Consider the following 933,674-nt stretch of genomic DNA (forward strand, 5'->3'; position numbering starts at 1 on the left):
TATATTTTTATCCTCTATGTCTGGGGTTTTTCGTATTGGGAGTTCCTCTGTGTTTGATGTGTGCAAATTAACCTCTATGAACTGGTCATGATTCAGTCAATCGTTAAAGTCCAGACCGGACAATGGACTGAATCTATTGTGGGTCGGGATACTGTAAGAGTTACCTGGTGCCGCAGCAACTTTGCGCCATTGAACATCTCTATGCTCATAAGGAGGCATTGTAGACAGGTAAGGATGAGTTGATAAGTGTGAGTGAATTTGGCCCTGGTGCCACTGTACAGGACCATTCGGGTAAGTAAATTTAGGGTTCTGGTGAAAGAAAGGAGAATTACTTTCAGATGACAAGTATTGATCATGAAAGGGAGTAATCCGATTGGTTGCCATGATAGAATGGGTAGTGATCAAGTGTCTATAAAAATAACCCAGAGGGAGAAGGGTGGTATTGAATTCCCAAATGGAGGGGGGGGGGCCCTGGCCAGAGTTTTTTCAGCCCATTGCGGGTTTTTGAAGTTGACAGTTATACAATCCCCCTCGAATTTTTTCTTCAAATGACCTATCCATCCTACCCTGGGTATGAATAATCTCTCCTGAACATTCCATTGGGAAATTGCAGTTAGCTATTAACCAATGTAAGGTCTTATTTTTTAATGAGGAGGAGGTTTCATCTTGATCATACCTTAGTTTCGGGACATTAACCAAAACCAACACGTAGGCCCCACACTCAGGTGGCAGACTAATACGAGGAGGAATCTGCCTTGAGTTGTAAGGTGGATCGTGAGCCGTCCTCGGCCTTTAGGAAATTGGCGCCGTGTTGCTAGTTTGGTTAGGTGTCTTTCTTCCGCTTTGGGATATTGTGTGCGTCTTCCCTGTCTGCGTGTTTGAGGTGTGAGTGCTTATGTCTGTATTAGAAGTAGAGCTACTGGTTGGTGTAGGTTTATTTGTAGCAACTTCTTTGGGCAAAGAAATGGTAGGATTTGGTTTTGTCACAGTATCTGAGACTGAGGTGATCTTCATTTTGGAAGGTGTTGGTTTACTAATACTTGTCTTCAAGCCTACATTAGTTTTTGGGGCAGCACTAAAAGCTTTTTTATTATAGACTGTGAGTTCTTCTAGCTGTTTTTCAATACGGGCAAGCCTGGATTCGATTGGCGACATAAAGATGCTTAGAAGGTCACCAAATCTTTCAAGTAGTTGATCGTTTGCTATACTTGCATCAGACTTGTCCGCATGTACATGGGGGATCCCCTGAGAGTCCTCACTTAGTATCTCTATTGATGGAGTTGTTTCATTAGCATTTAAGTGCTTACTTATGCCTTTCCTGTGTTGTACTTTTTTTACATTGCGTTTTCTAGCAGCAGGGGTAATGGATTGGGTCGTTTGTTTTGTTTGCTTTCGAATTGCACCCTCGTGCCTACCTCTTGAATGTGTTTCATTGTTTTCCAGTACTTTTTCTGGTGTAAAATCAATATTTAGTTCTGGAGTCCTTTCCAGTTCTCTACTTGAATCTGGATCGGAGTCGATTAGAGGGTTTGATGCCGATAGGTTAACCTCATTTGGTATAGTGTGGAGATCGACTCGAGTTTCGCGGGTACAACCTGTGTGTGAATTTTTGGAGCTGACTGGGGTTCTTGCTGATATAATGCTCCCGAGGGAAGATCGTTTCGCATTTTCTAGGTCTTGCGAGACTCTACGCTCAAGGAGCGAGATGCTGAGTTCGATTGCATCATTAGTCCTTGTTATGAAGTTATCTATCGGTCCAATCACAGATGCCCCTCCAGCAGCTGTCTTACTTCTGCTTCCTCTGGTAGACATAATGGGATAGGTGTAATTATCTTAGTTGGAATAAATCTAACAGGGACCCGGTATCCACAGAACAATGTAGTACTGGGCCAGCAGTCTTCAAGAATACCGCAAAAAAATAGAAATCAAACCACATAAAGATAAGAAGCCCTGAAAGGTGGAGAGATACAGTCGTTATGGGAGTGCACCCGACCCGACCTCTTCGTCCTCTTAGGGCCTCAGAGGGCCCGCCCTTTGCCCGGGCTTCGCCCGGCGCTCCCGCTCTGCGGGGGCTTCTGTCAGTTATGTAGTGAGCGCGGTGGGCGGGTCCGAGCTGGGGAACACTGACCAGGTGTTACAGGTCACGCAGGGACTCCTGGATGTTGGAGTCCCTGCAGCGCTCACAGTCGCCGGCTCTGCCCCCTTCCGCAGCCCACAGCACAGCGCCTGGACTCCCAAAGCTTCCCCCGGTGTCTTAGCTTCTGAAGCGGCACCCGCGCAGCTGGTGCGGCGAAGTGTTGGCTCAGTCCCTTTAAAATCCTTCGGCGAAGACCTTCTCACTCAAGGGTCCACGACAGTCAAAAGGTGCAACAGATTCCCACAAGAGTTCAGGGAGCACCTGGTTTTCAGCAGCGCGGTGGGCGGGTCCGAGCTGGGGAACGCTGACCAGGTGTTACAGGTCACGCATGGACTCCTGGATGTTGGAGTCCCTGCAGCGCTCACAGTCGCCGGCTCTGCCCCCTTCCGCATCCCACAGCACAGCGCCGGGACTCCCAAAGCTTCCCCCGGTGTCTTAGCTTCTGAAGCGGCACCAGCGCAGCGGGTGCGGCGAAGTGTGGGCTCAGTCCCTTTAAAATCCTTCGGCGAAGACCTCCTCACTCAAGGGTCCACGACAGTCAAAAGGTGCAACAGACTCCCCATAACATTGAGTTAAAAATGGCTAAGTATTTTTTTTTTAAGTATAATAAATCAGTAGACAATAAAAAAATCCTCGTAATTCCTTAATGAACCAAAAATTTCCTTTTATGCATACATGCACACAGAAACGATGCTACTGCATAACAGACAAACTGGTGATTTAAAAAAATATAATGCAACCCGGCATGGTCGAACGTTGTGTCTCTTTAACCCGTTTACTGCTTCGAACGTTCATCGCCAGTGCTGAACGTTCGAAGAAACGGGTGCGGTCGCGTCGGCCGTTGGACGTGCGCAACACCAGGGAGGTAGCTCGCGCGACGTCCAACAGCCGACGGCAGCAGCGATAGGGTTAAAATTGGTATGATAAATTTCTTTCTTTCCTGAGCATGCATGCTACAGAAAAGTACCAAGTGCAAATCGTTTTGTGGTGAGTTAAGACCACAAGGGCACAAGGCTAAATCAGAGTGCCTAAATCTTCTGGTCGGATACCCCATCACCAATGGGTTCAGATTTAGCCAAAATCACAGAAGGATAAACTTGTGGTTAAGTATGGTCCGAAAATTCGTTCCGCTTGCTTGCGAATTTCACAATCACGGCCAAATCCGCGAACGGGACGAATTTTGTTCAGGAAGCACTTACAGGGTTACAGCAGGTGCCCAAGTTGAAGTACATTTCTTTGTAACCATTTACAAAAGGGTTACAAAGAAATTAACTTCAACTTGGGCACCTGCTGTAACCCTGTAAGTGCTTCCTGAGCGGCGCCTCGTTGCCTACTTGGAACTATTCACTGACCCTGCTCTGACCCTCGAAGCAGGGTCAGAGAATAGTTACAATTAGGCAACGAGGCTCCTGTCACAAAAATTAAACTTCAGCAGGAAGCACTTACAGATATAAATAAAGCAGGTGCCCGAGTTGAAGCTCAAATTCAGTAATGCATTATTAGTCAGCCCAAGAATCTAGTGAGCACGGTCGGTGCTAGGCAGGTGTGCTTTCTCCCCAAATCTACAGTCTACAAATAGATGTAATCCGTGATGGAGGTCTATGCATCCATGAGTTTCTCGAGCCCAATCCCCCTGTACTTCCAGTGACCAGGAGGCTGCTTTCTCCTCATCTGCTGCGCTGATCGGTCTCTGACCTTTATAAACAAGAGGAATGTGAACTCGCACAGAAGCCCAGCCCCACACACACTAGGGTATGCAACCTCTTCCCGCCCTTTCCCCCACTGTGATGAACAGCTCGCTCGAGGGACCTCGGCGCCTATGGGCGCGGTGGCAAAGTTACAGACACACAGGGTCACTGGAGACAACTCTTCTGGGCCTTTGCGCAGCTGTAGTGTAGGGAAAGCACAATACATTTACCCAACGAGGTAGCACTTACTGCTTTCTCCTCATCTGCTGCTCTGATCGGTCTCTGACCCTTTATAAACAAGAGGCATGTGAACTCGCACAGAAGCCCGGCCCCACACACACTAGGCTATGCAACCTCTTCCCGCCCTTTCCCCCACTGTGATGGACAACTCACTCGAGGGACCTCGGCGCCTATGGGCACGGTGGCAAAGTTACAGACACACGGGGTCACTGGAGACAACTCTTCTGGGCCTTTATGCAGCTGTAGTGTAGGAAAAGCACAATACATTTACCCAACGAGGTAGCACTTACTGATTAGCTAGTAGAAATTACTCCAGTTGAGTATAGTGCAATTGCCAACAAATCTGCGATTTGGCAGGGAAATCTCCGAATTCAAGTATTTTTTTATGAATTTGCGAACCGCCAATTCACCAAATTCGCCCATACTTACTTGAGGTGTGAGAGTGGGACCTCTGCTAAGTAAAAAAACTTACCCTCAACTAATGGGGGTGTTAGTTGGTACACCCAGACCATCTGCGCACCGCGATTCTTCTCTTTGCGGTCCTCAGCTTAAAAATGTCAGCCAACCTCACCTTAGGAAAATTCTGGCATGTCGTCAGTTCCTTGAAAAGATGCCGTAGACCTAAGGCACTAAGGGGCATATAAGCAAGAACCTCATTAAAATTATTGCAGTGTTAGCGGCAGGAAATTGCCGCTAAAAACGACGATAATGGGTTTGCTAATATGCGTTATAGAACTCCAATAGAAGCTCACGTTAGATGTCCTGCACATCTAACCTGGGCTTTTATTGGAATCCTCTGCTGGCTAAAAATACTCCGCCGCCATCAGGCTAGCGGGATTGCGTGGAGCAATTTAGATTTTACAGTTGTGATGGCGGTGTCCTGGTGGCGGATTGCTGATGAAGTGATTCCGTCATGGGGCGCATTCAACATTGTACAATTCCTGTGGCTTTTGGATGGATGCCAGCATTACATATCTGATGTGTTTTGACTAAATGTTTTCATTTGCATACTAAACCATAAAACACACTCCATTTCAGACCATGATCCCTTGCCGTTCCAGTGCAGCAGAACGTTGTTCCTGAGCACTTTTTCAGTGCAGTCAGGTGTTTATTTGCTTTCTCTGTTTCTCGTTCATTTTCTCTCTTTTTTAAGATATCATGTAGGTTATTCAATTCATCAAAGCTTATTATCTCATAATGGCGGGGAGGAGAAATCCAAGTTCTTCTGAGGAAGAATTGTCAGTCATGGTGGATGAAATTATTAGAGCAGAGCCACAATTATTTCGACCCCAAGTACAAAATACAACTATAACTCAGACAAAGCAAATGTGGGCAAGAAAAGTTGACAGAGAGAGTGCTGTAGCAAACAACCTGTGCACACAGGAGGAAATAAGGAAGAGGTGGAACGCCCTGCGAGGGACAGTGCTTTAACTGGCCTTCAAGTGTCACCTGGTTCTCCCAGCCCCCATTACAACTGTATCCCTAGGAAGAGAAGTCCTTGCAGATCCTACATCCTAAAGACTTGACAGGAATCCCTGGTGGAGCGGAGACTCGAAAGCTATACTTTTGAAAATGCAGTGCTAGGCCAGGTCAGCAGTCAGTGGGTACTTATCAGTATAGGACAGCAGCTCCTCGGAACCATTATCCCCTGTAGCGTGGCACTCCTCCTGGTACAGCAGCCTGTACTCTAGCAGCGAGCTCTCACTGGCCCTGTGGACAGGGGAGGGGTGCAGATGGGCTCAGGGGCCAGCACACAGGGCAATGTGGTGGCACCCCCAAGCAGCAGGTCCCCTCTCTCTCAAGTCCACGCTCTGACTGAGCACATGGTGGCACAGCCCCCCTACTTATATGTCCCTCATCGCCTCCTACCAGACAGTACCAGAAGTTTCTAGAAGCCTCTGGGGAAACTGGTTCTAACTGGCTCATGGGGAGGAGTAGAGCACCTTGGGTGCCAGGCTTTCCCTCCAAAAGCTGGGATGGCTGGGAATCGAACAACTAGACTGCTAACCCACCACAGTCAGGTGGCACCACACACAGCCATTGCATCCATTTTAAAAGCAACATTTTACCAGGGCACATTCTTATAATGGGGGAATTACAGGTGCGTATACCATTGCATCACATTTAACATGGCATCTCACACCACACATGGCCTATACATTTCTCTACCATGGGGGAGACATCCTCAAACAGGGGGCTGAAAAGCGAAACATTTCTGGAAAAAGGGCCAAGTCCAACATGACTCCCCCCCCAGCCAAAAGCCAGGGCAGACCGATCAATGCCTTGATGGGCTTCCCGGCTTGGGGCGAGAAAACGTGGATGCAGGCCCGCAACTACAGGAGCACCCGCAGGTTCTCCTCCACTCTGGAACCCGATGGTTCCCTCTCTCAAACCTCCCTTGACCAATTAAGCCACCCCACTGGTGCTCTCTAGCTGGTTGTGGCCAGAACTGGCCCCTAGGTCAGATGTCTCTGGCCCTTGCTCTCTCACAAAGTGGGGGGCGTTAGCCCCAGGCCCGTAGTACCTGTTGACCACTCTCCTTCTCCTCGTTGCAGTTCCAAACTGCCACCGGTCCTCCCACCTGGGGTCCGCAAACTCAGGCTGACCAACCATCAGGGGTAAGGCTCTCCTCCCCCTAACTCTCCTTCTGGGGTTCCGCCCTCTCCTCCTATGCGGGGGCTCCCTCAGACCACCACTCTCTCACTCATCCAGTGCTCCACCAGCCCAGGGTCTAACCCCTTTAGCTGACCCGGTGCCAGGGGCGAGTCCTCCCTCTCCCTGTACCCCCTCCCAGAGTTCCACACCCTCCTAACTCGAGTAATACCCCTGGAAGACAATTCTGGGGGGACACTACTTACAGACATCCCACCCTCCAGGTCCGGCAGTACCTGTCCCTGGCCTCCCAACCCTGGATCTATGCCCTGTGGCTGAGCCGGTGCCAGAGGCGAGACCTTCCTCCCTCTGCACCCAATTCCAGAGTTCCACACCCTCCCACCTGGAGAAGGACCCCTGGAAGTCAAACCCGTAGGGACCTTGATTTCAAGTGCCCCTCCCTCCAGGTCAGGCAACCCCTGAAACTGGCACCCAACCCCAGGATCTAAACCCTGCAACTGAGCAGACCCCTGAACCACGAGAGTTCTGATTATAGATGACCCGGGTTCTCCTGACACTAGGGGCATCCCTTCAATGGATGGCCTATCAGGACAGCCTAGGCTCCCAAACCGGGGGTTTCCCTTGTGACACTCTCCAGGCCCTGAGACTGTGGTTGGGGCACCTCAGGACACCTTCCCGTCACACTCCGTCCAGTAGATAGGACGTGAGGCCCTACAACCCTCTCACTTCCCTGGGACCTAGCTGGGCTATCCTGCACCTCTCCCGCCTCGCTGGGTTGGAAGATCCCTGCACCATTCCCTTCAGGATCACTCCGCAATGTTTTCTCAGACTCTCTGGCACTCACCTAAAAGTCTGCCTCCCGTGCAAGTTCCCTGGGGTCAGAGAACCCACACTGTGACAGGTGGTGACGCAACCTTGGGAAGTAATTCATCAGCATGTGTTCCCTGATAACTACTTGGAACAGCCCTTCCCCATCATCCACTGCGCTACTCACCACCCAATCCTCCAATGCAGTCCAACACACGTCCACATACTCCCCCCAGGACTGGTGGGACAGTTTTCCCCTGCCCCTGAACTCCAACCTGTCCCCCTCCCGGGAATCAGGCACAGTCTCCCTGGCTTTGGGAATGGGACTCCCTGCACTGGATTCACTCTCGCTGCCACCATTAGACCCCACCCCCACCGGTAAATCTAGACCACAAAACCCACTCTCAGGGGACAACCTACCCCCCTGAGCTAGTCTCTCCGTGGCAAAGGCCGTCTCCGCCTCCACCATCCACTCCTACGCTAGGACCTTCTCGGTCTCTAGCCTCTTCTCCTCTACCTCAGCTGCGCTAACTCCTTTGCATGTTTCAACCTAAGCTTCTTCAACACCTGCTGATGTTCCCTTTCTTCCCTCCTATCTACCCACTCTTCTGGGGACAAGGCAAGGGGTGGGGCAGTGCCCCCGGGACTGGACCCAGCACAGGACTCGATGTCTATGGTGTCCTCATTAGCTACTGGCGTCTCCGCCCTATCAACTTCTTCCTCCTCATCAGAGTCACCCCCCTCCAGGGTTATGGACTGGGACCCCTCACTCTCAGAGTCCTCCTCTTGGTCTCCACCAAATCCCCCCTCTAAATATGCGTAGGGGTAATCGGAAGCGTTCCCCCCTCTTGAGGGCCTCATGGAGAAACAACTTCCTGTGCATGTTGCCTACTAGAGGTATCCCTCTCTCTCGGCAGAAGCCCATCACCTCCTGCTCAGTGTACTCAATAAGGTAATCCTCATTGTAGGTTAACCCCATCCTGGCGAGGTACACCTGGGACACACCACCCATAGCGCAACAGGGGGACACAGTTCAAAACAACACTTTCAGGAGGAAACAATAATCAGAAAAACAATAATCTCCATAAGAAACCTGTGATTACCTTAACACTTTAACTGCTCAGTTTGCAGTGCAACCCGTTGTCGCTGTGGTACTGCGCAAACACAAGTCCTATCCCACCGCTCGCCAACAATGTTAGAAATGGGGTAGCATGGTGCAGAGCGGGCAGGCCAAACTCCAGAGGACATGTGCAAAGCATCCACACAGTACACACAGACGACACACAAGCCACACTTCGAAAAGAGTCCACACCAGTTTGGGTGAAAAACAGTAGGTGTATTATCAAATCAACACATTAGCATGGAATCACAGTTGCATGTAAACGGTGCCAACCAGCACTGGGTAACCTTTTACTCGGGGACTATTTACAGAGCAGCGCCCGCTTAGTTTTCGAAACGGCACTTCTCCTCATTGCGGCTCGGCCGCGGCGGTGATTCACGGCGGTAATGAGAGGTAGGCTCCCTCCTACTCAGAAGTGGACGGCGGGGTTGGCACCCGCCGCAGTGTGAAATTAGACAGTTCTCCCGGGCTGCGGCAGTGATCTTGAGCAGCCCGGGCTCCTCAGCGCGGAGGGGAGCACAGCAGGGGCGCACCAACACAGCGCCAGCAGGCACACAGATCCTCGTGAGGCAGCGCTGGTTTCAGGTGGCAAGGTCCTCCAATGTAGCACTTCAGGGGCACAGCACCAGCAGGAGGGCAGCAGACACTTTCGGTCTAGCACTTAGGCAGGCCGGCGCTATTAGCAGGTGGCAATTATTTTCAGTCCTGAGCAAGCAGCGCTTAGAGCACAGCTCTGGCAGCAACAGTTCTTCCCAGATCTGGGCAAAATAGCGCTCAGGAGACTACAGCGCTTTAGTAACACCACGCAGGGGGAGCACAGTTCTTTCAGTACAGCGCTTGTGATGTGTTCACTCCCACCAGGGACTTCAGGGACAACAGGTATCGCTCCTCACCTTCTTCTGGGCCCATCAAAGGTACTCCTCTGCAGTCAGCTAAAGCGCTCTTCTTTTCCCGGTGCTAGGGAGCAGTCAGCAGGCACAGGTGTAGCGCTCACGAGGGGAGCGGCAGGTAGTGCTAGGCCAGGTCAGCAGTCAGTGGGTACTCATCAGTACAGGACAGCAGCTCCTCGGAACCATCATCCCTGTAGAGTGGCACTCCTCCTGGTACAGCAGCCTGTACTCTAGCAGCAGGCTCTCACTGGCCCTGTGGACAGAGGAGGGGTGCAGATGGGCTCAGGGGCCAGCACACAGACCCATGTGGCAGCAGGTCCCATCTCTCTCATGTCCATGCTCAGACTGTACACATGGTGGCACAGCCCCCCCTACCGCCTGTGACCGCCTGGACCCTCATTCAGTCCGGTTGCTCCCCCACGCTCCAGCTGACCTACTCGCTGGTATCGCTCTGCTTCCCTGCATCTCAGCTCCTAACGCTGCATTGTCCTTCATTTATTTAATTATTTGCGCTGCACTGTCGATGGTATTTGTACTTTCTGAATTGCGCTGCACTGTCGCTTTAATTATTCGATCCAGCTGACCTACACGCTGGTATCGTTCTGCTTTCCTGCATCTCAGCTCCTAACGCTGCATTGTCCTTCATTTATTTAATTGTTTGCGCTGCACTGTCGATAGTATTTGTACTTTCTCAATTGCGCTGCACTGTCGCTTTAATTTAATTATTTGATTGTGCTGCACTGTCGCCTTATTTACTTAAATAACAGCGCGACGTCGCTGAGGCAGTAACTCAGACTTTACAGCTGATTTGTGCATGTAAGGCTCTTTTCACGCTGTGCTTTTGCTGCCCCTGGCTGTGCTCGCATTTGACCCTCCATTTTGGGTTGTTGTTTTTCCCTGGTCCGCCCCTCCTCCCGCCACCGCCTCCTCCCAGCTGCTGCCCCTCCCACCCACGAGTAATACCCTTCCTCGCTCCCGAGCTCCCTGTGACCGCCTGGACCCTCATTCAGTCCGGTTGCTCCCCCACGCTCCAGCTGACCTACTCGCTGGTATCGTTCTGCTTTCCTGCATCTCAGCTCCTAACGCTGCATTGTCCTTCATTTATTTAATTATTTGCGCTGCACTGTCGATTGTATTTGTACTTTCCGAATTGCGCTGCACTGTCGCTTTAATTATTCGATCCAGCTGACCTACACGCTGGTATCGTTCTGCTTTCCTGCATCTCAGCTCCTAACGCTGCATTGTCCTTCATTTATTTAATTGTTTGCGCTGCACTGTCGATAGTATTTGTACTTTCTCAATTGCGCTGCACTGTCGCTTTAATTTAATTATTTGATTGTGCTGCACTGTCGCCTTATTTACTTAAATAACAGCGCGACGTCGCTGAGGCAGTAACTCAGACTTTACAGCTGATTTGTGCGTGTAAGGCTCTTTTCACGCTGTGCTTTTGCTGCCCATGGCTGTGCTCGCCTTTGACCCTCCATTTTGTGTTGTTGTTTTTCCCCTGGTCCACCCCTCCTCCCGCCACCGCCTCCTCCCAGCTGCTGCCCCTCCCACGCTCCGCCCCCTCCACCATCCATTTATGACCAATGCCCTAACGTGCAGCGTTCACGCGCAGCGATCGCGCCCCAGTCGCACCGAAGGTGCGCCAAAGGTAAGCCCGTCTACGCCCGTCCGCGCCTGGACCGCGCCCAGCGCCAGACCCCCTGGTCCTCGTAATGCCCACCCCTCCCGCACTACTTACGATGCCACCACCCTCCTAGCCCTTAACCCTGGCCGCTCCCCCATCTGCGTCCAAGCCGCTCCTGGACACACCCATGGACCCTCTTCCTGCTATTCCTGCAAGTTCGACGGCACCAAGAACAACTCCTCATCTACGAACACAAAACAGATACCCGATCCCAACCACCTACAATGCATCCTGCTCAACACCCGCTCGGTCCACAGACACGCCATTGACCTCTGGAATCTACTCGACACCATCTCTCCGGACGTCGCCTTCCTAACAGAAACATGGATGAATGCCTCTTCAGCCCCAGACATCACCATTGCCATCCCGGAAGGCTATAAGATCATTCGCAAGGACCGTACCGGCCACACAGGAGGAGGCATCGCTATCGTCCATAAGAAATCCATCCGCATCTCAACCAGCTCAGACATCAATCTCGCCAACTCTGAACACCTTCACTTCCAGATCCACATCGACCCCAAGACCACACTCAGAGGCACCCTCCTTTACAGGCCACCAGGACCCCGCGCACAATTTAGTGAAGACATCACAGACTTCATCACTCCACACGCTCTCCCCTCCGAGGACTACATCCTTTTGGGAGACCTCAACTTTCACCTTGAAAAGAACAACGACCGCAACACCACCACCCTTTTGGACAACCTCGCAAACCTCGGACTTAAACAACTTGTCACTACCCCCACCCACATCGCAGGTCACACACTCGACCCTATCTTCACCTCCAGCAAACATGTTTCCTTCAGCCACACCACAGCTCTCCTTTGGACTGACCACAGCTGCGTTCACTTCACCTACAACAAGCCCACATCCAACAACCACCCCCAACCCACTCTGCAAAGAAACTGGAACAAAATCACCATCGACCAGATCTCCTCATCGCTTCTTCAAAAGCCCCCTGCCCACTCCTCAAACCCAGACCAAGCAGCCACCAACCTCACCCAATGGTTATCCAACAGCGCCGACATCCTAGCACCACTGAAAAAACGACAAATCAAACTAGGCAGCAAGAAGGCCTCCGGGTTCAACAATGACCTTAAGAAATCCAAGAAACTCTGTCGCTCCCTCGAGAAGGCCTGGAAAAAAGACCCAACCACCAGCACCAAGGACGCCTTCAAAAACGCCACCCGCATACACCACCAACTAATCCGAAACGCCAAGAAAGCAGCCTTCAAGGACCGTCTAGATAACAACGCCCACAACAGCAAGGAATTATTCAACATCGTCAAGGAATTTACCAACCCCTCAGCCAACTCCAACGACATCACCCCCTCTCAAGCCCTCTGCGACTCCCTAGCCTCATTCTTCCACAACAAAATTGCAGACATCCACAACAGCTTCGACAACCAACCCGGAGACCAACCCACCCAATCCCCTGCAGGACCCCAACCCCCCCTGAACATCCTCAATGACTGGAAGCCAATCTCCACTGAGGACACCATCCGTCTGATGAACTCTATCCACTCAGGATCCCCCACAGACCCTTGTCCTCACCACATCTTTAACAAAGCAGACTCCATTATTGCACCGCACCTCCGAGACGTCATCAACTGCTCCCTCAACTCCGCAACCTTCCCGGAAAGCTGGAAACATGCCGAACTCAGCGCCCTCCTGAAGTAACCCACAGCTGACCCCACCGAACTCAAAAACTATCGCCCTATCTCACTCCTTCCATTCCCGGCCAAAGTCATCGAGAAAGCTGTCAACAACCAGCTCGCCGCATTCCTCGAAACCAACAAATCCCTCGACTCCTCACAGTCCGGCTTCCGAGCCAAGCACAGCACCGAAAGCGCCCTCATCGCAGCAACAGACGACATTCGAACTCTACTGGACAATGGAGACACAGTCGCCCTCATCCTCCTCGACCTCTCCGCAGCCTTCGACACAGTCTGCCACAGCACCCTTCTACAGCGCCTCAAAAACATCGGAATCCAAGGAAAAGCACTGGAATGGATCACCTCGTTCCTCTCCGGAAGAACCCAGAGAGTCCGCCTTCCACCATTCAAATCAGAGGCCACTGAAGTCATCTGCGGCATACCTCAAGGGTCCTCACTCAGTCCCACCCTCTTCAACGTTTACAGGAGCCCCCTCGCTGCCATCGCACGCCAACATAACTTCAACATCATCTCCTACGCCGACGACACTCAACTGATCCTATCACTCACCAGAGACCCTAACACGGCCAAAACCAACCTACACGAAGGAATGAAAGAAGTAGCCGAATGGATGAAGCACAGCCGTCTGAAACTGAACTCAGACAAAACAGAAGTCCTCATCTTAGGTACCTCCCCCTCCGCCTGGGACGACTCTTGGTGGCCAGAGGCCCTTGGAAAAGCACCCATCCCGACGGACCACGCACGGAACCTGGGCGTCATCCTGGATTCCTCACTCTCGATGAACAGACAAGCCAACGCCGTCTCTTCATCTTGCTTCAACATTCTTCGCATGCTCAAAAAAACATTTCGCTGGATCCCTACCGAAACTAGAAAAACAGTCACCCACGCTCTGGTCACGAGCCGACTGGACTACGGAAACACCCTCTACGCCGGCACCACCGCAAAACTCCAGAAAAAACTACAACGCATCCAGAACGCCTCAGCCAGGCTCATATTAGACATCCCACGTAAAGAACACATCTCTGATCACCTGAAAAACCTCCACTGGCTCCCCGTCAATAAGAGGATCACTTTCCGGCTCCTAACCCACGCACCCAAAGCACTCTATGAAATCGGACCCGAATGCCTCAACACACGACTATCCTTCTACACCCCCTCCCGCCAGCTACGATCCTCCAACCAAGCCCTTGCCACTGTACCTCGCATCAACAAAACCACCATGGGAGGTAGATCCTTCTCCTACCTAGCAGCTAAAACTTGGAACTCACTTCCCACTCACCTTCGCCTTACTCAGAACCACCTAGCATTCAGAAAGCAACTCAATATTCGACAAGTAACTCCCCACCCTTCTTCAAGTGCCTTGAGACCCTCTGGGTATGTAGCGCGCTATATAAATCTTTTGACTTGACTTGACTTGACTACTTATACGCCCCTCACCCCCTCCTACCAGACAGAGCCAGAAACTTCTAGAAACCTCTGGGGACACTGGTTTGAACTGGCTCAGAGGGAGGAGTAGAGCACCGTGGGGGCCAGGGCTTTCCCTCCAAAAGCTGGGATGGCTGGGAATCGAACAACTAGACTGCTAACCCACCACAGTCAGGTGGCACCACAGACAGCCATGGCATCCATTTTAAAAGCGACATTTTACCAGGTACATTCTTATAATGTGGGAATTACAGGTGCGTACACCATTGTATCACATTTAACATGGCATCTCACACCACACATGGCCTATACATTTCTCTACCATGGGGGAGACATCCTGAAACAGGGGGGGTGAAAAGCGAAAAAAATCTGGAAAAAGGGCTAAGTCCAACTTGTAGTTGGTGGTAAATAACGAATCCTTAACCCCTTCCATGCTCATGACGAGCTCAGCTCGTCATGAGGCACAGTTGAGCTGTGTTGATGACGAGCTGAGCTCATCATGAAAGCAGCAGAATAGCAATTTCCAGCACAGGGGAAAAATAACCACAGCAGCGATGTGGTTAAAGCAAAAAGGCACTTACTTGAGTGCTACCTACATAGGTCTTAAGGATTCGGTAAACTACCGACTCTTTAAAATAAGGAATCAGTATTTTACCGATTCCTTAAAATAAGGAATCGGTAAATTACTGAATCCTTAAAACCAGCATCCTACATTAGAAAGGGCTAAATACCGGTCGGTAACGGGAAAATCACCGATTTTCGTCCGTTACCGACTGGTATTTAGCTACCTACATCTGGCCCATAATCCCATATATAAACATTTGTCTCTCCATATTTTTGGGAAACTTATAGCATTATTGTTTTTTCTCTTGTCTTACTAATTGCCACTATGTGTGGTCAATGTGTGTGGTTTTCTTCATGTTAAAATATTATTGTTTTCCTTGTTTCTTTGTTTGGCTGAATGCATTTGCTTGTACTTAAGATTACTGGTTTAAATCTCCATTTAAACTCACATTATGTTATGTGCTTGTAAGTGTTTTTTCACCTAATAACATATTTCATATATGTGTTTTATACTGTCAAATGTCTGTTCATGTTCACTGCATATATTTTGCTATGTATGTTCAACTTACACTTTTGCAAGTGTTGTTAATGTTTAATTGAAATGACTACAAGTACCATGATGCCTTGTGTTGTGTTATGTGAAAATAATATTGCAATGTTATTTAGGTTATTCTCTCTTTTCTTTCATATTTTTACATATGTTAAAGTTTTACACATTTATCAATTTCTATTTTATGTAATGTTTTAAAATGCTATTTCTTTTTTAATCTTGTATGTCGTCACTTTCTTGTAATTTTATTGAATTTATGTTGTTTCACAAATCAAACTATGTTGACTCAATAATTGTAATGTGTGTCACATGCTGAATATAAGTTGTTTTGATAATAAATGTACTTTGCAATGTTTATATGATGACTAATGCTATTTATCATTCTAAGTTGTTAATTTGCATTTCTCCTCTCTACTGTGTTTTTGTTGAATGGTTGCTAAACTTTATGTATGCTTCCTAATTATTTGTTCCATTTCAAGACATCATTTTACCTGCTTTTTAGAAGTAGTTTTATCTGTAATTTAAACCGCTTACTAAAATGTATCATAATACTACTGAAAGGTATAGTCATCATAATAAATCACTTTTTTCCTTTTGATTGCTTCATTTTTTCCTAAAAACTCATTTGATTAATCATCCAGATACTTTTTGTTCTAATTTATAATAGGGCCCCGACCTATGTGAACACCCATCTGTCACTGCTACTGATGGTACCAACAATCCAGACCATGAAAATAATCCTTCAGTGAGGATTACACTCCAGCAGCCTGGATGATGAGGAGCAGGCTGGTGCATCTGGTCTGCCTGGGCAGACAACTAGAGTAAGTCTCACTTGTCCGACTCCTACACCTCTCACCCCAGCTGTAACCACACCTCAGCCTCTGAATATCCCCAGTTTGTGTCCATAGGAAAATCACCCTAATCTTGTGCCCCTAGTCCTGGCTCCTGTTGATCCAACTCTACCACCACCTCAAGTTTAGCCAGGAACCAGTGGGATGGGGCACACTCGGTCAAGGGCAGAGGGTAGTGGGGTTAGGGTAGTGGGGTTATGGTCATGCAAGGGATTCTGGGGGCCAGTAAAGTGGGGCCACTGGGTGTATTGTCACCCAGGCCACGATCGACAAAGTCTTAGGATGCCTTAACCAGTCCCAAGACAAGATGGGCCCAGTCCTTAGAGAGCTCTGGGAGATGCAGCCGTTGCGGAGGGAGCACAATGTTCAGATTGACAATCTAAACTCAATTTTGGGATCCCTGACTTGGGTTCCGCATCATTGTTTTACCCATATGTTCAGTGGAGATTCTTGAGGTTTCTTCAAAAGAGCGCATTTGGAGAGATCTTGAAACTTTTCACTTAAGAGAAGGTGAAATCGCATTGGTCGAGATTTTTCTGGAAGCATAAGGAATTCTTAGTTTGAGGGGTTCTATCGTTTTCTTTTTTGTGAAGCAGACAGGTTGTTTTATGTTGTTTGTTTGTTAAAGACTTTGTAAAGACTACAATGACTATAAAGAGTTGGTCAGTCGCAGGAGTTAAATTCATGTCACTAGGTACAGCGCTGGTATTGGTTAGTCGGTAAGAGATTGTCATCAGGTGCCACGCTGGTATTGGTTGATGGTGTGGAGCCGCGCTGGTATTGGACAGTGTGATCAGTTTTGATTAGTGGCAGAAAATCATAATACGGAAAATAAATTCTTGAAAAATTTCTTTGTAAAGATTTGACTTTTAGCGCAGAGTATAATGGAAAGGGGCGACCTCTCGGTCCCCCCGAACGTATGGTTGGGTGCCCCGATCCTCCCGGGAAGCCATTTTGGGCGGGGCGCGGGGCTCGGCTGGTATGCCCGAAGCGGCGTAGCCGGGGCGTGCCTTTTCCCGCCCAAGAGGGGTTGTCCTAGGCACCTACACCGAAGACCACGCCCAGTAGGCGTACCGGAGGAGGGTACACGCCCTCCCGCAGAGGAATAAATAGAGCGGAAATCCGAAGAAGCGTCCTCTTGTTCCTGTGCTCTGAAGGCTGCACCCACTCGTTGCTCGTGAGCCCTCGACGGAACAAGCAGCAATTTTGAGAACTTGTAATCTTGTTGTTTCTCTTTCAGTTATTTGGAGTTCGAAGAGTCCAGGACCTCGTTGATCGACTAGGAGCAGAATACTCGAAACCATGGCTGGCAAGAAAGTGGGAAAGGGTTCCGAGACGGATAAGGTGTTACGCCTATTGTCGAACCGGATGGCTTGCATGGACCGAAAACTCGGACAAGTCCAATCGATCGGTAGAGGTTTGGCGGAGGTCAAAAAACAGCTGGCTGCACTGAGCAACCCGGGTCATCCTAAGAAGGTAATAGGCCCGGCCTTGCCGGGAGTCATCCCCGAGGGTAGAGGGAAACGGGTCAAGAAGAGGGTGGTTTCGGGGGAGGTCCCAGTTCCAGAGGTACCCCCAGTCGCCCCCTCATGCCGGCAGACAACCCGGTACCAAACCCAGATATGGGTCAGCCGATCCCGGTTGTGATTACTCCTGCTAATGATGAGGAAATGCCTCCCGAATTGGCCATCCAGTTGGCAGCATGGCTCAAGAAAAAGGCAGGGGGCGCAGTGGCCCCTGGAGACCCGGCCGAAGAGGCCAGACTACTAATCGAGCAATTGCGGCAGTCGAGAGATGTCGCAAAGGCAAATGTTCCTCTTTTTTCCCCACAGGTGGCACCGGTAGGACCTGCAGTTGGTCACGAGAAGACGGCGGGAACAACGGCCGAACCGGGTAAGCTCGCATTGCCAATGGCGGGGGAGGGTTCAATACCCTCGAGGCGGGAGAAGGTGGCACAGCACATCCCTATGGCCACGAAAGAGTTAATATGGGGAGACAAATATGTTAACATGTTTTCATTATTAACTGACCATCGCGAGATGGAATATGCTAAAACCCAGAAGGATTTGTGGCACCCGAGCGTCTGGCGCGCCAAGATGGCGGAATTCAGGGTGGATGAGACAGTAACGAACTGGGTTAAGGCCTTTTCTATATTTACTGCAGTTATGGGGGAACGTAAACCCGAGGTGATGACTGAGTTGACTTGCTATCAAAATCGTAATATGGATTTTTATTCAATGTATGAGGGGGAGGAATGGAAAGGTTATGACATGAAATTCCGGAAAGCAAAAGAATATGATGCTACTTTGACTTGGGATTGCCTGGACTCGGTGTCATGGCACAAGCAGCTCCTGCCAGGGGCGGCAGATACGTCCTCGCCAGGCGGGAGTGGGTCAGGGGTCGTCCGCCAAAAGCCCGCGGTGCCCTTTCGAGCGGGCGCCGGTGGGGATTACCAACCTAAGACCGGCGGGAATGGCGGCAAGCGGGGGGTCTGTTGGGGCTTCAATCGAGGCAACTGTAACAGACCGCAGGGAACATGTAGGTTCAAGCATGTGTGTGCGGGCTGTGGGAATTCCTCACACCCGGAGAGTTCATGTAGATCTAAAAATAGCGGGACGGGAGGAAAAGGAGGGTCTAAGCAGGAGTGAGGTAGAACGTTGTGACCGATTGCCTACACCCGTTGATCTCATGGCTATGACTCCTTGGTTGAACAAATACCCTGATCATGTATCCGCTGGGGTGTTGAGGAAGGGATTCTTACATGGCTTCCACATCCCGGCGGGGGATTTTCGGGAGGACTCCTTTTGTAAAAAACAGTTATCGGTACAGCACAACCCAAGCGTGGCAGAGAAGAAAATAGCAAAAGAAGTCAGCTTAGGGCGAGTGGCAGGGCCTTTTCATCGCCCGCCGGTGGCGGAGTTCATCTGTTCCCCGTTAGGGGTTGTCCCGAAGAAAGACCCAGGGGAGTTTAGACTTATTCATAACCTATCTGCTCCAAGGGGTTCCTCGGTGAACGAGGCCATTGACCCAGAAGTTTGTTCAGTGCGGTACGCATCGTTCGATGATGCCGTGGCCATGTTAAATCGCCTGGGCCCAGGGGCGCTGTAAAGATTTGACTTTTAGCGCAGAGTATAATGAAGTTTTTCACATTGACAAAAACCTGGTTTAGTAAAGTTGAGCCGCTACCAATTAGAGGAGGAGTTCCTGTGGCTCCAGAAGGAACCCCTGCTTCGTTTATATCATTGGAGACAGGATATCACACGTTTATGTGGTTGGAGAACTGGATGAAATATACTGAGCAAGATGATAGTTTAGCATTTCCAGAGAATAGGACTTTTAATACTAGAATTTTAAGGAATCAAATGAAAAGCGTGAGACCAAATCCTACATCTATGCAGTATGAAGCTCTAGAAGAGTGGGAACATGATGCATATAAAAGACAAAGAGAAAAGCAACAGAGTAGGTACAGGAATACTGTGAGTCGATACGGTGAGGCAAAGTTGGATGTACAGAAGAAAATGTGGAGGAAGGATATAGCTGAGGGGTAACAAATGTTTCCAGATCATTGTAGCTGAGACCAGTGAAGGAGAGAAATATAAAGAAAAGAAGAAACATGTTGAGGATTTGAAGTCTATAAGTTCTGATTTAATTGTTGAGGAAGCTGAATATATAGATAATGATTTCCTGAATGAATTATTATTGAATAGAACTCCACCTTATTATAAAGAGCAGAACTAGGTGGACTCAAGACCCCTTGGGTTACAACCAAATGCCCCAATAGTGTATGCAGATACAGAACATGAGAAGACATCATTAGTACAGAATCAGACTCCAATTAGAGAAGAGTTGCTAAAAATGAGGACATCAATTAATCCAGATGCCTTATCGGTCCCAGTATCTATAGGTCATATTGTTCCACTATATAATAATGAACAAGGAGTTTTGTAAGTTCATACTTTAACAGTTCCAAATGGAAATATGAATGGAGTTCACACTGTCTTGGAAAAAACAGGTTTGAGGAATCAGGGAATGACAGATAGGAATGGGACAAATGAGGATAATGGAGCAAATGCTATTACAGAAGAAGGGTTATAGTCTTTGGTTTGTATTTCAGACAAAACAGTTGAAACTCCAAAAAGAGGTTCACAGATAGATCTGAAAAGGATGTTACAGCTGGAGAGGTAAATGACATCGTCATCAGGAGGGTGAAAGACTGGTGGAGTTAGAGAAGAAATTCAAACATCAGGACAAGGTACATCTGTAGGACCTTCCCTAGAAGAGTTGGATGAGTGGATAAAAGAGATTGCACCCGGTTGCAGAATACAGAATAATTGTTCTTCCCGAGAGTTGAGCATAGATGTGATCAAATTAAAGGTGGAAATAGAAGAAATGATACTAGGAACAATTGGTCCAGAGAGGCGAGCTAATTATCATGATGAAGAATTATTTTTTATGTGTAAGTATATTTTACAAAAGTATTGAGATGACATAGAGAAGTCAAAAGCATTAAAAAAATGTACTGATTGGGTTTTAGTGAAAAGGATTTAGAGAGTTTGAATGTTTCAGTAAAACGTTTGCAGATAATGGAGTTGATTAACACTCTAAAGCGTTGGGGTGAAGTGGATCGCTGGGAAGGCAGATAAGCAAAATGGAAAGAAGACATGGCAGTAAAAACTTAAGCTGGCCAGCATTACTCATAAGGCTCTATACTCCAATTCGCCCAGAAACTTGTGATATCCGGAGGAGCCAGAAACTCCCGGTCTGCCAGAGACCTTTTGCTCAAACCAGCTCGCTTCAGAAAAAAAAAAACTACAACCGGGTCTTCTCTGGGACTGCTCCAAGAATATGGAACTCTCTCCGGCCCACCATCTGAACACTTTCGTCTTTGGCACACTTTAAAAAGGAGACCAACATTTTCTTAATGGGCAAATTCCTCGCCTAACGATCACATTACACTCACCTTGTTCCACCCACCATTATGGCAATATCCATGGCTTTTCCAGATGATGCCTTCCCGGCCCTTCTGGGCATACCACCTGGTAGTTGAGACTGCTTATTTTCTTGTATAATGAATCTACCTGTTTTTATCCCAAATGTATCCGGGATGTGAGACTGTGAGCCCGATTCACAGAACTAACTTAAGGCAAAATCCTAAACTTTCTACCATTTTGGTATTCACAGAAGGCACTTACTCATTTCGGTATTCACAGAAGTTAGGAGTCCTAACTTTAGGACTCCTAAATGCCTTCTGTGAATACCGAAAGTCTTAAAGTTAGGATTTTTCTCAGTTTAGGAGTAGTAAAGTTAGGACTCCTAACTTTAGGACTCATAAACTGATAAAAATCCTAACTTTCAGACTTTCGCTATTCACAGAAGGCATTTAGGTGTCCTAAAGTTAGGACTCCTAACTTCTGTGAGAACCGAAATGAGTAAGTGCCTTCTGTGAATACCAAAATGAGGAAGGGCCTTCTGTGAATACCAAAATGGTAGTAAGTTTAGAATTTTGTATTAAGTTAGTTCTGTGAATCGGGCCATGTGAGTTTTTCTGGTATGTTGTATCTACCACTTTGTATCCCAATGATATCCTCCCCTCCTAAGTCTTTTGAATACCACCAGTCAATACTGTAAAGTGCTCTGATATCCTCACAGGTCGAGTTCTCGCTTTATTAAACTTTAAAATTAATAAATAAATAAATAAACTTTGCCTCTGTATCCTGTGAGGGGGGCAGAAACTGGAGAAGTGAATGCAACAGTCTTTCCTATGAGAGAGGTACCAGAAGGTGGGTTTGTTCATGTACCTTGGTCCAAGCAGGATATATTATCATTCACAAATGATTTCCTTAGGTTGAGAGAGAAGCCAGTAGAGTGGTACAAACAAGTGGAGAGGTGTTTTAAGGTTTCTAAAGTCTTGTGAAAAGATTTGGATGCATTGTTCGATATTGTAGTTCCAACTGATTTGTGGATTGAATACACAATTGCTAAAGACTGGCCAAAAGAAGAATATCCGAGAGATCCAAAAAGAGGAGCTTCAGCAGAAGAAGTTATGCAAAAATGTAATCAGGTTATTACTTATTTGAAAGGCAATATTTCTCCAAAAGAAACAAATTGGGTTAAAATAGACAGTACTACTCAGTAGTTGAAGGAGTCAGTTCATGCATATTATGAAAGGCTCTTGCAAGCATTTAAACCGTTTAGTGGTATCGAGAATGTCTCTGAGAAAGATATGTGACATTTTATATATATCGGTGTGTGTATGGTTTGAGGCCAGAATTAAGTGCAATGATTCAACAGCATCTGATTTTTGGGAAAGCAAGTCGATTAACGAAATTCTTCGCTTTACAAAATATTGTGGAGATGATATTGATTCCCGTCACAAAAAATTAAAATTGCTGTTGGCTCAGACGAAAACAACAAAGAATGGAGGCTTCATGAATATGAATACGGATTTTACGGGGAAATGTTCAGACTACTACTTGAATGAAAAGTGTAGTGAAAAATACTGTGCCGAGTTTGATACCGCAAGGGAGTGGTCAAGGTGGAAATTTGGAGGAAATGAAGAAGTTTCTTTGTCCTGGGTGTGGCAAATTTGGGCATTTGAAATGCGAATATAGAAATATTCAGTCAAATACAGGTGGATGATAGACACAGGAGTAGATGGAATGAGAAAGATGCAAATGAATAATGATATAATGAATCAACAGAATCAGAATCAACAGATGTCAGTTGACAGAGGGCAGAGTCAGAGAAGGCCCCAAGCTCCTATGCAAAATTTGGTCAAGTGCAAAGGTGCAATATGAATATGGGTTTCCATACCAATGATCAATTGAATTCAAATATGCAGGTGTCTTCACTAAGGGTGGGCGGAGAACTCCGCTCCGCTGGCATAGCTTGCGAAGTTTGCCCACTCCGCACTTCGCTTTAGAGCATGTAATTCAGTGCAATACTCCACCTCCCACCACCGCAAAGTGGAGTTTTCTGACACCGGCCCACCCTTACATTATAACAAGAATGTTTCAGCCAGTGTTCATAAAAGTCTCAAGCGCTACAAGTGAACCCACCATTGATGTGTGCTCGGCGCAGCTCAGGGCCGATCTTTAGATGTGTGATCCTGTGACCAGTGACTGCCAGATAAAAACAAGCACACTGACAGCCCAGTTCCAAATCATTCCACAGGAAAGTTCTGGGGTGCAGAACCAAACACGACTCCAGCGGCAAAACATAGTACACTTATATGTCGCAGGGTGTGTTTTATGCATAAATCACAGAATGCCTTTCTTCCATCACACACTTGACTGTTGTCAGGCTGAATATTTCTCGAAACATATAAGGTCAAAGGTACCCCTTAAAAATTAGTGTGCGTGGTCTGGGAGAAAAGAGGATATCAAAATGCAATAATATATAAAGGACCTCCCACTCGACCAACAATTATTTTCTCAATGGCTAATGTTAGCTCATGCGGGCTCTTCCTCTGTATTGCTGTTGCCTATGAGCAGGCGGGTTGGGAGCCATACGGACACGAGGAGCCATAGAAGACAAGAACTAAGATTAATGAAAGTCTACTGACTACATATCAAACTACTGGCTCACTATCTCAAGAGCGGACAGTACTTAAAGAACAGGGAATTTTTGGCACTAGCACAGCGATTGCAATCCTTACGAGAAATTACTCCAGTGGGAATACATACAACGTACGTGAATACGCTTAAAATTCATGAATAATACCAGAGTTGCCCGTATCGGACACGAGGTCCCGACACCAGGCAAATGCAATCGACTGATTTACACCCTATTGAACCCCCTTTCACAACCTCAGCTGCTCTAACCTACATGAAAGTGAGTGGTCCTGATGAAGGTGGATATAAGTTTAATAATCCACTGAAACGTGCATAGACCCGATTTCTTTCCAGCTGGCGCCAAAATCGAGGATAATAAGGAAGGATTCTCACCATGAGTTCATTTGTGAAAGCCATTTAAGTTGGTATTGTATGATTGGGATCTGTGAATGTGTATGTTTTGGATGAGGTGACTGTTTGTGAGGTTAGTTCACTTATGACAATATAAGGGGTTGAATTCAAACATGATCAATTGTATGTTTAACACTGCATAATTATGTAGCAACTGTACATTTTAGAAAATTAGTTTATTTTTGTTGAACTATGTATGATTTACACTGTATATAAAAACACCAAAAAATGATTTTGACTTTTAAAATTCCCCCAAAAATTATAAAATGGAAAGAATTGTTTATCTAAATGAAATTACATCAAAAGATTTAATAAGACAAACAAAACATATGAATTAATAAATTGTTGTTGTATTTAGCCATTGCCAATACAAAGGGAGAGCCAGCATGAGCTAACATTAGCCATTGAGAAAATAATTGTTTGTCGAGTGGGAGGTCCGTTATATATTATTGTATTTCTCGAAACATTTCACGACCGGTTTTTCTCCTCATCACGGAGAATTAACACTTTGGGCAGACACACAAGCATGAGCTGGTCTGTGTTGAGAGGGAAGCACTTGGCATTAGTAGTCACCTACTACATGCTACTTAACATCGCGTCACCGAGCAGTGGCTGGTAGGAACTTCGCCGTTTTCTCTTGAGAAAATTAAATTTGAGATACTTTTGTTAACACATTGTTCCTGTGCAATGCTAATTCATGGCAATATTACTATTTTTGGTCTCAGAATCACAATTACTAAAAAGTGGCATAAGAGCAAAAAATGCCATGTCTAAATACCGCTTCCTACGTATACCCACACAGCAATTCCTGAAAATCAGCTCTGCTCTGTGCCAAAATCAGTGCTTATTGTCACGTGAAAAATACAATGACCCCGATTTCAACTGGTCATAAATCGCTTTTCACGTGCATGCAAAATTCCAGTTTCCCCAAAACAGAACTACAAAATTAGCATCAATTGAGCACAAGACAGAAGTTTGCCTGGGTTACCTGCTGCAAACTGCAGTGCAAACTATAAGCAGCTCGCACTTGCAGATCCCTGGACCCGGTGAAATCTTTCACACAATTCCCCATCAGGGATGTGAGTGGCCATTATGCAATTCACAATTGTTAAATTGGAACCTGATAATTACTGCACCCAGTAATATCAGTATTTTGCACTTTGCACCCACGATTTGCACATGTCCCGTAATCAGGGCCAGTCACATGTAAAGCTCTCAAAACCTATATATGCTTGTGCTAGTTTAGGTGAGGGTCTGCACCAGGAAGCCATCATGGCCTGGGCGTCCCATTTTGCCCTAAAACAATGGAAGGAATGCCCCCGGGCACACCTGCTTTCTGACAGCATTGCCGTCCATCACACACCCCAAAGTGCCTCAGAGGTGCGTGCCAGCATTTCTCCCTCAGCAGCGCACACCAGCTGCCGGTGCTTACACTGTGGTTGCAATGCATACATTAATGTGGGCTGTCTGCATCTGCTCGTCAATGATGCTGTGGCCCACTTACCTTACATGTGTAATTTTTTAGGATCAATCTGCTGAGTTGTCCATGAAATACATGGTGATGAATTTGCAACTAACTGAAGGTGCTCCTTGGGCTCCCTACTTGCAGATGAGCATGCACAAATTGCTAGCTGCACTGCTCAGGTTTTTCCAAGCTTCAATGTTGACGTAATTTCCGTGTGCCACGTCCCCGGTCACCGCACACCCTGCTCTGCCCCCAGTGCTTGAGCTTGAGCCACCACCGCAGCTTTAGGTAACTGTCATGGGACCCACAACACTGACAGACATGGAAGCCTCTCCCTCCTGTACACCCACCCCATGGGCCAGGTCTAGCCCGGATAGGTTGTGAGCTGGAGCGGCCCATCTGCAAGGAAAACTGCGCAAACACGGCTGCAGGGGAAGCGTTTGAGATTGGTCTCTAAGCTAAGGTTCAGTGCTCTGCTTTTTTTAATGAAATGCTTTGACACTGCACTTCATGCACCAACAGTTGAACTCCCTGAGTCACTTGGAAATGCTGGTACAAATTTCACACTCAGTCACTTTTTAAAGATGGTAGAAACTGGTGGTGGGGTGGAGCAGAGCAGAATTCCACTGAGTTTTTTCCCAACTCCACAGTATTCCGCATATTGCAACTCCGCGAGTTCCGCCCACCGTTAGTCTTCACAGTACTTGATGCAGGTGAATGAGAGTGATTCAGATACATCTCAATGACAGTGCCTGAGGGGGAGGAGTAATGCGTGCTTGGCGCTAGACTTGAGAGGTTCCTTTTTGGATGGCGAGCTTGATGGAAAGTCTATTACATTCCTCGTAGACACTGTTGCTACCCGTTTCACTGTGAGAACTGAGGAAATTCCCAAACTACCCCTATCTGGAGAAAGTATCCAAGTAGTAGGAGTTTCGGACAAATTGATTAGAACCTCAGTGACCAAACGTATAAAAGTACAAATTGGAGGTTTTGAAGATTTACACAAATTTGTGGTGTGTGACACTAGTCCAGTTAACCTGTTAGGTAGAGACCTATTGAGCAAAATTAACTGTTCCATTCATTGTACACAATATGGAACAGCATTTCATATGAAAGATGAGGATGTGGTGTTTAAAATGGCACAACAGGAAATGAAAGTGAGTAGTCTCTATGCTTTATTTACAGCAAATGATTTGCCAGTTGAATTGAAAGATACAGCGATGGCTGATGTGTGGGATTTTTCAGGAAAAGATATTGGACTGATGAAAGGAGTAGCTCAAATTCGGATTACTGTAAAACCAAACGCAGAGTTCCAGAGAACACCAGCTTACAAAATGAGTGCTGAGACAATTGCAAGAGTACCTCCTGTGATTGAGATGATGATTGAACAAGGTATTCTGAAATAGATGTTAGGAAGTTCATGCAATTCACCTATCATGGGAATTTGCAAACCTACTGGAAAGTATAATATAGTTCATGACCTTTAAAGAATAAATCAGATTGTGATACCTTGTTGTCCAATAGTGCCAAACCCAGCTGTGATTCTGTACCAAATTCCATGTGAAGCAGAATGGTTTTCAGTGATTTACTTGTGTCAAGCATTTTTCTCAACACCCTTGCATCCGGATAACCAATATTTATTTGCGTTCCAGTTCGGAAACCATGTCTTGGCATGGTGCCGAGTTCCACAACAGTATATGGAAAGCCCCTCCATCTTTAATCAGATTTTGAAAAAAAGTTTGGAGTCATTGATAATGCCTAATAACTCAGTATTAGTGCAATATATTGATAAATTGTTGGTTGCATCACAAACCAAAGAGGATTGCATTTCTGATGCAATTGCTCTACTGAACCATTTGGCAGTAGATGGGCATAATGTGTCATCAGCAAAGATACATTTTTGTCAAAAAGAGGTCCTTTATTTGGGACATAACATTGAGAAAGTGTCTCAAGATCGGATCAATGCAATTTTGAAAATGAATCCACAAGTACACAAAAAGACACAATGCTCGGATATTGCAGGCAGTGGATCCCAAAATTTTCACTGATAGCCAAGCCATGGAAAAGCTTGGCACACAAAGATGTGTCAGACCCTTTTAATCTGGATGAAAAATCCATGAGTTAATTTTTCAAACTAAGAGACAATTTGTGTTGAGCACCAGCATTGGGAATGCCCAACTTCAACAAGGATGTTGCACTGTTTTGCAGTAAACGTGATGGTTGTGCCCTTTCAGTTCTGAAGCAAATGCACAGAACAGAACGCCGCCCAGTGGCATATTTTTCAGCCACATTGGATCATGTAGCTGCTGACTTACCGGGTTGTTTGAAAGCAGTTGCTGCTACATTTGTGAACTTGGAACAGAGTGAAACGATTGTGATGGGACATCCATTGAAAGTGCAAGTGCCATATTCGATTGAGATTTGGTTAACGCGAATTCATACACAGCATCTTACAAGCAGTCGCTTAACAAAATATGAACAGATGATTTTGGGTGCGGAAAATGTGTCTGTGACAAGATGAACAACTTTGAATTCAGCTACTTTGTTGCCACTTCCCAGTTGTGAAGTGGTGGTGGATGAAGGGGATCGTGATTGTCTTGATGTGATTGAGTTGAGTACAAAACCAAGTCCTGATATACAGGACACTCCATTAACTGAACACGATCATGTGTTGTTTGTGGATGGATCATGCTTGAGAGACATTGAAGTTACCTTACGAGCTGCAAATGCAATTTGTACAGTGATGGGTGTTGTTGAAGCATCATTGTTGAAAGAAGTGAGTTCAGCACAAGTGGCAGAATTGATTTCACTCACTAGGGCATGTTGCATTACAGAACAAATGTGAGTTACAATATTTACAGACAGTCAATATGGTTTTGGAGTGGTGCATGATTTTGAGCAATTGAGGTTACAATGTGGGTTTATGACCGCTTCAGGTTCACCATTACAAAATGTAGAGTGTGTTAAAAGCCTATTGATGGCAATATAACTGCCTGCCCAAATTGTCGGGGTAAATGTTCAGCTCATAAATCTGGTCGTGACTGTGTCTCAATTGGCAATAGATATGCTGATGAAATTGGGTGCTATTGTGTTCTAAATTCACATGAAATAAATGGGGAATCATTGGAAAAACAATCTGACGAATCTGAATACAGACTAATGTTTTCAATTGTTGAAACATGGGAAGAAGTTGGAGAATTACAAGATTCAGTTGGTGAGGCAGAAAAGAAGGGTGAATTAAAGCAGGATACACACGCAGACCAGGAGACGAGGTGTGAGTTTACACAGATGGGAGACCTGTGTTGCCAGATAGTTTGATGTCACCAATGGCAAGAGTCTGTCATGGTCCAACTCATGTAGGTAGAGATGCTATGATGAGACTTTTTAAACAGACATAGTAAAATGCCAAGTTCAGAGGCATTGCAGAGAGTCTGTGCCAAAGATGTGTAACATGTCAGCACCAAAATGCAGGAAGAAAAACAGTTGTTAATTTGGATCAAATTGGAAGGGCAGGTGGTCCATTTACTTGTAGGCAGATGGACGTCATAGGAATGCCTCCTTGTAATGGATAAAAAATATGTCCCTATGATTGCATGCTTGTTCTCAAGTTGGGTTGAGGCATGCCCCATGCAACGAAATGGCAGCTTAACTGTTGCTAAACTTCTACTTAGAGAGTTAATACCGATATTTGGATTTCCAGTCTTGTTGGAATCAGATAGAGGAATGCACTTTAATAATGAAGTAGTGCAGATGCTTTGTGCAGCTTTACAAATTGAGCAGAAATTGCATTATGCTTATCAACCAGAAGCATCAGGTGTGGTCGAACAGGTAAGTGGCACAATAAAATCATGATTAGCAAAGGTTTGTGCGTCCACGTCACTGAAATGGCCTGATGCATTACGATTGGTGTTGATGAGTTTGAGAAGTGTACCAGAAAGAAGAGCAGGACTGTCCCCACATGAAATTATTATGGGGAAGGCTATGAGACAGCCTACAATCAAAGCAAATCAGCAAATATCTGATGATTTACTGCTCAATTACTGTGAAGGATTGGCTGATGTAGTGCATTCTGTGTCTCACCAGATTGGAGAAGTTGTCTGTTCAACAGGAGCGAACACACAACTTGAGCCCAGGTGACTGGATGCTTGTAAAGAAACATGTGAGAAAATCCTGTTTAGATCCTTGTTGGCATGGGCCATACCAAGCAATTTTTGTTTTAAAAACTGCACCTAAATGAGGTGGTCTACCTAATTGGGCGCATGCAGCACACACTCGTCGAGTCCCATGTCTACTTGAAAGTACAGAGTCAGTTGAAGGTGAACAAAGTCAGCTCCAAGGGACTGAGCATCAAGTAAAGTGGGTGCCAGCTACTGGGTCTCGTAACACTGTTGAAAATTAAATAGAGTTAATCGCTGAAGAAGCGGAGCACAGTTTTGAGACAAATGAAATAGACAGTGTACCAGAAAAACAAGTGCAAAGAGGTGACCAATGGCCCATAAAAACTGAACAGTTGAAAAATACTTTGGTTAAAAGAATCACAAACACTGTAGACAAATTCTCCAGTCAATTAGAACAAAGTGATACAGAAAGAGAAGATATTACAGTGCGCAGAACAAAAAGAGCACAAGTTCCAAGCAAGAGGTACTTAGCACATGATTGAACATATCTGGCTGCTACAAGTGACTGAGAAAAAGTATTCATTGCGTTTTGTTTCTTAGACAACTCATCATACGAACTACCCTAAGCAAACTGTGCACGAGAAAAAGGGTACTTAACAAAAAAAAGAGAGGAAGTTGAAGAAATAAGTTTCAGGAAAGCAACAGCATTGTAACCATATCTGGGAGTGGTTGCTATTGCAAGCGGTTCTCTCTTCAGCTCCCTCTGTAGTTCATCTGGAATCGGTTTGTGTGAGCCATCTCAAAGGCCATGAGAAGTGCAGACCTCTATGTCATCCTCGATGATTTTTGAAAAGACAGCCTCAATCTTTGCCTCCATTCTCTCAGCCTTCCACAGCTCCAAACATATCTTCGGTCATTTCGGATTGTCACCAGCTGGTTAACACAACCTCTGTCCTTCCTGGGCTGTGGCACCTAGTGCTGAGATCGTATTGGCTCACTTTACTCAGATTCTGGTGAGTAATTAAATATCTTATTCTTTGATGTTTCTTTGCATGCATTTTGTCTTCACCACTTGTAACGTTATCTCGCAACTTGTGATTATTAATAGCTGCTCTTTGAAAATCTGGTTGTACCTGACTTCAGCATCCCCGCCAAGATTACATATGATTGTATCTTGTATAGCGGCGCAGCACCCTTATGTACGGTCTGACCAGCAGTTCCCCAGTCACCGATATGTACATTTCTTTGCAATGCTTTCATTGTTTTCAATTTCTTTACAGTGACTGGAGTTACACTTTGACTCCACATGCATCATGTATTGATTATGTACTTCAACTGCAACACACATTGTACACATGAGCAATTTGCTAGGACCACTGCAAACTCCCTGGGAGGGCACTATCGATCTTCTGGGGCCGTATGTATCAAGCACTAATGCGTTCGCAAATGCTGAAATTCTCAGAATTTCGGCATTTGCGAACGCATTAGTGCTAAGTGGTAAGTATGAAAGAAAACTGCGTGCAAAATAAGGAATCGCAAAATTTGTGTTTCCTTATTTTGCAATTGCATTTAAGGAATCGCAAATTTAGCGATTCTTTATTTTGCGATTGCATTTAAGGAATCGCAAATTTAGCGATTCCTTAAACGTAATGTAAGAAGCAAAAAAATGCTAATTGGCCTAATCGCAAATTACCACCAACTTCAAGTTGGTGGTAATTTGCGAATTCTTTGAAAAATGCTCTTTTTTGCATTTTTCAAAGTGCAATGTGAAGCACATACATGCCCTTAGGGCATGTATGTGCGACACATGTGCACGCATGCTAATTTCAGGGGTGCAACAGTGTGTCCTTTGGACACCCCTGCACCCTTCAAATGATTCTCAATTTGCGATTCTCAAATTGAGAATCGCAAATTGAGAATAACTTACCATTCATTCCTATGGGCCTCCTGGCCCATAGAAATAATTGGGAAAGTATTCCTTAATTGCGATTCGCAATTTGCTAATCGCAATTAAGGAATACTAAAAAATCGCTAAAAAATTGCGATTTTGTACATACATCCCTATTTGCGATTCTCAAATAGCGATTTCTAAAAAATCGCTATTTGAGAATCGCAAATCAGGTTGTTGATACATATGGCCCTTAGTTACTTATTCCCTATGTCTTCGCCACTTGTAGCATCTTCCCCAGGCAGGATACCGCCAATGACTACACCACACACGGAGTGTAACTGCGAACTCAACATTCTAAACCAGCCTTCAATGCATTTCGCTCTAACAGTTAAGATGCCACATTTCTACGGAGTCCCTCATTAGCCAAAAGGGATTCTATCATTTCTAACTCTCAATACAGTATACAGTCAACCATCCAATATTCGACCCCACATTCTATGCCACACACGATTCCATAACAAAACATAATATTTAGTTTAGTTAATTCTTCCTGAAAAAAAACACTAACGTTAGATGGGAGTTGTTAGAAATGGGATTTCTGGTTGACTAGGGCAAGTGCCTTAGCCAGGCAGAAACCACTACTCTAGTCAGGGCAAGCGAGTTACACGCTGAAGATAACCCCTGCTTACCCCCTTGGTAGCTTGGCAGAGCAGTCAGGTTTATCCCTGAGACAATGTGTAAAGCGTTTGTGCAACACACACACAGCAGAGACGCTCGAGGCACACCACAAAAGAAACTCCACACAAGGTTATGTAAAAATAGCTTTTGTATTACTCATAAAACACATTAGAACATAATCATATATGTACACCGTGCCAACTGGCACTAGGTATGACTTTACAGGGATTTTATACACTTACAGGGCCAATCTGGCCTCTGTGATCACCATCAGAAACTCACAGGTAGTGAAAACAACCAGTAACTACTGGTAGACACTGTATGTAGCATAAACACAGGATGCATAAATCATATGAGTATGAGTGTCATCACAGTAGCATAAAATATTGTGATTTCAGATATTAGGCATACATCCAAGGTAGCAACAGTGCAACATTTCTAAAACACATCATGGTCCACATAGGCATAATCATAACTGCACAGCATGCCACCAATGGTCCTCAGTGCACCTTAGTACACACTTATCCAAGTGCAATCTTGGCTGTGTAACCCCAAGGTCTAATCACATCATGGCATACACCCCATAATGGTCTCTAACACATTGCATTATGCAATTATGTTAGCCATCCTCAATAAGCCCTTGTAGGGGGTGTACACATCATGGCCATAAGCAAACATCAAAAAGCCCCCACTCCCCCCAATGGTGGTCACAACCGTCAGCTGCTGCAATCCTTCCTGGGGCAGCTGCTGGCAGAAAATGTGCAGGAGACCTCTCACAATGCCCTTGTTGGCAAGGGGACCTCACTTGGTCCCTCGCGTCTGCCAATGGTCTCCCCCGGGGCAGAGAACAACAGTGCGGCCTGCTTCCTGAACAGGGACACCCCTGGACCACGGCACTACAGTCCGCAGACACCCCAAGGGTATTGAATGTCGGGAGTGGCCCACCAACTCGCAGTACCGTCCTTGCTGCACACCTTCCTTCTGCAGGGGTAGACTCCGGTCAGGTCTCGCCGGCCGAGGGCCAAGTGCAGAGCGTAGTTTCTACCCCTTGCGCTGGCCCGGGAATAGAAGTGACGCAGCTTACTCCTGTCTGGAGCACACACAGAGCTAAGCCTCCATCGACCCTTGCTCCTCTCTGCGTTGTGGGTCCCGCCCACAATCAGGCATAGACATGCCTGACTTCCGGCAGCCTCACTTGTTGCTCAGAAACACTTCGGGATTTCCTTGCGCTGGCTTCGCTTACGAGCGACCGCGCTGGGGAAAAACAAATTACCCTAGGTTCTAATGCTTTTCCAGGAGTGGGGCCTCGTCCAGAATTCCGCGGCATGATTACCATTCCCTGGGGACTCCGGGGAGCGAAACGCACCAAGGAGCGGTGAAAAAGCAGAGCACCCTCACCAGGGCTTCCCCAAATAAAAGGGGAGGCACACCCCCTGAATCCAGCACTCCTTCAGCGCTAATCTTTGTAAGTCCTGCAGGACGGGGCCCCAAGCCTGAGCGATTACTGAGGCAAAGTACAGAGCCCAGGCAGGCCAGCACCCCGGGTCCTCCAGCAGGCGCTCTGGCCCCAGACGCACCACAGCGGGTAGTAGCCAGGATTGTGGACGACAGGCACAGTCCTATTCAGGCCCAGGTGCTACTCCTCCCGCCACTCCAAATGCAGATTGGCCTATTCCGCCTAGAGATGACTCACCCAGCCCCTCTGGGGCCACTGCACCTTCCCTGCCCTTGTCACTCCAGAGCCAGACATGCAACACACAACAGGCAGGCACAAATACACATAGCACACAGAAATGCCCACTTCTAAAAGTGGTATTTCTAAAATAGTGATAATAAATCTGTTAACTCCATTATGCAGCATATTACCACTATTCCAAACATACCAAACTTGATGACGCTACTCCTCTCCTACTAGGAATTACCACAGAAACACATATCAGGGAATCCCCAATGCGTTCCTATGAGAGGGCAGCCTCACAGTATTGAGAAACGAAAATGGCTGTTTGTCACAACCAGGACATGCCACCCAGTTAAGGTACATGTCCTACCTTTTACCTACAGAACACCCTGCCCATAGGGCTAGCTATGGCCTATCTCAGGGGTGACTGATGTTACGAAGTCACCCACCTGTTCTCTGGGTTGTTTCTTCTTTGATGCTGCTAGGCCCCAACTCCCTCCAGGATCGACCAGGGTAGCAAGGAGATTCACACCTGCCACTCCAAGCGACCCTCGAGGGAAAGGGGAGTGGGAATGAGAAACAAAGAAACACAGGATTCAGCTTTCTTGTCTGCTGGAGAATTCGTGTGGATGTTACTCAGTGGCTGAAGTGTCGCTGGGCCTGGTTAATATATCTAGAATCGAAATATCCCATCAAGTCAAAACTTATTTCAACTTTTGTTCCTAAATTTAAACTTACAAAACTTCTATCAATCCTTAACCTACTCAAGTCTGGGAAGCCCATAGAATCACTTCTTTTAGGAAATATAGCAGTTGTCTCTTTTCAATGTAGTACTTTTCATACACGAAATAATGTTTTAGCTTTTGCAATTAGATCAACTTTAGCACATGATTAGTTTGTTAGTTCTCTCTAGTTAGATATTAGTCTTTTCTAATCAATAAACATACCTTAACTTACTACAAATGCTTTCCCAAAGGATTCGAATAACTAAAATAAAAAATAATAAGAAAACAAGGAAGAAATAGTAAAGACAACTGTGCACTGATAGTAACACTTTTGTATTTGCACAATATCTTTTGATTAATTACTAACGATTAATCGTTTTGTATCACTAGAGATCTTTCCAACTTTAAGTCTCTAATCATCTGGTAAACAACAATAGACTAAAAGTCTGTTGAGTCTCAGATCTATTGCTGCTGATTTGTTTTTAATAATGATCCTTGCATCAGTTCTTGCATCAGTTTTTATGTCAAAAGATTAAAGGTCTTACCGCAACGTTCTTTAAAAAAAATTCTCTATTAATTGCATTTACCGTCTTTTCATTTCTTTGCTAAGTAACCCTTTTTTTTGCTTTCCTGCAAGAAACCGGAAATGAGCTTGCCCGGAGGACGATCCACGCTGGAATTCAAGAAACAGGAAAAAGCGCCGGAACAGAAGCGGACTGGAGAACGATCCCCGAAGTCGCGCCATGAAATCCAGGACTCGAAACGATGCTGCGCCAAGACGGACCGGTGAGTGCTGGAACTTGAAGCGAAGCACCGGGAAAGAGACGGTGGGGTTTTATAGGGACTGTGCAAGCATTGGCCAACACAAGATCTGCCCACCCAATTATCGCGATGATCTCAATATATAAATGGTCAGATGCAATTGAAATGCAACATGGTTAGAATAAACACAGCACAATCTGTTGCATTAGGAACGCGCAATCAAAGCTGATTGCAGTTTTCTCTTAACAACTGATATGTAGTAAAAGGGGAGTTACAGACGTGGCACCCACTTTATGTGCCACATCACAGCTGCAGTAAACTGCGTGAAATATTTACAAAAAGGGGTGGTGAGGGACAGAGTCTCTGAATTAAGCAGAAAGCTCTCACCCAGTCAAAAGATCAGGGCTAGATCCAACACCGTTTTTTAGCTCACTGCACCATCCCAGTTTCAGAACCTGGCTGTATGCAAATTAGTCTGTTCCTGTCCCAGTGCATGATGGGAACAGGACAAACCAAACTACAGAAGCCAATTCTTACACTGGGAAGGAAACAAGCTCCCGGCCCTGATCTTTGGACTGGGTAAGAGTGGTCTGTTTAACTCAGACACTCTGTTCATCACCACCCCCTTTTCTAAATCGTTTTTGGCCACTATAGGTGTGGCAGGGTATACTCAGACATGAGTCCCTTTCTCACTGCTCCATCAGGATTCAAGCAAGTCGGGCCGAAGAAGGCTGAAATGCCAGAAACCGGTCCCCGGTAGCTTGTCTCCTTTCTGGTGAAGAATTGGCTTGGTAGTTTAGTCTGCCCTGTTCCCATGATGCACTGGGCCAGGGACAGACTGATTTGCATATAGCCAGGTTCTGAGCTGGGATGGGGCAGTGAGATAAATAACGGTGATGGATCAAGCCCTGATCTTTGGACTGGGTAAGAGTGGTCTGTTTAACTCAGACACTCTGTTCATCACCACCCCCTTTTCTAAATCGTTTTTGGCCACTATAGGTGTGGCAGGGTATACTCAGACATGAGTCCCTTTCTCACTGCTCCATCAGGATTCAAGCAAGCCGGGCCGAAGAAGGCTGAAATGCCAGAAACCGGTCCCCGGTAGCTTGTCTCCTTTCTGGTGAAGAATTGGCTTGGTAGTTTAGTCTGCCCTGTTCCCATGATGCACTGGGCCAGGGACAGACTGATTTGCATATAGCCAGGTTCTGAGCTGGGATGGGGCAGTGAGATAAATAACGGTGATGGATCAAGCCCTGATCTTTGGACTGGGTAAGAGTGGTCTGTTTAACTCAGACACTCTGTTCATCACCACCCCCTTTTCTAAATCGTTTTTGGCCACTATAGGTGTGGCAGGGTATACTCAGACATGAGTCCCTTTCTCACTGCTCCATCAGGATTCAAGCAAGCCGGGCCGAAGAAGGCTGAAATGCCAGAAACCGGTCCCCGGTAGCTTGTCTCCTTTCTGGTGAAGAATTGGCTTGGTAGTTTAGTCTGCCCTGTTCCCATGATGCACTGGGCCAGGGACAGACTGATTTGCATATAGCCAGGTTCTGAGCTGGGATGGGGCAGTGAGATAAATAACGGTGATGGATCAAGCCCTGATCTTTGGACTGGGTAAGAGTGGTCTGTTTAACTCAGACACTCTGTTCATCACCACCCCCTTTTCTAAATCGTTTTTGGCCACTATAGGTGTGGCAGGGTATACTCAGACATGAGTCCCTTTCTCACTGCTCCATCAGGATTCAAGCAAGCCGGGCCGAAGAAGGCTGAAATGCCAGAAACCGGTCCCCGGTAGCTTGTCTCCTTTCTGGTGAAGAATTGGCTTGGTAGTTTAGTCTGCCCTGTTCCCATGATGCACTGGGCCAGGGACAGACTGATTTGCATATAGCCAGGTTCTGAGCTGGGATGGGGCAGTGAGATAAATAACGGTGATGGATCAAGCCCTGATCTTTGGACTGGGTAAGAGTGGTCTGTTTAACTCAGACACTCTGTTCATCACCACCCCCTTTTCTAAATCGTTTTTGGCCACTATAGGTGTGGCAGGGTATACTCAGACATGAGTCCCTTTCTCACTGCTCCATCAGGATTCAAGCAAGCCGGGCCGAAGAAGGCTGAAATGCCAGAAACCGGTCCCCGGTAGCTTGTCTCCTTTCTGGTGAAGAATTGGCTTGGTAGTTTAGTCTGCCCTGTTCCCATGATGCACTGGGCCAGGGACAGACTGATTTGCATATAGCCAGGTTCTGAGCTGGGATGGGGCAGTGAGATAAATAACGGTGATGGATCAAGCCCTGATCTTTGGACTGGGTAAGAGTGGTCTATTTAACTCAGACACTCTGTTCATCACCACCCCCTTTTCTAAATCGTTTTTGGCCACTATAGGTGTGGCAGGGTATACTCAGACATGAGTCCCTTTCTCACTGCTCCATCAGGATTCAAGCAAGCCGGGCCGAAGAAGGCTGAAATGCCAGAAACCGGTCCCCGGTAGCTTGTCTCCTTTCTGGTGAAGAATTGGCTTGGTAGTTTAGTCTGCCCTGTTCCCATGATGCACTGGGCCAGGGACAGACTGATTTGCATATAGCCAGGTTCTGAGCTGGGATGGGGCAGTGAGATAAATAACGGTGATGGATCAAGCCCTGATCTTTGGACTGGGTAAGAGTGGTCTGTTTAACTCAGACACTCTGTTCATCACCACCCCCTTTTCTAAATCGTTTTTGGCCACTATAGGTGTGGCAGGGTATACTCAGACATGAGTCCCTTTCTCACTGCTCCATCAGGATTCAAGCAAGCCGGGCCGAAGAAGGCTGAAATGCCAGAAACCGGTCCCCGGTAGCTTGTCTCCTTTCTGGTGAAGAATTGGCTTGGTAGTTTAGTCTGCCCTGTTCCCATGATGCACTGGGCCAGGGACAGACTGATTTGCATATAGCCAGGTTCTGAGCTGGGATGGGGCAGTGAGATAAATAACGGTGATGGATCAAGCCCTGATCTTTGGACTGGGTAAGAGTGGTCTGTTTAACTCAGACACTCTGTTCATCACCACCCCCTTTTCTAAATCGTTTTTGGCCACTATAGGTGTGGCAGGGTATACTCAGACATGAGTCCCTTTCTCACTGCTCCATCAGGATTCAAGCAAGCCGGGCCGAAGAAGGCTGAAATGCCAGAAACCGGTCCCCGGTAGCTTGTCTCCTTTCTGGTGAAGAATTGGCTTGGTAGTTTAGTCTGCCCTGTTCCCATGATGCACTGGGCCAGGGACAGACTGATTTGCATATAGCCAGGTTCTGAGCTGGGATGGGGCAGTGAGATAAATAACGGTGATGGATCAAGCCCTGATCTTTGGACTGGGTAAGAGTGGTCTATTTAACTCAGACACTCTGTTCATCACCACCCCCTTTTCTAAATCGTTTTTGGCCACTATAGGTGTGGCAGGGTATACTCAGACATGAGTCCCTTTCTCACTGCTCCATCAGGATTCAAGCAAGCCGGGCCGAAGAAGGCTGAAATGCCAGAAACCGGTCCCCGGTAGCTTGTCTCCTTTCTGGTGAAGAATTGGCTTGGTAGTTTAGTCTGCCCTGTTCCCATGATGCACTGGGCCAGGGACAGACTGATTTGCATATAGCCAGGTTCTGAGCTGGGATGGGGCAGTGAGATAAATAACGGTGATGGATCAAGCCCTGATCTTTGGACTGGGTAAGAGTGGTCTGTTTAACTCAGACACTCTGTTCATCACCACCCCCTTTTCTAAATCGTTTTTGGCCACTATAGGTGTGGCAGGGTATACTCAGACATGAGTCCCTTTCTCACTGCTCCATCAGGATTCAAGCAAGCCGGGCCGAAGAAGGCTGAAATGCCAGAAACCGGTCCCCGGTAGCTTGTCTCCTTTCTGGTGAAGAATTGGCTTGGTAGTTTAGTCTGCCCTGTTCCCATGATGCACTGGGCCAGGGACAGACTGATTTGCATATAGCCAGGTTCTGAGCTGGGATGGGGCAGTGAGATAAATAACGGTGATGGATCAAGCCCTGATCTTTGGACTGGGTAAGAGTGGTCTGTTTAACTCAGACACTCTGTTCATCACCACCCCCTTTTCTAAATCGTTTTTGGCCACTATAGGTGTGGCAGGGTATACTCAGACATGAGTCCCTTTCTCACTGCTCCATCAGGATTCAAGCAAGCCGGGCCGAAGAAGGCTGAAATGCCAGAAACCGGTCCCCGGTAGCTTGTCTCCTTTCTGGTGAAGAATTGGCTTGGTAGTTTAGTCTGCCCTGTTCCCATGATGCACTGGGCCAGGGACAGACTGATTTGCATATAGCCAGGTTCTGAGCTGGGATGGGGCAGTGAGATAAATAACGGTGATGGATCAAGCCCTGATCTTTGGACTGGGTAAGAGTGGTCTGTTTAACTCAGACACTCTGTTCATCACCACCCCCTTTTCTAAATCGCAGTAAACTGCGTGAGCAGGCCCACAATGGCAGAGGCCTGAGATAGGTTTGAAAGGCTACTTTGGTGGGTGGCACAATCAGTGATGTAAGCCCACCAGTAGCATTTAATTTACTGGCCCTGGGTATATCAGATACCGCATTATAAGAGACTGATAGGTATATTAAATACATCAAACAGGTGTAGGCCAATCTTACCATGTTTACCATAGAGAGCACCAGCACTTTATACTGGACAGCAGTGATAAAGTGCCCAGAGTCCTAAAACCACCAACATGAGGTCAGAAAAAAATTCCAGGAGGAAGGGAAAAAGTTGTGGGATGACCCTGCAAAAAGGGCCAAATCCAATAGGAGTCAAGTTTGACTAATAGGTTGGCAGAGGCTATGCTAGAAAATCTACAAAGAAATTCCAATAAACATTTAAGGTATGCTCTCATATGTAATAGTTCAGTGCTTTTCAAGTGAAACAGCAACATAAAGTCAGTGTTTACCTTCACACCTCCCTTTTATATCCCCTTTCGTCTTACGAATACGATTGGACACTCTCATGTTCTCGTTCTTAAATGTCAACAACTACTTTCTTTGGCTTCACATGTTTTATGGATCATTTAAATGTGTTTACAGACTCAGGGTGTAATATTGCATACACTGTGGTACATGTGATTTTACACTTGAAATTTAACAAAACATTTCATGACGTTAGTCTTTATAAATCTCTAATGGGCCTGATTACAAGTCTGGAGGTGCAGCACCAGGTACGCCCAGCTGCCGAAATGCCAAACCTGTGGTTGGACCACTGCCAGATGACAAGTGTTTCTCGTGTCTGCTGATAATTTTTTTTTTTATGTTGCCAGGGCGGTGCCCTGAAAATGGGCACTGCAATGGGAACGCCAAAAACAGTTCCTGCACGGCATGGACTAGAAAATACATGTGTGTAGGAACTAGGGTGCATGCACACAGGGGGGACCATGTTGTGCCTCTCTTGACATGCCCGCCATGGTGCAGAGGCACAAGAGCGCCCTGTAGGGACCCCTTTGTTTCCTCTCTGCCACTGTTTCATGGAGGAGGAACTGCCATAAAAACCGTTGCAGATAGGAAACTTGTATTATGCTTGGCAGGACCACAGCTGTCCCACCAAGCATACTGGTACCTCTACAACGCTGCACCACCACCAGGGGGTTACCTGGCGTCTGTGGCGGGTCATTGGCGGTCTGACTGCCCTAATTGCAATAGGGTAGTTGGAAGACCGCCATTGCCGCGCCCCTGTGAGTTTGGCAGTTCGTGGACCGCCAGGCTCATAATTGAGCCCTAAATGTTTGCAAACATTGATTGATGTGCCAGTCCTGACCAGTGTTGCGGTTATGAAAAATATGTTATTTGAAATGGAATCAGGTGTGTCAGTAAGTGTTCGTAAAGATTGTAATGACTCATACACCACATAATGGCAATTGACCACTGATAAACAATGTTCTTAGAAGGAAGCGTTTTATTTTGTCATTTAAAATATGCCGATTAGTCACATGCTATATGTAAGTCAACAAGGGTACATTTATTTAGTAGGGTGCTAAAACTAAGTATTTTTACTTTTTCGAACAATTTCTGATAATGTACTCTGCTACGTCCTTAATGTATTGGATTTTGGATGACTCCAGCATGTTTTTGGACCAACAGTCTGCAAAAAGGAGAAGTTTGAAGACCAATCTTTGAGTTGATTGTGTTGCGATAGAATGATTTGCGTTTCGGGGTACAAAGGGGTGTGTTGTTGTGACTACATTTTGGAAAAATTGAGTCTGCTCCTTTCTTCTCGGATATACTTCGTGTTACAAAATATTAGCTGACCTCTACACTGCATGCATCTTATATCCCAAATCCCACTTTGTCCCGTCCCAAATTGTACAACGTCAGAAATGTTTGTTCAGCACCAAAGATAGCTCCAGAACTGAGGTGCTCTGTAAATAGCCAGTTAGGCTGTGACCAAAAACTGATGCTCAGCACTGAGTCAAAAAGGAAAGTACTGTAAATGTTATAGTGCATGCTTATTGACTCTAAAATGACTTGTGTGGGCTTATCGGGAATAATATTTCTGCGTCCATGAACAGACAATCAGGATGTAGGCCATCATTTGTATTAGGAAGAGACCTGAATTGGTGAAGATGTAGCACGTGCTACTGGAAGTTAATTTAGCATGCTTGTGCCGGGTCGACATTTCTGGAAGTCAAGTACTATAAAAGTTCAGTGTTGCCACTAGCTCAGTGCCTAGCAGCATCTCTCAGGGGGTTTGTCTACCTTTGCCTTTGTTGGTTTACTCACTTGGCTATTGCACACCCTATCTTTTGTTGTTTTGTGCCATATCAGTTCCTGGCCCCCTTCTGGACTCTTAACCTTAGTCTTCGTTCTGTTTGTTTGCCTCTTTCCATTCTGTATCTCTCCCTTTCTTCTGGTACCTTCTCCTTGCAAAGGGCCACCATACTGCTTCCTAGTAGCTTCCCAGAGCTGTTTACACCATGATCTGGTAGTCCCTCCATCTCCTGGCTGCTTCGGAGACTCTCCTTGGCTATATGGCTCCAGCCCTGATTCCAGGTAAAACTGGGGTTGTTCATATCAATTCTGTACTGAGAGAGAGCTAATCATAAGAAAGCCATTGGTAGTGTCATCTTAAGGATTTCCGGGGCTCTGTACAAGAAATATTTTGAAGGAACCGGTTTGGAACAAAATAATTTTCTGCTTAACAACATTGAATGATAAAGATTCAAATACAGACATACACACAAGTAAGGCAGAGAGAATATTCATTTTTCGAAGGGGGCACCTTTGCCCATGACTTAAAAAGTCTCTGTACCGAATATCACAAAGTTATGTGAGTTCTGAATGCTAAACGTCCTGCAGTGTCTGTATCTTGTTTGTTTAAGATATCCGAGCAGTGGTTCAGAGAGGATTGTCAGATGTTGTGGGAAATATTTCCAACCTTGTGTCTTTCCCATCCCCCATTTTTCGCAGGTTCCTAAGTCCCAGGGGCCTCATTTATGAGGCTGTGCGTCACTTTTACACCGCCGTCACTTTTTGTGATGTACCAGTGGCGTAAAAAATGTGCTGTGTTGCGCTATATTTACAAAGTGACGCATCTAGGTAGATGCGTCACTTTGTAAACCCCTGCACCACATTATACCTGCACCAGGTATAATGTATGTAAGGGGGGCGTTTTGACGCAAGAAAGGGTCATGGAAGTGAGGCAGTGAAATGTATAAGATTTCACTGCGCCATTTCTTGGCCGCTAATGCTTCAAAATCTTATGCCTGCTTCATGGCAGGCGTAAGACTGACACAGGCACTAACAACATGGGACTTGCCCATGTGAAAGTACACATTGCTGGAGTTGCGTCACTTTTGTGACACACTCCAGCAATGCGTCACTTTTGTGTCTACAGATACGTCAGAAATACTGACGTATCTGTAACTCCTTGCGCCATGATTCATCATATTATAAATATGATGCATCAATCATGATGCAAGGAACGCGCACTGAGAAGTGACGCATCGCTGCTTTCACGCAGCGATGCGTCATTTCTCATAAATGAGGCCCCAGGTTCCTAACCTACCTATCACTATTGAGTACCTGGGTTGGAACATGTGGACGATTGGGATTGTCGGCTACACTTCTGTTGGGGCCATCTTTCTACCTTTCAAAATCCTAGAGGAGTTGAAAAATAATATCAACTTTTAAGGCATATCCTTAGTTAAGAGGCTTATTGTTCCTCTGTACCGTAAACTCAATAAAGTAATGTTGCTAAATGAATTCTGCTTGTATTTTTTCTTTTCCCTACAAAGGTTTCCAGTCCACATTGAAAACATCGTTTATTTACTGTGTATTAAATCTAAGTGATGTAAAATAGATGTCGAAAGTGTGACTTTTTTCTAAACTTGCCGCTGTAAACTGCTATGTATTATGTTTCAACGCTTTATCTTACCTTTTTTTTTAAAGATATGTGTGTTAGCTGAATATTATATTTTACGGCTCGTTCAAAGGGAAACTTACTAGGGTCGCGTCTGTCACAGGAAGGCATCTTACGCATCGTTATCCCTGTCAGTCTTAGCCAACGCATAAGAGGCTGATATTATCTGGAAGCTGACAAAGTCAAATAGCTCTTACAGTCCTTGTATGCTAAATATTAGCTGAAGTGGGTTTAATTAGTTTTGTTGATGTTCTGAAAATAACATGGATGGTTTTTACCCCTAATTTTGTACTCTGCATCCAACTGTAGGCACAGCTAAGCCAACTCGGCCGGATTATATTGCACAGTGGTTCAACGTGGTGATTGTGAGGCTGGTGATGAGCAGAAGAGAACACCTTTGGTGCTGCTCATGCGCCTTTGGTGTGCTGAAAACCTGGAGCACCTGCCATTGGCAGAGTGGGCCTGGTGGCTGTGGGCCTGGCATGTTTACCAGCTGATACTAGATGTGGAACAGTGACCGTCGAATCAGTGATGGGTAGCAAACGTGGCCGTGTCTTAAGGTAAGGGAAGCCGTCCAAGTCGTAGCATATGGGCACTGATACCATACTCCGCCTTCACCAGGGCAGCAGCGTTGGAAGCTTTGCTAAGGAATAGTGATGTTCCCCTGCCCTGCAGGGATCTCGAAATATGCACCCCGGCCAAATGCAACGCACAGTGGGCCAGTGTGTTTTGGAAAGTAATCACCGACTGACACCTTTAGCCATACCTGGCTTTTAGACATGAGCACATTGCATTCTGGTAAACAGAGTAGTGAACTTGCCTTGACTATTCTGCAGAACTGTTGCACTGTTAAGGTCATTTCTACACATTAAAATGCACAAAGGAGGCATTTCATGCATTCATCTCATCAAATGAACATACATGCTCGTTTTTTCACTCAGTGTTACACATAATACCTTCAAAATCCCACATAGGAACACTGACAACTTGCTAATATCATGCGCAAGCAAAATGAAAAACTTGACAGCTATGAATATGGTGATCAGTTCCACATGGGCAGTAGAGTGAATACATCTGCTGCCCTACCTGGCCGATGTACCGGCTCCTGAACTCTAAACCTCTTCAAACCTCCCACATAAAGATCAAAATTAGCCTTCCCTCGAATTTCTGCATGTCACACATTTCCTCGAAGTGAACACATATAATGAAAATGACACATTGTATTCTGAGATTAGGTAACAATAACATCTCTTTAATATCTCGGCCTTGTACATTTTCCATATTCAGGATATCTGAAATATGAGGGCGCGTTTAATAATTAACATCATTACCTGAATCATTTAGCTGATTGAATCAAAAGGAGTGCAGTGAATAAATAATCCGCTAGAGGGCAGAATTGGATTGAAATTCGTTGACAACCGATTATATCTTGCAATTTCAAAACGCAGAAAAATTTCAATATTTTTAAAATGTACAACACAATTAAATGATGTGTAAAATTCAATGCATGAACACATTTTTAGTTAAATATTTATATATACATTGATCCATCATATATATTTGCGCAAGAACATTCGACGAATAAGCTAATTCTTTAATCTAGTGTACAGTAATTATATAAGGAAACAGGGTAGTCAAGAAGGTCCAAGTAATAAAATATTAATATTCAAAAAGTTTGAAACAGTAAACTAGTATTGAAGAGTCTCCCACGATAAACAATGAAAAAGTTTCCTTATATTGATGACCTCATCGCAACGCATTCTAATAATTACAATAGACAGACAGCTGATGGAGCCTCTATTTTAAGATTTGGATTTCCGATTTCGAAGCATTGGTACTGGAACAATTTTTAGAGTGGAGGCGCTGACATCAATATCATAGAGATTGTGAAAAGTTCAAGGGTCACACAAAAATAATGATAGCAAAGGAGTCATGCAGCATTAGTGGTCAGACTGTGGTGCATAGCCTGCAGTGTATTTTGGAGAATACTGTCACAAATATTTTACTAAGGCCTGGTGTGGCAGCTCACTGTCATTTACAAACAACACATTTTCCATTGAATGGCCACACGCTTCCTACTGACACACTGTTTTACTTCTAAAACTGTAGCGCATAAAAAATAATGTGTGAAAATCGGGTTTCAGCAAATATTTATCATTTACGGTACATCGGCACATCACCAAGTGTATGTGTATGTAAATGTATTGGCATTTATATAGCGCACTACTTACCCATAGGGTCCCAAGGTGTTCGACCGCTGCGAAACCCTTCCTGGCTTCCCTGAGAGATGGTCCCTTAATGGGTATCTCCAGGGTGAGACCAGGCATCCCCGGCGGTCTGGTGGGGCCGTTAGTGAAGATGAGGCAAGCTAATGCCCAGAGTTGCCGAGTGTGATCGCTGATCAGAGTGGGCACCGAGGCGAGAGAATTATCGAGTCCGCTGTCCCTGGTCCAGAAACCTGCCGCGCCGGGAATCGAACCCTGGTCCCGGGCCGTCCTCTGCTCTCGGGTCTGCCGCCTCTAACCAGTGAGCCACACTACTTCACTGTCTTGATTTATTCTAGTCCTATTCAAAACTTTGATTCCACCCTAGTTCAGAATTACAAAACAAATGGGGTTCATTTGTGCTTTCTTAACTGCTTATATATTTTGACATATTTGTACAGTTCATTTACAGGTATTTAAATGTTGTTAGTAAAAAACGGATGTCCTACAGACTTTCCTTTCACATTTCCATGTACCCCAGCAAAACTGTCAAAAAGTCTTCTTACAAAAGTTCTAAATCTGCAGTCAGAGAAAGAATAGTAAACACCAATTGCCATGTTAAAAGAATAAGCAGCAATGTCAGAACTTGTCAGAAGACATGGCCTGACATTTGACTTCCGTCTTTGAATGCACTGCAAATGTGTCAAAATAAAAACAAAATGTAAAGGCACCTTCATTGCTTATTCCTCTTTTTGAACTCCAGCACTTTATTATGGGGGTGCTGCAGCATCCCATGCACTCCTACTTCCAGCACCTATGAATCAAAGAAAAAGTTGATTTCCAAAGATTATCTCCCTGACAGTCAAGGATTTTTGATGCCTCGTGAGATAGCTTCATCCGCTGCCCTTGTGTGAGGACATTTTACCATCCAGTTTCAAGTGAGGGTCTATGCTTATGAAGATAGCGAACATGAGGATAGTGCCTGCACAAAGCAGTTTACTGCCTCATTTGTCCTGGTGCTTTTCAGGGCTGGACTGGCCATAGCGGGCAATCCCCCGGTGCGCCGCATGGGTGGGGGACGGTTTTGGGCCCCTTGGGGGCTGTTTTTGCAGCATAGCTGCAAAATCTGCCCTGTACCAAAATCGGCCGTAAACCGGCCCCGGCAAAGAGCTCGGCTGCACCTCCTCCCCCCCACCCCCCACTCCCCCCAGAGAGTGGGGAGGGGGGCCGGCCGAGTACTTTGCCAGGGCTGGTTGTGGTTCCCAGTCCAGCCCTGGTGCCTTTGGATACAGACAAATAGAATCTGTTGGAATGGGAATGTCCTCGGTGTGGTAAAGCTCAACTGCACATCAAACTAGTATACCGTCTTTATCAGTCTAACTTGAAACAACATGTCTCTGCGGACTAATGTTAGCAATTCTTTACAATATACATAGAATGAGCCTTGGATCCCCCTACAGGCGAATGAAACGTTCTATTGGCTGTTTGGTTCATCTTTCCACCTTCTAATAAATACATCCGTTGAATGGCAAGAAGGACTATTTGTGACTAAGAGGTGTGCCAGAACAAATAAGAATATTTGTAGTCTATTAGGAATTAAATCCTTTTATTGAATCCAGTGTTAGTTGTGAAGGAGACTCTTTGACTCTCAGAGTCTTTCAAGACAAAATAAAAATAGAAACAAAAGGTTTGTGGCACAGCCAACACGTGTTTCGCCTTCTATAAATATCTTATCAGCCTGGGGCTTCATCAGGATTAAGAGAAACAAGGGTTCAAAATAGGACAATCGGTCCAAGAGATAGTAAACTAATTTTAAATGAACATCAATTCAGTTTCATATTTCATACGGTAATCTTTTAGCAAATATAGGGCTGGACCCATATAAATATTGTGAGTCAAAAGAAGTATTTTACTATACTCCGAAATATATAGATTCGGTGCTCACAAGTAAGTGAAGAAAGGGTGTGCTGTGGTGAATAAAAGAAGAAATTTAAAAGCATACATCGCATTGGCAACATAATAACAATTCCTTTTATACGATTTACATTAGTTAGGAGTTTTGTTGTACAGTGGTTGATGACATTTCAATCTCAATTATTGGAGAATATCATCAGGACTGGTATATGAGCACCTGATATCTAAAAAGTAAATAATAAAGATTCAGAAAAATAGTACCGAGAAAAATTGGCATTTGTGGTCTGTGACGTAATAATGTATACAATATAGTATAGATTTGTAGGAGGCAAGCCATAATAGCTAAAGAATGATTCAGAGGTTCAAGATGAACCTATCGACAAGTAAGGAAGTGATTTTTTTTTTAAAAAAGGAGATTATCATCAATTGAACAATCAATAAGAAGACAGGAATAAATCAAATATAGAGTGCCTGCTGAGTACCTACAGTGAATTACTAGTGATGCGACTAGTTGTGGGTGAATCATTCCAAGGCACCTACAAAGTCATGCCTATAACGTGAAGTGTACTTACTCTACATGTCTGTGGATTGGCGAACTGGTTGGTTGCACGTTGTTTGGTTGGCTGTGATGCCCTGAAGAAGCGTTTCCTTTTGGACCACTAGGTGAGATTAGAAAATGTACGTGGCGCGCGTATAAATGCCACAGGTGAGGTCAAAGTATAATCACTTCCTAAAAGGTATCCAATACTGATCAGGTGTATTAGGGTCTAGTGGTGGGAAGCCTGGCAAGTGGGCCAAGGGGAGTAAAGCCCCAATGCATTTGATTACTAATACAGCCACTGCACAGTCTGTGGGCAGCCAGGATTTTTTAAAAGAAAAAACAACAAGTGCGGGTCTGGTTGGACGTCAATTATTCGCGTTGAGATAGGGATGGGGTACAGAGGAGGAACTTACTTCACTTAGAGTACAGCATGAGTTGGTAGGTGATGGGAGGGGCGGACGCTCCGACGACGTATGAAGGATGGTTGCTAATGGGGCTTGAGCGGACCCCCTTCAAACAGGAAGTAGAGAGTAGGGCCAGCGACTAGACTGCCGACTCAGAGACACGGGTCTGCACGTGCACGCAATTATGTGCATGCAGTTCCCTCGAGTGAAATGTTTTATATTATTTATGATCAATTAGAGTGAAACAGTGCTCATAAAATAATGTGGTTTATGTGATTATGTGCAGGAAACGCAATAGAGATAATTCAGAACGGGTCAATCCAAATGTGATCTTGTAATTTAACAAAGTAGGGGTACTGAATACCAAATAATCATGAATAGAGGAAGAGGAAAGAGATAATGAAATCACGGAAAAAATACATTCAAGCTCAAATGAGGAAAAACATAAGGCATATGGGAGGCATATTGTGAAGTGCAAAGAAAACGTAATATATGCCAATCCTGCGTTGTCCAATTTGTGACTGTGTAACATTAAGCAACATGAGGGCATGTTCTCAAATATTCAAAGGATTGGCATAGATTCATCAACCAAAATTGCGATCGTAATAGTTGCTAAACAGCTATTGCGATCGCAATTTATGTTCCCGCAATTCATGATTGAAAAATCAACCAAATTGCGAATTCGCAACAAATATTTTACGAGATCGCAATTAAAATCGCAGAATCAACGTGGACCCCCCTTTGCGATTCTGTAATAGCGATGTTCCACTGATTCTGCGAAATTATTTGCGAACTCACAAAATAATCGCAAATCCAATTCATCAAAAATCGCAATTAGCAAAAAAAAACAAAATCGCTATTAGCAAGGCTCATTTTAAGGAGAAGTCAAACCAGGTCGTAACCATAAAGTTCAATTGGAAAAAAAGAAAAAAAAATCAAAATGCAAAAATGGGCGGGGCTAAACAAACACACTTAAGAAGACACAGTAGAGGACATTCACAATGCCAGGTCTATACATCGTGGCAATGCAGCTGAGGCTCCAGCGTGCAGCCCGGAACCAACGCAGGATTCAGGAGTGCATCTTCCAGCTGCGGATAACACTACTGGGCCAGACTGATGAGGAGATCTACTCCAAATACAGGCTGAATGGGGCAATGATTAAGAAGCTCATCGATGACCTTGACCCCCTGATGCAGCACCCAACACGGAGGACCAATGCCGTGCCCACCCATGTCCAGGTCCTGTGCTGCCTGCACCTCCTGGCCTCTGGAAGCTTCCAGGGGATAGTTACATATGCAGGGGGATCTCCCAGAGCACACTGTCCCGCTGCCTATGGAGTTTCCTGGACGCCATGCTGACCTGGATACACCATTACATAACCTTCCCAAACAACCAACAGGACTTAAGTCAAACAAAGCTTCAATTCTACAACATTGCGCAATTTCCCCATGTAATTGGATGCATTGACTGTACCCACATCCACATCTGCCCACCCACTGAGACAGAGTACATGTACCAGAACCGCAAGTCCTACCACTCACTGAACATCCAGATGGTCTGCAATGCAAAGACAATCATCACTGACATAGTGGCCCAATACCCGGGGAGCACGCATGATTCCTTCATCTTCCGGCACAGTGGCATACACACCCACTTGGCCAGGGGTGACTATGGCGAAGGACACCACCTAGGTAAGTACACATGCCCACATACAGTACGTCAAGACCATGTAGCTGCGCATAACAGGCACTGACCCTCTACTCCTTTCATTCAGGTGACAGCGCCTACGGCCTCTGTGAGTACCTCCTCGACCCATACCTCAACCCCGCGACACCACAGCAATGGCATTACAATGCTGCACACATTCGCACTAGAAATTGCATTGAACGGACATTTGGGCTGTTAAAGAGCTGATTCCGCATCCTACATCAGACTGGTGGGGCCCTCAAATACCAGCCTGAGGTCTGCTGCCGCATCGGGCTGTGTGTGCCATACTCCACAATATTGCTACCAAGCGGAGGATACCTGTGGAGATCTCTGGCAGTGAGTTGGAGGGGGACAACCGCCCACCTGCACATGTGCTTCATGCACGCTAGGAGAATCCTGCAGAAGGACACAGGCGCCGCAACCAAATCACAATGAATTATTTCTAGTGCACCCATACCCCTCACACAACACTGCACTCATGCATGCCAAATGAAATAATGACATGAGTCTGATTTACGTTGGAAATAAATTCTAATTGTTTTTTGCACAATAATATTTCTTTAAAATCTTTTTTCACAATTCATGACAACTTTATTTCCTCATGCAGCCCCATGATAGCGAAGCAGGCGTGCTTGTCTTATCAGCATGGCACTGCTGCTAGAGTGCATAGAGTCACTGGCGCCTCCGGCCAGACGCACCCAGTCGCCTCTCCATGTCCCGTGATGCTGCACTGGGCCTGGTGCTGCGGTGGCGTACGGTTACCTCCGGCACGGACCGGCTGCTGAGACTTGATGTGCCCTCACTGGCATCATCCCCCCCCCCCCCCTTGCTTGGCCATGGCCACACGCCTGCTGATTCTGGACAGCTGTTGTGACCTGTTCCAAGGCCCTGGTGACGTCCTGGCAGCATTGAACCATCGGAATTTGCATCGCCAGGGACCGGCGCGAAAGTTGGGAGGTCGCATTACCAATCAGATGGTTGGATCTGATGTATGCTGACAGGCGGCTCAGCAGCTGGCGGTGGCGGGTGATGTCCTGCAGTGACACCATGATCTGGCTGTTCTCAGCCGTCTGCACCTACACGCTTTCCGTGAGCTGGCTCACGATGCGCGCTGTCTTATAAAGCTGCAGCTGCATGGCTGCCATGTGCTGTGCCTGGTTTTGGTGGACAGCAAGCATCCAGCGTTCTATGCCCATCCCAGGATCTCGGACATGTTCCCCCCTGCCAGCGTGTGTTGACACGTTGCGCTGCTGCCTCATCAGTCCGCGGACTGCAAACGCACAGTGGGTGTGCGCCGTGTCTGCCTCCTGGGTGGTGGTGTGGCCTGTGCCACTGCCATGGGTGTCACATGGGGTGGTTGCTGTCCTCCTGTGGCTGCAGGGGTGGCCCTGTCAACATGGGGAGGTGGTGGTACTGGTGCTGGTGGTTGTGATGGTCCAGGTCGTGGGGCAGGATGGCCCTCTCCCTCGATATCCTCAGGCTTCTCCTCAATCTGGAGTGCCTCGCTGTCTGTGCTGGGTTGTTCTGACGCACCTGTGATGTAAATTGGTGCATGATTAATTATATGTATCTTGCACATGGGATGTTGCAACATGCATGCAGGCTTCCATTCCCTGACTGGCTTTAGGGAGTGGCTGTGTGGGGGTATCCGGGAAATATTGTCACACTACAGGTCCCACAATGCAGTATGGCATTTCAGGTGTGCATGGTCTGCATTCCTGGGGTTTTCATATGGCTAGCTCTGGAGGCATGGGCATTGTTAGGGGACGGGGTCACAGTTGCATGGCACTTACCTTGGGATTGTTGGGTGGGTCGGGAGGTCACCAGCCGGGGGAATCCCACGCAGGCTGCAGGGTTGAGTGTGTCCTCCACCAGGTCTTCAAGTGGAGTGTTGCCGCAACTGTGGGGTCTCCTCCTCCGGTGGCTTGTTGCTCCCCCAGCCTATCAGCAATGCGTTCTTTGGCACGACCTCTGAGGTCGTACCACCTCTTTTTCAGCTCATCAATGGAGCTCTGGGTCACTCCAACAGAGTTCACCCTGGACCGGATGCGCTGCCAAATACGCCTCTTGTCGGCCTCAGGCACCTTCCGGGATTCCTTACCAAACAGCCTCTCCTGGTCCCTACTTACACCCTCGATGAGGAACTCCAACTCCTGTTCAAAAAAATTTATTTTTCATTTTCTGCCAGGTGCACTGCTTCCTGCTGCTTCCTGGGACATTCTGTTTTGGTGTGTGTGTCCTGTTGTGGTGCTGCAGGATGTGTCTTGTGAGCTCTGGGTTGTGCTTCTTCCACTCTCAGGCTCTGTGTTCTGAATGAGTGAGGGAACTGCCTACTTCCTGGTTGTGATGTCATCATTGTGCTCGAAATTAGACTTCCCGTTTTTGCGGTCTCGCAATTAGCGAGATCGCAATTTGCGATTTCGGTAATTGCGAGATCGCAATTTCAACATGGGAAACGGGCGATTCTGCAATTTTTGTGCGATTTAGCGAAAATCGCAATCGGCAATTGCGGCCGACTGCGATTCGCTTTTTTTTTGCTTTTCTTGATGAATCCCATTCTGCGAATTCTAAATTGCGATTCGGTATTTTTCACAATTTAAAATTCGCAGAATCTGGCCTTGATGCATCTGGGGGTAAGTTCCATTCCTCCTGTGTGTTTAGTCCGTGGGTGATAGTTTGGCAAGTAAACTCCATTTGCATTCCAGTCTATTTAAGATTTCTTGGTTGTTGATGTACAATGTCAATGACTTGCCAGGAGAAGTCATTTTCCAAAAGTTCTTTCTCCATAGTGGCTGTAATGACGTTACAGCGGATCCTGCTCTTATGTTGTGAGATTCTTACCTTGCTCTTCTGTGTGGTTTGGCCTATGTTTAGCAAGTTACAAGGGCAATGAATACAGTAAATCACAATACATGATTTGCAATTGGAAAAAAAACAGGGCGTGGAAATTTCATAAATGTGGGGTCCTCTAATGATTCGAAAATTTGAAGTTGTGGACCTTCTTGCTTCCTCATATCGGAATGGTTCTGTGTTCACTGTCTGGGAAAATCTTCAGTCGGCACAGGCCTATATAAGAAGGACTATTTTACATCTGAAAAGAGCACTGAATCATTGTACACTTTGTTACATTCAGTTATTTTCCTCCTATATGTATTGTATACAGAAATTGAGCTTGTTTGCTACTTTTTTCACAGTACTGGCAATATCAATAGTTCTGCACTAAGGCCAGGTAAAATTAACAAAGCCACTGGAGTCAAGCTATCCTGGCTGAAGATGGCTGATAGCCAGAAACCTGTCCTAGGATGCTTGATTCCGGTCCAGGGAAGACATGGCTTGGCAGTTCGGGCTGGGCTGTTCCCATGAGGCACAGGGACAAAACTGATTTGCATATGGCCATGTCTGAACTGGGGTGGCTTGGTGAGCAAAATAACAATGGATGAAACTGAGGTCTGTGACTGGGGGTGAATGTTTAGCCATTGTGCAACATTCCGTCCATCATCTTGTGTGTTTTGCTTTTAATCAGAATCAGCAGTTGGTACATCCCCACTGTCCTAAACTCATGTGTCATGTTTTCCTTAACACATTGAAAAGCACAAAGTATTGGGGAATCTGGGAAGTCTGTGTACAATCTCAATGAGTACTGGATTTAGGGGCTCACTAAGAGGTTGGTGGAGAGGGTACTCCATCGCAATGGAGTACCCTCTCTACCAAACTTGATCCGTCCGCCTTATTTAAAGTGGGGGGGTGAACTGCAAGGTTTACGCTGACACAGTAAAATAATCTAACTCTGTACAGCATAAATTCCAACAATTTGGTGGCATTTCAACAGTACTAAGTTTAGGAACATGGTAAATCTAAGAACATAAGGGCTCCAATTGGAGAAGCTGGACATTGGCCATTGCATCAATGACCCAGGCAGTTATCATGAACATCAATGGCTACAATCTGTGATAAGACTCAATGGCCATTCAGGGTAAATGCACGGTAACCCTTCACAATATATGATTCAATGGCTACAGATTCTAAAGTGCATTAGAGACCCTAGATGGTAAAGCAAAACAATCACCCTAAGCATTAATGAGCATCAGTGGCCCCAGATCTAAATATGCACCAATGGCCTGAGGCATTAACTTACTTACATCGCCCCAGGCATAGAATAGTTAGGTAAAAATGTCAGTTAAAAGGTAATGTTTTAAACTGAAAAAAACACTGAAACTCACCAGTTATATTTAACTTAAGTAACTATACCCCACTCCCCTGCCATGCACAGGGTTGTCATCAATGATGTAATTTCAGATGTTATCATTGATGTTATTAATGATGTCACTGAACATGTCATGAGTGATGTAGTAGTGCATGGCCATGGGGTGAGTTATGGTTATTTCAGTTAACTATATCTGGTGAATTTCAGTGTTTTATTTTATTTTAAAACGTTACGTCTTGGCTGACATTATCACCTAACTATAGCATCAGGTTGACCTTTGTTTCTTTTAGTGAATTTCTAAGGTTTTGTTTAATGTAAAATATGATATTATTACCAGACCCAACTATAACATCACTTCTTTCTCAAAGGGTCAGAACACCAAATTATAAATGGCTGGCCTATTGGCTTTAGCCAGGGATCAGCACATCAATCTATAAAACGCAGACCTATTGACTTTGTCAAAAGTCCTCATAATAATTTATCAATAACTATATTCCAAAATTATCCTTATAAATACACACATAGCAAAGCATAATAATGATTGTCACTAAAATATTATATATATATATATATATATATATATATATATATATATATATATATATATATATATATATATACATATATATATATATATATATATATATATAATTCCAAACAACAATACATGTGTGTTGGAGTCTTCTTTTAACACTCGTCAGGTCACGAAATGCAGCCATAAAACCAACCACAAGGGGTCCCCACACTTTAGCTGAAAAGCATACAGCTCCAGCTCAGAGTGCTTTAAAAATAATGATGTGTTTAAGAAAGACAAGGGAACCCAGAAGGTATGCCATAGGGACGTATCATGTTTCAAAAAACAGTGGTCCCTACTCGTGGACACAATGATATACTAAACTGATAATCACACACCTGATAGTGGGAACCCCACTATCTGCCACAGCGCTGTTGACTTCTGCATATCGAGCTATTACGCTCCCGTTCCAGACGACTCTCTTCGCTGGACAAGGTAGTACCGATTCCTCCATTGTTCGCGGTATCCGCTGATCCGATGCATTGCCTGTTGTAATACGCAATTGCGTTAAAAGGCAGTGTAATATGTGTATAATCTTGTCCTGATGATGATGCCCCTCATTTAACTTAAGGCATCGAAACGTCGTCGACGAAAAACTCCCTTATGCAATATGACATTTAAAATATGGTGAAATGCAATGGTGTGGTTATAACAATCTTTGTCTGTAACACTGACTACAAGTACACAGACATATTTTTGCTTTGCTCCTTTTACCATTCTGTTCGTTGTTTTGTCTGAATATTGTGGGTCACAGCTGTGCCCACTTGTTATTAATGTACTCATTCTGTTTTATTAAGAGAACTGTTAATAAATTCCTTGTCCGGCTGGACAAAAGACATAACACTTATCAGGTGTGTGATTATCAGTTTAGTATACCATTGTGTCCACGAGTAGGGACCACTGCTTTTTGAAACATTAAAAATAATGATGATCTACCCTGGGACATCCATTCAATGACCCAGGAGACAAACATTTTTTAAAAACATTCCAGGGGGGGCTGCTATTTACCTTGCAGCCCCCACAACAGTTTTGTAACTTGTTAGTGGAGCCTCTGCCTCTCCTTGGTGCACCATAACAACTAGAACATGTAAAAATAAATCCCATGCAGGGCATTATGGGGCGTTTCTGGGAGTGAGCAGTGAAAATAGAATCAGAGGCTTTGCTACTTTAATAGAGAACCAGCTAGGCTGTAACTGTTTTTGATTTGTAGTTGAGTGTCTGGGACCCAACCAGGGCACCCCCAGCATATCTTTTTTTCAACAATGGCAGTGTTGGGGGCCACTTCCATGCTGCCGTAGCCATTTAATTAAAAGTGTTTTACTTTTTAGTGGGTGGACCTATCCTATGCATCACCTACAATATACACAACCATTGGGGGGCTGTGAAAGCAGACATAGGGCCTCTGTGACCCCACTGGTTCCCTGGTCAGCCACCATCCTAGATGAAAGAGGGATCCAGCTGGCTCTTCGACGGACCAGCTCTTTGACTGACCAGAGCTGCACCCCGCTCCTACAGCGCCTTGAGACCCTCACGAGTGAATAGTGTCCTTCAAAATATCCTGATAGATTGATTGGCCCGTACTGCTTCACTCCCATCTGGCCGGTGCAACTTTTGTTACTGCTCCTGCTGGGTGGGAGCAAACCTATGTTTCCGGGAGAGTGCGGGCAGGAAGTTGACTTTGTGTTTCCTGCCTGAGCTCCCCTGGGCAGGGAAAACAACTATATCCTGGAGGATGGGGTCCCCATGACACTGGCTGACATTGATCCCCATTATATGGGGTCCCTGGGGCCATTGTATGGCCCAGAGAGGGTCCAAATCCCCTTCCCCAAAGACGACATTGGGCCCCAGGGGATGGGGTCTCTGGGGCCCTTAGATGGCTCAGGAAAGCGGGTTCACATGCCCCCTCCCCAAATAAATAACACATCAGGCCCCAAGGATATTAAATAGCTCAGGGAAGGAGGGCTATACACCCACCTCCCCATAAAAATACCAATGTACCAACCCATCAGGCCCTGGCCCACCCCAGGGGGATTTTCATTGAAAAGGGCGGCCTCTGCCTGTTTTTGTAAACATGTTAACTGCAGTACTACTGTGGTACCACAGTAACGAAGAAAATTAGATTTTGGCCCCAGGGTCCCACTGATACACCTCCACAAGGCCTAGAGGGTCAGGGTAATCCTTCCCTGCCCCATATATATTTTTTAATTTTGTATTAGGACACTGTTTGAGGAAAGTAGGATATTATTTGGTGTGGTTGTGCAATCTCACCATGTAATAATGGCACAAATACTCTATCAGTCCAGTCGGTTTCGTTTGTGAAACCTTAGCTCAGTTCTGATACCTGTGGCTCCGAGCAGTCCGGCTTTATCAACAGAACAAGTGTAAAGCATTTAGATGTGTCTCTGCGCCGGGATGCTCCTTCGCTGGAGTCGCTGTGCGCATAATAAATTGTTATAACATAACATAACATAACAATAGTTGATTTAGAAAAAAACACAACTCAATAAAAATCCCACATCAATTTACGAAAATAGGTTGCATTTTTATCTTTAAATAGACACCTCAACACCAAAAACCCACTAGAGGGTTCCATAGATATGAATTTTTAAAGAATTGTGAAAGAAGCAATAAACCACAGCTTTTCACTCAATGCAATAAATCATGTGTATCTACTATGACTCGCTGCCTAGGGTTATTAACTTGAAAAAGTCTATAAAGGGACTCTTGTGGGGTTCAACTCCGGTAGGGAGGCAGTCAAAGGGTCCAGTCAGGGTCAGTTGAACAGTTACAGCGAATTTTAAGCAGTCTCCAGTCCAGATCCAAGTTCTATGGGCTAACCACCAAGGAGGTCAATGGAGTGGTCCTGATTCAAGGGATACAGAATGCTGAAGATGCACAAAGATGTTGAGGATGCTGAGCCAGTGTTGCGGGCTTCCTGTGGCCAACCCTTGTTCCATGATCATGGATAGGGGACTTTGGCCTCAGGGGTTGAAGGTCTACAAAGTGTGGGTGAAGTCCAGCACAACCCTGTTGCTAGTGGGCTACTGGTCTCTGGTTACTGTTCTCCAATTACAGCAAAAACAGTGGCTTCCTTTAACTTGAAGTATCTTCTGTGCTGCCCAACCAAACTGCACTCAGATGACTTTTCCGGGTCCAGCAGACTCAGGTGCAACTTTTTACAGTCAGGGCTTGGTCTCCCAGGCGCACCTCGGCACTCAGGGGTGGGCAGGCTTTTTGGCGCTGGGCTCTCAAGGCTGCAGGCTTCACAGATTGTATCCTCCTGTGGCTGTAACAGGGAGCCAGCCAACTGACTCTTGCAGTCACCTTCTCTGCCTGAAACTCAGGGATGACATTTCCTCAAGAAGGACACATCCTTTCTTTGATAGCCCATGATGCAGCAGGTGCAGTCCAGTCTTTGGTGCAGCCTCTCTTTGCTGGGTCCAGTGAATAGCAGGGCAGTCCTTCTTTAGTCCTTTCTTTAGTCCAGATGTGATCTGAGGTCTGTGTGCCAGGGGTGCCCCGTTTATTCCCACTATGAGCCTAGGGGGATGTGGCAACTAACTAAATGGGCTACCAGGTCCCCTCCCACCTGATGACTGACTTTTAATTGTGACATCTAGATAGCCCAGAATGCACTATTCAGCCCACTTCCAACATGGCAGAACCCTTCTCTTGGTGCATGGAGCTTCCTAGGCCAACACAGAGGTGTTGCTACCTGGGGGCTACACGCCCTCAGAAAAAAACAGTTTGACAGCAACTTCTCACCCTCTGCCCCAGATGCCCGCCTGTCTGCTGAAACAAAAGAGCTGCCCATTCCAAGAGTGATCATCATTGCCATTTAAAGGTGATGCTAACTATCCTGTGAGGAGGAAGTCATACCTCTACTGTCAGCAGATCCTTTATTCTTCTTCCTGAGAGTCGTTCACACCTCACTCCAGAAAAGGCAGAAGGCTGTCTTGGGGACAGCATATTGTGTGCAGCCAAAAAAAGACAGCTGGAACTTTGAGCAACAAAGTGGTAACTTTCTAAAGTTGCCATTTGTGCAAAAGTTACATTATATGCGACTTGGGCAACAAGTCGAGTTTAATGTAATGATTAGTTTGATACATTGGAGTACCATATTTAGTAGTCTCATTTAGCACTGCTGAGTTGTCTGAGTCTAACTCTATACTCGCCAACAGGGCTACTAACCTTTCCACAGTAAAAACAAAACTGCTGGGTTTTCACTGTCAGGACATATAAAGTTAGTAAAACACATGTTCTTCTTTTTAATAGAATGCACTCTGCCCTTAGGGCTCAGTAAGCCTGCCATAGGGGTTACTTATAAATATAACAAGCATTTGCAATGCAATGGTCTCGGCATCATTAAAGGTAGAGCTATTGGCATTGCTCATGACATTTCTTTTTTTTTCTTTAAATCAAAAATAAATGGCCATTGTCATTAACATTGCCAATACACAGCACTCTGCACTCAACAGCACACAATGCTCTGCACACTTGCTCTGCACTCACTGCTCTGCACACTCACTCTGCACACTCACCACTCTGCACTCACTGCTCTGCACACTCACTCTGCACACTCACTCTGCACACTCGCCACTCTGCACACTCGCCACTCTGCACACTCGCCACTCTGCACACTCGCCACTCTGCACACTCGCCACTCTGCACACTCGCCACTCTGCACTCGCCACTCTGCACTCTGCACTCGCCACTCTGCACTCGCCACTCTGCACTCGCCACTCTGCACTCGCCACTCTGCACTCGCCACTCTGCACTCACCACTCTGCACTCACCACTCTGCACTCACCACTCTGCACTCACCACTCTGCACTCTGCACTCACCACTCTGCACTCACCACTCTGCACTCACCACTCTGCACTCCCCACTCTGCACTCACCACTCTGCACTCACCACTCTGCACTCACCACTCTGCACTCACCACTCTGCACTCACCACTCTGCACTCTGCACTCACCACTCACCACTCTGCACTCACCACTCTGCACTCACCACTCTGCACTCACCACTCTGCACTCACCACTCACCACTCTGCACTCACCACTCTGCACTCACCACTCTGCACTCACCACTCTGCACTCACCACTCACCACTCTGCACTCTGCACTCACCACTCTGCACTCACCACTCTGCACTCACCACTCTGCACTCACCACTCACCACTCTGCACTCACCACTCTGCACTCACCACTCTGCACTCTGCACTCACCACTCTGCACTCACCACTCTGCACTCACCACTCTGCACTCACCACTCTGCACTCACCACTCTGCACTCACCACTCTGCACTCACCACTCTGCACTCTGCACTCACCACTCTGCACTCACCACTCTGCACTCTGCACTCACCACTCACCACTCTGCACTCTGCACTCACCACTCTGCACTCACCACTCTGCACTCACCACTCTGCACTCACCACTCTGCACTCACCACTCACCACTCTGCACTCTGCACTCACCACTCTGCACTCTGCACTCACCACTCACCACTCTGCACTCTGCACTCACCACTCACCACTCTGCACTCTGCACTCACCACTCTGCACTCACCACTCTGCACTCACCACTCTGCACTCACCACTCTGCACTCACCACTCTGCACTCACCACTCTGCACTCACCACTCTGCACTCTGCACTCTGCACTCACCACTCTGCACTCACCACTCTGCACTCACCACTCTGCACTCACCACTCTGCACTCTGCACTCTGCACTCTGCACTCTGCACTCTGCACTCACCACTCTGCACTCTGCACTCTGCACTCACCACTCTGCACTCACCACTCTGCACTCACCACTCTGCACTCACCACTCACCACTCTGCACTCTGCACTCACCACTCTGCACTCTGCACTCACCACTCACCACTCTGCACTCTGCACTCACCACTCTGCACTCACCACTCACCATTCTGCACTCTGCACTCACCACTCTGCACTCTGCACTCACCACTCTGCACTCTGCACTCACCACTCACCACTCTGCACTCACCACTCTGCACTCACCACTCTGCACTCACCACTCTGCACTCTGCACTCACCACTCACCACTCTGCACTCACCACTCTGCACTCTGCACTCACCACTCACCACTCTGCACTCACCACTCACCACTCTGCACTCTGCACTCACCACTCTGCACTCACCACTCTGCACTATGCACTCACCACTCTGCACTCTGCACTCACCACTCACCACTCTGCACTCACCACTCACCACTCTGCACTCTGCACTCTGCACTCTGCACTCACCACTCTGCACTCACCACTCTGCACTCACCACTCTGCACTCACCACTCTGCACTCACCACTCTGCACTCTGCACTCTGCACTCTGCACTCTGCACTCACCACTCTGCACTCTGCACTCTGCACTCACCACTCACCACTCTGCACTCTGCACTCTGCACTCACCACTCACCACTCTGCACTCACCACTCTGCACTCACCACTCTGCACTCACCACTCACCACTCTGCACTCTGCACTCACCACTCTGCACTCTGCACTCACCACTCACCACTCTGCACTCTGCACTCACCACTCTGCACTCTGCACTCTGCACTCACCACTCTGCACTCTGCACTCACCACTCTGCACTCACCACTCTGCACTCACCACTCACCACTCTGCACTCACCACTCTGCACTCACCACTCTGCACTAACCACTCTCCACTCTGCACTCACCACTCTGCACTCACCACTCTGCACTCACCACTCTGCACTCACCACTCTGCACTCTGCACTCACCACTCACCACTCTGCACTCACCACTCTGCACTCACCACTCTGCACTCTGCACTCACCACTCACCACTCTGCACTCACCACTCACCACTCTGCACTCTGCACTCATCACTCTGCACTCTGCACTCACCACTCTGCACTCACCACTCTGCACTCACCACTCACCACTCTGCACTCACCACTCTGCACTCACCACTCTGCACTCACCACTCTGCACTCACCACTCTGCACTCTGCACTCACCACTCACCACTCTGCACTCACCACTCTGCACTCTGCACTCACCACTCACCACTCTGCACTCACCACTCACCACTCTGCACTCTGCACTCACCACTCTGCACTCTGCACTCACCACTCTGCACTCTGCACTCACCACTCTGCACTCTGCACTCACCACTCACCACTCTGCACTCACCGCTCTGCACTCACCACTCTGCACTCACCACTCTGCACTCACCACTCACCACTCTGCACTCACCACTCTGCACTCTGCACTCACCACTCTGCACTCTGCACTCACCACTCACCACTCTGCACGCTGCACTCACCACTCTGCACTCACCACTCTGCACTCACCACTCTGCACTCACCACTCTGCACTCACCACTCTGCACTCTGCACTCACCACTCTGCACTCACCACTCTGCACTCACCACTCTGCACTCACCACTCTGCACTCACCACTCTGCACTCACCACTCTGCACTCACCACTCTGCACTCACCACTCACCACTCTGCACTCTGCACTCACCACTCTGCACTCACCACTCTGCACTCACCACTCTGCACTCACCACTCTGCACTCACCACTCTGCACTCTGCACTCACCACTCTGCACTCACCACTCTGCACTCACCACTCACCACTCTGCACTCACCACTCTGCACTCACCACTCACCACTCTGCACTCACCACTCTGCACTCTGCACTCACCACTCTGCACTCACCACTCTGCACTCACCACTCTGCACTCACCACTCTGCACTCACCACTCTGCACTCTGCACTCACCACTCTGCACTCACCACTCTGCACTCACCACTCACCACTCTGCACTCACCACTCTGCACTCACCACTCTGCACTCACCACTCTGCACTCACCACTCTGCACTCACCACTCACCACTCTGCACTCACCACTCTGCACTCTGCACTCACCACTCTGCACTCTGCACTCACCACTCACCACTCTGCACTCTGCACTCACCACTCTGCACTCACCACTCTGCACTCACCACTCTGCACTCACCACTCTGCACTCACCACTCTGCACTCTGCACTCACCACTCACCACTCTGCACTCACCACTCTGCACTTACCACTCTGCACTCACCACTCTGCACTCACCACTCTGCACTCACCACTCTGCACTCTGCACTCTGCACTCACCACTCTGCACTCACCACTCTGCACTCTGCACTCACCACTCACCACTCTGCACTCTGCACTCACCACTCTGCACTCACCACTCTGCACTCACCACTCTGCACTCACCACTCTGCACTCACCACTCTGCACTCACCACTCACCACTCTGCACTCACCACTCTGCACTCACCACTCACCACTCTGCACTCACCACTCTGCACTCTGCACTCACCACTCTGCACTCACCACTCTGCACTCACCACTCTGCACTCACCACTCTGCACTCACCACTCTGCACTCTGCACTCACCACTCTGCACTCACCACTCTGCACTCACCACTCACCACTCTGCACTCACCACTCTGCACTCACCACTCTGCACTCACCACTCTGCACTCACCACTCTGCACTCACCACTCTGCACTCTGCACTCACCACTCTGCACTCACCACTCTGCACTCACCACTCTGCACTCACCACTCTGCACTCACCACTCACCACTCTGCACTCACCACTCTGCACTCACCACTCACCACTCTGCACTCACCACTCTGCACTCACCACTCTGCACTCACCACTCTGCACTCACCACTCTGCACTCTGCACTCTGCACTCACCACTCTGCACTCACCACTCTGCACTCACCACTCTGCACTCTGCACTCACCACTCTGCACTCACCACTCTGCACTCACCACTCTGCACTCACCACTCTGCACTCACCACTCTGCACTCACCACTCACCACTCTGCCCTCACCACTCACCACTAAAAATACAGAAAGCGGACACCTCCCTGTTAGAATCCGAGGGAAGCGAAGACGCGAATGTCATAAAACAGAAACGGTGGATAGTTCAGACAGCGCCATCCTCAGGGAAAATAAGTTTTTGTATACAAACCTGCACTAAGACTTCCAGAGGGCTTAGCTGCAGTTCCATATCTAAATGAGGAGCCGCCTGTGGTGTTGCTTCCAAAGGCAGAGCTACTTCCAAATCCTAGTGGAACAGTAGTAGAAAGACATGCAACAAAAGATAAACAACTAGTATGTTAAAAAAAAACAAGAAAAATAACATTGCATGACCGATCTAAAGCCACCTACATTTCTGCTCTTGCTACTGTAGGTACTGTTATGCTAGTGAAGGTTTTTTTCCGCATTCCAGAATTTTCACAGACTACAGAAAGGACAATAAAGGCAGTGCCAGTGCAAACATTGAGTGGCAAGTTCCACGCTTAATCAGAGATTTCGAGGGCGAGGATCATGCCCAGTGGATGTAGGTAGCAAAAATATGCACACAGAGAAATCAGCTGTTCGACAAACAGGAATCCATTTAACTTTCCATTTTTGAGCATGTGCAATATAAAAGCAACGTAAAATGCTTAATAAAAGTAGGTACTCCGACACGAAGGCCAAGGCAGTGAGAGGTCACTGTCTTTATGTGAGCTGCAACAGAGCTCCCTATCAGCGAAACCAGGCCACTTGGAAGGTATTTGAGCCTACTTGCTAACATAGCGGAGCACAGAACTCTTCAGAGATTTGTGAGGGATATATTATGCAACAAACATTTAAAGCATCATTAAAGTTAGCATAACTTGAAGGTCAAAACACGTTTGTAAGAAACAGTAAAAATATGTATTTTCTGAATAATACGCAAGGATTACAAAATATGCACTGGTAAAGCCAATAGATCTGTCATTTTGTTAGGGTACGTTTTTGGAAATAGTTGGGCAGTTGTATGTATGTTTGCCCCCAGAGGATTAGGATGAAAATCCAAAGATGAAGTGGCCCGCATCGCTATTGTTTAGGCACGTATCGCGGCCGCCCCGGAAGTCAGGCACGGTCGCCAGTGACGGGGGCGGGGCCACGTTCAGACCGGAACTGAAGAGGAGGCAGGCGGAGTCGTTGCGTCTCGCGGCCCGGGGCTCCTGTGAGCGGTGTAGAGCCCCGGGGCCGCGCCAGCAGGAGGTTGGGCGCCGCGTGCTGAGGTAAGGTAAGTTCCTAAAGGCTGGAGCGGGATTGGTGCACGTGTGTGTATGCTCGTGTGTGTGTGTATGCTCGTGTGTGTGTATGTATGTATGTGTGCGACGGTGACGGCGAGGGGGAGAGGGGGCCTCCGTGCACTTGTGTGTGTGCGCGCGTGTGTGTATGAGTCAGGGGTGGTGTCTCTGTATGTATGTATGTATGTGCGTGCGTGCATGGGCGCGTGTGTGTGTGTATGCGCATGCGTGTGTGGTGCTTGCGCTTCCCAGGAGACAGCGCCTGGCCACAGCGCGCGTTCCAGTTACAAATCGCCTGGAAGGATGCGCGTGGCCAGGAGTGTCTCCTGGGAAGCACGCTCGGTGACATAAGATCTCGGCGGAGACGCGCTTCCGCGCGTCTTTAGCCGAGACCTAAAAAGGAAGGTTTGGGCTTTACCATTGAATTTAATAACAAAGTCGAGTTAGCAGTTTAAAACTGCCCTGCCAGCCTGCAATGGCAGACTGAAAATCATGCTTTGCTTTGACACACTTGTGGTGGCACAGTAAGTGCTGCGTTCCACAAGAGAGGCCCTAGGTACCCCTGGTACCATATACTACAGACTTAAAGGTAGGTTAACTTATGCCAATTGTGGATTAAAGAATGAGACATACATGTTTTAATGTTGAGACCTTCACAGCCAAAAAAACAGCAGCATCAATCCAAACATTTGGGGGTGATCATGCAAAAAGAGGCATTTCCTTGTCCCTGAGTCCTGCAATGGCTGCCAAACATCCTTGTTGATGTGAGATACCCAGTCAGCTCTTATCTTTTGATCTGCTGGTCCCGCAGTACTACAGCAGCCTGACATATCTATACCTTTTTAACCTTAATCTCTCAAAAAAGATTGGACTTATTTGCCCCAAATCAAATCAAACATTGACAAAGACAAAAGTTCTCGCCAATGCAAAAGCTATTGCCCTTGTCAATGTACTTTAGCCCTGTTGTACAGCAGCACAGCCGAGATGCAGCATGGTTAAAAAAAATTTTTAAAGATGAAAAAAGCGCTATGACGCTGCTGCTTTACTTCCCTATGGTGGGTGGGAGTGGGCAACAGGGACAATGGGAGTAGGTGGTAGGTAAGGGGCAACATGAACAACTGCAGGTAGGATGGGAGGGAACGGGCAACGGGAGAGTTAAAACTGTTCTATGACATGATCAGCTGGCCGCGTCATAGCGCTTTTTAGGTCTCGCCTGAGGGATGGGAAGGAGAAGAAGCAACACAAAGAATAAATAGACAAAAAAATATCAGTGGATGGACAGAAATCAAGCTGAAGCAATCCTTACTTGGGCCATGCTCCAGCTGAAGAAGAGGCGTGACACCGGCACAATCTGTCCATTTACAAGGCAGCGAATAAGAGTGTCAAAGAAGCCAATGAATGTTAATCAATAGGCATGCTACAAGCCTTTTATTATACACGTCTCACTAGCGAGAGTGCATGCATAAGCAGCACATGCACTGGCGCAGGGGAAAACAAAAAATCATGCTTTCTGGGTAAAGATATAGCTTTCTCCAAAATGTGGTGTTATTCCGTTCATCCGTTTTGGCTGTAGCGCTGTTCAAGTATCCCTATGAAAATTGCATTTTGGGAAACCCTTTTTCTCTTCCCCCGCTTGACGAATCACCCCCACATTTTCCAAGGAGCCAAGGTGGATGTATAATTTTTGGAAAGTTTCATGAAAATTCCTCAAATGACACCAACGTATTAGCAAACAAGAAAATCAATTTTCTATGGTAACTAGTTCCTAATTTGAACCTCACAGTGGCGAATAAAATTCAAGATTTTTTTTAATGCCTTAGAAACATCCACCAGCATTCAAAACACCTATCCACCCAAACCCACTCTAGGCAGTTCCTGGATTGTGCAGCAAACCGACATAGATGTACTTGCTATGGTAGGAGATTCCAAACAGAAAGTATCTTCTGCAACTGAGCAACAAAATACTGTGCAAGGGTGGACATCTACAGTTAGAGGTCTCATCCACCAATATTGTGTAATTATTTCTAAACATGAGCCTCAGAACTCTGTGCCTTTCTATTGTATCTTGCTTTATTTATTGCACTCCTCTTTCATGCTGTTAACGCTGCAGAATCCTTCTCTTTGACCTTACGCATGATGTCCCAATCTTCACTTACTACAGAGGTCCTGACTCCCACTATAATGTGTTACCAAGTAGGATCATCCAGTATCAGAAACCAGTGCTGTGGATAGCTGCACCCTCCCAGGGAATACAGTAGCTGATGGATAGGGTAGACAACACATCACAGTGGGAGGGGGCAGAATGTGAAGGAGGGAGTGGGCCGGTTAGCTCTCGATGGAATGTGCCTCAAAACATTACAGGGGAGTGGTGGGGTGACCTGGGCAGAAATGACCTAGGGTGGACTGGGTGGATTCGTTTTTTTTTGGATGGCAGTGACTGAACACAAAATACATGCCGGAAGGGTGAATGTGTTCAGAGCGCAGAATCGGGTGGATCAACGACTAGAAGTACATGGCCTCCCCTTGCCTTACGCATCTTTTCATTGTTGAACCATGCCGAGTGCATAACTAGCAATACTATTAAATTAATCAGGCGGACCAGTGAGTCGTCGGGCTTTGCAACTTTGCTCACCCCTACCAAAAAATCATACTTTGGACCCATCCATCGTTGGAAGTAGCCTGAGGAGTGACGTCAGTCAGTCTACTGCGCATGCCCAATACTCGACGAGCTGCTCTCCGCGTGCCCTCTTTGCATCCGTGTGGGTAAATGGCACGTCTTTTTGTGGTAGCCTCGCACGTGCTCGTCACGCCCCATCAGCATTTGTTTTCCAGCTGTATCTCTCTCGGGCCTTTCACAATGCTGCTGCATGCTTTTTACAACCTTCTATGCCTGTTACTGAAAGATCTTGACATCCCCAAAAATGGAAGATAATATGTTTCTGCAAAACACTTAAGCTTGTCTGTTACATTTCCCCGCGTTGACAATACACTAACCTGCATTGACCTTTTGTAATAGAATTGTAGATGAGTAACAGGAGCAGATACATGGTGCATGGAAAACAGCGATGCCTCCTGACACTGTACGGAGCCTAATGCGATCCACTCTGCATGTTGGTTGATTAACAAGTCATTAAATACAGGAGCACAACTAATTTCAACATCGCCATGTGGTAATGTGAATTTATGTCGTTACCGATATATTCATCAAAAATGATGCGAATATGATACCAAACTAATTCAATGAAAACAGTCAATACAATTGAAATGCTGTGGCATTCACACTTCCAGCTCCGGGATTCTGCGATCCATCGGCGAGCTGCAAATGAAGCCGGAAACACATTGGTAACTGCGAGGCCAAACCTTTGTCCGAATGTGTACTATAAATGAGTGACATATCACAACATTGCACACAATGGGTTTTGGGTCCTGCAGTGTGTAATATAAAAGAAGCACGCCAAAGGTGTGCACAAGAGCCATTTGCAAGGTTGAACTAGCGAACGAGTACATTTTGTGCTATAAGTGACTTTGACATGTAGATTTCCTTTGAGACTCGGAGTTAGAGGCAGAGGGTGTCCCTGTGTGGAGCTCCCAGCAGTGGTAGAGCACGCACAAACGTGCGCTTTGTAGGTATTCACATACTCCTTGCTGGTAGTTTCCCACCATGGAAATTCCTCTAAATGCACAGTTTACTTAAAGATTCACCAGCCTGCCAAGTCAGTCCTTCCTCCCTTTGCAGAAGACCCACCACCATCCTTGGTAATACCTCCAGGGAGGGCGCCAGTCTCTGTGCTGCCAGCAGAGCCCATGCTTGCCTGCCACGTTGATTGTGTCTGCTCAGTAAAGTTTTTTGATTTTTAAAACAAACACCTCAAACAGGAGTTTGTTACAGAAAAATATAAAAAGTGACTGGTACTCATGAACTGGGAGTTTTTTCCTAGCATGTATGGGGTCATTTCTTTAGTTTCCTATTCAGGACAACCAGGCGTTCCCTGGCAGTCTGTAATGAGACAAATGTCTGTTGGAAGATCACCCTAAATACAGCGGTTGACTTATGTACCTCAATGTCCGGTTGGCAGATGAGTCTTTGGTCAGAGGTTTCCACCAGCGGAGCCAGCAGAGGCTTTACCATTAGAAACAAGGGGCCTCATTTATGAGGCCTTGCGTCAGTTTTGCGCTGCTGATGCGTCACTTTTTGTGACGCACCGGCAGCGTAAAACATGCGCCTTGTTGCGCCATATTTAAAAAGTGACGCATCTAGGTAGATGCGTCACTTTTTATACCCCTGCGCCACATTATACCTGCACCAGGTATAATGTATGCAAGGGGGGCGTATTGACGCAAGGAAGGGTCGTAGAAGTGGCACTTTTTGGATGCCGTTGCGTAAAAATCTTGCGCCTGCCTCACAGCAGGCGTAAGACTGACACAGGCCCTTTCACATGGGGCTTTCCCCATGTGAAAGGATGCATTGCTGGAGTTGCGTCACTTTTGTGACACACTCCAGCAATGCGTCACTTTTGCACTTACAGATACGTCAAAAATAATGACGTATCTGTAACTCCTTGCGACATGATGCATCATACATTAAATATGACGCATCAGGAATGTCGCAAGGAGTGCGCACTGAGAAGTGACGCATCGCTGCTTTCACGCAGCGATGCGTCATTTCTCATAAATGAGGCCCAAGTCTCCTCTCTTCAATGTAACTAGAGTGGGGATCTGAAAGTTTGGAGGATGGAACATTCACTACTTTCTGGAAAATACCCCACAACCACCAAACAAACCCTAAATGAGCCTTAAAGTGTATTTCCTGCCATTGAATGGGAGAGGAACACCAACAGCGGGAAGGGTTTCTCAGCAGTTAAGATATTTTACCTACTGAGAAATGAAAATTAAATAAATAAATGCACAGTGTCTGCACATTTATATTTCAGGATTTTCTACCTGGCAAGAGTACTTATTGCCTACATTGTATGTTGATGCCTTATATAGATGTACATGAGTAGTACTGGGATCACTGGTGAATCCCACAGAAAACTGAAATGTAAAGATCTCATCCCACCCGATAAAATAACTGATAATCCAACAGAGAATAGCTTGTCTTAACAAATTAGACTGTTTAGTTAACAAAAGAACATTGCGTAACTGCTAAACATACCAATCAGGATCTAAAGTGGTGTGTATTAGAGTCCATTAAAATGAATACGAGAGGAGGAGATATAACAACAAAACGCAAAAGGCGAGAACAATTCTTTATGTCCAAATTTAACTCGGTGCGAAAAGGACTAAACAGTAAAGAGGATTGGGAGAGGATAATATAAAAATTATAATCCTCTGAGCTTTGAGTACAACAAACTCTGCCATGAATACGGTCCAGATACTATCTTATTAATGTCCATCAACCCCACCTCGGTAACACATAAACTCTGAAAAGAACTTTATTCTATTTTAGCATAGCGAGTTCAGAATCCCTTGACAGTAACAGGAATGGATACAGGTAAGAACTTATAACCACCCTTAGAATAACAGGTAGGACTGTAGGTAAAAACCCACAGTTGTATGATTTTACTACATTTAACACGAACATGTAGTCATCCCACTAAAAACTTAATATTAAATAGGTGTTGGATCGTAATTGACAAACTAAGTATTTAGTCTTGAACCATACAGTTTTTTTTAAAAAATCGAGACATACCATATATATAAATTTCAATTTATTTAATCAATTTTTTTGTGTACTAATTAATCACATAATCCCTGTATAGAGGAATAAAACATGCTTGATCGCCGACGAATGCATGAGATAGCACCCTGCCGGTCAACATGAGATAATAAATATAGAGAATACTCTTTAATTATATTTTCGCAAAATTTGATTCAAGCGGTTAGACACCGTCGCCACCGAATGACCACTAAAAGTGAAACATAACAAACAGTGAGATGATCCACGATAATTTAAGCAACTATCTCTGCTCACACAGGATCCAACAAATATCGTGCATATATATATAGCACGGATGACTGGAACCCATTACAAGATGGCGTATCTGTTTACCACATACTAGTATACATAATGATCGTAACGGGATACATCGTATCCAGTGCATTATACGAGAATCCCGTAACATAATATAACATAAATATCAGTCAAATGAGCGATTACCAAACTCTTAAATTTAATATTCTGTATAATAATGCGTTTAGTTACTTAGGTCCAAATTAAGTACTCTGATCAGGTACTTGATAATAGGAAGTGTAAATCACCCAAAAAAACATGTTTCAACATGGCCGATCTACACCATGTGACCAGAACCACGGGAGTAGTATCACGTGAGCACGAAATCTAATGCGTAAGTTCGCGCGCTACGGTCCGATATAAACAGTAGAACCGGAAGACAGGCTACACGAGTAATCGGTTGTACCAGGATCCGGTGACAGGGAGGCCGCTGTTTTCCGCGAAGGTATGTGAGACATAACCTCTAATACTCAGAACCGCCGCGGGGTATTTGTTTATATCCAGTTTGCGTTATCCTTTTAGAGGAACACTCTGCATTTTAGACTTTTGTTCCCGCAAAGGAGCCTTGGCGGAATATTCTGCACGGGTTTAAACTCGATACACGTTTAAACTTAACCCACGATATCGAGTATCTCTCATCGGGTCCATGTATAGGAAGTATTCAACTACAGACCCCCTAAAAGGAGACCTAGTCTAATTTAGCCGCATTGTGGGATTGGTAATGGGAAACTACATCATCAAAGTCTCTACGTAATATGTAGATAATAGTAGACTTCGCAACATATAAACAAGACCCAGACACTATGGTGTATAACTAGAACAAAATGTCTTAGATTAAAAATGTGCAATCTAGTAAACTAAGCCGCATTGTGTGTTAGATAATGTCAAATTTACTCCGTCAAAACCTCTATGTAATATATAGAAAAGAGAGGGCTTTGCTACTTACAAATAAAACTCAGACATCAAGGTCTATAATTATAAAAAAAACGCTCTAGATTAGAAGTGCGCTATTTAGTAACACAACAAGAGTAATTCTTTTTAAAATACATTTCTGTCTCTCTACGATTAGAATCTATTATTCAAAAAACGGAAAAAATCCAGAATATAGAAGGAAGCAAGTTTAAAGATCCTTCTAACACGCAACGACACATCAGTCTCAAGTTGCCTTGCATCTTCATATACAAGAAGGTATTTAAATTGCAGTCTTTTTTGACTTTGACTATTAGACTCATGCTTATTGAAGTACTGAGTGGGTAACAATATATTAAAACAAAACACCATGTATTTCTGTCCATTTGTAGAAAAATTGTATTCGATCCACACATACGGTGGTCATCCCTGGTACAGCCAAACATTGAATGTATATAAGAGTTTCCGATCAGGTAGGAATTTTATTTGAATTATATACGATCTAGGAAGAGGGATATTGAATACATAACCAATGGGGGACCAAATGAACTACATCATAAAATTTGTTCTTCAGGTGGAATAATTGTCAAAAAATTCCCTTGTGAAAAAATAACAAGATATGCAGCCCAATGAATGAAAAGCTGTATTACCAAGATATCACTTTTGGTTTGAACCCCTCAAAACTTTGAGGTACGTTTGCAAAATCTTTTTGTATAAATGTGGTTACCGTGAATTAAATGAGGAAAACTAGACTGGCCAAGGACAGGCGGTACGAATGTATGAAAATGATGTTTAGTAAAATATCCAAAGATATTTATGATCTGAAGTCATCAGATATTTGAGGGATGCTTGTTACACTGATAGGTATATATGCGATTATCGCCATCCCTATGATCAAAATCAGGTGGACCAATGATAGGCCAAATGTATGTATCAGCATGATGCTTATCGAAACACAAATGGATCTTGTGACATAGAATACCATGACAGGGACCCACCTTGGTATCAAATCCTGATTTTATAATATAAACCATAATTAAGGGAGAATTCCTAATGTAGGGATAATACAACTGCTTGGTACATATGACCAGATAATGAGAATGTGATATTCATGTTTTTGCTAGCGTCAGTATATATTAGGCCTCTGTTGATTGTAATTATGATATTTTATTTTTCTAGTGATTTAAAAAAAAGATATATAAAAAAAAAAAACGTCCTGAAGAAGGTGTTGTCATCAAAACAAGACACCGAAACGCCGCGTCGACTTTTGGTTTTTTATTTGTTACAGATTGTATTTTTATGCATTGCTAGATTTGATGATGTTATTAATTATGAACAATAAATTGATGATTTTAAATATTGGTGCATGTTAGTTAGAGTGTTTTAAAAGATTGTTGAATTTCATTTACAGTATTTGTTGTTTACAGAGTTCCTATACTGACTGCTAGCCACTGTTAGACGGACCGGGAGGGTCGGCCGAGGATAAGGGGAGAGGTCTCCGGGGAGAGCCGTCTCCAGCGATCGTACAGACAAGTAACTTCCCCCCCACAGACGGACACCACACAAGGTTAAAGTTCAACGAGACTTTATAGGCAATTCTTTAGGTTTACGATGGAATGGTACAAGGAGGTCTGGACTCAGGGGTCCCCTCGATTCTAGTCTCTGGTTTGGGAAAAGGGTAGCGGGACAGTCTTGTTACCAAAAAGATGAAAATAGCTCTCAATCCTCGAGCTCGGCGTTCTAGATGATCGGGCCGCGGCGGAGCCAGCAGGTCCCGAGATGGACGAAGGAAACGACGGTCCGCGGCGGAGCCTGCAGGTCCCGATGAAGATGATGGTTACAAACGGTCCGCGGCCACGCCAGCAGGTCCCGACGACGATGAAGGATATGAAGGTTACGAAGGTTGCGGCAGCACCAGCAGGCCAGACGATGGTGCACAAGACAGAGCTACGGCAGCGCCAGTAGTCCGTCAAGGATGAGTTCTTCTTTGCGTCTCTCGACTCCAAGATACAACTGCCTTCCTGCTCTGGAGCTGCCCCAGTTATAGGGCTGGTGTGCTTTGATGTCCGGACCTTCGCACTTGGCGGTCGGGAGGTCCGGGATGAGGGAGTCCAGACACCCAGCAGGGGGGTGGAGCCGGCGCCCGGGGAGGCGATGGGCGAGCGGCACTTGGCGGGGGAGAGCCATCGACACCTCTTTCTCCCATTGACTTGCCAAGTAGCCCGCTCACCTCCTGGGTGGATGGTGGTGCCGGGATGTCTGAGGCCGGGCCAGGCCCAGGGTTGAGGTCGATCGGGGGCCAGGCGGCCTCGTGGTAGATGGTTCAAGATGGCGCCCCAGGCTGGGCGCGAGGGCCGGCAGTGGATCGGACCCACGAGGTTGACATGCTCGAGGGCAGGGGTCTCTGAGGGGACAGAGGACGTGCAATGGTGGTGTGTGGTACTTGTGGGCCTGGACTCGGGCCTGGTTGGGCCGGGGGAGAGCGGCCCTTCATGTGGCCTGTCCAACATGCGTCCCCCCCAGCTGAAGGCGGGGAGAGTTACCCATCTTCTTGGGGACTCTCCTCGTCGAGGCGGAAGAATCGGGACAGGCCATCCGCGTTGGCGTGATCTGGCCCAGGCCGGTGTTCAACTGTGAAGTCCATACCCTGCAGGGAGATGGACCAGCGTAGTAACTTCGGGTTTTCCCCCCGCATCTGCATCAGCCACTGCAGGGGTCGGTGGTCGGTCTGCACCCGGAAGTGGGTACCAAAAAGGTAGGGCCGGAGTTTCTTGAGGGCCCAGACTACAGCGAAGGCCTCCCTCTCTATGGTGCTCCAGCGTTGTTCCCGTGGTAGGAGTCGCCGGCTGATGAAGGCCACTGGCTGATCAAGGCCTTCAGTGTTCAATTGCGACAGGACCGCCCCAATGCCGTGGTCGGAGGCATCCGTCTGGACGACGAACTCCCGGCTGTAGTCGGGGGCCTGGAGCACAGGGGCGGAACACATGGCGGCTTTCAATTGTTCAAATGCAGCTTGACACTCGGGGGTCCAGTTGACTTTCTTGGGCTGATTCTTTGACGTGAGTTCTGTGAGGGGCCCCACCATCGTACCATAGTCTTTCACGAACCTTCGGTAATAGCCCGTGAGGCCCAGGAAGGCTCGTACTTCGGTCTGGGTGATGGGGGGCTGCCAGGATTGGATGGCAGCAATTTTTAGCTGCAGAGGGGCCACCAGGCCGCTTCCCACCTGGTGCCCGAGGTAGGTTACAGACCCTTGCCCAATTTGACACTTGCTGGCCTTGATCGTGAGGCCAGCTCGCTGAAGGGCTTGCAGCACTGTTCGGAGGTGGTGGAGGTGTTCGGACCAATGGTGGCTGTATACAGCGATGTCGTCTAAGTAGGCGGCGCTGAATTCTTCGAGCCCCGCCAGGACCTGATTGATGAGCCGTTGGAATGTTGCTGGGGCATTCTTCATGCCGAAGGGCATGACTGTGAACTGGTAATGGCCATCGGGGGTGGAAAAGGCAGAGCGTTCTTGCGCCCGGGGTGTGAGGCCGATTTGCCAGTAGCCCGCCGTCAGGTCGAAGATACTGAGGTAGCGGGCAGCTCCCATGCGGTCGATTAGTTCATCTGCCCGGGGGATGGGATGTGCGTCTGTTCTGGTGACCGCATTCAAGCCCCGGTAGTCAACGCAGAACCGGAGTTCTGGTGTGGTGCCGGGGGCAGCTGCTTTGGGGACCAGTACTACAGGGCTGGCCCAGGGGCTGTCTGAGGGCTCGATGACCCCGAGCGCGAGCATCTTGGCTACTTCTTCCTGGATGCAGGCCCGTACCCGATCTGGCACGCGGTAGGCCCGGTGGCGGATAGGGGGGCTGTCCCCCGTGTCCACATCGTGCACACACCAGGAAGTGACACCTGGGGTGAGGGAGAACAGGCTGGCGAACTGTGACAGGAGGACTCGACACTCCTGGTGTTGCTCTCTGGTGAGGGCCTCCGAGAGTCGGACCCCATCCACGGAGCCGTCTTGCTCCCGAGTCCGTAGGAGGTCAGGGAGGGGCTCGGAGTCTTCTTCAGCCCCATTGTCTGTGGCCATCAGGAGGCTGAGTTCTGTACGCACAAAGTGGGGCTTCAGTCTGTTAGCGTGGAGGACCCGGAGGGGGTTCCGGGGCGATTCCATGTCGATGAGATAGGTGGCAGGGCCCTTGCGCTCGACTACTTTGAAGGGCCCCGTCCATTTGTCTTGCAGGGCGCATGGCTCGGTGGGGGACATCACCCATACCTGTTGGCCAGGTTCAAATTCAATGGAAGAGGCATTCCGGTCATACCACTTTTTCATGTCCTCTTGGCTGGCCTCTAGGTTAGCTTTCGCCAGCTCTCTGAACCGCCGGGTCTGGTTGCGGAGGGTTAGGAGGTACCGGAAGACATCTGGAGGGTTCTTTAGCGGGGGCATCTCCCAGCCTTCTTTGACTAGGCTGAGTGGTCCCCGCACTGGGTGTCCATATAGCAGTTCAAACGGGCTGAAGCCCAGGGATTTCTGAGGGACCTCCCGATAGGCGAAGAGGAGGCACGGTAGCAGCACATCCCACTGGCGACGGAGGGGTTCTTCCAACCCCCCGATCATCCCTTTTAGCGTGCGGTTGAACCGCTCAACGAGTCCGTTCCCTTGAGGGTGATAGGGGGTCGTGAATCGGTAGGTAACCCCGCACTGTTGCCAGAGGGATTTCATATATTTAGAAATAAAGTTCGTGCCTCTGTCGCTGACGACTTCTCGGGGGAAGCCCACCCGGGAGAAGATCCCCATCAGAGCCCGGCCGACTACCGGGGCTGTCACGGTCCGCAGGGGAACAGCCTCAGGGTAGCGGGTGGCGTGGTCCACTAGCACCAAGATGAATCGATGGCCTTGTTTGGTACGCGGGTCCAGGGGTCCCACGATGTCTATCCCGACCCTCTCGAACGGGGTGGTGACCACGGGAAAAGGTTGCAGGGGGGCCTTTAGTTTGCGGCCGCTCTTTCCACTGGCTTGGCACGTGGGGCAAGATCGGCAGTGCTGGTGTACATCGTTTCTCATTTTGGGCCAGAAGAAGTGGGTCACTAGGCGACTGTAGGTTTTATCTTGTCCCAGGTGTCCTGCTAGGGGGACATCGTGGGCCAGGTTTAGCAGAAAGTCTCTAAAACGGAGCGGCACCACTAGTACTCGGCTGGCCCCCAGTTCTGCGATTCTTTGCTCACTGTACAGCAGATCATTGTCCCAGTAGACCCAGTGAGTTCCGGAGGTATCCCCTGCGCTTTGGGCGAGCGCTTGCTGGCGGAGTCCCTCGAGGGAGGGACAGGTCTTCTGTTCCTGGCAAAATTGCTCTTGCGTGGGCCCCCCCTCTTGAGGCCACTGGTCGAGGTTAGCGAGGTCGGAAGGTTGAGCTGGTTCGGGGGGGACGTCATGGTCGGTGGTTTCGGCTGGGGCGACCGGAGGCGGTGGCGCCGGCCATTCGGGTTCTTCTGGGCGGTGGTTGGCACGGGCGGCCATGGACCGGGTGGTGACACACGCCCAGTCTGGGACGCCTAACATCCCCAGGTGTTCTCTTCGTTCTACGGCTGCCCACGGAGAGCTTTCAAGGTCATTCCCCAGGAGGCAGTCTACGGGGGCATCGTCTCGGACCGTTACCTTCAACATGCCGGAGACCCCTCCCCATTCGAAAGGGACGCAGGCCATCCGACACAGACTTTCTGAGTTATCGGCTGAACGTACCGGGCAGAGAATGTTCGGTAGATATTGTTCTGGGGTCACCAGGTGACAGCGGACGGCTGTTACACTGGCCCCGGTGTCACGAAGGGCTTCGGCCCGGCGTCCATTGATGCTCACCCATTGGCTGTACTTCTGGGTGTTAGCGGGTAGGGGGACCCGCGGACCATGTCTCTCCCCCCTAAGCAGGCTAGGGCCATGGCGGCTGGCTCCCATTCTTGATGCTCTTGTTCATATTCCTCTTGTTCCTCTGTGATCTGTTCCTCCCCTAGGGCAGCAGCAGCTACCTGGCGGGGCCTTGGGCTCTGGTACTGGGGGCAGTTTGGGTCGTTCGCATAGTGGCCGACTCGTTGGCATCGATGGCACGTAACATTGGCTCGGTAACCCGGTTGCGCCGGGGTGCTGCCCCGGTTGGCCGGGGGGGTGGTGCTGGTAGCGGGGGCGACCGGGGCGTTGTCTCTTCCTCGTCCTTGGCCCCCTCCTCCCCCTCGGGGACGGTGCTGACCATTGTTGTTCCGGTTCTGTTCGTAGGACCCATTCCGGCCCACTCTGGTGATCTCCCACCGGTCAGCTTCGGCTGCGAGCTGCCGGGGATCCGTTAACTTGCTGTCGAGGAGGTGCTGGCGGAGTTCAATGAAGCAATTGTTCGACAGGTGCTCCCAGACCATAAGATTGAACAGTTGTTCGTAGGTTGTGACGTTGCTTCCTTTGATCCAGCCCTCGAAGGCTCGGCTAAAGTAGTTTACATAGTCCACCCAAGTTGTACCCGGGATGCGGGTGCAGTCTCGGAACCTCTGACGGTACATTTCGGGTGTGAGGCCATAGCGGGTGAGGAGTGCAGCTTTCATATGGTCATAGGAGGTCATCTGGTGGTCCGGGAGCTGTAGCAGGGCATCGCGGCCCTCATTGAGGAACCTCCCCCATAGACCGGCTCCCCAATCGCTTCTATCGATCCGGTGTGCAGTCATAGCGATTTCATAGGCCTTAAACCATTGCTGGATGTCGTCCTCTCGGAAGTATTCTCGAACGACATCCTTGGGGATGTGTACCTTTTTCTCTGTTGCCCCTGGGGAGTGGGGTTGCTCGGGCACCCCTACTCCTTTATTCTGCTTGCGTAGGTTGATCTCAGCTAGGTTCCGCTCGTGTTCGTATGCTAGTTTCTTTTCCTCGAGCTCCCTTTGTCTCTGTTTCTCCTCTCTTTCTTCTCGGAGACGCAGGTGCTCTAAGTTGATTTTTTGTTCGGCCAACTTAAGTTCAATGTCCATTTTGAGTCGGGCCATTTCCAGCTCGTGTAGTCGGGTTTTTTCTCTTTCCTGGATCTCGTCTTGCGAGAGACCCGTTCTTTGCTCTTCAGGGGCCGTGGTGGTTTTTGCTGCGGTGCTCTGATCGGGGGTTCCGGCGGCCCCGGTTTCTGCCCAAGACTCTAGGGCATGCTTAAAATCGTCTTTGGTACTTAGTCCGGTGGTAGCGATACCTAGTTCGATGCAGAATTGTTTTAGTTCACGATGGCTGTACTCATCCAATTTCTCCATCTGGAACTTCTCGGTTGATCCGCTTTCTTTAGTTGTCATTGTGATTTCGTCGTGGGGTGAGCTACTCTCTGTACGTTTATGCGGTGATTCGGATCGCGCCGCTGGCCACCAAATGTTAGACGGACCGGGAGGGTCGGCCGAGGATAAGGGGAGAGGTCTCCGGGGAGAGCCGTCTCCAGCGATCGTACAGACAAGTAACTTCCCCCCCACAGACGGACACCACACAAGGTTAAAGTTCAACGAGACTTTATAGGCAATTCTTTAGGTTTACGATGGAATGGTACAAGGAGGTCTGGACTCAGGGGTCCCCTCGATTCTAGTCTCTGGTTTGGGAAAAGGGTAGCGGGACAGTCTTGTTACCAAAAAGATGAAAATAGCTCTCAATCCTCGAGCTCGGCGTTCTAGATGATCGGGCCGCGGCGGAGCCAGCAGGTCCCGAGATGGACGAAGGAAACGACGGTCCGCGGCGGAGCCTGCAGGTCCCGATGAAGATGATGGTTACAAACGGTCCGCGGCCACGCCAGCAGGTCCCGACGACGATGAAGGATATGAAGGTTACGAAGGTTGCGGCAGCACCAGCAGGCCAGACGATGGTGCACAAGACAGAGCTACGGCAGCGCCAGTAGTCCGTCAAGGATGAGTTCTTCTTTGCGTCTCTCGACTCCAAGATACAACTGCCTTCCTGCTCTGGAGCTGCCCCAGTTATAGGGCTGGTGTGCTTTGATGTCCGGACCTTCGCACTTGGCGGTCGGGAGGTCCGGGATGAGGGAGTCCAGACACCCAGCAGGGGGGTGGAGCCGGCGCCCGGGGAGGCGATGGGCGAGCGGCACTTGGCGGGGGAGAGCCATCGACACCTCTTTCTCCCATTGACTTGCCAAGTAGCCCGCTCACCTCCTGGGTGGATGGTGGTGCCGGGATGTCTGAGGCCGGGCCAGGCCCAGGGTTGAGGTCGATCGGGGGCCAGGCGGCCTCGTGGTAGATGGTTCAAGATGGCGCCCCAGGCTGGGCGCGAGGGCCGGCAGTGGATCGGACCCACGAGGTTGACATGCTCGAGGGCAGGGGTCTCTGAGGGGACAGAGGACGTGCAATGGTGGTGTGTGGTACTTGTGGGCCTGGACTCGGGCCTGGTTGGGCCGGGGGAGAGCGGCCCTTCATGTGGCCTGTCCAACAGCCACCATTTAGTGATAATCATAGTGTTTTTTGGGATTGTAGGGATACCTTTCCTTCTAGGTCCAACATAGCCCCCATAGACATCTTAGGGGGTCTATCTTACGACATAAGGTATATCCTTAAAGCTCAGGGACTTTCTCTTTTTGTATACTGTTCCACCCGGTCCCATATTGGTTCCAAGGGTAACTTCCTCCTCCTATCTTGAGTAGTTAACAAATTAGACTGTTTAGTTAATCAATGTAATTTGCATAGTTCTCTATGCAAATATGAAATATTGAAGCATGATGGTAAAACCTAGGAAAATACGACGCACACGACATGCTTCCTGCTCACCCGTAGTATTGTATTGTACCGTATGAACATTTATAAAGCGCTCTGTAACCTTACGGGTATCCTGGCGCTGTGATACACATAAATTACCTACGGGTTATACTATCGATCATAGTGAAAAGATTATACTCTGGGAAAAATTGTATGCAAGTATCACCTACATGATGCAAATATTTCAAAACAATGTAATCAAAAATGCTCAATACAATTTAAATGCTATCACATTCACACTTTCCACTGAAGATTCTGTGATCCATTCAATAGTTACAAATGAGGCCGGGAAAACAATTGGTTGCTGCGAGGCGAAACCAACGTCAGAATGTGCACTTTGTGCATATAAACATATAACATATCATAACAGCTCAGCTTTGACTAAATGTAGCCAGCTATATCACCTGAACACCTGAGAATGACAGGATAGTGTTGGTCAAATATTGCATCCTATGCGCTAAGAGTCTGTAAATTGATTTTTTTTAAATAAAAGTGATAAACAAGGCTGCGTACTAGCTCCGTTACTATTCAATCTCTACACTGCCGACTTACCTAAAGAACTGGCAGGCGCAGCCCTGGCTGCCCCAAAACTGGATGGGACACGTCTACAGACAATGCAATATGCCGATGATATTATTATTATGGACCACACGAAAATCGGACTGCAAAGATCGCTCACTGCTCTCAATAAGTACAATACAAAGAACCATCTTTTGATGAATGAATCCAAAACCAAAATCTTGATCTTTGGGAACTACAAAAAAAAGAAAAATCCTACTTGGAGAGAAGGGGGACTACAAATAGCGACCTGCACCAGTTATAACTACTTAGGAGTCCGGTTTAACGTTAGGGCAAACCAAGCAGCACACCTTAGACACTTAAGGCCTAAGGGTATGGGGGATCATTCACAGCCTGAGGTGCTTGAACCGTCACTTGCTCAGCCGAACCAATCCTAAAGGTGCTACGGGCCAAACTACTACCTGCAGTGACCTAAGGCCACCTGGCCTTCCCCGGAAAAATGGATGCATTTTTGGGAAATTTACAAATAAAAGCCTACAAGAAAATATTTTCCGTCCCGCAACACGCAAGGAGGTCAAGTCAAGTCAAGTCAGTCAGAGAATTTGTATAGCGCACTACATACCCAGAGGGTCTCAAGGCGCTTAGACAGGGGAGGAGGATTACTTGTCAAATATCCACGTTTTAAGTTGTTTTCTGAATGTTAGGTGGTTCTGGGTAAGGCGAAGGTAAGCGGGGAGTGAGTTCCATGTCTTAGCAGCCAGGTATGAGAAGGATCTGCCTCCCATGGTGGTCTTGTTGATGCGAGGTACAGTGGCGAGGGCTTGGTTGGAAGAACGTAGTTGGCGGGAGGGGGTGTAGAAGGACAGTCGTTAGTTGAGGCATTCTGGTCCGATGTCGTAGAGTGATTTGTGTGCGTGGGTTAGCAGTCGGAAAGTGATTCTTTTATTGACGGGTAGCCAGTGGAGGTCTTTAAGGTGACCAGAGATGTGTTCGTTGCGTGGGATGTCTAATATGATCCTGGCTGAGGCGTTTTGGATTCGTTGGAGTTTCTTCTGGAGTTTAACGGTAGTGCCTGCGTAGAGGGTGTTTCCGTAGTCCAGTCGGCTCGTGACCAGAGCATGGGTGACTGTTTTCCTTGTTTCGGTGGGGATCCAGCGAAATGTTTTTCTGAGCATGCGAAGAATGTTGAAGCAGGAAGAGGATACGGCGCTGACTTGTCTGTTCATTGAGAGTGAAGAATCCAGGATGACGCCTAGGTTCCGTGCGTGGTCTGTCGGGATGGGTGCTTTTCCAAGGGCTTGCGGCCACCAGGAGTCGTCCCATGCAGAGCGGGATGTCCCTAAGATGAGGACTTCTGTTTTGTCTGAGTTCAGTTTCAGACGGCTTTGTTTCATCCATTCGGCAACTTCTTTCATTCCTTCGTGTAGGTTAGTTTTGGCGGTGCTGGGGTCATTGGTGAGAGAAAGGATTAGTTGAGTGTCATCGGCGTAGGAGATGATGTTGAGGTTGTGTTGGCGGGTGATGGCCGCGAGGGGACTCATGTATACATTGAAGAGGGTGGGGCTGAGTGAGGATCCTTGTGGTACTCCACAGATGACTTCAGTGGCCTCGGACTTGAATGGTGGGAGGCGGACTCTCTGGGTTCTTCCGGAGAGGAACGAGGTGATCCATTCAAGTGCTTTTCCTTGGATTCCGATGTTATTGAGGCGTTGTAAAAGGGTGCTGTGGCAGACTGTGTCGAATGCTGCAGAGAGGTCGAGGAGGATGAGGGCGACTGTGTCTCCATTGTCTAGTAGAGTTCGAATGTCGTCTGTTGCTGCGATGAGGGCGGTCTCAGTGCTGTGTTTTGCTCGGAAGCCAGATTGTGAGGAGTCTAGGGATTCGTTGGCTTCGAGGAAGGCGGCGAGTTGGTTGTTGACAGCTTTCTCGATGACTTTGGCTGGGAATGGAAGGAGCGAGATGGGACGGTAATTTTTGAGTTCGGTGGGGTCCGCTGTGGGTTTTTTCAGAAGGGCCGTGAGTTCAGCGTGTTTCCAGTCTTCCGGGAAGGTGGCGGAGTTGAGGGAGCAGTTGATGACGTCACGGAGGTGCGGTGCTATGACGGAGTCTGCTTTGTTGAAGATGTGGTGAGGACATGGGTCTGTGGGGGATCCTGAGTGGATGGAGTTCATCAGGCGGATTGTGTCCTCAGTGGAGACTGGGTTCCAGGTGTTAAGGGTGTTCACGGGGGGAGAATGTTCGGCAAATGGTCGGGTGGGTTGATCTCCGGGTTGGTTGTCGAAGCTGTTGTGGATGTCTGCAATCTTGTTGTGGAAGAATGAGGCTAGGGAGTCGCAGAGGGCTTGAGAGGGGGTGATGTCGTTGGAGTTGGCTGAGGGATTGGTAAATTCCTTGACGATGTTGAAAAGTTCCTTGCTGTTGTGGGCGTTGTTGTCAAGTCGATCCTTGAATGCTGTTTTCTTGGCCTTTCGTATTAGTTGGTGGTGAGTGCGGGTGGCGTTTTTGAAGGCGTCCTTGGTGCTACTGGTTGGGTCTTTTTTCCAGGCCTTTTCAAGGGAGCGGCAGAGTTTCTTGGACTTCTTAAGATCATCGTTGAACCATGAGGCCTTTTTGCTGCCAGGTTTGCTTTGACGTTTTTTCAGTGGTGCTAAGGTGTCGGCGGTGTTGGATAACCATAGGGTGAGGTTGGCGGCGGCTTCGTTTGCGTTAGAAGAGTGGGCTGGGGTGTTTAGAAGGAGCGATGCGGAGATTTGGTCCGTGGTGATTTTGTTCCAGTTTCTTTGCAGAGTTGGTTGGAGATGGTTGGTGGGTTTCGGTTTGTTGTAGGTGAAGTGAACGCAGCTGTGGTCAGTCCAGAGGAGACCCGTAGTGTGGCTGAAGGAGACATGATTGCTGGAGGTGAAGATGGGGTTGAGTGTGTGACCTGCGATGTGGGTGGGGGAAGTGACTAGTTGTTTAAGTCCGAGGTTGGCGAGGTTGTCCAGCAGGGTGGTGGAGTTGCGGTCGTTGGTCTTTTCAAGGTGAAAGTTGAGGTCTCCCAGAAGGATGTAGTCTTTGGAGGGGAGCGCGTGTGGGGTGATGAAGTCCGTGATGTCTTCACTGAATTTTGCGCGGGGTCCTGGTGGTCTGTAGAGGAGGGTGCCTCTGAGTGTGGTTTTGGGGTCGATGTGGATCTGGAAGTGAAGGTGTTCGGAGTTGGCGAGGTTGGCGTCAGAGCTGGTTGAGATGCGGATGGATTTCTTATGAACGATAGCGATTCCTCCTCCTGTGTGGCTGGTACGGTCCTTGCGAATGATCTTATAGTCTTCAGGGATGGCAATGGTGATGTCTGGGGCGGAGGAAGCGTTCATCCAAGTTTCTGTTAGGAAGGCGACGTCTGGAGAGATGGTGTCTAGTAGATTCCATAGGTCGATGGCGTGCCTGTGGACCGAACGGGTGTTGAGCAGGATGCATTGTAGGTGGTTGGGGTCGGGAGTCAGTGGTGTGGTCGTAGCGGAGGTGTTGTCGGTGCCGCTGAATTTGCAGGAGTAGCAGGAGAAAGGTCCATGGGTGTGTCCAGGAGCGGCTTGGACACAGTTGGGGGCGCGTCCGGGGTTAAGGGCTAGGAGGGTGGCGGCATCGTAGGTAATGCGGGAGGGCTGGGCAGCGCGAGGGGCAGGGGGTCTGGCGCTGGGCGCGGTCCAGGCGCGGACGGGCGTAGACGGGCTTACCTTTGGCGCACCTTCGGCGTGTCCGTAGCGCGTGGACGCTGCGCGTGGATGCATTTGGCCATAAATGGATGGTGGGGGGGACGGAGCGTGGGAGGGGCTGCTGGGAGGCGGTCTCGGGGAGGCGTGTCAGGGGAAAGGACAACACACAAGATGGTGGTGGAGCCAAAATACGAAACTGATCTAACTATCCCAGCAAGCACAGCCAGGTAAGCGCTAACACTATAATCAATCTGCGCTCACAGAGCGCTCACAATACTGCACCGTTACAACTCGCTGCAAGCTCAATGCTAACAAAATGCTCAGCGCGCAGTTCCTAGCGCTACAATACCACTCTCGAGATGATTAATGCTGAAGAGTCACGCTTCCAAATAAGTTTCAGCTGAGGGCTCTGGTCGCTGCAATTAGCTCGAGTCAGGGAGCGTGAGGGGGGAGCGGCCGTTCAGGACGAGGTCCAGGCGGTCACAATCTGCCTTGGGAGGACGGGAACCCTCTGTTCGTGGGTGGGAGGGGCTGCTGGGAGGCGGTCTCGGGGAGGCGTGTCAGGGGAAAGGACAACACACAAGATGGTGGTGGAGCCAAAATACGAAACTGATCTAACTATCCCAGCAAGCACAGCCAGGTTAGCGCTAACACTATAATCAATCTGCGCTCACAGAGCGCTCACAATACTGCACCGTTACAACTCGCTGCAAGCTCAATCCTAACAAAATGCTCAGCGCGCAGTTCCTAGCGCTACAATACCACTCTCGAGATGATTAATGCCGAAGAGTCACGCTTCCAAATAAGTTTCAGCTGAGGGCTCTGGTCGCTGCAATTAGCTCGAGTCAGGGAGCGTGAGGGGGGAGCGGCCGTTCAGGACGAGGTCCAGGCGGTCACAATCTGCCTTGGGAGGACGGGAACCCTCTGTTCGTGGGTGGGAGGGGCTGCTGGGAGGCGGTCTCGGGGAGGCGTGTCAGGGGAAAGGACAACACACAAGATGGTGGTGGAGCCAAAATACGAAACTGATCTAACTATCCCAGCAAGCACAGCCAGGTTAGCGCTAACACTATAATCAATCTGCGCTCACAGAGCGCTCACAATACTGCACCGTTACAACTCGCTGCAAGCTCAATGCTAACAAAATGCTCAGCGCGCAGTTCCTAGCGCTACAATACCACTCTCGAGATGATTAATGCCGAAGAGTCACGCTTCCAAATAAGTTTCAGCTGAGGGCTCTGGTCGCTGCAATTAGCTCGAGTCAGGGAGCGTGAGGGGGGAGCGGCCGTTCAGGACGAGACTTGAGTTGGGCCTGACATGCGCAAACCTTTATTGCCTGGGAGACTTAATCAAATTTTACATTCACGGGGCGTGGCTTAGCCGGCGATAATGGCGGTCATCTAGATCCTGAGCTCCGACCAGCCTGAGTGAATCCTGTCCATATATCCTGGCCCTGGGCATCGGAAGCGGTCCCCTGCCACAGCAACTGCTGGCAGATATCGTGCGCTACACTCAATAGCAATTTCAGCCCAGTGGAGGCCTGGGAGACGGTGCAGCGGCCCGGCTACGTGGCGAGTCCCACCTGCTCCGGCGAGGACTAGGCGACAGGGACCTCGATTTTGGGCCTGCCGGACTTGGACGCTACTGCTGGAGCCGGAGAGGAGCGGAGAGCGGAGAGTGGCGCCGGTGCCTGAGACTGTGTGCAGATCCCTAGTGCCCGAGTATGAGCTGCGGCCCGGTGCAAGTGAACAAGTCGGGTGGTGCAGTTGTGGCAGTGGGGCCCGGTGAGGCCTGTGCCGCCGGGACCTAGATTTTGGTGGTACCCGGACCGGATTATGCCAGCCGGCGCCGAGGCGGAAGAGCCCAGGCGCCCATTCTGCCCAGAGGGTCCGAGTGCCTGGTGGGCCCATCCTGCGCCGCATTGCCCCTTCGCCCTTGGGACTGTAGTGGTGCCCAGCTGGGCAGTGTGCGAGGGTGTGCCTGGAGAGACCGCACTGAAAGAGGGCCGCCACTTTGAATCCTTTGGTGCCGGTGGAGGCGGCGACTGGCCGGACGATAGCTGCTGGAGCTAGGGGGTCATTGCCTGAAGTGAGAGAGCTGCCGTCCGGCCGTGCACATATAACACGAGTGGACCTGGACTGGGCATGGTGAAGGCGGCCCATGCTACGGCACGGACGGACCCCCGGAGGAACGTGAGGTGAGCTGCATAGGCTGTGGTGGCGTGGGGTACGTGCTCGGGGGCTGCATCGGGCCCCGGTGGAGCGGACCGGCAATACCTGGAAGAGACTCAGGGAAGTCCTAGGCGCTGCTAATCGGGGTGCCCCCGGTGGGGGTGCTGGGGCCCAACATTTAATAGCCCGGAAAGACGTGGAGTGAGCGCAGGCAACGTGCTGAGTGGGCCCTGCTGCTGGAGATCTACTGAGATTCCTGGACCGGACTATCCTGAAGCCTCTCTCCTTAACAATGGGGGAGTGGGGTGCATATCTGCTTATAGGATTCCTGACTACCGACGCGCCCCACAGTGCCATGACACGGGGTGGAGCCGGAGGGGGTCAGGGCAAGCAGGGGCCAATGGACAAATACACCGGATTGGCGGGCCCTGGGGGCTCCCAGACGTCGGCGCCCGACAATGCGGCACTACTCTCTGCAATCACGCAGTCAAGAGACATGTTGGACGCCAAAATAGGTGCGGTTGGGGCCGATGTTACCCTGCTGCGGCAGGACCTGCGTAACGCTGTTGAGCGCATCACTGGAGAAGAAACCCGCATCTCGGAGGTGGAGGACGATGTCGCGGTTCTTAAAAGGAAAGTGGCAGCTATGGAAAAGATTCAAAAGGGCCTAGCAATGAGAGTGGAAGATGCGGAAGGACGCGCTCGAAGAAATAACCTTCGCTTTGTTGGCTTTCCGGAGGGCTGTGAAGGGGACAAAGCTGAATCCTTCCTGAACTGATAGCTGGAGGACTGGATCCCGGGGGATGCACTGTCTTGCTGTTTCGTGGTTGAAAGGGTCCACCGGGCGCTAGTGCAGAAATCTCCAGCGGGCGCACGCCCGAGGCCGATCATAGCCACAATTTTGAATTACTCCGATCGGGACACCATCCTCAGGCAAGCAAGACTCAAGGGTGCGCTTTCATATGAGAACTCCACTATCCTCATATTCCCAGACTACACAAAGATGGTGCAACAACAGCGTCAGACATTCCAGGCGGCCAAGGCCCGACTCCGAGGCCTTAAGTTACAATATGCTCTGCTCTACCCGGCGTGGTTGTGGGTCATTTTTCAGTCCCGCACCATGTTCTTCGACACTCGTGAGGAAGTCTTCCAGTGGACGGACGAGACGATGAAGATTTTGCGAAAACACTACTAGAGATGGTGAATCAGACTCCTCCACTGGCAGCGCCGCAAGGGGGGGCCTCAGAAGCCAGAGCCGGCGTTGTAGGGGATCGCGCTCAGCCAGGGGCTCGCGCGCCGGCTTGGCTGCCCGCCATGAGGACCCCACACAGGAACCACAGATGGATGCCCCTTGACCGTGATGGGACACAGACTATGACTGTTTGTGGATCTTATATGTAGATGCTCAGGTGCTCTGATACGAGGGGCTGGGACCTTGCCCCAGTTTGGAGGAGCGGGAAGGGGGGATAGCCTAGTTCTTATGTGGTGTCACGGGGGGATCCATTGGAGGACGCGGCTCTGGTCTTCCCGTTGGAGATCGGTCCGAGCTCCGGCCGCGACAGGTGCTTCCATGTTTGGGAGATACGGGGAGGGGGGCGGCGGGGGGAAGTTGGGGGTTGGGACCGGGAGTTTGGGGAGTAGGATTGCGCAAGTTTGGGTGCAGAATCCTGGAGAGGGGAGGTTGGGTGGGAGGGGGAGGGGGGGTCAATTTCCATACACAGTGTTGCTGATCTTGTCTATCCGGTTGTGTGCTTGCCCTCGGGATACCTCATATGGCCAATTTGGATACTTGCGATTGAATGGCGGTTGAGGGTCAGGAATCTTGGGTGTCTAGGGCCTGCATGCGGGTGGTGAGCTGGAATGTGTGGGGTATGTTGGATAAGATCAAGAGAGGAGCGGTGCTGAGACTTGGGAAACAAGAGGGTGCGGATATTTTATTGCTGCATGAGACACATTTACTGGGCACCAAAGTGCTTAGCTTGAGAAGATATGGTTATGACCAGGTCTACCACGCTGGGTTTACACGGGGATCCCGGGGAGTGGCCATATTGGTGCATCGGAGGCTGTCCTTTGTTTACGACTCACAGTGGACTGACCCACAGGGTAGGTACTTGTTCATTAAAGGTACGATAGGTGCCATGCCCCTTTTTAGGCCACGCCCTTCTGCCCTCCCTCTTTCCCAGCATACTAAAATGTGCATTCACCGGAAGCGCAGCGGACGAGCGCAGCGGACGAGCGCAGCGGGAGCGCCTAGGGCAAGCCCGTCTGCGCCCGTCCGCGCTAAGAACGCGACAGGCGCAGGAAACTCTGGACAGGAACCCTCCATTGTAAGGTACCAGGCCAACTTTCTTCAAAGTTTACACATAAGAAACAGTTGTACTTGTAAGGTTGAGATGAATAACATCAAAGGACCGTATAGCTGTAAGCTTTGCAGGTGGACCTCCTCCTGGTCCCCGTCCAAGACAAAAGCTCCTCTAATCGACTTGGTCGATAATATTTCATACTTTAAAGGAGGGATGATTAACGCTCGCTCCATGTGTAACCACAGCCAAGATATAAAAGATCTCATCCTTGAATTAGACCTGGATTGCCTCCTCATAACCGAAACCTGGCTCACTGATAATAGTAACCCAGACCTAGCCATCGCCCTCCCACAAGGCTATACCATCTTTAGGCAGGACAGACCGAAGGGGAGAGGTGGAGGAGTAGCCCTGGTGTTAAGAAACCACTTCAAATGCCACACATTCAACTTAGACCCCCTCAAAGGAATAGAAGGCCTTGGTTTTTCCATCAAATTAACCGAGACCTCCTCCTTTTCAGGAGGACTAATCTACCGCCCCCCCGGGCAGTGCAATCAGATTCTTAGAAACTCTTAGTGACTCTTTAGGTCAGCTCCTCATCCGATACCTGCACTTTACCCTCCTGGGTGATTTTAATTTGCACCTCGAATCCAAAGCTGACTTACAGGCAATTAATTTTCATCAGACCTTGGAAATTTTTAACCTTCAACAAAGGGTCAAACAGCCCACACATCAAGCTGGACACATATTAGATGGGGTCTGTACGAACTTTCCCCTTCTAGAAACCCAATCGCCTGTCCCACAAATCTGGACAGATCACAGTCTGATCCCTTTTTGCATCAAAACCTCACGTCCCCAGAATTTAATTAAATCCAGTTCACACTCAGAGAACTATGTTAACTGGACAACGGTAGAGGAAAGTTTCAAGCTCAAGCCTATCATTCAGACACAGATCCCTAGTCTGACTGGTGACGTAGAACATGATTCAAAACGCTTCCATAGCTGGATGCAACATGAGATTAAAGCATGTGCTCCACCCAAACGTTCCCGAAGAACGGAGAAAAGAGGCAAGACAAATGCCCCCTGGTTCACCCCAGATTTAGCCAAAGCCCATCTACTATGTAAAAAAGGCGAACGCAATTGGCGTAAAACTTACCACCCTGCAGATAGAAGCTCATATATCCAGCTAAGGAAGGTATACCATTCCAGTATAAAAATTGCCAAGAAAGAATTCTAGATCAATGCCATCAAGGAAGCTAAACAAAAACAAAAAACTCTGTTTTCGATAGTTAAGACCTTCACTCACCCCAGAGCGCTACAGCCCGAAATACGTCCATCCCAAGAATTCTGCAATCAAATAGCTGACTTCTTTGAGGAGAAAATAGATTTAATACAGAAAGACTTTCCTATACACCAAGTCTCTCAGACTTCCACCCTCTCTGATCAGGGAGAAAACACAATTGGAAGTCTTAAAAGTTTTACACCGGTCAGTCTATCCCAAACACGTGAAGTAATCCTAGCCTGTAAATCAGGAGCACCCTCTGACTCCTGCCCCCCAAGAATTCTCCATCAGCTAATTGATGTGGTGAATCCCATCATAAATACGATTGTAAACTCCTCCCTCAATACAGGCATAGTCCCACGGGAATGGAAACAGGGAATTGTAAAACCATTGATGAAAAAGCTTAATAAATCCTCCTCAGACCTCACTAATCTACGCCCAATCTCACTCCTCCCAGTCTTGGGAAAAATCACTGAACAGATGGTCTACAAAGAAATAAAAAACCATATAGAAACATACAACGTCCTCCATCCCCAACAATCAGGGTTCCGTCCTCATCATTCTACGGAAACAGCATTGATTGAATTGACAGACTCCATAAAACTGCTGCAGGATCAAAGAAAGAACGCGGTGCTGATTCTATTGGACCTCACAGCGGCGTTCGATACCATCTCGCACTGTATACTGTTGGGCAGATTAAAAGATATTGGTATCTCAGATGTAGTTCTAGCGTGGATAACATCCTTTCTAACAGATAGATGCCAAACCATTGCACTGGGCCCTTTCCTCTCTAAAGAAAAAAAGGTTCGGTCTGGAGTCCCTCAGGGTTCCATTTTGAGCCCTCTACTTTTTAATGTTTATCTGATCCCACTTATCTCCCTGATTGAATCATTCGGCATACTCGTGACATCGTATGCCGATGACACTCAATTCATTGTGCCACTAGATGAAAATTCCACTAATGCTGAACAAAATCTTAAAAACTGCTTGAAGGACGTTTTCCACTGGATGGAAAAAAACCACCTTAAATGTAACGCCAGCAAGACAGAATTCCTCCCTATGGGAACAAATGTCTATTTCTGTCCCAGCCTATGGTGGCCAGAGGACTCCACCGCTCCCCCCCAGACCGTAGCGACAGCAAGAAATCTCGGAGTCCTGTTTGACACCGAGTTATCCTTTGACCAACATGTCAGGAATGTGAAAGAAGCTGCTTTGGTATTATAAAATCTCTTCTTACCCACTGACTCAAAAAAGGCGGTAGCAGTGGCTCTAATCCTTGCCCGCCTAGACTATTGCAATGGTCTGATGGCAGGAGTGAAAAAATCTACACTGAAAAACCTTCAAAGTGTACAACACTCAGCAGCCAGATTAGTACTAAAACTACCCAGGAAATCCTTAGTATCAGCTGCCTTCAAAACTCTTCATTGGCTGCCTCTGCATAAAAGGATACTTTTTAAGATTCTAATCATCGTCTTTCGAGAATTCAATTGCACAGGCCCTAAGTATCTTACCAGGCGTTACCCCCATTACAACCCTTCCAGGACGCTACGTTCCTCTAATGACCACCTGATAAAACTAGCTAAATTCAACCTCAAAACCAAAGGTGGAAAAACCCTGACCTATCTGTCCTCTAGAGCCTGGAATTCCATGCCCAAAAATCTCAGGTCCCAAACTCAAGAAACTCAGTTTTTAAGATTTTGTTCAGCATTAGTGGAATTTTCATCTAGTGGCACAATGAATTGAGTGTCATCGGCATACGATGTCACGAGTATGCCGAATGATTCAATCAGGGAGATAAGTGGGATCAGATAAACATTAAAAAACAACTAAAAACATGGATTTTCAATCTCCCAGACGAATATGTCATGGCCGCCATCTAATTCTGCTTCTGTAAATCTATGCATACTATCTAACCAGCGCCAGGATGCTCCTTCCGGAGCGATAGTTGCGCTTTACAAATACACAATACAAAATACAAATACAAATACAAATACAAGAGTGGGTGATTGGGAGCGTGTATGCTCCCCCTCCGCTGCAATGGGCGCTGATCGAAAGGCTGTATAAAGTGTGGTCCGAAATCCCTGAGAGCTTAGCGGTGATAGGGGGTGACTGGAACCATGTCATGCAGTGCCGGATGGACAGATACAGGCCAGGGGGTGGAACAGGGGTTGACGCACCTACTAAGCTGAGTGACGTGGCCCGCGGACTGGGATGGGTGGACGCTTGGCGCTGTCTCCACGCACTTAACCGGGAATATACCTATGTTTCGGCGGTGCATAAATCCTTCTCCAGACTGGACTATGTGTTCGTTCCTATTGCAGTGATAGGGAGAGTGGAATCAGCATCCATTTTGCCCCGGGGATTGTCGAATCACTCTCCAGTGGCGGTGACCCTTGCTCTGGGAATAGAGAGACGGCCATTCCGATGGCGCCTTTCAGCTTGGAACTTACAACAGTTTGACTACCAGGAGCCTATGGGGGGGGCCATTGCCCACTATTGGGACGAGAACTTGGGATCAGTGACGGATGCTCAAACGGTTTGGGAGGCCCTCAGGCCCAGGCTGCGTGGCGTAGACATTGATTGGTGCTCAACAGCCCGTAAGAAACGCAGGGAGGGATTGACTCAGGCTGCAGCGAAAGTAGAAGAGCTAGAATCCCGATGCGGCGCGGCTAGCGATGGTGAAGGGATGCAACAACTGCTCCTCGCTCAACAGTCCTATACATCTCTGCTACTTGATGAGACGCGCCAGGTGTGGCTAGCAACGAGGAGCAGGATCTATCAGTAGAGAGATAAATCGTGCACTATGCTGCACAGGCTCTGCCAGACCACATTTCACCCGCAGACACTGCCGAGTGTCACCGATGACACAGTAGCACAGATTTTGGCCCCAGGGTCTCTGGCCGACAGCTTTGCCAGATATTACGCGACTCAATACGCCCCGCGCGACTGCCTCTCCCCACTGGATATTGACAAATTCATTGCCGACCTCCCACCGTGAGCACTGCCTGAGGATGTAAGGGACCGCCTTGAGGTACCACTGTCAGCCGAGGAACTTGGTACGGCTTTGGGGGAACTTAACTCGGGCAAAGCCCCGGGACCCAATGGGTTCCCAAGTGAATTCTTTAAGAAATATCATCTTCAATTAGGACCTCACTATAAGAAAGCCCTGGAGGCGGCGAGAGAGAGTGGGCTCCTACCCGCAGATTGGAGGCATGCAGAAATTGTAGTATTTTGCTAGCCGGGTAGACCGCCTGATAAGCATGAATCGTACCGCCCAATCTCGCTGTTAAATGTTGAAGCCAAGATATTGGCCAAGGCACTTGCGAATCGACTGCTCCCGTACATAACGGAACTAATCCACCCAGATCAAGCCGGGTTTATGCCCCATAGGGCAACACGGCATAACATTAGGCGTGCGCATGTGGCGGTAGCATCGATTGGTGGCGCTAAGGTCCCGGTAGCGCTGCTCCTAGCTGATATTGATACAGCTTTTGATTCCCTTAGTTGGACCTACCTATTTGCTTTACTCCCACGGCTTAATTTAGGGCCGAATTTTTTGTCGTATGTGAAGCTCCCGTATACGGACCTGACGGCCTCGGTGAGAGTTGAGGGTGCCACGTCGGTGACCTTCCCCATCGGGCGGGGCACCAGGCAGGGGTGCCCCCTCTCGCCTGACCTCTTCGCGCTTGCCATGGAGCCGCTCGCGGCTTGGGTCAGGATGGATGATCAACTACGAGGCTTTGAGTGGGAGTCAGGGCCGTCGGATAGAATTGCTCTATATGTGGACGATGTCCTGTTCTTCCTCACTGAGGTCAATAAATCGGGACCTAGAGTTCTGGAGGTTAAGAGGATCTTTGGGGAGGTGTCGGGACTGTTTTTGAACCCACGGAAATCTACCATCTGGACGCTGGGAGAGCCCCTAGAATTGGGACAGTGGGCATCGCCCTTGCAGATAGCGGTTGGAGGCCTTAAATATCTAGGAGTGTTTCTGACACTCTCGCCTGATGTCTCCTGGGAACGCAACTTAGTGCCGGTATGGGACTGGGTTCAATTGGAAATGAAGTCATGGGCCCGCATGCCGCTCAATATATATGGTAGATCAGCGATCTTCAAAATGGTCGCCCTCCCTCCCGTACCAACTGCAGAATCATCCGTACTCAATCTCGCCGCGTTGGTTTCGGTAAGTGAACTCAGCATTGGGCCAGTTTCTGTGGGCGGGAGGGGCGGTGCGAGTCGCTCTCCGTACCTGCTTTCTATCCACGTATTGCGGTGGGTTGGCCACATCAGATGTGCTATCATACTACCAGGCGTCCCACCTCCTTATCCTGAACGAGTGGTGGTATGGGGATAGGGGAGACCCGACGTACGCCCTGGAGTGATACTTGATGGAACCATACTCAATCCACACTATTCTCTACTCGGCACAACTAAAGAAGGGATTACCGTGTGCTACACAGGTGGTCTTTCAGGTTTGGCGGCAAGCGCTGCGCCGCATGGGGTGGTGGGGCAAACTTACAGAAGAGACCCCGCTCTGGCGAAATGGCCAACTCCCGATGTTGGCGTCCATGCAGGGTTTCCGTGGCTGGGACGCTATTGGGATCTCGAACTTAGGACACGTGATGCAGGGTACGACCCTTAAATCGTTTCAGGAGTTCAGTCAGGAATACTGCATGCCCAAGACACAGTTTTTTAGATACCTACAGTTTCGCCACGCTATTGCACCCGCATTGGAGGGCTTGGACTCGCTACCTGAATTTAGCCCAATAGAGGCAAAGGTGTTAATGGGAGATTTAGAGGACAAAAAGATTTCCCGTATCTATCAGACCCTGGTTGTCCACTGCTCGTCGTCCTCGCTACATCTGCGGGAGGTGTGGACGGAGGATGTGGGAGACCTAGAGGAAGAAGATTGGCGGGAAGCCCTTGAGGCCCCAAGGGGAGCAGCTATTGCTGTTCGCCTACGCTTTATTCAATTCAAATACCTTCATAGGGCCTACTACACCAGGGAGAGACTGTGGAAGGCTGGGCTGATAGCTTCCCCCAAATGCCTGAGATGTGGCCATGCAGCTGGCACCTTCCTGCACACAGTGTGGAGTTGTGATAGATTGATGCAATGGTGGACGGGTGTCTGGGACTGCCTGTCGGAGGTGCTGGGTTGGGAACTGCCACGCACCCCCAAATTGGGGCTTCTTCACGTCCTTGAAGGGGTAGGGGGCAATACTTATAAGAGGCATTTGTTGCTGCTGGGTCTCACAATTGCAAAGAGGGACATAGCTAAAGCCTGGAAGGATCCTCGGGCTCCCAGAGTGACAGTATGGAAGCAGGGCCTTGACTTTTGTATGGGACTGGAGCGGCCTGCGTTCGAAGCCAGAGGTTGTCCCAAGAAGCACTACAAGATATGGAAAAGATGGGCAGACTACCGGGGGATGTGGTTGGAACCACGAGCAAAACTTAGAAACAATGCAGTGCCAGAGTGATGGTACCGAGGGGCGATATGGCACATGGAACTTTAATGTGTTCTTTGATTTTACACTGTACGGAGACAAGGGGATACTGTGTGGGGGGGAGGTTTGGGGGAGGGGGGAGTTAAGGTGGGGGGTTGGGTAGGTAGAGGGGTGCGTAGGGAGTTAAAAATTGTTTTAAGGAAATAATCTTTAAAAAAAAAAAACATTGACATTTTACATTCACACCTTACGAGCTTCAGGACAATCTGTGAAAGAACACCTACAGGCTGTGTTCAAGGAGGAACACTCCCCTTGGCACAAACAGTTGCATCTTGCCATTTCCACACTAAAGATTGAAGCCACCTCCTTTACTAATCCCTCTATCCCCCTGTCAATGTGGAAAAAAACAATAACAAACCAAATCACTTCAGTTTCATTCCAGACAGACGCTGCTGGGCTCTCTAAAAATGTACTCTTCACAGCTCTGAATGAATCATACATCAAGGGGAAACCTCAACCATATTTTAACCACTCCCTTAATCCCCAGACTCGCAATAAAATACTACACATGAGGCTGTTAACCCTACCAATGTTTGACTTAAATCCGCAGTGGGCCTGGTGGAATGAGCAGCCCACCTGCAGGCTTTGCAATTACATACACGAGTCCTGGCTCCACCTGTTATGCTGCTGCCCATTCTTTGCTACAGACCGACGTCGCCTACTGACTCCTGTTTTCCGGGAACAGCCACTGAGACATTGTAGGGAAGCATCAGCTTTGTGTTTTAACAACAATTCAGCCCAGGCCCTAGCAAGAGCTGGGAAGTTTGTTAATATTATTTTAATCGCACTGCATAATGCTCAGCATTAAGAATCTGACCACGATTTTAAACATCTTAAAATTTTACTCTATAATGTATTGTTATGCTTGTACATTACGGTTTTCATTAACTGTATAATAAAGTAAGTAAGTAGTGATACCATTTCTAAAGGCATATAATTCATGTTACTCGCCATAGGTCGGAGTGCAAAATGTATGTCACCCTTGAGAAAGAGGCGTGACCATGTTCTATTCAGAATCAATAAAATTCATCTTTTGGCTTTAGTTTGCAAAAACAGTTCTCCAGAATGTTTAGGTGATACAATATTAAGGCATCCCCACAAAACCCCACCAGCCAAACAAATTCACTATTATAGTTTAAAAATTGTCTTTGTCCTCCTGACATAGCCAGTATTTGGACATTGCAGTGCAGGAAGTTCAGTACAGCAGCTCCTTGCCATTGAACTTTCCACTCTAATTTCTCATTTCTTTATTTTTTTCACTTTGTACACAAGGGCTTCCTCACCTCCTCCGAAATGCACAATGAACCTTCTGCAAAAGGTTTGATCCAATTTGGAACCAAAAAGGTTTAAATGAGAGAATTTCAAAGATCTTGGATGTTTTCTTCTCCTGGTGGCGAGAGCTATTCACCAGAAGCATTTTTAGTGTGACTCCTGGCCGTAAAACTGAGATTTGCCCCCATCTGGTCCTTAGGGGGTGTAAGGGAACCAGTCTCACTTGGCCTTGAGAGATCTACTGGTTCTGGGGACAGCTATATGCAGAGTCCTTAGTCAGTTTGATTATATATTATGAAGAATGGGGAGGTATAAGAGTGGGAGGGTCTTATCTAATGAAAAATAAAGGTAAAAATACCTGGCTAAGTAGGGAAAATAATGTATTCTCACCTCTAGCTGGTATGGTTAAACAAGCATTGGAAATGCAATAGGGCTCGCATTAGGAAAGTTTGAGCTATTGGTCTTATAAATTAAATTTTTTTTATTTGTGTTATTTTTTAAAATAGCTAAATTAATAGCTTTGTCATTTACAATGCCAATAGTTCTAACTTTCGCAAACACCTATAGCATTTGTAATGCAACATGTTTTGTATTTACGTGACTTAGATGTATTGATATTACAAATAACAATGGTTTTTAATTTTTTTAAATAATTAATACTTAAATAAATTTATGTAATTTGTAATGGCAATAGCTTAAACTTTTGTAAATAACTTTTGTGAAGATTATGTTCAGTGTTTTTTATTGTGACGAAAATCCAAAAACAGAAGTGAAATATTAACATCTTTTTGTGATTTTTAATAAAGCAAGAAAGCTTGAAAACCGCTTGAAACATTGAAAGAACATATTTGAACCAGTGATGCTGTGGTTGCGCTGACTGATGCTGTGGTTGCGCTGAGTGATGCTGTGGTTGCGCTGGGTGATGCTGTGGTTGCGCTGAGTGGTGTGTGCATCAGTGGAGCTTAGTGGGTGCATTGGTGGGGCTGTGTGGTGGGTGCATTGGTGGAGCTTAGTTAGAGCATCGGTGGAGCTGTGTGGTGGGTGCATCAGTGGAGCTGTGTGGTGGGTGCCTCGGCGGAGCTGTGTGGTGGGTGCATCGGTGGAGCTGTGTAGGTGGAGCTGTGTGGTGGGTGCATCGGTGGAGCTGTGTGGTGGGTGCCTCGGTGGAGCTGTGTGGTGGGTGCATCGGTGGAGCTGTGTGGTGGGTGCCTCGGTGGAGCTGTATGGTGGGTGCCTCGGTGGAGCTGTGTGGTGGGTGCCTCGGTGGAGCTGTGTAGGTGGAGCTGTGTGGTGGGTGCATCTGTGGAGCTGTGTGGTGGGTGCATCTGTGGAGCTGTGTGGTGGGTGCACCTGTGGAGCTGTATGGTGGGTGCCTCGGTGGAGCTGTGTGGTGGGTGCATCAGTGCAGCTGGGTGGTGGGTGCCTTGGTGGAGCTGTATGGTGGGTGCCTCGGTGGAGCTGTGTGGTGAGTTCATCGGTGGAGCTGTGTCGGTGGAGGTGGGTGGTGGGTGCATCGGTGGTGGTGGGTGCATCAGTGGAGCTGTGTCCGTGGAGCTGTGTGGTGGCTGCATCGGGGAAACTGTGTGGTGGGTGCACCGGTGGAGCTGTGTGGTGGGTGCATCTGTGGAGCTGTGTGGTGGGTGCACCTGTGGAGCTGTATGGTGGGTGCCTCGGTGGAGCTGTGTGGTGGGTGCATCAGTGCAGCTAGGTGGTGGGTGCCTTGGTGGAGCTGTATGGTGGGTGCCTCGGTGGAGCTGTGTGGTGGGTGCATCGGTGGAGCTGTGTCGGTGGAGGTGGGTGGTGGGTGCATCGGTGGTGGTGGCTGCATCGGTGGAGCTGTGTCCGTGGAGCTGTGTGGTGGCTGCATCGGTGAAGCTGTGTGGTCGGTGCACCGGTGGAGCTGTGTGGTGGGTGCATCGGTGGAACTGTGTGGTGGGTGCATCGGTGGAGCTGTGTGGTGGGTGCATCGGTGGAGCTGTGTGGTGGGTGCATCGGTGGAGCTGTGTCGTTGGAGCTGTGTGCTGGGTGCATCGGTGGAGCTGGGTGGTGGGTGCATCGGTGGAGCTGTGTGGTGGGTGCATCGGTGGAGCTGTGTAGTGGGTGCCTCGGCGGAGCTGTGTGGTGGGTGCATCGGTGGAGCTGTGTGGTGGGTGCATCGGTGGAGCTATGTGGTGGGTGCCTCGGTGGAGCTGTGTGGTGGGTGCATCGGTGGAGCGGTGTGGTGGGTGCATCGGTGGAGCTGTATGGTGGGTGCCTCGGTGGAGCTGTGTGGTGGGTGCCTCGGTGGAGCTGTGTGGTGGGTGCATCGGTGGAGCTGTGTAGGTGGAGCTGTGTGGTGGGTGCACCTGTGGAGCTGTATGGTGGGTGCCTCGGTGGAGCTGTGTGGTGGGTGCATCAGTGCAGCTGGGTGGTGGGTGCCTTTGTGGAGCTGTATGGTGGGAGCCTCGGTGGAGCTGTGTGGTGGGTGCATCGGTGGAGCTGTGTCGGTGGAGGTGGATGGTGGGTGCATCGGTGGTGGTGGGTGCATCGGTGGAGCTGTGTCCGTGGAGCTGTGTGGTGGCTGCATCGGTGAAGCTGTGTGGTGGGTGCACCGGTGGAGCTGTGTGGTGGGTGCATCGGTGGAGCTGTGTGGTGGGTGCATCGGTGGAGCTGTGTGGTGGGTGCATCGGTGGAGCTGTGTGGTGGGTGCATCGGTGGAGCTGTGTGGTGGGTGCATCGGTGGAGCTGTGTCGTTGGAGCTGTGTGCTGGGTGCATCGGTGGAGCTGGGTGGTGGGTGCATCGGTGGAGCTGTGTGGTGGGTGCATCGGTGGAGCTGTGTAGGTGGAGCTGTGTGGTGGGTGCATCTGTTGAGCTGTGTGGTGGGAGCATCTGTGGAGCTGTGTGGTGGGAGCATCTGTGGAGCTGTGTGGTAGGTGCCTTGGTGGAGCTGTGTGGTAGGTGCCTCGGTGGAGCTGTGTGGTGGGTGCCTCGGTGGAGCTTTGTGGTGGGTGCATCGGTGGAGCTGTGTGGTGGGTGCATCAGTGGAGCTGTGTAGGTGGAGCTGTGTGGTGGGTGCATCGGTGGAGCTGTGTGGTGGGTGCATTGGTGGAGCTCTGTGGTGTGTGCATTGGTGGAGCTGTGTGGTGGGTGCATCGGGGAAGTTGTGTGGTGTGTGCCTCGGTGTAGCTCTGTGATGGGTGCATCTGTGAAGCTGTGTGTTGGGTGCATTGGTGGAGCTTAGTGGGTGCATTGGTGGAGCTGTGTGGTGGGTGCATTGCTGGAGCTTAGTTGGAGCATCGGTGGAGCTGTGTGGTGGGTGCATCGGTGGAGCTGTGTGGTGGGTGCATCAGTGGAGCTGTGTGGTGGGTGCATCGGTGGAGCTGGGTGGTGGGTGCATCGGTGGAGCTGTGTGGTGGGTGCATCGGTGGAGCTGTGTAGGTGGAGCTGTGTGGTGGGTGCATCTGTTGAGCTGTGTGGTGGGTGCATCTGTGGAGCTGTGTGGTGGGTGCCTCGGTGGAGCTGTGTGGTGGGTGCCTCGGTGGAGCTGTGTGGTGGGTGCCTCGGTGGAGCTGTGTGGTGGGTGCATCTGTGGAGCTGTGTGCTGGGTGCATCGGTGGAGCTGTGTGCATCGGTGGAGCTGGGTGGTGGGTGCATTGGTGGAGCTGTGTGGTGGGTGCATCGGTGGAGCTGTGTGGTGGGTGCATCTGTGAAGCTGTGTAGTGGGTGCATTGGTGGAGCTGTGTGGTGGGTGCATTGCTGGAGCTTAGTTGGAGCATCAGTGGAGCTGTGTGGTGGGTGCATCGGTGGAGCTGTGTGGTGGGTGCATCAGTGGAGCTGTGTGGTGGGTGCATCGGTGGAGCTGTGTCGTTGGAGCTGTGTGCTGGGTGCATCGGTGGAGCTGTGTGGTGGGTGCATCTGTTGAGCTGTGTGGTGGGTGCATCTGTGGAGCTGTGTGGTGGGTGCCTCGGTGGAGCTGTGTGGTGGGTGCATCTTTGGAGCTGTGTGGTGGGTGCATCTGTGGAGCTGGGTGCATCGGTGGAGCTGGGTGGTGGGTGCATTGGTGGAGCTGTGTGGTGGGTGCATCGGTGGAGATGTGTAGGTGGAGCTGTGTGGTGGGTGCATTTGTGAAGCTGTGTGGTGGGTGCATCGGTGGAGCTTAGTGGGTGCATTGGTGGAGCTGTGTGGTGGGTGCATTGCTGGAGCTTAATTGAGCATCGGTGGAGCTGTGTGGTGGGTGCATTGGTGGAGCTGTGTGGTGGGTGCATCAGTGGAGCTGTGTGGTGGGTGCATCTGTGGAGCTGTGTGCTGGGTGCATCTGTGGAGCTGTGTGGTGGGTACATCAGTGGAGCTGTGTGGTGGGTGCATCAGTGGAGCTGTGTAGGTGGAGCTGTGTGGTGGGTGCATCTGTTGAGCTGTGTGGTGGGAGCATCTGTGGAGCTGTGTGGTAGGTGCCTCGGTGGAGCTGTGTGGTGGGTCGTTCGGTGGAGCTGTGTGGTGGGTGCCTCGGTGGAGCTTTGTGGTGGGTGCATCGGTGGAGCTGTGTGGTGGGTGCATCAGTGGAGCTGTGTGGTGGGTGCATCGGTGGAGCTGCGTCGTTGGAGCTGTGTGCTGGGTGCATCGGTGGAGCTGTGTAGGTGGTGCATCTGTTGAGCTGTGTGGTGGGTGCATCTGTGGAGCTGTGTGGTGGGTGCCTCGGTGGAGCTGTGTGGTGGGTGCCTCGGTGGAGCTGTGTGGTGGGTGCATCTGTGGAGCTGTGTGCTGGGTGCATCGGTGGAGCTGGGTGGTGGGTGCATTGGTGGAGCTGTGTGGTGGGTGCATCGGTGGAGCTGTGTAGGTGGAGCTGTGTGGTGGGTGCATCTGTGAAGCTGTGTGGTGGGTGCATCGGTGGAGCTTAGTGGGTGCATTGGTGGAGCTGTGTGGTGGGTGCATTGCTGGAGCTTAGTTGGAGCATCGGTGGAGCTGTGTGGTGGGTGCATCGGTGGTGCTGTGTGGTGGGTGCATCAGTGGATCTGTGTGGTGGGTGCATCGGTGGAGCTGTGTCGTTGGAGCTGTGTGCTGGGTGTATCGGTGGAGCTGGGTGGTGGGTGCATCGGTGGAGCTGTGTGGTGGGTGCATCGGTGGAGCTGTGTAGGTGGAGCTGTGTGGTGGGTGCATCTGTTGAGCTGTGTGGTGGGTGCATCTGTGGAGCTGTGTGGTGGATGCCTCGGTGGAGCTGTGTGGTGGGTGCCTCGGTGGAGCTGTGTGGTGGGTGCCTCGGTGGAGCTGTGTGGTGGGTGCCTCGGTGGAGCTGTGTGCTGGGTGCATCTGTGGAGCTGGGTGGTGGGTGCATTGGTGGAGCTGTGTGGTGGGTGCATCGGTGGAGCTGTGTAGGTGGAGTTGTGTGGTGGGTGCATCGGTGGAGCTGGGTGGTGGGTGCATCATTGGAGCTGTGTGGTGGGTGCATCGTTGGAGCTGGTGGTGGGTGCCTCGGTGGAGCTGTGTGGTGGGTGCATCGGTGGAGCTGTATGATGGGTGCCTCGGTGGAGCTGGATTCAATGGTCTTATTACGAGGAGGCCCTGGTGTCAGAACACTCATGTTGTAATAAAACAACGGATAGTCCATTATCTAGAGATGTTTTTGAAATCAACTTCAAGAAATTTGTTTATCAATATTAGAATCTGAGTGCTTACTCACTCAGCATCAGAGTGGTTAAACTGCTGACCATGGAACGACTAGTTTCGTTCCAATTGTGCAGTACGGTACAAATAAATCTGTTTTGTGGCGTTCATTCAATTTCTTCATGCATGCCAGGTCACGTGCTTTAAACCACAGCCATATTACATAGGCCATGCATCTTAGAAAGGATTTCTAGTTACACTTTTTTTGGTCATGCCCTTTAGAGAACACACCTCAACTTTCACGAAAGTTACAGCATTGGCCATAGACACATTAACAATGAGAGCTGCATTAGTGAGCGCAGGACCCATGATCTTCAAATTGCACACAGTTCTCTACAACATGCACATTAACCCACTTAGCTATGACACCGCTCAGAAAAAAATGCCTTGATAGGGGAGGGTGACACAGAAATTGAGCTGCAGGTGTGCTTCGTGCAAATTATGATGCGATATGTTTGGGGAGCACACTCAACACACACAACTCTACTCCACACTCCGAGCTCGTGCTAAAACCCGAATCTCGAGGGAGTTGTGTGTCTGTGACATTGTAACCTGGTAGCTTTTCCATCTTCCTTCCTTGTGTGCAGATCTTTTCGGTGTGACGAACACGATGCAAATACACTCGTTCGAGAGATTGGAGCTGTCACTAAGGCGCTGGAGTCACAGCTGAGTTTCGAATGAAAGAGGCGGATGCGTGCACTCAGCATTCAAAGACCCTCGGATGCCTTAATGGCACATGGAAAACTTTACAGCCTTCTAATGGCAGGCGGCGGTTAATGACTGGGAAGAACAAACAGAAAGCACCAGAAACGAGGCGGAAATGCAAGACACATGGCAAGCTGGAGGTAAAACGTGCGGTATCGGCCTCTGCTTTTAAGGGATCTGAGATTTAATGAAAGGTTGGTGCATTTCAAAGGCATGGTGTTTGACATCTGTGCCCATTCACATGCGCGGGAAAGGCGGGAAGACATAGCCCTACTTGGCTTTCTCTGCCCTGCTCTCTACAGAGAAATCTCCCGAATAGCCCCTGCATTCTGTTGGTTAGAGATGCTGATTTATCAATTGTTAAGGCAGGTGGAAAATAGAAATGGAACTGTCCCCGGAATGGGTAATCAGCATGCATGAAAGTCTACAACCCCTAAATAAAACGCCTGTCTCTAATTTCTTTATACCTCAAAGAAACAAGTTAAACAGGTTTTAAAAGGAGACACGGCCTCCGGCCGTGAAACTGAAAGTACGGCCGGCCGGCCGTGAATAATTAGCGAGTTAGAAATGCGCTGGGAGGGCTGCCTTTGATGTGGTAATGCGAGGCAGGCAGGCAGGCGGCTGGTGGCATTGTGCACGCGCTTTTTAGGGCTTGCGCTTGCGCAATCACCTAAAAAGCACATGCACTCCATGCAATCGCCAGTGGAATCGCCAGTGGTGGTTAACCTCTGGATAAGCCACATTAGAGCTTCGCCAGCTATGCGCATGCCACAGCAGGCGAGCCCTAAAAAGGGGAAATTGAAAGACATCCGATTATGTACATGAATTTCAAAGGTCTGCATGTTTCAAGCTTTACCCCAGGGCTTTTCGTCTGGGCCACCTAATGATCCCTTGTGCCACTCCTATTGGAAAATGTCTCTTGTGCGAATGTCCTAAATGAGTAAAAATAGATACAATATACAATACCCAATTGGCAATGTTTCTTTTAGACTAGTCCTAGATAGTCCTTAGTCCATTAAGGCATCAGAGGGTTGTCCCTCCACATTCCTTCATGTTGCCATCCAATTCCATGTCCAACTCTTTCCCTACATTATGCAAGAGTTGTTAAATGGAGTTGGAAAGTTCTAAAAGCCAGGCACACCTAATCCTAGGGTGCAAAATAACCGTTCCACCCTTATCCCAGGCCTCCTTCAAAGCATGCTGGAACAATTCACAATGTGCCATCAAGATGTCTCTGTTCATATCTCCTCTGGGGCACTCTCACCATATCTTCAAAGGGAATCCCTCTCCTGTGTTTGCTCCAGTTGTCTTGGCTTCCTCCTCTGTTCAGTGACACAAAAAAATAAATATTGACCCTCACACCCAGGAAAAACTCCCCGGTGTGGTTTCATTAATTATTTGTATTTTAAAAACAAACTCCCACTTTGAGAGCTTGTTATTGAAAAACAAAACGGCTGGGTAAGTTTGGCGGGAGGACGACATATTGGATTATTGTATACCATTTACTAGTCTTCAGGGCTCAATACAAACACCAATGTTTTCCAACAGAGGCCTGCAAAAAGAGCTTGGTGCATCATTCCAACAGCATGCAAACTAGATGACACCCATGACTGTCTTAAATTGCACTCCCTCAAATCTATTCCATTGACAGAATTATCTCCCAAAGTATTCTCAAATGCACGAAGATAAGACCCTAAATTCTAAGCACTCATGACAATATTTACTTTACTCACTCTAAAAGCGAACAATAATTTAGATTACAATCATCAGCACTGCTGGCATTACTTATAAATCCGCTGCCTCTGGAAAATCTTTGGGTTTCGTTTTTGATTAAAAAACTACACGTCAAAAATCACATTTAAAGATTTAAAATGTACATTCTCTGCAGAAGAGCTGAAAAGTACCAGTGGAGGCTCTTGTAATATCCCATTTAGGGCCAGATTATGTCCCAGGCAGAATAGTATCCCCATGGGAGCTCTAGTATTCCGACACCTAGATTTTCAGAGTGCGGGACCACTATACCTGATGGTGAGGTAATCGCAAATGCTTAATATCCCACACCCCCAGTAAAGCAAATTGCGGTGTATTTTTTTGCACCTATTTTTGTACAAGACTCCAACTGATAACCTAAGACACAGCATGTAGGAGATGCCACATTTGTTTGCATCACCGTCACAGCTAAAAACACGCCTTAACTGTTCCTTGGATGTGTTTAGGTAGTAGCCATTTATAGGTGTAACCCAATTAAAACCTATGGTATGTAGTCATCATTGTACATTAAAGTATCCTTTGTAAAGATGGAAATTGCTCATTATTAGATTAGTAAGGCTGTGTCAGGATTCCAAGTCATGAACAAGTTGGGAAAGGGTTAGAGGGGCAAGTACACAGTAAAAGATCTGCTCATATGCAATCACAATAGCACCAGAGCCCTTCCCACTTCACTCATAGAATCTCATGATTTAGGCAGGGATGTGCCTGAAGACTATGAGGAACTAGGTAACGACATCTATGAAGCACTGGAAGTCTAATCACGGTGGGTGTGGGAACTTCCTGGGTCAGAGGTCATAGTCAATGACAGCAGAATCAGTGTTCAACAGCACTACCCACATCTCCCTGAATGGCAGAATGTTGTAGTTGTATTGTCTTTCCACTTTCGCTCAGCTCATTCACTAAACTTTGCGTCCATCAACTTTGCTGTCATCCTCCCTCCCTGTGACGTTTGGGTATTCTTCACACTTTCCCATGGGAGTTACTAGCTTGCCTTGTTTACATGTTGCTTGTCCAACTCCTCAACTGTTGTATTGGAGCTGCCCCTCCTTAGCATACTGGGGATAGGTGCTGCTATCCTGGAAAATGCCTGGCCTTATTACCATCAGCACTGCCTTGGATTAGAGTAGGCTACACTTTCCAATTATGGGTCTTTCCTCTCTGCACCAAATTCCTTCTTGGTCATTCTTGTTGATTGATCTGTTGTGTTATACTTTACTTATTCAGGACACCCTCCATCTACCGCCTGGGTGCAGAGGTGCAGATCTGTAACTGCTACTAGATGACAACGCAGCACTCAGCAAGGGCTTCTTTCTCATCTTTTCTCCTTCCCCATTTTCTCCTTTTTCCTAAGTTGATGTATTGAAGCTCTTGATACCTTGGGAGAGACTGGGATTCTCAATGGATGCCATCATCAGCCCAAGCTTGACAAGTTGTAACCTCATTTTAGAAATAAAACCAAAAACACCACAGAAGACAGAGTACTCCAGGCCAGTGGAACCCATTGTTGGAGAATTTCCAGATTGAAAAAACACAATTTTCCTCTAATTATTTAAGAAAATTCAACAGGAATTAGAGAAAGGATTGGAAAAATATAGGTGTACAAGTAAGGGCTATGGTATAATGTCATTATGCCTTATGGTATGTAATCTAGAGAGCACGGAAACCTGCACACTTGTAGCTAAATTGAAGAAGAGTTGCCATAAGATGTCTACATTAGCTAAGAAGGAGGGCGATTGTTAGAAATGGGGGTCTCTAGTTGGCAATGGTTTGCACCTTTGTCCGAATAGGGACCCTTGCTTTTAGTCAGGGAAAGGGGGATACACTCCTAAAATAACCCCTGCTCACCCCATGGTAGCTTGGCACGAGGAGACAGGCTTATCTCAGAGGCAGTGTGTAAAGCATTTGTGAACACATACAGTAATTCAATGAAAACACTACAAATGGACACCACAACAGTTTAGAAAAATAAGTAATCTTTATCTAGACTTAACACAAGACCAATTGACAAAAATACACAATACAGTATTCAGAAATATGACTTTCAGATGGTAGAAATAGATTAGTCCAATGTAGTTGGTAAATGCGATACTTTACTGCCAAAGTACCTTGGATGCGTAATGCAAAACAAACAAAAGGGTCGCAGGGAAGGCAATGGGTCTGTTCCATGCTTCAGGGAGGCGGCACACCTGTTCCTTACTGCAGCGCAGGCGAGGCGATGCATCTGTTCCTTACCGGAGAGGAGGCAAGGCGTCTGTTTCTTACTGTGATTCGGTGTGATGCGATAAAATGGCGCCTCGATGCAATGCAATGATCCGGTGCGATGCGACAAAATGTCGGCTTTGATGCGATGCAACAAGGTGGGTGTTAATCTGTGCATGCCCGGCAGCCGTGCAGCAAACTCGATGGTTTCTTAAGCCACGCCAGGCCCTGTGACATGCTTCTCCGGTGATGCGACGGCAACCTCTGCAGCGGCGACACGCCTCTCCGGTGATGTGACACGCTTCTTCGGCGATGCAATGGCGAACAGCTGCGACGGTGACACGCTTCCTCAGTGATGCAAAGGCAAAGGCACCATGCTTCTTCCTCGTTGCGTCGCATTTCCAGCTCCCAGAGAACGTGAAGACAACATTGTTGAAAGCAGACCTGGGCCAGAGAGCTGATAGGAAAACTCCTCCCCCTACTCTCTATTCTATGAACGCTCAGGCAAGTGAAAGGAAATCTCCTCCCCCTACTCTCTATTCAATGCAGGGACTATTCTGCCCAGCCCTGACTCATCAGACTGCCTGCGCCAAGGCCCTCTCCAGCCCCATGTCACTCACAAACGAGACATGGAATACACAAACCTAGCAGAGGCATACTGGATGGTTAGGCAAGAAAATACCTACTTTCTAAAAGTGGTATTTTCAAACACAAAATGTAAAAATAGCCCACACTAAAAGATGTATTTTAACATTCTGAGTTCAGGCATAGTTAATCTTGTTCGTAAGGTCAGTTAGGATTATTAGATGTTATAATCAAAACTGCTCATTCAGACCTTGCAAAAGATGTGCAGCAGCATTCGGAATATGTTGGAGATGCTATATTTGATGAAGAGGGAGGCCCAAACACAGTGCATTGCCATAGTTGATATGCAACACTATAATGGGCTCGAATAACCATGAACTGATTCTCAGGTGGAGGAAAATGAAGAATTTACTAGGAAGTTGAAGCAAGTGGAAGTTGCTAGTGGTTTGTGGAGAACATGACAGGTTAAATTCAATAATGCACCCAAAGTTGCTAACAGGCTGAGGACAGATGCCAAGATCAGAAAATCCGCAACTGGAGGACGAGACTGAGAGAGGTGTTCCTATGATTACTAACTCAGTTTTGTCAGTTTATACAGTTATAGTTTATCCATTTGACTATAAATTTGAGAAATCTGAGGGCTGTTCCATGAACTGATTTATGCAGTGCACAGAGCTTTGAAAGTGACCTACAGATGGATTTAAAGCCAGTTACATTGGCAAAGCTGAAGTTTTCCTTGACATTTATATCAATAACTTGAGGACAAATGTGGTGACCTCCATTACAGAACTCAAAGGCTTGGTCCCGAGCCCTGAAAAATATATTATAAAAACATAAAAGGAGGTAGGGTCCTTGAGTTCTGTAATGGTGGCTTCACCTTATAGACCATATGCTGCGGTAACTATAACTATAATTTGCACCTCGCTATGCAGTGTTGTCATCAATTATGTGCTCTCAGATATTGCAGTGATGTTATCAATGATGTCTTAGAACATGTCATGAGTGATGTAATATGAGAGGTTATTAGCAGTGTACAACGAGCGCAAGAGTTATAGTTAGTTTAGAGCAGGATTTATAGTTACTTGATATGGCTATAACTGGTGAAATTTCAGTGTTTTTTCAGGTGCAAATAGTATGTTTTAACTGATATTTTCACCTAACTGTAACGTCCCTTTAACCTTCGTTTTTTCAGTGAATTTCTATTGTTTAAAACAAATATACTGTAAGATATTATTACAATTCCTAATTATAACTCCACCTTATTCTTTGGTTTTTTTCAGTATATTTCTATGACTTTTTTAACATAAAGTAAGATGTTCATTACCATACATGACATTAGGCACAGGCCTGGCCTATGGCGAGGCCCTGCTTTCAAGCCCACAATGTGCACCCTAACCACTGCTATACGCAGACTTTGACTGTGCACAGCATGGTGTTGGGCACAGGGCTTGTACAAAAACCCCATGTATGTTCAGCCCCACCGTAGAGTACAGCTTGTAATGTTGCAGCCACCATTACAGAACTCAGGGACCCAGCCTCCATTTATGTTTAAAAAAAATATTTTTCAGGACTTTAGTGGACCGAGCCTCTGAGTTCTATAATGGCGGCCACAATATTTCTCCTCATGTTGCAGCCAACCTTTCACATCAATCATACCTGTAAGAGTCCTGTGGAACCAGCCAATCAGAATGCTTTATTTCCCACAAAGACTCCTGGGGCACTTGATATTGCCTTTTTTAGCTGTAGTTTCTCAAGAACATCTGAACAGATTTACACTAAATAACAAAAAACATGCTTTCTGAATAAAGATCTACCTTTCTGCAAAATATGGTGTATTTCTGTTCAGTCGTTTCTTTCTATATCATTGTCTAATTTTCCCTATGGAAATTGCATGGGGGAAAAATGTTTTGGGACCCCACTTTTTCTTGGCCTCCTCCTAATGGATCATTATTAACCTGAAGAAGCTGAGTTGGATTTTTTTTTTGAGGGAAAGTTTTGTCAAGGTTCATCAAACGACTCTAAAGTTACAAGCAAAACAAAACACGTTCTTCAAGTTGAAAATCTGACTTGTGTATAACTACGTAGCGGAGACTGCCACAATGCAATATTTCTATATTTTTGAGATTTAGATTGCATTTTGCTCTACACTTTTTAAAGGGTAAAGACACAGGCTGATGAAGCTCACTGTTAATATGGAGGGTCATGCAACCACCCACAAAAGAGTAAGTCCATTGCTATTCACAAACTGCACTTCTAAAATGTTATGGCAAGACCGGAGGCTCCTATTATGCTTACTAATCTTGCCTTTATTACCACAGCAGCCAAGATAAGTAATAAACCACAGTTCCCATGGGGCCAGGCGAAATACTGGACAATGGGAACGTGAAAAAACAATAATACAGTGACCAATCACAACATGGTATGGATGGTATGGAGCGCAGCTTCCTCTTTTCTTGCTGCTCGCAGTCAGATAAGTGCCTCTTATCTTTGCTCCCAGTTTTACTTAATTGCTGTTGTTTATTTATTGTGCATTTATTGAATTTCAGCTTGTTTATGCTTAGCGCTGCTTCGCGCTTTCTCCGATAGTGCTTTTCAGTGCGCTCTCGCCGCTCCTGGTGTTTCCTTGCAGTGCGTGGTCCCCCACGCCCCCCCTGCACTCACTGCTCTGGTGGTTTAGCCCGGACCTTCTGCCTCTCACGCTCCCTCAGGACTGTCCGGTGCCCATTTTTACACGCTTTGCAGACCGTTTTTGCCACGCTGCCATTTCCCTGCTCTGGCTTCCTCTGCCTTCGGTTTGAGCTCATTCTCCCACACCGAGCTCGGCCCTCCTCCTGACACGCCCCCAAGTGTTCTTTCTCCAGTCTCTGAACTATTAACCCCGACTGCCTGTGGCTGTACTCAGCATAATGGACCTGGATAGCTCTCCTGAAAGGGTCCCTTCTAATGAGGACGGTGAATCCTTCAAACAGGACCTGAATAACTTTATAAATTCCTCAGTTGAAAATGGAGTCGAATTGTCTATGAGGCGCATGTCAAAAACTGTGGAGAATTCCATGCTTAGCTTAATGTCCAAGGCTTTGGCCCAATCTGCGGGGAAAGCAGAAAACGTAAGGTGGTCCACTCTGCTCCAGTTTGTGCTTCCAAAAAAGCGTCAATTTTGACTTGCGAGTCTTCCTCGCATCTGATTGAGGACCAGGTGCCTCTCAGGTCTCCTGTCAAGGAGGGGTTTGTCGGTTCCAAGGGTCAAAGAAAACAAAAGTCAAAGCACGCAGAGTCACCAATTCAGAAATTGGTTATGTTCACCGTCTTGGACACTGATGATGACAAGCCTGACGCTGATGACTTGTTTGATGTTTTTGATATGGCTGATCACCCTTTCCCCCTTCCAAACAGGCCAAGTCCGCCTCTTTTACCTTTGAGCCAGTTTTTGATTCTGAGGGGCTCCCTATGTTTGACTCCTCGTCCATCCGTCACCCTAATTCCACTGAAAGGCTCCCTTCCCACCACGTTGGGGAATATATTTCAGCCAGGCTGCGCCTTCCCTTAGAGGCCGCGGTTCGGACTAGACTTAAGTCTGAATGCCCAAAACCTGCCTTACCTGATAAAATTACCCTGGTTCCTGCTATAGATCAACCCCTTCTCACCTTCTTTTCGAAATTTGGCAAGGACCCTCGCAGAGGGGTGGACAAGGTTTGGTCTACGTGCCAAGACAAATTACTTGACATAGTGGGTCCTCTTGCCCGTAACTTTGATATGGCGGAATCTGCCCGCCTGGAGGGTACTGACCTCTCAGCTGACGACGTCTCTATGTGGGCGCAACGTGCCTTCTGCCTGCTAGGAAATGCCAATTCGGCCATCACTCACGAACGGCGTAAAGGCCTCCTTATTAAGCTGGATCCCAAACTTGCCAATCTCGCTCATCTGGATCCCGGTTCCAAAGCAAATGAGCTCCTTTTCGGTGATAATCTGGTACGGGACCTTAGCAGATTTGTTTCTACTTTTGCCTCGGACAAGGCGCAACAATCTGTTAGCGAGCAAAAGGATACAAGCCAATGTCCACGGGAATGAAGAGGAATCCCCTACACCTCCAGGAAACAGAAACAAGAATGTGATAGTGAACACACTCCTGACAACTGTCCCCTAAAAGTATGGGTGAAAAACCCAAGGAGTGTCCACCACTCTCCCCATACGAGGGGTTAGGTAACAGGGCAGGTGTAGTTCGGTTGGTGTAGTCCAGGCTGTGAATATAAAGAACAGGGCAAGCACTGATATACTAAACACAATGTACTAGCTGTGAACAAAACGTTGACATGCGTTGTTATGCCCTACAGGTCACTTACCCCAGTGAAGTCCACAGGATAACTTATGATGAGTTCTTGCTTCAGGATATGGCCTGAGGGGGAATGGTACCAGGCCAGAACGACTTGAACTCATGAAAGGACACACAGGCAACACACACACCATACAATAACAATAACCAAGGGGGGGAAGGACTTGAGGTGCACTGGCCGGCTCATAAGGGGGATCAGGAGCGGAGCAGCTACACTCTCAAGAGGAGAGACACCTGGCCCGGGAAACAAATTTGGGCGGAGCGCTCTCTCTCAGCTAGGAAATTAACTGAATTGAGCCCCAAAATGAAAGGAAAAATAGAGTAGGAGCTCCGCTAAGGAAACTGCTTAAAAGAGCGGTTTTAAGGTTCGCGGTATGGGTTTACCAACACCCAGTCTCTGGTCGAGGAAAACGCCCTCCAGATGGAATGGAGTTTGCAGGGCGGGAAACCAGAGACCAAATTGGAAAGATAGTAACCCACCGGACGGGAGGATAGTACGATGAGGAGAGGTAATACTTGCGGTGCAGACGGGGGGCAGGGCACTACCAAAAAGGATTTACGGGAGCAGCAACAGAGAAACGCCAGGGACGAAGCAGCAAGTGCCGAGAAAGCGCGTCTCTCAGAACCAGGAAGTAGTAGGGGGGAGTGGTACCGGGACAGTAAACCAAGCAATGGCTACGTTCTGACGCACCGTTTTACGAGTCCCAGGGAGCGTCTACAAATTCCTATCTGCTGTGGAAATCCTGCTGTAGGGATCGTGGGTAAGGACAGAAGGGGAACCTAAGGGGTAAGAACACATGTCAATGTCTTGCAGTGTGTCTGAGCCTAGAATTCCTAACACAATCCATCAAAAAAGTCTTTGCCCCTCGGGTTTCTGGACGGGCCGGCAGAGGCAGGGGTCGCTCTTCCGGCCGTCCATACAACAATCAAGGCTCCAGAGGTTCCTACAATAACTCACAAGACTACAAACCCCAGTTCTACCCACAGCGAGGCCGCGGCTTCTGGGGTAGAGGTCAGAAGAACTACCGTAACTCCAACTCCAACCAACAAGGTAAGCCTCTCTCCTCCCCCTCCTGTAGGGGGTCGTCTAAAACTGTTTTTGGCAAAATGGCACACTATCAGTACAGACCCTTGTGTTCTAAACACCGTTCAGGGTTATCTTATAGAACTCTATTCTCCGCCTATCCAGACTTCTTTCCCTCCTCCTCTCGTTTTCTCCTCCGACATGGCCACTCTGATCTCAAACGAAATCAACTCTCTACTTCTAAAACAGGCCATTCAGGTTTCTCCCTTCGAATCCTCAGGCTTTCTCAGCTCTATTTTTCTGGTTCAAAAGAAAAACAAGAAGTTGCGTCCAGTAATCAACTTAAAATGGTTCAATCAATTTGTGGTGTACCGTCACTTCAAAATGGAGACGATTCTTCATTTACGGGACACTCTACGCCCCAACGATTGGATGGTCCGGTTAGACATTCAGGACGCCTACCTTATAGTTCCTATTCACCCCTCTCATTGGAAATTCCTGCAATTTCAATGGTCAGGAGTGACTTACAGTTTTACCTCTCTTCCCTTTGGTCTCTCTTCCGCACCATGGTGTTTCACAAAACTCTTGAAGCCGGTGGTAGCTTTTCTTCGTTCTCTCGGAATCAGACTCATCATCTAATTGGACGACATTCTGATCATGAATTCCGGCAGTCAGTGTCTGTTGTTTGATCTACAGATGACTCAATCTCTCCTCCTAGATGTAGGGTTCCTCCTCAATTTCGAGAAATCGTCTCTGACTCTGTCTCAGAACATGGAATTCTTGGGCTTCCTAGTGGACTCCATAGCTGCGTCTCTCCGTCTTCCTCTCGCAAAAGTTTCCAAGATCAAAGCGGAGATCGCTGCCTTCAGTCTTCTCTTCTTTCCCTCAGGTCACTGGCCAGAATTGTTGGCCTTCTCTCCTCTTCCATCCAAGCCATCTTCCCGGGTCCTCTCCACTACCGGGCCCTCCAGCGTTTAAAAATCAAGCATCTGAGCCAAGGTCTTGCCTACGCCGATCTTATCGCCCTAGACTTAGAATCGCGCATCGAACTTCAATGATGGATAGACCATTTAGATGCCTGGAACAGGCGCACTATCTTCGCTTCGGCCCCAGATCTTGTGTTAGAATCTGATGCCAGCCTGTCGGGTTGGGGCGCCCGATGTGGTCCAATCTCGACTGGAGGTTCATGGTCTCAAGAGGAGTCCAAATTGCACATCAACTGTTTAGAGACGCTTGCAGGTTCCTTTGCGATCCAAAGCCTTTCAAAAAACAGAGTCCGCTGTTCCATCCTGCTACGCATGGACAATGTTTCTGCGGTTCGTTATATCAATCACCTAGGCAAGACCAAATCCAAACCTGTGGCAGAACTGGAGAAAAGTCTGTGGGAATATTGTCTGTCACACCAACTTTCCTTAACAGCGGAATATCTTCCAGGAGATCTCAACTCAGAGGCAGATTAGCACTATAGGTTCCTCCAAGACTCCAGCGACTGGAAGCTGTGTCACTCCGTTTTCCTTTCTCTTTCTCGCAAATAGGGTCCCTTCTTTATCGATCTCTTCGCATACCGACTCAACTCTCAATTGCCCCGGTTCTTCAGTTGGCGACTGGATCCTTTGGCCCTGGCAACAGACGCCTTCCTTCAGGATTGGTCATGACATCTCAACTATGCCTTCCCTCCTTTTCTTATGATCAGCTGGGTGCTCTCTCAGATTTGTCGACAATCGACCTCCCTAGTACTGGTTGCTCCTTTTTGGCAGGCTCAAATTTGGTTTCCCTCTCTGCTGGAGATGACGATAGACTTCCCAGTTCTTCTGCCGTCCTTCGAAGATCTACTTCTGAATCCCCTAGGCGTACGTCACAGTCTCATCCTGGACAATTCCATGACTCTGTTGGCCTGGAAAGTTTCCGGCCTTCCTCTCCTAACGTCCTCATTTCACAAGAGGCTTCTCTCTTTATCAGCCAGGCCTGGGCCCCTGGAACTTCCAAAGCATACAAATCCGCCTAGTCTCTTTGGGCAAGCTGGTGTTTGGAAAGGAAAATCGATCCCCTTTCGGCCCCTCTGAATTTCATAGTCAATTTCTTGGCTTCTTAAGTCAGTTCCGGTAAGTCTTATCGTACAATCAATCTTCTGCTATTTCCTTCAATCATGTCCAGATCGATGACAAAGCGGTTGGCGCCCATCCTTTGATTTGTCGCCTGTTGAAAGGTGTCCGCTGCTCCAAACCTCCGTTGGCTAAGTATACCTCTTTATGGGATGTTTCAGTTGTACTCAAACTTTTTTCTGATTGGCCAGATAATTCTGCTCTTTCTCTCAAAATGTTATCTGCTAAACTTACAATGTTGGTGTGTTTAATCTCCATCAAAAGAGTATCTGATGTTAGAGCTTTAGATGTTTCTTCTCGTTAATTTTCCCCTACAGGTGTGGTGTTCCAGATTCGCAGGCGAACGAAGACTAATTTAGACTCTGTTTTTTATCCTTATTTCCCTGCTCACCCTAAACTTTGTGTGGGACGGTGTTTAAAAGTTTATGAACAAAGAACCTGTGATCTCAGAGCGCCCTCTCACTCCCAACTCCTTATTTCCTTCCGTAAGCCCCACCTTCCTGTCTCCTCCCCTACCCTCGCCCGGTGGGTCCGATGGGTTATGTCCCTTGCAGGCATTGATGTCTCTGTTTTCGGAGCTCATTCTGCCAGGGGAGCCATGGCCTCTAAGGCCTTTTGGACAGGCTCCAGTCTAGAGGACATTCTGAGATCAGCTGATTGGTCCAATTACAGTATTTTTCGTATGTTCTATTGTAAACCAATTCATACTGTGGCTTCTGATGTTGTTGATATGCTTTGAACAAGCATAATAGGAGCCTCCAGTCTTGCCATAAAATATAGATTTTCCTAGTTGTTATGACGGAAAGTCTTAATTTTATTAAAGACATGGAGGCGAGTATTATCCCACCTCTACACTTCTAACTTGTGTTCTCCCTCCCTACAGCGAATCCGGCATTGCCACCTGCATCGTCATAGGAGAACTTCTCTCCAGCTACTCCGTTCTTCACCTCTATGGACTGCTGCAACTTCGGTTCGTTTGGATCCTTCTTTGGAGGCTCACGTTGGACTTCTGCCCTGGATCCCTCTGGTTCAAGATTTCTGTTCCTGGACTTTGGCGTTCTCCTTAATTTTTGTTCTGGTTCCTTTGTTTTTGGATTTTATCTGACCAGCTCGTCAGCGAAAAGAGGAAGTTGCGCAGTCAGTACTGTTTCTTATCTCCATACCATGTTGTGATTGGTCACTGTATTACCATTTTTTTCACGTTCCCATTGTCCAGTATTTCGTCTGGCCCCCTGGGAACTGTGGTTTATTACTTATCTTGGATGCTGTGGTAATAAAGGCAAGATTAGTAAGCATAATACTCGCCTCCGTGTCTTTAATAAAATTAAGACTTTCCGTCATAACAACTAGGAAAATCTACATTAAGACTGGCAAAAAAGAAACTGAAAACAGCAGCTGTGAGCAGGAGTAAGTCTTGCACCACACACGGCCAACCACTGCTACCACAATAGTTTTATTCTGGTATTTACTTTTTTTTTTAGTTAAATAAACTGTTTTACTTTTCTCTATACTTTGCCGCAGGGAGAATCCACAGTCAGGATGGAGATCTCCCTATTGAAGGTAAAGGAGAAATTAAAAAACTTTAAACTTCACAATAAATGATGAAAAATATTTTGATGTTAAATATTAATGTAAAATAATGTAATTTAAATGGTGCACAAAATACAAAATGCTACAGCACTATTAACTTTAATTTTTAATTAAATCTTTCATTGATTTAATAAAAAATTAAATTCAAATAGTTTTCAGAATTTTAGGTTAAAAAATAAAGTCCCAGGGCGGTCTTGAAGCCCCGCGCTTCGACCTGTATTACTATGCGGCGCAGCTGCAGCCGGTGGCCAGATGGTTTGCCGATGTGGATGGATGGGAAACCCGGCTGCTAACCGGTAGAGCTACTGTCCCGGAGTTAAGGGTGGCGCTCATGCAGGGGAGTGGGGCACAGGTTACATTGCCCTATGTGGTATGGCACACGGCGGATGTGTGGCAACGATTCATAGAAAAAGTCCTACGGTCGGCGCCCTTTCATAGGGAACTCCCGATATGGATTTTGGCGACCATGAGAGAGATGGAGCGGCATGTGTCCTTTAGGGCATGGAGGGAGGGGGGATGTGAACTCCTGGCTGACTTATACCCCGCGGACACCTGCCTGATGTATGAACAGGCTGAGGAGTCCTTTGGTCTAGGAGGGGGACAATACTTGAATTATCAGGGCTTGCGTGACATGGTTCGGACGGTTTGGCCTCAGTGCCCAGCGGAACCCCAAAGGACTCACACCTTACATATCCTTTTGACATGTGGCCGGGGACATTGGCTGATTTCCCTGCTTTATGCGGCTATGAGATGCGACTCCACCCCGCCGGTCCCTCCGGCCTGGCCATCGTGGGAAACTGATATGAACTCGCCCCATGACCAGGGGCAGTGTAAACGAATAGGAGCGTTGACACGGCGGGTATCATGTAATGCACGCTTTAAACTGATTCATTTTAACTTCCTCCACCGTACCTATCTTACTCCAGCCAGGTTGAGTCGCTATTCCGAGAGTACATGGGACAGTTACCCCAGATGTGGTGTGGCGGGGGCGGGCTTCTTACACCTAGCCTGGGACTGCCCCTTGATTTGGTGATTTTGGGCGAGCGTGGTTGATCACATAAGGGCTACTACGGGGCTCCAGATTCAGCTGACACCTTTACATTGCCTGCTGGCGTTAGTACCTAGGCCGAGAAAGCGGAAACTCTCCTATAAACTGATGCAGCTGATGCTGGTGCTGGCCAGGCGTAGAGTAGCTATCATGTGGATGGGGCAGAAGGCCCCAGAGATCCCTACTTGGCTCAAGGATGTCAGGGAATGGACCCTTGTGGAAGAAACGCATATGCAGAGTACAAGGACAGATGGGAAATTGCAGGAGGACCTGATAGCTTGGAGGTCTATGTGCATTGCAGGGTTAACGGAGGGAGGCCAGACTCCACATTAATGCATTAATCATTATTAAAAGTGATGACTAAAACCAACTAAAATGTATTGCATTATATTTTATAACAAATGAATGCTACATTATTTTTTAATTCAAAAAGGCTGTTTAAATGTGTTATATTTCAAGAATAAAAACGGTTTCTTTATAGATACTTATAACAATTCATTATATTTATGTATATTCTTGACACTTTTAAATTATTAATTTAAATCTAACATCATTTCCTATGGGTTTTATTTTAAGTTCCTTGTAGTGCCAGTGGTTGGCCATGTGCGTTTCTGGACTCAACACTGTTTCTTTATGGTATTAGTAACATACACTTGTACATTTGGCTCTACCCCCTGTTTCAATGGGGTCGAGATGTATAAGTCTACACTTTTGAGTAACTTTACACTCAGATTTTATGAACAGCCAAAGTAGTGAAGTTACTCAAAAGTGTAAGAAAGACTAAGCATGTAAATTACTCACAAGTGTAAATTACTTTCCTTAATAGCTAAATAGCTCTGATTGTTTTCATTGTGCATAGAGAAGGGTTGACTTTATGCACATTGTAAAAAATCAGAGCCCTACTCTATGCACATTGAAAACAATCAGAGCTAATCTAAGAAACAAAGTGCTTTAGTCGCTAACCAGGCTTTTGCCTGGTTAGCGACCAAAGCCCTCTTATTTGGAATTCAAGGTAAGTAACCTATGAAACTTTCGGGACTCAAAACCAGTTTTCTTAGAGGTTGATGAGATCACATTATAGTAGTAAGTATGGAAGGCTAGTTTGGAGAAAACATGATTGCATACTTTGGACCTTCAAAAGGAAAGGTCAATAGCAACATAGTGTTTACCTGTAGAATTTGTAACTGGAGCCGACTGACTGATACAGTTATGGATCTTGATCACATTCCTTCTTCTTGAGGGAAGAAGAAGGTATAATGTTTCCTCCCTTGTGCCTGAATCTCAATTAGCTAGAAGGTCCTTTTAAGAGACCGAGGAATGAAAACAGCTCATCAGCACATTGCTGGGGCTGCCTGGTTTTGGAGCCTTGGGTGAGGCATATATACAGGAGAGCAGGAGAAATGTCATAAATCGGTGGTCCTCTGACCAAGTTCAGTAGCCCTTGTTCTCTTTAGAGAGAATCACTGGGTTTCTGACAGTGAAACCTGTGCTGATTCAGCCACCAGAAGCCTCTGTGTTTAACAGTGCATCTGCCACAGGGTCATCTATTCATAGTAATGGCTAACCCTCCTTAGTTAAGGCGTGGTGACTGTTAAAAAATGTCCCTCCAATGTCCCATGTGAGGCATGGCAGCCCCTGGCAGGGAAAATGCTCTGCACATTGGGGTCATTGATTATGATCTGGCTTTAAAGTGCAGCTGTCAGCAGACAATTATGTGAGAATCACCAGGAGAGGGTCTTTTGCTCCACCCACATGTGAGAGTCAAAAGTATATGTTTAGATTGGGCAGAGGTTGTGTGCTTCCACAATAAAGTCCTTTTCGTGCACACAGCTATGATCAGTTTGTTTATTTAACCAGCTGCCTAAGTTAGAATTTTGAGGGACACACACATGGCATTGTAATGTTATTAAAGTGTCTTAGATAACTAGGCAATTTATGGTGTCTTCCTCTGGCAGCAGCACAGAAGGAAGGAGGGTAGTCATAAACCTACATGGATTTTTAGCTGGCATGTCGTGCAAATGTCACCTGATCTTTTAACCTACACCAATATTATTTTTCAGCTCTTTATTTCAAAATAAATACATATCCATGTCCATGCTATCTACTTATAATGCCTCAGATTGCCATACAACATTCCTTTAAAGCCAGACTTATTGGCATTGCCAATGCTTGTCTGTTTCTTCTACAAAATAAAATCAAGGTTTGAGAGTTTATTCTATAAAATCAAAAACTATGCTGAGTGAGCGCATCAATTGTCTCACCCACGTGACAAAGTTTCACTGAGAGATCCCCACCTGATTGAAACCCATAAAAATGTGCGGGTGCAAGCAAAACATGCAACAAAAAGAAAATAACTTGATAAACTGTCACAAAAGATTTACCTGTAAAATATTCACACTCACATGAAATAATACTAATGTTAAAATGAAAATGTTGTTGAGATTTATTTGCTTGAAGTTGAACCACCATTGTATAATGATCTAGAGAACGAAATGTTAAGTAAGAAACTACTGTCACACAACAAAACATTAAACTGTTCTATATTTCACAGAATTAAGCTGCCAGGGGTACATACAGATCTAAAAAAACCGAATACAAAAGATGTTTTAGCAAATAATTGCTGTTAATTAGATTTAGGGATAACTGTCACAGTAGAGGAAAGAATTGATTTCAAAACAAATAATTTGCAACAGTAGTGAGTGTCTTTTACATATAGTTTAAAGTGGCCACAGGGCAAATAATACATTGGGCCTTCCATGAAACTAACATTTTCAAAATAATTCAATTGGGCCCACTTGAAAAAATATAAACTTTGCTGGCAAACAGCATTGATATATGTTGGTGTTGTATGTTATATTTATGTCTGTTGCTTGAATTCAATTTGACCTTTGGCTAAAACCATCTGATTTATACCAAAGGCTTGGATATAATCCCTTTGTTTGTAGTTTCCTTGTACATGGCATTTGCCATATTGTTTGTGTACTGTAAAGCTCTCATTCTAAGGGCTGTGGGATTTCTTCTCATTTGGCAGCAAACTTCTGTATACTCCTGAAACAGGATTCCAGATAGACAAAAAGGGCCACACACAGCAGATTTTCAAGGTAAACATATTTTTGCAGCTAAAACCTGCATTTTGAATTGTGCACCCCAGAACGGAGGAAAACATGCACTATTGGGGAAAACATGCACTATTTGGCAATACGGAGCAGCACATAACACATACTTGCTTTGTGTGTGAAAAAGGCCACTTTATTGATGACAGGTGCACATCACATATAATTCACTCTAGGCCTTCGCCTCACAAAACTAGACTGCAGTATACATTTCTTCACCTACTTCCCCATACCCCATTTCTAAATGTTCTGCCCCCCCCCATAACATCCCTATCTTGCAACTGTAACCTTTACCCTGGCACTGAACTGCCAACCTTTAGAATGATAACACTTTTACCTACATCTTTTATTGTCTAACTATCTAAGTATCCTAACTCTTAACTTTTCCTCCTTCCTCCAGGTTTCATTTTATTACTACCCCCTGCCCATTGTCCTGCTACCCCTATTTTCACAACCATCATCTTAATGTATAACCATGGCAACTGAACTGTCCACAGCCTGCACCTACTCCAAGCGACAACAAAAGTACAAAAACACCCTTTTGTGCACCTGAGTTCAACCAAAACCACCCAAACTGTATTCCACTGGACCACAACCTCCCCCCTAAAATAAACCTCAAAACTGTTACTGTGCAGGGGAGGGAGGGAGTGAGTGAGGGAAATAATGATTGCTACCTGCTACGTGCAGACACTGTCACCTACAAAATGGTGATTAGCCACATAAAATTGGTGTTTATCTTGAGGGCATGAAGCCCAACACAGCCAGCCCAAAAAGCATCAAAACGAAGCCTGAATGTAGCTCGGGCTGCACCATGTCTAAAACTCCCTGGGGGCACACCTCCCTGCGGTGGGCTGCTCCTCAAAGCCCATTACTGTGTTATCTCCCATCCTGCAGTAATGTTTCACCCAGTAAATATTGCATCCCACGATACTGGTGTTAACTTACCCTATAAACACCCGAAATACCATATTATGAGAATTTTTTTTACCCATGTGGGCTGTCACCACCACAAAAACCAAAGTTTATAACTTAGCTGAAATCCTCCAGCAGAAACAACTTTATTTCACTCAAAGTCCTGCTGTACCACACAGTGTCTGCCCCAATAAGCAGGCTGTTGCCCCGCATCTCGATCCTGCAGTGGTGCATTTCGCGACAGGCCGGTCTATGGACTATGGACTAAGGATCCAAGAAATCTTGGCACTTGCCTCTTGAACTCACCTGAGGGAATGCAAATAAAAGAGGGGATGTTTTCCATCAGTAATTTTGTCATTTTCATCACAGAGTGCCTTTGATGAAGAGTTTTGGCCCGAAACTCATCAGGCAGGAAATTTTTGGGTGAAAGGAATCCAATAAACCACTTTCTTCTGGAAAGTAACCGGCTGTGGGTGCATTTCTTCTGGGAGCAAGTTTTTTCTGAACATATATATGCTCCATTATTCACTTTTTTTACCTCTTTCTTGTGACTTGGATGCCAAGTCACAAGATGGTTGCCAACAGTTTCTGGTTTGAAGTGTTGGCAGCCAATCAAAAGTCAGCTCGTGCTTGGGAGGAGTTGTGACTCTTCCTCGGTGCTCAGATACATACATTTTTATTTTTTGAATTTCTCAGGAACTACTGAACGGATTTACACTATGTAAAATAAAGTTCATTTTCTGAACCAAGAGCTACTTTTTTGCCAAATTTGGTGTAATTGCGTTCAGCAGCCTATTCCAAAATTTCCTATGGAAATTAACATGGAGAAAACGCGTTTTGGGACCCCCTTTTTCTTGGCCCCCGCTTGATGAATCACCCCAAAACTTTTCAGACAGGAGCTGACTGGAGCGCCTCATTAATTTTGAAAATTTCGCGAAGATTCATCAAACGGCGCCAAAGATACTGGCAAAAGAAAAAACGCTATTTGCATAGAAATTAAGTCCTAACTATAACTACCTACTGGCGACTGCCAGTAGGTTATATATATATATTAATATTTTCTTGGCTCCCCCGCTCCCATCTAAACGTGACTATGGGGGGACGTGGCCAAGATGGCGGGGTGAGCGGACGCTTCTTCCCGCAGCTCCTCCGACCCGACTAGGCCCGAGCCCTTTTTCGTCAGCTTCTCTCCCCCCGCTGAAGCTCGGCGGTTGAGAGACGGGTGGCTGAGACCTTGGGGCACGCATTGATACTACTTTGGCCCCGATCGCTCCGGTGGAAGCACCTTAAAAGACTGTTTTCAGGACGGCTGAGCGCCTTGGAGGCGGAGCTGATCGGGGCGCTGTCCGGATACCCCGGCCGGGGCCTGGTGCTGATGTCTAGCGATCTGGTGTGGAGACCGCCCCGATGCTCGACGGGGATCGCCTGAGGGATATCGGCTGTGTGACTTCACTGCACGGGGACCCTGCCGTGTGAGCGAGGTGGTGCTTGGACTAGCGGTGGTGGCCTCCCAAGGGGTGCGAGCCCCGGCCCCGTGGCCGGTTGACGACAAGGCTTGGGATCGGAGCCAGATCTACTGTTTCTCCTTCCTTGCCCGACGGCCCTAGTTGGAACTTTTCCCCGTGGGCCTGGCTTCTGGAGTGCCCCCGGTGACATCGCCGGGCTTAGACGATCTTCCTGGCCCCGCCCAACCGCCATCTTGTCTTCACAGCGAAGGTGAGGCAGCCCTCCTTCAATGTCGCTTGAAGTCGCCTACTGCACCTCTGCTTTTGCACGGCTCTTCCTTCCTGCGGGACGCACCGGCCGGGGTTCCCCCAACGGGAGCCCCTGTTGAAATCTTGGCTGGGCACCGATCGGCTCTTTGTGACTGGACTGGCCCACCATTTTGTCATCTGTGGCGCAGGTCCCCTATCTGGCCGGGAGTTCCTTCTTGAGAGACTTTGTTGACCATTGGAAACTCCTCGAAGTGGCCGAAGCCTGTGTCCCTGCTTCAGTTGGTTGCAACAAGGTACGAGACACGAATGTCTGGAAAAGGAGGATCGAGGAAGGGGGATCGTACCCTCCCGGACATGATTAGCAGGGCCCAGCAACAGCGGGACAGGGCGCAACCGTCTCCGGGCTCTTCCCGGGCCACTGCGGACACGGGCGGGGGTGAACCCCCGTCACGAGATCCTTCATGGAGGACCTGTTCAGCTCGCTTAAAGCAGACTTCCAGACGCTGAAGCAGGAGGTGGCCAGCGAGGTACGCGAGGTCCGCAGGGAGGTGGAGGGCCTTGGTGAGCGGATAGAGACGGTGGAGACAGCTGCTCAACGCCGGGACGACGAGATTGTCCATCTGCAACAGGACGTTCTCCGTCTCAGGGAGCAGTGTGTTGAACTCCAGGCCCACACCGAGGATCTGGAGAACAGGTCGAGGCGGAATAATATACGGGTACGGGGTGTACCGTCTTCAGATGAGGGGACAGACCTGGTGGGCTATTTGCAGGACCTGTTCCGGGACATTCTAGGCGAGGCCGCGGACTTTCCGATTCGCATTGATAGGGCCCACAGAGTCGGCCGACAGCGACAGTCGGCGGCACCTCCGCCAGACATCTTGGCCTACCTTCCTGACTTTCCGATGAAGGAGCGCATCATGGCCGAGGCACGCAAGAAACAACCACTGATGTTTAGAGAGCGACCTGTGGCGCTGTATCAGGACCTGTTTGCCATCACGTTGCAGAAACGCAGGTCCTTCAAGATTGCGACCGATTTCCTGCGTGAGCACGAGACGCCGTACTCCTGGGGGCATCCCTTTCGTTTGATATTTCGTTGGAACGGGGTGCTGCACCAGCTGCGCTCCTTGCAGGATATTTGCGGAGTCTTGGGGCTAACGGCTACGGAAGAGGATGGAGCGACGCCGTCTTGGAGGCGCTCGGATAGAGGAGGACAACGGAGGTCGGCGAGAAGGAGATCGGCGACAAGCGCTGGGCGGCCTGACTCGCCTACCATCAGAGCAGACATGGCCAGTGCCCTGAGAGAAGCGGCCAGGGATTCAGCTGCCTTGAACGGTGTGGCCTTGACGGCCTAAACTCACTCCGGGGGGAGATGGACACAGCTTCTTCGGTGCCAGGTTCGGGGGTTGGAGGGAGGGTCGGGGGGGAGCGGGAGAAGCGAGTGGCCGGACGTCCACTTTTGGTACTTTCTGCAGACTTGTCCATTTTGGGACATGACTGGGACAATGGGTTGTTTGAGTTGGTATTTGGCTAGTTGCCATTAGTTCGTTTGGGGTGGGGTTGGGTGTTGTTCTGGGGTTGGGAATGAACCGTCCGATGTTTCCTGTGTACACACTTGGCCTAATTCTGCCTGTCCAGCGCTGCTGCCCTGCGCCCCTCCCCCTCCGGTTGCCTGCCCGCGACATAGCGTCTCCGGCCTCTGGGTGATATGTCGTCCCTGAAGGTGGTGACCCTTAATGTTAAGGGCCTGAATAACCCTGTTAAGCGTAGGGAGATTTTGTCTCTGCTAGAGGGGACGCAAGCTGATATATGCCTCCTGCAAGAAACCCATTTGCTGTCCCGCGACTGCCATTGAATGCGCTCTGCCAGGTTTCCCACCCAATTTTTCTCCTCTGCTGCGTCCAAAACTGCGGGGGTGGCTATTCTGTTAGCGAGCTCCTTTAAGGGGGAGGTGTTGTATAAATTTGCTGAACAAAAGGGGAGGCTTTTGGCATACCGCCTCCGCCTGGGGGGCATATCGTTCACTATTGGCTCCTTATATAGCCCCAATGACCATCAGGAACGCTTTTTGGATTCAGTGCTGGTGGATGTAACTGCTTCCCCCGATCGTCATGTCATACTAGGGGGTGACTTCAATATAGTCTTTGATTCTGCAGTAGACAGGTCGGCGCAGCAGTTCCCGCAGACTGGGGAACTTTCCCAGGCCGGGAAGGCCCGTATCACCGACATGGATGTGCATGACCTTTGGCGCACCCTCCACCCTACAGATAGGGATTACTCCTATTATTCGCATGCGCACCGGACCTACGCACGGTTGGACTACTTTTTAGTTAGTGGACTGATGCGTGCCGCTGCTACGGCGGCGGACATTGGGGTCCTGACACTGTCTGATCATGCGCCGGCCGTGGGTGAGTTTGCGTGGCCGACGTCCTCCCCCTCTCGGGGGGTGTGGCGCCTTAGGGACACCCTTCTGCACAAGAAGACAGTGGTAAAACACATTGAGGAGGCAATACGGGACTACCAGGCACACAACAGTAACTCAGACACCTCGTTGGCGACACAGTGGGCGGCGCTGAAGGCGGTCCTCAGGGGGGAATTTATCTCCATCTCCTCGGCAGAAAACAGGGAGCGGCAACGGAAGAGGGAGGAGCTGACTTCCCAGGTCAGGGAGCTTGAACAGGTCCACCGCCGTACGGGTGCTCCAAGGGTTTGGAGGCAGTTGAAGGCTGCCAGGAAGCTACTGTCGGCGCTGGACATGGACAGGGCGGAATACGCAGCGTTACGTTTGAAGCATGCATTTTACACAGGGGGGATAGGTGTGGCAAACTCTTGGCGCATAGGCTCCGAGTCGCGCAACAGCGAAACGTAGTGAAGGAACTCTTGGGTGCGGACGGGGTGGCCGTCTCGGGTGACGCGGAGGTGGCGGAAGCCTTCTGTGGTTTCTGTGAGGCGCTGTACACCGGGGAGCCCTCCTCACCGCGGGAAACCGTGGACTATCTGGAATCTGTGACCCTTCCGGCGCTAGAATCCGCTCAGGCGGAATATCTTGAGCGCGATATTCACGTTGAGGAGGTGATTTCCGCGATAGCCAGACTTAAACACGGGAAAGCCCCGGGCCCGGACGGTTACACGTCCCTGTTTTACAAAACCTTTTACCCGGTTGTGGCCCCTATCCTCGCTCGGCTGTTTAACTCCTTCTCCGAATCGGGAGCCATCCCACCGGATCTCCTGAGAGCGACGGTTTCGGTGATCCCGAAGCCTGGGAAGGATCGGGCCTTATGCGGCTCATATAGGCCCATCTCGCTCCTGAATGTCGACCTCAAGTTGTACACGGGGATTCTGGCGTCCAGGCTGGCCCTGCACCTCCCGGGTCTGGTTGAGGCCGACCAGGCCGGCTTTGTGCCCGGCAGACAAACTGTCGACAATACCAAGCGAGTGACGCACATTCTGGAGAAGGCTTCGCGGATCCCGGGCGAGCGGATGCTGCTGGAGGTGGATGCCGAGAAGGCCTTCGACAGGGTTCACTGGCCTTACCTCGAGCAGGTGCTCAAAAAACTGGGCATCGGTGATAGATTCTGCTCGATGGTTTTCAACTGCTACAGGCACCCTTCCGCGGTGGTGAGGGTCAATGGGTGTAGCTCCCGTAGTTTTGCAATCGAGCGCGGCACGAGGCAGGGGTGCCCCCTTTCCCCACTCCTCTTTGCTCTTTACATGGAGCCGTTTGCCAGAGGATCCGCCAAAACCCGGACGCAATCGGGATCAAGATGGGGCAGTATGTTCACGCGGTCAGCCTCTATGCGGACGATGTCCTGCTGACCCTGGATGACCCCAGGAGATCCCTTCCCGCCTGCATCCACGAGTTGGATGCTTTTTCACGTGTGGCCGGTTTCAAAATGAACATGGGCAAGTCGATGGCTTTAGACGTGTCTCTGACTGCGGACACCAGACGGGACCTTCAGCGGCTCTTCCCCATGCAGTGGTCATCGTCCCTGGTGCCATACTTGGGGATTCTGCTGGCGCCGACGCTGCCAGCGATGGTAACGACTAATTACGCCTCTCTCAGTAAGAAGATCAAGGAGGAACTTGGTCGCTGGGGCAAGGGCCTGTTGTCTTGGCTTGGCAGGATTGCGGCGGTCAAGATGACGGTTCTGCCCCAGATCCTATATCTTTTCCAAGCCTTGCCGCTCCAGCCTCCGGCGGGTTGGATCAGGCAGACGCAAGCTGACATCGCACGCTTTGTCTGGCAAGGCCGCAAGCCGCGGATAAAGAGAGTTCTCTCCACGCTTGCTCCGGAGGCGGGGGGCCTTGGTATTCCGGACCTCCGGAAATACTTTCAGGCGGCGCAGCTGCGATACCTTGTGGAGTGGAGCAGGTGGGAATCCGATAAGCACTGGCTCTTTCAGGACCAGGCGGTGGCAGGGCGCACCCTCCAGGAAGTTCCATTCTTGCGCCACGTTCACCGCCCCCCCAACCTTTACGCTTCCTTTGACACGAGGGTCCCCCTGAGGGTGTGGGACACGGTTTGCGAGACCCGGGACCTCACCGCGTTCCCCTCGCCGTTTACGCCCATAGTGGACAATCCCGATTTCTCCCCAGGGATGGAGCCGGGCGCTTTCTCCCATTGGCGGTTGGCGGGCTGCCGAGTCGGATCGACTGCGATATATGCAGGTCCGGCACTGGGCGCTTCAACCCCAGGTGCGGGACACCGCTGATCGTCAGATAACACCATATGAGCGGTGGCTGGTGACCCGCGCCTCGGGTGCTAAACTGATCACTGATCTTTACAAGTTCTTACAGCCCCCTCCGTTTCACTATTATAATCCAGGCAGGGAACGATGGCACAGGGAACTGGGGAGGACACTTAGCCCAAGGAGTGGGACCAGATTGCACACCGGGCGAGACATTCAGCGTATCACACTGGCCTCACTGAGACATTCACTAAGGTTTCCACGTACTGGTACTACACCCGAGAGAGACTGCACGAGATGAACAGGCATATTGAGAAGGAGTGCTGGAGAGGTTGTGGTCAGGTGGGGACCCTTTCGCACATTCTTTGGGATTGCCCCTTGTTGGCCGCATATTGGAAGGAGGTTCTTGATGAGGTGGATACGCATTTTGAAATTGAGTTACCGCGCTTTCCGGCGTATGTATTGCTGGGCCTTCCTAATGGTCTGATGTACCCGCTGAAGTCCCGTAGGGGCAGGCAAATCGCGATTGCGCTGGGCTCAGCGGTTCAGAACATCCTCATCCACTGGCGCACTACCACGGTCCCCTCCATCACTGGCTGGTTGCACAGGCTTTGGCATGTGCTAGGTATGGAAAAATTGTCACTCACGGTAGCGGGGGAGATAGACCAATTTGATGAGCTGTGGCAACCCTTTCGGGCACTGTTAACTACTGAATTTAGGGAACTCACCTGTCCGAGGTACCTCAGGCTCCTAAGGTTGACGCCACCGGTGATTCCAGCAGACTAAGGGGGTAGAGGGGCTGGGTTCCTGGAGGGGGGGGGGGGGTGCGGTGGGGGGCAGGTAGTGTTCCTAGCGGTACATTGGACGGGGGTGGTGGGGGGAGTTGGGGTGTTGGGGGGGGGTTCCAGAGGATGGTGGGTCGGGTTTCTTTGTGTTACTGCTTATTATTTTCAATGCTCTGACTGATGGTGTTGACTATGCTCGGAATGGAGGTACTGCTTATATTTAGCCTTTTTCACTCGCTGTTGCTTCCTTTTTTACAGCGGCCTAGTCCACCGTCGCACTCGTAATATCATGTTCATTTTCTTTGCTGTACTGTATGTAACCCTAACCTCTTGTTCCCTCTCCCTATGTTTTTGTCTTAATAAAATGCTTTAAACCTAAACGTGACTATGAATGTGACTTTAGCTCTCAAAAGGAGCTGTCTGGAGCTGCCTAGAGACCTGAGACCTAGACCAGGAGGAATCGTATTTTTACTCCTTGAGGCCTACAGTGGGCCTGCTAAGGGCCTTGGGGCAAGCTAGGTCCGCTCTCATTGGTATCACCTTGTGAAGCAGACCCCTAACATAGAGAGATATTGAGGAATCTTTTAATGTTATTTTAGCCAGGCTTTGTGATGCTTATAAAACAAGGGCTTATTATAGTGGTTATTGTCATGCTCCACGAATAGGAAGGGGGGGGGCTATTTTTCTTACTGAGATGGGTAGACGAAAAACTCCTTGGGTACTAGCAGCAACTGGCTCTACCCTAGACAGGTTCTTGCAAAAGGGGGTGGGTGCAATCAGCAAAGAAGTTAAATTGGCAGAAAGGAGATTATCATTAGCCCTTCCTTCACCCTCCAACTTGAACTTGACTAAGGATCAGACTAAGGATACGATGGAAAAAGCTGAGGCATGCCGACTTCCAGTCTCATTATCACCCACACTCCACAGTCATTATCAATACCTCTGAAAATGATCCCCAGGTGCATGTGTTGACTAATAATCAGCAAGATACAATCCAGGAAGCATCTACTATGACAAATGCGGTGGAAAAAGACGGGGCACAATCAGCACATTAGGAACTATATACCCAAGTTACTCAATATATATCTGATGTTTTAAAGCACATCCTTGCCCCTCTTGGGTCCATTGAAGGCCAACTTTTAATGTTGGCGAGCAGTACAAAAGAGAGTTGTAGCTGCATTCCAAGTGGAAAATTAAAGTAACATAAGTAAGGACACCATTGTGAATCCAGGCAACAGGTAACTGGTTCCGCAAATTGTGGGCAATGTGCATCAGGTCCCTGCAACTTATATGGCCTCTTCACTTAATACCATTGCATGTCATAGGCCTGGTAGCGGGGAAAATGGGGGTTCACAGAAGGATGGTAGTAAGGGGGTGGTAGATCGTACAGACTGGGATTCTTCTGGATGTAGCACCCAATATCCCAGGGAAAACCGAGAATTCATGCGCAACCAGCCAAACCACGTTCTACCTAGGGGCAAAGGACTGAACTTAGCTCCGGATAGCATCCCATACACCCTGAAATTAATGGGAGTGTCACCATTGCTTGAAGGTTCATATGAAGACTGTCGAGTCTGATCAACAAATCAGTACATTGGTGTAATGGTAATGCAAGCTGTCGCTTAGTCAGCCGAGAAAATATCATTATTGCATGCAGAGTTGGATGGACTGGTCACACAGTGAAGTGTGTGGAGGGGGGTATTGCATGGTTTTAAACTTTAAAGATCCCAGATGTGTGCGCTCCTTGCTAACACATCTCAGTATTTGGAGATTGGATAAGGGTAATATAAAGGCAAGCCCTTTAGGTTTTTTTTATCCCCTCCACCCCCATTGCGCTGTATCACTGACACTCGGCCAGCCCACATCCATCACCTGCAGAATAGTTTTCCATCCATGGTGCCCTTTGCCCAACCAAATTGATATGTTGTCCTATCAGGTTTAGCAGACAGTGATTGACATTCGGTCCGTGCTGTGTTGGAAAGAGGTCAAGGTGTAGTGGTAAGGTCAGGTTTGACAAACAACACACCACAGGAAGTCCACTTGACTGGGGGAGATAGGGAAAAGGCACCACCCACCTCCATTCTTAATCATAGCCTGAATAGAGGCTAGTGGGTGCACAGTTCTGTAAAATAGGAATACCTATTTCAGATGTGTCATGGAATATAGCGGGAACTATACAAATCAATCTATCAATACATACATTTGTAAAGCGCACTACATACCCATGAGAGTCTCAAGGAGCTGGGGGGGGGGGCCCTGCTACTGATCGAAGAGCCAGGTCTTGAGGAGTCTTCTGAAGGCCAGTAGGTCTTGGGTCTGCCGTTGGTTGGTGTTGAGGGAGTTCCAGATATCGGCGGCCTGCTTGGTCATGGAGAGGGTGGAGTTGAGGATGACTCCTAGGTTGCGTGCATGGTCCATGGGTGTCAAGGCTGTTCCTAGTGTTGTCGACCACCAGGAGTCGTCCTAGGCTGAAGGGGAGGAACTGAGGATGAGGACCTCCGTCTTGTCCGAATTCAGCTTCAGTCAGCTGTTCCTTATCTGGCCTTCATTCCTTCGTGGAGGTTGGCTTTGGCGGTGTGAGGGTCTTTGTGAGAGTGAGGATCAGCTGGGTGTCGTCGGCCTAAGAAATGATGTTGAGGTTGTGCTGTCGGGCGACATGGGCGAGGAGTGCCATGTAGATATTGATAGGGAGGAGCCCTCTGGTACGTCACAGATGATTTTGGTGGCATTGGATCGGAAGGGAGGGAGGCGGACGCTCTGAGTTCTGCCGGAGAGGAAGGATGTGGTCCAGTACAGGGCCTTCACTTGGATCCCGGCGTCGTGTGGGCATGTTCGTAGTGTGCGGTGGCAGACCGTGTCGAAGGCGGCTGACAGGTCCTGGAGAATGAGGGCCGCTGTTTCTCCATTATCAAGCAAGGTCCTGATGTCATCAGTGGCGGAAATGAGGGTGGTTTTGGTGCTGTGGTTGCTGCGGAACCCGGACTGGGATGGGTCCAGGATGCCGTTTTCCTCACGGTAGCGGGTCAGTTGTTTGTTGACGATTTTCTTGGTGACCTTCGCCGGGAATGGGAGCAGGGAGATGGGCAGGAAATTCATGAGGTCCTTGAGGTTCTCCTTGGGTTTCTTGAGTAAGGCGTTGATCTCGGCATGCTTCCAGCTCTCTGGGAAGGTTGCTGTCTCAAAGGAGATGTTGATTACTTTCCGGAGATGGGGTGCGATGGCTGTGCAGGCTTTGTTGAAGATGTGGTGAGGGCATGGGTCTAATGGAGATCCGAAGTGGATGGTGTTCATGATCGCGTTGGTGTCCCCGTCATTGATGCTGGTCCAGGAGAGCAGACGGGTGGTGCAGGTGGTGGTCGTGGGGGCGGTGGTTGTCATGGTGGTCGTGGCATTGAAGCTGTCGTGGATGTCGGCAATCTTGCGGTGGAAGAAGGAGGCCAGTGAGTCGCACAGATCTTGTGAGGGCGGGATGTCGTTGGTGTTATAGCTGGGGTTGGAGAGTTTTTTCTTGATATTGAAGAGCTCTTTGCTGTTGTGTGCTTTGTTATCCAGGCGGTCTTTGAATGAGGCCCTCCTGGCGGTTCTGATGAGTTGATGGTGTCTGCGGGTGGCGTTCTTGTGGGATGCGTAGCTGTCCGGTGTTTGTTCGTGGAGCCAGTTCTTCTCCAGTTTTCAGCATGTTCGTTTGGAGGCCTGGAGGTCTTCGGTGAACCAGGTGGCTTTCTTGCTGGTGTGGCTGTTGGAAGGTGTCATGAGTGGGGTGAGGGTGTTGGCGCAGTTGTTGATCCATTGTCTGAGGTTACGGGCGGCGTTGTCGGGTCGGTGGAGTTGGCGGGTGGGCTCTGGGCGAGGGTGGTGGTTAGATGGTCTTCGGTGATTTTGCTCTAGCAGCGTTGAGGCGTCTGTTGTGTGCGGTGGTAGTCGGTGGGCTTCCTGAAGGTGAAGTGGATGCAGTGGTGGTCGGTCCAGTGGGGTTCGGTTGTGTAGTTGAAGGAAACGTGGGGACTTGCGGTGAAGATGGGGAGTGTGGCCGGCGGCATGGGTGGGTGTTGTCACGAGTTGTCTGAGTCCGAGGTTGGCGAGGTTGTCGATCATGGTGGTGGAGTTGGTGTCGTTGTTGTTCTCGAGGTGGAAGTTCAGGTCCCCGAGGAGGATGTAGTCCATGGAAGCGAGGGCGTATTGTGTGCTGATGCTGATGAAGTCAACGATGGAGTCGCTGAACTGTGGTCGAGGTCCGGGAGGTCGGTAGATGAGGGTTCCTGTTGTACCTTGTACATGAAGACACTGGTAGCCAGGTTGTAAGTTTCTGAAGTCTTCTTTATTAATCCATGTCTTGCAGTATCAAATAAGGATCAGCCATGTACAACTCTTAACCCAGCTCTAGTAACTCCTATGCCAGCCCCACCAGGAGCAGCCTGCCTAGCGCTCAGCCCATCTCCAACTGTCACCCACTCATCCACCCAGGCATTCCATTCATCACAGGCACACCAACATTCCGTCCCCATCTCACTCTGGCTGAGCAGCTAGGAAGACCTAGGTTGATTCACATAGGAATGTAAATCTTAGGATATAACATTATCCCTTTTCTTTAAAAATGAAAACAAAACTTACAATCTTTAAAGAAAAGAACCATACACAAAAGGCGATAATGTTCATAACTAAGGGATTAAAATGAATCCAAAACATCACCAAAGAGAGAACAAAGCAAACAAGAAAAGATGGGGATAATACGACATATTAAAAACATGCATCAAAATCCCCCATCCTCCCTCGTGAACATTGTTAAGATACATTAGACATGAACCATCAGACAATATGAAATTGGGATGGAAAAACTGTAATATTACATTTCAAATCAGGAATAACCCCATCCTTTCCCAATAACACAAAAGAACAATTTAGTAGTGAAGAGTGCACACACCCCTCGACAAACACCCGAGGCCGGAAACCAACACGGGTGAACAAACACTACAAATACACGTGTACCACAATATGGACCACATAGAGGGTACACACACAGTGAGGCGCAGGGCGACTTACACACGACAACATCTGAAGCGCAGGACGACTTACACAGAACAACATGAGACGCGCAGGACGGCTTACACACGACAACACCTGAAGGGCAGGACGACTTAACAGGACAACACGTGAGGCGCAGGGCGACACACACACAACAACATCTGAAGTGCAGGGAGACTTACACAGGACAACATGTGAGGCGCAGGGAGACTTACACACATACAAACATATAAGACGTGCAGCGCAGGGCGACTTACCAACACAACACAAGAACATGGGAACCACCCACCAAGACCAGAACCACCCTCAACTAAGGGAGAACCTGTGATGTCCACCCACCAGGTGACTAAGCCGTCCCAAGCTATAGATAGAGTAAAACTGTGGCATCACATAACTATTCTGAAGATGAACAAAAAGACATGGAAAATTACACTTGTAATAATCTTAAAAATAAATCTCTCGCCGGTGAACGACCTCTCACCCGAGTTGTGCTACTCAGGACAAACACAGATACAGTGCAACTAATGTAAAACCTGTAAAAATATAGTAGATACATGTAATACATTTGCATCACAAAGAACACATGCCAGTGAGACAATGACTCCCAACATTCCCAAGTATGCACTATTCCATGGCACACCACTGATGTGATCTCTTCAGAACTCAAGTAAAGACGCAGATGTATACAACCGATTCATGTTGTACCTTAAGTAACAGAAATGTGTCACTGTTGATCAAAAACCTTCAGCATGTGAAAGCGTTGAAGGAAGACTCCAGGGCAGGTTATTGCCCCTCCAACAGTGCAGAAACACTCTGACATACATGAAACGGAGAACTTCACAAAACACTTCCCAGAATAAAGATTCCTGAGTTGCTTTGCCGAACTCGGAAATGAGGCAGAAGGTGATATAGAAGTCCCAACAATGTACATAGAATGCCTGTGGAACACACGTGGATTCTGGTGGTACAGAGAGAAGAAAGTACTTTTTTTTAAAAAAACTTAATTCATTGAAACGCTCCTCTGTGCCTCTAAAGCAAAATGAAATCACTGGTGGTAGACTTGAGAACAAGTACCTTCGCCCAATCCCACATAAAACCATACTAGATCTGGGCAGATTAACTTAATTTAGTCCCGGATTCCATTTGGCACAAGGAAAACTTTATAACAGAAACCAGTAACAATGTGGATGGCAAAGCGCAGAAATTGACCACAGCCGCCAAACACATGATGGCGGCACAACTTCACCATCGCTGCAGAGTGGCTCACGGTGCGTACATGCACCTCAGGATCCTAACAGTCGAGAAGCAGCATCAGATACGAAGCAGCCCTGCGCGTCAGAATGCAGATGACGCAGGGCACATCGCAGCAGAGAACGCACGTGATCCATCAGCTGGAAGAAGGTAGGCACGCGAGTTGCATGGCTCGTGCCGTATTTTTTAAAATAGGAGGCAGTTAAACAGTTATCGGTGCGAGGAGGCCTCAAAAGCAAGAGGAAAAAAAACAAAGACAGGAAAGCCCTCACGATCAATATCCTGCTTTTAGTTGACACTGCAGATTAAACGTGGCTAACTACACACGGTTTATGTAAATTTCCAAGCTCACCACAAAAGGAATCACGTGTCAATATATGCCACCACAAAGGAAACCAGAACCTTTACGCTCCTACACACACAGAGATGTAACATAAAACGTCTCTTATTACGCATAACGTAACACTCCTCTTCTTGTGCCTAAAATAACATCTCTCTTCTTATGCACACGTGTAGGGTTTGTGAAACACAACGTAGAAACACAAATAACATAGGGCCACCTCTGACACTGCGCTTGCTGAATTCATAAGAGCAGGTAGTCTTACTCAGATGTCAGATGTATGCGTAATGAAGATACCAAACATGGCAGAACCACTCCGCTCCTGTGAGGCACCTGTGAATTAGTTTCACTGAGTTAGTCCATAACTCACATCTTGAACAGCCATAGTTCCCTGGCATAGTGGGTACATCCATACAGCAGATTCCAAGGGAAGTGGTAGGGTGAAAGTCAGTCCATTCATACCCTAACATACAGACCATACCTGTGGTCATGTTCATTGAGCAAGTTCAGGCAGGACACAGGTTGGAGCCGTCCGATGACAGGACACTGGTGGGGCTGACTTGCCTTTTACTCCATACTGTTTCATGCCTTTTTCTTTCTATTTTTTTTCTTTATAGTTGCGCTGTGTTGGAACTGGGATTACCAGCTCCCCGAGGGTAGCATGGCAAGAGCGGGCAGGCATCCGAAAGCTTATGTGTAAAGCGAACATACAGCACACGCATCCACTGAGACAGTAAAATTGGGTACGCAATGAGTGACACCACTCCAGTTAGTTTGTATAAAAATTAGATAACTTTCATATAAACCAGAGTCAGGGTAATCAAAAATTACAGTATCAATTACTTATTCGTTTTCCTTCAGAATACATATGTTTCAACACTTTGTAATAAATACTCAGAGGAATAAATATTAAATATCAGATAAATATTGAATTTTAGATAATATTAACTATAGATATCCACAGGCCTCACCTTAACCTTGCTTCTTGTCAGCACCTGTAAGAAATACATTATAAAGGCAACCAAATGACATTGCATCTTATTAGTTCTGTAGGCATATTACCCACTCCTCACCAAACAAGGGTGAGCGTTCCACAGCAAAGAACATGTACATAAATAACTGTAGGCTTCCTGTAATACGACACTAAATGGGAGAAAACATTTCATTAAGGATTAACATCCCCTTGTGCAGGATTAACCATTTTAAGAATCACTCCCAGCAGGAATGAGCATTAAGCAGTTCCATAGTTGAAGTAGAACTTTTCATTAGTTATGCACCAACATTTCATCCAGGAAGTAACCACTTCTCTGAGCAGAAGTAAACATTTAATAATAGGTAAACCATGCATAAGGCCTAGGCTGAGCAGGACACTAGGCGAAATAGGGATAATCCCTGGGTTTGGGCCTAGCTCTCACTAATACTCTTCATCATGGTACTGTAGGCTTCCTAATACCACCTCTAGTCAGGGGTTAACCTTTTATGAATTGAGGCCTATAAACTGTGGTCCTTGGGACCTCTAAAACAGTCCAATACCAGGGTAAACACCCCCTTAATCTAGTAGGGACCTTTCATTAGGAAGTATCCTGTTCGCAGGTGAGAACAACATTTCATGTAGTGCCATTCATATTCTCATTAGCAATAACTTATTTCAATAAAGGTTAAAACGTTACATTACCCAGCACTAAACATTTCCTGGAGTTGTACTTAAGGAACATTGAACTTGGCATATAACCCTTCCCTATGCAGACACATTTTATTATATAAATGTAGGTGTTTCAGAGACCCTGGCATCAGGCAGGAGTAGAAAACACTTCCTTAAAGATCAGGCAACATGTCATTATGCAAAAACCCACATTTCATTAGGCCAGGATAACCTTTGCATTTAACTGGGGGTCAGCATTTCATTATGTGAGCAAAGGGAGCAAGTTATTAATCCCTGTAGCATCAATAACCAGTTCATCAGGAATAAACTTTACAGCAAGGAGATATTGCATCAAGAATAAACCTGGCATCAAAGATAACCATTGCATTAGCCAGCACTAACCCGGTATAAGGCCAAAATGAGCACTTAACTTTACTCCCAGGCCGGGGTTAACCTTAGTGGCCCAGCAGCCCCTTAACTTGTTAACCCTTCTCAGTGGCAATAATCACCAGGGCCATAATAGACCCCTAACCGGGGGTAAATTCTTAAATGGGACCAGGCCCAGTTCAGATGCTTTTATGGGCCTGATCAGGGCCAACAGGGCCCAACTACAGTTTCTCCTCATAGCACTCTACACTTCCACAGCGCTCGCACTGGCTGAGGTGTTCTGGGGCATAACAGCGCTCTTCCTCACAGTGCTCTCCACAGCCTCAGCGCTCACACTAGCGGCAATGATCTTGGGCACAGGGCGCTTTCTGACACAGTGCCAGGCAGCAAACTCAGGTCCTGGGACCACAGCGCCTCGCTAATGCAGCGCTTGAAATTAATGACAGATGCTGGATGTACAGCGCTTCACAGTACCTCAAGGGTCCCCAGGCAGCAGCAGAGCTCACAGGTTCACAATTCTTCGCAGTCACAGCGCTGGTAGTGGGTTTCAAGGATCAGGTACACAGTGCGACCCATTCACAGCGCTGGTAATGGATTTCTAGTGTCAGTTGTAGGGGAAGGGAATATGGCAGTCCTGGTGATAGCGCTTCTCTGGTACAGCGCTTCGCAGGGGCCCTTCCCATAGATAAGACAGTTCAGTCAGCACCGGCAGGACAGGTAGTCCAGGGTGCTAGCGCTAGGGAATAGGGGCGCTTAGCCAGCAGACAGTTCATTTAAGTTGGAATCAGATCAGCATGACCAACAGGACAGGCCACACAACAGTGGCAAACCAGCAAAAGGGGTCCCAGGTGGCGTCAGGGAGCGCGGGGAGCGACACAGCGCCAATACCTGGTTGATTTCTCAATAGTCCTGTGGTGGATTAGTTTCTTCTTGGCGCTTTATGTTTCTTGCGCCCTTGTAAATAGCAGTCTCTGTGGGTTCCTTGAAGGGGGGGGGGGGGTTGAGTTGTTGGCTGATATCAAATCTCCTCAGCCAGTTCCCTTCATGTGGTCCCTGGGTTCCCCTTCTGCCGGGCCAGATCAGGGGGCAAGTTCAGGATCCCTCAACACTTGGAAGGCAGCACCTAGGCCCTGTCACTCCCAGTGTCATAGGTCCCTGTCTAGGCCCCACTGCCTAGAACTCCTGCGTAGGTTCTCCCCCAGGTCAGTGTTCCCTCAATCTGACAGGAAAGTTTCCCTCCCTTTCCTTATATAGTGCCAGTTGACAGTTGGCAGTGGCAGTTGGTGTCACCTCACCTGTTCCAGAAGGTTCCAGGAGGTTCTAGGAGGTTCCACCATTATAGCGATGGGCAGGCTGGCAGGCTAGTATAGATACATTGTCTGAGGGTTCTAGCCAGCTCCTGGCTACTAGAATGCGCCCACAAAGACCGCGCTGCAGTAGCAGGGGTCAGTGGCAGCCATGTTAGGGGAAGGAAGCACCTGCACCTTAACATTAGTTTGACATTACACAGGGCTTTCTCCACTACACAAGGCCTATACCCTTTTATTACAATAGGGGGCACCCTAAATTAAAGGAATAAAAAGCAAAACATTTCTGGGAAAAGAGCCAAGTCCCACACGCTGATTACAATGTTTTCTTAGTAGTCTCTGGATTACTGTTCAGTCCTTAAGTACGCTTGGGTCCAGGTCCGCTCGTCGCCAAAAATATGTTGTACCTTGTACATGAAGACACTGGTAGCCAGGTTGCAAGTTTCTGAAGTCTTCTTTATTAATCCATGTCTTGCAGTATCAAATAAGGATCAGCCATGTACAACTTATAACTCAGCTCTAGTAACTCCTATACCAGTCCCACCAGGAGCAGCCTGCCTAGCTGCTCAGCCAATCTCCAACTGTCACCCACTCATCCACACAGTCACCCAGGCATTCCATTCATCACAGGCAGACCAACATTCCGTCACCATCTCTCACTCTGGCTGAGCAGCTAGGAAGACCTAGGCTGATTCACATAGGAATGTAAATCTTAGGATATAACAGTTCCTCTGAGGGTGGTGTTGGGATCGTGTGGATCTGGAAGTGCATGTGTTCAGAGGTGCTGAGGGTGTCGTCTGTGTTGGTCGAGACTCTGAGGAAGTTCCTGTGCACACTGGCGATTCCTCCTCCTACGCCGTTGGTACGGTCCCTGCGGGTGATCTTGTAGCCTTCCGGGATGACTATGGTCTCCGTCATGGGAGATAGAGTCGAGAAGGTCCAAGAGTTTGATATCGTGTTTGCGGGCGGAGCGGGTATTGAGGAGGATACATCTGAGGTAGTTGGGTTCTTTGGTTGGCGGTTTGGTGGGCCGGTGAAGCTGCATGGGTCCTTGGGTGCACTTCGGGGTGGCCCGGTAGCAGGTGTGTTCTCGTCTGGGTTTGAGTGCGTGGAGGGTGCTGGCATCGTAGCAGAGTCAGGCATTGTGGTGTTTGCAGGGCCAGGCGTTCTGGCACTGGGCGCAGACCAGGCGCGGACAGGCGCAGATGGGCTTGCCTTAGGCGCACCTTCGGCGCACCCACTGAGCTCGGCAGCACAGCAGCCGCCATAAGAAGGGGAGGTGGGAGGGGGGAACAACGAATTGGTGAGCAGGGGGCGGGGACACAGCGGCGGGAAGGCAGGAGGAAGGGACAACGAGGGGGAGAGAAGGCAAAAGGGCAGTAAGTAACAGGAAGGAAGGAGGCAAGACACAATGCAATGAAGCGGTAACAGAGGCAAATGCAATACTATAGGGACGGTCACAGAAGCAAGCACAGTACGGTAAAAACGGTCACAGAGCAGAATACAATTTGACACAAAGCAAACCTACAGCCTACCACTGGCCACCAGGGATGAGGCGTAGGTGGCAGCCTGCGCGAGGAGATGGGCCTCAAACTCCCTCAGCAGCAGCCGCAGAGACACGGGCGCAGTCAGGTGGAGCTGCGCGACGTGTGGAGAGACCTGCCTGGAGTCAGGGTCAAGGGTCGCTCTCACTGCCGCGCAGCGGCCGCTATAAGAAGGGGAGATGGCGGGGGAACGACGAATGGGCGAGCGGGGGGTGGGCCGCAGGGGACGCAGCGGCGGGAAAGCAGGAGGATGGGACGGCGAGGGGGAGAGAAGGCAAAAGGGCAGTAAGTAACAGGACGGAAGGAGGCAAGATACAATGCAATAAAGCGGTCACACAGGCAAATGCAATACAATAGAAACGGTTACAGAAGCAAGCACAGTACGGTTAAAACGGTCACAGAGCACAATACAATATGACACAAAGCAAACCTACGGCCTACCACTGGCCACTAGGGATGAGGTGCAGGTGGTAGCCTGCGGGTGGAGGTGGGCCTCGAACTCCCTCAGCAGCAGCGGCAGAGACACGGGCGCAGTCAGGTGGAGCTGCGCTGCGTAGGGAGCGACCTGCCTGGAGACAGGGTCAAGGGTCGCTCTCACTGGCGCGCAGCAGCCGCCATAAGAAGGGGAGTTGGGAGGGGGAACGACGAATGGGCGAGCGGGGGGGGCAGGCTGCAGGAGACGCAGCGGCGGGAAAGCAGGAGGAAGGGATGACGAGGGGGAGAGAAGGCAAAAGAGCAGTAAGTAACAGGAAGTAAGGAGGTAAGATACAATGCAATAAAGCGGTCACAGAGGCAAATGCAATACAATAGAAATGGTCACAGAAGCAAGAACAGTACGGTAAAAACGATCACAGAGCACAATACAATATGACACAAAGCAAACCTACGGCCTACCACTGGCCACCAGGGATGAGGCGCAGGTGGTAGCCTGCGGGTGGAGGTGGGCCTCGAACTCCCTCAGCAGCAGCCGCAGAGACACAGGCGCAGTCAGGTGGAGCTGTGCGGTGTGGGGAGCGACCTGCCTGGAGACAGGGTCAAGGGTCGCCAGGACTATGGAAACTCTTTGTATGTTGGCCTCCCGGAGAAGCTACTAACAAAACTCCAGGTAATCAGGAATGATGCTGCCAGACGGATTTTCAGGCTCCCAAGGCAGGCTCACACCACCCCACTACTGTAGCAGCTACACTGACTTCCGGTCAAGAAGAGAACCAGGTTCAAGGGCCTTTGCATAGCACACAAAGCCATCCATGGTCAGGACCCAGCATATATTAAGGAAAGCCTGGTAAATTATGTGCTAGGGCAGTCCCTCCGGTCATTGGATGCTGGTTCGCTGGCTTGACCCTGCTTTAATATCTCTTCCTGAGGGGGCAGAGCTCAGGGGCGTAGCTAGAGCTTGTGGCGCCCGGGGCTATCTTTCAGATTGCCGCCCCCCTCGGGGGGTGCTGGGAAAAAGGACGGCGAGCACCTGAAAGAGGTCCGAGAGACACGTAGTATCATCGCTAATAGTTACCTCGATCATGCAAGTTACATGCACATACATGGCACGGTCCAGGACTAGACAGCGCCCGTCCCCAACCAAAATAGTGCTACCTGGGGCAAACCGCTCCCACCTAACTACGCTGCTGAAGGAAAAGCAAACGGAAACCCAAAACTTACATCAGTTCTACATACCCATCACACCACCAAAGCTGACTCGAACCCGAGCTGCTTTGTCGGGTTGTAGACAGCAGGCACATTCTCTCTGTCTCCTTGGGAGTGCAAATTGAGGGTGCTGAGGCCAATCCTGACGCTGAGAGAGCAGCATATGGATTGGCGGCAGTGCAGTCTGGGAGCCTGTGCCTGTAGTAGAGGCAGAAGAGCAGTAATGGGGAGGGATTCAGGTACTTTAAAAAAATTGTATTGTTCCCCTCCTACCCTCTACTTTGCCCAGACACCAGCACCCGGCTAAGTGATTTGGACAGGCAGAGATTTGGGGGGTGGGGGTAGGGACAGGTATCGCTAGAGCAGTGCCTAATTTGTTAAACAAAGTCAGTAGCATGGCCCTTCACGGGGGCCCCTGCAGCTTGCACCACCCTTTGCCCCACCAGTGCTGCCAGTGACACTACCAGCAAAACAAATAATCCTCTCACTTCTACAAGCGTGAAAATTCTGTATATGCCAGGCCACCCAAAGGTATACGAATGGCACTAGTGGCAGACATTATCCATTTTTAATATATGTTCAACTATTAAACACGGTTTGCTTATCTCAAAATTTGATAAACAGCACCACCACTGTCAGAGCCGGTATTGAGAATAAAGTGTGCTGCAGTGCGCCGGAAATCTCCATCTCAAATTAAGCACTGTGGTAGACAAGAATGAATGACGAGCAGAGGAGAGAAACAGGGAGGGTGAGGTGGGGTGGAGGAGGAGGAGCAAACTGGCAGGGAAACAGGGAGAATAAGGCATACAGATATGGGGAGAGGGACAGAGTGAGATGGGGAGAGACAGATGGAGGTTGAAAGACAGACATTGGAAAAGACAAGCAAAGAGGGTGCAGACTGGCATGGAGAGGCAAACTGTGGAATCAGATAAAGTCGGATAGAGTTGAAAGATATATACCAGGGACATGTACAGATAAACTGAGAGGGAGAGGCAGGAGAGTAGATAAAGACAGACAGGTGGAAGACAGGTTTAAGTTCAAGTAGGGAGATAGAAAAAAAAGGCAGATAGAAAGACAAAAGAAGAACTCAGGCATAAACAGGGAGAGAAAAATAAAAAGTGTTAAAGAAAGTAAGACAGGCTGTAGAGGAGACACAGACAAAGAAAGGTAGAGAAAAGACAGTGAGGGATAGAGGCAGTCAGCTATGGGGAGAGATAGATGGAGGGAGAGAAACACGATGGTGCAGATGGCGCAACACATGCAGAAATGGAGAATGGTGGAGTGGACGGGCAGAAAGACAGGCAAAGAAGACTGAGAGTGCGAATGAGAATGAAAGACAGAAAGAGATAAACACATTTAGAGGAAAAGAGATGGACAGAAAGACAATTGGAGACAGTGACAGACAGAATTAGAGAGGGGGAGACAGGCAGGAAGGAAGTCAGAAACAAAGGGGCAGAAACAAAGGGGCAGAAACAAAGACAAATAGGGAGTCAGACAGGTAGAAAGTAAGCAGACAGAGGGAAAGAGATAGGCAGGTACTTATATCAGCGGAGATGGCAGACACAGGCAGTCAACAGTAGAAGAAGAAAGGCAACTAGGAAAAAATTACAAAGAGTGAGACAGAGATGAAAGATAGACAGAATGGGGGGAAACGGAGAAGCATAGAGGTGGGCTGGCATCAAGACAGAAAAAGATAGCTTGGGACAGATGTCAAGGGATAGGCAGGTGGGAAATGATGCTGTCAGGAGAGATACACATACTTGCCAACCATACTGATTTAGGAGGTATGCCACTGCCCTCAATTCAACTACAGCCTGCTTGCTTGTTGGAGCCATTTTATATAGCTTTTGGAGAATCTGTAAATTACACCCCACCGAAGGCGAAACAGGCTGCCAGTGCCAAGAAAAGAAAATGATTTGCAAGCTTCGGAATATAGGGCTTGGGAATGTAGGCAGAATGACCGGGGGTACTGATTGATAACATCACACACCACTTTGATATGCTTGTGAGTGATTTGTATTAATGAGATCAGTGTTGGCGCTGTTTTTTTAAAAAAAGCCAATCTTTTATTCCTCGTAATATTCTCTGGTCTAGATGACCGCACTGCCAGTCATGCTGATCGTGGTCCAGGATCACGTGATGATGTCATTTTGGGCCTACAATCTTATCAACATCATTAATACACCTCCATGGTCTTCGGAATCCAGTTTGCGCCTGCCCGCGCTCCTTTCACAGTCACACACACCCTACATTTTCCCCAGCTTTGACCTCCGGTTCCGACGTTCTGCTTCCTGCAGTGATCCCACCCCCTCTGTTTCCTGGAAGACAATAATGAAAGCCACAGCCTGTCAGGGCAATGCTTCAGATCATGATGGTATGCATGCGCGTCAATGTGACGTGTGGTGGTGCTGCTGCGCAGCGCAGCGCTTGCACTTCAAACTGGCGGGCGGCCGCGCTGCACTGATCTGTTGCTGCGGCCTTTATATTTTATTTGGGTACACTGACTGACAGTAGTGTCAGTGAGTGTCCCCAAATAAATTATAAAGTCCGCAGCAACGGGCTAGTGCAGCGCGGCCGCCGACCGCAACATCGTGCCGCCTATGATGAAGCATGACACCCTTCTGGGTGTGTGAGGCAACTACATTCAACATAATGGATGCCCTAGGGTGTCATTTAAACACCTTTGGTCACGCCAGCTAAACCTCCCTTGTCTGTCTACAGGAACAGTTCAGCAACCCCTCTATTGCGTCATCTGTACTAGATACGGACACATGCTGATACTGGACCTTCCACCATCCTGAGTGGTAATCAGTGTCCGTTGATCAAGAGATCAATTTTCCTCCCTCTTTTTTGATAAATAATATCAAAAAATGTCACAACTCTTGTGCAAGATTCAAACACAGCAAACTGTGCAAGTGAACATAACCCTCTTATAATGTGCCTTAATGTAAGTCCTAGGACAAAGCAATCTGAGGAACCTCCCATCCAGCACAATTAAAACATTTTTTAGCTTAATATTGTTTCTGGTAATTGTAAGCTGATAGTTATTTGCTTGGAGCAGAAAGGGTTCCTTCAGAACTAGTACGAGACTTTGAAGCACTTTGCTCAGCAATCTCTGTAGCCCTGGTAATAAAAAGGATCCCCCCCCCAAAAAAAAAATATACCACTGAAGCGATGGTTTAACAACAAATGTACAAAAGCCCACAAAGATCTAAAAGAGCCCTTACACACCGTTGCCCGGCATACATAGCGAGTAAAAACCTTCAGGAACACCTACAAATCCGTGATTGAACAGAGAAAAGGGGTATTGAGAAACAGGCGTGGAATGACTTATTGTTAGCAGGGTCCCTGAAAGATTCAAAACAATTCTCGAAAGTTATAAATCATCCGATGTTCGCTGAAGACTAGTCCCATGCAGATTCTCTGATCCCCAGTGACGTGTGGGAGGCTCATTTCTCCTGTATTTCTGACCCTCAAAACAGGGCAACAGTTCCAGGGACACAGGGGGTGGAGATGATCCATAATCCAAATCAAGCCCTCCAGTTAAGTATGTTAATTTCATTGGAAGAGGTAGAGGCTGCAATAGCACAGGGCACCAGTCTGAAAGCTCCAGGTACCAACGGAGTGCCCCTGGACCTGTTTAAGGGCAACCCCGTCTTGTGGGAAGCACTTTTAACTAAACAATTTAAAACGGCGATTATTGGCCCACTGTCTATGACATGGAAAGAGGCTGTGGTGGTCCCAGTCTTTAAAAAAAGGGGGACAGAAATTACCCAGCCTGCTATAGGCCAGTATCACTGATTGATGTCACAGTGAAGGTCCTAGGTAGGGTTCTTTTGGCACAACTAGAGGAGTGGTCAGCCGTAAATAGGATTCTTTCAAAAACATTATGCTATTTAGTAAAATCAAACCCTTACCTACGTACACTTCGCCCATAGCTACTTTCTTTTACCACAAGCGAAGGTCTATGAGCCATTCAGGAATAATCATAGTTGCCCTGCACTTGTGAAAAGGTGCAATATATGCAGAAACGTTGGGCACTTTTTTGGGGGTTGTTGTACGAATGCCAGGCCAATCGGAGTTAGCAATCACAAGTGATGAACAGGTGGTAAAGAGGGCTATTTTACATTTCATACTTTTACATTTCATATTTAATTGTAAGACTTGAGAAAGAAGCAGCTGTTGTAGCCACAAGTATAGGCAATGTTAAATTAAAAAATAATAAGAAATTCTAGATCACCTGTCACCAAGATTTCTGATTCCTCTTTAAACAAACTGTGGATAAGAAACAATTTGAAGCCCTCAGAAATTAAGGCAGTGGTCTATGGTGAGCACAAACATTACAAAATTAGGTTTTTAAGTAGTGCTTACAGTTTAAAGGCAGGAAAATATCTGTATAAAATCAATGCATCCGAGATTGAAAGAGACAGAATGGTAAGAGAAGACAAAGGTCGCTGAGGTATTGTTTGAAAGCTGGAAGTCACAAGTCTTATTATGTTAGCTGAAAGAATTGATAGTGATATCAGTGATATTTTAGGCAAACATAGCGAGGTCTTTGCTGAACAATTGGTTGTGTAAAACACTTTCAAAATAAAATTACTTGAAGAAAAATGTTGTATCCGTTGTTCTGTGAGGGGTGTACTAGTGAGGGACTGGTATGGTCTAAAAGTACTTCCATGTGGTATTTGTAAAAAGTTATCATCAAACCAGGAAAGGCTTCTGAATGAGTTGCTGCTGTGGCGATAGCGAAAAAGATAGGGGAGAAATCTGTGTATGTGGATCTTTATTCCCTAAATAAACCAGTAGTTATACTCTGCCACCAGTCAGTGAAAATTCAGGAAATTCAAGCATTAATGTGTGACGCTACATTTTTTACTACCATAGATTTAAAAGCAGCATATCACCAGTTTGCCTTGTAAATTGACTTGTAAATATTGGCAACTTTCATAACACTGAATGTCTTATTACTTACCGGTAATCTTCATTACCCCGATTAGGGTCCTCCCCGTCCCAGTCCTAACAACGGGAGGCAGTCCTGCCTCCACCCAGCCAATCACAACGCTAGTATTTCTATACTACATAAGCCCCGCCCACCTACCGCCATGCCTGTTATCAACAAGACTCCGACACAAACACAGCGGGAGGGTGGGAGGGAAGAGGACTGGGACGGGGAGGACCCTAATCGGGGTAATGAAGATTACCGGTAAGTAATAAGACATTACCCCCTCATGGGTCCTCCCCGTCCCAGTCCTAACAACGTGAGGAACTCACAAGCAGAGATCCAATAAAGAAAACACGCAGGACACCAGGGATCCATGCAGAGTACAAAACTTTAATCAATAAAAGATCAATGAACAACAGCGTTCAAGACGCCAACAGAAAAACTGTCAGCAGAGGCATGTAAAACATCAAGCCGATAATGTCGCACAAATGTGTGATGAGACTGCCAGGTGTCCGCCCTACAAATCTCCTGGATAGAGACCCCCGCCGCCTCAGCCCAGGAAGCAGACACAGAACGCGTCGACCGACCCTGTACGTGAGACGGAGGAGGGAAATCCAAAGACTTGTAAGATTGACAGACCGCTAAACGGACCCACCGACTGATCGTGGAAGTAGAAACCTTCTTCCCTTTAGCCACACCCCCACAGGAGACAAACAGGGCAGGAGAACTCCGGAACCCTAGGGAACGTTGGACGTAAATCTGGAGAGCCCTGCGAACATCCAAAGAAGGGGGAACAAGGGAATCCCCCTCAGCAGGCAAATCAGGAAGAATCACCTCCTGCTGCAAATGAAAACTCGAAGAAACCTTAGGCAGAAAAGCCGGATCAAGCCGCAAAATGACCCGATCCGGGAGGAACTGCAAATAGGGAAACGAAACGAGCAAGGCACCCAACTCACCCAACCTGCGAGCGGAGGTAATGGCCAACAGGAAAGCCACCTTAGCGGACAGCCACGATAAATCTGCCTCCATCAAAGGCTCAAAAGGGGGCAACAGTAGACCACGCAAAACAGTAGGCAAATCCCAAGAAGGAATGAGAACAGGAGAAACCGGCCGACAAAGCCGAAAGCTCCGAAGAAGCCGACTAACCAAAGGAGCAACACCCTCCAAGGAGGCCCCAGGACCCCGACAAGCACGAACCGCCGCCCACTGAGCAGACAACGTGGAAGGGGAAAGGCCTTTCAAAAAACCATCCCGGAGAAACTTCCAACACAGAAGTAGGAACCCCCAGTACAGGATCCACCCCATGAGAAGAACACCAAGAAACAAAAGAACCCCAATGGCGGCCATAGCACTTAAGGGTCGAAGGGCGGCGAGACAACTGGATGTCACGAGCCACCACCGATGAACAACCCAAAGACTCCAAAGTCAACCGCTCAAGAGCCAAGCCGTCAGCTGCAAACGACGAAGAAAAGGCAGAGACAGGAGTGGAAACTGAAGAGGAGATGGACACAAAGGAAGCCGGACAAACTGACCCTTCGCCAGCTTCAGCAGGAGAGGAAACCAAATGCGGCGAGGCCAGAAAGGAGCAATCAACAGGACCAAAACATTCTCCCTCCGAATCTTCTGCAGCACCCTCGGGAGGAGGGGAATGGGAGGGAATGCATACAGAAGGCCCGAAGGCCAGGGAATCGAAAGAGCATCCACCGCCCAAGCCTGAGGACACAGCACCTCCGAACAAAACCGGGGCAGGAGAGAGTTGTGAGGGGACGCAAAAAGATCGATCCAAGGAGTCCCGAACCGAAGGCAAAGGGACAGGAACAGAGGAAGAGAGAGATGGTACAGAACAGAAGATGGAAGGTTGCGGCTCAAAGCGTCCGCATGAAAATTCAACCGTCCCGGAATGTACACCGCCCTCAAGGCCAACAGATGAGATTCCGCCCAAGCACAAATCATGGAGGCCAACAAGTTCAGAGACGCGCACCTGGTCCCCCCCTGACGGTTCAAGTAACATCGAGCCACCTGGTTGTCGGTACGAACCAACAGATTCGCCCCCAGGAGAGGAACCTGAAAAAACTGCACCGCCTCCCAGACAGCCGCCAATTCCCGCCAGTTCGAGGAACGGGTGTTGTCTCCCTGAGACCACCGACCCTTGGCTTCCAAGGACCCCAAAGTGGCCCCCCAACCCCAGAGACTGGCATCCGTCGTCAACAAAAGGGGAGGAGGAAGACAAAACCGCACCCCCTTCTCCAGGTTGGGAGTGCAAAGCCACCAGTCCAAGTCCTGAATCAGAGCAGGAGAGAGAGGAATCAGAGTCTCGTAATCCGCCCGGGAGGGGTCCCACCGAGCCAACAGATGAGTCACCAAGGGCTTGAGATGGAGGCGAGCCCAAGGAACCACAGCAGTGGTCGCAGCCATCAACCCCTGGACCCGCAACCAAACACGAGCCGGGGCAGAGGGACGACTCAACAGATCCCGCAGCAGAGCCTGTAAGGAAAGGATCCGAACAGGAGGGAGAAACACCGCCCCCAGAGAGGTGTCGAACAGACCCCCGATGAACTGAAGTCTCTGAACAGGAACCAGATGAGACTTGGCCAAATTCACCTTGAACCCCAGCTCCTGGAACAGGGACAACGTAGCCTCCACCGCCAGAAGAGCCTGAGGGAAAGAGGAAGCAGAGACCAAACAATCATCAATATAGGGAAACACGGAGAAACCCTGATGTTGCAAAACCCCCACAGCAGGAGCCAATACCTTGGTAAAAGTCCTGGGAGCAGTGGGGAGGCCGAACGGCAGAACCTGAAACTGGAAATGCATCCCCTGGACCACAAACCTCAGGAACCGCTGACTGGCAGAATGGACCGGAACGTGAAAATAGGCGTCCTCCAAGTCCAGGGAAGCCAAAAAATCTCCCTCCTGGATGAGGGGAATGATGGACTGCAATGTGACCATCCGAAAATGATCCAGCCGCACCAACTTGTTCAGGGAACGGAGATTCAATATGGGGCGGAAGGAACCATCGGGCTTTGGAACCAGAAACAGACGGGAATAAAACCCCAGGCCCACTTCCTCCACTGGAACCGGCACCACCGCCCCCTTCTGGAACAACAAGTGGACGCCGGACAACATGGCAGACCGCCGCACAGGGTCTCTTGACAACGGGGTAACCAGAAGACAATCCAGAGGGGGAGGGCCCCGGAAGGGTATCCGGTAACCCCACCTGATGATATCCAAGACCCACTGATCGGAGATCAGAGCCGACCAACGGTCCAGAAACAAATGGAGACGAGCCCCCACAGCGGCATAGTCACTTTTGTCCAGCACCAGAGGGAGGCTGCGGCAGCTGCTGCTGCTGTTGCTGCTGAGGCCGGGATTTATAATGGAACGCGGCCCCCCGACCATGGGCCCGACCACGAAAGGGCTGAGAGGACAACACCCCCTGAAACCCCTGCTTCTGGAAAAAAGACCTCTTCTTAGGAGCAGGCTGAAAAGGCTTCAACAACTTCTTCTCCTCCGCCGAGCTCTGCACCATCGAATTCAAGGCATCCCCAAAGAGAGGAGGACCCTCAAAAGGCAGTTTATGGACCAAAGACTTCTGAGCAGCATCAAGACGCCACGGCTTTGTCCACAGAGACCTCCTCCCAGCCACCGCCGCCCCAGCAGCCGAGGAGAAAGCCCACAAGGAATCAAAAGTGACATCTGACAGGAATTGCGCCAAAACCTCCATTTGAGCCAACACAGGAGTAGGGTCCCCATGATCCTGAAGACAGTCAAACAGCCTCTCGAAATCCTTGAGCAGGACCTGCGACGCATAGGCTGCATAAGTGCTAGCACGCACCCCAAAGTGAGAAGCGGCGTAAGAACGCTTGAGAGCAGATTCCACCTTACGCTCCACCGGATCAGACAGGGAAGCCTCCTCCGAAGACAAAGAGGAAGAGGAGGAAGCCATAGCAGACAAAAGAGAATTAACCTTCGGAATCGCAGGAAACTGGGAATCAAAGTCCGCCAGGCGATATCGCTTCCCCAGGAATCGCGGAATACCCTGCTTATCCACCTCCAGCCATTCTTTCGTGATAATATCCTTCAGGACATCATGGAAGGGGAGGTCATCCACCACAGAGGAACTATACTGTGCGTAAAACCCCTCTTCAGACAGGGATTTAGGGTCAAACCCAAGCACCTCACGAATATGCACCAGCATGTCCGAAAAAACCTTGCCCTGGATGTACTTTCCCTTAGGGGAATTGTCCAGCTCTTCCTCATCATCCTTAGCCCGCTTAGCCGCAGGCTCCAGAAGCGCAGACTGGACCGCAGAATCAATCAAGTCACGCAAATCAGCCCTAGAAATCTGCAAGACGTCGTCCTCCTGCAGATCCTGAATGAAATGCTGCTTAGAAACAGCCTTAGCTGGCACAGGAGAAGAAGACCCCTCACTCATGGTGAAAAAACCCAGAAGAAATCAAACAGGAAATCACCACAACAAAGGAAGTGCCCAGCAACCTCCAATAAATACTGCCCCCAATCAACCAATCACGCAAAGGTGTGTAGGAGAATGAAATAAAAAGAGGGCAGCCCTGACGTCTCCACCCACAGCCACAGGTCAAAAGAGAATGGCCGCGGGGGCCGGACGCTGCGATAGTGCAGCAGCGCCGGAACGACCCGAGGCCAGGATACCATTAAAACTCCCCGCCCCAGCCCAGCACATGAGCGGGGAGCACACCTGACCTCAGAACAGGAGCCCGGCCGACCGGAAAACCGGAGCGGCCGAGCCGTGCATTTACAAGATGAAAACAACAGTTTAAATGCAAACACAGACGAAAAACTCATGGAACCGCCACCAAAGGAAACTGGATCCAGGGACCGGAACCGGGAGCACCAGCGTTCCGACAGCCGTCGGAGCAGAAAAAAAACAGGCATGGCGGTAGGTGGGCGGGGCTTATGTAGTATAGAAATACTAGCGTTGTGATTGGCTGGGTGGAGGCAGGACTGCCTCACGTTGTTAGGACTGGGACGGGGAGGACCCATGAGGGGGTAATGAAGCTTACATCAGCGACAACTTGCTGGACTAGCTTCAGGCACTAGATTTTTGTAAAGCTTATGCACCGCTTATTTTAGGCTGTTACTATGGTGCAGGCCTTTCAGAGTAACATTTTGAATTATGCAGTAAGTCATGAGGAACAAAATCGTACTTTGGAAAAAGTTTTATGTGTGTTGAAGGAACATGGAATGACTGTGAGCAAGAGTAAATATGAATTTATAATTGATTCTGTAGACTATATAGGGCATCGCATAAGCCATAGGATGATATAATAGAAGCAATTACAGAGGCATCTACACCACTGGACAAAGAGCAACTGAAATAATGTATTGTATTAAGTGACTACTATTCTAGATTCATTGAGACCCACAAGAAGAAGTTGAAAAAGGAGACGTTTATATAGACAGATGAAAAGCAGAAGCTTTTTGAGCAGATCAAGCTATTACTAGCTACGGTTCATGACATATATGCCATATATGGTTGTCTTTAAATATATAATACCTGTGGTAGGAATGGGTGCAGTCTTATATCAGCGAGTCCATATGGCAGAAAACACCATAGCATTTGTATCACTCACTCATAAAAAGCATTAAAATAGGTATAGCACCATTGAGCGTGAAGTATTAGCATGCTCATTGGGCGCTAGAAAATGTTAAACATAGGTTTGTGGCACTCATTTAATCGTATGTACCAACCACAAGCCTCTCACATACATATATGCATGGCAAGGTATGAACGGAAAATGCATCTGCCAGGTCGACCCGACTGCTTTTTCTAAGTTGCAAGAGTACAATTTTGATGTGAGGTGTATTTCCGGCAGCACAAATGTCTGTGCAGATTGTCTATCCTGAGTACATGTTTGCAGGAAGGACTGCATTAATTAGTGCAGTGATAAAAATGTGTCGTCGCTGCACTAGATATAAGGAATGTTGCAAGGAGACTATTAGCAAACAAGCATTTACAATGCAACGGTCTCGCCTTTGCAAAAGTTAGAGCTATTGGCTTTGTAAATGACAACACTTTTATTTATGTGTTGGTTTTGAAAACAGATAAGTAAATGGCATTGTCATTTACAATGCCAATAGCTTATTTTCTCGCAAATGCAAGACCTATTGCCAGCATTGTCTAGTGCCATGGGTTAAGTCAATGTTAAAATTGGGGCACGCTGTATTATACAGGCGCTAATTTCCCTATGCAAAACAATATACTCATTTTAATGAGCACGGTGTAATTAGCAGAAGCATAATCTTCTCAAAAGCGCAGCAGTTTTGCTGTGATAGAGAAAACATGCTTTTAGGCTCTGTGACAATTTATAAAGTTGCGGAATACCTAATTAGCACCTCTTCAGAACGGCCTGTAAACCCATTTTTAGCCAACATACTTAAATGCGATGTTTACACCACGTGGCATCATTTTTTCAAAAGAATGCTCCCAAAGATCACAGAGGGAGAAAGATTCCCGATGGGGAACCCCCTTGAACCCATGAGGAATGAGCCGGGTCCCTTTCCATGTTGCCCTCTGTGGAACAAGTTGCATATTTTATCCAGCGCCGGGTATGTCCGCAGGCTGCTTTCTTGTCCTGCACTGTGTGTAGCACACAAATAATTAAACAACCTGCATGTGGCGTGTACCACTGTTAACCAGTTCCATGAACCGCTGTAAGTAGTGCGGGCAATAGATGGACTCGGGCGCAGTGCGTGCAGTGGCACCGGGGTCCCTTGAAGCCAGATAACTGTTGTACATTGCTGCCAATGGGAGTCAAAGGGACCATTGACTTTCCTGCACCGGGGCCCATGACATCCTTGCTAGGCTACTGGCTGGATGGCCCTAGCCAGCCCTGAAAGCCTGAGGTAGAAATGGCTGCACACGGAAAAGGAGGAGGGTTTTTAGCGAGGATAGTTTACAGGTTGGTGGTCTAGGCTGGTGCAATGGAGATAGAAGAAATGTCAGTGTAAAGGTGATACATTGGATTCTATGCGACTAAACACACTATGTAAGTACTGAGGCGAGCAACTGAGTGAATAAACAAGTGAATATGTTATTTTTTATTAATAAATAGAAATTTACGAGGAAAGTAACCACATTTGATGTATTGTGAATCCTTAGCTCGAGCTCTGGCTGCAGATGTGGTAGTTACTGTTACTAAATGGAAAGGAGGACGAGTTTACCAAGAGAAAGGAATGAGATGGAATGGAGGAGATATCAGGGCCTAGTGAAGCCAAGCAGATCAGAAAACACCAAAATAAATTAACAACGAAGTAGTATTTACCTACATTCCACATTAAAGCTCTGTCGGGGCTGTTGTTTGTATGATTAAGGTAGACGGCCAACAGCATAATGTACACCTCTGCCAGCAAAGGGAATGTGATGCCCTGCTCCTGAAAGTGGTTCTGCCCTAGCCTGAAAAAACCCTTAATCTTCATCCGTCAGCGAAAAACATCAACAACCTCCCTCACTCTACAGCCCGCTAATGCCCTCATTTCCGTGGGTACTGAAGGGGCCATGAAGCTGCCTTCTGTGCTTACCACCGCTTGGAAAAAGTTTTAAAAAACCAGCCACATATACACAACTACGCAGACACAAAAACTACTCGCTGAATCAACATACATGCACCTACAGAACTATACAAACACAACTACATAGGTGCAAAACCTACACACGGGAATTAAGTCAACATACATACATGCACCTATACACACACGCCCAACTATACATACACAACTACGAAGACACGAAAACCACACGAGGAATCAACATACATGCACCTACACAACTATACACACACAACTACGCAAGTACGCATGCACAAAACTACACACGGGAATCAAAACCCGCACACTTGAATCAACATACATACACCTATACAACTATGCATACACACACAATTACGAACATTCACACACACGGGAACACAGACACTTACACAAACGCACAATACTACAGCCGGTTCAGAAGGCACAGATACTTCGAGGGGGGCATAAGACACATTGTAGACTTCCCCGACTGCTCCAGTGGGAACTCTGAGGCACAGAGGAGACGGTGCTTCTGTGGCAGCCACTCGCCTGGAGATTGTTGGTGCTACGACCTACGCGTTCCGAACATTAGAAGCAATAAAAGCGTCCCTGATGGATGACTTTCAGAGCCGCTGATGGCTATAAACGCCGAGTCCGAGATACTCAGCTCCAGCCGTCAGAGGCAGAATGAAAGATGGCCTTCCGGAGCACAATGCAGTGCACAGCACAGGCACCGGCAGGGCGGACCCACGGAGAGAAGGAGAGGGCAGAGGGGCGCCCCGCAAAAAAATAGAACCTACTGCCCGCTGAGAGGAAATGCGCAAAGAAACAGTGGCATATTATTTCACTACAATTACAAGTGTGACATACTGTGCTTGCTGCTGCAGCTTTTCCTACATCCGTGGTGCTGTAAATAACAGGTATTAAAACCAATACAACAGCAGCCGCTGTATGGTGCGCGAAAGGATGAAAAGCTTAGCCAGTCCCACCGGTTTAAATAAGTAGGTGGCCCAAAGAGTTCAGTGCTCAGCAAGAAAAACAGCCATCACTCTGGCTGTAATTCCCTCTGCCTCCAGCCGGCCCTCCTTCCCCTACACTGGTATATTTAAAAGAAGGTGGAATAGAGCCCGGCAGCACAGGCGACAATGAAGGGAGTCCTGCAGCTCGTCTTCGGGACAAAAAAAAAATGGCGGCCGCAAGCTTTCGGATTCGGGGGCGTGGTTTGTGGTTCTGAGTGACAGACTACGTCACTGTCTAAAGAACAGCAAAACTTACGCCCCCAAATCCGAAAAGACGGGGCTAAATCGGAGTGACGGCTCTCTCCTCAAATGGCTGGCCTCCATTTAGGAAGCCAGCCAATGGAGGAGAGACAAAAAGAGAGGCAGGATGTTGCTGCACTCTAAGTAACAATAATTCTCCGGACTTCCGGTCTTGGCCTACGGCCCGAGACCTAAAAATAGCGGATGGATAAACAAAGTTGGTACAACATTTTGAAGAAATCCTGTAAATAGGTAGTTGATGGTTGGCCTAGTTTGAGACTGTTGAAGAAAGAGGTACAAAGATTTTCTTAAGTGCCCTTTGAACTTTGTTTTGAATCTTGTATGTTACTAAGGAGTGATACGTTTGTAGCACATGTTGGGCTGAGAGAAATTGTAATCAAATTGGCGCACAGTAGCCATCTTTGTCGTACCATTTCATAGAATAGTCTACATATAACATTTTAGTGCCCAGGCATGCTAACGTTTTGTGAACAACTTGAAGGAATGTTTACTTTCAAACAAACATTGGAAAGTAAATGATACTCCTCCTCAAAATGTGGAAAGACAATTGTTAACACCAGCATGGATGGGCGAATATGTATCATTGATGAAAAGACCTGTTAACTTGGAAAATCTTGAGAAAAGGGTTCTGGACCAGTTGACCAAAATTAAAGTATATCACAATAAGAGGTTGAATACCAAAGAACGTGGTGTACGGGCCCATTTCTTGGGTTATTCTAAAGAGGATGAATGTGATAATATGTAAAACCTATTTTAGGTTTGATGGGTTCTTCCTCGTGAAAAGCAATTGTGTACAACTTGGAAGATAGTAGGTGGTGACCTCTCTATAATTTTGAAGTGATTACGGATAGCCAGAAGAGTATTATTAGTATTCAGCCGAGTGATCTTAGCATGAATGGTCATTTATTTGTCAATGGTCACCCAACTGCAATGGTGGCTGCTCCAATTTTGGGTTGGTGTGGGCAACACAGGGGAAGGAGGTGAGGGGAAAATATTGTTTCTTTGAACGTACCGGCTCCGGCGCCTGCCGCATCAGTGCTCCTATTCCGACGCTGGTCTTGCTGCACAGGCTCCCAGCAAGCAATCATAGCGCTGCTCTCATGCTGGTAAAACCAGCATGAGAGCAGCGCAATAATTGTTCTGGGGGGCTGCTTTGACTCTTGCTTAGGCCCAGGGAGCCTGGGGCTTTTCTCCAACCCGGCTGTTGCAACACAGCTGGGTTGGAGAAACATGAGTGTGCAAGTCTGTTTGGCCGGCCTGAGATGGCAGGCCAAACTGACATGTGCACTTACTAGTGCCCCGCACTCCTCCTGTAGTGTGCCACTCGAATGAATGGATGAATGAAATGAAATTTATACCGCGCAACTAAGCCCGAAGGCATCAAGGCGCCTAACCAAAGAAAATCATAAAAGGCAGATCCAGAGCATTTTTCTTTTCACCCTCTGAGGCGGAAGCCGGAGGTTCTCTCGCCCTGTCTTTTACCTGCATTGCTAGCAGACCTACGCTTGAGGGAAAAAAGCATTTTAGAATTGTTGTATTAGTGACTTTTGTAATTACTTTGAGCTTGATTTTAAAAAGCGTTAGAACTAGGATTCGACTCCTCCTACCTCCCTCTACCGCCTGGGCCACTCTCAGCTGAGTGTTGACGCTGAGAGTTGGTCCCGGGGAGGCGAGGGTGCGACAGTGGCCATATTGGGTGTGGGTCCGCCCTGACGCGCTCTAGCTGCCTACAAAAGGGGGCTTGTTGCTCGCGCGCTGAAATTTCTTTTCACCCTCTGAGGCGGAAGCCGGAGGTTCTCTCGCCCTGTCTTTTACCTGCATTGCTAGCAGACCTACGCTTGAGGGAAAAAAGCATTTTAGAATTGTTGTATTAGTGACTTTTGTAATTACTTTGCGCTTGATTTTAAAAAGCGTTAGACCTAGGATTCGACTCCTCCTACCTCCCTCTACCGCCTGGGCCACTCTCAGCTGAGTGTTGACGCTGAGAGTTGGTCCCGGGGAGGCGAGGGTGCGACAGTGGCCATATTGGGTGTGGGTCCGCCCTGACGCGCTCTAGCTGCCTACAAAAAGGGACAGGCTTCTCCGCGGATGCGTTTGCGGACACGCCGGTTGCTCGCCGGAGTCACGCCAGAGTCCAGCCCGTCTGCGCCCGTCCGCGCTGAGGATGGGCTGCAGGCCGGGCTGGACCCAGCTGATACTCCTTTCCCTCCTGATGAGATAACTGGGCTATACTCCAGGTCAGAAATCCTCGCACTAAGACCTGCATCCCAGCCTTGTCTTCATCGTTATTCTCCTGAAGGGATCTTACACTCTTATAGATGTTGGGCTTGTATGGCCCCCTTTGTATTCTCCTGTACTGGCGTAGTAAGATCACATCTCCCGCCTAAACAGCCTGATGCGCCCCAAAGATCTGGCTTCTTAATTAACGCTTGTTCGCTTATTAGGCATAACGTCGCCTTCCACGATTTCGTGGATGACCGACAGCCGGATTGGATGTTCATTACGGAGACCTGGGCCTCAGATACCTCAGGACACGATCTGATTATGGCCATTCCTGATGGCTACTCCCTCTACAGACAGGATAGACCCTTGCGTAGAGGAGGAGGCATCGCCATTCTTCTTAAATCTTCCTTTCCCTGTGTGATTAAATCATTATCGATGCCTCCAGATCGCTTTGAATCGCTATACTTCTGTATTACTCTTTCTCCATCGGTCTCCTTTACTGGGATTTTGGTATATAGGCCCCCCGGTCCTAGGGCCAGTTTTTCTTCAGAATTACTAACTATCCTGGAACCCTACTTCGGAAAAGCAGCCTTCACCATTTTGGGTGATTTTAATTTTCATCTGGATGAGGTCAATTCTAAGGACACAATATCATTGGTCGAGTCGCTAGGAGCATGTGACTTTGCCCAGCTTGTGAACAGTCCTACCCACAAGGCTGGGCATATACTTGACGGGGTATTTTCTAATGACACCAGGCTTTCTACTGGCCCCCCGTTACCGTTGGTCTGGACAGATCACTGTGCCGTGCCATTAGAATTCTCCGTTCCTGCCTCATGCTCTACTAACTTGGTAACCTCGCCATTCACCCTTAGGAGAAACCTTAGGAATATCTCTGATGAGGCTCTTGTCCCTCTAGTTTCCACCCCCGAATCTTTATCTTCAAAAGACGCAGCCGAGGCAGCTCAAGATCTGACGGACTCCATTTCTAATGCAGTGGAACAACTTGCCCCCTCATCTCTGCATTATGTAGCTCGCCGAAAGCCTACGGCACCTTGGTTTTCCGATCAGCTGAGACTCCTGAGACAGGGATGTAGGAGCAGTGAGAGAATCTGGAGGAAATCTTGGGACTCTAATGATCGAGAGGCTCACAAGTCTGCACTGCGGGAATACATACGGAGAGTGGTAACAGAGAATCAGGAGTACTTCTCCAATCTCACCAGCTCTCTCTCCTCTTCTAGGGAGCTCTTTAAAATCGCCGACACCTTATGCTCCCTGCAACTTCCAGACCCCGTAGTTAGTTCGCAAGAGCTTTGCAATAATATTTCTGACTTCTTTCATAATAAAATTCTTGACATACATGTCTCCTTGGAAGCCCAGTGCCATGCTCTGGATCAAAGCATCCCGCCTGTCATATCCAGTCTCGATTCTTTAGGTAAAGATCCTTCCCGCCTACTCATGGAATTTCCATCTTTATCCCTGGAAGGTTTGAACCTGTTACTTGACAGGACCAAATCTGCTTCCCCCCAGGACCCTCCACCTCTGAAAAAACTGAAAGAGTGTAGAAATAGCCTTCTTCCTCCTATGCTTGAGGTTATGAATAAGGCTATTACCCAGGGTTCTTTTCCTCCTGTATGGAAGAAGGCGATTGTGAAACCTCTTCTTAAGAAGCCGTCCCTCGATCCGGCCCTTTTGAAAAACTTTAGGCCGATCTCCCTTCTTCCCGCTCCCGTTAAGATGCTCGAGGCGCATCTGAATCTTCATTTGTCCTCCTTTCTTGATTCATCTGAATACCTTGATAACACGCAACATGGTTTCAGAAAACACCACAGCACTGAGTCCGCTCTCACTTGTGTGGTCGATAACATCCGACGCAAAGTGGACGCTGGCCAAACTACGGTTTTGGTTCTGTTAGACCTCACGGCCGCGTTCGACACCCTGTCCCCCGCCATTCTTACATCTCGGCTGAGGGAAGCTGGTGTTATGGGACCGGCCTTGAGCCTCCTTGTTAGACCTGTCTGACTTTTTGGCGAAGTCCCTCCTAATTTTTATTTATTTTGTCCCCTTTTTGCCCCTCATACCCTTATTAATTTTTGTGTCTACTGACTTTTTATAGGTGTTGGCCAGGGGGATAGGTGTTCCCTCTCCCCCTCATAGTTTTTTACCTCAGGTCCAGAGGCCTGTTCTGACAGGAAAGTTGGCACCACCTAAAATGGTGGCCACCAACTGCCCCAACTGTCACCAACAGAACTTGGCCATAGCCTAACATAGGGCATTCCAGAACCTTCTGGTCCATTCTGGACCACTGAAGGGCAGCCTATATAAGGCGGAATGCGGGGCAGCCATTTTGTCTACCTGTGGAAGTCAGCTGGAGGACAGGCTGTAGCCAAGGGTGGGAGAGGCTAGACATAGGGTTGACCTCCTAGATAGGGAAGCTGCCTTGGGTTGTCACCTCAAAATTCCCCTTTTGAGTTATTTGTCCTGACCCCGCTGTGTAGGATTACTGGAGACCCTGGGCGCCTAGCTTGCCCCTTGTCCAAACTGTACAGGGGAGGTTTGAGGAGAAGGAGACTGCAGTGCTGCGGTGCGCAGTCCTCTGCCCAGCAGAAAGAGACTCAGGAAGGATATCCTTCCTTAGTAAAATCCCAACCCCTTCTTCAAGTCAAGTGCTAAGAGGACTTTGTGAGGAGAACTGGGTACAGAATCAAGCTAGCGCTGTCCCTACCTTCCTGGGTGCTGGGGAAGGCTGGTGTCCTGAGGAGCCCTAGCTGGATCTACAGACAACTGGTCCCTGGAGTCCTTGGTGGAAGGCATCAAGCGTTCTGGTAAAGCGCTCAATCCCGGGATCCACTGAGCCTGGGAAGCTTGTCAGGGCTTCCCTTCGAAAGCGGGACCCCGGGGGCACCTTCCGCGCTCCAGTCGCGTTACCGAGTGGAGTCCCGGTTCACCAAGAAGAGCCTGGGCGAGACGCTTTGCTGAGGTGCACTCGCGCATGCCCAGTCGGCTGTAATACTCCCTCAGGAGGGGCCTAGGACCGAGCAGGCCCAGTGCAGTGTCGCTTCTCCCCCGCGCATGCGCAGGAGAGCCCGGGGGCGTGTGGAAGCGCCGACGCGACGCTGAGGAGAGCTGTCCGGAGGCGGTCTCGGCGAGTGGCAGAGATCGAGTGGGGCGCCGAGGGACAGATCCTGGACGGTGAGGAGCAGCCCTGTGGCGAGGCTGCATCACCGTGTCTGCGCTCCGTTTTCTGTGCGCAGAAGAGGTCTCTGCTCCTCTGAGAGGGAGCGAGGGGGCCGAGTAGCAGCGGTAAAGAGCCCTCGAGTCCAGAGGGTGAGCGGAGGACTCGACTGTTGCCTGCTCTTCCCAAGTAAGCGGTGAGGAGTGAGGGGAGGCGAGGGAGAGCTGGTTAGGCCTCCTTTTCGTCTGGGTTCCTTTCCCTGCTGGATGAGCCTGTAAAGAAGAGGGAGGGGGGAAGAGCCTGGAAAACGAGGGGCTTAACTGTGGAAACACTATTTATAACGAGGAGCCTGGTTAGCTGAGGGGTGTAAAGAAATAAGAGTCCCAGTCAACCCCTGGCTCTTGTTCATTAATGACAGTTGGCCCCCTCTGATGGAGTAGAGTGTTTGGAAGGCAAAACAGAAGCACCTTGCATCATTAACTGTCCTATGGACTTAGAAGGGTTTTCTACCAGACTTGGTTGTGGTGCACATTCAACTGAAATGCGCTATTGGAATTAATTATCAATCTGCATAGTAATTTAAGAGTGTTGTTGCTATTGCTGAGACCAGTTATAGAGTATAGGTCATCTTTAGAAACTATGCTTAATTAAGCGCTAGAAATGCTAAGAATGTACCACTGATGATTTAAGCTAACACCTTGATAGAATCTGTAACAAATTCCCTGACTAATAAGATTTGTGCTTTCATCTCATAAGGAAATCTGCTTGTATTTAGGTGTTGCTGGGGTTTTTCCTCCCAAGGTTCTAGCAGAAGGGATAAATAACCTGATTGATTCTAAGGTACAGTTTATCCTAATGTACAAGTGTAATAGGAGTCCAGGGATATAGCAACTGCTTTAAAGGCAACGTGTTAAACTGCTATTAATTTTCAAAAGTGTAACTGCTGATTCTAAAAGTGATCTGAAATGTTTTTGAGCTAATTACATGTGAGATACTTAAATTCGACAACAGAGAGAATATTATTTTTACATAAAGCAGTACGTATTTTCATATAATTTTGGTGTAGTGTTTTTCTTTTTGAGTGCTATTGCGTGAAGTTACTTTTGGGTGGTCTGCAACCTTTACACTGTGCCTCTAAATGTTAGTCTTGCCCTAGGCCAGGCTACCTAATTCCAACACTCCTCAATTCCTTTTTGTTGGAAAGGGAGCAGAGAGTGATGCTTGAGAACCACCTCTCCCCTGCTAAGTCACTGCAGTGTGGGGTGCCACAAGGGTCGGCCTTAAGTCCCACCCTGTTTAACATCTATGTGGCTCCCCTGGCAAGACTAGTTAGATCGCAGGGGATGGAGGTGGTGTCCTACGCGGATGACACCCAGATTATGGTGTCACTGGCTCACTCCTCTGTCAGGACATCCGCCGCCAGTTTCAGGGTATGCATGCAGTATGTGGCAGACTGGATGACTATAAATTCCCTCAAACTGAACGGCGAAAAGACGGAGGTGCTGATCTTTGGGAAGGACCAAGATGTTTGGTCGAGTGAGTGGTGGCCACTTTCTCTTGGCATCTGCCCCACTCCCTCCCAATCTGCCAGAAATCTTGGTGTAATATTTGACACCTCGCTTTCTCTGTCCCTACAAGTCAACAGGACCGTGGCCACCTGCTGGGGTGTGATCAGGATACTTAACAGAATCCGCGGGTATCTTTCCCCCCAGGCGCGTAAACAGGTTGCAGTCGCCCTGGTGGGCTCAAGGTTAGATTATTGCAACTCTCTGTATATGGAAGCCAACAAAAGCCTTATACACCGACTGCAGATTGTGCAGAATGCTGCAGCGCGCTTTGTCCTGGCCCTCCCAAAAACCTCTTCCGCCACTGCGGCCAGGAAAGACCTTCATTGGCTTCCTGTCCAGCACAGAATCTCTTTTAAAATTCTGTGTCTGGCTTACAGAGCATTGACAAAAGGTCCCTCAAGTGCTATGGGCTCTCTTCTCACGCGTTATGTCCCTACAAGAGGCCTTCGCTCTGCGGGACTCTGTCAACTTGTTGTGCCCCGTTTCAAACTTGCTAGATGGGGAGCCAGAGCTTTCTCCGTGGTTGCCCCTCAGATTTGGAATTCCATCCCAATTGAAATAAAAACTCTTCCTTCAATAGAGTCATTTAAAAAGGCTCTTAAAACTTGCTTCTTTAAGAGCGCTTACCAATGAGAGAATGCTGCAGAGGGGGCGTCTTAGCTTCTACATTTGATTTAGGCGCCTTGATGCCCATTGGGCTAAGTTTGCGCAATATAAGAACTGTTTCATTCATTCAAGGATAGGCTTTGGCAAATAGCCACGTCTTAAGAGCCTTCCTAAAGGCTTGCTTTGAAGGAAGGGATTTAATCTCAGTCGGCAGAGTGTTCCACAACCTTGGAGCCAAAGTTGAAAAGGCTCTGCCACCCCACTTAGCTCTACGAACACGGGGATTGATAGCAAGAATTTATTAGCAGAGAGCAAAGATCTGGAAGGGGTATAAGGAATCAACAGATCCCTCAGGCCTCTAGATCTGTTTGTGGCCAAAGCCCCATAGATAAGACAAAGGGACTTAAAAGAGATCCTGGCCTCAATCGGAAGCCAATGCAATGAGTTTCTGTCAGCCGCGGCAGAGGCCCGCCTAGGAAGATCCAGTACAAACTTCGCGGCGGCATTCTGCACCATTTGAAGTCGCATTATCAGACTCTTGTTAATGCCTAGATATAAGGCATTACAGTAGTCAAGACTTGAGCCTATTAATGCTATTACAATTTGCTTTCTGGCTTGAGGGGACAGGTAATGTTTTATCTTCCACAATATATTTATTATGCCCCAGCATGTGGAGATAGTCCTGTTTACTTGCTGACCCAACCCCAGAGTAGGGTCAATCATGACTCCTAAGTTCCTGGCCAGGGCAGTGGGTGTCGGGCACACACCCAGGGATGAAGGCCACCATTTCGCCGACCAAATGTCCTCCTTACCTCCGAACACCAGAATTTCTGTCTTCTCGCCATTGAGCTTCAATGAATTGCAGATCATCCATTGAGCCACTGCCTCCATGCAGTGTCTAAAATTGGAGGCAGCCGAGATGACAGGTTGGGCGAGAGACATCAATATCTGCGTGTCGTCGGCATAGGAGACTACCTCCATCCCGTAAGATCTAATAAGCCTGGCAAGTGGGGTCACATAGATGTTAAAAAGGGTCGGACTTAATGCCGACCCCTGAGGGACCCCACAATGCACAGGAAGGGATGGAGATAGGAACTCCCCCAGCTTGACTCTCTGTTCCCTCTGGCCGAGGAAAGAGGCCAGCAAACTAAGTGCGGGCCCCTCAACCCCTATCTCCCCCAGTCGAGATGTTAACACTGAGGGAGACAGGGTATCAAACGCAGCCGTGAGATCTAGCAGGATGAGGAGGGTAGTCTGGCCCTTATCCACTCTAGTGCGGATGTTGTCGAGCACAATGGTAAGGGCCGACTCCGTACTATGCTCTCTCCGAAATCCATGCTGCGAGTGATCTAAAAGGCCAGAAGTTTCCAGAAAGGCTGCAAGATGCTGGTTGAGATGGGTTTCCAGCATCTTTGCCAGGGCTGGGAGCAGCGAAATGTGGCGGAAGTTTTTAAGAACCCCTGGGTCAAATGTGGGCTTTTTTAACAATGGTTTAACCACCGCTCTTTTCCATTGTAGGGGAAATGTCCCATCCCTCATTGCCCTGTTCATGATCTCTAATAACAGAGGCAGGAGAGTCTCCTTGCATTGTTTAAGAAGTTTCAAGGGGCAAGGGTCTAGGGGAGACCCCGACCTAGTCTTGAGCAGGAGAACTTCAAGTTCCTGGAGGGAGAGGGGTGGAAAGCTGGACAAACACCCTGACGACACCTCCTCGGATGATGTTAGCGAGGGGACAGGAAAGCACAGAGAGGTAGATAGTGCTGACCTCTGAGATTCTAGAGCCGAATATATATCCACAATTTTAGATTGAAAGAATTGTGCAACATCATTGCAGAGCTGCTGTGAGCTAACAACAGGATCCGGCACCTTCAGTGATGTGAGCGTGTCTACGATCTTAAACAGCTCTTTCGGCGAGGAGAGTGAGGTGGTAAGAGAGGTAAAATACTCGTGTTTAGTCCTTATCACCTCCATCTTGTACTTCCTTAGGAGGGTTTTGTGACTATCCCTATCTCGCAAATTCCAACTTGTCCTCCAGAGGCGTTCCTGTCTTCGTACTCCCTGCCTAAGGAGTCTTAGTGATTCTGAGAACCACGGTGCCGATGGGCTTTTCCTCGCGGAGTAACACAGTGAGGCTGTGGCCAGGTCATCAATAGCTGTTTTGATGGCACTATCCATCCTCTCTACTGCATTACCTACGTCCTCCTCTGAGGAAATCACCCGACTGGGCAATCTGGGGGGTAGCATGTCATTGGTAATGCTTTTGAGGTTACGCCCCCTCCCTAATCTCGGTTGGGATTAATGAAAAATAAAATTACAATAAAGGAGGAGCTGCCCCTGCTCAATTGGTGGGAAGCAACCTATCAGCCACAGAAACAAGATTGACAGGGAGGCTGGTTATCATCCCAGTGACTGTGATGTACTCACGTCTGACATTTAGGAAGTGCATGGTGAGTGACTTGACACAATTTTTTGAGGGTCAATTGATATGTGTGATGGTGTACTGATTTTTAATTGTAAATATCTTTTAACAATTGTGCAGATGCTATCAACAATCAGTCTGAAGTGAGCACTAGGAATGGATGAACTTCTAAACAGTCACAAATCTTACAGGATTACATGCAGGGGTCTACAGACTTTTCTGTAATAAGAGCTAATTGCGTTCAGTGAAAATGCTCCTGAGCTACTAATATTATTAGAGATATCGTAGGAGCCACATCAGACATGATTGCATTAGAGGCCACCATGTGCAAGATTACTAGCAGTGATAACCTCCATATTTCAGGCACAGATGCCAGCAGTAATAAAAAGAAATATTATGTGAATGTGGAATGTCTCTTGTGTAATACATAAAGGCCATAGCAGCAAAGCCCAGGCACCAAGGTAATAGCATTAGTAATAGTCTCCCCAACAATGTTTGATTTTGAACTCTGAAATATCAGTTTTAAATACACTTTATAAATTCAACTGTTTTCTCCAAGTATCAGCCTATGTATTCTGAAAATGCACGCATTTTAGTTTCAAACACGTTTTTCAAATTTGGTATCAGAAGTGGCTGCTACTGACCAGGGGTGGTAGGGCGGCGGGTGAGGTGGGATAAGGGGTGGGCGGCTGTAATGGCACTTACCATTTTACAGCCGACCACCGCCTCTTCTTTCTCCGCCCTCCTCTTGGCAGGAAGCACACAGCCTCCCAGAATCCCCTGACCAATCACAAGGCTTCCTTAGCAGCATTGGCATTGGTCTGAGCCCCATGGTTTGGAACTCAGCCAGGGGCTGGCAGGCTGTGCATTTTCTCCACGCAGGCTGTAATACAGCCTTTGTGGAGAACATGTAGAATGTGCATTACGCTTTGCCCGGCAATGTGCACGTTAGGTGCTGCCCCCACATCCTCTCTCTGTGTTGCGGGGAACCCAACCCCGCCCACCTTGCTGCAAGCTGAATACAAAAAACAAAATGATAATAACAAACGTTATTATCATTTTCTTTTTTGTATTCAGCTTGCAGCTGAAGCAGTGGGGCGACGCTCCTCTGCCTTAGTGGAGGAGCCACCACTGTTTGGTATACATATATTAATTCAAATAAGCAAAAGCTTCTAATTTAGTTCACTGAGCTGCACACAGGAGAGCTACTTACAGGTAGCTGAAGAGCTACTAGTAGCTCATGAGCTAGTCGTTGGAGAAGCCTTCAATTACAGTCTTATCATAGGTTGTTTAGTTCCTGTAAGTAGGAAAAATGTGTTGCATCTTGTACCTTTCATGTTTTTCATTAATTCCTCCTACTGTTTCCTTGTGTGTTGCTTATTCTTTATTCACGTTGTATTGATTATATTACTATGCCTCAAGCTCGTTACTTATCATGAGTCTTGCTTGGCGTTCAGATTCCAGATCTCTCGGGCAATTGGAGCCTGGTGTCTGGATCAAGTCGAGGATCGGTGGGCTCCAACTTTGCACCATTAAAACTTTGTTACAACCTCTCAGTTGCCTGCTGTGTGGATTATTCCTGTACTACTCTCCACAAACTCCTAGAATGCATTAGGCTGCTAAACCAAACTCATAAGAGGACATTGTTGCTGACATAAAGGAATGTGGTACTCTTACAGGTAAGACATGTAGAGTTTTGACTCCCAGTTGAGGTTTCCACATGGCTAGTATTTTACCAGCCTAGTTGGGATTTTATGTAAAAGCTGGTAAAACCACGCATTGGCAATGACAACTGGCTTCGCTGAGCATTCAAGTGTGGCTCACTGGTTAGAGCAGGCAGACCCTGAAGCAGAGGTCAGACCCGGGACCAGGGTTCAATTCCCGACGCGGCAGGGTCTTGAGCTCAAATGTCCATAGACTCGATAATTCTCGCTTCGGTGCCTGACCTACTCATGGGTTCACACTCTTCAACTCTGGGCATTAAGCTTGCTTAATCTCCACAACGGCCCCCCGCGGCGGGATGCCTGGCTTTCACCTTGGGGATGCCCTGTAGGGGCTATCTCACAGGGAAAAACCAGGACGGGTTCCCAAGGCAAGCGCGGAGATACCCCTTCGGAGGTCGATTCTGGCGTTATATAAGAAATATAATAATAATAAGCGCGGTTGATTGGCATTGCCAATGCTTGTTTATAGTCAGCTTCAATGCCTGTCAAGATCGATGTTATATCTTCCACATTACTGTGCAGTTTTTCTAGTGACCACTTTGTCTCACTGAAATGCGGCACACTAGTGTAGCTTAAACCTGGCTATTTTCTTAGATTCAATGCTGCATTCGGAGCAGGATGAATAATGTATTTAACCAATCTCGAAAGGGTCAAACACAAAAAGGGAGGAAAGGAACCTATAAGAACAAGGCCTCTAAAATTGATAATCATAGCAAGCTATCTCATTTTGAGCAAGGATTGCCTTTGTAGTATACTGTATTAAGCGCTGCTGGCTGCTGGTAGTGAGACCACAAACAAAATTTAAAATCTGCGAAATCCAGTATTTTCCGTCTTTGAAGCAGAAAGTTTGAAACGTAACAAGAAGAAATCACTTAAAAAGCAACAAACTTATAGGGGCAGATTTACAAGCCACTTGAGCCTCTTTTGCGTCACTTTTCCCATGTTAAAAACGACGCAAAAGTGGCGCAAGTGCCTTGTAAATAAGCCCCATAGTTTCCAAGTAAAACATTTTTTTTTTCACATAAACCCTATTATTAAAATATTAAAAGTCTATTGGGCGTTCTCTAACTTATCAAAATGTAAACAAACGACCGATGTTTTTTCCTGAGAAAGTTTCGCACTCCTGTGTTTTTTTTTCAGCGCACCAAAAAAAAAAACCTTGGGCACCACGAGACATGCATGTGACTGAACAGTGAGAAATTACATACAGCACCATGTCACATGTGATGTTTAAGAATAACCCTGAACGTTATACGCACGTCACTCATTAGTGTTCCAGCACGTGCCACTGTATTGAATTTTCGTTTGCCATGATGTGCAAAGCGTGCATGCTGCCTGTCTAGGGTTGTACTTTGCTTTTATTTTGTCCTAGCTGAGACGCCGTACCCTGAGGGCGGAGCTTAGAGCCGGTTTGTTATGATTCTGCAGTCTGGAAATCTAGCTGTGTCCCGCGACTGTCAGTGAGGAGAAGGACCTGACCCGCACAGAGATGCTCCGCTGGCTGCTGGGAGCCCGCGAGGCGCAGGGGCACGCAGAGGTAAAAACAGAGACCTGCGGTCCCGCTTGCGTGTACGGCCCTGTATGAAGTGACGCTTCACTGCCATGGCAAACGAAAGGTTGCTCTTCCTGGTAGAAATCAGACTCTCCTAGTGAGATGTTGCAGAGCTTTCACCTGAAGATTGCTTGGCACTTTTTACTGTGCAGAAACCATTCTCCCGAAAGATTGAGCTACATCCTGCGAGTATTCAAACTTGTGTCTTGCATGTTAAATCCAGCAGTTTGCAGAGTGTTTGTAACTCGCCGAGCCTTTTTAACAGGAATGTAAATGGCATTTCTATAGCTAACAGCAAGCGGACTGATGTACTTGGCCAAAGTTACCAGGATGGTAAACGTATTGTGATGTGTTCTTTAAAGAGGAGAGTCTTCAACTCATTACTACATTGGGGCTGCGTTGGGGCGGTCCTGATGGATATTGAAATGTTGTTCTAGATCCTGGGTGCGTAGATGGAAAAGGCCTGCTGTTTCTCTCATTTTTTTCTTTCTTTTTCACTCTTATTTTGTAGTCTGGTGGTGTCCTGGCTGCGGGTGTGCCGGGATCCACCAAAGATGATGAGCTTGTCTGCAAGATAAGTGGAGTTGCGGGTCTATTAACTTTAGAAATGATGCAGTTCAGTTGGTAGATAAAGCTGACTGACAAGGGAAGCCAGTGTATTACCAATCATGTTACAATCAGTACTCTGCAGCAGGCACATTAACTCCCTGTGCTATTTTATAATTCTCACTCACACACTCACAAACACACACAAACAAAACCATAAATATCTGTTCAGCAACTGCATTTTCACTCAGGTAATATGCCTAAACATGCTTAGTATTCAGACATATCTGCAGCTGTTGCCATAACTCCATAAGCTGTCTTAAAGTGCAGTTATACAGCTTGGTTGTGATAGGCTAAGAAAGCCACAACAGGTCTGCTGTCATTTTTAGGGCTCGTCCTTTTCTATTACGCAGTAATAGGAAACGAGCCCTAATGCAGTCAAACCATTTCTTAGTTCAGAGGATTTTGGGAAGTGCACGCCGCCTCGTGCACGAGCTTGCCTGAGCCTTCTGCCCATCAGCCTGCCAGTTCTCCTCCCCTAAATATTCACTTCACTTGTGACTCCCCACATCAAAGCCTCAGCCTCCCTCCTTTTCCATTTGCTTCCTAACCAGCCTGCCTCGAGAGCCACTTTCACGGCCGTGCATTTCTCTCCCCCCGCTCCTCCTCGTGTCCACATCAAAGCAATCAGCCTCCCTCCCACAGGCTTCTGAAGCTTCACCCGTACTTTCACTTTCACGGCCGGGTCTCTCATTTCTCCTCCCCCCGCTTTATTTTCTTTCTCCAATCTCCCTTTTCGTCTAATTGCTCACAACCTAGCTCAGCCATTTAAAACCCAGGCTGTGGTTTTACCCTGGCCACATTCGGTACTTTTAACTGGCCTGTCGGGCTTTACGGTGGTCCCGTCAAACAGCACTTTCTTGCGGTGGCTCAGGGGAGACAGATATACATGTTGCTTAATCAGCTATAACGTGCCAGTGATCTGTGGTAGGGCCTGCCTGGACTCTCTGCCTACATCACGTCTGTCGCTCTATTTCCGTGACATTGTTTGCCTTCTCATTGGGCTCAGTGCAGCACGTTATTATCTTTCTCCCAGTGGTATTTACAGTAGATGACCTGCCTTTAACAGCACTGACAATAATCGTATGTAAATAAGCTGCAGCTATGAGAAGCCTGAGCGTGCTCTGGGTAGAGTAGCAACTTGTCTGCCTCTAAGCGCTGACAGTGCTTCTCTGCGCTATTATGAAAAGAGGAACTTGCTGCATGCTCCTTTTCATTAATTGGATCTGAGAGTTTCTCCTTACTTTGCCGAGTGAGGGGCGAGAATGGATTTCACCCACTAATCGGGTTCCTGAAATGCTTCTAATCGGTAAGAAAGGCGCACGCGGATTTTCATTTGAAGTTGGAGCTCACTCTACCCCCATTGCCATGTACAGCTCTTTGAACCCCTCTGGCAAAGCGCTTTATAATAACATTACTATCATTATGTTTTCGCTTTCTGAACAAGTTAAATATACGTTGCGGATTCGGTATAAATTGCCCCATGGTGTAAGGTGAATTGTATCAGGGTTGGACGATAATTATTGGTTGAAATCTGATGCCAACAAAGAGTTAACAAAAAAAGAATACATTGCATTAAATCAGTGTCCTCAAGGTTAAGATGTCACCGTCTGTATTTATCTAGCGATTTGATGTTAGTGTTGCCATGCCATTGGACAACTATATTTTCTTTCAACACACTTACTTATTTTTGCTGCAATTATTGATAATGCCATTATTTTTTATTTGTTTTTTTATTATTGTTTCTATGAATATTACAATTAATAACAAAATGCGGGACCATTGAAGCACGTTGCACATGATGCTTAAAGAGGGCGCAAACGCATTTGCCAACCCCTAGTACGGGTCTCACCACCTATACTTTTTCAGTGGGGTCCGACTGCTCCCGACTTTCATGTAGCCACATAACATAAGCTGCACTAATCTGAACTTGCGTGCTCTGTGGTCCAAGCGGAGGGGGAAAACGCCTAGTAGACCGGGGGAGGGACGTTCAGTATTTCAACATCCATTCATCTTCACCACAGCCCATAACCAACCGGCGCCAACCGTGTGCCCTCGGCCCAGACTGCGCACACTGCCAACCTTCCGAGACAGCTGGCTGGCTCTAGCAAACATATGTATACGCCGTCTCCACAGAGCACGTGCATCGTCCCAGAGTGAGTACACTCTTCAGGAAGAGTTTGCACCCTCCTCACACCGACTGTGCACTTTCTGCCGCATGAGCATCCTCCCAATAATGAATGCGCCCTCTCAAGTTCGCTTGAGCAGTCAGTCTGCTGAACATGGAAACCCTAAAGTCAGCCAGTGTCACCTACTTTTCAAAAGCTTTAAGAACGTCTAGTGTAGAAAAAGACTGCTCCAGATTTCATCTGTTTTAGAATGATGAAATCCCAAGTAGGCCCTGCCGCAATCGGAACCTGTTTTCTTCCTTCAGACTGTCTGCTGATCTTTGCATCAGCCAGCGATTAATACTGCATGTGTGGTTATTTAAAAGGGCGTTAGCCTTGCAAGCAAGCACTTGAAAGAGCAAACATATAAAACCATTCAAACCAAGATCAAGGCACGTAACTGCAGGTGAAAAGGCACCCCCTGCTGGTGATGGAGCATTATCAGCAGGAGTCCTCGGGCACAGAAATAGCTTTCTGCACTATTTTAAACTACACTTCCTCAGATCCAGGCACAGAGGCCCTTTAGTGGTTTTTCTGACACCACTATCAGAAGAACACGCTCCACTTGTGAACAGCATCCTGGCTTGTATTTTCTGTCATGGATCCGTAGGCAATAGAAAGCTGCACTTTCAGTTCTCCCTACCCACTAAAACAGAGTTTACACGCACTACATGCTTGGTAGCCAGTTTCGGGGATCTCTGCTTGTGGGCTACGCTTTGCTCATGTTCTTTAAAAAATGACTCTTCGACCTGCTACTGCGTTTGAAAGGGGAACGGTGGAACCCTTTTTGAGGAGAACGCATCATACATTATATTAGAAAAAAACCAAATAATCAGTCAGTCAAACTTCCCCTATCGGTATCTCAGGCATAAGTTAGGCAATCTGTTAGACACATGCAACTTCTGGGCTCACTCCTGCATATAAGGTCAATTAATTCATTTTACTTTTTGGTATTTGAATTAGTACATACCTGCCTCAAGAGGCAGCAGAGAGGCTGTCAGAGAATAATCTTACTGCATAAACATCACAAATCTAAGGTGCGCTAAACAGAACATGGGGGCAGATTTACAAGCCCCTTGCGCCACTTTTCCCATGTTAAATGTGACGCAGAAGTACCGCCAGGGGCTTGTAAATAAGCCCCATGGTGTTTATAAATCTTGTAGAAGTGTTTTCAGAAACTCAGATAAATTGTATTTTGCTATTTTGGCACCCCCTTTCGCTTAGGAACGAGGCGATTTTTAAACCTTTAGTTGTAATCAGGGCCTTCCCACCTTATCAACCATAAAATTAATGCTGTAATGCTTATTTGTATGCCCATTATGCTGCAATAACCTACTAGTTATCCGTTTCTTAGCATTTTATATGTAGCTTTTCTGTGGTGAGCCCTATAGTTTGCATTGTTAATAGCATTTTGTCTATAAAGTTGCCTCACCCTTCAGCTTTCGCTCTTTTTAAATACATCGAGACAGTCAATGTGGCGCGTCCAGCTAGCGCCATATTGGTGATTTATTTCCCTTTACTAGCGCTTCAGTAACATTTGTATATAAAGTTGCCTTTAACCCTTTTGCTCTATATGTTAGGAGCATGTTGTGCTAAATTGCTAGCACAGCATGCGTGTGGTATTAAAAAACACATGTGCGTAATGTGCACGCAGTTCATTTGCCGTATCACACCATATTAAAAAACACATGTGCGTAATGTGCACGCAGTTCATTTGCCGTTATCACACCATATTAAAAAACACGTGTGTAATGTGCACACAGTTCATTTGCCGTTACTAGTGCATTATAAAACCATGAAAATAAATGCCGTACTGCTTATTTGTATACCCAATATGACGCAATGATATACTAATCCAGCCCTGACGCTGAGCCACATTTCAAATTTGTTACCTTCGTGGTAACACGTCACGCACAATAATAGTTAGCCTGCGCCTATTGCTATAGAAGAAGTGCTTTTATGGCTCCACACCACCGCTCAACTCCTCACCACCGCTCAACTCCACACCACCGCTCAACTCCACACCACCGCTCAACTCCACACCACCGCTCCATCCATCCATCCCCCCTCCACCCATCCATCCCCGCACTCCATCCATCCATCCCCGCCCCACACTCCATCCCTCCCCGCCCCACACTCCATCCCTCCCCCGCCCCACACTCCATACCTTCCCTGCCCCAAACCCCATACCTTCGCTGCCCCAAACTCCATACCTCCCCTGCCCCAAACTCCATCCCTCGCCCACACTCCATCCCTCGCCCACACTCCATCCCTTGCCCTCTTGCCCTGCCTCTCTCTCGCCCTCCCTCTATCTATCTTTCGCCCTCCCTCTATCTATCTTTCACCCTCCCTCTATCTATCTTTCGCCTTCCCTCTATCTATCTTTCGCCCTCCCTCTATCTATCTATCTATCTATCGCCCTCACTATCCATCGCATCACCACAGTATCACTCAGGGGCACCACAATATCACTATGCGCTACCAGAGCATCACTGAACGCCACAGCATCACTCAGAGCCACCACAGCATCAATCTGTGCAACCATTCAACAACAACTGATTCAAATATGTTCTCTCAATGTTTCAAACTTTATTACAAATGTCACAAACATTTTTTAATATTTCACTTCTGTTCTTGTATTTTCATCACAATAAAATAAACTAAACATAATCTTCCAAAAAGTTATTTGCAAAAGTTTAAGCTATTGCCATTATAAATTACAATAACTTTTATTTAATTATTAAATATTGAAAAAAATACAACCCATTGTTATTTTTAATATTAATACATCTAAGTCATGTAAATACAACACATAGTGCATTACAAATGCTATAGGTGTCACGTTTGCAAAAGTTAACACTATTGGCATTGTAAATGACAAAGTTAATAATTTAGCTATTTTCAAAACAAAAACATAAATAAAAAATTTGTCATTTACAATACTAATACCTCTAACTTTACTAATGCGAGCCCTATTGCATTGCAAATGCTTGTTTTACATCTCGCCAATATTTTCGGGAACAGATTTAAATACATTCAGAGTCTGACTTTCATTGACTCTGTTGCATTTGACACCACAACTCATGAGACTACCCGTGTCCCAAATTGTGGGCACCTGAAGTATATTTATACATTTTGAGCACTGCCTGCACAATGATAGTTGCTTTCAGCATGCACATTGCCTGCTTCTCTGGGAGCCCCTTTCACCTAGGTTGTCTGCTACCAAGCTTTGTTGACCACTTCAGAGTAGAGGTTACAGGAGAGCAGGTTTGTAAGCTACGCAAGCTTGAACACAACATAGAAATTAAGCCCATTATTTGAGACACGTGACAGGAATGACAAACTGACATTTTGGGACACAATATGTCCGGTTTCTGCAAATGAAAAGTTGATATGTATTAACCAACGATTCCGTATGTCAAGTGGGTGTTTACATAACATTAGTTTATTTGCTGCAGATGTCAAGCAAATATTTTTGGAGAAATTCGTGCAAATGACAAACAACAGTTTTAACAACCTGTCTACAGTAGGAGGAAGTACTCGTTGATACATTTTGTGCGAGCACTGTTATGTAGCCCTATTGTGACACGGAGGTTTGTTTTATAGAGAACGTTTCTGTTTATTTTAGTTAAGCATGTGTTTTTCTTTACTACTTATTACAAGTTTATTATTAATTTTACTTTGTTTCTATTTATAATCTAAATATATTTTAGGGTCTTCTGGGTCTGCCCACTTTTTTCATTAGACGCTTATAAATTATTGAGAGTGGTGCATCAGTCCGTCTCTTTTTGGGCTTTCTTCTTGCCCCTCCAGCACTATCCATCTGGAGATCTTTCTCTGGATTCCAGTAGTCAAATGTTCAATTTTCAAGTCCTCCATTTCCAGGTTTTCTTCTCAATCTCCTCTCAGCATTGTTTCAGTTGCTATGTTCCCCACACAATCTGCACTTGTCTATAGCTCACTCTGTATTTGAGAACATTTGTAGTGAGTGCTGCTTTTTAATTGGCAGCGAAATTCGGAAACATTATCCCTCTATACTAGATCTTAACAACCATTCAATGTTCCAAAACGAAACGTATAGCTTTTCTCTCTATCTCCTTACAGGCATTTTCTTTTACCAGTTTTGTCATAGTGCAGGATTTTCTTTTGGGGTAGTAGTGCACTTCAGAAATCAGTTTTCATTTTTTCACTTGTATAGAAAATTATAGTTGCGGAAGGTGGGTTTCGCATGGCAACTGGTAGTAGGAGAGGAAAGATGCACTTAATATGAAAAAGTGGTAATGGTACTGTTAAGGTGGTGGTACGTGGAGTTTGTTAATGGCATCTCGTATTGGGAAGTTGGCATTTATTGAGGCTAACAGATATTAATAATGTAATGTCAGCGGGTACAGCTGACGTTTATATGGTAATATGTATTCAGCTTTGCCCCCAGTATCCTCTAGAGTTAGTCACCAATATTCAATTTACACAGTGTTGAAGGACTAATAAACACATTCAGAAAAAAATAAGAACTTCTCAACAAGGGTTAATCATAAAAACTGCACACCCGAAGAAAAGTGCTAAATATAAGATGGAGCCCCTTAAACAAGCGGACCTTAAACACAACCCACCCATACTTCTCATTTGAACACCCACGCCCTCACACATGCATGTGCTCTTGTGCACATTCACAGTATCCTCCCAACTATTCACAGGTTTTCCTATTAAACCTTAATGATTTAATCCTATCATATGTGCCTCCTAATGACACCCTCCACTACTTTGATTACCTGTACCTCCTTGCCACACATATCATCCGCCTTAGGTGCACACTCTACTGTCGGTTTGCTTCAACATAATCTCCAATATATATTTCTTTTTCACTACCTGGGGAAAGTTGTTCTCTGAAGTGCCTAACTGTATTTGTGTGACTATGACACAAGGTGTTTAGTTTGTCAGTACCAACATTTACTATCATCTAGCATGACAGGATTACAACACATCTCTACCACATGCCTTAGCATGAAAAACACATCCACGTTTTCCCTACTTTTACCCAGTGACAAACCTGTCAATTGCACTTTCTCACACCATGTCTCTTATTGTATTGCTCCTTATACCTTCTTTGATCACTCTCTTCTCCTTATAACCACTACACCCGGCTCGACCCCACCAGCACCCTCATCCATCAGGGCAAAATGTTGCATTGGGATATGTAAGAAAATGGGTTATTGACCTCAGGACACCCCCCACGCCGCACGGCTCGCCAGCGGCGCCCCCTCGCTGCTGCTCGCTCTCCCTGCTCCTCGCTCTCCCTGCTCCGCTTTGGCCTGATTTTCGTGCTCACTGTTTTTCCTGTGCTTGCTCTGTTTTAGCCCGATTTTCGTGCCCACTGTATTTCTGTTCCTGTACCTGTGTTTTGAACTTCTGCCTTTGTATTTACCTCGCTAATCCCTCTGGTGCCCCCACCCGCTCCCCGCCGCTGCTCCATCGCAGCCGCCCCCTTTTCCTTACTGTACCCGATTGGCCGCCCCGCTCCCCCCTCCCAGCTGCTCCGCCCTCCCACTTGGCCTCATATGGAACCCGCGCGGCGCTGGTGAGTGTGACCTGACCTCAGGACACCCCCCACGCCGCACGGCTCGCCAGCGGCGCCCCCTCGCTGCTGCTCGCTCTCCCTGCTCTGCTTTTGGCCCGATTTTCGTGCTCACTGTTTCTTCCTGTACTTGCTCCGTTTTAGCCCGATTTTCGTGCCCACCGTATTTCTGTTCCTGTACCTGTGTTTTGAACTTCTGCCTTTGTATTTACTTGTGTTTTGTTTAGCGAGCCTCGCTAAACCCTCTGGTGCCCCCACCCGCTCCCCGCTTCTCGCCGCTGCTCCATCGCGGCCCGCCCCCTTTTCCTTACTGTACCCGATTGGCCGCCCCGCTCCCGCCTCCCAGCTGCTAAGCCCTCCTACTTCGCCTCATATGGAGCCCGCGCGTACGCTCAGCGGTCACACGCAGCGGGCGCGCCGATTGTGCGCCAATGGCGAGCCAAAGGCAAGCCCGTCTGCGCCTGGATCGCGCCCAGCGCCAGGACCCCTGGCCCCCGAGGAGGCCAGCCCACGCGACGGACCTACGACGCCGCCACCCTCAATGCACTCAACCCCGGCCGGAACCCCGCCTGCTACCGAGCCACCCCGAAACGCACCCACGGACCCTTCACCTGCCAAGCCTGCAAGTTCACCTGCATCCGGACCTGCACCGCACCCGACAAGCCGAGCACCAGCAGCAACCACCTCAAGTGCATCCTGCTCAACACCCGCTCCGTCCACAGACACGCCGTTGAACTCTGGAACCTGCTCGACACAACATCACCAGACATCGCCTTCCTTACAGAAACCTGGATGAACGCCTCCTCAGCGCCTGACATCGCCATAGCCATCCCGGACGGATACAAGATCACCCGGAAGGACCGCGTCAACCAGACTGGAGGAGGCATCGCCATCGTACACAAGAACACCATCCACATCACGACCAACCCTGACGACACCTTCACCGCCGCCGAGCACCTCCACTTCCAGATACACACCGATCCCAAGACCACCCTCAGAGGCACCCTCTTCTACAGACCCCCCGGGACCATGCACACAATTCAGCGAAGACATCCCAGACTTCATCATCAGCCCGTACGTCCTCCCCTCCGACTACATCCTCCTAGGGGACCTCAACTTCCACCTGGAGAACAACAAGGACAGCAACACCACCACCCTACTGGACAACCTCGCCAACCTCGGACTCAAGCAACTGGTGAACACCCCCACCCACTACGCCGGCCACACGCTTGACCCCGTCTTCATCTCCAGCAAGTACATCTCCTTCAGCCACTCCACCGGACTCCACTGGACTGGCCACAGCTGCATCCACTTCAGCTTCAGAAGAACAACGACCCACCACCACCCGCAACAGATTCCTCGCGGAGCTGGAGCAAGATCACCACCAAGCAGCTCACCACCTCCCTCCGCCAGAACCCTCCCGCCAGCACAACAGACCCCAACGAAGCAGCCAGAAACCTCACACAGTGGCTCACCAACTGCGCAAATGATCTCGCACCACTGAAGAACCCTCCCAGCAGACCCAGCAGCAAGAAAGCCTCCTGGTTCACCGACGAACTCCAAGAAGAACTACCGCACCCTCGAGAAAGCCTGGCGCCACGACCAGACCACAGACAACATGACTGCCTTCAAGCATGCCACCCGCAAACACCACCAGCTGATCCGCAGCACCAAGAAGACCGCATTCACAGAACGACTGGACTACAACGCCCACAACAACAAGGAACTCTTCAGCATCGTCAAGGAGTTCTCCAACCCCAGCGCCGGAAACAATGACATCAACCCCTCGCAAGATCTCTGCGACTCACTCGCCTCATTCTTCCACCGCAAGATCGCCAATATACACAACCACTCCGGCGCACCTACCACGCACCCTACCACCGAACCAGCGCCCCCCACCACCACCCTCTGCGCCTGAACCCCGGTCAGCACCGAAGACACCACCCGCACGATGAACACCATCTACTCCGGATCACCAACCGACCCCTGCCCCCACCACATCTTCAACAAGGCCGACTTCACCATAGCACCCCAACTCCGGGACATCATCAACACCTCCTTCAACACCGCCACCTTCCCGGACATCTGGAAGCACGCTGAGCTCAGCGCCCTCCTGAAGAAACCAACAGCAAACCCCACCGACCTCAAGAACTACCGCCCCATCTAGCTCCTCCCTTTTCCTGCCAAAGTCATCGAGAAGACCGTCAACAGACAGCTTGCCGCCTTCCTCGAGACGAACGGATCCCTCGACCCCTCGCAGTCCGGGTTCCGAGCCAACCACAGCACCGAGACCGCCCTCATCGCAGCCACTGACGACATCAGATCCCTGCTCGACAACGGGGAAACAGCGACCCTCATCCTCCTGGACCTCTCTGCAGCGTTCGACACTGCACCCTAGTGCAGCGCCTCAGCAACATCAGAGTCCAAGAGAAGGCACTGGAGTGGATCATCTCGTTCCTCGCCGGAAGAACCCAGAGAGTCTGCCTCCCACCGTTCAGATCCGAAGCCACCAAAGTCATCTGCGGCGTACCACAAGGATCATCACTCAGCCCAACCCTCTTCAACGTCTGCATGAGCCCTCTCGCAGCCATCGCTCTCAAATACAACCTCAACATAATCTCCTACGCCGACGACACCCAGCTGATCCTCTCCCTCACCAACGACCCCGCCACCGCCAGAACCAGCCTGCACGAAGGGATGCAAGACGTCGCCGAGTGGATGAAGAACAGCCGCCTGAAACTGAACTCAGACAAGACGGAAGTCCTCATCCTAGGATCATCGCCCTCCGCCTGGGACGACTCCTGGTGGCCCCCTGCCCTGGGCACCACTCCCAAGCCAACGGACCACACACGCAACCTGGGCTTCATCCTGGACTCCTCCCTCTCGATGACCAGACAAGTCAACGCCGTCTCATCATCATTCTTCAACACCCTGCGCATGCTCCGTAAGATCTTCCGATGGATCCCCACCGAAACCAGGAAGACGGTCACCCAGGCACTTGCTAGCAGCCGACTGGACTACAGAAACACCCTCTACGCCGGAACCACAGCCAAACTTCAGAAAAGACTCCAGCGCATCCAGAATGCCTCCGCACGACTCGTCTTGGACGTCCTCCGACACAGCCACATCTCCGGCCACCTGAGAGACCTGCACTGGCTCCCCGTCAGCAAGAGGATCACGTTCAGGCTCCTCACCCACGCACACAAGGCCCTCCACGACCTGGGCCCCAAGCTCCTCATCAACCGCCTGACCTTCTACACGCCCACCCACCAGCTACGATCGACCAGCCTCATCCTCGCCGCCGTACCACGCATTCGCAAAGCAACCGCCGGGGGAAGATCCTCCTCCTACCTGGCAGCCAAGACATGGAACTCCCTCCCCATCCACCTATGGCTGACCCAGGATCACCTTTCCTTTAGGAAGCTCCTCAAGACCTGGCTCTTCGAGCAGTAGCGGGCCCCTCCCCCCCACCCCCCAGCGCCTTGAGACCCTACCGGGTGAGTAGCGCGCTATACAAATGTCCATGATTGATTGATTGAGCTGGATTTGGATACCACAGAAGTAGTGCAGTTTCAATAATTTAAATCTGGGATTAACACCTGGTAGCTATGGCACATAGCGGAATAGTTTAACTTAGGAAAATGTGTAAAGTATTTAGCAGCACTAAAACAGACAAAAAGTCAAAACAGAAAGAAAATCCCACAAACAAATTATGAAAAATTTAATAAGATAAGTTCCTCCAAAATAGATAGAATCTAATGATGGAGATATTTTAAAAAAATGGTAAAGTGCCAATCAGAAACCATTGTTCATAGTTGATTGAAACATTGGTGAAGTTTTAGGCTGACTGCGATGGAGTGAGCCGATGTCAGACATGTCAAGCGGGTCGTCTTGGTCAAAGTTTTTACCTTCTAACTTGGTCTTTTTTATGGAAGTTGAAATCTTCAAGCTGAAGCCATTGACTTTGGAGAATAAAGCTATGAGTTTTAATATTTAAATTTCACAGTTGCAAAAGTCCTCTAATCGGTTTTGCGCCTTTGCTTGATCAAGATTTCCTCCTTTGAATTTAGTATCTTTTTTGGAAATCAGTGGGGCAAGTCTGAATCTGTGTCTGACAAAGCCTTCTCAAAATGTGCACCTTTTGGCGCAAGGTCCCACTGAATCTCTTGAAGTCCAATAGGTTACAGAGTCCCAACTGTTCAGACTTCCTGCAACAGTTCCTCCACTTAAAACTCAGCAAAAATGCCATACATGCCCAACACCCAGGTAAGCCTAAAAAACTCTTTTACTGGCTACGAAAATTGGAGGCATGCATAGTGAGAACTATAGCTTTGATATGAGAAATCTTTATAAGTCTGTCCCAATCCTCAATCGCTTTTCCCCAAATGAAAATAGAAATACTTGTTACCCTTTGTACCTTAGGAACAGCCACTTTCTCGTAAAACCCTGAGGTACTCCCAACTATCTGGTGAATTCTTTGGGAAGATTTCTGTGGCACTGCACCTGAATTATCAAACCCCGCCTCACTCCCCTTGAACTTGTTCCTTACTATTATGATTGAAGTCTGAACCCCACTCTCCTTTGCTGTCTCCAAGCTACCACAGATTCCCTTTCCTTTCACATAATATAATTCCTTTCCATCATACCCTTGAATGTGAAAATATTAATGTATCCTAGCATAACCATGCAAAACAATTATATTTGTGGGGGTTCATGTCAGAAGAGTATTTACCAATGTGCATGGAATGGACTTTATAATAAAATACCTTTTTGTCCATAATGGAGTATGGGAAGGCAGAATCTTCCATTGCCTTTGTACTGGCTACCCAAATCTCTATCTTAACATTCTGGAAACTCACATTCATCATCCAACTACAAATTGTCACTGTTATTCCCACATTCCATTTCTTCAGCAACGTTTACATAGGCGTTGCTTTTCTCCAACATATATTCTCATTATTAATATTATTGATTGAACTTCAAAACATGACAACATTGGAGCACAACAGTCCCGATATGACAGTATTAGAAATTTTTCCAGGTCAAGCTATTTTCCTTTGTTCTAACAAGTCCAGTAACCTTCTTATATATAGGTATTGTTAACTCAATCCCACTTCAAACCTTACAGGTAGCCCCAATTTCAGCGACATATTGTCTAGGATACCATGCTACTACATCATTTCAAACATCTGCTTACATACAATAAGTGTTTATCAATAACCGCAAGGAAAGACTATTCACCAGCCTACATATTCTTATTGCTCAGCAGGAAAAATCTAAAGACTGGAGAGCGGTGGAGTAGGCCAGATTGTTATCTATTTTAAATCGGACAAGGGAACCCGCAAGTTAGAGTAGGACCTTGGGAATCAGTTAGTTACAAAAAACAAAGACACAATAAAGTAGCAATAAGTATAGACTAGAAGAGGCTGAGTGAAAATAACACTTGCAGCCTGATTTGTGATGATTGGTCCTCATGAGGCTTGTATAATACCTGTCCTGATGAAGCTCCTAGTATTAATAAAGGGATTGAAACGTCATCAACATGTTTAAACAGTATGCACGTTAAACCAATGTGTTAAAACAAGTACAGTAACTGTTTATTTGAAAGCTTGCCCTTATTATTTGTATTGTCCACAAGCTACTTTTGTTTTGCCTGAAATGTGTGTGTCCATTTGTAATTGTTTTGTGTTTTTGTAGGACGCAGGACTGTGTCCCACTCTATTACTGTGCTTCTATTTTGTTTAGAAATGGTTTTGATTCCTTAAATCGGTTGTCCGGCTGGACATAATTTTATTTATTAATTAATTTATTTATTTATTTTAGTGTTTTATAGAACGCAAACTTGACCCGTTAGGGTATCAGAGCACTTTACAGAGTCAAAGAGACATACAATAGGCAGGATATCACAAGAGAACTGAACATTAGTGGGGAGGGGGTGCTGGGTACCAGAGGGATGGAGGAATACAAGGATAACATTACAATTACAATTACTGAAGACTGACCCCCGATTTCTGGGTGGGGCGAGGTCGCAGGATGAGGGCAGTAGTCTCTGAGGTAGTTGTGGAAGGGATTTAGCCATGAGGAAGGATTTAGCCTCCTTTAATATAAGATTGTTACCAATGGCAGTGGTGTTAATGAGGCACCAGCAAGGGGGGATTAAACTGCTCAGTCTCAGCAGGCCCATGACTTACTCGTCACTTACTAGGAAGCTGAAGTCGTGTTACATGGTGAAATATCTGCAGTAGGTTCACTTCCATACTCCGCTATTGAGGACAGAATTGTGTCCTATGCGCCAGCTGACTCCAATTTACCTCTCCCTCTTTTAGCCTCTCGTAGCAGCAATATACTTACATAACCAGCCCATTTAGCTAACTCTTGTTTCCAATTTCTATAGCTCGGTCCTCTTGAGGACTTCAATTTCCCTGTTATCTGTCTTTTGTCTATCACCAAAGCCTGGTTTATATATTTTGTCGTGTTTTTACTCTTTAGGGTGGGAACATTCCCAAAATGCATGCCTCAGGGATGCCCTTCTTGCCTCTATCTGTAGCATAATTAAGAAAGTTAGGGACCCCTTTCCAATATACACTGATATCGGAAAATATTCACATCTTGTGATACAGATGTGCTCCCAGCCTTCCATATCTAAGACGTTTAGCTTGTGATTTCTGTAAATATTTGTCAATTCTGTTAAGTGTGAGGTAGGCACTATGGATATGGTAGAGGTGTATCGATTTGAATCATGTTACATGAGATTGTGGGAGTGTTCTCTAATGCTCTCATCCAGTCTGCTTCACCAATTGGTCTCTGTGTGCCCTCGGCCCATTTATCCCCAAGTAAATCCAAAGAAATATTGCTTTGACTTATCAGAGCATTTAAGTACAACATTATACCTTTTATAAATGCCCAAGGTAATGTATATTGTATGAGGTCCCTGATATATAGGAGGTTTCAACCTTCCAAGTATCTTAAATCATGGTACAACAAATCCATATACTAGGATCTGCTACATGAGTACATCAAAGTTATTCCTTATGTCTTCACATTTCAAGCACACCTCATCTCTAGATAAATCTCCATTCAACTCAGTCCCATAATCCATACATGCACTTAACCCAAGCCAACATCTTTAGTGGGACAGGGCATTCAGATAAATCAGCACTATATTTGGTGAGTACGCGAGTAGCAAACTTTGTTGAAAGTGACCTCCGCTGCATTTTCTTACTTTACAATTCTGTGTGCCTTTGGCTGCTTGTGTATTCAGTGGTTGGTGTTTGTGTGACAGGAGCAGGGAATGTGCATTCACTCTAGACAAATACTAGAGAGGTTGAGGTATGCCCTGCTATGCCTGGGTGACTCATCGCTGGGCTGAATAGACCTGGTCTACATTTAGATTGGTGGGAGGAGCTTCGCTTGCACCTGAATAAACTGTGTCTCTTTTTTTCACTATGCTGTCTCCCCCACCTGTTGTCATGCAGCATCAGGTAGGACAGGACTCGTTTGGACTGGGTTCAGAGACCCTTACAGCAAAGAGAACAATGACAAAATGGGGTATAAGTATTACACCTAACACCCCAAATTACTTCAAGGAACAATAGGCCCATGCCAAGAAGAAGAGTGGAAGGACTATGTCCGGAGTGCTGCCTTTTCTGTGTGAGGGGTGGATTGGCCTGCAGTTGCTGCTTCTGCATGTGGTGGAGGAAAAGGAATGACTCTGTTGACCCTGCTGTAGTATCCTGCTTGGGAAGAACCTCCAAGGACTTGCATGTGGTTGCCTCCTGTTGGAAGTCTCAGTGATACAAAAGACTTCAGGAGAAAGATCTGTTCTATATCTAAAAAGAATAACCTGCCTGGGAGGAAAGCTAGGAAAAGCTGTGAGAGGAGCGCTGCTCCTAACTGGTGTGGGGGTAGGACAGCATACAGTAGAAAAGGACTGGACGGTCCTGGTACCTTTCTGTTTGGAAGATAGGAAAGCACAAGAGGAGCACTTTGTTTTGCAGCCCAGCGCCTTCCAGCACAGCCAGTGGGAAAGCTTCCCCTGCTGCGCATGAGCGTGTTTGTTTGCACTGCAGCATATGCAGCACTGCACTGACCGTGGTGAAAGGATCGTGAGGAGTGTTTTTTCTTTAGTGGCTGAAAGAGCTGTTCTACTAATACGTAAGCAGATGGAGAGCACATTATTCTCCCAGTTGTTCTGCCTGGGTCAGTGCATGGTGAGTGCCTCACCTAGATTGAGCAATCCGCTCTCATTGGTGCCTGGGACCAACCAGTGTGACCTCCCACGTGCCCCTCCCCCTCTTTTTCAGGGGAACCATGATGAGCATCAGCAGGGCCGTGCAGCTCTGCCGGTGGCAACAAGGCCGCGTCTCAAGGCCCTCCTTGCTGCAGCCCTACAGACACCATTCCACAAGGGAAGCCAACGGGAGAAAGTGGAGTGATGTCAGCACCATCACCTAGGCACCAGGAGCGGCCTGGGAACTCCTCACATGTCTGACGACCCCTCCCCCAAGAGCCCTCGTAGAGTGAAGGTTGGCGCAGGCTCGAGACGGGAAGCTGCCTGCCCTGATCCATGGAGGCCGCCTTGCACCTGGAGTAAAAACGGGTTCCCTGAGACATGGGGACTGCTTTCCTGGCACCAGAATTATGGAGGGCCAGTGGGTTCTGGGAGACTACAGAAGATTATCCCCGCCCGACCTCCCGCCATGGGCCATCACCTGGCATTAGCTACCCAGCGCATATGCGAGTAGCAACTTTGCTTAAAAGGCACCCCGCTGCACCTCCTGAGTGCGGGCGACCTATTTTTGGCAGCAAGTAAATGGGCCATTTATGGGAGGTAACCACGCTGCTGATAGTAGCGTGCAGCCGTTCCTGCAGCCTTGGCTACCTGACTAAATTGACTTGGTTATCGACGTTGTAAATGGTAGGCATGCCTATTTTCTAAGGTGTTATGACAGACAACAGCCCTGAGCATTCATGCAATATAAAAATGTGTGTACTGTCTCGATGATGCTTCATAAATGTGGTGTTAAATGGTTTCACAATGGTTTTAGGACAAGTGCAGCCTAGGAGTATTTACCATAGTGCACTGTGATGTGTATGACCATTGCCTTATGGCAAGATGAATATTGGGATATGTGATCTGTGATTTATGTGCTTATGGTCTAATTTGATTTTCATAACACGCAAAGTGATTTATGGTCTCTATTTATGACAATTGCCTAGTGGCAAGGTGATTTATGATCCATTCATTTTCATTACATGTGCCTAGCGGCACAGTGATGTATTTGATTGTGGTCAAATGTGTTTGATGTATAAAACAAAGGATATTTTTATATAACCTTGTGTGAATGCTCTTTTTTGTCGTGTGCCTAGGGTGTCACTGGTGTGTGTGTTGTGCAAAAGCTTTACGCATTTCCTCTGGGATAAGCCTGACTGCTCCTCCACGCTACCAAGGGGGTGAGCAGGGGTTATCTTGTGTGTATAACTCCCTTACCCTGACTAGAGTGGTGGGTTCTGCCTTGCTTAGGTGCATACTCTAGCCAACCAGAAACCCAATTTCTAACACCACCATTCTTGTTATCCACTGCAACTGCGCAGAATAATACGTTTTAAAATCAGGAGCAGTAAGTTCTTCCCCCTTTAGTTGGGAGCTGCAACATAACTAACATAACTCAGTGCCTACGGAACTATATATTAACTCAGAGAACAAGGCATCTATGTCCCTGATGATATCCAGGGGACCAAGAAAGGTAAGGCAGAAAGATAACAAAAAAGACTGCGTAATGCAACCATGTTGGCAATCACTACTCTCCCTTCCACTAAGGACCTCCAGACGGGCATCCTGGCTCTCATAGCCATAACACTGACCCCTATATTTCCATCAATCAAATCTGCTTCTGACCTGTTCATTTGGACCCCTACATATTTTATAGATGCCAATTCCCATTTGAGCCCCTTAGTCAAAGGCACTACCGTATCCTCCCCATTAGTTACTGTTGCTGGAAAAGCTTTAGCCACTAGCATTATGGTAGCTGCCCCACAGCCCTGCTAGGTCCCCAAATGTGTTCAATACCTGAAAGACTTTTCCTGGGTCTGTCTGCTTGTTTTTAAGGATGATCAACATATCATCTACATATAGGAATATGTAGCATTTGTTATCCTGTTTAATTATTTTGTTATAGATATTCCCCTGTCATACCTTGCATAGTAGTAGCTCGAACGCCAAAGAGCAGTGGGGATAACAGGCACCAGTGTGTTTTCCCTCTTTCCTCTGCAAATGTATGAAAAATAACCCAGACAGTTTTCACCTGAGCTGGTTTTTTGATGTAGTATTTAAGTGTCTTGTACAATCCCAAAAGCCTTGTTTCATCCTATTTTGTATGTAACAACATGGGTATTCCCATTCCACAGTTGCAAGTGCTTTTTCAACATCTAACGCTAGTATTAAAGCATCATTTGGTGTATTTGTGGGTTTAGCTGCAGTGCCAATCATCATTATATATATATATATATATATATATATATATATATATATATATATATATATATATATATTCATTGCCATGTTTCTTCATGAGATTAACTCAGTTTGCTTAGGTTTTATGAGGCGTAACATATGAGGTAAGGGCCTCAAAGCAAGCACCCTCCATCGTATTTTAAAATCTGCGTTAAGTATATAGAGAGGTTTGTAGGCTGATACATCTACCTGGTCCCTACCTCGCTAAAACAATAGGATTATGAAAGCTTTCCTTTTTGGATGGGGAAGACCCAGACGTCTCTCGCCACTTAGAACATTTTTGCTAATTTCGGGGCCAGCTGATCTTTTTATATTTCATAAAACTCAGCCAGTAGGCCATCAGACCCGAGCCTTACCACGTGCCATCCCCTTTACTTTCGCTTTTATTTCAGTTATGGCGATTTTGTCTCCCAGATGTTTAGCTTCATTTTCTGAAAGCTTCTTTAATATTGATTTTCCCAGATATCTATATAAGCAGTGCTCAATTTGAGCTAGTGATTTCCGGTGCTCGGTACCGTCACGCTGTCAACACAGACTCTTATGTCAGTCTGCCACATGGTAGCACTGTTTGTTTAATTTAGAGATGAGCACAATAACAGTTGCTTAGCGATTCAATATACATTAGAAATGACTAGGGCCTGCCACTCAAACCATACTTGATGCTTTGGAGGCTTGGAATAGTATGAATTATCACACTTGTAGAAGTGCAATGGTTAGTATTTGTGATGAGTGGATGCAAGCTGCAGTGGCCTCCTCACGAGGGCCCTGGAACCTCTTTTTTTTTTTAACAAAGTAAGCGCTGTAATCTAGGTCTCCATCTGTTTCCTCCAACCTCTTTGTATTAAGCAGCCTATAAAAGTGAGTTAAAGTGTCATTGATTACCACTTGGCTGTTCATCTATCCACCCTAACCAGTCCTGAAACCTAATACTGGGGAATCGCTTTTTTGTGGATTCGTAAACCAAGACAGCAGTACCCCAGCTTGTCTTTTACATGTGCGCCCTGGCCATGTATTTTTTATAATCAAAACAGTGTAATCTTTCTACCAAACTGGCTAGTGTTTCATTTTCCTTTAATAGTTCATCCTGCTAATCTTGGCTCCTGTGTCGCCTCTTCCTTGCCTTTCTTAGGACATGCTCCTGGACCTAAACATCGTGGACTAGTGATGATCAAACTCCCTTTGAGCTGGCAATACATTGACCTAGAATCACTGTCCTAAAGGCCTCTCATTCGATCATTGCTGAGGAAGCTGTGCCCTCATTTTCTGCAAAATAATCCTGGATTGACTCACCTATGTTTTTTCAAAAGGCCTAATTGTCCTGCGATTTAAACTTTAACCGTCAATTGGGTATTGCAGGTCTACCTTTGTCCCACGCCATTGCCAAAAGACAGGAGTTATGATTGGACAGGGTTCAAGGAAGATATTCACTATGTATTACTTCAGTATAAATGTGGGGGGTACATAAGAATGTATGTAGCCTGACATTCAAATTTTTTTAGACCAGGGAAGAACGAGAAGTCCCTAGATGTAGGGTGAATTACTCTCAAGGAAACAGTCAGTCCCAAGTGTATTTGCCAGTTACTGAATTTCTTGGCTAGTTTAATGGAGGTTGGAGTTGGAAGGGCTGGGTGTGGTCTATCCAACATTTTTCCAGCTACACTAATAAAGTCACCCGCAGTATTCAAAGATTGTGGCTTGAAGGACATAATCAGTACAGAGATCATAGCCGGAAACCCTGCCTGTTCTGTAGTGTAAACATAAAAATTCACAGTAGTCATATCTTTATCATTTAAGCTCCCCCCCAATAATAATATATCAGCCTTCCTTGTCTTTTATTGCAGCAGTCATCATAGAGGGGACCTCAAATCTAACCCAAATAAGGACACTCCTTGCATAAGCGGAGTAGGCTGTGAAAAAGACTTGCTCCCACCATCGCTTCTGCAGCGCTCTGCCTTCTGGTTCAGTTAGATGGATTTCCTGTAACAGTGCAAACTGTACTCTCTGTTTCAAATTCAGCCTCCAGGTGACTGCCACAACAGTATGTTTTGCTAGTGGTTACCACACAGCGACTGTCCTCTTGGAGTGCTCCTTGCAGCAGCTGGGGCTAGAAAGCTGATGAGCAGAAAGAAAGTACTGCACACCTCACCAGGTAAATATCGCCAAAATGTCTAGTGTTTTGTGAAGTAGGTATTCAGATGAATCCGAGGATGGCCTCCGATGGATCAGGATGACCGAGAGACTCTCAGCCTGTTAATCCATCAGTGTTATGTCATGTTTTGTTTTGACACTGCCTTTGGTTACATATGAGATTGATCTATTTATTGCCACCACATCTACAAAGTTGGTTTATAACAGGACATTTGTTGGAATTCACCACATGGAATTAGGTTTTCAAACTTCTAACACTTCACTCAAACCTCTTTTTTTACTAATTTGTTCCCATTTACCTCAGTTTTGTTTTTCTCATGTTTATTACCACAGCCAATTTTTTTGTGTACCACTGCCAGTTTCCCCACGTCTTCCTTTATTGCATTCAGTAGACTATTTATCAAGCCCACCCGCTTAGCCACCATGATGGCTACCTATAAGATGGATTGCCTCTTTAGCCATAGCTATTCCTGTAGCACAGCATTGTTTGTATTTATAACAATATAGCAAACACAAGATGATGGACGGAGTGCTGAAACCTTTCAACCAGTCACCCTCAGTCAAGAGATCTGGGTTTAATCAATCGTTTTTTTTCCTCACAATGCCACCTCAGTTTAGACCAGGCCATATGCAAATCCTCATGAGAACTGTCCAGCTCGAAACTGCCAGGCCAGGTCCTCCCTGGACCGGAAACAAGCATCCTGCGATCGGTTTTCAGGGTATCACCCCTCATCAGCCAGGCTAGCTTGAATGAAGTGGCACAGCGAGCAAGGGACCCACATCTGGGCGTACCCTTGGCTACTTCGGGCAAACATAGCAAACACAACAAGATGATGGACGGAGAGCTGAAACTTTTCAACCACTCGCCCCCAGTCAAGATGAATTAAATACAGATCAGTGACTGAGGGCGAATGTTTGATAATATTCAGCATTTCGTCCATCATCTATTGGTGTCGCAATTTTGCCCTATGTGGGAATGGTATGCCCAGACGTGGGCCCCGTTCTCACTATGCCTCCGGTTTCAAGTTAGCCTGACTGTATAGGGGTGATACCCAGAAACCTATTCTAGAAGGCTTTTTTTCCTGTCCAGGGAAGACCTGACCTGGCAAGTCAGACTGGACTGTTCCCATGGGGGAGCAGGGTCAAGGCTGATTTGCATATGGCTGGGTCCAAACTAAAATGAGGCGGTAAGCAAAATAAGGACAGATTACACCCAGATCTGCAACTGGAGGTTAATTTTGGACAATATTCAGCATTCCGTCCATTATCTTTCTGTTTTGCAATTTTGCCCTACGTGGGACGGGTATGCCCAGGTGTGGCTTTAGGGCCTCAAATGCGAGCTAGCGGCTCCTCCACTAAGGCGGAGGACCATCAGCACACTGAGCAGGTCAGGAAAGGAAAAAATTAAATGATAACTCATTTTTATGACCATTCTATTTTTCCCCTTGCTCAGCTGGGTAGGGGCGGGGCTGCTCTGCTCGAAGAGCAGGGCAGAGGAGGAGCGGTTTGCCCACCCCAAGTGTGCTGGACGCTTTGGCCAGCCGTCTCGTGCTGGTCAAAGCGTCCTGCATACTTTACATGTTCTCCATGCAGGTTACATTACAGCCTACATGGAGAACATGCCCAGCTGCCCGTTCTCTGACTTAGTGTAATTCCACGGCCAGGCCAATCACAGCACTGCAGTGCAACATTGTGATTGGCTATCGGGAGTCTGGAAGCCGGTTGCTTCCTGCTTCTGCCCTGGTAGTGGGCGAAGAGGGAGAGGAGGAGGCAGTGTCGGCAAACAGGTGCTTATTTATTTTTCTTCATGCTCTCTTCCCCTCTCCCGCCCCCTAACCCCTTTACATACCAGCCGCCACTGCATTTTGTTTTTGCATGATCCCAGCCTATTCCTAAACGCACACAAAAGTTTGACAGGAAACCTACGAGGTGTCATGCTTCATCGTAGGATATCCCCACACTCTCCAAACACTTTGGTTTGATGGAGGTCAGGCTTACAACCTGAAATCAGGGAGGCACTTAATTGTAGCCTATGATCCATAAAATCAAAAACAATGTGACAAACCAGTCTGAATTCTACTATATGAAATGAAATTAAATGAATTTGTACTTGTAAAGCGCACTTATACCCCAACCGGGGTTTCCTGGCGCTGTACGCATACCGCTGTGGAACCCTTCCTCGCTTTTCCCTGTGAAATATCCACTCCTGGGCACCCCCAAGGAGAAGCCAGGCATCCCAGCGCTGTTGGGGCAGTTGTGGAGATTAAACAAGCTATTGCCCAGAGTTGCAGAGTGGGACCCATAATTAGAATAGGCACCGAGGCGAGAATTATCAGGTCCGAGGAAATTGAGCCCAAGACCCGACGAGGCGGGAATTGAACCCTGGTCCCAGGCCAGACCTCTGTATCAGGGTCTGCCGCTCTAACCATTGAGCCACACTTCTCCATATGCAGTACCACTTGGTATTAAAAATTATGTTTTGAGTATCGGGGAATCAGTACCCTAACCCCATTAGGATGTCAACATGTTTCTGCCTAGCGGCTCAACCGAGTACATAGCATTCATCAGGACGAATGTCAGATCCACTTTAAGCATAGGCCCTTTGTATATACTAATGTAATGAGGGCCTAACACTTGTCCCCAACCGAAGTTCAAAGGTCAAAACAGTTATTACATATGTGTGTTACAGATATATATACTGATTGATAAAGAAGGACCTGGATTCCTTCAATCTCATATTTGGAACATGGTATGAGGTGTAAATGTAACACTGGACTTGTGCATCACACACATACAATATTGTGCAGTGTCAAGTTGTAAGAACCAGCTCACACACTCCTACCATAATAGGGGGTCATCTGGGCCCCATAGAGAAACGCCTGAGGAAACCCCTGTAGTCACTCTCTGCATAGAAGATGAAAGGATTGTCGCCCATACTAGTCTAAAATCACAGTTGAAAGTATTACTTCCCAGCACAACCCACTTACTACACCAAGGTGCATTCCTCGCTGTCCACCTAGTTGTACTGGCTCTTCCTCCCGATGATCATGGGAGTCACTGTCCGTATACCTTAAATACTCTGATTGGGCCACACCTGTGATGGATAAGTACCACCCAACAATGTATCTGTTGAAGCTGCCTGTTATGAATACAACATTGCTACCATGCAGTGACCAATTCACGTAATGAACAGATTCTGGGCAGTGCAGTGCAGACGCACCACTTGCTGCGTGATGCCTCCAGAGTCTGGAACTGGAGTCCAGATGCCTTTTTCAACATGTGCTGAGAAAAAGGACATGGGCACGTCTCTGCACCCCCATTGCTACGGGCACAGTGTGTTTTTGTTTTGCTCTAAAATCAGTGCGTCATCATAAAGTGTCCAGAATTATATTCTGGCACATTTAATATGGTCACATAAATCACACGCCTTTCCTAAACAATTGATCTCTAGTGTTCAAGAACCCTCACCTGCATACGGTGGTGTATATTTAGGGATGCGGGGTTCTGGATGGCCTATATGGTTCATTCCCCACTGCAATTATAAAACAAGGTGTTAAATGAATAACTCTCAGTGAGTAGTTTGACATATGTATGTCTTAGGGTTCAGTGTAGTAAGAAGGGGAATCCTTAAAGTTGCAGCCATGGTGTTTCATCATTGACTTTTTTTTTTTAAACTGCCCCATGCCGCACTTTAATGGTGGCCATACCCCTTACCTCAGACAAGCTGCTTTTAAGGAAAAGAGTGTGGACACCATTGAAGTGAAACCGCGGCATGGGGCGCTTTTACAAAAAAAAGCATTTGTCAAGTTAACAAACAAATGCTTTTTTTGTCTAAGCGCCCCAAACCCCGCTTTGACTTTCATGGCAGCCTCTCCCCTTTCTTTAACCCGTTCCCAGAGTCGAACGTTCAGCACCCAGTGCTGAACGTTCGGAGAACGAATGCTGACCGGACGGCCAACGGTCGTGCGCAGCACTGGGGAGGTAGCGCTCGTGACGACTGTTGGCCGACGGCAGCAATTAAAGGGTTAAATACGGCTCATATAGGGAAAAGTTACGAGCGACATTAAAGTGAAAGGGCCGCATGGGCGCTTTTAGAACAAGCTTTTGCAATGCAATAGGTGTCGCATTTACGAGAGTTTCGTAAATGCAAGACCTATTGCATTGCAAATGCTTGTTGCTGTTGAAGTTAGTTAATGATTTTAATCTCCAGGATCTCCAGTTTTTATATCCACTTTCTTAGTCTGTGTGGTAAATGCACACGTCACACAGTTTCCGCATGGGAATTATCCCACTGGTCTTGTTTCTCCCACAGTGTACTTTGTTGTGGTACTGGGGTCTTTTGGACCTTGTTGTGTTCTGGCATATCATGTATACTTGTATTGTGTTTGTAAGCAAAATGATTAGAGGGACATTGTTTGGTACCCTGGTTCAGTGTCCTATGTTTGCAAACAACTTATGCACTTTGTTAGATATGGCGGTGTATGTAGTTACATGTCGATTCTCTCCATGACAGTTCTTGGTTTTGTTTCTAGTAGGTACTCCCTATTATTGCACTTGTCCCTTTTTAGGGCCCTTCGTACCGTTCTCCTAGGATAGTTTTGTGCAACCAATTTCTCGTCCAGGATAGTGTCTTGTTATTTAAAGGTCTCAAGAGAGGAGCAGTTGTATCTAACACTCCGATATTGGCCCACACTTTGCCCGTAGTAATGGGAGTGTGGAAACATGCTGATATCCTCGTTCTCAGTACATGCTGAAAACAGGCATCTGGACTTCAGGTCCAAACTCTGGAGGGATCGTGCAAAAACCAGAGTTGCACCTGAGCTACATTACCCAGAATCCTGGTTTTTAGTCTTTGCAGATTGAGCGTGCCACACCTAGAGGTGACTCACCCGCTTGACTACAAGCCTGTGATTTACAAGTATCCCCTCCTGGGAATACATGAATGAAACAGCTGCCTCTCATCGAGAGGGTACGCCCGCCTGAGGGTATAATCGCACTTGTGTGTTCACTATTAACATGCACCCGGTCCTCACACAGCTGAATTTCATTATTTGAATTGGTTACTGCTTGCTGGCAGTTTTGTATTTTTTACAGGCAGCTACTCTAGAAATGCTATTGGCTGTTACCAATCAAGCACAGGTGCGACCCCTTTAGGGTATTTAAGGTAAACAGACAGTGACATCCACAATCATCAGAAGTAAGAGCCATTATGACTAGTTGGATGGCGAGGAACACACCTTGGTGTAGTAAGTGGGTAGTGGTGGAAAGTAGTGCTTTTACCAGTGATTTTACACTATTATGGGTGAAAATCCTTTAGTCTCCCATGTAGAGAAATACTACAGGGGTTCCTCAGGCCTTTCTACTCGGGGCCCAGACAACCCTTTATCAGGGTAAGAGTGTTTGAGCTAGTTTTCACCGCATGACACTACAGAATAGTGTTTGGGTGTGATACACAAGTGCAGTGTCTCATGTAAACCGCATGCAATGTTCCTTCAATGAGATTGAATAAATCCAGGTCCTGCTTTATCAGTCAGTATATATATTTGTAACACACATATGTTATTACTGTTTTCTAGGTAAATAAGTGACCTATGAAATATGGATGGCGACAAGCGCTAGGCCCCCATTACATTAGTGTATATGAAGGTTATATGCTTAAAGCAGATCCTACATCTGTTCTGGTGAATGTCATGGATTCTGTTGAACCTCTTGGCAGTAGCATGTTGACATCATAGTGGGGTAGGGGTACTGATTCCTCAATACTACGCACCCAGTTTTTAATACCAAGTGGTCCCCTACATAGTAAAAACTATACTGGGTTATCACATTGGTTTTTAATCTATTTTACAGATTCTAGGCTTGAATTAGGTGCCTCCGTTATTTCATGGTGAAGGCCCACTCTCCCTCAAACCGAAGTTTTTGGAGAGCATGGGGATATCCTTTGATGAAGCATGATACCCGGTAAATGTGTGAGAACATCCCATCAAACTTTTGTGTGTGTTTAGGAATAGGCTGGTAATCATGGAATAACAAACTTTTGTAGAATTGTAAAATAACTTAATTTCACTTGGTTGGCATTTTGTGTCAGATGGGATAGAAAAGGTTTCTTCATGGTAATGAACGTGTACCCCTACCATGAGTGCCCAACTGTACTGATGTCCGGATTCCTAATGCATATTTCTGTTGACATAGGCAAACGCAGATTAAGTGTGCCTGCCTTGACATAGTCCTGTCTCATGGATTGCGGTCTTGTTAGAACGGGTGGGTTGCCCAAAGAGCTACCCTCACAGTGGTGGAAGGCTACTGCCTTCATCAGGAGGTAAGTAGAATGAGTGCATTGATGGCAACATACGGTGTAGCGATCAGTAGGAACAAACAGGTCCTTTTTAACTTGTTCCTTTGAAGTGAGGCCTACAAGCTCACTCATTTGTAAAGCTCTGCTGCTGTGTGATTAACTCACCTTTGGCCTACATCGGTTTGTTGTGAAGTGCTGCTCAGCGCAGGAGTGTTGTGTCTGTGCGGAGTGTATGTGTTCCTGGGAAAGGTACAATACAGAGATAATGCAGTATGGTTCAGTGCATGTATAGTCAGTGCATGTGCTAGGTGTATGTGTGCCTATAAGTGGTACAATACATGGAGAATGTTGGGATAATGCAGTATCGTGCAGTGCATGTATGGTAAATGCATGTGCTGTCTGTATGTGTGCCTATGAGTGGTACAGTACATGAAGGATGCAGTGCTGTGCAATACGTTCATGTTAAATGTATTTGCTGTATATATGTTTGCATATGAGTAATACACTACATGATGTATATAGCGCGTGCCAGTGTGTGTAGGTTGTATACATGCAATGGGTTTACATGGATGATGCAGTACATGGGGGGCTCTGGGGTCCATTTTGGGAGATCCATGTCTGCATGGCGAAACATGGAGAGGGGGTAGAGAAATCTCCCCAGACGGACTTGTAAACTGCTGCATTCCTGTAAGCTGGGTGGAAAACATACTGGTGAAGGGAGAGCCAGGCTTCCCGTGCACACTTCAAAGATGGCTCTTTGGTTCAATGAGAGATCTCAAGGAAGGGACCTGGGCGCACATCTCAGGAAGGAGAAGAGGGTGATTCATAATGAGTAGAGCTGGAGCTCTGGTCTAACCTTATTATACACATATCACTGTGGCTGACATCCAGGTGTGAACTCTGGTCACTCCCTGTATTTGGGGCTGTCAGCTTTGGAGTCACCCCTTCTGTGACAGAATGCTTTCAAGAGCCAAAGGATGGTAGAGGAATGGGCCTTCAAATGAATCAAACTCCCAACATAAACTTCAAAGACTCAGAGTCAAAATTACATTTGGTTCTGGACTTGGACTGTAAGAAGGTGAGCTTGCCATCAGCCAATCAGCCAAATTGGCTGTATGAGCAGGGGAAGTTCTGCAAGTCTTCTGCTTGTGACTAGAACTGGGGACCAATGCTACCAGATGAGTGAAGGGACATCAACCAGTGAATCCAAGACCACCAGCGCCTGCCTGCTAGCAGGGACCAGTGTCCTCTGTGAGGAAGAGGAGGGTGCTGGAGGAAACGAGCCCCAGTGGGGCCCCTGTTGAGTGCACTCCCTCTGCTAGTTGAGAGGAGACCACTGCAGCACTGATTGGGCTGTTGCCTGTGTGCAGAATGAAGTCGACGACCCCCATATGTCAGAGGAGGGCCCCGTGAATTGAGCCATGTACATCGCTACACCAATCAGGCCAGAGTCCATGTGTAGTGGGAGAGCAGTTACCACTTGTGTCAGAAGTGAGAAAACTGCTTTGCAATATGGACTGTTGCATGAGTGAGGTAGTGGGCCGTGACTTTGTATGCCAGGAGTCATCACCGGAAAGGACGTCACTGTGCTAATCGGGCCAGAGCCCATATACTTTGAGGATATGGTGACCTCTAATTTCAGAGGGTTTCACTGCAACAAGCAAGTTTTGTGACCTGGTCGGAGTTGTCGCCAAGAGGAGTGAGGCTGCTGTGGACACAGTGCACTTGCCCGGGACAAAGGATTTGCAACCGGAGCAACGTTTCATCACCCCATTGTGGGAGAAACCAGAGACTTACCCAGTGAAGAGGAGCCGCAAAGATCCCCCAGTTGCTGCAGAGGCGCACCTTGTGTGGAGACTCTGACCGCTGAGTGCAACCCGCTTTGGGGCGCGTGCAGCTAATTCCCCTGAATCGATTGCTGCCAGTCTGGCACCCGTGTAAAGGGTGCAATCAAACTCTGATCACTCCTATCCTGTGAGTTGCGGATAAGACTGATTTCTGGCCAGTTGGCCCTGTGGGAACTTGCTGCTAATTAGTTCTGCGGCGCTGGAACACTCTTGACGTTAAAAATAGAATCATAGTGGACTCTTGATACTCGGCCTACTATTGGGGCCTAACCTGAATGTTGCCAATAGTGCTAATTCGAGGAGGAAGTTGGACAGGGAACCGCAAAGGAAACTCTAGAACCCTGACCTCAGGGGAATTGTGTAGTTGTAAATGTTTTTTTGGTTTGTGTGGGCAGGTGTAGAAATAAAGTACTTTCGTGGAAAGCATCTGTTGTGCGTTAATGCAAAATTGGCGGGAATTCATAGAGGATGGCAAAGCTACTGTTAAATTTGTGAGTGGACGAGTGGTGCAATGTGGATGCTGTAAAGATAATTGGCATTGACCTTTGAAGGTACATTACAAACCGATTGTAAAGCAGAATTATTTACTTCGGTGGACTACTTACAAGTGGCTTCTATGCCTGGCAAGCTATTTTCCATTGCTGGGCAAGCTACATAGAATCAATATGAAGTCCGTTTATTCTCACTAATATCTATGTTGAGGCCAATATGTGTTACAGGGCTGCCATGGGAATCCTCCATCCCCCCCCCCCCCCGTTTCCCTTTGAATAAATTCACGGTTTACACATAATGCCCTTGAGTTCTTTCGGGTTCTCTTTTTTCTGTAGACAAGAGGACTTGCCAAATATATTTAGATATGCATATTTATGCCATGGCTTTGAAACTAAATGAAGGCCAATAACACGCTATTTAGAGAGTCTCTGCAAAGAAACACACATTTAAACAATTATTACTGCAACAGAAATGTCAAATTCCAGTTTGTTACCGGAGTAAAAGCAAATTTGACATGTTGACAACACTATTTACTACTTCACAGATTGCACAGCACTATTAGTTTACACATAGAAACAACTAACCTAATGGTTACAGGGCCTCTTTAAGGTGGCGTTACCTTGCTGCACAAATGTAACGACTTGCATCCTGGTTTTGGTTACATTTAAAAACAAAATAAACCTGAAAAGAATTATGTTACATAAACCATTTATTCATATGTGCAGAATGTGATACACTGTCTATTGCCATTTTTGCAGGAAAGAAGGGGCATCATGTGAAATCAAATACTCCTATGTTTTCAACTACTTGTAAAACCTATAACTTTTTAGCCAATTTGTTTAGGGAAATTATGTTGTAAAATACACCATTTTGACACCATTTCGTTTAGGGTTTGTTGGAAATGGTCAGACTTTCTTGGCATACCAAGAAAGTATTTAAATTGTTAGTGGCTCTTATAAACTGGATTTTTGCCTCTGTGTGTCTTTGTGCTGTAAAATGTGCAACTTGACTCCATCATTTTACTATCGTAAAAGGAATAACTACATCCTTCGCCAAACCTCCACCACCAAAGTTGAGCGTGCTAACTTTGGGTGGTTATTTGCCTCCCACTACTTTGAAGCTTCCCAGCCTTTAGTAGTGCATTAGTGCATTGTAAGACCTCTGTACATCTTTTAGTAGTGAAAAATGGGCCTGTTGCAGGTCAGAATAGCGTACCTAGTGAGAGCGCCTGACATTCTCATAACTGAATTACCCATGCGTGACGTAATACAAATTCGAAAACGATCCTGTGAGCCCTTTTAATTTTGAGATAGTGAGATGTCAGTGCATGGTAAAGGTCCATATACACTTGTGTCTGTGAACTATATGAATGACTTGAAACTGTGTAGACCAGTGCTTCCCAAACGTTTTAGAACCACACCCCACTTTTTAGCATGAAAAACCTTTGCAACCCACCTATCTTTAATGGGCACAAGGCAACCAATTTTTAAATGTAACTAAAGCGTGTGGTATTCCATTGAAAAGGCCAGTAAGTTGCACAGACATACAGTTTTAAGGATAAAACAATATTGCACACAAATGATGTGTGCAAATTTGGTTTTCAGTGAACACGTGTCCTTTGTGCATCACCAAGTAAAGTGTCATGAATGATTTGTTTCTTTGTTTCGATCACACTTCAGAATTACACAAAGATGTGCTTCATTTTTGCTTTCCGAACTACTGAATGTGTACAGTTAATTTACAGGTACTTACATTTTGTTGTGTGTCACAATATTTGCCATCCTATAGCCTTTCCTTTCACACACTCTGTACCCCTGCAAGACTGTCACATAATTCACTTTGCTTTTCTTTCTCTGACTACAAAGTAAGATGAGTTTGTGAACATCAATCTACATGTTTAAAAATAAACAGCAGTTTGTCAGAAGACACAGCCTGCATTTGAACTCTGTCACTGAAGCTGCAAATTTGACACAATAAATACAGTTTAAAACATCTTTATTTATTGCGTGGATTTGCCAACCCACTAAAAATCATCTTGTGACCCACAGTTTGACAAATACTGGTGTAAACAATATTCCAAGAGCATGCTCTTCCATGAGGCACACAGTGTATCAGATGGGCACTTCTTGTGTGTCATAAATCTATTAGCCTATGTGGATTAGTATTTTGTTAGGGGATTATAGTTTTCTAATATAAACAATTACGTGGTTTATGGCATTGAGAAATATAGCAACTAGGTACTGTGGCAGATTCTGCTGTATTGAAATAGTTCATTAGTTTCCATTCAGAACTACTTGCTACATGATGTGACCCGCCTGTAAAACATGACTCTAGCCAATATATTTAATACATTTTGGTACATTGGTGGATCTCTAGGCTAGCTTGCGACACTGGCTCACTGTGTTCAAAATGGGGTTGACATGTACCAGATTCTCTACTTTAGCAAGGTGTTGAACAACTTTATTTATTGTTACCACCCTCTCAAATATACTCCATGCATACCCAAACATGCTATGCGCATGCTTAACTGCATTCTGCTTATAGTTTGCTAGTTCCAGATGTACAAAGCCATTTAGTGGTCGCAAAGCCTTCAATTCACTGAATAGCCGGGTTTGTGGCAGCTAAGAGGCTTTTATGTATGTATTGAACCCATTTTTCGATTCAGTAGCTGGTTAGCGAATAGCAAAATGCTTTTAGAAATGCAAACGAATCACAATTTGGAAAGGGGTGTGTTTAGGACGTCCTTTTCATATCCCAATTCACATTGATATGTATACATTTTTTGCAACTGCAATTCCTGTAGCAAACTATTAATAGATTACTGTCTACTCAAAGAAGGTAGTCATAGTTTCACTATAGAGAAGGGGTCCCTATGGAACCCCTTCCCCTTTTTGAATGAAAAAGAGTTTCCTTTAAAAAGTACTTTTTTTTCCTAAATGCATTCTATTTTTCCTTAAGGAATACGGGCTGCATTAAAAAAAACGAAACAGTGTACTTTAGGTCTCGCACACCTGCGTTGCAGCGCGCATGCGTTGTTCGCTCTGCGAGTCGTCTTGTTTTCAAGCCTATTTCAGAAGGGAAGTCTAGGCTCTGCCCCTTCTTTCCATTGGCTTGCATCAACGTCGATGCTAAACGCTGGCTTTGGATTGTGAGTGAGGCTTTTTAGTCCCTCCTTGTAACCGCCCTGTCTCCTTTTGGCCCGCCTACTCGGACTGGATCTTTTACTTGCGGCAGTACACGCTGTCTTTTAGTTATCAATCAATCAGGAGTTTGTTAAAGCGCGACTACTCACCCGTAAGGGTCTCAAGGCGCTAGGGGTGGGGGGGTGGAGGGGGTGCAGGTTCCATTCTATCAAGGAGGGGGTAAGCACTTTTTTTTACCATACGTGTACTGGCTGTTTAACATTGCGGTAGCTTCAATACTCATAATGGCTGACCTGTTTATTTTTTATGTTTGGGTAACTTGTTTTTGTGTAAATGTGCTTTTGTATAATGTGTAGGCGTATCCTAATTCGTACGCATATGTTTGTTTAAACCAAGCATGCTTATTTGTGTGGCCAGATAGGAACGTAACGGAGCAAGGGAGATGTATAATAGACCTTTTTATTATTATATGAATGTGCGTTTTTAGGTCTCGACCTATCCCATTCCGCAGGAATGGGGTCAGAGGAGACTTATAGGGGCTAAACTAAGAGCTAAACTAAGCTCTTCAAAATGCGGATTTGTAGAAGTGCATGTGCTCGTGACCGTGCTTCTATCCATCTGCCTCGAGTCCACATCAACGCCATTAGCCTCCCTCCCACAGGCTTCCCCAGCGTGTGCAGTGCGCGCTGGCCTCCCTTCTCCTCCCCCCTAATTGCTTTTTTTCACGGCCCTCAGGCCGTGAGCTACATCAAAGGGTTCGGCTCCCCGCCCCCTGCTTCACTGACGCTTTCTGCTGCTTGTCTTCACTTTGGGATCAATTTGGACATTTTTTAATGCATGGTTCAGTAGAGGTGCCCTTAGAGCCAAGCAGTCTATCTTTGATGCTGAACCTTAACCTGCATTTTAATATAAACTGTATTTATTATGGGGAATGATTGGAAAATTGTCAGCTGGCTCTACAAGGCCATCCAAATCATGCTCAAACCTCCCTCCAGCCTCTTGGTGACACAAAGGAATCGGAGCTCCGTAGGGCGAAACATAACAAAGGACGGTCCATGGCTTTAGAATACCCGCATACAACGTTGTGTACATTTGCCACCCACCACCCCAGAAACCCGGAGTTGAGCTCCAAGTGGGACATTCCCTGCATCCAAAGAGAGGGGCGTCCTAGATGAATGCAGGGCTGTCTGACAGTCTCTGCTCCTGGCATGGGTAGTCTAGTCTGTACGTCCTCTTGGCCTTCGGATATATTCTATTTCAACCGCTTTCGAAATGTTGTTAGGCGGTGTAACAGGTCTTGGGTTACATATTAAAGCACCGTGTCTCGATAAAGAAGCCACACTGCGGTTCTACCTTATTGCATATTTTATAAAATAGAAAGTGAACGTGCCTGGTGCCTCGACATTCTGATGCTGAACGTGCACGGAGCAGTAAGTGCTTCTCTACGGGCAGCTTTGACCAACACTGACCTTTTTATCATGTAAATAGATGCCTGTTCATTGCATAAACAGCATCATTGAGTCATGGATGGATGCGGGATTATGAACTCACTTAAATGCTATGCAGTATCCCTGCCCACTTGAATAATTTTTAAAGTGTGATGATTTAATGGAGAGTGAAGCAATATTCAAATTAATTTCCTGACACAATGCACGATTCAAGTGAAGCCGCAGTGATGGCTGGCAGGATTGTGTGAATCAAAGAAAAGCTTGTGCCTTAGGGGCCCACATTCAGTACTGGGGGCCAAACAATGGAAAATAATTGTGAAAGAATGAATGGTAGGTCATGCATGCTTACAAATAAGACTCCAGGGAATTCGCCCACATTTCAAGACTGACTGCAGGTTTTGGCTGCTCCTCCTCTGTGTGTGTTCACTTGCTGAAACGCCAGCGTTGCAGCAAAGCACAGGTAATTTACGCTGGCAGACAAGTGTGCATGTTTTTTTTATTGTTTTTAGACATGAATTAAACGTCCGACAGTCGTGCGCAACAAGCGCCCACTTCAGTGAATACATTCCACGAGTATACAAGATCAATTTAGTAATGAACAGTCCATTTATCCAGGCATAAAAGTACACATAGCCAGCACATGAAAACATTACTACGGCTATTTTGAACAACCAATCCCCTCTCCCTTAAGCCCCCTGGGCGACAACTGTGCATGTTTGCACCTACCTGGCCCGGGACACCTGATTTGAAATTGTCTAACACTTGTTTATTTAAGCAAATAGCCCTGCGTTTCTAGCATTTTCATTTGTCTGTAGCACAGTGTGAAAAAGAAGAATGTTGACAAATATTGACGAAATAATGTTTAAATACACATTTAATTTTGCTACTGTCTGTGAACATGCATTGAAATATATTGCTGTTTTAAACTCAACTCGCAACTGGGAGTGTGTGTTAAATAAAGGTGCACACCGTACGCTTTGGGACTGAACTGTTTTCTTGTCTTAATGGGGCTACAGCAGTTGCTTGAAGTGTGCAACAATTAAGTCAATGCTTTCTTAGCTGCGAATTGGAGTTAAAACTCCGCCTTACCGTTGGACACGGAGATTTTTGGATGCATTCTGGTAAAATGTATCAGTTTCATGTTTTTACGCTGCCTCTACAGGCTACCATCGCCTATTCCTTACACTGATTATTTAATTAGAAAGCTGATGAGCTCATCGTTGACAGTAAAAAAATCCCTTTAGTATCTTTTAATGTACCAGCTTTTGTTTAATAAAATCTCATTCCACTGGTGTGCCGTCTCATTAGTGCATAGCGCACCACAGATTCCCCGTATTCACTTTCAAACACAGGCCTGCCTCCACAAAGAGGACGAGGAAGGTAATGTTAAAATGACATGGAGTGGTTGCGAATCCAAGCACTTTAATTGTTGTCATGCCGGATGATGTGGCTATAAATATAACAATATCCTCTGCGCAACACTGTTTTTAGTGCTTGCTTGCTTTTATTTTCATCTTTTGACAGAATGTCCTGGGTCCGTACTCTTTTTAAAATATAGGCAAACATTAACTATTTTTATTTCTTGACTACAACAAGGTAATAGCATTTTTAGTGCACTTTAAAGTATGCGAATGCGAAGGTGAAGTTGTCTTTTTTACTCCTTACTTCAGCAGTGACTTACAGTTTTTTTAGGAGCTTAGCATCCTCCTGTTAGTTGATTTGCATCTCACAGATGCTGGGAGCCAACTGATTACAATCTTTACTACAAGGCTTAAAGCACTTAATTATCCTGGTCTGGTTTCCTTTTCAACTGGTGAAAATGTGATGTTTCACACTATAGCAGACTTTCGGTCTGCGTTTTTGTCTGAACTAAATGGCAATGCATTACAATGTATTTTCCCAGTGTCAAAATAAACATGTGCGGAATTTATTTATCGGGAAATAGCTTAAAGCGTATTGCGTTAAACATTGTTTTTTGTTAAACCAAAACTACTTTTTTTCGTGCACGTTTACATACGTAGCTACAGTTGATTTTTTTTTATTAGTCGTTATTTTGTGAACAAAAAAAAGTGCCTGTGTTCACATTATTTGGAAGCTTAACGCAATGTATGCAGCTTCACGGATTCTCTTCCTTTTATCAGTTTATGGTATAGAGGGCACATAAAGTATACACAATGTGGCTTTAATCTAAAAAAAAAATATTGTTACAATATTGGCGGAAACTACAACTAAATACTGGCTTTGTTACATCTGCTAGCAGTGATCCTATTAAGAGCATGGGCATAGTTTAGAGTTCAGATTGAAGCGTATGGATTAGTGGCGCAGCAGGTGCAGTGACACCAAGGCACAAAGGACAGAGTGGCCTGCCAAACAGTGGACATATGCATTTTAAGTACCAGCCCAAAAGGCTACAGTCGAATTAGACTACTGCGCTCCTTGAAACGTGTTTTTAACAGATTTATTTATGCATTTTTATAAAGCGCAGACTTTACCCGAAGGTGTCAGAGCGCTGTCCTTTCCTAGGGCTTAATTTGTAACACATCTACTGCTAGTGCGCTTATTAATGAGCAGGTTTAAATAGTATACTTTTTTTAGGGGTAGTTTGCTTAATATTCAGCCCATAAACTGTACGAATGGGCAAGAGTTGTGCTTTAAAGGTTAAAATGTAGCTATTTATTGATTTAGTTACAATTGATTACTACCTTTTTTACAGCTGTGTTTACTGGACTTAATTTGTATTTTTAGTGCTGCTTACATTTATAGCCACAAGGTTTTCTTTAATGCTTTGTTTTAGCACAGTGCTTGTTTTCTATATCTTATAACTGGTTTGAAGGCTTGAAAATATGCACTGAAATGTTACCAGAGATCCTATTAAGAACATGGGCATGCTTTAGTGTTCAGATTTATGCGTATGGATTAGTGGTGCAGCAGGTGCAGTGACACCAACACACATAAGACAAAGGGGTCGGACAAACAGTGGTCATATGCATTTTAAGCACCAGCGCAACGGATCCAGATGAATTTAAATTGCTACACTCCCTGAAACGTTTTAATAATAGATACGTTCCTAATGCTTAATTTGTCACACATTTAATGGCAATAAAGGTGTTAGATCACTATTACTGCAGACATAGGTGTAAAATAGCTATCACTGCACTTATTGGTGTGATATCATCATCCCTGCAGATATTGGGGTGAGATCACTATCACTGCAGATATTGGGGTGAGATCACTATCAATGCAAATATTGGGGTGAGATCACTATCAATGCAAATATAGGTGTGAGATCACCATCACTGCAGATATAGGTGTGAGATCACCTATCTATCTATCTATCTATCTATCGCCCTCACTCTATCTATCGCCCTCACTCTACCTATCGCCCTCACGCTGTCTATCTATCACCCTCACTCTGTCTATCTATCGCCCTCACTCTATCTATCGCCCTCACCCTCACTCTATCTATCGCCCTCACTCTATCTATCGCCCTCACTCGCCCTCACTCTATCTATCGCCCACAGCATCACTCAGCGCAACCACAGCATCACTCAGCGTAACCACAGCATCACCACAGCATCACTCCGCGCAACTACAGCATCACTCAGCGCAACTACAGCATCACTTGTTCAAATATGTTCTCAATGTTTCACGCTTTATTACAAATGTCACAAAAAGATGTTAAATAATGCTATAGGTGTCACATTTGCAAATTCTCTAAATATTGGCATTTACAATAACAAAATTAATACATTTGCTATTATAAAAACATAAACATAACTTAAAAAATTATTAGATTTACAAGACCAATAGCTCCAACTTTTCTAATGCGAGACCTATTACATTTCCAATGCTTGTTTGGGATTTATGTTTCAAATGTATGTTTATTTCGGAGCCTTCTGTTTATTTATTTTCACTTTATTTCGGAGCACGGCCCCCGCTTTAGGGACACCGCACTCCGTTTATTTATTTATTTGTACTTTATTTCGGAGCACGGCGCCCGCTTTAGGGACCCCTCGCTCCGTTTATTAGGTCTCGGCTCAACGCGCGGAAGCGCGTCTCCGCCGAGATCTTTTGTCAGCGACTGTGCTTCCCAGGAGACAGTGTCGGCCACGCGCATCCTTGGAGGCGATTTGAAACGTGACCGCGCGCTGTGGCCAGGCGCTGTCTCCTGGGAAGCTCAAGCACCACACACGCATGCGCATACACACACACAAGCGCCCATGCACGCACGCATATACATACATACATACAGAGACACCCCCCTGACACATACACACACACGCGCACACACACAAGTGCACCGAGGCCCCCCTCCCCCGCCGTCACCGTAGCACACATACATACACACACACACACGAGCATACACACACACACACTTGCACCAATCCCGCTCCAGCCTTTTGGAACTTACCTTACCTCAGCACGCGGCGCCCAACCTCCTGCTGGCGCGGCCCCGGGGCTCTACACCGCTCACAGGAGCCCCGGGCCGCGAGACGCAACGACTCCGCCTGCCTCCTCTTCCGGTCTGAACGTGGCCCCGCCCCCGTCACAGGCGACAGTGCCTGACTTCCGGGGCGGCCGCAATACTAAGAGACTGCTGGGGACAAAGTGTGGTCTGTGGAGTTACAATGGCTGCAAGCAAGGGGTGAGTGTGAAAGTGCCGACCTTATTTATGTTTAATGATAAAAACAAGGTTAAACTTAAAAATCTGAGTATCTATCACACAGAGAAGATGGGATGGGCAGATCTACAGCACAAAACTCCTAAAATGCAAACGTGTTAAAGAAGACCCATAGAAAGCAACAGGCTGTTCACATACACTGAACATCTGCCTGTGATAAATGCAATATAAACTTTGATAAAACTGCATTGGCGACACCCCAATATGTTACATTGAAATATTAGGGATTAAATCCCAGTTGTCGCAGTGTGTTTAAGAAACATCTGTTAGTACAGTGTGTGGAAAGCTTTTTCAGAAACATCTGTTAGTACAGTGTGTGGAAAGCTTTTTCAGAAACTATGTAGGAGCGTGATTGGAGACCCACAACAGCAAATAACCCAATCACAAACACGCTGGTACATTGCACAGGCAGAATCTACTACATTAACTGATGCAAATGAAAAGCATCTTTGCTTCTACTTCAGGACGTACAACCAGTTTCAAAATATTAAATGACCTGATCCCCTCCCCAAGTTTGGAGGGAGATTTGTAGCAGCACTGTTACAAAAATATTTCTCAAGTTGATTTTTAATTTTTAGTGGCCTAAAGTTAAGCACTGTCTACTTTAAACAAGGGAACCAGGTTCGAGTCCTTGCCTCGACTTACCATCCTGTGATTATGACAAAATCACTTAATTTCCCTGTACCTAAAAATGAATGTATATGTAATGTAATCTGGTGCTTATATAAAACTGTTCCATTGCCTCTGGGTCGTGTTCGCACCATATAGACCTTCGAAAAAGACTCTGACATTTTAATAGAAGTCTACTTGAAATTAAAACGACTGCTCTTTCTGCTGCAACACTTCCAAGGTGCTCCAAGATGTATGTATGTCAAGCTTTGCATGCAGCCTGTACAAAAGTCCCTGCAGGTTTCAGATACAAAAGGCAGTGAGCGGGCTAGGGTGCTAGTATTATCTCTACCTGGTGGTGAGTGGTGAGTGCAGAGTGGTGAGTGCAGAGTGGTGAGTGCAGAGTGGTGAGTGCAGAGTGGTGAGTGCAGAGTGGTGAGTGCAGAGTGGTGAGTGCAGAGTGGTGAGTGCAGAGTGGTGAGTGCAGAGTGGTGAGTGCAGAGTGGTGAGTGCAGAGTGGTGGTGAGGGCAGAGTGGTGGTGAGGGCAGAGTGGTGGTGAGGGCAGAGTGGTGGTGAGTGCAGAGTGGTGGTGAGGGCAGAGTGGTGGTGAGTGCAGAGTGGTGGTGAGTGCAGAGTGGTGGTGAGTGCAGAGTGGTGGTGAGTGCAGAGTGGTGGTGAGTGCAGAGTGGTGGTGAGTGCAGAGTAGTGAGTGTGCAGAGTAGTGAGTGTGCAGAGTAGTGAGTGCAGAGCAAGTGTGCAGAGCATTGTGTGCTGTTGAGTGCAGAGTGCTGTGTATTGGCAATGTTAATGACAATGCCCATTTATTTTTGATTTAAAGAAAAAAAATGTCATGAGCAATGCCAATAGCTCTACCTTTAATGATGCCGAGACCATTGCATTGCAAATGCTTGTTTATTTTTACTTTAATCCGGAGCGCGTGCCCGCTTCAGGGACACCACGCTCTTTCTTTTTTACAATACAATAAGCACCACAAGTACTCTGTGTTCGCGAGGCCAGGCGCATGCTCCCCTCATCTTGCGCATGAGTCCGCCTCGCCCTCCTGGTCACATCCGGGTCCCTGGCATCAGGAGGGGCTGCAGCTGCTACTGGGCCCGGACGCTGGTACCTCCCGAGGCATTCCCTCCTCTCCCTGCAGGGTCTGTGGACATTGGGTGTCCTCGAGGCACTCCCTCCTCTGTCAGCAGGCTCTGTGAATGTCGGGGGTCATCTTGTTGTGTCTGTGTCAGAACCCACAAGTAAGCGTCCCTCTTTGTTTCATCTTGTGTTTCTTTGTCGCCACTGATGTGTCAGAGCAGCGCTCGTAATTCACCTCTGTCAGGTGCTTCGGAAGTCAGTGCTCTGAGGCCAAAACCTTCTATTTCATTTAGTCTTGGGAGTAAATGTCCCACAGATGGGTAAGTCTTAGGTGCGGGCTCCCGTTCGGTTTCCATGGGAGGCGGAGGGCTTTATCTGATTATAGACATGGACATTAGCTCTATCGAGCAGCACGGTTCGCTTAACTCACTGTATGACCACTGCGGGTATGTGACCATCCATGCAATGCAATAGTCCTCGCATTTGTGAAATTTTAAGCTATTGGTATTGTAAATGACAATGCCTTTTATTTATGTTTTCAAAATCAACACATATATATATAAAAGGTTTGTCATATACAATGCCTGTAGCTCAAAGTCTTGCAAATGCGAGACCTATTGCATTGCAAATGCTTGTTATTTAAAAGTGATCGCATGACACGGTGCTCTGCTGAGACCAGCAGGCCACCATTCCTGTGGAGGCATCCAGTTGGAGTGAGGTGGAATTTGTGACCCTCCTCATGAAAAATGATGAGGTAGATAGAATTGTGGCCCACTCTGAATGGTTATTTTGTGTACTGATCTATTATTAAATCGGGTGGTTTGCAAAATCTGCTTTCATTTGCAAAATGTTGATGAGCTACGCGTAACCACTTTTTGCAAATGAAAGGTTAGTACATCTGGCCGGAGGTTCCATGTACAATCAGCTAGGTTCATCTGCAGTTCAGAAGACAGATTGAGAACGTTTCTGACTTCATAAGTAACGTAGATACACATCAATGATATTTTTAGGCCTGTTTTGATTCCACTAGACTTACATTGGGGTGAAGGTACACTCAAGATACATGCCATCTTTGGATACAACAGACAGTACTCTCATGTACTTTTTCTTAACACTCCATGATGGAGTGGAGAGGAGGCATGGGATCTGGATTTGCACTCTTACTCTCTCCCCTGGCCATTGTGTGTAGGTGGCCCATGTTACTTAAACAGATTTGATCAAATGATTGGAGCTTGAATACTAATATGGTATTGTTTGACCAGCTCATTATATATTATAAATTGTATTACGAGCTTGGTGATGGTTATTGCCATCAATGACGTAATTGATGATGATCCCGTAGTCCTCTCAGGTGTGAATGAGTCTTAATAGACTGAGAGGTTGCTTAATAGCTTGATCAGATGATTAACAGATTGACAATATGGTAAAACATGCATAGAGGAAGGATGATCCTGAGAATCTGAGGACCAAAGCATATTATAGTTCCTGGCTGTTTTAGCTGGTGTGTGAGGGCATCCTAAGTGGTGTGGTCAAGTAAATGGAAGCAGATTCTGCAGCCTGGCAGCAACCAAGTTTATCTCTGTCTTGGGGAACAGTTTAGGCATAGGACCATTTGTTTCATGAGAGAAAATGACGTGCTCCAGACAAGCAGTGATGTTTGCTTGTCTTTCCACTCCTCTTTCCACACACTGCATACGTTTTGATCTGGAGTTGGTATTGTTTTATAACATGAGCCATGAGTTATTTGTATCTACTGAAGACAAGTGGGGATAGGGCAAATCCTGTGGTAGTACATATTTCAACTTTTTAATGCACAATCTTTTTGTGCTTTTATTCAGGCCTATTTGTTCTGTTCTATCTGGAAATCTCGAATTTACATTAGGGCTACACCTGAGATTCCCATTCAGTCAGCTGCAAACTTTGGAACTCCCTTCCTCTCGCCCTTTTGGCCCATTTCACTTCTTTTACCATTCAGAAAGGCTCTTAAGACCTGCCTTTTCTTGGCCTAGCATCTATCTGGGGTAATCTCTTTTTCAAGCCTCTTCTGGACGGCCGGTCTTTAGCGCCTTGGTGCCTTAGGGTGATTGTTGCTGTTTTCAAATTTGTAAATCAAATCAAGTCATGCAGCTGTTGTATCAGTTTTTAGCAATCTGTCATATTGTGTCCTGTAGATTTTGTATTCTGCCAGTAGAGTTAGTTAGATTTGGCATGTCAGTTGGTTCTCATCTAGAGTATTCTATAGATTGTGTCTGTTTTCTAGTAAGACCATTTTTCTCTGAGCAGGTGTACATGTTATCCATGTAGTAAGCTGTTATTTAAAGTAATCTCTGAAGTTGGTGGATGGCCTATGTTTCCTGGATATTACTTGGAAATGGGATATTTAGGATTGGCCTAAAGTTAGGCGAGTTTGTATGGTCTGCTGACTATGTTTTGAACAAAGGTGTCAAAATAGTATGTTCTGTGGAAGAAAAAGATGTTTGTGCTATCGGACCAAATCTTGCAGTAGTGATGTGTAGACTATGTTATACAAATAGCTAGCTGTTCAACTGGTGGTGTGATATTTTGATCCAGTTGGCTGTGCTCAACACCTTCTAGTTCATTGTTTTGAGAAACGATAGGCTGATATTGGGTAGGTTTATAATGAGTGAAAATAGAAAAACCGCTGGAGAGGGTGTTATTTAATAATTAGTTCTTTTGGGATCTTTATGATTTTTTAATTGCAGAAATTTAAGAGATGTTTACATAGTTTGACTGGCTAGTGTTTTCTTGAGGTCTGTTGATTGGCAAGCTACTGGTGACCTTTAACTTGGCCATATGTCGAGTACTTGTATTATAGTTTCATTGCTCTGATCCCCAGCATGATAGCTGTGTGTACTTTGGAGTCTACACTGATCCTTTTAACCCCTAACTCGGATTTTCTCCTTTTTCATTCTAATTTGAAGCCCTTGTGTTTCACGGTTGCCTTGTTCTATTTATACTGTATTTATTTGTCTTTTCTGCTTGTTTTCTTCTGTTGTCTGGTGGCTACTCACTTTCATTGAAATATTTTAATGTAGTAATGTACGAAAGTGCTTGATATTAGTTCAGATTTAGCCTCGGTGCTCTACCTATGTCATGTTTTTGTTGAAAAATACCAGGGGACCTTTATCTAAGCACCACACCACTGCTGCCTAGGGATTGTTTGGTAAATTTTCCTTCTGCTTTTATGTGTTCATGTAAAGATTGTTGATAGAGAGCCAAGTGTGGTCAGACCAATATTGGTATTTTGTTTTCAGCTTTCTCACAGTTCTGTTTTGAGAGTATGTAGCCTGGCTTTTACTCCAGTGAGTTCACGAATTGTTCGAAATATTGCATTTCTAGGACGATTGTTGCTTGTTTTTTCTGCTGAGGGCTTCAAAGATTATGATTTTGTTTCCTCTGGATTGTAATAGGTGGGCTAGGTGGAGGAATTATCAGTCTCTTTCTCTTGCACTTGTGGTTATGGGAACCTCTTAACAGGATGTATGTATGCATGTGTATGCTATTTCTATAGCTTGCACCTAGCCAAAAGGTAGCAGAGTGCTGCACATTGATGGGGTGTTGACAGTTAATGCACTGTAATGTAGTGTTCTTTAAAGAGGTGAGTCCAATTCTTTCCTAAATTGGAGTAGCCCGGAGGCAATCCTCATGTCCTCAAGAATACAGGGATGTTGTTCCAGATACTGGGTGTGTAGATGGAAAGGTCTGTTGACTTGTTTTTTTTATTTTATTTTTACACTTTTTAGTCTGCCGGTCTAATAGTGTTGTGGCTGCAGTGTGCCAAGTACCACCAGAAATTATGAACTTGTCTACACGATAAGCGGGGGTTCTGGTCGTGATGGTTTTGTAAATGATGCAGCTATTTTTGAAGATGTTGCAGGCCCGCAAAGGGAGCCAATGGATAGGCGTGCTGTTATAATATTTCTTCAGGCCCTGGATAAGACGTGCAATAGCATATAATATGCCCCTAAGCGGTACCAGTGTGGAGTCTTGTGGGCCATGGAATATGGGAAAAGGTTTGACTTTCTTTAGAAGAGAGAGTTGGTACTGGGCGTCTTTGGTTTTTTGGCAGTGTGTTGCTTGAGGGTGAGGTTGGTGTCCTGTGTGAATCCAAGTGACTCGGTGTTGGGTGAAAGTTGAGGTTTGAAGCCTTCAAGGTGCTTGTCATTGAGCTCGGTTTGTACAGTATTTTGTTTGTTGTTGTTGGTGAATAACTGGATGTCTGTCCTTGTTGAGTTGATGTTCAGGTAGGCATTGGACATCCAGGTCTTCAGGAGATGATGGTAAGCATTGATGTGATCTTGGAGTTGAAAATAGACCTCTTTTTCAATTATCTTGCTGATAAATGGTAGTTGGCAATGTTATCAGGGCTTAGCGTAAATTTCTTTAGGAGTGAGTAATACTTGACATTGGTAAGTTGGTAGGGTGAGAGAGGAGTTCAAGCGTCAGGTTGTCTATGGAGAAGTCTTTGAAAGATCTGAAGGTTTAGTCTCCTTTTTAGGTCGAGCTGACCTAGCTTTCAATGCGAAAGCATTGAAAGCTGTCAGCAAGACAACTAATGTTGCCCGTATTTGGGAATGTGGACACAGAGGGTGCACGAGCGCAGAGCTCGGATTTCACCTCGTGGGTGCGCATCAACTGTGAACAGCATGTCAGTTCTTACTGGTTCAGGGGCCGTGCAGCACACACTATTTTACAACACACACCATTCTTCAGCACACACCATTCTACAGCACACAACGCTCTGCGGCATACAGCACTCTACAATGTACAGCACTCTACAGCACACAGTATTCTACATCACATAGCACTGCACTCTACAGCGCCCCGCACTCTACAGCGCCCCGCAGCGCCCCGCACTCTACAGCGCCCCGCAGCGCCCCGCACTCTACAGCGCCCCGCAGCGCCCCGCACTCTACAGCGCCCCGCAGCGCCCCGCACTCTACAGCGCCCCGCACTCTACATAGCACTACAGCGCCCCGCACTCTACAGCACCCCGCACTCTACAGCACCCCGCACTCTACAGCACCCCGCTCGACAGCACTCTACAGCACCCCCCACTCTACAGCACCGCGCTCGACAGCGCCCCGCAGCACCCCGCACTCTACAGCGCCCCGCGCTCGACAGCGCCCCACACTCTACAGCGCCCCGCAGTGCCCTGCACTCTACAGCGCCCCGCAGTGCCCTGCACTCTACAACGCCCGCAGCGCCCCGCACTCTACAGCGCCCCGCACCTTACAGCGCCCCACAGCACCCCATACTCTACAGCGCCCGCACTCTACAGCGCCCACGCTCTACAGCGCAACACACTCTACAGCGCAACACAGCGCCCCGCGCTCTACAGCGCCCCGCGCTCTGCAGCGCCCCGCGCTCTGCAGCGCCCCGCGCTCTACAGCGCCCCGCGCTCTACAGAGCACCACGCTGTACAGAGCGCCATGCACTCTACAGCGCACCGCGCTCTCAGCGCCATGCACTCTACAGCGCCCCGCGCTCGACAGCGCCCCGCAGCACCCCGCAAACTACAGCGCCCAGCAGTGCCCTGCACGCTACAGCGCCCCGCACTCTACAGCGCCCCGCACTCTACAGCACACCACAGACCACAGCGCCCCGCGCTCGACAGCGCCCCGCAGTGCCCTGCACTCTACAGCGCCCGCACTCTACAGCGCCCCGCACTCTACCGCGCCCCGCACTCTACAGCGCCCCGCACTCTACAGCGCCCCGCACTCTGCACCACGCCCTACAGCGCCCCACGCTCTACAGCACCCCGCAGCGCCCCGCACTCTACAGCGCCCCACACTCTACAGCGCCCCATAATCTACAGCGCAACGCACTCTACAGCGCAACGCACTCTACAGCGCAATGCACTCTACAGCGCCCCGCAGCGCCCCGCACTCTACAGCGCCCCGCACTCTACAGCGCCCCGCACTCTACAGCGCCCCACGCACTCTACAGAGCATCACGCACCCTACAGCGTACCGCGCTCTCAGCGCCCCGCAGCGCCATGCACTCTACAGCGCCCCGCGCTCGACAGCGCCCCGCAGTGCCCTGCACTCTACAGCGCACCGCACTCTACAGCGCCCGCAGCGCCCTGCACTCTACAGCGCCCCGCAGCGCCCTGCACTCTACAGCGCACCACGCTCTACAGAGCACCGCAGCGCCCCGCACTCTACAGCGCCCGCAGTGCCCTGCACTCTACAGCGCCCCGCACTCTACAGCGCCCGCAGTGCCCTGCACTCTACAGCGCCCCGCGCTCAAAAGCGCCCCGCAGCGCTCCGCACTCTACAGCGCCCCGCAGCGCTCTGCACTCTACAGCGCCTCGCAGCGCCCCGCACTCTACAGCGCCCCGCCCCATACTCTACAGCGCACCGCCCCATACTCTACAGCGCACCGCCCCATACTCTACAGCGCAAAGCGCTCTACAGCGCAAAGCGCTTCACAGCGCACCGCACTCTACAGCGCCCCGCACTCTACAGCGCCCCGCACTCTACAGCGCCCCGCACTCTACAGCGCCCCGCAGTGCCCTGCACTCTACAGCGCCCCGCAGCGCCCTGCAATCTACAGCGCACCGCACTCTACAGCACACCACACTCTACAGCGCACAACACTCTACAGCGCACCACACTCTACAGCACCCCACAGCGCCCCGCACTCTACAGCGCCCCGCACTCTACAGCGCAACGCACTCTACAGCGCAACGCACTCTACAGCGCCCCGCAGCGCCCGCACTCTACAGAGCCCCACACTCTACAGCGCCCCATACTCTACAGCGCAACGCACTCTACAGCGCAACGCACTCTACAGCGCAATGCACTCTACAGCGCCCGCAGCGCCCCGCACTCTACAGCGCCCCGCACTCTACAGCGCCCCACGCACTCTACAGAGCATCACGCACTCTACAGCGTACCGCACTCTCAGCGCCCCGCAGCGCCATGCACTCTACAGCGCCCCGCGCTCGACAGCGCCCCGCAGTGCCCTGCACTCTACAGCGCACCGCACTCTACAGCGCCCGCAGCGCCCTGCACTCTACAGCGCCCCGCAGCGCCCTGCACTCTACAGCGCACCACGCTCTACAGAGCACCGCAGCGCCCCGCACTCTACAGCGCCCCGCACTCTACAGCGCCCGCAGTGCCCTGCACTCTACAGCGCCCCGCGCTCAAAAGCGCCCCGCAGCGCTCCGCACTCTACAGCGCCCCGCAGCGCTCCGCACTCTACAGCGCCTCGCAGCGCCCCGCAGCGCCCCGCACTCTACAGCGCCCCGCCCCATACTCTACAGCGCACCGCCCCATACTCTACAGCGCACCGCCCCATACTCTACAGCGCAAAGCGCTCTACAGCGCAAAGCGCTTCACAGCGCACCGCAGCGCCCCGCACTCTACAGAGCCCCGCACTCTACAGCGCCACGCACTCTACAGCGCCACGCACTCTACAGCGCCCCGCAGTGCCCTGCACTCTACAGCGCCCCGCAGCGCCCTGCAATCTACTGCGCACCGCACTCTCCAGCACACCACACTCTACAGCGCACAACACTCTACAGCGCACCACACTCTACAGCACCCCGCAGCGCCCCGCACTCTACAGCGCCCCGCACTCTACAGCGCAACGCACTCTACAGCGCAACACACTCTACAGCGCCCGCAGCGCCCCGCACTCTACAGCGCCCCGCACTCTACAGCGCCACGCACTCTACAGCGCCCCGCAGTGCCCTGCACTCTACAGCGCCCCGCAGCGCCCTGCAATCTACAGCGCACCGCACTCTACAGCACACCACACTCTACAGAGCACAACACTCTACAGCGCACCACACTCTACAGCACCCCGCAGCGCCCCGCACTCTACAGCGCCCCGCACTCTACAGCGCAACGCACTCTACAGCGCAACGCACTCTACAGCGCCCCGCAGCGCCCGCACTCTACAGCGCCCCGCACTCTACAGCGCCCCGCACTCTACAGCGCCCCGCAGTGCCCTGCACTCTACAGCGCCCTGCACTCCACAGCGCCCCGCAGCGCCCGCAATCTACAGCGCACCGCACTCTACAGCGCCCCACACTCTACAGCGCCCCGCAGTGCCCTGCACTCTACAGCGCCCCGCACTCTACAGCGCCCCGCACTCTACAGCGCCACGCACTCTACAGCGCCACGCACTCTACAGCGCCCCGCAGTGCCCTGCACTCTACAGCGCCCCGCAGCGCCCTGCAATCTACAGCGCACCGTACTCTACAGCACACCACACTCTACAGCGCACAACACTCTACAGCGCACCACACTCTACAGCACCCCGCAGCGCCCCGCACTCTACAGCGCAACGCACTCTACAGCGCCCCGCAGCGCCCGCACTCTACAGCGCCCCGCACTCTACAGCGCCCCGCACTCTACAGCGCCCCGCAGTGCCCTGCACTCTACAGCGCCCTGCACTCCACAGCGCCCCGCAGCGCCCGCAATCTACAGCGCACCGCACTCTACAGCGCCCCACACTCTACAGCGCCCCGCAGTTCCCTGCACTCTACAGCGCCCTGCACTCTACAGCGCCCCGCAGCCCCCTGCAATCTACAGCGCACCGCACTCTACAGCGCCCCACACTCTACAGCGCACCACACTCTACAGCACCCCGCAGCGCCCCGCACTCTACAGCGCCCCACACTCTACAGCGCCCCACACTCTACAGCGCAATGCACTCTACAGCGCAACGCACTCTACAGCGCAATGCACTCTACAGCGCCCCGCAGCGCCCCGCACTCTACAGCGCCCCGCACTCTACAGCGCCCCGCACTCTACAGCGCCCCGCACTCTACAGCGCCCCACGCACTCTACAGAGCATCACGCGCTCTACAGCGTACCGCGCTCTCAGCGCCCCGCAGCGCCATGCACTCTACAGCGCCCCGCGCTCGACAGCGCCCCGCAGTGCCCTGCACTCTACAGCGCACCGCACTCTACAGCGCCCGCAGCGCCCTGCACTCTACAGCGCCCCGCCGCGCCCTGCACTCTACAGCGCACCACGCTCTACAGAGCACCGCAGCGCCCCGCACTCTACAGCGCCCCGCACTCTACAGCGCCCGCAGTGCCCTGCACTCTACAGCGCCCCGCGCTCAAAAGCGCCCCGCAGCGCTCCGCACTCTACAGCGCCCCGCAGCGCTCCGCACTCTACAGCACCTCGCAGCGCCCCGCAGCGCCCCGCACTCTACAGCGCCCCGCCCCATACTCTACAGCGCACCGCCCCATACTCTACAGCGCACCGCCCCATACTCTACAGCGCAAAGCGCTCTACAGCGCAAAGCGCTTCACAGCGCACCGCAGCGCCCCGCACTCTACAGCGCCCCGCACTTTACAGCGCCCCGCACTCTACAGCGCCCCGCACTCTACAGCGCCACGCACTCTACAGCGCCACGCACTCTACAGCGCCCCGCAGCGCCCTGCACTCTACAGTGCCCTGCGCTCTACAGTGCCCTGCAGCACCGAGCACTCTACAGCGCACCGCACTCTACACCGCACTTTACAGCGCACCACACTCTACAGCGGCACCGCACTCTACAGCGCACCTACTTTACAGCGCACCTACTCTACAGCGCACCGCAGCGCCCTGCACTCTACAGTGCCCGGCACTCTACAGCTCCCTGAACTTTACAACACAAATATAAATAACATTGTTCACTATTACAATACTAACTAACAAATGCAGAAAAAAAAACATGACTATAAATATGTTTGACAGCATTGCTAGCTATTCAACAACAAGTAACAACTTCCAAATAATCATCAAACATCAATATAGACTATAACAAAGAATTTATGCAAAAGATTGTTATATACAATGCCAAAAACTCAAACTTTAATGCTGCGAGACCTATTGCATAGTAAATGCTTGTTTTGTGTTGACCTTCATTTGTTGGTAGGACACTGAGCAGGAAGATAGGAATGGCATAGTGACCTGTCCTTTCCAGGGGTATGTATGGTTTGCATTTGATTGTTGAGGAAGTTGAGAAGACAAGTGTCAAGGATGTGGCCTTTGTAGTGTCTTGGTTGTGTTACATGCTGTACCACACTGAACGTAATGATGAGGTTGAATTGGATGTTGCTTGAATTTCTTGAGCCTGTGTTATCTGGGAAGTTAAGCCACCATGTAAGATTTATGAGGAGATCTGAGGATTCATCCATGAAGACATTGTTCTGCCCGGAAGCAAAGTAGATGAGATGGAAGGTGGCTGTCTGAATTGCAGAGAGTAGGAAATGGCATGCCAGCAGTTCCATGGAACTGAGTTTTACTTGCTTGCCTTGGGTGTAGGGAGACTTCTGGATAATTGTGAGGCTTCATCCCTTGTTAGACCTGAGCGCCGCGTTCGACACGGTGTCTCATGACATTTTGCTGCGGCGTCTGGAGGAAGTGGGGATCGTAGGGAAGGCTCTTCAGTGGGTTCCGCTCATTCCTCTCGGACCGGTTTTTTAAAGTAGCCATTCCACCTGGTCAGTCCTCGTACCATTCTTTGGAACTGGGAGTCCCTCAGGGCTCTGCCCTTAGCCCCACATTATTTAACTTGTATGTGAAACCGCTGGCTGCCGTCGTCAGGCAATATGGCCTTACGATGACATCGTATGCCGACGACACGCAGCTGGCGGTGACACTCAGTGGGGTTCCTGAGGTGACTGCACCCAGATTCCGGGCAGGACTTATAGCTGTGGCTAGCTGGATGCGTAACAACTGCCTACAGCTTAATGCCAAGAAAACCGAGGTCCTGATTGTAGGGAAGCAGGCGGAACTCTGGGGAGACCAGTGGTGGCCTCTCGAATTGGGGGCGATGCCCATTCCTGTAGACGAAGTCAAAAATCTGGGGGTATGGCTGGATTCTAATCTTTCTTTTACCAGCCATACAAAAAAGACAGCAGCTACCTGCTATGGTATTCTGCGAGGACTCAGACCAGTCCTCAGATTTTTCGACCCGCCCACGCGTCAACTGGTGGTTCAGACCTCTATCCTCTCCCGGATAGATTACGGGAGTGCCTTGCTCCTTGGAGTCAACCAGGCTGAGGCGACTAGGCTTCAGAGGGTGCAGAACGCTGCTGCACGGGCCATTGTAGGTCTCCCGAAACGATGTTCTGTCTCTCCTGTTTTGGCCTCTCTGCACTGGCTTCCGGTCAGACAGAGAATCAAATTCAAGGCTCTCTGTCTGACATTCAAGATTCTTAAGCTTTCTTCTCCCCCGGCCTTGACAGGCCTTATTTCTTCTTATGTCCCCACGCGGTCCCTCAGATCCGAAGCTCAGCATCTGGTGAACAAGCCTAGGTTCAGGCTTAGCAGGATGGGAGGACGTTCCTTCCGTGTTCTGGCGGCGGATCTATGGAATTCCCTTCCTGTACACATTCGCGCCCTCAACAGCTTGACTCTTTTCAGACGGGCCATCAAAACCCACCTGTTCATCTCTGCTAGCTAATGTCCCCACTTCTCAGCTCTGATCTGTTGTGTTGTTGCATATGATCAGGCGCCAGGACGCCCCTTCGCTGGGGCAGCTGTTGCGCCTAATAAATGTTATTAACATAACATAACATAACATTATGTGCGTGGTCCACACAATGGATGCTGTTGCCTGTTGTAAGAAGAATATGTAGTATAAGCAAAAATGTGGCATGAATCATGTTACTGACGAGGGCATCAAGCTTGTGACAGGTGGTGAGTTCTAGAATGGCTGGTGCATGGAGTACTGCAGAGTGAAAGTTAATGAGCATTAGTTGGAATATGAGTTCTGTAGTTTGAGGGTGTGTAGTGGTTTGTGGTTTGTGTATGAAGTTGGGTCTATGTGTTGTCTGAGTACTGTGCCCAGGTGGTCTAAATCTGGGTATGAGGATTGGCAATGTGGGGTGCAGGATGATGCACATGATTTTATCTTGCCATGTAAGTTTCATTGGAACAGGAGATCTGGTCCTAACAGGATGAAACAGGCAATACAATGCCCTTGCCTGTTCTGCCCTTTGATGGGTACACCCGGGTGATGTCCGGAAGAGTTGACTGAAGTAGTGCGAAGGAAGGAAGTGATGTCATTTGCTGTGCAGATGGTTGATGGATGGCATTTTCTGTGCAGATGGATGATATTAAATTAAGAGGCACATGCATCAAACCATTTTGCGATCGCAATTAGTGCGAATCGCAAAATTCGACCAATTGCGATCGCAAAATGGCCTTTTGAGATGCATGTACCTTTTTTGCAATTCGCAATTAAGGAAATTACAATTTTTTGCGATTTTCTTAATTGTGAATGCAGTTAGGCAATCGCAAATTGCTTTTTCGCAATTTAGAATCGCAAATTACCATCTACTTCAAGTTGATGGTAATTTGCAATTCCTTTGAAAAATGCAAATACATGCATTTTTCAAAGTGAATTGTGGTGCACACACATCCCCTTCGGGCATGTGTTTGCACCACAAGTGCATACCTACCTTTTCTTGGGGGTGCATCAGGGTGGCCTTTTGGCCTTTTGGCCTTTTGGCCCCCCTTGCACCTCTCAAATTGGATGAGCAATTTGCGAGTACCTATTTGGTTCTCGCAAATTGTGCATGCAATCCCATTCATTCCTATGGGTCTAATGGGAAGCCATTCCTTAATTGCGAAACGCAATTTGCAGTTCCCAATTAAGGAATGTGTGGGAATTGCTAATATTTTAGCAAAACCTACATGCATAGGCAATTTCGATTCCTAAACTGCGATTCCTAAATTGCGATTCCTTAAAAATCTCAATTTAGGATTTGCAATTCCTTACTTTGATGCATGTGGCCCTTAGTCCTTTTGCTTGACTTCTTTTAAAGACCGTTTTGGTGGAAAACTCACCATGTCGCTTCCTGTGAAGATGGGTGATAGAAAATGAGGCTGATAATGGACGTTTACAAACCCAAAAACGTTTGTGAATGTTGTAGTTCGTAGAAAAAAAAAAGAAAAGGATCCTATTTACCATGTGCTAACATACGTGTGCATATTTGATCCAGTGACCAATTTACCATGTCACCAGATAAAATATTCACATGTATGGTTCTGCACTCTAAAGCCTGTACTAATTGTCCCAGCAGCCAAGACCTTGATAGAAAACAAATGTAACTACGAATAAAGATGGTATTGGAGTATTATGGTGGTTTTGTTTTGTATTGTATATGTGTCTTTATCGGCAAACTCCTTGTACCACCTTCTGCCTTCTTAAAGAGAGGTTTGCTTTGCAAGAGGAGGTACCCAGTTGGTTATGCGTGATCATGTTGGGTGGGTTGTGGTTGACCTAAGATTATTGGCTCAAATTTTAGTCACAGTGGGTTTTGCCACTGGGTGAAGATCTGGTAGGGTGAGCATGTTGTGGTGGGTGGTTACATTTATCTCCCTGGTAAGGGTTTCTGGGGGAGTTAAGTTTTCTATTTATTCTAACTTTCAGTGTTACTTCTGCTGATACTGTCAAGTTGGCTAGGTTGTGGGGTTTTGACCTCTTTCTGTTGAGATATTCTAATTGAACTGCTGGGCCACCATTGGGATTTGATTTTACCCAAACCAGATATCTTAGCATTAGGTTGCTTTTCTTTTCAAATCAATCCCAACCAACTGTTGCTCCATCTCATTCTGTAATGTCTGTGACAAAAATAGGGAGATATATAGCTTGGATGAGAGCATAGATGAAGTTTTTGGTGAGTTAAGTCTTTTGAGAAAGGTACAGATGAGCTGTCCAGGCCCATTCTTCTCCAAAAATAATATACAATGAGACCCAATCCAAATGGCGAGTAAATCTATCAGTGACATATGGGGGGGTCCAATACATCCCACTCCCCACTACTCTCTTATCCACATTATAATGAGAATATGCACTGTGCTCTGCCTTGTTTAAAATATCTGTTCTCCAAGACAACCCAACAGAGCAAAGCTCTCAGAGTGACCCCAATCTTGGTTGTTCACAACAGTCCACACCACACATTGGGCCTTATTCTAAATAGAGGAAAAATGTGCGAGAAGCAAGTGACCCCTCACGGAAACACCACCAAGCGGGGTAACTGGTATGCAATTTCCAGACAGGCCCCTGTCTCATCATCGGTGGTCACTCGCTCCTCGGGAAAATAAAGGTGATAGAAAAGAAGACGTGTCCAAAACAAACAACATATAAAGTGCTACAGTGAAGTGCAGAAAATTCTGCTAGTGGCAAACACACACAAACATAATGATAGAGTGCCTAAAACCACACACAACACACCAATCCCTTATCCACTTTTATTCGTAGGGTGGTGATTGCGTGCTCTTGAGTATTAAAAAGGCTGGTAGCTAGTCATGCATACCATTACCTACAGTGCCGACATGTTTCACTGCTGTATTTTTACCTACGTACCTGTTCTCCATTGACAGCACGTTACAGAACTGAGTGTCCAAAAAGAGTGAAGTGGCAGCACTTGAGTGCAGCCCTGATGAAACTGCTCTACGCTATACAGCAGTGAAACATGTCGGCACTGTAGGTAATGGTATGCATGACTAGCTACCAGCCTTTTTAATACTCAAGAGCACGCAATCACCACCCTACGAATAAAAGTGGATAAGGGATTGGTGTGTTGTGTGTGGTTTTAGGCACTCTATCATTATGTTTGTGTGTGTTTGCCACTAGCAGAATATTCTGCACTTCACTGTAGCACTTTATATGTTGTTTGTTTTGGACACGTCTTCTTTTCTATCACCTTTATTTTCCCGAGGAGCGAGTGACCACCGATGATGAGACAGGGGCCTGTCTGGAAATTGCATACCAGTTACCCCGCTTGGTGGTGTTTCCGTGAGGGGTCACTTGCTTCTCGCACATTTTTCCTCTATTTAGAATAAGGTCCAATGTGTGGTGTGGACTGTTGTGAACAACCAAGATTGGGGTCACTCTGAGAGCTTTGCTCTGTTGGGTTGTCTTGGAGAACAGATATTTTAAACAAGGCAGAGCACAGTGCATATTCTCATTATAATGTGGATAAGAGAGTAGTGGGGAGTGGGATGTATTGGACCCCCCATATGTCACTGATAGATTTACTCGCCATTTGGATTGGGTCTCATTGTATATTATTGACTGTGAGTGGAGGGCGACCCTTTCCGTATTCCCTCTAAGCTCCATTGTTTTCTGAGTCCATTCTTCTCCAAAGCCTTGGAAAGGCTTACCTTCAAATGTTTGCCTTATTTCTCACCTCTCAAAACCCTTTTGATTCCATATAGTTCAGCCTTAAAGTACTCCACTCTACCTAAACCTCCTTCTCTCATATCGCTAATGTTAGTTCCTTTGGTCGCCATGCTATGTCTTCATTCATTGGCACAGCCTCAGCTGGTTCATTCAAACAATCAGGGGTTTGTATAGCATGCTACTCACCCATGACGGTCTCAAGGCACTGGGGGAGAGAGCGGCTCCAGGTCAGTCGAAAAGCCAAGTCTTGAGGCCTTTCCTCTGTAGGGTCGGGGAGCGTCTGTTGTTGACAGGGAGCTTGTTCCAGGTCTTTGCTGCGGTGTGGAAGAAGGCTCTCCCTCCCGTTTTGTTTCTGTGGATGCAGGGGACCTCTGCCAGGGCGAGGTCGGCGGAGCAGAGGTTCCTCTTGGGTACATGGAAGGATACTCTCTTTTTGAGGTATTTGGGTCCGATGTTGTTGAGGGCTTTGTATGTGTGGGTGAGGAGCTTGAAGGTGACCCTCTTCTCGATGGGGAGACAGTGGAGGTCGCAAAGGTGTTTGGTCATGTGCTCGTGACGAGGAGTCCAGAGGACAAGTCTAGATACTGCGTTCTGGATGGTTTGGAATTTGTGTAGAAGAGTTCTGTTGATTCCAGCAAAGAGGGCGTTGCCGTAGTCGAGTCTGCTAGTTATGAGTGCGTGGGTGACGGTCTTTCTGCAGTCAGAGGGGATCAATTTGAAAGTCTTCCGGAGGATGTGGAGGCAGTTGTAGCTGGTGGAGGCGGCAGCATTGATGTGGCGGTTTATGGAGAGGAAGGAGTCGAAAGGATGATGCTGAGGTTCCGGGCTTGGTTTGTTGGGGTGGGTGGGCTCCAAAGGTGGTTGGTGGATCTCCTTCCCTTTCCCTCCCATGTCCATTGCCATTTTCTCTCTCTATGTTAGATCTCATGATAGCATTCCTCCTGTTGTTTCTAGTATCACCTGCATGCAGATAATCCTCAAATCATCCAACTTTTACTCCTGCCCTTCAAATTTAAGTATGCCACTGCCATGCTGAATGGCGCTTTTGCTGAACTCATCTGAAAGTGAAATTATCTATTTTGCTGGTAAACCTGCAGCTACTTGTATTATACAAGTCTCCCGACATTCTCATTCAGACACTATCAGTTAAAAAACTTGATGCATTGTTAACCATAAGAAGCATCTTCAGTCTTTAAAAACAGTTGCTTCTACGGTGCCTTGTACTTGATGTGCTTGGTAGATCTGGCAGTGGTGCTTCACTTGTTGCCTTTGTCACCTTCCTTGTGACTCTGTTTCCTTGAGCAGCAGCACAGCCTTAATGTTAGCTACAACTCCTCTGAGTGATAGTGACTGCCCAGCAGCTTGCTGAGCTCCTCGTCATTGCGGATAGCAAGCTGCAGGTGCCTGGGGATGATGCAGGTCTTCATGTTGTCCCGTGCCTCGTAGCCAGCTCCAAGATCTTAGGGGTCAGGCACTCCAGGATTGCAGCCAAATGGACTGTAGCACCATCCCGGACTCACTCAGAGTAGCTTCTCCTACTAAACAGCCAGTGCATACAGCCCACAGGGAACTAAAGACCAGCTTGGGAAGAGCAGGTCATGGCCTTAGCGCTAGCCTTCCCTCCTTACTTTTCATGCCCAGACATAGTGAGCAGCGGCAAAACTGTGACACAGAATAAAGGAAAAGTAATCAGTGGCTTTTTACCAACTACTGAGCATTCTAAAATCTGTCCTCATATACCCAACCATAGTGGCAAAACATTGCTCTCTGCACTGCATTTGTCCTTATTACGCTGGACTACTTCAACATCTTCTTAGTACTCCCCGCTGCTTTATCTTTGCCTTCTAGATAAGCTAGTAAATTTCACCACAGGACTATCTATAACCTCTCAAGACATATCCCTATGTCACGCTATTGTCATTAGTTTGAATGGATGTGTGCCAAAAACTAGGACTTGAGCAAACTACTTGTCCTGTAATTCCAACCAATTCCCTAGCAATCTAGCTAAAATCTTTGTCACCTATTTACCTTCCTGCCACATGGCAAATTATAGTGTTCTAGCTACTCCCAAACCTTCATGCACAGTGTCTACGTTTCAGTTTTTTCCTTGCTTGGACCTCATCACTGGAACTCACTCCCCACTGACTTCTCTCCACCCTCTCCCCCTCCACTATTCATATTGCTGTAAAAACACACATCTCAAAAAAGGAAGGATCAACTAATCCGTCATCACAATCCCATTTTTCATCCCTCCGTTCCCTCTGCTGTGTCTTTACTTCATCCACTGCTACACGTTTGTTTGTAACAACTTTGACTTGTAACTACGCTCTGTGAAACAGGTTGCTATTTACCACATTTCTGCCAAAACACCCATTCTGTTTTTTGTTGTTCATATAAATGAAATAAATGTACTACATCTCTGGTGGTATTAGTTGTAACCGTTTTCTTGTGGTCAGCAATTAAGGCCTTCCCTGTCTTTGTTCCAAGATATGCATGGTATTACTGAGATCAGAACGTTGTTGGTAGGATGTAGTGAGATATACTGTGGGTTGAGGAAGGCCATCGACCAAGGACTGCATGTATCAGCCCATTCACAAAAAAAGTTAGTTTCTGCGATGGAATGTACTGGCTTTAGAAAAGGCTTCCATCTTTTATCACTTCCATTCTTTATCACAAGGAATGTGTTCCAGCCAATGACCGGGACCTCTGACCAGTGGAATCAATAATTGTCTTCAGTTGCACAAATGTTATTTTCACTAACACAAACATTATTTCAACTGGCAGGAAGGTGAGAGATGACACTACCAACGGATAGGTGTATTTTTAAATTATTTCTGCAGTACTGGATAGCAGCCACTAGGCCCTTTGACGTCCTTTGAGAAACCTGTGAACTTCTAGTTCAGATCTCTCTGCTTTATGCATATAACCATTAATAGAAAAGGCCCCTTACTGCTAACATCCTTAGCCTCCACCATAGTCTCCTGGGAAACCTCTTAGATCTTCCTCTGCCCCTTTACTGAAGGTCCCTAGGATCCGAAGATCTCTGTGGGGTGGACGTTCCACCTCTTTTCTGGTGTCTAAACTTTGGAACACCCTACCTCTTGAACTCTGTCTACTGGAGCACAAACTTCCCTGCCGCAAAGCCTTGAAGACCTGGCTGTTCAGGGATTAATCCTCTTGCAGCTCCTGATCTGTGTCTGTTGCAGCACTGGGAGGCCTCCGGGTAGCCACGTGCTATATGAAAACTGCAGAATAGAATACCTCTGACCAAGCCCCCAAGGCAGTATTAAGTATAGTGCACACCGCCCTGCTCCATTGCGAGCTGCACTGGCGCCCAAAAAAATGGTCGCAAACACCCATTGCACTGTTTATCATATGGCCCCTGATTTCTCATCATTGCCAAGCAGTTAAACTTGGAGAAATATTGTTTCAATGGGCCTGGAACTGTAGGATAATTTTGTTGTATGTTTAGCGCTCTCTCTCTCTCTCTCACACATACATATCCATCTCATCTCTTTCTTGCTTTCTCCTCCTATTCTCTTGCACTCTCTCCTCTCTCGTTGTAGGTGTGTTGTAAAAATTGCTGGATTGAACGGCACGCCCACAAGCTGAAGAGTAAAAAGAGTGTTCACTGTAGGCATTTTGTGCTGTGGCAGCTTTAATGTCTGTGAAAAAAGATTTGGAGACATGATATATAGCTTTGACGAGAAAGGTACAGATGGAATGTCAAGGCGCCATTGGCATAACATTTGTGTTTTGATATGCGTTGTTAGAATTTTTCCTGTTTATTGTGCTCCATAACAAAAATTTGGAGCAAATTATTTAGTCATGCTATTGAAACAGTAGCCCCTAGAAAGGGCCACATATGTAGCCGTATTTTATGAATTATATAACTTTACTTGAGAGACTGCTAAAGCCCACTGTCCTAGCTTTCCCCTCGAGTATTTGCAAGTCAAGGACTTGGACTTCAGAGAACGTTGCTGTATATTATAGAAAGAAGGTAATATTTCTCCTCTCTCTTTCAGATTCACATTCACTCTCAGAATTTTTTTAATCAACTTTATTTATATTTTAAGTTGCACGAGATGATTACATTTTAATATTGCGTTATAAATGTAACCACAAACTAGTGCCACTAGATAACAGGCTGAAATACGTGGTTTATATCTCAGACAATCAATCTGGTCAACCTGCACCATGCTACTTGGATCCGTTTCTCTTTAGTCGTACCTTCAGTGAGAATTCACATTACCAACCACTTTTTCAGATATTCTAACTTGTTTTTAAATAGTCAATGATGTTGTTTTTTCAGGGAAAAAACGTAAACATTTAAGAGAACATGCCGCTTACAGTGATGACACTTACCTTGCTTACAGCCGTGCATATGGTTGGTAGAGTTAGAGGTATTTATTATTCTTTCAGTATTAGTCCAATTTTTCTTTGATCGATTAACTATGAAACTTCCAAAAACTGCATATGTTGTGGAGTTGTTACACCTTGCAGCAACCTTCAACACCCAGTTAGACATCCTGTTCACCCATCGTTTCTACACTTCCCATTCACTCCTATTGACTATGCTCTAACCCTCAACCAAAGTCATTTGGCCGATACAGCACAATCCATACACTTATTCCTAATGTCCCAGTTCTGTCTTTCATCACTATAGCTTTAAGCTTGGATCTACATATCAATGGGTGACGTCCAGCCTATAATCTGCATTTTGTGTATCCTCAGCACATCCCAACATGTCATACATCAATGGATGTGTTTGGACATTTTACAGCAAACACAAGGAGATGATGGACAGAGCATTGAAACTTTTCAGACACTCACCCCCAGTCACACATCTCAGTCAAATCCATCATTGTTCTTTAGCTCACTACGCCACCCCAAGTTCAGATCCAGCCATATTCAAATCAGTCTTGACCATGTGCCTCACGGTAGCAGTCCAGACCGAACTGCCAAGTCAGGTCTTCCCTGGACCAGAAACAAGCATCCTGGGACTGGTTTTGTGGGTAACACCCCTCATCAGCCAAGCTAGCTTGAATCCAGTGGCAAAGTGAGCAAGGGACCCACGTCTGGGCATACCCTGCCAACTAAGGGCTAACAAAGCAAACACAAGGAGGTGATGGATGGAGCGTTGAAACTTTTCAGACACTCAACCCCAGTCACAGATCTGGGTTGAATCCATCATCGTACATTTTATGGATCTACCGCATTCTGCCTTCCTCCAGTTTTAGAGTAGTTCTTGGCTCTGTGAACATAGAGAGAGTCAACAAAACCAGAAAACCTTTCACTTTTTTGTGATGTGATTTATCAACTGGATCTTGCTGTCACACAAATGTCATTGTTTACAAAAAGGGAGGGTTTTACCCATATAGTCGCGGGGACCTGGGCATAATATGGTACATATATAGGGGTGTCCCCGCAATGGAAGCGTATTGTAGAACTACATACACTGGAGAATTTCAGGATTTAAGAACCAGTGACAAAGTTATTTACGGTATTGTCATTTATTAATCAATACCAAAAGCAGTATACCAATTAACAATCACATAATATTGCCAGCCCCAAAGTGGGAAGGAAAGAGGGGGAGGGAGGTGAAGTGCTCATAGGAGTGCAAGGTCAAGAAAAATTACACAAAGTTCCAAGTAAATACTGATTACAGTGTTAGAAATAAAGTCATAGACATTATAATACACATAGCCAAAATAAAGGCATACATTGAGGAATAATAAACACTTGACATTCAACGGTCACATACAACATTCAAATGTTATCGGGGGCATGTGCCGGAAAGAAACCAACAGTCGACGTTTCGACCCCTATCTATAGGCTATGTTGAGTCCTTTGTCGGGGTCTTCATCAGGACATCTACACGGGGAAGGGGAAGCAGTGGGGCAATTCTTTCTGAAACAATTAAAAACAGGCATTGGCACTGTAATTTATAATAGGGGTGAGATTAATCTTAAATGGTAATATTAGATATCATGCATTACCATGGAGTAAAGGCCCAACTGGGCTCTAAACCGGGGAACAGGATCCGCCACGCAATTAGTCGTGGTCGATCTCAGATGTACAAATTCATATCTACAGAGGAGACAACATAGAATCAAAGGAACGCAAAAGTGGTGGGTTCACAGTGCTGTCTGACAGATATACTATTATTAACGACTATCTACTGAGACAAAAACTTAAAGCGTTGAGACAAATGGTAGTGATTAGTTAAACCACAGTCTACATTAAATCAGATACAAGTTATAGATAGGACACAATTCCTTACGTTCCTCAACGAAGAACATGTAAAATCCCCATTTGTGGTCTCAGCATCAGGGACCTTGTTACATTAAGACAATCCTAGACCACTTATATGTTAAGATGTTAAAAAACGGCAACCCTGAATTAAGTTGCGGACAGGTTGCAGACTATATCACTGTGGAATATAATACAAAAGTCAGTGTCAGTAGCGTGTTAATACAGCACTATTTAAAGGGGCACACTGCAAATACACCTCCGTTAAAGTAGTGAAATATCACCAATGAGGTGCAAGGAGGATCTCGGTAAAACGTGATCAAACTAGCATAAAAGCCATATCATAAGTCTAAAACATACCTCCGAGTTATCAACGGGAGGTTGTATTATATTCCACAGTGATATATTCTGCAACCTGTCCGCAACTTAATTCAGGGTTGCCGTTTTTTAACATCTTAACATATAAGTGGTCAAAACGTCGACTGTTGGTTTCTTTTTGGACCTCCGGCACATGCCCCCGATAACATTTGAATGTTGTATGTGACCGTTGAATGTCAAGTGTTTATTATTCCTCAATGTATGCCTTTATTTTGGCTATGTGTATTATAATGTCTATGACTTTATTTCTAACACTGAAATCAGTATTTACTTGGAGCTTTGTGCAATTTTTCTTCACCTTCACCCAGCGCCTTGAGACCCTACGGGTATGTAGCGCGCTCTATAAATGTCTTTGATTGATTGATTGACCTTGCACTCCTATGAGCACTTCACCTCCCTCCCCCTCTTTCCTTCCCACTTTGGGGCTGGCAATTTTATGTGATTGTTAATTGGTATACTGCTTTTGGTATTGATTAATAAATGACAATACCGTAAATAACTTTGTCACTGGTTCTTAAACACATATGTCATTGGCTTTGGACGGCCTGTTTGCGTTTTGGGATGGTTCTTCAGTGTCTTCTTAAGTGTACTAGGTCGATAATTGTCCGGGGACTGGATACTGTTGAAGAAGGATGTTTTTTGGTAAAACGTAACTCCATTGTTGAGGACCTACCTTTAATGTAAAATGCTGTAGTGAACTGTGACAACAAAATGTCATGGGTATGTAAAATATATTTTATTTTACTGTGTATTTCACTTCTCTCCTTCTAGAAATCACCAGTACTAAACACCGTAGAAGAGCAAACCCAAAATCCATACACAGAGCTTCTGGTGCTGAAAAGACATCATGACATAGTGCGATTTCTAGTGAAAATAGATGAATACAGGTAAGAATACTAAAGTGGTCCTGATGCTAGTTATCACTCCAATATCTTGTATCTTCTGATTGTATGCTATTCTGATATTTTATGTGATAAGTTAAGAGAATTTTGTGTTAAATGGAAGGATTTTAGGACAACAGTTAGACTGTCATTTGTTCTATTTGCAATGTATGCCGTGAATCATACTTGTACATTCCGACCTTTCATTGAGAACTCTTAATGTTTTCTTTACGAGTCCCTATCCTGAATTCTGTTGAATCAGACTCCCCTTTAACCTACTGAGCAAGTCCAAGGTGGAACGTCTGGTGTAGGTCTTGATCAGTCTATTGGGAATGCAGCTTCAGGGGTCACTGAGTAATCCATTAGTTAGGATTCTTAGAATCCATGCTAACCAGTGTACCAAATAAAATATCTACATTGGCCTGCACAAGCCTCCTTAACTACTCTATGGATTGAGATGGGCAAGCAGTCCAGACCTAACTCAATGCAAGTGTTGTTGATCGTATCTAGGTACAGTCCAACATATTTATTATAGTCACAATAATGTATAAATGTCCAGGCAGGGTTGTGTGTTACAGAACACATTTAATAATATCCTGTAATGCGTCAAATACATTTACTCAATAAACCGGAATCTGACAATCAAAAGTTGGCAAAAGAAAATGCACAATTGTAACGGAGACAACAAACAAGGAAATCGGTAATTCTGCCATTACAACAGTGACGTCCAGGGTGACCACCTCATTCTAGGTCATTACAAAATATAAATCCAGTCCTGACCTTTTTACCTAGAAATCATTGATTTGGGGTAGGTTAGTCTTATTAGTTCAGTGAAGGCAAAAAAGACTATAACATCCAAAATGGATTCTGATATCATACAAATGTCCAGGATTAGCAACAGTGCCCATAATGGCCTGGAGGGAAGTGGTCACCCTAGTAATCTCATGTAGAAACTGATAAATCGGTTAAAGCGGATTACAGTAGCACTGTGCAGCAATGAACCCACGACTGCTGGCTAAACCCACTACATATAAAATACACAAAAGGTGCTAAGAGGATGTTTGCAATAAGTCTACCACTGGCAATCGCTCGGGGTAGTATTCCAACCCATCATGCATATGACTGCACACCCAGTCATATGCAAATCAGTCCTGACCCTGCTCAAATAGGAACAGTCCAGCCCGAACTGCCAAACCAGGTCTCTCTGAACCGGAACACGCATAACTAAAGATCGGTTTCAACCTAATTTGGGCTGTTCGGATGGTGCAACTTGGTTCCAATGGCACAGTAAGCAAGTGACCCATGTCTGTACATACCCGTGGTTAATTAGTGTGGTACATAAAACACATAAAAGGTGATAGGAGGATGCTTGCAATAAGTCTAACCACTGTCAATCACTCTGGTAGCATTCCACCCCATCGTTCTTTTGCCCATTATGCCACATCAGATTAGACCCAGCCGTATGCAAATCAGTCTTGACCCTGCTCCAGTGGGAACAGTCCCGCCCGAACTGACAATCCACGTCCTCTTGGAATCGGGACACATGCAACCCATTATGAGAGAACTGGCCCTTATGTAATTATGAATCTGTTAAAATTCAATAGACTGGGAATCAGAAATTAACAGCTGAGCTAATTATTGCTTATTATGAGTTCACCCCATAAAAGAGGGCATAATATGCAGATGTTGGTGCCTTTTCATTTTTCATTAGTGTTTGCTACAAAAAAAGCAAGCGTGTGAGGTGCCACACATACAGGAATTTCATGAGTAGCTTGTAATATATGCCATAATGTTCATAAAGCTCAGAACACCTGTATAATATAGAAGCAATACAGTGCAGTGTACATGTGTAAATACGTTTGTACCAATAATTTTATTCATTAGAGGTTGTGTTAATTTGTGTTATTTTAAAAGTGGGTTCCCACTCCCTTGTCCAGTTCTGGAGAGGCCATAAACAGATTGCTGAAACATGTCGACTATATATTAAGAGGAGTCCACGTTGACGGTTTGAAAAGGTCTATTGATTTAAGTACTGCCGGCCTAACCCCATTGGATGTTCTGCATATAAACAATAGGCTATGGCTACAGTTAAGTGGACTATCTCTTGGCGCATCTGGCTCAAAAATATGCATTGGGCTGTCTATTTATATGCATACGGCGATATTGTGAGTGTTGGCTTAAAACTCTTAGAAGTATCCGTATAATAAATTGTTGATGCATAGTATCACTAAAGGATGTGTCTGAACTTAGAAGTTATGTTAATGCATTGTTTAAATGATGGTCGTCAATTGATCCTTTTTCCTAGACAAAATGTTACTGATACCTGGCTTCATAGAAGGGACACTCAGTGAGTGTTTATATGTGTTTGTGAGCTATTCCCCTGTCCAGGCATGGGGGTCCGTGAGGTTTTGTTTTCCGAATATTGTTTTGTAAAAAAGAGCTCCATTCTGGTTCAGCAAGATCAGCGTTATTTGCTGATCAGCTTCCTATATCTAAGTTATTAACAATCCTTCAAAATTCCTGTGAGTTCTTGCCTCTACATGCGTGGAGGAGATTAACCCAAAAACGGTCCAGCCGCTGTTTCTTTGCTAGTCGTAGCTCCTTTTTATATTTTTTCCTTAATGTTTGTGGGAGGTGATCACTTTCCAGTCTCTGGTCAATTTTCTAGTCAGTAATATGTTTTAAACAGGGATACACTTCGTGTGGAGTCATAATGTATAATGGTGTTTGACTTTAAAGATATAAAAGTGCTAACCACGGGTTGATCTTTAGGAAACCTGTCATTGAGTATTCTAATGCCTGCTGCATTCAGCAGACTCAAAATCGATTCACCAGGTTTATCACATCAATAGGTTTTTATTAGTATCCTGGAACGAAATGTTTAACAGTTGGTCTTGCAGAGAGGTTTGCTCATCTTCATGATGAAGGCAGAAGAGGTGAGAGCTAAAATATCCTGTTATTAGGAAGTGAGCATTAGTATATTCTTTTTGCTGGACCATTCTAATTTAGCTGCTATTCCATGCTTTATTGTAGAAGAGATGTAAATGGCTATAATCACCAAGAGGTGCTGCTTGGTGCATAACCAGTCCTCTACTTTAGCAACCAATGCCCACTTCCCTCCGATATCTATTGTTGTAACCTTCCACTGAACATCCGTAGAACCAAATATTGAAAATCTCCCTTTGGCTGACCTTGAACTTCCTATTTTGTCTGCACAATTTTGATAATCAACATATCCAATCAATGACTTGAGGATCGTGCTCTGTGTTTTTTCTATGCAATTGTAATTTGAAATTGATGCAGAAAACGAGTATATATTCTTCATTGGTCACATTAAGTAGACCATTCATGTTACATGAGTAAATATTTAATGAGTCCATGATCGGGCAAATAAATATAGTATGCCGAAGCTGAGACAAATTTCTATTCTTTTTTACGTTTATTAGCGTAGCAGGTAGTCCACTCCAGTCCTAAATTGTTCCGTTGAGACCTTCGGTTTCTAAGCACTATTGTGTGACCTTAAGTAAATTGTTAAATTTTGCAGGCATACAGATTTCAGAGGCAAGCCTTTTACCAAGTTGTAAGAGTCATCATGCCCTTGTGCTGACTTAAGATTTAATTTTAAATCTGGGATTTCAAATTCCTGCTTTGTCGAAGGCACAGCCAGCATGGAGGAATATATTTTATCTATATAATTTGTAAGTGTTTTTCCCCATTTTCTAAAGAATAACCTCTTTGAATAAATCAGATTTGTAATATCTTCATTAGCCCATGTCACCAAGTTGGTTCATTTGTAAAGGGGCCACTGGGGGAAGAAACGTAATGGCTTCTATATGGGTAGGAGTTATACTGAGCAGTTAATTATAGTAGCTGATTCTTAAGAGTCTTGGTTGGTAAATGTTTAATCACTTGATGAATATTTTTTCCTCAACATGCTTTTATTTATTTAAACTTGGTGACCTGCACATTTATTCGCTCCACTGTTCAATCATTGTAAACTCAGGACCTACTAGGATTAATCAAGCACGTCCTTGAGCTGTTGAAGGTGTTTGCTGGTTGTCTTGGGATGAGTTAAAGACTTGACAGACACATTTGTGCTTTAGAATTTAAACATGTCCTGCAGGGGCAGGGCTTGCAGCCTCTCCACCTCATGATTGTAGCAGAAAAGGCCTTCATTAAGTGGCTAGACTGTGATTCCATTAATACAGCTTTTATGAGGATTCCAAGCCAGTGGATAAGGAATGCATTAAAAACATCTGAATATTTGAAGGATGGCAGTATAACCGTGTACAAGTTAGTTCCATTCAGTGTCATTGAATACTATGACAATGTGGGCAAAAAATATGTTTGCTTCTACGCTATCAACTTCTCCAACAAGTTTTTGTAAAGTGCTATAATAAAACAAAACAAGCACTGACAAAGCCAAAAGGCTGATAGCCAATAGCAGATCTATTGGCTTCGCCAGTACTTTATTTCTTTTTGTGTTTTAAAGATGGCATAGGTTTACAGGACAGCTCTACTGACACCTTAACGTTTTCTAAAATCATTACCTTTTAATCACATTTGTATGAAGCTGAGCAGTGGGATTCAGCTGGATGAACACATTCAGTGGAACCTCACCACTGTTCCACAGCTGGACCCTCCTGTAGGTTACACCTGAGTGTTCTAAGGTTCTAAAGATGTAGTTTGTTTTGAAATAGTGACAGTTAAATGGGATTGTGGATTTGATGCAAAATAAAGGAGTTACTGGATCCATACCTACGTCTGATGTATTCCTCATGAGCCTTTTCATTTGTAAAGGAAAAAATGCGCTGTCTGCTGCATGACACATTGTTAGCTTACAGTGGCCTTAGAGGCCAACTATTGTCAATCTCATTTGCTTGCTTCTTATTCGTTAGCTTGTGTGAGCGTTCCTTCTTCCTCTTCTTCTGTTAGGCCCTCCCCTGGAGCATGGATATTACTCGTCCACTGCCCATTCTTCAAGTTATACTTTTTACTTTTAATTTAAGCACTCTATGAGTGTGCACAATGTTGTCGCCCTAGTGTGCTTCTCTTCCCCCCTTTGCGCTGTATGTGCTTTCTTTCCATAATTAAATTAACCTGATTACAAAGACAAGTTCCAAAGGGGCCTGAAAGACATAAGGAAAATAAATAAGAAGAAATAGACCTGCAAAGATTTTTTTCTATCGAGTGAGCCCAATAAATGAGTAATTAAGTGAATTGGGGCTTCTTGCATATTAAAATAAGAGAATCAGTAAGGATTTTCCACAGACGATACCCCAGCGTGCATTGAAAAGGACGAGTGACACTCAATCCACGGAAGGGTGATTTGAAAGTAGGCATAGTCTATCTGAGAATATCTGAACGGTTAATGAGAATCAGGAGGTAGTAATATAAAAAAAGATACCAATATATATGAAGAGAAATCCTGTGTAAGCGTGGATCCAATTAAATAAATAAAGGGACAGACGAAAAGTCCCGACTTTTGAGATAAATTTCTCTTTAAAATAAATTATATGTCCTAACGAAGGTGGAGCATATCATAATAAAAAAACACCGAAACACTGCGTGAACAACCTGTGGCAAAGATTTGAGTTTTTTTAATGAATTTATGATAACTGTTTTGTAAATTTGAAGCACATAGGGCCATTGTATCCATAACCATTAGTAGTAGATAATTATTTGGAGATGGATTTGTGATGTAATGTTATTTACAATAGCATGCGATTTACAAATGTGGACTTTTCATTTATGTAATGCTATTTAATAATACAAAAAAGCAATTTTGCTATATATATCAATGTGTAATAAATTGGACATATTTACAAAAGACAGTGGTCGGCGTTTAGAGAATGTGCAAATTATACTAATAGTCAAAAGAACAAATTGTTCCTGTTTTTATAGAAAAACAAGATAAATAGACATGAAATATGTGAATTGATGAATGTGTAAAACAAAAGGGATTTTTATTTGTTTTTATTAACTTTGTAACTCTGTCCCATTTGGATTAGAAGGGCTCCTCTCCCAATTTTGTGAAGTGTGCTTCTTTCCCGCAAGCTCTTGGTACTCACTCGTCTGTTTGCTTTCCCTGCTCCACGTTCCTCCCTCTCCTTGTTAGTTTGCTTCTTTCTCAACACCCTCCATGTTGCTTCTCCTGCACCCATGGTGTTGCTTCCACCTGACCCTGCCCTCTGAGATGCCTCTCCCATACCCCATGATTCAGATTCGTATTGCTTCCATCCCCAACTCCACATTGCCATCTGTCACCCGTGTTTTTCCCTATGTGCTGGACTCCTTGAAAAGGTGAGGATATTTATATCTGCTTCGCCAGGAGCAATTGACTGAATGGCTTTTGGATCAACATCCCCAGGAAACAAATACTGCCACGCCATTTCTAAAGGGTGTAGTAGCACCAAGAGCTCCGGTACCTACGCTCAGCCTGAGGTGTCACAGTGGAGAAGAGCATGCCCTCAGCTTTCTTTCATTGAATTTACAACATACATTTGACAACGAGGCTGGGGGTGTGGCCTTTAAGCCAAACAAAGGATCCCATCCTCGTGGCCATATTTATGTTGTAAAATTTCAATTACAAGACTCCTCCCTCTGACACGTAGCACCAACTGTGTTCCTGCTCTGCTATAGATGCTGGAGAGTGAGTGTTAAGCAGAGGAGCAGTCGGTCTTTCTTTCTGTTTTTGATTTGGCTAAAAAGGTTTTAGGTTTGACTTCTCAGTTTCACCTCACAAGTTTTTGTTTGTGTCTAAGAGACAGATTCTAGCCTACTGTAGGCTAGAGCCTATTGTGGACCACAGTACTTAAAGTGAGATAAAGAGGGTGGGGGCTAAAAAGGTTGTGGCTAAGTAATTAAGGGTGTGGCTTAAAACATGGAAACGACAATCCTGTGATGTGCCCAGCATCCTGCCTGACCATTTTTAGATGCCTCTTTGTGAGCTTTCTGCTATTGCAGCCTGACGTATGCACAACAAACTTTTGCCTAAAACAAGAAAGACTTATTGGCTTTGTGAGTGCTTGTTAGCAGTTTGATATAAGTGAATATCAAAAATGATATGTTGTAAAAAATTCGAATTTGCAATTACAAATGGTACAAATGTGACCATCACTATGTGCGCACTGGAGAGAGGCAAATATTGGATGAGCATGTAATCTGAACATTGTTATGGCTTCCTGAGTCACACTGCCTACAGCCTCAGGTCCTGGGCTCTTAATCATTATTAACACGCTCCCACAACCAGAACTCACCAGGACACTTAAGTGAGACTCGGCTCACATGCACCACACAAGCAATGGAAAGCATATCAACTCAGCCTTTTAGAGCCAAGACCAGTTGGCTTTGCCAATACTTAGTAAAGTCAGCTTCAATTACAATAGCAATTGCACTGAAGCAAGAAAAGTTTACAAATGTTAAAAAGTTCTAAGTCTTTGCTTGTGTAAAATATGTATAGTATATACTGTAGTTCATAGCTTAAACCATTGTTAATGCCTTTAGGTCTCAAAGGCGAGACCTATTGGCTTTTCTCGTGCTTGTTGAAAAACGTATGTGTACTCTTGCGAGTTCAGCATTGCCTCAAAATTTCTTAAAGCCATTAAAAATGAATAGACTGAGACATAAAAAATACTCCATCACCAGCAGAAACACTTGAGGGCCTTTGATGGAGAGCAGCTGACTAATTGAGACTGCCATTCTGGACAAATACTTTCTGACTCAAGAGTATGATCCGTGTGTGTCAAGGTACTTCCAAGACATCACTTTGCCTCGAGATAAAGCCAGTCCTGGTATAGAATAAAAGTGGAACACAGAAGTCTCTCTGTCCTAGAGAGTTTACCTTCTGTTATAGTGACTATCCAGAGCAAGGAAGTTCTTCTCTCTTCCTTTTTGTTGCTTGTGCTTGTATTCAAGATCCTCTTGATGCCTTTTTCCAGTAACCAATGATTTGCTGTGCTCATGGCCAGTATTGGCTTTATTATGCACCCACTGATGCCTACCCTACAATATGAGCACCGTTTTTCATAATGATCTACTACCTCTTGCCATATGCACCATTGAGGTTTACGCAGGCCTATCCTGTGTAGGCGTGGAGGTCGAGACGTCAGAATTATTATTATTATTATTATTTAAAATTTTATATAGCGCGCAGTTACCCTAGGGCATCCCAGCGCTTGAACAGGACTTCAACAAATAAAACAGTCAGTCAGGACCAATCACGCCGGAAGCAGATGTGTTTTAAGACATTTGCGAAAGCACAAAGTGCAGGTCTCGGCGCGCAATTTTAAAGGTAAGGAGTTCCAAAGCGTCGCTGTGTTTACCGAAAATCTTCTCCCGCCCGTGCCCGCCCTCTTTACTCTGGGGACAAGGAGGAGATGTTTCTGGTCGGAGCGCAGCGATCTGTTCGCTTTGTATGGCACTGCTTGATTTCTCAAAATAGGGGGTCCTGTGCCCTGGAGAATTTTGTGGGCTGTGCAAAGTGCCTTAAATTTTACTCTTTCGCGCACTGGAAGCCAGTGCAGTGCCTTAAGGGCAGGTCCAGCTGACTCTGTTCTGGGAATGCCCATGAGCAGTCTGGCCGCCGCATTTTGGACCTGCTGTAGTTTATTAAAAGTCGATTCAGGAGCACCCAAAAAGAGGGCATTGCTATAATAAAGTCGCAATGTTATAAGCCCCTGAATCAACAGCTTCCTCGATGGAAAGGGAAGAAACGGAAAGATTTTACGAGCTGAACGTAGCAGGGCGAAGCAAACTCCTGCCGTTTTTTTAGCTTGGGTCCTGAATGAAAGATCTTGTTCCAGCCAGACCCCCAAGCTCTTAATCTCCTCTTTCATACTGGGGAGCTCGCCCATACAGCTAGGCCAGCTAGTCAATGGCAATGAGGGGGCTTTATTCCCTAATAGCATTATCTCTGTCTTAGAGCCGTTCAGCTTGAGAGCTGATTCGTTCATCCAGGTATGAACTTCCACCAGGCATGAGTGCAGCAAATCGGGGTTATCTACCAGTTGAGGAAGGGCGACCACTAACTGAGTATCATCAGCATAGCTGATGATACTGATGTTATAAGGGGCCACCACATCCTCCAGGGGGGCCATGTAAACATTAAACTATGTCAGGCTAAGGGAGGAGCTCTGTGGCACACCCCACTGGAGGGGGATAGATGTAGTCCGTTTACTGCCTTCCCAAACCTGATAGGAGCGACCGTCAAGAAATGATCTAAGCCACTTCAAGGCGGCCCCTGCCACACCCACCTCTGACAGTCGCTGAATCAGCACCTGATGGTTAACGGTGTCAAACGCCGCACTAAGGTCCAGGAGGATCACTGCCACTGATCCTCCTGAGTCCATGATGCGTCTGGATTCTTCTACGACTGCCAGTAGGGCCGTGTCAGTACTCTGGCCTGGACGAAATCCGGTCTGCGAGTCTCGGAGCAGACCGTTCGACTCCAAGAAACTTGACAGTTGGTAATTTGCCAGCCTCTCAGCAATTTTACCGAGGCCTGGCAGCAGAGATATAGCCCTAAAATTCGACAATTCCGCCATGTCCAAGTTAGGCTTTTTTAATAGTGCCTTAACCACTGCTGTTTTCCAGCTTGGTGGCACCAAGCCCTGGGAAAAAGAAGCATTCATCAAATCAGTGATGGGAGTCACGATAGAGGTTGCTACTTGCTTTAAAAATTTGATAGGGACCGGATCCATAGGGGAGCCACTTTTCATGGATCCAAGGACTTTCAGTATTTCAGCCTCTGAAACTGGGCCGAAAGTGTCTAGAAAGGTAAATAGCTCTCTCGACAGGGTTGAGGAATTATTTTCCTGTGTTTGCTGAGGTCGTGTATTCTGAGGTAGGGAACTAAGTATCTTCTCTATTTTTGTGTGAAAGAAGTCTGCCAACTCCTTACACTTCTGATTGTCATGTGAAGCTACCGGTTCGGGAACTTTAAGGAGTTCTTGCACCACTTTAAAAGTTTCCCTAGAGGAATTTGATGCTGATCTTATGCGTTCCTCGAAAAATTGGGCTTTTGCCATTCGGAGGGCAGCTTTATAGCCCCTCATCGCTACACGATATTCCTCTCGCCTATTCGCCTCTAATTTCTTCCTCCAAGCTCTCTCCAATTTTTTGCATCCTTTCTTAAGCAGGCGAAGCGCAGCCGTGTACCATGGAGCGGAACCTATTCTTTTCTCCCTCTTTTGTACTCTTTTATTTGGAATGAGGGCATCCAGCGAAGCGCTCAACCATTGGTTGAAGTTCGCATCTCCTTTAATCGGGTCTGACGCGGGCGGGGGTAGCGAGTCTACCAATTTAGCGGACCAGTCTTTGATCGATAATCTGGACCAAGCTCTGTCCACCAAGAACGCTTGATGCGCAGGTGTTGGAGGTAGCTCAACTTGCCATTCCGCCGAAACCAAAAAGTGATCAGACCATGGTAGGGAATATGCTGGCCTGGCCGTGAGACGAGGGATATTAGAAAACATTGGGTCTAATAAGTGACCCTTCTCATGCGTGGCTCCTGTATTAATTAAAGGGAGCTCACATGCATTTAAGTCACCTTGAAGGTCTCTGGCTATAAAATCTGTAGTGTCATTAAAATGGAGATTAAGATCTCCCAACACGATAAAATTAGTTGTTGATGAGGCCAGCATCGTCACAGTTTCCATAACTGAACTTACGAAATTGCCCACACCACCTGGGGGCCGGTAAATCAATAAGCCTGACAGAGCCACTGTGGGAGATATCTGTAATGAGAAATGGCAGCTCTCACAGTTGGCAACCTTGTTTTTCTTTTATTGCACCACTGAATTAGTTATCTTGGTGTTTTTCAGGGGAACTTGGGTCTATAATGGTTATTGCTCCTTTAAAGGTCCATTTGGTCAGCACCCTCGTTTGTGGTGATAATGCCCTTTGAGCGTTTTTTGCTTATACACTGATTTTCCATCACAGGTCTGTGTCCGAATGCCAACTCTGGTCATGTAACCAGTCTGAGCTCAACAGTATCACAGTAAGGATGACTTATGCCAAGGTACATGGAAGTCTAGTGGTCATTGCTGCCAAGCAGCCGTGCGTTCTCATAGCTTAAAATCGGCGTTTGCGTGCCCACGGACTTGGGGCAGTCGGAACTTCCACCAACCCTTAGATGGGTGTTTACAGGCCAGTGCTTGTGCAGAACCTCGTGAATGTGTCGGGTATTTGGATGCCATTGTTAATGATCACGTAAAACAATGCTGTTTCAGACTGTCCCGTTAGTTTAAGCCCAGATGCTGGCTTGTAAAACATAAATCGTGCCATGAGATTGCAATCAGCAAGCAACATCTGCTCGTTGTCGATACAAACATGGTCTTGGATATGGACATATATCTTTCATGTATCAGTCTGCATTTCAATACGTTTTCATTGTTTAACTGCTTGTTGTTGTAATGCAGGGCCCAAGTAACATCCCGAGCCTTGTTCAACGATCAATAAAACCTTTGAGTGAAATACAATAGTCTGATATATATTCTGCCCGGCCTTTCACAAGACCAAAGGCCTAACAAAGTTTTTTCAGTCGGATTTCGTTCAAAGAATTGCACCACTAGCTGCAACCCTTTAACCATAATCTTCCTTTCACGTCAGATTTTTATGGGTCATCGAGTTCTTTTCAATTTATGACTGGCATCCTCCTTATCCTTGTCGACTGTTTCCTGGGGGTCAAGGTATGGCGAAATGAAAAGCAGAAAAATACATTTCTGAAGTCCTCGGGTGCCCCTTTGGAGTTTAATGGGTCAGATACTGGAGTATTGCAGGCCATTTTAGCAACTGGCAGTTTAAAGAGGCCTCTTGCTAAAGCTTAGCCTTTCTGTCATCCACCGGCATCAAGCTCTCACTTCTTGTCCAAAAAATGCCAAACGAAAGGAGAAAAGGTTGCTCCCTGTTAGCCTTAGACACGATTTATTTATTATTTTCAAAACCAATCTTTGAGGATTTTCCACTGGTTGCTTTCAGCTGAGTCACTGTGAGGAATGAAACTCCTCCTGCAAATCTATCTATAACATGATATTATCTGACTCTCTGGAGCATGGACCTGAGCTTACAGCAGAGAGAGGTGCACACACCGATGACATGGAATACTAGTTTTCGTGAAAGTGACTTCAAATAGAGCTTATAAAGCATATTAAATTAAGTTGATTTTTTTCAACAAAGAAAACCATGTAGACTGCATGCTGAATAGCATTAACTACACACGACTTTCATACATTTCCTTTGAAAACACATCGCTTAAAAAGTGCTAATTGATAAAAGATTAGCCTTTTATTGTATTTTATAGTTTTTGCGTGATGTAGGCCATATATTAAACTCCAGATGGATTGGTGATTTTGATATAAAAGTACATAACTTTGGATGAATGCGAATGAGTGAAAATTAAAAAAAATATATGGAAAAGTACTCTAATCTGCTGGCTTCAGGCCTGGTGACCTCTTTACCAGGTGCAATTTAGCAGCTTTGGCGAGCCGTGATTCCAGATGCAAATAGTTAAATATTGTATGAGGTATGTACCCTTTACTCCACAGTCATTACTTTGCATGACCTTTACACTGCATGTCCTTTATGCCGCAGTCTTTATCATGCAGTGAAGTACTTATAGTAATTAATTTTTACCTTTACCATTTAGTATTTTCCTCCGCTGGTAAGGGCATTTTTTTTAAAAATAACATTACAGAGGTAAGGGGACATTATTGTGGTTTTATGGTTTGAGGTTGGGTAGAGGTTAAAGGATATGTAGAGGTTAAGGGAGGTAAGGGTGATTTAGGGTTACAGTGTGGGTGGAGGTAAGATGATGAGGGGGATTTTGGGATTAAGGGGTGGGTAGAAGTCAAGGGAGGTAAGAGTGATTTTAGGGTGTATGGGTGGGTAGGGGTAAAAAGGGGGTAAGGGTGATATTAGGGTTTAAAACTAGCTAGAGGTAAAGGGTGATTTTAGGCTTTAGAGGTGGGTATAAGTGAAGGGGGTAGGGTTTCAGTGGTTTTGACATTTAAAACAGTCTGTTTTAAAACCGTCTGTTTTAACTGACTTTCACCTAACCATAACATCGCTTTAACCTTTGTTTTTTTCAGTGAATGTCTGTTTTTTTAATGTAAAGTAAAATGTCAATTGGAGTATGCAAAGTGGGGTTGGACCCTGCGCATGGCCTGGCTGCGGCCATGCCCTGCGCCCAACCCCACTCTGGAGCCCATCTCTCTGTTATGCAGACTATTCGGCGTGCAGGTGGATGGCCAGGCCTAGAGCCCATCTCCCCTTTGGCGGACAGCCATGCACAGAACACGGAGCAGCGGGGAGTTTTATGCACACTGCTGACTATGTGTCACAGTCAAAAGGATGTAATTTCAACAATTGTTCATGAAAAGGAGCTTTAAATCGGTGTTTGGTGTGCTCAATCAATTATTAAAATCACTAAAGATCCAGTCCACAAGCAAACTTCCTTGTTTGAAAGTTCTGTAATTTATTAGTCCGAATATAGATCGTTCCAACAAACTTCACAATTAAATCAGCCTACGCCTTTCGTCCACTCTTGGATGTCATCAGGGCTGAAATGTTTTTGAAATGATATACATATCAGTGTTGATGCCCTTGTATGCTATATACATTATTACCAATTTAATAGCGAACTACAACTGGTTGTGTACATGACTTAAATTAAACAATAACCAAATTCTGACACTACAAGGAAGCCTCCCTATATTCATACTACATAGCTTCCATTGGCTTTTAAAAACATAAACCGTCCATTTATCATGTTCTGAATTACATAGTCAGTTAACCAAAAGACCTTCTAATATTATTCGTAAAATGATTCCTCAGATGCTATATCAGTTCTTCCCCATGAACCTTATGTTTAAAAAAACATTATTTTAATTGCCCCAGGTCCCACTTCAATAATCGTTATTATTCTGTATAGTGAATCAACACATACCTCAATGTTACTTGCTCTCAATACTTTATCCAAAATGTTTGTCAATATTCTTTCTTCCACTCATTCGTTGCGAATATTTTCTAAATAAAATACAAATTTTTACAAAAGAGTTTTATCTTCAATGAGGGTGTACTACTATACTAAATCATCCAAAGAAAACTACCCATTATCTGCCCCATTGATGCTTCCAAACAATATAAAGCCCACCACTTCTGGACTTTCAAAGTCTCCTATTGTACATATTTTCTATATTTTACTCCCAGCCATTCGTGAAAATCCGTTACCCAGCTAATAACGCTGTGATCTCCCCATATAAGAATTCACATTACAATAATTCCTTTCACAAGATAGACTAATAACTTAGGTTGTTCCCCTAAATACTGAACTCTGCCCAATGCAAATTATCTAAAAGCATACTATCTGCAATCCCTCCTTCGCAGAACCATCCGCTCACCTCTGTTAGCCATGTTCAGCTATCTGCACCAGTACTCTGCAGCCAGTCCGATAAATCCCTCTATGAGCCTGTCTCCCTCCTTCAGCCCTTATTTGAATATATCATGGACCAATCACAATCAATTCTTTGGAAGCACCTAATTAAAATACCCTGTTCGTAGTTCTCACTCAGGTCCTCCACTATTTTCCAACAATCAGACCGACTCGCACATTCCCCACCCCATGAAGTGTACTTCATACTGTGATGGGTCAGGATGTAAACTGGGTGAGCCAATCTGCTCCCGGCCTGACCTGCCTGTAGTAGGCCTTGGCCCTGAATTCAAGGTATATGACTAGGACCAATCACAACTCTGCCCTTTGCTAACTTGGTCAAATTACCTCATTACCCCTGTCTTTTATTCGTAAAACCTAGTGGGGATGATACATTTCGAGCTCCCTTTATCTTAAATCCTTTGTGTACTACAGATCATTTCTCATATCTCTAAAACCCCTTTCCTGTATTCATTTGTGTCCAAATGCTGTACGGCAAGTTACATCTCATATTTCTGCTTGTCAAGCCCTTTTACTTTATTACCTTGTCTTCAAATGCTGAGCGTGTTTTTTTTATAGAATCATTCCTTCAAATAATCTCTATTTTTAGTACAATTTTTTAAGTTTCGTTCTGCTAACCGTAGCATTTTATCTATATTTATATTTTCAAACAAAGAAATAATTTATATCTCCTCTAGACTCGTAACAAACTTGTCCAGTGTTTGAACCTGCAAATGAAGACCATAGAACTTCCAATATAAATTCTATGTGTTCGCTTCTCCATGAGACAATCATACTCACTGGATTATTAAAACCCCTTACATATATATATTAATGTGCGGTACTAGCTCAAAAGATTCGTACTTATACATGCTCATATGTCTTCGAGTCCCAAAATGTATACCACTGCCTTCTATCGACACTTGTGGTCTTAAATCGACCCTTCTCATCTCAGCTTTGTCATAGGTAGGAACGGCATGCTCCCCTCCCCATCTCAACCCAATGGATAAAGCATCAACTAAACCTCCGTCAATTTGCCCTCCTTTGTTGGAAAATAGCGGAGGACCCGAGTGAGAACTACCAACAGGGTATGTTAATTAGGTGCTTCCAAAGAACTGAATGTGATTGGTCCATGATATATTCAAATAATGGCTAAAGGCGGGAGACAGGCTCACAGTGGGATTTATCGGACTGGCTGCAGCGTACTGGTGCAAATAGCTGAACATGGCTAACAGAGGTGAGTGGATGTTCTGTGAAGGAGGGATTGCCGATAGTATGCTTTTGGATGATTTGCATTGGGTAGAATTCAGAATTGAGGGGAACAACCTAAGTTGTTAGTCTATTTTGTGAAAGGAATTATTTAAATCTGAATTCTTAGATGGGGAGATCACAGCGTAGGTATGGGTATCGGGTACAGGTTTTCACGAATGGCGGAGTGTAAAATATTTAAAATATGTACAATAGGAGACTTTGAAAGTCCAGAAGTGTTGGGTTTTATATTGTTTGGAAGCATCAATGGGGCAGATAATGGGTAGTTTTGTTCGGATGATATGGTATAGTGGCACTCCTCCATTGAAGATGACGCTCTTCTGTAAAAACGTGTATTTTATTTAGAAATTATTTGCAACGAATGAGAGGAAGAAAGAGTACTGACGAATAGTTTGAATAAAGTATTGAGAGAAAATAACATTGAGGTATGTGTTGATTCACTATACAGAATAATAACGATTATTGAAGTGGGACCTGGGTCAATTAAAGTAATGGTTTTTTAAACATAAGGTTCATAGGTAAGAAATGGATATTCCATAGAGGAAACATTTGACGAGTGATATTGAAAGGTCCTTTGGTTAATTGACATGATAAATGGACGATTTATGTATTTGAAAGCCCAGGGAAACTATGTAGTATGTATATAGGCAGGCTTCCTTGTGGTGTCAGAATTTGGTTATTGTTTATTTAAGACATGTACACAATCGGTTGTAGTTGGCAATGAAATTGGTAATAATGTATATTGCATATAAGGGTAGCAGCACTGATATGTAGATCATTTCTCTTTTTTTTCAGCCCTGATGACGTCCAAAAGTGGGCGAAAAGCATAGGCTAATTTAATTGTGAAGTATGTTGGAACGATCTATATGTTGACTAATAAATTACAGAACTTTTTGAACAAGGAAGTTTGGTTGTGAACTGGATCTTTATTGATTTCAATAATTGATTGGGCACACCAAACACTGATTTACCGCTCCTTGTCATGATCAATTGTTTGTACAAAGATGGTGGCTTAACAGCGGTGGACCACGGGAAGTTGAACGTTGATTGAATAGTGATAAATTGGGATTAATTTGGAAGACTCAACAGTGCACACATGTGCTAAGACCTCACCGCCTTTTCTCAGGAATAGATATTGGATCTAATTTTAAGTAAGGAAACATACTGGCTTTGTCAAAAAGTGACCTATAACTATAATCAAATGTATATTACATAAATTCACGCATTGCAATTATTAATAAAGCTGATTCTTTTAAAATATTTTGAATAAAGCTTTTAAAAAACATTAGCATGTCTTCGAGTCTTTCTTTTAACATTTTTCAAGGCACAAAGTGTAACATTAGAACCATTAACAAGGGGTCTCTTCACTCCACCCAGCTCCAGCGCTATAAAAAAAAGAGAATGGTAAGTTCTCCTGGGGTCATAGATTCAATGACCCAGGAAATGTACAGATTTTTTAAGTTTCGCCTGTCGAAAGCTGCACAAGCCGCGTTTTCCGCAGGTGAAATCTTTAGTCTATAGTATGTGAGTGTAGTCCCGCCCCTCTGTTCCATTGGCTAGCTCCATAAATGGAGGCTAGCCATTGGAACAGAGATCTGTCCGTCAAAGCCGGAGCAGATTCGTGGGCGTTCCCGAGACTTTTAGGCTTTTGCCTACATCATGCGGCTGTGGGCGGTGCTTTTTTTTGGGGGGGGGGGGGGTTTGTTTTGGTCATTTCTCCTGGAAGGCACCGCAACGAGGGACGTCTGCCTGGCCTCGGCTAGCAGGTAAGTGGCATATTTTACATCCGTTCCGGCCCCCTCTCCCGCTGTCCGTGAGCCCGCCCCCCTCCCGCTGTCCGTGAGCCCGCCCCCCTCCCGCTGTCTGTGTGCCCCTCCCCCCTCCCGCTGTCCGTTAACCCATCCCCCCTCCCGCTCTCCGTGTGCCCGTCCCCCCTCCCGCTGTCCGTGAGCCCGTCCCCCCTCCCGCTGTCCGTGAGCCCGTCCCCCCGACATGCTTTTTTCTGTAATTAGAAGCCCCTACTTCCCGTACTTTGAGATCTCTGTACTTATGACTTCCATGCTTTTTTACTGCGACGAAGAACGCTGCGCTCTCAGCCGCTGCCTCTTCATGGCGTCATCTGTTTCTAGACACAAATCGATCCCGAAGAGCGTGGATCTCGTTCTAATCGTCCCGAGGCTCGGTCCCTTCATCAGTAGTCAAAAGGAAATGGGCCCATTACGGTAGCATCGAAATGTTGTTCAGTCACTTCCCATTGCGTTATAATTGAGATGTGGCACTTAGAAGTAATCCCTTTATTTATCCCGTTGCACTCCGGGCGGCAGGGTGAGGAGCTCCCGGGATACATCCGAGGCGCTCCGCATCCACCAGCTGTAGGGGGCCGCGCCCAGACCCAGCTGCTGCTCAGTTACCCGTGGAGGTAATGTGCTCATGCGACCACGAGCAGAGCCATTCTTGGGCACCCAGTGGCGCTTGGACGACTCAACCACAAGGGGTAGCTATGTCAAACTTTCCACTGAGTGTCTGGTTTCGAGAACCGTCGCCGGCCGGGAAAGGTAAAAAAAAGTTAATTTCATTTACTGCTCCTTGTTTGTACTTCTTGCCCGTGTGTTGTTAGTGGGGGCATGATGCGTGACTTAGGTTTGTAGGGAGGGATGCTGCAGCCCGTCCCCTCACCGGTCAAACTGTGCATTTTTGTTGGTCTCGTGGTTTCGCTTTCCCCCGTGCATGGGATCAGTGGCATCCGGTGTCCCTCTCTCCCTTGTAAACCTGCCTGCTGCTGGGATTGCCTCCTGTACAGCTGCCGGCTCCCGCAACCACCGCTCTGCACCTTGAAGCTGCCGGTTGTACCACCCTTCTCCCCCATGGGAGCCTGCCTGCCCTTCGCAGCATCCCTCTGTGTCCCTTGTAAAGTCTCCTGCACCCTCTTAGCCCCCCATTCCTGCTTGCGAATCCCCCCCTATAAAGGTGACTGCTGCCTGGAGCACCCCTCTGCCCGTCACAGCGGTCTACCCACGGAAAACTGTCTGCTCTTGGTAGCAGCTCCTCTGTCTGTCTGGTGCACGTTACCTACACATTTGAGCCCCCCTTTTGCTCTACGTATCTGCCTGATGAACACATGGCTATCTACAACTATTCCGCTGTGCAGCAGCTCACGGACACTCTTCAAAGGAATGGATTATAGGTAGCCCCCACTTTGGTGCTTTATTCATGGGGCCTGGCTGGCACACAACATAAAAGGGGCAGATGAGAGGCGAGGTGACACCCCCACAGACCCCAGACTGCGCCCATAAACTACACACCCGTGACCCGTCTGACTTTACCTAACCCGATACCACATCTTACTGTAGTGGTGCACTGCTGTGACACACAAATATTCACAAGCAAATTTCTAGCACTGTGACAGAGGTGGGTCAGCCAGCAAACTAACAGGGTGAGCCGAGCCATGGGTCTGGCTAAGCTCTACGAGCCTTGGCGCAAGCCGAGCCCTGAAAGTATTTGGCAATCGGCATGCACATTATAAAACATCTTGCAAAAATATGAGAACGTTTCTTCACATTAAAAAAGTATGTTTAAATGCATAAGCGTTTCGTCCTTTAACATCTGATCCTACCACTGCATCGACAGGCGTTTGTTAAAAGTGATCATATTTAACCATTCTTGGCACCCTGACAATGCCATCGGTAAATTAAGGAGCGAGTCACTGGTCATGTGTATGTGCTTAGATTCTTAGACAAAGCAGCATTCTAATATATTAAATCAAACCCAATAACTTTTCGTACAGCCACATCCTACTCTTGCATATTTAAAGGTGTTCTCATATGCAAAGATTAAAAAACGAGGTTCCGTAAAATAAAATACTTGCCAAGGATCACACTTTTATAAAGTAGGAAAGCTTGGCTTGACCGCAGATTTTCTAGTTCCTAAGTGCATAGTTTAACCCATAGAAGAGGACTTTGTCTTGCCCTTTTCGCATTGAAGGCTACTGGTTTGCACATCCTTCTTGGCGCATTAAGGTTGATGCTACATGAAAGCTCATCTTGCTTTAGACTTGAGGGTCGAAATGGACCTTGAACTGAGCATCAGGCTCGACCTTTCAGTGGCTCACCCACCTGTACTGTGACAACACTCAGCCCTGTCATCAATGCCCTGTGCTATTAAAGGACACTACTCCCATACCCCTTCCTAATTGGAACCGAGGGGCGCTAATAGTCATATCACCATGAAGATACTGGGTTGTGTATATGGCAAAACAACAGTACGTGACTGCAAACAGTGCCACCATAAGGGGCATCTAACTGCCCCTATAGGTATGAAATACGCCAGAACCTGGACTGTAAGGCAGGAAAAAGTCATCTCACCTGGTGCACTTTAAAACGCGTCATGCAAAGAGAAGTTTGGCTAAGAGAGCCAATATTCAAACTACCTTCAGTGCAGAGGGACTCCATTTTGCTGGCTTGGTGTACACAGACAGTACCGTTTATATCACTCCCACCCAACGCCCAAGGTAAAGGAGAACAGGTGTCAAGGAGGGTTAGACAAGTTCGTCATCAGCAGACAATACTCTGCTGCGGCCTCCCATCACTGCCTGGTGTGGTATAGTTTAAGCTGCTAATAGGGCAGCACTGGTCACATATAGACCGTAGCTCATTGTATTTAAATATAACTACCATGGGGCAGATAAACGAGTCAACATTGTGTGGCTGTTTTCCGCAATGTACTCTGTCCCAGTTGTTCATGCGCCTGTCTTAGCTGTAACGGAGAAATTATATGATGTGACCAGAATCACAGGCTGTAGACCCGGCGCCGAGACTCAAACCTGGCTCCACAGTTCTCAATAGCTTTATCGTAATGCCTCATCTTCTGCAGTTTTGTTTTCAATATCGGTGATAATTCTGCCTTTCAGGAACAGTGCAGTTGTGCTACTGTGTGCTTTGCCTGTGACCTGCCCTGCAGCCACACATCCAACACCACCACATCCACCAGATCCACATCTATGTGTGTGTGTGTGTGGCTCTGTGTGTGTGTGTGTGTCTCTGTGTGTGTGTGTGTGTGTGGTTGCAAATGCAATAGGTCTGGCATTTGCGAGAGATTAAGCTATTGGCATTGTAAATGACAATGCCATTTATTTATCTGTTTTCAAAACCAACACATAAATACAAATTTTATCATTTACAATGCCAATAGCTCTAACTTTTCCAAAGGCGAAACCATTGCATTGAAAATGCTGGTTTATGTTGCTGCAAGGCTGCTGCACTCCCTAGAGCCACCCACAACATACAAACAAGCATTTACAATGCAATGGTCTCGGCATTGTTAAAGTTAGAGCCATTGGCATTGCTCATGACATTTTTATTTATGTTTTTGTTTTGAAAACATAAATAAATGACATTGTCATTTACAATGCCAATAGCTTAATCGCTCGCAAATGCGAGACCTATTGCATTTGCACCCACACAGAGCCACCCACACAAAGCCACCCACACACACATACAGAGTCGCCCACACAGTCATTCACATAGAGCCACCCACACACACACAGAGCCACCTACACAGACAGAGCCACCCATGCACACACAGACAGACAGAGCCACCCACGCACACACAGACAGACAGAGCCACCCACGCACACACAGACAGACAGAGCCACCCACGCACACACAGACAGAGCCACCCACGCGCACACAGACAGAGACACCCATGCGCACACAGAGACACCCACGCGCACCCTATTTGCTTTTCACTGGACATCTATTGTGGTTATATATTGATAAATGTAAAGAGATCGCCTTAGGCAGAGAGCCAACAGGTAGCTTTGTATAGACAGCATTGCACAGACAGTCCTTCAAGCTGCCTCACACCATCAGCCCTAGTGACATTTGTGTGCAAATTTGGCCTTATGCACCAATGCTCGTGCAGCTCTAAGCCCTCTCTGCTATCCTTGCACACTTGTGGCAATAAAGACAACATTGCACTGTGCCAGTCAAGCAGACGACCAGCACTCGTTAATACCAGCCATGGCCCCTTTGCAATGCCGGCAGGTACAGAGCCTTCCAGTCACGCCATGAAAAGTTGACTGTGACAACGCTATACCAATTGTATTGCTCTCTATTCCTGCGCTTCCCATCAGGCCTTTAGGCAGCCTCATTCATGCCTGTTAGCCTAGCGCATTTCCAGTTCTGTGTTGTCTGTTCACTGTAAACCACGGCCATGACAGTTTTGAAAACATCTAAGCGCCTGCCTGCCCTGCAGACTTTATGAAAGCCCTGCACCTTGGGCATGTAAACAAACTGTGAGAAGAACGGCGGCTGAATAGCAGTATGACCTCTTGGCTTTCGAAACAATCGCGATTTGACCATACTTTTTTTTGCAGTTCTATTTATATAGCGTGAACTCGGCCTGAACACTTTACATGAGCAACAGTTACATTATATAAGGACACAGGAATATTTTTTAGAGGCACTGGAAGATGTAGTGATTTACCCATAATTTGCCACACAAAAATACATATCCCTGATAGCAGATTGGTATTGGCTATCGAAAAATAGCAGGAAGAGTATAAGGTGCTGCACATAACATGGGACCTGCGTAGGATCACAGCACATAGCGAATGAAGAGAACTTATTACGCAAGTGTTTTAGCAACATTTCCTTCTGCTATCATTCTGAAGCGCTATTATTTCTGCTGAAGAAGCAATTCACTTGAATGAGGGATGGATGTTGAAGAAATGCAGTGAGACAGTCACAAATAAAGAGGGAAGCAACAATGCAACTTTGAGCAGCTGCTGCGCAATGGGCGGTGAAGGTTTGGAAACATTCCTCTTCGCACCCAGACAGGGTTTGGCATTAGCACTAGAACGATGTCTGGGTGTCAGACTGCGCTCTTGTCTGTCTGGACATTGAATCAATCCCCAGACAATTACTTCCTCCTCAAGTGTGCTGGCGAAACGCATCCCAGGCCGCTTCGAGGCAGAGCTGCTTGGACTGCGGGAACGCCTGAAAAAAAATCTAGACAGTTTTGTAAAAATGTGTCATGTAAATTTCATTCTGTGTATTCGTCATTTTCTTACTTCTTCGTTATATCAGTCTTCGTTTTCACACAGATGGACTCGTGTCAAACAGTTCACGCACCAGGCAGTGTCCACGCCTTGCTCGACAGTGCACGTTTGTTAGCGAAAATCAAAAAGCACCATGGATACGCAGGTTACAGACAGTTGACTTTAAAAGAGTGCTGGTTATCATTACACCGGCCTCCTCGCCCATAAATACAAACAGACAAAACAAACCTGTCTCACCTTGTCACAAAGTGATTCCAAAGTCGATAGGAAGTATCTAATGACACGTAGTGGTACTCCCCTAAAAGAACCAGTACACAGTATATTTAGTATACACAACCACTTACGGATGGTAACCAGATAACAAGAGGGACGAGCCATGAGTTGTACCCAAGGTAATATGCACAATAAAACTACGGGTCTCACCTGGCACACAGATATATCCAGGGATGAGTTTTGAATCAGGAAGAAATAACTTGCAAAGGGCACAAATTCGGCTTCCGCTTTGCACAATGTAGGCTGTTCGACAACCTGAACAAATATACATAAATCTAAACGATCGGTTAAAAGTATGAAGAATATCAGGTATGGCCAAAAAGATACATAAAATATATTTAAATCGAATGTTAAACTCGAGCGTGAAATCCCCAGAGGCTACACTATGTACTGTCAAAGGGGAATTTTTATAAAACAAGAAATCAACACAAATTAGAATAACGTGACATTTTATGATGGTAATCGGTGACAACAAAGAATAACCAATACGGCCAAAAATGTATATGAGAATATAAAAATATAATTAGAAGGTTCTACTCGAGCACAAAGTCCCCAAGAAATTACATAAAATAGATGAATATGATCTGAGCGCTTAGACGCGGAATCTACACCATGCCCAAGCAGTATCAAGACACAAGAACAAATAGAATCTTGGTCCCGATCTTAGTACCGGTATAAACTGCAATAGCGTTCCCCTGACCCTGAAAAAACAATGCCAGACCCCAATGAGAACCCCGTAGGGAGGCTGGAAGTCAACCTACATGACACGAAAATAAACGTGGAGCAGTCCATGCTGTTTCTTACCTCAATACTCGGCGGCGACTCCCAACATAATAACGAGAAGGCGGCGATCGTAGAGTCCCGTAGTCGCCCATTATTTAAAGCCGGAAATTTCCCACGAGATAGACGAACTAAATAGAAACTTCATGAACGGGGGACGTATTCCAATTGCACCAAAAGAAACCAAGTAATAGAAAACGGGCATCTAGGCGAGCAATGGCTCATTTCCAAAACCTCTCCACCATACCATGGTGGCCATCTTGGAATAGGTAACCAAGGCTAAGGACACATGGGCCATACATCATCCAAAATGATTTGAAAAAAACTTCCTCAAATTAAATAAGAAATAACAGATAATCGGTAAAAAAATACCCGAAAATACGCTAACCCATCCGTGAATAGATCCTAAAATAAAATAGCCATACCAATTCATAAAGGAGACCCGTGAAGCTGTTGCAAACCGTTTAAAACTAACTTGCACTAATAACGAACAAATATCAAAGAACGAAGCCTTCGTGGTATGCACCTCTCCCCCCTACATTAGGAACAATATGTAAGTGGTGAGCCAGAGGCTTGCAGTGACTAACCAAGAGAGGGAAATCTCAGAGAAATGAAAAGCATCCCGGATGTAACCTAATATCGCCTAAGCTCATTGCTTCTTTCGTTTTTGTTTTTTAAACAGACAGGGCATAAAAGAAATGAATGCATGTTGTGAAACCTTTTTAAAGAACGATTTAGCTGCGCTGGTCTTTACCTACCTAAGCTAAACAAGTCAGGTCCCGGGCCGGCAGCCAATCACAGCGCGGCCCGGGACACACTGCAAAAAGGGGCGGGGCTTAAAAAAGAGAGCAAAACGCCCCGGAATCACGTCAAGGCGGGGCCTGAACTGAGTGACGCTCCTCTCCTCCAATGGCTGGCCAGCATTTAAGAGGCCAGCCAATGGAGAAGAGGGGTGTGTTCAAGCCCCCCTACTACAAACATAAGATTTCGGCTCCGCCCACTGCTTCGCAGTGGGACGGTAGCCTCAACCTAAAAAGGTTTGGTGGTGCCCTTGCCTCTTCTGAGGGCACCACAATCTGGAAAATATCTACTTAAAAAAAAGCCCTAGGGTATTAGTGGAGCTCCTTGCTTGGAGCAGTGGATAATAAACTAGCTTCTCGTGCTACTCATTTATTAAAATAGTGGCGGGGGATGGGACCCCAGGACCTTTAGAGCTTTGTGAGGGGTCATGCCACCCTCCTCCGAAATTAGAATTTGGACCCAAGGGGATGAGATCCCCAGGCCTGTCTGAGGCTCGGGGAGGGAGGGTCACACGCCCCCTCCCCTATCAAATTGAGTTATTTGCCCCCTGACAGCTCCCCACCCTGGGGATCAGGCCCACATCCGGCAGGTGTTTATGTTGACACACCGTCAATTTGTTTTATTTTACTGAGGAATCTTATCAATCAGCCCTTACCTTCAGATCTGTTGGCTCTGTAGATCCTCAGCAGCATGAAATATACAACATTTGGGGCCAGATGTAGGTAGGCATTTACCGGTCGGTAACGGCCGAATTCGGCCGTTACCGACCGGTAAATGCAATTTGAGATGTAGGGCCCTGTATTTTACAGAATCGGTAAATTTACCGATCGGTACATTTACCGATTCTGTAAAATACCGAATCGGTATTTTTTCCGATTCGGTAAAATTGATATGTAGGTGGGACTCTTCTGAGTCCCACAAGCATTACAGAATCGGTATTTTACCATCAAATACTATTTGATGGTAAAAAACCGATTCTGGTGTGCATGCACATGTGGGCATGCACACCTGTGCCATATGACAGGCAGACCTGCCCTTAGGGCAGGTATGCCTGCCACATGGCCCCCGAACCTTTTTTGGGGGTGCTAGAGGGTGTCAAAGTGACACCCCCTGCACCCTTGTCAGAATCGGTATTTACCGATTCGGTAAATACCGATCGGTAATGCCCCATTCATTCCCATGGGCTTCAAAGCCCATAGGAATGAATGGGGCATTACCGGTCGGTATTTACCGAATCGGTAAATACAGATATTTACCGATTCGGTAAAAGGAACATCTGGATGTTCCTACATATCCACCCCTCAGATTTACCGATTTTTAATTACCGAATCGGTAAAATTCGGTAATTAAAAATCGGTAAATCTCATTTACCTACATCTGGCCCTTGGAGCCTTAATTTCTCAACATTACTGAACAGATTTATGCCGGATCACTAAAAAATTGAGTTTCTGGACCAAGATCTAGGTTTCTATAAAATTTGGTGTAATTCTGTTTAGCAGTTTTTGTGGTATTTCTGTTCATGCTCACTGACAAACCAACTGGTGTTGACATTTTCGATAGGTAAATTGAATTTTGAAATATGAGCTCTTTACTAGAAGGTCTCAATCCACATTGTTCATACACTAGGGACACAACACAACCCACCTCGTGAATATTAATTAGACAGGTAACAATTTGCGACCCTCGTGACTGGATGCTGATGCAGGGGTGGAGAACATAAAGGCATAGCAGCTTCTTTCAATACATTTACAGAAACCATTTCTTTCAAAAGCTTCACATGTCTATCCATAACGGCAGGGATGCCGGTTTTATAAACAATGATTCATATTTGGGAAAACATCGGTGAGAAAGTAAGTGGTCTTCTGGACTACTGCCTGCTCCTGCAAGAGTGCCACCAGGATTCACAAAGGGGAAGGTGTACTAAGGGGGCACCTTGCCTATTGTGAATCAGTTACCACCCCATCTCCAGGGTTGGTAACTCCACAGTGGTTTGTGACCACAATTGCAGAACCAAACCATTGGTATATGCATTTCGAGTCAGTAGTAGGAGTGTAGTGCCCATTTCGCTCGTCCCTCCTAGTCTCAATTTAGAAAAGACAGTTTACAAGTCACAATTTTCCGTCTCGGGAACGAGCTTTTGTTTATTAAGACATGTCCTTTTGTAGTTGCAAACCCTGTCATTTTGTGAATCATCGATTTGGTGACTGGAAAAGAATGTTTGTATATCTAACCCTATGTCTTCTTACGCTTTTAAACTGTGCACTTTAAACTCATCAAGTGTCTGTGGTGAAATAGCAATTCAATTAAAATGATTTGGGAGTCATTTAAGAAAGTGCAACATTGGACAAGATAGTAGTATTCCATCCAGGGATAACAGAACTTTGCGATTGTTTTTAAAATTTTATTTGTAAAATATTTTTATTGACAACACGAAAAAGATAAAACATTTTAGCAGCATATACAGTAAGAAAAATAAACAATAAGATAATAACAAATCCATACAGAAATATAATTTTAGCCAAATCAGAAGAGTTCAATCAATCACAGAACAATATTAGCCAGAGGGAAATAAATACATTTACAACCATTACAATCTATAAGCCTTGACATTTATTAAGCGCAAATAAAAAGTGTAAAAATTAAATTAAGATTATAGAAAGGTTCCCCAGATTCTATCCAGTTTCATCCTTGATCGCACTCCCCTTGTTTTAGCTAATGCTGACTCCATAGTGTAAATTTGATTAACCAAAGACCACCATTCCATGATGTGCGGTGGTTTCGAAGAAACCCAAGCCCTAGCAATAGTCAATCTGGCACACGAAAGTAAAATAGTTATTAAATCTTTATGTGGACAGTTTGATGGTTGCATCCATACTAACATAATAAAGAGAGAGCCGAAACCTTTGAGGCGGGTAATCTCAGGAACCACAGCACCAATCATGACACCCAATACAGCATTGGAAAGGGCAGTTGCAGCAGAAGGACATAGGCTATGCAGACGCCCCCTATATACATTTAAAAGGTAAAAGAACCGTGCCAGCAAAGTAGTCCCTTGTGGGCATGTCTGCGTTGTGCTGTGGGCGTGTGCTGGGGGCGTGACAAACGCTGGGGGCGTTTGGCACATTCCGCCCTTCATGCCATGTCTCATATGGTGTGCTAATCCCACCCTGCTCCCTTTAAATACCCCTGTATCCCATAATCGTAACCCACCCTTACTCTTTAAAATACCCCAACACTCTTAAACACTAACCCATCTTAACCCTATAAATATATACCCTGTTCCCCAAAACCCAAACCAATCCCTAAACCCTAAAAATACCCCTGTACCCCAAAACCCAAACCTAGCCCTGAAACCTATAAATACCCCTGTACCCCAAAACCCAAACCTACCCCTGAACCCTAAAAATACCCCTGTACCCCAAAACCCAAACCTAGCCCTGAACCCTAAAAATACCACTGTACCCCAAAACCCAAACCTACCCCTAAATCCTAAAATACCCCTGTACCCCAAAACCCAAACCTAGCCCTGAACCCTTAAAATACACCTGTACCCCAAAACCCAAACCTACCCCTGAATCCTAAAAATACCCCTGTACCTGAAAACCCACACCTAGCCTTGAACCCTAAAAATAACCCTGTACCCCAAAACCCAAACCTAGCCTTGAACCCTAAAAATAACCCTGTACCCTAAAACCCAAACCTACCCCTGAACCCTAAAATACCGTTCTCCAAAACCCAAACCTAGCCCTGAACCCTAAAAATACCCCTGTACCCCAAAACCCAAACCTAGCCCTGAACCCTTAAAATACCCCTGTACCACAAAACCCAAACCTACCCCTGAACCCTAAAAATACTTCTATGCCCCAAAACCCAAACCTAGCCCTGAACCCTAAAAATACCCCTGTGCCCCAAAACCCATACCTATCCCTAAACCCTTAAACTACCCCTGTACCCCATAACCCAAAACTATATCTGAACCCTTAAAATACCCAAACACCCCAAAACATATACCTCAGTACCCCAAAACATATACCCCTTTACCCATACTTACCTTATCCAAACATTAAAAAAACATGCTTTTACCATTCATGCATTTACAACGAATTTCGTTGTAAATGTATGTGTGGTAAAAGCGTATATATATATGACGTAATTCCGCAAACATTTATACCGCATACCATGACTCCGCATTAAATACAACGCATGAGTCATTAGTCCGCAGTATCATCACTCCGCAATATTATACCCCGCATATAACTTTACCACGCATGCCTTTACAACGCAAAAGCATGTGTGGTGAAGTTACAAACTTATCAAATTAACTTACCATATATATATATATACTATATATGTATATATATATATATATATATATATATATATATTCACTGAAAAAACCATAGGTTATAGACCATATATAGTTAGGAATTAGCATTTACAAAACCTTGAAAATTCACTGAAAAAACCATAGGTTATAGACCATATATAGTTAGGAATTAGCATTTACAAAACCTTGAAAATTCACTGAAAAAACCATAGGTTATAGACCATATATAGTTAGGGATTAGCATTTACAAAACCTAATGTATCCACACAAAACCATTGAAATTCGCATATATAGTTAGTTGCACTAACTATATATCGCGCACCCGCAATCCACTGCTGATGATGTCACATATTACATCATTCATGACATGGTCAATGACATCACTGATGACATCACTGACGACATCATCCAGTGACTGTATGTTTCTGTACAGTTAAAATATGTCTTACATATTGAAGAATGAGTGGATGTGTAAGTGTCTGGATGAAGGATTTAGTAGATGCATGACTGACTGTATGAGAGAGCGATTAAATGTGTCTCACTGAGAGCATGGGTTAGTGACTAAACTGTCTTAATTTGTGCATCATTATGTCTGTTGTTCTGTAAACTGCTGCATGTGTTGATCAGTAGCTATATGATTAACTTTATGGGTTATTGATTGGTTGCCCAAGTATTTGTATGGGTGCGTGGATGTGTGTGTGGGTGGCTGGGAGGTGTGTGACTCTGTGCATACATGTGTGAACAGTTGATTCACTAGATGTATGCGTTCAAAACTGCATGTGGAAACAGCTGTATGGGTGGTTGACTGTGTGCATGAGTGTATTGGTGAGTGAATGGATATCTCAGTGCTACATGTCAAAGTAAGTACATATGTAAAACACAATACATGTGAGAGTTGACATATATAAATTACTGTGTATAAGAGCCAGTGAATGTGTGAGTGGCTGCATGGATCATTGAAAACTTGTATCAGTGATTGTATAAGAGAGTAAATATGTGTTAGAATATGTTTCAATAAGTAAGGTGTGTATAACTGTATAGTTGAGGAAATGGAGGTGTGATTGATTCTTTGCATGACTGACTAGGTGTATGAGTAACTCCATGGATGAGTGACAATCAGTGAGTGTCTGTTTACACTGAGTGTATCTAAGGTTATATTAGAGTCTGAAGAGGTTAATCGTATTATCACATGAATGATGTCATCAGTGATGTCAGTGATGTCATTTGAGTTGTCAACCGTGATGTCATCAGTGATGTCACTGACCATGTCATGAATGATGTAATATGTGACATCATCAGCAGTGGATTGCGGGTGCGCGATATATAGTTAGTGCAACTAACTATATATGCGAATTTCAATGGTTTTGTGTGAGTAAAATAAGGTTTTGTAAATGCTAATCCCTAACTATATATGGTCTATAACCTATGGTTTTTTCAGTGAATTTTCAAGGTTTTGTAAATAATAATTCCTAACTATATATGGTCTATAACCTATGTTTTTTTCAGTGAATTTCAATGGTTTTTTAATAGCAAATATCAAAAGCTGTAAAATGTATTCTTATTTTAATGGAAAAATATATTTTATATGTTTTTAATATAATTTTTTTATGTATATATTTTTTTTTATTATTTTTTTTTGTTTCGCTACCGGTCCGCGCACCGGGTAGCTTCCCGTTAGCTCAATTTGGTGCCGCGACCCGGTCCGCGAACCGGGAAACGTTCCGTTAGCGCAACTGCCGTGCTAGAAAACAACATCGTGACGCGTCGCGTAAACGCGACGTATCGCGTTGCCGCGTAATGCGTCTTATGACACGCCGCGTTAGCGCACCCGGAAGTGCTCCGGAGCGCAAACCGAGGCGCGAAGCGCAGCACCCCGGAAGCGCTCCGGGTGCGTAGCGGGACGCGTAACTTAAGCATAACAGGTCATGTGACTTGTTCATAAAACTTTTTATTGGTTCATTTTACTTTTGGTTTCCTAATGATGTAAGGCTAGGTCATGTGACCTGAAAATAACACTTTTCATTGGTTCATTACATTTTTTTTCACAAATGATGAAAGCCCCCACTTTTTTTCCTCACTCTGACTTTCATTTTTATGAGAGAAAGACCTACTTTCAAAATTTTGAAAAATGGCAAGTGTTGTAGCTGCAGCTGCTGGAGCCACTCCGCCACCACCACCACCACCACCAAAAAAGGATGGACCACCTCCTCAGGTTCTCCTTAATCAAGAGGAGGAAGAAGAGGAAGGGGAGCAAGTGAGCAGGCTGTTTTTGCCTGAAGAGCCAAGGAGGTCCCATGTGAAAATAAATTATATCTGGCAATTCTTCACATTTCCCCGGGGCCAAAAAAAAGTAAATGCCCGTTATGTCATATGTCTGATCTGTGACCAAGAACTATCGCGAGGGACAGAAAAAAAGTACAGCTTCGGGAATTACACCATGCATCGCCACATGGAGAGGTGGCACCCTATTAATTACAGTGCTGCACAGGTACGTGACCTGCAGGAAAACCCCCCTCCTGTGGCCAGTACATCAACCGAACAGGCAGTGACGGGACCAGAGGCGAGGGAGACGGTCCCAAACATACAGATGAACTTCGGGAACATGAAGCATACCTGTATTTCTTGCGGCAAATTAATTTCCTATGGGGAGAAAAGTATAACTCTAATCAACAGAGCTTATGAAAATCATAAATGTACAAAACGGCCCAGAAAGTAAATTATCTTTTTTTTTTTGTTGCTCCTGTTGAGCCCTTTATAATGACTGATTTTCGTTTCCCCCCCAAAAAAATCAAAAAAAATATAAAACCGTTCTTAAAATACAAAAAAAGTAAAAAAATGTTCATAAAAATAATAAAACAAATTTAAAACAACAAAAACAATAAAAAAAACAGTTCTTTTCAGAACTACCTTCCATTTATAAAAAATTGCTAGAATGTTTACCACTCTGGCAACCTCTTTTTCTTTTGATTCGCTTCCCGGTTCGCGCGCCGGTACGCGAACCGGAAGCGAAACAAACAAACAAAAAAAAGGAAGAGTGAGTATAAGGGAAGGAAACAGAGAGTAATGTTAAAAGAAAGACAGCTAGAGGGAGTAACACAGAGATACTGTTTAATAGATCTATTTTCCAAAGAAAAGATGTAAGAGGGTATAATTGAGAAAAACAAAATAGATAAGGAAGTGAAAGAAAAAAAGGAGAGTAGAAGAATAATAACAAGAGTTACTTGGAGAATGTGAGTGAATGTTCAAATTAAGAAGAAAAACAGTAAAGAATGTGGAATGAGAGGTAGGGATAGAACCGGACTAAAACAACAAGCGTGAGGGAAGGTGTTAAGAAAACAGTGAGCGAAAGTAAATAGGAATAAAACAAGATGTGTGACAGTGAATAAGGTTAAAACATATGGAATAACAGAGAGAAAAAACAGAAAGCAGAACGGAAGAAGTGACAGAAAAGGAATAATTGAAGCAACAAAGAAATGTAAATAACATAGTGTGCTACAACTACAGGGAGAAAGCATAATGAACAAGTAGTGAAAGAGTGAAGAGACAGAGACAGTGAGAGTAATAGAGACAGACTGAGTGAACAGGAGTGATGAACTATGAAAACAGAGGGACTGAGAAAAGGAGTGGAAGGAGTAGAATAAGTAAGTAATAGAAAAGGAATGAGGGAAGTAGCAAAGGCAGGAAACTGAGGGTTAAAGAAATGAAGCAGTGGAACTAATAGAAGTTAAATGTGATAGAGATGTAACGGAAAGAGTACTAAACACTTACCTTATAATTGTCGTTAACTTAGTCACTTGTTATTTTTATACTTTCAATCTGTGAAAGAAAGAACAACAATTTTAAAAATATTAAAACATGTATTTAAAAATTAGAAAAGACAAGGGAAAAGATTAAAAATCATCCAATTTTACAAAGAAATAAAGTTAGAGATAAACATGCAGAAAGAAAGAGAAAGAAACTGTGATAGACAGAGACAAAAAGAAATTGTAATACAGTAAATTACTAAGAGAAAAAAAGGAAGATAGTTTCATTGACAGAAAGGAAGGATGAAAGAGAAAACTAAATTGAAGATGTGTAAGATACTAAAAGAAAATGAGTAAGGTAAACTATATAAGGAAAGGGTGAATAAGGAAAAAAGTGTGAGGGAGAGAGCAGACAGAAGAAGTGAAGGAAAGACTGTCAGATACAGACTGAGTAAGGCAAGAAAGAAAAATAAGTAAGTGAGGGTGAGTTATACTAACTGATTGCACCAAAAAAGGAGAACCTAACATTTTTTAATTTAGAAAACAAAGGGAGGAAAGATGGAAAAGACAAGCGAAACAGAGGGTCTAAAAGCTGGAAAATGGTGCAAGGGAGAAAAGAAAAAAGCAGAGTTAGAATAGGGAAACAATGTTTGAAAGATAAGTGCAGTTAGAGAACAAGGGTGAAAGAGAATAAAACAAAAGGCAATGTGAGTATCTAAAGAGGATTGATAGAAGGTAGTAAAAGATGAGTGAGCATGAGACAAGATGAGTACATATTAAAAATCACAATTCAAAGTACAGAATTAATTATACATATTAAATGGTTTATTTTTGCTGTTCTCAGAATATATCAAATTTCACTAAAAACAGTGAGTTGAAGGTATTCATCATATAACAGCGGGGAAAAAAACACACAATCAAAATGATTGTGTTTAAAAAACCCATATAATATAACCAATCCGAACTCCTCAAAAGTAACTTACTTTCCATGACGTCAAAGGATGTCCTATGAACAGCTTATACTCTGTTGTGCTGTTATTATTTTCTGCCCGCCACTTTCTGAAAGAAAAGCTCCATCGTTTCAACAAAAATGTGACATACAATAAATGACTTCTCGCTCTCTACCGCACTTCTCCTCAAGGCCATTTATAACTCTTGGAATTCTTCTAAGCAAATCCCATCATTTTCTTTTTCCACAACTTTCATAAAGAAAACGTCCAAGATCAGTTTCACAATCCTGTACTAGTAATATCTCACCCTTCTTGCTCACTCATGTTCCACATTTCCTATAACACTGATACTGCTTACTATGAGGCACACTTACACTACCTCTATGACTACTACAATTATTTAATTCTCTTGAGCACTGTTAATCACAAAGCAATTTAACACCTTGGCTGCTAGGCGTTTTCCCCCTCCTGTGCTGAAAATTACCATTTTGCTGGTGTCATGACGAGCTCAGCTCGTCATCAGCACAGCTCAACTGTGCATCATGACGAGCTGAGCTCGTCATGAGCATCGAAAGGGTTAAAACAGCACACTAAATTATATCAACACCTAGAAATAAGCTGTGTAATATCCTGATGTTGTCAAAGGACAATCATGTCATATAATAACTGCAGTTACAAATGTTCTTCATGAATGTTTCCTGATACGCTATCCGGAACGCTACCCGGTTCGCGTACCGGGTAGCGCTTCTACTGCGAAAAAATCAAAACTTATTTTTTTGCCCCACGGGACCCTTTAATAGCCCCCACATCATTCCTAGTGTGTCAGGAGGGGTCTACCTTGCCCCCTTCCATTAATTTCCCCCTTCGTTTTTCTCCACCTCTTGTCTCTCGATCCTACCGAGAGACAAGATGGCGGCCGTTCCGGACTGTTTAGAATGTTGACAGACACCAAAGAGCCAATCAGCTTCACTTCGCAAAGTTCCGTTACGCGTCAGGTACGCGAACCGGGGCGCTAACCGGAGCGCTGTTACAGATATAGATATTTTTTTGAACGTTAATTTATCAAAATCCACTGGAGCGGGGAGGAGCTTCGCGGGCAAGCAAGATGGCCACGTAAGCTCGGAGCTCCGCGGACCCTCCGACCCTCCGCAAATATCCTGGAGGAAATCCTGTTACCCAGCTGTGGATTCCAATTGGCGAATGGTCACGGACGCGGGAACCGCTTTCCGCTTCCAAATCCGACATTTCTAGGCAAAGTTATGTCGTGTTGAACTTTGTGCCAAGGATGCGCCATTGTTCCTTGGGCAGCCGGTGATCGAGACGACACGAAGCATGACTGATATGCGAAGCGAGCATCTCCTGTTCCTGCTGGCGGAGTGTACGTAGCTGCGGAGTTGCCTATTGCTGACTTGGCCCTCGTGGAAGCTACACCTCGTGCCTACACAAGTGCCTACTGTGTCCTCGCTGTGTCGCCCTTTGTTCTCTCCGAACCCATCATGGCCGGCAGGGGTGACCCCGACAGAACGGCGAACCGGGCTAGCAGAAAGACAATCCAACCCCAGACAAATAAGATTGACCGATATGCCCAACAAAGGACCTCGCCTTCTGTAGTGGCTCAATCCAAGGACTCCGTACGCACGGGCTCGCCCGAAGGGTCGGAGCCCACTTTAAGGGACATCATGGGGGCCATCACAAGCATCAGGTCTGAGATGCATAAACAGCACGAGGTCCTGGCACATAAGGTGGACACCCTGGCCATCGACCTCAACCTGATCAGGGCCGACTTGGGCAAAACTAACGATCGAGTTAAATCCCTCGACATCAAGACCTCCAGTCTCACGACTGATGTCTCGGACCTGCAAGCGGAGGTCCGCACCTTGAGGTCGGTTAATGACCAGTTCTCGAGACGGCTGGAGGACTTGAAGGACGTGCCCAGGTGGCAGAACGTGCGCATTATCGGAATACCGGAGGGTGCGGAGGAAGCGGCTGTCAATCTCTTTGTGGAGGACTTGGTGAAGACCCATCTCGCACCAGCCGGACTCAGCCACTTTTTCTCGGGGGAACGGGCCCACAGAATACCTGGCGGCCCTCCGAAGACGGGTGTCGCGCCGAGACCCATCATCGCCCGACTATTCAATTTCAGGGATCGGGACGTGATTCTTCAGGCTTCGAGGCGACATGGGCCGCCTAAATTCCAGAATGCTGATGTGAACTTTTACCCGGACTTCACCAGGGCCGTTCAGAGACAGCGTCAAAGCTTTGCGGGGGTGAAACGGCGCCTCAGGGACTTGGGGCTCAAGTACTCCATGCTGTTCCCCGCTAAACTGCGAGTTGAGCGTGATGGCCGAGCCCTGTTCTTTGACATGCCTGAGTCTGTGAGTGACTGGCTGGACACTTTGCCACACCGCCGAGAAGAACATGAGGAACACTCCGAAGGCGCCTCTGGTGGCCCTGATCTTCAAGAATAGTGCTTCTCGCACTGTCTTTAGCGGTTGGTGTGCCCGTCGCTGTGACTGATAATGCCAAGCTTTTGCACTTTTGCTTATCCTATTTTATACATGGAGGGTGGCAGGGGGGGACTGCGGGAGTTGCTTACTCCTCTAGGGTCTTTTTTGTAGTTAGTTCATGGGGCGACAGGCACACTGCTGGTTGGGGGGGCTTTTTAGTCTGCTGCGGGGGTGCAGGGTGGGGGGTGGTGTTGGGGATGGTTACGTGTGTTCTCTTTGTTTTCTTCTTCTATCTCTTAGGCAATGGGTCGTATGCTCTGCTCTGTTTCACTTGTCGTTGAGGCTTTTGGGGGTTGGGTGGGACTTGGGACATGATGATGGGGGGTAGGACATTGCAAGTTCTTTGTTGGAATGTCAATGGCTTGGGTGATCGTATTAAAAGAGGGGTGGTATTGCAATTGCTTAAAAGACATATGCCGGATATTGTTCTCTTGCAGGAGACGCATTTAGTTGGGAACACGTGTAGGGAGCTCAATCAGAAGGGCTTTAAAATGGTGGCTCATTCGGGGTTCTCTTCGGGGTCCCGGGGGGCGGGTGTTATGGTGCCTACGTCCCTTCCTTTTGAGATTGACTCCACTATGGTTGACGAGAGGGGGCGGTACGCCGCTGTTGAGGGGCGTGCCCTGACATTGGTTTCGGTTTATGTTCCTCCGGGTTTGCAGAATAACACCTTCCAGGACCTTGGTAGCGCCATTTTGAATCTGCCCACAGGGTTGTTGATTATGGGGGGTGATTTTAACTCGGTTTGCTCCGGATCCTTGGATAGACATCCGCCTAGAGACCTCCGTGGCACTCAACTGTGGTTGCCCGCCTTTCTTGAGACACTGGGGTTGGTCGATTGTTGGAGACTCCTGCATCCCACCCAGAGCCAATATTCATTTCATTCCGGCGCTCACGGTAGCCTTTCCAGGATCGATTACGTCCTTACCCTGGCGGCTCACGCACCAGCGATCTCCAAGGCCCGCTTTTTGGCGAGGGGCATTTCAGACCATTCCCCTCTGTGGGTTTCATTTGACTTTAATATTGTCATGTCGGAGCGACCTGTGGTTGTCAATCCGTGGTATTTTCGGAACCCCAAGACTCGTGGTCTCCTGGCTAAGGCTATCGACCTTTATTTCACGGAGAATGTGGGGTCGGTTACATCGGCTGCCACTCTGTGGGAGGCTTTTAAAACTGTCTTGCGGGGTGCGGCCTTTACTCTTATAGCGGAGGCCCGTAGAATCAGAGATGCCGACATGGTGCGTATCGAGGCGGAGATCATGGAGTTAGACTCCCAATTGGAGGCGGGACCCGAGCCTGCCCTGTTGCATAGCCTCTCCCTTAAACAATCGGAGTACCGTGACCTGGCTACTGGCGCTGCCCTCGTCCTGGGTAGGGAACAGCAGGGTCGGATTTACGACGTGGGCGATAAGGCCGGGAAGTTGCTGGCCTGGCTTGATAAGAAAGAAAGGGCCAGCCGCGTCGTCCCTGAGATACTGGGAGAGGATGGAGTGTTAGTCACTGACCCGAGCGCCATTGCTGAATCCTTTTCAGATTACTTTCAGGGCGTTTATGCCTCTGTCTCAGATCGGTCTGAGGCCGATTCGGTTGCTTTCCTTTCTGACATCGATCTCCCGTGCTTATCGGACGCGGATCGAGACGATCTAGACAGGGACATATCCGTGGATGAGGTTGCACTTGCAATCCGCTCATTGAGGTCCGGCAAGGCGCCGGGTCCCAACGGCATTCCGGTAGAACTGTATAAGATTAAACCGGATGTGGTTTCCCCGCACTTGCGCAATATGTTCCTGGAGGCGTACTTCCCCCTGACCAGAGGTTGGCCACCATTGTGGTCATCCACAAGGAAGGGAAGCCGAGAGACTTGTGCCGATCTTATCGTCCTATCTCTCTTTTGAACGCGGAGCCTAAGATTCTTGCCAAAATGCTCGCCAACCGTTTGATTGGCGTCATCGGCGACTTAGTGCACCCGGACCAGTCGGGCTTTATTCCACACCGCAACACTGCTCTTAACTTACGTCGACTTCACGGTGCCCTGGCTAGGGCCCATACGCTTGAGGAGCCGGCTGTCCTGGCGTCACTAGATGCCACGATGGCTTTCGACTCCCTCGAGTGGAGTTACCTGTGGGCAGTGTTGGCGAAGCTCGGTTTTGGCCCGGAATTCGTGGGGTGGGTTAAACTCTTATATGTTGAACCGCTGGCTAACGTGGCTGTCAATGGCCGAGTTTCAGCGACTTTTGCTCTTCAGAGGGGCACCAGGCAGGGCTGCCCTTTGTCGCCCCTCCTGTTCGCACTCGCGCTCGAACCACTTGCGGCCCTGTTGCGGACTCATCCCGACCTACATGGTATCAGATGGGCCCCTGACTTCGAGGACAGAGTCTCTCTATACGCAGACGATATTCTCCTGTACCTCACCTCCCCCTGCAAATCCCTCATTTTGGCCTGTGACGTGTTGCGCCTTTTTGGTCGATACTCCGGCCTGGTCATCAACTGGACCAAGTCGCACTTATACGTTCTGAAAGGGGGAACGCCGCGCCTTCCAAGGGGTTGCGGCATACAGGTGGCGAGCCAGGGCTTTAGGTACCTGGGGATTTATATCTCCACTAATAAAAAATTGCGCTATGAGCACAATTTGCTTCCCCCTCTTCTCCGCCTCCGGCGTGACGTGGAGGGATGGCGCAAACTCCCGCTCTCCCTGCTTGGGCGCGCGGCGTTGTTTAAAATGATGTCCTTGCCCAGGTTCCTCTACGCCCTGCAAAATACCCAGGATCCGGTCCCAGCTCGATACTTCGGCGAGATCGAGAGCCTGCAACGCGCCCTACTCTGGGACGGCCGCCCTCGCATCGCTATCACGAAGCTTACCCTACAGTGGTACGATGGGGGGATAGCGCTACCTGATGTGCGAAGGTACTACTAGGCCTCCCAGTTAGCGGCTATCAACCACGGTCTGTACGGTCCGGAGAATAACCCAGGATACGCCATGGATCGGTGGCTCCTGGGCGGCGGGAACTACTACAGGGCGCTCTACTCGAGGTCTCTCGACAGGCGGATGTCTGGTCCAACGAAAACCGCGGTCCATATTTGGAGGGCAATCACCAAGGCCCAGGGATGGAAGGATAGACTGACTAAGTTGACCCCATTGTACGACTCGGACATCCTGGGCAAACTGTGGCATACCAAGGGCTTTGATAAGTGGGATTTGATTGGCATTTCCAGGGTGGAGGATATGTTGCTGCGTGGCGAGGTTAAGACTTTTGCCCAGTTACAAGCAGAATTCCAGCTGGGTGAGGCGGAATTCTTCCGGTATGCCCAGTTAAGGCACGCATTGCTGTCCGCCAAACCGGAGGAGGGGGCGATTTCTGACAGCTCCCCTTTGGAAGATAGGGTGCTGGACGGCCATATGCCGGACAGTGCCATTTCACTGTCTTATAAAAAACTCATCAATGTCCGTACCGACCTCCTCCTGGGTGTGAGGGACCAGTGGACACGGGATGGGTTAGAAATTGATGATGAAGATTGGCAGAGTGCGGTATCCTCCCCTAAGGAGGTTGCCATCTCTTCCCGTCTCCGTCTGGTGCAGCTCAAAATCTTGCACAGAGTTTATGTTACTGGTCCCAGACTTGTGCACATGGGCTACTCCGTTGATGGACTTTGTAGGCGTGCCTGTGGCGCCATTGCCACTTTCATGCACATCCTGTGGGAATGTCCCGCAATAGCCTCCTACTGGCGACGCGTGCACTCGATTATGTGTGAGGTGACTGGGGTAGCGGTGCATGCGGAAGCCAGGAGATGCCTCCTTAACATCTGGGGTCCGACAGATCACAACGTGGCCCAGACCCAATGGGTGACCCTTGGCAACATGGTAGCTAAACGAGACATCGCGCAGAAGTGGGGAGCTATGGCGGCTCCGTAGGTTGTACAGTGGAAGGCCAATATGGATTGGTGTATGTTTCGGGAAAAGACCGTGTATGTTGCCAGGGGTAAACCTAAAAAGTGGCAGAAACTGTGGGGGGCTTGGAATGCATACAGAGGGGACATTTGCGTACCCCCAGACCCCGCCCCGCGGGACGAACACCTGTCACCGTAGCTTGAGACACCAACTGTAATACTTTACGTTGTTATCCTGTGTTTTCCTCCCTTCCCATTCCTAGTAATCCATTCCGTTGGTCATACCTGTGCTCACTATGCCCTCCTGGCCCCCTCATAACGCCTCACTGTTTTTCACATTCCATTGCCTCTGTCTTTGTGCCAGGTTTGGCGCTCCTTTTCTTTTTCTCTACTTTTTCTATGTTTTCCTTATAAAAAATCTTAAAATCAACCTCAATCGTCCTGTTGTATCAATTCTTGCACTTTTGTTTCCCTGATTCGAAATGCTGCCTCGCCTCCGGGATGTCAGGCTGAATAGCTGTGTGCACTGTTCTTGAATAAAGGTTTTAAAATTTTTTTTTTTTTAAATCCACTGGAGCACATATATTGAGACATAGCAAAGGCACGTCGGGCAAACAATATCTACAATTTTGCCAAGTTTCTTGGAAATCCATTCAGCCGTTCGAGCTAAAAGTGAGTCCAACCGCCCTATGGAAAATTGCATGGGAAAAACGCGTTTTGGGACCCCCTTTTTTCTCGGCCCCCCCTTGACGAAACCCCCCCAAATTTTCATGAGCTGCTCAGGAACAAAATGTTCAATTTTCCTGAAAATTTCAGCCAATTCCGTTCACAAACGCCAAAATTATTCGACATAGGATTTTTTTCCTATGGGATTTCTGAAAATTCTAACTATATATACCTACTGGCGACCGCCAGTAGGTAATATATATATATATATATATATAAACTTTTTTCACCCTAAAAACTAATCCCACTCAAGTCCTTTAAAATACCCCAGCACCCCACAATACTAAGCCACCCTTACGCCTTAAAATACCCCAGCACCCTTAAACACTAACCCATCCTGACCCTAGAAATACCCCTGTACCCCAAACCTATCCCTGAACCCTAAATTACCCCTGTACCCTAAAAATACCCCTGTAACCCAAAACCCAAACCTATCCCTCAACCCTAGAAATACCCCTGTACCCTAAAACCCAAACCTACCCCTGAACCCTAAAATACCCCTGTACCCCAAAACCCAAACCTATCCCTCAATCCTAAAAAAACCCTGTACCCCAAAACCCAAACCTACCCCTGAACCCTAAAATACCCCTGTTCCCCAAAACCCAAACCTACCCTGAACCCTAAAATACCCCTGTACCACAAAACCCAAACCTATCCCTAAGCCCTAAAAATACCTTTGTACCCCAAACCCTAAAATACCCCTGTACCCCAAAACCCAAACCTATCCCTCAACCCTAAAAATACCCCTGTACCCCAAAACCCAAACCTAGCCCTGAACCCTAAAAATACCCCTGTACCTCAAATCCCAAACCTACCCATAAACCCTAAATTACCCCTGTACCCCATAACCCAAAACCCACCCTGAACCCTAATAAAACCCCCTTCACCCCAAAACCTAAACCTACCCCCTTAACCCTAAAAATACCCAAGCACCCCAAAAACCAAACCCACCCTTGAAATACCCCATAACCCCTAAAACATATAACCCAACAGCCCCAAACTAAAACCATATACTTACCTTAAACTTAAATTTAAAAAAAAACATATACTTTTACCATTCATGCTTTAACAACGAATTTCGTTGTAAAAGCATGTGTGATAAAAGCATATAAGATGTAATGGCATGCGTTTTGAAAGTATTGCGGAGTCATGGTACTATCGGTATGATATGCGGAGTAAAGGTATGCGTAAAGAAAATTTCGTTGTAATGGTGTTTTACCGGTAAAATCATATAAAATGTAATGCCATGCGTTATAATGGCATTGCGGAGTCATGGTACTTTCGTAATAAAAGTATGCGGAGTGATGGTATGCAGAAAGAAAGTTGCGGAATAATGGGTGTTTACCCTCCCCTGGTAAGTACATTGGTGGCACGGCGGCCCACATCTCCATCCAGCAACATACTCATATTTTTTCACCACCCATTTGAAAAATGCACAGGTCTCTCTCATTGATGGCCAACACCGACATACACTTTCAGACACACCTCCTGCCACAAGTTCTAGAATTGCGAACTTTAGAGCTGGGGAGCTAGATTTGAATCTGTGCATCAGCTCAACATCCTCTAATTCCAGGCAAATCGCTTTGTCTCCCTGTGCCTACCACAAATGAATGTGTTCTTCTGTAATGTAAATTGTGCTCATGCCATGTTGTCGAGTTCGCGCTATATAATATTGCAAGGAAAAATAAAGCAGGGAAACTAGAGTTCACACACCATTGCACTGTGAATCGGAGCGTTTCACAGGCCTGTCACAGATGAGAAATGCTATCAAAACAAAATCCTACAAAACAATATAATTCATACCCGGACAACGTCGGGACGGGCTGCTAGTACCTAATAAAACAGTGATTACTGAAAAAGGAGAAAAGGTGATCTGTTTCTGATTGAGAATATTTTCCAGTCCAGACCAAAACTCAGACAATGCCGGGCATACAAAGAACATATGCTCAAGGTCCGCCTCCGCTAGGTCGCATTTAGGACATTTGGAGCGATCACTTGGTGGGCTGTTTTGGGACCATTTTGATATTCTTTGCGGGGTATAATATAGGACACATATTGTTTTATAGTTGGAGCCTTAAACTAGAGGACTGTACTACATGATTGATGCTACAGAGTGAAGCAGAGATCTTATTAGAAGTTATAATAGTACCTAATCTTGTAGTCCATTTCCTAGCAAGTTTCACGCAGTCGTCAGCCTTGTAATAATTAAGGCATTTATAGCCCTCACTTATTAATGATTTTGTCTTTTCAGAGTAAAGACAAGTCCAAATGTCCGAGTCAGAGTCTTCAGTCAACTTCATCTTACGGATAAAGAAATCCCGAATTTCGTTGTATTTAAACCGCATCGAATCAGTCAGTTTATAGAGAAGTTTAAGTGTTGCGAAGTCAAAGAATCCATCAGGGCAATAAAAAAGTACCCATAAGTGTTGATACCGGAGCTGGCCATGTAGTCCCTGCTCCATCGCTAAAAATTCCGGGAAGTCCCGGGTTGCCCCACAGCGGTAGTTTAGAATGATAAAAAGAAGTCTTACCAATAGTCCGAATCAAGTTCCCTATTCTAACTGTCTCCCTAGCAGTCTTGAACTTAACCCTTTTAAAGTAGTTGGGGTTGTTTACTCTTGCTACGAACGGGTTGGAGTCTGTGCCCAACATGAATTGTTGAAAATAAAACTGATTGTTAGATTTGAGCAAGCTACGAAGGCGACCAAAAAAAGTTGCAAGAAAATATAGTCTAAGATCGGGGAAATTTAACCCCCCTTTATTAAATGGGAGCTTAAGCAAAACAATTGATCAACGGGCTTTTTTGTACCCCAAAATAAAACTACTAAAAATCCCATCTAGTTTTTTGAAGAAAAAATTGTTGACGCGTAGAGGAATTGATTTAAATAAATAAAGAAATGTTCGCAATACCTTAATTTTTATTAAATTGATCCGGCCAACAAGACTTAACGGAACCTTATGCCATTTTTTTTTAATAGAGCTGATACTTCGTTTAGTAGAGCATCGTAATTAAGTGTAATTATTTCCCTTAGTTTTGATGAGAGTTTAACCCCCAAGTATGTAGCGACCCTGCATATCCCTTGGACTGGGGCTTGAGGTTTATAGTTCGCTATAACCTGTGTTTTGTTTTTATTTAATTTATATCCAGAGATTGCCCCGAAGCTATAAGCTTCCTCTGTTATCCCTGATAAAGCTTCTACCACGTCAGTAGAGTATATGGCAATATGGTCTGCGTAAGCTTTAATTTTAAGAGAATTAGGGCTGTATTTAAAAGGAACAATACGAGATTGAGTCTGCAGTGCATTTATAAATGGTTCCATGGAAAGTGCAAACAACAAGGGTGACAAAGGGCACCCTTGCCGAGTGCCTCTAGATATTGTAAAATTAGAAGATGTCATACCAGCATAACTCATTTTCACAGTAGGATGATCATATAGTGCCTGTATCCACCTTAGATATTGACCCTTAAAGCCATAAACCTTCATTACAGACCAGAGATAGTCCCACCCCACTTGGTCGAAAGCTTTTTCAGCGTCCAGCAATACCATGCCGAATGGGGTGGAACTAATCGCCGCTACATCAAAGGCGGTTATCGCCATGTTTACATGGGCTGTCGTATCCCTACCCATAACGAATCCATGTTGTTGTGGATTGACTAATTTTGGCATAAGGGGAGCTAGTCTTATGGCAAGGACTTTCGCGAATGCTTTTGCATCCGCGTTAATGAGGGGGATGGGTCTGTATGACCCACACTCATTAGCAGGTTTGTTCCTTTTAGGAAAACACTATCTTAGCTGTATTCCACAAGTTAGGAGCTCTTCCAGTTTTACCAATCAAATTGATTACTAAACTGAAGAGAGGGAGTAATTTGTCAATACAGATTTTGTAAAGTTCCATGGGAAGCATATCCTCCCCCGCGGCCTTACCTGAGGGAAGAGAAACAATCACGAGTCTTAGCTCTGTAGTCATAACATTCTCAACCAATTGCCCCATTCCTTCTATTTCTCTATCATTAGTCAGATTGTTATTAATGTACGTTTGTATGCTATTCATGGTAGGATAGTTTTCAGGGGTATACAAATTACTATCATAATTAACAAATTGCTCCATTATCTGTGCAGGTTGGTTATAAATAGTATTATCCGGACCCTTAATTGACTTAATTAATGTAGTAGCCTTCTCGTCAGCAACTTTGTATGCCAAATTTTTCCCAATTTTGTCACCACTCTCATACTGAGACAGATGGTGTTTGTGAAGTTTAACACTACTTTTCTCTGTGACTGAGTTTTTCGTTGCAGACCGGAGACTCACTAGTTTAAGTCTTAATTCAGCGGTATTTTGTGAGCCTTGATGAAGAGCTTCTGCCAAATGATTTTCTAGTGACAAGATATTGGACGTCATAATTTTAATCTCTTTTCTACACTCTGAATTCTGTCTCCAAATAAACTGTTGTACAAAACACCTTAAAGTCAAAGGAATATCCCTGGATTAGCTCAAGGACAATAATACTCACTCTATTCTATCTTTCACCACATCACCTTCACACAGTATACTAGATTGGTGTGCTCATTAAACATGTAAATGTAAAATGTAAATTGATACTTGTATAGCGCACTACTCACCCGCCAGGATCTCAAGGCGCTTGTACGAATACCGCTGTGGAACCCATCCTGGCTTTCCCTGTGAGGCATCCACTCCTGGGCACCCCCAAGGTGGAGGCCAGGCATCCTTAGCGTTTTGGGGGCCGTTGTGGAAATTAAGCAAGCTATTGCCCAGAGTTGCAGAGTGGGACTCCATGATTGCAATGGGCACTGAGGCGAGAATTATCAGGTCCGTGGAATTTTGAGCCCAAGACCCGCCGAGGCAGGGAATTGAACCCTGGTCCCGGGCTAGACCTCTGCATCAGGGTCTGCCACTCTAATCATTGAGCCACATTTCTCCACAGACTAAAATGTAACGTTTACACTCTTTTATTTAAGAATTAAAAAATGTATTCTCCTTTGTGGGAGGAGACAAAATATTAGTTACATTTTCAGAAAGAAGATTTTTCTGAAGACATTTAATATTAGAACATTTCATACAGTACAATAAAATATAATAAAACAACTAATATTGCATCACAATTACACAACAAGTATGTCAAAAATAATCTAATCATCACATAGAATCACACAATATATTTTCAAGTAATTCAAGAAAGACAAACAAAAGAAAACCCCTATATTGGATAGCACAAGTGATGTTGCTACGGATTAATCAGATCCAAAAACCTGTGTGACTTCCAGTGTCCAAAATTGGGGTATATCTGGAGCCCCCTAGGCTTTACTTGGATTCTATGTTACGTAATGCGTCAACGCGTTTCTGTGTTTAAGGCCGTAGATATGGTCACACCTTCTTCAGGACAATTCACATGGGGTCATCACGCTCTTGTTACTGGTATCCTTCTGTATATTAGAAAGATATCCGTCAGTACATGCTTATATCTGTGCTTAATTGTCACAGTATAACATTTGGACTGACTATTTTGTTTATTACTTAGTTATATTTCTAACGTTGCTATGACAACAGTGGATCTCGTATTCATACCAACAGGGTACATTCCGTTAGTGTTCTCCTCTTTATTTTATACAAACGTTTTGACTATTCATCGTATACAGTTCATTACATATTTTACATCGATCAAGTAATCACGAAGGCCCTCCGTTACATTTTAGTGACATTTTAGTGAGCAACCATATGGGGTACATTTTACACACCACTCGATATTTCTATTTCTATTGCTCTACTCACTGTTATTGATATTGGATATCAGACATACCCTTTGGGGAGATGTGCTTTCCTTATTTGCCCACATTTACTGTAGCTCTCTTATCGGCAGATAGTTCATTATCTGGAGCCTTTAAGTTGGGTCTAAGAGATGGTTTAAAAGACAGCCATTGGAGCTTTTTCTAGGAGTTGTATAATTTTACTTACATCTTACTCATATATCGGCCGCTAATTACCTTTTTCTTATTTTATATATCGATCTTTTGTTTCCCTTTGATTCTTTGTGTGGCTGGTTTTCCCTCCGGCCTTGACTGACAGTGGTTATTCTTTTATGTTATCGGCCAAATTCTGTAAGAGTATAATAAAACTATTTATTTTCTGATCTTGTAGATGTTATCTCTTTCTCTAGTTATGTCTTTTGTGCCTCTTATCTTCTATCTTTAAGGGTATTTCATTCGCCGAAGTTAAAACATATGGTGCAGACTTTTAGATGAGTCCTTCAGCTGACTTAGGGAACTGGATATGTTCTACGAGAGAGATGACATACGCGATTTCAGTGATTTACACATGAGTTCTAACGTGTCACGTTTCCTGACTGTACTTAAGGTGTCTTACTGCTTGTTCTCTAATGAATATCCACTCTTTTTGTTTAAATGGAAAGTGCTCTGTTCCTTATTTAGTTATCGTGTAGACAATACCTCTTTGTAGCTCTCGCCTTAAATTGCTTTCCTTTTTACTCTGGCTATTCCTTCTCGTCAGACTGTGTTGTGGGCTTAACCTCAACATTTTACTAATCGCCTAACTCTGTTGCACTGGCATGATTTACGTTACTCCCATTCTATTGGTCTGTCACCATGTAGTTTCTATCCTGCCATCCCCGGTGATTACTTATATGGAACTGTGCTTAAGCCACCCTCTTATTTTATTCGCTACTACAGCATTCCCCCTCGCTGCCATTCTCCTACACTTCGTGAGGGTGCACCGTCTTTCACTTTACTTGTTCACTGAACCAATGTTCTCTGTACTTCCCGGTATACGGGTTTACCTCGTCTATCCTCCCTATATCTGTCACTCTCGGGTAGCGTTTCCCTCAGGAGTCTTATCTCTTCTTTTGTCGCCTCTGTTTCTACCTCGGGTACGTCTCGTCCTCTATCGTTTGAGTCCGAGCGCCCTTCTTCTTTTATTATGAGTGGCTAATTAATATCAGCTGGTATACCCGGCATACGTTCTCCCAACGCGCACGCGCAGTGCGTTTTCCGTGTTCCTGGCAGCCATCTTGGATCGGCTTTGTGATTTATTCCCTGTTGTATAGTTGGCTTATGGCCGATTCTCGATCCCTTTTACCTGTTAAGTATACAAACGCTATAAACACAGCCGCAATCTAATCAAGAGATGATATTCACCTACCTACCGTAGCTACCCCACATCCCTCAAGCACAAACATAGATCTCTCTCCATCTTACAACAACCACCCCACCCCTTCCACCTACACACCAGCCCTCATCCCCGTTCCTCTCATCCCCGTTCCTCTCACGCCTGATACCACAGCTCCCACCCGCAACCCGCCTAACCTAGATCAACATCAGACCGACACACACAAAGGCAAACCCCACCCTTTATCCCCCCCCATTCTCAGCCCCCACATCCTCCCATTAACTAATCACACAGAACACACCACCTCCATCAACTCAACTCCACCCCCTCAAAAAAGAACCATCTACAATCCCACTCCCCCCCCAGTCTCACCCCCCACTACCCTACCTCCACCCCCTTCACCACTAATAAACGCCCATCCTCCACCCTGCACTCTACGCCTACCACCAATACTCTCATCCACACCACCAACCTCTCCCCTATGTCATCCACGCCCGACCCTCCCATCCCCACCTCCAACACATTTCCCACAGTGGACCACATTACGGCCTCCCTCCTCCAGCTCAAAGAAGACATGCACATCATCAAACAACAACTACTCTGTCTATCACACTCCAGTCACCCCTCACCCAATACCCTCCATCAGATCAAACAAGACATTCACATCATCAAACAACTACTCAGCACACACCCCAGACACCACTCACGCGCCTCCACCATCACCTCCCCTCCCAACTGGTCCTCCACCCGGGCGGCGAACTCTCGCACTCGACTCCCACCGCACTGGACCTCAATCCCTGTTCACAATCGTGAAAACCGCCCCCATCGCTCCTGCAACCCTCTCTCGGACCTCGACACAATCACCCTCCTCCGCTCCTACGACTCAGCTCCCCATAGCAACACACCCGACACTCTCACTGCCATACCTACGATTCACTCCAATCCCCTTAGACCCCCCACACTGAACAACAGAATCGCTATCCATAGTAACCTGAGTAAAGTCCCCCTCGCTCTAGAACACCCTTCCACCCTCGACACACCCCGTCTCAAATGCACTCTCCTCAACTGCAGATCAGCCGCTAGACACTCCTCCGCTTTCGCCGATCTCATCCTAAAATTGGATCTTGACTTAATCATCATGACTGAAACATGGCTAACAGAATCTTCTACACCTATAATGGACATTCTGGTTCCCCCCAACTACCACGTCACTAGACTTGACAGGTCTGGCAATAAAAAAGGTGGCGGACTCGCATGTATACACAGGAGCAACCTCTCTGTCTTGAAAGTAACTTCCCCTTCCCTACCCTCCCCAACCTCCTGTGAATACATCTGCCTCGATATTATCAGTGAGGGCAAACCGATCTGCACTCTTCACGGCGTTTACCACCCACCCGGCGACAACCTTACCTTCTCCCAACAAATCATGGATATGATCTCAACCAACTCCGGGCGACAACTCACACAAATATACTTTGGTGACTTCAACCTCCACTGGAACGATCATAATGATGCAGTGGTAAAAGGTCTGAAGAATTTCCTTAACGCCCTTGACCTTACTCAAATTTGCAACAGTCCAACACACGAGAAAGGCTCTATCCTCGACCTTATTATCTCCAAAGAGGCCTCTATCCAACTCGAATCTATCCAACCCTGTGACTGGTCGGACCATCATATTATCATGTTCTTCATCAATAAAAAAGTTAAATTTAACCCTGTTCAATCCGCCAGGCCCAAAGTCTGGAAAAGAGACATGAAAAAACTAAACTCAAACTCTCTACCCCCCAACAGCTGCAATTCACTACTTCCTCCTGCTGGCGTTAAGGACGTCCAATCCTTGACTGATCACTATCTTAACACTATGACCTCAATAATTAATGAAGTCGCACCCTTGCAGCTAAAAAAAGCCTCCGCAAAAATCTCCAATCCCTGGTACGACGGGAGTCTCAATGACGATAGACGCGCCATGCGAATGGCAGAGCGCACCTGGAGATCAGCTCCCTCTGCACTGAACCTAAAAAACTTGAAGAAAAAGAGAAATGCCTACTTCAGGAAAATAGAACGATCAAAATCAGACTTCTTCAGCCGTCAGTTCGACCAAGCCAAAAATCGTCCGAGAAAGCTGTTTGAGCTTATCCGAACACAATCCAAAGAACAACCCCAACCTCTCAACACTATGGGGGTCATTAGGATGGAGGATTTTCCGCATCCTCCGGGCCGGCGGAAGCCACCGCCGGCCTGGAGGATGCGGAAAATCCTCTGCGGACCCACCAGGACCCACCGCCAAATTAGGATGGCTGGTGGGTCCTGGTTTAGGTCCGCAGCTTTTCCGCCGCGGCCGGCTTACAACCGCGGCGGAAAAGCCCTAAAATGGTGAAGGTGTCTCTTAGACACCGTCAGCCAGATTAGGATGCGCTTGGGAACATGCTTTTCCGCGGCGGCTTTTCCGCCGTGGAAAAGCATGTGTAACTGCACTGCAGGGGCCCATTCCGGGCCCCCTAGGTGTAGTGGGGGGTGGGGGGTGCACATGGGGGGTACCTATGGTACCCCCCTGCATTTGCGTGCACAATGCAGCAGGCACCGCGCGGTGCCTGCCGCTTTGTGCACGCAAATGCGGTGCTTGCATTTTTAACATTGCCGCGGGTGCAGCTTGAAGCTCCACCCGCAGCAATGTTAAAAATAGAGGATGTGACCGCCACCCTGGCGGTCACATCCTAATCTGCAAAGAGGGAACGCCGCAGCACATGCGGACGTTCCCTCATGCTCTGGGGTCGCGGACGGACTCAAGTCCGTCCGCGATCCTAATGACCCCCTTAGTGCGAAGCTCCCTCCTGCGAAGACTTCGCCTCTTTCTTTAACCAAAAAACTGACAACATAAAGAATGATCTCCTCATGGACGCAAGCCTCTATCCCAAACCCCACTGCATAGCACCCACTAAACCAAAAAACAATGCCACCTGGTCAACCTTTGTCACCTACATGGAAGAAGAAATTGTCAGACTGCTCAGCACTCTGAAACCATCCAATCACCTCACGGACCCCCTTCCTGCTAACGCTGTCAAAGTCCTTACCCCGTCGCTCCTTCCACTCTGGCCCCAAAATCATTAACAGCTCACTTCAACAAGGGATCCTTCCCGACTCCCTCAAAGTTGGACAAGTCACACCTTTGCTAAAGAAACCTACAGCTGACCCATCTGACCTAAACAACTACCGTCCCATTACCAACATTCCGACTCTTGCCAAACTGCTGGACAAATGCGCACAAATACAATTGACTAAACACGTTACTCAGTTTGATATCCTCAACTCTCATCAATCAGGCTTCCGAGCAAATCACAGTACTGAAACTGCTATGACTCACATAATCGACGACGCCCTCCAAATCCTAGATCATAACGATACCTGCCTCCTCATCCTCCTTGATCTCTCCTCCGCATTTGACACCGTCAAACATGAGAACTTACTCGAACTATTAAACGCAAGAATGGGCCTATCTGGAACTGTGCTCAAATGGTTCACGTCCTTTCTGCATAACAGGTCGCAGAAATTCAAGAGCAACAAATTGATGTCCGCGCCAAGACCTGTATCGCTAGTCGTACCACAAGGATCCTCCCTATCCCCAACTTTGTTCAACCTAGTTATGGAACCTCTCACCACCTTGCTGCAAGAATCCAATGTACACTTCCACATGTATGCTGATGACACCCAACTTTATCTCAAACTACAATCACCCAAAGACATCACGCTCTTGAACTCAACGATCAGAAGCACCCAATCTTGGTTGGCCGCTAATCATCTCAAACTCAATGTCCTTAAAACAGAGTTCCTTCTGATCTCACCTCCCGCGAAGATCACTACCGCACATGTGTGGCTTAAACACCTAACGGCACTCAATGTTCAACCCACCATCGTGGACTCAGCGAAATCTTTGGGCATAACACTTGACACCAATCTCAGCATGCAGGAACACATCAACAAAGCAACTAAGGGAGCGAACTACCAAATCAACACCCTTAGGAAACTTAAACCTTTCCTTCCAGCCAAAGATTTCCTAACTGCGGTACAATCACTAGTCATACCTCGAATAGAATACGGCAGCACCGCCCTCTGCGGTCTCCCCCTAGCTACTACGGCACCCATAAGAGCCTCTTTAAACGCCGCAGCGAGACTTATCACTGGATCAAAAAAACACTCACACATTTCCCCTGACTTCAAATCCCTGAACTGGCTGCCGTTTGAAGCCAGAATACACCTGAAAATCGCTTGTTTGACGCACAAGGCTGTCCACCTGAGCTCACCTAGATACCTCGCTCAGAAGCTGACGATTTCTGGAGGCTCCAGAATCACTAGAGGCACAAACAGTCTTTTGCTAAAGCCTAAAAGATTCCGCAAGGAACCTATAAACGCTCTTTCTCAGGAATGGCTCCCAGGATTTGGAACTCGCTCCCCCCTGAAACCAGGCTCATCCCCTCTACCATACTTTTCAAGAAAGAAGTAAAAGCGATCCTCATGGCTAAATACACTTGAACCACTACTGGGGAAAGACTACAAAGACTCAATACTCATCTGTACTACTTGTTCGAACCCTTTGTATTTCTATTTGACTTTGAAATTGACTTATTTGATTGTTTATGATATCACTTCACTGTACTTTTAACACGATTGATGTATCTGTGTACTTTTAACACGATTGATGTATCTGTGTATACATGCTCCTCTGCGAAGATCTTGTTCGCGCTATATAAAACTTTCAAAATAAATAAAATAAAATAAATTATCCTCCCCACGTTAAATGAAATTTATATATGGGTATTTAGACTGACTAAATTCTGTCAGTTAGTATATACGGTCCGATGCTCATTTTCATAGCACGCATGCGCTGTCTATGTTCCTGTTGTTGTAAACACCGCGGCCATTTTAGAGTGGCACTTTAGTTTTCTGTTAGCTTTCTATTTAGCGGAGAGTTTTAATGTACAAAACCCCTTATACAGGCCTTACAGGCATCCGTTTTTTATTTTTTTTAATGGATTTTTTCCCCATTTTGTGCAAGCAGAACAGAGCACATAAGATAACAGCAAAAAAAGAAAAATACCAAGGCATTTCATCACAAGAAACATGGGTCAGAAAAAAAAAAGCATCACAGGGTAACATTTGTTCGCAATCAGCAGCAAAGACTAGGAAAGAAAGAATACAGGGAGAACAAACAAAATACTAGCAGGATATTTAATATACCCCAAAGAATTAATCCAGCTCCCCTTGAATGCATTGCCGAACCGGTGCCCAGATCTTTTTGCCTAAAGCTCTTTTTTTCTGGCCCTTCGTTCTATATATAGCCGCTTCTATATTATAAGTGGCTAAGAGACAGGCTCGCCAAGTGTCAAAAGAAGGGGGGGCTGGAATAATCCATTCTTGCGTGATACATGCCCGTATCAATGACATACAAATGAATAATAGATTTTTTTCCCATCTGCGAGTGTATCAGAAGTTACACCAATTAGAACTAGTTCCCCTGTCAGAATAACTGTAGACCCAAACAATCCTGACAGAAATGTCTGGATAGCAGAGAAAAATAAAGATAACTGAGGGCACAGAAAAAACATATGCAATGCATCAGCTGCGAACTCCCCACATCTACTGCATGATGTACCTGTAGTAGTCCCCCATTTGAACATTTTTGAGGGCGTATAATATAGGTCAAATATGGCCATATAGTGCTCTGAGCGTGATTTGACAGTAATCAAAATACTGTTTGACAGAACAATAGAGTCCTCTAACTGAATAGGATCACTACCCAACTTTTCAGCCCATCTCCCTTGGTGAGCCTCTATATCGTCTAGGCATGGAGAGATAAGTAAATTATAATAATGTCCTATCGATTTTTTGCTAAACATGCTGTCAATAAAAGGAATCCTCCGCAAGCCAGAGCGTTCCTGTACGGACAGAGTGTTGAAGAAACTATGGACCTGCAGATACTTAAAGTAGTCATTACTTGTAAGATTATACTTAACTAGAAGCTCAGAAAAAGAGATGAGCTGATTATTCTGCCACAGATCACCCACACAATGAATTCTGCAGTTACGCCATCTAATCATAACATGGTCTTGAAAGACCGGGGGAAAATGAGTGGTGCTGAAAGAGGTGTGTACAGCAAGATTCTCTGAATCCCTAATTGGCGCTTAATTATTCTCCATGCCCCATACGCTGCTTTCAGGATCTTGAACTTTGTTTTTTTTAAATAACTAGGCTCTATGTTTTTAACCAGACATCCACGGCACTTATCTCTCAATGCAAACTCAGATATTGATGGTGAATGGCTCATTGGGATCCGTGCCTTTTCGCCAATTATCAGTGGACCAATAAACTGTATTACAGCTGCAAGATAATAATACAAAAAATGCCGGATACCCCACCCTCCCTTAACCTTAGGAAGCATCATCTTCTTATATGATCTACGTTGGCGTTTATAACCCCACAAAAATCTAGCTGCCATCCTTTCGAATTGTTTAAAGCAGCTAAGGGAGAATTCGAGAGGAATTGTTCGAAACATATATAAAAATTTGGGGAGTATCATCATTTTTAAATTGTTATTCCGGCCGTATAGGGATAAATGAAGATGATCAATGCACTCGAGGGAGTAATTTGTTTTTTTCAGAACCGTGTTTAGGTTTAACTCTGGAATAGCAGACACTGGAGATATAATTTTTATGCCCAGATATGTCGCTACTGCCACTGTTTTAATCTGTGAAGGCATATTCTGACCAACAAATAGAATTTGAGTTTTGGCTATATTCATAATATATCCAGAAAAGGCTCCAAACTGAATCGCCAAATCCTCTATTATTGGCAATGCCCTCTGAATGTCTGTTGTGGTTACTACTATATCATCCACGAAGGCGAGCGCTCTATAATTAGTCAGCGCCACTTGTACAGGTGGAATATCTTCCGCTTGATTCAGTTTATTTGAAAAAATATCGATATAAAGGGCAAACAAAAGTGGTGAAGACGGGCTTCCCTGGCGAGTACCACGTAAGATAGAAAAAGGGGCAGATTTTTTCCCTCCAAGTTTAATACATGACGTTGGAAAAATATAAAGAGCTTTTAACGCTAGAATCATCTGAGGACCAAAGCCCTTCAGTGAAAGCAAGTCCCAAAAATACGCCCAGGCTACCCTGTCGAATGCCTTCTCGGCATCCAACAGGGTAATACCGAGTGCCGAGCCTTACAGGCATCCCAAACAAAAATAGGTGAAGTAGAATTGAGGTTAATTTTTATAAATTCAGTAATATGTTCTTTGAAGTTGTGAGATAAATAATGATTCTAATAGTAAATATCTAGGAAATGAAAATAGCCTTGGACCCTGTTTCCTTGACGAAATGTTAAAAACAAGAAGGATAGGATTATGATCTGATGTGGCCCTTGGACATATCTCTATAGTACTAGAATCTAAGATCTTCTCTGAGACCCAGGCCATATCTATACGTGAGCATAGTGTATGAGGTGCAGAATAATAAGTGTACCCTGCTAAATTAGAATGTATAGTTCGCCAGGCATCCTTTATATTATGTAGGCGGCTTAGTTCCAATATAGCAGCTCGTGTCTTGGCATCCGTTGAAAGGCACCCCGCCTGGTAGTATCCAACTCATAGTTCATCACACAATTAAAGTCCCTCATGATTATAAGTTCTCCTTCCCAACCCAACAATTCGACATTTAACCAATCAAAAATAAAAGGATCATCAATATTGGGTCCATACACAACACAAAATACATATTTACAATTTTCCAAGTCTATTTGAACGATTGCCCATCTTCCCCCCTTATCAACAGCAATTTTGGTAGTTTCTAATCTTAATTGCTTATGTTTTAAAATAGCGACCCCTCTAATAGAGGCATTTAATGTAGAGCAGGCTATTAACTCATAACCTTATTGCCCAAGCAATTTCCTGTCTTTATAACCAATGTGAGTTTCTGATAGTAACACTAAATGAGGGTTATACATTTCAAGCTCTTCCTGGACTAAGCGCCTCTTGTTCTTGCTGTTAAGGCCTGCGATATTCCAGGCTAGACATCTTAATCGATCCATTTTATAGATGAGTTGGACCCCTCTGTTCTGAACCAAAATATGAATATTTCACCATAATCATCTTCAGAAGTACTCTTTCTCGTGTTGTCATTTTTAACATTTTTACCCCCAAAAGACCAACCACCCCTCCTACCAACCATCCTACCCCCCACTCACTTGTCCCTTAGGAAAAACACCCCTCTATTTCCTACAGCCGCTGGTAGGGCAGCCTTACAGATAGGCCGCATCGGAGTCCGCCCCCTACAGTCCCCTATTAACAAGAAAAAGAAAAAAAAAGGACAAAAAGGAGAGCATGAAAAAAAAAAGAAAGTTTCTCTAGTAACTTCAATCAATTGTAATTTATTCTAGTCAGAGAACTATGAACAAGGTAAAGGGTAACGGAGAAAAAGAAGAAAAAATGAATATTAATAAGAAAACAATAAGAAGACAAGCAGAATCCCCGAAACAGTGATACCGTGCGAGCCCACATTAACTAAGGGCTCCTAGCCAAATTCAAAAAACAGATTTCCAATATACTAACATCCAATTTCAAGTAAACACCATAATTTTTGATACGGGATTGGTATTCTTTTTCCATTAATGCTCTTTAACCAAATTTAGAAAGTGCTAACTCAGCTTCCCTGAAATCAGTGAAAGAGTAAGTGTGGCCACCCTTACCTACTTTGAGACGGGCCGGTTCCTGGAGGAACGCCTGTCCCCCCAGTGATTTAAAAGGATCAATAAGCTGGCGCAGTTTCCACCGTTTTTCCATTGTGGCCTTACTCAGATCAGATCTAACAAAAAAAGTAAGATTCTCTGTTGTAACAGGGGAATTAGGACTAGCTTTGAAAGATACAGCTAGCCTGAGTAAAAAATTCCCAAAATAAATCAGAAAACGACGGGGAAATTTGCTCTCTCTATTTCTATGAGTTATTGGTAGTCTATGTACTCTTTGAAGCTGTGAGTCCAAGTCCCAGTCTGTCAAATCTGGAAAGGCCTTCTGAAATTATTTGACAATATAAGCCCGTGGGTCTGATCCTTCAGGTATGCCAAAAAGTCTAAGATTTTGCCTCCATTGGCGATTCTCCATGTCTTCTAACTTATTCTGTAAATTCACAATCTGCATATCATGTTGATGAGTTAAAACCTCTGTGCGAGCAGATAGTTCTCAGACACCCTCCAAGCTTGTTGGTCACTTTTGATAGGGAATTTTGCATCTTACTATTATTCTTCCTCAACTGTAGGAAGTGCTGTTGTACTTCCTGTCGGCGATCCGTTAAAGTCTTTAAGATCAGATTAAGTGGGGAGAGGTTATCCTCTACGTTTTCTGTAGCAGTTGAAGCCGGCATGTCAGTGTCAGTGATGCTAACTACATTATCATCATTATCTACTACTGCAACAGTTGAGATTATGGACAGAGTGGCATGACCTGTTTCAATTGTAGTGACTGTTTTTGCTGTTGTTATTATTGTAGCGCTGCTGGATTCCGATAGGGTTTCAGTCTCGGCTGGTGGAGTAGATTTAGGACTTGTCTGTGTTAAAGAAGGTGTTAAAGAAGGTGCCGGTAGAATGGGTGGGAGTAGGTTATAACCAACAGTTATAGAGCAGTCTTTTTCGGATGTTCCCCCTCAGTGGGGCTGGTGCCTGATAAACGTAGTACCATGTTCTTAACCCCCCCCCCCCCCCGCCCCCCCCTTTGCCTGAATCCACTTTCGGAAATGGCTCTCATTGCTGATCGGCTTCCCTCGTGAATTCGAGGTAGAAGTTGAAATGGAGAGAATAGCAGCATTAGAGTTCTTCCCTTTCTTTAATTTATTCTTCGCTTTATATTTCCCCCTTTTGCCCCCTAATTGTTTGACCACATCTGCGGGGGAGCTTGTTAAGTCATCTTCTTCTACCAGCTCTTCGTAATCATCATTTGAACAATCCTCGTCCCCATTGGTTATGGCAGCGGCGCTATTCATCATACAATCCACGACATCCTACACCTTTTTAGCCACAGCACCCCCTGCCAATTTAACTGTCTCAGAATCAGCAGAAAGAATCAAGCTAAACGCCTCTGGGTTTAAATTAGAGTCTATAAAAGTCTCTGCTTGATCGACCCCTTGTGAGAGTATGGACACTGGTTTAGCATAATCGGACGGTCTAGTTGTATTTTCAGAAGTGCCAAGATTACATATCGTTGCTCCATCAATAGTCTCTAAATCTTTCTCAACATGCAGATTAAGGTCGTTGCTACTACTGGGCAGCCCTTTGGATGTTGAATCAGGGTTTGGGCTAAACCCAGACAGTTAAGCCAGCTTAACAGTATTAACCTTATTAATCATGTTATTATGAGCTCCATCTGCATTAGGAGATTGCACAACATCATTGCAATTGTTCTTAAAAAGGGCAACAGTATTTCCAGCGCACATGTTGTTCCCAGCGCTACCCTTAGCATTCAAGATTTTGTCTGAAACGGAAAACAGTGGGGCGCAGAGTAGTTGCTTACCCAGCTGAGGGTCAGGCTTCTCTCTGACTGCTAGCGGTGCGAAAATGAGCGAAACCCTCGGCCGCTGCCGCTGCTGTTCCAGGTGCGATGTCTCTCCCGTCTATAGAAGCTAGGATCTCCGACGGGGCACCCCTTCCAGTCCAAGTTGATCGAGGAGCATTTTTGGGTGCCATAGTGAGCGTTATCGAGGGAATCCGCACCTCGCCGGTCGTTGGAAACTCGAGGCACTCGGAACAGCTGAGGAAGCGGCTGACGGCGAAAGACCAGAGCAGCCGAGCCACGATCTAAAAGACTGTGGTGTCCTCGGAAGTCGAGCGGCCAGCAGCCTTCAACCGTACCGACCTTGGCAGAAACGCAGCATTCAGCAGCCTATCAAATGGGGTAGGTGAATTCAATTATTCGTTTCCAGGTTCTAAGTTAAATTCCCCGATTAGTTTTCCAATATTCTCCTTCATTAATAGTAGGGGAGCAGGGAGTCTCCAACAACGCTACCGCTCTGTGGCGTCTTCAACCCGCCATCTTACATTACTTTGCGATTATGTTATATTTTTATTTGTGCTCTGAAGCTGTCATATAACAGCATTATTGATATGCAAAAAAAAATGAAATAAATATTATCACAGATAAAAGCGCAAAAAGAAATATTTTTACCTTACGCAGTAGTAGTAGTAAAACTGTATTCAATTTTTCATGAAACCACAAAAGTGTACATAAAAAACGCCAAAAATACATAACACAGGAGTCATTAGCACTTGCATACCTCTATTACAAATAAAAAAATAAATGAAGGAAACAGAGCTTCTATGACCGGCAAAAAGATCACTGCATAAAACCAGCTAAAAAGGAAAAAACACTTGTTTAAAAAGAGAACAGATGCTAACTTCCCATTAATAACCCCAGAAAAAAAACGAGTTACATAAAAATCTAATGGTAGGTGGTTTTAACATTTACAGAAAGAGATAGGCTAGCCTAACTTGATTAAAATTAATTGGCAAGAGGAATGGGCTGATAAATTTAAACTTCAGATGGTTGAATCTAGGGCATATCATAAAAATATGGAGAGAGTCGGGGAGAGAAACATCACTACAATGGCAAGGCGGAAGATGTGAGACTTTGCACCAGGACCCGTTATGTAACAGAAGTTGATAAAACATATTAAACCTAAAATATGTCAGGTGTCTTCAATGATAATTAAACATCTTCAGCGCAAATAGGGCTCCTTTCCTAGTACAGTTTTCACCATAATAAAATGACGCATGGAGCGTTTGTGAAGAGCCACTACCTTGCGTTCGCAGCAGCTCTTTCATCAAATGCCTGTTTAAGCCATGGAATATCCCTCCTAACTAGTCTGTTTAAGCCATGGAATATCCCTCCTAACTATACCCTACGGATGAGTAAACAACTCAAGATGGCCCAGAGAATTAAAAGTTCTCCTTACATAAGCTAAAAGGGGAATGCTCAGCATACCAGTTCTCCTTACATAAGCTAAAAGGGGAATGCGCCTCAAACCATTCAGAGTCACACAGACGCAAATGATGTACCTATTAAGAGACAAATACACTTTCAACCAGACTGACAACTCTAAAATAACAGGGCAATAACATCAGTTATGTACCCTGATCCTACTTCCCTTGAAGCATCTCGGAGGGGATGCTTACAGGAACTTTGAGAAGACATCTCAAAAAAGCTTTTTCTGCAAACTGAAGCTGAGGGTAAGACATGTAACCCTGAATTTTACAGCCATATCTGACCAGCGAGACACACTTGGCCTTTAAAACTTTAAGCTGCACTTCTACATTGTTATGACCCATGTGCCTTGTCCAAAGACCAACCAACATTAATTGCCACTTTAAACCTCATGGTATTTTTCTTCATAAAGGGTTGCCAAGAGAATCTGGAATCCAAAAGGATCCCTAAATACGGAAAGTGCTCAACCCAGGAAATAGGTGACCATTGACCAAGTAACTTTTGGATCTAGTGTTCCTAGGTCCCACCAGCATTATATGGGATTTAATGGAAATTAGTAGTAAGATCGAGCCCATACATATAAATGCCAAAAAGATTTTAACAGCCACTGCAGACCCTTAGCTGTTCGAGACATGAGGATGGCATTGTCCACATATAAAAGAACAGACAGGCGGCGTGACCGCCTACCCTCAGGACATCCACTCCTGGATCCAACATGGCCATGTCTAGACTATTGATGTCAAGAGTGAAGAGAAAGGGGGCCAGGATGCACCCCTGGCACACCTCTCTCTTCAGCTCTAGGGGCAGTCATTCCCCCTCTGGACTATATCTAACCGATGCGGAAAGCCCATCATGTAGAGACTGTAAAAGGAGAGCAGGGCCCGTTTGAATCCCATGGACCTAAGCGCCGCCCAGAGCTTAGCTCTGTTGAGGCAGTCAAAGGCTGACCTTTGATCCAGGAAGGCCAAATGGATCCCCCTTTCCTTGCTCCAGTGTATTTAGCAGTCAACATAAATAGGTTCAGCATCTGAGCCACGGTGTCCCGTCTAGCCCGAAACCCATACTGGGATCAGAGAGGATGTTCTTGTCGGTCACCCACAAAGACAAGCTGTCCTCGGACACATACCATATGAATGAGGCCAGCAGGGGATTATAGTCACTCAAAGGGTGCATCATTACCTTAAAGTAGATTAAAGAGGCGAAAAGACAGGAAGAGGCTTAAATATAATGAATAAAAGAAAAACCTGACCCTCAGTTTGCTGAAGAAGGTCAAAAGTGTGCCTGAAATGGAGTGTAAGGGTGAGTCAACTATCTCCAGTTTACATATGAGCCAGATTCTGATTAAGGTGGCAAGCCTGCCTTTGGCCCTATGGTTTGAGGGCATGGCAGGAGAACAAAATGAGGCAAAGCCATTGAGAATGAGAGCACCCTCCATAAGCCACATCTCTTAAAGACATATACTTTCATTCAGACATAGAAAGTCAGTACACTCCTTGTCCCCAACTTCCCTCTGGTGCCAGCTATGTTCCAACTCAAAACCTTAAGTAAGTTTGGGTCAGTGGAGGGGGATTCGGGCAAAACTGGGAGAGTGAGGGGTGAGGGTTCGGATGATACGACACTGAGTCAGTCCTGTGTATCCAGATTGGTCAGTGGCTTAAAACAGTTACTTAAAACAAGGTTAGGAACCAAAGGAGGCAAGGCACTACACAGAGCCAGAGATTCCTGTAACAATAGGCTAGTCAACCCTGTCCTGTCGTGTCACCATCCCTGAGTGAGATAAAAGGTCTGCAGAAATAGACCAGGGGTAGCAGAAGTATATTTCCATCTTGCACAGTCCCACACCGGCATTGATCTAAGAGAACAACAGCCCACGAGCTGTTTAATAAATGAATTACTACATATTCCCCTGCAAAAGATTTAGGAGAATGTACCAAGCAACTCAATCTCCGCACCATGATAATATCGCTAGCGCAGAGATGGTGTGAAAATGCAACTTCTTAGATGAAATGAAGACACAGCATTGTAGATAAAACCATGTAAGGTTTATTAAGATCCAGAACTAGCGACCCCATCCAGCATCAACTCCTGCAACTGCCAGATGACATGTTGCTTACATTCTACTCCACATGACATTCCACATTCTACTTCAAACATCCTAGCAACAGTGAGAAAGTTCTTGTTCTAATACAAGAACACTACATCACCTCCCTTCTTTACAATGAAGAGAGAAAACAACATTAAGTACAACTTTGAGAAAAATATGTACAATGAATCAAAACAAAAATTAAACAAAGTCTAGTGAGATCTAACATCTTTCTTTTGGTTGAAATCAGCTCAGAAACACAAAACAGAATTAAACAGAGTCTTTGAATCTAGTAGGACGCTGAATAACCCTACAAGGTCTAACATTTTCTTGAGTTGAAATCAGATCAGAATCTCTTGTTATTTCACGGGGTTGACACTTTGCTACCCTGTTTACATTCCAGAACTTATGATTGCTAATTTTCACAGCATTCTTAAAAACTTTGATTACCCTATAGGGAATGCTAAATTTTGACTTGGATTTCCCCAAACGAGGCGATTTTATTTTAACCCAGTCTCCCACAGAGACGTGTGTGTGCTTAACAGCTTTCCTTTGATCATACCATTTCTTCCTTTTTTCCTTTATTAGAGACTCCTTTTCTTTCCATCCTGTCACACTATCAGCATTCACATCTACTAACAACCTCTTCGTAGAGACCCATGAAGGATAAACCTCAATATTAGCTAGTCTTTTCTCGAACAAGCGAAAAGGTGAAACACCCGTAGAGGAGTGAGGAGTGAATCTGTAATCCCTAACTTTTTTCAACATTGCTAACTCCCGGTCAGTACCACTTGCAACAGCTTGTTGTACAGCTTCTTTCAAGACTTTCACAAACCTTTCGACAACTCCATTGCTCTCAGGATGATAAAGAGCCACCTTCTTGTGTTTGATTCCCCTGGAGGCTAAATACTCTTCAACAACAAGAGAGGTGAACTGTACATCATTTTCAGAAAGTAAGGTCATAGGAAAACCTTCCATTTCAAACAGACTATCCAGAAATTCAATTACAATAGAAGACTCAATTGAATTTACCACTTTAATCTCAGGCCATCGTGAGTACATATCCAAACAAACTAGAACATATGTATCACGTGACTTTAATTTAATCGACCCTAGAATATCAATAGCAATGTCCAGCCAGGGACCATTGGACTGCTCTATCAAAAGCCATGGGTTGCATTCTACACTTCAAGACTCTATCACTGCAAGCACATTCTGAACAACTTCTGACTTCCCTTTCAATACAGACATGCATAGCAGGCCACCAATATGCCTCTCTTAACCTTTCCTTGGTTTTAACTATACCCATATGACTTGCATGAGCACTCTTCAGTAATTTATCCCATAAACTGCGTGGAGGAATTAATCTGCTACCTCTTAACACCTTTGACGCTCATGACGAGCTCAGCTCGTCATGAGGTACACCTCTCGTACACTCATGCCGAGCTGAGCTCGTCATGATTAGTAGGAATTACAGATTTTCAGCACAGGGGGGGAAAACCATAAGCGTCGATGGTGTTAAAAGAACACCATCCACAAATGACAAATCATTCTTGACCTGCCAAAAACCAATCAACTCATCATCACAATTTTTTTTCACACCAACCCTCTGATATCATTTTGATTACTTTCAGTAGAAGTTCATCTTCAACTAAAGCCTTTTTCCAATCATCCTCAGATACAATACCATCACTTACCAAGCAAACATCAATCTCTTCTTCAAATTCTTCACCACCAAACTGATCACATTCAAAAATGTCTTCACGTTCAGTACATAGTCTTGATAAATAATCTGCAATAGTGTTAGATACCCCTGGGAGATAGAAAACTACAAAGTCAAATTCCTGCAGAGCAACAACCCATTTACGTATTCGATTAGATACAAAATCAATTCCTTTTTTCGCAAAAATTTCATTCAAGGGTTGATCGTCTGTTAGAACTTGGAACTTGTTTGCCCAAAGAAATTTGCGTAGTTTTCGAATGGACCAATAGATGGCAAGAGCTTCCCTTTCTACAACAGAGTAGTTATACTCTGCTCCTCTCAAAGGCCTGGACATAAACAATACCACATTCTCTTTGTCCCCTGATTTTTGAAAAAGAACTACGCCCAATTCTTTGGAGCTTGCATCAGTCATTAAATAGGAATCCTTTTTTGGGTCAAAACCCGCAAGATCTTGAGCATGATTGAGACACTTCTTCAGATTTTCAAATTCTTCATTACAAACATTTGCCCATATGAAGTCACAACCTTTTTTCAAAAGGTCACGTAGGTGTCTAGTCACCCCTGCAAAATTTGGCTCAAACCTATGATAAAATTTGGCCCTACCCAAGAACTTTACAAGTTCTTCTTTGTTCTGAGGAGTCCTGAGTTTACAAATTGTATCTACTAAGGAGGCGTTTGGTTTAATTCCATTTCCTGAAACCAAATGACCTAAATATTCCATTTCAGGAACATCAAATTTGCATTTATCAGCTCGTAAAGTTAAACCAGCTTCCCTCAATTTTGTTAAGACTGCCCTCAGTATACCATCATGTTCTTCAGAATTCACCCCAAAGACAAGGACATCATCTTGGTAAATTTTTATCCCGTCGATGTCCTTCAAAACACGTTCTATAACCCTTTGAAACACCGAAGCGGCAGAAATTAATCCAAAGGGCATTCTCAAAAATTTAAATGTGCCATAGGGCGTGATAAATGTAGTCAAATTTTGAGAGGAAGGGTTGTAATCTGACCTGATGATAGGCCGAAGAGAGATCAAGAGATGAAAAATGCTTCCTCCCTCCAAGAGAACACAACATCTCACTAATATTTGGCAATGGATAATGATCTGTAATGACAGCTTTATTTAGTTCGGATGTATGACGTTACTCCGCATACCGTTACAACTACCTACCATTACAACGCGACCATTACAACGCATACCATTACAACGCATAGCGCTTTGGGGTGCTGGATAGTGGTAAGTATAATTTACTATTCTAACTCCAGTCCCCGTGGACCCTAGGGAAGGTGTTGGATAGTAAATTATACTTATTCCCTATCCTAGAGCGCCCCCCAGCGCAATGCGTTGTAATGGTATGCGTTGTAAAAGTCGCGTTGTAATGGTAGTGCGGAGTAAAAAATGCGTTGTAACAGGTGCATACCTTTAGTTCCCTCAAGTCAACACAAAGCTTGGCCTCGCCGTTGGCCTTGCGGGCCATGACTATGGAAGAAATCCACTCCATTGCTTCAACTTCTACTATTATCCCATTGACCATTAGTTTGTCCAGTTCAGCCTTCATACTCTCTTTGGCTAATAGGGGAACATTATGAACTTTTGCTACCTTAGGTAGTGAACCTGGTTTGATCTTTATCTCATGCATGTAATGCTTAAGACAGCCTAATTTTTTTTTTAAACATCAGGGAACTCTTTTACCCAATCTCTATACCCTGTCGCAACATGACAGACAGAAGGTAATTATTTTAGACACACAGATGGATTTTGATTGGGGTCCAGTAAAACATATAGATCACGTTGATGGAACTAACTCAAAAGTGAGTCACCCTTCATAGAAATATATATTTTCCCAGGCACAATCCTTCCTTTAAAATCAATTGTTCCCCAGAACCAACCAAGAAGATCAATGATTTCTCCACTGTAACCCCTAGGTCTTATATCAGGCTTCATTAAAGTGACCTTACCCAACAAATACTGATCAAATTTTTTTTGGGGGGGGGAATTAAAGTCACTTTTGCCCCAGAGTCAATTAGCATTTTGACTGGTGCATCATTTAAAAGAACAACATCTATGGGTCCTTCAGAACCTTTAATTTGGCAAATTTATTTTTCCCCAAGGTAAATCTCCAACACATATACTTCCCTAATTTTCTTTTGATCTTTTCATGACCTGCAACATCTTGTAAAGTGACCTTTACGACCATACAAATTACATGTGACCTTCCATCCAGGACAGTCCTTAAAGTTAGCTGCGTGTCCTGAGTTGCCACACCTGAAACATTTTAATTGAACATTTTTCGAACCACTAGATTGAGAATCATGTCTAACTGGTTGAAAACTCTTTGAACTAGTGTCCGAGACACCTTGCCCTTTAAACTTAGTTGCGTCATGTTTATTTTTATCTTTATCACTATCCACTTTCATTACTGAGTTATGTCCTTTTTCAAGAGAAGAATCTTTATCTTTTTGAATTGTTTGAAGACAAACTTTCGAATGTTCATACATCTTTGCAGTAGTGACTACCTCATGTAAAGAGGGATTATAGTTCTGCCATAAGTTGTCTCTAGCTTTATCAATGCTACATCCCAACATCATCTGGTCTCTGAGACGTTCTTCCAGAGAAGCGCCAAAGCTACATGTTGAAGCTAGTTTACGTAGTTCTGTACTGTGCTGTTCAACGGTTTCTTCGCTTTTTTGCATGCACCTTCCAAATTGGTATCTTTCAAGAACCGTACTTAGTTTGGGTAAATAGTGTAAATCCAGTTTCTTTATTGAGACTTCAAATTCATTGAGACCTGTTGAGTCACTATCTGATAAATCGGGAAGGTGTTCAAAAACTTCTTGTCCCTCTGGTCCTAAGCAATGCATCAAAAGAGAAGTTTTCCTCTCAGCACTGAGAGATGTTCCACACACACGGGCATAATGATTAAATACCTTTTTCCATTTCAACCAGGGTATAGTAGGTTCACCAGGGGTGGACAAGAAAAATGTGGGAGTAGGTGCATTTTGCATAGTGAATCTTATGAAAGATAATACAAGGAACACAAAATAAATGTAAGTGAGTACTTTGGATAAATGTGATTTATTTTAAATTGAATGAAGTGATGTATAGAAATTTTTAAATAGAACAGAAGGTAAGTCACTCTTCATTGAAATAAAAAAAATATATGTGGCAAAGTGGGTCATTCAATACAGTAAATAAAATATATAAACACATTGACAAAGAACATCTTTAAATGGAACAGACGGTAAGTCACCCTTCATTGAAATATATATATATTCACTGAAAAAACCATAGGTTATAGACCATATATAGTTAGGAATTAGCATTTACAAAACCTTGAAAATTCACTGAAAAAACCATAGGTTATAGACCATATATAGTTAGGAATTCGCATTTACAAAACCTTATTTTACTCACACAAAACCATTGAAATTCCATATATAGTTAGTTGCACTAACTATATATCGCGCACCCGCAATCCACTGCTGATGATGTCACATATTACATCATTCATGACATGGTCAGTGACATCACTGATGACATCAATGATGACATCTCAAATGACATCACTGATGACATCACTGATGACAACATCCAGTGACTGTATGTTTCTGTAAAGTTAAAATATGTCTTACATATTGAAGAATGAGTGGATGTATAAGTGTCTGGATGAAGGATTTAGTAGGTGCATGACTGACTGTATGAGTGAGTGATTAAATGTGTCTCACTGAGTGCATGGGTTAGTGACTAAACTGTCTTAATTTGTGCATCATTATGTCTGTTGTTCTGTAAACTGTTGCATGTGTTGATAAGTAGCTATATGAGTAACTATATGGGTTATTGATTGGTTGCCCAAGTATTTGTATGGGAGACTGAGTGTGTGTGTGGGTGGCTGAGAGGTGTATGACTCTGTGCATAGATGTGTGAGCAGTTGATTCACTAGATGTATGGTTTCAAAAGTGCATGTGGAAACAGCTGTATGGGCGGTTGACTGTGTGCATGAGTGTATTGGTGAGTGAATGGATATCTCAGTGCTACATGTCAAAGTAAGTACATATGTAAAACACAGTACATGTGAGAGTTGACATATATAAATAACTGTGCATAAGAGCCAGTGAATGTGTGAGTGGCTGTATGGATCATTGTGAACTTGTATCAGGGATTGTATAAGAGAGTAAATATGTGTTAGTATATGTTTGAATAAGTAAAGTTTGTATAACTGTATAGTTGAGGAAATGGAGGTGTGATTGATTCTTTGCATGACTGACTAGGTGTGTGAGTAACTCCATGGATGAGTGACAGTCTGTGAGTGTCTGTTTACACTGATTGTATCTAAGGTTATATTAGAGTCTGAAGAGGTTCATCGTATTATCACATGAATGATATCATCAGTGATGTGATCAGTAATGTCAAATGGGATGTCATCAGTGATGTCATCAGTGATGTCATTTGAGATGTCATCAGTGATGTCATTTGAGATGTCATCAGTGATGTCATCAGTGATGTCACTGACCATGTCATGAATGATGTAATATGTGACATCATCAGCAGTGGATTGCGGGTGCGCGATATATAGTTAGTGCAACTAACTATATATGGAATTTCAATGGTTTTGTGTGAGTAAAATAAGGTTTTGTAAATGCGAATTCCTAACTATATATGGTCTATAACCTATGGTTTTTTCAGTGAATTTTCAAGGTTTTGTAAATGCTAATTCCTAACTATATATGGTCTATAACCTATGGTTTTTTCAGTGAATTTTCAAGGTTTTGTAAATGCTAATTCCTAACTATATATGGTCTATAGCCTATGGTTTTTTCAGTGAATATATATATATATATATACATACATATATAAACATATATCATCTGCATATCTATATAAATACAAACATAAATGCATGCATACATATACTTATATGCATACAGATGCATGTTATTTACATGAAAGTTGAAAAAACACTAATAAAAGCAAAGCTAAAAAGCCACCTCATTACAAACAGAATGGCTTTAACTTAAACGAGGGTGAGATCTATTGCATTTTCAATGCTTGTTTACTTTGGTTCCATCAAGAAGGCATTCAGATGTGTCACACATTTGCCATAAATTCTGAATGTTAGCACTCTAGTTGCACATTAGATCACTGTAGTAAAGCTACTGGTCACCAGGGACGTCTGCTGCTGGTATTCAAAGTGCATGTTTCAGTCTGCATGTCAGTATTTTTTTAATGAAATAGAAGAGGATTTGAGAAGTCACTCAAAATGATCCCTAATTTTTCTTTCTGAAGCAGTAATCATACTTTCTATGGCAAAATTAACCCCCTCATGTTGTTCCTTTTTAAATTGAGTGTTTTCAGACTTACCACTTCATTCCAATCAAGATGGCTTCTGGTGTGCCATACTTTTTTCATAAGTAAGACTGTTAGCGCTCTAGTTGTTCTTTAGAACACTCTGGGACATTCTGTCATTGGGCTATACTTGGGGTACATCTGGGTGATATTTGGGCTACATTTAGGCTCTTTTGTCTCTGGTGGCCATCTTGGGAGACTGTATGTCAGAATTTTTTAATGAAATTGAAGAGGGTTTGAGAAGTCACTCAAAATGTGCCCTAATTTTTCTTTCTGCAGCACTAATCATAATTCATATGGCAAAATATACCCCCTCATTTTGTTCCTTTTTAAATTAAATGTTTTAAGAGTTACCACTTTATTCCAATCAAGATGGCTTCAGGTGTGCCATACCTTTGTAATAAGTAGGACTGTTAGCGCTCTAGTTGTTCTTTAGAACACTCTGGGACATTCTGTCATTGGGCTTTACTTGGGCTACATCTGGGTGATATTTGGGCTACATTTGGGCTCTTTTGTCTCTGGTGGCCATTTTGGGAGACTGCATGTCAGAATTTTTTAATGAAATAGAAGAGGATTTGAAAAGTCACTCAAAATGTGCCCTAATTTTTCTTTCTGCAGCACTAATAATACCTTCTATTGCATAATATACCCCCTCATTTTGTTCCTTTTTAAATTAAATGTTTTAGGAGTTACCACTTTATTCCCATCACGATGGCTCCAGGTGTGCTATACCTTTGTAATAAGTAGGACTGTTAGCGCTCTAGTTGTTCTTTAGAACACTCTGGGACATTCTGTCATTGGGCTATACTTGGGCTACATCTGGGTGATATTTGGGCTACATTTGGGCTCTTTTGTCTCTGGTGGCCATTTTGGGAGACTGCATGTCAGAATGTTTTAATGAAATAGAAAAGGATTTGAGAAGTCACTCAAAATGTGCCCTAATTTTTCATTTTGCAGCACTAATCATACTTTCTATGGCAAAATATACCCCCTCATGTTGTTTCTTTTTAAATAAATGTTTTAAGAGTTACCACTTTATTCCAATCAAGATGGCTTCAGGTGTGCCATATCTTTGTAATAAGTAGGACTGTTAGCGCTCTAGTTGTTCTTTAGAACACTCTGGGACATTCTGTCATTGGGCTATACTTGGGCTACATCTGGGTGATATTTGGGCTACATTTGGGCTCTTTTGTCTCTGGTGGCCATTTTGGGAGACTGCATGTCAGAATGTTTTAATGAAATAGAAAAGGATTTGAGAAGTCACTCAAAATGTGCCCTAATTTTTCATTCTGCAGCACTAATCATACTTTCTATGGCAAAATATACCCCCTAGTGTTGTTTCTTTTTAAATTAAATGTTTTAAGAGTTACCACTTTATTCCAATCAAGATGGCTTCAGGTGTGCCATACCTTTGTAATAAGTAGGACTGTTAGCGCTCTAGTTGTTCTTTAGAACACTCTAGGAGGCTGCAGTAGAACACAAAGGAATCAACTGACAGTCTCTGTCCTTGTTGGATGTACATGTTTTACTGAGAATGTCAGACTTCATTTTCACATGACTGAGAAAGATAATGTGAATTTACAGAAAATATGCTTTCAGTTTAGCTTATAGATCCCCTTCCAAACCACTGTGGGAAAATCATGAGATATTAGTTTTCTTTCAAACAATATTCATGATATCACAGCAGAAGGTTTTTTCACATGGTAAAATCACCTTAGAACCCACCACAATTCCTAAAACGAGTATGGTACCATCAACAAATGATTTATAATGTAACTAAAGTCCTAAAACCCTCTATTAACTACAATGCTTTTTAATGAGGTGCTATCATGTATATTGGTCCCAAGATGGCTGCCAACACTTCTTGGATGAAGTGCTGACAGCCAATCAGATCAGATGTGTGGTTAGGCTCCGCCCAGATATATATCTTTTTTTGAACCTAAATTACTCAAAATCCACTGGAGCACATATATTGAGACCTAGCAAAGGCACATCGGGCTAACAGTCCCTACAATTTTGCCAAGTTTCGTGCAAATCCATTCAGCCGTTCGAGCTAAAAGTGAGGCCAACCGCCCTATGGAAATTAACATGGGAAAAACGTGTTTTGGGACCCCCCTTTTTTCTCGGCCCCCCCTTGATGAAACCACCCCAAATTGTCAGGGTCTGCTCAGAAACAAAATGTTCCATTTTCCTGAAAATTTCAGCCAATTCCGTCCACAAACGCCAAAGTTATTAGACATAGAATTTTCAAAAATCCCATAGAGAAAAAATCCTAACTATATATACCTACTGGCGACCGCCAGTAGGTAATATATATGTAAATGTTGCAAACTGGTTCATTCAATACAGTAAATGAAATATATAAACACTTTTTGTAGTAGAGACTTTCCTTGAACTGTAGAGAAGATGCACTTTGTTAAAAGGATGTGCGCATCACCGATTAAGAAGTAGTAGAATACGGAGAAGTGCAACACGAAGAGAAAAACACTTCATTTAAGGTGTGCGCATCAAAGAGAAAAACACTTCATTTAAGGTGTGCACATCACCGTCTCAGCAATGTGCGTTACCACTGAGCTTTTCCTTAAATCTGAAGAAGCGCAACACGGAGAGAAAATAACTTCATTTAAAGTGTGCGCATCACCGTCTTAGCAATGCGCGTTACCATGGAAATATATTACACATTGAAAGCAACCAAATCCAAAATGGCTGCTACGTCGTGTCGTGACATAATTGCGCTGCGCTAGCAGAAGCGTTGGCGTAGCGTTGAGGGGTGAAAGCCTAATGATGAAGTCTCCGGATTCCAAGAAGACTTATCCGCGAGTCAATCGCGTGCGGAGAGCACAAGCAAGTCGCGTGAGGACACAGTAGATTTAAGTATTAACGGGGCATATAAATATTGTAAAAGTGCTCACGTTGGCCCCAGATAGACAAACCTTCGAGGGTCAAGCCAAGTGTAGCCAAATGTGAAAGTGCAACTTCTTAGATGAAATGAAGAAACAGCATTGCAGATAAAACCATGTAAGGTTTATTAAGATCCAGAACTAGCGACCCCATCCAGCATCAACTCCTGCAACTGCCAGATGACAAGTTGCTTACATTCTACTCCACATGACATTCCGCATTCTACTTCAAACATCCTAGCAACAGTGAGAAAGTTCTTGTTCTAATACAAGAACACTACAGATGGTCAATCTTAATCCTTTTAGAGAGCCAGTGCATAACTTTGTTTCTCAATTGTCGGTAGCTCTCTGTTGTTTTTATTTTTTAAAGGAGGAGTATTAGCCATAAGGACAACGTAGGGAGCTGCCGCTGGGGGAAGTTGAATTGTCACCTTACTGGGAGTGTAGCCCATATGTGAAGTAAAAGAATTCAATACAGCCTGCCCCTGTTGTGATTCGACAATTGTGGTGTCTGGATTGAGGGCCCGGAGGAGTAGAGTGGGGCTTAAAGTGGTTGGAATATTGGCAGTAGAATTACGGACCTGAAACCCCACTGACTAGACTGAGATTGTCTGACTTGGGAGGGTCAGAACAAAAACGAGGCAGTTCATGCCCATGTTCCGACCTCTCAGTTTCTTCTTGTGGAAGTACAAATTCAAGATTCTCGTGTTGGACCAGGTATTGTCTGCCCTGAATCCAGGAGACTGAATAGAACCATTGTACCTACAGGACGACTGTTTCCATGATCTCGTGCTGCAGACTCAAAGGTGCTGCTTTTGGTTCAAGATGGACCAGGAACATTTTCAGTTTGCCTTGCTTTCCTTAGGCTTCATTAGAACCCCTCTAGATTGCTCACAAAGTTGACGCCATACCCTCATAGACCGGGTACATCAGTCTTCCCCTACCTCGAGTACTGGCTGTTGAAGGTAAGTTTGTCGCAGTCAGTTGTGGACCACCTCCAGAAGATGGCAAACTTCCTGACATTGTTGAGGTTCACTATCAACATACCAAAGTCACACCTGACTACTTCGCAGGGGCTCCCTTTCAGTGGACGCATTGTCGGGCCTTTCCTCTGGATCAGGGAGTCCAGGACATTCAAGCAATTATGCTGATCTTACTGCCACTGCTCTGAGTCTCAGTGGTGGTGGCTTTGAATTGTTTGGCCTATTGACTGCCTCCATCCTTCCTGTTGACCATGCCAGATGGAATATGCTGGCTCTTCAGTGGGATTTGAAGTCTCAGTGGGCCCAGCACCAAGGGAACCTGTCAGAATCTGTTAGAATCCATTCAGGTATGAAGGAGACTGCAAAGGACCGGCAGTAGTAGCTGCTCGACTGCAGTTGGACAAGCGGCACACCCATCTCCCTACTCCACCCAAAGCTGACAGTGGTGACCAATGCAACACTTGTTGGCAAGGTCTTCTATGAGAGGTGGAGATAAGAGGACTATGGTCTCTTTCTCAGACTAGTCTCCAAATTATCATCCACGAGATCCAGTGAGGGAACAGCTAGGTACCGAGAGGGTGCAGAGCGTTGCGGGCGGTGTGCCATTTTCGCTCCCACCCCCCTCCTGAGTTCTATGGGGCGTGGTTCATTTGTTTACAAACTTCTAGGTTCCTCGTAACAGAGGTAAAACCCCAGACTTACAAGTTTGTATTTTTTATGCACCTTTTTCACACATAGTGCTATTTTAACTTTCACTGCCTTTGGCAGGGTGGGCCTTAGCGCGTCCAGACCTGTCAAGGTGACACTCGCAAACTGGTCCTGAAGAAAGCCCTGTAAATTCACACATAACATAGGCAGAAACATGTTGACCTTTCTATAAAAAGGGAAACACCAGTATACTTTATTTGGTTAGTTTCCCCACACATAGTTTTTAATATGTCAGGTTGACCAGCCAATAAATGATTTTTTGGTACAACCTTGGACATTTTTAAATTCACCACTTTTTTCACTCCCTACCCTCACAAAAACCTGCTCCGCAGTCTCCTGGCGTCGCAGCACACCTGGGAGGTATTCGATCTCTCCCGGTGGACCCGATGATGAAGCATGTCACCACTAGGGTGAGTGAGGGTTTCCTGAAAAAATCTTGCATTTTTTCTTGAAATTGGTCTTGCCATACGACCACTTACAACTGGCCTCAATCTCACGTGCTAAAATCATTCTGAACGCTTTTCTGACGGACACTCTTTCTTTGTTTATTTGCTATTGACTGGGGACCAAGAGTGCCCGAATCCCTTTCTCTCCTTTTGTTGATTGATAGTCTCCAAATTAACCAGTTGGCGTTTAAAGCCTTCCTGCTGGACAATACCACCACCTTGTGGTTTTGCAAAAAACAGGGCAGAGTTGGGAACTGGGCCATGTGCCAGGAGATCCCGAGTCTATGGAACTGGCTGACTCATCATTGCATTTCCTTCATCATGTAACATCTGGCAGAGTCTTTAAATTCCAAGATGGACTAACTCATGCGCACATAGCGGATCACGAATGGCAGTTCTATCCAGAGGTAGTGCAAGGTGTCTTAAGCAGTAGGGAGAACCTTGGCTCGTTCTCTTTGTCACAGCTGAGAATATTCATTGTCAGCACTTTAGCTTGCTGGAGTTCCAAGAAGGCTTTCTCTATGAGATCCATTCCACCTAGTGTTGAGCACAGGATTCCTGTATGCCTGACTGCTTCTACCTCTCCTGCCCAGAGTTTTGAAGCATATCAAGAAGACTGGTCCCAAGCCCCACTGTCTTTCTCATAGCTACAACTTCAGCTCATCTTTAAGTGAGCTTCAGGCTTGTCCATCCAGCCATCCAATGCCAGCTTCTTTGAAGACAAACTGGTCTAGTTTCTAAAAAGGTCCTAAATTTCAGATTTGCACACTGGCAGTTAGTTGGTTTTGGAAATCTGCGTCCGAGGGCATAGGATAGTATCCAGAAAAAAACTGGCGTGACCACGCTTGAATGCCACTTGTATGCGGCTTCAGCCATCACTTCCGGAGCTAAATGAGGTTGATGTGGAGCTGGTATCCAGAGGATATGCTGGAAAATCTTCTGGATCCATTCTGGCGTCAAATGATATTCTAAATGTGTGGAATCTGTGATTAGGTAAAGTACCGGAAAGAGTGTTACCAAAGGCAAGTAAGTTGTTCATATGAGCTGTTCACTCTTGGCATAGGACAAATTGACAGGTCCGGATAGACAGTTGTGTTTTTGCCAATATGTAGACTGGATTGGCCTCACAGTGCTTATTATGGGCAGGTATCACCATATATTTTATGGGCAGGCCTCATTTTGCTTTTGCTTTGTATGCCTGACAGTGGTGTTTGTGCCTCCTGGTGCTGCTTATGTGCAGACCTCACAGAAGGATTCGCTGTCCTCCTTATAGACGGGCCTCACAGGTTTATATATGTGCAGACCCTTTGATACTCTCAGTGGCGTTTGCTCATGAGATTTGCAGTGATGTTTATGTGCAGGCTTCATATCCACAAGGTTGCTCGTCTACAGGTCATGCAGAATGCTGTTTATTTCCATTTACGCATCTCACAGTGGTGTTTATTTGTAGGAATTATGCAGCAGTTTGTCTAGCATAACTGTCTAGTTTCGGCCGGTGTTGTTTGTGTCCAGACTCCATAGCTCTATTTACGTACGGGTCTCACAGAGCTGTTCTGTTGTTTCTGAACAGAGGCAGTTCTCTTCCTGTGCAGCTCTCACATTGCAGGTCATGCTTTGCTTAGCCTTCAATTGTTGTGTGTGTCTAACCTGACCTCACAGCGCCGATTATGTGCTGGTGTTGTTAATGAACAGTCTTGTTTTAATGTAGGCATCCCAATGCTGTTCAGGGGTATGATGTCAATTTGACTACCAGAAAACATGCTACAAAATCCATTTATGTGGGTTGCTGGAACAAATTCACACAGTCAGAAGGCTAGGCTTGAACCCCTTCAAATCATGCATTTCCGATGTTTTGTGTTGTGCTCTGTCTCTTGCACAGCAGGCGCTGACAGTGGCTGCAGGCTAATAATATCTGGCTGTCCGCTGGCTTTTATGAGTCCTTGCCCTGCTCTGCCATCATTATTTAAGTTGCCTTTAGTATGATAAGTTTGCTTTACGAGTTTCCTACCATTCCGTTTATTGTTTCTCAGTGGGATTTGAATACTGTATTGACTTTCTTGTTATCACCCCCCTTTCGAGCCTATGCTTAGTTGCTTAGTTGTCCTTTTCAACTCCTTACCGATACTCATCAAGTTGGTCCTCTGCTCCTGCCACCTTCTTGCCGAAGGTTGTTTTGATCTATAATATGACTTAGCCTATCACCTTTGTATCCTTCTTCCTCATCCCAGTAAGGAAGGTCTCTTACTATATCTGGGGCGCCCGGCTGGACATAGTGGCTGACTTGCTGTTTGTGAACTTTGCCGGAGCCAAGAATGACAAGACTGGCCACACGGACCATTTCACTCTCGCTCATCCTTTGTCTCAGTATCTGCCACACATTAGCCAAGACAGCTCCTCCCGAGGGCCCTCGTGCCCACTCCACTGGGGCATGGCTGTTTCCACGGTTCATGCCAGAGGCCTTCCGGTTGCTAATCACTGCCGAACTGCCCAATGCTCATCTGCTTACATATGACATCTTCACAGCTGAAGCTCTCAACGATGGACTCTGTGTCAGCGCAGCGATGCATGATTTTCTTGGTCAGCCGGCATCACTCGTTCTCACTTTCCTTTTGGTTTTCGTTGGAACTCATTCTTAAACTGAGGAATGTGCAGGAAAGTGTAACTTACCTACTTTCAGTGGCGATATTTCTGACAGATGCATAATCTTCTTGCAGATTCCTCGCCTGTACCCCTCCCCCCGGATGACTCCGTGCCATTGCCATGTATAATAAGATTCTTGGTATGTAAAACTGTTATGTGCTGGTGTTGATACTTTTTGGCTCCTCTCTGTACGCCGTGTAGAAATACGAAAAGACTTACCGAAACTGACGTCAGCGTGCAGGCTGTTGCCTATTATACACCAGTGTTTTAATGACTGGTGAGTGAAGTTGCTGCTGAAACCACATGCCGCCACCTGCTGGCACTGGAGGACTACTGCTAGGGAAGAACGTTTTCCAGATCAGTCTGATGCCTGGGAGCATATTCTTGTGGCGGAGAATCTACAGGAAAATTATAAATCCTGCAGAAATGTAGCTACTACTTGTTAGTAAGTTTTACTTTATCATCTCCTTTCTAATCAGCATGGAGAAGTTTGTGCCGCACCTTCTATATCTAGGTATGATCTTAAGTTAAATCAAACATATTTAATGTAATACAACTGAATTAAAAATGAATATCTAGTACAAATCATTTCTCAAAATTTAGTAATCAACCAAACAAGCTTCAGCAAAGCCTATAGGTCTGGCTTTCATTTTGTGTCCTGACTTAAGCATTAATAAAAAAAACACTGCTGCAGTGAAAAAAACCGAAGAAAAAAAAGATTTATTTACTATATTAAATGCACCGAAAATGATTTTTATATACTTTTGAGACTTGGCATACTCCCTCATATTCTACACTGCAAACACTCCTTGGGAGGTGCATTGATAGTCAAACAACAATAGCATGTGGTGAGCTTGTAATGCGTATCTGGGTGGAACCAAAGCCCACTCTATATATTTTAAAGAATTGGTAACAATAGGTAGGGCAGTGGCAGTAAGGGCAAGCAGGGCCTAAAAATGAGAAGCTAGAAAGAAATGCCTGAAAATAAGGCAACGTAAGCTAGAGCTGCTGAGTAACTAATGTAAGACTACATAATCTATGGGCTAGTAGGACTCTGCAGTGTGGGACTGAGGTTGGTGCATTGGTCTTAAATTGTTTCTCTCGGTGTAAAGAGTGAATGAGAGTATGCAGAGATCAGTGAGTGTATGATATATGTGTTCAGAGAGTGAATGTTTGCTGGATAAGTCCATAGGCGAGGATGTGCGCCAAGTAAGGCTGTGGAGAATCTGAATCGGTCTTCAGACATTCAGAGCCGGCTGGTGGCTTGAAAACAGTTGCTGAGAATGTGCACATCACTCCTGATAGTGTTGGGAGACTGGCTGAGTGAGTGCACATGGAAGCTGTGGGGAGCGCAGCTGCGCCTGTGCGGACTGTACTTGCAGATGTGGTGTACATTGGGAAAAGCTCAGTAATATCTGAGATCGATTTTCAGGCTCCTTAGTGTTATACTGTCTTGATGAACTGCGAGTGCAAGCCGCGTGGTGGTGTCCCAGTAAAAGGACCTTCAATTCTAACACCTGAATGGTACAGCCCAGAAAGATTTAAGGGTGCTAGCGTTTATCTTCATTTCTAACGTTGGAATAATGAAATGTAAGCAGGTCTGCAGGTTATGGTAATTACCCCCAAAAATCAAACATGCTAATTTGAGATAAATCTGCATATCTGTCGGACTTTTCAAAAACATGACTATTTTGCTACGCGTCAAGGTTCCATCTAGATTGAGAGCCACCCAAGCCACGAGTCGGGGGTACACGCGGGTGGACGGTGTCCACACACTATTACCACAGGGTGAACGCCGTCCACCCTGCCAAGAATTTGGGCCCCACTGAATAGTGTGCTGAACTCATTCCAGTGTAATTTCAAAACCCCAGGACACTATCCGCAGCATCTGCATGTAGTCTACTTTCCATCTTCAACAAGCAACAGCATGCAGGCAGGGACGGGGCTTTCTCATTTAAGACTCCTGCTGGGACCATAATAAAGGCTGAATTTGAGGGGTCATCAGGCCTCCTTTTGTTCAAGTCTCTTGGGGGGCAGCAGTCAGGAGCCTCACACCTGATGCAAATGAGGCAGAGGGGAATCAAAGGCTCACACCTTGTTAGCACTTCACACATACTTAAGAGAGGCAGCTCGGGCCCTTTTTAGGAGATATGCATGCACTGTAAAAATGTCAGATGTGTTGGTCTTTCCCAGTATTTACAGAAAGCAAATTGCATTTATATAGAGCTTACTGCACCTGAGGAGGCGTTGAAATAATTTAAGTACCCCAATTTTTTCTTGTACTCATCTCAATGCATAGTGTCAGAGCGCTTTACATCAACATGTGCATATTACATGTACAATAAATTATATACGTTTGTAAATGAGTATACAGGATGTGTTACTTAAAACTTGGGGACTGCAAGGTGTAGAAGTCACATATTATCTTCCATAGTTCACAGTGCTATTATCCTCACAATGCGTTCAAACTTACTCATGATGGACCTGCTAAACATATATGTGAGGGCTTTAGGTACGATATCACTTCTTGTGATGCCACTTCCTGCAAAGGCGTGGCTTGTGATGCCGCTTTCTATAATGTCAATTCCTGTGATGGCATGTGTGATGTCATGTGCCATGATGTTGTGCGTCGTGATGTCGCGCACCGTGATGTCACTTGCATACTGCCTAACTAGGTTAGTCCCCCCACTTCAATTTTTAGGACTTGTGCCCTGAAGCCACCTATTGTAACAAATAGAGCATTCTGGTCTACCTTTCAGCATTTATTTCCTGACTGGAGCAGGAAGCATGAATATGTGCTGTAAGGGAGTGTATGACGCATCATAATTCATACCTTCGGCTTGTGCTCAGAATAGCCTAGAACACACTACGACTCCTTGATCTAGCAGTGCAGTTGTTCAATGTTCAAGAAAAAATAGCATATGAAAATTAACCATTTGCAAGTGCTACAATATCCTTAGAATATATATGGCGCAGTGCTGGAGTAAAAAATTAGTTTCGAAGGTTCAGCACATGCATTATTGAATGTCCCACTTGCCTAGTTTACATGATTATTATTATTATTATTATTATAGAGGCTTTTGTAACGCGCTCTGTTACTAAATAGTATAGTATCCTGGCGCGGAAGAGAGGGGAGCAGATCGCAGTAAATGCAGAGGAGAGATGGTCATTATACAGTGGTGTTAAAGAGGTGGGTTTTTAGGCCTTTCCTGAATGCCATGATGGAAGGGGCTGTTCTCAACTGCAGAGGCAGGGTATTCCAAGCTCTCGCTGCTCTAACCGAGATGGATTGGCCTCCAAGCCTACTATATTTAAACCTTGGCACAGTCATTTGGTGAAGATTACTTGATCTAAGAGGGCGGTTGGGAGCATAGAGGGAAAATCTTTTTCTCAGATAGGTTGGACCTGTTAGATGGAGTGCTCGGTAAGCTAGCACAAGGATCTTAAATAAGATCCTTTGGGCAACTGGGAGCCAGTGAAGATCTCTGAGAGGTTGGCGGACACTAGATCTTCTGGGTATGTTAAACAGCAGCCGGACTGCAGCATTTTGAACGACTTGGAGGCGGTGGATCAGATAGGCTGGGAGTCCACAGTAGAGAGCATTCGCATAATCCAATCTGGATAATATCAGAGCGCGAATGACCGTCTCCTTGGCTGCTCTCGGAAGCAGAGGAAGAAATCTGCGCAAGGTTTTAAGGGTGGAGAAGCAGATTCCAGTAAGTTTTTTCAGGTGGTCCTCAAATCTGAGATTGTTGCTAAACCAAATTCCTAGGTTTTTTGCAGGTCCGCCAGTGGAATTGGGGCTAGGAAAGTCGGTGGGCCAGAGAGAGTTATTAAAGTTATCTGGAAAGGAGCCGTACAACAGGATTTCAGATTTGCTCTCATTACATTTAAGTTGGGCACAGGCCAGCCAGCGAAAAACCGATGATAAGCAAAATCGAACTCTCGATGTGTCCGAGTTGTTTTTAGGCCATGTAAACAGAAGCTGAGTATCATCGGCATAAGCCATAATTTTGGCACCTAGCTGTTCCGCAAGATAAATGAGGGGGGTCATATATACATTAAAAAGCAGAGGGCTTAAGGTGGAGCCCTGTGGTACACCAGTAGAAAGTTTTTTGGGAGAGGAGGAGAAAGGCGGCATCCATACTTGCTGTGACCTGCTGTCTAAAAAAGATGTTAACCAGCCGAGAGCTGGACCAGTTATGCCTATGGCTGCTAGTCTGGTAAGTAGGAGGGAGTGTGGGAGTGTGGGACCGTATCGAAGGCGGCAGAGAGTCACAATAATGATTGTGACTCATTAGTACTGTTTGTGTGATTTCCGTATGTTAAAACTGACTGCCCTTTGATTTTCCAGGTTCGCGTCAGCTGGAGATGATGGCATTGTCTTTATATGGGATGTTCAGGTAATCCATATTTTCTTTTTGTTGCTGCTTGTTATTTAACTTCTCCAGAATCTAAAACATAGAAATGCATGAAGTTGGTTTGGATGATGGTACAGATGGTTTGTGTAACATCCTCAGATATAGTTTTTCTCTCCCAATCAAAAATTAAGTCTGCGAATAAGTAATTTAAGTAATTCCATCATATGTGCCGCCACGCTTAAATGGCCCTAGTGTTTGTCACACAACTGTTTCCATCTTCCAGTGCTCCCCTCATACCGGCAACCTAGCAGAGTCCATAAGTAAAATTGATACCAGTATACATCAAAAAGCAGAATATGGAAATAGCTTTAAAAAATATCAGTTGTTAAGAAGTATCTCAAGGTCCTGTTACAAACTCTCATGTTTGCCGATTTAAAAAGTAATTTAGAGATAAACATCAGTATCTGGTCGTTTCAACCAGAAGAAATAAAGATGTATTTTTTTCTTGGTACCATTCATTCTCGGAAAATACGTATGGCGAGGGCCACGTTTAACAATTCCTTAGGTGAGATGGGCTTCCTTTTCTATAATTGATCTTTTGAGTTTTATATTTAACTTTTTTAATAAAACTTAAGTTATATTCTGGTGGTTATGTGTTTTGCAGTTGCTTACCTACAATTGTTCCTTTACTTTATATGTGTTAATATCTATTGATTTATTTTGCTTTTCAGACGGGTGAAACATTATTAGAACTACATGGACACACACAACAAGTTACAGCAATCGCAGTTCTCCCATCAGCTGAGATTTGTGACGAACAGATTGGTTTGATCTTGACAGCTTCTTCTGATAGAACAGTTATTGTATCCTTATGTCTTGAAATTGTTCTTTTTCAAAGTATGCACTGATATCCCCTCTCTTGTCTCAATTTACTCATCTGTTAGTAAGCCATGTGAATAATCCAGCCAGCAGAAGATAAATCAGTTCTTGCTTGTCCTTCAACAGGTAGTAGGTCTCCAAGCTGCTACATCTCTTTGTCATGGAAGAAGAACAGGTGATTCTATGCAATTAGTAGGTCGAGTCTGTAGTAGCCTCCCCACCTCAGGTTGCCACCAGTGTGACGTATGTCCGAGATTAATGCAAAAACAAAAGTTGATGGACAGAATGCAGAACAATGTCATACATTCACCCCAGTACAGAGATCTGGGTCTAAATCCATCGTTTTTTTGCACTCCACACCACCCCAGTTCAGACATGGCCATATGCAAATCTGCCTTGACCCTGTGCCTCATGGGAACAGTCCAGCCCAAACTGCCAAGCCATGTCTTTCCTGGACCGGAATCAGGCATCCTAGGACCGGTTTCTGGCTATCAGCCATCATCAGCCAGGATAGCTTGACTCCAGTGGTGTGGAGAGCATGGGACTCGCATCTGAGCATACCCATCCCACTCGGGGTGACAAATGCAAAAACAACAGTTGATGGACAGAATGCAGAACAATGCCATACATTCACTCCAGTATAGAGATCTGGGCCTAAATTCATCGTTTTTTTTGCATTCCACACCACCCCAGTTCAGAGATTGCCATTCAGTTGTCTTCGCAGAGATGGCAGGGTGCGGCCACACTCAACTGCATTGACTGCTTCCCAAGCCTGGATTGCAGGTGCCGTTCTAGGGTAAAAAGTCCATCTTCCCTGAATGAACTTAAACACTTAATGCTCCAAGGAAATGTCCAGATGGCCGAAAAAGGCAAATACACTTCATGACTGATACTTCCCGCACCGGAGGCTGTAGTGTGGGCTGTTGCAAATTTCAATGCCATATCCAACAAACAAAAGCTAAAGAACTCTGACCCATTGCCCCTCTTTGTATATATATGTTAATCACATACATTCACGCAGAGACAATAAAGCTGTCTCTATCCTTATCTAAATATATTCAAAAGGTGTGAAAAACAGAATCCTATTTAGATATCAGTAAAAATGTCAGACAAAGTTTTCAAAATAGCAGACAATGTGTAGCTGTTTAAAGAAATATTTCTAACATTTTAAAGATCCTCCTACTAACCCACATTATAGCTGAGGAATGAAAAATGTCCTAGCTAACGTGAAGCAAAGTTTAAATTTTATTAAGGACTCAGAGGCGAGGATTAGGCTATCTTTCTTAGTTTTAGTAAGTAGCAGCCATGTAAAAACACAACATCATAACAAAAAACGTAATTTTCCTTAAACCTAGGTAAACATGAAGATAAAAGTTCATTATCCAATGGGAATCCAGTATGTGTGCTCATCCACTTTAGTCCCTTCTCGCTTTTCCTCTTTCTTCCTGCGACAACAGCTGAAATTGGAAGATCCTACTCCTGTTTAGAAGAGTCTGAACCTGCAATAAATAACAGGTCAAGATTTAATCAACCAGTATGCACCAAGGCGGAAACAATACCAAGAACATCATTACATTGCAAATGAATAAAATGTTTTGTGTCCACAATTACAAGAGAATATACGTTAGAAAAACCATGTACATCACAAGCAGTAAACAGTTTACATACATCCCTTAAGCAGATCCACCATGCTGGAGTGGGCAATGATGCAACATTGGTGAGCTAATCCTCGCCTCCAAGTCCTTAATAAGATTGAAACTTTCCTTTATGTTACCTAGGAATTTTTTCATTCTATGTCAGGGCCTGGAGGCGAGGATTAGGCAAGTTTAAAGCTCATTTACCACTATGTCGCAATGGAGGGAGCTGTTTTGAAATAGAACCTGTTAAAGGTCCAATCCGAAGACCAGCCCCTATGTTCAAAATGTCTTCCAAGTGAGCCCCTCTGGTAATGAGTGCCCCAAATATCTTTGTCTCAATGCCTGCTTCCTGTATAGCCCATCAAACCCATTGTGTGATGGTGGGGGAAGAGACCGCCTTGAACAGTTTCCGAAGGGCAGTGAGCAGTTGTCGTTCAACATGGGGTCGAATATACTCAGTCAAAGCCTCATACACCTTGATACTTTGAACTACACACAATTTTGAGGAATCTAGAAAAGCTGAACAGGAAATAAAGCGCAAGTTACTCTTTGCTCACCTGGTGACATAAAAAGTGACCCCATCTGGGGTTAAGGTCCTCCCCATAATGTCTAAGACCATGTCTAAGACCCTCCTGCACGAGTTCAAGCATAAAAGACTGGCCAACTTGGCTGACAGTTACTTGTGTGATGGACATTTGCTGCTATGCCATCAGGGAAAAAAGTTCAAGACTTTATTTACGTCCCACTGACCGAGTAATGAGGCTCTGGCGGAAGAGACAAGGGGATGCCCCTAAGTAATTTCCTGACAAGGGAATGTTCCCCTACTGGGAACCTGCCCCCAAGGTGGGTCCAGCTGAAATCGTAGACCAAAAAGTATTGCTCAATCTATGCCATTCCCTCCGAGCCCAAAGCGGACCAGAAATTCAGGTTATTGACAACGTTTTTCCCCATGAGATCCAAATCCCGTTACTGGGACCAGCCCAACCATTGAGACCAAGCCGATTGATAGCGCTTGACCATACCCACTGCCCAAGTTCAAGAGTTTCACAGCACTCCTCGTAAGTCCCGGGACGTATCTTTGAGACCTGAAATCCTCTACGTTATAAGCTGGAGGGTCCCATTTATCACCCTATGATGGGGATTCCCAAAGGGTCACCACCACTAGATTAGCTGCCTGCCTGTGTGCTTGTGCTACCAGTCTCATTATCATGGCAGAGGGTGGGAAGGCAAAGCCCTTCACCCCTGACCAGTCCTGGATCCACTCCTCCTTCAGAAAACCCACCGCACACAAGCACGCATGCCGGCTTTCATGCAAAAACTGGAACAAAGTCTCCGAAGAACACCTCACCTCCACCCTCACCTGCACTCCACCACCAACTACGACAGATGGCAACACCGCGCCAAGCCACCTCCACCAATGGATTGCCAACTGCGCCAATACATTCCCTCCCCCCTTCCAGAAGATTACAGGACGACCCATCAAGAAAGCAAATTGGTTCACCACGGCACTCGTGGAATCCAAGCGCTCCTGCAGATGATTGGAAATGACGTGGAGAAACAGCAGAAATCTGGAAACACACACCGCCTACAAAACAGCCACCACGGCACACCACCAACTCATCAAATCCACAAAGAAGAATTTCCTCCAAGATCGAATGCTCTCCAATTCCCACAACTCCAAGGAACTCTTCTCCATTACAGAGGAATTTGCCAAACCCACCAGCGAGACAACAGAAGTTCCTCCCTCCCACGACCTCCCAGACTCTGCTCCTTCTCTCACCTCAAGCTCAAGACACTCTTCGATAACTTTGACAACCAAGACATCTGCGCTGCCTTAAACCCCACCCCCAGGGATGCCACCTGACAAACCCTACTCACTTGGACCCCCCTCACGACAGAAGACACCCTAAAGACTATAAAGAGCATTCACTCCTGATCACCTTCAGACCTCTGCCCTCCACACATCTTTTACAGGGCCACCACAGCCATTGCACCTGAGCTACTTCAAACCATCAACTGCCTCCTCGAGACCACCACATTTTCCGACAACTGGAACGCGCCTAAGTCAACCCCCTCCTAACCACCAGACTAGACGAACTTCAAGAACTTCAGGCCCATCTCGCTGCTTCCTTTCGCAACTAAGGCCATCGAAAAGGCCATCAACACCCAGCAAGCATACTTCATCGAAGCCAAGAACATCCTAGACCGCTCCCAATCCGGATTCCTGCAGCAATCACAGCACCAAGGTCACCCTCCTCACCGCCACAGACAACATCCGCGCCCTCCTCGAACAAGGCCAAATGGCACCCCTCATCCTCCTGGATCTTTCATTAGCCTTCGTCACCATCTCCCACCGCACATATCAACCACCATACTCCAAGACACCAGCATCCAAGGAAAGGCCCTAGACTGGATACCCTCATTCCTCACAGGCAGAACACAGAGAATAAGACCTCTCAAAACCGACAGAGACCAGGTGCGAAGTACCCCAAGGATCCTCCCTCAGCCCCGCCTTCTTCAGCTTCTACATGGCCTCCCTCGCAACCATCGTCAGAAACCATGGGCTCAACATTGTCTCCTAGGTCAATGAAACTCAACTCATCCTCAACCTCACCAAGGAACCCGAAGTCACCAGGCACAACTTCTAAGAAGGGATGACAGCCGTCGCAACCTATATGAAGAACACCTACCTGAAACTTAACTCAGAGAAAACAGAGGTCCTCATCCTCGACTCCACCCCATCTTCAAGGGACGACACCTGGTGGCCCCTGCCCTCAGAAAACCCACCCACCTCAACAGACAATGCACGTAACCTCAGTACCGTACTGCACTCATCATTATGAATCTCAAGAACAACGCTGTCTCCTCCGCATGCTGCAACACCTTCTGCATACTACACAAAGCATTCAATTGGATACCCCAGACTCCAGGTAAATAGTCACTCATGCGCTCATCACCAGCAATCTCGACTACACCAACGCCCTCTACGCCGGAATCAACAAAAAACTCCTCCATAAACTCCAGACCGTTCGGAACGCCGCAGCCAGACTAATCCTCGATATCCCACGGCACAACCACATCACCCAGCTCCTCCGCGACCTCCATATGGCTTACCATTGAAAGAAGAATAACTTTCAAGCTACTCAAGCACGCCTACAAGGCCCTCCACAACATCAGACCACAATACCTCAATAGCTGCCAAGAGAAACCTCTGCTCAACCGACCTCAACCTAGCCACTGTCCCATGCTTCTACTGGAAAAGAGCGGTTGGATGGTCTTTCGCTTACCTCACAGCCAAGACCTGGAACTATCTCCCCCTTCACCTCCGGCGAAGCCAGACTCTGCATCTATTCAGGAAAGACTTCAAGACCGGGTTCTTCAAATGACTCCAATGGAGTTGCACCCCCCACCCCAGAGCCTTGAGACCCTAATGGGTGAGTAGTGCGCTTTACAAATCCCTGATTGATTGATTGATTGTCGTCACCACAGCGTCCGAATACAGTCTGCAACTGAAGTACCATGGGAGATAGTGATCAAGTTTGGATGCAAAGAGGTATCAGAATCGGGCTTCATCAGTCCAAGAGAGCTAGGAATATGGTCTGAATCAACTTCCACAGACGTCTGTCTTGAAGATGACATGATTGCCAGTTCGCAACCTGGTTGTCCGACTCTGGGAAAAGGTCTGCTATCACCAAGATTTGATGTTCAAGGCAGTACTCCCAAAAATCCTTGGCCAGGTCTGAAAGGGCTTTGGACAAAGTACCCCCCAGGTGATTGATGTAACCAACTGCTCCTACATCGTCCATTTGTAGGAGAAAGCAACACTGCACCCGTTCCCTTGTCCAACAGTTCACCGCGAAGGAACCTGCCATCAATTGCAGGCAATTGATATGGAGGGACTATTCTGCAGTGTACCATCTTCTGCCTGTGGTAACTGCACCGCAGTGCGCGCCCCAGCCAGTGCTGCTGGCATTGATTCAATCACTAGATCCGGCTAGGAACCGAAAAATTACGTGCCCATTCCAGGCCTCGATGTGCATGAACAACCAGCGTAGTTCGTCCTTGGCCTTTTCGGATAGAGGGACAAATTGGGAATATGTGAGGCTGCGGCTCAAGTGTGAAGCCTTTAACCATTATAGGGTAGGGAAGTAAATGGGCCCTGGGAAGATTGCCAGGTTGGAAGATAAAAGCAGGCCAACCACTCTGACAATTTGCCGGAGGGAGGTTGTTGACTTGGAAAGGGTCCTGTGTGCTTTGTGCCAAGTTTTAGCCATCTTCCTGGATGGCAGGCCGAGAGTGGTCTCCACAGAGTATATCATGAAGCCTAAGATGGTAAGAGTTTGAGAAGGAATCGGGGCAGATTTTTTGTCATTGATTATGAATTCCAGGGTTTGTAGGAGATCCAGTGTCATTTCCAAGTGTGCAGAGAGTTCTTGCGGGCATTGATCCTTAAAGGGCATGTTGTTCCGGTACACGTTCGTATGAATCCCAGAAGCCCACTGGTGTTTAACCACAGATTTGAGGACCTGGGTGAAACACCAGAGGGCTGAGGAGAGGCTGAATGGAAGGGAGTTGAACTCAAAGGTCTGGCCTTGCCACTTGCATTGGAAGAACCATTGATGTGGTGGGAAGATTGGAACTGCCAGGTAAGCCTGCTTGAGATCCAGTCATACCAGCCAGTTGTTGGGCCTCAGGAGATAGCGATGTATACCCTCCATCTTGAAATTGTGGAAGATCAGCCATTCGTTAAATTTCCGGAGATTGATCACTGGACGTTAGCTTCCATCCCTCTTCTCCACCAGAAAAAGATTGCTTAGGAACCCTGAAGGGCGAGAATGGCCCCTTTGGAGCGGAGTTCCTGGATCTTTACCTGGATAAGAGCTACCTCTTGCTCCGAGAAGCGGAGGGGGTTAAATAGAGGCAGGTTGGAAGGGGGACCCATAGAACTCAATGTGCAAACCCTGGATGGTTTGGAGAACCCAGGTGTCTGATGTGAGGTCCTTCCCATTGTCTAAGAAGTGCACCAAACGCCCCCCAAAACATTTGTGTGAAAGGAGAGTTGGGCTCACCGTGGGTATTAGTGGAAGGGCACCACCTCGGAAACCGTTGTGAAAGCCTCTGCGTCATGGTTGACCTCTGTTTTGGTGCAAGTTCTCAAAGTGGGAGGAGTCCTGCCTCAGGCTTCTTTGCGAGGGTTGTCTCCTGTTGGAGGGGTAAGTGTTCGGCCCCGGGGAAAACCAGAGGGTTGAATATGCACTCAATGGACGATTGGGGTTTGTCTACCTAATTAAACATTGAAACAAATTTCCTGAGCTCCTTGACGAAAAGATCATCAAAGAGCCTGTCGTGCGCTACCTGTCCGCTTCCGAGTTTGCCAAATCCCCCAGTTTGGGGTCTAGCTTAATGAAGAGTGATCTACGTCTCTCAGTAGACATGGTGCAGTTTGTGTTGCGCAGGAAAATGATAGCACACTGGTCCCAGCCGGACAGAACTTGGTGGGAAATAAGTGCTTCTGATACTTGCTATCTTCTATCATATCCAAAATCTTTGTTAAGGGACTAGTCGCGTCCTGGAGTTTATCCTGGCATGACTTCTTTTGGTTCTCTGATGTATTTAGCCAGAAATGTGGGCATTCTGGCATCAATCTCAGGTGTGACAGCTACCTTGACATCCGAGTAAGGCTTGCGCATTCTGCCTGAAGGCCGTTCCATATTTATTTATAAAAGGGCTTACACAACCTCCCAGCCACATACATGGCTTCCTTGTTCCAGGGGACCATTCAGAGGAGTGAGGGTGCATCAGCTCCTCAAGGTCCAACATAGACTGCGGATCCCCTCCTTGATGGGACCCGTCCTCTCTGGGGGGGGTTAGTCACCAGCTGCTAGGATTGTTTGTGATCATAGTCTCAATCGGATCCAGTATTGGAACTGCTTGAAGCCAGGGGAAGGGGGAATGGCACCCTTGGGGTTTCCGAGGCTGTCCGGGGATGCGGATATCGCTTGAAGGAGATGGTACACGACTCAAGAACACATTTTTGTGCCTGGATAACGCATTCAGGTCCATCCCGGAGGCCTGAGGAGTTTGCAAAGTTACAAGGTGGGGGAAGTGTGGGGAGCACTAGAGGTAGGAGGGCTCCTTCTCTTCGGTGTAGCAGTTGTCGTATTTCTCCTTGAGGTAAGTATGGGACAGACTGCTCAAAGAGGGACACTCAGGTGGGTAACCTTAGGTTAAGAGCGCTAACATTTGCTGGGGGACCTAGGAACGTGTGGGTAGCGAAACGCTGCAATAGTGTTGTTGTGATCCATGTGATAACACAGGAGGCAGCCAGCCTCAGCAGACAGCAATTGCCTTCATGTGCTAAATAAAGGTCAGAATCACCACATGGGTAGTGAATCTCTGCTAAATCAGCATACTGACTCTGCAGATCTTCGTACTCCAAGCGGGCGGGGGCTCGCCAGACAACTAGCGGCTTACACTGCAGGCAGAGGCGCTCGGCAAGGACAGGAAAATGCTGACACGCACCCTGTTGCATGCGGGCTGTGAAGAGCATTTGTGCTGGAGCGTGCGACACGAGGGGAGTGCTCCCTCTGACAGCCAGAGGACCGCAGTGTGTGGTGTCGGGCCCCAGGCCCACATGATGTGAAAAATAGACGCCAGGTAGTATATTACAGTAACTGGCCACAAGCACGTGCACCCAAGCCCTTTTATTGGCAGGGCCACGTCACTCGTGACACCCATGATGGATGGGTGGGGGTGCAAGTGTGTCCAGCAGCCCTCAAGGGAGTGACTGGGAATACAGATACCTGCTAAACACTAGAACATGTCATGCAGGACACTACATTCCTCCCAAACTTTATTGAAGAACAAAAACAAAACATTAGTCCAACCTGTGGGGACAAGTAACAGTCAACTAAACACCACAGGGGCCATCCACCTTACGAGTCAGGTGGGGGGGGAAGACGTCAGGTATTGGCTGGTGACCCTGCCTGCAGGAGGACCATCTCGGCGAGATAGTTAAACCTGAGGGGTTCAGGACACGACTACTTGCTTGGATATGTCTTACAGTCCTACGTGGCTCCAATCTGCTAACATCGAGGATGGTCTGTGGTGAATTCTAACAGTTCATACAATGGGGATGCCTCATGAGCATGGATGGAGTCTATGGTTAGAGTTCACAGAGGTGTTGCCTGATCGATTGTCTCTGTTGAACTGCTTGGCTCTAACCGATAACCTGTTGGTGGGGAAATGTCTTTTCTCAAACTCCCGCCTGGGGAGGCCCGTTGTCGGGGTTGCTACGGGACTGCAGGAGGGCTCCGCTGGGGCTGCTTGTGTGCTGACTGGGGGCTGCTGCAAGACCACAGAGGAGCTGTTACTTAGTCGCACGCACAACCTTCAAGGGTGGATGAGTCTTGGCTAAGACATGCTCTCGCTGCCACAGTTCAGGTGTAGGCCAGGTTCGCCGATAGCCTCTAGTTTCTTTTGTCGGCTGGTGTGGCAACGGTGTAGGACTCCAGTCCATCTGTACTCGGGGAATGGTGTTGCTTGACGCATGTGATGAGGGCTGGCATGATGGCAGTTGCCAGCCATATGGTGAGTCGGAATAACCAGGTCGTGGTGACCTGCTGGGAGAGTTGGATGTCTGGAGGGACTTAGCAGCCATGTGTCTTCGCCTTGCTGAGGTTGATCTTCGGTGGCGGCACACCACGTGGAGTGCGCAACTCTCCTCTTGCCTGTCTTGGGGCCACTGGCAATCCATCTTGAGGCAGTGTGAGGAAGGACACTCTGTGCTGATCTTCACCCATGGCATCTGCAGTCAGGAGCAGGGATGCCGTTTGACTTAGACTGCCGACGCTGTGGGATGGACGGTCACCAGGGGAAGCGTTTGGGAGAGAGACGAGGTTTGTACTTGCTGCGGCTTATGTTCGGTTCTCCCATGAGGCTGTGTCCAGGGACGTCGGTCCGCCTTGGTGGATGTCTGGTGTGTCTGGATGTGCTCTTGGCTTGCTGTGTGAGTCCTCTGTTTCTCCCCTCGTTGGTCTTTTCAGCGCACCTGTGTTCATCCGGTTCTTCGGGGTGACAGGGTTGTCACTCTTCTTCCCTCCAGGGCGTTGCGCTTGGACTTCGAGGCGGCGCCATCATGGCGCCTGCTTCTGCCTTCTTTCCGGCATGCTTGGTGGAATTGGCCACTTCATGTAGCATGCTCCTTGCATGCTGTGCAAAGTGACGTCTGACCAAGTGTCGCCGGTTGTTGGATCACATGTTGCTGTGGCGGCCTGCCACGTAGAGTGTGCGACTCCTCTCTTGCCTGTCTTGGGTCACTGACGACTCAGTCTTGAGGCAGTGTGAGGGAGAACACTGTGTTGTCTTCGGCCCACTGCGGGGTTTTCTAGTGTAGCAGAGATGTAGGTGCTCTCCGTGCTGCGTTCAGCAGTGTTTCTTAATGGAGATGTATCGTATCTCCCGGGCTCCTGCCGCGCTGTCAGGTTCACTGGTGCAGCCTTCGGTGCACCTCTGACTTAGTGCACTCCGTCTTCTGCTTGGGCGCTTTCTTTTGGCAATTGGTGTGCCTGTGGTGTAGCTTGCGGTTGTGTTTGTTCACCAGTAGGAGCCAGTGATGCAATGTCCTCTCTAGCAGTGGCAGCCACTTGTGGTGCATTTTCTGCACCAGTCTTTCTTGTGCTTTTGGTGGGGATGGCTACCTTGAGACATATCTGTCTGGCTGATGTTCCACCCTTACTGGTGGTGGTTGTCTGTGGTGTTGCTGCTTGTGTTTGGCCAGTGCTTGCTGGGGCTGGAAAAGCTTCGGGCTTCTTTGTGCCCTTGATGACGAGCAACAGTCGTTCTCCTTTGAAATTCTAGGTAGCCCATTGGGGTGGCGCGCAAGGCACCCTGTCTTGTGCTTCCTGTGGGGCAGCTCTAGCCCCCTGGTAGCTCTTTGCACTGTCTGGGTTTGGAGTTTCTCCCCTTCAAACTGTCGTCAGCGCCCTCAGCTGCGCTAGGAACGGTGCTCCGTCTCTTCAGCTTGTCTTGCCTGGGAATGGGGGTTGTGGTCTCCTCTCCTGGATGCGGGTACAATCTCACTCAGTCTGTGGCTGGATTCTTGCAGTGTGTGTAACCTCTCTTCTGGCTGGAGCTGCATGTGGCTACCATACGATGCACTATGCACTTGCATCTGTCTCTATTTTTCCTTTCTTTTGTGGGTGACTGCAGTGCTGTATGGTTGCCCCGGAAGACAACAGCCGCTGTCATGGGCTCTGTGTGAATGGGTGCACATGACGGGAGGCACTATCTTGTTTCCCCTGTGTGTGGTTATTGGGGCTCTTCCTCCTGTCGGCAGCAGCGCCTGGACATGGATTCTGGAGATGCTTGGGTGCAGGCTCTGAGCAGTTAGGTGGAGCTGCAGCCACCTGTGTTGTGAGTCCACGACAGTCTCACTGATGCTGTGGGCTGTGCGGCGGTGCAGGCATGCGGCCACTGGGGGCGCTGCAAACAGGCCTCTGCAATGTTTCTCTTCCTGTGCGGCATCCAGATCATGTGGGTGCAGGACAGCCTCTGCGTTTCTGCAGTCTGGGGTTTCAGCAGATGGCTGACACAGTTGGTAAGGCGCCGTTTGGCAGGTCACTGCCACTTATCCAGTTATCCTTGATGCACCGTGAGGTGCACAGCAGGCAGGCTGGGCAGCTTGACTTTGATGCAACAGTGGGGCTGTGGTACCCACAGTTGACCGCTAGGCGGCACTGTCCAGTTGAACATAAACCTCAGCACCGTTCCTGACGCCACGGGCCTCGCGTTGTGGGCACTGAGTTTGCTGGGCCCACTCCTTTAGAGTTCCAGCGGCTGCCCAGATGCTGCTGGTTGCCCGGCCCCCATGAGCCTCACGGGAGCAGATGCAGAGGGGAAACGAAGGCTTGGCAGGCACAGCTTCCCGCTCACCGCCCGCTACAGGGTAAGTGTCATTAATGCATGGGATGGTGGTGCCAGCCACTGAAGGGAGTGGCTGGTAATACAGATACCTGCTAAACACTAGAACGTGTCCTGCAGGATACTACACAGTGTGCCCCTCCCTGCGCCCACTGCAAGGGGAGTCCGAACTTTGCAGCAAACAGTGAAAGCAGCCGCGAAAGAACCGGCAACGCGTTCCCACGGCTTCTGTTGCAAGGAAGAAGTACTGGCTCTGCTGAAAATATGAAGAAATCAGTTAGGGCAAAACCGAAATTACCCGAGGAAAATCTGAGGGACTGGGGTCCCGATTTTTAGCTTGTACGACAGGTGTGGAGCAGCGAAGAAAGAGGGGACTAAAGTGGATGAGCACACATACTGGATTCCCATTGGATAATGAACTTTTATCTTCATCTTTACCTAGGTTTATGGAAAATGACGTTTTTTGTTATTATGTTATGTTTTGACATGGCTGCTACTTAATAAAATGGAGAAAGATAAAGCCTAATCCTCTCTTCTGGGACCTGACAAATAATTTAACAGTTTATTTTTCAGGTGTTTTTAAAGCATTCAGGAAGGAGGAATGTCTTAACTTGAGTTTCCTTAATAAATATGAAACAGGCCTGGAATTCTGACAATGGTTCTCAGTACCAGAAAATATCAGACTTTTACGCTACTGTAAAGGTAAGTCCTCTGATTTATGCATGTTTTTCAGATTTGTAATAAAACGTACTTTTGAGAAAAATTGACTAAAAAATGTTTAACAACCTACTATTACATATATGCAAGTGATCACCGAGAAATGTAGGTGGTAGATCAAGCCTCTTGTCTGGCCATTAACTGTGGAAATGTAAGGGTCACTATTGTAATCCTAAGAGGAAACATTAGTCTCCGAGACTGGAATCTGCCAGTATGTGGGAGCTCAGGGCATGCCTAACCTGTGTGTAACGGACAAATTCAGAGTCAGTCAATGCAAATTGCTGTTGCAGTGTAGAGAATGGTTTAATATCTGTCTTGTTCCACAGGTCATCCATGCGTGAGAGGCCTATGAGGTCCCATTTGTCAAACCCCTTACATTTCCAAAAATTAACCAAACGTTATAAGTCCCATACTGGTGCCGCAAGCATAAGTCTGTGTTCCAAACCCAGGCCCTTGGAAGCTGTGTGCCAAACATGTACTGAGCGCTTGGTGGGGCCCGTGGTTGGAAAGCATTGCGGGTTAGAATAAAGGGCTCTATTATAATTCCCACCAGAGAGCTGCCATCTGTCCATGTTATAGCCTGGATCTCCGGGTCGGGCGTAGGTACCATGGTTGACGGAGGCCAAGTGAGCCGCCCAATAATACTTTTTATATTGGGGAGACTAATACCCCAATCGTACCAGTTCAGGGAGAGTTTACCAAGAGCGATACATGGCTTTCCCTCCCATAACAAATCTCGCTGCAGGCTCTCTACCTCCCTGAAGTAGGAGGCCGGGACCGGGTCTAAGGAATTTTGCAGGACATAAAAAAACCGGGGCAAAGACATCATTTTAAAAAAGGCCGCCTTTCCCAGCAGGGAAAGGGTAAGTGACTTCCAGTTATTTATGTCTTTCCGCAGCCGAATTAAGGGTGGGCGTAGGTTATGGGTGTAGCGAAGAGAAGGGTCCTAGGAAAGAAAGATTCCCAGATGTTTGAAGCCGTCAGTCCGTATCTGTATTGGACACTCCCGCTGTGGGACCAGCGGCTCCCCGCCACTACAAACAGTAGAGTTTTACTCCAGTTAACCGAGTATCCGGAAAATCTACCAAAAACAGTGAGAATATCTAAAACCACAATCAAGGATCGCCTCGGATACGTTAGATAAAGCAGAATATCGTCTGCGTAGAGGGAGATACGGTCTTCCCATTCCGGAGACCAACGCAGGCCACAAATCATTGGGTCCTTGCGTATCCAGGCCGCTTGTGGTTCCAGTGCCAGGGCAAACAGGAGGGGGATAACGGACATCCCTGTCGGGTCCCCAGGCTCAACTCAAAGGTTGCAGATGTTTTGTTATTGACTACTACTTGGGCAAGAGGCTGAACGTTTAAAAGTTGTACCCACTGAATATATTGCAGGCCAAACCCCATCTTCTCCAACACCGCCCAAAGATACAGCCATTCTAAGGTGTCGAAAGTCATAGTGGCATTGAATGAGACTATAATAGCCTGCTCTAGGATAGATGCTGCCTTGCCCAGAACTCCATGCACCCTATGCAGGTTAAGGGCTGTGTTTCGATCCGGAATGAAGCCTGAATGGTCTGGATGGACCAGTGTCTCGATCACAGTATTCAGCCGATTAGCCAGCAGTTTAGCCAGAATCTTGGGCTCCACATTTAAAAGGGATATAGGCCGGTACGACCCACACTCAGTTTTGGGCTTCCCTTCCTTGTGAATGGTGATTATGGTTGCCGTTCTCTGGCACCTCCTGACTCTGGCATATTCGTACATAGTTTTAAGATATGGGGCCAACCTGTCTGGTTTAAGTTTGTATAGTTAGATCGGCAATCCATTAGGACCAGTGGCTTTACCTGAATTGAGGGATCTAATGGCTGTTGCTACCTCATCATTAGATATGGCACTATCTAGGAAGTCGCGGTCAGTAACCGAAAGCTTGGGCAGCTTTATGTCAGTTAACAGCTGGTGGGAGTCCTCCACAGAATACGGAGTCACTGAGGTGTATACAGTTTCTAAATGAGCTGCAAACCTGTCCATGGTGTCTTGAGGATCCGTGAGGGTCCCACCCCCGGGCTAATGGAGCTCAGGCACCACCGGCTGGCCCACTCTTTCTTGTCTAGCCACGCCAGGTGTTTCCCGGCTTTGTCTCCCTCCTCGTATAGCTGCCCCTGTTGTGCTCTTCCCAGAGCTTTACCCTGTTCGGTAGCTAGCGCTCTAAATTCCTGCTGTGTAAGTGTAAGGCGGTGAAGGTTTTCGGGTGAGACATCTGAACTCACTAGTTGGCTAATCTCCCCCTTAATAGCCTCCATTTCCCTACGACGCTCTTTCTTATTTCTCAAGATTAAGGAGAGGACCAGACCCCAAATCACCGTTTTGATGGCCTCCTACAGGATCTGCGGGGATTCCACAGAGCACTCATTTTCGATAAAATAGTTATCTATGGCCGCAAGGAGTTCCTTGCGGATTTTTGGGTCACAGAAATACCATGGGTTGATGGGGGCCACCCTTCCCACCTGTCTATAGCTGGGGACCATGTGGAGCCAAACTGGCAAGTGGTCAGAGATGCCTCTAGCAAGATGCTTAATCTCAAGAACGTGGGCAACCTGGGACCACAAGGAGAAGTGATTTCTTCGCCATGATACCCACCTTTCGTGAGCTAGAGGTAAATCCTGCATGTGCCAGCAACATGTAACCCCTGCGATGTAGGGTCTTGCATACACTTCCGATAAGATGCTTTTCCTGAAGCAAAATAACATCCGGGGTACAACACTGCGTTTAATCTTGTCCCCTCCAACCCATTAACATTTCAGTTTAACAGTTTAATCCCGCTGTCACCTCGTGCAGCCATACCCACTTGAAATTTCTTTTCATCTCCTTTACGGAGAGTACAATGTGTGTGCCTACTACCCCTTCAAAGATTACAATAGACGTTGCTGAAATAATGAATCTAATAAGAACATAACAAAACACCCCCTCCCAACAACCCCCCACCCTGCTGCCCTGCACTCTGGGCCTAAATCTGCCCATTGAAAACTTGCAGAGTGCCTGTCGCTCTCGTAAGAAATCGAAGATGAAAAAAGAGGGAAATTAAAGTGCTCGGTGTCCCTACCCCCAACCATACCACATGGGGGTCCCCTTGAAGGCGAGCAACTTAAAACTATATAAGTTTACAGGCCTCCTCAATCAGAGACAAGAATCCACCCTCCCAGGCCCACCCCATTTCAGATCCCCGTTACTCAGTTCAAATGCCGCCGTCAGCCAAGTCTCTCTCTCAGGCATGTTGACTGTCCGCGCCCTCCCTTTCGCTGCGGTCGTTCGGGCTCCTCATCCAACGATGGTCAATCCATTCCGCCACTGCTTCAGGTTGTTCGAAGAACCACGCTCTGCCCTCCGCCTCGACCCGGAGCCGCGGCGGGAACAGCATCAAGTATTTCAGTACCCTCTCTCTGAGGTCGCTCTTTACAGAAAGGAATGGCCTCCTTTGCCTCTGCACTGTCTGCGTGAAGTCAGGGAAAAAGTAGATGTCGGCGATTTCGTAGTGAAGGGGTGCCCCCGATCTAGGTTTCTGGAGAAGAACATCTCTGTCCCGATAGTTTAAGACCCGAGCATACATGGGCCGCGGGGGAGCGCCTGGTCTGGGACGGCCACCCGGGACCCTGTGAGCTCACTCAATTACAAAGAACTTACTGAGGCCTTTGGGCTGCAGTTGTTTGAGAATGAGAACCTCAACAAAAAGGTCCTGGGATTGCCCCTCTGATTTCTCCGGAACACCCAAAATGCGGAGGTTATTGCGCCGGAGGCGGCCTTCTTAGTTGTCCAGCTTGAGGCCTGTGACTTTGCGAGATTCTTGGACCTCGCTGACGTCCCCCTGCAGCTGCGAGACATCACCAACAAGACTGGCAGCTGTTATTTCTACCTGTTTGACCTTTTCATTGAGCTTTCCCAGATCCGCTCTGATCAGGTTGATGTCAATCGCCATAATGTCCATTTTGTGCTGCAGGGAAGTTTTGACTCCGGTAATCGCCTCCATGACATCTTTCAGTGAGAGTTCCTGTTCCTCGTCCCCCAAGCTCCCCTGGCTGGCATCCCTAGACAATCTGTTCTGCTGTGCGTCTTTTGATACCGTGTGCCGGTCCAGCTTGTTTGTCTGCGTCAGCTTCGTCCCTCTGGACCCTGAGTCTTCAGAATGCTCTATTATGAATTCAAGTGTCTTCTCCCAACCAAGCCCAGGGCACCCAGGGCAGATGGACGTGCAGCCTCTCACAGCTCAGAACAGATGTGCCGGTCGGCAAGGGCCCCAATGGTCAGTTCTGGGCGCCGGGGGACCCAACACCGATTCTGGCACCCACTGGGGGAATGCTCCCCTCAGTTCAGTCCTCTGTGGCAGTGGTGGTGCCTGAGGCTAGACTGTCTCGCTGGTGACAGGTCTCAAGGGCATTGTGCACTATGATGCCCAGCTGTGCACCCCTTCACCGACCACCCGTGGGGTAGTCTTTCACTCTGTTGGCTTTAAACAGCTTTAGTTATTGGGTGTATCCCAGGCGGCCCATCACTTTCATACTGTACTTCCTAGGACCCCTGGGGTACTGGTCAACATCACATGGGAACAGCAGGTGGGCTCAGCAAGGTCAGTGGTGGTCTGTTGCTGCAGCTTCAATCTGCACCGAGAAGAGAAGTGGGGCAGAACATACCGCTGATTATGGGCGCTCCGCCCCCATTTACAAATTTGCAGCTGTTGCGCACCATGCCTGCTTCAGGAACTGTGTCCCTCTGCCTCACCAGTGTCTCCCCGCGGGCCTCTAGTCACCATGGGAATGCCAGGACCTTGGTCTCTGCTCCACCGCGGCGTTCAGTCGAAACCGCAGCGGCACCCTCAGGGTTCTGCGCCACCGCTGTAAGCCGTCAAGGCGATCGGTTCTTTCTCCCGGTTTCCCCGTTCACTGTGGGTCGTAAAAGCAGGCCTCACTGCTCCGGGGCCCATATCTCCAGTTTCCGACCTTCAGGGCAAGTCGGGAGAAGCAGGATGGTGACCGCTGCTACTCCGCCACACGGGGTCAGACGGGACGGATCATCAGCCAGGATAGACTTGGGGAAGGGACGTGTACCGGAGCCTCACTTGACGCGGCCATCTTCGATCGCCGCTTGGCCACACCCCCATCTTGGTAACTCTTAAATCAGCTTTTAACTACTGCAAGGCCCACCTCGTCCATAGGATAACACTGGGTTACCTTATTACATTTAATAAGTGATAACTTTAAATTGGGAGCGGGTAGGGAGGTCAAGTTTGGTGTCTAAAGAATTGTAATGTAAATTTCTCTTTAATGGTAAAGTCGCATTTTAAGTTAGAATTCTGAAAATTACCCTTTTAGAAAGCTGGCATTTTCTTCTAACCATTTGGTGCTTCCAGCCTGTGACGTCAGTCACATGACTAGGTGTAGCTGGCAGATCTTTGTGCATTCTTCCCATACGGTGCTGGGAGGATGGGCCTTCTCTGACTTGTTGAGGGAGAGGAGCTGTCGCCTACCACACTTGCACATCATAATGCCACTGCCGGAGCATCCTCACAGAGGGTTTGACACTAGTTTGTTTCTGCCCAGACAAGCTGGGGTCAGGGAAGGGAGGCAGGCAGGAAATTCCAAACACCTCTGGGGGTGGAAACCTCCAGAACCTTCTCCTACTTTACAGCTAACACCAAGTATAAATATTGGACCTTCAGACCCAGCTCTTCAGTACACATCTTGGCCAGTGGAAGGTCTTCTGTACTTCTCTGCTGAAAGAAGGACTGCTACTCTGCTGCCGTCCTGCTGCCTGAGTGAAAAGGACTGGACCTGCATCTGTAACCAAGGACCACCAGAGTGAATCCAAAGGCTAGTAGGCTGGCCTTCTAATCAGAGCCTCAGGGACAGAAAAGGCTCCAATCATCTTGAACCCAGCGCCTGTACTCTGCTTGCTGTGAGTCTTGCCCCCGAAGTGGTGCCACTCCAGTCTTGGACCCTTGGAGGTGGGCCTGAATGTTCTCTGCTAGCCCAGCTGTGGTCCAGGCAGAACCGACGCAGCGCAATGTATCGCCTTGCAGCTTCCCATCTGAACCACTGCTTCGCAACACCTCCTTGACGCAGGACTTTGCATCGCTGCCCTGCAGCTCATTGGAACCACCGCTACATGACTCATTCTTGATGTAGGACCTTGATACGCAGAGCTCCAACTCCTCACAAGACCTTAATGTAGGACCTCGTATCGCAGCCCCACAGCTTGCCGAAACCGCTGTTGCGCGATGCATCCTCAATGCAGGACCTTGTATCACAGCCTCTGAAGTGCGTATGCGTGACTCATCCTCCAGGCAGGATCTTTCCACAACCCAGATTTAAGGTGCTTTTTTCAGCAGGCCTAACTTGGTCTTTGTATCAGGCCTGCGCTCCATCGCGGTCAGCCTGAACTTCAAACCAGATAACCACGGTTGACGCTTGGTGCTTCTAGAAACTAATCTCACTTAAACCTTAATAATTGCATACCTCTAGTTCTTCTGATTGGATTTTTGTCATGTTCCTGAATCATTTTCAGTCCGAGCCTAGCGGCAGTGGGAATGCACTGCTAGCTCTGCAAGGCATGCTGTAGTATGGTATGCAGTGGAAGCCTCGTCCACTCTCCGCCCATATTTGTTATTGGCTTTGTATCATTGTCCTTCTGAAATGCTGGCTTCTGATTGGTAAATAGGCTTTGTTGTCCCTCCTTGGTACCACCATGTGTCCATTTGTCACCGCCCATAAGGACTGGATCTTTTACTGGTCATGCTAGACGGTCTGCTTTATCATGGCTAACAGCACTATTTTGTTTACTTTTTTACATTTGCAACGCGGTCCGCTTTCACTTTAGCGACCACGCTTGTTAATTTAATTAATTTGCAACGCAAGCCGCTTTCTCTTTTGTGGCTGCTCTGGTTTATTTAATACATTTGTAGCGCGGTCTGCTCACTTTAGCGGCGCACTTGGTTATTTAAATAATTTTCTGTTTTCTTCTGTGTGAGGGGCACATGCGGGGCTAGAGCCAGGGATGTCACACGTGGCTTGCTTCTGTTGTGGTGAAAGGCAGGCATTTGCAAATGACAATGACTTTTATTTGTTTTTTTGTTTTTAAAACATAAATATGTTGGTGTTCTTGGTGTTAGCTATCTAGTCTAATCAATGCAGCATCACTGTTCTCCCTAGTTACCATGGAGTTCCATTCTGAATTAGTACTGATGTTGATTGTGTGTACTTGAATGTAAGATCAGTTGTTGCTGTTGGTTGTAGGATGAGGTCTTATGAATTGGAGCTACATTAAACTCCTACCCTCAAACTCCACACCTACTTGTCTTACTTCTGCGTGGGATTGCAAACAAAACTGGTGATGGACCGAATGTGGATCAATGTCACACATTCAACCCAGTCAAAAGATCTGGGCCCAAATCCATCGTTTTTTTGCACTCCACACCACCCTGGGTTAGACAATGGCGATATGCAAATCAGCTCTGACCCTGTGCCCCATGGGAACAGTCCAGTCCGACTTCACATTGTCATTTACAATGCAAATAGCTTAAACTTGCATAAATGCGAGACCTGTTGCATTGCAAATGCTTGGTTTCTATGCTTTCAAGGACAAGGCAGAGCGAACTGTTGGGGTGTGTATATCTACTTCTATTTTTTATAACGCCGGGCGTGGAGTTCCGAATACACGCGTTAATGTGAAGTATTTTATTGTTTGTCATGCTGTAATAAAGACACATTGCTATTTGACTAAGCAGTGTGCCGTTTTCGTGTGTAAGTGTGATCCTGCCTCCTCAGGCCCCCCTGGGGCCATCTCCGCACCTCAGGAATTCTCGGGTTCCGAAGGCGGGATGATGGAAGACCAAGGCCACTTGTGGTCGAACAGCGCGTTGCGTGATAGCCCACGAGTTGACTGTGGATGGAGAAATTTCAAAACAACTGTGATGCCAGAATGTCACCAGACGCTTTCACCACGAGTAAAGCTTTCATCCCACGAGCTGCTTTGTGTACATATTACTCCTGGCTCTGCCAAGCCGGAATCTGCTAACGACTGTGTCACAGAGTGCAGTTCACACTCACCAGTAAAGAGCCAACGGTTTGGTGCCAGTCTCGTTAGCATGCTCCACATCGGTTCACGCGAACGAGTCTCGGTCGTGTATCGCTTCTTGCTACTCGGATGTATTCTAAGCGCTTCACAATTTAGCAGGTACGGGACCTAGCTCTGAGAGACAAAGTTGTCTAAGGCCACACAATGTGTTCAAACGAGGAGCCCGGGATTAGAACCATGGTGGAACGGGCAGAAAGTAGGCAGTTTGGACAGTTGACCATTTGGAACGACCTTGTACATCGGGCTGTGGGAGGTGTACCCCCACATCTTGAAGCATTGTCTCTGCGCCCAAGAGGAATGTTTTCAAAGCTGGTATATTTTATGTGAAGTGGACAGGTGATGGGAGGGACAGAGCTGTCTCTGGAATGCTTCGAAAACAACCAGCTGTGATGTCCACGTGCCACTCACTCAATGAGGCCTATTTTAGCCTGCGTGTGCCTCAGAATTTGGCGTACCTGTAGATTGGTCGGACGCTGTGTGTGGGGGGTGGGGCTCGGATACTGTTGGGCATCGGTTTGTTCAAGCATCTCTTCTGTGGTCAGTGGTGTGTTGCTGTTTGGCGTCCGTGGTGCTTGTGGAAGAACGGACCGGTGGCCAAACCAAGACATGTTGATGATTAGTCTGTGTTTAACCCACGGACCAAAGATTTTCGCACCCTTTCGTACGCCCACTCACACCAGAAACACTCACTTTTCTACTGCTTTGGGGGGTGAGGGGGTAGGGGCGAGAGCTCAGCTGAAAGTGCACGACCCTGTGCTCTGATGCCATTGAATATTTAAAACAACATGTAAAACTTTGGCAGCACAGAATCGAACAAAGGAAAGTGTGAAAGTTGGAGGTGAGGATGGGACACGGGGGTAGGGGAGACAAAAGGAGGGATAAGAACATCCTCTCTTTTAGTAGCTAAAGCAGGATTTTCCACTGGCCGGGTCTGATGGGCTGAATAAACTGGGGACACACTATTTACTCTGATTTGTTTTAGTTCTTTCCGCGCCTCCAACTCCACCCTCCACCCTCCAACTCCACTTCCACCCTCCACCCTCCAAATGCACCCTCCACCCTCCAACTTCACCCACCAACTCCACCCTCCAACTCCACCCTCCAACACTCAGGAACACCACCACATCACTCGGGGACACTACCACATCACTCGGGGACACTACCACATCACTCGGGGACACTACCACATCACTCGGGGACACCACCAAATCACTTGGGGACACCACTACATTACTCGGGGACACCACTACATTACTCAGGGACAGCACCACATCACTCTGGGGACACCACCACATCACTCTGGGGACACCACCATATGACTTTGGGAACACCACCACGTCACTCTGGGAACACCACCATGTCGCTCTGGGAACACCACCATGTCGCTCTGGGAACACCACCATGTCGCTCTGGGAACACCACCATGTCGCTCTGGGAACACCACCATGGCACTCTGGGAACACCACCACGTCACTCTGGGGACACCACCACGTCACTCTGGGGACACCACCACGTCACTCTGGGGACACCACCACGTCACTCTGGGGACACCACCAAGTCACTCGGGGACACCACCAGATTAATCGGGCACACCACCACATCACTCGGGGACACCACCATGGGAACACCACCACATCACTCGGGGACACCACCACATCACTCGGGGACACCACCACATCACTCGGGCACACCACCACATCACTCGGGCACACCACCACATCACTCGGGCACACCACCACATCACTCGGGGACACCACCACATCACTCGGGGACACCACCACATCATTCGGGGACACCACCACATCATTCGGGGATACCACCATATCATTCGGGGATAGCACCTCATCACTCGGGGACACCACCTCATCACTCGGGGACACCACCGCATCACTCGGGGACACCACCACATCACTTGGGGACACCACCACATCACTCGGGGACACCACCACATCACTGTAATACACCACCACATCACTCGGCCCAACCACATCATCAGTCAGCACCACAACAGCACTGTCCTTGCTTGCTACCAACAAGCATTGCCATAGCCAATAGGACTCGCATTAGGAAAGTGTAAGGTTCGAGGCATGTGGGCTGCTGAATTCATATCTGTGCATAGATCGCCGCCTAGTGTTGGGTCCGTATGATTGCACATTGTTGTCCTGGAAGAGTCTTCGAAGTATCACGAGATAGGTGGCTCCTCCCCTGGACTACAGTGCGCATGGGCAACCTCTCCATTCCCAGATTGTTTTTTTCCGCCATTGGGTTCGGATGTATATTTGTTAACTCAAGTGCGAAATCGATAGAAAACTTTATATTTGGCCAAAAGGCCTTTAGGTATCGTCGATATTGTCTTTGCGATCGGTGCCGAGTACTCGTTCCAGCTCAATTCTCGAGCCGGACGTCAAAAAGACCCGCGTGGCTATTCAGCTCCAAAGGCCCGGTCGATGCCAGAGGCCTTATCGACGATCGATGATGGAACGGGGCTCATTCAAGAGATGTCCCGTTTGCAACTCCAAGTATCCTCACATCGATGTCCACCCGGTGTGCAACAAGTGCCTGTCTCCGGATCACGATGAAGCCAGCTGTATGGCTTGTTCTCGGTTCCGGTCCAAGAAAACACTTCGCCTTCGACGCGCGGCGCGGAAGGAAGCCCAGCAGACAGCGCCTGACCCGGTAAACATCTTCGATGCTGAGGAAGATGAGGGGGTCGAGCAGGAGGTTTAAAAGAACCAGTCAGATCCTGCATCAGAGCTTGACTCCAGTTATGACGCAGAGGATGAGGAGATGGTCTAAGATGAAGACGTCGTCGACGAGGTAGGAGACGACGATGAGGCCTTTGGGGCCGTACAAGATAGCTCGAGCGAGGAGCTAGGCCCAACCGTTGGTATGGGGGCTGAGACTGAAACACTCAATAAGGCTCAGGTCGAGGGATCGCCACAAGGCCTTACCCAAGATCAAGCGCAAAGTTCTACAGCCTCGCTTCCAGGCCCGGCTACGGACAATTCAAAAGAGCCATCGGTTGATCGATCGAAATCGAAACAAAAAACCTCGGTAACCACACAACCGAAAGCATCGGAATCGAAACCGAAACCAAAAGTACAACTTACTTTGATCGGATCGAAGGCTTCTAAACCATTGGCTCCGACGAAACAAAAGAGTTCTATCGACCTGGAGAGGTAGCTAAAGGGTGTCGAGCCGAAGGCCGGGGCACCGAAGAAAAAGGTCAAGGACATCGACCCGAAGAAGTCGGCGCCGAAGACTGTAGACACAAACAAGGGACTCGAAACACAGAACGTTATCGATCCTAAGCGTCGACTCGACAAAGCAAAGGTCAGCAAAGACCTCGAGCCCAAAACAAACAGTGGCTCTAAGGACCCCGTCGAGTCGACACAATCATCCACCTATTTTTCAAAGCAGATGTCGGACTCGCTGCAGCGCATTAAGGAGAAAGCTATAGCTGTCGGACCGAAGGGCACTCCACCCCCAAAGACAGTCAGCAAGACTCCGAAGGCGTCAACACCGATTAAGTTTATACTGCCGCCGCCAGTGACACCTAAGGCGTTCGCCCCAAAGACGGGCATTGAAGCGGCCAAGAAGGAGTCCATGGGGCAAAAGCCTACAACTACTGATGAGGCCACAAAGCATCGACAGCCTCTGCGGGAAGATCAGTCGAGGCAATTCATCGACGCTGAGACTGGTAGACTTTCCATTTACAAGCGAAAGATAGTCCCAGAACAGCCTATGGAGTCGTATAAAATTCCATTAAAGAAAAAAAGGGATTCTGCAACATCACCTCTTCTTTTTGAACCTCTACAACAATATGGACAAGAACCTGCTCCTTTCTAACCCACACATTCAGATGTGGATGTAGGGGATAATGACAATGAAGACTACAATTATCCTGTAGACACTGATCCAGAAGACCACAGTGAGCCCTGGGCAGACACTGTTGACCCAGGTAAACCACAAAATGCCCCTGACAGTCATACCTATGCTGTTAAAACCTCACCTACAGAAGACACGGCTGCGTTTAACGCACTTAATGAGAGGGCAGCAAAAAATCACGATGTCCAACTCCATGCTGACCCTTTTGAAGAGGATTTTTTTTGACACCTTCTCAACCTCAGAGAGAACTGTCAAGACTCTACCCATGCTAAAAGGTGTCCTGAAACACGCTGGAGACATCTTTAAGGAGACCACAAGGGCAAGAGTGGTAAACCTCAGGATTGAAAAAAAATACAAACTAGCACCTGTGGATCCTACATATATCAGGGGACAGTTGCCATTGGACTCTCTAGTTGTTTCAAATGCTCGTAAGAGAGCGAACTCGCAGACCACGGGTGATGCTCCCCCCCCTGACAAGGAATCTAAAGTGCTAGAAGCCTCAGGGAAAAGGGTGGCAGCTCAAGCGGCCAATGTCTGGCGAATCTCCAACACACAGGCACTCTTAGCCAGATACGATAGGGCTCATTATGATACACTTGAGACCCTGTTACAACACCTGCCAGATGAGTACAAGGAGGCAGCAGAAATGCTTATACAAGAAGGGAAACTTATATCCAACACATCTATTAAGTGTGCGCTAGACGCAGCAGACACTGCAGCCAGGGCGATTAATACAAGCATTATGTTGTTACGAAGACACGCCTGGCTGAGAATCTCGGGCTTCAAGCCTGAGATACAAACCACCATACTCAATCAGCCAGTTAACCCTGATTACTTATTTGGCCCAGAAGTGTACACCACCTTAGAAAAAATTAAAAAGGACACAGAGACTGCAAAGTCTATGGGGGCTCTACAGTCGCAGCAGTTCAGGGGTGGTTCTTTTCGTTGCTCCAACAATCGAGGAGCTTCCAGAGGCCAGGTGTCCCAGCAGACACAATACAGTAAAGGAGGCATGCAGACAACCTACAACAAGAACAATAGGGGTGGCTATCGTGGAAACAGCACCAAGGGCAGAGGTCGGGGTAACAACAACTCCCGATCCTCCGCCACTAACAAACAGTGACGTCTTGTCACTACCCCCCGACCATATAACACCGGTCGGGGAGAGACTACAACAGTTCCTGCCGGTCTGGAATTCCATCACTACAGACAGGTGGGTGAGGCAGCTTATCCAGTACGGTTATTGTCTGGAGTTAACATCCACTCCACCCGACATACCCCCAAGACACCGTCCTATGTCCGCAGAGTATATACAGTTATTGCAGCAAGAGGTAGTCAGCATGCTGCAAAAAGGAGCCATAGAGCTCGTGCCTGTAGAACAAAGAGGTACAGGGGTGTACTCGCTGTACTTCTTGATCCCAAAAAAGGACGGGTCCCTCAGACCCATACTGGACCTCAGGCCCCTAAACCATTACATCTTGTCAGAACATTTTCACATGCTCACATTACAGCAGGTTCTACCGTTACTCAGTCAGGGAGATTTCCTCGCGACACTAGCTCTAAAAGATGCATATTTCCATATACCGGTACACCAGTCAAACAGAAAATATCTCAGATTTACCATTCGGGATCAGCATTATCAGTTCAAAGTCCTCCCTTTCGGAGTAACAACAGCACCCAGGGTGTTTACCAAGTGCCTAGCGACAGTGGCTGCACACCTACGGAGACAGAACGTTCACGTCTACCCTTATCTGGACAACTGGCTTATCCAAGCAAAGTCGGCCCAGCAATGTGCCACCCACATGTCCCACACCATTCACCTTCCTCACAGTCTGGGGTTTTCACTGAATTATCCAAAGTCCCACCTTCAGCCCGCCCATGTACAGCAGTACTTGGGCGCGACAATAGACACTCTGGCAGCCAAAGCACAGCCAAATTCAGTGAGGATCAACAGCATGCAATTGCTGATACAGAAATTCAAACCACAACACTCGCTTCCAGCACGAGTGTTCATGCAGTTGATAGGCATGATGGCCTCCTGCATCTTCATAGTCCCGCACGCGAGACTACACATGCGTCCGCTTCAGGAGTGCTTAGCACGTCAGTGGAATCAGGCTCACGGACAATTGAAAGACCCAGTGTTGGTGACCGGTCGCGCATACAGCTCTCTGCATTGGTGGAACCCACAAAACCTTTGCAGGGGGCGACCGTTCCAAGAGCCTATACCACAGATAATATTGACGACGGACGCATCTCTCCAGGGATGGGGAGCTCATGTACTCCACTACACAGTGCAGGGACTATGGATAACAGCAGAAAAAGATGCACATCAACCTTCTGGAACTGATGGCAATCTTCATGGCAATAAAAGCATTCAAAGTACATTTGTGCAACAAAGTAGTGTTGATCCGACGGACAACATGACTGCCATGTACTACATACAGTTGCAGGGAGGTACACACTCTCCACAGTTGTCTCATCTGGCTCAGAGCATGTGGAAGTGGGCCATTCAGAGAAACATCTTCCTCATGGCAGAACACCTTCCAGGCAAGGACAATCAGATGGCGGACCTGCTCAGCAGGCACAACCAGCAGATGCATTAGTGGGAGATACATCCATCAGTACTCCAACCGTACTTCCAGCAGTGGGGTCATCCAGAGATAGATCTATTCGCCACAATGCAAAACGCAAAATGCCAAAGCTTTGCCGCCAGGTTCCCACATCCACAGTCGCAGGGAAATGCGATATGGGTGAACTGGTCAGGCATATTTGCGTACGCTTTTCCCCCAGCACCCCTAATACCGCTAGTGGCACGCAATCTGAGGCAACACTCAATGACTCTCATCCTGGTTGCTCCAACGTGGGCACACCAACCATGGTACACCAGGTTTCTAGAACTCTCCGTGGTACCTCATCAAAGGCTACAACTCACACCCAGACTTTTGACGCAGAACCATGGCGACATTCAGCATCCAGATCCGCAACAGCTCAACCTGGCGATCTGGCTCCTGAGGTCTTAGAATTTGGCTACCTCAACCTGCCTCCTGACTGTATGGATATCATAAAGGAGGCAAGGAGGCCCACAACTAGAGCATGTTATGTTATGAAATGGAAGCGATTCGTCATTTATTGTACCAATAATTACATTAATCCGCTAGATGCATCTACTCACAACATCATCTGTTATCTATTACATCTATACAGATGTAATCTGGCCTATGCTTCCATACGTATACATTTATCCGCAATAGCAGCTTATCTCCAAAACAGGCAGCATCTCTCACTTTTCAGAGTGCCTGCCATCAAAGCTTTTCTGGAAGGACTCAAACGAGTTATTCCTCCCAGACACCCACCAGCACCTGTATGGAACCTGAATGTGGCCCTTACCAGACTGATGGGTCCACCTTTTGAGCCTCTACACTCATGCGAGATACAATTCTTAACGTTGAAAGTGTCTTTCCTAATAGCAATCACATCGCTACAACGAGTTAGTGAACTTCAAGCACTAACTATCCAAGAGCCATTCATACAGATTCACTCCAACAGGGTAGTACTACGCACTAACCCTAAGTTTCTGCCTAAGGTGGTTTCACAGTTCCATATGAATCAAACTATAGAACTGCCAGTGTTCTTCCAGAATCCAGATTCAGTGGCAGAGAGAATGCTCCACACACTAGATGTCAAGAGAGCTCTCATGTACTACATAGATAGGACAAAAGATTTCAGGAAGACAAAACAACTGTTTGTTGCCTTTTCACCACAACACAAAGGCAACCCCATTTCAAAAGCAGGTATAGCCAGATGGATAGTTAAGTGCATACAGATTTGCTATCAAAAGGCTAAGCGCACATTAACGATTCCCCCAAGAGCCCACTCAACACGAAAGTTAAGGGTATCCATGGCTTTCCTGGGAAACATTCCTTTAGAGGAAATCTGTAGAGCAGCCACATGGTCTACCATACACACATTTACCAAACACTACTGCGTAGATGTGGTGTGAGGTACTCTTCTTCGGGTGTGCGACGGAGCCAGACTGGCAAGCTTGGTGGCCCAGTCACATGTTCCCTCCGTCTTGTTCTTCCCAAATTGCCAAGAATTTGGGGGTCAAGATGGACAAGGGTCTGACGTTAAGATCCCAGATCCTTGGTGTGACGGGCACCTGCTTCGGCCTCCTTAAGATGCTGCGGAGGTTTCTACCTCTTCTGTCTGAGGAACATAGGAAGCTGACTGTGCAGGCTCTGATCGGCTCTAGGTTAGACTATTCCAACGCTCTTTACCTGGGCCTGCCAGAGTACCTGCTGCAGCGGCTCCAAGTTGTGCAGAACGCGGCCGCGAGGGCCATTTTTGGCCTTAACAGGCGAGCCAGTGCTACGGGCTTGCTGCAGACTTTACACTGGCTGCCCATCCGTAAACGGATCGTTTTCAAGGCACTAACTTTGGCCTATAAAGCTCTCCATGCGGTGGGAGCAAAATATCTCCAAAGGAGAATTGCATTTTACCATCCCGTTCGCTCTCTCAGGTCAGAATCTCTGTTCCTGGCGGCTGTGCCACGAGTGAAGAGAGCCCGCATTGGTGGTCGCTCCTTCGGACAGCTGGCGCCGCAGTTGTGGAACACCTTGCCGCTAGCACTCCGGGGAGCTACCAGTCTACTTGCATTTAGAAAAGGCCTTAAAACCTGGCTGTTTACTCTTTAGGCTGTTCTGCTGTTTTCTCGTTTTTTTTTCTGTATTTCCCCTTGCTTTTTGTTGTTGTTGTTGTGTTATGTTGCTGTAGGTCTCCCTATTCAAAAGCGCCGGGACACTCTTTTTGAGTAGCCGTGCGCTATACAAATACGAATATAACATAACATAACATAACTCCAAACAGCAGGCAGCTGTAGGACAGGCTGTTCTAAAAACACTTTTTCAGACTGCTGCAGCTGGCACAGGCAGCCACCGCTAATAGAGGGACTGCTATATATTCTATGCACGGATATGAATTCAGCAGCCCACATGCCTCGAACCGAATATGCTACTTACCAGTATGCATCTGATCTTGGCATGTAGGGCTGCTGACATTCATATCGCCCGCCCTCCTCCCCCGCGCCTGTAGCGGCTGCAGCACTCAGAATTACTATTAGCATGGTCATCACTTACTGTAACTACTCCATCTCTGCCACAATGGCAAAAACAATCAGGGAATGGAGAGGATGCCCATGCGCACTGTAGTCCAGGGGAGGAGCCACCTATCTCATGATACTTCGAAGACTCTTCCAGGACAACAATGTGCAATCATCCGGACCCAACACTAGGCGGCGATCTATGCACAGATATGAATGTCAGCAGCCCTACATGCCAAGAACAGATGCATACTGGTAAGTAGCTGTGGGGGTTCGGCTGGGGTAGGTGTGTCTACTGAGGGGGTCTCGAACAGATTCGCACACACAGGTTGTCTGGGTAGTGCAGGTTTTATTGCTTTATACAATCGACGTTTTTGAACAGGCACTCTGTAAAATGGTAACGGCGGATCCGCCTCCTCTGTCCTGGATCTTCCTCCTCCGGATCGTCTGTCCCAAGGTCTCCTGGGAGTTGTAGGCCTTTTCCCCGCCGTCTCGCTGGTCTCGTTGTGCCGGTACACCGAAACAAAAGGAAATAGAAAAGTTCGTCTCAGTACAGGTGCTCGATAGAACGTCTCTCAGGGAAGGGAGTGAGGGAAAACACACGTGCAACCTTCTACCCTGACTTCGGGACGTGAGCCCTCGTGCCAAAGAACTTAACAACAAGGGTGTGAAGGGGTGTTCTCGTCTTTAAGAGGGCTTCCCTCGTCTAGGTCCTCCCCACCCTGTGTTTTTGGACCGTACCTGGGTGAGCCACACTTCCGTGTTAGTGTGGCTGGGCGATGCGCGTCCCGCAGAGCCCCCTGGCTTCCCGCGGTAGTCTCCCTCAGGTTCGTTCTCCGGTCCTGCCGCCGCCTTCCCTCCAGGAGTCGTCTCGTAGCTCCGCCTCGCCTCCGGTTCTCTCCGGGCCCACCTTCGAGGTCTCTCTCCGCTTTCCCCGCCGTGCCTGTGATGATCTTGCACCTCCTCCACCTCCGTACTACTCTCTCCGTCCTCCTCGTCCTCCGTCCTCCGATCTTCTTCTGTCCTCCTCTCGTCGTCTTCCTCCGTCCTCCTCTCGTCGTCTTCCTCCGTCCACTCCGCTCCGCTGTCTCGCCACTCGCTCCACCAACCTCCTACTCCGCCTCCGGGTGTCTCGCACACCTGGGTGGACTCCGGGATGGGCTTTACCTCGTCGGGGAGGGTGTGGCGCCAATCAAACTCCGCCCCCTTAAAGGTGTAGTCCTGTTGGAACTCCGATTCAGGCCGTCTCCGCACGACATCAGGGGTGTTCCACGCCTCTGTATGCTGGACAAAAAGGGCAGACACATTAATAGGCATACCAGGGGGCCCCTCGTCCGGGTCCCCCGTGTCACACATCCCCCCCCTAGGATTCTCCCGATCGGGGAGAGGGTACCGAGAAAGAAAGTCCGCATGGACGTTCTCGGTTCCCTTCTGGTGCCGGACCTGGAACCGGAAGGGTTGCAAGGCCAGGAACCACCTCATGACACGAGGGTTGTTAGAAATGTTCCTTGCCATCCACAAGAGAGGGGCATGGTCGGTGTACAGCAGGAAAGAACGCCCCTCCAGGTAGTAGCGCAGCTTGTCCACCGCCCACCTGATGGCAAGGCACTCCTTCTCAATAGTCGGGTACCTGACCTCCCGAGGAAACAACCTACGACTGATGTAGAGAACGGGTCGCAGGCCCCCCTCCCCAGTGTCTTGGGACAACACCGCCCCTATACCAAAGTCGGACGCATCCTTATGCAACACAAAGGGTTTGTTAAAATCGGGTGACGTAAGAACCGGCCGGGTGGTGATAGCTTTTTTCAGGGTCTGGAAGGCCGTCCACATGGCCGGCGTAGGGTTGTGGAAGTCCGGGCGGATCTTCGTTTTCCTGAGGGTATCGGTCAGGGGTGTCGCGACCTCCGAAAAGGAGGGTATGAATCGTCGGTAGTATCCTACCAGGCCTAAAAAGGCACGCATGTCTTTCAGGGTTTTGGGAAAAGGAGTTTCCGCGATAGCCCTCACTTTCTCGACCTGAGGTTCAATGATACCATGTCCCAGAAGGTACCCCAAATACTTGACCTTATGGTATCCGATTCTGGACTTTCTGGAGTTGACATGGAGACCCGCGGATGCGAGTACATTGAACACGACATCCAGGTGGTGCAAGTGAGCCTCCCAGGAGGGACTGAAAATGATGATGTCATCAAGATATGCGGAGCAATATTGATGATGACCCCTTAGGACCGTGTTCATGAGTCTCTGAAACGTTGCGGGGGCCCCGTGTAGACCAAAGGGTAGAACTGTAAATTCAAACAGCCCCTCAGAAGTAGCGAATGCCGTTTTTCTCCTGTCTTCCTCGCGCAGGGGTACCTGCCAATACCCCTTGGTCAGGTCCAGGGTACTAATATATTTGGCATCCCCGAGTTTCTCGATGAGTTCATCGATCCGTGGTATTGGGTATGAATCGAACGCTGACACTTCGTTTAAGGCCCGGAAGTCCATACAAAAACGGCTACTGCCATCTGGTTTCGGCACCATAACTATAGGGGATGACCATTCACTCCTGGATGGCCGAATCACGCCTAATCTGAGCATTTCTGCCACCTCTTTAGCTATGGCTTCCCTTTTTGCCTCGGGAATCCGATATGGTCGCTGCTTGACCACGGTACCAGCAGGCGTCTCGATTCTGTGCTCCGCCAAGGTGGTTTTACCGGGAAGGTCGGAGAAAATGTGGGCGTATTTCCTCAGAACTTGTTGGAGCCCCTTCTGCTCTTCTTCATATAATTCTTCACTGATAACCAAGTCATCCATGGTGGTTGATAGGGCCATCTTGGTGTTAGTTGCCAGGTTGGCGGCCACAGGAGTCGTTCCTAGCCATTTTTTCAACAGATTTATGTGAAAAATCTGGGTCTTCCTGGTGGTGAGACGGAGCCGATAGGTTGTCTTGCCTATCGTCTCGATGACCTCATAGGGGCCCTGCCACTCGTTACGGAACTTTTTGGCCATTGAAGGCAGTAATACCAGGGCCCAGTCACCGATTTTTAGCGACCTCCATTTCTTTCCCTTATTATACTGGGTCTGCTGGTGTTTCTGGCTTTCCTCCAAATGTGTGAAAGCGAGTTCCCTGATTTTTCCTAACTTGTTCCTCAAGTTCGAGCTGTACTCGAGAAGAGTTCTGGTTTCTCCGCCTTGTTCCGTTTCCCACATGTCTTTTGTCATGTCTAGCAAGCTCCTGGGTTGTCTTCCATAGAGCATCTCGAAAGACGAACACCCAAGACTACTTTGTCGCTGGCCTCTTATCACGTACAGGGCTAGTGGCAACAATGAATCCCAGTCGGCGTGATTCACCTCCACCATTTTCTTCAGGACCGTTTTTAACGTCCTGTTGTACCGTTCGACTAACCCGTCTGTTTGAGGGTGGTACACCGACGTCTTGATCTGGTGTAAACCCAACATCTGGCAAACTTCCTGCATAACCTTGGACATGAATGGGGTCCCCTGGTCGGTGAGGATCTCTTTAGGGAACCCCACTCGAGAAAATAATTCAAGAAACTTGTCGGCTATGTTCCTGGAGGTGGGCGATTTTAAAGGAAACGCCTCAGGAAATCTAGTGGCGTAGTCCACAATGACGAGAGCATATCTGAAACCTTTTTTTGTGGTAGTTAAGGGGCCTATCAGGTCCATCCCCACTCTCTCGAATGGGGTCCCGATGACTGGCAGAGGTTGTAAAGGTACTGCCGCCGGTCGTTGGGTATTGTTCCGTTGGCAAAGGTCACAGGTTTGGCAATGTTTTTTTATATCACTATAGATACCGGGCCAGTAAAAGTTCCTGAGGACGTTTTAGGTCGTTTTCTCACTCCCAATGTGTCCCGCCAGTAGGTGGGTATGTGCGTAGTACATAATCTGCTCGCGAAAACAGGCTGGTACCAACAGTTGCATCGGCTCATCCTTGGAGGCTAGTCTATACAGAAGATCATCCTTAATCACGAAACTGGGGTAGGTGGGATTAGGATTGGTTAAACAGGCATGTGCCTGTTCCCAGGCATTGATGAGCGTGTCGTCATTGGCTTGGGCGAATCGGAAGGACCTGTCCCCTTCCCAAGGACCCGTGGACAATAGGTTATTTAACGCTTCCCCCTGGTCGCTGTTCCGACGTAACTGGTCTTTGAAGAGGTTCAGGAAGTTCGGATTATCGGTGCCCAGGATCAGGGGTTCGGGTAGGGTGTCCATTACTCCCACTTTAACTACCATCCTTTCCATCCCCTCTAGACCTAGGGGAATGTTAGCCACCGGGTACTCCTTCACATCCCCGTGTACACATTTTATAAACACACTGTTCTCAGGTACCAACTGTAGTGGAGTCACATAAGTCCCTTGGATGACTGATTGCTTACAGCCAGAATCAAGGAGGGCCCTGATCATCACCCCATTAACTGTAACACTCACATGGAAGGAGCCTCCTAGTTCCGCTGAATACAACACCGCCTTTGGGAGATAATTGATGTCCATTGGTTCTTCCTGGGTTCGTTTCTGGGGGCACAGACGGGCTATGTGGCCCCACTGTCCACAGTCAAAACACTGCGGACCCCGGAAAGGGGGGTGTTCGACAGCCGATGGTCGAGGGAGAGGAGGGAGGGGTCCAGGTTGAGCCCTCACTCGGCGCTCGGGTCTAGTCGGTCCCTTGGTTGACCGGTCTGTTTCCACATTGTGAAGACGGGGTAGGGCCCGGGCGTAGGTGGTGGCCATCTCCATGGCCTGAGCCGTGGTCAGGTTAGAATGTTGGCGTAGCCAGCGCTGTGTCCCATAGGGAAGGGCTTCCAGATACTGTTCGAGATAAATTTTGTCCATGATTTGGTCTTTGGAACTCGTAGTTGGGGTAAGCCACTTGTCTGCTGCGGCTTTTAATCTAAAGAACAATGTTTTGGGGTTATCTCCGGCTTGTCCCCTCTCCTTGCGGAACCGAACCCTATAGGCTTCTGAATCTAAGCCTAGGTGATCCAGAATTATAGTCTTGATCTGGGCATACGGGGTAGTGCTGTTGCTGTTGGCTACCTGATATGCCGCCTGTGCCTCTCCACTCAACAATGGTGCCAAGAAAAATGGCCACTTGTCCACAGGCCATCCACAGGCCAGGGCCACTCTTTCAAAGTTCGTTAGGAAGGCGTCTGGGTCCTCCCCCGTGACGTATTTTTGTAAGGATATACCCGCGGGTGTTGGAGGAGCCCGGGTCTCACGGACGGGGACAGTGACGGGGTCTCCCGTAACCCTCATACCTTCCAGTTGCTGTACCACTGTGCTTCGGAAGGTATCCCGGTCCAATTGGGCCGCCGCAAGTTGCTGCTCTACTGCCCATGCCAGTTGTTCCTGGCCCTTCACGAGGGCCTGCAGGATCGCGTCCATCGTTGTGTCCTCGATGTCACTCACTGGCGCACTGCCCGCATTCTCCACCACTTGTGGGGGTTCCGCTGGGGTAGGTGTGTCTACTGAGGGGGTCTCGAACAGATTCGCACACACGGGTTGTCTGGGTAGTGCAGGTTTTATTGCTTTATACAATCGACGTTTTTGAACAGGCACTCTGTAAAATGGTAACGGCGGATCCGCCTCCTCTGTCCTGGATCTTCCTCCTCCGGATCGTCTGTCCCAAGGTCTCCTGGGAGTTGTAGGCCTTTTCCCCGCCGTCTCGCTGGTCTCGTTGTGCCGGTACACCGAAACAAAAGGAAATAGAAAAGTTCGTCTCAGTACAGGTGCTCGATAGAACGTCTCTCAGGGAAGGGAGTGAGGGAAAACACACGTGCAACCTTCTACCCTGACTTCGGGACGTGAGCCCTCGTGCCAAAGAACTTAACAACAAGGGTGTGAAGGGGTGTTCTCGTCTTTAAGAGGGCTTCCCTCGTCTAGGTCCTCCCCACCCTGTGTTTTTGGACCGTACCTGGGTGAGCCACACTTCCGTGTTAGTGTGGCTGGGCGATGCGCGTCCCGCAGAGCCCCCTGGCTTCCCGCGGTAGTCTCCCTCAGGTTCGTTCTCCGGTCCTGCCGCCGCCTTCCCTCCAGGAGTCGTCTCGTAGCTCCGCCTCGCCTCCGTTTCTCTCCGGGTCCACCTTCGAGGTCTCTCTCCGCTTTCCCCGCCGTGCCTGTGATGATCTTGCACCTCCTCCACCTCCGTACTACTCTCTCCGTCCTCCTCGTCCTCCGTCCTCCGATCTTCTTCTGTCCTCCTCTCGTCGTCTTCCTCCGTCCTCCTCTCGTCGTCTTCCTCCGTCCACTCCGCTCCGCTGTCTCGCCACTCGCTCCACCAACCTCCTACTCCGCCTCGGGTGTCTCGCACACCTGGGTGGACTCCGGGATGGGCTTTACCTCGTCGGGGAGGGTGTGGCGCCAATCAAACTCCGCCCCCTTAAAGGTGTAGTCCTGTTGGAACTCCGATTCAGGCCGTCTCCGCACGACATCAGGGGTGTTCCACGCCTCTGTATGCTGGACAAAAAGGGCAGACACATTAATAGGCATACCAGGGGGCCCCTCGTCCGGGTCCCCCGTGTCACAGTAGCATATTCGCTATTGGCTTTGTGAATAACGATGCTATTAATTTATATATTTTAAAAGCTAACACATATTAAAAAAAATTGTTATTTACAATACCAATAGCTTACACTTTCCAAATGCGAGACCTATTGCATTGCAAATGCTTGTTACACATGGCATGGAACTGCCCACGGCTGACACTGTTTTGGTCTACTATTTTTATAATAATTCACAAGATAATTGACACACCTGTAGATCCTACTCCCCTCCTGGGCCTGTTGGGCTATGTCAAAAATACTCCATTCAAGGTTCGCAAACTGCACACACTGCTTCTCCTTTTTGCCAAACGTCAAATTGAAGTACATTGAGGGAGGAAGAGGGCGCCTTCGATTAAGGAATGACTCAGGGACGTCACATATGGGCATTCCCAACTGACCACATTCTGGGAGTTAATGCCCCCTACCTCTAGACTGAGGGACATTTGGGAACCTTTCCTCAAGTGGGCCAGGGAAAGACAGGGGGCAGACGAGAACATGCCGTCTGATGTGGGGGCTACGGGGCAGAACGGGGAGGAGAGGAAAGCTGTGCTTCATACATGAAGATGCACTACTTACGCACAACACAGGGTGAGTTGCCCTGCATACCGGACCATGCCGTCATGAGTTTTCTCAAGGCAGGATTGGATGCGTGGTGAATATTTCTCATCTATTGGGGTTGCAGGCAAGTGGGGTGTGCGTGCAATAACATCCTAAATGTATACATCAGGCAGTCTCAGTTATGATTATGTACTACTGGCTAATATTTTGTTATGTTCCTTTTTGGAATGCCAATAAAAAATAAAGCATACTACTAGTGAAAGCACCACTCTCATGAGCATTCTAGTATTTTCCCATCTTCTGACCTAGTTCTGGAGGTTATTTCTGTAAGATACAGGTTGACGAAACTATGATATGATTTCCTTCCCCCACCCCTTAACTTACAAGTCTGCATATTTTCCTTTCCTAGTTATCAAGTGTAAGTGGCCCCAAGACTTTCCACCACCACTTGAAGGGTGAACTTTACAAATTACACACTAGACCTCAGCACTGTTGTACCCCATTAAACACAGCTATCATGTATTTATTCATTTGGGCATCTTACACAGTGTCTCGTAAAAACTGTCAAGGATATTGGTAAACAAATACATTACTAGATTTACCAGTAGCTGGCGATCCTTTATACAACATTCTTCCTGGAGGTTCAAATGATGTTCTGAATGATTTTGATCTTAAAAGCGTCTTGGATTTTAGGTAATTTGGGGCTTGGCATATATATTGTTGGAGAGGGTACTCCATCGCAACGGCTACCGAGTTCCCTCCCGCCAATATAGTAGTCCGCCTGATCAATTTAATTGCCGCTGGTCTATAAGTTTGGCCACTGTGGAGTCTTCTCTGTCTCCACTTTGGCCAAACTTTTCTGACGGCCCTGGGGAGTAAGGGCCATCGGAGAAATGACTGCATCTACCTACCCAATATAGATGGGCAGACATGTAGTTATTATTTTATTGTTTTTTCAGTAAAACCATTCTAATGCTCCCCTTGCCATGAGAGAAGTGTGCCATGGCGAGGGAAACATTACTTTTTTACTTCTTAAAAAGAAAATCCAGTTTCAGGATTTTCTTTGCGAAAAGTAAAAAAATAATTCTGTTTGCTATAGAAAACAGTAAAATGCGTTGACTGGAGCAGCAGTGATGGCGGTTCCTGCCGGTGCTTTTATAAATGACCACCTGCTAGGCAGTCATTTATAAATCTGGCATGTAGAGTATTCTTGGCATGGCAACCGTAAAGTCATCTGCCAGGCCAATGGAGGATGCTCTGTCTGCCAGAACATAAATCAGGCCCTATGTTCTTCCCTTAGGTCCTGAATTCCCATCAATTGATCGACCTGCTTTGTAGCTACTTGAGAAATCGATGCGTCATCAGCTTTTAAGTGGTTGCTCAGAGATTCCTGAGGGGTTGCGAAAACTATCCAGATATTTCAGCCCTGCCCACAACACATAGTGTTTTAAATAAAATATTTGACTCAACCAACCGCAGGATCTGGCCTTTCAGGGCAGGTTTAATACGATGTGTTTCTGTATCGTTTGGCAGCCCGTCTCTGTCTGTTGTCGGCTCATTAAGTCTCACCTAGGCAGCGCATGGGCTGTCTCCTCGAGACATGCTGTATCTACTCTATGGGCTTTCATCACGCCCATTGCTTCGCATTTGTCCATTCATGTGCCTTTCTAAATTCCTTTCTTTTCATTTGTGAAACGCTGCTATTTGCCCCGCTTTTGGGTGCAATTTTCTCTTTCATGGCTACTGCCTCTGTTACAAGTCCCCAAAATCTTTCGCTTTTTTATGGTTTGGTCGGCACATTTTTTTCTTTCAATGACTCCTGCGCCGTATGTTCGCCTGATCCTGAACTCGTTCACAAAAGGAGATCAACCATTGCAGTAGTAGGATCGGCATTTTTAATTTTGTTTCCGTTCCTATTTGATTTCAATTGCCATTGTTTCATTCTATTTGTTATGAGTTTAATGTTATTTGTTGCATTCAGCATGTTTTTCATAGAGCTGAGACTCGGACCCGGTTTCCCAGTCCCAAAGTCGTCCGCTCTGTATGTTATGCCACATTGCTAACTTGTTGTTTACAACTAGCACTTCTTAGAAGTGCCTGTGCCTTTATATCCTGGTTATAATGTTGTCATTTCCCTGTCCCAGTCTAATGCCTCTTCGTGATAATGACGTAGTTCGAGCTGAAAGCAGGCAGGGCTGCCGAGGTACGGGAGCAAGTGCTCCCTTTCACCAACTATTGCTTCCAGCTGGTATCACTATTGCTCCAAGAACATGGATTCACTGGACACCTTGGCTGTAGTTCGGGCACTTGAACAGCATGCTTAATGATGTGCAACATAGATGCAGTGCCACATTGTCTGGTTCCAGAAAACTTTCCACATTCAGTCCCTGGTTCTTTACACAGAGTGCAAGCTGGGCACTTCCCAGTGGTTAGTGCACACTGCCATCTTTAAGTTGAGTGTCTTCCATTCTTTGCAATAAATGAAAATCTGTTACTAATGTGGGTATACAATTAAATAGTCGTACTTTAAATATTTATAAAATATCTATCTTTGTTACAATGATCAATTAATACAATATTAAACAATAATACGTATTTCATTACACGTACAGAGAAACTATTTTTTTAAACACTATTACCAATACAAACCTTAATGGTTCTTTTGACTACAAAATCTGTTGTATTCAATGCGAAAGGCTTAAGTTCTGAAATGGCTGCATCTTCTACCTACAAAAGGAACGCCTACTAGCGATCCACCTACCCAGGTCCTTGTTCTATGATGATGAATTCTAAGAGTCCCACAGGGCAGCTGTAGAAATAGCTTAGAGGTGTCTGGACGTTGACGTAACCTACTCCCCACCTCTAATAAAATCCAACTTTTTAAATGGATAAAATAATCATCTATAAAAATATGCGGTCCAACCAGAAACAGAACCAATTTTGTGTACGACCTGTCAAGGAAACAGAAGATGTTTTCGCATTATTGCTATTGTTGTACGAGGGCTGCTGTCAACTGTCAGCTGCTGACAAACCTAACATACAATGCTAATAAAGAGCGAGTATTTACCCAGCCAAGTGTAAATGCCGTAGAATTTAAGTATTGTTTCATTGAAGTTTCTTTCAACACTATAACCATTAAACAGCATAACATTGTCAGATTAGCACAAAATTTAGCACGCTAGCTAATTCTGAATAAAATAAAAAGGGCTGCACAATCCTGTGTAATTGGGTTTAGTCAGTCAGTTTCAGGTGCCGTATGCATTTTACCCATTGATGCCTGTAATAGAGACGCACCACCCCATTAGTCGGATGTCTACTTAAAACATCGCCCTCGAGCTAAATTACACTTTCGGCATGTATCTCACTTTTTGCTGGCGAACGCCCTCCAAATTCAACCTGTCAGTGGGTTCATGCCATAGACACCAAATGCTATGCCTAATATTTTAGTCTCCTGCACTTTGCATGCTGGGATATTTCAGTCCAGGTTTACATTTATAAAAGTGAAATTGCAAGACCCAAAATGCAGTTTGCGATTGCATTAACAACTAGCTCACATATTATGGAGGCTACAATTATGCCTTTCTTAGATGATCTTGGTCTGTTCAATCCTGCTCCTTCCCCTGAGCCTTGGAACTCTATGCACCCACAGTCTCCATCTGTACTCTTCCAAGCAGCTCCAGCCCTTTGTGTTGTGTAAGTGAATAGGTAACAAAGGGAGCTGTGCTTGTTTTTAATAATTTCTGGCTTGGCAACTTAAGGAGGCATTAGTTGCAAGAAGAAGGAAGATGAAGGGATAGGAGTGAGTGCAAGATTGAGCCATCCCAAGGGCCTGCAGCACAGAATTGGTGCAGCGCTAGACGAGCAGCAGTGGGTATCACTTGTCCACCTTTATGATCACCTAGCCATGGGAGGCTCCTGCAGCCCATCCCAACCAAAATTTGAAGGTGCAACAATTGTATTATGTTAGGTGCGCAGCTTAATTGCCTCAAACTTTCTTCATAGTTTTCGGACCCCTCCTCAAATGCAAGAGAAGTTTAAGAATTCAAGATTTGTTTAGGAATGTGTTCCCTGTTAAGTGTTTGCATGCTTGTGCAGCGGACTTAAGAAGGCGTTGAATCAAAACGAAGGGGATGCGAGAGAATGGCATTCTATTGGCATTATTTTGGCATTGGCATTATTTTCTCTCCAGTGTGCAGTACCTTCCTAATGCAGCACTGGGGAATCGCTGTACACAATGCTGACTTTGGTTAGAACATTAGTCTGCTAGGCTCAGGACAACGTTTTATTTGGGGTAATTTGCCCGTCTCAGACTGCTCCAGTAGAAACTGTCTGGCTGAGACTATAAAGCTGTTTGCAAGGGCCCAGAACATTTTCTGCTCCAATCTAGTATATCCCGTGGCATCAGTATAAGTAATATTTAGTGGGTGGGTACAGATAAAACTGGCAGGCCCACTTACAAAGGACTAGTGTAAACTATGTGGTCTGACTTTGGCGTGTTACTAGGCATTGTGAAGTGTTGCGGTGGTTATTGAGGTGTTGAGTAGGGTGGTGAGTTTCAGGCCGATCCTTTGGTTTCCGAAGTTGAAGATGTTGTGCCGGCAATGGGTCTGTGGATGCATTTCATGGTGGATGTGGTGTCCTGGGTGGAGAGGATGTTCCAGATGGTCAGTGTGTGGTTTGTTTCGGTTACAGTGGTGCTGTATGAATGAATGAATGAATGAAGCTGTTCTTATATTGCGCAAACTTAGCCCGATGGGCGTCAAGGCGCCTAAATCAAATGCAGAAGCTAGGACCCCCCCTCTGCTCTATTCTCTTATAGGTAGGCACTTTTAAAGAAGCAGGTTTTGAGGGCCTTTTTAAATGACTCAATTGAAGGGAGAGTTTTTATTTCAATGGGGATGGAATTCCAAAGCTGCGGGGCAACCACGGAGAAAGCTCTGGCTCCCCATCTAGCAAGTTTGAAGCGGGGCACAACAAGTTGACAGAGTCCCGCAGAGCGAAGGCTTCTTGTGGGGGCATAACGCATTAGAAGAGAGCCAATAGCACTTGAGGGACCTTCTTTCAATGCTCTGTAGGCCAGACACAGAATTTTAAAAGAAATTCTGTGCTGCACGGGAAGCCAATGAAGGTTTTTCTTGGCCAAAGTGGCAGAAGAAGTTTTCGGAAGGTCCAGGACAAAGTGCGCTGCAGCATTCTGCACAATCTGCAGTCGGTGTACCAGGCTTTTATTGGCTTCCATATATAGAGAGTTACAATAATCTAGCCTCGAGCCCACCAGGGCGACTGCAACTTGTTTACGCGCCTGGGGGGAGAGATACCCACGGATTTTATTCAGTATCCTGATCACACCCCAGCAGGTGGCCACGGTCCTATTGACTTGTAGGGACATAGAAAGCGAGGTGTCAAATATTACACCCAGATTTCTGGCAGATTGGGAGGGAGTGGGGCAGATGCCAAGAGAAGAAGGCCACCACTCGCTCGACCAGACGTCTTGGTCCTTCCCAAAGATCAACACCTCCGTTTTTTCGCCGTTTAGTTTGAGGGAGTTTATAGTCATCCAGTCTGCCACAAACTGCATGCATACCCTGAAACTGGCGGCAGATGTACTGACAGAGGTGTGAGCCAGAGACACCATAATCTGGGTGTCATCTGCGTAGGACACCACCTCTATCCCCTGAGATCTCACTAGTCTTGCCAGGGGGGCCACATAGATATTGAACAGGGTCGGACTTAAGGCCGACCCTTGTGGCACCCCACACTGCAATGACTTGGCAGGGGAGAGGTGGTTCCCAAGCATCACTCTCTGTTCCCTTTCAATCAAAAAGGAATTGAGGAGGCTCAGGGCCGGTCCCCTAACACCTGCTTCCCTCAGCCGAGATGTGAGAATGGCGGGGGAGAGGGTGTCGAACGCGGCTGTGAGGTCCAACAGAACCAGAACTGTGGTTTGTCCAGAGTCCACTTTGCTTCGGATGTTAGCGACCACATAAGTGAGAGCGGACTCTGTGCTGTGGTGTTTTCTGAAACCATGTTGCGTGTTATCAAGGTATTCAGATGAATCGAGAAAGGAGGATAGATGAAAATTCAGATGCGCCTCAAGCATTTTAGCGGGAGCTGGAAGAAGGGAGATCGGCCTAAAGTTTTTCAAAAGGGCCGGATCGAGGGACGGTTTCTTAAGAAGAGGTTTCACAATTGCCTTCTTCCACACAAGGGGGAAAGAACCCTGAGTAATAGCCTTGTTCATAACCTCAAGCAAAGGGGGAAGAAGGCTATTTCTACACTCTTTCAGTTTTTTCAGAGGTAGAGGATCAAGGGGGGAGGCCAATTTGGTCCTGTCAAGTAGTAGATTCAGCCCATCAAGGGATAAAGATGGGAATTCCCTGAATAGGCGGTAGGGATCTTTGCCTAAAGAATCAAGACTGGATATGACAGGTGGGATGCTTTGATCAAGAGCAGTGCAATGGGCTTCCAGAGAGACATGTATGTCAAGAATCTGTCTAGGAACTCAGTTGGTGTGGATTGGGGTGCGAAGTTTTTGTATATGGTTGCAATCTTGTTGTGGAAGAAGTGGGCAAGGTTGTCGCACAGCTCCTCTCAGGGTATACTGTTGTTTTAGCTGTCATCCGGGCTTCAGAATACCTTAATGATGTTGAAAAGTTCCTTGGTGTTGTTGGCACTAGTTTTAATGAATGCAGCATGCACTATCTTCTTTGTTGCCCTCAACCGGTGGTAGTAGAGGCTGAAGGATGCCCTGTCAGAGGTGTCCTTGCTGGCATGCCATCTCCTCTTCAACTGTTTGCTGTCCTGTTTCACTGTCCTGAGTTCTTGGGTGATGGGGCAAATCAAGTTTCCAGCTTAAAAATCTTTCTTATTCTCTCAGTTTCGAGCAGCAGAACTGAAAGGCTCTGCCCCTCTCAGATACTTATTCCAAGTTCTCTGGGTCAAGCAGGAGGGCACTTCTGTCCAATGAGGTTCAGGGCAACACCCCAGAATATGACCATATCCTCCAAAGTGTGGCATTATAATCTCCCCGAGAGCACCATTTCTCCAAAATTCAACATGGCTGATTTTTCAGCAGAGAGTCACCTGTGAGCTAAGCCAACCTTCAGGATGGTTAATTTCCATATTGTCCCTCCCCCTTGCATCTGCTCATTCGTTCCTTAATCCTGCTATCTGGCTGAGTTCAAAGAGTAGGCTTCTCCTGCCCGTCTCCATATTGAAGATTATTGTTAAAGACCCCCCCTCCCCCACCCCCCTGCTCTGGCATTCCTATGTAGCAAAACCCTCCCCTTCCAGATTGGTCAGAGTTCAGTAGCCCCTGGGGTTAGAGAGCCAATCAGGACAGACGACTCGAAGGCTGAATTTGAGCTTACAGACAAGAAAGTCTTATAACTTCTTGTCTCTACATTTTAGGATAAATGCAACAATAGCATATTGTTGGATTTATCAATACCATTCTAGGAAGGCCTTGAACAATATTTTAATCACACCTTTGATGTTAGTCATCATTTATTAACTTCTTGCCATGCCAAACTATGTGGCTGGGAATTTGCAATGGTGAAAATGGCTTGGACAATGTTTCCAACATGTGTAAATGTAAATGTGTTTGTATTTATATAGCGCACTTCTACCCTGAGGTATCGTAGCGCTGTATTCATACCGCTGTGAAACCCTTCCTGGCTTTCCTGTGAGATGTCCACTCCTGGGCACCCCCAAGGTGAAGCCAGGCATCAAAGCGCTGCTGGGGTCGTTGTGGAGATTAAGCAAGCTATTGCACAGAGTGGGACCCATGATTATACTAGGCACTGAGGCGAGAATTATCAGGTCCGGGGAGATTGAGTCCAAGAGCCGCCGAGGAGGGAATTGAACCCTGGTCCCGGGCCAGACCTCTGCATCAGGGTCTGCCCCTCTAACCATTGAGCCACGCTTCTTAACATCAGAGCTAACAAAACATATTTTATGAGGCCCCTGCCTATATCTCCAGGACCTCGCACCCCTGAGATACCTGGGGAGAATTTAGGGGTTCTGAATATGTAAAAATATTGCAGATCCTCATTCCACAGTGCTCCTAGCACAAAAGCCAATTTTGGGAAGTACTTTACTACAATTTGGGGAGTGAAATGTTCAATTTCACTAAACCCAAGGCATATAAAACTGATTATATAAGGGTCCTCCTAATAAATACCTGACCCGCCACCACTGGGATACCTAGGGGAGACCCTGTGGGTACCTAATATGCCAAGACATTGTAGTTTATTCATTTAAAGTGCCGCAAACACCAACATCGAGTTTGGGTTCAATTTGCAATTTAGAAGCAGTCCTGCAACTCAAACCAGCTTTTAAACTGACCTCAGGCTCTGGCCCTGGTTAGGCTGAGCCCAAGGACAGTGAGAGTCAGTTATCACCAGTGTCTGTCAGCAGAAAATGGGGGATGCCCAGGGCCCCAGGGCACAAGGATGACTTTACAACATACCCCCCCCCACTGAAACAAAAGGTGATGGGTTACTAGCCTACACCCTGGTAGTCCTCATCGTGTAAGTGGAAAAACCTGGATAGTCCATAGGCATTTGCATGGGCAACCACAGGTCTGTGTTCCACTATAAGGTCAATTTTCTGTAGGGAAATTGACCACCTTAGCAGCGTGGGATTCTCCCCACTCATCTGCATGAGCCATCTGGAAGGCATGTGGTCGTTTTGCACACAAAAGTGAGTCCCAAACACATATGGTCTCAACTTTTTCAGGGACAACACCACAGCAAAAGCCTCTCTCTCTCAATGGCACTCCACCGCTGCTCTCTGGGAAGAAGTCACCTGCTAATAAAGACAACTGGCTGATCAAGGCCATCTTCATGTAACTGTGACAATACTGCCCCAATCCCTTGCTCTGAAACATCTGTCTGAACCACAAATGATTTTGTGTAGTCAGGGGCCAGCAGCACTAGTGCTGAACACATATCAGCTTTCAGAGTGCCCAAGCCACCTTTTGGCCCGTTTTTTAGAAGCCAATTCTTTTAGGGGCCCCACTATGTTCCTATAATTTTGAACATACCTTCTATAGTACCCAGTCAGTGCAAGGAATGTCTTTACCTGAGTAATAGGAGCTGTCCTATCCAAAATAGTTTGAATCTTGGTCTGGAGAGGCTGTACATTGCCTCCACCTACCAGGTGACCCAGGTACAGCACAAAGCTCTGCACTATGTGGCTCTTACTTGCCTTAATAGTTAGACCTGCCTGCGGCATGGCCTGAAGCACTTCCCTCAGGTGACTTCAGTAATCCCCCAGGTAGGAAAGAAAGCAAACAAGACCCTGTTCACAAACCTATGCAAGGTTTCAGGTGCATTCTTTCAGCCAAAGGGCATTACCTTGAACTGATAATGTTCCTCTGGTATGAAGAATGCTGACCTCTCCTTTGCTTCCTTCTGCGAGGGCAATCTGCCAGTAGCCTGAAGTAAAATCAAAAGTACTCGGACATTTGGCAGCCCCTCACTGTCAATGAGCTTATCAGCTTTAGGTATTGTGTAAACATCAGTCTTTGTGATGGCATTCAGTCCTCTGTAGTCTATACAGAACCTTAACTATTCTGGTCCTCTTTGGGGATTAGGTTTGGGCACCTGCACCACTGGACTGGCCCATGGCCTTTTAAATGGTTCGATTCAGAAAAGGGGGTGGTGATGAACAGAGTGTCTGAATTAAGCAGACCACTCTTACCCAGTCCAAAGATCAGGGCTTGATCCATCACCGTTATTTAGCTCACTGCACCATCCCAGCTCAGAACCTGGCTATATGCAAATTAGTCTGTCCCTGGCCCAGTGCCTCATGGGAACAGGGCAGACCAAACTACCAAGCCAATTCTTCACCGGAAAGGAGACAAGCTTCCGGGGACCGGTTTCTGGCATTTCAGCCGTCGTCGGCCCGGCTTGCTTGAATCCTGATGGTGCAGTGAGCAAGGGACTCATGTCTGAGTATACCCTGCCACACCTATAGTGGCCAAAAACGATTCAGAAAAGGGAGTGGTGATGAACAGAGTGTCTGAATTAGGCAGACCACTCTTACCCAGTCCAAAGATCAGGGCTTCATCCATCACTGTTATTTATCTCACTGCACCATCCCAGCTCAGAACCTGGCTATATGCAAATTAGTCTATCCCTGGCCCAGTGCATCATGGGAACAGGGCAGACCAAACTACCAAGCCATTTCTTCACCGGAAAGGAGACAAGCTTCCGGGGACCGGTTTCTGGCATTTCAGCCGTCGTCGGCCCGGCTTGCTTGAATCCTGATGGTGCAGTGAGCAAGGGACTCATGCCTGAGTATACCCTGCCACACCTATAGTGGCCAAAAACGATTCAGAAAAGGGGGTGGTGATGAACAGAGTGTCTGAATTAAGCAGACCACTCTTACCCAGTCCAAAGATCAGGGCTTGATCCATCACCGTTATTTAGCTCACTTTTTAAATGGTTCAGTAACCCCCATCTCAAGCAACTTAGCTACCTCAGCCTTAATGCTGGCTGTCACATGGTCAGACACCTGTACAGTTTATTTTAACAGCTAGGCTTTCACCAGTGTCAATGTGATGCACACGCCACTCAGTAATGCCTATGTTCAAAGAGAACAGGTCAGAAAACTGCTTCAGCACCTGCTTGCAGTCTCTGTGCTGTTGGTCTGTCAATTTCAGAGAGAATACCACTCCTTCCACTAACCCATCTTGCACATTATTGGAGAGGAGGTCAGGCATTGGTTCAGTTCCCTCCTCAATTGCCTCATCAGTGACCAGTAACATGGTCATGTCTGCCCTGTCATGGTGGGGATCAAATCTGTTCACATGCAGTATCCTATGAGGGTTCCTGGGAGTGCCAAGGTCCACCAGACCTCACCCTTCTTTTCTAATATTAGTTAAGGCCCCCTCCATTCGTCATGGGGGGCCCTGAGAGCAACAGACTCCAACACCCACACCAACTGTTCTGGCGTTTACTCGGGTAAAGTAGTCTTCTGATCATACCAGTGCTTCATGAGCTTCCGGTTAGCCTCTAGTTTTCTGCTTGCCTGTACATGTACTCTGCCATTCTTGATCCCAGGCCTAGCAAATAATTAAGGACATTGTCATTTGCTTCTTGAAGAGGCTTCTCTAAAGTCTCTCTGAGCAGGAACAATGCCACCCTCACAGGGTGTCCAAACAGCAGCTCGAAGGGACTGAACCCAACCTCTTTCTTTGACACCCCCCAGTAGGCAAACAGTAGGCATGGGAGGAGAACATCCCATCTCCTCATGAGTTTCTCAGACAACCCATTGATCATGCCCTTCCGGGTCTTGTTAAGTCTCTCCACAATATCATTTTTTTGTGGGTGGTAGGGGGGTGATCTTGTAGTTAACCCCACACCAATCCCACATAGCAGTCTCTTTCGGAAAACCCACTCAGATGAACACACCAAGCAGTGCTCTAGCCACTGTAGGAGCATCTATGGTTTTAAGAGGGATTGCTTCAGGGTATCTAGTGGCATACTCTACTACCACCAAGATGTACTTATTCCCTGATGCAGTAGGTGGGTCCAGGGGACCAACAATGTCCATTCCCACCCGTTCAAAAGGAACACCAACCACTGGCAGTGGTATTAGGGGAGCCTTTGTCTTACCCCCTGCCTTGCCACTGGCCTGACAGGTGACACAGGAACTGCAAAACTCCTTTACCTTTTCAGACATTTGGGGCCAGTAGAAATGGTTCACCAACCGGTTCCATTTCTTTGTCTGTCCCAAATGTCCTGCCAAGGGATATTATGACCCAAGGTCAGGATGAACTCTCTGTATGCCTTGCGCTCCACCAACCTCCTAGTGCCCCTCCCCCCCCCCCCCTCCCCCTTAAGGTTTCTGGCCTCAGGATAACTCAGTACATCTTACCAGTAGATTCTGTGAAACCCACTCTCATCCCCTTCTTCCTGCTTAGAGGCAATTCACTCAAGCACTCAAAGGTAAGACAGTCTGTCTCCTATTGAACTCCTCTCTGGAGGGTCCAACTGCTCCTGCCAGTTCTGCCAAATCTGACAGCTCAGGGAGGGATGGAATCCCTCCATCAGAGGCCAGATCCTCCCCATCAGGCTTAGATTCTTCCTGCACCTCGAGTTCCCTGGGCTGGTTCACAGGTCCAGTACCCTTGTCCTTGGATGCTTGACCCTTTTTTCCAGGGTCTTAGTGTCCAACCTTTGCCTAGTGGATAGTCACAACAACCACCCACTCAGGGAGCTCCAATATGTTGATATAGAGACCCCTCTCCACTTCTGACCTCTCAGATGCTTCAAGGTTATTGCCCAGTAAACACTGGACTGGGAGCACAGAAGACAGCTACCTTCATAGAGCCTTTCACACCTCCCCATTCCAAATCCACCATAGCCTTAGGATGGAGTTTCGTAGTGCTATCTGCATAGGTAACCTGGTGAAACTCACCAGGTAGCAATCTCTCCTGAGGCACCAACTTGTCCAGGAGCATAGTTATACTAGTCCCTCTGTATCTGATAGCTTCCACCTCATCCCCATTAACTTTAGACCACTGCCTGTACTTATCCATGTTTGGAGGAAAGGCATCAAGGGTTGCAATAGTCACCTCATCCTGGGACTCTAAGGTTGCTTCTGCCACCCCTCTCTGGAGCACTAATCTCCACCCCACACGTACGCTGGCAATCTCGGGAGATGGCCCTTTAGTGGGGGGCTTCTTGGTCCAGACAAATCTCCCTTTTTGTTCCCTGGCTGGTTACTGTCGAAGCACTTACCCACCTTTGAGGGATCAAAGAACCCATCATTCTTTCCCTGATACCCCCTGATACCCCCTCCCTTTGCATTTGGGTTGGCTCGGGCCCCCCTCCTTGTTGTTGTGGGTCTTTAGAGTACGCTTTCTGTTTTTGACCTCCTTTTCCCTGGGCTTTCTCCTGGGGAGGGACCTGTCTTCTTTTCTTCTGGTCCTCCCCGTTGCTGAAGGAAACTCGGGTTCTCACCCACTCATCAGCTGCTTCCCCCAGGTCTCTGGGGTCTGTCAGCTTATAGTCCACTAGGTACTGGCGTAACTTCTCTTCAGCAGAAAGGGTCAAAATGTGTTCTTTCAAAAACAAACTACACAATCCCTCCTATTTGCTCATATTGTAACAAATAATCCAGTCTTTCTGTGCCTTTACTGAAATGTCCACAAAGTCCACCCAGGACCGTGTGCTCACTTTCTGGGTGTCTCTGACCTTCACCCTTTACGGCTCTGGAATCACACCAAACTTCTTGACTAAGCACTGCCCCGTGTGAGAATAGGATTTTGCCTCTTCCCCTTTAAGCCTACCATCCCAGGTACTGGAATCTGTTTCCACAAGGGTGAACCCCAATGTTTGGAGTGGACCCCTACATCTCCAGGGCCCTTTCAAATGCAGTAAACCATTTGTCAATGTCATCCCCCTCTTTATACCTGGGTACAATACCATTGGGAAGCTTGAGATCAAATCTACCACCCCTGGACATCTCAAACTCTTGATTACTGTCTCTGCCACTATTCCTTTCTGCCTTCTTCTCCTCCCCCTGTTCCTTAGCTAGTTCCAATTTCCCCTGCTCCACAGCTATTAAAACTAATTGAGTCTCAAGCTGCCTCTCTGCATGGAACAGCAGTGGTTTCTGTGTAGGGGACACTGCCCTCCTCCCACCATCTGGAATTATATAGCTAACTCTGGAAACAATATAGGAGGCATCATCCTGCATTGGCTTTCGGTGAGGTAGAGGGTGACATTTAAGTCCCTCTGTCTGACCTTTAAAGCCCTCCAAGGGTTAGGCCCTGCCTGCTTACAAAGGAAGGTTTCATGGCATGTGCCGGCCCGCAATCTACGCTCCTCCTCAGCCAGGTTGGTGACCGTACCGAGGTTTAGGAGATCCAGAGCAGGAGGTAGATTGTTCAGTGTGGCTGCGGCCAAGCTCTGGAACTCTCTTCCCATTGAACTCAGGCAGGTCACCAGCCTTCTTGCTTTTAGAAGGCAGTTGAAAACCTGGCTTTTTCCCTTTTCTCCATAATCCTTAGCCTGTGATTAGCTGCCCCTCCTTTTTTTCTTTCGAGTCTGCCAGCGCCAGGATGCCTCTCGAGGTGATAGCGTGCTTTATAAGTTAAATAAATACAATAAATCCTCACACTCTTCCTAGGTGACTGTGGTCCCCTCTCAGTCCTCCCCCAGGTATAGGCTGCAGAGACATTAATGAAAATGAGGACTCTTTTATTTCTATGTTATCTTGTAGATTAGAGAATGTGCCAATATAAAAAAAAGGAAGGTTCAAGGCCAGGGAAGAAAATGACAAAACAAGGGGCTAAATAAATGTTCCTTAGGTCCAGGTATAGTCTTTCAATCTCTGGAGGTCTTCCTGGCAGTCTGGATTTCTGATGTTATCAGGTGGGTCTGCCTCGTCGTCAGAACGTGGGCAAAATGGCAAAGATCCTCGAGAGAGAGCAAGAAGGGACAACGTGGTGAGAAACCAGGAAACACTAACAAATACACCACCACCACCACCAGAGAGTGTGTTTATGGAAGGGGGGAGTGTGGGGGGGAGACGGGGGGGAGTGAAGGTTGGTGTAACACACGTGTTCTCCCATCAACTTGAAACAGCAGTGAACGTGATACTCTCACATCACAGTGAGATAGCAGTGAACTAGGGGACCAGTGTGTTATGGGGCCATTTAAAACCCTGCCCTCCACCAACCCACCGTAAGAAAATGGAACAGAGGTACTTGCCTTTGGCCACGGCCCTCTGGGGTCGTGGCTGTTGGAGTCTCACCGCCCTTCTTCTCCTCCTCTTGGGGTCAGCTGAACTCGTGCGTGTCGCCACTAGGCAGTTCCACGTCCTTTTCTCATGTGGAGTCTTCGTTATCGCTCGTGGTTCTGTCTGCTCCGGGTCCGTCGTCCTCGATAACAGAGTCGAACGCCGAAGGGCTCTTCGAGCTCCCTATTTGACCCTCCTCTTCCTGGTATGGCGTCCCCTTCACAGGAAAGACTAGACCGCTTAGGGCTTCTTCCTGCGGTCTAGTCGCGGGCACCGTCGCGGACGCCATCTTGAAAGTCCAGCTCGTGTAGAGCGCGGGACTACAGTGACATTGGGGGGCACAGCTTTCCTCGGCACTTCATTCTCTAGGGCTGGCCTTGTCCAGGCCTTCGGGGACCTAACCAACTCTGCCTTTCTAATCTTGTGAGCTGCAGGTAGCTCCCTAGTCTTACACAAAACCCTAAGTTCAGCCACTCTGAGTTTAGTCAGTTTAGCCAGCTCCAGCTCCATGGTATCCCTAGTTTTGGGCAACAACAACTAGCACTCAGACTTAGAACAATTTTGGAAAAATCTAAAAAATTTAATAAAATCAGTTTAGTCCAAATTAAAAAAATTAATTCAAAAGTTTTGTTATAAGACAATTAAGAGGATTTTTACAATTTTAATTCACTTCACTGAAAGTTGTACTTTTAAATGCAAGTACTTATCCACACCGCTGAACACCAAATGTTGGAAAGTGGGTTATTAGTAGTGGCAAATGTGCACCTGCCACTGGCAATAAGGCCACTAACACAGTCTAGGGATCAGAATAGGTTTTAGAATAGTATTCTTGTGTTCAAACCAACCCTTGGTAGCTTGGCTGGTAGCAGGCAGGCTTAACTTCCGAGACAGGTATGTAAAAGCAAATTAAAACACCAGTTCAGTAAATAATTAAGACACAACACACAATAAAAGTCCAACACCAATTTATAAAAATAGGAAATATGTGTATCTTTTGAATGATACCAAAACAAAAATAATCTAATGTAGGAACCCCGAGATATGAATTTTTAAATATTATGCACTTTCTAATGCTTAGAACCAATAGTGCCACTTCCGGACATTCGGTTGCCTCTGACCTGGACAAAGTCAAAGTTTGAGGCAGACTGCGATGGAGCCCTGGTGGGATACACTAAATGGGAGACTCTGATCAAGATTTTACCTTCACACTTAGAAACTTTTCTGGATGTTTTCTCACCAGACGTCGTGCAGCTTCCTCCAGTGGGCCGGATTCAGTGAGGGTTCACCGGATTGCCTTTCTGTGAGAGTCCGGTCACCCTCTGGATCTTTTTCACAAAAGTTCAGCAAACTTTCCCAAACTTCTGGGACTTCTTCCTGAAGTTCCTCTTGAGGGACCAAAGTGTCCGAAACACAATCCAAGGGTCTGGAATCTCCAAGATGGTTCTTGAAATGTTGGAACCAAAAGCCCCACAATGCATCTGGGCAACACCCTTAAAAGTCCTCTGGATATACTTCAGGCAAGGGACTCTTGGTGGAGATGATGCAGGTGAGCTAAATTTACCTGTAGCTTGCAGGGAGCCCACACTTTATTCCTCTTGAAGCAAGGTACATCCAAAGGGCTATAGTTTCAGCTAATGCAGCAGGTGCAGTCTCTTCAGAGTGAAGGGCCAGATGGTGCAAATCAAGTTTCCAGCTTGGCAGTCTTTCTTCTTCTCTCAGTTTCAAGCAGCAGCGCTGAAAGGCTGTACCCCTCTCACATACTTATTCAAGTTTTCTGGGTCAAGCAGGAGGGCACTCCTGTCCAGTGAGGTGCAGGGCAACACCCAGTGTTTGACCATACCCTGCAAAGTGTGGCACTATAGTCTCCCAGAGAGCACCATATCTCCAAAATTTCACATGGCTGATTTTCCAGCAGAGAGACAAGAGATGGGTAAGCCATCCTTCAGGATGGTTCATCTCAACATTGTCCCTTCCTCTTGCACCTGCTCATTCCTTCCTTAATCCTGCCACCTCCCTGGGTTCAAAGAGTAAGGGTGTAAATGAAAGTGGCTTCTCCTGCCTGTCTCCTCCTTCCATTGAAGATTATTGTTTATGACCCCTCCCCCTACTCTGGCATTCCTATGTAGGAACACCCTGCCCTCCCAGAATGGCTGTCTAACTCCTGGGGCTACTTATCTCATCAAAGCAGCCTGGATAATCCAATTAACTCTGACCAATCCGGACAGACCCCTGTAAATCCATATTCTGGTTTACAGACAAGAAAGTCCTATTACTTCTTGTCTGTACATTTTCGGATACATTCAACAATATCATATTCTTGGATTTATCAATACTATTCTAGTAAGTCCTTGAATTATATTTTTATGACATCCTTGAGTTAGTTATTTTTTAATAACGTCTTTCCACTTTGACCTATGTGGCTGGGGATTTACAATGGGGAAAATTGCTTGGGCAATTTTTCAAACATCTTTTCTAAGTCCCCTGCCTATATCTACAGGCCCCTACACTCCTGGGATACCTATGGGAGACGTTAGGGTTCTGAATATGTACAAATATTTAAGATCCTCACTCCACATTGCTTCTGGCCCAAAAGTTAATTTTGGGAAGCACTTTACTACAATGTAGGGGGTGAAATGTGCAATGTCACTAAACCCAAGGCATATATCACTTATTTTATAAGGGTCCTTCTGATAAATACCTGCCCCCCACCACTGGGACACCTAGTATTCAAAACATTGTAGTTTATTGATTTTAAGTGCCCCAAACACCAAAGTTGAGTTTGCGCACAATTTGCGTTTTAAAAGAAGACCTGCAACACAGGGCTGCTTTTTAACTGACCTCAGGCTTCAGCAGTGCACACATACAGATGCAGAAAGGGTTGCAGGCCTCTAACCGCCATGCGCTATTATATACTAGGGACTTAACTGTAGTTTTGATCCCCTTGCCCTATTATGTACTAGGACCTTATAGGGGAGGCCAAGCAACTCATAGGGGTACCCTATACCATGTGTACCTTAGTGTATGTAGGTGTTTTCACTGTATTCTGAGTGTCTTTTCAACATATCACTGGCCCTGAGCCGGGTTAGGCAGAGCCCATGGACAGTCGGAGTCAGTTATCAGGAATACAAGTCCGCAAAAAATGGGGGTTACCCATGGCACAAGGAAGACTTTGCAACATCGTCCGGGTGGAGCTTGAAGTTGAAATGTTTCATGGGGGTCATGGTGATGGTACACTGTATGGTGTCTTTGTAGATGATGGCTGTTCCTCCTCCCGGCTTTTTGCTGTGGTCCTGGTGAGTGATTTTACATCCATCGGGGATCACTGCAGCAATGTCAGGGGCAGATGTGGGATTTAGCCAGATCTCACTGAGGAAGACGGGTGTCAGATGTCTCTGACACTTACCCCCACTGCCTATCATCCTTCCCTTACACTCACATTGCCCCCATTCATCTTGCACTCCCACTACGCCCTCTCATCCTTCCCTCACACTACCTATCTCATCTCAATACTGCCTGCTCGCACATGGTGCCGTCCTGGACCTCCTGTGCACCTCTCGCCCCCCACTTCCCCTCTCTGGGTGCCCCTCCCACTCAACTCGGGTTGCTCTCACTTATACTCGGAAACTGGAAGTTGTGCACAGCTCGTCTCTTACCTTGCTCTTTTTGTCGGATCACATACCTCTCTGTCAGGTGCTCATACTCAGTGCCCTGCCATCAGCTGGTGGGTGATCATTACCTCTCTGAAAACCTGCCTTACCTTTAAGGTTAATAAGGTTTCTTTGGGAAGAGCTACCAGCTCCCCCCCCCTCTCTCTCTCTCTCTTGTACTCTTTCTCACCAGCTCCTCATGCACTCTTCCTCCCTCTCTCATGTGGTTGACTTCAGGCCTTTAAGCACAGTTTATTTCACTTGCCTTTTCAATGCATCTGTCCCTCATTTCTGCGCTCTCCTCCTTTTCTTGGGGTGTCTTCTGTGTACACAGGCTGTCTGTCGCCTGCCCTCCCCCTTTTTCTCCATTTTCTCAAACACTCTTTCTTCTCCTCTGTCTGGAGTTTATCCACCACTTTGTGAACAAACTACCTACCCCTCTCTTTCTTCCTGTCTATTCTCTGAAGCTTTCAGCCCTATCTATCCACCATGCCACATAGTTCCATTGAACAATTCCACTCCACACTACACAAATCCTGAACTAACAATTCCAATCTAACCCACATAATTCCACTCCACACAACATACATCCGCCCCACACCAAAATACAGGAGTAAAAGACATTGTCATTTACAACGCCAATAGCTCTAACTCTCGTTTTCTACCAGGTTACAGTAATCCAGACACATCACCATGATCTCTCTTTTGTGTTCTGTGTTTGCAATAAGCAGTTGTGGGAAGTTCACAGTCAACTAAATTGATACAATATACTACGCGTATGCAGCATGCATCACCCAACATAACAAACTTAAATCTCTTGCCTCTTGAGTTTCGTATACTATAGTCTGTGGGCTCCTGGGTGCCCGCAACACCTTCTTGGTGGCCCACAACTGTTCAGAAAATAAGATTGCAGCAGCAGGGCCGGTGGTAGGCAAGGGAAGTGTGGGCAGCTGCCCAGGGCCCTCCACTCAGTCCTCCAACTTGGGTCCCGCACCAGTGTGACACAGCCCGCCTACTGCACAACTTGTGTCCTGTGCCTTTCCAATTGAAAGAAAGGTGTCTTGTTGCAATTGGCCCACTGACCTTGTCTCCCTTCCATCGTGTAGCGAATCAAGGTCCAGAAGAGATGGGCCCCTGTCCCAGTTGCAAGGAGACACATTCTGCAGATTTGTCCTGCAATTTGGACTCCTGCAACCCTCCGTCCTACTCCTCCCCCCCCCCCCCCCACACACACACACAGAATGCCAGGTATGCCCGTTGTTCTGCCATTTAGCTTCCCATATATTTCCATAATTGAAAACTGAATATTTTAAAACACTTTGTAAAGGTGGAGGAATTCCAAATTGGAAGATTTTAGTTAAGTTGGTATCCTTATCTTGATTCTTTAGAACAGCGCAAGTAAAGCAACCCAAGTCCAAAATGGATGAATGATGTCCTCAATTGAAGCAGAACTTCTATGTGCTGACAAAATTGGCGGCTGCAGCTCCTCCGTTAAGGCGGTTGAGCGTCACCCCACTGCTCTCAGCAGTGAAAAAAGAAAATGACAATAAACCATGTTAATATAATGTTATTTTTCCTTGCTGAGCCAAGTCCAGGGCATGGCAGGACTGGCCATTCTTGTTGACCGCAGCAGTGGTGGCACTTCTGCAATTGCACATGTCGGTTTGGCTGTCCGTCTTAGGACTGCCAAACAGACATTCACATTTAAATTTCTCCAGCCAAGCTGTGTTGCACAGGTTCCCAGGCCCTGACTGACAAACCAGGCTGCTAAGACTAATCCTGACCATCATGAGAGCAGCATCTGGGTTGGTGTAAATGTGTGTAGGCATTTATATAGCGCACTGCTACCCGTAGGCGTCCTGGCGCTTCGACCGCTGCGAAACCCTTCCTGGCTTCCCTGAGAGATGGTCCCTTAATGGGTATCTCCAGGGTGAGACCAGGCATCCCCGGCGGTCTGGGGGGCCGTTAGTGAAGATGAGGCAAGCTAGTGCCCAGAGTTGCCGAGTGTGATCGCTGATCAGAGTGGGCACCGAGGCGAGAGAATTATCGAGTCCGCTGACCCTGGTCCAGAAACCTGCCGCGCCGGGAATCAAACCCTGGTCCCGGGCCGTCCTCTGCTCTCGGGTCTGCCGCCTCTAACCAGTGAGCCACACTACTTCACTGGGAGTCAGGGAGCCTGCCGGGGGTCGATAAAAGCAGAAGAGGTCAGAGAGCGGCAGCCAGCAGGTAAGTGCTTCTTTATTTATTTTCCCATGCACTGCCCCCACCCCCCCACCTTTTTTCCACAGTAGCTGCTACTGAAAGTAAGCATGCAATAGGAGAAAAATAGCCAACATGATATGCTAGGGTCTTATATATTACTTCGTCATTTTAGAAATAAGCTATCTTTTGAAAAGATCCAACCTTCCCTTTAAACTTGAATTTTTGCATTTTTTTTGTACGGAATTAAATAAAGTGTTTGATGTTTTTATTTGCTTGATGTATACTTGTTTCTGTATTTTTGTGTATTGTTTTCGGGTTCAAATCTTGGAAGTTGGTTAAGTGGGAGGGAGGGGGTCTAAGGGGTGAGGAGGCTCACTTACAGTAGTGATCCAGTGGGTGTCCATAGAAGTAATAAGAACACATTTTTAGGGCTCGTCCTTTCCTATTCTGCAGGAATAGGAAACGAGCCCTAATGCAGTCAAACCATTGCTTAAGGCCAAGGGCTCTCAGAGGATTTTGGGAAGTGCACGCCGCCTCGTGCATGAGCTTGCCTGAGCCTTCTGCCTATCAGCCTGCCAGTTCTCCTCCCCTAATTATTCACTTCACGAGCTTGCCTGATCCTTCCCCCTGCCACAGGCCGTGCCTCCCTTCAGCATTTCTCCATGGCCGCAAGGCCACATCAAAGGCTTCCGCTGCCCCTCGATTAATTGGATTCACACTAATCTGTGAACAGATGCGTTCGTTTTCACCCCTTTGATTCACTGCTTGAGTGCATTCAGTTTTGAAAATGTCCCTTTTGGTCACGTAAGCCCCACGTTTTTTGTACTCTTAATCTCTTTTTTGTTTTCACATTTCAAGAATCATCCTGGTGCTGTCATAGCGCTTATTATAGAGTCTGCAAATGATGAACCTGCTGGGCATGAGTGTGTGGGCTACGTTTTCAGAGGAGGTCTTGTGTTGAGAAGACTGCTTTCTTTGTTCGCGGGCTTGATGTCGGGGCACGTAAATGCACGCCTGTTTATTTCTACTTCAGCCAAGGAAAGTTTGATGAAGCGAGCACAGGGCATTATTGCTTTTCCCCCCAAATATTACAGTTAATTCACCTGGTTGACCTTTTCATTTTGTATTGTTACTGGCTAGCATGCCTAGCCCACTTAGCACAATATCTTCTCACTTGTTTAGGCTTTCATCATTGCATCGTTGTGATGCAAAGACCCCCTTCCATCGCTTCCTAACAGAGATTTAACAGATCATCACCCAGTCACTAGTCTCATTCCCGTTTTTCTGTGATTTTTGAGTTTATGGAATCCTTATTTAAAAAGATGCTCGCATTTCCTATTTCTAGATAATATTTCGATCTTCTCTTGACCATGTCGTGTATTTTTGATCTTCTCTTGACCATGTCGTGTATTCAACACGGTGTTAGGTCGCGGGCTCTACGACCTTTTTTTGCCGTTCTGTCCTGCACTGATATGCGATCTGTGTCCACCCTCTTTGGCCAGCCTACATGTTGCACTTGTCTTACATGTCACATTTACAGGCCCTGCTTTGATTCTCACCGGCAGTATAATTTCCTATGGACGAGCCATGTGTCCCATTTAACGATTGAAAAGTGTAAGTGCCTCGCTCACCTTTGTTTTATAAGAACCTCATCACTGGGTGTGCAAACAATGCTTAGAATATCAGTTTTGTGTGAGAGATGCGTGTTTGTTATTTGTTATAGTTAGTCATTTGTTCAACTGTGTTTATTTTGTGTCCTTTCTATGGTGCATGCCTTTCCGATAGCCACGCCTCCCTGTTCTATGCGGGCAGGAGTCACTGCTGAATATCCTCGTGCACAGCAGCCCCTTATCCTACGGAATTCGCCCACCCGGAATCCCTCACGCACTGCTTTTCACATCTCTATCTCTACTCCTCATTTTCTCATTCGTCCTCCAGCTGTGCATTTTACTCTCTTTGCTGGGCAGCTCAAAATGCCTGGGCAGAAGGATTGTATTTACCCGGCTCGAAGACACACCGCTGACAAAGAGAATTTTAGTAATGGAACGAAGGTGACTGCTGCATGTGCCTTAACTTTTTTGACTTGATTTATTTCTTAGCTTTCAGCAGAAGTCTTTTACTGTAAAACCAAAACACATTACTTCCCAGAGCAGAAAACTTCTCTAAGTATCTGAGGCACAAGGTTGGAAGAGTGTGATGCGGCCGACTTGGCTTAGATTTTTCTGCAGGCTGCCGATGAGTGCTTAAAATAAGAGGGTTTTCAGGTTCTTTCTGAACACGGCTAATTAGGGTTGTTACAAATAAATACATGTTGTTCTTCATTTTAGTTCCTGTGCCTTGGGAGTTATTTCGATTAGCTCTTTTCTGGTTGCATACATTCCCCAGATCCTTGTGCACTAACTGGAACTACTTAATTTTAGTATAACATATTTAATCTTTCACAGACAAAAAGAATCCAAGATTATTGAGAATTGAGTAAACGAAATCTGAAACCAATGTATCTTTATATACATAATTTCTATGGGGTGGGAAGATGACTATGACGCAGCGGTCGCCGCGCTGGACGCACATTTCGACCCGCAACTCAACCACGATTTTGAAAAGTTTAAGTTTAAAAGGGCATGGCAGACCGAAGCAGAATCGGTAGATATGTTCCATGCGCGACTGCGCCGGCTGGCGCGCTCATGTCCCTTTACCAACCCGCGTGAAGAAATCAGAGACCAAATCATAGTGGGGTGCCGGTCCAAGCTCCTGAGAAAGCTCATACTTCGACAGCCTGGAATCTCGCTAAATGAAATCCTGGTCCTGGCATGCTTGCATGATCTCTCTGATGCCAGAGCGGAAGAAATGGATGTAGCCCTGAGGACACCAGTGGCGGCTCCTGCCCAGGCCCAACCCCAGCTGACAATCAAAGAAGAAAAGGTTGAGGCGATCCAGAGGAGACCTCATGGGAACCGACAACGCACCACAGCCACTCGAGGGAACCAATGCAACTATTGCGGGGAAGATCACCCAGCGACCGCTACCTGTGGAGCGAAAGGAAAGACGTTTTTGAAGTGCGGCCGGCTGAACCACTATGCAGCAGTGTGCTGAGGAGGACGATATCGGTCAACAGGGCCAGAGCCCAAGAACATAACACGGAGAGTCAGACAGCTGTCAATTGATCAAGAATCATATCCCCCAGATAACCAAGCACAGGAGAGACGACTGAGATACAAAGATGACAGTGATGATGAGGTGTATGTCATCTCGTATGTTAGTAGGGTGTCGACGCGGAAAAGACCTGCACCCATGTGCTCCGTCTCCATAGAAGGTACGGAAGTGAGAGCTCTTATCGACACAGGAGTATCTGTAAACGTCATGGACTCAGACCAATATGACAAGATGCTACCGAAACCCCCACTGACCGCCTCCAACGCTCGAATATACACCTATGGATGAACGAACCCTCTACCCCTGAGAGGGGTCATAGAGACGACAGTTGCGAATGGAGAGTATTCCACCAAACCCAGGTTCCATCACACCGAAGGGAAGAAAGGCACACTACTGAGTTGCCACACCGCGGAAGATTTGGGACTAGTATTCTTCGCAAACCAAGTACACCAGGCCCACGCTGACACTCTGCTGAAGGAATTCCCAGAACTATTCCACGGCCTGGGGAAACTAAAGGGAAAAAAGTCAAACTCCACATCGATGCATCGGTACGGCCTGTTGCCCTGAGGCATAGGCGGGTGCCCTTCAACTTGAGACCCCAGGTAGAAGCAGAATTACAGAAGCTGGAAGATCCTGGGGTGATAGAAAAGGTGTCAGGCCCGACCCCCTGGGTGTCTCCATTGGTAGTCGCACCCAAGCCAAAGCAACCAGGAGCCATCCGATTGTGTGTGGACATGAGGTTACCCAACACCGCTGTCAAGAGAGAGAGACACATAACCCCAACCATGGACGATATAGTGGCTGACTTAAATGGGGCAAATGGTTCTCGAATCGAGACCTCAGCTTGGGATACCATCAACTCGAGCTGGAGCCCGCGAGCCGATACATCACCACCTTCTCCACCCTGGCCTACGTCGGTACAAGCGACTGAGCTTCCGGGTGTCCTCAGCCGCGGAGGTGTTTCAAAACGCCATACCTGAGGTACTGTCAGGGCTGAGCGGAGTAATTAACCTAAGTGATGATATCCTAGTCTATTCAGCGACTCTCGAGGAGCACCATGCGCACCTGAGGGCAACTCTTAAAAGGCTAGTTGACAGCGGCTTGACTCTCCATCAATCAAAGTGCTCTTTCTATCAAGAATCAATAGACTTTTTCGGATATACCTTTACGAGGGAGGGCCTGAAGGTTGATCCCAAGAAGGCGGAGGCAATCAAGGCGGCCAGCACGCCGAGAAACCCCACCGAAGTGCGAAAATTTCTCAGCATGGCCACATACTGTGGCCGCTTCATCCTCAACCTAGCCGCACTGGCTGAACCACTAAGAGCGCTCACGAAACAAGATCATAAGTGGGAGTGGACCGTGGCGGCCAATAAAGCCTTCCAAGACATAAAGGCAAGTCTCTTGGACACAGCCGTGATGGCTTATTTCCAACCCCGCCGAACAACAGAGCTAATAGTCGACGCCAGCCCGGTGGGCTTAGGAGCAGTCATCCTACAAGAACATGGACCGGATGAATGGAAACCAGTGGCCTACGCCAGCAAAGCTCTGTCCGACACTGAAACCCGATATGCGCAAATTGAGCGCGAGACCCTTGCAATAGTGGGCCTGCCGACACTTTCATCTCTATCTGTGTGGTCAAGAGTTCAGTGTAGTGACGGACCATAAACCACTCCTGCCTTTCTTCGCGGGATCAGCCAGGCTCGCACCCCCACGGATAGAGCGCTGGGCAGTTCAACTGCAGGGATACAACTTCCAGATCATCTTCTGGCCCGGTGCACACAACCCCGCTGATTATCTATCTCGTCACCCGGATGTCGCTACCCCAATCCGCCCGCTGGAAGATGGGGCTGAGGCGTTTGTGCACATGATCTCGCAAACAGCAGGCCCAGAAACGATGACACTAGCTGAGATAGGGGAGGCAACGGCACAAGATGAAACGCTATCCAGAGTCCGGCATGCCCTCGTAGAGAACAAGTGGGCTCACTTCCTGGAAGGGGCACAAAACCTTCGAGAAGAAGTCAGCCACACCCGCCGACAACTGTGGCAGATCCGGAATGGACTAAGCATAGGGGACAAAGGGGTCATCCTCAGAGGACACCTGATCGTAATACCGGAAGCTCTTCAACCCAGGATCCTGGATCTCGCACGTGTGGGCCATCAAGGGATGGCCAAGACAAAAGCACCTAATCGCGCACTGTTCACCTGGTGCTCCGCACCTTGTTATTTATGTTTCTATCACCACACTATAAACCAACTATTTTTCCTTATTATCACATTTGCTTTTAATCATTTTTTGTCTTTAGCATTTTCTCTTGTTATTTACAGTATTCATAACAATATGCATTTATATTCTTTGCTTTACAAACAACATATTTTCTTTAGTACTTTTTAGCATTTTACATGACATATATAATCATTAGTTCCTTGATGAGCCCAATGCATTTCGGCACCTATTTGGCGCCTTCATCAGGGGAAACTCTGCAAAAATAAAATGAGTGTTTTGTGTTTTATTGAACATGGGGGTTCATGTAAGTGTTTTATTCATACCTGGAAGCAACAACTGCTCTGTGATGATATGTCTATACAAGTATCCACCTCGACCGCAAGTATTCTGTTTGAACAAAATAAGAGTCCATCTTTAGCTAATAACATACCTTATTCTTTTCGCCAGAAAACTCTGAAACAACAAATGTAAACATCCTTAAAAATCCACTTCTACCACCATGATTCAAAAGACTATGCTTGAAAATATCCACACCCTACCTTATCTTCGTTATTTCACTTCCGGCTAAAAAAGTCAAAGAGAATACCACGTGATTACTATCATGTCCACTCATTAGAATGCTTCCTGTACCTGTGTCTCCGTGAATATCTCTTCCGGCAAAGAAACCGCAGCCCTATGCTTGCTTCTGTATTCCCTCCGCTCGTGGTACAAGTGTTACATAAACTCCGCGAACTCCGCTCGGTTGCGTAACTCTAGAAATGAAAGACGGACTCTCTGTGGACCTTTGCACAATGAACGGATCTCAATCGGCGCCATTTTAGTGTGGTGAAATCCACCAACTTACTAGTTCTATATACAATGCTACTTTCTTGTTCTGGGTTATTAATGTTTATGAATAACCATTAGATCCAATGAATCCTATTCTAAAACCAATATTCACTGTGCCTCCTTGGTCTCTTCTAAGAAAACTACACTTATGTAGTCCGTTGCTATATCTGATGCGTGGGTACCTGCCGAACCGTCTCTTCATCCCTCGGTATGCAATATATCACTTATCAAATACGACCTTCCGTATTAAATACCCACTGGGAGATTCACCTACGTTGCAAAAGATAAGGATATACTGTGTGTTCGTGTAGTGTCACGTGGTGGGTATTGTGTTGGGTGGTATGTGTGTATTGTCATTCAACTGGGTTCACGTTAGTCATTTTTTTGAGTTACATACAATTTCAACCAATCATAACATTATTGTCTGTCAGTATACTACATTCTAGATGGATCAGAGTTTCATATTTTACCTATGTCTACGATATGGTTGGTATGTGATTCAGTGACCAATTCTCAATGTTACCTCAAGTTCTATAATTCCCTCTATAGGTAACATGCTAAATCATATTTATCGTTGAGTCCTATCGGTACCATCGTATTTAAGTATTTAATCCAAAACAATTCTCGCTGCAATAACTTTTGATGATTGTTAATCCCTAGTTTTGTTTGTACCTGTTCTATAACTAGGAATCTTAACTGAGAAATGCTATGTTTTTCTTGTCTCCAATGTTGCACCAGTGGTGAGGTCAAATTTTCATTGCGGATCCGGCTTTTATGTTCCGTTATTCTTGTTTTTACTTTGCGTTCCGTTTTGCCAATGTACATTTTGCCACATGGGCATTTAATACCATACACGACATTCTGCGTGTTGCAGTCACTGGTGTGTCTTAAATGTATTTGTTTTCCTGTTGTTGGGTGGGTACATGTGTTTCCTGTTATTACATTATTGCAGTTTGTGCAATTGAGACATCTGATGGTTCCTTTATATGTTGTTGTTGATATTGGTTGTTGTTTGTATTTCAGTCTTTCTCTTAAGTTTAATCCTCTTGTATATGCATGTAGAGGAAGTTCTTTGAATAATCCATTGAAATCTGGTTCCATGGATAGTAATTCCCATCTTTTGTTGATTATGCAGATCTCCCGAGGCTTCGCCGGGAGCAACGGTGTTCTTTTACTTCCCTGCTGACATTTTTAAGACTTGTGCCTACCTGCTCAGTGCACATCGCTCAGCGCTCAGGAACCAGCGCTCAGTAATTCTTTGGCTGCCCCTTCGCCTGCTTCCACGACCCAGACCGCCTCCGCTGATTGCCCCCTCCTTGCCTCGCGTGGGGAGTGGGACGGGCAACCATTACACCTTGGGCGGGTCTGGGCTGGGCGTTCAGTCCTCTGGCTCCTCCACCCCCTGCCACGCCCCACTCGACACTCCCCCCACATGTGTCCCTATATAATAACTTCCCCTTACCGACGGCGCAGCGGGCGGGCGGGCGCAGCGGGCGCGACGAAGGCGCGCCGAAGTTGCGCCTAAGTTAAGCCCGTCTGCGGCCGACCGGGGCTAGGGGCACATCACCCTGCCCAATTTTTTTCTTACACTTCTTCCCAGCTTCACATGCTACAGGGTCCGTGGGCTCTACCTCCCTCTATACACTCACGGATATCCCAGCTTGATTTATCCTCTGCTTCTCACTGTTCCTGTTCATTTGCCTCTCCCACTCCGGTTCCTCCCACCATAGAGGCTGCTAATACATCTCCAGTTAAGACCCTCAAGGCTTATTATTTGAATACCAGATCGGCGGTGGCTCATTCACATGAACTATCAGTGCTGTTAGATCTCCACGCACCGGATCTTCTCCTCTTAAGCGAGACATGGTTCTGTGATGACTCCCTACCTACTTTGCTAGCCACTTTGCCCGCCCCTTACTACGCCTTTCGAGCGGATCGTTCATCTGGCAGAACGGGGGGTGGTGTAGCTGTCATTGCCCGTTCTGATCTTCCATTTCAACTGCTCTCTCTCCCCGATATTGCCACCACCGAGTATCTTGCTATCCATACCACGTCCACATCCCCCCCTCTCACCTGTGTTCTCATTTATCGTCCTCCCCAGTCACCTCTACGCTTTCTCCCTGATTTCCAGGAGGTGCTAGCCACCCTCTCTGTTAATAACTCTTCTGTGTTACTACTGGGCGATTTCAATTTCTGGCCCTCTGACCCAGCAGAGTGTTTATCCTCGAGAGAGTTCTCAGACACACTTTTATCTCTTAATTTTGTTTCCCATGTATCCTCCCCAACTCACGTCAAGGGGCATATCTTGGACCAGATTTGGTCCTTGAACTGCCCTGTCGACTCCCTTTCTATTTCTCCTTGCACTTGGTCCGACCACCACCTGATTTCTTTTGTTCTTCCTATTAGTTCTACAGCTAGGGTCCCCCTTCCTAAAAATGTCTGGGTCCGCTCGTGGAGCAGAGTTGACCCGGCGAACTTATCTGCCCTTTTAAGTGCTTCCTACCCCGCCTTACACGGTCTTTCCACCCTGGCTCAGGCCAACATCATTGAACAATGGCTCTCCTCAGCCAGCGAGTCCCTTGCCCCCTTGAAGCGATTGACCTCCAAGTGGGAGAAAGATGCCAATCTGTGGTTTACCGATGACCTTAAAACCATCAAATTATCGGTACGCCGTGCTGAGAGGGCCTGGAGGAGAAACTACTGTCCCATCTTAAGAGCTGATTTTACTACTCTATTAGCTCAATATAAGAATGCTATCTTGGCCGCTAAAACGGCCTATTTTTCCTCCAAGATCCTCACAGCCGAGAACCAATCAAGGGAAATCTTCTCGATTGTTCAGAACCTAGCCTTTTCAGATCGCACTTCCCTTAAGCCCTCCCCTTCCCAGGCCCTCTGTCACTATCTGAATAGTTTTTTTATTGATAAAATCGCCGCTATCAAAGCCAATATCCCTTCACCATCCCCGTCTTTTGTTGACCCTCAGTGCCCTCCTCCGCAAGGACAATTAAATACTCTCCCCCTCCTGACCAAGGAATCCTTCACATCATTAATCCCCCTTGTAAAATCTGGCTCTCCCCTTGATACCTGTCCCGCTCACATACTTCGTCACATTTACACCTCTTGCCCTGATCCTCCCCTCCACTTTCTCAACAGCTCCCTTTCTCAGGGGGTTGTCCCCAACCCCTTGAAATCAGCTATTATTTTACCCATTTTAAAAAAACCTGGCGCGGACCTTTCGATCCCAGCCAACTATCGCCCCATTTCTCTCCTACCATTTTTGGCCAAGGTGCTCGAGCGCCATGTCACCAGGTCTCTGAGTACGTTTGTGGAAGAGAATGGGGTATTGGCTTCCCGTCAGGCTGGCTTTCGCCCCGCACACTCGACGGAGTCCGTAGTCCTTTCGGTCCTTGACAACCTCAGGGAGGGGAGGGATACCAATCAATCCCAGGCACTGGTCCTCCTCGATCTCTCTGCTGCCTTTGACACGGTAGATCATACCATCTTACTCTCCCGTGTCGCGGCGGCGGGGATCGGGGGTACGGCCCTGGTCTGGTTATCCTCCTTCCTGAGGGACCGCACCCAGGCAGTTCTCCTGGGTGACTTCTCTGTGGACTTCCGGAAGGTTCAGTGCGGGGTCCCCCAAGGTTCCTCCCTCTCACCTCTTCTGTTTAACCTTTACATTTCTCCCCTCATTTTTTCTTTAGAACAAATGGAGATCGCCGTATATAACTATGCGGATGACCTCCAACTTGTTTTCAATCTGTCTTCTTCTCCTGCCTCTATTTCTAATTTCCAGTCTATTATGATTTTCATCAGGGACTGGATGGATTTCAACCACCTGAAACTCAACCCCGATAAGACCGAGTTGGTGTTGACGGGTGGTTGCTCCAGTCCCTGGTCTTCACTTTTTTGGCCCCCTTCCCTTGGTCTCCCTCCGGTCCCTTCTACCTCTGTCAAAACCCTAGGTATTAAACTCAACTCCCACCTCACCCTTCACTCCCAGGTTAGTTCTGTGGTTTCTTCTTCTTTTCTTTCTCTTCGCACCATCCGCAAGGTCTCTCGATTTTTCACCTTTGAGGCCTTGAAACTGATCGTCCTTGCGATGGTCATCTCCCGCCCTGATTACGGCAACGCCCTATATGCAGGTATACCTGCATATAGTCTCAGGCGGTTGCAGATGATTCAAAACCAGGCGGCTCGGTTGGTCTTTAACCTTCCCAAATCCTCACATGTCACTCCCCTCCTGAAAATCTTACATTGGCTCCCGGTTCGGGAACGTGTCCAATTCAAGCTTGCGACTATCACCTGCCAGGCTTGATTGGGCACTGCCCCTGCATTCATTTCCTCGGAGATTATCCCCTACTTGCCAGCTAGGGAGCTCCGATCCTCTTCCCAATTTCTCCTGACAGTCCCCCGGTTTCGCCGGAAAAAGTGGGGGGGCTCAAAATTTGCGACCCTTGCCCCAACCCTCTGGAATTCATTACCCTTAGAGCTCAGATCCCTAACCCCATATCCCCAGTTTCGAAAGAAACTTAAAACTTATTTTTTCAGTAAAATCTTTATTTAGTCCCCTGTCACCTGTCCTCCTCCCTTTGTCCCTTGTGGAGATCTGCCAGTTACAGCGCCATGAAACCGCTGGTGTAAGAGCGCTATATAAGAACTTTTAAACTCAAACTCAAACTCTATGTTTTAGATTTTTTGAGATTGAGTTGTATATTTGGTTATAAACACCATTCTTTCTTGTGTTGTTTTTCTTCTGGGTTTCAGCAACTCCGCTCTGTCCATTTGCAAGACCTTGTCCAGTTGTTTCTGTAGTACCTCTGGTGGATATCCTCTGTCCTTGTATTTTTGTACTTGCTTTGCAAGTGTACTTTGACACGTTCGTGCATCTGAGCAGATGCGTTTAATCCGTATGAATTGTGACACCGGAAGATTCCTGATTAGACTTTTTGGATGAAAGCTCGTGTAGCTAAGAGCATTGTTCCGATCTGTGTATTTTGTATATAATTCTGTTTCGAATCCACTTTCTGTTTTGGTGATTCTGACGTCTAAGAAGTCAATAACGTCCTTGCTTATTTTATGCGTAAATTGGATTCTTGCATCAACTTGGTTCAGTGTTCTGATTAGCTGTTCCAATGTTTCTTGAGTATCATCCCATATTAAAAAAATATAATCGATGAAACGACAATACATTTTCACATGTGGCCATTCTCTCAAAGTCATCAAATTCTGTGCCTCAAATTGGGCCATGAATGTATTCGCGTAGGCAGGGGCCCCTGCAAAGCCCATAGAAGTTCCATTCAATTGTGCATAATATTTGTCCTTCCATATAAAATAACTATTGTGAAGACAACATTTAAGCAGCTGTAACAAACCGATTTTGTTAGTGGGTAAATCTTCCATTTTGAGCAATGCCCATTCTGCTGATTCCAGTCCTGCTTGATGTGGTATGGAGGTGTAAAGTGGCACCACATCTATGGTGCACATAATCCAGTGATTTTGGAAACCTTCTTATATCCATGTTAATTCATTAAAAAAATCTGTGGTATCCCTTATATAAGATTCCCATTGCTGTACAATTCTCTGTAGGAAATGATCAATGTATTGACCGAGGGGGTCAAAAATTGACCCACACCCCGAGACAATGGGTCTGAGAGGTGGATTAGTTGGATGTTTATGGATCTTTGGGATCATATATAGTTTCGGCCGTCTGGGATTTTTTCTGTTAAGTATGCCAGTGTCTGGTCATCAATCCATTCATTTGCTTTGGCTGATTGTAGAATTCCGTTTAACGTTGTTTGGAGCGTTGTTGTGGGGTCCGATGGTAACAATAGATAAGTATCCGTATCTGCCACGTGTTCATTGATTTTATGTTCATAAAAGTGCGTATCCATTATTACTAGGGCGCCGCCCTTGTCTGCTGGTTGTATTGTCAACGCTTCATTGTTTGCCAGATTGCTTATGATATTTTGTTCAGTCTTAGTCAAGTTGTTGTTTCGATTTTTTTTTATAATTAAGTGCTTGGAGATCTTTTTTCACCATTATTTCGAATGTTTCTAACATTTTGTGTGACACTGGGGCTTGGTAAACACTTTTTGGTTTGACTTGTCTCGCTGTGTTCTCTTCTCTGTTTCTCGCTGTGTTCTCTTCTCTGTTGTCTGTCGGTTCTGCTACGTTTTCAAAATAATGTCTGAGTTTTAATGTTCTCATAAACTTGAAAAAGGCTCCCTCTGTCTCCATTTCGTTTGTTGCTGTGGTGGGTACAAATGAAAGGCCTTTGTTTAAAGTTGTTTGTGGGATAGGAAATTCCCGGTTTCCTAGTGATTGTCTATCTGTTGCTTTCTGTCAATATGTTTATTTGCCTGCCTGCGAGTTTGTCTCCGTGCTGATCCGTCCTTTCCTCATGCTTCTTCCCTAATGATGACGTAATAGAACCTCCAACTGTTTTTGCGGAGTGACAGCGTGTTCCTCTGTTGCAGGGAAGAGGTTTCTAAACTTCATCGCGCAACGTAAAAGTCATCGCGCAACTTGATAAGTCATCACGCAACGTAATAAATCTTTGCAATGCTATGAAGCTATTTTTCAGCACTTTCCACTCGCGCACCAGGATATGCAAACTGTGAGGGGGATGTGAGTAGTTTCCACATCATGCGCGTATGTTTTAGAATGCGGTTGTGAACAGATACATTTGGCAGTGCACTAGATGTCTGTGGTGTCATTAATTAAAGGCAATATCAAAGCGCAACATTAACAAGGTCAATGGCTGTATTTTGTTTAACCCCTTCCACGCTCATGACGAGCTGGGCTCGTCATGGCGTAGCCTCCTCGCACGCTGATGACGAGCCCAGCTCGTCATGAAGCATGGGATTTTGAAAATCTGAGCGTGCGAGCAGAATTCTCTGAGCGCGGATGCGGAGATTATTGGCGCGCTATTGAACTGACACAGAAATGCCCAGGCAACATCGACAGTTTCTTTTTGAGCTCAGATACCGGCCAAAAGTCAAAGTGTTCAGAAGCACAAACAATTTCAACTTGAGGTTTCTTTTCTTTTACAAGAGTGCCACCTCGTGGATTTTGAAAGTATTTCTTGCTTTTTCGTTTTTCTCATAGTATGACAGTACGTTTGGAGTCAAAGCAATATTAGAAAAAAATAAACCTCCCTACTACTGCTGCATTCCTTGCGATCTATGCTTGTAGAGTCTGTGGTGCTTACAACTATGAAGTATTATTGGGGAGTTAAGAAACAATTATACAGGCATAGCAACACCCATTGCATGGTGTGAATACTCCCAGGGACAGCGACTGTAAACTTTGAACAAACTAAGTACTGTACTGTTGAAACGTATGCTGTCGACTTCCTTTGTAATAGACATCATCTTATAACAGTGTCAGAGTCTGTTAACTCATGACTGTCACAGATTATAACTTACAAAGTGTCATATACATAGTCTTAGAGCTCACATCTGGCGCACTGTGAGTCAGTTAGCCTAACGCCAAGGACGGAGACTGACAACTCTGAACCGTGGCTGAGAACCTAGTAACAGGTCAGAGGACATTGAACAGATATTAACGTCCCACAACAAGTAGCGCATCGAAACCGAGAGCCCTGAACAGCGCATAGAGTTCAATTTGTTCAAAGCGAGCTCATAAGCGAGCTGCTGGACCCAAACCAGGGACAAACGTTCTACTAGTCCTATCACGTCAGAGAAACAAGACGGAGATGATGGTCCCAGAACCACTAGGTGGCAAATGCCCTTAAATCATCGGGACACACAGCTCCGAGTACCAGCTGAGGACTATGGTCCCAGGACAAAGGAGTGGACAAAGCCCATCCCAGAACAAGGAATGGACAATGGTCGTCAAAGAGGGGACAGAGTTTATCCCAGAACAAAGAATGACAAAGGTCATCCAAGAGGCGACAAATGTTTCCCACAACTAGGATTGGATAAAGGTCATCAAAGAGGGGACAAAGGTCTTCCCACAACTAGGATTGGACAAAGGTCATCCAAAAGGGGACAAAGAACTTCCCACAACTAGGATTGGACAAAGGTCATCCAAGAGGGGACAAAGGTCTTCCCACAACTATGAATGGACAACGGTCGTCAAAGAATGGACAAGGACTGGACGAAGGTCGTTCAAAAGAGCACAAAGCCCATGACTGGTATGTCGACCAGAAGTGGGTCAGAGGACTCAAAACCGGGTCAAAATTCCACACCTGAAAGCTGGTCAGGGAACTCTTAAACTTGTCTGTAAAGTAGAAGGGTACAAATGTTCCCAGAACCATGAAGAAGTTTATGCAATGGGGTCTCTGTGCCCCATTACTAAGATAAAGAGTCCAGTATCAGAAAATGTAAGAAAACCCAGGAAAATATTTTCTTGAACTTAGAGTCTTAATAACAAAATCTAATTCTGAGGCCCTCAACCAGAGCATAGGATCTAATACTTGAGAAAGACGTCAAGAACTTGTTTGAGGGATCCAGAACCAGACTGGGACTTTTAGTTCAATTATATCGTCATCTTAAATTCATCTTGGAGCGCAAAACAGGCTGAAGAAAGTGAACTGTCTCTTTAGGTGTTTTGCTGGTCAAGGACTGATAGGAGAAAGTGGACTGACTTTTCCTGTTTTGGTCTGTCTAATGGGAATAGGTGGTGGTGATACCTATTAGTTGTTTTGGGTGGTGCGTCTCACCTCACATTTCACTCTCAACACTCTTTTGCCTGGATGCATCAAGGGTTTTTGCATTCGCAAACGGTGCGAATCGCAAAATTCGGCCGTTTGCGAATGCAAATCCCGTTTTTGGGATGCATCAAGCATTTTGGTATTTTCGCAATTTTAGAAATCGCAATTTCGTTGCGATTTCTTAAATTGCGATTGCATTTAAGAAATCGCAATTTTGCGATTTCTTAAATGCAATGCATGATTACTTTAGAATTGCGAATTCGCAATTTGGAAGGGGTAAATTAGCATGAAATTGAACTTCATGCTAATTTATAGAACACTTTCAAACATGCACTAGTTGCATATTTGAAAGTTTTAATTTACACACACACACATGTCCTTGGGTCATGTGTGTGTGTAAATTGCACTTACAGTTCAATTTCAGGGGTGCAGGGAGGGGTTCTTTGAACCCCCCCTGCACCCTTGAAATTGCATTCACATTTTGCGAATCGCAATTTGAAATTCGCAAAATGTGAATGCCTTCCCATTGATTCCTATGGGCCTTTTGGCCCATAGGAATCAATGGGAAGGGTTTTCCTTAATTGCGATTCGCAAATTGTGAATCGCAATTAAGGAAAATTACCGAATCGCAAAATAATTTGCGATGTTTTTATGCATAGCATTTTGCGATTTCTTAATTGCGATTCCTTAATTTTCGCAATTAAGAAATCGCAAAATGTTACAATGATGCATCTAGGGGTTTGCCCCTTTAACACTCGTTTGCCTTCTCTATCTTTATTTTTCTGGCTTTTATAAAGGATGAAGATGGTGTGTAATACATTTCTAGATTAATGAGGAGGATGTGTAGTAAACATAAGCTCCTCCCAACATGGCCATCTGCGGTCATTTGTCTTTTCTAGATAAAGGAGGAGGATGTGTAGTAAACTAGTTCTCCTTTCAACATGGTTATTTGCTGTCATCACACTTTCCTCTATGCTCCTACCTACTAGCCTCCCACAATGCCTGTCTACATTCTATGTTGTACTTGGGGTCCAAGACTTGACAGTTGAAGGTCTGGTCAGCTGGCGTGTTGTGTTGCTCTGCTGTACATGAATAAACCTAACTTATAACTACTAGAAGTCTCTTGCTGTCTACATCTACTTATTTACAACAGTATGCTTTTCCACTAAACAAATCTGCAAAGTATGATGGTCTTTCGACTCCTGTAAACAGACCCCGTACTGAATTTATCTCATAGATGTGTTTGCTGTAATATAATTTCCGTTGGTGCTCTAAAGAAAGAAATACAAGCATGGCATAGCCAATAGGTCTCGCTTTTGGGACCAATATCCTTGGTACAACAACATCAAACGTTGCATTGCTAAACACTTATAAGGTCCCTAAGGCGGGACCTATTGGCTATGCCAACGCTTGTTTTAACAACCGAAGAAAAAGGGTCAGTCCTCATAGGAGGTTACAAATGAAGACAAGGAGGGACTAATAAGCCTATTAACCCCTTCACTGCGGCGGCTATTCCGCCGCAGTGCTAAGGGGGCGGGGCGGCCGCATGCTGGTAACGGAACCGCTCCGTCACCAGCGTCGGTTGCGCTGTGCTTATGACGGAGCGGTTCCGTCATGGCCCGCCCCGCTTAATGGAACGCTCAGCGCAGGCGCGGAATTCGCGCAGGCGATCCGAGCGGGCCATGACGGAACCGCTCCGTCATCAGCACAGCGCCACCGCAGCTGATGACGGAGCGGTTCCGTCATCAGCAGACAAGGGGTTAAAGAATCAGAAGCCACCATTTACAAAGGGCAATGACACAAGCCAATGACAAATATGGGCGGAGAGTGGGCGGGGCTTCATTTCCATACTCCAATACATCATGCCACAGAGCAGCGCCTGCGCGGCCCAGGCTTAACCTAAAAATGGCCTGTTGCTTCCCAATGTACCTGCTCTGGTTAAAAACAGCCTGCCTATCACCTCTCACACCTGTTCAGCACAGTAGTTTTACTAGAAGCATAACCCGGAGTTGAAGGAGGGATAAACTATTGCGAGTTTTCACGCAGAAAGAACGTTTATGAGATAAATACAAGCATGATTGTGAAATAATAGGCCTTTCAGCCATCCATCATGTGCTCTCTCATCAACTCACTTACCCACAATTTTTCCTCCATGAAGTAACTCATTGATCATTCATTCATCCATGAATTTACCTATCCATGCATCCAGGAATCTAATTATTCATACATTCAACCATTAATTGACCCATTTTTGTACTTGTGTGTCTATCCACTATGCCACTTGGCAATTAATCATTCATGTACTGACTTATTCATCGAATTGTTAATTTATTCTCACCTTCAACCATTCCTCCATCCACTCACCACTCAAAGAAGCACATTCATTTAAATAAAGCCATATATATTGACAATATCAGTGTTTATTTTCCAAGAGAGTCTCCTACTTTGGACACCTCACCTGCAACTAAAGACAACGACTGGCTTATCAGCATTTTCATGTATGTAAATACACATACATAGACAAAAGTTGGCACTGGATGGGATGGGAGTAGTGGTCTTGGGGAGAGTTTGTACTGGGGAAGAGTGCATCCCCCTTTACCATGTGTATTCCACATGACCCTCTAATTTGAAGAAACGGGGGGGGGGGGGAGAGTGCTAGCCTGGCGAAGAGCTGGATTTGGAGCATGTCTTGTGGTGACAGCAGTGTACAGATGCTTACTCTACAAAAGTATATGGTGATCTTTGAGTTAGGTTAAATGCTTTCAATGTTTTACTCCTAGGATTTGTTCACAACATCATGGTAACCGGTTTGATTCCCGGTATGTCTACCCATCTTTCTGAGGTTGATCAAATTAGTTCCATTAAGTCGGGTATCAATAAACATCTGCACTTTCAGTGCCAAGCAGCCCAAGGGTGAATGTGTGCATTACAAATGTACATGTAATGTAGTGCAAAAATCAAGGCGAATGTTGTAGGCTAATGCTGTGTCTGATAGTCTGAGTGCAATAAAGTCAACTTGATCCTTCAAAGTCTGCTGGTTTGTATGGGTGTGATAGAGATATTATGTTAATGGATGACGAGTGAATGTGTGGATGGCTGAATGGGTGGGGGAAGGATTCTGTGCAAATCAAGTAATCTGAACCTACAAAAATGTGCAATATAATCGGATTTTCTCGGGCCAATTCAGGGCTATACAAAACAATAACAGAGAATGGATAAATGAAGGCTTAGGTCGATGAACTAATGAATGAGTGAATGTGTGATTGAGTGAGTACATTAATGAATGGGTGAGTGCATGGTTAGATGATTCACAAAAGGACAGGTGGGTGAGTGACTGTGGTTGAGTGAGAACATGACTCAGTGATAGGATGAATGAATAAGTAGATTAGTTAGAGCAGATATGGGTAAATCAGCAGAGGAGTGAGGACACATGAAATAGAGAAAAGATTGACTACTGGGTGGAAGGGCAAGTGAAAAGATGGATCCGCTTGTAATTTAATGCATGCATTGGTGGGTGAATGTGTAAATGAGTATACCCGCCTCCTTCTTTTGCCCATTGTGTGTCTGTCACAGAATGTTCCAACTCAGCGTACTTCCGATAGGGTTCGCTACACAGGTAAACCACCTTTTCCTACCAAGCGTTACAGAGGTGACTTCAACAAATACCTTGGGAGGTAACCACAGAGCACATAGGTTAGGATTACCCTGACTATGCCCTCTCACTTGTTCAAGTCTCCTCATATTTGCTGCCACTTGTTAGAGGAGTCTCACGAATAGCCTGAGAGTCTTGATATACGCTACTTTTGACAACAGTTACCACCTAGCAGTTCAATGGTTACTGTAGTGACTTTATTCCTAAACCTGGCAACTCCAAAGCCACAATGTCCTGCCCATGATATAACGCCCGCTGTAAGTTTGACAGAGAAATGCTGCATTCTGCTCGCCAGCACCCTTGCAGTGTATCCTTTGAGGCTTGGTCTCCTTATTATGTCAGGGAGGATCTTGATACGCTATACAAGTTTACACCTTCAAATGCAAAAGTTATGTTAGTGAATTACTCAAAATTAATATGTTAAATGCGTACTTATAATGCAAATGAATATGTTTCTTTTAACCTATTTGTTTCTGCAGAAGAAATCTTCTCTGTGCAGAAATTAAATCATTGAAATTAGTGCACTTCACAAATAGCGATGGACGTTGCAGGAATAAGCAATGTACAGCTTTTGCTCTTTTTTACAAATGGAAAAATGGACTAGGGCATGTAAACGTATAGCGCTTTGAAATCTCAAGTACAGGCCACCATTAAGTGACTCAGATTGCTTTTACCCTTATTCATGCTAGAAAATGGAACAGCCGTAATGGTCACCCTTTATGTAATAAAAACAAAACATAATCTGTTAAACAAAAGCAATGAAAGTTATAATTTGCCACTTGCTCCTCACCACAGAAAGTTGCTGCTCTTGACCTGGTAGCCTCTGCAGTCCTTGGCATCTCCTGGAAGCCGCGGTCGCGCTGCACAGGGGGCTTAGGAGCGCCTCTTCCTACTTGGACCTCTGGTCCCGTGGAGCAGCCCCAGACGGGGCATGGGGGCGCAGAAGGGGAGGGAGACATCGCCGCTGACCGAGCAGGGCTGAAGAAGAGGACATGGCAAAACTATGGTGCCGTCCACTAGCCCTTCCGTCAGCGGCAGGGGAGCAATCAAGATAATTTAAAAACAAGCATTGGCCGTGCTGTCCTGAAAGTGAGGCGGCTGCGAAAGTAATGAGGAAGAGAGTTGTGTGCACGTGCGCTAAACAAAATTTAAAAAAGTACGCGCGTAACATTAGGGCTAGTGACCCAAGGGAAGGAGACACTGTGCATCCCCAAACAGGAGCTTCCTCCCGCCAGCACCGCTTGTAAGGAGATATACATGGGACCACAGGATGGGTGCAGCTACCCACTGCGCATGGACACTTGCCCCTGATGGGAGAATTGCACTGTGCATGAACATGTGCTGGGCATTCTGATGGACATTGTGTGTCACCCAGCCTGTGTGACGGTAACAATCCTGATGTTAAGGAATAAAAACAGACTGACAATTGAAATATAGCATTGTGTCATTTTCTCTTACCTAAAAAAAGTTGTGCGTGATCTCATTCCACCTCTGGCGCCCAGCAGCTGCACCAACTACACCGGCAGGCATGCGTCCTGGAGCTGGCCCCTCCACATCTGATGTGTCTGATTCACTGACCTCCACCGGTGCGCCTTTCCTTTTGGCGATGTTGTGCAGCATGGCACATGCTACCACTATCTTGCAACAGGTTTCTGGGCGGTATTGTAGTGCCCCTCCACTCTTGTGTATGCACCTAAATCTGCTTTTGAGAATCCCAAATGTCCTCTCAATGGTGGCTCTTGTTGCAATGTGGGCGCTGTTGTACCGCCACTCCGCTGCATTGGCTGGATTGAGGTAGGGCGTCAGTATAAAATCACGGACTGCATACGCACTATCACCTGAGGGGAGGAAGGTATATGGTTAGACACTGTCCTGCACATGCTATCCTTAACAAGTGTGGTCATTGTTCAAAAGCATTTACCTAGTAGATAGCCCTCGCCAAACTCCCCACTTGTGAGTCTATGGTGTTTCCCACTGTGGCGGAAGATGTATGAGTCGTGCCTGCTGCCAGGGTATTTGGCAACAATGTCCGTGATGATGTGTTTCGCATCACACACCACCTGAATGTTCAGGGAATGGTAAGATTTGCGATTCCTAAACACGTACTCATTCTGGGAGGGGGGGGGGGGGGGATATTGCAACGTGTGTCCCATCTATGCATCCGATGACATGGGGAAATTAGGCAATTTGATAAAAGTCCTGTTTGGTCTGGTCTAGTGCCTGTGGGGTGCTTGGGAAGTGAATGTGGTGGGAAAGCCTCTGTACCATGGCATCAAGGAATGCATGGAAAAAGCGCAAAAGAGCACTTTGTGACACCCCTCCTGCTGTGGCTATCACCCCCTGGAAACTGCCTGATGCCAAGAGGTGCAGGGACCACAGGACCTGGATGTGGGTGGGGATGGATTGTGTCTTGCTTGTGGGGTGTTCAAGGAAGGGTTTGAGTTCCTCAATTAAATCAAGGATACTCTCTTCATTCAGTCTGTAGTGTGTGTAGATCTCCTCCTCTGTGCGCTGGAAGATGGAAATGCGCCAACGGAATATCCTCTCCTGGCGTCTTCTCCTCTGTGCAGCAGCTCTCAGTCGCAGCCTCCTCGCTATCACGTAAAGCACAGACATTGTGAAAAAGTCTGTTGCATTGTGGGCCTTCTTAAATAGTTTGCACCTGGTTACCACCTGCTCCCACTTGGTGGTAATTGCGATTCTCAAATTAGCGAATTTAGTGAATTCGCAATTTGCGAATTTTTTTTTTATACATTCCATTGCGATTCCTTATTTTGCAATTACCCCATTTGCGATTTTCGCAACCTGCGATAATCGCAAAATAAGGAATCACTAGGGGAATCGCAGAATTCAGGATCTCGCAACGTAAGGAATTGCTATTGTAGCGATTTCTTATTTAGCGAGGAAATTTTGCTTCATACATTGAAAATAGCGAATTTTTGTTTGCAAACAATGTTTTTAGCGATTCGCAGCGTTTGCGAGTAAAAATTAGCTTGATACATATGGCCCTTAATATAAACCATGTGTGATGTGAGCTGGCGACACCAGCTGCGTAGGTATGGGTAAACCAAGAGTCCATTAAAACCCCTTTTTGGTCGTCTTTTTTATTTTGAAAATCTGCATGAAATTTGGGAAACAATATATATCCACATATATTTTGCTGTTGTTGTTTGTTATGCAAATTGGTATGGGAAATATTATAGAGGCGGGGATCCAACGCTTGTGTTTCCAAAGGAGTTTCCTGTTCCAGTGTGTTTTTCAAATGACAATTCAAAAATGTATGTGCAGATTTGCATCAAATGTGATAATCAGGAAGGCTAATTCCTTTTGTGGGTCATCAGGGATTTGCCATATATCTAGCTATTTTATTAATCATCAATTATTTTTTGCAAATTGGGGTTGTGAACCAGTTCTGAAATATGAATTTAAAATCGTACCTGATTGTCTGAGATACTTTTGACCTACTGCAGAGGATTGATGTACTGATACCGCAAGTCTCCTTAACCACTATTGCACTCATCTGAGTCCTTTCGAGGGCAGGGACGGGAATGTGGCAGACATTGTGCAGGTCAACAAGGGCCCCTGTCTTCTGAGTCTCCCTCATCTGCAGAAACTACCTCCAAGCCTCTTTAGTTTGCCTTTAGCTGCAAAGATCCTTCCTTAGGAGGCCATAATTCGTTTTTTCATCCCATAATGGTGGATCCGTCATGTTCAACTGATGGGTCATACGGATTGTTCAACATGGTGTGGTTCCGTAAAAATGGGCCTCGTTATGTAAGGTCATGGTTCCGTCACAAATTTGGTGATGTCAGACCGTATTTAGCGAATGCGGCTAATGTGGAGTGAATTCGTCACGTTAGCTAACGAATTCACCATATATTTGGAGATTTCGTTTCGAACATGGGTTCCATTTTGTTTAGGCCTCCATTTTGTCCTGCCATCACGCTGGCCGACAAATGTGGTCGAACGAACGAAGCAACCTGGCCTTCACGTATTGCTACACATTAACAGGGTCTTTCTTGACTTACATGTGAATTGCAAGAACCTGATTCCTTCGCCTGAAACTGACCCTGCTGAGTCAATTTCCCTGGTTTGATCGTTGTCTGAGATTACCAATCATTGTTCAGGACATCGTTAACTTTTAGTCTCCTTACACATGCTTTGTCTTGCTCACTATCAGACATTGTTTCCTTTTCTATGTTCTTTATTACATGCATTGTGCCTTTCAATTATGGGTTTGTCCTGCTTGTGGAAATTGGATTTGGGACATTCCCAATGATTAACTTTGGGTTGGGACATTGCAAACTTAGCTTTTCATCATGTGATACTTTGTTTGAGAATGTATTTCAATGGTTAACTTTTGGCGCAGTGGGAGTGTATCCTCATAAAATGTGATTATTGTGTATAAAAAGGGATGTCTTGCTCTACGAATTCGAGCAGTCTCCTGAAATACTACCATGCTGTGTTTCTAGGATCACTGTTACTAGCTGCAGCTAATAAACTTGGTCTCTGACGCCACCCAGAAGTATTCTGTGTCTCTGTAAACCAAGACAGGTGAATCTGAAGACTTTGGGCGTGCCCCTGGCACCGCTGGGTTCTAAAAGCCCGTTTCTTCCGACGGCTACGTCCTATACTTTCTATTGGCTCTCTCACATCTCCCCCACTGCCTCCCCACCCCACACTCAATCAACTTTTAGAGGAGTAATTCATTTTGCCACAGGTAGTGCGAGTGTCGCTTTCCAAGGGTGCCATTGAGAGGGATCCAGACTCGGTAAGAGGAGAGGTTTGTTAATCTCGGTTATACCTTCTGCTGAAAAAGGATTGAGGCTTTCGATCTCTCAATACCTTCCTGTGGAAGGACACATTCACAATACTGATGTTGGCACAGATCTTGGCCGCACTAGGCCCTGTAGACTGAGTGGTGTCCTTGGACCTGCAGGACATGTTATTTCATACACCCGTCCTGCAGTCCCACAGACATTACTGCAGTGCAAGATCGGCCAGAAGCATTTCCAATTTTTAGTACTCCCCTTTGGCTTCAGTTGTGATGGTGGTGGTCAAGGTACACCTTTGGAGGTTGGGCAAAGCAGTCTTCCCCTAGCTCAACGTCTGGCTGTTAAAGTCTGGCTTGCCATGGTCCGCAGTAGATAACCTTCATATGACAGCGAGCCTCTTGACATAGTTTGACTTCAGGTTCAACGTGCCAAAGTCAGACCCGTCTCCTTTGCAAAGGTTACGATTCATTGTTGCTATCCTGGATGCAGTGCAATTCCAGACCTGCCCTCCTCTGCAACAAATCAAGGGCATCTGGCTATAATCTTGATGTTTCAGCCTCAGTCCTGAATCTCAATGAGAGCGGCTCTGAGGCTTATTGGCCTCTTAGCCTCCAGCATTTTTCTGGTCGGCTATGCCAGATGGCACATGTGGGCGCTGCAAGGGAATTTGAACTCCTACTGAGCCCAGCACTGCGGAGATATGACAGATTTTATTCAGATTTCGGAACGGACAGCCCGTGATCTGCAATGATTTTGCAGTTGGTGCAGCAGTAGGCCCTTTTCTCTTCTTCTCCCAGATTTGGTGGTGGTGACAGATGCCTCAGTACAGAACTGGAGAGATCATTTGAGGGAGTTGGGGATCAGAGAATTCTGGTCTTTGGTGGAATCCCATTTCCATATCAGTCTGTTGGAGCTATGAGCCATTCATTTGGCAGGAAGTCTTTCCTGCTGTCTATCAAGGGGAGGCTGGTGCAGGCTCTCAGGGTAGTGGTACTGTAACAAGCAGGACATGTGGGGCCCTGGGTTTCTATGCCAGGAGGCTCTGTGCCTGTGGAGCTCAATAAAGTGTCAGGGCAATCCCAATTGCGATCCACTTGGCGGCATTGTTCGATGTCAATGTGGATCACAAATTACTTCTACGTCTCGAGATGACACAGGGCATCTTCAGACCATGGGAGAACCTGGCTAGATATGTTTTCTCCACCTTCAAGAAGGTGCAGTGTCAAAGGATTTGCTGTTTGGAATTTCTTTTGAAGAAACTCACTATGAGATGCAATCCATCTGGAATGAAACGCAGGACTCCTGTGCTCACTTCCAGCCCTGCCTCTACTACCTCAAGGTCTGAAAAAGATGAGGAACTACTACTGGGTCATAGTCATCCTAGTGACTCCAGAATGGGCTAGTAGAGTGTGGTACCTGGAAACTATGGGCATGAGCATCTTCACTCAGATTAGGCTACCATCATTTGGACCCATTACAGGCCAAACTGTTAGATGTTTTGTTATTTGGCCATGCGAGAGCTTACACTTGGCATTGTTAGGGCATAACCGATCTAGGGTTGCTTGTGTGCTGGGTGAGGTAGGACCTGGCCTGACTGTACAGGCTGTACTGTTCTTATTGGAGGAGGGCCAAGACTGATTTGAGTATAAGAACAGGAAGTGGGCGGCACAGATAATGTCAGCACAGATTCCACCTACAGTGTAATGATGAGCTTATTAGTCTGAACAGGTACAAAGACACACCAATGCCCTCTAAAAACAGGTGAAACCCGAAACTGTAGTCCGATATCCTTGAGTCCACCTTGTAGGACACAAAATAATTATTTAGCCAGATTCTTCCTGTATTCTTTCATATTGTTCTTTTCCAAGCATTCCTTACCAACACATGTTTCGTCTGGCCTATTCACTTGATTAATTTGCATATGGCTGACTCTAAACTAAGGAGTTGTGGTGTGCAAAACAATGGTGGATTGGGATGCAGCCCAAGTAATTTCCTGTGGCTAATATTCCATCACTTTTTTTGTAGTTTAGTGTGGCACCCTAAGTGCGGCGGGCATACCCATATGTGGGTCCCCTGCTCACTGTGACCAAGCAGCACCCGACTGACAAGCCCCAAACAGAAACCCCTCTTGTGTTGCTTGTTTTCTGGTTCAGGGAGTACCTAGCCTGGCAGTTTGGGCTAGACTGTTCCTATTGTAGCAGGGTCAGGACTTATTTACATATAGCTGGATCCAAAATGAAGATTAATTTAAGCATTTAATCCATCACATTACTTTTTTATACTTCGAGTACTAGCAAAGAATCAGCCCCCCACTCCCCTCTCAATGGTTGTGGGCTCATTCCACTCGAGCCATGGCTCCCACTACTGTGTTGGCACATGGGGTGCCAGTCCTGGATATCTGTTGGACTTCTACGTGGGCATCTACACCCGTTCATTAAGCAATACTGTCTTGACAGTCTGGTCTGTAAGGATAGGCATTTTTCCCGTTCAGTCCTGCAGGTGTGGTTCCGTGATTCTGAACCCATTCAATAAGGGTCGTCGTATCGAGACGATTTTGGTATCAGCGGACCGCAAATGATGAGTGCGGTATGTACGAGTGTTTTCGTCATAATCGATCAATGGAAACACTACGTGTTCAGGGATCTCGTTTGAACCTACGGGTTCCATTTTGTGTACGGCAGCCATTTTGTGGTTGCCCTCACATAGGCCGATGACTCCATCCGAACGAGTCTTTGGGACACGTACACCTTTAGCTGACTTTTGTGTGACCTGAACGAACTGACTCCCTTGCCTGAAGCTGACCTTGTTGAGCCAGTTCCTTGTTAGGCAGCTGGTCAGATAGAGATCAAAGAGCAGGACATTGCTGAGTTTATGGTACATGCACACACCCTTCTATCTTTCTTCTCATCTGTTTCTGTTCCTTCCTTTTTATGGCTTAATTATGGTTTGGGTTGAGGTCTTTTTATTATGGATTCGTCCGGCCTGTCCGAGCAAGAATGTTGGATTTTACCTTGTCACTTCTGGTGGGCTGGACAACCGAAAGTGGGTTTGTCGTTATGCGATACGTTTGAAATGTCACCATGTGATTGGTCCGTTTGTAAATAATTTATGCTAGTCAGGAATGTGATTTTTGTCATAAAGGATGATGTCTCGCTCTATGAAATTGTGCAGTCTCTAGCGAACCACCCGTGTTGTGTTTCGTAGACCTCTGTTCCTGATTGCAGCCAATAAATTTGGTCTTTGACGTCACCGAGAAGTGTCCCGTGTCTCTGTTTGCCGAGGCAGGGGAACTCGAAGACATTGGGCATTTTCCCTGGCGCCGCTGGGTTATAAAACCCGGTTCTTCACAGGCCTATTTGGTCTAAGCCATTCCACAGACCTACAACCTTGGGAGATACTGCATTACTATGTGCTCACAACATGAGGAATCAGCGGTTAGAAGAACAAGTTACTTACCTTCAGGAACACAGTTTCATGATGCCTTCCTGCTATGCTCTCATTTGATGCTGGACATAGATTCCAGAGGTATTTCCATTTAGGATACACCGGTTTTCTTTACAGTTAAGTGCACTTAAGAGACTGGAAGACCTAAATATGAATTTTGTTTCCACTGCTGTACTGAAAAATGAATCTACCTTTTTGTTTAATGTTAACTAACACATCTTCAATAAATACACAATGTTAGACAGTATTGCTTAATTTTGACATATTGGGAAGATGTTCTTGTTTACCTCTTTGGAATATGAAAATAGAGCTATTCTTTCACTGAAACCTTGTTAGTGTTCATAATATTAGCTGGTTAAAGACAGTTTACGAATTACAATTTTCTAGTGTTTAATAGCTATATTTTGTTGTTTCAAATGTAATTTTAGCCACTAATAATTTTGTGAAAAAATATTTCGGCAGAAATATTCTTACTTTTAAACCAACTTTGCTCAGCTTCATGCAAATTAGGTTTGACTCCTGATCTTTTTGTTGTATGAGTTGCTTTCTTTTTTTTGCTGCAATTTCATTTATTTGTGCGGTGGCATTGACAGCCAACACAACCACTCATATTAGGGTTGGCCGCTTTGACCTACCAATAATTCAAATAAATCCGTTATTTAGGATGACCAAAACAACTGCAAATTTTGTTATGTTATGTTATGTTATGTTATGTTAATTGGGCTCTTCTATAGCGCAACGGCTACTCCAGTCGGAGTGTCCCGGCGCTTTGGCGAAGAAGTCCTTTAATGGAAAGGAACATAACTGCAAAAAAGGAACAGCAAAATTTTCTCTACTGATATTTATTATGAACGCAAGTTGCTCACCTAAGTTTAACTGAAGTAGAAAAATGACTCGCCAACAATGACTTATATGTAACTGCTTACCTATGTCCGTACTTCTGAAAAGTTGCCAAGGAATACTTCGGTAATTCATTGAGAATTCCAAAGGTTTTTAAATCTACACTCAGCATAGCTGAAAATCTACTGGTGTAGTAGATTTAACATGTAAATGGTGAATCGTGCTCATGATTATTTGCATGTAAATTGCCGAAACCCTTTAATTATTTTCTTCTTTCGGTGATCCCAGTCTTAACCAATACAGACAGCAAAGGCGCCTGGCACATCAGCATAACTACGAAACAATTGTGGCACTAAAGCAACCGGGGCCTATATGCATTGTTTGAAGTGGCTTTCATTAACACAAATTCTGATGGAGGTCGTTAAAGCAAATGGGTAGCGGCGGCTGGCGACATTTGAAAGTGGTGAAGGCGTTAAAGTTTGGTATGACTTTTATGTAGTTAGCGACGCGAGCAAGCTTAATGGACAAACATGGGATCCAGGCTGGGTCCTCCTCCAGAGAAACAATTGAAAATAAAATTAACAAATGGTGCATTTTAAAGCAAATTCATTTTGTGATAAAGCAACGCTTATAAAGCAGTGGGAATGTATAGTCTTGAAATATTAAACACATTAAAAACCTTCCTATATCTTTAATGTGTACAACAGTTACTTTGATATGCAAATTGAATAACATGACAATTTCAGCCTTTTAACCCCTCCCCTGCTGGTGACGGAACCACTCCGTCATCAGCCGCGGTCGCGCTGTGCTGATGACGGAGCGGTTCCGTCACGGCCCGCTCGGAACGCCTGCGCGGCGTGGATTCCGCGCCTGCGCTGAGCGTTCCATTGATTGAGTGGGCGGGGCCGTGACGGAACCGCTCCGTCATGAGCACAGCACAACCGCGGCTGGTGACGGAGCGGTTCCGTCACCAGCATGCGCCCGCCGTGCGGCCCCCCCCCGCTCCCTTAGCACTGCGGCAGAATAACCGCCGCAGTGAAGGGGTTAAAGTGAGTGCTTGCCCAGTGTCTTGCACTGCATGCGGCATCAACTTTGGAAGAAAATGTTCTTTCCATGCTTCTGGAATGACCCACAGCTGCTGATTGCAATCAGTCATACAGAAATATATGAAGACTAGTCTTTAAGTGGGATAAAAAATAGGAGGGTTCTCTAAAAGAGAAAATGTAACCTACATTTCTGTGTATCCCATTGTGGGCTACCTGACCATTATTTTGATACCTTTCTGAGATATAATTGCATCTAGATATATAACACAACAACTGACCTACACCTAAAACCTGTCCGTATGATTGGCTTTCTCAGTGATTTTTCGCAGTTTAAGATAAATGAGTAATCACAAGGATTTGTCATAAATAATTAAGCTTCAAAATGTTTCAATTCTGAAATCTCAATAGTATTGAGGTCTGTGCAAGGAGTTTTGACCCTCAGTTATGGGCACTTTATGTTAGACATGTCTGTCCTTTTTCTCTGCACATCTCGTCCATCTGCAGCCACCTCTCTTTCCTCTTAAGCACCCTCTTTTTACTCTTCCCCAAATGCACTTTCTTGCATCGCCCTCACTTCGCCACTTCCAAACATACAATGCACTCACTCACATTTAAGCTATTTATTTCATTTTGCTTTTGCCCTATAAATATTTTGCCACCTGGGCCCCCCATTCACACACATTTTCACAGAATTGAAATTACAGCTGGAATACATGACTATTGTTCTGTGTGCTGTACGGAGAGGCCAACCCACTGAGTGGCACTTTGCTTTGGCTTCAGTATAAGCGTCAGAGCTCTTAATCAAAGCCCCTTATAAACATCTGGCACGGCTCAAAGTATGTACGCAAAACACTCCTGTTTGTAAATCAATCCATATGTTTGGCATTAATGTTGTTCAGGGCATGAAGATAGGGCTAGTTGTAATGTCATGCAGCAGATACCAGTTTACTGGAAGCACAGATCTTTTGCTTTGCGCTTGACTCCGATATTTAGATCACAATGGAATAAGAACCCTGCATTTTGGATTCATTTCGAGGGGGAACAAATACAGCAGCTCTATTTCAAACTGGGCCAGTGACATGCAGCCAGACCCTGGGGTGTTGCAGGGGAGGAGGTTAGCATGACGAGAGGTCTCCGCACAATTAGCATTCTAACACTAACCATTACCAAGAACAAGGCACCAAAACACACGTAAAAAAAATTCCCACGCACACAGATTAGGTACAAACAAGTAGAGTGCTACTCTGTATGGTTCACAGTAAACAAAGGTCCAACGTAGGTGTTTGTGATGTATATCTCCTTTTATTGGATCGTCACAGAATGGAAATTCACAGCCAGACACCACACGTACCAATGTGGTGTACCTACGAGAGATTTCTATTATTCAACGACTTGGACTTTGGGATTATTGTTGCTACATACTTTTTGAAGGTTGGCGACCCTTCTGTACATTTTGATTAGAACGGCTGAAACGGAACTTCTACGCCATCAATTTTCTACTATTTGGGTACCCTGCCGGGTTGGAATTATCACCGGGTTAGGGCCCTTACAGATAAGGAATCAGCCATTGAGCCCTGAAGAGTTATGGTGTCGAGATTTGTATAGACCCATAACGAAACACGTGTCAGCTGGCTGTGAATTTCCATTCTGTGACGATCCAATAAAAGGAGATATACATCACAAACACCTACGTTGGACCTTTGTTTACCGTGAACCATACAGAGTAGCACTCTACTTGTTTGTACCTAATATGTGTGCGCGGGACTTTGTTTCATTATGCTTGGATGTGAATTGTCACATTTAAATTGAGGGTTTTTTGGGTCTCCCCTCCCTGCTAGCACCAGCGATTGTTGATAACCTCATTTGATATACACGCTAATATTGTTTGAGCGCCACTCTTTCCTGTATACTTAATACCCTATTTTCTGTTGTGTGTCAACAAAACACACGTTCTTGCATCCACCTATATGTGTGAGGAATGGAAAAGGGTGGAGATCTACACCTGTGAATAATGGCTAGCTGCTTTCACACAGGGACGGAGTCTCCAGCACCCGAAACCATGACGCTGCAGGTGTCACAGGCCTATAGTGGATACTATGGCAATGAAGGGCTTTAGAACAGTAAGCCCTGCGTTCTGTGTCACAGTTCAGAAAGTTGATTTACTGCCCGGCGTCCATTTCCTACTTCATAGGAAGGCAGAGCAGGCAGCCTGGGACAGACAGCCCAGATTTAAATACATCGATTTGCTTAGAGTTACTATTGTATCTTTAAATAATTCGATCTATTTAATGTTTGTACAGAAAATTATGGAATTTCAGGGGGACGCAGCCCCAGAGCCATAATGGAGAATGCGCCTATAACCTGAAAACGTTGCCTGTCCGAAACTGGTAAATATTACTTGGCATGGTATTGCATGCAATAGTAAATTACATTTTTTGTTGTGAAATTGACTACTTGCAGTGTTCGTAGTAATTGACATTTCCTGTTTTTGCATAGTGTTTGATTGTTCTTCAGTGGCTCGACCTGTGGCTGTCAGGTGGGAGTGAACTCAGAGTTTGGAGCCGAAAGCTGGAACTGCTGTGTGAGACCAATCATTTTCCAGATGCAGGTAACTATGATAAAAATACAAGTCAATGGTTTATTGCATTTACCACTGTTGCAAAGTCTCCAGGAGTGGGGACGGAGGGAACGAGTTGAGAATATCAAGCCTACTACATAACGCTCCAGGATGGGAGTGCGGGGGGGGGGGGGGTAGTAGAGAATATTACGCATACATCATAACTCACTCTCAGTAAGTCACATCCTGAAAAGAGCAGACAAGTTGTGCTTGTTCATCCTACTATCCTCAATGCTTGGCACATTGTGTGTGCTAGCAGATCTTAATTAAGGATACACAATGTTATCTAGTATTTTCTTTTGCATTTTATTTCAATTGACGTTTCAGTCTATTGCTCAGGACTTTCAATCCGATGCAGTGTGTTTGGATTTTTAGTATTCGTTTGGTTCTTCTATTCCATAAGTTTTACACAGTTTTACTCCTCAGACTTTTAACATAGCCCCGCAAAAAATTTGGGGATTGCAAACTTAGTACATTACGAATCGTTCAATGTAGCACCATGAAAAAGAAGTGCATCAAAATAAAAATACAATAAGATATGTGGAGGACTTACCTAGCTAACTGTCTTACTTTTGCACTCACATTTACTTAGGGATGTTGGTCAAAATAGATGTATGTTTTCTGGACACTTTCCTCACGACCACAAAATGGAGATTATCTATCCAATAAATTAGGGTATGTGGGGATTTTGTTTTTAAAAGGAATTAAAATGACAGTCGGAGCGAAAGTTTGTAAGAGTTTTTCATCTTTTTCATACCGCAACCTGGGCGAAATGCATGGGAGTCTGGGCTGTAACAAGGCAAAGATAAGTAGGAATGGGCTAGGGACAAGAGAGAAAAGGATATTCTGAGGGTAAGGGGGAGAAGAAATGGCAGAGGAAATAAAAAGGAGCATTGGATAAAAAAATAGCAAGTACATGCCAGAAGAAGGATGAGGGAAGTGATATAGAATAACGGTCCGAGAAGGTGGAAAGCGTAACGGATTTGGACTAGATGAGTTTCCAACCCAACTAGCAAAATGCCAAATAAGAGGAAAAAGATGCAGGGGGAAGAGGAGTCAGAAAGAAAGCATGGGGAATGCAGTCTTGGGTACGGGCATCACAAGACAGTCAAACGACAGGTTGATTGATTGATTGATTGAAAGACGATTTATACAAGCGCTACTTTGCCCAAAGGCGTCAAGGCGCAAAAGATGGAATAAAAAAGCCAGGTACTGAAATGAAAAGGAGGTAAGAGGAAACCTAAGAGTAGGCTTCAGTAAAGAGCAGGGTTTTGAGGCCCTTTCTGAAGACAGGTGGTCTGGGAAGTCTCCACCACTCCCATTTAGACAATAGGCAAAAAAGGTAAAGAGGGGGAGCAGAAGTGATGTTGTCCTGGACGAAGAAAGGACAGGCCAATATTACAACATGGATGGGATTAGTCTGGTTTCATTCAACAGCATGGTATATTCCAGCTCACTTGAAAAAGTAGTAAAACTGGTTTGAAGAGAGAGCTTTTTCCAGAACATGCGTCTCATGATTGCCAAAAAAAAGGGTGATTCCAGAGAATCAAATGCCTTCTCCGCATCGAGAAGGTTCGCAGCGGCCGGAGAGGCGGGATCAATTCGGTGTAATACCGAGAAGAGGATCCTAGGATTAAGTGAAGTTGAGCGTTGTGGAACAAAGCCTGATTGAGCCGGGGAGATAATGGACTCCATCAGCAACGATAATCAGATGGCAATGACCTTTGCTAGGATCTTGTAATCAAGGTTTAGTAGAGATAAAGGTCTATATGAACTACACAATGTGGGGTACTTACCCGGTTTTAGGAGCAGTACCATTACCGCCCCCCTGAAAGTGGGGGACAAACAGCTCGTTTCGAGCGCCTCAGCATATACCTCCACCAAGCAGGGGACCAGTTCTTCCTTATAGGCCTTATAGAAGTCCGCGGAGAAGCCATCAAGGCCTGGCGCCGAGAAACCTCTCAAGGAGACATTAGCCTCAACAATACTATCTTGCGTGATGGGGGTAGCCAAGAAGTCTTGCATGTATTTCTCTAAGTAAACCATTGCGACCTCATTAAGGTAGCTGCCACGATTTTCGCGATCATCAGACATTGTGGAGGTATACAAAGTTTTATAGTAGGATAAAAAGGTGTCTCAAACCTCAGGTGTGGTACGGAGTATGTCCCCCGTTGGGCCTGCAATTTCCGTGATATAAGACGAAGTGTTAGGGGGTCGAAGCAAATGTGCCAGAAGCTTACCCGGCCTGTCTCCGTCTCCATACTGTGCATTGTTTGGTCAAAAATGTTAGTTCTCTATCGGCCTCATCCCGAAAGTCAATCATCAATTGCAGACGTTTGGTCTCCCTCTCCTCCGAGTGGGACCGCAACTGCTCAAGGTCAAGTGCAGCAATGTCCCATTCAATACGGCTCAGCGCAGATCGAACGTCTCTCAACACACCTGCATGCTTAGCTATGCAAACACCTCGAATGGTGGCCTTGAATCCCTCCCAAAGCACTGCCCAGGTGTCCACCGTAACCGTGTTAAGATCGAAGTATTCCTCAATGGCCAGTCTAACCTCCTCCGTGAAAACGGGGTCTAACAAGGCCTTGACGGGGAAGTGCCACTGCCTCTCATAACCACCCGCCCTAGGAATCTGTAATCTAAGGACAATGGGAGAATGATCAGACAGAGTGCTTGGAAGTGTAAGAAGGTCCTCCACCCAGCCAACCACCCCTGGGGAGATGAGCCAGTAATCAATCCTGGTCCAGGTGTTGTGGTACCCGGAATAGTGAGTATAGGCTGGTGACAACAAATGTAAAGTGGCTTCGATGTCAACAAGAGAGAAATGTGAGCATCTGTTGAGGAGCACCGGGCGTGAGCGAGATTTAGTATCCGGGGCAGAAGATGTGCTATCCCTGATTGGGTTGAACTGCAAATTAAAGTCTCCACCAACAATTAGAAAACCTTGGTCAAGATTAAGAAGAAAATACAAAAACTATTAGATGGTTGGTCGCCGAAATTCCTCTCGTGGTGGGGTAGAGCAGAGACGTTAAAGATGATGATCAGCCCCTTGGTAAACTACATGGAGTGTATGTTCCCCATGACCTTCACGGAAGATTTTCTGCATAAAATAGAGAAGTCATTCACGGACTTCCTGTGGAAAGGGAAGAAACCGAGAATTGCCATGAAAAAATTACAACTTCCAAAACTTAAAGGTGGTATAGGTTTACCCAATTTCAGAAATTACCAAGCCGCCTTTCTCTGCAAGCAGGGTGCTTCCTGGTTTGCCGAAGACCCTAAATATACACCTCTATGGATTGATATTGAGAAATCCATTATAGGCAAGGCCCCGCTTTCTGCTGTACTTACAATGGACCTCTCACACCTTACGCACTCTAAATACATCATGCTCAATACCAAGAGAGCACTTTTGCGATTAGATCACCTTCACAAGACTGGTCTGCAAATCCACAAATCAACCTCTGCATCTTTATGGCGCAACCCATTGATTAAAATTAACGGCTCGCCCCCCATATGGGACCACTGGTCTGATAGAGGTATTAATGTGGTTTCAGATCTCTATGAGAATAACATGCCATTGCCCTTCTCGACTCTGCAGGCTATTCACTCCCTATTACCAATTGACTTCTACGATTTTCTGAAGCTAAAATCGGCTCTGTCCACACGAACATTCAAGCCAGCGACACCTTGGCTAAAATCTATGCTCCTGCACTTCCAATCCTCGGGACATTTCGTCTCAAAAATATATAAACTACTTGCACCAACACCCAACAAATCGATGAGACGTAATGAAATCAAATGGGAAGCAGAACCAAACAACACTGGTATAGACATAGACTGGATCAGGATACATGCATCGGCACTCACACACAAGGCCTCGCCGATACTGTCTCAGACCAAGTATATGATACTCAACAGGACATTCTGGACCCCACAGAGACTATTTAAGGTTGGCCTGCGAGATACACCGACATGCTGGAACTGCTCATTGGACGTTGGTGATCTCCCACACATGTTATTTAATTGTCCCATGCTTCACACATATTGGGCCAAGATCTTTGATTATATTGGACACATATTTGCCATACATCCCACAAGGGAATTCATTTATATCATCCTGGGAGCCATAGACCCACTATTAAAAAGGAGACCATGACCGCCAGCTTCTGGACCTCTTGCTAACACTGGCATGCAAGGTGATCCTATGCAAATGGAAAACAGCGGCACAGGTCTCTTTCGATGCCTGGAGGGAGTGGCTGTCCTGCATTAGAGGCACTGACAATCCCGCTCTACACACGTCGCCATGGCAGGTCACCAACAATAAACTGTGGTCCTCCTTAGATCAGGCCTCCTTCACCTTCGACCCACCATAAGACACTGTCCGACTAATTTAACGCTTAGTTATTCCTTGGGGTAACTTCTGCACAGAATGCACTGGGTACGATCCATATTAAATGGGCACAATAACTAGAGACGTACTGTGCAGGGATGACGAGGTATTGCATGGTATTACATGTCTGAATATGGATGGAAGGCTTCTACGGAATTGTATGTAACAGTAATAATGCGATGCTGATTGTTTATTGATTATTGTTTGTTAATTTGTTATCACCCCTTTTTTAGATCCGGAATGATGATTATTGTCTTGTTTTATATACCTTTCTTTCTTTATTTCCTGTATCATTTTATATGTATTGACCTATGACTGATTTCGGCATCACTCCAATATGTTTGTATGAATACCGATGCTTTATTGCCGCTCTCATTTTTGTTATTGTTTAATAAAAACGATTTGAACACAAAAAAAAAAAAAAAGATTAAGAAGATGGACCTGTAATTCCTGGAAAAAGGAAGGGGTGTCCGTGTTAGGACCATAAATGCCAACCAGTGTGATCCTGTGCCCCAAAAGTGACCCCGCAACTAAGATATATCTGCCCTCTTTGTCTAAGATGCTGTGGGACAGAGCAAACGGTACACGCTTATGGATAAGTATGGCTACCCCTCTTGAATAACTACTGTAACAGGAGAAATAGCAGTGAACCCCCCAGCTCCTAGCCACTTGTGTAGTGTCAGTGGGGGATAGGTGGGTCTCCTGCAAAAAAAACTATGTCAATCGTGTGCCTGGCAATGTAATTAATGACCTGTTTACATTTTCTAGAATTGTTCAGTCCCCGAACATTCCAGGTCATCAACGAAAGCTCGGAAGGTCCTAGCTGTAATCCTAGCTTGGCCATATAAGCGTCAATGCTAAAAGTAATCCAGAAAATGAGTAGCTCTCTTCACGCTCCATGGGTCGGCAATTAATGCAACAAGCAGAATTTAAACAAAACCAAACAACCCCCCACCCCCCCCTCACCCAACCTCTTACAAATTCCTGAGAGGAAAACCCAACGAAATATGGTAGTGGAACAAAGCGAAATACATGGCATTGATACATTGCATACAGAATCCACTGCATCACAAAATCCTGCAATAACCGAAACTTCAGAGGCGTCCACCATGGGAGGCAGCGACACCCCGACATTCGGGCAAACCAATCTGTTTAAACATGAATGCACCAGTCCTGAATTCAGACCAGCAACCCCAGAGTTAATAATCTAGATAACATGTTGGAGTGTCATCAATGACCCGTGGCCGTAAATAGATCAACGCTGTGTTGGGAATCATCCTGCACCGGAGAGGGCATTCTGGAATCGGTGTTTGAGGAGAACCCTGCTTTTTATAGGTCTGACAAAACTCCTGTGCCTCCGTGGGGGTGTCAAAAATGCGAAATCTGCCCGCTACGTCAACCCTGAGGCGGGCAGGATAAAGCATACCGTATTTGAGGCCAAGGTTCCTCAAGGTGGCTTTGACTCCAGTGTATTTCCGTCGCGCCTCTTGTACCATGAGGATGAAGTCCGGATAGAATTATTATTATTATTATTATTATTACATTTATTGAGCGCACAGCTACCCGGAGGTGTCCCGGCGCTTGCCTTGGGAACCCGTCCTGGCTTTTCCCTGTGAGATAGCCCCTACAGGGCATCCCCAAGGTGAAAGCCAGGCATCCCGCCGCAGGGGGCCGTTGTGGAGATGGACAGTGCGCTGCCCTGCCACTGGATCTCTCCTTTTTCACGTGCCGCCCGAAGGGCAGAGTCACGGTCACAGAAGTTCATGATCCTAGCAATTATGGGACTTGGGTTTAGACCTGGCCGTGGACGGGGGCCCAGGGATCTATGGGCCCGCTCCACGACGAAACCCTGTGTGAAGAACTCCCTGCCGAACAGTTCGATGAGGAGATTTTCGACGAACACGTCCAGTCGTCTGGTTTGTGTCGTCTCCGCCACGACAAGAATGTGTATGTTGTTGCGTCGGCCACGCGCCTCAAGGTCTTCAGGATTTTTTCTGCACGTTCTAGGCATTTTAATGACTTGGTAGCCACATCCTCTTTATCAGAGACTCTGGATTCGACAACGTCCAGTCGCCGGTCATGGGCCTGCACTTTAGACCCCATGTCAGCCAGCTTCTGCTCCAGAGTGTCAAATCTACTGTCAAGCGCCTTAAATCCGGCCCTCATCTCCCCCATCATGGCAGTGACCAGTGAGGTAGTATCTTCCCGGACGGGGCATCTGTCGCACCCGGTGAAGAACCGGGGGGTGCGTCAGTAGCAAGCAGGGAGGTCTTATCAAAGCTGAGCTTACGTTGGTTAGGGTCTCTTTTCCCCATGCTGGTGAATCGAACACAGGGAGTATCAGCCTAACTGTAACGAAACGAGGAGCACCTAGAACCAGGCCCAATAAGTAGACAACCCTGTGCCCAGCCCAGCGGGGCCTAAACTGGACGATGTGAAGCAGGCAGTGAGCAAATGGCAATCGTGTATCAAAGTCACGCTGCAAACAGCCAGTCAACCGCAGAGAGTGGACGAGAGCACCACAGCGTATGGTCCAATAGCAAGAGGACGGAGGGGCAAACCATGTGCGCGATAGGATCAGCTGCAAAGCGGGCCGTAGCACAGGGCGCAGGGTAATGGCGGGTGAGCCAACATTCAGACGACCCAGTGGGGACCGAAGAAAGGCGCCTCCAGCACTTGGCAGCGGCTAAGGGCAATGGTACAGTTTTTAACCAACACAGGTGTCGTGGCTTGGTGGGCCAGCATGATCTGGCAGATCGTCTGTCTGGGGCTGCCACACAGGCGAAATAGGCCTAATGGGGCCTACAGCGTCGTAGTCTCGGCCTCTATGGGGCTGCGGGGATTAGGCACCGAGGGAAGGCGGGGCCACCACAAACCGACAGGGTGCAAACACCCAAGGCGTCCGCCACCTTCCACAGCCCAGTCGTGTCGCCCAGGACACCGCACAGCAACCCCCCGGGCCCGCCGGGAAGAGCCGCAAATCGAGTCCCCGGCTCCAGCTCCGTCCTACGCACCAGGCCCGAGGACCAACAGCACTTGTGGAGAAGTGTGGCTCAATGGTTAGAGCGGCAGACCCTGATGCAGAGGTCTAGCCCGGGACCAGGGTTCAATTCCCCGCCTCGGCGGGTCTTGGGCTCAAAATTCCACAGACCTGATAATTCTCGCCTCGGTGCCTATTCCAATCATGGAGTCCCACTCTGCAACTCTGGGCAATAGCTTGCTTAATCTCCACAACGGCCCCCACAACACGAAGGATGCCTGGCCTCCACCTTAGGGGTGCCCAGGAGTGGACACCTCACAGGGAAAGCCAGGATGGGTTCCACAGCGGTATTCGTACAAGCGCCTTGAGACCCTTGCGGGTGAGTAGTGCGCTATACAAGTATCAATTTACATTACATTTACATTACATTACATTACATTTACATTACATTACAGCACGCACCAGAGCCACAGGACTGGCGCGGCCCCCATCCAGATTGGGCCAAGGAGAGAGCGAGGGCAATCCCTAGCACCCCGAGTAGGCACGGGGCAGGGTGAAAAAACCTCCGGAGCAGCACTCACCTAATGGCCGGGTGCAGTTAGGGAGAACGCCGAGGAGGGTGGCGCTCCGACCCCTCCACCGATCTCATCTCTCAGGCCGTTCCCAAACCTCAGGCTAGTACCGGGTGGCAGCAAATCGTTTCATCTGCAGGATGGAGTCGGGCTGCAGGTTCAGGACCACGTTAGGGCTGCAGGATGTGGGACGACAGTCACCCGAACGGCGGAGCTTCAATTGGAGGCGGCCATCTTAGTCTCCACCGTGGCCACGCCCCCGCTCACATCTACATCTTTGCGTTGGTCCTGCACGCTTTTGTAGAAGTAGCTGCTGCCAGTGTGCACAGTGCGTGTGCGAGGCTTGGAAAGTTGCATAATGTCTCCAATGGATGCTTGCTACTTGAAAGACCTGTGTAAAGTAAAAAAAAACTGTGTCCCAGGGAGCCACAGGAATTTGACTAGACATCCTGTGGTGGCAGCCATCTTCAACTCTGAGAGTATAAATTCAGAGTGTACGTGTTGCAGCCAGGAACTTGTAGGAGTTTTGGGAACTTTGTGGACTACTATTGTCTTTGGAGATTGATGAAAGACTAAACAGGATACTGAAAGGTATTCTAAGACCACAGTTGTGCTTAAGTATTTAAATGGGGTCTAACGGCCAGGGCGGTCGATCCCAAATCTGGCGAACCGGGTTTGAGTCTCGACGATGACGCTCAACATCCTGTGATTTCCCCGTGCCTAAAAAAATGATGTGTCCTTGTGTAGCGCAACTGGCAGGGTCGGATTGGTAACGCTGGCACCCTGGCGAAGCCGAGGGGCCGGTGTCCAGTTTCAGCTCTGGGCTGCTTTTTTGAGCAGTCTGGGGGACTGATTCGGGTGGTTTCTGCATTGTTCGCATACTGTCAGCAGCCCAGTGGGGGCCCAAGTGACCTTTCTGGTGGCAGATGGGCGTCCATTACCTCATTTTTATCAAAGGGCAGAGATGTCACTCCCTTTCTCTCGCTGGGCCGGCCAAATAATGTGTGCATACTTAGCGGGGCAGGGGGCCCGAGCAGAAGTGGCCTCACTTATTTTCAGGTGTATTTCACCAGTTTAAACTAATCCGCGCATTTCTTTTTACCCCCTCCCCCTTTTTTTAATAAAATTTTGCCGAACCAGTGTTTTGCAAAAGGCAATATGCAAATGTGGGCCACCTTTTTATTTGCGTGCCTGGGTCGATTGTTAATCCCAATTGAACCCTGTCAGCTGGTGCTCATGTAAGGTGCTCTGATACCTTTGTGTCAAGTTTGTGCCATATAAAATTCCATTTTTTTTAAAATGTATATATGAGCACCTTTCAGGAACCATCCATAGAGAATTGTGAACTGCTTGTTTCTATTAGAAGAGTGAAAAGGATCCTCGTCTGTGCGCAGACCTTGATAAACCCTCTTTTAGAGATATCTATGGTATGAAAATGAAATCAAGTATTTGCAAAGTGCGAACAAGTACCCGAGGGTGTCAAGGAGCTGGGGACCATCAGGAAGATTAAGCTATTGACCAGAGTCACAAGGTGCTGGGCTAACCTGCCGACGGTGATCGAACCGTGAACCCCCGTGTTCCGGAGTCAGCTGCTCTGGTCGCTGTGCCACACCTCTTCCCCTAACTAGGAGTGATTAATTGCCGTTAGGTGAACTTTATAATACAAATCTATACTAATCTTATGTTGCAGTTAATGAATCAATTACATTGAAATTAATTCTAACAATATCTAATGTCTTTGTTTCTCTGTCTTATCCTATTCCACTTGTATCCAGAGCAGTTCTCCATGGAACATTTTCACCTAAATTTTACCTTTGTAGTGTTAGGCAGGATGTCTCCTTCAAATAAGTCAGGAGCAAAACCCTTTTGTTCCTGAATTGGATATTTCGGATCCTCATGAGTTCTGTTTCTGGGGCTTGGGGCCTAAGCACAAGTGGAGGTCTTGCAACCAACATGTACTTATGCAATCCTAAGACATAAAGAGCGGGAGCAAAGCTCTTTATGGTGTGGCCACAAGCCAAACGCCAGGTACAGAGTGAGTCTTGTTGCATGTCCCACTCAAAGTTCAGATCCTCACCCTTCTAGTAGTCATACAAAGACAAGAGAAGTAAACACAGGAAATTATGCAGGAGGGAGTTATTGACTCCCAGACACCAATCCCGCTTCAGGGCCAGGTCTCTGTGCAGTCCCTCATTTTGCGAGGCTGAATCTTCTTCAGACAAGAGTTAGTAGAGGTCACAAAGCCATCATGGCATTGCATCCAGCTTTAGGCCCCAGTGCTGACCTGGTCCCGGCTCCGGTCCCTCCCTTATATACCCAGAGTTGATGTATCTTCTCAGTACACTTTTTGGCATTTACCCTGGCCATGTTGGTGCTGTTAGTGCCCTGGATCACCCTGGCATTCCTTTTAGACCCCATGCAATCTGCAGAGTCCCCTGACTGGACAATCATCAGAGGGCTTCCACTGGCATACGCTGACCTCGGGCAGGCCCATCAGGGTGTCCTGCCAACTTTATCTGGTGCCACTCCTGTGCCAAAGGTTCAGCTGCTACCTCCTGCACTGACGCTGCCACCGACACCAGCTTTGGAACACATGCTAAAACTTACCGCTGTCATTATGAGCTCAAGGAGGTAAGAGCAGGGTTTAGTGGGGAAGGTCCGTTACTCCAGTATTGGAGCTTTCATAGATTCACATACCTGAATCATTTCCCCGTCGTCGAGAAGGGAGTCTCCGGTATATCAAAAAGTAATGGTTAGCAGCATAGCTAACTGAAAAAGGCCTTAGGCCCATTCCCTTTTGCAACCCATAACCTTTGTTATGTAAAAAAGGACCAAACTTTTCCCTTAGCCAATCAGAGTCACTCACCCTCTAGAACCCTCCTGAGAGAACCTTCTGCCCCTCAGATTTTCTACCGGCACGTTGTGCTAGGGAGTCTCCTTTGAGCTCTGCTCAAACTCTGGATTTCCAACTTTGTAGAAGCTTATTTTTCATTCTATTTCTTGTTGATTTGAGAATTTTATAATCTATTTCTCATCTACATCCTTGAGAATGTGTGGAAAGGAGAAAAATTGTCTTTTTAGAGCCTGTGCCACCTGCTCTAAAAAGAGACTCTACACTGATGACCCACATGAAGACTGCATTTACTGTCTTTATCCGGATCACCAAGCAAAGGATTGCAAGGTATGTTGCACTTTCTCTAGCAAGACCCGTAGAGATCGTGAGAGACACCTTTTGATTTGGCTTCAGAAGATCAAGGCCAGAAAGGAGGTGGTTTCTAGTGATAGTGACCAGGAATCCTCCTCTTCGTCAAGGAGATCTCAGAAAAGATCAAGATCTCCTCAGGCTCATTCCTCAGGAGACCGTCCTGAGAAGGCCCTAAAAAAGACCACTCAAGGGTCTTCAGGTCCTCAACCAAAACCAAAGGAGAGCAAAGGACACACTTTGAGAGAAAATAATCCAAAAGAGCCTCTTCAGAGCCTTCAAACACACCACCTTTGGCTCCAGCATCATTCAAGAAGCCATCCTCTAGTAATCCTGAGGAGAAAGTGAAAAAATCAACATCGTCGACGGGATCGTCGATGAGACCGCCGACGAAGAAGTCATCATCTACGGCGACGACCACGGAGGTACAGAAGCTACCTTTGATTGCATTAGAGTCAGCGTCAACAGGAGCGTCGACGGGAGCGTCACGACAGCAGCGTCAACGCCGGTAACATTGACGACGACATCGTCGACGACGGTGGTGATGACGACGGTGGGGAGTGGTTCTTCAGCACTGTCGACGGCGACACCAGCTTCGTCGATGGTAGTATCAACGACTATCTCGTCGACGGGCTCTTCGACGAGACAAATTCCGGAAAAGCAGAAGAAGAAAATCCCGCAGGCAGTGACTTCCCCGAGCAAGATTACTCCTCTGGTCCCATCGCACCTTTTAGAGGAGGAAGAATCGGATGTGGATGATGGACCCTTCGGGTATGCCACAAGTTCATCAGAACTCCACGTAAAACGTCAAGAAGATGACGAGGAAGAGGGTTATGAGGAATACCACGGCCTCTCACACCATCGCTACCAACAAGAACCTCAGGAACAGATGGTCGCAATGCCATCTTCAATGATGATGGATTTGCTATTCATGTTGGCGGATTATAAGAAGAGGTTTCCTCCTTCAGGGGTACCTCAGGACGTTCCACCTTCATGTCCTCGTTCTATTCCATCCACTCCAGTCCGAAGTAGGGAAAGCCTACTAGACACTGCTCCGCAGACATCTCAGGTCCAACAGCAGCAGGATCCAGTGACAACAGATGATGATGACCACGAAGAAGGGGAGCTAGCGGAGCCCCACAGAGAATGGAATGACTATCTAATTCCCTCTCCACCATCACCCACCCAAGTACCAGCGGATTCTCCACCAGTGGCTATTGGCGGATTCCACAACATAAGGAAGAGAGCTGCAAAGAGATTTCAGCTACCAATGAAAACAACTCAAGCAGAGTGTTTTCTTTATGACTTTAAAGAGCCCTATCAAAAGTCAATCAGGTCCATACCAATCATTGACCACGTATCGAAGGAAGGGTTACAAGAAATGACGACTCCAGCGACGGTTACACTGGTACTAGCGAGGCTGGACAAGAAATATAAGGCGCCTGCGGATGCTCCGGCGTGTTTATTGGGCCATCCTAAACCGGACTCTATCATTTCGCAGGCAGCGCAACAAAAGTAAAAAAATCCATCAGCACCTATTTCTGCACCTCCGGATAGAGGGGGACGGCGTTTAGACAACGCAGGTAAACGATTCTCTGTAATGTCAGCTCTCTTGGTCAGAGCAGCTAATGCCCTTGCCATCCTGGGCAGATATGACAGACAGCAGACAGCAGTGGTGTGATATAGCTCCATATGTCGACCTCCTTCCGGAAGACAGCAAGCAGGAAGCGAAGAAAGTTCTGCAGGAAGGGGAGAGAACTTCATCTGAAGTTATTGAGTGTGCTATGGACATAGCTTCCACAGCCTTGCGTTCCCTAGGAGGAGCACCAGTTTTAAGGCGCCAGCGTTGGCTGAGGGCCACCGCCTTTAAACCTGAGGTCCAAAATAAGATTTTGGACCTACCTTTTGATGGGGAAGATCTGTTTGGATGTCTAGTGGATGAGACCCTTCAAAGTATTAAGAAGGACACTGATACGGCGAAAGCCTTGGGTACGTTACAGTACAGAAAGGTGCCCTTTCGAGGCGCCCGTGGAAGAGGACAGCCTGCGTATAGAGGTGGCTACCAGCAAGGAAGATACACATCCTATTCTTCCTCTTCGCAGCCCTACCGGCAGCAATATGGCCAGAAGCATTCTGGGGGCTACTCTAAGTCCACACCCAGAGGTCGAGGAGGTCGTTCTGGGAAGGGTAACTATAAAAGACAATGACAACCTAGAAGTTCCAGGTGCTTATCCTTCTACCCTGTCAAATATTCCCCTGGGTGGAAGATTAACTTATTATTTACAGCAGTGGCAGAAAATAACATCGGACAAATGGGTCCTCCACATAATAAAATTCGGGCATACTCTGGAATTCCTCCACTTCCCTCCTCCCACACCACCTACACATCAAGAAGTAAAGCACCTGTCTCAGATGCGTCAGAGATTCGGGCAATGCTTCGAAAGGGAGCAATAGAACCGGTGCCGAACTCCCAAAAAGGACGAGGATTTTATTCCCGATTCTTCTTGATCAGAAAGGATGCTCTCAGGTGGCGTCCAATCTTGGACCTACGGTCGGTCCCTAAATACCTATCTCAAGAAACAGTCATTCAGAATGGTGACCCTCCAAGATATTCTGTTGCTCTTAAACCCAGGAAATCAGATGACCTCCCTAGATTTACAGGATGTATATGTTCATATCCCCATCCATCCGTCCCACAGAAAGTTCCTTAGTTTTACAGTGTCCAAAGACCATTACCAATTCAAAGTGCTGCCATTCAGCCTCAAGACTGCACCGAGAATATTTACAAAATGTCTGGCGCCAGTGGCAGCCTATCTAAGACGACAAAAACATCAAATATTCCCATACCAGGACGACTGGTTGCTAACGGCACCATCTCAGGAGGCAGCTCACGCTTCAACCTCGGCTTGCATGGAGTTGATTGCGAATCTGGGCCTGACCTTAAATGTGGAAAAATCATCTCTGCAGCCATCCAAAACAATCAAGTTTCTAGGCGCGATCCTAGATACATTTCAAAACAAGGCATTCCCATCCATAGAGAGGCAATTGGAACTAGTATCTCTAGCCAAAGAATTCAGCAGAAGAAAGTCTCTTTCAGTCCGAAAATACAAATCGCTTCTGGGGACAATGTCTTCATGAATTCCACTCATTCCCCTATGTCGTTTGAGAATGCAGCCGTTACAAGAAGAGTTAGACCTTCAGTGGTGCCAAGCAAAAGGATCCTTTGAGGGCAAAATCAAAGTCACACAACCATTGTTGCATGCGGTAAAGTGGTGGACTCGCAGGAATAATATCTCGGTGGGTCTGTCCTTCCTGACCGAACCAGCTCCGTTAGTAGTTACCACGGACGCTTCTCTTGAAGGATGGGGCGCAGTCCTACAGGAGTTACCAAGTCAGCGGCCGATTGAACAAACAAGAACAAAATCTTCACATAAACCTATTGGAATTAAGGACAATAGGATTGGCATTGTTGGCCTTCCTGCCAAGAATAGAAAGGAGATCAGTGCTAGTGCGAACGGACAATACAACGGCAATGCACTACATAAACAAACAGGGGAGCACAAGATCTCTCTCTCTTTGTCAAAGGAAGCTCAAAAAATTTGGAAATGGGCGATAGATCACGGAGGGACTCTGACGGCCATACATATTCCAGGAGATCAAAACACGACAGCGGACACCCTCAGCAGGCAAAAAGCGACCTGTCGCGAGTGGGAGCTGGATCAGGACACGATGGGGACCATCTTTGCCAAGTGGGGGATGCCAACGGTGGATCTGTTTGCCACAGCCCAGAACAAGAAATGTCAGTTCTTTGAAAGCTAGTGTCAACAAAGGGGATCATGGGGGAATGCGTTTTCCATGGCATGGTCAGGCGTCTTTGCCTACGCCTTTGCGCCGATTCCTCTCCTGCCACGAGTGCCCCTGAAAATGAAAAAGGAACTGTGCAGGATGGTACTAATAGCCCCTTGGTGGCCCAGGCAGCATTGGTTCACAGAGCTGCTCCTTTTGTCAGAGACCCAGCCAATACGTCTACAGCCAATACCAGCACTATTGACCATGGAGAAAGGACAAGTGCGGCATCCAGACCCGACATCACTGCAATTAGCGGCCTGGCTCCTGCCTACAGAGAATTTCATAGCTTAAACATTCTGGCAGAATACAGAGAAATCCTGGCAAAAGCAAGAGGTGAAAGCACTAATAGGATGTACAGGATGAAATGGAAAAGATTCTGCTTCTGGTGTCAGGAGAATGCAATGCATCCTCTGCGAGCAGAGGCTCATCAAATCATCCCATATTTACTAAAGCTGGCAAAATCTGGTCTAGCCCATGCCTCAATTAAAGTGCATTTGGCGGCGATTTCTAGATACAGGAGAAGCTCAGTAAGTCCATCTCTGTGGTTGGAAAGAATTGTGAAACAATTCATGAAGGGGTTATTTCGAGTTTATCCACCCATTAGGTCTCCACCGCCTCTATGGCAACTGAACATTGTCTTATCACAACTGATGAAACCACCATTTGAGCCAATTCACAAAACTGATCTACAATTCCTATCCTGGAGCTATTAATAGCTCCAACATCAGCCAGAAGGGTGGGAGAAATACAAGCCCTTACGACGCAAGAACCTTTTCTGCAATTCAGGGAAGACCGATTGGTGCTCAGAACGAATCCCAAGTTTATTCCAAAAGTACCTATAGGATTTCCACTTAAATCAGCCATTAATCCTGAAAAGATTCTTTCCTCAACCATCTACGGCGGCAGAGAGGACTCTCCACACTCTGGATGTCCAGCGTTGCTTGAAATTCTATTTGCAAAGGACAAGACCTTTCAGAAAATCTACACAATTGTTTGCGGCTTTTAGTGTCCCCAGGAAAGGTTTCCCGTTAACAAAAAGGGGAATTGCACGATGGATCTCAAATGCCATTCAATTCTGTCATCAGGCGGCGGGGAAGCCATTACCAGAACGTGTTCGTGCACATTCCACAAGAGCGGTATCAACCTCTACTGCTCTATTTTCAGGCGTCTCTATTCAGGACATCCGCAGAGCAGCTACCTAGAGGAGTACGCATACCTTCACCAGGCATTACTGCCTGGATGCACATGCAAGAAGCAATGTAGGAGTGGGACAAGCTGTGCTGAGGAACCTTTTCCAATAACGGTGAGCTTCCTTTCTCATCCCTCCTTCCTTTGGTTGGTAAGAAAAGCACATTTTATTGTTGTATGATATTGGATATGTCAATTATGGGCGACATGTCTCTGTGTATTTTGATACAGTTACTACTATGTGCAAGTATCATGTGTTGCCTCTTTGTGAAAAGCAGGTTACAAAAACAAAATGTGATATAATTTACTGCTCGCTATTCTGATTCAGGTATGTGAATCTATGAAAGCTCCAATACTGGAGTAAGAAAACAAGTTACTTACCTGTAACTGTAGTTCTCCAGTATTGGAAGCTTTCATAGATTCACATACGCCCACCCTCCTCCCCTGAGAGGCTCACCTCGGATTTGGCACGAAAGGTACTATAGCACAAGTGCCCGAAAATCTGAGGGGCAGAAGGTTCTCTCAGGAGGGTTCTAGACGATGAGTGACTCGAATTGGCTAAGGGAAAAGTTTGGTCCTTTTTTACATAACAAAGGTTATGGGTTGCAAAAGGGAATGGGCCTAAGGCCTTTTTTCAGTTAGCTATACTGCTAACCATTGCTTTTTTATATACCGGAGACTCCAGTCTCGACGACGGGGAAATGATTCAGGTATGTGAATCTATGAAAGCTTCCAAAACTGGAGAACTACAGTTACTGGTAAGTAACTTGTTTTCATATAGGGACAAGTCTTAGTGCACCTCATTGCCTAGAGATGAGTACAATCCACTTTTGGATGACATCTTTGGCACAGACTCTAACAGCATCAAGATGCTACCCATTGTTGTGCATAGTAGTGATGTGGATAACTTCATCCCTGCTAGTAACATCGATGTTGCAGACCAGCTAAAATACCACTGACTACACAGACTCGAATCTGAGTGCCCTTGAACGCCACCATATGGTGAGATTACTTAATTCACTGCAGTATTGAAGAAGGCTGCAGAGGTTCTCCAGCTGCTTCTTTCTATGCAAGTAAACAAAGCTAATGTCCTGACGGAGAGTCTTCAGCCAACTGCTTCATTTTCTGAGCCATTGCTCTAATTTAGCGAGACCCTGATGGAACCTATTGTAGTAGCGTGAAGCAAGTGATTTTCTGCCCTAGTAGTGCGCTTCCAAATCGCCCACCATCACCAAACAGCGCTGTGGAACTGTTAGCTTTCTCTCAGCTCATCAGTTTCCTGAATGGCTTTGCTGCACCTGTTCTCTTGCACCAAGCAGATCACAGGATCCATCCCAGTGTGCCTCCTGATTGGGAACCTTAAAAAAATAGAGACCATTGGGAGGAAAGATATTTCCTGCATCTCCCTTTCATCCACCTAAGCTTCCTACCTTCTGGCTGGGTACTCTAATGCACGGAGGGGGGGCCCTCTGTTCCGCCCAAGGCCTAGAGATGCATGTAGGGGGCGCATGGTGTGTCCCCCTGTCTGCATGCACCCACAGTTCCAGCACGGCATGGACTTAATAGTCCATGCCGTGCTGGAACGTTCTGTGGCACGCAAATGGCCTTCCTTTCTAAGGCTCTCCTATGAGCCTTTGAAAGGCAGCGCTGCCGCAGGACCGCCTGCACAGATTACAACTTGTAATCCTGCAGGCGGGCGATGGTCAGCTTTGGCGGTATGGGAGCAGGGCAGTTGTATGGTGCCTCGCTCCCACATTAACAAAATCATAATCAGGCCCTAAGTCACAAGGTCTATGGGCTCCTTAATGGCCATCAGACGTTATGCCTGGCTCTGCTCTACAGGCACGTAGCGGGATGCCCAGACAAATTTTAAGGATCTGCTCTTTGTTGGCTCTCACCCCTTTGACAAAAAAGTTGATTCGACCCTTTATTGATTTAAATAGGGGCAGCTCAAGGCTTGTTTTCTGGGACAAGATTTTCCTGTCAACCAGTTTCACAGGCAATACCACATTTTTCTTGAATACTGAAGGTGATGCCTTCTCGCCACTATAAGCACTCCCAGCCAGTATAGCAGCAACCAAACTAATTTCTCTGACAAAATAGGCAGGCTTCAGATCCATGGGCCCAATGCCTCAGCACCAGCTCTCATCATCTTCCCTCATTCCACCCACAAAACCCCTTTAGTATCCCCTCAAAGGAACACATGTAGCCTGTGTATACAACATGAGACGCCTGAAGGAATTATTTGCGTACAGATAGATGTCTGTAAAAATAAGAGATTGGTATGACAAGTTCCAATCAGACTGAATGTATCAATAAATATAGAATACATAAATAATTCCTCAACGGCAACAATATGTAAAAAGAGAGTGAGTATTATATGCTATAGCTGGAAAATATAGGAGTTTTTAATCAGTAACTGTCACGTGTTTATATATCTCACTATTTGCACAACAGATTGATAAATATTATGTCATATACATAAACAGTACTCATCATGTAAGATATAAAGGTAACCTACATACTTAATTTTTATATGAGGCTTTATGTGGCGTACAGTATCACTTGGCCTTAAAAATGTAGTTGCAGAAATAGGAGTATTGAAAATTATGATACAATTGGTTTTACTTGGTGGGACAATGTGAGTGGGTTGTCATTGTTTTCGTCTCTATACAGTAAACATCCTTGAGACCATCTTCAGGATAAAGTTTTATGAAAGGGCGATTTTGAATTTATTTTAGTTTCAAATGTGTTTTATTGATTTTGAGAGCAGAAATAGGCATCGCGCTACAATGCAAATGTATCAGGCAAACAAAGCGAGCGAGACAGACAGGCACGTCTTCTCTGTAAATTGCATAGAGGGTGAGATGGATATACCAAAGTAGCGGTTTAATACCTGGAAGGCAAATGATAGGCAGTGTAAGAGAACAAAACCGGAATAACAAAACCCATAAGTCCCCCCCCCCCCATCCCTTCCTTCCTCCCCCTCCCCCCTTCCAACCAGTGTGCCGTACGCAGGAAACAACTTCATAGTCAGCCAAATAGGGGATGTTGCGATCAATCATGAGACCCCTGGGTTTCACTTGTAGCTTCAGTAAGGCGCAATATTCGAAGGTACTTGGGGCATGTTATTTCATTTAATTCCTTGGATAAAAGGGATATCAATGGGAGCCAAACCTTTTGAAATGCAGCAGTGGTATGTGTGAGGGTGGCTTGGATGAGTTCCATCCCCAAGGTGAACCATAGTTTGTGTAGCCATCCCACATGTGTGGGCTTGTTGGTCGATCCCCAAAGCGATTAGACGTGCTGTGTAGCTGCTTGCATGGCAATACCCATTTGGCGACCCCGAATAGACTTCAGGGGAAAGGTGAGTGCATTGGGCAGGCCTAGGATAGTGTAGGCAGGGAATCTCAGGATTTCAGTGTCAAAGGTGGAGTCAATGTCATCAAGCACCGTTTCCCAGTATCCCTGGACCTTACAGCAGTCCCAAAGGATATGAGTTAGTGTGCCACCCTCCCCGCAACCCCTCCAACATAATTCGCTGCGGGTCGGGTTCCCTCTGTGAAGCCGGACCGGTGTGAGGTGCCAATACATTGCTAGTTTCACCGCTGCTTCTCTACCTGTCGTGTTGCGCGTGGTATGCGAGGCCCTGTAATATATGTGATTTCATTCTGTAGATGTTAGTGTCCTACCCAGTTCGGCCTCCCAACGTTTCTGACCCGCTGTTTTACCTGAGGTAGGTGGGGGTGTAAGCATTTTGTATATGTCTGAGATAAGATGCACATTTGTCTCTTTTGTCAGCAGCCATTTCTCGAAAACTGTCAGTGGACGACCCACTAGGGCGGTGATGGCTGGGTCAGTGAGCCAGTGCCGGAGTTGGAAATATTGAAAAAGGTGAGGGTCCGCGATCTCGTAGCCCTGTCTAATGTCCGAGAGGGGAAGAAAGCCCCGTGTGTCAGAGGTCACCGGCGCACCGGCAGGCGGTGCCTCGCCACTGCAAGAAGGCATGAGGATCGTTTCCCGGCGGGATGTCTGGGTTGTCCAGGATGGGGGCAAATGGGGAAGGAAAGGTAGTCAGGCCCTTCTTGACGGCGAGCATGTCCCAGACCTTCATAATTTTGCGGGTGATAGGTGAGTTAGAGATGTAACGCGGGCAGTGCTTTCGGGGAAGGAAAGGAATCCTCCAGAGGGACGTCTGAGCCATAGCCCTATCTTGGAAGAGCCATCTCTTTTCGGATTCTGGCCTGTACCATTCCACCAGATATCGGAGTTGAGCGGCTTGAAAGTATTGCAGTAGATTGGGGACTCCGAGGCCCCCCTCATCCATACTCCTGTGCGTCAGCTGTTTATGTAAGCGCGCTCGCTTCCCTTCCCAGATGAAATGATGGAGGGCGGCTTGTAGGTCCGAGATGGCGCCTGTCGGGGGCGCAACCAGGAGAGTCTGAAAGAGATAAAAAATTGTAGGTAGGACTGACATTTTTACCGCTGCAACTCTCCCCAACAGGGAGAGGGGTTGTTTAGACCAACGCGCAAGGTCCGCCCGAATGAGGGTTGTGAGGGTTTTGTAATTAAGAGCTATCGTCGATTCTGTCGAGGAAGTGAGAGTGATCCCCAAATACGGGAGTTGTGTGGCCAACTGGAGATCACTCCCGAACGTAGAAGCAGACTCATTAGGGTGGGCGTTTTCGCCCACGGGTAATATCAGGGATTTCCCCCTGTTGATTCGGAAGCCCAAGATAGTCCCAAAGGAGTCTAGCTCCTCCAAAAAGGCGGGCACCGGTCGGTCTGGATGGTCGAGAGCAACTATGATGTCGTCTGCATAGAGGCTGATTGTGTGTGGTTCTCGGCCGAAGGTGATACCTCGGATGTCAGGGTTATCTCGGATCTTTTGCGCTAAGGGCTCTATGTAAAGGGCAAATAGAAGGGGGGACAGGGGGCACCCTTGTCTCGTGCCCCGTTGGATTTCAAACGGGTCTGATCGAAGACTACCCAAACGAACCCGAGCTTGGGGGCGGTGGTAACAGCAGGCGACCCAGGATTGGAAGCGGTTGCCTATTCCAAAACGTGTCAGGACTCGTTGTAGGTAGGACCAATCGACACGGTCGAACGCTTTCTCAGCGTCAATGGCTAACAGTGCGGCATCTGAGTTCTGAAAATGGGCCTTGTCTATCAGGTGGAGCACTTTTTTGGTGTTGTCACTGCATTGGCGATTAGGCACGAAGCCCGATTGGTCAGGCTCCAAGATCCCAGGCAGGCAAGGGCCAAGGCACGCTGCTAAAAATCCTGTGAAGAGTTTCAGGTCTAGATTCAGCAATGAGATTGGGCAGAATGACGAGCAGTGTGTGGGCTTCTTGCCCGGTTTAGGTAGCACCACCACTTCAGCCGCCAACATATCGGGGGGGGATGGAACCCGGGCCCTCAAAGGAATTGAAGAGCTGGGTGAGGACAGGAGCTAGCAGCTGGCCAAAGGTTTTGTAAAATCGTCCGAGAAGCCATCAGGTCCCGGAGATTTGAGCGGGCAAAGGCGGGAGATAGCCGCCATCACTTCCTCCAGACGGATGGGGGCATCCAGAGTGTCTGCACCAGCCCGAGACAGTTCGGTAATTGCCGCCATGTTCAAATAGGTGTCGACTTCTCCGAGGGGCATCACCTCCGCCTTGTACAGTGAGGCATAATATGTCCGGAATGCCTCCCCAATCTGAGTTTCCTCAGCGAGGACGTTGCCAGATTTGTCTGTAAGGCCGGAGATTTTTGAGCGTTGGGTTTTAGCCTTCAAAGCACTGGCAAGCAAGGGGCCAGTTCTGTTACCCCCGACGTAATACGTATGTCGAAGACGGAGCGCAGCAAATTCTGCCCTGTCAGTGTCCAAGCTGGCCAGTTGAGCCCTGGCCGCTTTCAACTGTCTCCAGACCCGTGGGGCGCGAGTGCGGCTGTGTACCCTCTCCAGTTCCGCAACCTGAGCAGTGAGATCATCTCTCTTCGCTCTCCGATCTTTGGCCTCTGCTGCGGCGATTGCGATGAGTTCACCGCGGACTACTGATTTCAGGGTCCCCCATAGAGCTGACAGTGATATCTCCGGCGTATCGTTAATAGTCAAGTAATCGACAATATATTTGTGGAGTCGTTTGGTGACTTCCGGTCTTTGCAAGAGGGTTTCGCGGAGGCGCCATGATCCCCGGGGGCGGGACGAAACAGGGATGTTGAGCGATAACTCCACTGCATCATGATCTGAGAGTGCCGCAGGCACTATGCAAACCTCGTTGAGGGTAGTGAGCAGTTCGGAGGATCCTAAGTAGTGATCTAGCCTGGCGTAGGTACGTTGTACATAAGAGTAGAAGGTAAAGTGCGTTACGTTAGGGTGTGTTGCCCTCCAGAGGTCCACCAGGCCTCTCTCTCGCAACCATTCTATTCCGGTCGCCGTGATGGCATCCGCGTCCCCATAACGATGCCTTGACCTATCTTTGTTCGTGTCCATAACTAAGTTGAGGTCTCCCCCGATGAGCAAGAGCTCGTTAGGTGGCTGAAGGGACTCCGAAACTGCGCTTTTCAAAAAAGTCTCCTGTCCTGTGTTCGGGGCATAGATGGAACCTATCGTCAGACACCTGTCGCCTATCAGGAAGGTGTAGGCCAAAAGGCGACCCTTGACCCCCCCTGCCTTATCCCCCACCTTTCCCCGGAAGCGTTTAGACACTAAGATGGCCACCCCAGCCTATTTCGTTGGAAGGGAGGAAAAGAATTGTTGGGGAAGGCACGAGAGCGCATTCTATGCCAGTCGTTGGGCTGAAGGTGGGTTTCCTGTAGTAAACAGATGTCGGCCCAGAGTTCTCTAAGTAGGAATTTATTGCTCTCCTCTTGATAGGATTGTTCAACCCTTTCACGTTAAGGGTCAGTACTTTCAAAGTAGGATCAGCCATAATAAGGAGAGTAAGCAGGGTAGCGCAAAGTGAAGGAGTGTGCCCCTGGCAAACAGAAGTGTGACGGACTAATCAGTATGAGGTGGATCTCTGGTATCCCGGCCTTCAGGGGAGGTGTGTATGAAGTGTTTTGTGTGAGTAGGCACATATTCGGAAATGTGCGGAGGGCTAAGCGAAGTGATGAGGGACAAGTATGAAACACAGCAATTCCATCGCTGACAATTCCCTTTCGACACACTGGTTCCCACCCACCAACCTACCCCAAACCCCCCCCCCAAACAACCCAACTGTCAAACCATCTGTTCAAAGCCAAAACCCATTGTCTCAGATCTGAATGGTCATCTCCCCCCTCCCAACTCCCTCCCCCCAGCCCCCGAACCAAGAAAAGGTCAGTCCACAGAGGGCCGTGGTAAAGTTTTTTACAAGGGTCATCTCCGATGGCGGCCATCCCAGCTCTCCACCCGACACCCCCCACTGCACGAGCAAGGTGTGTGCTGTGAGCAATCTCCCTAACAAGAATACAGATCATTCAGAGGAGGAGGTCTCTTTGGCCACCTCTGCAACCGCTGTCGCCCGCTCTTGCGTGATGATGGAGGCGTCGGGTTTCAAGCGGTGTGAAGGGGACTGTCTTCGGCCCACTGTCTGCCAGGCCCCCTGGAGGGCCCTTGCGATGCTTTCACTGTTGGCACGTCATCTTCCTGGTCAAGTCCCAGAAGGGTACAGGTGTCTTTAAGCGATCGCTTTTGATGTAGAGTTCCATTCTATTTAAATATCAGTCTGAATGGGTGACCCCAGGAGTAAGGGATTTCTTGTCGCCACAGGAAGTCCGTTGCTATTTTAAATCCTTTTCGTTTTGCAATGTAATGGCTGACAGGTCCTGATATAGGGCGACGAGGTTACCCTGAAATTGAAGAGGCTGTGCTCATCGGGCCTCCCGGAGAATCCGCTCTTTTAGCGGGAAGTCAGGAACAAAGGCCAAGATATATGGTGGCGGGACAGAGGCGCGCCGAGGAGCCCAACTCTGTGCGCTCTATCAATACGGATGGCAAAGTCTGCTGGCTCCCCCAAAATGTTCCTGAATAGGGTTTGCAGGTATCCCGCAACATCAGTCCCTTCTGCTTTCTGAGGGACCCCCCGGACCCGTATGTTGTTGCGACGGGAACGGTTTTCAAGGTCCTCTGCGTGGGCCTGAAGGTCCAGCTGCTGGTCTGTGAGTCGCAGGACCTCTTGTTGGAGCTGCTCAATTTCGTCGCTCCTGGTTTGGTCAGCTTCTTCGATGGCAACCACACGTTCTCCAAGACCCTCCACGTCTCGCTGAAGCTCTCGGACCTCACCCGCCACCTCCTGCTTCAGGGATTTGAAGTTGTCCCTGAGGGAATTAAACAGTGTCTCTAGGAAGGATCTGGTGATGGGTACCTGGTGATCGGACGGTGTCGGCGGAGTTTTCGTGGTCACTGGGGAGGGTGGATCCTTGCTGGGCTTAGGTTGAGTCTTGGCCAGCATTTCGGGGGGGTGTCTGGGGCCCCTTTTTCCCTCTGAGACCTGCCATGTTGTGACTAGCCACCGAGATGGCCCGGACGACGAACTTCAGGGGTTGGAGGCAAGTGCCGAGGTCCGGCGGTTTAAGGTTGAAGGCGGATTGTGCTACCAAAGAGTTGGCCTACCTGCCGCTCCGTTCGGGGTCCCGATGGGGGATGAGGCGGGTTGCCGCCACGCCGCCAGTGGGCCGTGTGTCGTCTCTTCCGGCTTTATCTAGGCCAGTTTTCGTGGGGCAGTTATTGGTTAATGGCCAGCAGTGTGGCTGCGGACTTAGCAGCACCAGGGGTAACCAGACGGCAGGCGATTTCTCGGGGGTCACTTGTGTATCCCAGGGGGCAGACAGCCGCAGCAGGTTAAGCGCGTAGCGGGATGGGCTTCCCCCTCCAAGCAACCGCACTCCCGCACAGGCGGCTCGGCGGCCGCCCGCGTAATTCAGCAAAGGCAAATGGGCCCAGACCCTCAGCAGCTTGACCGGGAAGCGTTCAATTCTGCCCCCTATACGTCGATGCAGCTTGGCCTGTAGGCCCAACCGGTCAGTCCCCTCGCCGGGAGCTCGATTGTGCCCCCCGAGCCCTCTCTGCAGTGCCCACCGCCACTCTCCTCACCTCCTGTCGTTGGCTGGCGCTTAGGCTACCTTCCGCTGCGGTTCCGGCCCTCCAGCCTCTCTCACCACTCTCTCAGGTCGACCCCCGGTCCCGGAGAGATCCGCAGGGGAACAGCTGCACCGTCCTCTCCTGCGGTTGTGCCGGTCAATTCTGGGGTTCTTTCTCAGGCTTGGTTTGTTGCAGGGCAGTGTGGTGTGGTCATCAGCTGGCGGAAGCCGCCCGCGCCGCAGGGGCGAGTTGGCAAGGCCGCGCAGAAGGCCGCAAGTCCTCCAGCAGAAGTCCCGAAGCCAGGGCCTCAATTTTCGCGGCTCCCTGCCGGTCCGCTCCCCACCACCGGCCGGGTCGCGGTGAAGGCAGTACACGCCGATCAGGGGTCTCGCCTCCAAGGCAAGCGGCAGGGGGCTATCCCGGCAGGTTCCCCAGGTAGCCGACTGGCTTTGCCGCTAAGAAGGACAGGGGCAATGAGCACTCAAGCCGGTCAGCGCTCCGAGGCGGCCGCCATTACAAGGGCCGCAGCTGAGACTAGAAGCCTCCCCCAGGGTGTGCAGGCTTAGCAACAGGTCCCCAGGGCCGCAGCTGTGTTCCGCTCTTGATTCTCGTGATGTCCCGTGCTCTAGGGAGATCAGGCGGCGCAGTTAGGTGCTTTTAGGCGGGATCGGGCAGGGAGCCTTGGAGACCTGCGTCCGATCACGCCGCCATCTTGGACACACCCCCTTTGAATTTATTTTAAGACCTTCAGGTGGAAAGATTGTATTTTAAGACTGAGTGTCATTGTATGCCACATAAGGTCCCAAATAAAAACTAAGCATATAAAGATGTTGTGGAACCTGTTACAGAACAATGATGGCATGGATGTCACTCCATCTATTTTCGTACCCATGAAGTGCGATGAGCTTTGTCCAATTCTCAACCTCAGGGTCTTGAATACATTTCCCTGCAAGGAGAAATTCAAGATGAAGCCCCTTAAACATGTCCTTCTGGCTTTGGAATTAGGAGACTGGATGGTGTCCTCTGACCTGACTTGCAGGACGCATACTTTCACGTTCCGATCCTGCGGTCATACAGGGTGTACCTGTGCTTTGTGGCAGGCTCCACCCATTACCAATGCGCAGTTCTCCCAGACTGACACCCCAAAACTTTATTAAGGTGGTAGAAGTTGTCACTTCACTTCTTCGTAGGATGGGGATATCCGTACCCTCGTACCTTGACAATTAGCTGCTGAAGGCACACTCAGTGCAGCTGATGTTGGACCATCTGAATGCCACAGCAGCCCTGCTCTTTGACTTTAAGTTTTCCATCAGTTTACCAAGTCTCATCTGAAACCCTCACAGCACCTTCTTTTTATCAGAGCAGTGTTGAATACAGCATATCTCCCTGGAGGATTTCCAACATTTGGGATTTGATCCAGATGTTTTGGGATGGGGCCTTCTCTCATCCTGAACGTCCTTAACCTGCTGGTCCTTCTTACATCATTTTGGTCACTTGTTCTATCTGTGTGGTGATTCCACAGGTAATGATTTCAGCATTGGTAGACAATGTCAGGATCACTGTGGAGGCAGCAACAGATCTTCAGTAGCGGCCAGTAGCAGAGAATCTCAATTGTGCTAGACCATTCTACCCTTCACTAGCAGTGGATATGGTGGAGATGGATGCCTCCAGTCTGTAATTGAATATACATCTGGAGAATCAGGTGACTTTTGTCTCCATTGGAGTAGAGGTGCCACAGGAATCTGCTCAAACTTGGGATGATATGTTTGTCACTGAAGGCTTTCTTGCCCTCTATTTATGGTCACTCCATCTAGATTGATATTGACAATACAACAGTAATGTGGTATGTCAACAAGCAGAGCAGCATGGGCTTGGGTCCTCTGTGCTAGCCTTAGGGTGAGGAACACAGGATCTTGCTGGTTGTCAGGCTTTCTGAAAGTGTGGATGGATGACCTAAGTCACCAGCCATAAGTTACATCTGCATCCGTAGGTGATTTAGTCTAACCTTTAAACTCTGTGGCACACGTCCAGTGGACCTTTTCACCACTTGTGAGAACACTCATTGGACAATATTCTGCACCCTTCAGTTTCCATTACAGTGTGCTCTAGGGGATGCATACCATCTGGGACTTTCCCCTGCACTGTGCACTGCCACCATTCTTCTGATCCTTCAGGTCCTGGAAAAACTGCATCAGGATTGGGCTGGGATTATATTGATCGCTCTGGACTGGCCACACAGTGTTTTGTATGCTGACCTTCTGTGTCCTCCCCTTCTGGTTCTACTCAGGGTAGATCCCCTCTCACACTCTGAGGGGCATGCTCTGCGCCCTAGCCTCTAGAGCCTCCTCCCTCTCGCCTGGATATTGAACAGGCAGTTAGAGTTATTTTCATCACTGGTGCACATGGAGAATGTTATCCTGTTGGCACGTATCCTCTCTACATAGTTCACCCATTCAATGCGTTTTGTCCATTTCTGTATCCTTATGCATTGCGCCATTGATCCCCTTGAAGCCCATCTGTCAGATCTGTTGCACTTTGCTGTTTCTTTAGCCCAAGGCCACCATTTGTTTCTTTCAGTCTTTTGGTGTCTTCCAAATCAACATTCACTGTTCAAGTGAATGTTTATGAACTTCATCGAAAGGCCTTTTAGTGGCATGATATAATGATGAATGTGGTATGTATGTATGTAACATTTGTTTAGCCTGAACCTAGCCAGAAAGGAAGGGGAGCGCTGTAAAGTGTCAAGACAAGCATAAAGTCAGTAAGTGATGATAGAGGTGGCTGGTTACTGAATTATTATATTCTTGTGATGTAGTGCTGTTTAATTTCCTAAAATTGAACAGCTTTGGAACAGTCTTTTTGGATATGGGGATGTTGGTTCAGATCGTTGGTGCATATATGGAAAAGGCCTGTTCCCAGTTATTCCTGGTCTCCAATCTGAGCTGCAGGTGTGCCAAGAGCTAACCGAGATGGTGAGCCAGTCTGGAAGATAATCCGGGGTGCTGACAATGATGGCTTTGTAAATGAAGCAGTTGATTTTCGAGTTTGTGCAAGCCAACAAGGGGTCCAGAGGAGTTCCATCACGATGCGGGTGATATGATCATATTTCTATGGGCCTGAGGTGAAAAGGGGTGCCAGTGTTGTGTCTGGGAGGTAATGTAGCAGTACATTACCGCCTTCCAGATGCAATAGGAAGAAAAGAGCTGGTGCCAGAATACCTTTGTGTTTTGGGCAGTGTGTTCCTTAAGGGCAAGGTTGGTGTCCAAGGTGATTCCAAGCCACTTGGCATTCAGTGAAAGTTGGGATTTGAAGAAGTCAAGGTTCATAACATTAGGCCAGATTTGCACTATTTCTTGCTTGTAGTTCTTGTCAAAAACAGGAATTCTGTCTTGGTTGCGTTGAGCTCCAGTTAGGTACTTCACATCCAGATCTAGATGAAGGCCAGGCAGTGTTTGCGGGGTTGGGTGTCTGGACCAGAGGAGACCTTCAGATAGAGTTGTTTATCATTGGCATATTGATTAATTTTGATGCTTTTCTCAGTGAGTTGGGCCGTAAGGGGCTCCGTGTAGAGGTGGAAGATAAGCGTAGACAGTATGGTACCCTGAGGACTCTGCAAGTGATGAGATTTTTTGTGACCTGGAGGACCGCCGGTAAACAAGCATATGTTATGTTATGTTATGTTAAATTATTTATAAAGTGCAATGCATACCCGAAGGTGTCTTGGCGCCGAGTTTGTAACCAGTGGAAGGGGAAAGAACAACCTACTGATTGGAGAGCCAATTTTTTAGGAGTTTCCGGAATTGGGGTAGGTAAGGAGCTGATCCAGGCTGTCGCAGCTCTAACCACAAAGCTTTTGCCACCCCATTTCTATTTTTTAAATCTAATGGCATTTACTCTGAAAGAGCCTGCTGATCTTAGGTTTCTTGTAGGAGTGCACCATGATAATGCTTTCTTCAGAAAGGAGGGTCCTGAGCCATGGAGGGCCTTATATGTAAGGCAGAGGGCCTTGAACTTGATTCTGTTTTTGACTCTCAGCCAGTGAAGATCCCTGAGATCAGAGGAAACAGATTGGTGCCTAGGCAGGTCCAGCAGGAGTCTGGCCACCGAATTCTGAAGAATCTGCAGCTTATTAAAGTATTTAGGCTTGCAGGCTGATGTAAAGGCGTTACAGTAATCGATCTTGGATAATCCTAGTGTGAAAATAACTGACTCCCTGACTGACATGGGCAGAAAGATTAGAATTATTTTGAGTATTCTCAAGGTGTTATATGAGGAAGAGACCACTGCATTGATTGGATTGCCTAAGAGTAGGTGGTCATCAATCATGACACCAATGCTCTTGGCTATCCTGGTGGGTACGGGAAGGGGACCCATGTCACCAGGCCTGCATAGTGCCATCCAAAAGTTAGAGTTATTGCCGAGTAAGATCACCTCAGTCTTTCCAGCATTAAGCTTAAGGTGGTGTATGTTCATCCAACCATTTAATACGTTTCATACAGTCATGTATGCGAAGACTAGTGTGGTTGGCATCATTGGAGGCTGATAACACAGTTTGTGTGTCGTCCACATAGGATATGTCAGTTGTAAAGGTAGGAGGAGAAGCAGTGAACAGCATTGCGGGTGAACCCTGAGGTTATCAAGGTATATGGTAAGTTTTTTTAGGAGTGAGATGATCTGGCCTATCTTCAGAGCTTTTAGGAAAGATACCCTGAGGGAGAGAGGCATTGAGGAGGAGTGAGCGAGCTTCCCGGGAGAGACCTTTGATGTTGGACGAGGGAAGGACATCATATTCGTCGGAGATAGTTTTGGGGGAGGTGGGGATGTCCGTGAGATTTGTGAAAGACAGGGGTTTCATGGATGACCATTTTTGCATTCTATGAGAAGAGTGGCCATTAAAGGAGAAGCAGGCTTGGTGCCTGTCGGATCTTCATTTTTTCCCTGAAGAAGAGGTTGATGGCACTGCACAGGTCTTTGGACTGCAGGTAAGCGGGTCAGGCAGCAGTTGATGCAGTGATTTATTGTCTTAAAACGTGTTCTGCTTTAGTTGATGGCTTCATTGATGATGATGACGGGTAGCAGAGCAGATTCTGTACTATGTGCAGGCCTAAAGCCGTTTTGAGCGATATCCAAGATGTAGATCGTTGTTAAGATGCTATTAACATGCTTTTCTGTTACATTGGTCAGAAAAGGTAAGAGGGAGATGGAGCAGATAGGTTTCGGGCTTTGTGCAGTCTAAGAAAGGTTTTTCAGCAGATGGATACATTTGGCTTGCTTCCAAGGTCCAGGTACTGAGGCAGATGAGAGGGAGATTCTCATCGTTTCTAGAAAGGGAGGGAGCAGATTCTGGAGTTTTAAAATGAGGCCGGGCTGATGGGTTAACCGATGAGCTGGATTTGACTTGAGTTGTAAAGAGGACGGGCAAAGGGATGGCAGAGAGCATAGATCTGCCTTAAGACTCATGTTTTTTAAAACGCGCTGATTACAAGCGCGAGTCAGAGGACACCTATCTCCTGAGGCGGAAGCCGGGAGAACACTCGTTATTACTTTTAAAATTGACTGTGATACTGTGATTTTACTCACTTATTCTCTTCTCCCTGGGCAGTTATTCCTTTGTTATCACGCACTGGGCATCCCCGCGCAGCGGATCTTAGCGCTGCCGCGGGTTACAATCTTCTTGCCGCCATTACCCCAGAGCCCTCAGGCCACGCCCACTGCCGTCAGGCCACGCCCTCCCCCTTGCCCCCCCTCTCCTATAAACTATGTGCATTTCCCGGACGCGCAGCGGATGAGCGCAGCGGGCGCGCCTAAGGCAAGCCCGTCTGCGCCAGGACGGTTCTAGGGACTAGGCAGAATGGCGAAAAGCTTAGCTATTCTCCCATGGAACTTCGCTCCCTACAACACTCTTGCCTCCCTAGCCTTGACCCCGCCACACGATCCTGCCTTACGGCCAATAACATCCACCTCCCCCAGCCATGCCAGGCCTTCCCTGATAAAACATCCCCCGGCTCCTACCATACCAGGAAAACTTTGATATCTAATGACCTTACGCTCCGCTGCCTATATTTGAACACGCGGTCTATGGTAAAACACCAACTGGATATTTTTCTACTTCTTAATTCAGACAGACCGGACATGTTACTCATCACCGAAACTTGGCTTACCCAAGACTCCCTACCGGATGTCCTAGCTGCTCTCCCGGCAGATTATTACATACTATCAGCGAATAGAGAATTGGGAAAGCAAGGGGGTGGCGTTGCCACCATTATCCACAAAGATCATAAGTTTACTACACTACCTTCCCTTGACCTACCGGATACAGAAAACCTCTTAATTAAAACCGATACAGACAAGGGAACCATGGTGTTGGCATTGATCTATCGCCCCCCCCCAAGGTCATGCCCACCTTCCCGGTTTTCCTGAGCGAGCAAATGGCTGGCTTAGTTGTCAATTGTGACAAGGTAATGCTGATCTGGGATTTAAACTATTGGTTTAACGACCCAGCGGCAGGGCCCCAGGCCATTGAACTCTCTGAGCTCCTCCTCCTTATGGATTTCTCCCAATCGGTCCTAACCCCCACCCACAAAAAAGGACACATCCTGGACCAAATCTGGTCCCATAATGTTCCTCTGTCTATCCTGACGGCAACCCCCTGCATTTGGTCTGATCACTACTTAATCCAATTTTCCTGCACTCTACATGGCCATTCGAAGGCTTCTATCCCAGTGGGAGGGGTAGTAAGGGAATGTAGATCACTTAACAATCAAGATTTCTTGTCTTCCCTGTTAAAATCAATCCCAGCGCCCACCCACGACATCAATATCATGAAAAGAAAATCTAGCTGACTGGCTCCTGGAAGCCTGTAATGAGCATGTACCGCTCTCCAAATTCTCCCTTGTCCGTCGCAGGGATGCTCATAGGTGGTTTACGGCAGATTTAAAGAAACAAAAATTAGAACTGCGTCAACATGAGAGGAAATGGAGACATGGGTACTCAGATGAGGACAGAGTGTCATACACGACTGCCCGTAGGAACTACAAGAACTCCATTTTAACTACTAAGGCAGCATTTTTTTTCTCTGCGAAAATCTTGAACGTGCACAATAAATCAAGAGAAATTTTTAGGGTTGTGAACGATCTCTGCAACGATGTAAGAACTCCCCCCCCCCCCCCCCCAAGTTCCTACGCAAGAGCTCAGCAATCAGCTCAATAATTTCTTCATCGACAAGATAACCACCATAAAAGAAAGCATTCCGGAAAGGCGTAGTGTGGCAGCTATTGAGGACAGCTGTAGAAATCCATCTGAACTCGAGGTCCTCACACAGATTGATCAGCCTCGGTTAGTGGAACTGATGAATCGTGTGAAGTCCGGTTCACCTAATGATTGCTGCCCCCCTTACGTCCTAAGGGACGTTTTCTCAGCACTCCCGCTAGGCAGCCTCCCCCCTCTTGAATGAGTCCCTAGCACAGGGCAGGGTCCCCATCTCGTTTAAAAATGCAACGTTGGTCCCGTTAATTAAAAAACCGGGTGCCGATCCGGCTAATCTTTCTAACTACCGGCCCATATCCCTTCTACCTTTTGGAGCAAAGATCCTGGAAGCCCACGTGGCTAGCTGCATCTCCAATTTCATCGAAACATCGGATTACCTGGAGCCCAACCAAGCCGGCTTCCGCCAGGCGCACTCAACCGAAGCCGTGATCCTCGCAGTTCTGGACACTGAGGTCCAACGCCGACAGGGGTATACATCATGCCTTGGTGCTTCTGGACCTGTCGGCAGCGTTCGACAAGGTGTATCATACCATCTTATTACACCGTGTCGAACAGGCTGGTCTGCGAGGCTCGGCTCTCAGCTGGGTGAAATCATTCCTGAGCAATCGGACCCAGGCAGTTAAACTTGGGAACTTTACCGCGCCCAAATTATCTACCACCTGTGGTGTCCCGCAAGGTTCGTCATTGTCCCCCCTACAACTACGCTGACGACCTGCAGTTAATTTTCCCACTGGACTCAACTGACTCCGCCGTGGAATTCCAGGCGACCATGCTGCACATTCACCGGTGGATGGAGTTGAACCACCTAAAACTCAATCCAGAGAAGACCGAGTTGGTACTCCCGGGCAAAAGCTTGATCAGCTGGGATCTCCATTTCTGGCCGTCAACAATGGGATCCTCTGCCTCCCCCTCTCTCTCTCAGTGAAAAGCCTCGGGATCACCATAAACTCTGACCTCTCTGAAAGGCCAAGTGGGAGCTGTGATTTCTTCCAGCTTCCATCAACTGCGCAAAATCAGAAAAATTGCTCATCTACTCTCTCACTCTGCGCTCATTCAAGTGGTACTCGCCCTGGTCCTGTCCCGATTGGACATTTCTAATTCTATTTATTTGGGCCTCCCCCTGTTCTTGTCTAAACGCTTGCAAATTGTGCAAAACTAAGCGACCAGATTGATCTTCAAGAACCGCGGTGGGAGCTCGGCGAAACCACTGCTGGCCACTCTCCACTGGTTACCCATAGCCCAATGGGTAATATTTAAAGTAGGATGCCTGGCCTTTTAAGGCTCTTCACGGGAAAAGTCCCATGTTTATCAACAACCTTATCGTCAAGCATGAGCCTACTCGCAATCTCCGTTCTGCCCATCTCTCCCTTCTTACCCAACCCTCCTTCAAACGGAAGTGTCAAGGCGGATGCCATTTTGCTTTTCTTGCCACAAAGGTGTGGAACTCTTTCCCCCTGTCGCTCAGGAAATGTACTAACCTCATGGAATTTCGTGGAGCCTTGAAGACCTGGCTATTCAAGCAAGCTTCGGGATAGGTTAACTGTTTTCAATCTTTCCTCACTGCCAGCGCCATGAAACCCCTGGTTGCCGTGCGCTTAAAAAGTTCCGAATAACATAACATGTTTTCAGAAGATGCACAGCATTCCTCCGGGTCTGGAGAGGCACTGGAGGGGGAAGTGTGAGTAGATTATTATAGTGTTCAGTGGAGGCTTCTAAAGAATCAGACGATAGCTCTGGTTTTTTGAGGCAGTTAACTAATTAGAAATTTTCTTTAGCAGATTTAATGCAATTGCAGATTTTTGATGAAAAATACTTTGCTCTGGGTTTCAAAATCTGTTTATGGTAAGCTTTGGTATCTGATCTGTATAGTGCTTTGGAGTCCGGATCATACCTTTTCCGCCAGGAGCGCTCTAGAGCCTTACATTTTTTTTTAGTGGTGATGAGGGTTTCGTTGTACCAAGGGTCTGAGTGCTTCTTTTTTACTGAGACGTGACTGACGGCTATGAGAGTGTCAAGGGCGGAGGTGAGCCAAGTTTTCAGAGAATTGTGGGCAACCTCTATGTTGTGGGCCAGCTGGGGATTTCTAGCCTGAATAACATTGGCAAATTCCTGCGGGTCTAATTTATTCCAGAGACGTTTCAGGGTAAGGTTGGTTGCCCCGGTGGGCGCCTGACGAGGTATACATAAAGACATACAGATCAAAAAGAGATCAGTTCAGGACATGGGCAGGGGTGTAAGGATCCAGTGTTGTGGGAGAGATTGGAGGAAGCTGGGTCAAGGAAGTGGTCAAGTAAGTGGTCAGTAGCATGAGTTGCGCCTATAACTCATTGGGTTGATTGCATGGCTGCCATGTCACCCAAAAGGTTGCTAATTTCGCCATCCTGGATAGCATCAAAATGAAGGTTGAGATCACCAATGCTATTAAAGTTGTTATGTTTTAAAATTAACAGGGATCGGAAGTTGCTGAGCGTATCTCTGAAAGTTTTAGAGGGGCCTCGTGGTAAATTAGCAGCTCAGAGAGGGTAAGATTACTATTAGGTGAGATTTTAAAAGGGGGACTTTCGAAATCTGGATTGGTTCACTGGGCAGGCTGCAGCTTAAAGCATCTTTATTAATGATGGCAATACCGCCTATTCTGCCACAGGCGCGGCTGACGTGCTTAAAGTTGTAACAAGGAGGGAGCTCCAGGGCCGGTTCTGCAATCGTTGCCTGTCCCATGTTTCTGTTAACAACAAGATGTCAGGGAAATGGTCCTGAATAAGATCGAAAATATCAGCATGGTGATGGACCAGTGAGCAACAGTTGATGCTAAGAGGCTTACACGTGGGGGGACTGAGATTAGTATGAGAAGTAGGACAAATGCTGGGCTCAGGTAAGTTGGGTTTGAATCTGCAGGATTTGCAACTAAAGAAACCTCTCCCCGGGGTCTATAGATGGAGGCAGTTAATGCTGTGTAGAGTCCTTAAGTGCATGAAGGACAGAAGAGGGATAGACTAACCTTTTGGGAGTAAAAAGAGCAGGGTGACTGGCCCCTGGTGGTGCGCATTGGGGTCCATTATTTGCACAGATCCTCGATTTCGTGGGAACAGGTGGTGGCAACTAGACCGTTGCTGGATTAGTTATACTGGAAGCCCCTTTTAAAATGGCTGTCCGTGCTCCACCAGCCAAAACAAGCATGGCGAGCAGTAAAAACAAGTAACATTTTGTCTGATATGTTGATTACCCCAAAATTAAAAACTTGTTTGCAAACCAATCGGAAAATGATCCCTGCCCAACCCCTCAGCTTCCTTGAAATTAAAGTGAAATTAAATTAAATTAGCGTAGTCCTAGCAGCAAATCAATTTTCCATATTCATTACGGAGTGAATTCAATACGATCAAAAGTGCAAAAACAATTAGCAACTGAACAATTTTTTCTAAAGTGCTCAAAAATCACAGCAGTTAGTGAGCAATAAAGCGCAAATTGACAGTGGGGATATGCATGGACTAACGAGGGAGGAGGAAGAAACTGGGAGGGAGTAAAGAGTCACGTACCCTGATTCACAGATCATTGGGATTTCTGTTATTCTTCCATTGTCTTTCCTGTCTGTGGATAAAGTTTTTATTGTTAGCGAGGTGTTTAGTGTACGGAGTTGATGCTCTTGTATGTTTTCGTTGGAGTGTGGATGTTCACATAGTTTTCCACTTTGTAAAAGAGACTGAAGTCTTTTAGATGGGTGTTGGTATCGGACGTGGAGATGGAGGGTGAAGTATAAATTAATCTCTGACTGGCGCGTGTTGCTATATACATAACTTAGTCTTCTCCAATTAGCCCTCTTTTTGGTGTACACACACTGAGCATCCCACTGATCTTATGACCAGGCTGGACCTGTCTAGCTTTGTATATGTTTTAGTCCTGGTTGCAGTTAGAAAACCACACCTTAGTGGTCATCCCACAAGACATAAAAACATCATCCTTCCCACCACAAACCATCTATGATGTACCTTTGTGACTGTGTAGGGTAAGAACTTCAGTGCCCCCACATAGGGGTAGAAAGAGCTATACAAATGCTACAATACAGTACAGTAGAATGTGTCTGTGTATGTATGAGCTGGGTGAGTATGCAGTACAATTTTGTAGTTGGAGGACAGGGTCTTCGCACAAGAGTCCACAGCCACTTGGGTAGGAGGCCGTTCTTTATTTCATGTTAGGCCCCTCGGTTACAGACAGGCTAGCAGATCCGGTTATGGCTTCTCCCTCCAGCTGTCTTTAACTGCCAGACGTATGGCCTGTGGTTATATTCAGTGGACAAGATATTGATAAGGAAAGTGTTCCGAGGTTTGCCCATGAACACATTTTCTCTCTTTTTTTCTTAATTAGCTTGTTGGTGCCATTACAGAAGGGGCCAACAATAAAAACCATATTGAGCCAACCCAAAGGTTTGAAAAGCAACTGTGGGCACATACTCTCCGTTTTTTTGTGGGATGCCCCTTTTCCTACCCCATCCAGAACTCCACCAACTCTTCAGAATATGAGTGGGGAGACTTGCTGCCAGGAATTAATTATCAATACCTTAGAGGACAGAGCAGATTGATCACTCCACATACACAGGTTGCAGCAGAAGGTAATTTTTATTTCGTACTAAAAACTCCCTATACCTAATCAGATGCTGACTCATGATGGTCGACTGGTGCAATACCGAGGCACTGTTCTGTGTTTTAAAACAAAAACACGGATGCCCCCACTTCTTGCATCTCTGTAGACTGTGGTATTTGCTGATGGAAAGCAGCAAGGATAAACCCTCATTGCCGCTGTCAAGGGCATAAGAACAGCAAACCTGACAAGGTGTCTACATTCTCCACAGTAGTGGTAGGGAAGAGATTCATGGCTCATCTTCTCTTCTAGGCTGGGTTTAATCAAACATAGATGCCCTTACCACCCTCCTGAATTCAAGATACAACCGGTTTGCTTCCGTATTGCGTTAGGGACACAGAGGAACAGCCTGTTTGATTTGACAAGAACATTCATGTATACCTTCCAACCTACTTCTGTGATTTTTAAGACCCAGTAGAATATCAGGGGCAATGCAGGATGGTAGGTTATCTTAGTGCCTCTCCATATCTCTCCCTTTCTACAATTTTCAGCTTGAGCTCATGGTTCCTGAGGAATGAACCTTTGCTCGCCTTGGCTTTTTTGCATCGGACCTTGACATAAGAGTGACTGCCAGGATGTCCTCAGCCAGAGCCCACTATAAGAGCAAATAGCTGAGACTGTGTGGTCATGTTGAGAGACCAATCTGGTCAATTGTTTGGTGGATAAAAGTAGGATTTTTTTTTCTCTGACTAAATAGGGCCTACAGATCAACATCTGCAAGACCTAACCAGCGCCAATCAGGGCTTTTCAGAACAAGCTTTGGGAGTACATCTGTTAACTGTATGAGTATTGTAAAAGACAACTGTGGCATCTAATGGCCCACTCTTATCAGACATCTCATTGTCTTCATGCACCTCAGCTTCGTCCTACCCAAGCTTATGCATCTTTCAAGCTGTGGTCCTCGTGACACCTTTCATGGTAGACTTCCTTCTTGGTGCCCATTATATCGGCCACACATATAAGTGAGCTTCAGTCCCAACGCTCTTGAGTACCATTTACTGTTTTCCACTGGGACACGGTGGTCCTGATGAATCCCTTTCCTTTGTCTCATGTGTTTGTCAAACTCATATCTGATTGAGGAGATTGCTAGATCCTCATGACTCCTCATCTGAGGGGACACTTAGGAGCCTGGACTTTAGATGTGCGTTGTGGCCATACCTTGATAGAACCAGTTTAGGCTTTCTACCAATCAACTTTTCTTGACATTTGCCGTCAATGATGTCAGCTGAGTGGCTTCTAAACCCACCATTGTCTTATGGATCCTGTATCGCCTATTGTTCCAGTCCTAATGACCGAACCTGCTTTTGGTATTTGAGCACACTCCACTAGGACTGAGGTGTCTACCATGGCATGTAACTGTTGGTGGTATAGCCCATGCAGCTTCACTAGTCAACCTGGCTCACATTTTGCCATCATTCTGCTCTCTATGCCACCTCCCACAACTATGCCTAATTTAGCCAGTAAGTTACACTAAAGGGGGTGTTTAACAAACTGCCATAGTTGTACTACTCATGTACTACAACATGCAAATCACATACATATGAGCTGAGTATATGTTAATAATAAATATTTAAATTATGTTACATTTATATTATGCATTAAAATATTTTTTTTCTTCAAGAAAATAAACTTTGATGAATTTCACTATACCTTTCTATAGTGGCAAAGATCTCCACCAACAGCTGATTACTTACTAGTAGCAAGTTGTGTTTTAGGAGGCTCCACTTCCTTATTTAGGAGGATGGAGAGATGTAAGTTTACATCTAGGTGTACATTTCCACTCTGAAGTGGTGAGTAGCAAAATAATGGAGAGTTACACTAGGTGTCAGAGTAGATGTAGCCATGAATAGGTAAACACATGTATATTTACTTTTGTGAATCAAGCCCAGTCTGCTTACCTAAGCTGTACAATTCTGTCTACTACTAATCTCATTTTCAATTGCTGTTCAATTTGCCCACACAACAAGGATGAGGACAAAGCCAAGACGCAAGAGTAAGACAAGAATACATATAATGTGACTTAATTACTCCTAGGCCATGGGGATACCCTATTATCTACATCCTCCTGCCAACGCATCAGCCAATGACCAAAAACACGCACCAAATGAATCCTTTGTGTGTGAGGAAACTGGCAAGGGCATAAAGAAATGCAAGGAAGGGGGTTGTTTTGCTTTGTATGACTCACTCCAACATGCCCCCAGATCTCGTCACTCCTGAGGCACAGCCGGGAGCTTTGTTTGTCTTGTAAAAGCCGCTTTTTAAAATTGTTGTTAACTTGTAATATTTTAATCAGCCCACTCCTACCTTGTACTCTGGGGCTCTTGTCTCCATCCCCTGTCCCCCGTGCAGCCGAGGTAAACGCTGCCGCGGGACAGGTATTCCGCATTTGCCGCCATCAGCGAGCCTGACCCCAGACCACGCCCACTTGCACGAGGCCACGCCCCCCGCCTACATAACAGAGCTGACTACGAGCTCGCCCCCAGATCTCGACACTCCTGAGGCACAGCCGGGAGCTTTGTTTGTCTTGTAAAAGCCGCTTTTTAAAATTGTTGTTAACTTGTAATATTTTAATCAGCCCACTCCTACCTTGTACTGTGGGGCTCTTGTCTCCATCCCCTGACCCCCACGCAGCCGAGGTAAACGCTGCCGCGGGACAGGTATTCCGCATTTGCCGCCATCAGCCAGCCTGACATCAGGCCACGCCCACTTGCACGAGGCCACGCCCACTTGCACTAGCCCCCGCCCCCGCCTACATAAGAGAGCTGACTATGAGCTCGCCCCCAGATCTCGTCACTCCTGAGGTACAGCCGGGAGCTTTGTTTGTCTTGTAAAAGCCGCTTTTTAAAATTGTTGTTAACTTGTAATATTTTAAGCAGCCCACTCCTACCTTGTACTCTGGGGCTCTTGTCTCCATCCCCTGACCCCCGCGCAGCCGAGGTATACGCTGCCGCGGGACAGGTATTCCGCATTTGCTGCCATCAGCGAGCCTGACCCCAGACCACGCCCACTTGCACGAGGCCACGCCCCCCGCCTACATAACAGAGCTGACTACGAGCTCGCCCCCAGATCTCGACACTCCTGAGGCACAGCCGGGAGCTTTGTTTGTCTTGTAAAAGCCGCTTTTTAAAATTGTTCTTAACTTGTAATATTTTAAGCAGCCCACTCCTACCTTGTACTCTGGGGCTCTTGTCTCCATCCCCTGACCCCCGCGCAGCCGAGGTAAACGCTGCCGCGGGACAGGTATTCCGCATTTGCTGCCATCAGCGAGCCTGACCCCAGACCACGCCCACTTGCACGAGGCCACGCCCCCCGCCTACATAACAGAGCTGACTACGAGCTCGCCCCCAGATCTCGACACTCCTGAGGCACAGCCGGGAGCTTTGTTTGTCTTGTAAAAGCCGCTTTTTAAAATTGTTGTTAACTTGTAATATTTTAAGCAGCCCACTCCTACCTTGTACTCTGGGGCTCTTGTCTCCATCCCCTGACCCCCGCGCAGCCGAGGTAAACGCTGCCGCGGGACAGGTATTCCGCATTTGCTGCCATCAGCGAGCCTGACCCCAGACCACGCCCACTTGCACGAGGCCACGCCCCCCGCCTACATAACAGAGCTGACTACGAGCTCGCCCCCAGATCTCGACACTCCTGAGGCACAGCCGGGAGCTTTGTTTGTCTTGTAAAAGCCGCTTTTTAAAATTGTTGTTAACTTGTAATATTTTAATCAGCCCACTCCTACCTTGTACTGTGGGGCTCTTGTCTCCATCCCCTGACCCCCACGCAGCCGAGGTAAACGCTGCCGCGGGACAGGTATTCCGCATTTGCCGCCATCAGCCAGCCTGACATCAGGCCACGCCCACTTGCACGAGGCCACGCCCACTTGCACTAGCCCCCGCCCCCGCCTACATAAGAGAGCTGACTATGAGCTCGCCCCCAGATCTCGTCACTCCTGAGGTACAGCCGGGAGCTTTGTTTGTCTTGTAAAAGCCGCTTTTTAAAATTGTTGTTAACTTGTAATATTTTAATCAGCCCCACTCCTACCTTGTACTCTGGGGCTCTTGTCTCCATCCCCTGTCCCGCGCGCAGCAGAGGTAAACGCTGCCGCAGGACAGGTATTCCGCATATGCCGCCATCAGAGATCCTGACCCCAGGCCACGCCCACTTGCACGAGGCCACGCCACCCCGCCTACATAACAGAGCTGACTAGGATCTCGCCCCCAGATCTCGACACTCCTGAGGCACAGCCGGGAGCTTTGTTTGTCTTGTAAAAGCCGCTTTTTAAAATTGTTGTTAACTTGTAATATTTTAATCAGCCCACTCCTACCTTGTACTCTGGGGCTCTTGTCTCCATCCCCTGACCCCCGTGCAGCTGAGGTAAACGCTGCTGCGGGACAGGTATTCCGCATTTGCCGCCATCAGCGAGCCTGACCTCAGGCCACGCCCACTTGAACGAGGCCACGCCCCGAACACCTCTATAAGAGCATGTGCTTTCCACGTACGCGCAGCGGATGGGCGCCGAAGGCGCGCCTAAGGCAAGCCCGTCTGGGCCCGGCCAGGCCCGGCCGGCTCCAGGCCCGGTCACTATGCCCAAATCTCCCATCAGTCGCCTTACTTATACACAAGCCAGGCTCCTTGCCCTCAACCCATCGAAAAATACTAACTGCCATTACACCTACACATGAGAAAAACCGTTCGCTAACTGCAACCTCTGCAACCCAGCCCCTACCGATGCAGAAGGCCACGGCCCTCAGCTCGGTCTCCTGAACTGTAGGTCCCTCCCCAAACACTCCCACGAGATAAACCTTCTCATTCAAGAACTTGCCATTGACATCTTATTCCTAACGGAAACTTGGCTTACCCCCAACTCCTACTCCGATATAGTTAATGTCCTACCACCTGGATACCAAATCCGCTTTCAGAACAGACCCCTGGGCAGAGGAGGTGGCCTGGCTATAATACACAAAGAGCATTTTTCCTGCAGAATTAACAATGGCAACATCGAGGATTGCGAAAGTTGTCACTTTGCCCTTCAGATTTCACCTACAACCTCCCTCTCTGGGCTACTAATTTACCGGCCTCCTGGAGCCCCAGCCAAGTTCGCTAGCGCCCTCGTCGATTCTGTTTCCCTTATGGCAACTACAACTCCCAACTTTCTAATCCTGGGAGACCTTAATCTCCATCTATTAGACTCTAAGGATGTAACTGCCTCCGAACTTCTCCTCGACCTGACCTCCTTTGGCATACGATTAGTGAATCTAGAGCCCACTGACGACAAAGGACATCTTCTGGACCCCATCTTTACAAACATCCACAACCTCAAAACCGGCACTCCCCTCCCTCTTCCATGGACCGACCACTTTTTGATTCCCATAGATTGGCACCTCTTTCTCCCGCAACCCCAAACACCCAAGATCCGAGTCACCGAGAGATGTTGGCACAAACTCTCGCCGGAAGAATGGACCTCCTCGCTCATGGGATCTCCCCCCCCCCCAGCTCCCTACCCAGTCACTGCCGATGTGCAGTTTAACTCCTGGCTCACCCACTCTCTGGACGACCTCCTTCCCAAAACCAGCACCGTGAAACGAGCCAAAAGAGTAAACCCGGCCCCCTGGTACACCCCAGAGCTAAACCTATTACGGAAGGAGTGCAAAAAGACTGAGCGCTCATGGAGAAAAGACAAATCCTCAGTCAAAAAAGATGCCTTCCGTGCCTCCTTAAAAAAGTATAAACTCGCGGTCCGTAACACCAAAAGCCTATTCTTTGACGAAAGAATAAAAAAATCCTCATGTTCTGCCAGGGAAACCTTCATCATCCTAAAAGAACTACTCAAAGTACCAGAGCCAACTCCAGGGAATCTCCCAAATCCCAACTCCCCCGAGGACAAATGCCAAAAATTAGCAAAATACTTTGACGAGAAAATCCAGAAAATTCTCGCCACTCTACCCCCTGCCCGCCACAGCTCTAACGACGCGGGATGCCTCAAACCTGTCCCAGCCACCATCCACCTTAACACCTTCGGCCCTGTAACCAACGAAGAGGTCTTGACCACGCTTGCCTCGATCAAAAGTGGCTCCCCCAGTGACCCGGTGCCCATCCGAATTCTCAAAAAAGTGGCTCCCACAATCACCCCCCTCTCACTGACCTCATCAACTTATCTTTACTTCAGGGTAAGGTCCCCCCCAGCTGGAAAGCGGCCGTTGTCAAGGCCCTCCTAAAAAAAACCTCTCCTGGACCCCCTAGATATGGCCAATTACAGGCCAATCTCCCTTCTCCCCGCTATTAGTAAAATCGCCGAAAAATTAGTAAATAAAAAGCTCTCCCAGTATCTGGAGTCTAACAACCTGCTCAAAAGCTCGCAGACTGGATTCCGCCTGGGTCAGGGCACAGACACCGCCCTCCTGGTGGCAGTGGAGGAGGCCAGATGCATTCTGGACGCAGGAGGATCAGTGGCAGTGATCCTCCTGGACCTCAGTGCGGCCTTCGACACTGTCAACCACCAGGTTCTTATCCAGCGACTCAGACACAGCGGCGTGGAGGGCACTGCCCTTGCGTGGCTCGCATCATTCCTTAACCACTGCTCCTTCCAGGTCTGGGAGAACGACATCCGCTCCCCGACTGTCCCCCTCCAATGTGGAGTGCCGCAGGGCTCTTCACTAAGCCCGACATTATTTAATGTCTACATGTCCCCATTGGAGGAGGTGGTCACCCCGTTTGGTGTGAAAATCATCAGCTACTCGGATGACACCCAGTTAGTAGTGTCCCTATCCCACCCCAACCAAGAACCAGCGAACCTCCACAGCTGCCTCTCCGAAATCCAGGGGTGGATGAACAACTCAGCGTTGAAACTCAGCGGGTCCAAGACGGAAATCTTGCTCCTTGGGCAAAATGGGCTTTCTCTTCCCCCCCAATATCTGGCCCCCCTGCTTGGGTGAACCCCCTTCACCCAAAACCGAGATCAAGAGCCTGGGAATCTGGCTTGAGAATGATCTGTCCTTCAAAACCCAGGCCAGGAAAACCGCTGGGATCTGTTTCGAGCTCCTCAGATCAGTTAGGAAAATCCTGCCTCTGCTTCCTCCCATCTCCCGTAAATTGCTCATCCAGGGCCTCATTCTATCTAGGCTGGATTACAGCAATGCCATCTATCTGGGAGCACCCGAAGCCACCTTCAACAAATTACAAAGGATCCAGAATGCCGCAGCCCGGCTTCTCACCAACACCTCGGCTAGATCCTCGGCCAAACCAGCTCTGAAACTCCTTCACTGGCTTCCTGTAAGAGAAAGAGTGAAATTCAAAGCGCTTTGTTTGGCTCATAAAACCCTACAGGATAAAGTTCCCCCCATTCTTAAAAACTTTATCAGACCTTACAAGGCTGCAAGATCCCTCCGCTCTGACCACGAACATCTCATCACAGTTCACAGAGTGAAAAAGGCGCGCACAGGCGGACGTCGCTTCTCCGTGAACACAGCCATCCTCTGAAACTCCCTCCCCGCAAACTAAGGACGGAACAAGACCACCTCCGGTTTAGGAAACTACTGAAAACGCACCTCTTCCCCTGATTCTAATCTCCCCCCCCCTCTTTTGTACCTGCTTTCCCCCCTCTTGTGTTGTCTGGATCTTAGCGCTGGGATGCTTCCGGGTTACTAAGCGCTCTACAAAACCCTAATAATAATAATAATAATAATAACATGCATGCATAATACCAGAGCACAAAGCTCTTTTTAACACATTTTGAAGGTATTGCCAGTGTTGCTACTAGATCACTTTCATAACCAAATGACATATAGGAAACCACATTCCATGGAAAATATTCTATAGAGAAAGGGTAATTAGAATCACAATGAAGATACCTTTGGCCTTGACAGATTTAAGATGAGGTAAATCAGCAGCATTAGGTTGCAGGGTGTTAGTGGTGCCAAATTACAACAAAGACCTGAAAAATGTCCTGTTGTCAGTGTATGTAAAATTTTCGGAAGGCGAACTAACATTTTTAAAGCAGCACTGAAAATACGGACACCCTTAGCAAGCTTGATGTTGGGGTATAAGGAAATTATGTTAATGCTGTGTTTATATTTAAAAAAAGATCCAAACATCCATACAGTTTCTAGGCACTATAAAACATTAAAAGACCAGTGTGCCATTTGAAAATAAATTTTGAGATCGTGAAGAGCCAATGATGTGGCATTTTAAAAAGAAAAGGAGATCAAATAAATGAAATATATTTTATTGTCATGTTGGCAATGCTGCACGCCATAGGACAGCAGCACTTCATAGAACATTTACCTTGTTCGTCTTCTATGAGATATGATCTTTGATTTGATTTCTCCTTTCTTTTCTTTTGTTTTTTGGTTAGCAATCAACGCTTTGGTTGAGTTGCCTAAAAACTGTGTTGCTGCAGCTGTGGGAAAAGATCTGGGTAAGTGCTTCATTATACAATTTTACATATAGCTGGTTCCTGAACTTGAGAGCAAGTTTACCATAGTGTTTGAGCACAGTCCACAATGGATGTAATAAAAAGAAAGTAATTACATTGTATAAAATCATTGATTACTCAGAATGTGCTTTTAATAGATTCTTCTAGCTGCAGATTGCTCACCTTTAGAAAAGCCCCAAGGCGCCAGACTGGACCCGTACAGTTTTCACAGCAGTACTCCTACGTGCTGGTACGTGGGTCCATGAGGATCTGTAGTGACTCCTTTCCTGAAAGTGAAAGAGCAAAGCCACCTAAAGGCTCCATACAGGTGTGCTGACGTCAGTTCCTTTCTTTCCATGCCTTCGATCACGTATCTGAAGCTCCACTCTTTTTTTTTCTCATTCCTCAAAAAAGTAATCTAACCAGTGTGCCACAAAACTATGTCCTCTAGGAGTAGGCAGTAAACTCCGCTCCACTGGCAGAGTGTGTGGAGCTTTGACGGCGGAGTTTGTCAAAAACTGCGACGTGCGTGGTGGAGTTTACCGGCGCCTACGTCCTAACTTGTACTTGGTGCTCAATGCCCAAGGGGCCGGTATCCGAATTCCTGCTGTGGGCTGCTTTTTTTTTTAACAGCATGGGGGGCGATTTGGGCGGTTTCTGCGTTGTTCAATGCTGTCTGTGGCCCAGTGGGTGTCTGAGTGACCTTTCCGGAGGTACATTACCTCCCTTTTATCACCAGGCAGAGGTGTCACTCCTTTTCTCTCGCTGGGCCGGGCCATTAATATATGCATATTGAGCGGGGACAGGAGGCCTGAGCAAAAGTGACTTCACTTGTTTTCAGGTGTGTTTCACCAGTGTGAACTAATCTGTTAATTTTTTTGTGCATTTTTTTAAACCCCCCTCCCGTTTTTATAAAATTTCGCCAAAGCAGTGTTTTGCGTAAAAGCAATATGCAAATTTGGGCCACTTTTTTTGCGTGCCTGAGCTGATTTTGAATCCCAATACAACACTGTACCCGCCTCGACGCTGTAACACCCCGCGTAGCTGGAGAGCTCTGAACTGAGAACAAGAACACTCTGCGCCCTTATCAACATAACTGGTTATGGTGTCCTCTACTATTCTGACCACGTGGACGTACTCTAGTTTATGAACCTTTTCGTAAGAGATTCACCTGTCTCCTAGGTTCATACACCTTGTTCTGGCACCGGTGCACAGTGTATCAGGCTCGTGCACCCGGCTCGGGCACCGGTACATCCTGTCTCCGAGGATAATGCACCCTGTTCGTAGCGCTCATGTACACTGCCTCTGCGCTTGTGCACCCTGACCCCTGCAGCACCCCGGCCTACGGCATGTTGTGGTATCAATAGTTTAAGGCTCCTGCCTACGGACTGCACACAAATATTTTTCCCTCATCCTTCTTCGAGGATGCTCTCGTACTCCCCCAAAAATGCATATTTTAGTTGAAGCAGTGCTTTTAAATTGCACTTCATGCCTTTCCAATCTTCTCCTTCTGTTTTGATTTTTCCACTTGTCTCCTGGACCATTAAATTTGTAAAACTCGCTATCCCCCCTCTTCTTCTCCCCCCCAGATGCATTCAAGAACAGAAACAAATGACGGTCACCTTGCCGCTGATTGTTGGTGGGGGCAGGGTCCAGGGGGCATGTCAGCTGCAATAACCCTCGCACTTGCCCCCACCACCCCTCTTAGTACCCGAACACAACATCACACTGCGCTCCCCTCATGCCAACCCTGACAATAACCAATGCACACTTTTTCTCTTGTTGTGGTCATTTGTTGGCCGCAGATTTTATTTTGGGATACAAAGATAATAGACATAACGTTTGTGTTTGCTGTTTTAGTCTCTTCTGCCCTTGCGGGTCGTTTCTTTCCTTTCCTTCGGTTGGATTTGGGCTCCCCTTGTGCGGGGAAGAGGGGTAGCGTCAGTCCCCGGAGTTAGGCCATGACTCGCTACCTTCTGGTTCCGATTGTGCCCTGCCATCCGGCAGGGGCTGGGCTGCACGCGCCGTCTCCGATTTGCTATCCCTTTTTTCCGGTAAGCCACCTCACCCAGCCGTGAGGCATCTGAAGGTGATTGGTCTTACTCTGTGCCCTTCTAGCCAGCTCCCCAGCCATGAGGCATCCCAAGGTTAGTGGTCTTTTCCTGGCACCCCGCCCTCTGGTGTGCATGATTACCAACCCTAATCCACGTAGTTCTCCGCCATGCCTGTCCCTATGCTACAGCCTGCGACATTGCTGTCCCTTCGGTGTGGGTGGGTGGGAAATTTCTCTTCTGGTGCTGCTTCCCCGCTCCGGCCGTGTACATGGAGCACACCTGGGGGAGCAGCCTTATATCCCCCCTCTCCTTGCCTTGGACCCCCCTCATTGGGGGGTTTGTACCATGCTTCTCCCCCATTGGCCCCGGTCAGCCCTGTATGCGAGTAAGGGGAGGTTGTTCCCGGGCTAGTGTTTCCCACCCTTGGCAGGTAGCGCGCCAAAATCTGGCGCGCTACCTTGTTTGTCCATGGGGGGAGGAGAGAGCATGGCGACCGTTATGGCGCCGGCTCTCGAGCCCCCCCCTTCGTGGAGGCAGCCTCTGCGATACTGTGCATTTGAACAAGGAGAAACTGTTAGCCTAACTTTGACACTAGACCTGACAGTACTATGTCTGATCGGCATTCAACACCTGTTTGTGAAGTGATCTGTTTGGGCACGATAATGCATACACCCTGTAGGGGCCTGGGGAGGGAGGGTTAAACTGATATACACTGCAGTGAACTGATAATGTTGTTGAAAGTTTACACTTTCTCTTTAAATGCATGACTGAAAGTTTGCAATAATAGTTGTGACAGATGCACCATGGTGCAGAAGCACGTGCTTCAACAGTTTATTAAATAATGGTGAGATAAGATATGGGATGGTGGCGCATTAAAGTGTTGGAATCAGGCTGCAGGCAACTTGGACAGTGAAATGTCACTTTTCACTCCCATCTTTAATAAAGTGAGTGAATGCTCTCAAGTCTAGTACATATAAAATGCACCTGTGTTGCCACTCGACCACAGTTAGACCATTAGCAGAACTTTCTCGCTGCTGCACCCAGAGCTGATGAGGCATCATTGCCGGATTAGGGAGGTCATCTGGGAGAGGCAGAGGTCGGAGAATTATGGTGGCAGATGAAACCTGACAGGTTCTCATGGACAACACCACTGCCATCTGGTACTGCAAGAAGAAGGGTGGAATTGTGGCCTGGGTCCTATGCCAAGAGGCTGTAGACCTCTGGAGTTGGCTGGAGCGTCTGGGCATATCCCTGATTGTGAACCACTGGGTGGGGTCTGTAAACACCAGGGTGAACAAACTCAACCGGTGTTGCCCGGTGAATAGTGAATGGTGATTCCACCTGAGGTGGCACAGGGCTTCTTCCAACAATAGGCAGAACACTGACACGATCTTTACCCCATTTGAGAATGCTCAATGACAAACGTTTGGCTTATTGAAGTATCTTAAAAGGCTCTCTGGGAGACTCATTCTAACTACAGTGAAGCACAGCACTCTTGTACATCGTTCTTCTTCTGCAGTGGCTGCCCCGAGTTCTGAAGATCAGTAAGAACTGGGCCCAAGCCATCCTTGTCTCTCTGGATTCAGACAAATGAGTATGGTACTCAGAACTTCTGGGCATGAGCATCTGTTCTCCTCCAAGACCTAGAACATCAAAATCTCTGGGCATTAAACGGCAGATTTTTGACTGACTCCCCTCCAGTAGATACATTCTACTCACAAACAGCTAGCTCCATCCTGGACTATACTTTTGCCAGTTTGGCACTATTTCCACACATCCAGGGGTTCAGAATGGGGGACCAGGGGGAAAGCGACCATCGCCCTCAGGAATGCCATATGACAGCAATGATGCCAACAATAATCAGGCCAGACAAAACACTGGGGGCGATTTATTCAATCAATCAAAGAAGAATTAAATGTTCGCCAATCAATTCAACCACCTTGGCCGAAACTGCCCTCCAAATATACAACACACAGAAACCAGATGCAGCTGGGCACATCCTTCACTGGGAGCAATATACAGAATCATTGCTAAACAAACTGGCAACCAAGACCCCCCCCTAAAGGCAACCACTGCATAGAGAACAGCAGACTCAGCCTAAAGAAAGGACAAAGAACACAACTACGGTCACAAAAAAGAGTTGTAAACCAAACCCTAAGGAGGCTAAGATCAGCGCCCCAAAACGAACAATTACGAGCCACACTGAAAAATCACAGGGCTGAACTCAACCACACAAAATGGAAAATAAAAAAAGACACAGAAAACGAGGCTTGGGCAAAACTATTATATGACTCTAAAAGCAATAACAGCGCACGCTTTTGGCAAACAGTGAACAAGATCCTACGCCCAGAGCACAAGGACCTAGGATCTCACATTGGGGAAGATCAATGAATTAACTATCTCAGCAGCCATTTTAATGACCCCCTGGGACAGGCAGGAGCACAAAGAAGCATCCCCTCAGAGCAAGCACCCGCAATGACTAGGCTAGCGCTACCCATCATGGGAGAACAACTCCAACCCAAAGAAATCTCAGCACCATCAGCGGCCCAGCAAATAGCCCTAATTACAAAGCAGATCTGCAAGGGCAGGAAAGAAGGAGCTCCAGGTCCTAATAGCATCCCGCCAGCCCTATTCAAGGAAAAAAATACAGAATGGGCGACCATAATGCACCCTCTATTCACGGAAATCAGACTCCTAAACAGAATCCCAGATTCTTGGAGAGGGTCGACGATTGTCCCCATACACAAAAAAGGCGATAAAACGGTCCCCAATAACTATCGCCTAGTAGCCCTTCTCGACAACGAGGCTAAATACTTCGCGGAAACCATCTTAGAGGAGACTGTGTCATGGGCGGATTCAAAACAGATTATACCATTGAACCAGACGGGTTTACGAAAAAATTCTGGAACAGCAACCAACATCCTAGCTATTTCTCTGATTATTGATGCAGCAAAAACAAAAAAACAGCCACTGCACCTGTGTTACATCGATTTTAGTGCAGCATTTGACAATATTGAGAGAGGCAGGCTTTGGTGGAAACTAGCACAATGGGGCATACCGCAACCGATTTTAAATATGCTGATGCTACTCCACTCTGACACATGGGTGCAGGTGAAGCTGGGAAGCGGCACCCTTCTGTCCGGACCACTAAAGGGCTAAAACAAGGGTGCGTGCTTGCCCCGACATTGTTCAACCTGTTTATAGCGGATCTACCAAGCCGGCTCAACACATGCAATTCCTAATCCCCGAGGCTGGGAGGAAAAAAGCTAAGTAACTTACTTTACGCGGATGACGTTGTACTTCTTAGTCATACACATACTGGCCTCCAGAAACTGCTGATTGAAATGCACAGCTACGCAACGGAAAACAACTTAAAAATCAATCTGAGCAAAACACGCACAATGACAATCAATGCCAGGAACAAACAACAGAAGTCCTGGACTTTTGGTGGCCAAAAAATAGAGTCATCACGCGAATACAAATACCTGGGGGTCATTTTTGACAGCGATGGTTCATTTGTCCAGCAGATGCAGGATACAAAAAGAAAAAGGGCTTTAATCGCCATTACATTGAAAAACCTAGCCAACCAACTGTCGGGGCCAACTCTGTCACCATATCTGAAAGTTATTCAGGCTAAGATGCTCCCCTCAATCTCCTACGGCAGCGAGGCACTACGAGGAAGAGACTCCAGGAACCTAGAAACCACCCAGGTAAAAGCATACAGAACTCTGTTTTCACTTCCGCCTTACACCTCGCCCGCACAAATAAGGCTGGAGTTTGGTTTGCAAAAACAAAACCTTGCTAGACAGGGAGCTTACATAATTTGCTGCCACAAACTCTGTTCTGCCTCTAACGACACTTTAAATTCAATGCTGTGGCAAGACATACATAGCAGGGATGCATCCCAGGCACGCTGCTACCTGAAGGCAGCATTGGGGGCCGTCAAAGTATTGGCGCTCTGGGACATGCAACTGGGGCATAACCCATTCAAAAAAGCAGTTTGGAAAAATGTCAAATCCCTTCCCTACTAGAGGACAAGGCCACCTTTGCAAAAAGAAATCATGCATGGATGACATTAAACACGTACAAATCCCTGAAACCACAAGCTTACTTCGGTCAGGGCTACTCAAAAACTATAAAATTGAAGTTCTTGAAATATAGATTAGGGATCCTGCCCAGCAGAGAGCACCTACCACCATGGCTCAGGAGCAACAGTCATGAAGCCTGTCCACTCTGCAATCTAGCAAAGGGAGGCATACTCCACATGACCTGTCTCTGTGAAGAACTTCGACAAGCCCGCCGACAGCTCTTACACGACCAGTTCAAGCAGATAGGGACCAGCACGCGAAGGCAAGTGGTGCTTACCTGCTTGAACCCTGCTAACACCAAATTAAACTGCAGATACGTCAAGTTCTTGGCAATAATAGAGCAAAGTCTGCCATACCTACAATCATTGGCGACCATTGACTCGGGCACCTAGCAGACGGCCATTGGGTCCCAAGTGCCTATGCCGCCCTGGCTCCGGGAAAGGCGGCCAGACAACTATTTTTGGTCTTTTACTGCAACAATGACGATCATAACGACTATACATATTTTTATTACATTTTAAGAAACCTTTTTAAATGTAAATGTTTTGTACTGGTTTTAATTAACTATACATAATAAAATTTACCTTACCTTACCTGTTCTCCAATCAAGCTACCGCTTCAGGAGGATCTTCTGTGACAGAAGCAGGGCAGGGTTCTGCACCCAGGCCTGCTCAGTCTACACCTTCATCCATGGAGATTAAGCCATGGCTGGTAACTGTTTTAATTTAGCTCCAGAGGTTGAGGATGTTATCCTTGCTCTGCGAGTCCGGCTAAGTCTGGTTACACCCAGGCCCTGGAACAAATTAAGGGCCTGATGTGGAGCCTGCAACATATACCTGTTGTAGAGAAAGATTTTGGATGTTTTATGATTTGTCTTGTCTCTGGCCCAGCAAGGCCTCGCTATGGCACAATTAAAGGTTGCTTTTCTGCCCTTTTGACTTTTTCGTGTTTGCCGGATAAGCCTTTTTTGTTTAAATCACCTGTTCTGATAACGTCTATCAAAGGTTTAACCCACATGTTTCCCCCTAAACATTTTGTGAAGCCATAGAGGGATCTCAATTTGATCCTGACTTTCCTCATGTGCACTCCCTTCAAGTCATTCAAGCAAACCGGGCCGAAGACGGCTGTAATGCCAGAAACCGGTCCCCGGGAGCTTGTTTCCTTCCCAGTGTAAGAATTGGCTTTTGTAGTTTGGTTTGCCCTGTTCCCATCATGCACTGGGACAGGAACAGACTAATTTGCATACAGCCAGGTTCTGAAACTGGGATGGTGCAGTGAGCTAAAAAACGGTGTTGGATCTAGCCCTGATCTCTTGACTGGGTGAGAGCTTTCTGCTTAATTCAGAGACTCTGTCCCTCACCACCCCTTGTTGTAAATACTCCCTTCAAGCCAGTGCACAGCAGTTTGTTATGTTATCTGGTTTTTAAAGATGGTCCTCCTTGTCGCGATCACTTTAGTTTGTCACGTGCAGCCCTCTTAGACAGCCTTTTTCCCAGACAAACTGGTGTTGAGTACAAAAGCGGTCTTTTTGCCAAACGTTGTGACTCCTTTTACTTGGGCAATCCATCACCCCCCAAACGTACTATGCTACAACTCACCCCTTGGAAAAGGAGGAGAAACTCGATCTGCTGGATCACAAGAGGGAACCAAAGACCATTGAATGGAAAATCGGCTTCTTGTGGAATTCTATGGGGCCAAGAAAAGCAGTGCAGAAAATGGCATTGTCAAGGTGGATAATCCTTTACATTAAGACTTGCAATGCACTGGCCATCAAGCAGCCTTCAGAATGACTCATGGTTAGTTTCACCATGGCCAAGGCTGCTACTACTGCGTTGGTACTCGGGGTGCCTGTTCTTGATATCTGTCAGGCCTCGACATGGGCATCAGTGCATGCATTTATGAAGCACTTCAGCCTTGACAGCCAGGTCCAATGGGAAGGGCATTTTGCCTCTTCGGTCCAGTAGGACTTTTTTTTCTAATCCTATTCCACAAACCTTCCCTCTTGCGAGGCACTGCTTTGGTATCTATTTTAAAGGTGAGGAATCTATGGTTAAAAGTATCCATCAGAAAAAAAACAAGTAACTTACCTTTGATAATACTCTCTTTAGTGGATACTCCAGCAGCAAATTAGTCACTGGAATTCCATCTCCCCATTCTGTTGTTCTCTTTTATACATCTAAATAGGTCCTAAGCTAGAGATTTTCCACACTGGCACTCTGATTGGTTTTGTGATGTCAGAGTGCAAGGATGGTGCTTATATGTGTCATTGATTCTTCACTTTCATTGTGGATGGGTGTCAATGCAGAGCCCCATGGCAGCACCTACTGGTGCACAGGAGTATTGCTGTGAAAACATTCTGCAACCAGTATGGCACCTTGGGGATATTCTAAATGTGAGGAATGTGTGGTTAGAGTATCGTCCAGAAAGAGTGTTACTGAAGGTAAGTAACTTGTTTTTCTGGCTGAAGTGGTCAGAAGTTGTCTTTCTTTCATATGTGATAAAAGTTCTATCCTTTAGTAAGAACCTGGTTTTATTAAAGCTGAATGTGGTTGTATTTGACTTTGCTGGAGAAGCAAATGTGTTTGTTTAGAGTTCCGGTGCAATGAACATGAGGTACAATTAGGATACAGCCCATTGTGCTGAATTATCGGTTGGATGATATACTGTTTAACATGACTTTTTGCATTGTTGTGCTTTACAATCCATAGAATGGTTCAACATGATCTAAGGCCTATAAAATTCAGTGCAGTGTCAATCAAAATATTACAAGGATCACATGTGCTTCATATATCGTTTATATTTATCAAGAAAGAGATAATATACTGTTGATTTTTGTAATGCATGATATATGGTGTTAGTCCATTCATGGTCACATGTCAGTCAATAGTTCTGTACAGAGTGTATTTTGATAATAATGAAGTAATGCTAATAAACACTGTTAGAAGACCAAACAACATTAAAATAAACAGGCGTGCATAGATTCCGGATATCTACACAATCAAGTAGCATGCACCCAGCGTTGGTATAATCTAAATCAGTTTATTCCTTAATTAAGAAGCCCCCACAGAATGTCTCAATCCTGTCATAAGTTCATTGATGTACCTCAACCACATAATCGCCTGTTTGTGCCAAAGTTTGTTTTTTCTGCTCAAGCAACATGTATTCCCAATAGTTCATGAAAACTATGGCAAACATGATCGCAACAGAAGAACCGATCACAATGTTGCCATCCTGGAAATAAAAATTATATTTAAAGATGAAATACTCATTACAAAGGAGGAACTTCTTAATTTTCTTTAACAGTTGATTTTGAGAGGAAAAAGAAGCATATCTTTCTTCTAGGAAAAACCCACCAGCTCCAAACCATCCTGGTGTATAATACTTTTGTCCAACATGGTAGCATCTAGGAAGATGAAAGTTATTAAAGGTATTTAGTCATCAGCCCCATACCACAAGTGGTATTCTCAATGCCTGATTTATGGATCTTTGGCAGCAAACCTATTCTTAGCACTGTGAGATGCTTCCCTTTCCAATATTGAATATTGTCAATGTAAGAGGTTCACAAGAAGTTATTTTAATGTAACCACACAGCTTAAAGTGGGATCATCTCAAAGTTGTTTGTAACAGGTCATATCAAAAGTTGGCACTCCACTTCTTCAGCATACTCCTTAATACCCCTTTGGTAAAATTTCTAACCTTATCTATTTGCGGGCTTGACCGCTATACTTAAATCAGCCACCAAAGATGTCTGGACTGTATGTAGGACAATCCCTCTAACCCCAAGAGAACTGGGGAAATGATTGCATTCATGGATATAATTTATTTACTTCTGGGGATATATTCCAAACATTTTAAGCAAGCCAATGGAAATTGTTCATTACTTGCAGGTTTTAGGTTATCTTAATATATTTTCCTGTTGTGCTGCATTTCCCAATCAGAAGGCCAATGTAATCCACATACAGTGGAAGCTCATGTTTTTGTATCAGTCAATTCATTCTTTTTTTTGCAAATGTTATTCTACAAAATGTAAAAAAAAATATACACTTACTTGTGATAAATCATGAGTCAGGTGCACATTCGGAGTACTTGGTTCTTATTCCTAAACACCCCGGCTTTGTCCTATTTTATATCAATTGCTAAATTAGGGCTTCCTGTTGCAAAGCTTAGAATAGTCTTTCCTTCTATTTAAACACATTTCCTATTGTGTTTTATCGGTAATCGGTAAGTGGCCTCTGATAACTTCTAGGCCTCCGTAGGACAATACTAGGACAATAGTACAAGGAGCTATAAGTTAGATAATCAATATTAAAAATACATTGTTACATTATTACATTCATCCCCATTTATATGTCTAGTACATAGAACCATAAACTGAACAGCTTATCCAGTAAAAAGGATATCCATAAGTCACTGATTAAGAGTGGCTTGAATCATTTTACAAAATATACAATTATAGTCAAAGGATGCCAACAATTTTCTAAAATGGTATGAATATTGCAGTCTGAATGTAAATAGCCACATCTTATCGCCAGAGATAAATCCCCTCATGCAAGAACAAAGTACCTTAAACCCAGGTTGCGGAGCAATGCAGATTCCCTTGTCAAAGGATGCATTGTGTAATCAGAGCTTGCCGAGTAGTTCTCGTGTACTCTTTTGGGTATGAATGAGAGTCAAAACGAAATGGTTCTAGATCTGTTACCGTGGTTTCCTTGGGGTATCAGGGCTGTCATCTGCTAAAGTTACCCACACATTTGTTGCCCTGTAAAGTTAGGGGTACAGATGATGCACTGTGGATAGCAGGGACATAGGCCAACATATCCTGAGGGTGTGCACGGAATCAGTCTGGCACAATCCTGACGTTCAAGTTGTCTGACAAATACACAGTTTTCTGAGGGCGGTACAAATCGTACGACATGGCTCCTTACTTCTCTGATGCACACTTTTTGAAAGGCAATGCATCGGTTCTGCTGGGGCCACAGTTGGGCTGGCAGAAAACCTTTAGACCCATTTATAAGGGTTCAGGATCGGGGAAGCACCACTTGGGAGGGCAGGACTCACAACTGGCAGAATACAGGCCCTTGGTTCAAGGTGGAGAAAGCCTGTTCTTTCCTTGAGGCTTCTGATCAGGAGACTAGTCAAGCAACCTCTGGACGCACACTGGTGTCTTGGGTTCAAGGTGCAAGTCCAGCCCTCACTCAGGCATGAGTGAGGGCAGTTCCTCCTGCAGCACAGCAGTACTTCTGATTCTTCCACAGGTCCAGATGTGTACTGACAAGTTAAAGTCTGAGGTCCACTAGTTATACCTGGTGCCCACTTTTGAGACAGGTGTTTGGAATTGCCTGCTTCCCTGTCCTGGTCCCACAATAGATTAGTGTCAAACCCTTTGAGTGTGCTCAGGCAGATCTTTTGTGATGTGCAAGTGTGGTAGGTGACAGCTCCTCCCCTCATTAAGGTAAAGTGGCCCATCCTGCTAACACCTATCTTTCCTTTGTTTCACTGTCTGTGCGCAATATTTAAAGATCAACTTCTAGCTATGCATAGTCATGTGACCAAGGATGCAGGCAGCAGACTCTGAATATTTAGGAGAAAAAAAATACCAACTTTCTAAAAGTAGCATTTTCAGAATTGTGATTTAAAATCTGGCTTTACCATTAAAGAGGGCTTTTAATTACAATTATTTAGACACCAAACTCTATATCTCACCTGCTCCCAATTGAAAGTTATCACTTATTAAATTTAATAAGGTAAACCAATGCTATCCTATGGGAGAGGTAGGCCTTACAGTTGGGAAAAACAAATTCAGGGGGTTTTCACTACCAGAACATGTAAAATTTAAAAGTCCCTGCCCAACTTTTTATATACACTTCACCCACCCTATGGGCTATATTGAGCCTACCCAAAAGTTTTCTTTTTTTGCAGGGTCGTAGTGGCAGTTTCAAATTGCACACACAGGCTGCAGTGGCTGGTCTGAGACATGTTTAAGAGCCCTACATTAAGTGGGTGCACAATAGGTGCAGCAGGTCCACTAGTAGCATTTAATTTACAGGCCCTGTGTTCCTGCAGTACCACTTTATTAGGGACTTACAAGTAAATTAAATAAGCTAATTTGGTGTAAGCCAATTTTATCATATTTAAAGGAGAGACCACGTGCACCTCAGCACTAGTTAGCAGTGGTAACGTGTGCAGAGACCTAAGGCCAACAAAAAGAGATCAGCAAAATAGGAGGGGTGAAGGCAAACAGTTTTGGGTAACGCTTGGCAATCCATAACTGGCCCATTTCTGTTTTTTTTAATGTTTTGGTTCATAACCATAACACCACTTCAACTGTGTTTGTTTCAGGGAAGTTCTCAGGTATTTTTAAATTTATATTAGCATTGTCTGAGCACCAGAAATCACAACTTTATAGTTTTCAGCTAATTTTGTTCATTTAGTACAGGAAGCGCCTCGGTTTGTATATTTCACTGTTCCCAATCCACATTTTTAATCCACTCTGTGTTAGACCTCTTGCTGTGTGCATATGGGGTTGGCTTCAGAATTTGGCCTGCATCAGTGGAACTCCATCCAGCCCGCCTTTCAGTCTTTGACAGTGCGCAGCGGTTGATGGACGTACAGTCTTATTTGCATTTGGCTGTACACAGTGAGAATTTGCCACTCTGTGCACAGTTTCCTCTATGGCCAACCTGTAGAAGGCTTACCTACTATGAACACAAACCTTTAGGTGCACGGCTCTCCAACCTACTGTGAGCCTTTCTTCACCTGCCAAGGACCTAAGGTCATGTGCTGTGGATGTTTGCCGCAGGTCCTGGCCTGTCTCAAAGTCTGGCCCTCAATCTTAAGTACATTCACCCCATAGCAGGGCTTGGGTAGAGGTCCTGGCCTGTGGGCAGGGCCTGTTTTCAAGCCACTTTGCATCTAAACATCATTGTGTACAACATTGTGCCACATGTAAAAGGTATAGGATATGGGGCCTCACTTACAACCAGACCATGCATCAATTCCACAATGAGTACACTAAACTACCACTGCGCACAGCCTAAGGATTAGGCAGCACCTTGCAGTCATTGGCCCCATAATACACCCAACATCTTTTTCAGGATGCATGGTTTGGGGAGTGGCAATAATGGTTGTCGCACCAAAAATGTCCACAGTGTCCAATTCCTTGTAGCCTCCAAAGATCTCTGGATTGCTCATTGATTATCTGAAAGAAACAGGTTAGTATTAGATTCCTTACCTTGGAATATCCCCAGGCGTCAGACTGGATCCAGAAACGTTTGCGTAGCAATACCCCTGCGCGTCGGTACGCGTCATCTGCGGCTCCACGTCCGTCGTCGGCGTCGTTGGTGCTGGGATGACGTCGCCGGAGTACTTAGACGCCGCCCTCGCGCGCTGACGTCAGTTCCTATACACAGTTCTTCTTTTTTCCACGCCAGCTAGCGCAGATCCGGAAAAAGTGGTACCCCTTAGTCAATTTTTGAGTAAACTTTTTCGATAATTTTTTTATCCTTTTCGAAGTCTAACGACTCCGACGGTGCCGGTAGGGATGCCCGGGTTGAAACCCTGCGCCGACTGCGACTGACTGATGTCGGTTACCGACCCCCACCGCCGGTGTCTTCATTGCCTGGGCCTCGACCACAACGACAAGGCCTGCTCCGACTGTCGAGCCCTGACGTCTAAAGCTAGGCGGGAGCGGTCCCGTAAGCGACTCGAGCTCCGGCAGTCGTCCCACGATGCTCGAGGTCCCGGTCCACGAGGAGGTCAGGGGACCGGTCGCGGCGTTGCAGCCACCATAGCTCCGGGAGTCGTCCTCGGTCTTCGGGCTCGAAGTCCTCAGGTAAGCACAAGAAGTCGAAGAGACGTCGTCGCTCTTCCGACTCCCCCCGACGCTCGCGTGGCACGGCCGGGGGTTTGGGTGACACCGCCGAGGAGATAGAGGCCTTCCTCACGCCATGAGGTCGCTTACTCCTCCATCGGGCTTACTCCTCCGCGGCGCCTCCTGGGGGTTCCAGCGGGTCGGGCGCTTCGGCGCCGACGCCGTCGGGTGCTTCGACCCCGACGCCGCCGGTGACTTTGGTACTGGAGCCGCAGGCCCCCGCAGGATACGGATCAGGGTCGTCACTGATCGACCTCACCGGCGCCGGCACCCAGGGTGTCGCCCCCGGCGCCGCCTCGGGGCGGCTCCGTCCCCGATCCCTCCCTAGATTCCGGCCCGGCGCCGTATCCGACGCCGATGGGAGATTTTTACTTCTATGACCCGGCCCCATCCTTTGGTCTTGAGTCTCAGGAGATAGGTGGCGAGGGGGATTGGGAGGGGTCTGAGGACCCAGGGCACGAGAGTGTCAGTCTTATCAGGACTGGACAGGTGAGCTAGGGGAGGCCAGTGGTCTGGATACCTCGCCGGACACTGGTTTTGTCTCCCCTTCTACCGTGGCTACGGAAGAGGGGGCTGCCTATAGTGTGGTGCTGACGCAGGCAGCCAAGGCCTTGGGCCTGGAGCTCCCCGTCGCGGCCGTGCAGACTAACCTCCTCACTGAGGTCCTTAAACCGCAGACAAGCTCGGCCGAGCCTCTGCTGCTGTTTAATGAGGCCTTGTCTGACTTCCTTCTGGGCACTTGGTCCAAGCCCGCTACATGCCAGCCTGTAGGTAAGAACGTGGCCAGACGTCACCGGCCGGCTCCGGGCGACCCTTGCTTCTTGTCCACACATCCCACCCCGAGAGCCTGGTCATCCAGGCCTCTAATTCCCAGACCGCATTCCCGACGGCCCCCTGATCGGGAATCCAAGAGGTACGAGCAATACGGAAAGAAGGTATTCTCCTCCCTAAGCTTAGGGCTGCGGTCAGTCAACACCGCGTGCCTCTTGGGCCGTTATACCCACTCTCTGTGGGACACGGTCGCGGACGTGCTGCCACAATGTCCGGCGGAGGTCCAGACTAAACTCACCCAAGCCCTTGCGGAGGGTCGAGATGCAGCACGGTACTCCATCCGGTGTGGACTGGATACCACTGACTCACTGGGCAGAGCGATAGCAACGACGGTGGCGATTTGTCGCCACGCCTGGTTGAGGTCCGCCAACTTTTCGGCTGATGTCCAGAACACCCTTATGGACATGCCGTTTGATGGCCGTCGCCTCTTTGGCGACAAGGCAGACCATGCGCGTGAGCGCTTAAAGACTCCAGTGCTACCGCCAAGTCCTTGGGCCTCTCGGCCCCGCGCCAGCAAATGGCTGCCTTTCGCTCCTTTCGTGGCCAAGGAAGGGGCACCCCCACACGTCCTGCCAGCCACGGACCGCAGACTACCGTTCAGAGTGGTGGCGGACGTGGAAACCGCTGTGGCGGCGGTCGGGGACAACGGCGAGGCCAGTCCACACCCGCAGCATCCGCCTTGAAACCCTCCTAGTCCGAGCTTTCAGGCCCATGTGACGCTAGTGGGGGGCAGGGTTCGCCATCACCACCTCCACTGGCGCACTGTCACATCGGACAGGTGGCTACTCCCTCCCCTTCGAGGCAACCCCTCCAGCCATGCCACCGCGATACCACCGCATGTTGGGGATCACTTGACACTTCTACGAGAGGAAGTTACGGCCCTCTTGGCTAAGGGGGCCATCGAGCACGTTCCTGGGCCAGAGGTAGGGTGTGGTTGTTACTCCCCCTACTTTCTGGTACCCAAGAAGGGCAAAGAGGGCCTATGCCCTATCTTGGACCTACGGAACGTCAACGGCTTCCTCCGGCAGTAGATGTTCAAGATGCTGACACTAGCTCAGGTCCTAGCTGCCCTGGACCCAGGAGACTGGATGGTAGCGTTGGACTTGCAGGACGCTTGTTTTCATATCCCCGTCCTGCCTGCCCACCGGCGTTACCTGCGGTTCACGGTAGGCCACGTGCACTTTCAGTTTACCGTGCTCCCCTTTGGCCTTACCAGCGCCCCACGGGTATTCACAAAAGTAATGGCGGTGGTCGCAGCTCATCTGCGCAGGTTAGGGGTTTCAGTCCTCCCCTACCTCGACGTCTGGTTGTTGAAGACGGGCTCGCCCCAGACAGTCGTCAGCCACCTCCAGACTACGGCCGACCTCCTGCACCTGCTGGGGTTCTCCATCAATGTTCCGAAGTCACACCTGTGTCCCTCTCAGAAGCTCCTCTTCATAGGAACGGTTCTGGACTCAGCGCAGTTTCGGGTTTATCATCCCGAACAGTGGGTTTGGGATATTCAGGCTCTGATTCTGATCTTTCAGCCGTTATCCCGAGTCTCAGTCAGGTTGACGCTGCAGCTTCTGGGGCTCATGGCCTCTTGCATCCTTCTGGTGCATCATGCCAGGTGGCGCTCTGCAGTGGGACCTGAAGTTTCAGTGGGCCCAGCATCAGGGCAACCTGTCCAACCATGTCTTGATCTCGGAGGGCACTGCAAGACAGTTGCAGTGGTGGCTCACGGACCGCGATTGGGTCAGCGGCAGATCCTTTTCCCTACCCCAACCGGAGCACGTAGTTGTGACAGACCCGTCCCTTCAGGGCTGGGGTGGCCACATGGGAGAGTCGGAGATCAGAGGCCTCTGGTCTCCGGCGGAGTCCCGGCTCCACATCAACCTTCTGGAGCTGCGGGCGATCCGGCTTGCACTGAAGGCATTCCTCCCCTCTGTCCGGGGGAGAGTAGTGCAGGTGTTCACGGACAATACCACCGCCATGTCGTACTGCAACAAACAGGGCGGGGTGGGGTCGTGGACCCTTTGCCAGGAGGCTCTGCGCCTCTGGCAGTGGCTGGGACATCAGGGCATGGCCCTGGTGGTTCAACACCTGGCAGGTTCCCTGAACGCCAGGGCGGACAAACTCAGCCGTCTGTGCATGATGGATCACGAATGGCGTCTGAACTCGGATGTAGCCCAAGGCCTCTTTCAGCAGTGGGGAGAGCCTTGGTTAGATCTATTCGCCACAGAAGAGAACGCGCAATGTCATCAGTTTGGCGCATTGGAATTTCCAAGGCGGCACTCGCTCGGAGACGCTTTTCGTCGCGAGTGGAGCTGCGGTCTGTTGTACGCCTTTCTGCCTATACCACTTCTGCCCAGAGTGCTGAAGAAGATCAGGCGCAACCGGGCCTAAGGTATCCTTGTGGCTCCGGACTGGGCACGAAGATACTGGTATCCTGAGTTACTCAGTATGTCTGTCGATCCCCGAATTGTCTGCCTCTTCAGGAGGACCTTCTGTCGCAGCAGCAGGGGACGGTCCTCCACCCGAACCTGTCCAGTCTCCACCTCCATGCTTGGAGATTGAGCAGCGACAGTTGAGGCCATTTGACTTGCCTCCTGAAGTTTGTAATGTTATTCTGGCAGCCAGGCGTCCCTCCACAAAGTCGGTATAGGCCTGCAGGTGGAACAAGTTTGTGGCATGGTGCACAGCAAAGGCTGTGGATCCCCTTTCTGGCCCTCTTTCTGAGGTTCTCCTCTTCCTTCTTTCTCTCGCCCAGACGGGCTCTGCTCTGGGCACTATCAAGGGCTACCTTTCTGCCCTTTCCGCCTTCTTAAGGCTACCTGATCATCCTTCTTTGTTCAAGTCCCTGGCTGTTAACAGATTCTTAAAGGGCATCACTCATATGTTCTCCCCTGATCCTTTCGTGGTGCCTCAGTGGGACTTGAACCTTGTACTTTACTTTTCTGATGTGCGCTCCCTTCGAGCCTCTTCACAACTGTCCTCTCCGTCTTCTTACCCTTAAGACTGCTTTCCTGGTTGCTATCACCTCTACCAGGAGAGTGAGTGAGCTCCAGGCTCTTTCATCCAAGCCTCCCTTCCTTCTGTACATCAGGACAAGGTCGTGTTGCGGACAAGACCCTCTTTCCTGCCCAAAGTAGTCACAGCCTTCCACATCGGGCAGTCCATCACCTTTCCCACCTTCTTTCCGCCTCCGCCCATTTCACTCTGGCCCCGGCGGCTACTACGGCCCTGGGCCGGGGAGTCCCCTTGCAGGACATCTGTCAGGCAGCTACGTGGGCCTCGCTGCACACGTTCGCAAGTCACTACTGCCTAGACAGCCAAGTCCGGAGGGATGGCTTCTTTGTCCGTTCCGTCCTCCAGGACTTTCTGGTATGATTATTGGTTTGCAGACCCAGCACCGGGGTTGGTATTGCTGGGGTATCTATTCTAAGGTAAGGAATGTAATACTAACCTGTTTCTTTCAGAGGCACAAATTACTTACCTTCGGTAAAAATATATCTGTAAGAAACAGTAGTTAGTATTTGATTCTTTACCGCCCCACCCATCCTCCCCGTCTGCAAACCGATATCTAGGGTTAAGGTCATCCCCTTTCAGGGCCCTAGTTTTTTGGCACCAGTGTTGGTTTTTATCATGGCTCTGCGTTTCTGGCGCGGAAAAACTGTGTATAAGAACTGACATCAGCTCGTGAGGGCGGCGTCTAAGTACTCCGGCGACGTCATCCCAGCACCGACGACGGACGCAGAGCCGCAGACGACACCTACCGACGCGCAGGGGTATTGCTACACAAACGTTTCCGGATCCAGTCTGACGCCTGGGGAAATTCTAAGGTAAGGAATCTAATACTAACTACTGTTTCTTACAGATATATCGTTACCGAAGATAAGTAACTTGTGCGACGGGAAAAGAAATCCCAATTTTTGCTAAATTAGAAAGTTCTCCTTCCTACAACCCAAAAAACTACTTACATAACTGTAATTTGAGATTTTATTAGTGATAAAAATCTGACATACATCAATGTCCCGACCTAAGACAAACAAAATGCAGAATCTCTCATCAAAAATCATTTTCAATGATTAGGGGTTGGTTCAGCAAGATCCCACAAGGATTCTACAATCATTTAAAATTAAGTAACTGCAGAAATCAAATCAAATCTTAATGCCGTGTACTGATAATATATTTAGTTCCACTGAATATCAAACACTCAATCAAACAGAAACTGATATCAACAACAGTGACAAAGCTTTTAATATTGCAACAGCTTTAACTTCAATAAAAACTGACCAATAGAAAGGTGTATGTAAAGGAATATGAATTCACTTTCTGTTCTACATAAAATAATTCAAATGGCATGTAAAACAGAATTATCCTCCTACCACCACCTAGGATACGAGCTGGTATTCTAAAACTCAAAACATGTGATACTCTTGTGAAAGTATTTATTTATTTATATACTTATTTATGTTTTATAGAGCGCAATCCAGGCCCGTGAGGGTATCAGAGTGCTTCACAGTAGTAATAGTTGGGATACAACGACATAGGGGGGGATAGAGCCAAAGGGATAGGGACAGGTAGTTACAATATATTGGTAAAACAAACAATCATAATACCCTGATACATTTTGGGGTAAGAACAAGTCGATACATTAAGCTAGAGAAAGCAGTCTCAACACCCGGGAGGTTTGTTTGGAAGTGCCGGGTGGGTATCATAAGGGGAAAAGGCCCAAGGATAGTGCTGTAGCGATAGGTGAAGCCAGATAATGGAGGTGATTTGCCCATTAGGAAAGTGTTGGCCTCGTTTTTGAAGTGTGCTAGAGACGATATTCTTCTGATGGCAGGTGGGAGTGAGTTCCATATTCTTGGGGTAGCCCCAGAGAAGGCCCGATTGCAGATTCTTTTTTTCCTGAAGCATGCAAGTTGGAGCAAAAGGTCTCTGGCGGACCAGGAGTTACTGGCTCCTCCGGATATCACGAGTTTCTGGGTGAGAAATGCAGGGGTCTTGGAGTAAAGAGCCTTGTGGGTGATGCAAGCCAGCTTAATTTGGATTCTGGCCTCAAGAGGAAGCCAGTTCAGAGCTTTAAGGTGGGGCGAGATATGGTCGAACTTATTAGAGCCAGTTAGAAGTCTGGCGGCGGCGGTGTTGAAGCAGGCTTTCAAGGGTGCCAGAGAGATCTTGGGTAGGCCTGCAAGGATGGAGCAACCATATTCTAGCCTAGAGATGACTAGAGCCTGAATTGCCCATTTTAGATCTGGGGTGTCAAGGAATGGTTTCAGGTTTCTTAGGTAGTTCAAATGAAATCTGGCAGTTTTGGCCATCGATTTGATATGGCCATGCATGTACAGGTTGCCGTCTAAGGTAATTCCAAGGGATTTAGCAGAGTCCACAATGGTAGGAGAGCAGTTTAGAGCTGTGATAGCCTTGATCCATTATTGAATGTCTGTATTGTCCTTAGGTGGTGAAATTAATAGGAACTCCGTTTGTTTAGCGTTGATTTTGGCCCCTCGCGGCGGGATGCCTGGCTTTCACCTTGTGGATACCCGGCCGGGGTATCTCACAGGGGAATACCAGGACGGGTTCCCTAAGCAAGCGCCTTGAGACCCCTGGGTTAAAGCGCGCTATATAAATCGAAGCACATTTACATTTACATTTACATTTTAAGCTGGTTAGATATGAGCCAGTGAACAGTCAACTTCAGGGCCTCATTCAGGGAGAGAATGTCCTCTGGAGAAGAGATTTTGATGTAGAGCTGTGTGTCGTCGGCATACATGTGGTAGGAGATATTGGCGGTACGCATCACCTCTGCGTGCGGTTCAAAGTAAAGATTGAAGAGGATAGGGGACAGGGTTGATCCTTGAGGGACTCCAACCATGATCAGAGAGGGAGCGGACAGATTGTCTTTGATCAGGACTCTTTGTGAGCGATTCTGGAGGAATGACCCAAACCATGCAAGAACAGTGCCATCTAGGCCCATCCTAAGTTTGAGGCGATTAAGGAGAATCTCATGGTTAACCGTATCGAAGGACATTTTGAAAGTGATGCAACACCATTCCCCTACAAACCTGGACGAATACAAACCATCCTTGAATACACTATCCACTGTAAATGACAATGGGTGTTCTTTATTTTTCCAGACTCCTATTATCTCATGCCATCATCATCTACAACTCACTCTCACCATCACTCATCTACTCCCTCCTCTACTCATACCTATCAATTTTTGTTATCAGCAAATACATTCTTATAAAAAATATCCACTATGAGAGATAACCTGACTACAATAATTACTACACTACCAACATCCTCCTGCACACCCAGATCTCATTCCTTGTCACTCTCACATTTCACTACAACACCCCCTAACAAACTCATACCAGTGTTCAAAACCGCCATCCCATCATGTGCACTGTTAACCTGAAGTTACCACTAACCATTAGAGCCAAACATTGCTTCGGAAATTACGTGGATGCCTTGAGTCTTCTTCTAGGTAGACATAGCAAAATATGTCCAAGGCTGTCCTCGGTGCTGTAGGTGAACAAGGGGATAGGGATGTGTGGGAAGGTACAAACGAGACAGTCAGTTTGTAGTCCCACTGCTCATCTCAGCTGCTTAGGCTGGCAGTCTCACAAGTGTCAGCTTTTTATACTAAACTGAACTTCAGAGTGCTGTCACTCTGTGCTCTAACATCAACTTAAAGTACATACAGGTTTTTATTTACATGGAGTTTATGTGATTGGTATCATTCTAGAGGAAAAGAGACCTGTACAAGCCTTACTCTAGTAATTGATCCACTATGGCGAACATTCAGCATAACAGTGGTACAGTACCTTTATGTTGTTGGAGCCAAAAGAATGACTGAGAGACTGGTATTAGTGCAGTGACTTTTAGCAGTTATTAGTGCATTTTAAGCAACCAGAAACAAAGGTTCCCAAGTCCACTGCTTGTACCTCTAATCTTGTAGTAGATCCTCAAATAATGGGATCCGTGAATCCTGAAGTAGTTTCTCAAATCATGCTGTAACCTTCTACTCAGTTGGGGCATACGGTCATGGCATTTGGGGTGCCTGCATGGAGAAAGGATTGATGATGCTGGTAATGGGGTAACAAGATGGTAGCAAACACGCAATAGCCACATTTCTGGGTGTTAAGACTCCTGGCACACAACCTGGATGGCATGCTTGGTGGTGGTGCCCTTAGCAAGGGAGGGGGTGTAAAGGCCCACCAATAATAACCAGGACCAGAGGCAGGTAGCAGTAGGGCTATCCCCCCTTAAAAAGCCATGATATATGTGAGAAGTTGGCCTGATATGCAGTGCTCACTATTCTAGTGATCACTATGTATCAGTCCAAACGACCCTTATTGATGATTGGTTGTAAGTCAACCTGATAGACCAGCTATCCTAGTAGCATGGACAAGAGCAGTCTTTAGGCTAAACTCTAGAGGGCGTGTTAAGCCAGCTGTTATACCATCACATATACCCCTTGAACACCAAGTGAAAGGACACCACACAAGTTGTTATGAAAATAAAAGGATATTTATTATAACACAACAGCCCTGGACTCTTTATGAGGACAGGGCGCTAAGCACAATACAAAGCTCTTAAAGAAATACTGAAAGTCGCACAATTTACACAAATGCCCGAGGGGCACGAAAAACCATATACTATGGAAGTGGAATGCTGAATTACTAGCAGATAAGTACTACTCTCATAGACTTTAGGATCGCTAGGACTGGACTACTGAACCTTCAGATTACGAGCAGGAGGCCTAGGGAGATCGGGTGCAGAGTGTGCACTCTCACGCGGAATGCGGGACAAAGTCTATGGATGCTAGATTTCGTAAAGTTAGTGTTATCGGACGAATCCGACTAAGTAGAGCTGAAACGAAAAAGGATCTGGACACTTAGATAGTTAAGCTATGCTGCAGCACCGAAATGCTCAGGTTACCTAGCCCAGGGGCTGCGGCTGCATAGGGCTGAAAAGACGTCGGGAATCCTCGTTGCAGTCTATGGAGCCTGAAAGAAGTTGCTGGCAGGCGACCAGTGATGAAGTTCGATGTGATCCAAGCCTGGATCGGTGATGAAGGATACCTGTAAGCAGAGGGGACCAAGTTCTGAATCACTAGCCAGTGATTAGATGGGCACCAGGATGGCACCGGACGAAGTCACCTCGACCAGGTGAGTGGGCGACGCTGGGCTCTGCAGTCTCTCGGACCAGGAGGCGTTGTCGGCGACCAGGATGGAGGTGCGAGCTGTCCCACGAAGGTATCTGCTGTCGACGTCGCTGGACCCAGGATTGGGGCAACAACTCTTGGCAAATGCAAGCCCACGCGGTGGACTCAAAATGGCATCTGGAGTGGACCAGGAGGGTCCGGGGTGCTCCTCTGTTGGAGGGGAGCAAGGGCCAGTCTGGAGCAACCAGACCAGCGATGAAAGTGTCGTCGTTCGTCGTCAAGAGGGCTACAAGCCAGCAGGCAAGTAGCCGGACAACGTGGTGAGCAGCAAAGAGAAGAAGGGCCCCACGCAGATCTGGTGGATGCTGGGGGGGCTGGACTTCGGTGCTGGAGCTGCTCAGGGTTAGGGCTTCTCAAACCCCAAAGCACTCACTCAAGGATCCCTCGGCGGTCGTGCTGGATAAGTGTAGTGCAGTTCTGAAGATGGCCGGTCCCTAGAGGTCTCGTCACACCCACGAATCTCAGCTGGGCTGATGATGCAGGTAGAGGTCAGAGGTGCCAGGGAAGCCGGGTCTCGTCGTGCTGGTCGGTCGGATTCCGGAGGAAGGACGTGCAGCAAACCGCAGGTTACTTAGTTGGTGCCCGCAGATGCAGGGTGACTACTCCTTAGTCACAAGGGAGAAATCTTGATAAGAAGTCTTGAGTTCCTTTCGTAGAAAGTAGTTTCAGGATTCAAAGATGATCTAATTTGGAAGGGTCCCCGCTCCCACCTTTATACTGAAGAAAGGGGCTCGTACGGGACTAGGTCCTGCCCATGGGTGGGACCAGGAAGTGGGGTGGTTACGCCCCTCTCCCATGCCGGACTTTCCCCAGCTCAGGGGCTGGTGTGCCCCTGGAACTGGTTCTAGCCGGCCTATGCATAGTGAACACCGGGGTGCCACTTGCAGTCACCTTCCTATTCAGCCCTGCCTACCCAGGATACACAAAACCCTGTCTGGGATGGTGCTAGCACCGCCCCTGACAGGAAACCCTTTGTCCAAGCTCTCCTCGCTGGAAGGACTCCCAGCAGCAGGAGGTCAGACTTGTGTCTGTGGTGGCAGCATCCATTTTGTGATGCTGAGGCTCGAGTTAACTTTAACTGGGGTTCACAGTTACATACATGTCGTGTCCCTCTAGAAGGGTGGAATGCTAACCCCGTGGCCAGAATTGGCGAGGGGTTAGTATTCCAATTCGTATGACCCCTTACTCGACATGTTTTGATAAAGCGATACCAAAGTTGGCAAATAACCGCGAGGATTATAAGGCACTTAAGAGTATATGGTACGCGTTATCATAGAACAGCTATTAGGACTTGGTTCCGCAAGCTGCAGACGGGCTCAGCTCATGCCAGAGCACCATCTCACATAATTCCAAGCACTCTGCCTTCAGGATTGTCAAGGCCTGCCATAGGAGTGCCTGATAGGAATATATATGTCCATTTTAGGGTTAGATATAGGTGTACTATATCTAAAGCAAAGGGTGATTACACCACCTTGCCCCAGCTGTCGTGCAGCCAGTTGTGTCAGATTTAGATGGCCAGCCAGGGGTGGCATAATACATGCTGCAGCCCCTGGTAGGCCCTGGGTACACCTATGCCCTGAGTTACAGGGTCTGATAAGGTGGCCCAGTACCAATTGGTATATGCACCTAAGGTACATGGAATCCATTTTACAGAGAGAGCAGTAGGCCTGGGGCTTTGAATAGCAGGGTCCCAGGTCAACTAAGTCGGAAAACCAGCAAAACACCAGGCAAAAAGTTGGGGGTAACCATAGTCGGGTATCCACCCTCCTACAATATACACCATCCAATCACTTCTGCCTTCAAACTATCAAAGCACTTGCCATCAAGTCGAAAATTATAAACTATCCTCTCACCTCAAAAAATAAATTGTAAAATTGTAAATTGAAACTTGTATAGCGCACTACTCACCCGCAAGGGTCTCAAGGCTCTTGTACGAATACCGCTGTGGAACCCATCCTGGCTTTCCCTTTGAGGCGTCCACTCCTGGGCACCCCCAAGGTGGAGGCCAGGCATCCTTAGCGTTGTGGGTGCCGTTGTGGAGATTAAGCAAGCTATTGCCCAGAGTTGCAGAGTGGGACTCCATGATTGGAATAGGCACCGAGGCGAGAATTATCAGGTCCGTGGAATTTCGAGCCCAAGACCCGCCGAGGCGGGGAATTGAACCCTGGTCCCGGGCTAGACCTCTGCGTCAGGGTCTGCCACTCTAATCATTGAGCCACACTTCTCCAAGTGTGGCTCAATCTTTTGCTGGAATTTATGCTACATGATTCATATTTACAGTGCACTTTTCCTTGAAAAAAATCTACTGCTGACACTGTGCCTCCATCTGTTGTCCAGTTTCTCAACTCCAACTCCCCTATTTCTCTTATATACTAGAAGAACAGTTGTTTCATAGTACACCTTTCTTCAGAAAAAACGCACCTTCCTCCAGTTTGGTTAAAACTGCTATAGTAAGTTGGCTTGTCCTGATGAGACCCTGTAAATAGCTGTTGGGTCGAAACGTTGACACAAAAAAAATCACTTGGTCCACACTTCAGATGATATTTAGGGAAGAGCGGTGACATGTAACAGGCTTCAATAGATTAATATTGAGACTAGTGATTCTATTAAAAGAGTTGTTGTTTTGTCTTATATTAGTCCCTTCCTTTACCTTGGTCACTCACTGTGCCATCTGCACTATTGTCACCATAAAGAGCATGTTGTTGTTATGCACATACTCAGAATGAACCAACCCAAGCCAGCCAAACCCAAATGACCTTCTAAAAGAGCCACCTGGTTCATTGCGGAGCTAAAATCCACTAACACACAACTGGAAAGAAAGTGGTGCACCAGCAAAACGACAGGAGACCATACCACCTGTAGTTCAACACTCAACCGCTACTACGACCTCCTGAAAGAAGCAAGGAAGAACACCCTAGCAGACCGCGTAGAAGACACCAGAAACTGCAGATAGGAGCTCCTCCCCATCGTGAAGGAGTCTCCAACCCCGCAGCCACCGAGAACTACATCACCCCCTCCCAAGAACTGTGTGACACCCTTGTGGACTTCTTCCATTACAAGATATCAGTCATCTACAAAAACTACTAACCCCAATCCCCATCGATGTCCGCTCAGCCTGCTCAAACCCAGGGACACAAACCCCTAGTACCTGCTCACACATTGGGACACTCTCACTACGTATGCCACAATCCCCGTAATGAACTCCATATACCCAGAAGCACCCACGGCCCCTGTCCCCACCAAATCTTTAACCTCTGGAGCAAGACGATTCGCAACAAACTCAAGAAAGTTTTGGAAAACCTCCATCAAGTCGGCCTCCTTCACTGAAGACTACAAATATGCTGCGGTAATGCCCTTTCTGAAGAAACCATCCACCGATTCACCAGAACTGAAGAACTACCGGCCCATCTCCCTACTCCCCTTCCTAGTGAAGGTTCTCGAAAAAGCAATCAACCAGCAACTCACCGAACACTTGGAACACAACAAACTCCTGGACCCCTCTCAAGCCGGATTCCGAGCCAGCCACAGCACCGAGACAACCCCAATCACAGCCACCGACGACATCAGGGCCCTCCTGAACAACGGGGAAATGGCTGCACTCTTCCTTCTGGACCTGTCAGCTGCGTTCGACACCATCTCCCATCACGTCTTGATCAACATACTTCACCACATCTGAATCCAGGGAAACACCCTCAAATGGATGGCCTCATAGCTCACAGGAAAAACCCAGAGAGTCTGTCTCCCACCGTTCACATTGGATCCCAAGAAGATCATCTGCTGCATCCAGCAAGGATCGCCCCTCAGCTCCAACCAATTCAAGACGTACATGACACCCCTGGCGAACACCACCAGATCGCACAGACTCAACATTATCTCCTACGCCGTCGACACCCAGCTCATCCTCTCAGTGCCAGAAGACCCCCTGCACCACCAGAACCAACTTCCACAGATGTATGATTAACGTCGCCGACTACATGAAGGACGACTGTCTCAAGCTTAACAAAGAGAAGGCGGAAGTCCTCATATTTGGGAACAACATCTCACCATGGAACGATGCATGGTGGCCTGCTGAACTCTGTCCATCCCCCACCCCTACAGCCCACACTGGCATCCTTGGTATCAACTTGGACAGCAAGCTATCTATGAAGAAACAGGTAAACACAGTCTCATCCCCTGCTTCCACACCCTTCGCATGCTCTGCGAGATCTTCAGGTGGTTCCCAGTCAACACCAGAAGGACCGTCATGCAGGCCCTCGTCCCTGCCAGGGTGGACTACGGGAACACACTCTACGTAGAAATCACTGTTTGCCTCCTAAAGAGACTACAGACAATACAAACCTCTGTGGCAAGACTCATCCTCTACCTCCCCAGATGGACCCACATAACACCACACGTCAAGATATTCCAGATGACCAGATGAAGTTAGATCCACCAGGAGCAGGCTCTCCACTGCTCAGCCCATCCACACCAACTGACATACTCATCCAAACCAACACAATCAACATTCCATCTGATGTCATCACTGGCTGAGCAGCAGGGAGAGAACCACAGTAGGGAGGATGTATTAAGTAAAGGTACATTACAACACATCCCCCGCTTTATAATGAAAGAAAACAAACAACACATGTGAAGATGGTAAAAAACAAGTTCCAACAAAAGAGGATGCAATAATAAGAAACATTATACATCATCCCCAAGCTAAAGCGATCACAACAACAAATGCATGAAAGTTGCCAAACATACAAATGAGGACAAATGAAGATGGATGAAAACTCAAATACAACACCCATCTCCCTTTCATAAAGATCACAAACAAAAAGAAAGCAAGTTAATTAAAACATACTTCAAAACCAGTGGAAATTATCCACAAAACTCACGTCCCAAACTATGGGCACAATCCTGAGTAGCCAAGTGCACCACAGACTAAGGTACACAACAGTGGCAGAAGAGGGATCTACAACCCCCAAAAGCACAAACCAAAGAAAGAACCAGGTCTACCCAAAAGAAATGGAATAAGACACAACCCAAACTAAGACAGAGTAAAAAAAATTAAAAAAAATACTCAAAAACCAATATGGGTATCCTTTAACCCAAAGCAACCAATATTATGGTCTGCTAAAACCCCAAAGCAAATGAAACACCAAACTCAACGTGCATAACCAATTTGCACAGAACAAACACCTACAAGAGGCATTGACCACATACAAGGTAACAGTAAAACCAAATAGGGGAAGCTACACAAAGGGTAAACTTCCCACGTGTGCACCCGTAACACACAGTCCAAAAAACACTCAACGTGCGTAACAATAACGCATAGTCCAATACATAAAACAAACCAGGGTAACCCTTAACCCAGGATACAGTCAAAATTCCCTTTGGGAACCATAAAACTAAACTGACATATTATAGGTATCACACAACCCAATAACAATCTAAGGCATCCTTAAACCCATGACAAACTAGGGTATCCTTAAACCCCAAAACACTCTCACACATACTATGGGTATTCTTAAACAAAAGACATGTGCTGGCCTAAATATGGAAAAAATGGAAATCATAGAAACTAGTAAAAATATAATGACACAAGTAAATGAAGCAAACAGCAATTATGTAGCCGCGGTGAGCGATCTCTCACCCGAGATTATCTTGTATTTTAAAGAAAACAGCTCTCCAAATGTCATCTGTCTCACCCCATTTAACTGCGGTGAGCGATGTCTCACCCGAGGTCCTTACCAAACTTAGACATTAAAATGAGTAGCAAGGTTGTGCCACTCAAAGCGTCATTTCTGCAAATTGTCCGTTAAATCTGCGCCACAGGAAGTTAGCTGCCTTAAAACAAATGTTCCGATCATCTTCATATGTCTGTCTGTCAGTAACTAAACACTCCTTGAAAGATAAACGATCCCTATGTAAAGAAGATATGCTCAAAATGGCGGCACGCATTACCCGCCACACCGTGTGGCTCTCGGCACGCCAGTGCTGTCAAGCGTGTATGAGCAGCATTGCACACTGAGAATGATGCGTCATAGAAGCTGTCTAGCTGTAGCTCGTGAACCGGTGAGTACATGTCCACTTTGAATTTCAAATAGTATGACATCCATTTGAATTTTCCAGACACCGTGAAACCAATGTTAAAACATATAGAATAACTATCAGCTCCGACACCACAACAGAACTGTCCCAAATGAAATCCTTCCCTGCAGCGTTTAACTGCCGCTCGGTCGCACTGCGCACAGCAAATTCTTTCTCCGTGGCACCGAACGGCACAGCACCGCAAATAAAGCACTCACCATGTAAAATAATGTAAACCACTGCTGCGCCAAACTGCCACAGGAACAAACACGAGTGCTGATCTCTCTCCCTCTGTTGTGCAGCATTAGCACAGAAGGTCGGGTGTCCGCTGATTCCGCCGGTAGACGCAGTTGCTGCCAAACAAACTCACCAGCGCAATCCTGCCACCTCCTTAGCATCGGCCAGCACTGTTCACTTTAGTCAGTAGAATCACTCACAACAGGGCAATAGGATGTTCACTGTACCCTGAAACTTTTCCCATTTACAGCGCTTGATTGAAATGACTGAAAACACAGGTTCAAAGAATCCTCGGGCTTCACCGTATGAATGATGAGATGTCTTTTGACACAACGAGACTCTTATCTTCTTGTAAGTGCCCGATTTTATGTCTCAAAAAAACGGTAGTTCAGGGGTCAAACTCTTATGCCACATAACTAAATATAAAGTCTTTTAATGTTAAGCTTAATAGTCTGTTGGCAGGCAGGAAAAAGAAAAATCCAACGTGAACTGCCAAAAAGAGGTTGTAGGAATGTCACTCTGCACCTTCAGACAAACGCTCTAGCACGCAAGGGCAGTATTCCTCAAAGCTGTTATATGATAGAATATAACATAGACTGTCAGTCATTTTCCAAAATCAGTAAGCAAACAGAAACTGGCACAATATAGTTAAGGGCGACCGTTGACAGGGTCACTGGTGGGGCATAAGGGGTGCCTAGGTTCATCCACTCCACTTACTTGAAGTCTATAAGTCTTTTGGTTCCAAGTCTTTATATACATATTAAGAACGCTACTTCATCTGCTTCAGTTTTAAAAATCAAATCAGTCCAAGGTAGCTCCATGGGTTCTTTGAATCGTCGCCAGTGTTAAAAAATGATGAATGAAGCGTAGACCAGGTGAAGTAGGTAATAAGATCTGTACTTTATTCTTTAGATCTCTTCTTAGTTACAGGTGACCAGATGAAGTTAGATAGGAATGCCCCACCAGGTGCAGGCTCTCCACTGCTCAGCCCATCCACACCAACTGACATACTCATCCAAACCAACACAATCAACATTCCATCTGATGTCATCACTGGCTGAGCAGCAGGGAGAGAGAACCACAGTAGGGAGGATGTATTAAGTAAAGGTACATTACAACACGCTCCTTTTCTCACCTGACGGCCAAGGCCTGGAGTGACCTTTCCCTAAACCTGAGGACCACCTCATCACTCCAGGAAATCAGGAAGGGACTCAAGACCTGGTTGCTCGACTGAACAGTGCACCCCAGAGCAGCTAGCAACTCCACTGCCTCGAGACCCTCACCATTGACTTGCAATGCTTTATAAGTCCTGATTGATTGATTGACTTGATGATATGTTATGTTATGTTATGTTACGCACATTTCTATAGCGCGCAGCTGCCCCAGCGAAGGGGCGTCCCGGCGCTTCAGATAGGCGGAGGCAACACAGCACTACTCAGAGCAGCAGAAAGAAGCAGCAGAGCGAGAACTAGTATTCAGAGGGAAATAGAAAGGTTTTTATCGCCCTCCTAAACTTAAGTACATCAGAGAGAGCACAAATGTGGAAAGGGAGAGAATTCCAAAGTTTTGCGGCCAAAACACGGAATGATCGTCCACCAACTCTACAGAGCTTAAAACGAGAGATAACCACCAAGTTTTGCCCCAATGACCTTAGGGAGCGTGACGGAATGTAAGGAATAGGAAGGTTCTCAAGGATCCGGGGAGAAGACATCTTTAAGATTTTAAAAGAGAGACATAGGGTCTTAAAATCAATCCTTTGCCTAATCGGTAACCAATGAAGTGCACGAATTGTGGCTTTTACAGAACAGAACCTTGGTAGTCCCACCAATGCCCTGGCAGCAGCACTCAGTGCACGTTGCAACTGGGAAATTTCCGCTTGATTAGCCCCTAATAACAGGGAACTAGCATAATAATGGAACTATGAATACAATTATAAAGAATTCCCGTCTCCTGTATTCATTACATTGTCTGAATGGTTAAAATGATTTGTAATACTGATGATACACACATAACAGTCTCCACATAAAAGAACAGTGTTTCAGACAGTTAGTTATTTTGTATTCAAAGTTCCATTGTATATCATCAAGTAGGTGCACAGCAAGACCCGAGACAAGTGTCTGGCTTAACTCTAAAACTGTGTGCACGAGCCGTCCATGAGAATATTTTGCATTTAAGTCATGCAAAAAACATCATCTAAAAATGCGATTAAATCCCTTCAGTATTTTTTTAAAACATTTTTCTTGAACATGTGGAAGCGTTTCACCGTAGAACTTCAAATGTATGCCATTGCATTGACAGGATTTTATTAAAAGTAATAGTTTTGAAACATTAACTTCGAAATACTCATGCCTTCCCCACCCTGACAACGTCACTACTGAACTCAGAGTCCAATCAGTTGTCATGTTTACTCTAATTGTGGCCTCGATAATTATTTTTATAGATGGAGCAACATTATGGTCTGTAAAATCAAACACAAGAGGTGTTTTTACAGGGGACTTCTTGAACTCAAGCATTTGAAGGTACCATATGTGGAAAGGAAGAAAATGAGGTTCAGTGAAATAAAGTATTTGCCTGGGACCACACAATTTTTCAAGCGGGGAAGCCGGGGTCAATGCCAGAGTTTCTGTTTTCACATTGTGCAGTTCTGCCGCTAGAATGATATATCTTTCTCTTGCCTGTTTTACAGCAAAGGTTTATCACTAATTCTTGCTATATACGGTTAGAACACAGGGGCAGGCAGAAGCTACGCGAAAGCTTAGCTCGTTTTGGGCTAGAGGGTCCAAGAGGACCTTGAGAAGAACCAGACTCAAGCATCTGGCTCAAGCTTTCAATGGCTCGCCCATCTCAAAGACCAGGTCTGGGATGGCAGATTGATTCATGAAGATGTGTGTGATGCTGAGGCAGGACCAAGGTCATTGACCTGACTGTGCCTCTGCCTTTCCCTCGCTCCACATCAGTGTGCTATCTGTAGGGTATTAAGTGGATTGGGTCCCGCCAGGTCTCAGATGGAGCACTGATTAAAAACTTTCCTTGAAATGGGTCTCTATGGGGTCCTAAATTCATGTCCTTTAAAGGCAGAAACAATGCTTGATTTCCCATCAACGACTTTACAAAGGATTAAGGTAATCAATAACAACGATGCAGTCCCTGTTTAGATTTAATTTTACCTTCATCTTGAAGTCCTAACAGTATTTTGTTCTTCATATGTTATGTTTTCTGTAGGGATTTCATGTAACATAAGATACTTTCATGTGAACCGAGTCGCCTTTTGGCACCCGGGTAGGTTTCAGATGTGGGTGGGTGTTCAAAACTGGCACGAGAGCTCTGGAGATTAGTCTGAAGGTAGTGTGAATTTCTCTCAGTGGGTCATAAAAGTGTTCTGTCTTCATTCGCATGCAATCCTTGGCCTCTCTTCAGAGTACACGTATGTGCCAATTGTAATTGTGTGAAAGAAGTACCCTGCTGTCAAAATGTTGACAGTCCAAAGAAAAATAAAGTCTGGTGCTTAAAGTTAAGTTGTTGGGTCGTGTGTTTGGGGAAATGATGAACTTAGGAGATGAACAGAAGTATGTCCAGAAAAAAAGAGTGGCAAGACTGCAGAAAATGAAGTGTGAGATATGCAGATGGAGGATTTCTGAACAAAAAAGGTGAGTACGTTTTACCAGAGTGAGAGAGGGCAGAAGAAAGTGTGGCGTGAAGGTTAATATAAGTGATTGAGACATTCTGAAGACCATATTTCCTTCCAGGGATCTTTGCAATATTTAATGTAGTCTCACATTTTCAGATTTTTTAAATTTTATTTTAATTATTCAATTAGGCACAACATTTGTGTTACTCTTTGTCATATGTCTATATGCAATAACATAAACACTCACAGAGAGGTTCCCAAAAACTAGCCATGTGGTTGCTTTGTAAAGCACAGGATTTGAGTTTTCTTGTTATAAGCCACACCCTTATTTACCTGTGAGGTTCCGTGACGGTTCCGTGACGACTTGAACCCGTGTTTTCAAGTTTGTCGGAAATACATAAAATTAGTATCAGCGAACCGCAAATGATCCATTTAGCATATCCTGGTGTTTTCGCTACGCTACGAGCAAGAGCACTCCTTCCATTGACATATTTCTGATATACCCACGGCATCCATCTTAGATCGTGGCCGCCATTTTGTGTTTCCTTGCCCTCACATATGCAATAGCCTCTGATCATTTCATTCACTTCACTTTGATTAAGGACACGTAGCCTTAGCCGGAGATTCACCTCTTACATGACACGTGCACCTTAAACCAGATCACGCTGAAGCTGCATGACTCGACAAAGGCTGCCTCCTCTGCCCGAGGCCAGCCCACCTGAACTGGTTTTCCTGTCCATTGTACCTGATCATGATTAGGCGGCCGAAGCCGGTAGCCTTGCCCATTTACAACCCACAAACATCTCTTATCCCGCTTTTCTATCTTCTGCACCTGGCTCTGCTCCTTTCCTTCTGGGCCTTTATTAGGGGGAGGTAACGAACTTTACGATGAGGCGGTCCGGGTCTTGAATGCAATATTGACAAGGGATTGTGATGGACTGGTGGGAACCCCTCTTCGTGATGTTTGGTATCAGATATTATCGACAGTTCCTGTGTAACGCCAAATATTTATTGTTTAGAGACACAAAGGTTTGGGAATGTACCGACATGTGAAATATTTGCCTAGAGCACAATTTTTAGTATATAAGGAGCAACCCACTTTGTACAAATCGAACAGTCTCCTAGATTCTGCCCGTGTGTAGATTCTGTGATTTCTGTGTCCCTGCAGTAATAAACCTTTGGTCTTTGACGCCACCATCGAGAAGCCCGTGTTTCTGTTCATTTGTGCACCAAGGCAGGTGGGACTCCGGGGTCTTTGGGTGTTGTACCCTGACACCTCTGGACGGAACCAAAAAAAAGTCCAGAACTCCAATTGGCGCCCAACGTGGGGCGACGTCGTTCGGTACCGGTCCAAAAGCCTGAAGAGTTCGAGAAGCTTCGTGTGAAGATTCCTGAGGGAGGCGCCCCACTTCATCGATCCCGGCATATCGCAAAAGTGGCCCTGAAGTTCTCTTCCACGAGGGTTCCCGTTCAGGACGGCTGCAGTGGGCCGTTGCCTTGACCGTCGCCCTGTCTTGGACCCGAAGTGGTGCAGTCCTTAGTACGGCGAAACGTGACGGGTTTCTCCTTGGTGACGTCTTCAGTGCCTCAGTTAAGTATTTAGTGATAGCTAGCTGGTTACTTTTGTGAGGATTGTTAAAAATCCTTGATCGGTTCTTGGTTTGGTTTGGTTTTGTAAGATTATCACTAGTTGTTCTGGTTACGATAATCTATTTGGTTCAGTTTTGAGTATCGATACATCAGTTCGTTTTGGTAGGCCTAAGTTCTTGGTTCAAGTGCACAATTTGTTTCGTGTTTTGTTTGTTTTGTGTTCCGGACTGAGAATGGTAAGTCGGAAAATGTTGTCTTGTTTTAGTTGCAACAGTGACTCACAATTAGAGGACTCTTGTCTGGTTCCTCCGATTGGGACTCCCCTATATGACCTATATTGTAAGTATGGTGTGGGTCCTATAACTTATAATGAGATATGGGTCCGTTATTGTAAGAAGGATGGTGTCCTTAGTTGGCCACTGCATGGTAGTTTTGAACAAGAGATTCTCGACAATTTAGAAGCGAAATTGTTTAGGAAGAAAGCCCGGCCGGCAATGTTTGACTCTTTTCGTTATTGGCGGAAAGAATCCAAACAGAGAGAAATGAAAAGGTTGAAAAAAGAGCAAAAAGAACTAGAAGAGTTAACTCTAGAGCAAGCGACTAAGCAGTTGCAGGCTAACGAGTGTGAGAAAGCCATAGATGTAGCCATTAGAGAGCGTAACTTAGCGATTGACAAGTGCTATCCTGCCTTGCCATCGAAAATGGCTAAGATACTGGAGGATTCCGAAAACGATCCTCTGCTATCTTATCTGTTACGGTCGCCTCCACCGTATGCACAAGGTGCTACGGCTCCACTTATACCGAATGTTCAATTGCCGGTTGCTGGACAACCTGGTGTTCTTGTTCCTCAGAATCAAGTTCCTATACCTCCTGTGGTGAATGTAAATGTTCCTACAGCTCCTCCTCTTCCTGCACTGCCCGCTCCTATACCTACCACTGTACCTATTGGTCCTCAAACTATTTTCCTCGATACTCCTACTGTTTCGTCATCTATTCCTACCTCTACTGCGTTCTCTATGTCTGCGAGTGTACTAACTCCACTTTCTGTTCGTCGAAGAATTACTGATTCTGTTACTAATATGCTGTCTCCTATATATAAAACCTTGATTAAGACTCCTACTCCTGACTCTGTTCAGAGACGGAGTCAGCTTCCAAGTACTGAGGAACGGGGAGTTTTAGACTCCACGGCTCTCAGATGGATTACAAAAGTTAGAAGATATAGTACGAAAGATGTGTTAGAGACATTTATGCAATGGGGAGAGCCAACACAGCGATACGTCTTCGACGAGATGTGCTCGTTGTTGCGTGAGGAAATAGAAGAAGACGATGTCGAATCAGATTTGGAAGATTTAATTAAGATTCAAAAAGAGTTTGCTGCTGGAATGATAGTGGGCGATAATATAAAGGAAGCGATGGAACTCATTTTGAGTTTTAGGATTGATCCATCTCTTCGCTCGCCGAGAGATTTAGAGAAAGGTAGAATGAAGCTAAGTCGCCAATATCCTATGAGGGAGGTTCCTCCAATTTGGCGCGAAGCAGTACAACGTGATGATAATGCGGGTATTGCAGCTGCTCCAGCACAGTTCCAAAGAGTATGGATACATATTCCGTGGAAGCGAGCAGAAGTATTAGCAGTGAAACAGGCCTTGCCAGATCCACGTAAGAATCCAGCCGGATATTACAAGGAATTGACACAGACAGTTGAGGCTTGTATAATGAACTTAGCCGACATTGATATGTTGTTCGGTAATGTAGTTCCACAACCAGTGTGGGCTAAAATTCGTAGAGAGGATCATCAGGCTGCTTTAGGTGGTGATTGGGCAGCTATCACTGCAGCAGATGCTCAACAAATAGGTGGTGCGAAACCCGAACCCCTAATTGCTAATCTGCCAGGCAGAATAATAGATTTAATGAAGACTCTGATGCCAGCATTGCGTGTTAATTGGGATAAATTATCCGCATGCAAGCAGAAGAAAGACGAAAGTGTCTCCGACTTCTTCACGAGGTTCGAAGAGACTTTTGTGGATCATAGTGGTCAGGATATGAGCACTGAAGGAGGACAGAGATTGTTTGTCGATAAATTTGTGCATAATTTGTTACCCGAATTATGCAATAAATTGAAAGACTCAGAAAGTGCGTGGGCTGTATCTACGACAGCGCAAATACTTGCGACTGCACAGTACTATGAAAATAGGGATAAAGAGGAAAAGGAGAAATCAGAGAAGAAAACGAAAGATTTAAAGACTAAAGTTCTTTTACAGCAGGCGTATCCGCCTCGCACGAATCAGACTAATATGCAACAGAATTCGTATCAAAAGACAGATTATAATTCGACCAGGCCTCAATACCAGTGGAATCAGTGTGCGTACTGTAAGAAAGAGGGTCACTATAAAAATGATTGTCAGATTTTAGCGCAAAATAATGCGGCAGCAGCTCAGAGAGGTCGTGGTGGTTTTGCACAGAATTCTAGAGGTCGGGGACGAGGTGCTATGCCTCCACAAACTAATGATCGTCCTTCTAATCACTTTGATCAGCGAAATGTACAGTCAGCTCAACAGAATAGATCTCAGCAATATCTTGTTGAGGATTATTGTGAAGTTGAAGAGGGATTTCAACAAAATGGGTACTAGGACAGCCATGGACAGAGAGAGGGAGTAGTATCAGTTCCAGTGGATCAGAGTGGGCCTTATGTCGCAGTAGCAACATCAGGTGTAGTCGAACCGTTTCTGTTGGATACTGGTGCCGCAAAAAGTTCTATCATGCATGCGAAACTCCCTGGCGCACCTTTGTCTGGCTCAACAAATGTTTCCGTAGGTTTTTCAGGCGCCCCTGTGTACAACCCGATATCTGGTCCTTTGTCTATTTCTGTTGGACCGTGTCAATTGAAAGCACCCTTAATTTTGACGACAGGTTGTAATGAAAATCTGCTTGGTTTAGATTTGTTAAAACGACTATATGCGACATTGTACTGTTCTCCGGAAGGAGTACAGCTTACTTTGGGTAAAAGACTCACCTCTCCGATGTACTTGTCTATGGACGCACTCCCGCCGGAGCTACGTTCACTCCCTGATTCTCTTTGGGCGACTGGTCCCAATGATGTAGGTCTACTAGAGATTCCACCGTATGTAGTAACTTTGAAAGCGAATGTGAAATTTCCAAGAATTCCTCAATATAAAATATCGAATGAAGGTGAGCGTGCACTCTTATTGATTGTGCAAGATTTGATTAAAAAAGGTGTGGTTGAAGAAACGCGAGGAAATGTTTGTAATAGTCCTGTATTGCCGATTTTGAAACGAACAGATCCTACAAAGCCTCCAGTTTATAGGTTTGTCATAGACCTTAGAGAAGTTAATAAGATTGTAATTCCGCAGTTTCCTGTAGTGCCAGACATTACTGCTTTGTTAACATTGATTCCTGCTACAGCTACATGGTTCTCAGTCATCGACTTGAAGAATGCCTTTTTCAGCATTCCGATAGCCGAGGAAAGCAGAGATATTTTTGGCTTCTGTTTAGGAGGTCGGAGTTTCAGATTTAAACGCGCTCCACAAGGCTATTGTGAAAGTCCATCTATTTACAGTCAAGCTTTAAAAAGCCAATTAGATTCTTTTGTCCTTCCTCCAGGTTCTGCCCTAGTACAGTACGTAGACGATCTTTTGGTGACTGCCGATGACAAGGAAACTTGCAAGGCAGCTACAATTTCACTATTGCATCATTTGTCTAATTTGAATCATAAGGTGTCACCTTCCAAAATGCAATATTGCTGCCAAGAAGTAACCTACCTAGGTCACCTCTTATCAAAGGAGGGAAGGAAGTTGACCCCAGAAAGAATAAAAGCAATTACGCAGATGAGTGTTCCACGCACACAGAGGGAAGTACGTGCCTTTCTAGGTATTACCTCTTACTGTAGGCAATGGATTCCAAATTTTTCACTTTTAGCAAAGCCGTTGGTAGCTTTGACTGGGAAAAATGTTCCGAGTCCGGTGCCATGGTCTGATGAATGTCAAGAGAGTTTTGCTGAATTACGAAAAGCTTTGTGTTCAGCTCCTGTATTGGGCACACCTGATTACAGTAAGCCATTCACGCTCTACGTTCACGAAAGAGAAGGTTGCGCGTTGAGTGTCTTGACACAGAAGTTTGGTGATAAACAACGCCCTTGTGCGTATTTCTCATCAACATTAGATCCGGTAGCTAGAGCATTGCCTAGTTGTTTGAGGGCTACAGCGGCAGCTGCAGCTTCCATTCGACAATCTGCTGGTTTGGTGATGAACAATATGCTAGTGGTCATGGTTCCTCATGCAGTGGACACACTCATGAACCGAACGAAGACACAACACCTTACTAGTGCGAGATTATCTGGTTACGAGCTGACGTTATTAGCGAGTCATATTCAGATCAAAAGATGCAATGTATTGAACCCAGCAACATTGTTGCCGACTGATCAAGAGTCGAGTGATTCTGAGCCACATGACTGTTATTTCAAAACGGAGGAAGAGACAAAAGGTCGTATCGACTTGAGAGATACTCCTCTATCCGACCCAGATGGTACGCTGTATGTGGACGGGTCATGTTTTAAATTGGAGAATGGTGATGTGACTGCTGCCTACGCGGTAACGACTTTGAAGACGATTGTGGAGACTGCAAGAGTGAGTCAGAATTCTGCCCAAGCTGCAGAGTTAATAGCTCTTACGAGAGCGTGTGTTTTAGCTGAGGGAAAGAGAGTGAATGTGTTTACAGATAGTCAGTACGCATTTGGCGTGGCCCATAGTTTTGGCCGGTTGTGGAGAGAAAGGGGTTTCATTACGTCCCATGGGACTAAGATTCAACATGGTCAGCTAGTTAACGACTTGTTAGAATCTCTAACCTTACCGACTGAAGTTGCGATTGTGAAGTGCAGTGCTCATAAAGCAATCACGGATGATGTTGGTCGGGGAAATGCCTTTGCTGATGAAACTGCTAAACAGACAGCTAGAGACATGATGAGTAGAATGTATGTTGCTACGTCTGCAAGATGGATTGCTGAGTCTGGAATGTGTGAGGACACAATGGAAAGTGTGAAAGAGATTCAGAAAGAAGCGACTGAGGAAGAGAAACGCGTATGGAGAGAAAGTACGGGCAAATTGGACTCGAATGGATGTTGGATCGATTTGACAGAACAGCAGCGTTGGATGTTGCCTGATGCGTATGTGCTTGCAGTAGTGACGATGGCGCATGGAGTGGCGCACATAAGTTCTAAAGGGATATGTAAGATGTTAGCTCCGGTTTGGAAGAATGAGGGAATCAGTAAGTGTGCAGAGAGAGTGGTGAAAAATTGTATGGTGTGCTTGATGCATAATCCTGGCAAGGGAACTCCAACTCCAGCTGGTCATTTTGCTCCTCCTTCCTGTCCCTTTGAAGTAATACAGTTAGACTTCATTCACATGGAACGCTGCAACAATTTAAAATACGTCCTGGTGGTGGTTTGTGCTTTTTCCAGGTGGATAGAAGCATACCCACTAAAGGACAACACTGCTTTATCAACTGCCAAAATTCTTCTCAAAGAATTTTTCCCTAGGTTTGGAATGCCACGGATTGTATGGTCAGATAACGGAAGTGAGTTTATAGGGAAAGTTATGCAGAGTGTGTGTGCTGGTCTAGGATTGAAACAAAAATTTCATAGTGCGAACCATCCCCAGTCTGCTGGTTTAGTCGAGGGTTACAATGGCACCCTCAAGCTTAAAATAGCCAAAATTCAAGCATCCACAGGTTTGGCTTGGCCAGACGCACTTCCTTTGGCCTTGTTATCAACGAGAGCAACAGTGCATTCTAGAATAGGGCTTTCTCCATATGAGATTGTATTTGGCCGCCCGGCAAATGTCTGGGGTGTGCCAAGGCCTAAACAATTCTGCTCCATTGAATATCCTATGTTGATAGACTATCTTTACGACTTGACTGCTAAATTAAGTCTTATTCATCAACAGGTCTTTGATGCTTTGCCAAAACCTCCGGAGAGTCCAGGGCATCAGCTGAAACCCGGCGACCACGTGGTGGTCAGAAATTTTGCGAGGACAAAGAATCTTCAGCCTCGCTACATCGGCCCCTTCCAAATCCTGCTGGCGACGAGGACAGCTGTACGTGTTGCTGGTCGCAAGCACTGGATCCACGCTTCTCACGTAAAGCGTGTTCCACTGCCGCTGCCCTACGACGACTGGGTGAAGAAGGGAATTGGTGCCTCCGAAGCTGAAACAACTCCGAAATTTGTCCCTTTCAGCGATGCCGATTTGATTTCTGACACTTTGAAACGTGACTCTCCTCTTGAAAAGACTGCTTTGAACATTGAACATTTGTCTCCAGCATCAGAAGAAACTTTGCCATCTGCGAACGTAAACTCTGCAACAGCTGCTAGTGATACACTATTCTCCGATCAGACAGTACCAGCGAAGCAGAAATACAACCTTAGAAGCCATAAAAAGGACTAATAAAGCAGGCAACTGCATACTGTGATTTTGATATATATATATATATTTTGAACTTTTGCCTTCAGCCAGGAAGTTTGTTATTGTTTATTGTTTTTAAAATTGCCTTGCCGTCTGGGTAGCCGTAGGGTCGTGGCTGTGTGCCTAGTTTGAATTTGCAGGGGTCTGACACAAGGTCGATCTTTCTGTTAGTACTGGGAACTCCCAGGGCTGACAGAGGCATTTTCATCTACGTACACATCATCAGTGGTCGCGAGCGGATTGTAGAAGATGGAACTTCCTGCGCTGCAACGAGAAAATGTGATTTACGTTCGCAGAAACAGACTAAATAGAATTCTTCATAGCAAATGTTTCTTGATGCAATGTGCCATTACATTTTTGATTGTTTTAGCAACATTGGTGGGTGGAATTGTCTTTAGCATAAATTTGATTTTTGTGCCAGTATCTACAGTACCTCCCCTTGATCCTGCTATTTCTACTGTTTCTTCTATACACTCTTTTCACTCGTTTCCGGAACATGAGCAAGCTCGACGCTCAGAATTCATTAATAATACTTTTGTACAGCTCTTGCACCAACACCAACTGGTAGTTAACACGACAGACTGTTGGGTGTGTGGCTTGATACCCCACACTATGGATAAAGGTATTCCCTATCTGGTTTTGCCTTTCAGCTACAATGGATCATTTCAGGCCCTTCAAACCATCTTTGCTTATGCTCTTGAGACCTATCCTCCACGTCCACCACGTTCCACTAAATATAACTCTGCCAACAAAGCTTTAGTCCAGGGAATTATTGACATGGTCAAAGACGTCAATAATACTCCATCATACCCTAGAGACGAATTGCGAGTATATTTAAGTTGGAATACTTCAGAGTATCGCCTTAGTTTAGGAGAAAGCAAGCGTAAAAGCTCAACTCCAATCTGGGTCGTACCTCACCGAGGTCAGGTCTGTTTGCAAGGTAATGGGAGAAATCCGAGAGCTCAGCTAGGGAGGAGTGAGTGCGTAGAGACTTATGTGTTTCCGGCTAACTCTTCCCCTGCCTTCCTTACTGCTAGGGGTACCTACTTCATTTGTCGAGACAGAGCTTATACATGGTTGCCTGCCGACTTCTCAGGATCATGTTATATTGCTCGATTATTGCCTCCGACATACACTGCTTCACCTGATTACCACAGAACAAGAGTAGCAAGAGGTGTCTTCAGCAAGGAAGATACCGCTGGTCAGGAAGCTGGAGACTTCTTCAAAGGCTTCCTTCCGTTCTGGGGGCCTATGGCCAATAGTAGAAACATACGTCAGCTAACACGGGTAGTTGAATCTACTATTACCGAAACTGCTGGTGCCCTTAGCAATCTGACAGCTGAGCTTCAGGCGGATAGGCTCATGACATTGCAGAACCGTATGGTTCTAGATGTTATACTTGCAGATCGAGGTGGGGTATGCAGAATGATCCAATCGAGCTGCTGTGTCTTTATTCCTAATAATGCTCCAACAGTTTACGAGGCGATCTCTAAGTTGCACAAGATTTCGGACTCCATACATGTAGATGAGGGAAACTGGTCCTTCATGGAGTGGTTTTGGACTCTGATCTCAGCGTGGGGATGGAAGGTTCTAATGGTCATTGGTGTCATCCTAGTATTCCTATTCTCATGTTGTCTGATTATCCAGTGTGGTCCTGCTCTGTGTAGTCTTTGTGCTGCAACTTGTCTCAGAAAACCACCTGCGTTTGGAGAAAAGACACGAGAAAGGATGATGATACAACAACATGTCACTGACCTGATGAGTATAGAACTAGATTCTGACATAGACTGAGTAATTGCCTATGTAAGGGCAAAAGGAGGGTCTGAGGTTCCGTGACGGTTCCGTGACGACTTGAACCCGTGTTTTCAAGTTTGTCGGAAATACATAAAATTAGTATCAGCGAACCGCAAATGATCCATTTAGCATATCCTGGTGTTTTCGCTACGCTACGAGCAAGAGCACTCCTTCCATTGACATATTTCTGATATACCCACGGCATCCATCTTAGATCGTGGCCGCCATTTTGTGTTTCCTTGCCCTCACATATGCAATAGCCTCTGATCATTTCATTCACTTCACTTTGATTAAGGACACGTAGCCTTAGCCGGAGATTCACCTCTTACATGACACGTGCACCTTAAACCAGATCACGCTGAAGCTGCATGACTCGACAAAGGCTGCCTCCTCTGCCCGAGGCCAGCCCACCTGAACTGGTTTTCCTGTCCATTGTACCTGATCATGATTAGGCGGCCGAAGCCGGTAGCCTTGCCCATTTACAACCCACAAACATCTCTTATCCCGCTTTTCTATCTTCTGCACCTGGCTCTGCTCCTTTCCTTCTGGGCCTTTATTAGGGGGAGGTAACGAACTTTACGATGAGGCGGTCCGGGTCTTGAATGCAATATTGACAAGGGATTGTGATGGACTGGTGGGAACCCCTCTTCGTGATGTTTGGTATCAGATATTATCGACAGTTCCTGTGTAACGCCAAATATTTATTGTTTAGAGACACAAAGGTTTGGGAATGTACCGACATGTGAAATATTTGCCTAGAGCACAATTTTTAGTATATAAGGAGCAACCCACTTTGTACAAATCGAACAGTCTCCTAGATTCTGCCCGTGTGTAGATTCTGTGATTTCTGTGTCCCTGCAGTAATAAACCTTTGGTCTTTGACGCCACCATCGAGAAGCCCGTGTTTCTGTTCATTTGTGCACCAAGGCAGGTGGGACTCCGGGGTCTTTGGGTGTTGTACCCTGACACCTCTGGACGGAACCAAAAAAAAGTCCAGAACTCCACCTGGGCCACTTCTCTTGGAAAGGATTCATAGTCACGCTTTTTTGCCAGTCCCCCTATAGAGATGTCCTACTGTTCTCATCACACCTAAAGCACTGGCCACCTGGAGTGATGCCCACAGTTGTTCTGTTCAATGCACTGCTTTAGAATAGAATTTCACGCTCCTCGCAGGCCTTGTGTGTGTGTTGCATGGGCACTTAGGACACACTGCTTCAGCTACTGAAATGGATTTCTAAATGATGTGTTCCCCACTGCACCATCTGTTTCCTCCATCTTAATCCCCTAGTGTAAATGAGATCTTTAGATGTCCGGTCCTAACAAAGTCTAGCATTGTTGTCTTTTACCAGGTTCAAGCCTCCAGCACGACATCACTTGCTTCCATTAGGCTCTGCCATGTGACAGTGGATCACGGGACCAGTGTTTGTTGTTGTTCCATATCTCCTCTGAGAATATCAGCACAAATGGGTACACTTTACTGTCAGTTAGTAATCGTCCCAACAATTAATTCTTTTAAAGTTGTAAATAATAAATGTTCTGATAAATTGGGCTGCATAGTTAACACAATTGCTTGGGCCACAATTATATGTGTGACTTTAGAATCGGAATGTAGATGTCAACAACATGTTATACATCATTCAAGATGCCTCACTGCTATTCTTTCTGTTATGAGGCTCTCTTACAGCCAGCAGTGGCCCAGTCATAGTGTCAAAGACATCATGTTTGTTATTGTGGAATTTTCTATAACTGGGGTATGACTCCTCTGTCAAATAAGACAGCCCCACATTCACTGGGGATTCTTGGTGAGATTTGGTAACACTGCTTCACCATCACAGATATTTCTCGTGCTTTGATGCTTAGCATGTAGATATACATGCCCTTCAAAGTCACTAGCCACTTTTTCCAGCATGTGCACAAGGGTGGCAGCTTCAAATGTAGCAACATTAAGTTCATTTACACCCATCTTTCCAAATTTACATCCATGCAATGTGTCGTAATGGTGTAATTTGGAGAGTTTTGCATAAAGACTGTAATGTGAAATTACACCAATTATGCTGGCGTAATTTAAAGTGTGTATCCCCCTTATCCTGACTAAAAGCAAGGCTCCCTATTTGGACAAAGGCACCTACCTCTGCCAACTAGAGACCCCCATTTCTAACACATGGCCTGATATGTTAACCCTTTAGGGCATTTTAGTGCTGAAATAATAGATGTTTATGCTCACCATTTTACTTGCTCAATCATCCATGTACTTACCAATCCACGCAACCATTCTGAAACATATGCATAAAATAGACAAGGGTGTTTTCGCTGCAGACTATGCTGTACCTATTATTTGAGAGCAGTGATTTCCAGAGCTTTACCTGGTCTGTGATAGCAGGACTGCTGCTACTGTAGTGTCAGAGAGGGAAGCTTCCACTGCCTTTACAATGCTTTGTTTGTTCCGCAAAGGAGGGAAGCTTGCCCTTCTCTGCTGCATCTGGCATGAGGGATGGAAGCCTTCAGTGCTAATGCCCAGTTTGACATTTTGTGTGAGGTATTTTATGATGTACTTTTATGAAGTTTAGAAACTTGCCAGCTAATTTACATGGTGTATTTGTTCTGTGAGAGAGACTAATCTGCACTACTAATGCCTGGCTGTGCCTGGTTTGTGAGTGACGCTTGCACTGCTGATGGCTTGCTGTACCTATTCTGTGAGGTAGGTAGGGAGGCGTGTCGTCTCGTGCTTCAGATGCGTTGATCACACTCACTCTTGTGTAACTGTCTGTTAGTGCTATGGGGGTGCATTTGGCTTTGGGTTCTAACCATGAGTGTGAGCATCAATCTGGTGTGCCCGTCTTGTTGAAGAGCTGCAGGAAGGGTTGCTGCGTTTCTCAGAGAAAAATACTAGATATTGCTGTTTTTCTGAGGTCATGGATGGGCAATGAGATGGTATTTACATACCAGTTTCTGTAAAAATCTATTGATGTGGTGTGACAAAATATTGTGGTTTGGCCGCATTCTCAATATGGCCGCCACCATTATAACGCAGACGATGGGCTGACAGGTTTCAATGCCACCGCTTCTTATTGGTACTTTACTATTAGCCTGATACAAGGTTTTTTGATAGTAAGGTTTGGTGACTGTTGCGTCCCTGACTAACTGTGTAATCCGGAGACATTATAGCTGGTATTTGATTTATACTACGTTGTTCTGTGATAAAATGAAGCAGTCAGACCGTACTTTCAATATGGCTGCCATGTTTTAGACTGGGACGATGTGCTGACAGGGCATGTGCACAGGGTTAAATGCTAGGCATTTGGAACGCGGACTTGCTCGCTCCGGACTGTTGAATGTCGGATTGCTGATTTACTCAAAGCTGCCGTAATCAAGTAAGCAAGATGAGGCTGCGGGGGCTTTTAGTGTACTGCTATGCCATTAGACAGCAGTATTCAAGAAATTAGATTTTTAGGAGTTTTGAATGTTTGATGTTGTTTGACTTTTAGAACAGATTGAATAAATGGAAGAACTCTACTAGTGCTGAGTGAAAAGGATATATTTTTAGCAAACGTTACCTTGCTGGAGGTAAGAACCAGAGTTCACACAGGTGGTGACTGGTAATAGGGAGTATGAGTCACTTATGAACATGGAGTTTATGTCGGATGTATTGTTTTAGGATAAAGCGACCGTGGGACATCCAGCGCTTTAGAGAGTGTAAACCAGATATTTGTTGGACACGTTTTGTGGTGTTGGTTAAGGATTTAGAGACGTTTTTGGTCACTTGTTCACAGGCTTGTTGGAGTTGTACACGGGGCTTGGTACAAAATTTGGATATATTATATATATTAGGGGGCGGACTAGCGCTCATAGCCAAATCGCACCTCGCCTGCCAATTAGTTAAAGCTGATATTAAGGGCAGCGAAAGTGCTAGATTTTCTATTAAAGCCAACCCACAATTTTGCGCGACCGGCCTCTTGATTTATAGACCTCCCGGCGCCGACACTCCATTCATTAACTCGTTCCTACAGTACCTGGGCACTAACATCACTAAAACCTCCAATTTCACGATCATAGGTGACCTTAACCTACACCTTGACCGGGACACTGAGCCCAAAATCACCACCTTTCTTGCAGACCTTGCCGCCCTCCAGCTCAATCAACTCGTGAGTGGCCCCACCCATAGAGCGGGACACCTCCTTGATCCCATCTTTTCGAGCATCGCAAATGGGATTGCTGGCACACCCATTCCCATGGCTTGGACAGACCACCATCTGGTGATCATGACTGTCCCCTGCAAACCTGCCCCCGCTTCTGTGCCTACCCCTCCACTCCAGAAGCGTCCGTGGAGAAAACTCCGCCTGGAAGATCTTCATAATCTCCTGAGGACAAATCCCCCTCCCCCGAGTGACGACCTTGACTTAGGATACGACCAGTTCTGCCACTGGATTACCCAAGCATTGGACACCCTGATCCCAGCTAAATGGATCAAGGCCCGTGCCCATGTGGCTAGCCCCTGGTATAATTCAGAATTAGCCACTCTGAAAAAAGAATGTAAAAAGGCGGAAAGAGGATGGAGGAAAAATTATGACACCAACCTCAAACATAAATACGTTCAACTTCAAAAAACCTATCATCGTCATGTCTGCAGAACAAGGGCGGCGTATTATGCCACCGAAATCAACAGTAGCACCAACGCTTCGAAAACTGTCTTTAAAATTTTAAAAGACCTTACTGCAAAAAAAAACGCCATCACTGCCGCCACCTCTCCGGACGTATGTAATAATATGGCCAATTTCTTTACCGACAAAATAAAGACAATTTATGATACCTTCCCCAATTCCCCCCAGATCTCTGTCACTTTGGACCCCACCAGACCCTATCTCTCTTCTCTCCCTACACTAGAGCGTGAGAGCTTTCAAAAAATCTGTAAAAAAATCAAATCTGGCTCCCCGGCTGACCCCCTAAAACCCGAGACCTTTTGTGAAGCCAATGAGCTTGTCACGGAACCTATACGGAATATCATTAACCTGTCTCTTTCCACTGCCAAAATACCCTCTAAATGGAAGCAGGCATGGGTATCTCCCATCTTAAAAAAGCCCACCCTAGATCCCACTCTTCCTGAAAATGTTCGGCCTATCTCACTTCTCCCCTGGCCAGCTAAAATTATAGAGACACACGTCAACACCACCCTCACCAATTTCCTCCTAACCAATAACATCCTGGATAACTCTCAACACGGGTTTAGAGCTGGTCATAGCACCGAGACAGCCTTGCTCAGTGTTACAGAGGACCTCCGTGCCATTCTTGACACCGGCGGAACGGCAGCACTGACCCTGTTGGATCTCAGTGCTGCCTTCAACACGGTGTCACACGAGGTTCTTCTCATGAGACTGGAGGAAATTGGAATCACAGGGACTGCCCTGGGATGGTTTAGAGACTTTCTTTCCAACAGATCCTTTAAAGTCTCCACCCCCCCCTTACCTCTCTAAAGAGCACAGCACTGGACAGGGGGTGCCTCAGGGGTCATCACTGAGCCCCACCCTGTTCAATGTTTATGTCCGACCGCTAGCAGAAGTGGTTAAAAAGAGTGGACTGGCGTTAGTGTCTTACGCAGACGACACCCAGTTGGTGGTAGCTCTCCATGACAACAACGGTTTGGAGGCCCATCACTTCAAACAGACCCTTACTGACATCACCAACTGGATGACGGCGAATTTCCTCCAGCTCAATGCGAGGAAAACAGAGATACTGCTCCTGGGGAAAAACACCGCATCCTGGGGCGAAAGCTGGTGGCCCGACACCTTGGGCCAACCTCCTACGCCCAAGGAATGTGTTAAAAATCTGGGAGTCTGGGTAGACTCGGCATTGAAATTCACCCACCACACCAAAAAAGTGGCAGCCACCTGCTTCGGCATCCTGCGCAATCTAAGACCCATCCTGAAGTTCTTCGACTGTCACACCCGCCAGTTAATTGTCCAAGCTACCATCCTTTCTAGGCTGGATTACGCCAGCTCCCTTTTTCTGGGCGCTAACCTAGCGGAAACTACCAGACTTCAGAGAGCCCAGAATGCTGCCGCCAGGGCTCTGGTAGGTCTCCCCCGCCACTCCTCGGTGGCTGGAGTCCTGAAAAAACTGCACTGGCTCCCGGTGGGAAAAAGGATTCAGTTTAAGGCACTCTGCTTAGCCTTCAAAATCCTTAAAACCGCCTCCCCCCGATGTTGCGCCCCCTCCTGGCGGAGTATATTCCTAGGAGGTCACTTCGTTCAGAAGGACAACATCTTGTGGTCATTCCCCGTACCAAACTGGCCAGAATGGGCGGCCGATCCTTCAGCCTGCTCGCTGCCAAGCTTTGGAACAGCCTACCGGAAACAATCCGTGGCATACAGGACCTTCTGGCATTCAGGAAAGCCATCAAAACCCACCTCTTTCAGTAATCTCCCCTTCTCCCCTCTGATGCTTTCCTCTTTTTCTGCCTTCAGCCTCACTCGCAGCGCCGGGACGCCCCTTGGCTGGGGCAGCCGAGCGCTATATAAATCCCAATAACATTAACATTAACATAACATTAACATTTGTGGTACACTTGTTTTGTGAGATGTAAGCAGACAATACTTTGAACTCGAGGAGGTTTCAAAATGAGTTTGTGTAACTTTATTGATGTTGTATGTTTTATGTTAGATTCATGGTGCAGCGTCTATCGTCCTGAGGATGGTCTCATGGAATTGATTTTGTTTGAGACCGAAACGTCGACGCCATTACACCATTTGTGTTTTACAAAGTTATCAATAGAAACAGAATGAATTATGAGAACCTCATGAACTGTTTGTAATGTATGGTGAATTACTCAAATTGCCCATACTAGTGAACGAAGGGTGTAAGATACTACTGTGGATACTGTAGGAACTAAAACAGTAGTAACGAAGTTGCCATATATGATGTGATCTGAAACATTTGTATGTTCTTCACAAAAAATTGATTTGATAAAGTTTACTGAATCGAATTTATGATAAAAAGAAGCATTTTTTTAAAAACTTGTCTCATGTTCTGAGAAATCTTGTTAACGATTGTGACAACCTTTAAATAATAAGTGATAAGGTGAATGATTCCTCAAGGATCATCTTCTGTGTTATTTATTAGTATTCTGCAGCATTTTCTATTATTTTGCAGCTTTCACCTAGCCTGCTCGCTGTGCTTCCTTTTTTCCTCCAAGAGTGGTCAGCTGCTGGACCTGGGCTACCACAAGACCTGCTCTCTCTACACATCCTAAGCCTGGTCTGCTGGGTGCTAGGTGTGTGCTTATGCCAGCCTACTCTCCTGGCACTGTCTTCTCTACTTTACTGTGAGGTGGCACTTGACTAGAGTGGACAACCTAATCCACACTAACTCACCAAGGCCCTTTGCTGACTGTGCTTGCTTTTTCAAATAACTGAAAAGTAACGCTCCTAACCGCTTTCTATTACTACCATGCAGCAATAGAAAGCAAAGTATGTGACTTTGTGTGCTTGCGAGTTTAATTTGTTTTTGCCTTTTAATAGCATAAATGGTCAACTAAATAGTCACCAATTGAACCTCATAATTTACAGTTTTCAAAGTCCTGGAGTTATATGCGATGACTCTGCTAATCCATGTTTTCTAGTACAAAATATCCCTTTTAGATCCAAGGTGAATAATTTTTTTCTGACAATCAGACGAGACTTTAGAGCTTATACAAAACAGGGCCAAATAGCCCCAGCACTTCCACGCCAGAATGCCCTTGCTTACGAGGGACTGGCTAGAGGTGTTTGTACAACTACCAGTGCTGTCCATTCATATGGTCATATTATAGTAAGCTCCTCTATGTCTCAGTCCTTGTTTTCTCTATCAGAGGATCAGTCCATTAGTGTGTTTGTATGTTTGTCAGCCCTTTGTGGAATTCTTTTCTTTAAGCCTACATGTATTTTAAAAAGGTATAATCGGATTCGTTCCTAAAGAAAGACATTTCCTTTTCCTGTCTGTCTGGCATATTGAACATGGAGTATTAATTACCTCTCCACCATCCTCTAGTTTGGCCTTCTAGCTGGTGCCTGTTGCCTTTGGACCTAAGAAACAATGTAGTCTAGAAGTATTGTAGTCCTACAGAGGGAAAGGAGCATTGACTTATAAAATCAGCCAGGTTTTCAGTAGGTTTTTTCATCCATATAAAACTCCATCTTATTTTTTTAAGTATTATATTGACATTTTCAGGTAAACAATGCAAAATTCCCAAACAAAAGAAAGCAGAGGTGTGTGGCAGGGGAGATAGCAAGCGATTTATAAGTCAAACACAAACAGAAAAGTATAGAAGACATGGATGCTCAATATTGAAGTGAAGCTGGTGCAGCAAAACACAGTGCTAATCCGCTGGAGTGGCAAAGAGGTGACGGTACAATAACAAATAGAAACTCCGTAAACACCCACCACTTCCATATCACACACTTTAAGCAAGCAAATCCCTGTCAGAACCAGGCTTGCGTTAGATCAGACAACAGAAGCAGGGATAGGTATCAACGGGGGTGCCACAGAGTCTGGCGAGGGAGCTACAGAAATCTCTTCAACTAGATTCCGTCCCTGGGCATTTTCTCTGGGACAAGCCACTAGAATCACGTCCCTGGCAGGCAAAGGGTCTTTCTGTAGCCCGACAGATAACTTGCAGGACTGTGTCCCAATATGGATCCTGCACCGGACATGCCCAGGCCATATGGTAGAAACCTGCATCATCCACACGGCATATGGGGCACACCAGAGAAGCCCTGGGAAACAAGACATAAATGCGCCGAGGGGTGAGGTACGCCCAGTGCAAGAAACAAAACTGGATCAGTTTGAACCTAGCATTACGAGAAACCTTGGGGGCGAAGGCCAGGGCTCCCTTCCAGGCCGAGTCAACACACGTAGGCCCAATCTGCCACCCAGTGCTGGTACAACTGGCGCAGATTCACCTGTGCTACTTTCAGCAATGCCCTATACAGAAATGTGACTGCCCTTTTACTCCCTATTATGAGGAATAGAGAGGGAAGGCTTTCATTTTCTAGGGGCTCCACTGAACCCGTGCTCCACCAAGCACGAACCTTATCCAGCAGGGCCCAAGGTAAGCGGACGTTTCTCACTGGGACGTCATACATCTTCCTCCGGCCCAGAAATGAGCTAGCTTTACCCCCGCAAACATGTAATCCATTATAGTAAGCCCTGCTTCGATCCTCCGCTGCAGGCCAGCCCAGACTCCTGGATGCTGCCAGTTCTGAGCATTTGTCAAGGGTCTCTCGCAAGTGTAAGGAACCCTGGAGTGCGTCCTCTGCAACACATTGTCCAACACGTATCGCGCCGTCCTAATTAACACATTCTTGCTGCATACCATCATGGCATGGACAGGTTTCCGCCAAAAGAGCCCTGGAAGGCATCACTCCCTCATGGTGTCCTACAGTATTTTCCTGGTATGAGACCACCTCGAGGCAGCTAAATAGTAAAGCCAGAGCAGCCATTCCACCATCATCTACTGTGAGCTGCAGTTTCCGCAAGGCCACCCGACATTTTGAAGACCCCGAATATTAAGTAAGAAGGATACTATCTAGTTCCTTAAAAAACACTCCAGGAATTTTCACCAGCAGAGCCAAGAAACAAGTAGAGGAGCTGTGGCAAAATCACCATCTTGGATAGGGCTGTCCAGTCACTAACTGATATAGGCTGGGTACTCCAAAATGCTACCAATCTGTGCAAAGCCGAAAGAGCACAGGCTGTGTTACTTTCGAAAAGCAGCTCCGCAGACCTATAGACACCTATCCTCAAGTAGCAGATGGTATCGTGTTCCCATCACAATGCTGGTGCAGTTGCGAGGAGCCACAACTCCTCAATGCCAGGTTGCAGTGATTAGGCACAGGAGTTATGCCAATTAATCTCAAAACCAGACATCTCTCCAAAATGCTGCCAGAGCCACCATCGCCCCCTCTAAGTCAGAAGTCTCGCCACACATGTGCAACAGTGTGTTGAAATGTAGAGGCAATTTCCCGATATCTGCATTCCACGGTAGTGCCCACACTGCCAAACAGAGAGCACAAATTACTCCAGATGTAGGGGAAATAACAGAGGGGACAAAGGGCATCCCTGTCTAGTGCCCAGCTCCACAGAGCACACGTCTGATATCACCAATCCAGTTATAACCCTCGCCACTGGCATAGTTTACAGCAACCTAGTCCATTGAACAAATGCGATTCCGAACCCCATTCTGAGTAAAGTATCATTCAAGAACTCCCAATGAAGAGAATCAAACGCCTTCCAAATGTCAATGGAGAATGCTAGTGAATCCGTCTGGAGCTGCTCTCGCGTATACAGGATGTGATTTAACTGGTGGCTATTAGGCGAGGTGCTACTGGTAGGAATGGACCCTGTCTGATCAGGGCTCATCAGGTTATCAACATGCCGCAAATCCTATTCACTAGGATATTGATCAGGATTTTATAATTCGTGTTAAGCATAGAGAGGGGGCAGTAGGAGTCGACTAGCAACGGTTCCTTGTCCTTCTTGCATAAAGCTGCAATTGTGGCTTCTGGCAAGGAGGGCAGGAGCAGTCACTGTGCCTTAGCTCCATTAAAAACCCCCTCTAGTTTAGGGGCAAGGGCAGCAGAATTGGTGGCATAAAACTCTGGACAGCCCATCTGACCCAGGGACCTTGCTCTGAGCATCTTCTTAATTGAGCCCGCACCTCCTGGATGATAATTTCAGCACCGAGTGGCTCTGCCTAAGCGGTGTCTAGGACCGCAGAAGAGGAATCTGCAATGTTTCACAAAATATCCACCTTATTCACCTCCTTGTCCACTGAGTATAGCTCATGGCAGTATTGCGTGAATGCAGCATTAATATCCTCCTGCTTGAACACGTCCTGAATGGCTGAGTCACAAATCTAGACAATAGTGTGCTCCCTGGTCTCCTCCTGGAGGAGCAATGCTAACATGCTCCCCGACTTATCTATTTCCGCGTGGGCCCTTGCAATATAGACCCTGTAGTCTTATTGCCAAAAGCGTTTCACCAGTGCAAACACTTTTTCCCTTTCAGAAAGTAACCATTGTCTGCCCTCTGATTTTTCTCCCAGTTCCAGGGACAGATAATTCAAAACTGCCTTGTGCTGCCTTATATCCGCATGCAGTTGGTTGAGCACCCCTAGCTTATTGGAGATATGAAAGCCCAGCAAAACCACCTTCAGAGCATCCTACTTGACCCCCACTGATTACTTTGACCCCACGTTTTCCAGCCAAAAGTTAGTAATTGTCTCCTTAAGCGAGGCCTGTAAAGTCAGCTCATCAAGCAGGGCCTGGCCTACCCGCCAAGTCTGTCAGAAGATCTGGGAGGCGACCACCGAAAAGTGAATAGCAAGGGGCAGTTGGCGGTATAGGCTCTTACTAGATACTCTGCATTCACCACCTGTTCATACACTGCATCCCAACAGATCACCCCATTCAAGTGAACCTCAAAATCCTGTAGGCCAGATCAAAAGGAATAACCCCAGAGCCCAGGGTTCGCTGCCCTCCAGCAATAGGTAAGGCCCCACTGCTGGGCCCATGCACAAAAAGCTCCCACCACTTTATGCACAAGTGTTGAGTGCTACGGGTTATGTACCTGTCCAAAGTGAGATCCGCCATGCAGTTGAAGTCCCTTCCAGCTATCCTCAAGTAAGGCAATGCTGCTGCCAGGAGGGGCATTAAGTTAGTCAAAAAAAGAGGGTTGGTCAGTATTTGGGGCATAAACAATAAGTAGATGACGTCCCTGGCATCCAAAGGACCCAACACAAGGACACACCAGCCCATAGGGTCAATGACTGACTTATGCAATTGGAAGGGCCCCCCCCCCCTTGCAAACAAAGTACCGGATAGTTTCCCTCTCCACCTTTTGCAGAGGGTCCTGCCCTCAGAATCTGACAGATGTGTCCTTTGTATTAACGCAACCTGTGCCCCCCTCCGTTTCAAGTAGGACAGAATGTTTAGTGCTTGGAAGGCGTGGACAGCCCCAAAACATTCCAAGTAATCAATCAGATTCGGTCAGCCATCTAAGTGTGCGTTTGTGCTGCTCAATGCACTAAGGCATACAGTTGGTGCGTCTGTGGGCAGCCACACAGCGCAGTCTCCCCTACCACACAAATAAAACGAAAGAAAGAAACAAAGAAAACATTCAAGAAAGAACAACACAACTTCCACAACCCCCACCCCGGACTATGATATGTGTACATCCTGTTGAAAGAGTATTAGGTGATAAGCCTACAAACTAAAGCCCATCCAAGTAGGCTGAACAGTTCCGTATCAGAAATTTCTGTAGGGGAGTAGTCCAGCCTGCCTAGGAAGCAAAGAAGCTGTGTGTCAAGTCAAATGGCCAAACGCATCATAAACGCCCGTATTCGCACAGCTCTCCCCCAGCCAAACAGCACACATGAGGGTATAATACAGCCACCACATCACAGTACCACCAACGAGGCCCATGTCTCACAGGACGCATACGCCACCCAATCAAGGGTCAAATGATGTAGTCAGGTATGCTTAGCATGGCACTGAACAGGGTATTATCCAGCCCAGACTCTATCGAGCCTGCCGAGCTTAAGGTGAAACATCTGTAGGATATGTGCTTGAGACATGGCAAGCTTCCAGCAGATCGCATTTAGACTGCATTCCTCAGCTGCCCGCTGTCTGGTAAGTCAATTTGCCCCCCTCTGATGGTAGCGCAGGTGCCTTGTGCGCTCTAGCCGATGATGTTCTAAGGGTTCCGGTCACACTGAAACCTTATCATCAAGTTCCAGCCAGTCCCACGCTACAGCAGGATCCATGAAAAAATTGAACTTGTCCTCTGCTTGTATTCTCAGATGGGCTGGGAATAGCAAATCAACCCCAGCTTTGTGAAGTTTCTTCACTGCAGTGTACGTGTCCCTCTAAGTTTGGGCCTAGAGTGTAAAGTCAGGTAAGAGGGAGACCCTAGCCATTCTCCACCATGTAGGGGCCATTGTTGCGTGCCTGAGGAGGAAATCCCTGTCGCTGAGATGAACGTGGCAGGCTACCACCAGATGGGGTGGGCCCCCGGCTTAGGTGGTCTGGCAGTAACTCTATGCACACATTCCATGGTATAGAACTTGGACAGGCCATCTGGGGCCACAACCTCTTGGAGCGAGTACTCCAGGAAACCAAGCTTGGAAGTACCATCCATTCTTTCCAGGAGTTTGAGTTTGAGTTTAAAATTACTTGTAAAGCGCGCATACACCAGCGGTTTCTTGGCGCTACAGCTAACAAGATCCAGGGCTAGAAGACAGGGGAAGCTGTTGGGGATTTAGTCAAAGGACTTTGTGAACAGGTGGGCCTTGAGGAGTTTACGAAATTGTGGATACAGAGTGATGGATCGGAGTTCAAGGGGAAGGGAGTTCCAAAGGATCGGGGCAAGGGTGGCAAATTTCGAGCCTCCCCACTTCTTTCTCCGGTAGCGTGGGATGGTGAGAAGGGACTGGGAGGACGAGCGTAGTTCCCTGGTGGGAACGTAGGGGGTGATCTCAGAAGAGATGAACGCCGGAGCCAAGCCCAGTCGAGCCAAGAAGGTGATGGAGGCGAGCTTGAATTGGACCCGAGCTCGCACAGGGAGCCAGTGTAAAGATTTCAAGAAGGGGGAGGAGTGGTGGAATTTCGGAAGATTGAAGACCAGGCGGGCCGCCTGGTTTTGTATCTGCTGCAAACACCGTAGGCTATATGCAGGAATACCTGCATATAGGGCGTTGCCGTAATCCAGGCGGGACACCACCATGGCCGTAATCCAGGCGGGACACCACCATGGCCAAGATGATAAGTTTGAGGGCAGAGAAAGTAAAGAAACGGGACACCCTGCGTATAGTGCGCAGTGAGAGGAAAGAAGAAGATACCACAGAGCTAACCTGGGAGTGAAGGGTGAGTTGAGAATTGAGTTTTATGCCTAGGGTTTTGACAGAGGTAGTGGGTACAGGAGAGGGGCCAAGAGAAGGGGGCCAGAAAAGAGAGGACCAGGGGCTGGATGAACCACCCGTCAACACCAGCTCGGTCTTATCGGGGTTGAGTTTCAGGTGATTGGTGATCCAGGAGCGTGACTTTAATGGTATTGCTGCAAGCCCTCCCCTTCTGATCATCAAGCCTGGCTGCCAGACACCGGATGTGAGCCTTCAAGTCCATAAGATGATGGTCCGTAGTCAAGGTCTCGGGTGCTAGGGTTTAGACTGGGGCATCCAAGGCAGACACCTGCTCGAATATCTTCTTAGAGTCTGTGCTAAAGAGGCCCAATTTGACCACTATAGAGCCAATCTTATGCTCCGGTTACTTTCTGGTGGCATCAGTCGCAGCCAGTAGTTTATCAAATTTGCTGTCAAAATGTTGGAGGAATCCCCACTTCCTGCGCTCTGCTTGATCCCCTCCTAGGAGGTGCCTGGCAATGCATCATCCTTAAGTCTCTGGCTGCGACCTGAGGCGGAGGAAAACAAGGAAGATCAAAATGCCCCCAAGCTCAATACCCAAGGTCACCAGTGGCAGGCCTAGACACAGTCAGACACATCCAGGAGAAAAGTGGGAGATGCAGTAGGGTCGGCAAACAGAAATTCCCTATTCGGGTGTGGCTAGCAGCCGACGAACATGGCAGCAGCCTAAGTGAGCTCCCGTATCCCTGCTATCTATCCTCCATAATCCTGCAATATCAGCTTTTAACAAGCCCGGTCCGAGAGTGTAGCGGAGCCGAGATTAAAGTGGAGGGTGAACAACCGCAGTTGCAGCAGTGACAGCAACCCCAGAATGAGGTGAAAAGCGAATAGACGGCGGCTCCGAAAATGGCGGCTATCGTCGGCCTCTAGATAAAGTCCAGTGTCCTGTGGCATTGCCTCGCTGCTTCCCAGCTGCTACGGGACTTTGAGAGAGGTGTGGACCTGCGGACGAGACGGACCTGGCAGACGTGAAGGGAGAGGTCCGGGGCGGCCTTCCAAAATGGAGGCCCCGGCTTCTGAAGGCCTGTTAGGCCCCACCCAAGCTCGGGTGGCTGAGGAGCCTGGAAAGGAGACGGAAGGCAATTAGAGTGGCCTGCGGCGGATCGGGACCTTGAGTTCGGACTGGCGGTGATATAGAGGCAGGCCCGACATCTGGAGCAGCAGCAGCGGAGACACAAAAGCAACAAGGCGGGTGCCCCGGGGAGACATCTACTAATCGAGGCCCCAGCTTTTGATGGACTGCTGGGGCCCCAACTGGATTTAGGAGGGCAACAAGGCCCTGAACGGAGGCGGACAGTGGTGAGAGAGCCTGGTGTTCGACGGGGACAGCAACACAGATCGGAGGACACAGGCGACAGCTCCCCAGAAGTAAAGGCCTGTTTCCCCCTGCGTGTTTCACCCCCCCTCTCTGGATCCCGACCGGACTTAACTCCTGGTTCTGCGTAAGGGAATAGGGGCCACTGTATGGCTAGGCAGCGACTGTAAGCAGCCGACACACGGAGTGGGGGTCATTAGATTTTATAGACACTGGACGATTGGCTGAAGTCTGAGCACGCAGAGTGGAGGCCCTGGCGGTCATTGAGCGCGCATGTATGCACTGATAGTAGTGGAGCTGTGATACTACGCTGACGGAGGATCACAGTGGTGAAGGGGCAGCAGCGCCCATATTGGACATAGTGAGGACATTCCTTGCCCCCTGTGGTCGTCAGTGCGGTCATTGGGAGAGGTATAAACCGCATATGGAGCAGGTGAGTCAGCACTAATGGCCGAGGTGTGCAACCCTGCACTTTACAAATAGTTGGAGGAGCTGGCGTGTACCACGTAAACTACTGGGACACCCCTACACCCTGTTGTCGTATATTGCCGGTGCGCAGTAAAGACCCTCGGATGGAGGGGAGTCTAATAGTGGCAAAGTTAGGAGGTCAGGACCTGGGTGAACCCTGACAGGCTACCAGCGGGACTATTTGACTTGTTGGGTACGTGGCAGGTATTACCCTGAGACATCCTGTCGTTAATCTTCAAGACCCCGAAGTGCACACATGGCAACGAGCAGGGGCCCCAAGGCCAACGCACAGAACAAACTTGCAAAGTTCACCTCGGGCACTGCGGTGGACGACAGGGACACGCATCAAATTGAGAAGGCCGAGACACCAAAGAGCCGTAAGTCCGGATCTAGCGCTCTCTGTCCTGTCTTGGAAAGTCAACGGGATGGGGGATAAAATAAATAGGGGAATAGTCCAACAATATCTGAAGAAACACTCCCCAGACCTTGTGCTACTGCAAGAAACCCACCTGGTGGGAAACAAAAGCAAGGCCCTCACTAGATGGGGATACAAACTTCTAGTACATGCAGATTACACCACTGGTTCTAGAGGTACGGGTATCCTGGTGAAAGGAAATACACCCCTAATTGTGCATAGGACATGGGCAGACCCCATGAGGCGTGGTAGAAGCCCATTGGGAGGGAAGAGCACTTAATGTCATCTCTCTCTACCTGCCGCCAACATTGGGTAAGGCAGCCTTGGCGGACCTTAGTAACGTGCTGACCGGACCTCCTGACGGTACCTTGATTATGGGTGGAGATTACAATATGACGATGGAAGATACGATTGATAGACCCCCACAGAGGCCGAGAGCTAGACCGAATGAACTTATGGCAGAATTCACCACGGCATTGGGGCTCTCAGACGTGGGGCGGGAATTACAACCAGCAGACCCACAATACACATTTCTCTAGCGTGCACAAAAGTCTTTCCCGTATAGACTACTTTCTAACGTACAAAGCCTCGATAGGTAGTTTTAGACACCCTCAGATCTTACCCAGGGGTATCTCGGACCACTCCCCAGTTGGGATTGAGTTTACACACTGGGAACGCCAGGCACTTACCACTCTTGTTCTTAACTCATGGCTGTTGACAATACCCGACAAAAAAGAAGAACTGTGTGTGTAAACGGGGAACTACTTTAAAGAAAACCTAGGTTCGGTAGACTCTGCACAAACCATATGGGAAGCATGTAAAGTGGTTTTAAAGGGGCACGCCTTGTCCCTACAAATGGGGTATATTTCAAAAAGGCACCAAATATTGGTTCAGATAGAGGAGGTACTCCAAAGGCCAGAAGCAGACAAGTGACTAATACCTCAAGCCATACACACCAGAGACTGACATTGAAACAAGATGAGTACAGAATCAAGGCACGAGAACACATGATGGATAAACATTGTGCCACCTAACATAGGCTGTACGTTTTGGGGGATAGGGCAGGTAAGACCCTAGCGTGGTTGGAGAGGCGGGAACGGGGTACAAGATGGGTGCCTAGACTGACGCTGCCAAATGGTGAGGTACTTAATCATCCTAGAGACATCGCAGAGGCATTCGCAGACCACCTAGAAACAATATATTCTCTTTCTACTACGTACACGGCAGAATACTCACGTCAGCTCCTATTGGATATCGACGTGCTGACCCTTTCGGAACTAGATAGGGACACGCTGGACGAAAACTTGACAAGTGAGGAGATTAAGAAAGCCATTGGTCAAATTAAGTCTGGGACGGCGATGGGGCCGAATGGTACCCCCATTGAGTTCCTAATAGTCATGTCTTCTCAGGTGGCCCGCACGTACGTGCTATGTACGAGGAAAGCTATAAGAGGGGACAGCTGCCGGCAGACCAAAGTCTAGCTACTATCGCTGTTATTCACAAGACTGGCAAACCGGTAGACAATTGGCTCGTACTGGCCTATCTCGTGAATCAATGTGGAAGCAAAAAATCTAGCGAAGGATCTTGCTACACAATTGAGGACAGTAATCTCCTCTTTAGTACCCCCAGATCAATCTACTTTTATGCCAGGGAGAAATACAAACCTTAACATATGCCGTCTCCATAACGTACTGGCGCGCAGAGAGTTTCTGGAAGAAGACGCAGTTATATTGTCCTTAGATGCCTCCATGGCACGCAGAGAGTTTCTGAAAGAAGACGCAGATATATTGTCGATTCCATAGAATGGCCATATTAATTTGAAGTCCTCACCAGAGTTGGGCTAGGCCCCAAATTTATAGGTTGGGTGAAACTGTTGTGTACTAACATACAGGGACAGGTGAGAGTAAACATCAATACGTCCCGGGCGTTTACTTTGCGAAGAGGCACCAGACAGGGATGTCCGCTGTCCCCACTGATATTCTCCCTTGCTAGAACCCTTGGCAGCCTGGATCCGTCGAGACACGATTGTGTGAGGCTTGCGGTGGGCGGCGGATCAGGAGGATCGAGTATCCTTACATGCCAAAAACATCCTACTATATCTTGCCTCCCCCTATAAATCCATACACGCTGTTCTGAGTATATTTACAAACTTCGGGAAGTACTCAGGATATGCAATCAACTGGTGCAAGTCAGTGAAATTTGTGCTTCAGGGACAAACTCCCTGTCTCCCCAAAAACTGCAAAATAGAAGTTGGTGGAGAAGGATTTAGGTACTTGGGAGTTTTTGTTACACCAGACGCAGCTCTTTTCTCTAGTCGTAATTTGGCATCCGCATTGGCTAGGCTGCGAGCTGACGTGAAGCACTGGAGGTCATTACCTTTATGTCTGGTGGGCCGAGCCGCTCTCTTCAAAATGCTGGCGCTCCCGTGCTTTTTGTATATGCTTCAGAATTGCCCAAACCGAGTCCCGGATACATACTTTTCAGCAGTGGAGGGGGAGGTACGAACACTGCTGTGGGTTGGCAGGGACCCTAGGGTGGCATTGAAAAAACGAACGAAAATTTGGTATGACGGAGGAATAGCGCTGCCAGGCCTCAGGCTGTACTATTGGGCCTTACAGCTGGTGGCTGTGAATCATTGGATATATTTCCCGCCTACTGACTCGGCCTATGCCCTGGATAGGTACCAGACGGATTGCTCGGGCTACTTGGGGGCCCTATACTCCCACACTAAGAAAAAGAGGTACATCGGTCCAACATTACACACGATAAAGATTTGGTGCCAGGCGTATTCACAGTTGGGCTAGGCTAACACCCTCACCAAGGTGACACCACTGTGGTATACTAAAAAATTGGGCATGGTGTGCTATCAACCAGGGTTTGATAGATGGGACATGATTGGAATCTCAGTGGTGAAAGATCTAGTTAAAAAGGGTTTGATACTTCAATTAGAAGACCTCCAGGTGAATTATAGGATGGCTCTAGGGGAGGTATTTAGATACCTGCAAATGAGACTTGCCTTACAGGCGGGTTTTTTAAGCTGTGAGGACACACCGGACTCATAGCCACTGGAGGACCACTTTCTAGATGGGCCATTGCATTCTAAAGCCATATCTTTAACATACAAGAAACTTAGTAACAATCTACCTGACAGTTTTGGCAAGCTCAAGGAGCAGTGGGTGAGCGAATTGGGCCCGATAGATGAGGAATTTGGCGATCGCCCTTGTGTCACATAGGGAAGCAGCCATTATGCTTAGTTTTCGACTGATACAGCTTAGAATTTTACAACTGACCTATATGACAGGGATAACCTTAGCTAAAATAGGCGCAAGACAGCACGACCTCTGTTTGTAGGGCTGCCGACAGCCGGCTACCTTCTATCATGCCCTTTGGGAGTGCCCGGTGGTCCATCCCTTCTGGGAGGTAGCCACAAATCATATAAAGACTACACTGGGAAAGACGGTAGGACTGACACCACAACTGGGCTTATTAAACATCTGGGCAGCCACCGACCTAACGGAAATCGAACAACAGCTAGTGACGCTGGGATACACGCTGGTGAAGAGGGAACTGGCAGGGGGCTGGCGCCGCCTTCCACATCTCTATGGATGAAAGAATTCGACCAATGCATGATTGCGGAGAAAGAAGTTTTTATAACTAGGGGGTGTCCGAAAAAATGGGATAGAAAATGGACCCAATGGAATGTTTATAGAGGTGACATATGTGTAACCCCAGTGGTGGAGTTGGAAGTACACCATAATGTGGACAGAGATGCGACTAATTAATGTAATTGCTTTGCTGACCCTGTATACTGTATCATGATGTGAGTAACCAGTTAATATTTGCAATCAGTAATTTCTGTATAGTTGTCACTAAGTTTAATAAAATATAAAAAAAATGTTAAAAAAGAAGAAATTCCCTATCCAGTGAGGGCCGTGTGGGCAGTAGAAGCACTCCCCAGCCAACCAACAGCCCAGCTGAAGCCCGCCAGGGTTCCTCCAGTCGTCCAACAACAAATACGCATCTCCAATCAAAGGGCTAAGAGCATCGGCCCAATTCCATCTTGTACGGTCCGGGCACGGGTGGGAGGGATCTCCCTTGCAGAGGAAGTCGCAGATGATCCTGCTGCTCATCCTGATCCTGCTGCTCATCTCCCGCCTGTCTCAGACACAGAGATGGCGAGCGCCATGGCCTCTGCTCCACAGGCCGGCATTTTGTTGTTGCCAGGGAGCCACCCACGCTCGATCTCCTAAACAGACCCTCCAGGATATCCCAATTTCGCGATTTCGCGGTTTGCCGCAAAATCGGCACTATTGTAAAAATGCAGCGATTTTTACAAAAGTGCCCGCGAAATCGGCACTTTTGTAGAAATTGCGCAGCATTTTTACTAAAGCCGCTATATCCTGGGGGGTCTGCGACAGCCTCAAACTACTTTGGAAGGGTGGGTGTGAGGCATCCTCCCGAGTTATTGTCGGCCAGTATCAAGTACCCATCAGCTTTTTTTTTTTAAACTAAGAACTGTCCACAGACATGCACGCTGCACAAACCTGCCGCAGCCCGGCTCTCCAGGTTAAAAGGCACATTTGCACCGAGGTTTGGAAGGAGGCTGCTGATGGCTATGGTAGTTGACACGCCTTCACGATTTCACCCTGCAAGGATGGGTCTGTGCAAGTCATAAATGGAATGCGTTACAATGACCTTCATACATCTTTAATTACACTGTCGAAAGTGGAATTAAGGATAATTGGGGAGTTAGTTCAGTTAACTATAGAGTTCTTCTTAGTTTGCCAAACAGCATTGTAGTGTAATAACGTCTGTATGACATGGTATGAAAAAGTGGAATTACATATCTATATACCGATCACAACTAATCTTGCCAGAGCGCTAGAATTACAAACTGTAAAGATTTATACGTTTGAAATCTTTCATTCGGCTCCTGTTACTGAAGCAGATTTCAGCTCTTTGTGAAAGGAAAGCCTTGGATGGCAAAGGGGGCACGGAGCCCTGGGAGCCGCGCACTAGACGCGCCACACGGTGTACATGCAACACGGGGGCTGACGTCGATGCTGCCCTCTTGGAGCACCCACTTGAAGCCGCTCTTTTCCCTGGTAGCCGCTATTCTTAAACGTATGACTGAGGGTATTCACAAACTTCGCCCAGGCACACCTCCAGTCTGGATACGGTTAGAGTAAATCCATATACAGGGTGGGAAGGAGGAAGGAACATCCCCATAACTAATGGAGGTGTAGGGAAGGCCAACGTGGGATTTTTTTTAAAAAAATTCCAAAATATAAACCTTTGGAAACCACAAGCATAAATGTATAAAGTAGAATTATGATTAGCCTTTTAATTTTTTTATTGCGCCCTGCATGGGTGAGTGAACGTCAAGAGCAATCGAGTTACTAGTGGTTCACAATACTCAATATCATAGACTGGGAGCTGCCATGTTAAAATCACGTAGTGCACCAGACGTAGTGGCTGCAGTACTAGCTGGAAAAAACTCCTGTACAGTGAGGAGGTGTTGTTGCAACAACAGGGGAAGGATGGGACAGGGAGCAAGATACAATAAAATATGGACAGGAAAGAAATATTCCTTCCTAGTTGTAGATTTGCTGTGAACCTGCAGCAGCCCATAATTGTGAAGCACACGCTCGAGAGAAACAAAGTGTCTACATTGTAAATAAAACAAATATACATAGCTTCATGTTGTTAAATAACTAAAAAAAACAAAGATATCTGTGTTTGTTGTAGGAAAAATGGCCACATAAAATGCCGCAAAATTGCCTCTAAATTTCCATATTTGTGTCGCTAAATTTCCATTTTTGTGCCGCTAAATTTGCTAATCCATGGGTCTGCCTAAGCCTGCTATGGGTCTCAATTGCCTACCACCTTACCTGCGGCTCCCACCAGAGTGTCAGCAGACCAGGTGCACCTGGGCTAGGCTCTAAAATGTAAATGTTTTTGTACTTGTATAGCGCACAGCTACCCGCAGTGGGTTTCCCAGCGCCTGTACGAATACCGCAAGGGAACCCTTCCTGGCTTTCCCTGTGAAGTGTCCACTCCTGGGCACCCCCATGGTGCAGACCAGGCATCCCTCGCGTTGTGTGGGCCGTTGTGGAGACTAAGCAAGCTATTGCCCAGAGTTGCAGCGTGGGACTCATGATCAGAATAGGCACTGAGGCGAGAATATCCGGTCAGGGGAATTTTAAGAGCCCGAGACCCGCCGGGGCAGGAATCGAACCCTGGTCCCTGGCCAGAGCTCTGCATCGAGGTCTGCCTGCTCTAACCATTGAGCCACACTTCTCCACTAGCAGTAGGTTTGGTGGCCGAAAAGGTCTGGAGGCTCACAGTCAGACGGGGAGCTTGCATAGCTAGCTGCTCACGGCATGGCGGGTTTGGTGGCCGAAAAGGTCTGGAGGCTCGCAGTCAGACGGGGAGCTTGCACAGCTAGCTGCTCACGGCATGGCGGTCAGCTCTTCTCCCGTAAAACTCCATCCTCTTATAATTGTCAACGTCAAACCTCATTTTATCTGTAGTCTAACCTTTCAAGTGAGACTATAATTGACTTTTTGCAAAGTTTCTAACTACAGATATCAAAAGGCTGCCTACTCAACAGGCTAGATTCTTGAGATGTAAAGAGTTACAGTTAGAGTAGATTTACTGACCCATAATTAATTGTTAAACATGTACTTGACAAAATTAGTACAACAGGTTTCTTTCTGAATAATTGTATCAAGTGACTCTTGCTGGAGAGATGGGGGTGGAAGGAATTTGAACTGCTTTCACAAATAATGGAATTTCTATCACGATCAAGGTAATTTACGACTTACTGCCACTTAAAGATGTTATTTTTATTGCAGGCAAAAGGTCCAGTTTAAAAAATGAAGTGTTAATCTCCATTTTTTACCATCTGTTTCGGTTACCATTTAAGTCCACATCTCTACTAATTTCTAATGTAGTTCTTACCTCCAGGCGCCATTTATCTTTTCTTTGGCTAAAACACTGAGCAAAATGAGTCCACATACAATTGTACCGGAGGACTATCCTGGAGTACAGCTGGGGCACCTGACTTCATGTATGTGTGTTTGTTTTTATTGAAAGTGACAATTTTCCATTGCTGGGTGTACTACAACACAAACGATGTCAAACAAAGCATATGAAATCCTTTAAAACAAAAGCATGTTTTCGACAAAGCATGAGTAAAAATTGTGTTATACTTATTTGCTGAAGCCATTCTAAAGCCAACCAGAATGTCCTCACCTCAGAAAAGTCAATCTTCAAGAGAATATGTGTCTCTCTAAGAAGTGCTGTAAAAAGAACTCGAGACCATAGAGGTCAGCACCAAGTGTGCCAGAATATATTGTACCAAATGGTAACTGCATAAACACCTATACAATTTTTTAAACCTAAATATTGTCATTGAAGCTGGGTGAATCAATTCAACACTTTTCTGACTGGGACTGTAATGTATGCCCTGCAGAATCACAGTGATATCCCTGTTGAACTGGGCTCTGTGGTGAAAGGAGTTTAAGATCCAGTTTGCCGTTACTGTCTCTTATGCTACTAACAGAATATTTTTGTAATTAGCTAAAAGTTTTCTCCTGTTTTTCCAAGTTATTTTTAGGTTGATAGCACCCTCGGAGGAAGACGAAAATTGGGATGTCCACAAAATTAAATGTCTCTCAGACCATCAAGATGACATCCGTTCATTGATCAATATTGATGGTAGGGCAATGATAACAAATACACATTAAGTCAAAGCAGAATATATATTTATTTGTAAGCAAACAACATTACATGTACTAAGAAAATGGGAAATCGCCATTTTAATGGAACCAAAGATTGTCACAACAGCATTTTGCACAGTAAGCTGTAAGTGTTAATTAATCTTCTCCAATTGGAACATCGAAAAACATATATTCTGTCATTGCATATTTGCATATGAATTTACACTTGAGTTAATAACACTGAAAGCATAGTGTTGTATACTATTATCTGAACTAGTTTGCAATGTTTTTTACTATATACACTTCAATGTACTTCTTTCCACATAATAGACATTCGTTTACACTAAGTCGAATAGCAGCCACTTGATTCATCACATAATAGATTTTAACATTGCTTTATATCATGGCAGATGATTGACATCTTATCTCATGTCTCTTCTGCGGTTGCTTCTCATTTTCTCCCACATATTCTTGAGTATTGTAAACAGTATTCCTGATGTGTCATGTTATCTTTCTTTCCTGGTAATTTACTGAGTGCCTCTGGACAAAATCATTACAACTCAACAGCTTCACATTATTATTTGAATCTTCTTTAGGTTGAATTGCTTATTCTGATAAATGCTTCTAACCACTGATTTTGCATCCTGGGAATATTCCCCAGGCATCAGACTGGATCTGGAAACTTTAAAGCAATACTACTGCGTGCCAACTTCTTTCGGCTCTAGAAGTAATAAGCGGCGCTGCATCTAAGCACCAACCATGCGTGCTAATAACTGTTCCTTTCTTTCTGCACCTTCAGACATGGACGCTGAGCTACTCCTTTATCTTTTTAGGACTCTTTCTTAAAAGATTTTACCAGTGTGCCAGAGAAAATGTCACTTCCTATGACAGCAGGATTTAAGCCATGGAGAGAGTGTCATAGACCAATGTTTGTGACAGACTCTCTCGATGTATGTATGTGGTGACTGGGGTCAGCGCACAATTCCAGGGCGATGACTGTGCCAAAAATGAATCCGATATCCATATGGTACATGCGAGGCGAAGCTGTGTGTCACCAAACATCGGAAGACTCCATGCCATGAAATCGATAAGAATATCCCATTCTCGCTCCCGAAATCATTTCCACAGCAGATAGTCATCGTGGTCAAAGTCTTTGGCTAATTTAAAAAAGAAGCATACGAAATCAGAGCTGAAATCGGTCCCTTTCTGCCACTCTCGCACTCTAGAGAGACTGCAAGGGTGTCGCCCATTTCCATTGGAGCTGATTTAGAGTCTAGTCCTGATATAGCCATAATTTCCAGGGCTATTCACGACATCATAGCAAGTGGAGCCTTTATGGCGTTCCGTGCTGCTCATATTCGGTCTTTTACCAGCTCCCTGTGGCGCACCTTTGGACCCCAAGGAATCATCGGGGACTCCAGTTGGACTTCCACTGACCTACCCACGTTTGGTGCTGTCTGTTCTCCACAAATCTGCCTCAGGTTCTGGCACTATTCATTTCAACAGTCGCCTTCACCTCTACGCCAGTTCCAATGCCAGAGGAGGGATTGATGCCCATTGTCCTTTCAGGCGATTCTGACTTTCTTGCACAACATTCCACACCAGAGAGCTTTGTAGTGCAGGCATACACCAGTAAGGTTAATCCCAATGCCTTTCCCACCACCCTGCCAGATCGTGAGTCTAAGAGAATAGAGACCTTTGTCAACCGCATCTATTCTCCCAGGCTTCTCTGAGGATGTCCAGTATCCCTGATAGATATGCCATTTGATGGCTCTTGCCTTTCTGCTGAGAAAGCATCCAAGCTCTGGAGCGTTTAAAAGAAAGCAAAGCCACAGCACTTTACTTGGGCAAGTCTGTCCCACCCAGACAGTTTCATCATCCACTTTGCCCCTTCTGAAGCTACAGTAGGAGTTTCCAGTACCCCCAACTTCTAACCCCAGCCCTTTCATGGCTGAAGTCACACCCAATGCAAGATCCAAGACATCAGGGGCAACTTGCAGCTCAGTGGCAGACGCCTCTCGTTACCCCACCCATATTTGACATAGGTTACCAATGCATCGCTTCTGCGTTGGGAAGGCCATCTGAGAGAGGTGGAGATCAGAGACCTCTGGTCTCTGGTGACAGCTTGACTCCACATCAGCTTGTTGGAGTTGAGAGCATTTTGCTTGAGGTTGAAGGCCTTCCTAGCCACAATCAAAGGAAGACTGTTGCAGGTGCTCATGGACAACACCACCGCCATGTGGTGCTATAATAATCCGGTTGGGTGGGGTCTTGGTTCCTGTGTCTGGAGGCTCTGCAGCTCTGAATGTGGCTGGACTGCCAGGGAATTTCTCCAAAGATGACCCAACGGACAGGATCTCTATTTGCCAGGAGCAGAGGAACTCCATTGTCATGCTTAGTGGACCATGAATGACATCTACAGGGCTCACAAAATCCACTCAAATTGTCGAGCAAGATTTATTCAGGATGAGCTATTTTTAGGGACTAAGCTCTCTTTCCGGAGTTGAAAATCCTCTAACTTCAGTCACAGAACAAAAAGTAAATTTTAGGAAGACAAACTGACTTTTGACCTCTGTCTCTGAAAACAGATGTGATAAGATAACAAGATTTAAAGGCTTCTTTATTGCTCTCAAAGTAAAAGAGCTCTTTTTTTTTTGTATTTCTTTTTATTAGTATATAACAAACAATGAAACAAAATTAACAAATGCGTTGGGGATACATCAACATTATTTCTGCAGTGCTCGGAGCAGAGGAAGTCTCGCAAACGGAATATGATACACAGAATGGTATAGAGCTTAGAATCAAGGGGAGTCCTGAGTGTCCAAATCAGACCCCCCGGCTGGGGGAGCACAGATGACGCCCCGGTAAGCATTCCACGGCCCCCAAACCTTTATTCACTTTTCAGGGCAGCCCCTCGCAACATACACGGCACGCTCTCGAAACATACACCAGTCCAGATCCTGGGCCCATTTAGTGTGCTGCGCCGATTGAGTTGCTCCCCAGAGCTGTGCTATATTGCACTTCGCAATCATACAGGCCAGTGTAACCCATTGCTTTAAGTATTGATTAAGATCCGTGGGTTCCCAGATATTCAAAAGACATCTGCGCGCTTCCAATCGTACCTCACAGCCCAGGACCTCGTTCAGCGTATCATGAGTGGCGCGCCAATAGCTCTGAACACTATCGCAGTGCCACAGTATGTGCAAAAACGTCGCAACCTCTCCACAGCCTCTCTTGCATTTGCCATTCGTACTCCATCCCATCCTCACCAGACCCGGACCCGTAACATACGATCTATGCAAAATCTTTAATTGCACCAGACGCAACCTCATCTGTATCGCCACTACTTTAGGGGCGGACACAGCTCAACCCAATCCTCATCGTCTATCTCCAAACCATCAGCAACCCACGCCACCCTGAGAGACCCCAACGGGTCTTCCATGTGAATAATCAACTTTCGCTAAATAAATGAGATAGTTTTCTCTGGTATATGCCCATCTAATACACGGTCTTCAAGAGGGGAGGCCTCGGGAAGGGCTTTCCCCGGTAACACATGGGAGAGGAGGGCATGCCTGACCTGCAGGTAGCGAAACCGCTCATTGCTATGAAAGTGATGTCTCTGCTGGAGCGCCTCGAAGGACAGTATTTCCCCTTTCCCCCAGACATCCTTAATCTGACCAATAACAATCAACTCCCACTTGTCAAATCCTTTGGTGGTCCACAGATTGCCCAATTTGGCGGAACTAAAGAGAGGGGTCGCGAGAGTCAATCTCCCTTCCCATCCCAGACTCCTGTTAGCCGCATGCCAGACCTTCACCGCATGTGAGGTGGGACCCACGAGCGAAAACAGTCCTGGCCGATTATACAAGGCCCGAAGGGAATCTCCCCCGGGCGACTGACTGCGATCCATGGTGTATCCAGGGTCTCCTGGCACGCCATACACAATCTGATTAATAGCCGCCAACTGGGAGGCCCAATAATATTTCTTCAGATCAGGAAGCCCGATACCTCCATCATACCAGGCCAGGGTGAGTTTAGCATAAGCGATGCGGGGTCTACCATCCCATAGAAGCTTCCTCTGAAGCGCCTCTATCTCCTTAAAGTATTTAGCGGGCACAGGGTCCATAGCGTTTTGGAGAGCATCTAGGAACTGAGGAAGCGCCAACATTTTAAACAATACCGCTCTGCCCAGAAGAGACAGAGGCAACGCCCTCCAGCGCTGAATATCAGTGCGTAGTCTAGCCAGCGGCGGCAATAAGTTCTCTACGTATCTTGTCCTAGCGTCCAAGGCAATATAAATTCCCAAATACACAAAGCCCGTGGTAGCAATTTGAAGAGGGCTGGTCTGTGGAATCACCGGCGGGTCTCCGACAATACTAACAATACAGACTTCGCCCAATTACTAGCAAAGCCCGAGTACTCACCAAACACTCTGAGAATGTCGAGAAAGACCAGCAACGAGGATCTAGGCGAAATGAGATAGAGAAGCACATTGTCGGCATAAAGCGAGATATTGTCTTCCCAATCCGGGGACCACCGCAGCCCACGTACAGACCTATCCCATCTGACCCAAGCCGCCAACGGCTCCAGCGCCAACGCAAAGAGAAGGGGCGACAGAGGACATCCCTGCCGCGTCCCTCTCTCCAATGCAAAATCCCTGGATTGACAGTTGTTCACAACAACGCGATCCAAAGGGGCAGTCTATAGCAGGCGCACCCATCCAATAAACTCAGGCCCGAAACCCAGCTTCTCCAAAACCGCGAATAGGTACGACCATTCGACATGATCAAAGGCCATGGTGGCGTCCAGGGACTCCAACACAGCGGGTTGCAACAAATTGCGGGCCCTACCCAGCACTCCATGTAAACGCCGAAGATTCAACGCAGTGTTGCGGCGTGGCATAAAGCCCGTCTGGTCTGGGTGTACCAAGGTGGAGATCACCTTGACCAACCTGATCGATAGTAGTTTGGCCAAAATCTTGGGTTCCGCGTTGAGCAAAGAAATAGGCCTATAGGAAGAGGGGGAGGTTCGGGGCTTACCTGGCTTGTGGATAACGACGATATTCGCAATCCGCTGATCATAGGGGAGGCTACCAGACTCTTTACTCTCAATAAACATGGCTTTAATATGCGGCGCAATTTTGTAAGCATTCAATTTATAGAGCTCATTCGGAATACCTTGGGACCTGTCGCCTTCCCCGAGTTAATGCTCTTGATGGCTCCCGCTATTTCTGAGTAGACCAGTCCGGCTTGCAGCCTTTATCATTGGCTTGTCACCATAACTGTCCAGGCCTATTGTATTGATAGTAAGCTTTTCCACAAAACAACTATCAGGCTTACAGACATAAAAGTACAAATGTATACAGAATTACAGTTGGTAAAGCAAAATACTAACACTCCTATGAGGACCTGTAAGGATTTTTACAGTGCAAATCTTCTATCTCTACTGTTTATCAGAAGGGGTAGCCAGCACCAAAACCTTTATGTACTATGGTAATCTCTGAGATTCCATGTAACGAAATTACTCTCTAAGTAATAACAATTCACCCTTAAATGCCTTATGGCATTCACATTTGCTTTTTACAATACATACATCACACCTACTGCCTTTATCATTATTAACAATTCTGATAGAGTATTCTAGCCGCAGATTCCTCACATTTTGAATATTATTATATTATTTTGTAGATAATGCCTCAACTCACTGGAGCCGGATACATTTTAGCAGTACATTTGCATGCCAGTAGGTGGCACTGTGCGGCTGTAATGCTGTTCCACTGCATAAATTACAGCTCATCTCATACGCCTGCCCTCTGTTCCTTTCTTTCCACCCCACCAGACGCGGATCCGAGCTACCGCTTGTCTCTTTGAGAACCTTACCTCATTCAAAAACTTTCTTTACAGTGTGCAAGGGACATGTCCCCAAAAAGACCGGTTTTAAAACCTGTAAAGACTGTTGGAAATAAATGTCTGTGACGGATATTCATCAGATTTGCCTGTGGTTCCTGGGGTTGAGGCTGGCGATGACTGTGCATTGATGAATCCAAAGGCCTTATGAGAGACCGTGACGCGGAACTCTACATCATCAAGCATGGGAAGACTAGGCAACAAGAGCGGTCCTTTTCAGAAATTCTGTCCCATTCAAGATCCAGAGGTTGCAGGAGACGTTCAAGAGGTTAGTCTTCATCTCCATCAAAGTCTTTAGGTAAGTAGAGGAAAAAACACAATAAAATCTAAGCCCCTCCCTGCATTAACATGCCGCTGAGTGAGAAGGCGTGGGGACAGGAACATGTGTCTCAATCTTGCTCCCGAAGTCATTTGACTTTGGAGCAGATCCCACAACTTGTTCCTGCACAACCTGAGTTTCCTGGGCCATCGACCACTCCTGAACAGATGGAAGAGTTCTGCAAGGCCATGCTCTGTCTATTTGGATCCCTGTGGACCTCCCCTGGCACTCCTGCCTGTCCCCACGGAGCAGAAAGGCTCTCCACTGGAATTACTGCCCTTAGTGCCAGCTGGACCCCATGAAAACCCCACGGGCCGCCCCCAGCTCCAGTCAAGACTCTGCTTCCGGCGCCATGGTCCACGGCAGTGCCCAGTACTTTTACACCAATGCAGACTCCATTGATGGTGGAAGAGCAGGCCCCAATTGTACGCTCTGATGAGAGTCAGTTCTGTTTCAAACATGGCTGTGTTCTGCCGTCGTAAAGTCTCCACTTCCTCCACTAGATCTGCCTCTGCCAAGATGAATGCACACCCTGCATTGACTGTTCTGCATGGATTCGGACAAAGATTACTTTTTAGGTGATGAGATAAGCCAGCATTATAGCAAGAAGAATTGGTATGATGACTTGCAGGAGGCTAATGGCCTTTATCTCCCCGTGAGGTGGGCCTCCTCACACCCTCTGGTCCTGCCACTGAGGAGAGTGCTTGACCTCAAGCTCCTCACCTTGGAGGTCAAAACCAGGGTTCTTAGATAAGTCCTTTAGCCGGGGAAACATCCACTGAACCCCTCTTATCTTCTAACAATATCCTTATGAATATTTAATTGGGGACACAAGCCAAACCCCTGATTTCATGACATCACCTACCTGCAATCCTTCATTTTTATCTCTGCCCCCTCTCCAGAAATCATGGTGGTGCACGCCTCTTCAGGCAAGATTAATTGCAACATGTTCCCTACTACCCTCCCCGATAGGGAGTCGAAATTGGTGGAGACATTCTGGATAAAAGTCAACCCATCCACCAGTTTGGTGCTTGGCTCAGTGAATGCCAGGTGCCTGCTGGTGTGCTAGTTCCACACCCTTTGGGAGTCAGGGCTCAAGTCCTTCCAGGGGTCCATGAAGATCTTTGATCTAGCCTCACCCAACCCATACATAGTGGGCGTAATGTGGTTCATAACTCAGACACCACCAATTCCATCGAACCATTTTTGATTCTATCAGCATTGTTGCCGGTCCCTGCCATGCTTGCCTGTGGTCCACTATTTTTTCAGGCGATGTCCAGTCGTCCCTCATGGACATGCCATTTATCAGTATTTGCCTGTTGGAGAATAAGACATACTCTGCTCGTAAGTGGTGCAAGGAGAGCAGGGCCATGGCTGGGTCCTTGGGGTTGTCTGCCCCACCTTGCCAACCGCATCAGCCCTGATCCCTCCTTTCCAGCTTCAGCAGAGTTGCCCTATACTGCCAACCAATCAGACCTCCACAAGGTGCCCAATAGTTTGACAGTCGAGGCCATGATGCTCACTGCCCCTGAGGTCAAGGTCACATGGCTGTCCAGTCCGCTTCCTCCCACCCCCTAGAACTCCATTGCCAAACACCTTTAGCATGCCCTTAGCGGAGCACAGCCACCCAGTGAGCGACAGGTTCCAACAACTCTTGCCGGGTTGGCAGGCCATAACATCCGCCAGATGGGTCCTGCAAATTGTTTGGTAGGGCTATACCCTACCTTTCCTTTTGTGCCTCTGCACCTTCCTCCACCCCTCCCAGCGACTGATGGAGGAACATATCTCAGTTTTGAGAAGGGAAGTGCAAGCCCTTTTGGCCAAAGGGGCTATTGAGAGGATGCCCACTCCAGAAGTAGGATGTTGTTGTTATTCCCATTACTTATTGGACCACAAGAATAACGGTGTCCTTCATCCAATTTTAGACCAGTGCCCTCTCAGCGTCTTCCTTCAAAAGAAGAAATTCAAAATGTTCACGCTGGCTCAGGTCTTGTCTGCTCTTGACCCTGGAGACTAGATGGTGGCATTGAAACTGCCAAACTTTTAATTCCATATACTCATCCTGCAGGCCCATCGGTGCTACCTGCGCTTCTTAGTCGGAAAAGAGTACTTTCAGTTTGCTGAGCTGCCCTTTGGTCCTATCAGTGCCCCTTAAGTGTTCCAAAAAGTGATGCCAGTGATAGTAGCACATCTTTGTTTGTAAGGGGTCCCAATTTTCCCCTGCCTCATCAACTGGATTTTGAATATGGGCTCACCCCAGGCAGTATTCAACCACCTTCAGGCAACAACGTACCTCCTGTCACCTTTTGGGTTCACTATCAATGTGTCAAAGTCACACCTCACCCCTTCATCTGAGCCATTCTGGACGTGGTTCAATTTTGTGCCTGAACTCCAGGAAAGAGAGTCCGGCACATTCCGGCTATGACCTGATCTTTCGCCCCTTGTCCTGGATATCAATGAGATTAACTGATGCTGCTGGGACTGATGGCCTTCTGCATCCTTCTGGCCAAGTACGCTGGGTGGCATATGCAGGCTCCTCTCTGGGATTTGAAGTAACTGGGACCTCTCTGACCACGTTCACATTTGGAGGCCATTGGAGAAGATGATTTGCAGTGGTAGTTACCTACCATTTCCCTCCCAGAGCTGACGGTGGTAACTGATGCATCGCTTTTGGGTTAGCATGACCATCTGGCAGAGCTGGTTCTGGCATGGGCCCAGCTCCATATAAACCTCCTAGAGCTAAGGGCCATCCGCTTGCTATTGAAAGGCTTCCGTCCATCCATCAAGTGGAGACTGGTACAGATGCTCACACTACTGTAATGTGGTACTGCAACAAGTGGGGCAGTGGGGTCACAGAACCTGTGCCAGGTGGCCCTACGCCTCTGGAAATGGCTGGACCACCAATGATGTTTCTTGGTGATGAACCACTTGGCAGGATCGTTGAATGCCAGGACAGATGCACTCAGCTGTTGGTGCCTAGCGGATCACGAGTATCAGTTACACACTGAAGCAAAGCCAAAGGTAATGATGGACAGAGTGTTGAACAATGCAAGCACTCACCCCCAGTCAAATGATCTGGGTTTAACCCATCATCATTCTGGGTGGTGCATTGTCCTTATGTGAATGGAGAGAATCGTGGCTCAATCTATTCCTCACCACCGAGAATGTGCAATGTTAGCAATTCTGTACTCTGGAGTTTCCAAGGTGTCTTTTGCTTGGAGATGCATTCCATTTCGAGTGGAACTCAGACTCCTGTATGCCTTTCCATAGATATCACTACTTGCCGAGTTCTCAAAATCAGGACAGACCAGGTCCAAGTCATATTAGTGGCTATGGATTGGGCGCTGAGAAAATGGTATCCTAAAATGTTGGGCTTGTGCATCTGTCCTCCGATCAGGCTGCCCTATCTGGAAGCCCTGAGGAACATCTATTGCAGCAGCAGCACAGGGTTCTGCACCCGGGCCTTTGCAATCTCCACCTTTTGCTTGTAGATTGAGCAGCAACACTTTTGATCCTCCACTGGAGATGGTTGATGTCATCTTGCCAGCCATGAAAATATGTTTGGGGAAACCCAATAAACCCTTGTAGGCTTGGGCAAGGTACGTGATTGAAGTAGAGGGTTTCTACAAGGGATTTTGTTTTTGAAAACTTAGTATATGTGGTTCAGAACAATTACTTACAAGGTTCGTGAGTCAATTGAACCTAGCTGTATCCCGAGGATAACTGAAATATTTCAGTGTTATTCAAAATCATACATTCAATGAGGTAACAAAAGAGGAGAATGTAAATTTAAAAAGCACACAACAAGTAAATTATATTCCAAAAAAGTTGTATTTTGAACAAATCATGGGGATATATAGAAATTAATCAGGATATAAAAGTCATGAAAGGCTGTACATATGATTTCACAGATCAATTCATAACAAGACATCAACTCCGTAAATTGATGAGGAAAAACCAGTTCATAAATGCAAAAAGGGTTTCTTCCAATGCACAAAGGCTGTGGAGATGATGTTAGTGGTCGACGTTTCGGTCTTCCTTGTTGGCATCTATGAGACCATCATCAGGACTAATGTTTTTCAAAATAAGAAGAAAGCCCCTTGGGATAACTGAGTACAGGTTGTCACTGGTCTCCAAACGGAACAAAACTATTATTTTCTCTTGGATGTAGGAGATCTGACACGGTAATACTGGTCGCTTAGTATTACAGAAGTATGAACTCCAAAGGTAGCCGCAATTGAACCAGCTAACACCGTGGTATAAGTCTCACGATCGGCAGTAAAGACCTCCGTAATGACGATAAGACCTCTTGGCAGCAGGCTTCCCTCAACAAAAACTCTATATGCATGTTGCTGGCATCAATTTGTGTTTTGGCGCGGTGCTCTTCAGATAGACCCCCCTCCAGGCAAAGTTATCTGATGTTTTGTTCCTAACCCAGCAAGGCTTTGCTCTGAGCGTAAAGCGATCTTTCTGCTTTTTTTGCAGTTGTCAAACAAGCCCTCGTTGTTTAGGTCTGCAATTTTTAAAAGGTTTACAACATTTGTTTCCTTTATCTCTCTTTGTCATACTACAGTGGAACCTTAACGTTATCTTTACATTTTTGATGTGCACTCCCTTCGACCCGCTTCACAGCTGCTGCTTGTGGCTTCTCACCTGCAAGACAGTGTTCTTTATCGCCTTAACATTGGCGCATGGAGTGAGTGAGCTTCAACCTCTTTGTGTCAACACGCCTTAAACCACCTTCCCAGGCAAGATAGTTTTGCAGACACAGGCATTTTCATTGCCTAAAGTTATGACACTGTTCAACATCAAAAGAAGTGAGTGTTACTGCACACCTAATTTTTTAATGTAAACCTCAATGGTTATCAGTACTCCGTGGTTAATTGTATGTGCGTGCTACCGATATGTGGAGTGAATTGACCCCTATCACCCGGAATGTATACAATGTGAAGAAGGCTCTGGACTGCCAGAGTCTGAACACAGTGCACAGCTTGAAGGACAAGAGTTGTCCTTCAAGCAGTGCACCGTGTTCAGACTCTGGCAGTCCAGAGCCTTCTTCACACTGTTCTACATCAGTCAGAACATCACCTTGACAGCATTCTATATCTGCCTCACCTCTATAAGGAGGAGTAAATACTCCATTGCTTGGACCCTAAGAGAGCACTGAGCATTTACTTAGATCACACCAAAGAACACCTGGTGAACTGTAAGCTCTTTGTGGGGTTCTCTGGAGCAAGAAAATGCAAGGCTGTGCAGAAGAGAACAATCTCCTGCTGGATCGTGCTCTTCATTAAGATCTGCTATGCATTCACTAAAAAGCAGTCTCCGGAAGTACTGTGTGCTCATTCTACCAGGTCCAAAGCAGCTAGCACTGAGTTGGCATGCAGAGTCCCTTTCCTGGACATTACTCCATACGTTCATGAATCTATATTGTCTGGACAGTCCGGTCTACCAGGAGGGACATTTTATCTGCTGTGTCCTTCAGGCCTTTGTGGTTTTGGTCCAGTCACAAGCCCACCTCCAAATAGGAACTGCTATGATATGTATTCAAAAGGTGAGGAATCTGCAGCTAGAAGTCTACATCAGAAGACTAGGTACTACTGATAGCGATGAGGTAGAGGTACTACTGAAAAGTTTACAGATACAGTCTGACTAGGGAATGTGTAAAAAGTGAGGAATCTGCTGCTAGTCTCCACCAGAAAAAGCATTACCAGAGGTAAGCAATTTGTTCCTCAGGTCTATAGCTTTGATCATTGGCTTGCCTCCATAATATGTGTGTTTGTAAAGTGTACTTATGCCCTGAAGGGTGTCTTGGCGCTAAAAAAACTGATGTTTGACAGTGGTACAAAATTTTATTGACCTTGGAAGGATAAGAGTGGACCTTCTGGGACTCAAACCTTGTGGACATGAGGTCAAACACGGATCCCTGGAGTTCGATGCATTAGTCGGTTGAGCCACTAGTGCACCAATTCAGTCCTTCTGTAATGAGCATAAACTTTCCCAAAATGTGCAATACAACAATGTTTTTTTATTTTACGAAAGCACACAATTTCTACCCAATCAAATGCTGTACTCCAGGTAATCAACATGTGGGTGGAGCCTACTTCACGTCTCACTAGTGCTTCTAAAACCTCTTCTTTGTTCATCACAACAGCTGCTCCATCATCCCGAACTTAAAAACAGAAAGGAGGCAAAAGAACATATACAGTGGTGGCACTAGGGGACAGCCTCTTTTCAGACATCTACAACATCTCCTCTATTTCGCTCTTCAGGTACAAGCTAAAAACACACCTGTTTTAACCATTGCTGACCCGGCACCCTTAAGCAGCAAACGTATATTGATTTACAAACACCTTTCCAGTCCTATATGATACTACTACAGCCTCCCCTGGCAACCATTGTATTCATAATGAACACATTAAATAAATACTGCCTTATAGGGGCTTTTGCCTCATCACTGCTAATCATGCTGTTACACCAAGAGTAAAAAAACCCTGGGTAGAGATTAAAGTAGCTACTCTCTAAAAGAGGGATTTACTTTGAGTGGGCCCTTAACCTCTGAGAAGTGCCCAGGAGTTTCACGTCATTTACCTGAGGTAGCATGATTGGTGGGCTCACTGCAGGAAAAACAACTGAGTCTGTTGAAAAATTACAAAGTGCATGGAAGTAAGGTTCGCCAGAGGAACAGAAAACCTTCTGTCCCAAAGGGTTTGAAGGGGATAAAGAGCTGGGCACAGGCAGCAGAGTGTATGTCTCCAGTACTGTGGTACCCTCTTTAGTCATGTAAAAATGCAGGCAGAATCTCCCTGACTTAGAGGACCTTCCATCAGTCTAGAGGAAGCAAGTCAGTAATCTAAGAGTTCATGAGTAGGTAATGCGTGATGTGTAAATTATGATGTATGTCTGCATATGTTGTATCCTAGGCCATTCAGATTAAATCAAACCACAATGTTGACCATACGTTTCTTAATAATAGTTAACTTTTATTTTACAACCTTTTGAGTTTTTAATTTTTTTTAAAAACAGATGCTTAAGCCTAGATACTATTTGACTGTGTCTCTACTCTAATGTTCACAATACATTTGAATAGTGTCCTCACAAGTATGACCATTTGTTTTGCAGAGCTTACTTTTGTGAGTGGTTCTCTTGTTGGTGAGTTAATAGTCTGGGATTCTCTAGACTGGACCAAACAGTCATCCGAGAGCAGTTTCTGGGATCCTTCCTCTCCTCAAGAAGCACATCAAGATATCAGACGATGGAATCCACAAAATGATATTTCCATTCAGCATTTAGCAACTGATGGGCAGGTAGGAGAGAGCAGAATGCCATTTGTACATGGAGTGAAATTTGAAAGCTGAGAAACCCAAGAGTTATAGTACCTACTGGAATAGCCTACAGAAAATAGTAATATTGGTTTGCTTTTTAGATGCAGTTTATGGTTTTACAAAAAGAATGGCAAATGTGCCATATCGTCCAGAGCATTTGATTGACCCCCCAAGTCAGCAGTTCTAAAGAAAATGACTCTCAGAGGCAACTGAATATAAAGATGCTTTGCATTATCAGTCTATTTTTATTTCAAATATTTTGATTGTTAAAAATCAGCAAACATGTACTCTTCTTATGAGCAAAGGGTTTTTTAAAACACTCTTTTCCATCTGAAAGACATTTAACCTTTTCGTTTTAACATTCCTCTAAATTTTATTCCTCTATAGACTACAGTTCACTTTTTTGTTTACACCCTTATGTCTGCACGTAGTTAACATCTCATTTCCAGATCAAATTATTCAGCTCATTCTTCTGCTTTAATTCCTCTCAAGGTCCTTTGAAATGGTCTCATCTATCTTTTTTGTTAGGAGGTCTTTACTGAGTCGCTTTGGGAAGAACAAAGATGTACAATTTTAGTGCAGTCTTAATCCTGTAGGGTAGAATGTTAATGAATGAATCGTTATCTGTGCCACAACTTTACTAATCTTTATACGTTTGTGTCCATTCTGATGTTTTATGCATAGATCAGTATTGCCTACATGCTTTCTCCTGGATGGGAGAGACTTCACAATTCTCTTCACAGGGAGCTATCCCTTTGGATATGTCTTCATCTTTGTTACTTCTCCAGCCTTTTATACAGTGGCATTGTAAGAGTTCTCCTTGATTGTCATAGATCCATGCTGGCAGGAAAAAGTTAGGAAGTTCTTCAGGGTACAGTAATGTGCAGTCACACAGGGAGCTGTCTCTTTGTTGTACGACTGCAGCTTCTTTTAAATCATTCTTTCTATGTTTATAATGGGAGCCACTGTCTGATCAGCCCAAATCTCACTAATTACACCCAACGCATTTCAAGCCTGCTGGCTCTTCGTCAGGGGTTCACTGAAACAAAATGAAAAGACCGTTCAAATAACTGCTCAATACCAACTTACTTTGTGCACAGAAAAGAACTGAAAATAAAAAGAAAAATGTTACTGCTTACTAAGCTTCCACCCGCATTGCCCCTCTCTTCCCCTTACTAAACAGAACATAAAGTTCATGTGCTCAAGCTAAATGTTAAACCACCCAGTCCCCACCTAAAGTTCAACTGCAAAATAAATGACACTGAAAAAATCACAACTTATGAACAACATTCATGACTCCAATCATGCTCCACCCCCCGTGACCTGATGAATTAAAATAACAATAAAAACCCACATACTGTGTATGAAAATGTTGTAACCATCAATTGCAAACACAAATAAATCCAAAACGATTAGCATGACATAAAATGGAAAAAATAAAAGAATTTCAAAAAACCAATTTGAGCAAGTAAGTTCAACTACCATATCAATCCAATGGTGTCGTTAAAAGTTTGTTCCAGGGTAACTCCAGAGATCCACTTTGAATGGTCTATTATCCTCAGTCTCCGTAGTAATCTTTGTCTTCATATAAACTTCGAGTTCCATGGGGTGCAACCTCAGTTGGGACGCTCAATTGCAAAGCTGGATCAAATGTGTGTGAGAATGCACTCCTTCCGTTGGATAGATTATCTAAGGGAAGGAGTGCAGTATCACACATATATTATTCTGCAGTGGGATAAATGGCCAGTCTAGCCTTGCAGCAGATATGCAGCCCTGATGTCATCAGGAATACAAGTCTTACCATCAAAACGATTGGGAATAATCTGTGTTCCATGGGATGAGTAAACTCAAGAAGAGGAAGAAAAGCCAATCAGTAATTGTCAACAAATGAGATTGTCAAGAAAGCCAACCAGTGATAAGCAGTGGGTTGACCCAGTGACCTATTGGCTTTGCCAAATATTGTCTTTCATTGTTCCTTCAAGTTGCTGCTGTGTAATAACTCAGCTGAATCCAGTTAAAGTAAATTTCATGAAAGTCCCATACTATAGCTTTTATGCCTATATTTTAATAACCACATTTTGACTAACCTTCCTCTCATTTCCTTTCACACACATTTTTACTTTAAAATCAATGTGCCCAACTACACTGACAAGTGCATTAAAATGTACTGCGTGCCCAGGGTGCTTATTAACCACCAGGTAGTGGCACCTCTTGATTAATTTTATTTGTTATCCTGTATATTTTCTACAGATTCTCAAAAATGATTTAAGTGCAGCAAGCAAATGTTCACCACAAAAAACTGAATATTTCCCACAGTAACCACATGAAAGCAACAATCTTGGCAAGCATTAAAAATAGATGTCACGTGTGTCGCTTTTTTTCCAGCTATCTTGCTGGAAGCCAAAGGTGCTGTGAGAGAAGGTGTTATCGTTAAAGTTTTTCCCTCTTGATTTCTGATAAGGCTGTGATTGATCAGTTTGATGTTCTGCGTTTGTTGGTACTTCCCGAAATTCTTCTTACAAACCAAAATGGCTGAAGACTGTGAAGAGGGTAGTGGGTGGTGGGTGGGAGGGGATAGAGGGTTAAATCAAACTAATGCTTTTTAGATCTCACCTACACAGCACAATGCTGTGCTGCAAGAAGTATTGTTTGCAATTCAGTGGGCTTGCAACCACCCCACAGCATACCATTAGTATTTTTTCGTTGTCACTCTCATTTGCAATGTTTGGATTGCTTATCTCCCGTAGGCGTCCCTTCTTATCTTCTGTTCGTTCCCCCCTGGAGCATGTCCTAAATATAAATGTGTTCTTCCTCTACTTTTTGCAATGCACTAGTTTTAAAAGGAATTATAAGCGTTTTCGGTATTATACCTGGACGTGCTATATGGTGCCCTATTTTTAACACATGAATACGACTTATGCTGTCTCTATTGATGCTTTAGTTAGTTACACCCACAACCGTACAACTCTACACCACTCTACTCTGTACTACTTCACTCTACACAACGCCAGTCTACTCTATGCCACTCTCCTCCACTCCACGCCACTCCACCCTATGCCACTGTGCACCACTCTATTCTGTGGCACTCTACTCTATGCCACACTACTCTATGCCTCTCTACTCTATGCCACTCTACTTTATGCTACTCTACAACACTCCACTGTATGCCACTCAACTCTATGCCACTCAACTCTATGCCACTCAACTCTATGCCACTCTACTTTATGCCACTCTACTTTATGCCACTCTACTCTAAGCCACTCAACTCTAAGCCACTCAACTCTATGCAACTCCACTCCACTCCACCGTACACCACTCCACCGTACACCACTCCACACCATTCCACTCCACACCACTCTACACCACCCCAATCTAGGCCACTCCACTCCTCACAATGCTCCTCTATGCCACTCTACTGTATGGCACTCCTCTGCATGCCACTCCACGCAACTCCACTCCTCTCTCCTCTACAGCACTCCACTCTAAGCTTCTCTGCCACTCACCACCATTCTAGACCATGCCACTCTACTCCACTCCATGCCATTCCACCCCACCCCACTGTACACTACGCCACTCTACTCCATGACACTTTACTTTATGCCACTCCATTCTACGCTACTCTGCTCCACTCTATGCCACTTCATGTTACTCTGCTCTCAGCCACTCCACTCAGTGCCACTCTACGCCACTTCACTCTACTCCGTTCTATGCCACTCTAGTCTATGCCACTCCACTTAGCTCAACTCTATGCCATTTTGCGCCACTTCAATCAATGCAGCGCCACCCTGCTTTATGCAACTCCATTCTGCACCCACCACTGTATCCATTCCTACTCTATGCCACTCGACTCTACTCTGAGCAACTCGACCCTACTCTTAGCCACCATACTTCACTCTATCTCATCCTACTCTACGCCACTTTTCTCTACTCTGCGCAACTCCATTCCACACAGTGCCACTCTATGGTGTTCTACACCACTCCTCACTACTCTACGCCATTCTACTATACGCTACTCCTCTCCATACAGTGACATTCTGTGGCACGCTACACCAATCAGCTCTGCTCTGCGACCCTAAGCCACTCTATTCCACTCCACTCTATGTCACTCTACTCTACTCCACTCAAGTTTACACCACTCCACTTTATGCCACTCTAACAAATGCCACTCTAGTCCCTGCAACTCTACTCCACTCCAACCCAACCCATTCTACTTTACACCACTATACTACATGCCATTTTGCCCTATACTAGTCAACTCTACGTCACTTCACTGTACGTTACTCTATGCCTCTCCACTCCCCTCCCCACATTGTCCTTCTATGGTTCTCTATGCCACTCCACTCTCTTCTATGCCACTCCACTCCACTCTACTCTACTCCACTTTACACTACTCTATGCCACACCACTCTACACCACTCCAAGCCAATCTGTCCCATTATGTGCCACTGTACTCTACACCACCACTCCACTTGACACAATGCCACAATATGGCATTCCACTCTGTGCTACTCTACTCCACACAATGCCACTCTACGACATTCTATACCATTCCAAACCACTTCACTCTGTGCCACTCTACTTTACACCACTCAACACTACACCACTCTACTCAACAACATTATACTCCAGACCTTGAGCCATAGGTCCCTGAGTAACAGGCAGCTTCAGAACAAGCCGCAGGCTCCATGCACTGTGAGCCAGTCAATGCGGATCTAGAAAAGATCCTATGGAGTCTCGCAAGGGTGAGGTAAGCCCTGTGTAGAACGTTGTTTTGTATGTACGGGTGTTACAGGAGACCTTTCATGAGTGTAAGAGGACCCAATCTCATTCCTTCTGTGGCAATTTCCGGCGAATATCCCCTCTCAGGTCCTGCGAAGTGTTATAAAGCGATCCTGTGGTAGATGTGATAGGGCCTATGTCAGCCATGTTATCAATCGACGGCCTTCACATGTAGTTTGCATTGTCTGTATGAGTGGGTGCTGGTCAGGTTCTGTGTCCGTGATGTTCCACGTTCATTCAAGTTCTGCCACCAACTGGCCATTGTCCAGAAAGTGCCCTGCCGGGAGGTCCCGGTCATCCCTCAGCTACTCAAAAAGGGCCAGTGCACCATCTTGGAACAGATTTCCCAGGGTTCCTACCCCACCACCTCCGACTGCATCACACCCTCCTCGCCAAGCAGCTCTCTGAAAGGTCAGATAGAACTTGAACGGATCCCAGGTGCATAATAAGGCACATTCAGCATGAAGCATAATCTCCTCTGAAAGCTTCTGTGGGACACTTGCAATAAGCCCTTGGCGTGTTTCGGATCACCACTAGCAGGAGGAAAGCTTATCTCACAATCCTCTGTGCATGGGGCCTGGATGCCATACCCAATTTTTCCATGTACCATCCCACCATTCAATGGGTTGGCGACTACAGTTGTGCCGCCAATTAATAATGTTCAAGCTGCATCTTGAACAGCGCTATTTTGTGCCTTCCCTTGTTCCATAGGAATCCCCCTAGCATTGCAGTAAGTGTTAGAAAGGTGCTTTCGTGGGACATTTACTGAGAGATTATTAAAAAATAATACAAGAGGAGAGGAATATCAGCATTTTTGATAGGGACACTGGATCCTGGCCCGAAAGCGGGAGTGTACACCAGAACACTATTTGCTGTCAGAAGGAGGCAACTGCTTTCGTGAGGTTGCCATCAATGAGGTCACGGGTGGCATGATAAATGTTGATGTCGGAGTATGTATGTCCATTTGGCTAGTGGAAAGTTGAGTCAGAGCTACTCATATCGCAGTTATGGCGGTCTTCAGTAACCATATCAACAAGTGACCCAGGTTACGCTCTCAGCATGCCGTGTCGTCTTGTCTTGTGGCCTCAAAGGTTTCCCATCAAGACCTCCGTCTGGAACAGATCAGGTGTAGAGTAGCTCTTGCGCCCACCATTGTATGTATGCAATCACCAGCCAGGACCACCTTCAGTGCTTACCAGTCTGTCAGTCTAGTAGGAGGAGTGCCCCAGTTGTCTGTTAGGTAGTTTGACAGTGCCAGTCTAGTTCCTGAATACCAATTCCTCCAGTGCAATGGGTTGTAATCGCCAGGTCGGCATTGGAGGTAGTGGATCCCCCCAGGATAGTTGGAGCTGGAGTGGATTGTAGTCCGACAGAGTCTTTCCTAGATACTCAGCGCTTGTAACCTTCAGCTGGGTTGCCTAGAATGCGGTCGAGTTGCACATAAAGCTCATGCGACCATGAGTAGTAAGAGTACTCCCTAGTGTCTTGGTACAGTATGTGCCAACTATCCACTAGGGACCAATGTGCAAGCCACCGGGGCAGGTAAGTCGCAGCCGCCACTACAAGGGAGGTCGGGGGGGGGGGAATATGATCAGTCCAGTTGGGGGTTCAGCGCACAATTAATCCTATAATTCAGTGTATATGTACCCATCAATATGGTGGAAATTTGAATTGAATTTGAATTTAAAAACATTTGTATAGCGCGCTTATACCACGCGGTTTCATGGCGCTTTTTAGATTGCAAGGAGACAGCGGGAGCAGAGGAAGTTAGACAGCAAAGGCTCGAGAGAAGAGTAGGGTTTTAAGGCTTTTCCGAAACTCTGTGTAAGAAGGTGTCATGCGGAGTTCCACAGGGAGGGAGTTCCAAAACACGGGAGCGAGAACCGCAAATTTTGTTCCGCCAGTCTTTTTCTTTTTAAATCGGGGGATGGTTAAGAGTGCCAAGTGGGTGGAGCGAAGCTCTCTACCCGGTGTGTAAGGCTTAATGGCAGAGCAAATGAACTCCGGAGCAGTGCCCATTTTGGCCTGAAAGGTGAGGCAGCCAAGCTTGAACAAGGCTCGCTCTTTCCCCGGCAGCCAGTGCAGTGCTTGCAGTAAAGGAGTGGCACGATGGAATTTAGGCAGGCCATGGATCAGGCGGGCAGCCTGGTTCTGCACTAGTTGCAAACGGTGAATAGCATAGGCCGGTGCGCCGTTGTAGATAATGTTGCCATAATCAAGGCGCGAGAGCACCATTGCCATCACTATAATCTTTAGGGCAGGAAGGGAAAAGAAACGGGAAATCTTCCTAATAGTTCTAAGGGAGAAAAAACAAGAGGAAACAACAGAACTAACCTGTGAGTGGACAGAAAGTGAGGGGTTAAGGAGGGTTCCGAGAGTTTTGACTTTGGGAACGGGGAGTGGGGGGGACACCAAGTCAGAGAGGCCAGTGAGACGGGGACCAAGGGCTACAACCACCTCCGGTCAAGACTAATTCCGTCTTGTCCGGATTGAGTTTGAGGTGGTTGCAGTTCATCCAATCCTGGATGAACAACATAACAGATTGAACGTTCTGGAAGGATGAGGGGGAGTGAGAAAGGTTGAAAATTAGCTGGAGGTCATCGGCGTAATTAAACACCGTGACCTCAAGCTGCTGCAACATAAAAATGAGGGGGAAGATGTATAAATTAAACAAGAGAGGGGAAAGTGAAGAGCCTTGGGGGACCCCACACACAACCTTACGGGAGGCAGCAGTGAAACCAGGTAGATGGACCGCCTGAGCCCTGTCACTCAGGAAGGACTCGAGCCAAGCGAAGGCTAGGCCCTCTATGCCCGCCGCCCTGACACGGGTGAGAAGGGTGGAGTGGTCCACCGTGTCAAAAGCGGCGGACAGATCTAAAAGGATGAGGGCCTGCGGAAGATTGATATCAATGCCCTCGCGTAGGCTGTCCATCACTGAGACCACCACCTTCTCCGTGGAGTGGAGGGGGCGAAAGCCCGCCTGCCGGGAGGAGAGGCAGTGATTGGTTTCCACGTGGGTGCTCAGGGTGCTGGTTACATGAGTTTCTAAGACCTTACCCAAGTAAGGTAGGAGGGAGATGGGACGGTAGTTGGAAGGGGATAAAGGGTCAGCACCGGCCTTTTTTAAAATAGGGATGACAGCCGCGAATTTATGGGGGGTGGGAACCACTCCATTACTGAGTGAATCATTCAGAAATGTGAGGGGTGGAGTCGGGCATGCTAGGAAGATTTCTCTCAGGATATGAGCAGGGGCAAAGTCCAGGGGGGAACCTGACTTCACCCTTTGAAGCAGAGGGAGGAGCGTGGCTTTGGTCAGGGGGGGATGGAAGTTAGTTTAGAGATGGCGGCAGGGGGGAGGGGTTGATAAATGTGGGGGATGGGGGAGGAATGTTGGCCTTGATATTTGCGACCTTATCAACGAAAAAATCGTTGAGCGAGTCGCAGAGAGGTTGGGAATGGGGGATCGAGGCCGTAGCTCTGTTAGATGAGGCAAGCTCGTGCACCGTGGCGAAGATTTCTTTAGATTGTGACTCCGCTGATAGTATCCTGTTGGAATAGAACATGGTCTTGGCATCGAGGATGCCTTGCTTGTATACCTTGAGCACAGAGAGATAGGTAGTTTTTTGGGCGGGGCAGTATGCTCTTCTCCATGCTCGCTCTGCTCTACGTGCGGCCAGCTCCTTCTCCTTGAGGTCGGGAGTGAACCAGCGGTTAGCAGCGTGGGCTCGCTTGACCGTGATCCGCCTCAAGGGGGCAAAGTCGTCGCCTGCTTGGGTCAACCAGTTGTTAATGGTGGCCAGTTGGACAGGGGCGGCGAGGCCGGAAAGGTCAGGGCTAGAATTGGCCAGAGAAGAGCAAAGGGATGGCATGTCAGCTTTGCCCCATTTTCTGACCCAGATGTTCTTGGGGAGAGGAGGCTTGATGGCTGGGGCTAAAGCAAGGGAAAAGGAAATTAAAAAGTGGTCAGACCAGGAGCAAGGGGAAATAATGGGAGGAGTGATGGGAATGTTCAGGGTCCAGACCTGATCGAGCGAGTGGCCTTGTACATGAGTGGGGCCTTGGACGTGGGGGGTAAAGTTAAGACTAAGCATAAGATCGGTGAACTCTTTAGAGAGGGGGCTTTTGGCAGGGTCATTAGGCCAAAAGTTTAGGTCGCCTAGGACAAACACTGACGAGTTGTTTACTACCAGTGTTGCAAGAGTGTCTTGGAGACTGGAAACAAAAGTAGGAGTGGGGTGGGGGGGACGGTAAATAAGAACAGAAGTTAGGGGAGCCGAAAGGGAGCTAGAGCGGATTATCAAGCAGTCGACTTCAGGAATAGGGGGAGAGGGAAGAATCTGAAAATGGAGATCAGTGCGAGCTATCAAGGACACTCCACCGCCTCTTCTGCCCTCTGGTCGGTCCGCTCGGATGGTAGAGTATGAGGGAGGTAGTGCAGCTAAGACATTGGGCAGGGAGTCGGCCTTGAACCAGGTCTCCGTTAAAAACAGGAGATCTGGTTCATGAGTATCGATATAGTCGAATAGCTCATACTGATGGTTGTCGGCCGATCTGGTGTTTAGGAGCGCGGCCGTGGTGTTAAAGGCCGGGGTGTGGGGGACAGATGGAAGGGAGGGGGCGGGTTGGACAATGCTGGCACGGGGGACACTCCTGATATGGCAGCGGGGGGAGTAGAGGGTGGGCGGGAGAGTAGACCTAGATGTGTCAGTAGTTCGGAGACAGACGAGCTGATGGTGCCAGGAGTCCAATACGAAAGGAGAAGGGGGGAGGAATATGTCAGCAGAGGGACATAAGGAGGTGCCCCTTGTCCCGGCCTGCCGCGGACGGGCGCAGACGGGCTGGACTCTGGCGTGACTCCGGCGCGTCTACGGCGCGCCCGCTGCGCTGACACATGAGGGACGTTTAAATGGAGGAGCAGCGTGGGGGGAGTGGCGTGGGTGGGGTTGGGCGATCCAGCCCAAGCCAAGATGGCGGCCACAGCCACTGAGAGCCCGCGATGGAATCAGCTGCCAGCCTGCCCCGCACAGCCCCTAGGAAGCAAGGTAGGAGTTAAAAGACCTGTTGATTTTCAGTACAGGTTAGAAAATAAAAGATCACAATCTAACGCAAAAAATAAAAGCGTGTCTCCGCTCGCAGTCATCGTGACAACGCGCAAGGTTTAAAATAGAAACGCAGCCCTCAGCTCCTGCTAGCAAGCCCACTGCCACCGGGCTGCTCGCAATCGCTGGGGAAACATCAGGATCGCTCCTAAATGGAGGAGCAGCGTGGGGGGAGTGGCGTGGGTGGGGTTGGGCGATCCAGCCCAAGCCAAGATGGCGGCCACGGCCACTGAGAGCCCGCGATGGAATCAGCTGCCAGCCAGCCCCGCACAGCCCCTAGGAAGCAAGGTAGGAGTTAAAAGACCTGTTGATTTTCAGTACAGGTTAGAAAATAAAAGATCACAATCTAACGCAAAAAATAAAAGCGTGTCTCCGCTCGCAGTCAGCATGACAACGCGCAAGGTTTAAAATAGAAACGCAGCCCTCAGCTCCTGCTAGCAAGCCCACTGCCACCGGGCTGCTCGCAATCGCTAGGGAAAGGCACGCCAAATATGTTTGTCTCCCCTCAAAGACATAACGTCCTTCAGAATCTATTTCTGTTACCGTGCTCTTAAAGTGCACTCCGGGCCAGGGGGATGGGGGGCACTACAGAGCCCATGGACAAGATGGCCGTGCTCTAGAGCTGCTCTGCTAGCCAAGAACTACGATCCGACAATTATCCTTGTCCTGGAGGGCTATCCGGGCATGAAAAGACAGTGTCTGGTCATCGGTACACTGCGGGACTAAAAAGCTGAGTAAACAAATGATGGAGCGCGGAGCAAAGCCGGCGCACACAAGCCGTGACGGAGAAAATGGCTGTCGTCTGCGCCCGACAAGGTAAAATAACCTTTGTGCATGTGCGGCCAGAGGAACTGCAGGGTTTCTGTTGGCGTCTTGGCATCCTGCCGAAAGTGACCTGAAAAGAGAGGCGACGACCTCTGCGTAAGCTCGGCGGACACAGAAAAGAACGGCGAGTTTGTGTTTCCTGGCGGGCGCTGCAGACATTGACGGGGCAGCGGATGCTGGACAGCTGGAGGCACCGGACCGGGTGAGCTTGCTGAAGAGTGCAGGTTTCCCGGTGCAGGGAAATTGAGCCTGGCAGTGAAGGCGTCGGACGAACGCGCACCAGTAACAATTAGGAGCTCCCACACTGGAAAGCAGTGGAATTTAAAAGAAGCAGTGAGCGGTCACAGTAGCACACAGGATTGCAGGCTGCATGAATGAAGGTATTGTGATGCGGTGGACAGCAGGCCAGTAATAGTCTGAGTGACTCGGTAGTCTGTGCTTCATAATACTGACTTTAGGGGTGTTTGGCACTTCGCTGTCTCATGGCCATTGGGAAACCAGACAAACAGCAGGCGTGCCTAAACTTTGAGACAAGCAGGCCTGTGAAAAATCAACAGGTTGCTCTATCTGATTCTGAGCCGGAGTCCCAGCAGAAGGGTGCCTCGTGGCTAGAGGTGATGCTGCTGGCAATGCAGTCCAGTCTGCAATCCATTGATGGCAAAATAGATGCACTCAATTTGCGGGTTGACCATGTGGCACCGAAATTAGATAAGCAGAGTGCCAGGCTGGAGGAAGCAGAGCAGCGCATATCCACTACGGAAAACGGGCTGCAAGATGTCTCCGCCAAATGTTTAAAGATGGAAAAGGTGTTAGTGGTAATACAGGCCAAGAGTGAGGACTTGGAGGCGAGGTCCTGCTGCAATCATTTATGTATTACTGGGCTGCTGGAGTCTACGAACACAGGTCGGCACGAGCTGTATGTTGAGAAGATGCTGAAAGAGATCTTTGGGCCCGATAGTCTATCCAGGGTCCTAATAGTGAGAGGGCACATAGGTCGCTGGCTGCCAGGCCGGTCCCAGGTGCTTCGCTGAGGCCAATCATAGCCAGGCTTCTTAACTACCAGGACCTGGATGCGGTCCTCTGCCTTGCACAGGAGAAGGGGGTCCATCAGCAATGACATTGCATTTTATCCGGACTTTACAGCGGCCGTCCAGACAGCTTGAAGAGAATTCTAACCAGTCAAGAGGAAGCTCCAGGCCGCACAGATAAATTACACCATGCTGTACCCAGCTTGGCTGCATATGAAAGTAGAAGGTAAGTCCGCAATGGAATTTATCAAAACAATTCTTGAACCGCGGAAAGAGGAAGTTGGGCAATTGGAGAACAATGGATCTGCCGGTGACTAGACTGGCTCGTATACTGAGGTCGAGACATGGGTGTGGGTCGCCCAAAATTTGGGTTGCCCTAGTTATATGGTACAGCTGGGATTGTGTATAACAACATAAGAAAAAGAAGGCCTGACTGCATTATGATCGGTATGTGGGCCTGCGGGGGCAGGAATTGTAGGTAGTCGCAAGGTATGCCAAATTTACAAAGGCCTCCTAAGGCATAGGATCGTATTTCTGACTACATGGAAAGCTTGAGGTGGTAATGGGACCGCACATGAACAGATTTAGAATACCTCCTTTCCGACATGTTACTTGGCCACACCCGTCCACCGGGTGGGATTAGGGGTGCTGGTGTCCCCCGAAGGGTAAACCCCAGTGAAGGCTGATTGTATGTGTTCATTTTTTGTATATGTTTTTGTTGTCTAGGCATGGCTTTGACAAATTGGGTTGCTGAAGTGGGAGGGGGGGTTTCACAGTTTGTGTTTGGAGGCAGGGGCATTGCATGCTATGCACAACTCGATGGTTTTGGGTGCCCAATAGGAAGAAGACAACACCTTGCTGGAAGCACAGAAAATATAAAGTGAAAGATGGAACGTAGGGGCTCGACTACATTTCTAACATGGAATGTTAGAGGTCTGAATACCTCTAAAAAAATAAGGCGGGTGTTAGCCTTACTTGATAGACAAGGGTGTTTGTTGCACTGAAACAAGAGACTCACCACACAAAGGTATCAGGTGGTAATATCGAACACAGATGGGCTGCGGTGAGGGTGGTTTCGACATACTCTTCGTATGCCAGGGGTGTGTTACTGCTGGTAAAAAAAGGAACACAATTCACACTACTACATATGGAGATGGACAAGTAGTCCTGCTGGTTCAGGGTTCCCTGGCAGGCACGAAGGTAGCACTGGTTATACACACATACGGTTCAAATACTGACGACCCCGAATTTTATAGTATGATATGGAGATGTTTTCTCTTACCACCTCCCATGATGGAATCTGGGGTTGGGATTTGAATGTTTACCTGGATCCACAATGTGATAGATCAGCCAGTACAGACTGGCATGGGAAGCAAGCAGAAAAACCTGCACATGCGCTGATGCATGCAGAGGGGCTGGTGGATATTGGGAGAGCCAGGAACCCTGATTGAAAAAAGGGACATATGTCTCTGCTGTACACGGCACCTGGTCTCCCCTAAAGTACTGGCTTGTGTCAAAAGAGGTCTGCAATTGAGTAGTTGAGGTAACACACTTAGCCAGGACGCTATCTGATTATTCACCTATCCTGCTGGATCTAAACTTACCCACATATACTAGACCCCTGTTTCAATGTAGGTTGCAGCCCTCGTTGCTATTAGATCCAGTATTCAAGAGTAGTATAAACCGCCATTACTCGCTTCTTTCTGGAAAACAAAGGGTCTGTAGATAGCACTAGGACGGTATGGCAAGCGTTCAAAGTAACCATCGTGGGGGTGTATGGGGGTACAGACTGGGGTGCTGAAAGCTATGCAAAACACGGTGCTGAGATAGAAATTAAGGTCCAGGCCCTTGAACGAATCTATGAAAGGCGACATTGCCAGGACACATTAGCTCAGATACAGACACTGATCATAGAACACAGGGAAACAGCTGAACAGGAGACAAAACATAATCCAGGAGGTTGAAGGCGTGGGTATACCGCGAGGGGGGTCGACCGGGGCGCGCATTGGCCTCTAAATTAGCGAGCCAAAATCACAGGCACATATAGCAGATATCCTGGATGAGTATTCAGTAAAACATGACACGACACCAGAAATCCATAAGGTTTTTTGAGAACTTCTATGCCCAGCTTTATGGGGCGTGAGAGTCAGCCTCTGAGTCTGAGATTGCTGCCTATCTAGATGATGTGGCTCTAGGCTGGCTGTCATTTGGCGAGAGGGAATATCTAACACAGGAAGGGATGGTTGAGGATGTGAGGGAGGCCATCATGGCACTACCATGTGGAAAGGCAGCCGGTGCCAATGAGCTGCAGAGTGAATTTTATAAAATGTATGTGAATAGCTTGGCCCCGCACCTGTTAGAGATCTTTGACGAAGCGTACGAGAAGGGAGTGCTGCCCTCCACGCTTAGGGAATCTATGCTGGTCATACTATTGAAACTGGATAAGGACCCATGTAGTTATAGGCCTCTCTCCCTTATTAACATTGACACTAAGATTCTGGCCAAGGTGATCCCCACCAGACTCCAACCTTGGTTTTGCTGGATCACTCTGGCTTCTTTGTTGAGAGTTCCACATTGCATAATTTGCAAACGTTATTTGTGGTGCTCCATCACCTAGATCCGGAGATGAAGGCTGCAGTGGTGTTGCTCGACGCCGCAGCCAAGGCTTTTGACTTCATACAAAGAAGATATATGTTTGCCAATTTACAGCAGATGATGGGGATGCCGCAGGCGCTCCTTCGGTGGATACGCCTGTTATACACAGCCCCAGCAGCAAGGATCAGAATTAACCAGGCCATGGTGGAGCCTATTGAAATCTGCAGAGTTACTAGGCAACGTTGCCCATGTTCTCCCTGGTCATAGAGCAGCTGGCATGTATAATAAAGCAAATGTATGCTCAGACGACGTTGAGGTGTCGGAATTGGCCGATGGCTATCTTCTTGTATGGTGATGACATGCTGCTGTATGTCAGAGAGCCGGAGAAATATTTGGCACAGCTAATACAGTAGTATGTTTAATTCACATGGTACTCAGGCCTAAGCATAAATTGGGATAAGTCTTTGGTGCTCCCCTCACACCAAGCACTACTCCACGTTATCTGGAGTTCCCTTTGACCTGGGCTTCGTAGCCGGTTAAGTACTTAGGAATATGGGTTGACAGACATCTGGATGCAGTAGTCTGTATGAATTACGGGAGAGCAGTTACAAAATTGGCTGATCAAGGGACTCGTTGGATAAGGCTACCCCTCTCGTTGGTAGCGTGTTGCTATAATGAAAATGACGATACTGCCCAAATTTCGATATATGTTTGTTAATATACCCATAATTTTAACCAAGACACTGTTTAAAACTATTAGATCAGGGATCCTATCACTGGCATGGGTGGATAAGCTGCCGAATACAGCTGTACGAGAGGGGTGGGTTCGGGTTCCTGGCAGGGATCTTATGCAATATATGCATGAGATTCATCCACCAGCCGGCAGAGAATCAGGGAATTACTTGGTAGATTGCCGCAGAGCGATCACTATTCAGCAGTACGAGGGACGTCTCTCTCCTTCACGGTTTAAGTCGAAAATACTTGTAGGGGGACATTGTCGGCTGACATATCCCCCTGCCCTCGTCCTAGAAATAGACGCAGGTCATTGCACCATAACATAGGGTCGAAACGTCGACGTAGCATTGTCCATCAGTCCGTTCCAAGTTTCAACCACAACAAAAGAAAACTGAAATATGGTTGTAACTAATGTATTGTGAATTCTGGACTGATTCTTAATTGTTTTTATGTATGTTTATTTGTGAATCGCAGTTAATGTCACTTTTTCACTATTATTCACCAAATCATGTGTCCGTCATTTGTATGCTTTTGTTAAATCTTGTTTAGGATACCCCTTTAGTATATGTACATTAGTGTCATTTATATGACTAATGGTCTATAAAATAATGAATATACAGGATTAAATCCAAAAAATGGTGTGTTTATTTGTTTATTTGGTTATTCCCTTCATTCAAAGTTAGGAGGTATTTGTATTTCTAAAACAACACCTAAAATATCCTATGAGGTTTATTAGCCTTTAGGACAAACAAAGCAATTGTTTTTTCTTCCCAACAGAACTATTGTTGCATATATAAACTGCAATCTAGCCATACTGACCGCTAACTAATGGGTGTAGATGGGGCAGCGGGGACTGAAGTTCATCCATTAAGCACGCTAATGTAGGGGGTAGGCAGTGGTCAGGTCTGGTGTCAATCACACTGCATGGCTTAATAAAAGCTAAGAATAGAACTCCCAATACCAGGGTTGCAGAGTAACCGCTAACTGCCTAAACAACCAACATAGACTCCCACTCATGGGGACCTCCAGTCCGTATGCCACAACACACCTGGAGAATAGGGGGGTGGCCAACCCACCACAATCAGCTCATGCTGAGCCGGCACATCTGGCTATTAAGTGGGGGAGTAGGTTTAGGAAGCTGGCTCTGTATATACTATACCAAAGTAAGGTATAGTGTGCACAGAGTCCAGGGAGTTCCCAGAGGTATAGCAGAATCTAAATTAGACAAGTACTAACAGCTCTCTTTGTGGTAGTGTGAACAAACAGTTAGGTTTATCCAGAGGGTGTGTTAAGCATTTATTGTTTTCACTCTCTCAAGGCTAATGGCACACACTCCAGGAGTGTGGAATCCCTATAGCCCGATGCCTAGGACATATTGCTTGGGTCCAAGGACAACAAGTTTTCCTGTTTATTTTGTCCTCTGGACATGTAGGCCCACCCCCTGTAGCTCAAACTCTTTGGCTGCCAGATTACACTACCACATTATGGATCAGGGAAGGGCATTGTCTGCTGTCAAGGTAATATTTGTGTCCATACGTTAATGCTGTTGGAACTTGTATTTATTGTTCATTAATATGAAGCCTTTCTTATTAGGGTGAGTGCTCTAAGAAAAAGTTGTAAGCTCGGACTACACTACTGACAATGGTTCCAGTATAAAAATGTGAATTCAGGTTTACAAAGTTTAACAGTATGAGGCTATGTATAATGCTTCCAATATGCTCTCAAATTAGATGCAAATGTATACAAAAGCATGAAAGCAAGATTGATGATTCTTTGCTTTCAAAATAACGTAAAAAACGCAAAAAGGAAAAAAACATTTGCTAAACTACTGAAACATTTTATGTACCATTTCTTTGAAGCATCGTTTAGTAAAATGTGTTGTTGCATGCTAGCAATTCCCCAAAATATTCATAATGGAAAATCAGTGTAACCCGTTCAACAAAGGAAACTTGTAAATAAACAAGCACTGGCAAAGCCAATAGGTATTCAGTCTTTTTTATTTGCGTCAAAGCGAGTCCTGTTTTGACATGTTTTTTGTAACATATTTATTTTGGGGCAGCTGCCAGGCGCTCATCATTATAACAAACATTGGCAAAACCAAAAATATTGTTTGGGCTCAAAAACCACACTGCTCCTTAGTTCCTGGACAAAACTACTTTAAGTGCTGTTATGCTTCTCCAAAAGCAAATGTGGTCACTCACAGTGAAGCCAGCCAGTAGACAGAGCGATAGATAGAGAGATACAATTTTAATAAAAACAAAAGGTCTTGGTTAACACCAGACCTAAAACGGGTCTAATTCTTACAGAAAATCATAAAAGTGCACGTATGGTATATGTCCTTCCTTTAGTGCAGATTTACGACTTCCAAGAATTCACAAGAATTTACAGAAGTAGGTTGGGAAATCGTACTCCTAGAAAATATTTGTCAGCTGCATTTTAGCATGAGTGTATATAAATGTGTAGATTTGCTCCTGCGAAAATCTGTTGAGCAGTGACAAGTTCACATTTCCACCAACCACTTTCTTCCCCAACCCTAGAAGTTTTACTTATGCCCTTGTCAGGTGTCAATTTCCAACCTTCTCTATATGGGAAAATATTAGAGACAAGCTAATGAAAACCCATAAAACACTCAAGTTAGTAGGTTTGTACCGACTCAAAATGGCATTCCAACCATAGGGAACTATTGCTAAATGCTACCGCCAACCCCATTAGGTAGAAAGGTGGCAAAATACGCGTATTGCGAGTATGAAATGAAATGAAATTAAATTAAATGAAAATAAAATTTATAAAGCGCTACAGTTGCCCTTAGGCGTCCAGGCGCTGAGGGCAGTATTTAAGCCCTACTATGGTATGCGCTCTGGCAAAATCAAAGAGGCTATTATAAGAGCTCTTATATAATGAGAATACTGCCATAATGTGTCACTGCACTATGAGGCACCAAAGAGTCAAGAGCATTTTGTTACAGGACAAGTAGATTTTTGAAGCAACCTGTCCTATGGACACGTAGATATTTTATTAAATTCCACACCTCTGCACACTCAGAGACTGAACGTAGACCAATTAGGTAAGTTGGGGGTTAGGACCAAGGTTCTTGAGGTCCAGTTGGGCACTCCAGTTGCACCACAAGCGGCACTGGGGCGACAGGGTGCAGAGTCCAGGGGCCCAACATTGGCCAATGTGACTAAGGGGACCTTTGGTCAGGGCCTGCCTGTGAGCAGGCGACTTGGCTGTGGAAGCAAAGCTCCTGGGGTTAGGATCAGCTTTGCAGAGGCCAACAATTAGCACAGGAGCAGCACCACCAGTGGCACTGGTGCAGCTGGATGAAGAGTGCCAAGGTGACGTCGGGGACCCTGTGGATTTTAATGGAGTTCTCCGGTTCGGAAAAGATGCTGCAGGCTCAGGGAAGGCAGCTTCCTGAAGGTGATGGGGGATGGCAGGACACAGTCAGTTTGGCCACCCAGGGCCGTGGGACTTTGGGTGCATAGGATGTCTTCTGGTTCTTCTTGCAGGCTCCGGTCGCAGTTGGCGTCCCTTCAGGTTGAGGCAGCAGACGTTGGCTTGAAGCATGAGGGAGGTCGGGAAGCACCAGATCAGGATCGCTGGGGAGCCTCCCAGTGTTGTTGGACCACTCAAACTTGGATTGTGGGCATCAGGTGCAGTATGGTGCAGAACCACCTGGATCAGGGTTCTGGTCTTGAAGTCTTTGAGCAAATCCGCTGATCACAGTAGACAGAGTCTTGTAAGTTTAGTGCAGGACAGGTCCTCCGGACCCTAGGGGGCTGCTCGGACACAACAGGGTTTCTGCTGTAGTACGGTCGGAGTCAGGACAGGCCGGTAGAGATGGGGCCAAAGCAGTTGGTGTTCTCTTCTGCCTTGGTCAGCACGGCCCTTCAGTCCTTCTTCTTTCTTCCTCAAATCTCAGGAAGCAAGGTTCAGGGTAATCTCTAAATACTAAATTTAGGGGCGTTTAGAGGGGTGTGCTGGTCGCTACCAAAGGATTTCCTCCTTGAGGTCGGTACACCCTCAATTATGCTACCCTCCACCCACTCCCTAAGTGGCTGGGTCCCCTCATATTCAAGATTAAGGGAACTGAGATGTGTGCTTCACCTCGCCACCCCCAACTGAGGGGTTGGGTTGACAAAGGTGGGAACAGCTCTTCTCCTAACTTGGTTTTCAAGCTGATTCTCCCACCCAAAGTGGGGGTCAGAACCGGTGGGATCAAGTTGCTGGGTGTAGCAAGAGGCAGGGACAACTTACAAAGGTGCCTCACTAAACTCATACAGTTTATTGGAGGAATGATTGCTCCTGTACTTAAAAAAAACTCTTCAATTTCTCATCAAAGTTTTGAGGGTAGGGGTGGGGGGTAAAGGAGGAGGGTCGCGATTGCAGGACGGATGAAAAAAAGAAATCTCTTAACCTTGTCGCCATTCGGTCCTGTGTCGCTGCTCCTGCTCTTCTACTTCCGATTTCAGGAGCAGGAAGCAGGCAGCCAGGCTTCCTCCCCTAAGCCAATCACAGCACTGCAATCGCAGTGTTGCGATTGGTCTGAGCAGGCTGGAGGGGTAGGCATGTTCTCCATGCAGGTTGTAATGCAGCTTGCAAGGCGAACAGGGGAGTGCCCATGACTGTTTGGGCGGCCCGAGTGGGCCGACCAAACAATCACTGCGCACTTTTAGGAGAAGGCTCCTCCACTGCTCTGCTCACAGAGCCAAGCAGCCCTGCCCACCCGCCGCAAAAGCAGCCAAACATAAAATGATAAAAACCAAAGGTTATTATCGCTATATGTTTTTGCTTCTGCACTGATTGAAAGCAGTGGGGCAACGCTCCTCCTCCATAGCCGAGGAGCCGCATCTGGTTTTCAAGTGAACTTTCGTAAGCAGTACAATGCACTCTTATTTTAAGAGTTAAAAGGGAGGCTGACTGATTTAGGGATGAACTAAATAAATAATTTTTAGCTATTATTCCAGCTGAGAATAAAAAGTTTTATAGACTCCGTAAAGTCCCTTCAGAAGAGCAATAAAGTGACACAATTATTTAGTCTGTGATCCGTTTAGATCCAGGAGTAATGGAAAAGAAACTTGTATGAGTTCCTCTCCCTAGAAATGTAAATCCAGACTATGGCCATGGTTGTGCATCGTGCGTGCCATTAAACATTGGTCTAATACTAAGACTGTGAAGGCATTTAATAATGTGTTATCCCCTAGGTGAGGCTTAGAATTCCCCACAGTTAAAGACTTCCAGCACCACTGTGCAGGCGGAGTCGATGCATAGGCACAGTCTCTGAAATTCTTTCCCTAAAGGGAACCACTAAAGTATATAAAAAATGACGGATGGAATGCTTGACTTAACCTCAGACAATGGTAAATACTCAGGCTGCATTCCAGTTCATCTTTCTTTTGCACACCATGCCCCCTCGGTTTGGGCTCAGCCATGTGTAAATCAGTCTTGATCCTGCTCCAATGGAAACAGTCCAGCCAGAACTGCCCAGCCAGGTTCCCCCCTGAACTGTAACACAAGCAAACCAGGGACAGTTTCGCCCTTGTTATAGACTCATCAGCTGGGCGTAGGTTGATTCAAGTGACAGTGTGCAAGGGTCCCATGTCTGGGCATACCCGCTCCACTTAGGGGGACAAAAAGTATGTCACCCTAGGTGGGACGCGTCTGCCCAGGCATGGGCCCTGTGCACACTGTGTCAGTGAAACCAAGCTGTACCCAGCTGATGGGTATATAAGAATGGTGACAGCAGTCCTGTGTTGCTTCTGTTCTGGTTCAGAGAGGACCTGGCTTGGCAGTTCGGGATCGAATACTCAAATTGGAACATGGTAAAAACTAATTTGCAAATAGTTGGGTCCAAACTGAGGTGCATGGTGTGCATAAATGACGATGGACTGGGATGCGTCCTTAGTGGCTGAGACTTATTCAAGTATTCCATCCATCACCTTTTTGTAAAATGTAATAGAGAACCACAGCAAAAGATAAGATTATTATAAAGAGCAGCAAAGGAAATCGGATTGCAACGCTGATGAAAAGTAGGGCTTTGAAGTGAACCTGGAACTAAATGATCCCAAGCTTGTATCCCCTCAGCAACGGCTGGAAGTAGTGTAGCTCGGTTTGCAAAATAGAAAATCTGCCATTTAAGTCACAACTCCACTGCAAACCTAATAATAACAAGAGGGAACAGTATGTGACAATTTATTTAAAACAGTGATTGAACAACTGCCTTCAAAGGTATACAGAAAGAAATGTCAATGGTTAGATGAAGAGAGTGAAGCTGCGAAACGGTGGGAGAACAAAAACATGCTCACTATTGTCGAGGCATAGGTGGTAGGACGTCTTCAATATGATAGCAGGCACACACAACCAGAGCGAGATGGACAGTATTTCCAGAGGAGCCTATATCACTATCACAACAGCACAACTGGAGTTGGCGGGCACCAAAAAACGAATTTCAAACTTATACAAGACGCTAGTAGCCGACAGAGGGAGGGAGGTAGAGGTGGCTCCTGAGAGATGGTCAGGAGACTGCCCTGAGCCACTGTCAGACACTGACTGGAATAAAGCATGTAAATGCCGTTCCATTATCTTCACAAAGCCTGCATCACAAGGAAAAAGCTTGCCCAAATATACCCGAAAGTTGTCTGCGTGCGGAGGATGTGGAACTCGAAATGCGGACTTCTTACACACGACTGAGGCTTGTTGATAGAGCTCTGAATTCGGACACAGGATGCATGAGGGTTTACAGGGGGCAACAGGAACACAGATTATCTAGCAGAGCCGGCCGAAATGCTAGCACCACTTACTAACCATCCAGACAGTAGGCCTCCTCAGAAAGCATAATTGAAGCAATTATAAGAGATTGCATAATTTAAAATAAGAAATAGGTAAACAAACAATACAACCATCTGCGGACAAAAAGGTTACATTAATAAGAAAAAGTTCTGGTAATGTTCGCAGACCACTTGTTCTTCCACCCCAGGCTTGTCACCACAACCATTTGATGGCAGGATAGGCCATATCTATCTATCTATCTATCTATCTATCTATCTATCTATCTATCTGTCTGTCTGTCTGTCTGCCTGCCTACCAGAGTAATGCAGATAGCAGCAGTACAAATACCCTAACCTCAAACTTCGGGTGTAAATGTAAATTGATATGTAATGTAAATGTAAATTGATACTTGTATAGCGCACTACTCACCCGCAAGGGTCTCAAGGCGCTTGTACGAATACCGCTGTGGAACCCATCCTGGCTTTCCCTGTGAGGCGTCCGCTCATGGGCACCCCCAAGGTGGAGGCCAGGCATCCTTAGCGTTGTGGGGGCCGTTGTGGAGATTAAGCAAGCTATTGCCCAGAGTTGCAGAGTAGGACTCCATGATTGGAATAGGCACCGAGGCGAGAATTATCAGGTCAGTGGAATTTTGAGCCCAAGACCCGCCGAGGTGGGGAATTGAACCCTGGTCCCGGGCTAGAACTCTGCATCAGGGTCTGCCGCTCTAACCATTGAGCCACACTTCTCCACGTATAGCGCAGGTAGTACAAGTATAAGCTTCCCACGTGCAAGCACACACATACCCACGCTATAGCATGGACAGTAGCTCTACAAGCTTCCCTCCAGTTCACTAAAAAGTTGCGCTAATGGCCTCAGCAGTGCATTGTTAGAAACGCTCATCTCGGAACTGGTTCACTTGTCACACTCAGCATTCCAATAGTGACAGTGGGCGGCTATGCTGGGCCATCGTGAGGGTTGACTTGTATAAGCCATGCTGATCTGTAGCCAGGAGGGAGCAGTGCAGGTAGGCATGTGTTTTGTGGTGGTAGCACAGTGTGTGTATTGGCCCTATTGCTATATTGCTGGAAGTAGCAACAGGGAAGACTATAGGAGTAGGACTGTCTCTCAGCGGCAAATCACACTAATTTAGCTGCTGCAAGACAAAATCCAGACCGCTTTAGATTGCCTTCGAGGAAGAGTTTACTCACCAGAAGGTATTCCACATATATGAATCACCGGGGAGTACTGACTGCCTCACCCTAGATACTGGCTCATTAAAATAGGCCAATGATGGCAGTCACCTAGTAAAGAGTCAGCGTCCATGTGCTTGTGTTACTGTCACAACCCTAAAGCAGGGTGAGCAGCAGGTAGATACTGAAACACCGGTACATGCATCCCCTCAAGCTTTCAGCCTATGAACAACTAGCCAGCTTTTCTACAGCCAATACCAAGCCATGTTACAGTCTCCTAGGTCCTATCAACATTACGGAACTGGCAACCCACCATTCCAAGGTGCCACACAATACCACCACCAAGAAATTATTTCTGCAAACGTGTTTGTTGTAAACGCACCATACCAGAAGCTCTAGACCTGCTTGTAGAAATCAATAGCTAAAATATGTTTAATAAAGTAGGTATTTCGATTCTAATGTGTGATTCGGCATCTTCCAACCGTTTTAAAAGTCAGATAGTAAACCGTTCCTCATACCGAGGTACGTGCCCTATTAGCTGTAAGGGTGAGGTTGTGCCAGGAAGTGGGGATGGGGGCAATGCCGGAAATGAACACAGCTTGCATGCAGTTTCAAAATGGTAGTATGCAATTGCTTAAAGGAATGTCAGGACTGTTTTTCAGGAGGGTTACAGATTTCACAGGAGGACACGAAATAAGTGAGGAAAGATACAGTGATGCTGTACTCTTCTTTGCCCTAGGCCCCTCTTAAAAGTGCCCATTTTGCACCTGCACTATCAAGATATTCTGATCACTGTCAGATCAAAGGGAGTGAACATTACTGCTATGAACAATGGAAACAAAAGGGGAAAAAAGGTTTTGAGAAATTGCAAGAACTTACGAAGCATTTGGGGAAGAGCGCTGTGAGATGAAATAACTGAGAATTCCAGAACTGTGCCCAATATGTAGCATTATAGAACAAGAAAATGTCAACATGCAAACATATGTCAAGAAATTGCGATAGGGCAACATCGACCACATGCACCGATATATATGACACTTGGCTATCCTTTAGTTCATTCTCTCACCCCACCAGTCCCAGTACTGAGTTAAGCATCTTGCTTCACCCGTTTCCGGAGGCTGGTGGGGGGACTCATACCACAGCTCTGGGAAACTGAAATTAACATTTTTAAGGACCTTTTCACATTTTCTTAGTAGTCTTTTCTGTGGAGAGATCATCATTCAGATGCCTCAATTTATGCCATTAAAGGGTGTCCTCCTTTGTAACAGCAACAGATTGAGAAATATGCTGGCATTATTTAGTGTAATTTTTTTTGTGGATGTCAAGAGTAAAAATAACTTTTACACTATACATAAATACTTCGATTTGGAATCATTATTTGTCTTTCCCACGTCTTTGTTCATAATGTTTTTTCCTGAATTAGTTGTAGTTGGTTTTCTGTTTAGAGACCTGTATGCTGTTTGGTTTAGGCTTTTTCAAAACTTCTTATTACATTTCTCCCCAGTTAGTTTTTGCAGCTGTTGGAAGAGGCATATACATCTACAACATTCAAATGAAGCGTGTGATTGCCTGCAGGAGATTAGCCCATGACTCGAACCTATTGCATATTGCAAAACTTCCAAACAGGTAAAAGAGATCTCATTAAAGATAACAATGTGTTTTTTAATAATAAGACATGTACTAACATCTTTTAATACTGACTGTTAAATAAAAAAGTGGCAGGAAGCTTTGGCTTGGGTCAAGCATTTTTAGGTTTTTCCTGAACAGCGAGCATGCGTTGACTGTGAAATATATTGTTAATATTAAAAAAAGCTTAAAAACTGGCTTCGAGTCCTCCCATTACTTACCAATACTTAACATTTGTTGACTTCCACGTCACTCTCATTTCCTTGCTTCTTGCTGGTCACGCTTCCTGGCAGCTGTCACTTTGTCCTGCATTTTTCTTGGCGCTTCATTCTCTGCTGTGGAGCGTGGACCTATTACAGCTTCCTGTTTGCGGCCAGTTTACTTTCACTGGCTATGCGCTGCTCCGGGTATTTTCTCTTTACCTTTTGTCATGCGCTCTTAATAAGTGCATGGCACTGTACGGTCTCCCACCCTTGTTCTGCAGCTCCCTCGTGTTGTGCCCACCTAACATTCCCTCCTCTAGCTGCCCCTAGTTTTTTGTTCCTCTCGCCCTCAGTCATATAGTAGACTTTACATCCCACCCTAGTCGACCTCACCTCAAGCTCGTCTGGATCATGCTAATTTGAAGCAGGGTTGTCACGGAGGTAGTCCGGAGAGAAGCAACTGTTGGCTCCATGACCACCTCAGAGGTCTATCACGGCGCACAGCAGCATGGTCTCCTGCATCTGCGTTGACGATTTACCCACAACAGTTCGCTGTATTTTTCTGGAGATAGAGCTCTCAAGGTTCCCCATACCTGTCACAAGCACCTCTTCCATTCCTCAGTATTTGCTTAACATTTTGGCACTTAAAATCCCGAATCTATGCAACGTAAAAATGAGCTCAACATAAGTGTATAGTACTGATTTGCTGTTGAAGGGTGAATGGCTTCAATTGGCACTCAACCCACCTATCTGTCTCGGTCTTTGCAGGTGACGTAATGGTACATCCGAGGAAGTGATGGGGCTGTGTCCTTCAGCACAAGAACATCACATACCAAACCACCGATGACGTTTAGATTAATGGCTGTTTGCTTTTTTTCACGGTTGAAAAGGGCACATAGACGCAATGAGCTGCAGCCCTACGTGTACTCCTCTCCAGAGAGACTGGCTCCTCATTGTGTGCGCACAGCTATATTTAGAACCTGCGTTGGCAAAGCCAATAGGTTTCGCCTATTGAAGATCTATTAGCTTAGTCAATTTTTTCAAAGATGTATTGCAGAGCATGCTATGATGTGGCTAGCGCTGACTGCGTCATAGCCGCTTATTTCCTGTGCAGGCAAAACCTATCGGCGTTGCCAGTGCTTGTTAGCTTTGGCATGATGGTGTTTGTGCAATTCATTGCAGATTCCCAAGAAGGACCGCTGGTGCTTGTCTGTAGAATTACTTTAATTGGTTAAGAGAGAATGGTACAAATGAGCGTGATAGCTCAGGAATTACCTTAAGATTTAAAAAAAAAAACGTGATGAAAAGTATTTCATTCTGGCATTTGCCGAAGTAGCTTGGTGACCCATATCAGTGCGTAGCTAGCCACTTGGTAACTTCTTCAAAGCACTATTTAGAGCTGCTAATCGAAGAAGCAATTGTCAGCCAGTAAAATAATTAGAAGCCGACAGTAAAGACAGTAAAATTAGTAATAGAGAGTGATTGTGAATGAAAACAAAACATTCAATATGTGACAACGAAAGAACACTAAAATAACATCATGAACGTCAACTGTAGTTTGACACATTAAAATAAATAAGGGCCATAGGTACAAAGTCATTTATTGGGCGAAAACCCTGCAGTTTTCTAAATCACAGAGTTTACCACCACTAAATTGCGTGCTAGTATTTATTTAATCCATTTTGGAATTCGGTAATTGCTTATCAAATCCCAAATTGGAGGTAGAAATGCATGGCAAATTGCAGTTTGGAAGCGAAATGTTTAGGCCATCCCCGCCAATTTGCGATTGGCAGTGCTGTGTATCAATGATTTCAACTGTAATTTCGGTTGCACGCCATTGATAGGTTTCCGACTCCTACATTGAGGTGGTAACCCATTTGTAAAGGGGTTTGGGTCCTTTTGGGACCTCTTTCCCTTTGTGAATTAAGAAAAAAATGCATGTATAGGTTTCGTCAAATTTGCAATTAGGCTTTTTTTACATGTGCAAAGCCCACTTTATAAATTCAGAAATGTTATTTTTGTGCTTATTAATGTATTTACTCACACTTCCTGTGTGAGAAAACCTGCTGTTGGTGAGGTTAGGGTTCTTCCAGGGTGGGAATGCCCTGGAAGTTTGTGATTACCCTAAAAGTAATAATTTGTGTGTATTCGCAAACCAGTTCCAGAGCTCCTCCCACCTTAGAAAAAGTCAGAGATGAACAGTTGTCGGGGGCAGGAGTGTATCATTTTTCAGGGTGAGAAGGAGAAGAGTATGACTCTCAAAACTAGGGTGTAGGCCAGTCGTCTTTCCACAGGAAATAATGATTCTGTATAGATTCTCATTACAGAAGTAGATAGGCATATTTTTGCATGTGAAAATAGAGTGCTTAGATGTTTTCCAGAAGTATGCCTAGAAACAGGTTATGCTATGTTAAGACGCTCACCCTGGCCCGGGTCTTGTCTGCCTTCTACCATGGAAACTAAATGCTGGTGTTAGCCTTGTAGGGTGCCTATTTTCACATACCCATCTTTGCAACCCATCGGCACTACCCGCTGTTCGTGGTGACAGAGAAGCATTTCCATTCTGCTGTGCTTCCCTTTGCTCTCGCCAGCTCCCATCAGCTGTTCACAAAAGTGATGGCCCTGGTGATAGCACACCTTTAGAGGTCGGGGTGGCAGGCTTTCCCTATCTTGACCACTGGCTGTTGAAGACAGGCTCTCCCAGACAGTTGTCAACTACCTTCAGAGTACGGTGAACCCCCTGTCTTCTTTGGGGTTCACTGTCAATGCTCCAAATGCACACCTGACTCCTTCTCAGACATGCCCCTTTATTAAAGCCATTCTAGACCCGGTTCGGTTTCGTGACTTCTCCCCAGGAAAGCAAGTCCAGGACATTCAGGGTATGATTTTGATCTTTCCGCCGAGGTCTTGGATTACAGTGAGGTCGATTCCCAGGCTGCTGGAACTGATGGCCTCTTGCATTCTGCTGATCGAGCACTCCAGGCGGCATATGGGGGCTCTGCAGTGGGCAAAATATAAATGGAATCTCTCTTACCACGCTTATATTTCGGTAGAAACTGCCAAATACCTTGAGCTGTGGTTACTGGTTCACAATTGGGTCAGTGGTAGGCTCTCTCCCTTCCCCACCTAGAGCTGACTGTGGTGAAGATGAATTGCCTTTGGGTTGGGGCACCCCTCTGGGAGAGGTGTAGATCAGAGTCGTCTGGTCTCTGGCCTAGTCTCTGCTCCACAGCAATCTCCTGGAGCTGAGGGCCATCCTCTTAGTGTTTAAAGCCTTCCTTCCTTCCATCAAAAGGAGTCTTGCACAGGTGCTCTCGACAACACCACCTTAAAGTGGTACTGCAACAAACAAGGCAGGGTGGGGTCACAAACTCTATGCCAGGAGGCCTTGATATTCTCGAAATGGCTGGACCACAAGGGAATTTTTCTGGTTGTGAACCATGTGGCAGGATCTTGGAATGGCTACCCAGATGAGCTCAGCCATGTTATGTTATGTTATTGAGATTTATAAGAAGCGCGCAAATACCCTGAGGTGTCCTGGCGCTGAGCTAGCCTAAAACAATGGTGGGTGCGATTAAAGAGAGAACAGCCACGTCTTCAGACCCCTTCTGAAGGCGAGAGGATTATCAGCATTCCTCAGGTGGAACGGCAACTCGTTCCACGCCTTGATGGGCATGCCAAGAGCCTGCCTTGAGCGCCTATCGGATCTCAAATGTTAGCTACACCCCGAGCTGGTGCATGGTCTCCTCTGCGCTTGAGGAGAACCATGGCTCTATCTGTTCTCCACATCCTAGAGCGTGCATTGTCAGCACTTCTGGGCGTTGAAGTTTCCAATGCTTCCCTCACTCTGAGACGCTTTGTGCCTCGAGTGGAATTCAGGACTCCTACATACCTTTTCACTGATACCACTTCTGCTCCAAGTTCTCAAGAAAATCAGATCAACTGGGCCCAAGTCATTCTAATGGCTCCGGATTCGGCACTTGGATCACAATATCCAGAACTCTTTGACTAGAGTAATTGTCCTCCGGTCAGGCTGCCCCTCTGGGAGAACCTGCTGTTGCAGCAAAGGGCAGGTTTGTGCACTCGGGCCTTCACAATCTCTACCATCATGCTTGAAGATTGAGCAGCGACAGCTGAACAGCTTGGATCTTCCCTCGGAAGTGGTTGATGTATCTTGGCAGCCATGCATCCTGCAACAAAAACCGAATACACCTGTCATTGGAACAAGTTTGTGGCTTGGTGAGGTGCTCGCCTGACACTCCTCCTATAAGGCAAAGCTGTATACACCTGTTGTTGGAATAAGTTTGTGGCTTGGTGTGGCACTCACCAGATTGACCCACTCAAAGGCAAAACAGTCTGACATTTTGGTATTTGGTTTGTCTCTTGCCTTGCAAGGTTTTTTTCTGATCACTAGTAAAGTTTATCTTTCGGCCTATTCGGCCTCCTTACTATTACCTGATTAGCACTCTTTCTTTAAACTACTAGTTGTGATGCGATTTTTGACTGGGTGCAGCACCTTTCCCCTTTCTCTCTTTGTCATGTCCCAATGGGACCATAATCTGATCCCGATTTATCTGATGTGCACTCACTTTGTGCTGCTTTGCAACTGTCCCCTATAGCTCCTTACTGTAAAGATCGCGTTTCTCTTTGGCAGCAAGTGAGCGTGAGGCTGTCTGTGTCAATCCGCCAAGCACTTTGTTCTTCCCAGACAAACTGGTTTTGCAGACATGGACATCCTTACTACAGAAAGTTGTGGTGCCATTCCATGTTGGCCAAATTATCACTCTGCTGGTGTTCATTGCTCCCCCTCACCCCTCTAAGGAGGAGGAGAGACTTCATTGCTTAGGCCCCAAGAGAGAGCTGAGGTGTTTTTTAGATCACACTAACAATCACCAGCTGTGCAATCAGCTCTGGGGGAGTGGAGGTGGTGGGGGTATGCGAAAGAGAACCATCTCACCCTGGTTTGTGCGCTGCATAAAATTATGCCATACTTTGGCCAAAAAGTAGCCTCCGGAAGGGCTGTGTGGTCGTTCTACCAGGGCCAATGTTGCTACTGCATTAGCATGCAGAGACACTGTCCAAGACATCTGCCAGGCTGCTAGATGGGCATCCCTCCATACGTTCATGAATCATTATTGCCTGGATAGTCAGGTTGGCCGAGAGCACCATTTCGTTTGCTCATTCCTGCAGGACTTTCTAGTTTTATTCACAGAACTGCCTATATATAACTTTGGTATCTATTCAAAAGGTGAGGTATCTGCGGCTAGAAGTCTCTATCAGAAGAAAAGTTACTAACCTTCAGTAATGCTCTTTCTGGTAGAATCTATATCTAGCCGCAGATTCCTCAAGACTCTCCCATCCTCCCTTCTATGTGGTTGGTCTCTATCCTTTAATTATATCCTAAGTCTAAGTCTCTGGAAACTATCTACTGATTTGCTTTTGGACTCAGTATCTGGTGCCTCAGATATTCTCAGAAGCAACTGTCATCTGCATGCTGGAGTGGCACCTATATAGACCCGAAACGTCATTTCCGGAGCGGAAAGATGTCAGTGCGGAGCTGCAAGGCACCACCTTCCGGCACGCAAAGGTACTGCTTATCAGTGTCCTTTACTGAAATGAATTGGAGAAAGAAACAGCCCTTTATTAACCACACAGTTTAAAAGATTATACCATCATGTTGTAAATATCTAAGTTGGCAAGATGCTTTTTTGTCTGTATGTTTTCCTAGTCCACTCTGCTTTTCTTCTCACCATCGTGTCTGCATGGTCTTGCTCCCAGTTGTATTGAGCAGTAGATGGAATGGAGGGTTATTGGACTGTGTGGCATCTGAAGTTAGGAGAGACCAATGCAGTAGTGGGGCTCAACCTTCGCAGTGCTGTTGTCTTCACAGTGCTCAGCATGTCCCCTCTTCATATATAACAGTTTCCTTGGAAGATCCTGTGACTTTAGAGCATTCTTGTATAATAATAAAAATGGCAAGCCGCTTGTGCAGAATGTTGGAGCAACCAAGTGTCATTTTAGGGCTGTTGAAATGTGCCGAATTTTCCTCCCCACCATACTTACATAGGTAAATTACCTTGGCCAGATCTGTGGAATGCTAAGGCATTGTTGTTCCGGCTACAGACATCTATATCAACTTTTCACTTAATGTGATTTAATGCTTTGGAGTTGCCAGCACTAGTCTGATATCTTTAAACTAATTATAGAATCCTGTAACACAGATGTTTATTTGTGTAAGACTTTTGTATTATTTCCTGACTTCTAGACCTTTGTTCGAGATCAAACACTCTGTTGTGTTTCCCAAGGCAATTAAACAACAAGCATTGGCATAGCCAATAGGCCTCGCCTTTGGGACCTTATAAGTATTTAATTATGCAGCACAATATCCTTGGTGCAACAACATCAAGAGTTGCATGGCTAAACACTTATAATATCCCAAAGGCTAGACCTATTGGCTATGCCAATGCTTGTTTTATGTGTCTGCAGGCTTATACTTTTGTCAGGTGTTGAAATATGACCGCCAGTGCCCTTCTTTTTGGCCCCCATTTCTCAAGGAACTACACAGGTGGTGAGTGAACAGTCCGAGCGGGCTGATTGCAGACTTTATATTCTTCAAGATATAATTGATCTGACTGTTGGAGCGGGGACTCTTTTGCTGCTGCCAGTTGCCTCACGAAGCACTTGGTTTATTAAAACCATTCTAAAGTTCCGCCAAAGCCAGGGCCTGAAGAGACGGGGTTGCAAAGACCCCTCCTGCCGCTTTCCACTCGCAGCTTCCAAGCTCTTATGCTCTTATGCCCCCTGCTTCACTTGGTAGCTAGATAGTGGTCCTTATACTGTTAGAAAGGGGCAGATTGGGGCTTGGAGGGCCCCTGTATCGACTGGAGAGTGGCTGTGACTCAGCAGGGATTCTGAAGCTCAGGAGAAGCAGCAGTGCTTTTCCAGCTCAGCCAGCAGCCGTCAAAATTCACACCCCCCTGTGAGAGGTCCACAGCTTCCCCCAACCTCCAGCAGTAGCAGTAGCAGTGACTGGGGGCTGGTTACTACTGCTCCTGCTATACCCACTGCTGAAAAGCAAAAAAACACTTGATTGCTGCAACTGAGAGGGGATAGGTAATAAAGTGGCTGGCACAGAGGGATAAGAATATTCAGAAGGTCTTCTTACCTCCCAGCTCAATGAAAAACTTGGGGTCCTTATTACATAGCCCGGAGTAACGCTGTTTGCGGCTGCTAAATAGCTGGAAAAAGAGGTGTAAGCTAAAGCCTTGAGATGCTCTGGAGCTTGTCCTTTTCCTTTTTCTTATCTCTACAGGCTACTTATTAGAACTTTTGCCATCCTACTACACTGAGACTTTAGGGCTGTTGCCCAGCTTGGACAAGTAGGGGCCCCCCAAGGCGAGACTTCAAGCCACACCCGAGCCTAGTCAGCCACCTCTGCTCGCCGCCTGTGGCCCTCGCTACGTGATCGCCAACTACCATCAGCCACACTAATCCGTAACCTAATCTGCGTAGAAAAATGTGGCGTGCTGTGGATGGGCGTAGTATTACCCGCGGACCTGAAACCGGTCTCGGGTAGCGGGTCGTAGTCTATGGGAGGATCAGGGGAAGCAGAGGAGCTCAAGCCGTTGGTCTTCCTCTCACCGAGACTCACTCCACCCCTCAGGCCTTGCATCTGCGTCACTGTTTCACACATCGGTCACAGTTATGCTATTGTTCTGCATATAAGTTCAGGAATTTTGAGTACTACAGTGACCTTTATGTTGTTTATCAGGTTTATAAGACCTGTTTATTGATCTGCATATTAATTTTGCTATTATATTTTAAATAAAAGTTAATAATAAATAGAACAAGGGCAGCAGGAGGAGGAGCGTGCGCGCCTCGCGTAGCAGCAGAGGGGAGAGGGGGGCTGCGCGATTCCCTTGCAAGAGCGATAAATGCTACCTTTGCAGCGAATGGGTGCTGCGTAGGCGAGACCTAAAAAGGGTCAGGCGAGCTTCAGCCGCTGACTAGAAAGTTTACAAAATGGAGGTGCTGCTGTATCCCTCTCCACCAGAGTCACATGTGCTGGTCTTCCATCAACATACTCAAAATTGTCTAACATAGTTTAGTGGCACTGTTTGATCTATGCATCAATTGAGATCATTGTATTATACCCATAACCAATCAGTACCTTTCTAACGATGAGGGGAAAAAAAGCTGTGAGCACTGGGAGTTATTTTATAATTCTGTCTGTTATCCAAATACTTGACTGCGCTCAACTCTTTAGTGGCCCACCGCTAAGCCACTACAAATAAGATATAAATCACCACAAAGGAGCGCCAATGTAATTGTAATAATAACAATTAAATATTCAAGTCCATAAGTAATCCGATTCCAAGGCAGGCTTCTTTACTGTGTCAAGTCTTTATTGATATATGTTGATTTTCCTTTTCATTCAAACATTTTTTTTGTTCTTCGAGAAAATAATCACAGAAATTATTATCAAATGAATACTCCACAGCCATGACCAAGCTCTTTCTAGATAAACTAATATGGTCAAAGATGTGTCCCAACATTAGTAGGCAGCAAGGCCCACATGCCCCAAATATGTGTCTGTCTGGGGATCCTGCTTAACTGCCAGTAGCACCATTGCTCATCCAGTTATAAAGTTCATTCTCATTTAGATGAACGAAACAAGTGTACTCTGTGTAAGTGATTCCATATAATCTCTAAATGCATGCTGTGCTGTAGGTACTATCTGCAGAATGCCCTATTCTTGATTCTTGAATGGTAAATTAGAAAGTACATGTTGGAAAATTGCCCTTTTTGCTTAGTCACCCCCTCTTTTTGCTAGATTTTATAGCTAGGACTCTGCTAGACAATGCCCAGTGCATGTGTTCTGACCCCTAAAAATATGCCTAATTGTACACATTTAATTGGAATATGCAATTTACACATAAGTCCCTAGAATATGGTACAAAGTGTTAATGTTAATGTTACTGTGATTTATAAAGCGCACAAATACCGGAGGTGTCTTGGCGCTGCGGACAAAAGTGGCATCTAGTTCTGGAACAACCAGGTTTTCAGTCCTTTCCTGAAGGAGGAGAGGGAGCTCGCACTTCTGAGCTCAATCGGAAGAGTGTTCCAGAGTTTAGAGGTGCCAAAGCAAAAATTGCGGCCACCCGAAAGTGGTGTTCGGATTCTGGGCACTGTCAGGAGTTTGGCTCCTGAAGAGCAACGATATCCGGTCGGTTCATACCAGACGAGAAGGTTTTGCAAAAAGACAGGACCTGTGTGGTTCAGTGCTTTGTACGCCAGACACAGAGCCTTGAATTTTATCCGTTGTGCTACAGGAAGCCAATTCAGGCTGCGATTCTCTTTGGATGCAGATTTGCACCTGGGTGTGTTAGACAGTAAGTGTGCAGCTGTGTTTTGTACACTCTGAAGCTTTTTTAGGCACTGCTTCTGAATGTTTAGATACAGCCCGTTGCAGTAATCCAGTTTAGACTGAATCAATGATGTAACTACAGTTTTTCTGGTGTCCACAGTAATGTAAGGAAGATTCTTCCTAACTTTCTTGATGAGGAAGTGGGAGGAGGAGACGGTTGCATTTGTGTGCTGGGTGAGTGAAAGTTTGTTGTCAAACCACACTCCCAGGTTCTTAGCCTTAATCACAGGTTTTGGTGGTTCTCTCATTTCTGCAGGCCACCACAGATTGCCCCAGTTTGGTTGCATGTTGCCAAAGATCAGAATCTCTGTTTTATCAGAATTAAGTGTAAGACAGTGTGTGCTCATCCATCAGTTAATGGCACACATACAATTCTGAAATTGCTGAGTAGGGGGTGACCCAATTTTTATATGCTGCCACCACAATCTGGGTGTTGTCAGTGTAGACGTAAGATTGAACCCAAAGTCCCGGATCAAAGGGGCCAGTTCGGATGCATATACGTTAAATAGAGACAGGCTCAGGGAGGAGCCCTATGGCACTATGCACGGGAGGGAATAAGGCTTAGAGTTATACCCATCAACCAAAACTGTTAACCTCCTATCCTTGAGAAAGGCGGACAGTAGGGCCAGTGCTGAGCCCCTGACCCCTAGACTCTCCAGCCGCTGTTGCAAGAGAGAATGATCAACAGCATCGAAAGCGGCTACAGATCGAGGAGTACTAGGGCAGCCGCACCTCCTCCATCCATCACCGCTCTGATCTCCTCTGTGGCTTTAATGAGTGCCATTTCCGTACTATGTTCTTAGCAGAAACCAAACTGGGAGTGATCAAGCAAGTTCTTTTTGCAAATTAATTGGGTAAGTTGGATATTCATAAGTTTGTCAATTTCTTTAGCAGGCAACGGCAATCGGCTATAGGACGGTAGTTGTTCTGGTTGGTTGCGTCTAGAGTGGTTTTTTTAACAGTGGAAGGATGGAGGTGTCCTTCCACATGGACGGAAAGTTGCCATAAACAAACATTAAATTGAAAATTTCTGTTAACCCAGGACTCACCAGGTCTGTGATTTCTTTCAGAAATACTGGCGGGCAAGGGTCGGAGGTAGACCCTGACTTTGCTTCATGAATGTATTTCGCCACTGTTTCAGAAGAAATAGGTGAGAAACTAAGCAAGGCGTTATTGCCCGAGTCAGGGCTTGACGGAACGGTAGTGGGAAGTGAGCTGATGTGTCCTCAACATTTTTAAAAATGTCCAGGACTTTGGTTTTAAAAGCAGCTGCAATGTCATCACAAGACTTCTGATTGCCCTTGAAACCTGTAGTGTTGGGTGTGGTGAGTTTGTTCACTACTGTAAAGAGTGCTTTAGAGGAATGTTTTGCTTCCTCAATCTGTTTGGTAAAGTGGTCCCTCTTTTCTGATATCAGTAGGTTTTTATACTGTGTTAGGGCCGTTCTGTACATTCTCTTCTCAGGTGAATGATCATTTGCACGCCAACACCTTTCTAATCAACAGCATTTTTGTTTTTCTTTCCGTAAAGCGTCAGAAAACCAAGGGGCTGAAGGGGTCTTCCTAGTCCCTGTACTTTTTTTGATAGGTACTGTGGCCTTGAATGCTTCATTTAGCCAGTATGTGTATTTGGTGACTATTAAGTCAGGGTGACCGTGTAACTGTGGGCGGGAGCTCTCAAAATATGTGCGGAGGATCGTTTTATCCATTTTACTCCAGTCTCTCTTGGTCGTAAAGTGTACCAACGACTTGCAAGTTAAATGTCATTGGTGGACTGCAGCTCATGTGCCCTTACTGAAGCACAGTGCAAAACATGACTTCAGGCCTGCATGTAGTAACCTGGATATTCAGGTTTAATCTGTATATATTCGACCTCTCAAAATAACCTTTTTTGACCAGCCTTAACCCTCCTTTTAAAATAATAATAAGTCACTCCTGAGTAGGCCTTTAATGCCCATAACGCAGGGTGCATAATATTTAAAAGTGGGACATGTAAAAGTTTCATGTTAAGCATATCCTTACAGTGACAATACCCTAAAACCTATTTTCATTGAAGCTGTTCCATTGGAAAGCAATGGATACATTATTAAAGTTAATAAAGTTACATCCACTGAGGAATCAGATTGGGCGTTTCAAAATATTTAATAAAAATCCAGTTCATTGGGAAATTTAGATTAGGAACACAGATTTTCCAAAAGCTACCTTTAAAGAGTTACCATTAGCCTGCCTAGAGCCTTTAGAAGCCCATGTGCCCTGAGCTTCCATCTGTCACCCAGGAACTGGATTGCTTCTTGATTAGGTGTCAATTGGTTCCAAGAGCTGAGGCAGAAGCCTATGATATGGGGAAAAGTTGGTTAGGATTTGCCCAGCCCATTACTTATCTTCAAAGGATGCTTACCTTGTCACTGGCAGATGTAGCTCACACCTTAGGCTGCATCCCTTTTGTACAGCTAACTGGCCAGGCACTAATCTCAGTGGGAAAAGAGCTACCCCAGAACTTATTGTGAGTGACCACAAGTGAGGATTTGCTAATTCCCTTGGCCACCCCTCTAGGGTGGGCATAGGAACTCTGCACAAGGGAGGAAAGGTTCCGCACTGCAGGATTGTTTGCAGTAGAGCACATAGGCACTCCTGCAAAAGTGTGAGGGGGTGTTACCTGTGGAAACTTTTGCTCTGTTGTTCCGGATGGGGTCTAGAGGCACCCTCCCTGACCAATGCACCAGGCATAAATGTGACACCCTTGAGCGCCCTGTTTAGAACACTACTAGAAAGACTGCACCTGTGAACCTTGAGATCATCTGAGAGGCTGGTTATGCTCCCACATGTTCTCAGGACAATGAAGTGTACTCCAAGAGTCAGTTGGCTGATCTCCTGTTAAGCTACGGGAACACAAAAGCTGCAGGGAGACCCCTTTCATGAAAGAGCCCAAATGACCCGTTTTAACTGGACCCTGCTGTTAGCTTCTCTTGGATAGAGTCCTCACCACAAAATTATTTTCCTGAGGTCTTGGAATACTTAGCTGGTTTTACAGTGTACTGCTCTTATGCAAACCGTAAAAGCTGAAGACTTAGAAACCTTTTGACAACTTTCTTCCTGGAGAACTGACGGAGACTGGGGTCATGGTCAAATCCTCAGCCTTCAAAGTCAAATTTGCCAGTCAGCCTCAACAGGCTGGTTTACCCTGCTGAAGGAAATCCGGCTTCCAGAAAAGTTTCCAAGGTTGAGTGTAGAGGGCTTCTCTAGGATCGTTTATGAGCAGCATCCGATCAACAACAAAGCCTTCCTGGGCACCTACTTTGGACTTTGCCCGCTCAGAGCTTTCCTGCTTTTATCGACAACCACATCAGGACCCATGCTTCAGCGATCCACCATTGTTGAGCCCCACTTCAGATTCAGTTTGCATCTTGCCCCGCCGACGACTCGTCAACAACTTTTTCTTCATAAATGTTTCCAAGTCCAGAAGAAACACTTTGACCAGGACCAACATGTCCTCATAACCGACTCGCTCTCCATTGTATTCAGCCTAAAATGTTATTCTTGCCTGGGTCTAACATGACCAGTTGCCTATGGTTGCTACTTTGCAGTTTTTGGAGATATTTTATTTTGTTGCATAGTGTTTTCAACATTTTAACTGTTTTGGTACTTCAAAATACTTTACACATTTTGTCTAGTTAAGCCTTTCTGCTCTGTGTGTCAAAGCAACGGTGGGGTTGAGCCCAGGTTTAAATAACTGAAACCTTCAATGGACCTAATAAGAATTGTGGAATTATTACTTGTGGTGGACTATCATCCACCCCAACCAATAATCAACTTTCTCACTCTTCACCTCACATTACGTGCATCCTCCTCATTGTTAACAGCAAAAGTTAAAGGCCCCAAAATAGTATTTACTTGATGTTTGAAACTAATCATGTTTTGACACCATTCGAGACAAACTGACAAGTAAGAGAAATTGTGCACAAAAAATTACAAATTCAGCTGCCAGTATTTAAGGTATCTCAATTTGAGAGGAAAACCCTTAGAGAGCTTCGAGCCTCTTGTGAATTTGTAACTGAATCAGCCCTGAGGATGTCGAAATTGTCCATAGGATTAGAGTGCATCATCTAGATGAGACAATGGCTTTGCTTGCCTCACTTAGAATGGTAATGGATATAAGGGTGTATAACATCAAATGTGACTAACATAGACATGCACAGAACATCAGGCAAATACACATTTGCCCAAATTGAATTAATAAATTAGCAGAATTCATCCCTTACTTGTAAACTTCCAGGCTTACTAGGAAGACAATCTTCATTTTGTCAACAATGGAAAAGCCATGGGGTTAAAATGTAGCAATGTTCATCTGTTCCCGCCATGTGTACTAGCAAAATTGGGGCAGATTTGCAGTGAGAGAGAAATAATGGTAGTGTTATCATAATGAAAAGGGAGGATAGAGAGGAAGAGACTGAAAGGAAAACTAGGTAACAGAGTGCATGGATGGTGAGAGAACTTCCCTGAGCATAGGCACAATGAGTGAAGGAGACCAGAAACCTGGCCAAGTACAGGAAGGAGATTGTGTGCTATGACATTGATTGTAACTAGAGAAAAAAAATAAGGGGAGATAAGTAGTTAATATATTTAAAGGCAACAGAAAGGAACTAAGCATAGCTTGATATGAGCTCCATATTGAAGAGATGCAAGCGAGTGGTGAGGTCTAATAGTACTTACAATTTTCAAATAGCAGACCTGAAAACAGATTAAAGGAGCAACAGGGCTTAGGCAGGAAGGCGAAGGAGAAATGTGGACCCAGAGTAGAGAGACGAGAAGAGAACAAGCATTAAAAATGCAATAGGTCTAGTCTTTCATTAAGTTAGTCATTTGCTTTGCTATACAATACCATTAGCAAAGCAAATGGTTTTAACTTAATCAAAGGCGGGACCTATTGCATTTTCAATGCTTGTTAAAGTTCTTTCTTAATTTTGGTGAGGGAGCGAGTGCGGACACTTCATGTGTTTGGAGTTGGGTAGCAAAATGGAGAGGGTGCGTGCCACCGTTTTACATGTATGAAATCTTTGGTAAAAAGTAGTCTGTCTCCAGCCAAACCTGTAACAATTTGCAACAGAACTTTTCACACCATTGACCGGTTTGAAATGGGAAACATCCTTTACAACAAAACTTTTTCCACGCAGTACCTTTACAACGCAGGATTTACAACACAAGTCGTTACAACGACTTGCACTGGAGGGCTCTGTAGGATAGGGAATAGTTTAATTTACTATCCAAAACCTTCCCTACTATCCACGGGGACTGGAGTTGGAATAGTAAATTAAACTATTCACTATCCAGCGCCCCCCAACGCAAGTCGTTGTAATGACTTGCGCTGTAAAACCTGCTTTGTAAAGGCATGCGTGGAAAAAGCATGCGTTGTAACGACATACATCCGTTTGAAACATGGTTATATTATAGAGAAGTGGATAGTGCTGAGTTTTGGCTCGAGTAGGGGAGGGCCCCATAAAATGTGGGCGTTTATTGCTACAGGAAGGGGCGTCCGAAGTCCGCCTGGCAGTGTGATTAGTCTTGGTGAGGGGCTCACAGCCTGATTCTAGGGCCCACGGGATATAAACGGCCTGGGGTGACACTAGACATAGGGGGAGCGAGGGACGGAAGAAGGAAGGAGGGTGTGTAGAAGTGGTGCCATGCCCCCACAAGCAGTTCTCATAGTCTAGCATATAAAGAGAGCATGCGCAGAACCCAAACAGTAAAAATGTCCAGGTTAATGAGACAGGATGAATGATGCTTTTTCCTTAGAGTCTGAGACATAAAAGAGATGCAAGGAAGTGTGTATGAGTATGGTATGTTTTTTTTTTAAAGAACCCAACGAAACAGAGAGCGGACAGGGAAAAAGAAGATGAAATGAAGAGATAGTGAATATGTTGAAAAGGAGAAAGAATAATGAAAGAGGTGAATAAAGCGGGAAGGAGTGAGAAAGAGGAAGGGTGGGAGTGGAGACTGCAAGAAAGTAATGAAACAAGGAAGAGCTGAAGGGAAACAATGGAGGGAAATATGGCATAAAAGAAAGAAAAGTAGCACCAAAGAAAGATAAATACTTAAAGAATATTGTAAAGAAAGAACATAGAAACATATACAGATACAATACAGAAATGACAGGACAAAGAATGAAAAGCAAACTAAGGGAAATATAGAAAAAAGAACGGCAGGGTGACAGATAGGAAGAAAGAGACGCAGGAAGAGCTGCCTTTAGCATTTTATGGCAGGTGCATTGTCTCGGCCCGTCAGTTCCTGCTGTTGCTCGGAGAATGCCCCAGACTGAGGTGTGAAGTCCCCGGCAGCATGAAAGGAAGGCCGGGGTGCCGAGCAGGAGGCCTTTGTCTCCAGAGCCCGCCTCAGATACCGGGCAGGCTCCCGTCTCTGGGGATGGAGGGGGACGGGAGCCCCTCTGAGGACAAGAAGTAGAACCTGCTGGACCCGGGGAGGGGTGTGGGGGTACACGGACAATGTAAGCGGTTCAGGAGAAGCACCACTGCAGTCCATACGGTGGTCTGTGTCACAGGTGAACACATTCATCTGAAACTGCGTACTTAGTTAACTATTAAGATGAACCCTTCAAAGGGCGATATTTAGCATTTGATCACCCGGCAAAAAACAACCGAATTCCAGCAACGCTCTAACAGTGATTTCAGAAGGACTGCAGCTTCTAAAACGCGGACAAAATCAGTTTTAAATCGCTTCATCTGCACCAACGTCAATGCAGTTGACAACAGCACACTGAAGACATGCATGTAAAATGATGCCATGACTGTCAAGTTTTCACCTGTGTCCATTTAAGCTGGTGTATACTTTAGTTTACATACCGAGAGCTCGAGACTAGAACTAAAACTATACAACATATATCCTGCTGACAATTTACTCACCTACAAGCAGCCGTGAAAGCGATCGTGAAAGCCCGCTAATTAAAAGCACACAAGAAGCGGTATTTCCGTTGCTATGACACTAAAATGCAAAATGGCGTTGGACTGTCCACAGTCCCTACGGACACGGCCATGATGTTTGCTATGGACAAATGGCGAGAGCAGCCATGTTTGTCCGTACAGATGTGTGCATGAAAGCCATCGGCAGAATTGATTCCAAAAGGTACTCGCAATTGCGAGAGCAACGCATGCGCTGTTTTCGCCAGGCGAGACCTAAAAATGGGTACACATTTTACACATATTGTGAAATTGATACCTACAAGCAATGTGCGGCAACAGCATGTTTGTGTGGACATTTTTTTCGGCTGTGTGCGAAGTTGACAATAGTGAATCAGTATGAGAGTGCGGGGTGTTGGTGGCAGTGGAAGTAAAGGAGAGGTCAAAGATAAAAGGCTGAAGTGGCCGTGTCGAGACCCTTGTCAAAAAGCTGCCCACAAAAGAGAAGAAATCATCTTGTTTGTTGTTTCAAACAGAGTTTATTAGCTGTACACTTTGGGCCCTGCTTTGAGCAATATTACCTTTATATGAAAGAATGCGCAGTTGATGATTTCTGGCACTGTGTCCAGTTCAATTATGTGTAAATATGTTGAAAAGTTCCCTACATAAAGTGAGCTATGGTATTAATTTGGAGTTCACTTCCCCCCCCCGATAGAGCATCCATCAAAATTAAGTATTAACTAGGTATATTTAACACTTGTTTAATTCATTTATTAAAAGAAATGTATTTCTATAAGTGATGATTAATCCTTCTGGAGTATGTTCTTGCACTATTATTTTCTACAGACCAAAAGAATGGCAAAACAGAGGGAAGCTGCATTATTGCCATTTGAGAAGAAAGCCTAACACTAAGGGCCCCATTAGGATGGCGGGCGGATTCCCCCATCGGGCCGACAGTAGTCACCGCCAGCCCGGCAGGGGCAATCCGCCCGCTATCCCTGTAGAAAAGACCCCCGCCATTTTATAATGGCTGAGGGGTCCACGGCGGACGGAAAGACTGTTCGCCGCTTTTCCGCCCGGTCGACATGTCGACCGTGCGGAAAAGGGTTCAATATGGTGGCATATTAGAATGTGCATTCGTGACCACAACGGAAAGGCATGCAGAGTCTGCTTGGAGAGCCGTTGCGGGCCCCCATGGACTCTGTGTGGGTGGGGGGTGCACACCTTTCAAAGAACAACGTGGCAGGCACTGTGCGGTGCCTGTCACGTTGTGCTTTGAAAAGCACAACATTCATTTTTAGCATTGCGGCGGAGGGTGCTTTCAGCACCGCCCGCCGCAATGTTAAAAATTACGGGATGCACCCGCCAGTGTGGCGGGCGTATCATAATGGGGTGTGCAGGACCGCCGCTAGCATTGCAGACGGTCCCATTCCCCACTGGTATGGCGGGCGGACAAAGTCCGCCCGCCATACTAATGCGCCTCTAAGCATCTCTTTTTAAGGTTGAGTGAATGGAATCCTGGAATACCACCTAGTGAAAGACATGCGTACTGATTAGGCCTGGGCAGAGTTTGCAGAGTTCTGCGTAGGGACAACAAAAGTCTGTTGCACTATGCAGAGTTCCGCAAGTAGCAGAGTGCGTTTGGTCACGCAGTTTACGTTGATTTTCAGCGCTGAATGTTTGTCCTGCACTGTAAATTCAGCGCAAACTGGATAGGTACTGTGACCTGCGACAACCTGGGCTTCTTCTCAGCAACCCCCAAAGACTTTTTCCATGATTCTAAAATACTATATGCTCTCTACTGACCATGGGCTAAACCCTGAAACACTAGTGTCTAGAGATATCTGCACTGCCAGAACCAACAATGGTTAAAAACTTCAGCGACTTGAAAGTGCGAACCAACTGCGTTTACCAAGATGCAACGGGGTCTAACAGCGCTGAGATGACAAGCAGGGTGCTCCCGCCTCCATTTCCTGTTTTCTTCGGCTTCGAGCTAACGAGCTGACAAGCTCTTCGGTGTAGCACCTGTGTGCCTCGGATAGGTACTGTGACCTGCGACGACCTGGACTCCTTCTCAGCAACCCCCAAAGACTTTTTCCATGTTTCTAAAATACTATATGCTCTCTACTGACGATGGGCTAAACCCTGAAACACTAGTGTCTAGAGATATCTGCACTGCCAGAACCAACAGTGGTTAAAAACTACAGCAACTTGAAAGTGCGAACCAACTGCGTTTACCAAGATGCAACGGGGTCTAACAGCGCTGAGATGACAAGCAGGGTGCTCCCGCCTCCATCTAACTGCACCATGTGCAGCGCAAGAGAGCGCTGCTTCTTTTCTGCCGCTCGAGTAGATTTTCTACTTGAACAGCAGCTTTCACAACGCGAACGTAAGGTTTCTTAATGCGAGCGTATTCAGAAATCCTACTGCCCGTGTTAAGACAGCACACCAGGAAAGAGAAAATGTAAGAAAAAACTCTGCTACGTGGAGCGAATTTTTCCGAGCTACGTGGAGTGCATAAAACTTCACGAACGGAGCGGAGTTCACCACCCAGGCATAGTACTGATATAAAATTGCTATACCGTTCTGCTCATCTTAATGAAAATTGGTCTTTTGCTAGGGAGTTTCCAAAGGTAAAATTTAATTTGAGGACAAGATTTAGAACCTAACCGGGTCCACTGACTAAACGTAGCACACCTTTAACCCTTTCGATGCTCATGACGAGCTCAGCTCGTTATGATGCACAGTTGAGCTGTGCTGATGACGAGCTGAGCTCGTCATGACACCAGCAAAATGGCAATTTTCAGCACAGGGGGGGGAAAACGCCTAGCAGCCAAGGTGTTAATTATTGAAGATGTGTTTGCAAAGGACTATGGTTATAAAAATAGCCTGAACTGAATTTGAGCACACCTATAGGCCTTTACTACGTTGCTCTTACCTTCATGGAGACAATACTAGAGCCAACGACCACAGTGATCACAGCACTATATCCCCTTCCCCCCGCGTCCATTGCTTCCCTAGGCCCTAAGCCTTAAGCCCCATCCTAGCGGGTACTGAACGCTATGCCTCTCTGCCATGCACCTGACGCCTACCCCACGCGGCGCACCTACCGCCATTCCCACCTCGGCCTACCCAGGCACACGCTAACAGCCCCCCCCCCCACTGCCCCCCACGCCCACTTTTCTCGCAATACGGAACACTCTGCTACACCTCGCCTCGTACCAGGTGACCCTCCACAGGAACCCATACTGATCTCCGACCCCCCCCCCCCCTCCCATGACCTCACTTGCCTCCCCTCTTAAAGAGGTTTTTCTTTCCCACCGTTGTATAGACATAGGGGACAGTTAGTTCACTGGTCATGTTTCCCGACCAGACCCCCTCCCTTATTGCAGATGAAGATAACCGATGCATCATACAGCTAGGAAGGAACGACCCCCTTACAGAACGCATGATGCCTGCCGACTGCTGAGCTGCGACAGCGCCCAAGGACTGCAGTAAGATGCGGGCTCGCACCGAAACCCCACCCACATTAGACCACGACCAGGAGACGCCGTACACCTACCATCACCCCCCATCTTTTATTTTGCGGCCTCCTACTCACAACACTGGAGAGATGCATATACACCACACTACCGGATGTCCTGGTCTCCATACACAATGGCTGCAAACAAGCCACGCCAAGCTTAACCGTTTTCTCCTATGCCTCAGTGAGCTATACCGTTACACGTTTCGCCACACCCGCGTCGGCATTATGCACACACGTCTGAACCACCACTTATCGACAGCTCCCCCACTATTGCTTAACCACTGCAGATTCCCAGATCTTCAGTGGGGACTTGAGCGCTGAGCACAACAGTACTAATGCTTGACTAAACCTGCAATGTTTATGTTAATAATAAAAGATAAAACGCAGACCTATCATTTATACAACTGACTACCGAAATGTTGTACATACATGTCTATGGATATCGCCGCCGGTCCCCCGGGTTACCGGCTTAATGGCTGTGTCATTCACTTGTGGATCCACTTGACTATAAATGGCCTGACCGGCCCTTGCATGCCACGAAATGTACACTGTATGACAACAATGTTGTGCACAATAAAGGTCTTCCAAAAACAACAACAAAAAAATGGAGACAATACTAGAGGTGTATTTTTGTAAGTATTAAAACAGGGCGTGTATGCATTTTAAAGGGTTTCCCCTTTCTGCTCAATGCACAGAAATCATGAAGAGGAGTAGGCAGGGTGGGGTAGTAATACAGCAGATGCAGTGATACCAGGACACAGTGGAGTGATAATGCTTGCCTATCCCTTACAACCAGAGAGCAGGAGTTTTTTTTCCATTTTCGCAATATGGCCATGGCACCTTCGCTGTACCACTAGTGACAGGAGTGTTCAAGAACTCTTTTGGCAGGATGCCTGAGGCCTCTTGCTGAATTCTGAACACTGGTTCATAATGACTGTACTTCATTACCCTTGACATTGGTCATTCTCATCATACCTCCTCACAAGGAGTACCTTAAGGTTATATTTAAAAAAACACTAATCTACAAAATGTGAAGGTTGAAATCCTCACCTCATCTCCATTTGCCCCCCCTTATCTATTTTGACCCGAGGGTATAGAACAACCATATCACATGAGATTATGCCTTTCAATGGTAGTTTCGAAAAAAAACAGTAATGGCTAATAAAGCACATTTGTCCAAGCTTTCGCGCTGTTGAATGTAAATGTCCCTGCTGTGCCTCAAGGCTAGGCACTGACGCCACCTCTTATCCATATCATGCATCATTTATCAAGGGCCAGCATGTGTTGGTGTCTTGCTTTCTCTTCAGAACACCTGAGCAAGACTTAACAACACCAGGATACAACGTGAACACTCTTCAAAATGGATCACTGACAAAATATCGAAGGTCAAAAAATCGACCTACAAAATATGGGAGCAATAATGTCCATGTCAAGAATATCGATATTCTATCTACAACATGGTAAGTACAAAAATATTGGAAACAAAATATAAAAAATATCGTTGGTAAAAATATGTTTTTTTTTGTTAAAACAATAGGTAAAATAAACTAAATAATACTTATAAATAAAATAAACATAGTTAAAAATATTTTATAATGTTTAAAATTAATAAGTGATATATATAATGTAATAAAACATTAATTAAACATATACATATAATATATATACAGTTTTAATAATTATTTTAATAACTTATACATTATTAAACAATATTATAAATTACAAATACATAAATACACATAAAACAATAACATAAATACAAATTAAATAATTATGTATAACAAATAAATAAACATTTACTTTTAATATTTTTAAAATTAATTCTACACTACATTAACTAAAATAATACAAAAAATATTAAATAGCGGAGGGAATAAAACTACTATTCCAACTCCAAAAAAAACAACTGTAAGGAAAATGTTGGATAGCCTAGGGCTTAAAATTACTATTCCCACTACAGAGAGTGCAACAGTAGAGAAAGTGTTGGATAGCGTAGGGGTAAAAATTACTATTCCCACTCCAGGGAGTGCAACAGTAGGGAAAGCGTGGGATAGCGTAGGGGTATAAATTACTATTCCCACTTCAGAGAGTGCAACAGTAGGAAAAGTGTTGGATAGCGTAGAGATAAAACTTACTATTCCAACTCCAGAGAGTGCAACAGTAGGAAAGCGTTGGATAGCGTAGAAGTTAAAAATAACATACTTATAAATAAAATATTTTTTAAAAATAAATAATCAATTAATTATTACAAAACTCTAAATTATTTACAAATACCAATACATATCTATTAAAAACATAATTACCAATGAATATTTAATTATCAATAAATTAATAATACATACCAATACATATCAATTAATACATATTAATTCCCAAATAATGAATATTGAACAGTAAAACATTTTTAATACCAAAAAAACATAATAATTATTAAATCGTAATTACCAAATAACAAATATTGAACAAATAAATGATTTATAGGCCAAAAACAATAATGATTAAACATTACCAATTAATAATTACTTATTTATATATTAATTACATGTATCACATAATATTTAATAACATTTAATTGCCAATTAATGATAAAAACAAATTCATTTTTATAACCAAAAGATTATAATTTAAAATAACTACCAATTATATTAATGTCCAATAAATTATCAAGGCCATACAATAAATTTAATAATGACTTAATTAGATTTCAATTACTTCCAACACTATTCCCCTATAAAAGCACAACACACTCCAATAAAACAAATAATACACATAACATAATTATCAATTAATCAATTAATAAAAATGTATTTCCAATAAATGAAAATTAATTACCAATTAATAATTAACAATATAGTTATCAATACCAATTAATTAAAATAAATTATTACTTAATTAGAATTAAATTACTTCCCACCGTATTCCCCTATAAACCCACAACCCGGTACAGAACTTAAACACAAAAAAACATTTAAATTAATTTATAATTTCTAAAAATGAATAATTAATTTAGTATAATTAAATTACTTCCCACCCTATTCCCCTATAAACCCACAACCCACTACAGTACTAAAAAACAAAAATAATGGCTGGGTGTGGCTTGGACGGCAGTGGAGATGGCCGCCTGAAACCGTCGCTCATCACACAGTATAGCGACTTCACTGTATCCAGGAGTCCTGAAATGCCAGTTCTGCAGCTCCGTGTCGCCGCTTATTGTCTAGCACACCCAGGAGTGGTTTGGTGTCTCTGTAATGAGGTGAAGTGAAGCCTGTCAGCAGCCGCCGACCACAACTTGGCAGCACTCGAAATGACGCCGTCATGCACGGGACCCTAGCCCGGACCGTCTGCCTGCTGGCCCCTACCTAAGCACAGCTTGATCAATGTTGAGCCACGGACATAATGCAGAGGTGAGCGCGGCCCACACATAACGCGCTGTTAAAGGTTTACCTAGAAGAGGTCTCACCCGCCTAACAAAGCACTGCCCTGCCTGACCTTGTAATGGCTGCCACACGGCTGGTGATTCAGTTTCTGTTCCACCCTTGTAGATGAGCCGATCCTTGTGCCCCCTTCTGATTGCTAAGTGCCTGATGCCCCCATCTCTGCCGGTGTTCTCAGCGCTGAACCGACCTCGCTTCCTACAAATATGCTATAGCTCCACACTGCCTGCTCTCAAAATGGCGGCTACAGCGAGACGAAGAAGGCCTGCAGCGCGCGGAGAAGAATGATGTCGGCCACAGCAGGGGACCGTGATCTATACCCAGCGTCCCTATAGCGCAGTGCTTATTCTTCACAATCTCGAATTTAGATGGGCTGCAATTCTCGCCAAAACGTGCTGCTTAGTGCCTAATCTTGCCATCTCTGTTGGTGTCATTCCAGCCACTGCTTACCAATTTCCCCATTCTGCCACTGCCATCCAAGGTCTGATAGTGCCTGCTAGAGCCTGCAGCTCACTTTGGCTAGTTTCCTGAGCACCGAAACCTCTCTGACAAGTATCTGGCCAGGATCTGTTCAGGGTCCAGTCACCACCTTCCTTCGCACAGGATCTCAACAGCATAAGAGATCCCAGCCGACTACAAAGGCCACTAAAACCATCCCTTTACGACCACTCTTGGTTCTGTGACCTACCTACTGCGGTTCTACCTTCGTCGCATAGCGGAGTGTGTGCTCTCTGTGCCTGCGTAATCTGTGTTCTACAACTATCCACACCAGCGAAGTTGGGATTCCACACCTACACAAGATTGAATATCGCAGCCAATCCCTTTAGTTCAGCTTCTGTCTTCGTCAGTGGCGAGACTAATCTCCCTAGCTCTACATCAGCGATATTGCTCCTTTACTCACCTCGCTTCGGAGATCCAATCACGGAGTTCATAACACAGAGTGAACAACTCACCACACGGAAGTCATTCCATCCCAGCGCCCTTGGTGTCGCCTTGCCTTGTATCTTCTCGGTCCCCCTGGGTCTGACGATCCTACAAGATGTCGGATAGAGACAATAATAACAATAGGAAAGTAAGACAGGAACCATCCCTGTCTGATTCACCAATCAAAGCTAAAGCTTACATCACAAGCACATTAGACATGATCCTTAAGAAATTGGCGGAGGTCCACGACTTGGCCAAATCCACAAAAGGCAATACCGACTCCATGCAGTTGGAGCTCACAGCGATTAGAGTGGATAGGAACTCTATGAACCAAAGCATCAAGGAAGCGGAATAAAGGATAAGTTACGTTGAAGATAAAACAATGGAGTCGTGCAAAATCATACAACACCTGGAGAGCACCACTAGAGAACTGAAACGACAAAACGCAGAGTTGGAAGATCGTAATAGGAGGGGCAATGTTCGAATCTTTGGCGTGCCAGAAGAATCAGAAAAGGACGTAGAATCTTGCGTTGCATTCCTGGAAGCGCGAATCCCAACAGTCACCGGAATTAACTTCCTTCACGGCCTGAAGCTGGACAGAGCTCACAGAATCCCGACATTCCCATCCCATGGGTAAAGAGGCCCTGGTCCTCTGATCTGCAAACCTCTTCGTTTTCAGCATACTGAGGCCATCCTACAATTTGCAAGGAAAAACCATCACATCACATGGGAAGGCCACATCATAATCTTCAAGCAGGATTTCTCCAAAGAGACGGTGGAGACACGAAAAAGGCTTCTTGTCATTGAGAGATAAACTGAAGTCAAAAGATATTCAATTTTCATTTGCAGGCCCAGCGAGGTTTAAAATCATCGATCATGGTAAGCATCGCTTCTTCTCGAACCCCCATGACCTCGCATGCTATTTGGAAGACTCACCTCCACAATTCATGGACTCCTCAAACGGAGCCTCCAACAAACGAAAAACGGAAGCGCATGAGTCTACTAACCGCTGACGCTGTTTATCTTGGGCTGGTGAGGCATCATCACTGCTCAAGGCTGTTCAATTGTGCTGTTGGTCATGAACTACAATCACTGCCAATGGTTTGTTTGGTACGGTTTATAAAATCTCCATTTATGTTTACCAAGTTGCAATTTCAGTCACTGCCAGGGACTTAATTTATCCTGCTTACAAGATTGGCCATTTACATGGTCCTAATAGTAAGGTTCAAGTATCGGGTTCACACCCCTTGGGGTGCTCTCCTTTTGTAACTGTCTAATAACGTTCTCTTCCAGCATGTTTTATACTGTCATGACCTAGCGCAGGTTTTCCTTGGATGTTTCACTTGGAGGCGGCCTGTTCATCTGGTTTTCTTTACACCACCAATGTTCCTGCCGGCAGCACTATCCTCTCTTCCAGATTTTCAAGTTGTTCCATTATCTTCACGTATTATTCTGCTAGTTTGCTCTTCTGCAGTCCTAATGGGGCTATAAGTTACCATTGCCAAAACGTCAGTAATTGTTCACCCTTTAAGTTCTTTCAGATAGTATAGTTGTAATGTCACATGTCTAATAGCCCAGAATCTTACATTGGGACCCAACCCGGAGCCCGTGCTCTGCCTAAGTTATATTATGTAAGGTCGCACAGTTATGCTAAAAGCAGTTAACTTGTTCATTCTCCTGTTGTTCTTTTACCCTTCTAAAACGTCCTGTGATGACCATGGACGGTACTGCCGTCGCAGCTCCTAAGTTCGATTTCCCTAGGGGGAGGGGGGAGGGGTGGGAGGAGGGGAGGGGAGAAAGGATCTAGGTGCACTGGGTGGAGGGATGTGGGTGGGGTGGGGTGCAGGGGGTAAATGTAATTTTGGTTGTTTAAGTATAGTTTTGTTTCACTCGTTTGTTTTGCACAGCACAGATACAGCACAGCACAGCACAGACATCAAAAAGCAGAATCACATTTGTCGCATGTAGCTAGTCTACCAGTCCACAAGTTTACTGTCTTAAGAAGACTTATGGAGCTCATGAGTCCCGGTTTTGCCTATTCACTCCCCTGCCAGTTAATACATGGGCCCATTGGTTCGCACAACTCGAGTCGTAGCATGCTAGCCACTTCCCTTGCAACTAACGCAGACTAAATGACTCAAAACAAATCACTGGTAGAAAGTCTCAACATAGTTTCTTTAAACGTCAAGGGTCTTAATCACCCGGTTAAACGTAAAAAAATCCTTGCCTATTTAGCTAAATCCAAAGGCGATGTTATTCTACTACAGGAGACAAAATTATCAAAAGAAGATGCAGCGTTCATTATTCAACATTGGATTTGGCACACCCTCTGCTACTCCGCGATTCACAAAAAGAGGGGTATGATTACCCTTATCTCGTAAAAATCAAACATCTCTATTACCTCACACACTCATGACAATGACAGCAGGCTGCTTGTGACGCACCTCATGAGAGACGACGACCCCATTCATGTAGTAAACATCTATGGACCCAACTCGGATGCCCCGGAGTTCTGGGAATCTGTCTTATCTGCAATAGACACCATCCCCCAAGAGGAACTCTTAATTGTCGGTGGGGACTTTAACCTTCCCCTAGATCCCCTCCTAGACCGCCAATCCAAATGCACATACCACCCGTCACGTTCCCATGATACTCTGACCCGTCTCTGCTCCAAGTACAACCTACACGATTCATGGCGCCTACAGCACCCAGACTGCAGAGACTACACATTTTATCGGCCCCTCACAACTCTTACTCGAGAATCTACTACATTTTACTCACCTCATAGAGGAAACTGACATTGCCCCCAAATTAATCTCGGATCACTCTTGCATCCATGCCAAGCTTGTAGGTTCACACTCGATTCTCCCCCTGAAACGTTGGTGCTATAATGACGACATCCTGTCTGTCCCTGAAAATAAGACTGAGACCGCCATCCGGGAATTCTTTACCTTGAACATTTTGCCAGACTCCGACATCTCGGTCATCTGGGATGCTTTTAAGGCCACAATTAGGGGTGTTATCATTGGCATCTGAGCCCAAATGAACAAAATACGGAACCGAGATCTGGAAACCCTTGAGAAGGATATCAAAGCTCTAGAGTTCTCCCAAGCAGCCGAAATTGGTAATACATCCATCTTAGACCGCCTCACTAAATTGAAGTACGAATATAATGCAATTCTAAGCAAAAGAGCAGGAGTATGGATAAACAAATTTAAGGCACTAAAATTATGTGAGGGCAATAAAGCCGGTAAATTTCTCGCGTCTTACCTCAAACATAAAAAAAAACAATTCCATATTGCGTCCATTAACCCCTTCGATGCTGATGACGAGCTGAGCTCGTCATCAGCTACGGCGCTCGTATGCTGATGACGAGCTGAGCTCGTCATGTTACTCAGGATTTTAGAAATCCCAGCACACAGCGGGAAAACCGCTAGCAGTCAAGGTGTTAAAGACCAGGCCAATTACACCCACACCAAACACATCCTGCACACCTTCCAATCTTTCTATGAGGACCTCTACAAAAATAAGTTAGCGTTTGACTCTGCTGTGTGCACCAAATACTTAAATTCATTAGACCTTCCTAGACTTTCCGAGGAGGACTTCTCCAAGTTGGGATCCCCGTTCACATTACAGGAAATCTCCACTTCCATCAAATCCCTTAAAAACAACAAGGCCCCTGGCCATGATGGCTTCTCAGCCAATTTTTATAAAGAATTTGTGGTAACTGTTAGCCCGGTCCTCTTGAACCTTTTCCAGTCCTTTATGTCCAAGGGTGCTGTCACTAATTCAATGAGCGAGGCCACCATAATTGTTATCCTGTAGGTAGAGGAGGACCCTCTTTTGACAAAAAATTATTGTCCTATCTCCCTCATAAATCTAGATTGTAAAATGTATGCTAACATCTTAGCCAACAGACTGAATACATTCCTCCCCAAGTTAATTAGTAATTCGCAGGTGGGTTTCCTCAAACACCGGATATCCAATGATAATACTAGATTACTCTTCCATGTCCTAGAGAAAGCCAAAATAACCGCCACTCCTTCCATTGCCATCACCCTCGACGCTGAAAAGGCGTTTGATAGGGTGTCATGGCTTTTCTTACAACATTGTATGCAGGCCTTTAATTTGGGGAAGCCCTATATCGACATGGTTATGGCTCTTTATTCCTCCCCGTCAGCCCGTATTGCCATAAACGGCTCCCTTTCCGTACCTTTTCGCTTAGAACAAGGTACCAGACAGGGTTGCCCCCTCTCTCCAGCCCTTTTTCTCATTGCCCTTGAACCCCTCTTAGCTGCCATAAAAAGTAACAAGAACATCAAGGGGGTGGAATTCGGAGACATGCGAGTGAAATTGGCGGCATACGCAGATGACATCCTTGTGATCACTGAACAGCCAGACTCCTCCATTGAGGGCCTTATGTCCACCATAGAAACCTATTCCGGATAAATCTGAGGATAAAGCGCTGAATATTCTCGGTACAAGAGACATGTTAGGTAACTCGGGCCTGTACTGGCAACAAGGCTTCATTAAATATCTTGGAGTTGAATTTGGTAGCTCCCTTGCTGAAACCCTTCAACGTAACTAAAATATGACCTTAGATAAAAATAAAAAGCAACTAGACGGGTGGTCCCCCCGCTTCATTACTTGGTGGGGAAGAATTGAGACCATCAAAATGATGATTTCCCCTCTAGTCAACTATTTAATTACCATGCTGCCCCTCACGCTATCCCGGAATTTAATAACAAATTAGACGCCACACTCACAAACTTCCTTTGGAGAGGAAAAAAATCAAGAATTAGTTTGAAGAAACTACGCCTAGACAAGTCTGCAGGTGGAGTCGACCTGGCAGACTTCAAAAGGTACCAAACAGCATCTCTTGCCAAACAGGGCTCTTACTGGCTATCTCCACAGAGAGCTATTCCCCTGTGTGGCTTGAGATAGAGAAGGCCCTCCTTGGGAATGTTGCCCCAGCGACTGCCCTGTTCATTAAACTAAACTCAATCATTTGTTCGAGACCTATTTTTAGAAATACAAGAATAGCCCATCTTAAAGTGGATAAACTACTCGATGCCTCCATCAGACGTTCACAATGGGAATCAATATGGCATAACCCCACGATACTCTACAAAGGCAAACCACTATACAATTGCCTCTGGGTGGAAAAAGGCATTTAATTTCCACACCAACTCTATGAAGGGGTATACCCCCTATCGTTCAAAGACTTTCAAGCCAAATTTAACCTTAGCTCCCTTGAGTTCTATACCTTCCTAAACATAAAAACAGCAATCAGCAAAGCGAATCTCTCTTCTAACCCTCCCTCCCTTCCGTCCTACTTCACCAGATTAAACAGGCTAGGACACCAAGTGTCATGGATTTAAAAACTCCTACGACCACAGCATTCCAATCTCACTGCTCATATCAAACCGTTTTGGACATCATGCTCCCCTTTCCATATCTCAGACACGGACTGGGCCAAAACCTGGGATTCCTGCATGCGTCACAAAATCAGCCCCACATTATCCCAAACTAAATTGTGGCTTCTCCATAAAGCCTGTTGGACGCCGGCGCGTCTTTTTGCCCTCAATATCAGGCCTGACGCTTTCTACTGGAACTGTAACTGTGCGGATGGCGACCTGGAGCACCTTATCCTTCAATGTGAATGTGTTGCCCCATTCTGGGATAAAGTCTTTGATTTTACTGATAAAGTCTTTTCTTTCTCCCCACCCAAGGAATAACCATATCTAGTCTTCGGGTTTCTCAAAGCCGAGTCCCTCAACGACGATGATGATAGGGCCTTACTTGATATTCTACTCACTGCTGCCATAAAGGTGATCCTCAATAATTGGAAGGATACCCAGAAAGCTAATTATGCCGGCTGGTTAAACTGGGTACTTAGTCTTCGTGGCGCCGATAATACAGCCCTTTTGCAATCCCCTTGGCGCCCCCGCGCAGACACTTATGGATCACCGTTGACAACTACTTTAGTGCACACAAGCCTCCCTGAACCAATCCTCCGTTCCCTTGACCAATTAGCCGACACCTTGACCTCACATGCCCCACTACTCCCGTGACTGGCTCGCTTTCCTGCAGTATTGAACATATTGCTGTTCACTTCCTTTCATGACAACCAATTGTGGACCAACCATGAGTTACTACGGCTGTCTCTGCTCATCTATGTTCTGTCACATGTAAAATCTGCTTCCTTTATTTTACTGTTTTGTGTTGTATTATTTAGTGGTATGTTTACTTATTGGTACTTATCTTCCATTTCGGCTCTTACCCAATTTTGCAACTCAACTGTATGTCTTGGAACCTGTTGCTCATTACTGTATGTACCACATTTGTATGATCGTCATCATTCATTTTATTCTGTTCCTCTGTTTATGTCTGAAACTACCAATAAAATTCTTTTGAAATGAAAAAAAATATATATATAATAATTTAAAAAACATTATTAACATATAAAAATGGTATACATATATTTTAAAACAAGTAGAACACTTAACAAAACACATATAATAAATTACATAACAATAATTTATATATCGATATCAGTAACATTGATACTAGTAACATCGATATATTTGATATCGATATTACTAACTTCGATATTACTTACATCGATATAAAAAAAATCGATATTTACCTTAGGGTCGATATCCTGTCCATCGATATTCTGTCCTTTCGATATTGTCACCTCGACAGTAGTGTAGGTCAATATTACATTTTCAACATTTTGACTGCTCATTTTATGATTGTTGCCGCGCGGACCTCGCCAGCTTGCGCATGAATTGAAAGTGAATAACTGTTTTAGAATTTGTTTTTAAAATATCACTTCCTCAAATCGTGTAGAAATCTTCACTTGGGAATTTTGCTATTGTCCTTGACCTGACTCACCCCCAGCTACCCTCCCATAGGCCTCAGCCAATCGTCTGGCACCGGGTGGAGCATGGAGGCGGGGCCGGGCACTCAAAACTAGCTACAACGCGGGAAGCGGGCAATTGTATGATTGTTGCTGCTCGGACCTCGCCAGCTTGCGCTTGAATTTAAAGTGAACAACTGTTTTAGAATTTGTTTTTTAAATATCACTTACTCGAATCGTGTAGAAATTTTCACTTGGGAATTTTACTGTTGTCCTTGACATGACGCACCTCTAGCTCCCCTCCCATAGGCCTCAGCCAATCGGCCGGTATGGGGTGGAGCGTGATTAGAGGCCTGGGTATATATATACATACCACCACGCGGGAGCGCAGCGGACGCGCGCAGCGGGTGTGCCGGTGGGGCGCCAAAGGCAAGCCCGTCTGCGCTCGTCCGCGCCAGAACGGGCCTAGGGGCTACGTACCGTGGCCTAACCAACATATATTGGTCAAAACACTCAGATCACTAGAGCAACCACTAACCTCTCTAGCGCCTGATGCTCTTGGTCGTATCTGAGCTTACTCTTCGAGACCAAGTGGCCCATCCTACTCTATCCTCCTTTTCCCCACCCCCTCCCCTTACTATCGGCCCCACCACAGCTAACTCGACCACTCTCCGGGTTCTGTACCTCAATACGCGCTCCCTGGTGAAGCACCAATTAGACATATTCATGTTCTTAACATCAGAAAAACCGGATGTACTACTAATCACTGAGACCTGACTTACCCATGACTCCACACCTTATATTTTAGCGGCACTCCCCTCAGATTACTACATCCTGAATGTCAACCGGCCCCTGGGGAAGTCAGGTGGAGGGGTAGCTGCCATTGTACACAAAAACCATACGTTCATCACCATGACCACTCTGGTATTACCAGAAGTTGAGAACATTGTCATTAATCTCGACACTAACACAGGATCTTTGACACTGGTGCTTATCTACCGCCCCCCCACAGTCCATGCCCTCCTTCCCCCTTTCCCCTAGTGAACAGATGGTGAATCTTATCATAAACCATGCTAGAGTCCTACTTATTGGGGAACTAAACTATTGGTTCAATGATGCATGTGGCGGGCCACAGGCGGCCGAACTCTCTGAACTGCTCTCTAACCTAAACATGATTGTAAATGTAAATGTAAATGTATTGGCATTTATATAGCGCACTACATACCTGTAGGGTCCCAAGGCGCTTCGACTGCTGCGAAACCCTTCCTGGCTTCCCTGAGAGATGGTCCCTTAATGGGTATCTCCAGGGTGAGGCCAGGCATCCCCGGCGGTCTGGTGGGGCCGTTAGTGAAGATGAGGCAAGCTAATGCCCAGAGTTGCCGAGTGTGATCGCTGATCAGAGTGGGCACCGAGGCGAGAGAATTATCGAGTCCGCTGACCCTGGTCCAGAAACCTGCCGCGCCGGGAATCGAACCCTGGTCCCGGGCCGTCCTCTGCTCTCGGGTCTGCCGCCTCTAACCAGTGAGCCACACTACTTCAGCACCTATCTACCCCCACTCACACCAAGGGTCACACGCTCGACCAAATTTGCTCTCACAACGTCACATTGTCAACACCACTAATCTCCCCTGCATTTGGTCTGACCATCATCTGATCAAATTCATAGCGACCTTCAATGGCAGGGCTAAGTCTCCCAAGGTGGCAGGAGGTTTGACTCGAAGTGGAGAACTCTTAATTCTCAGGGATTCATCAACTCCTTAGCCAGCTCCCTACCCACCGTTGATCCCAACTCCAATGTCGACTCTATGGAGGCCAGTGACAAGCACGCCCCTCTCATTAAATATTCTCGTGCCAGAAACTCTGATGCCCACAAATGGTACACCAGTGAACTAAAGGACCAAAAACTAAAACAAAAACTCCGTCAGCTAGAGAGGAAATGGAGGCGCGGTTACTCCAGGGAAGATAGACTGCTGTACTCGTCAGCTCGTAAGGACTACAAGATATCCATACTAACCGCTAAAGCTGCGTATTTCTCAGCAAGAATACTAATTGCTCACAACAAATCTAGGGACATTTTTAAGATTGTGAACGATCTTAGCAGTGATGACAGAATTTTACCTAGCCAGGCCCCCACTCAAGAGCTGTGCAACTCCTTGAACACCTTCTTTGTGGAAAAAATTGCGATGATCAGGGCTAGCATTCCCTCCACTGCCCCCACGGAATCTCTCGACGACATCTCCAGTAACTCATTAATTATGAATCACTTCACAGATATATGCCCTAACACACTTTCAGAACATATGTCCAGTGTCAAGTCGTGCTCTCCGAAGGATTATTGCCATCCCTTTGTCCTCAGGGACATTTTTTCGGCCTTACCCCACAGTATCCTCCCTTTTCTCAATGAATCCCTCAGGAAGGGCGAAGTACCTAATGCCCTCGAAAATGCAACATTAGTTCCTCTCCTAAAGAAACCTGGGGCAGATCCCTCGAACTCCTCCAACTACCGCCCTATTTCCCTCCTCCCCTATTTGGCTAAAATCTTGGAGGCCCACGTGGCAAGATTCCTCTCTAATTTTATCAAAAAATCGGGATTCCACAAGCCTAACCAAGCCAGTTTCCGGCCAGCTCACTCGACGGAGTCAGTTATTCTGGCGGTGCTGGACACATTGAGAGCAAACGCGGACATGGGGTTCCCCCAGGCCCTCGTGCTCCTGGACTTGTTGGCTGCGTTCAACACGGTCAATCACAACATCTTTTTGCACTGTGTCCAACAAGTAGGCATACATGGTCCTGCCTCTAAATGGATAAAGTCCTTTCTCACAGGGAGAACCCAAGCAATACGTCTTGGTGCCTTTACTGCCCCCAAATTGCCCACCTCATGTGGGGTCCCGCAGGGCTCATCCCTCTCCCCACTGTTGTTCAACCTTTATATTCGGCCACTGATCCACTCACTCAAAGCCAGGAGAATAAATGTCTTTAATTACGCTGATGACCTTCAGATTGTTTTCCCTCTGGATTCCCTCAACGCCGCCACAGAATTCCAGTCTACGATGCTTCATATCCAGAATTGGATGGATCTCAATCAGCTGAAACTTAACCCGGGCAAGACGGAACTGGTGCTGCCCGGGAACAGTGTGGCTTGCTGGGGACCATATTTTTGGCCGAGCGAACTATGTTCTCCTCCCACCCCTTCCCTTTCAGTGAAAAGTTTAGGAGTGGTATCGACACTGATCTCTCACTTAGAGGTCACGTGGGGGCCGTGGTCTGTCATTGCAGAGCCTGTGTGCAGTCTGGTACTGCCATGCTGACTGAACACGTGCACCCACTTGCCAGTCCCTAAACCTTCCCTTTTCTTTATATCAGACACTCTATGGTAGGCCCAAGGCGTAGGTTGCATTGTAAGCATAAGGCAGGACAAGCCATGATGAGTGCGGCATGTCCTTATTAGTGACTTACAGCCATTTTCGTATTTCACTATTGCAAGGCTACCTGTTCTCCATAGGACAGAATGGGCAGTTAGCTTATTACATTTTATAATCCTAACTGACGCAGGGAACATGGTAGAAATTCGAGTTTAGTATGCCTGAACTCAGAATGATAAAATACATCTTTTTAAGTTGGTTTTAACATTCTGTGTTTGAAAATACCACTTTTGGAAATTAGGTATTTTCTTGTCTAACTATTCAAAGCCTGCCTCTGCTAGGTTGTGTATTCCTTGTCTGGAGTTTGAGTGACAGGGCTGGGGGATTCCAGGAGACAGAATGAGTCAGCCCAGTGGTGAATAGAGAGATCTGCATCTAGATGGGAGGGAGGAGTTGCACCTGGGACCTGAATAGGACAGTGCCTACTCCCCCACAGTGCGGGCTCCACCCCCTGTGGTGCGGCTGATGTTTCTGCCCTGCACACTGAACAAAGAGAAGGAATCCTGTTAACAAAGTGCTCCAGGGCCATACTTGTCTTCCACAATGCTGGCTCCACCTCCTGTGCGGCGTCTTATGTTTCTGCCCTGCACTGTGAAAGGAAAGGAGAAGTCTGGTAATCAGAGTGCTTCAGAACTGGTTTGGACGGGGGAAAGGCCCCTCTCCTCTCAGAGAACAAAGGATTTGGAGATATAAATATTGGGACCCTGATCCCAAAAAATTAGATCACTTTTGGACAAACAAGAAGAAACCTCTGCTGAGGAGAGGAACCTGAAGAAACTGAGGAGAGACTATTCCTAAGCTGAAGTGCTGCTTAGGGGATTGGCCTGCAGTAGTTGCCTTACTGCCAAAGAGAGGAGAAGGGAACTTTGTGTACTTTGCTTTCAACTTGTGAAGGATCCCAAGGGCTTGGAAAAGAGCTTGCCTCCTGCTGAAGTCTCATGGACAACAGACTTCAACCCCCTGCACCCCAGAGTTCTTTTGGAAGTGCCAGCTGCTATTTTGGGCCTTCTGAGCAACTGCGTGTCGCAAGAAGCTGGAAGCGCGACCAACAAAGAGGAAGCGTGTCACTGCTGCTGCGTCGCACTTCTGAACAAGGGTGTCGCTGCTGGAGTTGTTGCTCTGCACCGCATCGAGAGAAGCATCTCGCAATGAAGAGGAAGCGTGTCACCGTCGCTGCTGCCTACCGTCGCACTTCTGAGCAAGGGTGTCGCCACTGGAGTTGTCGCACTGCACTGCATCGTGAGAAGAGTCTCGCAATGAGGTAGAAGCGAATCGCCGTCGCTGTTGCTGCCGTTGCACTTCTGAAAAAGGGTGTCGCCTCTGGAACTGTCGCATTGCACCGCATCGGGGAAAGCGCCTCACATCCCCGAGAAGCGCGCCACCATCGGAGCTGCTGCCATCGCATTTCTGAACTAGGATGTCGCTGTTGTAGTTGTCGCATTGTGCGGATGCTTCACGCAAACGTGGGAGAAGAGTGTCGCAGCTGAAGCTGTTGCAGTCGCACTTCTGAACAAGGGTATTGCCGCTGCAGTCCACGCATCGAACCGAGAACTTCTTGCATCCCCGGAGAAGCGTGCCGCATCTGGAAGATCTTCAAGTCTTTATTTCTTTGCACCAGAACTTTGCTGCATTTTTCTCGCTGCGACATTCCTTGTCGTGGAAGCGCAATGCATCGTAAGGTGCATTGACGCAAAGTCGCATTTTAAGAACTGAATTGAACTAAGCTAAAACTACCATCTTAAAGTAACCGTATTGTGTATTTTTTTTGTTTATGGTCTTGTGGTAAATCTATATAAAGTATACTTATTTTTGCTATAAAACCTTGTGTGGTGTCCATCTGTAGTGTTGTCACTGGGTTACTGTATGTGGTCACAAATGCTTTACACACTGCCTCTGAGATTAGCCTGTGTGCTCGTGCCAAGCGTCCAAGGGGGTGAGAAGGGGTTATTTAGGAGTATAATCCCCTTATCCTGACTAGAGGCAGGGGTCCGTATTTGTCACAAGTTCCTACCTGTGCCAACTAGAGACCCCCAAATCTAACAGATGGGCATCAATCTTAGTGACTGCATTGAGACCTCTGTAGTCTACACAAAACCTCATCTCTCTCTTACCCCCCTGGGTGTGAGGTTTAGGTGCTAGGACTACTGGACTAGCCCAAGGGCTATCTGAAGGTTCAATTACTCCCAATTCCAGCATTTTCTGGACTGCTGTCCTGATACAGTCCCTGACATGATCAGGTTGCCTGTAAATTTTATTTTTAACAGGCAGACTGTCCCCAGTGTCCACTTCATAAGTGCACCAGGTAGTCTAACTTGGAATCAGTGAAAACATATGTCTGTATTGTTGCAGATCTTGTCTGCAGTCAGTTTGCTGCTGGTCAGTGAGGCTGCCTGCCAAAGCTACTCCACCAACTGACCCATCATCAGGATTCAGAGAGAGCAGGTCTGGGAGAGGGTCACTCTCTTCCTCCTGTCTTTCATCAGTAGCCATGGGCAAGCCCATGTCTGCCCTGTCAACATATGGTTTCAATCTATTGTCATGAAGCACCCTATGGGGGCTCCTGGGAGTTCCAAGATCTACCAAATAGGTAACCTCTCCCTTCTGTTCAACAATAGTGTGGGTTACCCTCCACTTGTCTTGGAGAGCTGCTGGGGCCACAGGTTCCAACACCCACACTTTCTGTCCTGGCTGGTAAACAGTCAGTACAGCATTTTGGTCATGCCAGGCTTTCTGTAGTTTCTGGCTAGCCTCAAGGTTTTTGGATGCCTTTTTCATGTACCCAGCCATCCTAGTGCGGAGACCAAGTACATAGACCACAATGTCCTGTTTAAGGGGTTTGAGAGGTAACTCCCATCCCTCCTTCACCAGACAAAGTGGTCCTCTAACAGGGTGCTCAAACAGAAGTTCAAATGGGCTGTAGCAAACCCCCTTCTGTGGAACCTCCCTGTATGCAAACAAAAGGCAGGGTAGCAGGATATCCCACCTCCGCCTCAGCTTTTCTGGGAGACCCTTAATACCCTTCAAGGTCTTGTTAAATCGTTTCAACTAGACTATTGCACTGTGGATGATAGGGTGTGGTGAACTTGTAGTTCACTCCTCACTCCTTCCACATTGCAGTCAAGTAACTAGACCTAAAGTTTGCAAGATACTACCTCCTTAGGGAAACCCACTCTTGAGAAAACTCCTAAGAGGGATCTTCCCACAACAGGTGCAGTAGTGGTGCTAAGGGGAATTGCCTCTGGATACCTGGTAGCATGATCCATTATCACCAGGATAAACCTGTGCCCAGATGCAGTTTGGGGATCCATTGGTCCAACAATGTTAATCCCTACACGTTCAAAGGGAACCCCCACCACAGGTAGTGGTATAAGGGGGGCCTTTGTAGTGCCACCTGCTTTACCACTGGCTTGGCAGGTGACACAGGAGCGACAAAACTCCTTTGTGTCTTCAGACATGTGGGGCCAGTGAAAGTGAGGGACAATTCTGTCCCAAGTCTTGTTCTGGCCCAGGTGTCCTTTTAAGGGAATATCATGGGCTTATGACAAAAGGAAACCCCTGAATTTCAAAGGTATGACCAACCTCCTGGAAGCACCAGGCTTGGGGTCTCTACTCTCTGAATACAGGAGCCCTTCATCCCAATAGATTGTATGGGTGCCACTAGCATTCCCTGCAGCCTCAGCAGCAGCGTGCTGCCTAAGGGGTTCAAGAGAAGGGCGGCTCAACTACGCTTGACTCAGATCTGCCCTGGAAGGGCCCCCTGTCCCTAAGAACTCAACCTGATCAGGTTCAAGCTCCTCTGGGACAGTTCCTTCTTCAGGCTCACAATCAGCTTCCTCAGACGGCTGATCCTCATTCTGAGCCAAGGGGGAAGGCACTGCCTTAACCCTACTGCTCCTTCTCCTGGGAGGCAACTGGTCCATTATTCCAGAATCCAGTGCCTGTTCAGTGTTAGACTTTTTGACCTGTGACCTAGTCACTGCAAGGACATGTGTTGAGATTCCTAACATTTCTGCGTGGGTCCTATACTCCACTTCAGACCATGCTGAAGTCTGTAGGTCATTGCCAAGCAAGCTTTCAACAGGGAGGTCTGCACTTATCACAACCTTCTTAAGGCCAGTTACCACTCCTCCAGGAGAAACTAACAACTGCCATAATATGAGTGGTACTGACGTTGCTATCATTGATCACTTGGTAAGTCTCTCCAAGTATGACTTGTCTACGGTCCACAAAGGCAGGTGTCACCATTGTGACACTGGCACCTGTGTCCCTATAGGCCTCAGCCTTTTTCTCATTCATTAAAGGTGTTTGTCTGTACTTGGCCAGGTTACTCGGGCTCACAGAGGAGGTCATATCCATGCCTCCATCACAGATCAAAACAGCTTGAGTTGGCACTCTGACTAGGCCAGAGTCTATCTCAGATCCCAGGGTTAACCCTACTACACCCTTCTGCTGGGAACCACCACTTGTAGCTGTACTAGGGGGAACAGTTGCCTTAGGGGCAATGGTGAGTGAAGCTGTCTCCTTTTTGGTGCACTCACTATTCCAGTGAGTATTATTTTTACAATCTTTGCACCATGGTTTTCTTGGACCTTCTTTCTTTTTAGATTGGGGACCCCTACCATTAGAAGCTTTTTGGGGACCTTGTGAAGACTTCTGGTCTTTTACTTTCTCCCCACCCTTTTGGACTTGCTTCTTTTGGTCACCACCTTGGTTCTGTACCTTCTGCTTCACGCTGGTTCTGACCCATTTGTCTGCCTTCTTTCCCAATTCTTGGGGAGAGCTCAGATCAGAGTCAACCAAGTGCTGATGCAACAACTGGTTCTGGCAGTTATTAAGAATCTGTTGTCTCATGATTAGATTATACAATCCTGTACAGTCACACACTTTACTGCCCTGCAACCAGCCCTCCAGAGCCTAAGTAGCATAATCTACAAAATCAGTCCAGTCCTGAGTCTGTGTCTTCTGGGTATCTCTGAACTGCAACCTGTACTGTTCAGTGGTTAGGCCAAACCCATCTATCAGAGCACTCTTCAGAACAGTGTAATTGTCAGCATCCTCTTCTCTGACACTGAGGAGCTTATCTCTACCTTTGTCTGCAAAGGAGAGCCACAAGATTGCTGCCCACTGCACTGGGGGTACCTGCTGTACTTTGCAGGCTCTTTCCAGTGCAGTAATCGATTTGTGGATGTCATCCCCTGACTGATAGGGGGAACAATCTTGCTCAGGTTTTTATGGTCATAAGACCTATCCCTACCACTAGGCATATTGCTGCCACCATGGGACACTAGTCCCAACTTTTTTTTCTCTCTCTCTCGAGCTAGGGTCTCCTTTTCTAGGGCTACTTCTTGTCTCCTTATCCTAAGCTTGATTTCTCTCATCCTAGCTTCATGCTCCCTCTTCTCAGGAGAAGTTCTCCTCCTATGAGCAGAGGCAGAGGACCCTAGAGATGTACCAGAATGGTCAGATTCCACTGAAGGTGATCTTTCCCTTCTAGACACACACCAGGTCTACGTGGGGGGGTGGTGGGAGACCCATTTGGCCTTCTTCATCTCCAGGTAGACTTGGATTCCCCAGGTTGAGTCTACTGAAGTCATCCTGGTCTCCATCATCATCATCATCATCATCAGAGGTCTGTTGGGGCACCCCACTAGGATCCTCTTCTGCTGATGGTTGCACCCCATTCCCATTACCTAGTCTATCAGGATCTGATTCTTTTTCCAAGTCATCTAACACTAAGATATCTATCAGGTGTTGGGTGGTGGGAGTTTGTTCTTGCTTTAATTTTCTTATGGCACACAAACCCCTTAACTATTGGAAGGAGAATGTGTCATACTTAGATGTCTGCACTTGGCTGACATCTGGCATAGGCCCACTAGTCCTGCCTTTAAAGCCATGACAAGTGAGGTGTGGTGTGTGCACCTACCTACACTACTTGGGTGCCTGCTGAACCTCCCTAGTAGTTGTAGTCAGGCTGTGATGAGCCCATAACAACTACAACTTCTAAGTTCAGTAGAATGTATGTATTTTAAGCTTGATTTATGTGTACCTACTGGTACCTTAAGTGATTTTTCAAATGATATTCTCAAGATTATCTGGTAAAACAATGCAAGCTGTAATCCCACACGCTGCACACCAATGTGAGGCGTTGGCCTGGCATAGGATGTCCACTATTCTAGTGGGCACCTTGCACCAGTGCAAACAACCCTTATTGATGGTAGGTTTGAAGTCAACCTTCTAGAAAGCTATCCTAGTGGTAGCTGTGGTGGAGAGCAGCCTTCAGGTTAAGACTTAGAGGTGAGTTAAGCAAGTTGTTTTACCAGTTTATAATCTCTTGAATGGTCAAATGAAAGTACACCACACAAGGTATATATCGAATATATATGTATTCATTCTAAACACAACCCCTCTGGACTCTTTATGAGGTCAGAGGTAAAAGTACAATACAAGGAACTTAATTCGCATACAATAAGTTGCACAGTATTCGTTATGCAGTAGGGGCCTCACAAACCATAAACTAAAATAGTGGTATAAGAACCAGATGAGGGATAGAAGTCCGGCCTAGGGCCTGTAGAACCGCTGGGGCAACCAGGGCCCACCCAAAGTATGGACACAGGAGGCCCACGGGGACGCGTGCAGTGTCTAAACACAGCCGTGAATCACCATTGACTTTCTATGGAGAACAAACAAGTTACAATTTTAAAGATTAAGGGCACTTAGAGGTGAACTACGATGGAACCCTTTTAGACTAGGACACTGCGAGAGTCAAGACCCATGGGAGCACCGGAGTACTCGTGTTACCTCACCCAAGGAAACCGGGTGCATAGGTGTCTTTTGGTGTCGGGTTTTGTCGTCGATTCCAATGGAGAGCTGCGAAGAAATGCTGCAGGCAACCAGAGGAAAAGTGTCTGGGTGGATCGGAGATGTGAAGAACCTGAAAGCAGAGGGGACAGGGTCTGGGTCACTAGCCAGTGACCAGGATGGCGACCGGAAGATGCCAGCCGATGTCGGGTGCTTTCAAGTGAAGTAGGTGAAGCTTGACTCTTCAGTCACGAGGACCAGGAGGCGTCGACGACGACCAGGACCTAGATTTGAGCTGTCCCACAAAAGATGCCGAGTGCTGCTGCATCAGAATCCGGATTGGACCCAACAAGCCTTGTCAACAGCAACCCACGCAAGATGACAAGATTGACTTCGGTGCTGACCAGCAAGGTCTGAGGGACTCACCCTTTGGAGGGGAGTCAGAGCACGTCGGGAGTAACCAGGAACGCTCAAGAAACAAAGGATTGGCCTTTGTGGGGGCCCACTAGCCAACGGACTAGAAACCGCGAAGGAGCCTTGAGCTGTGGTGAAGGAAGGGGACTCACTGGTCACTCGTGAAGTGCTGGGCTCTGTACTTCGTTGCAAAGGTGCTCGGGGAAGGGGCTTCAAATACCCCAATGCACAACTTCGGAAAACTTCGAGAAGTAGGTGCAGTTGCAAAAATGCAGGATGTCCTTGAGTTCCGATCCCACTTCTCTCGTGTCAGCTACAGGTCTCAACTCTGCTGGGAACTCGTGTCCCCAAGGGAGATTCTTCAGTCTTTCAGTCGAAATGAAATGTTGAAGGTCCAGGATTTCTTCTGCTTCAGAGTTTCGCCCAGGGTAATCTAGAGTCCTAGGGAATGGGTTCCTATACTTATACTAAGTTTAGGGGTTAGGCTAACTCTAAGGTCCCACCTATGGGTGGACCTGGGGAGGGGGTGGTTACACCCCTTCCCCTTTGTCCAGTTTCGCAACAGAGCTGGGGCTGAGTGCCCCAGCAACCGGTTTGAATTGGGAAATGCATGGAGCACCTTGTGTGCCCCAGGCAGTGTCTGAAAAGCATTCCCTGAATGCAACCCACCAGGGCCCCAATACACTAAAGCCTGTCTGGGGAGGTGCCAGCACCTCCCTGGACAGGAAACCTATTGTCCAGGCCTCCCCTGCCGGAGTTTCGTCCAGCAGCAGGAGGTCAGACTCGTGTCTGTGGCAGCAGCATCCATTTTGTGATACTGGGGCTCTATTTAACTTTAACCGGGTATACCAGTGTGTACATGTCTTTTCCCTCTAGAAGGGTGGAATGCTACCCCCGCCGCCATAACTGGGGACGGGGGTAGTATTCCAAATTGTTTGACACCTTACACAACATGTTTTGATAAAGGCAAACCAAAGTTAGCATTTAACCGCGAGGATTATAATGCACTTAAGAGAATATGGTATGGCTATATCATAGAACAGCTATAAGGAGATATTTCCGAAAGGTGCAGAGGGGCTCAGCTCATGCTAGGGCACCCTTGTGAGAAGTTGGCCCGATATGCAACGTTCGCTATTCTAGCGACCGCTATGTATCGTTCCAACGACCCTTATGGTGTTTGGTTGTAAGTCAACCTATAGACCAGCTATCCTAGTAGCGTGGATACGAGCAGTCTAAGGCTAAAGACTCGAGAGGGCGTGTTAAGCCAGCTGTTTACCACACATGTACCCCTTGAACGCCCAGTGAAAGGACACCACACAAGTGTTATGAAAATAAACAGTATATTTATTAAGAATCACAACAGCCCTGTACTCTTTATGAGGACAGGGTACTAAGCACAAACCAAATCTCTTTAGCAAATACTTCAAGTGCACAAGTAGGAACAAGTGTCCGAGGACACGGAAAGATTAAGGTCTCGGGCGGACCCGATAAGGCAAGTCGGAAGCGAGGGACTCTGGACCCTAGAGTAAGGAGGCTATGCAGGCACCGAAATGCCGAGTTACCTAGCCACGAGGGCTGCGGCTGCACAAGTCTTACAGGCGTCGGGGTCTTCGCTGACGAGCCAGGAGCCGGAAGAAAAGGAGTTGCTGGCCGGCGACCAGTGCTGAATAGTTCGTAGAGATCCAAGCCTGGATCGGAGATTGAAGAAACCTGAAAGCAGAGGGGACCAAGTTCGTACTACTAGCCAGTAGTCAGAGGGTACCAGGAAGGCACCGGTTGGCCGTCACCTCGACCAGGTGAGTGGGCGACGCTAGGCTCTGCAGTCTCACGGACCAGGAGGCGTTATCGGCGACCACGGCGGAGGTGCGAGCTGTCCCACGAAGGATGATGCTGTCGGCGTCGCTGGGCCCAGGATGGGGCAACAAGCCTTGGCAGTTCTCAGGGCCACGTGGTGGGCCTAAGAGGGCGTCTTGAGTGGACCAGGAGGGTCCGGGGTGCTTCTCGCAAAGATGGAAGCAAGGGCCAGTCTGGAGCGACCAGACCAGCAGTACTGATTCTCGGATGTCGTCACAGAAGGACACAAGCCAGCGGCTAGTGACCAGACAACGTGCTGAGCAGCGAGCAGAAGGACCCCACGCAGATCGTGGAGATGCTGGGAGACTGCACTTCGGTGCTGGAGCGGCTCAGGGTCGGGGCTTCTCGGACCCCAGAGCACTCACCAGAGAGTTACCTCGATGGTCGTGCTGGTTTTAAGAGCGTGCAGGTTCTGATGATGGCCGGTCCCTCGAGGTCTCGTCGCACCCACGGATCACAGCTGAGCTGATGATGTGGGTAGAGGTCAGAGGTGCCAGGGAAGCCGGTTCTCGTCGAGCTGGGCCGTCGGATTCCTTGAGGAAGGACTTACAGCAAACCGCAGAGTTCTTAGTTGGTGCCCGCTGATGCAGGGTGACTACTCCTTAGTCACAAGGGAGAAATCTTGAGAAGAGTCTTGAATGTCCTTTCGTAGAAAGTAGTTCTTGAATCAAAGATGATCTAATTTGGAAGGGTCCCCGCTCCGGTCTTTATTCTAAAGAAAGGGGTGGGTACATGACTAGGTCCTGCCCTAAGGGTGGGACCAGGAAGGGGGCAGTTACACCCCTCTCCCCTGCCGGACTTTCCCCAGGCCAGGGCTGTCGCCCCTGGAACTGGTTCTAACCGGCAGATGCGTAGTGAGCACCGGGGTGCCACTCCGCAGTCACCTTCACGCAAAAGCCCTACCTACCCAGAATACACAAACCCTGTCTGGGACGGTGCGAACACCGCCCTCGACGGGAAACCCTTTGTCCAAGCGCTCCTCGCTGGAAGGACTCCCAGCAGCAGGAGGTCAGACTCGTGTCTGTGGTGGCAGCATCCATTTTGTGGAGCTGAGGCTTCAGTTAACTTTAACCGGGGTTCACGGTTACGTGCATGTCGTGTCCCTCTAGAGGGGTGGGATGCTAACCTCATCGCCAGAATTGGTGAGAGGGCAGCACCCCGATTCGTATGACACCTTACTCGACATGCCTGGATAACGCGACACCGGAGTTACCGTTATGGTACGCGTTATCATGGAACAGCCATTGGGTCTTGATTCCGCAAACTGCAACCGGGCTCGGCTCGGGCCTGAACCTAGCTCACACGAGCCCACGCACTCTGCCTTCAGGATTGTTAAGGCCTGCCATAGGAGTGACTGATAGGAACTCGGGTGTCCATTGTATGGTTAGATATAGAGCTACTATACCTAAAGCGAAGGGTGGTTACACGGCTTCGCCCCAGCTGTCGTGCAGCCAGTTGTGTCAAATTTAGGAGGCCAGCCAGGGGTGGCATAATACATGCTTCAGCCCCTGGCGGCCCTGGGTACACCTATGCCCTGCGTTACGGGGTCTGATAAGGTGGCCCAGTACCAATTGGTAAATGCACCTAGGGTACATATCGTAATTTAGAAAGAGAACAGCCAGGCTGTGGGTCTGATTAGCAGGCCCACAGCCAGAGAAAGTCGTAAACCAGTGAAACAAAAGCAAAAAATCTGGGTGATCATAGGATTGCAGACCCTACTCTCCTACATGACCCCCCCCCAAACGTCGGAACAATAAGCTAACCTTGACCAGGTGAGTCTTCTTGTTCTAAGTGGAAATATCTGGAGAGCCCATCGGCATTGCCATGATCAGTACCAGGTCTATGTTCCACTGTAAAGTCCATCCCCTGTAGGGAAATGGACCACCTAAGCAGTTTGGGGTTTTCACCCTTCATCTGATTTAGCCACAAGAGGGGCTTATGGTCGGTCTGAATCTTGAAGTGAGTACCAAACAAGTATGGCCTCAGCTTCTTCAGGGCCCAAACCACAGCAAAGGCCTCCCTCTCAATAGCTGACCAATTCTTCTCTCTAGGGGTCAGCCTTCTGCTTATAAAAGCAATGGGCTGGTCTTGACCATCAAAATTCAGTTGAGAAAGAACAGCTCCCACACCCAACTCAGAAGCATCTGTTTGGACAATGAATGGTTTGGAGTAGTCCGGACTCTTGAGGATAGGCGCCGTGCACATGGCCTGCTTTAGGTCATCGAATGCTTTTTGACAGCTCGCTGTCCACTGAACCTTTTTTGGCATTTTCTTACTTGTCAGTTCGTTTAATGGTGTCACAATTGAACCATAGTTCCTGACAAACTTCCTATAGTAACCAGTCAGGCCCAAGAAAGCTCGAACCTGAGTCTGGGTGGTTGGAGGAGCCCAGTCCCTGATTGACTGTATCTTGCTCTCCAGTGGCTGAACCTGACCTCCACCTACAAGGTGGCCCAGGTATACAACCTGTGTCTGCCCTATCTGGCACTTGGTGGCCCTGATAGTGAGACCTGCTGCTTGCAGTGCCTCTAACGTCTTCCGCAGGTGGACCAGGTGATCCTCCCAGGTGGAGCTAAAGACAGCAATATCGTCAAGATACGCCGCACAGAAGTCATCCAGCCCAGTAAGGACTTGATTCACCAACCGTTGGAAGGTGGCAGGTGCATTTTTCAGACCAAAGGGCATCACCACGAACTGGTAATGCCCACCAGGGGTTGAAAATGCGGTTTTAGGCTTGGCGTCCTCAGCTAACCTGATTTGCCAATACCCAGCTGTCAGGTCAAACGTACTTAGGTAGTTGGCCGAAGCCAATCTATCGATAAGCTCGTCTGCCCTTGGTATTGGGTGGGCGTCAGTCTTAGTGACTGCATTGAGACCCCTGTAGTCTACGCAAAACCTCATCTCTCTCTTACCACCCTGGGTGTGAGGTTTCGGCACTAGAACTACGGGACTAGCCCAAGGGCTATCCGAGGGTTCAATGACTCCCAACTCCAACATTTTCTGCACTTCACTTTTGATGCAGTCTCTAACGTGATCAGGCTGCCTGTAGATTTTACTCTTGACTGGCAAGCTGTCACCAGTGTCAACCTCATGGGTGCACCAATCGGTCTGACTGGGTGTTAGAGAAAACATATGCCTGAACGACTGAAGAACCTGTTTACAGTCGCTCTGTTGATGTTCGGAGAGGCTGCCACAAAAAACAACACCATCTACCGAGCCATCGTCAGGATTCTGAGTGAGCAGGTCGGGGAGAGGGTCACTCTCCTCTTCCTGTCCCTCATCTAGGGCCATGAGCAAACTCATGTCCTTCCTGTCGACATATGCTTTTAGCCTGTTGACATGAAGCACCCTGTGGGGGCTCCGGGGAGTTCCCAGGTCGACCAGGTAGGTGACCTCTCCCTTTTTCTCCAGGATGGTGTAGGGCCCGGACCATTTGTCCTTGAGTGCTGCTGGGGCCACTGGCTCCAACACCCACACCTTCTGTCCGGGCTGGTAAACAGTCAAGACAGCCTTTTGGTCATGCCAAGCTTTTTGGAGTTCTTGGCTGGCCTTAAGGTTTTCAGATGCCTTTTCCATGTACTCAGCCATCCGCGAGCGGAGGCCAAGCACATAGTCCACTATGTTGGCTGCAGGCTTTTTGAGAGGTCTCTCCCATCCTTCCTTCACCAAACACAGGGGTCCCCTTACAGGATGCCCGTACAGAAGTTCAAAAGGGCTGTAGCCAACCCCCTTCTGTGGGACTTCTCTGTAGGCGAACAAGAGGCAGGGGATCAGGACGTCCCATCTACGCCGAAGCTTTTCCGGTAGTCCATGAATCATCCCTTTTAGGGTCCTGTTGAATCTCTCAACAAGCCCATTGCATTGTGGATGATAGGGTGTAGTGAACTTGTAGTTAACACCACATTCCTTCCACATAGCAGTTAAGTAGCTCGACATGAAGTTTGCACCTCTGTCGGAGACGACCTCCTTAGGGAAGCCCACTCTGGAGAACACTCCAACTAGGGCTCTTGCCACAACAGGTGCTGTAGTGGTCCTAAGGGGAATAGCTTCAGGATACCTGGTGGCATGATCCACTACCACCAGTATAAACTTGTGCCCTGAGGCTGTAGGTGGTTCCATGGGTCCGACGATGTCGATCCCCACCCGTTCAAAGGGCACCCCCACCACAGGCATTGGTATAAGGGGGGCCTTTGTCGTGCCACCTGACTTACCACTGGCTTGGCAAGTGACACAGGAGCGGCAAAACTCCTTGGTATCCTCGTTCATGTGAGGCCAGTGAAAGTGTGAGACAAGCCTGTCCCACGTTTTCGTCTGGCCTAAGTGACCTGCTAAGGGAATCTCGTGGGCCAAGGTAAGTAGGAAACCACGCTGAGACAAGGGTACAACCAGCCTCCTGGTCATGCCAGGCTTGGGGTCTCTTGACTCAGTGTACAGGAGTCCATCTTCCCAGTATACCTTGTGGGTACCTGTGGCGTTCCCAGCAGCCTCAGCAGCAGCCTGCTGTCTGAGGGGTTCAAGAGAAGGGCAGTCTAACTGGTCCTTCCCCAGGTCTTCCCTTGAGGGTCCCCCTGAACCCAAGAATTCAACTTGATCAAGTTCGAGTTCCCTTGGCTCAGTTTCCCTCAATTCCTGTAGGTCAGCCTCCTCTGAGACTTGATCCTCGACCTGGGGCAAGGGGGAAGGCGCAGCCTTAACCCTACTGCTCTTTTTCTTGGGAGGTGTCTGGTCCGTTGTTCCAGGATCCAGCACCTGTTCAGTGGGGCATTTCCTGACCTGTGACCTAGTCACAGCGAACACATGTGCTGGCAAACCTAACATTTCCATGCGAGTCCGGTGCTCCACTTCTGACCATTGTGACGACTCCAAATCATTGCCCAACAAACAATCCACTGGGAGGTCTGGACTAACTACAACCTTCTTGTGGCCAGTTACCCCTCCCCAGAAGAAAGCTACAATTGCCATACTGTGATTGGTAGTGACATTGCTTGCATTGGTCACCAGGAATTCTGTACCTGGCATGATCTGTCCAGGGTCCACAAAGTTAGGCGTCACCATGGTGACGCTGGCACAAGTGTCCCTATAGGCCTGAGCCATCTTTCCATTTATGAAAGGCGTCTGTCGGTATTTGCCCAAAGTATTGGGGCTTACGTCAGGGGATACGTCTGCGTCCCCTGTACTGACAAGGACAGCCTGAGTGAGTGTGCCAACTAAGTTGTCACGCCCCTCAGAACCCAGGGTTAACCCTACTAAACCCTTGGGAGGCGCACTACCACTGCTGACTGTACTAGGGGGCACAGGTGCCTTAGGGGCTGCAGTGGCAGGAGTCTGCCCTCCTCCTTTCTTGGTGCACTCACTAAACCAGTGAGACTTACTTTTACAGTACTGGCACCATCTTTTGGATTGGCCTTCTTTCTTCTTTTGGGGAGCCTGACCCCCACCCTCTTTGGGTTGTTGGGGACCTGTCGAAGACTTCTGGTCATTTTGTTCCCCTTTAGAATCTTTACCCTTCTGGTCTGCTTTCTTCTGACCACCTTGATTCTGGCCCTGGTTCTGCTTAACTCTTGTACGAACCCATCTGTCTGCCTTCTTTCCCAATTCTTGGGGAGAGGTCAGATCCGAGTCGACAAGATGCTGATGCAACAACTGGTTCTGACAATTGTTTAAAATTTGTTCTCTCATCATCAAATTATACAATCCTTGATAATCAGTAACCTTACTGCCCAGCAACCAGCCCTCAAAAGCCTTAGTGGCACAATCGACGAAATCAGACCAATCTTGAGACTACGTTTTCTGGGTATCCCTGAACAGCACCCTGTACTGCTCAGTGGTTAGGCCGAACCCTTCAACGAGTGTATTTTTCAAGATTTGGTAATTGTTAGCATCCTCCACCCTTGTGGTGAGGAGCTTGTCTCTTCCTTTTCCTTCAAAGGAGAGCCACAAGATAGCTGCCCACTGACTCTGGGGAACACCCTGCACAGTGCAGGCCCTCTCCAAAGCAGTAATCCATTTGTGGATGTCGTCCCCTTGTTTAAAGGGGGGCACTATCTTACCAAGGTGTTTCGTATCGAAACTCTTTTCCCTATTACTAGGTACATTGCTGCCACCAGTGGGGACTGCCCCACTTAACTGTTGCTCTCTAGCAAAGGCAAGCCTTTCTTTGGCCAGGGCAAGTTCTTCCCTTTCGATCCTCAGATTGGCTGCCCTTTCCTTAGCTTCGTACACTCTCCTCTGAGGGGATGTCATCCCTCTTTGAGAAGAGTTGTGAGAGCCATTGGTTCGAAGGGATCCGCCAGAGTCTCTTGACCGAGATCGGGCTCGTCCATTCCCAATGTTAAGCTGACCTGATAGTGGCCCCAGGGGTCCCCCAGTACCGCTATCATGTTTGCTTAAGTTGGACCTGCTTAGTCTGACGACTTCTACCTGTCCCTTATCTGCCTCATCCCCAGAGAGATCCTCATCCTCATCCTCCTCCACATCCTCGTTCTCAGTTGCGAGGTGAATGAGGTCAGGATCGTCTCGGGTTCCCTCGAGGGGAGGCATGTCTCCTTCTGGATTAGAAGAGCTACGAAGTTTTTCAGCTCTCCTGGCATCATAAGTCTCCAAGAGACCAATCAGAAAGGACGTTGTGGGGTTAGACCCCTGCTGAATCTTCCTGGAGTGACACAGTCGTCTTAACTCCTTGAAGCTCAGCACAGTATATCCTGAAGGGATGACCTGTGGAGGGTCAACTGACACAAGGGGAGACCCAGAGTTTCCTCCTTTGTCCGACATACTGGTTCTAGTGTGGTGTAAGTGATGCACCTACCTACACTACGTGTTTACCTACTGTACCCTTGCTAAGAGTTGTAGCCAAGGTGTGCTAAGCCTTGAGGAGCTACAACAGCTGGTTCAGTAGAACTCAGAGTATTCTAAGCTTTTAGTTATATGTACTAACAGTACTTTGTGCGATCTTTCAACAAGATATTCTTAGGATACGTGTGGTAAAACAACAGCAAGCTCAAATCCCAACCGCTGCTCACCAATGTGAGAAGTTGGCCCGATATGCAACGTTCGCTATTCTAGCGACCGCTATGTATCGTTCCAACGACCCTTATGGTGTTTGGTTGTAAGTCAACCTATAGACCAGCTATCCTAGTAGCGTGGATACGAGCAGTCTAAGGCTAAAGACTCGAGAGGGCGTGTTAAGCCAGCTGTTTACCACACATGTACCCCTTGAACACCCAGTGAAAGGACACCACACAAGTGTTATGAAAATAAACAGTATATTTATTAAGAATCACAACAGCCCTGTACTCTTTATGAGGACAGGGTACTAAGCACAAACCAAATCTCTTTAGCAAATACTTCAAGTGCACAAGTAGGAACAAGTGTCCGAGGACACGGAAAGATTAAGGTCTCGGGCGGACCCGATAAGGCAAGTCGGAAGCGAGGGACTCGGGACCCTAGAGTAAGGAGGCTATGCAGGCACCGAAATGCCGAGTTACCTAGCCACGAGGGCTGCGGCTGCACAAGTCTTACAGGCGTCGGGGTCTTCGCTGACGAGCCAGGAGCCGGAAGAAAAGGAGTTGCTGGCCGGCGACCAGTGCTGAATAGTTCGTAGAGATCCAAGCCTGGATCGGAGATTGAAGAAACCTGAAAGCAGAGGGGACCAAGTTCGTACTACTAGCCAGTAGTCAGAGGGTACCAGGAAGGCACCGGTTGGCCGTCACCTCGACCAGGTGAGTGGGCGACGCTAGGCTCTGCAGTCTCACGGACCAGGAGGCGTTATCGGCGACCACGGCGGAGGTGCGAGCTGTCCCACGAAGGATGATGCTGTCGGCGTCGCTGGGCCCAGGATGGGGCAACAAGCCTTGGCAGTTCTCAGGGCCACGTGGTGGGCCTAAGAGGGCGTCTTGAGTGGACCAGGAGGGTCCGGGGTGCTTCTCGCAAAGATGGAAGCAAGGGCCAGTCTGGAGCAACCAGACCAGCAGTACTGATTCTCGGATGTCGTCACAGAAGGACACAAGCCAGCGGCTAGTGACCAGACAACGTGCTGAGCAGCGAGCAGAAGGACCCCACGCAGATCGTGGAGATGCTGGGAGACTGCACTTCGGTGCTGGAGCGGCTCAGGGTCGGGGCTTCTCGGACCCCAGAGCACTCACCAGAGAGTTACCTCGATGGTCGTGCTGGTTTTAAGAGCGTGCAGGTTCTGATGATGGCCGGTCCCTCGAGGTCTCGTCGCACCCACGGATCACAGCTGAGCTGATGATGTGGGTAGAGGTCAGAGGTGCCAGGGAAGCCGGTTCTCGTCGAGCTGGGCCGTCGGATTCCTTGAGGAAGGACTTACAGCAAACCGCAGAGTTCTTAGTTGGTGCCCGCTGATGCAGGGTGACTACTCCTTAGTCACAAGGGAGAAATCTTGAGAAGAGTCTTGAATGTCCTTTCGTAGAAAGTAGTTCTTGAATCAAAGATGATCTAATTTGGAAGGGTCCCCGCTCCGGTCTTTATTCTAAAGAAAGGGGTGGGTACATGACTAGGTCCTGCCCTAAGGGTGGGACCAGGAAGGGGGCAGTTACACCCCTCTCCCCTGCCGGACTTTCCCCAGGCCAGGGCTGTCGCCCCTGGAACTGGTTCTAACCGGCAGATGCGTAGTGAGCACCGGGGTGCCACTCCGCAGTCACCTTCACGCAAAAGCCCTACCTACCCAGAATACACAAACCCTGTCTGGGACGGTGCGAACACCGCCCTCGACGGGAAACCCTTTGTCCAAGCGCTCCTCGCTGGAAGGACTCCCAGCAGCAGGAGGTCAGACTCGTGTCTGTGGTGGCAGCATCCATTTTGTGGAGCTGAGGCTTCAGTTAACTTTAACCGGGGTTCACGGTTACGTGCATGTCGTGTCCCTCTAGAGGGGTGGGATGCTAACCTCATCGCCAGAATTGGTGAGAGGGCAGCACCCCGATTCGTATGACACCTTACTCGACATGCCTGGATAACGCGACACCGGAGTTACCGTTATGGTACGCGTTATCATGGAACAGCCATTGGGTCTTGATTCCGCAAACTGCAACCGGGCTCGGCTCGGGCCTGAACCTAGCTCACACGAGCCCACGCACTCTGCCTTCAGGATTGTTAAGGCCTGCCATAGGAGTGACTGATAGGAACTCGGGTGTCCATTGTATGGTTAGATATAGAGCTACTATACCTAAAGCGAAGGGTGGTTACACGGCTTCGCCCCAGCTGTCGTGCAGCCAGTTGTGTCAAATTTAGGAGGCCAGCCAGGGGTGGCATAATACATGCTTCAGCCCCTGGCGGCCCTGGGTACACCTATGCCCTGCGTTACGGGGTCTGATAAGGTGGCCCAGTATCAATTGGTAAATGCACCTAGGGTACATATCGTAATTTAGAAAGAGAACAGCCAGGCTGTGGGTCTGATTAGCAGGCCCACAGCCAGAGAAAGTCGTAAACCAGTGAAACAAAAGCAAAAAATCTGGGTGATCATAGGATTGCAGACCCTGCTCTCCTACAACCCTCTCACACAAAATCAAACACTCTGCCTTCAGGATTGTCTAGGCCTGCCATAGGAGTGACTTATTAGTTAATATGTGTCTATATGTATGGGTAGATATAGGTATACTATATCTAAGTAAGGGGTGCTTACGCCACCTTACCCAGGCTGCAAGTGCAGACCTGTGGTGTCATTTTGGAAGGCAAACCAGGGGTGGCACAATACATGCTTCAGCCCCTGGTAGGCCTCTGGGGTCCCTATGCCCTGGGTACCTAAGGTACCATATACAGGGACTCATAAGGGTGAGAAAAAAGGTTTCTGTTTCCAGATACCCAAGAGCCTAGCTAGAGGAAAGGACAGCCACTATTCAATGTGGTTGGCTGTTAGAAGTAGTGTCTAATGTGTAACAAAGGAAAAATTGTTCCTTTTTTAGGTGTCCCCTCACTCACCGGGGTTGCCCCACGGTGACATGCTTCATCATTGGGGCCATCCCAGTCCTCTACGGGCTGGGGCGTGCTGCGACTTGCGGAGTTACGTAGGAGCACTTAAATGGACTATGTGTGGTGCATGTGTATTTGTGGGGAGTGGACTATGTGATGAGATTAAAAATTACCTGCCCAGTAGGTTACTAATAAACTTTATTCTGGCCTCTAGGTGGTAGTATCAATACTTGAGCCTTTGTCTAAGTTTGCGGACGCTTACTTAAGACCACTGGTACAAAAGACAGTAACATATTTACAGGACACCAAATCAGTGCTGTGCCTCCTTAAAGACCTACCTTTTGACCCCATGACACAGATTCTGATAGGTCTCGATGTAGAGAGTCTGTATACTAGCTTACCTCACAGAGAGACCCTACAGATCCTAGAGGACATTCTATTCGAAAGCCAATGGGATTACAAAACACCTAGGCATGTAGTGCTGGAATGCTGCCGCCTTGCCCTCACCGAGAACTTCTTTCGTTTCCAGGAAACTATATACAAACAGACCCATGGAACCAGCATGGGAAGCACCTTTGCGCCGAGCGTGGCGGGTTTGTATGTGCACTGGCTAGAGACCAAAAAAATCCTTAATACAGACAATCCCCATGCTACCAAAATCCAGATTTGGAAACGTTACATAGATGACGTCTTTCTCATCTGGAATGGGACAGAGCAGGAGGCAGACGTGTTCCTCAACTGGCTGAATCTCCAGGACCCTTTTCTCAAGTTCACCTCTACAATGAGCCGTGAACAACTAGTCTTCCTAGACCTAAACATCAAAGCAGAAAAAGGGACACTAACAACCACGACACATTTCAAGCCAACGTCTAGAAATTGTCTACTTAGCTTTGAGAGCTTCCATCCGCGCCAACTCCGTGAAAACCTGCCTTTTGGGCAGTTCCTGAGACTGAGAAGGAATTGTTCGGAAAAAAGTGACTATGAAGTACAGGCCAAGGAATTATGCGATAAACTGTATCAGAGACAGTACCCAAAAAAGATTGTTCAGAAAGCCAAGAAAAGGGCATCCAATAACCACAGGGATGCACTTTTGGAGTCCAAACCCAAGGAATCTCCAACAAATTCATCGGAGAGAAGGCCCATCTGCATTACTACATATACAGTAGCCTCACAACAGGTGACAAAAATCGTGAAAAAACACTGGAGAACTCTGAACAGCGGGGGTCTCAACATCACCCAACCGATGTTCAGCCATCGGAAAGGGAAAAATCTGAAGGACTTAATGGTGCACACACGCCCCAAACCTATGGAAGGCCCAGTCCGACGTCTGCACCCCCTGCCAGCTGGACACCATCCGTGTTCCAACTGCAGCGTGTGCCATCTGACAGAACCCACCAAAGAGGTTATTTGTAATACAGGCCTAAAATGGGAGTTAAGACAGTTTTCAAACTGCAATACATCAGGAGTTGTCTACATGATCACATGTGTGTGCAATTTACATTATATTGGAATGACAACCAGAAAGGTCAGCACCAGAATGGTTGAACACCGCAGTAATTTCAGATGTAAAAATTCAAACACCAAAATGACAACACACTTTTTGGAAAAGGCACACACACCCAACGATATGCGCTGGGTAGTGCTGGAAATACAACCTCCCCATGTTGACATGGAAAAGAAACTGTTAGAAAAGGAGCAACGCTGGGTTTTCAAGCTCCGCTCCCATATTGTGGGATTGAATGATGACATTCCCTGGGGACAGTTCACATAAGGATTATATGTAAACTTTTGTATCAGACCCACATAAGTGGAATTCACAAAAGTCAGATGTGAAAAGTATCGACCACTTCTTGGGCGCAAACAGCATGACCAATGAATGATCCACCACTGTAATCTAAGATCCCCTTTACAAAATTGATTTTCAAGCTAGAACTGACTGGTAGAACTCTGGTGACATTCCATACCCTTGGGAAGGGTAGGTTACCAAACTGGAGTAATCAGCTCAATTTAAAAACTTCATTTTTCATTTTTTGAAATTTACGGTTGAAACCTTTAGAATATAGTGAGCATTTTGCAGAGCACCGTAAATTGTTTTAAAAATGTAAAACTGCTATATTAGTCGTGCTAAACACCTAAACACGACTATCTACGAAGACCGACACTCCCAAGATGGCCGCCGCGCAGACGGGCGGAGCAACACACGCTCTAGCCTACGCGAAGGGCGTTTCCCACAACAACGCGGGATCACCGCGATTGCCTGTAGCATTTAAACCACTCGATTCCTCCAGTCCGATAACATCCGGACCGGAGGGAGAAACAGTAGGTGCCTATAAACAGGAGGTAACCGGAGCACAAGTAAGTGGAATATAGCTCGAAGGAATGCCGTTTTCTAAACGGAGACACTGCCCAAGGAGCGAACTACGCAGGGGAACTTAACAACTCTATTTCTCTCTCATTAGAGTTGCGAGGATACCGATACCCCTCCGACTCCATGGGGCCCAGTTAGGTCTCAAAAGAAAGTATGTATGAGTGTGTATGATTGTTGAATGTATGGGTGTGACACTATGATAGGTGTTTAAAACCACTTTCGAAATATGCACGAAGTCTATCACGTTTTTGTGCATGAAAACACGGCCAATGAGCTCGCGTTCAATATTCACAGAATACATCACTTCTGGTAGAAACTGTGTGTGATAACTAATGGGGCCAACCACCCCTTGATTTTTAAAGTTGTTTTCTATCTTTCAGGTACCACGTGTTTTTGGGAACAAAATACACAGGTATAAATGCATGCACTTAATAGAGTTTGCTGCAGTTTAAAAAACCCTTTTTACAAATCTCTCACTGATAGAGTAAGGAGTGGCGAACACAGGGCTGGTCCCTGTGTAGTCCCGAAGAAGTGCTTGGGGTATGCACGAAACATGTCGACTTAGGAGTGGATAGGAACATCTGGACACATTAAGTTTAGGATAGCCTATCCCCCTACCCCGTTTTTAATACTACCACCTAGAGGCCAGAATAAAGTTTATTAGTAACCTACTGGGCAGGTAATTTTTAATCTCATCACATAGTCCACTCCCCACAAATACACATGCACCACACATAGTCCATTTAAGTGCTCCTACGTAACTCCGCAAGTCGCAGCACGCCCCAGCCCGTAGAGGACTGGGATGGCCCCAATGATGAAGCATGTCACCGTGGGGCAACCCCGGTGAGTGAGGGGACACCTAAAAAAGGAACAATTTTTCCTTTGTTACACATTAGACACTACTTCTAACAGCCAACCACATTGAATAGTGGCTGTCCTTTCCTCTAGCTAGGCTCTTGGGTATCTGGAAACAGAAACCTTTTTTCTGACTTTAGTGACTGGAGGGCGAGCCAAGCTATTTTCCCTCTAACTCCCCTAGTTCTTTTCCTGACTCATAAGGGTGACCCAGTAACCAATCTGGTATGTACCTAAAGTACATGGTATCAATTTAGAGAGAGAACAGCTGGGCTGTGGTCCTGATTAGCAGGGCCACAGTCAGTCTAAAGTCGAAAAAACAGTGAAACACAGCAAAAAGTGGGGATATCCATAGGAAGCAGACCCTACTCTCCTACATACTGCTCACACAAAAGTTTTCATGTTCCAGCCTGATTGATCCAGACTGATAGCCAGTTAATTCAAAGGTAAGGAGTCTGCAGCCAGATATTGTCTCTCTTATGATAATGCATTACCGAAGGTAGTAACTTGTTCAACAATCCTCTCATATATTAGGAAGTTCTGGAAGAATTCTGTTAGCCTGTGTACTCCACTCACACCGCACCTAGATGCCAGTCCCCTGGTTTCCACCAGGTCTGAAAGTGCCTCATTCTCAGCCATTAACAGAGAAAATAAAAGCCTGTAAGGAACATATATTATTTAACGCTGTAGATGGGAAATAATGTAACAGGGAGCATTATTATATATAGAAAAAGTAGAAGCGTGCCTTGGATAAATGGCATCTGCTTACATGACGGTAGAAGCTGCTATAAGAGTGTTAGCAACAAGTTTATTTTAAGATATTTTAATAAGTGTGATGACATGTAGCGAAGCACTCCTAAACCAACAGGGGACTAGAGCCAAGGCCTTTAATTTAGCACCTTGCAGGCATTAGCCTCATACTTTCAATGGCCAATCAATCACCATGGAGGGCGATAATCGCTATCTTTGTTTGCCCTGGCTTGTGTGCACATGTTCAACTTCTTCTGTGGGCGGCATGAAGATAGCGGCTCTGCACCTTAGAAGAATGTCCCTTACGGTAACTTGATTTTTATTGAATCGTTAAAAAGACACTGGTCTTTTGACATGTTATGCTGCAAACAACTTTGGCACTCAGTACCTGCTATAGTTCACTGAAGAGCTCACAAAGAGAGAAACACATGTCTGGGGCTGGAAAAGGAAATATTGGAAGAAATTAATAGTTATCAACCTTTGCCTCACTAGAAGAACTGCAACTTTGCATAGATGGACGAAATTGGCCCGAATGCATTGGGACCATGGCTTAGCGGAGTTTTACATGAAACCCACAGCTGAAAACTATTGGTTTGTGCCAGTCCTGTTTTGAGTCCAATCAAATGGACATTGTTGCATAAAATGGTTCCAGAGGCCATTAGCCATGCATCCTAGTTGGATCACCCTTGCAACAACATGCTATTTGCCAAACACTTAAGAAGCAACTGCCTTTTAAATGTTATGCAACACAAAAGATTGACACTCAGTACCTGCTGTGCTCCACTGAAGATCTTGTAAGGAGAAAAACACGTGTCTGGAGCTAAAAAAGTGAAATATTGGAAGTTACTAAGCGTTGCCTCTCTGGAGAAGCTGCAACTTTGCACATATGGACCACATTGACCAGAATGCTCTATTCAACTGAAATTAACAACTGAAGACTAATAGTGGGTGACAGGCCTCGTTTGAGTGTGATCACATTGAGGTATTTTCATCAGGAAAGAGGTTTTTGCCTGCGCACTCCCTTTGTGATACAAGTGTTCAATTATTCAAATTGTTTGCACAATGTGTGTGTGCTGTTTGGTTGAAAGGCAGCCAGCCCAAAACAACAATCAACCGCTGGTGGAAAACTCCACTAGTTTACCAAACGCACTCCAATGTATTTAGAGTATGACAAATGTAAAAAACTATTATCTGAACTTTTCAATTAATCACACATAAAGATATTTCTTATTCAAAAACCATGTATTTTTAGAATTTTTAGAAATTTTTCATACGAATATTATTGCTTCAACATTTCAGTCTTAAACTGTATATTGCGAAATTAAAGACATGAACTCTGTGTCATCAAAACACAATGTTACTACTATAATTCCAGTGTAGAAACATTTTTAAATTGATACATAAACAATAGTTGAGGAAAAGGCCCAATGCATTTCGGGGGTTCCCTTCTTCAGGGGCACTGAAAAAATAAAACAATGTATTACCATTATGCTAGACATCGATAACACATCAACAGAAAACTAATTGACTTTCTCTTATATGCGAAGGCAGTTCATAATAATGTCACCATCTGGTACATATGTATAAATAAAGGCTGAAAAATTATGAGCTTCTCATTAGGGTCAAAACGTAGAAAATGAGAAAACCAGATATGAGTGGTGAATGAGAAATAGAAATACCGCCACCACGAGAAAAAATTGTGAATGAGCAATGGAGACACCGTCACCACAAGTGAAAAAATGTTACTGTAAATGATACTGCAAAGTTTGTTCCCATTATATAACGGTTACAAAAGTGTCTCATCATGTAAAGCTGATAGAACTGCCAAAGTGCAAGTACTTTCCCTCCACACTGTAGCTATTAAGAAAACATAGAGGTGTGACTGTGTACTCACATCCCAACTACTTAGTAATGTATTGTAGTCTGACTGGAGTTCTAGCCGGAAGAAAAATGTGTAATGCAGATGCTTCAGCTAGGGAAACAGAATAACAACATTTGGGTCCATCAGACACATGTGATAGAATCAATGCGTTCAGTAGCCAAATAAGCAGTGTGCTGCTTAAAATACTTACTCACTTAATACTTGTGTGAGTACGACCAAAGTACTATTAAACAGGTTGTTGATGATATATAGCCATTTGCATAAGGACTTAGTTCAATCGCGTGAAAGCAATAATTCCCTTCCTGCTGTCAATGCTCAGGTGTTGACCGTCAATCGCAAAGAGAAGCACTTACATTTTCTCTATCTGTGGATGAATGAAAATATCGGCAGGAAAAACTATCCGTACACTGGAGAGTCTATCAAATCTAGTAACATCCACTTTAGTTAGACGACTCGAAGTATCGTGCTGTCATGTGATTACTGAAAAGCTATGTTTGCCAACCTGAATGGAATCTAACAATTTCATCTAAAACTGTCGGGGCTTTGTTGTTAAAGCTCTGGCCGGAAACTGGTGTTGAGTGCCAGCCACCATGTGTCAGTTTAAATTAATTTATTTGCTACCACTGTAGACCAATATTTCTAACAATCCTGTTTCCGAACAGAGTAACGCAAAAATAACTGTGTCTTCAATGAACTCCTGTCATCTACCATTAAACTCACCAAATACTCTGTAATCCTCACAGAAATGAAGCCACGTCTTGAACTCTGAGTCTACAAGGTAAACAGATCCGCTTTTAAAACATGTTCCTCTGGTCTTTTTCGTAATGCTGCCTGAACAGATTTGCGACTCACCAAAAATTAAATGGATCCGCGCCGGCACTTCCTCCAAACTCTACCACGCGTTAGACTATCACTGGCGTGTATCAATTATATACACCCGCGTCCCCCTGATAGACAAAGAAATAAGACTAAGCTATGACGTTATCCAACGCGAGCCCGCGATGGCCGCACAGACAGAGTAGTAGGACCAAACATAAGCGTCCATCTTACAATGGTGAAGTTTCTAATGACAACATGTGAGGTTGAAAAGTTACTAATGCGAGTAAGCAGCCACCGTAAGTAATCTCTAAGAGCTGTAACGTATTGCAACGCGCGCCCTCGTTAGCCTCATAAACAAAGTAGAGGGACCAAACAAGAACGTCCATCTTTAAATGATAAAGTTAATAATACCAACATGTTAAGTTGGAAAACTTGCTAATGCGGGTGAACAGCAATCGTGAGTTATCTCCACAAAAGAAACAAAAGAACAGGACTGCTTGAGCTTGACATTGAGGGCAAACACATTCAATCTAAAGAAGCCGCGTAGTGTTATACTTAGTAGAATTCAAAACAGACTTCGATTGTTGTTCTCAAGATAAGTGCCAATTGGCAAGACCTGCAGATCTGTTAACAAATGAAGAAAAGCTTAAATTCTGGCAATGCGTAAAAATGAAAAATAAAGAAAATAGAACAAGGAGAAAAAAGAAAAAAAGAAAAGGAAAAGAAAAAAGGACTAACCAATAAATCAGCCCAATTCAAAGAGTGTGGATGATGCATAATGTGAAGACTTACATGAGAGTATTACTCATTTGACCTAAATCAGAGCCCATTTACACAGACAAGTGATAGAAATATTTCATAATTAAAACGTGTGAATTTTACATAAAATAGGACTTACATAAGGGTATTTCTCATATGACCTAAATCAGAGCCCATTTATACAGACAAGTGTAAACTAACTGCTTGAGCAAATAGGACATTTCATAGAAAAATGACAATACCAATAACGTATGAACAGCCAAACATTGTTCATGAATCTTGCATTACAAAAAGCACAACAATTCAATTCTGTCATTAAGCCCGCTTGGCGCCATAGTTTGCAGGAATTTTGTCCACCAAGCTTCTCTCTGAGCTAAGTGGACAGCTTGATTGTAATCAGGTCTCGCTGCTACTATTTCAAGAATGGTGAACCTAAGCTGAGCAATGGTATGCTGGTGGTCTAACCAATGTGTGGCAAAAAAGGACTTGGTGGATTTTGTTCTAAATGTGCTTTTGTGTTCGGAAATGCGCACCTTAATTTTTCGTGATGTTTTGCCTACATAAAGTAGTCCACACGGGCATCTAATGGTATAAATAACATTAGAGCTGTTGCAGTCTCCGTTGTATTTTAATGAAATGCTTTTTCCTGATAGTGGGTGGTGAATGACGTTCCCTATCATTACATTGTTACAATGTACGCAGTTGTAGCATTTACGCATTCCATTGAATTCCTTTTGATCTTCAAGCACTTTAGAAGTCAGGATTTCCTTAAGGTTCTTACTTCTTGTATACGCGAACAAGGGCTCTTCTTCATATAAGCCCTTAAAATCAGGCTCTTGTTTCAGTAATTCCCATCTGGATTTGATGATGTGTTTAATTGCTTGGGATCTTGATGAGTATTTAGAAACAAACACATGTCTGTTTGTTTTCTCCTTTGGCTTGGTGTTGAGTAACACCTCACGTTGTTTAGTCTCAGTTTTGTTCAAAGCTGTCACCAAAACTTCCGCTGGATACCCTCTTTGTTTAAATCTCTCTTGCTGTTGTTTTAAGGCATCTTGTAGGTCTGCTGAATTAGAGGTTATCCGCTTCACTCTTAGCAATTGCGAGTACGGAAGATTGTCTTTCAATGAAAGGGGGTGAAAACTTGAATACAGGAGTAAATTATTTCTATCAGTGGGTTTAGTATACACTGATGTTTCAAGCTTGTTAGCTGTTTGAGTAATCAAGACATCCAAGTAATGGATTTGCTGTTGACTTATCTCATGGGTGAATTTGATTCTTTCATGTTTATTGTTAAGTTCATTGATTAACTGTTCTAACAAGTTTTGAGAATTTTTCCATATAAGGAAGATATCATCAATGAATCTTATGTAGAAGGTTAGATTCTTGGCCCCTATTTCTTGCTTGAAAATGTGAATGTCCTCAAATTGGGCAATGAAGGTGTTGGCGTACGCCGGTGCGCCAGAAAAACCCATGGAGGTTCCGCTTACTTGTAGAAAAAATCTGTCTTGCCACGACAAGTAGCTGTGTTGAAGACAGAATATCAACAGTTCCAAGATGAAGATTTTGTTAACTTCCAGTTCAGGTAATTGTAGCAACGCCCATTCGCTTGCTTCTACACCATCTTTTAAGGGAATAGACGTGTACAATGAAGTCACATCTATGGTGCACATCAACCAGTCAGGATTGTATGTTTTCTGCACTTCCTGAAACAAGTTCAAGAAATGGGTGGTATCCTTTACATAACTGTGCCAAGATTGAATTTTTTTTTGCAAAAAATGGTCAATAAGTTGACCCAATGGTGAAAATATTGACTCATTGAATAAGAAATATCTTTGTGTGATTAATTGAAAAGTTCAGATAATAGTTTTTTACATTTGTCATACTCTAAATACATTGGAGTGCGTTTGGTAAACTAGTGGAGTTTTCCACCAGCGGTTGATTGTTGTATTTTCATCAGGGACACAATGTAAAGAAGGAGAAATTAAATTAATGAGTACCAGCCCATGATAGTACAATAAGAGCCGTGTGATTCACGTATTCTTGATTCATTCACTGGTAACATACTCATGAGATTTACAGGAGTACATTTTCTTCCAGTGGACTAGTGCCATTTCTTAGCTGCATTCTGTCTTTCAACTCATTTTTATTTTCGGATAAGCACTGGCTATTAAAGATATACTGTTGTTGTTGGATTCAGACCACCAAACGCAACCTTACACGCCAATCACATTCTTAATCATAGTTAAATTTGCTCTATACCCTCATTCCCCAAAGGTTCAAACTGAACTCTAGCATCAGTTACCAACAGGTCTTCAAGTACCTAGCTTCATATCAGATTATTTAGTAACCCATTGGTATGGTTGGCAATACCTGGACATCCCACAAATAGGATGCCTCAGCCCCACATGATTATAACTTGGGAGAAAATAAACTCTGGGATATTTTTTTTTCAGAGAGAAGCAATTGATTATTAATTTCTTCCAGTAGTTCCACTCCAAAGATACATTCCTTGCGATGCATTAGATCTTTTTCAAAGCCTCTCTTCCTGGTGCAATCCTTTTTTTGCTGCCCTCCACCCTAAAAGATATCATTTGCAAGGCCTTTCAGCTGTTCGAGTAGATAGTGTGGGTCATGAATAAACGTATATTGCAGAAATTATAGCAAAACGCACGCACAGAAACTTCCAACACTACCTGTTACACTCAGAGGCACTTATAGACTGTATCCCTCATGAAGCAGGTTCGAAAGTTTTGAGCCAAAAATGTGGTTAACTGATTTGCCAGTGTTATAGTTTCAAGTTTCTGTGTAGATCAGATAGGTTCCACAGGTATCCTAAATTAACCACCTTTCAACTGACACAGTGAATGTAGGTCATTGGTCACTAGCTCTCACTTGCACTAACCTGAAATCCCCAAAGAGAGGCTGCATGTTGGGAAGACTTCTGATCTGTGTTTTAGTTCCTGCTCAATGCTGTAAAGCGCAAGGTCATTTTCTTTGAGTCTTTGCCAGGTAAAGCGCATCAGTGATTAGTGAATTGACCACCCATTGACACTTTCATGTTTTTAAACAATCCGTGTTAGTTATTCAGGGTGCAGAATGAAACAACTTAGAACAAAGAAATTGCATGTGAAATTGGTAAAAGTATCTACATAGCTGCACCCCATGTGAAGTTATCTCGGTTTGTCTCTTTCTTCCTTGTTAAGTGATTCACGTCCATCTTTTATACCATTCTTGTGACTTCTTCACTTGTGTTATCATTTTATGCATAAACATGTTGTTAGGCACCCCATCATTGTCATATTCAGGTGTTGTAGTCTACGTAAACCGTAGTAAACCCAAAATATTTGTACTTACTGCTATTTGTAGTGTATTAGACGGCAGCAGTGGTTACATTATTCTCTATTTCAGGGGGGGGGGTCGCTTGCTGGTGTTTTTGTACCATATTACGTGAGTGCATGGAACACTGGAGTTACTTGTAGTATTTCCGGTGTCTTCAGGATCAGTCTCAAAATGACTTTCCTCTCAGTTGGACACATTTGTTTAGTTCATAACATGTCATAGAACTCCTTTGAGTACTGCACCTTAATGCCAGGAAGGAACGCAATGTAAATTCCATTGTCAGTTGAATATTAGTCAGGGCAGAGCTTAAGTACGAAATTAAGTTAAGTAGGAAGAAACTTCTCAATCATAGCCCCTACTTTGGAAGTTACCTTTATTGTATTTCAAACCTTTTGTCAGGTATAGCAAAAGGACAAAAACACCTCTGATTCTTATCGAGTTCGGACCTTGTGAGCTAGTGCACATTATATTTTAGTTATATATATTTATCAGTCCAACGTACCTGAGCTCTAAGGACAACCCTACAGGCTTGGCTCACAATGCTAGACCTTTTATATATTTTAGCATTGTTTGTTTTGCTGTTTTATAAATATAAAAAATATATAGCTAGGTACCTGGCTGTGTGTCTTTCAGGATCCATGATCCTGTACAGCTATCTCTGATGTGCTCTCGTTCGCCTTGCTGTCAAGGTGAATTCTAGCAGGACTGAGTCCTACTTTCTCATCCCCTTCCTTTGAGTAAGGCCCATTCCAATTCTATGAATATATGTAAGTATGTGGTACTTGTATTCCGCAAACCTTGCCGAAGGGCTGAGGAGCAGAGTACAGGGTCAAAGGTTGAGACAGTCAGTGAATCTAGACCCTGCTGGATTTTAGGAGGGGAGGTGGAATATGGCCTGTTTTGCAATGTACTCTTCTTTAAGGAGATGTGTCTTGCGCTCTTTCTTAAATTGAAGAATGTAAGTGGTGGTCTTAGTGGACTCTAATATGTCATCCCAAATCATGTGTTAGTACAAGAAATTATCCTGTGAATTATGTTTTTCTTACTTGCTCTTATTTGTGTCCAGTGTGATGGTGTCCTGGCTGCCGGTGTATGACACACTGGAAATTGGGAGCTCAATTACAGTGGTTGGGATGTGATCATATTTCATTAGGACCTTAATGAGCAATGCTGCAGCATGTAGGATGCCCAGAAGAGGGGGGTTTCAGCAATCTAAGTGGCCACGCAGCAGGGTATCGTCACAATGCAGACACTTGGGGGCTTAAATGGCAGTTCTTAATTTGCTTTCTAGGAGGAATTGTTTCACTTTCTTTAGCAAAGAGAGCTGGTAGCAAATTATCTTGGTGTCCTTGGCGATGTGCACCCGGAGGTTGGCTGTTGGGACAGCAATGTCCGCTGAATGGTGTTCATGTGTGGTCCCTGCCCTGAGTGCCCGACTACATGTATCTGGTATCCTGTTTTGTTTTATTTTTGGCCTTAGCTTTACACTAATCTTGTGTGTGCGCAGAATCGTGGCCCTGATGTTTGACATGAATGAGGCTGTAGACCAGTCCTGTGATCTGGAGTGGCACACCAAGCGTGCACGCATCTTCCTGACAGTTGGCTACAGTCCCTGGCATGAGTTTAAAATGTAGACATGTGGTCGTGGTATACCGTAATTTGTGAATCCCTACTAGTGACCAGACCTTGTTTTATCGGTGTCACTGGGGTTGGGGCCTACAAGCCCACTTGTGTAAAGTTCTGCTTCAGTGCACAAACTCAGATTCTAGCACTAACATCCAAAGTATATATTATTCGTGTTAGAGTACACCGTCTCACCATGGTACATGCATGGTGCTTATGAGTAAAGGATACAGGTCTTCTTTAGAAATTCGATTAGACCTTTTGTTGTGAAGATCTACTGGTTAGTCTTCCTGTATCGTTGCCATTAGGTTGAAGGATGGAACTGCAGCCTTTGTTTCAAAATGTTTTTGTCTATTTCCTGACCACTCTTCATTGTGGCCGATGACCACCATGTGCAGAAAGCTCACATCTCTTTACTGCCTCTCTCGAGGGTGTTACAGGTTCAAAACTACAATGCTGGCGAAGCATCACTCTACACAAATGCTATGTCTGGCGCCCAGCCTGCAAGGGATATTTGAAAGGTGAACCATCCCTAACCTGTTCTGAAAATGCAGACAATGAATCCACATTTCCTGTTTGCTTTGATTGTATAAAAGTGGGGCTCCCTTGTTGTTCCATCTCCATGTTAGTGACCAAGAAAGGGAGTTATCCGCAGAGTACTCGTATGACTGCTGTGTAACCAGAGCCAGTGTCTGTTTGGCAGGCTGCTTCCCAGAAGTGAGGGCACATCACCTGAGTCTATCCCTTGCTGTAAGAGCTAATCACATATCCAGAAGCATCAGAAGTTTCCTGAAGGAGACTGCCTCCTTGGTGAGAGAGGGAAGGAGCCTGTGTAGTGTAATGATTACGTCATACACCGCGCGATGTTTCGTGCGATGTATGTCCACGTGTATAAACATGTTTATACTTGAATGGTTGTCACTCGCGCAGAACAGCTGAAAGCAAAACTGCGCAACACAGGCAAATTCATTACATTTTTCTTTAAATAAATAAGCCAAATGTGTAGTAAACTACTTCTCTGTGGTGCTCTACTGATTAGAATGTTGATGACATCATAGAATGCCTGGGGTGACTCTCTGGCTCTTAACGTCAGTTGATCTACTCAGGCTGAGCTGATGAGAGCTAGCTCCTGGTGGGGTTTTATCTATCTTACTTCTGTACCTGTTATCTTGGAAGGAACTTACATTAAAGGAACTTATATCTACAATGGACTCTGTCACTTCCTTTACCACATTTTGGCGACGTTTCTAAAAAGGATGAACCTACGTGTGAACTAAGGAGAAAGGACGACTAAGGAACTAAAAGACAAGGTACTAAAGACTTTTTGGACTTTCAAATCTCATATGGTAACCCAAAGGCAACGCCCCAGCCAACCCCACCAGTGTCCTGTACCATCTGGACAACCTACAATCTGGGCGTAGGTTACTTGATGAACTTGCTGTCATCTCTAAACTCTTTTGTGTGGAGAAGCGTGCGTATGGACATCACTGTTTTCTTCTACAATATGGAAAAGCATCGGTCTGATCTGAGGTGTCACATTTACTTAACTGGCTTGGCAGCGCTGGTCTAGGTGAGCCCATACTGTTTTTTTTGGTGGAAACTTTGAACTTTGTCTTAATCTTTGTAAGAAATGGTGCTGCTGCATTCAAGGTCTGTTGAACTACAGAGACTGGTCAATCACTCTGGCTGTGACTGTGTGGCATGGAAAACTTCTTTAAGGTATGGCGCATGTTGGTATATTGTATGGCTTAGCGCTTTGATTTCAAGACGCAGCGCGAGCTGTACATGCCACAGCGCGCGCATGTGCCACAGCGCGCGCATGCTTTCAGCCGTGTGTGAAGACTGGACGGCCTTAGCCTTCTGTGCTCGTCTACTCACCGTCCTGTTTGCCGATCTCTCTTGGTTGACGGTTGGCCAGCGGCGATCTTCCTTTTTCTCTTCTCCCATCCATCTGATGACGTATTGGAACGTACTAAGGGGTGTTGGTGAACTCCTTTGTGACGTTTCAGCCCACGGCCAATTACAGCGCTTCTTTTCTTTTCTGACGCTCAAGTTGTTTTGCCTAGCAGTTCTCTTACACGCGTCAGCGCACAACGCGCAAGAAGCCATTTTGGTTGCCATGACTACGCTTCTCAAGGAAAGGAACCGATCCGTGACGCATTTCAAGATTTCATTTCGTTTCAGTTCACGAGATGCACACGCTTGGTGGGAGCGCTGAATTTTTCAATACAAACATGAAATTTAAATATGAAATGGATGCTCCTGCTCCGTCCGTTGAAGCGTTTGGATTGGGCATACTCTACCATGCTGCTTTTCATTATACTCCTGATTTTGTCCATGAAGTGTTCACTGCAGTTGAAGATCCCTGTAGAGGCGAGGATAATATTCTTGAGGCTGTCGCAACTGCGTGTACTGCAGAATGGTTAGAAGAGCACGTTGCATCCCGTCTGTCTGACATTTCGAGAGCTGTACACAGAGAACCTGGGTGAGAGATCGCTCACCGGAGCCAGTGTTGTTTACCATTGCACATTATTCAATTTAGCCTTATTTTGATAGGGGTGTGTGGCAAACTGGTGTTGCTCTTATTCTAACTTTGTATTGTGTGTTAGGTCATGATCCAATGGTTTCCTCAAGTGTACCCTAGGTGGTGTGTGTGTGGGTAGTCAATGCCCCATTGCACATTATTCAATATAGTTTTTTTTTAAAGGGGTGTGTTGCAAACTTGTCTTGCTCTAATTTAAATTCTGTATGGTGTGTTTGGTCATGTCCTGGTTGGATGTTGCTGAGTAGTCAATTCTCATCCATTTTTTTTAAGGTTTGTTTTCTCAAGTGTGTGCTTGGTGGTGTGTGTGTGGGTAGTCAGTGCCCCAATGCCCCTTTTGGTTTCTTTGAGTTTGCATCATTTGTTTGGTGGTAGTCCATGCCCCATTTTTGTTCCTAGGAATATGGTCCTACGGTGTACCCTACATAGGGAAGGTTGTGTGGTTGTGTCTGTGAGTGGGTAGTCAATACCCATTTCTTTTAGTTTGTTGAGGTAGGGGGTCTGTGTGTCCATGCCCCATTTTGGTTCCCAGGTATTGTCCTGTGGTGTACCCTACATAGGGGAGGTTGTCTGTGTGGGTATTCCATGCCCCATTTTGGTTCCCAGGTTTTATCCTGTGGCGTTTCCTACTTAGGGGAAGTTGTTTGTGTGGGTAGTCCATGTCCCATTTTGATTCCCAGGTATTGTCCTGCGGTGTACCCTACTTAGGGGAGTGTACATTATTTATTTGCGTACTTCATTTTTGTACTTTTATGCAAATGTCACACTTGAGGTATCTTTGTCTATGTTTTCTTCTTTCTTTTCTCATTCTCTAAGGAGAGAGGATGTGTAGTAAACTACTTCTCTGTGGTGCTCTACTGATTAGAATGTTGATGACATCATAGAATGCCTGGGGTGACTCTCTGGCTCTTAACGTCAGTTGATCTACTCAGGCTGAGCTGATGAGAGCTAGCTCCTGGTGGGGTTTTATCTATCTTACTTCTGTACCTGTTATCTTGGAAGGAACTTACATTAAAGGAACTTATATCTACAATGGACTCTGTCACTTCCTTTACAACAAAAAGCATGGTGTTGCTGAAGGTGCAACACAGGCAAACTTTAAGATTTTTTTTTTTTTTTAAACGGAAATTACCACCAACTCTCTAATAATTTTAAACTAAAAACACAGTAAAGCAAATAGGATAGCCGCCGGTGAGCGAACTCTCTCACCCGAGAATAGTGTTGCACATGTCCCACACCAATCAGCAACTGGTTTAAGTTGAACATGTCCCACGCCGATCAGAAAATCCTTTAGGTACTTCGAGTGGAGACAAAAACTTGCACCCTGTGGCCACTGAGGCCATTGACAACAACGATGTCGATAGTTTCACACAGTTGCTTCAACATATTGCCAGGCACAGATGAGCAAAGATGATTGGCAGAAGCGGAAGATTGCGTGACTAAAATGCAGAGCACCACTGTGGAAATCAATATGGCGGCACGTTACGTTACTAGACGATGACCTGGGTGGCTCACGGTGCGCTAGTGCGCTAGTGCACACTGACGATTAGAAGCAGTTCCGGTCGTCATGGAGACTTGCCGCACGAGGAGATGCAGGTGAGCTCGTGTTTAAAATCAAACTGTCAGTAGATAAACTGCTATCGGTTGCTCCAAGCGAAGTTTAAAGATAAAACGAAGCAAATAAAAATAAAAAATAAACATTACACACTCCGATGACATGCTCACCCAGGTGCTAAACCACGGTGAATGATCTTCACAGCAAAAGAAATTCCGTAGATTTACTCCTTGAATTATAAAGCACGAACAAAACTCGTACTTAGGATACAATTCCAATTAAATAAAAGTTCCATTTATATCCAGAAGATGGCAGCAACCATCCATTCAGATCTATTCATGGCTTCCACTTTCAGGTCGCTTCACCGATCTCTTTACCTCACGTTAGAGCTCCGTACCGGATTTCCTAATAGTTAGACTTGCTTCAGATAGCAAACTGGATGATAACTGTAGGAACTGATGCATGAAGAGCCCCGAGTCCTGACACATTTCAGCGGGTGACGGTCACTGGTGGGGTCCCCAGGTGTCAGGCTCTCAAGTACATAGACTCCTTTAAAAACAGCTGCTTTACCTTCATTAAATTCAGTTTACGTTCCAGCATAATATTAGGTTCATCACAAAACTGTTTTTTAAGTTTAGCAATGGCTTCAACATAAACATTCCAAGGATTATCTCCACTTTCATCTGAAGAGACAGGAGGAGCTATAGGAGTAATGCTTTTAAAAATTCTCTGAGCAGCCTGACCAAGACATCCAAAAAGAATCGCAAACTTGCGTTGATGAGAATATTCAGAAGCATCAATTGCAATTAGATGATTTTCAAATAAAGCAAACCATTCAGTCCATATAATATCAGGCGTTCCTGGTTTACTCAGAAATGTGGGTGGTTGAGTGATCTGATGCCATTGGTTACTTGCCATGACTCCAAACAAAATAATGAATAAGAAGAATTAAAACATGAAATTATACTTTACATAAAATTTAAAAATGTTACCAATATCATCAAGATGTCAAAATAAATAAACACAGCTTTTTGTGAATGAAAAAGAGATAAATAAGTTCATTTAATCACTCCTAATCAAGCGTGCATATCGCTGTAGAGCTGTAGATATGTCTTTAAAATCACTCTTAAGCGAGCGTGTGTATCGTTGTAGCAATACGCTTCTAAATTAACTTTTGAATAAGCGTGCGTATCGCTGAAAAAAAATATGCTTCTGAAATCACTTTTGAACAAGCGTGCGTATCGCTGTAGCAATACGCTTTTAAATTATCTTTTGAATAAACGTGCATATCACTGTAAAAATATGCTTCTGAAATAACTTTTGAACAAGCGTGCGTATCGATGTAGCAATACGCTTTTTCAAATTGCTTTTGAATAAATAGTCACCTTTAAAATCGCTGTTAATTCAATAAGCGTGCACATCGCTGAAGAGACGTGCAGAGGTAGGAATACATTCACCAATACTCTCTAGGATTAAATCCAGCTGATTGACACCGACCAATCGTCAAGGGCCTTGCATGAAAGTCAGGGTGACATCCAATCACGCATAGGAAAAATTCCAGACACGCCTCTTAAATCCCCAAAAAGCCAATAGAAAGATGTTGTGGCTTACCAATCACGCTTCTGTAATAAAATAATATAGGACGTACTTCCGACTACGGTCCTACCAGACTGACATCCAGGATCAGACAGTAATTTCCAATTTTTGAATCGGGAAGTAAAATGTCCAAATTCTTGCGTCGGTACTGGCTGAAAGGGGAAATAGGGTAATTAAAGAAGGTATTCAGACCGCTGTGTCATGTAATTACAAGGTCGAGGATTTTGTCAAACAAAAAGTGTGGCATTATAATACGTCCCCTCATTGTGTTACGGGAGTAGCTCCATTTTCTCTTTTGAGAGGGAGAGAAAATCGTTCTCTTTTATTTCCTTCTTGGTTGAGTCAGAATACCATCAAGAAAGCTGCAGATTTAGATTCAGTTAGGAAGTCTGTTCAGGACAAGCAAAATCGAATGAAGTTACATTTTGAGAAAGGGATGGATGGTAAAGTTGTTGATATTTTTGCAGGCGATTGGGTGTTAATTAAGAATCCTGGTAGAGTCGTCAAAGGTCGTTCGAGATTTTTTGCACTACTTCAGGTTGTGAGAGTTAGCAAAGGGGCTGCATTTCTGGGAAAAAAGGGTTGGTGGAATAAACGTCAGTTAGTGAAAGTGACAGATCAACAGGCTGAGATCATTGTGGGTAGACATAGGACAGATGATTCAGATGGTCTGGATTGGAGTTTCTGGTTGAACGTTCCTGATGTTTTAAAAAAAACTGTTTATTCTGCACCATTACCTCTTCAATCTAATAGTCAACAATGTTCTAGTAATGTTGTTAATCCTTTAAGTGTTGCTAATGATCAAACTTTTTCCTCCTTTGGCAGACCTATTAGAGCACCTGAGAGATTTAATGAATTTGTTAGATTTAGAATTTTCCTTTATTTTATTTTCTGTTCATTTGTTGTTGTAAGAGGGAAGGTGATGTAGTGTAATGATTATGTCATACACCGCGCGATGTTTCGGGTGATGTATATCCACGTGTATAAACATGTTTATACTTGAATGGTTGTCACTCGCGCATGAACGCCTGTGCTCCAGTTGGCCAATGTCACTGTTGGCTTGCTGCTGTTCAGACGCTTCATGATCGGGTGGAGTTTTATCTGTACATTAAACTGGATTTCAAACCAATAAAAGGCGCATCTTTTATTGCATCAGCCTGCCAACCCTGCAGGAGGAGTGACTGTCCAGGAGGGACGAGCTGCAGTGTGATGCCAGTGTGGTGAGTCTCCATAAGCAGATGACTACCATGAGCGATGTGTGTGCCCAAGTGCCTAGGAACTCCAGACTCCTTTGATTCCCAGCAGCAATTGTGTTGGTATGGCACAGCCTGGACTGCTGCACGTGAAGTTATTAACCTCAGTCACGGCTCAAAAAGTCATCACCTGCAACATGACCTGAGCTGCTGCACAAGTAATCAACCATGATGTGACCAGAGCCATTGTCTCCCACGCACCCTATGAAGCCCACCCATCGCCTCGCCTGTGAAGAACCTAGCCTGCACATGGCCTGCTACACCTTTCAGCCGCCAGATCCGCAGTACCCTACTGAGATGCCATCAACAACTGGAGCAGTCATAGGCAGAACCACGGAGAAGGCTAGAGGAGGATGACTAGCTCACGCTCAGCCCAGTAGCGAGGGAATGTTCAATCTGACAGGAAGCAGAGCAGCTCCTGAGAATCACCCCGATCTACAGATTCTCATACAAATTGTGCGCTTTCTTAAGAGTTTTGGGGTAAGACTGCACCTGAATCGGGTTTTGCTCCTTTGTACCCAAAAGGGGGGCCGGAAATATTCCTGAGCCAAAGGGGAGCTCAAAGGCCATAGCTTGGAGAGGCACCAGCGGATTCTAGCACCATGGTGCATCATGTATATATCTGTGTGTGGTATTTCTTCCTTGTGTGCATTTAAGTACATACCTTTTTAAAAGTCAAATACATGATTCAACAATCCTTAATTATACGTTGTGTGTTGAATCCATTGGTAGAACTAAGTTGTTGATTGTTAATGCTGGGGAATAAGAGAAATTCTGGTTTGGTATGATTACGTTTCAGGTAGGTGCTTGACATCCAGACAGCTTCAAAGAGCCCGCAAAGCTCTTTAAGGGCAGGTCCTCTTCATGGAAGCTCTGGCACTTTCTGGCCTCCTCGATTTGAATTCTTTGAACGTGGTAATCAGTTTGTTGTTAAGACCAGAAACAATCATACTGCTTTAGTGAACAGGTGCCAAGATGAAGTCTCATCAGCTTTACTCTGGCTAATGTGAAGAAGTGTGAGGAGTTTTGAAGGAGAGAAGGCTGCATATTTATGCTCTTGGTCACTGCTTTAACTTGTGGAGCAAAAGAGAAATCAGAATCAAAAAGTATCCACATATTCCTCACTTTTGATGAGTAGTGAACGAAAGATGCAAGATGAGTAGTACAAATTAACTGATCCTGGTCATTTGGGTGTAGTTGGAGAGAAGTGATTGATTGATTCAGTTTATTCACGATTGAAAGCCTGAAGTCACTGTAACACAAATCTGATTTGCCTCTCCAGTGTTGCATGCTCAGCAGTGTTGTGAATTGAAGAAAAGTCAAGAAGAATGAAGGCACTTTTTTGGCCTTGTTTGAGAAGAGATGAAGCTCTTTCCACAATTTGGGCGGTAGTACCAGTCGAGGAGCGGAATTCAGACCAATGATCATGATGGAGGTTGGTCAGTTCCATGTACTCTTAAGGTTGTCTTGCGGTGTCCCTTTCTGTGTTTATGCTGAGGAAAGGGAAGTTGTAGGTGGGCCGGTAATTGGTATTATTTTGGGGCTAACAGCTCTTTTCATCAGTGGGATGATGGTGGCATACTACAGCAGGCCAGAAACTTCCTAGTGTCTACCGTGGGGAGAGAGAGTTGTTTGAGGTATTTGGCTAAGCAAGAGAGCAGAGCAATTTTGAACTCTTTTATTTTTTAGACCCAGGTTTAGAATCTCCCAAATTTATATTGTATTGAAGGAGAAGATGTGTGGTAGCAGAAAGGGTAAAATAGGAGCGTAGTGATGAATTTCCAGATTGTTAATGATGAAACCACGGATGTTTGCAATTTTGGAGTAAAAAAACTCAAGAAGATCCTCATGGTGTTGCTGAGCTATTCTGGAGCTACTTTTATGGTATCTGAGTTTGACTTTTTCTAGTACATAATGAGTCCTATCTCAAATAGGTGCCTTGTGTGCACATTTTTCAGAGCAAGCCTGTTTTGGGTCAGATCATGCTGTGTCTTAGTCTCTTCTGTTCCTTTTACAAAGGATTTTTGCCTCTTCAGTATGTGACTTGGGCCATCACTGTTCAAAGATTTAAAATGTCAAGTTTCAGTTCAACAAGTTCCCCAATATGAATGTGTTGGTTGATTTGGGTTTTCTGTAAGTAAGAGGACCCAGGATGTCCAGGGTAGGCACCATATTGAGGGAGAGGTTGTCAGTTGGTATATCTGGCTTGTATGATGGTTATAATTATTTTTCAAACCAGGTGTTGATTAACTCGACCACCTCAATGCTTACATTTTTAAAATTCCCAATGTTAATAGAGAAGTCTAATTTGTGATGAAGGCGATCGGTTTGTATGGCAAATTAGACATTTTGATTGAGACGACTGTAGGAGAGTAGGGTCTGCAATCCTATGATCACCCAGATTTTTTGCTTTTGTTTCACTGGTTTACGACTTTCTCTGGCTGTGGGCCTGCTAATCAGACCCACAGCCTGGCTGTTCTCTTTCTAAATTACGATATGTACCCTAGGTGCATTTACCAATTGGTACTGGGCCACCTTATCAGACCCCGTAACGCAGGGCATAGGTGTACCCAGGGCCGCCAGGGGCTGAAGCATGTATTATGCCACCCCTGGCTGGCCTCCTAAATTTGACACAACTGGCTGCACGACAGCTGGGGCGAAGACGTGTAACCACCCTTCGCTTTAGGTATAGTAGCTCTATATCTAACCATACAATGGACACCCGAGTTCCTATCAGTCACTCCTATGGCAGGCCTTAACGATCCTGAAGGCAGAGTGCGTGGGCTCGTGTGAGCTAGGTTCAGGCCCGAGCCGAGCCCGGTTGCAGCTTGCGGAATCAAGACCCAATAGCTGTTCCATGATAACGCGTACCATATCGGTAACTCCGGTGTCGCGTTATCAAGGCATGTCGAGTAAGGTGTCATACGAATCGGGGTGCTGCCCTCTCACCAATTCTGGCGATGAGGTTAGCATTCCACCCATCTAGAGGGACACGACATGTACGTAACTGTGAACCCCGGTTAAAGTTAACTAAAGCCTCAGCTCCACAAAATGGATGCTGCCACCACAGACACGAGTCTGACCTCCTGCTGCTGGGAGTCCTTCCAGCGAGGAGCGCTTGGACAAAGGGTTTCCTGTCAAGGGCGGTGTTCGCACCGTCCCAGACAGGGTTTGTGTATTCTGGGTAGGTAGGGCTTTGGCGAGAAGGTGACTGCGGAGTGGCACCCCGGTGCTCACTACGCATCTGCCGGTTAGAACCAGTTCCAGGGGCGACAGCCCTGGCCTGGGGAAAGTCTGGCAGGGGAGAGGGGTGTAACTACCCCCCTTCCTGGTCCCACCCTTAGGGCAGGACCTAGTCATGTACCCACCCCTTTCTTTAGAATAAAGACCGGAGCGGGGACCCTTCCAAATTAGATCATCTTTGATTCAAGAACTACTTTCTACGAAAGGACATTCAAGACTCTTCTCAAGATTTCTCCCTTGTGACTAAGGAGTAGTCACCCTGCATCAGCGGGCACCAACTAAGAACTCTGCGGTTTGCTGTAAGTCCTTCCTCAAGGAATCCGACGGCCCAGCTCGACGAGAACCGGCTTCCCTGGCACCTCTGACCTCTACCCACGTCATCAGCTCAGCTGTGATCTGTGGGTGCGACGAGACCTCGAGGGACCGGCCATCATCAGAACCTGCACGCTCTTAAAACCAGCACGACCATCGAGGTAACTCTCTGGTGAGTGCTCTGGGGTCCGAGAAGCCCCGACCCTGAGCCGCTCCAGCACCGAAGTGCAGTCTCCCAGCATCTCCACGATCTGCGTGGGGCCCTTCTGCTCGCTGCTCAGCACGTTGTCTGGTCACTAGCCGCTGGCTTGTGCCCTTCTGTGACGACATCCGAGAATCATCACTGCTGGTCTGGTTGCTCCAGACTGGCCCTGGCTTCCATCTTTGCGAGAAGCACCCCGGACCCTCCTGGTCCACTCAAGACGCCATCTTAGGCCCACCACGTGGCCCTGAGATCTGCCAAGGCTTGTTGCCCCATCCTGGGCCCAGCGACGCCGACAGCATCATCCTTCGTGGTACAGCTCGCACCTCCACCGTGGTCGCCGACAACGCCTCCTGGTCCGTGAGACTGCAGAACCTAGCGTCGCCCACTCACCTGGTCGAGGTGACGGCCAACCGGTGCCTTCCTGGTACCCTCTGACTACTGGCTAGTAGTACGAACTTGGTCCCCTCTGCTTTCAGGTTTCATCAATCTCCGATCCAGGCTTGGATCTCTACGAACTATTCAGCACTGGTCGCCGGCCAGCAACTCCTTTTCTTCCGGCTCCTGGCTCGTCAGCGAAGACCCCGACGCCTGTAAGACTTGTGCAGCCGCAGCCCTCGTGGCTAGGTAACTCGGCATTTCGGTGCCTGCATAGCCTCCTTACTCTAGGGTCCTGAGTCCCTCGCTTCCGACTTGCCTTATCGGGTCCGCCCGAGACCTTAATCTTTCTGTGTCCTCGGACACTTGTTTTAATTGTGCACTTGAAGTATTTGCTAAAGAGATTTGGTTTGTGCTTAGTACCCTGTCCTCATAAAGAGTACAGGGCTGTTGTGATTCTTAATAAATATACTGTTTATTTTCATAACACTTGTGTGGTGTCCTTTCACTGGGTGTTCAAGGGGTACATGTGTGGTAAACAGCTGGCTTAACGCGCCCTCTCGAGTCTTTAGCCTTAGACTGCTCATATCCACGCTACTAGGATAGCTGGTCTATAGGTTGACTTACAACCAAACACCATAAGGGTCGTTGGAACGATACATAGCGGTCGCTAGAATAGCGAACGTTGCATATCGGGCCAACTTCTCACATTGGTGAGCAGCGGTTGGGATTTGAGCTTGCTGTTGTTTTACCACACGTATCCTAAGAATATCTTGTTGAAAGATCGCACAAGTACTGTTAGTACATATAACTAAAAGCTTAGAATACTCTGAGTTCTACTGAACCAGCTGTTGTAGCTCCTCAAGGCTTAGCACACCTTGGCTACAACTCTTAGCAAGGGTACAGTAGGTAAACACGTAGTGTAGGTAGGTGCATCACTTACACCCCACTAGAAACAGTATGTCGGACAAAGGAGGAAACTCTGGGTCTCCCCTTGTGTCAGTTGACCCTCCACAGGTCATCCCTTCAGGATATACTGTGCTGAGCTTCAAGGAGTTAAGACGACTATGTCACTCCAGGAAGATTCAGCAGGGGTCTAACCCCACAACGTCCTTTCTGATTGGTCTCTTGGAGACTTATGATGCCAGAAGAGCTGAGAAACTTCGTAGCTCTTCTAATCCAGAAGGAGACATGCCTCCCCTCGAGGGAACCCGAGACGATCCTGACCTCATCCACCTCGCAACTGAGAACGAAGATGTGGAGGAGGATGAGGATGAGGATCTCTCTGGGGATGAGGCAGATAAGGGACAGGTAGAAGTCGTCAGACTAAGCAGGTCCAACTTAAGCAAACATGATAGCGGTACTGGGGGACCCCTGGGGCCACTATCAGGTCAGCTTAACATTGGGAATGGACGAGCCCGATCTCTGTCAAGAGGCTCTGGCAGATCCCTTCAAACCAATGGCTCTCACAACTCTTCTCAGAGAGGGATGACGTCCCCTCAGAGGAGAGTGTACGAAGCTAAGGAAAGGGCAGCCAATCTAAGGATTGAAAGGGAAGAACTTGCCCTGGCCAAAGAAAGGCTTGCCTTTGCTAGAGAGCAACAGTTAAGTGGGGCAGTCCCCACTGGTGGCAGCAATGTACCTAGTAATAGGGAAAAGAGTTTCGATACGAAACACCTTGGTAAGATAGTGCCCCCCTTTAAACAAGGGGACGACATCCACAAATGGATTACTGCTTTGGAGAGGGCCTGCACTGTGCAGGGTGTTCCCCAGAGTCAGTGGGCAGCTATCTTGTGGCTCTCCTTTGAAGGAAAAGGAAGAGACAAGCTCCTCACCACAAGGGTGGAGGATGCTAACAATTACCAAATCTTGAAAAATACACTCGTTGAAGGGTTCGGCCTAACCACTGAGCAGTACAGGGTGCTGTTCAGGCATACCCAGAAAACGCAGTCTCAAGATTGGTCTGATTTTGTCGATTGTGCCACTAAGGCTTTTGAGGGCTGGTTGCTGGGCAGTAAGGTTACTGATTATCAAGGATTGTATAATTTGATGATGAGAGAACAAATTTTAAACAATTGTCAGAACCAGTTGTTGCATCAGCATCTTGTCGACTCGGATCTGACCTCTCCCCAAGAATTGGGAAAGAAGGCAGACAGATGGGTTCGTACAAGAGTTAAACAGAACCAGGGCCAGAACCAAGGTGGTCAGAAGAAAGCAGACCAGAAGGGTAAAGATTCTAAAGGGGAACAAAATGACCAGAAGTCTTCGACAGGTCCCCAACAACCCAAAGAGGGTGGGGGTCAGGCTCCCCAAAAGAAGAAAGAAGGCCAATCCAAAAGATGGTGCCAGTACTGTAAAAGTAAATCTCACTGGTTTAGTGAGTGCACCAAGAAAGGAGGAGGGCAGACTCCTGCCACTGCAGCCCCTAAGGCACCTGTGCCCCCTAGTACAGTCAGCAGTGGTAGTGCGCCTCCCAAGGGTTTAGTAGGGTTAACCCTGGGTTCTGAGGGGCGTGACAACTTAGATGGCACACTCACTCAGGCTGTCCTTGTCAGTACAGGGGACGCGGACGTATCCCCTGACGTAAGCCCCAATACTTTGGGCAAATACCGACAGACGCCTTTCATAAATGGAAAGATGGCTCAGGCCTATAGGGACACTTGTGCCAGCGTCACCATGGTGACGCCTAACTTTGTGGACCCTGGACAGATCATGCCAGGTACAGAATTCCTGGTGACCAATGCAAGCAATGTCACTACCAATCACAGTATGGCAATTGTAGCTTTCTCCTGGGGAGGGGTAACTGGCCAAAAGAAGGTTGGAGTTAGTCCAGACCTCCCAGTGGATTGTTTGTTGGGCAATGATTTGGAGTCGTCACAATGGTCAGAAGTGGAGCACCGGACTCACATGGAAATGTTAGGTTTGCCAGCACATGTGTTCGCTGTGACTAGGTCACAGGTCAGGAAATGCCCCACTGAACAGGTGCTGGATCCTGGAACAACGGACCAGACACCTCCCAAGAAAAAGAGCAGTAGGGTTAAGGCTGCGCCTTCCCCCTTGCCCCAGGTCGAGGATCAAGTCTCAGAGGAGGCTGACCTACAGGAATTGAGGGAAACTGAGCCTAGGGAATTCGAACTTGATCAAGTTGAATTCTTGGGTTCAGGGGGACCCTCAAGGGAAGACCTGGGGAAGGACCAGTTAGACTGCCCTTCTCTTGAACCCCTCAGACAGCAGGCTGCTGCTGAGGCTGCTGGGAACGCCACAGGTACCCGCAAGGTATACTGGGAAGATGGACTCCTGTACACTGAGTCAAGAGACCCCAAGCCTGGCATGACCAGGAGGCTGGTTGTACCCTTGTCTCAGCGTGGTTTCCTACTTACCTTGGCCCACGAGATTCCCTTAGCAGGTCCCTTAGGCCAGACGAAAACGTGGGACAGGCTTGTCTCACACTTTCACTGGCCTCACATGAACGAAGATACCAAGGAGTTTTGCCGCTCCTGTGTCACTTGCCAAGCCAGTGGTAAGTCAGGTGGCACGACAAAGGCCCCCCTTATACCAATGCCTGTGGTGGGGGTGCCCTTTGAACGGGTGGGGATCGACATCGTCGGTCCCATGGAACCACCTACAGCATCAGGGCACAAGTTTATACTGGTGGTAGTGGATCATGCCACCAGGTATCCTGAAGCTATTCCCCTTAGGACCACTACAGCACCTGTTGTGGCAAGAGCCCTAGTTGGAGTGTTCTCCAGAGTGGGCTTCCCTAAGGAGGTCGTCTCCGACAGAGGTGCAAACTTTATGTCGAGCTACTTAACTGCTATGTGGAAGGAATGTGGTGTTAACTACAAGTTCACTACACCCTATCATCCACAATGCAATGGGCTTGTTGAGAGATTCAACAGGACCCTAAAAGGGATGATTCATGGACTACCGGAAAAGCTTCGGCGTAGATGGGACGTCCTGATCCCCTGCCTCTTGTTCGCCTACAGAGAAGTCCCGCAGAAGGGGGTTGGCTACAGCCCTTTTGAACTTTTGTACGGGCATCCTGTAAGGGGACCCCTGTGTTTGGTGAAGGAAGGATGGGAGAGACCTCTCAAAAAGCCTGCAGCCAACATAGTGGACTATGTGCTTGGCCTCCGCTCGCGGATGGCTGAATACATGGAAAAGGCATCTGAAAACCTTAAGGCCAGCCAAGAACTCCAAAAAGCTTGGCATGACCAAAAGGCTGTCTTGACTATTTACCAGCCCGGACAGAAGGTGTGGGTGTTGGAGCCAGTGGCCCCAGCAGCACTCAATGACAAATGGTCCGGGCCCTACACCATCCTGGAGAAAAAGGGAGAGGTCACCTACCTGGTCGACCTGGGAACTCCCCGGAGCCCCCACAGGGTGCTTCATGTCAACAGGCTAAAAGCATATGTCGACAGGAAGGACATGAGTTTGCTCATGGCCCTAGATGAGGGACAGGAAGAGGAGAGTGACCCTCTCCCCGACCTGCTCACTCAGAATCCTGACGATGGCTCGGTAGATGGTGTTGTCTTTTGTGGCAGCCTCTCCGAACATCAACAGAGCGACTGTAAACAGGTTCTTCAGTCGTTCAGACATATGTTTTCTCTAACACCCAGTCAGACCGATTGGTGCACCCATGAGGTTGACACTGGTGACAGCTTGCCCGTCAAGAGTAAAATCTACAGGCAGCCTGATCACGTTAGAGACTGCATCAAGAGTGAAGTGCAGAAAATGTTGGAGCTGGGAGTCATTGAACCCTCGGATAGCCCTTGGGCTAGTCCCGTAGTTCTAGTGCCGAAACCTCACACCCAGGGTGGTAAGAGAGAGATGAGGTTTTGCGTAGACTACAGGGGTCTCAATGCAGTCACTAAGACTGACGCCCACCCAATACCAAGGGCAGACGAGCTTATCGATAGATTGGCTTCGGCCAACTACTTAAGTACGTTTGACCTGACAGCTGGGTATTGGCAAATCAGGTTAGCTGAGGACGCCAAGCCTAAAACCGCATTTTCAACCCCTGGCGGGCATTATCAGTTCGTGGTAATGCCCTTTGGTCTGAAAAATGCACCTGCCACCTTCCAACGGTTGGTGAATCAAGTCCTTACTGGGCTGGATGACTTCTGTGCGGCGTATCTTGACGATATCGCTGTCTTTAGCTCCACCTGGGAGGATCACCTGGTCCACCTGCGGAAGACGTTAGAGGCACTGCAAGCAGCAGGTCTCACTATCAAGGCCACCAAGTGCCAGATAGGGCAGACACAGGTTGTATACCTGGGCCACCTTGTAGGTGGAGGTCAGGTTCAGCCACTGGAGAGCAAGATACAGTCAATCAGGGACTGGGCTCCTCCAACCACCCAGACTCAGGTTCGAGCTTTCTTGGGCCTGACTGGTTACTATAGGAAGTTTGTCAGGAACTATGGTTCGATTGTGACACCATTAAACGAACTGACAAGTAAGAAAATGCCAAAAAAAGTTCAGTGGACAGCGAGCTGTCAAAAAGCATTCGATGACCTAAAGCAGGCCATGTGCACGGCGCCTATCCTCAAGAGTCCGGACTACTCCAAACCATTCATTGTCCAAACAGATGCTTCTGAGTTGGGTGTGGGAGCTGTTCTTTCTCAACTGAATTTTGATGGTCAAGACCAGCCCATTGCTTTTATAAGCAGAAGGCTGACCCCTAGAGAGAAGAATTGGTCAGCTATTGAGAGGGAGGCCTTTGCTGTGGTTTGGGCCCTGAAGAAGCTGAGGCCATACTTGTTTGGCACTCACTTCAAGATTCAGACCGACCATAAGCCCCTCTTGTGGCTAAATCAGATGAAGGGTGAAAACCCCAAACTGCTTAGGTGGTCCATTTCCCTACAGGGGATGGACTTTACAGTGGAACATAGACCTGGTACTGATCATGGCAATGCCGATGGGCTCTCCAGATATTTCCACTTAGAACAAGAAGACTCACCTGGTCAAGGTTAGCTTATTGTTCCGACGTTTGGGGGGGGGGTCATGTAGGAGAGTAGGGTCTGCAATCCTATGATCACCCAGATTTTTTGCTTTTGTTTCACTGGTTTACGACTTTCTCTGGCTGTGGGCCTGCTAATCAGACCCACAGCCTGGCTGTTCTCTTTCTAAATTACGATATGTACCCTAGGTGCATTTACCAATTGGTACTGGGCCACCTTATCAGACCCCGTAACGCAGGGCATAGGTGTACCCAGGGCCGCCAGGGGCTGAAGCATGTATTATGCCACCCCTGGCTGGCCTCCTAAATTTGACACAACTGGCTGCACGACAGCTGGGGCGAAGACGTGTAACCACCCTTCGCTTTAGGTATAGTAGCTCTATATCTAACCATACAATGGACACCCGAGTTCCTATCAGTCACTCCTATGGCAGGCCTTAACGATCCTGAAGGCAGAGTGCGTGGGCTCGTGTGAGCTAGGTTCAGGCCCGAGCCGAGCCCGGTTGCAGCTTGCGGAATCAAGACCCAATAGATGTTCCATGATAACGCGTACCATATCGGTAACTCCGGTGTCGCGTTATCAAGGCATGTCGAGTAAGGTGTCATACGAATCGGGGTGCTGCCCTCTCACCAATTCTGGCGATGAGGTTAGCATTCCACCCTTCTAGAGGGACACGACATGTACGTAACTGTGAACCCCGGTTAAAGTTAACTAAAGCCTCAGCTCCACAAAATGGATGCTGCCACCACAGACACGAGTCTGACCTCCTGCTGCTGGGAGTCCTTCCAGCGAGGAGCGCTTGGACAAAGGGTTTCCTGTCAAGGGCGGTGTTCGCACCGTCCCAGACAGGGTTTGTGTATTCTGGGTAGGTAGGGCTTTGGCGAGAAGGTGACTGCGGAGTGGCACCCCGGTGCTCACTACGCATCTGCCGGTTAGAACCAGTTCCAGGGGCGACAGCCCTGGCCTGGGGAAAGTCCGGCAGGGGAGAGGGGTGTAACTACCCCCCTTCCTGGTCCCACCCTTAGGGCAGGACCTAGTCATGTACCCACCCCTTTCTTTAGAATAAAGACCGGAGCGGGGACCCTTCCAAATTAGATCATCTTTGATTCAAGAACTACTTTCTACGAAAGGACATTCAAGACTCTTCTCAAGATTTCTCCCTTGTGACTAAGGAGTAGTCACCCTGCATCAGCGGGCACCAACTAAGAACTCTGCGGTTTGCTGTAAGTCCTTCCTCAAGGAATCCGACGGCCCAGCTCGACGAGAACCGGCTTCCCTGGCACCTCTGACCTCTACCCACGTCATCAGCTCAGCTGTGATCTGTGGGTGCGACGAGACCTCGAGGGACCGGCCATCATCAGAACCTGCACGCTCTTAAAACCAGCACGACCATCGAGGTAACTCTCTGGTGAGTGCTCTGGGGTCCGAGAAGCCCCGACCCTGAGCCGCTCCAGCACCGAAGTGCAGTCTCCCAGCATCTCCACGATCTGCGTGGGGCCCTTCTGCTCGCTGCTCAGCACGTTGTCTGGTCACTAGCCGCTGGCTTGTGCCCTTCTGTGACGACATCCGAGAATCATCACTGCTGGTCTGGTTGCTCCAGACTGGCCCTGGCTTCCATCTTTGCGAGAAGCACCCCGGACCCTCCTGGTCCACTCAAGACGCCATCTTAGGCCCACCACGTGGCCCTGAGATCTGCCAAGGCTTGTTGCCCCATCCTGGGCCCAGCGACGCCGACAGCATCATCCTTCGTGGGACAGCTCGCACCTCCACCGTGGTCGCCGACAACGCCTCCTGGTCCGTGAGACTGCAGAGCCTAGCGTCGCCCACTCACCTGGTCGAGGTGACGGCCAACCGGTGCCTTCCTGGTACCCTCTGACTACTGGCTAGTAGTACGAACTTGGTCCCCTCTGCTTTCAGGTTTCATCAATCTCCGATCCAGGCTTGGATCTCTACGAACTATTCAGCACTGGTCGCCGGCCAGCAACTCCTTTTCTTCCGGCTCCTGGCTCGTCAGCGAAGACCCCGACGCCTGTAAGACTTGTGCAGCCGCAGCCCTCGTGGCTAGGTAACTCGGCATTTCGGTGCCTGCATAGCCTCCTTACTCTAGGGTCCTGAGTCCCTCGCTTCCGACTTGCCTTATCGGGTCCGCCCGAGACCTTAATCTTTCCGTGTCCTCGGACACTTGTTTTAATTGTGCACTTGAAGTATTTGCTAAAGAGATTTGGTTTGTGCTTAGTACCCTGTCCTCATAAAGAGTACAGGGCTGTTGTGATTCTTAATAAATATACTGTTTATTTTCATAACACTTGTGTGGTGTCCTTTCACTGGGTGTTCAAGGGGTACATGTGTGGTAAACAGCTGGCTTAACGCGCCCTCTCGAGTCTTTAGCCTTAGACTGCTCGTATCCACGCTACTAGGATAGCTGGTCTATAGGTTGACTTACAACCAAACACCATAAGGGTCGTTGGAACGATACATAGCGGTCGCTAGAATAGCGAACGTTGCATATCGGGCCAACTTCTCACAACGACCAAGTGATATGAAAATACTTGGGTGTGAACTACGAGGTCCAGCTCATGCTCAGCTACGTGTCTTAGGCTGCTCTCTGCTTGTTGGAAATCAAGTGCCTATATGATGATGCTGAAGAGGTCAACACGGGTTTGGCATCCATCCAGTATACCAGCAAGTTAAATCCAAACATCAAGATTCTTTTGGTTTTCATTTGTGAGGGGAAGCGAGTTCATGGAATTCATCCATGATGGTGGAGTTGTATCTGAAGGGCAGATAGATTACTCTTGAAGTGAAGGTACTGTTGAGTTTAGTGGTGCTGAAGGACACTAACTGTTAACAAGATTTGATTACTGTATCACGTAATCATTCCCTCCCATCTACCCACTTTGTTCCTCTGGATGATTTTGTGGTGCCATGGAGGAGATTGGCAAGGGTGGTGGCTGTCTTATCTTCAAAGCATGCATTCTGAAACAAATATTGTGATGGTTGGATTCTGACAGAAGGCTGTGATTGTCCACATTGCCCAGATTGGCAGAATATTTCTACAGCCAGGTTAGATAAAAACACTGAAAATGGGTGGCTATCAGCTGTAAAGTGTGTGCTCTGGTAGGACAAAAGCCTTACTTTTGTGAAATCAGGAGTATAAGTGTGTTGGGGATTTTAGAGCTGTATTGTTTATTGTTGTACTCAAAATTGGCAATATACATGCATAAACCCAGTGGTAGATTGCAGGAACAGAGTAAAAAGGTACCTAATACACGGTTAACATCAGTAAATACCTGCTGTCTAATAGAAGACTGAAGCCCTTGTGGGAGTAGAGGGTCCTGGTGGAATGACTCCTGACCCTACACTCTTCTCTTCCCTCCCCCATCGTGTTGGCTTTAAGTGTAGCTGAAGATGCTTAAAAGAATGTTATCCATTCAAAACAAAAGTCTTTGGATTGGCAGAAAGGTGTGGGCTAGAGATAGAGGAAAATTGGACAGTTGAGGAGCAGGGTTTACAGTGATGTGTATGGAAAAATGTCCAGAAATGTTAGCAGGCCCTGAGAGCATAATGTACACAAACAGACAGGCTCCCGATAAAGCAGTCAGTCATACAGGTCAATCTCAAGTTTGAGAAACTAATGAGTAGTAAGAAAGCTTCTCCAGAGATCTATCACACGTCTTCAAAATGGTTGGCTTGGTCACATTGTCTTTCTTACCCAGAAATGTCATTTCTTCACTATAGCAATCCACCCTCACCATATCCACCCACCCCCAAAATCCCACACTCACACATAACTATCATGTTTTTGCTCTAGTTCACTTTGCCAAACTTTGGTTTGATGTAATTCACATGAGTGCTACTGTGGAGTTGACAAAGATCTTACTCCATGGCGTTTGACCCTACAAATGAAAGAGAGAGAGGGAGACAGTTTTTGTTGACTTTGCGTCATTGCCACAGCCAAGTGATTGTGATTCAAGATCATCTTGGTCGTCTATACTTGTAACAGTGGCAAAAAAATATTAAGCAGGTTAATGTTGTATATGCGAATTGCCACACATAGCATTCCCTAAGAACACAGCCAAAGGTACGTCTGTAGAAAACATAGGAATCTTCCCACAGACTTCTTTCAGTCAACAGATTGTTGTTTGTTTCATAGAGCTTCTTTGTGAAAAACCATTAGTCTTGTCCTGCCACACAAATGCACTGCAGATGTAAACAAGCATTGGTAAATGCAATAGGTTTTGCCTATGTGATTAATAAAATGTTTTTTTGTTGTCAGTGTTAGCTTTGTGAGCAGTTGTGTAATAAAAGTTACTGAAACGCCATAAAGCCGTTGTGACTATTTTAATGAGAAAGGCAATATATTGTGCATTTACTGATGGTACTATAAAGCGGGGAGATTAGGTAAAGGGCGGAAGACTAAGAAAAAAACATGGCTCTGACAAGCATGCTTTTAATGTGTGCAGCCACGGGGAGATTAGGTGAAGGGCGTAGGACAAACCAAACAAGCATAACGTAAGCACTGTGCAGGTTAAAACCTAAACAAGAAAAAGAGAACGCAGAGCTTGCCAATACATAAACAACTGGAGATGTTGAAACAAAGGTGTGTGCACTAAATTTAAGACGAGGTGAGAAAGGGCGGAAAGTAAGCCCCTTTTAAGATTGACATTAAATACAATAGATTTCACAAGCACAGCACAAGTGCTGTGCAGACGAAACCTAAACAGTAGAAACACTGTTTACAAATGCGGGCACAGTAATAGCAGACAACAACTACAGGAGAGACTTGGATTGAAATATAGTGGTAAACCTGGAAAAACAAAACTTACAAATGCGGGCACAGTAATGACATACAGCAACTACAGGGTAGACCCAAGACCGAACAAAGGTTTGAGGCGGTTTGAAGATGTGGCTGTGCCTCTGTGCTGTGAGGATCAGCAGTGGGGTTGCTGCATGCTAGACCTTGGAAAAGGTCGAGGGCTACTCCATTACCATTAGATCAATATAACATTGTATCACAGGGTAATTGCCTTATAAAAGAAATCAAACAAGGAATGTACCTAAATTATGATATCGTAAGGTCTGTTAATAGTTATCCTTTTGTCATGTTTCATTTAATGGTATAGTCACTAAAACTTACTACAAACAGAGAATATATATATTTTGCAATGTCTGCATTTCATATATGCTAATTTAAAATAGTAATAGCAGCTCTATAAATATTCTTAATTAAAGAAATCTTTATACTAAGAAACAATATGTATCCAGAATTGAAATTGATGTAGCCAGCTCAAAAGCAAGTAGTGCCCGCATCATGAAAATAAACAAATAAAGCATACAGAGAACTCAGGAGATAGTAAAAGTCAAGAAATGAAAAAGCAGTATTTGCTCATATCCAATATGCAAACGCATGCAACTAACTAATGGGCATGTAAAATTAAACAAATATACAGAGGGTTCATAAAATTGAGCAAATACAAGGGCCGTATTCACATGTGTCCAATATATCAGCCAACTAAAGGGCAAGTGTCGCCCACATCATAAATTTAAACACAATAAATGGTAAGAAATCTGTAATTGCATATAAGTAGCGCCCGCATCTTAAGGTTAGGCAAAATGGTGAAGAGCCTCATTCACATGTGTACAATATCCAACCATGTGCAGCCAACTAAAGGGCTAGTGTTGTCCGCATTGTAAAGTTAAACAAACTAGATGGTGAAGTTGGTCTTAAACAAATGAAAGTGTCTCCTGCAGCGCCAGCTAAGCTGAAAAACCATCTAATGGGTTTGTAGTGCCCTCATCGTAAAGTTAAACTAAGTGGTGAGAAAAGCCATGATCAAATGCAGATAGTGCCCTCAGCGCCTGCATCGTGACATTAGACAAACAAAGCAGGGAGGAGCCACATTTACATATGTCAGATACCCCAACATATGCAGCCACCTCGAGGGTAAGTAGCACCTGCAACAGACATCTCGGTTTCATCACCCCAGTGCACTGCTATGCTCATAGAACGATTCCCAACTCACCTATCTCCATTGTTCAGTGACACCCAGAAAACAAGCGCTGTGTGAAGCCGTGGTTGAGGCACTCGAGGCAGCTTGTGTGACCATTGGCTGTTGGCGTGTGGAACTGTGTAATAGGCACGCACAGAGGAAGAGCCGATGCTCGGCGAAGAGGCGCCTGAATTCTACTACGCGTGAGTAGCGTCTTTGTTCAACAAGCAAGCCTTGGTAGAGACACTCAAGGCCGCTAGTGTGAGCATTGGCTGTTGGATTGCGGAACTGTGTGAAAGGCACACACGCAGGAAGAGCCGATGCTTGGCTCGGATTCGCCAAAATTGTACAATGCTGCATACGAGCATAAACATTAAAAAAGTTCCCAAAAAACTGCAGTAACTGATAATCGTGGCCAAAGTAGTGCCTTTGTTTAACAAACGCAGCACAAGCGCTGTGCAGGCAAAATCTTAAACAAAATTCCCACAGAGCGAATTAAAACACTATTTGGGCCATGGGAAACTGCTATGAGAAACACACAGAGAAGCAACAGGAAATAGTATACTTCAGCCAGCAGAAATAGAGAAAAAGTGAGTGGAAAGCACAGGAACCAATGAAAAGCAAGGGAGGGATGGAAGCCTCTTTTAATTTTACATTAAATACAATCGATTTTACAAGCAAAGCGCATGCACTGTGCAGGCAAATCCTAAAATGTGTGGGTACCTGGAAAACTTGAGATCTTTGTGATAACTGAATTAAAAGAAACAGCTTGGAATTACTAAATTCCCGCCAATTGACATTGCTATAATATGCTCTGTGTATACTTGTAATGTCAAATAATTACCTACATTCGTTATATTTTCTAAATCCCATCATGCATAGTATAATTGGCTAAAAAGTCTGGTTTGGCAGAAAGTTTAATAGTTACATGGCACCTCTTGGACCCTGAGAGGTAAGTTAAATCGGTTTTGGGCTTGGAGCTGCAAAAATAACATACATAGGTATTCACAGTAGAACACTTTCTAAACTGACAACTACTTTCAGGAAATTATGAAAGTATTGAGCTTTTCTAGAACACAGAGAAAAGAGTTATACCAATCTCCGCACAACTGATGTTGAAGGGTGGGATATTGTGCCTTTATCCACCCGACCCCAGCTGGTGTTTCTGATAACCCACACTATTTAGGAATTGTTGTAACTACAGGATAACTTCAAAAAACAACTCAGAAATCATGGCTGTCAATGGATTTCACATAACCTGACTCCTTCAGTAAGTAAGTCCTTACAGTTTAGTCAATAGTATTCTGGCTTTGCATTGTATGATTTGTAGTTTTACTTTGAACAGTTTGCACAAAATCCCCTGCACGCAAACTGTTGTTGGTTACAAAGCCAAGAATGGCTGAAGGTTGCAGCTGTTGTTTTGAATTCACCATCCAATCACATATATATTCTTCATGTGATGGCTTGAAGAATCAGCCTACACACGTGTCCTATCAGCCTGGGTCATCTAGCAGTGCTAGCATAGCTGCCAAATTCCCCACGTTCATGAGTGATGAACTGCTCCAGTCCAGTTGTTTTATTTTAATTATGGGACTTGTAGTTCTGCTTTATATTGTAATAATCAAGACTACAAGACCCTGAATTCAAAGAAAAATCTTGCACTGAAGCAGCATATCACGCATGGACCTTGGAAACTTGGCAGGGCTGTGACTGTGAGCCAGGCTACCCCAAATGGCAATCCGGAACTGATGTCAAGTCCCAGAATGCAAAGAAAAGTTGAGGGTTGGAAAAGCTACTCAAGCACCAAATTATGAAACTAGTTTTCTGTCAAGTCACCACATAATTTGGAAGCTCTGCTAAACATCCAAACTTCATGAGAGCCGAGGTCTCCCTATGGGGATAATTCATTGGAGCCTGCCTTTCTCATTGCATTTTGATTCTTTTAGTCGGCTACATTGTGAAAAATAAAGAGGCTACTGTCCAGTATTTGGTGAAAGGATCCTGAAATTTCATTGAGGCTTCTACCCTCGTGTATACACAGAGGTCTTGGGTAGAGATGCTGCATTGTGGGGGCCTACTCTATGCCACTACTGGTAGAATTGTGAATATAAAAACTACGAGTACCAGAATTCATATGAAAAACAGGAGTAGTTGAGCTACTCATGCCTATAGCGCAACACAGAATGTATCTGGCACTGAATATATGTATCAATCAATTAGTGGATCAACAGGCAAATGTCAGCTCACAGGCTCTTGACTCACCTCACCTGCCTCCAACCCATTGCGCACAGAGGAATGCTGCCATTTGTGAGATGGATTTCTGCATAACAACGGTACAGTGAAGGCCAGTCTTTGTGTCTCCACTCCAACAACACTGGGATATCAGTCCTGCCAGGTGCAGGGCCACGTGACACCCTGCCACCAATCTCAGCACGCCATTAGTAGTGGCAGGGGGAGCTTTAAAGAGTTTCCAAAGGGCCTGTTGAGCAGGTGTATCTCAATCCATGGTGAGCTCCTGGCAGACGAGAGAGGTGTTGGGAGAGGAGCTTAGGTGAGTGGGTACTCCTAACTCTGGAGGTTTGGGGGCCGTAGTCTAGCTGTGATAGTACAGTTATATACTTGTGACTACCTGCGAGGCAGCTTGTAAGTTTTGCCGTGGGCCATTACTTAACTGCCTAATAAATCAATGTTTTTAAAAAAAATTTGGTCTGGTCTTTAAAACAGTCATTGTTGATGGTTCTAAAGTTTTCTAGTATTTTATGAGAGGGGCCTCACATGTGGCCTGTGCTATGCCCCAATGTCCAGGATTTGGGGCCCCAATCCTAACTCTAACTGTAGCAAACACACGTGATGTACCACTTGCCTGAAGTCTAAATTAGCTTCCCCCTTTGGGAACAAGGCCCGGCTACAGGCTCTCCGAGTCCGCCCTCTGGTCCCCCCAAACAATTGGGTGACTTTTAATGACTGCGCACGGTACATGCAGATCTGTTAAGAGCAACCGAATAGAGTTTGATAAAAACCGTGGACTTAGCGCACAGAATGTTAACATTGTCCAAAAGAGCTAGAGGCCATTTTCTAAGTTAAAGATGGACTGGGGCCCTTCCGGATTTTGGTCCTTTTCGTGGCCATTATCTTGCGTCTCACATTGGAATTTACTATTTATGCGGCTGCTCTGCGGGTTATCAGATGTCCCCATTGAAATGTGGAGCATAGTTTCCAGTAGTTGGCATTTATGTTGCGAAGCGTGCCTTTTTAGAGTTGTGTCCTTGACTAAATCAATTCGAGTGGGACATGTGCACGCATTTCTTTCTCCGGTAGCACGTAAGTTTAACGTTTATTTGTGATTCACGATTTACATGCGTTGGGTGTCCTTAGCTATGGGTGATAACAACTGATAAGTGTTTCTGTGGGCTAAAAACAAGAGAACTAGCTGGACTGTTTCAATGTATTTTTGCTAATTAAACTTCTGAGGCTGGCCATGGCGCTTGCCCATAGAGACGGAAGGAAAGTAATTGGCAAACACATGAACCAAAGAAAAGCAAAGGATGGGATGTAAGCACCTTTTAATTTTATATTAAATTTCAAAAGCAAAGCACAAGCACTGTGCAGGGAAAACCTAAAAAAAAGCTAAGAGGTACGGAAGTATGGAGCATTTTCTGAAGTGAAAAAACTTTTGACTGATTCAAAAGCCCCTAACACATAAACACAGATTATAAAAAACAAAAAAAATTGTCAAAATAAAATATTATGACAGATATACTGTAGGTATAACACATTTATGTGCATGTTTGCTATCAGCTTTATTCCAGAACAGTGTTAAGAAAACAGAATAAACAGGCACTCTGACCCCCTCCTATTAACTCTGCTAACCCTGCAATTCCTGTGCATTAGGTATTCATTTTACAGTAGTGCAGTCTATCCTTTAGACAGATAACAGCAGCAACAACTACATTTTGCCATACAGAAATTGCCTGAATGGGCTAGGCATACCATTTTTCTACAGAGAAAAGATTGCCCAACTCTTGTCTCCGGGGTGCAGATTACAGCCCAACTGGTGCAGATTACATCATTTTACACACTACAGAAATCATGTTACCCTTTGTTGCTGCAGTTCTACCTTTGCACACCAGAGAGCAGACCATTTATACTGCCCCCTAACAGAAGGATGAAGAGGTAGAATATGATGAAATACAGTTTCTTTAACAGCGTGTTTCACTCTGCTGGCAGAGCAGTTGCTACAGCAAGCAGATGCTTTATAAACTCTTAAAATGTGCCATGCTTACTATGCGCTTTTTTTTCTTAGTCAGTTTGTGATTTCTTCAAATGTGTTTGCTGCCGTTTAGCTCTTGGATAATACTTTATTTGTTTTGACAGCCAGTTAATTTCATGTTCAGAAGATGGCAGTGTCCGCATTTGGGAGTTTCAAGAAAAGCCACAGTTAGCAGCGGAGTCTGTTCCAGCAGGTTTGTTTGGTTTTAAATAAATAAATGTGTTTTGAGGCCTCGTTAAGCGGTATTAAATATAAGCTATTATACACATTCAACCACAATGCAGTGCATGCTTTTTAGAAGTAAAACAAAAAATATTCTGTTATGGTTTAGTGAGGTATACTAAAGGTGGAATCGCACGCTTCCCAAACATTAACAAAGCTACTATGCCTGACATATAACTGGAAATATCTTCATTCACTGGTGAGTTTAGGCACTCAAAATAGTTTTCATACATGCACTTTGTCATTCATTCGTATCTTCATACATTATTCATCCACCCAAAGGCTCATACTTTTATTCATCCACTAACTAGCCCGCAATAAAAACACACAAAAGGTAAAAAAGCATATGCAAGATAAATTGAAAGACTAAAAGCAGAAAAAAAGGAAAAATACTGCTACTTAAATCTTGCTGGCACATAATATGCAATAAAAAAAAGGAAAAGGAAAATCAATGTAGCAGCGCACAACTATGTTGTAATGGTATTGTACATAGTGTGTCAAGTGCTAACGTGGCTACTATTTTTAGAAGCAACGTGTTGGCCTTCTTGGAAGGGTTGTCAATTTTCTTTTAGTCATGTATAGCACTGCGGCTTTTGTGGAGCATGGCTGAGAAAAAAAAACTCTGTGACGTGGTTAACGCATGTCCCATCATGGCAGTTATTTATTTTGCTTTCAACTATTCCTCACAGCAGTTGTGCTGCTGTACTACATTGCTGAAAAAGTCATTGTCAAAGCCAAATATCTCTAATATTTGTAAGTAAACAAAATGTCTCACAAGCGACCGGGCATGAGTTGTCCCAGGTGAGACCTAAAAACGGTTGCTGAATTAGAATAGATGTAAAGCTATTGTGTTAGATCGGCAGCTATGTGAAGTGGGTACTATGGTGTTAATATGAAAATATTTTAATACATGAATAAATTGTACATGACAAATAGGGTAATATAATTAAGTAATAAAACAAATAGTAAAGGTGAAACCTCCTATGAAATTAGTCCTTTTGATAGTTGTCTTAATTGAGAAGTGAGGGATGAGGTTGGGCATTTTGAGAGTGATCATAGATGAATCATCATTCCCATGGTTGTCTTATTTTAAAAAAATATTTTTCTAGGTATGCTTACACAAATGAGTGTAGTGTGTATGATGACTGTAGCTCCCTGCTACCAGCAGTACTGATCCCTACTGAGACTGAGGACATTATCATTGCTAGATGAGGTGAAAGATTTATATTAGTTTTCAAAAGGATGACTGTTTCATTGAACTCAAGAGCACATCTTCATGGAGCAGGAGAGCAAAATACACCACCTTGTTTGCAAAGCATTAATTTTTTCCCTATCTTATTGTTTATAACCTGTGCATATACACAAGCACAACCCCTCCATTCCAGTCAGAATTTAGCAATCCAGATATATTATTACGGAAAAATACAGTTAAAACTATATTCCTGCTATTTTCGCAGGTTAAACCTTTAAGTACTGATAGGACAAAAAATGTAGTATTATGCGAAGACGTCAAAAAAGAAAGCGCAAAGTTCAAATAATGTAACATGGTAAATCTGCGCAACTAACATCTGTGACAAAATAACACTATATGACTCGTTTCAGTGGAGAACATCCTTGATATTGGAGTGTTTGAACGTTTCATAAAATTACTAGAATATTCACTGCAATCGTTTTTTCCAGTTTGTCTCTACTGAACAGAAAGAGGTATACAAGATGTTTCTTCTGACCTACTTTAACATAGTGGAGAGAACTGTGCTCCCATTGTATGTAGTTTTCTTCCTCTCCACATCCAATTGGGACTAACCAATTGCAGATGGAGGAGAAGCCGATACTATATACATCAAAGAATAGTGTCCTAAAGAGTCTTGTGGTTGGAATGCATGCTATGCGTGATGTAACCAGCCCCTCAAGCATAGTTTTTGCTAAGTAAAATCACTAATTCAACTTTTCGTTTTTGGAAAATAGAAATACGTGCATATTTCTGTCTGTTTTTTATACGTTTGTTGGTTCTGCATCAATCATTTGAAATGCACTGTATAGTGACTGTCACATAGCCAAAACGGGACCCAGGATTTGCAAACATCAGAGATTGCTTTGTGGGATTTTCTTTTTTTTGTAATATATCCAAAGCAAACACAATTATTTATCCAAGAGGTAGACCTAGTGAGTGAAGTGTTTGTAGCCTATAACAGTTCTTTAACCCGTGGCAAAACAAGTATTGATCTCAAATTTTTTTCTGACTGCAACAATTTCCTGTTTTAACCCGTTGCCAGCGCTGAAAATATTCCGCGCTGGTGCGGAACGTTCCATTGTGCGAATGAGATTGGAACGTTCAGCGGACGTGCGCAGCACTAGCGAGGTAGTGCACGCGACGACCGCTGAACGTTCCCCGCACTTAAGGGGTTAAGGTTGAAGGTTACAATACGAAATTGGAAAAAAATCTGCAAAAATCTAAACATGTTACAACTAGAACTCTGATGAATTGTAATTTAATGTTGAAGTGTAAAGATCATATGGGGCCAGATGTGTATTTACCTATTTTGCAAAATTGGAAAGTTTACAACTGTAGGATAGGCTTTTCTTATGTTTAAATCTCATTTTGGGGTCGGTAAACTTTGACCAATTCTTAAAATGGGATTCTGAATAGTTATTAAATCTCCATTTGGGAGGGGTATGTTGTTGGTGTCCTTTCAAATTTTGCATGGTATCCTTTCTACAGTTTGTGACTGTAATTCCAGTTGCAAAACATTGGAAAGTTACAGACTTCCAAGTTGGGGTGGCAACCTATTTGCAAAAGGGATGGATTCCACTTTGGACCCCTGCCAGCACTTAGAGAAACTTTACAAAAAGAAACTTTATTATAATTTATTTTTTAAGCAGCCCTGTTTCATTTAAAGAAATCGGGCTGCTAAAAAAAAAGGTTTCTGTATTTAAAAGCAGTCACAGACATGATGGCCTGCTTGCTCCTTAAGAACACGATCCCTGTGATTGTATACAACCAGAGTGAGTCACAAGTTGCAGCCTCCCTAATGAATATTAATTAGGTATGTCAGATTGCGACCCACTCAGATTCAGAGTTTTACAAACTAATCTATTAATGCATCGGTCCAAAAGTTCTGGTCACCAGGTTTTGTGATCATTATCATTGGCCCTGAGTGAGCTGCAAAATTATTGAGATACCTTGAGAGATAAACAGCATTTCAGAACATCCTCATCACCAGTATAATCTTTAATTGTTCCTGCCTTACTAATTGAAATAGAAATAGGGTGAACCCTTCCCTCCAACTCATTAGAGACACTGTTCTACATTATAGGATCCTCACTGCCATAAATGTCAAAAAAATTCCCACTAGCGTGACCTTAACAATTCTGCTATTTCTCTTCGTAGATGTATATCAATGGAGGTAGAATTTTCCAAAAACATCCCAAATACATGCCACTTCCATATAATAAAGCAGGTAGCATGTACTGAATTTTCCTCTCTCTAAGATAACATTCTCCCAGAAAGGACTCCAGAGAATAAAGATCCAGAAAGAAAATGCAACACTAACATCACCTCTGCTCCAGACACTCCTGATGGTCAGATGAGAAGCAGTAAATGTCAAGACCTATCTCGGCACCAACATGTTTGCCATAGAGGATGCATCTTAGATGTGAGGAAAGAGACACTTGCAGATACCATAGAAATCAAGACCATTGAGACCTTGCTGCTAACTTTGTCATAAACATCAGTAAGAATGCCACTTTTGAGGCGATCTACGTCGAGAAGTACCTGGTTGACTTTGAGATATACACCATCAGCAAAATTGACCCCAAGGCATGTTTCTGTCACTCCTCTATCATGATCTCCTTCTGGAAAATTATTTCTCTCATTTAGCCAGCTAAGAATCTCAGAATGACTGTTTCAGCCTCTGATCCTCTCCAAGAATCATTACCATCTCTTGACATTCTACCACAGTCTGTAATGATACAGAGGAGTACATCTATATCACCACCTTAATACATTCCTATTCCTGTCAATCCAGCTGTGCAAGCTTGCTAGCTTTTTCATAATTCACCAGAAAAGCTATGCAGAAGACCACAAACCTGGTCTGCACCACCACCAAATTCTCCTACATCTCATACCTCTTCTGGGTCTTATTTCACCCACACTCCAGCTCCTCCACCAATTTCACCACTGCACACCTCACCCATGGATGATATAACCACATTCCATGATGTGCTTATTGGAGGGGCCAATAAGCTCAGAATACAATTAAAAGTCCCTCATACTTCTGTTGTTGGTTATAGTAGATACTTTAGAGCACAGATCCACTTTGAGACTTATTTTACCTCCGGTACCAGGTAATGCTTTCTGTAGATTTTTCCAGAAACACAGAGGTCAGTTTTCTGGCACCCCCTGGCACCAAGGACTTAGACAATGTACCAACTTGAATCAGAAAATCAGCTTTACTGCAACCATTCCACAACTTAATGAGCTATATTAGTAAGATGTTTTTTACGAAACGATCAATCACATGACACATTACAAGGTTTGTTAGAGGAATCCTAAACACTCTTTCTGATGGATAGATCTGCCAGTGGATTCCTCACCTTGTGAATATCCCCCTGCGTCAGCAACGTTTGGAAAATTCTTTTGTAGCACGCCGGCGTGGAGGACGTCACAGGAGCACGGCATAGCGCGCGACTCCGACTGACATCACCGACTCCTTATAAGGCCTACGTCGGCGTGATGACGTCAGTTCCCTTTTTTCCGCGTCATCGACGCTAACGGTTTCTTGCGATCTTCTGTGTTACGGATAGTTACTTTGTTACTATTGTGAACTTTTGTTCTGTATCTGCATGGTTTTGCTGTCTTCCGTCGAGATGTCAACGAAGAAGACAGGTTTTAAGCCATGCGACTCATGTGGGAGGATGATGTCCATCACCGATCCTCATCAAGAATGTCTATGGTGTCTGGGTTCGGATCACGATATCAAGGGTTGTCGATCTTGTTCAAAAATGAACCCAAAGGCTCTTCGGGAATGGGAGGCGAAACTTCTAGTTGCCAAAATGAAGGGTAAGGACGCCAAGAGGACTTCGAGGTCAAGATCGAGACGTTCGAGGTCGAGGTCCCGATCGAGGTCGGCGTCGAAGTCAGCTTCGGGTCATGCTTCTGGTTCATCTAAAAAGAATCACAAGAGAAAGAAGCACAGTTCGAGACACCTTTCCGGCAGGGAGTCGGATTCGAAAAAGAAGTCATCTTCTCAAAGACATCATTAGGACATGATTTCATCCCTCTCCAGTTCGTACTCCTGAAGGTGAGGCTTCACCTTTACAGTCTCTGGAGCCTACACCGGCTCCGGTATCGAATCCGTCTCCGGATCTGTATCATTCTTCGGTGCATGATGAAGGAGAAGAAGTTCCTCAGGGATTGACGACTCAGGTACGATGTCCCGAAGAACAAGAGGAACAGGAGGAGTCGAATCCGGTGCAGCCTCCTTGGGAGCAGCAGGTAGGCTCTTACCCTCAGTTTCCTGGTCCTGGTCAGGACCCATCGCATTTTCTAAACGCTATGTATAGCGTTTATGCGAGAGCAATGTTCCCCTCTGGTGCACCTGCTGGTCCCATGGGTCCATTGCCTTATAATCTGGGTGTGCCTCAGGCATATGCTCCTTTCCTGCCGTTAATGCCGACGCCGACTCCACCATGACATCTCTCGGTGCCACTGAGGTCATCGACTGCGTACATGGCTTCACCGGCTCTGGAGCGACCTCATGATCAACTCGAAGTTCGACGCCGGTTCCAGCTTGTCATTCGAAGGCGGCTCCGACTCTTCATTCGACGCAGGCTCCGGCTCCATCACCGACGTCGGTTCAAATGGAGTGGTCGAGGCGTAGAGCGCAGCGCCTTTCGGAGGAAAGAAATTTTGGAGAAGCTGAGATTGACGAGGGTGAGCTTCAGGATCAGGAGGATTATTTTGAAGAGTTGCATGATGCAAGTGGACTGGAACATTTTCACCAGAATGGGAGTTGCCCACAGTATCTGATGCTCCTTCAAGGGATGTGGTGCCTTACCATGTGGTAATTAAGAAGGCTGCGGAGCTCTTGAATTTGACTTTACCATCTGTGGAGTACAAGTGTAACATCCTTACTGAAGTTCTCCATTCTCCTTCCTCGGTGGTTGAGCCAACTCTTCCATTTACTGAGGCTCTTACTGATCTCATATTGGAGGTATGGAGTTGACCACTTACTGCTCTTGCAGTGTCAAAGACAGTATCAAGGCTTTATAGAGTGGTGCCTGGAGATCCAGAATTCTTGTCCACTTATCCTTTGCCAGAGAGTTTGGTGGTTCAGGCTGCTTGCTCGAAAAGATCTGCAGGTGCTTTTCCCCAGGTTCCTGGATATAAAGACTCTAAGAAGCAGGACCAGAATGCTAAGAAGGTGTTTTGGTCCGGCAGTATGGCCCTAAAGTCTACTAATGCTACTTGTCTGCTAGGCAGATATGTCCATGCTTTGATGGATACAGTGAAACCGCTATCGCCTAAGCTTCCTGAGGAGGATAGAAAGAACTTTAATGAAGTAATATCTGACACGCAGGCGGGTGCTCGGCAGGTCATACAAAGTGGTATGGACACAGCAGATTCAGTGGCTAGGATCATGGGGTCTTCGGTCGCCACTAGAAGAGCTGCTTGGCTAAAGACTTTCGAGTTTTCTGCGGATGTTCAGGCTGCTCTGATGGATTTGCCTTTCAATGGTTCTGGCCTTTTCGGAAAGAAAGCTGATGCTGCTTTGGAAAGGTTTAAGGATAGCACAGCGACGGCAAGATCTTTTGGTTTGCAGACTAGAGGCTCTGTCTCCAAAAGGTACAAGGGTTTTGGAAGGTCTACTTTTCGTTCCTTTAAGCAAACCCAGCAGCAACAGCAACAACAGAATCCTTTGTACAGGTCCTACAGAGGCAGACAAAGGGGTCGTTCTCGTGGACGCCAAGCCTCCTCCTCCTCCACTTCCTCCTCTACTACCCACCCCCCACCTACAACAGCAAAACAGCCCTAGATCCGCCATTCCGGATCATGCGGGTCCTGTGGGGAGTCAGCTTACTTATTTTCTATGGGATTGGGAATCGGTTACTTCAGATCTTTGGGTTCTCAATCTCGTAGAGAATGGGTATGCTCTTCCCTTTCGGGAATTTCCCTCAAATTACCCTCCTTGCTAAGGTTTTTGCTCGGAGGACCACCTGTTGCTCCTTCAGGAAGAAGTGAAGGCACTGTTCAAAAAGGGTGCAATTGAGGTGGTTCTGGAGCAGGAAAGGGGTCAGGGGTGCTACTCCTGGTATTTATTGATTCCCAAAAAGGATGGCAGACTTTGTCCAATCCTGGGTCTCAGCATCTTGAACTTTTACCTAAAGCAGGAAAAGTTCAAGATGCTCACCCTTGCGCAGGTTCTTCAAGCGCTGATGGAAGAAGACTGGATGGGGTCGATTGACTTGCGGGATGCTTATTTCCATATACCCATTCTGAAGTCGCACAGGAAGTATCTCCGCTTCACGGTGGGATCGCAGCACTACCAGTTTGCGGTTCTACCATTTGGTCTTACTACTGCGCCTCAAGTCTTCACCAAGGTGATGGCTGTGGTGGCTGCACATCTCAGAAGGTCAGGGATTCCAGTATTCCCTTATCTGGACGATGGGCTGATCAAAGCACAATCTCCGGAGGTAGTGCTCCATCATCTGCAAGAGACAACTCAGTTGTTGCACAGGTTGGGTTTTTCGATAAATGTACCCAAATCTCACCTGGTGCCCTCCCAGCACAACCTGTTCATAGGTGCGGTACTGGACACAACTGTGTGTCATGCATTCCCTCCACCTCAAAGGATTCACGACATACAGCAAATGATTCCTTTATTTCACAATGGAGCGGTTGTTCCAGTCCTGAAGGTCCTCCGTCTGCTCGGTCTGATGGCTTCTTGCATTCTGTTGGTCAACCATGCACGCTGGAACATGAGGGCACTCCAGTGGTGCCTCCGCAGGCAGTGGTATCAGCACCAAGGGGATCTCAGGGAGTCAGTGAGGATCTCCAGAGAAGCTGCGGCGGATCTGTCTTGGTAGGGAGTGGAAGGCAATCTGTCTCAAGGAAAACCTTTTCACACTCCTCCATCGGTGGCCACAGTGATAACGGATGCATCCACTCTAGGGTGGGGTGCTCATCTGGGGAATCTGGAGGTCAAGGGTTTTTGTTCTCCAGAGGAAAGGTTTCTTCACATCAACCTTTTGGAATTGCGGGCAATACGTCTGGCACTCAAGGCTTTCCTCCCCTCCCTTCGCAGTTGGTCGGTTCAAGTCCTGACGGACATTACCACCGCGATGTGGTATGGCAACAAACAGGGAGGAGTGGGGTCGCAGTGTCTCTGCAGAGAGGCTCTGCGCCTCTGGTCCTGCGTTCAGGAACATCAGATTTGTCTTGTGGCAAATCATCTGGCCGGAGTACTGAACGTTCGTGCAGACAATCTCAGTCGGCAGTTCTCAGCCTACCATGAGTGGAGACTTCATCCGGAGGTGGTTTGTCATGTCTTTCGGACATGGGGAACTCCTCAGGTGGATCTGTTTGCCACTCACGAGAACGCTCACTGCCCGTCATTCTGCAGCCTCAAGTATCCGATGCAAGGAGCCTTGGGGGACGCATTTCAGTTGAGTTGGAACTCACAACTCCTCTACGCGTTTCCTCCCATACCTTTGATTCCTTGGATTCTGAGGAAGATACGTCAAGACCGGGCCCAGGTTATAGTGATCGCCCCGGATTGCCCAAGAAGTGTGTGGTACACAGATCTTCTCCACCTCTCCTCGTGCCCTCCGCTCCGTCTCCCTTTCAGGGCAGACCTCCTCTCTCAGATGGATGGGCAGGTTCTACACCCCCACCTCCAGACCTTACACTCATGCCTGGAGATTGAACGGGGCAACCTGAATTCCTTTTCTCTCCCACCTGATGTGGTGGATGTCATTTTATTGGCCAGGCGTGACTCTATCTATTCTTATAGCTGGTCTAAATTTGTATCCAGGTGTGGAGAGAATTCTGTTGATCCTTTGAGAGCTCGGTTGTCAGAAATACTTCAATTTGCTCTTTCATTGGCGCGGCAGGGTTTTGCTGTAGCTACGGTAGCTACGGTTAAAGGTTATTTATCAGCTTTATCAGCTTTTATCTGTTGACCGGATCAACCATCTTTGTTTAAATCTCCCGTTGTACTGAGATTTTTAAAGGGTTTAACAAATAAGTTTCCTCCCACTCCCTTTATTGTACCTCAATGGGACTTGAACCTAGTTCTTACATATTTAATGGGTTCTCCTTTTGAACCTTTACACAGGTGTCCCTTGAGACTTTTGTCTTTTAAGACTGTTTTTCTTGTCGTAATTACCTCGGCAAGGAGTGTAAGTGAGCTTCAAGCTCTTAGCTCAAAGCCCCCATTCTTGACCATTCATGCTGAACGAATGGTTCTTAGGACCAGGGCTGCTTTTCTGCCTAAAGTGGTTACTCCATTCCATTTAGGACAGTCCATTACCCTCTCTACCTTCTATCCTCCCCCTCACCCTTCCAAGGAGGAGGAGCGTCTTCACCGTCTGGACCCTAAGAGGGCGGTGAGCTTTTACCTTGATAGAATAAAGACTATTGAGTGGATGACCAGCTCTTTGTGGGATTTTCTGTCTGCAAGAAAGGACGAGCTGTGCACAAGCGCACACTCTCAAGATGGATCATACTTTGCATCAAGATCTGCTACGCCCTGGCTGGTAACGAACCTCCAGAGGGTATAAGGGCTCATTCTACTAGAGCAAAGTCATCAACATCTGCTAACTATAATGAAAACAAATAAAATGGCAGCAGCAACTTTCAAAAAAAGGATACATAAGAATATCCACTCTAACATGGTTCTAGTGCAAACTCTATAGCTATCATATCCTGATTCTGCTACTTCTAGGCACTAACCTAATTCTAATAATACAGCGGAAAATGAAACCTATTTTGAGGTTTCAGTGATGGTACACACCTGAATACCTGTTTGAACAATAGCTATTATGTCCAATGCCGTTGCAAGATCTGCTATTCTCGTCTCATGAGACCAACTGCACTGATAAGTCAGTGAGCATGTACATGACGCCTCTTCAACAGCGCAACAAAGTTCAGTGGGATCAACCGAAAGGTAGTTGGAAAAGCAAGTTGACACTGACCGTTCAAGCCAGAATATCACACAAGTAGTGATGTCAAAAAAGGAATCTCTAAGAAGGGACTCCTTTCCACCAGAACCTACCTTCTCAGACCAGGGTGATGCATGTGTGTCTGACAGGTCGGGGAGCCCATCTACAAAATATATCCATACAGAGATTGTGGTCAGAGAGGCAACAGCTCTCATATAAATTACCTACAACTCAAAGCTGTTCATCTTGTTTAAAAGCTTTCCTTCTGTCAGTCACTTCGGACAGATAGCTGATTCAAACAGACAATATGACCGAAAAGTATTATTTAAACAAGCAAGATGGAACTCGGTACAGGATTTTATCTGTGGAGGCACAAGCTTTATGGCATTGGCTTATTTCAGGATTTTTTTTTCATTCAAACAGTATACCTTACGGATCATCAGAATTACCAATCATATCTGCTAAGCAGATATTACATCAAAAATCATGAGTACGAGCTAAATGAGGATGTCTTGTAAGACTGGGTTTTTCCTCAAATAGATCTTTTTTACTGCCAAACTAGATGCAAAGCTTCACATCGAGAGTATAGGAATTGGAGTCATTGTGCGATCCCCTTTTAATGAATTAGTACAGCAAAATTCTGTACAGCTTCCCACCATTACCAGTACTCATGGGGCCAAAGCACTCCAATGTCAAAATGATTCTCATTGCTCCAGAATGGCTAGACAGTGGTGGTTCCCGGAAATCCTTCATTGCCAATTAAAACCACACAAGAAACTGTCGTGCAGAATGAATCTTCTATTGAAGATACAGTGGAAGATACATCGCCCCAACGTACACTCTTTAAATTTGGATCATTGCTCCAGAGGTTTTACAATATGGTGACTCAAATTTAGGCCAAAGGACCTCTGGGCCCCAATCACGTCCTGCCTACTTTCCACACATGCAACGAATTCCCCTGCTCCGGACATTAATGATTGTAACCTGGACATTGCTGAGTATATATATGTGTGTATATAGCTGCGTACACTGTGGAAGAACACTGATGTGTAATGTAACTATTTTGTTGTTTGGATATGGTATGTACATGCCTTTACTTATGATTTCTACATAAACACAATGTTATCTTTGTATAAGATCAACAAAAAAATGTATGTTCATAGTTATTGAAGCCAAGCGTCCTTCCACAAAAGCATCATAAATGTACTTCAAGAATGTATGTTCATACTTAATGAAGCCAATCGTCCTTCCACAAAAGCATCATAAATGTACTTCAAAAATGTATGTTCATACTTAATGAAGCCAAGCGTCCTTCCACAAAAGCATCATATAATTTTACAAAGAGAAGATTTATAATATGAGACGCTGATATCCGACCTGCGCTACAGCGAGGACATAGGCAACTCATTAATTACCTTATCTTCTTTTCCAGAAGAACCGCCTCCTGGCGAAAAATCTTTGCGCACCTTCTCAATATTTGCTTAATTAGGAACATTCCATAAGGCATCAAGCTCTCAATAGCACCCTCCCCAACCTTGCGAGCTGACCTCACCATCACCCTCTACAAAAACGTCATTGGTTTAATCCAAGCCTCCACCAACAACCTCAATAAATTCTCAGACCTTATCCCCCTCCTCAGAAACCACGTGAATAACTCGGATAGGGTAACCAACACCCGCACCAATGACCCACCGTCATGCCAGCCTAACATGCCTAGCCATCAACATGCCAACCCTCCAAGGACCTCTCCCTCAGCTCACCCTATCCTCCCCAACATGTCTCCTGTCCCTGACTACAGAATCGCCCCTACACCTGTGATCTCCTCCCACCTAGTGCACCCCACTGATGGGGAGACCGATACGCTCCCATTGTCCCCTGTCTCTGAGAGAGAGCCAGCCCTCCAATAGCTCCCACCAACATTCACCCCTACCATTATAATTCATCCCCCGGCACTTATAACAGAATGGCCCCTAGACCTCCAAGCTCCTCCCCGCCAGCCATCCGCCAACATCGTGTGCCAGATACTCCTCCCCCAAATACCCCAGAGCCTGCTCTAGCCCATCCTACTCCCCTTCCACCTGTATATGCCCCTGTGATGGCTCCTGAAACTTTGAACCCCTGCCCTTTAGCACCCCTAGTTTATAACAACCTTGAAACTCTGCACTCCAGAGTGGCTAAACTCACCCATAGCATTTATAGCTCCATTCTGGGCCTCTTGAATCTCCTTCACCTTGCAGAGATCTCACTTGCTAACCTCAAACCACTGCTTACTTCCCCCTCACCGAACACCGAGCCTCCCAAGCACCCACTCCCGCTGCCTCTGAGATATCTTCGCCCACGCAAACCACCCTGCCTCCTCTCTGGAGAGGAATCCCACGCTCTCGCACTCTCCTACAACGCTCCTACCGCCTCCTCCAATCCTCTAGACCTTACGGGAAACGAAATCCTAGCCATCCTCCAAGTCCACAACTCTGTCCCAGCCATCCCCGTCGGCTAGATACGAGTTCTGAACACCCCATCAGCACAGTCTCCATCAACCCCAACAGGCCAGCCACCCTCCATAACAGAACTATGGTAAAAAACAACCTTGTGCCTGTATTTCTATCCGCCCAGACTCCTGACACTCCTCCAGACACCCCATATCTGGTCTATTAATCAACTGCCGTTCAGCAGTCAAACATGCCGCTGATATTGCTGAACTCGTCCTGGGCAAAAACCTAGACCTAGCCATACTAACTGAATCTTGGCTAAACAAATACTCTTCCCCCTGCCTGGACTTATTATGCCCACCCAACTACTACATCACCAGACTGGACAGACACTCCAACAAGAAAGGAGGAGGCATTGCCTGCATGTACCGATCCTTCCTGCTTGTCACAGAACTCTCAACGGTCTCCACTGACTCCTGCGAATACCTCACACTCTCCATCTGCAGCAACTCACTACACCTTTGTAACTTGCACATTTTTTACCACCACCCAGGTTCCAAAGACTCTTTCACTGATCACCTCTTGGAAATCATGACAAGAAAGATTTCCTGCAATGCCACAGAGGTTTTCTTGGGTGATTTCAACCTGCACTGGAACGACACTAAAGATCCCCACGTCAACGGCATCAAAGACCTCCTAAGCGACCTAGCCCTGACTCAAGCCTGCTCTCTGCCAACCCACTCAAAAGGGGCCATCCTCGACTGGATAATTTCTAAGGACTCCGCAGTTAAGCTTATCTCCATAGAGCCTTGTGACTGGTCTGACCATCACTCCATCTCTTTCATTTTACCCGTGACCCGCAAGACAAAGTTATCTCAACCGGTGATTCCCAAATGCTGGAGCAGAGATACTAAAAACCTCGACCTGATGAAACTAGAGGCACGCTGCAAATCTGATCCCCCCCTTCGCACATAACCATGGTCAGCGACCTCAATGAGCATCACTCGTCATCCATCTCAAACATTCTTGATGACCTTGCCCCTCTTAAACTAAAAAGAACACAAATCAAAGACAGAAACCCTTGGTTCATTGGCTCCCTCAATAGGGAGAGGAGATCCCTACGGCAATCTGAAAGAATCTGGAGACAGCACCCCTCTGCAACTCTGCAACGCATCTAAAGCTCCTCCGCCAGGCGAGAAATGCCTACAATAAGCACATCCTCAATTTCAAAAAAGAATATTTCAGATCTGAACTGGGAAATGCCAAGAATAGACCCCAAAAGCTCTTCGAACTGGTCAAACTCCAATCTAATAAACTGGCTAAAACACCGAAAGAATCCCCCAAATCACTAATATCGTCAGATGAATTCTCCTCCTTCTTCGCTGATAAAATCTTGGCATTAGGAATTGAACTCGGTACCACCACCTACTCCCAACCCCTTCCTATCCTGCCCCATTCTTCCGCACCAATCGCCCTGGCCTCTCCTAAAAACCAAGCCCACTGGACTGACTTTGAATACTATAACAAAGACGCTATCTCAAAAAATCCTCTCCCCCTTAAAGTCAAATAACCACTTTAATGACCCGCTACCTTCCAACTGCCTCGCTGCTGCCTCCCAACCCATCGTTCCTTGCTGGACTACAATTATCAACGCCTCTCTCCAGCAAGGCTTGATCCCGGACCCTATGAAAGCCAGCCAAGTCCTCCCCATTTTGAAAAAACCTTCACTGAACCCAGCCTCCCCTGACAATTTCAGACCTATTGCCAATATCCCGCTATTAGCAAAAGTTTTGGAGTAGTGTGTACAACAGCAACTAAGTCAGCACATCAACAACTTCCACCTACTTGATGACTTTCAATCTGGATTCAGACCAGGGCACAGCACTGAAACTCGACTGCAACCTGAACATGCGAGCCCACATTAACTCAATGGCTAAAGCAGCCAGATTCCACTTGAGCTACCTTTGGAAGCTGAAACTTTTCATCGATGCTCCTGACTTAATAAAAATGGCAGTTCAAGCACTAGTCATCTCTAGTCTGGAATATGGCTGTTCCACCCTCACAGGACTATCCAAGATCTCCTTAGCGCCTCTAAAAGCCTGCCTCAACGCGACCCCCAGACAACTTACAGGCACCAGGAAGTTCGACCACATCTCGCCACACATAAAAGAGCTGAACTGGCTCCCTCTAGAGGCCAGAATTCCGCTGAAACTTGCATGCATTATACACAAGGCCCTATACACAAACTCCCCTGATTATCTGGCACAGATATTAGTAATATCCGGAGGAAGCAGCAACTCCCAGTCTGCTAGAAACCTCCTACTCAAACCCGCCTCCTTTCAGAACAAAAGAACCTTGGAACTCTCTCCCACCTGCCATCAGAAGAACCCCTCCTCTAGCACCTTTCAAAAACGAGGCCTCATGGGTAAATTCCTCGTCTAAGGCCTGCCCGCAACCACCACATCGTGCCTGACTAATCTAAGATCACTGCTTTCTCAGATTACCAACTCCTCAAGCCGAGATCATATGGGTCCTTTGTTCTTACAGACTATCACATTGATTGTAACCCTACATGTTGATCTTGTATATTTCTGCACTTTAACACCTTGGCTGCTAGGGGTTTTCCCCCCAGTGCTGGACTCACAGAGTTGCCTTTATTCATGACGAGCTCAGCTCGTCATAAGCACAGCTCAACCGTGCCTCATGACGAGCTGAGCTCGTCATGAGCAGGGAAGGGGTTAAACCTTTTGTTTGTTCATCACTGTATACTATGTAAAGCGCTCTGATACCTTCACAGGTCAGGTTCGCGCTCTATAAAAACACAAAAATAAATAAATAAATAAATGTTTAAAAAATAAACACGATCCAATTTGTTATCAAGAAGATTTAATTTTACCCTATCAGCTACACTTGGCAAACGCAAAGCTGCAGTACTCTTCAATTAAAGTTGACCTGCCATTGCAACTCACAGTTAAGTTAAATTAAAAGTCCTTCACAAATCCAGTCATTACAGACGCGCGAGCGCGTCAACCAAGATGGCCGCCACCGGAGCTTCGTGAACCTCGCATCAGGAGGCAAGCACCGGTATTTTCGCCGACTTTGTGACAGGAATTAACGACGAATTCCTGTCACAAAGTCGGCGAAAATACCGGTGCTTGCCTCCTGATGCGACTTCTTACCTGTGGAGTCCTTTTATGACGAATTTTTACGGCGGAAGTGTTTCTCCAGCTCCCATGGTTCCTGCTCCCAGCTGCACCTCCAGGTATTGCCGGATTTGAGTGCCTGGGGCGGAGTAATACTTATGACAGAGTCTGGCTTGGGCCTTGCCACGCCTACTGTCCTGTTTAGCTGCTGCACCTGTGGTTTTACAGCGTTTTTTGACGTTTTTGTCTTTATTTACAACATTTCTCTCACATTTTGAGGTTGTTTTTCCTCATTATATTTATTCTACGTATTAGTGAATATTTTTTCACCTCAAAATGGATTCTAAGAATTCAACCACTAATAAAAGGAAGCAGCAGGTTTCTCCTCCTCCAACCAAATCTAAGGTGGTGGAATCCTCAGAACCTTCTCTTGCACTAATTTTGGAGGAAATTAAAGCCTTACGTCTGAATACTTGACACCATTGCCTCAGAAGTAAAAAATGTTCGTAAAGATATGGCTTTTATTTCGATGAAGGTTTCAGATAATGTCATTAAAATTCAAGATAACAAAAACAAGTTGGACGCTTTTACACCTTTAATGGCCAAAATTGTTCCAATGCATACTCAACTGCTGGACATGGAAAATCGCAATAGGCAATATAATCTTCGCATTTTTAATTTGCCTGAAGAAGTTGAAGGGATGAATTGTCGGCTCTATCTTGAATCTCTTCTGCCTGGTCTTTTGAATATTAAATTCAAAGAAAAATTTGAGATTGACAAAGCCCATAGAGTCCCGTCACACCGGAATCCTCGTCATACAAAGCCAAGGCAAATGTTATTTAAGGTGCTGCGTCATCATCATTTGGTTCTCATTCGAAAAGCTGTGAGAGAAATTCCGTCATTGTTGGTGAATGGAACCAAAATCTTCATCCATCAAGATTTTGCTAAAGAAACTGTGGCTATTCGTAAAGAATTCTCTTCCCTTCGTCCACAGCTGAGGAGCCTTGGTTTCAAAAATTAACTATTTGATCCTTCAACAATGCGTGTCTGGAAAGACAATGTCTCCAAATTTTTTCAGCGCCCAGAAGATCTTCGACTGTTCCTTGAACAACAAGCTCCTCCATCCATGGATACACAAGATCCTGAATTGATTTCAGTGACTTCATGTGGCACATTTATGCATAAATTTATTCATGGGCTCCAACGGTAATTGGCCATGCTTGAGGAACGGGTGTGCATTTCCATGTCTTTATTCATGTTGCTTGTTTGTGCCTTACTCTCTCTTTTATGTTTCTCCCTTTCCTATTTTCCGCATAGAGTTACTCTTTTAACCTGTCTTTTTCTTCCTTCTTCTTGTTCTCATTTCTTTCTTTCCTTTCTCTTAACTCTTAATGGCTAATATTCATAATATTAAAGTTGTTTCTCTTAATGTAAAAGGTTTAAGACACCCAATAAAACGTACGCAAATTTTAGATTATTTAGGTAGTTGTAAAGCTGATATTTGTTTTGTCCAAGAGACACACGTTGAAGATACAGTTTTACAATATATGAACAAAAAATGAGTAGATTCTATTGTCTCCTCACCTGCTAAAGGTAAAAAGAATGGGGTCGCTATTTACTTTGCCAAAAGATTACATTGTCAAATTTTAAATAAGATTTCAGATTCTGAAGGCAGATATATTATAGTCAAAATCAAAATTCATGACTCTATTTTCTTTTTGTTTAATGTGTATGGCCCTACAGACTGAAGTTCTAAAGTTGGGGAAAGTTCCCTTGATTTTTGGGGGAGATTTCAATGTTTTTGCAGATCCCTTGCTAGATAGATTATCTACCTCTAGATTTAGACCGTCCAAGATTTTTCATGCCTTTAAGACTTTTCTTCATACCACCAAGTTAGCTGATATTTGGAGATTGCACTATCCCACTGGTAAGGAATTTTCCTTTTTCTCCAATCCTCCTAATTCCCATTCCAGAATTGACTATTTTTTACTTTCCCCCTCTCTTATTCAATTTGCAAATAATCCTACCATTGGTACTATTGACATATCCGACCATGCAATGATTTCTTTTGTTTTAAATGTTTCGTCTTCCTTTGCTAAACAATCCAGATGGCGTATGAATACTGACATTGTCCTTAATGACACTCATAAATCCAAATTGTTGCAAGCGATTCAGGATTATTTTACATTCAATCCTGAAGACTCTACCTCTGTTACTAATCGATGGGATGCATTTAAAGCCTATATCAGAGGTACTACAATTTCTATTATGGCACATGAAAATAAGAAATGTAATTCTAATATCAAATCTTTTGAGAAACAAATAGCTCATTTTGAACGTTTATTTATCACGTCTAGTGATCCTCAATATAAACTTAAACCTCAAAAACTAAGATATGAATTTAATTCTATTCTTAGTACGAGGGCTGGGGTCCAGCTTTCTAAGTCCAATGCTAGATTTCGCTTTAACACCAATAGGTCTGGTAAGCTTCTTGCTAATTATTTACGTATTAAAAGGGATAAAACGCAGGTTACCTCCATTCAAGGTCCTCAGGGTAAAATTGCACTTTCCCATAATGATATTGTTCAAGAATTTTTAAATTTTTATTCCACATTATATAATAAACCAGATTTTTGTGATGAGTCTATAATTGATGCTTCTTTAAAACATTCTGATTTACCTCATATTTCTTCCTCTGATAAACTTGGGTTAGATTTGCCTATTACTAATGATGAAATCCTAACTGCCATTAAATCGCTTCCAAAAAATAAATCCCCTGGTCCTGATGGCTTCCCTGCCGAATTCTATAAAGAATTTCAAAATCATCTTTTACCTTATTTGTACCAAATTTCTTCTCATTTTTCTTCATCTGTTACCATTTCGGGCTCTTTTTCAGAAGCATTAATTGTTGTACTTCCCAAACCTGATAAAGACCCTACCCTTGTTGCTAATTATCGTCCCATTTGTCTGATTAACCAGGATTGTAAATTATATGCTAAAATGATTGCCTCTAGGTTAGCTCCTGTCCTTCATTCCATCATCCACCCTGACCAATCTGGTTTTATGAAAAATAGATATTCTGTTAACAATACGAGAACATTATTACATAATATTGAACAAAGATCCACACTCCTTGTCCCTGCTGGTGTTATGGCATTAGATGCAGAAAAAGCTTTTGATAAAATCCATTGGCAGTTTTTATTTAAAACTTTATTATCTTTTAATTTTGGACCATCTTTTATTCGTATGATTTCTGCTTTATACTATGCTCCCACTGCTCGATTGTTTATTAATGGCCAGATTTCTAACCAATTTTCCCTTTTTAGAGGAACTCGTCAGGGTTGTCCCCTATCCCCTCTTTTATTTTTATTGGGAATTGAACCATTTCTTAATTTCAATCATAAATGTGAAAGCATTCAAGGTATCACTATCAAAGATGTTACTGTTAAAACTTTGGCATATGCTGATGATGTGTTATTATTTATTAGTAATCCTGCATCATCTGTTCCATTTTTGCTTGATATTATTTCTAAATATTCAGTTGTATCAGGATATAAATTAAATGTTAGTAAAACTGATTTTTTTCCGTTAAATATGCTATGTACTCCTGATATGCTACCTTCACCGGATATTGTTTGGCAAAAAAGTAAGTTGAAATACCTTAGCATATTATTTTCATCATCCCTACATGCTACCTTTAAATTAAATTGTAAATTCATTCTTGATTATATTAAACAAAAAACTTCCAAATGGTCTTCCCTTCATCTTTCCTGGTGGGGGAGAATGGAGTCTATTAAAATGACTATTGCCCCAAAAATATTTTATTCTCTTGCTATGATACCAACTCAATTTCCACTCAAATTTTATAAAGATATTGACAAACTATTATCTACATTTCTATGGAATAATAAACCTCCCCATATTGCCTATAAAAAATTAAAGATTCCTAAATACCAAGTTGGTTTTGCCCTACCTGATTTCTATCTATATCATAAGGCATTTATCCTAAAACAGAGCTCGTTATGGTTTAATATTTCACCTGTTGTTAGTCCTCCTATCTGGTTTCATATTGAGACTTCCCTTGTAAAACCTTTTCCTTTACTTTCCTTGTTAACTATGTCACCTACCTCTAAGATTATACATTCCTCTTCTATAATCAAATCATCAAGATTAATTTTTATTAATTTAGACTCCAATTTTGCATTCCCTTTACTTTCTACGGTGCATTTGTCCTTATGGCACAGCGCCTTAATAAAATTAAATAGAAATGTCTCTTTTTGGTCTTCTTGGATTGCTAATGGCATTTTCTATCTTAAGGATGTTTTCTTAGATGATGCACTTATTCCATTTACTCAACTCCAATTAAAATTCAATTTACCATTGTCAGATTTGTTAAAATATCAATTTCTATGTAATTCCATTTTAGATTCCTTACCAAATGGTATCCATCCTATAGTCTCAGCTGATTTTTTAATTTATGTCAATACTGTTTCTTTATCTTCTAAAGCAGTTTCTGTATTTTATAAGAAACTTACCTTCTCATTAGCCTCCAATGTTGATACAATTTCCACTTTTTGGTATACTGAGCTCTCCTTGTCTCTATCAACTGATTCATGGTCATTAATTTGGACTAATGGTATTTCTGGATGTTTACCAGTGTCAATTTATCAAACCAATGCTTATATTTTGTTTAATTCTTTATGGACTCCATTACGTTTATTTAAAGCTAAATTATTACCATCAAAATTATCTTTACAAGAAGAGGTGCTCAATTATCTTTACAAGGTGTTCATCATAATTCTTCGCATTTTCAATCCTTTTGGTCTCCTATAGATTCATATGTACAGTTATGATTCCTGTTTTTTCAATGTTAATATTGTATTCATTGATTACCATACTGTTTTTTAACATCTTATTGGTAACTCTATTTATCTAAGTTATTATGCTATGAAATGTATATTTCCCTTTTCCCTTCTTCCCTCCCCTTCCTTCCTTCCCTCCCGTTTATTTAGTTATCCTTTGATTGACGATAATACTCTGCGATGTAATTTATTTGTGTCCACTTATTTATGATTGTTCTTACTTGCTTCCATGTAATTTAATGAATTACTTTATCGTTTTTTTGTATGTACTTCAGTGTTTTCTCCATTGTTAAAATTCAATAAAATCTTACTGAACTAAAAAAAAAGAAAAATCCAGACTTTTTGTAAAGATTGAAGAAACTGTTGCCTCACCATGGGAGCTGAATCTGGTTCTTACTATATTAATGGTTGCTCCTTTTAAGCATATCCATCAAGGCTTTCTTGCCGCATCTACCTTGGAAAGAGGCTTTTATGTTAGCAATTGCATCTGTTTGAAGGGTCAGTGATCACCAAGCCCCATCTGCTATTGAGCCATATACAGTTTCACATCATAATAGTGTCTGAGCAATCAGAATGTGTCTGGTTAGTATGAAAGTCTAAAATTACATTCCATAAACATTTGGACTTGTTCTATATATAACTCTATTGTTGAAGTTTTTGTACATTATTATTCGGCACATTGTTAATAATGCACCATTTTTAATAATCCACAAAAACTTCCAAAACGTACTTGTATACAAAATAAGTCCACATTTTTACCCAATGTAGGTTCCGGCTTTCTTATTAACCAGGCGGATTCTCTACTGTTTCTCTTCCCTAAAACTTTCCATTCCTGCAGAGAAGCCAGTTCACTCTTTGGAATTTAGAAGAGTCTTTCTATTTAGATAGAACAAACCATGTGAGGAACACTAATCGCCGTTTTGTCAATTATAGGCCAATACATACTGGGATGGCATCTCCAAAATAAACCATTGCCTGATAGATAGTTCCTTCTATTATATGTTGTTATCAGCAATTCAACAAACGTTTACTGGGTAAACAAAGAGCTTATACCACAAGGGGAAGCCAGCTACTACTACTTATTCAGAAACGTTCCTCTAGTGGAGTTTTGTAAAGCAACCACATGGAAACCAGTGCATAAATACATACACTATATATTGTTTGGAAGGAGGCATCAAAGCTGACCCTATCATAGGTCAAACAGTGTTTAGAAAACAAGCATTGGCATAGTCAATAGGCCACGCTTGTATAACAGCTGTTGGCTTTGTCAGTATGTTTTATCCATGTGTAAAGCAGCACTATGGCACAGTCGTAGCACTTTCTTTTGTTTACTTTCAGCCATACTGCATAGCAGCCACACTGCTATACAGCATGTCTGAATCACATTGACAAAGCTAACAGCTCTCAGATAGGTGAGACCTATTGGCTTTTAGAATGTTTTTTTTTGCTGAATGATGCTCCCCATCTAGCTTTAAAAAATAAAGAAGGGACAATTGTGACTAGTTTGAATTCAGAATTAGCAGTCTGTCATCCAAGCAAAAAGTAAAGGTGAGTAGAATTATCTGCATACATTATAATATGCTAAATGAATGCTGGTTGCCACAATCTGAACAAGTCTAGCTGTCAGCTGAAACCAGATACAAAAATCTCCTTCTGTTTAACATAACTGGCCTTGCCATGATAAAATATTATTAATAGTATCCTCCCAAATGCATGTATCAGTTTGGTATCAATCAAACCATGAATACTTTCTCTCTTGTATGTCCTCCTTTTCCCAATGGGCTGCAAAAGAATACAGCTAACATTTCATGGGATAGATTGCTAGAAACAGCAGTTAAAGGGCGGTGACAGTTTATGAAATACACCTTTTAGGTATGGATATTATGAACAGCATTCTGCACCTGGCACATGAATCTACTTGGTTATCTTTGCAGCATATATAGAGTTCTGAATTATGAAAGGTAGTTGTGTTGATATACATTTTAGTAGTGGGAGCGTTGAGATAGGGACTGGAATTTCTTAAAGGTTCGAGATTTTGTGCTTTAAGGAAGGCAAAGCAGCAGAGGAAGTGATCAATGACAGGAAGGAGCTGGTATATGGAGCATATCCGGGCATTTTGAAAAGTGTTCAGCTTAGAAGGTTCACCTGTTGTCTGTCGTAGGGCACAATATCTAACTTGTTGAGTGGTTTAAAGTGTACGTCCAGAGAAGACAGAGTTATGCAAATCCAGCAGTGGCAGCTAACTGTGGTTATCTGCAGGATAATGCTTCTCTTTTCTTTCTTGCACGCTTAAAACGCAACACACTGCCAAGGTGCAAACGTTAAGGGGATTTAGAAGTGAACAGATTCTAAAACATTTGGAAAGTCTCTCTGTGCAAGTTGAACATTTTAAGGTGATTTAAAAGTGAACAGATTTCATGAAATCCAGAAAGTCTCCCTGGCATTTACATTGGCGCATAATTTCACTCAGGGTCTTAATTAGGACTGGGAGATAAATTCCGCTCTGCTGGTGGAGTTGGCTGAGTTTTGGCCTCTTCGCGTTATGTATGTAATGCAGTATTCTAGACAAAGTTTTTTCCTGTGTGTGGCTCCCCAATGGTAAGTTGGCAAGAGCAAGTAAGATTTGGCATCACCTAGCACGATTTTCAGTTGATAGGAGGGCACCCGGCGAGACTTCTCCAGAGCTAACGGTCGTGACCATTCATAGTGAGAAAACTGATGCTCAAGTAGAAAATATACTCGAGCAGCAGCAAAATCAACTCAAGAAGTAGCACCCTCTGGTGTGCTGCAAGATGCCATTTGCGCAGATTATTCAGTGCAGAACGAGCTCCAAGTGCAAAAAATCTGCGCAATGTGCCTAATTCTGCCAGTTTGCAGAACTCCACAAAATCTTGCGGTCGGAAAGCCGCCCCTTGAGTAGAAAATCAATTTGATTGGAATCAAAATCAACTCGAGAAGCAGTGCCATCTGGCATGCTGCGCGGCAAAAACTTTGCACAGCGTGCCTAATTCTGCCCATTCGATGAACTCGCAAAAAACAGTTGATGGACAGAATGCAGAACAATGTCTTACATTCACCCCAGTACAAAGATCTGGGCCTAAATCCATCGTTTTTTTGCACTCCACACCACCCTAGGTCAGACAATGGCTATATGCAAATCAGCCTTGACCCTGTGCCTCATGGGAACAGTCCAGCCCGAACTACCAAGCCATGTCTTTCTTAGACCGGAATCAAGCATCCAAGGACCGGTTTCTGGCTATCCACCTTCTTCAGCCTGGCTAGCTTGACTCCAGTGATGTGGAGAGCCTGGGACTCATGTCTGAGCATACCCAGCCCACTCGGGGGGAAAATTGCAAAAAACACAGTTGATGGACAGAATACATAACAATGTCTTACTTTCACTCCAGTACAAAGATCTGGGCCTAGAACCATCATTTTTTTGCAATCCACACCACCCTACGTCAGACAATAGCTATATGCAAATCAGCCTTGACCCTGTGCCTAATGGGAACAGTTCAGCCCGAACTACCAAGCCATGTCTTTCCTAGACCGGAATGAAGCATCCAAGGACCAGTTTCTGGCTATCAGCCTTCTTCAGCCTGGTTAGCTTGACTCCAGTGATGTGGAGAGCCTGGGACTCACGCCTGAGCATACCCAGCCCACTTGGGGTGAAAATTGCAAAAAACACAGTTGATGGACAGAATGCAGAACAATGTCTTACATTCACCCCAGTACAAAGATCTGGGCCTAAATCCATCGTTTGTTTGCACTCCATACCACCCAAGCTCAGACAATGGCTATATTCAAATCAGCCTTGTCCCTGTGCCTCATGGGAACAGTCCAGCCCGAACTACCAAGCCATGTCTTTCCTAGACCGGAATCAAGCATCCAAGGACTGGTTTCTGGCCATCAAACTTCTTCAGCCTGGATAGCTTGACTCCAGTGATGTGGAGAGCCTGGGACTCACGCCCACTCGGGGTGAAAATTGCCAAAAAAAATTTGATGGACAGAATGCAGAACAATGTCTTACATTCACCCCAGTACAAAGATCTGGGCCGAAATCTAGCGCTTTTGCACTTCACACCACCCTAGGTCAGACAATGGCTATATGCAAATCAGCCTTGACCCTGTGCATCATGGGAACAGTCAAGCCCGCACTACCAAGCCATGTCTTTCCTAGACCGGAATCAAGCATCCAAGGACCGGTTTCTGACTATCAGCCTTCTTCAGCCTGGATAGCTTGACTCCAGTGATGTGGAGAGCCTGGGACTCACGTCTGAGCATACCCAGCCTACTCGGGGTGAAAATTGCAAAAAACACAGTTGATGGACAGAATGCAGAACAATGTCTTACATTCACCCCAGTACAAAGATCTGGGCCTAAATCCATCGTTTTTTTGCACTCCACACCACCCTAGCTCAGACAATGGCTATATGCAAATCAGCCTTGACCCTGTGCCTCATGCAAACAGTCCAGCCCGAACTACCAAGCCATGTCTTTCCTAGACCGGAATCAAGCATCCAAGGACCGGTTTCTGGCTATAAGCCTTCTTCAGCCTGGATAGCTTGACTCCAGTGATGTGGAGAGCCTGGGACTCAGGTCGGAGCATACCCAGCCCACTCGGGGTGAAAATTGCAAAAAACACAGTTGATGGACAGAATGCAGAACAATGTCTTACATTCACCCCAGTACAAAGATCTGGGCCTAAATCCATCATTTTTTTGCACTCCACACCACCCTAGGTCAGACAATGGCTATATGCAAATCAGCCTTGACCCTGTCCCTCATGGGAACAGTCCAGCCCGAACATCCAAGCCATGTCTTTCCTAGACCGGAATCAAGCATCCAAGGACCGGTTTCTGGCTATCAGCCTTCTTCAGCCTGGATAGCTTGACTCCAGTGATGTGGAGAGCCTGGGACTCACGTCTGAGCATACCCAGCACACTCGGGGTGAAAATTGCAAAAAACACAGTTGATGGACAGAATGCAGAACAATGTCTTACATTCACCCCAGTACACGGATCTGGGCCTAGAACCATCGTTTTTTTGCACTCCACACCACCCTAGGTCAGACAATGGCTATATGCAAATCAGCCTTGACCCTATGCCTCATGGGAACAGTCCAGCCCGAACTACAAAGCCATGTCTTTCCTAGACCGGAATCAAGCATCCAAGGACCGGTTTCTGGCTATCAGCCTTCTTCAGCCTGGATAGCTTGATTCCAGTGATGTGGAGAGACTGGGACTCACGTCTGAGCATGCCCAGCCCACTCGGGGTGAAAATTGCAAAAAACACAGTTGATGGACAGAATGCAGAACAGTGTCTTACATTCACCCCAGTACAAAGATCTGGGCCTAGAACCATCGTTTTTTTGCACTCCACACCACCCTAGGTCAGACAATGGCTATGTGCAAATCAGGCTTGACCCTGTGCCTCATGGGAACAGTCCAGCTCGAACTACCAAGCCATGTCTTTCCTAGACCGTAATCAAGCATCCAAGGACCGGTTTGTGGCTATCAGCCTTCTTCAGCCTGGATAGCTTGACTCCAGTGATGTGGAGAGCCTGGGACTCACGTCTGAGCATACCCAGCCCACTCGGGGTGAAAATTGCAAAAAACACAGTTGAAGGACAGAATGTAGAACAATGTCTTACCACTCCCTTTTGTACTGCGTTTGGCCGCCATAAGTGTGGCAGGGTATGCTCAGACGTGAGTCCCTTGCTCACTTTGCCACTGGATTCAAGCAAGCCTGGTTGAAGACGGCTGGAATGCCAGAAACCGGTCCCCGGAAGCTTTTTTATGGTCCAGGGAAGGCATGGCTTGGCAGTTCGGGCTGGACTGTTCCCATGAGGCACAGGGTCAGACTGATTTGCATATAGCCATGTCTGAACTGGGGTGGCAGAGTGGGCTTAAGAACGGTGATGGATTAAATCCAGATCTTTTGACTGGGTATGAGTGTTTGATTGGTTCAGATGCTCCGTCCATTACCACCCCCTTTTGTACCGCTTTTGGCCTCCATAAGTGTGGCAGGGTATGCTCAAACGTAAGTCCCTTACTCACTTTGCCACTGGATTCAAGCAAGCCGGGCTGAAGATGGCTGGAATGCCAGAAACCGGCCCTCAAAAGCTTGTTTCCGGTCCAGGGAAGGCATGGCTTGGCATTTCGGGCTGGACTGTTCCCATGAGGCACAGGGTCAGACTGATTTGCATATAGCCATGTCTGAACTGGGGTGGCAGAGTGGGCTAACGAATGGTGATGGATTAAACCCAGATCTTTTGACTGAGTGTGAGTGTTTGATTGGTTCAGATGCTCCGTCCATTACCACCCCCTTTTGTACCGCTTTTGGCCGCCATAAGTGTGGCAGAGTATGCTCAGACGTGAGTCCCTTGCTCACCTTGCCACTGGATTCAAGCAATCCGGGCTGAAGACAGCTGGAATGCCAGAAACCGGTCCTCAGAAGCTTGTTTCCGGTCCAGGGAAGGCATGGCTTGGCAGTTCGGGCTGGACTGTTCCCATGAGGCACAGGGTCAGACTGATTTGCATAAAGCCATGTCTGAACTGGGGTGGCAGAGTGGGCTAAAGAACGGTGATGGATTAAACCCAGATCTTTTGAATGTGTGTGAGTGTTTGATTGGTTCAGATTCTCCGTACATTACCACCCCCTTTTGTACCGCTTTTGGCCGCCATAAGTGTTGCAGGGTATGCTCAGACTTGAGTCCCTTGCTCACTTTGCCACTGGATTCAAGCAAGCAGGGCTGAAGACGGCTGGAATGCCAGAAACCAGTCCTCGGAAGCTTGTTTCCGGTCCAGGGAAGGCATGGCTTGGCAGTTCGGGCTGGACTGTTCCCATGAGGCACAGGGTCAGACTGATTTGCATATAGCCATGTCTTAACTGGGGTGGCAGAGTGGGCTAAAGAACGGTGATGGATTAAACCCAGATCTTTTGACTGGGTGTGAGTGTTTGATTGGTTCAGATGCTCCGTCCATTACCACCCCCTTTTGTACTGCTTTTGGCCGCCATGAGTGTGGCAGGGTATGCACAGACGTGAGTCCCTTGCTCACTTTGCCACTGGATTCAAGCAAGCCGGGCTGAAGACGGCTGGAATGCCAGAAATCGGTCCTCGGAAGCTTGTTTCCGGTCCAGGGAAGGCATGGCTTGGCCGTTCGGGCTGGACTGTTCCCCTGAGGCACAGGGTCAGACTGATTTGCATATAGCCATGTCTGAACTGGGGTGGTAGAGTGGGCTAAAGAACGGTGATAGATTAAACCCAGATCTTTTGACTGGGTGTGAGTGTTTGATTGGTTTAGATGCTCCGTCCATTACCACCCCCTTTTGTACCGCTTTTGGCCGCCATAAGCGTGGCAGGGTATGCTCAGACGTGAATCCCTTGCTCACTTTGCCACTGGATTCAAGCAAGCCGAGCTGAAGACGGCTGGTATGCCAGAAACCAGTCCTCGGAAGCTTGTTTCCGATCCAGGGAAGGCATGGCTTGGCAGTTCGGGCTGAACTGTTCCCATGAGGCACCGGGTCAGACTGATTTGCATATAGCCATGTCTGAACTGGGGTGGCAGAGTGGGCTAAAGAACGGTGATGGATTAAACCCAGATCTTTTGACTGGGTGTGAGTGTTTGATTGGTTCAGATGCTCCGTCCATTACCACCCCCTTCTGTACCGCATTCGATGAACTCGGCAGAGTTTTCATGTAACTCTGCGAAATTCCACAGATTAGAACTCTGCAGGTTCCGCCCATCCCTAGTCTTAATGATATTGCTGAAAAAGTGAAAACAAAGAATCTTTTTCAGAGCCCAGGCAATGAATGCAAACCACAGCAAAAACAGTGCAATCTCCCTACATTTGAAGTTGTTGTTTAATCGCTATAGCGTTAATAGCACCTTCTGGAGGTGTTGGTGTGAAAACGCTTTTGTAGGTTTATGTAGAATAATAATAATAAAGGAGATTTATAAAGCGCATGGTTACGCCATCCCGGCGTGTCCCCGCGCTGATGTGAGAGAGAGGGTGCGGCCCAACCGCGGTCTAAGGCCTCCGCTAGGCTAACCGGAGAACAGATACGTTTTAAGCGCCTTCCTAAACTTAGCTTCAGAGATCTCCGTCCGGAGTTTTACAGGGAGTTTGTTACAGTTTTGAGCTGCCAAGAACCTGAAGGATCGGCCTCCCATTCTGGCCTTCTTTACCTTCGGCACTTTCAACGGACCAGTCCCAACAGATCTAAGGGACCTTCCAGGCACATAGCTGGTGACAAGGTCCCTCAGATATGAAGGACCAACGTTCTGGGTGATGCGGTGGCAGGTGCATAATACCGTAAACATCACTCTTTTCTTCACTGGAAGCCAGTGCAGCATATCCAGGGCTTTTTTTGAAGCTGCCCTCCTAGGCTGCATAAGTACCAGCCGTGCGGCGGCATTCTGCAAAACTTGTAATCCCCCAAGACCTTTAGCCGTGGCGCCCAGGTAGAGTATGTTGCCAGAGGCTAGGGGAGATGTAATAAGAGCATGCACCAACGTCTTCCTAGCCCCTATCGGGAGGAGATCTAACGTTTTGCGTACATTTTTGAGGACATTTCTCCACTACGCGTCTGATATGTACATCATAAGAAACAGTGGAATCCAACCAGACCCCAAGATTTTTTGCCTAGGTGCATGATGTGGGGGTAGGGCCCAGACTCAGAGGCCACCAAGCCGACGTCCAGCCAGACGAATCACCCCCCACCACAAGCACCTCTGTCTTGTTGCCATTAAGTTTCAGGCAGTTCTTAGCCATCCAGGAGGCAAGCTCCTGCGTGCAATACCTGAAATTAGAGGCTGCTACATCCGGTGCCTGATATAGGGAGATCATCAGCTGGGTGTCGTCGGCATAAGAGACGCCCCCAACACCAAAGCCCTGTACTATCTCTGCCAAGGAGTCATATACAGGTTGAACAGGGTAGGGCTCAGGACATAGTCCTGAGGCACACCCTGCTCCAATTTGATGTCATTGGAGTAGTGTGCACCTTGTCTAACCTGAAAACTACGGTCTACCAGGAAGGACTTCAGCCATTTCAGGGCCGGTCCTGATACACCGCCCTTATTCAGACACTGCAGCAAGGTGTGATGTGCTACAGTGTCAAAATCGGCACTCCGGTCTAACTCCGGTCTAACATGATCAGAGCCATAGTGTGCCCACCGTCAGCCCCCTGTCTGATGGTTTCTGTGACACGCAGTAGTGCGGACTCCGTAGAATGCCCAGCCCGGAATCCCGATTGCGACGGATGAAGGAGGCTAGAATCCTCCATATATCTATATATAGGTCAGGCGTATTTGCAGCACGGAGGAACAGTGTTTGCAGGCACAGCAGGAGAGCAAGAAGCGCTTTCTTTTGAGGGGATATTCTGCAAATATCATTGACTCTGCGATTAATAGAGTCAATGCTATGCCTAGGGAGAGTGCTTTTCAACCTCGGAAGAGTACAAGTAAAGAAACTGACGAATTGAATCAACCGGTGAGATTGGTTCTCACCTTCAGTCAGCAAACTCAGGCATTACGTAAGATTGTTTCTAACAACTGTAATCTTGTAGTTAATGCACCAACTATAGGCCACCTAATGCCAGCTAAACCCAGTTTATCCTACAAAAGGGCTTTCTCTTTAAGAGAAGCTTTGGTTAAATCTAGGCCTGAGGTCTCAACAGTTACCCCATGGTTCAAAGCAATCAAGGGGTTCAAGAAGTGCTTTTCCTGCAAAGCCTGCCAACATGGTATAAATAAAACCCAATACCTGAGTCCTTTTTCTGACAGTCCCCGCCTGATCTCCAAACAATTGAATTGCAAGACGGAATATGCATTTTATCTGCTGGAGTGACCGTGTGCCCTGCAGTATGTGGGTAGTTCCAAGCTGCAGGTGCACAAAAGGATACTCCAGCACATAAGGGCTATCAACACCGAGGACCAAACGTACCCGGTGGCGCGTCATTTCAGTGAACAGCATGGCAAACAAAGTCATCTGTTGAAATATTTTGTCATTGATGCGATTCCACCCTTGCGCAGGGGCGGCAATAGAGAAGCCAAATTGAGGGCATTAGAAAGTAAATATATTCTGGATTTGGATACAAGGGCCCCCAATGGTCTTAACACCAGCATTGATTTTTATACACATCTTTAAATCATAGCTCAGACCCATCCCTCACGCCCATGGCCGCTTTTCGCCCGTTGATATGACAATAATTTGATTACGTCATCTGCATTCCGATCACTTCTGTTAATGGTGGTAATCTGGAGCTCAATCGATCTGGTCCAAATTAATAATCCCTCTGGCAACACTGTTCAAATATTTGTCAATTCTGCTTATACACTGTTGCCCTTGACCCGTCTATGATTCTGTTAATAAGCAATGAGGAAAAAAATGAATTTTAACATCTTTCTGGAGTAAAAAAACATATAAAAAATGGAACAATGAAAATTATTTTGGAGGAATAATTACAACAAACTGTACTCCAAGTCACACGATTGGGTAGTTCACCTTGCCCATCTTATTTTTCCCGCACTCCCTTATTCCGGCACCCTTGCACTTTAGATATATATTATTGTACATGAGTCGTTGTAAATAGATGGGAATTTTTTAATCCCTGTTTAATAATTATATTTTAAAAAAAATCAGGACACGACATATGAACTCATTTCTAACATGATTTGTTGATTTACCCACTTGGCTTTTATCGTAACAAAGAAATTGTACATGACTACCATCGTAAGGATACATCCGGGTTAGACTATTTATCAAGTTAGACAACACTCGGTATACACACTTCTGTCAATATTAAGTCGCTCAGTTGTATCTTTTAACCAGATTACATTCTATATATGATGTGCAATATTTATTTCTTATTTGTGAAAATACTGGTTGCATGTTTCTAGGTTAAAAATAACAATATCGATGGACATGTTAATGTGGTAAATATTGCGATCTATTCTTCTAGTAGAAGACAAAGTCGTTTTTCCATGTTTATTACTGGGTGTGCCCTGACTCTATTCACCAATCATGTAACACAACTAATTGCACTTGCACTTCAAATATTCTGTGTCCCTCCCTTAACGTCATGTGATCAAGGCCTCCGTGAAGGCCGAAACGTTATGCTGGTGGCGATATTCTTGATTAAATAAAAACTTCTTTTCACCTCAGCCTGGGTCGATATATATATATATATCCAACACAATCCAGAATTACGAAAAGAGAATTTCACACTGGTGCCGCGGCCTCAGTTCTTCAAACGCTTTATTTATTTATGCAACGGGTGCCCAACGCGTTTCGCTGTTTCACTCACAGCTTGTTCACGGGTTAAGTTTTCACTGATACTAAATGTGTATTTAAAGTGAAAGAGACTAGTTCCGCCCTTTACTGATAGAAACAGTAGAAAGACTCCATTGCTTGATCTTAAACATATACATTAAAGATACGTAAGTTTTTTTCAAAACTCAAATTGTACTACATGATTATACAATTGTTGAGTTAAAAATAACAATGCAAAAAATGAGTCAGATCACATACTGCCCAAGTGGGCGTGGCTTAACTATTTATCCGTGCTTACTTGCCGGTGCTTATTTGATCAAGATAGAAATGTTGAATTGTACCGCCCTAGTGGGCCTTTAAACTTTATAATTCAACCTACATTCCATGTGTTTATGCCACTAAACACAATCAACTTAACATCATTATATTTTGCAAAAAAAGAAAATAAAAGTCCTGCTCGAGTGAGCATATATATAGTTCATCTTCCGGATCTTCACATCTGTCATAAAATTCATTCTGCAATGGAAACATATATTTTCTAATTTAGTATCAGAGGAACTCTCCCTACGTGAATATAAAAACAATCAGTTAAAAACATATCAAGAGAAAAATAGACGCAAAGGTTAGACTCATAAATTCATATTGTTATCTCAGATTAATTGACAATTCCTCATCAAAGTTTAACCCTGCAGGTATCATGGTATTAAACTTTATAATCATTTTTGATTTAAGTTTCCTCAACTCGATCATGCGGTTTCCCCCTCTTTCCCTCTGGGGTACTGAATCTAACACACAGAATTTGAGGAGGTTTTGGTTTTGATTGTGAGTTTCATGAAAATGGCGAGCAACCGGGTACTGTCTATCATTATTAGCGATTGCTCTTAAATGTTCAAGAACTCTTAATTTGGCTTTCTTGATGGTGCTTTCGATATAATAAAGGTCGCAAGGACATTTTAACGCATACACTGCGAACTCAGTGTCCCAGGAGAAATGTCTACGAATTTTGAATGCTGGCTTGTCTTTCCTCAATTTGACAGTTTTACAGTTCTGACTGTACTTGCATGTCTTGCACTTCATACAAGTAAAAAAACCTTGAACTGGATTCTTCCTCTTAATCTCTTTTATAGAGCTTGTCATTAAAGTATCTTTGAGGAACTTACAACGCCGGAAAGTGATAGATGGGTATAGTCCCACATACTCATTAAGATCATCATCAGTTCTTAACACTTCCCAAAATTTATTTAAGCTTTTCCGTACATCCCAGGCCTGGTTGTTGTACGTGGTTATGAACCTTAGCTTATTGTCTGATTCCTTACTTTCTTTGGATTTCTTCAAAAGGTCGTCCCTACTGAAATTCTTCACCTTGTCGACAGATGCTAAAATAGTGTCTTCTTTATATCCTGTTTCTTTAAATCTATTGCACATGACAATCTCTACTTTTATGTAGTCCTCAGTAGAGCTACAATTGCGTTAGGCTCGCAATAGTTCTCCAAAAGGAATACTAGCAACTAGATTTCTGGGGTTACAACTCTGAGAAACTCTGAGTGCTGGAAACACGCCGAACTCAGCGCCCTACTCAAGAAGCCAACAGCGGACCCCACCGACCTCAAGAATTACCGCCCCATCTCGCTTCTCCCGTTTCCAGCCAAAGTCATCGAGAAGACCGTCAACAAGCAGATGGCCGCCTTCCTCGAGACGAACGGATCCCTCGACCCCTCACAGTCCGGCTTCCGAGCCAAACACAGCACCGAGACCGCCCTCATCGCCGCCACCGATGACATCCGAGCCCTGATGGACAATGGAGAAACAGCGGCCCTCATCCTCCTAGACCTCTCCGCGGCATTCGACACGGTCTGCCACCGCACCCTAGTACGGCGCCTCAGCAACATCGGAATCCAGGACAAGGCGCTGGAATGGATCATCTCCTTCCTCGACGGGAGAACACAGAGAGTCCGCCTACCACCGTACAAGTCAGAGGCCTCCGAAGTCATCTGCGGCGTCCCCCAAGGATCATCCCTGAGCCCCACCCTCTTCAACGTCTACATGAGCCCCCTCGCGGCCATCGTACGCAAACACCACCTCAGCATAATCTCCTACGCTGACGACACCCAGCTGATCCTCTCCGTGACCAACGACCCCGCCGCCGCCAGAGCCAACCTGCACGAAGGGATGAAAGAGGTAGCCGAGTGGATGACGACCAGCCGCCTGAAACTGAACTCGGACAAGACGGAGGTCCTCATCCTGGGCTCCTCACCCTCCGCCTGGGACGACTCCTGGTGGCCCCCCGCCCTGGGCACCGCACCCAAACCGACAGACCATGCACGAAACCTGGGCTTCATCCTGGACTCCTCCCTCTCCATGACCAGGCAAGTCAACAACGTCTCCTCGGCGTGCTTCAACATCCTACGCATGCTACGGAAGATCTTCTGGTGGATCCCCACAGAGACCAGGAAGACCGTCACCCAGGCCCTCGTCACCAGCCGACTGGACTACGGCAACGCCCTCTACGCCGGCACCACCGCCAAGCTCCAGAAGAGACTCCAGCGGATCCAGAACGCCTCAGCCAGACTCATCCTCGACATCCCACGATCCAGCCACATCTCCGGACATCTGAGAGACCTTCACTGGCTCCCCGTCAACAAGAGAATCACCTTCCGCCTCCTCACCCACGCACACAAAGCCCTACACGACCAAGGCCCGAGCTACCTCAACAGCCGAGTCAAATTCTACGCTCCCAAACGCCACCTCCGATCAGCCAACCACGGCCTCGCCGCCGTCCCCCGCATCCGAAGAGCGACTACAGGAGGAAGGTCCTTCTCCTACCTGGCCGCCAAGACCTGGAACTCCCTCCCGTCCGACCTGCGCCTGACCCAAGACCACCTCTCCTTCAGGAAGAAGCTGAAGACCTGGCTGTTCGAGCAGTAGCGGCCCCCCCCCCCCCCCCCCCCCCCAGCGCCTTGAGACCCTACGGGTATGTAGCGCGCTTTATAAATGTCACTGATTGATTGATTGAGAAAGTAACAGACTATTGCCAGCATTCTTTTTTCTGTGCAATCTGCTCTGTATTGCGTTATTGTCAATATATAATTCAAGATCCAAGAAAACAATTTCTTCCCTACTGGTCTCACTGGTGAACTGTAAATTACAATCGTTCACATTGAGTATTCGGACAAATTTGTCTGCTGCCTCCTGCTCACCTCTCCAAATACCAAAAATTTCTTCTATGTACCTGGCCCAGAGGACGACATGGTCTTGGCACAGTTTGATCTTCCGGACCACCTGCTCCTCCCACCAGCCGAGGTAAAGACCTGCAAAGCTGGGGCCGAAGCAGGTCCCCATCGCCGTCCCCTGGGTTTGTCTGTACATGGTTTTTATCAAAGATGAAAAAATTATTTTTCAAGCAAATGATAATCATCTCCAGTATCATTTCTGTGTGAACTAGAAATGATAATGATCTTTCTTTTAAGAAGTGTCTGCACGCATCCACTCCTGCATTCTGTGGAATGCTGGTGTATAAGCTACATACAGCCATGCTTAAGAGCAGGTAATCATCTTGCCATTCAATTCCATTGATCTTAGTTAAAAAATCCCCAGTATCTTTTATATAGGCCGGCAGACTTTGGACATATGGCTGTAGAAAATAATCTACATATTTTGATACATTTTCCAATGTACTGCCTCGGGATGACACTATTGGTCTACCTGGTGGTTTAGTGGCATTCTTGTGTATTTTGGGTAGGAGGTATAATACAGGAATTTTTGGGTCCTTACAATATAAATACATGTACTCACTATACTCCAATAGTTCCTGTTCCCTCCAATGTTTCAGATTGTCATACACCATTCTGTTTGACTCCTCATACTCTGATTTACTTGCCTTACTGTATTTAGTTACATCATTCAATTGTTTAAGGCCTTCCTCAACGTACATATGTAATGGCCACACCACCACATTACCCCCCTTGTCCGCTTTTTTAATAACAAAGTCTCTGTGTTCCTCCAGCGTTACAATAGCATCTCTTTGCGCTTCAGTTAGATTCTGTCTACTTCTGTGCTTTTTAGAATCCAACTTCTTAAATTCTTGTATCATCCCTCTTTCAAAGCAGTTTATGACATCGTTGTTCAATTGTGGTAAAAATATTGATTTGGGCTATATATATGTAGAATGAACTCGACCAAAAGGAATTGTAGTTCCTTACAGGAGTACCAGTTGTTTTCAAAGGCACATGGAGATTGAGTGATGTGCCTAAAATCAAAGGATGTTAAGCTGCTGCAGAGACTCGAACCTGGTTCCCCAGTTACAAATTCAGTAATATTTAATATGTCCCTATATTGGAATAATTACTGTCACGCATACCTCCACTCCTAAACCCCACCACAGACCAGTCTCCTAACTCACGTCATATTTTACGGTCCTGTGAGGTACAAGGTTGCTGATTTGAGTGGGGATAAGTAAGACAGATTCAGTTGTTGGCAACCAAAACACTCATCTTCCTGGAACAGTGAGCTGATCCTGCCACGTCTACCATTTTGAGAACCACACACTGATGCTGTCACATAGGTATGGATGGAGAGCGGAAGGGGCACAAGCAATACAAATAAGGGCTGCAAAGCTGACTAGCACTCACTTTCAGTCTTTGTTTCTCCTGTATATACCCCTATGCTGTGTGTTAAGGTGTGCACGCTCACATCTCACAACGCAGCTGTATTTTATATACACACACCAAATTTCACTATATAATCACTAAATGTGGTTGACTGAGATGTAACACAAAGCAGAACTAGCCCCATGCGAATATACAGGTCATATGTAGCAAAAAAGAAAAGAAAAACAAAACAGCGCTGTATAAAAGGAATCCCTTAGCAGAGAGCCAGCACTAACGAGGTGTCCTTCAGTTGCAAAGAAGACTCCACCGAACTGTGCTGGAGAAAACTATGGAGCTTGGAAAGTAAATGCCGCTGAGTGGGGGCAGCAAGAGGGAGCAGGGGTGCAAGGGAGGAGCTGGGTGGGGGCTGTAAAGATTAATTAAGATAACAAACTCTGGAGCTTCTGCAGCAACAGTGTGTTAGGGGAACTACAGTGGAGCTGGGTGGGACGGGGGCTGTAAAGATAAACACGCGTTGGCATAGCCACTAGGTCTCGCCTTTGGTATCTTATAAGTGTTTAGTTATCCAGCACAATATCCTTGGTGCAACAGCATCAACTGTTGCATGGCTAATCACTTATAAGGTCCCAAAGGCCCAACATATTGGCTACGCCAATGCTTGTTTTAAATCGGGTAGATTTATTTATTTTTGAAGAATTCATTTTTGTCTTACTGGGTGTCTGCAAAAAGGAAGACCCTAACAATCAAGGTGGAAGTAGATTTGTGGTACAGCTCTTCACTATTCACTTGTCACTTTGGTTGCCTAAGGAAAAAAACACAAAAGGTTCAGACATTCGCGTTCAGGAGTTTGTTGAACATTTATATCAATCGAAAGCTGGCTTCTTTATTTTCTGGCTCTGTGGCAGGAGCCTGTAAATCCTGCGAGGAATTCGAAATGTTTCTACTCTGACGACCTCAGGAATTTCAAGATGGAAGCCTAGTATTCCTGCCCCGGAGAAATTCCACTCCTCGTTTTTAAATCGACTGCCCTGTAGGGGATCTCTGTGTATAGTCATAATTTAGTGAATAGTCCGCCCATGTGCGTGGACCCCAGAGCAATCAAAAATAATCTCTTAAGATGTCTTCTTTGCAGTCCTGCATAGACACTTAAGAGAAAATCAAGACAAATAATGCAGCCTAACACTTCCAAGGCTACAACGGCCACCACTTCATCTAAACAGAGAAAAGGATAGCCAACAATGTCAGATTTTACACATTTTACCAAGTTTCCTTCAAAGAGAAAACTCCCCTTCACCAAAATCCTTGAAATGATAGAGATGAAGAGTTGGACAGACAAGCCCCCATAGGCTGCCATTATGTGTCTGGAAAAGGGATACCGTGCCTTTGAGGAACTCGCCAGAGACCCTCGGTATCCCAGGATGCACAGCCAAAGTCCTTTTACTTTCAGTTCGTTTTTCCGGCTCCTGCTAGCAAGACCCTGGAGCATTGAGCTCTCCCTTTTTGGGTATTTCTTCAATTTTTGTCACTTTTCAAGTGTTTTGAGTGTTTCACTCGACGTCTGGGGTCTTCCTCTTCCTTTTGCTGTGTTTTTTAGCCAGTTTTGCCCACTCTTTATGTCAAATATGCCAGCTTTATTCGACAAGTGCCCTGAGTGTGCCAGGAAGAGGGCTAAATCTGACCCCCACAGAGTATGTATACTCTGGCTCCCTTCCTCCCATGTCCCTGAAGCCTGTGAGATTTGTCTATATTTCTCCAGGAGGACCCTGCGTGACAGGGAGAAGATTTGTCTCCAAGGCCTGGAGCAAAGGAGACATCAAGAACCAGTTGGGTCTGGGCATGGAGGGACTCAGTCATCGTCCACTGCCCGTGCTTCGGCCTCTGGGGGGCTCCCCAGTCAAGAAAAGGCCCAGAAAAGGCACCGGTCTCGGTCGACGTCGATGGCTTCGACGTCGAGAGGAATGACCACTATCTGCTACCCGTCGGCCCAGGGCTCTGGGTCGAAGCGACGTTCGACGTCGAGAGGGAGGACGTCGAGACCTCGGACGAGATCGACATCGAGGACTTAACCGGCGTCGACATATCATCAACGTCGAGATGAGTCCAGGAGGCACCGGCGCTCGCCGTCGAGGCGACACCGCCGTTCGAGGTCAACTCGACGTTTGACGTCAAGGAAAGGCATCTACGAGTCCGCAGCGGCGCCGGCGCTCGGCTGAAATGAGGTCTGCCTCCAGAGCATCCTTGTCAAGACTTGCGCAGAAGAAGAGGAGAGTGGTTAGGTCTTCGGAATCCGAATATTCTCGAACCTATTCTCCTTCTAGGCCTAGGACACCTACTCCTCCGCCATTGCCTCCGAGGAAGCCTCCTTTGCTACCTCCCCTGCCTCCTCCTCTGACTTCTCCGCCTCCTCCTCTTCCTCCACTTCCGCAACTACCTCCTCCATCTCTGCCGCACCTTCCGTCACCGCCTACGAGGCCTCCACAGCCTTGAACTCTGGTTCTACCTCCGCAGCTCCCACCTAATGTACGGCCAGTGGATCGCCCGAGGCCTATGAGGTCTAGATCACGGTCCAGAGGGAGACATCGATCAAGGAGTGACCGTCGGTCTTCGACGCAGTCCCGTCATCATCACCGGAGGGATAGATCACTGTCCCGTCATACGGTCTCTTCAATTGGCCGAATATACTCTCCCACCTTGTCGGATTCCCCCCATACGAGGATGTCACCGGTGGATGCCATCGTAAAATTTCAGGAGGTGCTATTGAGAGGTGCTGCGAAGTTGGGGATCACTTTAACGGTACCCACGCCTTCTACATCGGTGATATTTGAAACCTTACACAAGCAGCATTTGTCATTTGTTGCCCTTGGTGCCAGGACTGGGGGAACCGGCTATGGAGCATTTCCTGACCCCGGCCTCAGTGAAGTCAGCTGCGTCCCGGCTGCAGAAGAAGTATAAGCCCCCAGATTCCGATCCGGCGTTCCTGAGGTCAGATCCGGTACCGGATTCGGTCATCGTAACTGCGGCCAAGAAGCAGCATGCTACTGCCCCTTCTTCTACGGTGCCTCCGGATAAAGAAAGCCGTCAGATGGACTCAGCTGGACGAAAAGTCTGCAGGACGGCGGCCACCTCAATGAAAGCAGCGAGTGCCTCGCCGCTCTTGGGTCGCTACGACCGCTCCTTGTGGGAGTCCCTGCAGCAATTCCTGGAATTGCTTCCGAGGGATAGGAGGGAAGACTTCCAGGAGATTTTGAATGAGGACATGATGGTCTCTAATCAGGTCATCAGCTCTACGGCGGACGCCTCTCTCCTGGCGGCTCATGGTCACTTCCATTCTGTTGTGATTTTTGAATCACTGAAGAATGCGCTCGTTCAACTAGAAACACAAAGTTTCTGCTCTTGAATCAAATAATTTCATAGATCACACGTGGTCTTGATAATCCATGTGATTGTCTTCTTTAATTTCCAAAAGGCAATCTTGCATACTTTTTTCTTTAACTTCAATATTTTTGTCTTATAACACTGTAGTTCAACATTCCTAATGCATTTCGGGTCTTGCCGAATGACCCTTCGTCAGGGATCTGTGGAAGGAGAACAACATACAGGACTTTAGCATTCCATAATCTGACCATTACCTGTGTTCACAATAGAAAAAGAATCTGTAACTGGTCTAAGCGCAATTAAAACAGAGTTCATGACATATTCCTACCGCGTAGGCGCAACAACGTCATCAATGGTGAAACTGAAAGGTGTTCCAAGATAAAGAGGTGTTCGAAAATAAATCAATAAAAAGCCCATTAACACGTGAAGTGTACGACAATGAGTGAAAATGCCGTGGTCACCATAAAATGTAATCTAAAGCTGCTAAGTAGCTGTATACGTTCTCGTGATAATGTGTACGATATGTTCCATCACCCGACATTGCCCGTGGCTGTGCTGACTTCTTAAGTCCACTAGTTCGATCAGACTCACTCCGTGAATTAGGGAAAGTTCAACAATGCTCGCTCGGAGTTTAAAAAGAGACGGATCCAGCTATTGACAAACAGACAGTTGTACATGCTAAAGGCGTGCACCCTAACCGGACAGAGCCAGTGTAGGTACTTACTTCATGTTGCCCATAGTGGTCAGCGTGTTCGATCCCTTCGGAGGCTTGGGTGCAAACAAGCTAGCGTTGGTTAGTGGGCGTGTCAATACTAATGAGTGCTGGAGTCATGTGATGTGAGTAGACGGCTTCAATATGGCAGACGAAGCCCGCGATGTTCGAAAGCATACCAATAAAGTGCGTGACCGAATTTAAATAAAAAGAACAAATAAAACGAACAATGCACCTGAAATAAAATTGTGTACACTATAAGTGAATCGAGATAGTAGATTAATGTAGAATATGTCGAACGTGTTTAGTGAACACATGAACATTCATAGATATGCATAATCAAAATGTTTTCATCTCAATAACGTTCAATTCGATGAGCAATAAACAATATACAAGGGGGTTCAGATAGACCGTCCTGCAATGCTATTTAGGTTCATAAAAAACATGAAAGTTCAATCCTGTCATTCATTCCAATGGGATGTTGAGAATGCATTTTTTTGATCCAAAAGAATTCAGCCTTTAGACGCTGTTTAGCGTTGTGGTAGTACCTCCAGAATCGTGAATTTGATTTGTGAAATTTGGTGTTTTGCTTCAAGCCAATGTGTGGCTACTGTTGATTTCGAATTTTGAAGACGAATGTTACTTTTGTGTTCCATCATGACAGAAGCCAAAAAAGTGACTGCATCACTTTTGCTTTTCAGAGATCCAGAAATCTTAAAGAAATATTAACCACGCCCAACGTTGAAGTCAAGAAGTATAAAGGCATGGCCAAATGCCAGAATTGTATACACTGTAATAATTTTATGACAGGCAATACCTTTATGCATCCCACGAAAGGTGATAAAATCAATCTACAATACTCTGGAACGTGTGACACTAAAAAAGTTGTGTATGCAATGAAATGCCCCTGCGGCAAGATTTATGTGGGCCAAACTGAGAGGCAAATCAAGGTCCGCATGACGGAACACAAAAGTAACATTTGTCTTCAAAATTCGAAATCAACGGTAGCCACACATTGGCTTGAAGCAAAACACCAAATTTCACAAATCAAATTCACAATTCTGGAGGTACTACCACAACGCTGTGACATGGATCCTGCTAAACAGCATCTAAAGGCTGAATTCTTTTGGATCAAAAAATTGCATTCTCAACATCCCATTGGGATGAATGACAGGATTGAACTTTCATGTAAATAGCATTGCAGGACGGTCTATCTGAACCCCCTTGTATTATTTGTATATTGTTTATTGCTCATTGAATTGAACGTTATTAAGATGAAAACATTTTGATTATGCATATCTATGAATGTTCATGTGTCCACTAAACACGTTCGACATATTATACATTCATCTACTATCTTGATTCACTTATAGTGTACACAATTTTATTTCAGGTGCATGGTTCGTTTTATTTTTTATTTTTATTTAAATTCGGTGACGCACTTTATTGGTATGCTTTTGAACATCACGGGCTTCGTCTGCCATATTGAAGCCGTCTACTCACATCACATGACTCCAGCACTCATTAGTATTGACACGCCCACTAACAAACGCTAGCTGCGTTTGCACCCGAGCCACCGAAGGGATCGAACACGCTGACAACTATGGTCAACACTAAGTACCTACACTGGCTCTGTCCGGTTAGGGTGCACGCCTTTAGCATGTATAACTGTCTGTTTGTCAATAGCGGGATCCGTCTCTTTTTAAGCTCCGAGCGAGCATTGTTGAACTTTCCCTAATTCACGGAGTGAGTCTGATCGAACTAGTGGACTTAAGAAGTAAGCACAGTCACGGGCTTTGTCGGGCGATAGAACATATCGTACACATTATCACGAGAACGTATCCAGCTACTTAGCAGCGTTAGATTACACTTCATGGTGACCACGGCATTTTCACTCATTGTCGTACACTTCACATGTTAATGGGCTTTTTATTGATTTCTTTTCGAACACATCTTTATCTTGGAACACCTTTCAGTTTCACCATTGATGACATTGTTGCGCCTATGCAGTAGGAATATGTCATGAACTCTGTTTTAATTGCGCTTAGACCAGTTACAGATTCTTTTTCTATTGTGAACACGGGTACTGGTCAGATTATGGAATGCTTAGGTCCTGTATGTTGTTCTTATTCCACAGACCCCTGACGAAGGGTCATTCTGCAAGACCCGAAATGCATTGGGAATGTTGAACTACAGTGTTATAAGACAAAAATATTGAAGTTAAAGAAAAATGTATGCAAGATTGCCTTTTGGAAATTAAAGAAGTTAATCACATGGATTATCAGACCACGTGTGCGCTATGAAATTATTTGAATTAAGAGCAGAAACTTTGTGTTTCTTTTTGAACGAGCGCATTCTTCAGTGATTCAAAAATCACAACAGAATGGATGTTTTGAGGGCACTGCCTGACACAGTGCAACAAGAATAGCGCCAACCACAAACAGTTGAACAACAGCAGCAACCGAGTGCACAGAGATAACATACTGGCTCATGGTCACTGCCATGGCATCAATGTACAACGCCAATCCTGGTTGTGCCTTACATCTTTCAAACCGGAGGCGCAACAGAGACTCGCTAGTTTACTACTTTCTGGATCGACTCTCTTTGGGTCACATGCGTACGAGGAGATGGCCCGCATGAAGGCAGAGGTAGAGACACTGAAAGCCGTTGGTTTGGAGAAACCAAAAGAGCAGAGGAAGTCCTTCCGTCCATTCCAGAGGCGGTATGGTTCTCAAAGACGAGGGCAGGGTCGTCAAGCTGGTCAACAGCAACAACAGCATCAATACCAGCGGCAGCCATTCCAGAAGCGCAGAGGGGCAGAGGTGGACAGCAGTCCTCCTCGGCGAACAAGGGCACAGCCGGGTCAAAGCCCTGAGGTGCTACTTCCCCCTCTTCCTTTACCCGCTCCTGTGGGGGGAAGCATACAGAATTACTTGGCAGATTGCAGAAAAATTACTCAGGACAAGTGGATGCTGAATATTGTCTGCAATGGATACAGTCTTCATTTCGTCAGCCCGCCTCCAGCGATTCCACCGGTTTGCTCCCAGTTCCAGCTGCTCGAGCTCCAAGCGGAGGCCGATACCCTGTTAGGAAAAAGGGCAATAGAAGACGTCCCTTCGTCTCAAAGGGGAAAGGACAAGAACGAGTTCAGACCCATTCTGGATTTGCGACAAGCAAACAAATGGATTCGCAGGGAGAAGTTTTGCATGCCTTCTCTGCACCAGATTTACCCTCAGCTGCAGAGAGGAGACTGGTTTTGTGCAATAGATTTGCAAGATGCGTACTTCCATGTGCTCATTGCACGTAAACATCGGAAGTTCCTGCGATTTCTGGTTAGCACAGATCACTATCAGTACACCGTGCTACCGTTTGGACTGAAGTCTGCACCCAGTACCTTTTCAAAGTGCATGGCAGTGGTGGCAGCGCACCTGAGAAAGAACAAGGTGTTTGTCTACCCGTACCTGGACGACTGGTTGATCAAAGCCTCCACCTTCCAGGAAGCGCAACTGCACTTCAACAGGACAGCCGTTCTGTTGACCCAGCTGGGGTTGCATATCAATATGTCCAAGTCTGTCCCGACTCCTGTCCAGTGCTTACAGTACTTGGGAGCCTCCATCGACTTTCTTTCAGCAAGCATGTCTCCTTCGGAGGAGCGACGCTTATCGATCCTTCGGAAGGCTCAGGCTCTCATAGGTGTTCCATCTATGACAGGGAGGATGGTGTCTTCTCTACTGGGGTCGATGGCCTCTTGCATCTTCCTCACGCCACACGCTCGCCTTCATATGAGGCCGCTGCAGGAATGTCTGGAGGATCAGTGGGACCACAAGAGGGGGTGCTGGGACCACAGGATCCGGCTGTCACTTCACGCTCAACAGTCCCTGAGATGGTGGTGCTCAGCAGAGAATCTCCTCAAAGGGGTCCCATTTCACAAGGACATTCCAATTCAGACTATTGTCACAGATTCCGCTCTCCATGGCTTGGGAGCGCATTCAGACCATCTACAGATCCAGGGAACATGGTCCCCGGCGGAATCCATGTATCACATCAATTTCCTGGAACTCAGAGCTGTTCACTTGGCACTGAAGGCCTTTCATCCGTCCTTCCAGACCAGCTCCTTGCTTGTGCAGACGGACAATACGACCACAATGTATTACTTCAACAAGCAGGGGGGTTCGAGATTGCGCACACTGTCACAGGAAGCTCAGGCGATCTGGCACTGGCTGCTAGCCAGAGAACTGACGATAACGGCTACCCATCTGCCAGGTGTGCAGAATGCTCAGGCGGACGCACTAGGCAGGTTGGTGCAAGAAAACCACGAGTGGGTTCTAAACGACGAGGTGCTAAGAGACATCTTCGACAGGTGGGGCACTCCAGACATGGATCTGTTTGCTACCGCCGAAAACAGAAAATGCAGAGACTTCGCCTCCAGGTATTACCAACCAGGGACTCTGGGGAACGCACTATGGATCAGCTGGTCGAACAGCTTTCTGTACGCCTTTCCACCCATTCCCCTGATTCTGGCGGTGCTCATCAAGCTGTCTCAGTCCAGAGCACGGATGATCCTCATTGCTCCAGAATGGCCCCGACAGTGGTGGTTCACGGACCTGCTTCACAGGTCTCTCCTACCCCACCTGCGGCTGCCGTATCGGCCGGACCTTCTCACGAAGTTCGGGGCGCAGATGGTGCATCCCAACCTCTCCTCGTTGAGTTTGGCGGCATGGCTCCTGAGATAGTGCAGTATGGACACCTGAATCTGCCTGACGATTGCATGGACATACTAAAGGAGGCTAAGCGACCTTCCACTAGGACTTCCTATGCCTACCAGTAATAGAGGTTCTGCATCTGGTGCACGTCCAAGAACTATGATCCGACGACCTAGAAGGAAGATGTCATACTTCCATACCTCTTTCATTTGGCTCAAACTGGCCTTAATTTTCATTCGATTAAGGTTCACCTCGCAGCATTAACTGCATATAGGAAATGCCCTTCACAGACATCCTTCTTCCAGATCCCTGTGATTAAAGATTTTTTGGAAGGATTGAAGAAAGTGTTTCCTCCTGTTCTGCGTCCTTCGCCATCATGGGAGCTGAATGTGGTGCTGTCCCGGTTGATGAAGGAGCCTTTTGAACCTATCCATAAGGCTTCAATGCAGCACTTGTCATGGAAGGCGGCCTTCCTTGTGGCTATTGCATCGGCCTGCAGGGTGAGTGAAATTCAGGCATTGTGTTGCCAAGAACCTGATACTGAATTTCATGCTGCTAAGGTTGTGATGTGTACTCACCCTAAGTTCCTTCCTAAGGTGATTTTTGATTTCCATGTCAATCAGACTATAGCGTTGCCTCCGTTTTTTCAGAACCCTTCTACTCCAGTGGAGAGGTCTCTTCATTCCCTGGATGTCAGGAGAGTGTTGAAATTTTACTTAGATAAGACCTAGGACATTCGTAGGTCAGACCAATTGTTTGTCAATTATGGGTCGGTCAGGACTGGTCTTGCCACCTCGAAACAGTCCATTTCTAGATGGATTGTGTCCTGTATCCAGTTGTGTTATCAGAAGGCTAACCAGACCTTAGGGGGTAAGCCTAAGGCTCATTCTACCAGAGGCAAAGCAGCTACAACAGCTTTGCTTCGTAATGTTCCCATTGCAGAGATCTGCAGGGCTGCCACTTGGAAGTCGGTCCACACCTTTGCTAAGCATTACTGTCTGGACTCTGATGCCAGAGCAGATGCTCAGGTTGGGCAGGCTTCATTGAGAAATCTATTTGCACAATAGATTTGGTTGTTTGGGATGGGCTTGCCATTCTATTCACTAGATTATGACTATACACAGAGATCCCCTACTACAGAAGTAGTAGTTTCTTTTCTGTAACTCCAGTTCTGTAGTAGGGGTATCTCTGTTATAGTCATAAGCGCCCGCCCTCCTCCCCGGTGGAGAAAATGGTACTGTAATGTATGCTACAGGCCTTGCTTTATACACCTTCAAAAAGAACTGAAAGTAAAAGGACTTTGGCTGTGCATCCTGGGATACCGAGGGTCTCTGGAGAGTTCCTTAAAGGCACGGTGTCCCTTTTCCAGACACATAATGGCAGCCTATGGGGGCTTGTCTGTCCAACTCTTCATCTATCATTTCAAGGATTTTGGTGAAGGGGAGTTTTCTCTTTGAAGGAAACTTGGTAAAATGTGTAAAATCTGACATTGTTGGCTATCCTTTTCTCTGTTTAGATGAAGTGGTGGCCTTTGTAGCCTTGGAAGTGTTAGGCTGCATTATCTGTCTTGATTTTCTCTTAAGTGTCTATGCAGGACTGTAAAGAAGACATCTTAAGAGATTATTTTTGATTGCTCCGGGGTCCACGCACATGGGCGGGACTATTCACTAGATTATGACTATAACAGAGATACCCCTAGTACAGAACTGGAGTTACAGAAAATAAACTACTCCTTCTTTCTGAGATGCCGCAGCAGGATTCTGTGAATCTGGCCCACGGCCCATTGTGGCTGTACTTCCGAACTGCCGCCAGTAATTTGAACACCTGTTTAGGAAGAGCTAGAAGGCACACCTATGAACATTAACTATTAAAGCTTTTGCTCCTTGGGGCTGACTGCAGACCTATCCAAAACAATACAATATGGCCCCGATGTACTACCATATTTTGCGGTCGCAAATAGGAAATCGGCCATCTTGCGACCGCAAATTTGATCTGCCCCATCTGCAAACTCTATTTTGCAAGTCAGTTACTTTTAACAGACTCGCAAATAGGGTTTGCGACTGACTATTAGGAAGGGGTGTGTGAAGGATGTCTCTTCCTAATACTCGCACTACAATGTAAGATTGTTTTGCAACTGCACTTGCGGTTGCAAAATACTCGCAGTTTACCACCTACTTCAAGTAGGTGGTAAGCCACTCGCAAACAGGAAGGGGTTCCTAGGGGACCCCTTCCCCTTTGTGAGTGTGTGCGAAAATATTTTTAGGAGCAAGCAGTGGTCCCATGGACCTTTGCCTACTCTTACAAAACGTAATGGAATTGTTTCATTTTTCTTTTTTAAATGCATCCGTTTTCCATTTTAGCTAAAGAATGATGATGGATTAAACTCAGATCAGTTGACTGGGGTGGGTGTTTGCTTTGCTCAAACGCTCCGTCCATCATCCCCTTTGGTATCGCTTTGTTTGCCCTAAGTTGGCAGAGTATGCCCAGAGGTGGGTCCCTTACACACTTTGCCACTGGATTCAAGATAGCCTGGCTGATGAGTGTTATGAACCCGAAACCGTCTCAGGATGCTTGTTTCCGGTCCAGGGAAGACATGACTTGGCAGTGCGGGCTGGACTGTTCCCTTGAGGTATAGGGTCAGACTGATTTGCATATGGCCATGTCTGAACTGGGGTGGTGGAGTGAACTAAAGAATGATGATGGATTAAACCCAGATCAGTTGACTGGGGTCGGGTGTTTGATTTGCTCAAATGCTCCGTCCATCATCCCCTTTGGTATCGCTTTATTTAAAAAGCAGTCACAAACATGGTTGTCTGCTGACCCCAGCAGGCCACCATCCCTGGGAGTGCTAGCCATTCCTAACGGGGTCGCAAATAGTACCTGCCTTATGAATAGTAATAAGGTAGGCAATTTGCGACCCCATTAGGATTCATAAACAGTGTCTGAGATACTATTGTAAATTACATTTTGCAAGTCGCAAAGCGACGCAATTTGTGACTTGCAAATTGTAAGGGTAGTACATCTAGCCCTATATGCTAAAAAATGAAATCTGAAATGTACAATTACATACTCTCCAGTGGTTACTGGTGAGCGAGGACCAAATCCAAGAACATCTTCTAACCATTAAACTATTCATAACATTCACAAGAGGGAAACTTTTATGTCTCACCAGTCAATTGAGAGATTTGTTAAACAGTTCCTCCGCAGATTCACTCTGGCCGCTTGATACAGGTGGGACATCAATAAGTACAGCCACTTAAGGGCAAGCGGCAGGCAGGAGATTTATCATTACACAATCGCGCACCAGGGTGATAGTTCTAGCAGAAGGTACCTATTCTAATGGTGCTGACGGACACACATCCCTACTAATAGCAGATACAGAGCCAGAGTGTGGATTAAAACGAGAGGAGCCCACAGTCCCACCTAAAGAGGGGGCCAAGCGATGTCGACTATTGGAGATAACACCAAGGGTCAAAAGCACCAGAATTGGACCACAGGTCGCTGCACCTGTAGATGGCTGCGATCCTTAGTGCATGTAGGGTCTACAAGAGATGAAGAAGCGTTGGCATCCTTCAATGGAACCAACTGGGATGGGAGAGGTATACGTTTATTTTTCAATGCGTCTAAGCGAGATGTTAAAGGAGAAAGTTCTGATTTTAACCAGGATTTTAGGCGAGAAAAGAAGTCTTCCAATAACTGCTCTGCAACATTGTGAGTTGGGGGTCAGAATTAAAGCCCATGACAGTTGTGACCTAAGGCCCAGTGGTGGGGGGCAAACCCCACAAAGCAGCACATTCTGAGAGAAAATGAGCTGGCTTTTACATTACAAAGGGAGGGGGGGGGCTGCCTCTGGGCTGGTGTCCGGGACTTGTAGACACAGTACGTGTGCACTGCCTGAGACACAGAGACATTTAGAGATAGACACAGACAGGGGCGGAGACAGACAGGGGCGGAGACAGACAGGGGCAGAGACAGACAGGGGCAGAGACAGACAGGGGCAGAGACAGACAGGGGCAGAGACAGACAGGGGCAGAGACAGACAGGGGCAGAGACAGACAGGGGCAGAGACAGACAGGGGCAGAGACAGACAGGGGCAGAGACAGGGGCATATAGAGGCTGGGGCAGATAGGGGCAGAGATAGATAGGGGCAGAGATAGATAAGGCAGAGATAGATAGGGGCAGACTGACAAAGGCCGAGACAGATAGACATAGACAGACAGGGACAGACAGACAGAGGCAGATGCAGAGATAGGCAGGGGCAGATAGAGACAGAGACAGATGGGGACAGGGACAGAGACAGATAGGGGCAGAGACAGATAGAGGCAGACACAGATAGAGGCAGAGCCAGGGACAGACTGACAGAGGCAGACACAGATGGGGCAGAGACAGATGGAGGCAGGGGCAGATAGAGGCAGATACAGGGACAGACTGACAGAGGCAGAGACAGGGACAGACTCGCAGAGGCAGATAGAGGCAGAGACAGATAGAGACAGAAACAGATAGATGCAGAGACAGATAGGGGCAGAGACAGAAACAGACAGAGACAGAGGCAGACAGAGACAGAGGCAGACAGGGACAGATAGACAGAGGCAGAGACGGACAGAGGCAGAGACGGACATGGGCCGAGAAGGTCAGGGGCAGAGACGATCAGGGGCAGAGACGGTCAGGGGCAGAGACGGACAGGGGCAGAGACGGACAGGGGCAGAGACGGACAGGGGCAGAGACGGACAGGGGCAGAGACGGACAGGGGCAGAGACGGACAGGGGCAGAGACAGACAGGGCAGAGACAGACAGGGTCAGAGACAGACAGGGTCAGAGACAGACAGGGTCAGAGACAGATAGGGTCAGAGACAGATAAAGACATATAGAGACAGAGACAGAGACAGATAGAGGCAGGGGCAGGTAGAGACATATTGAGACAGAGACAGATAGAGGAAGGGGCAGATAGAGCCAGGGACAGACTGACAGGGGCAGAGACAGATAGAGGCAGGGGCAGACAGACCTAGATAGAGGCAGAGACTGGGACAGACTGACCGCGGCAGAGACAGATGGAGGTAGAGACAGACAGAGGTAGAGAGCGATAGAGACAGAGCTAGAGACAGAGCTAGAGACAGAGCTAGAGACAGAGATAGAGGCAGGGACAGACATAGACAGATAGAGGCAGAGACAGACAGAGACAGGGACAGAGAGACGGAGAGGGAGACAGAGAGGGGGACAAGGACAGACAGAAACAGGGACAGACGGAGACAGACCGGGACAGGTACAGACGGGGGCAGAGACAGACAGAGGCAGAGAGACAGAGAGGAGGAGACAGACAGAGAGGAGGAGACAAAGACAGTGGAGACAGAGAGGGAGACGATGGGAGACAGAGAGGGAGACGGTGGGAGACAGAGAGGGAGACAGAGGGGAGAGAGGGAGACAGACGGAGGGAGACAGACGGAGGGAGACAGACGGAGGGAGACAGAACGAGGGAGACAGACAGAGGGAGACAGACGGAGGGAGACAGACGGAGGGAGACAGACGGAGGGAGACAGACGGAGGGAGACAGACGGAGGGAGACAGACGGAGGGAGACAGAACGAGGGAGACAGACAGAGGGAGACAGACAGAGGGAGACAGACGGAGGGAGACAGACGGAGGGAGACAGACGGAGGGAGACAGACGGAGGGAGACAGACGGAGGGAGACAGACAGAGGGAGACAGACGGAGGGAGACAGAGAGAGAGGGAGACGGATAGAGAGGGAGACGGATAGAGAGGGAGACGGATAGAGAGGGAGACAGAGAGAGAGCGAGACGGAGACAGAGAGAGAGGGAGACGGAGACAGAGAGAGGGAGACGGAGACAGAAAGAGAGGGTCACGGAGAGAGACAGAGGGAGGGAGACAGAGAGGGAAGGAGACAGAGAGGGAGGGAGACAGAGGGAGGGAGACAGGGAGGGAGGGAGACAGGGCGTGTGGGAGACAGGGAGGGTGGGAGACAGGAAGGGTGGGAGACAGAAAGGGTGGGAGACAGAGAGGGAGAGAGGGAGGGAGGGAGGGAGGGAGGGAGGGAGGCAGCGAGAAGGGGAGGCAGAGAGAGAGAAAGAGCGAGAGGTAGACGGATAGAGAGGTAGACGGAGAGAGCGGTAGACGGAGAGAGAGGTAGACGGAGAGGGAGGGAGACAGAGAGGGAGGGAGACAGAGAGGGAGGGAGACAGAGAGGGAGGGAGACAGAGAGGGAGGGAGACAGACAGAGGGAGGGAGACAGACAGAGGGAGACAGAAGGAGAGGGAGGGAGGGAGACAGAGGGAGAGAGAGGGAGGGAGACAGACAGACAGAGTGAGTGAGTGAGACAGAGGCAGACAGACAGAGTGAGTGAGTGTCTGTGTGTGTGTGTGAGTGTGAGAGAGATGTGTATGCCAGGTCTGGTGGCTCAGTAGATGAAGGCGTCCGTTTAAGGGGCCTGTGTTCAACCTCAAGGTCAGTTTTTTTTGTTGCTCTATCCCCGCTCCATCCCCCACTGACCCCGCCGCCACCAGTGCGGCCCTCGGCCACAAACCACACTGTAAATTTGGCCCGAGAGAAAGTTTGTGAGTACCCATGGATTAGATGTTCAGGGATATTTGGTTACGCTTTTCCTCCTGTCCCACTCATTCCTTACATGGTTCAAAAGCTCACACAAACATCCCTCACTCTAATTCCAATAGCCCCAACATGGGCTCAACAAGCATGGTTCACAACCCTACTTCAACTATTGGTTGTGCCACACAAGAAGCTGCCACTTTGGCTACAGCTTTTTTCTCAGGAGCAGGAAAGAATCACACACCCCAACCTCAAGCAGCTGAATCTAGCGATCTGGCTCCTGAAGTCTTAGAATTTGGATGTCTAAATCTGCCACAAGAATGCATGACCATTTTAAAACAAGCTTGCAAGTCTAAAACAGAAGAATCTTGCGCATCCAAATGGAAATGGTTTGTTCAATACTGCATGGCAAAATTAACCCAGCTACTTTCTCTCCACCGTGCAAGACCTCATTTGTTACCTGCTCCATTAACAACAAGCAGGCCTTGCGTAGAACTCTATCAGACTGCAATTGCAAAATAGACAACACATGAGTCTTTATGGAAGGATTAAAAAAGGTCTTCCCACTCTCCATCCTGCCAGCACCAGTCTGCAATCTTAATATAGTCCTTACGGGGCTTATGGGTTCACCTTTCGACCTCTACATTCATGTGATCTACAGTTCCTCACATGGAAAGTAGCATTCTTGGTGGCTAAACCATCTTTTAGATGAATAAGTGAACTCCAAGTGCTCACTCTGGAAGAACCGTTTTCCAGATCTTTCCAAATAAAGTAGAACTAAGAACAAACCCCAAATTTCTCCCCTGCTACCAAAAAGCTAAACTATTGCTTCCCGCAGCTCTAAGAGCTCACGCTACATGAAAAAAAGAAGCCTCTATAGCTTTCCTAGGAAACATTCCACCAGCAGATATCTGTAAAGCAGCTGCATGGAAAAGCCCATACTAATTCACAAAACACTACTGTGTAGATATCTTAGCTAACCAACAAGCTAGAGTGGGTCCAGCTGTCTTAGCACTTTTTCAAACGTCTATGCCACCCATTAGCTAACCACCACTTTTGGTGAGCACTGCTTTACATTCAATGCTAAGCATATGTATCTACAGCCAACACATGCTACGAATGGCATCTATACTTCAATACTGTAGTGCCATAGATTCATATGCACCCATCCTTGTCCCCGAACGCTAGTAACTGATGTAACCACCTCTCTACTAAAACACTCAGCATTATCAAACCTTTACCAGCATGTTCATCTTTACAGTCACTCTACTGCTCCTATCCTAAGTTCACCCGATGAGCCAAAAATCAATCTAATAATGGAGCCGATGACCATGCACAATACAGACTATAGGAAGGATCACCATACCTTGTGACTCAAAAGACTTCTGCAAAGAAAAACTATTTGAAAAAGTCTGATCCCAACACTAGTTTCCAGGAGTATTCTGAGCATATAAAACTGAGGCACTACACGCTATGAATAGATTCTTACAGGGTATGTAAGATATTCCATTCACTACCACAGAACGCTGTGTGAGGTGGAGGCTTTAATTAAGCGCTTTTCATAACTATCCTGATATTGTACTCCGCAGTGGCACCCACATGCCCCTGACTCAGTAATAAACGCCAGCTCATCATGTACAAATGATGCAAGCATTACACGTAACATGGTTGTTTCATTGAAGCATGCATGCTTTGTAAGCCAGACAGAAACACCTGATTCCTGGGTAGTAGCGCCACTGAAGACGCAGACTTGTTTTTACGCATGTCCGCAGACAAAAACATAACGAGGAGCAAGTAAAAGCCCAACAATACTAGCAGCTATGCACATGTAGTAAATTACTTTGTGACGCAGCAAAACTATTTTCTGTTCTTTGGAATATCCATAAGGAAAACTAAACAGCACACATGTGCCACAGCTAACATAAATATTGACCATAAAAGTCCCCGTGAGCACCAGACAATGCCTGATAACGTTCCAGAGTCGTGATGCCTCATGCGAGTCTTCAGTCTCGAGAAAAATGTACACACAGTGTCCCTATAGTCTAACTTCATCTTGCCACGGAGTGTGAGGTGGTGGAGTAACACAGAGCTGGGAATGAGGACAGACAGACGAGGGGAAGAAGCAGAGACAAGGGTGGGGGTGGGAGGAGAAGAACTAAGGAAACTAATACAGAAAGGGTGAATAGCCAGGGGAGAGAAACTAAATAAGAAGAATCAATATGTGTTTCAATGAAAACAGCTGAACTATTGAAAGGAGATTTCTGTAGGCGAAAATAATTTCTTTTATCCATGCTTTTTTAATGTAGATATTTTATTTATATGAAAGTTTTTAATTTTGGATACATTCGAAGCTTAGTTAGGCTGTACCAGGCCATTTACATTTATCTATGGTCAAGGATCACTTTCCAACTTCTAGCTTAAATCCTCGTCGACATTTGTGGAAGGGAATATTTTGTTGATGTTATGCTATAGTGGTTTTTGCTTAAGTATTCAGTTTACAGACCCTTATCTCTGCTGCCTGTGCTTATTTCAATGTTATTTCATCTTATCTAGGTTTCTTCAGTATGTGGGGTTTCGGAAGGACGAGCAAACAAACAAGCCAAGTGACAAAAAAGATACAAGATGCCGTGCTGGTCGGATCATTGGAGCTTATCGGTGATTTAATTGGGCACTCTTCTGCAGTTCAGGTACATGAGCAGTAAACGGATATGTACAAAGAAATCTGATGTGTAAAGCAATGCACTGCGTACTTAATGTTTCTAATATATAATATACATAGCTTAGTGTAGGACAGGAGCATTTAATCTTTTAAAGATAATTTTTTTCGGTCTGGCCTATTGAAAGCTTTACCTGTTTCTAGCCTTATTTTTTTAACAACAAATAATGTCTAGAGATATGTACATATATAAATGTATGGGGGTCTTTATGTCAGACCTCTTCATTTCTTGGTCTGTTGAATTGTCAAGCATATACAATACATTACAATACAATTTTGCTTCTAAAGCACTAGAACATATAGTTTAAAATGAAGCACACTTCAGTGTCATGGCTGGTGCAGCAATCTTTCCTTTCCTTTTTATTACCTTTTTTTCCTGTGAGCTTTGGCCGCTTCATATGGGCATTTTCTACTTGTTAATTTGCATATACGTGCAAAAAGAAATACATTGTATGCTTGTGAAGGGCAGACTTATTTGCTTTGCCAGTGCTTGTTTTAAGTATCTGCTGCATTGGATACAACACGTTACCCAGTAATTAACTTAGAGCAGACTTTGAAATACTTAGGGTAGTTGAACTGAAGATGAGAATAGTTGTTAGGCATGGTAAACAGTGCCTAGTGGTGGCTTTTTGAATTTGAAAGTGGCGGGACGTAGGGTCAATTAACAAACTTTGATGTGGTAGATGTGTGATTATTATTATTATTATAATTACTATGAACTTATAAAGTGCACTTATACCCAAGGGCGTCCTGGCGCTGCAAACTGACTCCCTAGAGCACATTAAGATCTAGTCCCTGAATAACCAGGTCTTAAGTCCCTTTCTGAAAGAGAGGAGCTCCAACGCATTCCTAAGATGAGTCGGCAGGCTATTCCTTAGCTGTACCATATGAGAAGCTGTTACCTCCCCAACTGGCCTTTTTAGGTCTCGACTATTCTATCCCGCAGGGATAAATAGAAGCGAGTAATGTAGTTGAAACAAACTCGCTGAACAAGCAGATTCCAAGTGGATTTCTCCCAATGCATGTGATCTATTGAAGCGTGACGCTTCGCCAGCGCGCGCTTGGCCTCACTCACACCCCATATGCTGTTTCCCTCCCTCTCGCTTGCTCCCCTGCTCCCTTCCCCCCCCACCCGCCTCGCACACCAGCAGAGCTCCTTCCATCGCGGATTCCTCCCAACGCATGCGATCTATTGAAGCGTGACGCCTCGCCAGCGAGCGCTTGGCCTCACTCACACCCCATATGCTGTTTTCCTCCCTCTAGTTCGCTCCCCTGCCCCTCCCCCACCTCGCACACCAGCAGAGCTCATAAACTCTCTGATTGCCGCCTCCCTCTCCATATGTTCGGTCCTCTTATTGCATTTTAACTTTTGTGCGCGTTTTCACTGGCTCATCGCTGTACATTCATTGAGAATTCTAAACTTACTCCCATGCAGGCTTATTTACTGACAAATATACTTTAGTTTTTCAGAAGTTTCACGCTATGCAAGCATTTACCATTTGTTTTAATCAATTTAGTTCCATTCATCTCTCAAATTGCACGCAGCCCACACCCCCTTCTACATCTGGTCGTTCAATTCCATTTTGTCCTTGTGAGCACTTAAGTTCCATACATCTCTCAAATTGCACGCATCCCACACCCTACTTCTACATCTGGTCATTCAATTCCATTTTGTCCTTCTGAGCACGTTCACACTGTGTTTTTACTGCACACACATTTTTATTTCCTACGGACTTTTAGACAGGGATTTTTACTCGAAAATACATACTTTCATGCGTTCAGACGTCAAAAAACAAAGAAAGTTCAGGGACACCAACACGCTGTTCAGGTACACCAACACATTTATCATTGATTCAAACACAACACTCAGGGACACAACCACATCCTTCAGGGGCAACATCACATCATGCAGGGGATCCACCACGCCAATGAGTCACAACGTCACAATCACTTAGGGACACACCCACGCCACTCCGGGACACAACTATGCCACTGAAGGACCCACCAATGCCACCAGCCTCTCGTCCCTCCTCGGACGCTCCCCCCTAACGCACACACAGCTCACACCACTTCGCCACACCTCACAGACCCCTTTCCCTGCAGCTCAGCACACAATCTGCACCTGCTCCACAGCCTCTCGTCCATCCTCCGCTGCTATCCCCTAACGCACACACAGCTCACACCACTTTGCCACACCTCCCAGACCCCCTTCCCTGCAGCTCAACACACAATCTGACCCTGCTACACAACCTCTCGTCCCTCCTCCGCTGCTCCCCCCCCAAGGCACACACAGCTCACACCACTTCGCCACACCTCACAGACCCCACTTCCCTGCAGCTCAACACACAATCTGCCCCTGCTCCACAGCCTCTTGTACCTCCTCCGCTGCTCTCCCTAATGCACACACAGCTCACACCACTTTGCAACACCTCACAGACCCCCTTCCCTGCAGCTCAACACACAATCTGCCCCTGCTCCACAGCCTCTCGTCCCTCCTCCGCTGCTCCCCCTAACACACACATAGCTCACACCACTTCGCCACACCTCACTGACCCCTTCCCTGCAGCTCAACACACAAGCTGCCCCTGCTACACAGCCTCTCGCCCCTCCTCCACTGCTCCCCCAACGCACACACAGCTCACACCACTTCGCCACACACACACACCCCCTCAAACACACACCACTTCAATCACACACATACCCCCTCACACACACACACACACACACACACAATAAATCAATCAATCAATCAAAGACATTTATAGAGCGCACTACTTACCCGTAGGGTCTCAAGGCGCTTGGGGGGGGTGCCGTTACTGCTCGAACAGCCAGGTCTTGAGCTTCTTCCTGAAGGAGAGGTGGTCTTGGGTCAAGCGCAGGTCGGTCGGGAGGGAGTTCCAGGTCTTGGCGGCCAGGTAGGAGAAGGACCTTCCTCCTGTTGTCGCTCTTCGGATGCGGGGGACAGCGGCGAGGGCGTGGTTGGCTGATCGGAGGTGGCGTTTGGGAGCGTAGAAGTTGACTCGGTTGTTGAGGTAGCTCGGGCCTTGATCGTGTAGGGCTTTGTGTGCGTGGGTGAGGAGACGGAAGGTGATTCTTTTGTTGACGGGGAGCCAGTGCAGGTCTCTCAGATGTCCGGAGATGTGGCTGGTTCGTGGGATGTCGAGGATGAGTCTGGCTGAGGCGTTCTGGATCCGCTGGAGTCTCTTCTGGAGCTTGGCGGTGGTACCGGCGACGAGGGCCTGGGTGACGGTCTTCCTGGTCTCGGTGGGGAGACACACACACACACACACACACACACTCAAACACAAACACTCTACCACACACAAACACACTAGACGAAACAACAATAGCCGCCCAAAAAATGAAAAACAATGAACATAGTGAAAGACAAAACTGTGTGGGGTCCAGGAAAGCGATGTCTGTCAGACGTTTCAACAAATGTCTCTTATAATAATACCCAAACAAACACTTTATAAAACCATCATACGCACTAGAAATAGAGTTAGCACAACTTTCAAAAATGGAAATAGCAATTTACAACAAAAAAACAATACTAGCAGATTTAAAACGGCACATACAATGACACATTGCATTTAAATACTAAATGAAAAAACGGCCCAAAAAATTAAACAGATACATATTATTACAGAAAATATGCAACATGTCAAAATAGTCCAGATAACAAAAATAAAAAATTCAATACATTGTCTAACGGAAATCGAAAAAAAGAAATGAAAATTATTAAGTACTTTAAAAAAACATACATTGCATACATACGGAGCCGGTTTAAAAAAAACTATAACGAAGGAATACTTTTAGAGCATATATGTTCTCCGTTACAGTTGCAGGCAGGCCACCCCCTCCCTCTTCTCCAGTGCGCGCCTCGCTCTCCACACGCATTCAAGTCCCCAGTCATCCCACCCCTCCCTCTCCAGCTTGCGCCGCATATTAATGCACAACATCACAGCAAGATTTGGAAATGTGAGACAATAATTCAAAACACAAACTTGACCATGTCGCAAAATAATAACTGTTATGCCACATTCTGAGTCATAAACAACTTTTTGCAACAAAAAAACAAACATTACGGACAACAGAGTATTGCTTCAGATACGTTACAGGCAAACTGTACTTCCCAAAAATGAGCTCCAGCATGCACCAATGTTGATCAGGCTTCATGTCATAGAGAAAAATGAATAGCCCAATATAACCCAAACAGAACAATGAAAAACATGTGGCAGGAAGCGAGGGCGAAGCTTTACCATCACAAATGTGAAACGGGCTACTTTTTATTGGGTCAATAAAACAACATTATTCAGCCGGGTGATGGAACGGATTACACACAGTGTTCAAGACTTACAAAACAAGCCGGCCGCATATAACAATCTCATTTATTAACAAGAAATGACATCAAATATAAAAACCATAGTACGCAACTCTACATTTATGTTGACATAAATCAGAATGCTAATAGCAACATGGATAAAGCATATATAAGAATTAAACATTTTTAAAAAAAAATAAAACGGTCAGAAAAAAACGCAGAGACGTTGCATTGATGTCAAACTATACAATAGTATCGCAATACACAGCGCAAAATTTACATAAACCAAAGAAAAATAAAAAAATACAAACATCCATTGAATATTAAAAAAATAACATACCACGGAGGGTTGCAACAATATGAAATATTCACGCACATATACAATATATAACACAATTACACAAAAAAATCACACACTATTTTAAATTTAATAACAAAACTAGTAAACAAAAAAAACCTATATCCGAACATTAGTATACAATACATTACATACATAAACAGCCGACATTTCAAAAATAACATGATTCGTTGCAAGAAACACACTACTATACAAATAAAAAATTTCAAAACAACAAATCAACAAATACATTACACTACACAAACACAAACAAAAACAAAATTAAACTTACCTGTCGAACGATACACGTAACAGACAGCAAACCCGACACTCATTACACGAAGCGCGCCTTCACCAATATGGGGATTTCCAAATAGACGCGCGTAAATTGTTATGCAACGTAAGAGAATTTAGGAATATAATTGGCTGACAGGCACGTCTATCAAAATATTAAGCGATTCCAAAAAAAAAGCTAGACCGCAACACTTACATACGTAAATTTCGTTATGGAACATTCACACATCCGCAATTTAACTTTGAAAAAAAAAACAACACACACACAACCAACCACACATGCACTGAAAACAACACACACACACAAACACACAGACACACACAACACAAATACAACTACACAACACACACACACACACACCACCTCACACACACACAACACCCCCACACACAACTGCAACACACAACCACCCCCAAAAATACACAATACCACAAAAACACACAACCCCCTCACACACACACAACACCCACAAACACATACAACCTCCCCACACACACAACACACCACACAAACACACACAAAACTCACACACACACACCACGCACACCCAACCCCACAAATACAACACCACACAAAACACCACACACACACCCACACAAACAAATAAAAAAACACACACAACACACCCAAAACACACCCAAAAACAAAAAACACATACAACACCCCACACACACCAAACAACAACACACGAAAAACACTCCACACACACAACAAACACCACCAAAATCAGACACAAACACTCTCTAACCTCCAACTCCACCCTCAAAATCCACCATCCAAATACACAATCCAAGTACTACTACACCCTCCAAATACACCCTCCAACTCCACCATCCAACTCCACCCTCCAACTCAACACTCCAAGTCCACCATTCAACTCCACCCACCAACTCAACAATCCAAATCCACAATCCAGCTCCACCCACCAACTCAACACTCCATATTCACCCTCCAACTACACCCTACAAATACAAATCCACACTCCAACACCACCCTCCAAAAAGACCATCCAACTCCAACATCCAACTCCAACATCCAAATAAACACTACAAATCCACCCTCCAACTACAACTACAACCTCCAAATCCAACCTCCAGATCCAAATCCACCCTCCAAGTCCACCTGCAAACTGCAACTACAGACTCCAACTCAACCCTACAACTCCACCATCCAACTTGTCCTTGCATCACGCTCCTGGCACCGATCCGCCACGGCTTGTGCCGTTTGCAGCGGCGGTGGCCACACGAGCGCACCTTCATTTCCGCCCTACATCCTCACTTCCGCCCTGCTGGCCAATTGGCAGGTTAGCGGTCTAGTGGATGGAATAGCAGGGACTATTTAAAACCAGCATTACCATCAGTTCGGGGCTAACTGCTGGTAATAGAGGCTGTAGAGGCTTCGTGTGTGATTAGATATTTTAAAATACCTTGATATTATTATTTTGCACTTGTAGTGAGCGCTTTTCAGCGCTTTAGCTTTATTTGTACTTTGCTGTTTTTAACGAGCTAACTTACTTCATTTGATCGCCGCGCTCGGCGCAACGTGTGTATTCAATCGCCATTCCTGGCGCAACGTCTGTACTCGATCGTCACCCTTGGCGCAACGTTATTTTATTTCTATCATTACTTGTCCTTGCATCACGCTCCTGGCACCAATCCGCCACGGCTTGTGCCGTTTGCAGCAGTGGTGGCCACACGAGCGCACCTTCATTTCCGCCCTACATCCTCACTTCCGCCCTGCTGGCCAATTGGCAGGTTAGCGGTCTAGTGGATGGAATAGCAGGGACTATTTAAAACCAGCATTACCATCAGTTCGGGGCTAACTGCTGGTAAGAGAGGCTGTAGAGGCTTCGTGTGTGATTAGATATTTTAAAATACCTTGATATTATTATTTTGCACTTGTAGTGAGCGCTTTTCAGCGCTTTAGCTTTATTTGTACTTTGCTGTTTTTAACGAGCTAACTTACTTCATTTGATCGCCGCGCTCGGCGCAACGTGTGTATTCAATCGCCATTCCTGGCGCAACGTCTGTACTCGATCGCCACCCTTGGCGCAACGTTATTTTATTTCTATCATTACTTGTCTTTGCATCACGCTCCTGGCACCGATCCGCCACGGCTTGTGCCGTTTGCAGCGGCGGTTGCCACACGAGCGCACCTTCATTTCCGCCCTACATCCTCACTTCCGCCCTGCTGGCCAATTGGCAGGTTAGCGGTCTAGTGGATATCTCCCTCTGTGTACAAAATGACGCAATGGCGGAAGCGCAGCGGACGAGCGCAGCAGGAGCGCCGACTTCGTGCCGAAGTCGTGCCAAAGTCCTGCCCGTCTGCGCCAGCACGGGCCCAGGGACCAGTTCCCCTGCCCCCACTCCTATTTCTTATTCTCGCACAGCCTTACTTCGGTTGCGGGGGTTATCCTGTCCCTCGGACATTGTCCTGAATTGCCAAAATGCGCCCATTACTTGCCCGTATTGCTCCCTCGCCTTGGACTCCATCAATTCAAGTATAGACTGCACTTCCTCCACTTTCTGGAATCTCTCCTCCCCTAAGCATCCCCCTCCTTCTACTATGCACAATCCCTGCTCCCTTCTGAGCTTCATCAGTATTAACTGTCGCTCTCTCTCGAAACATAAGAGAGATATTTTCGATCTTTTAAAGACAGCTAGTCCAGCTGCCATGTTTGTCACGGAAACTTGGTTGAATGATAGCTCTGGCCCTGACATCGCCATGGCTCTCCCCAATGACTACACCTATGTGGGGCGAAACCGAGTTCTTAAAGATGGCGGGGGAATGCCATTATTTTCAAGAGAGAATTCTCTTGCAAATGGGAAGACCTTGATTTTCCAAACTGTGAAGCTGGCTTATTTAAACTAACTCTCTCTTCTCACTTTACTTTAACCGGTACCCTGATTTATCGCCCGCCGGGCTCTTCGAGCAGTTGGGCTGCCTCACTTCCTGATCTTATTGCCCCGTTTTTAGTACAATCAACTAATTTCACAATCGTTGGTGACTTGAATATTCATTTCAACTCTCCTTCATGCGCCATTTCTAAACGCCTCCTACAGGATCTTGAAGCACTGGACCTCCACCTTCACAACTCCGACCCTACTCATAAGGCCGGTAATCTTCTAGATCCCATCATTTCCAACCTTACTGGCATCTCCTATCAATCTGCAATTCCGGTCCTTTGGTCTGACCATTTTATTGTTAATTTTTCAATTAAAACAATTGTGGCCAACTCCTCTTGTCCTGATCTCCCTCACAAAGCCAGTAGGAACTGGAAACGTCTAGATGTAGACAAATTAAACTCTCTTCTTGCCAATTCAAAACCCACGGTTTCCAGCATGACTATTAAAGAGCTACCTGCTGTTAGATCGTGGTTGACAACTGCTCTGGACTCCTGTCTCCCTACTCAAAAAAATAAATCACTGATTCATCATCCTCCGGCACCCTGGTTTAACGACTCTCTTCGCCTAGAAAAATCCAACTGTAAAAAGTTGGAACGCATATGGCGTTCCAATTACAACCCAGACCATAAAGCTAAATACAAGTCTGCCCTTAAGGCCCATCACTCTGCCTGTGATATCGCCAGAGCCAATTTTGCTAACAGCACCATACTTACAGCTCAAAATAGACCCAAGGCTCTGTTCAAAATAGTTAAAGAGCTGTCTGGTGCCTCCTCTGTACCCAAGGACCCCTGTTTGGACACTGCTCAGTGCAATGCTTTAGCCAACTTTTTTCTCGAGAAAATCGATAGGATTTATGATATTTTTAATTCTACTTCCGCTGCTTCCACTCACTCTGGTCAAGTTCTACGCAACCCTCCCCCTGTTACTATCCCCTGCTCTACGCCCACTACTTCCCCACTCCACGTTTGGGATCCTATTTCCCCCGAGCTTCTAAAAAAGTATCTCCAAGTCATCAAATCTGGTTCCCCCCCTTGACCCTATGCCCCCCCAAGTTCTGAGTTCACTGGACCCAGCCCTACTCCACATTATTTTGGATGTCTTGAATGCCTCACTAACAGAAGCGATCGTTCCAAATGAATGGAAGCACGCAATGGTGGTCCCATTACTAAAAAAGGCTAATGCAGATCCCAACAACCCTTCTAATTTTCGCCCTATTTCTTTGCTCTCATGTTTTTCCAAGATCCTGGAGAAACACGTTAATTCCCTGCTCAATTCCTATGTTGAAACCTCTAACCTTCTTCATGGTTCTCAATCCGGGTTCAGGGCTGGCTTCTCTACGGAAACCACTCTCCTTGGAGTGTCAGAGACCATCAGACGTCAGGTGGACAATGGGGAGACTGTGGCACTCATCTTGCTTGACTTGAGTGCCGCATTTGACACCGTCTCCCATTCCATCTTGTTGTCCACCTTGAAGGATGTTGGTGTTGGTGGTTCCGCCCTGGCCTGGATTGCTAATTTTCTTTCTGATCGCACGTTCCAAGTTTTTTCTTCCACATCTGTTTCATCTATACTCCCCTCCACTCACGGTGTTCCCCAAGGGTCTATCCTTAGTCCCCTTTTCTTTAACCTGTATGTGAGACCTCTTGCTTTTTTGGCGGAACAGGCTGGTCTCACAATTTATTCCTATGCTGATGACACTCAAGTCATCTACTCACTATCCACCAATAAAAATCTTCCCTCCTCTTCTTTTCAATCCGGGCTAAAACAAATATCTGATTGGATGCTGAAGCACAAATAAAATTAAACGGGGACAAAACAGAACTGCTCCTGTTTGGCTCAGACACCTCGCTCTGGGGCCCACAACATTGGCCACCGGAGATGGGCCCTTTACCTATTCCCACCGTGTCTGCTCGTAATCTTGGGGTTCTCCTCGATAACCAACTATCTTTCAAACAACACGTGGTGAAAGTCTCCGCCACCTGTACCACCATCATCAGGTGGCTGAGGAAAATCACGTGGATGCTGCCTGCTGACACCCTGAGGACTGTAGTCCAGGCTCTTGTAATCTCACGCCTGGACTATGGGAACATTCTTCTCCTGGGTGCCTGCAAGGAGGTAACCAGGAAATACCAGGTGGTACAGAATATGGCAGTTCGCCTTATCTGTCGCCTGCCTGCCAGATCCTCGGTCACACAGCATATGCGTAAATTGCACTGGTTGTGCATCGAGAGCAGAATTAAATTCAAAGCACTTTGCTACATGCACAAGATTATGACTGGAAGAGCTCCTCATTATCTTTCTGCTTTGGTTCAGCAATACATTCCCCCCGCACACTTAGGTCTTCGACTCAGAACAAGTTCAGGACTCCGCGCGTCAACAGAGCCAAAATGGGAGGACGTTCGTTTTCCCTGCTGGCACCCTCTTTATGGAACTCCCTACCCCAATCTTTGCGTTCTGAATTGTGTTTATTGACATTCCGTAAAGGAATTAAAACTTGGCTTTTTAACACCTAATCTTCTGTTCTGACATTCTTCTCACCCTTTATACCGTTCAGTTTGCTTTAGCCCCGGGAAACCTATTTTTTTCTAGGTTTGGTGAAGCGCAGCAGCTACCCCAGCAATGGGGCGTCCCGGCGCTATGAGACAAGCACGCACCAGTAGGACAGAAAGAGAGAGGGGGAGAGGGGGGGGGCCTAGAAAGCAGGGAAAAGGTAGGTTTTGATAGCTTTACGGAAAGCTGAGAGGCTAGCTGTGCGCTTAACAAATGTAATTATAATAATAATAACTCCACTCTCCAACTCAACACTCCAAATCCACAATCCAACTCCACGCACCAACTCAACACTCCATATTCACCCTCCAACTACACCCTACAAATACAAATCCACACTCCAACACCAACCTCCAAAAAGACCATCCAACTCCAACATCCAACTCCAACATCCAAATAAGCACTACAAATCCACCCTCCAACTACAACTACAACCTCCTAATCCAACCTCCAGATCCAAATCCACCCTCCAAATCCACCTGCAAACTACAACTAAAGACTCCAACTCAACCCTACAACTCCACCATCCAACTCCACCCTCCAACTCCACCCTCCAACTCCACCCTCCAACTCAACACTCCAACTCAACACTCCAAATCCACCATCCAACTCCACCCTCCAACTCAACACTCCAAATCCACAATCCAACTCCACCCACCAACTCAACACTCCATATTCACCCTCCAACTACACCCTACAAATACAAATACACACTCCAACACCACCCTCCAAAAAGACCATCCAACTCCAACATCCAACTCCAACATCCAAATAAACACTACAAATCCACCCTCCAACTACAACTCCAACCTCCAAATCCACCCGCAAACTACAACTACAGACTCCAAATCCACCCTACAACTCCACCATCCAACTCCAACCTCCAAATCCACACTCCAAATCCAGCCTCCAACTCCACCCTCCAAAACAACCCTCCAAATACACCCTCCAACTCCACCCTCCAACTCTACCCTCCAACTCCAAATCTATCTATCTATCTATCTATCTATCTATCTATCTATCTATCTATCTATCTATCTATCTATCTATCTATCTATCTATCTATCTATCTATTGCCCTCTATCTATCTATCGCCTTCTATCTATCGCCCTCACTCTATCGCCCTCACTCTATCTATATAAATCTCGCCCTCCCTCTATCTATCGCCCTCCCTCTATCTATCTATCGCCCTCACTCTATCTATCTGTCGCCCTCACTCTATCTATCTGTCGCCCTCCCTCTATCTATCTATCGCCCTCCCTCTATCTATCGCCCTCCCTCTATCTATCTATCGCCCTCCCTCTATCTATCGCCTTCCCTCTATCTATCTATCTATCGCATCACCACAGCATCACTCAGCACCACCACAGGATCACTCAGGGGCACCACAACATCACTATGCACTACCACAGCTTCACTGAACGACATCATCATTCATTGCCATCCCCAACATCACTAAGCGCCACCACAGCATCAATCTGCGCAACCATTCAACAACAACTGGTTCAAATATGTTCTCGCAATGTTTCAAACTTTATTGCAAATGTCACAAAAAGATGTTTATATTACACTTCTGTTCTTAGATTTTCCTCACAGTAAAATACACTGAACATAATCTTCACAAAAGTTAATTACAAAAGCTTAAGCTATTGCCATTATACATTACAATAACTTTTATTTGAGGATTAATTTTTTTTTTAAAACATTGTTATTTGTAATATCAATATATCTAAGTCACGTAAATACATAACATGTTGCATTACAAATGCTGTAGGTGTCACATTTTCAAATTTAAACGTATTGCATTGTAAATGACAAAGCTATGAATTTAACTATTTTCATAACCAACACATAAATAAAAAAATTGTCATTTACAAGACCAATAGCTCAAACTTTCCTAATGCGAGACCTATTGCATTGCAAACGCTTGTTTATTGGTGGCCCCACAACAAGCTTGCCTTCGGCCTAACGCAAGGCTCTGCTTGGCACATACCATTTGAAACACCTACTCAAAAACTCTGAGCCACTGCCCATCAGAGCTTTAAAGACCATGCAAAGCGCTTTAAATTGTGCTTGTCTTATTACTGGCAGCCAATGGAGTTGCCGAAGTCCCTCACATACAGAGACAAGCCTTGGGGTCCCTATCAGTAGTCTCGCTGCCACGTTTTGTACCAACTGCAGTCTGTAGCTATGTTTTTTTTTCAGATTCAGGTACCGACTATTAAAGTAGTCCAAGCGCAATAAGATGAGGGCTGAAACAGCTGTCCTAAAACCCTCACCAGGAAGAAAAAATAACATTTTCCTCAGAATCCTAAGGATGTGGAAGCAGGTCGAAACCACTCTACTGACTGGATCTCCGAAATCAAGATTCTGATCCACGATAACACCCACGTTTTTTGCCTTACCAGTGGGGACGGCTGGCTTTCCCAATGCCTCAGGCCACATATCAGGAGTCCAGATATTAGGGTGTTCCCCAAATATGATCACCATGGTCTTCCCAGCATTCAGTTTGAGGCAATTGGAGCCCATCCAGCCAGCCAGATCCTTTAGACAATCATGGCATCTCGCTGCCATAACCCCTTAGGACCCTTGTTGAATGGATAACACAATTTGGGTGTCATCTGCGTAGTATGTAAGTTGCAGACCAACGGATCTTATCAAGGCCGCCAGAGGGCTGACATAAACATTTAAAAGCATAGGGCTCAGGGAGGACCCCTGCGGCACCCCGCAAGGGAGGGCAAAAGGTTTAGATGTGTCCGACAACTGCTTGGATTCTGTCGGCCAAGAAGGATTTCCGGAGGCTCCAGGCCGAACCTCCCACCCTCCCAGGCGGTCAATAGATCCAGCAGAATCAGGACAGCCATCCCTCCTTGGTCCACCGCAGCTCTAACCTCCTCAGTAGCCTTGACAGAGCCAACTCCGTGCTGTGCCCCGCACGAAACCCAAACTGTGTGGAGTCAAGAGCCTTAGTCCTCTGAAGGAAAGCGCGTAGTTGCCGATTTATAGCCTTTTCCAGCAACTTGACCGGAAGCAGGAGTCAGGATATTGGTCTGTAATTGTTCAGATTGTTTCCATCCAAATTGCGCTTTTTTAGTAAGGGAAGTATCCAGGCAAATTTCCACCTCCTAGGATTCTCACCCCCGTCGATGATGGTGTTAAACACAGGGGTAAGAGTGGGTGCGATGACCTCAGGACAGATTTTTTGTACGCCAACCGGGCAGGAATCATTAGGAAATCCCGACAGAGCCTCACACAATAGGTTGAGGACTTCAGTGAACTGTAGAGGACTACACTTGACTGCAGTGCGTCTGTCTGTAACGCCGAGCACGCTGAGAGCAGAGGGCGGGGCAGGGTGCAATCGGAGCATGAGCTCCGCGCTGTACAGTTGTACGGCAGCCTCAGCAGAGACGCACCAGCAGCAGAATCTGCTGGTGGGGGGGCAAACACCTGAGGCAAAGAGTTTGTGCGCATCCCAGCGCGAGCAGAGAGCACCCGGAGCGTCGCAGATGCAGCGCCGGTTAGTCCCGGGTGCAGCCTGCGTCTGCCCAGTGGCCCGCTCGCCTAACAACAATTAAAGACTCCCAAAGACCCACAAGACCTACAAGGAGCACAAAGAGGCTGCAACTATTGTGACTGTGATTTCGATTAGCTGCTCCAGCAGCCTGACATACCGGCACACTGGACAACTGGATTATTGGACTGCCAGTAGGGGCCCAGAGCGGACTTCTTGTGGCACCCTGCAGCACCCTTTGACACTCTGACCTCCGGGTCCATTAGAGAGTTAACTCCTCCCGACTGAAGGGCAGAGGGCACATCCCAAGGTAAGGGGCAAGAGGTTTGGGGCAGCTAGGCTGGAAGGGCAGTCTCGATGGGGAAGTTAATCCCCCCATTCCCTACATCACGCTGTTCCCCCCAGCCTTATAGACTGCTCCCTTACCACAGAGGCGGCAGTCCAAAGTTGACCAGATCCTTAGCCATTTTGGAGTAAGATCCTTTGTCGTGAAGGACCCCAGTCATAGTAAAGTTTGTTTCCACTTGTAGTAATTTGAGAAGTCTTCTTGCAGATCCGATTTCTTGTGCTGTCCAATTCAAGAATGTAATAGTCCTATAAGACAGTTGGACAGAGGAGCCACTCAAGCATTGTATGACAGCCGCACTACAAGACCTTATTTGAGTTTCCCTTAAGGCTGGTTGTAAGAAGATCTTCCTTTCATTGTGTAAAGCCAATCATGTCTACAACTAATTTTATAAGTCTTGTGGAATTAATTGCACTATGTGTGAGGCATAAAAATAAAATTGTTTTATTGAAATTTGTATCCAGTACACTTGTGTTACATGGTACATCTGGTGGTATGTTCCACCCTCTCAGGATTTTAAGAAATCAAATAAAAGTATGTATTCACTCAGGCACAAGGGACATAGGATATCCCCATCTTGGATTTTACAAGTAAGGTGCACTGTGAGATTGTTTGCTGTAGCGCAATTCGAACCTGCTGTAAAAGTGGGTAGTGTTGACCCTGGGAACCTTTACCCCATCGCTTAGGGAGGAGTCTTTTCGCCACCCACTAGGTAGTGCCCAGTGCTTAATTTGTAAAATATTAAGTGCAGGTGCCCACATTTATTTTTAGAAGGCCACCCCCACTTCCACTGGCCCCTCCCACTTCCTCTACTGTCTTCACCCATATCCACAAGCCTCAACACATCAGAGCCTCCTCCTCACTTCTTGAATTCCACAATAAGCTAAAGACCTGCCTCTTCATTTATTTATTTATTTATATAAAAGGTTTTATACATATATAAGCTCCTCGTGGACCTCACACCTGCACACCTGCCCAAGCACCTGGTGATTAGTGCGCTGTACAAATCAATATAACATAATAAAATATATGGTAAGCCTATAACAACAACTCAAAAGGAAACCCAAATTAGAGAATGAGTGTACATCTCAAAATTCCTCTTTAGAAAATGTTTTTTGAGGACTTGAGGCTACTTTGAAAACTGAAGAGAATGCGCTTGTACTGTGCTGTTTAAAAGAAAGGAAAGGATGAAGGAAGGAATATGTTAAGAAGGTAGCAACAAATGCAGGCTTAAAGGGGAGTACTGTAGTGAGGAAATAAGTAATGGATGAAAGACGGAGGAAATAAGAAAATATTCTGAAAGGAAGAAACTAAGGATAGAAGGAGAAAGGAAGTGAACGAGGTGTGATGGATGAATAGAAAGAAGAAAGGAAAGGAGGAAGACGAGCAAAAGGAAGGTTTGAGGATAAGAAAGGAAGAAATTAAAGAAGGGATGAAGAAAGAAATTAATGTAAGGAATGAATGGAGGAAGGGGAGGAAATGCATCAAGGGAGGACAGATGGGGAATGTTTGAGGGTGTAGGGAAGCAAGAATGGAAAGAGGAAATGAGGCAGAGAAAAAGGAAAAGAAAAAGACGGGACAAAGGAAATAAAGGAGGTCCGGGGAATGGATACCTGTAAGGAAGGTACTGGGTCAGGGAGAGAAAGAGAAAGAGGAAATAATGACTATAATATTGCAAAGAAATTGAAAAACAAAAGATTAAAAAACATTTCTGTGTCCTTAACACACTATGCATGTTTGTAAATCACATATTCACCAGACGGGTCCTTGATACTGAATTCAAAAGGCTGCTATCCAACTCAAAGGCACTCATTTTATTAACCTCATAAGGATGAAAGACTGAATGGCCACTCTAAGATTTAGATTTATGACCCTGAAAGCAAACATTTCACCAGGAATTGTTACATACACTCAGACAAAAACACACACACTCTTTCCCTCTCTCTGTTTTGAAAGTCTTCAAAAAGTTGGTTATTTACAAATTATTGTATTTTATCTCACTAAGTACCCCTGCCAATCAGCATGCCTCTCCTTTTCCACTGCCACTTAGACCCCTCTCATGCACCCTGCTTGCCATATATTGTGTTTATATATTATATGTCAACATGATTGTTGGGAAATCTGAAGCTTACACCACTCCCCCCCAATCTTACTGATCAAGCTACACCCCTGATTCACGGGTAGCATGAGCTACACGCCTAAAAGGCAATGATGGTCTAGCCAGAAGAACAGACTATTGTATGCAAGGAGGAAGAATGGGAAGGGAAAGAAGGGGGTTAAAACCGGGAAAACAGGGCTCTACTACTGCAAACTTGAAAAATCTATTTTAACAATTGGTAGATATTTTGATGGTCTTTAACATTTGATGACATCTTTCAGCTTTGCTGCGACCTAAAACTCTTGGACTTGAACCAATAGAGCAGAATGCCTTCTTCACCTGTGGCTTTCAGCACTCTGTTCTTTGAAGGCTTGGTCATCTTTTGAGACGTACTCTTTTGTGGCATGTTTCGATGGAAGTCGTCCCAGTACACCCGCTCTTACTTTAGGGTCGACCTGGTTCTTCATCACTGATTCTGCATACCACTATCCCTCTGCCCACATATCTCTGTATGTACCCATACCCCAAAGCGCTCTGAAACACCAGCCATCAGCTAGTACAGGGTTTAGCAGTTGTACCCAGATGGGCATGTCTCGGCCTGTAGCGGTCGATAGATTACCATCTATATCTCCTGTCACACACACTTTCGAGAAAGAAATGCAAGTCTCTTACATACACTTCAAAGATAGCTCAATGAGTTGAACACCTGCCGTTTAAACATGCATTAATTTGTCATTATTGAGTTTAATTCATTTCTAGGCGTACTCACCCTTCCATCCTTCTGATGGCAGTAAATCAAATACCTTCTAATTGGGTAAAAATAAACATCAGTTATTGAGGGAGCTTCTAAAGACCAGAAGTGGGATATAAAGTGCTGGTGAAAAACAAGTTAATAGTAATAGTTTGATAGTAGATTGTGTTGCAATTGTGCCTGGGAATGTTGTTCTCGTATATAGAATTTGTCTTCCCCAATATGCTCTTCTATTGTTCAAACGCACACTATCCAGTCCTCTTTGACCCCTCAGCTTGTCACCTACTTCTACACGACCCCAGTCTGTACATGACTTTCCAGCATACAGCTTCCAGTGCATGAAACTTGCTGCAGTCATTAAAAGCTTTGGTTTTATAGGCAGTTTTCTATACAGAACAATGTGCCTCAGAGATATTATTTATTTTTCACATTAGGATAGTTTTTTCAAACCCATTTTGTTAGCAGAGACAGACATCCCCATGATCCTAAGAAGACACACTGGTTTACTCAGAGTGCATTAATTAATTACAATCCTGTAGTAGGTCATTTAGACTGTCGGCAGACTGAATGTATTGGTATTACTGTAGCACAAACCTAGCTATGAAGCAAATATTTTTGGGGGGATACAGGGAGGTTACACGATTTGGCCAGAATAACATGATGTTGTCAAGTGCAGAAGCCGGGATTGGAATCTGGGTCTCAGATTCTAATGTGGGCAGCTCTAGACTCTAGTCCATTTTGTCCACCTAAATGCCTTACCCTAGGAATCGAACTATCTAAGGCATTTAGTGATGTCTTTCTACCATGGAACAAAGTTTTCCAGCTGAAGATGGTATTTTCGTTTTTAAATTTGAAAAGATGTTTATTAAAGAAGACTGCATCACATTGTATACAATCATATTAAAAACTATAAGTGTGTAACTAACAGTAGAATAGATAGAAGTATAAAATTGCTTCGTGAGAGCAAACAAGTGTATATAAAATGGTTATATCATATCTAAAGGGAAAGAAAAAGAGAGAGAGAAAAAAGAAAAAACTATATCTATACTGTACATTAAGGAAGCAAACAAGTGGGGGTTGAGAGAACGATAAAAAATATATGAACTTCAAATTATTAATAATATATCTTCAATATAAAGGCATAAAAAGATATATAATGAGAAATATAGTAATGAAACATTTCACAGTGGTTTGGGTACTTCTTCTAATAGTGGGAGATGACCGGTAAAATTGCTAGCAATTTAGTCAAACAATTTCAAAATGTAACATATGGTTGTCTTTTCCTATCAAAGTAATAGTGGTAACAGGTGACCACATGCTATCTCTTTTAATAAGAAGGGATAGTGGTGTGGTATTGGGTTCTCCAGGCCTACATATTCCGCAAGACCCGCTACACCATAAAAAGATGTTGGCACGGAAACTGAAAATGCAAAAGACAAGTTTATTAAGACCCCATGGGGTGGTGGTACATTCCTACAGCACCCTTCGGTAATGCAAGAAGTATCACACCGAACATCGGTGCGAGACCTCTTTTATACAGGTTTACAGTAATAAAAATGTAGGCGGAACACATTTACAGAGTTTTAGGTACATATATGGTCATTTTTGGAACACAGCCAACTCATGGGAGGGGTTACAACACCACTGGTCAGTTTGGAGGGACATTCCTAAGTGATGACTATTCAACGGTCCTAAAGGGCTCAACTGCGCATGTGCGGGCTTGACCAGTACTAAAAATAGCCTGTTGCTGGGCAAACTCGAGTGGTCAGTGGTACAGAGGAAGGACGAACGGGCATGCTAGCCACGAGGCGACGCATTCATATAAAATGGCCGCCGATACATTCAAAATGGCTTCTGACAACCATAGTCAAGATAAGGGGAATTTGTATAGCAAAGCTTAACGCTAACCCGATCACCGTCAAATTACGACAGAGGGGAAATGTATGTTCTGCCTAGATGGGGATTATAACATACACTTTACTACCTAGCTTGAAAATAAAGTTGTGAGGATTGCTTCCAATTTTTAGTTATTTGCTGAAAGGCAAGAACAATTAACAAATCTGTTATACCAGTATTGCATGTGAGGGATTTCCAATGAGTTGCAAGAGTAAGCAGAAAAGTATTTATAGGTGAAAAAGGAAAATTGTGGAGTATATGGACGTGAAAAAAGAATTTGAAATAATTCCGCAGAGGTAGCATTACATGACCAACAATTTGATATAACATCTGGATTAAATGTATATAAAGTGCTTGAAGTGGTCATGAGCCTATTACATAGGAAGAAGAGAGTAGTGTTGGCTGATCTTGATGTTTTGCAAAGTTTTAACCAAAGTTTATCCCAAAGGATTGTAGTTCAATGTCCGTCTTGTCTCTATGTTCTGGAAGTTTGTTAAGTATTTTGTAGATGGAAGAGGCATTTGAATGATTTAATAATAAAGGAAGAATATGTTTATGTGGTAGTGTAGGGGGAGTATTAGATGATAGTGAAGATAAGGTGGAAGAAACAATGTGGTTTAAAATAGTAAACTTGTTATAATATGTTTGTGGAAGGTTATATAATAATAGTGCTTCAGAGAATCTAAGAACGATATCATTTGACCAAAGCTGATTAACCCAATGTAAACCTTTATCTCGCCAGCTCTTCCAAAAAATAGGTTTCTTATTCATTTTTACAAAATTGATGTGCCAAATTGAAGATTGAAGAAATCGTTTACTATCTGAAAGATGTAAAAACAAGTAAAGGTTTTATTAGTTTATAGGCAGTTTTATGAACAGGAGACAATATATATTGGATGTTATGTGTAAATTAGAAGACTTCTCTGAAAGAAAAGGGAGAAAGGAAGGAACATTCAACATCTTTCTAAAGGAGAAAGAAGTCTAAAGGAGAATTAAGCAAGCATTTAGAGACTTGTTTAAGTAGAAACACAGTTTGATACCATTGAACATTAGGGAAATTAACACCTCCATGAAATGTACTGTGCTTGAACTTGAGAAGAGATAGACAATGTTGTTTATGATTCCATAAAAAGGAATACAATAATTTAGTCATTTAAAAAAAAAAGTGAGCAGGAATAGTAATGGGAATGGTAGAGACGGCATAAAAACAATGGGGGCAAACATCATTTTGTCCACCCCCACCAGGATAAGAGAATGTCACTTTGCAGTTGTTAGATGATACAGTAATAACTGAGTTAATATTTAGATTAAGGGCCTAAATACGAGTCTGGCAGTTCTCAGACTGCCAAACTTGTGGTGGGGTGGCAGTCTTATGACTGCTACATTACGACCTTGGCTATCGTGCCGCCCCGGGACTGCCGACTCTGTGTCACAGTGGTCAAGCCGCACCGATAGGCTTGACGGGACGCCACAGTCCTGCCAAGCATATTGCGAGTCACCGCTACTGATTTCATTGAGGTCTTTCCTCCATGAAAACAGTGGCAGTGAGGAAAGAAAGAGGGCCTTACAGGGCTCCCCTGTCCCTCACACCATGTGAATGCACACAGAGGGGCACAACATGTGCACCCTGTGTGCCTGCATCCCCAGTTCCATCACAGCATGGACTTCACAGTCCATGCCGTGCTGGAACTTCCTTTGAAATTCCCATTGCAGTGCCTATTTTATAGGCACAGCCATGGGAACACAAAAAAATCGCCCACCAAGGACTAAAAAAGTAATAATACGATGGGCGGTTCTCACGCAGGTTTGGCGATCCGGTGGCAAGAAGGTCCCGCCGCTGCACCGTCAAACTCATAATCCGGCCCTAAGTGTATGTTTAATGTAAGGCGAAAACCAAAGTCCTAAATATTTAATTTTATGAGGACTCCAAGGAAAATTAGAAGGAGAGAAATCCTGTTCAATGCATTGAATGTTTAGAGGAAGAATTTCACATTTTGTCATAATTCATCTTATAACCACTAAGTATAGAAAAAGAGTCAACTTCGGCTAGAAAGGCAGGTAGAGAGTAGTCATGTTTGTATAAAAATAAAAGGATGTCATCCTTATAAAAACTAAGTTTTGTATGGGTATTACCAAGTTAGAATATTAGAATTCTGTCTTAATTATTGCAAGAAAGGTTCCAATGCAAGAATAAATAGAAGTGGGGAAAGAGGACATCTTTGTCTAACACCTCTCTTTAAAGAAAGGAAAGAGGAGAGAAGACAATTGGCAAAAATAAAAGCTGATGGGCTAGTGCATAATAGGGATATATAAAAAATAAATGTGGTACCAAAATCAAACCAAGAAAGTGTATGAAATATAAATGACCAATCTATGTGATCAAAAGCTTTTTCCGTGTCAAGTGAAATACCCGCTAATGAGCGAGAATATTTAGTAGATTTATGTAATATATTAAGGAAAACTCAAGTGTTATCGGAAATACCTCAACCTTTAATCAAGCCTGATTGTTCTTTGCAATATGAGATGATAAAAAGGGATCCAAGCAGAGCGCATGAATCTTAGCGAAAATTTTGAAATCCGAATTGACTAAAGAAATCGGTCTGTAGCTTTTACACAGGTGTGGGCTTTACCATTCTTAGAAATAAGACAAATAAGTTCTTCTTGAAAAGAGCCACTAGTTACCTTAGATGAAATAGAATGAGTAAATAGAAGAAGTTTTGGAAGCAAAAGTTTAGCGAAGTAGGAATACAATTCTACAGGAAAGCCACCTGGTCCATGAGCTTTGCCAGTATTAAGTAATTTCAGAGAGATATCATTCTGAGAGAGATCCTCCTCCAGTGATGAAAAAATCTATGTTAGTTGGGAATGGGAAAGTTTTCTGGATATAGGAGATAGAATGTTGTCTGGAAGTTGGGTCTGGTATAAAGGGTAGTATAATATGTTTTAAATTCATCTAGAATTCATTCATTCTTAACAATAGATGACGATTCTAATGTTAAAATAGATAAAAGTTTGGTTTGTTCTTTTTTAAGTTTAAGATATGTAGCTAGTAACTTACTCACTTTATTTTGGCCACCATAATAAGGAGCGCAGACTCTTAGAAGATAGATATTAGTATTTTATGTAGAGAGTGAATGAATGAATGACATTTTTATACCGCGCAAAATTTAGCCCCAAGGGGCATCAAGGCACAATACAGACAGACATGAAAGTCCAGACTCCAGATAACTAGACCAAAAGGCCATTGGGAGAGCAAGAATCTAATATGATTGAGAAAAAAGCCAGGTCTTAAGAAGTTTTTTTAAATATTGCTAAGGAGGATTGACTGGTAAGCTCAAGGGGGAGGGAGTTCCATAATTTGGGAGCCAAGGTGGAAAAGGCTCTAACCTTAGCAAACCTAGGGACCACAAGCCTGTTCTTCAAAGATGAACGAAGCGTTCTGATGGGGGTGTAGGCACACAAAAGAGATCTAATGCCTTCAGATCCTGAGCCATGGATAGCACCATGGGCCAGACAGAGAATTTTGAAAGAGATCCTAGAAGGAATCGGAAGCCAGTGAAGGTCCCTTCTGGCCATTGTTGCAGACGTTCTCCTAGGAAGGCTTAAAACCAATCTGGCTGCCGCATTTTGCACCATTTGGAGGCGATGGATGGAGCGTTTATTGATGCCACCATAAAGGGCATTACAATAATCTAGCCTCGATAGTACTAGGCCAGCTGTTGCTTGTTTCCGGGCTGCCAAGGACAAGTAAGGGGCAATTTTCTTTAAGATTCTAATGGTGCCACAACAAGTTGACACTGTCCTATTTACCTGGGGGTCGAAAGAAAGGGCAGGGTCAATTTGTACTCCAAGGTTCTTAGCAATAGGAGTGGGGGTCGGACAGTCTCCCAGGGAAGGAGGCCACCAATCCTTTGACCACAGATCTTGGCTCCCTTTGAAGACCATAACTTCGGTTTTTTCGCCGTTTAATTAAAAAAAATTACACGTCATCCATTTGGAGACTGCCTCCATACAGGCTCTAAACTTGGAAGCGATCTGGCTGGGTGATGGATACCAAGATCTGTGTGTCATCAGCATATGATAGCACGTCCAGGCCAAAGGATCTTACCACCTGTTTAAGTGGGGAAACATAGATGTTAAACAGTAGAGGGCTCAACGAGGAGCCCTGAGGAACCCCACATTGCACCTTTTGGGGGTCGGAGAGGAAGTTGCCCATTTTTACTCTCTGCTCCCTGTGATGGAGAAAGGAGGAAAGTAGACTGAGGGCAGAGCCTCCTAATCCGATGTCTTTGAGCCTGGAGATCAGTATTGACGGGGACAGGGTGTCAAAAGCTGCTGTGAGATCTAATAACACAAGCAGCAAAGGGTGTCCCTTGTCAACCTCAGATCGAATTTTGTTTGTCACAACAGTGAGAGCAGACTCAGTACTGTGAACTGATCGAAAGCCATGCTGGGAGCTGTCAAGCATGTTGGAGTTTTCAATGAAAGTGGACAGATTTTGATTTATATGAGATTCCAGAATCTTGGCTGGGGCCGGGAGTAAGGAGATAGGACGGTAATTCTTCAGGATCCCTGGATCTAGGGAGAGTTTTTTAAGCAGAGGCTTAACAATGGCGGTTTTCCAGGAAGAGGGAAAGATACCCTCTCGGATCGCCAAGTTCATAACTTCCAATAAAGGGGGAAGCACCGACCCTCTGCAAGTTTTTAAGATTTTTAGTGGGCAGGTGTCAAGAGGCGAGCAGGACTTTGTGGCGTCAAGTAAAAGATTAAGATCTTCTAGAGACAGAGAGGGAAAACATGTGAGTGATGGTTTCAGCAAAGCATCAGTCTTTTCATTTCTATCAGGGATTAAAAGAGAAGATCCTAGTGCCTTAGCGTTTAGCTCTTGGTTTCTAATTTCAAGCGTACTGTAGATCTCAGCAATCTTATCATGGAAAAAAGTCGCTAAGTTATTACAAAGTTCCTGGGTTTTGATGGTAGGGTCAGCCGGTCTGGGTGCCGAGAGAGTGTCGATAATGTTAAAAAGGTCTCTTGTGGATTTTAAGGATGTAGTCAGGTTAGAAAAATAATGCCTTTTTTCTTCCATTATCGCCTTCTTATAGTCTCTAAGAAGGGATTTATGCAGGGCTTTCCCCCGTGCATTAGGATGAGCAGTCCAGGACCTTTCTTGTTGCCGACATTTCTGACGCATGGTTTTTAGGCGGTCTGAAAACCAAGGTTGAGAAGGGCTCTGTCGGGCTGAGTAATGTCGTTTGGCCGGGGCCAGAGAGTCTATAGCAGTGGCTAGGGCATTAGAGAGGTCAGAGGCAGCCCTATTTGGATCCTCCAAAGAAGGGCACCTAAGATCATTCATAAAAGGTGAAAGAGTATTATCATTTATAGTTTTATAGTTCCTTCTTGTGGACCAAACATCAATCTTCGGTTTATTGGCTAGGTTGGAGTTTACTTTAAAATGAAAGGGAACTGCCAGATGGTCGGACCAAGAAAGGGGAATAGGGGTGCCAGTCCTAAGTCTGGCATCATTAGAAAAAATGCCGTCAAGCATGTGGGAGGCCCGATGTGTGGGGCCGTTGACCAATTGGTCAGTCCACATGCAGCTAGACCCTCTACAAGTGCCAGCGTATCCTTTGAATCTGTGACCTCTAAATGGAAGTTAAAATCACCCAGAATAGTAAAATAGTAAAATGGGGCCTCTCAACATAGGGCTCAATAAGTTTAAGAATTTCATAAGGAAAAGTCGTTTTAGGGCCTGGGGGCCTATAGCAGAGGATTCCAGAGAAAGACTCGGAAGGGAGAAAATTAATGGAGAAATACGGTGCCTCAAATGTGTCTGATGGCAAAGAGAGAGGCTTGATACAACAAGTAAAGATGTCTCTAAACAAGATTCCCAGCCCACCACCCCTGCACCTTGTCCTATCGAGTCTGGACAGGGAATAGCCCTCGGGAACTGCCTCCACGAGATCTGGGCCAGAGGTTTCAGAGCCCCAGGTTTCAGTGATAAAAACCCAGGGTGGTTTGTTTTGAGTGAGACTTTTAGTATGGCTCACCTCACTCAATGGGTGGATGCCCCTACGCATGCGGGAGGTCACGTTCTTGATTTGGTTTGTACCAACTTTGACATCAGTCTGTCCCCCCCGATGCCTATGTCGTGGTCTGACCATTGTTTGATTAAGTTCGCTTGGCAGTTAGATAAGGATCTGAGAAAAATTCCTTCTCTGGTACATCGGCCACAAATTAATTTGGTGTCCCTATCTGAGTCCCTCTCCGGCACCCGTCCGGACCCAATGACGGAGATGGAAGCGGCGGTCGACGCATTCAATCTTTGGATTGCGAATGGTTCCGCTGCCTCCACTAATGTGGGGGGTATCCGTCGGATGCGATCAAGACCCTCACAACCATGGTTCACGCATGCTCTGCGCGAACAGAAGTTGGTCTGTAAGAAATTAGAGCGAGTCTGGAGACAAGCCTACTCGCCAGCCGAAAAGAAGACTTTACGTGCAGCTCAAAAGGAATACTACGCTGCGATTAAGACAGCTAAAAGTAGATACTATTCGGATAGAATCGAGATGGCGGATAACAACAGTAAAGAGATCTTCTCGATTGTCCAAAATGTTTTATCTCCATGTGCTGCCCAACCCCTGCTCCCTTCCTCCGCTCAGTGGTGTGAAGAATTGTCTTGTTACTTTACGGACAAAATTGTAAAAATCCAACTGGACCTAGAAGCGGCTCAAAAGACCTCTGCGACTTCATCTGCCCTTTCATTATCGGATAGACGATGTCTAGAGACTCAGTTTGTTGCCTTCCTGCCGGCCTCGGAATCTGACATACAGCAAATCCTGGTGGCTTTAAAGTCCGGATCTCCCTCGGACCCCTGCCCGGCCAGGGTTTTGGGAGGGATAGTGGATATCATTAATCAAGAGGTGACTCAGATCATCAAGCTCTCCCTTTCTACTGCCTCGATTCCGAGAAGTTGGAAGGAGGCAAAACTGCTCCCTCTGTTAAAAAAGGCTGGTCTAGATCCAGCAACGCCATCGAGCTATCGGCCCATTTCACTGTTGCCAGCTCTGGCGAAGGTGTGTGAGAAGGTGGCTTTCAAACAGCTGGACAGTTTCATCGAGTCCTCTCACACCCTACATCCTGCTCAGTCAGGGTTTAGAGCGGCCTACAGTACCGAGACGGCACTAGTCGAGGTCTCGGAGGCAGTTCGGGAGTGCTTGACGGGGGTGGCAGAGCGGCCCTGATTCTACTGGACCTCTCTGCCGCCTTCGATACGGTGCCCCATGCCTTGCTTATTGCAAGACTGGGAGCCGTTGGTATTTCAGGGCTGGCTCTTGACTGGTTGTCATCGTTTTTGAGCGATAGAACTCAGCAGGTCTGGATGCCCCCCTACTCTTCGGCCCCGAAGAGACTGACAACTGGAGTTCCGCAGGGGTCTACGTTAAGCCCTTTATTGTTTAACGTCTATATGACCCCCATACTCTATCTGGCGGAACAGCTGGGAGCCAAGATAATGGCCCACGCAGACGACACACAGCTGCTTTTCACCTGGCCTAAGGGTGTGTCTGATCCATCAGCAGTCCAGCATTGTTTGTCGGAAGTATTTCGGTGGCTTGCACAAGTCCAACTTAAGTGCAACGAAGACAAGTCTAAGGTTCTGTTTTTTGTCTCTTTCCCTGACAACTTCAAGGACCAGATTTGGCCCCCGGACCTGCCCTGCCCTAGTGCGATGGGAGGCCCAGCTAAGAACCTGGGGGTATGGTTCGGTCAGGACCTGAAGTTCTCGGACCATATTAAAAAATTGACTGGCATCTGCTTCGGTACCCTGCGAGCCTTGAGAAGATTTTTCCCTCTCCTTCCCAGGGCAGCCAAGGAGACTGTCCGTCGAGCCCTGATTTTGTCTCGGCTCGATTACGCTAATGCCTTATATAGTGGCTTGCCTGGGTACATGGTTCATCGCCTTCAGGTGATACAAAACGCTGCAGTACGTCTGCTCTTCTCTCTTCCCAGGAGGTCGAGCGTGCGGAGCTATTTACGAAGCCTGCATTGGCTCCCAGTGCCACACCAAATTTTGTTTAAAATTCTCGTGTTGGCATTTAGAGCAGCTCATGGCCAGGGACCGACGTATTTGCAGAAACGGTTCTCATTCTATACTCCCAACCGTGCCCTTCGATCGGCCAACCAATGCCAACTGGCCATTCCCAAATACAAATACGCCCGACTGGGTGGCCAATCAATTTCAGTTAAGGCAGCGTCTGCTTGGAATGCCCTCCCCCTGTTCCTCAGAGCCTCTACGACCATTACTGTTTTTAAGAAAGAACGTAAGACTTATCTGTTGAACACTCCACTCTAATAGACTTGTTCCTGATCTATCACTCTTGCTGTTAAATTACTCACCGCGCCAGGATACCCCATGGTAATAGAGCGCGCTATAAAAGTTTTAATAATAATAATAATAATTTTGAGAAACAAAATCGTTAAATGCAACATTATTTCGCACCAGAGATCTAGCATTTAACAGCAGGCCGTCTCATTAAAAAAATTAAAAGCGGGCAGCTGATTTCCAATTTTGACAGGATTTTTATGACGAGGATAGCGAGGGCGTCTAAGACTTAGAGTCCTCTTACAACAGTGGATATTAACGAAATCATCTGGAGGTAAACTAAAGTGGCACGATCTTGGCACAGGTCTAAAAGCCAAAAGAGTAGAGTAAGAGTACAACTCACAATTACCATGGAGGGGGAAACGAGGTCCAGCTCGTCTGGCCCCTGGCGCGTCCTCAGTGCGGACGGGCGCAGACGGGCTTACCTTTGGTGCAACTTTGGCGCACATTCGCTGGGCGCGTCCGCTGGGCGCGGAAGGAATTGCCCCTCTTAAATATGGCCGCTTCAGGAGCCTGGCGTCCCACCTGACCAGGATTCAACCAATCAGCTCGGGGAGCAGCTGTTCGCCTACGCGCCCTCCACACAATCGGGAAACACCCGTGGTGGACCGGGGCACACGGCAATTAGATTTGTACTTGGCGAGGTAAGAAGCCAAATGTGCTTAGAGTACTGAAATCAAACTTTTAAAATACGGCGAAAAATTGTGTTAAATGACGATTTTAAAACCAAAATACAGTCATGAATAATGACAAAGCACAAAACACGTCATGAATGCAATCCCAAGCGCATATTAGTCATGCACTGGGAGTAAGGACCCAGTGCATGAAGAGTTTATCATCTTTAAATTTTTCTATAATGAGATTATTAAGATAAGTCATAGAATTAGTAGTATAGAGTTTGATGCGGTTGAGGATATCAAGCGCTTTTTGAAAGTTTTTTTTTTTCTTGGAAACGTACGATATAATAAAATCTCTTGCTGATGCTTCAAATGCATCCCACAAGACATGAAAAGGGAGTTCAGAGGTTGAATTAAGGGTAAATAATTCAGTAATAAAGTAAAGACGGTATCGATTAACTAGGAGGTATTTAAATGCCAATGTTTATTACCAGTATTAATAGGGAGCCATCCTAAATCTAAAATTACCAGAGCATGGTGAGAACTTAGTAAAGAGTCAATGTCTTCATGAATAATGTGTTTTGTTAATGATTTTGAAACAAACAAATAATCTAAATGAGATTGAGATAGGGAAGTAGAAAAAAAAATGTATACTCTCACAACTGTGGTTTACATAATCTTCAAGAATCGGGAAACATCCTTTACGACGCAACTTTTACAACGCAGTGCCTTTACAATGCGGTATTTACAATGAAAACCATTACAACGCATTGCGCTGGGGGGGGGGGGGGGCTCTAGGATAGGGAATACGTTTAATTTACTATTCAACACCTTCCCTAGTGTCCACGGGGACTGGAGTTGGAATAGTAAATTAAACTATTCACCATCCAGCACCCCAAAGCACTATGCGTTGTAAAGGTTTTCGTTGTAAATACCGCGTTGTAAAGGCATGCGTGGTAAAAGTATGCGTTGTAACGTCATACATCCTCAAGAATCAACAAGAGATCTTTGGTCAATAAGTGCAATGAATTGTTGGTGCATTAGAGAGGGTACAGATGTTGCTTTGGAAGATCGATCTATATAAAGGTCTAAAATTAAGTTGCAGTCACCACCAAATATTACATATTGTGTAGGGATAGGCATCAATTTAACAGAGATAGCAGACCAAAATCCATTATCAATGTTGGTGGGTGCATAAATATTAAATAAGGAGATAGGAACATTATTATTCTTAAGATCTACAATCGACTTACGACCATCATCATCTGCTTCTTGAGAAAGAAGGGGGACATTAAGTTTTCTATGACTGGGGATAATGACTCCATCTCTCTGACTGTACCAGGAGAAGAAAAGACTTTTCATACCCAGTCTTGTTGATGTTTTTGAACTTCTGTTTCAACTACTTGAGTTTCTTGTAAAAATACAATATCTGAGTTAAGGGTGAATAAATGGGCAAGTACTCTTTGGTGTTTAATGAAAGAACCCAAACCTTTAACATTCCAAGCAAGATATAACACAGAGTTTTATTCAAGAAAAAAATGGTCCAGTAGAAGGCTGGGTCCTGAAGCGTGTAGACAGTCAGTCCTTTTTTTGCACTACGGTGTTAATATCAAATAAATAAATGAAGACGTTGAAGATATACGGGAGTCTGCAGTGTTGCTTGTCCTCGTTGGATCAGCAAGACTGAGACAGAGTGAAATATTATATATCAATGAAGGAAGAAGCATAATGGAACTGACAAAATACTGCATGTAATAAAGGAATGGCTTGTGAGAATCAATATCTCACCGAAGTCCAACGGAAATAAAAGGTTACAATTATGTGACATTGTGCCTCATTTGGAATACTTATAAGAACGTTTGAGTATATATTGTGACTTAAGAGCGCAGTATTAAAAAAAAGCCCTATTAAATAATGGAGTATAATTTTCTGACATAGAGTAATAAAGGACAGAAACGCCTAGTGCAAAAAGATGGAGGAGAGACAAGCAACGTGAAAACTAGCAGCAGAACGTACCTTCCAGGACGACATGAGCCCTGGGGACTCAGAAAATGCTGAAAATTAAAGGAATAGAACAGCAATTCGACTTGTTAGGTACTTAGAGCGTGCATGATGCGCAGAAGCCAAACAATGGTTGGAAATTACATCTCTAATTAAATATTTGGAATGCAAAAGAATACCAAGGGGTCTCAGAATAATCTTATTGCCAACCCTTGAGAATATGGAAGATGATTTAATCAATGAATGGTGCGGAAATACAGAGGTGTGCTCATTAGGATTGACAAAGACACTCATTGGCCATGCAAGAAGAAAAATGAAGTTGCAGTCAGAGAAAATAGAGACAATTAATAAAGAATTGGAGAAATATAAGGAGAATGGTACCCTAAAAGATCAACTTAGTAGGATGGAGAAGTCCTTGCAGAAATATGATGAGAAAATAATTCAAAGAAAACTGGAAAATTCAAGAGAGACAGGCTGGATTACCAGTATGGCCGAGTTTACACATTCGCCAAAAGGTTTGATAGCTTGAGAGCGAAAGATAGATCTGCTCCAATTATACGGCCAGCACGAAGTGAAAGCGAAGTAAGCTCAGACGCTACAACCAGCACAGATGAAACACCAAGGGAGAAACTGGATTTTCACAAGGAACTAAGACTACTCCGCATGACAACGCGACAAGGAGGAAGGGGCCGTGCACAGTAGGGACAACCTTTTGAGGATGTAGAACAAGAAGGGGAAGAGGGAGAGGCAAAGGAAAGAACTGGAATCGGAAATGAATGGAAAAACAATGGATGTGAACTTGAAACCCCTTGTAATGAATATCTCATTGGTAACATTGAATAACAATCAAATGCGCCTGCTCAATCTAGGCTTAACATTCTGCCCAATCAATTGAGAAACTTAAGCACATGGGCTTCACAACAAGCGAACATGTTAGTAGTGGGCTGAGACTTGGAAGCAGATTCTGACCACAGCATCAACCAGGGAAACGCTTGGATCTCTTTCATGAACTTGCGGTCGACGATTTGAATAATATTCCAAAAGATTGGAAGATGGACCACACAAAGGGCAATTTTTCGCGAAGAGATTAGAAAGACTTCAATGAGTTAAAAAATAATCCTGCACTAATTATCAAGCCCTCTGATAAAGGGGGAAACATCTTCCTTATGGACCAAATCATATATGTAAAGGAAGCACAAAGACAATTGAACAATCTACAGCACTACACCGGTTAAAAAACGAATCCTACAACTAAATTGGAAGTAGAATACCATCAGAAATTGAAGGATTGGTTTGAGAGAAACTTACTGGACTGGGAGTAATTGAAGTATCTTAGCACAGAGAATGCAAAAAGGGCAACTTTCTTTTTATTGCCCAAAATTCATAAAAATACAGTGAATCCACCCAGAAGACCAATAGTAAGTTCCATTGGATCCTTATTAGAGAACAGCTCCAGATTTCTTGACCTATTCCTACAGTAAAATGTAATCAAGCTTCCCTCTTACATAAAGGACAGCGCAGATTTTTTAACATAGCTTTATGTCCATCTAAACATGATGTAACTTGTGGACTGTCAGAGGAAGAGAATTGCAATTCAGCCCATTTTTCCCACTCAATATACGGGGATTCTTTAAATGAGATCCTATTTCTTTTGGACCTGGGCTTTGCAAATATATTGTGCTCCCCATCGATACCTTTCATCCAGACAAAAATAAGGAACACCTTAACACCTTGACTGCTGCCCAGATTTATCACCAGTGCTGACCCCTAATGTTAATGGGTGTGGTCATGACGGAATGGTTCCGTCATGAGCACAGCTCAACCGATGCTCATGACGGAACCATTCCGTCATGAGCATCGAAGGGGTTAAAGGTTGAAATAAAAAAGGGGAATGGTAAAAATAAGGGGTGGTTTGATCGCAACTGTACGAAAGCATACACAGATCTAAAACACGCATTACACAAAAAAAGAAAGAGACAGAATTGAAATCAGCCAATGTAGGAAAGCTTATAATCAGGCCATTAAAATAAGTAAAGGTGATTTACATAAGGCTTGCATTAACAAGGATAGCACAGAGTTTTAGCGCGTCGTAAAATCCCCATTTTTAACGACAGAAGATACCCCGACCATAGAGATTGTCATTGATGAAAGAGACTGGGTGGAACACTTTTCCAAAATCTTCGGACAGGGAGGATAGGTGGGCGGCCCTCCCACAAGTGACATTGGTCAGAGAATACTGCCAACAGACTTCCCATTAGATCTAGCTTTCACCCTAGAGGAGGTACAATGTGCATTAAAAGCCACTAAGGGGGGGAAAGGCCCCGGGGAGAGACGGTGTACCTGTCAATATCTTTAAACACAATATTGAATTATGGGGCCCGATAATAACTCGAGTGCTAGCAGTCTGTTGTGTGATCTGACTTATTGATTCCAGGTCAGATTCCATAATGTACCCACATTTAAAAAAGGTGATAGACAGAATCCAGTATGTTACCGCCCTATCTCATTGCTGGACTCCCTGGGCAAAGTGGCAGGTTGCATAGTGCTGAACCGACTCCAACAATGGGCTGAGGACAATAAAGTCCTATTGGACATTCAATTTGGTTTTAGGGAAGGGCTGGGCACAATAGAACAGGGCCTTAACCTAACCGTCCTCATGGGAAAATAAACAAAGGCAAGAAAAGGAAAATTGTATCTGGCCTTCGTATACCTTACGGCCGCATTTGATTGCGTAGACCATGGAAAACTATGGAGCATTCTGGCAGCAATGGGGTTGGAGACACCTCTAATCTACTTTTTAAGGGAGCTTTATACAAACGCAAGAGCCCAAGTGCGGTTTGGCCCTAACGGAGAGTGTACAGCGCCGTTCCAAGTGAAGAGGGGGGTCAGGCAGGGATATGTCCTGGCATCTTTCCTATTCACGCTATATACCAATGGCCTGGAGAAATTCATGCTGGAGAGGTGCCGGACCTACCTCAGCTGTCAAGACGTCCAATACCTGCCCTATTCTACACGGATGACGCTGCAATTATGGCCCGTACACCAATGGGAATCCAACGGGCTCTTGATAGCTATAATGATTTCATGAGAAACCTAGGCCTGAGAATAAATATTTCTTAAACTTTTATAATGAGCTGTGGGACACGTGGCAGGAAGCAGAGGGACACCTACATAGAGAACAAAAAGGTGGAATCCACTATAAAGTATCCTTACTTAGACTTTTTTCGATGATAAGGGCCAATGGCGTCAGGCTATCGAGGCTAGGAAACTCCTTTTTTATGAGAACAACGGCAGCACTAGTGAATTTCTCAAAGAGGCTATGAAAGAGACCCCCAGTAGCGCTGACCCATATCTATCAAGCTAAATGCGTCAGTACAGCCACCTATGGTGCGGGGTTATGGGGGTACTGCAAAGTAAATGAAATTCAGAGGGTGGAGAAAGCCTTCTTAAAGTACCAGTTGACGGTTCCACGAGGCACATCAACCTACATCTGTCACACCGAGCTAGTGCTTCCATATATTACGGAAATAATAAAAATGCAACCAGTGGTGCTATGGCACAGGATCTGGACCTCGTCTAAAACAACGTTTAACCGCAATGTTTTAGGGGACAGTCTGAAACTAGAACATGCATTAGAGATCAGGTGGCTGAAGTACATTATTATTTTTATGTCCGATTTCGGCATGCCAGAATACTACCATAATCCCTCTTTGATGGGCTCTATCTCGAGAAAAGCGTTCAAAAAACAATGCATGACCCACATGGAGGCAAACGGATTTGCCACTGAGGCATCTCGGCTGTCAATCCAAACAAATCAATTGATGTTGTCAACTATTGGCATACAACCCCACTTAGCCTACACATTAAGCGGGTACGATAAATTTGTCCTAACACGTCTCAGACTCGATGTATTTCACCGTTTGGTAAGTTTTACGACCATAAATGATTGGTCCAAAAACCTAGCAAACTGCCCCTGTGACTGAGTTTCCCCGCAAACATCAATTCACGTAGTCTTGTTCTGTACATTTTATTTTGAACAGAGGGGAGAAGGTGGATCAACCCCATTTTAAAACTATGGGGTTTGAGGCAATGCCGTCCTGGCCTACCTTGCTCTCCAGCTTCTAGATAATTACTGTTTTGCGAGATACAATGCCCTATTTCTTAAGTGTGCCATCAAAAATAGGAAGCACATTTGATTTTTGCCCTACTTAAATGTTTGCTGTTATGTCTCAGATTTTGATTACTTTTAGAATTTCAAAATGCTGCAAAATGTTTAAATAAAATTTTAAAAAAATACATTTTTTAGGAATTGTATAATAATGTGAAATGTGATTTGTAAAACTGTGCTTTTATGATTTTTCTGTGTTTCAAAATGAAAAGCAAATAAAGCACATTTTTATTTGATTTCATTTACTAGACTGGGAGGAATTGAAATATCTTTGCACAGAGAAATTAAAAATGGCAACTTTCTATCCATTGCCCAAAATTCATAAAAATACAGTACTACAGTGAATCCACCCGGAAGACCAATTGTAAGTTCCATTGCATCCTTATTAGAGAACAGCTCCAGATTTCTTGACCTATTTCTACAGGAATATGTAATCAAGCTCCCCTCTTACATAAAGCACCGCACACATTTTTTGAAAAAATTAGACGACATCCCTTGGAAAAAAGAGTACATCATGGTAACAGTGGATGTCATTTGGTTGTATACTTCAATCAGGCATGAAATAAGAAGAAGAGAGTAGCGACACTAAAAGGATCTTTCTTGAATATAACTGGCACAATCTACTGTTGTGTCAATCCTCAAAAAACACTGGTGTGTGTTGAGAAATGATGAACATTTGAAAAAAAATCTTTGAACATGGTCCACAAATAACAACAAAGAAGGTACGCTCCCTGGGTGATATCCTAACCTCGAGTCACTTCATTCCCAGAAAGAACCTGCAAGATATGGGTACATGGTTGTCAAAGAATCAGAAAGGCTTTGTGAAGTGCACCTCTTGTAAGGCTTGCGAGTATGGAACCAACAGTAAGAACTACCGCACGATGGATGGTCACACTATAGCAATAAGAGAAAGAATAACCTGTAATACAGATTTTGTGATTTATGAATTAAAATGTGGCTGTAACAAACTATACGTAGGCAGTACAAAGAATACGCTGAAATTAAGTATTTTACAGCATATGAGAGTGATCCGAAATGGGGACTTGATATACCCAGTAGCCTGCCACTTCGATCAAATGCACAATCGATATATATCTACTTTCTCTTATTGGGGTATTAAGCACATCAAAGCCCATCCGAGAGGGGGAAATCGTGAAAGTTAGCTCCGGAAACAGGAATCCCGATTGATATTGTTGATGGGTACCGAGGCACCTTGGGGCCACAACAAGGATGCAGAACTATTTGTGCACTAATAAAGAACTATGGCCATATGAACTATGTTATGATGGAATGATATTAGACTCCGAGATTTCAAATATGCAGGATCATGTTTCACTATGTATACAGTTATTGAGATATTGAGCTGCTTTAAATATTAAGGAGTGAGAAATAACAAAAACACATACACATTTTTAACTGTAATAGAGATAATGTAACTTACAAGAGAACAAGGGTGACTTTTTTACATTATAGATAATATTCTTTGCGGGAATAATATTCTCTTTTTAATAGGAATATTGCACTAGCACTTTATTCAAACACTTTGCACTTTAAGATAACCGAATGAGATGGGACTCTCAAATACAACTTAAAGAGAGACTAAGTTCACAAATACCATATGGGAACATCATATCCCAGAAGACAGAAACACTCTATAACCTTCAATAAAGAGGGGTTAAAGAACAGCATGTTCGAGGCATATGAGCTGCAGATTACACACTATGCATAGATGGCCACCTAGTGTTGGGCCCAGATGTTTGCAGTTTGTTTTGTTGTAGAAAAGTCTTTCGGAGTCACAGGATAGGTGACTTCTCCTTAGGATTCCTTAGGATGATACTGCGCATGGGCATCGGCTCCATCCCCAGATTGTTTTTTTCCGCCACCGGGCTCGGATGTGTTTCCAGCGCTCCGTGTTGGAACCGATTTCCTTCGGCGCGCAATCCTCACCAAACTGCAAAACTTAGTTTCGAAAGCTTTCCAGTGGACGCTAATCTTCAAACATCGAGGATCTCGATTCCCGTCAGCGTCAACGGCCTTCGGGCCTACCTAGGCCTCAACTCCAGCTCATGGAAACAACACCATTTAAGAAGTGTCCTCAATGTGAGTCGAGGTTTCCCCACACCAACCTTCATGAGGTGTGTAACTTCTGTCTCTCTTCGGAGCGTGAGGCGAAAAACTGTTCAGCTTGTGCCTCTTTCCGCTCCAAAAAGACTATCCGGGACCGAAGAGCGAGGAGAACAATGGCTCAAAGATCTTCAGCTCCGATTCCGTACGACATCTTTGAGGAGGGCGTCAACGTCCCTGAACACCACTACGTCGACAGCAGCTCCGAAGCAGAAGATTCCGAAGTCGAGGACATCACTCCAGCACAGCGGGTCGTAAGTAAGACCGTAGACCCCGACCCTTCCTCAACACAGAAGGCCCCGGTCACACCCTCTCCCTCCAGCTCGGGTGCACACCGGCAAACTGCTTCTACTGCCCCACCTTTGGCCCCGGATATGAAGCTAACCAAGCCTTCAGGCGACTCGAGCTCAAGTCGACCTTCACACGGTGCCGGCGCACAAACACCGGCACCGAAAAAGACAACGGCGCCGACATCCAAGCCCTCGGCGCCGAAGCACACCACTACTCCTTCAGCACCGAAACCCAGGCCGGAACCAAGCAAGCCTGCTTCGGATTCCAAGACACCACCGGATCCGAAAAAATCATCGGATCCGAAAAGGTCATTGGATCCAAAAACCGTACCGGAACCGAAGAAACACTAGCTTCGGAGCCGAAAAAGACGGCTGCCTCCCCAGTGAAAGACATTGCCAAGAAACCAAAACAGGTCGTCTCGGTGCACAAGACTTCCTCCGCACCAAAAGATCAATCCCCTGCTGTGGATTTATCTTACCCAGACCCTGCTCAAAAGACTCTGGCTAAGGACCCAGTCACAGGACACCTCGTTTCGGCTCCAAAAAAGCGACCACTGGACACACCAGCTTCAGCTCCGCATTCAAAGAAGGACATGGCTACCTCTCCCTTAAGACTGCCTTCCCCTACTCTCTCGCCTGTACCATCACCACCACCACAGCATTCTCCAGCATCCCCGATCACATTACACAGGGATGATTTCTCTGATGATATGGGGGTAACACACCTGATCCAACAACGCCCACAGGATCCCCAGACCTGTGGGACAATTATACCGCCCCAGATGTTCCAAATGTCCCTCAGGATGACATATACCCCTCAAGGCCTTCCCCACCAGAAGACACTATAGGGCTTAATGGATTAATTTACAGGGCTGCACATTATCATGGGGTAGATATTTATACAGACCCTGTTGAGGAAGACTTCCTGGTGGATACATTCGATAATGCACAAAGGTCTTCATCCATCTTGCCCATGCTCAAAGGAGTGATCAAGCATGCTCCTGAAATCTTCAAAGACCCAGTCAGAACTCGGGTCATTAACCCTCGGATAGAGAAAAAATATAAAGCTGCCCCATCAGACCCAGCATATATTAAAGGCCCAGTACCACTAGATTCACTTGTAGTTTCCAACGCACGCAAGAGAGCAAATTCACAAACATCCAGTGAGGCTGCACCACCGGATAAAGAGTCTAAGCTACTTGACGCATCAGGCAAAAGAACAGCGTCTCAAGCAGCAAACATGTGGCGTATCACCAATACACAGGCACTGCTAGCCAGATATGACAGGGCACATTACGATGAGCTAGAGTCACTAATAAGGCACCTCCCTGACAAGTACAAGGATAGAGCAAATGAGCTCATCGAGGAGGGGGAAAACATCACAAACACCTCTATTAGGTGTGCTCTTGATGCAGCGGACACGGCCTCTAGGGCAGTTAACACCAGCCTCTTGCTACGCAGACACGCCTGGCTGCGCATATCAGGGTTCAAACCCGAGGTAAAAAGCGCCATTCTTAACCAACCCTTTGACGAACTACACCTATTCGAACCCGAGGTAAATGTATCATTAGAGAAAATGAAGAAAGTTACAGACACTGCCAAATCTATGGGAGCCCTGCAGTCACAGGCTCCCAAACGTTCATTTCCTCGCTCAAACTATCGAGGTGCCACCAGGGGATACACTTCAGACACTGCTACTACCTCGTACAAAGCCCCTACACAGTCTACCTACAGTAAAGGCTACCAAAGGGGTGGGTACAGGGGTAACAATAACAAAGGCAGAGGCAAAAATAACAACTCACGCTCTGTCTCTACCCCTGCCCAATGACTCCCTTCCCCTTCCCCCGCCTCATTCCACTCCTGTCGGGGGAAGACTTCAACAGTACCTGCCAGCCTGGGAAAACGGTACAAGAGGGGGTGGTGATGTACGGAGCATCTGAACCAATCAAACACTGGGGTGAATGTATGACATTGTTCTACATTCTGTCCATCAACTGTTGTTTTTGCATTTGTCACCCTGAGTGGGATGGGTATGCTCAGACGTGAGTCCCATGCTCTCCACACCACTGGAGTCAAACTATCCTGGCTGAAGACGGCTGATAGCCAGAAACCGGTCCTAGGATGCTTGATTCCGGTCCAGGAAATACATGACTTGGCAGTTCGGGCTGGACTGTTCCCATGACTCACAGGGTCAAGGCTGATTTGCATATGGCCATGTCTGAACTGGGGTGGTGTGGAGGGCCAAAAAATGATGGATTTAGGCCCAGATCTCTGTACTGAGGTGAATGTATGACATTGTTCTGCATTCTGTCCATCAACTGTTGTTTTTGCATATGTCACCCTGAGTGGGATGGGTATGCTCAGACAAGAGTCACATGCTCTCCACACCACTGGAGTTAAACTATCCTGGCTGAAGACGGCTGATAGCCAGAAACCGGTCCTAGGATGCTTGATTCCGGTCCAGGAAAGACATGGCTTGGCAGTTCGGGCTGCATTGTTCCCATGATGCACAGGGTCAAGGCTGATTTGCATATGGCCATGTCTGAACTGGGGTGGTGTTGAGTGCAAATAAATGATGGATTTAGGCCCAGATCTCTGTACTGGGGTGAATGTATGACATTGTTCTACATTCTGTCCATCAACTGTTGTTTTTCCAGCCTGGGAAAACATCACATCAGACAGGTGGGTGCTCCAAATAATTCCATCATGTTATTGTCTGGAACTAACATCTACCCCCCCAAACATACCACCCAAGCAACGTAAAATGTCACAGGAACATTTAACATTGCTCAGACAGGAAGTAATATCTCTCCTGCAGAAAAATGCAATAGAAATAGTTCCAGAGCATCAGAAAAACAAAGGAGTATATTGCCTATATTTCCTAATACCAAAGAAGGACGGATCTCTAAGACCCATCCTAGACCTAAGACCTCTAAACCTTGGCATACAGTCGGATCATTTTCATATGATCACACTACAACAGGTCCTCCCATTACTGGTATTAAATGACTTCCTTGTAACTCTAGATCTCAAGGACGCCTACTTCCATATTCCCATCCACGCAGCACACAGAAAATATCTCAGATTTGTGCTAGAAGGACAACACTACCAGTACAAAGTTCTCCCATTTGGGGTCACAACAGCACCAAGGGTGTTTACCAAATGCCTAGCAGTAGTAGCAGCACACCTAAGAAGACAGCACATTCACGTCTTCCCATATCTGGACGACTGGCTCATAAAAGCCAGCTCATACAGACCGTGTGTGCAAAACACTCAAGTTACTATTCAACTGCTTCACAACTTTGGATTCACGGTAAATCACGTCAAATCGCATCTGCACCCCTCGCACATACAACAATATCTCGGCGCTACAATAAACACCCAATTAACACTAGCTTATCCCTCTTCAACCAGGATAGCAAGTGTACAAAATCTCCTAACAAAATTCAAACCACAACACTCGCTACCACCTCGAGTGTTCATGCAACTCATAGGAATGATGGTATCTTGCATATCTGTAGTACCTCACGCAAGATTGCAAATGCGTCCACTTCAAGAGTGCCTAGCACGCCAATGGAACCAGGCTCAAGGTCACTTAACAGACCTAGTGTTGGTATACTGTCGTTCTCTGCAATGGTGGAACACCAAAAACCTTTCCAAGGGACAACTGTTTCTAGAGCCAGTTCCCCAAGTAGTCATGACAGCGGACGCATCGCTCTCCGGCTGGGGAGCCCATCTACTGCATCGCACCATGCAGGGCAGGTGGACACCGCAACAAAAGTTACTCCATATCAATCATTTGGAGTTGCTAGCCGTGTTTCTAGCTCTGAAAGCATTTCAAACTCAAATGTCAGGCAAAGCTGTCTTAGTCCGCACAGACAATATGACAGCTATGTACTACATAACCAACCAAGGGGGAACACACTCTCTGCAGCTCTCTCAGTTAGCACAGCAGATATGGAGATGGGCTATACCTCTACAAATCTTCCTCTTAGCCCAACACGTCCCAGGAGTACAAAACACTATCGCAGATCTGCTAAGTGGCCAAAAACGATTCAGAAAAGGGGGTGGTGATGAACAGAGTGTCTGAATTAAGCAGACCACTCTTACCCAGTCCAAAGATCAGGGCTTGATCCATCACCGTTATTTATCTCACTGCACCGTCCCAGCTCAGAACCTGGCTATATGCAAATCAGTCTGTCCCTGGCCCAGTGCATCATGGGAACAGGGCAGACTAAACTACCAAGCCAATTCTTCACCAGAAAGGAGACAAGCTACCGGGGACCGGTTTCTGGCATTTCAGCCTTCTTCGGCCCGGCTTGCTTGAATCCTGATGGTGCAGTGAGAAAGGGACTCATGTCTGAGTATACCCTGCCACACCTATAGTGGCCAAAAACGATTCAGAAAAGGGGGTGGTGATGAACAGAGTGGAAGGGTATACTCAGATGTGAGTCCCTTGCTCATTGCACAATCAGGATTCAAGCAAGCCGGGCCGAAGACGGCTGAAATGCCAGAAACAGGTCCCCGGTAGCTTGTTTCCTTCCCAGTGTAAGAATTGGCTTTTGTAGTTTGGTTTGCCCTGTTCCCATCATGCACTGGGACAGGAACAGACTAATTTGCATACAGTCAGGTTCTGAAACTGGGATGGTGTAGTGAGCTAAAAAACGGTGTTGGATCTAGCCCTGATCTCTTGACTGGGTGAGAGTATTCTGTTTAATTCAGAGACTCTGTCCCTCACCACCCCTTGTTGTAAATATTTTTGTCCACCCTAAGCGTGGAAGGGTATACTCAGATGTGAGTCCCTTGCTCATTGCACCATCAGGATTCAAGCAAGCCGGGCCAAAGACGGCTGAAATGCCAGAAACCGGTCCCCGGTAGCTTGTTTCCTTCCCAGTGTAAGAATTGGCTTTTGTAGTTTGGTTTGCCCTGTTCCCATCATGCACTGGGACAGGAACAGACTAATTTGCATACAGTCAGGTTCTGAAACTGGGATGGTGCAGTGAGCTAAAAAACGGTGTTGGATCTAGCACCATCAGGATTCAAGCAAGCCGGGCCGAAGAAGGCTGAAATGCCAGAAACCGGTCCCCGGTAGCTTGTCTCCTTTCTGGTGAAGAATTGGCTTGGTAGTTTAGTCTGCCCTGTTCCCATGATGCACTGGGCCAGGGACAGACTGATTTGCATATAGCCAGGTTCTGAGCTGGGACGGTGCAGTGAGATAAATAACGGTGATGGATCAAGCCCTGATCTTGGGACTGGGTAAGAGTGGTCTGCTTAATTCAGACACTCTGTTCATCACCACCCCCTTTTCTGAATCGTTTTTGGCCACTATAGGTGTGGCAGGGTATACTCAGACATGAGTCCCTTTCTCACTGCACCATCAGGATTCAAGCAAGCCGGGCTGAAGAAGGCTGAAATGCCAGAAACCGGTCCCCGGTAGCTTGTCTCCTTTCTGGTGAAGAATTGGCTTGGTAGTTTAGTCTGCCCTGTTCCCATGATGCACTGGGCCAGGGACAGACTGATTTGCATATAGCCAGGTTCTGAGCTGGGACGGTGCAGTGAGATAAATAACGGTGATGGATCAAGCCCTGATCTTTGGACTGGGTAAGAGTGGTCTGCTTAATTCAGACACTCTGTTCATCACCACCCCCTTTTCTGAATCATTTTTGGCCACTATAGGTGTGGCAGGGTATACTCAGACATGAGTCCCTTTCTCACTGCACCATCAGGATTCAAGCAAGCCGGGCCGAAGAAGGCTGAAATGCCAGAAACCGGTCCCCGGTAGCTTGTTTCCTTCCCAGTGTAAGAATTGGCTTTTGTAGTTTGGTTTGCCCTGTTCCCATCATGCACTGGGACAGGAACAGACTAATTTGCATACAGTCAGGTTCTGAAACTGGGATGGTGCAGTGAGCTAAAAAACGGTGTTGGATCTAGCCCTGATCTCTTGACTGGGTGAGAGTATTCTGTTTAATTCAGAGACTCTGTCCCTCACCACCCCTTGTTGTAAATATTTTTGTCCACCCTAAGCGTGGAAGGGTATACTCAGATGTGAGTCCCTTGCTCATTGCACCATCAGGATTCAAGCAAGCCGGGCCGAAAACGGCTGAAATGCCAGAAACCGGTCCCCGGTAGCTTGTTTCCTTCCCAGTGTAAGAATTGGCTTTTGTAGTTTGGTTTGCCCTGTTCCCATCATGCACTGGGACAGGAACAGACTAATTTGCATACAGTCAGGTTCTGAAACTGGGATGGTGCAGTGAGCTAAAAAACGGTGTTGGATCTAGCCCTGATCTCTTGACTGGGTGAGAGTATTCTGTTTAATTCAGAGACTCTGTCCCTCACCACCCCTTGTTGTAAATATTTTTGTCCACCCTAAGCGTGGAAGGGTATACTCAGATGTGAGTCCCTTGCTCATTGCACCATCAGGATTCAAGCAAGCCGGGCCGAAGACGGCTGAAATGCCAGAAACCGGTCCCCGGTAGCTTGTTTCCTTCCCAGTGTAAGAATTGGCTTTTGTAGTTTGGTTTGCCCTGTTCCCATCATGCACTGGGACAGGAACAGACTAATTTGCATACAGTCAGGTTCTGAAACTGGGACGGTGCAGTGAGATAAATAACGGTGTTGGATCTAGCCCTGATCTCTTGACTGGGTGAGAGTATTCTGTTTAATTCAGAGACTCTGTCCCTCACCACCCCTTGTTGTAAATATTTTTGTCCACCCTAAGCGTGGAAGGGAATACTCAGATGTGAGTCCTTTGCTCATTGCACCATCAGGATTCAAGCAAGCCGGGCCGAAGACGGCTGAAATGCCAGAAACAAGTCCCCGGTAGCTTGTTTCCTTCCCAGTGTAAGAATTGGCTTTTGTAGTTTGGTTTGCCCTGTTCCCATCGTGCACTGGGACAGGAACAGACTAATTTGCATACAGTCAGGTTCTGAAACTGGGATGGTGCAGTGAGCTAAAAAACGGTGTTGGATCTAGCCCTGATCTCTTGACTGGGTGAGAGTATTCTGTTTAATTCAGAGACTCTGTCCCTCACCACCCCTTGTTGTAAATATTTTTGTCCACCCTAAGCGTGGAAGGGTATACTCAGATGTGAGTCCCTTGCTCATTGCACCATCAGGATTCAAGCAAGCCGGGCCGAAGACGGCTGAAATGCCAGAAACCGGTCCCCGGTAGCTTGTTTCCTTCCCAGTGTAAGAATTGGCTTTTGTAGTTTGGTTTGCCCTGTTCCCATCATGCACTGGGACAGGAACAGACTAATTTGCATACAGTCAGGTTCTGAAACTGGGATGGTGCAGTGAGCTAAAAAACGGTGTTGGATCTAGCCCTGATCTCTTGACTGGGTGAGAGTATTCTGTTTAATTCAGAGACTCTGTCCCTCACCACCCCTTGTTGTAAATATTTTTGTCCACCCTATGCGTGGAAGGGTATACTCAGATGTGAGTCCCTTGCTCATTGCACCATCAGGATTCAAGCAAGCCGGGCCGAAGACGGCTGAAATGCCAGAAACCGGTCCCCGGTAGCTTGTTTCCTTCCCAGTGTAAGAATTGGCTTTTGTAGTTTGGTTTGCCCTGTTCCCATCATGCACTGGGACAGGAACAGACTAATTTGCATACAGTCAGGTTCTGAAACTGGGATGGTGCAGTGAGCTAAAAAACGGTGTTGGATCTAGCCCTGATCTCTTGACTGGGTGAGAGTATTCTGTTTAATTCAGAGACTCTGTCCCTCACCACCCCTTGTTGTAAATATTTTTGTCCACCCCATGCGTGGAAGGGTATACTCAGATGTGAGTCCCTTGCTCATTGCACCATCAGGATTCAAGCAAGCCGGGCCGAAGACGGCTGAAATGCCAGAAACCGGTCCCCGGTAGCTTGTTTCCTTCCCAGTGTAAGAATTGGCTTTTGTAGTTTGGTTTGCCCTGTTCCCATCATGCACTGGGACAGGAACAGACTAATTTGCATACAGTCAGGTTCTGAAACTGGGATGGTGCAGTGAGCTAAAAAACGGTGTTGGATCTAGCCCTGATCTCTTGACTGGGTGAGAGTATTCTGTTTAATTCAGAGACTCTGTCCCTCACCACCCCTTGTTGTAAATATTTTTGTCCACCCTAAGCGTGGAAGGGTATACTCAGATGTGAGTCCCTTGCTCATTGCACCATCAGGATTCAAGCAAGCCGGGCCGAAGAAGGCTGAAATGCCAGAAACCGGTCCCCGGTAGCTTGTTTCCTTCCCAGTGTAAGAATTGGCTTTTGTAGTTTGGTTTGCCCTGTTCCCATCATGCACTGGGACAGGAACAGACTAATTTGCATACAGTCAGGTTCTAAAACTGGGATGGTGCAGTGAGCTAAAAAACGGTGTTGGATCTAGCCCTGATCTCTTGACTGGGTGAGAGTATTCTGTTTAATTCAGAGAGACTGTCCCTCACCACCCCTTGTTGTAAATATTTTTGTCCACCCTAAGCGTGGAAGGGTATACTCAGATGTGAGTCCCTTGCTCATTGCACCATCAGGATTCAAGCAAGCCGGGCCGAAGACGGCTGAAATGCCAGAAACCGGTCCCCGGTAGCTTGTTTCCTTCCCAGTGTAAGAATTGGCTTTTGTAGTTTGGTTTGCCCTGTTCCCATCATGCACTGGGACAGGAACAGACTAATTTGCATACAGTCAGGTTCTGAAACTGGGATGGTGCAGTGAGCTAAAAAACGGTGTTGGATCTAGCCCTGATCTCTTGACTGGGTGAGAGTATTCTGTTTAATTCAGAGACTCTGTCCCTCACCACCCCTTGTTGTAAATATTTTTGTCCACCCTAAGCGTGGAAGGGTATACTCAGATGTGAGTCCCTTGCTCATTGCACCATCAGGATTCAAGCAAGCCGGGCCGAAGACGGCTGAAATGCCAGAAACCGGTCCCCGGTAGCTTGTTTCCTTCCCAGTGTAAGAATTGGCTTTTGTAGTTTGGTTTGCCCTGTTCCCATCATGCACTGGGACAGGAACAGACTAATTTGCATACAGTCAGGTTCTGAAACTGGGATGGTGCAGTGAGCTAAAAAACGGTGTTGGATCTAGCCCTGATCTCTTGACTGGGTGAGAGTATTCTCTTTAATTCAGAGACTCTGTCCCTCACCACCCCTTGTTGTAAATATTTTTGTCCACCCTAAGCGTGGAAGGGTATACTCAGATGTGAGTCCCTTGCTCATTGCACCATCAGGATTCAAGCAAGCCGGGCCGAAGACGGCTGAAATGCCAGAAACCGGTCCCCGGTAGCTTGTTTCCTTCCCAGTGTAAGAATTGGCTTTTGTAGTTTGGTTTGCCCTGTTCCCATCATGCACTGGGACAGGAACAGACTAATTTGCATACAGTCAGGTTCTGAAACTGGGATGGTGCAGTGAGCTAAAAAACGGTGTTGGATCTAGCCCTGATCTCTTGACTGGGTGAGAGTATTCTCTTTAATTCAGAGACTCTGTCCCTCACCACCCCTTGTTGTAAATATTTTTGTCCACCCTAAGCGTGGAAGGGTATACTCAGATGTGAGTCCCTTGCTCATTGCACCATCAGGATTCAAGCAAGCCGGGCCGAAGACGGCTGAAATGCCAGAAACCGGTCTCCGGTAGCTTGTTTCCTTCCCAGTGTAAGAATTGGCTTTTGTAGTTTGGTTTGCCCTGTTCCCATCATGCACTGGGACAGGAACAGACTAATTTGCATACAGTCAGGTTCTGAAACTGGGATGGTGCAGTGAGCTAAAAAACGGTGTTGGATCTAGCCCTGATCTCTTGACTGGGTGAGAGTATTCTGTTTAATTCAGAGACTCTGTCCCTCACCACCCCTTGTTGTAAATATTTTTGTCCACCCTAAACGTGGAAGGGTATACTCAGATGTGAGTCCCTTGCTCATTGCACCATCAGGATTCAAGCAAGCCGGGCCGAAGACGGCTGAAATGCCAGAAACCGGTCCCCGGTAGCTTGTTTCCTTCCCAGTGTAAGAATTGGCTTTTGTAGTTTGGTTTGCCCTGTTCCCATCATGCACTGGGACAGGAACAGACTAATTTGCATACAGTCAGGTTCTGAAACTGGGATGGTGCAGTGAGCTAAAAAACAGTGTTGGATCTAGCCCTGATCTCTTGACTGGGTGAGAGTATTCTGTTTAATTCAGAGACTCTGTCCCTCACCACCCCTTGTTGTAAATATTTTTGTCCACCCTAAGCGTGGACGAGTATACTCAGATGTGAGTCCCTTGCTCATTGCACCATCAGGATTCAAGCAAGCCGGGCCGAAGACGGCTGAAATGCCAGAAACCGGTCCCCGGTAGCTTGTTTCCTTCCCAGTGTAAGAATTGGCTTTTGTAGTTTGGTTTGCCCTGTTCCCATCATGCACTGGGACAGGAACAGACTAATTTGCATACAGTCAGGTTCTGAAACTGGGATGGTGCAGTGAGCTAAAAAACGGTGTTGGATCTAGCCCTGATCTCTTGACTGGGTGAGAGTATTCTGTTTAATTCAGAGACTCTGTCCCTCACCACCCCTTGTTGTAAATATTTTTGTCCACCCTAAGCGTGGAAGGGTATACTCAGATGTGAGTCCCTTGCTCATTGCACCATCAGGATTCAAGCAAGCCGGGCCGAAGACGGCTGAAATGCCAGAAACCGGTCCCCGGTAGCTTGTTTCCTTCCCAGTGTAAGAATTGGCTTTTGTAGTTTGGTTTGCCCTGTTCCCATCATGCACTGGGACAGGAACAGACTAATTTGCATACAGTCAGGTTCTGAAACTGGGATGGTGCAGTGAGCTAAAAAACGGTGTTGGATCTAGCCCTGATCTCTTGACTGGGTGAGAGTATTCTGTTTAATTCAGAGACTCTGTCCCTCACCACCCCTTGTTGTAAATATTTTTGTCCACCCTAAGCGTGGAAGGGTATACTCAGATGTGAGTCCCTTGCTCATTGCACCATCAGGATTCAAGCAAGCCGGGCCGAAGACGGCTGAAATGCCAGAAACCGGTCCCCGGTAGCTTGTTTCCTTCCCAGTGTAAGAATTGGCTTTTGTAGTTTGGTTTGCCCTGTTCCCATCATGCACTGGGACAGGAACAGACTAATTTGCATACAGTCAGGTTCTGAAACTGGGACGGTGCAGTGAGCTAAAAAACGGTGTTGGATCTAGCCCTGATCTCTTGACTGGGTGAGAGTATTCTGTTTAATTCAGAGACTCTGTCCCTCACCACCCCTTGTTGTAAATAAAGTTGACAAACACAGCAGATCCACGAGTGGGAACTTCATCCGCAAGTTCTTCATCCGTTCTTCCAAATGTGGGGACAACCTCAGATAGACCTCTTTGCCACCCACGAAAACGCAAAATGCCCAAACTTTGCCGCCAGATACCCACACCCATTGTCCAAGGGCAATACGATATGGATGAACTGGTCAAGACTATTTGCGTATGCTTTTCCTCCTCTTTCACTACTTCCATTAGATGTGCGCAAACTACAACAACATTCCCTGACACTCATTCTAGTCGCTCCAACTTGGGCCAGACAACCGTGGTACACCACGCTGCTGCAAATGTCTGAGGTGCCACATCAAAAACTAAATCTATCTCCACGCCTATTAATGCAGAACCATGGAGAGATGAGACACCCAGCTCAGCTCAACCTAGCGATCCGGCTCCTGAGGTCATAGAGTTTGGTTACCTCAACCTTCCTCCAGAATGCATGAACATCATTAAAGAAGCTAGACGTCCCACTACCAGAGCATGTTATGCTGCTAAGTGGAAACGCTTTGTCATATACTGCCAAAACAACCAAATAGATCCCTTAGACGTGTCTATCCAGCACATCATAGGATATCTATTACACCTTCAAAAGTGTAACTTAGCCTATACGTCTATCAAACTGCACCTTGCTACCAATTGCAGCATACTTACAAAACAGACAACATCTGTCCCTTTTTAGAGTACCAGCTATTAAAGCTGTCATGGAAGGACTCAAAAGAATAATTCCTCCCAGACCGCCACCAGCACCAGTGTGGAACCTGAACATTGTTCTTACAAGGTTAATGGGTCCTCCCTTTGAACCATTACATAAATGTGAATTGCAATTCCTAACCTGGAAAGTAGCTTTCCTGGTAGCAATTGCTTCTCTTAGAAGGGTTAGTGAACTACAAGCATTTACCATTCAAGAACCCTTTTTGCAAATGCATCATAACAAAGTGGTTCTTCGTACTAATCCAAAATTCCTGCCTAAAGTCATTTCACCATTCCATCTAAATAAGTCCGTTGAGCTGCCCGTATTCTTTTCGCAGCCTCAAACAGTCGCAGAAAGGGCTTTACACACCTTAGACGTTAAAAGAGCTCTGCTGTACTATATCGAAAGAACACAATCGTTTCGTAAAAAACAAAACAACTTTTTGTTGATTTGATTTGTGGTTTTGTAAAGCGCACGTATGCCCATGGGCGTCTTGGCGGAGGCATAATTTAACATAATATGAACAACCAGGTTTTTACGCATTTCGTAAAGGACAACAGGGAAGTACTGTTTTTGATAGCAAGTGGGAGTCGATTCCAATCCTTGGCTGCATGCAGTAGGAAGTTTCTACCCCCCCCCCCACCTTGTTTGTTTGAAGCGAGGGATCTGTATCAATTTTGCCTGACTTGAGCGTAGTTCTCTTATAGGGACATATGGCTTGAGATGTGTTCTAAGGAACAGTGATCCAGAGCACTGTAGTGCCTTGCATGTTAGACATAAGGATTTAAATTTAATTTGTTTTACCAAGGGGAGCCAATGTAGGGTATCCAGGTGATGAGATATATGTTCTGATCTAGGGATATCTAGTATCAACCTTGCTGCTGAGTTTTGTAAATGTAAATGTAAATTGATACTTGTATAGCGCACTATTAACCCGCAAGGGTCTCAAGGCGCTTGTACGAATACCGCTGTGGAACCCATCCTGGCTTTGCCTGTTAGGCGTCCACTCCTGGGCACCCCCAAGGTGGAGGCCAGGCATCCTTAGCGTTGTGGGAGCCATTGTGGAGATTAAGCATGCTATTGCCCAGACTTGCAGAGTGGGACTCCATCATTGGAATAGGCACCGAGTCGAGAATTATCAGGTCCGTGGAATTTTGAGCCCAAGACCCGCCGAGGCGGGGAATTGAATCCTGGTCCCGGACTAGACCTCTGCATCAGGGTCTGCCGCTCTAATCATTGAGCCACACTTCTGATGTTGCAGTTTGGCCAGGTGATGGGCCTGCATCCCGGCATATAGCGCATTTCCGTAATCAAGTCTCGACAGAGCTAGTGTAGTGACCACCGTTTTACGGGAATCCAGAGGGATGTGGGGTAGTAGTTTCCTCATCATTTTCAGGATAAACCACACAGTGGCTACTAGTTTGTTGGTTTGGGCATCAAATGTAAGTCTGTTGTCTAGCATCATACCTAGATATTTAACTTTATTAACCAGTGTTGGGCAGTTACTGAGATAGGCGGGCCACCATTCAGGGGACCAGATTTTGTTATTTGTTCCCAGTATCATGACTTCACTTTTGTCCCCATTAAGATTTGAGCAGTTTCTCTCCATCCACAGGCTGACCTGCCTCATATAGTTTTTAAATTTGTCAGCAGTATCTGAGGTGTCATCTGTGATTGAGACCACAATTTGAGTGTCGTCTGCGTACGACACAGGAAGGAAACCACAAGCCCTAGCGATTCCAGCTAATGGCGCTACATAATAATTAAAAAGAGTTGGGCTTAATGATGACACCTGTGGGACCCCGCACGGGGAGCTGAAAGGTTTAGATTTTGCCTCTCCCAGCTCCACTATGAAGGTCCTATTGTTCAGAAATGACGCCAGCAGTTTTCTTGCATCCCGGTGGACCCCAGCGGTTGCCAGTCGACCCAGGAGTGCAGCATGGTTTGCCGTATTTTATTTTGTGTCTTTTTCGCTGCCACATAAAGGCAACCCATATCAAAATCAGGGATCCCCAGATGGATAGTTAAATGCACACAAATTTGTTATCAAAAAGCAAAACGCACGTAACAATTCCTCCAAAAGCCCACTCAGCAAGAAAAATAGGGGCTTCAATGGCATTCTTGGGGAATATACCCTTAGATGACATATGCAGAGCAGCTACATGGCTTACACCGCACACTTTCACAAAGCATTATTGTGTAGATGTGCAAACTAAACAACAAGCCACTGTGAGCCAGGTTGTATTAAAAACACTGTTTCAAACAACTGCAACAGATGCGGGTGGTCGCCGCTAGGTGTGGGTACTGCTATACAATCTATGCATAGTGTGTAATCTAAAGCTCATATGCCTCGAAAGGAAAATGCTACTTACCAGTATGCATCTATTCATGGCATGTAGAGCTGCAGAGTTACACACGCCTCCCCAGCTACCTTTATCTGTTCCAGTATTATCTTAATTAGATACAAATCACATGGACATCACTACTTCTTGTACAGCTCCATCACTTCCCTAATGGCGAAAAACAATCTGGGGATGGAGCCGATGCCCATGCGCAGTATCATCCTAAGGAGGAGTCACCTATCCCGTGACTCCGAAAGACTTTTCTACAACAAAACAAACTGCAAACATCCGGGCCCAACACTAGGTGGCCATCTATGCATAGTGTGTAACTCTGCAGCTCTACATGCCAAGAACAGATGCATACTGGTAAGTAGCATTTTCCTTTTTGCACTCATGAGTGAGCACTCAATTGAGCACATGTCACTCTAAGGGGATCCCAGAGAGGAGCCAATTAATTGCTTGTGACACTTTTTCTGAGAACCCCTGGTAGTAGGGGATTATCATTGAGAAACATCTGGCACTTTAAAATATACATTCTTTTGTGCATGTTGTGCTCTTTTTAGGAATTTGTGCTTTTAGGAATTATTTATTCATATATTTAAACTCAGATTAAATTTCGTGCATGATCAGACATTGGTGTTAAATTTTAATCAATAGGGAGGCGCAATAGGCAGAAACATGGTTGAACTGTGCAATAATTGATTTGTTATTTAAAGTTGTTTATTTTTCGACCTTATATGGTGACAGAATGTAAGCTTAAAAATATATGTGTGTCATTGGTAAAAAATAAGCATTCATCACATAAAGTGGAATAAGGAGGAAGAAAAAGAAAGGGGGAAAAAAAGGAATTGTAAATTGTTTAAAAAAATATGATAATATAAATGTTACAAGGTTCCCTTTTAGAATGTGATGAAGTAAATCACCAATTGCAGGGATTCTTAACCATAGGAATGCTAAGGAAAGTGTCACTCTAGTTGCAATGAGGGGTTATGGACATAAAAGAAGGACATGTATTATAATGTGCGCAATGTCAAACCCACAGTGACCCAGTAGAAGGCAACTCGCCGAAACGCATTGGTCCGGATTTTTATAGCAAAGTTGTTGAAGTCTTAAATAAACATATAATTTTGCAAAACTGACCTGGAAGTCGGAATTCCAATTGGTGATTGTTGGATGTGTGCCGCGGTAGGAAGGGGTATCCAGGAGAAAGAACATCCATCGGAGATATATGTATATATAGGATTTTTATACATAGTTATAAGACATTTTTAAGGATAACCATAATGTCTAAGTTTAGTGCAAATATCAATCAGGCTATTTTTCCAACAAAAACGTTATCTTCTCTACACTGTTATATGAGTATATTTAATCTTTTCAGCACGCTGCTAAAGCATTTTTTTAGCTTTTTTTAAATTACAGAATTTTAGGTAAAAAAAATCTCTAAAAAATTCTAGTTTAAAGCCATTTTAATCATATTTATGTTCAGAAACAGGGATCTGTTCCTAGGGATCACTTTATTTTCTTCTTTTTTTCACTTTAACTAGCACTGTAGATGACATGGAAAATTATTATACTGAAATCGATAAACAATCAGTATTATATTATATGGGTCAAGCACACCCGACTGTCACAAGAGGTTGGGTTCAAACTCAGTGATTTATAATGTATTATACAGACATCTAATGAATTGCGGTTGCCCTGCCCTCTTTTAAACATATGAATTTTATAACAATATGTTTTTAAATATTGCGGTTTATTTAAAGATGCAATTTGGATATTCATATATGACATTTTTATGTATTTCATATGGAATTTTTTTTTAAGTATTTCAATATGCACTTTTAGATCGATTTAATCTAGTACGGTGTGTGTATATATATATATATTTTCACGCCCACTGGGGCAGGACTAGAATTATGACTCGACATTATGAACAGTATTGTGAAGGTCATAAGCCCACTTGGGCTGAGATTTTCTTCGAGACCGCTTATACATAACAGGCATTTATGTATTTTCTGACATTTATTTGTTAATTTGATAAATGTGACACACGATGTAAATAGTTGCCGGCATATGTAGCTGTAAAGCCAATATGCATGTCGTTTATTGTGTTGAGATAGAAGCAATCAAACGAAACTACTGTGAAAGCAAACTCACTGATACATTGTAGCCTGATCGTAGTGTCTCTTCAATGTCTATGTGCACGTGATGCATGACGGAATGCATCTCGTTGTTTACTTTAAAAGAATGGCGAACTGATGTTACTCCACCCGTGACCAAGAGGTAGGCTTACCTCGAAACGCGTTGGGGCTGTTTAATCTTTCTGCCAAATAAACCTTGAGCACTGAAAATATATTTGGGCCTTGACTCTGGTTTCTTCAATAAGGACTATACCAGTTTTCGGACTTATTCAAAGGATCGGCGATCCTGTTGAGCGCCCGCCGTGTAAGAGGCAGAAGCACGCCGCTTTTTCGTGTTGTATATATATATATATATATATATATATATATATATATATCCACACTCATGAAACTCCTTCTGGACCACACTGGATCCTTGAAGAGTGGCGCGCACCCCAGCGGAGTGAACCGGCAAATTAATGTCCAAAAATCACACAGATCAGCCCGCTCTCAGGAAAGAGGAAACAGCAATTCGAGTTGCTGTTTTCTCTTTCTTGAGAGCGCACTGATCTGTGTGATTTTTGGATATATATATATCATATTATCTACTGGCGGTCGCCAGTAGGTAGTTATAGTTAGGATTTTTTTCAATGCAAAATCTCAAAATTCTATTGTGAATAACTTTGGCGCCGGTTGACGAATCTGCCTGAAAATTTCCTCAAATTTGCCTCGCGGAGCTCCGGTCCTTCCTTGTAGGTTTGGGGGGGATTCGTCAAGCGGGGGCCGAGATAAAAGGGGGGTCCCAAAACGTGTTTTTTCAATGTTAATTTCCAAAGGGCGGTCAAACTCACTTTTCGCCCGAACGGCTGAATGGATTTCCACCAAACTTGGCAAAATTGTAGGGACTGGTAGCCCGATGTGCCTTTGCTATGTCTCAAGATATGTGCTCCAGTGGATTTTGAGAAATATAGGTTCAAAAAAATATATATATGGCCACGCACAGAGGAGCGCAGCGGGTGCGACACTCGAGGTGCGCACGGAAATGTGATTGGCTGTCGGGTGTCTGTAAACATTCTAAACAGTCTGGAGCGGCCGCCATCTTGTATCTCGGTAGGATCGAGACACAAGAGGTGGCAAAAACAAAGGGGGAATTGACCATAAGGGGGCAGGGTAGACCCCCCTGACCCCCTAGGTTTGATGTGGGGGCTATAAAAGGGCCAGCGGTGCAAAATAATAATTTTTTTTTTGATTTGCGCGGGGGGGGGGGGGGGAGGAGCGCCCGGTACGCGCACCGGGGAGCGGACCGGGGAACGGCCCATGGGGAAAGAAGAATGACAGTTTTTTAAAAATGTAGCCTTTTTTTTTGTACAACGCGTACCGTCACAACGCATCCCTTTACCACGCATCCCTTACAACGCAAGTCGTTACCACGACTTGCGTTGGGGGTGCGGATTTCGAATAGTATAATTTACTATTCTAACACCAGTCCCCGTGGACTCTAGGGAAGGTGTTGGGATAGTAAATTTACTATTTTTAATCCTTTAGCGCCCTCCAGCGCAAGTCGTGGTAACGACTTGCGTTGTAAGGGATGCGTGCTAAAGGTACCGCGTTGTGAAAAACTCCGTGGTAAACAATGTTTACCGTTTATGGAACATTTTGTACTTTTTTTGGCTTTTATGAACTATTTTATATATTTTTTTATTTTTATGGGGAGGAACGAAAAAACAGGGAATTGAAAATGGCTCAACTGGGGCAAAAAAAAAAATAAGAAAAAATTAGGGTTTTTTGGGGCATTTGTGGTTGTCCCCAGCAAGGACGATGAGCTTTATGCTCAGTTCACCATAGGAGATGGTCTTACCACAATGAATACATGTTATTCGGAAATCCGCAAACCGTGGCTGAATGCAAGGGATCGTCTCTCTTGCCTCTGGTCCCGATGGAGTGGGTTGCTTTCTTTTGGAGCTGGTGCTTGAAGATTGGGGAGGGTTACTGGCCAGTTCCCTATTTTCAGCACCGCCCGCCGCAATGTCAAAAATGCATGTTGTGCGTTTCAAAGCACAACATGACAGGCCTGCCATGTTGTACTTTTAAACAATGGTACCCCCATGTGCACCCCCTTCATCCCCCTTTACCATGGGGGCCCACAACGGGCCCCCAAAGCATATCCTAATATGGCTGGCGGTGTCTGATAGACACCGCCGCAATAGGCCCTGCGCATTGGAATAACATAAACATATGGCTGAGATACCCGCCTCCCCCTCTCAACACAATCCCCAAGGATGGGAAACCGGAAACAGTTCTGAACTTTTGGAAGGCGGGAGGGAGTGACCCTCCCGGCCGTATTTATTAAAATTTGAAACAAAATCAAAACATTAAAATAACAGTTTCATATTATGTACAATTTCATTTCCACATTACGATGTTTTGGCTAACCTTAACATATTTCTAATACAAAGGTTCTCCTAGCCGAAACTAACATCCTACAAATACATTTTCACTTGAAATTGTACATCCTAACGTTAAGGGCCAACGGCAAGGTCGTAACCGGTGTCAGATCCCTAACCAGAATTACCCCCTCACTTGCGAGGGGCGACCGCACAGAGGGCTGTACCTCATGTGCACATACCAATTTCCCTTGACTTGTCGGGGGCCCCAATGAACTCGACGCCATCTTATGGTCGTCCGAGGACTCGTGTGAGGTGTCTAGAAGGTAGCGTAAACCCCCCTCCCCACCCCACACAACTTACCACATCTGCCGTCGCAGATGTCCTGGCCCCGGGAAATTCCCAGGAGGGGCCCGTAGCCCCTCCTATCCAGGGAGGGGCCTTGACCGCCTTCCCTTTCCTTTCGGCGTCCCATCCTTAGAAGGGACCGCCTCCCCGTTGAGGGGCCAATGGCCACCTCCCCCCGGGCGCTCCCATCCGTAATGGGTGACGCCCCCACCATAGGGATCTTCCAATTACTGCTCACCGATCATGACCTTACCGCCCGACCAAAATAAATACGACATTAACTAGCAATACTAAATTGAAAACAAAACAATAACCGCTTTAAGTATGACTATTGAAACATCATTGATCAACACTGGTGCAAAATACTTTATTCGAAAAACATACTGTAAGGAATCATTCACTTTATTGCATACTGAAACCACACTTTAATCACAACCTGTAAAAATTAGAGTTACCACATCAAAACTTTATTTCAAAACCACTTGCTGTCTCCAGGGGCTGGTGGGTGTGTCAAAATTGGCTCTTCGTTCCGTCTCGAGCTCACGTGCAGCGGGGAGGTGCAGCTTCAGAGCACAGGAACAAGAGGATGCTTCCTTGGCTTGTTGCTCCTTTTATCCTTCTTCGGGCGGGCGTAAACCCGCCTCCGCCCGCCTCCGGGGGCGTGGCTGGCGGCTTCAGTGTCTAGGACAACCCACTCTAGGGCGGGAAAAAGCGCGCCCCGGCTACACCGCTTCGGGCATACCAGCCGAGACTCGCCTCCCGCCCAAGATGGCTTCCCGGGGGGATCGGGGTACTCCACCATACGTTCGGGGGGACCGAGTGGTCGCCCCTTTCCATATGGCTGAGATACCCGCCACCCCCTCTCAACACAATCCCCAAGGATGGGAAACCGGAAACAGTTCTGAACTTTTGGAAGGCGGGAGGGAGTGACCCTCCCGGCCGTATTTATTAAAATTTGAAACAAAATCAAAACATTAAAATAACAGTTTCATATTATGTACAATTTCATTTCCACATTACGATGTTTTGGCTAACCTTAACATATTTCTAATACAAAGGTTCTCCTAGCCGAAACTAACATCCTACAAATACATTTTCACTTGAATTTGTACATCCTAACGTTAAGGGCCAACGGCAAGGTCGTAACCGGTGTCAGATCCCTAAACCAGAATTACCCCCTCACTTGCGAGGGGCGACCGCACAGAGGGCTGTACCTCATGTGCACATACCAATTTCCCTTGACTTGTGGGGGGCCCCAATGAACTCGACGCCATCTTATGGTCGTCCGAGGACTCGTGTGAGGTGTCTAGAAGGTAGCGTAAACCCCCCTCCCCACCCCACACAACTTACCACATCTGCCGTCGCAGATGTCCTGGCCCCGGGAAATTCCCAGGAGGGGCCCGTAGCCCCTCCTATCCAGGGAGGGGCCTTGACCGCCTTCCCTTTCCTTTCGGCGTCCCATCCTTAGAAGGGACCGCCTCCCCGTTGAGGGGCCAATGGCCACCTCCCCCCGGGCGCTCCCATCCGTAATGGGTGACGCCCCCACCATAGGGATCTTCCAATTACTGCTCACCGATCATGACCTTACCGCCACAGGCCGGATAGTTGACCGGCTATCCGGACCCCCCACAAAACTCCTGCCTAAAGGTCATGCTGTAAACTCTTTAACCAAGCTATGAGGTCTCCTATGAGTAACACATTCCCCACCCGGGACAAATGGACCCCATCCTCCAAATACATACTGTCCCCCTTGATACAACCATGAGAAATAGAATGCAATGCATTTGAACGAAACAATCTACTCAATTTGTTATTGACTTTCTTTACCGAATGATTTATAGCAGACACCGAATTCGCCCCCCGCCACACCTTACGTGGAATCATATGGGACCATGCAATTGTGCACCCTGGAACCCTTCTCGCCAACCAACTTACTGTGGAAAGTATCGCCTCGAGAAGAAGTCGTCTACCAGTGGTCACCAAATCGTTGCCCCCAAGATGGACTATGATTACAGATGGCGGTGACCTTGTCCGCCCTAACAAACCCTCGAAAAAGGATTGGAAATGGTCAATACAGAGCCCGCCCCTTCCATAGAAGGTCACCCTGAACCCGTATTCCCCAGCCATGTGAATCATGTCACCTGCTTTGAATACGTCCGCGGCACGCCTCACGTATGAGTGGCCCACGACCCACACCACTTTTTCCGCAGCCGGTGATGTTTGACCGCTGGTTCCCAGGTGTCGGGTCGACTGCACAGTCCGCCCCGCCTCGTAAGCTTGCGAAACTGTAAACCAAACAAAAACAGGAAGCGTGAGTACTTGATAGCAGCTTCACAACATGTGCAACCGCACATACCTTTTGTAACAATTCGAGGACCAACGCCCCAATCGTTTCACTTTTTCCACACTCAAACCCCTGGCTGTAGCCTCAGTAGCAGCCCCTATCCGAAAGGAATGGGTCCCAAACTCGCCGGGGTTTAAGCCCGCGGCCGAAATTGCCATTGTAAGCACCCGCTGGAACTGAAACCTCGTCAGTGGGGTGGCATCAGCGTGTCTCAACAAGGTCCCCCCCCATGATGCCGCCCTCTGCGCTAAATATTCCTCTACGCAAACAACAGGGCACATGGGAGATCCGGGAATCCGATGTATGACTACGCAATCCCCAATCGCACCCTGATCGGCCTTGGACCTGACAAACGAGACAATCATCGTCTCCCCCTTAACCTGAATGTGCTCTCGGCACAGCCCTCCCACCGTATCCCGCTTGTTCTTCGCCACCAGTTTGCTTACCCGCATCGCCCCATGGAATGCTAACGCAAAAGCGGCCCGGAATAACACTGTTTCATACTGGGATGAACATGTCGCAGTGAGTACGGATAATAACAGGGCCAACCTATCCAGACCTATCGGGTGCCTCTCATCTACTCTGCGACCCTCAAGGCGTTGCCACCCACGTAGCGCTTTCTGCACCACGAAAGACGCTGTCGGGTCCTGGATCCCATGAGCCCTTGCCATAAAGAAAATGGCGGCCCGATGCCTCTGGGCCGTAGATACTGATTTGCCTGCCTGGTGTAAAGACAGCAAAAATTTTACAACAAACTCTTCCTGGCCCCAAAGCTCCCCCCTAGCAGCACCCAAAAAGGACCAATAGGAACGGAACGCCCCTTCATATGCCTTCCTTGTCCTGGGTGCTAAACTCTCTCCCACCAGGTTTTGTAGTTCGGGGCACCGAGAGACCAGAGAGCTTCGGGAAAGGGTGCCGCCACCGGGTCCGCTGTGGGCAGAAAACCCCAGAAGGCCTGCATACGGAAACGAGAAAGCGCATCAGCCGCTTGGTTCAGTACCCCCGGCACATGTCTTGCCCTAAAGAGCACATTCAATTGCATACACAATAACACAATTTCTTTGAGCAATCTCAGAATCCATTTGCATCGTGCTGCCTGACTATTGATACACTCAACCACGGTCATGTTATCAGACCAGAACACCACCGAGTGATCCCGGAACCCCTCAGGCCATGTTTTCAGGGCCACCAAAATAGGGAAAAGTTCAAGAAAAGCAATGTTACTCGTCAGCCCGCACTCGTGCCACCATGACGGCCATTTTTTGAGCCGACCATTGATTACCGAATATGGCGCCAAAACCTATACTCCCCGCCGAATCTGTCCACAGCCCCAGCTCCTCGGAGGACACCGCCGGCTTGTTCCAGACAATTCGACCATTGAAATCCGCCAGGAATGCCAACCAAATGCGCATGTCCTGTTGAATCTCTGCCGAGAGCCTCGTGCGGTGGTGTCCCTCTTTAAGACCGACCATGGCTTGTGCAATCGAGCAGGAAAAGGGGCGGGCCATTGGCATTACTCTAAGGGCAAAATTCAACTGACCCACAGTTTGCTGCAATTGATGCAAGTTCACCTTAGTCTCCCGAATACATGTTTCAAGGGAGGCCCTGAATTTCCCCACCTTTTCCTTGGGTAGCCGAAAGCAACCTTCTTCTGAATCGAGCTCTATTCCAAGGAACTCGAGCGAAGTTGATGGTCCCACAGTCTTACCTGGTGCCAATGGCACACCAAACTGACTCATTAGGACACAAAATTCTTTTAAAGCCTGTGCACATTCTGGCTCCCCGGCTGGCCCCAGGAACAGAAAATCATCAAGATAATGCATAACATGCTGAAAACCCGTCTTTCTCATGAATACCCATTGCAGAAAACAACTGAATTTTTCAAAATAAGCACAAGATATGGAGCATCCCATTGGCATACATTTATCCATGTAATAGCGACCCTGAAACATAAAACCAAGGAGACGCTGATCGTCTGGGTGTACCGGGAGCAACCGGAACGCTGACTCGATGTCTGATTTTGCCATCAGCGCTCCGGGCCCCAGGCGATTCAACATGGCGACGGCCTCATCGAAAGATGCGTACCGCACCGAACACACTTCCGGGTCTATCGCATCATTCACGGAAAGACCTCGTGGGGCTGACAAATTATGTATTAGTCTAAACTCACCCGGGTCCTTCTTTGGGACCACTCCTAAGGGGGAACAAACAAAGTTAGCAACTTGTGGTATATCGAATGGTCCGGCAACCCGCCCTCGAGTCACCTCTTTCCCAATCTTTACCTGTACCACCGCCGTATTTTGCAGGACCGACAGTTGGTTCTTACAACGTGCCTTACCCTGAAAATTCCCCACTGGAATGCGGAAACCATACGAAAACCCGTCTCGCAACACCCCAGCGGAGACATGATCCGGGTATTCATTGAGCCAAGGAATCATTGCCATGGTATCAACCGGGGTAGGTAAAGGCGCCCCTCGGACTATTTCAGACCTGTTTGGCGCTTCCCCTACCACCGTTATCACCCGTTTTGGCTCTGCACATGGTCTCAGGATGCGAGGACTGTCCACACCCCCCACACTCGTGCCTAAACTTGCATGACCCCTGGGGCCTTGTACATTTTCCCCTATTAAAATTCCAACAGATCCCCTTTTTACCTGCGTTGCCACTCGGCTTCGAGTGATGCTCGTTACCTGCCCCCGTCCGAAAGGGCGTCCCAGACGAATGGCGGGAAAACTCACCCCCGCTACCCCCCGCCAATGGTGTCTTTAACATGCCTGAATTCTCCATTTTTTGCCAAGAAATGGAGTCGTAACAATCCCAAGTCAAAGCTGGGTCGTGCTCCTTGGCCTTCCGAAAAACATTATCATAGCAAAACCACTGATTGCCCTCATATGATTGAGAATACTCCATGATACGTGTCTGATATATGGGCAACTCAGCCAACAACTCAGGCCTACGTTCCCCCATAATTGAAGTGAATATGCCAAACGCTCTGCCCCAGGTACCTATGTTCTCCTCGACCTTGAAGGCGGCCATCTTTGAGCGCCAAACACTCGGATGCAGAAACTCTTTTTGACCCTTCACATGCTCGATCTCGTAGTGATCGGTAAGCAAAGAAAACATGTTTACATACTTATCAGCCCAAATCTTTTCCTTGACTTCCATTGGAATATGCTGGGCCACTTTCTCTCTCCGTGAGGGTACAGACCCCTCCCCCGCAATCGGCAGTAGCCGCTTACCTGAATTAGAAGCTGTCGTCGCTGCCGAACTCGTGCCCGCTGCGGTTTCACCCACCGGAGCCTGTGGGGGAACAGAAGATGATGCCTTCGCAGCCTCTCTAGATTCTCGCAGTTGCCTCATTACTGCCCTGGCGTCATCTGCTGTGGTGCCCTCACTATCTTTCCCCAACCACGCTGCCAGTTGTGCAGCCAACTCGGGAGGCATATCCCCCTCGTTCACAGGGGTGACTACGACGGGGATCGGTTGTCCCTCCTTCGGAACCGAGATTGGTTCCTCAATCGGTGTATCGGGAACCGGGGCCTCTCCCCCAGATGCCCCCCTCTTGGACCTCTTGCCTCTACCGCTGGGGACTACACCCGGCAATGCTGGCCCGATGATGCGCTTCGGGCCTCCTGCCCCGTTCATTGCCGCCATCTGCTTCTTCATCTCGGCCATATCCTTTACGAGCATGCGGAGCATCTGATCGGTACCGACCCGCTTTCCGACCTTCTTGCTCGGCATTCTCCAACGAAGATATCTGAAAGAACAAGGACAAAATTACAACGCTCAAAATTGGCTCTTCGTTCCGTCTCGAGCTCACGTGCAGCGGGGAGGTGCAGCTTCAGAGCACAGGAACAAGAGGATGCTTCCTTGGCTTGTTGATCCTTTTATCCTTCGGGCGGGCGTAAACCCGCCTCCGCCCGCCTCCGGGGGCGTGGCTGGCGGCTTCAGTGTCTAGGACAACCCACTCTAGGGCGGGAAAAAGCGCGCCCCGGCTACACCGCTTCGGGCATACCAGCCGAGACTCGCCTCCCGCCCAAGATGGCTTCCCGGGGGGGTCGGGGTACTCCACCATACGTTCCGGGGGAACGAGTGGTCGCCCCTTTCCAGTAGTATCGACGTAGAAGTGCGGATCTTCCAGGCCTCCACTGACTATGCTAAACTTAATTGGGTTTGTTACCAACTAGCTCAGAGGTCACTGGAAACTTTCTTGACTGAATAGGAAGTGATCAGCTTCCCTGGCACAGCCAAGAAGGGATTCAGTTTTCCAACAACCGTGCAACATGACAACTTTGCTCCTCAGATCAAAAGTCAATCTCTAGGGTTGTGTGAAACAATAGACAGTTATTTTACTCAGTCAGTGGTTGTGCAGTTTACTTTCACAATATGTAGAGAATAGAGAGACGGGCGTTTTCAATAAAGGGTAACATTTATTGAACAGTCTTTCTTCTCGTACAAGAGAAATGAATTGCCACGATTGCAAGACTTGTTATTATAAAAAGTACGTACAGTAAGATAAGTATTGCGAAATAATACTGTAAAAGCATTGATATGGTTTCTTAGCCATACAATGGTTTAAAATGAATAAAACATATATACATTCATATATACATTAGGCTAAAATACTCAACTGGTGCTTCTAACTACGCCTACCCCAGTGTACCTGACCTAAGCCTAATACTTGGGAGGGGAGTAAGTAAGTAGCTTTAAGTTAAGTTGGTTTTGACAAGGTTTGCTTCAAGAATTCTCTCTAAGGGTTTAGTCAACACCATACCTCTGGAATAGAATGATGGAGGTCTGGTATCTCCTTCAGGGGGTCGATATCCCAGTCACCCGCAAGGGTAGACTAGAAACGCCGGAGCTGGATTTCTCTGCAGGAGAAAGACAGCGTCTCTTCTCAGCGCGTCGAGGAGGAGGAGGAGGGGCAGCGTCCGCGGGCAGCTTGCATCTGCTGGGCTCTTGCAGGGGGACGGCTGTTCAGCTCCCAAGTTCACCACACCATTGTTCGCTAGTTAGCAGCGATACAGTAGCGATAGCAGCTATGGTATCATCAGCATGACAGCTACTTCAGCAGCGATGGCATTAGCTTAAACATCAGCAACATCAGCGTTTGCTTAAGGCAATGTTGGTAATATTTATACCTGAAAGGTGCCTTGTTTGATGTACGTTTTTGGCCATAAGACGTCAATAAAGATGTCACTAGGAAGTGATCGTTTATCAGTGCTCATTAGAGTTCTATTACTAATCAAAACACAGCAATCGGGGATTTCCAGGTTGCTGAGTTTTTATCTTGTTGAAGAACTCGGAGTGTTAATCTAGGAATCTCAGATAGTAACTTCTGCTATGTCATTGCACTAATTGGTTGCAAAGGAAGTGGCAGAGAAAGCGATTCTGAAATGTGGCTCTGTTCGTGTGAGGCCAGAGACGAGTTTCTGAATATTGCACTTGAACGGTTATGCCAATATAGGGAATAAATGGATTTATAGCCGAATAGGGGCATAAGGTCACAGTATCGATCAGGGTCCTAGATTAGAACGCGACACCCACTCCACGAATTCATGTCCATCAAATTACTAAAACTGGAGCAATAAGATGCATGTGTAACATTGCCCACCCCAAAATACATATATGCATTTGAAATGGGCGTATTTGTAATACGTGAAAATTTAGATACTGTACGTTTTTGAAGCATAGAAATCATTCAAAAATTATAGCATATGAAATCAATGAACGATTATGTAAAAAGAATTACACATGAAATATCTCTGAAACAGAAGAAGGGCGAGATAATTTCATCACATATAAATGCATTGCAGTAAAATGTGCTAGAGGCTGGTGTAAAGTTATTATGTCTCTAGATGTATTTAGAAATAGAAGTTGAAGCTTCTGTTCTCTATGAATAGTTCTACTTTAAGCAAAGAATTTTTCGTGCCAAAAAAGGGTGAATATTAAAAAGTGTTCAATTCAAAAGAATTATTGCTTGAACGGGGAAAATGGAGTTCCAACGCTTTTAGCAGTTTTTGTTGTTCAAAACTGAAGGCCGAATTCAGAGTTCATGGGAACGCTGTGTGTCGGAATGCTTCTCCAAAGTTATTATTTCTGTTCGGGTGAGAACATCATATCAGACAGGCTCTCAAAGAATTGGTCTACAAAATCAGGTGACAGTTCGACCAAATTCGATAATGCTGTAACTTGGCAGGTGTGAGAATGATTGCTGTCATCTAAGTCGGGATCAGCAATGCTCACAGAAGGTCGTACCTGGGTGATGTTGCTTTTGTCACTCGCTCCACTGTTACCACCTAGTCATAGCACAGGAGTCTCAACGAATGCCGTCATCAGGATTGGTAGCCGCTGGGGACAACACAATGCGTGAGCCGTTATCGGGCTTAGCAAAGTATCGACATCCATTGGTACTGCTTATGGAAGTGAAAGACAGATGTCCAACACGCACTCATCTCCGCATAGCATACATCGTAGTATAGGAAAAATTGCAATTTTGCCATATCGGTCTGAATGAAAGGAACCAGGTCATGTTTAGATCTCTCAGCCTGGCCAATCCAAGGACTCTAGTTATTCTGTCCCGGTAGCGAACTGCTAGGATTGTCTCTTCCATTCCCATAGGAGTCATGTCCGAGCTGTGGCTTGCCATAACGAAGCAGGAGGGTCAAAAATAAAATCCCTGCTACAAGTCCCAAAAATAGGGGTATGCCGCCAAAAACAGAGTGGACAAAATTTGGAACGATTCCCAGAATTGCTTGAAATGGTGTTTGCAGTCCCGTTAAAAATAGTCTTAAATATGCCTGGGATGCCTGTGGCACTAGACATGTTAAGGAGTTGGCTCAACATTTCTACGAAATGCACGGGGCAATTTGTTGATAAAAGGTCATGAACCTCCGTAGCTGTCCTTGCAATTAGGAGATCATACGTCTCTTTTGATGACGTTATGGGCACTGTTGTCTGCAAAAGCACAGACTTCATTTTGCTTAAAGTATCAATTCGTATAGAAGAGAAATGCAGACGAGGCCAGATGGGAGTCTCTATGTCTCCAGGCCCGCTCGGGAACAATGCTTGCATACAGCATTTGACCATGGAAGTTACGCTTACGAGATAACTTTTCCCTTAGAATGTAACTCCCATTCGCGAGTTGCATAAAGAAGGGCTCTATCTGCGTTGCAGGTGTGACAAGCTGGTGGCATGAAAGGTTGTTAGAATTACCTTCACAGGCTCCGTGTAAATTAATACCCTGGCACAAAAGTATACCGCTTAGTGAACGTTTACAGTTTTCCCCACTAAGAAATACATTTCGAGAGCTAAAAGCAGGACCCTGGTCAGAATGGAACGTGGCAATTGCGTATGTGCCGATAAAGACTCGCAGATCTTTTATAACCGTTCTAGCGTCAGCCGAGTGCTGGGGCCACATCTTTTAAGTGTGTTTAGCCTTAATGAATAATAGGACGCAGGATGGGGTGTAGACAGCGTTACCCTGTTTCTGATTGGTAGCCGGTAGCATAGTTCACTACTGCGATCCCTGTTGCAGTTTTCACAGTTGTTTGCATATTTTTGGTGTTGTACACTCATTCCCGGCCACCAGTATACTGATTGTAATTCAGTCAGGGATTCCTTGATCTTTCTGTGCCTAGGACCCAAACCCATGTGTGCGTCTGCTATTAAAAATATTCTCCTGTTCATGTTTAGAATTACCCTATCCCCCACTCCAGGGATTCGAGCAAAAGGAACGGAGTTTGCATCAATTACGTATGCATAATTGAGTGGATAGTTCACGGGTAGTGCTGCACAGTCACTTTTTACGGTCGTTTTTACTGCCAGCATGGTTTCCCCGTCTATGTATTTTTCTGTACGCTTTTTTGTGGCTACGGAAGCCGGTTTAGTTGCTTCCGCTGTGGCTGTGTTAGCCAATGAATTCCCTGCAACGTGAACGCCATCACGTTGAAGACTCTGTGCGTGTATCACGTGAGTCTTTTGTAGTTCTTTCTGTAAAAGAGCTACCTGTTTCCAGAGCAATTTATTCTTTATTGTGGCACCTGTGTCATCTTTGTAATCGTTTTCAATCCAGCTCTGCAGTTTATTATTGAGTTGACGCATAAATGAGAATCGCACACGATAAGTGTGGGGATTTCACGTTCTGCATTTTCGAGCGCCATCTTTAAACATCTGATTTCAGCTCTCTGAGCCGAACAGTTTCTTACTGATTCAGTTTTTGTTACTTTTGGTCTGAATTTACCGCACAGCCAACGACCTTTAACAATCGCACAGGCTGCATCGTAGGATTTGCTCTCTATGTTGAAATGCTGTACAAATCTATCTGTATAGATTATACAGGCGTACTGTGGGAGAGGCAGAAGTTAGATTGGCAGAGGATATTCTTCTTCATATTCTAAATCATTCAGTTCTTCGAATGGCGGGCGAAATAGTATTTCACATCATCCGCTCCTAGAGAATCTATACACTGTATCCATTTCGGATCCAGTGACACTGTAGGCAGGTTTACTGGGCTGAATAGCGCCTCGAAGGCGGATTCTGCTGTGAGGATATTAATCCGTTTGCCGTGTGCTAGTTCTCGTTCATTGGCTAATGCAATTTGCACTGCTTTCACAGTTCTTTCTATGTGACTGAATGTTTTTTCTACTTGTGTGTACAAGTGAGATTTAATTGAAATAGGTACCTTTTCTCCCTCATTAGAGGTCAGGTACGTGAATCCGCATCCTCCTGGGATGACTCGGATTACTTGATTGCGTGTGTTGTCACGTGTATCTAATTTTGTTTTTGCTAACATGTCTGTTTGCAGTGATCTCAAAATTTCTGTGTGTTTTTGAGTCCAATTGATTTGTTTAAAATCAGGTTTAATTAGTTTGTAGAGAGGTTTAACCCTCTCTGCGTAATTTAGAATGTAAGTTCTTCCGAAATTCAGAAAGCCTAGAATGGATTGTAAAGTCTTCAGCGTTTTTGGAGCTTGGAGTACAGCGCACTTCTCTAAGAAAATTTCCGCTAGGCTTTTTCCTTCACTTGATAATTCGTATCCTAAAAATAATACTGTCAGATGGGCAATTCGAGACTTTTTAAAGTTGGATTTGTAACCCTCTGCCGCGAACCCAAGTATAATGGTGTTCACTCTTTTCAAGTGAGTATCCAAGTCGTCGTCTGTGAGATAGATATCATCTACGTAAGATAATGCCTCATCATCATATATTTGTAGTAACTCTGTTACCCTAGCTGAGAATAGTCCTGGGCTATTCTTGAACCCCTGTGGGAGTCGACAGAATTTTTCTGAGACCCCATTACGCAGAAAGTGGTCAAATACCTGCTTTCTGGTGCAATGTTTTGACAAAAGAAACCATTAGATATGTCTAATGTCGTTTTATATTTTTTCCTAACTATGTTGTTCATTAGGGCTGCACTATGCGAGTTTTGTACTGCAAAAGTTTTGCAACATGAGTTAAGGTGTCTGTAGTCCAAAACTAGACGATATGAATTGTCTGGCTTGGAGACAGGAAACAAAGGATTGTTCATTTGAGAGGTGCATGTTTCAATCACCCCCTGGTATTCAAGTTGATCTAAGATCTCCCTGACTTGTTTTTTAGCTTCTTGCTTAATAGGATACTGCCGTTGGGCAGTTGGTTCACTTTTTAACTGGATTTTGTGAGGAGGTGAGTCCTCATCCCATCCTACATGATTTTTATATAATGCCGGTGCCTGGGCTACTGCCCATTTCCTTGCATAAGTATATTTTTTGTGAATCGGAATGTGATTCGAGAAGGCAGGCATAATCATTTCTTCGCCACGAGGGCACTCCCTGACAAACTCTGGGGGCCAATCTTTTTCAGCTAACAGAATAATATTGAGAGTTTATCCCAAAATAGACCCTTTATTTTCCTAGTCTTATCACCCTCTATACGCAATGTTATTTCGTATATCTTATGGGGCTCGCTAAGTCTGGTGTCGGCAGTTTCAACCTGAATGTATTCATTCGTGTCCACTGTCTCCAGATGGCACATCAAGATCTTGCGGGCTATACTGATTTCTGCTGCACTGTCTAACATTGTCTGTGCCCACTCCCCGTTTTTCAACTGTGTCCTCAGTATTCTCGGCATGGTTGATTACTCTAATACTGGCTACCTTCTCTTTTGGAAATTGAGATTTTTTACTCTGAGCAGGTTCCCTGTCTTTGGACTTGGTGTGCTCTCCTGGGTCTGACCGTCCTCTTCTTTCCGATTTCTGCGAAAAAGATCGAGGGACGTGTATCAATACTTTGATATCTATCAGGTTTTTTCAAATTATCCCTATTTCTAAGGTTGTATCTTTTCTCAGAGGGCTCCCTCTGGGGAGACTGGTGTTCTCGAGTCGGAGTTTTCCCTCCGTCGAGGAGACCTTCCTCTGGACTGGAAGACTTTTTCCTTGGGAGTGGATTGTTTATTTCCATCCCAGCTCTTTTTAGGAGTGTTTAAATTATTTTTAATAAATAATTTTTCAGGATTTTCGAGCAGTTGGGGCTTTACTGGTTTTCCACCCAAGCTGTCTCTACCTAATTCTTCATAGCATTTCTCTATGATTCTGGCAAGCTCAACTGGCTGATCTGTTATATCTGTTTCCTTCAACTTCTGGCGGATCGCCACAGATGCTGCTTCTCCTTTTATGTTGGCTAATAATATAGCCGAGACCTGCTTGAAGTCTTTCAGTAATTTCATACCAAAAGTTAAAGCAGGTTCTGAACCGTATTCATTTTGAATCTGTCTTAGTACATCCGGTATTACCGCCATAGACGGAGCACCATGTGTTTTTGTGTAAATGGAAGCAAAGACTGTACCCCAAGTGTTACAGTCCTCCACGTGTGGTGCGATTCCCATAGGAAGGCAGATTGTCAAGGTTCTGTGTTTCTCAACAGGGGTAGTATCCGGAAATACTGCCTCTATTTGAGTGATTTTCTGTGCTAACCAGAAAGGAATTTGTTCCCGTTTTATGGGTGTTTTACCAAGACATGACTGTATGTTCTGTGGTGTGATTTTATTAGTGTTCCCCTGATGGGGGGTCAGCTGTGGTACATTAACAGCTGGTTGGACTGTTGCAGTCCGCATTACATATTGGACTAATTGCCTATGTATTTTAATAAGTGTTTTTAGTTGTACTAACAGCTCTTCTTTTGACATTTTTGCAATGTCCGGGTGTGGTGTGTAGCTGGCTAGAACCGGCCACGTTGCTCCTGGTCTACCTAGTGGACCGAGCCTGGTAATATGATCATTATGTTTTAGGGCGCCATTAAACCAGAGCAGGTTCTCTTGGAATTTTAGTGGAATTTCAGTCTCCTCGAAAGGAGCGTACTCATCCGGTGGTTTCTCTATTTTGTAATAGTGAAACTCTTTTGTTCTAGCGTTTGCCGCTGGAAAGTTTATCCATGAATAGAATACCTCTGTCTGCCGATATTCGTGTGCCTCTATCACGAAAATTACTGTACCACCTTGTGGTGTCAGTCCGTTTTCTATAAGTTTTAAAGTTATAGATTTTCTTAAATGTGCCGGGATGATTATTGCACCCGGTTCAGTAGTATCTTCGGAACCCTGCTGAGTCGCATCTGCTGCGGCCCCAGTGGTTCCGTTTTCTCCTGGCATTGTATAAATGCAAGGTTTGCAGAGCAGGTCTCCAAGGAGACAAAGATTAGGTGCACAATATTTTGGAACACTGTATCCTTCAACGTTGAATAAACCAGAGTTTTACATAGGAATCTCTTCCTACTGAGTTCGGGCGGATTTTAACCTTTTACCCACTCCAGACGTCTATTGGAGTATTTACGGGAGAAAGGGGTCTGTGTGAAATATGCACGACTGAGTTACTCTAACGTCTTGTGTTAGTTTATCGCCTTACCAAACATTGGGCGCCATGTAGTGTAGTTCCTATTTTCCCAATAGGCCCTGCGCATTGGAATAACATAAACAGTAGTATAGACGTAGAAGTGCGGATCTTCCAGGCCTCCACTGACTATGCTAAACTTAATTGGGTTTGTTACCAACTAGCTCAGAAGTCACTGGAAACTTTCTTGACTGAATAGGAAGTGATCAGCTTCCCTGGCACAGCCAAGAAGGGATTCAGTTTTCCAACAACCGTGCAACATGACAACTTTGCTCCTCAGATCAAGAGTCAATCTCTAGGGTCGTGTGAAACAATAGACAGTTATTTTACTCAGTCAGTGGTTGTGCAGTTTACTTTCACAATATGTAGAGAATAGAGAGACGGGCGTTTTCAATAAAGGGTAACATTTATTGAACAGTCTTTCTTCTCGTACAAGAGAAATGAATTGCCACGATTGCAAGACTTGTTATTATAAAAAGTATGTACAGTAAGATAAGTATTGCGAAATAATACTGTAAAAGCATTGATATGGTTTCTTAGCCATACAATGGTTTAAAATGAATAAAACATATATACATTCATATATACATTAGGCTAAAATACTCAACTGGTGCTTCTAACTACGCCTACCCCAGTGTACCTGACCTAAGCCTAATACTTGGGAGGGGAGTAAGTAAGTAGCTTTAAGTTAAGTTGGTTTTGCCAAGGTTTGCTTCAAGAATTCTCTCTAAGGGTTTAGTCAACACCATACCTCTGGAATAGAATGATGGAGGTCTGGTATCTCCTTCAGGGGGTCGATATCCTAGTCACCCGCAAGGGTAGACTAGAAACGCCGGAGCTGGATTTCTCTGCAGGAGAAAGACAGCGTCTCTTCTCAGCGCGTCGAGGAGGAGGAGGAGGGGCAGTGTCCGCGGGCAGCTTGCATCTGCTGGGCTCTTGCAGGGGGACGACTGTTCAGCTCCCAAGTTCACCACACCATCGTTCGCTAGTTAGCAGCAATAGCAGTAGCGATAGCAGCTATGGTATCATCAGCATGACAGCTACTTCAGCAGCGATGGCATTAGCTTAAACAGCAGCAACATCAGCGTTTGCTTAAGGCAACGTTGGTAATATTTATACCTGAAAGGTGCCTTGTTTGACGTAAGTTTTTGGACATAAGACGTCAATAAAGATGTCACTTTATCAGTGCTCATTAGAGTTCTATTACTAATCAAAACACAGCAAGCGGGGATTTCCAGGTTGCTGAGTTTTTATCTTGTTGAAGAACTCGGAGTGTTAATCTAGGAATCTCAGATAGTAACTTCTGCTATGTCATTGCACTAATTGGTTGCAAAGGAAGTGGCAGAGAAAGCGATTCTGAAATGTGGCTCTGTTAGTGTGAGGCCAGAGACGAGTTTCTGAATATTGCACTTGAACGGTTATGCCAATATAGGGAATAAATGGATTTATAGCCGAATAGGGGCATAAGGTCACAGTATCGATCAGGGTCCTAGATTAGAACGCGACAAGGGTAGGGCAGTAGTGTAGGTGGTCATGCTGGGGGTAGTGTTTTAGGGTTTAGGGTAGTGCAATGGTGTTTAAGTAGTGTGGGGGGTCATGCTGGTGGTAGTGTTTTAGGGTTCAGGGCAATGGTATTTGTGTAGTGTAGGTGGTCGTGCTGGGGGTAGTGTCTTATGGTTTAGGGTAGTGCAGTGGTGTTTGGGTAGTATAGTGGGTCGTGCTGGGGTATATTTAGGGATTAGGGTAGTGCAGTGGTGTTTGTGAAGTGCAGGGGTTTGTGCTGAGGTAGTGTTAAGTGTTTGTGGTAGTGCAGTGGTGTTTGGGTAGTGCTGGGTGTAGTGTTTTAGGGTTTAGGGTAGTGCAGTGGTGTTTGGGTAGTGTAGGCATTCATGCTGGGGGTAGTGTTCTAGGGTTTAGGGTATGACAGTGGTGTTTGGGTAGTTTAGGGGGTCATGCTGGGGGTAGATTTAGGGTTTAGGGTAGTGCAGTGGTGTTTGTGTTGTAAGGGGGTCGTGCTGGGGGTAGTGTTTTAGGGTTTAGAGTAGTGAAGTGGTGTTTGTATAGTGTGGGAGGTTTAGGGTAGTGCAGTAGTGTTTGTGTAGTGTAGGGGTCATGCTGGGGGTAGTGTTCTAGGGTTTAGATTAGTGCAGTGGTGTTTGTGTAGTGTAGGGGGTAGTGCTTTAGGGTTTAGGGTAGTGCAGTGGTGTTTGTGTAGGGGGTCATGCTTTGGGTAGTGTTTTTGGGTTTAGGGTAGTGCAGTGGTGTTTGTGTAGTGTAGGGGATCTTGTTTTAGGGTATAGGGTAGTGCAGTGGTGTTTGTGTAGGGGGTCATGGTGCCGGTCGTGGTTTAGGGTTTAGGGTAGTGCAGTCGTGTTTGGGTAGTGTAGGGGGTCGTGCTGGGGGTAGAGTTTTAGGGTTTAGAGTAGTGAAGTGGTGTTTCTGTAGTGTGGGAGGTCATGCTAGGTGTAGATTTAGGGTTAAGGATAGTGCAGTCATGTTTGGGTAGTGTAGGGGTCGTGCTGAGGGTAGTGTTTTAGGGTTTAGGGTAGTGCAGTTGTGTCTGAGTAGTGAAGGGGGTCGTGCTGGGGGTAGTGTTTTTGGGTTCATGGTAGTGCAGTGGTGTTTGTGTAGTGTAGGAGTCATGCTGGAGGTAGGTTTAGGGTTTAGGGTAGTGCAGTGGTGTTTGTGTAGTGTAGGGGGTCCTGCTGGGGGTAGTGTTTTAGGGTTTAAGACAGTGCAGTGGTGTTTGTGTAGTGAAGGGGTCGTGCTGGGGGTAGAGTTGTAGGGTTTAGGGTTGTGCAGTGGTGTTTGTGTAGTGTAGGGGGTTGTGCTGGGGTAGATTTAGGGTTTAGGGTAGTGCAGTGGTGTTTGGGTAGTGGAGGGGGTAGTGTTTTAGGGTTTAGGGTAGTGCGCCCAACCAGCCACAATATCCGTGGACAAAGGGGATCCTGACTCTTTTGAACGCTTCGCCAATTAAATAATTTGGGTCAAGGGCCCTACCACGTCCAAGACCTATCAATTCCTTTCTTGGAGATAAAGGTACATAGTTTCTCATCAATTTCAGGTGTGTGTGCCACCTTTCCCTTCAGTGAGGGCCTGAGGCATTCTCCCCTCATCTTATTCCTGCCCTCCCTTTCAAAGGGTTGATGGATTTTCCCCACCACATACTCTGCCACGTTGGCGTCAGGGGTCCACTCCGCCGACCTGGGATGCTAAATTTGGGTAGGCTCGAACATGTCCGAGTGGACCCCGTCCCCAACCGGGGACTGACAGGAGTGGGACTCTGGATGCCAGGGACGCCCCCAGTCCTTATCCTCATCAGAGGAGAAATCGTCTTCTGATACACCTACACCCTCTCCCTCTAAGGGAAACCCACAGTCGGGGTCTACAATAGTGGTGACAGCGTCGCAATTTTCTCCGGCTCCTCCTCCTCCTGGCAGGGTGCATGTTTTAGCGTTCGCGCACCCCGCGTTATGCTTAACTGCCCTTTTATTCCCCATCTGGGAGCTACTGGGACCGCCACCACCAGATCTGGTTCAATGAACACCCCAGGGATGCTTTTCGCCAGCTTATCAACCTGATCCCTAAGAGGAGCCAGCGCCCTATAAATAGCCAGAGACAGGGCTTGGTCCACTGCTGAAGGGAGAAGTTGGGGGGCCATTCCTCCTCCACTTCCACTTAACCCTCTGGGATCAAGTGTTCTGAATGTCACAATGTGGCATGATTCCTTTTGTCTGAGGGGTCTTATTCGATCTCCACCTCTCTGATTGGGGGACTTGTTCCAACGCACAAAATCTTAATGACTCCCATTTTCCATCATGATGTGTTTCCATATGCTACACAATGGCATTTGATCGTTCTTTGTGTGTCGTTGCCCGGTGTGTTCCAGGATCCTCTTTTTTACCTCAAAGATCGTGCTCCATATATAGCGCTTTTTACGTGGACATTCTACCATGTAAATTAACGTGCAAAAGCACCCATGTAATTTTAGAGTAGTCCTGAGAGATGAACAGTAGAGATGTCTACCATGAGTAGCGTAGTTTTAGTTTTGCTGCTTGTTAAACTTTGAACAAGTCCGTATAATACCAAAAATACACCATGACTTCTCTTGGTTTTTAAGAAGAAGATGCAGTACGCAAATTATGACCTAGTCTGTGTGTTCTTTGTATATTCAGTTGTTGCATTTCAGGTAAGTCTAAAATCTTCAGGAGAAAAGATTGAAAAAAGGAGATGAGGATAGACCCCTCAAGGCCATAAATGCGAAGGTTGTTTCACCTATTGCGATTTTCGAGGATTTCAACCTGTTTTTTAATATGAGAATTTTCCATCTGCATAGGAAGGAATTGTGTTACTTTATGATCAATGGCAGACCATTTGTCATCAAATCTTTGGAGACGTTTATTTGTTTCCTCCCCCCTAGGGTTTATGTGCTCGGATCTCCTACAAAGGTAACCCCAGAGACATCAGTGGGGGAGATATAGCAGGTAAAGGGGGGGGGGGTCTTTTTTAACCTGTTTATTTGATAAAAGCGTGGAGGTAGCAACCAGTTTAAATGAAAGTTTAGTAGTTGGAAGAGTAATGCTGGACGTTATCACCCCTGAAATGGAAGGTGAAGTTTTATGCTTGGAGTCCTCCATAACTGTCTTCAGCACAGAAAGTGGACTAGAATTCAACAAAACTGAAATGTTAGTGTTTCCTTTTACAGATCTAGCTCTCCCCATAAACACAAATGGTAAATAGCAATAGGCTAATATGGAGTAGGAAAGTAATGGCATTAAGAACGCTTCAAGTAGAAAACTACAGGAAGTCAGCAGTAGATATTAACATTGCAAAGTTGAAGAAAGATGAGTAAAATTTACAGGTTATAAAACTGTTGTAGCACTATCACAAATGCAATGTACCAAGTTGTCATTTGTGGATTAAAAAGAACAGCAGACAATTAGAAGCATCCTGAAATGCTAAACAGCGTGGAAATCACTGCAGTATCAGTTGTGTCGCAGAGTCAGACGTCCATACCATTCTTTTAATAGAGGGAACTCTGAGGAGAGGAGGTTAAAAGGACTGGTATCACTTGAAGAAGAAGCATGTTTTGTATGAAAGCGCTGGTCCCCAAATAGCCTTCAAAATATGAAAAGTGAAAGTCCCGGCAATTAATGCAGCGTAAAAAGCTGTACAGAGCTCCATCATCCAGCTGACAACTTCTTCGGTGTCAAGCCACACCCAAAGACAGTATTTCCTGACCTCTAGGAAAAAAAGCTGCGTAAGTACCTTTCAGTGTTCCTATTGTTGTAATGTAAAAAGAAGCAACTTTACATACATCTCAGATGTTCTGCCTCCGTAAAGGTGTTGCTGTGTTTAGTCAAGCTTTGAGATAGAAAATCTCCCACTGGACTTTGGGTAGACACAGTGAGGCCTGTTGATTGGACATTAATCTTTGTTCTTGTTATGCCTGGTCGAATCATTCATCCGTATTCAGAATTCTGGTCCCTCCTTTCAGGCTAAGATGATCTTGTGCCGCCATTTGCTTGGGTTTGCAAACATCTGGCAGTGATCAAATTCAGATGGTCTCTTCTTTGTGGTTAATCGTTTTCAGTCTTCATAAGGGGTGTGGAAATTAATAAAATATCTACTTGGCCATGGGTGAGGTTGCTTCCTAAATCTGCTTGGCCTGTAACAAAATCCACTTGTCCCTTTTGTGCCATGTAATGCGGTGTTGCATAGCAACAAGTGAACCCAATTTGATGAGTCAGGGACCTTGGGTACAAGTAATTTGAATGGACAGTGGTCCCTCACAAGAAAAATAAGACTGAAGGAATTAATGTAGAAATACAATGAGATCTATATTGTATTGGGTTGTCCCTCCGGACCAATTTATAAAAAATATTAATATATTCAAAGACAACAAACCAATAAAATGGAAACACAAACCCTGTTAAAATTAAAATAAGAAGAGAGGCACAGGCATTTCTTAGTGCTTAAAGAAAAGATCAGTAAATTGTCAAGAACATCTGAAAGCAGACACCATAGCACGATTCAATAATATACATAATATAGTGTCATGGTGTCAAGCAGTCGATGTTGTTTCGATCCCATACTAGGAGTACTGGGATTATCATCAGGACATAGACATATATGCCTGAGACTGATGCCTGTAAGGAGAGAAGTGGTGGGGAAAAGGGGGCAAAATGGAAAATAAGAGAATTAAATTCAGGATTTAGATTTAAAAAATTTAAATGTGTCAGAAGGATAGGAGACCAAGAACAGTCAAGCAAACGTGGTAACGCTATATGGTAAATTTCTATGATCAGCAATAGGTCCTGTTCGGAAGGATGACAGATGTGAAAGAGGGAGAGAACTAATACATAAGGTAGTGTCATCATGTAATGCAGTGACAAATTATGGCAGCGATCTCATTATATAGGAGCTCTGAAATAGCCTCTCAGATTATGCCAGGGCTCCTTCTATTGTAGGGTTTGAATACTAGCAATTCCCTTATGTTGTCACATTTCCGCAGATCTACATACAGGGGCTGAAGGTAATGGTAAGCAAGAGTTTCAGGGTTGGAATGCCCTCTTTAGTCTGTGCAAACCTACTAACATGCATATTTGAAGGCTTTTCACGAACTCTTCTCTAAATTTTCCCATACTCAAAGGTTGGAAATTTACTCTGAACAACTACCGACATAAAACTTCTTCCAGGTGGAGAAAAAAGTGGTTGTATGGAAAGTGAACTTGCAAACAGTTAGATTTTGGCATGAGCAAATCTACACCTGCACATCTGCTCACGCTAAAATGCAGTTCACAAATATTTTCTAGGAGTACTATTTCTTGGCCTACTTTTGTAAAGTCTTGTGAATTCACGAAAGCCGTATATCTGCACTTATTGGAGGGAAACAGCCTGAACAACGAATTTTTAACAACGAGTGGCCTTAACAACGACTCGTAAACAACGACCTGCAACTGAACCAAGACCAACTCAACAACTACTACATTAAACAACGAGTAGCCTTAACAACGACTACAAAAACGAACAAACATCTAATAAGTTTTCATTTATCTTGTGAGGCCAATAGATGGCGCTGTAGGATTGTTTTAAGGTGGTTTTTATGCTGAAGTGTTTTTTTTTAAATCGATTTAAATAATGGATTTGGTTTTAATTTTACATTTATTATGCCACAAATTAAGTTAGCATTCTAGTTGTGACCACTTTCACACCCCAGCTTCACAGTGTCATTCTGTGTGATCTCTGGCATTTTGCATTTTTTAATTTAGATTCGATTACTTAGTGCAAAAAAAAAAGTATCAAGCAGCTACTGGAATATATATAATCATTTCAAGAACAGACCACCCGGCACTTCCGCTTTCTTTATCCGATTCTAGCAGGGGTTTTTTCATCACTACGATCGCCCTTAAAGTGAGGTTTCATTAATTTATTTTCCACCATTCTTCTCTATTTTCTGCCATTATTTCTGTAGCTATAAGAATGGCTCCACTACGAGTATTTTCCAGTTTGATGACAACATCCCAAAACAAAGTGGCCCAGTTCGCAAAGTAAAAAGAGATTTAGCTGAATAAAACGTCAAAACCAGCAATATTTTTACTTAAATACAAGACTGAAGATTAACAGATAGTAGCAATGTAGAATAATGACATTAAAATCTGTGATAAGCGTCTAAGTATAAATATTAGTATTTTTTAACAAGAAAAACAATGTAAGAATCGCATTTTAAAAGATAACAGGTTTTCATTTACAACAGTTTAAAAATATGGGTAGATTCGGTTTAAACGTACAAAGAATTAAATTTGTGGTTCAGTTAAGTCGTGGTTCAATAACTCAGTGGTTAGCATTTGGTCGTTCTTTAGCCTTCGTGGTTTAGGCACCCGTGATTGCAGAGGTAGCTGTTTAATCATACAACCCTTAATGCAAGGACATGGGTGCAATGTTAAGACTTTATTTAATAATTGGGCCCCTAATTAGGTCTGGCTTTAACCATGACCTTTTTTGTTTATTAACACAATGTCTCGTTCTCCCTGTCTATCGGCTAGCTTCACTGTGAGTGACAACATTCTGTTCTTTCACAAGTAGCATATCGACAGAGTCGTTTTGTTCAGTGTTCGTAACAACTACTGTCAATAGTGCAGTCTGACCTTACAACATTTACTTAGAGCTCCCACCATAATAATAAGGGTGTTACATTAATGAACAATAAATACAAGTTTGAACAGCATTAACACATGGACACAAATATTACCTTAACTGCATGCAATGCCTTTCCCTGATCCATAATGTGGCACTGTAAACTTGCAGCCGAAGAGTTTGTGCTGTACTTGTCATAAGGACAAAATACTATGTTTCCTCCCCAGACATCGAGCTATATGAATTCCACACCCCTGCCTTATGCCTAAACTCTGGAATTGTCTGCACTACACAGGACCATCCATTACCAAAAAATTGTGAACCCCCTTCCATTCTGCTGCCTGCGGTTAGCGTTTTCCACCCGTACATTTATCTTAATGCCATAATGACCCTGGCTGTATGTTTGCTCTGCAAGATTGTTGTGAACCATTTTAGGACACTATTGTAAATTTCCAGATTCATGCCCTTGTATAGGTATAAATCACTATGTCCTTATATAGGCATGAAAATCATAACCATATTTAGACATAGCTCATGCAGTTCAAATACGGCAGGGCTACTTCCACTAGTTCCGAAAATCTACAGCGATTTCTTGTTAAACTCAGCTTCTACGACTAGGGACTTCCCCTTGCTCGAATACTGACTTGTCCAAGAACTCATACTGTTTTCAAAGAACTGAGAGTCTTTAAGGACGTTATTATGTCCACCTTTACGTCAAACTTGGCAACTTCAAGGTATAAATATGCCCACACTTGCCATAGCAAACACACAGTGGTTTAGAGCAGTTCGACTATCTACTTGCCCGACGCACCCTGCTACTGTAAGTGCCGAAGGAGGCCGACCCTCCAGCAGACGCACTGAGAGAGACACTGTCTTTTCTCCTGACGAGAAATCCAGCTCCAGTGTTTCCAAGCTACCCTTGCGGGTTGTTGGGAAATCCAGTCCTGAGCCTGACCTTCTTCATTCCAAATTAAGGTACAGAGCTGATTAGACCCTAAGAGAACTCTTGGACAGATTCTTGGCAAAAGAATAATCTATTTATTCTACACTACACTTACTTCTTCCCTCATACTAAGATTAGGTTAGGTACACCAGGAGGTGTATTTTAGAAGCACCAGTTTAGTACGTTTAGCCTCTGTTATTTATGTATGTATTTATTTATGGTCTAGGAACCATACAATGCTCTTACGGTATTATTTTATTCTACTCTTTTTACTGTATGCATTATATTTTGCAACCAGTTTTACGATTGTAGCAGTTCATTTCTTATGCTTGAGAAAGAAGACTGTTCAATAAATCCTTTTATTGAAAACGCCCGTCTTTCTATTTTCTCTGCCCTTCTGGTGAAACGAAGCACGCACGATTGACTGAGTGAAATATCTATCTATTGTTTCCACGACTCTGAAGATCAGTTTTATCTTGGGGAAACAAAGTTGTCATTTTTATGCGGTGTCAGAGACTAATCCCTTCTTGTGAATTCGAGAACGTTTCTAGTGACCTCTGAGCTAGCTGACACTCACAATTAAGTCTAATATATTCGATAGGGACCTAGTAGACATAAGTCCTACGTCACATCTATAGGATATATTATTCCAATGCGCAGAGCCTATTGTGAATATAGGAACAACACTACATGGCGCCCAACGTTTGGTAAGGCACTAATTTATAGCTAGATACTAGAGTAACTCAGTCGTGCTTTTCACAGAGACCCCTTTATCCCGTAAAAACTCCAATAGACGGCTGGAGTGGGTTAAAGGATAAAATATCCGCCATAAAATGAGTAGGACGAAAAATCCTATGTATTAGTTTTGGTTTTGTTCAATGTTGAGGGATACAGTGTTCCAAAATATTGTGTACCTTATCTTTATTTCATTGAAACTTGCTCTGCAAACTTCTTAAACAAAATGTCAGACGAAGACAATCCTGGGGGCAGTGGAACTGCAGTAAATGCAAACCAACCAGGTTTTCGACACTACAGGTTTCCGACATGATGATGCGGATGCTATAAACATCCCGGAAAATGTGCGGAAAGCCATAGCTATAAAGCTTATAGAAAATTCCTATCACCAAGAGGTGGTAGAGTCATATTTGTCAGAGAGGCACATTAATATCCGCAGACAGAGGTATTCTATTCATGGATTATCTTTCCACAAGCAAATCCAACAACACGTGTTCCACTTCTACAAGATGGAGGAACTTCCAGCGGAATACGCTCCTTTCGAGGACGTTGAAATTCCACTAACTTACCAAGAGCATCAGCTCTGGTTTAAACGTGCCCTTCATCAAATTCACATTACCAGGTTCGGTCCACTAGGTAGACCAGAAGCAACATGGCCGGTATTAGCCAGCTATACACCACATCCTGCCATAGAACAAATGACAAGTCCAGAACTGTTAGCTCAGCTAAAACAATTAATTAAAATACATAGACAATTGGTACAATATGTCTTGCGGACTTTAACAGTCCAACCTCCAATAAGAATTCCACAGCACACCCCTCATCAGGGGAACACAAACAAAATCACTCCACAGACTATACAGTCAGTCATCGGTTAAGTTGCCCGCAAAAAGGGAACACATTCCATTCTGGTTAGCTCAGAAAATTATTGAAATAGAGGCAGTATTTCCCGATAGTACACCTCATGAGAAACACAGGATTCTAAAAATCTGTGTACCAATGGGGATAGCACCAGACATGGAGGACTGTGACACTTGGGGTACAGTCTTTGCTTCAATCTACACAAAAAAACATGGTGTCCCGTCTGTGGCGGTAATACCAGATGTTCTGAGACAGATTCAAAATGAATACAGTCCAGAACCAGCTTTGAATCTTGGTATGAAATTACTGAAAGATTTCAAACAGGTCTCAGCTATTCTATTAGCTAACATTTAAGGTGAAGCAGCATCGGTGGCAATCCGCCAAAAATTAAACGAACTCGATATTACTGAGCAACCGTATGAACTTGCCAGAATTATTGAAAAATCCTATGAAGAACTAGGAAGAGGTATTTTCGGAGGGAAACCTGTAAAGCCCGAACTAACAGAAAATCCTGAATTTTTTTAATAAAAACAATCTAACTACTCCTAAAAAGAAGTGGGAAAATAGTAGGCAGTCACTTCCTAAAGAGAAGCGCTCTCAGTACAGAAGTAAATCTCCTCAAAAGGAGCACTCTGAAAAGAGGTATAACCTTAGAGACAAGGATAATTTAAAAAAAACTGATAGATATCAAGATACTGATACACTATCCTCTCGTACCTTTCAGACTTCCTCGCAGAAATCCGAAAGAAGGGGACGATCAGAACACAAAGAAAAACGCGTGAAGTCCAAAGACGATCAACGCATTATTAAAAATAAGAAAACTCAATTCTCTAAGAAGAAGGTAGCAAGTATTAAAATCAGGCATGCCGAGGATCTTGAGGACACAACTCAAGAACGGGGTGTGGGCACAAACAATGCTGGACAGCGCAGCAGAGGTCACCATAGCTCGCAGGATCCTGAAAGATCATCTGGAGACAGTGGATCTGACTGAATACATTCAGGTTGAAACTGCCGACACCAGGGTTAGTGTACCCCACAAGTAATACGAAGTAACACTCCGGATAGATGGGGTAATAACTAGGAAAATAAAAGCACTCTTTTTGGAAAAACTATGCAAGGGTTATGACATTCTTCTGGCTGAAAAACACTGGCCACCTGAATATGTCAGGGAGTGCCCATATTGCGGAGAGATCATTATGCCAGCCTTCTCTAATAATATTCCTATTCATAAAAAATACACCTATTCCAGAAAATGGACTGTGGCCCTGGCTCCAGCATTATATAATAATCATGTGGGATGGAAGGAGGGCTCTACTCACCATAAAATTCAGTTAAAAAATCAACCTACTGCTCAGAGGCAGTATCCATTAAAGCAAGAAGCAAAAAACAGGGATATCTTAGATCAACTTGAATACCAAGGGGTGATTGAAACATGCACCTCGTCAATGAACAATCCTTTGTTTCCTGTCTCCAAACCAGACAACACATATCGTCTAGTTTTGGATTAAAGACATTTAAACTTGCTGCAAAACCTTTGCAGTACAAAATGCACACAGTGCATCACTGATGAATACCATGGTGCGGAAAAAATATAAAAACCACAATATATATTTCAAACGGATTCTTCTGTCAAAACATTGCACCTCAAAGCAGGTACTTGACCGCTTTCTCAATAATGGGGACACAACAACACTTTTGTTGTCTCCCCCAGGGATTCAAGAATAGTCCTGGATTATTTTCAGCCAGAGTAACAGAGTTACTACAAACGTATGATGATGAGGCATTATCTTATGTCGATGACATCTATTTTACAGATGATGACTTGGACAGACACTTGACCAGGGTGAACACCATAATTCTTGGATTCGCCTCTGAAGGGTATGAATTCAACTTTAAAAAATCAAGAATTGCCCACCTCAACGTCCTATTCTTGGGATACGAACTTTCAAGTGAAGGCAAAAGCCTGGCAGCAAACTTTTTAGAAAAATGTGCGCTGCTCCAACCTCCAAAAACGCTGAAAAACTTAGTCAATTCTAGGATTCCTGAATTTTGGAAGAACTTACATTCTAAACTACGCAGAAAGGGTTAAACCTCTCTACGAACTATTCAAACCTGATTTCAAACCTACGAATGGGACTCAAAAACACACAGAAGTTTTGCGTTCAGTATAAACAGACATGTTAGCGTCAAAACATTTCCAAACTGGCGACAATGTACGCAACCTTGTACTTTGGAAAATGAAAAAAATAATAATAAATAGATATATGTTTTTCAATTTAATACCTTCTGAGTGGGACAATGACAATGTTTTGAATCAAAGATTAGAGTGTTTACCTTTTTATATACTTAGCTCTAGGAGAGGTTCTCGTGTTCTTGATTATCGCAACCTTGTAATCCGAATCATCCCAGGAAGATACGGATTCACATACCTAACCTTTAATGAAGGTGAAAAGGTACCAATAGCTTACAAATCACACTTGTACACACAAGCTGAAATGAAATTCACTTCAACAGAGACCATTCTGACAGCTGTTCAAAGTGCGCTAGCCAAGGATAGAGCCCTCGCACAGGGTAAACGCATTAAAGTCATTACACCTATACCTGCCTTAGAGGCAGTGACAAAGGCCAGCATTCGAAATGCAAAAGCTCTACATCCGAGATAGATACAATAGGTTAATTCTCTTGCTGCGACAGACGTTGAATATGTTTTTGACCCTTACTTGAAGACACAAGAATTTCTCCAATACGAACAAGAATGTCCTATGCCTACTGAAATTCTGCCTCTAGAACATTACGGCTGTAAAATATATACAGACGGATCAGCGCAGCCCGCAATTGCGGTAAACAAGCTTATAGTGCTGCGTGTGCAATTGTTAAAGGTCGCTGGCGCAATAGTAAATTCAGACCTATGGTCACAAAAACTCAATCTCTCAGAGACTGTACAGCTCAGCGAGATGAACAACAGGCTTTCATGATGTCGCATGAAAATACTGATCGCGAATTCCCCACACTCATAATGTTTGATTCGTATTACTGCGTCCAGTCTTACAATGAATATCTGCAGACCTGCGTTCAAAATGGATTTAAAGATTCAAAAGGTGGCACAATCAAGGATAAAATGTTTTGAGAACAAGTAGTTCTTTTACAGAAAGAACTACTAAAGAATCACGTGATCCATAGACTGAGTCATCAGCGTGATGGCGTTCATGTTGAAGGGAATTCATTGGCTGATGAAGCCGCGTAGGCAGCCATGCAAACGGCTTCCGTAGCTACAATCACTCGTTCAAAAATGAAAATAGACTGTGAAACCATGCTCGCTGTCAATGCCACGAGCAAAGGCAGCGGAGCTGCGTTACCTCCAAACTATCCACTCGAGTATACATACATAATTGATGCAAACTGTGTTCCTTTTGCTCGAATCCCTGGAATGGGGGATAGGGTAATTCCAAGCAGGAACCGGAGAGGTGTTCCGATTCACCAAGCACATATGGGAGAGGGTCTGATACATCAAGAGATCTCAAAATCTGTATTAGAATTAGAAGAGATGTACTGGTGGCCAGGAATGAGAGCTCACTCATACGAATTCGGAATTACTTGCGATGACTGTTACAAATATCACAGCTTGGAACACCACTAGATTCCGGACTACAGCGTAGCCAGCCCGGTACAGACACCACTGTTAAATAGCATTAGACTATCCACGCTCAAATGTCCTCCAAACACTAGGCCAAGATTCATTTGGATGTGGCCTCAGCGCTCGGCTGACGCCTAAACAGTTATTAAAGATTTGCGAGTCTTTTTAAGACATATACACAATCAGCACACTACATTCTGATCAGGGTCCTGCGTTTAGCTCTAGGGCTTACAATGTGGCCATGGCCAGCTTGGGCGTTGCATTGCGATTTTGGAGTCCATTCTATCCTGAGGGAAATTCAGTTGTGGAGAGAAAAACCTGTGACATAAAGCAATCTATAACAGCTAGGGTATTAGGTTCGGGTGACGGGTGGGTCAAATATCCAACGTAGTCTTAATAACATGCCAAGAAATTCTCTGGGTGGAATCACTCCATATGAACTCCTTTTTGGTACTAGAGTGTTGGTTGAAGACCTTGATCGTCATACTTCAGTGGTGGAACAAAAACCCTTTTATATCAAAGATTGTTTGGCTGTTTTACAGGACTTAAATGAAACGACAAGAAGTATAAGCAACACCGGCGAAAAGCCAACAACCACTGAAGAAAAACCACCTGTCCCAGCAAGACCAGTCTGGATTCCAAAGATTGGGGATCTGGTCAGGGAAAAAATAGCGGACAAGAAGGAATTTGGGCCTTCTTTCAGAAAACCAGTACCAGATCTATCAGTCCACGGATCAAGAACAGTGCTACTGCCGCCCCTTGCTGGAAAAAAGGAGAACAGGTCTGTATCAATTGACCTGGTAAAACCACACCATGGTGCCGATAATAAGTAGAAGGCCCAGTGGGCTCCCACGATGTAACAGACAACCAAATCTTGCTACTATCCAAGAGGTTCAATCTGAAAGACTCATCACCTTTGAAGATTCTAAAGTAAGAAAAAAAGGACTATGCAACAAAGCAATGGAACTTGTGCCACTTGAAACCCAAATAACAGTTCGTCAAGAAACTCCTGTCTACAATGATGTAGCATCTGACTATACAAACATGTCAAGGGAACAAGCAACTACAGCAATTTCAAAGAATCCGGATGCATTACTAACTTGACAGAACTGCCTCTGGCTATTTCATCAACTTCGATACCTTTTCTGAGGATCCCAGTGAACCTGAAACAGCGTCAAAAAACAAAACTATCAAGGAACAATTAATGGAACTTGGTCAAGAGCTTGAAAATACATATCTGGTTTCACCATGGGTTGAATTTTGGATTGGATTAGGTGTATTTTATCTCCTACTATGGCTCATTCTAGTTTTAAGTTTGGGAAGGCAGATGGAAAACATATTAGAATGGACACAGCAAGTAAGAACATCAAATTACTCCTGAAACCACACAAATCATCTCATCATGAACAACGAGACCCGTCATCGGTAAACATCACAGCGGTTCCTCTACCTGGTGGAATAGCATGGGAAAGAACTGATTATGGCATTTATGGCCCTGTTGAGCTGCTGAAAATTCCACACCAATTTAAGGTTTCCTTGAGTGATTTCGTTTCATCCAGCACATTTTCTGATGATTGGGACTTAGAAACTGTTAATAACATGATGGCAGACTTAGAAATGTCAGCAACTTTTAGAAAACATGAATACTTAGAAGATTCATTTAATTATGAAGAAATGTATTGTTTTAATTGTTTAACTTCTTTCTTATAATTATAGTGTAGGAAAACTATGCCTTGAGTGGCTGCAGAAATCCACACTTCCAGAAATAAAACAACACTCATCTTTGCTTAAAGATGGTGTTGATTTACGAGAATTCTTACTGGGACCTCGTAATCCACATCATAAACGTTTCATATACTCCGGTATATACGCTGCATACAATGAAGCATGGAAAGTCACGCAAATGGAAACAGCTGAAAGAATACGAGAAATTGATCGTATTAATTTAGAGAAAGTACACTCTGTAGTTAACAATTGGTTAACAACTCTGTCATCTTGAATTTATTCTTTGGACAGCATTGTATCCTCTGCCATTGACATAATGGAACAGGACTTGCTAATGTTACAGCATGGCCAGTCTCAATTAAGTTCTATAATACTGTTAGGCTGGACGTTACAAAACCTTCGTTCTGGCTATGTGTCCTGGTGTCTAATCAACACTATGTAATTGTTTACTGTATTTAACCTTACAGATAAACAAATCTCGTTGGCACAGAGGGGAGCCGACTATACTGTGCTGAGCATAGAAAAGCTGGAGAGATTACCATTGACCGTTTCTGAGAAACCATCAGTTGAATGGATAATACATGGCACCATCATGATACCAGTGACGTCTTTCCAGTTTCAGTATTGCTTAAAACACATAACAGCAGGCCTGTATGAAAGTTTGGATAAAGAATACATTAAGTCGACCGGGGATTTACCGTATACACACAAATGTTGGAGTGGGGGAAAGGAGGTATTTCTTAGTGGTAAAAATTGTAAAAACTCACTAAGCGGTACACTATTATGTCAAGGTGTTAATTTGCACGGAGCCTACGAGGGTTCTTCCAATAACCTCTCTTGCCACCTGCAAGGTTTGCCCGCAGCGGCGATAGATCCAATTTTTAGGCAGCTTTCCAATGCTACATTATGTTAAATGATCACAGCTGTTGTGGAATGATGCCTGGAATAGTCTATCTCGTTAGTGTATCTGCCAGGGTCACTTGTATGCAAGTATTGTTTCCAAAAACCAAGGCAGACGGGGAGTCGCCACTATGGCCTTCACTGAACATCTCTTCTATACAAATTGATACTTTAAGCAGAATGAAAGCCATTCTTTTGCAAAAAACTGTGCCACTGGCCTCCTCGAGAGAGACGTATGATCTGCAAGTTGCAAGGACTTCTGCAGAGATACATGCATTATTATCAACAAACTGCCTAGTACATTTCGCAGAAATGTTAGGTCGTATCTTAAACACGTCTGATACTAGCGGTATTGTACATGTATTTAAGACGATTTTTTCGGGACTGTTAGCACCCATTAAAGCAGTCCTGGGCGTTTTTCCTAACTTCGTACACTCTGTCTTTGGCGGCCTGCCTCTCATTTTGAGACTCGTAGCAGGGATCTTATTTTTATTCCTCCTGCTCCATTATGGCAAATCCGGACGCCAGCGATACCCAAGTCAGCATGGAGAATGCGCTCCCGGTCATGCGGTATCGTGACAGAATAACACAGATCCTTGGCTTGGCTTGGATCTGAATACCACATGGTTCCTGTCATTCAGACCAATCTGGCAAGATTGCATCTTACCTGTTCTACGATGCCTGCTTTGTGGAGAGGAATGCGTGTTGGATATCTGTCTAACAATACCATCGCATTGCCAATGGATGTTGACGCATTACTGGGTCCGGTAACGGCTCATGTGTTGTGTTGCCCCCAACGGCTACCAATCCTGATGACGGCATTCATTGAGATCTCACCGGCAAATCCAACTGGAGGTGAGATACGAGGACCAACAGGCACACAGGTACGATCTGCAATGAACATTGCTAATGCGGCTCATACTGACGGCAATGCTTCACATCTGTATACAATTGACCTTCTTAATGAAGTGTTTGAACTTTCATCTAGTGTGGTAGACGATTTCTTTGCCAGCCTCAATGATTTAATATTTTCTCCTGACACCGAGAATAACTTTTGAAATAAGTACACAGCGTTCTTTTGAACTCTGAAATGCGACCTTCACTTTTTCAAAACAAAAGCTTTCAAATTTGGAACTTTATTTCACTTCGATTTAATTTGACTTTTTTCCAAAACGAACTAAACTTTGGCACAAAGTGATCTGCTTAAAGTAGAACTATTCTTAGAGAACAAGAATTCTTTGACTACTTCCTAGAAACAATATTGATCTAATGCACTAACCAAAATAGCTAGTATATTCTGCTGTGGGATGGTCTCGACTTCTTTCTTTTCTGTATCTAGAGCCATTTCATAAAATGTAAATTTCGTGAATAATATGTTTAGCATTGCTAATATCATATCATATGCTTACAATTAAATCATTTCTTTTAAATGCATACTGTACTGTACTGTACATAATGGTCTTTTTTGTGTACGACCATTTTTTTAATACATTTCATGTATTTGTGGGTGGGATTATAAAAACACATGCTCTAGCTTATATGTTTTAAGTACTTGATCTTAATGAACATGATAACGTGGAGTGTGTCTTGTGAACCATTTTAGGACACTATTGTAAATTTCCCGATTCATGCCCTATATAGGTTTGAATCACTATGTCCTTATATAGGCATAAGAATCATAACCATATTTAGACATAGCTCATGCAGTCCAAATACGGCAGGGCTACTTACACTAGTTCCGAAAGCTACAACGATTTCTTGGAAAACTCAGCTTCTACGACGAGGGACTTTCCTTGCTCGAATACTGACTTGTCCAAGAACTCATAGTGTTTTCAAAGAACGGATAGTCTTTAATGACTTTATTTTGTCCACCTTTACGTCAAACTCAGCAACTTCAAGGTATAAATATGCCCACACTTACCATAGCAAACACACAGCGGTTTAGAGCAGTTTGACTATCTACGTGCCCGACGCGCCCTGCTACTGCAAGTGCCGAAGGAAGCCGACCCTCCAGCAGACGCACTGAGAGAGACGCTGCCTTTTCTCCTGCCGAGAAATCCAGCTCCAATGTTTCCAAGCTAACCTTGCGGGTTGGTGGGAAACCGAGTACTGAGCCTGACCTTCTTCATTCTTAATTAAGGTAAGGAGCTGATTAGACCCCAAGAGAACTCTTGGACAGATTCTTGGTAAAAGAATAATCTATTTTACACCTCACTTACTTCTTCCCTCATACTAAGATTAGGTTAGGTACACCGGGGTAGGAGTATTTTAGAAGCACCAGTTGAGTACTTTTAGCCTCTGTTATTTATGTATGTATTTATTTATGGTCTAGGAACCATACAATGCTCTTACAGTATTATTTTATTCTACTCTTTTTACTGTATGCATTATATTTTGCAACCAGTTTTACGATTGTAGGAGTTCATTTCTTATGCTTGAGAAAGAAGACTGTTCAAAAAATCCTTTTATTGAAAACGCCTGTCTTTCTATTTTCTCTGCACCTATGGTGAAACGAAGCATGCACGATTGACTGAGTGAAATATCTATCTATTGTTTCCACAGCTCTGAAGATCAGTTTTATCTTAAGGAAACAAAGTTGTCATGTTTATGCGGTGGTCAGAGACTAATCCCTTCTTGTGAATTCGAGAAAGTTTCTAGTGACCTCTGAGCTAGCTGGCACTCACAATTAAGTCTGATATATTCACTCACAATTAAGTCTGATATATTCGATAGGGACCTCGTAGACATAAGTCCTATGTCACATCTAAAGGATATATTATTCCAATGCGCAGAGCCTACTGGGAATATAGGAACTACACTACAAGGTTTTTGTTTACTCAGTCATTCTTTTGCTCATTCATGTCAGTATTTGGTGGTCCACAAGCCAAAGTTTCTATATTTGATTTGACAGCCACTTTTTTTCAAAACTGTTCATATTTATTTTATTTAGCAAATTAAAGCACAACTATATCTTGAGTGTCACATCATTGTCATTCAAACCAAAATTGACAGTGTGGCAATAAGCTGAGAAAAAACAATAAATAACTCAGCGGGGTGGGGGTGGGAAAGAGGCAGTTACCAGTAAGTGGCAGAGTTGCTACATAGTGCCATTGAATAAATAGTGAGGACTGGCGTCAGGTGTATCATGTTTCTTCAGCTGATGATTTTATTTTGCGTGTTAAAAGTCCCAATAATACAAAAAGTAATGCAGAAAATGTTTGGGAATCTGACTAGGATTAAGAAGGAAGAGAGTCTGAAGATGGCAAAGCTAGAAGGTTAGGCAGGAACTGCTGTGTGTACTCTTAGAGCCTCACTCTTATGGGGGAGCAGGAGCACCACCGGCATATTTGGCGGTGGACTTCGCTCCGCTTGCAGAGTTGGCGGAGCTCGCATTCGTCAACATCAAGTTGGTTAGCACGAGCAAGGAAAATCCACCTCACGATGACATGTTTTCTCGTTCACCATCGTCAATATCAAGTTGGCGGTCACAAGCGTGGAAAATCAACCTCCCAGCGAGATTTCTCAAAGCAGGCGGTCAGATTTCTCATTGCAAGTGATCGCGTATGCTCGCGACTGCTTGTGTCGAGAAACTGCGTTTGCGTTGAGAAAGTAGCTGCTTGAGTAAAAATCTACTCGAGCGGCAGAAAGGGAGCTGCACCCGCTTGCGTTGTGTATCTTGCTGTTTGCGATGATTGTACATTGCTGACATGCATCTGGCACTGATAAGCATTGTGAACAGCATTTATCTAATGCACTCCGCTGCATGCGCTGCTTCGCATAGCGCGGCAGAGTTATTTTTGCACTACGCAGAACTCCGCGAACTCCACCCTGGCATCATTTTGAGATCCCCGCCATGCATGCATTGATTTAACAGCCCTCAGTGCTGCTGATGTATCTATCGGAAGTTTTGGGATTGATTTTCAAAGACATGTAGTTAAAAGGCCGTCTGTTGTACCACTTCCCATACTCCTAAAAGCTTTTGTGAATCACCCATTTGGAGAATATAATTTACTAGTGTGCACACTTTTTAATTTCAATATGTATAGTAAAACCAGTGTGTTTGTTTTAGATGTTCCTGCATTTCAATGAACATGGACTCGTGACATGCTCTGCGGATCATCTCGTTATCTTATGGAAACTGGGAGAGAGGGAGTCCAGACTGCGCAGTTCAATACTTTTCGAGAAATTAGAGCAAAACGGTGGTTTGCAGCCAAAGTTTTAACAGAGCCCATGGGAGGAATAACCGTACAGGGAATGTATGCAAGAGTTTGAGTGTGCCAAACGTTAACAATATTTTTTATGTATATAGAATTGTTATGTATTGTGTAAACTAACAATAAATATAAATACGTATTGAATGTTTCAACATGTTTTAATTTGATGTTAACTTTTCACACTGTGAAAAATGTCAGGTACTCTGTTTTGAAAAAAGATTGAAGATGATAAATTACATGTCAGGTTTTAGCTGATAGCCTGATTAACTTTATATGTATTTGCGGATTAGTGGTCCAAATTAAATTTAATAAAAATGTTAGCAAGGGTTTGAGGAGTGACCCTCCATGTTGGCAGTGTTCATGGCACAGCCATTCAAAGCATGTCACTTTCTGGCTATTCTCAAAAATCAGAAATATATTTTGTGTATAATTTTGCCCCACTCTTATGGGTTGCAGTCGGATAAAGGCCTGAGGTTCACTTGTTGGACTTTGGAATGTATGGTCTGAAATCAAAAATGATGTAATTGTACATTACACCTTCATGTTGTTCTTGGTTAATTTTCAGGCAAGTTATCAAAGCTTATTGAAGAAAAAGTAAAGATGTGCTATTTATGAGATACTACATCTCAGTGAACCTGGTATTTGATGACTTCTTTTCTCGTTCTTAAAAACGTTTAAAAAATGGATAGACTTCTTTAATGCAAGGACACATCAAAATGTTCTGCTTCATTATATATAATGTTATTTTGTTCAGTTATATTGTTTTAGATCCTGCAGTGAATGATTATGTGACGGTCATCCGGCTGGCATCTGGAAGGGAGGGGATGGTAGCTCATCCACTGGTGCGAAGCAGAAAGACCCAGGACTGTTGCCTTTTCTTTATCTAATTCACCCTGTGTATCCATTATATCAGGACCCCACGCCCCTCCAGTGTCTGAGTCTCCCTTATCCACATTCAACATTTGGAACCTGCAATCCAGATGCCGATATGATTCCGCCTTCGTAGTCTGTAGTTGACGTTAAATCCCTCCTATCTTTCTCGTGTGCAAGAAGACACGCAAAGCCTTTCCTTACCATATGTCTGACAAACTCAATTGTTTATTTAGATTATCTCCAAGGACAGATCGGTACCTCTCTCTCGGACTGCTCTACGCCCCGATGTTTGAAATAGCTTGTGTTGTCGGCACTTGCCCAACTGTTGTGCATATGATAAACCAACCTGTAGATGCTTCTTAGACCTTTAATAACTAGCAGTTATAACACTGGCTCCTTTTCCGCTCATTACCGTGGTGTGTGGAACTGTATGCATTTGGTGTCCATAAAAAAGCAATACCCTTCCATTTTTATGCTTTTAAACCGTCTGCATCGTAAGCTTTTGGTTGTACATAATCGGTACCTGAACGTGTAACCATCTGGAGTAAAAACAGCTATAATTTAGAGACATATGAGCCCATTAAAAAATGCATTAAACATGATTTATGCTGATACAATGCAATACAGTTTGTGTCTGGGAGGGCCCAGCTATCCGCAGTAGCTTAGTAGGCGGCATGAAGGTTCCAAAATATTTATTTTATTTATTTTGAGGGTTTTATATAGCGCGAACAAGACTCTTGCGAGTATCAGATCACTTTACAAGAAAAAATGTAAGTCAGAAACCAACATGTAGCAAGAACAAGAGATCGGTGTTGACATGGTACAGAACTTGAACATGTAAAGTCAGTTATCATGGAGGAACAAATGTAAGCTGATTGAGGACAAATACATAGATAGGTACAATAATACAAGAGCTAACAGAAAGGTCAAGATCACGTGAATTGAGCCATGAGAATCGCTTTTACTTCTTTTTTGAAGGAGGCAGGGGACGGGTTTGTTCTTGTTTCCGTGACAAAGCGTTCCAAATCCCAGGAGCCATGCCAGAGAATGAGCGTGAATAGGTTTTTTTCTTGGAAAGTCATTGTGGTTTTAGAAGAAGTGACTTGGCTCTCCTGGAGGTTCTGCTGCCAGCAGAGAGCTCCAGTTTCAGAGCTAGATAGTGCAGAGAGTTGTGGTGCAGGGCTTTGTGAGTCATACAAGCGATTTTAAGATGAATTCTAGCTTCAAATGGTAGCCAGTTGAGGGCTCTGAGGTCAGGAGATATGTGTGAATTTCTCTTTGAGCCAGTGATGAGTCTCGCAGCAGAGTTGATGGTGGCTCTTAATGGGGCTGTAGATGACCTTGGGAGGCCACATAAGGTTACAGCACCATATTCCACTCTAGGTGGACAGCTTGTTTGAAATCAAATGCTGGCAGAGAGGGTTTCAGTTTTCGCAGGGTCCTCAAGTGGAAGTTGGCTCCTTTAGTGGAGGCGCTTATGTGCTTCTGCATCTTTAAATTACTGACAAGAGTTATTCCAAGTGATTTAGCTGACTCGACGATTAGTGGTTGACCTTTGAGAGCTGTTAGGTGCATTCAGCCAATCAAGGATAGTGGGGCGGCGGTTAGGAGGAATTCCGTTTGGAGGTAGTTTAGTTTCAGATGATTTTCGGCCAGCCAAGTTTAGGTTTTTTGTAGAGTGTAGTTGAGTGATTTGATGTCATTGAGTGAGTGGATCTTGATATAAATTTGGGTGTCGTCTGCATACATATGGAAGTGGATCTTGGTGAGGCTGAGAAGATCTGTAAGAGGTTCCATGAAAAGTTTGAGACGGGTCAGTGAGAGAGAGGAGCCTTGTGGAACTCCCAGAGTTACAGGCAAAGGATTGGACATGGTTTGGCTGACTTTGAATCTTTGGGATCTGTTTTGAAGGAAGGAGGCGTACGAATGAAATACAGTGTCAGACAGTCCCATTCTGTGTTTCAGGAGTTCAAGCAGGTTGTCGTGTTTGACGGTGTCAAAAAGCAGACAATAGATCTAGAAGGATAAGAAGACAAGCTTCATTTTGGTACAGAATTTTTAGAGCATTGTTAATTATATGACTCATGTCCGATTCGGTACTATGACCTGCTCGGAAACCAGATTGAAATTGGTTAAGCGAGTTGAATTTATCAATGTGACTGTTCAACTGCATGTTAACACATTTTTCCAAGAGTTTGGCTAACGTAGGTATGGTAGAAATCGTCCGATAGTTATTTAAGACTGAGGGGTCCGCTTTTGTCTTCTTTAGGATTGGCAAAACCTGACAAGTTTTCAGGATGAGTGGAATGATTCCCCGAAGGAGGGACATGTTTACGATCTTGGTCCAGAGAGGTAGTAACAGGGGAATGAAGTCTTTTAGGTAGTTAGCCGGGAGCAGGTCTGTGAAATGGTTGGAAGGTTGCAGAGAGGTTAGTGTCTTTAGTATAAAGTCTTCACTGTACGTGTTGAAGTGGGACAAATTTGCGTTGTTTTTGAGTTTGAATTTAGGAAGGATGTTAGTTTGCGCACCATCCAGGTCCGCGGATGAATTCTTATTCATGTCTGAGATGGCTAAGAGGTCCTTGAGTAGATCTGATTTTATGGATTCTGTTTTAGAAGCAAAAAAGTAGTCAAATTCTTCACAATTGGGTAGATTAAGAGGGATGGCGTTCGGGAGAATGGGTATGCTCTTAGTTTGGGATTTAATAAGGTCGAAAAGCTTTTTGGGCCGGTTCTTGGCTTGGTCAAGTTGCGACCTGAAGAAGTCGTTATAGACTTAATGATTTTCCTAAAGTTGGAGTTTCTGGAGAGTTTTAGGAGCTTAAAGTGCTCAGCTGAGGGAGCGGCTCTCCACCGTCGTTCAAGTAATCCGAGAGAGTGTCTATCTTCATTTAGCGTCCCGTCATACCAGGGTTTTGAGTCTTTTGTGGAGGCTCTTTTCAGTTGGAGCGGGCAATGTTATCAAGAAGATTGTTCATGGATTGGAAGAAGTGATTGGTTAGACCCTGGACATCGTTTAGGTCATCCGGGGGGCATAGAGGGTTAGAGTTTGTTAATACTAAAGGGATAGAACCAACGTTTTTCAGGTTTCTTTTCCAGATCTTCGGTCTCAGGGGTTGTGTTGGGAGGCGGTTAATATCTTCTAAGACTTGGAAAGTGATAATGTGATGGTCAGACCAATCGCAAGGGAGGTTCCAGTCAAGTAGTGAGAGATCCACATTCGAAATTACGAGGTTGAGAATAGCACCTCTGTCGTGAGTAGGGATGTTACATATTTGGTTGAGATTGAGGTCAGCGAGAAAGGCTTTGAGGTTGTTTACCCCAGGGTCGATCTGATCATCCCAATGGAAGTTGAAGTCCCCCAGGAATATTTGCTTATGTTGATGGCTATTATTTGACGCAAGAATATCCATGAGTTCCTCGATGAATGTGAGGTTATCTCCTGGAAGGTGGTAGAAAGAGTGAAAAGAGCAGATTTGTTTGTTATTACTAGCAATGTTTAGGCAGAGGTATTCACAGGAAGACAACATTGGGGCATTGGAGTTGGACACTGTTAGGCTGCTCTGATGTATGCAGGCTATCCCACCACCAGGTCTGTCGGTTCTGGTGATGTCATAGTTGGGGGGTAACAAAATGTCCATGATGGGAGTGGAAGTATCATTTAACCAAGTTTCAGTTAGGATCAGAATGTCTGGTTCATTAGTGAGTAATAAGTCCGCTATCTCAGCTGCATGTCTGGAGGCAGATCTGCAGGTAAGTAGAATACAGTTAAGTCTTTTCTTGATGGATACTGAGATGGGATCATCTGTGAGAGGGATTCTATGGAGGTTATTCCCAACTATGCCTCTGGATATGTGTCTGGGGGCTCTGTGTGTGTTGATAGGGATAGGTTGAATTTGTGATTCTGTGAGAGCGATAGCAGAATGCCCGGTGTACAGTGGAGGGGGAGGAAGCTCGTATGAGCGAAGGAGGGCACCAATTTCTACGGTAGAGTGAGGGTTTAACATCCTGTTGGGGCGGGATGAGACATTGGGGTGCGGCACTGAACTCCAACGAGGAGTACCCTGGACCTGGGAACTTTCAGGAGGATGTTGGGTGAGGCTAGAGTTCTTGGATCAGGGGTAAGATCTGTATTCCTGTTTGTTGAAAGCGAATTTGGGTTGTTGAGAGATCAGATCGTTTAGGGATCGGATGTCAGATTTGATTTGTTTTAGGGCTGATAGTACCTGGTCGAGATTGGGATCAGGCGTGAGAGTTTCCAAATTGTAAAGATGGGCTGAGGAAATAGGAGGAGTACTAGCATCTGGCGGGTCGATTGAGGGGTAATCTTGGACGGGGGTAAAACAAGATGCTCTATCTGAGAGTAAGACAATGGAGGGGGGAACCGGGAAGGTCGGGGGGGATCTGAAGGGCTTCTGAGTGATCAGTGGGGGTAAAGGTGGTGTTGCTAGGCAGATGGGGGGGGCTAAGGATAGTGCTGAGGGGGAAGGGAGGGGTGCAATAGGTGTATGGTGAGGTGGCAGAGAGACAGTTAAGTCGAGATCAATAAAGGTAAAGGTGGGGTTGACCGGGTGGAGAGTGGGCAAAGAGGCGGCTAAGACTGGAACAGAGGGGGTATAGGTGGGGGTGAGGGGTGGTGAGAGGGAGGATGGGAGAGGAGATGCAGGGAAAGGAGGGAGAGAGAATGTGTTGCTAGGGTTTATGAGGGAGGTGGATGTAAGGAGGGATGGGTTCTTCGTTTGGGAATTGTTTAGGACAAGATGTTGTAGCGGAGCAGACAGGGATAACTGGGAATCCTGAAATATGACTGGTGGGGAATGGGGATTGAGAATTTCGGAACGGTTTGATGGAGAGGAGGGGTGAGTTAGCGAGACCAGTATGAGTGGAAATATGTGGTCTAAAATATTATGGTTACGGTCTGAAGATTGTAAGAGGATGATTCCATTGTGATAAATATTAACGGTGGCTACAGCATTGAAAAATGTGGAAGGTAGGATAGAAAGAGTGAATCCGTGCTCTGTTTTATTCATGGTAGAGATTTTAAATAGAGCGAGAAAGGCTTTTCTCCATTGAGCTCTTCTTCTAGTGAAGAAGATAATGTCGTTCTTGATGAGCCCTTTATTCATAGAGAAGTATATGTCAGGGACAGGGGTTTCAGGTTGGGATTTTAATAAGTTATGTTTGTAGCATTTTGCTGCTTTTTTGTGAGGTATGGAGAAAGTGACATTCCCCGTGCTCTCCATAGAGTGGGTAAATATTAGAAACACTGAGGGTAAACAAAACGGAAAAAGTAACTTTGCAATGAGCTGCTCACCTTAGGGGGAAAGAGTAGCAGTGTAATTCATGTAGACAGTCCAAGATGGCTGCACAGTTAGTTAACAAATGCTGTTAGTGGAGTCCTCTATCTATTTCAGTTGGAGGACATCAGGGGAGTCCTCTGTTTATTTCCGTTGGAGGACAAAAAGGGAAGTAGTCGTTTTTCTGTGATGACCATTGTTGTGGCCATTTTGTATGTTTCAGAGGATTTCCTCTTAAGGGGTTCTTGGATTGATACATAAAGGTAGATCTAACTAAGCACTGATGAAAGTTGCCTGATTCCCAAGAACGAAATGGGCTAAGTAGAGAGACCGAGTGTCTCTGACAGTGCCCAAAAACTGAAACTGAAAAGCATCCTCAGAGCAGCAAACCATGCCTGTAGGGCATTCAAAGGGATTCACAGAAAACATGAGGCTCCTAGATCACAAGACCATCGAGCCGAAATGTACATGCCTCCCTCCGTATGAAAAGGGGGGTCGGGGTCATTCAGGAAACTGTTAAAAAGTAAGACTCAAGAAGATAATGAGGCTCGTGTTGAGGAATTTGAAGGCGAGAGAAGGGGGCATGTGCACCTTAATGTGATGTTATCGAAGGTACTGGAGACTTCGCTTCGGCATCTCCCGCCTGCAACATGCCAGGGAGGCTTCCAGAGTCTCTGCACAACTCCTCTCTGAAGTGAGAATAACAAGCAATGTGCTGTTGTTGTAGCTCCTCGAGATCAACCTAGTCCGTCAGGACTCGGGTGCTCCAAAAACCTGCAGCGGTTGCAGATGAAGCTCACCAGTCAACGGTGTGGTGGGGGGGAGGGGTGTGCTGTGGAAGTACAGCAGATTCCAGCCGGGGGGGGGCGTCGGGGAAAGCACACCCGCATGGCAGAGAAGTCACACCCTCCATCGTCTGCTCTCCGCCGCTCTTCAGGTGGGGGTCGTCGCGTCGGGGGTGTCCGCAGGTCCGTGAGGCTCACCCTCCGTCTCGGTGAGATCTGCTGACCATCCCCGGTGGGGGTCTTCACGTCGGTGGTGCCCGCAGACCAGAGAGGCTTGTGCTGGTAGTGATGCAATTCTTCAGGCGAGACCAGACAATCAGCAAGTGTCCGCAACCCAACGAGGCTCACCCACCTCGAGCAGCGCCCTGCGAGGAATCCAGGTAGGTACCGTCTGGGAGCTCTGATCGTCAAATCCAACGGGTGGCAAATACAAGAAAGTGATCCAGTTACTCGCGAGAAAAATCCTGTTACATCTAGGTCGGCAAAGAATGGGGGAGGGCTATAATGGACCCTTGATACTGTACATGCAACAGATTGTCTTACTTCGGGTAACATTGGCCATAAAGTATGTATGCTATCTATTATACTTGTGTGAGGGTATGAAATCTGACAAGCTTGTTATAACTGCCATGGGAAGGACCCACCTACCCATGAACTACTGCCTAAAAGATGTAATCTGATGGATACTCTCTTCACCGGATTCCTTCATTGAACTCCCAGGGTGTCAAAGTGACTCATTTATGAAATCTGTATTCATCAGACAGAAGTTACCAAAGTAACTTTTTCTAATAAATAACTGCAAGCAGTACCAAAGTTGAGGAGTAGGAAGTTGGTAGGACTTAACTCTCAAAACTCAACTTTGAAATGCTCTCTGTGTGGTTTTAAATGAGTAGTGTTTTATTGTGGCAGAGGTTTCATCACCATCTGTGTTGTGCGTTTTATTTATCTGTTGATGTTGTATTAGAACTTTCAAAATACCTCCTGACCTAGTGTTCACCTTTGACTTGAAGTTCAATAAAATATGCAGTTTCATGATGTACTGTTGACTGTGCTATATCTGGGGTTTTAGTTGGGTCACTGAGATACTCCTAATCTGGGACACAGCCTGGATGCTGGTCTCCTCAACAATATGAGCCTCATTACTGGGGTATACCTTTTCCGTGAGTAACTATTTATTTATTTATGCAGGTTTATATGATGTGGGCATTGCCTGGGGCCCTTAAGAGTGCTTACCATGGAAATAATAAGTTAAAAGAAGGAAATACTCGACTGCAGCAATATCAATGTGAACACCACATACCAGCCGTCGAGTTGCTTGAAAAGGAAAAGGTGATGAACCGAACACAATCATCAATATTTGGTATTTCGTATAGGAAAATAAACCCACACAGAATCAAACATTCAAAAGTCAAGATAAAGCTTACTGCAATTTTCAGTACGATTTCGCTCCCGCTGTGGGCATTGCACAGTTGCATACATTCCTGGTGACAGCAGGTATGTTAAAGGAATAATAGAGTAAATTCAGAATCCAGATGCCACATATGATCACAGAAACAAAAGCTAAACGCTCTTTTAGTAAGGATTTATCCTGGGGAAGAAAAAGCAGCATTCGGGCATATAGCTATCTCAGATCGCTCATTAGTATAGAGGCCCAAAAAGACAGAACAGCAAAACTACTCTCCTAAGCTCTCTACAGTACCTGCTTGAGCAGAAGAGCAGAAGTAGTGGATTGTCAGGAGGGAGCTTACAAAATGGAAGCAAGAGGGTAGAATTCAAGGCAAAGGTAGGTTAGCAACCATATTGCCCTGAAGAAGTAGTGGATTGCCAGGAGTAAACTTAGATAAGGGAAGCAAGAGGGTGGAATTCAAAGGGGATCAACCATATTGTCCAAGGAAAAGCAGAGTGAGACACGGGACGGGCTAGCAGATAAATCTCTAATACCTAAAAGACTATATTGCAGCACACCTTAGGGCATAGTAGCCATATTAGGATATTCATAATCTAGAAAGCGGGCTACCATAGTGGTCAATCTTGAATGCTGGAAAGAGAAAAAGAAACCAACCTATCGTAAGTCACAGAAGTCTTCATGTTGAACAGACTTAATTCAAAGGAAAGAAATAGTTTAACGTTATAAACCAGAAGCTAAATAAGAGTGCACACGCTAAAAAGGGCTGATCGCATTACAAGCAGACGGAATGTCAAAGGGATCATTTCAAAACTAGCTTCTACAACTTGAACGTACGCACTCTGACTGGGAAAGTAACAAACGCCTTTAAAGGTGGCAAGATGCCTAAACACTAAGATACTTTTAACAAACAAGCTAAGATTTTAGACAAAAGGAAAATCTTATAATGGGGGTGAAAATGAAAGAAAGGGATATCATCATTCTACACCTAAATAATTGTGGAGTCTGAGTTCTGTTACAGGGAAAAGGTCCTACCAAAATACATCCACTGTACAAAGAGTACAAGTATACATCAACTGTTGCAAGTTTCATAATTTGATGATAAATGTCTGCTAAGCTTTGTAAGAGACCTAAAAGAAGGGTGAATCAGAGATTTCACCTTAATCATGGCTAGAATTGTATAGCGTATAATGTGCACTTAATAAATCAGCTAAGTCAAGCAGAAACTAGCCTCTTGATAGTTGGATGGATTGGAGACCCCTCTAATGAAATATAGCACAGGACAATGACACACAACATTTTATGTATCAAGACAGTGAAGAGCCAGAAATAAGTGCAGAGTTGTAACTATCTTTGGCCTTTGCATATAAATAAGGCAAAGAAAATTAACATGAATGCATGAACAACCACTTAGATGGTTTGGTGTTAGGAGAATGATGAATTATGAACACTTCAAGGACTCAACAGTTCAAATCACTATTAGTTATTTTAATACTCTATGATGAACAATCCATTAGAATATAAGAGATTCTACCATGCATTTAGTCGGGCTGCAGCCCACTGCCAGGACACCCATCCCCAGGTTACATAGCTGTGGTCCTTCTGTAAAATCCCTGCAAGGAAGGTGGATACTCCGAATGCCCTGGCCCTCTTTTCACTCTTGGCACTGACAAACTACATAGCACATTATCTTTTCATATACAGCAGAATCAGCATAGATGGTATTGGACTATCGCAGGAAAAATGCCATTCTAAATTGGATACATCTTCTGCAGATTCCTCACATTACAAATACCCGTCTATGCACCAGACTTGTCTGAAATGTTTTTTTCCTCAGCAATAGCTCTCTAGTGCTGCATGGTTGTGCTGTGTGGCATCTGCCGTGACTCCTATTTGCCAGATGTGACAACACTAGACTGTATTAAATGCCAAAAGGCATACTGGTATCAGTTTCTCTTTTTCCGCCTCTTATGGACTCTTATCTGGAGCTCCCTCAGTACTTCACTGATAAAATTCCCCAGCATTTTGACAGTTTCTAGGTCAGATGTCTTGTCGAGAGATTTTAGGGTTCAAGCCCTATTGCATATGCTGCAAGAAAATGTCCTCATGAGGACCACATGACATCTATATGTAGTGTTTGGACTTGGAACATTACGCCGTAGCCTGCAACTTCTATTCATCAATTCATACAAAGATCAACAGGGAGGGGGAGGCCAGTTTATGTTTGCGCAAAACCCACAAGGATACCTCAAAGTGTCCCCCTTAGCCTTCATGTAAGTCACCTAACAAGGATGAATAAGCCACAAAAAAGCGTCATTGGAAGGAGATCCTCTAGGAAACTCTTCTGCTTCCAGGCCTGCTCATAGTTTCAATGAAGTTCCCTGATATTATACTTTTCCTTGTTGTCAGAGAAAATTTCGAAGCTGAGAAACATAAAGCCGGAGTTCCCATCAGCCATTGGCCAATTAGTACTCCGAGTACTGATGCTGGATATTTTAAAGATGGCTCATGTATTACCTGGGTCCCCTCCCTGGAGGTGAGATCAATGTAACCGTTTTGGTGGATCGGACCCCGAAAGCTACTGACTTCACAGCTCCAATGGTTTCAGTGCCAAAGAAGAGTTTGGAATCTACAAATGTGCCATTAGCCATTCAGTTGGTGCTACCTTTGATGGAGCTGCTGCCCCGCAGCCGACTCTGAAGCTACCTTTAAAGTCATCTGAAAACATTTGGTGAACAAAAGGTAAAAGCATGATTTCATGAAGTGATCTTGACAGAACACCTTCCTAGGGCCCAAAGATTTGCCATGAAGGAAGGGCCTTTTGGGCCTGGCTCCAAAGCTCTTACTGTACTTGAAAAGGATTATGATTAATACAGAAGATTATGACTTGAATGCTCATAATTTTCTCCCCCCAATAAAAATTGTGCTGGCTTATATCTTGATTTACAAAAGGCAAGTGGTTGGTACATCCAACTAGAAGGGGGCCCTTTCCCTCTGGTTCTCCTTCAGAGGAAGACTGTTCACTAGAGGTATAAAAGAACCAGAAGTGTTGGATTTAACCCTGCCCTCTGCAGAGACAAAACCTAACTTATTTATGTAGCCCTTGCTCTCCCTTAACTAGGTACTTCAGCAATATGTCTTGGCTGCTTGCGAGTAGCTCTTTGTGAGTCCAGACGTCCACAACAAAAAGCCAGACAATATGCACCTGCCACAGATCACCTACAATTTGTCACCACACCCTCAACCAGAAACTTTGGTGGTCCAAACTTTTTCCTAAAAACTGAACTCAAATGCCTTTCCCAATAATATCATCCAGTCATTCTGACAGTGTCCTATAGGTTAGTGGACCTGAATTAGTTAAATATGTTTACAGCTCTAGCTAATTTTCTATCACCAGTCATGTCATGTGATCATGGACATAATCTTGGACTACAGAGCATATCTGTCTATCGTCAATTTGGTAAATGTTATTATTTTGCCAGTATTCACCCATCTAGCAAGCAAAATGTGTCTGAAATAGACTTTATTGCGGTCACTCTTTTTAATTCTTGAACACAGTGAAAAAATGAGTTTGTATTCTGTTTTCCTTACCGTATCACCCTCGTGAAGGCTTCACATGGTCTGCAAACTTAAGTCAAGAGGTTGACAGGTATGCATTTGCCACTGACAAGACAGGTCCTTCCAGGCCCTTGAACATCACTCCAGAGTTTGATAAAATGTGCCATTCACCTTCTTGAGGTGGGCACTCAACCTTAAAGCCATGTTTCAAACACCAGTGTGAGATAAATGACCTCTAAGTGGGACACCTCTGTTTTTACTTTGAGTAATCTGCAATGCAACAAAATTTGCTTCATAGTTCTTAAAATGAACATCCACACCTTAGAAACATCCTCATTTTAAAAATCTGTCGTTATAACTGTATTACAACTGTTTAATATGGGCGAATTCCCACATATACACTGGCTGATAAACTATTGTCAGCAGTACCTTTGAGCTTACTCTCAGATTTTTTTATAATGCGCTTTGGCATTAACAAATATTCTACTATGAATAACCGCTGCGCTACCTACATCACATGTACTCAGAATGTACAGTGTTTAACATGGAGGGCTAATTTCATCCAAAACTTTAATATTTAGCAAAAAGTACTTCATATAAATTTTAAATATGCACAACCACCCCTGCCTTAAAGACATGTGCTGTTACTCAGCTTGCACTGACACGTGTGCACACTGTAACACCATGCTGTATATGGCCATGGCATTATCAGTTATGTCATATGAGACATCATCAAGGCTTTCAATTTATGTCATGAGTAATATAATATGTGAAGTCATAAGCAGTTCATTGCCAGGGTGGAAGTTATAGTTAGCTCAGTAAACTTCAAATTATGAATTTCAGTGTTTGTTTGTCTGTTAAACATTCGTTTTTATCTAATTACAACATCTAACTATAATATTCGTTAAGAGACATCTAGCTGCAGATTCCTTAACTTTGAATTATCCAGAGTTGCCAGACAGGATCCGGAAATTTTTCAGCAGCACTGACATTAGTTTTTTGTTTTCCACGCTTCCATGCAGATCCTGAGAAGTGGTACCTACAGCTGTTTTTGGCCGACTTTGACGTTTTTTTGTCGAAGGAAACAGTGTGCCTCTTTTATGCTTTCAGGTTTTAAAGCTTGTGAGTCCTGTGGTCGATAGATGTCAGCCAAGAAGCCCTATCTCACCTGTATGTAATGCCTGTGTGAGCGACAGGGGAAACATCACTTACAACGCAACTTTTACAACGACATGCCATTACAACGCAACTTTTACATCGCAAAAACTTTTACAACGCTTGTATTTACAACAAATGTTTTTACAACGCAGGTACCTTTACAACGCATACCATTACAACGTAAGTATTGGTAAGTATATAATTATATTTTAAATGTTATATGTTTGGGGTAAAGGGGTATTTTTAGGGTTCAGGGTCAGTTTGGGGTTTTTGGGTAAAGGGGTATTTTTGGGGTTCAGGGTCAGTTTTTAGTTTTTGGGTAAAGGGGTATTTTTGGGGTTCAGGGTCAGTTTTTAGTTTTTGGGTAAAGGGGTATTTTTGGGGTTCAGGGTCAGTTTTTAGTTTTTGGGTAAAGGGGTATTTTTAGGGTTCAGGGTTAGTTTTTGGGTAAAGGGGTATTTTTGGGGTTCAGGGTCAGTTTTTAGTTTTTGGGTAAAGGGGTATTTTTAGGGTTCAGGGTCAGTTTTTAGTTTTTGGGTAAAGGGGTATTTTTGGGGTTCAGGGTCAGTTTTTAGTTTTTGGGTAAAGGGGTATTTTTGGGGTTCAGGGTCAGTTTTTAGTTTTTGGGTAAAGGGGTATTTTTGGGGTTCAGGGTCAGTTTTTAGTTTTTGGGTAAAGGGCTATTTTTAGGGTTCAGGGTCAGTTTTTTAGTTTTTGGGTAAAGGGGTATTTTTGGGGTTCAGGGTCAGTTTTTAGTTTTTGGGTAAAGGGGTATTTTTAGGGTTCAGGGTCAGTTTTTAGTTTTTGGGTAAAGGGGTATTTTTGGGGTTCAGGGTCAGTTTTTAGTTTTTGGGTAAAGGGGTATTTTTAAGGTTCAGGGTCAGTTTTTAGTTTTTGGGTAAAGGGGTATTTTTAGGGTTCAGGGTCAGTTTTTAGTTTTTGGGTAAAGGGGTATTTTTGGGGTTCAGGGTCAGTTTTTAGTTTTTGGGTAAAGGGGTATTTTTAAGGTTCAGGGTCAGTTTTTAGTTTTTGGGTAAAGGGGTATTTTTGGGGTTCAGGGTCAGTTTTTAGTTTTTGGGTAAAGGGGTATTTTTGGGGTTCAGGGTCAGTTTTTAGTTTTTGGGTAAAGGGGTATTTTTGGGGTTTAGGGTCAGTTTTGGGGGTACAGGGTAAAAATAAATTAAAATTAAATTTAAATTAAATTACATTAAATTATATTTTTTTAAATTAATTTACGATTATAAAATTAATATATATTTACCAATACTTACGTTGTAATGGTATGCGTTGTAAAGGTACCTGCGTTGTAAAAACATTCGTTGTAAATACATGCGTTGTAAAAGTTTTGCGTTGTAAAAAATGCGTTGTAAAAGCATGCGATGTAATAACATGCGTTGTATCAACATAGATCCGAGCACCATGATTCTGAGTCATGTGACTCCTATCAACTGCTCCGGCCTTAGGCGCTTAAGGAGCTGTGGATGAAGCTGTTGGCGGCGCGAGTGACACAGCTCTCAAAGGCATCCTGTAGGCCTCGGTCTCCTTCGCTCTCCAGGAACCATCAGCAGGGTCACTTCAGGGGCCGTTCCCATTGACCTCATTCTCCATCCTTATCTCGTGGTAATTCACGACGCAAGCGGTCCAAGCTACGTCGGACCCGTACTTAGTCTGTGGAGTCAGGAAAAGGCTCCGCCCCGCGCCTCCCATATCCTGGAGCCGGGCCGACCCTAACTCAAATCAGGTAATATTATTATTTTCTTCATAAGAGTTTTGGGTCCACACCTTCCGCTGGAGTGCCTTCGGGCCTCAAGGACATGCAGGAGGCAGAGACTGTGTGGGTCAAAATCAACAGGGTTATACCCAAATAACCCTTTTATACCTGGGCATGGGACGTAATTTTATACACTCTTGAACAAATGGAGGGACTGAAAGGGCTTTTTAACGGGGTCCAGCGTACAGTGCCAAGATACTGAAAACAAAAGAAGGTACACAGTTCCCCAAAAGGAGTTGGAGCAACGTGAAATGAGAGCAACAAAGGAGGGGAATCCTCTTTAACAGAACTAGAGTCCTCACACACCCAGCAAACTAGGTGTCATGTTCATCATATGGAATCTACCCCTGCACCAGGTTGAAAGCCCAGTCTCTCAACCTGGCGCAGAGGTAGATTATCTGCGCACATCCTGCTACGAACAGGACACCACACACTAAGGTGTCAAGTGCTGAGAGTATCGTAGAAGCCGGCGCCATCACCTAGTTAGGTTACCACTTGACTTGACGGGACATCGCACTCACATGTAAGAATAGTGGTAGGTAGGAACTCCTCCACCTATCCACCATGTGTAGATAGTGTTTTAGGTCCTGATGAAATGCACAGTATCTTTTGAACACACTGCGTGAAACATGTTTACCACAATTGTAGAGTAGAGCATGGCTCCCCTGGATCATTGGGGCAGCAAGCAGCCTATCTCTAATATATTTTTATTAAGGTGGGTGACCACTCCATTAAATTCCTTTTGTGGATTATCCAACCTTTTTTAGAATCACTCTCTCACATCTACACTCACCCCTAGGGCCCTCACACCCACGACACCATACGACAGGAACAGAAGATCTCCGCTAAAGAGCCCCTTTATAGGTGCCTGTCGTGTATTGCACCGCCGACCCGACGAGGACCGAGTACATATGATGAAGCATAACACCTAGCTTGCTGGATTTTCGAGGACTCAAGTTCCGTTAAGGAGGATTCCCCCCCCTTGTTGCTCTCATTTCACGTTGCTCCATCTCCTTTTGGGATACTGCGTACCTTCTTTTGTTTTACGTATTTTTATACAATAACAAGTGGTATAAAGGAATAAATACAAAATTATTTCTGAGTAGAGCACATTTAATTACCATCTCCACAATTATTATTCTTGATGTATGTTTCAAAACATATTTATAACCCACATGAACAATAGCACCTAATCAATGAAGTAAACACAACAATGACATATATTACAACGTACTATACATAAACCCAAAAAACTTGATATATAGCACAATAACCCTAAAAATTATTCTCGATAGTGTCCCTTTCAGTTCTGGAAGGACCACTGAGAGGTAGTCCAGGTGGTACAAGTCGCTCTAGTGTGACACCCTAAAATTCCAAACAATCGCTTCAATTCCAATGACTCCTCCTTAGAAGTGTCGACGTGACCACGTTTCAGCCTTTTAGTCTTCTTAGGCCTCCTCAGGACAGGGTTAATATATTACTATACAAAACAAAAACAACAATATTACTCCAACCCTCCGCTATGTGGAGAGCAAGCTGGCTAAGAAGCGTGACTGCCCGTCTCACCATCATGTGTCTGTCTATAAAACCAACATGAAAACTAACCACCAGTGCCAATCCTACTAGCGACTTCTAGTGTAATAGTCTGCTCAGTATTAGTTCACTACATGCAGCCAGTGCTAAACACCCGGAAATAACTACTGCTTTACCCCCACAGAGGGTGACTTCAAAGTGAAGGATAAAGTGAAATCAGAATAAAGATCGAGACCCTATTACCACATTCTGGTTTATCATGTACCAAGGATACTTGAGGTATAAGAACTTGTGTGCCCCTAAACAAGCTTTCGGGCATTGGTGATTTATGTTGATTCGCGGTTCCGAGCCGCGCTGGGGAGCACCATCTTGTGATACGGAAGGAAGAGAGAGGCCGGGGTCTGGACTGTCTTTGACCCTTAAACGGCACAGCAAGCCGCAATTTATGTACACTTTCACACCTCTTCTGGACCTTACTATAAGGAATATAATTGTATTATTGAATATGGGCAGACACACCCACTTAGGGTAAATTGATTTCTTGCTTCGGAATACAAGTCCCATAATGCCTTCTAAATCAACACGTTATAAGTGTGGCCCACTAGGGGGCCAGCAAATAAATAAAAGCAGCAATTTTTGCAAAGGTGAAGCGAGTCCGTGTTGCCCATCTTTACAAAGACCCGAAGAAGAGGTTCTCCTCGAAATGCGTCGGCAGTTAAAGAATCTGGAATAGGAGGTGACAGTGGAAATGACGCCGGAGGCTTGGTGAGCTGTTGTGTGCCCCCTAAACAAGCTTTCGGGCATTGGTGGTTTATGGTAATTTGTGGTTCCGAGCCACGCTGGGGAGCACCATCTTGTGATACGGCAGGAAGAGAGAGGCCGGGGTCTGGACTGTCTTTGACCCTTAACCCCTTCTATGCTCATGACGAGCTCAGCTCGTCATGAGTTACGCCTCTCATACACTCATGACGAGCTGAGCTCGTCATGTAACAGAGTTTTTCAAAAACCCAGCGCACAGCGGGAAAACCGCTAGCGCGCAAGGTGTTAAACGGCACAGCGAGCCGCAATTTATGTAAACTTTCACACCGCTTCTGGACCTTACTATAAGGAATATAATTGTATTCATGAATATGGGCACACCCACCCACTTAGGGTAAATTGATTTCTTGCTTCGGAATACAAGTTCCATAATGCCTTCTAAATCAACACGTTATAAGTGTGGCCCACTAGGGGGCCAGCGAATAAATAAAAGCAGCAATTTTTGCAAAGGTGAAGCGAGTCCGTGTTGCCCATCTTTACAAAGCCCCGAAGAAGAGGTTCTCCTCGAAACGCGTCGGCAGTTAAAGAATCTGGAATAGGAGGTGACAGTGGAAATTACGCCGGAGGCTTGGTGAGCTGTTGCGTGCCCCCTAAACAAGCTTTTGGGCATTGGTGATTTATGCTAATTCACGGTTCCGAGCCGCGCTGGGGAGCACCATCTTGTGATACGGCAGGATGAAAGAGGCCGGGATCTGGACTGTCTTTGACCCTTAAACGGCACAGCGAGCCGCAATTTATGTACACTTTCACACCGCTTCTGGATCTTACTATAAGGAATATAATTGTATTAATGAATATAGGCAGCCACACACACTTAGGGTAAATTGATTTCCTGCTTCGGAATACAAGTTCCATAATGCCTTCTAAATCAACACGTATTAAGTGTGGCCCACTATGGGGCCAGCAGCAATTTTTGCAAAGATGAAGCAAGTCCGTGTTGCCCATCTTTACAAAGACCCGAAGAAGAGGTTCTCCTCGAAATGCATTGGCAGTTAAAGAATCTGGAATAGGAGGTGACAGTGGAAATGACGCCGGAGGCTTGGTGAGCTGTTGTGTGCCCCCTAAACAAGCTTTCGGGCATTGGTGATTTATATATATATATAGGAGGAAATGCAGGAGGCAGAGGGGCATCAAAGAGAGGCAGGGGAAAGAAATGGTAACATCAGGTTCTGGTATAACACCCCCCTCAGGTTTTAACATTGATTCTGCGTCAATCTGCAGTGACAATGCAGGCTCTACAGCAGCTAATTTGGTGCACACTTCGGACAGTTCGGAGGTTAATACAGTGATCAACCTATCTGACACGATTTTGGATAAAGCCGAAATACAGCTATTATCTCTGGGTTTGTCATATTGCCCTAAAAATTCGTTTAATTATGTTCAAACTCGTGTTGACGTATTCAAGTTCATACGAAAACTCAAACTTAAAAAGCATTTCAAGTTATCAAGTGCCCAAGTGAAAGCCTCCGAAATTGTGGAAAGGTCTCATCCTTCTAGTGTGTTCTCTATATCTGACACTAGTGCTTTGAAAGTTGCACAGGAGTTAGCTTTGGAAGAGGACCTTGTGGCTGGGACTACTCAACAAAATTTGATGAATGTAGGTATTATTACTAATCAACCTTGTGCCGCCAAATTTAAACCTCCCTCTACATTTTATCCAATAATGCCTAAAGACAATATAGATGCTTTTGGAGATATAGTTGTGGAGGATTTGAAAAAACTACAGTACACCATGTCACGAAAAACCAAACGTATTAAATACGTAGAGAAGCAATATAACAAACTGATGAAGAAATTAAGAAGTGACTCCAATCTCATAATAAACAAGGCAGACAAAGGAGGTAACACTGTTATCTGGCCTCGCACACAGTATATGGCTGAAGCTGAAAGACATTTGAGTAACCCAGCATGTTACAGGAAAGGCAGCTTCATTGACATCCTGCGCCTTAAGGACAAGGTTCACAAAGAACTTAATCAATGGAAACGTGTAGGATTATTAAGCAAGCAAGAACATGCTTTCCTTAAAAATGATTTCCCGGTGACCCCTTTCTTCTATTTAATTCCTAAAATTCACAAGCAGACTACCCCAGTCCCTGGCCGGCCCATCATCTCGGCCCAGGGCAGCTTGTAGAATCTATCTCACGATATGTTGATCATTTCCTTCACGAATATGTGGAGGCACTGCCCTCGTTCATTAAGGATACAGGAAATTTTTTTGTCTAAGATCAATGACATTGTGTGGGATAATGAGTCAGTATTGATAGCCTTGGATATAGACTCTCTATATACAAGCATTGCCCATCAGGACGGACTGAATGCTATTAAGTATTTTCTGGGAAAGCGAAACATTGCGTTCAGTCAGCACAGTAGTATGCTATTAAGGATGTTGGATTTATGCCTCAATAACAACTATTTTTTGTTTGATAGAGAAATTTATCAACATTTGAGAGGAGTGGCCATGGGGGCATGTTTCTCCCCCACCTACGCATGTTTACATGTAGGGTGGTGGGAGGAGCATGTCCTCATGGGGTCACTCGCCAGGATGTTTCCCAACAACATTGCCCATTTCTGGCGTTTTATTGATGACATTTGTATGATCTGGAGGGGTTCGGTAGAATCAGCAGCTGAATTTGTTAGAGCTATCAATGATAACCAATTGAATCTCAGGTTTACATCTCAAATTAGCACTACTATGATTCAATTTTTGGATGTTGAGATCTATGTCCAAGATGATAAATTGCATACCCGACTCCACAGGAAGCCCACGGCGGGCAATTCCATCTTGCACGCCGACAGCGCACATCCTGGTCATCTAGTGAAAAGTATTCCTTATGGGTAATTTCTACGTATACGTAGAATATGTAGCTCCAAGGTAGATTTGGAGAAATGTCAGAATGAGGCGTTCCTTAGATTTTGTGCTAGAGGCTACCAGACATCCTTACTAAAGGAGGCTTTAAATAGAGCTAATAATGTGAACCGGGAGGAATATCTTAATTCCACAAGAGCCATCAGAATCAGACATGAGCCCACAACAGAAATCCCTGATAGAATCAGCTTAATCACGACTTTCAACAGTGAGGAAAGGAAGGTGAGGGGGATATTAAAAAAACATTGGCCTTTGTTAAAAACAGACATCAGTGTGGCACCTTTGCTACCAGAGGAACCAACCATAACCTTTAGAAGGGCTCCTTCTATGAGGGATGCCCTAGTTAGATCAAGTCCAGAGGTGAACATCAAGAAAAATTGGTTATCTGATAAATCGGGATTTTACAAATGCATCTCATGCACAGCATGTAAATTTGGTGTTAACACCAAGGAGTACTGTTCTGCATTTGACCCGTTACCCATTCAAATCAAAGGGCATTTTACATGCCGCACTGAATTCGTGGTCTATGTGCTCCAATGTACTTGTGGACTCAAGTATGTTGGAAGCACCAAACTACAGGCATTTAATCGCATCCTTCAGCACCTCAGGGCAATTGTCAATTCTGATGATAATTATCCGGTTGCACGCCATTTTGGTTTAGTCCATCAGAAAAATGTGAATGATTTAAAATACTTCATTATTGACGCAATTCCTAAAAACATCAGAGGTGGAAATAGAGAGAAATTGCTAAGGCAGCTGGAAAGCAAGTACATTCTGCTTTTAGACACTAGAATTCCTAATGGAATGAATACAGGGGAGGACCTGCACTGTTTTTTGTAATTTTCTGTTAATAAGAAGAGTGGCATTCTTCGGTTATTTATGCAGGTTGGAACCCCCCTCATTCTTTTTCATTTATCTGTTGGGTTTTCATGTGATCATTCAACAGAGACTGCTCTCTAAACAAATAGAAATGTGTATGTATTGCAATTCGACATATAAATTTTTTCATTCTGTTGTGTTCCATCTCACCCCGTTTGAAGTTTGATCAAGGGGATAATTGCCTCTTAAACATAGATGCTTATAAGATCATTCACTATGAAGACATTGATGTTTTGAGCAGTAACGAATGATATACAGTATTTTAGAACTAAAATGTTGGGATGAAATGGGCACTATGCCACAAGTCTGTCCTTCCCTTTGATTTTTGATTTCTGATTTAGAGTTATCACTTCATGAGTCTTAAAAATCCTACTTTATAGTTGGGTGTAGGTAGATGATTGATTTATTTAGTTGATTATTACATGTAAACCTCTTAATAGGCTTAACATGTTTTATATTCGCTTTTGCCTTCCCCCTTTTTGATTAATCAGCCAATGACCAATGAGCTATAATAGAGGCAGGGATCTGTCTCGTCGTCATGGTTGACACTGCACTTTGCACTTTGCATGCGTGTTTGCACGAATTGATTATGTATTTTAGCACTTGCACTTTAATAATACTTAGGGGCAGTAGGTAAATGACAAACTCATCCGGCACCACAGAAATCATTTTATCCTGTAGACCTTTAATGTTGATTATGGCACCGGTATGATCATGAAGTTTATGATGTAAATAGTGTTTGCCCTTCTATGACTCTGTGTAAACATTCAATTACCAATCTTATTTTAAGATGGTATGTTGTCAATTATATTTAATATAGCATCTGTGATAATGGATATATTTTTTATCATATTTGTTAATACTGGATCTGTTTTCTAACAGGATATGGTGTAAGCATTGTGTGTCTTCGATTTTTATGGATGTGTACGCCCCCTGCGTGTTAATTGTGCACCTTATTTTAACACTGTTATTGGTTCTGTCAGGCATGTGATCAAGGCTACCGTGACGTAGCCGAAACGCGTCATGCTGGCGACAACGAGAGAATAAACAACCTTTAATTTGCATCTATAGCGCTGTGGAGTGGTCTGTACCTGTGGCTTTCTCTGTTCATGGAATGCTTTTCCTCTATCGAGACGTAGCAGGAACTTGAATCGGATATATATATATATATATATATATATATATATATATATATATATATATATATATATATATATATATATATATATATATATATATTCACTGAAAAAACCATAGGTTATAGACCATATATAGTTAGGGATTAGCATTTACAAAACCTTATTTTACTCACACATAACCATTGAAATTCGCATATATAGTTAGTTGCAATAACTATATATCGCGCACCCGCAATCCACTGCTGATGATGTCACATATTACATCATTCATGACATGTAGCTGCAGCTGGTGGACCCCCACCACCACCAAAACCTCCTAGGAAGAGAGGACCACCTCCTCAGGTTATCCTACAACAAGAGGAGGAAGAAGAGGAAGAGGAGCAATTTCCCCACGGACAAAAAAAGGTAAATGCCCGGTATGTTACCTGTCTGATCTGTAAATATGAACTGTCCAGAGGAACAGAAAAGAAATACAGTTATGGCAATTATACCATGCATCGGCATATGGAAAGGTGGCACCCTATAAATTACAGTGCTGCACAAGTACGTGATCTGCTGGATAACCCCCGACCTGTGGCCAGTACATCCAATGAAGAGGCAGTGACGGGACCAGAGGCGAGGGAGATGGTCCCAAATATTCAAATGAAATTTGGCAATGTGAAGCACGTATGCATTTTTTGTGGCCAACTGATTTGCTTCCGGGAGAGCAGCATACATTTAATTAATAAAGCAATTGACAATCACAAATGTTCAAAACGCCCCAGAAAATAAATTATCTTTTTGCTCCTGTTGAGCCCTTCATAATGAATCATTTTCGTTTCTCCCCCATCAAAAAAACAAAAAAAATATAAAACCGTTCAAAAAATACAAAAAAAAGTTCAGAAAAATAATAAAAAAATATAAAACAACAAAAAGAAGAAAAAAAAAGTTCTTTTCAGAACTACCTCCCCTTTATAAGAAATTGCTAGAATGTTTAGCACTCTGACAACCTCTATTTCTTTTGGTTCGCTTCCCGGTTCGCGCGCCGGTATGCGAACCGGCAGCGAACTCAAAAAAATTGTTTTTTTAAAAAAAAGAAGAGTAAGTAAACTGAGAGTAATGTTAAAAGAAAGACAGTTAGAGGGAGTAACACAGATATACTGTTTAAAGAGGGACTGAGAACAGGAGTGGAAAGAGTAGAGTAAAAAGAAATGAAGCAGTGGAACTAATAAAAGTTAAATGTAAAAGAGATGTAACAGAATGAGTACTAAACACTTACCTTATAATTATCGTTAACTTAGTCACGTGTTATTTTTATAATTTCAATCTGTGAATGAGAGAACAAAAATTTTAAAATTGATAGAAAGTAGTAAAAGATGAGTGAGCATGAGACAAGATGAGTACATATTAAAAATCACAATTCAAAGTACAGAATTAATTATACATATTAAATGGTTTATTGTTGCTGTTCTCAGAATATATCAAATTTTTACTGAAAACAGTGAGTTGAAGGTATTCATCATATAACAGCGGGGAAAAAAAACACAATCAAAATGATTGTGTTTAAAAAACCCATATAATATAATCAATCAGAAATCAAAACTCCTCAAAAGTAACTTACTTTCCATGACGTCAAAGGATGTCCTATGAACAGCTTATACTCTGTTGTGCTGTTATTATTTTCTGCCCGCCACTTTCTGAAAGTTAGGCTCTATCGTTTTAAGAAAAATGAGACATACAAAGCAATTTAAAACAGCACACTAAATTACAGCAACACCTAGAATCATTATAATCCAGTTACCTACCCTAAATTCTCACTTCTGAAAACAAGTCAAAAGGCAACATTGCTTCATAGTCAAATTCTAATCATTGCCAAAAGACCAGCTTTTTTTAAATTTCGAATAAGCTGTGTAATATCTTGAAGTTGTTAAAGGACCATCATGTCATATAATAGCTGCAGTTACAAATGTTCTTCCTGAAATCGACGACTGTGCAGCCAAAACATTTTTAATTAGACTTGACAACTTATTTACATCTGGTTTATATAGTTGGAATTGTAAAATGACATTTCACCGATAAGTTTCTATAAATAATGTAGACAGCATTACAGACTTACATCACCTCTACTCCTTCTTTTGATATGCTGCTTGAATTAGCTTATTAAAAAAAACAATTTTCGCTCTGTGCTACACTTATCCACAAGGCTATATAGTGTAGGAGCTATTAGAACCTCTTGAAATTCCTCAGAACAAATCCCGAGATTCCTTTCCTAAAATTTTGGTTGTAAGAACACCAGGTAAGAATTTTGAAGGTGAAAAGGCAATCTTTTTTTGAAAGTTAAAACAGAATCATTGCAGAATGACCAGCCATTTCCAGACTTCAAATAAGTTGTGTAATGTCCTGATGTTGTTGAAGGACCCTCATGATATAATTGCTGCAGTTAGAAAAGTCCTTCCTGATATTGACAACTGAGAAGCCACAAAATGTTTAATTAAAGTTGTCAATTTTGTTCCATCAGGCCTACATAGTTGGAACATTAAAATGACATACTGGCCATATCTTCGTATAAATAATGTGGACAGCATTGCAGACTTACATTGGCTACACTCCATGTTTTGATCGGCTGCTTTTACTAGCTTATTAAAGGATACTGATTTAGTGACTGGCAAAGTTAAATATATAAATCTTTCTGAGTCTACACTAGTAATACTTGATAACGTACAATTCTCGCAGTCATGCTGCCTTTGATAAGAAAGGCCAAACAGATGATCTACATCTACACCTTCATCTTGCAATACATTAAGCATATACATTAAAAACTCCTGACAATCTTGCTGAATATTTTGAGAGAATTGTGTTTGACCTGAACATTCGTCTAACAGATTTCGAATTTCAGACACACTTTCTACTCTTGTTCTATCAGCACTACATTTCTCTAACACAGAATTCAACAAACAGCAAAAACTTTGATCTGAATTGATCACAATCTGTTTTTTTAAAGTTTCTAGAGAAAAGACAACATTAACCACTACATTAGCATAGCAGTTCACACCAGAACTATTTTCAAATTGAAAACCAACAACATCTTCAACAGAATTCATTTTCTTTCTGCTTACAATTTTTGGTTCATTGACTTTTGGTCTTTTTACTACAACCTCCCTACTATTAGTGACATTTCTTCATTTCCGGCCTACCACACGTTTCTCAAACAAAGGATATTGAGGCAAATGTGGCGCATACTCTCTTCTTAACCTATTGTATTCCATAACACAATCTAGATCCGCACAAATGTTTGTGACATCACACTCAATCAAGTACACACCCGATAAAGTTCTGACTCGTGACAATGCTACATAAGCCATACCCTCCTTGAACACAGAACTGCCAATATTCACCAAAGCACTGTCTACACTTAAACCTTGTGATTTATGGATTGTCACCGCATATGCCAAGCAAACAGGAAATTGCTTACGGCGAACATATAAGTCTTTTACAAGCAGAAACCTAGCTGTGCAACGACCAATTAGCTGTACTTCCTCAATGCCATCAAATTTAATTTTTAAAAATTCAATTCCATCCCTATTTCGGTATTTCTCAAAATCAACAACATTACCCTTTGATCCATTTACCAGACCTCTTTCAACATGTAAATTTCTTCTCAAAATGATACTGCAATTTAAGCACACATTCAGAGTCTTTTCAAAACCAGCAGTTTTAGATATAGTCTTCTCTAATGAATTCAATTTAGATTTCAAATTCTCAGACAAAACAATTGTTGCACCCATATGCTCTATTCTGTCAATAGCTTCCAGTTTCACAATCTCTTGGTTCTCTAAATTCAACATTTTGTTGTTCAAGATGGAACATTCTGCAAGAGTTGGCATCAAACATATTCCAGATTTCTTCTCAGTAATTTTATGAAAAATATTCTCTGGCAGAACGTCTTCTTCTGGAAACAAATTTGACAGTAATCGTGCATGTAAAGCTTCTTTCCCACGCTCAGTCACTTTCCTGATTCTAACATCTTGTAGAATATTCTTGTAATCTTCATCCTTCGCCTGACGCATATTTTCACGAAGCTCAGCATAACTGAAGTTTAACCATATGTTAACGTTGCCAATGCTCCCTAGGCACTTCCTGGTATCTTCATGCGTAAGCAGTTTAAACACTGGTTGTCCTTTCACTGGTGTCAGCTGCAGAAGATCACCGAAAACAATGATGTGTTTGCCACCAAATAACACATCATACTCTGTTTTAAGAACTTCCTGCATTCTCAAATGCACAAAGGCAAGCATGACATTGGAAACCATGCTTACTTCGTCAATGATGAGAAGTTTCATCTTCTTCAGGACTCTAGATACTTCACAACAAGCATCTCCCGATAACTTGTGATATTGTAATTTGTTATCATGCTCCACTGGCAGCATCAGTAGCCGATGCAAAGTAATACCTTTAATGTTATGTGCTGCCAGACCAGTTGGAGCGGTGACAACACAAGACAGCGATGACTCAGTCCTTTTCTGAAAATAACATGAAATTGCTTTAATGAGGAAACTTTTTCCAGTTCCTGCTTCTCCACTCACGTACAATCGGATAGGCTTCATCGACGTACATGAGCACTGTTTCTTCTCATGACTTAATCCATGATCAATTTGGTTGGTAACTTCGTCATATATTTTCCTCTGCTCAACGTTAAGTTGTCTTTCTAAATCTTCTAAGTTAACCACATCCTCCTGAGCATGTGCCATGGCTCTTTCCACTTCAATCATGGCAGTGGCAGCTTCATTTTCAATAACTGGTCCTCCTAGTGGTTCCTGACTCAATGAAACAGAACTCTGACTGTCCTGAGAACTGTCTCTAGCAAACCCGGCTGCTATTGTTGCTTCCTGCTCGATTTCTGCATTCAACATTTCTAGATATTTTGGGAAAACAGGACATTCTATGGACTCCTTGGCTGCATTGAAAGAGTCTTCGTAACAGAGGAAATCTCCAAGCAGTTCCTCTTCTGCACGCCAAGGCTTGAAAAGTTGCAAAAGAGCTAAATAGAAAAACTCTTTTCTTTCTGGAGATTCGCAATCCAATTTTCGATGATTTACCAATAGACATTTTTTTTGCTTGACCAGACATCCCTCACTTCCAATTACAGCATAGACTCCTTTATCAATATCTTCTGTGATGTTCCTCTTGAAAATGTAATTTTGTAGAACCTCATACAGACAAACATTCTCCAAGTGACTGCTTCTATTTGGATAATATGTATCCAACATGTTGGTCTTCAAAATATCTGTACTGCTTGGCTCCTTCTCCGCCAAATACTCAATTTCCCGTACAGGTTTGAGAACTCGATTACGCGTTGCAGCAAGACCACGACTTGCCCAAATGATACTCCTAGATTTGGCATAGAGACTTGCTGAAGATAACCGGTCAGAACATTCATAAGCTCCGAGTTCTCGATGCGACAACATCTTCAGACTGAAATTGTACAACTTCTTACTGAGGCTCTTTTCATGGGAAATGTCCTCCCACATATCCTTGAGTTCTATCTTTTCTTTCTTTTGTGATGTAAGACGTCACATACCGAGCCACAGCCATACAGTTGTCAGCCACAAACTGTATATCCATGTTAGCATTCCACATGGATAAAATCACTGGGTTGTAGTCATTGATGTTCTTGGACTCTTCGTTTCTCTTCAAATTGTATGTATTTTTGGGTGATTTCCTTGTCACATTATGTCGCAGCGAAGACATCAAATTGTTCACTCTTCCTTTAGATATCATCAATCGTGGAAATCCAAAATGACATTTTGTGTAGTACTTGTTCTTGTTTCTGAATTTATGACGACAGTACTTTCCACAACGATGACTTTGAAATCGTAAAACTTGTTCTCTTAGACTTTTGTCTTCCTTTGTCTTTGGAACAGCACATGTAGAATACTGTTCTATGAAATTCATCTCTAAGTCATCCGGATCTGTTCCAAATTTGGGTGCATCTTTGATCTATAGCAGCATATGTATATGAGGAGCACCTCGTGCTTGATACTCCTTTCTCCAGAAGAAATCCAACACCTCTCCAAGAGGTGGATTTTTCTTGTTCGTGATGAAAGACATCATAGCTTCAGATCTATGATTGAAGTACCTGCATACATTCACTGGATCCAAAGAGCACAGTTCTCCGGGTGTCTTGAATTCAATATTTTCAATGTTTCCATTTGCCTCTTGTAGAAATTCAAGTACGTCTTCTTAGCCATACTCAGCACAGCTGAGAGTGAGGAACCATGTGGGAGTTCCTAAGTTCCTCAGCATACATTTTAAGTCACCATGACGACGGTACCAATACTCATTAGTACCACGCTGACATGCCATCAGATCAATCAGGTGAGAATCCAAAATACTGTCTTGCACATTGACTTTATCCATAAAGTCCCTTGCTGAGCTATTTCGCAGTTGTAAACCACTTTTCAGGATGTGGTTCACTGCATAAGACAGTCCAGACAGATCACTTTCAAACAGTAGATGAAACAAATAGGGAATGCATTGACGTAACCTAGGATCTTCTGCATACAATCGTAAAGTCCGGTATTCAGAAGCAGGAATTTGATCAGGTCGCTCATCATATCGTCCTCCTCGACCTGTGGGAAATAACTGTGGAAAACACCGAGCTTCCAAACTTTCCTCCCAAACACTAATGGGACTCCCTTTGGCTTGTTTCATTTGAAACAACTCAATAGCATTCCCCAAGACTTCCTTGGAATGCAAAGGATGAACACTATAATGTTCATATATTTCTTCATTTTTAGAGGCTTCTACTTTCTCAATTTGTCCAGCACACAATTCGCTGTCTTCTTCTTCTCTTACTTCCTCTTCTGCTACACATACATTCTTGTAGTACTCATTGTTTTTTATCAAATACAATGTTGCTTTTTTGACTTTCCTAACATCCACTAAATCTTGCCAGATTTTCTTACTCTTTGTCGGAACACCATTAACTAGGATAACCAGAGGTTCCTCTTCCACTTTCTGTACTCCAATTGTATTAATGTTTTTCTTCAAATCTAAAGACAAATAAACATCTCTTCCCTTTAATCCTCTCTGTAAATCTGATGGAGGCAATTTCCCTGTCTTTGGCTCCATTCGTACAATAGCCTGAAAGGGATGCACACTTTGAATCAAAATAGATTCATACGTATTTAAATCCTTCAATTCAGAAGGAATGTCAACCAATTCAAGATTATTATGAACCGCTCTAGCAGGCATCCGGTTTTGGTTTAATTTGTTAAAACAATAAGTGCACATACGTTGGTCCGATCCCAAATCAAAACAATTTTCTACCATCAAGTATGTAGCAAAATCCTTCCATTCACTATTGTTTTCCATTTCACTTTTTGCATATAAATCCACTAACTTAGTCTGATTCTTATAATAAGTCCGTCGACAACACACACAAGTGAAATTAGGCCTCTCACTTGATTTCACCTGAAAGATGGAAATTTCTTTGTGAAACTTATCTATATTAGAAATCTGTACACTGTCTTCCACATTACCTTCTTCTACTCGGTCAATTTCAACATTGTTCTCTTTACTAACAAAGTAACAGAACACAATTTCTTCACAAATATTTTTCACATGTTGTTCTGAACCATGCAAAAGAGCACTGCTCAATTGTTTAAGCATAATTGCTGGACTCTTAGCATAATACAACATTCTCACTAATGTCCTCACTTTATTATGATGCACTGCTAGCATCCTGAAATGATGAAAAACACTCTGGCATACTCTTCTGGAAAGACAAGCCAGGGAATGCCCATGCAAACCTGTGACTTCTCTCACTCTGCAAGGATCTAATTCTTGCAACAACTTCATTTTCTGTTTTAAACTTTTCTTATTAAATGTACGTACAAAATCACAAAACAAATTGATGGAATCCTGTCGCACACTACAAATGCTACTACATTTCCAGGTGTAGACTGGTCCCTTAGGACGTCTTCCTAAAATCTCATCACCTAACACCTCTTCTGCATCTGCAGACACAAGTTTTTCTTTTTCAACCGGACAACCATCTTTTACCTCATATGCTCGACCACTGGTGTCAACTGCATGCACCAAATCATTGTCTTGAAAGTAACTCTCCTCATTGAAAAATTCCTCACAACTTGAACTATGCATCCATTCTCCTGAGAATACTTCACAAAAATTAGTACGATTAACTACTCTCTTCCATCTACTATTTGATTTGAAATCAGAAATTACCTTGTTTAGTTTCCTAATTCTATTGATTCCCAAAATAAATAACTTTCGCTTAATTTCGAAAGCCTGATCAATAATTTTCTCTACATTTTTCTTTTTCTTATAAAATGTCACTTACTGTTGGCCTTTCTTAAAATTTTTAACAAATTGACAATTATCCTGTTGCGGAACATTCGCCTACGAATGTCCCTGAATTGAATATCCCTTCTACTGCCATGCACAGACTTATCTCCTGCTCTAGCAGAAACTTTTTTTACGGGCCTTTCTTTTTGCTTTAAATTGTCTCTCTTCTTATGCACTAAAACATGTTCAATACTGGTATTTTTTTGTCTGCAAATTTTTTTTAAAAATGATTTTATTTTCTTACCCGGAGCTTTTTTGGCAACTTGATACGATTTCATATTACAGGACTGTTCCAAATCTTTACCAAGATGGAGTGTAAGTCGCTTTGCCTCTTTTAGTTTTCGCTGCGTTGAGGGCATTTTTAAAGTTTTCTAAAGATCTTCAGTTAAATCTGTGGAAAAATATTTTTAAAATTGATATTAACCACTATTACCAAACAGTAAACCAATAACAGACGGCAAACAATTAACACACTAGATGTCAATTCCATCTACAGTAATTTAACAACATAGACAAAGGGGGCATATTTACAAGGCACTTGCACCATGGGGGAAATAAGTTAAAATTTCAAGAACACATAGGGTCGTATTTACAAGGCCCTTGCACCAGAAAGAAGTGACTTGAAATGGCCAAGCACACATGAGGGTGTATTTACAAGACCCTTGCATCAGGGGGAAGTGACTTAAAATTACCAAGCACACATGAGGACGTATTTACAAGGCCCTTGCACCACCATAAGGTGTGGCCTATGCAGAGGTATGCTGGATTGTCTGTCTGCCATGGTAAAACCAAGAAATATCTAGGAGCAAAAAGGCAGGTCTGGCAGTCACAAAAGTTTGTTTGAGGTGAGGCCTACTCAGCGTTGCAGATGAAATTTTGGCTTATTGAAGAGTACAGAAGACATAATACATGTGCAGGCCAACAGATGAAGTGAGTCATGTCCAGTGCACACTTCAACAAAGACCAGACCTCCTCTGTCTCCCTGGACAGACCTAAACCTCATCAGCACAATGTGATTAGTAATGTTAGGAAACACAGGTGATGTAATTGAAAAACGTGCAAATATTTTTGCTCATTTCACAATCACATCACCTGTGTTTCCTCAGCTTAGGTATCTCATTGAGCAGATATAGTCTAGCATATCCAAGAGTACGCAGAAGGTGAGGACTGTATGCAGCAGTGCAATGTACATAATTCTCCTCCAATGACAATTACAGAAGCCTTAGCATATCCATGCCCCCTAAACACTCCTAAATGTATATCATAATTATCATAGTGACTATGAAACTCTACCAGTACATATTGTGAAACCTAAATGACTTCAAGAAACGACTTTTTAAACCATCAAACAAGCAAATTATTCTCCCATATTCATGTTGAGAAATAAAATATTTATTTAAAAAAGCAAACCCCTTGTTGTCCTTCTCATAAATGTGAAAAGAATTTCTTTTTTTTAAAAAAAACGATTTTCTGGTCATAATTTAAAACACAAAACAGCTCCTATGTACAAGCACACCCTAGCTGGCTTCCTTATTTTCTCCAATAAGCATACTAATCTCCTTCTAAATTAAAGGAATCTTTTCTCACCTCAGCACGATTTTTAAACACATCATGTAAGGAAATTAGTCTCCCAGATTCCTGGGAGAAGTACCTTAAAATTGTCTAGCACACATAGAGGCGTATTTACAAGGCACATGCACCAGGGGAAAATGACTTAAATTTGCAAACGCACTCATGAGGGTGTATTTACAAGAACCTTGCACCACCTTTAAAGTCACTTTTAAAATGGAGAAAATGACGTGAATGTGTCTCATAAGCCTTGTAAATATGCCCCATGTTGACTATGTAACTCTAGCAAAACATATTGTGAAACCTAAATGACTTCAAGAAACGAGTTTTTAAACCAAGAAACAAGCAAATAATTCTCCCATATTCATGTTGGAAAGTGAAATATTTATTTAAAAAAGTACACCCCATGTTATCGTTCTCATAAATGTAAAAAACATATCTTTTTCTTAAAAACGATTTTCTGGTCATAAATTGAAAACACAGCACACCTCCTTTGTACAAGCACACCCTGTCAGTACTAATACTTCACAGTATCTATAATTATAATTTGTCAAAGAAGCAAAATCTTTTTGGAAAAAATAATGAAAACACTTGACACAAAACAACATTTTAAATGTACAGCTAACTTCCTTATTTTCTCAATATACTATACTACTCTCTATCTAAATTAAATGATTTTTTTCTTACCTTAGCAAATGCTTTTTGAATTTCAAAACAGTCTCAGTAACACACCAATTTTTCTTTAGCAGAGCAAAAGGAATGCACTCCAGAGGCTGGAACCAACAAAGGCACTGAAATGCTGAAATTCATCACACATATCTCTCATGTGACCCAATCAAAACTCTTCCCTCACTTTTTTCAAATCAACACCCTTCCCCCCTCTGCCCTTTCTGGCCTTTTTCCATAGCAACTACCTCCTGCCAGACCTCTCATGTTTACAAGTTCACACAACAATGTTTCAAATGAACTCTGAACTCTCAGTACACCTGCTAATCCATTGCAATCTTTCTTAAACTCATGTTTTCTTAACCATTCAAATTACATGGTTCAAAGAACACATCCATGCACCCTAACTTTCTGTTTTCAGTAATGGAAATCCACCAATCACTGCTACTGAATCATTAGCACACAAACTCCACATTTTTTTTTCTTTACAAACTCCTACTGTTTCAACTGCCATTTCATTCCCACACTTCATCTGACTGCAGCAGAACCTCCTCTCGCCATGTTTTCTGTCTGGATTGTTGGACACAGTTACATTCACTGGGCTCACAGGTATGCTGAAAACAGAAATTTACACAACCTCAATTTACAAAATGTGGAAATCAAATGGATTTGCCAAAGAGGATTGAGATGTCACCAATTGATACCATTGGTGAAAACCTTTTTACATTTGCCAAACCCTGACCTCATAATAGTGCACTGTGGAGGAAATGATTTGGGCACTTTGACTGGGGTAGGCCTGGAAATGCTCTTAAAGGACACCTTTGAGCAATTAATGGCACTTTTCCCTCAAACTGCCTTGGTTTATTCCAATATATGCCAAAGACAGAAATGGAGGTGGTCCAATCAAATTTCTCCACAAATTGAGAAAGCGAGGAAGCATGTAAATAAGTCTGTTTCAGCTTATATGAGAGACCATGGAATGGGTGCCATCTATAACAATAACTTGTGTTATTACATGCAAGATATCTACAGAAGAGATGGTGTGCACTTCTCAGATGAGGGCAACAGAGTTTTCATACAAAATTTAAGACTGTGTATTGGTACCTACTTATAAGTACCTAGAACTTACACAGAACCCAAAAGCTCTTTTCAGAGCTACCTTAACTATAATTACTCTTTTAAAATTTCGAATGTACCTTTTTTCACTAATTTTCACTTATGTTCGCTTCCCGGTTGGAAGAGAGAGGCCGGGGTCTGGACTGTCTTTGAGCCTTAACCCCTTCTATGCTCAAGACGAGCTCAGCTCGTCATGAGTTACGCCTCTCGTACACAGCTCGTCATGTAACGCGGGTTTTTCAAAAACCCAGCGCACAGCGGGAAAACCGCTAGCACGCAAGGTGTTAAACGGCACAGCGAGCCGCAATTTATATACACTTTCACACCGCTTCTGGACCTTACTATAAGGAATATAATTGTATTCATGAATATGGGCAGACCCACCCACTTAGGATAAATTGATTTCTTGCTTCGGAATACAAGTTCCATAATGCCTTCTAAATCAACACGTTATAAGTGTGGCCCACTAGGGGGCCAGCGAATAAATAAAAGCAGCAATATTTGCAAAGGTGAAGAGAGTCCGTGTTGCCCATCTTTACAAAGCCCCGAAGAAGAGGTTCTCCTCGAAACGCGCCGGCAGTTAAAGAATCTGGAATAGGAGGTGACAGTGGAAATGACGCCGGAGGCTTGGTGAACTGTTGTGTGCCCCCTAAACAAGATTTCGGGCATTGGTGATATATATATATATATATATATATATATATATATATATATATATATATATATATATATATATATACACACACACAGCTGTACACCTCTTGGCAATGTATTATGCATGGTGACTAAAGCACAAGCAGTGGAAAGTCATCATAACAATCAATACAAAACAGCATTTTATCTGAGTCTCGAATTCAGTCTCCCCTTCCTCCTTATATCATATATTAATAGCGAACCAGTTACTGACCTATACACGATCCCTTGGAAGAATATAGTATTAGAAAAATCAGATTAGAGCCCAAATTTCATCACGGTCATTCAGTCCTTGCGTGGACGTATGATGTCTTTCTATCATGCGTTCCTCTAGACGGTTCAAATTGCTTTGCATAGCTATTTTATTGGGTGCTTTCACCACCAACAGAACAGACCATTTTAATTCATTCCAGTCATGGCTCATTTTGATGTAGTGTTGGACCATAGGAGCCCCTAAGGTCCTGCAACTTATGCGCGATTTGTGCTATAAAATCCGCATCATGATAGCTTGTGTCATCTGCCCAATATACGTTTTACCCCATGGGCATGTTACTGAATACACTACATTTTTGGTGTTGCAATTGGAAAAACACAATTGCTCATGTTGCTTGTTGTTTATTTTTACAAATTTAGAATCTTTTGTCTGTGGACATACTGCGCAACCATTGCACCTATAGTGCCCTATTATTGCCGGTAAACCCAGCATTCCTCTCAGGTTTGCTGGTTTTGCTTTAACCAGGTAGTTTCTCAAGTTCCTCCCCCTTTGAAAGGCGAACAATGGCTTTGGGATATTCATGTGTTCTATTAGCCCCAGATTCCTTAAGAGGATTTGTTTAACCTTATTCGCCTTGGGGTTAAAGGTGAGTACACATATCAATTGTTCTGACTCTTGTTGGGTTTTGGGGATTAGTAGATTTTCCCGAGGGGTGTACCACGCTCTTCTCAGGGCTCCCCTTACTAACTTCTTAGGGTACCCTCTTGTGATAAGTTTTTTTTCCAAACTCTTCGCATTTCTAAATTAATCACTTTTGTCAGTTCAATTATGACGTACTCTCAAGAACTGCCCATGGGGCTAATTGTCCTTGAGGTTACGTGGATGTCCCGACGTATACTCCAACAAAGTGTTCCGATCGGTTGACTTTGTATATAAGTCTACCTCCAGCCTACCGTCCTTGTCCATGATCCACACATCTAAGAAGTTAATTTGTTTGTTACTTGATGTTGTGGTGAATTTAAGGTCAGTCGTCTGGGCATTAAGCCACAGATAGAATTGTTCTAGTTCTTCTTGTCTCCCCTTCCATATCAGCAACACATCATCGATGAAGCAAACCCATTCCAGAATATAATCTTTGAAGGGGGTCGCTTCATGGAAGAAATATCTCATTTCAAAATGGTCCATTACTAAATTAGCTATTTCAGTCGCGAAACAGCAGCCCATCCCTACACCTTTGACCTGCAGAAACAAATCCTTTTTGAAAGCAAAGACATTATTATTCAAGACAACCCGGGCCAAAGCAAGCAAAAAAATCAGTCGGGACCTGGTGAGGCCTCGGTCTTTGGTCAAGCACCAAAGTCATGACCATCAGTGCTTCATCATGTGTGTAATGATGGACATATGGACGGGCACTAGGACCGGCCCGAGGAAGGCTGGTGGTGGGCGGAAAGGGAGGAGCCGGGGATCAAGAAAGGCAGTTAGCCGTTGGAGCAGGATAGAGAAGGAAGCAAATAAAGAAGCTCCTAAATCATAACGAGTGTCCGCCTGTTTGTATGCTAGGCCAGACACTACATCTGGCGACGAGGGTGCCACGAGCTGACACGTGTGTGAGAAGGACGGTTAGCTCGGTGCACGTCCCTGGAAGTGGGGAGGCATCTACAAGCGCAAGCGTCCTCGCGCGCTGGGAGCCCAACCCAGTCATCCGGCGGTGTGTCGGCCCGCCTGGAGCTTGCCCCACACATGAGTGGGGGCTGGAGCCTAGTGCCTGCAAATCCGGCGGTGAGTTTAACGCGCCCGGAGCTCGCCCTGCACGTGAGTGGGGGCTGGAGCCTGTTGCCTGCCATCCGGCGGTGAGTTATCCCGCCCGGAGCTCGCGCTGCGTGTGAGTAGGGGCTGGAGCCTGCTGCGTGACTGCTCGCCGGGAGCCCACCCCGGCGGCGAAATCATCGAAAGAAAAAACAAAAGAAGTAAAAGAAAAGCTGCCTCACCTGGCGTGGTATCTTCCTGCAGAGAGCGCCGGCTGCAACCGGCAATTGGTGAGTGGGAGCGAGAGTGAGAATAAACGCTGTGCCTCCGGAGAAAAAGGCCAAATCTCGTTGAACACGAGATTTCCACGGCGCCCATTTTGAAGTCAGGCAATTCTATCCAATCCCCTGTCAGGGATCCTCGGCGGCCATTTTGAAGTCAGGCAGAGGGCCTGAAAGAGCAAACAAGCACTGGTGAGTGCAGATGAAACCGTAAACAAGCACTGGCGAGTGCAAATGAAACAAACAAGCACTGGCGAGTGCAAATGAAACAGTAAACCAGCACTGTCGAGTGCAAACAAAAGCATAAACAAGCACTGGCGAGTGCAAATGAAACAGTAAACAAGCGCTGGTGAGTGCAAATGAAATAAACAAGCACTGGCGAGTGCCACGAAAAGTAAACAAGCACTGGTGAGTGCAAAGGAAACAGTAAATAAGCACTGGTGAGTGCAAGAAAAGGACCTTGCTAGCACATTGGAAATAACGGAAGTGTGTGATGGCAGACACCGCCCCCGCGAGCGTGTTCGGAGTCTCATTCCTACGCCCTCCAGAGCCCCTCAGTCTTTTTTTTTTTTTTTTTTTATCCTCATCTTGCGATACTTGTATGCTTACGGAGTGTCAGGTATCTGCGTCTTTGATCGTTTTCCAACACTGCCCCTTGGTCTCACTTGGCTGGGGAGTTATGACCTCTTTTTAGTTTGAGCAGTTTCCTTTACTCGTTACATAACAATTTTTCTGGTTTGGATCGGGGGGAGCTAGCCAGCTTGACTACTCGGCAAGTACCATACTTGTCACCCAGAAAATATATCGCTTTAATCATAGGACATAAGTGTAGTGATTATGTGGAGTTTAAGAAGTTTTCAAAGCTGTCCCAGAACTTAAATCTCTTACTTACATTACTTAATTTATCCAATTTGCTAATTCTTATTGCTGAGTTCAGCCATTCTGCATGTGTCGGACAGGTAGATTCTATCCACTTAATACAGATCTCTCTCCTTGCGAGAACTATTAAGACAAAGAGGAGATTCTCCTGTTCCTTGGTAAGTCCCTCTACATAACTTGAATCTAATATCCCAAAAAGAACAAGAGTAATACTCACAGTTAGTTGTTTTGACAAGGTGGTGCACAAGGTCTTACCGACTTGATCCCAATATTCCTTCAATTGAGGGCAGCTTTTAAACATGTGGACATCATCTGATTTTTCCTCTCCACATTTGGGGCATTTTTTTATTCCAGCATTTTTGAATTTGGAGAGTTTTTTTGGTGTCCAGTATGCCCTATGAATAGTATATAAATGATTTCTCTTCAGCGCCGCGGATTTCAAGTTGGACCAGCATTTGTCCACCGATTTTTCCCAGATTAAATCCAGATCCGTTGTTATGATGTCTTTGCCCCATATTTGCGTGTTCGGAGTCTCATTCCTACGCCCTCCAGAGCCCCTCAGTCTTGAATCTGGTGGGGGTATAGTCTTGCGGTGGCAAGAATGGGTAGAAGACTTCGCAGACGTCATGACAGGATCCTATGTAACTGACACTAGACAGCAACTGATCGCTCTCAAGAATCTTGTAGGCAAAGAAGTGGGCCAGATTATAAAAGAGCTGCCTACTGAGTCAACAGGCTCATATGACAAGGTCTATGAAGCACTCAAGCGCAAATTCTTACACAAAAAGAATGTGGACTACGAGCGATACACATTCAACCTGTCATCGCAAGAGAAAGGCGAGCAGATGAGCGCATTTGTCACACGCTTGAGACGCCTATCAAGATATTGTGACTTTGACAAGTTCTCCACCGAGGATGCCATCCGACTGAGGATTATAGAAGGCTGCCTGTCAGAGCCCTTGAGGCTGAAGCTGCTCAAGAAAAGCTACCCGCTAGAGGAGATCAAGGAGATGACAAGAGTGGACGATCAAGCAGATGAGCACGCGAAGAAGATGGAAGCTGGGAAGAGTGAGAAACGCGAACAGGCGTTCCGGATACAGTCGCGACAAGTGCATGGACGGTCCCCACCTCAAGCACGCTCTTCCAGATCGAAGAAGCAATACGACCCTTCAAGTCGTCAACGCAGAAGCGCAAGTCACACCAAGACAAGGTCCAAAAAGCAACTCAAATGTTACAGATGTGGCTATGACTTTCCTCTCGCAGACGCATGCCCGGCCCTCAGCCAACGATGTCGGAAATGTGGTAGAGACAATCACTTTGAAATCATGTGCGAGAATCACACAAGGATGACCAAAGAGAACACAACAGGCAATATCGCCCCTCGAGCAGTCGTCACCATGTCCGAGCAGTACAGGATAGGCGAGACTCATCCAGTGGGTCGTCACAATCAAGCTGTCGCTCCTGCCAAACACATCACTCTCGACGATCGTCGTCAAGAGAGTCAAGATCACTATCACCTGTCTCACAGGACCGGGATGAATATGTGTATTTTGTAGCCGATCCTGATCGACTAAAAGAGTATCTGCGGCTAGACATCCAAATCGGCTCTCATCACACCAAGTTTGTGCTGGACAGTGGGGCGTCACTAAACTACCTGCCAGTGGCAGAATATCAAGGAATGAAGCCACCTCCCAAGCTGGCCAACGCCCATGTACGAGTGTACACATGGATGTTCAAGAAACCGCTCACTTGTCTTGGGAAATTCGCAACTGATCTATTGTGCCGAGATTGCACGATACAAGCCTACATTCACGTAATCGAAGGGTCTGAGGCAGACTGCCTACTAAGTCTGGCCACCGCAGAATGACTGAAGCTGGTAGACATTCTGTGCAAAGTGGATGACAAACCAGATAAAACAGCCATCATCAAGAAGTTCCCCAAACTTTTTCAAGGCCTTGGGAGGATGAAAAACTGCCAAATCAGACTGCACATCAACAAACAAATCCTACCAGTGGCACAGCACCATCAGAAAATCCAGTTTCACCTGCAAGAAGCCGTGGAGAAAGAGCTCCAAGACGTACTTGAGGCTGACATCATAGAAAGGACTGAAGGGCCAACCCCATGGGTCTCCCCAGTCGTAGTGGTCCCAAAGAAAGGGGAGACTAACAGAGTCCGTCTATGTGTGGACATGAGAGCACCTAACACGGCGATAGAGAGGGAAAGGCACCCAGGCCCTCACATCAGTGACATGATCACGTCACTCAACGGAGCCAAGATATTCTCAAAACTAGACCTTAACAAAGGGTATCACCAACTCGAGTTGCATGAGAGGTCCAGATACATCACGACATTCTCAAAGCATTTAGGGCTATTCCGATACAAAAGACTAAGCTTTGGGGTGTCATCAGCAGCAGAAATTTTTCTAGAAGCGATCAGAACAATTCACCATGTCCATCATGTACTGAACTACAGCAATGACATCCTGGTCTATGGAGCAACCACCCACGAACATGACAAAGCACTAGATAGGGTCTGTCATGCACTGACAGAAGCCAACCTCACACTCAATCAGGACAAATGTGAATTCCATAAGCCAACACTAAAATTTTTTGACCACATCTTCTCAGGAGATGGCATGAAACCAGACCCCGAAAAAGTAGCAGCGCTCAATGAGATACCGAGCCCAGACGACGTTGGTGACGTATGCTCATTCCTAGGCCTGGCTAGCTACTGCTCCAGATATAAACCAGACTATGCCACATTTATCCACCCCCTGAGAATGCTCACCAAACAAGGGCAGCCGTTTCAGTGGTCCACCCAATGTGAACGAGCGTTCAGAGAGATCAAGGCAGCTGTGGAGTCGGCTAAAAACATGGCGTACTTCAATCCAAAGAAGAAGACCGAAATAACAGTGGATGCCAGCCCCGTAGGCCTAGGGGCCATCCTAGCGCGATATGTCAGAGATGAGGACCAAAGACACATTATAGCATATGCCAGTAGGAGTCTAACAGACACAGAGAGAGCATACTCCCAGCCGGAAAAAGAACGTTTAGCTGTTGTAAATGTAAATGTATAGGCATTTATATAGCGTACTACTTACCCGTAGGGTCCCAAGGCGCTTCGACCGCTGCGAAACCCTTCCTGGCTTCCCTGAGAGATGGTCCCTAAATGGGTATCTCCAGGGTGAGACCAGGCATCCCCGGAGGTCTGGTGGGGCCGTTAGTGAAGATGAGGCAAGCTAATGCCCAGAGTTGCCGAGTGTGATCGCTGATCAGAGTGGACACCGAGGCGAGAGAATTATCGAGTCCGCTGACCCTGGTCCAGAAACCTGCCGCGCCGGGAATCGAACCCTGGTCCCGGGCCGTCCTCTGCTCTCGGGTCTGCCGCCTCTAACCAGTGAGCCACACTACTTCACTACTTTGTATGGGCTTGTGAACACTTCCACATATTCATCTTCGGAAAACATTTCACTCTAGTGACTGATCACCAAGCCCTGATCACTATCTTCAGAAATCCTCGAGCAAAAATGCCACCACGAATAGAGAGATGGGGTCTCAGGCTACAAGAGTATACCTACACCATCATACACAAACCTGGGAAAGCTGCAAACCCTGCCGACTACATGTCCAGGCACCCCACCAAGACCAGTGCATCGGACCAATCGATCGCAGATGAATACATCCATTTCGTGGTCGATCAGGCAGACCTCTTTCAGTTCCGCTGGAAGCCATCTGTGAAGCGACCCAGTCTGACGTCACCCTACAAGAAGTGAAATGCCGGATACAAACGAATAGCTGGCGACATTCACAAACAAATGGACAAAACGATCAAGAGATGCTGCATTCAAACATGTCCACGAAGAACTGTTAATAGCGACAAATGGGCTCATTCTACGAGACACTAGAATTGTGATCCCACGACAACTCAGACTAGGGGTAATCAATCTGGCACATGAAGGACACCGGGGCATAGTAACAACGAAAAGAGCACTCCGCGAGAGAGTCTGGTTCCCAACTCTGGACATAATGGTGGAAACAACACTAAAGGATTGTCCCCAATGCCAGCTAGTGAGTCGTCCAGACCCACCTTCACTGTTACAAATGTCTCCATTGCCTGAGGGTGTCTGGCAGCACGTTGCCATTGACTTCTATGGGCCATTCAAGTCGGGCCAGTATGTTCTGGTCATCATGGACGAATATTCCAGGTTCCCCATTGCACAGCTGTGCACATCGACAAAAGCCTCCAGCACCATACCAATTCTAGAGGAAGTATTTGCCGCGTGGGGCATTCCTCACGTGGTGAAATCTGACAATGGGCACCCATTCAACAGCCATGACTTTGCTGAATTTGCTCAACATCTAAACTTCAAACACCGGAAGATCACACCATTATGGCCTCAAGCGAACGGAATGGTTGAACGCTTCATGGCCACCGTCAAGAAAGCCATTCAGCAAGCGGAGCTCACCAGAAAGAATACCCAGACAGCACTAAATGAGGTGCTAAGAGCCTACCGAAACACGCCACACTCCACCACTGGCAAGTGTCCTGCCACTCTCATGTTAGGCCGCTCAGTGCGCACTAGATTGCTAATGATGAGCATCCCAGCGCGTGAACAATACCCCGACTCTGACCATGAGGAAATTGCGGCCACAGACAAGCTGAAGAAGGAAAAGATGAAGGACTATGCGGACGAACGTCGACATGCTTCACATGCAGACATTCGAGAAGGAGACTGGGTGCTGGTGCGGCAAGAACAGCACAGAAAGACGGACTGCAAATATCACGAGACTCCGCTAAAGGTGGTGCAATAAAAAGGGACCATGATCACTGCAGAAACTGACGGAAGACGAGTCACCAGGAACGTGACGCACTTTAAGAAGTGCAGCCCCAATGTCAGAGAACAATTAACTGAATCGCGAGCTGAGAAAAGAGAACCAGAGACATCACCAAACCACAGTCAAGCACTGTTAGAGATCACTGATGAACGTGAGCAAGACATCCCTGGTCATCAGTCGCGCTCCCAACGATTCACGAGAAAACCATCGCGCCTCATTGAAGAAATCTGAGCGGCAATTATCAGGGATGAGAAAGTAAAGGACGTATAAAGAATGAAGTGTTTCGGATATTATTTTTGTTTGTTTTACAGAGGGGGGAGATGTAATGATGGACATATGGACGGGCACTAGGACCGACCCGAGGAAGGCTGGTGGCGGGCGGAAAGGGAAGAGCCGGGGTTCAAGAAAGGCAGTTAGCCGTTGGAGCAGGATTTATTTATTTATGTTATTTGCTGGTTTTTATAGCGCTATGAATAGACTCCCAGAGGAGTATCTCCGCGCTTGTGACAGCCGGCCTAGGAAGCTATAGAGGTAGCAAAGATATCTAAAATTTATTTATTCAGGATAAAATCTCAAGGAAGGGAAATTATCTAAAATGAACTAAACAGAAACGTTTTCAGGTTCTTTCTGAAACGAAGATGGTTAGAACATTGTCTCAATGACAATGGAAGCATATTCCAACAATTGGGACCCACCACAGACAAGGGCCTGCCGCCTAGCCTGGTTTTACTGATCTTGGGTACATTTAATAGCAGCTGTTCACTAGACCTAAGGGTACGGGCAGGAACATATGGGACAATTTTTTTTGACAAATATTCACGTCCTAATTCAGGAAGACTTTTATGAATAGTACAGCAGGTCTTGAACTTTACTCGTAAACGTATGGGCAGCCAAGGAAGTTTACGCAATAGAGGTTTAGATGGAGATCTGGGGGGTGCATTAAGCACCAGCCTGGCTGCAGTGTTCTGTACTACCTGCAGACGATCTAAAACGTCTTCATTAGCTCCTGCTAGAAGACCATTACAGTAATCTAGACGGCTGATCACCAAAGCCTGGACTAGAGTTCTTCTGTGGGAGTCAGGGAGAAAAGGGAATATCCTGCGGAGGAGACCTATCACGTGGAAACCTGATCCTACAGTGACGTTAACATGCTGTTTTATGGTCAACTCCGGTTCCAGACGTACCCCAAATTCTTAATTATTGATTTGGGTTCAGGGACTGGGCCTAGGTCTAGAGGCCACCAGTCAGGAGACTATTGGATCCTGGCTTTACCGAAGAGCATCACCTCGGTCTTCCCAACATTGCATTGGAGAAAGTTGGAAGACATCCATCGCGCTACTGCCTTCATCCCATCAGAGAAAGATTGTATAATCTCAGGGGTAAAATGTTTAAAGGGGAAGAGTAGCTGCGTATCATCAGCGTAGGACACAACAGAAGCCAAAGGTTCTGGTTATTTCTGCCAAGGGGGCCACATAGGTATTAAACAGAGACGGGCTTAAACACGATCCTTGCGGGACCCCCTTGGTGATCTTAACCTCTTCAGATCTAAAATCACCCATGGTGACACGTTGGGTGCAGTTGGAGAGGAAGCTTTTGATCCAGTCCAGTGCCTTACCGCCGATTCCACTCACAGACAGTCGTTCGATCAGGATGTTGTGGGAAATGGTATCGAACGCTGCCGATAAATCAAGTAGCACCAGGACAACTGAATAACCATTGTCCTGGTACATACGTAGATCATCCGTTATCGACAGCAGGGCCGTTTCGGTGCCGTATTTTGGCCTAAAACCTGGCTGTGATGGATCAAGGCTGTCTGAGAAGGAAGCAAATAAAGAAGCTCCTAAATCATAACGAGTGTCCGCCTGTTTGTATGCTAGGCCAGACACTACATCTGGCGACGAGGGTGCCAGGAGCTGACACGTGTGTGAGAAGGACGGCTAGCTCGGTGCACGTCCCTGGAAGTGGGGAGGCATGCGTGTTGTTGTACATACGTTTTGTATTCTACTTGGAATTATAAAAGAGTGTTAGATTACACCCCATGGTCTTAGGCAAGGGCAGGAACGCCTCGTGGAAACATTGTTCCTATCGGCAGACACGCTCGGTACTACCTGATGCTTCCTCACCCGACTGCGTACAAAACGTATGTACAACAACACGCATGTTTTATTAACAACAGCGGTTAATGTTGATAAGTAGTTTTTAGCAACACTTTTTTCATTTTTTTCATTTGAAAAACAGGAGTGGCAACACAGGGCTGGACCCTGTATGGTCCTGAAGAAAAGCTTGGGGGAGCTTGAAACATGTTGACCATAACACTGATCTAGCTCAGTAAAAGTTAGAACACAGTGTTACCCCTTTTTAATTCTTATACCACACTAGGAGCAAAATAAATTGTTGAGGCCCACTAGCACGGTATTTTTAATTCTACACCCACTCCACCATCACCACACTTGCACCACGCATAGTCATCTCACAAAACCAGTGCTCCAGCGTAGTCGCCTTGTCGCAGCACGCCCCTTTTCGTAGAGAACTGGGATGGCCCCAATGATGAAGCATGTCACCGTGGGGCAACCCCGGTGAGTGAGGGGACTCTAGAAAGAAATTTTTCTTTCTTACATAATTTTGGTACACACTGACTTATTAAGCAGTAACCATACAACACCTACCAGGTCTCTGGACCCTTCACATAGGGTTCCTGTATTGCGACTACGAGCGATACACATTCAACCTGTCATCGCAAGAGAAAGGCGAGCAGATGAGCGCATTTGTCACATGCTTGAGACTCCTATCAAGATATTGTGACTTTGACAAGTTCTCCACCGAGGATGCCATCCGACTGAGGATCATAGAAGGCTGCCTGTCAGAGCCCTTGAGGCGCAAGCTGCTCAAGAAAAGCTACCCGCTAGAGGAGATCGAGGAGATGACAAGAGTGGACGATCAAGCAGATGAGCATGCGAAGAAGATGGAAGCTGGGAAGAGTGAGAAACGCGAACAGGCGTTCCGGATACAGTCGCGACAAGTGCACGGACGGTCCCCACCTCAAGCACGCTCTTCCAGATCGAAGAAGCAATACGACCCTTCAAGTCGTCGACGCAGAAGCGCAAGTCACACCAAGACAAGGTCCAAAAAGCAACTCAAATGTTACAGATGTGGCTATGACTTTCCTCTCGCAGACGCATGCCCCGCCCTCAGCCAACGATGTCGGAAATGTGGTAGAGACAATCACTTTGAAATCATGTGCGGGAATCACACAAGGATGACCAAAGAGAACACAACAGGCAATATCCCCCCTCAAGCAGTCGTCACCATGTCCGAGCAGTACAGAATAGGCGAGACTCATCCAGTGGGTCGTCACAATCAAGCTGTCGCTCCTGCCAAACACATCAATCTCGACGATCGTCGTCAAGAGAGTCAAGATCACTATCACCTGTCTCACAGGACCGGGATGAATATGTGTATTTTGTAGCCGATCCTGCTCCACTAAAAGAGTATCTGCGGCTAGACATCCAAATCGGCTCTCATCACACCAAGTTTGTGCTGGACAGTGGGGCGTCACTAAACTACCTGCCAGTGGCAGAATATCAAAGAATGAAGCCACCTCCCAAGCTGGCCAACGCCCATGTACGAGTGTACACATGGATGTTCAAGAAACCGCTCACCTGTCTTGGGAAATTCGCAACTGATCTATCATGCCGAGATCGTACGATACAAGCCTACATTCACGTAATCGAAGGGCCTGAGGCAGACTGCCTACTAAGTCTGGCCACCGCGGAATGTCTGAAGCTGGTAGACATTCTGTACAAAGTGGATGACAAACCAGATAAAACAGCCATCATCAAGAAGTTCCCCAAACTTTTTCAAGGCCTTGGAAGGATGAAAAACTGCCAAATCAGACTGCACATCAACGAACAAACCCTACCAGTGGCACATCACCATCGGAAAATCCAGTTTCACCTGCAAGAAGCCGTGGAGAAAGAGCTCCAAGACCTACTTGAGGCTGACATCATAGAAAGGACTGAAGGGCCAACCCCATGGGTCTCCCCAGTCGTAGTGGTCCCAAAGAAAGGGGAGACTAACAGAGTCTGTCTATGTGTGGACATGAGAGCACCTAACACGGCGATAGAGAGGGAAAGGCACCCAGGCCCTCACATCAGTGACATGATGACGTCACTCAACGGAGCCAAGATATTCTCAAAACTAGACCTTAACAAAGGGTATCACCAACTCGAGTTGCATGAGAGGTCCAGATACATCACAACATTCTCAAAGCATCTAGGGCTATTCCGATACAAAAGACTAAGCTTTGGGGTGTCATCAGCAGCAGAACTTTTTCAAATGCGATCAGAACAATTCACCATGTCCCTCATGTACTGAACTACAGCGATGACATCCTGGTCTATGGAGCAACCACCCACGAACATGACAAAGCACTAGATAGGGTCTGTCATGCACTGACAGAAGCCAACCTCACACTCAATCAGGACAAATGTGTATTCCATAAGCCAACACTAAAAAATTTTGACCACATCTTCTCAGGAGATGGCATGAAACCAGACCCCGAAAAAGTAGCAGCGCTCAATGAGACACCGAGCCCAGACAACGTTGGTGACGTATGCTCATTCCTTGGCCTGGCTAGCTACTGCTCCAAATATAAACCAGACTACGCCTATCCACCCCCTGAGAATGCTCACCAAACAAGGGCAGCCGTTTCAGTGGTCCACCCAATGTGAACGAGCGTTCAGAGAGATCAAGGCAGCTGTGGAGTCGGCTAAAAACATGGCGTACTTCAATCCAAAGAAGAAGACCGAAATAACAGTGGATGCCAGCCCCGTAGGCCTAGGGGCCATCCTAGCGCGATATGTCAGAGATGAGTACCAAAGACACATTATAGCATATGCCAGTAGGAGTCTAACAGACACAGAGAGAGCATACTCCCAGCCGGAAAAAGAACGTTTAGCTGTTGTATGGGCTTGTGAACACTTCCACATATTCATCTTCGGAAAACATTTCACTCTAGTGACTGATCACCAAGCCCTGATCACAATCTTCGGAAATCCTCGAGCAAAAATGCCACCACGAATAGAGAGATGGGGTCTCAGGCTACAAGAGTATACCTACACCATCATACACAAACCTGGGAAAGCTGCAAACCCTGCCTACTACATGTCCAGACACCCCACCAAGACCAGTGCATCGGACCAATCGATCGCAGATGAATACATTCATTTCGTGGTCGATCAGGCAGACCTCTTTCAGTTCCGCTGGAAGCCATCTGTGAAACGACCCAGTCTGACGTCACCCTAAAAGAAGTGAAACGCCGGATACAAATGAATAGCTGGCGACATTCACAAACAAATGGACAAAACGATCAAGAGATGCTGCATTCAAACATGTCCACGAAGAACTGTTAATAGCGACAAATGGGCTCATTCTACGAGACACTAGAATTGTGATCCCATGACAACTCATACTAGGGGTAATCAATCTGGCACATGAAGGACACCGGGGCATAGTAGCAACAAAAAGAGCACTCCGCGATAGAGTCTGGTTCCCAACTCTGGACATAATGGTGGAAACAACACTAAAGGATTGTCCCCAATGCCAGCTAGGGAGTCGTCCAGACCCACCTGCACCGTTACAAATGTTTCCATTGCCTGAAGGTGTCTGGCAGCACGTTGCCATTGACTTCTTTGGGCCATTCAAGTCGGGCCAGTATGTTCTGGTCATCATGGACGAATATTCCAGGTTCCCCATTGCACAGCTGTGCACATCGACAAAAGCCTCCAGCGCCATACCAATTCTAGAGGAAGTATTTGCCGCGTGGGGCATTCCTCACGTGGTGAAATCTGACAATGGTCCCCCATTCAACAGCCATGACTTTGCTGAATTTGCACAACATCTAAACTTCAAACACTGGAAGATCACACCATTATGGCCTCAAGCGAACGGAATGGTTGAACGCTTCATGGCCACCGTCAAGAAAGCCATTCAGCAAGCGGAGCTCACCAGAAAGAATACCCAGACAGCACTAAATGAGGTGCTAAGAGCCTACCGGAACACGCCACACTCCACCACGGGCAAGTGTCCTGCCACTCTCATGTTAGGCCACTCAGTGCGCACTAGATTGCCAATGATGAGCATCCCAGCACGTGAACAATACCCCAACTCTGACCATGAGGAAATCGCGGCCACAGAGAAGCTGAAGAAGGAAAAGATGAAGGACTATGCGGACGAACGTCGACATGCTTCACATGCAGACATTCGAGAAGGAGACTGGGTGCTGGTGCGGCAAGAACAGCACAGAAAGACGGACTGCAAATATCACGAGACTCCGCTAAAGGTGGTGCAATAAAAAGGGACCATGATCACTGCAGAAACTGACCGAAGATGAGTCACCAGGAACGTGACGCACTTTAGGAAGTGCAGCCCCAATGTCAGAGAACAATTGACTGAATCGCGAGCTGAGAAAAGAGAACCAGAGACATCACCAAACCATAGTCAAGCACTGTTAGAGATCACTGATGAACGTGAGCAAGACATCCCTGGTCATCAGTCGCGCTCCCAACGAATCACGAGAAAACCATCGCACCTCATTGAAGAAATCTGACCGGCAATCATCAGGGACGCGAAAGTAAAGGACGTATACAGAACGAAGTGTTTCGGATATTATTTTTGTTTGTTTACAGAGGGGGGAGATGTAATGATGGACATATGGACGGGCACTAGGACCGGCCCGAGGAAGGCTGGTGGTGGGCGGAAAGGGAAGAGCCAAACACATCAATCTCAACAATCGTCGTCAAGAGAGTCAAGATCACTATTACCTGTCTCACAGGACCGGGATGAATATGTGTATTTTGTAGACGATCCTTATCGACTAAAAGAGTATCTGCGGCTAGACATCCAAATCAGCTCTGATCACACCAAGTTTGTGCTGGACAGTGGGGCGTCACTAAACTACCTGCCAGTGGCAGAATATCAAAGAATGAAGCCACCTCCCAAGCTGGCCAACGCCCATGTACGAGTGTACACATGGATGTTCAAGAAACCGCTCACCTGTCTTGGGAAATTCGCAACTGATCTATCGTGCCGAGATCGCACAATACAAGCCTACATTCACCTAATCGAAGGGCCTGAGGCAGACTGCCTACTTAGTCTGGCCACCGCGGAATGACTGAAGCTGGTAGACATTCTGTACAAAGTGGATGACAAACCAGATAAAACAGCCATCATCAAGAAGTTCCCCAAACTTTTTCAAGGCCTTGGGAGGATGAAAAACTGCCAAATCAGACTGCACATCAACAAACAAATCCTACCAGTGGCACAGCACCATCGGAAAATACAGTTTCACCTGCAAGAAGCCGTGGAGAAAGAGCTCCAAGACCTACTTGAGGCTGACATCATAGAAAGGACTGAAGGGCCAACCCCATGGGTCTCCCCAGTCGTAGTGGTCCCAAAGAAAGGGTAGACTAACAGAGTCTGTCTATGTGTGGACATGAGAGCACCTAACACGGCGATAGAGAGGGAAAGGCACCCAGGCCCTCACATCAGTGACATGATCACGTCACTCAACGGAGCCAAGATATTCTCAAAACTAGACCTTAACAAAGGGTATCTCCAACTCGAGTTGCATGAGAGGTCCAGATACATCACAACATTCTCAAAGCATCTAGGGCTATTCCGATACAAAAGACTAAGCTTTGGGGTGTCATCAGCAGCAGAAATTTTTCAAGAAGCGATCAGAACAATTCACCATGTCCCTCATGTACTGAACTACAGCGATGACATCCTGGTCTATGGAGCAACCACCCACGAACATGACAAAGCACTAGATAGGGTCAGTCATGCACTGACAGAAGCCAACCTCACACTCAATCAGGACAAATGTGAATTCCATAAGGCAACACTAAAAACTTTTGACTATATCTTCTCAGGAGATGGCATGAAACCAGACCCCAAAAAAGTAGCAGCGCTCAATGACACACCGAGCCCAGACGACGTTGGTGACGTATGCTCATTCCTAGGCCTGGCTAGCTACTGCTCCAGATATAAACCAGACTACGCCACATTTATCCACCCCCTGAGAATGCTCACCAAACAAGGGCAGCCGTTTCAGTGGTCCACCCAATGTGAACGAGCGTTCAGAGAGATCAAGGCAGCTGTGGAGTCGGCTAAAAACATGGCGTACTTCAATCCAAAGAAGAAGACCGAAATAACAGTGGATGCCAGCCCCGTAGGCCTAGGGGCCATCCTAGCGCGATATGTCAGAGATGAACACCAAAGACACATTATAGCATATGCCAGTAGGAGTCTAACAGACAAAGAGAGAGCATACTCCCAGCCGGAAAAAGAACGTTTAGCTGTTGTATGGGCTTGTGAACACTTCCACATATTCATCTTCGGAAAACATTTCACTCTAGTAACTGATCACCAAGCCCTGATCACAATCTTTGGAAATCCTCGAGCAAAAATGCCACCACGAATAGAGAGATGGGGTCTCAGGCTACAAGAGTATACCTACACCATCATACACAAACCTGGGAAAGCTGCAAACCCTGCCGACTACATGTTCAGACACCCTACTAAGACCAGTGCATCGGACCAATCGATCGCAGATGAATACATCCATTTCGTGGTCGATCAGGCAGACCTCCTTCAGTTCCGCTGGAAGCCATCTGTGAAGCGACCCAGTCTGACGTCACCCTACAAGAAGTGAAATGCTGGATACAAACGAATAGCTGGCGACACAAACAAATGGACAAAACGATCAAGAGATGCTGCATTCAAACATGTCCACCAAGAACTGTTAATAGCGGCAAATGGGCTCATCCTACGAGACACTAGAATTGTGATCCCACGACAACTCAGACTAGGGGTAATCAATCTGGCACATGAAGGACACCGGGGCATAGTAGCAACGAAAAGAGCACTCCGCGATAGAGTCTGGTTCCCAACTCTGGACATAATGGTGGAAACAACACTAAAGGATTGTCCCCAATGCCAGCTAGTGAGTCGTCCAGTCCCACCTGCACCGTTACAAATGTCTCCATTGCCTGAGGGTGTCTGGCAGCACGTTGCCATTGACTTCTATGGGCCATTCAAGTCGGGCCAGTATGTTCTGGTCATCATGGACGAATATTCCAGGTTCCCCATTGCACAGCTGTGCACATCGACAAAAGCCTCCAGCGCCATACCAATTCTAGACGAAGTATTTGCAGAGTGGGGCATTCCTCACGTGGTGAAATCTGACAATGGGCCCCCATTCAACAGCCATGACTTTGCTGAATTTGCTCAACATCTAAACTTCAAACACCGAAAGATGACACCATTATGGCCTCAAGCGAATGGAATGGTTGAACGCTTCATGGCCACCGTCAAGAAAGCGCCGGTGGTGCGCAGCCCTCCAATGCTTCCACTTTCGGCTCCTGGTTTATATGATGTGGACGACTCACCACATTCCCTCTCAGACACCTGCGCTGATCACAGTGCCACTCAACACCATAGCCTGAATCTTGACATATAGGACATTTTGCGTAAATTCGCAATTGCTATTTTATATAGCTGCTTTTTTGCTAAATGACGAATTGTTTATTATTATGCAAAACTGATTCTATATTTTCATATTTCAATCATCTCACTGTGTATTGTAGTTTCAACATTATTGTGATTATATGTTTGTTTAACTTTGTGAAAATGATTTGTGACTTTTTGCAATATTAGTTGTATGTATTTGTGCAATTAATTTGTGGCAATTGTTTTTTCTGTATGTATTGTTAGGATAACTTCACTAAAATGGATTCTCTGTGGAGTAGATTACATGTCCCTCTTGTTCTTAAATATGTTGAATAATTAAAACTAATTAGCCTAAATCGACGGCTAGGATATACGTATTGATTTCCGTTTATTCTGTCTAAATAATTCTTCAAAATATTGGTGGTGGAGGTACATTCTCTTTGTTTTTTCTTGCTAATCGGCCCTACCTTCCCTCCTTAACTTTGCTGGGCCAAACCCCTTCCTTGTACAACTCAACACCATGCAGCATCGGACGTTAGAGCTTATAGAGCCTGCTAGCTTAGATGTTGATTCTTGTGGATCCACCTCCTACTATTCCTTCTTTGCCAAGTGAATATGGTGGTGAAGGAGAGGATGTATTTGTTCCCCAATCAGATCAGGTTTTTGAGTTAGGTATTGCAAGTGATTTGAAATCCCCTCCAGCCGCGGTCCTTCTATCTCATCCTGGGCTAGCTTCAGAGCTCTGCTCCTCATTCGCAGACATGTTAAAGCGAGTTGCTGTTGTTTTAAACATGTTTTTGATAACAATGGTTCCTATGTGGCCAAAAACATGGTCCAAAAAGGGACGCAGGGGTTGCGTCAGAATTGGGAACAATAAGTCTAAATATTAAATAGGCAAGTAATGCCAAGGAGAGCAATGAATAGTGTGACTAGGGACATGTTATAATCAGAATAACATTTGTTATTCTGAGATAATGTGCAAAAAGTAGTTCAAGTGCTCACATAAAAAAGTGACAACAAGCGTGATGTGATAAGTTGGGGTGACTTCAAAATATATGCATAGCATTGACAACACATAAACAAACTAATAGATTATACAGAAAGTATGGAGTTCTTGTAGGGGTTCGACGGCTTTTTGATCTCAGGTATTGGAGATCATCTTCTGGACATAGTATGTGTGAGTAGGCTGAATATGAGTGGCTGGGCTCGGGATTCAGTGAAGTACAACATGGTGGTGTTTCCTGGGGGGGTCCTTCCCGAGAAATTACTTGAATTCAGACCGCAAGTCAGTCAGTGCAATTTTATATATGAGTTTGTATCTTTTTTTGACACGTGTATGATTGTCAATCTTGTGTACAATTGAAATTTGAGAGCGAGTTTACGTATATCATGTGTAAATGCACTCTCTCTCTCTTTTTGTTGCAGTGCTACCTTAATTTGGTTTTGTGTATGCACTTGCGGTACGACACTTAGTGTGATCCTGCTGGTCTTCTCTCTATCTTTGAGTGTTCTATTTTAGGACAAGTGTTCCATTTTATTATGTACATGTTCTTGGATTGTCGTCCGGAATATTTGATGAATGCATTTATCCATGCTTGCTTCAGTGTGGATGTGTTCTGGATCTCCTATGGCTCAATTACATTTGGTTTTGCCACTCTCCCTCTGGGTTCTAGCTGTCCAAAGGTCATCACTCTTGGGGTTATATAGTGTTTATTATAACTTTCACTGTGGACTTCTGAAACAGTGTAATTTTATTGCCATAATCACGTTTTTTTACCTGTGACTCCTAAGGCCTCTCTCCCTTTTGTTCCCTGTAGTTCTTGCCAAATTGGTTATGGGGAGATTCTGTTCCTTCTCATGCAACTTCCTAAACAAGTTTGGTCTCCTTTCTTAATTTAGACCTGCTAGTTTTCTTTGACAACTATTGGTGGGATCAGTTCCCAGACCCTCCTCCAGGTGGGGTATAGCTATAGCATTTAATTCAAAGGTTAAGGAACCTGCGACTAGATGTCTCTGTCAGATGAACAAGTTACTTACCTTTGGTAACACATTATATGTTAGAGACATAGTCTAGCAGCAGATTCCTTAACGCTGGCCCATCCTTCCCACTCTGCAAACGGATTGTAGTGTTACGGTTCCACACCTTCAAGGACCCTGGTTTCTCTCACCAGTGGTCACTGTCCTCATTCTATTTGCTTTATAGCCTGGCTTGCATTTCCAGACAAGCCCTTTTTATAGTTATTACCATGTCTTCTTTAAGACTTTGTAACTATTGCTTAAAAAAATACGTTTTTACCTTTTTTTGGCACACTGTTTTCACAGCCAGTTTCTATGGTGGCTCTGCATGTTGACACGAAAACTGGTCTCAGAAGAAAATGATGTCATTGCGTCGGAGGGCGTCTTATATAGACTCTGGTGACGCTACTGGTGTTGACGAAGTCTACATGGAGTCCTGTGACGCCATCTATCGGCGTGCAGACGTGCTGCTGCTGAAAAATTTCTGGATCTAGTCTGGCGCCTGGGTATAATTTAATAGTGAAGGAATTTGCAGCTAGATTATTTCTCTACCACATAATACGTTATCGAAGGTAAGTAACTCTTTCGTCACATTTACCTTTGTTTTAGTGAATTTCTATGTGTTTTTGTTTAAAATGTAAGCTAAAATCGAATTGCCATATCTAACTATTATGTCACTTTTACCTGTATTTTTACTAATTTATGGAAGTGTTTAACGGGAGAGAAGATCTTAGTTATTACCATACCTAACTATAACTTCTCTTTATCCCTTTGTTGATCATATATAGCAAACTCTCCCTGCTGCATCCGGCCACTGGCCTTGCCCAGCGGGGGCGTTGTTCACAGGGCTCATGCGTCAACCCCACAGTCAACCCTATTGCAGATGCCCATCCACCTGTGGCCATCCAACTCACTATTGGACAGCCAACTACAGAGGCACGCACACATCCACCCCCCCTGTAGCAACGCAACTCAATTTGGGTTTATTTTATTTTCTAAATGTTTTCATGGGTACTGCAGTACCTCCACTGTACCAGTGCAAAAGCTTCAACCCTACAGATTTGTGGTACTGTGCAAGCTTCACTGTAGTATGTTGCTTTAAGGTAGCTTGTATTTCATTGAATTAGAATCTTATTTACAATCTAGAATTGTGGAATGTATTGTGTTGTGACATTCCTTTCAATGGCAGTTCTGCTGAGGGAGTTGTTTGTGATGGATGTGCTGTGCCTGTATGCAGGGTTCTGTATAAAGAATCCAACTTATTAACTTATTCTTTGAGTGGAGTTTATTCAAAGGATGCTACATCAATTTGGCAATGAGGATAATGAGCCCCCTGCCAACTAAATAAAGGAAAATCCGTCGGACTTCATATTTCACCCGACTGAAGATTCAACTGATTCAACGTTATTTACAAGTATTGTGTTACTACTTGAAGGGGAGCAACAACGGCCAACTCTACCATGTTGTGTGTTTAGTTGGTTGTATTATTATTTTTTTCCCCTGCGTTACAAAGCTTTGCTAATTGTTTTTTTTAAAATTGGCCATAACTGCTGACGCGAGCGCTGTTTACCGTTGAATTGACTTCAGCTCCTGTTCCGCGAGCGAATTCCCTGATGCGCGGACCGTTCTTGAAAGACGCCTTCACCCGTCTGCACTCCAACAATACAACGTGCTGATGTTAGAGCGCGTAAGCAACGAGGTCATGCAGCTTGACCATAGCGGCCATTTTTATTCACTAATTCTTCAATTTATAAAGTACTTTTATTACAAATCGAGCACATTGGTTACCACAGCGCCTCTGCGAAATTATCCACATTCGTGTGAATTTTACAGTTCATTTCAACTAGACGTTATGTTATGTTATGTTAATAACTATTTATAGAGCGCTCGTAAACCTGTGGGTTTCATGGCGCTGTTTTTGAGAGAACAGAGTACAGACCCTAGGCGTAGGACTGCTTGAATAACCACGTTTTCACGGACTTCCTAAATACCAGGAAGTTGTCACAGTTCCTAATTGATAGAGGGATGGAGTTCCAAAAAGTGGCCGCCAAGTAGCAGAAGCTGCTCCCTCCTTTTCTTTTCTTTTTAAATGAGGGAATGGTAACTAAACGGAGATGGGCAGAGCGTAGGTTGCGCTGAGGTTTTTATTTGGTGATCAGGTTTCTGATAAATTTAGGGCTGTTACCATGCAATGCTTTAAAGGCAGTGCAACCCGTCTTAAAGGCAATCCTCTGGGCCATCTGTAACCAGTGGAGTTTTTCCAAGCCAGATTTAACTGATTGCCATTTGGGTTCTTTCCAAATAAGTCTGGCCGCTTGGTTCTGGACCATCTGGAGTCGTTTTAGCAGTCCTGCTGGGAGAGCAAGATAAAGACCTTTCGAGAAGTCCAAGCGGGAGAGTACCAGGGCTATTACTACTTGTACGAGTGCTTAGTGGGTCAGTAGGTGTGCTATTTTCTACATTACAGTAAGATTCTACTTCTACTGTTATTAATATTTTGCATTTTTTTTTCAATTGTACTTATCAATAATCAAACATGGATGGAGAATCCAACACAGCTTCTACAGCAAGTAATATTGCACAGAATGCAAGTGTTAGCATTACTCTAAGTAATCCAAAAGAATGTTTAACTAATCCAGGAGAACCTATTGTAAAATGGCAAGAATGGAAAGAGTATTTCATAAATTATATTGCTACTCTTGAAGATAATGGTAGTGTCATGTCTCCGGAAAGAAAGAAGAGAATTTTAATGCATTGTTTGGGACCTGAAGGTCTCAGAGTTTATAACCAAATGCAAAAAATTGAAAGGAGTGGTGATATTGATGTTTTCAAGTGTGCCATAGCTGATCTGGACGACCATTATTCGCCAATTGTATGTGCAGCAGTATCTAGACGCACGTTTTACAACCGTAAACATGATACTAATGAATCAATCGAGGATTATGTGTTTGCTTTAAAAAATCTAGCTATCAAATGCAAATTTGGTTCTTTACATGACAACATGATCAGAGACCAAATTGTCATGTGTACTGAAAATAAGAGTTAACAAATAGATTCCCCCTGAGCACTTCAAAAGATATAATAACTAAAGTACATATACAACATTCACGAAGTAATATATCAGTAAAAGTGCAAACAGTCCAGTTATATTAACTGCAATGTCCAGGTATTAGTGATTTACTTGTAAATTCGGATAGAAATCCTCTTAACGTCCAAAGGAATCTTCACTTTACATCGAAATCCACATGAGATTCAGAGGAATCCTCACTTAACACTGTGATCAATTGTAAAACTCCAAAATCAAATGATATTCATCAAGAAGTGAATGCGTCCATTCAGTAGTTCCAAGACTTTAATTGTTGTCGTCACAAAGAGCATCAAACGCAGCCAACACGTGTTTCGTCATGCAACATTCAAATGCACCCTTGACTTCCTCAGGGCTGCAACCCAAAATACATAACATCAGAAAAGCATATCAAGATACTCTAAAAATAAATTAATAGAAAAATATCCTTCACCAGGAAGACCAAATCAGGAAAGCAGGCAAAAAGAGTTGAGAATATAAGTCACCCCAATTGTTCGCTAACTAAGGGTGCTAAATAGGTTTCAACCATTGATTAATCATGTGCATATCACCAGGTTTTTCTACATCCCATGAGTAAACATTTTACAGCTTTTTTTACCCCCTTTAGTTGTTTTCAGTTTCTCCGCATGCAATTCGGATTAGCTTCCGCAACTGCGGTATTCCAAAGACTCATGTATGAATTATTTAGTGATATGCAAGGAATTGTATTTTTCCAGGACGACATCCTGATAATGGGACCTAATAAGAAAGTCCATAATGAACGTTTGAGAAAGGTAATGAGTATCTTACAAGATAAAAGAGTCACTGCTGAACTTTTAAAATGCAAATTTGGAGACAAAAATGTAACCGATCTAGGACATGAAGTTAGTTCTTTAGGTATGAGACCCAAAACCAGCCTGGTAAGTGCTATTAGGGATGCTCCTGCACCCAAGTCCAAGGAAGACCTTAGACCCTTCATAGGACTCACAGAATTTTATTCAATGGTAGTTGATAAGTTTTCAGAAAAAACTCATGTCATGAGATCTTTGCTTAAAAACAAAACACAATTTTGGGGAAGTGGTTGGGAGGTATGGCCTGATTTTGGTGGGGATGCTCCCTTATCCGCCCTTCTGAATTTGTATGTCTACGGCCTTTGGGTCGTCCTGAGTAATGCAAGTAATTCTTTGTTTTTGTGGTATTGTGGTGATTGGCTGATATTTCCTGTAAAATCAATAAAATTTGTTTATCAAAAAAAAAGCACAATTTAATTGGTGTGTTTCTTGCTAAAGATCTTTAGAAGGAATTAAAAAAGCTATTGCTCAAGCACCTTGTCTGCAAGGTTTTGATCCTTTTGCAAAAACTATTGTCAACACTGATTTCGCATCACGTTCTCTCACTTCTACGGAAGAACGTTATTCTGTTGTGGAACGTGAGACTTTAGCATGTGTTTGGGCACTAGAGCATTTTAGGATATTCCTTTGGGGCAGAAAAGGTGTTTTACGTTGTGATTTTAAACCTTTGACTAAACTACTAACTACGGAGGGTTTAACCAATGCTTTGTTAATGATGAATTGAGAGGTTTTTAGGAAGTTTGTGATGAACTTAGTCTTTGTGATACACTGGTCTTACGTGGTGACAGAATTGTGCCACCGAAAAAGTTAAGGAAGAAAATACTTAATTTATGTCATGAAGGACATTCAGGAATTACACATACCAAATTTTGTTTAAAAGAGTTATATTGGTTGACTAGGATTGATTTAGATGTTGAGAGGTGTGTAGGGTCATGTGTCAAGTGTGAAGTTTCTGATAAAACACTTAAAACATTTAACCCACCCTTAGTTTCTCCTTATTGTCCCAAGTTTCCTTGGAAAGTTGTTGCCATTGATTTTATGGGACCAGTCAATTGGCAAGATGGTTCACAAAAGTACATTTTGGTGCTTATTGACATTTTTTTCGAGATGGTTAGAAATTTGTGCAGTGGACGTTATCAATACTAAAACTTCAATTACATTCTTAGATGATATTTGCTTGAGAGAAGGTTTCCCTAAGTTCATTTTCTCTGATAATGGGGTACAATTCAAATCTCTGGAAAGGAGGAACTATTTAAGTGCATCTGGTATTCAACAAAGATTTACAGGATTATACCACCCAAGTGGAAATGGCATTGTTGAGAGGGCCAACCGTAGTATTAAAGGGGTTCTCCAACTTGCTAATAAGATTAATTTATCTTGGGAAGAAGAGTTAAAGAAGTTACTTTAGGCGTATTATTATTATTATTATGTTTCTTATATAGCGCCTGAATCGACCCCCGAAGGGGTATCTCCGCGCTTGCCTTGGGAACCCGTCCTGGCTTTTCCCTGTGAGATAGCCCCTACAGGGCATCCCCAAGGTGAAAGCCAGGCCTCCCGCCGTGGGGGGCCGTTGTGGAGATTAAGCAAGCTTAATGCCCAGAGTTGCAGAGTGTGAACCCATGATTAGGTCAGGCACCGAAGCGAGAATTATCGAGTCCATGGACATTTGAGCTCACGACCCTGCCGCGTCGGGAATTGAACCCTGGTCCCGGATCTGACCCCTGCTTCAGGGTCTGCCTGCTCTAACCAGTGAGCCACTTCTCCACTATAGAAGTACTATCCATGGTACCATTCGCAAAAGTCCTTTTTCCTTAATGAGAGGCAGAATTCCTCATTCAAAAATTAATCCTGGTTGGTTAAATAAAAGTGGAATGATCCAATGCGATATACCTATGGTGAGGGAGTACATTAAAGACTCTCAGATAAAAAGCAAAACCTATTATGACCTAAAACACGGCACTAAACAAGTTAATTTATGTAAAGGTCAATGGGTTCATGTTAAAAATGCTAATAGAGTTTCCAAAGGTGAAAGTAAGTTTAGTGAACCTAAACTAGTTGTTGAAGTCATGAACACTGCTTTGCTTCAGAATGGTGAAGTGTAGCATTTCAGTCGTCTTGCACCAGTGTAATATAATACTGAAACTGAGAATTTGAGTAAAAGCAAATATTTTTGGTGGTTGGATACATTTGATATGATCAATCACAAAAAAGGGGAGAGGGTCTAGAGTTCCACCACCCCACGAACCCTCAAAAATATATAGTACACACACCAAAGGGGGGTGGGGAACAACAGACAAAGTAACGCAGAGACAGGACTAAAAAGTCAAAATTAATTGAAAAAAATGCCCTCACTCACACACAATGTGCGTGACGTGGTTCATCATCGGGTCTGCTTACAAAACGCCCCCGCGTAGCCACGCAGGGGGCGGAGCATAGGGGGGAAAAAAACAAAAAAACACACTACTCAAAATCAACAAGTACAAACAACATATTAGTGACATACAGTGATCACATAAATTAGTGTTGTCCGTCCAGACTGGGTAAGTGATGGACTTAATTCTGTACCTCCAAACCCATGGCACCTCCATGGGCAGTGTTTTTGCGTCTAGTCTGGTGGGACTTTACATGGGTGCTTTTGAGCAAACTACCATCTACCACGAAACCTGTCCATGGAGATCAAACTTGCGTCTGTGGCATAGATACATAGACGGCGTCTTGGTAATTTGGAGGGGGGATGCTGACTCTGTGACCCACTTTCTGGAATGGTTGAACCAGAGGAACCCCCTTCTTCATTTTACCACTACAATTACCAATACAAGTCTCCCCTTTCTGGATTTGGTTATTGAGCCAGGTGAAGGCATCCTTCAGACCAGAGTATATCACAAGACCACGGATAAGAATGTACTACTAGCATTTACCAGCTTTCACCCTCAGTCGCTGGGTGAAAACCTACCGGTGGAACAGTTCTTTTGAATCCGACGGAACTGTTCTAAATTGAATGACTTCACTGATGAAGCTACTCTGTTATTGGCCAAACTACACAACAGAGGTTATCCAAAAAAGATAGTGAAACGAGCAAGGAAGAGGGCACTCAATGCCAACCGAGAGGTTTTGTTATCAAAGGCCAACAGACCCCCAGTGGACCAAACAGTTTTTGTATCAACCTTTAATACCACATCACAACAGATCAAGCGAACTATTTAAAAAAACTGGAAAATCCTGAACTCTGGTCACTTACATATGGAAAAAACATTTTTTTTCCTTCAAACGGAGCCAAAACCTAAAGGACTTACTAGTTCATACTAGACCGAGAACAATGACGGGACATGGAACCTTGAACACCATCACTGGCTTGCCCCGTGGACTGGCCACTACCGCTGCGGTTCTTGCAGTGTTGGTCACCTTACAACCAATTCCAAACAGATCGACCTGGGCTTACCAACTCCCCTGGGAACAAAGGTCACACACTAACTGCAACTCACAAGGAGTAATATATTTAATAACATGCCCTTGCGGGAAACAATATGTGGGTATGACATGCAGGAAGATTCGTACCCGCATTACTGAACACCGCAGCACTGTGAGATGTGGCAGGTCTAACTAAAAGCTGATAACCCACTTTGCAGAATTGGCACACACAGTGGAGGATCTACGGTGGACAGTCATAGAGAAACCCACTTACCATGGCCAAGATGAGTGCAGAGCCCTCTTTGTAAGAGAACAAAAGTGGGTTTTCCGCCTCCGTAGTGAGCTACACGGCCTGAATGATGAGATACCGTGGCATGCTTTGGGGAGATAAATAATCAAATATGGAAGTCCATTCACTTGACCTCTTTGCCTATACTTCTCCAATTAAACTCCAATGTTGCAGTCTGTTTGGCTTAATTGTGTTAGTTTTGATGAGGTTCTAACTGTGCAATTGAGCGACATATTTTTTCAGAGCAACATGACTTGGGGTACTTACGATTGTGCTTAGACTGTCAGAGATGTGGTCAGACTTTATGTTTGATATTTGGCGACCTCCTCCCAGTAAGGTCAGCCCTTGATTGGATTGTCTGTATTACTCCTTGTTTCGGCGGCAGACTGGGCCGGCAGCCGTCGTCGTTGCCCCTATCTTGGATAAATTTGCCAGGAACGTGGTGGGGTCCAACACGGTATGTGTAGAGTGGTGCACGGCAATAGTCGCCTTGGCAATTTAATCATCTGTTGGCTCACTGTGACTATACTTTAGGACACACAGCTGGTACACGGGCTCCTTTATGTAATAATGATCTCCTCCAATAGAAAAAACTACTATTCCCGCCTCACTACGCACAGGATTTGTAACCATTGAATCATCTGGTGGCTCACTGGGACTATATTTTAGAACACACAGCTGGTACATGGGCTCCTGTATGCAAGAATGATCTCCTGAAACAGAAAAACCACAGTTCCTGTCTACACTACGCGCGTGATGACGTCATCCGACGTGATCACGTGGAAGTGCAGGGACCGGGTATATCAACAGCAGCGCCACAACATGCCGTGATCTTCGCGGCGTCTATGCATGGCGGGCACGAATTGTGCTGGAGCGAACCTATGGAACAGTGAGTGGGGCTACGAGACGATGGTTGATGATCGTTTTAAAAGCGCAAATATGGGCGTAATTTTCCTACTCGGGTCCTGCATGAACTGGGTGGGGACTTTTGACTACATAGATTTCTCATTGTATCCTGTAGCATGGACATGTAGTGGAAATATAGTGAGGATACATTACACTGATTTACTGGGATCATTGTTTGAATGCCTACACCCCTTGTATATAACGGGATGCAAGAGGGGTCTTTTGGGCTATAAATCATATGTTTACATTGAGAACCAGTTTTACCTACCTGCATATGTTTCACCCTCGAACACAGGTTGTGTTCTTTGGAGCTTCACCCGCTGACGCCATTTTGAGCCTTAAGAATCAGTGGACTCGGTAAGACGCCTATTCCCGCCTTTTTATCCTATGGGCTACTTTATTTACAGTGTATGACAGGATATGTACTTTTGGAAATTTTGAAACCCTTGAATAGGGGCTGGGAGATTCCTTCTTTATATGTGAAGTGCCTTGTCACCTCTGGAGCGTGTCTGTTATCGATATTAATAATCTTTTGGTTTTAACCCCTTCCATGCTCATGACGAGCTCAGTTCGTCATTAAGCATGGGCGGAAAATCCGTTCCGCTCGTGGATTTTGTGGATTTTCGGTAAATACGCAATCCGCGAACTCTCGCGAATTTACCGAAAATCCGCAAATTCGCACGCAGCGGATTTTTATGCTTGGTGATACAATATGGCGGCGTGCGGCGTTCACTTACCGTCATTCAGCGTTTGCCGAGTTGTTTTTCTCGATATTTTGCGAGTGCTGCGCCATTTTGGATCTTGCTGCAGGATCCCGCAGGAGTTTGGCGACGCATCGCGAGAGTTCGCAATGGCGAACATGTAGATGCGGCGGGCAGCAACAATCTCGCACTCGCGAAATTACAAAATTTGCAATTCTGCACAAGAAATCCACCAGCAAGCAGCATAAACCTTCTGAAAATGATGATTTTTATCAGAATAACTCCTCAGGTTGACATTTGCCTGCACTTTTTTGGATTTGAGGCCTTTTTGACTTTCTTTGGATCACTTTTGGATTAGAAATCAACTTTCACAAGTAAGTTTGTTTGGGGCATTACAGTTGCTGTTCTGCAGAAAAACGAGTTTTGCAAAACTGAAAGCACTCAGCAGGTGCAAAAGTTCACTCATCATTAGTAACCATTCCCTGTAGTGCTTCCTGAGGGGCCCCTCCAGAGTTCAGTTGCCTACTTGCAACTATTCTATGACCCTGCTCTGACCCTCACAGCAGGCTAATAGAATAGCTACAAGTAGGCCACAAAGGTCCTCGGAAAAAAAATTGCACTGCAACAGAAAGCAAATTACAGATAAGGAAGCAGGTGCCAGACAGGAAGTTTAAATTCAGTGACACATTAATCAACCCCAAATTAATTCATGTCAGTTGAAGCAGGGCAGGTGTGCTTGCTTTCCCCCCCCATAATCTACAGTGATGAATCAGAGGGTGGCAGTGATGTACCAGAGGGTGGCATGGGTGAATCAGAGGGTGGCAGTGGTGAAACAGAGGGTGCTGTGAACCTGTGATGATGAACCAGACGTAGAAAGAACAAAGGCGACAAGTAAGTTCGCAATTGCGAACTGGTACAAAACCCTCGCGAACTGGCAGAAACCCTTGAGAACACAAAAAAAATCTGCAAATTCGCGGATTTTGCGGATTGCGAGTTCGCAAATACGCAAATTCGCGAACGCCAGATTCGCAAAATTCGCCCATGCTTACTCGTCATGCAGTACACTGCTCGTGTGCTCATGACGAGCTGAGCTCGTCATGAACAAGGGAATTCAAGGGAGTTCAGCACCCAGGGAGAACTCCTGTAGCATTGAAGGTGTTCACTCATTTGAGATTTGGAGTATAAAGTGATTTGGGGCTATCAATAGCTAACAATACTCTACTCAAGTATACTACAATGGATACTGTTCTGAAAATAATTATTCTCTATTGTAGTAATAACGATCCACGGTTGTGGAAGTACCCTCCACGTGGTTCCCTCTACCCATCACTGCATTGAGGTAAGAGGCTTACGAGGACTGGGACAGTTAGACTGTCCTGACGAAGACCGGTGTGACCCACTTAATCAAGGGCATGGATTAACGGTCGAAACATGTTGACCACTGCAGTGTAAGGAGTAGTGTTTGTGGATCTTGACTTCCTGCCTAAACACGTATACATCCTTTACTCTAAATTTTAATCCTGACCTTGGGACCCTGGAATAAAGTGCTGGTGGGTACCCATGAGCCAGTTTTAACAAGCACCTTCCAAGCTGTACATTAAGTCTATCACTTACCCAGTCCGGACGGACAACACTAATCTATGTGATCACTGTATGTCACTTATATGTTGTTTGTACTTGTTGATTTTGAGTAGTGTGTTTTTTTGTTTTTTTCCCCTATGCTCCGCCCCCTGCGTGGCTACGCGGGGGCATTTTGTAAGCAGACCCGATGATGAAGCATGTCACGCACATTGTGTGTGAGTGAGGGCAGTTTTTTCAATTAATTTTGACTTTTTAGTCCTGTCTCTGCTTCACATTGTCTGTTGTTGACGAATCCTCCCGAAACTTTCAGGCAAGAACCGGAGCGTCGCGAGCCAAATTTGAGGACATTTTCAGGCAGATTCCTCAACTGGCGCCAAAGTTATTCCCAATAGAATGTTGCGATTTCCCTATTGAAAATAATCCTAACTATAACTACCTACTGGCTACCGCCAGTAGGTAATATATATATATATATATATATATATATATATATATATATATATATATATATATATATATATATATATATATATATATATATATACACACCAAACAACCAAAGGTTACAGATAAGTTATAGTTAGGAGTCATTATAATACTACCCTCCTACACAACTTATTAAAACTACACAAACATTAGCAATACCATAGGTATAGTTCACTTTTTACATATTTTATTATAACATTATTCAGCAAACTTACACTACGACCCACCACGTAATCTCAAATTTAAACATCACTCATACACTCAAACAAGTATAACTTACCAATTGTATCTGCATTATATATTGTATGAAATATTTTGACGTACATTGGTATATAATTAGGGCTCCCGGTTTTATGGTATTTATTTTTTTAGCATTTCTGTATTTATCCATATGTATTTTTTGGCAATTTTTTCTGTATTTGTCCATATTTAATTTGTGTTTTGCGTATAAATGTAGTTGTAAAACTGTAAATTTCTGTATTTCTTTAAATGATAGAGGTACACTCATACTTTGTTGTCTGTCAAGTTTTAGCTATTTAAGATGCCAAATAGCACATAACAGTACATTCACTGGCAAATATTAGCATTATGCCACAAATGTATATCAATACATACAGTTATTTAAAGAAATGTCATCCTGTTTTTTAATTTTCCATGCTGTCCATCTGCTCAGCTGTCAGGTTATAATTTATGAAATACAGCACGAAGAGCCACTTAAAAAAAAAGCACATTTTCTGCATTTTTCCTTTTTTTTTTTTAAATATTTTATTATTTTCACCTGGTATAAAGTTGCAAAAACATTCAGATATTATTTCAAATTAACAAGTTCGTCATATACATACATAATCTGTTCTCGTCTTATAAAATATTGGTACAAAACATAAATCAAAACTAAATGTCGATTCAATTAAATTCTAATTTCCCCCATATTTTCTCATATTTCTGTAACGATTTGACACCTCTAAGTTCTGCTAATGTACATTCCATAGTTTTGATTTCGTTAACCAAATACCACCATTCCAAGGCGTTAGGTGGGTTAGGACTGACCCAAGCTCTAGCTAGAGTTAATTTAGCACAGGAAAGTAAGAACGGTGTGTGGTTGATTTATGGAGTATAAACCTAATATTACCATAGGGGCTGTTATTGGTATACTGGTAAAGTTTTTTATAGCTAAGATTTTCCCCACTTCTTACCAGAACTTCCCAAGTTTTGGACATGTGATCAGCATGTGTATAAGATCTGCTGCATATTCGTCACATTTGGGACATTTGGTTCTTTCTCCCAAATTATTATTTGAAGCCCATTTTGAGATCTTTTCTGGTGTATAGTATAACATATATATAGTTCTATATTGCTGTAGACGTAGACTAGAGGATCTTACATAGTAATGAATATTAGTGTACGAATTGCTTATTTGTTTTCCTGTTATATTAGTTCCCAGTTTTACATTCCATTTATTAGCTATTATTTCGTTATCGTTCGTTCTTAAATCTATAAAGATCTTATATGCCAAGCTGATTATTGATTTCTCCTTTTTTTGAGTTTAAGATGTCCCAGATACCCCCGCTCGATAAGACTTTAATTCTATTCTTCCGTACTAAAAAGTAGTATATTTGCCTATATTTAAATTCGTGTGTGTCGGACAATCCATATATTTGTTTTAAGATGCGGAACTCCATTATGCCTTGAGAGGTATATAAGTCCCCTAGTACCTCAATTCCTTTCGATTGCCACCTTCGGGATTCCCCATCACTAAATATGTTAGGTAGTCCAGGGTTGTCCCATAAGGTTAGTTGGGTGTGAAATATGGTGCTTTTGCAGTGGGTAAGTATATCTTTCCATATCTTTACTAGATCCCGTGCGGTCTTAAATTTAACCCTTTTGTAGAAATTAGGGTCTGTAATGCGAAGTAAAAATTGTTTGGAATCTCCTTTTAAAAGTAAATGGTGATAGAAAAGCAGATTTTCTGAATCTAATAGGGATCTGATACGCCTTATAAAAGAGGCCCAAAAGTAAAGTTTCAAATCAGGAAAATTGAGACCGCCTGATCCAATTTGATTTTTTAGCATCTTTAGCGATCTCCTAGCTCTCTTATAACCCCAAATAAAGTTACAGAGAATGCTGTCTAGTTGTTTGAAAAAAAGCCTATTTTGTGCCAAAGGAATTGATCTGAATAGATATAAGTATTTAGGTATAATTTTCATTTTTATTAGATTTATTCTGCCAATTAAATTTAGTGGGAGACGGTGCCATTTTTTTAGATTCGAGGTGGTAGATTTCATTAGTTTATTATAATTAATCTTGTTTAGTTCTTTAATATTTGAGGTGATTTGTACTCCTAGATATGTCGCAATCTTACAAATTTCAGGCATTGGTTGGGGGGAACAAAGTTAGCTATTATTTGAGTTTTGTGAGTATTTAATTTATAGCCCGTTATTTTGCCAAATTTAGTTGCTTCTAGATTAATTGTTTTCAGAGAATCGGTAACCTCGGTCGAATAAATGGCGATATCGTCTGCGTATGCGGTTATTTTTAAGCTCTGCCTGTTGGTTTTAAAGGGTATTATTCCTGGTTGATTATCCAGTGCCTTTAAAAACGGCTCTAAAGATAAGGCAAATAATAAAGGTGATAAGGGACACCCTTGACGTGTGCCTCTCCTGATTGCAAAGTAATTTGATGTAAGGCCGCAATAACTAATATAAGCGGATGGATTATCATAAAGTGCCCGAATCCCATTTAAAAAGTTCCCGCCGAACCCCATATGTCCCATTATATGCCATAGATAGTCCCACCCCACCCGATCAAATGCTTTTTCAGCATCAAGCATTATCATTGCTAAGGGAGTGGACTCTACCTCTGCTATGTCAAAAGCTGTTATTGCCGTGTTTACATGGGCTGATGTGTCCCTCCCCATCACAAACCCGTGTTGTTGTGTACTTACTATTTTAGGCAGTAACGGTGCAAGTCTTCTTGCTAAGCATTTTGCAAATATCTTAGCGTCAGCGTTGATTAAAGAGATAGGTCTGTATGAGCCCATCTCCTCTTTGGGTTTACCCTTTTTGTGAAGGAAAATAATTTTCGCCTTATTCCAGGAGTGCGGAGCAGACCCTGTTCTACTTATATGATTGACTACTTCTAGGAGAAGGGGTATTAACTCTTCCATACATGATTTATACAATTCCAGAGGAATAGTATCTTCCCCAGCAGCTTTGCCTGGTGGTAATGATTTTATAGCTTCTTTTAGTTCTTCTCTAGTTATTTCTAAGGCCAAATTTTCTGCTTCATTGGTTGTTATTTTATTCGTTGGGTTCTCTTTTAAGTAGTTATCAATTGTATCGCCGTTGGAAGTGTTTTCCGGTGTATATAGAATTTCATAGTATTTGGCAAACTGTTGTATTATGTTGTCTGTCTGGTTATATCTCTTATTGTCAACTCTTATGATTTGTGAGACCATGGATTCTGCTCTATCCTCTGCTACCTTAAATGCTAAAATTTTGCCAATTTTGTCACCCCCTTCATATTGTGTGAATTTATATTTATGGATCTGTGCACTTTTTTTTTTTAACAAAGTTTCTTTGGTCTTACATTTTAACCGACTAAGGTTTGTGTTAATAGCCAAAGTTGGGAGATTTCCTCTTAGAGCCTCTACTAGTTTTGCCTCTTCTGCAGCAATATCCGAAGTCAGGGTTGAGTTACATTTGTGTCTTTCTTGGTTTTGTTTTAGGACATACGTCTGCACGAACCCTCTAATACTAGCTTTACATGTGTCCCATATTGTTAGACAGGAAGCAGTATTTCTATTGAAGGTCAGAAATTCTGTAATATGTTGTTTCAGTTGTGTAATAAAAATCGTATTCGATATTAAATTCCTTGGAAACGTAAAGGCTCTAGGAGGGTTGCGTTTTGGAGAGGTAGTTAGTTCCACCATGATGGGGTTGTGGTCAGATGTGATGCGCGGGAATATAACCATTGTTGTGATAGAGCTCATCAGCGAGTCTGATATTAAAGCCATATCTATACGTGAACATAGTTTGTGAGGAGCGGAGTAATATGTATAGCCTGGGGTATTTGAATATAATGAACTCCAAACATCTTTAACATTATGTAGCTTACACAAATTTAAAATAGACGTTCTAGTTCTGGGCATTCGGATATGGTTACCAGGACGTGTTGTGTCCGTCTGACAGTTCATAATACAATTGAAATCACCCATAATTATAACTTCTCCTTCCCAGTCTAATAAAGCTATATGTAATTGTTCATATATTCTTGGATCTTCTCTATTTGGTCCATATACGACACAAGCCACAAGCTTCACACTGTTATGACATAGTTGAGTAATTGCCCACCTCCCCCGTTTGTCAGATTGCGTCCTGATTATTTCTACCTTGAATCTTTTGTCTTTTAATATGGCCACCCCTTTAACATGAGAGGCAGCTGCTGAGTATGTTATCATCTCAAAGCCCAATTGATTCAGCAGCTTCTTATCACTATCTATGATATGAGTTTCTGACAAAAATACTAGCTGAGGGTTATATAAATTTAATTCTTCAGCGACTAAGTGTCTTTTACGTTTATTGTTTAGCCCTGAGACGTTCCATGCCAAACATCTAATACTTTGCATCTTTAAAGTGATAAGTGTGGTCAATGGCGCCTATTAACAGCATAGTTTGACATTCTCCCACATATGAAAAAAAGTACTTTGCAAACATAAATCTCTTCTCGAGTCTTTCTACCAGGTTGAAAATATTTTTTTTTCTGCCCCCCTTTTCCCCCAGCCCTTCCTCCGCCCATCCACCCCACACACAACCCCCCCAAACTGCGAAGACCTACCCTCCCCCTCCCCCCCCTTACCTACCGCTGCCGTTGATAAGGCAGCACTTGCGGCTAGGAACCTAGGACCGTCCCCCCCTCCACCTTTGATTACTTTATATCTGCTAATAGTGTTGATTCATCCCCCCCCCTTTTTTTTCCCCCCCATTTCAGCTTTGTGATTATTTACTCTTATTAACGCTGGTTAAAAATGCCTGCGCTTCCTGTACTTCATAAAAAGAAGTTTGTATGTCCTTTCAAGATCACTTTGAGTCGAGCTGGTTCCTGCAAGTATGCTGAGCCCCCCAGTTTATTAATTGGGTCAATTAGTTTGCGCATTTCCCATCTCTTACCCATCGTAGCTTTGCTTAGATCTGAGCGCGCAAAGATGGTAAAGTTATCAATAGTTATTGGAGTGTTGGGTCTAGCTTTTTGCCACACCGCTTGTCGTAGTAGAAAGTTGCCAAAATAGATCAAAAACGGGCACGGAAATTTACTATTAAGACGTTTTTGACCAAGTGGAAGCCGATGTGCTCTTTGAATTTGGGAATCCCAGTCCCAATCAGAAAGTTCGGGGAATGCTCGGGGCATCAGTTTCACCAAGAAGGCCCTAGGGTCGGACCCCTCTGCCCCTTCCAGTATTCCATACAGTTTGAGATTTGATCTTCTTAAGCGGTATTCCAGGTCATCCACTTTCCCCTGTAGCTGGGTTAGTGCTAGGTCATGTCGCTCCACAGTGGCATCAACCGTTTGCGTTCTTTCTTCAACCAATACTGTGCGTTGTCGGAGCTCTGTTATCTCCTGTGTGACTCCTTTTAGTATGGAGGCTATATCAGTTATTGCGGTTTGCAGTCTTATATTATCGTTTTTTAAATGCTGATAGTGTGCCTCCGACTCTGCCCTTTGATTCACAAGAAGATTTAAGATGGCATCTAACTGGGGGTGGTCGGTATTGCCCAGCTTGGGCTCTTCCTTTGGTTTTCCCTGCTTGCTTTCAGCATAAGGTTGGTTTGGTTCAGAGTCCGAACCCAAGTCCACTGAAACTTCTGGATCCGATAAAGATGCTACTACGAGGACTTCATTTCCCCCTTTGATTTGTTCGCTAGCCTGTTCGTTAGTGATAAGATTAGGAGTTTGCGTCATTGGGTAAGACCGATTTTCCTGAGGCTGCTGTATACCATTGTCATTATCTGTAGGGCTCCCCCCTGAGAGCCTTAAGGTCATATTTTTAACTAATCCTTTAGCCTCCATCCACTTTCTTAAAGGGCTTTTGTCGATAGCAGTTTTTCTTGTACTCAAGGGTATTACTCCTGCTACCATACTGGTCAAAGTTCTACCTTTTTTTTGTGGATCGCCTTGGCCTTGCCTCTACGTTTCCGTGGAGGTAGCTTATTCAAGGTCTTATTCGCAGGTTTGTCTAATTCCTCCTCTGTGTCATAATCACAGTCCTCAGAAGAGAGTTGATCATCATTAAATTCCAGAAATTGTTCTGTCCTGTAATTGCTCATAGGCCCAGTGGCGAGACAGTTAAACTCAAATCAAATCAAATCAAAAGTTTCTTTATTCGACTGACAGAGAAGCAGTCATAAAAGCACACAATACAATAATATACAATTCATACATAAAACGAGAAAGAGTTTATCTTCCATTTATCTTAAGGGAAAAAAGTATTGAGCGATTATTAAAAAAGGCATAATACAGTGGTCCTATGTGCATATACTTAATCAAGACGGAGTTGTGTCGGTAACATGATTCAATTTGGAGTCATCCTTCCATACTTAATCTGTACTTTAGAGCTGTTTTTAAAAATTTACAGATAAAAAAAGTACTGTCTTCATGCAACATTTGAAGGTATAAAAGTGCGGGCTTAATTTGTGTAAAATTCATCTTTTTAAGCAACGGTTTTAAAAACATATTACGTGGACTAGAATAATAAGAACAGAGGAATAAAAAGTGAGCCAGGTCTTGCGGAGACTTATTGTCGCAGCCGCAAGCTGGCAACACTTGGCCTCTATGGGCTCCACTTGGTACAGCTAAAAGCAGATGATAGAGATCAAATCGAAATCTGCTCAGCAGGAAGCGTTCATATCTGGATATATTCCATGATAAATAAGGTTCAGAGAACACACAAGTCTTTGTTAGTACGTGGTTCCTTACGCTGGACTTTTTGAACTCAATTTCTTCCCTGGAGAATTGTCGCTTCATGTAAAAGGTATTTTTTACAAAGTTAACATCTTGCTTGGTGGTATTCTGGGGTGTTAAGTAGAGGTCTAATCTACCCAGATCTTTACAGCAATTTCGGATGTATTTCATCCAGGGTAACTTGAGTTGACCTTCCCAAGTGAGGGCTTCAGCTAGGATGTTGTGAGTCAGTGGAATCGCTGTGTTGCGCCAACAGCTTAACCAGCAGAGCAAAGGGTTTGCAGCAATTTTGTCAGCTAGATAAGGAATGCCCAATTCCTCATGTATGGAAAAGTTTGCGGTACTCTTTGGTAAGCTCATGACCTGTTTCAGAAAGTTGTTTTCGAGAGCTACTAGGGTATCTATTGGTAAGAACCCCCACAGTTCACTTCCGTAACATGCCACCGCAACACTTTTTGCCTGATAAAGCTTCAATACAGCAGACACTGGAGTGTTTCCCAATTTGCGAGCGAAATCCATTATACCAGAATTGGACCTCAGTATTTCCCCTTTCTTTTTAGTTATGGCAGGGCCCCAGTTAAGTTTATGATCGAAGAGTACACCCAAATACGAGAATGTTTTTGTTAGTGGTATGTTTTCTCCATTAACTGAGAAGGGGTATTGTTTTTTGGGAGTTAAACCAACCGTCATAACAAAAGATTTGGAATTGTTAATATTTAGGCCACGTGAGGACATAAATTGAAAAAAAGAGTCCAGTAATTTTTGGAGTCCGAGTGCGGTTCTGGATAAAAGAACAGCGTCGTCCGCATACAACAGGACCGGTACGCCTGTTTTACCAATTCGAGGGTAATCCGTGTCTGTTTTTACCAGGTGATCTTCAAGTCCATTAATATATAAGTTAAAAAGAAAAGGTGCTAATATACAGCCCTGCCTGACTCCTCTGTTAATTTTAAAATCTCTCGTTACTTTCATGTCTCTTGTAAAACGCACATTTGCTCGGGTGTCGTTGTGTAGGTCGGCCAGAAAGTTAATCAAGTTATTTTCTACGCCCATTTTTTGTAGGACTTCCCATAGTTTGCTCCTATCGACACAGTCAAAAGCAGAGGAAAGGTCCATAAAGGCCATATACACAGTGCCCTCTCTTGCTTGAGTGTATTTACCACTAATTAGATACAGATTCAGGCACTGTGTGGTTGTTGCATGACCTGGTCTGAATCCATATTGTGCTGGGGTCATTATGTTGTGATGTTTGGCCCATGCATTCAGCCTCTTTAGTAGAATCCCACCCACTACCTTCGCAACAGAGTTTATCAGGGAGATTGGTCTATAGCAGGCCGCTTTTGTTCTGCCCCCCTTTTTGTAGACAGGGACGATGGTAGATGCTCCCCATGATTTAGGAGCCCCCACTTCGACCCCGGCGTTGATGACAGATGTAAGAATGGGAGCCCATAAGGTGATGTTAGACTTGAATAGGTCAGGTGGGAGACCATCAGGGCCCGGGGCTTTGTTACTGGAAATACCATGTATCCCTAATTCAATTTCTTTAGTCGAAAATTGTAGCGGGTTGCTTTCAGGAAGATGGAGTGGTTCCGGAAATTGTGGTGCGTCGCTTTTAAAGATAGCTCCAAAGTGAGTAATCCAGTCGTCCTCCGGTATAACTGTACCCAGACTCTCATCATTTGGATTGCCAAAAAGTGGTTTATTTATTATGCTCCAAAATTTTGAACTGTTGCCCAAAGTAGAGGGGTCGAGCAGAGATTCCCATGTTTTGGCTTTAATTGACTTCTTGCGTAAGGCAAGGGCCTTTTTGTAGTCTGTCCGAAGGGCCTTAATAAGTGCAGGGTCTCTCGGTTTATTTTTAAGAGCAGCTTTTAATTTGCGATTTGCAGAGGAGCAAGCATGATCAAACCAGCGGGGATGTTGAGCGATGGAACCTTTGGATGTTACCGTAAGTAGTTGCTCTATTCTCTTGGACACAACCGCAAAGGCGGATAGAATAGATTCTGGAGGAGCGGAATTTGAGGCACAGAGCTTAAGTTCATGTTCACAGTGTAAAGCAACGTCCTCGTACAATTTGTCGCTATTTACCAGATTCCATTTTAAGCGGCGGTTATTATTGATCAACTTAAGTGCCCCAGGGTCCTTAATGTTTTTTTGGAGCACTGCAATTCAAGGTGCAAAGGATTGTGATCACTATGGATGCTCTCAAGGATGTCAAAATTTAAAACCTGTTGGGCAACTCCAGCAGAAAAAAGGATATGATCTATAAAAGACCCTGACTCAGATCCTTTGTAAGTTGGAACTTTGAAGGAAAAGGAGTCGTCTTTCATAGATAGCGCCATGGTCAAATTCATAGTGTCTGTTATGGTATTTAATTTAGTTCCACGCTGGCAGTGCGTGAAGTGAGGACCTGTTCTGAGTCCACAACTCAAGGATCCCAAGGTGGTTGAGAGGGGATTACCGCAGATGTGTGTATTAAAGTCACCAAGAAGAATTTTATCCTGTGGTAATTTTGAACCAAATTCATTTAGATATCTTTCAAGTCTGACAAGATTACAATCGTTCAAATTTGCGACTGAATTGTAGAAGTTAATTAGAGTTATGGCTTTCTTGCCCCTTCTAAGAGTCAATACCTGCATGTTCCTGTTATCCAGCTGCACTTGGTTGATCTGCATTTTAAGAGACAGACTAATGAATATTGCCAGTCCCCCCTTTGCTCTGCCGCTGGGGGAGGGAGATGCGGGAACAAAAAAGCTTTGATAACCCTCAATACAGATGTTGTTATCTATTAGCCATGTTTCTTGGAAGCACAGGATGGTATAATTTTTGACGAAAACTTCCCACGATGGGTCAATAATTTTTGAGGCCAAGCCTGCGAGATTCCAAGACAATATCTTGATTGTGTTAGGGGCATAGTGTGCTAAATTTGATGTAGATGTTATAACAGATGGAGAGCACGGATCTGGGTTGTCCCTTATCCCGATGTTTGTCCTTAGAGTCACAGGTGATGCATGGGGTTTACAAGCTGTTGGTGAGGGAGTGATACCTGCCACGTCTTCTAAGATGTGCTGAGCGTGGTTTACTTTAGGGCTAACCAAATGTTTTAGATTCGTCGTGCAGGTGGTGTTAGAAGAGATAACGACCACTGGGGGATTAGATGTTTTAGGTGGAGTCTTCATATTTCCTACCAGACAGTTTGTTTTTGCAGAAAGTGAAACTGGGAACAGGTCAGATGACAGTCAGTCAACGTCCTCCAGTAGGTCGTGGTTGAGGAAAACATCATACCGATTGTCTAAAGGGAACCCGTAGTCATTATATTGTGAGTTGGCATCAGTTTCACCAAGAAGGCCCTAGGGTCGGACCCCTCTGCCCCTTCCAGTATTCCATACAGTTTGAGATTTGATCTTCTTAAGCGGTATTCCAGGTCATCCACTTTCCCCTGTAGCTGGGTTAGTGCTAGGTCATGTCGCTCCACAGTGGCATCAACCGTTTGCGTTCTTTCTTCAACCAATACTGTGCGTTGTTGGAGCTCTGTTATCTCCTGTGTGACTCCTTTTAGTATGGAGGCTATATCAGTTATTGCGGTTTGCAGTCTTATATTATCGTTTTTTAAATGCTGATAGTGTGCCTCCGACTCTGCCCTTTGATTCACAAGAAGATTTAAGATGGCATCTAACTGGGGGTGGTCGGTATTGCCCAGCTTGGGCTCTTCCTTTGGTTTTCCCTGCTTGCTTTCAGCATAAGGTTGGTTTGGTTCAGAGTCCGAACCCAAGTCCACTGAAACTTCTGGATCCGATAAAGATGCTACTACGAGGACTTCATTTCCCCCTTTGATTTGTTCGCTAGCCTGTTCGTTAGTGATAAGATTAGGAGTTTGCGTCATTGGGTAAGACCGATTTTCCTGAGGCTGCTGTATACCATTGTCATTATCTGTAGGGCTTCCCCCTGAGAGCCTTAAGGTCATATTTTTAACTAATCCTTTAGCCTCCATCCACTTTCTTAAAGGGCTTTTGTCGATAGCAGTTTTTCTTGTACTCAAGGGTATTACTCCTGCTACCATACTGGTCAAAGTTCTACCTTTTTTTTGTGGATCGCCTTGGCCTTGCCTCTACGTTTCCGTGGAGGTAGCTTATTCAAGGTCTTATTCGCAGGTTTGTCTAATTCCTCCTCTGTGTCATAATCACAGTCCTCAGAAGAGAGTTGATCATCATTAAATTCCAGAAATTGTTCTGTCCTGTAATTGCTCATAGGCCCAGTGGCGAGACAGTTAAACTCTTCCATTGCATTTTTGCCATTTTTGCCATTGCCTATGGCAGTTTCCGTAGTGGTGTTTAATGGTAGAATTTTCTCTTTTAACACCTCAGTTGCCACTACTATCCCAATAGTTGTCTCTGGACTTTCCAACTCTATTATCTCTTGAGACTTATTGCCATCAGTCATAGTGGGAGTATTATCGTTATTATCATTTTTATTAATTGTACCTCCATCCTCCCCTACATTTGTCCCGACTTTAGCACTTTCATTAGTGTCTGTATTTTTTTTCGACATATTTTTTTTAGGAATTGTTCCACAATTAAGTAAAGGAGAGCGCAGGACCGTCTTACCTGCCATCTTCTTATCGCTCCCCTTGACGGTAGCGGTTTTATCGGAGTTGTCTTTCACTCCTTGGGCTGATGAGATTTTCATTGCCATTTCTGCTTCCTTTTTGCTCGCCTCCAGACTTGCTGCCAATTTCTCAGCGCCCCCCATCGTTTAGTTTGCTAGAATCTCTGCCGTCTCTGCAGTCTGTAGGGCTGGGGCTGGGGCAGTGAGAGAGGCCGAGGCTATCGTTAAGTCTCCTGCCATGGGTAGAAATACAGGCACAGGTACGGTAATCGCCGCTGCCGCCGCCGCGGCTATTATTGAATTTTTGGTGTTTCGCGTGGTTCGCGGAGGGTGTTTGGGTGACATACCTTCTGTAACTGCAGTTACAATTGTGATTTGAAGCCTTGGTTTGGTGAGACCAAACCTAATGATCCCAGAGCGAGTGAGCCTTCTTTCGAGCCAGACCTTCACAGCTCTCCAAATCTTCGAGGTTTGCCACGGCATCCGTCAGCCTTTAGCTGTGAAGAAAGATAGTTGCAGCTGCTGCAGCAATTGAAACAAAGTTGCAGCGGAATTTTCCAGTGTTTTTCCCCCCTGTCAGTCGAGCAGACAGATCTGCGGTAATTGATGTGTAGCACTGAAGCTGCCGGCCAGTAACGCCCCGCCCGGCTGATACCGCTGATGCCGCTATGAGAGCTCTCTCCCTTGCACTGTCGAGGACGCTGCAGAGGGCGTCAGGGGCCAAAAACGATTAAAGTGATCAGTCCGGAAAACGGGCTCTGAACGAGTATCCGATGCTTCACATCGGGCGGACAGCCAGCGCGGGTGAGTCAGACTGTGACATTGTATTTGCTTTACTTTCGCCGCCCTGCTCCATCTCACTCCGCCTCAGTTGAAATTATGCTCCGTTTACTCCGTGTACTCCGTACTCCGTACTCCGTACGAGTTTTCACAGCTCACAGCTCCACTAAGTTTCGCTGGGTCCGACTACCAGGGTCGGGAAGGGTTTGGCAGATCCATTAGCACAGCCGAAGTTTGCCCAGAGGAGGGAGAGAGCTCCTGGTCCGCCGCAGCAGAGTCCTCACTCCGCCATTTTGGACTCCGCGGAAAGCATGGAAACGTCAAGCATTTTTCCACTTTTAAAAATAAATGCAGACGTAAAACACATTGTTTTCTGTCTGTACCGGAAAACAGGAAGCCTTATATATAATGTATGAAATGTTTTCTTGTTCATGTAATATAAATCTGCCAAGTTAATGTTGCTTGAGTATAGAAAAGGAGGAAGAACGTGAGCGGAGAAAGCAACTTAGAGTCGGTGGTGTGGTAGTACTTCAAACTTCCAGTGGATGAGAAAAAAGTGAACGCCCGGCATGTGACATACTCATTATGTCTCAAGGGGATATTTCGGGGAAGGGGTCAGCGGTACTCTTTAGGGACGACAGGAATGCAGGAACACCTTCACACCATGCTTTCCACCTGTTTGGCTCAGGCAGAAAGGAGAAGAGCGATGGAAACTGGAGGAAAGAGCATCTGCCGGACCTGGGGATATAGTGCCAGCTAGACCCAAGTATTCCCACATGCGAGTACTTCTGCACCCCCCACCATGCCACCACTTGGTTAGGCAATGAATGTGAGCCTCCTGAGAAAACAGCGGACATTGTTAAGCCTTATCGAGGACTGTGACCTACTGTTTAGCTTGCCAAACTGGAATAGTCGCTGGGGAGAGTGACCCTAACATCCATTGGGAGTTTGTAATGGCTCACTGCTGCCCTCCCCGAAATCATAGGGTTCTTTTTTTTTTTGTAGCAACATGTTAATTATTTCAAAACACTAACTTGTGCTATGCTACCTCAAAAGCAGAAGCAGATTGCTATGGTATGTTTTTGCACATTAGGTATAAACCGAGACCAATAGTACTATAGTTATGCAAACAGTATTTACATTTGTTGCGAAAATGGCGTGAGATGTGACAATGCACTTTGGATGTAAAAATATAATTTTAATGATGATATTAATGTTGGTATTGAAAATGTTAACAGTCTTAAGGAACAAAAACATATTGCAACACCAACGGGAGGAATTTATGTAAAAAATGTCATTGGGTATTAAGAATTTCTTTTAGGCTTTAACTACAACTCATAGTTGAAGAAGCACAATATTTATCTGCACCCTTCTGGTTGATAAATAAGGAGCAGGGTGAGAACTGATTAGCATATAGTTGGCTCAAAACAAGGTCACATATTTAAGAAAAGAACAATGGTTTTGAGTGCTACCCCAAGCTATTGCCAGTGTACACTTATGTACCCAGATGATAAATCTGTAACTTGGAAAATAAATTCCTAGGTCACAGAGGGCCTGGCTAAGCAGTTCAGGCTGGACTGTTTGGATGAGGAACATGGTCAAGACAGATTTGCATATGACCGGGTCCAAAATATAGTTTTATGGTGAGCACAACAACGCCTTTGACTGCAACCACGCTCTATTTTCAGTGGTTAGACGTACTGCTACCAGCCTCCCATCATCATTTGTGTTTTTGTATATACCACTGTTAGTGGCATGGGAATGGCCACACTTGGGTCCCGTGCTCACTTTGTCATATTAACTATGCAGTACCCGCCCATAGCCCATAATTAGGGGGAAACCGCTGGTGCAATGCTTATGTTTCAGGTCAGGTTGGCAGAGCGAACTGCACTGTGCCCTTCAGAAGCATGGTCAATACTTTTTTGCATATGGCTGGGTCCAAACTTAAGTGCCAAGGCGAGCGTAACAAAAATGGCTTGCAGATGGCTAAATCTAAACCAAAGTGCCATGGTGAGTATAACAACGTTAGCTTGGAGTGCTACCCCGACCTATTACCAGTGATTTCACCGATTTTGAAGCAGCCTCCCATTACCTTTTGTGTGTTTTAGATACCGCTGGAAGTGGGATGTGTATGCCCAGACATGGGCCTGTGCTCACTGTGTGACTGAAACCAAGCTGTACATGGGTGATGAGGAAATATGTAGGGTGAAACCAGTCCTGGGTTGCTTCTTTTTCGCTTTAGGGAGCACTTAGCTTGGCAGATTGGGCTGCACTGTTCCCATTAGGAGCATGATTAAGACTTATCTGCATAGGGCTGAGGCACCACGTAGGTGGCATTGTAAGGAAAAGATCAATATCTTTCACTGCAAACCTGACCTACTATCAGTAGGCAGACTTATTGTAAAAAAGCCTCCCTTCACTTTTTTGTGAGTTTTCAGTAATACATTTAAGCATACATTTGAAAATTAATAGTTACTACTATATGAAGAAGACTAATAAAAATTGTTTTATTCATGATGCCTCTATGTGAACAAATGTCAAGGTAATGTTTAATGTTTCACTTTTTAAGCTAAAGTTACAAATGCAAATATTCATTTTAAGTTCTTAAAGCACTACTTTTTTTCTATACATTCTGGCATATAGTAACTTAGGCCCCCAATAGGATGGCTGGCGGACTTTGCCTGCCCGCCATCCTCACGGTACTAGGGACCGCCCGCCATAAGGGCGGGGGCCCCGTGCATGGGATTAGGATGCGCCCGCCACAGTGGCTGGCGCATCCTGTCAGCACCGCCCGCCGCAATGGTAAAGATACATGTTGTGCATTTCAAAGCACAACGTGACAGGGACTGCACGGTGCCTGCCACGCTGTTCTTTGAAATGCTGGTGGGTACCATTGGTACCCCCCATGTTCACTCCCCACCCGCCCCAGAGTCCCTGGGTCCCCCGCAGGGAGTCTCTGCATGCCTTTCCGTGGTGGCATTGCCGCCACCGTAAGGCCTTCCGGCCGGGTCGGTCAAGCAAACATGTTAATATTAAAGTGCACCCTTGAGGTACTTTAATATTACTGAAGTGACTGCTTTCCAGCCCACTGGGGTTCTTATTATGTGACTACCGATCCCAGAATGCACCTTTAGATTATGTGACTCACCTGAGTGTGTTAAAAGAATAAAAATGGGGTTGAACATCGGATGTCTCTATGGTGGCAGTTACTCAGCAGCAGAGAACCTATGATTAAGGGCGGAGCCCGAAACGCATCAGGTTCTGCTGGCGCAGGATGCAGCTGGTTTTTCCCTCACCTGATGCGAGCTGACAGGGAGTGAGCCTCGCTCGTGGGTGCTTGTAAAACTTCATATTTGTATGGCCGACCCGGCCGGGAGCCGCACCACAGCGTGATCTAGCGGCTCCACTGCTGGTGTTTGTATCGGTGGTTTGGGACAGTCAGACTCATAAACTGAACAGGGAAGTAACGGAATGGTGCATCCTTGATGTACTTTAATATTACTGAAGTGACTGCCTTCCAGCCCACTGGGGTTCTTATTTTGTGACTACCGATGCCAGAATGCACCTTTAGATTATGTGACTCACCTGAGTGTGTTAAAAGAATAAAAATGGGGTTGAACATCGGATGTCTCTATGGTGGCAGTTACTCAACAGCGGAGAACCTATGATTAAGGGCGGAGCCCGAAACGCGTCAGGTTCTGCTGGCGCAGGTTGCAGCTGGTTTTTCCCTTACCTGATGCGAGCTGATAGGAAGAGCGCCTCGCTCGTGGGTGCTTGTGAAACTTCATATTTGTATGGCTGACCCGGCCGGGAGGCGCACCACCGTGTGATCTAGCGGCTCCACTGCTGGTGTTTGTATCGGCGGTTTGGGACAGTCAGACTCATAAACTGAACGGGGAAGTAACGGAATGGTGCACACTTGATGTACTTTAATAGTACTGAAGTGACTGCCTTCCAGCCCACTGGGGTTCTTTTTTTGTGACTACCGATCCCAGAATGCACCTTTAGATTATGTGACTCACCTGAGTGTGTTAAAAGAATAAAAATGGGGTTGAACATCGGATGTCTCTATGGTGGAAGTTACTCAGCAGCAGAGAACCTATGATTAAGGGCGGAGCCCGAAACGCGCCAGGTTCTGCTGGCGCAGGATGCAGCTGGTTTTTCCCTTACCTGATGCAAGCTGACAGGGAGTGCGCTTCGCTCGTGGGTGCTTGTGAAACTTCATATTTGTATGGCCGACCCGGCCGTGAGGCGCACCACCGCGTGATCTAGCGGCTCCACTGCTGGTGTTTGTATCGGCGGTGTGGGACAGTCAGACTCATAAACTGAACAGGGAAGTAACGGAATGGTGCACACTTGATGTACTTTAATAGTACTGAAGTGACTGCCTTCCAGCCCACTGGGGTTCTTTTTTTGTGACTACCGATCCAAGAATGCACCTTTAGATTATGTGACTCACCTGAGTGTGTTAAAAGAATAAAAATGGGGTTGAACATCGGATGTCTCTATGGCGGCAGTTACTCAGCAGCAGAGAACCTATGATTAAGGGCGGAGCCCGAAACGCGCCAGGTTCTGCTGGCGCAGGATGCAGCTGGTTTTTCCCTTACCTGATGCAAGCTGACAGGGAGTGCGCTTCGCTCGTGGGTGCTTGTGAAACTTCATATTTGTATGGCCGACCCGGCCGTGAGGCGCACCACCGCGTGATCTAGCGGCTCCACTGCTGGTGTTTGTATCGGCGGTGTGGGACAGTCAGACTCATAAATTGAACGGGGAAGTAACGGAATGGTGCACCCTTGATGTGCTTTAATATTACTGAAGTGACTGCCTCCCAGCCCACTGGGGTTTATATTTTGTGACTACCGATCCGAGAATGCACCTTTAGATTATGTGACTCACCTGAGTGTGTTAAAAGAATAAAAATGGGGTTGAACATCGGATGTCTCTATGGGGGCAGTTACTCAGCAGCAGAGAACCTATGATTAAGGGCAGAGCCCGAAACGCATCAGGTTCTGCTGGCGCAGGATACAGCTGTTTTTTCCCTCACCTGATGCGAGCTGACAGGGAGTGCGCCTCGCTCGTGGGTGCTTGTGAAACTTCATATTTGTATGGCTGACCCGGCCGTGAGGCGCACCACCGCGTGATCTAGCGGCTCCACTGCTGGTGTTTGTATCGGCGGTGTGGGACAGTCAGACTCATAAACTGAACGGGGAAGTAACGGAATGGTGCACACTTGATGTACTTTAATAGTACTGAAGTGACTGCCTTCCAGCCCACTGGGGTTCTTTTTTTGTGACTACCGATCCCAGAATGCACCTTTAGATTATGTGACTCACCTGAGTGTGTTAAAAGAATAAAAATGGGGTTGAACATCGGATGTCTCTATGGGGGCAGTTACTCAGCAGCAGAGAACCTATGATTAAGGGCAGAGCCCGAAACGCATCAGGTTCTGCTGGCGCAGGATGCAGCTGGTTTTTCCCTTACCTGATGCAAGCTGACAGGGAGTGCGCTTCGCTCGTGGGTGCTTGTGAAACTTCATATTTGTATGGCCGACCCGGCCGTGAGGCGCACCACCGCGTGATCTAGTGGCTCCACTGCTGGTGTTTGTATCGGCGGTGTGGGACAGTCAGACTCATAAATTGAACGGGGAAGTAACGGAATGGTGCACCCTTGATGTGCTTTAATATTACTGAAGTGACTGCCTCCCAGCCCACTGGGGTTTATATTTTGTGACTACCGATCCCAGAATGCACCTTTAGATTATGTGACTCACCTGAGTGTGTTAAAAGAATAAAAATGGGGTTGAACATCGGATGTCTCTATGGTGGCAGTTACTCAGCAGCAGAGAACCTATGATTAAGGGCAGAGCCCGAAACGCATCAGGTTCTGCTGGTGCAGGATACAGCTGTTTTTTCCCTCACCTGATGCGAGCTGACAGGGAGTGCGCCTCGCTCGTGGGTGCTTGTGAAACTTCATATTTGTATGGCCGACCCTGCCGGGAGGCGCACCACCGCGTGATCTAGCGGCTCCACTGCTGGTGTTTGTATCGGCGGTTTGGGACAGTCAGACTCATAAACTGAACGGGGAAGTAACGGAATGGTGCACCCTTAATGTACTTTAATATTACTGACGTGACTTTCTTCCAACCCACTGGGGTTCTTATTTTGTGACTACCGATCCCAGAATGCACCTTTAGATTATGTGACTCACCTGAGTGTGTTAAAAGAATAAAAATGGGGTTGAACATCGGATGTCTCTATGGGGGCAGTTGCGCAGCAGCAGAGAACCTATGATTAAGGGCAGAGCCCGAAACGCATCAGGTTCTGCTGGCGCAGGATGCAGCTGGTTTTTCCCTTACCTGATACGAGCTGACAGGAAGAGCGCCTCGCTCGTGGGTGCTTGTGAAACTTCATATTTGTATGGCTGACCCGGCCGGGAGGCGCACCACCGCGTATTTTAGCGGCTCCACTGCTGGTGTTTGTATTGGCGGTTTGGGACAGTCAGACTTATAAACTGAAGGGGGAAGTAACGGAATGGTGCACCCTTGATGTGCTTTAATATTACTGAAGTGACTGCCTTCCAACCCACTGGGGTTCTTATTTTGTGACTACCAATCCCAGAATGCACCTTTAGATTATGTGACTCACCTGAGTGTGTTAAAAGAATAAAAATGGGGTTGAACATCGGATGTCTCTATGGTGGTAGTTACGCAGCAGCAGAGAACCCATGATTAAGGGCGGAGCCCGAAACGCATCAGGTTCTGCTGGCGCAGGATGCAGCTGGTTTTTCCCTTACCTGATACGAGCTGACAGGAAGAGCGCCTCGCTCGTGGGTGCTTGTGAAACTTCATATTTGTATGGCTGACCCGGCCGGGAGGCGCACCACCGCGTAATTTAGCGGCTCCACTGCTGGTGTTTGTATTGGCGGTTTGGGACAGTCAGACTTATAAACTGAAGGGGGAAGTAACGGAATGGTGCACCCTTGATGTGCTTTAATATTACTGAAGTGACTGCCTTCCAACCCACTGGGGTTCTTATTTTGTGACTACCAATCCCAGAATGCACCTTTAGATTATGTGACTCACATGAGTGTGTTAAAAGAATAAAAATGGTGTTGAACATCGGATGTCTCTATGGTGCTAGTTACTCACCAGCGGAGAACCTATGATTAAGGGCGGAGCCCGAAACGCGTCAGGTTCAGCTGGCGCAGGATGCAGCTGGTTTTTCCCTTACCTGATACGAGCTGACAGGAAGAGCGCCTCGCTCGTGGGTGCTTGTGAAACTTCATATTTGTATGGCTGACCCGGCCGGGAGGCGCACCAGCGCGTAATTTAGCGGCTCCACTGCTGGTGTTTGTATTGGCGGTTTGGGACAGTCAGACTTATAAACTGAAGGGGGAAGTAACGGAATGGTGCACCCTTGATGTGCTTTAATATTACCGAAGTGACTGCCTTCCAACCCACTGGGGTTCTTATTTTGTGACTACCAATCCCAGAATGCACCTTTAGATTATGTGACTCACATGAGTGTGTTAAAAGAATAAAAATGGGGTTGAACATCGGATGTCTCTATGGTGCTAGTTACTCACCAGCGGAGAACCTATGATTAAGGGCGGAGCCCGAAACGCGTCAGGTTCAGCTGGCGCTGGATGCAGCTGGTTTTTCCCTTACCTGATGCGAGCTGACAGGGATTGCGCCTCGCTCGTGGGTGCTTGTGAAACTTCATATTTGTATGGTGGACCCACCTGGGAGGCGCACCACCGCGTGATCTAGCGGCTCCACTGCTGGTGTTTGTATCGGCGGTTTGGGACAGTCAGACTCATAAACTGAACGGGGAAGTAACGGAATGGTGCACCCGTGATGTACTTTAATATTACTGAAGTGACTGCCTTCCAGCCCACTGGGGTTCTTATTTTGTGACTACCGATCCCAGAATGCACCTTTAGATTATGTGACTCACCTGAGTGTGTTAAAAAAATAAAAATGGGGTTGAAAATCGGATGTCTCTATGGTGGCAGTTACTCAGCAGCAGAGAACCCATGATTAAGGGCGGAGCCCGAAACGCGTCAGGTTCTGCTGGCGCAGGATGCAGCTGGTTTTTCGCTTACCTGATGCGAGCTGACAGGGAATGCGCCTTGCTCGTGGGTGCTTGTGAAATATCATCTACCATATGGCTCCCTTCCTCTCCCGTTAGGCGCTGTTTCTTTTTGGCCGCGTTGCTCCTGCAGTTGAGCCCAACTGCTATTGATTTCAGCAAGGTTCCCCACTTCGGGGGAAGTATGGAGTCGCAAATAAATGGAATCGTTAGCTCGTTATAGTAAAAGAACTTTGTTTTATTCCATCAATCCAAGGGGTATCAAAAGCAAAAACAACCAGGTTGTTTTTGCTTTTGATACCCCTTGGATTGATGGAAAACAAAGTTCTTTTACTATAACGAGCTAACGATTCCATTTATTTGCGACTCCATACTTCCCCCGAAGTGGGGACCTTGCTTAAAAAAAAAAAATATATATATATATATATATATATATATATATATATATATATATATATATATATATATATATATATATATATATATATATATATTTATATATATTCACCAAACGACCACCTTATTCCAAAGAAGTCCAGGGACACAGCGGGGATTCTGTAGAAGCCTTTATTCACAATTTTTCAGCACGGCATGATGCATTTCGACTCTCGTCTTCTTCAGATGCTGCTGCTGAAGTGTCATCACCTGTTCCTCCTTTGTATAAATCCAAGCGCTCACATTGGTGAGAGTTCAGCCAATCATACTGCACTATTGGGAAAGTAGCTTCATGTACGACTACAATTCCCAGCGTCCATTGTTCAGGTGAGTGCAGCAGTGCTGTGTGTTTGCTTGACAAAAAAGGGGGGCCATGTAGTGGCGGGTGAAAACAATATATCAACGTGTTGCAGGCTTCCTCAGGTCCCCTACGTCCAGCCTCAGTAATGAGAACACATTGGGCCAGAGGCGAACTGGAGTCATGCTCACCCCCTCAGGTAAACACGGACTGCCTGGTCGCAGCAGCCGCTGATATGATCCGTTCTCGAGGCGGTCCTGGTGGAATCAATACCTTGATACACAGTCCGAGTTGCCAGGAAACACCAGGACGCTTGATGGACGGGTCCCCGTCTCGCGCTACTGGCAGGCGCGAAATTATTCACCAAACGACCACCTTATTCCAAAGAAGTCCAGGGACACAGCGGGGATTCTGTAGAAGCCTTTATTCACAATTTTTCAGCACGGCATGATGCATTTCGACTCTCGTCTTCTTCAGATGCTGCTGCTGAAGTGTCATCACCTGTTCCTCCTTTGTATAAATCCAAGCGCTCACATTGGTGAGAGTTCAGCCAATCATACTGCACTATTGGGAAAGTAGCTTCATGTACGACTACAATTCCCAGCGTCCATTGTTCAGGTGAGTGCAGCAGTGCTGTGTGTTTGCTTGACAAAAAAGGGGGGCCATGTAGTGGCGGGTGAAAACAATATATCAACGTGTTGCAGGCTTCCTCAGGTCCCCTACGTCCAGCCTCAGTAATGAGAACACATTGGGCCAGAGGCGAACTGGAGTCATGCTCACCCCCTCAGGTAAACACGGACTGCCTGGTCGCAGCAGCCGCTGATATGATCCGTTCTCGAGGCGGTCCTGGTGGAATCAATACCTTGATACACAGTCCGAGTTGCCAGGAAACACCAGGACGCTTGATGGACGGGTCCCCGTCTCGCGCTACTGGCAGGCGCGAAATTATTCACCAAACGACCACCTTATTTCAAAGAAGTCCAGGGACACAGCGGGGATTCTGTAGAAGCCTTTATTCACAATTTTTATATATATATATATATCGGACACCTTCTGTTCACACGGCGATTTCCACACCAAACAGACAAAGGACCCAGAAGCAGCAGATGTATTTAGTGGGAAGATTTATTAGCTCTTTCAAATGGTATTCCAGGCATGACGCGTTTCGGTTAACTAGTAACCTTGATCACATAGCGACACTGCAGTTTGGTACATATTTAAATACTCATTTTTTTCAACCATTACAATCAAGTGATAATAAACAGAGAGAAAATACTTCTGTTGACCTTATGTCCTTATGTATCAGTAGCGACCAGTTTAAACATTTGCTAGGTTCTGGTTTGTGTTGTTATATATATATATTGCTGCATAAATGCATTATAAAACAATGTGCAACATTACGCAATAAATAACTAAAAATTGTATGTAAAGAGACTTAATTCTCATTTTCATTATATTTGCAATGATAATTTAAAGCGCAGTATTCCTTTGTATTTGATGAAAAATTATAACAGCATAAATGCCTTAGATTGATATGTGCAATATGACGCATAGGTTATGTAAACATCTTATGTTTAAAAAAAACTCTATAAAATTATTTAATATGGAGTTAAAACATATTAGTACAAATGCCTATAAAACCAAATGTGTGCAAAATCACGCTTATTAGTGCAAATTATGCTTCTGTTGCAACTAAATAAGTTAATAAATAACAAACCATTTTAGTCAGAACCTTAATCACAATATAAACTGTAGTAATCATTCCAAATGAGCTAAAACTGGGTTACATGGTATTAAAAAATCCAAGCCTGGATATTTAAAACCACCCCCCCCCTGAAAGCTCATAAGATATTAAAATTCATTGAGTCAACAGAAAGTGCATAGTGCTGTGCAAAAAGTGAAAAAATAAGTGAATTATTTTAAAATTAAAGATTAGAGGTTAATGAATTACATATTTTACACAATATTTTTCAAATGATTTCAAGTCAATTTATTTTCAGATCTACTACAAAAGTGTGTGCATGTCTTCGGTGGTGTTTAATCCATTGGGAGACTTGCTATTAAGGTTGAGTATATATTTAGCCCCCAACTGCCTTAGCATGCTTTCTCTATCCCCACCTCTTTTCGGAACAGGTACTGCATCGATCACATAATAGGATAGACACTTGATGTTTTTATCATGTATCGATTTGAAGTGTCTAGCTACCGGGTAGGTAGGGTCGCTGTTGATGATGGCTCTAATATGTGGTAATATTCTCACGTGCACCGGCTTTATGGTGCTGCCCACGTACCTGAGGCCGCAGGTGCACGTGAGAATATAGACAGCGAATTCTGTACGGCAATCAAAACTCCCCTTTATTCTCAACTCATTTTTACTAAAGGGTGTGCTATATTTGCTGGTATTTACACCAAATGTACATGCTCGACATGTGGAGCATTTGAAGAAACCTTCTCTAACAGGCATCCAAGTGGGAACAGCTGCTTTAGCCCCTAATGGTTGTGACAGCTGAACAGCCATGTTCTTACACCTCCTGAAAGTCACCAGTGGTTTATTAGGGAGATCTTCTTTTAAAATGCTGTCAGTCAGCACAATGGGCCAATTTTTATTCAATATTGCTCTTATCTTGCGCTCTTGCTTGCTGAATGTTGTTATCAGTCTCGGTGTCTCTGTGTCTTTTTCTGATTCTATATCACCCTCAGGTTCTCTATGTGTAGGCAATAATTCTGCTCTTGTCTTATTATCAGCTCTACTGATGGCTGTATTGAGCATTTTTTGTGTATATCCTCTGGCACGGAGTCTTTCTATGCTTTCATCTCTACACTTTTCAAACTATTCGGGGGAGCTACAAATCCGCTTGAGTCGCAGTACCTCGCCATAGGGTATGCTTGCTATCAAATGCTTTGGGTGTGCGCTAGACGCATGGAGGATTGCGTTTCCTGCTGTCGGTTTTCTATAAGCAGTAGTTACCAATTTGTTATTTGTAACCATTACCTGAACATCAAGAAACTCAATATTACTAGTGCTATGATGTGACGTAAAGAATAGATTGTAGTCATTGACATTGATTTTATCAACAAATTCCTTGGCACTCAGACTGTCTCCTCTCCAAATAACAAAGACATCGTCTATAAAACGCAACCACAAACAAATCCTATTGTCCATTTCATTTTGATATTGGCCCATGAGGACCTGCTTCTCCCAGAACCCTACGCGCAAACACGCATAGCTCGGGGAAAAGCAGGCCCCCATAGGTACTCCTCTTTTTTGCCTGTAATAGTCCTTACCAAATGCAAAATAATTGTTGTCAAGACACCATTTGATTTATGACATTATCGTTTTGTTGTGTAAAACATATTCAGCAGGACGAGTCTTAAGAAAATGTTCAACTCCTTTTAAACCTTGTTCGTGGTTGATGCTCGTATATAGGGACTCTATGTCTAGAGTCAAAAACAGCATGTCCCCTGTCCAATCAAAATTGTCAATCCGAGATAAAATGTCTCCAGTGTCCTTTAAGTATGATGGCATTTCTTTGACTAATCCTTGTAAATAATAGTCTATATACTGGCCTATATGTTCTGTCATACTTTTGATGGCTGATATTATAGGTCTTCCAGGTATTGGGACTTTTTCTTTATGCAATTTAGGTAGCAAATATAAAAAAGGCATCACAGGGTGAGCATTATATAGAAATTTAAATTCCTCATTGGTTATTAAGCCACCTGTTTTCCATTTTTGTAGTTCTTTTTTGATATTTTCCTTTGCCTTGTTGTAGGCTTTTAGTGTTGTCTTCTCATAGCAGTCACCATTTTCCAGTTGCCGCTTGGCTTCAGCCTCATAGTCTACTTTGCTCCATAGCACAATGGTTCCACCCTTGTCTGATTTCTTTATTATGACATTCGGGTTTTGCCTGATTTTTTCCATCAGATTGTTATATTGGACTTGACGCTGATTTGGGTCATATTTCTCACGATTGGTTTGGCAATGAAGTTTCTTTATTTTCTCAGTGATGCGGTCATGGAATACGTCAATTGCATCCTTCGGCATGAGAGGGACGAATGTTGATTTAGGCTTGAAGGGGCTTTCGCCCGCACCTTTCTGGAGCAGATCCAATTCTCTTAATTGTGATTGAGTTGATATTTGGGAATTGTTTTCTTCTTCATTATTCAGTTCATGTAATGCCCATAGTGTAGGTACTTCAGAGGCTAGCAAGTGTGACCCAGCCACGGTTTGTGTTTTTGTTTTTTTGTCCTCCCAAACACTTTTCATGGCAAAACATTTCTTTAATTTTAATTTCCGTATAAATTTGAAAATATCTATCCGAGTGGTTGCCTAGTTGAAACTGTGTTTGGACAGAAATTCAGGCCCAATGCTAATAATTGTTCTTCAGCTTTATATATATATATATATATATATATATATATATATATATATATATATATATTGGTAGCCGCCAGTAGGTAGTTCTAGTTAGGACTTAGGCCTAGATGTAGGTAGAAAAGATTTACCGAATTTAAATTACCGAATTTTACCGATTCGGTAATTTAAATTCGGTAAATCTATGGCTCCGATATGTAGGTATTCCAGATGTGCTGGAATACCGAGTCGGATGAATTCGGTATTTACCGATTCGGTAAATACCGAATCGGTAATGCCCATTCATTCCTATGGGCTTTGAAGCCCATAGGAATGAATGGGCATTACCGATTCGGTATTTACCGAATCGGTAAATACCGAATTCACAAGGGTGCAGGGGGTGTCACTTTGACACCCCCTGGCACCCCCAAAACAGGCTTGGGTGCCATGTGGCAGGCATACATGCCCTAAGGGCAGGTCTGCCTGTCACATGGCTAGGTGTGCATGCACACATGTGCATGCACACCTGAAATCGGTATTTTACCACACAATAGGATTGTGTGGTAAAATACCGATTTTGTAGGTCCTTTGGGACTCAGAAGAGTCCCACCTACATGTGAAGTTTACCGAATCGGTAAAAATACCGACTCGGTACTTTACAGATTCGGTAACTTTACCGATTCGGTAAAGTTACCGAATCTGTAAAATACTGCCCCTACCTGCCAATTCATGTATACCGGTCGGTAACGGCCGAAAATACCGATTTTCGGCCGTTACCGACCGACCTACATCTAGCCCCTAGTTTCCATAGGAAAGCCATATTTTTGACTTGGCTAAATCTTTGGAGCAGTTTGACCAATCTGCATGAAAGTTTGCCAAAAAAGTGTCACAGTGGGTACAATTGATTGGGAAAGTTTGGGGGTGATCTGTGCAGTGGGGACCAATAATTTAGCGCGCAAAATATGGTTGCATTTGTAATATTAATTCCCATGGGAACATTTTGCCACCTCTACAGCCCGAACTGCTAAACAGACTTACACCACATTTGGCAGGGAGGTAGATGTTGGTCCAAGGAAGTGACTTTTGCTTATTTGTTATGAATCCGTTCAGCAGTTTTTGATAGTGATATCTCTGACCGCAGATATTTCACAGTAGTTTCACAATGAATCATGAATGTATACATCAAGGTGAATGCTATGATTGGCTGGCCTGAATAGAAAGTTGCGGCTGCTGTTTTATCTATCGGGAACAGTTCCCATGCCTGAAAATGTGTGTGAAGGCCCACATAAGGGGTCAGGGTGGAGATACTCTGACCCCATGGTGCAGAAATAGAGGGGTTAGTGACACCCACGACTGCCTATTGGTTAGGGAGGAGCCATGATTCACCCCCCATCCACAAGCTGATATTCTGATCAACTGTAGGGATACAGAATATTTTTCTTAAAATATCTCAGGGTTTTCCCAAGAGGTTTCCCTTTTATTGACTGGGTACACCCAATATGATTAAAAGGAATGATTAACACATTCCACATCAATTCATGAATTGCACTTATGGCTAGGCAGGAATTAGCACAGCCCCGACAAAGGCCAGCCACCCTGTGAGCGATAATCAAAGCTTAAATGTAAATATAGAATAGGGACCCTGTAAATAAAAGGGAACCCTCTTTGGTATGCCCTGAGATATTTTTTAGAAAAATATCTGTATCCCTGTTGTTGACTAGAAAAACTGTAATCAGGAACTCCCGATTAGCAAATGAGTCAGCCAGGATGGTATTTAGCTACGTTGGCGTGGTTAGATCATCAATGATGAAGCATTCCACAATCGTTGGGTGAGGTGTCCTATCCAATTTTGGGGGGATTTCTGCAAGTAAATTAGAGTCAGTGGAATACCACTTCTCTGGTAGAAAAGACCAGTGTACTGGTACATGTCATTTGTCCATAAGGAGGGTGTGTATAGGTCTAAAACAAACTCTCCCATGTGTTTGTATAAATGTGGCAACCTCAGAACCCTCCTTAGAGCACTCTGGACCTGTGGAAGAACAGAAGGAGGACTGCATTTGTAGTTTGAAACCTGTGGGAAGACCTGAATAGCTGGACCTGCTCCCACTTGTTCCCAGGACACAGAACCGGACTCAAAGGGTGAGTTGGCTGACCTCCTTTTACAGTGGCACAACAAACTGCAAGAAGCCTTTTCCTGAAAAGACCAGCTGACCAGTTACCAACTGGCCTGCTAATGGCTTCTGCTGGAGTAAGTCTAGACCCCCACTGCTGTTTGTGAGATCCTTGGTCCATTGGATGTGTCAAAGTATACTTCTCCTGACATCCTGAAAAACTTGGCACTTATAAACCCTTTGGCTCCAAAGACATCCGGAGGACCAGTTCAAACCTGCCATGTCAATCTGACCAAGGTATGTTACAGTGGGGCTGATTATTCAAGTTTCTCTTACTTGGAGTTTTTCCTGAGCAGCAAATCCACTTCATCAGAACCACACAGAAAAGACATACAGCCTCTTGAAACCCTCTTCAACTACAACAGTTTAATGCATAAAGGGGCTGAGGCAATAAGCGGCCGCACCTACCACCTCAGTGGAAAAAGTTATCAAACACATAAAGTAGTGCACAGAACCAGAAGATCAACCCTTCCAACTTCCAATGGAGAGAAACTCCTTAAACATTGATAAATTCAAATGGTTCAGCACCACATTTCAACAATATGTATAACGTCTTATTCAAAATGGTTCAGCACAGTTGTGGAAGAGGTGTGGCGCAGCGGCCAGGGTGACTGACTCGGGACCACAGGGTTCACGGTTGGATCCCCGGCTCAGGCGGTGAGTTATCCCAGCACCATGTGACTCTGAGCAATAGCTTGCTTAATCTTCCCAACGGCCCCCAGCGCCTGGTCACCTCTCGGAAGGTAGCTGTGTGCTCTACAAATGCTTCAGAAAAGGGGGTGGTGATGGACAGAGTATCTGAATTAAACAGAACACTCATACCCAGTCAACAGATCAGGGCTTGATCCATCACCGTTTTTTAGCTCACTGCACCATCCCAGCTCAGAACATGGCTAAATGCAAAATAGTCTGTCCCTGGCCCAGTGCATCATGGGAACGGGGCAGACCAAACTACCAAGCCAATTCTTATACTGGGAAGGAAACAAGCTTCCGGGGACCGGTTTCTGGCATTACAGCCGTCTTCGGCCCGGCTTGCTTGAATCCTGATGGTGCAATGAGCAAGGGACTCACATCTGAGTATACCCTTCCACGCTTATGGTGGACAAAACGATTCAGAAAAGGGGGTGGTGATGGACAGAGTATCTGAATTAAACAGAACACTCATACCCAGTCAACAGATCAGGGCTTGATCCATCACCGTTTTTTAGCTCACTGCACCATCCCAGCTCAGAACCTGGCTACATGCAAATTAGTCTGTCCCTGGCCCAGTGCATCATGGGAACAGGGCAGACCAAACTACCAAGCCAATTCTTATACTGGGAAGGAAACAAGCTTCCGGGGACCGGTTTCTGGCATTACAGCCGTCTTCAGCCCGGCTTGCTTGAATCCTGATGGTGCAATGAGCAAGGGACTCACATCTGAGTATACCCTTCCACGCTTATGGTGGACAAAACGATTCAGAAAAGGGGGTGGTGATGGACAGAGTATCTGAATTAAACAGAACACTCATACCCAGTCAACAGATCAGGGCTTGATCCATCACCGTTTTTTAGTTCACTGCACCATCCCAGCTCAGAACCTGGCTACATGCAAATTAGTCTGTCCCTGGCCCAGTGCATCATGGAAACAGGGCAGACCAAACTACCAAGCCAATTCTTATACTGGGAAAGAAACAAGCTTCCGGGGACCGGTTTCTGGCATTACAGCCGTCTTCGACCCGGCTTGCTTGAATCCTGATGGTGCAATGAGCAAGGGACTCACATCTGAGTCTACCCTTCCACACTTATGGTGGACAAAACGATTCAGAAAAGGCTGGCATTATTTATTTATTTATGCAAATCCACATGCACAGTACATACACCTACAGCCTGCAGCCTTTTCCTGCTGGGAGAGAACTTTCCTCGACACAACTCTTGAATTTTCCTGAGCTTTTCCCTCTTAAACCAATGGCTTTACCAGGACCTCGTCAAACAACTATCCAATGTTATGGCGTCCTTCTTGGGTACAGCCTGCTGAGGGACTTTGACTTCCATTACTGGCTGTCAGGAGGCAATACCCAGCTCGGGGGGACACAGACTGACTGCGACTACAGAGACCATCCTGCCGCAGGGCCGAGAGCGGACTGCCACCCCTTCCCCTCTCACCTGGAGCTGATCCCCGGGTGCTTTAAAACGTCTCGCGCCTCCCGCTTCGCGGGAGACGCATTGCTGGCTGTCAGGAGGCTATACCCAGCTCGGGGGGACACAGACTGACGGCGACTACAGAGACCATCCTGCCACGGGGCCGAGAGTGGACTGCTGCCCCTCCCCCTCTCACCTGGAGCTGATCCCCGGGTGCTTTAAAACTTCTCGCGCCTCCCGCTTCGCGGGAGACGCATCGCTGGCTGTCAGGAGGCAATACCCAGCTCGGGGGGACACAGACTAACAGCGACTACAGAGACCATCCTGCTGCGGGGCCGAGAGCGGACTGCCGCCCCTCCCCCTCTAACCTGGAGCTGATCCCCGGGCGCTTTAAAACTTCTCGTGCCTCCTGCTTTGCCGGAGGCGCATCGCTGGCTGTCAGGAGGCAATACCCAGCTCGGGGGGACACAGGCTGATGGTGACTACAGAGACCGTCCTGCTGCGGGGCCAAGAGCGGACTGCCGCCCCTCCCCCTCTCAGCAGGAGCTGATCCCCGGGCTCTTTAAAACTTCTCGCGCCTCCTGCTTCGCGGGAGACGCATCGCTGGCTGTCAGGAGGCAATACCCAGCTCGGGGGGGACACAGACTGACGGCGACTACAGAGACCATCCTGCCGTGGGGCCGAGAGCGGACTGCCGCCCCTCCACCTCTCACCTGGAGCTGATCCACGTGGGGATGGATATAATCAGCTAGCGTTTCCCACCACGCGGGACGCACGCGGGCGGCGCCGGGCAAAGGGCGGGCCGTCTGTGGCCGTCCGAGGACGTAAGAGGACGGGCCGGGCCACCTCCCTGTCACTGCAACTCCTGTAATGGGTAAGAGGAAAAATCGTTGCCTCTGGGGCCGGAGGGCAATCAAGCTAAGGTGGCGCGCAAATCTGTATCTATTATCACATATTTGACATCTGCTGTGGATATACTATCAAAAGAAATTGCTAATGCGGAGAAAGAATTGGGATTGGACATTGCTCATTTACCGAATGATTTAGCAAGCACTCAGACCTCCCCCATACCTCTGGAGCCGAACATTGTGATAATAAAAGGTCATACTGGGGCGGAGCCATTGTTAGCCCGATCAGATACCCCGAGAGCTCCGGAAACAGACGAGACTCTGGAGGGTAAAAGCCTTGGTATGCATGTAAGAAAAGGCAAAACATTGTAAATGTGAACCCTCGTGCAGACCCAGAACTTAGAGATTATCTTAAGAAACTCGTGGAAGAGTTGTTTATAGCCCGTTTGGAACCTGCCTTAGAGGCTATTGCAAAAGATATTGTGAACACCTTAAATACATGTGTTGCAGGATTGCTAAATAAATGTGAAAAAATAGCCCTATTTATAAACCAGCACACACGATATGGGGGATGCTCGCTGCAGACACAAGCAGGTAGTGGGAACCAGGAAAAGGTTGGTAGCACGAACGTGGAGACGATTGCTCCGAGGGGGATAAGTCCGGGAAAGCTTAAGGGATGTCCGGGGCCTTTTACCCCCAAAGAGGTGGGGAACTCCAACATTGATGAAATTCACACTAGGTTCACCAGCGGGAGACCGGGCTTAGTTAGAAACAGGCAAATTACCTAGCAGGGCTGTACCCTGAAGTTACCACCAGAGGCTGCCCCTTTGGTGGCTATCTTCACAGGGGTGCCCCCATTAGCGCACGACTCAAAGGAATCGACCCAGGATTTGATGAAACATGCCAGACATTGGTGTGCTCAGTATAGCAGTGGTGGTGCAGATATTACAGGTTCTATTATCATGGCTAGAAGGGTCAGTTGGGTGGGGCAGAGCCCTAAACGAATTATGGGGGACTGTGTGGTGGTAAATTTTAATATCTGGGATTGTGCAGAAAGATTGTTTTGGGATGCTGCAGAGGTTGACAATAAGGGTTGGAGACCACTCCCCCTGGGATTTTTTTATCCTCCGGTGATGCCCCTTGCACAAGATTCAATTCTATAAAATGTACGGCGAAATCAAGGCAACCAACATATGACCCCACACCCAACTGTACATACTATACACCCAAGCATAGTAAGATAATTGTCCCTGAGGGACAAAATTGACGAAACAATGATAATGCCTGCTCCCTCTTCACAACAACAGACACAGACAAATGTGGTTTTGACTAACCGCTTCTCCCCCTGTCTCCGATGGAATCTAATGACTGACAATTCATTGGTTCCAGGGGGCAGAGTGTAGAGGCGGGAGGGATAAGCCATACAGCGGCCTGTAAGATCTTGAGTTGGAATGTGGCAGGCAATAGAGCCAAGCAAATGGATGACATTTGGGTGGATTTTGTAAGACAGCACAACATTATAGCTATGCAGGAAACTTTGGACACTGCCAGCAGCTTTAGTATGGATGGTTATGTGAGCTTTGTTACCCCAGCAGTTGCAGGGTTAGTAGGGAGAGCAAAGGGGGGTCTCCTCTTCCTCTTCTCGCTGAACCTCAAAGGCGTTTTTAAAAAACTTGATGTTGACTCTGCGAACATTCTGGCAGTTGAATGGAGCGGTTGCGACCAAAACAGTTACTTACTTATAAATTTTTACAATTCTATTGAGGGCTCAGTGCACAATGAGCATATATGTGCTTTGGACCGGTATGTGTCAGAATTCACGTTAAAACAGAATTATACACCAGAATTAATCCTTTTAGGTGATTTTAACATACATCCTTGTAAGTGGGACTGCCATCTAGGGGAACCATTTGGGTCCTCGAAGGGTGGGGTGCCCCATTTTGAGCATACCAGGCAGGGAGAGGCACTTGAGGATTTTTTGTCTAATATGAACCTTTTGGAGCCCAGGACCGAAAAAGGAGAGGAGGGAGTACCTACTTTCATAGGGCGGGGTGCAGCTTTTGCCATTGTTTATATCTTTTTATCTCCCTTAGTATTAGCTAAAACCACCCAAAATAGAGTAGTGACTGCAGTTTTTAGTGATCACAATGCGGTTCTGCTGGAGGTGGCTCTGGAAAACCCCAACTTTACTAAACAAAAGAGGGGGGTGGGAGATAGGAGTTTAAAATCAAAAGACCAAGGGAGAAGAATTAAATGGGACAGGGTTGTTCCGGAAGTGTTCTTTGAAGACCTTGTAGATAAGGCGGAGGCTCACTTCTCAGTCTGTTTAATGGGGAGGTGATGGGTGTAGAGATCCTGGGCGCCTATGAGGCTATTTGTGAGCAGATTGTTACAAATCTAGAGGGCGACAGCAAGGCAAATCCTTAGAAAGTATATAAATGGTTCGACAAGAATTGCTCTAGGGCTCACGGTGCTTTATTAGGGGCACTTAAACAAAGACCTAAGGGTAGGGCTCAAATTGCACTCCTGCGCAAGAGGTATAAAATGGCCATTGCCCAACGCAAACAGCAATTCAGAGAAGAGGCGTGGGATAACCTCCAATCCTTTGATGTCCGAAGGGACAGTAAGAAGTTCTGGGCCACAATCAATCACCCATTTTTCGCGGACCAGGAAAATGAGGAGATGGATTGTGTAATACCAGATCAAAGGTGGCTCCAACACTTCAATAATATTTATGGTATGGAGTGTAAGGTTGAAGAAATTGATGTACATAAACAGCATTCATTTCCCTTCTTCTCCCACTCCTCTCCCTGTGAGCACCACGAATACCGTAAACTATTGACCGTATCACTCTGCCAGTAAGAGCCCATACCTATATGCATATGCACAGCCATTTTAGGCACCATGGCCTTTTACCCATTGGAATCCCCGGCTTCCCTCCTGCGCGTATCTTACACCCCCTCTCTCATGCATAGACCATGAAACCCTCTCCCTCTGCGCGACCCTGCTGTGAAAGGCAACTCTCCTGCTTGACCCGCAAAAAAACCCCCATTCCCTCTTGAAGAGGCATCCTTCGCCTTAGCTGACATAGCCCTCCCCAGCTGCACCTGACTGCCCACGTTCTCTCATGTACGGGTCATAAGATCTCTCTCTCTCTATGTGACTCTGTCCCTGTGTCCACCCTGGCTACCCCTCCCTTCTCCTCACATGGGCAAGCCGTAAACCTTCTTCTTCTGCAAGACCCTGTCCTTGAGAGCCACGGCCGCGCCTGACCAACACCTCCTTTCCTTCCATGAATGCCCCTCTGTTGACAAGCCTTCCCTCCGCGCTCGATTGCCCGCGCAGCATGAATACCCCTCCTTTGATGACCCCTTCCCCCGAGTCCGGCTGACCACACATGTCCGAGGCCATCGCCTAAGCCAGGAGATACCATTTACTGCCCTTATTGTATGAAGTCACTCCTCTTCAAAGGACCCACTATTGATCCTAGCCACCCCACCCCCTGGGCTATGATTAGACGCACACATCCTAAACAGTTGACGGAACACTCAGCTGCGTGATTGCCCTCCCCTCTTATCAGCAGGTCAAGGGTCCCTATTGTGAACATATGTGGGGTAGGATTGACACGAGGATTATAGGGATGTCTTTTCCTTTGCGTCACACTGTCCTGATTGTACTATCAAGTGTTTTGTAAGGTATAAAAGAAAGAGTCTCAGCTCACTTGTTAGAGCACCTCCTGAAAGACACCGTGTTTCGTGTCCGAAATGACTGGCTCTCCTCATGAGAATTAAACTCTGTTCTTGATTCCTGCTTCCAGCGCCCGTCTCTTTATTTGGTAACTATTCAACATGGGAACTAAGAGGCGGTTTGCGCCAGCGGCCTGGGCATCGGTAGTAATCTGGGCTCCTGTTCCACAATTGGCGTCCCAACGCGGGGTCCATCAGTGACATAAGGTTCGGTAAGAGAGATCCAGACGAAGAAGTGAACATCTAAATGATCGGAGTATACCTGCCTTGAGAGGGCCCTCGCCCGGCTGCCGATCGAAAAGAACTTCACCAATTCTGAACGGACCTCTCTTGAGTGACCTATTGTCCTGACTGGAATCCCACAGGAATGCTACATGGAGTAAGAGAACGATCGGGCGCTGGAGGAGGAAGTCGAAGAACTGTCCGTATGGTCCGGTCCGGGTAAGATTAAGTAGGGTGTTTTTACGCCTGATTGGTAGGGTGGTTCTATCCACCTGATTGATTGATTGATTGTATTGGAATCGGTATTTGTATACTGATATTGTTGGAATTGGTTCATTTAGCTTTGAAGGCTACTTGACATATTGGTTCTCTTCTGGAGAACGAGACATTCTCTGTTTGCAAACAGCGGCGAATAGGAACGTCCTCCCTCTTTGCAGATCGAGAAGGGTAGGTAATGCAGACTTTTGTCCCCGTTGTAATCCGTCATGCCTACCTTTCTCCCCACTGATTGTTTGAAATCGATTAATAATCGATTGTTGCTCTTTGAGATCTTCCCTGTCTACAAACTGAGACGAGTAGAAATATTCTTTCTTCCTTTCTGGATAGCGAAGGGCAGGTAATGCAGACGTTTGTCCCCGTTGTAATCCGTCATGCCTGTTTTTCTCACCACTGATTGGTTGGTTGCCTGGACATTGTTGTTCCAGGAATTGTTTCGTTTGAGGTATTTTCTACTTGCAAACAACGTGGAATAGAAATATTCTGTCTAGTCTTTGCAAGTAGTAAAGGGTAGGTTATGCCCCTTTGTGAATTCGTCAGTCCTACCCACTCCCCACTGTTTGGTTATTTGGGGGGTAGCTCGCATGGTCCGCCCAGGAGACTACCCTTATGGAGGACATATGCTCCCCGCTCATGGGCCATTTAGTGGAAGTAGACCATCTGGTCCGTCCAGGAGGCTACCCTAGTAAGTGGAAGTACATCGCTCGGTCTGCCCAGGATGATACCCTAATGAAGGAATATATGTTCCCCTTTTGATCGATAATCTAGTTCCAACCCGGACCATTTACTGGAGGAAACTTGTCTGGTCCGGCCAGAAGTTCCCCCCTAGTGAAAAGGACGCATAAAAATATGAAGTGATCACCGTTCCCTACTAACATAAAACTTTAGCTCGAAACACGCTAAGGAAGAGAAAGAAAAATAAAATGAAATCAGGCTAAGTCAGTAACCCCCTGATGAGCTTTTGACTTCACTAAAAATAAGAAACATTAGAAATAGTTCGTAATAAGAAATATAAAATGGCGAAAAGTTTGACAGCAAAAATAGCCACGAGGTAGCTAGGTTTCGCTGCCTATTCCTGCTCCCAACATGCCCACCACGCCCAAATAACGGTCACATGAAATAGAAACAATTCAATAGGTACCTACCCCCATTCCGGAAGCTCCCGAAGTGCAACAGGTCCGCGGTTACGCCCATCCGGAAGGCGGGGCCTCGAGGCATGCGGGGCTCGCCTGGCCGCGGTCAGTAGGAGATGATGTTGGGCAGGCGGTCCAAAGAATGACAGGGACCTCTCCATCCCTCCTCTTCTGCCGCCCTGCAGGCCACGGGGAGAGAGGGGGCTGTCTTGCCTCGGCCACCGACCACCCCTCTCTCTCACCCGATCCGGCTTTCGTCGAAGGCCGAAGCCAAAGCGAGGATGGCGGCATTTCTTTGTGCTATAATGGCCGCAACTACACCCAACGCCTGACAGTTGCAGGTAGTCCCGCCACATGCCATCGCCTGCATAGTTACAGGTAGTCCCGCCACATGTCGCCCCGCCACATGTCCACCCCTGGAGAGTTGGAGGTAGTCCCGCCACCTGTCAAAAAGGAAGGGGGGGGCTGTCTTGCCTCAGCCGCCGACCACCCCCCCCCCATCTTCAATAGCCAGCACGGCCAACATCGAAGCGACGGAGCCGAGGAACGGCGCGGGGTCGCTGGAAGGGGGAGGTGACGCGAACGAGCCTCCCCCACCTCCCTCCAGGTGGAGGCTTCCAGCGACACCCCAATGCTCTTACTTAAAGAGGGTCAACATCAAAAAGCGGTCTTTTGCCCAGGACGGGCACACACCCCATGCCTTCTCTCCTCAACCTTGAAGATTCTATGAGAGCCGGGGGGCACCCCGATCCCTCCACATGGGCGCCCCCGTCCCCCTCGCCGGGAACAGCAACATCGGTGCACTCCTGCCAGCGCCAGCTTCACTTTGGAAATGGCTAAGGTGCAGCCACGGCAGAGGCTTGTTCAGTTCCGGAGGAACACCAGAATGACCCGGTAGGAAAATTGTTGCCGCCCTCCTCACTCTTTGACTGTTGTTAGACTGTTACCACATGATTCAAAACTTTTTGAACTTCCAACGGAAGGTTCTGGTCCAACCACGAGTCATTGGAGATATTCTGACTGTGCTGGAACTCGCCTGACCCCACCCAAAATGGCGCTGACACAAAATGAGACTTTTTGAATAAACTTTGTTGCACCCTGACCACGCAGCTTTTTGCCCCGAGATATGTATGTAGTTTTCTTGGATAATGAAAGTAGATACGAAGGATATTGAGAATGTGCTTGGACAATGAACTGACTTAGGGTGGGTACTGATTATGATTTGGAAAATGAATTGGTGTAATTTAGGTAATGAATGAACATTGGATAATGAATTTATGAATTTATTAAAGATGAATTACTGACATGCATCATGCTTGCTCTGTAGGGAAGTTTAATACGATTTTATTGCACTGCTGCACTTTATGCAATGAACTGCCACCAACTTCGTTCTTCTTATGTACAGTTTCAATCTGCTTCGTAGCCGGCCCACTGAGTTGTAGGCCTGTATTTGTACCTCAACACTTTTTATTAAAAGTATTTTGAAAAAGAAAGCATGGTTGTAGCAGTTGCATTAATGAGTTTTGGATGTCTTACTACTGTGAGCGAAGAATAAGTATGATGAAAGATGTAGATCAAAAAGGATCAGATATTTAGCAGCTACATTATGTGTCACAGGCAGCCAGAAAAGTGTTTTAGACACCCTTAAAACGACACCACAGAAATGCCACCTGACCGTCACCCTTGCACCCGACAAAGAGGGTTACGACCAAGTAACTCACGTAGATACGCAGATCGTCAATGATTATCTATCTGACATTACTGGTCCCTCTGGGCTTAAACGCCGAGATGGTAAAGAAATGCAGTACGTGGAGATAGGTCGAGTATGTGGTAGGTAAAAACATTTTCGGACTACTGCATGCTGATGTACTTTGAATGCTGCCCCCCCACCCCTTCTTTTTCCTCCCTTCTGCAGGTCACGTCAGAACGTCGGCTGAAATATGGGAGAGCGATGGTCGAACCACCGACGAAAAGGGAAGGAGGGAATATGTGCATAGTCCTCATAACGATAAGTTTTTAAAAGACGTAGACTTAAACATGACTGTTCCTCCTTAGAACATAGCAACTGGGAGGATGGACTGACATAGAAACTGGACAGGTACTGAATGACGAAAAATTGACTAGAAATGACGCGTTAAATAATGTAACTGGACGTTTGACTAGGTAGGGAAGGGACAAAGAAAAATATACGGGTAAGGGTTACCACAGCACCACCCGTCTGGGAAGTTAGAAATGTTGCTGATGTTCAAAATGCACTGCCCCCTTTCTCACACTCTTATAGATATAGCCAAGCTGTCCGACTGTTCTCCCGATCAATACTTGCCGTTGCCTCAGCCTGGAGAACTTCCCACCAAAGGAAGGAACTGAAAAATGGTTTAAGATCCAACCATGGGTAAATAGCGACCAGGTTAATTTCTGACCGACCAACCGAGGTGTAAGTATTGGCAATTGAGAACACTCACAGAGATAACGGGCGAGAAAGAAAAGGAGGGAAGGGTAAAAAGAGCTAAGCACGTAGATAAATAGGATAGTAAAGATACGTAGGATATAAAACAGATCTTGTTGGCTAACAATTGTTTCCTGTCTTGTCGTGAATGTCTTATATATGTGTAATGCATGTGCCGTCTTCCCTGTCTGAGTTTGTGTGTGTGTAATGTACGGATTTATGTCTTCCCTCTGTCTGTATTTGCGTGTTACCTGACCTTTGCTGTTCTGTGTTGTGAGCGCACTAAATGACCTATTTTCGTACACGTCTCTCTCTCTCTCTCTCACCACCCCCTTATCTCTCTCTCTCTCTCTCCCTCTCTCTACATGTCATACGTGTACCGAATGGCTCGTTTAGATTGCGGACGACTCTCACTCTCTATGAGAGTCTCCCTATTTTCTCTCCCTCTTTTTGGTAAAATTGTGCCCCACCGGCACCAGTCTGATTTGATACATATTGAACGCGAAGGTGTTCAGCGAAATTGACCGAAACTAAAATGATTGTATCTCGCCATATTACTGCCTCTCCTTTCTGCAAAATGAATGAACTTGAATTGGCTGAAAAGGAAAGGGCAGGTAAGACGACTAAAGTCCCCCAAATCTGGCCATTTATAGGGGAACTGTATGTCAATGGCACCTTATGTCTGTTCTTCAGAGACGAACGCCAACGTCTAGATTGACCCCCAATGCCCAGATTGCCCCACCCCCTTTTGCACCCAAGCGCGAGCGCCCGAAGCATCCCCGCCCCATTTTGATAGACCCCAGTTGCTGTCCCGGATATAAACATGATGACCATGAGTAACTGTTGACCCTCGAGAAAACCTTGTTTTGCCTGACTCTCGATGATGGCACCCCCGCCCTGTTTGAAAAGGTTAGCCAGTCCTGAAGGGAAATGCTCCGTAATGTTGAATATGATGTAATGCACAGTTGATGGGAATCTCATTTATCCTCACTTGAGTTATAAATAGGACGATGAATAAACCTGCCATAAACTCAGTAGGAATGCTGACACATGCACTGCTTGGTAATGGACCTCTGACTGTGACCAGTGAGCGTATCTCCCAAATGCGTAGAATTGAGGGAGGAATTCACATGCGTAGATATCTTCTTCTGCCATTTCTCTAAAACCTTGTCTTGTACCTATTCAAAGATTCACGATCACCGAAGGAGATGGGTCAGATGTGACGTACAGCCTGACTGCAGATCTTGGGACACGTGTGACCTCGACCAAAGGTGGAGCTGCAGAGCAACAAGATACGGGACGAGACCGCAATTTCAACGTGGAAAATGAAAAATGACGGGCCGCCTTGCAGCCCTCCGTCTGCTAACCCACGTGTGCCTGGAGTCTCCGTCCCCCTTCTTTGGGCCCGATTGATGGGCCTGCCTGCTTGTTATCCTTTGCTCCCTTGGTCCCTTTTGTGTGTCCCAGTAACTCTGACCCAACTCCACCCTCTCTCTCCTATCGACTATTTGAACCACACTCACCCTCTTTTCCACGTGACTTTTTGCCAAAGGAAAGAACTGCATTCCAGTGGGAATAGGGTGTTGCCACGGAAATATAGGTGCCGAGCAAAAGGCGCCGCCAAACGGATTGTTTAGGGAACAGGACTGTGGTCTAACAGCAGAGGACTGGCCGCACCCTGCAACGCGTAAGGATAGAACCGAGCTGGACCTATAGCTCCACCGCCGGTGCTCAACAGCGCCAACGAAAGTACACGGACTAGAGCCTACCAGTGATGGCTCAATGATAAAAAGACACTGTGACGAAGAAATCTTGTGTATTGAACTGAATTCCGCTCTCAACTACCTGGTCAAAACTGTTCATTGGTCACATTTTTAAGTTAGAAAGATTTATGCTATGTAGTGCGTTTAATTGTCAGGAACACAACGAAATGCAATTTCCTATGTGCTGCATTCTGCCCATCACCTCAACTGTCTATGATTGTACGCCAAATGTTAGTATCGACAAAATGCTAATTCATCAACGATGCCTGTCTACCCCATCAATTACAAAAATGACTGCTGTAATGTAAAAAGGGGCGACTGTGGAAGTTGAAGAAATTGATGTACATAAACAGCATTCATTTCCCTTCTTCTCCCACTCCTCTCCCTGTGAGCACCACGAATACCGTAAACTATTGACCGTATCACTCTGCCAGTAAGAGCCCATACCTATATGCATATGGACAGCCATTCTAGGCACCATGGCCTTTTACCCATTGGAATCCCCGGCTTCCCTCCTGCGCGTATCTTACACCCCCTCTCTCATGCATAGACCATGAAACCCTCTCCCTCTGCGCGACCCTGCTGTGAAAGGCAACTCTCCTGCTTGACCCGCACAAAACCCCCCATTCCCTCTTGAAGAGGCATCCTTCGCCTTAGCTGACATAGCCCTCCCCAGCTGCACCTGACTGCCCACGTTCTCTCATGTACGGGTCATAAGATCTCTCTCTCTCTATGTGACTCTGTCCCTGTGTCCACCCTGGCTACCCCTCCCTTCTCCTCACATGGGCAAGCCGTAAACCTTCTTCTTCTGCAAGACCCTGTCCTTGAGAGCCACGGCCGCGCCTGACCAACACCTCCTTTCCTTCCATGAATGCCCCTCTGTTGACAAGCCTTCCCTCCGCGCTCGATTGCCCGCGCAGCATGAATACCCCTCCTTTGATGACCCCTTCCCCCGAGTCCGGCTGACCACACATGTCCGAGGCCATCGCCTAAGCCAGGAGATACCATTTACTGCCCTTATTGTATGAAGTCACTCCTCTTCAAAGGACCCACTATTGATCCTAGCCACCCCACCCCCTGGGCTATGATCAGACGCACACATCCTAAACAGTTGACGGAACACTCAGCTGCGTGATTGCCCTCCCCTCTTATCAGCAGGTCAAGGGTCCCTATTGTGAACATATGTGGGGTAGGATTGACACGAGGATTATAGGGCTGTCTTTTCCTTTGCGTCACACTGTCCTGATTGTACTATCAAGTGTTTTGTAAGGTATAAAAGAAAGAGTCTCAGCTCACTTGTTAGAGCACCTCCTGAAAGACACCGTGTTTCGTGTCCGAAATGACTGGCTCTCCTCATGAGAATTAAACTCTGTTCTTGATTCCTGCTTCCAGCGCCCGTCTCTTTATTTGGTAACTATTCAACATGGGAACTAAGAGGCGGTTTGCGCCAGCGGCCTGGGCATCGGTAGTAATCTGGGCTCCTGTTCCACATGGAGCACCTTGATGGAGCCAATGAGGGCTTCGATGGTGTTCGATATGTAAACCCGGTTACTTTTGATGTAATCGGAGTGGAAAGGGCCATTACTGAAATGCCCAAACACAAAGCTCCTGGCCCTGACGGGGTTCCCGCAGATTTGTACAGCCTCCACCCAGCTTTTTGGGCAAAAGTCCTAACCAATGTTTTTAACGCCGCGGCTCTAATAGGTGTTCCACCTTCTTGGGCTACTGCGGTCATAGTTCCAATTTTAAAAAAAGGGGATAGAGAGGACCCCGCCTGCTATAGGCCAATTTCCCTTCTTGACTTGGCAGTAAAAATCTTGAGCAGAGTGGTTTTACAGAGATTGGGGGATTGGCTTACGGACAGGGGGGTGCTCTCTAACCTACAATATGGTTATAGAAGTCAACGGAGCACTATGGATCAATGCCTAAATTTACACCTTTTGATAAGCAAGTATACAGTCGCCAGGGATGGGCTATTGTACATGGGTTTTATGGACCTTGCGTCCGCGTTCGATTTGGTTAATCGCGCAAAACTCTGGAGAATGCTCAGAGATCTAGGGGTAGACCCAGCGCTGGTAAATTTTTTGAACGATTTACATCGGGATCTCTCAGCCTCAGTTAGGTTCAACGGGGAGGGGCGATGCACTGAGCACTTTATTTCAAGGAGGGGTGTCAGACAAGGGTGTATTCTGGCACCCCTACTTTTCACTATTTATATTAACGCCCTGGAGGAGGCCCTGGGTTTGGCTATTCTAGACATTCCGCGTGCAGGGGGACTGGGTATCCCAGTGCTTCTGTACGCGGATGACGCAGTTTTATTGGCTCGCACTGGTTTGGGCTTGCAGAGGCTCCTGGACCACTTTGGGGGTTTTATGGAGTCACTTGATTTAAAGGTGAATACCCAAAAATCCCATGTAATGGTGGCAAGAGCAGGAAAAGGGAAAGTAAATGTAAAAACATTCACCTGTAATAGTGTAGAATTAACGAGGGTCCCGGTTTTCCCCTATTTGGGGGTACTCTTTGATGAAAAGGGAAATTGGGGTCCTCAACAGATGCTCAAGGGCAACGTTGTCGCGAGATCGACGGCAGCGCTTTTGGGCTTCTCAAACAGGCTGGGGGCTAGACCCAAGGAGGCAATCTTAAAAATCTATAAAACCAAGTGCCTGGTGATTGCCTCCTATGGGGCAATTCTATGGGGATACACTGCTCCAAATAAAATCCAAGTTGCAGAAAACAGGTTCCTCAGATCACTCCTGTCGTTACCCCAGTCGAGCCCGACTTATACCATACACACTGAACTAGGTATGGGGTATATACTAGACCACCTCAAAATGGCCCCACTTTTATGCTGGGCAAAAGTGTGGCTAAACAACGAGATAACACTAAACCACCAGATTCTAAAAGATTGTGTAGCCCTGGACAAGGCAAAAAAGATCCCTTGGCTGAAGTACGTTAGAGCGGCGTGCTTTAGGCTTGGGCGCCCGGAACTGTATACCGCACCAGAGGGCTTAATTAAAAAGGACCTAGGATGGATTAAACAAAATCTTTTGAATCTGCTAGAGCTAGAAAGGGAAGAGCGGGAACTGAGGAAACCGGAGGTCAGAAACAATTATTTGCTAGCCACTTCCCCCTCCATTGAACCGTTCCTAATATTTGTAACCAAGCCCTTTCATCGCTTTTTATTGGTTAGATTTAGGTTCAATTTAATACACTTCACCCTGGGTACTTTCCCAGGCTGGGGCAAACCTGAAAACTCACCTCCCTGTTCTTGTGACATGCTTTCCACACAGGACACTCTACAATGTGGGATGTTTTGTGAGTATTACTTAGAGCCAAGGAAGAAATTTCTAAATCCATTATTGCTGAAGGTCGGCTTCGTACAAGTGAGGCCAGCGCTGCTCTATTTACAAATGCTCAGTACTATGCAGGTCACGTATAGTGTAGCGTGTTTTTTAGTGGCCGCCATTCGAATTCAGAACAGAAGGAGAGCCCGTATGTAATTAACCGGAGGGTTGCACAGGGAAAATAGGGCTGGCCAGTAACTGTACTTGTCCCTGTAGGTGATGAATTATTTTTTGTATTGTAAATAGTGTGACCTGGAACTGTGATAATGAAATGTATATTGTATGTTTTTAACAGTTTTTATCTGTTTTTAGGATGTATGTGAATCTATGCCCTTTTATGATTTTAAATTAATCGAAATAAAGAATCTTTGGCTTGACTTGACTTGACTTCCATTTTCAATGTTAAATCCAAAGCAAAATCTCCATTTGGATGGAACCTGGTTGGTATATCCAACCCATGCTCTATTGCAGTTGGCCTTAAGTGTCACTTAGGCCCTGGTCTGCCATAACCAGTTCTGCATTGGAGCTTAGTGCTTTTTAGATATATATATTTTTTTTATTTCATATTTCATATCTCCAGTTCCCCTTACTGAATTGTGATTGTTTTTGTGTCATTTTGTTCATTACATTATACTCTATTTATATACATTTGTGTGAGATATTTATTGTGTTTTCCACTTTTTAACCGTTTGGATACTTCTAATTGGTTTTACACATTCTTAAGTTATGACAATCTGCGCTGTGCCATAGCTACCAGGGGTTAATCTCAGGTTTAAATTACTGAAACCTTTACTGGACCTAACAAGACATTAACACTTGTGGTGAACTCCCATTTACCCAAACTACTAATCCACTTTCTAAAATCTTCATTGATTTTTAACATACCTTTATCTGTACATTTTTCCCTGTACCAACCCCTACTAATAACATTTAACATTTTACCTTTTCAAGTGGTTACTGACTGTGTTTCTTTACCTACTTTATTGTACTTGGATGTTCTTATGTAAAGAAGGGGTTCATGTTTCTCCCCGATTTCAACATCTTATTTGATGAAAACAATACAATCTCTTCCATTCCAAAAGATCCATGCTAAGCAAATATAATCAAACAGCAATTTAACACTCCTCTCCTGACTGGATAAATGCTTTGCTGAAACCTGGCATTGTCCCTTCCTGAAGCTATAATCACGTGTTCTTTAAGAACCTGACTGTAGATATCAATTACATGGCCAACTATAGACCTATTTACAATTTTCATTTGAGAGTAAAGATTCTTGAACATATTTTGACTATGCAATTGCTGAATTATAGTGGAGAAGTAGGGCTACTTCAGAACCTCCAGTTGGTGATCAACCAGAAAACTAGTCCTACTAGACCACTCTACTGCAAATGAAACAGTAGCCCTCTCTAATGGATCTCATTGATAATTTCAAGCTTCTATTTGAATGTTGGGGTGATGGTGCATAGATTATGATCTAACTGTGTGAAGACAATGATTAAAGAACAAACTTCATCTTTATGCCTCACGCTGGTTCCTTAGTGCATGGGAGTCAGCAATCTGTGCTTAAGGTGTTCAAAGATAGAAAATCTACTCTTTGGCATACTCAACTCTGGACCTATGCATTCATGGTCCATGGCCAACATATATCGGCATAACCCCCAACTTGGTACTCAACGCACAAAATCTTAAAGTGATCTTCAACCAAAAATTATTCTCTCCATAAGTTACTGCAGTTACTCAGAAAACACACTTCCATTTCAATATCAACATAGTAACTTCTGTGCTAAATGTACAAAACAAAGCAGCAGATTTAGGGACATTTTTACTAAAAACTGGTGAAGTGTGGTGTTACGCCAAAATTGGTAAAGCCACGCTCTGTCAGTTTCAAAACGCAGGGATGCGCTAAATTTACAAAAATGTGGAGCACCCCTTCATTTCCCCTAGCGCCAGCGCAGGTCCCCTTGCACCATGTTACAAGGGTGCCTGCGCTGTAGGGGTGATCGTTTATGTGCAGAAAGGGAAACCTTCCTGCACAAAAACAATCTTTACAGGCGATTTGCTGTTTCTATGTATGCTGCAGGATGCAAAATACGAGGAAAAATTGAATATTTCTCCTCATATTGCCTCGCCTCCTTAAGGCCAGGTATTCCCTGGAGATATTTTTGGCGCTGTCGCATACCTTGTAAACATGGGGCAGCGTAAAAACATAATGGGGGTTGTGGCGGAATGCCGACTGCAACACCGATTGTACGCCCCTTTCACGATAAGTGCTGCATGAATAGGGGAATTATTTACAAGGCGGCGTTAAGACACGTTAAGTGGTTGAATGCCTCCTTGTAAATAAGGCGAAGAATTTAACGCCACCAGAATGCTAGGTAAAGTGACGTTCTGGTGGCGTTAACTCCTTGTAAATATGCCCCATGGTATCATACCTCAAGAAAGACAGATCATATCCCCTCGATTCTCAGCAACCTCTGCTGCCTTCCCGTTTAAATAGGGGTACTATTTAATTTGCATCATCCGCAGGGTAGTTTGGTCCAGAGAACCCAAAAACTATTTTGTAACCGCTAGCAGCCCTACATTCTGTGATCATGTTTCAACAACCGACTTGCTCCTGCATTTTTCAAGAAGGGATTTGGGGGTAGGTGTCAGACAGTATTTGTCCCTAAAATCAGTAATACCCTGAAACCATTATTCAGACAACAAGGGCACCGGAAGGCTTCTATCTTTCACCAAGCATGCCTGATTTTGCAACCCAATCAAATTCAAAGGGGCATGTTCCAGTTAAAAATTAAGCAATACCAAAGGCGATGATGGACGGAGCATATGAGCAAATCAAACACTCACCCCCAGTGAACTTGAATTCCTCACCCTATGCATATCCTCTAACACCGCCAGGTGGTTCTATGTGGCTGTAGCCTAAATTCCAGGATGTTGGGACATCGGAGTATATGAGGCACCAACTGAGGCAATGCTGCCCGTTCCTGCTTTTCTGCATGCCAATGCATAGCTCTTCTCGGGTTCAGCGCTATCACTAATGCTGCAAGATGTCCCATCAGAGACCCACACAACATCTGCATGTTGTATTTTGTCTGAACATGACCCCTCAGTCAAATCTTGTTCTTTGATGCAACAGCAGCCCTTCAGGGAGGGGGATGCAATGCTAACTTTGGCCAAGAACCTCAAGGAGTGTTCCCCTTCCTTTTCAGGTAAGTCCTCTGACAGCGCATGGTCCCTTAAAAGATCTTCCCTCGTTAAAAACAAATGGGAAATCATCTTCTGCGAGGGAACAGCCAAGATCCTGAGACTCTTCAGAGCCTCAATACCAGACTTGTCTTTCTTGTCAAAGCCGATTCTGATATTACAAAAGATGAGGGAGCAATTCCTGTCTTCATTGGCTGACCCCGTGCAATTTAATGCCTCCAGGCAGCCCATATTGGATATATTCAGCACAGCTCTGGCATTCTCTGGGTCATTTCACCTCCGGAAAAGCCTATGCCCTCCAAGGCACTTAACTATCTGCCTTCGGTGCTGCCCGTAAAGCAGACCTCCGCACTGCGGTTCACTCCAGTGTTCTATTCAGGTCCATCAAAGATTATGGTTGTGCAAAGGATTTGCAGATGACCACCTTCTTACAGATGCTGGACGCTTCCTGAAAGTATGCACCCAGAAGGTCGAGGAACATCAACCAGTTTCTTGTTGATGGCCTGCAAGACTTTGCTCAGGAACAGCATCTTAAACTTAATGAATGAAAAGAGGCAAAGGCCCACACTGGGTCTCAGACCTGAATCATTTTTAAAAGCGAGCAAGTAAAGGGATTTGAATCCTATGCCCCAGTCAGCAGGACAATAACATCTGCCTTTAAAATCAGTGTGTGCCGGACAGCACGTCCTGGAGGAAGGAGGGTGGTCAAAAGCGAGAAACAGGAAGGATAGAGCTCAGCCCTTGTGAATTAGAGAGATGGGCAAGCACTCTCTCACAATTCTTTCCAGTCGGTGTAAAAAGTGGGAGACCCCCTTCCCCACCGCTATATGGTTGCTTAAGAGGAGGCGGAGTCAGGGAGGTTTTGAGGCACCAGGGCCAGAAAAGGATGGCAGAGACTGAATCTTTGTAATTGCTGGTGTTGATCTTTATTTTCAGCATGCTCCGAAAGGAGCAGTACAATTGCTGGGGCATTCACGATGGCTGAGAAGATTGTGTCTGGTGGGAATCTTGTGCTCTGGAATATCCTTGACCTTTCCTGTACTGTTGGTAGAACTGCTTTGTTGAGGAAGCTTCGTCCAATGAGTGAACCTGCAGCTCTGCTTTATTAAAGTGTTTCAGGGAAGAGTTGGTCTCTTTGCCAAATAGACACTCACCAATGAAGGACATGTCCATTAATGTAGACATTTCCAGAGAAGCCTGTGGAGCGCAACCAAGCGTGACGGTGTAGGGTGACTGCAGGAATCATGGATTGAGCCATGGTTTCTGCAGAATCTAATCTGCACTTCAGCATTTTTGGGGAATGTCTAAACTCTTGCTGACCAGATCAGAGAAGGGCTTTTTAATTTAATCTGGGAGACTGATAATAGTTTTGTAGCTGTCTGCATAAGGCAGCCTGGAAGGCATATGGTGTTTGCTGTGCGTAGGACAAGCTGCCAAAAGGCAACATGTCATCTTAAAGGGGCGTAGAAAAGGAATTTGTGCTCAGCTTAGCATTGAAAGTTTGTGCAATCAGGCTTTCTGGAAAACAGAGTGATGATAGAAGCTTTGGACCTGGGGCAGGGCTGTGTAGTCTAGCATTTAGTATGTGGACTGCTGGGGCTGAGATGGGTTTTCACAAGCTGCAAGGACAGTCTCCAGTAATCCCTCATTGAAATGTAGCTGAGGCTCCAGAAAATGCAGAGAAAGGCTTTAAGATCTCCGTCAAAATGTTAGACTTTGCCTTCTCAGGTGGTAAAAACTACTTTAATGCTGCTTCTGGTAGTACCACTATAGAGAAAGAAGAGAACCACTTGTAAGTCAACGTCAATGTTGTAAATGTGGAGGAGCTCATCACCCTCTGTATCATCTTCTTATGCCTCGCCATAAGCCTTACAGGCAAGAGCCACTGCACCGGCATCAGACCCATAATGTTCTCTCATCAGGCAGGTTCCTGAGCCCTCGGAAGAGGCTGTGCCAAATAGGATCCAATTTCTTCTTTGCCACCTGTGTGATTTCAGTTGTGGCCCTGTGAGCTGCACTTGTTAAGGTGTCATATGTGGTGCCGAATACATGATGTACAGCACCTTGAAGGGCATAGACTTCCTAACAGAAGAATATGCCAGAGCCTTTGGAGGCAAGAAGTAGGGAGACACCAGGTTAAAACCGGTCAATTAGCCGAACCCTCAGTGTTAGAAAGTGGTTTATCAATTGGGGAAACGAAGGTATTGCCAACTTAATGAATATACCCAAGCTAGGTATCATGACAAATCTCAGAAGCTCTCTGAACTCTTCCTATTGAAGCCGGAACACGCCTAAGTTGCACATGGCTGGGTTTAATCTGAGATGTCAAAGTGGGCAAAAGAAACGATGGATTGAGATGCTACCCTGAGCAATTGCAAGTGTTTAGAGTATTTTCAAGCATTCCTCTTATCACCTTTTGTATGTTTGATGTATCTCTGTAAGTGACCAAGGATGTGTCCAGACATGGGTCCCGTGCTCACTGTGCAGCTGGGACCAAGATGCATTCAACTGAAGAGACGCAACTCAAATAAAATTAGTTTTGGGTTGCATTTATTCCGGCTCAGAGGGGACCTGGCTTGGCAGTTCGGGCTTCACTTTTCCTACTGTAGCAAGACTACGGCTAATTTGCCAATGTCTGGGTTTAATCTGAGGTGGCATAGTGGGCAAAAATAAATGGGTTGGCATGCTTACTTGGTCAATTGCCAGAGGTTAGGCTATTTGTAAGCATTTGTCTTATCACCTTTTATTTGTTTGACACCTTACAAGTGGCCATGCACTTCCCCTGACCATACGTTACTGCACAGCTTATTCAATGTGCATTTGTTTAGACCAGCACTGTCACCCCAGGGGGTATCTGGTCTTGGTTTTCTTCCTGAAGTCTGCCATGGAAGGTGCTGTTCGAAGATGGAGGGGTAGGTCGTTTCGGGTCTTGGCTGTGATGTAGGAGAAGAAGCATTCCCTGCTGTGGCTGTGACAGATGTGGGGGTGCGCATGGGTTTTCGGAGAAGGAGCGCAGGCGTCTTGCGGGTAGGTTGAAGTTCAGTCGTATGTTGATTTTGAACTGTCATCTCTTCTGGACTGGGGCCAGTGGAGGTTTGTGAGGTGGGGGTGATGTGGTCTGTTTGAGGTGGTCTAGGATTATTCTGGCTGGAGCATTTTGTACAGTCTGGAGACTTTTGACGAGCTAGGTGGAGATGCCGGCATAGAGAGCTTTGCGGTAGTGAAGGTCTTTCTGGTGTTGTCTGGGATCCATCGGAAGATTCTGCAGAGTGTGCGAAGGGTGTGTAAGCAGAGGGAGGCGACTTCGCTGACTTATCATTTTATGGTCAGTTTGTGTCTAGGATGATGGCTAGGTTGCGTGCATGGTCTGCAGTTGTGGGTATTTGTCCAAGTTCTGCTGGCCAGCTGTGGTCCCATACAGTTGTGTTCTTTCCAAACAACAGTACTTCTGTCTTGTCAAATTTGAGTTTAAGGCAGTTTTCTCTCATCCAGTTGGCTACTTTGGTCATTGCATCTGGTGGTGGAGGGGTCTTCGGTGAGTGAGAAGCTTATATATGAAATTATGTTGAAGCCCGGGGAACTGATGATATCTGAGAGGGGGTCATGTAGGTGCTGAACATTGTGGAACTAATGTATGATACTTGGGGTACGCCACATAAGATGTCCTTGGGTTCAGAGGTGAAGGGAGGAATCCGGATGCTATGTGTGCGCCCTTTGAGGAAAGAGGTGATCCACTTGTGGGCTTTTGCATGTATGGTGTTCTCTCTTGGTGTATATTGCCGTTCATCCTCATGTCTTGGAGCAATCTTACTCCTGAAATGTCATAAGACATAGATCTATAAAATGCGATCCCTTGTGAAAACGCCCATGAACCATAGGATCCAAGAAAGTAGCATTTCCCACAGAAATAGATAGAACACGTTTGAAATCATTATCTCCAACAAGAACAGCTTTATCTTGAAGCCCTGAAGAAGTCCTTCCAGATGAAACGCGTTGGCTACTGTGGCTCCTAATTTTAACGGAAGAAGATTGAGAACAGGAATAAAGAATTTTTTTTAAAATACACTTAATGAAGAATTTGATTCATTGAAATTGCTCTTGGAAGGAACATCATGAGTTCTGTGTAGTATGATTACAATTGAGTTATACTACGGTTTTCAAATAACAGAGTGGTTAACCACATTAACAGATTGTTACAGGAAAATGTCTATTTCATTTTGAAAGTTGAAAGGGGTAAACTTTCGATTCTTGCACCTTTATGGGCTTTTAATTACTCTTTCCTACAGTAGGGTCAGTTGCGTGAATATATGTTTATGTGTTTTGAAGAGTTCTTACATGTGGTTGGCCACTGTATCGATGCGAGCTGTGATGGCTAGTCTCTTGGCTTCCTTGATGCACTGGTGGTAGTTACTGATGGCTGCTTTGTGAGTTTGTAACAGTTGTGCTTGGTGGCTATGAGCTCTGGGTACACCATTGGCTTCTTTTGAGGTTTTCTTGGTTTTTGCTGGTATTATGGGGGCGACTCTGTCAGCACATTTGGTGATCCATGGGGAGAAGTTCTGGATGGCCTGGTCAGGTCTGATGAAGCTTCGGGTTGGGTGGCACTATGGGCCTGAGTACAATGCATCTCTGTCACCTTGCCCCAGCTGCAGTCGGAGGAGCTGTGATGCTTGGGGATAGTGTGTTAAGCATTGAAGACGGTGAAGTGAATGATGGCATGGTCGGTTCAGGTGAGGTCTGGGACCTGGCTGAATTTGATTACATTGCTGGAGGTGAAAATGGAGTCAAGTGTGTCTGGCTTTGTGTGTGGGTTCGGTAATCAGTCGGCTGAGGCTGATGTTGTTCAGGTTCTCCAGGAGGGCGATGGAGTTGATGTTGTTGGGGTCATCAATATGGAAATTAAAATCACTGAGTAGGACGTAGTGGTAGGAGTCAAAGTTTAGGGGGGCAATGAGGTTGAAGATGGCGTTGTAGAAAGCCGGTCAGGGTCCCGGGTGTCGATCTATAGTTTGAGGTTGAGGTGTTCCATAAGGGGTGTTTCGGTCATTATTGGTGATGTTGGCAATGCCCCTGCAGTGTTTGTTGGTTCAGTCTTGGTGTATCATCTGTAGCCATCAGCTGTCGTGGTGGAGAAGTTGGGTACGAGGAGGGGTTGAGCCATGTTTCTGTGATGAAGGCTACGCCAGGGGAGAGAGATTTCTGTGGCTAGCTTGCAGAGGGAATGGGTGTTGAGCAGGGTTAATTGGAGTGGTTCCAGGTCGTTTAGATTCTTTTGGGCATAAGTGGTGCGGGATTTAGGGCAGACTGGTGATGCAGGAGAAGCAGCAATGGTTTCAGGTGAAAGGTCCTTTGGTTGATCACAGGTAGGAAGTGCAGCAGAAGTTGTTTCGGTGTCTGGGGTCCTGGGCCAAGAGCTCCTTGGCGGTGTAGCAGTGAGTGGTGAGAGGGCCGGGGGTCCTGGCACTGGGCATGTTTCAGGCATGGACGGGCGCGGACAGACTTGCCTTTGGTGTGCTGGCGGCGCAGTGATGCTGCCGCCTCCATTATGTAGATCTAGGAGAGAGGGCGGGGCACTGGGTGGCAGGAGGATGGAAACAGCTTAAGGAGGGATATGGTGGAAAGAGGGAAAAAACGAGCCGAAAAAGGCAATGTAAAGGGCATAAACAGGCAGAAAAGGCAACCCAGAGAGCAAAAATCAAGCGGAAAAGGCAAAACAGAGGGCAGGAAAAATAGCACAAAAGGCAAAACAGAGCGCAGAAAATTAAGCAGAAAATGACAAGACAGATAAATGAGCAGGTAAAGGCAAAGCAGAGGGCAGAAAAACAAGCAAAAAAGCTAAAACAGAACAAGAAACAAGCAGATGAGGCAGCAGGTTAACAGGCAGCAGAGGGTAGCAGACCGGGGCAAGCTGGACAGGAGAACTGTCGCATGAGCAGCTGGCACAAGTACTTCCTCTTTTCTTCTTCTGGCAGCTCTATATATTTGTCTCATATCTGCATTGTGTGAATACACACCACGTCTCCTATATGACATTTAACTTCCACACCACTGGTGCAATTTCTGTGCCTTCTTTTATGTCCTCAAAGGAAAGTTAAATAGACCAATTGTGTGAAACCACTTTTATCAATACCATTTTAGGGCCAGAGGACATGCACTTTGGCACTAAATAGCAATGTCAATGTAAAGTGAATGAAATCCCCCTTTTATGAACTCTGTTGCATAAAAAGGGGGATTTCATTCACTTTATTACACGTATAGCACCTGGAACCCTCTTTTAGGAGCAGCACCAAGGAAAATAGAGCCATTCTGAAGTGGTGCAGCAAAATCAACTGGTCTGTGAGTGGGCTAAATATAGCTTAGCCTCCCACTCACTGATGGCGTTTGCATTAACAAAAAGGAGTAGCAGGCAGAGGGCTCGTCTGCATACAGATGTCCGGTGGTTCTGAAGAACATCTTTTTGTGGCATCTGTGACAGACTTAAACCATGTAATTTTAGTAGGAGATATGGCTAGGGCAAAAGTTTCCCTATTAATTTTGGCATTTGGAGGATATTCACGAGGAGAGAAATTATCAGAAATATGTATCCATCTGAAAAGGGTATTTGGCAGTCACGTCCTGTTTTCTTGTGTCTCTCTTACCAGAATTCTTTGTTTATATCAACTATATCGGTTTGTTTTCTAAAAGGTTTACTGTACTTGCCGCTGTTTCCCTTCTGGTTTCCCGCCACCGCTGTGGACCCGTGACTCCTCCCCCCTACATCCCTGCTCCCGCCTCCCAGCTGCACGTCCCTCCCCTTCCCCTTTAAATGGCAGCCGATACGCTGTTGTGCCGCTGGCGTGCCGAAGGCGCACCTAAGACAAGCCCGTCTGCACCAGTCCGTGACCTGACCGCGACCAGAAACAGAAACCCTGGTTCTCCGAGACCTCACCACTACGACTCTACCATCCTCCACGCACTCAACCCCGGATGACACGCAGACTACGTAAGATCCTCGCCAAACACCACCCATTTACCATTCTCGTGTCTACCCTGCCCCAGAGTTTTCACCATAAACACCACCCCCACTACCGCTGAAATACCACCACAACCATGACATACATCCTCCTCAATGTGCGCTCCCTCCACCAACACGCCGTAGAGACCTGGGACCCGATCGACACCCTCTCACCCGACGTCGCCTTCCTCACAAAAACTTGGACGAACGCCTCCTCCGGCTCGACATCACCACGGCCATACCCGATGGCTACAAAATCCAGAGATAGGACCGCTCCCACCGCCCAGGAGGAGGACTCGCCATTGCACACAAAACCCTCATCTAATGACCGCCAGGACCTCACACCCATCTGAAACCCCCATTGCCGAGCTCGCCGCACCCAACCCCATCACCTCCATGGAGTACATTCTACTCTGGGACCTGAACTTCCACCTAGACAACTGCGATGACCCTACTCAACCAGTCTCTTTGCCAACCTCGCCACCCTCGGGCTGAAGCAGCTGGTCAACACGCCTACCCAACCCACGCAGCAACCACCTCGAAGGAACTGGAGCAAGGTCACAGAGGAACTCCTCAGTACCACCCTTCTCCAGGACCCCCCCAGCGCTAAGACCGACATCAATTCGGCAGCCAAAGAATTTCACCGCTGGATCTCCCGCTGCGCCGACAAGCTCGCACCCCTCCACCACCCCACAAAACAACGCCCACCAAAGGCCGCCTGGTTCACCTCAGAACTACAAGAAGCCAGGCGCTCTTGCCGACGACTAGAGAAAACCTGGCAAAGCCAGAAAACCATGGAAGCACGGAACAACCACAGAAACGCCATGAAGGAAAACCACCAACGCATAAGAGACACCAAACGGACCTTCATAAGAGATAAAGTTCAGACTAACGCAGCAAACAACAAGGAGCTGTTCAAAATCATACAACAGTTCTCAAAACCTCCCAGCGAATCCAACATCATCACACCTTCCCAGGAACTCTGCGACAAGCTCAGCTCATACTTCCACCTGAAGATCAAGACCCTCTACAACAATTTCAGCGAACCGCTGCTGGAAAACAGCCCCCCCAATGCCGCCGACAAGCCAACCATCCCGGCCTGGGAACCCGCCACCGCCGAACACATCTCTGCCACCATGAAGAAAACACACTCAGGAGCTCAAACGTAACCCTGCCCGCCGCACATAATCAACAGCGCCGCCACCACCATTGCACCCGAACTAGGACTCGCCATCAAAGCCTCCTTCAGGTCCGGCATCTTCCCAGACTACTAGAATCGGGCAGAGGTTAAGCCCCTCCTCAAAAAACCCACTGCCGACCCAACTGACCTGAAAAACTGCCGACCCATCTCTCTCCTCCCTTTCGCAGCCAAAGTCACAGAGAAACTCGTGAACGCCCAGCTGACCACCTTCATCGAAGAAAACTCCATTCTAGACACCTCCCAGTCTGGATTCTGCAGCAACCACAGCACAGAGACCACCCTCCTTGCCGCAACGGACAACATACGCTGGCTACTAGACCAGGGACACACTGCAGCCCTCATCCTTCTAGACCTCTCCGCAGCATTCAACACCGTTTCACATCGCACTCTCGCAGCCAGACTTTACAACTCGGCCATACAAGGAGCTGCCCTCAACTGTGTCCAATCCTTCCTCTCCAGTAGAACCCAGAGGATCAGACTTCCTCCCTTTCCCGCCGCACCCACCAACATCAACTGCCGAGTACCCCCGGTATCATTGCTCAGCCCCACGCTCTTCAACATCTAGATGGCCCCTCTCTCCTCCATTGTCAGATTGCACGGACTCAGCATTGTATCCTAAGCCGATGACACTCAGCTCATCCTCTCACTCACGAAGAACCCCAAAGACACCAGACTCTGTTTCCAAGAAAGAATGAAGAATGTGGCAGCCAGGATGAAGGACAGCTGCTCGAAGCTCAACTCAGAGAAGACCGAGGTCCTTATCCTCAGACCCCACACCTCCACCTTGGACGACACCTGATGGCCCCCCGCCGTCGGAAACCTACCCACGCAAACAGACCACGCACTAAACCTCTGCATCATCCTCGACTCCTCCCTCTCCATGAACTGCCGGATCAACGCCATCACCTCCACCAGCTTCAACTGCCTGCACATCACCTTCAAGTGGATCCCTCCCGACTGCTGAAAGACCATCATCCACGCACTCATAACGAGCAGACTGGACTATGGCAACGCCCTATATGCCGGAATCAACAGAACTCTACTACACAGACTTCGAACCATCCAAAACGCTGCGGACAGACTCATCCTCGGAACACCTTGCCACAAACTGAACCCAACACCTACGAATCCTCCACTGGCTCCCTGTCGAGAAAAGGGTCACGTTCAAACTCGTCACCCACGCCTACAAATCCCTCTACAACATCGGACCCAAATACCTCAATGAGAGAGTTTCCTTCCACTTACCCAAGAGGAACCTACGCTCCGCTGACCTCGCCCTGGCTAAAGTCCCCCATATCCGCAAAAACAGAACTGGCGGGAAAGCCTTCTCTCACAACACAGCCAGAACCTGAAACGAGCTACCCGTGAACATAAGACGCACCCCTACCCTGCACACTTTCACGAAGTACCTCAAGAGTTGTCTCTTCAACTGATCCGGAGCTGCCCTCCTCCCCCCCTAGTGCCTTGAAACCCTTGCCGGTGAGTAGCGAGATTTGCAAATTCCTGATTGGTTGATTGATAGTTATTTGCTCCCACTTCATTAATAGTTCCTCAGTGAGGTTTGAATCTTTAGTTAACGTTTCATATTCTAATCTCATTTTACAATGGCTGCCTTGTTTGATTCTGATAGGTTAGTGGCAGTGATTTTGGCCTGTACAGTTAGTGAAGAGCCCCTTTCATTCCAGCCAGCATTCACAGTTTCCCATTTGGATGAACTGATTTTTTCATAATGGTTCGGGTTTCTGAATGAAAGTGGTATCTGTCTTTGACATGGGTTAATCTATTGGATTAGTTGCTGGGTTCCTGGTGCTGCAACAGTACTTTAACTGAGCAAAAAGGATTGTAAGTATTAATAGGGTGGAGTGATTCTTGAGACTGACAGAGTTCAATGCATCAATTGCATTTTGAGATGTGTAGTTGAGAGTGTAGTTTGGGTCAAGTGGAGGATCGCAATGCTGTATGTGAGGTTTTTGGCTATGCAATGTTTATTGTATGTTGAATTGGTGGTCTGATTACTTTGATTTTGAAGTACTAGTCATATTTGGGATTTGCATTGAATAAGTTTTGATTTTATTATGGGTTGATTGGGTAATCTGATTCATCTTAATCCACAATCTTGCTGGTAAACTTGTCTGCAAAACGTTTTGTGAGTTCCGCAGAAACGCAGATAGAGATTTCTTTCTAATAACTAGTTTTCTCTACAGGGTTTCAGGGGCATATTATCAAGAATGGCGTTAAAATTATCACCGCTTAGCGGCAGGAAACTGCCGCTAATGCGGCGATAAAGGGCTTGATAATATGCCCTTGTGAATTCCCATAGAAGCGCAGGTTCTGGTGTGAACCTTGCTTCTATGGGAATTCACAAGCTCATATTATCAAGCTCATTATCAAAGCTTTAGTGGCAGTTTCCTGCCCCTAAATGGGCGACAATTTTAACGCTGTTCTTGATAATATGCTACTCAGGGTATACAACGTTTAGCACGCATTTTTTACCACGCACTACCCTTACAACGCAGGCATTACCACGCATACCATTACAACGCATTGCGCTGGGGGGCGCTCTAGGATAGGGAATAAGTTTAATTTTATATCCAACACCTTCCCTAGTGTCCACGGGGACTGGAGTTGGAATATAAAATTATACTTACCACTATCCAGCACCTCAAAGCGCTATGCGTTGTAACGGTATTCGTTGTAAATACCGCGTTGTAATGGTATGCGTGGTAATAGTATGTGTGCTGACGTCATACATCCGCTACTCAGTGTCTAATTACATTGGAGTTATTTGCTCCTCAGTGCGGATGGATGAGTACACTAGTCAGAGGTGACTTGCTGCCGGACATAAGTCTGCTTTATTGAGAAATCTGTTTGACAAGTGTCCCAAAGGTACTGGTCTTGGTTCTATTGATTGTGATATTATTTTTATGCTGATTTTTCTCCTGTCTAGGGTGTGCGGACAAGATTAGTTTTGTTTTTTTGTGTTCATTTGGTGACAAAAAGTCTTTGTATTGTTATCCATTCACAGAAAGAGCTGTGCTGCAATTGGTTAGCCGTACAAAAGGGGGTGGTGATGGACGGAGCATCTGAATCAATCAAACACTCACACCCAGTCAAAAGATCTGGGTTTAATCCATCAACGTTCTTTAGCCCACTCTGCCACCCCAGTTCAGACAAGGCTATATGCAAATCAGTCTGACCCTGTGCCTCATGGGAACAGTCCAGCCCGAACTGCCAAGCCATGTCTTTCCTGGACCGGAAACAAGCTTCCGAGGACCGGTTTCTGGCATTCCAGCCGTCTTCAGCCAGGCTTGCTTGAATCCAGTGGCAAAGTGAGCAAGGGACTCACGTCTGAGCATACCCTGCCACACTTATGGCGGCCAAAAGCGGTACAAAAGGGGGTGGTAATGGACGGAGCATCTGAATCAATCAAACACTCACACCCAGTCAAAAGATCTGGGTTTAATCCATCACCGTTCTTTAGCCCACTTTGCCACCCCAGTTCAGACATGGCTATATGCAAATCAGTCTGACCCTGTGCCTCATGGGAACAGTCCAGCCCGAACTGCCAAGCCATGTCTTCCCTGGACCGGAAACAAGCTTCCGAGGACCGGTTTCTGGCATTCCAGCCGTCTTCAGCACGGCTTGCTTGAATCCAGTGGCAAAGTGAGTAAGGGACTCACGTCTGAGCATACCCTGCCACACTTAGGTTAGCCAGCCAAGGATTCGCGCTAGGATTGTTGAGACGTAACTATAGAATCACGCTGTCATTATGTTTTGCTGTTAAAGCCATTCTCTGATAGGTTGATATTTGGCATAGCCACAGTGGAACTGATTGTTATTCATTCGCTTGGTTTGCCTATTTATTTTTACACTTGAGTAATTGATCCGGAACTCCTACAGAGGTCCACATAATCATGTACTACTACAGATGAAAATGCATTTCCTCGAATATATATCAAAATACCTCCTAAAATCATTTTACCATATGTACTCTATCAAATACAGGAGAAAAAAACCAGTAAAGTGCAGAGTGCGATATACTAGGTACAAGAAGAAACAGGGCATTGCAAGAAATATTTCAATTCTCATATTCCCAAAAGACCAGGAGTAGACATAATATACATAAAAAACTACATTACATTTCCAAGTAGATACCCGCAAAACTTATTTTTTTAAAATAGATAAATCCTATTACAAATCATTTCATTTGATGGGGAGAAAATAAAAGAACGTACCTCAAGGGAAGAATGAATATTAAATTTAAGGAATAAAGGACGTAGAAAATGACGCCTAGCCTTTTGCAACTCTGGACATACGAATATCATATGATTAATATCTTGTGCTTATAAGTGACAGAACTTACAGATTCTCTCCTTTTTGGGAATTTTGTCCCAAATTCCCATAATTGCTTTAAGGGCAACAGATGCAATCTCATCAAGAGTATCAGCCTTCTGCCCCCGTGAGGCAGGATCCATGTTAAAGAAGACAGTGATTTGTTCCCCAAAGCACTCCCACAGACCACCTTGTTTTGTGACTTTGACTGACTTAAGGCAATGTCTCTAGCTAAGCTGATGGTGGACACAGAACTCTTTATATACTCCTTCAGTGCGGGCTTTAACAAGGGGGAATTGATGTTCCAGCTAAGCCCAAATGCATCATTTGTGTGTTTGTTTATTATTTTGAGTGAGAATAATGGGTGCTGTGTTGAATAAGAACCATTTTCTTAGTATACCTGCTATGGAGGAACAGAAGATACCCCCAGAGGGCTCAACTGCAATCGAAAATATTGATGTGCGTTGGACTTTATACGTTTACATGGATTCAAGAAGGGCATAAATACACCTCTAGTGACAAGAATCTGCAGTTTCCTTTATAGGGTACCTTTAACATTAGATTTTTAATTTTTATTTTTTTAACATTATACAGCCAGATTTCCTGAGACAGACAATTAATGAAAGAAAGCCTGTAACTAGACCCACACTGTTTCAGGCATTGAATACATGGGATTGAATGGCAACAGAGAAGGAGAGAAAGTAAATGAAGTATGAATTAAGGGATCTCTGAAGTGGTTGCTAGAAAACAAGTGGGATAATTAAGAAAGAATTTGAACAGAGGATGTGATAGAAGGAGCGAGAGTTGTTCCTGCAATAGTTAATACAACAGGAGCCAAGACTAAAGCTGATGAGGGTGACAGAGAGAAACAAGAACAAGAGTCAGATGGAGAGGATAATTTTCTAAATGATCTTTGAATTCTAGACCTCCCCTGTACACACAGTCACAAATGCTTTCTACCCTTGTACTGATGTGGGTGCATTGAGTGAACGAAGTACGAGTGCACAGGAACTGACTGCTCTTGAAGTGACAAATGCAAGTACATCAGTGGGTATAAGTGTTCCACCTGAGAAAATACTGCCTCTACTAATACTTCTACTATTGTCCCTACTACAGTGCCTATTGCTGCTCCTTCCTCTCCAAAATCTACTGCACGTTCTAAGGAGGGGCAGATTAATACTAGACTTTTAAAGGTTGAATTTGGAATTATTTTACAGGGTACATTTGATTAAGTAAGTGAGTGAGTGTAAGGCTGCTGATGCTTGGCTGACTGAGAAACATACATGCTCTGGCTGAGTTGGTTGCTGACAAGGACAGAGCAGTACTAGACCATTTGGAAAAGAAAGAGACAGAAAGGGAAGTGAACTGGGAAGAAATACTGAGAGCTACAGAACAGCCCAAAGAGTCAGTGCATGCTTATGAGAGGCTTTTGGCGATTTATAGCAAGTACAGTGTAGGTGGAGCGCCAGAAAAAATATGTTTTAACGGATTCGAATTGGCATTCATTCGGGGTTTGCTTTCGGAGCCTAGTTCCCATATTCACCAGAGTGCAATGTGCTGGACAGCCAAGAGTACAGATGACATTTTGAAGTATGCTAAATATTGCTTGACCGTTGCAATGTAAAGCAGAAAAAGAGTAAGGCAAGGTTTGTGATTGCACTGACAAACCGGATTTAGAAAAGCAACTCAAATCAGTTGATTTGATAATGATTCAGATTTGATGCCGCCTGGTAATTCTGAAATTAATAAAGCACATCCTGTGCAAGGTGTTTGAATGAGGAATGAGATGGTACAGAGAAAGAGGTGTAATAGAGCGAATGTGAGTAATTCCGGAGTAAATGAAAATGTTAATTTTCTGAAGAAGATCACTGATATTCATTTCTGTGGTAAAATCGGGCACTGGAAGCATGAGTATAGACAGAATACAGAATGATTTTGTTCCCCAGATGCATTGAAATGCAAATCTAATGCATTTGCATTTTGTTGACCCAGCCCAACAGACTCTTTGTATAATGTGCAAACTCAAGGGCAGTTCTATATGAATATATGCATGTATCTGCAGTGATGTAGCAAAACATGGGAAATAAAATGCCATATAATCCAGGATACCCACCAAATTCATGGATACTGAATGATGATTTTCCTCAGTTTTCAGCAGAGGTTAGATAATAATGATTGTGTCTGAGCGGGAGGAGGACTGCAAGCTTGGTGCAGTCCCGGAGGTAGACCAGAGTGTCCCATATGTAAATAGTGAAATTAATGGCCGCCTGTTATCATTTTTGATCACTACTGCTGCTACCTGCTCTACCTTTCATTCTGTGGAGGTCACCCACCTGCCCCTCTCTGAAAAAGAAGTACAAGCTGGAGGCATTAGCAATAAACAGATTATTAATCAGGTTCCGGCAGATGTTACAGTAATTAAAATAGATTCAACGGAGAATAATAAAGTTCATATTATTTGATTCAAATCATGGTAATTTGCTTGGCAGAGACATATTTTTTAAAATGCGTAATTTACTGCATACCAAATGGTGTTGCAATCGAAAATTCAGTTTTGAAAATCACAAGACTCGAGAGTTTAGCTGTTTCCAGTTCTTACAAAAGATGGCTTGCCTCGGGATTTAAGACAACTGTCACAGAAGTGGTATGGGATTTTACAGGTAAAGAGATAGGATTGATAAATGCTGCAAAACCAACCAGATTTCAGGTAAAACAAAATGCTGTTTAACCTAGAATTGCACAAAATAAACTTTCAAAAGAAGTAGAAGATGAAGCAAGTCATAGAAAATATTATAGAACAAGGTATTCTCTGGGAGGTGTTTGGTAGTCCTTGCAACTCTCATGTGATGGGCATTAAAAAACAAGTGGAATATGTAATTCTACAACACTGCTACCAGTTTTAGACAGCATTGAAGACAATGATGATAGCAATGAAGACACAAGTCACTAGAGATGGGGACAGGGAGCCTAAAGAGTTCTGAAGAACAGGTATGTAATACACAGGGGGTAGCTGTTCCTAAGAAAATAGAGAGATTTGAGGGGAGAATGCAGGAAGTATGCTAGAAAAGTGGGGGGTTTCCTTGTTAGGAGGTTTTGCCATCACACACCCATGAGGGTGTCATGCTTCATCATTTGGCATTTTGCTCCTCATGGGGTCGGCACTGCAATACCCCACAGGACAGCAGGAGGTCTCTTTGACGCAGATTTTTTAAAGTAAAAAACACCGTAATGGTGAGTGCAAGTGTGTGGAGAGGATCAACATGTTTGACCCCCTATTGGTCATGGAGGGATCCATGGCGTTTTATCAGGACCGAGTGATAGTGGAATGAACATTTATCCCATTCCCTTTAAAGAAAGCAGGTGTAGGGGACTATACTGATCGCTGCAGAATAACTGTCTCATATGGAGTTGTGGACTGCTATTCCCATAATGCATTTGTCTGTTACAAGTAAAATGTGGACTGGAGTACTATTCGCTACGCTAAGCCAGATCTGACATATGGAGTATGTTTTGTAATTCTAGCACTGTATGGTCATTTGCATGCATCTTACCTTGGGAAGATCTGGGCGGTGCAGAGGTATCAATCAGCGTCTCTCCAACAACAGGCTCAGGCTGAAGGGTGTACTCCACCAGGTCCTCTAAAGCTGTGGGGGCTGTTTGTGCGGATGGTCCTCCTCCAGTATTTTTTGCATCAGCTAGCCTTTGGAGCAACCTTTTCCTTCGCCCGGCTCTGCTGGTCATATCACTGCTTGCACTGATCCGGAATGGAGCGCTGTGTGACCCCCACTGCGCTGATTTTGGATTGGATTCCCAGCCATATTTTTCTTTTTCTGACTTTGGGACTGGCAGTGACTGTTTGGCAACAGTTTTTCATGGCTCTTCATAACTTCCTCTATGAGGATTTCCAACTAGTTTTATTGAGTTTCAGCTTCCTTTTGCGCTCCTGGGGGTTCCTGATGCCATGCTGAATTATTGCACAGGTTCAGCTGTCCCAACAGGCTTCCTAGTGCTGTGCTCCTGCAGTCTGCCTCCACCTCCTCACTCTCAGTACACATGTAACATCATGGGATGGCTCACTTCCTAATTGTGAGGTCATCATGCTGCATCGGATTCACAGATTCGCTAATAGAGATTTCTCTAATAGCATATTCGCAAAAAAAGTGAGTCGTATTTTAGAATTCACTATAGCTATTGCGATTTTACTGAATCGCAATATTATTGCAAATTTGTTGATACATTCCCATTTGCGATTACCAAATAGCAATTTGGTAAAAATAACTATTTCGGAATTGCAAAATTAACTTTTGATGCATATGCCCCTATGTGAATTGTATTCTGTAAAACCCAATACGCAAATTGAGGGATCCCTAGAAGGAGGTACCAGAAGATAAAAGCCAAAAATGTGAAATAGCTTGTATAAAAGAATTGTAATGTTTTTTGGATTACTCCTGAATATAATTGTGTACCCACAGACTCAATGCTACATTCCATGGCATACTATTTGCATGGCCAAATGCACAAGGGCACATCTTCTATAACAACAGATTTCAAAAAGTATAGATTCAATACAAAATTCAGAGATGTGGCTGCTTACCCGAGAAATTATGTGGGTGGGAGTACATTTGTTGTTATAATACATATTGGCAAATCAGAAGGCCCATCATTAGGCTTCAAGCAGACGTCATTGAGATGCCTGCTTACAATGGACTTGAATATTTTTGTGTGATTGGCTGCTTGATACACACAGGGGAAAAAACTTTCAAGTGCAGTGAGTGTGTTAAGTGCTTTAGTCAATTATCCTGGATATGAAGGTGAGCAACCCAATACACCCTTGCGGGCTCGGGCGAAATTTGTTATAATGAAAATGGCCAGCAAGGGGTTTTGTTGTTTTCTAATTTATCAGCGCTGTTAGGACCTGTTTTTAAACAATCAAAGTACCTAGACCTGAGGTTAATCAGTGGCTGTCCTATGTTATTAAATTTTAGAAAGAGTTCCACAAAGTCAGAACAAAAAAATGTTACCACACTAACATCATATATACAATAAATGATCAATAAAATACGAGAAACCAGGATTTTGTGTTGTCTGAAAATTATTATTTGATTTCAAGGCAGGAAAATATATTTATATAAAAAAGATGAGCATTCATGTAGAATAGGGTACATACATGGATATTCTTTGGATATTCACGGTATTAGTTATTTCACCTTCGACCGGATTCGTTTGACGTTCTTTGGCGCGAGATTTAAAAAACATACAAGTGATTTGAAATTGATTGAATTTGGACATTCCGTCAGAAATTGTAGACTGCACTCCTGTATTTAACACGAGTGAAATCTGGGCACAAATGATTTATTTCTTTGCCCTACACCTATGCTACAATTGAAGGTGCTGCTGCCGTCTTGAATTTAAACTGACGTGCTTTCTAACTAAGTAAAAAGGGTCATCAATTGTATATACAACTAGTTTTGTCCTGATGATGGTCTTATGAAAACTTCAAAAAAGACCGAAACGTCGACTTGTTTAGTCCAACGCTGCACTTTTTGCTTTATGTCATCCTTTGATTTTCTTCTGATTTTAAGTTGAAATCAATGAATTATTGTGCTTAAGCAGTCTGGACTCAATATTTGGATATGTCAAAGGTGAAATAACTAATACCTTGAATATCCAAAGAATATCCATGTATGTGCCCTATTCTACATGAATGCTCATCTTTTTTATATAAATATATTTTCCTGCCTTGAAATCAAATAATAATTTTCAGACAACACAAAATCCTGGTTTCTCGTATTTTATTGATCATTTATTGTATATATGATGTTAGTGTGGTAACATTTTTTTGTTCTGACTTTGTGGAACTCTTTCTAAAATTTAATAACATAGGACAGCCACTGATTAACCTCAGGTCTAGGTACTTTAGTTGTTGAAAAACAGGTCCTAACAGCGCTGATAAATTAGAAAACAACAAAACCCCTTGCTGGCCATTTTCATTTAGTCAATTATCAGCAATACAAAGACATCAGCATACACACACAGTTGAAAACCCTACCATTGCAGTGAATGTGAAAGTAGTTTTAGTGCCCCTTCAACATTAAGAAATCATCAGAGAACCCACTTACGGGAAAAGCCATTCAAGTGCACTACACAAACACAAACAGGGGAGAAACCATACTTTTGTAGTGGATATGGAAGTGTTGTGGAAAGTATTTTCAGCTAACTACAGGGATTAGTGCTGAAACCTATAAACACAACACACTTGAATAAGTTTAACAAGCACAGGCTGGAGAATATTTCTAGCTGATTTTGGTGTTTGATCATTTGCTGCAATAACTGGTTCAATGTCAGCTGCTAGAGAACAACATCCAAAGGCACAAAAAGTCGTAGGGAATTCTGACCTGTAACTTGCAGAGTTAATACTTGCAGTGCACAACATTTACCTCTGAAGCCCAGACGCAGGAGAAATTATGTCCTCAAGATAACCACCACCCTTGTGTTTTAACCTTAACACAAAGTCCTCTATGTGATCTGGTGTTGGAGGCGGAATCAACTTAGAGCACACAATCAAATAACTTTCCCCCAGGAGAAAGGAATCTTCTGATTGACCTCTGACTATGCCTCATGGGCAGATTCTAAAAGTGTTTTACCAAGCAATACACCATTATTCTTAAAGTTACCACCATGGTGTGTGCCCTTCACCAAAGCACTCCTTTTTCCCTTGTTGGTAAGGGATCCAGCATTTATACCCTGGAGTTTCAGAGACCCCGCTGAGAGAGTCCACAGCGTCAATGGAGCCATGTCAGCAGAGGTGTCAAAATGGCGCCCCTTGCCAAAGCACTTATTCTCCCCTTGTTGGGGAGGGATACAGTATTTATGCCCTGGAGTCTCAGAGACCCCTCTGAGAGAATCCACAGCGTAAAGGGAGCCACACACAGCAGAGGTGTGGGAATGATACCGTTTCCACGTTTTTCCTCCTCTCCTGGTTATGTTTCCTTCACCCTCCCCCACCTCTTTCCCTCCTTCATTCATTGTCTACCTTCTCTGCTCCTATCCTGTCCCCTGAATCTCTACCCTTGCCTGCTTTTTCCCTTACATATTTGTTTTTAACACATGTAACTACGCTCCACCAATTTGTAACTATGCTCTGAAACTGTGTAACTTGTAACTATGTAACTGGTAATTATGCTCTGAAACAATGCTCTTCCTCATGTAAAGCGCTCTGATACCTCTGGGTCTAGCCAGCGCTATATACAACTTTTCAAATAAATAAATAAAAGCTTCAGCTGAAAGTGAATCTCAAGAACCCCAATGGGAAGACAGAAGGTCTCAGTGAGTTGAATTGCTGATGCCAGTCGAAGCATAAGTTTGGCTTTGATTAAAGAAGACTCACAGTCACAGTGAAGATAGAAGAGTTGAGAAAGTACAAAGTCATCTTATCTACTAATGCAGTGAAGAGAACTTGCAAAAGAAAATGAAAGATCAGAGACAACCAGAAAAGAACCAGAAGTAATCAAATCACTTTAGAGGACAGTGATAGTGAAGTGCCTATCGCCAACAGATCAACACAAAAGAGAATCCCAGACAAAAAGTACGCTTAACCTGAATGGTCAAATCTTGCATCTGTGTCTGAAGAAAAGCCAGATAAAGAACACTACAACTCAACAAATTGCTGCCAATGTGTTTTTGTAGAAGAACCACCTTTAGGTTTTGCCAGTCCTTGTAGCTGAAAAATTCTTAATCAAATATTTTGAAGTCTGCAAGAAGTTATTATTTTATCTCTACAAAAGTATCCAGATGAAGAAATAAAGGTTTTCGTTCAGATGAATGAAAAAAATAGAAAGTCTGAAGTTTGTTTTTTGGTTATTTTTAAGAGAAAAAAAGAAAATACATCATTGTTTTCAAAAAAACATTTCTGAAGCCTGAGTTTCTTTTATCCTGAACTACTACTTTTAATTTTTGGCTTTTGATTGCAATAGAAGTGGTATACAGCAGATGCTATAAAATTGTTATTGTGATGTCACTAATAGTGATAATAATAGTTTTAATTTGCCTATTGTGCCTTATTATTCCAGCTGGATATGCTTCCTCATAGGTGAATTGACAAAAGTACACAATGAAGCTGAACATAACATACTGGCGCATAAGAAAAGATTAGTTAGGGGTCTTATGGATAATATTCATGCAAATATGTTGGGTGAATATGCAGACATGATGGGAGTGAAGAACTGTCTAGTTTGTACTTTTCTTCCTTCTTCTGCATGTGAAGTAGAGACCTATCTATAGTTGCATATGTGCTACATTCTTTCATGTATAATTTATGTTGATATATTTAATAACCAAAAGTTTCAATACCCATACTTGTCGGATTTCAGTGCTTTGCTGATGACCCTTCCGGTTTTTGAAGGATAACCAATATTACATATTTTAAAACAGCTGCACAAACTAACCCTAAAACTAAACAAATTAAAAGGGAGTATGTATGTAGATTGAGTTAGGAAGAGTGTGAATTTATTAAAGAATATAATCAGAAGAGAGTGAAGATTTTGAGGTACTGGAAGAATAAGAGGAAAATTAGAAACAGAATAATGCTAAAGAGGACTTTAGTTCTTCAAATTTCTAGCTAAGTTTGAGAGCATAAGAGAAAGGGTGAATTTTGTATGGTGTGTGTGAAAGCTACATGAGTCAGATTGCTAGAGTTTGCGGGAAAGAGTGAATATGAAAGAAGTTATGTTGTCAATGATCATATTCTGTTTTTTGAAGAACCATTTAATATGTGTACGGTAAAACAGCTTAGGAAGCTTGGGAAGAGTTTTAGGAAGGGGATGAGTGCATTGATAGCTTGGATGAGGGTATGTTTAGGACCATACTAATACCTTTAATTATTGTGTTGATTTGTACAATTGTTTTGTTTCTCTTGTTCAGATTATATGAATTAATATGTCTAATTGTTGGCCAGAGATCAAATATGTATTCAACTAAGAATGTTGGAGGAATCAAATCATAAAAAGCCGAAAATGATGCAGACTGTATAATAGATAATTGTGAGTTTTATAGAAATTATAGGGTGTTATAGATTATTTATAGAATAATTAGATGGGGGAATTTGTAGAAGGTTTTGTGCACTGGTATTATATGTGCATGGTATGGATCTGCACTCGACTTCCCACGTGCACGGATAGATGCTATTACCTTTGAAATGATTTTGCTATGATCTGGTAAAGTGCCTTTCCTAGGCTTATGCTAACTATGCCTCAAATAAGTCTCAACTCCATCATGTTCAACATGAATGTCTCACCCTTCACATTCACTGTTCATTATTTCTTCTGCACGTATTCATGTAAGTCATGTTTGCTATTTTCAAATAGCATAGTTCTTAAAGAAGACTCTCTAGCATGGGCCCAGTAATATTTCAACCTTCATGGTTTCTTCTGACTCGTTGTTAAATTGCATTCATTTACAATAGATCCAGTGTTGTTGTCACTAGTTTGTTCTGCCATCTCTGGATGGCATTTGCATGGAGGGAGCTGAATCAATGTTAATGTAGTGGGATAGCACTTTGGTGGTAAGGCAGTATGATGCTTATTACTTCTATGCTCTGATTTGCTGAAATTTTAATTATTTTGCTCACACCGTGATTAATTTGCAGGTTTTGTTATATTCTATGAGAGGATTTCCTATAAAACCCCTCTAATTCAGGGGTGAGCCAGAAACCTTTCTGATGTACTAGTTCTGCTATCCAATTTCTTTCTGGTTTTGGTTCTCCTTTGGTACTGAGAGCTTCTATGGCAATAATTGTATGCATCTGCACTTTACAATGTCTGAATTGAACCTTTGAACTGTTGTAAAAAAAAAAACAGAAAAACATTCTATATGTTATAATTCTACCCTGAAACTCACTTATTGAGTCTTTACGTCCTTACATGACTGTATTTTGATATGTGGTTTGTACCTTATCTTGGGGCACATTCCCTCATTAAACTGAGGTTTAAACACTGTCCACGCTCCACCCACCCATGGGCTTGTTGCTGAGGTGTCTTTTTGGGTGTAAGATTTTAGAGGTTTCCTGCCAACCCCGCCCCCATGTACTTCCATCATAGATTGGCAGGTCTGGTGCCTGCTGGAGAAGCTAGACAGCAATTACTGAAATAATTATTCTGAATCGAGTCTGGGTCTTGCAAGATACTCATAAGGTGAGGAGTCTGTAGAAAAATATAGGGCTACATTAGAGTTTATTGGTCAGATTACATTGTCAGAAACATGATGGATATCGGCTCCACTGTATCGCAAGTGCCAAATGATATAGTGCAGTTTTAATAAGAGGGACCAGATATCTGTCACATGGGCTACGAATATTCACAAATTGATAGGAAGCCCAGCGATCTGGGGATCGCTGGGGTTCCTTTAGTAATAGATAGAGATTGTATGGTTATTGTGGTGGCACACCAGTGTGCAAAATTAAGCATTCATTCAAAAAAACACATTTAAAGAATTGTATACTGTTATAAGAGTTTATTTCTGTGCCGGATAGAAATTAGCACTTTATTCGAGTTAGTTGTACATGTTAACATAAAATTTAATAAATAAAGAACATATAACTATGTCTGCGCCAACACTTGACATCCTTAATATCTCTTCTTCACACATCTATTATAAACATTTTAAATTGGCTGAAAATGAATGCTTCACACAACACTAAATGAAGCAAAAGGCTGTACACTATAAAACTTACAGCAAAATTAAATCCTAAAATATTTAGACTAGCATGCAGTTTGGTTGAAATTAGATTTTGGAATGGCCACAGTCTCTAGTCTCAAGCCCTTAAGTACTGCCTTGACCTCCACAAGCTTGTTGTGACTGCCAACTAGTTGGCCAAAAAGCATGACCAGAATGAAGAGTGTAGCAAGTGATAACAATAGTACAAAATACCAAACAGAATGTCAAGATATTGACAGGACACTGATTCATGTGTAAAGCAATCGGACACTTGATGATCGACATACAAGGACTTGTGTGTATGTGGAATTCACAATAACACATTCTCCAAATGTACAGAGTAATGCAGCATTATGATACAAAGCAACCCCTGCCTCAATTTCCTTAAAGAAGGGTTCTATAACAATTCTAACAAAAATAGAGCTCATATGTACATTTCTCTGAATGGAAATTCATGGGTGCTTCCATTTGTTAAATTACCCTGTTACAAAACATAGAAAAACATTGGCACAATATGTTGCTTGCTACCTGCTGCAGACTACACTTGTCGCCCTTTTCCATCTACAGTATGGTAAACAGTTACCTGTCAAATTTGCTTACATATAATACAAAAACACAGGTGCCTTTCAGATCAAACTGCAAAGTAGGTATGGGTTGACATTCTACCCCAAAAATCAGAGCAACATTTCTTCCTATATAACAGAATAAAATCTCAATTGTACTGAAAATCCAGCATTTTATTTATTACATACCAGATGGCACAAGAGATCACTTTTGTGCAAAGAGCAAACCATAAATTGACTACAGTGGAGGCGGTGCTGAGAAGCGTAACAGACTTCATTCTATAGTCTCAGTTCTGGAATAACAGACAAAAGGTTTCTTGTTCGCATCTAGGGTCTACAATCAGCAGTTATAAAATCAAATCTGAATGTGAACATTGGAAGATTAATTATTGGGTTCAACAAACATGGTTTTACAATATTTAGCATTTTCGTGAATGTTGAAATATTGCTGCAATATTCCAACGTGTAATTTTAGGTTGGTTATCAACAAATGCTTTTTTGCAACACCTCCTGCCAAATTTACTATAGTGAGACTTTTCAATCTCATGTAAAAGTGCAACACACTGGTTACTTTAAGGCAGAACGACATCGAGAAGACAAACATTTTACAACTCAAAACTATTTCACCTTTAAAACATATGTTATATTTTCGGGGAAACAAGAAGAATTGACATTCCCTAAATACTTTTAAATGTGCAATTTATTTTTAAGATTTAAAAAATGGGGAAGGAACTCAACAATGACTTACCCGTATGGGTGACATGTATTAGGCTTTGCTTTCTCCTTAGGGGAGTTAATATTTTAGGTAGGTTATCATCATAACTTTACCCAGAAAAGGGAGAAAGAGATAAATCTTGTGCATCAAAACAAACCTGCTTGTGTACATTTACATAGATATGTCAATATGGCCTTTAGTCGAAAAAAATGAGGAGGCTCCGATTCGCTAAGGTATCTACAGGCATACCGTGTGTTGAAAATTTAGGTTACATAATTACCTGAAACTTCAGGTAACTTCACATATTGACCTAGTTTTAAATGTGTGGTAGAAGGGGTAGCATGTTGGTAAAAGTGATATCAACGAAATATAAATAATTGATATATTGCAATATCCTTGAATTACACAGTGTTAAGGATATGGGCAGCAGTCACTAATATGTATACCAGGTGGTTATTTCACATAAACTTACAAAAATGTATGTGAATTAGCGAAATAACCACATTTACACTTACACATTATTCTGAGGCAAAATTGTATGTATTTGTTTGGCAAGTTGCGAGAACACAAATACCATCCTTTTAAGCCAATTAGCGCCTATTCTGGCATCTAGGGACTAAAATGCCTATCACATTGCTTGATTTGCAAACATCTATTAATTTGCTTCTATAGTAAGCACTCTGTAACAGCCTAATCTGTTGGTGGGGTGGTAAGGCCTGCTTCCATACTTTCTACTGGTGCATACCCTTCTATTTCCATTTGATTGTTTTGTATTTTCTTTTCTGGTGGTGTGGCTTTCTTTCTATGCAGCCACAGTTTTGCAGCTGCAGGAACGGGATCCCCGCGCAGCATAAGTGGTCCTTTTGACTCCTTGTTAGAATAATTAAGTTGGGAGTAGAGTTGGTCAGTAGTGGTCGGTAGTGGGAGTGCTGCGGGTCGGTGACGTGGGGCGGAGGAGGGTCAGGGGGGGTAGTAAACTACGGAATACGGCCAAATACAGGTAAGTAAACATATAAATAAATAAAACGAATTTCGTTGCATGCACTGCATTGCCAAATTCAATGCAGTGCGAGCAACGACCCTGCCCTGCCCCCGCAGTACCTCACCATTCGGCAGCAATCCCACTACTGACTGCAACTGGAGTTGGTGTACTGGTAGAATGTACAGAAATAAACTTTGGGTCCTCAATTTTTGGACAGTGAGAAAAGGCATGCCTTGCTTTGCTCTGAAGGAAAATTATGCTGGTGGCCTTCTTGTGTGGGAAGATGGACACTTTGTGGTGGTTTTACAGGAAAAGGCAATGTGGATTTTCTTCGTGGGTGGACGTCTTTCAGTTTGTCATGTTTTCTAGGTGTTGAGGGCTGTAGAGCTGGGATCATAAGAACACAACTGATAATAGCCTAAATTGCTCTTAACTGCTAGGCAATTAAGACTGTTAATTACTCACTCCCTTTTTATAAGAACTCACCTTTATCTCAAGCCCATAATCGCAATAACAAGCAATTAACATTTATGTGTTGTTCTTGCAATAGTATGGATATTTGGCTCGAACCAAGTCCTTAATCTCCATGCAAACAGCAAACTGTGCTTATTTAAGATTAATGAAAAGGAAATATTTTTCACAGAATTACAGGCCAGATTAGGATGGTAAGTGAATGAGATCATAAGACTGAGATCATAAGTGAACACCAGCTTTACCTTGGGGATGGATGACCCAGGCCCAGCAGCATTAAGATCGCTAAGGGGATCTTTATGTTGGAGCCATTAGCTGCACCTGGAAGAAGATTTCAGGTCGTGGACAGAAATCTCTTACACAATGAACACATTCTGTTATTCCTCAGCCCCAGTGCAGCTGTGCAGAGGAAGATTGATGAGAGATGATTCTAGGGTCATGCAATAATAGGCAGACAGTAATTTTTCCCTAAGTAAGGAATATGTTAGACGTGTGTTCATACGCCAAGCAAATAGGCATAGTAGAGACTTATGGGCTTATTTACAAGCCGATTGGGCCGCCGGTATGTCACTTTTGCCATATTAAAAGTGATGCACCGGCAGGGCAAGAGGGTAGTAAATAAGCCCCTTTGTTTCCCTTCTATAATTACAGAAGATTCATTAATATTTTACTATGGTGCACAGGCACGATTTCTGTCTTTTTAGTTGTTAAGTTGTATATTTCTTTAAAAGTGTCCCGCTTTCCAAAAAACCCCATAAATACAAATACACCGAACTTCAGAATAAATAAACCTAATAAATGTATTTAACTTATTCACCCAACTATAAAAACTTTAGAACAGTAAAGGTCAGTAGGTATTCCAACCTTTTGCAGCCACCTACAAAAATCTGGACAAGGTTTCTTTTACAGGTTCATAGGCAAAGGGCCCAATTCACTGGGAGTAAATGAGTAAATCTGCCACTATTTTCCAGAGTGGGAAATAACCTGCAAAAGCTTTGTAAATACCCATGAACTGGTAGGTTTGTGGTTCTTCTCCTCCCTTTGCAGATTTGTCTACTTCATGTGGTAATAACCAGGATCAGTGTGATTATGCACCAGGGGAGAAGCAAACTGTGTGACAGGGTTGACTCCATTTTCTGACAAAAAAGGCAAATTGTGTGGTGCAACCTAGCACATTTTGTGACAGTATTACTTCTTTATTTTGTTATTTTTAAATCTAGCACTGGCTCGGCAAGGGATTTATCTAATTAGTACCAATTTAACACTTAGCTATGGAAATAAGCAAATGAAAGGTGATTGCATGGCAACTAATGTCACCACATTTTTAGTAACGTTTGATCAAATTGAGCTATAACGATATATATAAAACGATATATTTATAGGCAGATTTACGAGCCCCGTGCGCCACATTTGTGCCACTGTTGCGTCACTTCTGTGACGCAGCGTAAACCATGCTCTACGTTGCGGCCTACTTACAACGTGATGCATCTAGGGATATGAGTCACGTTTCATGCACCACATGAAACCTGCGTCAGGTTTCATGTGGGCATTCCAGCGTACGGGGGGCGTTCTGTCGCAGGAAAGCCTCGGAAAAATGTCTACAAGAAAGATTTCACTCAGTGACTTTGCCGACGCCGCTGCATCAAAATCTTGCGCTTGCTTGAAACAGGCGTAAGGCTTAACGCCATGTTGAGGATAGGCCAGGTTGGAACAGGGCAGGAGTTGCATCGTGCACGCGGCACAACTCCAACACTGCGCCAACCTTATGCCGGCAGATGCGACACGCATCTGTTTATCCTTGCACCATGATGCCTCGCATTTACAATGTTGCGCACCTGTGGTGGCGCAAGGGTAAACTTGAGTCAAAGATCTTTCCTGGTGCATCCCTGCTGATCTGCAGGGATGCACCAGGAAAAGTAAATCTGCCCCTTAATCTGGAAATTATGCAGCAGATCATGGAATATGTGACAAGTGCACAACATCCATAACTATACAGAACACACCCGCCTGCACAATCACATAGTTTCAG

General features: G+C 45.8%; 1 protein-coding gene across 1 annotated transcript; it reads left to right on the forward strand.

Annotated features, from left to right (window-relative positions):
- The first annotated feature begins 170,171 nt into the window (after positions 1 to 170,171).
- Positions 170,172 to 794,287, forward strand: WDR41 (WD repeat domain 41). The gene is made up of 13 exons (XM_086960751.1): positions 170,172 to 170,329; positions 233,530 to 233,645; positions 314,726 to 314,774; positions 315,464 to 315,595; positions 327,809 to 327,871; positions 403,840 to 403,951; positions 449,433 to 449,495; positions 516,105 to 516,215; positions 529,565 to 529,749; positions 554,291 to 554,412; positions 647,914 to 648,002; positions 702,412 to 702,545; positions 793,504 to 794,287. The coding sequence occupies exons 1-13, from the start codon at positions 170,282 to 170,284 to the stop codon at positions 793,654 to 793,656; spliced, it is 1,377 nt and encodes a 458-aa protein (XP_086816877.1). The 5' UTR covers positions 170,172 to 170,281; the 3' UTR covers positions 793,657 to 794,287.
- Positions 794,288 to 933,674: the final 139,387 nt, after the last annotated feature.

Source organism: Lissotriton vulgaris, chromosome 3_1 (assembly GCF_964263255.1).
Source record: "Lissotriton vulgaris chromosome 3_1, aLisVul1.2, whole genome shotgun sequence".
Lineage (NCBI taxonomy): Eukaryota > Metazoa > Chordata > Amphibia > Caudata > Salamandridae > Lissotriton > Lissotriton vulgaris.

What these genes read in the sequence shown, in the direction of transcription:
- WDR41 (XM_086960751.1), top strand. Translation starts at nt 170,282, where the DNA reads ATGCTCCGCTGGCTGCTGGGAGCCCGCGAGGCGCAGGGGCACGCAGAG. An exon ending in TCTTTATATGGGATGTTCAG is followed by an intron (nt 314,775 to 315,463) that starts GTAATCCATATT and finishes TTTGCTTTTCAG; the next exon opens with ACGGGTGAAACATTATTAGA. An exon ending in ATTTAGCAACTGATGGGCAG is followed by an intron (nt 529,750 to 554,290) that starts GTAGGAGAGAGC and finishes ATTTCTCCCCAG; the next exon opens with TTAGTTTTTGCAGCTGTTGG.